Source organism: Mobula birostris, chromosome 3 (genome assembly GCF_030028105.1).
Source record: "Mobula birostris isolate sMobBir1 chromosome 3, sMobBir1.hap1, whole genome shotgun sequence".
NCBI classification, from domain to species: domain Eukaryota; kingdom Metazoa; phylum Chordata; class Chondrichthyes; order Myliobatiformes; family Myliobatidae; genus Mobula; species Mobula birostris.
Window position 1 is genome coordinate 13002091 of NC_092372.1, and position 1153433 is coordinate 14155523.

General features: G+C 41.6%; 2 protein-coding genes and 1 long non-coding RNA gene across 6 annotated transcripts; 2 read left to right on the forward strand and 1 right to left on the reverse strand.

Moving 5' to 3' along the window:
- Nucleotides 1-279473: 279473 nt before the first annotated feature.
- txnl1 (thioredoxin-like 1) lies at nt 279474-315250 on the reverse strand. The gene is made up of 8 exons (XM_072252234.1): nt 315022-315250; nt 295936-296032; nt 293984-294154; nt 290915-291037; nt 287170-287239; nt 285977-286149; nt 283751-283855; nt 279474-280912 (listed from the first exon to the last, which is right to left on the reverse strand). Exons 1-8 carry the CDS (start codon nt 315114-315116, stop codon nt 280883-280885), a joined length of 864 nt encoding a protein of 287 aa, XP_072108335.1. The 5' UTR covers nt 315117-315250; the 3' UTR covers nt 279474-280882.
- Nucleotides 315251-340662: 25412 nt separating this feature from the next.
- On the forward strand, nt 340663-959851 carry LOC140194900 (WD repeat-containing protein 7). Of its 4 annotated transcripts, XM_072252235.1 has the most exons (29): nt 340663-340760; nt 358976-359084; nt 383423-383594; nt 385848-385954; nt 390094-390172; nt 399616-399790; nt 400816-400892; nt 403510-403629; nt 406519-406664; nt 408465-408567; nt 425436-425573; nt 438764-438911; nt 443740-443988; nt 449469-449689; nt 457384-457579; nt 494686-494900; nt 520594-521354; nt 531228-531313; nt 562325-562443; nt 570706-570829; nt 614511-614624; nt 719350-719574; nt 749873-750059; nt 842504-842621; nt 847506-847655; nt 850327-850409; nt 854560-854659; nt 941054-941158; nt 952693-959851. In XM_072252235.1, exons 3-29 carry the CDS (start codon nt 383436-383438, stop codon nt 952894-952896), a joined length of 4509 nt encoding a protein of 1502 aa, XP_072108336.1. In that variant the 5' UTR covers nt 340663-340760; nt 358976-359084; nt 383423-383435; the 3' UTR covers nt 952897-959851. The 4 variants fall into 4 exon arrangements, with proteins under 4 accessions (XP_072108336.1, XP_072108337.1, XP_072108338.1 ...); XM_072252236.1 differs by lacking the exon at nt 425436-425573; XM_072252237.1 differs by lacking the exons at nt 842504-842621; nt 847506-847655; nt 850327-850409; ... (1 more) ...; nt 941054-941158; nt 952693-959851 and adding an exon at nt 765398-765664.
- A 134552-nt stretch (nt 959852-1094403) lies between these two features.
- On the forward strand, nt 1094404-1146870 carry LOC140194530 (uncharacterized). Its single transcript, XR_011885235.1, has 4 exons — nt 1094404-1094480; nt 1143763-1143800; nt 1144498-1144607; nt 1146659-1146870. It is a non-coding gene; the product is annotated as an uncharacterized lncRNA (long non-coding RNA).
- Nucleotides 1146871-1153433: the final 6563 nt, after the last annotated feature.

Here is a 1153433-nt window from a genome sequence, read left to right on the forward strand (position 1 = left end):
TAAATTTGCTCTGCACTCTTTCAATCTTTTTCATATCCTTACTGTGAGCAGGTGCCCAGAACTGTACATAATACTTGACACTGGGCCTCACCAAAGCCTTAACCAACTTCATCATAACATCCCAAATCCTGTACTCAGTACTTGGATTTGCAAAGGCCAATGTGCCAAAAGCTCTCTAGTGAATGTGAATGCTTCACATCAACAACCTTTGAAATTTAAAGTCAAAGTAAAATTTATTATCAAAGTAGATATGTTACCATATACTACCTTGAGATTCATTTTCTTGAAGGCATTTACAAGAAAATAAAGAAATACAGTATATTTACAAAAAGCTATAGATAAACAAAGACAGACAAACAACCAATCTGCAAATAAAAACAATTACCACTGAGAACACGAGTTGTAAAGAGTCCTTGAAAGTGAGTCTGTAGGTTGTAGAATCAGTGGTAATTAAAATTATCCAAGCCAGTTCAGGAGCCCGATTGGTATAGGGCCATAACTGTTTCTGAACCTGGTGGTGTGGTACCCCTGAAGTTTTGCACCTCCTGCCCAATGAGAGCAGTGAGAAGAGGGCACTGCATGGACGGTGGGGGTTCTTGATGATGGATGCTGCTCTCTTGTGGCAGGGTAGCGCCCCATCCCAATGTGCTCAGTGGTGTGGAGGCTTTTGCCAGTGACAGACTGTGATGGACTTGGGATCGAAATGCAAATATCCACAGTGTCAGCAGAGTGAGGCAGAAAGTAACCTTCGGCAGCTGTCCACTTCCTTACACACTGAAGTGTTAAATCGCAAAAACCTCCACACATAGACGTGGCAATGGACGTTCCGAGCCTTTATATCCTTAGTTCACTTATTTTCAAAATCACTTGCTTGTGGAGCTGCCCTTTTGAAGGAATCAATCAACATTATTGTCACTAAATTTCCTCCGATCTTTAGTCCACTTAATCTTTCTGAGTGGTTATACCATCAGTTAGAGGGAATTTTTTTTATAGAGAGAGTGGTGGATGCATGGAGCACACTGTCAGGGATGTGGCAGCAGCAGATATATTAAGAAACCTTTAAGAGACTCTTAAATAAGCATGTGGATAATAGAAAAATGGGTGGGGGGGTATTGTGGGAGGGAAGGGTTACATTAATTTTAGGGTGGGTTAAAAGATTGCCATAACATTGAGGGCCGAAGGACCTGTACTGTGCTAAACTATTCTAGTACTTCCCACTCTGATCTCTTACCACTTCTTCTCATCTGCCCTATCACCTCCCCTGGTGTCCACCTCCTTTCCTTTCCCCCATGGTCTATGCTCCTCTCTTATCACATTCCCTCTTCTCCAGCCCTTTACCTTTCACACCCACCTGGCCTCACCTATCACCTTTTAGCTTGTCCTCCTTCCCCTCCCACCTCCTTTTTATTCTGCCATCTTCCCACTTCGCAACCCCTTGCCAGTCTTGATTAAGAGTTGTGGCCTGAAACGTTGACTGTTTACTCTTTTCCATCAATGTTGCCTGACCTGCTGAGTTCCTCCAGCATTTTGTGTGTGCTGTTCTATTCAGTAACTCTTGGTGGCCATTTCATTCAGACATTTTCTATTAGAACATGAAATAACATACAGATTATTTTTTTAATGTTTATATTTAAGATATGTGTATTGTCGCAAAATAAGAAATTCCACATGAAACATACACATACACTCAGTGGCCACTTCATTGGCTATACCTGGACACCTGCTTGTCTAATCAGCCAATCATATGGCAGCAACTCAATGCGTGGTCAATGCATGCAGACATGGTCAAGCGGTTCAGTTTTTTTTCAGACCAAACCTCAGAATGGAGGAAGAAATGTGATTGAAGCGACTTTGCCCTTAGAAAGATTTTTAGCTTGAGTATCTCAGAAAATTCTGATTTCCTGGGACCTTCACACACAACGGTTACTAGAGTCTGCAGAGAACGGTGCAACGCACAAAAAACATCTTGTGAGCGGCCGGTCAGTAGGCAAGAACACCTTGATAATGAGAGTGGTCAGAGGAGAATGGACAGACTGGTTCAAGCTGACAGGAAGATGACAGTAATTCAAATAACCACACATTACAGCAGTGCTGTGCAGTAAAGCATCTCTGAAGGCACAACACGTCAAACCATGGATTGGATGAACTACACCAGAAGAAGACCACTCTGGGTTCCATTCCTATATGTATTAAAGTGGCCACTGAATGTGTGCTCCGTGTTAAATTCAATAACTTTCTTACCTCTGCGTTTTCCAAACTGTTTTGTACTTTGTAGACCTTTTCCTCAAGCTGCTTTCCCCAGGGTATCAAGCCAATCTGTTGTGCTTTACTCAGAATCAATGGTTTTCAATTCCTTTCCTGTTTCAGAGAGGAAATTGACTGCAAGACATTGGCAAGCTCCTGTGGATCCCCACTAGCATTAACACATTTGCAAGGACCACCTGCAAAGATTGGCCTCCTCCCAGGAACCCCCTGCAAATATTGGCAAATTGCTGGGGACCTCCTGAATTCCCTGGCAGACTCTTGGACCTCCTGCAATTATTGATGTTGTTCCAGGGACCACCACTAAATATAGGCAAAAGGGATCTCCTCTTGCATCCCTTCATGATTCTGAAAGATGGTGTCAGTTACTCAAAGGAATATGGCACTTTTTTTTTTACAGACAATGTTTCTTTTCTTCGTAAGAACTCTGCAAAAGAAAAAAACCTACAAATGAATCACCAAGAGTTGATATTTCTAATGGCCTTGCAGCTGTCTGAGATGCCTCTATAGGGATCTCAGTTTGAAAACATCTTGTTCAAAATTTTTTAAAAATGAAAGGAAAAAAAAATACGCAAGAAGTTCATGCTTCAGCACCTTGCGTGTATGAGCGGTAACTTGGTTTTACGAAAGGTACTTAGTAAAATAAATTTCTTCATTCTTCTTGAATCTGATGGAATGGTAAACTTTCGTAGGTTTTGATCTTCACCCTGTCAGTTTATTGGAGTGTGACAGAGCTAGTTATACAGGAGGTGCAAAGATTACTTATGTAGAAAGAGCTGGCGGGGTTTCCCAGACCAGCAGAAATCAGGAATCTCAGGGGAACGAGGGTCAGCTTTGGGCAACGCTAAGAACCCTTGCAGCTGTTGAGCCAGGAGGAAAAAGAGATCAGCTTCTCGGTTTGTTAAAGTTCATTTCTTCCCTGTGTAACGAATGGCAGTGTGTGCCATTTGCACACTGTTGCAAGTAGCTCATGAGGGTGGAATAAACAACTGGTAGATACTGCTGACTTTGCGATCTAGAGGTTTGGAAGTCAAGAATGAGATATAAAATTTGTTACTTACTGTTAGGGATCATTTGGGATTATGAAACTCTGAGGCCTCTGTTAGTCAGGGTTGACCATGGATGTGTGTCCCAGCTCTCTAGATCCACAAAGCCAGGGCAGTACAATACGGAGAGCAAGCTGTTGCCCAAGTAGCAAGCTCACTCTTTCCACACATCTGATGAACCCAATGGAATGGCAGAGACCAAAACACATTGCAGGAGTTGCCAGTCAGTTTAGAACTCAATGCAGAACTGCCTTAGGGACTCCAGCTCCGAATTTTCCTCTCAGGGTTTACTCCCAAAGCCTTCCCCATGAGTGGGATAGCCACAGGCAGCAGATGTTTGAGATCAGAGTTTTCTTTCTCCTAGATGAGCTGCCAACCCTGGCTGATGAGCCCCATCTTCCCAAAGTGACTGAACTGAAGGTGCCAGTAACCCACCTTTTACCCCTTCTCCTGTCAATAGGAACGGTTCTGTCTAGACTTAGTAGCTAAGCCACATGTGAAGGCCAGGAGCTAGATTTGGTTGTCAGAGGCTATTTGAGGCGCACATCATTGGGAGCATTTAGTAGGTAGTGAAAGCTATACATTACAACCCCTATCCCCATTACAACCCCTAGCTCTAACAACCTTAAGGAACTGGCTATGAAATTATGGATAGCATAATTATGGATGAATTAAAATGAGAACCAGCCTTCAGAAAATAAAACGTGTAGACAAATTAACTTCCAACTGATACTTTGTGGCTAGTGGAACCAATCACTGGGGCTCTTTCCCACTGAAACTTAGAAGAATGAGTGGGGATCTCACTGAATCCTATCAAATGTTGAAAGGACTACATAGGGTGGATGTGGAGAGGATGTTTCCTATGGTAGGGATATCCAGCACTTGAAGGCACAGCCTCAAAATTAAGAGGCTACTTGTTAGAACACAGGTAAGAGGGGATTTTTTTTTTTTTTTAGCCAGAGAGTAGTGAGTCTGTGGAATGATCTGCCACAGGCTGCGATGGAGGCTAAGCCCATGCATATACTTAAGATTGAAGTTGATCATTTCCTGATTGGTCAAGGCAGCAAAAGTTATGGTGAGAAGGCGTTGAGTGGGATCTGGGATCAGCCATGATGGAATGGCAGAGCAGACTCAATGGGCTGAATGGCCTAATTCTGCTCCTATGTCTTATGGTTTTATGGAACTAACATGGGGGAAGACAACAAATGAATGTTCCTGCTATTAGCACATTGTTAAAGATGTCACTCGATGCACAGTTCAGGTCAGACCTGTTTTCAAAGGTTCATCTATTATCAAAGTGTAATACTCTGAAATTCTTCTTCTCCAGATAGCCACAAAACCAAGAAAGAAAAGAACGGCAGCACGATCATCAACTCCAAATTCGGCAGGTCAGATAGCGTCTATGGAAAGGAATAAACTGCTGATGTTTCGGGCTGAGACCCTTCATCATGACAGGTCCTGATGGTAGTAATGAGAAGAGGGCATGTCTTCAATGGTGAGGGTCCTTAAGTCAAGTCAAGTTTATTGTCATTTAACTATTTACACGTATATCATCAAACGAGACAACATTTCTCCCTACCAGGGTGTAAAGCACAGCAGTACACATATATTGTGAAATAACTTAGAAAAGTAAGGATTAGATCTCCAAATGATTTATGCATAAATAAAGAGAGTACAAGTGCATCAAGTAAATATTGTAGCTACAGAAGAGATTAATCAGTGACACTTCAAATGTGGGTGAGAATGGATGCTTCCTTCTTTAGGCATTGCCTTTGGATGATAGGAAACCTCTCCAGATTTTTCTGACCTTGTGCATTGGAGCCTCCATACCAAATGATGACGCAACCAGACAGAATGCTCTCCACAGTACATCTGTAAAAATTTGCTAGTCTTTGGCGACATATCAAATCTCCTCATACTCCTAATGATGTATAGCCACTGGCATGGCTTCTTCATGATTCCTTCAAGATGTTGGGCCCAGGACAGATCCTCTGAGGTGTTGACGCCTAGGAACTTGAGACCATTCACCCATTTCACTGTTGACTTCTCAATGATGTACAGAATTGGCAAGAGCCAAAGTTTTCACCAGGCCTGATCTCTCACATACACATACTCACTGAATATAGAAAGGAGATTCAGGAAAAATTAGACAATTATTTCACATGAGGGCCTGTATTTGTAAACAAAATTCGTCTTTTTCACACTATTAGAAAAATGGAGGACTATGTAGGAGGGAAGGATCAGTTTGATCTTAAACTGGATTGAAAGATTCGTAAAACAAAGTGGGTTGAAGGGACAATACTGTGCTGGAATGTTCTATATTCCACCTTCCCCAAGGGTTGTCACCTTGTTGTGATGGAGAGACTTGTGAGTTCCCGAGATCCCGAGAGCAATGCCAATTGGATCCTGAGAGTGATGCTCCTGACAGGTCATCCAGGATGGTAAGGTCAAGGAGGATACCCCAGACGAAGAGCCAAGACCTCAGCGCTGGAGCTGGTAGAAGATGATTGCGTCACAATAGCAGTGAAGGCTGAGGAAGTCTGCAGTTGTGCAGGGTCCCCTATTGTCTTGCCACTGGACCCTGTCCCTGACCTGACAAGGAGCACGCGGTAGCTGTCTGTGCCCCAGTCTCCCCATGTAGCGCACAGGCATTCTCCATTAAGGGAATAACTCCTTGGGAGAGCGTCATACTCAACACGAGTGATCACAATACTATATTCTGTGTTCTATGTACTGTACATTGTGTAATCAATACCAGATATCTTTCTCACTACAATGGAGATATAACAGAAGTACAGATCACTTCATGTGCAATCTGTTTTAGCCACAAATACCAAAGAAGAAAATCTTTGAATATTAGAAGTCGTTGAGCTGCTACACAAAAGAATCAAGAGGTCATTCATACAGAAAGAAATTGTTTACCTTGGGCTTAAAATAGGCACAAAGGATTGGGACCAATCAAAGTTTTAAAAAAAACAGGAGAAATTATGATAGCATGGAAAGTTGAAAGTGCTGTGGAACTGAGTTCATTCCAGGGCATGGTGCAGTAATTTTCAATATTTTTGCCAACATCGACACCAATACATCATTTACTGAAGAAATGGAATGAGGGCAGAATCTGTGAAGTGAGGAATTTTCAATTCACTACAGAGCAATGCCTTTGCTGAAGCTTGTACGTGATGTTTAAAATTGAAATTCTGAGCATAACAGAGCTTAAATCAGCCAAATCTTGAGGGGATAGAGGAAGAGGAAGGGGGGTGGTGGAAGAGGAAGAGGGTGGTGGAAGAGGAAGGGGGTGGTGGAAGAGGAAGAGCGGGTGGTGGAAGAGGAAGGGGTGGTGGAAGAGGAAGAGTGGGTGGCGGAAGAGGAAGGGGTGGCGGAAGAGGAAGAGAAGGTGGTGGGAGAGGAAGAGGGGGTGGCAGAAGAGGAAGAGCGGGTGGGGAAGAGGAAGGGGTGGCGGAAGAGGAAGGGGTGGCGGAAGAGGAAGGGAGTGGCGGAAGAGGAAGGGAGTGGCGGAAGAGGAAGAGGGTGGGGGAAGAGGAAGGGGGTGGCGGAAGAGGGGATAGTAAATAGCTGCAGTAAAAAGAAACAATTGATTCAGGCTCTGGAGAGACACATTTTAACCAACATTTTAGAGTTTTGTATTAAGATTACCCACTTGACATTCAGAAATTTGACTTTGTTCAATTCAGTTTATTGGCATTCAATCATACACATGTATAATACCGTCAAACCAGACAACATTCCTCCAGATCAAGGTGCATAACACAGAGCATATAATTCACACACATAACACATAAGGTAACATTACCACAAATAAGTTAAAAATTTATTATATATACAATACTAGTTAAAAAGTAAACAGTATAACAGTGCTGGCACTTCATTCATGATATGACCTGGATGGTGGTAGGCAGTTAGGTGGTAATCTCACAGACTTGGGGGCAGAAGCTGATTCCCATACGAACAGTCCTCGTCCTAATGCTATGGTACCTCCTGCCTGATGGTAGGGAAAGTGGTTATTGAAGATGGAAGAGTTCATTGACAATGCTAAGGGCCCTATACATGAAGTATTCCTGATAAATATCTCCACTGGGTGGAAGAGAGACCCCAATGATCCTCTTAGCAGTTCTCGCAATCCTTTGTAGGGACTTGCGGTTAGCTGCCTTGTAATTCCCATACCAGATGGTAATGCAGCTGGTCAAGACATTCTCGATAGCACCCCTGTAAAAATTGGTTAAAATGGTGGAAGTGGTGGTGGGGGGAGGGGGCAGGGGACTCATTCACCTCAGTCTCCTCAGGAAGTGGAGACGCTGCCATGCTTTTTTGACCACAGTGGTGTTGAGGGCCCAGGTAAGATAATCCATTATGAGCACCCCCAGAAACTTGGTGCTCCCAGCTCCTAACTCTCTCCACAGAAGAACTGCGAACGTACAGTGAGGAGTGGTCAGCCTGCACCTTCCCAAGGTAAAAATCACATGTAGTAATGCCATCACTTGAGTCGAGTGTGATGTTCTCCTATAGGGTAACCTGTTGGTGGGTCCTCAAACTAGTGGTAGGGACTGATCCAGGCACAGTCCTGCCCCCTTCACCACTTGCTGATTGCCAGGACGTTAGGGTGGACAGCCTTAGTAAAGTCTGCCTGTGCATGTCTGGGCAGGCTGATGCATGGGCAGCCATCACACAGTCTTTGACAGACCAAGATCAGGGTCCAGTGATATGGAATGCAAGACGACTGGGGACCATTCACAGGTGCAGCCTTCTTCTGCCTTCTTTGCCGTTGTGATGTGCCATCATTTTCCGCCAGCTCTACCGTTGAGGTCCTGGTTGGAAGGCTATTTGTCTGGAACCTCTCCCTTGACCTCACTGGCATGGGTGACCCTGCCAGGAGCTGAGCGCCAGGTGGCTAAACTCCAGATGGCATATAAATCGATGTTAGCACAAGTATATCAAAACATACATTGAAACACATTATTTGCATTAACAACCAACAAAGCCACAGCAGCCTGGCAGTTGGTTTAGGATGTCGGAGTTCAGAGCTCAGTTCTGGCCTCCTCTGTAAGGAAGTTTATACGTCCTTCCAGTGTGTATGTGAGTTTCCTCCAGCTGCTCCGGTTTCCTCGCACTTTCCAAAGATGTACCGATTAGTAGGTCATTGTAATGTGTCCTATAATTAGGCTAGGGTTAAATCAGTGGATTGCTGGGCAGTGCAGCTCGGTGGGCCAAAAGGGCCTGTTACCCACTGTATCTCAATAAATAAAATAAAATAAATTGGGGGCAGCCTTTAAGTCCAGCATAGCATTCCCAGAATGCTTGTCAAAACAAAACAAAGCACCAAAAACAAACATAACAAGCAATAAAACAAGACAAGACCTGCACCTTCCCCCTACCCACCACCCACACACTTACACAGTATTCCAAATCCAGGACAGCCCATCTCCGGCCTCCACCCTCCAGCAGACACGCGGATTTGCAGATGTAGGGCCTCAACTTCCCCAATGGGCTCGCAGACTCAGGGTCTGATCATCAGGCGCCAACTTCCGGACTTCCAATCAACCTTCGGCTTTAACATTTGCTGATGATGACCAATGAGGAACCAGGATATAGACCCTGAACTCTGGGCCTCGATGACAGGACCCAGAACACTAGACCTCAGATTCTGTACTCACTGATGACGAGACCTCAAAAACTAGGTCTCAAACTCCAGTCTCACCAACTTCATTAGTTGCAATGTGTCTTGAAAACAGGAGATAAAAATTGAAAATGTATAATAGGTGACAATTTCAGAAGAGATATGCAACCAAATATCAGAGTAAATATACAGTATATTACCATTTTCTAGAATCTGATCCTGTGTGGAAGAAATAACACAAGATTGTACAAAATTCATTTAAGAAATTTAAGAATTATAATATCTTGTGGATACTATAGAGAGAGTGCAGAGGAGATTTACAAGGATGTTGCCTGGATTGGAAGTCATACCTTATGAGAATAGGTTGAGAGTACTTGGCTTTTTCTCCTTGGAGTGACGAAGGACAAGGTGTATAAGATGATGAAGGGCATTGATCGTGTGGGTAGACAGAGGTTTTTCCCAGGGCTGAAATGGCTAATATGAGGGGGCATAGTTTAAAGGTGCTTGGAAATAGGTACCGAGGGGATGTCAAGGGTATGTTTTTCACACAGAGAGTAGTGGGTGCATGGAATGCACTGCCAGTGGTGAGGTGGACACAATAGAGTCTTTTAAGAGCCTCTTAGATAGGAGCTTAGAAAAATAGAGGGCTATGCGCTAGGGAAATTCTAGGCAATCACTAGATTATGTTACATGGTTAGCACAATATTGTTGGCTGAAGGGTATGTAAAATGCTGTAAGTTTCTATGTTCTATGTTCTGTGAAATGGCTTTCTTCAAATGAAGAAATGATACAAGCACCAACTCAAGATATTTTAGGATTCAAGAGCCTTAAAAATCCAGTGGATAGTTTATATAGAAACATAGGTCTGACTATGCAAATGTTTTCAAGAATGTGAAAGTACATATAAATGTGTGTCACATATGCTTACCACCTTGGTGGGTCTTGTGGAGGATAAATAGGTGACCTGACCTCCACAAATGACTAATATTTTCTATTTTTAATGAAAGAATGTCAGAATGAAAATAAACGGCTTCGCAGCGGTTTACATAACACTATTACAGTGCCAGTGATCACTGATGGAGGTTCGATCGTGCCACTGTCTGTGAGAAGTTTTGTACATTCTCTCCATGACCATGCTGGTTTCCTCTCGGTTCACTGGTTTCATCCCATGTTCCAAAGATGTACAGATTAGAGTTAGAGATAGACAGTTGTGGACATGCCGCTTTGCTCTGGAGGCAAGGCGGCACTGGCGAGTTGCCAAGCACAATCCTTGCGCAAACCATGCATTTCGAAGTCCAAAAGTCCAAAGTAAATTGTATTATCAAAGTACGTATATGTCACCATATCTGCCTATCCATCTATTTTCTTGTGGGCATACTCAATAAATCTATAGAGTGATAACCATAACAGAATCAATGAAAGACCGCCCAGCTAGGTTGTTCAATCAGAGTGCAGAAGACAACAAGCTGTGCAAATACAAAAGGAATAAATAATAATAATAAATTTTCTGGTGGCATCCGTTAGTCTTGAGAGACCATGGATCTGTGCCTGGAAAGTCTTGCTTCAGTCTGTGTTAGAGCAGCGTCTGTTGTGGCTGTAGAGGCCCACACGGGAGTGACAGTCTCGGCTGCAGCAACTGCACTTGAAGGCACTGTCCTCCAGTGTTGTCTTGGTGCTGTTTTTCCGATGAATGCGCTTTTCTTCAGCAGCAAGCCCCAGCTTCTCTTCTCCTCGTTTTAGACCTCTGCGTAGTTCCAGCCTCCAGCGAGAGCGATCGCTTGCGATGTCCTCCCACCTCTCGACGTTCATTTTCAGTGAATTCATGTCTCTCTAGCAAACGTCTTTGAAACGAAGACAGGGCTGCCCTTGTGCTCTCTTGCCGGAGGCCAGTTCCCCGTACAACAGGTCTTTCAGGATCCTCCCATCTGACATGCAGTGTACGTGGCCCAGCCAGCAGAGACGGCGTTGTTGGAGCAGGATGAAGAGGCTGGGTATCTGGGCAAGGGCCAGGACCTCATTGTTGGTGACTCAGTCAATCCACTTGATGTCCAAGATGCGTCTCAGTCCGCGAAGATGGAAGGTATTGAGAAGTTACTCTTATCTGGAGTAGAGGCTGCAGGTCTCGCTGCCGTAATGCAGTGTGCTGAGGACGCAGGCCCTGTAGACTGCGACTTTGGGGTGTGTCGTCAGCTTTCTGTTCTCCCAGACTCTCCTTGTCAGCCTGGCGAATGTTGAGGCTGCTCGTCCGATTTGTCTATTGATCTCAGGGTCTAGGGAGAGACTGTCTGTGATGGTGGAGCCAAGGTATGTAAACTCGCGAACTACCTCCAGCTCATAGTTGTTGATGGTAATGGCAGGGGGGTGCTCAATGCCTTGGCCCAACACGTTGGTCTTCTTCAGGCTGATGGTCAAGCTGAAGTCCTGGCAGGCTCTTGAGAAGCTGTCCATGAGGCGTTGCAGTTGCTTTTCAGAGTGTGTTGCCAGTGCCGCGTCGTCTGCAAACAACATGTCCCTGATGAGTATTTCACGAACCTTAGTTTTCGCTCTCAGCCGGGACAGACTGAACAGCCTCCTGTTTGATCTGGTGTGGAGGGAGACACCATCAGTTGATGTTCCAAAGGCGTGCTACAGCATGACAGCAAAGGAGATGTCAAATAGGGTGGGGGCAAGCACACAGCCCTGCTTCACACCGCTGCGGATGTTGAAGGCCTCTGAAGAAGAGCCGTCAAACTGAACGACGCCCTTCATGTCTGTGTGGAATGACTGAACTATCCTGAGGAGCCTTGGGGGACAACCAATGCTGGCGAGGATTTTGAAAAAGACCGTATCTGCTCACGAGGTCGAAGGCCTTCGTGAGGTCAATGAGAGTGACGTAGAGTAGTTGTCTTTGCTCTCTGCATTTCTCTTGTCTCAATGGACAGCTACAGCCCACCTCACGCTGGGCAGCCCCCAGCCAATTAGGTACTGTCCCACCACAGTCCGCCTGCTCCACTGGGTGCGTGGGGCTTAGGGATACAAGTAGCCCAAACTGCGGACTGTAAACAATGCAGCATGCACAACAAGAAGACAAAGAAAGAAGCCAACACTCAGACTAGGATGCTGGAATATACGGATCAGGTGACCATTAGGAGATCAGCGACACACGCAAGACAGCAGTGATTAACAATGAACTGTTGAGATTCCAAGTGGACATCGCAACACTCCAAGTGACACGTCTCGCAGAATCGGGGACCCTACGTGAGAGAGACTATACCTTCTTCTGGCAGGGGAAGGGCACAGGCAAGAGCAGAGAGCATGGTGTCGGCTTTGCCGTGGAGACCTCGCTGCTGAAGATGGTAGAGCCTAGCGAGAAAGGGACAGAGCGGATTTTCTCACTTAAACTTCACATATCTGACGGGCCTGTCAACCTTGTCAGCGTTTATGCCCCAACCCTCTACTCTTCACAAGACACAAAGGACAAGTTCTACGACCAGCTCTCAATGATGATACCGGAGATCCCAAGTCAGGGACAGATGCTGCTACTTGGCGACTTCAACGCCAGAGTGGGCCCCAACCACGACTCCTGGCCAAGCTGCCTGGGGCGGTATGGGATTGGCAGCATGAGTGACAACGGGCAATGACTGCTCGAGCTTTGCATGCTCCACAAATTGTCTGTCACCAATACTTACTTCCAGACCAAAGCTCTTGGCTGCATCCCCGCTCCAAGTACTGGCACCAGCTAGACCTGATAATCACAAGACGCCGTCACCTGAGAAACGTGCTCATGACTCACCCCTTTCAGAGTGTCGACTGCGACACGGATCACTCTCTGGTTTGCTGCAAGATCAGACTTCGGCCGAAGAAGATGCACTGCGCCAAGCCTCCAGGCAAGCAGCGCATCGATGCCAGTAAGACACAACACCCAGACAAAGCTGCAGAGTTCATCAAGTCACTGGAGGATGCTCTCCTTGCTGACCCACCAGGAGGAGATGCTCAGCAGAGATGGGACTCTCTCAGGGACACTATCCACAGCACTGCACTCAAGACTTTTGGGAAGAAACGGGGCAAGACACAGGACTGGTTTGAAGCGAGCTCAAGTAAGCTCACTGCTGTCATCGAGGTGAAGTGTGTTGCACTACCAGAGCACAAACGCCACCCCACCCAGGCAACACTGCAAGCACTGAGGACCGCAAGAAGCAAGACCCAGGAAACAGTGAAATGCTGTGCAAATGACTACTGACTACAACTATATGAAAGCATTCAGTCATTATTTGATACAGGCAACATCTGTGGAGTGTATGAGGGGATCAAGAAAGCCATCGGGCCAACCCAGAGCATGACAGCACCATTGAAAACCATAACAGGCGAGACCATCAATGACAAAGGCAAGCAGATGGAGAGACGGGTGCAGCATTACTCTGAACTCTTCTCCAGAGAAAACAGCATTTTGGACAGTGCGCTAGGCGTTGTGGAATGCCTGCCTGTCATGGAGGAACTTGATGCATTGCCGACTGCCGAAGAGCTGAGTAAAGCCATCGATAGCCTGCCCACTGGGAAGGCACCAGGATTGGATGGCATTCCACCAGAGGCCATCAAATGCGCAAAGGGCGTCCTGCTAAACCACCTGCATGAATTACTGTGCCAGTGCTGGACAGAGGGAGCAGTGCTGCAAGACATGAGAGACTGCAACATTGTCACCATATATAAGAACAAAGGGGACAGAAGCGATTGTAACAACTTCAGGGGAATCTCCTTGCTGAGCATCACTGGGAAGATCTTCGCCCGCGTGGTCCTGAACAGACTGCAGAAAATAGCTGAAAGGGTATATCCCGAGCCTCAGTGTGGTTTCGGGTCAGAACGCTCCACAATTGACATGATCCTCCTTCTTCAACAGCTACAAGAGTAACAATAAATAAATAAACAATAAATATCAAAAAAAAGAAGGCAGTAGAAGACAGAATAAGAAGGTGAGGGAAGGGAAGGTAGTGTGGTGCAATCCACTCGAGTCAAGTATGGTCCACTGTGATTTGCCTCTCCACACAGCCTTGGATCACCAAGACAATGCAAGTACTCATGCCAGGATGCTGTCCATTGTCTATAGCTCGGCGTTTAGCACCATCATTCCTACAGTCCGGACAGATTCCTAGGCCTCTGTACTTTCCTCTGCAACTGGATCCTCGACTTCCTAACCGGAAGACCATAATCTGTGCAGATTGCTAATAACATCTCCACCTCACTGACAATCAACACTGGTTCTCCACAGGGATGTGTGCTTAGTCCACTGCTCTGCTCTCTCTACACCCATGGCTGTGTGGCTAGACAATGTTCAAATGCCACCTACAAATTTGCTGATGATACCACCATTGTTGGCAGAATCTCTGCTGGTAATGAGGGGGTGTACAGGAGCGAGATATACCTGCCAGTTGAGTGGTGTCACAACAACTCAATATCAGTAAGACCAAAGAGCTGATTGTGGACTTGTACAAGGGAAAACAAACCAATCCTCATAGTGGGATCAGAAGTAGGGAGAGTGAGCAATTTCAATATCTCTGAGAATTTTACCTGGTCCCAACGTATTGGTGTGGCTATAAAGAAGGAAAGACAGTGGCTGTATTTCAACGGGAGATTGAGGGGATTTGGTTTGTCACCTAAAGCACTTGAAATCTTCTACAGATATACCATGGAGAGCATTCTGACAGGCTGCATCACTGTCTGATATGTTTTTGGGGCTACACCACAGGATCATAGTAAGCTGAAAAGAGTGCAGTAAAATTAGTCATTTCCATCACGGATACTAACCTCTGTAGTATCTAAGACATCTTCAAGGAGTGGTGTCTCAGAAAAGTAGCTTCCACCATTATGGATCCCCACCACCCAGGACATACCTCTTCTCAATGTTACCATCAGGAAGGAGGTACAGAAGCCTGAAGGCACTCACTCAGTGATTCAGGAACAGATTGTTTCCCTCTTCTAGTAGATTTCTAAATGGGCATTACCTCACTACTTTTTTTTAATTTCTGTTTTTTGCACTGCTTATCTTAATTTAACTATTTTATATATATATATATATACTGTAATTCAGTTTTTTTATTTATCATGTATTGCGTTGTACTACTGCCGTAGAGTTCAAATTTTGCGAGACATGCCTGTGATATTAAACCTGACTCTGTTTCTAATGTTCTCCTACTGGTGAGTCCTCCTGTGGCCTCAGAGACCGGGCTGGGATCCATATATTCAGGTGTAGTGTGAGCAAGAGTAAATGGCGGCTATGGTTAGTGGTTGATACAATCTCTCCTTTCGCAGCTCCTGCTTGTTCTCTGTGGCACAGCGGAGGTTAATCTCTTGTTGAACAGATTTCCTCCAGGTGCATCTGTTGAGTGCAATGCCTTCCCATTTTATTTTATTTAGAAACACAGTACGATGTAGAACTTTCCGGCCCTTCGAGCCACGCCATCCAGCAACCCTAGCCTAACCACAGGACAATTTGCACTGACCAATTAACCCTCCAACTGGTGTGTCTTTGGACTGTGGGAGGAAACTGGGGCACCCGGAGGAAACTCTAGCATTCCACAGGGAGCAGATGATGTTGGAATTGTACTCTGAATTTTGATGCCCTGCACTGTAATAGTGTGTTGCTAACCACTGTGCTACCGTGACCCCTTTTAGATGTAACGTGGAATTTCTTCAGGCGTTTCCTGTGGGCTTCCTGACCTTCCCTGCAGCTGTGCACAGGGACCTGTTTGGGGAGACATGAGTTAGGCATTTGGATAACATGACCTGCCCGTTGGAGCAGGGGGTTACTTGTTCATCGTGGTAGAAGCTGGCAGGTGCACCTCCCCCTCTACCAACCTTCTTATTCTGGCTTCTTCCCCCTTCCCCTCCATCGATGTTGCCTGACCAGCTGACTTCCTCCATTTTGTGTGTGTTGCTCTGTTTCCCAATCTCTCTTTTGTCTGCCTGCATGAATAGGATTCAAAGTGATTTTATGAGAAACAGGTCTTCAAATACATAGACTTTCCCCCAGACCCCAGCTTCCTCTCAATACCATCAACCTGGTGACAACTCACTGCTTCTCAAAGGGTTCATTACCAACTGAACAATGAGAAAAACTTTGCTTCATTAGGAGAGTTAAGTGCCACAACTTGTTGATCTGTATTACAACCAACATTCAGGGGTTGATAAAACATTGTATACTATCATATTTGCTGAAAGATATTATATGCTTAATACTAAATATCAGAATCAGAATTAGGTTTAATATCACTGATATATGTTGTGAAATCTGTTGCTTGGCAGCAGCAGTACATTGCAATATATAATAATAAACACTATAAATTACAATAGGAAATATATATTAAAAAAGAAAATTCGATTAAATACATAGTGCAAGAAGAGAGGAAAAAATGGTGAGGTAAAGTTCATGGTTCATTGTCCATTCAGAAATGTGATGGCTCCCGCCAGATTTAAAACTCGCTCTCAGCTCCATGTTGATAAATACAGTACTGTGCAAAAGTCTTAGGCATCCTAGCCAAATACATGTGCCCAAAGACCTTTTCACTGTACTCTATACGTCACCATATACCACCATGAGGTTCATTTTCTTGCAGACATTCACAATAAATACGAGAAACACAGTAGAATCAGTGAAAGACCACGCCCAACAAGACAGAGAAATAACCATTGTACTAAAGACAAACTGTAAATACAAACGGGAAGAGAAAAAAATAATAAAAACAATAATAAGAAGAACAATAAATAGATAAGCAATAAGTACCGAGAACATGAGAGTTCTTGAAAGTGAGTCCATAGGTTGTGGCGAAGTTCAGTGATGGGGTGAGTGAATTGAGTGAAGCTATCCCCTCTACTTCAAGAGGTTGATGGTTAGACCAGAAGACCATAAGATATAGGAGCAGAATTAGACCATTAGGCCCATGGAGTCTGCTCCACCTTTTCATCATGGCTGATCCATTTAAGTCTCAGCCCCAAGCTCCTACCTTCTTCCCTTAACTCTTCATTCCCTGACTAATCTAGACTCTATCAACCTCTGCCTTAAATATACCCAATGACTTGGCCTCCACAGCCACCTGTGGCAACAAATTCCACAGATTCACCACTCTCTGGCTAAAGAAATTCTTCCTCATCTCCATTCTAAATGGACGTCAGTCTATTCTGAGGCTTAGATTCCTTCACCATAGGAAACATCCTCTCCATATCCACTCCATATCCACTCTGTTGAGGCCTTTCAACATTCAATAGGTTTTAATGAGATCATCCCTCATTCTTCTGAATTCCAGTGAGTACAGCCCAAAGCCATCAAAACGTTCCTCATAGGGTAAGCCTTTCGTGAATCTCCTTTGAACCCTCTCCACCTTCAGCACATCATCTCTTAGATAAGAGGCCTGAAACAGCTCACAATACTCCTAGTGAGGCCTCACCAGTGCTTTATAAAGCCTCAACGTTACATCCTTTCTTTTATATTCTAGTCCTCTTGCCAAAACACACTCACAGATTTTTTCACATGTACCGTAAAGAACATTCTAATTGGCTGCATCACCATCTGTTATGGGAGGGGCTACTGCACAGGCTCGAAGTAAGCAGCAGAGAATTGTCAACTTAGTCAGTTCCATCATGGGTACTAGCCATCCAGGCATCCAAGACATCTTCAAGGAGCAATGCCTCGAAAAGGTGGTGTCCGTCATTAATGACTTCCCTCACCTGGGACATGTCCTCTTCTTATTGCTACCATCAGGAAGGAGGTGCAGAAGCCCGAAGGCACACACTCAGCGATTCAGGAACAGCTTCTTCCCCTCTGCCATCCGATTCCTAAATGGACATTGAAACCACAAACACTACCTCACCACATTTTTATTTCTATTTTTCCACTGCTTATTTAATCTATTATATTTCGAATTTCATGATATATGCCATTGATATTAAACCTGATTCTGATTTCCTCCCAGTCACCTAATGTACAACCTAGCATCACTTTATGGACAAACAATCAATCTACGTGTATAAGATTCTTATGTATGTATATGTACCTTGTGTTTTTATTATTATTATTAGTTCTTTTTCTTTTGTGTTTTTTGGTGCTGCATTGTTTCCAGAATAACAATTATTTCCTTCTCCTTATACTTATGCACAGAAAATGACATTAAACAATCTTGAATTTGGACTGATTAATTTATTTATGTTTCTCCAGGCAATATTCTTCCTTATTTCCTGATTCTTTATGGTCAAATTAAACTGGGATGAAAAATTCAAAATATTTTGTTTATGTCTCAGCCCTTTCCCTTGTCCCAAAGCACCATTTTAGCATTAAATCTTCCCTAGCCCAGACAAATAGGCATGTTTAGAGTTAGGATTAGAGTTATGGACCCAGAGTCACCATGGAAACTAATTACTCTTTCCACAATCCAGCCAATGGCCAGGGTTCTTACTAAATATGGAGATGTTGAGGAGTGACCACTCAGAGAGCGGTCAAACCCTGACATCACATGGCCACCTTGACACCAGTGGGACACATCATAGTGAGATGCAGCTCCATGACAGGATTCAAACTCCGGTTACATGCAGACCAGAGCTTCACCACTGCTGGAGGACAGTTTGCTGACCCAGAAGCTGGTGTAGCACAATGGCTTCAGATGTCATATTCTGGCCTGCAGATGTTGCTGATCTTTGGACTGTGGCAGTGAGATTTGGCGGACACCTCAAGTGGTAAATCTGCTCCCTGGATCTTCCTGCTGACCGGTGTTGCCAAAGGAGTGACACTGCTTGAGTCATGACCTGGTGAATTCGAACCTACACCTAGCAGCACCACAATGGCCCAAAAGGACTCATCTTGGACTCTGCAATTCTTTGTCTCATTGGGATTTCATCGTCGCCTCAATTACCTTTCCCGAACTGCACCTTCCATATCGGAGGTGGAAGCACCCAGCAGACTGTGGAAGAGAACACATTCTGCTCAGGAAGAGTAGTTTCAGGAGGGGCTGGAGATGGGGAAGGAGAGGACGAAGAAGGACATGGTGGGACTGTAGTGCTTTCATTGCAGCAGTATCACAATACGACAAAAAGCTTCTTCCTGAAATTCAGGAGCTCGGGTCTTGGTGGAACTTCATCTCAGCCTTGACTGGCCTTCCTGGACTTAAATCTTCCACTTTCTAAATCTGAAGAGGAGATAGACAGACATGGCAAATAGGGTGGAGACGTCTGGAGGGGAAGGGAGAAACCTACACAAGATGGAGAAACCCCCCAAGAGAGAGAACTCCAATAACAATGAGACAAAGTACCAATTCCTTTCATTCCTTCGGTGGGGGCAATGATTAGAGTGATTGCCTTTGGGAGGGATGACAGATTATTTGTTAGGATTTGTGGGTTAGCTCAAGGTAAATATGGCTAATAAATGCTTATGGCCCACTGACCTTGCTGATCCCGTGCCACTGCTATGGAACTGCTCCCAGAGTGATGTAAACAAAGTGATGTCAAACACCCCCTTCAGGCTTGTCTGAAGATGGGGCCCATTGTCCAATTGTAGACTGGGGAACATACTGCATTTAATAGTCAGGCAGTGTTTTACCCTCTGTCAGAGTATAGAAGTGAAAACAGTCTCATAGTCATCTTGTTTCAATCTGTTGTTTGTCATGTGTTAAGGATTTGGGTTGGTGAATGACATCAAAACTGGTAGGTGCTGAAGATTTACAATGGGGCGGAGACTAGCTGAGAAAGCGGGCCGAGGAATGGCAGGTGGAACTTAACTGGGAGAAGTGCAATCTGACAGTAAAGCAGAGCAGAACATGCAGCGTCAATGACAGAGCCCAGGAGGGAGTTACAGAACAGAGACTGGGGGGTACAAGTACAGAGTTCTCTGAAAATGGCAATGCAGGGAGATGATGTGGACAATTTCCCATGCTGTGTATATCTAAACTGTCCTGTCATTGTCTAGTTATAAGCCGACGAATTTACACGGGCTCTTTCTTACCCAAGAGGAACAAGTCTGTTGGAAGCCGTGGCATCTGGGTGAGCACAGGGAAACAGAGGCTTAAACCACATAAACCAGCGATGGAGCCACGAACAACCAATGCACAATACAAGGCTGAGACAGCAGATCCCAACTACATTGCTCCTCAGTTTGGCCCCCCTGCGTCCCATCCACATCTCAGTGCTGACTCAACAGTCTCTGGCAGTCCCCTCCACGGGTCAACTGAGTTGTGGAGACAGTGTGAAAAACTACCTCCATCGCCAATCACGGACATTTCCACCCCACCCAAGGGGAGCGGATTTACCCTTCCACCTCTAAATTTGTTTTGGTGTTGATTTATCTCTAAATTTAAAAGTTGCTATTTTGTGTGGATGGGTGTTTTCCATCCTGACAAGTCCTATTATTTCTGGAAGAAATTTGACAATGGGTCCTCTCCTGGGTTGGATCTTCACATTCAAACTCCGTGTCACTGCTTTGGCAACAGGAACTGAGAATGCCCACTTTGATCATGTCTGCCCAGCATACTTTAAGCCTCTCTTCCCAACCAGCCCCTCCTCCCTCCTCATCCTGTGAACTACTTGGTTAGTCGCCTGGAGTGTGTGGAGAATGCCCGGGGCGAAGCTCAGCTTCCTTGTAAGCTGGTCCTTTGCTCACTGTTCCCTTGTAAGCTCCTCTTCATTCTTCAGGCATTGTGGCATCCTCCACTCAGCTGGTTCTCCCTTTGTGTGTTGTGGGCAGTGCTGGATCTGTTTTGCATTGCCTCTGGGTGTCAGCAAGCCGAGTTCTGGAGTGGGTTCACAGTCACGCTGCTCAGGAGCCAGGGAGAGGGGAAAGCACATGGTGTGGCCTCCAAAGGAAGAGCATCCAGAATACGTTTTCACACGGAGGTCACAACATTTTCCCCAATCTATGCCGATGCTCCCCCTCTCCCACCATCCCACCCACCAGTCGCTTGGAGCTGATGTTTCATCCAGTCACTGCTGGCTCTGGAGTTCCAGTCTAATCAGGGCAGATCCTCCCCCCCTCCCCCCCATGGGGGCTGTGCTGATTGTCTGGGAGCATCAGCTCTCAGCCAGTCAGCGGCTGTCACTGTTAGCACTGTAGGACAGGATGGGTCGGGATTTGGTTTGGCTGCTGGTCGAGGGAATGGACTGGAGTCCATAGAGACTGGACTCTGAGCTCAGACAAAGAGAGCATCACCCACAATATCATTTCAAAGATTCACTATGATTTAAAAATGAAGGGGAATTGACCATCTCTGGAGTGTTTGCTGAATTATGTTCAGAGCAATGGGGGCAGCAGGGCAACACACACACACACACACACACACACACACGAGTTCCGAGTTCAGACCAACTGCTCACTGTCACTGACACACAGCTAGCGTGGTGAGGAGTGGTGAGATAAAAAGCTTGCTTTATGCAGTGGAAGCATTTGGAAGATTAAGTCGAGGAGAGCAGGAGATATTGCTCTTTGATGATCAGCACAACTTGATGACAATAGTCCTGGAGAGGACTGTAGTCTGGTGTAGTTTTTGTGTTTTTTCTTATGTAGTTCAGTGTAGTTTTTGTATTGTTTCATGTAGCACCATGGTCCTGAAAAACGTTGTCTCATTTTTACTATGTTCTGTACCAGCAGTTATGGTTGAAATGACAATGAAAAGTGACTTGACTTGACTTGATATCATCCTTCCCTGGTCTGGTCTCCACAGTCACCTCTGCCTGCTTCTGAAGAAGTTTTAAAGCGACAGAGAGAGTGTATGTGTAAGTATAAAGGCCTATTCCCCAATGGAGACAGTAATTCTCCAGCATCACATCCGAATGCAAAGCTCACTCAGGCAACACTTCTGCTTCTGTCTGTCACCTACTGTATCCAGTGCTCCCGGTGCAGCCTTCTCTACGTACGAGAGACTTGATGCAGTTTGGGGGACCACTTCATCAAGCACCCTTGCACTGTCCACCGCAAAAGGTGAAGTGGCTACCCATTTCAACTTGACTTCGCATTTTCATTCCAAAATGTCAGTCTATGGCCTCCTCCAAGTACAAGGTTCAAAGTAAATTTATTTTCAAAATTCATGTATGTCACCATATACAATCCTGAGATTTATTTTCTTGCGGGCTTACTCAATAAGTCCAGAATAGAGTAATAACCATAATAAAATCAATGCAAAACCTGCATCAACTGGTCGTTCAACCAGTGTGCAAAAGACAGCGAACTGTGCAAATACAAAACGAAAGAAATCATATAGTAATAAATAAAAAATCAATAAATGTAGAAAACATGAGACAAAGAGTCCTTGAAAGTGAGACTATACATTGTGCGAACAGTTCAGTGATGGGGCAAGTGGAGCTGAATGAAGTTATTCCCTTTGGTTCAGGAGCCGGAAGGTTGAGGAATGATAACTGCTCACGAACTTGGTGGTGTGGGACCTGAAGCCTCTGTACCTCTTTCCTGATGGCAGCAACAAGAAGAGAGCCTGATTTGGGTGGTGGGGGTCCCTGATGATAGATGCTGCTTTCCTTTGACAGCACTTCATGCAGATGTGCTCGATTGAGGGCTTTACTCATGACGGATTCAGATTTTCAGTTCAAGGACCGTCGTGGTGAGTCTGCCCTCAGGTTGAAGCAACCACACTTCATGTTCCATCTTGTACCCTCCAACCCGACAGCATGAACATCAATTTCTCTAATTTCCTGTCATTTCTCCTCCCTTCCCATTTCTTCCATTCTAAAATTCTATCTCAGCTCTTACCTCTTCATTTCCTCTCCCCCATCCAGTCATCTTCCCCCTCACTAAGTTTCATGTAACACCTGCCAGCTTGTATTCCTTTCCCTCACCCCCAACCTGCACCTTCTTATTCTGGCCTCTTCCCCCTTCCTTTGCCAGCCCAAAAAGTTGATGTTTTATTCACTTCCATAGATGCTGCCTGACCTGCTGAGTTCTTCCAGATTTACTCCAGATTTTTGGATCGCAAAGCTGGATGAAGCGAACAGAAATCAGAGCATTGGTGTCAAGGATTGGGGAGTGACCTTATGAAATGTAACATTCTGAGGGGGATTCACAGTGTGTATGCTGAGAGGGTACTTCACCTTCACCTTGTGGAGCATCTAGAACAGGGGAAAGAATGTTAGATCATATCAAGGGATCTGTCCTGGATTTAGCACATGTTAACATCGCAACAGTGTGCCTGCCTTAGACCATAAGACCACAGGAGCAGAAGTCGGCCATTTGGCCCATCGAGTCTGCTCCATCATTTTATCATGAGCTGATCCATTCTCCCATTTAGTCCCACTCCCCCGCCTTCTCACCATAACTTTTGATGCCCTGGCTCCTCAGATACCTATCAATCTCTGCCTTAAATACAGCTAATGACTTGGCCTTCACTGCTGCCCGTGGCAACAAATTCCACAGATTCACTACCCCCTGACTAAAAAAATTTCTTCGTATTTCTGTTCTGAATGGGCGCCCTTCAATCCTTAAGTCATGCCCTCTCATACTAGACTCCCCCATCATGGGAAACAACTTTGCCACATCCACTCTGTCCATGCCTTTAAACATTCGAAATGTTTCTATGAGGTCTCCCTTCATTCTTCTAAACTCCAAGGAATACAGTCCAAGAACGGACAAATGTTTCTCATATGTTAACCCTCTCATTCCTGGAATCATTCTAGTGAATCTTCTCTGTACCCTCTCCAACGTCAACACATCCTTCTTAAATAAGGAGACCAGAACTGCCCACAGTACTCCAAGTGAGGTCTCACCAGCGGCTTATAGAGCCTCAACATCATATCCCTGCTCCTATACTCTATTCCTCTAGAAATGAATGCCAACATTGCATTCGCCTTCTTCACTACCGACTCAACCTGGAGGTTAACCTTAAGGGTATCCTGTACGAGGACTCCCAAGTCCCGTTGCATCTCAGAATTTTGAATTCTTTCCCCATTTAAATTATAATCTGCCTGTTTATTTCTTCTGCCATAGTGCATAACCATACACTTTCCAACATTGTATTTCATTTGCCACTTCTTTGCCCATTCTTCCAATCTATCCAAGTCTCTTAGAAGCTTATGTAGATTCAGCATTTAACTAAAACTGACAAGATTCTATAGATGCACAGTGGAGAGTATATTGACTGGTTGATTCATAGCTTGGTATAGAAATACCAATGCTCAGGAATGGAAAAGGCTACAGAAAGTTGTTGGATATAGCCCAGTCCATCACAGGCAAAGCCCTCACCACCAATTAGCATATTTACACACAGCACTGACACAAGAGAGCAGTAGCCATCATTGAGGACCCCCACCACCGACCATGCTCTCTTCTCCCTACAACCATTAGGAAGGAGGTACAGAAAGCACAGGACAGAACCAGCTGGTTCAGGAACAGTTATTACCCTGCAACCATCGGGCTCCTGAGCCAGTGTGGATAACTTCACTCACCTCTGGCCTGAACCGATTCCACAACCTGTGGATTCACTTCCAAGGACTCTACATCTCACGTTATCAGTATTCCTTCATGCACAATTTGTCTTCTTTTGCACATTGGTGGTTTGTCAGTCTTTGTTTACGTATAATTTTTCATAACTTCTATTGTATATTTGTTTTTCTGTAAATGCCAGCAAGAAGGTAACATACATGCAATTTTGATCATAAGTTTACTTTCACCTTTAATAATGGGACCTCTAGACAAGGTGAACAGGAGGAATCCCTTTTCTCAGGGGTTGTAAATCTGAGGAAACTGAGCACACAGCACGTATAATTATGCACATATAGTTGTGGTAAAGCAGTCACAAAATAGCACAAGTTCCTCACCTGTGTCATGGCCTGTAGACTGATGGCACATGAGACGTTGTCCTGGAGCCATGTTTCTATAAGATTAAGCATGCAGCAGTTCCTCATCACACACTGGGCCGGTTGCAGATGAAAGCAATCCAGTTTGTTTTCCAGGAGCAAACACTGGGGAGCAGTATTGATAAGGTGACTCAGCTTGCAGAGGTAAACCTTTTAACATAGCATAGATTCCAGCATGCTCTCTCACGCCACTTCCAGTGCCTCCTTCCCTGGGTGGCTGTGGCAGGCAATCCCATGATATGAGGACTGAGAGGGCCTGGTCCATGCAATAACTCAAGGCTACAGAGTTTCTCTGCTGTCAGTATCACTAATGAAGCAGACTTAACAGTATTTTGTGTTATTAATGTCCAACAGGATCTTGTGATCATAAGAAAAGCATGCAAGACAAACCTTTGAAATCAGGAATCAATGTGAGGAAAATTAGAGACATAGAAACCCATGTTATAATGGGTTATTGGAATCTGAGAAAGGTTCTTGAGCAAGACGCTGCTTGGCACTGATGTGCTTATCAAGACATTAATGAGTGATACTAATCAGTTATTAAATGTCATTGTGTGTCAAAGTCTTCAATTAGCAGGCACAAAATATATCTGTCATCTAAGATTAATTATTTTCAACATTGACATTAAATGGCATTATGATGTGTAACAATGTAGGGAAGGATAACATAATTAATATAAAATAACCATTATCTATTTCTTCAGACTTTATATTCATAACTGTGGCAATAGCAGTGAAGGGCAGACATGGTCTTGCTCAACAGAATGAAGATTTATCAAAAGTTTTAAAGTAAATTTATTATTAAAGTAAAATCTATTACCAAGATTCATTTTTGTGCAGGCAATCACAGTAGAATAAAGAAATACAATAAAAGCAATGATAAAACTACACACAAACAAAAACTAACAGACAGCCAGTGTTCAAGACACAATTTATGCAAATACAAAAAAAACCTCATAATAATGATAACAAGTAAATAAACAAACAAATAATATAGAACACGGGTTGTAGAGTCCTTGAAAGAGAGTCCATAGGTTATGGAATCAGTTCAAAGTTGAGGTGAGTGAAGTTATACATGCTGGTTCAGGTGCCTGATAGATGTAGTGCAATAACTGTTCCTGAATCTGGTTATGTGGGATCCAAGACTCCTGTACCTCCTTCCCGATGGTGGTAGCAAGAAGAGAGCATGGGCTGGATGGTGTGCATCCTGGATGATGGATGCTACTTCCTTGTGGCAGTACAATCAATAGGTGTAATAAAGAGCAAAGATTCAGGATTCAAGATTGCTTAATGTCATTTCCAGTACACAAGTGTAAAGGAGAACAAAATAATTGTTACCCAGGATCTAATGCAAGCACAAAAAAAAAGTAAGATAAAGAACACAATAATAAAAAACACAATAAACACAAAGCACTGATTGTATGTAAATAAAGCGAGAGATGCTAGGTACAGTGTCTTTTCACAAGGTAACTGACAGGAAATGATAAGGTAGTGGTGGTTGGGGGTGTGTGAAGGGGTGGGGTTAGTGGGTGGAGGTGTTGATCAGCCTTACCGCTAGGGGAAAGCAACTGTTCTGAGTCTAACGCTCCTGGCATGAATGCTGTTTAGCCTCCTCCGAGCTGGGAGTGGACAAACGGTCCACAAGCAGGTGAGAGATCTTTCATGATTTGCTGCTTTGATCCAGCACCGTTCTGTATATACTGTACATCCCTGATGGTGAAGAGGCTGGTGCCAGTGATGTGTTGGGCAGCTTTAACTACCTGTTGTAGAGTCTTCCTGTCCACCACAGTGCATTTTCCAGAGGGTTGTGAGTATTGATGCCTCCTCAGAAAGCAGAGGCTTTGGGAAACGTTGATGTGTAGGATATGTTCTGGGACGATGCTAGTTTGTACAAAATGTGCACTCCTCGCAGTCTGAAACTGCTCACTGTTTCCACCAATTTAAGGAGGGGTGCGAGTGATATGAGCTCCCCTGAAGTCGATAATCATCTCCTTTGTCCTGATGACATTGAGGAAGAGATTAATTGCCTGGTATCGGGCCTTAAGTTCTTCCACCTCCTCTATGTAGGCTGTCTCATCGTTATTGGTAATGAGCCACACCACTGTCATAGAACATAGAACATAGAAATCTACAGCACATTCCAGGCCCTTTGAACCACAATGTTATGCCAACCATGTAACCTGCTCTAGAAACTGCCGAGAATTTCCCTACCACATAGCCTCTATTTCTCTAAGCTCCATGTACCTATCTAAGAAGCTCTTAAAAGAACCTATTGTATCCATCTCTACCACCTTCGCTGGCAGTGCATTCCATGCACCCACCACTCTGTGTGAAAAACTTACCCTCGGCACCCCCTCGGTACCTATTTCCAAGCATCTTAAAACTATGCCCCCTATTGTTAACCATTTCAGCCCTGGGAAAAAGCCTCTGGCTATCCACACGATCAATGCCTCTCATCATCTTATACACCTCTTTCAGGGCACCTCTCATCCTCCATCGCTCCAAGGAGAAAAGGCCAAGTTCACTCAACTTATTCTCTTAAGGCATGCTCTCCAATCCAGGCAACATCCTTGTAAATCTCCTCTATAGTATCTCTCTGTAGTGAGAGGGACAGAGGGAGAAAAAGGAGAGAGAGAAAAAGAATGTGTGTATATAAATAAATAACGGATGGGGTACGAGGGGGAGGTGGGGCATTAGCAGAAGTTTGAGAAGTCAATGTTGATGCCATCAGGTTGGAGGCTACCCAGACGGAATATAAGGTGTTGTTCCTCCAACCTGAGTGTGGCTTCATCTTTACAGTAGAGGAGGCCGTGGATAGACATATCAGAATGGGAATGGGACGTGGAATTAAAATGTGTGGCAACTGGGAGATCCTGCTTTCTCTGACGGACAGAGTGTAGGTGTTCAGCGAAACGATCTCCCAGTCTGCGTCAGGCCTCCCCCTCTTACCCCATATTTATTTATATACACACGTTCTTTTTCTCTCTCTCCTTTTTCTCCCTCTGTCCCTCTCACTATACCCCTTGCCCATCCTCTGGGTTTCCCCCCTCCCCCTTTTATTTCTCCCTAGGCCTCCTGTCCCATGATCCTCTCATATCCCTTTTGCCAATCAACTGTCCAGCTCTTGGCTCCATCCCACCCCGTCCTGTCTTCTATCATTTTGGATCTCACCTCCCCCTCCCACATTCAAATCTCTTACTAACTCTCCTTTCAGATAGTCCTGACAAAGGGTCTCGGCCCAAAACATCAACTGTACGTCTTCCTAGAGATGCTGCCTGGCCTGTTGCATTCACCAGCAATTTTTATGCATGTATTGATGTTAATTTAGATTCTTAGACCATTTTGAATCATTTCTCATGTTTCCCATTCAATACCCTGTCTATAATTTGAAAATATAACTTTTTCATGCATTTTACCTTCTCGGCTCTCTTTTACACAGAATATGACAGGCCCTTCAGCCCAAGATGTTGTGATGAACTAAATAGCCAATGACTCATCGAAGGTAGAAAATAGAACAGCAGAGCACAGGTCTTTTGCCAATCTTTTAACCCAGTCTAAAATCAATTTAACCCTTCCCTCCCACATAGACCTCTACTTATCTTCCATCCATATGTTGTGCTGAACCAATTAAATTAGTAATCAAATAGCCAACTGAACCAACCCTCTCTCTGCCTCCTTCCAGTTCCCTCTCATCTGTGTACCTATGTAAAGAATCATTTTAAGAGATGCATTTAACGGGTTCTTTCTTCATTGTAGATCCATTAAACTTTTCATTTAAGAGAACTGAAAAGGACAGAGTCAGGTTGCCAGCAATTAAATGGATTCTAACATGTCCGTTTAACCTCTTAATGATTTTCGTCATTACCCAGTATTTATTTAGGTTATAATGTAATTTATTTATCCTACCAAAGGGTCTCAGCCCATAATGTTAGCTGTACCCTTTTCCATAGATGCTACCTGGCCTGCTGAGTTCCTCCAGCATCTTGTGTGTGTTATTTGGATTTCCAGCATCTGCAGATTTTCTCTTGTATGTATTTATTTATATTGTCTTTACGTTCTTCTTCTTTTTCTTCTTCTGGGGCACAAGCTGCAGACAGCAGCTCACCAGAGTCCTGTGCTTTGGGCCGATAGAGGGTTGATCAGCCCTGTGGCCTCTGCTTTCACCACACAACTTCATACAGCTTCTTAGCGAAGATCCCTCCTCTCCCTGGGATGAGGACTGTGGAGCTTCTGTGGCATTTCTGTAGCTCTGGGTTTTTACACGATGGAGTTATTGATTGATGTTATTGGGGAGGAATGGTAGCACAGCGGTTAGCTGTAAGATCGGGATTCAGTCCTTGCCATTCTCTGTAAGAAGTCTGTACATTCTCCCTGTGAGCACACTGTCTCCTCTGGATGCTCCAATTTCTTCCCACATTCCAAAGACCTACGGGTTAGTAGATCAATTGGTCATATGGATGTAAGTGGCGGTGCAGGCTCATTGACCCAGAATGGTCTGTTACCATGCTGCATCAATGAATATTCTGCTGTTAGCCAGCTGGTGGCGTAGTGGCATCAGTGCCAGACTTCGGACCGAAGGCTCCCGAGTTCGAATCCAGCCAGCTCCCTTGCGCGCTTTCCATCCATGCTGGGTTGAGCGTCAAGCTAGCAACTTGGCCTCGTAAAAATAGGAAAGCCTGCTTAAAAAACGCCATCATGACGGCGTCCCGAGGATTCCACTCTGAGTTAAGGGCTTTCTTCTTCTATTCTGCTATTGCTAAAGAATGACTGCGAACAACTCATCCCCATAAACACTTGATCAGATCATGGTTACTCTATACCCAAGCTTTCTTTACATATCTCTGCAACATAGTCCTCAAGATTTGATGTTTGGAAGAGCAGAACCTGCAGCTGACCTCCATCTGCATTGCTTTCAGAGAGAGATTTCCATCTTCCCTCATGTTTGAAAACGTGATTTTCAACTTTCAGAATTAAAATCAGGTTTAATATCAGTGGCACATGCTGTGAAATTTGTAGTTTTGCGGCAGCAGTACACAAGAACATAAGAAAAGGGAGCAGGAGTAGGCCACCTGGGCCATCAAGCCTGCTCTGTCATTCAATAAGATCATTGGCTGATCTGACCATGAACTTATCTCCACCTACCTGCCTTTTCCCCCATAATCCTTAACTCCCCTACTATGCAAAAAATCTATCCAACCTCGTCTTAAATATACTTACTGAGGTAGCCGCCACTGCTTCATTAGGCAGAGAATTCCACAGATTCACCACCCTCTGGGAAAAGCAGTTCCTCCTCATCTCCGTCCTAAATCTACTCCCCTGAATTTTGAGGCTATGTCCCCTAGTTCTAGTCTCAGCTACCAATGGAAACAACTTTCCTGCCTCTATCTCATCTATCCCTTTCATAATTTTATATGTTTCTATAAGATCTCCTCTCATGCCAAAATCCTTCATCAGGGTCTTCATACAGTGCTTTAGACGATTACATTTTCCAAATCTTCATTTTCATTGTAACATTCAAGATGATTGTTCATACCTTTGTAATTCCTCAGTTGTTGAAGTAGTAAAATTGTTTCATTTTCATTCCTGGCATCACCAAGCCTGAATGCTTGAAATCATGGTGAGGCCCAATTAAGCAGCATATTGTCCCAAATTACTGAAGGGAATCCCAACTATTTTATTGATTTAGATTTTGCTCTTTAAGAGTTGTCCCAACTAAAATGCTGTCCCAATTAACTGATGGTGCAAATAACTGGAATCCACCATATTTTTTCTGAGGTTTGGACATTTATTTATTTTTTTATTTATTTAGATCTCGTCTTGTTTAGTCGCTGTTGCTGCTGAACTTTGGGTTGGTGCTATGCTGGTGCCAAATATGTGGCAATACTTGCGGGCTGTCCCTTAGATTGTGTTGGTATTTCATGAAAAGGGCACATTTCACTACGTTTTGATGAACATGTGATAAATAAATGAATCTGAATCTGAATTGCTTCTTTGGAGCTGAATTCACACACAAGAAGTGAGGGTGGAGTTAGTCTGAATTTTCCAATCAAGTGTAATTAACATTCAACTGTACATGAATACCTACGAATACGGCCAAATGGAAATGTGTTACTCCCGGGCCAAGGTGCAAAACACAATACCAACAGTCACACACAGCGCAAGGCACCTATAGCAAATAAAAAGATAATGTGGGAAGGGAATATCCGCAGTTTCCCATCTCGGCAGCTATTCCTGCTGAAAAGTGTCCTATGGAAGTGATTAGGTTGCTATGTTGAAGCGAAACCTGCCATATTAAACATCCAGGTGATGTTCACTGTCTAGCCCAGCATAGAATTCTGGAATCGTTTACATCTCTACAGGACAGATTTTAACTTGAAAATCTTCCCTGAAAAAGAATGTAACGATTAGCGAGGAAAAGATTGTAATGACCGATAGAGGTGTGCAAGATCATAAGAGGCATGGATCGAGTGGCCAGCCAGTGCCTGTTTCCCAAGAGGGAAGTGGCTAACATGAAGGAGCATAACTTTAAAGTGACTGGAGGAATGTATGGCTGAGTGGTATCAGAGTTATGCTTCTTTACAGAGAGTGATGGGTGCATGGATCACACTACCATATGTGGAGGCAGATATCATAAGACATAGGAGCAGAATTAGGCCCATTGAGTCAGCACCACCATTCCTTCATGGTTGATTTATTATCCGTTTCAACTCCATCCTCCTGCCTTCCCTCTGTAAGCTTTGATGTCCTTATGTATCAAGAACCTATCAACCACCACTTTAAATATACCCAATGATTTGACCTGCAGAGCTGTCTGTGGAAATGAGTTCCACAGTTTCACCACCCTTCAGCTAAAGAAATTTTTCCTCATCTTAGATGAGCCTCAATTCTGAGGTTGTGCCCTCTGGTCCTAGACTCCCTCACTATAGGAAACATCCTCTCCACATCCACTTTGTCTAGATCTTTCTAGATTCAACAGGTTTTAATGAGATCCCCCCCTCATTCTTCTAAACTCGAGCAACTCCGGCTATCAAACACTCATCATACTTTAACCCTTTCTTTCCTGGGATCATTCCTCCAGGCCCTTTCCAATGCCTGCACATCTTTTCTTAGATAAAGAGCTCAAACTGATCATAATACTCCAACAGCAGTCTAACCAATGCCTTAGAAAGCCTCAGCATTAGATCCTTACTTTTGTATTCTAGTCCTCCATTTGCCTTCCTTGCCAGCGACTCAAAGTGCAGGTTAACCTTTAGGGAATCCTGCATGGAGACTGCCAAGTCCCTTTGCAACCCTGATTTTTGAATTTTCGTTCCTTTAGAAAATAGTCTATACCTTTATTCATTCGACCAAAGTGCATGACCTTGTACTTCTCTGCACTATATTCCATCTATATCTCCACTTTGCCCATTCCCCCAATCTGTCCAAGTCCTTCTACAGATATCCTGCTTCTCCACATATCTTTGTATCATATGCAAACTTGTCCACAAAGTTATCAATTCCTTTACTCAAATCTCTGACATATAACATGAAAAATGGTCCCAACATTGACCCCTGTGGCACACCGCTAGTCACCGACAACAAACCAGAAAAGGCCCCCTTTACTTGAAGTCTTTGCCTCTGCCAGCCTGCCAATCTTCTCTCCACGCAAGTATTTTTTCTGTGACACCATAGGTTCTTATCTTGTTAAGCAGCCTCATGCACAGCACCTTGTCAAAGGCCTTCTGAAAATCCAATTAACCAACATCCATTGACTCTCCTTTTTCTATCCTGTCTGTTTCTTCCTCAAAGAATTCCGACAAATTTGTCAGGCCAGATTTCCCCTTTTGAAAACCCTGACACCTCATCCTGAAAATGAACTCTCAAATCCTTGCAACCACTGTAGCCAGGCTATCTGGCCTATGTCCAAGTACAAACCATGTTTCTCCCTCCCTCCCTTCTTATCAAGAGACTTTTAGATAGGCACATGGATGGAAGAAAAATAGAGGGCTAAGAGGGAAGGAAAGGTTAAATTGATCTTGGAGTATATGAAAGGGCCGGCACATTATTGTAGGCCAAAGAGCCTGTGTTATGCTTTACTCTTCTATGATCTATTTGCCCAGCAAAATGCTGTGATAGATAATCCTTTCCACGTTGTGTACGCAAGATCAAAAACACAAGAAATTCTGCTGATGCTGGAAATCCAGAGTAAAATATACAAAATTTGGAAAATGAAGTAGGTTTTCAAAGCTTGGAGAGATTTAGACCACTTAGAAGAGTGGGCTGAAAGATGGCAGATGGAGTTTATTGCTAATAAATGTGAGGTGTTACATTTTGGTAGGACTAATCAAAATAGGACATACACGGTAAATAGTAGGGCATTGAAGAATGCAGTAGAACAAAGGGGTCTAGGAATAATGGTGCATAGTTCCCTAAAGGTAGAATCTCATGTGTATAGGGTGGTGAAGAAAGCTTTTGGTATGCTGGTCTTTATTAATCAGGGCATTGAGTATAGTAGTTGGGATACAAGTTGAAATTGTACAGGGCATTGGTAAGGCCAAATTTGGAGTATTGTGTACAGTTCTGGTCACCGAATTATAGGAAAGATGTCAATAAAATTGAGAGAGTACAGAGAAGATTTACTAGAGTGTTGCCTGGGTTTCATCTCCTAAGTTACAGAGAAAGGTTGAACAAGTTAGGTCTTTATTCTTTGGAGCATAGAAGGTTGAGGGGGGACTTGATAGAGGTGTTTAGAATTATGAGGGATAGAGTTGACGTGGATAGGCTTTTTCCATTGAGAGTGGGGGAGATTCAAACAAGAGGACATGAGTTGAGAGTTAAAATGCAAAAGTTTAGGGTGTAACATGAGGGGGAACTTCTTTACTCAGAGAGTGGTAGCTGTGTGGAACGAGCTTCCAGCAGAAGTGGTTGAGGCAGGTTCAATGTTGTCATTTAAAGTTAAATTGGATAGATATATGGACAGGAAAGGGATGGAGGGTTATGGGCTGAGTGCAGGTCAGTGGGACTAGGTGAGAGTAAGAGTCCGGCACGGACTAGAAGGGCCGAGATGGCCTGTTTCCGTGCCGTAATTGTTATATGGTTAAAATACAAACAGAGTCCCAGCCTGGGATCCACAGACTCCTCCCTTAATGCTAGGGATCCATGGCATATAAAAAAAAAAGACTGGGAACCTCCGTAGAAGAGGAACTCAGCAGATCAGACAGCATTTATGGAGAGGAATAAAAAGCCGACATTTCGGGTTGAGATCTATCATCAGGATATAAAAATCAATCCCGGTCATTTACAGGAGTGGGTGCAAATGTTAATACATTTATCCTGCCATCTGAATTCTGCCTGATAATAGAGCTGTCTGCACAAGTTCTCTCTGTGGAACCCCAAATGAAGATAAACCACAGAGAGAACATCTCTCAGCAAGTGGAAAAGTGGACGACCAGTGTTCATGTGCTGGTCTCCTGAGGCAGGGGGAAATGTACCAGCAAAAATAGAAAACCTTTTCACACTCTGTTCCCTTCTCCTGTCTGGCACCTCTGCGGAAATGTAATGTGGCATTTATACCATTTGTATGGAATTTATAATGCCTGGAGGCCTGTGTAATTCAGTTCTCTGCTAAGTGGCAATTTGCAGATCAACAAACTTCAGAGTAGCTTCTGCATACTAATCTGTAGCCAAAGACTTTAAAAAGTAAAACTGATGATTAGCAAATGTTTCCCTGATGATCACCTCTACAATATCAGTTTGTTAGTGAGAGCCATTGACAAAAGCCAGAGCAGAGAAACTGAAAAGATATTCTGACATCTTCCCTCTTCCTTTCCAGTGCTGAAGAAGGGCTTCGCCCAAACTACCGACTGTTTATTCCTCTCCATAAATGCTGCATGACCTATTAAGTTCCTCCAGCATTTTGTGTGTGTTGCTTTGGATTTCCAGCACCTGCAGAATTTCTCCTGTTTGAGATATTTACCTTTCCAGCTTCTTCCTCCTCCTTTTCCAGTCCTGATGAAGGGTCTTGTCCTGAAGCATTAGCTGGTTTATTCCTCTCCATAGGTGCTGCCTGACCTGCCAAGTTCTTCACCATTTTGCAACACACACTAAATGCTGGCGAAACAGTCGATGTTTCAGGCCGAGACCTTTCATCAGGACTGGACAAAAAGGGAGAGAAATCAGAGTAATGAAGGTGGAAGAGGAGGGGAAGAAGAAATACAAGGTAGTAGGTGATAGGTGAAACTAGGAGGAGGGAAAGGATGAAGCAGAGAGCTGGGAAGTTGATTGGTGAAGGAAAGAAAGGGAAGGGAGAGGAACACCAAAGGGAGGTGATGGGCAGGCAAGGTGATAAGGTGAGAGGGGAAAATGGGAATGGTGAAAGGGGGAGGGCATTAAAGGAAGTTCAAGAAATCGATGTTCATGCCATCAGGTTGGAGTCTACCCAGACAGAATACAAGGTGTTGCTACTCCAACCTGAGTGTGGCCTCATCACAGCAGTAGAGGAGGCCTTGGACAAACATGTTGGAATGGGAAGTGGAATTATTAAAGTGGAGGGGCCACTAGGAGATCCTGCTTTTTTTGGCAGATGGAGTGTTGGTGCTCGGCAAAGCAGTCTCCCAATCTCGGTGGGGTCTCACCAATATTTAGGAAGCCACACTGGGAGAACCAGATACAGTAGATTGACTCCAACAGACTCACAGGTGAAGTGTTGCCTCACCTGGAAGAACTGTTTGGGGCACTGAATGGTAGTGAGGGAGGTGGTGTAGGGGCAGGTACAGCATTTGTTCTGCTTACAAGGAGGGAGATCAGTGAAGGGATGAATGGACATGGGAGTTGCATGGGGAGCGATCCCTGTGGAAAGCAGACAGTGGGGGGGAGAGCAGAGGGAAAGATGTGCTTTTTGGAGGGATTCCCTTGGAGATGATGGAAGTTATGAAGAATTAATGCTGGACGTGGAGGCTAGTGGGATGGTAGGTAAGGACAAGAGGACCCCTATCCCTGGTGGGGTGGTGGGAGGATGGCATTAGGGCAGACCTGTGAGAAATGGAAGCGATGTGGTTGAGGGCAGCATTGATGGAGGAGGAAAGGAAGCCCCTCTCTTGGAAGGAGGATATCTCCTTAGTTCTGCAATGAAAAGCCTCATCCTGAGTGCAGATGTGGTGGAGCCGGAGGAATTGAGAGAAGGGGGTGGCATCTTTACAAGTAACAATGTGGGAAGAGGTATAGTCCAGGCAACTGTGACAGTCCGTGAGTTTATAGAAGACATCAGGAGATAAGGTGTCTCCAGAGATAGAGACAGGGATTGAGATTTCGCATTTTCTTCAGCATTTTGTGTGTGTTGCTCTGGATTTCCAGCATCTGAAGAAGCTCTTGTGTTTAAGATATTTACCTTTACTGATCTTTCTGATGAGTGATTTTTGACGTGTGCATCACTCTCATATGTATCGGCCACGTTTTTGTATGAATGGTTTGTGCAATCAAAAGACAGGTCTATAGGTCTAATTCTCAGTGCAACCGTAACCTGCTCAACTTTTTATCATCACCATTATGTGCCGTGTCCTATGACATGGACGATAATGATCTTGATCATGATTCTTCTTGACATCAGATCCTCTGGGTTAATCTGGTGAAGAATGCCAGTGTAAAATTGTAATGGACTCTGATTGTAATTAGTGAGATAAACCACACATTTCTTTATAAGATAGCCTCAAGTTCCTTTGCTGTTTGTTCACTGGTCAGAAGGGAAGGCACCATGGTAGCATAGGGGTTGGCATGATACTCCTGCAGCTCAGAGAATTCTGGGTTTCGGAGTTCAACTCCAGCACCGTTCAGCAGGGGTTTTCCCCAGGTGCTCAGGTTTCCTCAAACAGCACGATGACAAACCAGATAGGTTAGTTGGTCATTTTACTGCATCACTGTAATTAGGTTAGGGTTAATCGGGGTTGTGGGGTTGCCGTGGCAGCTTGACTTGAAGGGCCAGAAGCATCTATCCGAAGTAAATAAAGTACATAAAGAGCAGATGAAATTGAAGTACATCACATACTGACATCCATAAAGGTGTGAAGGAAAATCGGGGCTTCAAAAAGTCCTTTCAGGTTAGGCAGCGCTTAACCTACAAGTCTGTAGGGATTATTTTCTGTATCACAATGCCCTTCCTCCTTTTCTTTCTCCCATAGTCTATTCTCTCCTTCTTCAGCCCATAACCTTTTCCACCTATCACCTCGCAACTTCTTACTTCATTGCCCCCTCCCTCACCCATCTACCTACATTTCCCCTCAACTGGTTTTACCTGTCACCTTCCAGCTTGTACTCCTTCCCCTCCTCCTTATTCTGTCTTCTTCTGTTTCCTTTCCAGTGCAGGTGAAGGGTTTTGGCATGAATTGTCTACTATTTTTTCCCTCTCCGCGGATGCTGCCTGACCTGTTCATTTCCTCTAGCGTTTGTGTGTTACTCAGGCGAATTTCCCAAACTGGTTCAAGATTGGGAAAGGAGTACAACAAGGCTGCATACTGTCACCCTACTGATTTAACCTATATGCTGAACACATCATGAGGAATGCTGGTCTAGAGGACTCAAATGTTGGAATCAAAATTGCCGGATGAAATACTGACCATCTCAGATATGCGGGTGCTACTACTGTAATGGCTGAAAGTGAGGAGGATCTGAGGAAGCTTCTAATCAAAGTGAAAGAAGAAAGTGCAAAAGCTGGCTTGTTGCTCAATATTAAGAAAACCAAGATCATGTCGACCAGCCCTATTAATTCCATGGTAATAAGTGGAAAGGAAGTGGAAGCAGTGACAGATTTTGTCTTCCTCGGTTCAAAGATTTCTCTAGATGGTAACTGCAGCCACAAAATTAAACGGCGCTTACGTCTGGGGAGGGCAGCAATGGCAAATTTAGATAAAATACTGAAGAGCAGAGATATAACATTGTCAAGTCTATGGTATTTCCAGTTGTGATGTATGGCTGTGAGAGCTAGACTATTATTAACTTCGAAGCTTTGGACACTACCTCATTTTTTAAATATACAGTATTTCTGTTCTTGCACATTTTTTAATAATCTATTCAATATACGTAATTTATCTTTTTCTCTCTCTCTCTGCTAGGTTATGTATTGCACTGAACTGCTGCCCAAGTTAACAAGTTTCACGTCACATGCCGATGATAATAAACCTGATTCTGATTCAAATAATAATCTCATTGTATCATTCCATCAGATTTCTGACTGGACGATAAACCAATGTACATTACCTCACAATTTTTTTCTTTTTTTTCCTCACTTTTTACAGTTTTCTTACTCTCCTCCATCAAGACTTTTGCACAATACTCTAGTAATTTGATGTATTACACTGTACTGTTGCCACAAGAAAACTAATTTCATGACATGTGTGAGTGATGATCAATCTGATTCTGATATGGGTCTCTATTTTGGACTGAGAGTGTGTAGGAGGCTGGGAAAGGGGAATCACGGCTGAGAAAAGGGGAAGGGAGAGGGGAGAGAGCAGAAAGCACCAGAGAGGCATTCTGTAATGATCAATAAACCAAGTGTTTGGAATCAAATGACCTTGCCTGGTGTCCCAGGGCTGGGTGTGTCTGTATCTGCACCACTTCCCACCTCTGGCACTCCTTTTCTGCCACCAGTCCCACACCCCTCCCATGGCACTTCACCCTCATCATTCCCAACATCCTTTGCTCCTACCAGATTTGCAACCTCGCTGTCTGCTCCACATTGACAAATACAGTCCTGTGCAAAAGTCTTAGGCACTCTAAATGTTGTGAAAAATACCTCTTATAACAATAATCAGTGAGGCACAGAGAGATCTGTATTTACCGACAAGTACCTTTATGGCTTAAACTAATAAGTACGTGGATTCATTCACTAAATACCTTGTGAGCACACCCACTGCCTATAAATAGTCAAAGAACAGCAAAAGTATTACCCAGGCAAAGCAGTCTACACTGGCCAGGCATTCCACATAGTCCCGATTCATTCACCATGTGTTTTACGCAGGGTCTCTCATGCTTGTATCTGCGATGGTTCTTCTTCAAAGTTGCCACTGGCAGCACTCACAAAGTGACGAAGGGTCTCGGCCTGAAACGTCGACTGCACCTCTTCCTACAGATGCTGCCTGGCCTGCTGCGTTCACCAGCAACTTTGATGTGTGTTGCCTACATTTATATCCATTCCTTATCAATTCAAATATTGCATCCAGTGTCATTGTCCACAGGTCATGTGTCTGACCTTTAACACCTTGTTATTGGCTCTGTTCCAAGCCAGCATCCATTTATTGCTCTCTCCCCATCAAGTGACAGTCAATAACTTATGGCTCTTTGTTCTCAATCAGCAACGAGCTCAAATCACTCCAGGCAGGCACCAACCCCAACATTCACAAACCTGCATTTATATCCAACCAAAGAGCATCTCACAAATAACTTCTTATTTGGAAATGATCTCCAGTCCAGCAGATTACCTGAAGTATCATTGTGTCTTTAAAATATTGATCAAGCCAAGCATGTCAAGCACACAAAATGGAGAAAAGAGTGTCTCACAAAATGGCAGCCTCCATCCCCAAGCATGCAGCAAGAACAAAGACAATTAGTCTGTCTGCTTCCACTGTCCTTGATTCATTTGAGTTCACTGATTTATAGAATATAGTTCTTTTTGCCCAACAATATGGTGCCAAAAATTATTCACCCCCCCTCCCCTATTTGGAAGTTTTCATGTTTTATTGTTTTACAACATTGAATCACTGTGGATTTATTTTGGTTTTTTTGACACTGATCAACTGAAAAGACTCTTTTGTATCAAAGTGAAAACAAATTACTACAATTTGGTCTAAATTTATCACAATTATTAAACACAAATTAATTGATTGCATAATTACTTACACCCCTTCAAGTCAGTATTTAGTAGGTGTACCTTTGGCAGTAATTACAGCCTTGAGTCTGTGTGGGTGAGCCTCTGCCTGCTTTGCACATCTGGACACTGCAATTTTTCACAAAACTGCTCAAGCTCTGTCAGAGTGCATGGGGATTGTGAGTGACCAGTCTTTTTCAAGTCCTGTCACAATTCTCAATAGGATTGAGGTCTGGACTCTGACTTGCCCACTCCAGATCATTAACTTTGTTGTTTTTCAGCCATTCCAGTGTAGCTTTGGCTTTATGCTTTGGGTCATTGCCTTGCTGGAAAACAAACCTTTTCCCAAATTGCAGTTCTCTTGCAGACTGCATCAGGATTTCCCTGTATTTTGCTGCATTCATTTTACCCTCTACCTTCACAAGTCTTCTAGGGCCTGCTGCAGTGAAACATCTGCACAGCATGATGCAGCCACCACCATGATTCATGGTAGGGATGGTGCATTTTTTGATGCTGTACAGTGTTTGGCTTGCACCAAACATAACATTTAATCAGATGGCCAAAAAGCTCAACTTTGGTTTCATCAGGTCATAGAACCTTCTTCCAACTGTCTTCAGAGTCTCCCACATGCCTTCTGGCAAACTCTAGCCAAGATTTCATGTGTTTTTTTTTCAATGGGGGCTTTCTCTTTGCCACTCTCCCATAAAGCTGCAACTGGTGAAGAACCTGGGCAACAGTTGTTGTTTGTGCAATCTCTCCTATCTCAGCCACTGAAGCTTGTAACTCCTCCAGAGTGGTCATAGGTCTCTTGGTGGCCTCCTTCTCTAGACCCCTTCTTGCACGGTCACTCAGTTTCTGAGGCCAGCCTGCTCTAGACAAATTTACAGCTGTGCCATATTATTTCCATTTCTTGATAATTGACTAAACTGTACTCCAAGGGATATTCAGTGACTTGAAAATTTTCTTGTATCCATCTCCTGACTTGAACTTTTCAATAACCTTCTTGTGGAGTTGCTTGGAGTGTTCTTTTGTCTTCATGGTGTAGGTTTTGCCAGGATACTGACTAATCAGAAGTTGAACCTTCCAGATACAGGTGTATTTTTACTACAATCAATTGAATCACCTTGACTGCACATGGTGATCTCCATTTAACTAATTATGTGACTTTCAAAACCAGTTGGCTGCACCAGTAATGATATGATAGACTATATTAAAGGGTGTGAATCTTATGCAATCAATTATTGTGTGTTTTATATTTGTAATTAGTTTAGATCACTTTGTAGGGATTTGTTTTCACTTTGACATGAAAGATTCTTTTTCTGTTGATCAGTATCAAATAAAACAAATAGAATCCACTGTGATTCAATGTTGTAAAACAATAAAACATGAAAACTCCCAAGGGTAGTGAATACTTTTTATAGGCACTGTACATGTACCTATGACATTTGCACAGTACTGTATATGTAGATGTTGGGTTTTTTCAGGTTCCTTGCTTTGTGACTGCCTGTAAGCAATCAAATCTCTAAGTTGTATAATTTATACATTCTTTGATAATAAATGTACTTTGAACTTTGAACTTGTTTCACATTGTAATGTATAGTATTATTTATTTTATTTTGAAATGTACTGCCACTGCAAAACAACAAACTTCATGACAGATTCTAGTGATATTAAACCTGATTCTGATTGCAGAGAGATTCTGTGTGCACACATTTGTGATTATTTTGTACTTTCCTCTCTACTTGTTCTGAGTACCAGGAAACAACATTAATCATATCTCAAATACTATATGTATCCACATTTATAGAGCAATACTGATTATGTGTAATCCCCACTGAGATACTGTTATGAAGAGAGATTTACAAGCTAATGAGTCCCGCTAGTTTTACATGCACTCCCTAACTCACTGTAATATATGCAATTCCTTTAAAGAGAACTGTCTGCTTAAGAACAGGAGATTACTGACACTGTAAATCCTGTTCTAATAATTAGCAACAGAAAAATCCTGCATGTTTAGCTCAGAGATGCCACGTTTTCATTTGCATAAACCAGCCAACTTTGTTTAATCAAAGTGGGATTTCACTTAACCTTGCAGCAATTTTTGAATCATTCCGTGCATGTGATGAGGCATGACATTCTCGAGATCTTAATTTGCTTGTGCTGTGAAGTAAAGACAAAAAGAAGCCAATGTTACCTAGCAGTTAACTCAATAACTACACAAATACAAACATGTAATATAATTCGTTTCTTCCAGTCCCTTTCTGGATCTTACAAATTCCTCTCTGTAATCTCCTTGACCCTTCAACTAAAGTTCAAAGTAAATTTATTATCGAAGTATATTTATGTCGCCATACACTACACTTCCTCTATTCCGCACTGTGACCTTTTACTTCTTCTCACCTGCCTGTTATTTCCCCATGGGTTCCCTCCTCCTTCCCTTCCTCCCATTGTGTACTCTCCGCTGCTATCAGATCCCTTCTTCTCCAGCCCCTGACCTCTCCCACCCACCTGGCTTCACCTAACACCGTCCAGCTAACCTCTTTTCTCCCCCCCCCCCCTTTTTATCCTGGCATCTTCCCTCTTCCTTCTCAGATCCTGGCGACTGTTTACTCATTTCCATAGATGCTGCCTGACCTGCCGAGTTCCTCCAGCGTTTTGTGTTTGTTACTTTGGATGTCCAGCATCTGCAGACTTTCTCATGTTTGTAATTCACGACCCTGAGATTCATTTTCTTGCAGGCATTCACAGGAGAACAAAGAAATACAATAGAATCGATGAAAAGCCACGCATAAACCAAGACTAGAAAACAACCGATGTACAAAAGAAGACGAACTGTGCAAATACAAAAAAAAATGTAAATAAATTATACTGAGAACATGAGGTGTAGCGTCCGTAGGTTGTGGAGTCAGGCAATGTTGGGATAAGTGAAATTATCAGGGCTGGTTTAGGAGCCTGATGTTTGTAGGGTAATAACTGTCCCTGAACCAGGTGGTGTGGGATCTAAGGCTCCTGTACCTCCATCCTGATGGCAGCAGTGAGAAGAAAGCCTGGGATAATACTCAATGGACCTCTAAGTCCCTTGAGCCCCCCGTTCACCTAATCAATTCCAATTTTAATCACCATGGAACTCAGCCGTGAGGCTTAATAGCGTATCAGTCAGACCATGCTTGGTGTATTGTGAGCATCTTTGGCCCCATATCTGTGAAAGGATGTGTTGGCACTGGATAGGGCACAGTGGAGGTTCATGAGAATTATTCTGGGAATGAATGGGTTAACATGTGAGGAGGGTTTAATGGCTATGGGCCTGTACTTGCTGGAGTTTAAAAGAGTGAGCTGGGATCTCATTGAAACTAACCCAATAGTGAAAGACTTAGATAAAGAAAACATCAAGAGGTTACACAGAGAAGGCAGGAGAATGGGGATGAAAGGGAAAATAAATCAGCCATGTTTGAATGTCCGAGCAGACTTAATGGGCCAAAATGCCGAATTCTGCTCCTATGTCGTATGATCATATTGTCTAAATGAACATAAATCCTTCAGAGTCTTCTCGAGCACCACACCCATTCTCCGAGCCACTGATGTAAGGGTTACTAGTCTATCGTTTCCAGGTTTAACTCTGCTGCCCTTTTTGAGTTTGGAGATAACATCAGCTTTCCTCCAGTCTTGTGGTTAACAAAGATTTTAAAAAATCATCATCAGAGCACGAGTAATCTCCTCCCTTGCCTCCATAAGCATCCAAGAAAAGATGATGTGATGCCCAGTGGATCTACCCACCCTAATAATCTCCACCATTTCTAGAGTTTTTCCTTCTTGTTGCAGACGTGCTCCAGATTATCAGTGTACCCCTCCCTTAACAGTCCAGCCACCACGTCCTTCTCAGTGAATACAAATGAGCTGTTTCCGTTTAGGGTCTTATTATATCACCTGTTTCTTCATATCCATGATTAGAAGGATAAGGAAACTTTAGAGAAGGTGCAGATGAGATTTAACAGGATACCACCTGGATTGGAGAGCATGTGTTATGGAATAGCTTGAGCGAGCTAGGGATTATGTCCTTGAAGTGAAGGATGGTGAGAGGTGACTTGATAGAGGTGTACAAGATGATCAGGGACACCGACTGAGTTAGCAGCCAGTGACTTTTACCCAGGGTGGAAATGGCTAATACAAAGGGGCATAATTTCAAGGTGATTGGTGGAAAGTATAGAGAAGGATTTCAGAGGTAAGTTTTTTACAGAGAGTGATAAATGCATGGAACACACTTCCGGGGTAGTGGTAGAGGCAAATACATTTGGAACATTTAAGACAGACAGATATATGGAGAGCTATGTGGGAGGGACAGGACTTGGAGTAGGTTAAAAAGTCGACACAACATTCTGCTATGTTCTATGTTTTCATGCATAGAACACCCCTCTGATTACTGAGAGGAGCTGTACCTTCCTTAGCTGAAATTAAAATACCTGAAAATAAAATTAGATATTATTGAAAATATATAGCAAGACTGAAAATGTCAGTGAAGAGTGAAATAGCATCAATGTTTCACCCAGCCATGATGTCTTGATTTAAATAATGAGGGCATCATAACAAAACTAGACCAAAAACCTGAGAGAACTCCTCCTATACCTCTTTTCAAGCCAAATGGATCCAATAAGACTATAAGACCATAAGATATAGGAGCAGAATTAGGCCATTTGCCCATCAAGTCAAATAACAAGAGCATTTGGAAAAAAAAGGGGTAAAGTAGCATTCATCATCAAGGACCACCACCATCTAGACCATGATCTCCTCTCCCTGCCGCCATCTGGGAGAATGTACAGGAGCCTCAGGGCTAATACCACCAGGTTCAGAAATAGTTATTACCCCACAGACATCAGGCTCTTGAACCAGAGGGGATAACTTCACACAACTTCAATCACCCAAACACTGAATAGTTCTCAAAACCTATGGACTCACTTTCAAGAACTACTTATTTCATCTTCTCCTTCTTCTTCTTCTTCTTCTTCTTATTATTATTATTAATTCTGTACAAGATAATGAGAGGCATTGATTGTGTAGATAGTCAGAGGTTTTTTTCCCAGGGCTGAAATGGCTAGCACGAGAGGGCATAGCTTTAAGGTTCTTGGAAGTAGGTACAGAGGCGGTGTCGGGGTAAGTTTTCTGCGCAGAGAGTGGTGAGTGTGTGGAATAGGTAGCCGGCAGAGGTGGTGGAGGCGGAAACGATAGGGTCTTTTAAGAGACTCCTAGATGGATACATGGAGCTTAGGAAAATAGAGGGCTATGGGTAAGCCTAGGTAGTTCTAAGGTAAGGACATGCTCGGCACAGCTTTGTGGGCCGAAGGACTTATATTGTGCTGTATGTTTTCTATGTTTCTGTGCTTCTAATATATATATATTTATATTTTTTCTCAACTCAGGCAGGTAAAACCTGAGGTAAGGGCATAGCCAAGCACACTCATTTCTCAATTGCTGGGAACTTTTGGACTATTCTAGTGGTGTCTAGTATTGTGGCTTTCTGAAGATTTACATAGATATTGCTGTGTAGGCCTAATTGTTTAATGCTATTGTGTAGTGACCTTGGAGTAATACCAGTTGTAGATATTGCTGTTGGACAATGTATATCCTGTTACTGTTGCAATATCTTTCAATTTCCTCTTTTAATTCAGCATTTTTCTCATGTTTTTATCTTACTGATTTCTGTATGTTATGTGTGTTTGGAACGGCTATATCTATTAAGTAAACTGTTGTTGCTGATTTATCCTGTATTATTATATCCGGATGGTTATTATGGATTGCCCTATCTGTAATAATGGATCGGGCATTATATAGTTTATAGGACTCTAACTCCAAAACTGGATTAGGCTTGTATTTACATTAAGGTATGTTTTCTATTACGAGTTTGTATTTTAAAGCATTTTTAAAGATTTTATTATTCTTATTATTCTTTCATTTTTTTTCTTTTTTTTTGTATTTGCATAGTTTGTTATCTTGTGCACATTGAATTTCCATTCTGTCAGTACGGTCTTTCATTGATTCAAATATGGGTATTGGACTTATTGAGGATGCCCACAAAAAATGGATCTCGGGACTATACATGGTGACATATATGCACTTTATTAATAAATTTAATTTGAACTTTGAACCTGATCACACTTATTAGCTTGTACTCCTTCAACTCTCCCCACCATCTGTTTGTGGCTTCTTTCCCCTTTCCTTTCTATACCTGATGAAGGGCCCTGTCCTGAGCCTGATCTGTTTATTCTTCTCCAAAGATAGCGCTTGACTCCAGAGATTTTTTAAGAGATTAGTTTTATCTGTCAAACGTGTATCTAAACAGAGAGTGAAATGTATTGTTTGCATCAAATCAAATCAGCAAGGATTGTGCTGGGGGCCGCATCTCACTAATTCACTACAAGGTGACATACAATTGGAAGATATAAAATTCTTGTGGGTAGAGTTAAAAACTGCAAGGGTAAACGGATCCTGATGTGATTTATGTAAGGTCCCAAAACAGTAGCCAGGATATGGCATACAAATTACAATGGGAGATAGAAAAGGCATGTAAAAAGGAGAAAGTTACAATAGTCATAGCGGATTTCAATATTCAAGTAGATTGGGAAAATTAGGTTGGGGCTGGATCCTAAGAGACAGAATTTGTAGAATGCCTATGAGATAGCTTTTTAGAGCAGCCTGTGATTGAGCCCACCAGGGGAAAGGCAATTCTGGATTGAATGTTGTATAGTAAACCAGATTTGATTAAGGAGCTTAAGGTAAAGGAACCCTTGGGAGACCCTGATCATAATATGATAAAATTCTCTCTGAGGTTTGAGAGTCAAATGTATCAGTATTTCAGTGACATGAGAATTACAGTGGCATGAGATTACAGGATCTAGCCACAGTTGATTGGAAGGGAACACTAGCAGAACAGCAATGGCTGGAGTATCTGGGAGCGATTCGAAAGGAGCATTCTAAAGGGAGGGTGAGGCATCCATGGATCACAAGGGAGATCAAAGATATAAAAGCAAAGCAAAGAGTATATTATACAGCAAAAATTTGTGGGAATTTAGAAGTTTGAGACGCTTTTAAAAACCAAAGGAAGGCAATTTTAAAAACCATGAGCAGAGTAAAGATAAAATATGAAGATAAGTTAGCCAATAATATCAAAGAGAATACCAAAGGATTTTTTAGATAGATAAAGAGTAAATAGAGGTGAGAGTGGATATTGGACCACTGGAAAGGTAGTAGTGGGGGACAAAGAAATGGTGGAATAGAATAATGTATTCTGCATTAATCTTCCCTGTGGAAGACATTAGCAGTATGCCAGAGATTTGAAAGTGTCATGGGCTGAAATAAGTGTAATATCTATTACTAAGGAGAAGGTTTTGGAATAAGTCACCCGGACCAGACGGAAGCATTAGTAATGATCTTTCAAGAATCACTAGATTCTGGAGTGGCTCCTGAGGGCCGGAAAATTCCAAATGTCACTCCACTCTTTAAGAAGGGAGGAAGGCAGAAGAAAGGAGTTACACACCAGTTAGCCTGGCTTCAGTGGCTGCGAAAATATTGAAGTCCATTCAGAAGAATGAAGTTTTGGGGTACTTGGAGGCATGTGATAAAATAGGCCAAAGTCAGCCTGGTTTCCTTAAGGAGAAATCTTGCCTGACTAACCTGTTGGTAGCAGGGAGTCTGCAGAAGGACTTGAACAGACTTGGGGAATGGACAAAGAAGTGGCAGATGGAATATAGTGTAGGGAAGTGTATGGTCATGCACTTTGGAGGAAGGAATAATGACACAGACTATTTTCTAAATGGGCAAAAGTTCAAAAATCAGAGGCACAAGGTGATTTGGAAGTCCTTGTGCAGGGATCCCTAAAGCTTAACTTGTAGGTTGAGTCAGTGGTAAGGAAGGCAAATGTGATGTTGAATTTCATTTTGAGAGGGCTAGAACACAAAAGCAAGGATGTAATGCTGAGCTTCTATAAAGTATCGGTCAAACTGCACTTGCAGTATTTTGAGCAGGTTTGGACTCCATATAGGACTATAAGACATAGGAGCAGAATTGGCCATTTGGCCCATCAGATCTGCTCCACCATTCAATCATGGCTGATCTTTTTTATCCACTCTCTAGCCCCACTCCCCAGCCTTCTCCCAATGTCCTGGCAAAGAAAAGATGTGTTGGCATTAGAGAAGGTTGTCCAGAAGAGGTTCACAGGATTGATTCCAGGAATGAAAGCATTAGCATATCAGGAGCAATTGATGGTCCTGGGTCTGTACTCACTGGAGTTTAGAAGAATGAGGGTAGATGTCATTGAAACCTGTTGAATAATAAGACAATAGGGTTGTAAAAATAGTAAGAGTTGTTGTCAAGGGGGATTTCAACTTTCCTAAAATAAACTGGGATCTTCTCGGTGTAAGGGGTTTAGATGGGGTAGAATATGTTAAGTGTATCCAGGAAGGTTTCTTACATCAATATGTGGCACACCAAGAAGAGGTGGGGCTGTACTGGACCTGGTGTTGGGTAATGAGCCTGACAAATTGACTGACCTTTCAGTGGGTGAAAAGATATTACAACTCTGTAACTTTCAATACAACTCTTACAACTCTTTAACTTTCAGGCTAGCTGTAGGTAAGGATCAGTATGGTCCTTGTAGGAAAGTTTTAAATTGGAGTAGGGCAAATTATGAAGGTATTAGGTAAGAACTAAGAAACATTAATTGGGAACACACTTTTTTTGGCAAGTCCACATCAGACATGTGTAGGGTGTTTAAAGATCAATAGCACAGAGTATGGGAATGGTACGTTCCTGTTAGAACAAAGGACGGGGATGGAAAGATAAGAGAACCTTGGATGTCCAGAGAGGTGATGAATGTATTCAAGAAGAAAAAGGAAAAGTATGTAAAACTTTGGAAATTAGGATCAAACGAAACACGTGAGGAGTATAAAGAAACCAAAAAAGAGCTAAAAAGGGAAATAGGAAAGTCAGGAGGGTCCATGAAAAGTCCTTGGCAAGTAGGATTAAGGTAAATGCCAAGGCATTCTATACATACATCAAGAGCAAGAGAATAACTAGGGAAGGGGTGGGATCACTCAAGAATAAAGGGGGGAACATTCGCTTGGATCTGGAGATTGTGTGTGAGGTAATCAGCAAGTAGTCTGCTTCAGTATTTACCAAGGAAAACAATTTGGAGGAGCAGAAGGTCAGTGCTGAGTGCTTTAGGGGTCAAGGAGGAGAAAGTATTGGGCCTCCTAATGAGTATTAAGGGCCTGATGGGATTTACCCCAGGTTATTGGAGGAGGCAAGAGACAAGATTGATGGGCCCTTGACAGTATCTTTGTGTCCTCTCTGACCACAGACGAGGTTCTGGAGGACTGCCGAGTGGTTAATGTGGTACTTCCACTTAAGAAAGGAACAAGGGAAAATCCTGGGAACTCGGAACTATGTTGTTGATTATTCAGGGTGTCAAAGGTTATGAGGAGAAGGCAGAAGAAAGCAGTTGAGAGAGATAATAAATTGGCCATGATGGAATGGCAGAGCATATTGATGGACTGAATGACCTAATTCTCCTTATGTCTTATTGCCTTATGGTCTAATCCTAATCATACATCTTTGGAATGTGGAAGGAAATATGAGCACCTGGAGAAGCCCACACGGTAATGGGAAGAATATACAACCTCCTTGCACACAGCAGCAAGAATTGAACCCTCCCTGACCTGCTGAGTTCCTCCAACATTTTGTGTGTGTTACTCAAGATTTCCAGTATCTGCAAAATCTCTGATGTTTATGACCTAGAGTCAGCCTCAGACACCCTGCTTACTTAACAATCAGTCCAATGAATGTGAGAAACATGTTCCAGTTGGTTAGGATCGGCAGCTATTAAGCATGGGCTCAGTGAATATGCTCTGTCATTCAGGACCCTGAAGGGCCAAGGTGACATATTAATCATATCTTGGCAGTTACCAGGTGAAGATCCTCTAACTTCCTCCACAACCTTCACAGAAGAGAGGAAGAACATACCCTTATACAGAGCATACCATTGTCATTGCAAAACTAGGAAACTCGTAATTGCTCTGAAACTATCAGCACTCATAGATAGAGTTAAGGCAAATAAAGGTTCAGCAAGCTGCTACTGGGAAGACACAGTAAGTGCAAGTTAAATCGGCAAGGATTTTTAGCACCAAAGGAGGAGGTAAATTTTCCTTGCTATTAAAAAAAATCCTGCACTGTGATGCACAGTTATAAATTAACAAGCAATCATTTGCTGTTTGGTTGATTTAAGCACTGAGCCAGATTAAAAAGATCAGGGCGTCAAGGCCAAGGGTTTAGGATGAACCAGTATTCAGCTCACTGCTCCACAAGCTTTGCTCACCTCAGTGCTGAACTGACCCTATACCTGTGGCCTGCAACCATCAGCCCTCAACTCAGCGCTGAACTGGCTCCATGGCTGTGGATGCACTTTCAGGGACCCTGTGATTAGTGTTCTGTGAGTTAATTGTTTACTTTTTAATTGTTTGCATGATTTGTTCTTCTTTTTGCACATTGGGTGTTTGATGGTCTTTGTTGTGTGGGTGTTTTTTTAATGGGTTCTATTGTGATTCCTTGTTTTGTGGCTACCTGCAAGAAAATAAATCTCAAGGTTGCATATGGTGTAGATACTTTGATAATAAAGGTACTTCGAACTTTGAAATTTCTATTAACTTTAATAGACATTTACAATATGAAAAGCAGAATTCAGGTATTTGGATAGTGAACGATTAACACAATTATTTCAGATTCAGATTTATTTATTACATGTATATTGAAACATATGGTGAAATGCCTATGGGCACACTTTCAAGGACTCTACAAGTCGTTCTCAGTATTACTTATTTACTCATTTATTTATTATTTGTATTATTATATGTTTATTTGTATTTGCACAGGTCGTCTTCCTTGGCACTTCCACTGAAGTTGGTCTCTGTGTGTAGTTTTTCATTGATTCAATTGGATTTCTTTGTTCTACTGTGAATGCCTGCAAGAAAGTGAATCTCAGGGTAGTATATGGTGACATACACATATTTTGATAATAAAGTCACTTTACTTTAAATGTGGCACTTGCATTAGCGACCAACACACCCAACGATGTGCTGGGGACTGCCCACAAGAGTCACCATACATTCCAACATCAAATTATTGTAGCTAAACAAAACTGTTTATTGGCTATAAACCATGATAAACTGTACACTCAGTAGCCACTTTTTAGGCATGCCCTGTGTCATGTGACCGGCAACAATGAATATAGAAATGAGTCAGGTTTTATAAACAAATAAACTTTTATTAAACCCTGCTCAATATTAGTAAATATATAAACAGACGAAAAACCTTAACCGGAAGTAAACTGCTATGCGGCCATTTAACAAACCACCAAACTCAGTACTAGTTCTTAAAGTGGTAAATGCAAACACAGTCTTAAAGTGGTAAATTAGAACACAGTTCTTAGAATGGTAAATTTGAAAGTCCAAGTCCATAGTCTTCTGCTGCTGTAGCCCATCCAGATTCAATGTGCTGTGTGTCCAGAGATACCCTGCTACACACCTCTGTTGAAATGCATTGGTTACTGTTACCTTCCTGTCAGCTTGAACTAATCTGGCAATTCTCCTCTGACCTCTCTCATTAACAAGGTGTTTTCACCCACAGAACCGCTGCTCACTGGTTGTTTTTTCCCTTTTGCACCATTCTCTGTGAACTCTAGAGACCTGTGTGTGAAGATATCAGGAGATCTGTTGTTTCAAGCCACCCTCTCTGGAATCAACAACCACTCCATGGTCAAAGTCACTTTGATCACTTTTCTTCTCCATTCTGAAGTTTGGTCTGAACAACAACTGAACTTCTTGTTGATGTTTGCTTGCTTTTACACACTGACTTGCTGCCACATGATTGGCTGATTAGATATTTGAATTAACGAGCAGGTGTACAGGTATACCTTATAAAGTGGCCATTGAGTGTAAGTCAACAACCATGAGCAAATCACACAGGGTATATTAAACCATGCGTCCACTTACTTACATGTTTAACCATGTGCTACAACACTGCTTTCCAAATACGTACAGGCTCCACTATGAAGAATATCTGTTTTGGATAACAGAGAATTAATAGATACTTAACTGATCAAAATATAAAATCTGTGCAAATGTACAGTACTGTGCAAAAGTCTTAAGTACGTTTAATAAAATTCTGTAAAGTGAAGATACTTTCAAAAAATTGAATTGAAAAGTTTCCAAGTATCAAAGATTTTACTGTTATGAGCAGTAAATAATAAAAAAAAACTAAATTAAACCAATATTGGACAGGCGGAGTGAAGTCAAGATGGTGCTAAATAACGACCCCTTTGCTTGCATTTCCAGAATCCGCTCTATTTCTATCTTTGATATCTCTTTTTTTCCTTGTCAACATTCTTTTGAAGACCCTGACCTGGAGCTACATTCTGGCTTTGGTCCTTTGTGGGAATGGGACCCACTCTCAGGGCCTCACGACTGGCCACTTTTTGATATCTCTAGGACGCGGCCTGGAAGGCGAGCTTGCCTTCAGGGTCCCGGATTTTCATGGCTCTGGAGACGGGCTGGGTCTTGGCGGCTGCCGCTGACTGAGGTGTCGTGGGAGAACACGGAAAATTGGGAGCAGTGGGTTAGCTGCCGGGGGTCGTGTGTCCAGAGAGCTGCGCCTTGGGGCCGACTCTCTGGGCACAGAGCTCGGAAAAAGCGACGCAACAGACTTTTAGCATTGTAAATCAGCGAGTTGTTTGCTATGTCTCCCCTCTCAATATGAAAAGGGACACCTCTTTTTCCCTTATCAAGGAGAGAGAGAGCCTGTGGTACGTTGAATTACTGGGTGAACGAGTAGTTTTGCGGTACTGCAAGAATGTGTCTTTATTGATGTTTCCTGCACACTTGAGTGCTCGGTGGAGAGTGCTGATGCTTTTTTGCAGGTGGGGGTGGGGGAGTCATTGCCTTGTTGCTGCTTGTGCATGGGAAGGGGGAGCTGGGGTGGCTTTGAGGTTCTAACATTTAACTGTCATTCATTCTTTGGGGCACTCCTCTGTTTTCGTGGATGCTTGCGAAGAGAGAGAACTTCAGGAATGTCAAGCCCCTCCCCCTCCCATGCACAAGCTGCAGGAAGGCAATGACCCCCCCCCCACCAGCAAAAAAAAGCATCGGTGCCCCCCACCGAGCTCTCAAGTGTGCAGCAAAGCATCAATGAGACACAGACTTGCAGTACCCCCAAAACAACTCGTTCATCCGAATTCAATATACCACAGGCTCTCTCTCTCTCCCTAATAAGAGTGAAAGAGGTGACCCCATTCACAGTTTTAATGCTTCTTTTTGTATTTGCACAGTCTGTTGTCTTCTGCACTCTAGCTGAATGCCCAAGTTGGTGCGTACAGGAAGTACAGGAGTCTTAGGACTCAGACCACCAGGTTCAGAAACAGTTATAACCTTTCAGCAATCATCCTTCAAAACCGGGTGATTACTTCCCCTGCCTCGAGCTTAGCTGTGTCATTTCTAAAATTGCCCAGTAAAGTAAAGACGTTCTGGAGGAGGTACAGCGGTTAGAAAACCAAACAAAGACTCAGGTTTCTTTCTGATCTTTGGTGCTGTTTGTGAGGAGTCTGCATGCTCTGCACGTGACTGTCTGAGTTTCCACTGAATGCTCCAGCTTCCTCCCCCTTCCCAAAGACGTTGATGTTAGGTTAAGTGCCTGCGATATACAAGGGCACGACAGTGTGGTGTGGCACAGTAGTGCAGCCGATAGCATGATTGAATTGTAGTGCCAGCCATCGTCAATCGGAGTTCAATTCCTGCAGCTGTCTGTAATGAGTTTGTCCATTCTCCCCACGACTGCATGGGTTTTGTCCAGGAGCATCGGTTTGCTCCCACATTCCAAAGATACGTGGATTAGTATGTTCTGAGGACACAATGTTGAAACCGGAAAAGTGGCAAAACCTGCAGGCTGTCTGCTGCTGACTTGATTTGGTGTAAACAACACATTTCACCGGGGATCTTTTCTCTGTCAGGCTATTGTTTCCATTGGTTTGTTCACTTTATACTCTTTAACTACTTAACATTTCACTGGCTTAAAAATTTGCAAACATTATTCAATTGCCAGCAGTGACAGAGTGAATCTTCCTCTTTCTGTACCATCAGCTGCTAAGTAGTCTTGCAAAGTAAAGAAAGATAAACTTGATTGCCTAGGTATTTCAGAATTAGAATGAGGTTTATTGTCACTGGCATATGTCATGAAATATGCTGTTTTGCAGCAGAAGTACATAGCAATACATAATTTAAAAAACTATAAATTACAGTAAGAAATATATATGCATAATTAAATAAGTCATGCAAAAAGAGAGCAGAAAAAATAGTGAGGTAGTGTACATGGGTTCAATGTCCATTCAGAAGTCTGACGGCAATGAGGAAAAAGCTGTTCCTAAACGCTGAGTATGTGTCTTCATGACCCTGTACCACCAATGAGAAGAAAGCATGATGGACGTAAACTTGAGGGAGAATTGAATTGTCCTCAAAATCACCATTTCCTTTTAAATTATGAATCCAAAGCAAGCCAAACTGGAATTACTTGGGTCTATTTTAATGAGATAGGAAAGATAAAATTCTAAAAATGAACCTGCCAAATGATGGCACATGCTTCATCTAAATAGTTATCAATAATATTTTAACAATTTTGTGATCAGTGCATGACTGGATTATTTGCACTTTTCATTTAGATCATTTATAGTTACAATTCATACTTGCCTATCATGTTGAAGATTTTATATGATGTTGGGCTTCTTTATTTTAATCCTTTATTTCTCATTATGCAATTTAGCATCACACACAAAATGCCGGTGGAACTCAGCAAGGCAGGCGACATCCATGGAGGGAAATAAATAGTCAACATTTTGTTCCAAGACCCTTCATCAGGTCACTTATGTCCTTTAGGGAAGGAAGCCTTCCCAAATTTGCACACACTCGATGATACCGTATGCCAGTTATTGTCACAATGTTGGGAACGGACCCAAATGCAAGACACAGACACTGAAGTACTAGGGACAGGACTAGGATGCAGGACCTGGGCTAGGACATGGACAAGAAACAGGGAACATGGGCAAGGAACCATGCACTAGGAGCCTGGGCTTGGAATCCGAGCCAGAGACCAGACAAGGACCCAGACTCTGGGTCTTGCCCCGGGCTCGTACTCCAGAACCAGGCAAGGACAAGACATGGCTACAGGACAGGACGTGGCTGGGGTCTTGGGTCTCGAGGCTGCAGGCTGGGGTCTTGGGTCTCTGTACAGACTGGGAACTGTACAATCACATATAGCCGGGACTTATCCTTTGAAAAGCCAGGACTCATCTTTAACACGATACTAACATGAGACTGGACAGTACATAGACATAGAGCCAGGACTTATCCTTAGACAAGACGGAACTCAACTTTATCTCCACACCAAGTTGGGACAGGTGATCCATCAGGTAATGGCAGAATGGCCGGACTTACCCAACAGAGGCAAAGACAAGACAAGATAGGTCCCCCCACAGGGCAACAGCAGAGCGGCCTGACTTACCCCACAGAGGTGAGGACAAGACAAGACAGATCGCCCTGCAGGGCAACAGCAGAACAGCCTGACTTACCCCACGGAGGCGAGGACAAGAAGAGACAAACACTGAAGAACAACAGACAGTTCCATCTCTGCATCGGTGTTGCTCTGAGTTGCAGTTATGGCCAGCAACCTCGGCTGACTAGGGAAACAGCCGGATCCCTACCTAGCTTGGAGTGGCTGACGGCCACTCAACTGGCCTGGGAAACGACCGAATCCATACCGCAAAGACAGCTCCGACTACCGACAGCAAGCCTCCATGAAGTGGTGGTTCTCCAACATGGCCTAAAGATGGCAAGTGGCCACTCTAGCCTTCCACCAGCAGTTTGCTCCCAGAGGATCTTGACAAGGCAAAACAGCAGCCCACATTCGACCCCAAGGCTACTTATGTTCCAAGCCCCATGATGGGAATCAGATGCCTATGATTAACTCAACCGAAACAAGGGACAGACGGACGACCCGGAGTCCTGAGCCCACGGACCGGACCATAAACCGGAATGCGGACATTACGGACCAGACCATGCCAGTTATTTTAAATCTGATTCTAATTTTGATATGTGACTCCTGGCTCAGTGCCAATACAGTTAGCTCTTCAGTGTGGAAGCACTTATTGTGCACTAAGTGTGGAAGAACAAATTTGATGATCTTGGAGTTTTGTAGATAAAAGATGAGAACCAATCAATGCTGTTCCTTCTAGCAACACAGCAGCACTAGGTGGCAGGGAAGCATAGCAGCTAGCACAATGCTTTGCAGCACCTGCACCGGGGTATAATTCCCACTGCTATTTGTAAGAAGTTTACACATTTTTTCTGTGACTACATGGGTTTCCCTTGGGTGCTCAAGTTTCCTCCCACATTCCAAAAATGTATGGGTTAGGGTTCATAACGTGGGCATGTTATGTTGGCACTGGAATCACTGTGACATCTCAAAGTTCAAATTAAATTTATTACCAAAGTACATATATGTCACCATGTACATCCCTCAGACTTTTTTTTCTGGTGGACATACTTCGTAAATCCAAGAACCATAATAGAATCAAATCAAGAGGGCAGACAACCAGTGTGCAAAATGTAATCAACTATGCAAACACAAAAGAGGAAATAATAATAGTAATAATAAATAAATAAGCAATTAATATCTAGAACATGAGATGAAGTGTCCTTGAAAGGGAGTCCATAGGTCATGGGAATATTTTAGTGCTGGGGCGAGTGAAGTTATCCCGTCTGGTTCAAGAGTCTGATGGTTGAGTGGTAATAACTGTTCCTGAACCTGGTGTTGTGAGTCTTGAGGCTCCTGTACCTTCTTCCTGATGGCAGAAGTGAGAAGAGAGCATGATCTGTGTGGTGGGGGTCCCTGATGAAGGATGCTGCTTTCCTGTGACAGCATTTCATGTAAATTTGCTCAATGGAGTGGAGGGCCATCTCCACTACTTTTTATAGGATTTTCTGTTCAAGTGCAGTGGTGTTTCCATACCAGATTGTGATGCAACCAGTCAACAAACTCTCCACCACTCATCTAGAGAAGTTTGTCAAAGTATTTGAGGTCATAGAAACATAGGAACAAAGAACACATACAGCACAATACAGGCCCTTCGGCCCACGAATCTGTGCCGAACATGTCCCTACCTTAGAGCTACCTAGGCTTTACCCATAGCACTCTAATTTTCTAAGCTCCATATAGCCATCCAGGAGTCTCTTAAAAGGCCTTATCGTTTCTGCCTCCACCACCGCTGCCGGCAGCCCATTCCACGCACTCACCACTCTCTGCGTAAAAAACTTACCCCTGACATCTCCTCTGTACCTATTTCCAAGCACCTTAAAACTATGCCCTCTCATGCTAGCCATTTCAGCCCTGGGGAAAAGCCTCTGACCATCCTCACGATCAATGCCTCTCATTATCTTATACACCTCTATCAGGTCACCTCTCACCCTCCGTCACTCCAAAGAGAAATGGCTGAGTTCACTCAACCTATTCTCATGAGGCATGCTCCCCAATTCAGGCAACATCCTTGTAAATTTCCTCTGCACCCTTTCTATGGTTTCCATGTCCTTCCTGTAGTGAGGCGACCACAGCTGAGCACAGTACTTCAAGTGGGGTCTGACCAGGGTCATATATAGCTGCAACATTATCTCTTGGCTCTTAAACTCAATCCCACAATTGATGAAGGCCAATGCACCGTATGCCTTATTAACCACACAGTCAACCTGCGTAGCAGCTTTGAGTGACCCCAAGATCCCTCTGATCCTCCACACTGCCAAGAGTCTTAGCATTAATACTATATTCTGCCATCATATTTGATCTACCAAAATAAGCCACCTCACACTTATCTGGGTTGAACTCCTTCTGCCACTTCTCAGCCCAGTTTTGCATTCTATCAATGTCCTGCTGTAACCTCTAACAGCCCTCCACACTATCCACAACACCCCCAACCTCTGGGTCATCAGCAAACTTACTAACCCATCCCGCCACTTCCTCATCCAGGTCATTTATAAAAATCACAAAGAGTAGGAGTCCCAGAACAGATCCCTGAGACACACCACTGGTCACTGGCCTCCATATGACCTATCTACAACCACTCCTTGCCTTCTGTGGGCAAGCCAGTTCTGGATCCACAAAGCAATGTTCCCTTGGATCCCATGCCTCCTTACTTTCTCAATAAGCCTTGCATGGGGTACCTTATCAAATGCCTTGCTGAAATCCATATACACTACAACTACTGCTCTTCCTTCATCAATGTGTTTAGTCACATCCTCAAAAAATTCAATCAAGCTCGTAAGGCACAACCTGCCTTTGACAAAGCCGTGCTGAATATTTCTAATCATATTATACCTCTCCAAATGTTCATAAATGCTGCCTCTTGGGATCTTCTCCATCAATTTACCAACCACTGAAGTAAGACTCGCTGGCCTATAATTTCCTGGGCTATTTCTACTCCCTTTCTTGAATAAGGGAACAACATCCGCAACCCTCCAATCCTCCGGAACCTCTCCCATCCTCATTGATGATGCAAAGATCATTGCCAGAGGCTCAGCAATCTCCTCCCTCACCTCCCACAGTAGCCTGGGGTACATCTCATCTGGTCCCGGTGAATTATCCAACTTGATCCTTTCCAAAAGCTCCAGCACATCCTCTTCCTTAATATCTACATTCTCAAGCTTTTCAATCCACTGCAAGTCATCCCTATAATCGCCAAGATCCTTTTCATGCTGAAACTTTGCAAACTTCTAAGGAAAATGAGGCACTGCTGTGCTTTCTTTTGATTGCACTCTCATGCTTGGCCCAGGACAGGTCCTCTGAAATGATAGCACCAAGCAGTTTAAGGTTGCCGACCCTCATCACCTTTGACCCCCCCCCCGATGTAGACTGGCTCATGGCAGTTGTCGAGGCCCTACTCAGTCAGATTTTCAATCACATCTGCTGTGAACTGTTGTGCCAGTAGGAAAATTGGAGCAGATTCAAGTCAAATTACATGTACTGTAAGTGCTACTGGATGATAGTCAGCAAGGCAGGTTACCGTGTTCTTCTTCGGCACCAGTATGACCGGTTTGCCCCAGCACATATTCGGACTGTGTTGGTGTTGATGCAATCAATACACTTCACTCTATGTTTTAATGTGCATGTGACAAATAAAGCTAATCTTGACTTATCTTGGTCCATCTCAGGATCTGAGTCAGAATCAGGTTTAATATCACTGGTGTATGTTGTGAAATGTATTTTTTTGCAGCAGTAACACATTGCAATACATAATAATAATATTCTGGTCTATCATAAAGGAATTAGTGGCTTCAAAACAATCTGAATGAGATGAAAACAAAGAGCAAAATGATTTTGGAAATTTATCACGTGCAATTTAGAGTATACTACTGGTTCAGTCCTGTTTATAATGCATAAGACTGAAGGATGTAACCAATTGCTTTAAAAAGGATAGATATGTATGACAACGGTGGACTATTTAACTTAGACTTCAGGTATATAAGTTCAGCTCAAAGATGCAGGATGAAAAATATAGCAAATAGTGTCTAGATACTCTAGCTACTGAAGGGTGTAGATAGAGTAAATGCAAGCAGTTATTTTCTGCTGAGGGTAGATGAGACTGGAACTAGAGCTTATAGGTTAAGAGTGAAAGGTGAAATATTGAAAGGGTACCAGGGGAGACCTTCACTCAGAGGTGGTGTGAGCTCTCAGTGAAAGTGGTGGATGTGGGTTTGATTACAACATTTAAGAGGTGTTTTTATATTCTGTGCTTTTGTTCATTGTTTTGCTGTTTGCATGATTTCTTCGTGTTTTTTGCACATAGGGGCTTTGATGAAAACCATGACCAGGTTGCATGATGTTCATTGTTTCTTTACTGTCTGTGGGAAGACGTTACTCGGGGTTGGATATGGCATACAGTACATACTTTGATAATAAATGTACTTTGTGAAGATTTAATAAATAAAGAGGAGTGTAGAGGACAATAGACCTGGTGTGCATCAATGAGTCTCGGCAGAACAACAGTTCGGCATGGATTATGTGGGCTGAAGGGCCTTTTTCTCTGCTGCACTGTACTGGTCTATGAATCTATGTTTTATTATCTTCCTCAGGGCAGCAGAAATACAGAACAAATGAGACACAAAAGTAATTGAAAATACATGGTTGGGAACAGAACAAAGTTATGGAAATAGATTTAAAGGCAATCAAATGTTGGAAGAAGTTCGATAGCTCACTGTCATCTGAATAATGATGAAGAAAATTAATTTTAGGATTCCTGATAGGTGTTGGAACAATGAGATTTTAGTTGAATATGTATTCTGGAATCTTGACTGCCTTCACTTGAACACAGAAGACAAAATACATTCAATAGTCTTCTTGTTCGTTGTTATTTATTGCTAATTGTTGTGTTCATCATTTGTACTCATCTGTTATGACAATCACTAATTTGCATCAACTATTTAATATTATGTAATAATTTCACAAATCATTGGGGGAATCTTAACATAAAACTAAAAGAAATATTAACAATGGAGCTTATTAAAACTGGGGACATTATATGCAGTGCTTGGAAAGTTTAATTAGAAGTAATTATTAGTTTCATCTATAGATTACACTTAATATTTGAGCATGGGTATGTGCAGGTAAATATTGATCTGAAATCTGTTGGATGGGTCATACGGAATGATTATTTGATTGAAAGGTATAATAATTATTACATTTTAGATTTTCTAGTGAAATAATTGATTACAGAGGCAATCTTAACTATAGGTGAATTAGGAAAACCAATATCAGAATCAGAATCAATTATTAACTGACTGTTACGCTGCTGGTGTTTAGGGCAGCAGTGAAGGTCTATGACTACGACATATCTGACGGTTTTCAGGGCTTCCTTCATCATGTCAATGGCTTTTCAAATTTTTTTAGATTATGACGACACATAGTCCTCTTTTATTGTCATTTAGTAATGCATGCATTAAGAAACGATACAATGTTCCTCCAGAATGATATCACAGAAACACAAGACAGACCAAGACAAAGAAAAAACTACAAAAACCACATAATTATAACATATAGTTACAACAGTGCAAGCAATACCGTAATTTGATAGAAGAACAGACCATGGGCATGGTAAAAAAAGGTCTCAAAGTCTCTCGAAAGTCCCATCATCTCACGCAGACAGTAGAAGGAAGAGAAACTCTCTTCCTGCCATGAACCTCCAGCGCCGCAAACTTGCCGATGCAGCACCCTGGAAGTACCCGACCACAGCCGACTCTTGAGTCCGTCCAAAAACTTCGAGCCTTCAACCAGCCCTCTGACACCGAGCACCATCTCTGCCGAGCGCTTCGACCCCGCCCCGGCAACAGGCAATAGACAAAGCCGAGGATTTGGGGCCTTTCCCTCCGGAGATTCTCGATCACGCAGTAGCAACGGCTGCGAAGTGGGCATTTCAGAAGTTTCTCTAGATGTTCCTCCGTGCTTCTCACGTCTGTCTGCATCAAATCAGGATTGTGCACGGCCCCTACTTAACAAATACGATATCATTTTGCAGCTGCTGCGCGCCCTGCGTCGCACCACCATCTTCTCCTCCCCTTGGTTTTCCCCACCATCAGTCACTCAAATGCCAGCTGGAGACTCGGGCCTACCATTACAGTCAGATGTAGAAGGATTCTTCATTTGCTGTTTCCATAACAATTCTGTTTTACTAGTCAGGGTTGTTAGCCTTGAGCTGAACCCCAAATCTGGAATTAAATAATTAATGCAAAAATAAAAATCAAAAATGTAATAAGGTAGTGTTCATAGGTTCATTGTCCATTCAGGAATTAGATGGCAGAGGGGAAGAAGCTGTTCCTGAGTCACTGGGTGTGTGCTTTCAGGCCTCTGTACCTCCTCCCTGATGGTAACAATCAGAACAGGGCATGACCTGGATGGTGGGGGTACTTAATGGTGGATGCCACATTTTTGAGGCATTGTTCTTTGAAGATATCCTGGATATTACAGAGGTTAGTGCCCATGATGGAGCTGAGTGAGTTTACAATTTTCTGCAGTATACTTTGATCCTGCGCAGTAGCGCCCCCCCCCCCCACCCCATGGTGATCCAGCCAGTTAGAATGCTCTCCACAGTACATCCGTAGAAATTTGTGAGAGTCTTTGGTACCAATCAACAAGTCAAAGTTTCAAAATGCTTGTTATGAAAGTGAAATTAAGCAATTTTTTCAACTATTCCTCTTTAAATCAAAGATAAATATTTAAAATTTTTTAAGGTTTTTGAAAGATTTGATTTATTTTGCTATATGTATGTCAAAACATTTTAGTAAGGCATTTGACAAGGTTCCACATGGTAGGCTTATTCAGAAAGTCAGAATGCATGGGATCCAGGGAAGTTTGGCCAGGTGGATTCAGAATTGGCTTGCCTGCAGAAAGCAGAGGGTCGTGGTGGAGGGAGTACATTCAGATTGGAGGGTTGTGACTAGTGGTGTCCCACAAGGATCAGATCTGGTACCTCTACTTTTCGTGATTTTTATTAACAACCTGGATGTGGAGGTAGAAGGGTAGGTTGGCAAATTTGCAGACAACGCAAAGGTTGGTGGTGTTGTGGATAGATAGTGTAGAGGATTGTCGAAGGTTGAAGAGAGACATTGATAAGATGCAGAAGTGGGCTGAGAAGTGGCAGATGGAGTTCAATCTGGAGAAGTATGAGGTGGTACACTTTGGAAGGACAAACTCCAAGGCAGAGTACAAAGTAAATGGCAAGATACTTGGAAGTGGGGAGGAGCAGAGGGATCTGGGGGTACATGTCCGCAGATCCCTGAAAGTTGCCTCACAGGTGGATAGGGTAGTTAAGAAAGCTTATGGAGTGTTAGCTTTCATAAGTTAAGGGATAGAGTTTAAGAGTTCTGGAGTAATGATGCAGCTCTATAAAACTCTGGTTAGGCCACACTTGGAGTATTGTGTCCAGTTCTGGTCACCTCACTATAGGAAGGATGTGGAAGCATTGGAAAGGGTACAGAGGAGATTTACCATGATGCTGCCTGGTTTAGAGAATATGCATTATGATCAGAGATTAAGGGAGCTAGGGCTTTACTCTGTGGAGAGAAGGAGGATGAGAGGAGACATGATAGAGGTATATAAGACATTAAGAGGAATAGATAGAGTGGATAGCCAGCGCCTCTTCCCCAGGGCACCACTGCTCAGTACAAGAGGACATGGCTTTAAGATAAGGGGTGGGAAGTTCAAGGGGGATATTAGAGGAAGGTTTTTTACTCAGAGAGTGGTTGGTGCGTGGAATGCACTGCCTGAGTCAGTGGTGGAGGCAGATACACTAGTGAAGTTTAAGAGACTACTAGACAGGTATATGGAGGAATTTAAGGTGGGGGCTTATAGGGGAGGCAGGGTTTGAGGGTCGGCACAACATTGTGGTCTGAAGCGCCTGTACTGTGCTGTACTATTCTATGTTCTATAAAACATACAGTCATGTGCCCTACACATGCGGCAACTGTGGTAGAGCCTGCTATTCCAGGATGGGCCTCAACAGCCACAGTCGACGCTGCTCGACAAACTAGTGACCACCAAAGGCGCAGTACCCATGGTCGACCACAACCGACGGAGGGCACACACACACACACAGTGAACTGTGTCATTTCCATCAACGACCAACACAGTCCAGGGATGTACTGAGGGCAACCCGTAAATGTGGTCACTCTTTCAACACCAACGTTGCATGCGCGCAACTTACTAACCATAATCCTAACTCTACGTCTTTGGAATGTGGGAGGAAACCAGAGTACCCGGAGGAAATCCATGCAGTCAAGGGATGAATGTACGAGCTCCTTACAAATAGCAGCGGCAATTGAACCCTGATCGCTGGTACTATAAAGTGTTACACTAACTACTACACTTCCATGCCGAGCTGGGTATCTCCATCCCCCATGGACCCTAATAGCAAATATTCATAAGAAATTCAAATACTGGTAGCATTACAGTCAAGCCAAACTTGCTTTCATCAAACATCACAGTTTCTGCACAGTTTTGTTGATAATAAAACATACATTGCTGTCATATTCTGTTTTCCTTTGACCAATTGTGACCTTTTTTTAACCTTGTTTTAATTAACAATATCCTTGTGACAAATCATGGGAAGTTAACTCTCAGTTCAAGTTAACACCTTTCCTCAGTGTAATTTATAGGATCATAAAGTATTCACTTCTGGTGTTGTCAAGGAACCTTTTGTAACCACCCACACAACCAGTTGAGACTGTACTTTGGGTGCCATATTGTGACTTAGTGCAATAATTAGTCTTAATGATCCATCTTTGTCAAAGGAGAAAGCAACACACACAAAACGCTGGAGAAACTCAGCAGGTCATGCAGCGTCTATGGAGGGGAATAAACAGAAGGGGTCGAGACCCTTTGTCAGGACTGAAAAGGAAGTAGAAGCCAGATTTCCTCCATCTGCAGAACCTTTCACTGTTGCAGCCTTCTTCCTGCTTCACTACCTTTGTGAAGTGTTATTATCCTCTGCCAGCCCCACCGTTGAGGTCTTGGTTGGATCACTCTTTGCCTGGAACCTCTCCCTTTCCTTACCGCCAGGAGTGACTGTGCCAGGAGCTAAGCGCCAGACAGCATCACTCCCAAGATCTCAGGAACTCACAAGCTTCTCCATCACAGCACGGTGGTGATCATTGGAAAAGACATGCAGCACATAAAATGATATTAACACAATAGTATTAACAGATTTTTAAAACAGTATTCTATGTTTAAAGTTCAAAGTGAATTTATTATCAAAGTTCATACAGTATATAGCATCATATACAACCTGATAATCATTTTCTTGTGGGCATACTCAATAAATCCATAATAGAGTAATAACCATAATGAAACCAGTGAAAGACTGCATCAGCTTGGGTGTTCAACCATTTTACAGAAGACAACAAACTCTGCAAATACAAAAAGAAAGAAATGATAATCGTATATAAATAAGCAACAAATACAGAGACCAGTGGATGAAGAGTCCTTGAATGTGAGTCCATAGGTTGCGGGAACATTACAATGATAGGGCAAGTAGAGTTGAACTGTTCCTGAACTTGATGGTGTGAGTCCTGAGGCTCCTGTACCTTCTTCCTGATGGCAGCAGTGAAAGTGGTCCAGGCGATGGGTGACCCTGAAGGTGGATACTGCTTTCCTGTGATAACGCATCGTGTCGATGTGCTCAATATGGGGAGGGCTTTACTGGTGATGGACTGGGCTGTCTCTACGACTGTTGTAAGATTTCCTGTTAGACTTTGTATAGATGCACAAGTTGACATAAAGTGGATATACGACAGAGAGTTAAACGTACAACATTATTACCGTTGTTACAGTATTTACAATATTACTGTTACCGGCGCTGTCATAACTAACATGTACTGGGCAGTAGTAGGGTGTTCAGAAGTCTCACAGCCTGGAGGAAGAAGCCAAATAGTCCTTGTTCATACGTGGTAGTACCCTCTTCTTTGAAACAAAATAAACTTTACTCATAATAAAAATTATTTACCGGAATAAATCATTTCATGCTTTTTCATTCTTAACACACATAGTCCATGCTTTCAGTACTGTTCGGTTACAGTCATGCACATCGATACCACTGCTGCTGCTCATGTGATTCTCTGGGGTAGCATACTAACTACCACAATAACTGAGGGGCTTCCTGCTCCTACCCGTCCCCGCCCTCTCCAGTAGAATAAGAACCCTACACCATGGTCCTTCCCCACCGAGTCCTTGCAGTGGCTGCCCCAAGCTTCGTCCCTCAGCACGTACTCCTGCAGCCTGGAATGTGCCAGTCAGCAGCATTCCTCCACGGACATCTCGATGTGCTGGTAGACCAACAAGTTTTGGGCTGATCAAAGAGCGTCTTTCACTGAGCTGATGATAGGCCAGTAGCACTCGATGTTTGTCTCCATGTGCATCCCTAGGAACAACCTATAGATCAGAGAGTCCAACTGCTCAGGATGGACTAGAAACAGGGCCTGGGCCACTCCTGTGCCAAGTACAACAGCCCAGAGAACACCTCACACCTGATACCCTCTGTCTGGCAGCAGGTAGTCAAAGAGATTGTGGGACGAATGCAGGGGATCCTTGACAGTGCTGTCTGGTATATGTTCTGGATGGGTGGTAAAGAGACCCCAATAATTCCCCCAGCAGTCCACACAATCCATTGCAGGGTCTTTCAGTCAGTTGCCTTGCAAGCCCCGTACAAGCAGAAATGCACAGTTCCTTGCAATTCCCAATATTATTTGCATATTTACTGCTAACCTCTAAAAGGCATTCAATAAAGAAAAGCAACTCTAATGGAAGCATCATAAATGACTAATAATTAGATTTAATAAGCAATCTGGAAATAACAGTTTTATTCCAATCACGATGGTCCTTGTCAGCACATGAGACCAGGCTAATTATTACGCTGAGTCACGATATGCCATTCAACGTATAGTATTCACTGGCTGTTATTCAGAGTGGGTGGCACAAGATGTTCCTTGACAAGAACAGAAGTGAATACTTTGTCATTCTATAAATTACATTAATGTTTCATGTATCATGCTCTTGATATGCATTTGAACTTGGATCCAAAATATGCCCAAAACTTAGCAGTTGTACTAAGACCATAGATCATGAGAGCAGAATTAAACACTTCTGCCCATTGATCTCACTCTGCTATTCAATCATAGCTGAATCTCACCCTCACTCTACTGCCTTCCCCCCATAATTTTTCATGCCCTTATTAATGAAGAAGCTATCAATCGCCACCTTGTATTCCCAATGAATTGACCTCCACCGCCATCTGTGGCAATGGATTCCACAGATTCACCATCCTCTAGTGAAAGAAATTCCTCCCTGTTCTAAAGGGATGTCCTTGTATTCTGAGGCTGTGTCCTCTAGATCTGGCCTCCACCACTACTGGAAACATCCTCTCCATGTCCACTCTTTCTAAGCATTTTGATATTCAATGAGTTTCAATGATACATTCTTCTAAATGATGACAAAACCATTGACATTCACCATCAGTGCAACCGAGAGGCCCCCGTGGAATCTGCTCGAATGTAAATAAAGGCAGAAATTCAAATGAGTGATGCCCTGCCCCTCTAAGGGGCAATTGTTTAATCACCAAACTAACTTCAACTACTTAGGCAAGGTGCTTGTCTTAAAGTTCTTTGAACATGCTCAGATTTATTATACCAGGCCAAATTATACCTATTTGCCAGCCCAGGTAAATTAATTAATCCATAAATATATACAATAAGACCCAGATAATAGCCAAATGTGGACTGATATTTGCAGGTAGATTGACACTCAAAGTGCCAGGTGATGATCATTCCATGCGCAAAACCCTTTTATATCCACTTTAGTCTGATTTCTTCTGCTGGCAAGGACCATCAGGATTGAAATGGAACTTTCATTTCTTAAGATAGTTTATCAAATCTAATTATTGCCTCATCTCCCACCATCATCTTCCCCTTTCCATCTCAGTCCTGAAGAAGGGTCTCAGCCCAAAACATCGACTGTCCGTTCATTTCCATAAGTTATGTCTGACCTGCTGAGTTCTTCCAGCATTCTGTGTGTGTTGCTCTGGATTTCCAGCATCTGCAGACTTTCTCCTGTTTATAACATTTCAGAGTGTATGAATGATCAGAATCTCAACAAGTGTAGCAAGATAAATAAAGTGGTGGATGTGGGTTTGATTTCAACATTTAAGAGAAATTTGGGTAAGTACATGGATGGGAGGGGTATGGAGAACTATGGTCCAGGTGTGCATTGATGAGACTAGATAGGTTAATAGATTATCACTGACTCGATGGGCCAAAGGACCTGTTTCTGTGCTACAGTTTTCTATGATTCTATGACTATCAATACTGTGGTTTTGAGATTTCTGGTAGTAGATGGCATGTATTTAAGGTGACGGGGAGAGTACAAAGGGGATGTGGAAGACATGATTTTTTATATACAGAGGATGGTGGGGGCCTGGAACATGCTGCCGGGAGTGGTGCTGGAGGCTTCTGTAGGGGGGTTCAAGATGGCACTGGTGACGTACAGCGACGTTCTGTGGGCAGCTCGCTAAACAATTAAATGTACTTCTTTTGAACTACTGTCGCTGCAATGGACAGCCTGTAATTTCCCTTTAGGAAATGTTCTTTTGAACTGTCTAAAGAAACTAGCTGTATTATTTATTTATTTGTTTATTATTGTTAATCTCTTTTTTTGTATTTGCACAGTTCATCTACTTTTGCACGTTGTTTACTAGTCTTTGTGTGTGTGTAGCTTTTCATTGGTTCAGTTATATTTCTTTGTTCTATTGTGAATGCCCGCAAAGAAATGAATCTCAGGGTAGTAGTATATGGTGACAAATATGCTTTGATAATACATTTATTTTGAACATTAACTTTGAACTTTTTTTAAGAAATACAGCTCAGCACAAGTCCAGCTAGCCCACCGAGCTACACTGCCCAGAAACCTACTGATTTAACCCTAGTCTAGTCACAGGACAATTTACAATGGCTAATTAACCTACTTACCAGCACATCTTTGGACTGTGGGAGGAAACCGGAGCACCCGGAAAAAACCCGTGCAGAAACGGGAAGAATGGACAACCTTTCTTGCAGAGGATCCCAGAATTGAGCTCCAAACTCTGACACCCTGAGCTGTAATAGTGTCACGCTAACCGCTATGCTTCCATGGCACCGCAACTTTAAATTGAGGAGTTCGTAGATAGGCACAGGGAAAGTCATGATGTAATCAAGTTGATTGGCGCAGTAGCGCCGTGGTTAGTGTAACACTTTACAGCGCCAACTGTAAGATTGGGCATCGATGCCCGCCACCATCTGTAAAGAGTTTGTACGTTCTCCTCATGACCATCTGTGTTTCCTCCAGGTGCTCCAGTTTCCCCCCACATTCCAAAGAAGTACCAGTTAGTGCTAGTAAGTTGCGGGCATTCTATGCTGGCGTCAGAAGCACGCCAATACCTGTGGGCTGCACAGCACAATCTTCGTTGATTTGATTTGAACCATGCAATGTATTTCACTGTGTTTCAATGTACATTTGACAAGCTATGAATAGTGTAGAAGGAGCATACATTAAACAGGACATTGACAGCCAGCCAGTGGTGCAGCAGCATCTGTGTCGGACTTTGAAGTGAGTGGTCCCGGGTTTGAATCCCGTTGGCTCCCTGAACACTTTCCATTCATGCTGGGCTGAGCATCGAGCTAGCAATTCGGCCCCGTGATAAAAAAACAAACAAATGCTAAAGAAACAGCAACATTGCCGCCCGGTGCACCACAAGGCGCAGAAAGGAACAAGAACTAGTCGGAGAAGTTGCAAGTGGAGCTCAGCCTGGAAAAGTGCAAAGTGATTCACTTCAAATGGTTGAACTTGAAAGCAGAATACAGGGCTAACAGCAGAATTCTTTGTCGTCTGGAAGAATAGAGGGATCTTAGCATCTACATTCACAGATCCCTCAAAGTTGCCGTGCAAGTTGATAGGGTGGTTAAGAAGGCACGTGATGTGTTGTTCTTCATTAGTCAGGGGACTGAGTTCAAAAGTTGCAAAGTAATATTGCCTGGTGAGACCACACTTGGAGTATCGTGTTCAGTTCTGGTCAGCTCATCATGAGAAGGATGTGAAAGCTTGAGAGAGGATGCAGAGGAGATGTCTGGTTTAAAAAGCATGTCTTATGAGGAAAGATTGAGCAAGCTATGGCTTTTCTCTTTGGAGTGAAGGAGGATGAAAAGTGATTTGGTAGAGGTGATAATGGCATGTATCAAGTGTACAGCCAGCAACACTTTCCCAGGGCAGAAATGGCTAATATGAGGCGGCATAATTATAAGGTGTTGGGTGGAAAGTATGAGAAGGATACAGGGGCAAGTTTTTTACACAGAGTTGTAGATGCATGGAACACGCTGCCAGGGGTGATGGCAGAGGCAGATACATTAGGGTCATTAGGTAGGCACATGGATGACCGAAAATCGAGACCTATGTGGGAGGGGAGGATTAGATTGATCTTAGAGTCGGTTAAAAGGTCAGCATAACATTGTGGGCTGAAGGGCTTGTACTGTTCTATGTTCTATTTTTAATCACTCAATTGCATGACTTTACAATTTTCTATATTATTTTACATCCGTCCTTTCATTTTACCTGTCCAATGGAGTTTCCAAATCTATCGCAGCGCACTCACCTTCATAGTTTGCTTTATTTAGGTAAAGATCCTGATTATTACAGGTTTAACTAAATCACTTTATGACTTTATATAAAATGGTGTTGTAGTGATTACTTTCCATAAAGATCTCTTAACGGGGAAGTTATTATTGAACCAAGACCCGAGAGATCCCGCGATGCAGGAAATTGCAAGCAACGCATAACCCATGCTGGAGGAACTCTGCTGGTCAGGCAGTATCTATGGAGGGAAATGAAAGCTGATGTTTAGATTTTTTAGATTATGAGGACACTCAGTCCTCGTTTAATGTCATTTAGTAATGCATGCATTAAAAAATGATACAATGTTCCTCCAGAATGATATCACAGAAACACAGGACAAACCAAGACTAACACTGACAAAACCACATAATTATAACATATAGCTACAACAGTGCAAAGCAATACCGTAATTTAATAAAGAGCAGACCATGGGCACGGTAAAAAAAGTCTCAAAGTCCCGATAGCCCCATCATCTCACGCAGACGGTAGAAGGGAGAATCTCTCCTTGCCATGAACCTCCAAGCGCCGCAAACTTACCGATGCAGCACCATTGGAAGCACCCGACCGCAGTGGACTCTGAGTCCGTCCGAAAACGTCGAGCCTCCGACCAGCCCTCCAACACCGAGCACCGAGCACCATCCTCTACCGAGCACTTTGACCCCGTCCCGGCCACCAAGCAACAAGCAAAGCCGAGGACTCGGGGCCTTCTCCTCCGGAGATTCTGGATCACACAGTAGCGGTGGCAGCGAAGCAGGCATTTCAGAAGTTTCACCAGATGTTCCTCCGTGCTCTCACGTCTGTCTCCATCAAATCAGGATTGTGCATGGCACCTATTTGACAAATAACAGACATCACCACCGGAGTGGCCGCTGCGAGCTACGTCGCACCGCCATCTTCTCCTCCCGCTGTTTTGGGCCTTTCATCGTCATTGAACCCTTGCTCAATGATAGCCTGCTTCCTCGGTTTGATAGAAGTTCAGTGATGGCCCAAATGCAGAGAAAGAGACACAGACACAGAATGAAGAGTTGACTGAGTTTTAATAAGAACTCTACAGAACCAAGGGTATATAATAAATGCCAGGCTAACAGGGTCACTAACTAAAAACTCTCAAACTAACTAAAAACTACCACCGTCACTGCGGCTCAAAATCAGTAACCTAGAACTAAATTAATACCGTTTCTTTAACAGCATCTATCGAACTCACTAATTTTCTTTCCCAGAACATGGACTAAGGCAAGCAGGGATAGCTGCCGTCACTGTGCTTCAATCAAGACTTGACAAGACTGAAGCAAAAGGGAGAGAGTTAAATACAATTGCAAAGAAACCCTAATTGGTTGGGATGTGTACGTTCTCACGTGCGTGCTTGCTGTCTTCTTTCAGCTGCCCACCTGCGAAAGCGCCCAGACTCCATGGCAGTGTACATGGTCGAGACACAACATATAAATATGAATCCATCTTCTACACAAACCAGTGTATATATAGACTCATCCCTCATGAACTTAATGCTACTGTTTTAAAGACTGTAAAGAGTCTATGCTGTTTTCCTGAAGGAATTCGATGATAGGAATTCACAGATCTGACTATGAACAGATCAGGCAGTTTCCATGTCACCACTTAATTGTAGATAATAGCAACACACCATTGTTACTTTCTGATAAGGGCATGATTCATCGTGTTGTGTTTGGCACAGCATGAGGTGGACATCCCTGTCAATTAACAGAAGTAAAAGCAGGAGTAGGCCAACTGGCCTCTCAATCTGATCGGCCATTCAATAACATCACAATTAATGTAATGTTCGTTTCGATTATACTTTCGTGCCAATTCCCCAAATTCTTCCTTTCCTTATACAGCAATTGCTTGACTTACCAAAGATTGAATAACAATTGTTTCTTCAAAGTCCTTTGACCCTTACAGGTACATACCTTCAACTTACAGAGGAATATTTCACTACAACATATATCGTGTCACTCTGCATTCAGGAAAATTACTCTTTCAAAATCGCTCACCCAGACCTTTCAATTTACAAAATTTCACTGAACAGAGGTGATGTAGAGACAGGGAGATTTAAATGACTCTTAAATCCACCATTGATGATCCCAAGCTCATGGAGGAGGGTTGGGAGTGGAGCTAGAAATCCCATCCCATAAAAAAACAAATGTCTCAGGTACGCTAACTGAAGCTACAAAGACCTCATCCCTGGCAGAGGAAGGTTACACCAAGTAGATGGACTACACCTGGGAACCTTGATGGACTGGTTCAGGACAGTGGACTCTGGTGGCCTGCTATGGGCAGACAGTGCCCCAGTAGGGATGACTGGCTTAAGAAGAAGAAGAAGAAGGGACTCTTAGATAGGCACATGGATGAAAGAAAAATGTGGGAGCTATGTGCCTTGGAGTGGTTAAAATAGCACACCATCACGGGCCAAAGAGCCCACTATTTTGCTTTCTTTTTTGATTACATATTTATTTAGAGTCATAGAGTCATAAAGTACAGCACAGAATCAGGCACATGGACCATCCATCCCATGCCAAACTATTTAAACTGCCTACCCCCATCGACTTGCACACAGGACTATAACCCTCCATACCCCTACCATCCACGTGCCTATCCAAACTTCTCTTAAACGTTGAAATCGAGCTCACATGCATCATTTGTGCTGGCAGCTCATTCCACACTCTCACAACCCTCTGAGTGAAGAAGTTTCCCCTCATATACCCCTTAAACTTTTCACCTTTCACCCTTAACTTATGACTTATGACTGTAGTCCCACCCAACCACAGTGGAAAAAGCCTGATTGGATTTACTCTATCTATATTCCTCATAGTTTTGTACACCTCTAGCAAATCTCCTCTCAATCTTCTACGTTCTAAGGAATACAGTCCTAGCCTGTGAGTCCTCCAGACCCTGCAACATCCTTGTAAATTGTCTCTGTACTCTTTCAATGTTATTTATATCTTTCCTGTAGGTATGTGACCAAAACTGCAAACAATACTGCAAATTAGGCTGAAACAATGTCTTATACAACTTCAACATAGCATCTCATCCCCTGTACTCAATACTTTGATTTATGAAGGCCAATGTGCCAAAAGCTTTCTTTACAACAAAAGCAATCTTCCTATAGTGCCACTTTCAACAAATTATGGACCTATATTCTCAGATCCCTTTGTTCTCTCTCACTCTTCAGTGTCCTACTATTCACTGTATAAGACCTACCCTGGTCGATCCTACTGAAGGACGCACACTTGCCCACATCAAATTCCATCTGCAAATTTTCAGCCCATTTTTCCAGCTGATGCAGATCCCTGTGCAAGCCATGATAGCCTTCCTCGCTGTCCAATACACCCCCAATCTAGGTATTATCTGCAAATTTGCTGATTCAGTTAACCATATTATCATCCAGATCGTGGATGTAGATGACAAATGTTGTAACGTGGACGAAATCACCGGAGAGACAGAGTCACTGGTAGATACAAAGCAGCTTCTTTATTCCACACAACAAGGTACAGCAGGCATCATATGGATGAAGACGCTTTCGGTAGAAAGGTCTGCTAACCCAATGTGGACTCAATATTTATATGCTAAACACAAAGGCAATCTCTACTTAAAATGTTATAGACAATGCATAGACAACGGTTCCTTTTGAAGCTACGTACAAACATCACACCTTCTGAATTCATCCTTTCTTTACGATGCCAACATATCTGGGTTGGTATCCACAGCCTTTAGGAATGCAAGGTAAATCCACAATACATTTATTTGGCATTTTCCGTGCTAACAGAAGACAATTAACATTTATAAAGTATAGATAATACTGTCTTCGAAACTACAGCATCTGGTCAAACTACGGCGCCAGAAGCATCTGGTATTCACACCTTTTTAAGAAGCGCATTGTTGTGAATCCACAGTGCTTTGTCAAATAGAAGTCTGGTGGCCAAAGTTATTTAAGTGTAAATGACCCACCTACCCTAAAAACTCACTCTAACAACAAACAACAATGGACCCAGCTCCAATCCCTGTGGCAATCCACTAGTCACAAGCCTCCTGTCAGAAAGGCAACCATCTACTACCATTCCCTGGCTCCTCCCACAACGCTAATGTCCTACCCAATTTATGACTTCACCTTGAATACTGAGCAACAGAACCTTTTCGACAACCTCCCATGCGGGACCTTGTCAAAGTCCTTGCTGAAGTCCATGTAGATAATATCCTGTGCCTTGCCTTCATCCACTTTTCTGTTAACTTACTCAAAAAACTCTACAAGATTAGTTAGACATAACCTGCCATGCTGACTATCCATGTGCTTCCAAATACTTATAAATCTGGTCCCTTAGAATACTTTCCAAACATTCCCATTTCTGATGTTGGGTTTACCGGCCTATAATTTCTTGGTTTATTTTTACAGCCTTTCTTAAACAGTGGAAAACATTAACTATCCTCCAATCGTCTGATGCCAACACTGTCACTAAGAATGATTTAAATATCTCAGCTAAGGTTCCAGCAATTTCTGCAATTGCCTCCCACAGGTTCCAAGGGAACACCTTGTCAGGTCTTATGGATTTATCCACCCAAATTTGCCTCAGGACAGAAAACACTGATCTGTGGATTCCTCTTGTGCCAAGATGAGGCCACCTTCCAGGCAGAGGAGCAAGACCTTATATTCCATCTGGTTACCATCCAACCTGATGGCATGAATATCTTTTTCTCCATCCAGTGAGCAAAATTTACCCCCCCCACTCTATTCCCCACTCTGGCTTTTTACTTTTTGTTACTTGCTTATTATTCCCCCTGAGGCTCCTCCTTCTTCCCTTTCTCCTATTGCCCATTGTCCTCTCATAAGAGACTTTCTTCTCCAGGCAACCTTTCCCACCCACCTGGCTTCACCTATGGCCTTTCAGCTAGCATTTCCCCTCCCCCACCTTTTACTCAGATGTCATCCCCCTTCCCTGTCAGTCCTGAAGAATGGTCTCAGCCTAAATTGTCAAATGTTTACTCTCTTCGATAGATGTTGCCTGAGCTACTGAGTTCCTCCAACATTTTGTATGTCCTTCTCCGTAATCTGGATAGTTGCCATGAAGCTGATGTCACTTTCTTCAGTGTTCTCTTGCATTTCTTGTTCTCCTAAAGTACCTTAGGGATTTGAGGGAGGAGAAGATGGCTACATGACGCAATGCGCACGGCCTCTCCGGTGAAATAATATCGTATTTGTTAAATAGGGGCCGTGCACAATCCTGATTTGATGGAGACGGACGTGAGAAGCATGGAGGAACATCTGGAGAAACTTCTGAAATGCCCGGTTCGCTGCCGCTGCTACTGTGCAATCGAGAATCTCCAGAGGGGAAGGCCCCAAATCCTCTGCTTTGCTTGTTGCTGGCAGCTGGGGATGGGGTCAAAGCACTTGGCAGAGATGGCGCTCGGTGCTTGGTGTCGGAGGCTCGAAGTTTTCGGACGGACTGAGAGACGGACTGTGGTCGGGTGCTTCCAGGATGCTGCATCGGCAGGTTTGCGGCACTGGAAGTTCATGGCTGGGAGAGTTTTCTTCCTTCTACCGTCTGCGTGAGATTTTGGGACTTTCAAGAGACCTTGAAACTTTTTTTTACCGTGCCCATGGTCTGTTCTTCTATCAAATTACGGTATTGCTTGCACTGTTGTAACTATATGTTATAATTATGTGGTTTTTGTCAATTTTTCAGTCTTGGTCTGTCTTGTGTTTCTGTGATATCACATTGGAGGAACATTGTATCATTTCTTAATACTAAATGACAATAAAAGAGGACTGCGTGTCCTCATAATCTATTCTAATTTGTTCCTACCCACTATGCACCTCTTGTTTCCCTTAAGCAGGGCCTTAATATCTCTTGAAAACCAAGGTTCCCTACAATTATTATCTTTACCTTTTATTCTAACAGGCACATTCAAGCTTTGTTCTCTCATAAATTTCATTTTGAAGTCCTCCCACTTTCCAAGTACACCTTTGCCAGAAAACAGTCTGTTCCAATCCACACCGTCTGATCATTTTTGATACCATCAAAATTGGCCTTTCTCCAATTCAGAAACCCAGCCTGCAGGTCAGACCTAGTGCAGACTATGGACAGCCTTCACACAATGCTTGTATCTTCCAAGTGTATATTTTCATTATAACACTCGAGATGATTGTCAATTCCTTCAAATTCTCCATAGTTCCTAACTTGTTGAAGAAGTGAAATTGTTTCATTTTCAATCCTGGTCCTTTCTGGCATCTCCATGCCTAAATGCTTGAAACCGCAGTGAGCAAAATAGATCTGAATTTTCTTACTGCCTATTTCTCGTCAACTACCTATGACAAAAATACCTACTTTTTGAACACAAACACATGCAACTCATGCTATCAAAAAAAAGTGTTTGCTCTAACCACAGTGTAATGTAAAACGTCCACGCAAGTGCATGGGACTGACTCCAGGTAGAAACCGTTGAGCAACAGTCTCCCGCCCAGTTAAGCAGCGGTGTGTCCCAAATAAGTGAGGAGAATCTCATCTATTTTCTCGATTAGTTTTAGTTCATTAGGAGTTGTCCCAAATAAGCAACTGCCTGATTAACTGATGGTCCAATCAACTAGAATTCTCTGTGTATGTAACATTGAATATCATATTCTTTGGCGTCACTTTAATTTTTTTGGAAGTTAGATACTGTACTGTATTCAGTCATTGTGGGAATGCTTTGTTGGCATCTGAATGTGTGGCGACACTTGCGTGCTGTCCTCAGCACTTCCTTGGGTGTATTGGTTGTTAACGCAAATGGCGCATTTCACTGTATGTTTCAACGAACATGTGATTAATAAGTTTGAATCTAAAATTGTGAAAAAGCTGTTGGTGCTCTGCAGTTGTCAACTAGCCATAAAATCAATTTTAAAGCCTTGGTGAGATTATGCATTTGCACTGTTAAGAACCTTGAGTTGAGATTTTCTCGTTATCCTTCTTCCACTCCCCCCCACCACCACTTTTTTATTCTAGCATCTCCCCCCTTCTTTTCCAGTTCTGATGAAGGGTCTCAGCCCGAAACTTCGACCGTTTATTCACTTTCATTGAGGCTGCCCGACCCGCTGACTTCCACCAGCATTTTGTGTGTGTTGTTTTGGATTTCCAGCATCTGCAGACTTTCTGATGTTTGAGATTTAAACACTTGCTTTCCAATATAAAACTGACTGGGTGCATCACAGTCTAGCAGGGAGGCTTGAATACACAGGATCAAAAGAGGCTGCAGAGAACTGTAGACCCAGCCAGCCCCATGACAGGCAATCCCTCCCCACCCATCAATTACATCTTCCAAAGATGACATGCATTGTAAAGATACTCACAACCTGGGACATGCCCTCTTCTCATAACTACTATGGGAGAGGAGGTACAGGACCCTGAAGACCAGGTACTCAAAATTTTCAGAACACCTTCTTCACTTCCACCAGCAGATTCTTCAATGGTCCATGAACACTAACTCACTCTTTTACAGTATTTATGTTTATTTATTTGCATGTTTGTCTGTCTGTTTATTTCCTTAGTTATTAAAACTTATGGTCATTTTTATGTCTTGTCTTGGACTGCTGCCACAGAACAACAAATTACATGACATACACTCAGTCCATGTCGTATGACGTAGGCAATTATGGTCTTTCCATGACTGTGATTGTTCTTGGCAAATTCTTCTCCAGAAGACTTCTCCTGGACAGTACCTTTACAAGACGGAAGACCCTAGCCATTATTGATATTCTTCAGAGACTGCCTGGCGTCAGTGATCAGATCACATAACCAGGGCTTGTGACATTTACCAGCTGCTCATAAGACCATCCACCACTTGCTCCCATGGCTTCACATGACCCTGATCAGTGAGGGGGTCGGGTGACTAAGCAGGTGCTACACCTTGCCCAAGGGTGATCAGTGGGCTAGCGGAGAGAAGGAGCGCTTTACATCTCCTTTAGCAGAGACGTATCTCCTGTACTTAATAAAGTGGTTGCAGTTTTCTGCTTTCCAGTCACTGCTGCCACATGACTGGCTGATTAGATATTTGCATTAATAATCAGATATACACGTGTACCTAATAAGGTGGCCACTATGCATTTGTCAGTGATAATAAACCTGATTCTGTTTCTGAAACGCAATCTTGTTCCATCAGCTAATCAATGGTTGAGTTATGACTACAGTAAATAACATGCACTCTTCTACAATTTTCACACCTCCATGTTTTACAGTGAAAGGTAATTGGGAACGAGGGTGAGGGATGCAGGGAGGAGGAAACTGTGTACATACATCTACTGATGCTTCTGGACACATCTTCAGTGATGTTTCTGGAATCATCGGGTGTTTCGGGTCTTTCAACATCATACAACCTCCTCCAGGTGACCCAGCCGGGGCTGATCAGACCCCAGCTTGTGTCCAGATGGCTAGCTACTTATGGCTCCATGGCTCCCCTCTTTTGAGCCACAGCCATCTTGAGGCCCTCTCTGCTGCATCGGTGGTGCTGCAGATGGCTCTCCTCTTCCTCTCTCCCTCGATGCCCAAAATACTGAAGGCGCTAACTAAGGAATGGGCTGCAAATCCCCTACAACCAACCTCCACTGGGAGACACCTCGCTCTCCATCCAGCCTGCTGACAGTTGCTGACCAGTCCTGCGTACTTGGAGAGCTTCCTTTCAAAGGCCTCTTCCAAGCTATCTTCCCATGGGACTGTCAGCTCCAGTAGCACCACTTGCTTAGTAGCCTCAGACACTAGGACAATGTCTGGTCGCAGTGTGGTGGCTGCGATATGGTTGGGGCACTCCAGCTGCCGTTCGAGGTCCACCAACAGCTGCCAGTCCCTTGCAGAGGTCAGAATTTTGTCAAATATTTTTGATTATGTGGAATTTAGAAGTGAATAAATAGTAAAAATAAAACAGATGATAGTGTAAATCAAAAGTAAAACTTTGACAAACTTCTATAGATTCGCAGCGAAGAGAATACAAAGTGATTCCATCATGTCCTGGTATGGAAATGCCAATGGCCAGGAATGGAAAAGTCTATAGAAGTGGTGGATACAACCCAGTCCATCACAGACAAAGCCCTCCCCATCATTGAGCACTTTTACATGGAGAACTGTCACAAGAAAGCAGCGTACATCATCAAAGACCTCCCACCATCCAGGACATGCGTTCTTCTCGCTACTACCATCAGGTAGGTGAAACAGGGAGCCTTAGGTCCCACATCACTAGGTTTAGGAATAGTTATTACTCTACCACCATCAGTCTCCTGAACCGGTGTAGATAACTATCTCCCTCATGTATATCCTATGCGTGATCATGGTCTTGACCATGATCATTCTTGGCAAATTTTTCTACAGTGTGGCTTGCTGTTTCCTTCTTCTGGGCAGTGTTTTTAAAAGACCAGTGACACCATCCATTATCAATACTCTTTAGTGATTGTCTGCCTGGTGTCAGTGGTCGCATTACCAGGACATGTGCTGTGCACCAGCTGCTCATACGACCATCCACCACCTGCGCCCATGGTTTCACATGACCCTGACTGGGGGCTAAGCAGGTGCTACACCTTGCCCTAGGGTGACCTACAGGCTAACAGAGGGAAGGAGCACTGGACATCTCCTTTGGTAAAGACTTACCTCCACCCTCCCACCTTAATATATATTATAAAAGAAGACAAATAGTGAAAATATATATATATATATTTCAAATTTGAGAAAATCTGCAAATGCGGGAAATTCAAGCAACACACACAAAATGTTGGTGGAACTCAGCAGGCCAGGCAGCACCTATGCACAATTTGTCTTCTTTGGCACATTGGTTGTTTGTCAGTCTTCATACATAATGTAGTTTTTCATAAATCCCATTGTATTTCTTTATTTTCCTGTAAATTCCTGCAGGAGATTGAATCTCAAGGTCATATAGGGTGACATACATGTACGTACTTTGATCAAAAATTTACTTTGACTTTGACATTGATGACACAGGAAATAAGATGGGTCCAGAGGAGGTGTAAATGCAAAGAGCAAAACATTGAACTGTTAATCTATTTATAAATCAGAATGATTTGGGATTAAATGTCTCTCTCTTTGTACTTAGTAAGCTGACTAGAGTCCAGATGAAGGAAGCAGGTTGTATGAGCAAATTGCTGTAATGTCTCCATGATCTGTCCATGAGAATGAGAACCAAGGACAGAATCAGGCTGAGCTTTGAGGAGACTCACCTGACAATGCTTGCGATTGTAGATCCAAATAAAGATCAGATAAATGGGATCACTGTGAATGCAGAAGCCACATAGTTTATTGACAGCAGGAATCTCTGGTGCAGCAGTTATCCTTCGAGAAATAAAAACTCCTTTCCTGTAAACCAGAAGCACAACGCAAGGATGCCTGTCTCATGCTGTGCCAAACATGGCGTGATGAATCATGCCCTTATCTGAAAGTTACAATTCTGCCGCTGCTATTATCTACAACTAAATGGCAATCTGGGAATTGCCAGCACTGCTCACAGCCAGATCTGTTTGTTGTCATCAGGTCCCTTTGGGTCGGCGCTCGAGTTACCCAACAGGCTTTGTAAACAATAGCACTCAGATTACCTTATGCTGTTCCAGTTTAAGAAATCTCACATGGCACAATTGACTTGGGCAGCACTAAATTAAACTCTATCTCAAATACTTTAACATCCATGCAAAGTAACTTCCAAGATTCAAGATCATTTAATGTCATTTCGAGTGCACAAGTGTAAAGGAGGATGAAATAATTGTCAGTCCAGATCTGATGCAGCACAAAAAAAAAACACCATAATAAATCAAATATCGCTGTGATGGTTGTACGTTCTAGTATCAATTGTTTGGCGACAATAAAGTATAAAGTAAGGTTGTGTCCTGAGAGAGATTCGGGTGAGAGGTTGTTGTTATGGCACCACTCAGCCAGGTTTTAAATCTCCCTCCTATACGCTGATTCGTCACCACCTCTGATCTTGCCAATGACAGTGGCGTCATCAGCAAACTTAAATATGGCATTAGAGCTGTGCTTAGTATCGCAATCATAAGTGTAAAGTGAGTAGAGCAGGGGGCTAAACACACAGCCTTGTGGTGCACCGGTGCTGATGGAGATCGTGGAGGAAGTGGTGTTGTCAATCCTAACTCACTGGGATCTGCAAGTGAAGAAACCGAGGATCCAGTTGCACAAGGAAGTATTGAGGTCAAGGACTTGAAGATTAATGATTAGTTTTGAGGAGATGACAGTATTAAACACTGAGCTATAGCTGATAAAGTGCATCCTGATTACTGCTTCTTTGCTGTCCAGATGTTCCAGGGTTGAGGGAAGAGCCAATGAACTGGCATCTGCTGCGGACCCTGTTGAGATGGTAGGCAAATTGGAGTGGATCCAACTTGCTTTTCAGGTAGGAGTTGATATATTTTATCACCAACCTCTCAAAGCATTTCATCACAGTGGATATAAGAGCTACTGGATCATTGAGACAGGCCATCACGTTCTTATTGGTCACTGGTATAAATGAAACCTACTTAAAGCAGGTGGGTACCTCAGACTACCAACGTGAGAGGTTAAAGGTATCAGTGGACACTCCGGCCAGCTGATCAGCACAGGTCTTTAGTACTCGGCCAGTTACCCCATCTGGGCCAGGTGCTTTCTGTGGGTTCACCCTCCTGAAGGGTGATCTCAAGTCAGCCTCAGAGTCTGAAATCACAGGGTCATTACGGCAGTGGGAGTTCACGAAGGTTCTTCTATGTTTTGACAGTCAAAGTGAGCTTTGAGCTCATCTGGGAGTGAAGCCTTGTTATCACCTATGTTTCTTAGTTTCACTTTGTAAGAGGTAATAGCATTCAAGCCCCACCGCAGCTGTCAAGCATCCTTCAGTGATTCAAGTTTGGTCCAAAATTGCCACTTCACACTTGAGATGGCTTTCTGGAAATTGTACCCAGACCTCTTGTATCTTACTTGGTCACCAGAATTGAATGCCATTGATCTGGCCCTCAGCAAATTGTGGACCTCGTGCTTTATTCAGGACTTCTGGTTGAGGAAGACCCTGAACAATTTTGTGTTGACACAGTCATCTACGACTATTTTAACGTACCATAAAATCAATCTAACCTTGCCCTCCACTTTTCTTTCATCCATGTGCCTATCTAAGAATCTCTTAAATATCCCTAATGCACCTGCCTCCAGCACCTCCCCGGCAGCACATTCCAAACACCCACCACTCTGTGTAAAAAACTTACCTCCAACATCCCTCCTACATTTTCTTTCGGTCATTTTAACATTATGCACTTGGTCCACTCTTCAAGCCAATCAATGGCTCCCCTTCCAAGGACACTACCCCATGTAATCCTGGTCCTTTAACCTTTTTCCTCTCCATTGGTTATGGACCCAGACTTGAATATTGAATTCTGTGTTCATAACCTGGTCTCCTCTACACTGAAGAAATCAAATACGTATTGGGTAACTTCTCTGCGATTTAGAATATAGACCCCATGGCCCTCCACATGACCGTTCAGATGCCCGTCCAACTAACCCAGGTGCAAAGGTGGAACACTCTAAGCGCCGAGCTGATTCGATGAAGTCAAGAACGGCTTCTTCAGCAGCGAAATCCAGATCCGAAGTGAATTGCTGGCTGCCGTGTTCTAGACCCAGAGCGATTCGCTGCGGTGAGGCCTGGGTTCTAATGCAAGCTGTTTGGACAATCTAAATACCGGCCCAGATAGACTGAAAAGGCAGGGTGTCGAGAGTCAGGTGACGTTGGATTGCTCTAAGCGCTGAGTCAATTTGGAGAGATTGAGAACGGCTTCTCCAGCAGCAAACTGTAGGCCCAGAGCAATTGGCCACCAGGTTCCGAGTGCAAGGTTCGGACAATTTAAATGCCGGGGCAGGTAGACAGGGGGCTCATCTCTCCATGACATTAAGGCTGTGAGACTGCCCCTGGCTGCTGTGCTTCATTTCTATAAACTTTGCGGCGGTTTGTTCTGTTAATATGATGAACTGAATACTGAGGCTTTGGGCCTGCTCTGAGCTGCTCTGGGGATTAGGATCCAAGGACTCAGTTTGGTTCGGAATGCTATTGTTGTTGCTCACTTCTATTGTTCGCATGGTTTGTTACGTCTTTTATCCCTCCATTCTCTGTGAGAACTGAACATTGGTGTTAATTTTTTTAAAACTGGGTTCCTTTGGGTTCCTTGCTTTGCGACTCCCTGTTAAGCAAACCAATCTATTATTTGAGGCATGACATAACTAGGAGAGCAGCTATCTCTCATTGAGCCAAGGGCCCAGGGTCAGTCTTGGCCTCATTACTGTCTGTGTGGATTTCAGAATCAGGTTTATTGTCACTGATACAAGTCATGAAATTTGCATTCTCCCCGTGACCACTTGGACTACCTCTGGACACTCCGGTTTATTCCCACATCCTGAAGTCATGTGGCTTGGTAGGTTCATTTGCCATTATAACTTCCCCCTAGTTTGTGGATGAATAGTAGAATCTGGAGTGTGTAATCTGGCTAGGTAGAGCTCAAACGACATCTATAAATTTGCCGATGACACCAAATTTTCTATGCATTCAAGAGCAAGAAGTTTGAAGAGGTGCCATCGTAACTCCTGTGTTTTAAGGTTTGATCCATATCAGCCATCTCAAGTTCAAGTTTAATTGTCATTCAACCATACATGAACACAGCCAAATGATCAGCATTCCTTCGGGGCCGAGGTGCGAAACACAGTACCAGCAGCACACAGCACACAGCACACAGCACACAGCTCACAGCACACAGCTCAGAGCACGTATCGAACATAGAGTTACAATAGCAGAGAAACATACAGACGCAAAAGAAATATACAGCCTAAGCCCCTGAATGGCATGGTCTCTAGATTGATGGTACATGGGATGTTGTCCTGGTCCAGCTTGTTGTCCAGCAAACACTGGAGGACAGTGATGAGTGAACACTGGAGGGCAGCACTGAGCAAACACTGGCGAGCAGCATTGATGGAAGGGGCCAGCTTTCAACCCAGTACAGATTCCAGTGGCTATAGAGTCATCTGCTTCCCCCGCCCCCCCCCCCCACACCACCTTGGCATCTCCTCTCCTCGCAGTTGCAATTCCACAGGTTGAATGCCTGGTCATGCAATAACTGAGGCAATGCAGTGAGTCTCACCAATGAACCTGACTTGCAATACGATTACCAACGTCCACCAGGGTCTTGTGATCACAATAAAATGTGCAAGACAATCATTTGTTAGACCATGCATTGCCTCCACACAACAACATTATGCAACAATTCCAGCAGGACAACATAGTACACAGCTCCATCTCAATCAAACAACTCACTGATGGGGTATTTGATGTTCTTAATATCCACTAGTGTTTTGTGATCATAAAGAAAGACATTAAGGATGAACAATTATACCTTTGGTTGGACCCAGAGAGGTTGCTGTGACCGTGCACACTGCCATCTGGTTGGACAGAACTTGATAGATGAGCATTATCTGCGAGAGGAAAGGAAAACTCAACTTTCTGGGTTCATGCCCTCTATCAGGACTGATGCAGTTTAAAAGTTAAGGAGAAGAATGTGCCATCTATAAATTTGCCACTGGCATCACTATTGTTGGCAGAACCTCAGATGGCAATGAGGATGTGAACCAGAGTGAGATAGATCAGCTGGTTGAGTGATGTCACAATATCAACCTTGCACTTATTGGCAGCAAGACCAGGGAATTGGTTGTGGACTTCGGGAAGGGGAAGTTGAGGGAACATAAACCAGTCCTTGTCAAGGGGTCAGCAGTGGAAAGGGTGAGCAGCTTCAAGTTCCTAAGTGTCAACATCTTGGATGATCTGTCCCGTGCCCAACATGCTAATGCAATTAGAAAGAAGCCAAGCCAGCAATTATAGTTTATTAGGAGTTTGAGAGGATTTGGTATTTCCACAGAGGTATTATGGAGAGCATTCTGACTGGTTGTATCTCAATCTGCTATGGAAGCCCCAACGCTCCAATGCACATGAACAGAAGGAACTGCAGGAGTTGTTGACTCAGCCATCTCCAACATGGGCACTAGCCTCCCCACCTTATCTTCAAAAGACAATGTCTCAAGAAGGCAGAATTCAGCATTAAGGACTCTCACCATCTGGGACATGCCCTCTTCTCGTTACTATCATTGCAGAGGTGATACAGGAGCGTGATGACTACACTCAATGTTTTAGGAACAGCTTCTTCACCTCCCCTAACAGAACAGACAATGAACCGTGTGTATGGAACTGGACGAAATAGCAGAGGTACTTAATGAATGCTTTACTTCAGTATTCACTACTGAAAAGGATATTGGTGACTGTAGTGATGACTTTCAGCAGACTGAAAAGCTTGAGCATGTAGAAATTAAGGAAGAGGATTTGCTGGAGCTTTTGGAAAGCATCAAGTTGGATAAGTCGCTGGGACCGGATGAGATGTACCCCAGGCTACTGTGGGAGGCGAGGGAGGAGATTGCTGAGCCTCTGGCGATGATCTTTGCATCATCAATGGGGACAGGAGAGGTTCCGGGGGATTGGAGGGTTGCAGATGTTCTTCCCTTGTTCAAGAAAGGGAGTAGAGATAGCCCTGAAAATTATAGACCAGTGAGTCTTACTTCAGTGGTTGGTAAGCTGATGGAGAAGATCCTGAGAGACAGGATTTATGAACATTTGGAGAGGTATAATATGATTAGGAGTGGTCAGCATGGCTTTGTCAAGGGCAGGTCGTGCCTAACGAGCCTGATTGAATTTGTTGAGGATGTAACTAAACACATTGATGATGGTAGAGCCATAGGTGTAGAGTATATGGATTTCAGCAAGGCATTTAACAAGGTACCCCATGCAAGGCTTATTGAGAAAGTAAAGAGGCATGGGATCCAAGGAGACATTGCTTTGTGGATCCAGAACTGGCTTGCCCACAGAAGGCAAAGTGGGGTTGTAGACGGGTCATATTCTGCATGGAGGTCGGTCACCAATGGTGTGCCTCAAGGATCTGTTCTGGGACCCCTACTCTTCGTGATTTTTATGAATGACCTGGATGAGGAAGTAGAGGGATGGGTTAGTAAGTTTGCTGATGACACAAAGGTTGGAAGTGTTGTGGATAGTGTGGAGGGCTGTCAGAGGTTACAGCGGGACATTGATAGGATGCAAAACTGGGCTGAGAAGTGGCAGATGGAGTTCAACCCAGATAAGTGTGAAGTTCTTCATTTTGGTAGATCAAATGTGATGGCAGAATATAGTATTAATGGTAAGACCCTCGGCAATGTGGAGGATCAGAGGGATCTTGGGGTCCAAGTCCATAGGACACTCAAAGCAGCTGCGCAGGTTGACTCTGTGGTTAAGAAGGCGTACGGTGTATTGGCCTTCATCAATAGTGGAATTGAATTTAGGAGCCGAGAGATAATGTTGCAGCTATATTGGACCCTAGTCAGACCCCACTGTGCTCAGTTCTGGTAGCCTCACTACAGGAAGGATGTGGAAGCTCTAGAAAGGGTGCAGAGGAGATTTACGAGGATGTTGCCTGGATTGGGGAGCATGCCTTATGAGAATAGGTTAAATGAACTCGGCCTTTTCTCCTTGGAGCGAAGGAGGATGAGAGGTAACCAGACAGAGGTGTATGAGGTGATGAGAGGCATCGATCGTGTGGATAGTCAGAGGCTTTTTCCCAGGGCTGAAATGGTTGCCACAAGAGGACACAGGTTTAAGGTGCTGGGGAGTAGGTACAGAGGAGATGTCAGGGGTAAGTTTTTTACTTAGGGAGTGGTGAGTGCGTGGAATGGGCTGCCAGCAACGGTGGTGAAGGCAGATACGATAGGGTCTTTTAAGAGACACTTAGAGAGGTACGTGGGGCTTAGAAAAATAGAGGGCTATAGGTAAGCCTGGTAATTTCTAAGGTAGGGCATGTTCGGCACAACTTTGTGAGCGGAATGGCCTGTATTGTGCTGTAGGTTTTCTATGTTCTATGTTCTAACCCATAAACACAAGCTCACTATTTTTGTAAATTATAGTAATTTTTTTATGTGTTGCACTTTAATGCAGGCAAAAAACAACAAAAAACAAAGTTTTAAGGCCTATGTCAGTGTTAATAAACTCGATTCCGATTCTACGCAGATATCAAGGAATGCACTGCCTGGTGTGGTGGTAGAGGCAAATACATTAAGTCCTGACGAAGGGTCTCGACCCGAAATGTTGACTGTACCTATTCCTATAGATGCTGCCTGGCCTGCTGCGTTCACCAGCAACTTTTATGTGTGTTGCAAAAGCTTTTAAGAGATGTTTAGATAGGCACATAGATGTAAAGAAGATGGGAAGACATGGACATGGTATAAGTAGGAGGGATTAGTGTTTGGGTGTTTTTGATTTGCTTTTTAGCTGGTTCAGCACACCATTGTGGGCCGAATGGCCTATTCCTGTGCTGTATTCTTCTGTGATCTATGTTCTATATTCTAGTTCCAGGTTATCTGTCCTATGGGGCAATGATTAATTAGCTGGGTCAAAACCTGAGATACTACACTTGACTCAGATACTCATAGACTGGGGAGAGGAATATAAGTTTGAATACCCAAATCTGTCTCTATTGGAAAGTGGAGACATGACAAAGGTCAGGAATCTGATAAGAATTTGAGAGAACCATTATTCATTGTCCTGTTGACAAGATAGACAAGGCACACCAAGACTGGTGCCTTCTGAGTCTTGCCACAGCAAAAGGCAATGGAGTTCTGGTGATAATGTAAAAACGGGCAATGAAAAATGACATAGAAACATAGAAAATAGGTGCAGGAGTAGGCCATTCGGCCCTTCAAGCCTGCACTGCCATTCAGTATGATCATGGCTGATCATCCACCTCACTCACCTTAAACATGGTCACCTTAAACCAGCGGTTGCTAAACTGGGGTCCACAGACCCCCTCGGTTAATGATAGGGGCCCATGGCATAATAAAGGTTGGAAAACCTGGCCTTAAACCCTACACATTTTCCTTTCCACTGCCTTCAAATGGGAGAGGTGCTGCAAGGTAACTCTGTCTATTACTCTAATCATTGCATTCATGTTGGATGTTCGGAGAAAACTCAATTAATCCTTTTTTAAAGCACTGGATTTTTCATGGAAGGAACTGTAGGCATTTCCCTGTATAAATAGCTCAGTGACTCAGTACTTCCAACTTCCTCAGTAAAGCAGCCAGCAAAGTCAAAGAATCCATCCACTCCAATCATTCCCTCTTCTCTCCACTCTCATTATATCTCATTTCAGAAGATACGAAGTCTGAAATACCACAAGGCTCAAGACAGCTTCTACCCTGCTGTTACTGGACTTTTGAATGAACCTCTTATAGAGTTATAGAAAAATACATCACAGAAACAGGCCTTTCAACCATCTAGTGCATGCTGAACCATTTAAACTGCCTACTCCCATCGGCCTGCACCTGCACCATAGTCCTCCATACCCCTACCATCTATGTACCTATGCAAACTTCTCTTAAAGTTTGAAATCGAGCTCACATGCACCAATTGTGCTGGCAGCTTGTTCCCTACTCTCACTACCCTCTGAGTGAAGAAGCTCCCTCTCCTGTTCCCCTTAAACTTTCCACCCTTCACCCTTAAGCCCTGACTCCTAGTTGTAGAGTCACCCAACCGCTTGTGCAGTAAGATAAATTCTTGACCCCGTTATGATCTTGCACTTCATTGTTTACCTGCATTGCACTCTCTCTGTAGCTCTGTCCACCGTGTACTGCGTGCCTCCTCGAGAGGTCCGTGTGGCTCAGTCATTGCTCCAACATGCCAGCAATCAGCTCCACGACAATGCACGTGACAGTGCCTCGGTCATAGTGTGTCATTAGCATATGACCCTTCTCAGCTACACTTCCACCCCTGCGTTAACTGAGTGATGGCTCAAATGTTGATGCCATATCAAACTGCAACAATCGCGGTTGCTGCAGGATACTGGGCTTGCTTTATGCTGCCTATAATCACGCACCAGCTGGGAACTTGGATTCGAATCCCTTTTGATTGTTGTCTATCTCAAAGTTGATGTGTGGTGCCCACATAACAATGCACACACAGTCACTGCCACCCCGCATCAAGGGAAAGCCAAAAGCTCTCACAAAACTGGATGTTCATTCCATCTGTTGTTCTCTGGCAACAGAGAATGAAACCTAGGAAGCTCTTTTTAAACAGAAGGTGTCTCATTTTCCTTATGCAACAGTGAATGGCAAACAGTTTGATATTGTAAATACTTTGAACTCCAGAAGGAGACTGCACTCAACAACTGAGGCCTCGATGATCCTTGTCCTCCTCTGAGCGTGGAAATGAGCTGACCGAGTTGAATTAGTATGAATTTGATTAACACACACCCACATACCTTCCTAAGGTTTCAAAACAAATTTCTCCAAGCTTTTACTTTTATTTTCAAGCAGGCAGACTCTTGGATCTATGAGGTTTTAAGACAGAGTAACAGAAATAGGCCGTAAGGCCTATAAGTAGCTCCAGCATTCCATCATTGCCCAACTACATCAGCATCAGAATTTAGACGCTCTAACTTTCCGGAGTATGGATACTTGAAGGTACAGGCTTAGCCAAGCACACTCATTTCTCAACTGCTAGGAACTTCCTGACTATTCTAGCGATGTTTAGTATTGTGGCTTTCTGGAGATTTAAATAAATATTTTTAGAAGCTTTTTGTATGATGCATGACTACGGGGTTGTACACCTAATGGGTTCTTTTTTTACTCACATTTCTGCTTAGTAGGTTTTTTTTGTTATCAAACATTTTTTTTCAATCTTTAAGATAATGTTTGTTTTTGAGGCATTGTAAGTGTTGTTACTTCGATGTACTCATGTTATTTTTCCTGTATACAACAATAAAAAGATTTGAAAAGAAAGAAAGAATAAATATTGCTGTGTAGGCTTAATTGTTTAATGCCATTATGTAGTGACTTTGGGATGATACCAGTTGTAGATATCACTATCAGGACAATGTATACCCTGCTCATATTCCATGGTCTTCAATTTCAACTCTTAATTCAGCATATTTCTGGTGTTTTTCACTTACTGATTTCTGTATGTTATATGTCTTTGGAATGGCCATATCTATTAAGTAAGTTGTTCTTGCTGGTTTAACCTGTATTATTATATCCAGACAGTTATTAAAAATTGTCCTATCTGTAATAATAGATCAGTCATAATACAATTTGTAGAACTCTGGCTCTAAAACTGGATTAGGCTTGTATTTGCAGGAAGATATGGTGTCTTTTATGAGTTTGTATTTTAAAGCAAGATTTAGGTGAATGATGTTTGCCACTTGATTATATCTGTGTAAGTAATCAGGTTGAGTTAAACTGCTGCAGGATCCTGTAATGTGTTTGATTGTTTCTGGTTTCTCTTAATGTATTAAGAGAATAATGTATTTTTGATCATTTTTGTGTTGACCACTTGGTCCTGTATTGCCACAAGGAACCTCTCTATTTCTGGGAAGAGATCTCCAACTCTGAGCCATACGTTCGATGCTTCCTTGTCGATATCTAGACTGCTCAGATCATGTGGATGTCTTCCATGGAGGGTCATGCTCTTCCACTTTTTCTTCTATAGTAATAATTTCTTCACTTTGGGGGGGGGGTTGTGCTTTCATTTAAGTTTAGTGGTGTGTACTTCTTAACAGAATTACATGTGCTCGTGTGGAGTAGTGAAATCTGTTTTTGTTGATGAAAGTATATCATTAGAAGTATCATCTGACTGTTGTGTACATTTTATGACAGTATTATTAATTATTATTATTGTATTTGTATTATTCTCAGCTCAATATATATATATGACTATGAGGACACCCAGTCCCCTTTTATTGTCATTTAGTAATGCAAGCATTAAGAAATGATAAAATGTTTTTCCAGAATGATATCACGAAACCAATGACAAACCGACTTAAAAAACTAACAAAAACCACATAATTATAACATATAGTTACAACAGTGCAAAGCAATAGCGTAATTTGATAAGAACAGACCATGGCACGGTAAAAGTCTCAAAGTCTCTTGAAAGTCCCATCATCTCACGCAGATGGTAAACCTCCAGCACCGCCAACTTGCCGACGAAGCATCCTGGAAGCATCCGACCACAGTCCGACTCCGAGTCCATCCGAAAAACTCTGAGCATCTGACCCACCTCTTTAACACTGAGCACCATCTCTGCTGCGCGCTTTGACCCCGGCCCCGGCAGCAGGCGATATGCAAAGCTGAGGATTTGGGGCGTTCATCTCCGGAGATTCTCCATCGCACGGTAGCAGCAGCAGCAAAGCGGGCATTTCAGACAACACATTTCAAGCCGGTAAAACCTGAGGTAGGGGCATAGCCAAGCGCACTCAATTCTCATTTGCTAGGAACTTTCAGACTATTCTAGTGGTGTTTAGTATTCTGTTACTATGATTATTAGTATTTTGTATTTGAACAATTTGTTGTCTTTTTTTCCCTATTGGTTGTTTGTCCAACTTTGTCTCATACAGCTTTTCATTGATTCTATTGTGTTTCTCTGTATCTACTGTGAATGCCTGCAAGAAAATGAATCTCAGATTCATATGTGGTGACATATATGTATACTTTGAGAGGCCAAGACATTTGAACAGGGATAGTTTAATCATTGTCATAGACATTCGTAACTTCGATAAAAGACTACATTGCAATTTAATTTGCCTTGCTGTAAATTTATTTAAGGGCAACCATGTTAAGCACTGGGAATAATTTACTTTTGTAATATAAAGTTCATATCTGCTCACAGATAGCAAGAAGTATGGTACTGCGATTGTGGGACAACTATAAGGATGGTCGTTCATAGAATGATTATTCAGCCAAAATATCTTTTGCAAAATAGTCACAGCTCTAACTACTAGCATTGACTTGCTGACAGTTGCTGCTGCTATACATGATTCAAGGCTCAAGATTGTTTATTGTCATTCATCAGTACACTAGTGTAAAGGAACACAAAATAATTGTTACTCTGGATCCGATGCAGTACAAAAAATGCTCCATAAGCATAAATTTTAAATATTTTAAATAAAAAAAACAATAAATATAAATACATGTAGCCTTCCATTGCAATATTTGGGGTCAACCATGGATGTTTCATCCCAACTATGTTTGTCAAAGTCGATATGCAAGGCAGTACGCAAGCCAGGGCAGTACGATGCAGAGAGCAAGCTGTTGCCCATGCAGCAGGCTCCCCCTTAGCCACGCAGCTAATGAATCCAAATTAGTGACAGAGACTGATACAGTTTGGCACCAGAGGCATCGCAGAAGTTGCCAGTCAGCGTAGAACTCAACGTAGGACTGCCTTAGGGATTCTTTTCAAATCTTTTTATTATTATTATTATCCAAAATTAACAAGAGTACATTGAAGCAGGCAACACTTACAATGTCTCAAGAAAAAAAATATTGTTTCAAAGATTGAAAAAATTTTGGTGACAAAAAAAGGAAAAAACCCTACTAAGCAAGAAAAAGTGAGAAAAAAAACCCATTAGGTGTTCAACCCCGGAGCCATGCGTCATACAAAAAGCTTCTAAAGATAAACATCAAACCACCAGCAAGAAAAAAAATACCAAAAGTTTACAATTAGATCATGGAGGAAATCTATCAATTAACTCAAATGATAGTAACGAGCAAATGAACCCCATATTTTCTCAAAATCAAACATAAGTTCAAAAGTTCAACTTCTAATTTTCTCCAAACTAAGACATAGCATCACGTGAGAGAACCATTGTGAGAAATTGGGAGATGATGTATCCTTCCACTTCAACAAAATGGCCCCCCTAACTATCAATGTAACAAATGCAATAACATGATGGTCAGACAAAGAAATACCACGGATATTTTGAGGAATTATTCCAAAAAGCACTGTTAATTTGTTAGGTTGTAAATTAATTTTAAGTGCTTTAGAAATTGTAGAAAAACTGACTTCCAGAACTGTTCCAGTATAGAACAGGAGCAAAACATATGTGTCAGTATAGCTGTCTCAGTTTTACATCTATCGCAATAACTATCAACATTAGGAAACATTTCAGACAATCTCTCCTTCATCAAATACTAAGGATGTACAATTTTAAATTGAATCAGTGAATGACCAACTTCAGAATCCGAGTCCAGTCTTCCATCATAAAAGTCAAATTAAGTTCCTTTTCCCAATCTTGTTTAACCTTAAATAAAGGACGCTTATCCCATTGTAATAGTAAATTATAAATTCTTCCAGTGGAATCCTTCATCAAAGGGTTCATACTCGTAATAGTGTCTAACAGGTCAGCATTCAATATGTAAAGAAAAATACTTAAATATTTTTGTAAGAAATGACTAATTTGAAGGTATTGTAAAAAGTATGAAAGAGAATATTTATCACCTAATTGTTCAAAAGACATCAGTCTATCTTCTTTAAATAAATCCAGAAAAGAATTAGTACCTTTATTTTTCCAAAGTAAAAAAAATAGGACCACTCAAAGAAGGCTTTAAAAAGTAATATCGATAGCTTAAACTACAAAGTTTAAATTTTTTAAGATTAAGAAAATTACAGAACCGGAGCCAAGTTTGTAAAGAATGTTTAATCACAGGGCATAAATTTAAATTAGCAACTTTAGCTAATTGTATAGGTAAAGCAGCTCCCAATAATGAGGTTAAATAAAATTGTTTCACAGCTTTTAATTCCAAATCTACCCAAATTGGTGGATTGTTCTTATCAACTCAGTGTAACCAAAAGGATATATATTACACATTAACAGCCCAGTAATACATTCTTAAATAGGAATGTAAAACTGCCTTTAATACCATCATTCCAAATAAACTGATTCCTAAGCTCCAGAACCCAGGCCTTAGCACTTAGATCTGCAGCTGGATTTTCAACTTCCTCACAGACAGGACCCAGGCTGTAAAAATAGGGGACAAGCTCTCCTCTACAATCACTCTGAGCACCAGTGCCCCACAAGGCTGTGTACTCAGTCCCCTGTTGTACTCACTGTACACTCATGATTGTGTAGCCAAGTTTCCATCAAACTCAATATATAAGTTTGCTGATGACACCACAATTGTAGGCCGTATCTCAGGTAATGATGAGTTTTGAGTACAGAGAGGAAATTAAGAACCTGGTGGCATGGTGTGAAGACAATGACCTATTTCTCAACGTCAGCAAGACGAAGGAATTGGTTGTTGACTTCAGAAGGAGTAGCGGACTGCACGACCCCATTTACATCGGTGGTGCGCAAGTGGAACAGGTCAAAAGCTTTAAGTTCCTCGGGGTCAATATCACAAATGACCTGACTTGGTCCAACCAAGCAGAGTCCACTGCCAAGAAGGCCCACCAGCGTCTTTACTTCCTGAGAAAGCTGAAGAAATTTGGCCTGTCCCCTAAAACCCTCACTAATTTTTATAGATGCACCGTAGAGAGCATTTTTCTAGGGTGCATCACAACCTGGTATGGAAGTTGTCCTGTCCAAGACTGGAAGAAGCTGCAGAATATCGTGAACACAGCCCAGCACATCACACAAACCAATCTTCCGTCCTTGGACTCGCTTTACACAGCACGCTGTCGGAGCAGCGCTGCCAGGATAATCAAGGACACGACCCACTCAGTTAATACACTTTTCGTCCCTCTTCCCTCCGGGAGAAGGCTCAGGAGCTTGAAGACTCGCACGGCCAGATTTGGGAACAGCTTCTTTCCAACTGTGATAAGACTGCTGAACGGATCCTGACCCGGATCTGGGCCGTACCCTCCAAATATCCGGACCTGCCTCTCGGTTTTTTTGCACTGCCTTACTTTCAATTTTTCTATTTTCTATTTATGATTTATAATTTAAATTTTTAATATTTACTATTGATTTGTACTCCAGGGAGCACGAAGTGCAGAATCAAATATTGCTGTGATGATTGTACACTCTAGTATCAATTGTTTGACGATAATAAAGTAAAGTAATTAAAGTAAATTAGGCAAAGTGAGACCTCCATCCTTTTTCAACTTTTGGAAGTGACATTTACTATTCTTGGTCTTTTATTATTCCAAGTAAAAGATAAAATAATAGAATCAATCTGATCAGAAAACCTTTTAGTCAGAAAAACAGGGATATTCTGAAATAAATATAAAAATTTTGGTAAAATCATCATTTTGACTATATGGATGCAACCAACAAGTGAAAATGTAAGTGGGATCCATCTGCTAAATAAATACTTCATAGAATCTACCAAGGGAACAAAATTAGCTTTATAAAGATCCTTATACTTTTTAGTGATTATAACACCTAAATATCTAAAGGAATCCGTGACTTTGAAAGGAGTATTATCATATATAGAAACAGATTCATTTAAAGGAAACAGTTCACTTTTACTAAAATTTATTTTATATCCTGAAAAATCCCCAAATTCATTAAATAACTTTAGCAAGGTAGGAATAGATTCCTTGGGATTGGATATATAAACCAGTAAATCATCAGCGTAAAGAGAAATCTTATGAATGGTCTCATTCACAAAAACCCCATAAATATCTTTAGCTTCATGAAGAGCAACAGCAAGAGGTTCTAGTATTAAATTAAATAACGAAGGGCTTAATGGACAACCTTGTCTTGTCCTCCGTGAAAGCTGAAAAAAGGGGATCTACAGTTATTAGTAATAACAGTTGTAATAGGGCTTTTATATATCATTCTAATCCAATTATTAAAATTAACACCAAAGCCAAATTTCTCAAAAACATGAAATAAATATTTCCATTCGACTCGATCGAACGTTTTTACAGCATCCAAAGAGATGTCGCATTGTGGAGTTTTAAAAGAAAAGGATGAATATATAATGTTAAATAATCCCCAAACATTTGAAAAAGAATAACAACCCTTTATAAAACCTGTTTGATCTTTAAAAATAATCTTACCCAAAATATTCTCCAACCGATTGGCCATTATTTTTGACAGAATCTTAGCATCAACATTCAATAATGAAATAGGTCTATATGAGGCATAATCAGTAGGATCTTTATCCGTTTTAAGAATTAAAGAAATAGAAGCCTCACAAAAAGTAGAGGGTAAATCAGTTCTCACAAAAGAATCCTTAAACATTTCATAGAAACATTGAAACATAGAAAATAGGTGCAGGAGTAGGCCATTCGGCCCTTCGAGCCTGCACCGCCGTTTATTATGATCATGGCTGATCATCCAACTCAGAACACTGCCCCAGCCTTCCCTCCATACCCCCTGACCCCCGTAGCCACAAGGGACATATCTAACTCCCTCTTAAATATAGCCAATGAACTGGCCTCAACTGTTTCCTGTGGCAGAGAATTCCACAGATTCACCACTCTCTGTGTGAAGAAGTTTTTCCTAATCTCGGTCCTAAAAGGCTTCCCCTCTATCCTCAAACTGTGACCCCTCGTTCTGGACTTCCCCAACATCGGGAACAATCTTCCTGCATCCAGCCTGTCCAATCCCTTTAGGATCTTATACGTTTCAATCAGATCACCCCTCAATCTTCTAAATTCCAACGAGTACAAGCCCAGTTCATCCAGTCTTTCTTCATATGAAAGTCCTGCCATCCCAGGAATCAATCTGGTGAACCTTCTCTGTACTCCCTCTATGGCAAGGATGTCTTTCCTCAGATTAGGGGACCAAAACTGCACACAATACTGCAGGTGTGGTCTCACCAAGGCCTTGTACAACTGCAGTAGTACCTCCCTGCTCCTGTACTCGAATCCTCTCGCTATAAATGCCAGCATACCATTCGCCTTTTTCACCGCCTGCTGTACCTGCATGCCCACTTTCAATGACTGGTGTATAATGACACCCAGGTCTCGTTGCACCTCCCCTTTTCCTAATCGGCCACCATTCAGATAATAATCTGTTTTCCTATTTTTGCCACCAAAGTAGATAACTTCACATTTATCCACATTAAATTGCAACTGCCATGAATTTGCCCACTCACCCAACCTATCCAAGTCACCGTGCATCCTCTTAGCATCCTCCTCACAGCTAACACTGCCACCCAGCTTCGTGTCATCCGCAAACTTGGAGATGCTGCATTTAATTCCCTCATCCAAGTCATTAATATATATTGTAAACAACTGGGGTCCCAGCACTGAGCCTTGCGGTACCCCACTAGTCACCGCCTGCCATTCTGAAAAGGTCCCGTTTATTCCCACTCTTTGCTTCCTGTCTGCTAACCACCTCTCCACCCACACCAATACCTTACCCCCAATACCGTGTGCTTTAAGTTTGCACACTAATCTCCTGTGTGGGACCTTGTCAAAAGCCTTCTGAAAATCCAAATATACCACATCCACTGATTCTCCCCTATCCACTCTACTAGTTACATCCTCAAAAAATTCTAGGAGATTCGTCAGACATGATTTTCCTTTCACAAATCCATGCTGACTTTGTCCGATCATTTCACCGCTTTCCAAATGTGCTGTTATCACATCCTTGATAACTGACTCCAGCAGTTTCCCCACCACCGACGTTAGGCTAACCGGTCTATAATTCCCCGGTTTCTCTCTCCCTCCTTTTTTAAAAAGTGGAGTTACATTAGCCACCCTCCAATCCTCAGGAACTAGTCCAGAATCTAACAAGTTTTGAAAAATTATCACTAATGCATCCACTATTTCTTGGGCTACTTCCTTAAGCACCCTGGGATGCAGACCATCTGGCCCTGGGGATTTATCTGCCTTCAATCCCTTCAATTTACCTAACACCACTTCCCTACTAACATGTATTTCGCTCAGTTCCTCCATCTCACTGGACCCTCTGTCCCCTACTATTTCTGGAAGATTATTTATGTCCTCCTTAGTGAAGACAGAACCAAAGTAATTATTCAATTGGTCTGCCATGTCCTTGCTCCCCATAATCAATTCACCTGTTTCTGTCTGCAGGGGACCTACATTTGTTTTTACCAGTCTTTTCCTTTTTACCTATCTATAAAAGCTTTTACAGTCCGTTTTTATGTTGCCTGCCAGTTTTCTCTCATAATCTTTTTTCCCCTTCCTAATTAAGCCCTTTGTCCTCCTCTGCTGAACTCTGAATTTCTCCCAGTCCTCAGGTGAGCCACTTTCTCTGCCTAATTTGTATGCTTCTTCTTTGGAATTGATACTATCCCTAATTTCTCTTGTCAGCCACGGGCGCACTACCTTCCTTGATTTATTCTTTTGCCAAACTGGGATGAACATTTGTTGCAGTTCATCCATGCAACCTTTAAATGCTTGCCATTGCATATCCACCGTCAATCCTTTAAGTGTCATTTGCCAGTCTATCTTAGCTAATTCACATCTCATACCTTCAAAGTTACCCCTCTTTAAGTTCAGAACCTTTGTTTCTGAATTAACTATGTCACTCTCCATCTTAATGAAGAATTCCACCATATTATGGTCACTCTTACCCAAGGGACCTCTCACGACAAGATCGCTAATTAACCCTTCCTCATTGCTCAAAACCCAGTCCAGAATAGCCTGCTCTCCAGTTGGTTCCTCGACATGTTGGTTCAAAAAACCATCCCGCATACATTCCAAGAAATCCTCTTCCTCAGCACCTTTACCAATTTGGTTCACCCAATCTACATGTAGGTTGAAGTCACCCATTATAACTGCTGTTCCTTTATTGCACACATATTTCCAACATATACGGAGAAAGCAATTTTCCAAATTTTTTATAAAAAAATTACAGGATAGCCATCAAGACCAGGGGCCTTACCAGATTGCATTGAAAAAATAGCTTTATGAATTTCGGCATCAAGAGTTTTTTGATCCTCAACAGAAATTTGAGGAAAAACAATCTTTCATAAGAAAACGCATACAACAGGAATTCTGCAGATGCTGGAGATTCAAGCAACACACATCAAAGTTGCTGGTGAACACAGCAGGCCAGGCAGCATCTCTAGGAAGAGGTGCAGTCGACGTTTCAGGCCGAGACCCTTCGTCAGGACTAACTGAAGGAAGAGTGAGTAAGGGATTTGAAAGTTGGAGGGGGAGGGGGAGATCCAAAATGATAGGAGAAGACAGGAGGGGGAGGGATAGAGCCAAGAGCTGGACAGGTGATAGGCAAAAGGGATACGAGAGGATCATGGGACAGGAGGTCCGGGAAGAAAGACGGGGGGGTGGGGGACCCAGAGGATGGGCAAGGGGTATATTCAGAGGGACAGAGGGAGAAAAAGGAGAGTGAGAGAAAGAATGTGTGTATAAAAATAAGTAACAGATGGGGTACGAGGGGGAGGTGGGGCATTAGCGGAAGTTAAAGAAGTCGATGTTCATGCCATCAGGTTGGAGGCTACCCAGACGGAATATAAGGTGTTGTTCCTCCAACCTGAGTGTGGCTTCATCTTTACAGTAGAGGAGACTGTGGATAGACATGTCAGAATGGGAATGGGATGTGGAATTAAAATGTGTGGCCACTGGGAGATCCTGCTTTCTCTGGCAGACAGAGCGTAGGTGTTCAGCAAAGCGGTCTCCCAGTCTGCGTCGGGTCTCACCAATATATAAAAGGCCACATCGGGAGCACCGGACGCAGTATATCACCCCAGCCGACTCACAGGTGAAGTGTTGCCTCACCTGGAAGGACTGTTTGGGGCCCTGAATGGTGGTAAGGGAGGAAGTGTAAGGGCATGTGTAGCACTTGTTCCGCTTACACGGATAAGTGCCAGGAGGGAGATCAGTGGGGAGGGATGGGGGGGACAAATGGACAAGGGAGTCGCGTAGGGAGCGATCCTGCAGAATGCAGAGAGGGGGGGGAGGGAAAGATGTGCTTAGTGGTGGGATCCCGTTGGAGGTGGCGGAAGTTACGGAGAATAATATGTTGGACCCGGAGGCTGGTGGGGTGGTAGGTGAGGACCAGGGGAACCCTATTCCTAGTGGGGTGGCAGAAGGATGGAGTGAGAGCAGATGTACGTGAAATGGGGGGAGATGCGTTTAAGAGCAGAGTTGATAGTGGAGGAAGGGAAACCACTTTCTTTAAAAAAAGAAGACATCTCCCTCGTCCTAGAATGAAAAGCCTCATCCTGAGAGCAGATGCGGCGGAGACGGAGGAATTGCGAGAAGGGGATGGCGTTTTTGCAAGAGACAGGGTGAGAAGAGGAATAGTCCAGACAGCTGTGAGAGTCAGTAGGCTTATAGTAGACATCAGTGGATAAGCTGTCTCCAGAGACAGAGACAGAAAGATCTAGAAAGGGGAGGGAGGTGTCGGAAATGGACCAGGTAAACTTGAGGGCAGGGTGAAAGTTGGAGGCAAAGTTAATAAAGTCAACAAGCTCTGCATGCGTGCAGGAAGCAGCGCCAATGCAGTCGTCGATGTAGCGAAGGAAAAGTGGGGGACAGATACCAGAATAGGCACGGAACATAGATTGCTCCACAAAGCCAACAAAAAGGCAGGCATAGCTAGGACCCATACGGGTGCCCATAGCTACACCTTTAGTTTGAAGGAAGTGGGAGGAGCCAAAGGAGAAATTATTAAGAATAAGGACTAATTCTGCTAGACAGAGCAGAGTGGTGGTAGAGGGGAACTGATTAGGTCTGGAATCCAAAAAGAAGCATAGAGCTTTGAGACCTTCCTGATGGGGGATGGAAGTATATAGGGACTGGACATCCATGGTGAAAATAATGCGGTGGGGGCCAGGGAACTTAAAGAAAACATTCATTTTAGAAGAATCTACTGGACATTGAGATTTATAAAGTTCAGCATAAAAATCTTGAAAAATCTTATTAATTTCTTCATATTCTCAAGCCAGGGTACCATCTTTCCTATGGATTTTCAAAATTTGCCTTTTGACTCTGGCTATTTTTAATTGAGATGCAAGCAATTTATTATTTTTATCTCCAAACATATAAAATTGGTTCTTTAGTTTAAGCAAGTAACCTTCAATAGGATGAGTTAATAATATATTATATTGTTGTGATTGAAGTTCCACCCTTTGTTTGAATAAATCAATATTAAGGGAGATTGCATAAATATTATCTAAGTCTTTATTTTGTTTTGAAATCTTATCTAATTCTACTTTAGTCTGTTTTTTAAGCTTAGCTGAATAAGAAATGATCTGACCACGTAAAAATGCTTTAAATGTATCCCATATGATTAATTTAGACATATCCCCATATCATTAAAAAGAAAAAATTATCTTATCTGGGTTTCAATGAAACTGACAAAGTCAGAGTTCTGCAATAATGTCTGAGACATGCGCCATGGTGGGTGGGCAAGAATGACATCATCAAATTCGAAAGACAAACTCAGAGGCGCATGATCAGATATAGCAATTGTGTCATATTCACAATTCTTAACACTAGGCAAGAAGCGAGGATCGATTATAGAATAATTGTTCCTCAAATATTTTTATAAGCATGAAAAAAAAGAATATTCTCTATTATCAGGATGTAAATATCTCCATAATTCAATCAATCCAAAATCAGTCAAAAAGGAGTTAATAAGTGACACGGATTGATTTGGAAGTCGCTGATTGGTTGAGCTCTTGTCAATCAAAGGCTTTAAACAACAGCTAAGATCCCCGCCCATTATCAATATATATTCATTTAAATCAGGCAGTAAAGCAAATACCTTTTTTTTTAAAAAAAAGGATCATCTAAGTTAGGACCGTAAAAATTGACCAAGACAACTTTTCTGTTACAGATTACTCCGTTAACAATTAAAAATCTACCATTAGAATATGACTCAATATCCTCTTGAGTAAATATATTGGATTTAATAAAAATGGACACCCCCTTAGTTTTACTCTGAGAAGTGGAGTGAAATTGCAAACCCCTCCACCATCCAAAAAAATCTATTTTGATCTCCCACCCGATATGTGTCTCTTGGGCAAAAATTATATCAGGTTGAATTCAGTTAATGATTTTAAAAGTCTTTTTTTGTTTGATAGGATGATTCCAACCACATACATTCCAACTTATTACATTAATCTGTTTAAATACCATACTATAATCTTATTCTACTTTACAGATGCGCAGAGCACATACCAATATGGGATGATCAAAAATGGCGGCGATGAAGAATACAACCACATAGAAAACACACATGCTCCGGAATCACCCAATGGGTAAAAAACCCTAACTCTAACCCCCCCTCCCCCCCATAGCCCGAAAAAAAGCAGGCACCCTATGATAGAACATGAAGCCAGGGACTGCTCTGTCTATACAAAAAAAATGTTAAAAGATTCTCTCTCCCTCCCCTTAGTTTAAAAAAAACAAAACCTACTGACCTTGTAACAGGAGCAACAAAGTCTCAGCAAAGTGTTTACATTCCAGCATCTACAAACTATCCCATGTTTATTTTTAATCTTTTTTTAAACAAAAAGGACTGAAATAATGTTATGTCTTAAAAAGAAAAAGCGTCATTTTAAATTTAACATTAAATCCCTAAAAAAAAAGCTTTAAATTCAGTTATAAGCCACTATAATAAAGCAAAATAAGGTTAATAGCATATTTAACCCAACTAAATTTTCAAAAAATACCAACTAGTAATATGGTATAAGTAATTGAACCCTCTCCTAAATATATATATATATATATATATATATATATAATAGTCACATTAGTAGGAAAAACTACCAATTAATTAATTAAGAAAGAAACAAAAAAAAGCATCAAACCAGATATAAGGTTAAAGGAACAAGTCCTTTTATCTTCTTTTTCTCAGTTGAGCGTCTGTATAACCATTTAAACAGTCATACTTGAACCATAGAACTTTTTTCCAAAAAAACCAATGATATGCAATAATGAACAATTCCCCTTATCTCCTTTTAATAGTCTCTCCATGAAATGTCCAAGTAATCATCATAAATCTTCTTTCTGAAATGCCAATATACAGATAACCAAGCAGCCTTCCAAGACAATTCATTTAGCAGCTGCAGCAGGTAGAGTTTGAACGAACGCCAGTGCAACTTAAGGATCAAAAAATGTACGAGGAGGAGAATTAGGAGGGAAAACTTTAATTCTCGTTGAGTAATGCAGGGAAGGAAACAGTTTCTTATCATAATCCTGTTTCATTACCAGAGCAAATTTTGATCTTTGTTCCACTACCTCCTTGGGATAATCCTCATAAAAACAGAGCTCAGATTCCTTAAATCTAAAAACTCTGTTTTCTTGCCTGTCACATTATTTGCTCTTTAATTTTAAAGTGATGAAAACAAACCAAAACAGACCTTGGTTTATTTGGATCTTTAGATTTGGAAGTAAAAGCTCTGTGCACTCTTTCTACAGCAGGCGACTGTGATAATATGGTAGGAAATAAGGTAAGAAAAAGCTTACCAAAGTAAGCAGTTAAATCTCCATCTTTGGCTCCTTCTTGCAGCCCAACAATTCGAATATTCCTTCAGTGAGACCCAGGTCTATAATCTTATTTTGATATCTTTCCAAACAAGTTGTAGTTTCAACCAATTTTTGTTTAGTTATCTTCAATTCCTCTTTGTGTGTAATAACTTGAGTTTCCAGGTCTTTAAGTTTTCCAAGAAATGACTTCATTTCATTACTATTCTTTTCCAGTTGGTCTTTAATTGACCCATTCTGATCTTTAATTGAATTCAGTGTCCGAACCATATCTTCAGCTCATAGTGGCATTTCATCAGATCTTTCCTTTTGCATCTTTCCTTTCCTATTACCTTTATCACTAGGTTCATACAAGTTCTTCCCACTCCTCGTAGACATAGACATATTGTTCCCCTTCAAGAATCAGTAAATAAAAATTTTAAGTTTGAATTTTAAACTGGGGGGAAGGAACAAAACTGCTGCTACTCCATTTACAGACAGGCGCAGTCTCTTCTGCCTTAGGGATTCTAGCTCTGGATTTTTCGTCGTGTACTCCTGAAGTCTTCCCCATGAGTGGGTATAGTCGTAAGGCAGCGGAGGTTTGAGATGAAAGTTTTCCTTCTCCTAGATTAGCTGCCAACCATGGCCGACAAGCCCAATCTGTCCAGAGCGACTGGTCTTAAGGAACCAGAAACTCCCTTTGCCCCATTCCAAGGTCTTAGTAGCTAAGCGACACGTGAAGGCCAGGAGCTGGGCTTGGTTGTCAGAGGTTATTTGAGATGCATGGCATTGCGAGCATTTAATATGTAGTGGGAGCTTGTCTCCATTATCCCCCACCCCCCATCTATGACAAACTTAAGGAACCAAATATAAATGCATAAGCAACACACAAAGTGCTGGAGGAACTCAGCAGGCCAGGCAGCATCTATGGAAAAGAGTGAACAGTCAATGTTCCAGCCCAAAACCCTTCATCAGATTAGTTTACATACATAGGCTGATTCTACAGTGGCTATAAGAAGTATTTAACACCCCCTCCCCCCAGAAGTTTTCATGTTGTACAGCAAAAAATTCAATGGATTTGATTTGGGTTTTTTTGACAGTGATCAACAGAAAAACAATTTTGTGTCAAAGTGAAAACAGATCTCTACAAAATTATCTAAATTAATTACAAATATAAAACACAAAATAATTGATTGCACAAGTATTCAACCCCTTCAAGTCAGTATTTGATAGATGCGCCTTTGGCAGCAATTACAGCCTTGAGTCTGTGTGGATAGGTCTCAATCAGCTTTGCACATCTGTACACTGCAATTTTTCCCCATTCTTCTTTACAAAACTGCTCAAACTCTGTCAGATTGCATGGGGATCGTGGGTGAACAGCCTTTTTCAAGTCCAGCCACAATTTTCAATAGGATTGAGGTCTGGACTCTGACTTTGCCAGTCCAGGACATTAACTTTGTTGTTTTTCAACCATTCCTGAGTAGCTTTGGCTTTATGCTTTGGGTCATTGTCTTGCTGGAAAACAAATCTTCTCCGAAGTCACGGTTCTCTTGCAAACTGCATCAGGATTTTCCTGTATTTTGCTGCATTCATTTCACCCTCTACCTTCACAAGTCTTCCAGGAGCTGCTGCAGTGAAGCATCCCCATTGCATGATGCAGCCACCAACATGATTCACAGTAGGGATGGTGCATTTTTGATGATGTCCAGTGTTTGACATACGCCAATGATAGCATTCAGTCTGATGGCCAATATTGGTTTCATCAGACTATAGAACCTTCTTCCACCTGATTTCAGAGTCTCCTATATGCCTTCTGGCAAACTCTAGCTAAGATTTCATGTAGGTTTTTTCAACAGTGGCTTTCCCTTTGCCACTCTCCCATAAAGCTGTGACTGGTAAAGCACCCGGACAACAGTTGTTGTATGTGCAGTCTCTCCTATCTCAACTACTGAAGCTTGTAACTCTTCCAGAGTTGTCATAGGTCTCTTGGTGGCCTCCTTCATTAGCCCCCTTCTTGCACAGTCACTCAGTTTTTGAGGACAGCCTGTTCTAGGCAGATTTACAGCAGTGCCATATTCTTTCAGTTTTGTGATTATTTTCTTAACTGTACTTTAATGGATATTTAGTGACCTGGAAATTTTCTTCTATCCATCTGCTGACTTGTGCTTTTCAATAACCTTTTTGCAGAGTTTCTTGGAGTGTTCTTTTGTCTTTGTGGTGTAGTTTTTGCCAGGATATTGACTCACCAGCAGTTGGGCCTTTCAGATACAGGTGTATTTTTACTATAATCAGTTGAAATATCTTGACTGCACACAGGTGATCTCTATTTAACTAATTATGTGACTTCTAAAACCAATTGGCTGCACCAGTGATGATTTGGTGTGTCATATTAAAGGGGGTGAATACTTATGCAATCGATTATTTTGTGTTTTATATTTGTAATTAATTTAGATCACTTTATGGAGATCTGTTCACTGTGACACAAAAAAGTATTTTTCCGGTGATCAGTGTCAAAAAGTCAAATTAAATCCACTGTGATTCAATGTTGTAAAACAATAAAACATGATAAGTTCCAAGGGAGGAGAGATGAACACTTTTTATAGGCACAGTATATGCATTAAGTAACGCTAGGTACAGAAGTATCCGTGCATAAGGTAACTCTGACAGGAACTGATAAAGTCGTGGTGGTGTGGTGGGTTAATGGGTGGGGGTGCTGATCAGCCTGGCACGTTGGGTGAAGTAAGTGTTTTGGAGTCTGATGGTCCTGGCTTGGAAGCTACATACCCACTTCCCTGATGCAAATGGGACAAACAGACCTTGAGCAGGGTGCGTGGGATCCTTCATAATGTTGCTGGCCCCTTTCTGACACCTTTCTGTATGTATGTCCTTGATGACGGGTGAGATTACCGTTCAATCTGTAGATTGTTTCTGACCCAACTGACCATCTCATGCCCCTTCATTTCCTCTTATCCGAGATTCATCTGGTCTCCTGTTTGAAAATGTGGAATAACTATATGACAAAATCTAATTTAATTTCTACTTCCCCTTATCCCATGGAACGTGGAGGTATATAGAGTTGTCGAGTACTGTGGAACATAAACAGGTCCACCAAGTTCATGCTGACCGATCTTTTACCTAGTTTCATCTTCCTGCACCTGGCCCAAATACCCCCAAAACCTTCTCACTCTCCTGACATGATGTTTTGAACTTCTTCCACACATAGATAAAAATACAGTTCCAATTGCTATTATCACCCCATACTTTATGTTTTGCATAGAGTCAGGTAAATTTCAAAATCCACCGTGGATTGCCCCAAGCCCAACCCTGAATGGGGGAGGGTTGAGCATGTGGCTAGCAACTACATCCCGTGAAGACCCATTGCTGCAGAAACGGCAACAGGAACTCCAAATCTGGGAAAGGAAGGATCTTCAAAAATGGACTGAACCGGAGGACAGTTTGAAAGACTGGTACAGGACAGAGGACTCTGGTGAGCTGTTGTCAGCAGCGTATGCCTCAGTAAGGCTTAAAATGAAGAGGAGCATATTTAAAATGGTAGCACATCCCAACTAGCAGAACCACTTTGAATATTCAGTACTGATATTTGTACAAAAAGCAGACACCCAAAATATACCCATTTTGGTTCAGTGTTGAAGGGAGGCAACATTAATATGCCACTAATCAGAGGATATATAACAAAACAGATCTGACCTGAACACAAGAGATTTTTCTGATGCTGGAAATCCAGAACAACACACACAAAATGCTGGAGGAACTCAGCATGTCAGGCAAAATCTATCGACAGCGATAAACAGTCAACATTATGAGTTGAGACACTTGATGAAGGACGTCCTAATGAACGGTCTTGGCCCATAATACTAGCTGGTCTTTTCTGTCCTGATTGTACTTTAAGTGGCAGGGATACATCTTTAACATTGTGCTCATAGCAGGAACATTCAATTATTGTTTTCCCTTATGCAGGTTCAATGGGACAGTATCAGAATGTCCTACACCCTATGATTGGTTTCTTTAGCCACGAAGCATCAGTTGGAAGTTAAATTATATACAGGTTATATTTCCAAAAGATTGGTTGTCATTTTAGTTAATCCATAACTATGCCATCCATACGTCATAACTCCATAATGATCTATAACACTGAGTATAAGATTAGAGGAGATTTGATTTTATTGAGTGGTGGTGCAGATTCAAGGGGGTCACACTGCCTACTCTTTTTTCCGAAGTTATGTGTGACATGACAGCATAGTGGTTAGCGTGACATTATTACAGCACTAACGACCTGGCTTTATTTCCTACCACTGTCTGCAAGGAGGTTGTACATTCTCTCCGTGACCATGTAGATTTCCTCCGGATGCCCCGGTTTCCTCCCACATTCCAAAGACGTGTAGGTTAGTAGGTTAATTGGTTACATGGGTGTATTTGGGTGACGCGGGCTCATTTGGCCAGAAGGGTCTGTTACCGTGTGGGGAGAAGGAAGGAGAATGGGGTTGATAGGGAAATTATATCAGCCAGTATCGAAGGACAGAAGACTTGATGCACCAAATGGCCTAATTCTGCTCCTATGTCTTATGGTCTTAAGGCCTGGTGTCCTAATATTTTACACAGCTGTGAAAGACCATTTTCAGCATATCAATGCCCATGCCTGTATTTTGGCAATAAAGCAGTAACATACACTCAGTAGCCACTTTATTCGCTATGTCCTGCACTTAATAAAGTGGCCACTGAGTGTATCTTCATGGTCTTCTGCTGCTGTAGCCCATCCACTTCAAGGTTCAATGTGTTGTGTGTTCAGAGATGCTCTTCTGCACAACACAGTTGTAATGCAAAGTTATTTTTGAGTTACTGGTGCTTTCCTGTCATCTTGAATGTTCTTGGCCATTCCCCTCTGACTGCTCTCATTTACGAGGCATTTTCACCCACAGAACTGCCACTCACTAGTTATTTTTTTTGCTTTTTTGCACTATTTGCTGTAAACTCGAGCAACAGGAGGTCAGCAGTTTCTGAGATACTCAAATAAGCCTGTCCAGCACCAACAACCACTTACCTCACATTTCTTCCCCACTCTGATGATTAGTCTGAACAAAAACTGAACCTCTTGACCATGTCTGCATATTCTTATGCACTGAGTTGCTGCTACATGATTGGCTGATTAGATATTTACATTAACAAGCAGCTGTACCTAATAATATGGCCACTGGATGTATTGCCCCTTTGTGGAGGAGTTAGTTTGAATGTTTGCAAAGAGATGTTGATAAAAATTAATGAGTCCTCATTTCAAAATGTTCACTTCTTTGGAGAGTAAATGAAAGAGTCATCACTAGGTACAGCTTGAGAAATGGTGTTTGTTTCTTATCTAGCAAAGGAATCCGCTCAGCAGGGAGTCCTCCTCATTCATTATACAACTACACAATGACAGGAAGTAACAAATCACAGAGAGACTAATTACTAGAGGAAAAGGTACAAAACAACCTATTTCTCTTCATGTGATTGACAGCTATGCGACCTGGCGCTTAGGTAGTTTCAGGTATATTCTTCAATGAATCAAAACTGCATTATGTACTCCCGCAGAACTTATTTACTTAGAGATACAACACAATAATAGGTCCTTCCAGCGCAGTGACCAATTAAACTACTAACCCTTTCATCTTTGGAAAGTGGGTGGAAACCAAAGAGCCCGGAGGAAACCCACACGGTCACAGACAGAACGTACAAATTCCTTACAGGCAGTGAACCCAGGTCGGTAGCACTGTAAATCATTATGTTAGTTGCTATGCTACTGTGCTGCCCCAGAAGGTTGATATTCAGATTCATTTACCACATGTATCTATGAAGGTTTTCAGTCATCCAAGGTTATTGTCTATCAGGCAGTAGTAAATCAAGGCAACTGAACTTGTTGTGTTGTCTAGAAGACACTTCGCCACTCATCCAAGAGGCTTGTTCAGTTCTGATCCATGGCGGGCAGTTTTCTGCCTTATAAACTGAGTTGTTTAAAGGTATAGCAATCACGTGAGGGTCGTTAAGAATCATAGAGGCATTGAGAGGGTCATTAGTCTTACCTTTGCATGAGTGTGACCTGTGGTGGAGATGCCGGGGTAGAGATGTTAGGACTGCACTGCAAGTAGCTGGTCATTGTTGTACCCCACCCCCTCCGTTCAGGGATGGGTTTTCCAGTTTGACAGGGATAGCTTCTTAAACCCCTCTTTCAAACCACCTGTCCTCCCTATCCAAAATGTGCAGTTATAGGAAGGATACAGAAGCTTTAAAGAGGGTACAGAGTAGAGGAGAGAGAGAGGTAGGTACATGGATGGGAGTGGTATGGAGGGCTATGGTCCAGGTGCCAGTCAATGGGATTAGGTAGATTAACTAGATGGACCAAATGGCCTGTTTCTGTGCTATAGTGTTCTACGACTATGACTCTTACAGATCAGATCACTACTCTGTGCATTAAGGTAGAACAAGGTAAAGCAATAACAGAATGCAGAATAAAGTGTAACAGCTGTAGATGAACAATCAGGTGCAAGATTGTAACAAGATAGATTCTGAGGTCAAAATTCTATCTCCTCATACTACCTACAGCAACATTTCTGTAATGATTGTTGAATCATTATATTTAATTGTATTCTCAGTATTATCTGTTTTGTTTTGAATGTTGTTCCTGTTCAAACACAGAACCTTTAGTTTTGTTTTATCTACTGATTCCCCCTAGATTTGTACTCCTTATCTATGCAGCCATGATCAGTTTCAGAATAAGGTTTCATATCATTCACATATATCAGGAAATATCTGGTTTTGTGGCAGTGCATACAATGCATAATAAAAATTCTATAAATTACAATAAGAAATATGTGTATAAAAATAAATTCATTCATTCGTTATGTTCCGTTTTGTATGATGCAGGCGATGGTAGACTTTCCAAAGATTGTTCTTGGCAAATTTTTCTACAGAAGTTGTTTGCCATTACCTTATTCTGGGCAGTGTCTTTACAAGATTGGTGACCCCAGCCATTCTCGATTATCTTCAGAGATTGCCTGCCTGGGGTCAGTGGTCTATAACCAGGACCTGTGATATGCACCGGCTGCTCATACGACCCTCCACCACTTGTTCCCGTGGCTTCACGTGACCCTGATGGGGGGTGCTAAGCAGATGCTACACCTTGCCCAAGGGTGCCCTGCAGGCTAGCAGAGGGAAGAAGCGCCTTACTCCTCCTTTGGTAGAGATGTATCTCCACCCCTCCACCCAGAAATTAAATTAGTAATACAAAAAGAGAGCAAAAAAAAAGAAAAAATACAGAGGAAGTGTTATTGTCCATTCAGGAATCTGACAGCAATGGTGACAAAGTTGTTCCTGAAACAATGAGTGCATGTGTTCAGGCTTCTGTACCTCCTCTTTAATGGCAGCAATGAGAAGATGATATGCCCTGGGGGTTCTTAATGATGGATGCTGCCTTTTTGAAGCATCACTTTTTGAAGATAATTTTGATGCTGGGAAGGCTACAGCCCATGATAGAGATGGCAGAGTTTACAAATTTCTGCTGCATTTTCTGATCCTGCGCAGTGGCCCCTCTATACCAAACAGTGATTAAACCAGTTGGAGTCTTTGTTGACATACCAAATCTCCTCAAACCCCTAATGAAATATAGCCGCTATCTTTGTAATTACATCAATATGCTGGGCAGAGGATAGATCTTTAGAGATATTGACACCCAGGAACTTGTTTTCCTATTTCCTATGTTGTGACATTGAAGCTAGCGGATAGAGAAGTCCTTATTCAGCATTCGATACACTGTTGGAAGAAGAGGTCTGCTTGACCCAGCCTTACATGACATTTTTATATGTTAAAGATCAAAGGTAACAAGCAGGGAAATTCTATAGTTATAATGTATCTACAATGCTTCCTTCGAATTACATACAATTTTCAAACACCTCCTTCTTCGCACCCACTCTCCAGACACCCAGAATGAATATAAATTCCAACTGACTCTGAGCTGGATTCATGCATATGTAGGCTTCTGTGATCAAATGGAGTGTTTCTTTGTTTGCAATCAACTCTCAAAATGTGGCTCCAGGAAGACCATTGTTCAGAGCTGCATTTTAAATTCATTCTACAATCCATATTCAGGTCTGAAGACTGGCTGCTGTAAAATCAGTTTTTGCTATATGCCATAACTCCAGAATACACCCTAGCACCCATATTAATACCTTTGTCTCTGACTTTGTCTCCACTCTCTCATTTACCCTTGATCCCTTGCCTCTAATATTTAGTTTTAAATACTTTTGCTTTCCTAGTTATGTGGTGTGCTGGCTCACTAGTCTCAGCATAGTTCAGGCACTATAAACAACGCGTTCTGATCACAAGAACTCTGCACTAAAGAAATATTATTCACATTTCCCTTGCAGCTTTTGCCCACGTCATTACCTCTGTGCCCTCACTGCCTGAAATAAACATTAATGGTTACCGTTTAATGGTAGCGTAGCAGTTAACGCAACACTTTACAACACCAGCTGTCAGTTCAAGGTTCAATTTCCACTGTACCCCTGTAAGGAGTTTGTACATTCTCCCCATGACTGCACTGGTTTCCTCTGGGTACCCTGATTTCCTCCCACATTCCAATGATGAATGGGTTAGGGCAAGTTGTGAGCATGCTATATTGGTGCTGGATATACGTTAAAGGGGAACAAAATAATTGTTACTTAGGATCCAATGCAGCACAAAAAACTACAATATGATAAAGAGCACAATAATAATTTTAAAAACACAATAAATATAAAAACAATATAGCTTATATATGTACATATATTAATTTCACATCCATAAAGTGACACTAGGCACAGGAGTTTTTGTACATAAGGTGACACTGACAGTGGTGGCTAGGGCAGTGGAGGAGTTGGTTAGTGGATGGAGGTGTTGATCAGCCTTACTGCTTGGTGAAAGTAAATTTTCTTGAGGCTGGTGGTCCTGGCATGGATGCTACACAGCCTCCTCCCTGATGGGAGTGGGACAAACAGCCCATGAGTAGGGTAGGTGGGATCCTTCATGATGTTGCTGGCCCTATTCTGGCACCTTTCTGTATATATGTCAAATTCAAGGCTCTACAATGCGGTTAAAACTGCCAATTCATCATCAGCACCAGTCTATCCACCTACAAGGATATATATACAGAAAACTTAGAACATAGAACATAGAAATTTACAGCACATTACAGGCCCTTCGGCCCACAATGTTGTGTTGACCATGTAACCTACTCCAGAGACTGCCTTAAAATTCCCCTAGTGCGTAGCCCTCTATTTTTCTAAGCTCCATGTACCTACCTATGAGGCTCTTAAAAGACCCTATTGTATCCACTTCCACCACTGGCACTGGCAATGCATTCCATGCACCCACCACTCTCTGTGTGAAAAACTTACCCCTGACATCCCCTCGGTACCTTTTCCCAAGCACCTTAAAACTATGCCCCCTCATGTTAGCCATTTCAGCCCTGGGAAAAACCCTCTGGCTATCCACACGATCAAAGCCCCTCATCACCTTATACACCTCTATCAGGTCACCTCTCAGCCTCCGTCGCTCCAAGGAGAAAAGGCCAAGTACACTCAACTTATTCTCATGAGGAGCGCCTTCCAATCCAGGCAATATCCTTGTAAACTTCTTCTGTACCTCTCTATAGTATCCACATCCTTTTTGTAGTGAGGTGACCAGACCTGAACAGCGTACTCTAAGTTGGGTCTGACCAGGGTCTTATATAGCTGTAATGTTACTTCATGGCTCTTGAACTCAATCCCAAGGTTGATGAATGTCAACACACCATACGCCTTCTTAACACTGTCAACCTGCGCAGCAGCTTTGAATGTCCTATCAACATGAACCCCAAGATCTCTCAGATTCTCCACACTGCCAAGAGTCTTACCACTTATACTATATTCTGTCTTCAAATTGGAGCTACCAAAATGAACAACTTCACACTTATCTGAGTTAAAGTCCATCTGCCACTTCTCAGACCAGTTCTGCATCCTATCGATATCCCGCTGTAACCTCTGACAACCCTCCAGACTATCCATAACACCTCCAACCTTTGTGTCATCAGCACACTTACTAACCCACCCTTCTACTTCCTCATCCAGGTCATTTATAAAAATCACAAAGAGGAAGGGTCCCAAAACAGGTCCCTACGAAACACCACTGGTCGCCGACCTCCAAATAGAATACGAACGACTTACAACCGTCTTTTGCCTTCTGTGGGCAAGCCAATTCTGGATCCACAAAGCAAGGTCTCCTTGGATCCAATGCCTCCTTACTTTCTGAAGGAGATTTGCATGGGGAACCTTATCAAATGCTTTACTGAAATCCAGATGCTCTTCCTTCATCAATGTGTTGTGCTTTGTAACATAGAAAAATGTCAGTAACATCATGAAGGGTTCCACCCAACCTGCTTATGGACTGTTTGTCCCACTCCAGTCAGGGAAGAGACTATGCCAGGACCACAAGACTCAAAAATAGTCACTTACCCCAGCCACCTGGCTGGCCAATGTCTCCACTCCACCACAACTCCATCTATATCAGACACACCTCTTCACAGCTCTTCAGCACCCTTCAGATTCCATACATTGCCACTTTACAGTTACTTCTACATTGTGGCAGGATGGAGACACGTCTTTACCAGAGGAGGAGTAAGGAGCACCTTCCCTCTGCTAGCCTGCGTGTCACCCTCAGCAAAGTGTAGCACCAGCTTAGCTCCCCCTCCCCACCCCAATCAGGGTCACATGAAGCCATGGGAGCAGGTGGTGGATGGTCCTATGAGAAGCTGGTGCATACCACAAGCCCTGGTTATGTGACCACTGATGCCAGACAGACAATGTCTGAAGAATATTGATAAAGGCTGGGGTCACCCGTCGTCTTGTAAAGACACTGCCCAGAAGAAAGCAATGACTAATTACTTCTGTAGAAAAATTTGCCAAGAAAAATCATGGTCATAAAGACCATGATCGCCCACGTCATACAACACGGCGTGTAATGATGATGGTGTTGTCCTGATGAAGAGTCTCAGCCCGAAACGTGAACTGTTTACTCTTTTCCAGAGACACTGCCTGACCTGCTGATCACATTGTGTGTAGCTTCCGATTTCCAGCTTCTGCGGATTTTCACGTTTGTATTTTATAGGGTTGCTTTTATATTTATATTTGTTGTGTTTTTTATGCTGCAGCAGATCCGGAGTAACAGTCATTTTCTTCTGCCATACACTCGTGTACTGAAGAATGACAATAAACAATCCTGTATCTTGAATCGAGGGACAGAGGCAATTAATCATAGCTTTCATTACCAATCACTATCCAATGACACCCACCAAACTGTTGGTGCATTTCAGATGAGAACCTAATTCAGCTCAACTACAGTCACATTCACATCTGTAAAGGCTGCCAACTCCACTGTTTGGACCTTCTCAATATATTAGCCACTTGGGCAAGGTCCAGGGGACAATTATTGTTCATATAACTGTACGGCAGCATGAAGTAACACTCCTGGGAAAGGAAGGAGAAATTAGATAGGAAAAAATGCTGATGCTTGGTATGAAGCCAGAATTTCTGTGAGGTTAGAGAAAAAAAAATCTAGTTTTAATTTATAATACTGATGAGCCAACATCTTAGATTTATCACCTTTTCTCATATTTGTGAAATATTCTTCTGACTTTAGCTGGCACAGCACCGACAAGGTTGCAATGCTATAACTGCAATATCTGTATTAATTTGTCATTTTTGGTATGAATCAGCTGATCTTCATTCTGTTAAATAGATTATGAACCAGCTTTATCAATGGTATCTTCTATGCCGTCTGTTTTTTCTCTTAAATGGGAAGACTTGAAAGTGTTGCTTTTGATTAAGCTGTCTACAGCAATTGCCCTTACTTTTCCACCTTTACACCTTTTGAATGAGTTAATTAATCATGTGTTAGAGATCCCGGAACCTGCTAAGTGCTTTTGATTTGCATTTTTTAACAGCATTATTGTGTATTTTGTGAATGCTCCATGCCAGGGCTTGTAATGGGGCTTCTAGTTTACATTTCTCAGATGTATTCACATATTAGGCACAAAGTTGTCAAATCCTTATCTGATAAAAGAAAGGTCGCTGACTTTTATGCATAGGATTCAGAAAATGAGTTGGATTTTGTACTCGTTGGGCAGAATTAAAGAAAGCTGATTATAAATGCAGGCCAATGTACACTCAGTGGCCTCTTTATTAGGCACACCTGTACATCTGCTCATTAACGCAAATATGGAGTTTGAGGAGATATGGAATGTCACCTTAAACACTGGCGAATTTCTGCAGATGTACCATGGAGAGCATTCTAACTGGCTGCATTACTGTCTGGTCTGGGGTCGTGGGGGGTGGGGGGTTGCTACGGCACATGATGGGAGTAAGCTACAGTTGTAAATTAGTCAGCTCCATCATGGGTATTCACCTCTGAAGGCACCTCAATGAGCGATGTTCATCATTAAAGGCATCCCACCACCGAGGACATGCCCTCTTCTCATTGCTACCGTCAGGAAAAAGGTACAGAAACCATAAACCATAGAAACCATAGAAACTACAGCACAGAAACAGGCCCTTTGGCCCTTCTTGGCTGTGCCGAACCATTTTCTGCCCAGTCCCACTGACCTGCACATGGACCATATCCCTCCATACACCTCCCATCCATGTATCTGTCTAATTTATTCTTAAATGTTAAAAAAGAACCCACATTTACCACCTTGTCTGGCAGCTCATTCCATACTCCCACCACTCTCTGTGTGAAGAAGCCCCCCCTAATGTTCCCTTTAATCTTTTCCCCCTCACCCTTAACCCATGTCCTCTGGTTTTTTACTCCCCTTGCCTCAGTGGAAAAAGCCTGCTTGCATTCACTCTATCTATACCCATCATAATTTTATATACCTCTATCAAATCTCCCCTCATTCTTCTACGCTCCAGGGAATAAAGCCCTAACCTATTCAACCTTTCTCTGTAACTGAGTTTCTCAAGTCCCGGCAACATCCTTGTAAACCTTCTCTGCACTCTTTCAACCTTATTTATATCCTTCCTGTAATTTGGTGACCAAAACTGAACACAATACTCCAGAGTCGGCCTCACCAATGCCTTATACAACCTCATCATAACATTCCAGCTCTTATACTCAATACTTCGATTAATAAAGGCCAATGTACCAAAAGCTCTCTTTACGACCCTACCTACCTGTGACGACACTTCTAGGGAATTTTGTATCTGTATTCCCAGATCCCTCTGTTCCACTGCACCCCTCAGTGCCTTACCATTAACCTTGTATGTTCTACGTTGGTTTGTCCTTCCAACGTGCAATACCTCACACTTGTCAGTATTAAACTCCATCTGCCATTTTTCAGCCCATTTTTCCAGCTGGTCCAAGTCCCTCTGCAGGCTCTGAAAACCTTCCTCACTGTCTTCTACACCTCCAATCTTTGTATCATCAGCAAATTTGCTGATCCAATTTACCACATTATCATCCAGATCATTGATATAGATGACAAATAACAATGGACCCAGCACTGATCCCTGTGGCACACCATTAGTCACAGGCCTCCACTCAGAGAAGCAATTCTCTACCACCACTCTCTGGCTTCTTCCATCGAGCCAATGTCCAATCCAATTTACCACCTCTCCATGTATACCTAGCGACTGAATTTTCCTAACTAACCTCCCATGCGGGACCTTGTCAAAGGCCTTACTGAAGTCCATGTAGACAATATCCACTGCCTTCCCTTCATCCACTTTCCTGGTAACCTCCTCGAAAAACTCCAACAGATTGGTCAAACATGACCTACCACGCACAAAGCCATGTTGACTCTCCCTAATAAGCCCCTGTCTATCCAAATGCTTGTAGATTCTGTCTCTTAGTACTCCCTCCAATAACTTACCTACTACTGACATTAAACTCACCGGCCTATAATTTCCCGGATTATTTTTCGATCCTTTTTTAAACAACGGAACAACATGAGCCACTCTCCAATCCTCCGGCACTTCACCCGTAGACAGCGACATTTTAAATATTTCTGCCAGGGCCCCCGCAATTTCAACACTAGTCTCCTTCAAGGTCCGAGGGAACACCCTGTCAGGTCCTGGGGATTTATCCACTTTAATTTTCCTCAAGACAGCAAGCACCTCTTCCTTTTCAATCTGTACAGTTTCCATGGTCTCACTACTTGATTCCCTCAATTCCATAGATTTCATGCCAGCTTCCTTAGTAAATACAGACGCAAAAAACCTATTTAAGATCTGCCCCATTTCCTTTGGTTCCGCACAAAGCCGACCACTCTGATCTTCAAGAGGACCAATTTTATCCCTTACAACCCTTTTGCTCTTAATATACTTGTAAAAACTCTTTGGATTATCCTTCACTTTGACTGCCAAGGCAACCTCATGTCTTCTTTTAGCCCTCCTGATTTCTTTCTTAAGTATTTTCTTGCACTTCTTATACTCCTCAAGCATCTGATTTACCACCTGTTTCCTATACATTTCATACAACTCCCTCTTCTTCTTTATCAGAGTTGCAATATCCCTTGAGAACCAAGGTTCCTTATTCCTATTCAATTTGCCTTTAATCTTGACAGGAACATACAAACTCTGCATTCTCAATATTCCCCCTTTGAAGGCTTCCCACCTACCAATCACATCTTTGCCAGAGAACAACCTGTCCCAATCCACGCTTTTTAGATCCTTTCTCATTTCTTCAAATTTGGCCTTCTTCCAGTTCAGAACCTCAACCCTAGGACTAGATCTATCCTTGTCCATGATCAAATTGAAACTAATGGTGTTATGATCACTGGAACCAAAGTGCTCCCCTACACAGACTTCTGTCACTTGCCCTAATTTGTTTCCTAACAGGAGATCCAATATTGCATCCCCTCTAGTTGGTCCCTCTATATACTGATTTAGAAAACTTTCCTGAACACATTTTACAAACTCTAAACCATCTAGACCCCTAACAGTATGGGAGTCCCAATCAATGTATGGAAAATTAAAATCCCCTACCACCACAACTTTATGTTTCCTGCAGTTGCCTGCTATCTCTCTGCAGATTTGCTCTTCCAAGTCTCGTTGACTATTGGGTGGTCTGTAATACAATCCCACTAATGTGGCCATACCTTTCCTGTTTCTCAGCTCCACCCATAAGGACTCAGTAGACAAGCCCTCTAATCTGTCCTGCCTGAGCACTACTGTAATATTTTCTCTAACAAGCAATGCTACTCCCCCACCTTTCATTCCTCTGCCTCGATCACATCTGAAACATCGGAACCCTGGAATATTAAGCTGCCAGTCCTGCCCCTCCTGTAGCCAAGTTTCACTAATTGCTACAACATCATAATTCCACGTGTCAATCCACACCCTCAACTCATCCGCCTTCCCCGCAATACTCCTGGCATTGAAATATATACACCTCAGAAGATTTTTACCACCACTCACAACCTTTCTATCAGCGGATTTGCTTAAACTTTCAACATCATTTATTTTCACTCCAGCCACACTGTCAGCTCTGGCACTCTGGCTCCCATCCCCCTGCAAATCTAGTTTAAAGCCTCCCCAATAGCACTAACACACCTCCCTGAAAGGATATTGGTCCCCCTGTGGTTCAAGTGTAACCCGTCTCTCTTGTACAGGTGCCACAAGAAGCTTGAAGGCACACACCCAATGACTTAGGGACAGCTTCGTCCCCTCTGCCATCAGATTTCTGAATGGACAGTGAACCCGTGAGCCCTCACTCCTTTTTTATTTCTGTATTTACACTAATTCAATTTAACTATTTTATACACACACGCACATACTGTAATTCACAGTTTTTTCTATACTATTGAACTGCTGCCAAAAAAACAAATTTCACGACCTATGCGGGTGATTTTAGACCTGATTCTGTTTCTGATACTAATCAGTCAATCATGTGGCAGCCACTCAAAGCATGCAGACACGATCAAGAGGTTCAGTTGCTGTTCTTATATGTTACCACACACATTCCTGAGATGCAGGTTCTTGCAGGCATGTGCAGGAAAACAAAGAAATACAATAGAATTGATGAAATCCTGTACATAAACAATGACCGGCAAACAACCAATGTGCAAAAAAAGACAAATTGTGCAAATAAAAACAGAATAAATAAGTAATACTTAGAATACGAGTTGTGGAGCCTTTGAGGTGAGTCCATAGGTTCTGGAATCAGTTCAGAGTTGAGCTGAGTGAAGTTTTCCACACTGGTACAGGAGCCTGATGGCTGTAGGGTAATAGTTGTTCCTGAGCCTGGTGGTGTAGGACCCAAGGCTCCTGCACCAACTTCCTGTTGTCAGCAGCAAGAAGAGGGCGTGGCCTGAGTGGTAAGGGTCCTTGATGACAGATGCTGCTTTCTTGCGGCAGCACGCTTTGTAGATGTGCTCAATAGAGGGGAAGGCTTTTCCTGTGTTGTTGTCACAAGGTGGGGCGCTGGGACCGGACCCAAATGCAAGACACAGACACTGAAGTACTAGGAACAGGATTTGACTAGAGAGCGGAGACAAGAACACAGATTTGGGCTAAGACATTGGCTAGGCAAGCGGGACCAGGACAAGGAACTGGGAACTGGGAGCCTGGGCTTGGACTCTGAGCCAGAGACTGGACTAGGACCCAGAACCTGGGTCTTGACTCGGGCTCGGACCCTGGAACTAGGCGAGGACATGACGTGGCTACAGGACTTGGGTTCTTCGAGGCAAGGACGTGACGAGGCCTGGGTTCTTCGAGGCGAGGACATGACGAGGCCTGGGTTCGGACTGGGTCTTGACTCGGGCTCGGACTCCGGAACGAGGCGAAGACATGACGTGGTCTTGGGAGACAAGACTAGGTGAGGCTACAGGACAGAACAAGAGACTCCTGGGCAAGGCAAGGGAACTCCAGCACAGGACGAGAACACGAAGCCTTGACTTGGTACTCAGAAACAGCTGAGCCTTGGACTTGGGATGACAGGAACCTCGGAACCTTGGACTTGGGACGACAGGAATGCAAAACACAGAGCCTTGGTCTTGGGGAGGACAGGAACACAGAGCCTTGGTCTAGAGCATGGGAACACAGAGCCTTGGACTTGAGAGGCAGGAACACAGGGACATGGAACACAGAGCCGGGATCCCTCCTTGGGAACAGGACTTGGGGCCGGGCTCTACACAGAATGCTGAACACGATGAGACAGTTCCCAACACTAGGTAGTGGCAAACGGCCAGACCTACCTAACAAAGGCATGGACACAGAGACAGTTCCAAATCAATGATAGACAGTTCCTTATCTTGACACAGCAAGGCTCCGGTCTCACTCCGGTGGTAGAACTTGACAAGGTTGCAGGGCAAGGCTTCAGAAGGAGGGAGAAGGGAAGGGAACAGTCTAGCCTCAGGGTAACAGCAAAGACAGCTTGACTTACCTCACAGAGGTGAGGACAGGATACTGGCAAGACAAACCAGCACCCACACTCGAACCCAGGGCCACTTATATTCCCAGCCCCAAGATGAGCATCAGGTGCCTATGATTAAGCCCAACTGAAACAAGGGACAGCCGGAAGACCCAGAGTCTGGAGTCCACAGACAGGACCATGAACCGGAACACGGACTTCATGGGCCAGACTCTGACAGTTGTACCCAGCACTTTTTGTAGATTTTTCCATTCTTTGTGTAACGTTCCGTTATATTGGCTCGTGTATGTCTAGGGGAAATCCAGCCCAGCACCCGCCTCAACACTCCCCACAGGGTCGGTTGCCGCCCGAATCAATCACAAACGTCAATCATCAGCCAGCACACCCAGTAAATTTTAACAAATACACTTTATAGATATTACTAATTCTATGACATTAATATACATTTGATACAGAGAGGAAAGTAATGAAAAAAAAGGCGCCAACACTTATCAAAGTCCAAAGTCCAAGTTCTTCGCGCACTACCGTTGGAGCTCAATCCGTCAACTCACAGCTCGGGACCACCCTTAGTGATCAACCGGAGCCTCTCCGCACGTCCGCGGTTCTCCTCGTCTCTCCTCCGACTCCCCGCCAAAACTCAGTCCACAGTCATATCATACAGCATGGTATCCGAAAACAAAATGATACATAACCACCCATTGGCTAATAGAACCCTGCTATCTCAATTTAAAGTAAAACAAACTGCTAGCGCAAACTCTCTTCAGCGTTAAAGCACAACAAAGCTGCATTCCCCAGATTAACATAACAAAGTCGCCATTTTAAATGTAACAAAAGAAAGACCCCGTACATTTGGTACTGGTGTTTCCATACCAGGTTGGGATGCAACCAACCAATCAGGATACTGTCCATTGGACATCTATAGATGGTTGCCAAATCTGCACAAATGTTTAAGAATGTAGAGGTGCCTTCATTGTCATAGAATCTACATGCTGGTCAGAGACAGATCATCTGATGTGATAACACCAAGGAATTTAAAGTTACTGACGCTCTCTACCTTTGATCCCTCATTGAGGACTAGCTAGGATGAGTACTTGAAGTGCATTTTGTAAATGGTCCTTACAAAAGGATCCAATATGGTAATTGTGCCAAAGCAGAATGCATGAATGAATGTTTAGAGTGGTAGATGGGATTCCTTTTCATAGATGTTGCCTGACTTTATGAGTCCTTCCATCACTTTCTATGTGTTGTTAATAATGAATCAAATCCAATTCTAATATCCTATTATTTTTCTCTTGTTGACAGCTTTCTCGTTGTAGCACAAATCTCCACTCAGTCCATGTTTCCAAAATTCTGAATCAGTGTCCAGGGTATTCACCATTAACCACTGTAAGGAAAGAGTTAAACGTGATTCCTCCTTGTACATGCCAAAATAAAATGGAGGTTCGAAAGACAAAATGCTGTCAGTGTGGAATGTGTTAATGATCTGTTTTCCCCCTTATTGACTGACACTTCATCACTATTTTGAATAGACATCACTGAGAGTAGATACCGGTAAAAAATGTTTTCTCCCTTACACACCTGCTGTCTCTATTTTTGAGTTGTGTGTGTTGCTGAAGTTTGTGGGACAAATAAAGGAGTCTAGAAGGATATAAAAAGGAGCAACTTCTTAGTGCAAGGGGGAATATTTCCTTAAGCTGGGTCATGACCAGACAAAGTTGATGAAATTGACAAGCCCAGCATGGATGCATGAAAGAGCACCAACGCAGGCATCAATGTAGCACAGAAAGAATTGGGGGACTTCGCCCAAGAAGGTTTGGTACGTGGACTGTTCCACATAGCCAACAAAAAAGTAGTCATAGCTGGGGACCATGTGGATGTTCATGGCTACCCTTTGAGTTTGGAGAAAGAGGGAGAAACCAAAGGAGAAATTGTTGAAGGTGCGGACCCGTTTGCCCAGATGGTGGGGAGTAGTGGTGGAGGGTAACTGGTTGGCTCTTTTGTTAAGAAGTGGAGAGCATTAAGGCCTTCTTGATGGGGGATAGAAATGTAAAAGGATATGACATCCACGGTAAAAATGAGGCAGTCAGGTTCAGGGAATTGAAAGTTGTTGAGGAGATCGGGAGCATGTGAAGTGCTGCAAATTTAGGTAGGAAGGGGCTGAACCAAGGGGGGTAGAATAAAGTTTATCATTGTCACATTTCCCAAGCTACTGTGAAAGGCTTGTCTTGTATATTGTTCATTCAGATCAATTTATGACTCAGTGGAATGATGTTACTTAGTGCTCATAGAGGGATCAGAGGTGGAGAAAGTGAGCAGTTTCAAGTTCCTGGGTGCCAAGATCTCTGAGGATCTAATCTGGTCCCAACATATCAATGCAATTATAAGGAAGGCAAGACAGCGACTATATTTCATTAGGAGTATGATGAGATTTGGTATATCAACAAATACACTCAAGAACTTCTATAGATGTACCATGCAGAGCATTTTGACAGGGTGCATCACTGTCTGGTACGGAGGGAGCTACTGCTCAGGACTGAAAGAAGCTGCAGAGAGTTGTAAATTTAGTCAGCTCCATCTTGGGTGCTAGCCTACAAAGTACCCAGGACATCTTCAGGGAGTGGTGCCTCAGAAAGATGATCAGAGATTAAGGGAGCTAGGGCTTTACTCTTTGGAGAGAAGGAGGATGAGAGGAGACATGATAGCGGAGTACAAGATAATAAGAGGAACAGATAGAGTGGATAGCCAGCACCTCTTCCCCAGGGCACCACTGCTCAATACAAGAGGACATGGCTTTAAGGTAAGGGGTGGGAAGTTCAAGGGAGATATTAGAAGAAGGATTTTCACTCAGAGAGTGGTTGGTGCGTGGAATGCACTGCCTGAGTCAGTGGTGGAGGCAGATACACTAGTGAAGTTTAAGAGACTACTAGACAAGTATATGGAGGAATTTAAGGTGGGGCTTATATGGGAGGCAGGGTTTGAGGGTCAGCACAATATTGTGGGCCGAAGAGCCTGTACTGTGCTGTACTATTCTATGTTCTATGTTCTATGTTCTAAAGGCAGCATCCATTATTCAAGACCTCCAGCATCCAGGACATGCCCTTTTCTCACTGTTACCATCATGTAGGAGGTACAGAAGCCTGAAGGCACACACTTCAGTGATTCAGGAACAGCTTCTTCCTCTCTGCCATCCGATTCCTAAATGACATTGAACCCTTGGACACTACCTCACTTTTTTTTAATATATAGTGTATCTTTTTTGCACAATTTTTAATCTATTCAATATACATACACTGTATAAAGTATACTGAATAAGATTTACTTATTAATTCTTTTCTTCTGTATTATGTATTGCATTGAACTGCTACTGCTATGTTAACAAATTTCACGTTACATGCCAATGATAATAAACCTGATTCTGATTCTGATTCCACCACTGTTTTGGTCCTCCATCTCTGTCCGTCCTTGGCCACTCAGATGTAGAAGGATTTTTCATTGCTATATCTGTAACCAGTCAGGGTTGTTAGCCTTGAGCTGAACTCCCGAACCTGGTGGACCACTTTTACTTTGGCCTCTACCCTTTTTTTAGGTTATGAAGACACGTAGTCCTCTTTTATTGTCATTTAGTAATGCATGCATTAAGAAATGATACAATATTTCCTCCGGTGTGATATCACAAAACACAGGACAGACCAAGACTGAAAAAACTGACAAAACCACATAATTATAACATATAGTTACAACAGTGCAACACCATAACTTGATGAAGAAGTCCATGAGCACAGTAAAAGTTAAAAGTCTCTCAGATGTCCCACATCTCACGCAGACGGGAGAAGGAAGAACTCTCCCTGCCATGCCGACCACAGTCTGACTCTGAGTCATCCGAAAACTTCGAGCTCTGATCAGCTCTCCGACACCGAGTACTGAGCGCCATCTCTGTCAGAACGATTCAACCTCAGCCTCGGTCGCCAACAGCAGGCAAAGCCGGGGATTTTGAGGCCTACCCTCCGAAAGTTTTCTGACCACGCAGTAACGACAGCAGCGAACGAACATTTCAGAAATTTCCCCAGATGTTCCTCTGTGCTGACCTGTTTGGCATGGGTGACCCGACCAAAAGCCGAAGCATTAAGCCCTGACTCCAGCCAACATAGCTTTAAATGTCATGCAAGCATAGCAAGGTTGTGATACTCTTGGAGAGGGCTGATACAGAACGAGGTAAAAGAGTAACAGAAGGCTGAACAAAATGTAACAGCTATTAAGAAAGTGGATGTAGACAACAAGATTAAAGTTCTTAACAAGGTGGAGTTGTGAGGTCAGGAGTCCATCTTATCATACTAGGGAACCATTTAATAGTCTTGTAACAGCAAGGCAGGAGCTGCCCTTGGAACTGTTAGTGCATATTTTCAAGGTCTTTTTATCTTCTGCACGATTGACAAGAAGAGAGAATGTTCTATGTGGACAGGAGAGAAGAATTCTGGAGAAATATAAACTAACGAGGAAACAAAAAGAAAATATAGTTCTCCAGCATATTGCTGCAAAAAAAACCAGCACAATTATATGCCAATTTTCTCAAATAAAAACACCTACCAAGAAAGTTAAGGATTTCAGGTATATAAAGGCCTCACCACCAGCATAGTCCCCTCCCTAGCGCACATTACCCTAATTTAAAAATACACTGCAACACACACACAATGCTGGAGGAACTCAGCAGGTCAGGCAGCATCTATGGAGAGGAATAAACAGTTGACGTTTCGGACCGAGATCCTTCTTCAGGACTGGAAAGGAAGGGGGGAAAGTCACCAGAATAAAAAGGTGGGGGGGAGGAGAAGGAGGATAGCTAGAAGATGAAAGGTGAAGCCAGTAGGGTAGAAAAGATAAAGAGCGGGAAAGGAAGGAATCTGATAGAAGAGGAGAGTGGACTATGAGAGAAAGTGAAGAAGAAGGAACACCAGGGGAAGGTGATAGGCAGGTGAGATGAGGTAAAAGGCCAGAGCGGGAAAGAGATGAAGAGGGGAGGAGGAGGTAAAATGTTTACTGGAATGAGAAATATTTATAATATAGTATTAATTGTAAGACTCTTGGCAGTGTGGAGGATCAGAGGGATCTTGGGGTCCGAGTCAATAGGACACTCAAGGCTGCTGCGCAGGTTGACTCTGTGGTTAAGAAGGCATACGATACATTGGCCTTCATCAATCGTGGGAGTGAGTTTAAGAGCCGAGAGGTAATGTTACAGCTATATAGTACCCTGGTCAGATCCCACTTGGAATTCTGTGCTCAGTTCTGGTCACCTCACGATAGGAAGGATGTGGAAACCATAGGAGGAGATTTACAAGGATGTTGCCTAGATTGGGGATCATGCCTTATGAGAATAGGTTGAGTGAACTCAGCCTTTTTTCCTTGGAGCGATGAAGAATGAGAGGTGACCTGGTAGAAGTTCAAGAAACCAACATGCCACCATCTCTACAAAAGCGATTATTAATTTAAAATAGCTAAGAATTTCCTTATCAGATTTTTCTGTCTCTTTTTCCATTTTAAGAGTTCCTTCAAAACTACAGCCTAGAGGAAAAATTTGGTGATCTGTGCTAATATCACCATATGTGTTGACAAATTCTGTCGGTAACGTCTTTGACTTTGACATACCTGTACCTCAAGAGCAGATGGTTTCTATCCCAGATTGTCAATGGTAATGGGTTAGTACATTGCACAAAGCTTCCGTCATGTTTTCAAAATTTATCTTCAGTTCTGGTCATCCTGTTATAAGAAAGATGTCAAGGCTTTGGAGAAGATGCAGAAGAGGTTTGCCAGGATACTGCCTGGATTAGAGGGTATGTGCTAATATGAGAAGTTGGACAAAGTTTAGCATCTCAGCCACAACCTTGCACTCAATATCAGTAAGACCAAGGAATTGATTGTGGTGCTCAGGAAAGGTAAGTAAAGGAAACTCACACCAGTCCTCATTGAGGGATCAGAAGTGGAAATGTTGAGCAATTTCAAGATCTCTGAGGATCTTTCCTGGGCCCAATATATTGATGCAATTACAAAGAAGGCACAACAGAAGCTATTTTTTATTCGGAGTTTGAGGATAATTGGTATGTCACAAAAGACACTCACAAATTTCAGCAGATGTACTGTGGAGAGCGTTCTAACTGGTTGCATCACTATGTGGTATGGAGAGACCATTGCATAGTATCGGAAAATACTGTAGGAAGTTGTAAACTCAGCAAACTCCATCATGGGCACAAGCCTCCCCAGCATCAAGGATGCCATCAAAAAGGGACGCTTCAAAAAGGTGGAATCCATCATGAAGGACCCCATCACCCAGGACATGGCCTCTTCTCATCAAGGAGGAGGAACAGGAGCCTGAAGACACACACTCAATGTTTCAGGAACAGCTTCTTCCCCTCCATCATCATTGAACCCATGAACAATTCTTCAGCATTTTTCCCTCTCTTTTGCTCTACTTACTTAATTTATTTTTTTATATTTGCCAGTTGAAATTTACAGTGTTTTTTGTTATTGTGTATTGCAATTTACTGCTGCCACAAAGCAACAAATTTCATGACATATGCTAGTGATATTAAACTTGATTCTGGTTGTTTTCTCTGGAGTGGCAGAGGCTGAGCGAAGATCTAGAAGAGGTTTACAAAACTATTAGAGGTAAAGATAGAGTAGACAGACAGTACCTTTTTGCCAAGATTAAAATGTCTAACACTAGAAAGCTTGCAATTGTAGTGACAGGGAGTAATTCTAATGGAGATACGAGAGGCAAATCTTTTACATTAAGAGTGGTGGGTGTCTGGAATGCACTGCCCAGAATGGTGATAGAGGCAGATACTGTACATTAGGGACTTTTAAGAGACATTTAGATAGGCACATGAATGTGAGGAAAATGGAAGGAGATGGACATTGTGTAGGCAGAAGGGATCAGATTAGTTGGCTATTTGATTATTAATCTATTTACTTCAGCACAACATCATGGGCCAACGGCCTGTTCCTGTGCTGTATGTTCTTTGTTCTATCTTAATTTGGGAACTACTCCGCAAATTAAAAAATTGTGATGACTCTCCATTATTTATGACAGTTGAGGGTCAGAACCTAGGGATCCTTAGGCTTGTTGGCTCAACATCTATTACCCAGAAATTACTAAATTATAATTAAGGACAGTCACAGGGAATTGGGATTTGCAAAAGAATCTGGATGTGCTTAATAAATTTGATACAAATACTGTATCTCAAATAAGTGATTAAAATGCTGTACTGGGGATTATCTATGGATGGTATTCTTCTGGACGTGCCACAAAACAGTTATTAATGTATCTCAGAAGAGAGTATTAACCGAAGATGGGGCTTGTGGAATTAAAGGCAAATTATTGGCCTGGTTAGCAAATTAACTGGATAGTGAGAATAGGGATGATTGTAGAATGTTACAGCACAATACAGGCCCTTTGGCTCACAAAATTGTGCTGACTTTTAACCTACTATTAAATCAATCTAACCTTTCCCTCCTACATACACCTCCATTATTCTTTCATCCATGTGCCTATCTAAGATTTTCATAACTGTATCTGCCTCTATCAGGGTATTCCATGCACTCACCACTCTGTGTAAAAACAGAGTGACAACCCTCCTACACTTTCCTCCAATCTCCTTAAAATTATGCCCCCCCCCCCCCCCACATTAGCTATTTCCACCCTGGGAAAAAGTCTCTGGCTGTCCACTCAATCTATGCCTTTTATCTTCTTGTACACCTCTACTGTGACCTCTCATCATCCTTTGCGCCAAAGAGCAAAGGCCTAGCTCGCTCAATCTACTTTACCCAGTCTAGTTTTGTTTTTTCCAGTGATTAAAGTACATTTATTATCAAAGTATGTATACAGGATACAATTCTGAGATCCATCCTCCTACAGGTAGCTACGAAACAAGTAAGCACCAAGGAACCCGTTCAAGAAAACGTCATACACCCAACATGCAAAAAAAGAACAAATTGCGCAAACAGCAAAAAGCTGTTTATTGGCAAAAGGGATATGAGAGGATCATGGGACAGGAGGCCTAGGGAGAAAGAAAAGGGGGAGGGGGGGAAAACCCAGAGGATGGACAAGGGGAATAGTGAGGGGGACAGAGGGAGAAAAAGAATGTGTGCATATAAACAAATATATATAAATAAATCAACTGTCCAGTTCTTGGCTCCATCCCTCCCCCTCCTGTCTTCTCCTATCATTTTGGATCTCCCCCTCCCCTTCCCACTTTCAAATCTCTTACTAGCTCTTCTTTCAGTTAGTCCTGACGAAGGGTCTTGGCCCGAAACATCGACTGTACCTCTTCCTAGAGATGCTGCCTGGCCTGCTGCATTCACCAGCAACTTTGATGTGTGTTGCTTGAATTTCCAGCATCTGCAGATTTCCTCCTGTTTGCGTTTTTAAAGGTATTCAGTTTAGTGCAGTTCAGCATCACGTCATTAGCCCACTGCAGGCCGCAGGGCAGGGCATATTCTGCTGAAGTGCCCCAGATCACATCAATCAAATCACTCTAAAATTGCAAAAAGTGAGAGTAACCAGAATGCAGGAACACATGAAACATCAACCCAAAGTCCCCTAAAATGAGTGTGCAGCTTCTCCAATCAATCCTTGCCATGCAGACCCCAAGAATCCTGCACTTTCCTCTGACAGCAGCTAGCAAGAGGGGAAGAAGACTGGTCAAACGCAGGCAGACCGCATCGAACACCTGTACCTCATAATGCACAGGTTTGCAGTTTCAAATTATAACACAGTCATCACTGTCCAGAGCCCTTGAGTTTCCCAATGGTCCTGGAATCCCCCATTTCACTTGTGGATTCCACATGTTCCTCCTGCAGGGACACATGAGCACAGACATAACCCCAGAAATGGGGCAGGCAATTGGCTTGGGCAGAACTCTGGACCTTTCAATGGCCAGCTTGGCCAGGTTTAACCTGCACCACAACAGCACGATGTCATTACAGCCCATGGCGTCAGACTTTGGAGTTCGATCCTGGCGTCCTCTGTAAGGAGTTTGTACATCCTCCCCGTGGAATGCGTAGGTTTCCGTTGGGTGCTCTGGTTTCCTTCCACAGTCCAAAGACATGCTGGTTAGTAGGTTAATAGGTCACTGTAAGCTATCCCATGATTAGGCCAGGGTTAAATTGGTGGGATTCTAGCAGTGTGGCTTAAAGTGCCAGAAGGGCCTATTCCACGTTGTATCTCTAAATAAATAAATATGCAATGAACGTAACAAGAGATGGACAATAAATTGGGCTTTGCCAGTGTTGCCCAGGTCCTGTGGAAAGATTGTCAGTGAGTATTGACTCTGCCACTGAAATTATTCCAAATATATTAATTGGTTGGCAGGCCGTATCTCCACATTCATACCATACCTTCACAGCCAACTATACCCTTGTGAAAAGCCAATTTCATTGCCACCTGCCTTGCTGATATTGGTCAGCAAGTACATTTGTTGGGGAGCCAGGTTTCAGGTGGTAATGTGAGGCACAGTGCAATCAAATAGATGTTGTTATCTGGGGGGGCGGGGGGGCACAGCACCACAGAATAGGATTTCTTAAAATGTTAACTTTTAGCTAGACTGTTTTATCAAGAGCAGAATCTTGAGGAGTAGAACAATAACCTGCCCCACACTGATTTGTAGACAGTCTTTCAATAGATATTAAACAGCATCTCAATCGTAAATCAACATGTTGTGTACAGTACACAACACACACCAACATGAACCCCTTTGTCCCCAGCCTGTCAAATGAAATTAATTTAAATTTATCTTATTCTTTAAACTATTGCAGACTGAATTTCATACTGCCCTGTGTTGCATTGTGTTCCCAATAACATGACAACCTAACAGGCGAAGTGAACGATCAGACAATCTAGTCCCTTTGTGTGTTGATGGACAGGTCCCAGAATGCTTTGTAATGAGGACTTCAGTGATGACTTTATTTCTCTCATTCAAGCTGCCAAGTGGAGCTGTGTTCCCAGGGTTTTGACACCTTGTAAAGTCATTTTACTGCGTTCGGATACATTGAGACAGATGGTGTGAAGAGATGCAGAGGATGATAGAAGAGGCACTTGCCAGATTCCGATGTGTGTTAGGTACCTTGATGTTCCAGGGAAGAGGGTAGGAAATTATTTTTACAAGTCTGTTTCAAAACTGTACACGGCAGGACACTGCCACCAATAACCAAACCTCTACAACTCCAGCGAAAGCTTTCTAGTTGCATTTTAACACATTTAAAGACATTTTGCGCAGAGCACAGTATAGTCTCGAGAGGGCTGGCTCTGGGCACCAGCCCAAGAATCAGCTAATCCGCACACCGTTACCTTTTTATTTATAACTTTAATGCAGATCTCCATTGGACATTGACCCTGACAGCTGTCACCTTTCTCCCTGTGTTGCTATACAGCAGGCTTTCATGTTCAGCTACCCAGGTGCTTCACCACGCTCTTCAGTGTTTCTTCAATAAATTTCAGTTTTAATGAACTGTCCCAATTCAATTTTACAGAGAATTTTGATTTTCACAGACACACGTTTTTGGATCTTTATGTGATAAAATAGAAAGCGACAAAGATTAAACAGGAGAGATTCTGCAACTGCTGGAAATCCAGAGCAACTTATATAAAATGCCGGAGGAACTCAGCAGGTCAGGCAGCATCTATGGAAATGAATAAACGGTCAATGTTTCAGGCTGAGACGCTTCATCAGGACTGGAAAGGAAGGGGGAAGAAACCAGAATAAGAAAGTGAAGGGAGGGGAGGGAGTACAAGCTGGAAGGTGATAGGTGACACCATGTGAGGGGGGAAGGTGGGTGGTTAGGGTAGAGGGATGAGGTAAGAAGCTGGAATGTAATAAGTGGACGAGGTAGAGTGGTAAAGAAGGAGGAATCTGATAGGAGAGGAGAGCAGACCGAAGCAGAAGAGGCACCAGAGGGAGATGATAGGCAGGTGAGGAGAAGAGAAAGTGGAAGAGGGAAGCCAGAATGGGGAATGAATTAGGAGAGAAGGGGAGGAGGGAGAAATATGATTTTCTTCAGAGCAACACTCACAAAATGATGGAGGAACTCAGCACCATCTCTGGTGAAGAATTCATGGGAGAATCCAGCCCGAAACATCAACTGTTCTTTCCTCTCTGTAGATGCTGCCTGACCTGCTGAGTTTCTCCAGCATTTTGTGTGTGTTGCTCCGGATTTCTAGCATCTGTAGAACCTCTTCTGTTTCAGATTTTCACCAAGACTGAACTTGAGATTTGCTTATCACACAAATGCATCTCTAATCTACTGACTTTCAGATCTACTGAAGGATATGAAGGTCAGTTACTGTCCTCACTGAGGTGTCTGCAGTGGGGAGGGCAAGCTGCTTCAAGTTCCTGGGCACACAGATGAACCGTGAAGGGCATTCTGCCTGGTACGGAGGCTCCAATGGGCAGCATTGAAACAGGCTGCAGTGGGTTGTAGATTCAGCCAGGTCCATTATGGGCACGATCTTCCCCCACATCAAATACACCTTCAAACAGCAGTGCCTCAAAAAGGTCTTCTTCTTCTCCGTCTTGTTTTACGGTGGTTGGAACCCAGCTTAATGGTGCATTACCGCCACCTTCTGCTCCGGAATGTGCAATAGACTTACATTCTAAATCCCTTCACCCAATCACACACACACACACACACACACACACACACACACACACACACACATACCCTAACCTACACTTCATCCTCCCATCTTTAGCCATCCTAGTACCGTATTCCATCCTCAAAAAGGTAGCATCCATCACTAACAGCCCTCACCATCCGGGCCATGCCTGCTTCTCATTACCGCCATCAAGGAGGAAGCACAGGAGCCTGAAGGCACACGCTCTTAGGTCCATGAACCCATGAACACTACTTTGCTATTCCTCATTTGCACAATAATATTTTAATTGTATGTTACACAAACGTTTATGTATTTCAAGGTACTGCTGCCGCAAAACAATATATTTCAAGACACATATCAGTGAAGATAAACCTGACTATGATTGTGATTCTAATTTTGATTCGGGTTGTGAGTGTGTGAAAAAGGGTCTGGGTTGGCTTCAAAGTGCTGAGGGAACAAGTGTTAAAAGAAGGGAGGAATCCAGGGCCGTATTGTGACGAAAAGTGCTCAAGAGCTGGACTCCACGTGTGTAACTGGAAAGCAGAAACCAGGACCCTGGTGTTTTTATGTGAACAAAGGAAAAAGCAAGCTCTTCAAAGTTCAGAGTAACTTTGTTAATACTGCCTAGAAATTCATTTTCTTGCAGGCATTTACAAAAAAATAAAGGCATACATTGAATTTTACAAAGAAACTATGCATAATCAAAGACTGAAAAACTACCAATGTACAAATAAAAACAATACTGAGGACTTGAGTAGTAAAGAGTCTGTTGGCCGTAGAATCAGTTCAGTGTTGAGGTGTGTGAAGTTATCCATGCTGGTTCAGGAGTCTGATAGTTGTAGGATAATAACCGTTTCTTAAAATAGGAATGGTTCAGCTTTAGGTATGGGAGCCGAAGTATCTGTACCTTCTGCCTGATGGTGGTAGTGTGAATTGGGCATGGCTTGAATGGTGGGGGTCTTTGATGCTAGATGCTCCTTTCTTGTGGCAGCTCTCCATGTCAATGTGCTCAATGGTGGGGAGGGGTTTGCCTGTAACACACTGAGCTGTATCCACCACTTTCTGCAGCCTTTTCTATCCCTGGGCAGTGGTGCTTTCACATCAGGCCATGATGCAACCGAGTAGGCTCTCTGAGCAACTCTAAATTTCCAAGAGGACCAGAAGCCCATTGTAGCTTGGAGGCTTGCCTGCCTCAATGCCCCAGAGAGCTATGTTGGCTGGAGTCAGGGCTTTATGCTTTGGCTTTTGGTAGAGTCACCATTACCAGGCAGGCCAAAGGGTGGTCCACTAGTTTCAGCTCAGGGCTAACAATCCTGACTGTAAAAACAAAATTGTTATGGAATCAGCAATAAAGAATCCTTCTACATCGGAATCTCCACCCGGAACTTGCATAACTAAGAGCAGTGAAACCCAAACTACTGACATGATGAAGGAAGCCACGAAAACTATCGGAGATGTAGGGCCTTCATTGCTGCGCTAAATGCCTGTAGCATAACGGGCAGTAGAGATCTATAGAATTTCATCAAAATTTTTGGTGATGTGGCGAATCTACTCAAACTTCTAAGAAAGCAGAGGAACTGTCATGCCTTCTTTGTGATGGCACCTATGTGCTGGTCCCAGCAAAGATCTTCTGATATGGTTACATCAAGGAACTCAAAGCCTCTGATCATCTCCACCTTGATTCCCCTAATGAGGACTGGGTCACATACCCCTAGTTCCTTCATCCTGTTGTCAACAATCTTTGGTTTTGCTGACATTGAGTGAAAGGTTGTTGTTGTGGCACCATTCAACTAAATTTTCAATCTCACTCCTATATACCAATTCATCACCACCTTTGATTCGGCTAACAATAACAGTGCTGCCATCAGTGAACTTAAATACAGCACTGTAGCTGTACTTAGCCACACAATCATGGTTATAATGTGAGTAGAGCAGGGATGCATCTGTGCTGATGGTGACTATGGAGGAGATGTTGCCAATCCAAACTCACCGGGGTCTGTTAGTGAGGAAATCGAGGATACTGTTGTACAGGGAGGTATTGAGACTAAGGCGTTGGAACCTATTGATTAGTTTTGAGGGGAAGGTAGTGTTGAATGCTGTGCTGTAGTCATTGATGTATGCGTTCTTATTTTCCAGATGTTCCAGAACTGAATGAGGAGCCAAGGAAATAGCATCTGACGTTGGCTTACGTATTCTGACAGTAGCAGATCCAGGCCACTCCTCAGGAAGGAGTTAACATACATCATGACCAACCTCTTGAAGCACTTCATCACAGTGGTTGTAAGTGCTACTAGACGATAGACATTGAGGCAGGTTACTACGTTCTTCTTGGACATCGGTGCAATATGCTGTAAGGTTTCACTAATAATGTAATGGTTTCTCTGTAGCAGCAATGTTTGGGTTATGACTAGAGATAACGGGGTTAGGAATGCTGTTGTTCTTTCTTGTGAGCTGGAAGAGAGATTTTCGCGATCTTTTGCCGGGTAGAGATGAGGAGAGGAGACACGAATTGAGAGAGTTGGCAGACCGCCGGACGGGGTGGACTTGGAGCGAGGGTCCAAAGGGCAGCGACCTACCACTGAGCTCCAACATTGCGCAACAGACTGTTCAATAAGATTGGGCCCTTTTTTTCCTTTTTTTTCATTTCTTTACTAACCATATAGTCAAAGTAAGAATTATAAAGCTTAATCATTTTAATCGCACATTGTGTACTGTGTGTCATTTCAGGGTGCTGATTTGGTTCAGAGGACACATCGCGCAGCATCCACCCAAACGAGGTTTCTTAAGTTTGGCTGGGCCGGGAGCTATGACCCCCTCTATTCAGCCGCTAGCCGAAGCGAGAGTTACATCGATATTAATTGAAGCCTGCTTGAAGCAGGGGAGTACCTCCAATGGCCGAAGAGAGAGGTTGAAGATGTCAGTCAACACTCCTGCAGTTTGATCAGCATAGGTTTTCACTACGTGGCCAGGTATGTTGTCTGAGCCAGATGCTTTCCGTGGATTCACCCTCCTGAAGGGTGCTCTCACCTCTCCCTCTGAGACTGAGATCACAGGGCCATCAGGGGCTATGAGGGAGGCTCCATGCTCTGACTCAAAGCAAAAGTAAAAGGGATAGTTTATTCACGGGAGTATGGGAATTACTACCTTGTTAGAAGCCAAAGCACCAACTTTAATGATAGGAGAGGGTAAAGCAAAGTTCCCCAGCACTTAGGACTATGACCACTTTTTTTGTAACACATGACTTAGGTTTCAATGCACAACTCACAATTTTCAAATCTGGAGATGACGCAAAATTTGGAAGCAGTGTTAACCATGAGGAACAAATAACTGACTTCAAGGAGATGGATTTGGCAGATTAATGCCAGATGACATTTAGTGTTGGGAAATGTGAAATGTTACATTATGGGAGGAAGAAAGAGAAGAGCCAATTTAAACCAGATGGGAATATTTCTGACAAAGGTACGGGAACTGAGAGATCGTGGGGTAAACATGTGTAATGCACTGAAGTTCTTTAGCCAGAGGGTGGTGAATCTATAGAATTTATTTCCACAGATGGCTATGGAGGCCAAGTCATTGGGTATATTTAAAGTGCAGGTTAATAGGTTCTTCTTTAGGAAGGCTGTCAAAAAATACATGGAGGAAACAGGAGAATGAGATTGAGGGGAATAATAAGTCAGACATGATCGCATGGTGGAGCAGACTTGATGGGCTGAATGGCCTAATTCTGCTCCTTTGCCTTACGGTCTTGTGGTCTAATATGACAGAGCAGGTTGAAACCCTGATTATAAAATGACCATGAAACCTATGAAGAATAGAGCACACTGTAAGGAAGACACACTGATCCCTATGCACATTGATTTAGCCACAGCTGGAGTATGAATGTCACATTTTGGTAAAGATATAAAGGCTTTAAAGAGGCTGCAGGAGAGAACTGATCCCAGGGAATATAGAATTTAGTTATGTGTAATGGACTGGATGAAGGCTGTTCTTATTGGAATAGAGAAGGCTGGAAATGAGTACTTAAACTCCTGAAGGCACATATGATTCTGAGCTACTAGAAAGAAATAGTTTTGTGTTTGTCCTTCCCTGTGGTAACCAGTCTGTGATTCAGTGTCAGGGCTACACGATGAGCTGTAACATGAGGTTTATACTTTTCTAAGTGGTAAATTCTGAATGCCTTAGCTGAGATTCTCCACAGAATTGTGGTGATGGTGATCTTGTTCATTTTTTTTTATTTACAGATACAGCAGAGTAACAGATCCTTATGATCCAACGAGCCCTTGCCACCCAGTTGTACCCGTGTGACCAATTAACCTAGCAACCTGGAGACCTTTAGAATGTGTGAGGAAACCAATATGGTTACGAGGAGAATGTACAAACATACTCCAAGGTCAATCTAACCCTTCCCACCCACACAACCTTTCATTTATCTATCATCCGTGTGCCTATCTAAGAGTCTCTTAGAAGTCCCTTCTGTATCTGACTCTACCACCACCCCTGCCAGGGCATTCCATGCAGCCACCAAACTTAGCGTAATCTCTTACTAACTCTTCCTTCAGTTAGTCCTGACGAAGGGTCTCGGCCTGAAACGTCGACTGTACCTCTTCCTAGAGATGCTGCCTGGCCTGCTGCGTTCACCAGCAACTTTGATGTGTGTTGCTTGAATTTCCAGCATCTGCAGAATTCCTGTTGTTAGTGTAAAGAAAATTTATCTCTGATGTCCCCTTATACTTTCTTCCAAACACTTTAAAATTATGCCCTCTGGGATGGGATTATGTCAAACATGCAGTGATCGGTTTTTCCTGCCCATTTCTTTTCAACCTCTGACTTCCTCCAACTCCATCTTTCTCTGCTGTAGCTCAGTTACTCCTACCATCCATCTCTTTGCCCTTCATCTACCTCCAAGTTTCTGTACAAGTTGACAGGGTGGTTATGAAATCATTTTTTCTGCCTTAAGGAGGAGAAGATGGCAGTGCGACGCAGCACGTGCGGCCTCTCCGGTGATGAATATCTGTTATCTGTCAAGTAGGGTGCCGTGCACAATTCTGATTTGATGGAGGCAGACGCGAGAGCATGGAGGAACATCTGGTGAAACTTCTGAAATGCCTGTTTCGTTGCCGCCGCTACTGTGTGATCCGAAATCTCCAGTGGGGAAGGCCCCGAATCCTTGGCTTTGCCTGTTGCTCGGCAGCCAGGGCAGGGTCGAAGTGCTCGGCAGAGATGGTGCTCGGTGCTAGGTGTCAGAGGGCTGGTCGGAGGCTCGAGGTTTTCGGACGGACTCAGAGTCGGACTGTGGTCGGGTGCTTCCAGGATGCTGCATCAGCAAGTTTGCAGCGCTGAATGCTCATGACAGGGAGAGTTTCTCCCTTCTACCGTCTGTGTGAGATGTTGGGGCTATCGGGACTTTGAGACTTTTTTTTTACCGTGCCCATGGTCTGCTCTTATCAAATTACAGTATTGCTTTGCACTGTTGTAACTATATGTTATAATTATGTGGTTTTTGTCAGTTTTAGTTTTGGTCTGTCTTGTGTTTCTGTGATATCATACTGGAGGAACGTTGTATCATTTTTTAATGCATGCATTTCTAAACGACAATAAACGAGGACTGAGTATCCCCATAATCTAATAACCACCATAGATCAAGTCAGCTCCGGACTGGGTGGATGAAATCAACAGTGAGAGCCAACAGCTCGGAAGGTGGTTCTGCAACACTTCGTGGAGAGTGAATGGTCATCCAGTGCAACCTAAGGGGATGATTACTTATACAATTAGATCCAGACAGCCAAGGTCAAGAGAGTTGAATTGCCCAGTGTAACGGCGTTTCCATTTTAAAACTCTTTCCCACACAGATTTCAAAAGTGTCCTTTTTGGATTAAATGGACAACCAATCAGTTATGAAGACGTTCTGTGTGTTGGCCTTTATTACTCATGCATTGAGCTCAAGGTAATGTTGCAGCTCTATAAAACTCTAGTCAGACCACGCTTGGAATATTGTGTTCGGACCTGGTCACCTTATTATAGGAAGGACATGAAAGCTTTAGAGAGGGTGCAGAGGAGGTATATCAGGATGCACCTGGATTAGAGAGCATGTCTTGTGAGGGAAGGCTGAGTGAGTTAGGACTATCTCTTTGAAGAGAAGGAGGGGGAGAAGTTATTTGATAGAGGTGTACAAGATGATAAGAGACATAGCTAAAGTGGACAGCCAGTGCCTTTTTCCCAGGGCTCATACAAGGGGGCATAATTTTAAGGTAATTAGAGAAAGTAGGGGGGTATGTCAAAGGTAGGCTTTTTACACAGGGTGGTGGGTGCATGGAACATGCTTCCAGGCTTAGTGGCAGAGGCAGATACTTTAGGGACATTTAAGAAACTCTTAGATAGGCACATGGATGATTGAAAAAATGGAGGGCTATGTTGTAGGGAAGGGTTTTGTTGATCTTGGAGTAAGTTAAAGGCTGGCACAACATTGTGGGCTGAAGGACCTGTACTGTTCTTTGTTCTCTGCCCTTCCTCAAGTCCTGGAATGCAACTGCAGAGCTGTGAAACTCTGGTACCATCCCCACCTCTGTCAGATCCCATAACCCACTCACATCTCACATGATGAACTTTTCTGAACCTCTGACCTCTTCCTCCCTTCCCTTCATCATTAATCTCACTGGGCCACACATGCCGGAGGTGGAAGGGCAGAGAATGGATGATGAGCAGAGAAATCAGATTGCTCAGGTCATTTTGGCAACTGCAAGAGAAGGCCTGGGCCAAGCAGGTAGATGTGTGCCTAAAATCTAGGATTTAAATTTGCATTCAGCAATAGAAAAAATGAAGGCTAATTAGTTGCGAATCAGAATCAGAATCAAGTTTATAATCACTGAAATATGTCATGAAATTTGTTGTTTTTGAAGAGCAGTACAATGCAATACATAATAATGATAAAATATACTACAAGTTACAATAATTTATTTATTTTAAATTTTTTTAGATTACGAGGACACGTAGTCCTCTTTTATTGTCATTTAGTAATGCATGCATTAAGAAACGATACAATGTTCCTCCAGAATGATAGCACATATACACAAGACAAACCAAAACTAAAAAAAATGACAAAAAAACACATAATTATAACATATAGTTACAACAGTGCAAAGCAATACCGTAATTTGATAAAGAACAGACCATGGGCACAGTAAAAAAAAGGCTCAAAGTCTCTCGAAAGTCCCATCATCTCACACAGACAGTAGAAGGAAGAAAAACTCTCCCTACCATGAGCTTCCAGCGCCGCAAACTTGTCGATGCAGCACCCTGGAAACAACCTACCACAGGTGACTCTTGAGTCCATCCGAAAACTTCAAGCCTCCGACCAGCCCTTCGACACCGAGCACCGAGCACCATCTCTGCTGAGCGCTTCGACCCCGGTCCTGGCCGCCAAGCAGCAGGCAAAGCCAAGGATTTAGGGCCTTCCCCTCCGAAGATTCTTGATCTCACAGTAGCAGCGGCAGTGAAGCAGGCATTTCAGAAGTTTCTCCAGATGTTCCTCCATGCTTCTCACATCTGTCTCCATCAAATCAGGATTGTGCACGGTACCTACTTACAAATATGACATCATTTTGAAGTGGCCGCGCGTGTTGCGTCGCGCCGCCATCTTCTCCTCCCCTCTACACCCCCTATTATTTATTGAAACACAGTGCTTTGGGCCTTTCAAGCCGTGCTGTGCAGCAAACCCCAAATTTAATCCTAGCCTAAACACAGAACAATTTATAGTGACCAATTAACCTACCAACCAGTACATCTTTCAAAGGAGCACCCAGAAGAAACCCACACGGTCATGGGGAGAATGTACAAGCTCCTTACAGGCAGAAGTGGGAATTGAACCCCGGTCACTAGTACTGTAAAGCATTGTGCTAACCACTACACTACCGTGCCGCCCTGGTACGACATAGATAAATAAATAGTGCAATAAGGGAGCAAGGTAGTGAGATGATGTTCGTGTGCTCATGGACCATTCAGAAATATAATGGCAGAGGGGACTTAGAGGGCAGAAATACAATGGCTGTTCCTGAAACATTGAGTGTGTGCCTTCAATTTCTTATACCTCCTCCTTGATGGTAGTGATGAGAAGAGGGCCAGTCCCGGATGGTGAGGGTCCTTAATGATGAATATCTCCTTTTTGAGCCATCGCCTTTTGTAGATATCCTCGACCGTAGGGAGGTTAGTGCCTGTGATGGAGATGGCTGAGTCTACAAACCTCTGCTGACTCTTTTGATCCTGTGTATTGAAGCTTCCATTGATGCAACCAATCAGAAAGTTAGAGTCTTTAATGATTTGTCGAACTCCTAATGAAGTATAGCCACTGACGTGCCTTCTCTATGAGCACATCAATGTGTTTGGGCCCAGGATATCTAGGTCCCTTTAAACTTATTGAGGCTCAATTTCCCCACATTATCTTTAAAATACCAGTCTGGTTGAAACATTTACTGTATTATTTCACTTACTTAGAGATACAACTCGATAACAGGCTCTTCCAGCCCAACGAGACCCAGCCGCCCAATTACACCATGTGACTAATTAACCTACTGACCTGTATTGTGGGAGGAAACCAGAGCACCCAGAGGAAACCCATCATTATGTGCCGTGTGGGGTGAGGGGTGGTGAGGTGGAGATATGTCTCTACCAAAGGAGGTGTAAGGCACTCATTCCCTCCACTAGCTGCAGGTCACTCTTGAGCAAGGTGTAGCACCTGATTAGCCCCTACCACCCCCCCCCCCCCGATCAAGATCATGTGGTAGATGATCATATGAGCATATCACAAGTCCTGGTTATGCGACCACTGACGTCAGACAGACAATCTCTGAGGTGTATTTATAATGGCTGGGGTCACCCCTCTTGTAAAGACACTGCCCTGAAAAAGGCAAAGGCACAAACCACTTGTACAAATTTGTCAAGAACAATCATGCTCGTAGGACCATGATCGTCTACTGTGCCATATAACAAGAAATAAGGGTGTGTTTTGTGCAATAACTGACATAAAACCCGGAAAATCTGTCTGTTCTGCAACACAACAGTCCTGAGCATGCCCGATTAACAGAGATTTACCGTACTCTGCCTGCTGGAACTTCACTAACATCCATCCATGTTATCACGGTCCCCTTGATTCCTAGGCCATCAATCTCGATGACAAGCCTCGTATATGGCACCTTCTCAAACTGCTCTCTTTTACTGACAGCTCTCAGCATTACTGTAGCCTTCCCACAGCTCATCAGGATTTCACAGCCAGGGACTACTTTTCAATCTTGTTCCAGCCCGTCACAACTCTCAATTGCTTTAACACTCTTGATGTTCCTCGCCCACTGTTCTGGCACTGCCCCTAGGACCCAAAGATGCTCTGCCATTAATACGTATTAACTGCCTTGGCTACCAGAGCCATGCTTGAAGTTCTGGCACGGTTTACTTTCGAGTCCTTCAGAAACAGAATCAGAATCAAGTTTAATGTCACAGGCATTTTTGTGAATATAATGTTTTGCAGCGGCAATACATTACAATACATATTAACAAAACTATGAATTACAATAAGAAATACATTAAAATATACACTACTGGGGTAGTGGGCTGAAGACACATCTTTACCAAAGGAGGTGTAAGGTGCTTCTTCCCTCCGCTAGCTTGCAGGTCACCCTTGGGCAAGGTGTAGCACCTGCTTCACTCCCCCTCCCTCCCCACCCCACCGATCAGGGTCAGGTGAAGCTGTGGGAGCAGGTAGCGGATGTTTGTATGAGCAGCTGGTGCATATTACAAGTCCTGGTTATGCTACCACTGACAACAGGCAGATAGTCTCTGAACAGTCTTGATAATCGCTGAGGTCACCAGTCTTGTAAAAACCCTGTCCAGAGGAAGGCAATGGTAAACCACTTCTGTAGAAAGTATTGCCGAGAACAACTATGATCATGAGACTATGATCACATACGACACAACACATAATGGTGATGACGATGATGATGATATATAGTATATATAAATTGTACATATAAATACCTACATAATTTTAAATTAGTAGTGTAAAAAGAGAACAAAAGAAAGAAGCTTTGCATCGTGCACATTCAAATCGTTAAAGTTGATGGCTGAATATAATATAACCTGTACATGCCCTTGCGTTCAGTGTTCAATACCGTGTCAATATAAAAATTATTGCAAAAGTGCTCATTTCCTGTAACACACCTTCAACACACCTTCCCTCTATCACACATTTTATCTCACACTTTTCCATCACACTGCATTCATTGGCTCAAAATGAAACAGCAGTATATTTAGTAGTAAAGTTACAAAACGTAAACGGCGAAGAAGCTGAAATTTCCATTCAGCAATTCTAGAGGAAACATTCTTTCTTCTCCCTCCCCCTCAGTCAGAAGGTACAAAAGCCTGAAAGCAGGTACCACCAGGCTCAAGGACAACTTCTATCCTGCTCTTAGACTATTGACTTGTCCTTTAGTACAATAAGATGGACTTCTGACCTCACAGCTAAACATATTTTTAAATATACTTTCAAATACTTCTATTTTGACTTTGAAATATACTTTTAAATATACCTATTTCACATTAGTCTCACTGCAATCTGCAGCAAGTATTTCCCTCTAAGCAATGTACTTTTAAATCAGCTTAATGATCTACAGATTTCACAATTGTCTGAAGGTCTAGGCAGGCCAGACAGGCATGGCTCTTTTAACCAGGCGAAGGTTAAGCCAGAAGCAAGGCAGGATGGGGGTACTCCAAACCAGAGTGAAACATAAATGCATGACACCCACCTTGTTGGCGAATGTGCAGTCACTGGAGAACAAGATTGAGAACCTGAGGGCAAGGTTGCTGCATTGGAGGGAAATGAGGGACTGTTGCATTCTATGTCTGAGCGAAACTTGGCTGTCTCCTGGCATGCCAGATACAGCGGTCAAACCCAAAGGCTTCTCAGCTTACTGAATGGACTGAATTGCTGATTCAGAAAAGGCAAAAGGTGGAGTTAAGTGTTTCATGATAAGCTGTCAGTGGTGTCTGACGTGGCAGTTTTGTCAAACTCGTGTTCCCACCACTTTGAACACTAATGGTCAAATGCTGTCTGTTCTAATACTTACCTAGGAGCTTTCCTCCATAATCCTGATCACAGTTTACATACCATCTACAGCCAACTATAATCAAGTGCTTGCAATACTGCATGATACCACCTCCAAACACAAACCTGACACATTTCAAATTATATTTGGGGTCTTCAACCAGGCTTGTTTCAAGAAAACCCTGTCCAATTACCATCAGCATATAACCTGTGGCACCAGAGGTCCCAACACACTAGTAAAGGCATCCATTAGTCTTGCGAGACCACGGATCTGTGCCTGGAAAGTCTTCACTCTCCAAGGCGCAGGCCTGGGCAAGGTTGTATGGAAAACTGGCAGTTGCCCATGCTGCAAGTCTCCTCTCTCCACGACACCGATGTTGTCCAAGGGAAGGGCATTAGGACCCATACAGATTGGCACCAGTGTCATCGCAGAGCACTGTGTGATTAAGTGCCTTGCTCAAGGACACAACACGCTGCCTCGGCTGGGGCTCGAACTCACGACTTTTAGGTCGCTAGTGCAATGCCTTAACCACTTGGCCACGTGCCCACACTAGACCACTGTTATATTAAGATAAGGGATGCCTACCGTTCCATGTCCAGACTGCACTTTGGTAAATCGGATCACTTTGATGACCTTCTCCTACCTGCAGATAGGCAGAGGCTAAAGAGCAAAGACCCAGAGATTAGGACAACAAAGGGGTAATCACGGGAGGCAGAGGAGCAGCTGTGGGATTGCTTTGAGTCAGTGGACTGGGCTGTGTTCAAGGACTCATCTGTGGATCTGAATGAATACACCATTGCTGTAACAGACTTCACTGAAACAGTTGTAGAGGAGTGTGTCCCCACAAAATCATTCAGAATCTTCCCCAGTCAGGAGCCCTGGATGAACCATGAGATCCATAATCTGCTGAGGGGCCAGATTAGAGGCATTCAGGACTGATGACCAAGAAAGTTACAAGAGGTTGAGGTACAATCCACAGAAAACCATTTCATTGGCGAAGTGGCAATTCAGGACAAAACTTGAATCAACGAAGGATGCTCCACAGGTCTGGTAGGGCTTGAATACTATCACCTCATACTAAGTTAAATCAAGTGACATGGGTGACAACAGGGCTTCACTTACAGATGAAGTCAATGCCTTCTGTGCTCACATTGACCCTCAAAAACAGGAGGAACCTTCACGATCCTTGATTTCCTCTCTTGCAAAGCCCAGTCTGTTTGAATTGGCAACAACGTCTCCTCCACGATCTCCATCAGCATGGGTGCACCACAAGGTTTTTGTTCTTAGCCCCCTGCTCTGCTCCCTTTACAGTTATGACTGTGTGGCTGAGCACAACTTCAATGCCATTTTTAAGTTCATAGATGACACCTCTTTTGTAGGCCAAATCAAAGGTGGTGATGAATAAGTGTATAGGAGGGAGATTGGAAAGTTAGCTGAGTGGTGCCTTAACAACAACCTCTTGCTCAATGTCAGCAAAACCAAGGAGCTGATAATTGACTTCAGCAGAAGGAAACCAGAGGTCCATGGTCCAGTCCTTATCGGAAGATCAGAGATGGACAGGGTCAGCAACGTGAAACTCCTTGATGGTATTATTTCAGAAGACCTGCCCTGGGCCCAGCACGTAAGTGCAATTATGAAGAAAGCACGATAGCGCCTCTGTTTCCTTAGGAGTTCGTGGAAATTCGGCATGACATCTAAAACTTTGACAGACTTCAATAGATGTGTAATGGTGAGCGTATTGACCGGCTGCACCACAGCCTGGTATGGAAACACCAATGCCCTTGAATGGAAAATCCTATAAAAAGTAGTGGATATGGCTTAGTCCTTCACAGGTGAAGCCCTCTGCACCATTGAATACATCTACATGAAATATTGTTGCAGGAATGCTGTATCCATCATCATGGACACCCAACCCCCAGGACAAGCTCTCTTATCACTGTTGTCATCAAGAAAAAGGAACAGAAGCCTCAGGATTCACATTACCAAGTTCTGGAACAATTACTACCCCTCAACCATCAGGGTCTTGAACTAAAGAGGGTAGCTTCACTCAACTTCACTTGCCCTCATCATTGAAATGCTTCCATAACCAATGTATTCGCTTTCAAGTACTATTAATCTCATGTTCTCAATATTTATCAATTACTTATTTATTATTATTTCTTTATTTTTGTATTTGCAAAGTTTGTTGTCTTCTGCACTGTGGTTGAAAGCTCCAGTTGGGCGGTCTTGAATTGATGTTATTATTCTATAAATTTTTAAGTATGCCCGCAAGAAAATGAATCTCAGAGTTGTACATGGTGACATATATGAACTTTGATAATAATTTTTCTTTGAACTTTGAATATCTACCTCATTATGATCTTCCACCTCATTGTCTGCTTGCACTACATGCTCCCTGTAACACCTTATTTTGTATTCTGTTATTGTTTTACCTTGTGCACTGTTGTAATGAATAATACTTTATGAACAGTACACCAGATATGTTTTTCACTGTACCTCAGCACATATGACAAAAGTAAACCGATTAACCAATTTAACAACTTACATCCCAGAATGACCGAGGAATGTTGCTGCTCCATAAAACTTCGGTTAGACCACACTTGGAATATTATATTCTGTCTTGGTTGCCTCATTATAGGAAGGATGTAGAAGCTATAAAAGCAAAAGAGGTGGCATATAATAGAGAAAAAATGAGTGGGAAATTAGAGGATTGGGAAACTTTTAAAAACCAAAAGAAGGCAGCTAAATAAACCACAATGAAAGAGAAGATGAAATATGAAGGCAAGCTAGCCAAAAATATCAAAGAGGATACCAAAAGTGTTTTCTGATATATAAAGAGTAAAAGAGGAGCAAGAGTAGATATTGGACTGCTGGATTGGTAATAATGGGGGTGGGGGGGAATAAAGGAATGGTAGACAAACTTAATAAGTAGTTTGCTTCAGCATTCACTGCGGATGACACTAGCAGTATGCCAGAAATACTGCTAGTCAGGGGGTCAGAAGTGAATGCAGCTGCTGTTACGAGAGAGAGGGTGCTTGGGAAGCTGAAAGGTCTGAACCAGATGGTCTACACCCTAGCATTCTGAAAGAGAAGGCTGAAGAGATTGTGGAAGCATTAGTAATGATCTTTCAAGCATCACTAGATTCTGAATTGGTTCTGGAGGACTGGAAATCGCAAATGCCACTCCACGTTGTAATGTGAACAAAGTCACTGTTGAGAATAAACTGGTAGATATAAAGTAGTCTTTTATTCAGAATATACACACATGCTGACAGCATTTGAGTCGCTCGAGAGGGAGCCTCCCCAATCCAGCGTTACTGTACATTTTTATATGTCAAAGAACAAAGGTAACAGGACAATTTATACAGCTACAATGCTCTCATAATGCTTCTTTTGAGTTGCATGCAGTTTTCAGATGCCTGGGTCTTCACACCAGCGCACTCAAAATGAGTGTTAATTACTGTGGTCTCTGGGTTCTATTCGTGCAATGGGGTGTTAATTGTATTCATGCATATGTAGACATTGCAGTCAATTGGATGGCTCCTGGTCTACAGTTTACTCCAAGTGCTGTTTGAGTCCCATGCAGTGGGGTGTTGATAGCATTAGACCAAAAGACCATAAGACAAAGGAACAGAAGTTGGCTATTCGGCCCATCGAGTCTGCTCCGCCATTTTATCATGAGCTGATCCATTCTCCCATTTAGTCCCACTCCCCCACCTTCTCACTATAACCTTTGATGCCCTGGCTACTCAGATACCTATCAATCTCTGCCTTAAATACACCCAATGACTTGGCCTCCTCTGCCGCCTGTGGCAACAAATTCCATAGATTCACCACCCTCTGGCTAAAAAATTTCTTTGCATCTCTGTTCACGCATATGCAGACATATATCAGTTAAATGGCTGTTTTCTGGTCTGCAACTTACTGCTCCAAACTGCATTTTGAATTGAATCCACAATTCATATTCAGATCTGAAGATTGGTTGCTGAAGTTAATATTTGCTGCATACCCTAACACACTGAGAAACAGGCAGAAGAAAGAAAATTACAGGCTGGTTAGCCTGACTTCAGCGATTGGGAAGATTATTAAGGATGAGGCTTCAGGGTACTTAGAGGCACATCATAAAGTAGGCACAAATCAACATGGTTTTCTTAAGGAAAAATATTGCCTGACAAATCTGATAGAATTCTTTGAGGAAATAATAAGCAGCATAGACGAAGGAGAATCAATGGATGTTGTTTACTTGGATTTTCAGAAGGTCTTTGACAAAGTGGTGTATATGAGGCTGCTTAACAAGATAAGAGCCCATGGTATTACAGGAAAGATACTAGAATGGACAGAAGATTGGCTGACAGACAAGAGGCAAAGAATCATAATAAAGGGGTCCTATTCTGATTGGTTACTGGTGACAGGTAGTGTTCCACAGGGGTCAGTATTAGGACAGCTTCTTTTCACTTAATACAGCATGTCAACTACGTGGATGACAGAATTGATGGCTTTGTGACCAAGTTTGCAGTCAATACAAAGATATAATTTTATTGAAGCAAGAAGTCTTCAGAAGGATTTAAACAGATTAGGAGAATGAGCAAAGAAGTGGCAGATGGAATATAGTGTTGGGTAGTACATGGTCATGCACTTTGGTAGAAGGAGTAAAGCTGTAGACTTCTAAACGAGGAGAAAATTCAGAAATCGGAGGTCCAAAGGAGCTTGGGAGGAACATTCCCTAAAGATCAACTTGTAGGATGAGTTGCTGGTAAGGAAGGCAAATGTAATGTTGGCATTAATTTCAAGAGGACTACAATATAAAAGCAGGGATATAATGCTGAGGATTTATAGGGCATTGTTCAGACTGCACTTGGAATATTGTGAGCAGTTTTAGGCTCCTTATTTAAGAAAAGATGTGCTGTTATTGTAGAGGACCCAGAGGTGATTCTGCAAATCACTGCCACAGACAGCTGTGGAGGCCAAGTTATTGAGTATATTTAAAGCAGTGGTTGATAGGGTTTAGTTTAAACAGGGCATCAAAGGTTACAGGGCGAAGGCAGGAGAATAGGGTTGAGAGGGATAATAAATCAGCCATGATAGAATGATGGAGCAAATTCAATGGGCCGAGTAGCCTAATTCTGCTCTGAAGTCTGTACTCCATCTGCCACTTCTTTGCTTATCATCTTACCTTCTCTCCATAATCTTTGACACCCTGATTAATCAAGAATCTATCAACCTCCACCTTAAATATATCCAATGACTTGGCCTGTACAGCCCAAAGAATTCCACAGATTCACCACTCTCTTGCTAATAAATTTCTCTTCATCTCTAAATGGATGTCCCTCTAATCTGAGGCTGTACCATCTGGTCCTAGACTATCCCACCGTAGGAAACATCCTCTCCATATCCACTGTATCTAGACCTTTCAACATTCAATAGATTTCAATCAGATCTCCCTTCATTCTTCTAAACTCCAGTGAGTACGGGCCCAGAGCCATCAAACTCTCTTCATATGTTAACCCTTTCATTCCTTGGATCATTCTCATGAACCTTCTTTTCTTAGATAAGGGGACATAAATTGGTTGCAATACTTCAAGTGAAGTCATGATGGGCTCCCCGTGATGGATTAGGTCATATTCAGTACTTTCTGTAGGATTCTCCATGCAAGTGCATTGCTGTTTCCATACCAGACCATGATGCAACCAGTCAATAAACTCTCCACCACACATCTATAGAAGTTAGTCATAGTTTTAGATGACATGCTGAATCTTTGCAAATTTCTAAGAAAGTTATTGTGCTTTTTTCATAATGGTACTTACATGCTGGACACAGGACAGATCCTCTGAAATGATAACCATCGAGGAATTTCAAGTGGCTGCTCTTGTCCGCCTCTGATCCCCGATGATAGATTCTTGATTAATCGGGGGGGTCAAAGGTTATGGGGAGAAGATAGGAGTATAGACCTCTGTTTTCTTCCTTCTGAAGACAATGATGAACTCCTTGGTCTTGCTGACATTGAGTGAGAGGGTGTTGATGGATAAGTTGTTGTTATGGCACCACTCAACCAGGTTTTCAGTCTGATTCACCACCACCTTTGATTCGGCCTACAGCTGTGGTGTTGTCAGCAAACTTCAGTACAGCATTGGAGATGTGCTTAGCCTCATAATCATAAGTATAAAGAGAGTAGAACAGGGGACGAAGCACACAGCTTGGTGGTGTTGCTGTGCTGACGGAGATTGTGGAAGAGATGTTGTTGCCAGTCAGAACTGACTGAGCTCTGCAAGTGAGGAAATCAAGGATCCAGTTGCTCAAGGAGGTATTAAGGCCGAGAACTTGAAACTTATTGAATAGATTGGAGGGGATGCCAAACTGTAGTTAACGAAGAGTATGCATTTGCACTGTGCAGATGTTCCATGGATGGGAGGGGTATGAAAGACTGTGGTCTGGGGGCAGGTTAATGGGGCTAGGCAGATTAATGGTTCAGCACAGTTTAGTTGAAGGACCTGTTTCTGTGCTGCAGTTTTCTCAGAATCTATGACTGAGTGAGGAGCCAATTAAATGAGGTCTACTGTTGACCTGTTGTGACTGTAGGCAAATTCAAGTGGATCCAAGTCACTCCTCAGGTGGGAGTGATATACCAACCTCTCAAAGCACTTCATCACTTTGGATGTAAGTGCTACTGGGTGGTAGTCATCAGTAAAAAAATGTAAAATAACGTATGAACTTTGCAATGGAGCACCACACCAGCTTAGCGGTAATGCAACACTCTTACAGCTTGGGGCATCAGAGTTCAGAGTTCAGTCCTGGCGCTGGCTGTAAGGAGTTTGTACGGCCGTCCCGTGAATGCTTGGATTTCATCTGGGTGCTCCTCTTATCTTTCACATTCCAAAGACGGACTGGTTAGCAGGTTAATTAGTCATCGTGAATTTTCCTGTGATTAGGCTAAGGTTAAATAGGTGGGGTGCAGAGCAGTGCAGCTTATTGGGCTGGAAAGGCCTCTTTTCTTAAATAAAAAACAATGAATTGAACATGCTAATATTCTTTATATTACTGGTTCTTTGCATAAAAGGCCTTCTTCAAAAACTTGACATTACTAAATAATCGTAAAACCCCACAGCCACTTGACACCAGTCTGGATACATAAAGAATCCTTTTACATGTATAACTGCATTCTGCTCGAGCTGCAGATATTCACATCTGGGAAGGTAACCTTCTTATGAATAGAATAGTTACCATTTTTCCTTTCTGAGATCTTGAACTCATTTTGCAGATACATAAATATCTACTTTTTATCAACTGTTGAATTTCAAACTCCAGAGGTTTGAGGAGATTGATGACAGTTCTCTAACTGAGCCCCTGGTCCATTTCTATTTATCCTTGGCACAGAAGTTAGTGAAGAAAGGAAAGATCTAAAGACCTCATTGGCTGATTGTCAACGTGGTTATTATTGCCTCAGGTTTCTCTCCCCTCTCACGAAGTACGGAATGCGGCAGCCTGAAACAATTCCCCCTGTCATCAATAATCAGCTCTTTGGTTTTGATGACGTTGAGTGAGGGGTTGTTGTTGTTGTAGCACCACTCAACCAGAGTCTCCCTCCTAAACACTGATTCATCACCACCTTTGAGTCACCCAACAATAATGGTGCTGTTAGCAAACTTATATATGGCATTCTCACTACTACAATCGGGCAGGAGGTACAGGAGCCTTGGGTCCCACACCACCAGGTTCAGGAACAGCTATTACCCTTCAACAATCAGGCTCCTGAACCAATGTGGATAACTTCACTCACACCAACTCTGAACTGATGTCACGTTCAAGGAGTCTACAGCTCATATTCACTGCATTATTCTTTTGTTTTATACTTGCACACTGCTTGTTTGTCAGACTTCATCTACTTATGCTTTTTTCCGAGATTCTATTCTATTCCATTGTTTTTCCTCTAAATGCCTGCTTAGAAAGTGAATCTCATTAATTTGTGGTAACGCACTCAGTGGCCACTTTATGAGATATGTCATGTGCCTTGTAAAGTGGAAACTGGTGTGATCTTCTGCTGCTGTAGACCAACAACTTCAAGGTTCAACATGCTGTGCATTCAGAGATATTCTGCATACCACTGTAGTAATGTAAAGTTATTTGAGTTACTGTCTCCTTCCTGTCAGCTTGACATTCTCCTCTGATCTCTCTCATTAACAAGGCATCTTCGCCCATAGAATGGCCGCTCACTCCTTTTTTTTTATTTTCACACCATCCTCTGCAAACACTCGAGACTGTTGTGCATAAAAATCCCAGGAGATCAGCAGTTTCAAACTATTCTATTGGTCACCAACAATCATTCCATGGTCAAAGTCACTTAGATCACACTTCTTCCCCATTCTGTACTGTACTAATTTTATGTCTTACAGACTGTTGCCATGAAACAAAAGACACATTTGATGACATACAGTGCCCATAAAAAGTATTCACCACCACCCCCCGGGAAGTTATCATGTTTTATTGTTTTACAACACTGAATCACAGGGGATTTAATTTGTTTTACTTTTCACACTGATCAACAGAAGAAGACTTTCATGTCAAAGCGAAAACAGATCCTTAAAAAGTGACCTAAATTAATTGCAAATATAAAACACAAAATAATTGATCGCATAACTATTCACCCTCCCCCCCCCCCCTTTTATATAACACACCAAATCATCACTGGTGCAGGTAATTCGTTTCAGAAGTCACATAATTAGTTAAATGTGGGCCCGAAGACCCAAAATCTTTTCGAACTTCAGACAGGGAGCTCATAAAAGGCAACGAAACGGACTTTTTAACATCGTAAACCAGTAGGTTGTTGTTATGTCTCCCGCTCACTGTGAAAATGGGGGACACCTCCCTCTCTCTTATTAGGGAGAGAGAGAATCTGTGGTTTGTCGAATGCCGGATGAAATGCAATAGTCTTTGGGGTAACTGCAAGGTCTGTGTGTTTGCTATTGCCTAGCTCACGCTTGTGCTCGGTAGTGAGTGCGCTTTTTTTTGCTGGGGGGAGAGGGGACCATTGCTTGCTGCCGCTTATGCACGGGAGGGGGGAGCTGGGGGGGACTTTGGGGTTTTCACATCATTCATTCTTTGGGGCACTTCTCTGTTTTTGTGGATGTTTGCAAAGAAAAAGCATTTCAGGATGTATATTGTATACATTTCTCTGACATTAAATTGAGCCTTTAACCTTTGAAATGGTTCGTGTTTTCGGAAACCTGTGTGCAGTCAAGGAGTTTCAATTGATGGTAGTAAAACTACACCTATATCTGTAAGGTCCAACTGCTGGTGAGTCAGTATCCTGGTAAAAACTACACCATGAAGACAAAAGAACACACCAAGCAACTCCAAGCAAACGTTATTGAAAAGCACAAGTCAGGAGATAGATACAAGAAAATTTTCAGGTCTCTGAATATCCCTTGGAGTAGTTAAGTCAATCATCAAGAAACGGAAAGAATATGACACAGGTGTAAATCTGCCGTCCTCAAAAATTGAGTGACTGTGCAAGGAGGGGACTGAGGAGGGAGACCACCAAGAGACAGATGACAGTGCTGGGGGGTTACAAGATTCAGTGGCTGAGATGGGAGACACTGCACATACAACAACTGTTGATCGGATGCTTCACCAGTCACAGTTTTATGGGAAAATGCAAAGAGGAAGCCACTGTTGAAAAATATCACATGAAGTCTCTGCTAGAGTTTGCCAGAAGGCATGTTGGAGATTGTGAAGTCAGCTGGAAGACAGTTCCACGGTCTGATGAAACCAAAATTGAGCTTTTTGGCCATCACCATACATCACTAAAAACACACCATCCGTATCATGAAGCATGCTGGTAGCTGCCTCATGCTGTGGGGATACTTCAATGAAGCAGGCCCTGGAAGGCTTGTGAGGGTAGAGGGTAAAATGAATGCAGCAAAATACAGGGAAATCCTGAAGGAAAACCTGATGCAGTATGCATGAGAACTTGGGAGAAGATTTGTTTTCCAGCAAGACAGTGAGCCCAAGCATGAAGCCAAAGCTACACCGGGATGGCTTAAAAACAAGAAAGTTAATGTCCTGGAGTGGCCATGTCAGAGTCCAGACCTCAATTCAATTGAGAATTTGTGGCTGGACTTGAAACAGGCTGTCCACTCACGATCCCCATGCAATCTGACAGAGCTTGAATGGTTTTGTGAAGAAGAATGGAGAAAAATTTGCAATGTCCAGACGTGCAAAGCTGATAAAAACCTATCCACACAGACTCAAGGCTGTAATTGCTGCCAAAGATGCATCTAAATACGAATTCTGAAATGGGTTGCTGTTGTGGACTGAGAGTGGGAAAGGGGCAGGCAGGGGAGAACCATGGTCATGGAAAGTGGGAGGGAGAGGGGAGAGAAGCACCAGAGAGACTTTCAGTAAAGATCAATAAACTAATTGTTTGAGATCAAATGACTTTGCCTGGCGTCTCAGGGTGGGTGTGTCTGCACCATTGCCACACCCCCACCAACCTATGGTATTCCTTCCGTGCCATCTGTCCCACAGCCCTCCCGTGGTGCTCCACTCTCGCCATTCCTGACATTCTTTACGCCTGCCAGATTTACAAACTCGTTCCATTCTCTGCTCCACATTGACAAATACGGAATCAGAATCAGGTTTATTATCACCGGCAGGTGTCGTGAAATTTGTTAACTTAGCAGCAGCAGTTCAATGCAATACATAATATAGAAGAAGAAAATAAAATAAAAATAAACTAATAATAATGGTAACTAATAAATAAATGAATAATCAATTACAGTATATGTACATGAATAGATTAAAAATTGTGCAAAAAAACAGAAATAATATATATTAAAAAGTGAGGTAGTGTTCGCAGGTTCAATGTCCATTTAGGAATCGGATGGCGGGGGAAGAAGCTGTTCCTGAATCGTTGAGTGTGTGCCTTCAAACTTCTGTACCTCCTACTTGATGGTAACAGTGAGAAAAGGGCATGTCCTGGGTCCTGGAGGTCCTTAATACTGGATGCTGCCTTTCTAAGACACCGCTCCTTGAAGATATCCTGGGTACTTTGTAGGCTAGTACCCAAGGTGGAGCGGAATAAATTTATGACCCTCTGCAGCTTCTTTTGGTCCTGTGCAGTAGCACCCCCTCCCTCCATACCAGACAGTGATTCAGCCTGTCAGAATGCTCTCTGTGGTACATCTATAGAAGTTTTTGAGTGTATTTGTTGACATGCCAAATCTCTTCAAACTCCTAATAAAGTATAGTCGCTGTCTTGCCTTCTTTATAACTACATCGATATGTTGGGACCAGGTTAGGTCCTCAGAGATCTTGATACCCAGGAACTTGAAACAACTCACTCTCTCCACTTCTGATCCCTCCATGAGGATTGATATGTGTTCCTTTGTCTTACCCTTCCTGAAGTCCACAATCAGCTCTTTTGTCTTACTGATGTTGAGTGCCAGGTTGTTGCTGTGGCACCACTCCACTAGTTGGCATATCTCACTCCTGTACGCCCTCTCGTCACCATCTGAGATTCTACCAACAATGGTTGTATCATCAGCAAATTTATAGATGGTATTTGAGCTATGCCTAGCCACACAGTCATGGGTATAGAGAGAGTAGAGCAGTGGGCTAAGCACACATCCCTGAGGTGAACCGGTGTTGATCGTCAGCGAGGAGGAGATGTTATCACCAATCCGCACAGATTGTGGTCTTCCAGTTAGGAAGTCAAGGATCCAATTGCAGAGGGAGGTACAGAGGCCCAGGTTCTGCAACTTCTCAATCAGGATTGTGGTGTTAAATGCTGAGCTCTAGTTGATGAACAGCATCCAGATATAGGTGTTTGTGTTGTCCAGGTGGTCTAAAACCGTGTGGAGAGCCATTGAGATCGCATCTGCCGTTGAACTATTGTGGCGATAAGCAAATTGCAGTGGGTTTAGGTCCCTTGCCAAGGCAGGAGTTCAGTCTAGTCGTAACCAACATCTCAAAGCATTTCATCACTTTTGATGTGAGTGCTACCGGGTGATAGTCATTAAGGCAGCTCACATTAGTCTTCTTAGGTACTGGTATAATTGTTGCCTTTTTGAAGCATGTAGGAACTTCTCAGTAGTGAAAGGCTGAAAATGTCCTTGAATACTCCCGCCATTTGGTTGTCACAGGTTTTCAGAGCCTTACCACGTACTCGATTGGGACCTTCTGCCTTGTGAGGGTTCACTCTCTTTAAAGACAGCCTAACGTCGGCCTCTGAGACGGAGATCACAGGGTCACCGGGTGCAGCAGGGATCTTCACAGCTGCAGTTATATTCTCCCTTTCAACGTGTGCATAAAAGTTGTTGAGTTCATCTGGTAGTGAAGCATCACTGCCATTCATGCTATTGGGTTTCGCTTTGTAGGAAGTAATGTCTTGCAGACCCTGCCAGAGTTGTCGTACATCCCAATATCACCTCCAACCTCACTTGAAATTGTCTCATCGCCCTTGAAATAGCTCTTTACAAATCATATCTAGTTTTCTGGTACAAGTCTGGGTCGCCAGACTTGAATGCCACAGACTGAAGCTTCAGCAGTTGACGTACCTCCTGGCTTTTGGTTTGGGAATGTACAGAAAGACTTTGTAAGTACACACTCATCCACACAGGTTTTTAATGAAGTCGGTAACAACTGCAGCATACTCATCCAGATTCAAAGATGAATTCCTGAATACAGTCCAGTCCACTGATTCAAAGCAGTCCTGTAGGCGCTCCTGTGCTTCCCTTGTCCATACATTCTTGGTCCTCACTACTGGTGCTGCAGACTTCAGACTCCGTCAGTACTCAGAGAGTAGAAGTACAACCAGGTGATCAGACTTCCTGAAGCGAGGGAATGGTAGGCATTCTTGATGGTGGTGTAACAATGGTCCAGTGTGTTGTTTCCTCCAGTAATGCAAGTGATTTGGAAACATAGAAACGTAGAAGACATGCAGCGCAATACAGGCCTTTCATCCCACAAAGCTGTGCCAAACATGTCCTTACCCTAGAACTACCTTGGGTTACCCACGGCCCTCTATTTTTCTAAGCTCCACGTACCTATCCAGGAGTCTCTTAAAAGACCCTATCATTTCCGCCTCCACCACCACCGCCGGCAGCCTATTCCATGCACTCACCACTCTCTGCATGAAAAACTTACCCCTGACAACTCCTCGGTACCTACTTCCAAGCATCTTAAAACTATGCGCTGTCGTGCTAGCCATTTCAGCCCTGGGAGGAAACCTCTGACTATCCATACGGTCAATGCCTCTCGTCATCTTATACACCTCTATCAGGTCACCTCTCATCCTCCGTCGCTCCAAGGAGAAAAGGGTGAGTTCACTCAACCTATTCTCATAAGGCACGCTTCCCAATCCAGGCAACATCCTTGTAAATCTCCTCTGCACCCTTTCTATGGTTTCCACATCCCTCCAATAGTGAGGCGACCAGAAATGAGCACAGTACGCCAAGTGGGGTCTGACCAGGGTCCTGTATACGTAGCTGCAACATTACCTCTCGGCTCTTAAACTCAATCCTTCGGTTGATGAAGGCCAATGCACCATATGCCTTCTTAACCACAGAGTCAACCTACGCAGCAGCTTTGAGTGTCCTATGGACTCGGACCCCAAGATCTCTCTGATCCTCCACACTGCCAGGAGTCTTACCATGAATGCTATATTCTGCCATCATATTTGACCTACCAACATGAACCCACCTCACACTTATCTGGGTTGAACTCCATCTGCCACTTCTCAGCCCAGTTTTGCATCCTATCAATGTGCCACTGTAGCCTCTGACAGCCCTCCACACTATCCACAACACTCCCAACCTTTTAAATCAGCAAATTTACTAACCCATCTCTCCACTTCCTCATCCAGGTCATTTATAAAAATCACAAAGTGTAGGGGTCCCAGCCAGATCCCTGAGGCACATCACTGGTCAACGACCTCCATGCAGAATTTGTTGATGGTAATTGCTTAGTGATTTTTTCAGACTGGCCAGGTTAAAATCCCCCAAAACGATAGTGAAGGCGTTAGGGTGCTCTGTTTCATGCATGTTTGTCCCATTACTCAGATCATCTAAAGCCTGATTGACATTGGTCTGAGGTGGAATGTATACCGCTACCAAAATGATCCCGGAAATCTTCCGCAGTAGGTAAAACGAATGGTACTTAACTGCAAGATATTCCAGGTCTGGTGAGCAGAATTGGGACAGCACTGATATATTTGTGCACCATGAAAAGCTGGTCATGAGGCATACTCCTCCACCTTTGCTTTTGAGAGACTCTATACATCTATCCTGATGGTGTAGAGTAAACCCATCGATCTGAATCGCTGCATCCAGTACAGAAGGGGTTAACCAGGATTCCATGAAACAAAGGACACACGAGGTCCTAATGTCCCTCTGATTCATCACCCTGGCTCTGAAATCATCAATTTTATTCACCAGAGACTGCACGTTTGCCAGCAAGATAGTCGGTATAGGGAGCTTAAAACCTCGTTTCCTTCAACACGCTTGTATCCCTGACCTGCGGCCACGTTTCCTGCGTGGAATCCTACAAGGATGAATCCATCCCAAATCGGCATTGTTTCCGTCAGTTTTAGCGGCGATAGTTCGTTTAAACGAATTAAGACATCTTTGTTGACTGTACTGACCTTGGAAGCAGTTGTGCTTTTTAGCTGTATCAGGCTGAGATGAGAATATTTAATCGTATCCATTTAAAGTTCTGCTGCTACACGAGTCGCCCTGAGGCACCCCAGAAGTACTTTGCAAAAGTCTTCAGCAGCAGAGCTATCAGGTTATTATTTCTATTTATTAATTGTCAATGTGCTATGCAACGGAGGAATGCAGTGGTGAAGATGACAACAGGCTTTATTGTGACCATTAGGGCTCCATCATAATGTTAGAACTTCCAGAGACCAATGTCCAAGGAATTGGCAACATCCTTAAGAAAAGCATTCTTCATCTGGTGACTGTATCACTGTTTGTTTTGTTATAACCCATTCAACCAGAGAGATCAACAGACTGTACAAGTGCAAATGCTGAATGGAGAGATAACATGCCAGGCAAGTTGTAAGCTCTCAGACTGCAGTATGTACGTATCACACATGTGGAAAAACCTTTGGCAAGGGTGAAAAGTAGAGTATTTTCATTGGTTATATTTAAGGTGGAGATTGATAGGTTCTTGATTAGTCAAGGCGTGAAGGGTTACAGGAGAAGGCAGGAGATTGGGGCTGAGAGGGAAATGGATTAGCAGTGATGAAATGGTAGAGCAGACTCAATGGGCCAAATGGCCTAATTCTGCTTCTATATCTTATGGTTAGATGGTCTTAAAATAGATATAATAGAACACGATTCTGAAAATTAGCCTTCATAGAGTCATAGAACAGGCCATTCAGCCTAATTAATCCATGCTGAACTGTTACTCTGCCTAAACCCATCAGTTTACCCCTGGACCATAGCCCTCCCTACCCCTCCCATCTATGTACCTATCCAAACTTCTTTTAAATGTTGAAATCAACCTGCATCCACCATTTCTGCTGGCAGCTCATTACACGCTCTCATGTTAACAATGCATTGTGCATGTGCTGCCACTGTGCTGTACTATTCTATGTTCTATGTTCTTAAGTTAGTTATTTTATTTGTCATTTAGCACCCTTTGCTGGTAGTTTTGTATAGCAATCATTTAGGTCATGTGATCTGTCTCTCTAGTTGATGGTGACATCATTAGTAGGCGTCGAGGCAGTTCTCCATGTAGAGTTGAGGGAGAACTTGTGCCTTTTCATCCGACATCATCCTGACGTTCAGGTCTTTGAAAGCGTCGTCAGTATGTAAAAGTAGTCTTTGGGTTTATTATTTATTGATGTATATGCATATTTCCACAAATCAGAGATATTTGAATGGTTTGTGTGCAGATAAAATACAGATGGAATATTCATGCGGGCCACATGTTCTGGCTAACCTGTAGTGAGAAAATGTGCATAAGATACATTGTATGTAGCAACATCTTGCTTACCAGTAGTCTATCTTTATGATATATTTGGAACTTACTTGTATACAGTATCTTGTGTGTTATTTTGTATCATTTGTGATATACTTAATGCGTGCCTTGAACTTAACCATAAGGGGAATTTGGACACCTTTTGATTGTATGTTTTTCTTTCTGTCAGTTTCACCCTAACGCCAGTTGCTATGTTAAAGAAAGTCAACTTGGAATGTCTTTGTCAGTGTGGTAATTGGGGATGGAGTTTATCTGTCTGTCAGTTCATGCAAGGTGTGTGAAGAGGACAGGACAGAGCACCGTAACAATTTACTCCCCTTCTTTGATGGCATTTGGTTTTCCTCTGTGAGCATCATGTATGCTTTCCTATGCAGTAATTTTCGAGACAAATACCTGCCTACAAATAGTCACCTAACTATAGGTGGAAATCAATCATGTTGAAAGAGTATAAAGGAAATTTACAAGGAGGTTGTTGGGACTTGAGGACCTGAATTTTCGGGAAATGTTGAATCGGCTAGGGCTTCATTTCCCGAAACATTTGAGAATGAAGGGGAATTTGATAGAGTTATGCAGCATTATGAGGGATAGGGTTAATGCAAGCAGGCTTTTCCCATAGAGGTTGGGTGAGACTAGAACAAGAGGTCATAGGTTAAGGGTAAAAGATGAAATGTTTAAGGAGACCATGAGAGGGAGCTTCTTCACTCTGGGCACGGTATAAAAGTGGAACGATCTGCCAGTGGATGTGATGGATGCAGGTTTGATTTCAACATTGAAGAGAAGTTTGGATAAGTACATGGATGGGAGGGATATGGACCAGGGTCAGGTCAATGGGACTAGGCAAACTAATAGTTCAGCATGGACTGGGTGAGCAGAATGACTTGTTTCTTTACTGTAGTGCGCTATGACACCATGACAAGAATAATAGGCACACTACTCCAACATCAAAAGACGCATAACTTCTAGCCAGAAAACAAGAGCAATAAGATTAGTGCCATGGCATGGGAATGTTCCCTTTCATTCTGTTACTCCATCAAGGGACCATGCTAAGGAACAGACAGCAGCAGTACTGGAAAATGCCAGTGGAACAAGTGGTTATAACCTCCATGCATAATCAACTTGGCTGGCTAATGCTTATGTGTAGAATTTGAAGAAGATGAGCACTTTTACAAGGAGGGCTGCCACAGGAGGACAGCACCCACCATCCAGGCCGTGCTTTCTTCCTGCCGCTACCATTGGGAAGAAGGTACACGTGCCTTAGTTTCCACACCTCCAGGTTCAGGAACAGTTATTACCTTTGATCCATCAAGCTCTTGAACCAGAGTAGATAACTTCACTTAGCTCATCATTGAATTGATCAATGCACCGTGACGATCAATGAGCCGTCTCTATTTCCTGAGGAGACTGAGGTCCTTTAACATCTGCTGGACGATGCTGAGGATGTTCTACGAGTCTGTGGCGGCCAGTGCTATCATGTTTGCTGTTGTGTGCTGGGCCAGCAGGCTGAGGGTAGCAGACACCAACAGAATCAACAAACTCATTCGTAAGGCCAGTGATGTTGTGGGGATGGAACTGGACTCTCTGATGGTGGTGTCTGAAAGGAGGATGTTGTCCAAGTTGCATGCCATCTTGGACAATGTCTCCCATCCACTACATAATGTACTGATTGGGTACAGGAGTACATTCAGCCAGAGACTCATTCCACCGAGATGCAGCACAGAGGGTCATAGGAAGTCATTCCTGCCTGTGGCCATCAAACTTTACAACTCCTCCCTTGGAGGGTCAGACACCCTGAGCCAATAGGCCGGTCCTGGACTTATTTCCTGGCATAATTTACGTGTTACTATTTAATTACTTATGGTTTTATTACTATTTAATTATTTATGGTGCAACTGTAACGAAATCCAATTTCCCCCGGGATCAATAAAGTATGACTATGACTATGACTATGTGAAGAGTATTCTAGCTGGTTGCATCATGGCCTGGTATGGAAACACCAATGCTCAGGAATGGGAAAGGCTCCAGAGAGTGGTGGTCCAGCCCAGTCTATCACAGGTTAAAGCCATCCCTACCATTGCACATATCTGCAAGAAGCACGACCATATGAAACCTATATCCATCATCAAGGATCCCCACCACCAAGGCCATGCTCTCCTCTCACTGCTAACATTAGGAAGGAGACACAGGGGTCTTAGGTCCCACACACCACGCTCAGAAACAGTTTTCACCCTTCAACCGTCAGGCTCCTGTACCAGTGTGGATAACTTCACTCACCTCAACACTGAACTGTTTCCACAACCTGTGGATTTACTTTCAAGGACTCTACAACTCATGTTCTCAGTATTATTTATTCACTGTTATTATTATTTTATTTGCACAGTTGTCTTCTTTTGCACACTAGTTATTTGTCAGTCTTTGTGTGTAGTTTTTCATTGATTCTATTGTATTTATTTGCTCTACTGTGAATACCTGCAAGAAAATGAATTTCAAGGTAGTATATGGTGACAGATATGTACTTTGATGATAATTTTACTTTGAACTTTGAACTACAATGCATTCAAACAACTGAGGGGCCCATGCCCCCGGAAGTCCCCCAGTATTCCCATAGAGGCTGCGTGCTAGTTCTCCTTGGACACCTGGGCACAGATGTAACCCTGGAAGAGGGGCAGGCAATCAGCTGGGCAAAGCCCTCAACTAGCCCGCTGCTTGGACCTGGAAATGGTCAGCTTGTTTAGGTCCAGGAGCAAGCTGGCCAGGGGATCCCATGATTGACACAACCCCAACCCTCCATATCAGATGACCGTAGATCAGGAGCATGGAGATAAAGTGCAACCAGAACTTGAGGAACTTCAGATATTCAAATAGAGACTGCAACCTCTCACACTTAATGTACGCATGGTACCCTGATACTTCCCAGTCACAGAAAGGACAGTGGTCTGGGTAGTCAGTGAACTGCTCATGCACTCAGTAGTCACTTTGTTAGGTACACCCGTACATCTGCTCATTAATGCAAATATCTAATCAGCCATCATGTGCCAGCAACTCAATGCATAAAAGCATGCAGACATGGTCAAGAGGTTCAGTTGTTGTTCAGATCAAACATCAGAATGGGGAAGAAATGTGATCTAGGTGACTTTAACTGTGGAATGATTTTAGTGCCAGATGAGGTGGTTTGAGTATCTTAGAAACTACAATGATCTGGGCCTTTCACACACAACTGTCTCTAGAGTTCACAGAGAATGGTGCGAGAAACAAAAGACATCCAGTGAGCAGCAGTTCTGTGGGCAAAAATGCCTTATCAGTGAGACAGGTCTGACGAGAATGGCCAGACTGGTTCAGACTGACAGGAAGGCAACAGTAACCTGAATAACAATATGTTATAACAATGGTGTGTAGAAGAGCATCTCTGAATGCACAACATGTGGATGGGCTACAGCAACAGAAGACCATGAACATACGCTCAGTGGCCACTTTATTAGGTACAGGAGGCTGATAAAGTGACGGCTGAGTGTAAATCTATTGCATGACACTGCTGTATGCAACATCTTCCAACCCAGATACTCTATATACACAGATTCATAGCATTGTTCTCCACCTCATGTCTGTCCACTGAGTGCTATGGTCCATTTCTCCCCTGTACCTTGACACCTCTCCATTTAACGTATCTTGAAATACTGTGCTCACTATCCTTCTATTTTAGGCAGCATAGCAAGGAGGGCATTCTCCTAGTGAGATGAACAATATGGTTGTTCTTCAGAACATCCAAAAGCACAGCTCAGCAAACACTCTGATTATTTTTTTCCATGGGCTTTGTTGTGGTGCTCTTCAAATCCAGTTTGGTTGCCTTGGCAACTCAGCGCATCAGCCAAGGTTGGAATCTGGAGCCAGGATCCTGGAGAAGCCGTCCAACATGCCTGCTATCTACTTGGAACAGATCTCGAAACCGTCGGAATTTCGAAGTGGGGGAGCCGCGGCTGAATCCCAGAACGGGTGTTATTCACGCCGACGGAGCCGGAATGACACGTGTGGCGGACCCTGAACACTTGGAAAGCACTCAGCATTCACGAAGCTTTGCTGACGGATTCTGCACTGCTGTGGCTCAGCGCCAACTCGCCCATAGCAGGGAGTGTGCCTGAGCAGAGCCTTGGCGCGTGTTGGACACATCAGCGCTCCGCAGAATGATTCACCCGTGTCATATTTCCCCTGGCAGTAAGGGAGGAACTTGAAGCGTGAAGAACTCAGATCTGTGGTTATTTTAAGCACCTCAGGCTGAGATATCACATAGTGCGTTACCCCTCCAGCTGGGATACAGCACAATGGTAACAACACAGTGATGTTTTCTCTGGGCCATCACAGGCATTGCATGCATTGCACAGCAGTCATATGTAGATAACCCCTCCTGAGATACATTCTTGTGAGTATCTGTATCAAGTGACTTTATATCATCTGTATATACTTTCAGCCCTTTAGCTTTCTGCATCCATTTTTTAAAAATGCTTCTATTCGAGGACCTCTGTGTCATTAGTGGGTCCTTGAAGAATATAGGTCTGCTGGTACATTACTTAAATTAAAGGTGTATATATATAAAAAAACTACATAGAATATACAACAGTACAGCAGATTACAGGCCCTTTGGCCCACGATGTTATACTGACCTTTTAACCAAAACCAAGATCAATCTAACTTCCGGCAAGATGGTGCTAGTGACCAATGGCGACATCTTGCAGACAGCTTACAAAACTACTGGATACTCTTCTTCTTATTATTATTATTATTATTATTATTATTCTGAACTGTGATCGACTGCAGGCTGTAATTTCCCTTTTAAGGAAGTATTTTTGGGCTGACTGAATGATCTGGCACTTATGCGTTCTCTTGGGGGATTCAGTGTGGATGAGATTCTGTGTCGATTCCTAATGGCAGGACACAAACCTGGGGTTGGCTCCATTATTCCATGCCGATTAAAGCATCGAGCAAGATTTAAATCGTTGAGGACAAGAGCGGAAAACGAACAGGTGTTCAGCAGCGTCAGCTTGCGTTTGACTGGTCTCTCTTGCCGCTGCCGGCGAGTGGAAGGTGTAGGAGTCTTGGGTCCCAGGCCACCAGGTTCAGGAGCAACTCTTGCCTACAACCATCAGTTTTCTGGATGGGTTTTCCTCAGCACTGAACACACTCCATTCAGGGACTCTGCAGGTCATGCGTTTTTTTGTTTACTTATTTATTTGCACAACTCGATATGAGCACTTCAGCGCTGAACTAACTCTACTGCTGTAGTCTGTGACCATCGGCACTGCACTGACGACTCACATTTGGGACTCTGCAGATAATGTTATTTGTTTTTTTTTAATTGTTTGCATGATTTGTTCTTTTTCACACATTGAGTGTTAGATAGTCTTGTTGTATGGGGCTTTTCTTTGAACAGGTTCTATTGTGGTTCTTTGTTTTGTGACTGCCTGCAAGAAGACAAATCCCAAGGTTGTATACAGTATACATACTTCAATAATAAGTGCACTTTGAATGTCGAACCATATAACCATATAACAATTACAGCACGGAAACAGGCCATCTCGGCCCTTCTAATCTGTGCCGAACGCTTACTCTCACCTAGTCCCGTCTACCTGCGCTCAGCCCATAACCCTCCATTCCTTTCCTGTCCATATACCCATCCAATTTTTTTTTACATGACAAAATTGAACCTGCCTCTACCACTTCTACAGGAACCCACATAGCCCTCCATTTTCTTTAATTCATGTGCCTATATAAGAGTCTCTTAAATAAGGCAGGAGGAGAAGATGGTGGCGTGCCCGCGTGTGCGCAGCCCTCCGGTGAAAAATGATATCGTATCTGTTAAATAGGGGCCATGGACAATTCTGATTTGATGGAGAATGGACGTGAAAGCACAGAGGAACATCTGGAGAAATTTCTGAAACGCCCGTTCGCTGCTGTCATTGCCGTGTGGTCAGGAATCTTTCGGAGGGTAGACCTCAAAATCCCCGGCCTTGCCTGCATTTGGCGACCAAGAAGGAGGTCGAATCGTTCGGACAGAGATAGCGCTCAGTACTCGGTGTCGGAGTGCTGATCAGAGCTCGAAGTTTTCGGATGACTCAGAGTCGGATTGTGGTCGGCGTGGCAGGGAGAGTTTTTCTTCCTTCTCCCGTCTGCGTGAGATGTGGGACATCTGAGAGACTTTGAACTTTACCGTGCTCATGGACTTCTTCATCAAGTTATGATATTGTTGCACTGTTGTAACTATATGTTATAATTATGTGGTTTTGTCAGTTTTTTCAGTCTTGGTTTGTCCTGTGTTTTGTGATATCACACCAGAGGAAATATTGTATCATTTCTTAATGCATGCATTACTAAATGACAATAAAAGAGGATTACATGTCTTCATAATCTAAATGTGCCTAATGTATCTTTCACCAACATAACTCATGGCAGCGTAATCCAAGCACCCACCACTCTGTGTAAAAACACCTACATCTGACATTCCCCTATACTTCGACCACATAAGGAAACTGCGATCAGTGATCACTATATTAGAAACACCTGTACACCTGCTCGTTAATATAAATATCTAAATCAGCCAATCATATGGCAGTAACTCAATGCATAAAAGCATGCAGACAGGGTTAAGAGGTTCAGCTGTTGTTCAGACTAAACATCAGAACAGGGAAGAAATGTGAACTAAGCGACCTTGACTTGGAATGATTGCTGTTGTCAGATGGGGTAATTTGAGTATCTCAGAAACTGCTGATCTGCTGGGATTTTCACACACAACAGTCACTAGAACTTACAGAGAATGGAGCAAAAAACAACGGAAAAAGCATCCAGTAAGTGGCAGTTCTGTGGGTGAAAATGCCTCATTAATGACAGTTAGAGGAGAGTGGCCAGAGTAGTTCAAGCTGGAAGGTAACAGTAACTCAAGTAACCACACGTTACAACAGTAGTGTGCAGAAGAGCATCTCTGAATGTACAACACATTGAACCTGGAATTGGCTACAGCAGCAGAAGGCCACAAACATACGCTCACTGGCCACTTTTCTTAGGTACAGGAGGTACCAAATATCTTGTGAAATACATGAGTGTATATGTTTTAGTGTTATCATATGATTATGAAATATATTAACTAAATGCAACTCTTTAGTTGTACTTTGATTGCAATTCCATTTGTTTTATTTTAAATGAGGGAAAGTTATGTTGGAGTGTAAGTTAGCTTTACTGGAACCTTAAATTTGTATAGACATTTAAAATTCACCAAATGATAATCTTCCCAATGTTTGGAGTTAAGAGTAAAGAAAGCCTCTTACCAATCATCCATGATCTAACCAAATAGTTTATTCCTATTCTAGCAATGTTTCCTCAAGGTTGTTATAGCTGAGGATGGTAGTGGGGACAAGCTCTCGCTCCCAATGACATGCTCCTCAAGCAACATCTGACAACCAAGTCCAGCTCCTGGCCATCACATGTGGCTTAGCTACTTAGCCCGGCGGAAGCATTTCTACTGGCAGGAGAAGGGGCAAAGGCAGGTTGCTGGTGCTTTAAAATCAGCCATTTTGAGCAGATGGGGCTCATCAGACATGGCTGAAAGCATACTTAGGAGAAGGAAAGCTCGGATCTCAAACTTCCATTGCCTTGTGACTATACCCTCTCGTGGGGAAGGCTTCTGGAGTAAACCGCGAGGGAAATATCCAGAGCTGGAGTCCCTAAGGCAGTCCTACTTTGAGTTCAATGCTGACTGGCAACTCCTGCATAACGGCTGGTGCCAAACTCTGTCAGTCTCTGCTGTTCCTTTTGGCTCGTTAAATGTGTGGAGAGGGGGAGCCTACCACATGGGCAACATCTTGCTCTCCACGACATACTGCCCTGGCTTGCATATCTAGATAGCAAGGATGCAACATCCATGGTTGACCCTGACCAACAGAGGCCTTAGAATTCTAGCGATATGATTAACAATGTGATAGGTGTAGGACAAGGGCAGTTTACCCCTCAAACCTGCTGCCCCTTTTAATAAGATCATGACTGATTGCAAACTCAACTCCATATCTCCTCATCCCTTTGCTTATTAAAAATCTAACTACCTCCATTTTATACATAACTAAAATCTTCACAATTTACGGGCTAGAGGCAGAAAGTCACCTCAACCTCAATTATAAAAAGAATCTCCAAGAAGACAAAATGGCCTCCCTGCCAGGACCTCACAGGATCTTGCATGTCTTGAGTCACCACTCAGTCTTCTGCACTCTGATAAATCTAAGGATAATCTATCCAACCTTTCATAGAAATATAGAAAACCCACAGCACAATTCAGGTCCTTTGGCCCATAAAGCTGTGCCGAACATGTCCTGAACTTAGAAATTAGCTCGGGTTACCCATAGCCCTCTATTTTTCTGAGCTCCATGTAATTATCCAGGAGTCTCTTAAAAGACACTATCACATCCACCTCCACAACTGTTGCCGGCAGCCCATTCCATGCGCTCACCACTCTCTGCATAAAAAACTTACCCCTGACATCTAACCCCTTTCCTCGTTCAACAACCCACCCGGGATTAACAGAGTAGAAAACAACTTTTCAAATGTTGTTTTCAATTGATCCTCCTTAAGCGTTGCTCAGTTCCTGTTTACATGCATTTTCTTAGATATAGACACCACAATGCTTTTTTGATCGTCTTTTTGGCCAATATCACAATCTTAAATGAAGAAACAAAATGACCATTAGTGTTCCATGAAATACCAATTTAGCACACCATGCAAGGGTGAGATTTAGTTGCTAGACACTGGTAATGTGGTCCAGGAAACTAGTCATTATCATTATGCGCCATGTCATATGATGTAGGCGATCAGAGCCTTTCCACGACCATGATTGTTCTTGGCAAATATTTCTACAGAAATGGTTTGCCATTGCCTTCTGGGCAGTGGCTGCCTGTTAGGAGATAAAACTCAAGGGTGTATAAAGTATACATATTTTGAACTTGAAAACTTTGATAATCTTGTACATCTCTAACCTATACCAGATGGTGGTGTAGCCAGTCAGAAAGCTCCCCAAGGTACATCTGTAGAAATTTTCAAGTGTTTTAGGTGACATACCAAATCTCCTCAAACTCTGAATGAAATATAGTCACTTCCTTACTTTCCAAATAGCTGCATCAGTACGTTGGGACCAGGTTAGATCCTCAGAGATATTAATACCCAGGAACATGAAATTGCTCGTTCTCTCCATTCTGATCCCTCTGGAGGATTGGTGTGTGTTTCCTCGTCTTACTGTTTCTGAAGTCCACAATCAGCTCTTTGGTCTTACTGACATTGAGTGCAAGATTGTTGCTGTGACACCACTCAACTAGCTGGTATATCTCTCTCCTGTAAGCCCTCTTATCACCAACTAAGTTTCTGCCAACAATGGTTGTATCATCCGCAAATTTGTAGTTGCCATTTGAGCTGTGCCTAGCCACACACTCATGGATGTAGAGAGAGTAGAGCAGTGGGCTAAGCACACATCCCTGAGGTGTGCCAGTGCAGAACGTCAGCAAGATGAAGATGTTATTACCAATCTGCACACACTGTGGTAGCAGAGGCTCAGGTCCTGTAGCTTTTTGATCAGGATTGTAGAAATGATGGTATTAAACACAGAGCTATAGTCAATAAACAGCATCCTGACAAAGGTATTTGTATTTTCCAGGTGATCCAAGGCCACGTGGAGAGCCAATGAGATCGTGTTCGCAAATTGCAGAGGATCCAGGTCCTCGCTGAGGCATAAGTTGATTCTAGCCATGGCCAACCTCTCGAAGCGATTCATCACCATAGATGTGAGTGCTACTGGACGATAGTCATTAAGGCAGCTCACACTGCTTTTCTTGGCCACTGGTATAATTGGTGCCCTTTTGAAGCAGGTGGGAACTTCCGACTGTGGCAGTGAGAGACAGAAAATGTCGTGGAACACCCCTGCCAGTTGGTAGTCACAGGTATTGAGAGCCTTACCTGGTGCTCCATTGGATCCTACCACCTAGAGAGGGTTCACCCTCCTGACAGACAGCCTGATGTCAGCCCCCAAGAAGGAGATCGCAGGATAACCAGTTGCTGCAAGGACCCTCATAGCTGTAGTTTTATTCTCCCTTTCAAAGCATGCATAAAAGGCATTGAGCTTGTCTGGGAGTGAAGCACCACAGCCATTCATAATGCTGGGATTTGCTTTGTAAGAAGTAATGGCCTGCAAACTCTGCAAATATAGACATGCATCCAATCTCACTCTGAATTGTTTCTTAGTTCTTGAAATAGCTCTCTGCAAGTCATACCCAGTTTTCTTGTACAGACCTGGGTTGCTAGACTTAAATGCCACAGATCTAGCCCTCAGCAGACTACAAACCTCCTGGTTCATCCATGGCTTTTGATTTGGTATTACAGCAGGTTTTCGTAGACAGACAATCATCCACACAGGTTTTCATGAAGTTGGTGACAGCAGAGGCATACTCATTCAGACTCAAAGATGAATCTCTGAATACAGCCCTGTCCACTGATTCAAAGCAGTTCTGTAAGCACTCCTGTGCCTCCCTCGTCCGTAACTTCTTGGTCCTCACTACTGGTACTGCAGAATATCTGAAGTTGTTAATATAAAATATTACAGGCAAAGAGCAGTCCAAAATTTCTCATTCATTTCAGATAGATTTTAATTTATGTAGTATATTCAAATAATTGTGATTTGAATACGTATAACAAAATTTCTCACTATGTTGTATTAAATGTAAATTGAGTTGTATTTAATATGGGTGTTCTGGGTTTTCTAATTGGATTGCTTATTGTTAAATTAATTTATTAGCAAATTCAATTAGCTACATAAACACATGGATATTGTACTCTTTATTTTATTAATGGTAGGTTGTAAATTAATTGTATTGAACTTGGATATTTAATTAACTCTCCAGAATGAAAAACTATTGCAAAGTACATAGCTAAGGTGATATAACTGCAGCCTTATCTACCAGTCCAAGATACTGAGATTCATTGTTTTAATTGGGTACATAAATTCTGAAGGAAATAGCAGATTTTTAAAAAAATAAAATTGGTCAAATCTTGTTTCTGAATTAATATGGAATTTAAAGTTGTAAATTCGCTTCTGAATTTAAAAACTAGGAATTATTAGAGACATATATGCTACTTTGGAATTCTGAACTCAACAAAGCAACTTCAACTTAAGAAGAAAGAGAACGTGATTAAGATTCAAGTTTCAAAAATCAAAATAGAAGATTGTTTAATGTCATTTCCAGTACACAAGTGTAAAAGAGAACTAAGTAATCATTACTCTGGATCAGATGCAGCTCAAAAAAACAATAAAGAAAAAGAACATACTAATAAAAAAACACAATAATTACATATAAATTTATAAGAAAGCTCATATACATACATAACTTTCCTGTGAGTCACCTTATGTACAGATACTCCTAGGGACAGGACTATCCGTACATAAAGTGACTGATAAGGAATGACAAGGTGGTTATTGGGGGTGTGTTAGTGGATGGAAATGTTGATCAGCCTCACTGCTTGGGAAAAATAACTGTTTTTGATTTGTAATTGTAGTTTCAAGCATTCAGGCTTGGAAACCCCAGAAACAGCCAGGACTGAAAATAAAACAATTTCACTACTTCAACAAGTTAGAAACTACAAATAATTTGTAAGTATCGCCAGTTGTTTTGAATGTTACAATAAAAATGAAGATCTGGAGGATGCAATCATCAGTTGCATTGCATGAAGGTAGAATATTATTTACACGAGGTGTGTGCGCTGATTTTGATCATTTACAGTCAATCAAAAAATGTGGCAACATGCACTGTATAAATTCCTCTGACAACAGCTATTAGGAACCAATACACAGTTTTATGGTACTGTAGTAGTACTGATAGTGTTCTAATTTGTTCTGTATTTCATAAAACCACAAGACCATAAGACAAAGGAGAAGAAGTCTGCCATTCGGCCCATCGAGTCTGCTGCACCATTTTATCATGAGCTGATCCATTCTCCCATTTAGTCCCACTCACCATTACCTTTGATGCCCTGGCTACTCAGATACCTATCAACCTCTGCTTTAAATACACCCAATGACTTGGCCTCCACTGCTGCTGCCCGTGGCAACAAATTCCAAAGATTCACCATCCTCTGGTTAAAAAAATGTTGTCCCATCTCTGTTCTGAATGGGCTCTCTTCAATCCTTAAGTCATGCCCTGTCATACTAGACTCCCCTATCATGGGAAACAACTTTGCCACATCCACTCTGTCCATGCCTTTCAACATTCGAAATGTTTCTATGAGGTCCCCCCTCATTCTTCTAAACTCCAAGGAATACAGTCCAAGAGCGAATGAACGTTCCTCATATGTTAATCCTCTCATTCTTGGAATCATTCTAGTGAATCTTCTGTGTACCCTTTCCAACAACAGCACACCCTTTCTTAAGTAAGATGCCCAAAACTGCCCATAGTTCTCCAAGTGAGGTCTTACCAGCACCTTATAGACCCTCAACATCACATCCCCACTCCTATACTCTATTCCTCTAGAAATGAATGCCAACATACCACTCGCTTTCTTCACCACCGACTCAATCTGGAGGTTAACTTCAAGGGTATCCTGCACGAGGACTCCCAAGTCCCATTGCATCTCAGAACTTTGAATTCTCTCCCCATTTAAATAATAGTCTGCCCGTTTATTTCTTCTGCCAAAGTGCATAACCACACACTTTCCATCATGGATTTGTACGTGGTAAATTTTGTCTAACCAATCTTCTAGAATTGTTTGAGGAATTTTCCAGGAAAGCTGATGAAGGCAAGACATGTATGGGAGGTTGGCCAAGAAGGTTCATTTGCTTGCCATTCAAGTTGGGGTAGAAAATTGGATTAGATATGCTCTTTGTGGGAGAAGCGGTTGCCTCTCCGACTGGAGGCTTGTGACTAGTGGTGCGCCGCAGGGATCGGTGCTGGGTTCTTGCTTTTGTCATCTATTTCAACGATCTGGATGATAATGTGGTTAACTGGAACAGCAAATATGTGGATGACACTAAGATTGGGGGTGTAATGGACTGCGAGCTTGTCAGAGCTTGCAGCGATATCCGGACTGAAAAAATGGGCTTAAAAATGGTAGATGGAATTTAATGCAAGCAAGTGCAAGTTGATGCACCAGGATAGGATTTACATTGTGAACCTTAATAGTATATTAAGTAAGTTACTGTAAGAGTGTGATAGAACTACATGTTCATAATTTATTGAAAGAGGTGGCACAGGTAAATAGGGTTGTAAAGAAAGCTTTTGGCACATTGACCTTCGTACATCAAAGTATTGAGTACAGGTGATGAGATGATATGTTGAAGTTCTACAAGACATTTGGAGTATTGTGTGCAGTTTTGGTCATCTACCTACATTGTGAGTTTCTTCCGAGAGCTCTGGTTTCCTTCCACAATCCAAAAGTGTACAAATTAGTAGGTTAAATGGTCATTATAAATTGTCCGGTGTTTAGGATAGTGTTAAATAGATGGGTTGATGGGCAGAGCAGCTCGATGGACAGGAAGGGCTCTAAGTAACTACATAAATCGATACCACACCTCTTTTCCTTTTTTTCTGTTCCTCTAGAATATCAAATTAACTGAAATATTGAGTTCCCTGTAACCATATCTCTGTAACCAGAGCTATTAAATCAAATTCATTTATTTCTATTTCATCCACCAACTCGCTCATCTCATTAAAAATCCTATATATATTCAGATAAAGAACTTTGACTTTCCATGGTTTTTTACTGCCTTCATACTCGATTTCTTGTGGACATTTTTTTCTGTTATTTTCTATTCTTTGTTTTTATCGAGCCTTGATTTTTATTCACCCTTTCATTATCTTGAGCCACTGCTCCTTCATTTATTTTTGACTTGTTAAATTTCCCATCACTCAGGTTTTTTTTCTCTTTGGAGAGAAGGGGGATGGGAGATGATTTAGCAGAGGTGTACAAGATGATAAGAAGCATAGATTGAGTGGACAGCTAGAGACCTTTTCCCCAGGGCGGAAATGGCTAATACGAGGGGGCATAATTTAAAGGTGATTCATGGAAAGTATAAGAGGGATGTCAAGGTTCAAAGTTCAAGGTAAATTTATTATCAAAGTACATGTATGTCACCATATACTGAGATGCCTTCAGAGATAGGTTTTTATAGGAGGTGCATGGAATACTCTGCCAGGAATGCTGGTGGAGGCAGATACTTTAGCGACATTTATGAAACTCTTAGATAGGCACATGGAACATAGAGAAATTGAGCGCTGTGCAGGAGGGCATTTTAGATTGATCTTAGAGTAGGTTAAAAGATCAGCACAACATTGTGGGCTGAAAGGCCCGTATTGTACTGTAGTGGTTTTGCTCTCTGTAAACCCTCCCCTCAACACTTTGTGGTTTAAACCGTGTCTGTAACCCAGCTTTGTGATTCACCAGGATGCTGGTCCTGACATGCAGTGGATTCTGGTTAATTGGGACACATGGAGACAAATACATTCTGGCTGTATTAAGTGGCTGCCCTAAGTAGATGAATACAAACCACTATTTAACTGAGTAACAGATTATGTTTCAAAATGAAATTTAGCCAGAGGGTGGTGAATCTATGGAATTTGTTGCCACAGGCAGCAGTGGAGGCCAAGTCATTGGGTGTATTTAAGGCAGAGATTGATAGGTATCTGAGTAGCCAGGGCATCAAAGGTTATGGTGAGAAGGCGGGAGTGTGGGACTAAATGGGAGAATGGATCAGCTCATGATAAAATGGCGGAGCAAACTCGATAGGCCAAATGGCCGACTTCTGCTCCTTTGTCTTATGGTCTTATGCAGTGTGTGTCTTCAGGCTCCTGTACCTCCTCCCTGCCAGTGGCAAGGAGAAGAGGGCATGTCCTGGGTGATGGGGGTCCTGAATGTCTTTGAAGATGTCCTGGGTGCTACAAAGGCTGAGGAAGCTGACTGAGGGCTTGTTTCTGTGCTGTAGTGTTGTATGACATTGTTGATGTGCTATATCACCTTTGTTAGCTTATAGATCCATTATTTCAATGCCTTAATTAACCACATTTTCTCCCTGTTGATTGCCTATTTTCCAATATCTCCTTCTTCCACCGGCAAACTGTCACCAGCTGAGCAGGTAACCATAAAAAGTGAAATGATGTACAAACTATGACAACTTCAGTAAAATTCCCAGCAGGAAGTTTAATTATGAAGTCAAATACAGCATTAGCAAAAGGTTTGAGGTAATAAAAAGATTAACAAACAATTTCCTTTATGAATACCATTCTTTAATTGGATTTGAAGTGAATTTTATTATGCTTATCAAGATGAGAGAATGTAGTGCTGGGAAATCAATTATTTATTTTTTTTCCATTGTTACAAAAGAAAGCAGCAGACAAGTTTTAATCAGCTTTTGCCCACAGGTTAGATTTAATGGAGGGCTTCCTCAGTGCAGCTCCGCAGTACGCCTTAACCCCCCAACCTAAGAAAACATCTCTGACTACACATGTGTGACATTTCCATTTCCCACACCATCTGTCCTCATGGCCTCTCCAGGTTAGATTGGCCAAATAGTGCTAATTTACGAGCAGATTGTGTTGTGGTCTTGCCGCTACTGGGAACTGGAAAGGCACTGTCCAAACTCATTTTTCACTTAGGACCCTTAACTGCAACTAGAAAGAGGAGTCTTTGATCCCATCTGTTTGATTTGGACTAAAAACCAAGTCCCAGAGGTGAAATGATAGTGTTCTAATAAATGTCACCATCTCTTTCAGTAAACCAACAGGATCCAATCCTTATGCTTGTATTTATAATTAGGAGTGGAGCGCCATTTCAGACTGATAAAGCAAACATCCTGATCTGGATGGTTTAATTTTCATTTGACAATAACAGAATTTAGTCTAGATGCAAGAACGTTGAGGTGTTGCATTAAAGGAAATATTTAGAGCAACACACAAAATGCTGGAAGAACACAGTAGGTCAGGCACCACGGTGGTATAGCGGTTAGCGTGAACTGTTACAGTTCAGGCCATCAGAGTTCAGAGTTCAGTTCCAGCATCTTCTCTAAGGAAGTTTGTATGTTCTTCCGCCTGTGTGTGTGTGAGTTTCCTCCAAGTGCTCCGGTTTCCTCACACAGTCCAAAGACACACTGGTTTGTAGGTTAATAGGTCACAGTAAATTGTTCTGTGATTAGGCTGGGGTTAAAATCAGTAGGTTGTTGGGTGGTGCGGCTCAGAGGGCCGGAAGGGTTTGTTCTGTGCTCTATCTCTAAAATAAATTAAAATAAAATAAAATCAGGGGAGGAAAATGGACAGTTGATGCTTCCCGCTGAGACCCTGAGAAACACTGTCTCATTCTGCCCTGCAGAGCTGATGTACGGTTAGAATGACAATAAATTTTTTTGAATCTTTGAATCTTATTGGTACAGGAAAGGAAGAGGGCAGAAGCCAGAATGGCTTCCAGCATCCCAGAATGAGGGAAGAAGGAGGCGCACAAGGGTGAGTGGAATTTACGAAGAACGCATAGCAGTGCCTCTACTTCTTTAAAGTTTGCGAAGAATCAGCATGACATCTAAAACTTTGACAAACTTCTATAGAAGTTAGATGGAGAGTATATTGACAGGCTGCCTCACAGCCTGGTATGGAAACACCGATGCCTTTGAATGGAAAATCCTCCGAACGGTAGTGGATACGGTCCAGTTCAGCACATGTAAAGCCCTCCCCGTCATTGAGCACATCTGCATGGAGCATTGACGCAGGAAAACAGCATCTATCATCAGGGACCCTCCCCACCCAGGTCATGCCCTCTTCTCGCAGCTGCCATCAGAAAGGAAGTACAGGGGCCTCAGGATCCACACCACCAGGTTCAGGAACAGTTACTATTCCTCAGCCATCAGGCTTTGAACCAGAAGGGATAACTTCACTCAACTTCATTTACCCCATCACTGAGCTGTTCCCACAACCTACGGACTCACTTTCAAAGACTCTTCATTTCATATTCTCAGTATTTATTGTTCATTATTTTTTATTATTTTTATTTATATTTTTTTTTCTTTCTTTCTATTTGTATTTGCACAGTTTGTTGTATTTTGCGCAGATTGTCTGCCCTGCTGCAGTGGCCCTTTCATTGATTCCACTATGGTTATTAGATTTATTCAGTATAGCCACAAGAAAATGTACCTTAGGGTTGCATTTGGTGACGTATATGTACTTTGATAATAAACTTACTTCAAGCTTTGAACCTTGAACAAGCTGGTGGGTGTAAATCCAGATGAGAGGGCAAAGTTAGGTAGACAGATGTGGGGGAGGGGTCAGGTGGTGGGAATGGTGTGAGGAGCTGAGAGGGGATAAATGGAAGTGGCAAAGAGCTGAAGAAAAAGGAATCTGGTAGGAGATAGCAATGGGTTGTGAAATACAGGGAAGGAGATGGGGAACCACAGGGAGGTGATGAGCAGATCAAGATGTTGGGGGGGTAATGTTATTCATAAGGAAATTGTTTATTAATCTTTTTATTATGTCAAACTTTATGCTAATGTTGTATTTGACTCCATAATGGTGTACAGCCTTGTATTACTTGTGTTCAAGACCACTTCCCTTCAGCTACCAGTCTCACGGCTCTACCCCTAGTTCAACCATTGAGCTTCAAGCATCCCTTGCTTATTAAAGACCCTGTAACTTTGCTTTTAGTTGGCTGCTGATTATGTAGTGTCATAGAGACATAGAAAACTACAGCACAGAAATAGGCCCTTCAGCCCATAAAGTTTGTGCAGGCCCGGTCTTTTGCCTAGTCCTACCTATCTGCACCTAGACCGTAGACCCCAAACCCCTCCCACCTGTGTACCTTTCCAAACTTGTCTCAAATGATACAACTGTACCTGCATCCACCATTTCCACTGACAGCTCATTCCGCACTCACACCGCATTCTGAGTGAAGAGGTTCCCCTTCAGGTTTCCCTCAAACATTTTACCTTTCATTCTAAACCTACGACCTCTAGTTCTAGTCTCGCTCAGTGTAAGAGGAAAAAGCCATCGTGAATTCAGGCACCACGGTAGTGTAGCAGTTGGCACAACACCATTGCAGCTCGCGGCATCAGATATCAATTGTAAGGAGTTCGTACGTGCCCTTTGTGAACGTGAGGGCTTCCTCCAGGTACTCCTGCTTCCTCCCACAGTCCAAATACATACATGTTAGTCGGTTAAATGGTCATTGTAAACTTCCTCTGGTTAGGCTAAGGATAAATGGGTGTGTTGCTGGGCAGTGCAGCTCGTTGGCCAGAAGGACCTGTTCCTCACTGTATCTCTAAATAATTACAATATATAAAAATTCACCATATCTATACCCCTCATACTTTGGCATACCACTTGCCTCATTAGGCATGAAGTTGTAACTTTTTCAACCGTTCCTTATAGCCGTGCCGTGCTGAATGCCCATTACTATTGTTCTGCCTTTCTGTGGAGTTCGACATTGGCTTGTTTTGTCGGAACCAAGGCACTTTAACTTTCTCTGAAACTTAACTATCAGTAACTGTAAAGAACTTAGAGTGCCTCTTAATCTTAAAAGACCAATGTCTGTGCAAATTAATAGTGTAGTTAAGAAGACATATAGTGTGCTGGCCTTCATTCATTAGGGAATTGAGTTCAAGGGCCGTAGGGAAATGTTACAGATCTATAAACCCTGGTTAGACCACACTTAGGGAATTGTGTTCAGTTCTAGTCACCTTGTTATGCGAAAGGTATAAAAGCTTTAGAGAGGGTGCAGGGGAAATTTACCAGGATAGTGCCTGGATTAGAGAACGTGTCTTATGAAGACAGGCTGAGCAAAAGTTTGGGCTTTTCTCTTTGGAGCAAAGGAGGATGAGAGGTGCACCAGATGAGAGGGGCATAGACAGAGTGGGTAACCGGATACTTTTTCTCAGGGCAGAAATGGTTAATATAAAGGGACAAAATTTTAAGGTGATTAGAAAAAAAGTATAGAGGGGATGTCAGAGGTAAGTTCTTTACATAGAGAGTGGTGAGTGCATGGAACATCCTGCTAGGGGTGGTGGTAGAGCCAGACACATGAGAGGTATTTAAAAACACTCAGATAGGCACATTCTTCATTGCTGTTTCCATAACATTTTTTTTTACCAGTCAGGGTGGTTAGCCCTGAGCTGAACCCCCAAGACAGCACTTCATTGGACCCCTGAAGGGCGAGAAGCACAGAAGACCGAATACAGCTTGGCGCCATACTGTAGGAGCAGAAACAAGGACCCAGAACCACAACTGCAGCACAATAGAGAAGATGGCCAAGGACAGCGAGAGAGATGGAGGACCTTCACTGCAGCCCTAAACACTAACAGCATAATGGGCAGTAAGTAAGAAAGGCACATGGATGACAGAAAAATAGAGGGCTACATAGCAGGGAAGAATTAGATTGAGCTTAGAATATGTTAAGAGGTTGGCACAACATTGTGGGCTGAAGGGCCTTTACTGTGCTGTAATGTTCTACGTTCTATGTTCTGACAGCCATAAGGATTTTATTTTTGCCCTACTGAATGCCTGTGCCAGAAGATGAGATCTGCTGTTCAATTGCTTTCACGTTTGGTTGAAACTCCCAACCCCCATGTTGCTTTGCCACATTTGATATGGTAGCAACACCCAACTGTTAGGGCAGATGGTCTTCCAGTCATTTTGGAAGGGATCAGGAGAAACCATTGTGCCACACTGCGTGGAGATATGGGGTGGGAGCGGAGTGGGGGGGCTATCAAATAACAGTATGAATATTAATACCTGAGGAATACATGGATAGAGCTCAATAGTTTAAAAAGTCTCACTCTTTGCTGTTGCGGATCTGTTTCACTCTCAGGAAAAGTCTGGATTTTTTGTCCATGATACAGGAGCCAATGTTGTGGCTCAGGCAGATCATATTTACAACTGATAAGAAGGTGAAGCACTCTTAAAATCAGAATTAGAATCTGGTTTGTTATCACTAACATATGTCATGAAATCTGTTTATTTATGGCTGCAGTACAGTACAATTCATAAAAATAACTACAGGGTGCAATAAGATATATATATAAAATAATAAACAAGTAGTGCAAAAAGAGAGCAAAATCAGAGAGGTAGTGTCCATGGGTTTGTGGACCATTTGGAAATGGAGAAAGAGGAGCTGGCTGCTAAAACATTGAGTGTATGTCTTTAGACTCCTGTGCCTCCTCCCTGATGGTAGTCATGAGAACAGGGCATGTCCCAGATGGAGGGGGTCCTCAATGATGGATACCACTTCACCTGTTGAAGATGTTGCTGTTAGTGGGAAGGTTTGTGTCCGTGTTGGAGTTGGCTGAGCCAACTGCAATCTACAGCTTTTCTTCAATCCTGTCTTTTGGAGCCCCCATACCAGGCGATGGAGCAGCCAGTCAGAATGCTCTCCATGGCACATAAGGCTATAAGACTGTAAGATATAGGAGCAGTATAAGGCCATTTGGCCCATCAAGTCTGCTCCATCATTTCATTGTGGTTGATCGAATTTTCCCTCTCAGCCCCGATCTCCTGCCTTCTCCCTGTATCCCTTCATTCCCTGACTAGACAAGAATCTATCAACCTCTGCCTTAAATATATCCAGCGACTTGGCCTCCACAGCCGCCTGTGGAAAATGAATTCCACAGATTCACCATTCTATGGCTAAAGATGTTCCTTCTCTTCTCCACTCTAAACGACACCCCTTTGTTCTGAGGCTGTGTCCTCTGATCTTAGACTCCCACACCATAGGAAACATCCTCTCCACATTCACTCTCTCCAGGCCTTTCACCATTCGACAGTTTTCAATGAGGTCACTCCTCATTCTTCTGAATTCCAGTGATTACAGGCCCAGAGCCATCAAACTCTCTTCATATGACAAGCCCATGACACCAAGACTGGGGGTGTAGTGAACAATGAAGAAGGCTATCATGGTTTGCAGAGGGATCTGCATTAGCTGGAAAAACGGGCTGAAAAATGGCGGGTGAAATTTAATCCAGGCAAGTGCAAGGTTTTGCACTTCAATAGGACCAACCACAGTAGGTTTTACACAGTGAACAGTCGGGTACAGAGGAGTGTGATAGAACAACGGGATCTGGGAATACAGGTACATAATTCATTGAAAGTTGTGCCACAGGTAAATAGGGTCGTAAAAAAAGCATTTGGCACATTGGCCTTCATAAATCAATGTATTGAGTACAGAAGATGGGATGTTATGTTAAAGTTGTATAAGACATTGGTGAGGCCTAATATGAAGTATTGTATGCAGTTTTGGTCACCTACCTAGAGGAAAGACGTAAACAAGGTTGAAAAAATGCAGAGGAAATTTATAAAGATGCTGCTGGGTCTGGAGGACCTGAGTTACAAGAAAAAAATGAATAGGTTAGGACTGTATTCATTAGAAAATAGAAGATTGAGAGGAGACTTGATAGAGGTTTACATAATAATGAAGGGTATAGATAGGGTAAATGCAAGCAGGCTTTTTGCACTGACATTGGGTGGGACTACAACCAGAGATCATGGGTTGAGGGTGAAAGGTGAAAAAGTTTAAGGGGAACATGATGGGAAACTTCTTCACTCAAAGGGTTGTAAGAGTGTTGAATGAGCTGCCAGCACAAGTGCTCCATGTGAGCTCAATTTCAAAGTTTAAGAGAGGCTTGGATAGGTACATTGGTGGTTAGGGTATGGAGGGCTATGGTCCCGGTGCAGATCGATGGGAGTAGGCAGTTTAAATGGTTTTTAGCATAGACTAGATGGGCCGAAGAGACTGTTTCCATGCTGTACTTCTCTATGACTCTAAGCCTTTCAATCTGGAATAATTTTTCTGAACCTCCTTTGAACTCTCTCCAATTTCAGCACATCCTCCCTTAGATAAGGGGCCCAAAGCTGCTCACAATACTCCAAGTGAGGCACCAGTGCTTTATAAAGCCTCAACATTACATCCTTGCTTTTATATTGTAGTCCTCTTGAAATGAATGCTAGCATCACATTTGCCTTCCTCACCATGACTCAACCTGCAAATTATCCCTTAGGGAATCCTGTACAAGGACTCCCAAGTCACTTTGCACCTCAGATTTTTGAATTTTCTCTCCATTTAGAAAATAATCTACCCTTTTATTTCTTCTACCAAAGTGCATGACCATACACTTCCCAAAACTGTATTCCATCTGCCACCTTTTTGCCCATTCTCCTAATCTGTCCAAGACCTCTGTAACCTCTCTATTTCCTCAAAACTACCTGCCCTTTCACCTATCTTCATATCGTCCACAAACTTGGTCACAAAGCCATCAATTCTGTCATCCAAATCATTGATATATAACTTAAAAAGAATCGATCCCAACATAGACCCCTGTGGAACACCACTAGTCACTGGCAGCCAACCAGAACAAGCTCCCTTTATTCCCACTCTTTGCCTCAGACATTGCTTTATCCATGCTACTGTTAACTTAAGAGCCCAAGTTAATACCATAGGCCCTTAACTTGTATGGTATCTGTATAAATTTGCTAGAGTACTTGGTGGCTTACCAAACCTCCCCAAACTCCTAATGGAGTACAGTTGCTAGTGTGCCTTCTTTGTGATTGCATCGGTATGTTGCACCCAGGATAAATCCTCCGAGATGTTGTTGTCCAGGAACTTGAAGCTGCTTACCCTATTCATGCTGACTCCTTAATGATGTCAGATGTGTCTTCCTGTGATTTCCCCTTCCTGAAGTCCACAGTCAATCCCTTGGTTTTACTGATGATGTGTGCAAGATGGCTGTTGCGATGCCACTCAGCTAGCCGAATTGTGTCACTCCTGTTTGCCCCCTCATTGCCATCTGAGATTCTGATCCTTCTTCATTATAAAAACTTTGAAGTTGCCTACTCCAGTAACAACCACCTTTCCAGGATGGCCACATAGTTAAAGTCATGCATATTAGAATCAAGAGGCAGCCTACTTCTGAAACTTCCAGTCAAGCCCACGTTCATTAGATTAACTATTTTAGAAATTTCCTTTCCACTGGGGTGCATTCAATTTCTCCTAATCAAACTCTGAGTCAAAAATCAAGGGAAAAAGTAACCAAGTTCCTTCATTGCCACCCAATCCATAATATATGCTGTCTCCTCATGAGGGCTCAATGTATAGTGTTTGTCCATCATGTCCGACGATGACAGGAAACCTGTGCGAGAGAGCTTTAAAATTGGAAAAACCATTGTACTGGGGAAGTTCTACTTCCTCAACCTCAGAAGTCTGGATCCAGTGGTACAAACAAGCGCAATGAACTGGGATCTTAAGTGAATCAATGGTTGACTATGATGCCTACTGTGCCTTGTATGCCCCCCACTCTCCACACCGCATTGCAGTACCACCTTCCTGACTTTGAACTCTGACCACTCTTGTTTGTAGTAAAATCTGTAGATGCTAAGAATCTGAAATAAAATTAACAATTCTGGAAAGTCATCAAGTTAAACAGGAACTTGTAACTTGGAAAATTGATTTCCATGTCATCAACTGAGGAGAAAGACAGGCAAAGCCTTGATCTGGCAGGTTACGGCTCCTGCTGAAAATAACAAACAGCCTCGTTATTCGTGTATCACATGGGAGGATTAAGTATCTGGATGAGAAACTTATATCACTGCACCCATGAGTTCCAGCAAACAGTGGACAGGTGAAAGGGCAGAAGTTAAAAAGAATCAGAATCAAAAATAGGTTTAATATCACTGGCATGTGTCATGAAATTTGATGTTTTGTGGCAGCAGTACCATACAATACACAATAATAGAAAATATAAATTACAATAGGAAGTACAGTATTTCTATATACTGTATAAAAATTAAATTAAACAAATAGTACAAAAAGAGAGGGAAAAATACTGAGGTGGAATTCATGGGTTATTTGACCATTCAGAAATCTGATGGTGGAGATGAAGAAGCTGTTCCTAAAACATGGAGTGTGAATCTTCAGGCTCCTGTACCTCCTCCCTGGTGATAGTAATAGGAAGTAGGCATGTCCTGGGTAGTGAACGTCCTTAATGATGGAGACCACCCTCTTGAGGTTCTGCCTTCTGAAAGTGTCCTCAGCGAAGGGGAGGCTTGTACACGTGATGGAGCTGGCTGGGAATTTCTTAACCAGAACATAAGGAGAGAACATTTTGTTGGTGCGTCCACCCTCTTTACTTTGGCCAAGATTTCAACTTTTAAAAGAAGTTTGGATGAGTTCATGGGTGGGAGGGATATGGAGGACTATGGACAAAGTACGAGTCAATGAGATTAGGCAAAATAACAATTCAGCACAGACTAGATGGGATGAAGAATCTGCTTCTGTGCTGTAATGCTCTATGACTCAATAAATCTAAGACAAAGTTCCTAACCTTTTTTATATTGTTGACTAATACCATTGAGCAAGGGGTCTGTGGGCCCAGGTTGGGAACCCCTACTCTACGGTGAAATTACCAGCATCTTTTACTTTTAATTCCTCACATACACAAGCTTTTGACAATATCCATTGCAGGAGTGACATAATTTTTCCAGGCACTGTTTAGCAATGAATTCCTGCTCAAAGCTAGAGGGAAAGTATTCAGAACCCAAAGAGTTAAAACACAATGTTACCTTGGAGTAAAATATGGATCACCTCCAACTGTTAATAACAGCTGATAATTGTATTTTGCAGACATTCTGCAGTGAAATATATGATTATGGGAGCAGAAAGATGGATATATACATTCATGAAGAAAATCAGGTTGCAAAAAACCATACAGCTGTTTCCATATTAGTTTTTTTTCGGATTCATAACAGTGAATTCAGGAAATTTCACACAGTGCTAATATTGCACGATTACTTTCCCATGATTGATTAGCTGGAGCAAACCCAACATGGCTTCTGTTTTGTTTTATGCCAAATACCTCTCGAGGCTAACATAACGAGTAGGAAGGCACTAACAAACAGTTCTCCACACAAGTTGTTAGTTAAAGGAACCTATTATGGCTCTAAGATGTTTAATTTAGTCCCTATTTTACTTTAACTTCCATGAATTAATGGAAAATTTTTTCAAATAAGATTGCATCTCAGGGTTTATTAGCAGAATATTAACTGTTATTAAAATAATTACTGGCTGAAAATCCTTCAAGCATTTTTACTCCACAAGTCTATTTTATTTACATCTTCATATCAAGTTTCGAAAAGCATCTGTCACAACTTAGGCAACACACTTCAAGATTTTATTCAAAGCAGCATTCAGAATTTTTATCAAGATGGTTAAAAAACGACAGTGTTGGTTCCAATAACCTTTAGGAGAAATGAATTTACAAGCATTGTGAATCAACGATGGATGTTCCCCACACAACAGAAAATACACTCTAATTAATCTTAAGACTTGCTTAGACTTACTTACTGCAGACAGCACCATGTTGCTCCTAAGGACCAACAGCTACATACACCTTGAAAATGCAGTAAACGATATTCAAAATCAGAATCTGAATCAGGTTTACTATCGCTGACATACTGTCATGAAATCTGTTGTTCTGTGTCCATGGTACAGTACAAGTTATAAAAAATTAATATATGTTGCAATAAATAAATGAATGAATGAGCAAATAGATAGATAGATAGCTGATGCAAAAGCAGAATAGTGAGGTAGTGTTCATGGGTTCATTGTCCGTTCAAAAATCTAATGGCAGAGGAGGAGAACTTACTTACCTACTGACAATTGCACACTGGCGTTTAGGGCAGCAATGAAGGTCCTCCATCTCTGGTGGTGTTCAGGGCTTCCTTCATCATGTCAGTAGCTTTTTCTTGGTTTTCACTACTGTCATTCATGCAAGCTCCAGGTGGAGACTCAGGCAAACCATTGCACTCGGATGAAGAAAGATTCTTCATTGCTACTTTCATAAAAGTTATGTTTCACCAGTAGGGTTGTCAGTCCAGAGATGAACCCACAAACCTGGATGACTGGTGGGCCATTCTTCATCTGTCCTCTACCCTTTGACCTGTTTGGTATGGGTAACCCTACCAAGAGCCAAAGCATAAAGCCTAGACTCCAGCCAATATAGCTCTCCAGGTCATTAAGGCATGCAAGCCTCCAAACTATGACAAGGTTGTGATCCTCTTGGAGGAGAGGGGAAGACAATTATTTCTAAAATGTTGAGTGTGAGCCTATTCCATGATGGCAGTAATGAGAAGAGGGCATGTCTCCCAGGGTGAGGATCCTTAATGATAGAGGCTGCCTTCTTGAGGCGCTCCCTTTTGGAGATCATCTTGGAAGTTGGGAGGGTTGTGGCCATGATGGGGCTGTCTGAGTGTACAACCCTCTCCAGTCTCTTTCAATCTTGCCCATTGGAACCTCCATACCAGGGTTTAGAATTTTCTCCAGTAAGAGAGCACCTAGATACCAACAGCATTACCATTGCTGAGAACACTGCTGCCAAGCTCTGGCCGGGGGGTGGGGGGAATGGGGAGGTTACCAATGACTAGAAGTTGAGTCATAGAATCTAGAAAGAAGCCCTTCATCCCCCCCATTGTCCATACCTACCCTAATCCCATTTACCTCCATTAGTACTACAACCTTCTCTGCCTTTGTAATTCAAGAGATTGTAAATGCTTGAACTTTTGTGCAAATCTCAGCTTCCACCAACTCTTCAAGCAATGCCTTCCAGATGCTGACCACTATCGATGTGAAAGAAAGCACCCTCAGATCTCCTCAAAGATTTCAAGATTCAATATTCAAGATTGTTTAATGTCATTTCCAATCCACAAGTGTGAAGGAGAACAAAATAGTAGTTACTCCAGATCTGTTGCAGTAACAAAAAGTTCACAATAAGGTAAAAAACACAATAATATTTTTTTAAAAACACAATTAATATAAATGCATAAAATAGCTTATGGATATAGAGTCATAGAAGACTGCAGCACGGAAACAGACCTTTTGCCCCATCTAGCTTGTGCCAAGCCATTTAAACTGCCTACTCCCATTGACTGGCACTGGGACCATAGCACTCCATAGCCCTACCATCCATTTACCTATCTTAACTTCTCTTAAATGGTGAATTTGACCCCACATCCAACATTTCAGCTGGTAGCTCATTCCACAATCTCACCACCCTCTGAGTGAAAAAGTTCCCCCTCAAGTTTCCCTTAAACATTTCACCTTTCAGCCTTAATCCATGACCTATAGTGGTAGTCTCACCCAACCTCAGCGGAAAAAGCTTGCTTGCATTTACCCTATCTAAACCCTTCATATCAAATCTCTCAACAATGGCCTTAGCACTGATCCTTACAGTACGCCACAAGTCACAGACCTCCTATCAGAGAGACAACCACCTCCTCCCATTCTCTGGCTATTCCCGCAGAGCCAATGTCTTATCCAATTTACTACCCCATCTTGAATGCTAAACAACTGAACCTTATTGGCCCACCTCCAATTCAGGAGCTTGCAAAAAGCCTTGCTACACAAAAGTAGACAGCATCCACTGCCTTGCTTTCATCAACTTTCCTAGCAATTTGCTCAAAAAATTCTATAGGATTGATTAAACATGACCTACCACAGACAAAGCCACGTTGACCAGCCCTAATCAGTCCCTGTCTATCCAAATACTTATATATCCAGTCCCTTAGAATACAAAAGCTCCCAATAACTTTTGCACTACTAATGTCAAACTCACCAGCCTATAATTTTCTGGCTTATGGTTAGAGCCCTCCTTAAACAATGAAACAACATTAGCTATCCTCCAATCATCCGGCATCTCACTCATGGCTAAGGAAGTTTTAACTTTCTCTGCTCAGGACTTGTAATTTCTGCACTAGTCTTCCCACAGGGTCCAAGGGAACATACTGTCAGGCCCTGGAGATTTCTCCTCCATAATTTACTTCAAGACAGCAAACACATCCACCTCTGTACTCCTGTATAGGGTCCATGACTTCGCTGCTGCATTGCTTTATATCTGTAGACCATCTCCTGAGTAAATGCAAATGCAGAAAATCCACTTAATATATCCCCCACCCCTTTTGGCTCCATCCATGGATTACCACTCTGGTCTTCCAGAGAACCAATTTTATCCCTTGTAATCTTTGCTCTTTATATACCTGTTAAAATTCTCCTTCACTTTTTCTGCTAGAGAAACCTCATGTCTTCTTTTAGCCCTCCTGATTTCCTTCTTAAACGTGCTCTTGCATTTCTTATACTCCATAATTTGTTCCTTCCTGCCTATACCTGCTATCCACCTCCTTTTTCTTAATCAGGGCCTCAATATCTCTCAAAAACCAAGGTTCCCTAAAACTGTTATCCTTGCTTTTTATTCTGACAGGAACATACAAAATCTGTACTTTCAAGATTTTATTTTTGAAGGCCTCCCCCTTACCAAGCACACCTTTGCCAGAAAACAACCTGTCTCAATCCACATTTGTCAGATCCTTTCTCATACCATCAAAATTGGCCTTTCTCCAATTTAGAATTTCAACCAGAGGACCAGACCTATACTTTTCCATCATTTCCTTGAAGCTAATGGCATTATGATCAGTAGATGCAAAGTGTTCCCTTATGCAAATTTCTGTCACCTGCCCTGTCTCATTCCCTGATAGGAGATCAAGTATCACAATCTCTCTAGATGGACTTCTGTGTAGTGATTAAGGAAACTTTGCTGAACACATTTGACAAACACTTTCCCATTCAGCTCTTTTACAGCACGGGAGTCTCTGTCAATATGTGGAAAATTAAAATCACTATCACAGCCTTAAGTTTCTTGCAACAGTCTGTGATCTCTCTACAAATTTGCCCGTCTAAATCCCATGGACTGTTGGGTGGTCTATAATATAATATTGATGTGGTCATGCATTCTTATTCCTCAGTTTTACCCATAAAGTCTCACTAGATGAGTTCTCAAGTCTGTCCTGTCTGAGCAGTGCTGTGACATTTTCCCTGACTAGGAATGCCACCACTCCAACTTTAAACCCTCTCGCTCTATCATGTCTAAAGACAACAGAACCCCAGAACACTGAGCTGCCAGTCCTGCCCCTCCTGCAACCAATGGCTACAGCGTCATAATTCCACATGCTGATCCATGCCCTAAGCTCACCTGCCTTTCCTTGCATTGAAAGATATACAGCTCAGAACACTGCTCCCACCATGCTCAACCTTTTCATTCTTGACTGTGTATGTATACTTGACAACACCTTTCTCCACAACCACTCCTCTATCAGTTCTGGAACTCTGTTTCCCATCCCTCCCATCCCTCGTAACTTGAGTTTAAACTCTGCCTATCTGCCTATTCTACCCCCCATGCTGCACAAATGACCCTTCCCCCTAGTATATTAGTCCCTCTCCTGTTCAGGTACAAATCATCCCTTCTATACAGGTCCCACCTTTCCTGGAAGAGATCCCAATGATCCAAATATCTGAAGTCCTCCCTCTTACACAAACTCCCTAGCCACATGTTAAAGTGTATCATCTTCCTATTTCTGGCCTCACAAGCACATGACACGATTAGAAATCCTAAGATCACAACCCTGAAGGTAATATCCTTTAACTTGGTATCTAACTCCCTTTTCAGGACCTCATCACCCCTCCTACCCATGTCATTGTTACCAACGTGGATCATGACTTCTGGCTGCTCACACTCCCACTTAAGAATCATCATCATCATCATCTGGTGCCATGCCCAGTTTGAGCTTTGACTGCCATGGCCCACACACTCCTGTTTTGGGTTAACTGGATCAATTCACTGGTATTCATTTCCAGTTCTCTGGCTGCTGTCTCCATCATCATTTGTGTTTGTCTTCCTCTTGCTTTCTTCCCTTCAATCTTTCTCATAATTACTGTGTATTCTAACTCCTCCTTCCTAATCACATGTCCAATGAAGTCACATTGCATTTTCATGATCTCATACATTATTTCTCTTTTTGTGTTTGCTCTGTTCATGACATCCTCATTAGATATTCATTTCATCCATGATATTCTTTGCATCCTCCTCAAAAACCACATCTCTGCTGCTACAATTCGTTTCCTCATGTTACTAGATATTGTCCAACATTCTGAGCCATATAACATAACTGGATAAACGTAACATTTCAGTACTCTGAGGCAGGTTGTCATGCCTAGTTTAGTATTGGTCAGTATACTCTTCATTCTCGTAAAGGTGTCTTTTGCCATCCCTATTCTTCTTTTGATGTCCATGTCGAACCTGTCATCTGATGTCACCCAGCTTCCTAAGTAGCAAAAGTTCTGTACTTGTTTTATGTCTTCCCAGTTTATTCTCAGCCTGCAGATAGGATTCTCCTTCTTTTTGGATATCACCATGCATTCTGTCTTTTTACAATTGATAGACAGACCCATTTTTGCACTTTCTTCAACAACTATATCAATTAAGTTTCGTAGTTCTTCCTCCATACTTACAATTAACACAGTGTCATCCGCATATCTAAAATTATTGATGTTTTCACCGCCAACTTTGATTCCCAAGATGTCTACTTTTTGTAATATTGTTTCACTGTACACATTAAACAAATCAGGAGAGAAAACACACCCTTGTCTAACGCCTCTCTTGATTTTCGTAAACTGACTCACTTCTCCATCTATTCTTATAGCGGCAGTTTGTTCCCAGTACAGGTTTCTGAGGTCCTTTGAATCTGAATCTAGTGTTTACCGTAATATTTCAAATAACTTATTGTGCTTCACTTCATCAAATGCTTTTGTGTAGTCGATAAAACAAACAAACAAATCTTTTTGCACTTGAATAGCTTGTTCTGATAGTATCCTTATCATCAATATTGTGTTTCTTGTATCTTTGTCTTTCATAAAACCACATTGTTCTTCACCTATTTCAGCTTGTATCTTACTTTTAGCTCTTGTCATCAAAATTCTGAGAAGCATCTTAGTGATATGACTCATTAAACTTATGGTCCTATGTAATTCACAATCTATTGCTCCAGCTTTCTTAGGAAGAGTGATAAATACTGATTTTTCATCTCTTCTGGTATTATTCCAGTCTCATAAATGTCATTGATTAAATCAGTGAGTTTTTCAATTCCATAATCTTCAAGGGTGATAATTTGTTCTATTACTAATTCATCAGGACCTGCTGCCTTTCCTATCTTCACCTTATTTATTGCGTTACGAACTTCAGATTTTAAAATACTTGGACCTTCAATGTTCTTCTTAATTTCTGGTTTTTCGCCTCGATCGTCTTCAAACAATTCCTGAATATACTCAGTCCATCTGTTTATAATCTCATCTTTTTCCATGATAATGGTACCGTCCTTTGCTTTCAAACATCCACCTGAAGAATAGAGGAGCTTTTTACCAGTGATATTCTTGCTTTGTTGATATAACCCTTTTGGATCAGTAATAGAGATTCTTTCTAATTGCTCACATTCCTGGTTTAACCATTCTTCTTTGGCTTTTTAACATAAGCTTTTAACTTTTTTATCTAAGGTATTCTATAGGATTTGCTTTCTTCCATCTCCTTTCTTCCATTAGATTTTTGATTTCATCTGTTATCCATTTACTCTTTGTGCTTTTTTCTTTTTTAGGAATCCTTTAGAGAGTTAAACTTCATTTCTACATGATTACTATCATCTTCAACTGATTCTATTTCTAAACTTTGAAATCTATTCTTTACCTCAATTGTAAATTTCTGTCTTAAGTTTTCTTCAATTAATTACGAGTAGTCAAGGGATTGTTCAGGTTTTTGCTTCTTTAGTTTTTTAAGTTTTACTTTTACATGACATATTACTGGGTTATGGTCACTATGACAGTCTGCAACTGGATATGTTTTGCATTGAGTCACTGAGTTTCTAAATCTTTGGTTTGTAGTAATAAAGTCAATTTGATTTCTGGTGTTATCACCTGGACTTTTCCAGATCCATAAGTGTCTTGAATGGTTTTTAAAGTAGGTATTCATAATGACCTGATCGTTCATCCTGAACCATTCTACCCATTTCTCGCCTCTTTCATTTCTTTCCCCTAGTCCAAATTTTCCTATGGTATTTCCATCAGCACCTTGTCCTACTTCAGCATTTAGGTCTCCCATGACAATAACAATATCTTGAGATTTGCATCCATTCTTTGCTTGTTCAAGCTCTTCATAGAATTTATCTATATCCTCATTTGTTCCATCTGTTGTTGGTGCATATACCTGTATAATTGCTAAATCAAATAGTTGTCCTCTGAATCTAACAAGGAGCACTCTTTCTGATATTGCCCAATGTCCTAAAACACTTTTTGCCATGTTTTCATCCATAAGAATTCCTACTCCATTAGTATGGGATGTTCCACAAGAATAAATTAGTGTTTTATTTCTATTCTGACATGTTCCAGTACCTATCCAACAAACTTCGCTAATTCCCATAATGTTAATATTTAGTCTTTCCATTTCATTTATCACATTTTCCAATCTTCCTGCTTGATACAGGCTTCTTACATTCCGAGTGGCAATAATTTTCTTTTGTGAGCAGTAGCTTGATGACGGTCAGGGATCCCCTACTGACCAGAATCAACCCAACTGAGTGAAGCTTCTTCAGAATTGTCTTGAAGATCCTCTTAACGCAGTTGTTGTGTGATACATTTTGTGAGTTTGACCGTGGTTTTCTTAGCAAATAGATTCTACGAAACCTAGTATCTAGCAACGGTAGTTTGCTATTGCCTTCCATTGGGCAAACTAAAGAAATCGCCATTTCTCTTCTCAAATGTTCATCCGCCTGTACTATAGCCGTTGACATTTGAGGTCGTAGCTCATCCGCTTCTATGTCATAAGTTCAGTTACTGAACCTGCCGGATCTGCCGTTGGCCTTCGCTCGTATCCTGAGCAGGATCCCTTGCAGGTGCTACCGTTCTGGGTCAGAGTGGCCCTGGGAGCAATGAATGACTAAGGGGTAATTCCACTTTCCTCAAAGCTCTGAAAGTCCCCAATCAGAGCTTCATCACCGGTTGCAGTTTAGAGTCATACCCAGGACTACACATAGATTTATTCTATGAGCATAAAGTGATGCTAAGTACAGGAGTGTATCTACATACATAAGGTGACTCTGACAGGAGAGATAAAGTAGTAGTGATTGGGGCAGTGGAAGGTGGGCTAAGGTGTTCATCAGACTTACTGCTTGGGGAAAGTAATTACTTTTGAGTTTGGTTGCCCTGTTGTGAATGCTACCTAGCCTCCTCCCCGTGGGAGTGGGCCAAACAGTCCATGAGCAGGTTGGGTGGGATCCTTCATGATGTTATTGGACCTTTTGCATGTACTGTATGTCCTTGATGGAGGTTAGTCTGGTTAGACCACACTTGGAGCATTGTGTTCAGTACTGGTCCCCTCATTCCAGAAAGGTTGCGGAAACTTTAGAGAGGGTGCAGAGGAGATTTACCAGGATGCTGCCTAGACTAGATGTATGTCTAATGAGAATAGGTTGGGCAAGTAAGGGTTTTTCTCTTTTGGAGCAAAGGCGAATGAGGGATGACTTGACAGAGGTGTATAAAATGATAAGAGACATCGTTGAGTGGAGAGCCTGTGCCTTGAACCCAGCTAAAATAGCTAACATGAGAGGGCATAATTTTAAGATGATTGGAAGAATGTATAGGGGATGTCAGAAGTATGTTTTTTAGACAGAGTTGTGGGTACTTGGAGTGCACCGTCAGGAGTGGTGGTAGAGGCAGATACATTAGGAACATGTAAGATAGACACAGGGATGACTGAAAAATGGAGGGCTATGTGGGAGGGAAGGGTTAGATTGATCATGGAGTAGGTTAACAGGCTGGCGCAACAGGAAGGACCGAAGAGCCTGTACTGTGCTGTATTGTGTTTATAGTTCTCTGTTCTAATTCCACTCAAGCTGATGTTCACCTTTCATGTCACACTGTCCCCTGTATGATCCTTCAAAGAATCGATCTTTATGGAGGATCAAAGATCTGAAAGATCAATCAGGAAAGTGGACAAGGCCAGTTATCCAGTCAGCCATGGTCTTGATGATACATAGACAGCTGGGATGCTGCCTTGTGGCTATACTCACTCATTGAGAAGGCTTTAGGAGTAAACCCCAAGGAAAGTTCTGGAGCTGGGGTCCCTAAGGCAGTCCTACACTGACTGGCAGCTTCTGAGATGCTGTTATTGCCAAACTTTATCGGTCTTTGCTGTTCCTTTGGATTCATCAGCTACATGGAGAGGGGGAGCCTGTTACATGGACAACAGCTTTCTCTCCATATCATATATGGACGTAACAGCCATGGTTGACCCCGACCAATGGAGGGCCTTGTAGTCTCAATGAATTGTGTAGAACATAGACCATAGGAGCAGAATTAGCCCATTTGGCCCATTGAGTCTGTTCCGCCATTTCATCATGGCTGATTCCCTTTCCCTCTCTGCCCCAATCACCCTGTATCCCTTCAAGCCCTGACTAATCAAGAATCTATCAACCTCTACCTTAATTATACTCAGTGAGTTGGCCCCCACAGCCGTCTGTGGCAATGAATTCCACAGATTTACCACTCTCTGGCTAAAGAAATTCCTCCTCATCTCCATTCTGAAAGGACGCCCCTCTAATCTGAGGCTGTGTCACCAGGTCTTAGATTCCCCCAGTATAGGAAACATCCTCTCCACATCCACTCTATCGAGGCCTTTAGACATTCAATAGGTTTCAATGAGGCCACCCCCCATTCTCTGAACTCCAGTGAGTAGAGGTCCAGAGTCCACCAACGCTCCTCAAATGACATGCTTTTCAATCCCATAATCACTTTCATGAACATCCTTTGAACCATCTCCAATATCAGCACATCCTTTCTAAGATAAGGGGACCAAAACTGCTCAAAGTACTCCAAGTGAGGCCTCACCAGTGCTTCATAAAGCCTCAATATTACATCCTTGCTTTTATACTTTCGTCCTCTCGAAATGAATACTAACTTCACATTTGCCTTCCTCACCACCAACTCAACCTGCAAATTAGCCTTTAGGGAATCCTGCACAAGCACTCTCAAGTCCCTTTGTGCCTCAGATTTTTTAATTTTTCTAAGGCTATATGATCTATTCCTGTTTCTGTTTCTTATCTTTAATCTGCTTAACAGAGCTTCACTGAATGAGTGCTGTCAGCTTTACTAAATGTTTTGTGTTGTACTTTTAATAAGTGATCCTAAAGTTTAAGTTCAAGTTTATTGTCACTTCAACTAAATAGATGTACACAGCCAAACAAAACAATGTTCTTCGAACAAAGGTGCACAACACCGTACATATAGCTCACATACTGCACATAAGTAATACTACCACAAAAAAATTAACAAACAATATGGTGCAATGACCGCTCAAGTTAAAAAGTGAACATTATAACATGACTGGCACTTCATATGTGATGAGAGATCTAGGTGACGCCAGGGAGTTCAGTAGTTTCACGGACTGCCGGAAAAAGCTGTTTCCCATCCTAACAGTCCTTGTCCTAGTGCTGTTTTACTTTCTGCTTGATGGTATAGGTGATGGACAGATGGGAGGGATCACTGACAATGCTAACTGCCCTGCATACGCAGTGACTGTGGTGAGTATCTCAGATGAGTGGAAGATCCTCTCAGCAGTTCTCACAATCCTTTGTAGGATTCCCCTAATACTTCCCACTAATCATGTTAAAATTATGTCCCCTTGTGATAGCCGTTTCCACCTCTAGGAAAAAGTCTCTGGCTGTCCACTCAATCTATGCCTCTTATCATCTTGTACACCTCTATCAAGTCACCTCACATCCACCTTCACTCCAAAGAGAAAAACCCTAGCTCGCTCAACCGATCTTCATAAGACGTGCCCTCTGGTCCAGGAGGTATCTTGGTAAATCTCCTCTGCACTCTCCCTAAAGCTTTCACATCCTTCCTATAATGAGGGAATTCAATATTTCAAGTGTGGTCTAACCAGGGTTTTATAAAGCTGCAACATTACCTCACGACTCTTGAACTCAGTCCCCAACTACTGAAGGCCAACACACCTTAACAAGCTGAGCAACTTTAGAGTGTCACTGACCATATAGAGTATGTTGGTGCAAACTGGAAGGTCAGATGGAGTTAATGTGTGAAGAACGGGTGATGTATTAAAAAATGATGTGTACTAGGAGACCAGCCGAAGCTGATCTATCTGATCAGCTTTACATTCTCAGTTGACGAGATTACCAGTAAAACTATGTTTTGATAACAGAATAGGGCTTACAGAAAGACTTAATTAAGTAACAGGCTAGGTCCTGGTTACAGAATAAAATGATCGTCCACAGGTCTAACAATAAATCTTAATTCCTATTACAACAATGTGTGCACACAATGACACAATTAGCGAAATTTCTGAAACTTGGGTGTCATCGCTGTTGCATTCCATGTCTTTATTTTTGATTGTGGTTCCCCGTTAGCACATTAGAACAACTCGCGTCACTATTTTCTCAGTATTAGCCCTCACTATTCTTTCCCCTATAACAAGATATCACTCTGCAGTTGTTCTCTGTGTTGAACTCTCTGCCTAGTTGATTTCACACTGAGTTCCAAGAGCTGTGTCCTCACCCCTTTACCATTTTCTATATTGGCTCCGGACTGCACTAGCAGACCTGGCCTTCCATCTGGATCTCTCAATTTAAAAAATAAATTACTTACTAAAGAATACATTCTTTTTAAAAAATCAAACCACTATTGGCAACATTGCAGAAGTCATTACCTTCTGCACTGGAGATGATTAAAGCACAAAGCTATAGCTTTAATCAATTCCCTGCCCTCTCTTCCAGCACAGAACATGTTGGCTCCTACAATGTAGCTGTAATTATGTCAAATTCCCAGTTTTGATTATTAAGTGAAAAAAATCCAGTTAGCATTCATTTTGTTCTTTATATGTTCCCTCTCCTTTTACAGTTTTTTAAAAAATTCTCTGCAGTAAATGAACTACTTTTTAAAATCTATATATCTGTGGTTTAAGTTGTTCTCCAATCTTGCAAATTTACTTGCGAATGTTTCGTCACCATACAAGGAGGCATCGTCAGTGTGGTGTTAATTGTGGTGTGTCCTCCAGGTGTTTGCCCTTTATATACTTACCAGTCAGCTGATTGGTCGTCATTACGGAAACTCAATTGTGATATGACCATACGACCATAAGATATAGGAGCAGAATTAGGCCATTCGGCCCATTGAGTCTGCTCCGCCATTTCATCGTGGCTAATCAAATTTTCCCTCTCAGCCCCAATCTCCTGCCTTCTCCCTATATCCCTTCATGCCATGATTAATCAAGAATCTATCAACCTCTGCCTTAAATGTACCCAATGACTTGGCCTTCACAGTCGCCTGTGGCAACAAATTCCACAGATTCACCACCCTCTGGCTAAAGAAATTCCTCTTCGTCTCCATTCTAAAAGGATGCCCCTGCTGTGTCCTCTGGTCTTAGACTCCACCACCAAAGGAAACACCCTCTCCATATCGACTCTATTGATGCCTTTCAACATTCGATAGGTTTCAATAAGGTCACCCTTTATTCTTCTGAATTCTAATGAGTACAAGCCCACAGCCCACCAAACACTCTTCATGTGACAAGCCTTTCAACCATGGATTCAATCGTGGAATCATTTTCATAAACCAGCTCTGAACCCTCTCCAATGTCAGTACATCCTTTCTTAGATAAGGGACCCAAAACTGCCCACAAAACTCTCAGTAAATTTTGCCCACAATCCACAGATTCGCCTGGCATCAGTGACAATCATGGTACAAGCAAACACGTGGCATGCAGGAGAACTTCTAGAAGCATGGTTTTTCACAAACAGTTCTGTAAACAGACATGAGATGGCAATCCTATTTATGAGCCAATGCAGGCAAAATTCCAGACTAAAACATATGAAGTTTGCCATACAACCAATCAGCAACGAGTCTTCCTCCGTACATCACAAATGACTTTCCATAATGACAGCCAATCACTGATTGATATAAAGGCCAAGCATTCAGAGGACACACCACAATTAACAGCGCACTGATGATGTCTCCTTATATGGTGATGAAATATTTGCAAGTAAATTGCCAAGACCGGAGAACAACTCAACCCAATCACTGACCATCCGAGCTACACATTTGCTGAATCATCTCCTATGTTTTATTCTTTAAATCTATATTTTTTTCTTTTCATTCTTTTTAAATCTACGTATATTTTCATTCATTTTTTACACTTTGTTCTGATTCTCCCACTGCTTTGAAATATAATATTATAAAATTGTTTAAAAATAATCAAGGGGACTAAATTCCTCAGATGTCTTCAAAAAATCAATTAGAACTGTTTTACAATGGGAAGGAAAATCTATTCATTACCTGATCATCTCACTCCCGGTTAAACTTGGGCTCTGGTTAGATTATCAAAATTCAAAGTTAAAAGTAAATTTATTATCAAAGTGCATATATGTCACTATACACTACTCTGAGATTCATTTTCTTGCAGGGATTCACAGTAAGTACAAAATAAACACAATAGATTAAATGAGAAGCCACACTCAACAAGATGGTAAACAACAATGTGTAAAAGACAACAAACTGTGCAAATACAAAATAATAACAATAAATAAATAAACAAATATTGAGAGCATGAGGGGAAGAGTCTTTGAAAGTGAGTCCATAGGTTGAGGGAACAGTTCAATGTTGGGGTGAGTGAAGTGGAGTAAAGTTGTCCTCTCCGGTTCAAGAGCCTGATGGTTGAGAGGAAGGACCACTAGAAAATTAGGCTGGAGAACTAATAATGGGGGACAAGGAGGTAGCAGATGACTAAATGAGTATTTTGCATCAGTCTTCCCTGTGGAAGATACTCGCAGTGTGCCAGATGTTGAAGGGTGTGAGGGAAGAGAAGTGGGTACAGTTATTATTATAAGAGAGAAGGTGCTCAAAAAGCTGAAAGATCTAAAGGTACATAAGTCACCCGGGCCAGATGAACTGCACCCCCGGGCTCTGAAAGAGGTAGCATTAGAGATTGTGGGGTCATTAAAAATGATCTTTCAAAAACCATTGGACTCGATGATTGCAGTCAATTGTTAAGGATGAGGTGATGGAGTGCTTGGTGACATGAGACAAGATAGGACAGAGTCAGCATGGTTTTCTGAAGGGAAAATCTTGCCTGATGAACCTTTTGGAATTCTTTGAGGAGCTTACACATAGGATAGGTAAGGGGGATGCACTGGATGTTGTATATTTGGACTTTCAGAAGGCCTTTGACAAGGTGCCACATATGAGGCTACTTCCCAATTTAAGAGCCCATGGTATTACAGAAAAGTTACTGGCATGTTGATTGGTAGGAGGTCACGAGTGTGAATAAAACTCCTTTTCTGGTTGGCTGCCAGTGAGTAGTGGTGTAGGGACCACTTCGTTTTATGCTATATATCAATGATTTAGATGATGGAATAGACGGCTTTGTAGCCAAGTTTGCAGATGATATGAAGATTGGTGGAGGAGCAGGTAGTGTTGAGGTAACAGGTAGGATGCAGAAGGAGTTAGACAGATTAGGAGATTGGGCAAGAGAGTGGCAAATGAAATACAATGTTGGAAAATGCATGGTCATGCACTTTGGTAGTAGAAATAAATGTGCAGACAATTTTCTAAACGGGGAGAAAATCCAAAAATCTGAGATGCAAAGGAACTTGGGAGTCCTTGTGCAGAACATCCTAAAGGTTAACTTGCAGGTAGAGTTGATGGTGAGGAAAGCAAATGCCATGTTAGCATTCGTTTCAAGAGGTCTAGAATACAAGAGCAGGGATGTGATGCTGAGGCTTTATAAGGCACTGGTGAGGCCTTACCTTGAGTATTGTGAACAGTTTTGGGCCCCTCATCTTAGAAAAGATGTGCTGGTATTGGATAGGGTTCAGAGGAGGTTCACAAGGATAATTCTAGGAATAAAAGGGTATACTAGGAATGTTTGATAACTGTGGGATTGTATTCGCTGGAATTTAGAAGGACGAGGGGAGAGCTCATTGAAACCTTTCAAATGTTGAAAGGCCTGGACAGAGCAGATGTTTCCCATAGTGGGGGAGTCTAGGACAAGAGGGCACAACCTCAGGATAGAGGGGCGTCCATTTAGAACAGAGATGCAGAGAAATTTCCTTAGCCATAGAGTGGTGAATTTGTGGAACTTATTACCGTGTGCATCTGAGGAGGTCAGGTCGTTGGGTGTATTTAAGGCAGAGCATGATATGTTCTTGACTGGACATGGCATCAAAAGTTATGAGAAGGCCGGGGTGTGGGGTTGAGGAGGGGAGAAAAGGATCCGCCATGATTGAATGGTGGAGCTCACTCGACGGGTCAAATGGCCTAACTCTGCTCCTATGTCTCGTGGTGTTATGGGATTTTGTGACTTGTCGTGCCCTTCGTTCTCCACACAGTAATATTATAGAACTGACTTCCTGGCCATTGGATCTCACTGTTGATCTCATCCACCCTGTCTGCCAGAGCTAACTTCGCATGCTAGGCCAGGCATGCCCCTGTCTCACTGGGGTATGAGGCCATCGGCAACCTTCACCTGGTTTAGCCCACCTGTCGAAGCATTGTACCAGGGTGTGGCCACCGTCGCACTCAGACAGCTACCTGGAGCTCAAGGTAAGAGCTAAATGTTCTCTGGGACCAAAGGTGCGTGAGCTGCCCTGGAATGGACACAACAAGCTCCTTCATCAGAGGTGTTAACCCTCCCTGGACACCCCATACACCCCAATATCATTCATATATTAGATAAAATCTCAACAATTTTGCATATGCCTACTGTAAATCATAAGGCAGGAAATGTTTCTGGGTGCTGACAAAGTGAGTGTTAATGATCTGTCTTGTTTTTTCGAGCTTTTGCTTTGTAGAGATCGAGGTGACGTCTGTTAGCACCAGGGACTGGCACATGTGGCATTGTAACACATATTGTCAAGATCAGTCAGCGTGGCTGAGATATACAGTAGTAGCTAATTGCAGAATGAAGCTCACTGCGAGCTCTGCCCTGACAGTGTGCCTCAGTCCCAGTTCAGAAAAACACACAGAATACTAGAGCAACACACACAAAATGCTGGAGGAACTCAGTCGGCCAGGCAGCATCCATGGAAAGGGTTTTTCGGGCTGAGAACCTTCGTCGGAACTGGAAAGGAAATGGGGAAGATGCCAGAATAAGAAGGTGGGGGTGGGGGGGAGGAGGAAAGCTAGGAGGTGATAGGTCATGGATAGGCCATTATCTGTAGACCCCAGATTGGGAACCCCTGTGATAGGTTAAGATAGGTGGGTGGGGGAGGAGGGGGGATGAAGTAAGAAGCTGGAGATGATAGGTGGAAAATGTAAAGGGCAGGAGAAGAGGGAATCAGATAGGAGAGGAGAGTGGACCAAGGGAGAAAGGGAAGTAGGATGATAGGCAGATGAAGAGAAGAGGTGGTAGGGGGGATGGAGTCACATTTTTCAGCTTCAGAACCACAGGCACCTTAAAATCCCCCTGAAAGGTCTTGGAGGCGGAAGCTTTAAATATCTATCAAGCAGAAATACAATACTCTGCAAAAGCCTTAGGTACATATATATAGTTAGAGTGCCTAAGAATATTGCCCAATACTGTAGTAATTTTCTCTGTTGCACTGTACTGCTGCCACCAAAAAAAGCAAATTTTCATGACATGTGAGTGGTGATAAACCTGATTCTGATATGGGTCTCTATTGTGGACTGAGAGTGGGAAGGGAGCAGGGAGAAAGGAATCATCTGGAAAGGAAATGGGAGGGAGCAAGAAGCATCAGAGAGGCATGCTGTAATGATCAATAAAACAATTACGTGGATTCAAGTGGCCTTGCCTGGTGTCTCGAGCCTGGGTGTGTCTACACCTGCACCAAGACATCAGATCCCTGTCGCTGGCAATTTCTCTCTGCGACCTGGCCCATACCTGTCCTGCGGAGCCCCACCCTCGCCAATCCCATCATCCTCTGCTCCCGCCAGATTTACAAACTCACTCTCTGCTCTAGGTTGACACATACAGTACTGTGCAAACGTCTCAGGCCACCCTAGCCATATGTATATGTGCCGAAGACTTTTGTACAGTACTATAAGGAAAAATGTTCTGGACTTGCTGTCTCAGCCTGGGCAACAGTTATCCAAAACAAATATTTTCAGTACCTTCAGCTGGATAAAGGAAAGCTTTGATCACTTACTGCTGAAAACCTTTCAAATGCAGACGTCAGGTGCAAACATAATTTATGGGCGATACCACCTGTGGCTGAGGGTCCTTCTGGTGTTCACTGCCAAAGCTCATAGACGAAGAATACCTGCATTCCTGATGTCCTGGGTCACAGAATTATAGGCAAGCATGCGTCCGCGGTGTAGAAAGCAGGGAAGAGATGATAAAATTTAAGAAGGTAAACAGGCTGCACAAGGATCTTATTGTCTTGGTCATCAATAAAGCAGTGTTTGCTTGCATTTGATTTAGCACCTGTCGAGATTTGCCATCACAGTGTCATGTTCAAGTCTGTCAATTGTACTGGAAATTGGTTATGGAGTCATAAGCTCATAGTATCAAGATTAAATCAGAATCAGGTTTAATATCACTGACGTATGTCATGAAATATGTTAACTTTGTGGCAGCAATACAATATATGATAGATATAGAGAAAAACAAACCCAAATTACAGTAAGTATATATGTCTATATATATTAAATAGTTAAATTAAATAATTAGTGCAAAAACAGAAAAATATAGTAGAGAGGTAGTGTTCATGGGTTCAATATCCATTTAGAAATTGGATGGCAGAGGTGTATTTATCATGTATATGTCGAAACATAGATTGAAGTGTGCTATTTCTATTAACAACCAACATACCCTAGTGTGTGCTGGGGGCAGCCGACAAGTGTCGCCACATATTCGGACGTAAACATGTCCACAGTGCTCTGCAGAACGACACAGAACACAATGAACAAAAAAAAAACAGCAAAACAACCTCCCTACACCATGCACATGACAGTCCTCTAACCCCCAAGCAGTCTGTATTCTTCAACCTCCAACTTCGGATTCAGTCAAGGATTTGGATGTAGACGCGCAGACATTTGACCCAGCAGGCTGGCAGAGAATCGTGGACCCAGGGCTCGGGCTAATGGTACTCAGCTTCTGGACCTCTGATTCGATCCTCAGCTTCAACCACAGGACCTGCCGATCATACAGTACAGAATGTCTACGGCAACCTAGCTACACTAATCCCAAATTTTCACACTTGGTTCACGTGTCTGAAATTGTTGGTGATTCCAGACGATATTTTGAAAGTTGCGATTGGAAACACCACAGTCTGCCTCCAGAACATCCTTGATGTAAGTGATGGATTTCACTGTAAATTTTGACGTACATGTGACAAAGCTAATCTGTATAAGCTGTTTATCAAGAATTGGCTAAGAGGTAAGAGATTAAGCTGGATATAGAGTAATAGAAAAGTACAGCACAGAAACAGGCCATCTAGTCATGCCAAACCATTTAAAATGCCTACTCCTCTTGACCTACACTAGGACCATCATGTTACAATCGATATATCTATCCAAACTTCTCTGAAATGTTGAAATCGAGCTGGCATGCACTACTTGCGCTGAGAGCTCATTCCACGTGCTCACAACCCTCTGACTGAAGACGTTTCGCCTCATGGTCCCCTTAAATTGGTACATATTTATAAGCAGAATATGGTCTAAAAGTATAAACTCCTGATTTAATGCTGTGATCCCAGATTTTCTCAGTGTTTCTAAACTTTGTGATTCATTTCTTCATTCTGTACCATGCTGTATGATGTAGGCGATCATGGTCGTTCCAAGACCAGGATTGCTCATGACGAATTTTTCTACAGAAGTGGTTTGCCATTGCCTTCTTCTGAACAATGTCTTTACAAGACAGGTGACCCCAGCAATTATCAATACTCTTCAGAGATTGTCTGCCTGGCATCAGTGGTCACATAACCAGGACTTATGATATGGCCAGCTATTCATATGACTATCCACCAATTGCTCCCATGGCTTCAATGACTCTGATTGAGGGGCTTAGCAGGTGCTACACCTTGCCCAAAGGTGACCTGCAGACTAGTGGAGGGAAGGAGTGCCTTCCACCTCCCTTAGTAGAGACCTCGCCACTCACTATATATCAATGGCACTAATACATAAATATGCTCCTAATACAGGGAAGAATTTAGAATTTAATTTATCATATATAATAGAAATCCAGAAACATTCTTCCCAGAAGATCAATCATTTGATAATTTTTCAATAGCCAAACTACAGTACCAGGAAGGGTAAATGGAGTTAAGATATATACTCAGTAGTCACCTTATCAGGTACACCTGTACACCTGCTCGTTAATGCAAATATCTAATCAGCCAATCACGTTGCAGCAATTCAATGTATAAAAGTATACAGACATGGTCAAGATGTTCAGTTGTTGTTCAGGGCAAACATCAGAATGGGGAAAGAATGTGATCTAGGTGACTTTGACTGTGGAATGATTATTGGTACCAGATGGAATGGTTTGACTATCTCAGAAACTGGTCATCTCTTGGGATTTTCACACGCAATAGTCTCTAGAGTTAATAGGGAATAGTGAGAAAAACAAAAAAACACCCAGTGGGCGCAGTTCTGTGGGTGAAAATACCTGATTAATGAGAGAAGTCAGAGGAGTATGGCCAAACTGGTTCAAGCTGACAGGAAGGTGACAGTAACTCAAAAAAACATCATTACAACAGTGGTGTGCAGAAGAGCATGTCTGAATGCACAACAGATCGAAGCTTGAAGTGAATGAGCTACAGCAACGGAAGACCACAAACTTGCACTTAGTGGCCACTTTATTAGGCCCTTCCAGCCCAATAAACCACATCATCCAGCAACCCTCATATTCAACCGTAACCTAATCACGAGACAATTTACAATGGCCAATTCACCTACTAACCGGAACGTCTTTAGAAAGTAGGAGGAAACAGGAGCAGCCGAGGTAAAGACACGAGCTTACAGGAGGGATGTACAGAGGAAGCTGGGATTAAATTCCAATCTTCAATGCCCTGAGCATTACGCGAACCTCGATGCTACCGTGGCACCCTTCTTCAACAATTGGATTAGCGCTTGTGTATTATTGGCACTGGAAAGGAAAGTTATGGATCGTTATTAAACTGTTAAATCGAAGGATAAGGCTGCATATGGTATATATGATTGGCTTAGATGAAAGCTGTCAAAGACAGTCAGTCTGTGTGGGTGTGTGTTGGGATTTGTTCTGTAACAAGATAAGTGGTGGAAACTATGGGAAGCCAAGGCACCACGGGGGTGAAAAGAAGAAAATATAATATAAAATCGAATGAATCCTTGATTCAGGAGTCACAAACTGAAGAACGACTGCAGGGAAAACCAATAGAATTGCAGAGAAGTGTTCTGCCAGTAAAGGAAACCAGCATAGAAATGTTTAAATTGTGGTCTGAGTTTCAATCGTTACAGAACAATACCTGATAATTCTGTCAAGTTTGAAGTGAGACCCACATCACCCCTTCCCAAAGTGAATTCTCAGCATCTCAGTTACAATGAAAGTTTGAGAACCAAATTAAATTACACTCAGTGTCCACTTTATTTGACACACCTACTCGTTAATGCAATACCTAATCAGCCAATCATGTGACAGCAAATGGATGCATTAAAAACATGCAGACATGATCAAGAGGTTCAATTGCTGTTCAGCCCAAACATCAGAATGGGGAAGAAATGTGATCTAAGTTACTTTGACCATGAAATTATTTTTGGTGCCAGACAGCGTAGTTTGAGTATCTAAGAAACTGCTGATCTGCTGGGATTTTCATGCCCGACAGTCTCTGGAGATAATAGAGAATGGTGCGAGAACAAAAATCATCCTGTCATCGGCAGTTCTGTGGGTGAAAATGCTTTGTTAATGAAAGAGGTCTGAGAAGAGTGGCCAGACTGGTTCAAGCTGTCAGGAAGGCGACAGTAACTCAAATAACCACGCATTACAGCAGCGGTGTGCAGGAGAGCATCTCTGAATGCACAACACATCGAATCTTAAAGTAGATGGGCCACAGCAGCAGAAGACCACAAACACATACTCTGTGGCCACTACGTTAGGTACAGGGGGACCTAATAAAGTGCCACTGAGCGTATAACCACTTAGTAATAAGCAAGAAGCATCTGCTGCCAGATTAGTAGACTTATTGATGAATTGCCAACTGAACAGAAAGTATGGATTAACAAGCAACTGAACGTGATTTTGGAGAGAAAGGATATAACAAGAAGCTGGATATTGAATATCAAAGAATTTAGTTACCTCTCTGTTTCCTCAGATTGTTTATATAGGGTTACAAAGATAAGAATGCATATCTACTGCTAAATTAGATAGGTACAAAATCCACATCATGATGGAATTAAGAAATAAAGGAATTCATTGGTGACATTAGGATAGGTGGAGCTGTGGCTCCCCCTATGGGCAGTTTCCCATATAGCTCAAAAAGTTATCCAGTCAAAGTCTAAATTTATTACCAAAGTACCTATATGTCAATATTAACTACCTTGAGATTCATTTTCTTGCATGAATTTACATGAAAATAAAGAAATACAGTAGAATTTATGAAAAAATAAACATAAATATTGACTGACAATGTGCAAAACAAGACAAATTGTGCACAAAAAGAAGTCAGGAGTGAAATGTGGAAATATGAAGATAAACTAGCCAATAATAAAAGAGAGAATACTGGTAGTTTTTTTTCAGATACACAGTAGAAAGGGTAAAAGAAGGGAGAGTAGATATTAACTGCTTGAGAATGAAGCTGGTGACGTAGTAATGATGAGCAAAGAAATTGCAGACAAACTCATAATTGCTTCGCTTCACGCTTCACCGTGGAAGATCTCAGCAATATAACAGAAATTCGAGAGTATCAAGGGGAAGAAGTTAGTGTAGTTGCACTTACTAAGGAGGAGTTGTTTGGGAAGCTGAAAGGTCTGAAGGTAGGCAGGTCACCCAGACCTGATGGCCTAAACCTCAAGTTTCTGAAAGATGTACCTGAAAAGATTATTAAGCACTTTGGCCCACCTAGTCCATTCTGAACAAGTTAATCTGCCTCAACCCATTGACCTGCACCCAGACCATAGTCCTCCACACCCCTCCCATCTATGTACCTATCCAAATTTCTCAAAGTCAAACACACATCCAGTTCATTCCACATTCTCACCACCCTCAGAATGAGGAAGATCTCCCTTATGTTCCCCTTAAATACTTCACTGTTCACCCTTAACCTATGACCTCTAGTTCTAGTCTCATCTAACATTGGTTAAAAAATCCTGCTTGCCCCTCATAATTTTGTATATCTCTATCAATTTCCACTCCTCCCCCCATTCTCCCAAACTCTGATGAATAAAGTCCTAACTTATTCAACCTTTTCCTGTAACACAGGTCCTCAAAGTCTGGCAAAATTCTTGGAATTGTTTTCTGCACTCTTACAATTTTACTGACATCCTTCCTGTAGACCAAAGCTGGTCCTCTGCCATTTTTACAGCTGGTCCAGATAAATAAGATAAGAGCGCATGGTATTACAGGAAATACACTTGGCTGACTGGCAGGAGACAAAGAGTAAGAATGAAGGGATCTTTTTCCAGTTGGCTACTAGTAACTGGAGGTGTTCTGCAGGCGTTGGTGCTAGAACTGCTTCTATTCACGTAATGCAGTATGTCAGTGATTAGGATAATGGAATTGATGGCTTTGTGGTGAAGTTCGCAGATGATACAAAGATAGATGAAGGGTGGGTAGTGTTGAGCAAACAGGGAGTCTACAGAAAGGCTTAGACGGATTAGGAGAATGACAAAGTGGCAAATGGAATATAGTGTCAGGAACTGTATGGTTATGGTAGAAGGAGTAAAGTTGCAGACTATTTCCTACTAAACGGGGAGGAAATTCAAATATCAGAGGTGCAAAGGGACTTGAGAGGATTCCCTAAAGGTTAACTTGCAGGTTGTGTCAGTGGATAAAGGCAAATGCAATTTCGTTGAGCACCCCCGCTCCGTCCGCCAAAAGCAATGCTTCCCAGTGGCTAAACATTTCAATTTCGATTCCTATTCCCATTCCAACATGTCGGTTCATGGCTCCTCTTGTACCACGTTGAGGCCACCATGAGGGTAGAGGAGCAAAACCTTATATTCCATCAGGGTAGCCTCCAACCTGATGGCATGAATATTGATTTGTCCTTTCAGTAAAAAACTTTCCCTCGCCCTTCCTTCTTCCTCTATTCCTCACTGTGGCCTCTTACATCTTCTCACCTGCCTCTCACTTCCCCCGGGTCCCCTCCTCCTTCCCTTCCTCGTATGGTCCACTCTCCTCTCCAGATTCCCTCCTCGCCAACCCTTTACATTTCCCACCCACCTGGCTTCACCTATCACCCTCTAACTATCCTTCTCGCAACCCCCCCCCCCCACCCTTTTATTCTGGTGTCGTCCTCTTTCCTTTCCAGTCCTGAAGAAGGGTCTCGGTCCAAGAAGTCAACTGTTTGTTCACTCAGTTGTTCTGTCTGACTTGCTGAGTTCCTCCAACATATTGTGAGTGTTGCTCTGGATTTCTGGCATCTGCAGACGTTCTCACATTTATGATTAATTTATTTAGAGATGCAGTGCAGAACAGGCCTTACTGGCCCACCAAGCTCTGCCTCCCAGGAAGCCACCAATTTGACCCTAGCCTAATCAGGGGGTAATTTAGAATGACAAATTAATCTATTAACCAGTGCGTATTTGGATGGTGGGAGGAAACTAGAGCTCGTGGAGGAAACCCACACACGTGAAGGAACGTGCAAACTTGCTTACAGAGTACACCAGAATTTTTAGATTATGAAGACACGCAGTCCTCTTTTATTGTCCTTTAGTAATGCATGCATTAAGAAATGATACAATATTTCGTCCGGTGTGATATCACAAAATGCAGGACCGAATAAGACTGAAAAAACTAACAAAACCACATAATTATAACATATAGTTACAAAAGTGCAACAATACCATAACTTGATGAAGAACAGTCCATGAGCACGGTAAAAAGTTCAAAGTCTCTCAAATGTCCCACATCTCACGCAGACGGGAGAAGGAAGAAAAACTCTCCCTGCCATGCCCGACCACAGTCCGACTCTGAGTCATCCGAAAACTTTGAGCCTCCAATCAGCTCTCCGACACCGAGTACCGAGCACCATCTCTATCCGAACGATTTGACCTCAATCTCGGTCGCCAACAGCCGGCAAAGCTGGGGATTTTGAGGCCTTCCCTCCGGAAGATTCTCGATTGCGCAGTAACAACAGCAGCGAACCTGCATTTCAGAAATTTCTCCAAATGTTCCTCTGTGCTTTCACATCTGTCTCCATCAAATCAGAATTGTCCACGGCCCCTATTTAACGGATACGATATCATTTTCACCGGAGGGCTGTGCATGCGCGGCGCGCTTCCATCTTCTCCTCCCGCCATTGAACCCTAAACTAGAACACCCAAGATGTAATGTAGCTAACTGCTGTGCTACCGTGGCGGCCAATGTTAGCATCCATGTTAAGAGGACTAGAGTATAAAAGCAACGTTGTAATGCTGAGGCTTTGTAAGGCAATGGGGAACCGTTTGGATCCCTTAACTAAGAAAGGCTGCACTGGCACTGGAGAGGGAACAGCAGAGGTTCACAAGAATGATCCCGGGAATGAATGGGTACTGTGTGAGGAGACTTTCTTTCGCCAGAGGTTGATCAATCCATGAAATTCATAATTCTGTTGAAGGGCAACTCATTGGGTGTACTTAAAGTGGAGGTTGATAGGTTCTTCATTAGTAAGGACATCAAAGGTTACAGGGAGAAGGCAGGAGAATCATGTTGAGAAGGGTAATAAATCAGCCATGATGTAATGGTGGAACAAACTCGATGGGCTGTATGGCCTAATACCATTCCTTTCTCGTGGTCATAAATAAACTGAGAACATGAGTTGTAGAGTCCTTGAATGTGAGTCCATAGGGAGCATTCAGTAATCAGTTCAGAGATATGGTGAGTGCAGTTATCTACACTGGTTCAAAAGCCTGATGGTTGAAGGGTAGTAACTGTTCCTGAACCTAACGTTCTGGGACCAAAAGTACCCCTACCTCCTTCACGATGTTATCAAGAAGAGCAAATGGCCTGGATGGTGGGAGTCTATCATGAAGTATACATCAGAGATATATTTCAATTTATCATTTTTCTTGATTTAGGGGAGAAGTTACTTCATTATTTATCTCCTGACCTCTTCCTGGTGTTTCCTGTTGAAAATGCGCAGGAAAAAGTTCAAGTAGAAATTCAAGCCTTTCAGTAAGATGGTGGTGCACAAAGATGCAGCAGCCACTTTGGGTCAAGTCAAGGACCTTGTATGTCTTTCTTATGATCACAGGTCCCTGCTGGATGCTATGAGGATCAAGTACTCCAGGTCTATTCCATCAGCGAGTTCCTCGATAGCAATGGAGCTGGTCTTATTATATACCATTGTTGTGTTGTCACCTGGACTTATTGTGTATCATTGTGCCAAGAAAGTGGAGAGTGCGAGTGATTTTCTTGGATGTTTCTGTTGTGATCGCAAGACTCTGTTGGGCATTGGCAATGTAGAATACTGCAAGTTTGGTTCACTGGTTCATTGGTAAAACTGATGGAGGGGAAGCTGCGTTTCCTCAGTTGTGGCGAGGGCTAGACCTAGGCCGAGGCTTCGGGGTCAACCATGACAGTTGCCCAGGGGAGATGTCAAGGTGGTGATGCTCTCCAGTGCTCACTCGGTGCTTCCCTCCAGTGTTTACTTGGTGGAAGAACAAACTGGACCAGGACAACCTACCTTCAATCCAGTCATGCTGCACAGGGACTTGGGCTGTATTGTTATTTTTTCTGTGACCGTATGTTTTTTCTCTGAAATCATAGCCATATTGTGCTATTTTTGCTATGTGATATGTGCAGTGTGCTGTGTGCTGCTGGTAATGTCTTTTGCACCTTGGCTCCAAGGAATGCCATTTCATTTAGTTATATTCATGTATGGCTAAATGATAATTAAACTTTAAGATGAACTTCAACTTGAAGTTTATTGACATCTGACTATACATACATAGAACTAAACGAAACAATGTTCCTCCAAACAATGCACCTACATATCACACACAGCATATAAATCAAAATATTACTATAAATAAGTTAATAAAGTATCATTCAAAATGCATGTAGTGTGCAGCACAGGCAAACAGTTAACAGTACAGTGAACAACTCTTTGTCCTAGTAATGAGACTTTCATGGTGGCAGAGTGTTCATTAGTCACACAGCCTGAGGAAAGAAGCTGTTACCCAGCCTGGCAGTCCTAGTCCTGATGCTCCTGTACCTCCTTCCTGATGGTAGTGGGTCAAAGAGATTGTGGTAGGGATCCTCAACAGTGCTTCAGGTCCTTTGTATAAAACACTCCTGGTGAGAGTCACAAATAGGGGGGAGGGAGACCCCAGTGATCCTCTTTGTGGTTTTTTACTATCCTCTGTAGGGTCCTGTGGTCCAATGCCTTGCAGCTTCTGTACCACACAATGATGCAGCCAGACAGGACTCCCTCAATGGTGCTCCTGTAGAAAGTTTTAGAACGGGGGTGAGGAGTCTTACATGCCTCAATCTCCTCAGAAAGTGTAGGTGCATCTGTGATTTCTTGACTAGTGAGGAGGTATTGCGAGTCCAGGTTAGATCGTCTGTTATGTGCACACCAAGGACTTTGTGCTCTTCGCTCTCTCCACGGCAGAGTCATTGATGTGCAATGAAGAATGGTCAACCTGTGCCTTCCTGAAGTCCACAACCATCTCTTTTGTCTTGTCCACATTGAGACTCAGATTGTTGTTCTCACACCATCTGACAGGTTTCTCTACCTGCTCCCTGTATGCCAATTCATCTTTGTTACTGATGAGGCCAACCACTGTAGTATCATCAGCGAATTTAATGATGCGGTTTGAACCAGACTGTGCATCCGTGGACCCCAGACATTGAAAGTTTAAAGTAAATTTATTATCAAAGTACATATATGTCACCAAATACAACCCTGAGATTTGTTTTCTTGTGGGCATACTCAGTAAATACAAGAATCCTAATAAAGTCAATGAAAGACCACACCCAAGGTGAACAAACAACCAATGTGCAAAAGACAACAAACTGCAAACACAAAAGAGAAAATAAATAATAATAATAATAAATAAATATCAAGAACTTGAGATGAAGAGTCCTAGACATGAGTCTAGATTGTGGGAACATTTCAGTGATGGGCAAGAGAATTTGAATGAAGTTATCCCCACTGGTGAAGAGCTTGATGGCTGAGGGATAATAGCTGTTCCTGAACTTAGTGGTGTGGGTTCTGAGGCTCCTGTACTTTCTTCCTGATGGAGCAGTGAGAAGAGAGCATGTCCCAGGTGGTGGGAGTCCCTGATGATGGATGCTGCTTTCCTGCATTCCATCGGGTAGAAGACACATGTAAACCAGACTCGAAGACAACTTTTATAAAATGCTGAACAGTCCCGTTGTACAATAAGATGGACACTCGGCCTCATTGTCATGTTGAATGTTGTATCTCTAAATAAATAAAACAAAATACACTTTGACAGAGATCCCCAAAACAATACTTATTATCATAATTGATGATGAGGATGACAAATGTGATTAATGTATAAATAGCATAATTGAGAACAACTCCCAAAATACGATGTCCCAAAGAAGGAACCATGAGTACTCTTGTTATGTGCAAGGATGCAATGTGGAGACTTTATAAGGCACTAATGAGACCTCACTCGGAGTATTGTGAGCAGTTTTGGGCCGTTTAACTAAGAAAGGATGGGTTGGCATTGGAGTTGCTTTAGAGGAGGTTCACGAGAATGATTCTGGGAATGAAAGGGTTACCATATGAGGAGTGTTTGATGACTCTGGGCCTATAGTCACTGGAATTCAGAAGAATGAGGGGGGGATCTCATTGAAACCTGTCGAATGTTGAAAGGCCTCAATAGAGGATGCTTCCTATGGTGCGGGAGTCAAGGACCAGATGGCACAGCCTCAGTAGAGAGGGACGTCTAATTATAATGGAGGTGAGGAGAAAAGCCAGAAAGTGGTGAGTCAGTGGAATTCATTGCCACGGGCAGCTGTGGCCAAGTCATTGGGTATATTTAAGGCAGATGTTGATAAGTTCTTGATTGATCAGGGCATGAAGGGATACGGGGAGAAGGTTGAGAGGGAAAATGGATCCGAAATGATGAAATGGCAGAGCAGACTTAATGGTTTAATTCTGCTCCTTTCCCTATGGTCTTATGTGGCTGAGATAACAATAATGTAATGGAACCCTCTTGTTTTGTGTTCAGCTTACAATATCCTTCCTCACCAGAAACACATCTAGTTGTCAGTGGAATATCTCTCATTTGACTATTTGTTATATTATTGTTACTTCATTGTTAACACATAGTCTGGTGCCTCTTTCAAATTTACCAGTTTATAGTTATAATAGAGTCTAATAACTTGAGGAGGTATGGGCAATATCGAGTACAGGATGTTGAAGTTGTATAAGAAATAAAGAATCTTTAACAATACATGAAACTCAAAAGTTAAAGGAATGCAGAGGGCAGCAGATGCCCCCTTCACATAAAACGTGACCCATAATGGAAAATGAGAAATGATATGTCTCTCTTGATGCCCCTCATGAATATCATGTCATAACTAACGACTTTTCAACATACCAGCATCCAAACACGGCATCAAAATGACAATAAACTTCAAAATCACAACATCAGATGTGCAGACTTTGAATCGTCTTCTTTTGAACTGCCCTAGAGTGACACACTGCTTAAATATCTAGTAAAGTGGAAAAGTGGAAAACAAATTAAGATTTAACATCTGAACATAGGGGCTAAGTTCAGAAAACAAATGATGAACAGATGAGTTTTGACATTTTTCTTTCAGGTGGCCTCACAGGTAGGTAGGGTCATAAAGAGGGCTTTTGGCACATTTAAATGAAAGTATTGAGTATTGGAGATGGAATGTTTTGTTGAAGTTGTATAACACATTGGTGAGGCCTAATTTGGATTATTGTGTGCAAATCTGGTCACCTACATACAGGAAAGATATAAACACGGTTGAAAGAGTGCAGAGAAAACTTACAAGGATGTTGACTTGATTTGAGGACCTGAGTTATAGGGAAGGGTTGAATAGATTGGACTTTATTCCCTGAAGCATAGGGGAATGAGGTAGAGATTTGACAGAGGTGCACAAAATTATGAGGGGTATAGGTAGGCAAAATGCAAGCAGGCTTTTTCCACTGAGGATGAGTAAAACTAGAACTAGAGGTCATGGGTTAAGGGTGAAAGGTGAAATGTTTAATGGGAACGTGAGGGGGAGCTTCTTCACTCTGAGGCTGGTGAGAGCATGGAATGAGCTGCCAGTGGAAGTGGGTGATATGGGTTTGATTTCAACATTTAAGAGAAGTTTGGATCAGTACATGGATGAGAGGGGTATGGAGGACTGTGGTCCAGGTGCAGGTTGAATAATAGGCAGAATAATAGCTAGTCACAAACTAGACAGGCCAAAGGGTTGTTATTGTGTCATACTGTGTTCTATGATGATTTTTAATAATTTTAGTATAGGGCACATATATGATAGGGGCACCAAGGTGGTATAGTGGTTAGCACAATGTTATTGTAGCTCAGGGCATTCTTTTTTTTAGATTCAACTTTATTGTCATTGTACTGAATACAGATACAAAGCCAATGAAATGCATTTAGCATCTGATCAGAAATGCAAAGAATAGTGTTATTTACAAAATAACTGTAAATAAAAAAAGTGCTACAGCACACAAATATAAAGTACTGAGACAGTACAATATGGATGCAATACTGCTTAGCGCTGTGATGTGAGGTTCAGCAGTGTCACAGCCTCAGGGGAGAAGCTCTTCCTGTGCCTGCTGGTGCGGGAGCAGAGGCTCCTGTAGCGCCTACCGGATGGGAGGAGAGTAAAAAGTCCATGGTTAGGGTGAGATGCATCCCTGATAATGCTTTTTGCCCTGCCCAGGCAGCGTTTATGGTAGATATTCTCAATGGTGAACAATTGGGTGCCGATTATCCGCTGGCCAGTTTTCACCACACGCTGGAGTGCTTTGCGGTCCAATACGGGACAATTGCCATACCACACTGAGATGCAGTTGGTGAGTATGCTCTCAATAGTACAGCGGTAAAAGTCCATCAGTATCCTGGGACAGAGGTGAGATTTCTTCATGCTCCGCAGGAAATAAAGGTGCTGTTGTGCCTTTTTTGATCAGGATGGAGGAGTTCAGGGACCAGGTGAGTTCAGCGTTCAACTCCAGCACTGTTCTGTAAGGAATCTGTACATCCTCCCTGTGGAATCCACGAGTTTTCCCTGGGTGCTCCGGTTTCCTCCCACAGTCCAAAGATGTACCAGGTAGGTTAATTGGTCATTGTAAATTGTCCTGTGATTAGCCTAGGGTTAATCAGGGTTGTGGGGTTGCTCGGATGGCAGGGCTCAAAGGTCAGGAAGGGCCGACTCTATGTTGTATTATTAAAATAAAATAATAAAAATAAATAAACTACTGGACTCTGCAAACGTCTTAGACACAGACTGTATATAGCTAGGGTGCCTAAGACTTTTGCACAGAATTGTAATAATTTTACATATTGCATTGTACTCCTGCCGCAAAAAGAAATACATTTCTTGACATATGTGAGTGATGATAAACGTGATTCTGATATGAGTCTCTATTGCAGACTGACAGTGGGAAGGGGGCAGGGAGAGGGGAATCATGGTTGGGAAAATGGGAAAGGAGAGGGGAGAGAGCAGGAAGCACCAGAGAGACATTCTGTAGTGATCAATAAACCAATTGTTTGGAATCAAATGACCTTGCCAGCTGTGTCACGGTTGGGTATGTCTGCACCCGCACCATCCTCTGCCCCGGCATTCTTTTTCTGTCACCTGTCCCACAGCACACCATCCTCGCCATTCCCTATATTCTTTGCTCCAAACAGATTTACAAGCTCACTCTTGGCTCCACATTGACATATACAGTACTGTGCAAGAATCTTAGATACCCTAGCTAAATATATACGTGCCGAAGACTTTTGCACAGTGTTATATATGTGTGCTGTTGAGCCTTATTTTAAAGCTATGATAGACTTCTCTGAAGATACCTTGTTTACCCTGCTGTGAGGAAATTCCTGTGTCTGCACATTGGTACCTCCGCCACAGCCATCTCACATCATCCAAATAACAGCAGCTCCACAATCACTAGTCTAACTCCCTCAAGTTACTTGGCCCAGTATCCCTTCCAAGACAGATCCATTAAGTCAGTTCCACTAATTTTGTCAGTCAGCTATGGAAGCACAGGCAGTTACAAATAATTTCCGTCTGACTTATTCTTGGCCAACATCTTGAATGTCAAACGCTGTGTTGTCAACAAACCAATCAGCCCAAAAGTATTTCGGGTGGACTTTGACCAATAGTTGGCTTTATTCCTGGCTGGGCTGACTCAGTGAGCCAGTTGTCACTTCCTCTTGCTTCTTTAGAATGTGTTCATTTGGATAACGGAAGGATTTTTTTCCAATACTGCAACAAAAAGTGAATAAGCAGCAATTCCAAAGCTTTTCAACACACACAAAGTGCTGGGGGGATCTCAGCAAGCCAGGCAGCATTTCTAGAGGTGCTTGAACAGTCAATGTTTCCCCTCAGGCTCTTCATCAGGACTAGAAAGGAAGGGGGGAAGAAGTCGGGATAAGAAGATGAGGGGAGGAGAGGAAGAAGTACAAGGTGGTAGGAGATCGGTGAAACTGGGAAAGGGGGAAGGGGTGAAGTGAAGAGCTGCATGAACAACACACACAAAATGATGAAGGAACTCAGCAGGCCAGGCAGCATCTATGGAAAGAGTAAACAGTCGACATTTCGGGCCAAGACACTTCATCAGGACTGAAAAAAAGATGAGAAGCAAGAGCAAGAAGGTGGGGGCGAGGGAGGAAGAAGTACAAGGTGGTAGATGGTAGGTGAAATTGGAAGGGAGGAAGAGGGAAGTAAACAGCTGGGAAGTTGATTGGTGAACAAGATAAAGGGCTGGAGAAGAGGGAATCTGACAGGAAAGGGTAGAAGGCCATGGAAGAAAGAGAAGAGGGAGGAGCACTGAATGGTCTGGTAAGGAGAGAAAGTGTGAATGGGAAACAAGAATGGGAATGGAGAAGGAGAAGGGTGGGGCGATTACCGAAAGTTTGAGAAATCGATGTTCATGCCATTAGGTTACCAGTGTTAATAAATCTGGTAATGGTACAGGTATTTCATTAGCATTTCTCCTCTAGATATACCAAGCTGATAGCTGAAGTTTTCACTTCTAATTTTAAGAGATTGAAATTAAGTTGAGGGTAGAAGACAATGTAATGTGGACATTTCACTAACGTTTTCTCTCGGAATTGGTTTGAAGCAGCGGAGCCTGGGCCCAGGAGCAAAAAAAAACAAATTGGCGTTTAGCCGATATAAGCGCCGAGCCAAATTAAAAAGATTAAAGCTTTGAGGCCAAACTGATGTTCAGCTCACTACTCCTTGAGTCAACGCTGCACTGGCTCTGCTGCTGTGGCTAGCGGCCATTGGGACTCACCTCAGCGCTGCACTGACTTCGTGTCTATGGGACTCTGCGGTTCATATTCTAAATACTATGTCGTTACTTTTTTATTGTTTGCACGATTAGTTTATTTTTTCCAACTTTGGATGTTTGATGGTCTTTGCAGCATGGGGTTTTTCATGGACTCTACTGTGAGTCTTTGTATTGTGGCTACCTGTAAGAAGATGGATCTCAAAGTTACATACATACACATACTTAGATTATAAATGTACTTTGAACTTTGATCTTTGAGCTTTTGTATCAGAATCAGGTTTATTATCACTGAGAAATGTCATGAAATTTGTTGTTTTGCGGCAGCGGTACAGTTCAATACATAGAAGCATTATAATGTACGATAAGAACAAAACAAGTGCAAAAAGATGTCACAATCTTGGCAGACAAGGGAAATCAAAGACTGCGTGAAAGCAAAAGAGAGAGCATGTAATATAGCAACAATTAGTGGAAAGCTTTTAAACACCAAACGAAGGCAACCTAAAAGACAATAAGGAGAGAAAAGATTAAATATAAAGGTAAGCTGGCCAATAATATATGAGAAATATCAGAAGTTTTTTTCAGACATATAAAAAGTAAAAGGAAGGATATTGATGCTGGAGAGGTACTAATGGGAGACAAAGAAATGGTGGACAGACACAAGAAATATTTTGCGTTGGTGTTCTCCATGGAAGATGCCAGCAGTATGCCAGAAATTCAAAAATGTCAGAAGAGAGTGTTGTTGCTATTACTAAGGAGAAGGTGCTTGCGAAGCTGAGAAGTTTGAAGGTAGATAAGTCATCTGGACTAAATGGACTATACCCCAGGGCTCTGAAAGAGGTAGCTGAAGACACTGTGGAGGCAGTAGTGGTGATCTTCAAGAATCACTGGAGTCTGGAATGACTATAAGACCAGAAGGCCAGAAGACATAGGAACAGAATTAGGCCATGTGGCCCATCGAGTCTGTTCCACCATTCAATCATGGCTGACCCTTTTTTCCCCTCCTCAGCTCCACTCACTGGCCTTCTCCCTGTAATCTTTGATGCCATGTCCAATCAAGAACCTATCGATCTCTGCCTTAAATACACCCAACAACCTAGCCTCAACAGCTACCTGTAGTAACAAATTCCACAAATTCACCACCCTCTGGCTAAAGAAATTTCTCTGCATCTCTGTCTTAAACGGGCACCCCTCTCTCCTTAGGCTGTGCCCTCTTGTGCTAGACTCTTCCACTATGGGAAACATCCTTTCCACACCTACTCTATCTAGGCCTTTCAACATTCGAAAGGTTTCAATCTCCACATCCTTCTCTTTGCCATCTCATCCTGCCACCATGACACGGTCAGAATCAGAATCAGGTTTAGTACCACCAGCATGTGCTGTGAAATTTGTTGTTGATACACAGTAGCATAGCAGTTAGTGCAACACTGTTACAGCTCAGGGTGTTTGGCAGTTTGGAGTTCATTGTGGCACCCTCTGTAAGGAGTTTGTGTGTTCTCCCCGCGACCGTGTGGGTTTCCTCTGGTTTCTACCTTCAGTCCAAAGATGTACCAGTCACTAGGTTAACTGGTTGTTGCAAATTGTCTGGTGATTAAACTAGGGTTAAAGAGATGGGTTGCTAGGCAGTACAGCTCATTTAGCTGGAAGGGCCTGTTCTCTAAATAAAAAATAAAATTAATGACCAGCAACAGACCAGTATGTACAAACTCAAAGTTCATTTTAGTGCAAAGTGGTCAAAGTGTTCACAGTGTTGATAAATTGCAATGGTTAGGGTTTTGCTTGTTGGTTTAAGAACTGTATGGTTGAAGGCAAGTGGCTGTCCTTGAACCTGGTGGTGTGAGACATTAAGCTCCTTTATCTCCTGCCTGATGGTAACTGTGAGAAGAAAGCAGATGATGGGGATCTACGATGATCAATGTTGCCTTCTTGAAACAGCATCTCCGTGAACAAAGCTCAGCCTTTGGTCACAACACACACTGGAAGGAGAAAATCTATTTTTATTTTGTCGTGGGCTGGTTTTCGCAGTTCAAGATATGATGAGCAAAGCCTTTCTCCAACATCTCTCTGCCAATAATGGCCTGCTTACAAGTTCAAGTCAAAGTCAAAGTACATTTAATATCAAAGTATGCATCTGTTAACATATACTACATTCAGATTCCATTTCTTGCAGGCATTTGCAGGAAAATAAAGAAATACAATAGGAATTATGAAGAACTATGCATGAACCGGAAGACTGGTAAGTAACTTATGCGCAAAAGAAAACAAACAGTGCAAATTAAAATAAATGAATAATACTGAGAACATGAGGTGTAGAATCCTTGAAAGTGAGTCCATAGGCCATGGAGTCTGTTCAGAGTTGAGGTGAGTGAAGTTATCCACAGCAGTTCAGGAGCCTGATGGTTGCAAAGTAATAATTGTTCCTGAATCTGGTGGTGTGGGACCTGAGGCTCCTGTACCTCCTTCCTGATGGCAGTAGCAAGAAGAGAGCATGGCCTGGATGGTGGTGGTCTGTGATGATGGATGCTGCTTTCCTGTGGCAGTACTCCTTGTAATGTGCCCATTGGCGGGGAGGGCTTAGCCTGTGAAGAACTAGATTGTATCCACCACTTTCTGCTGGCTATTATGTTCCTTTGACTTTGTCAACATATCAGCCATATGTAATTTTGAAAGAAGTGGCTAGAAAATACACGTTTCAAGACTAAGTCTTGTCCACTGTATAATCCTTTCACTTTGGGCAACTTGTCGTGATAACACTCTCAACTTGGTTTTTTTTAAAACACCTACTTCAACTGAATAACCTGGCCGTAAAGCAAGTCTTAAAAGCCAATTAAATCCTGCACATGTAGTCTGATAATTTTAACTTTCAAAAGCTGTTTTGCCCATTTTCTGCAGCCAAAATGGTGAGACCTTGGCCTGGCTGCTCGTGATCGCTTTTATCTCCAAAGATAACTTTTCTAGCACTTGATCACATGTCAAACTGAGATCATTAATGTGACTGTATATAAACCCTGATTTAAACTGTCTATCATACTTCCTTCCTGTTCCCCAGTGCTTACGTTAGCCCTCCGCTTTTAGGAACTAATTAATTTCTAATGTCCAGCTTAATCTTGTTTGATTCTGGCAACACTCATGACTAAAACTGCCAAAGCAGATTAATCCTTTAGTTTAGGTGAATCATGCGCCCTCTGTTTAGATCAGGGATTCGTCAACAATTTTTGTAAAAGTACCGTAGAGTCAGAGAGCTGCAGCACCAAAACAGGCTCTTCAGCCCATCTTTTCAAATCAAGCTTATTGTCATTTAACTCTATAGATGTATATAAACCATAGAAAGTCTATAGAAATGTGACAACATTTCTCCAAACCAGGTATAAGGCACAGTAGTACACATAAACACACATAACATGTTAAACTACGAGGATAATAAAATTTACAGCTGAATCACACATAAATAAAGGGGCATTAACATTAAATATTTTAAGGTACAATCTTGCCCGTGCCGAAGCGTTCTTCTGCCTCGTCCCTCCATCCACATATTTATCCAAATTTCTCTTAAATTTTGAAATTGAACCCACATCCACACTTTATCTGGCAGCTCATTCCACACTTGCACCATCCTCTAAGTGAAGAAGTCCCCAATCAGGTTCCTCTTAAATAGTTAACCCTTTAACCTTTAACCTTTCACCCTTAACCCATGACCTCTAGTTTCGCCCAACCTCAGTGGAAAAAGCCTGCTTGGATTTATCGTATTTGTACCCCTCATAATTTCATACCATGCTCTGCAATGCAGTCAAAGCTCTCTCTGCTTTAATATTAAATACAGGAGACATGTATGAATCCATACGCACAGCAAGTAGACTCACCTTCTGACAGCACAAATCCTAAATCTTCTCCTCCTAAACATTATCAACATTTATCTGGACATGGTGGTGCTCTGAACCCTCACGTTCTCCTTTATTTGATTATGCTAACATGCCTCACATAAAGAGAAAAATTGGAGATTAGTTTCCTTTGTCAGAAGTACATCGAAACACACAGTGAAATGCATTGTTGGCCTCAACAACCAACACAGTCCGAGGATGTGTAGGGGCAGCCCGCAAGTGTCTCCGTGCTTCTGACGCCAACATAGCACGCAAACAGCTTACCAACACTGACCTGTTCATCCTTGGAACGTGGGTGGAAACCGGAGCACCCAGAGAAAACCCTCACAGTCACGGGGAAAATACACAAGCTCCTTACCACAGCAGAATTGAACCCGTTTCGCTGGTGCTGTACAGCATTATATTGGCTCCTATGCTACCATACCACCCCAAAAATAACAAAGTCAGAGGTTAACCAAATCCATGAAACCTTTATATAACTGTTGTCAAGTTCATGTTCAAGTTTAATTGTCATTCAACCATACATGAATACCCCTGAATACAGCCAAACAAAACAGTGTTACTCCAGGGCCAAGGTGCAAAGTGCAGTACCAACAGTCATACACAGCACAAGGCACATATAGCACATATAAGGTAGCAAGCACATATAAGATTTCGATAAAATACAGTCACACATACAGGTATAGTCCATGACCCTGAGCCCATGAGTGTTTCAGCAGTCTGCAGTCAAACACAATACAGCTTGTCTTTTGCTGAGGGAACACTGGGGGGGGGGAGCAGCACTGAATCCAGCTTGGATGCCATGCCACGCCACATCCGGTGGAACGCATCGACTCCAACGCCTCTCTCCTGGGCGGCTGTAAACAGGTGACACCACAGCTTGAGGCCTTGTCCTCAGTTCGACTGAGGACAAGCAGCTCCAAGAAATCACTGAAACCAACTCCACTGTAAGTAAGAAATGAAAGAAGAGTGTAAAAAAAAATCAAAAAACAAAGATATTGTGGTCATCTTACAGTGAAAACTCACTCAAACTGGACAGATAAGAAAATTATTTGATAAGAACAGCCATTTTCACCCTGAGTAAAAGTCTCTGGCTATCCACTCAATGCACTCTTATCCTCTCGCACACCTCTATCAAGTAGCCTCTCATCCTCCTTTCATCCAAAGAGAAAAGACCTAGATCTCACAGTCTACCCTTATAAGACTTGCTCTCCAATCCAGTCAGCATCCTGGTAAATCTGCTCTGCATCCTCTCGAAAGCTTCCACATCCTTCCTATAATGAGGCAACCAGAACTTGAAATAATGTTCTAAGTCTGGTCTAACCAGGGTTTTATCGAGCTGCAATAATACCTTGCCGCTCTTGAACTCAGTTTCCTGATGAAGGCCAACACACAATACAACTTGCACAGCAGCTTTGAGAGATCTACAGACATGGACCTCAAGCTCCCACTGCTTCTTCACACTGCTAAGAATCCTAACATTAACCCTGTATTCTGCCTTCAAATTTGACCTTCTAAGTTGAGCCTGGAGTTCGGGGTCCTGTCATCACCTAGTCCAGGGGCGGTAATACTGAAGGTCAGAGCGTGAAGATCAACCAGCAGTCCGAGACTTGAAGCCCAATAGCCAAAGCCAGGAGATGGAGGGCCTGCCCTGGAGATGGGTGTGTTTACGGGTTGGGAGGGAGGAATGGAGTTTGTTTTGCTGTTGTTGTTATGCTGCTTGTTGTGTTGGTTTGCTATGTTCTGTGTTGCTCTGCTGAGCAAGGTGGGCATGCTCTACTAGAGTCGGTATGTGTGATGTCCCCAGCACATCCCTCAGTTGTGTCAGTCGCTAACACAGCCAACCACATTTCCCTGTAAGTTTCGATGTACGTCCGATAAGTACATTGATTTCTGAAACACTACACACTTTTCCGGGTTGATTTCCAATTAGGAGAGTCCCAAGTTCAATTATTGTTGATATTTCATCAGTATTTGGAGAGTATCTCTGTACTTCGATCAAATCTTCCCTCAGCGGGAGAGTGAGGAGAGATTTGATAGAGGTATACAAAACTATGAGGAGTATAGATACGGTAAAGGCAAGCATGCTTTTTACACTGAGGATGGGTGAGACTAGAACTAGAAGTCATGGTTTAAAGGTGAAAGGTGAAAGGTTTAACGGGAACCCCTTCACTCAGAGGGTGGTCAGAGTGTGGAACGAGCTGCCAGCGCACATGGTGGATGCAGATACAATTTCAACGTTCAAGATAAATTTGCTCATGGATGGGAGAGGTGTGGAGGGCTTTGGTCCAGGTGCAGGGTGATGGAACTAGGCAGATTAATAGTCTGACACAAACTGGATGGGCTGAAGGGCCTGTTTCTGTGCTGTATTGCTCTATGACTCTGTAACTCGATTTAATTCAGAAACAGTGAGCAATCAGTTTAAATTCGAATGTTAGCAGTGATTAGCTTGCGAATTCCGTTTGTGAAGACTGCATCAGCACAGTCTGGACAAGACCAGAGCATTGCTGACAGCAGCTTCCAAGTTTCCAGATTTAGCTACCAAAGTGCAGATGGCACCAGCTGTTTACCCACTGATGACAGTGGAGGCGGCTGACGTCATCAAAACTTCGCTACTGCAAATTCTTGCTGTACCAGTCTTTTGCCTTCAAATTTCAAATACCCGAAAAGACAAAGCAAAATTAAGTCACCCAGAGGAAAGAAACTTCCTGATTGGCTTTCTATGATTATCTCTCTCCATTGCCATCTCAGAGGCGTCAGAAAGCAGAATCTCTTTCTCACAGATGTACATGATTAGCATTGACCTTTGCTGATTGTCAGCAAACCACAAGTGAGACAATTAGCTGGCTACAAAATTAACTGGTGTGCTTTTGAAACTTGAAGTACAATTAAACAAAGAAAAAGTCTTCTGCTTATCCGTCGTTCTCTTCGTCATGTCTGGCAATTCCACATAATCACTTCCTAAAGTTTATCGTATGTAAATCAATAGGTGCTTCGTCTTAATGCTTTCTCCTTCACACCCACCTTCCCTCCTGCAATCTCTCTGACTTCCTTACACATTAGTCATCTTCCCATGCTTAGCTTTCATGTGCAAACATGCATCAAACATATATGTACATGGATGCACACACATGCTCGGCTACACATGCATGCAAGTGCATGCACAGGCATATACACAAACACATGGGCACACTCACAGTCACATCCACACACACAGACACAGAGACACACACAATACACACAAACACACTCAGACACACATACAACACACAGACACACAAAAGCACATGCATAGACACACACACATACATACACAGACACACACAGAGGCACACAGACATAAGCACACACAGCCACACAACACACACAACACACGGACACACGCACACACAAATACAGGCACACATGCACGCGCACACACACACACACACACACACACACATAAATATAGACACACATATAACACATAGACACACACACACTCGTGCACACACACAACACACAGAAATACATACAAACATACAGACACATACACACTTACACACACACTCACACACACACACAGAGGCACACATACATACTTAAACACGTGCACACTCACACACACACACACACTCAAATATGGACACACATACAACACACACACAAATACACACACACACGTACAGGCACACAGACGCATGCACGCACACAGACACACAAAAGCACACATGCATAGACACACACACAACACACAGACACACACACATACAGACACACCCACACACACACACATACACATACACACACGCACACACACTGCCACTCACGCACACATACACACACACACACACACACACACACACACACACACACAGTCACACACACACTCACACAAATGCTCACACATTCACACACACTTACGCACCCACACACACACACACACACACATGCACACACATACATGCACACACACAAACACACACATGCACACATACTCACACATACACACACACATATACACACACACACACACATACACACACACACACATACACACACACTCACACACACTCAAACACTCACACACTCACACACACACACCCACACACACATACACACACACTCACATACACACATTCACGCACACACACACTCACACCCACACACACACACACTCACACACTCACACACACATACACACACACGCGCACACACACTCCCACTCATGCATACACACACACACACACACACACACAGGTACACACACAACACACAGAAATACAAACACACAGACACACACACACTCACAGTCTCACACACACATTCATACACACAGACACACACACACACTCACACAAATGCTCACACATTCACACACACTTACGCACCCACACACACACACATACACACACATGCACGCACACTCACATGCACACACATGCACACACATACATGCACACACACAAACACACACATGCACACATACACATACACACACACATATACACACACACACACATACACACACACTCACGCACATACACACACACACACACATACACCCACACTCAAACACTCACACACTCACACACACACCCACACACACACCCACACTCACACACACACACACTCACACACTCACACACACACACACACACACACACACACACACACACACACACACACTCAGTAATTCGGAGGTCTGGAGTTAAACTGCAAAGAAGCAGGTCCTTCAGCCCATCTGGCCTATGTTGATCAGGGGTCTACCAGGTCTAGTTCCATGTTCCCATTGTTCGATCCATTTCCGTAAAAACATCTCCTATCCTTGTACCATACCTTTCAAATTTCATGACATATGCCAGTGATAACAAACCTGATTCTGATCTGATTCAATAAACATTTACAATAAATAAACTGAAAGAAAATTAAGAAATGATAAATAACGTTTACTCAGGGTGTAAGAAAACAGATTTATAAAAATGATATTGGGGCTTTCTTAATTATCCTGAACAAGAATAATTTTCACAGCTGAATTCATATTTTAGATTGATGAAAGAAGGAAAAGGAACTGATTAGCTTTACAAGTACTTCATGTTTATTTTGACTATGTACAGGGGAACATAGTACCTACAATATGAACCTTTGTATCAGGGACTGTTCCATGATTGTATTACAAATCAATCCTAAATGTGAGAATACATAATATAAAACATAGAACATTCCATCACAGTACGGGCCCTATGGTCTATGATGTGCTGATCTTTTAACCTACTCTAAGATCAACCTAACCTTTCCCTCCAATATAGCCTTCCATATTTCTATCATCCATGTACCTAATTAAAGTTTTTTTTTATGTCTCTAAAGTACCTGCTTCTACCATCACCACCGCCAGTGTGTTCAATGCACCCACTGCATAAAGAACTTACCCCTTCATATTTTCCTCCAATCACCTTAAAATTATGCTTTCTTTTACCACCCTTGGAAAACAGGCTCTGGTTATCCACTCTATCTATGTCTCTTTCAGCTTGTACACCTCTATCAAGTCACCTCTCATCCTCCTTTGCTGAAAGGGAAAAGCCCTAGCTCGCTCAACCTGTCTTCAGTCCCTCTAGTTCAGGTAGCATCCTGGTAAATCTCATCTGCACCATCTCTAAAGCTTCTACAATCTATAGTTTAGAAGGACTAATTGGCTCCTGGTTGGGTGAGGTAAAGCTGAAAAGGCCCAATTAACATTACAAGAGGAGAAAATGTCAGATTTGCATTTGTGTTGTAGGAGCCATGTTCCTATTGTCTATCTGCATAGTGTTCTCCGTTGTGCGTTTATTAGGTTTATTATAGTAGTTAGTCACGCAGGTGGGAGAGTGGTAAAAATGAAGGGAATAAGTTATGCATTCATGCTTATTCTGGTTAGTTTTTAGTGCTGGGGACCGCTGGGTGACATATCCTTTGTTGACCACTTAAGTATGTTTAATATCACTAGTTTTAGTTTCGTAAATTTCATTACTTCAGGATTGTATGTTTTGCTAGTTGCCAATAAAGGATCAAATATACTTCTTCGACTTTTTGGAGCATTATTATTGGATTGAGCAGAGGGCGCACCATGCAAGGTAACAACTGCGTGGTCTCTGGAGTGGCATTGTCTCTTCAAGTTGCCGTTACATGTACTTTTATAGTTCTCAGTAGCAGACATTTGTGTAGAGTCACAGAGCACTACAACACAGAAACAGGCCCTTTGGCCCATCTAGTCCATACCTAACTGTTATGATGCCTAGTCCCATTGACCTACACCCGGACTAAAGCACTCCATACCCTTCCTATCCATGAACCTATCCAAATTTATAAAGTCAATCCCTATAAATTCTTATGGAGACAATAAGTAGTCTCAAATCCTACAGTGTTAATATCATGCGAAATGTCAGATCATTTCCCCTTTGTATAAGGTGCACTTTAGACCAAAAGATGTAGGAGCAGAATTAGCCCATTTGGCCCATTGAGTCTGCTCTGCCATTCCATCATGATTAATTTATTATAGTATTTATTTATAATAGTATAATATTTACACCCTGAATTATTATTCAACCGATTTAATTCTTCTAAACTCCAGCGAGTACAACCGCAGAGTGATCACCCGCTCCACTTTGCTACACTAATTGTGAAGGGTGAACTTTAAGTATTTTCTTTTAATTCTGCTGTGCAGTGATGAGGGCCAACTTGATAAGAATGTGTCAACTTTCCAACTACATAACGGGAAGGGATTTCAATTATTATTTTTTAAAAAAGAGAATGATTCCTGCTCGTTGCAGCCCCATTTCAGATGAATGATAGAGATAATCAAGATTAATGGTGTATACACTGAATAAGCAAATGCTGTAACGCAGACAGAGTGGTATACACCAAAACAGGGCTTTCTTTGTGCAAGTTACATATTTTGTTTCAGATTTTGTTTTAATGAGCTAAAATCCCCTGACTCTGATTGTAAAGCCATTGCAACCATGAAAGAAAGGCAGCTTTTCAATCGAGATACCCAAGTGACATGAATGATTAATGGCGTAAATTCTAGATTACAATAGTCCAAGGCAGTTAACTTCCATTTTGTAATCTCTGAGGGCTAGTATTTCTCAGATACAGTACAACAGCTGCAGATCCAATAATACCATTACTGTGCTTGCTAAACTTGTCGTGGTGTTCATGTGTGCCGCATGTTTTAATTCCTCCACGATGCATTTAATTGGCTTTCCTACTTACGCCATACAAAGATTTTTCGACTACCATTAAAGGTCTCCCAAGATTTCATGATTTCTTAGTTACTGAAGAGCTTGTTTTAGATTTTTTTTAAAAAGTGATAACAACCTTTATAATTCACTTTTTCATGAAACTGTAACAGTCTGCAAATAGAGGTCATGGTGCTGAGGGTCAAGTGGAAAAATCTCATACGCCAAAATGTGATAATACTTGAAAAGCATACACTGGGAGGGAATACATTGCCAATATCCCACATGTACACGCTGTCCACCTTATTAGATACCTATGGTCTGTTGGTTCTTAACTACACTCTTCCTTTGCATGGTACGTAGATATTTAGTTAACAGAATAATAACCTAATTGCTATCTTATGTCTATTTGACCATTCATTATGTGCTGCGTCATATGACATAGACGATCATGGTCTTTCCGTGACCAGGGTTGTTCTTGGCAAGTTTCTCTACAGAAGTGGTTTGCCATTGCCTTCTTCTGGGCAGTGTGGGTGACCCCAGCCGTTATCAGTACTCCTGAGAGAATGTCTGCCTGGCGTCAGTGGTCGCATATCAGGACTTGTGATATGGACCAGCTGCTCATACGACCATCCACCACCTGCTCCCGTGGCTTCTCGTGACCCTGATTGTGGGGGGAGGGGCTAAGCAGGAGCTACAACTTGCCTAAGGGTGACCTGCAGGCTAGCAGAGGGAAAGAGTGCCTTACACATCCTTTAGTAGAGAGTACGCTGCCACCCAATAGTACGTATTTTATATATAAATACTTTATTAAGAGGTAGCTAATAATTGGTCATTGAGTGTATGTTCATCCACTTTAAGGTTTGGCATGTTATGCATTCAGAGAAGCTGTTCTGCACACCACTGTTGTAACAGATGGTTATTTAAGTTACTGTTGCCTTCCTGTCAGTTTGAACCAGTCTGCCCATTCTCCTCTAACTTCTCTCATGAACAAGGCATTTTTGCCCACAGAACTGTCATTCAATGGATGTTTTTTTTTTGTTTTCTGTACTATTCTCTGCAAACTCTAAATACTGTTGTGTGTGAAAATCCGAAGATTTTCTTAGATACTCAAACTACCCCATCTGGCACCAACAATCATTCCACGGTGAAAGTCACTTAAATCATATTTCTTCCCCCCTCTGATGTTCGGTCTGAACAATGACTGAACCTCTTGACCATGTCCGCGTGCTTTTATGCGAAGTTGCTGCCACACGATTAACTGATTAGATGTTTGCATTTATGAGTAGCTGTAGAGGGGTACCTAGTAAAGTAGTCACTGAGTATAATATTGGGAGACAAGTGAAAAATTCTCATATGCCAGAAAGTGATAATACTTCTAAAGCAAACACTAGATTGGAATATTCTGCCAACGTCCCACATATAGAATTTGAAATTCTTATTCAGTTAAATCATTTGGTGCCACAGTGCAGATCAACAAACAAACAGTGTGGACATCTATATCTCATGGTATTATAGGGTTATTTTCAGTAATTTACCCAGTCTCAGCAATCCTGAAGTATGAAAAGAGAAAAATCCTAATTTAGTTTGCAGCTCAGTGATTCTGGATGGAAAGTGAACATGATGACAATTTATGTTAATACTCCACCGTGCACAGATAAAAATAACTCAAGTTGCTTTCAAGGTGTAAATAAAAATGTGTTTGGTTCCATCCTGATGCTTGAATAACCTGTCAGCATTCATTTTCCAGGCTCAAGTGAGGCAGAATCGCCAGACTGAACTCTGAAACAAGGGCACCAGACCCCAGCGAGGGGCAGGACACTGCAAATTCAAATTCAGGGATCTGGGGGAAGATCTCTCATCTCCAAATGTAAATCTATTCACCTGATTTGCTTACAGATTTAACAATTAAAGATTAGCTTTATGTGTCAAAGCATCGAAACATACAGAGAAATGCATTATTCGTGTCAACAACCAACATAGTCCAAGGATGCACTGGGGGCATCCCGCTGGTGTCATCACACTTTCAGCACCAACATAGCATGTCCACAACTTACTAACCCAAACTTTGTGTCTTTGGAGTATGGGAGGAAACCGGTGTACCCAGAGGAAAACCTCGTGATCATGGGAGAACGTACCTACTCCTCACAGACCGCAGTGGAATTGAACCGAGATCACTGCCGCTTTAAAGCACTACGTCCTGAATTACTTCCGGATATTTTCACTTGTTTAGTGGTGTTCACACCTATTGTGCTTTACGTGGCCAAAGAGCTGGCTAATTTCTATCTACATACTTATCTCTTTTACACTTAGATCCAAAGATGTGATGTATCTAATATTTCTGTAAGATTAGAGTAAACATTGGGGACAAGGCAGGAACCGTGTATTGATAGTAGATGATCAGCCATGATCTCAGAATGGCGGTGCAGGCTCGAAGGGCCGAATGGTCTACTCCTGCACCTATTGTCTATTGTCTATTGTCTATTCTGCATGGAATTCCTTCATCAAGGTTATAGAGCAGAGCAAATGTGATGCTTATAATCATGAAGTAAATAAGTTAAGGCTTCATAAAAAATATGGAAGTACCCCCCAACCTGATTACATGAATATTGACTTCTACTTCTGGTGAAGAAATTCATCCCCTCCCTCCCCCCCCACCTTCCTCTCTTCCTCACTCTGACCTTTAACTTCATCTCACCTGTCTATTGCTTTCCCTGGATCCCCTCCTCCTTCCCTTTCTCCTATGGTCCACTCTCCTCTCCTCTCCAATTACTTCTTCTCCAGCCTTTGACCTTTCCCATTCACCTAGCGTCACCAGCCTCTTCCCCCCCCCCCACCCCCCACTTCTTCTTCTAGCATCTTCCTCCTTCTTTCTCAGTCCTGAAGAAGGGTCTTGGCCGAAAACGTCGACTGCTTCTTCATTTCCATGAAAGCAAATCAAAAACACCCAAATTCTAATCCCTCCTACCTATACCGTGCCCGTATATCTCAATCTTCCTTACATCCATGTGCCTATCCAAACGTCTCTTAAAAGCCCCCAGTGTATCTGGTGGTAGAGAGTAGTGTGCTCTGCCCAATACATCATGGGCACATTCCACCTCACTACCAGTAGTATCTACAGGAGGCACTGCCTCGAGAGGGAAACATCTATCATCAAAGGTATCCAGCATCAGGCCTTGCCAATTTCTCACAGCTACCATCAGGCAACACTCACAACATGCTGGAGGAACTCAGCAGGTCAGGCAGCATCCGTGGAAACGATCAGTCAACATTTCGGTAGTAGAAGGAGGTGGAACCATAATTCCCTCCCCCTCCTTTCCCCTATCCCCGTTTCACTCTGCCCCCTCCCCCAGCTGCCTACTACCTCCTTCTACTACCCATTGTGTTTTCCCCTATTCTTTCCTCACCTTTCCTGCCTATCCCCTCCCTGCTTCCCCTCCCCCACCCCTTTATCTTTCCCCTTACTGGTTTTTCACCTGGAACCTACCAGCCTTTTCCTTCCCCCTCCCCCCACCTTCTTTATAGGGCCTCTGCCCCTTCCCTTTTCAGTCCTGACGAAGGGTTCCGGCCCGAAATGTCGACTCATCATTTCCATGGATGCTGCCCGACCTGCTGAGTTCCTCCAGCGTGTTGCGAGTGTTGCTTTGACCCCAGCATCTGCAGAGTGTTTTGTGCTTACCATCAGGCAGAAGTCCGAAGTTCCACACCACCAGGTTCATGGACAGCTACTTCCCTTTAACTATTTGGTTCTTGAACCAATCTACGTAACCCTAATCACTACCTCAGGAAACCAACGCTGTGACCACTTTGCACTATAATAGACTATGTTTCTTCTTTTGTCTAATCAAGTATTTTCTTGAAAAAAAATTGTGTATAATTTAAGTTTAATTAATGTTTTTTATGAGTGCTGCTTATCTGAAAGTATGTGTCTATGATGCTACTTTAAGCGAGTTTTTTGGCTTTGAAAGACTTCGATTTTGGCTTTGTAAGAAGAAAGAGAGGGAGTCAAAGGCAGTAATCCCAGAACAGTGCCTTTGGTTCCGGCCCGAAACGTCGACCGATCTTTTCCACAGATGCTGCCCGACCTGCTGAGTTCTGCCAGTGTGTTGTGAGTGTTGCTTTGGTAATTGAGGCATGTCAAACAATAGTGTGGTGATTAGATCTGGTGATGAAAAGGAATACCAGAATTAAAAGAATCTAGATATCTTCAGGGATTGTAGAGATGGTGGAGATTACAGAAAGGAAAGAATATGTTCATGGAAGGATTTGGGTGAAGTGAATTTCATTTCCTATTTATATTTACATGATTTTAATTGTCTGCATCATCACCTGGTATGGGGTGGGGTGGGGGCTGCTGCATGGGGTCGAAATAAGCTGCAGAAAGTTGTAAGCTCCATCATAGGCACCAGCCTCCATAGCAACCAGGACACCTTCAAGGAGCAATGTGTCAAAAAGGCAGCATCCATCAGTAGGGTCCGTCATTGCCCAGGACATGCCCTCTTCTCATTGCAACCATCAGAAAGGAGGTACAGGAACCTGCGGACACACATTCAGTGATTCAGGAACAGCTCCTTCCCTTCCATCGTCAGATTTCTGAATGGACATTGAACCCATGAACTCCACCTCTCTCACAATTTTTGCACTGTTTATTTAATTTAACTTTTAAAAATATATATATATTTCTTACTGTAATTTATAGTTTTATTATGTATTGCAATGTACTGCTGCCACATAACAACAAATTTCATGAGATATGCCAGAGATATTAAACCTGATTCTGATTCTGAATTTTAATTGACATAAACAGCTACCAACATTAGACTTCTTTTGTCTTTAAGTATAAACAAAATGTAGATACATGGCGTTTCAACAAATTGCTGGAATGATAGAAATGTTTCTGCTAAATTAAATGAAGTCCCAAATTTGATCTAAATCTATAAATGTATAGTGGAAAGCATATTATTGTCTTGTAGTCTAAAACCCTCGAGTCCACCTGCCAAATGATTACACTCAGAAGATATGAACTCAGTGTCCACTTTATTCTGTACACCTGTACACCTGCTCGTTAATGCAAATATCTAATCGGCCAATCGCGTGGCAGCAACTCAATGCATAAAAGCATTCAGACATGGTCAATAGGTTCAGTTGTTGTTCAAACCATACATTAGAATGGAGAAGAAATGTGATCTATGCAACTTTGACCATAATTGTTGGTACCAGATGGTGTGGTTTGAATATCTCACAAAACACTGATCTCCCGGGATTTTCACGCACAACAATATCGAGAGTTTACAGAAACAACAAAAAAAATCCACTGAGTGGCAATTCTGTGGGTGAAAACACCTTGTTAATGAGAGAGGTCAGAGGAAAATGGCCAGAATGGTTCAAGCTGACAGGAAGGCGACAGTAACTCAGATAACCACGTGTTACAGCAGTGATGTGCAGAAGGGCGTCTCTGAATGCACAACACATTGAACCTTGAACTGTGTGGGCTACTGCAGCAGAAACCACAAATATGCACTCAGTAGGCACTTTATTCCACTCAAGAGGTCATTGCATGTATAAAAGAATCTCATGTAGCATTGGCTTCAAACATGAATGTGTTAAATTGGTTGGTTGCTAGATCTTTGGAATTATGAATAAGTGAGATTTATGGAAGTAAATTCATCTCATAACTGTTACCCAATTAGAATCAGGTTTAATATCATTGGCATATGTCATGAAATTTGTTGTTTTATGGCAACAGTATGTTGCAATATATAATAATATAAACTATAAATTACAATAAGGTCTATAGATATATATTTTAAAAACTAAATTAAATAAGTAATGCAAAAAGAGCGTGAAAAAAATACTGAGGTAATGTTCATGTGTTGATTGTCCATTCAGAAATCAGATAGTGGAGGGGAAGAAGCTATTCCTAAAACGTTGAGTCTGTGTCATCAGGCTTGATGGTAATAATGAGAAGAGGGCATGTTCTGGATGAAGGGGTCCTTAATGATGGATGCCACCAATTTGAAAACATAGCAAAAAGAATTTTTTTTGATCAGAATTGCTAACAAATTCTTCTGTTCTGTTTGTTAAGCAGTGAAAATGTGATCCAACATAGGTTAGGCAACAATTGAAAATACAATTTTCGTTGATTGAATAGAGCAGTTTTGCCAAGATCACTAATTGGAATGATACTTGGATTAAACGTCGACTCCGAAACAAGTCAAGACCTTGGAACGGATATTTCCTTGGAAGCACTTACATATTGTGATATTTTTAATATACAATTGTGGCTGCCATTGTTAACGCAAACAGGATTTCCATGACAATTAGTAACATTACAGTTGTGGCTGTAGCAGATCCAATGTGATTCCAGCATTAATATTCCTCATAAAAGACTTGAACTTATAAATTAAAAAAAACAGCTGGTGACCAGTATAGCCTGCCTTTTATATAACTTTCAAGTCAAATCCCTTAAGAAATAAAAGCCAGATTACACTGGTGCAATAGTATTATCTAATTTGTCCAATTCCATGAGGTATCCAATCTTTCTAAATTTTTGAGGTGAGATAAAAAGTTACCAATTGTTTAAGGAAACTAATAAGATTGAATGAACTGAGCAGGAAAAAAGTTGCTAAGAAATTGCTGCATGGTATTCACAGTATTGTGAGAAGGTCCAGAGGAGGTTTATGAGAATAATCCCTGGAATTAAAGGATTATCATATGAGGAGCATTTGATGGTTCTGGGTACTTACTCGCTGGAAGTGAGAAGAATGAGGGGGAATCTCATTGAAACCTATCGAATATTAAACAGCCTAGAAAGAGTGGATGTGGAGAGGGTGTTTCCTATAGAGAGGGAGTCTAGTGTTCTATGTGTGTAACTACACTTCAAAAAAGTGAAGTCCTGCTTCAGAGGGAAGTAACGTGTATATTCTCCTTGCAGAGAAAGTAGCAAATCAATGCACATGCGAAAGTTATCAGTCAATAATTAGTGCTAAGGGGAGTAATTGCACAAAAAGAAATGGCTCCATACATTACACTTCCTCCCCCTTTAGATTTATGTAAATAAAACTGCATATGTAACAAAGCATTCAATTTCCCCTTTACAAACCATATACAAACAAACATGCTTTCACAATAACAGTCCATAACTAACTTCACTATACTAAAATAGTAATGCTAAAATAGCTGCCTGTGCCTTTAAGAGAAAATGGTGATGTCGTTTTGCACAGGTAGAATAGAACGAAGAGTCGCCATGTGCTAGACATTCGAGTGCTTTTCCTTGGTTTGGTGAGGAAAGATTTTCACAAGTAAATTGATCAGCGCTGGAATAGCGTGGTTGTGCAAATTTCCTTACTGGTCTACTAGCATAAGCGAGGAGAACTTGTTTCAAGGTCTTGCACGTGTCTAGAAGTAAAGCACATGTGTGCCAAAAGTTGCCATTACTGTATTGGTTTTGTATATTTTGTTTTAGTTATTTTCATACTGCATACATAACAAGGGTGTGGTCCGAAATTAAGCTGAGCCAAACCTGTGTTTTTTATTCATTTCGTCGTTTTCATTTTCAATACCCTATCTCTGCATTAAAACATCTAAAACAAATAAAGGAATTAAAGACCTGAAAAAGTATTTTTTGTCCTGCATGTGTGCTTTTCCCCAGGCTATGAAAATAGAAAGGCAGAGCTGACTCGAAGGAGCAGAATTAGGCCATTCAGCCCAAAGTCTTCTTACGGTCTTATGGTTTTTGGAAAAGTTGATGCTGTGCAGTTGAAAAAATCCAGAGAAGAGTAATATTGTACATATTCTATCATGTCTGTGTACCCATCACTAAATTTTTGCCATTGACTTTTTGTCAGGAATTACATTTGCTCTAACAACATTTACCCAGCAAAAGAACTCTTCCAAATTCTATTAATGAACTGCAGCAGCCAAAGTAATCACCATTTTCAACCTCATTGGTTTGAAAAATTATAGTTCTTATTTACTCATGGAACAACACACATGTAGCCCTCTCACCATAGGCTGGTAATGAGTGAGCTATTACTGTGAATACTAGCCAACAGCAACATAACTCAACAATGCATGGGAATAACGATGAGAAGGCCATTTCCAATAAATAAACGGATCTAGGGTAAATACAAACATGAAAGTTTGAATGTTTCTTTAAGGAGATGTAGGATTATTACTTGTATGAATATTGATACACACATGTAAATTTATTGTTTGCCAGAAAGTATTAATTTAACTCACACCAGTCTAAGCTTAGATTAAAGTTGTATTGACAAAATATTTTAAGTCATAACAAACAAAATAAAGAAAAGGGCCCATTACTCATATATTAGACTATTGTGTGCACATAATCTTTGGAGCTCATGTTGTGTAGTCAATCCGGTTTGCTTCACTTCGTTTACTCGTGGTTACAAACAATTCTACCTGAAACACAGTCCAAGTGAAGCATAAATAAATATCCAAGGGATGTCCAAGGGCAAGGTGTCTCGAGCTTTCACCAAGGCTGTGTGATAACAAGCTAATTACAAGTACATTCTGTACATACTCCATGAAACCCTGTCTGCATGAGGATTTTCCGGCAGCAGTATGTGTCCTTTCAAATGAGCTCACTTTCCTCTGCTGTGTTTGTTGTCTGTTTCCATTTTCCTTCTTCTTCTTCTTCTTCCAAAACTCCTGAACTCTCTCCAGAAAATTGCTAACCCCGATCCTGCTAGAATGTTCAGGGGTATCTTGTTGGACAAAATGTTAACAAGGCAAATCCTATTGGCTATTACAATAAGCCTAACTTAATGAATTGAATTATTATTTTAGACAGCAAAAAAAATGAAATACTTTATACTACAATGTAATTAAAGGAATACATTGCATTTCAAGACATTTGCAGAAGATAAAGTACCCAACAGCATAACTGTATTAGCAGAGTCTAAATCGGAGTATTACACACAAAAGTTGCTAGAGGAACTCAATGGGTTGGGCAACATCTTTGGAGGGAAATGAACCGTTGATGTTTTTGACTGAGGCCCTTCATCAAGACTGGATGACCTCTATTCTCTTTTTTTCCCAGTCCTAATGAAGGGTCTCATCCCAAAACTCCAACTATTTATGCCCTTCCATTAATGCTGCCTGACCTGCTGAGATCCTACAGCATTTTGTGTGCTTTGCTCCAGATTTCCAACACCTGCAGTCTTTTAAAGATGAATGATAAAGATTAGCTTTATTTGTTACATCAACATCGAAACACACAGTGAAGTGCATCAGTTAACTCAACGACGATCAACACAGTCTGAGGATGTGCTGGGGGCAGTCCACAAGTGCCGCCATGTTTCTGGTGCCAACATAGCATGCCCATAACTTGCCATCTCTAACTCGCACGACTTTGGAATGTGGAAGGAATCCAGAGCACTCAGAGGAAACTACGTGGTCACATAGAGAACAGACAAACTCCTTACAGACAGCAGTGGAATTTGAACCTGTGTCACCATAGCCATAATGCTAACCACTATGCCACCGTGCCTCGCAGATCTTGCACCGCATTACCTGCACTGCACTTTCTCTGTAGCTGTTACAATTTATTCCATTATTGTTTAGCTTTATACTACCTTAGCGCACTGTGTAAAGAATTGATCTGTATGAACAGTATGCAAGGCAAGTATATGTATGTGAAATTAATAAACTAATTCTGGTGTATATTTAATACTTAAGTCATATTTGAGTAATCTTGTAAATGTTCTTTCGTGAATAACGTCACCGGAGAGAGACACTGAAACTAATGGATACAGAAGTGTTTCATTCAACAAAATGAGACTGTCTCGGGGAAGAGGCCTGTTTGACCCAATATTACATGACATTACATGCTAAAGAGCAAAGGTAGCAGCAGGACAATTCTATAGTTTTGCAATGCATCTACAATGCTTCCTTTGAATTACATATGATTTTCACACCTCCTTCTTCACAACCACACTCCACACCCAAAATGTTAATCGGCATTGTCTGGTCTTCAATTAACTGGTGTCAGCAGCTCCAGGAAACTAATGACCAGGGCTGTGTTTTAAATTTAATCTACAATCAATGATCAGGTCAAAAGATCGGTTGCTGAAGTTAATATTTTGCTATATACCCCATATACCCTATACGCCGTAACATATGTATGTGAAAATAAGAAAGCAATTCTGTTGTAAATTTAATATTTACATCATATTTGAGTAATCATGTAAATATATTGGTTGATTAAGAATTCTTTTTCGTTTAAATCATTCAAGCCAGCGGGTGGCGTAGTGGCATCAGCGCTGGACTTCGGGGCGAGAGGTCCCAAGTTCGAATCCAGCCGGCACCCTTGCACACTCTCCACCCATGCTGGGTGAAGAGCTGGTGATCTCTTAAAAAAAACTCACCCGGCAGAAGGCAATGGCAAACCACTGCTGTAACTTGCCTCGTAAACAATTTCCCAATACGTCAGAGCAGCGTGGAAGGAAATCGCCTGCTAACCGGGAAAAATTCCAGATGCAACGTACCTTTCCTTTCCTTAAATAATTCATTACGGATTATATGTATAAATATGTGAATTGCCTACGTCATCACAATACCACATGATACGTGTGTACCTCACTAAAATTTAGTTAAGTTAGACCCGTGTTTTTGGACTCCAATGTCTTCCTTTGAATTAGTTTTTAATGTTTTGAAGTTACAAAACATAGCTTTGGAGACAAGGTATTTTTAAAACAAACTTGACTTGGCTAATGGCCTATTGAAGCACAGAGGAATCATGAAAGTGACAAAAGCAGTGGTCTGATTACAACAGTTTTTGTAGGCAACATATCTGAGAAAGCTTCTGATACATTAATCAGGCAATTACTTGCAAAATGTGGCTTGGTTTTAAGCTGGAAGAGAGTTCAAAGAAAACTGCAAGCATTTGGCTTTCGTGCGTTTAAATAACCAGAATCTACTCTGCATGCATTAAGGTTATTGCATAAACTTCAAGTGGGAGACCAATAGTTGCTTGTAAAAGTAGATGCAAAGACTAAAGCCCAGCTGGATGAATGGAAGACCAAAAAGAAAGAGGTCAATAGAGATATGAAAACAAAGGATAAATCAGATGATGTTGTGGATGCAGTAACCAAGAGGAGAGAGCAGATCGCAAAGGGAAAAATAGAAGGATTAATAAGAGAATACTCCAATGAATTCAATGCGCTTTCCCAAGGTTGAGATGCACAAACCAGAAGAAGAAAAAGGAAGGAGAAGAAAGGTGTCCAGTGCTGTCAGAACCACTTCCTGCAGTCTGAGAATCAATTCCCACGACCACCATGGAGGAAGCCCCAGAGCCTGAGATTGTTCACACAGCCACAAGTCTCACCTGTGAGGCAGAGTGACCTCTCTTGAGAGGAAAGACATTATCCCACAAGAGTAAGAAACCTTCCACGGTAATTAAATCTTTAGGCCTGAATGGGACAACTTAATATGTCGGTATATAGCAATTGTAACATATAATATACCGTGTACCTGTCAGAACCAGGTTTATTATCACTGCCATGCATCGTGAAATTCGTTAACTTAGCTGCAATAGGACCATGCAATACATGATATTATAGAAGGAAAGAAATAAATACGCAAAACAATTACAGTAAGTAAAGTAAAGGCATCAGTTAGTCTTGCGAGACCATGGATCTGTGCCTGGAAAGTCTTCACTCTCCAGGGCGCAGGCCTGGGCAAGGTTGTATGGAAAACCGGCAGTTGCCCACGCTGCAAGTCTCCCCTCTCCACGACACCAATGTTGTCCAAGGGAAGGGCATTAGGACCCACACAGCTTGGCACCGGTGTCGTCGCAGAGCAATGTGTGATTAAGTGCCTTGCTCAAGGACACAACACGTTCCCTCGGCTGGGGCTCAAACTCACGACCTTCAGGTCGCTAGTCCAATGCCTTAACCACTTGGCCACATGCCCACACTACAGTAAGTATATATATGTATATTAGATAGTTAGATTTTAAATAGTGCAAAACAAAAATATATATTATGAAAAAGTGAGGTAGTGTCCATGGTTCAATGTCCATTTAGGAATCAGGTGTCAGAGGGGAAGAAGCTGTTCCTGGATCACTGCGTGTGTGCCTTCAGGCTTCTGTCCTTCCTTCCTGATGGCAACAATGCGAAGAGGGCATGGCCCGAGTGATGGGGGTTCTTAATAATGGACGATGCCTTCCTGAGGTTCCGCTCCTTTAAGATGTCTTGGATACGACAGAGACTTGTACCCATTGAGATATAGTTGAAATGCATTTTCTATTCTGTTGGAGTTTGTAGCTAAGCAGTGGGGAGTGTTGTGTATTTAATGTTTAAGTAATATATGAGTAATATTGTTTGATTAAGCATTCTTGTTCATTTAAATAATTCATTACGAGTATATGTATAAATACTTGAATTACATACATCATCACACCAATATACGTCCATGTCACACTTAACGTAAACATAAAGTTAGTCCCGCATTTAGGACTCTTGTGTCTTCCTTTGAATTAGTTTAATGTATTATAGTTACAAAACAAAACAAATTCCATTTCTTAGGGAGGCTTAAGCTGAAACAAGTGGCTCCATGTTTTGAGTGCCAATGCAGCATGCCCACAACTTACTAACACTAACTCATGCGTCTTTGCAATGTGGGAGGAAACGGGAGCCCCTGGAGGAGACCCAGCAAGATCACGGGGAGAATGTACGAACTCCTTACAGACGCAACAGGAACTGAACCCTGATCTCCATGCACTGGTGCTGTAATAGCATTACACTAACCATTACGCTACTCTCACACCCTATGGAGGGAAATGAACCGTGAACATATTGGGTTGGGACCCTGCATCAAGACTGGATGCTTCCTACCCTCTTTCTTTCCAGCCCTGCTGAAGCGACTCAGCCCAAAACACTGACTGTTCACTTCCCTCCATAGATGCCACCTGACCTGCTGAGTTCCTCCAAAATTGTGTGTCTGTTGCTCCAGATTTCCATCATCTGCAGAATCTCTTCTGTCTCCATTTTGTACTCGTGGGACAACCCACTTTTAACTTGCTTTTCCTGAAGCCATGTGACAATAGAACGCCAAAAATGAAACTGCATTCTTCACCTCTAGTGAGGATTGTGACCTCCTTCAGCCTGGTTTGTTAGCTCACAAGCTCGTTTCTGTCTCTTCGTAACTGGACGACAAACTAATAGTCGTTTCTGCCTTCTAGCATCAACGTCATTCCAATTTGCTGGCATCGATGTCTGTCACATCTCACTGTTTTCTACACAGTACCTCACTGGACAGCTCAGATAAGCTCCATACTCAAGGAGAGAAAAGCCCACCTACAGTAGACTATTTTGAGCATTGCCTGTCCTGTCAATATTCACAGATTCAAAGATTGAAAGTGCATTTATTATCAAAGTATGTATGCAGTATACAACCCTGAGATTCATCTTCCCACAGACAGCCATGAAACAAAAAAAACACTATAGAACCCATAGAACCATAGAACCATAGAAACTACAGCACAGAAACAGGCCCTTTGGCCCTTCTTGGCTGTGCCGAACCATTTTCTGCCTAGTCCCACTGACCTGCACACGGACCATATCCCTCCATACACCTCCCATCCATGTATCTGTCCAATTTATTAAGAAAGACCCCGTACACTTAAATGTTAAAAAAGAACCCGCATTTACCACCTCGTCTGGCAGCTCATTCCATACTCCCACCACTCTCTGTGTGAAGAAGCCCCCCCTAATGTTCCCTTTAAACTTGTCCCCTCTCACCCTTAACCCATGTCCTCTGGTTTTTTTCTCCCCTTGCCTCAGTGGAAAAAGCCTGCTTGCATTCACTCTATCTATACCCATCATAATTTTATATACCTCTATCAAATCTCCCCTCATTCTTCTATGCTCCAGGGAATAAAGTCCCAATCTATTCAACCTTTCTCTGTAACTGAGTTTCTCAAGTCCCGGCAACATCCTTGTAAACCTTCTCTGCACTCTTTCAACCTTATTTATATCCTTCCTGTAATTTGGTGACCAAAACTGAACACAATACTCCAGATTCGGCCTCACCAATGCCTTATACAACCTCATCATAATATTCCAGCTCTTATACTCAATACTACGATTAATAAAGGCTAATGTACCAAAAGCTCTCTTTACGACCCTATCTACCTGTGATGACACTTTTAGGGAATTTTGTATCTGTATTCCCAGATCCCTCTGTTCTACTGCACTCCTCAGTGCCTTACCATTAACCCTGTATGTTCTACGATGATTTGTCCTTCCAACGTGCAATACCTCACACTTGTCAGTATTAAACTCCATCTGCCATTTTTCAGCCCATTTTTCCAGCTGGTCCAAGTCCCTCTGCAGGCTCTGAAAACCTTCCTCACTGTCTTCTACACCTCCAATCTTTGTATCATCAGCAAACTTGCTGATCCAATTTACCACATTATCATCCAGATCATTGATATAGATGACAAATAACAATGGACCCAGCACTGATCCCTGTGGCACACCATTAGTCACAGGTCTCCACTCAGAGAAGCAATTCTCTACCACCACTCTCTGGCTTCTTCCATCGAGCCAATGTCTAATCCAATTTACCACCTCTCCATGTATACCTAGCGACTGAATTTTCCTAACTAACCTTCCATGCGGGACCTTGTCAAAGGCCTTACTGAAGTCCATGTAGACAATATCCACTGCCTTCCCTTCATCCACTTTCCTGGTAACCTCCTCGAAAAACTCCAACAGATTGGTCAAACATGACCTGCCACGCACAAAGCCATGTTGACTCTCCCTAATAAGCCCCTGTCTATCCAAATGCTTGTAGGTTCTGTCTCTTAGTACTCCCTCCAATAACTTACCTACTACTAACGTTAAACTCACCGGCCTATAATTTCCCAGATTACTTTTCAATCCTTTTTTAAACAACGGAACAACATGAGCCACTCTCCAATCCTCCGGCACTTCACCCGTAGACAGCGACATTTTAAATATTTCTGCCAGGGCCCCCGCAATTTCAACACTAGTCTCCTTCAAGGTCCGAGGGAACACCCTGCCAGGTCCTGGGGATTTATCCACTTTAATTTTCCTCAAGACAGCAAGCACCTCTTCCTTTTCAATCTGTACAGTTGCCATGGTCTCACTACTTGATTCCCTCAATTCCATAGATTTCATGCCAGCTTCCTTAGTAAATACAGACGCAAAAAACCTATTTAAGATCTGCCCCATTTCCTTTGGTTCCGCACAAAGCCGACCACTCTGATCTTCAAGAGGACCAATTTTATCCCTTACAATCCTTTTGCTCTTAATATACTTGTAAAAGCTCTTTGGATTATCCTTCACTTTGACTGCCCTCCTGATTTCTTTCTTAAGTATTTTCACGCACTTCTTATACTCCTCAAGCACCTGATTTACCCCATTTCCTATACATTTCATACAACTCCCTCTTCTTCTTTATCAGAGTTGCAATATCCCTTGAGAACCAAGTTTCCTTATTCCTATTTAATTTGCCTTTTATACACAATTGGCTTACCCATTCAAAGAAAACATCAAACACCCAATGCACAAAAAAAACAAATCACAAAAAAGGCAAAAAATGAGAGTAAAGCATGCAGGATATAAAACAACAAACCACAAAGTCTTCGAAACGGTCTAGGATAATGTTCAGTTTAGTTCAGTTCAATTTAGTGCTGTGTTGTTCGTTTGACCACATGCTGCAGAGCCAGCCTACCCCAATTAAAAACGCACAAAATAGCAATAAAAACAGAGTAACCAGAAACCAGAAACCCAAATAGCATTGACTGTAAAGTCCAATCCACAAGCTGTGTTGATTAAACCTTGCCCAAGACCCAAGACTCCGGCACCACCCTCCAGCATCACAGAGCGAGAGGGAGAGAGAGACTGATCAAAAGCAGGTACCTTCCTCCAGCATCACCGAGCGAGAGGGAAAGGAAGATCTGTCAGACGCAGACAATCAACGCTGAACACCTGCTCACCTTCCTCTCTCATCTTCATTGATTTTAATCTTGTTAACTCCTTAATCAGCAAGAAATAGACTCGTGTACAATAATATAGTATTACTCCCTGTAGATGTTATTACCAGAAATAAAACAACAAAACTATTTGAGTCCAGAACACATGCACTCTTTGACTCAACCATATTTTTATTTTACGTGTGCACAAGGAGAACAGCATGGCCCCTGTCACCCAAACTGTTCTGAAGCCAGGACAGCAAACTGCTATTTTTATACACAATTGGCTTACCAGTTATGGATATTAACCATTTGGTGAACTGTATATGTTTGAATCCCTTTCTTGCAAGATCAATCGCCATTCTCAATAGAGATTTTATAAGTCAATTGAAACTGCAAGCTGACAGCCGATGATATTTCGAAGAAAAGCAATCGTCCCTTAGCTCTTGGCTGTATTTCACATCTTTCCATTATTCCTATCTCATCTGTCTCTGTGGTGCCAGAGGGAAGTTAAGTTTTAGGAAGACCTTTCTAGAAAAGTTGCACCACTGAGGCCTCCCTCATCTTGGCTTGAGCTCACACTGTTGTAGTCACCCCAGTCTATCTGATCTGTAGTAAGCAGAGCTGTCTCACTTGACTACAACTTCCCCAGGCTATCCCTGCCTGGATGTTGCCTTTAACCCATGCCTTACTGCAACTTCCACACAGAGACCTCCCTGGTAACCTGCTAGGAACACCTGGCTGTAATTCCTGATAGTTACAATAGTCTTCAATCCCAGGACAGGCAGCCTCTGGGCCTCCAGTCCTTGTCCTTGCATTCTCAGACTCAGAGTGAGACTGGAACTAGAGGTCATGGTTTAAGAGTGAAAGGTGAAATGTTTAAGGAGAACAAGAGGGGAAATATCTTCACTCAGAGAGTGGTGAGAGTGTGGAATGAGCTGCCAGTGGAAGTGGTGGGTGGGGGTTAGATTTCAACATGTAAGAGAAGCTTGGATTAGTACATGGATGGGAGGGGTAAGGAGGATTATGGTCCAGGTGCATGTCTATGGGACAATGCGGATTAATAGTTTAGCATGGATTAGATAGGCTGAAAGGCCTGATTTTGTACTGAATCGTTCTATAATTCTGTGACTCTATTGGGCTTCCAGCTTCAGATTTCACCCCAGGACTCTCCAGTGATGGCTGTGACCTTTGGGACTAGACCTTAGGACTTGGCAGTCCCAGGTTTAACCTGTGGGGTTCGACTTCCAGACTCCCACTGACCTCCGACCCCTGTGACCCAGGCCTTTGCGATTCCTTCAGACCTCTATTTTCGGTCTCCAGACTTCAGGCTTCTACCTCTGGACTCACTGTATTCTGGAGCGACCTTCAGTTTTGACCTCCAGACGTTGCTGGCTCTGATCTTTGAGCCTCGACTTCTAGACTCGCACATAACTCTGATCCTGGTGGCCTGGGGGCGGGGGGGGTGGGTCACTGGTCCTTGTGACTTCCTCTTGAATCCAGAACTCACTGCCTGCATAGGCCTCTGATCCAGAATCAGTCTCCGATCTGGGAAATGCTAGATAGTTAAGAAGTGGTAACACAGTTTCTAGGCTATTATTGAAAATTAAAATATTTTGTTACCTCAGGTTCAAAAAAGGAGAAATTACAGAAACATATAAAATTATGAAAGAAGTAGATAAGGTAGAGGCAGGAAAATTGTTTCCACTGGTAGGTGAGACTAGAACTAGGGGACAAAGCCTCAAGATTCGTGAGAGTAGACTTAGGACAGAGATCAGGAGGAACTGCTTTTCCCAAAGAGTGATGAATCTGTGGAATTCTCTGCCCAATGAAGCAGTGGAGGCTACCTCAGTAAATATATTTAAGACATAAATATATCCAATGATAGATTTTTGCATAGTAGAGAAATTAAGGGTTATGGGGCAGGTAGATGGAGATGAGTCCATGGCCTGATCAGCCTTGGTCTTACTGAATGGCGGAGCAGGCTCAACGGGCCAGATGGCCGACTTCTGCTCCTATTTCTTATGTTTGTGTCTTAAAATAATAAGACAGCGACAGGAAATGACCCCCAATTGCTGACGCTGGGAAGCATTGCGCCAACATGTCTTTAGTACATCTGATAAGTTGGACTTTTGATTCTTGACCACACAGTCTACCAAACTAAATCAGAAGGAGATGTTCTGAAGATGACTGTGATGGATCCTGATGCTCTTGCAATCCAAAGGTTCTACAGAAGTCATGAAGGGGGCGTCATGGTAGGGTAGCAGTTAGCGCAATGCTATCACTGCTCGAGGCGTCCAAGTTCGGAGTTCAATTCTGATGTGACCTGTAAGGAGCTTGCACGTTCCTCCCCGTGAACGTGTGAGTTTCTTCCGGGTGCTCAGTTAGTCCACAGTCCAAAGACGTACTGGTTAATAGGTTAATTTGTCATTGTAAATTGTGCTGTGATTGGGCCTGGGTTAAGTAGGTGGGTTGTTGGGCAGCACGACTCAGTGTGCTGGAAGGCCTATTCTGCACTGTATCTCTCAATAAATGAATAAATAAAAATAATTGCAACACACACAATTGCTGGAGGAACTCAGCAGGCCAGGCCGCATCTAGGGATTCGGCCCGAAGCGTCAACTGTACTTTTTTCCATAGATGCTGTCTGGCCTGCTGAGTTCCTCTCGTATTTTGTGTGTGTTGCTCGGATTTCCAGCATCTGCAGATTTTCTCTTGTTTGTGAAATAAAAATAATTGCTGCTTATGATAATTTTGTTAAGTGTTACAGGAGCAAAGAGGAAGAGGAAGGAAAAAACATGGCAAGAAAGAACAAAGGAAAGAACCTAAGGAGAAAAAAACTAAAAAGTAGTATGGTCTTCATATACCAGACTAGTGATGAGAGAAATTTCACTGATCACATTTAACCGATAAGTAACCAGACCACACTTGGAGTATTTTGAGTAGTTTTGCACCTCTTTTCGAAGAAAGCATATGCTAGCATTTAAGAGGACATTCACAAAAATGACCCTAAGGATCAAAGGATTACTGTATGAGAACTGTTCATTAGGTATGATCCTGTACTTGCCGGAGTTTAGAAGAATGAGGGGATCTCATTGAAATTGAAACCAATCAAATATTGAAAGTTTTAGACTGGGTGGACATGGAAAGGATATTTTCTACTGTGGGAGCAGTCTAGGATCAGAGGGCACAGCCTCAGAATACAAGGATGTCCCTTTAGAACAGAGGTGAGGACAAATTTCTTTAGCCAGAAGGTGGCGAATCTGTGGAATTAATTGCCGCAGAGAGTCGTGGGGGTCAAGTCGCTGGGTATATTTTAAGCAAAGGTTGACAGGTTCTTGATTAGTAACGGTGTCACAGGTTTTGGAGAGATAATAAAACAGCCATGATGGAGTGGCCGAGCAGAATCAATGGGCCAAATAGCATAAATCTGCTCCTATGTCCTATGGTCTAATGATCTTACTCAAGGAATCTGATCCCCACCACTGAAACCGCAAAGTGTCCAGAAAAATACAGGTGCAACTGCACCTCAATTGCTGGAAAATGCACTGAACAGTTACATGTTATGGGTGATTATATAAAAATACAAACAAGCATAGGGAAATTAAACTACAATAAAAATAACGATTTTGCACTCCAATGCAACACTGGAAAAGTTCAATTTTAATTTCATCTAATCTGATAATAAAACATTTGTACCTTATCTGATGAACTATTTGCACAATTTTTCATCTTTTGCAATTTGGAAAGGTGGCATTCTTACTGTGTGCATTTTTTAATTATCTGTTGTGCGTCTTTGTTTTGTGAGGACTGTCTGCAAGAAGATGAATCTCAAGACATATACGATATACATGCTACGATACGTATTCGACTGCACCCACTTCCACAGCTTAGACGCTCCGACTCTGGAATACCAATAGCTGGCACGGCCCCTTTAAAGATTCAGCCCTGCCCCACTAATTGGCGACCATGCTTTGGCACCAGAATTTTAACATTTAAAGAGTACCTGAACTGAGGTCCAGTGCTGAATCGCCAGCTCAACTTCAGATTCTCATCTAGTGTCTGGTTTAGAATCCTGGCTACGTTTCGGTTTCATATCGAGTCTCGATTCTAGTTTCAGATACCCCAGCAACTGGATCCTAGCCATCCTTACCTAGGCCTCCCACTACAATACATACTTTGATAATAAATTTGAACTTTGAACTTTAGTTCTTCAGTCAGTTCTTCGGCAGTTTGAACGGGGCACGGCTGCACAAGCGCATGAAAGTCAGCCTGTGAGACAGCGGGAGGGTTTAAAAAGTGAGCAGATTAACCGAGCGGGTGACGCAGTAGTGGGAGACAGAGTAGGAAGGCTTTGGCTCGACAGGCTTCGGCGAACAGAGGCTGAGGACGTGCCTGTTCGCAGTGAGGTAAGGCCGGGTAAGTTCCTTTAATTAATTTGATTAACTTAGGAGTAGGTAATGGAGGCAGCAGTTAGGGCAGTCGAGTGGTCTGTATGCAGTATGTGGGAAGTCAGAGCGAGCACAATTGTCCCTGATGACTACACCTGTGAAAGATGCATCCAGCTGCAGCTCCTGACAAACCAAGTTAGGGAACTGGAGCTGGAGCTGGATGAACTTTGGATCATTCATGAGGCATTGGCAGAAATAAACAGGAGTTACAGGGAGATAGTCATCCCTAAAAGTCAGGAAGCAGGTAGCTGGGTGACTGTCAGGAGAGGGAAGGGGAATAGACAGAAAGAGCAGAGCACCCCTGTGGCCGTTCCCATCAACAATAAGTATACTGTTTTGGATACTGTTGGTGGGGACAACCTACCAGGGACAAGTTGCAGTGGTCACGTCTCTGGCACTGTGACTGGACCCTCAGCTCAGAAGGGAAGGAGGGAAAAGAGGAGAGCAGTAGTGACAGGGAATTTGATAGGGGGACAGGTAAGAGGTTCTGTGGAAGAGATCAAGAATCCCGCATGGTCTGTTGCCTCCGTGGTTCCAGGGTCCGCGATATCTCAGATCGAGTTCTTGGTATTCTCAGGAGGGAGGATGAACAGCCAGATGTTGTGGTTCATGTAGGGACCAATGACATGGATAGGAAGGAGGAGGAGGTCCTGCGAAGAGAGTTTAGAGGGTTCCTTGCAATCTCAGGATTGCTACCTGTGCCACGTGCTAGTGAAGCTAAAAATAGGAAGATAATGCAGCTAAATACGTGGTTAAGGAGTTGGTGCAGGAGTGAGGGCTTCATGTTTCTGGACAATTGGGCCTTGTTCCAGGAAAGGTGGGACCTGTTCCGACGGGACGGATTGCACCTGAATTGGAGGGGGACTAACATCCTTGCGGGAAGGTTTGCTAGTGCTGTTCCAGGGGGTTTAAACTAGATTTGCAGGGGGAAGGGAAAGAGAGTGTTAGACCATAAGACCATAAGACCATAAGACCAAGGAACAGATGTCGGCCATCTGGCCCATCGAGTCTGCTCCGCCATTTTATCGTGAGCTGATCTATTCTCCCATTTAGTCCCACTCCCCTGCATTCTCACCATAACCCTTGATGCCCTGGCTACTCAGATACCTATCAATCTCTGCCTTAAATACACCCAATGACTTGGCCTCCACTGCGGTCCGTGACAAGAAATTCCACAGATTCACCATCCTCTGGCTAAAAAAATTTCTTCACATCTCTGTTCTGAGTGGGCACCCTTCAATCCTTAAGTTATGCCCTCTCATACTAGACTCCCCTACCATGGGAAACAATTTTGCCACATCCACTCTGTCCATGCTTTTCAACATTCAAAATGTTTCTATGAGGTCCCCCCTCATTCTTCTAAATGCCAAGGAATACAGTCCAAGAGCGGACAAACGTTCCTCATATGTTAGCCCTCTCATTCCCAGAATCATTCTACTGAATCTCCTCTGAACCGTCTCCAACATCAACACATCCTTTCTTAAATAAGGAGCCCAATATCGCCCACAGTACTCCAAGTGAGGTCTTACCAGTGCCTTATAGAGCCTAAACATCACATCCCTGCTCCTATATTCTATTCCTCTAGAAATGAATGCCAACATTGCATTCACCTTCTTCACCACCGACTCAACCTGGAGGTTAACCTTAAAAGTATCCTGCATGAGGACTCCCAAGTCCTGTTGCATCTCAGAACTTTGAATTCTTTCCCCATTTAAATAATAGTTTACCCGTTTATTTCTTCCACCAAGGTGCATAACCATACACTTTCCAATATTATATTTCATTTGCCACTTCCTTGCCCACTCTTCCAATCTCTCCAAGCCTCTCTGCAGACTCTCTGTTTCCTCAGCACTACCGGCCCCTCCACCTACCTTCGTATCGCCAGCAAACTTAGCCACAAAGCCATCTATTCCATAATCCAAATCGTTGATGTACAAACATTTGTACAACATAAAAAAAAGCAGCCCCAACACGGACCCCATTGGAACACCACTGGTAACCGGCAGCCAACCAGAATAGGATCCCTTTATTCCCACTCTCTGTTTCCTGCCAATCAGCCAACGCTCTGTCCACGTCTGTAACTTTCCCGTAATTCCATGGGCTCTTATCTTGTTAAGCAGCCTCATGTGTGGCACCTTGTCAAAGGCCTTCTGTAAATCCAAATATACGACATCCCCTACATCTCCCTTGTCTAGCCTACTTGTAATTTCCTCAAAAAATTGCAATAGGTTTGTCAGGCAGGATTTTCCTTTAAGGAATCCATGCTGAGTTCTGCCTATCTCGTCATAAGCCTCCAGGTACTCTGTAACCTCATCCTTGACAATCAACTCCAACAACACCCCAACAACCGATGTCAAGCTAACTGGTCTATAATTTCCTGTTTGCTTCCTTGCCCACTTCTTAAATAGCGGAGTGACATTTGCAAACTTCCAGTCCTCCGGAACCATGCCAGAATCTATTAACTTTTGAAAGATCATTGCTAATGCCTCCACAATCTCCACAGCTACTTCCTTCAGAACACAAGGGTGCATTCTATCTGGTCAGGGAGATTTATCTACCCTTAGACTATTCAGCTTCCTGAGTACTTTCCCTGTTGTAATTGTGACTGTGCACACTTCTCTTCCCTGACACCCTTGAGTGTCTGGTATACTGCTGATGTCTTCCTCAGTGAAGACTGATGCAAAATACTTGTTCAGTTCCTCTATCATCTCCTTATCTCCCATTACAATTTCTCCAGCATCATTTTCTATCAGTCCTATACCTACTCTCACCTGTCTTTTACCCTTTGTATACTTGAAAAAGCTTTTAGTATCCTCTTTGATATTATTTGCTAGCTTCTTTTCATAGTTTATCTTTTCCCGCTTAATGATTTTCTTAGTTTCCTTTTGTAAGCTTTTAAAAACTTCCCAATCCTTTGTCTTCCCACTAATTTTTGCTTCCTTGTATGCCCTCTCCTTCGCTTTAACTTTGGTTTTGAATTCTCTTGTCAGCCATGATTGCATCCTTTTTCCATTCGAAAATTTCTTCTTTTTTGGAATATACCTGTCTTGCACCTTCCTCACTTCTCGCATAAACTCCAGCCACTGCTGCTCTGCCGTCCTTCCCGTTAGTGTCTCTTTCCAGTCAACTTTGGCCTGTTCCTCTCTCATGCCACTGTAATTTCCTTTACTCCACTGAAATACCGACACATCAGATTTCAGCTTCTCTTTCTCAAATTTCACAGTGAACTCAATCATGTTATGATCACTGTCTCCTAAGGGTTCCTTCACCTCAATCTCTCTAATCACCTCTGGTTCATTACACCACACCCAATCCAGTACAGCAGGTCCGCTAGTGGGCTCAACAACAAGCTGTTCTAAAAAGCCATCTCGCAGACATTCTACAAATTCTCTCTCTTGAGATCCAGTGCCGACCTGTTTTTCCCAATCCACTCACATGTTAAAATCCCCCACAATTATCATAACACTGCCCTTATAACAAGCCTTTTCTATTTCCTGTTGTAATTTGTAGTCCACATCACTGCAGCTGTTAGGAGGCCTGTATATAACTGCAATCAGGGTCCTTTTACCACTGCGATTTCTTAGCTCGACGCATAAAGATTCTGCACCTTCCGATCTTATGTCACCTCTTTCTAATGATTTTATATCATTTCTTACTGATAAAGCCACGCCTCCCCCTCTTCCTACCTTCCTATCCTTCCAATACATCGTGTATCCTTGGACATTCAGCTCCCAGAGACATGCATCCTTTAGCCAGGTCTCAGTGATGGCCACAGTCTCATACCTGCCAATCTGTAGCTGTACAACAAGATCATCCACCTTATTCCTTATGCTGCGTGCATTTAAGTACAACACCTTAAGTCCAGTATTTGGTACTTCTTGCTTTGATTGCGCTGCAACTCATCCCAATGGCTGCAAATTTGCCCCATCACCTGCCTGTCTTTCCTGACATCTTTACTGCTCATTATCTTAGATTTATTTCTGTTTTCCCCTTCCTCCACTCTTTCATTCTGATTCCCATCCCCCTGCCAAATTAGTTTAAACTCCCCTAATAGCTCTATTAAACCTTCCCGCCAGGATATTGGTCCCCTTGAGGTTCAGGTGTAACCCTTCCTTTTTGAACAGGTCATACTTCCCCCAGAAGAGATCCCAATGATCCAACAATCTGAAGCCCTGCCCCCTGCACCAGTCTCTCAGCCACGCATTCATCTGCCTGATCCTACTATTCTTGCCCTCGCTAGCACGTGGCACAGGTAGCAATCCCGAGATTACTACCCTGGAGGTCCTGCTTCTCAGCTTCCTTCCTAACTCCCAGAAATCTCTCTTCAGGAACTCCTCCCTTTTCCTATCTATGTCATTGGCACCAACATGTACCAAAACAATTGGCTGCTCACCCTCTCCCTTCAGAATATTCTGGACCCGATCTGAGACATCACGCACCTGGGAGGCAACACACCATGCGGGTATGTCTATCAGGCTCACAGAATCTCCTGTCTGTTCCCCTGACTATGGAATCCCCTATGACTACCGCATTCCTCTTCTCCTTCCTTCCCTCCTGCACAACAGCGCCAGGCTCAGCGCCAGAGACCTGGTCACCATGGCCATCCCCTGTCAGGTCATCCCCCTCAACAGCATCCAAAACGAGATACTTGTTGCTGAGGGGGACAGCCACAGGGGTGCTCTCCACTGTCCGGGCATTTTCCTTCCCTCTCCTGACAGTCACCCAGTTTTCTGACCCCTGTAGCCTAGGGATGACTACCTCCCTGTAGCTCCTGTCTATCACCTCTTCACTTTCCCTAACACGGTCTCTGAGGAGCTGCACCTCGGTGCACCTGGCGCAGAGCAGATACTGAGGTGGAGGAGGATAAAGGTCAGGCGAGAACTGCAAGTATAGTGCACGGAGTAAAGCCAGATCTAACATATAAAGAGGCTTTGAAGAAAGAGAAGCAAAATAAAGGGTGTAAAGGTAGTAAGGTAGAAGGGCTAAAGTGTGTGTACTTCAATGCAAGAAGCATCAGGAACAAAGGTGATGAACTGAGAGCTTGGATACATACATGGAATTATGATGTATTGGTCATTACCGAGAATTGGCTGGCACCAGGGCAGGAATGGATTCTCAATTTTCCTGGATTTCAGTGCTTTAAAGGGGATGGGGGGGGGGAAGGGGAGGAGAGGTGGCATTACTGGTTAGGAATACTATTACAGCTACAGAAAGGGTGTGTAATGTAGCAGGATCCTCTTTTGAGTCAGTAGGGGTAGAAGTCAGGAACAGGAAGGGAGTATTCTATAGGCCCCCTGGTAGCAGCAGAGATACCGAGGAGCAATTTGGGAGGCAGTTTTCAGGTGCAAAAATAACAGGGTTTTTATCACGGGTGACTTTAACTTCCCTAATATTGATTGGCACCTGATTAGTTCCAAGGGTTTAGACGGGGCAGAGTTTGTTAAGTGTGTCCAGGATGGATTCCTGTCACAGTATGTTGACAGGCCGACTAGGGGGAATGCCATACTAGATCTAGTATTAGGTAATGAACCAGGTCAGGTCACAGATCTCTTAGTGGGTGAGCATCTGGGGGACAGTGACCACCACTCCCTGGCCTTTAACATTATCATGGAAAAGGATAGGATCAGAGAGGACAGGAAAATTTTTAATTGGGGAAGGGCAAATTATGAGGCTATGAGGCTAGAACTTGCAGGTGTGAATTGGGATGATGTTTTTGCAGGGAAATGTACTATGGACATGTGGTTGATGTTTAGGGATCTCTTGCAGGTTGTTAGGGACAAATTTGTCCCACTGAGGAAGATGAAGAATGGTAGAGTGAAGGAACCATGGGTGACTAGTGAGGTGGAAAATCTAGTCAAGTGGAAGAAGGCAGCATACATGAGGTTTAGGAAGCAAGGATCAGATGGGTCTATTGAGGAATATAGGGTAGCAAGAAAGGAGCTTAAGAAGGGGCTGAGAAGAGCAAGAAGGGGGCATGAGAAGGCCTTAGCGAGTAGGGTAAAGGAAAACCCCAAGGCATTCTTCAATTATGTGAAGAACAAAATGATGACAGGAGTGAAGGTAGGTCCAATTAGAGATAAAAGTGGGAAGATATGCCTGGAGGCTGTGAAAGTGAGCGAGGTCCTCAATGAATACTTCTCTTTGGTATTCACCAATGAGAGGGAACAATGAAGGTGAGGACAATATGAGTGAGGTTGATGTTCTGGAGCATGTTGATATTAAGGGAGAGGAGGTGTTGGAGTTGTTAAAATACTTTAGGATGGATCAGTCCCTGGGGCCTGACGGAATATTCCCCAGGCTGCTCCACGAGGCAAGTGAAGAGATTGCTAAGCCTCTGGCTAGGATCTTCATGTCCTTGTTGTCCACGGGAATGGTACCGGAGGATTGGAGGGAGGCGAATGTTGTACCTTGTTCAAAAGAGGTAGTAGGGGTAGTCCGGGTAATTATAGACAAGTGAGCCTTAACCCTGTGGTGGGAAAGCTGTTGGAAAAGATTCTTAGAGATAGCATCTATGGGCATTTAGAGAAACATGGTCTGATCAGGGACAGTCAGCATGGCTTTGTGAAGGGCAGATCATGTCCAACAAGCCTGATAGAGTTCTTTGAAGAGGTGACCAGGCACATAGATGAGGGTAGTGTAGTGGATGTGATCTACATGGATTTTAGTAAGGCATTTGACAAGGTTCCACACGGTAGGCTTATTCAGAAAGTCAGAAGGCATGGGATCCAGGGAAGTTTGGCCTGGTGGATTCAGAATTGGCTTGCCTGCAGAAGGCAGAGGGTTGTGGTGGAGGGAGTACATTCGGATTGGAGAGTTGTGACTAGTGGTGTCCCACAGGATCTGTTCTGGGACCTCTACTTTTCGTGATTTTTATTAACGACCTGGATGTGGGGGTAGAAGGGTGGGTTGGCAAGTTTGCAGATGACACAAAGGTTGGTGGTGTTGTGGATAGTGTATTGTCGAAGATTGCAGAGAGACATTGATAGGATGCAGAAATGGGCTGAGAAGTGGCAGATGGAGTTCAACCCGGAGAAGTGTGAGGTGGTACACTTTGGAAGGACAAACTCCAAGGCAGAGTACAAAGTAAATGGCAGGATACTTGGTAGTGTGGAGGAGCAGAGGGATCTGGGGGTACATGTCCATAGATCCCTAAAAGTTGCCTCACAGGTAGATAGAGTAGTTAAGAAAGCTTATGGGGTGTTAGCTTTCATAAGTCGAGGGATAGAGTTTAAGAGTCGCAGGGTAATGATGCAGCTCTATAAAACTCTGGTTAGGCCACACTTGGAGTACTGTGTCCAGTTCTGGTCGCCTCACTATAGGAAGGATGTGGAAGCATTGGAAAGGGTACAGAGGAGATTTACCAGGATGCTGCCTGGTTTAGAGAGTATGCATTATGATCAGAGATTAAGGGAGCTAGGGCTTTACTCTTTAGAGAGAAGGAGGATGAGAGGAGACATGATAGAGGTATACAAGATATTAAGAGGAATAGATAGAGTGGACAGCCAACACCTCTTCCCCAGGGCACCACTGCTCAGTACAAGAGGACATGGCTTTAAGGTAAGGGGTGGGAAGTTCAAGGGGGATATTAGAGGAAGGTTTTTTACTCAGAGAGTGGTTGGTGTGTGGAATGCACTGCCTGAGTCAGTGGTGGAGGCAGATACACTAGTGAAGTTTAAGAGACTACTAGACAGGTATATGGAGGAATTTAAGGTGGGGGGTTATATGGGAGGCAGGGTTTAAGGGTCGGCACAATATTGTGGGCCGAAGGGCCTGTACTGTGCTGTATTATTCTACGTTCTATGTTCTATGTTCTAACTTAAATATTAAAAATAGCATCTGACTTCTTTAGTTTTCTATTAAACTGAAAACGATGATCCTGTTTGTGGGGAAAAAATATAGTTATTTCTTAATTACAACATTTGTGAGTTTTCTCTTTTAATTGAAGAAAAATGGCAGTAACTGAACCACAGTGCAATTCAACGTTAGCCTGGCAGCATATGTGTGTAGCTCTTTCACTTATAAACGCAGAACCAGCAAGGGATCGCATACACATCAGTAATCCATTCTTGGCCATCTGTTATTTTATATAATATACAAAGTACACTAACCCTTTCATGAAATGCAAAGGCTTTACTGAGACGCAGCCTATGAATGGATTGTCATATTAAGCAGACAGCACAGGTGAGCAGATGGCGATGGTAATTTATAATAGAATAAAACGGATGATGTTTGAGAATGAAAACCACAGGTTTAATCTATTGCAGATTCTGACAGTGGGTAAGGGTTTAGATTGCTTCTCTATGATGATATGTAAGCCTACCGCATTTATTATTGGTAGAATGAAATATGTAGTAGTTTTCAATTTTAAAAATATACACTTTTTTACATAGCTACATGATTAGTTATTTCTAAATCATATATTAAATTACATATTACTAAATCCTGTAGTGGGGGAGTTCAGGACCAGAGGGGCTCCTCTTTTGTGACATGGACCCCAACCATTAACCAAGGGGTCTGTGGACCCAGGCTGGGAACATTTGCTTTAGAACAATAATGCAGAGAAGTATCTTTAGCCAGAGGTTGGTGAATCTCCCGATGACTGTGGAGGCCAAGTCATTGGGTATATTTAAAGCAGAGGTTGATAGGCTCTTGATTAGTCAGAACATCAAAGGTAACTGGGAGAAGGCAGGAGAATGGGTTTGAGAATGATAATAAATCAGCCATGATGGAATGGCAGAGCAGAGTCAATGGGCTGAATGGCCTAATTCTGCTCCTATGTCCTATGGTCTTAAGGCCTGAATGAATTTTTGCAAAATGATGATCAATGCCAAGGCAATTTCAATATGTTTAGAATTCTATTTTGAAATGCTAACAATATAAAAACTCCAGAACAAACCTACTCCTTTTGCTCTAACGACATGTGTAATAATTACATCCAATGTGACTTGTTTTCTTTTTAATTAAGAGTCCCCTGGCAGTTAGAGTGATGCTATTACAGCTCGGGCATTCGGAAGTTCAGAATTCCAGCGCCATTCTCCAAGGAGTCTCTCTACGTCCTCTGCCTGGGTTTTCTCCAGGTCCTCTGGTTTCCTCCCACTAACCAAAGTTGTACTGGGTGGGTTAATGGTAAACGTAAATTGTCCTGTGTTAGGGTTCATCAGGTTTGTTGGGGGTGCTGCGGTGGTGTGGCTCAAAGGGCCAGAAAGGCTTACTCCATGCTGTAGCACTAAATAAGTAAGTAGATAGATAGATAGGTACATGGATAAATAAGTGACATTACAACCTTCCAAGGGAAGAACATTTATTGGGTATGGATTAGTCAAAAATATGGAAGATCAGCAGAAGAATATAGGAGCAGAAATGTGACCGATGATCACTTGCCTTAAAAGTGCAGTGCAGCACTTGAATCAAGATTCAAGATTCAATATTGTTTAACGTCATTTCCTGTACACAAGTTCAAAGAAGAACAAAATAATTGTTACTCCAGATCAGAGGCGGCACAAAAATAAACAGTAAGATAAAGACAAAAAGAATAAAAACACAATAAATATAAATACATAAGCTAGCTTGTATACATAGATTGTATGTCCATAAAGTGACACTAGGCACAGGAATGTCTGTACATAAGGTGACTGACAGGAAATGATAAAGTAGTGGTGGTTGGGGGTGTGGAAGAGTGGGTCAGTGGGTGGAGGTGTTGATCATCCTTACTGCTTGGGGGAAGTAACTGTTTTTGAGACTGGTTGTCCTGGTGTGGATGCTATGTAGCCCCCTCACTGATGTGAATAGGGCAAACAGTCCATGAGCAGAGTGGGAGGGATCCTTCTTGATGTTACTGGCTTTTTCCAGCACCTTACAACGCACTCTATTTCCAAAATTGTTTCCAAATTCAATGAAATAAAACATCATAAACAAGTACACTACACAGCTTTCTCCAAGGATTTTATTCAGGGTACTAAACATATTGATTGAGGTGAACTGCAGGAATGGGTTGGAGTCATTCAGTGGCCACTTTATTAGGTATGCCTGTACACCTGCTCATTAATGCAACTATATAATCAGCCAATCATGTGGTGGCAATTCAATGCATAAAAGCATGCAGACATGGTCAAGAGGTTCAGTTGTTCAGATGAAACATCAGAATGAGGAAGAAATGTGATCTAAGTGACTTTGATGATGGAATGATTTTTGGTGCCACAAAGGGTGAATTGAGTATCTCAGAAATTGCTGATCTCCTGCGATTTTCACACACAACAGACTCTAAAGATTACAGAGAACAGTATTACAGAGAATAGCTCTTCCCTCCTATATATCCTATTGTAACGTCTGACAGCCCTCCACACTATCCACAACACCCCAATCTGTGGGTTATCAGCAAATTTACTAATCCATCCCTCCACTTCCTCATCCAGGTCATTTATAAAAATCACGAAGAGAAGGGGTCCCAAAACAGATCCCTGAGGCACCCCACTGGTCACTGATCTCCATACAGAATATGACCCATCTACAACTACTCTTTGCCTTCTGTGGGCAAGCCAGTTCTGGATCCACAAAGCTATGTCCCCTTGGATCCCATGCCTCTTTACTTTCTCAATAAGCCATGGATGGCACATCTTGTCAAATGCTTTGCAGAAATCTATATGCACTACATCTACTGCTCTACCTTCATCAACGTGTTTAGTCACATCCTCAAAAAATTCAATCACGCTCGTAAGGCAGGACCTGCCTTTGATAAAGCCATGCTGACTATTTCTAATCATATTATGCCTTTCCAAATGTTCATAAATCCTGCCCCGCAGGATCTTTTCCATCAACTCAACAACCACTGACATAAGACTCACTGGTCTATAATTTCCTGGGCTATCTCTACTCCCTTTCTTGAATAAGGGAACAACATCTGCAACCCTCCAATCCTCCGGAACCTCTCTTGTCACCATTGATGATGCAAAGATCATCGCCAGAGGCTCAGTAATTTCCTCCCTCACCTCCCACAGTAGCCTGGGGTATATTTCATCCTGTCCTGGAGACTTAACCAAATTGATACTTTCCAAAAGCTTCAGCACATCCTCTTTCTTAATATCTATATGTTCAAGCTTTTCAATCCACTGTAAGTCATCTCTACAATCACCAAGATCCTTTTCTGTAGTGAATGCTGAAATAGAGTATTGATTAAGTATGTCTGCTATCCCCTCCGGTTCCATACCCTCTTTTCCACTGTCACATTTGATTGGTCCTATTGTTTCACGTCTTACCCTCTTGCTCTTCACATACCTGTTGAATGCCTTGGGGTTTTCCTTAATCCTGCTCGCCAAGGTTTTCTCATAGCCCCTTCTGGCTCTCCTAATTTCATTCTTAAACTGCTTCCTGCTAGCCTTATAATTTTCTAGATCTCTATCATTTCCTAGTTTTCGTTGTTCAACCTCCTCTCTTGTAACACTTAACAAAACAGTCGCAAGCAACAAGTTTTAAGCCTTATTATTGAGATCTAAAGAACCTTTGAATCGCAAAAACAACAGGATCCTATAGTGATATCGACTGTGGCTGCAGATCCTGTTTTAATTCCATTTGCAGAGGTCATACTGACACCTGCTGGTCAATTCAGTAACTACAAATATAGTTTGAAGAGAAATAAAAAATCATTAATAATGGTATCAGTTTTATTGCATGAAGACAACCTTTTAAAATGAGACCAGTTATAAGGCTTGTGTTCAATTCATTCATATAAAGTGAAAAAAAAACTTAATAATGTTTAAATTAATTATAAATAATTATGGATGGAGGGTGGAAATGTATCTCTACCAAAGGAGATGTAAGGCGCTCCTCCCCTCTGCTAGCCTGTAGGTCACCCTTGAGCAAGGTGTAGCACCTGCTTAGCCCCTGATCTAGGGTCATGTGAAGCCTTGGGAGCAGGTGGTGGATGGTCAAATGAGCAGATGGAGCATATTACAAGTCCTGGTTATGCGACCACTGATGTCAGGCAGACAATCTCTGAAGAATATTGATAATGTCTGGGGTCACCCATCTTGTAAAGGCACTGACCAAAGCAAGGCAGCGGCAAACCACTTCTGTAGAAAAATTTGCCAAGAACAATCATTGTCATGGAAAGGCCATGATCACCCATGTCATACTCTACAGCACATAACAAACAAAGAATAAATAATGAATTTAATTGGGTGGCACAAGAGCACAGCAGTAAATGTAATGCTTTACAATACCAGCGACTGGGGTTCAATTCCACCACTGTCTGAAAGGAACTTTGTACATTCTCTCTGTGACCTTGTCGGTTATGGAGTGTTGTGATCCAGGTGCAGGCTGATGGGACTAGTCAGAATAACAGTTCAGCAGGAACTAGATGGGCTGAAGGGCCTATTTCTGTTACATGGAGAAGGCAGGAGAATGGGGTTGAGAGGGATAATAAAGCAACCATGATCGAATGGCGGAGCAGACTTGATGAGCCGAATGGACTAATTCTACTCCTATGTAAAGTACAATACAGTACAGTACATTTATTATCGAAGTATGTATACAGTATACAACCCGGAGATTCGTCCGCCCACACACAGTCACAAAACAACCATGGAATCCATTCAAAGAAAAACATCAGAACCCCAACATGCAAAAAGAGGAATAAGTCAGGCAAACTTCAAAAAACACAGAAGATAAAACACCAAACCACAAGGTTATCAAAAGAGTCCAGGCATATTCAGTTCTACTCAATACAGTTCAATCTAGCTCTGTGCTAGCCTGCCCCGATCAAAATTGCACAAAATAATCACAAAAAAGGAGTGATCGGAAACCGGAAACACATCCCAGCGTGAACTACAGAGTCTAATACACAAACTGTGCCGACTTAACCTTGCCCAAGACTCATGGATTTGGATCAGATCAAGCAAGAGGGAGAGTGAAACCATTCATATGCAGACTCCTTCCACTGAGAGCGGCAGGCGAGAGGAGAGAGGGACTGGTCACCCGCAGGTAGTCACCGCTGAACACCTGCTCAATTCCGCCTTTGGTGCTATGGTTTTATGTTCAATAAAATAGTAGCCTGTTTATTTATTGCTACCCGTCTTTACACTTAATTCTTAAAGAATGTATTTCCAATTCAGTAAATTTAAATCTAAGCCTGAAACTTTAATCACTATTTCCAGCATGCTGTGATATATATCCACCTTTGTACTGCATTTTTAAGAACTACATACTTCTTTCCTTCAAGGTAGAATAGCAAATTAGTTGGCAGAAACATGAGAGTGAGAATTCCTACTAGCCTTGGGTAACTAGAATTTTAGTAGTAACAGAAATTAGACCATATCCCTTCTAAAGTACCGTTCAGAAGAATCCAATGATTTATTAACGCCACAATGTTCTATTTGACCATTATTCATGGAAGCAGAATAAAGCCATTCAACTTTATGAATAATTTTTAAATTTAATTTAAATTTTATTTTATTTTTATTTTTATTTTTAATTTACTTAGAGATGCTTTATTTTATTTTATTTTTATTTTATTTAGAGATACAGTACAGTAACAGGCTCTTCCACCCAATTACACCAATGTGATCAATTAGCCTACTAACCTTCACATCTTTGGAATGTGGGAGGAAACCAGAGCACCTGGAGGAAACCCACATGGTCAAGGGGCAGCGCAGTAGTGCAGTGGTTAGCCCAATGCTTTACAGCACCAGCGACCCGGTTTCAGTTCCTGCACTGTCTGTAAGGAGTTTATACGTTCTCCCATGTCCATGTGGGTTTCCTCCCACAGTCCAAAGACGTACTGGTTGGTAAGCTAATTGTTCATTGTAAATAATCCTGTGATTAAGCTGGGGTTAAATCGAGGGATTCTGGGCGATGCGACACTAAGGGACATATTCAGCGCTGTATCTCAATAAATAAATAAATTAAATTAAGTCAAGAATGTACAAGCTCCTTATAGGCAGTGGCAGAATTTTCCCAGGTCTCTGGTGCTGGAATAGTGTTACATTAACCACCACGCTACGTGTTTAGTCATCAGCAATTCTGAGCACCAAGAAAGTCTTACCCCTCGATTTTATGTTGGCAAGTAGTGGAGGAGGGATTTTAGATTTAAGGAGCCTAGTGCATCTGATGATGGAGTGATCTGAAAGCTAGATTTTATTTCAGTAGTGTAGCAGTTAGTCTAATGCTACCATAACCACCAGCTGTAAGATCAGTGTCCAATCCCCACGGTGTCTGTAAGGAGTCTGTACATTCTCCCCGTGACTGCATCAGTTTCCTATCACATTCCAAAGACATACCTGCACTGTAAGGTTAATCAGTTGTGGGCATGCTGTGTTAGCACCAGAAGCATGGTGACACTTGCCGGCTGCCCAGCACTATGCTCACTGACACACAAAATGATGCTTTTCTCTGTATGTTTCGATGTACACGTGACAAATAAATCTAATTTGTTCTTCTGCCAGCTTTATTGGCTGAGATATGTGGCAGGCAGTATAAGTGTTCTGGCAGTATTTGAACCATTGCGCTGTGTGGGCTAACATGCAGATGTACCAGCATACTCTTTTTAAAAACTGTTTTGTGTACCATTTGATCATGCAGATAGCGTGTCACACTTAGTAATGTGGAACCCTCTTTCCCTTACGCCTACAGCCATTAGGGAAAGGAACGGATGATCCCAGAGGACTCTCTGTGAAGGTGGGTGGGTGGGAGGGAGGAGAGGGGCTTGATTTTGCTGTTGTTGTTTTGTTACTTGTGGTGTTCTGTGCTCTCCTGGTCACTGTGGGCAGAATGTCTGGCAACACTGAGGTTGTGCGTGTTGTTAACGCAAACAAAGCATTTCACTAATACACACACAAAATGCTGGTGGAACGCAGCAGGCCAGGCAGCATCTATAGGAAGTTAACGAGTCCTGACGAAGGGTCCGGGCCCAAACTGTCAACTGTACCTCTTCCTATAGATGCTGCCTGGCCTGCTGCGTTCACCAGCATTTTGTGTGTGTGTTGCTTGAATTTCCAGCATCTGCAGATTTCCTCATGTCTGCATTTCACTAATGCTTTGATGGACATATCGTTTAAATAATATATTTATTTTAAATATAAATAATGATATTTAAATCATCCTTCACAACATGTGAAGTACTGCAGCATTGAAGGATTTCTAATGTTGTTCCTCTGTTTAAGAAAGGCTCTAAAAATAAACCAGCAAATTATAGCTGGTGAGTCTGACGTCAGTAGTGGGAAGGTTATTGGAAGGTATTCTAAGGCAGGGGTCGCCAACCTTTTTTGCACCGCGGACCAGTTTAATATTGACAATATTCTTGCGGACCAGCCGACGGGGGGTTGGGGGGGGGCGGTGGGGAGTGCGGTTTTCAAGTAGGGTTGCCAACTTTCTCACTCCCAAATAAGGAACAAAAGTAGCAGTCAAATACGAGACACTTCTGTTTACCCCGAGAAAGACTACAATGACCATGAAGCCTTGCGCGGGCACCTGTGTGCGCATGTGTGACGTGCGCATGCGTGTACGTGCCGATTTTTTTTCTCTACAAATCGGTTTTGGTTTAATCTTCCCGATTCTGTTAAGTGAAACTACGTTGTACATACATTATTTCTACTTTATATAGGCTGTGTATTTATCATATCATTCTTGCTTTTACTATAGGTTAGTGTTATTTTAGGTTTTATGTGTTATTTGGTATGATTTGGTAGGTTGTTTCAAGTTCAACAGTGCGTGACAGGGAATGAAGAAAGGTGCAGCTGACTCATATCATTTCATATCACCAAATCATACCGTTTCCTCGCGGCCCGGTAACACGTGCTTTGCGGCCCGGTGGTTGGGACCGCTGTTGTAAGGGACCAGATATGTGAGTATTTGGATAGATATGGACTGAATAAGGATATTCAGCATGGCTTTGTACATGGTAGTTCATATCGAACCAATTTTACAGAGTTTTTTGAGGAAGTTACCAGGAAAGTTGATGAAGGCAAAGCAGTAAATATTGTCTACATGGACTTTAGCAAGGCACTTAATGAGGTCCCGCATGGAAGGTTGGTTAAGAAAATTCAGTCACTCGACATTCAAGATGAGGTAGTAAATTGGATTAAACTTTGGTAGTAGATAGTTGCCTCTCTGGCTGGAGGCCAGTAACTAGTGAAGGGCCACAGGGATCGGTGTTGGGTCTGATATTGTTTGTCATCTATATCAATGATCTGGATTATGCTGAAGTTGTATAAGATATTGGTGAAGCCTAATTTGGAGTATTGTGTGTAATTTTGGTCACCTACATACAGGAAAGATGTAAATAAGGTTGAAAGAGTAGAGAGAAAATTTACAAGGATGTTGCCAGCTCTGGAGGACTTGAGTTATAAGGAACAATTGAAGAGCTTAGGACTTTATTCCTTGGAACGTAAAAAGATTGAGGGAAGATTTGATAGAGGTAAACAAAATTATGAGGAGTATAGATAGGGTAAATGCAAGGAGGCTTTTTCCACTGAGTTTGGGTGAAACTACAACAGGTGAAAGGTGAGAAGTTTAAACAGAACATGAGGGGAAACCTCTTCACTCGGAGAGTGACGGGAGTGGAATGAGCTGTCAGCACAAGTGGTGCATGTGAGCTCAATTTCAACATTTAAGAGAAATTTGATAGGCTCATAGATGGAAGGAGTATGGCGGGCTATGGTTCCGGTGCAGGTACATAGAAGTAGGGAGAATAAATGGTCTTGCACAGACTAGATGGGCAGAAGAACCTGTTCCTGTGCTGTACTTTTCTATGACTCTATGTGATAAATAGAAGACCTTTGAATCTGAATCCAAGTCCCTAGCATCTCAATTTAAAAATCAATAGTACCAGGGACTGTTGGCACGTGGCCAAGTGGTTAAGGCGTCAGTCTAGTGATCTGAAAGTCGCCAGTTCGAGCCTCAGCTGAGGCAGCATGTTGTGGCCTTGAGCAAGGCACTTAACCACACATTGCTCTGCAACGACACCGGTGCCAAGCTATATCGGTCCTAGTGCCCTTCCCTTGGATAACATCGGTGGTGTGGAGAGGGGAGACTTGCAGCATGGGCAACTGCCGGTCCTCCATACAACCTTGCCCAGGCCTGCACCCTGGAAACCTTCCAATGTGCAAATCCATGGTCTCACTAGACTAACAGATGCCTATTAGTTCCAGGGACATAGAGGAGCAGATAGGGAGACAGATTCTGGAAAAGTGTAATTACAACAGGGTTGTCATGGTGGGAGATGTTAATTTCCCAAATATCAATTGACATGTCCCTAGACCAAGGAGTTTAGATGGGGTGGAGTTTGTTAGGTGTGTTCAAGAAGGTTTCTTGACACAATGTGTAGATAAGCCTACAAGAGGAGAGGCTGTACTTGATCTGGTATTGGGAAACAAACCTGGTCAGGTGTCAGTGGGAGAGCATTTTGGAGATAGTGATCACAGTCCTATCTCCTTTACCATAGCATTGGAGAGGGATAGGAACAGACAAGTTAGGAAAGCGTTTAACTGGAGTAAGGGGAAATATGAGGTTATCAGGCAGGAACTTGGAAGCATAAATTGGGAACAGATGTTCTCAGGGAAATGTACGGAAGAAATGTGGCAAATGTTCAGGTGATATTTGTGTGGAGTTCTGCACAGGTACATTCCAGTGAGACAGGGAAAAGATGGTAGGGTACAGGAACCGTGGTGTACAAAGGCCGTTGTAAATCTAGTTAAGAAGAAAAGAAGAGCTTATGAAAGGTTCAAAAAAATTAGGTAATTTTAGAGATCTAGATTTTAAGGCTAGATTTTTGCGATTCAAAGGTTCTTTAGAAGTCAATAATAAAGTATAAAACTTGTTGCTTATGGCTGTTTAGTAAGTGTTACAAAAGGGAAGGTTGACCAAAGAAAACTAGGTAATGATAGGAACCTAGAAGATTATAAGGCCAGCAGGAAGGAGCTTAAGAATGAAATTAGGAGAGCCAAAAGGGGCCATGAGAAGGCCTTGGCGAGCAGAATTAAGGGAAACCCCAAGACAGTCAACAGGTATGTGAAGAGCAAGAGGATAAGACGTGAGAGAATAGAACCAATTAAGTGTGACAGTGGAAAAGTGTGTATGGAACCGGAAGAGATAGCAGAGGTACTTAATGAGTACTTTGCTTCAGTATACACTACGGAAAAGGATCTTGGCGATTGTAAGGTTGACTTACAGCAGACTGAAAAGCCTGAGCATGTAGATATTAAGAAAGAGGATGTGCTGGAGCTTTTGGAAAGCATCAAGTTGGATAAGTCACAGGGACCGGACAAGATGTACCCCAGGCTATTGTGGGATGTGAGGGAGGAGATTGTTGAGCCTCTGGCAATGATCTTTGCATCATCAATCAGAAAGGGAGAGGTTCCGGAGGATTGGAGAGTTGCGGATGTTGTTCCATTATTTAAGAAAGGGAGTGGAGATAGCCCAGGAAATTATTGACCAGCGAGTCTTAATTCAGTGGTTGGTAAGTTGATGGAGAAGATCCTGAGAGGCATGATTTATGAACATTTGGAGAGGCATAATAGGAAGTCAGCATGGCTTTGTGAAAGGCAGGTTGTGTCTTATAATCCTGATTGAGTTTTTTGAGGATGTGACTAAACACATTGATGAAGGTAGAGCAGTAGATGTAGTGTATATGGATTTCAGCAAGGCATTTGATAAGGTACCCCATGCAAGGCTTATTGAGAAATTAAGGAGGCATGGGACCCAAGGGAACATTGCTTTGTGGATCCAGAACTGACTTGCCCATAGAAGGCAAAGAGTGGTTGTAGACAGGTCATATTCTGCATGGAGGTTGGTGACCAGTGGTGTGCCTCAGGAATCTGTTCTGGGACCCCTGCTCTTCATGATTTTTATAAATGACCAGGATGAAAAAGTGGAGGGATGGGTTAGTAAATTTGCTGATGACACAAAGGTTGGGGATGCTGTGGATAGTGTGGAGGGCTGTCAGAGGTTACAGCAGGACACTGATAGGATGCAAAACCAGGCTGAGAAGTGGCAGATGGAGTTCAACCCAGATAAGTGTGAAGTGGTTCATTTTGGTAAGTCAAATATGATGGCAGAATATAGTATTAATGGTAAGACTCTTGGCAGAGCACCACAGCACTTTGGCCTATCCACTCCATGCCGAAACATTATCCTGCTGAGTCCCTTCAATATGAAGTTGGTCCATAGTCCTCCATACCCCTCCGATCCATGTACCCATCTAAACTTCTCCTTAACGTTGAAATTGAACCTGCATTCACCACTTCTGCTAGCAGCTAGTTTCACACTCTCAAAATTCTCTGAGTGAAGTTCTCCATCAAGTACCCCTTAAATACTTGACCTTTCACCATTAACCTATGATCTTTAGTTCCAGTCTCGTCCACCCTCAGTGGGAATAGCCTGTCTGCGTTTGTCCTGCTTATAACCCTCATTATTTTGTATAGATGAGGTTCCACTGTTCTTTGTGGAAAAGTTCTTCCTGTCAAACAACTTCAACCTCAAGTCCATCAGGCAATAGTCATCACTGAATGTCCTGAATATACTGTGGGATAGTTCCATGAGCAGACTGTCTAAACCATCTGTCGGAATGTCTCATCACCAGAGCTCACCAACAAGCACCATTTCCTTGTTAGTCTGGTGATGAGCGGGGCTCTCCCAGTCAGATCCAACCCGTACAGTTGGACTATCACTCCCAACATGCATTGCCCTTGGGATGACTGCACTGAGGTGAGATGGTTGCCCCAGCTCTGTACAGACTGCGGATAGGCGAAGAGGGTGTGGAGAAAGGCGCATGAGTCCTTGTCATGGTTTATCCCAACTAACAGAGGACTCTCCAATCTACAGACTGTTCCCAGGCACACACTCGGAGATGGGCATCAACTATTGCAGGTAGTCATCAGCTCGTTCTTTTGGCCTGCCCAAAACTTGTTGGTCTCCCAACAGAGTGAGATGTCCGTAAGGAAATGCTGCCTACTGGCACATTGCAGGCTGCAGGGATAAGCTAAAGCTCAGAGTAGCCTAGTGCTCAGGCTCAGCTGGGAAGGACCACAGTCTGGTGTTTTTCTGCTACTGGGTATGAGTCAGGTGGGAAAATCTCCTCATACAATGAAATCGTGCACCAGCCCAGGGGACCACATGAGTGGTGATCAGAATCGGAATCAGATTTAATATCACTGGCATACGTTGTGAATTTTGTTGTTATGCAACAACAGTACATTGCAATACATAATAATAAAAACTGAACTGCAGATATAAATATACGTTTGTATATATATATTAAAAGTTAAGTTAGTAGTACAAAAACAGTAGCGAGGTAGTGTTCATGAGTTCAATGTCCGTTCAGAAATTGGATGGCAGACGAGAAGCTGTCCCTGAATCAATGAGTGTGTGCCTTCAGGCTTCTTTACCTCCTACCTGATGGTGGCAATGAGAACAGGGCATGTCCTGGGTGATGAGGGTCCTTAATGATGATGATCTGGTTTTCAAGTTAACACTACTGAATGTATCGACCATGAATGTAAAGGTTTTGCACTGTTTATTCTATGTATACTGGGCTTGGGGCTGGACCTCCAGTCAGTCCTGCCCTCCAGTGTTCACTCAGTGGAAGAACAAGCTGCACCAGAACAATTTATTATCAACCTACAGGCCATGTTTCTCAGGGACTCCAGGGCTGTATGATTTTTCATTCTCTTTTTGACTGTATGTTTTTTTCAGCTATCCTAACCATATATGCTATTTGTGCTATGTGCTGTTGGTAATGTCTTTCAAACCTTGGCCCCAGAGGAACACTGTTTCATTTCACTATATTCATGCATGGTTGAATGATAATTAAACTTGAACTTGTATATTTGGGGGGAGGGGGGAACTTCCTAGATATGGTACCCTATACCATTATTTACCAAGCCTACGATCCCAGATGCTATATAAACTGCTTTGCTATTGTAAACATGAGAAAGTCTGCAGCTACTGTGGAAATCCAGAGCAACACACACAAAATGCTGGAGGGACTCGGCAGATCAGGCAGCATCTATGGAAATGCATAAACAGTCAAGGTTTTGGGCTGAGACCCTTCTTCAGGACTGAAAAGGAAGGGGGAAGATGCCAGACTAAAATGGCAGGGGGAGGGGAAGGAGGATAGCTGGTGGGTAGGAAAGATAAGGGGCTGGAAAGTATGGAATCTGATTGCAGAGTGAACCATAGAAGGGGAAGGAGGAGGTGACTCAGGAGGAGGTGATAAGCACGTGAGAAGAGATAAGGGGCCAGAGTGGGTAATAGAAGAAGAAAGAGAGAGGGGAAGGAAGGGAAGCCACCTAGACGGAATACAAGGTGTAGGTCCTCCATCCTGAGGGTGGTCTCATCTTGGCACAAGAGGAGGCCATGGGTTGGCATTTCAGAAAGGGAACGTGAATTGGAATTAACCTGTTTGGCCACCGTGAAGTTCCGCCTTTGACAGATGGAGCAGAGGTGCTTGACAAAGCAGACCCCAAATTACGATGGGTCTCACCAATGTAGAGGAGGCCACATTGGGAGCACCGGACACAATAGATGACCCCAGCAGATTCACAGATGAAATGTTGTCTCACCTGGAAGGACCATCTGGGGCCCTGCATGCTGAGGGAGGAGATGAACAGTCACGTACAGCACTTTGGCCACTTTTGCAGGGATAACTGCCAGGAGTGGGGTGGGATAAATGGACAAGGGAATCACTAAGGGAGTGACCCTGCCAGTAGAGATAGGGGTGGGGTGGGGGGGGGAGGCAGTAAAGTTATGTTTGGTGGTAGGATCCCTTTGGAGATGACGGAACTGCGGAGGCTCACAGGGCTGTAGGTAAGGCCAAATTATTGTCTTATCTGTCTATTTGTTCACAAACTACTCCCAATCCTTGCATTTCAGCTCGGGTAGCCACTGAAATCATACCGATTAGTGTATATTGCCTCACTTTCTGTATTGAAGTTTATCATCCATTTCCAGCATCGAATTTCCTCTGCCATATGCCCAGCTGTTCTACCAGAACATCTACTACAATCTACCTCACTGTTTACCACACTTGGAAGGTTTTTGCTATCATCAAATTTGGAAATAGTTTTCTATTTCCCAAGCCTAACTAGATGAAGAAAATCAAACACAGTAGCCATCCCATAGTAAACTTTGGGGAATCACTTGCATAATTCCTACAACACACACTAAATACTGAAGGAACTCAACAGGTCATGCAGCATCTATGGAAAGGAACAAAGAGTTGACATTTTGGTCCTGATGAAAGGCCATGCCTAAATGATCAACTCTTTATTCCTTTCCATTGACGTGGGCATGTGGCCAAGTGGTTAAGGCGTTCAACTAGCGATATGAAGGTCATGAGTTCGAGCCCCAGCCGAGGCAGCGTGTTGTGTCCTTGAGCAAGGCACTTAATCACACAGTGCTCTGCAACGAACCTGGTGCCAAGCTGTATGGGTCCTAATGCCCTTCCCTTGGACAACATCGGTGTCGTGGAGAGAGGAGACTTGCAGCATGGGCAACTGCTGGTCTTCCATACAACCTTGCCCAGGCCTGCGCCTTGGAGAGTGAAGACTTTCCAGGTGTTTCATTAGTCCTTCCAAGACTAATGGATGCCTTTACTGATGCTATCTGACCTGTTGAGTTCATCCAGTATTTTGTGAGTGCTACCCTAGATTTTCAACAACTGCAGAATCTCTTTTGTATACTTCCTACAATCCAGTTCTGCTTTCGACCTTAAACACAAGAGAGTTTGCAGATGCTGCAAATCATGAGCAGCCTATAAAGTGCTGGAGTTCAACTTGCTGACTACCTACGGCATTTTAATCTTTCAATCTGTTCACTTATTTCAGATAGGCCTGACTAAGGGAATGAGTCTTCTACAAGGTCTTAGCTAGCACAGCAATGCGAAGATACACTGCACGAGGAAGCTCAGGGTCACTTGGAGTACTTTGACTAATGTGCATCATATACACCTGAAAGTCATCCGGTGTTGAATATGCTTCTTAGAAGTTAAAGTGACAAATTATTCCAAGTACCCATCGCAAGCATCACAATTCAGTTGTTTTATTGAATAACTTCTCACTCAGTACTTATTTTTCAAGAATACTACAAGATGCAACAAAATTAAACTGAGTCCAGACACTGCCTGGCCTGCTGAGTTCCTCCAATATTTTTTTTGTGTGTGTTGCTTACTTTCTACTGATGCTCTTATCTGCCCATGGTTTTTTTTATGTATCAGGATGACACTAACACTCTTGACCCAGGTCTTTAGTTTGCTCAACGAGTATTGTATGTCACTTAAGATATATAGGAGCAGAATTAGGCCACTTAGCCCATTGAGTCTGCTTCGCCATTTCATCATGGCTGATCTAATTTTCCTCTCAGCCCCAATCTCCTACCTTTTCCCTGTATCCCTTCATGCCCCGACCGATCGAGAATCTATTAACCTCTGTCTTAAATAAAGACATGGCTTCCACAGCTTCCTGTGACAAAGAATTCCACACATTCACCACTCTCTGGCTAAAGAAATTCCTCCTCATCTGCCTTCCAAAAGGATGCCCCTCTCTTCTGAGGGTGTGTCTTCTGGTCTTAGACTCTCGTACCACAAGAAACATCCTCTTCACCACCACCCTACTGAGGCCTCTCAACAGTCGATGGGTTTCAATGAGGTCACCCCTCATTCTTCTGAATTTTAGTGAATGCAGGCCCAGAGGCATCAAACACTCTTCGTATGACAAGCCATTCAATCCTGGAATCATTTTCGTGAACCTTCTGTGAATCCTCTCCAGTATCAGCATATCCTTTCAAGGGGGCCTAAAACTGCTCACAATACTCCAAGTGATGCCTCATCAGTGCTTTATAAAGTCTCAACATTGCATCCTTGTTTTTATATTCTTGTCTTCTTGAAATGAATGCTAACATCACATTTGCCTTCCTCAACACAGACTCAACATGCAAACTAACCTTTAGGGAATCCTGCACAAGGACTCAAGTCCTTTTGCACCTTTTTTTAATATATTTTCTTTCATTTAGAAAATAGTCAACCCTTTCATTTCTTCTACCAAAAGTATATGACTATACTCCTGACACTGTATTCCACCTGCCATTTCTTCACCCATTTTCCAAATCTAAGTCCTTTTGTAGCCTCTCTACTTCCTCAAAACTACCTACCCTTCCACCCATCTTCATATCATCTGCAAATTTTTCAACAAAGCCATGAATTCCATTAACCAAATCATTGACATATATCTTAAAAAGAATCAGTCCCAAACAGACCCCTGTGGTAAACCACTAGTCACTGGTAGACGACTGGAAGAAGTTCCCTTTATTCCCCTCTTTGCCTCCTGCAAACCAGCCACCGTTTTATCCATGCTAGGATCTTCCCTGTAATGCCACGGGCTCGTAGCTTGTTAAGCAGCATCATGTGTGGCACCTTGTCAAAGTCCTTCTGAAAATCCAAGTACACAACATCAACCAATTCTCCTTTGTCTATCCTGCTTGTTATTTCTTCAAAGAATTCCAACAGATTTGTCAGGCAAGATTTTCCCTTCAGGAAACCATGCTGACTACAGCCTATTTTATCATGCACCTTCAAGTACCCTGAGACCTCATCCTCAATAATCAACTCTAGCATCTTCCCAACCACTGAGGTCAGACTAACTGGCCTATAGTTTCCTTTCTTCTGCCTCTCTCCCTTCTTGAAGAGTGGAGTGACATTTTCAATTTTTCAGTCTTCTGAAACCATTCTGGAATCTAGTGCTTCTTGAAAGATCATTACTAATGCCTCCACAATCTCTTCAGCCACCTCTTTCAGAACCCTGGGGTGTATATCATCTGGTCCAGATGACTTATCTACCTTCGGACCTTTTAGTTTCAGTATAATCTTCTCCCTACCTATGGTAACTTCACACAAATAAATGCCCCCTGACACCTGGAACTTCCACCATACTGCTAGTGTCTTCCACAGTGAAGACTGATGCAAAATACTTATTCAGTTCGTCTGCCATCTCCTTGTCCCCCCCCACCCCCATTAGTACCTCTCCAGCATCACTTTCCAGTGGTCCGATATCTACACTTGCCTCTCCTTTACTATTTTGTAGCTGAAAGATTTATTTAAAATTGTTATACATAGTACCCCACAAATGCTGTCATATAGTCATAGAAAAGAACAGCAGAGAAACAGACCCTACAGCCCATCTAGTCCGTGCCAAAGCATTTAAGCTATCTCATCTTATCGGCTTGCTCTGGGACCATAGCCCTCCACACCCTTATCATCCATGTAGCTATCCAAACTTCTCTTAAACATTGAAATTGAGCTCGCGTTCACTCCACATTCCCAAGACCCTCTGCTGTGTTTCTTTTTGTAAACTGGTCTGCTTTGTGAGCTTCTTTAATATACTTGCCACCAGGCTACTGGCTATTCAATTTATTAAGAATTGTCTTGCATCCTTCCTTGTAGAATGGTGTCACATTCAGATCAGGAACCTGGGGAAGTGTAAAAGTCAAAGACAAGTTAAAGAGCACAGGAGTGGGCCCACTGAATGCAAGCCAATGCAAAACTCATGTCCTCTTTAGGCCCTGGTTCCCTATTCAAGTTCTTTCTTAAACACAACAGCTTCTACAGATGCTGGAGATCCAGGTCTTGATGCAGGGTCTCTGCCCAAAGCAGATGCTGCGTGACCTGCTAGGTTCCTCCAGCATTTTGTGCATGTTGCTCTAGATTTTCACCCTCAGTAGAATCATGTGCTTAAAATGAAATTTTATTGAACATGTGTTTATCTCCCATTTCTGCCAATTGGACACTGTTTACTTCTCTGCATTTAACATGCATAAGCTTTACTATTACAGCACTAGTACTGAAGTGGTGAGATTGGTAGCTACTTGTGAATCAAGGAATTGGAGAGCTTTAGCATTAAATACCCATTATTTTTACCTGCAGAAGGACTGATCTGAGATCTTCATTGAGTTCACTACTAGCCAAACCACGTCACTAGCATTGATAACGGCATATTGTAAATTATATCTAATCTTGTGGGTGCCACGAAATCTTTGAGATCTGATAGGTCATTTGTGAGAAGTTACATTCCTTTCTTGGTTAGAATTTCAAATAGCCAAATTTTATCTGGAGACAGTGTAATTCATGCAGTCTTGAAAAGGTACTGTTTTCTGCTCTCCATTCTCCTTATTTATGCTCACAAGAGGTTCTGCAGATGCCAAAATCTTGCTGCCTGACTTGCTGAGTTCCTCCAGCACTTTGTGTGTTGCTCCTTATGTATACTGTTATTTTCTTCCCATTTCCTCCCACATTCATAAATTCATGTAATGAAAAATTCAATAGTCATTTCACAATCAAATATCACTAACCCAAGTTATTAAACAATAAAAAAAATCATGAGAGTGGATTTAGTTTGTTAGGTCAAAATACACTGTCCATAGCTTGAGGCACAAGATTGCAAATGGAAATTGAGTGATGGCTTCCCAATTACTATGACCTTCTGATTTTTATTTTTACCCTTATTTCTGTATCAATACTCTGGACAGACTACAAAAAAAACCTACAAGAAGTGGTGGATGTAGCCCAGTTCATCACAGGAAAAGCACTCCCCAACATTGAGCACATCTACAAAGAGCACAGTCACACGAAAGCAGCATTCATCATCAAACGTTGCCACCATCCAGGCCATGCATGCTTCTTGCTGCTACCATCCAGAAGGAGGTACAGGAGCCTCAGGATCCACACCACCAAGTTCAGAAACAGTTAGTACCCTTCAACCATTAGGCTCCTGAACCAGAGGAGATAACTTCACTCACTACAACACTGAACTGATTTCACAACCTTTATACTCACTTTAAAGGACTCTACAACTCATGTTCTCAGTTGTATTTATTTACTTATCATTATTATTGTTTGTAACTTTTTTCATTTGCATAATTTGTCACTCTTTGTGTGTCAAGCTTTTCATTGATTCTATTGTATTTCATTGTTCTACTCTGAATGCCTTCAAGAAAACAAATCTCAGGAAGGTATTTGGTGACATATGTGTACTTAGATAATAAAATTGCACAGACTGCAAATTATAATGAAGCCATCAAACAATTTACTCATTCAAGTGCAATGGAGAAACTTGTCTTGGAAATAATGAATTGACTGATTCTGTTGTTGAATTAGGGGACAGTCTAGAGTTAGACTCCAAATTAGTTTAAATAAAGAGGTAGCCTTATTGGGAAGTATAAAATTCTAGGCATGATTAGAAAATAAAATATTAAAGTACATTAACCCTTCAGTCCACAATGTTTTGCCAAAGTTTTATCCACAAGACCTTAAGACATAGAAGCAGAATTAGGACATTTGCCCCATTGAGTCTGCTTCATTATTTCAGCATAGCTGATTTATTGTCCCTCTCAACCCCATTCTCCCTGTAACCTTTGACAGTTACTATTCAATTTGACAGTTACTATTCAAGAACATACTCCAAGATCAATCTAACCCATCCCTCCTACAGAGCCCTCCATTTTTTCCATCATCCATGTTCCCAAGGGTTTCTTACATGTCCTTAATTTATCTGCCTCTACCACCACACAGTATGTTTTAAAAAAACTTGCCTCTGACACACCTATACCCTTCTCCAACCACCTTAAAACTACGCTCACTTGTATTAATCATTTTCACAATTGAAAGGATAGATGTTTGAGAGGAGGAAATTCCTTACCCAGATGTTTGAATATTTTTTGGAATTACCTCAGTGGTCATGGAAGCCACTTGGCTTTCTTCACGGGTGATTCATTTTTCCTCTCAGCCCCAATCTCCTGCCTTCTCCCCATATTCCTTCATGCCCTGACCAATCAAGAATCCATCAACCACTACCTTAAATATACATAAAGATTTGGTCTCCACAGCTGTCTGTGGCAAAGAATTTCAGCTTCACCACCCCTCAAATAAAGAAATTCCTTCTCTCTGTTCTAAAAAGGCACCCTTCTATTCTGAGAATGTCCTCTAGTCTTAGACTCTTCCACCACAGGAAACATCCTCTCCATATCCACTCTATCAAGGCAATTCACCATTTGATACGTTTCAATGAGGTCACCCTTCGTTCTAGTGAAAACAGACCCAGAGCCATCACACTTTCTTCATATGACAAGCCATTCAATACTAGAATTATTTCCGTTAACCTCCTTTGTACCCTCTCCAGTTTCAGCACATCCTAAGGAGCACAAAACTGCTCACAATACTCCAATGCCTCACCAGTGCTTTATAGTCTCAACATTACATCCTTGCTTTTTTCTAGTCCTTTTAAAATGAATGCCAATATTGCATTTGCCTTCCTTACCAGACTCAGCCAGCAAATTAACCTTTAGAAAGTCCTGCACAAGGACTCAAGTCCCTTTGCACCTGTTTTTTTTATTTTCTCTCCATTTAGAAATAGTCAACCCTTTCACTTCTTCTACCAAAGTGCATGACCACACACTTCCCAACACTGTATTCCATCAACCATTTCTTTGCCAATTCTCCAAATCTAAGTCCTTCTGTAACCTCTCTACTTCCTCAGAACTACCTGCCCCTCCAGCTAGCTTCATATCGTCTGCAAACTTTGCAATAAAGCCATCAATTCATCAACATATAACGTAAAAAGAATTGGTCCCAACACAGATCCCTGTGGGACACCACTAGTCACTGGCTGCCAACCAGAAGAGGCTCCCTTTATTCCCACTCTTTATCTCCTGCCAATCAGCCAGTGTTTTAATCATGCTAGAATCCTCCCTGTAATACTACGGGCTCATAGCTTGTTAAGCAGCTTCATGTGTGGCACCTTGTCAAAAGTCTTCAGAAAATCCAAGTACACGACATCAACCAATTCTCTTTTGTCTATCCTGCTTGTTATTTCTTCAAAAAATTTCAATTTATCTGCCAGGCAAGATTTTCCCCTTGAGGAAGCCATGCCGACCCCTCAAGCACTGACCAATCAAGAATCTATCAACTTGTGCCTTAAATATGTATAATGACTTGGCCTCTACAGCTGCCTGTGACAAAGAATTCCACAGATTTACCACTCTCTGGCTAAAGAAATTCCTCTTCTCCATTCTAAAACAATGCCCCTTTATTGTGAGGCTGTGTTCTCTGGTCTTAGAGACTCGTACCATAAGAAACATCCTCTCCGCAGCCACTCTATCAAGGCCTTTCAACATTCAATAGGTTTGATTTGTAGATCCATAGATTTTTAGATATGATATGAAGTGATATGGAGACAGGCTTCTAAATTGGATAAGAGATGAAGATAGGCAGGAGGAAGCACCTTGGGCTAAAAATGATCTATCCACAAGAACTGACATTCTTTCACTTTGCCGCCACAATCAAAACTATTTACTCTGAATTCTGCTGCTGTTAACATTAGATGATGTTTTGTAATAAACGATCAAGATTTCTACAACTGCGCTTCAGTGAAGCAATGCTGCTGAATGGGAGGTTGTAATCTTAAGATAGCTTTAAAAAAATGTCTAACTTCCAGTAATGTGCTGGTATGTGTGTCTATATAAATATACACACACTCACCTGCCCATCACTTTCTCCTTCCCTTCCACAGATAAGTCTTCAGACTGCTTCTTCAGGTCATCATCTCTTCCACTTTATCAATTCCCAGCATCTGACTTCACCCCTCCCCCCACCTATCACCTGTCAGTGTATTCCCCTGTTTGCTCCCCCCACCTTCTTATTCTGGCTTCTTCTCCATTCCTTTCCAGTCCTGATGAAGGTTCTCAGCCCAAAATATTGAGTTTGTTATATTTTTTATAATAGATGCTAACTGACATGAGGAATTCTTCCAGCATTTTGTGTGTATTGCTTTGGATTTCCAGCATCTGCAGAAACTCATGTGTTTGTGCGTTAATGATATGGCTTCTACATTCTGATAACTGACTGAGCATGGAAACATTGGTAGGGAAAAGCACAGCTTCTAGACTGTAATTCTGAGGTATCTGCATCAATGAATTTTCAAGCAAAAAAATGCAATCTTTCAAGACTTCAATGCCCTCAAGTACTTTATGGTACATGAAGTACATTTGAAATGTTGATACTAAGGCTGACAAGCGAAAAAAAATCTAATTGCAAGTAAATTGCCATTTTACATGCATTATTAAACATTAATACACGAACAATATTTCAAATAGTCTAATGGAAAACACTTCACCTTTAATTATTTTACTTCCTCTAATAATGCAGAGATACCGCATAGTAACAGACCTGCTCAGCTCAATTAACCCCCGCCACCCAATTACACCCATGTGACGAATTACTCTATTAACCTGTACATCTTTGGAATACGAGAGGAAACTGGAACACCCAGAGGAAAACTGCATGGTCACAGGGAAAATGTAGAAATTTCTTTTGAGATAGTGGCAGATTTTAACTGCATTTACCGAGGCCGTAATAGCATTACACTAATCGCTACACTGCCGCGTATACAGGTTGGCACAGTAGCATAGCTGGTAGCATAACACTGTAACAGTGCCAGCAGTCAGGGTTCACACCCACCACTGTCTAGAAGGAATGTATACACTCTTCCCATTACCTCGAGAGTTACCTTTGGGTACCCCAGTTTTCACCACCATTCCAAAGCATATAGGTTAGAGTTGGTAAGTTGTGGGCATTCTAAGTTGCCAGCAGAAGCATGGCAACACATGCGGACTGTCCCCAAAACATCCTCAGACTGTGATGGTTGTCGATGTAAACGATGCATTGCAATTTATGTTTTGAAGTAACAGAGACAAATAAATCTAATCTTTATTTAACCATCACCTCCTTGTGTTCAAAGCCCTCCAGGGGCTTATCATTAACATGAGAAAAATCTGCAAATGCTGGAAATCCAAAGCAACACACTCAAAATGCTGGAGGAACTCAGCAGGTCCAGCAGTCCGGCCTGCTGAGTTCCTCCAGCATTTAGTGTGTGTTGCAAGGGTTTATCATTGACCTCTCCACAACTTCTACTGACATACAACTCAGAACATTGTATTCCCTGCTGCCCACCCCCCCCCCCCCACCAATTCCCATTCCTATATCCACAGGAACCACAAGTGACCCATAATTTAAACATTTGATTATACTCTGACAGAGCTTCCAGGTAAAATTTCTCTGACTCCGGCTGCATCATCCTTAAAACTGATATTTAACATTGCACCCCAACTATGGCAAAATCCCAGGTTATGAGACAAATTCTGCTAAAACAAAACAATCATCCGACAAACACTAACTTGTGGATTAACTGTTCAATAATTGAAAAATGCCTGGTACATCTTCAAATCTTAGTTGTAAGAATTTAATTTGATAATAATCATTTTGTTTTACATGTTGTACAGAGCAGCAAAATGTCAATTTCACTTCCATCAGGACAGGTTAAAGATATTAGGTGTTTAGGACTACACAGGAGCCTTGTTTAAGGTGACTTCCGAGCACTCAAGTTTTAGGACAGCACTGAACCTTCTGGTGCAGTTAGCATTCACAAAAGAAGGTAGATTGCTCTTCACAACATGGAAAGCATACCCCAAAAAATCAGTTTTTAATCTTTTTTTTTAAAAAAAGGGTGTTTTCTTGCTGTTACTAGTCTTTATTAATTCTTGCTGTTAAAAGTCCAATTAACATACAAATGAAATGCAGTAATTTCCCTGTGCTTTAAATAACAGCTCTAAAACTTACTGTTGCAGTTTAGTGAATTTGAACACCCAAGCTCCCATGTACAGCAATGTGACAAAGGTCCTATCATCAGTGAGGCTGATTGCAGGTTAAATATTGGACAAGATGCTGGGCTTAATCCCCAGGCTCCTCTGTCTCTTCTGAGACAGAGGCAGACAGAGCTTCAATATCCACAGCACACTTGAAAACACAGTACTTTTGCCACACAAAACTGGAGAATTAGATAAGATCAGGAGTATGCAGTGAAACTTAAATCCAGGTGGTCAGGGTGGTAGGTGAGGTCTGATTCCACGCTTTGCCACTGAATTACAAGTGGACCAATGCAAATTATAATTAGAATCATTCAACTTAAGTGACAAAGTCATATGCTTTAACATCTTTCTGATGAAATCGCAAGGCTAAGAGGCACTTAACATTTTCATAAGATTGAAAGACAGAAGTGGTTTAAGGCTAGCCAGATCAAATTTGAACTAGACCTAGTATAAAAAGTTAATAATCTGACGAATTAAGCCAATATCCAAATCTTTCTTTAATTGTATCTGCTGTTGACTTTTAAAAAAAAATCACAGTTGTCACTATTAGGTAAACATTATTTTAATTATTCAACACTGTTAGCATTAGAGTCGACAGACAGCAAATGCAATCATTTTATTATTTCATAAATTTAGAGGAACAGCTACCTGCTCACCCACCGGAATCCATGTGAAGATCTGAAAAGAATCACCACGTTTAGGCTGGCTAGTTACAGCAAGGCTAAGTGCACAACTCTAACTTCCAGGTGCAATCCAATGAGACCTTCAGGATGATTTTCCCATTTGCCAAGAATAATTAAACCAGTTTATTACATTCAAGAATAATCCACAAAATATTTGAACCCAATGATTTGCTTTCATGTCTGGAAGCAAGAGAACCAAATCGAGTCATGGTGTTGATGATATTGCAAGGATCCTGAAAGTACAATATTGGCTGAGCGTTGTCCTATCGATGCATACCCTGTTTTGCCCTTCAATCAGTTAGTGGCTTTCTCCTTTCTTTCCAGCAATCTATGAAATAATTGGAGAAAAAATGTGAAAAATGTAATCCAGGAATGTCAACATTTTAGCCAAGACTGTGCATTCAAGACAATTCACAAAGCGAAAAAGAACTCCCATGAATCATCATACCGGCCAAACTTAATGTTTACTCCTTACATAAATCTTTTCAGTCATCCTAAATCTATGCCCTCTAGTTTTAGGCTCAACTACTTAGGGGATAAAAGACCATCTACCCTATTCATATCTCTTACAGTTTTATAAAAATCACACAAGAATATCCCTCAGCTGCCCCAACTCCAGGAATCTAATCTCCCCTCAGGTGGCCAGAACTGCATGTAACCCCAACTGTGGCCTAACAAAATAACGTGTGCACATCTGTAATATGACATACCAACTCCTGTACTCAATGGCTTGACTGATGAACGCAATCCCATCACCCTGACTACTTGTGTCGCCTCTTTCAGTGAATTATTATGTACATATACCACTGGCTTTCTGTGCCTAAGGTCCCTGCCCTTTCCTGTGAATGTTTTCTGTGCTCTCTCCAAAGACTCAGTATCCTTCCTGCTGAAACAGAACAGAATCATACAGTACAGGCCCTTGGCCCACAATGTTGGCCTGACCTTATAACCTACTCCATATTCAATCTAACACTTCCCTCTCACATAGACCACCATTTTTCTTTCATTCATGTGCCTATCTAAGTCTCTTAAATGCCCCTGATGTATGCCTTTACCACCCCACTTGCAGTGCATTCCATTCACTTGCAGCTCTCTATGTAAAAACCTACCTCTGACATCCCCCCAAACTTTCCTATCACCTCAAAATTATGCCCTCTCATATTAGCCAGTTCTACTCTGGGGAAAAAAGTGTTGGCAGTTCACTTCTATCAATGTCTGTTATTACCTTATGCTCCTCTATCAATTCACCTCTCAAAACAGAGCAATCACACCTACACACAATATCCAAATGTGGCCTAATCAAAATTGTATACAGCTGTGACATGACTCAAAGCCCTGACTGATGAAGGCAGGTATGCTGTCCACCACTGTTACCACCCTTTACTTGTATTGCCATGTTCAGGGAGATATGAACCTGCACCGTACGATCCTTCTATGTATTGTTGCTCCCAAGGGTGCTGCCGTTTATACTTTCCTCTTGCATTTGATTGCCCTTAAAGCAACATCTCATACTGTACAGATTAAACTCCATCTGCCTGCCCACATTTCCAATTGCCCCATCATGGCCCTGGCATTTCATCTGTTTACTTGCACTGTACTGACCATGTAGATGTAACAATGCAGAATATAATATTATTTGCCCTTTGTAATGCCTCAATGTACATATGATTTGAATGGTATAAACTAATTAACTGCTGAACTCTTTGACAACCTTCCACACTAACCACAATTCTGTCAATTTTTCCATCGACTGTAAGCGTACCAGTCATCCCACCTATTTTGTACATATCACAAATGACAGGGGTTCTAGGAAAATACCACAGGCCAGTCCTCAAAATGCAGTAACACCCCTGTCTTTTATGATCAAGCCAATTCCGTACCTAACCTAACAGGATTCCATGTGCTTTTATATTCTGGATTAGGGACTTGCCTGAAACCTGGTTTGAAACCAAGTCCATCTATACAACTTCTACTGCCATGTGCTCAGTCATCTTCATCACTTCCCCAAAAAACTAGTCAAGTTTGTGTGGGCGAGATCATGTCTTACTAAGTCATGTTAAGTATGCCTAATTTTTCTATGCTTTTCCAAATGCAAGTTGATGCTATTTTTATAGTATTCTCCAGTGTTTTCCCTACCACTGATGCAAGGCTCACTGGACCATAATTTCCTTGTTAGTCTTCAAAACATACTTCAATTAAGAACTTACTCATCTCCGCTCACACCAGTCAAAATAACCACACTGAACATTGACAGTATCTACTCTCTCCCTGGTCATGTTATTACTTTGGACTTGAATCACCTTTCTTCTTGCATTTTCTCCCTGGTTATAGAATATAACAGCACAGTACAGGCCCTTTAGCCCACGATGTTGGGCTGACCTTTCAACCTACTCTAAGATCAATCTAACCCTTCCCTCCTACTTAGCCCTCCATTTTTCTATCACCCATGTGCCTAAGAGTTTCTTAAAATACCCGCAATGTATTTGCCTCTACCACCACCCCGAGCAGCATGTTCCACGCACACACCACCCTGTGTATAAAAAAAACACCTACCTCTGACATCCCCCCTATATTTTCCTCTAATCACCTTAAAATTATGCACCCTCCTATTAGCCATTTCTTCCCTGAGGAAAAAGTCTTTGGCTATCCATTTAGTCTATGCCTCTTATCATCTAGTACACCTCTATCAAGTAAAAGGACACAGCTTCAGAATAGAATGGAGATGAGGAGGAATTTCTTTAGCCAGAGGTGAATCTGTAGAATTTGTTGCCACAGGCAGCTGTGGAGGCCAAGTCATTGAGTATATTTAAGGCAGAAGTTGATAAGATTCTTGATTAGTCAGGGCATGAAGGGATAGGGGAGAAGGCAGGAGATTGGGGCTGAGAGGGAAATGGATCAGCAATGATGAAATGGCACAGCAGACTCGATGGGCCAAATAGCCCAATTCCACTCCTATACCTTATGGTCTTAAGCCACTTGCATGTTTTATTTTAGACTTGAATCACCTTTGTTCTTGCACAATGGAATAAATGTTCTGTAGCCAGAAACAGGGAAATGGTCAGCCCTGAGTACTTCATCTAATTAGCAAGCAACCAGTAAATGAAGTCTGCTAAATTGATCAGCTATCAGTCGAGACATGAAAATTGAAGTTACTGGTGTAACTCACCCGCCTGAAGTCCAACATATTTGTGGTTTGCACAGGAGTTCCAATAAATGCAAGATAGTTAATTCTTGTGGTGTCCTCATCGCCTTGGTTCGATTTGATAAAAAGCTGTAAATCAAAGCAAAGGATAGCAGATTTAACCAAAGTACACAAACAGTTCACTGTCTATGCTGCCTAGTCACATGTACATTGCTCTTCACTTTCTTGAATCTCCTTAAGCAGTTTCTGACCCATTTTGTGCAACCTATACTCATGTTCAATCCCTGTAGAAAAACAGCACCCCCTCAGCTTGCAATGCAGTTTTGATAACTACAGCAAAAGTGGCTCAATGAAACAGAATCAGGTTTAATATCACTGGCCTATGTCAAGAAATTTGTTGTTATACAGCAGCAGTATAATACAGAATAATAAAAATAAATTAAAGTATATATTTAATTTTAAAAACTAAATAAGTCGTGCAAAAAAGAAAAAATGTAGTGAGGTAGTGTTTATGGGATCAATACTCATTCAGAAATCTGATGGCAGAAGAGAAGAAGCTATTCCTGAATCATTGAGTATGTGCCTTCAGGCTCCTGTACCTCCTCCTTGATGGTAGCAATCAGAGAGGAAACAGAGGCAAGGAAGAAAAAGCATTTGACATGGTAATGTAAGGCTGTAACTCTTCTTTGAAGTTATCTTAATATAATTATTTCCAAAAGTAGAAGAAATGATACTCTGTGATTGACATGCGCTTCTAGAACACATAGAACACTGAAGTGTTAGCAGTCATGAAGACTGTGGGTGTTTTTCTATCTCAGGTCCTTTTCCCCCTGACTATATCCATTTCCCTCAATACTAACCTTAATCCACAAGTCTTTGAAATGTGGGAATCCTGAGGAAACCCATACAGTCACAGGCAGAACGTTTAAACTCTTTACAGACAGAATTGATCTTGGTTCACTGGCACTGTAATAGCATTTTATTAACTGCTATGCTACATGCCATTGTGCCAGACCTGAGCAAAAGCCTTCTGAAAATCTAAGTACTGTTTATTTTTTTGCTAGTAAATGCGCAAACTAGCCAAAGAGGTTGGAGTAGTAAAACTTCAGAATGTAAATGACCAGAAACTGGTCAATTAAGCTGCTGCACAATACCTTATGCTTCACGCATTTAATGACCCACTCTTAACTTACTTTTTCACAACTTGCTGGATTTGGTAATGCCTCCAAATACAGCAATCACAGAAGCACTCTTTAAGCAATATAACTGCCAATCAAATTGTCTGCAAATACAAATAATTTAAAAGCAGTATTTTTCCTTCAGTGAACTATTGGGGAGATTTTAAAATAACTGATTCTATTTTTGTTTGTAAGTTTTTGTTTCTCTCTCTCTTTCAGTGAATCTCTGGAATTCATTGCCACAGACAGCTGAGGAGGCCAAGTCATTGGGTGTACTTACAGTGGAGATTGATTGGTTCTTGATTAGTCAGGGTGTCAAAGGTCATGGGGAGAAGGCAGGAGAATGGGGTTGAGTGTAATAATGGATCAGCCATGACAGAATGGCAGAGCAAACTTGATGGGTTGAATGGCCCAATTCTGCTCTTAAGTCTTATGGTCTCTCCATGCAACATTATTTGCATTAGGACAGCGAGATATGTACTGCTTAACAGTGCTATGCACTGCATGCAATTTGAATATTTTATTAACTTATTTATGGTAATCTTATCTTATGTGTTGTGTAATATTTGTTTTGTGGGTGCAGCGTGGTCTGGAGGAACATCGCTTCGTTTGGTTGTAGCATGTAGAGTCAGATGACAATACACTTGAACTTGATTTGTGTCCAATTTGAATCTAGTTCACCCCTCTAACTCCTTCAATGTTATTCAGTTAAGGACACCGTTTACCCAGACACTGACTCAGGCCCCCAATTACTGCTGCCCATATCACAGAGTTTTCAGTTCTATTTCCTGTTCAGCTGGAGTGCATTTGGTAGAAAATGTAAAATGACCCAACCCAGCAAGATCAGGCCTACATATTGTGATGTTCTTCATTATACACTTTCTGGCATCATTTTCATCTCCGTACAGACATTAATTCTGCTCTTTAAAGAAAACTATTTCTCATTTAATAGTCAGTTTAGCATAGTACAGGCTCTTCGGCCCACAAGACATCAATAGTAGTGTTTAGCCTATTCCTTTAATACTCAGAAAGATAAGTGTGACCACATATTCAATGGACATTTCTAACTTACTGTTACACTATTAATATTCTGAAATTTGACGTAGCGTAGTGGGACAACTCCATCTTCTTTAACATCATCTGGCGTTAACTCCAGGGTTTGAGTTGGTTCACTTCTTTCCGCATCATCAAAATCAAATGAACGTGGCAGATTGGTGAATATTTTTACAAACTTGGGTCCACGGCCTGGGAGTTCAAAAATATTAAATACTTTTATTATGAATTACTTGACTAGCTCTTGGCATTGATCAAGACTTCTCTTAATGGTTTACAAAAGGTACAAGAAAGTGCAATGCTGATGCAAAACTAGGTACAAGTAATCAATCATCATTATGTGCCGTGTTGTATTGACATGGGCGATCAAGGTCTATCCATGACCATCATTGTTCTTGGCAAATTCTACAGAAGTGGTTTACCATTGCTTTCTCTGGGCAGCATCTTTACAAGACGGCTGACCTCAGCCATTATCAATACTCTTTCGTGATTGTCTACTTGGCATCAGTGGTCGCATAAGCAGGACTTGTGATATACATCAGATGCTCATATGACCATCCATTACCTGCTCTCATGGCTTCATGTGACCCTGATCGGGGGGCTAAGCAGGTGCTACATCTTGCCCAAGGGTGAAGGCTAGCGGAGGGAAGGAGTGTTTTATACCTCCTTTGAAAGAGACGCATCTCCATCCTGCCATCCTCAAGTAGTCAATAGAAAGTCTAAAAAATTCATAACCATCTCACTATTTTCCCTTTTGGGAAGCACCATGGACTTTAAGCACACAAGTATAACAAAAAACAATGATCATTATAAAAATAACTCTCAAAATACATTAGCAACTAAGAAAGCATTTAGTGAACTGAAGGGAATGAAATTGGATGGATGTTGACATTCATTACTTTTGGAGCATAAAGACACCACAAAGAGTCTACAGTGATCAAAATAGATAGTATGTTGGTGTAAATAGGAAATCTAAACACAGCAAAACTCAAGAAAGATCAGAGGAGAAGGGGGGGGAAGTAACATTGTTGAGGCAAGTTTGAGAAAACCATAAGACAGTTTCAGAATTAGGCCACTCTGCCCATCAAGACTGTTTATAAAGCATGTTTAGTCATGCTTATGTACATACTCATCACAGCAAAGACAAATTAATTACAGCAACACAGGATATTATATATACAAAAAGAAAATAATTCAAATATTATGACTCACCATTCTCAGGAGCCTGAAGCCTCATTGAATAAAGTTTGACTGGCTGGTTAAATGCTATTGTCACAAGAAGCTATTTCAAAAAGAAAAGTAGTTTAATTGTCTGAGATTGCAACACGGAAACATATTCACTCCAATTTATCCATCGTTTCAATGCTTATCCACCGAAGCCTCCTCACAATTCATTATACCTTTTAGCAATCCCCTCCCAGCTTTCTCATGTCTCCGTAAAGGCATCTATCCCACCTACCTCAAATACTTCGCAAGGCAGATTACTACATTTCATTTCAGGCTTTGCAATGAAGTTTTTTCGAAGATTATCTATTTTTTTTAAACAATATACCATAGAAAGCATTCTATCTAGATGCACCATGATTCAATATGGCAGCTGCTCTGCCTGAGACAGCAGGAAACTGCAGAGAATTGTGAGCAGAGTCCTCTATGGACTCTGTTCACATTTGTCACTGCCTCGCTAAAGCAGCAAAATCAAAGACCCTGGTCACTGCAAACATTCTCTCTTCTCCACTTTCCATCAGGCAGAAGATACAAACGCCTAAAAGCACATACCACCAGGTTCAAGAACAGCATCCATCCTGCTGTTAAAAAGCTACTCAACAGTCCCAGTATAATGAATTGGACACTCAACTTCACAATCCACCTCATCGTGGCCTTGCACTTGACTTTACTGTCTGTCTGAACTTCACTCTCTGTAACTGAGCAACACACACAAAATGCTGGAAGAACTCAGCAGGCCAAGCAACATCTATGGAAAAAAGTTCAGTCGACGTTTTGGACTGAAACCCTTTGGCAGGACTGGAGAGAAAAAAACTGAAGAGTGGATTTAAAAGGTGGGGAGAAGGGAGAGAGAAACACTAGGTGATAGGTGAAATCTGGAGGGGGAGGGATGAAGTAAAGAGCTGGGAAGCTGAAAATTGTTGCCAATGTTAACTAACGGATTTGGAGATGATGGCTTTAATCAGCATATTAGGTAAGTGAACTCTGTCCTCAGAACATCTGCTGCTCCTCTTCTTAGACCACAGTAATCTATTCTTTTTCTATTTTCTCAAGATGACATTGTACAAAATCAGAATCAGGTTTATAAACACTGACACTTCTGGAATTTGTTGTTTTTGTAGCAGCGGTACAGTGCAAGACAAAACAATTATTAAAAGTTACAAAAAAAGTAAATAGTGCAAAAGAGAAATAACAAGGTAGTGTTCACGTAAAATTCAAAGTTGAAAACAACTAATAATGGTCATTTTTATTAAGTCTGTGAAGTGTCATTTTCAAGTATAATATTAATATATTAACAATTCTTACATTTTCAGTTCAACTATGACATCAGCCTGATTTCCAAGGTTCAAATTCAACTGGATTCACCAAATATATCTCTATTGTATTCCAAATGTTGACTACTAAGGAAACACTAGCCATTTCTTTGGCCTTATCATGGCATTCAAAGTTATCCTACAAGATTTTAAACACAAATTCTGCATTGCTAGAAATCCAGAGAAACACCCACAAAATGCTGAAGGAACACAGATCAGGCAACATCTCCAATGGGGAATAAACAGTCAATGCTTTGGGCCAGCACTCTTCCACTGCTTATTCCTCTCCACAGATGCCACCTGAACTGCTGAACTCCTCCAGCATTTTGTGTGTTACTGCAGTAAGATTTAATTTCTTACTGGACACCACAAATGCAGAATGTGTGATTATTTTGCAGAATACCCTACGAGTGTAATCACAAGCTTCTGGTTGTCTGTGACTTCTCTATTCCACAGTGCTACATTTCCCCCCTTTGTTCCACAAGAATGGCATCTCTTCTTTCAACCTGATAAATTACACCCATTACTCCTCGAAAATGAACTCAATACTTTCAGATAACCAGACTTCCCTTTTCTTTTAAAAACAAAACACAACTGACCAGCTCTGATTAAAAATTATGAGTCTGAAGCATTAGTTCTACAGATGCCAGATGACCTTTTTAAAAAAATGTTTAGTTGACCTCACAACTGCAAAATCTTCACGCTGGTGAAAGGGGTTGATATTCTACACTCTTGGTGCTGGATCTATATGAAATGCTTTGAAGCAGTGCATTCAAGCATTCAGCTTTCATCATTTGGAAACCGAAATCTTTTGGTACAAAATCTCTTGCGCAAAAGTCTTAGGCAGATATATATATATATATATATATATATATATATATATATATATATATATATAGCGGAAGTGCCTTTTGCATAGCACTCACTGTATTTGTCAATGTGGAGCAGAGCGCGAAATTTTAAATTTGGCAGGAACAAAGGACGTTTGGAATGGTGAGGGCGGAGCGCTGCAAGAGGGACCTGGGACAAGTGGCAGAGAAAGGGTGCCAGGAGTAAGGGGTGGAGTGGGTGCAAGGACACCCAATCCTTAGATACCCAGCAAGATCACTTGATTCCAAATAATTGGTTTATTGGACATCTCTTTGATGCTTTCCACTCCCTCCCCTCTTTCTTCCCCTTTTCCCAACCATGATTCCCCTCTCCCTACCCCACTTTTCACTCTCAGTCCACAATACAGACACATATCAGAATCAGGTTTATCATCACTCACATATGTCATGAAATTTGTTTTTTTTTGCAACAGTAGTACAGTGCAATACACAAAACTATTACAATACTGTGCAATACTATGGTTTGGCACCCAAACTATATATATCTAAGATATTTGAACACTGGTATAATTCTGCAAACGCAGTATGAACAAAGAACTAGTGAAAGCAGCATCCAGCATCACTATGTCCCTAGCCACCACTACTTGCATCATAGTTCTTGTAGTCATTATGATGGTTAAAAGGGACTGGGCAAGCTGATTTCACATTACTTCAGCTGGGTTAAATGTTAATTGCCTGGGAATTACACACACTCATCAACTCTTCCTTAAAAAGAAGAATTTTCATCAATTACAATGATTATTGTAATGATCACAATAATCACAGCTTCCTTGATTGCAAAACAAATTTGACCTGTCCACCAATATGCAGGAAACATTTCCAAATAGATCTTTTAAAAAGTTATTAGCAGGGTCCTTTCATTTGATGGTTTTTCCAAGCGATATTTAATTATCTGTGACAGTTGGGTCAATGGTGCATCTGGCTCTGGTGGGACTGGCACAGCCTTTAACTTGAGAACAGTGTTCAATGTACATTTTCCCCTAAAAATTACTATCTTTGGGCTCAATCCAATTGTCAGGATAGCCCCTGCCCTGCTGTTACCCCTTTTAATCTGCTATGGGCTGGTTACTTTTAATACCACATAGCTCCCATGCAAACAAGAACAAAGCACTGCCTTTGCTGAAAAAGTGCATGAAAATACTTGGCTTTTGGTCACCATCTTTTCTGGGATGTACTCTCTATGCTTACTGTACTATCAGATACACTGATTGAGATCTAAGTTCAGGATTGTCAATGATTGAACTCCCAAACTGACAACATTTCCCAACAAAATTTCGTCCAACATTTTTCAGAAAAGTTTCAATATTATAACTTCATAAACTTTACAGTCAACCTGACTGAACCTGGATGCTTTTTTTTTTTAAATACATCAATATGCAGCGGAAACAATTAATCTTTCACTGAACGGAGAAGATATTTCTCCATGGAGTTTTGCAAGGGGGCAACGTTCAATCTGGAGTATGCAAAATCATGAGTTAAAATATTTTACCAGAAAATACAAACACTTATTGAAAATATAAAACTCCATACTTGTTCATCACAATCAGATTCCAAATAAGTTGTGTCTTTCTGTAGACAGTTATCAAATCCATATTCGTCACTTTCATTAAGACATTCACAGCCAGCCTTATTTATAAATGGCATCAGATCCATCTGAAAAACAAGACATTAAGAAATTAGATTAATTTCACTGAGTAAATACCTCCAGTTTATATTGAGTGATCACAGATTGCAAGATCAAACGTATGCAGGAAAAGCAAGGGTAGCGCAAAGGAAGATCAGGAGTGGGTTTTCCCAGGGTGCTCTGGTTTCCTCCTACAGTCCAAAGATGTATCGGTTAGTAAGTTAATTGGTCATTGTAAATTGTCCCATGATTAGGCAAGGGTTAAATCGGGGTTGTTGGGCAGTGCAGCTTGAAGTGCTGGAAGGACCTAATCCACGCAGCATCTTAATAAATAAATAACAATATATTCATTCCAGGCACTGGGATTGAGGTATGATGAAGAATCCAAAAAAGAAAAATCTCAGTAAATTTTAACTATACATTTAAACTTTGTATGGTATTGATTTAATGTCACCAAACATCTATAGCATATTTGAAAATTCTGAAGCTACTCAAATTCTAACTATTTAAAGCTTGCAGCTTTTAAATAAAAAAAAACAGTAAGGACTATTATCACTTCGTTTTAAATGTTTATCCACCCTTTACCAACTGTGCACTTCCAAGAGTCCAAGATATTCATCTCTGGCTCTAATGCACAGGTGATGCATTTTCACACTACTAAATTTATTTAATTTTACATATGCTTAATGATTTTTGCACTACTTATTTAATTTATTTATACTTATAATTTGTAGTTTTTATTACTATGTATTGCAATGCACTGCTGGCACAAAACAACAAATTTCAAGACATATGCTGGTCAGATTAAACCTGATTCTGATTCTGTATAAGCAGAACAGTCTGGTCCAATGCACAGATTAGCAGAACAGTCTAAAAACAATCCTTACTCATTTTCAGGCTAGAATACTTCAGAACTGAAACCATGAGTTTTGCTTTTGCCAGAAACAGTAGCATCCCAAATGATGTTTTCTCCAGAAGATTTCTCCCTTGGGTTATCTGGACAGTTCACTTAGGGATAGCATTAAAAATCCTTCCCATACACATTTATCTAACCATGCCCTTGGGATAATTAACTATAAGACTAACAGTTCATTAATTAACTTCATTATTTTAAAACAGATTAAGAAGAATTCTAAGTTACTAAGCAGCTTTTGGCTAACTGCAAATAATGAAAACTGGATGTCTAAAAGAAATGCACTTAATCAATACTGGGTTATTTTCCAAAGCATTCAAGTACATCCTGACCAAATGAAAGTGGGTGAAAGCCTTGATTTTGTGATTGTACACTCACATTTGAGTCTCACTCCATAAATTTAAGCACACACAGTATATTCATGGAATGATGTAGGGCAGAAGGAAACCTGTGATCTACTATGCCAGTCGCAGATATCAGCAGGAATGCAACTGCAGTGCCTATGGCTCGGATGATACCAAACTCTGGGAGACACTAATGGTATACTTCTCTCAAAATGTTCCTGAATTCAGATGGAAACATTATTAGATAAGATGCAAGTAAGACTGGACTCTATCACAAATCATACACAAGAAAGAATTCCTCAAAGAGTCAAACAATTAGTTCCAGTTCTCTGCTTTTCCCCACACATACTGAATTACTTTTTGAAAGTTACTGCTAACTATTCTCTCTTTTTCCATGCACTCATAATTCTAACAATTCATTCTAAAAGGTTCCCAATTCACTGTTTTTTGTTACTTACTTTAATTGGCAGTTGGGTAATGGAAGCAGCTTTTCTTTATCCATGCTAATGATCTGGAGCAACTCTATTAAATCTTTCCTTTCCCCTTCACGAGTCAAAACAATAATCCTGACTTCTTTAATTTCTTTAATCCTCCAATCCCAAGTATGCTTTGGTGACCTTCTGCAACAGTCTTTTCAAAACCCAGACATGTTAACTTAGTTCTTCGATTCAAAATTAGACAGCCTAATTAATAACCCGTGATTCAGAGGCTAATCGTAACACCCATGCCATTACACACATAACTATTAATGGGATACACAGCAATTTAAAAGTACTCATTATATTGACACTGATACGAGCATTGAATCATAAAGCATCTTGTTTCCTGCACCGCACTGAGAACTTCAGCTGGAAAATACACTGAAGCATTTATACCTCTTGACTATAAAGATAATTGCTACACACTTATCCATGCCACAAATTTAATGGACTCAAGTTGAAATTATGGTCCTTCGACACCAAAGCATTGTCACATACCTTCTAGTTTCTACATCTCAACCTGCACTGTACTTGATTTCGTCAGTGCAGTTGTAAAGTCTCAGACACGAGATAGGGTGCCACGGTAGTGTAGCAGTTAGCATCATGCTATGTAGCTTGGGACATCAGGGTTTAAGAGTTCAATTCCAACATCATTTGGAATGCGTGGATTTTCTCACAGTGCTTTGGTTTCCTCCCACAGTCCAAAGACACATCGTTTAAATTAATTGGTCATTGCCAATCATCCTGTAATTCAGCTGAGGTTAAATCAAGGGCTGCTGGGCAACATGACTCAAAGGGCTGGAAGGGCCTATTCTGCACAGTATCTCAATAAATAAATAAAAAGATTGAGAGGGTGTAACTAGAGTTTTGTGATTTTCAAAGAGTTTCTTATTTTAGACACAACAGCAAAAAATTCATCTTCCACTTTCAAAGGCAACACTTCTTTATAAAAGATAGGAATCATTCTCTGCTGCAGAACCGTAAGGTTTCCAACACATGCTCCAGTTTACTCTCACATCCCAAAGATGGGTTGGTGCTGCTTTCCCAAAGTTACGTTCCCCATAACGTGGGGCGGTGGGGGGTGGGGGGGGGGGGGTGGGGGAGAAAGAGAGGAGTAGAAACAACACTTTAAAAAACATTCTGGGATGATATGAAACCACAAAAAGCATTATACAAGTGCAAATCTACATTATGTAATGCCTTAAAAATGTTATTTCTGGTTCACAAGATATTACATACATATCCTCTTGGAATGTCCAAATCTTCAATTCCAGGATCATTTTCTAGATGCTGCTTAATTTTCTCTTCTAATCCACTAGCGTCTGCTCCATGAAGCTGGTCGATTTTCACTTTATTTCGGAAGAACAAAAAAGATGGTGTTGCTGTGATGTTATTGGCTGTTGCAGTTTGCTGAAAGAAAGTTATAAGGCCAGTTAATAACATGCAAAGTACAAAATTCCAAACTCAATTTAAATCAAAACTAAAATGCAGACTACTAAAGATTCTGTTTGATGGTGAAAAATATATGCATTGGTGGCATTGAAGAGAGAACAGAATTTTAGCTGAAGCAGTAATTGAATTATAAAATTCTTAGTGGAATTACAGACTCTACAAGTGGATTACCAACACCTGGCATACATACAAGTACATCTCAAACTTCCATCACAACATTTGATTTTTCTTGACGTTCCATCTGTTGGTCCACCCCAATCTGAACTCCAGCATTAAAAATACAGAATTTGCATGTTCATTAAATCAGAAAAGATACGATTTCAACTTCTACAAATTTTTTCCCCCGCTGCCTTTTCGAACTTTCAATTCAATAACAACACACCTTCTTCTGGCATGTTTAAAATCATTTATAATTATCATATTTCCTTACTGCACTTTACTGTTTCTTTTATATTTTCACCTCAAAACCTATGATTTCACCTCTGATCACAAATAGCACTTTGGTATCTACTCACAGTTAGAACCTTGGAAAAGTCTGGGTTTATTGTCCAAACCCAATCAAACTCAAAATGTAGTAGTCATTATGGAGAGTGCTCTAACAGCATTGCTAGCCATGACCCAATGATAAAAGAACATTGATTACCTTTCCAAGTAAAGCTGAAGAGCAACTTAGAATGAAACTTGCAAATGGTGATCTCTCTGTGTGTCTTTACTATTTGTTCTTCTAAACTGCAGAAGCCACTAGTTTAAAGAGATGCTATTGAAGAAGTCTTGATGGGCAACTACAATATAATGCATTTTATAGATGACACACAGCCGCAGCTCACCAGTTGTAGGAGTGAACGCTTTAGCTGATGGATAGGGTACCAAGCAAGACATTGCTGTACTTGGAATGGCGTTAACCTTAACTGATACTGGAATTGTACTCACAACTCACTTTTGACTTGTGCTCTGCAAATGATGGAAAGGCACTGCAGGGCAAAGAGATGAGTCAAGTAAGAGACTTGAAGCATACAATGCAATTGAAAGCCATGATTAAATTGTAACTGCTTGAATATTTGTCCTTGTATGACATTTGTCAACATTCCTTTGAAAAAGGAATCACAGCAATTTATCAGAGCAACTCAGTTCCTCCAGCATTTTGTGCATGTTGCTCTGGATTTCCAGCATCTGTAGAATCTCATGTTTATGATTTTCAGTAATCTATCATTTGTGATATGTACAGGATCCGAGAATTAATGAGCTTATTTAGTGCTTTCAATACCACTGCAGTCATTAGGAAAAAGACTCGTCTTAAATAATTACTAATTGTAACAGTCCATTCTAATTTAGCATTAAATTATAAACAGTTTGTTCTGGGCTTTTTATTTTCATAAAAAGCTAACATAATTTCATTGATAATAGTAATTTCATTTATACTTTATTGCAATGTCCGAAATTTTAAGCTTCACTTTCAAATTTTATAAATATACTGAAAGGCAAAAAAGAAAGCGTTAATTCAAGCGATTCTGGGCCATGGGAGAAAGGGAAAAGGGAAGAGGACCAGGGGCCGGTGAGGAGAAGAAAAAGGAGGCTAGAGTGGGGAATAGAAGAGGGAAGGGGGAGGGGGGAAATTTACATTCCAGGACACCAGCAACTAGAGATTGGAAGGCACATAGGTTAGAAAGATCAGAATTCAAGGTCAAAGCACCTGAATTACTCAGTTCCTGAAATATCCAATGGCATTTTAATCTACTCACCTGACACTGATGCACATCAACTTCCAGAAAAACAGCATGTGGGTATTTGGAACTCAATGTATTGAAAGCCGGAGCAATTCGCACACAAGGTCCACACCTTCAATAAAATAAAACAGAATGTGATTATTGCCAGGCCACTGTTAGATAAGCACATTTTGACTCAGTGATTCACAACCACTCACTGGATTGTAATATGACACATTGTGACTCAAGAAATATTTTAATAATTTATGCCTGGACATATACAGTGGCATGAAAAAGCTTGGGCACCCCTGGTCAAAATTTCTTTTACTGTGAATAGCTAAACGAGTAAAAGATGAACTGACTTCCAAAAGGCATAAAGTTAAAGATGACACATTAATATTTTAAGCAAGAAAACTTTTTTTATTTCCATCTTTTACAGTTTCAAAATAACAAAGAAGGAAAAGGGCCCAAAGCAAAAGTTTCGGCACCCTGCATGGCAGTACTTAGTAGCACTCTCTTTGGCAAGTATCACAGCTTGTACACACCTTCTGCAGCCAGCTAAGAGTCTTTCAATTCTTGTTTGGGAGACTTTCGTCCATTCTTTCTTGCAAAATGCTTCTAGTTCTGTGAGATTCTTGGGCCGTCTTGCATGCACTGCTCTTTTGAGGTCTATCCACAGACTCTTGATGATGTTTAGGTTGGGGGACTGAGGGCCATGGCAAAACCTTCAGCTTGCACCTCTTGAGGTAGTCCATTGTGGATTTTGAGATGTGTTTAGGATCATTGTCCTGTTGCACAAGCCATCCTCTTTTCATCTTCAGCTTGCTTTTTTTTTCCACAGATGGTGTAATGTTTGCTTCCAGAATTTGCTGGTATTTAATTGAATTCATTCTTCCCTCTACCAGTAAACGTTCTCCGTGCCGCTGGCTGCAACACAAGCCCAAAGCATGATCGATCCACCCCCCATGCTTAACAGTTGGAGAGGTGTTCTTTTCATGAAATTCTGCACCCTTTTTGCTCATTGAGGCCAAAAAGTTCTATTTTAACTTCATTAGTCCACAGGACTTGTTTCAAAAATGCATCAGATTTGTTTAGATGTTCCTTTGAACTTCTTGAATAGAACTAGAAGCCTTTTGCAAGGAAGAATGGGTGAAAATCCCCCAAACAATTAAAAGACTCTTAGCTGGCTACAGAAAGCGTTTTCAAGCTGTGATACTTGCCAAAGGGGGTGTTACTAAGTACTGACCATGCAGGCTGCCCAAACTTTTGCTTCGGGCCTTTTTCCTTTTTTGTTATTTTGAAACTATAAAAGATGAAAATAAAAAAAGTTTTCTTGCTTAAAATATTAAAGAAATGTGTCACCTTTAATTTTATGTCTTTTGGAAATCAGGTCATCTTTTACTCGCTTACCATTCACAGTAATAGAAATTTTGACCAGGGTGCCCAAACCTTTGCATGCCACTGTATCTACGAGGAAAAATAATGCACAAATATATCGTGGGTGGAATGGTAGCTTTACAGCAACAGCGACCACCGATTAGGGTTCGATTCCCACCGTTGTCTGCAAGGTGCTTGTATGTTCTCCTCATGAATGACTGATCATTCATAGCTTTATTTCTCACACGCAGTCATGGGGGAGAATGTTCTTTGGAATGCTCTGGTTTCCTCCCACATTCCAGAGATTTTCACATACGGTTCAGGAGTTGCAGGCATGCTGTTAGTGTCGGAAGGTTGGTGACATTTGTGGGCTGCCCCAGCACAAACCTTGGACTGTTTTGATTAACACAAAACAATGCACTCCACTGTACATTTCCAGTGTATAAAATCTACATATGATAAATAAAGCTAATCTAATCAATATTCACATCCCTCTTAATCTTTCCTTATCTAACTTGTACTCACACTTATTGGCTGCTCCCTCAAAAGTTATTTACATAAACAAAAAAATGATTTCCAAGATCATCCAATACACATCCTAACACATTCACTTCCTTGACCATCAGTTCTCAGAAAGTATTCTAAATATGGATTCTCTTTGTTCGCTCGTTATGAGCCATGACATGGAATCTATTACATCAGATTAAATAAACGTTTTCTCTATGATACATTGACACTGGTAGAAAAAGTTTTCTTTCCATACACATGTAACAAGTCACATTATTATACAAAACTCATTTTACTAATGGAAACCTGACCACGTTATACATATATTCATATAAAATGCACGAATTATCAGCTAGATTACTTAAAACATGAGAAAGTCTGCAGATGCTGGAAATCCAAAACAACACACACAAGATGCTGGAGGAACTCAGCAAGCCAGGCAGTATCTATGGAAATGAATAACAGCCAACGTTTCAGGCTGAAACCCTTGTTAAACCTGGAAAGGAAGGGGAAGGACACCAGAATAAAATGGTAGGGGATGGGAAGGAGGCTAGCTGGAAGGTGATAGGTGAATCCAGGTGGGTGGGAAAAGTAAAGGGCTGAAGAAGGAGTCTGACCGGAGAGGAGAGTGGACCATAGGAGAAAAAGGATGGAGCAGGCAACCCAGGTGGAAGCAAAAGGCAGGTGAGAAGAGGTAAAAGGTCAGAATAGGGAATAGGGAAATGGGGGGGAGAAGAGAATTTTTTTTTAACCGGAAGGAGACATCAATATTCGTGCCATCAGGCTGGAGGCTACCCAATGGGATACAAGGTGCTGCTCCTCCACCCCGAGGGTGGCCTCATCTTGGCACAACTTTGTCTACTTTCACACTTCATTTGAAAACATTATCAACTCCACTTCTCTTCCCTTGTCTTGATATTAAGCCAATTGACCAAGTATTAGATAACTATTAGAATGGACAATAAAGGTTTCAGTTGTTCATTGAAAGGAGTAAAAAGATGTGAGAAGGGAAGAAGCCTATATAGCTGAAGGTACAAGTGCAGACAGTGGATGCAGTGCAGACATTCTCCAGGGTGCGGCTCTGGGTGGAGCACAACAATTATCAGGATGTGGGTAGAATACAAGCACAGCACAAGGACAGGACTTTCGGACCACCATGTCTGTATCAGCCGTGATGCCAATCCAATTAATGCCAATTGCCCGTATATTGTCCATATCCCTCTATTCCCTGCCTGTTCACATGCCTACTAGAGTGTATAGGGCGTCCCAGGAAGGGAAGTGCTTCCGGTGAAAGGGCTTGCCACATCCATTCTGAGGCAGCTCACTTATCTTTGGTCTCACCAGATACTCAGCATTCACCTGTGGCTCCAAGTAGCTGTTTGCACATGACAGCGACCACACACACTGGTACATTGTTTCCACAGGCGGGCTAAACCAGGTAACAGTAGTCAGCGGCCTGGCCTCATACTGTGCTGAGATAGGGACACGCCTGTCCCAGCATGCAAAGTCAGCTCCAGCGGACTGGGCAGATGAGATCTACAGTGAGATCCAATGGCCAGGAAAGCCGTTTTCACAATGTCACAATACACTGTGGAAAGCGAAGGGCATGACAAGGCACAGAAAACACTGCAACCAAGGTACACCCCAGTTTGTGGTATGTGTTCGCATCACTAACCCGGACTTCTGATGTCCAAAGAGTGGAAATGACACAGTGCAAAGAGTTTTCCCACTTTAAAAACTCTCCCGCATGGATTTCTGTGGACGTGAACAAGACGTCCAGATGGTATTTTTTTAAAAACGCAAACAACAGAAATTCTGCAGATGCTGGAAATTCAAGCAACACACATCAAAGTTGCTGGTGAACGCAGCAGGCTAGGCAGCATCTCTAGGAAGAGGTACAGTCGACGTTTCAGGCCGAGACCCTTCGTCAGGACATCGACTGTACCTCTTCCTAGAGATGCTGCCTGGCCTGCTGCGTTCACCAGAAACTTTGATGTGTGTCCAGATGGTATGTTGTCTCCCAGGTGCCTTATCTCCAATCAGGTCCTCATCATTACGTGGGAGGGTGAGCAACCAAAGGTCGTGGTCCATATAGGTACCAATGACATAGGTAGGAAGAGGGATGAGGTTCCGTAAAGTGACTTCAATGTGTTAGGTGCCAAGTTAAAGGACAGGACCTCCAGGTTTGCGATCTTGTGATCTCAAGGTTGCTACCTGTGCCACATGCAAGTGAGGCATGAAAAAGGAAGATTATACAGTTTAACAAGTGCCCAAGGAGTTGGTGTAGGAGGGAGGGCTTCAGATTTTTGGATCATTGGGCACTCTTCCAGGGAAGGTAGGACCTGAACAGAAGAGACTGAGAGAATTGCAAGGAACAGACAAAGTCAAGAATCAAACAGTTGAGCATGATGGGACTAATGTTCTGAGCTGCATATATTTCAATGCAAGAAGTATTGCAGGAAAGGGCATGGAAACCTCTAACGGGGACAATGAGCTTGTCCAAATCTAGACTTTTCCATCTGTACAAAAAAAGCCCAGGGCATGAATCAATGCATAGAATTATGATATTGTAGCCATTAGAGATGTGGTTGCAGGAGGGGTAGGATCAGAATAAGGTTTATTATCACCGGCACATATCATGATATTTGTTAACTTAGCAGCAGCAGTACAATGCAATGCATATAGAAGAAAAAAAATAATAAACAAATGAGTAAATTAACTGCAGTATGTATATATTGAAAAGATTAAAAATGTGTAAAAACATAAATAATATACAGTTTGAAAGTGAAATATGTTCATGGGTTCAATGTCCATTTACAAATCAGATGGCAGACAGGAAGAAGCTGTTCCTGAATCGCTGAGCGTGTGCCGTCAAGCTTTTGAACCTCCTACCTAGTCATAGTCATACTTTATTGATCCCGGGGGAAACTGGTTTTCGTTACAGTTGCACCATAAATAATAAATAGCAATAGAACCATAAATAGTTAAATAGTAGTATGTAAATTATGCCAGGAAATAAGTCCAGGACCAAACTGTTGGCTCAGGGTGTCTGACGCTCCAAGGGAGGAGTTGTAAAGTTTGATGGCCACATAGTCATAGTTATACTTTATTAATCCCGGGGGAAATTGGTTAAAACATGCAGGAATGACTTCCTATGATGCTCAGTGTTGCATCTCGATGGAATGAGTCTCTGGCTGAATGTACTCCTGTGCCCACCCAGTACAATATGTAGTGGATGGGAGACATTGTCCAAGATGGCATGCAACTTAAGACAGCATCCTCTTTTCGGACACCACCGTGAGAGAGTCCAGTTCCATCCCCACAACATCACTGGCCTTACGAATGAGTTTGTTGATTCTGTTGGTGTCTGCTACCCTCAGCCTGCTGCCCCAGCACACAACAGCATTGTTACCTGATGGTAACAATGCAAAAAGAGCATGCCCTGGGTGCTGGGGGTCCTTAATAATGGATGCTGCCTTTCTCAGACACCGCTCCCCAAATATGTCCTGGGTACTTGGTAGGCTAGTACCCAAGATGGAACCGACTAAATTTACAACCTTCTGCAGCTTCTTTCAGTCCTGTGCAGTAGCCCCCCACCCCCATACCAGACAGTGATGCAGCCTGTTACAATGCTCTCCACTGTACATCTATAGAAGTTTTTGAGTGTTTTTGTTGACATACCAAATCTCTTCAAACTCCTAATGAAGTATATTCACTGCCTTACCTTCCTTATAACTACATCGATATGTTGGGACCAGGTTAGGTCCCCAGGGATCTTAACACCCAGGAACTTGAAACTGCTCACTCTCTCCACTTCTGATCCCTCTATGAGGATTGGTATGTGTTCCTTCGTCTTACCCTTACAGAAGTCCACAATCAGCTCTTTCGTCTTACTGACGTTGAGTGCCAGGTTTTTGCTGCAACACCATTCCTCCAGTTGGTATATCTCACTCCTGTACGCCCTCTCATCACCATCTGAGATTCTACCAACAATGGTTGTATCATCAGCAAATTTACAGATGGTATTTGAGCTATGCCTAGCCACACAGTCAATGGTATAGAGAGAGTAGAGTAGTGGGCTAAGCACACATCTGAGATGCACCAGTGTTGATCGCCAGTGGGAAGGGGATATTATCACCAATCTGCACAGATTGTGGTCTTCCGGATAGGAAGTCGATGATCCAATTGCAGAGGGAGATACAGAGGCCCAGGTTCTGCAATGTCTCAATCAGGATTGGGGGAATGATGGTGTTAAATGCTGAGCTATAGTCGACGAACAGCATCCTGACATACAGTGGATTGCAAAAGTTTGGGCACCCCAGTCAAAATTTCTGTTACGGTGAATAGCTAAGCGAGTAAAAGATGACCCGATTTCTAAAAGCCATAAAGTTAAAAATGGCACATTTCTTTAATATTTTAACCTTTATATTTCCATCTTTTACAGTTTCAAAATAACAAAAAAGGAAAAGGGCCCGAAGCAAAAGTTTCGGCACCCTGCATGGTCAGTACTTAGTAACACCCCCTTTGGCAAGTATCACAGCTTGTAAACGCTTTCTGTGGCCAGCTAAGAGACTTTCAATTCTTGCTTGGGGGATTTTCGCCCATTCTTCCTTGCAAAAGGCTTCTAGTTCTGTGAGATTCTTGGGCTGTCTTGCATGCACTGCTCTTTTGAGGTCTATCCACAGATTCTCAATGATGTTTAGGTCAGGGGACTGTGAGGGCCATGGCAAAACCTTCAGCTTGCGCCTCTTGAGGTAGTCCATTGTGGATTTTGAGATGTGTTTAGGATCATTATCCTATTGTAGAAGCCATCCTCTTTTCATCTTCGGCTTTTTTTTTTAAACAGACAGTGTAATGTTTGCTTCCAGAATTTGCTGGTATTTAAATAAATTCATTCTTCCCTCTACCAGCGAAATGTTTCCCTTGCCACTGGCTGCAACACAAGCCCAAAGCATGATCGATCCACCCCTGTGCTTAACAGTTGGAGAGGGGTTCTTTTCATGAAATTCTGCACCCTTTTTTCGCCAAACATACCTTTGCTCATTGCGGCCAAAAAGTTCTATTTTAACTTCATCAGTCCACAGGTCTCGTTTCCAAACTGCATCAGGCTTGTTCAGATGTCCCTTTGCAAACTTCTGACGCTGAGTTTTGTGGTGAGGAGGCAGGAAAGGTTTTCTTCTGATGACTCTTCCATTGAGGTCATATTTGTGCAGGTGTCGCTGCACAGTAGAACAGTGCACCACCACTCCAGGGTCTGCTAAATCTTCCTGAAGGTCTTTTGCAGTCAAACGGGGGTTTTGATTTGCCTTTCTAGCAATCCTACGAGCAGTTCTCTCTAAGTTTTCTTGGTCTTCCAAGACCTCAACTTGACCTCCACCGTTCCTGTTAACTGCCATTTCTTAATTACATTACAAACTGAGGAAACAGCTACCTGAAAACACTTTACTATCTTCTTATAGCCTTCTCCTGCTTTGTGGGCATCATTTATTTTAATTTTCAGAGTGCTAGACATCTGCTGATTGTTGGGACAAGGTTTGAGGAGTCAGGGTATTTATAAAGCTTGAAATTTGCAACACCTGGCCTTTCCTAACGATGACTGTAAACAAGCCATAGCCCTAACAAGCTAATTAAGGTCTGAGACCTTGGTAAAAGTTATCTGAGAGCTCAAATCTCCTGGGGTGCCCAAACTTTTGCATGGTGCTCCTTTCCTTTTCTCTCCACTCTGAAATTGTACAAACCAAAAATAATACTAATCTTGCTTAAAATGTTGAAAAGAATGTTTCATCTTTAACTTAATGACCTTTGGAGATCAGTTCATCTTCTACTCACTTAACTATTCAGAGTAACAGAAATCTTGACCAGGGATGCCCAAACTTTTGCATGGCACTGTAGGTGTTTGTATTGTCCAGGTGGTTCCAGGGTTCCATTGCTTTAGATGCGATAGAGCGGGAGGGATTAAGGTGGTTACTGGTCAGGGAAAAAGTCATGGCAGTGCTCAGTCAGTACAGATTTGAGAACTCATCTAGTGAGGCTTTATAGACAAAACTGAAGAATAAGAAAGGTACAACTACATTAATGAGAACAACAAGAATTCTGCAGATGCTGGAAATTCAAGCAATGCACATCAAAGTTGCTGGTGAACGCAGCAGGCCAGGCAGCATCTGTAGGAAGAGGTGCAGTCGACGTTTCAGGCCGAGACCCTTCGTCAGGACTAACTGAAGGAAGAGTGAGTAAGGGATTTGAAAGTTGGAGGGGGAGGGGGAGATCCAAAATGATAGGAGAAGACAGGAGGGGGAGGGATAGAGCCAAGAGCTGAACAGGTGATAGGCAAAAGGGGATACGAGAGGATCATGGGTCCATTACAGACGGCGAAGACACACTCAGGTTGGAGGAACAACACCTTATATTCCGTCTGGGTAGCCTCCAACCTGATGGCATGAACATCGACTTCTCTAACTTCCGCTAAGGCCCCACCTCCCCCTCGTACCCCATCTGTTACTTATTTTTATGCACACATTCTTTCTCTCACTCTCCTTTTTCTCCCTCTGTCCCTCTGAATATACCTCTTTCCCATCCTCTGGGTCCCCCCCCTCCCCTCCTTGTCTTTCTTCCCGGACCTCCTGTCCCATGATCCTCTCGTATCCCCTTTTGCCTATCACCTGTCCAGCTCTTGGCTCTATCCCTCCCCCTCCAACTTTTAAATCGCTTACTCACTCTTCCTTCAGTTAGTCCTGATGAAGGGTCTCGGCCTGAAACGTCGACTGCACCTCGTCCTACAGATGCTGCCTGGCCTGCTGCGTTCACCAGCAACTTTGATGTGTGTTGCTTGACTACATTAATGAGGCTATTTTACATACCACCCAACAGTCCAAGGGATTTACAGGAACAAATTTGGAGAGAGATCGCAGATTGTTGCAAGAAACATGTTGTGATGGTAGGTGATAGTTGACTGGCAAAGGTATTCTTGGTAAGTGAGAGGCCTTCAAAAGTAAAATTTTGAGAGTACAAAACTTTTATGTGCCTGTCAGAATAAAATGAAAGGATAACAGATTTATAGAACCTTGGTTTTCAAGAGCTATTGAAGGAAAAAAAGGAGTTGCCTAGCAGGAAGGAACAAATGAGGTACTTGAGTATAAGAAATGCAAGAGAACACTGAAGAACCAAAAGAAAGCAGAAGTTGCTCTAGCAGACCAAGTGAAGAATTTCAAGGCCTTCTCCAGATACGTTAAGAAAGGATTGCAATGGACAATATTGGTTCTCTGGAAGATCAAAATGGTAATCTACACATGAAGCCAAAAGAGATGGGGAGATCTTAAATGGATTTTTTGCATCTGTATTTATTCAGGAGACAGACACAGAATCTACAGAAGTGAGGCAAACCATGGACCCTATATAAATTACAGAGGTGGAAGTGTTTGCTGATTTGAGAGAAATTAGGGTGGACATATCCCCGGGGCTCAACAAGATGCTCCCTCGGACCCTGTAGGAGGCAAGTGCAGAAATTGTAGTGGCCCTAGCAGAGATATTTACATCATCCTTCGAGACAGGTGAGGTAACAGAGGATTGAAGGATAGCTAATGTTGTTCCTCTGTTTAAGAAAGACTCTAAACATACACCAGGAAATTATAGGCCAGTGAACCTGACATCAGAAGTGGGAAAGTTATGTTTGACAAGGTCCAACATGGGAAGTTGGTCAAGAAGGTTCAATCATTTGGCATTCAAGATAAGATAGTAAATTGGATCAGACACTGGCTTTGTGGGAGAAGCCTGAGAGTGGTAGTAGATGGTTGCCTCTCTGACTGATGGCCTGTGACTAGTGGTGTGCCGCAGGGATCAGGGTTGGAACCATTGTTTGACCTACTATGCTAGGTCTTACAGTGAGCAGTAGGGTTCTGAGGACTGTGATAGAACAAAGGGATTTGGGAATACAGATCCATTATTCATTGAAAGTAGCATCGCAGGTAGGTAGGGTCGTGAAGAAATCTTTTGCACATTGGCCTTCATAAATCAATTTACTGAGTACAGGAGATGGGATGTTATGTTAAAATTGTACAAGATGTTGGTGATGCCTAATCTGGAGTATTGTATGCAGTTTTGGTCACCTTCCTATAGGAAAAATGCAAATAAGATTGAAGGAGTACAGAGAAAATTTACAAGGACCTGAGTTATAAGGTAAGATTGAATAGGTTTAAACTTTATTCACTAGAACATAGAAAATTGAGGGGAGATTTGACACAGGAATATGAAATTATGAGGGGTATGTATACAGTAAGTGCAAGCAGGCCTTTTCCACTGAGGTTGGGTGAGACTACAACTGTAGGTCATAGGTTAAGGGTGAAAGGTGAAATATTTAAGGGGAACACAAGGGGAAAGCGTGGTGAGTGTGTGGAGCGCAATGGTGGATGCGATTTCAATTTCGACGTAAAGAGGTTTGGATCGGTATATGGATTAGAGGGGGTTGGAGGTATATGGTCTGGGTGCAGGTCGATGAGACTGAGCAGTTTAAGTGGTTTGCCATGACTAGATGGGTCAAAGAGCCTACTTTGATGCTGTACTTTTCTATGACTCTATGACTAAGCATTTAGAGGAATTCCTGAAGAGCAACAGGATGGACTGCTATGGGTTAAGTGCTGAGAAATGGGTTAATTACAATATGGTGCTTAATTACCGAATGCACAATTTGGCCTTGTTTCTGTGCTGTCAAGAAGAAATGACACCTTTGTGACAATTTCACAGTACATTCATGCTGAAGTAAATTTATTTTCAAAGTACATAAATATCACCATATACCACCCTGAGATTCATTTTCTTGTAAGCATTACCAAAAAATAAAGAAAGTCAATTTCTAATGCTGTACCATGAAAAGCATTCTAACTGGCCTGCATGACTTTTTTTTGGGGGGGGGGGGAAAGAGGACGAGTGCGGCAGCTTCACAGGATTGAAGTAGCTGCAGAGAGTTGTAAAATAAGTCAGCTCCATCATAGGAACTAGCTTCCATAGTATCCAGGACATCTTCAAGGAGCAGTCCTTCAAAAAGGCAGTGTCCATTATTAAGTACCTCCATTACCCAGGTCATGTCTTGCTACCATCAGGAAGGAGGTACAGAAGCCTGAAAGCACACACTCAACGATTCCGGAACAGCTTCTTCCCCTCTGTCATCCGATTTCTGAATGGACATTGAATCCATGAACATTATTTCACTACTTTATTTCTATTTTTGCACTGCTTACCTAACTATTTAATATATCTACTGTAATTCACAGGTTTTTATCTATTATGTATTACATTCTACTGCTGCCGCAAAGACAACAAATTTCACGACATATGGCAGTGATATTAAACCTGACTCCTCATTCTGAGAATTTATTAACTATAACTAAACAGACTGACAACCAATGCGCAAAAGTCAAATTGTGCAAGTAAAAAATGTTTATATATGTCACCATTCCCCTGAATAATAAGTTTACCATCCCGGATACTGTTGGCAGGGACAACCGACCAGGTGTGAGCCACGGTGGCAGGGCCTCTGGCACTGAGTCTGAACCGGAGGTGCAGAAGGGTGGGACGGAGAAGAGGAGAGCTGTCGTCATTGGAGACTCTATAGTCGGGGGAGCAGACAGGAGATTTTGTGGATGTGACAAGGACACCCGCATGGTTTGTTGCCTCCCGGGTGCCAGGGTCCGGGTCAGGGATGTCACTGACCGGGTGCATGACACCCTGGTACGAGAGGGAAAGCAACCAGAAGTTGTGATACACATTGGTACCAATGACATAGGCAGGAAGAGGGATGAGGTCCTGAAGTGTGAGTTTCGGGAACTAGGCAGAAGGCTGAAGAACAGAACCTCAAGGGAAGCGTTCTCAGGATTGCTGCCAGTGCTATGTGATAACGATGGTAAGAATTGGAGGAGATGGCAATTGAATGCGTGGCTGAGGAGTTGGTGCAGGGGAAAGGGTTTTAGATTTTTGGATCATTGGGATCTCTTCTGGGGAAGGTGGGACCTGTACAGATTGGATGGGTTGCACCTGAACTCGAGGGGGAGCAATGTCCTTGCAGGTAGGTTTGCTAGCATGGTTCGGGAGGGTTTAAACTAATTTGCAAGGGGGATGGGACCCGGAGCGATAGAGCAGTGAAAGTGCATTGAGTAAAGCCAGATCTAACATAGAGAGAGGCTTTGAGGAAAGAGAAACAAAATAAAGGGTGTAAAGGTAGTAAGGTAGAAGGGCTAAAGTGCATGTACTTCAATGCAAGAAGGATCAGGAACAAAGGTGATGAACTGAGAGTTTGGATACATACATGGAATTATGATGTAGTGGCCATTACAGAGACTCGGCTGGCACCAGGGCGGGAATGGATTCTCAATATTCCTGGATTTCAGTGCTTTAAAAAGGATAGAGAGCGGGGGAAAGGGGAGGAGGGGTAGCATTACTGGTCAGGGCTACTATTACAGCTACAGAAAGGGTGGGTAATGTAGCAGGATCCTCTTTTGAGTCAGTATGGTGGAAGTCCGGAACAGGAAGGGAGCAGTTACTCTATTGGGAGTATTCTATAGGCCGCCTGGTAGCAGCAGAGATACCGAGGAGCAGATTGGGAGGCAGATTTTGGAAAAGTGCAAAAATAACAGGGTTGTTATCATGGGTGACTTTAACTTCCCTAATATTGATTGGCACCTGATTAGTTCCAAGGGTTTAGATGGGGCAGAGTTTGTTAAGTGTGTCCAGGACAGATTCCTGTCATAGTATGTTGACAGGCTGACTGGGGGAATGCCATACTAGATCTAGTATTAGGTAACGAACCAGGTCAGGACACAGATCTCTCAGTGGGTGAGCATCTGGGAGACAGTGACCACTGCTCCCTGGCCTTTAGCATTATCATGGAAAGGACAGAATCAGAGAGGACAGAAAAATTTTTAATTGGGGAAGGGCATTATGACGCTGTAAGGCTGGAGCATGCGGGTGTGAATTGGGATGGTTTTTGCAGGGAAATGTACTATGGACATGTGGTCGATGTTTAGGGATCTCTTGCTGGATGTTAGGGATAAATTTGTCCCGCTGAGGAAGATAAAGAATGGTAGGGTGAAGGAAACGTGGGTGACAAGTGAGGTGGAAAATCTAGTCAGGAGGAAGAAGGCAGCATACATGAGGTTTAGGAAGCAAGGATCAGATGGGTCTATTGAGGAATATAGGGTAGCAAGAAAGGAGCTTAAGAAGGGGCTGAGAAGAGCAAGAAGGGGGCATGAGAAGGCCTTAGCGAGTAGGGTAAAGGAAAACCCCAAGGCATTCTTCAATTATGTGAAGAACAAAAGGATGACAGGAGTGAAGGTAGGACCGATTAGAGATAAAGGTGGGAAGATGTGCCTAGAGGCTGTGGAAGTGAGCGAGGTCCTCAATGAATACTTCTCTTCAGTATTCACCAATGAGAGGGAACTTGATGACAGTGAGGACAATATGAGTGAGGTTGATGTTCTGGAGTATCTTGATATTAAGGGACAGAAGGTGTTGGAGTTGTTAAAAAATATTAGGACAGATAAGTCCCCGGGGCCTGACGGAATATTCCCCAGGCTACTCCACGAGGAGAGGGAAGAGATTGCTCAGCCTCTGGCTAGGATCTTTATGTCCTCATTGTCCACGGGTAAGATACCAGAGGATTGGAGGGAAGCGCATATTGTCCCCTTTTCCAAAATAGGCAGTAGGGATAGTCCGGGTAATTATAGGCCAGTAAGCCTTACGTCTGTGGTGGGAAAGCTGTTGGAAAAGATTCTTAGAGATAGGATCTATGGGCATTTAGAGAATCATGGTCTGATCAGGGACAGTCAGCATGGCTTTGTGAAGGGCAGATCGTGTCTAACAAGCCTGATAGAGTTCTTTGAGGTGGTGACCTGGCATATAGGTGAGGGTAGTGCAGTCGATATGATCTACATGGATTTTAGTAAGGCATTTGACAAGGTTCCACACGGTAGGCTTATTCAGAAAGTCAGAAGGCACGGGATCCAGGAAAGTTTGGCCAGGTGGATTCAGAATTGGTTTGCCTGCAGAAGGCAGAGGGTCGTGGTGGAGGGAGTACATTTGGATTGGAGAGTTGTGACTAGTGGTGTCCCACAAGGATCGGTTCTGGGACCTCTACTTTTCATGATTTTTATTAACGACCTGGATGTGGGAGTAGAAGGGTGGGTCGGCAAGTTTTCAGACGACACAAAGGTTGGTGGTGTTGTAGATAGTGCAGAGGATTGTCGAAGATTGCAGAGAGACATTGATAGGATGCAGAAATGGGCTGAGAAGTGGCAGATGGAGTTCAACCCGGAGAAGTGTGAGGTGGTACACTATAGAAGGACAAACTCCAAGACAGAGTACAAAGTAAATGCCAGGATACTTGGTAGTGTGGAGGAGCAGAGGGTATCTGGGGGTACATGTCCACAGATCCCTGAAAGTTGTCTCACAGGTAGATAGGGTAGTTAAGAAAGCTTATGGGGTTTTAGCTTTCATAAGTCGAGGGATAGAGTTTAAGAGTCATAAGGTAATGTTGCAGCTCTATAAAATTCTGGTTGGGCCACACTTGGAGTATTGTGTCCAGTTCTGGTCGCCTCACTATAGGAAGGATGTGGAAGCATTGGAAAGGGTACAGAGGAGATTTACCAGGATGCTGCCTGGTTTAGAGAGTATGCATTATGATCAGAGATTAAGGGAGCTACTGCTTTACTCTTTGGAGAGAAGGAGAATGAGAGGAGACATGATAGAGGTGTACAAAATATTAAGAGGAATAGATAGAGTGCATAGCCAGCGCCTCTTCCCCAGGGCTCCACTGCTGAATACAAGAGGACATGGCTTTAAGGTAAGGGGTGGGAAGTTCAAGGGGGATATTAGAGGAAGGTTTTTTACTCAGAGAGTGGTTGGTGCGTGGAATGCACTGCCTGAGTCAGTGGTGGAGGCAGATACACTGGTGAAATTTAAATGACTACTAGACAGGTATATGGAGGAATTTAAGGTGGGGGGTTATATGGGAGTCAGAGTTTAAGGGTCAGCACAACATTATGGACTGAAGGGCCTGTACTGTGCTGTACTATTCTATGTTCTAAATAATACTGAGAATTGGAGTCTTTGAAAGTGAGTCTGTAGGTTCTGGAGTCAGTTCAGTGCTGAGGTCCCAGAGAAGTTATCAATGCCGGTCAAGAAGTCTGATGGTTGTAGGTAAATGACTGTTTTTGAACCTGGTAGTGTGGGGGCCAAGCTCCTGTACCTCCTATCCAATGGTAGTAGCAAGAAGACAACATGGCCTGGATGGTGGGGTTCCTTGATAATGGATGCTGCTTTCCTGTGACAGTGCTCTTAGTAGATGTACTCAATGGTGGGGAGGGCTATGCCTGTATCCACCACTTCTGTAGACTCTTCCAAACATGGCATTGGTATTTGCATAGTAGGCTGTGGTGCAACCATTCTGTACTTTCAAACAAACATACAGGTTGTATTCTCCACTTGGATCCATTCAACTGCAATCAAGTCAGATGGATCCAAAAGGAGAGTCGAACACCCACGTAGGGGCTTACAGAGAACGAGAGATTGAAGAAGAGGTTGCAGTTTCAAGGATGCAAGTCCTAGGTTTTACTTAAAGAGGAATGATGATAACAGAATGGGATGAAAGAGTGACAGTATCTAAAAAAGCTATTAATCGATGTCACCCAACAAGGGAGCCAGCAAAAGAATTTGATTGGTCACCAATTTAGCAGACTGAAGGAGTGGTAAGTAATGCAGCCAAAACACCGACAATGATATGGGAGCAGAGGGAGAGATTACTGCAATGTTATCCTTTGACTGCAGTTAAACAGAGTAGAATCAGGCATGAAAAGTCCTCCCAAGTTGGACAATGAAGATGATCTACTGAAGGATGGTGGAAAGGTCTTGTCAAACAGTGAAGCAACTTCTTGATGAGGCATGGTTTACCATAATCCAGGGGTTCCCAACCTTTTTTATGCCATGGAACAACACCATTAAGCAAAGGGCACTTGGACCCCAGGATGGGAACCCCTGCCATACTCAAAGTCAGATGGTCGGTCATTTGTGACGTTTATTAAGTTGTAGTACAATGAAACTATAAACACTCCATTTCCAGAAAAGGTGCTTAAAAATTTGGGAGGAGGCAAGACCTGTGAGGAATGAATATTAGTAAGGAGATAGGAAAATGGTTTGCTTGGGAAAAGGGTTGGAGAAGACATTAGATTCAGAAAAAAATTACAGATTTGGGATGGCATAGTAACGTAGAGCAACTGTGTTACAATGCCAGTGATCACCCATCGGGATTCGATTCCCGACACAGCCTGCAAGGAGCTTGTACATAAAATCTGTGCCAGCCTGGGTTTCCTCACACAATCTAAAGACATATGGTTAGGGTTAGTGAGTTGTGGGCATGTTATGCTGGTGACACTGGCGGGCTTGCCCCCAGCATAATCCTTGGGCTGTGTTTGTCGTTGACGCAAAACAATGCATTCACTGTATATTTCGATATTTTAATATGCATATGACAATTAAAGCTAATCTTTCCTTCTAGATTTGTAAAAGAGGCCTTAGCATTCAAGAAAAGGTATCCATTAATAGGTAACTTGAGCAAAATGGAATGTTGATTGGTCAGCACTAATCATTCAACACAGTGACGGCAGTGATACCACCTTCACTGACTCTTAAGTGAATCAATCCAGGTTGTCCTCTCCTGCTCCCTCCATTACCTCATCCTCCAATTATTCAGTTCACTTTTGAGTGTTATTATTGAAGTTGCTTCCAACACTTTCAAGCAAATCATTCCAAATCACACCAAAACACTGTAAAAAAAACGTTTCCTCATATCACCTCCAATATCTTTGCCAAGAACTTCCATCTGTTCTATGGTTTCTCATCCATCTGCAACTAGAAACTTGTCTTGACTTGTTTACTCTCTTGAAATTATTTACAATTTTCTGAATATTTCTCATTACATTGAAGTCCACGATCTCTAATATCATTCCAATATTTCCATTCTGCACCCATTCAAGGTCATGGTCAACTACAGTGCACAGATGAGAACACGAGACTCAAGTTTCAGGTCAAGACCGCTATAGGGCACCACTGTGGCGTAGCGGTTAGCAACATGCTATCACAGCTCGGGGTTATGGGAGTTCAGGGTTCAATCCCGGCATCCACCCTCCCTGTGGAATGCACTGGTTTTCTCCAGGTCCTCCAGTTTCCCTCCACAGTCCAAAGAGCTACTGGCTAGGTTAACTGCTATTGTAAATTGCCCCGTGAATAGATTAGGGTCAAATCGAGTTTGTCGGGGGTTGCTGGGCTATGTGGTCAAAGGCCAGAAGGGCCTATTCTGTGCTGTATCGCTAAATATGATGAAAGGTCTCAGACTGAAATGCCATGGATGCTGCCTGACTTGCTGAGTTCTTCCAAAGCATTGTGTGTGTTGCTCTTGATTTCCAGCATCTGCAGAAACTCTTGCGTTTACAAAACTCCAGTTGTGGTCTGATCTACCTTATATGAATCTGTTTGAATGCTATTCCTCTCATGAAAAATCCAAGGTTAAAAATCATAGACTGACTTTAAACTATCCATCGCCTATTTCCTTACCCTTTCAAAGGTGTCTTATAGTTATATGTTTACTCTATATACTCATGTGACTTCCCATTCGTCAGCTTTAAATATTAACTTATAATTTCTACTTAACTCACAGAACTTGGTCACATAAAAGTATTTTCAACTCTACAGATGTAAAAATAATTAGCCACGTTTACAAATAGTAATGGATAAAAGAGAAATGGAGGGCTTTGGGAAGGGGCAGATTAGATCAGGGGTTTCCAGCCCTTTTTATGCTATGGACCCCCACCATTAACGGCGGAGGTCTGTGGATCTCAGGTTAAATTGATCTTAGAGTTGGTTAAATAGTCGGCAGAACACTGTGGGCTGAAGTGCCTGTACTGTGCTGTAATGTTCTATTATTAATTACTCATCAAGTCAAGTTTTCTCTTTAAACTGCATTTCACCATACACAGACATCAATTTATACAATTTTTTAAAAATTCTAACACTATTCGACATTCTGATATTGCTTTTCCCTTGCTCTACCTCAATGTACTGATGTAATAAAAAAACAATTTACCAACATAAGAGACCAGACAACCTTAGTCAAATCTCCTTTATTTTACAACTGCCCCTTACGAATGAGCATTTTTAATTACCTCCATCATTTTTAATTCTATTCTTAAAGTGAATTAAATTATCTTCCAGATGATTTTCCAACTATCCTATTTTTCTGATATTTACACATTCCCTGCAAAACTTTTTTTTTACTAATTTTAAAACTAACGAATCCAGGAAACAGCTTAAGATGCATTACCCAGCTTGACCAATTCATTCCATTGCCAATAATATTAACCTCACCATGATCGGCCATACTCTATCAGCATTATTATTTCGATCTAGAATACCTTTTAAATTGAAGATCCCTACCACAATCAATTGACAAACTGGGTAACAGCTTCTTCCCCCAGGTTGTGAGACTAATGAATGCCCGCCAACACCAAGGACTCATCATTAGAACAGCAAGCTGCTTACTGTAGTGTTTGTGCACATTACATGCATTTTGGATTATGAACTCATCTATGGTAATATTTTGTTCTGTGCTGTAGATGGTACATGTATTATGGGTGTACTGTACCATGGTCCGGAGGAACAGTGTTTCGTTCAGATGACAATAAACTTGAACTTGAAGTACAGATTGTTTTTTTTACTGCTCTTTAACGAATACCAACCATTATGTCTTCTTCCCTGCCCCACCCCTTCCCAGTCACCAGAGAGACCGCTAGAAATCTGGAGCAACACACAAATGCTTGAGGAATTACGCTAGTCAGGCTGTGGAGAGGAAATGGACTTCTTCGTGTCGGGGCCCTCCTGCCAACTCCTTTGATCAAACCACTATAACTTCCTCTGTTCCAAGCAACACAGACAAATTACTAGAGGAACCCAGTAAGTCAGACAGAATCTATGATAAGGAATAAAGAGTCGACAGCTCCTGCATTTTCTCTCTCTCTATATATATAACTATTTCCGGCATCAGCAGTATCTCTCGTGTTAATGACTCTCCGTTCCGAGCAGGTCGGCACAGAAAGGGGGATGGCGCCATGCCCACAGTCCGCTCGGGCTCCAAGTTAGGCCGCAAAGCCTGGGCCTCGAGCAGGAAACCCAAACCAACCCCCAGGTCCCCGATTGACAACTCACCCTTTCATAGTGAACTTCACCACCGCTAACCTGCAGCCGGCGTTCGTCAGCTCGGGCTGGAACTCGGAGTCCGCCTCCACCACTTTCACTCTCATCGTCACGCAACTGAACCCGGCGATAATTCACCGAGAGTGGCCTCAACTTTAATTTTAAAAAAATTAATCTGATTTTAAAATGGGGAAAAAACGCGCTCCGGCCGCAAACGCGCAGGGAAAATCACCAGCCAATAAAAAACGTTTCCCCGCCTCTTCGCGTCGCCTATTGGCTCTGGAGCCCGGGCCGTGCCCGGCGCTATCGTTCAATTTCTCTTATGATTGGTAGACACGGTAGTCAGTCAAAGGAGGTTCTGGCCGTCGGAAGCCGTCCTCCTTGCGTCCAGGCAGGTGGCCTGGTTTTCTTTGCTAAGTCATGGTGGGAACAGGGAAGTGCTGCATCAGCGCCCTTCCTGGAGGCCAGGAGATCAAGAGGCATTAATTAGGGTTGCCCCTCTTATCTGGCGGGTGGCATGAGTTTCTTTGCAAAGCCATGAAGCCAGCAGAGAATTGAAATTGGTTTATTCTTGTCACATGTGCATAGGTACAGTGTGAAATACTTCTCTTGCATACTGGAGAAACTCAGCAGGTCAGGCAGCATCCATGGAAACAAATAAACAGTCGAGTCTTCAGACCAAGACACTTAACCATCTTGTGTTTATGATATACTGTTCATGCAGATGAAGTCATTACAATAGTGCATCGAAGAGATAGGGTAACTAATGAGACAGTACTCCAACATGCCCATACAAAAAGATCTTTAATGAGAACATTAAAAGAGAGGAAACTTAAATTCCTGGGCCACGTCATCAGAAAGGGAGAAATAGAATGCCTTACAAGGCCGTATGCCTGGGAAACACAGAAGAGGAAGGCAAGGAAGAAAATATATGGACACTGAAAGAACTAACGGATCCAAGTGTGCGAGATATCATTGACGCTGCGAGGGATCGTTCGATGTGGAAAGCCATGATCGCCCAAGCATGTAACGCGCAAGGCACATGAAGAAGAAGAAGTGCATTGAAGAGTAGAACAAAGTTAAACAACAACAGAATGATGAATAAAGTGTATCAGCTACGGTGCAGGTGCCATGCAATAAGGTGTTAGAATATTTAACTATCTATTTAGCATGGAACAGGCTTTTCTGGCCAAATGAGCCAGGCCGACCAGCAACCCACCTATTGGAATCTAGCCTAATCACAATTTCAATAACCAATTAACCTTAATTGGCCCAACGATCTGGCCTCCACAGCTGCATGTGACATCAAATTCCACAAATACACTACCCTTTGGTGAAAGGAATTTCTCCGCATCTATCCTGAGGCTGTGTCCTCTTGTCCTCGACTCTTCTACCATGGGAAACATGCTTTCCACATCTACTCTGTCTAGGCCTTTCAACATTCGAAAGATTTTAATGAGATCCCCCCGATCCTTCTGAAATCCAGCAAGTACAGACCCAGAGCCATCAAAATTTCTCATATGATAACCATTCCATTCCTGTAATCATCCTTATCAACCTCCTCTGGACTCTCCAATGGCAGTACATCTTTTCTAAGATAAGGGGCCCAAATCAGTTCACAATACTCAAGGTGGGGCCTCACCAGTGTCTTACAGAGCCTCAGCATCACATCCTTGCTCTTATATTCTAGACCTCTTGAAATGAATGCTAACATGGCATTTGCCTTCCTCACCACCGACTCAAGTTAACCTTCAGGGTGTTCCGCCCAAGGATTCCTGGATTTTCTCCGCATTTAGAAAATAGTCCACACATTTATTTCTACTATCAAAGTACATGACCATGCATTTTCCAACATTGTATTTTATTTGTCACTATCTTGTCCATTTCCTAATCTTTCTAAGTCCTTCTGCATCCTACCTGTTTCCTCAACACTACCTGCCACTCTACCAATCTTTGTATCATTTGCAAACTTGGCAACAAAGCCATCTATTCCATCATCTAAATCATTTATACACAGCAGAAAAAGAAGTGGTCCCAATACCAAACTCTGCGGAACACCACTAGTCACTGGCAGCCAACCAGAAAAGGAACCTTTTATTCCCACTCCCTGCCTCCTACCAATCAGCCAAAGCTCTAACCATGTTAGTAACTTTCCTGTAATACCATGGGCTCTTAACTTGGTAAGCAGCCTCATGTGTGGCACCTTGTCAAAGGCCTTCTGAAAGTCCAAATGTACAACATCCACTGCACCCCTTTATCTATCCTACTTGTAATCTCCTCAAAGAATTCAAACAGGTTCATCAGGCAGGATTTTCCCTGAAGGAAATCATGCTGACTTATTCCTATCTTGTCCTGTATCACCAAGTACTCCATCACCTCATCCTTAACAATTGACTCTTAACATCTTCTCAGCCACTGAGGTCAGGCTAACTAGTCTATAATTTCCTTTCTGCTGCCTTTCTCCTTTCTTAAAGAGTGGAGTAATATTTGCAATTTTCCAGTCCTCTGACACCATGCTAGAGTCCAATGATTTTTGAAAGATCTTTACTAATGCCACCACAATCTCTAATGCTACCTCTTTCAGAACCTTAGGATGCAATTCATCTGGTCCGGGTGACTTATGTACCTTTAGGTCCTTCAGCTTTTTGAGCACCTTATCTCTTGTAATATTAACTACACCCACCTCTCTCCCTTCACAAACTACAACATCAGGCATACTGCTCATGTCTTCCAAGGTGAAGACTGTAAATACTTGGTTAGTTCATGAGCCATCTTCTTGTCCCCTGTTATTATTTCTACTGCCTCAATTTCTAGCTGTCCTATATCAACTCTCATTTCTCCTTTATTTTTAACATACTTGAAAAACTTTTACTATTCACTTTGATATTATTTGCCAGCTTGCTTTCATATTTCATCTTTTCCCTTCTATTAACTTTTTTAGTTGCCCTCTGTAGGTTTTTAAAAACTTCCCAATCCTCTACCCTCCCACTAATTTTTGTTTTGTTGTATACCCTTTCTTTTGCTTTTACCATGGCTTTGACTTCCCTTGTCAGCCACGGTTGTACTATTTTACCATTTGAATATTTCTTCATTTTTGGAATACATGTTTTACTGATGTTGTTTTCTCTTGTTGCGGGTGTTGTTCTGCTCAACATAGAGAGGATGCTATATTGGCGCCAGAATGTGTGTGACATTTGTGGGCCGCTCCTTAGGTAGTGTTGATTATTGAAGCCAATGTTATTTTCACCCTTCCTTGTCAGTTCTGAAGAAGGATCTTGGCTTGAAACGTCAACAGTTTATTCATTTCCATAGATGCTGCCTGGCCTGCTGAGTTCCTCCAGCATTTTGTGTGTGCTGTTTTGGATTTCCAGCATCTACAGACTTCCTGGTGTTTCTGATTTACTGCTCCATTGTGAAGGCTCTTCGAGGTATGCCTACCCTGAAGGAACCTAAATCTTCTCTTCGACGAGAGCTCAGTGAAACTCCCTCTCACCACTCACCCTCTGTGCTCTCTGCTGTCTCCGACTCTTCAACCATCTACCGGATTCCTTCCTCTCCAGCCAATGACTTTTCCCACCCTCCCGGCTTCACCTATCACCTTCCAGCTACCTGCCTTCCTTTCCCACAAATTTTTTATTCTGATGTCTTCCCCCTTCCTTCTAAGTCCTGAAGAAGGGCCTCAGCTCAACATATCAAATGGTTATTTGTTTCCGTAGACGTGCCTGACCTGCTGAGTTCCTCCAGCGTCTTGCATGTTTTACTCTGGATTTCCAGCATCAGCAGACATTCTCGTATTTATGACACAGATAAGCAGGTAACGGTCAGGAGAGGGAAGGGCAGGAGTCAGATGCTAGAGAGTACCCCTGTGGCTGGACCCCTTAACGATAAGTACTCCTGTTTGAGCACTGTTGGGGGTGGAGGTGACGGTCTACCTGGGGGAAGCAACAGTGGCCGTGCCTTTGGCACAGAGTCTGGCCCTGTGGCTCAGAAGGGTAGGGAAAGGAAGAGGATGGCAGCAGTGATAAGGGACTCTAGAGTTAAAGGGTTACATAGGCGATTTTGCGGATGCAGGAAAAAAGTACAGATGGTCGTTTGCCTCCCAGGTGCCAGGGTCCGGGATGTTTCTGATCGTGTCCACGATATCCTGAAGTGGGAAGAACAGCCAGAGGTCCTGGTACACATTGGTACCAATGACATAGGCAGGAAAAGGGAGGAGGTCCTGAAAGCAAACTACAGGAAGCTAGGAAAGAAGTTGAGAAGCAGGATCTCGAGATTACTGCCTGTGCCACGTGACAGTGAGTATAGGAATAGAGTGAGGTGGAGGATAAATGCATGGCTGAGGGATTGGAGCAGGGGGCAGGGATTCAGATTTCTGGATCATTGGGACCTCTTTTGGGGCAGGAATGACCTGTACAAAAAGGACGGGTTGCACTTGAATCCCAGGGGGACCAATATCCTGGCAGGGAGGTTTGCTAAGGCTATTGGGGAGAGTTTAAACTAGGATCGCTGGGGGGGGGGGTGGGGTAGGAACAAAACTGAAGAGACGGCGGAAGAGGTGGTTGGCTCACAAATAGAAAGAGTGCAGCAGGGAGGATAGGCAGGTGAAAGAGAAGGGATGCGCTCAGACCAATGGTTTGAGATGTGTCTATTTTAATGCAAAGAGTATTATGAACAAAGTGGATGACCTTAGAGCATAGATCAGTACTTGGAGCTATGATGTTGTGGCCATTACAGAGACTTGGATGGCTCAGGGGCAGGAATGGTTACTTCGAGTGTCAGGCTTTAGATCTTTCAGAAAGGACAGGGAGGGAACCAAAGGAGGTGGGGGTGTGGCACTGTTGTTCAGAGATAGTTTCATGGCTGCAGAAAAGGAGGAAGTCATGGAGGGATTTCCACTGGGTCTCTGTGGGTGGAAGTTAGGAACAGGAAGAGGTCAATAACTCTACTGGGTTATTGGGTGGAGACCAACAGAAACAGGGACATTGAGGAGCAGATAGGGAGACAGATCCTGGAAAGGTGTAATAATAACACGGTTGTTGTGGTGGGAGATTTTGATTTCCCAAATATCAATTGGCATCTCCCTAGAGCGAGGGGTTTTGATGGGGTGGAGTTTGTTAGGTGTGGTCAGGAAGGTTTCCTGACACAATATGTACAAATGTTGTAGATAAGCCTACAAGAGGAGAGGCAGTACTTGATCTGGTATTGGGAAATGAAACTGGTCAGGTGTCAGATCGCTCAGTGGGAGAGCATTTTGGAGATAGTGATCACAATTCTATCTCCTTCAACATAGCATTGGAGAGGGATAGGAACAGACAAGTTAGTAAAGCGTTTAATTGGAATAAGGGGAAATGTTAAGCTATCAGGCAGGAACTTGGAAGCATAAATTGGGAACAGATGTTCTCAGGGAAATGTACGGAAGAAATGTGGCAAATGTTCAGGGGATATTTGCGTGGAGTTCTGCATAGGTATGTTCCAATGAGACAGGGAAGGGATGGTAGGGTACAGGAACCGTGGTGTATAAAGTCTGTTGTAAATCTAGTCAAGAAGAAAAGAAGAGCTTATGAAAGGTTCAAAAAACAAGGTAATGATAAAGATCTAGAAGATTATAAGGCTAGCAGGAAGGAGCTTAAGAAAGAAATTAGGAGAGCCAGAAAAAGCCAGGAGAAGGCTTTGGCTGACAAGATTAAGGAAAACCCCAAGGCATTCTACAAGTATGTGAAGAGCAAAAGGATAAGACGTGAGAGAATAGAACCAATCAAGTGTGACAGTGGAAAAGTGTGTATGGAACCGGAGGAGATAGCAGTGGTACTTAATAAGTACTTTGCTTCAGTATTCACTACGGAAAAGGATCTTGGCAATTGTAGGGATGACTTACAGTGGATTGAAAAGCTTGAGTATGTAGATATTAAGAAAGTGGATGTGCTGGAGCTTTTGGAAAGCATCAAGTTGGATAAACCACCGAGACCGGACAAGATGTACCCCAGGCTACTGTGGGAGGCAAGTTAGGAAATTGCTGAGCCTCCGGTGATGACCTTTGCATCATCAATGGGGACAGGTGAGGTTCTGGAGGATTGGAGGGTTGCGGATGTTGTTACCTTATTCAAGAAAGGGAGTGGAAATTATAGACTCACTTTAGTGGTTGGTAAGTCGATGGAGAAGATCCTGAGAGGCAGGATTTATGAAAATTTGGAGAGGCATAGTATGATTAGGAATAGTCAGCATGGCTTTATCAAAGGCAGGTTGTGCCTTACGAGCCTGATTGAATTTTTTGAGGATGTGACTAAACACATTGATGAAGGTAGAGCAGTAAATGTAGTGTATATGGATTTCAGCAAGGCATTTGATAAGGTACCCCATGCATGGCTTATTGAGAAAGTAAGGAGGCATGGGATCCAAGGGGACATTGCTTTGTGGATCCAGATCTCGCTTGCCCACAGAAGGCAAAGAGTGGTTGTAGACCAGTCATCTTCTGCATGGAGGTCAGTGACCAGTGGTGTGCCTCACGGATCTGTTCTGGGACCCTTACTCTTCGTGATTTTTATAAATGACCTGGATGAAGAAGTGGAGGGATGGGTTAGTAAGTTTGCTGATGACACAAAGGTTGGGGGTGTTGTGGATAGTGTGGAGGGCTGTCAGAGGTTACAGCGGGACTTTGATATGATGCAAAACTGGGCTGAGAAGTGGCAGATGGAGTTCAACCCAGATAAGTGTGAGGTGGTTTATTTTGGTAGTCAAATACAATGGCAGAATGTAGTATTAATGGTAAGGCTCTTGGCTGTGTGGAGGATCAGAGGGATCTTGGAGTCTGAGTCCATAGGACACTCAGAGCTGCTGCGCAGATTGACTCTGTGGTTAAGAAGGCATACGGTGCATTGGCCTTCATCAATCGTGGAATTGAATTTAGGAGCCGAGAGGTAATGTTGCAGCTATATAGGACCCTGGTCAGACCCCACCTGGAGTACTGTGCTCAGTTCTGGTCGGCTCACTACAGTAAGGATGTGAAAACCATAGAAAGGGTGCAGAGGAGATTTACAAGGATGTTGTCTGGATTGGGAAGCATGCTTTATGAGAATAAGTTGAGTGAGCTTGGCCTTTTTTCCTTGGAGCAACGGAGGATGAGAGGTGATCTGATAGAGGTGTATAAGATGATGAGAGGCATTGATCGTGAGGATAGTCAGAGGCTTTTTCCCCAGGGCTGAAAAGGCTAGCACGAGAAGGCACAGTTTTAAGGTGCTTGGAAGTAGGTAAAGAGGAGATGTCAGGGGTAATTTTTTTTACGCAGAGTGGTGAGTGCATGGAATGGGCTGCTGGAGACGGTGGTGGAGCCGGATATGATAGGGTCTTTTAAGAGACTCCTGGACAGGTACATGGAGCACAGAAAAATAGAGGGCTATAGGTAAGCCTAGTAATTTCTAAGGTAAGGACATGTTTGGCACAGCTTTGTGGGCCGAAGGGCCTGTATTGTGCTGTAGGTTTTCTATGTTTTTATGTTTCTATATTTCGATGTACATGATTAATAAATGAATCTAAATCTGAATCGACTTTGATTATTACCATTGCTAATGTTGCTGTTGTTCTTTTCTGGGCCTTGTGACACATCAGGTGACAACCTTGCCGTTCCTTTAGCACTTTTGTCTGCTTTTTATGAGGCCGAGTTGCTAACTTGGCGCTCAACCCAGCACAGATGAAAAGCGTATAAAGGAGCCAGCCGGATTCAAACCTAGGACCACTCACCTCGAAGTCCAGTGTGAATGCAGCGCACCACCGGCTGGCATACCCTTGCTAATACTTGATATTTAGTTTGAATTTACACCCTTCTCCACATCAGTGATTAGGTTTCATAACAATCACTATGACAATGAAAAAATAATGACATGAAAATACTTATGAGCTAGTGAATTAGGCACAAGAAGAGGCCACTTGTTCCTTCAGGTTTGCCCACTACTTCACAACATCATGGCTCATTTAAATGTAACTTAAATTCTGCAATCTTCTCTTCTTGTGTGAACCTTTCAATGAATAACAATTTGCTTAATTCAGCCCGCTATGTACCTTGAATTTTGGAGCAGATGGTTCCTTTTCACTAGGAGTTAAGCCAAACCTTCCAGAATGCAATGATTTTTCTTTCAAAATCTTCCAAAGCAGATCCTGTAAAATATGAAACATGTTAGATTGCCAAATATACTTTTTGCTTTGAAGAGTACATCAAATGATACTAAAATAATTTATGAATACACGCAACACACATCAAAGTTGCTGGTGAATGCAGCAGGCCAGGCAGCATCTCTAGGAAGAGGTACAGTCGACGTTTCGGGCCGAGACCCTTCGTCAGGACTAACTGAAGGAAGAGATAGTAAGAGATTTGAAAGTGGGAGGGGGAGGGGGAGATCCAAAATGGTAGGAGAAGACAGGAGGGGGAGGGATGGAGCCAAGAGCTGGACAGGTGATTGGCAAAAGGGATATGAGAGGATCATGGGACAGGAGGCCCAGGGAGAAAGACAAGGGGGAGGGGGGAAAAACCCAGAGGATGGGCAAGGGGTATAGTCAGAGGGACAGAGGGAGAAAAAGGAGAGAGAGAGAAAGAATATGTGTATATAAATAAATAACGGATGGGGTACGAGGGGGAGGTGGGGCATTAGTGGAAGTTAGAGAAGTCAATGTTCGTGCCATCAGGTTGGAGGCTACCCAGACGGAATATAAGGTGTTGTTCCTCCAACCTGAGTGTGGCTTCATCTTTATAGTAGGGGAGGCTGTGGATAGACATATCAGAATGGGAATGGGATGTGGAATTAAAATATGTGGCCACTGGGAGATCCTGCTTTCTCTGGCGGACAGAGCGTAGGTGTTCAGCAAAACGATCTCCCAGTCTGTGTCGGGTCTCGCCAATATATAGAAGCTTTTCCTTCAGTTAGTCCTGACGAAGGGTCTCGGCCCGAAACGTCGACTGTACCTCTTCCTAGAGATGCTGCCTGGCCTGCTGCGTTCACCAGCAACTTTGATGTGTGTTGCTTGAATTTCCAGCATCTGCAGAATTCCTTGTGTTTGCGTTATGAATACATGATGCATTTAAATTTTTCTTATTTTTTAATTTTGGAGACATTTTGCATTAAGAGATTTGAACGCCAATCCATAAGACCATGGGATATAGGAGCAGAATTAGGCCATTTGGCCCATCGACCCTGCTCCACCATTTAATCATGGCTGAGTTATTATCCCTCTGAACCCCATTTTCCTGCCTTCTCCCTGTAACCTTTGACACCCTTATTAATCAAGAACCTATAAATGTCTGCTTTATACCCAGTCACTTGGCCTTCACAGCCTTCGGTGGCAATGAATTCACACAGATTCATCACCCTCTCGCTGAAGAAATTCCTTCTCAACTCTGGTCTATGGAATGTCCTTACATTCTGAGTCTGTGCTTTCTGAATCCTGACCCCCCCGCCAACCTCTGCACGTCCACGCTATCTAGGAATTTCAGCATTTGATGGGTTTCAATGAGATCCCCTCTCATTCCTTTGAACTGCAGCAAGTACAGCCCCGAACCAGCAAATGCTCCTTATACGTTAACCCTTTCATTCCCCGAATCACTCTTATGAAACTTCTCTGGGCCCTCTCCGGTGGCAGCACATCTTTTCTCAGATAAGGGGCTCAAAATGGCTGACAATACTCCAGGTGTGTTCTGACCAATGCTTATAAAGCCTCAGCATTGCATCCTTGCTTTTATATTCTAGTCTTCTTGAAATGAAAGTCAATATTGCATTTGCCTTTCAATGCTATGATGCCGGCCTGAGTCAGTGAAAGAAGGTTTGCTCTAAATGACAAAGGTTTATTAGTAATAGCAAAATGTCAGTGCCATGACAAAGCAGATTTGTGCAAACGTCAGTACCTTAATTAAAATTACCGGGAACAAAATAAACGTGACATTAGTTGACAACAATCAGTATATCATAATTTTTTACTTGCCTTATCTATGTTTATTATTGAAATATTTATCTTTGTTTCCTGTAAAATATAGTTCAGAGTTCAAAGTGGATATATTTATGGATATTTTTAATCTTTCCCTCTCCCAGTATGTATTGCCCTCCTGTTTCAATTCATCCGTCATTGTCCCTGTACCTAAGAAAACCAAGGTAGCATGCCTGGACGATTGCCGCCCTGTCGTACTCATCTCAATTATAAGCAAGTGCTTTGAGAGGCTGGTTAATGACTACATCCGCAGCATGCTATCTCCCACACTGGAACCCCTACAATTTGCCTACCGACGGAATCGGTCTATCGATAGCCACACCATAGCCACAGCACTACATAACATCCTCACTCACTGGAGAAGAGAGATGCACACGTTAAAATCTGTTTCTGACTACAGTTCAGCATTGAACATCATAATTCCCTCCAGACTTGACAGGAAGCTCAGAGACTTTGACCTGCACCCCACCTTGTGAAGATGGATCCCAGACTTCCTGTCCATCACCATCACACCAACACCATCACACTGAGAACGGGGGCCCCCCAGGGCTGTGTGCTCAGTCCACTGCTGTTCACTTTGCTGACCCACGACTGTGCAGCAACATACAGCTCGAACCACATCATCAAGTTCGCCAATGACACGACCATGGTGGGTCTCACCAGCAAGAACGACGAGTCAGCATACAGAGAGGAGGTGCAGCGGCTAACGGACTGGTGCAGAGCCAACAACCTGTCTCTGAATGTGAACAAAACAAAAGAGATGGTTGTTGACTTCAGGAGAGCACGGAGCGACCACTCTCCGCTGAACATTGACGGCTCCTCCGTTGAGATCGTTAAGAGCACCAAATTTCTTAGTGTTCACCTGGCGGAGAATCTCACCTGGTCCCTCAACACCAGCTCCATAGCCAAGAAAGCACAGCAGTGTCTGAATTTTCTGCGAAGGCTGAGAAAAGTCCATCTCCCAACCCCATCCTCACTACATTCTACAGAGGATGTATCGAGAGCTTCCTGAGCAGCTGCATCACAGCCCGGTTCGGGAATTGCACTGTCTCGGATCACCAGACCCTGAAGCGGATAGTGAGGTCAGCTGAGAAGATCATCAGGGTCTCTCTTCCCGCTATTACAGATGTTTACACCACACGCTGCACCCGCAGAGCTAACAGTATTGTGAAGGACCTCACACACCCCTCACACAAACTCTTCTCCCTCCTGCCATCTGGCAAAAGGTACCGAAGCATTCGGGCTCTCACGACCAGACTGTGTAACAGTTTCTTCCCTCAAGCCATCAGACTCCTCAATACTCAAAGTCTAGACTGACATCTACATCATTTATTATTATATTGTAATTTGTCCTCTACTGTGCCTATTGTCTTGTTTATTAATTATTGTACTGCCCTGCACTGTTTTGTGCACTTTATGTAGTTCTGTGCGGGTCTGTAGTTTAGTGCAGTTTTTATGTTGTTTTACGTAGTCTAGTGTAGTTTTGTGTTGTTTCATGTAGCACCATGGTCCTGGAGGAAAGTTGTTTCGTTTTTACTGTGTATTATACCAGCAGTGTATGGTCAAAATGACAATAAACTTGACATGACTAACAGTAACTATAACAGAATCAATGATGACCAACAAACTACAGTTTTCAACCAGAGTGCAGAAGACAACAAATACAAAAAGAAGAAATATTATAGTAAATAAATAAGAGATGAAGCATCCTGGAAAGTGAGTCCGTCGGTTGTGGCAAAATTTCAATGAGGGGGAAAGTGAAATTGAGTGAAGTTATCCACTTTATTCAAGAGCCTGATAGTTGAGGGGTGGTAATTCTTCCTAAACCTGGTGGTGCGGTTCCTAAGGCTCTAAACCCACACTAACCCGTAACCCTCTATTTTTCTTTCATCCATGTGCCTGTCCAAGAGGCTCTTAAATACCCCTAATGTTTTAGCCTCCACCACCATCCCTAGTAAGTCATTCTGGGGACCCACAACTCTCTGTGTAAAAATCTTACCCCTGATGTCTCCCCTAAACTTCCCTCCCTTAACTTTGTACATATGCCCTCTGGTGTTTGCTATTCATGCCCTGGGAAACAGGTACTGGCTATCCACCCTATCTATGCCTCTCATAATCTTGTAGACCTCTATCAAGTCCCCTCTCATCCTTCCATGCTCCAAAGAGAAAAGTTCCAGCTCTGCTAACCTTGCCTCTTAAGACTTGTTTTCCAATCCAGGCAACATCCTGGTAAATCTCCTCTGCACCCTCTCCATAGCTTCCACATCCTTCCTATAATGAGGTGACCAGAACTGAACACAATACTCTGAGTGTGGTCTTACCAGGGATTTGTAGAATTGCAACATGACCTCTCTACTCTTGAGCTCAATCCCCCTATTAATGAAGCCTAGCATCCCATAGGCCTTCTTAACTATCCTATCAACCTGTGCAGCGACCTTGAGGGATGTATGGATTTGAACCCCAAGATCCCTCTGTTCATCCACACTCTTAAGTAACCGACCATTAACCCTGTACTCAGCCTTCTGGTTTGTACTTCCAAAATGCATCACCTCACACTTATCCAGATTGAACTCCATCTGCCACCTTTCTGCCCAACTCTGCGTCCTGTCTATATCCTCTTGTAACCTTCGACAACCTACAGCTCCATCCACAACTCCACCAATCTTCGTGTCATCTGCAAACTTATTCACCCATCCTTCCGCCTCTTCATCCAGGTCATTTATAAAAATCACAAAAAGCAGGGGTCCCAGGGCAGATCCTTGCGGCACTCCACTAGTCACCAACCTCCAGGCAGAATACTTTCCTTCCACTATTACCCTCTGCTTTCTTCCTGTAAACCAATTTTTTATCCAAACACCCAAGGTTCCACTGATTCCAGGCCTCATGTCTTTCTGGATGAGTCTCTCATGGGGGAACTTGTCAAATGCCTTGCTAAAATCCTTTTCTTTCTTTCTTTTTAAATCTTTTTATTAATTTTCCAAAATTATGAACAGAATAACGGTATTGATACAGAGAAATTGGAATAATCTTATTATTGATAAACGTGTACAAAAAAGACTTCAAATAATACAGGTGTAATAGACTTCCAAACTCTTAATATAGTTAATCATAGAGAGAAAGGAAATAAAAAGAAAAAAAAAATGCACAGAAAACCCACCAAAAAAACCAAAAAAGAACTAAATACTAAACCCGAAAAGAAAGCAAACGGAATAAAACAAGGCTAGACCAATATCTTAAATCAAATATATTCAATAATGTCATCAACTCCGCTCCTCTATGCATATATTTTAAGTTAATAAGAAGAATTCGGAAAAGGTCAAATTACATCATATGAAAATGTTGAATAAATAGTTTCCAAGTCTCTTCAAATTTAACCAAAGGATCAAAAATGTCACTTCTAATTTTTTCTAAATTTAAACATGATATAGTTTGGGAAAACCATTGAAATGTGGTAGGAGGTTTGGTCTCCTTCCAGTTCAATAAAATGGATCTTCTGGCCATTAAGGTAACAAATGCGATCATCCGACAGGCTGAAGAGGATAAAAGTCTGTGTTCCGTCACTGGCAAACCAAAAATTGCTGTAATGGGATGGGGTGGTAAGTCAAAACGCAAAACTGTTGAAATAATATCAGAAATATCTTACCAGAATTCTTCCAAGTGAGGACAGGACCAAAACATATGAGACAAGGAAGCCACCTCAGAGTGACATCTATCACAGATAGGGTTTATATGGGAATAAAAATGAGCCAGTTTATCTTTAGGCATATGGGCCCTATGCACTACTTTAAATTGTACTAACATATGTTTGGCACATATAGAGGAAGACCTAACTAATTGAAAAATTTTATCCCATTTCTCTATAGGTAGGCAAAGTTGAAGTTCCCTTTCCCATTCATTTTTAATTTTATCAGATATAACTGTCTGTAATTTCACGATTATATCATAGATAGTTGCTATTAATCCCTTCTGAAAGGGATTTAAACCTAAAATTTTATCGATGATATCAGTAGGGTGGTGAAATCGGGAAGGTAGGCAGCGTGGTATTTAAAAAATTTCTTATTTGTAGATATCTAAAGAAATAGGATTTGGGCAAATTAAATTTATTAGATAACTGTTCAGAAGACATGAAACAGTTATTCAGAAATAAGTCACGGAAACATGTAATACCTTTCATTTTCCACATCAAAAAGGCTTGATCCATAACTGAGGGTTGAAAAAAAATTAGATATAATAGGGCTTGATAATATAAATTTGTTCAAACCAAAAAATTTATGAAATTGAAACCATATTCGTAATGTAAGTTTAATTATTAGATTAAACATTTGTGTGTTCAATTTAGATAATACAAAAAGAAGTGAAGTTCCTAAAATGGAAGTCAAAGAGAACCCTTGTACAGAGTAATTTTCAAGGTTTACCCCATTGTGGACTTGGAATTATATTCCAATCTTGTGTCCAAAATATTAAATATCGAATACTAATTGCCCAATAATAGAATCTTAGATTCGGCAATGCTAAACCACCATCTTTCTTGGACTTCTGTAAATTTTTTTTACTTAACCTGGGATTTTTATTCTGCCATATATAGGAGGAAATTTTAGAACCAATAGTATCAAAAAAAGATTTAGGAATAAAAATTGGTATCGCTTGGAGTAGATATAAAAATTTAGGTAGAATAATCATTTTAATAGCATTAATTCGGTCAATCGGTGATAGAGACAATGGGGACCACTTAGTAATCAATTGTTTATCCTGACTAATTAACGGTGAAAGGTTGAGCTTGAATAAGTTCTTATGTCTCTAGGCAATTTTAACTCCCAAATAAGTAAAATAGTCAGTAATCACTCTGAATGGTAAACATCTATAACTGGGAAGCTGCATATTTAATGGAAAAAGTTCACTCTTACCAAGATTCAATTTATAACCAGAAAAACTGCTGAATTGAGCAAGCAGAGTTAATAATGCTGGAATGGATTTCTCCGGGTTAGATATATATAATAGTAGATCATCTACATATGGTGATAATTTATGTATCTAATTTCCACGGGTAATACCAAATATATTAGCAGAGTCACGAATAGCAATAGCCAACGGTTCCAGGGCAATGTCGAGTAATAGTGGACTAAGAGGGCAACCCTGCCTAGTACCACGGAATAATTGAAAAAAGGGAACTAACATCCATGTAGACCACATCTACCGCCCTACCCTCATCAGTTTCTTTTGTTACCTCTTCAAAAAACTCACTTAGACTCGTGAGGCATGGCCTTCCCTTCACAAAGCCTTGTTGACTATCCTTGAGTAGACTGTACTTCTCCAAATGCTCATAGATCCTATCCAGAAGAAACCTTTCCAATAGTTTGCAGACCACCGGCGTAAGACTCACCGGTCTATAGTTCCCAGGATTCTCCCTATTACCTTTTTTAAATAAGGGAACTACATTTGCCATTCTCCAATCCTCTGGCACCTCCCCTACAGCCAAAGAGGATTCAAAGATCATAGCTACTGCTCCAGCAATCTCTTCTCTCACTTCCCACAGCAACCTGGGGTATATCATGTCCGGCCCTGGGGACTTATCAATCTTGATGCTCTTAAGAAGGTTCAACACTTCTTCTTCCTTAATCTCCACATTGTCCAGCACACAGGCCTGTTCTATTTCAACCTCACCCTGATCAAGGTCCTTTTCACTTGTGAATACTGAAGCAAAGTATTCATTTAGGACCTCCCCAATCTCTTCCGCCTCCAGGCACGTTGCCTTCTTTATCCTTTAGCGGCCCCACCTTCATTCTTGTCATCCTTCTGTTCTTCACATACGCGTAGCATACCTTAAGGTTCTCCTTAATCCTACATGCCAAGGCCTTCTCATGCCCCCTTTGAGCTCTCCAAAGTCCTTTCTTAAGCTCCTTCCTGGCTACCCTATATTTCTCATGAGCCCCTCCTGCTTCCTTCTTCTTATATCTAACATAAGCTTCCTTCTTCCCTTGACGAGTTGGCTGCCTCACATGTTTTGTCAGCCATGGTTCCCTTTTCCTACAATTTTTTCCATGTCTCAGTAGGACAAACCTATCCTGAACCCAGCACAAGTAGTCCCTAAACTTCCTCCACATTACTTCTGTGCTTTCACCCTTGAACATCTGTTTCCAATTTACCCTCGCTAGTTCCTGCCACATTCCTTCATAGTTAGCCCTTCCCCAGTTAAGCACTTTCCCATTTTGTCTGTTTTCATCCTTTTCCATAGCTATGCTGAAGCTAAGGGAGTTGTGGTCACTCTCACCAAAATGCTCCCCCACCAAGAGGTCTGCCACCTGACCAGGTTCATTAACCAGAACTAGATCCAATATGGCCTCTCCTCTCGTCAGCTGGTCCACATACTGTGTCAGGAATCCTTCTTGAACACACCTGACAAATTCAGCCCCATGTATCTCCCTTGCAGTCAGGAAGTACCAGTCAATACGAGGGAAGTTGAAATCCCCCATAACTACAACCCTGTTTTTCCTGCACAGAAATAATACTTATTAAAAAAGTGAGGTATTGTTCAAGGGTTCAATGTCCATTTAGGAATCAGATGAAAGAGAGGAAGAAGCTGTTCCTGAATCACTGAGTGTGTGCCTTCAGGCTTCTGTACCTCCTACCTGATGATAACCCATGAAAAGGGCAGGCCCTGGGTGCTGGGGGTCCTTAATAATGGACACTGCCTTTATGAGACACCACTCCCAGAAGATGTACTGGGTACTTTGTAGGTAAGATGGAGCCAAATAAATTTACAACTCTCTGCAGCTTCTTTAGGTCCTGTGCAGTAGCCCCCCACCCCCATACCAGACAGTGATGCAGTCTGTCAGAAGGCTCTCCACGGTACATCTATAGAAATTTTTGAGTGTTTTGGTTGAAATACCAAATCTCATCAAACTCCTAATGAAGTATAGTCGCTGTCTTACCTTCTTTATAACTGCATCAATATGTTGGGGTCAGGTTAGGTCCTCAGAGATCTTGACACCCAGGAACTTGAAACTGCTCATTCTCTCCACTTCTGATCCCTCTATGAGGATTGGTATGTGTTCCTTTGTCTTACCCTTCCTGAAATACACAATCAGCTCTTCTGTCTACTGACACTGAGTGCCAAGTTGTTGCTGCGACACCACTCCACTAGTTGGCATATCTCACTCCTGTACTCCCTCTTGTTCCCATCTGAGATTCTACCAACAATGGTTGTATCATCAGCAAAATTGTAGATGGTATTTGAGCTATGCGTAGCCACACAGTCATGGGTATAGATAGAGTAGAGCAGTGGGCTAAGCACACACCCCTGAGGTGCACCAGTGTTGATCGCCAGCAAGGAGGAGATGTTATCACCAATCCGCACAGATTGTGGAATTCCGGTTAGGAAGTCAAGGATCCATTGCAGAGGGAGGTACAGACGCCCAGGTTCTATAACTTATCAATAAAGATTGTGGGAATGATGGTGATAAATGCTGAGCTATAGATGATGAACAGCATCCTGACAGAGGTGTTTGTGTTGTCCAGGTGGTCTGAGTGAAGAGCTATTGAGATTGCGTCTGCCGTTGACCTACTGTGGTAATAGGCAAATAGCAGTGGGTCCATGTCCTTCCTTGAGTGGAGGAAGATTGAGTGGTGATGTCAGAGTAGGTTCTTTTACCCAGAGAGTGATGGGAATAGTAGTAGTGACAGATACACTTGGGGCAGTTAAGGGATTCTTAATACTCACCTGGATGAGAGAAAAATGGAGGGCTGTGTGGGAGGGAAGGGTTAGATTGATGTGTAGTAAGTTAAAAGATCATCAGTACATGTGGGCCAAAGACCCCATTCTGTGCTGTAATTACTGCCAGTAATTTTCTGTTCTATGTTCTCTATAAGCTTGGTAATAATTAAGAGGCAAGTATTTGCAAAATGCAGCAGCGATCTAACAGTATAATTGAAGAGTGTATAGCTTTGAAATTGGCTGAGGCAGAAGCTGAGGAAAAATATCTCTTTTTGCTGTAATATATTGTACGTTAATCCAAGTTACCTGCAGCCTGTTTAAACCAATCATATCAATTGTAAGAGGCCCTCCATTGGTCAGGATTGACTGTGGATGTTGTATCCCAGCTGTCTATATGATACACAAGCCAGGTACATTATGGAGAACAAGCTGTTGCCCATCTGACAAATCAGAGGGCTCCCCCTCTCCACACATCTGACAAATCCAAAGGAATATCAGAGACTAACACTTCTGGCACCAGCGGTGTCACAGGAGTTGTCAGTCAGTGTTGAACTCAAGATAGGACTTACTGCCTTAGTGACTCCATCTCCGGATTTTTTCTTGGAGTTTACACCTGATGCCTTCTCCATGAGTGGGTATAGACACAAGGGAGCAGAGGTTTCAGATCAGAGTTTTCCTTCTCCTAGATGAGCTGCCAGTTCAAAGCTGATGAGCCCTGTCTGCATGGAATGACTATTTTAAGGCACCAGTAACCCACCTTTGTCCCTTCTCCTGTCAGCAGAAACCATCCAACGGGCTTAGTAGCTAAGCCACATATGAAGGCCAGGAGCTGGACTTTGTTTTCCGGGGCTATTTGAGGTGCACACCTCTGGGGCCATTTAAAAGGTAGTGGCAGCTGATCCCTACTACCCCATTTCCACCCACCCACCCCCCGCTCCCGAATGGCTATGACAACTTCAAAGAACTGAAGTTGTAAGATCCCCTGATCATTTGGAGCTTAAATCTGTTCATAAATTAGTTTTGTTGAAGAAACTCAGATCATATGCTGGGGGGGGGGTTAATTATTTCAAATGCTCAGCCCTTTAATTGATATGAATCTCATTATGTAGATAACTGTGAAATTGTGCAAAATAGCCAAAATAAAAGAGTTTTATCATACGTTTGATAACTTCAAATTAATGGATAAGTATGTAGATAAACATAAGGTCGTGTTAATTGAGATCTATTTTGATCAACATGAGAGAAAAGAACTATATTTTTGTTAGGTAATTAATTACATTTATTTAGATAAAAGTTAATAGAATCAATACTACTGCTGGCATACTCCTCCAGCTCAAAGATAAAAGAATTTGTTGTTTCCCCATCTTGTACTCATTGACATTGTGTAGTCAGAATCTTAAATAGTTTTTTTTCTCAAATTAAATTATCTTTCAAAACACAATTGTCCCATTTACTCGAGTCATAAGTCATAGTGTTATGCAGCATGGAACTAGACCCTTAAAACCAACTCATTCATGCTGACTAAGCTGCTAACCTGAGCTAGTCATATTTTCCTGCATTTGGCCCACATCTCTGTAAGACTTTCGTACCCATGCACCTCTCAAAATATCCCTTAAATGCACCACACTCTCCACCGTGCAGAGATACCTGCAGAATCATCTAAGCCACTCTTAGGTTGGAGGAGCAACATCTCGTATTCCGTTTTGGCAGCCTCCAACCTGATGGATTTTCTCCAACTTCTGGTAACTTCTCCCCTTTCCCCTTTTCTCCATTTCCATTCCCCATTTTGGCTCCGCTCTTCCCTTCTCTTCTCTTCACCTGCCTGTCACCCACCTCTCTACTCACATTTACCAATTACTCTGGCACATCTTCCCATATACCTGCCACCTCCACGTGAAACTCTTGCCCCACAAGTCCACTTTAATCTTTCCCTCTCACGTTAAACCCATGCCCTCTAGATTTAGATCCCCAGCCTAGGGAAAAAAAAACTGTGATCATCCACCTTATCTATGCCCTCATGACTTTATATCAGAATCACAGTCAGGTTTAATATCATCAGCATATGTTGTGAAACTTGTTGTTAATGCGGCAGCAGTACAATGAAATGCATGATAATGAAAAGCTGTAAATTACAGTAAGTGCATTAAATACACACACACACACACACACACACACACACACACACACACACACACACACACACACACACACATATATATGTGTGTGCGCGCGCGCCAGCCAAATTAAATAAATAATGCAAAAAGAGGAAAAAATAGTGAGAAAGTGTTCATGGATTCAATGTCTATTCAGAAATCAGATGGCAGAGGGGAAGAAGCTGTTCCTGAATCATTGAGTGTGTGCCTTCAGGCTTCTGTACCTCCTTCCCGATGGTAGCAATCAGGGTGGAAGCAAAGAAGGAAGGAAGAAAAGATGACGCCATGGTAATGGAATGCTGCAACTTTTCTTTGAAGGTATACTAATGTAACTACTTCTGAAAATTTCTGTAAGAAATTATACCCTGTGATTGACCTAAACAGGCACTGAAGTATTAGCTGCCATCAAGATTGTGGGTGTTTTTCCCCAGACTATATCCATATCCCATGATTCCCTTAAACCTATCAACCCAAAAGGAGTGAACTCAATGAATGAATCCCAAAGGCTCACCAGGCTCCTTGCCAGGGTATTCCTACCTTAAATATTTCTTAAAGCTAAAACACTTCCAGTCCTCAACTCCTCAGCTGTGAGAAACATCCTCTGAGCCCCTTCCTTGTCAAGTCCTGTAAGAATGGGTTAATTATCAATGAGAATGCTTTTCATTCTTTGAAACTCTAAAGAACATTGGCATAATCTATTGAATTTCTCCGAAACATTAAACCCACCATCCCGAGAAACCTGTATAGTGGATCATCACACTACCTACAGTATATGGCAACCACACCCTTTTCAATGGAGAGGAGGGTGATATTACCTCATAATATCACCCCTCAGCCTCATTTCATCTTTAGCCTCATCCTATCCAGTTTCTCCTTAAGACTGTTACAGCCAGGAGTGACAATGGGGCCCAGCTCCCATTACCTACTAAGTGCTCCCCATGGCATGCACCTCAAATAGCTTCTGACAACTGTCTAGCTCTTGGCCTTCACGTGTGGCTTAGCTACTAAGCCGGCGGAACTGTTTCTACTGACAGGAGAAGGGGCAAAGGCGGGTTACTGGCGCCTTAAAACCAGATGCTTTAGGCACATGGGTGTCGACAGCCATAGTTGGCAGCTCACCTAGGAGGGGGAAAACACTCAAACCTCCGCTGCCTTGAGGCTACACCCACTCATAGGGAAGGCTTTGGGAGTAAACCCCGAAGGAAAAATCTGGAGCTGAAGTCCCTAAGGCAGTCCAACATTGAGCTCAATGCTGACTGGCAGCCCCAGCGACACTGCTGGTACTAAACTGCATCAGTCTCTGCTGTTGCTTTGAGTTCATCAGATGCACGGAGAGGGGCAGCTTGCTACATGAGCAATAGCTTGCTCTCCATATTGTACTGCCCAGGCTTGCATATCTAGACAGCCAGGAGGAAATATCCATGGTCAACTCTGACTGACGGAGGCCTCACTCACTCATCCAGTTTCTCCTCAGAGCTTTAACCTTCCAGTACCAATAACAATCTTGTGAATCTTTTCTGTACTCTTTCCAACTTTTTTCTTTTCAAATCTTTTTATTGTTATTATCCAAAATTAACACGAGTACATCGAAGTAAGCAACACTTACAATGTCTCAAGAAAAAGAACATTATTTTAAAGATTGAAAAATTTTTGTGTTTAAAAAAAACCCTACTAAGCGAGAAAGTGAGGAAAAGAAAACCCATTAGGTGTTCAACCCCAGAGCCATGCGTCATACAAAAAGCTTCTAAAGATAAACATCAAACTGCCAACAAAAAGAATGTACCAAAAATTTACAATTAGATCATGGAGGAAATCTATCAATTAACTCAAATGATAATAATGAGCAAATGAACCCCATCTTTTCTCAAAATCAAACATAGGTTCAAAGGTTCGACTTCTAATTTTCTCCAAACTACGACATAGCATCACTTGAGAGAACCATTGTGACAAATTGGGAGCTGATGTATCCTTCCACGTCAACAAAATGGCCCTCCTAGCTATCAATGTAACAAATGCCATAACATGTTGGTCAGACACAGCGATACCACAGATATTTTGAGGAATTATTCCAAAAAGCACAGTTAATTTGTTAGGTTGTAAATTAACTTTAAGTGCTTTAGAAATTGTAGAAAAAACTGACTTCCAGAACTGTTCCAGTATAGAACAAGACCAAAACATGTGTGTCAGTGTAGCTGTCTCGGTTTTACATCTATCACAATAACTATCAACATTAGGAAATATTTTAGACAGTCTCTCCTTTGTCAAATTTGGAAAATTGCTTTCTCCGTATATGTTGGAAATGTTTAAGGATTCTTTTGTGAAAGGTGATTTACCCTCTACTTTCTATCAGGTGATTTACCCTCTACTTTCTATTGAATTTCTTTAATTCTTAATACTCTTTCCAACTTAATGACACCAACATCTTACACAGATTCCCAACTTTTGTACACAATGTCTTGACCAATGAATGCAAATAAGCTAAACACCTTCTTCACCACCCTGTCTACCTACATCACCACTTTCTGGCAACTCTGTACCCCTTGCTTTCGCTGTTCTACACCACTCTCAAAGTCCCTTCCATTTACAGCGTATCTCCGGATCTGGTTTAAATTCCTGGGCTTCGACGTCTCAGAGGATCTATCCTGAGTTCCACACCTTGATGCAATTCATGAATAAGGCTCACCGGGGGCTGTATTCCATTAGGAATTTGAGGACATTTGGTATGTCACCAAAAATTCTTGGAAATCGCTTGAAAACAAACTGTCCTTTACCGGGCATTAGTTTAGTAATCAAAGTTCAAAGTTTGAAATAAGCTTGTTATCAAAGTACATATATGTCATGGTTAGCTGGTGGCATAGTGGCATCAGTGCTGGACTCTGGAGTGAAAAGTTTTGAGTTCAAATCCCTTGCATGCTTTCCATCTGTGCTGGGTTGAGTGTTGAGCTAGCAAATTGACCTTGTAAAAGAAAAATTGCTGATGGCCTATGCTCACTTGTGAGTTGAAAGGCAAATTATTATTATTATTATTATTATACATATATGTCACCATATACAACCCTGAGATTTATTTTCTTGCAGGCATACTCAATAAATCTATAAAATAATAACCATAATAGAATTAATGAAAGACTGTATCAACTTGTGCATCGAGTCAGTGTGCAGAAGACAACAAACTATGCAAGTACAACAAGAAAGCAGTAATAATAAATGTATACGCAATAAATATCGAGAACTTGAGATGAACATATGTTATTACTACCATTGGGAAGAGTGACAGTAGCCTGAAGACCCACATTCAATATTTGAATACAGCTTAAATAAAACACCATCAAGGATATCTTCAAATGACAATGCCTCCAGAAGGCAGCATCCATTATTAAGGACCCTCACCATCCAGGACATGCCCACACTCAAATGTTTAAGGAACAGCTTCTTCCCATCCACTATTGGATTTCTGAATGGTCTATGGACCCAGGAACACTGACTCCCTATTGGTGTTTTGCATTATTTATTTATTTAATGTAACTCATAGTGATTTTTATGTCTTGCACTATACTGCTGCTGCCACAGAAAAACAAATTTCACTACAACTATTTATCTAAAACTGCCTTTTGTAGGTAATCATATATCAATGTTAATAAGGACCCTCATCAACCCAGACTTGCCCTCTTCTCATGGCTACCGTCAGCGAGGGGTTACAGGAGTCTGAAGGCTCACACTCAATGTTTTAGGAACACCTCCTTTCCCTCTGCCATCAGAGTTCCGAATGGACATTGAACCCATGAACGCTTCCTCACTATTCCTCTCTTGCACATATCAGTGATAATAAACGCAAAAGATTGTGCAGGGTCTGGAATTCTGGAGTAACACACACACACAAAATGCTGGTTAGAACACAGCAGGTCAGGCAACATCTATGGATAGGAATAAATATTTGACACTTGGGCCGGGACCCCTCATCAGGATTGGAAAGGAAGGGGCACGAAGCCAGAATAAGAAGGTGGGGGGGGAGAGAAAGGAGTACAACCTGGAAGGTTAAAGGTGAAGTCAGGTGAGGGGGAAGGTTGGTACAAAGTAAGAAGCTGGGAGGTGATAGGGAGAAGAAGTAAAGGGCTGAAGAAGAAGGAATCTGATCGGAGAGGAAAGTGGACCATGGAAGAAAGGAAAAGAAAATGGGTACCAGAGGAGGTGATAGACAAGTGAGGAGAAGAGAAAGGGTAAAAGGGGAGCCAGAAAGGGGAATGTAAGAGGCGAGAAGGGGAGGAAGGAGAAATTGCTGGAAGTTGGATAAATTGATATTCATGCCATGTTTTCTAAGTATCACACTCTCAGCCATGTGGAGAAAAATGCAGACCCTCTCTAGGCCACCTTCAAGTTGGAGGAGCAACATCTTCTATCCTGTTTGAGTTGCCTCCAATTTGGTGGCTTGAACATCAATTTCTCCAACTTCCAGTAATGTCAAAGGTTTCAAAGTACATTTAAAATTAGAGTATGTATACAACCGAAATTCATCCTCTTTATTCCTCTTTGTATGTGCTGCTTGACTTGCTGAGTTCATCCTGTATTTTGTGTGTGTCAGTGAAAACAAATCTGATTCTGATTCTGTAACCTTATGTCAGTGGTAATGAACCTGATTCTTAATTGGTTGTGGTGTAAAATGTACTAGCTTTTCTAGGTATTAGTTTAGAAAACATATGTCAGTGATAATAAAACTGATTGTGATTCTGAATTGGTTGTAGTGTGAAAATACTGCCTCATCTAGGTATTAGTTTAGTAAACTTATGTATGTCAAAGATGATAAATCTATTTCTGAATTGGTTGTAGTGTAAAACATTTTTGCCTTTTCTGTATATTACTCTGATACCATAGAGGTGAATCTGAAAAAGATGGGTAGAGTCTATAGGGGGAATTGTGGGAGGAGTCTGTAGGGGAGCTGTGGGAGGAGTCTATAGGGGGAGCTGTGGGAGGAGTCTGTAGGGGAACTGTGGGAGGAGTCTGTAGGGGGAACTGTGGGAGGAGTCTGTAGGGGAGCTATGGGAGGAGTCTGTAGGGAAGCTGTGGGAGGAGTCTGTAGGGGAACTGTGTGAGAAGTCTGTAGGGGGAGCTGTGGGAGGAGTCTGTAGGGGGAGCTGTGGGAGGAGTCTGTAGGGGGAGCTGTGGGAGGAGTCTGTAGGGAAGCTGTGGGAGGAGTCTGTAGGGGAGCTGTGGGAGGAGTCTGTAGGGGAGCTGTGGGAGGAGTCTGTAGGGGAGCTGTGGGAGGAGTCTGTAGGGGAGCTGTGGGAGGAGTCTGTAGGGGGAGCTGTGGGAGGAGTCTGTAGGGGGAGCTGTGGGAGGACTCTGTAGGTGGAGCTGTGGGAGGAGTCTGTAGGGGAGCTGTGGGAGGAGTCTGTAGGGGAGCTGTGGGAGGAGTCTGTAGGGGAGCTGTGGGAGGAGTCTGTAGGGGGAGCTGTGGGAGGAGTCTGTAGGGGGAGCTGTGGGAGGACTCTGTAGGTGGAGCTGTGGGAGGAGTCTGTAGGGGAGCTGTGGGAGGAGTCTGTAGGGGAGCTGTGGGAGGAGTCTGTAGGGGAGCTGTGGGAGGAGTCTGTAGGGGAGCTGTGGGAGGAGTCTGTAGGGGAGCTGTGGGAGGAGTCTGTAGGGGAGCTGTGGGAGGAGTCTGTAGGGGAGCTGTGGGAGGAGTCTGTAGGGGGAGCTGTGGGAGGAGTCTGTAGGGGGAGCTGTGGGAGGACTCTGTAGGTGGAGCTGTGGGAGGAGTCTGTAGGGGGAGCTGTGAAGGGAGGCTATAGGGAAGGAGACCGGCGCCAGGTTGCGACAGGCAGCAGCAGCTCCGCGGAGTGAGTGCGGCTGCTGCCGGTGACCCAGTGAAGGAACGGAGAGCAGAGTGAGCCGGGCCATGGTGGAAACTGGAAGGAAGTAGCCAGCAGGTGAGCCTACCAGTCACATCAAAGTGCAGCCGAGTGATCCCGACCCACGGTGTTTATAAACTGGGTGTTATGTGTTATTTCCTATAAGGCGATGGTGGAGCTGGGCTTTAAATCAGGCCTGGACTGCAATGGAAGAAACCGCAATGTTTTGAAATATTGTTTACTCCTAATCAATGTACACTTCTTTTTTATGTGGTTTAATTAACGAAAATTGTTTGTAATTTAGCGCTGCACTGTGTCCTTTATGACTGTCAGCGCTGATTACCGCGGGGTTGACTCAAAACTAGATGTCAGAGTGTTGTGGTCAGTAGGTTTTGCACATTTAAAATAAAGCCAAGCCTTGGATTGCTCACAAATATGATCTTTCACTGAAAAACTACAGTTTTTCGCCCTCTCTCATAACTAATCTACTTGTCATTCCGTTTAGTAGGTAGGTCTGTGTGTGTTCTAGTTTAACTGATCTCACACGTCTTAAAAACGCTAAGACTTTATAGAGACTCAGTAACGGCTTATATAATGCCTATTAACGTAGTAGCTTCAGACAAGTTGTTTCATATTTCATAGTTGATCATTATCTAGCTAAATTTGGCTCTGAGACACAGCTTTGGTCAGTTTTAAATGAAGACAGCTTAGAGAGAGAATCTGCCAAAGAAATATACCTTTAAATTCACAGATATTCAAGGGGCTAGAATTGGAGAAGCTCAGTTTTGAGAAGTGACGATCAGAAAAATGAAAGTGGAAATACAAAAGATTGCAGATGCTGGAATCATGGAAGAACTCAGTAGGTCAAGCAGCAACTGTGGGAGGAAATTAAATGTCCATGTTTTAGGTCAAGTAATGTGATGCAGGGTTTCAACTGGAATTGTTGACAATTCCTTTCATCCCATAGATCAATAAGCTCCAAGACCTAGACCACAATACCTTCTTCTGCAATTGAATCCTCGATTTCCTCACTTGTGGACCCCAGTCAGTTCAGATTGGTAACAACATCTCCTCCACAATCTCCATTGGCACAGGTGCATGAGTGCATCACAAGTTTGTGTGCTTAGTCCTCTGCTCTACTCACTTTATACTTCTGACTCTGAGACTAAGCATAGGTCCAATGCCACGTTTAAATTTGTTGACAACACCACTGTCACTGGCTAAATCAAAGGTGGTGATGTGTCAGCATGTAGATGGGAGATTGGAAATATGACTGAGCAGTGCCACATCAATAACCTCTTACTCAATGTCAGCAAGAACAAGGAGCTGATTATTGACTTTAGGAGGAGGAAACCGGAGGTCCTTGAGCCAGTCCTCAGATGGAGAGGATCAGCAACTTTAGATTCCTCAGTGTTATCATTTCAAAGGATCTGTCCTGGGCCAAGCACATAAGTGCCATTACAATGAAAGTATGGTAGCGCCTCTACTTCCTTCAAAGTTTGTGAAGATTAAACATGTCATCTGAAAGCTTGTGACAAACTCCTATAGATGAGTGATGGTTCATGTACCATTGCTCAAGAATGTGAGAGCCTACAAAAGTTAGTGGATTCAACCTAGTGTATTACAGGTAAAGTCCTCCCAACCGTTAAGCACATCTACATGGAACACTATCGTAGGAAAGCAGCATCCACCATCGGAGATCCCCACCACCCAAGTCACCAGGACCCACACCACCAGGTTCAGGAACAGTTATTAACTCTCAATCATCAGGCTTGTGAACCAGAAGGGATAACTTCACTTCCACAACCTATAGACTCCATTTTAAGGATTCTTCATCTCATGTTCCCAATATTTATTGCTTATTTATTTATTATTATTTTGTTTCTTTGTATTTACTGTGAACGTATGCAAGAAATGAAAGTAAGGATTGTATATGGTGATATATATACTTTGATAAGTTTAGTTTGCAGTTTGATCAGAATCAACTTGATGTGCTAAGTTTTTCTTGGAGATTGCTTGTTGCTGCGCAAAATTGCAGATGCTGGAGATCTGAAATAAATAGAAAATGTGCCAAAAACACACAGAAAGATAGGCGGCATATGTTGAGAGGCAAATGGAACCAATATTTCAGGTTGAAAACCCTTCATCATTTTTAGGAAGGTTGGAGGGGTAGAGAGCTGTGAGAACAAGGAGGGATTTGTGAACAAAAGTGATATCGTTAAAATGAAGGTATTGTTCTGCAGGAGGTGAATAAGTGACTATTGTGTAGTTGCAGATAGTTTGTCCAAAGCTCATTTTGGAGTTGATTAGTTCAGGTTTGGGGTGATTCTAGGATAGGTCAAAATCAGTGTCTCGGAAACAGAGATCGAGATATGACTAGTAAATTAGTATTTTGTTGTGTAAAGTACCAAGGTGTAGTGACAAGCTTGTCTTGCATACCATTCTGAGGGATCATATCATATCATTACACAGAGCATTGAGGTAGAACAAGGTAAAACAATGACAGAATGCAGAATAATGTGCAACAGCTACAGAGAAAATACAGTGCAGATAGACAAGAGGTTGTAAGGTTATAATAAGGTAGATTGAGAGTCAAGAGTTCATGTTCATGTTGTACAAAATTCTTAAAAGAGCAGGATAGAAGCTGTCCTTAAGCCTGATAGTATGGGCTTTCAGGCAAAGTTTGTTGGTGGGTGGGTGGGGCCTTTAATTAAAAGATCATAAGACATTGGAGCAGACTTTGGGCCATTCAGCCCATCGACTTTGCCATTCCATCATGGCTGAGTTTTATCCCTCTGTTTCAGAGAGCACTGTTTCTCAACTCCTTTCTCCTCCTTTCTCTGGTAACATTTGACACCCTTACTAATCAAGAACCTATCAACCTTTTCTTTAAATATACTCAGTGACTTGTCCTCTAGCTGTCTGCGGCAACGAATTACACAGATTTACTATCCTCTGGTTAGAGAAATTCTTCCTCAACTCTGTTCTAAAGGGGTGTCTTTCTATTATGAGGCTGTGATTTCTGGTCCTAGACTCTTCCGTTAATGGAAACATCCTCCAGGATTTTCACTGCTAGTTCACAGCTTTAGTAACCCAGGTTCAATGGTGAGATCCGGTGTTTTATGAGTGGAGTTTCTATGTTCCCTCTGACAGTGAGTTTCACCCCAAGGAAATTTAAGCTTAAATTTATTTGTCACATGTACATAGAAACAAACAGTGAAAAACATTGTTTTGTGTCAAATTAAATCAGTGAGGATTGTGATGGGCAGACTGTCAGTGTCACCACGCTTCTGGCACCAACAGAGCATGTCCACAATACCCTAAACCAAAACCGTACGTGTTGGTGGAATGTGAGAGAAAAACAGAGCACCCATGGAAAAGCCACTCAATCAAAGGGAGAACATACAGCCTCCTCACCGATAATGGCCGAAATTGATTCTGAACTTATAATTGGTGTTGTAAAACATTGTGTGAACTGCTGTGCCACCATGCTGTCCTTCAATATTACTACCTCACCCTTCTATCAAATTCTATCACATTGCTCAGAGGTAAAAATGATATCTCCTTTATTAACATACATCAAGGTTGCTGGTGAACGCGGCAGGTCAGGCAGCACAAAGGGTCCTGGCCTGAAACATCGACTGTACCTCTTCCTAGGGATGCTGCCTGGCCTGCTGCGTTCACCCGCAACTTTGATGTGTGTTGCTTGAATTTCCAGCATCTGCAGAATTCCTCATGTTTGTATCCCATTTATTAGTTTGTTTCCTTCGTTGTTTTACGAAAACAAATTACTATTGGGAAATTTGGAATAAAAACAGAAATAACAAGGTGTAGTTTGCAAGTCAGCATGTGTGGAGAGAAAAGTGGAGTTCAATCAACACACATCAAAGTTGCTGGAGTTCAATGTCAGGTTAAACTCGCCCAGTCTCACGTCTCACCTCTTTTCTTTGTACTGGTTATATTCCTCCTTCACCTTTAGCCCTGATGAAATTGACATTTAAATGATGTACCCAGTATTGACGAGAAGAAGTACAATTGTTTGTGTCTTAATAGTTTAGGCAGATTGTGTTTGTCTATTATTGTGACTTAGATGAAAATCAGACCACATTTCATGAGTAATTAATGCAGAAACCCAGGTAATTGCAAAGGGTTCACAAACTTTTTCTTGCAACTGTATAACAGTTGGTAGAGCAACTGCTCTGCATGTGACCACAAGAATCTGCAGAGTTGTGAACAAAGCTCAGCACGCCCCAGGGATGAGTCTCCCCTCCATGAAACCTGTCAATATTTCCCACAGCCTCAGTAAATGTTGTCATAGTTGGTGGTGGGGGTTGTAGTAGGGATAAGCTCCCACTACCGCATTAAGGAGTTGGAACTGGATGAACTCTGGATCATTCGGAAGGCTGAAGGGGTGATAGATAGGACATAAAGTTACACCCAAGGTGCAGGACATAGGAAACTGTGTGACAGGAAGGGGAAAGTGGTTAAGGAGCCATTGCAGAGTACCCTGTTTGCCATAGGTAGTTAGGTGATAAGTTAAAGGGCAGGACCTTCTGACTGATGTCAGACTCACTAGCCTATAATTTCCAGTTCACGTTTAGAGCAATTTTTAAACAGCGGAACAACATTAGCTATCCTCCAATCCTCTGGTATCTCTGCTGTCTCTAAGGATATTTTAAGTAACTCTGCAGGGGCCCTGGCAATTCCTGCACTTGCCTCCCACAGGGTGTGAGGGAACACCTTGTCAGGTTCTGGGGATGCATCCACCCTGATCTGACTCAGGGCAGCAAACACCTCCTCCTCTGTCATCTGGACAGGATCCATGAAGTTCAAGCCACTTTGCCTCACTTCTGTAGACTCTGTATCTGCCTCCTGAGTAAATACAGATGCAAAATATTCATTGAAGATCTCCTCCATGTTTTGGCTTCTCACACGGTCTTCCAGAGAACCAATTTTTGTAATCCTTTTGCTCTTAATATATCTGCAGTATCTCTTTGGATTCTCCTTCACCTTGCCAGCTAGAGCAACTTCATGCCTTCGTTTAGCATTCCTGACTTTCTTAAGTGTTTTCTTGCATTTGTTATATTCCATAAGCACCTAATTTGTTCCTACTAGCCTATAACTGCTATCCATTACCTTTACACACTTAATCAGGAATGTTCCCTACACTTGTCATCTTTTCCTTTTATTCTGACAGACACATACAATCTTTATACTCTCAAAATTGTGCAGAATATTTTCTGAATGAGGAGAAAATCCAGGAATCTGAGATGCAGAGGGACTTGGGAGTCCTTGTGCAGAACACCCTGAAGGTTAACTTGCAGGTTGAGTCAGTGGTGAGGAAGGCAAATGCCATGTTAGCATTCATTTCAAGAGGTCTAGAATACAAGATCAAGGATGTGATGCTGAGGCCTTATAAGGCACTGGTGAGGCCTCACATTGAGTGTTGTGAACAGTTTAGGGCTCCTCATCTAAGAAAAGATGTGCTGGCATTGGAGAAGGTCCAAAGGAGGTTCACAAGGATGATTCCTGGAATGAAAGGGTTGTCATATGAAGAATGTTTGATGGCTCTGGGTCTGTACTCGTGGGATTTCAGAAGAATGAGGGGGGATCTCATTGAAACCTTTTGAATGTTGAAAGGCCTAGACTGAGTAGATGTGGAAAGGATGTTTCCCATGGTGGGAGAGTCTAGGACAAGAGGGCATAGCCTCAGGATAGAGGGGTGCTCTTTCAAAACAGAGCTGCAGAGAAATTTCTTTAGCCAAAGGGTGGTGAATTTGTGGAATTTGTAGCCGCATGCAGCTGTGGAGGCCAGATCGTTGGGTGTATTAAAGACAGAGATTGATAGGTTCTTGATTGGACATGGCATCAAAGGTTATGGGGAGAAGACCAGGAACTGGAGTTGAGGATTCTTGCAACAATCTGCAGCTTTTTACGGATTTGTTCCTCTAAATCCCTACGACTGTTGGGTGGTCTGTAATATAAGACCATAAGACAAAGGAGCAGAAATCGGCCATTCGGCCCATCAAGTCTGCTCTGCCATTTTATTATGAGCTGATCCATTCTCCCATTTAGTCCCACTCCTCTGCCTTCTCACCATAACCTTTGATGCCCTGGCTACTCAGATACCTATCAATCTCTGCCTTAAATACACCCAATGACTTGGCCTCCACTGCTGCCCATGGCAACAAATTCCATAGATTCACCACCCTCTGACTAAAAAAGTTTCTTCGCATTTCTGTTCTGAAAGGGCGCCCTTCAACCTTAAGTCAGGCCCTCTCATACTAGACTCCCCCATCCTGAGAAACAACGTTGCCACATCCACTCTGTCCATGTCTTTCAACATTCGAAATGTTTCTATGAGGTCTCCCCTCATTCTTCTAAACTCCAAGGAATACAGTCCAAGAGCGGACAAACGTTTCTCATATGTTAACCCTCTCATTCCCGGAATCATTCTAGTGATTCTCCTCTGCACCCTCTCCAACGTCAGCACATCCTTTCTTAAATAAGGAGACCTAAACTGCCCACAGTACTCCAAGTGAGGTCTCACCAGCGCCTTATAGAGCCTCAACATCACATCCCTGCTCCTATACTCTATTCCTCTAGAAATGAATGCCAACATTGTATTCGCCTTCTTCACTACCAACTCAACCTGGGGGTTAACCTTAAGGGTATCCTGTACGAGGACTCCCAAGTCCCGTTGCATCTCAGAACTTTGAATTCTTTCCTCATTTAAATAATAGTCTGCCTGTTTATTTCTTCTGCCAAAGCGCATAACCGTACACTTTCCAACATTGTATTTCATTTGCCACTTTTTTGCCCATTCTATCCAATCTATCTAAGTCTCTCTGCAGACTCTCCATTTCCTTAGCACTACCGGCCCCTCCACCTATCTTCGTATCGTCAGCAAAATTAGCCACAAAGCCATCTATTCCATAATCCAAATCGTTGGCGTACAATGTAAGAAGAAGCGGCCCCAACACAGACCCCTGTGGAACACCACTGGTAACCAGCAGCCAACCAGAATAGGATCCCTTTATTCCCACTCTCTGTTTCCTGCCAATCAGCCAACGCTCTATCCACGTATGTAACTTTCCTGTAATTCCATGGGCTCTTGTTAGGTAGCCTCATGTGTGGCACCTTGTCAAAGGCCTTCTGAAAATCCAACATCCACTGCATCTCCCTTGTCTAGCCTACTGGTAATTTCCTCAAAAAATTGTAATAGGTTTGTCAGGCAGGATTTTCCTTTAAGGAATCCATGCTGAGTTCTGCCTATCTTGTCATATGCCTCCAGGTACTCTGTAACCTCATCCTTGACAATCGGCTCCAACAACTTCCCAACCACCAATGTCAAGCTAGCAAGTCTATAATTTCCTTTTTGCTTCCTTGCCCCCTTCTTAAATAACGGAGTGACATTTGCAATCTTCCAGTCCTCCGGAACCATGCCAGAATCTATCGACGTTTGAAAGATCATCACTAATGCCTCCGCAATCTCCACAGCTACTTCCTTCAGAACACGAGGGTGCATTCCATCTGGTCCAGGAGATTTATCTACCTTTAGCCTATTCAGCTTCCTGAGTACGTTCTCTGTCATAATTGTGACTGCGCACACTTCTCTTCCCTGCCACCCTTGAGTATCCGGTATACTGCTGATGTCTTCCTCAGTGAAGACATGCAAAATACTCGTTCAGTTCCTCTGCCATCTCCTTATCTCCCATTACAATTTCTCCAGCATCACTTTCTATCGGTCCTATATCTACTCTCACGTGTCTTTTACTCTTTATATACTTGAAAAAGCTTTTAGTATCCTCTTTGATATTATTTGCTAGCTTCCTTTCATAGTTAATCTTTTCCCTCTTAATGACCTTCTTAGTTTACTTTTGTGAGGTTTTAAAACTTCCCAATCCTTTGTCTTCACACTAATTTTTGCTTCCTTGTATGCCCTCTCCTTTACTTTAACTTTGGCTTTGATTTCTCTTGTCAACCACAGTTGCATCCTTTTTCCATTCGAAAATGTCTTTTTTGGACTATACCTGTCTTGCACCTTCCTCACTTCTCGCATTAACTCCAGCCACTGCTGCTCTGCCGTCTTTCCCGCCAGTCACCCTTTCCAGTCAACTTTGGCCAGTTCCTCTCTCATGCCACTGTAATATAGCCCCATTAACGTGATCATATCTTCCTTTTTTCTCAGATCCACCCATAGCACCACACTAGTCAAGTTCTTCAGTCTGTCCTGACGGAGCACTGCTGTGTCATTTTCCCTGACTAGTAACATCTTTAATCCCTTTTGCTCTGTCACATCTAAAACAAGGGAATACTAGAATATTGAGCTGCCAGTCCTGCCCGTCCTGCAACCACATCTCACTAATGGCTACAATGTCATAATTCCATGTGCTGATCCATGCCCTGAGCGCATCCACTTTTCCTACGATACTTCTTGCATTGAAATATACGCCACTCAGGACATTAGTTGCACCATGCTCAACCTTTTGATTCTTGACTTTGAGGTCTTACCAACTTCTGCCTCCACAACTTCACTAATTGTTCCGGCACTCTGGTTCCCATCCCTCCGCAACTCTAGCATAAACCCTGCCGTGCAGCATTAACAAACCTCCCACTAGGATTTTAGTCCCCTCCAGTTCAGCTGCAAACCGCCTCTTGTGAACAGGCCCCACCTTACCTGGAAGAGAGCCCGATGATCCAAAAATCTATGCCCTCTCTCCTATACCAACTCTTTAGCCACATTTTATACTGTTTAATCTTCCTAGTTCTGGCCTCACTAGCACGTGGCACTGGTAGCAATCGTAGAAAAGTTATTGGAAGGTATTCTAAGGGACCATATATATAAATATTTGGATAGATATGGATTGATTAAGGATACTCAGCATTGCTTTGTGTGTGGTAGGTCATGTCTAACCAATCTTATAGAGTTTTTTGAGGAAGTTACCAGGAAAGTGGATGAGGGAAAGACAGTGGATGTTGTCTATGTGGACTTGGATAAGGCATTTGACAAGGTCCGACATGGGAGGCTGGTCAAAAAGGTTCAGTCACTCAGCATTCAGGATGAGGTAGTAAATTGGATTGGACATTGGCTTTGTGGGAGAAGCCAGAGAGTGGTAGTAGAGGATTGCTTCACTGACTGGAAGCCCGTGATTAGTGGTGTGTTGCAGGGATTGGTGCTGGGTTCTTTGTTGTTTAAAACATCTCTATCAATGATCTACAAACCCCTTTTCCAGAAAAGTTGGGATATTTTCCAAAATGCAATAAAAACAAAAATCTGTGATATGTTAATTCATGTGAACCTTTATTTAACTGACAAAATTACAAAAAAAAAGATTTTCAATAGTTTTACTGACCAACTTAATTGTATTTTGTAAATATACACAAATTTAGAATTTGATGGCTGCAACACAATCAACAAAAGCTGGGACAGAGTTAAAATAAGATTGAAAAGTGCACAGAATATTCAAGTAACACCGGTTTGGAAAACTCCACATTAAGCAGGCTAATTGGTAGCAGGTGAGGTATCATGACTGGGTATAAAAGTAGCATCCATCAAAGGCTCAGTCTTTGCAAGCAAGGATGGGTCGTGGCTCACCCCTTTGTGCCAAAATTCGTGAGAGAATTGTTTAGTCAGTTCAAAAGGAACTTTTCTTAACGCAAGATTGCAGAGAATTTAGGTCCTTCAACATCTACTGTACATAATATTGTTAAAAGATTCAGAGAATTCAGAGACATCTCAGTGCGTAAAGGGCAAGGTCGGAAACCACTGTTGAATGTGCGTGATCTTTGAGCCCTCAGGCGGCACTGCCTAAGAAACCGTCATGCTACTGTGACAATTATAGCTACCTGGGCTCGGGAGTACTTCAGAAAACCATTGTCACTCAATACAGTCCGTCGCTGCATCCAGAAATGCAACTTGAAACTGTATTACGCAAGGAGGAAGCCATATGTCAACTCTATGCAGAAACGCCGGCGAGTTCTCTGGGCCCGAGCTCATCTCAGATGGACCGAAAGACTGTGGAGCCGTGTGCTGTGGTTAGATGAGTCCACATTTCAGCTAGTTTTCGGAAAAAACTGGCGTTGAGTTCTCCGTGCCAAAGGTGAAAACGACCATCCAGATTGTTATCAGTGAAAGGTGCAAAAGCCAGCATCTGTGATGGTATGGGGGTGCATCAGTGCCCATGGCATGGGTGAGTTGCATGTATGTGAAGGTAACATTGACCCTGAGGTGTATATTAGGGTTTTAGAGAGACATATGTTGCCATCAAGGCGACGTCTCTTCCCAGGACGTCCATGCTTATTTCAGCAGGACAATGCCAGACCACATTCTGCACGGGCTACAACAGCGTGGCTTTGTAGAAACAGAGTGCATGTGCTTGACTGGCCTGCTGCCAGTCCAGATCTATCTCCTATTGAAAATGTATGGTGCATCATGAAGAGGAGAATCAGACAATGGAGACCACGGACTGTTGAGCAGCTGAAGTCGTATATCAAGCAAGAATGGACAAAATTTCCAATTGCAAATCTACTACAATTAGTATCCTCAGTTCGAAAACGATTAAAAAGTGTTATTAAAAGGAAAGGTGATGTAACACAATGATAAACAAGCTTCTGTCCCAACTTTTGTTGAGTGTGTTGTAGCCATCAAATTCTAAATTTGTGTATGTTTACAAAATACAATTAAATTTGTCAGTAAGACTATTGAAAATCTTTTCTTTGTACTTTTGTCAGTTATATAAAGGTTCACGTGAATTAACATATCACAGATTTTTGTTTTTATTGCATTTTGGAAAATATCCCAACTTTTCTGGAAATGGGGTTTGTAGATGCGCGTGGTTAAATGGATCAGCAAATTTGCAGATGACACCAAGATTGGGGGTGCAGTGGGCAGTGAGGAAGGCTATCAGGGCTTGCAGAGAGATTGCATCAACTGGAAAATTGGGCTGAAAAATAGTAGATAGATTTAATGCAGACAGGTGTGAGTTCAGTAAGACCAACTGTGGTTCAGTAGGTGCACTTCAGTAGGACCAACTGGGGTAGATCTTAAGGCTGATTTATACTTGTGCATCAACTCGACGCCGTAACCTACGCAAGTGGCCTACACGTGTTGTGAGCATTTATACTTGTGCGTTGGTGTGTCTGCGTCGTTCTGCAATTCGGGCATGTGGCGCATGCGCACACACCTGCCTGTGCAAGGCTTCATGGTCTTGGTAGTCTTTCTCGGGGTAAACAAGTTTAAAGTGAGTGTCTTTTTTCGTAAAAGCAAAATGTGTCCTCCATAATTTCGGAGGTCTGTAAAGCTTTATGGAAAGCATTGCAGCCAGAGTTCCTTCCCTGCCCTTCAGTCGCCCAATGGGAAGCTATTGCAGCATAGGAGGAAATGCAATACTACCAGGCGGACCAATCACAGTTGCTGCGGTCTGCGTTGCCGTGGCGCGCAGTTACATTTTGGGAGAGGTGCATGTCAGGCTATGGCGTAGGCTCTGCGTAGGGTTCGCGGTGATGCCGTACCTACAGCATCAAGTTGCCACAGAAGTATAAATCAGCCTTTACACCCTGAACAGTTGGGTACTGATGAGTGTGGTAGAACAAAGGGATCTGGGAATACAGGTCCATAATTCATTGGTAGGATAAATGCAAGCATGCTTTTTCCACTGAGGTTGGGTGGGACTACAGCCAGAGGTCGTGGGCTAAGGATGAAAGGTGAGAAGTTTAAGGGGAACATGAGGGGAAATTTCTTCACTCAGAGGGTCATGAGAGTGTGGAATGAGCTGCCAGTAGAAGTAGTTGGTGCATGTACATTGTGCATCAATGATTTGGATTATGGAATAGATGGCTTTGTGGCTAAGTTTGCTGATGATACGAAGATAGGTGGAGGGGCCGGTAGTTCTGAGGAAACAGAGAGTCTGCAGAGAGACTTGGATAGATTGGAAGAATGGGCAAAGAAGTGGCAAATGAAATACAATGTTGGAAAGTGTACAGTTATGCACTTTGGCAGAAGAAATAAATGGGCAGATTATTATTTAAATGGGGAAAGAATTCAAAGTTCTGAGATGCAGCAGGTCTTGAGAGTCCTCGTACAGGATACCCTTACGGTTAACCTCCAGGTTGAGTCGGTGGTGAAGAAGGCGAGTGCAATGTTGGCATTCATTTCTAGAGGAATAGAGTATAGGAGCAGGGATGTGATGTTGAGGCTCTATAAGGCGCTGGTGAGACCTCACGTGGAGTACTGTGGGCAGTTTTGGTCTCCTTATTTAAGAAAGGATGTGCTGACGTTGGAGAGGGTACAGAGAAGATTCACTAGAATAATTCTGGGAATGAGAGGGTTAACATATGAGGAACGTTTGTATGCTCTTGGACTGTATTCCTTGGAGTTTAGAAGAATGAGGGGAGACCTCATAGAAACATTTCGAATGTTGAAAGGCATGGACAGAGTGGATGTGGCAAAGTTGTTTCCCATGATGGGGGAGTCTAGTTCGAGAGGGTATGACTTAAGGGTTGAAGGGCGCCCATTCAGAACAGAAATGCGAAGAAATTTTTTTAGTCAGAGGATGGTGAATCTATGGAATTTGTTGCTACGGGCAGCAGTGGAGGCCAAGTCATTGGGTGTATTTAAGGCAGAGATTGATAGGTATCTGAGTAGCCAGGGCATCAAAGATTATGGTGAGAAGGCGGGGGAGTGGGACTAAATTGGAGAATGGATCAGCTCATGATAAAATGAGCAGACTTGATGGGCCGAATGGCCGACTTCTGCTCCTTTGTCTTATGGTCTTATGGTCTTAAGTGAGCTCGATTTCAATGTGTATGAGAAGTTTGGATGGGTACATGGATGGTCGGGGTACGGAGGGCAATGGTCCTGGTGTAGGTTGATGGGAGTAGGCAGTTTAAATGATTTTGGCATGAACTAGATGGGCCAAAGTGCCTGTTTCTGTGCTGCAGTTCTTGGTGACTCAAGTTTTAGACCCCTTATCTAAGAAAGGATGTGGATATGAAGAGGATGTTTTCAATAGTGGGGTAGTGTAGGACCAAAGTGCACAACCTCAGAATATAAGTACATCCCTATAGAACAGAGATGAGGAGGAATTTCTTTATCTAGAGAGTGATGAATCTGTGAAATTCATCGAAGGCATGTTGCGGAGGCCATGTCATTGGATATGTTTAAAGCAGTGTTGGATATGTTCTTGATTAGTAACGGCCTCAAAGATTATGGGGAGAAGGCAGGCAAATGTTGTTGAGAGGGATAATAAAATAACTGCTGGAATGGTGGAGTAGATTTGATGGGCCAAATGGCCTAATTCTGCTCCTATACCTTATGGTTTAAAGCCTTCCTTTTAGCTGTTACTGGTTGTGATCATATCCTCTACATATAAATTTATATCATTTATAAAAGTTACCAAACTGAGGGATCTGTGTACTGAGTCCTGTGCAACTCAACTGGTAACAGACTTCCAATTACGAAATCATCTGAAGACACACAATAGAGTCAATGAAAAATTGTAAACACAGATGGGTGAACAACCAATGTGCAAAAGGCAACAAACTCTGCAAATACAAAAAATGAGAAAAATACAAAATAATAATAAATAAATAAGCAATAAATAGTGAGAACATGAGTTGCAGAGTCCTTGAAAATGAGTCTATGGGTTGTGGAATCAGTTCAGTGTTGGGATGAGTGATGTTATCTGCACCTGTGCAATAACTGTTCCTGAATCTGATAGTGTGGGTCCTGAGGCTCCTGTACCTCCTTTCCATTGGCAATAGAGAGAAGAGAGCACAGCTTGGATGGTGGGGATCCTCGATAATGGATGCTGCTTTCCTGCGACAGCGCTCCTTGTAGATATGCTCAGTGGTGAGAGGGCTTTACCTGTGATGGACTGGGCTGTATCAACTACTTTTTGTAGGCTTTTCTGTTGAAGGGCATTGTTGTTTCCAAACCAGACCATGATACTTTCCACTGTTTTAGATGATATGCCGAATGCTTGCAAACTTCTAAGCAAGCAGAAGCTGCCATGCCTTCTTTCTAATGCCGCTTGCACGCTGAACCCAGGACAGGTCTTCTGAAATGATAATGCCAAGGAATTTAAAGTTGCTGACCCTCTCTACCTCTAATCTCCGAAGAGACATGGTGTCTCCTTAATATGTCCACATTGACCATTTTTTAATTTGTACCTTTTCGAAATGAAGGTTATACAATCCCTTGGAATTGATTCAAATAATTAATAGGATGTTTATATCTGCAGAATTTAGATTAAATGCTTGCAACACTGTCCCAGACAGTGTCTGCTGATCTGTCTTCTATACCTCTTGGCTGATTTAATAATTGATTATTAAAAAAATCTGTTTCATCAATAAACTGTTCTGTCTAATATTATTTTATTGCAAACTTCTAAAACCTTACTTTTCATTTTCCTTTGCAGTATCAGCTGTGATTCAGTTTGTGACAATGCTGTCTCTTAAAATATTTTAGGTTGAATTCCTACTTGAGCATAAAAGTATCAAGTAGTGAAACACTGGATTGCTGCCTTTTATGTAAATTGTTAAATCAGGGTCCGCTCTGCTCTTTTGGATGTACATGAAAGATTCTTTGGCACAATTTGGAAGAAGAGTAAGGGACATATTCCTAGGCAATATTTCCCAAGCATCATCATAAAACTAGATTATCCAGTTATTCTAAAATATTGTTTAACACTGCGCCAAGTTCTAGCATCTGCAGTCCATTGTGTATTGACTGTTTTGCTGTGTTCAAACTGCTGCTTTTTTCCTTATCGTTTTTTTTCCATGCATTTCAGTAGTGCTTTGGGATGGCATCTCTACAGATCTATGATGCCACATTCTGAGGACCGATATCTTTCTTCAGTTTCTCTTCCACTCTCATCTGAGCTTACTGAATTAATCTTCCCAGTTATATCTGCCTCCTACTCACTTCCATTAAAATGCTATCCAGCTGACTTCTTTTCTGTGTCCCTGTTGGCTGATTGTTAATAGTGGTCTCTTTTTGGATACTGTTGCTATCCTTTTCATATTGTCTTTTTGCTGAAAAGCCGTCGATCTGGAAAATTTATTTTTGCTTTATACATAAGTCTGTGAAGCTAAGTACAGCTCCAACTTCCTTGGGAGTCGTTGTGTAAGATTCCTTAAAGGTTAGATAGTAAGGAAGGCAATTGCAAAATTAGCATTCATTTCAAGAGGACTAGACTTGTTACATACACCTGTTAGGGTGCATTCTCCAGTTACCTTATAAGGTAACCGTAGCCTTCAGCCAGGAGCAGATGTCATCAGGTGGTTCCTAACCTTCACCGAGTGTTTCGACCCTTAACCACGACACTCTCCAGTTGGTGGGCTGGCAGTGGTGGCCAAATCACTGCCCATCTGCTCCTGGCTTCCAGCTCCCCTCCTCTCACCTACTCCAAATCCAACAAGAAGCTCATTCTGCCTCTTCCCCCACCCTACGAGCTGCTTGTTTTTTGTTCCTTTTGTCCAGGCCCAGATCTGACAACAACCGCCATACTGATTTGGCTGGGAAAACTCTGCAGCCGATCTCCACAGGGAACAACCATGCCTGCCATCCCTTGTCTTTACACTCCTGCAGTAAGGGCTGGTACTTCAAGGCCTTTCTCTCATGGGCCTCTTCCCATCCCTCCTCCCACGGCACAGTCAACTCGACCAGAATTATTTTCTTGCCTTCCGTTGACCACAGTACAATGTCCGGGCATAGGGTTGTGTGCACCACATCCGGGAACTGCAACCTCCTTCCCACATCGACCCTCATCTCCCAGGACCTGGCCGTTAGCAGCAGATTGGGCTTTGGTTTTTTGGTTACGAAAGGCCTAGGTCCCTCTTTGATGAAGATGATGGCTTTCCTCAAATCTGTGCCAGCCGTTCTCTTCTTGCATCTCTCTTGCTCTACTGTGTCAGCAAGAGCCAGAAGCACCTTATCATGGCGCCACCTATACCGTCCTTGAGTTAGAGCTGTTTTACACCCGGACAGTATATGAGCCAGTGTCCCCTTTTGACCACAGAGCTTACAGTTCGGGTCCTCTCTCATCCCCCATGTGTACAGATGTAATGGCGAAGGAAGGGTGTCATACACGGATCACAAGAGGAAGGAAATACGGAAGGGCTCCAGTCTCCATAACTCTGCCCATGAGATCTTGCGCTTAGGCAGATCCCATTTTGTCCAGGCACCCTGGGACCCTCGTTCCACTGCCTTTGAAATCCGCTTCACTTCCTCACGGATCCGTACTTCTATCTGTATCATGCCTCGCCTGTTCCTTATGCTTGCGTTTCCCCACTTCTGGAAGTGAACTGAGCCGAGGCCTTGCCGCCCGACGCAGGAGTTGCCGATGATATCTCGTGGTTTCGGAGAACACACTGCCTCCTCCACAGTTGCGTTAGCTGCCCACTTGCGCCCAGATCTGGTTGATATGTTAACAGCAATATATGTTAATACTGAGGCTCTGTAAGGCATTGTGAGCAGTTTTGGGACTCGTATCAAAGAAAAGATGTGCTGGCATTGGAAAAGGTGCAGAGGAGGTTCATGAGAATGATCTTGGAAATGAATGGGTTAACGTATGAAGAGTGTTTGATAGTTCTGGTCCTGTACTCGGTGAAGCTTAGAAGAATGGGGGGGAGATCTCATTGAAATCTATCAAATATTGAAAGGCCAGGATAGAGTGGATGTGGAGAGCATGTTTCCAATAGTGGGATAGTCTAGGACCAAAGGGCGCACCTTCAGAATAGAAGAACATTCCTTTGGAACAGAAATGAGGATGAATTTCTTTAGCCAGCTGTCAGAGAATTTGTGAAATTCATTGCCATAGATGGCTGTGGAGGGCAAGTCTTTGGGTATATTTAAAGCAGTGATTAACTGTTTTTTGATTAGTAAGGGTACTAAGGTTATGGGGAGAAAGCAGAAGAATGGGGTTGAGAGGGATAATAAATTAGCCATGATGTAAGTGTAGCAGACTCAATGAGCCAAATGGCCTAATTCTGCTTCCTTTTGATCTTCTGGTCCAATGCTATATTTAAGATTGCTGACGACACCATTGTTTGCTGAATCAAAGGTAACAAATTGGCATATAGGAGGGAGGCTGGAAATCTGGTTGAGTGCTGCCTCAACAACAACCTCTCCCTCAATGTCAGCAAAACGAAAGAGCCGATTATTGTGCACAGGAGGAAGAAACTGGAGGTCCATTAACCAGCGTTCATTTGGGGATTAGAGATGGAGAAGGTCAGTAACTTTCAGTTCCTGAGCATTGTCATATCAGAGGATCTGTTCTGCGACCACAAGTGCCATTTCAAAGGTGGCTCAGCAGTGCCTTTACTTTCTTAGAGCTAAAACTTGAACAAATTTCTATGAATACACATTGGACAGTATCCTATCTGGTTGCATCACAGCCTGGTATGGAAGCACCAGTGCCCAAGAATGAAAAAGCATAGAAAAAAATGGTGGCTACAGCCCAGTCCATCAGAAGAAAAGCACTCCCCACCACTGAGCAGATCTACAGAGAGTGTTGTCGCAAGAAAGCAGCATCCATTATCAGGGCCCCCACCTTCCATGTCATGCTGTCTTCTCAGTGCTCCCATCAGGAAGGAGGTAGAGGAGCCTTCGGTCCCACACCACCAGGTTCAGGAACAGTTATTACCCCTCAACCATCAGGCTCCTGAACCAATATAGACACCTTCACTCACCACATCTTTGAATTGATTGTTGAACACAACCTATGAGCTCACTTTCATGGATTCTACAAGTCATGTTCTCAGTATTTGTCTGTCTGTCTTCTACTTTTAAATTAATTTATGTATTTTTGTATTTGCACATGGTGTCTTTTGCAAATTGGTTGGTTGTCAGTCTTTCTGTGTAGTTTTTTTATTGATTCTATTGTATTAATTTGTTGTACTGAGAATGCCTGCAAGAAAATTAATCTTGGGGTTGTATATGGTGATGTTTTCTTTAATAATAAATATACTTTCAACTTTTTAAATCTTTCATTTTTCCTTTCACTTGTATGACCGACTGAGTATTTTAAAAGCTGCTGCTTTTGTTTTACGGCTCTGTGTCCTCTTAATGCTTGACTTTTTAAATTTGTGGCTCTGTATGTGCAATATTGTTCCTTTGATAAATTCTTTTCTTTTGGCTAGGTCTTGGATCAATTGTTCTATTGGGTGAGCTCAAGCATCAATTAATGTAAATTTATGTCAATTTTCTTTTGAAGATTTTCTTTTGATATGGTAGATATCAAGATTGACTTTGAATTAAATACTGAACTTTACTCATTTTATTTCTGTAGGAAATTAGTCCACCTACTTGAATGCTGGTCAGTAGTGGATGTTCCCTGTTCCTTTTGCCAGCGTTCGCTGAATTTTGACAGAACTTAAGTGTAAGGACATTGAAATCAAGTAAGTCAAAACAATTTGCATAAGACTGTGTATGCTTGCGTTTCTGTATCAGATTCTGCAATATTGCATATGACAATGTGAAGGCATTAACAGACCTTACTGAATAACTTGAGTAAGTTCCTGCTTTCTGTGGAAAATGATAAAGTAATTCTGATATTACGTGCCCAAGTAATGGAAAATATGCTGTTGGATAGCAGATGTATTTTCACCTTAAATACAGTGAAATACAGCTTTGTAAACTGAACTGAATCCTCTCTGGAATGTGAGCTCAAAGAGCAACTATGTGTGTTCAGGTTGTTAGAGGGCCATTACACTCAGTGGCTACTTTATTAGATACACCTACAATGCAAATATCTAATGTGGCAGCAATTCAATGCATAAAAGCATGCAGACATGGTCACGAGTTTCAGTTTTTGTTCAGACTAAAAATCTTGAAAGAAAGAAATGTGACCTAAGTAACTTTGACTGTAGAATGATTGTTGGGGCAAGGCGGTGTGGTTTGACTATTTGAGAAACTGCTGAACTCCTTTAATTTTCACACACAACAGTCCCTAGAGTTTACAGAGAATGGTGCGGAAAAAATAAAAACATAAAGTGAGCAGCAGGTCAGTGGGCAAAAACACTTTATTAATGATAATGGTCAGAGGAGAATGGCTAGACTGATTCAAGCTGATGGGAAGGTGACAGTAACTCAAAAAACCATGCATTCCAATAGTGGTGTGCAGAACAGCGTCTCTGAATGCACAACACATTGAACCTTGAAGTGGATGGGCTGCAGCAGCAGAACACCATGAACGTATTCTCAGTGGCCACTTTATTAGGTATAGAAGGTTGCTTCATCCACCTTTTAGAATACTACTTCATGTTTGAGATGTATCTATCCTGTGCCTTCCGAATTGCCTCCCAAAAACTCCAGTCATTGCTGTTCTGCTGTCATCCCTGTTAGTGTCCCCTTCCAGTCATTTTTGACCAGCTCCTTTCTCACGTCTCTGTACTTCCCTTTACTTCACTGTAATACTGATACATAATACCTTAAAACATAGGGGCGGAATTCAACCATTCAGCCCATTGAGTCTGCTCTGCCATCCCATCATGGCTGATCCCGGATCCCAGTCAGCCCCATTCACCTGCCTTCTTTCTGTATCCTTTGATGCCCTGACCCATCAGGAAATGATCAACTTCCACCTTAAATATACCCACAGACTTGTCCTCTACTGTAGTCTCTGGCAGAGTATTCCACAGATTCACTGCTCTCTGGCTCAAAAAAAATCCTCCTTATCTCTGTTCTAAAGGTTTGTCCCCTCAGTTTTGAGGCTCTGCCCTGTAGTTTTGGATACCCCCACCAGAGGAAACATCCTCTCCACATCCACCCTAAATAGTCTTTTCAACATTCGGTAGGTTTCAATGAGATCCCCCCCCGCATTCTTCTAAATCCCAGTGAGTACAGGCCCAAAGCTGCCAAACGCTGCTCATATGTTAACCCCTTCATTCCGGAATCATCCTCGTGAACCTCGTTTGGACTATCTCCAATGACAACACCACCCTGTCCTTCCTCACAGTCTCACTATACACTGAATCAACTTGTATACCAACTGCCCCATCGTTAGCCCTATTACTCTGGTTCCCACCCCTCCCCAATAACTCTAGCAAATCTGCTCGCAAGGATGTTTGTCCCCCTTGTGTTTGGACTTTACCCTTCCCTGCTGAGCTTCAGAGCTGGCTACGGTGCTACTGGTCTGGCTGCTGCTGTTGTGTCCTGATAGGTCATTTTCACCCCCCCCCCCCCATACCCCTGCAGTATCCAGAGGGGTCACTCAGTAAAAGTCTCATCTATTCCCAAAATTTCAGGCTCCTGGATGGTCCTAAATGAACCCAACTCCAGCTTCATTTCCTTGATCTTGTCAGGAGCTGATGTTGAGTGCACTTCCTGCAGATATAGTCACCAAGGATACCACTCGGTGCCACATCTCACAGGAAGAGCATTCTACTGCCTGAACTACCACTGTGCCTACAATTGTTACACCTCTAAATTCTGACACTTAAGTTCTAAGCTATGCATCTTCTTGCCAAAGCCTGACCACTCTAACACGTGTTCTAATTCCCAATATTGTTGATTGTGGAACATTCATAAGCTTTGTGACCCATCTTGGGTTTGGAGGACTTCTCATTAACAACATGGGTGCAAATTGTGAAATTCACGAGGGCACACAATATATTGAAATGAGGATGCAATTTTTCCATAAGGACATCCAACAAATAATTTAACTAGTGGCCCTTTCTCTTTTTCCAAAATTACTACTTCACTTTCAATTCTACTGCACAGCTCAAAATCCTTCCCTGTGTTTTGGATCTAAAGATTTCTCTTTGCTGCTAAGTGCTGATTGCACTCATTATACTGAAGTTATTTATGAGATTGGATCTTTCTTGTCTTGAACTATGCAATTCTATTACAGGTGGAAAAGAAGGCAATTGTGTTGCTCATGTCCTTAAGCTGACTTCAAAATACTTTGCAATTAGGACACAGCCTCAGAATGGAGAGGCTTCCTTGTAGGACGAAGATGAGGAGGAATTTCTTTAGCTAGGATGGTGAATCTGTGGAATTCTTTGGCATAGGCTGAGGTTTAAGATTCTTAATGGGTCAGGGCATGAAGTGATATGGGGAGAAGGTGGGAGATTCGGGCTGAGAGGTAGCTTGGATCAGCCATGATGAAATGGTCAAGCAGACTCCATGGGCCAAATGGCCTAATTCTGCTCCTATATCTTATGGTCTTATAGTGAGCTTATTTGAAATGTAGTCGAGGGTTGCAGTTAGTATCTAAATAAATAAATAAATGATTAGGTCATTTTATTTTGGGACAAGTTGCAAGATAAATGCTGTAAATGAGGGTATCAAAGCATGGTTCTTTTCCTTCCGTTTAAATTGGAAGAAAGATCTTGATTTTACTGTAATTGAAAGCTAGTCTTTTGGTCATATATATTGAAATTGCCAGCCAGGTGATCTCAAGCCTGTGGAATAGAGTTTGAGCTTAATGTAGCATGCTATACTGAACTATTCAATTTTTAATTGCCTCCTTATTTTCATATTCTCTCGAAGTAAATTATGCTATTCACCCTGATGACCATTCCTGGGAACCTAATTGCCCTGAAGAAGAGTGTCTGCCGAAAATGTCAACTGCTTATTCATTTCCATTGATGCTACCTGACCTGCTGAGTTCCTCCTGCATTTTTGTGTCTGTTGCTTTGGATTTTCAGCATCTGCAGAATTTCTCTTGTGTATAACCTAATACGTATCTCTTTTATATGAAGGTTGGGCAGTGAAATGCGTCGTTTGTGGTAATGGCCAGCCTGCTAGTGTTTCCATTCTTCTAGCACCAACATAGCATGATGGATCTGGTTGTGGGTTTGACTTCAACATTTAAGAGAAATTTAGTAAGTTCTGGTTGTACCATGTTGGCGCCGGAAACATGGCGACGCTTGTGGGCTGCCTTCGGCACATTCGACACAAATGACACTTTTAACTGTATGTGTCAATGTTTACTTATACATGTGACAAGCAAAGCTAATCTTTAAATCTAACCAATTTGTGACATTGGAAATCGTGATATCTGTTAGACAAAGAAAATAGGCTTGAAGTTTCTGAATTAACTAGCATATTAGGTGAGGGAGAACCAGTGGATGTGATATATTTGGACTTACAGAAAGCTCTTGGTAAGATTCTGCATAAAGATTAGCATGTCGAATTAAAGCAAATACGATTGGGGGTAGGGTGCAGATATGGATAGAAAATTGACTGTTTGAGAGAAACAAGCAATTTGAAATATGTAGACATGTTTCTGAGCAGGTAACACAGTAACTGGTGAGATACCAAAGGAATCAGTGTGGGGACCCTAGGTATTCATGATGTACTTACTGTATATTACTGATTTGAATTTGGAAATTAAATGTGATACTTACAGGATGGCGAACAGTGCAAACTTGGGTGGAAGGGTGAGATTTAGATGTTGGAGAGAAGCACTATCGTTAATTGGACAGATTGAGGAAGTGGGCAGATACTTGGTTGAAGCATAACGTGGATTAACAAGGTTATCCACTTCCAGACCAGTTATTGTTGCTTTTACCTTGTGAGTTTCTTGGTTCTCCTTTGCTGAAATGTAAAATACTTTTTGTTCTGCTTGTGAACTTGTTGACAGCTCTGGGCTCTCAAAGTCTCACAGCTGCTGTTCTCCCAAAGGTGACTAGGATTGTTCTCCTTTCCCTCGCCCTCCTGAACTCTAGTTCGCCATTCTTTTCCCATAAGTGAAATCCATCAACTTAGTCAAAGATCACATCAATCAACATCCTCTATATTCTCTGTAATACCACCGCATTCTTCCTGCAATAAGACAAAATCTCTATGTGGTGTTGCAGATACAGCCTAACAAATATTTCATTAGTCACCTTAGAACTCACAGCACCAGACTGTGAAAGCAGTCTTTGATCAGAATTAGGTTTAATATCACTGGCAAACATAACAAAAGATGTGGTTTTGCGGCAGCAGTACATTGCAATACATAATTTGAGTTAGAATAAGAAATCTTTCCATCTATATCTATATATATATATATTTAAATAAGTAGTGCAAAAAAAGAGGTTAATGTATATGACTTACTGTCTATTCAGGAATCTGATGGTGGTGGGGAAGAAACTGTTTCTAAACTGTTGAGTGTGTACTTTTCTTCTTCCCTCACTCCTCACCATGGCTTCCTTTTAAATTTTTTTTCTGGTATAATTAAAAATCGTAGTTAAAACATTATCTTGAACTGTTCCCTTAGTAATTGACTTGCTGAGTATTTTTGTTGTTAGAATATTGAAATGGAACTGTACATACCGTGCCAGTAGACTTATGCTCATTATTTATAGCAAGAGTAGAGCTCACATTCATATTTTTGAGTCATTTTGAAACTTCAGTTGAATTCTTTTTTAAATTTTGCTCTCAGATTTGAAATTGACAAGTTCAGCAAAATTTTAAGCACTGTTTGTCCACCCCCACAGTGATGAAGCAGAATCTGCTACCAACTATGACAAATTTGTGCCACAATAAAACTTTAAGGCATAGGAGCAGAATTGGGCCATTTGGCTACCATTCCATCATGGCTGATTTACTATCCCTCTCAACCCCATTCCCCTCTCTTGTCCCAGTAATCCATCTGTGGCAATGAATTCCACAGATACGCCATCCTCTGGTTAAAGAAATTCCTCATCTCTGTTCTAAAGGGACGTTATTGTATTCTAAAGCTGTGTCCTCTAATCCTAGACTCCCCTCATTATTACTGATTTTTGTATTAGTAAAACCTAATTTATGGTGTTACTGAACAGTTTCAGGTGTGATGTAATGACAATCAGCTTGTTATGGATAAGTAAGGGTTGCGTTGAATGTTCCATTATGCTTGCCCTAGTCTCTGGTGTGCATCATAATATTAAGTTAACTAGGTTTTCATCTATACAGTAGCAAACATCTCTATTGCAAATCAATTGGCCTCAGCATATTCGTTTGTCAACGTTCCCTCTACTTTTTTTTATATAGCTGCACAGACCAACCATTGCTCTGAGCAGGAAATTTTTATATGACCTGAAAACTGTGCGGTATTTAAAATGTGTTTTTTTGTAATATTCATGCTATGAATATTTAGGATGAAAATTGAAAAATCACATGCGTTTGATTTTATTAATTGAAAGCTATAATGAAATACAGCACAACTAAAAGAACCTTTAAATTTTGTGAACATTTTCTTGTCGGTCTTTATTACAAATCTATATGTGTAGGCCGGTGGTGTAGTGGCATCAGCACCAGCCTTTGAGGCGAGTGGTCCTGGGTTTGAATCTGGCTACTTCCTTTGCACGGTTTCCATCTGTGCCAGGTTGAGTGTTGAGCTAGCAACTCGACTTTGTTTAAAAAAAACACAGACAAAAATGCTAAAGAGCCACGAGGCGTGGAGAGGAGTAACACCACTATCCAGATTAATTTTGCATCTGGATGAAAGATGTGCCTTAATCCTCATTGGATTATCCAAATGTTCCACTTTTAGTCTTTTCCTGGATTTGCATTTGATTGAATTCATTAAGACTGAATCCACATTCGCAGTCAGCACCAAAAGTTTGAAGTGTTCTAACGATGTCAACAAGAATTGACAGTTCTTCAAATTCTTCATTTCTAAGCACTTAGTTCAATATATCAGTGAATGTCTTAACTGAACCAGTCTCAACTTTCTCAGAACGACTAATTTGAAATTACAGTACTGCTGCGATATTTTTGATGCCACACTTTCATCATAGTTCGTAACAGATGAGTACTTTTTTTGGTCAGTCATATAATATTCTTTTTTCCAAATTCAAAATTGGTTATATTTGCAGTAGCAACAGGGTCAAAAGCTTGCCATTCTGTTAACTCATTGTTGGGAAGTCTTATTATCCAAGTGATTACACACACGTTGAATTAATTGAATTTTAGGCTCAGTGTTGACGTCAGAATTTATAGATGCAAGCAGATCTTTCACTTTGTCACGCCAATGAATGGTATCACCAAGATACTGTGACTGTAACTTGTTAATCTTTGCTTTTGCATACGGCAGTTCTTCAATTGTATTCAAACAGTTTTTCTGAAGGAATTCACAAAGAGATGCCAGATCGTTAAGGATAGTTAATGCTACTCAATATTGTGGATTGGTCAAAATCTTCAGGCCGTATTTGTTGATTGGATCGTTACATTCATTAACTTGCTCTTTGCAATACTGGATCGAAACTTTGTAATTCCTTATTAAAGCAGTAACAGCAAAATGTCTTGACAGCCACCTTACTTCATTTAGTGGTCTAAATGACACAGTATCGCATTCTGTGACACTAACTAATACTTCTAGCTTTCCTTCTTTTAACCGACGACTTGCTGAACATTGTATATATAGTTGGTAGCATTGTTTCTATATCCTGCATAATTGATATTTTTTCCCATGAGTTATCGAATCCCAGGTCTTCTCAGTGAGCAGCGCAATATTGCTCAGACAGATGTTTTATTTCTCGTCAAAGAATTGCTGCCATACCATTGTTCTTTCCAAGCATTACATTTACCCCTTCTGATGTAAACAACATCATCTTTTGAATATCAAGATTGTTATTGATAATTTTTTAATTGTTTCAACAATAGTGATAGTGTCACATGCAGTTAGTTTCAAAACATCCACACAGTATTATAGGAAGTTTCATCTTCTGGTCAAAACTTAAGATACAAAATTAAGATTCTTTTGTACAGTAATGATTACTTTCATCAGCAATTACTGTATGGAAAGCAGATTTCCATAACTTTTTCATTACCTGCTTCTCAAGCACAACGCACTCAACAAATTCAAACACATAATTCTTGCTGTGATAATTCTCTGGTGTGTGTGTGTGTGTGTGTGTGTGTGTAGATATATGTATATATGTGTGTGTATATATGTGTGTGTGTATGTGTATATGTATATGTGTGTGTGTATGTGTATATGTATATGTGTGTGTGTATGTGTATATGTATATATGTATGTATATATATGTATGTATATTTGGCCATGTGCATAAATTTCTTGCACAGAGGGCATAGAAGCATTAATTTTAATAACTAAGATAATGTTATCAATTACTACTTTGACTATATCAGAATAAGACTTCTTTTGCACATCTTGTTTCATTTACTCTTGTTTCACGCTCTTGGAGTTTCAGTTAACAGGCGCAGAATTGCACATTGTGTAATTTGGTAGCTGCAACTATATGAATTTTCTGGTTAAGATATCATTTTAAGTAACATAACTTTCATTCTTCCCATTTTTTCCCCCCACTACTAAACTCGCCCTTCCTAACTTTTGCTTCCCCACAGATGTTACATACATTGCTAGTTTCTTGATATGTAAAAATATTGCCAATTTTTATTTGTTTTTGATGCGAAAATGATAGTTCAGTATCTATGAGTTACAAAAGCTATTCCACCTTAAGATTTGTTTTTCAAAGTATTTAACTCTTCTGCAGTTCTTTTCAACGTCCTTATGATACTAAAAGCTCAGCAGGCCAGTCAGCGTTTAGGAAATGAGTACAGTCGACGTTTCGGGCCAAAATCCTTTGGCAGGACAGGAGGAAAAAAAGGTGAAGAGTAGTTTTGAAAGGTGGGGGGAGGGGAGAGAAACATAAGGTAATAGGTGAAACCTGAAGGGGGAGCGATGAAGTAAAGAACTGGGAAGTAAATTGGTGAAAGAGACAGAGGGCCATCGAAGAAAGAAAAGCGGGGAGGAGCACTAGATGGAGGTGATGGATGGGCAAGGAGATGGGAGAGAGGAGGAAAAGGGGATGGGAAATGGTGAAGGAGAAGTGGGGGGTGTGGGAGGTATTATCAGAAGATCGTGAAATTGATGTTCATGCCATCAAGTGGAGGGCTACCCAAACACAATATAAGGTGTTGTTCCTCCAATTTAAGTGCAGCTTCATCATGACAGTGGAGGAGACCATGGATAGGCATATCAGAATGGGAATGGGAAGTGGAATTAAGCTGAGTGACCACTGGGAGATCTTGCTTTTTCTGACAGATGGAGTGTAGGTGCTCGGCGAAATGGTTTCTCAATCTACGTTGTTTCTCACGGATGTACAAGAGGGCACACTGGGAGCAATGGACACAGTATATGACCCAAACAGACTGAAAGGTGAAGTGTGGCCTCCCCTGGAAAGACTGTTTAGGACCCTGAGTGGTAGTGAAGGAGGAGGTGTAGGGGCAGGTGTAGCACTTGTTCTGCTTGCAAGGATAAGTGCCAGGAGGGAGATCATTGGGGAGGGATGAAAGGACAAGGGAGTCGTGCAGGGAGCGATCTCTGCAGAAAGTTTGGGGGGGGAAGAGGAAGGGGAAGATGTGATTGGTGGTGGGATCCCGTAGGAGATGTTTCTCTCTCCCCTCTCCCTATCTTTTAAATCTACTCCTCAGTTATTTTTATCCAGTCCTATTGAAGAGTTTCGGCCTGAAACTCCGACTGTACTGTTTTCCTATATGCTACCTGGCCTGTTGAGTTCCTTCAGCATTTTGTGTGTGTTGCTCGGATTTATAGCATCTGCAGATTTTCTCTTGTATATAAAAACGCACATACATTTGCCCATTAACAAACACTGATAAATGGCCAATGTACAAAAGAAAAGAAACTGCAAAGAAAATACTGAGAGCACAAGTTGTTAAAAGTCCTGGAAAGTCCTAATGTCTAAATAAAGTTAGGTGGAAGAGGGATTAGTCAAAATAGTTATGTAGAGATAATTTGTGCTCTATTTGTTGGAGGTGAACACCAAACAAAGTGATTGATTGAGTTGATAGTTAATTTAATTAATTCATAACATATACATCTGTGTGAGATGATTTACATGATCTTGCATGGATTTGTGTCCTTCCCTGAAGAAGTTAATGTTATACCCAGCTGGATATTCAGAAATTCTAATATCATAATTGAGCTTAAATTTTTTTTGCAAGAATGTTCTATGATCAATTATATTTATCAAGTTTGGGGGGAAAAATTCAGATTTGAAGTACATTGGAAATGTGCCTTGCAAAAGTCCTGTCAAATGAAACCCAGGGTATTGTGATTGAGACACTGAATGGGATTGCAGAGTCATCATTATCATCATCATCATTTGGTGCCATGCCCAGTTTGAGCTTTGACTGCCATGGCCCACACACTCCTGTTTCGGGTCAAATGGATCAATTCATTGGTATTCATTTCCGGTTCTCTGGCTGCTGTCTCCATCATCATTTCTCTTTGACTTCCTCTTGCTTTCTTCCCTTCAATCTTTCCCATAATTACCGTGCATTCTAACTCCTCTTTCCTAATCACATGGCCAATGAAGTTACGTTGCCTTTTCATGATCTCATACATTTATTTCTCTTTTTGTGTTTGCTCTGTTCATGACATCCTCATTAGATATTTGTTTCGTCCATGATATTCTTTGCATCCTCCTCAAAAACCACATCTCTGCTGCTACAATTCGTTTCCTCATGTTACTAGATATTGCCAAACGTCCTGAGCCATATAACATAACTGGATAAACGTAACATTTCAGTACTCTGAGGTGGGTTGTCATGCCTAGTTTAGTATTGGTCAGTATACTCTCCATTCTTGTAAAGGTGTCTTTTGCCATCTCTATTCTTCTTTTAATGTCCAAGTCGCACCTGTCATCTGATGTCACCCAGCTTCCCAAGTCGCAAAAGTTCTGTACTTGTTTTATGTCTTCCCCATTTATTCTCAGCCTGCAGATAGGACTCTCCTTCTTTTTGGATATCACCATACATTCTGTCTTTTTGCAATTGATAGATAGACCCATTAGTTTAGATTGCAGATTAGTTTGTATTTTAATTTCCCTTCAAACTTTGTTATATTAAAACTAGAATTTCTCTGGTTTAATGAGACTTGAGTGACAGCCATGTGACTCAATTCCGCTCCACTCTCCCCTTGCCTTTGTTTCCACATGATATGTGTTAATTGGGCTATGATTTAGTTCCTCTCTCTGTTCCTTTTGCAAATACTTATTTTTAGAATGAAATCACTTACAATACTGTGCAAAAGACTTGGATGTGGCTGAAACACCAGGCAAGGTCATTTGATTCCAAACAATTGACCTATTGATTATTACAGAATCTCCCTCTGGTGCTTCCTCCTTCCTCTCACCCTTCCCCTTTTCCCAACCATGATTCCCCACTCCCTGCCCCCTTCTCAGGCCACAATAAAGACCCGTGTCAGAAACAGGTTTATTATCACTCACATATGTCATAAAATTTGTTTCTTTTGGCAGCAGTACAGTTCAATATATAGAATTACTATAGTACTGTGCAAAAGTGTATGTGTGTGTGTGTGTGTGTGTGTATATATATATAATGTGTGTACATATAATGTGTGTGTGTGTATATATGTGTGTGTGTGTGTATATATATATATATAATGTGTGTGTGTGTATATATATATGTGTGTGTGTGCACACATATACATAATGTGTATGTATATATATATATATATATATATATATATATATATATATATATATATATATATATATATATATATACTTAAGACTTTTGCATGGCAATGTTTGTCAATTTTGTTACATTGTTGGTAAATCTCAATTGATTATATAAAATTCTGAATGGTGAATTTTTTTGGTTTACAATACTTAGAAATACCAGTGTAATAGAAGATTCCAAACCGTGTGTCTGCATTAGTTTCTTCCGGGTGCTCTGGAGGCAAAACATATGGATTATTGTGTTAATTGTTCATTGTAAATTGTCCTGTGATTAGGTTAGGGTTAAATAGATGGGTTGCTAGGTGGCATGGCTGTTTGGGCCTGTAGCACGCTGTATCTCTAAAATAAATAAAAAAAAAATAAACCTTCCATTGTGCTCTCACCCACGCTTCAGCTCTTCAGTAACAGAATTTGTGAAGTACTGAGTTTGGTTGCGTTAAGAATGTTACTAATTCACTTACCGGGACAATATTTTTGAATGTGATATGTAATATCATTTATTTGTGTGTGGTCAAGTGTTATACAATTGTAACAATCACCAACGTGTGAAAATTTAGTAATATAAAAGGGAATATAAAATCTCAGAGGCTTGGTATAAGGGCTATATTCCTTGCTGAGTTTATAAGATAAATATTGTATTTTGTTGGTCATTTTTTAAAAATGGGAACTTGCTTTTTTTTTGGAAAAGTCAGTTTACTTCCTAGGTTAACAAGGAATTTAGTTAGTCAATAACCTTAGTAAACAAGGAATTTAGTTTGTAGCCTCATTGTGAAATTTATAATATAAATCTAGTATTTGGTGAGTTTTATAAAGGGATCTCGCTATTTTGGAAAATTCAGTCTACTTCCGAGATTACTTAGGTAGAAATTAAACATGGGTGTTTTCTCTTTGTATATGTGAAGCACTTGTTCAGCCTGGAATAACGGCACAGGTCAGTTCTGAAAATCCTAGTCAAACAGTGTACTTCATGTTGTACATGTTGTGACGTTTTACTGAACATGTCTCTCCACCCATAGATCTATGAGTATTGACTTGCCTGGTGCAGAATGATGCAGATGAATCAGTTCCTGAAATCGTTGGTTTAGTTCTCAATTAATCTGAGGCTTGGATATTAGACTTTATGACTTTATCATGCATGCCTTTGCTTGCAAGAACATGAGGAAAATATTTATAAAATCTCGTTACTTTGCTTCTGTTAAAGGGAAATGGCCAGTGCCAGACAGGTAGATCATCACCTTATTTTTTAAATATATGGTAATGCGTAAAATGTCACTGTGGATCTCGGCTCATTATATAATTGTCTTTACAATTTTAATTCTTTAGTAGAACGTGTGAAAAGTGGAAAACTGAATATTCTTCATGACCTTCAATGAGTGAAGTGCTTGTCTCTTTTGCACTATTTCTTTTACGGATTGGTTAGCAAACAAATTTTACTGTGCTTGGTTATATAAATACGGCAAGTGCAGGTTATCCAAGATAACAATCAGAACCAGGTTTAATATCACTGACTTATGTTGTGAAATCTGTTGTTTTGCGCCAGCAGTTCAGTGCAAGACAATTAAAAGCAAATCAGAATAAGAAATATATTTCAAAAAGATAATTTAAGTAAGCAGTGCAAAAAGAGTGCAAAATATTGAGGTAATGTTCATGGGTTGGTTGACTTTCTGTTCAGAAATCTAAAGGTGGTGGGAAAGAAGCTGTTCCTATAATATTGAGTGTGTGTCTTCAGGCTCTTGTACCCCTGGTCTGATGGTAGCAATAAGAAGAGAGCACATCTTGGGTGACTAGTTGCAATGATTGATACTCTTGTATTTGTTGCATTGTATTTTGACCAAAAACTTAAGTTTTATAGATTATATTGTATTTTTATGCCATGTTTATTAAATGTTTTAGATTGATATCTCAAGTTGATCTATAATTTGGGAAATTGAAATGAAATATTTCATTCACTGATTTGTTTGGATATTTGTGTCAAAAATTGATCTCACAATCTCTGTTCTTAATTGAGAATTTTCAAATTTGCAGTACAATAAAGAACAGCACAAGGACAGGCCCTTCTGCCTACAATATAGAGCTTAACTAATTGAATTAGTAATCAAATGCCCAACTAAACTGATCCCTTCTGCTTACATAATGGCCGTATTCTTCCATTTCCTGCACATTAAAGTGCCTATCCTCAGAGCCTCTTGAACGTCTCGATTGCAGGGGTTACCAAGCTTTTTAATGCCATGGACCCCTACCATTAACCGAGGGGTCCATGGACTCCAGGTTGGGAACCCCTGCTCCACCACCACTACAAGCAGTGCATTTCAGGCACCCACCACACTCTGTAAGACAAGGCATCCCTTACACGTTTCCTTTTCATTTATATCCTTTCACCTTAAGTGCATCCCCTCTGCTATTAGACATTTTAATCCTGGGAAAAAGGTACTGTCTGTCTATGTCTCTCATAATCTTATAAACCTTTATCAGATCTCCCTTTTTTCCTGTTGTCAAAAACTTATTTTGTTTGGGAAATTGAAAAAGAATAAACTAAATAATATACAATAAATTTTGTTGGGCTAGATATCCTGTTTGTTTCAATATATTCTTAAAGCTATGTGGAATGCAAATGGACCCCATGCTGATGAAGTTCCCTCTCCAAGCTAATCCCATTTACCTGAATTTGCCCTATTGCCCTCCAAGCATCTATCCATTTACTTGTCTGAATATCTCTTAAATGTTGTAATTTTACCTGCCTCTGCCACTTCTGGCAGCTAGTTATCCACCACTCTGTGTGGAAATCATGTCCCCTTTAAACCTGTCTTCTCTTGCTTTCAACTATGGCTTCTAGTTTTAGACTCCCCGACACAGGGAAAGTAACTTTGGCTGTCCTGTCTAGGTCCTCATGGTTTTATAAGCCTCTATCAGGTCACCCTCTCATCCTTTTTCCCTCATAGGAAAACAGTCCCTGTTAATCCATGCTCTCCCTGGAACTCATAAATGGAAAAAATTCTGCAGATGTTGGAAATCTAGAGCAATACACACAAAAGGCTGGAGGAACTCAACAGGTCAGGCATCATCTGTGGAGGGGAATAAACAGTCGACATTTTGGGCCAGTCCTGATGCAGTGTCTTGGACTGAATTGTTGATTGTTTATTCCCCTTCTTAGATGCTGCCTGGCCTGCTGAGTTCCTCTAGCAGGGTGTTTCCTCTACATTGAAATATACATTGCAATTTATATGCTTGTAAGAAAAGTGAATTTGTAGTTTCCTGATCTGTAGCTGAAGATGGTAATGTGAAAAAACCTGTAAAGGAGCTGTCTAACAATTCACTCAAGATAAAATAAATTTCAGTCTTCTGAACTGTTTCATAGGAATTTTGAAATGGTAGCATTAACCATTTTGAGTTTTAATAATACTGCATTTTCAAAGTATTTGAAATTAAATAACTCTTGTATTGTTAGATACACTTCATATCTGTCCTGGCTAAGATTTTCTTACAGCCTCCGGTTAAAAAGTCAATTACCTGATAACAGCTTTTCTCCCCTCCACAAGATTCGTGCAGTTAATCTACTGTGCTGTGGCTCCTCAGTGATTTCAGTAGGAACTGATTTATTGTCTGGCTTGGGTTGCAGGGTTGATTGCAGTGCAAACTTTGTAGAACCAATTATTTGATTATCCTCAGCCAAGAGGTCAAGCAGTCCTTTACAAATGGTAGGAGTACCTGTAAGTTTTTTTTAGAGCATGTAAAGCAAATGATACATGAGCCAGTAATTTTCTGCTGATACTGTGGACTGAAAATTAAACTTGCCTACTTTCTGGAAGTAAATGTACTTAGCAGAGTCACGAGAGAACCCTAACCCTGATGCATTTCCATTTATTCCTCTAGGTTTGGTATAAACATGGGATACAGCAATAGCAGAATAGTTTCTTTGGCCTCATGTCCAAGCTGTTCCAATGCTATATACTTGAACATCAGTTTCTATGAAGGTGGGAGGGGAAAGATTTAAAGGGGTCCTGAGAGGCAAGTTTTTTTTCCATAGAGGGTAACTGGTATAGGAAGCAGCTTGCCAGAGGAATCAGTGGAGATACAAACAATTATGATTCTTACATGACATTTAGATGGTACATGGATAAGAAACATTGGATGTGAGCCAAACAGCCAAACTGGGACTACCTTGGGTAGGGAAATCGGTCAAGTCAAAATCCTACATCAGTGGAGAGATGAGGTAGTCAGTGTAGAGAGGAGAAGGGGAAGCACAAGAGATTCCATGGCTGCTAGAGATCCAGCATACCACACACAAAATGCTGGAGGAACTCAACAGGTCAGGCAGCATCTATAGACAGGAATAAACAGTCAACTGTTTATTGCCTTCATAGATGTTGCCTGAGCTGCTGAGTTCCTCCAGCATTTTATAAGGATGCTGAGGAAGGGTGGAAGGTGCAGGCAGGTGATGGGGGGGGGGGTTGCTGAGCAAGGGTGGATTTGGAAGTCTGCAGGACATGACCTTTGGAAGACAGGCAGAGAAGAGGAAAAAGAGGAAAACCACCAGATGGAGTGAAGGGAGGTGATTGTCAGTAATGGAGACAGTTGGTAGTGCAAGAGTTCCCTACTATTTTTTCTATGCCATGGAGCCTTACCATTAACCCAAGGGTCTGTGAACCCCGGGTTGGGAAAACCTGTCCTCCCCTAGAAAGAAATAAACAGGAACATCAATACTACCAGAACTGGATTTGGATAAGTAAAGACAGTGAGAATGGGAACCATTAGGGGAGAGTTGAAAAATGATGGGAAGCAAATGAAGGGTGGAGGGAGTGGAACCTGCATGTGAATGACAGGAGGGGGAAAGGGGATGAAGATGGGGCAAAGGTGGGAAAGAGCACTAAAATGGGAGGATTGGAATATCAGAATGAGAGGGGAGTAAAGGGAGGGGGGGAGAGAAGGAAAGAAGAAAGAGAGAGAAAAAGATAGATCTTCAATATTGCCTTATGGACCCATGTGGAAAATGGGTCTGGTAGGTTAGAACCAAGACAAGTTAGCAAGTTAGATCTAAAATTGGCTTTGTAACAGGAGGCAGAGGGAAATGGTTAAACAGCGCTCGAAGTCAGATTGTACCTGGATTGCTGGAGCTGTGACATAGCTGCACCAGATGTAGTTCCACTGTGCTACCAGTGAAAAGGGAAAATTTCTTGGATGAGGAAGGGAGCAATCAGGAAAAACCGATCTAAGGCTAATGTGCTTGTCTTTCCTGATGGTGATTACAGGTATCTTTGATCTGGTGTCTGCCCTGCATCACAGCCACTGAGTCATGGAATGAAGTTAGTGTAAGATCCATGATCTTTGTATATCTGTAACTGTGCACAGATCTTTGCACTTACTTGATCCTAACCTCTTATAGATTTTATATTCAAATTGCCTCAGCATTAGTGGCAATTTCTTTACCTGTTTTGGTTAAAATACTGGAATTTTAAGAAAACAGATTCTGCAGATGCTAGAAATCTTGAGCAATGTGCTCAAAATGCTGAAGGAACTCAGCAAGTCAGCCAGCATCTATGGAGGGCAGTAAACAGTCAACATTTCAGGCTGAGATGCTTCATCAGGACTGGAAATTAAGGAGGAAGCTTCCTTTCCTCCTCCCCACCATTTTCTGGCTTCTGTCCCATTCCTTTCCAGCCTTGGTCCAAAATGTCAACTGTTTATTCCTTTCCCTAGATGCTGCCTGATCTGCTGAGTTCCTCCAGTGTTTTGCTTTTGTTACTCTGGATTTCCAGCATCTGCTCCCTTCCTTTCCTATCCTGATGAAGGGCCTTGACTCAAAGAATTTCGGGGCAAATCCCCTCCATAAATGCTGCCTGACATGCTGAGTACCTTTAGAATTTTAAGACTTTACTTTTCAGATATTTATGATCAAACTTCTGGTAATACATTGAAAATGTCGGAAGGCATGATTTTGTTTAAAGATGTTTGTATGAAAAGTCCTGGGATATTTTCCCACATCTTTGGTTCTATATAAAAATAATTTTTGCTATACTGAGATAATGCACTTAAAAAGAATAAGTATAATTTGGGATGTAAATGTAGATATGATGGTATTCATTATCATTGTATTTTGAATTAGTAATCCATTTTACAACTTGTCTGAAAGTTGTTGTGGTCACTGCAGATGCTTTTGTCCTTTTGTCATGTAGGATATAGGAGCAGAACTAGGCTGTTTGGCCAATTGAGTCTGCTCTGTCATTTCATCATGGCTGATCCATTTTTGCTCTTCTAGCTCTTGACCGATCTTAAACCTGCTGTTCAGCCACAAGGACACAACGTGTTCCATGCCCAAGGCTAAATCGTTAACTGGAAATAAGTAGGATTGATATGAGCAGTGGAAATTCACAACAACACATTGAGCAGTGATGTGAAGAGTTGCAAATAGACAGTTGTTGCGATGGCAGCATGTTGAAGCTGGCATGTTTTGCAGGTTAGGGAATAATAAGCTGTTTCAGACTAATCACAGATTAACAGTTCTAATAAGCCAAAACAAGCACTATATTTTGCATGAAAGTTTGTTGCAACTGTATGTAAAACATAGTAATTAATTGAAACAATTCTAGAATGTGATTCACTTTGGTCTAATGGCAATCTGCTTACAAAACAGTAAAAGTTGATTCCCATCAAAAAGAGTCAGGATGTATTATGGTCTCTTGTTCAGCTGTACATCCACTCAGTGGTCACTTTATTAGTTAGACCAGTACACCTACTCCCTAATGCAAATATCTAATCAGCCAATCATGTGGCAGCAACTCAGTACATTAAAAAAACCATGCAGACGCGGTCAACGGGTTCACTTGTTGTTCAGGCCAAACGTCAGAATGGGGAAGAAATATGATCTAAGTGACTTTGACTGTGGAATGATTGCTGATGGGCTACAACAGCAGAAGATCACAAGCAGTACTCAGTGGCTAGGAGGTACCTCATAAAATGGCCACTGAGTGTATGTACGTACAGTTGAAGTCAGAAGTTAACATACGCCTTAGCCAAATACATTTAAACTCAGTTTTTCACAATTCCTGGTATTTAATCCTAGAAAACATTCCCTGTCTTAGGTCAGTTAGGATCACGACTTTATTTTAAGAATGTGAAATGTCAGAATAATAGTAGAGAGAATGACTTATTTCAGCTTTTATTTCTTTCATCACTTTCCCAGTGGGTTAGAAGTTTACATACACTTTGTTAGTATTTGGCAGCATTGCCCTTAAATTGTTTAACTTGGTCAAACGTTTTGGGTAGCCTTCCACAAGCCTCTCACAGTAAGTTGCTGGAATTTTGTTCCATTCCTCCAGGCAGAACTGGTGTAACTGAGTCAGGTTTGTAGGCCTCCTTGCTCGCACACGCTTTTTCAGTTCTGCCTGCAAATTTTCTATTGGATTGAGGTCAGGGTTGTGTGATGGCCACTCCAATACACTGACTTTGTTGTCCTTAAGCAATTTTGCCACAACTTTGGAGGTATGTTTGGGGTCATTGTCCATTTGGAAGACCCACTTGCGACCGAGCTTTAACTTCCTGGCTGATGTCTTGAGATGTTGCTTCAATATATCCACATAATTTTCCTTCTTCATGATGCCATCTATTTTGTGAAGTGCACCAGTCCCTCCTGCAGCAAAGCACCCCCACAACATGATGCTGCCACCCCCATGCTTCACGGTTGGGATGGTGTTCTTCGGCTTGCAAGCCTTACCCTTTTTCCTCCAAACATAACGATGGTCATTATGGCCAAACAGTTCAATTTTTGTTTCATCAAACCAGAGGACAGTTCTCCAAAAAGTAAGATCTTTGTCCCCATGTGCACTTGCAAACTGTAGTCTGGCTTTTTTATGGCGGTTTTGGAGCAGTGGCTTCTTCCTTGCTGAGCGGCCTTTCAGGTTATGTCGATATGGGGCTCGTATTACTGTGGATATAGATACTTGTCTACCTGTTTCCTCCATCATCTTCACAAGGTCCTTTGCCGTTGTTCTGGGATTGATTTGCACTTTTTGCGCCAAAGTACGTTCATCTCAAGGAGACAGAATGCCTATCCTTCCTGAGCAGTATGACGGCTGCGTGGTCTCATGGTGTTTATACTTGCATACTATTGTTTGTACAGATGAATGTGGTACCTTTAAGGCGTTTGGAAATTACTCCCAAGGATGAACCAGACTTGTGGAGGTCCACAATTTTTTTTGAGGTCTTGGCTGATTTCTTTTGATTTTGTTTGTAGACTTCTGACCCACTAGAATTGTGATATAGTCAATTAAAAGTGAAATAATCTGTCTGTAAACAATTGTTGGAAAAATTACTCATGTCATGCACAAAATAGATGTCCTCAGCTTCTTGCTAAAGCTATAGTTTGCTAATATGAAATCTATGGAGTGGTTAAACAATGTTTTAATGACTTCAACCTAAGTGTATGTAAACTTCTGACTTCATCTGTATGTATTTGCAACTCTTTCTCTCTACATTTTCTCACTACAGAATTATGTGGGGCTTAGGATATATAAATTTTTCCTCTCGGCAGCAGTGATAAAAAAGGAAGAATAGTTTTGTGCAGAGGATGGTTAGGTGAGATGGTAGCAGGTACTCTCTCATTCAATTGGTATTTAGACGAGCATTTCAAACAGCAAGCCATGGAAGCTACAGGCCAAATGTTGGAAAAATGAGATGAGTACTTGATGACTGACACAGGCACAGTGGCTTGAAGTACCTGTTTCCGTGTCCTGTACTTCATGTGATGGGAATACAGTGGATTCTGGTTAATTGGCCGTCAGTTAATTGGGGCAGCTCCTTATTTGGGACAACTCTTAAAGAACAAAAGCTAATTGAGAAAATAGTCAGGATTCCCTTTGCTTATTTGGGACATTATGTTGTTTAATTGGGACAGGAGCCTGTTGCCAAATAGTTTCCAACTAGCATCAGTAATGTATGTTTGTGTTCAAAATGCAGTGATTTTTGTTACTGATGGCTGGCAATAAATAAGCACTGAGACAATTCAGAACGTGTTTGCTCACTGTGGTTTGAAGTAGTCAGGTTTGGGGATGCTGAAATTGGCTGGGAGTGAAAATGAAACAATACCTCAAGTTAGAAACTATGAAGAATTTGAAGGCATTAATAATCATCTTAAATGTAGATTTGGAAGATCCAGTTGTTTAATGTATTGTATGAAGGCCGTCCATTATCCACACTAGGTCTGCACTGATTTTGTTCATTGACAGTCAATGGAAGCTTACACTGGAAGAATTCTAATACGCATTTTTATAGCACTGCAATAGTATTGGTAGTGTTCTAATTTGTTCTGTATTTCATTTAAATACATAATTTGTTACACAGTTAAATAGTTTGTCTTTTATATACTTTTTAAAAGCTTACGCTAATTGGGGCAGCTGCTTAATTGGCACAAAATGTACTGGTTTCAGTATGTCCTAATTAACCGGAATCTACTGTATTTTAAAATCTGAATGGTGGTAAATAGAGCAGTGGTTACATCTCTTGTGTTTGGACAAAAGAGTTCTGTGGAATGGACACCTGCTATTGTAAACGTAACTTTGCTGGATCAAATAACGACAGCACAAAAAGATCGTTACTTATCTTTTCACCTGTTTAATTCTTCAAGCTCAGCCGGCAAGTGAACTTGAACCGGACATCGGGGAGAGACCCTTTCTCATCTCCCTGGCAGTTCTACAAGTTCACTACCCGATGTCAGAGTTGTCAGAAGTTATAAGGCCACCGATACAAAAGAACAATCAGTTTGATAACCATTCCGGTCAAGTCAATGGACTATTGGTACAAAAGTACAATCAATTTGTTAGACAATCCAGCCACCTTAATTAAAGAAAAGGAATGTCCTACCTGGTTTGCTGGAGCCACAAGTTAATGATAAAGATAAGAACATCTGTCAAATTTGTGCTTTAATTAGGAAAGGAATGTTCTGTCTAATTTCCATCAGGTACTGCTTTTTGTCAAAATCAAAAGGCGTGAAAAGCCCAGAGACACCTTACGTGGGTCTGGGCGAACTTTAATCACCTTGCTCCAAAGAAAGCAGCTGTGAGATATTATTCAAACACACTGCAGTCCCAGACATAGTACTTAATCCATTGTTTACAGGATTCTGAGAATCCTCCATTCCCTTAAACTTTCTGACTGTTGGTTGAAATAGAAGCGTAGTGCAGAGCTATCCAGAGACTATAGTTCTTTGGATTAGAGATGTTTGAATCCAAAATTCTTGAAATATTTTTGTCCTGTTGAGCCCTTGAGGCACTTTTTAATCCTATAAGTCACCTACTTCATCATTCATGTCATTGCTTAATTGTGGGCCATCCTGGCTGATTTTCATACAGTATAATCATCCATACTTTTGTCACTTCCAAACCATTCTGAAAAGGTCCATGTCCAGTTAACACTCTGTAAACTTTAGTTTGCTCAAAACGTTTTGCAAGTTGTGTCTCATATCAAATACTGATTAACTATCTCTCCCACTCTTGTAAATTAACAAGGGCTGTCATTCTAAATCTAGTTAATTTAAAAAACCTTGTGGTCAAGTTCTTTCATTGCTTTGCCTGGCCATACCTCTGTTAATCCCTACTGTAGTGCTGTTGCTTTCAATTCCTGCTGTAGTGCTGTGAAGTTCTTGAAAGTGCTCTCTCCATCGATCATTGATAGCCGTTTGATCCTTCAGCAAGTTCTTCCCATCCTTTGAGTGCAGGTTGCTAAATCTGCCGTAACTTGGACCATAGACTGTTTTGGTGACACAAGTCAGTGAGCCCCTGGTAAGTAAAGGAAACTATTCAAAGGTGACATCAAAATCAGCTTGAAGAAATTCAACATTGCATCTGAAAACTGGGAAGACATTGTACTCGATAGATATACTTGGAGGAAATCTGTTCAAGAGGGAGCTGTGTGACATGAAAACAACCTCTGCTGTGCTGAGAACAAGTGACAGCTGCAAAAAAAGTAAGTGAACAATCAAAAAACCTATCCATGAACCACAGCCACCATTTATCTTGCTGGCACTGCATCAATATGTGGATCCTGGAGTGGCCTCTATAGTCCACCCCTTAGGAGAGGGGTTCTCAAACTTTTTTATCCCATAGACCCCTGCCATTAACCTAGAGGTCAGTGGATCACAGACTGGGAACCCCTGCATTAGGAGAACATCATACTGGACTCGAGTGATCACACTACTACGAATCCTTGCACTCTGACTGTACCTGAACACTAAATTCCAGCACGATGTTTCCGTTTTCTCTTTGCTGCAGTCATATCTTCAACCATCCAGACTTTCCCTTTCAATTTTTCCAGCGCGTGTCTAACTTGCCCATTATATTTTTCTTAAGACCTCCTTCTGTGAAGGATCATTTGATTACCCACTTCATCTCTTTCTTTAGCTTTGTACTAATTTTTGTTTGATTACATTAATGTGAAACGTTAAAAGAATAACATAAGAACTTGAGCAATAGGAGCTGTTTTGGGCACATGGTACCCTGAATCTGCCATTATTCACTATCATAATCTTTAGCTTCAGGTTCATTTTCATGCCTTATTACAAGACCTTTGGCTCCATTACTCAAAATTCTAGAGATAAGAGATTAGCTTTATTTGTCACATATACATCAAAAGATACAGTGAAATGTGCCATTTGCATCGAATCAAATCTGTGAGGACTGTTCTGGGGGCAGCCCACAAGTGTTGGCATGGTTCTTGTACAGACATTAGCATGCCCACAACTTACTAACCCAGGGTGGGGATGAATGCCACCCTGTACCTCATCAACAGAGCTGCAAGTTACTAGGCTTCCATATCATCTGTTCCCTTCATACCTTTGTGCTGATCAAGAACGTGTATCAGCATATGTATTTTCTTCAGCATCTGGGAAGACTTGGTTTGTTCACAAGGATCCTAGTGGATTCCTACAGGTGCACTATAAAAAGTACCCTGATGGGTTGCATCTGGTGTGGTATCTGCTCAGCTGTGGTCTGATGGAACGCGCTGAGAGTAAAAACTGCTAAGTCGCCTGAAACTCCAAAGGAAATAATGCTGCTGGCGTGCCTTGTTTGTAATTGCATCAATATATTGGACCGAGCATAGATCTTCAGAGATGTTGATGCCCAAGAACTTGAAACTACTTACCTTTTCCACTGCTGATCCCTTGATGAAGACTGCTATAGGCTGATTTATACTTGTGCGTATGGGCTACGTCGTAGGCCTGACTTATACTTTTGCGTAGCCCTACGCCACAGTGAGCATGCGTAATTGTGTCTGCGTCGCTTTGCAATTCACCACCAAATTGCTAGTTGGCAATGGGGTTTCTATGCCACTGTGTTGAGTTTCTTCGTGAGAGACATGGACGAGGAAATGCATTTCATATACTTTTGGATGTTGGCAGGTAGATTTGACGATTTGGTTCATCATCTCCAACCATTTATTTCGCATTAGTGTACAGATATGGCGGAGAAAAGCAACCAGAAATGCGTATGAGGAAATGCGATGCTACCAAGCGGACCAATCACAGTTGTTGCGGTCTGCGTCGCCACGACATGTGAGTTACATTTTTGGGGAGGTACATGTCACCCTACGGCATAGGGTATGCGGTACCTACGGCGTACATTTGACGCACCAGTATAAATCAGTCTTATGTTTTCTCCTTATTTCCCCTTCCTGGAATCCATATTCAATTCCTTGATCTTACTGATGTTGAATGCAAGGTTGTTGTGTCACCATTCAGCCATCTGATCTATCTGACTCCTGCGTGCTTCCTCATCATCATCTGACATTGATGGCATAGTTGCAGAGAATGCTGGTGTAAATTACTGAAAACCATTGTTTCAGTAGGGCTTTGCAGCTTTTGAATTGGTAACAACTGCATTCAGAATAAAAGGGGGACTGCATCATAAGGAGTTAATGAAAATAATACATATGGTTCCTCTGGATCATAACATGACAATTTGGTATTCATAATCTTAAGGAATTCGTTATAGTGGAGCCAGTTTTTTTTTGTAAGTGTTTTTCAAGATCTGTGTGTCCTAAATAAAGACAGATTCATTGCAAATTTCCCTTGTACTGGACTGCTTACTAGGCCATTTTAGAGCGTAAAAGTAAACTTGTGATTTTAAAATAACTATTTTACAGACTAAATGTAGAACTGTTATTTGTTTTTCTTAGGTTACTGGCAAGATGTACGGCCTAAAGTAAAAGTTTTGAATTCAAAATTGTTTTGAAATGTTTGAGAAATTCTGATTTTTTTTTTTTTTACAGCTGTTTTACTTCTAATGTGATTTTTGTTTGCTCCAAAACAGGCCAAAAGTAAAAATGGCTGGAAATAGCCTGGTGTTGCCTGTCGTGCTGTGGGGTCCCAAAGCTCCAACACACTGTATTTCGACTCTACTGGTTATGGACGATTTAGCAACCATTGTTACAGGATGTCACGATGGGCAAATCTGTCTCTGGGATCTAACTCCAAAAATAGAGGTTAGTGCTTAAGTTGTATATAATATTTCACAGAATATCTCTTTATAGAAATCTTCTGGATTATCAAGCTTGTGTAGGTATTTCTCTGCATGAATTACATAATTTAAATCTACAGGAATAAGTACTTGTTTGGGAATGCCATGATGTTCTGTGATGTTCAAGTTCAAGTTTATTGTCATTCAACTGAACACATGTATACAAATAACCAAAACAAAATTCCTCTGGGATCAAGGTGCAAGACACAGTACATAAATCACATACAGCACATAAAATATTCCACAACAATATTAACAGATAATAAAAATATTATCCAATAATAGAAATGTATTATCCTTGTTCAGATGTTTCCTTTTTCCTTTATTTCTTCAATAAAAGAAATTTACTTTCCTTTTGTTTATTTTCTTCCCTCCCTCATAGACCACTTACCCTTCCTGCACTAAGCCTTAGCAAATCAGACACTCCGTGAAGGAGAACTAAGCTTAGATTGTGAGGAATTATATGCAAAATTAAAAGGGCTGGAACCTAACTGACATTTTGCAGTTTGGCTGGTAATTTGCACGATGACTAATCGGCTAACAGAGAGACAGATGCAAGAAGTGCTTGTGCATGAGAAACCTGCTTGTGTAACCACTAACCAAGGATACCTAGCAACAATCAGAGTATGTATGTGACAACGTATGTGTAGCAAGCAGCCCCAGTCAGTACCCTGGGCTCATTTGGTTGCAGATTTTCCCAGCCTCTATGAGTGGGAGCTCTGTTGTGTCAACTGAGATGCAAGCTTGCTAATAAACAGTATGTAATTTTAAGTAAGCTGTGATTGACAATTATTTCCTGGGTCTGAACTTACAGTCCTCTGATAGAGAGACAGATCAACAAATGATAAATAGAAAGAGGGAAAATGAGGGGGGAATCTCATTGAAACCTATTGAATATTTAAAAGCCTTGATAGATTGAATCTGGAGAGGATGTTTCCTATAGTGGGGGTATCTCGGACCAGAAGGCATAGACTCAGAATACAAGGAGTTCCTTTTAGGTCAGAGATGAGGAAGAATTTCTTTACCCAGCAGACAGTGAATCTGTGGAATTCATTGCCATAGACGGCTGTGGGGACCAAGTCATTGGGTATGTTTGAAGTGGAGGTTGATAGTTTCGTGATTAGTCAAGGTATCAAAGGTTACAGGGAGAAGGCAGGAGAACGGGGTTCAGAGGGATATGATGAAAAGATGAAGCAGACTTGATGACCAAATGGCCTAATTCTGCTGCTATGTTTTCTGGATATGTTTAAGAAAAAACATTCTCACTGTTAGAAGCTCAGCAATTCAGACTTTATACTCACTTTTCAGTGCTGGAGATTTTGTTTGGTATTGATTTAGGCTTAATCGATTTAGATGGGATACATTTTTCACCATATTTCCTTTTCTGTATAGTATTTTTAAACCAAATATCCAGTGTCTCTGTATACCTTTAGTAAAATGGAGCCAAGCTTTCAACATACTTTAAATATGATCCAACAAAATTTCTATAAATCCATTATAGCTTTATGCACATTTTATTGTTGTCCTTATTCTCCTCACCAAGCCGTTATTTTTATTTTTTCCCATGTTGCCCTTCTTTGCTACTTAACTCTTTATGCTTTGTCTTTCTTTTTCATTTCTACCTCTTGTCTGGCTTCACCTTTATTCTGAAAAGGCTGTATTGAAGGCCACATTTTTGTGGATATAGTTTTGGATAACTCATGGTTTATTTTGTTTTAAAGCTAAAAGGTATTTTTTCTGTTTGATCATTGATGTTAAGCTATTTGCGAAAAAAAATCTTTAAGTAACTAATATGAATGCCTTAAGTTTTGAAGGCTTCCCATTTCCTTGAAGTGTACTTATTAATTTGAAAAGTGATTGGTAAAGCAGATGGGTACTTGTCCACCTTTATAATGAGACCCAGAGCATCATGACTATAATCACTATAGTTTTAAAATTGTTCTTCGAAGAAACTTTGTTTAAACCTGACTGTAAGTTCCAGGTACAAAATGCTGGAGGAATTTATGGTGTGGAATAAAGAGTTGATGTTTCGGATTGAGACTCTTGATTCTTTATTTCTCTCCATAGATGCTGCTTAAGTTGCTGAGTTTCTCCTGCATTTTGTGTGTGTCACTTTGGATTTCTAGCATCTGCAGAATATTGTGTACTTACGCAAGTTCTAGGAGCTTGTTTTAGATATTATACAATAACTAATTTTAAATTGTGTGTGTATCCACAGATTATTCCAAGGGCTTTGCTGTTTGGCCACACATCATCCATCACTTGCCTCTCTAAAGCTAATGCCAGTACTGACAAACAGTACGTTGTCAGTGCATCGGAAAGTGGGTGAGCAAGTTTGTACAAAGTAAATGGGAGATTCTGAGCTTGATGTAAAATCTTTACAGTGCCTTGAAAAAATATTCAGCTCCCAACCCTTTGTTTACATAAAGTGGTATTACAATCAGGGATTTTGATCAATTTAACTGAGAAGTTTTATCTGTGAACACATGCTTCCTTTTCACAGTAGAGCCCAAAACAGGAAAATTGTAAAGCATGAAAGACTAAAAATTCAAAAACTGGAATGTCAACATTTCAAAAGTATTCATCCTCTTTTGCTCAGTACTTAGTTGAACCACCTCTCGAAGCTATTACAGCCAGTAGTCTTTGGACAAGTCTCTATTAGCTTTGCACAATGTGATGGTGCAAGATTTGCCCATTCCTCCTCGTAAAATTGCTCAAGCTGTTGCAGGTTAGTTGAGGAGTAGCTATGGACAGCAATCTTGAGGTCTCGCCAGAGTGTTCGATCAGGTTAAGGTCAGGACTCTGACCGGGCCACTCTAGGACATCAACTTGCTTCATTTGAAGCCAATCATCAGTTGCTCTGGCAGTGTGCTTTGGGCCGCTGTCCTGGTGGAAGACAGGCTTTCTCCCAAGTTTAAGCTTTCTGGTGCAGCCTAGCAGGTTCTTATCCAGAATTTCCCTGTATGTAGCAACATTCATGTTCCCATCAATCCTAACCAACTTTCCAGTCCCTGCTGCTGAAAAGCATCCCCATGAGCTTAATACTGCCTCCACCATACTTTATGGTAGGGACGGTATTTTCTGGCTGATGTGCAGTATTAGCTTTACATCACATGTACTGCTTAGTGTTGAGGCCAAGATATTTCACTTGGGTTTCTTCCAACCACAAGACCTTCTTCCACATCTTTACAGTATTTTCTAAGTGATAGTTTGCAAAGTCTTGACAGGCAAGGATATGCTTTTTTTTTTAGTAGGGCTTTCCTTGTCGTTCTTCCATAAATACCACTTTTGTGCAAGGCCTTGGAGATTGTGAAGCCATGAACATCATCTCCAGTTGCAGCCACTGACTTCTGTAGGTCACTTAGAGTAAATGTTGGTGTCACAGTAGCCTCTCTTACAAGTGCCATTATTCTCCGGCGACTAAGTTTAGAGGGATGGCTTGACTTAAGCAGTGTTCTATGGTTTAATATCTTTTCCACTTTTTCATGATTGACTGCACTGAGCTCCGAGGTATGTTCAGTGTCGTTGAGATGGTCTTCCCCAGATTTGTGCTTCTCTATTATCATTTCTGTGACTTGCTCTTTTGTCTTCATTTTGGTATGGTTTGTTGAAAATCTAGCATTCTGTTAGACCCTACAGAGAGAGGGGTATTTTAGATTTAGATTATGAGGACACTCAGTCCTCATTTATTGTCATTTAGAAATGCATGCATTAAAAAATGATACAATATTCCTCCAGAATGATATCACAAGAAAACACTGGACAAACCAAGACTAAAACTTATAAAACCACATAATTATAACATATAGTTATAACAGTGCAAAGCAATACCATAATTTGATAAAGAGCAGACCATGGGCATGGTAAAAAAAAAAAAGTCTCAAAGTCCCGATAGGCCCATCATCTCACGCAGGTGGCAGAAGGGAGAAACTCTCTCTGCCATGAACCTCCAAGCGCCGCAAACTTGCCGATGCAGCACCACTGGAAGCACCCGACTGCAGCGGACTCTGAGTCCATCCAAAAACTTCGAGCCTCCGATCAGCCCCTCCGACACAGCCTCTCCGAGCACCATCCTCTGCCGAGTGCTTCAACTCCGCCCTGACCGCTGATCAACAAGCAAAGCCGAGGACTCGGGGGCTTCCCCTCTGGAGATTCCGGACCACACAGTAGCAGCAGCAGCGAAGCAGGCATTTCAGAAGTTTCACCAGATCTTCCTCCATGCTCTCACGTCCATCTCCATCAAATCAGGATTGTGCACGGCACCCTACTTGACAAATAATAGACATCACCACCGGAGTGGCCGCTGCGAGCTGCGTCGCGCGCCATCTTCTCCTCCCTTCTTATTTATTCTTATGAATTCATTGAAAACAGTAATCCTTCAGGTTTCTGCTTCAACAAGTTAGGTGAGTTGGTAAGGTAATATACAGTATTGCAAATGAGGAAAGTTGGCTTAGTGATTACAAAGGGGATGAATACTTTTTCAACCTCAGCATGTTGGTTTTTAATTTTGGTAAATTGTTGACCCGTTTTGGAACTTTTCTTTTGATTTGACCTGATGCAAGATGTTTTGTAGATTAGGTCAAAAAATCTTACTTCAATATATCTTAAATTTAGAAAATGAGACAGTAAAACGTGAAAATAATTGTGGAGGGCCGAATACGTTTTCAAGGCACTGTATAATAGCAATTTAAAGGCACTACCAGTTTTAAATACTGTTTTAAATTTTGATTTGGGAGTACTTCATGATGAAAGAAATCCAAGTTTGATGCCAGACATTACAAGGGGAACTTAAAAAGAAGAGAAACCCTAATTTTGATTGTGCTCAAAGCAAACAAGTCTGTATAGAGCCATGACTTGGGTTTGGAGGAAAAGCAGGTTTGAAATGTTTTAGTTTAATAGAGCTTGTATTTCTAGAAAATGTTGTCAAAATCTATATTGAGATGAGGTAGTTTTAAGTGAAAGAACGACAAATTTGCTTCATTTATCCCATGTACATTGAAACACAGTGAAGTGCACTGTTTGCTTCAAATCAAGTCAGTGAAGTTTATTCTCAGCAAATCAGAAGTGTTGCCATGTTTCTGTTGCCAATATAGTATGCCCACAACTCACTAACCCTAACCATATGCCTTTGGAATGTGGGAGAAAACCCACGCGGTCATGGGATTAATGTACAAACTCCTTATAGACAGTGACAGGTATTGAACCCTGATTGGTAATTGCATGGCACTGCAAAAGTGTTATGCTAACCACTGAGCTGCAATATTTTTCACCTTCAGAGAACGGACGAACAATCAAAGTGATTTTGGATTTCAGGAATTGAAACTGAGGTTGTTTTGCTTGGAGAAAGAAATTCCAAAGTAATACAGCCGAAGTTTTAAAGTTTGTAATTGTAAAGACATGACAGTGCATTAGGAAGCCATTTAGCCCAGTTCATGCCGGCTTATTGTAGAGCAGTTTGTTCAGTACCTATTTCCCTGCTCTTTCCTTGAAGCCTTGCTAATAATTTTCCACCAAGCAGGGAAAACCATGATTGGCTCTGTTTTCATTACCTGAATCATCCCTGTAAGGTTCCAGAGCACAGAGCACAATGGCTATTTTAAAATCCAGTAAGAGAGCTCACTAATACAAATCAATGTTGCTGATTGATTGGTATCACTTTCTGCATCCATCCTGATGGTGTATACCAACCTATTTACCAATATTGTGTCGAACATGATTTACTTAGAAATCATCGTCTTGGGCCCTTAGCTCCCAGTGGAGCATAGGCCACTGATGACCTTCCTTCTTCATCATCCAAAGTTTCTGTAAATTTATCAATGTTTCTGTAAACCATTGTATCCACTATACAGGGGATTAACCTATACAGCTTCACCAGATCCCTGTTGGCTGGCCTTATCCATTTCCATCTGCCATGACAGGATCATAGGGTTGGCTTATTTAGAAATACAGAGCAGAATAGGTCTTCCTGGCACTTCCAGCCGCACCACCCAGAAACCCCCAACAACCCTGAACTAACCTTAACCCATTCACGGGACAATTTATTTCTTCAATCTACTAACATTAATCTCATTGAAACCCATTGAATGGCCTAGAATGAGTGGGCATGGAGAATACAAGGACATACTTTTAGAACAGAGATGAGGAGAAATTTCTTCAGCTAGAACGTGGTGAATCTGTGGAATTCATTGCCACACACGGCTGTGGAGGCCTGTCACTGGATATTTTTAAAGTAGGGGTTGATAGGTTCTTGATTAATAAGGGCATCAAAAGTTACGAGATGAAGGCGGGAGAATGGGTTGAGAGAGATAATAAATCAGTCATGATGGAATGATGGAGCAAATTTGGGCTGAATAGCCTAATTCTATGCCTATAACTTATGGCTTTATGGTCTTAAGATTTGTTTAACTAAATTAGTAACACCACCTTATTATCACATTGTTCATATAAAACTTTTTTTTTTGCAGAGAGATGTGTCTTTGGGATGTGAGTGACGGGCGATGTATAGAATTTACTAAATTGGCATGCACTCATACCGGTATACAAGTGAGTAATGTGTAAATTGTTGGCATTCTGGTAAATATTTAACTAAAAGAATTCTTGAATTTCTTTCCTGGTTTGTATGGGAGAGTGAGGAGAATATCGATCAGAGTTACAGGGAAGGACTCAGCCCTAAGTTTCAGGAGGCAAGCGGCTGAGTGACTGTTGGGAGAAATGTAAGAGTAATTAAGAAGTTAGCGCAGAGCACCCCTGTGGCCATTCCCCTCAATAATAATTATAATGTCTTGGATACTGTTGTGTAATGACCTCCCAATGGAATGCCATGGAGACTAAGTTACTGGCACTGACCATGGGTCTGTGGTGCAGAAGGAAAAGAGGGAGAAGAGGGGAGCAGTAGTGATTAGGAGACTCGATAGTCAGGGGAACAGACGGGAGATTCTGTGGACATGGCAGGACACCCAGATGGTATGTTGCCTCGCAGGTGCCAAGATCAAGGATGTCTCGGATCGAGTCCACAGCATTTTGGAGAGGGAGGGAGAACAGCCAGATGCCTTAGTACCAATGACATAGGAAAGAAAGGCAAAGAAGTCTTGAAAAGAGAATTTAGAGAGCTGAGAAGCAGGACCTCCAGGGTAGTAATTTCTGTGTCATGCGCCAGTGAGGGTAGAAACAGGATGATTTGACAGATAAATGCGTGGCTGAGAAGCTGGTGCAGGGGGTAGGGCTTCAGGTTCTTGGATAATTGGGAACTCTTCTGGGGAAGGTATGACCTGCACAAAAGTGACGGGTTGAACCTGAATCCGAGGAGGATAAATACTATTGTGTTTGGTAGCGCTGTTGCTGGGGGGTTTTAAACTAATTTTGCAGGTGGGTGGGAACTGGAGTGAAGGGACTCAGGATAACATGGATGGCTATAAAAGCAAAGATAGTGTGTAGTCAGACTGTCAGGAAGGGTAGGCATATGACAGGACACAAATGTAGACAGCAGGGTAAGTATCAGTGCATTAGGGATGCAAAATCAAAAAGGGTAGCAAATACAGTACTCAGTGTTAAACCTTAATACATGCAGTGGATGGTCTTGTTGCATTATTACAGATTGTCGGGTAAGATGCTGTGGCCATCACTGAATCATGGCTGAAGGGTGGTTGTAGTTGGGAGCTGAATGTCCGAGGTTACATAGTGTATCAGAGGGATAGGAGGGTAAGCAGAGGGGGTGGCATGGCTCTGCTGATAAAGAATTCCATCAAATCAGTAGGAAGATGTGACGTAGGATCAGAAGATGTTGAATCCTTGTGGTTGAGTTAAAGACACTGCAGGGGTAAAAAGACCTTAATGGTAGTTATATACAGGTCTCCCAACAATAGCCAGGATGTGGACCACAGATTACAATGGGCATTGTCATAGAATAGTACAGCACAGGACAGGCCCTTCGGCCCACAATGTTGTGCCGACCCTCAAACCCTGCCTCCCATATAAGCCCCCACCTTAGATTCCTCCATATACCTGTCTAGTAGTCTCTTAAACTTCATTAGTGTATCTGCCTCCACCACTGACTCAGGCAGTGCATTCCACGCACCAACCACTCTCTGAGTAAAAAACCTTCCTCTAATATCCCCCTTGAACTTCCCACCCCTTACCTTAAAGCCATGCCTTCTTGTATTGAGCAGTGGTGCCTTGGGGAAGAGGCGCTGGCTATCCACTCTATCTATTCCTCTTATTATCTAGTACACCTCTATCATGTCTCCTCTCATCCTCCTTCTCTCCAAAGAGTAAAGCCCTAGCTCCCTTAATCTCTGATCATAATGCATACTTTCTAAACCAGGCAGCATCCTGGTAAGTCTCCTCTGTACCCTTTCCAATGCTTTCACATCCTTCCTATAGTGAGGCGACCAGAACTGGACACAGTACTCCAAGTGTGGCCTAACCAGAGTTTTATAGAGCTGCATCATTACATCGCGACTCTTAAACTCGATCCCTCGACTTATGAAAGCTAACACCCCATAAGCTTTCTTAACTACCCTATCCACCTGTGAGGCAACTTTCAGGGATCTGTGGACATGTACCCCGAGATCCCTCTGCTTCTCCACACTACCAAGTATCCTGCCATTTACTTTGTACTCTGTCTTGGAGTTTGTCCTTCCAAAGTGTACCACCTCACACTTCTCCGGGTTGAACTCCATCTGCCACTTCTCAGCCCACTTCTGCATCCTATCAATGTCTCTCTGCAATCTTTGACAATCCTCTACACTATCTACAACACCACCAACCTTTGTGTCATCTGCAAACTTGCCAACCCACCCTTCTACCCCCACATCCAGGTCGTTAATAAAAATCACGAAAAGTAGAGGTCCCAGAACCGATCCTTGTGGGACACCACTAGTCACAATCCTCCAATCTGAATGTACTCCCTCCACCACCACCTTCTGCCTTCTGCAGGCAAGCCAATTCTGAATCCACCAGGCCAAACTTCCCTGGATCCCATGCCTTCTAACTTTCTGAATAAGCCTACCGTGTGGAACCTTGTCAAATGCCTTACTGAAATCCATATAGATCACATCCACTGCACTACCCTCATCTATATGCCTGGTCACCTCCTCAAAGAACTCTATCAGGCTTGTTAGACACGATCTGCCCTTCACAAAGCCATGCTGACTGTCCCTGATCAGACCATGATTCTCTAAATGCCTATAGATCCTATCTCTAAGAATCTTTTCCAACAGCTTTCCCACCACAGACGTAAGGCTCACTGGTCTATAATTACCCGGACTATCCCTACTACCTTTTTTGAACAAGGGAACAACATTCGCCTCCCTCCAATCTTCCGGTACCATTCCCGTGGACAACAAGGACATAAAGATCCTAGCCAGAGGCTCAGCAATCTCTTCTCTCGCCTCGTGGAGCAGCCTGGGGAATATTCCGTCAGGACTCGGGGACTTATCTGTCCTAATGTATTTTAACAACTCCAACACCTCCTCTCCCTTAATATCAGCATGCTCCAGAACATCAACCTCACTCATATTGTCCTCACCATCATCAAGTTCCCTCTCATTGGTGAATACTGAAGAGAAGTATTCATTGAGGACCTCGCTCACTTCCACAGCCTCCAGTCACATCTTCCCTCCTTTATCTCTAATCGGTCCTACCTTCACTCCTGTCATCCTTTTTTTCTTCACATAATTGAAGAATGCCTTGGGGTTTTCCTTTACCCTACTCGCCAAGGCCCTCTCATGCCCCCTTCTTGCTCTTCTCAGCCCCTTCTTAAGCTCCTTTCTTGCTTCCCTATATTCCTCAATAGACCCAGCTGATCCTTGCTTCCTAAACCTCATGTATGCTGCCTTCTTCCTCCTGACCAGACTTTCCACCTCACTTGTCACCCATGGTTCCTTTACCCTACCATTCTATATCTTCCTCACCGGGACAAATTTATCCCTTACATCCCGCAAGAGATCTCTAAACATCGACCACATGTCCATAGTACATTTCCCTGCAAAAACATCATCCCAATTCACACCCGCAAGTTCTAGCCTTATAGCCTCATAATTTGCCTTTCCCCAATTAAAAATTTTCCTGTCCTCTTTGATTCTATCCTTTTCCATGACAATTATAAAGGCCAGGGAGCGGTGGTCACTGTCCCCCAGATGCTCACCCACTGAGAGATCTGTGACCTGACCCGGTTCATTACCTAGTACTAGATCTAGTATGGCATTCCCCCGGTCGGCCTGTCCACATACTGTGACAGGAATCCATCCTGGACACACTTAACAAATTCTGGCCCATCTAAACCCTTGGAACTAATCAGGTGCCAATCAATATTAGGGAAGTTAAAGTCACCCATGATAACAACCCTGTTATTTTTGCACCTTTCCAAATCTGCCTCCCAATCTGCTCCTTTGTATCTCTGCTGCTACCAGGGGGCCTATAGAATACCCCCAATAGAGTAACTGCTCCCTTCCTGTTCCTGACTTCCACCCATATTGACTCAAAAGAGGATCCTGCTACATTACCCACCCTTTCTGTAGCTGTAATAGTATCCCTGACCAGTAATGCCACCCCTCCCCCCCTTTTTCCGCCTTCTCTATCCCTTTTTCTGCCTTCTCTATCCCTTTTAAAGCACGGAAATCCAGGAATATTGAGAATCCATTCCTGCCCTGGTGCCAGCCAAGTCTCTGTAATGGCCACTACATCATAATTCCATGTATGTATCCAAGCCCTCAGTTCATCACCTTTGTTCCTGATGCTTCTTGCATTGAGGTACACACATTTCAGCCCTTCTACCTTACTGTCTTTGCACCGTTTATTCTGCTTCTCTTTCCTCAAAGCCTCTCTGTATGTTAGATCTGGCTTTACTCCATGCACTTCTTTCACTGCTCTATCGCTCTGGGTCCCAACCCCCTCGCAAATTAGTTTAAACCCTCCCAAACCATGCTAGCAAACCTACCTGCAAGGGTATGGCTCCCCCTCGAGTTCAGGTGCAACCCATCCAATCTGTACAGGTCCCACCTTCCCCAGGAGAGATCCCAATGATCTAAAAATCTAAAACCCTGCTCCCTGCACCAACTCCTCAGCCACACATTCAACTGCCATCTCCTCCAATTCTTACCATCTCTGTCACGTAGCACTGGCAGCAATCCTGAGAACGTCACCCTTGAGGTCTTGTTCTTCAGCCTTCTGCCTAATTCCCGAAACTCTCACTTCAGGACCCCATCCCTCTTCCTGCCTATGTCGTTGGTCCCAACATGTATCACGACTTCTAGTTGCTTTCCCTCTCGTACCAGGATGTCGTGCACCCGGTCAGAGATATCCCGGACCCTGGCACCCGGGAGGCAACAAACCATGCGGGTGTCCTTCTCACGTCCACAAAATCTCCTGTCTGCTCCCCTGACTATAGAGTCTCCAATGACGACAGCTCTCCTCTTCTCCGTCCCACCCTTCTGCACCACAGGGTCAGACTCAGTGCCGGAGGCCCTGCCACCGTGGCTCACACCTGGTCGGTCGTCCCCGCCAACAGTATCCAGGACGGTAAACTTATTATTCAGGGGAATGGCTACAGGGGTGCTCTGCACTACCTGTCTGTTCACCTTCGTTTCCCCCCCTCTGACTGTCACCCAACGACCTGCTTCTGACAGCCTAGATGTGACTACCTGCCTGTAGCTCTCATCTATGACTGCCTCATTCTCCCTTATGAGTCAAAGTTCATCCAGCTGCTGCTCCAGATTGCTTACACGGTCTTCCAGATCGCCCAGCCGTATGCACTTCTTGCAGATGTGACTCTGCGGGAGAGGGGCATTCCCCCAAGACTGCCACATCTCACATGAGAGGCACATCACCGCTTCAGGGGACATTGTAAAAACTGACTGCGAACTAGCTTGTCCTCCACCTCTTCTCGTCGAAGCCTCTCGAGTCAAAGCCTCAAAGCTCCACTCCTTCACTGGCCCACTCACGCTCTGGCTGCTTTCCACTGGCCGCTTCGCTTGAGCTATCCCTCTATTTATCTGTTTGAGCTTTTCAAAATGTTTGGTCACCTGACCTCGACTGATATTGATATTGATATGATATTGGCCTTTTAACATTTTGAACATGTAGGAGATTGTAACATGCAGGTTGATTGAGAAAATGTTGATGGTAATAGATCTCAAGAGAGTGAGTTTGTTGAATACCAACAAGATGGCTTTTTAGAGCAGTTTGTTGTTGGGCCTATTAGGGAATCAGATATACTGGATTGGATGTTATGTAATTAACTGGAGGTAATTGGGGAGCTTAAGGTAAAAGAACCAAGACAGTGATCACAATATGATTGAGTTCAACTTGAAATTTGATAGGGAGAAAGTAAAGTCTGATGTAGCAGTATTTCAGCAGATTAAATGAAATTACAGAGATATGAGAGAGGAGTTGGCCAAAGTAAATTGGAAGGAGATGCTGGCAGGGATGACAGCAGAGCAGCAATGGCGTCAGTTTCTAGGAAAGATCAGGAAGTTACAGGCTAGATGTATTCCAAAAACAGAGAAATACTCAAATGACAAAATAGTGCAACTGTGGCTCACAAGGGAAGTCAAAGCTAATGTAAAAGCAAACGAGAGGGCATACAACAAAGCAAAAATTAGTGGAAAGATAGAGGATCGGAAATCTTTTAAACGCCTAGAGAGAGCAACTAAAAGAATCATTAGCATGGAAAAGGTGAAATATGCAACAAGCTAGCAAACAATATCAAAGTGGATAGTACAAGCTTTTTCAATTGTGTAACAAAAAAGAGATGAGAGTGGATATAGGACTGCTAGAAAAATGAGGCTGGAGAATTAATAATGGCGGACAAGGAGATGGTAAGTGAACTAAATGAGTATTTTCCATCAGTCTTTACTGTGGAAGATACTAACAGTGTGCCAGATGTTGAAGGGTGTGAGAGAAGAGAAGTGAGTGCAGTTACTACTACAAGAGAGAAGGTGCTCAAAAATCTGAAAGACCTTATGGTACATAAGTCACCCGGACAAGATGAACTGCACCCTATGGTTCTCAAAGATATAGTGGTAGAGATGGTGGAGGCATTAGGAATGATCTTTCAAAAATCATTGGACTTTGCAATTTTTCACTCATGTGGCAACATGCTAAATGTCACTCCACTCTTTAAGAAAGGAGGAAGGCGGCAGAAAGAAAATGATAGACCAGTTAGCTTGACGTCAGTGGTTGGGAAGACATTGGAGTCAATTGTTAAGGATGTGGTTTTGGAGTACTTGGTGACACAGTACAAGGTGGGCCAAAACAGTGGATGTTGTGTATTTGGACCTTCAGAAGGCCTTTGACAAGGTGCCACACATGAGGCTGCTTACCAAGTTAACCGTCCATGGTATTACAGGGAAGTTACTGGCATGGTTAGAGCATTGGATGATTGGTAGGAGACAGTGAGTGGGAATAAAAGAGTCCTGTTCTGGTTGGCTGCCAGTGTCTAGTGGTGTTCCACAGGGGTTGACATTGGGGTCACTTTTTATGCTGTATATCAATTATTTGAATGCTGGAATAGATGACTCTGTTGCCAAGTTTGGAGATGATACCAAGACTGATGGAAGTGCAGATAGTGTTGAGGAAACAGGTAGGCTGCAGAAGGACTTGGACGGAATAGGAAATGTGTAAGGAAGAGGCAAATGAAATTCAATGTTGGAAAATGCTTATTCATGCACTATGGTTGTAGAAATAAATATGTAGACTATTTTCTAAATGGGGAGAAAATCCAAGAATCTGAGATGGAAATAGACTTGGGAGTCCTTGTGCAGAACACCCTAAAGGTTAACTTTCAGGTTGAGTCAATGGTAGGGAAGGCAAATACAATGTTAGCATTCATTTCAAGAGGTCTAGAACACAAGAGTAGGGATGTGATGCTGAGGCTTTATAAGGCATTGGTGAGGCTTCACCTTGAGTACTGTGAACAGTTCTTGACTTCTCATCTAAGAAAACATGCGCTGGCATTGGAGACGGTTCTGAGTAAGTTCGTAAGGATGATTCCTGGAATGAAAGGGTTATCACACAAGGAACGTTTGAGTGCTCTGAATTTGTACTCACTGCGATTTACAAGGATCATTGAAACCTTTTGAATGTTGAAAGGCCAAGATAGAGTAGATGTGTAAAGGATGTTTCCCATGGTGTGGGAGTCTCAGACAAAAGGGCACAGTCTCAGGATAGCGGGTCATCCATTTAAAACCGGGTGCAGAGAAATTTCTTTAGCCAATGGGTGGTGAATTTGTAGAATTTGTTACCACAGGCAGCTGTGGAGGCCAGGTCATTGGGTGTATTTAAGGCAGAGCTTGAGAGGTTCTTGATTGGACACAGCATCAAAGGTTATGGGGAGAAGGCCAGGGAGTGTGACTAAGAACAGGGGAAAAAAAGGATCAGCCATGACTGAGTAGTAGAGCAGACTCAATGGACGAATGGCCTAATTCTTCTCCATTATCTTATGGTCTTGTGAATATGCAGAAACTGTGTCCAGTTTGTGTTATGAACTTTCCATTGCTTTCCTGTGATGCAAAAAAATGGTATTATTCTGATTTCAGATTTGGGGAAAAGACACATAAGTTACTTGAGGATGTTGATGTATTAATTTTTACATAATTTTATCATATTTGTATAGATCATCTGAGTATTTGATTATTATGAGATGTGATGTTACAATTGTAAATGCATCAATTGATTTAAAATTCAGTATCGTCTTATTCACATATAAGGAAGTCGGATTTGTGTAATAGGGCATGTGTGGGCAAGATGGGAAGCCAGGTTAGTGCAACATTGAAATAGCTGACTAGTTGAGCTTTGAATAGACAAACGGATGCATTCAACAGCAAATCAAAAAGATGTGGATTTAGACCATAAGACCATACATAGGAGCAGAATTAGACCCCGAGTCTGCTCCACCATTCCATTATGGCATATTTATTTTCCTTTTCAAACCCATTCTCCTGCCTTCTCCCCGTAGCCTTTAGACACCCTTACTAATCAAGAATCCATCAAACTCTACTTTAAATATACCCAATGTCTTGGCCTCACAGTAGTCTGTAGCAATGAATTCCACAGATTCACCACCATTTGCCAAAAGAAATTGCTCCTCATCTGTTCTAAGGGAACATCCTTCTATTTTGAGGCTATGCAGTCTGGTCCTAGACTTACCAGCTATAGGAAACGCCCTCTCCACATCCACTCTATGAAGGTATTTCAATATTTGATAGGCTTCAGTGAGATTCCCCTTCAACCATTTAATCTCCAGTGAGTACAGGCCCAGAGCCATCAAATGCTCCTTATTCATTAACTCTTTCATTCCTGAGATCATTCTCATCAATCTCTTCCGGACTCTCTCCATCCTTTTATTAAATATGAGGCACAAAACTATTCACAATGGCAGTTTCAGGTTTGACATTTCCAGGGAAGAGGAGTGTATGGGGAGAAGGTGGTCAAATGAACACTGGTCTGCAATCCAGTTTAATTTGAGACAATCAATAGTTTAATTTATTATGTAGTTATGGAGTCAATGATGAAAATCCACCATTTCTTCTTTTCCTCATGTTTAACTGGCAGAATATGAATTACAACCAGATTTGAGACATAGTGGCATAGTTTGAAAGAATGGAAATGGTGGAGGGGACTACTTGTTAGTTTTGACAGAGCCTTTAAAGTGTGGAGAAGGGAGGAAGTGGGGGATGGAGAAGAATATATGAGCAGTTTGAGATGTAAATTCCAGAAATTAGAATTGTGAATAGTGATTCAAAAATATAGGCCTGCACCACTGTATGGCAGAGGGTGTAAATCTGGTTATATAACTTATTTAGAGTTGCACAATAATTGGATAAGATTTGATTTAACTAATTTCCCCCGGGATCAATAAAGTATGACTACTACTACTACTACTACTACTACTACTATGTATGAAGACGTAGATAGAGTTTTTTCTTAAAAAGCAGTGGGAGTGTAAGTTTAAATTTTGCTGATGTGTTTGTGTATTTTAAAAAAATTAGTTTTACCAGTTCAACGTTGGAGCTCAACGTGAAGGAAGACTGCTTTGCTATGGACATTATCCAGAAATCCTTGTTGTTGACGCCACAAGTCTGGAGGTCCTTTATTCTTTGGTGTCCAAGATTTCTCCTGATTGGATTAGTTCACTGAGTATTATACGTTCACTGAGAACACAAGGTGAGGAATTCATTCTTTTTTCCCTCCAGTCCATTTTATATGTTGTCTTCATATGATTAAAAGTAAAATATTAAAATTTGCTTAGTTTTCTGCTGTTGCTGTTGATTTTGAACCTCTATAATGGTCATAATTTTTGAGTTCCACATTGCGTAAGGTGCGTGCACTGGTTGCTAAATTTATGATTTACCTTGCACATTAAACACAACTCTTTTTCGTTTACCTGATTTCAGTATCTTAGCTAATTTTTTGTATGAAATCAGTTCATTAACAACCAAGCTTGCTTTACAGCATGGTATGGAAAAAGCCTTGAACGAAAAAGCCTACAAAAAGCCCAGTCCATCACAGGTAAAGCCCTCCCCACCATTGTGCACATCTACAAGGAGTGCTGTTGCAGGAAAGCAGCTTCCATCATCAAGCACCCCCATCATCCAGGTCATGCTGTCTTCTCACTGCTGCCACCAGGAAGGAAGTACAGGCAGACCACTAGCTAGAACAGTTATTACACCTCAGTCATCAGGCTCTTGAACCAGAGTAGACAACTTCACACATCTCAACACTGAACTGATTCCACAACCTATGGGCTTCCTTTCAAGGACTCTACAACTCATGGTCACAGTTAATTAATTAATTAATTTTTCTTTTCTGTATTTGCACAATTTGTTGTCGTTTCAACATGGCGGTTGTCCATTTTTGCTGTATGTAGTGTTTCATTGATTCTGTTGTGTTTCTTTGTATTTACTGTGAATGCCTGCAAGAAAATTAATATCAGGGTAGTATCTGGTGACATATATGTACTTTGATAATAAATTAACTTGAACTTTGAACTGATTTGTCAATAGATTGCTTTTTGAACACTGCTGTCAAGATAGATATATTTGTGCAAAATATAGCAAATAAAGATTCAAGTTTATGAATGAATGTGGCTCTTAATTGTTCATTCAGTTGCATCACTATGCTAATGTTCTCATTATTAATTTGATAATTGTGTAGCACTTAATTGTCATTTTGTTATTTTCTTCTCTCAGAGGACACGGTGATTGGAGTTTCAGTAACTGGAATCTTAAAGGTGTGGATTATTACTGCTGAAATTAGTCGGCTGCAGGTATGATTTCAAGGATTTCAATGGAATAGTTCTGTAAACTAAAGCAAATTTTCAAGTTCTGATTAGATCAGAAGTTTCGTATTTGATCTATACCAGAATGGCTTGTGGCTGTCATGAGGTATTGTAATGTCAATGCAGGTTGAGCCTTCAGGTTCCGACTGATTTCTGAAAACACATAGTCTGGACTGTTAATTTTTTGGTTCCTAACCTTAAGCTTATGTATAATAAATCATTTTTGAGTTTTCAATTACACGTGTTTTGTTTGAGAATCCAATTTGCTTTTATTCAGTGTTTTTTAATATTTGTTACCGCTTTTCCCTGATGGCTCACCACAAGGTTGCTTGTAACTTAATCTCCCAATGCTTTGTGTATTATGTTGTATGCTGTTGTTATGATATTTGCATGCGATGGAATTTAATGTTTGATTTTGGTCTCCAGCCTTGTGAGCAAACTGAATGATAAGACACTGTAACATCATCATCTTGTCACAGTATATTTCTTGGAAAAATAAAATTGATGCCAGGGATTAGGAATTTCACAAGCACAAGAAATTCTACAGATGCTGGAAATCCAAAGCAAGATACACAAAATGCTGGAAAAATTCAGCAGGTCAGGCTGTTTGTTCATTTCCATAGATACTGCCTGACCTGCTGTGTTCCTCCAGTATTTTGTGTATGCTGCTGAGGAATATCATGCCGTATAGAAGTTAGAATTGTCTTTTTTGAACAGAGGTTAAGGTGATAAAGATGTGCTAAGTGTGAGAGGTTTCAATGAGGTATATGAAGAGAAATATTTTCCTTTGTCAGATGAGTAACCATAGATGACACATATGTAAGGTAATTGGCAAAATAAAAACAAAACAGGAACATCTTGTCCCTTTTCTGTTGAATTAATTTGGCATAAATCCACTAAAATGATGTCAAGGATATGAGGTTGTAGGTCACAGAGTCATAAGGCACTACAGCACAGAAACAGGCATGTCAGACCATCTTGTCTGTGCCAAACTGTGATTCTGCTACTCCTATCGATCTGTACCTGGACCATAGCTCTCCATACCCCTCCCGTCCATGTAGCTATCCAAACTTGTCTCATTTGTTGAAATTGAACTCACATATACCAACACCCCTAATAGCTCATCCGATACCTGCACTTCTCTCTGAATGAAAAAGTTCCCCTTCATGTTCTGCTTAAATATTTCATTTTTTACTCTTATCCTATGGCTTCTAGTTCTAGTCTCACCCAACCTCAGTAGAAAATATCTGTTAGCATTTACCCTATCTATTATCATCGTTTACCGTGTTGTAAGACGTAGGCAATCATTGTCTCATGACCGTGATTCCTCTTGGCAAATTTTTCTACAGAAGTGGTGCCTTCTGGTGCCTCCTTACTATACGGGTGACACCAGCCATTATCCATACTCTTCAGAGATTGTCTGCCTTGCATCAGTGGTCGCATAACTAGTACTTGTGATATGCACCATCTGCTTATACGACCATCCACCACCTGCTCCCATGGCTTCACATGACCCTGATTGGGGGTGGGGGGGGTGGTTAAGCAAGTGTTACACCTAGTCCAAGGGTGACCTGTAGGCTAATGGAGGGAAGGAGTGTCTTACACTTCTTTGGTAAAGATGTATCTCCACCTCTCATAATTTTGTATACCTCTGACAAATCTCCCCTCATTCTCCTAGTCTTCAGAGAATAAAGCCCTAAACTAATCAACCTTTCCCTACAAATCAGGTGCTCAAGTCTCGGCTGATTGGAAAACAAAATTGTATTTACAGTTGATTAAGACTATTTCTAACACAAGTAATCAAAATTACAGAAAAATTTGAGAAACTAAATAGTGAGAAATGATTTCCTGATGTGGTTTCATCAGTAGGAAGAGGATGGATATGAGATGCCTGACTGGTGAAGATAGATTGTTTAATTTTGTGTCTGAACATGAGTCCTTCACATGTGGTGTACATTGCCATAAGTGGCAATTGAAGACATCCTCACACATCAGTGGCTTAGATGATTATACACTATCCTTTTGTACACTCGGTTTATTTCAAATGTAATTGCCAAGATCTTATCCACAGCATTCTTTATTTTAAAATGTAATGATTGAGAGAAATTTTAGTTTAATCTCTAGGGGTACTTTCTGCATAGTACTTTGTGAATCTGTTTGCAGATTGATGTACTGTACTTTCAAAGTTAAAACTTTGAAAGATCTAAAATACCTCAGACAGCACTGAAATCTCAACACTGGTAGATCGCTGAAGTCTTAAGAAGACTTTGAACTCACAGCATTTCAACTTAGGCAAAAGTGCTATGAAGTGCTATGAAGCCAACAAAATCAGAGGGCATAAGATGTTGAGAAAAGTTCATGAGTCTTAATTGGTACTTTAGGTTGCTTTAAATTTGGTACTAAATTTACTATGTATTCTCTTAACCATCAAATCATTGAGGCCTTTTCTGATGTACACTAACAGTATTTTTGTTGTCTTAGCTTTAATTATTGAACTTCCATGCCTTTTGCTGTTTACTTATAATTAATTTGCAATGTGTTATTTTTAAATTGATTTTAACCAGTGATCAGTACAAAAATGTTTTTCTTTAATTCTCATTTATAGGATACTGAACCAGTCTTTGAAGAAGAATCCAAGCCCATTTACTGTTTGAATTGTCAGAGCATTTCGTTTTGCACATATACGCAGCGATCACTCTTGGTGGTTTGCTCCAAATATTGGAGGGTAAGATGTTTTGCAGCACAGCTATGATATAAAAATAAGTTTTGGGACAAAATGTTAAATGCAAATTTCAATAAATTTACTTCTGTTTATTTTTGAAACATTGCATGTGCAAGATGCTATTTTACTTGATTGCTTTCCTTCTATTTTCTGCCTCTGATGTCCTTCTCTTGTGTTTTCATTTTTATGTGTCTTCAAAGCTCAATGTAAATTTATTATCAAAGTACAAATATGTCACTATATACAACCCTGTGATCTATTTTCTTACAGGCATACTCAATAAATCAGTAGAATAATAACCGTAACGGTATCAATTGAAAGACTGCACCAAATTTGGCGTTCAACCACTGTGAAAAAGCCAAAAACTTGTGCAAATACAAAAAGAAAGAAATAATAATAAATAAGTAAATTATAAGTATTGAGAACATGAGATAAAAAGTCCTTGAAATTGAGTCTATAGGTTGTGGGAACATTTCAATGATAGAGCTAGTGAAGTTGAGTGAAGGTATCCTTTGGTTGAAGAGCTTGATGGCTGAGGGGTAGTAACTGTTCCTGAACCTGGTGGTGTGAGTCCTGAGGCTCCTGTACCACCTTCCTGATGGCAGCAGCAAGAGGAGAGCGCATCCTGGGTGGTGGGGGTCACTGATGATGGTGCTGCGTTCTGTCTGATAACTTCTCAACTGATTAAAATAAAAACCTCCTATGTGGGGCCTAATGGAAAGCCTCCTGAAAAACTGCATTAACCACATCAATTGTTTCCTCCTTGTCTATTCTACTGGACACACATTTAAGAAATCCACTGATAGTCGATCATTATTTTTCTTTGTTAAATCCCAGAACTATGAAGGTGATTACTAACTATAGCTATGTCCTTTGAAAACTCCAGTTGTAGATCATCAGGTACTTGGGAATAAATGGAATTCAGTCTCAAAAACATTTTTAGTACATTTTATTTTAAAAATTAAATATTAGTCCTTCATTCTGTTGTATTTCTGGAAATTATTTCTATTTTCTATAAAGAGTATGTTTTAATTTCTTTGTTTCTGTATTTTCCATTATAACTTCACCTGCTTCCAAGAGTAAGGACTCACCTATGTCCTCACTAGTCTTTTCCTTTTTGCATGACAATGAAAACTGTTGAAGCCTATTTTTATATATTTTCCTAGTGCACTATCTGATTCTGTCTTCCTTGTCTTTACCAATTTCTCGATAAAATATGACACCTAATTTACACATAAGTATGCTTGATCAAAAACATGGTAATGGTAAGATGCCTGCTTTGGTGATTTTATTTAATAGAAATAAATACTGGATAGCTTCACTTGTTGCTTCGCTTTGGAAGGTAGAACTTGAAGACTACAGGGTTAATGGCAGGATTCTTAAAAGCGTGGAGGCACAGAGAGATCTTGGCGTTCATGTCCATCGATTAAGTGCAAGTTGATGGGGTGGTTAGGTAGGCATGTGGATGTGGAGAGGATATTTCCTAAAGTGGGAGAGTCTAAGACCAGAGGACGCGGCATCAGAATAGAGGGGTGTCCTTTTAGACTGGAGATAAGGAGGAATTTCTTTAGCCAGAGAGTGGTAAATCTGTGGATTTCTTTGCTACAGGCAGCTGTGGAGGCCATATATATTTAAGGCAAAGGTTGATAGTTTCTTGACTGGTCAGGGCATGAAGGGATATGGGCAGGGGGAGATAGGAGATTGGGGCTAAGAGTAAAAATGGATCAGCCATGATGAAATGGTGGAGCAGACTTGATGGTCAAATGGCCTAATTCTGCTCCTAGATCTCATGGTCTTATGAAAGAAACATGGACGGTTCTGTTAGAAGGAAGGTTTAGATTGATCGTGGTGTAGGTTAAGGAGTCAGCATAACGTTGTGGATGGAAGGGCCTGTACTATGGTGTTCATTTCTATGTTTGTAACTCTCTTGTTGGAAGTGATGCCATGTTATTTGTATCAACATGAGTAACAGACAGAGCTTTAGATTGATATTTTATCTTGAGATTAGCATTTACTGTTACATCTGGTTGACAACATAAACCAAGACTTGAATCCATTGCCTCATCCCTTCAGAGGCAAGTTGCCAACAACTGAACCTAGACAGGACACAAGAGTATTTAGCAACACACACACAATGTTGAAGAACTCTGCTAGTCAGGCAATGTCAATGGAGGGGAATAACAGTTGACATTTTAGGTCGAGACCTTTTATCAGGACTGGAAAAGAAGGGAGAAGAAGCCAGAATAAGAAGGTGTGGAGAAGTGAAGGAGGACAAACTGGCGGGTAATAGGTGAGGGGGATGGGGGGGTGTAGTGAGAAGCTGGGAGGTGATAAGTTGAAGAGGTAAAGGGCTGAAGAAGAAAGAATCTGATCGGAGAGGACAGTGGACCATGGGAGAAAGAGAAGGAGGGGCACCAGAGGGAGGTGATGGACAGGTGAGCAGAAGAGAAGGGGTAACAAGATTGCAGAATGGAAAAACAAAGGGGGTGAAATTATTGGCAGTTAGAGAAATCAATGTTTATGCCATCAGGTTGGAGGATGCCCACAGGGAATATGTGTTGCTTTTCCAACCTGAGTTTGGCTTCATCATGGCAGTAGAGGAGGCCATGGCACAATGGGAATGGGAAGTCAAATTGACATGGGTAGCCTCCAGGTAATCCAGCCTTTTGAGACAGACAGAGTGAAGGTATTGACAAAGTGGTCCCCTGCATTGCATTTCAGGTATAGCACTTAGTCATTTAGATGCTTTTTATTTGGTACTTTTAATAAGATTCTAGTTAAAGTGAGTGGGCACAAATTTATTTTAAATCTTCATCCAGTCACTGGAATTTGCTCTTAAAAAATGATATATAACTCAATTACATCATTATATTTCTTTGCTGTATCCTCCAGGTGTTTGATGCAGGAGACTTTTCCTTGTTATGCTCAGTATCCAGTGAGGGTGACCAGTCTTGGACTGGGGGTGAATTCATTGATGCTGATAAGGTTGTTATTTGGACTGAAGATGGGAGTAGTTTTATCTACCAACTACCTTCAAGGTATTTATCTTAAATTTTAAACTTATTTTTAAAGTAGTGACTAGTGGGACTAGGTGAGAGTAAGAGTTCAGCACGGACTAGAAGGGCCGAGATGGCCTGTTTCTGTGCTGTAATTGTTATATGGTTATATTCAGCAATAGATGATCTTTGTTGGTTTTTCATTTCCTATTAGATATTGGACTCATTTATATATCATGTACGCTGAAACATACAGTGAAATACGTTGTTTGCACTAACAACTGACACAAATTAGGGATGTGATAGGGACAGCCTGCAAGTGTCGCTGCACATTCTGGTCCCAATATACTATGCCCACAATGTTCAGCAGAACAAAACAAGCAACGACAACAACGCAATAACAAAACCAAACCTTATCCTCCTATAAACTTATGGTTCCATGAACAACCAAAGCCTTTTAACGATCCTAGTCATATCAAAGCTACTCTGCTCTCATTTGCTAATGACACATGACTTCTATCATCAGTGCATCTATCGTGTTGCAGTTGCATCATATTTTTCCAGTCCAGATCTGATCAATACCAGTGTCTATTTCAGTCATCGTGCATGGAACTGACTGCATGTTCTCAGCATTAAAGAGTGTGATGGATAAAGGATAAATAAATCATGAAAAGGCAATCAATGACAGTCTTCATAGAAGAATATTAATTAAATTTGAAAAATTTAAGATAAAAATGGACTTTGCCTTACTGTGGCATTGTTGATCAGTATTTTTCACATACAGTACTGTGCCAAAGTCTTAGTCACACACGCACGCACGCACAGACACACAGAATTTCTCACCCAGCATTAATAAAGTATTATTATATATATGGTGCCTAAAACTTTTGCACAGTACTGTAGTAATTTTATGTATTGTATTGTACTGCTGCTGCAAAAAATACAAATTTCAAGACGTGAGAGTGATGATAAACCCGATCCTCATATGGGTCTCTATTGTGGACTGAGAGTGGGAAGTGGGCAGGGAGAGGGGAATCATGGATGGGAACAGAAGAAAGGAGAGGGGAGGGTGCAGGACATACCAGAGAGATATATTATGTAATTATCAACAAACCAAGTTTTGGAATCAAATGACCTTGCCTGCTGTCTCTGGGCTGGGTGTGTCTGGACCCACATCACCCCCTACCCCAGCACTCCTTTCCTGCCACCTGTCCCACACCCCTCCCACAGCCCTCCACCCTCACCATTCCCAGTATCCTTTGTTCCCTTCAGATTTACTAATTTGCTCTTTGCTTTATGTTGACAAATACAATATTATGAAAGAATACTGTGACACCCTAGCTATATATACGTGTTAAGACTTTTTCACAGTATTGTATTCCTTGAAAAGTAACCACAGATTGAATGTATGGGATCTAATGATGTATCATTTAAAATTTAGAATGGTATATTTTGGCTAATGTACAAATTGTAATATTGTGCAACTACTAGTATATAATTGTAACATTATATCAGTGCAATATATATAATATTAATATGTAATAATATATTGATATTAATATAATATTGTTTGTATTTGGATCTCATATGCCCCTCATTAGATATTAGTGTCGTAACCTCCAAAAATATTACCATCACAGGTTCTTACTGTAAAACAGTTTTGAATTTATTGGTAAGAATATAATTGAATGTACATTCAACTCTTTTTTTGTGTTAGAAAATCCTAAAAATTATGTTGTGTTTTTACCTACGTTGTAGTAAAGTGTATTGGATTGAGAAATTGTACAATGTATTGTAACGATTTACAAGAAATAAAAGTACTTTCTTGTTGTTCCCCAACAGCTGTTTACCAGCCAGTGAGTCATTCCGCAGCAATGTTGGCAAAGCTATTGAAAATTCCATTCCACCTCTACTGTATAATGTTTCGGACAGGAAGGATAAATCTGTAAGTAATACTTTTTATTCAACAAATAGATTTAAGTAAGTAAATTATTTATTTCGTGCAATATTTCAGCTTCCTTAATTTTTCAGTGCATTTATAAAGGTCATTCAGTCTGGAAACAGAATGATTCTAGTGTCGACCTGAACTTGATTGAGAACTAAGGTCTCTGTTCTCTTGACATGATCTATCAATCTTAAATTACTGCACTGTGGATTTAATCAGGGTCTTCCAGGTATCAGTGAGAGAAGGCTTTCATGTCATCAGCTGCAGCCAGATCTGAATCCAGCTTCCAAATATAGGCTGCCTTCCAAATATGACCTGTGCCATTGCTGGAGTTTTAAATGAATTATACTTTATACTGGTAGATTCTGATATGGAATATTTGGTCACTTTGAATAATCTCTTCAATTATTCAGAACAGTACTTTTTAATGACCTGTTATTCCTACACGTAAAACCAATGTTTTTGCTGTAGCTACACTCTTGCAGCTCAAAGTACCTGGACCATTCTTCATTGAATCAAAGCAAGGTTTCTGAGTCAAAGTAATGCAGAATATCCAGCAAGAGATCAATAAATTAAAAAAGCCTAGCTTGAAGGAACTTAATTTTCTGTTATTTAACCTTATGGATTTGGATCTTGTTAATTTAAATCTGTCAAGTTTGCTTATATAAAAGTTAGATTTTGAAGTTTTGTTTTCATGTAATGAGATGGTTTGTATAATATACAAAAATTTGCCTATTTTATTTGTGCTACTGTTGTAAGTCCTGCCTTTTGGTGATGAAGTTGGCACCATGCCCTACATCAGCTTTGGCTTAATGACAATATAACGATGGAAAGAACTTAGAAGCCCAACTTATTTGTCAGATTCTTAACTTTTGCTTATGTTTTGGATGCTAATTTTATGCTTCTAATGCGAGTATTTTAGAATCTATAGTAAATATAAAGCAAAAGGACATTTGGCCCATATTTGTTTTGGCTCTTTGTTGAAATTCAGTCCATTCCATTCACCTCCATTGCTCTGTAATTATTTTAATTGATGATTCAATTTTCTTTTGAAGAACTTGATTGACAATTTTCATCCAAATTACATATATTGAGTTCCAAATATAAACAACTTCAGTCTAAGACAAAAATAAGCATGTACCTGTGATCCTTTGCACATTTTATATCCTTGTGCTTTGGCACTTTAACATGTGCCAGTGGGAATAACTACCTGTTTACCTTAAGCCCATCAAGATCTTGAACACTTCGAACCAAGTCTCTTCTCAATCTGCTTTCTATCCTTGCCTCTTCCTTTCTAACCTTGTTTCTGAAATTCGCTATCTGAGAAAACATTTTTGTAAATCTTTTCTACACATTCTGGAATTTTCATATCATTCCTAAAGTGGAAAGAGACACACGTCTCCTCAGCATCAGAATCAGGTTTATTGTCACTGTCTTGAATGATGTGAAATTTATTGTTTTGCAGTAGCAGTACAGTGCAAGGACATAAACTTATTATAAATTACAAAATAAGGCAATAGTTAAAAAAATGAATAATGAGGTAGACTTCCCAGTCTGTTTAGAAAGATGGTGCAGAGGAAGAAACTGTTCTTGAATCACTGAGTGTTTATCGTCAGGCTTCTTTACCTCTTCCATGATAGTAGTAATGAGCAGGAGCAATATCTTGGATGGTTAGGGTCCTTAATGATGGATGCCACCTTCCTGGTGTCTTGAAGGTGTCTCTTGAAGGTGTCTTGGTTGGGTTGAGCCCATAATGGAACTGGCTGATTCTACAACCTCTGCAGTCTCTTGTGATCCAGTGCTTTGGACTGTGATACAACCAGTCAGATATACTAAATCTTCTCAAACTGCTGAAAAGTAGAGCCACAGGCGCGCTGCCTTTGTGATTTCATTAATGTGTTGTGCCCAGGATAGATCTTCGATGATGATGACACCCAAGAACTTAAAGCTGCTCACCCTTTCCACCGTTGAACCCTCAGTGAGGACTGGTGCATACTGTCTGACTTCTCCTTTGTGAAGTCCACCATCAATTCCTTGGTCTTACTGATACTGCTTGTTGTGACACCACTCAATGTGCAGTCTGTTGCACTTCTGAATGCCCCCCCCCCCCCATTGCTATCTGTTCTATTTTTATATTCTATTTTTTTGTGTTCAATACTACATTTTGTGAAAACCAGTATCCCGTATGCCTTGCGTATCGGTGCATTAGTGCATTTTATCACCTGTAAGGATTTGTACACAAATACTCAGATCTCTGTTTCTGTATATCTTTTAAAACTGCACCACTTAATCACAGTATGCTGTTTTATTCTTATTTATTCTGCCAAACTATATTACTTGCATTTCAGCACATGCAATCTCATTCTCTGAACTTTTCTGCATCTTCTTGTGCATTATCGCAATCTTCCTCATTTAGATTATGAAGACATGTAGTCCCCTTTTATTGTCATTTAGTAATGCATGCATTAAGAAATGATACATTATTTCTTCCGATGTGATATCACAGAAGCACAAGACAAACCAAGACTGAAAAAACTGACAAAACCACATAATTATACATATAGTTACAGCAGTGCAACAATACCATAACTTGATGAAGAAAGTCTGTGAGCACGGTAAAGTTCAAAGTGTCTCAGGTGTCCCACATCTCACGCAGACGGGAGAGGGAAGAAAAACTCTCCCTGCCACGCCGACCACAATCCGACTCTGAGTCATCCAAAAACTTCGAGCTCTGATCGGCTGTCCGACACTGAGTACTGAGCGCCATCTCTGTCCGAGCGATTCAACCTCTTTCTCGGTCGCCAAAAGCAGGCAAGGCCGGGGATTTTGAGGCCTACCCTCCGAAAGATTCCCAACCACATGGTAATGACAGCAGCGGACGGGTGTTTCAGAAATTTCTCCAGATGTTCCTCTGTGCTTTCACGTCTATCTCCATCAAATCAGAAATTGTCCACGGCCCCTATTTAACAGATACGACATCATTTACCGCATTATCAAGTCATCTATATATATTTTGAGTCATCTATGCTTATGGAAAGTTTTCCTCCACATAGAACCATAGAACATTACAGCACAGAAACGGGCCTTTTGGCCCTTCTTGGTTGTGCCGATTCATTTTCCTGCCTAGTCCCATTGACCTGCACCTGGACCATATTCTTCCATGCACCTCTAATCCATGTACCTGTCCAAGTTTTCCTTAAATGTTAAAAGTGAGCCTGCATTTACCACCTCGTCTGGCAGCTCATTCCACACTCCCACCACTCTCTGTGTGAAGAAGCCTCCTCTAATGTTCCCTTTAAACTTTTCCCCTTCACCCTTAACCCATGTCCTCTGGTTTTGTTCTCCCCTTGCCTCAGTGGAAAAATCCTGCTTGCATTCACTCTATCTATACCCATCATAATTTTATATACCTCAATCAAACCTGCCCTCATTCTTCTACGCTGCAGGGAATAAAGTCCTAAACTCTTCAACCTTTCTTTGTAACTCAGTTTCTCAAGTCCCAGCAACATCCTTGTAAACCTTCTCTGCACTCCTTCAATCTTATTAATATCCTTCCTGTAATTTGGTGACCAAAACTGCACACAATACTCCAAATTTGGCCTCACCATAACATTCCAACTCTTATACTCAATACTTTGATTTATAAAGGCCAATGTACCAAAAGCTCTCTTTACGACCCTATCTACCTGTGACGCCACTTTTAGGGAATTTTGTATCTGTATTCCCAGATCCCTCTGTTCTACTGCACTCCTCAATGCCCTACCATTTACCTTGTATGTTCTACCTTGGTTTGTCCTTCCAAAGTGCAGTACCTCACAGTTGTCTGTATTAACCTCCATCTGCCATTTTTCAGCCCATTTTTCCAACTGGTCCAAATCCCTCTGTAAGCTTTGAAAACCTTCCTCACTGTCCACTACACCTCCAATCTTTGTATCATCAGCAAATTTGCTGATCCAATTCACCACATTATCATCCAGATCATTGATATAGATGACAAGTAACAATGGACCCAGCACTGATCCCTGTGGCACACCACTAGTCACAGGCCTCCACTCAGAGAAGCAGTCCTCCACTAGCACTCTCTGGCTTCTTCCATTGAGCCAATGTCTAATCCAATTTACTACCTCTCCATGTATACCTAGCGACTGAATCTTCCTAACTAACCTCTCATGCGGGACCTTGTCAAAGGCCTTACTGAAGTCCATGTAGACAACATCCACTGCCATCTCTTCATCCACTTTCCTGGTAACCTCCTTGAAAAACTCTAAAAGATTTGTTAAACATGACCCACCACGCACAAAGCCATGTTGACTCTCACTAATAAGTCCCTGTCTATCCAAATACTTGTAGATCCTATCTCTTAGTACCTACTACTGACATCAAACTTACTGGTCTGTAATTTCCCAGATTACTTTTAGAGCCCTTTTTAAACAATGGAACAACATAAGCTATCCTCCAGTCCTCCGGCACCTCACCCGTAGATACAGTACAGGTCCACAATCCCTTATCCAAAATCCTTGGGCCCAGTTGCATTTCGGAATTCAGAATTTTTTGGATTTCAGACCCCCCCCCCCCCCGATACCCAAAAAACACGTATGCTGAAGTCCCTTATTTAACCTGGCTTAGCGTGGTGGACTTTAGGACCCAGCGGCGCACCAAGCCTACGCACATCCTCCCGTATACTTTAAATCATCTTTAGGTTACTTATAATACCTAATACAATGTAAATGGTATGTAAATAATTGTTGTACTGTGTTGTTTAGGGAAAAATGACAAGAAGAAATTTTATTTCCAACAAAAACATTCAATAAAACATAAAAATATACGGCTTAAAACGAACCAAATCAAACACATGGTAATTGACTTATTGGATTAAATGTAGAACGTCACTGTCACTATAAAACTTCAGTAACTTGTCTTTCTGTTTATTTAAATCATATACAACGGTAGTTCTGACATTATTTTCTTCAGTAAAACGCTGCACAGGCATACCACGATCAAGCTTCTGCAATAACTCCACTTTCTGTGTTATTGATAGAGAAGATTCCTTCTCTTTTCTCATTGTTACCCATAGGGGTATCTGCAGCTGTTTTTGACATTTTCACAGTGAAATTAAACACAAAGTCAACAGTGAACACAAAATATCAGCGAACAGCAAATGCACGTGTAACCAGTACGAGCGCTGAGCCACAACTGATGTCTGGCGGCCTCTGCTAGTGCTGCCACGTCACACCTGAGTGACGTCAGCTGTTGGCGAGAGAAGTTTCTGTTTTCGGAGCTTTTTGGATTTCAGAATTTCGGATAGAGAAATGTGCACCTGTACTGACATTTTAAATATATCTGCCAGGGCACCTGCAATTTCAACGCTAGTCTCTTTCAAGGTCTGAGGGAATACCCTGTCAGGTCCTGGGGAATTACTTACTCTAATTTGCTTCAAGATAGCAAACACCTCCTCCTCTTCAATCTGTATAGGTTCCATGACCTCACTACTTGTTTGCCTTATTCCCATTGACTCCATGCCAGTTTCTTTAGTAAATACAGACGCAAAAAACCCATTTAAGATCTCTCCCATTTCTTTTGGTTCCATACATAGCCGACCACTCTGATCTTCAAGAGGACTAATTTTATCCCTTACTGTCCTTTCGCTCTTAATATACCTGTAGAAGCTCTTTGGATTATCCTTCACTTTGACTGCCAAAGCAACCTCATGTCTTCTTTTAGCCCTCTTGATTTCTTTCTTAAGTATTTTTTTGCACTTTTTATACTCCTCAAGCACTTTATTTGCTCCCTGTTTCCTATACATGTCATACATCTCTCTCTTCTTTATCAGAGTTCCAATACCCCTTGAGAACCAAGTTTCCTTATTCTTACTCACTTTGCCTTTAATGCTGACAGGAACATACAAACTCTGCACTCTCAAAATTTCTCCCTTGAAGGCCTCCCACTTACCAATCACATCCTTGCCAGAGAGCAACCTGTCCCAATCCAGGGTTTTTAAATCCTTTCTCATTTCTTCATATTTGGCCATCCAGGTCTTAAATCATCAGGATATTATCAAAAAAAATTGTAATAGTTCTTAGAACTTTTTGACTGAGTGGGTCATATTTGAAATTTTCTGTCTTTCTGGCACCTTCCCAATGTCCCAGGAGGTTTTGAAGATTGTAGTAAACCGGTCTGCAATCTATGTATTCCATTTAGTGACTTTTCCAGGTGACCCCTTTTACCGGTTTTCATGTGATCCATTATCTTTTCTGCCTGTCCTTCTGAGGTATTGATGATTATGCTTTTTTCATATAGTGTTCCAATCTTGTCCGAGTTCATTGAACTTTCTGAACTTTAATCACACATCCCTGCCTCTTACCTCTTACTACTTGTCATCTATAGAAAGCTTTTGGATTCATTGTTATGTTGATTGCCTATCTAGTCTCTTATTCTATGCCAGTCCTGTGCTTTCTTTTTGATCCTCCTCTCAACTTGCTATGTTCAGTCTTGCTCTGACTGGAATATCACATCTTCCTGTTTCATCAGATGTTCTACCTCCTTTACTCTTGAGGGTCACATTTTTGTTCTTCTACCACCCATTCCCACATAAAGAATCATTCCATCTGATAATATATCCATCATTCTCCTAGAATTTGATCTGTCAGTAAATTTTGTTCCACTTTATCCTAGTTTGAAATCGATCCCATTGAAATTAAGAAGATTGACTGTAGTTTCCTTCATGGCCTTGTCCATTTGTAATGATACCGCCTTGTTTCCTAAATGTTCTCCCACTGAAAAATGGTCTACTTATTTTAGTCCCAAGATTTAGGTCCAGAAATGTCTCCTTTCCAAACCTCCAGAAAACAAAGTTGTTGGGAACAGAAATTCCTTCCCTTCACTCTTTACTCTAATGTTATCCCAATTAATATCAGTATTTGAGGGTCCCTGATGTCCTGCTCTTGTAAATCTCTGTAAATGCTCAGCATATTTGCCCCTCTATCTCAGCCACTATTTGTTAGCTCAGAGAAAATACTTAGTCATGATTTAAAAAAAAAATTACATGAACAAATTGATACTGCCTTTTACTTGGACATCCTCTCTCTCTCCAACTCATAACATCTTCTTTAATCAGTATTACTGTCTGCCTACTTTTCTCTTGCTCTTCTTCGAAGCTGGATACTTTGAAACCAAGAATGTTAAACATCCAGTCTTGTCCTTCGTCTTGCTGAAGTATTTCAGTGATTGCCACTGTCATATGTTCAGATGAAAATTTATGGTTAATAATGGACGTAATGATATTAGACCATTAGAAAGACATGAGAGCAGAATTAGGTCATTTGGCTCAACAAGTCTGTTCCACCCTTTCATCATGGCTGATATCCCTCTCAACCCCATTCTCCTGCCTTCTCCCTGTAACCACATACAAATTGAGAACCTATCAGTCTCCGCTTTAAATATAACCCGTGACTTGGCTTCCACAGATGTTTAGCAATGAAATCCACAGATTCACCACCCACTGATTAAGAAATTCCTCTCCTCTCTGTTCTAAAGGAAGCTTGTATTAGGGCTAGGGCTGCCGGCCTGGGTGACAACTTCTCTCCTCTGGCTGTGAGACTAATGAATATCCTGCCACCTCTGAAGTCTATTCACTAGGGCAACAAACAGTTTACTCTTTACCTGTGCTGTGCACTACGTGCATTTGAATCATATTTTATTAACTTATTTGTGGTAATATTTTGTTTTATGTGCTCTGTCTGATATGTTTTGTGGGTGCATCAGGGTCTGGAGGAATGTTGTTTCATTTGGCTGTATATACTATCAGAAGACAATAAACTTGAACTTGAATTTTAAGTTTAAAATTGTGTTCAAAGCAGGACATTGATCAGTGCGAGGAAGAATTATTTTTCAAAGAAAAGAAAAGATATGGAAATGGTCCTCAAGATGGCAGCAGAACAAAAAAGAAACTCATGCTAGAAATCTGAAATAAAACAGAAAATGCTCAAACACTCTACATCTGTGGTTAGATGGATCTGTGTGAAGAGAGATGGAGATGATAATTTTCTTGGTGCATAAGTTCTGTCAGTATCAGCAACAACAGGAAGGTAAAATTGAAGTTTCACAGTCAGACTTTTAGAGCCAACTGAAGATGTTGGAACATAGAGCAGTACAGCACAGGAAAAGACCCATTGGCGCACAATAGCTGTACGTGATGTTAAATTAAACTAATCCATTCTGCCTGCGCATGATCCATACTCTTGAGTTTATTAACAATGGCATTTTATCTTAATATTACTTATTCCCTTCACCAAAAAGGTGATATCAGTGTTTTTGGAGACATGGATTATGAGAAATAATTGGGGGTGCCATTGTTACATAGCAGTTAGCACATTGATATTACAATCCAGGCCATTCAGGAATTTGGAGTTCAGTCCTGTAAGAAGTTTATACGTTCTTCCTGTGACTTCATGGGTTTCCTCTGGGTGCTCTGGTTTCCTCCCACATTCCAAAGATGTACCATAGATTAATTAATTGTTCCAGGATACTGACGGACTTTTACCGCTGTACCATTGAGAGCATATTCACCAACTGCATCTCAGTGTGATATGGCAATTGTCCTGTATCGGACCACAAAGCACTCCAACGTGTGGTAAAAACTGCCCAGCGGATTATTGGCACCCAATTTCCTACCATTGAGAACATCTGCCATAAACTCTGCCTGGGCAGAGTGAAAAGCATTATCAAGAATGCATTTCACCCTAACCATGGACTTTTTACTCTCCTACCATCTGGTAGGTGCTACAGGAGCCTCCGCTCCTGCACCAGCAGGCACAAGAAGAGCATCTTCCCTGAGGCTGTGACCCTGCTGAACCTCACATCACAGCGCTAAGCAGTATTGCACCCATATTGTACTGTGTCAGTACTTTTATGTTTGTGTGCCGTAGCACTTACTTTTTATTCGCAGATATTTTGTAAATAACACTATTCTTTGCATTTCTGGTTAGATACTAACTGCATTTCATTGGCTTTGTATCTGTACTTGACACAATGACAATAAAGTTGAATCTAATCTAATCTAAATGGTCCTGTAATTAGGCTAAGATTAAATAAGAGTGTTGCTGGGAGTTAAGGCTCATTGTGGCCGAAGGTCCTGTTCTGTGCTGTACATCCGAATGAATGAATAGTTAACTGCCCAATAGAAGGATGTGACGCTTGTGGTAAGGGAGCTGAAGGGATGAAAAATTGATGGTGAATTATGTAGAAAAGTCAGAAGTAGCTCTTCAGCAACCTAGTTTACGAATATACCCTTCTTAGAGTTCAACAGTAGCCACCCGGTGGCTCTTGGAGCAATCCAAAATTAAACACACATTTGTTTTACAGAAAAATATAACCAATTTATACAAAGGAAGATCCCACACAGATTTGACATGAATGAGCAATTAAAGTAACATTGTAGGTTAGTGTATGCTTTTTAAGAAGGAAATACATTTGAATAGAAAACATTTTATTCAAATTTTGACTATTTGAATTTTTCCTTTTTCAATGTGGATTTTATAAATTACGTTTTTTGTTAGACACAGATTTTAACAACTTGAAATACACTGAAATGTATTCTTTTAAGCTACTGCATTTCATAAGGACCAGGGTTGATGCAATTTGAAAATGTCTGCTGAGATGTGAAATGACAAAGCAGCATTGCCATTGGTAGACCTGATATAGTGTCTATTTTAATATGATTAGTGAAATTCGCACTTACTTGTCAATGCTTGGAGGACAGGAGTAAATGTTATATGAACAGTTAGGGGAAGTAGTATTTCATTGCTTATTTATTTTAATAGCAGCAATATTTCAGCATTATTTGCAGGAATTGATGCAGTTAGTTTTCTTTGTTGGAGAATGTGTTTTTTGCAGTCTTTACAATTAACCAGCAGGGGATGCTACAGCATCACTAGGGCTATGTATTGTATGGTATTTGTAGCTTTAATATTGATTTTAAAAAATCCTCTCCAGAATTGTAATCTTGGTTAACTGGGGCAAAAAACAACTGACAAGCAGTAAAATAGCAAAATGTCATTCATACCCTCAAACAGAATAATGAAACACAAAAATTCTTGCAGCATCTTCTAGTTAACTAGTTTGATGGGCTCCAGGCTAGCATTGCAGTTAGTGTGATGCTATTAAAGCTTGGGGCATTTTGGAGTTCAATTCTGGCGCCGTTCTGGAAGGAGTTCCTGTATGTTATCCCTGTGGAATGTGTGGGTTTTCCCTGGGAGCTCCAGTTTCCTTCTACAGTCCAAAGACGTACCGGTAGATTAATTGGTTGTTGTAAATTGTCCCATGATTAGGTTAGGGTTAATTTGGGATGTGCCGTTGTTGGGGCAGCATGTCTTGAAGGGTCGGAAGGGCCTACTCCACTCTGTATCACTAAAAAAATAACTAGAATTTCACCATTCCAGGTATTACTTTGGAACTTATTCGCAATAACTACTCAATTTGTAGATTTAAAATAAGAACATAAGGAATAGGAGCAGGAGTAGGTCATCTGGCTCATTGAGCCTGCTCCATCATTCAATAAGATCATGGCTGACTTGGCCATGGACTCATCTCCACCTACCTGCCTTTTCCCCATAACCCTTAATTTCTGTACTATGTAAAAATCAATCCAACCTTGTCTTAAATATATTTACTGAGGTAGCCTCCACTGCTTCATTGGGCAGAGAATTCCACAGATTCACCACTCTCTGGGAAAAATAGTTCCTCCTCATCTCTGCCCTAAATCTACTCCCCCAAATCTTGAGGACATGTCCCCTGGTTCTAGTAAATCTCAGAATAAGGTAGTATTACTTTTTTCCCTAGATCAGGTTATTATCTATGTATTGTGCACAGCTTCCTTTTTTTTGGGTTTGGTGTATGCAAATTTGTTGCTGATTGTAAATGAAGTTTACAAATAAAATCCAAATTTATTCATAGATTTTACAGATACTCTCATACTTTGTTTTAAGACTAAAATAAAGTTCTTTTCCCAATTGCAAATTGTTAATCATAGTCGGGATCATCTGAAGGATCAGTGACATTACTGTATTTACTTATTGTTCTCAATATTTTGCATTGTTAAGCATTTGAGCTGTTATTCTAAAACGTAGTTAAGCCCACATGTTCAGTATAACACAGTTGGATGCTGCAATCGGATAAATTTAATCTTTTGGACAGACACATTAACATGGGCCTGATCATCCATAATATTTTTGTGATTCGTGACGAACGTGTTAAGCAGATAATTTCCTGGTGGTATGAAATGATGTTAAAAGATTCGAGATTGTTTAATGTCATTTCCAGAATAAGTGTAAAGGAGAATGAAATAATTGTTATTCAGAATCTGATGCCCCACAAAAGGAAAACGAATAAGATACAGAACACAAATTATAAAAGAAGTGCAATAAATATAAATACATATGATAGCTTATATACAATGATTGTACATCCATAAAGTGACATTGAGCACAGGAGTGGCTAATGGGTGGAGGTGTTGATCAGCTTTACTGCTTGGGGAAAGTAACTGTTTTTGAGTGGTGGTCTTGATGTGGATGCTATGTAGCCTCCTCCCTAATGGGAGTGGAACAAACAGTCCATGAGCAGGGTGGTTGGGATCCTTCATGATGTTACTGACCCTTTTTCAACATCTTTCTGCATATGTATCCTTGACAGTGGTTAGGCTAGTGCTAGTGATGTGTTGGGCAGCTTTGACTGCCAGTGGATCGTGTGGATAGTCAGAGGCTTTTTCCCAGGGCTGAAATGGCTAGCACGAGAGGGCACAATTTGAAGGTGCTTGGAAGTAGGTACAGAGGAGATGTCAGGGGTAAGTTTTTTACACAGAGAGTAGTGAGTGCATGGAATGGGCTGCCGGTGGCGGCGGTGGAGGCAGAAATGATAGGGTCTTTTAAGGTAGGTACGTGGAGCTTAGAAAAATAGAGGGCTATGGGTAAGCCTAGGTAGTTCTAAGGTAAGGATATGTTTGGCATAGCTTTGTGGGCTGAAGGGCCTGTATTGTGCCGTAGGTTTTCTATGTTTCTAACAATCAAGACAAGTGCACCGCAAGGATTTATGCTTAGCCTGCTGTTCTCCTCTGTCTACACCCACGACTGTGTGGTTAGGCACAACTCAAGAACCATCTATAAACTAACTGATGATATAACTGTTGTTGGCAGAATCTCAGATGGTGATGAGAAGGTGTACAATAGTGAAATAGATTGAGTTGTGTTGCCACAACAATAACCTTGCATTAAGTGTCAGTAAGACCAAGGAATTGATTGTGGACTCTGGGAAGCAGATGTTGGGAGAACACACACGAGTCCTCATTGAGGGGAGCAATTTCAAGTTCTTGGGTATCAACATATTTGAGGATCTATCCTGGGCCAAATATATTTGGTGCAGTTGCAAAGAAGGCACACCAACGGCAATACTTCATTCGGAGTTTAAGGAGATTGGGTATATCACTAAGCGCTCTAGCAAATTTCTACAGATGTACTATGGAGAACTTTCTGACTGGCTGCATCACTGTCTGGTATAGAGGTGCTTAATGCACGTGATTGGTTAAAGCTGCAGAGAGCTGTTGACTCCTCCAGTTCCATCAAGGGCACCATCTTGACAAGGCAATGCCTCAATATAGCAGTATCCATAAAGAAGGACCCTCACCATCCAGGATATGTCCTCTTTTCATTACTATCGTCAGGAAGGAGGTACAGGAGCCCGAAGAGACAAACTCAAATTTTTAGGACAGCCTCTGTTATCCGTTATCAGGTTTCTGAATGGTCCATGAACACTACCTCACTATTTTTATCTCTTCTTGTGCTGTTTAGAAATTCTTTTTTTAACTTACAGTTAGATGTTATGTACTGCATTGTAATACATAATTTGCAAGACAACAGATTTCACAACAAATGTCACTGATAATAAAGCCGATTCTGATTGTTCTTAATTTTCTATTTAATGGAACTGGTTTTCCACTATTTACCCACAGGTGGAGAAGGCCAAGGCTCCACAACAGGAGGATTGGCAATACTGTAACTTGTGGATGTTTCTCAATCGTGGGAATTGTTGTATCATCTGTCATCTTTTGGAACCATGATATTTATGTCAGGTCCTAGAGAGACTGGATGAATAAAGCCGATCTAGAAATAGGAGTGGTGAGGCATAGTTTTTGAGTGATAGGATTAGAAGGAAGATGAGAAAAAGGTTATCATCCACAGTATGGTAAAGGCCTAGAACTCGAAGGTCAATGAGGTGGTATTACCAGAAATGCAATATAGCTGAGCCTGCCTTTGAGCCCTGGAAGTATATTAGTAGCTCTCTTCCAGGGACAAAAACACTGCCATTTGCGCTGTTACTGAGACAAAATCCTGTTTCTGATTTATTGAATTAATTGTGATCCATTCGTGGTACTAGAAGTCATGAGTTTTAGATCATCCATTTACACCTCTGAAATTTTTGCCCAATGATTTAACCAAAATATTATTAACTACCTGGTCAGAGGTGCTATCTTTTGGTTGGCTTTTTAAAACAAAACTATACTTTTGATAGGACAGCACAGTACAGGACCTTTGGTGCACAATGCTGTGCTAATCTGTTAACGTATTTTAAGATTAATCTAATACTTCCCTTCCACATAGACTTCCAATTCTATGTTTTCATCCATGGACTGAAACCCTTGCTGTCTGTTAGATAAATTAATCATTTCATCCTTGTGCTTAATTAAGAGTCTGTTAAGTGTCTGCAATATATCTTGCATGTCCCGAATGATAGATCAAAAAATCCTGTTAATTCTTTTTGAATAAAGTATTGCAGACCTCCCCTCAACCAACATCTGAAAATAGATGAACTGCTTATTTATTTCATGGCTATTTTTGTGATCTTGTTGTGCTTATTATTGGTTACCTAATTTTCTATAGTCTATCAATCACCGGTTTGAAAAGTAGTTTTTCAAACTGTGAAGCCATTTAGGTTTTTATAGATTTTATAGGTTTTTATTTTAGGTTCTTATAGCACATAAAATTATGAAAGGGTTAGGTGAGATAGAAGCAGAAAAGTTGTTTCCACTGGTAGGTGAGACTAGAACTAGGGGACATAGTCTCAAGATTCGGGGAAGTAGATTTAGGACGGAGATGAGGAGGAATTGTTTTTCACAAGGGGTGATGAATCTGTGGAACTCTCTGCCCAATGGAGCAGTGGAGGCTCAGTAAATGTATTTAAGAGGAGGTTGGATAGATTTTTGCATCGTAGGGGAATGAAAGGTTTTGGGGAAAAGGTAGGTAGGTGGAGCTGAGTCCATGGCCTGGTCAGCCATGATCTTATTGAATGGCGGGGCAGGCTCGATGGGCCAGGTGGCCTACTCCTGCTCCTATTTCTTATGTTCTTATGTAGGTCGTCTTGACATTGTGATGGATTTTGTTTTTAACTTTCTCTTTTCTGCCTTTCCTTTTCCTCCCCATGTGTTTTTTTCATGTAACCTGCCATTTTGTGAATCATCATTACTGCTAATAATTATTGTGTTGTGTTTGCGTTGGGCACGTGGCCAAGTGGTTAAGGCATTTGTCTAGTGATTTGAAGGTCACTAGTTCGAGCCTCAGCTGTGGCAGCGTGTTTGTGTCCTTGAGCAAGGCACTTAATCACGCATTGCTCTAGTCTGTGCGAGGAGTGGCGCCCCACACAGACTTCCAGTCTGCACCTTGTAAGGCATGAAAATGCCCGACACAGGCCTTTCATGGTCTGAGTCGAAGTTCCCTCCCTCCATTACTGCTAACCATCGAAGTGGGTGGTGGAGGTTGTATGAGCAGCTGGTGTATGTCACAAAACCTGGTTATGCGACCACTGAAACCAGGCAGACCGAGAATCTCTGAAGAGTATTGATAATGGTTGGGGTCACCCATCTTGTAAAGACACTGTCCAGAAGAAGGCAATAGCAAACCACTTCTGTAGGAATATTTGCCAGGAACAATCATGGTCAAGGCACATAATTTAACTATGAGCTAGAACTGGCCAAAAAAGGACTCTCAAAACCCTTTTTTCTTCTTTCCACCTACTCCCATTGCACATCGGGTGTTAATGAAATAAATATTCTTAATATGTTCTTTTTCCTTGGAGCACAGGAGAATGAGGTGAAATTTGATAGAGGTGTGCAAGATCATTAAGGGTATATACAGGGTAAATGAAAGTAGGCTTTTGTCAATGTGTTGGGTGAGACTAGAACTGGAGATTGTAGGTTAAGAGTAAAAAATGAAATATTTAAGGGGGACCCGAGGGGGAACAACTTTACTGAGAAGATGATGTGAGTGTGGAATTAGCTACTGGTGGATGGAGGCAAAATTGCAAATTTAAGGGAAGTTTGGTTAAGTAACTGGAAGGAAGAACCATGGTCCAGCTGTAAGTTGATGGGAATCGGCAGAATGACAGTTTGGCATGTACTAGATGGGCTGAAGGGTCTGCTTGTGTGCTGTGTTGCTCTTTGACTCTTTCTTCTTAAGGTAATGGTAAGGTGTTCAATTCCTGTGATAGGAAGTTGTCATTGTCCTGACTTTGTTGTTGAACGGAATAGCAAAATTTATGTACTTAACGTTTAAAGCAAAGGAGATCCCCAAGATTCTGCAAAATATTAAAAAGTATGTTTTAGATTGTTTTGAGAAGCACAATCTTGCATTTTTAGATTTGGTTCCTCAGGCATGAAAAATTACAACATATCTTTTCCACTTACTGCAAGTGAAATATTCCACTTTATGACCTTCATAAAATTTATATTTGGGGGAGTGATTACAGCCTTTTCTTTTTGCTTATAAGCCTTGTACGGTAATCCTTACAAAATACAATCAGGTTCTCAAAACTTGAGGTAAATCTAGATCAGTGAAACTCTAACTTGCCCATTATAAACTGATTTTTGCAGAAGGCATTTTTATGATGTCATTTTAATGTGGATTGCCTATCAGTGCACTGCTTTTAATGTTTTTAACCAGATAACCGATTCCTCCTAAGTGGATTGGAAGGCAGCAATCCAGCTGAGTGACTTGGATGTCATGTAGATAAAGAGCAAAGCTTGAACAATTTATTTTTAGCGTTTGGACTCTGAAATTGGACAACAATCTCAAATCAAGAAAAGGCAGCTGTGCAATGTATTTTAATTTCTTTCCCCATTGTGTTAAATTGTTCTTGTACCATACAGTACATTAGATAAACTTAATATTTAATTATGTAGGAATTAAAAGTATAACAAATCTGTCATTCTACAAGACCACAGTTGTATTTTTCTTATATTTCAGGACAGTTCCTTTTCTAGCATCCATTTAATTACTCAAAGGATGATGCAAGATGTTTATGGACAAACTATAAAATTGAAGGATTTTTTTGTGTGTAAAATGTGTGTTATAAACAGTAACTTAACACTGGAAAGGTTTTGTTTTTAAGATGAGTGAACAGGTGAATTTGTTGCTTGAATGAATCAATCTTGGTCTAAAGCATAAAGAAAACAAGAAATGAAATTTTATGAAGTAGTAATTTTAGTAATCCCTCCTTAATACTTGGTCTTTGAGATATAGTGAATTTTATTATGTAATAGTTTCCTTTCTCTGATTTATGTTCTTATAGTTTTGTGTTCTTATGCTCGTATAGTAATTTGCAAAATGTTATTTTAGTATTAGAGTTATAATCAGGTGAGTGTTTGATCATTTATTAGTGTAAAATATTATATCAGTTGACATTGCAGAGATTTTATTATCTATTTTTGTTAATCCATTTATACAATTCATTTTTATCTAAATGTTTCCTAATACCATTATTTTATATGATTTAAGCATTAATTGTCTTTTTTTTTCTTTCACTCCACTATTTGTTTACCCTTTCGGCAGAATGCCCAGCAGATAGAATATGGGTGTATAGGGGAGGCAGTTGTCCACGTTCCTCATGACTGTTACCCCGACCCTATAAAAGCCTGGGAACTCTACAGACCTCAGATGTTATCTTGCACTCGGCCTTTTGAGGCTCCAGTAAGAATCATCAAACGTTCTCTCCCTCCATATTTGTGTGTCTCTGTCTTGGCATTTGGTATTAGGTGACTAAAACAATAGTTGTTAATTGTTACTGCTGATTGCTGGTATGCTGTCCATTTCATACTTTATGATGCACAGTGGTATGTAGTGAGATGAAAATGTAAATCAAATTAATATGAAAGATACTTGCAGCTTCTCATTGATTCATTTCTGATTTTTATTTCAAGAATAAGTAAAGCATAGAGAATTTGGAAAATATTCCTATTAAATATTAGTATGTTCAAAAGGTATTTTGACATTCTGCAATCATTTTTCATCACTGTGATAAACATATTGAAATTATCACTATAAGACCATAAGGCATAGGTCATTTCGCCAATCGAGTGGGTCTTCCCTCTCAACCCAATTCTTCTTGCTTTTCTCTGTAAACTTTGACGCCCTGACTAATCAAGAACCTAGTAAGACGAATATTGTTGAAATCTCCCTTTTGATCTTACTGTGAAAGTTTTAATCAAGCAGGCAATTATTATAGGTAATTGGATATGAGAAATCTGAGGAGTGGTGACTCTGACAACCACATTTTGTGGCCACTTCACTTAGTACCTCCTTTACATAAAATAGTAGCCTCTGAATGTATGTTCATGGTCTTCTGCTGCTGTAACCCATCCAATTCAAGGTTCGACATGTACATTCAGAGATGCTCTTCTCTCACCACTGTTGTAACATGTGGTTATTTGAGTTACTGTCGCCTTCCTGTCAGTTTGAAACAATCTGGCCATTCTCCTCTGCCCTCTCTCATTTAACAAGGTTTTTTTGTCCAGAGAACTGTTGCTCACTGGATGTTTTTTTTTTGCACCAGTCTCTGTACATTCCACAGAATGTTGTACTTGAAAATCCCAGGAGATTCTGAGATTCTCAAACCACCCTTTCTGGTACCAACAATCATTCCACAGTCAAAGTCATTGAGATTACAGTTCTTCTCCATTCTGCTTTTTTTTTCCGAACAACAACTGAACCTCTTGTCCATGTCTGTATACTATTATGGGTTGAATTGATACCACGTGATTGACTGATTAAGTATTTGCATTGATGAGCAGGTGTCCCTAATAAGGTGTTCATTGAATGTACATCTTGCATAATATTTCCCTCACAAAGAGGTCATTCAGTTCATTGAGCCTATCCTGGATCACCTACACCAGTGGCAATTGATGTCAGCCAGGTTACCTCCCAGCATGCCTTTGCAATGCAGAAAACCTAGGGCGAATCCTATGTGTTTAGAGATTTTCTATACAAACTCAACATGCACAGCAGTGAAGGGTCCCGGCCCGAAACGTCGACTGTATCGCTTCCTAGAGATGCTGCCTGACCTGCTGTGTTCACCAGCAACTTTTATGTGTGTTGCTTGAAATTCCAGCATTTGCAAATTTCCTCATGTTTGCGTTGTTAAGTTCCATCTGCCATTTCTCTACCGAATTTGCCAGCTAGTAAATATTGTAATGAGGTTTAAGACTACCCTTTCCACTATTAACAGCATTACTAATATGATGTACTATCTGACATCTTACCATAATGTTTCCTATGTTCACATCAAAGTTCATAAACAAATTCCTAGCACAGACTGCTGTGGTACACTAGAGGTCACAGTCTTCTAATTACAAGAGCAGCCTTTTGCGATCACTCTGTCGCCAATACCCAAGCTAGATTTGTATACAGTTTGCCAATTTGCCTTAGATCCCATGGGTTCTAAACTTTTAGATCAGCATTCCATTTGGGATCTTATCAACAGCCTAAAAGAAATGCATGTGAATCACATCATCTGAACTGCTCTTCTCAATAGATTTAATTACCTCTTCAAAAGAACTCAATTAAAATAGTATGGCCTTCTGATGTACACTCGGTGGCAGGTGGACCAGGACAAGCTACAGTCACGCCACGCAGGAGGAGCCTGGCCTATATTTTTTCTTCATTGTGACTGTATATTTTTCTGAAATCTTAACTATTTGTGCTATTTGTGTTACGTGGTATGTGCAGTGTGCTGTCTGCTGTTGGTGATGTGCTTTGCGCCTTGGCCCCAGAGGAACACTGTTTCATTTGGCTATATTCATGTATAGTTCAGTGATAATTAAACTTGAACTTGAAGATTTCCAATTTTGAGGAGAGCTTCTTGATAACATATCAGGGCTGCCATCCAGAAGATATTTAGTTAGAAAGTTAATGAAACATTTAGTAAGTAACTCAAGACTAATCAATAAGCTTCAAGACCTCAGCCTCAGTACCTCTTTGTGCAACTGTATATTCGATTTCCTCACGTGCAAACCCCTGTCAGTTTGGACTGGTAACAGCTCCTCCACAATCACCATCAGCACAGTGCACCACAAGGCTGTGTGCTTAGCCCCCAGGCTGTACTTGCTTTATATTAACGACTGTGGCTAAGTACAACTCCAGTGCTATATTTAAATGAGCTGATGACATCACTGTTATGGGCCGAATCAAAGCTAGTGATGAATCAGAATGTAGGAAGGAGATTGAAAATCTGTCCGAGTGCTGCCACAACAAAAACCTTTTATTCACTGTCAGCAAAATCAAAGAGGTGATCATTGATTATAGAAGGAGGAAACCTACTTCTGTGGGTGCGTTGGAGAGTATACTGACTGGTTGCGCCTGATATGGGAACGCCAATGCCTTTGAATGGAAAAACCTACAAAGAATAGTGGATCCAGCCCAGTCCATCACAAATAAAGCCCTTTCCTCCACTGAGCACATTTATAAGGAGTGCAGTTGCTGGAAAGCAGCATCCATCATCAAGGACACACCAGGTTCAGGAACAGTTATTACTCCTCAACCATCAGACTTCTGAACTGAGGGATAACTTTACTCACCCCAACACAACTGATTCCAGTCCATCGACTCACTGTTAAGGTCTCTACAACTTGAGTTCTCAATATTTATTGCTTATTTATTTATTATTTTAATTGGTTTTTTTCTTTTGTATTTGTCATTTGTCTGTCTGTGTGCAGTTTTTGATTAATTCAATTGTATTTCTTTGCATCTACTGCGAATGCCCACAAGAAGATAAATCTCAGGGTGTGTGTGTGTATAGTAACATACAAGTACTTTGATAGAAATTTTACTTTGAACTTTGAAGTTGAAGGTTATACAAAGGTGTCAGAGCACTCTTTATAAATTGGTTCCAATCTATAGAGTGTGCTCCTACATCTTTAATGTATCCTTAAACTCTTCATTTAACTCCCTTTATTTTATTGCTTCACCTTCCGTGATGAATCAGTGCACAGATTCTTAAAAGATACTAAAAGACAAAGAAACATACAGTATAATTAGTTCTGTTGAGTAAATTAACAGCTCACCTTGGAGTAGTGTTTTTTTCTTTTCAAAGATATAACACTGTTTTACCGTTATGGAGCATGTGACTTGACAACATTTTTGTTGATCATGCTTTCTAATGAATTCATTACTTTGTTGCTACACTCTATTGCTGGTGAAAATAACATGGACATTGTAATGTGAAGGGAGGTGGATTGAATTACCTCATCTATATTTACTTTTAGCAGCATTTTTACTTGGCCTATTGTTCTACTTTGTTCCCAAACAAATTTCATTTGCTCCTTTCCCTAAATCATAGTTTTAATTAAATGATTAAACAGTCATTTCAAGAATTGGAGATTATTTAACACAGTAACCAAGGCTAAATTAAAACACAGTGTTCTAATGGCACTCCCTGTATTCTTTACGATTCAAAGATAGTTCATGTCGGGTGTCTCTTATTCCAATTGATTTATCTTTAAATTGCACATTAGCTTGAAGTAATCAGAAATGAATCTACAGTGATCTCAATATACTAAACAAGTTCAATTTTTAATTTCATACCACTTTTGTATCTTGGGACTGTTGGTGTGTTTTATTACTGGCATATAAGGCTGTACTAACCAGTTACTATCAAATCAGGGACCCTGTTCGTTAAAATATTTTATCAAATGTTTGAATATCTTTCAATTTATAAAGCTTACTTAATTGTATTTATCACTATATAGAAATACTACTGTGAGTTGAATAAATTCTTGTTTGCTCATATTAAGTTTCTTAGTTGAAGTCATTGCTCATGTGAATTAACCTTTTGTCCTTTAAATATGAAACATGATTTATACGTTTTTTCAACTTGGACAGAAAATGTATCTAGGGATTTAGGTAATGCTGCTAAGCCATCTTTTTCAGTTGCTCTAAGAATATCTTAAGTGATTGTCATTACAGTAGTTTCACATTGATGTTATATAGGAAATTATAGAATTTTGATAAATTAGGTTATAGATTTTTGATAAAAAATGATGAAAGATGATAGATGCTACCCTTAATTTTGTTTGTGGTTGAGGTTCCAGAGTGCATGATTGTGTTTGGATGAACTAGTTACACTCAGTGGCTACTTTATTAGGTACAGGAGTGGAACTCATTCTGGCCTTCTCCTGTTGTAGCCCATCCACTTTAAGGTCTGACATGTTGTGCATTCAGTGATGCTCTTCTGCACACCACTGTTGTAAAGCATGGTTATTTGAGTTACTGTTGCCTTCCTGTCAGCTTGAATCAGTCTGGCCATTCTCCTTTGACCTCTCTCTTTAACAAGGCACTTACGCTCACAGAACTGCAATTCACTGGATGTTTTTTTTTGCATTTTGCAGCATTCTCTGTAAGCTCTGAGGACTGAAAATCGCAGGAGATCAGCAGTTTCTGAGATATTCAAACCACCCTGTCTGGCACCATGGTCAAAGTCACTTAGATCACATTTCTTCCTCATTCTGATGTTTGGTCTGAACAACAGCTGAACCTCTTGACCATATCTGCATGTTTTTATGCATTGAGTTGCTGCTACATTATTGGCTGATTAGGTATTTGTATTAATGAGCAGACGTATAAGAGTACATAATAAAGTAGCAACTGAGTGTATATTGTTCCCTTCAGGTTTTGTCTCTCACAGCTACAGTGTGTCTGTGATGGAGGAGTCTGATAACAAGGCAAGGTGCTAATCATATGAACTCTGTCTTGAGTTTATTTTTAAATATTGCTACCTTCCCTTCCCTTCCCTAACCGATTTAGTAGAGACTATTAAATTATATTTCTAATTCAAGCTGTAGAAGTGGCAGGGAATCTTGATTTGGCCATACTGTATATTGAATGGATGAATAAGTTCACTGCTTGGAGAATAATAATTCCTAGGACACTGATAATAGCATTAGTCTATGGCGCTAATGGAAAATCAAGAGAGATGGCTAGGTTATACGTTTATTACCCAGCGATTATATAATTACCTTTGACATTACTCTAACTTTAGATGTTATCTATTTTCTTTTGTACATTTCACTTCACTGTAGAGCTGTGAAAAGCGCTACAAATTTAAGAATAATCAGCTTCACTCGAGACCTGGGCCAAGTTGTGTTTAGTATTATCTTGCTTTGTTGTTCAGTCGATAGATTTGAATGAGTGTTAGTTGTACGTCCTGCTGATTAGTACAGCCCTTTATGCCTGACTTTCCACAGTCACTTTTGCTTGTAGAAACTGTTTTCCTCAGTGATGATTTTGTGCTTCTGTGCTGCTTGGCTATGCATGAAACAAATGTATTTATATAAATACATGGAATCATACTTGTGTTTTAATAATTTCTGAATATGTATATTCAATGTATAAACGCGTGTTTAGTGCACTAACACTTCTGGGCGGAAGTACAGACAGTTCAACAATTTTTAATAATTGGCATCAGCTAAGGAGACAAAAATGTTAAAGTTTTTGTAAATACATTTTTAAGTCCAATAATCATATAAAGATTTGATATTTTATTTACAAAATAAGGATTCTTCCTTGAGATTATTCAGGAAGAAACCTGTGAAATGCTTAAATATAACAAGCTAGAAATACTCTGTCTGTATTTTCTCCTTGCTTCTATTAATTATTACCATTTTTTCTAATAATATTATTATATTAATATATAACAAAATTATAATAATTAATACTGTCAAAAAGATATAATTAATTGATCAAGAAATAGTTGCAGACTAAATGTATGATTTTGCAGTCAGAAACGCCTGGTTTGATTGCTATGTTCCATGTAATACAATATTAGTCGTAATTGCCAAGTTGAGATATGAGAGCAGATGAATGAGGAACTTAACAGATGAGTTGAGCAAGGAAATGAAGTGTTGAAAAGTTTTTCAGTGGAGGGTGAACTCTGCCGGAGGTAAAACCAGAGGTTCATATGGAAGCATGGTGGTGTGGATGTTTGCTCTAAGAAAAATTGTAATCAAATATGACACAAAGGATTTAAGTAGACTTACCCAGTTTGCACCATTTGCCAGGAAGTGGGAGTACGTTGATGGTTTGAGAACAATTTTGAATGCAATAACTAATATTAGTTCAAAAATAGAGTGCACAACTATTCTGATTAATAATTGAAAAATGTCTATTTTCACATATTTTTCTTTATCTTTTGTGGTTTGCCTATGCCATTCCACTTCATTTGAATTGCTTTCTTTGCTTGGAGAAAACAAATGGAATTTTCTAGAAGATTGAAAATCTTGAGTATTGTCAATGCTGAAACAAAACAATGGCAAGGGAAATTTATGCCAGTTTTTATAAAATTTATAAAGATGAAGTTCTTCTGTGATTATATGCTGAATTCATTTTTTAAGGAAGCCAATGATGGTGGGCAGCTTGCACACAACCTTGTCAATATGTGACGAAGGATTTTGTAGATTCAGTTAACAGTGATAAATATTCAGCATTGGGCAGAGGATATTGGTTGCTATGGAACTAAGTCATGAGAACAAATAGAATTGTAAAAAAAAATCTGTGATTTTATCTCAGAAACTAATATTTCTTTTTTTACAGCTGTATTGCTATTATATTTAAGATATTCAGTTGTAATTACTTGAACTGTGATGCAAATCCTTCTTTTCAGCTGGAAGTGCCTAGTGGAGGAACCATTTTAGCCACTCTGTGAGCTTCCCACTGTCACGAAATCCAGTCTACAAGCAACTTGAATTATTTTATTTTATTTTATTTCATTTCATTTCATATGATGGAGAAGCTGAGGGCACTGGTTACAACATAGATTATAGAATGTCGTCGATTTGTGCTACAGCTCTACCTGCGTCTTTAATCAAACTGTTCTTGAACAAGTATAAAACTGGCATCTCCTGAACAATCTGGAAAATTTAATCCTGGTTCAACATTGACAGTTCCCTTCCTTCCTACTCTATCTGGATGCTATTTGATCTGCTGAGTTCCTTCAGATTATTTTGTTGCTCCAGGTTCCAGCATCTGCTTTCTCTCGTCTCCAAATGGAAAATTGTCCAGAATATGGCCTGTCCACACAAAATAGGACTAAGCTTTAAGTACTTTAAAAATAATTATCATTTAAAAAAAGTTGTTGATAAATTCAGCAGAAATGCCCCAAACAAAAAACAGAAATAAACAAAGTTGTGAAAGTGTTCACAGGTTCAATGCACATTTATAAATCGGATGGTGGAGGGAAAGAAGCTATTCCTGAATCACTAAGTGTGTGTTTTTAGAATTCTTTAATTTTTTTTTTAAACATTCCTACCTTGGTAACAACCAGGCTATCCGCAGCACATCCTTAGGTGGGTTGGTTTTACACAAATGAAGCATTTAATTTTATGTTTCGATGTACATGTGATAAATCTGAATCTGATGAAGTACCTTCCACCTTGAAATCTGTTTATCTTTCAGATTTCCAGCACCTACAGTTTCTCTGGTTTTCATTTATCTAGTGTAAGGTTGGAGGATTGTTTCTATTTATTGAGAGTCCGAGTCCTTATCCTTCCATTTCTAGCCATTGGGCTCCTCTCTCAGCTTGCTGCTTATTCCATCTCCGCATGTTTGAATCTGTATGTCCAGATGTCATTTGTCATGGTCAAAGTCTTTGTATATTGACAGATTTACCTAATTATTCTAGTCCAAGTTTATTGTTGTCCGACTGTACATATATACAACCAAATGAAGCAACATTCCTCTGGACCACAGTGCACCCACAAAACATATATCACAGACAGCACATAAAAGAAAATATTACAATAAATTAATAAGATACAAGTAGTGCACAGTGCAGGTAAGCAGTAAACAGTACAGTAAACAGCTTGCTGCCCTCGGTGGGACAGGGTGTTCATTAATCTCACAGTCTGAGGGAAGAAGCTGTTTACCTAGTCTGGCAGTCCTCATCCTGATGCTCCTGTACCTCCTTCCTGATGTTAGTGGGTCAAAGAGTTATGGGATGGGTGGTAGCGATCCTCAGTAGTGGTGATTTAAGTAAAAAATTATAGTTATGCAAGGTTTTCTCTGGATGTATTTGTGCAGATTAAGCTAACTTTCTACAACTGATATTGGTATAAAAGTAACACTACATAGCTCTTTACTAGGGATTGGTAATGGGAGCAGTAATTGAAATCCACCTCTTGCTGCCTTGAGAACTGTGAATAAGGCCCCTCATTTTGATTTAATGCAGTTCATATTATAATTGTAGATTTATACACCATGGAAATGGGTCCTTCAACCCAATTCATCTAAACTGACAAAGAAACTGATCAAAGCTAGTCTGATATGCCCGTCTTTGGCCCATATCCCTCTTAAATATATGTTAAATTGGCTTGGCGTGGTAGTGTAGCGGCTGTAAGGAGTTTGAACCTTCTCCCTGTGACTGGGTGGGTTTCCTTCAGGTGCTCTGATTTCCTCCCTCATTCCAAAAACATGCAGGTTAGGGTTAGTATGTTGTTGGCATGCTACATTTGCATTGTAAACATGGCAACACTTGTGGGCTGCCCAAGTATAATTGTCAGACTGTGTATGTTGTCCCTATGGAGTTTGTGTCCCAGCTATAACATGATATGTTACAGCGAGCTAAGCCAGTATGATGTGGAGAGCAAAGCTGTTGCCCATGCAGCAGGTGCCCCCTCTCCACACAGCTGATGAATCTACAGGAACAGCAGAGACCAACACAGTTTGGCATCAGCGGCATTACAGGCGTTATCAGTCAATATTGAACTCAACGTAGCCTTAGGAACTCCAGCTCCGGATTTTTTCCTCTGCGTTCACTCCCGAAACCTTCCCTATGTGTGGGTATAACCACTAGGCTGTGGAAGTTCGAGACAAGAGTTTTCCTTCTCCTAGATGAGCTGCCAACCACAGCTGACAAGCCTATCTGCCCAAGGTGAATAGTTTTAAGATGCCAGTACCCCCCCCCCTCCCAGCCCCTCCTTCTGTCAGTAAAAACAGTTCCGCTGTGTTTAGTAGCTAGCCACACATGTAGGCCAGGAGCTGGACTTGGTTGTCAGAAGCTATTTGAGACATTAGCCATTGGGAGCATTTAATAAGTAGAGGGAGCTTATCCTCACTACCATCCCTGGCTATAACAGCCTTAAGGAAATGTTTTGATGTACATGTGATGAATAAAACTAATTTTTATCTTTGATCTTTCATGGTTTTGAATATCCTGTCATCCTTGCCATTGCAACATCTGCTTGAGACAAATCAGGGCACGAGTGACGACTAGACTACAGATACAAGCTGCTCTTATGCTTCATGCTGTTGAAAAATCTTTTCCACTCTTTGTAAATGTTTCTGATGATTAGTGCCATTTAGAAACAATTTTAAAACTTGTCTTTTTATTAGGAAGGATCAATGATCAAGTGATTAGGTCTGAGCCAGAAAAGAGTTGCATCCATCCCTTGATTCTATATATTACTTACTACCATTGTTTGTCAGTCTTTGTGTTTATGTTTAGCTTTTCATTGTCAGTCTTTGTTATGTATAGTTTTTCATAAATTATATTACATTTCATTATTTTCCTGTAAATACCTGCAAGCAAATGCATATTATATGATATATATCAAGATGGTGCATATTAACATATATGTACTTTAATAATCAATTTACTTTGACTTTTGATTTTTAACCATTGATGACAGTGCATAGTCTAATGTGAATGGAGCTGATATTCATGGGTGAGCCATCAGCATTCTAGTTTTCAGTAGTTGGAGATCAATAATAATTGTTAGAATTGAAAAATTTTACAAATACATATATACAACTATACATATACACATGTGTCATATGAAGAGGGCGATCATGGTTTTCCCCAATCTGTCTTTAATCTGAGAAGTTCTAAAACTTTTGCCTGTCCATCTCTCAAGGTAACTCATGAATGTCTGTGCTGTTGACCGTGACTTTTTCTTCCAGAACAAAGAAACAAACCAAACATTTATGCAGCCCCTTCAATTCATAGATGCACAATTGAAAAGGAGATGCAGGAAGGATTCACAAACAAGATGGACAAATGTGGTTAGATGCACTTTCTCATGGAGCACAAATACTAATATTATCAGATTAGGATAAATGACCTGAGTCTACATCAATTTAATTCTGGTGTGCACAGGATAATACAGCTCTTGTAAACCATTTGACTACCTTTTAATTAATCGATTTAGGATGATTTAAGAAATGTTAAAAATGTTGCAGTAAATTAATTTACAAAAGAATTAAGTTCTACTTTCTGTATAACTTAATTAAGAATAATTTTAAAGGAAGTTAACAAATATGGAGCGATAAGCTGGGTGACAAGTTTGGAATGTATGTGAGAGGAAACCAGAGGAGACCCATGAAGTCACAGGGAGAATGAACAACCTCCTTAATCCTGCTTAATGATAGCAGCGTGAATCACTGGCACTGAAAAGCGTTATGTTGGTCATTATGCTTCTGTGTGTGAGAAGTAGAAGCAGACCCTCAACATCTCGAAATGTCAACTTCATAGATTTACGATGGAGAGTATATTGACTGGTTGCATCATGACCTGGTATGGAAACACCAATGGCTTTGAATGGAAAAACCTACTCACTATAGTGGATACAGCCTAGTCCATCGTGGGTAAAGCCATGCCCACCATTGAACTCATCTACAAGGAGCACTATCACAGAAAAGCAGCATCCATCATCAAGGATCCTCACCATCTAGACTGTGCTCTCTCCTCACTGCTGCCATCAGGAAGGAAGTATAGGAACCTCAAGACCCCACACCACCAGGTTTAGGAATAGTTATTATCCCACAACCATCAGGCTCTTGAACCAGAGGTGATAACTTCACTCACCCCATCACTGAACTGTTCCCACAGCCTATGGACTCGCTCTCAAGGACTCTTCATCTCATGTTCTCAATATTTGTTTGTTTATTATTATTATTTTGGGTTTTTGTGTATTTACACAGTGTATTGTCTCTTACATGTTGTTTCTCCATCTTGTTGAGTGCGGCTTTTCATTGATTTTATTGTGTTTCTTTTGTATATACTGTGAATTCCTGCAAGAAAATGAATCTCACTGTTGTATTTGGTGACATGTATGCACTTGATAATAAATTTACTTTGAAATTTGATGTGGTATTTGGACCTGAACTGTCAATAATTTCATCCCCATCACATCCCCCACACCCCACTCCACAGATGGTGTTCAGTCTAGTAATTTACTTCAGAAGATTGCTCCAGATTCTAGTTTCTGCAGTCTCATGTGTCCAAGCTCATAGTCAACTTGGATTCTTTCCATGATCTCTGAAATATTTCTGCTTTTGTGTGTTTTTAATTCTGAGTTCCTGCATGTCTTCCTTTGTAACAGACAGGTACCTGAGGTCTTGAAGAGGAAGAGCAGGAATCAGAGGACACTGTTTCTTCCAATGAAACTCAGGAAATGCGCTTTTTTATAACCATATTCAAGTAGAACTGATTACAGTGCATTTCTTTTTGCAGCTTCAGAAGTGCATATTTAAAATATCAGAGCAGCACACACAACTTGAAAGGTGATGGGTGAAACCCAGTGAGGGTGAAGATGGGTGGGTGGAGATGAAGTTTGGAGTTTAATTCTGGCATCCTCTGTAAAAGAGTTTGTACGTTTTTCCCATATGTGTGTGTGTGAGTTTTGTCTGGGTGCTCCGGTTTCCTCCTCCAGTTCAGAGATGTACCAGTTAGTAGGTTAATTGGTCATTTTAAATTGTCCTGTGGTTAGGGTGAGGTTAAATCAGTGGGTTCCTGGCAGTGAGGCTCAGTGCCTATTCCGCGCTGTATCTCTGAAATAAAATAAAAATAACATGAGAAGTTGGAAGGTGATAAGTGGTAAAGGGCTGATGAAGAAGGAATCTGATTGGAGAAGACCATGTTTGTACTCCTTCCCCTCCCCCCACTTCTTATTCTGGCATCTTCCCTCTTCCTTTCCAGTCCTGATGCAGAGTCTCAATCCAAAACACTGTCTGCTTATTCCCCTCCATACATACTGCCTGTCCTTTTGAGCTCTTCGACAATTTGGTGTGTGTTTCTCTGGATTTCTAGCATTTGCAGAGAACCTCTTGTGTTTATTTAACGTATTGTGTACTAAAACCTTTACACAACTTAGTTCACTTATTTGAGGTCTTCTGTTGGATAGGGTTGATGATGGATGTTGCGTCCTAGCTGTTTACATGATACACAAACTGGGTTAGTATGATATGGAGAGCAAACTGTTGCCCATGTAGCATGTTCTTCTTCTCCATGCAGCTGATGAATCCAAAGGAACAGCAAAAACTGTTACAGTGGCATCACAGGAGTTGCCAGTCAGCATTGAACTCAATGTCGGACTGCCTTAGGGACTTCAACTCTGTATATTTCTGCAGGGTTTACTCCCAAAGCCTTTCCTGTGGGCATAGCCACGAGGCAGCGGAGGATTGAGATGAGAGCTGCCAACCATGGCTGATGAGCTCCATTTACCTGATGCGACTGTTTTTAAGGAGCCAGCAACCCACTTTTAATACTTCTGTCAGTAGAAATGGTTTGCCAGGCTTAGTAGTTAAGCCACACATGAAGTCTGGAAGCTGTACTTGGACGTCAGAGACTATTTGAGACTCTTGGCATTTGGAGCTTTTAAAGATAGTGGGAGCTCTATCCCCACTACCTCCCCTGGCTGAGACAGCCTTAAGGAACCAATATAATTGGTTATAATTTTGCGTATAGTTCACTCGAATAACAGTTCCTGGCTAAATGAAGCTTTGCACATTTTTTTCATTTTGTTACTGATGTTTATAACATAATGCCAACAAGTGAAGTTGTTGTTCATACAGTGAACTAAGTAGAAATAACTTAAGTTTTTTTTCTCACACTACAGCTCCTCATTTGCCCTCCTGTTACCCGATTCTTCTATGGCCGTAGGGAGCCCTTCCATAAACTGCTGATTCAGGGAGATTCGTCAGGGAGACTCCTGATATGGTGTATTCCTGAAACAGTTGACTCACATCAGAAAGATTCTGTTCAAGGTAAAGGTGCTTATTAATTCAAACTACTATGATTGTCTAGGAATTAGAATTGAAATTCCAGTCTAGAATCTATTGGAATTACTTCCAACAGTTTGTCATGTTGGAATTGCAACTGGAATTGGTTTATTATTCTCACATGTATCAAGATACAGTGAAAAAGCTGTCTTGCACACTGTTTGGATTATTACACAGTGCATTGAAGAAGAACAAGATAAAACAATAATAATGTAGAATAAGGTATAACAGCTACAGAGAAAGTACAGTGCAGATAAACAATAAGGTAGGAGATCTTTGAGGTGAGGTTAAGAGTTCTACTTAGCACACTAGGGAACTATTTAATGGTCTTATAACAGTGGGCTAAAACAGTTCTCTGAGCCTGATGGTATGTGATTGCAGGCTTTTCTGTCTTTGGTTGGAGACAGGAGAAGAGACAGTGTGCAAGATGAATGGGGTCTTTGATTATGCTAGCTGCTTTATTGAGGCACTGAGAAGTATAGACAGAGTCCATGCAGAGGAGGCTGGTTCCTGTGATGTGCTGACCTGTGTCCACAACTCTCTGCTGTTCCTACAGGCTCAGCGACAAATTCCAAATTATAACTGTCCTGCGTAAAATAATCTTCTTTTGCACCCATATCAGGGAAGGTGATGACTTTATTTACTTTAAGCATAATTGAGCTTTCTTTCTCCTACCCCTCAATTTTCACCCCAATCCATTATCTACTAGCTCACTTACCACTAAATTTCTGATGCAAGGCACTCATTACGTTTTCCATCTCTATAGATGCTGTCTGATCTACTGTGCGTATCCTGTATTCTCCCCTTGATTTCTGGTTTTCAGTGACATTACTGACCTGCATTTCACAGCTTTATCTTGTTCCTGTTTATCTCTCTGTAACTAGCCTTAACATCAATCAGATGACTGTAGGCAACAGATGATCTCAAAAGGTTTCAAAGGTACAATTTAATGTCAGAGAAATGTATACATTATACACCTTGAAATGCTTTTTCTTCACAACCATCCATGAAAACAGAGAAGTGCCCCAAGAATGAACGACAGTTAAATGTTAGAACCCCAAAGTCCCCTCCAGCTCCCCCCTCCCTCGCGTAAACGGCAGCGTACAACAGTCCCCCTCCTCCCCACCGGCAAAAATAAAGCACACCTGCTACCAGTACTCAAGCGTGAGCAAAGCAGTAGCAAAGACACAGACTTGCAGTTACCCCAAAGACTACCTTGTTCACCGATAATTCGACATGCTGTAGGCTCCCTCCCTCCTAATAAGGGAGAAAGAGGTGACTCCATTTTCCAACGAGCAGGTTTACAATGTTAAAAGTCTGTTACATCGCTTTTTTCGAGCTCTGTGCCTGGAGATCACAAGGATCCTGGGTCCCCAGACACACAGCAGATGTTCCAACTCCCCCAACGACACACGGGTCTCCTGTGGCGACACCGACCCTTGATCCGCTTGCCTCCAGTTCCTCAAGATCCTAGGCTTCCAAATCTGAGCCGAAATCTTAGGCCAAGCCTTTGGCATGCCGAATAGCGGCCGATTGTGGAACCCCGAGAGTGGGTCCCATTCCTACAAAGAACCATCGTCAACATGTAACTCCAGGTCAGGGTCTTCAAAAGAACCCTGAAAGGGAGTGGGGAATGTCGACTCAGACCATGAGAGGCCTGCGTCCGGCATTTTCATGCCTTACAAGGCACAGATTGGAAGTCTGTGTGGGCCGCCACTCCTCACACAGACTAGAGCAGTGTGTGGTTAAGTGTCTTGCTCAAGGACACAAACACACTGCCACAGCTGAGGCTTGAACTAGTGACCTTGAAAGGGAAGCATAGAGATATTAAAGATGGAAATAGAACTGTTTTTGAAGATGCAAGCAAAGGAGTTGCCGTTGGAGGCTATAACTACTTAACTCTGCCTCTCACATGATCAGCTCATTTTCACCATGGATGGCAACTCCATATGCACTTCTATCTCCCATCAAGAAGAACTTGAATCTCTCCGCTTCTTTCTCAACAACACCATTTCTCCTTCACCACCACCCTCCTCCAGAATCAGAATCAGGTTTATTATCACCGGCATGTGTCGTGAAATTTGTTAACTTAGCAGCAGTTCAATGCAATACATAATACAGAAGGAAAAAAAAAATACAGTATATGTATATTGAATAGATTAAAATAGTGCAAAAACATAAAAAATAATAAAAAAGTGAGGTGGTGTTCAAGGGTACAATGTTCATTTAGGAATCGGATGGCAGAGGGGAAGAAGCTGTTCCTGAATCGATGAGTGTGTGTCTTCAGGCTTCTGTACCTTCCACCTGATGGTAGCAGTGAGAAAAGGGCATGTCCTGGGTGCTGGAGGTCCTTAATAATGGACACTGCCTTTCTGAGACACTGCTCCCTGAAGATGACCTGGGTACAGTTCACCTGCAAATCTCTTGGGATCACCTGCTGTATCCCGTGGTCCTAATGCAACCTCCTCTATTTTGATGAAACCTGATGTAATTTGGGGGGACCACTATGTCAAGCACTTTTGCTCCATCCACAACAAGCAAGATTTCCCAGTGACCAACTATTTTAACATATTGGTCCATGGTCTCTTCTGCTTTGAAACTGAGTCCATATGTGGATTGTGGGAACATTTCCATGATGGGGCAAGTGAAGTTGAGTGACATTAGCTCCTTTGGTATCCCTTTTTGTGTATTCCATAAACTCTTTCACTTTGTTTTCCTTGCCAACTGTGATTTAATAAATTTTTCTTTCAGAAAGCGAATCTCTGGGTTGTACTTCGTGACATAATCTATACTTTGATAATAAATTTACGTTGAATTTTGATTTATTGTAACATGTACCGTGATATAGTGATAAGCTTGTCTTGCATACTGTTTTCTCACTGCCCACTTCTATAAATTTTAGTCTCTATCAAAACATTTAATCCATTATTCTTATCATCTTCATCCTAGCCTGTTGGTATTTGTAGGTCTTTGTGGTGACCTGAAACCTTCCATGGCATTGCCTGTCCAAACCTCAATAATTATGACCGTCTTTAATTTATTACTATGTCCTGTCAAATCCAGTTTCCCTTCACAATCATTCACTAGCAATGTAATTTTTATTTAGTCACGATGTTATTGCTCTTTGGATGGCTGGGACTGGACATGATTTGTTATTGTCAAGATCTAAGAGGCAGTGAAAAGCTTATCCTGCATACAGTTCATAGAATCAATTGATTACACAGTACATTCAGGTAGAACAAGGTAAGATGATAACAAAATACAGAATGAAGTGTAACAGCTGCAGAGAAAGTTCAGTGCAGGTAATTTTTTTCTAACTCGTATTGAATTTCCTGTGTAAGGTGAAAACTTGCAAATGTATGATGGTGGTGGATTCTGTTAAGGTGAAATTAAGCACCAAATATACCAAAATCACCTTTTTGGCCAGGCAGTAACTGTGGAAGGTATAATTTATAGTTTTGTGTTTCAGGTCAATGACCTCATTGGGTCAGTACATGAGGTAGGCACAGCTTAAATGGCATCTATAAAGCTGCTGATGACACTAGTTCAAGTTCAAGTGTAATTATCATTCAGCTATACATAAATATAGCCAAATGAAACCTCATTCTTCTGGGGCCAAGATTCAAAACACATTACCAACAGCACACTGGATGTTTTTCTGAAATCATAACCATGCGTGCAGTCACAAAGAAAAAAATAACATAGCTAAAGTCCCTGTGTGGCATGATTGTGGGTTGTCCTGGTCCAGCTTATTCTCCTCCCAGTGAAAGCCAGAGGGCAGTACCAATGGGAGGGCCTAGTCCCAACCCGGCATGGATTCCAGCCTGTCCAGCAGAGACCCCTGCACTCTCCCACGTCACCTCGGCTGTCCTCTCCTGGGCAACTGCAGCAGGTCACTGCCTCCGAGGTGACCCCGTGGTCTAGGCCTAGCCCTTATCACATCTGAGGCAGCGCAACTGCCCCACCGTCAGTCTCACCAATGAACCGGACTTGCGGTATTCTACAAACCAATGTTCCAATAAAAATGTCGAAGACAATCACTTACTAGCTCTTACTAGCTCTTCTTTCAGTTCGTCCTGACAAAGGGTCTCGGCCGAAACGTCGCTTGTACCTCTTCCTAGAGATACTGCCTGGCCTGCTGCGTTCACCAACAACTTTTATGTGTGTTGGTTGAAGACAATCACTTGCTCTGTTTGTTGGATCATGCACTGTCTTGTCACAATGGTACAGAATAAGTCCAGACAACAACACAAACAATGGTACGCAGGAGGTCCAACGCCATTGCTATCGAGCAACTTACTGATGAGCTGGTCCCGCAGTACTTGATTTTCTTTGTATCCACCAGTGACTTGTGATTGTAAAAAATGTAGAAATATAGAAAACCTGCAGCATATTACAGGCCCTTCAGCCCACAATGTTGTGCCGACCATGTAACCTACTCTAGAAGCTGCATAGAATTGCCCTACTGCGTAGCCCTCTATTCTTCTAAGCTCCATATATTTATCTAAGCATCTCTTAAAAGACCCTGTTGTATCTGCCTCTACCAACTTTGCTGGCAGTGTATTCCACGCACCCACCACTTACAATTTTTAAAAAGTACACCCTTAATTGGACCTGGGGTGGCTGCTACATCCAAGAATTTAGCAGGTTCAGAGATTTTCACAACTTCAGAATTTTGTTCTCAGTAAATATTTACTTTTTGCATTGCAATACGCAGGTGGTTGAGCAAATTAATGAAACTGAAATCACTTTCTCTCTGATCACTTTATTATACCTTGTGTATAATTTATTGGATTTCAAATTTCTTTCACAGAGTTGAACGTTACCACCTCTTCATGCTTGCAAGAAACATTTGATTATCAGTTTCCAAGGCCTGCAGGAATTATAGACCAACTGAGTACACAGCCTGGCAAGGAGGAGCCTCTGAAAGTGACAGCCAGTGTTTATATTCCCTCTCATGGGCGTCTGGTATGTGGTCGTGAAGATGGCAGTATTGTTATTGTTCCAGCCACTCAAACGGCTATTGTCCAGTTACTGCAAGGAGAACACATGCTGAGAAGAGGTAAAATATCTTCATCTATGGCTTGAACTGAATGCTCTCACATCATCTGTTGCAATATTTTTTTAAACAAAGGTATTAGATTGGTTTATAAGACACAATTTTCCACCTACTTGAATTCTCATTTGCCTGCATGATTTAGAAAGTAAACATTTCAAAATCATATATGGTTGATTTCAACAAATGCCTGTACTTATACTTTGAAGGGAAATTTCAGCATTTACATGTGTAACTGCAGACAGTTTCCTTCAGATTTGTGATTTATAATCAAAATCAGGAATTCCTGATGTTGTGAATAAGCTTTGGAGATCTTTCTCTCCAGAAATGCAATGATCTTGCTCTGTAGGAGATAATGGGGCAGGTAACTAAGAGCTTGGGTTTTAATAAAAGGGTTTTACAAGGATGAAAAATCAGTAGTGGGTTTTGTGAGGGAGTACAAGGTTAGGAGGAAGAATCAATAACAGTTCATGAGAATCCAAATGGAAATTAAATAATAGCAAGAAAGAAAAGGAAACTAAAGCCATACAAGATAATTCTTTTGCTTAACCTGCAATGATGGGTGGCAGGGTGGAGTTGTGTCTCTACCAAAGGAGGTATAAAGGACTCCTTTTCTCTGCTAGCCTGCAAGTCATTCTTGGGACAGGTGTAGCACCTGTTTATCCCCCCGAGCAGGGTCACATGAAGCCATGGGAGCAGGTGGTAGCATAAGCAAAAGGAGCCAGATGATTATTTGTTCTGGTCATTTCAGATTCGGATTTCACTTTAAAATTGGTGTAAGGCCGGAAGGCATACAGTAGGGTCAGAATTCAGCCATTTGGCCCATTGAGTCTGTCTGCCAGTCTATTGTGGTTGAATTATTAGCCCTCTCACCCCATTCTCCCTGCCTTCTCACCATGAAAATGACTATAGCACCTCACCTCTATGATTGGGGCGGCTAGTAGCATTGCAGTTAGTGTAACTCTATTATAGCACCAGCAACGCTGGTTCAATTGTGCCACTGTCTGTAAGGAGTTTGTATGTTTTCCTTGTGATCCTGTAGGTTTCCTCCAGATGCTTCAGTTTCCTCCCGCATTCCAAAGCCGAACAGGTTATGGTAAATGTTTGTAACTTCCCCATTTTTCTCAAATCATTGGAAAAATCTTGAGGGAAAAATAAATGTGCCTGTCTGTTTCTCTTGTACGAGAATTAACTGGAGGCTTGCCTAGTTTAGCCATCCCACGAGGGAGAACAGGCTTTGAGTGACAACTAGGGCTCAAATGGTGCATCTGATTCTCTGAGGATCCTCTGGCAGCCTAATGGACAAGGGCTTGCCCCCAGGTTCCAGCCAATATTTCAGTCCCAGCAGAAGTTACTACAACTGGTTTTCTAGCCATTAACTTAGTTGTACAGATATGAGATCCGCAGAGGCTGCAAATCTTGAGTAACACACACAAAATGCTGCAGGAACTTAGCAAGCTGGGCAGAATCTACTGAGGGAAATAAACAATCAATGTATTTAGCTGGTGAACACATCAGGCCAGGCAGCATCTCTAGGAAGAGGTACAGTCGACAAAGAAAGACCCTCTTGGCCCGAAAAGTCGACTGTACCTCTTCCTAGAGATGCTGCCTGGCCTGCTGAGTTCACCAGCAAGTTTTATGTGTGTTGCTTGAAATTCCAGCATCTGTGGATTTCCTCGTGTTAATGTATTTAGCTATCCTCCAAGAGGACCACAACCTTATCGTGATTTGGGGGCTTGCATGCCTCAATGATCCAGAGAGCTATGCTGGCTGGAGTCAAGGCTTTATGCTTTGCCTCTTGGTATAGTCATGCATGCCAAACAGATCAAAAGGTAGAGGCCAGACTAAGAGTGGTCTATTGATCCTTCAGGGTCAGGGGTTCATCTCAGGGCTAACAATCCTGACGGGTCAAATAAAATTGTTATAGAAACAGCAATGAGGAATTCTTTCACGTCTGTGTGCGAAGGCATTCCCGAATCTATACCCGTGACTTGTATGACTGACAGAAAACCAAGTGGAAGCTTCATATTCGATGAAGGAAGCCATGAATTTCTCCTGAGATGGAGGACCTTCATCGCTGCCCTAAACACCAGCAGCATAACCGGCAAAAAAAAAGCTTTGGCTATGTCTCTGTAGATTGCAATGGTGGCTACACTTACGAAGTACTGGGTTAACTATTCAAAAAGTTTGTGAATACTCTTGTGAGCTGGAAGACTAGACTGAGTAAGAAGGGTCGATTGCTTCTACTATGAAACATGAGTGAATCAGGTGAGTTATTTGTTACAGCTTTTTAACCTTGAGGTTGGTTTGCTGCAATGGCATCCTTTTAAAAGAAATCTAGATTCACTATTTTCCCAAAGCTATCTAAGATGAAACAGTATATTTTCAGAAACCATGCAGAATTGAATGGAATTTCTTAGCAGGGTGAGTGGAGAAACAGGGCGAGCATTTTGGTCAATGTGTCAGACAATGGATAATGAGACACAGAGGCTCCTTCTGTTTTGTTTTCTCCATAATTGAAGGGATTGAAGGCAGATAAATCCCCAGGGCCAGATGGTCTGCATCCCACGGTGCTTAAGGAAGTAGCCCAAGAAATAGTGGATGCATTAGTGATAATTTTTCAAAACTCGTTAGATTCTGGACTAGTTCCTGAGGATTGGAGGGTGGCTAATGTAACTCCACTTTTTAAAAAAGGAGGGAGAGAGAAACCGGGGAATTATAGACCGGTTAGCCTAACGTCGGTGGTGGGGAAACTGCTGGAGTCAGTTATCAAGGATGTGATAACAGCACATTTGGAAAGCGGTGAAATGATTGGACAAAGTCAGCATGGATTTGTGAAAGGAAAATCATGTCTGACGAATCTCACAGAATTTTTTGAGGATGTAACTAGTAGTGTGAATAAGGGAGAACCAGTGGATGTGGTATATTTGGATTTTCATAAGGCTTTTGACAAGGTCCCACACAGGAGATTAGTGTGCAAACTTAAAGCACACGGTATTGGGGGTAAGGTATTGGTGTGGGTGGAGAGTTGGTTAGCAGACAGGAAGCAAAGAGTGGGAATAAACGGGACCTTTTCAGAATGGCAGGCGGTGACTAGTGGGGTACCGCAAGGCTCAGTGCTGGGACCCCAGTTGTTTACAATATATATTAATGACTTGGATGAGGGAATTAAATGCAGCATCTCCAAGTTTGCGGATGACACAAAGCTGGGTGGCAGTGTTAGCTGTGAGGAGGATGCTAAGAGGATGCAGGGTGACTTGGATAGGTTGGGTGAGTGGGCAAATTCATGGCAGATGCAATTTAATGTGGATAAATGTGAAGTTATCCACTTTGGTGGCAAAAATAGGAAAACAGATTATTATCTGAATGGTGGCCGATTAGGAAAAGGGGAGGTGCAACGAGACCTGGGTGTCATTATACACCAGTCATTGAAAGTGGGCATGCAGGTACAGCAGATGGTGAAAAAGGTGAATGGTATGCTGGCATTTATAGCGAGAGGATTCGAGTACAGGAGCAGGGAGGTACTACTGCAGTTGTACAAGGCCTTGGTGAGACCACACCTGGAGTATTGTGTGGAGTTTTGGTCCCCTAATCTGAGGAAAGACATCCTTGCCATAGAGGGAGTACAAAGAAGGTTCACCAGATTGATTCCTGGGATGGCAGGACTTTCATATGAAGAAAGACTGGATGAACTGGGCTTGTACTCGTTGGAATTTAGAAGATTGAGGGGGGATCTGATTGAAACGTATAAGATCCTAAAGGGATTGGACAGGCTAGATGCAGGAAGATTGTTCCCGATGTTGGGGAAGTCCAGAACGAGGGGTCACAGTTTGAGGATAGAGGGGAAGCCTTTTAGGACCGAGATTAGGAAAAACTTCTTCACACAGAGAGTGGTGAATCTGTGGAATTCTCTGCCACAGGAAACAGTTGAGGCCAGTTCATTGGCTATATTTAAGAGGGAGTTAGATATGGCCCTTGTGGCTACGGGGGTCAGGGGGTATGGAGGGAAGGCTGGGGTGGTGTTCTGAGTTGTATGATCAGCCATGATCATAATAAATGGCGGTGCAGGCTCGAAGGGCCGAATGGCCTACTCCTGCACCTATTTTCTATGTTTCTATGTTTCTATAACTCAATTTGTTAAGTGGAAATGGCTAAAACAGCACTTTAAGGTGTTGGGAGGAAAATATGGGAGGGAGAATGTCAGAAGTAGGTTTTTTGCACACAGAGTGGTAGATGTGCCTGTCTTAGCATGTGAAATCAGCTCTGGCGGACTGGATGGATGAGATTAACAGTGAGATCCAACCGCCAGGGAGGTGGTTCTGCAACACTTTGTGGAGACCGAAGGGCATGACAAGGTACAGAAGTAGTCAATGTCATCCACTGCAATGAAGAAGACCCCAGTTTGTGACAAATACTTGTAATGCTGGACCCAGACTTCCGAGGTCGAGGGAGTGGAATAGATCCGTTGCAATGACTTTTTCACTTTAAAAACTATCTGGTTCAGGTCTCCTGTCAGTGTTGGATTCGACTGGCAACCAACATTGGTGGATGGGGTGTGCAGAATGCACCTCTGGCAATGATGATGGAGGCAGATGCATTAGAGACATTTGAGAAACTCTTAGGTAGGTGCACAGATGAAAAGCAAAAATTGGAAGGCTATAAATAAATGATGGCATTTACTTCAAGGGGAATAGAGTATTAAAAACAAGGAGATAATGCTGAGGCTTTATAAGACAATAGTCAAGCTGCAGTTGAAGTATTGTCAACAGTTTTTGGCCCCATATTTCAGAAAAGATGTGTTGTCGTTGGAGAGTGTCCAGAGGAGGTTCATGAGGATGATTCCAGAAGTGAAGGACTGGACATATGGGAAGTGTTTGGCAGCTTTGGGCCTGTACTCACTGAATTTTAGAAGAATGCAGGGGGGATCTCATTGAAACTTACTAAATGTTGAAAGGACTAGATAGGGTGGATGTGGAGAGGATGTTTCCTATGGTGGGGGTGTGCAGAACTAGAGGACACAGCCTCAAAATTTAGAGGTGACCCTTTAAATCAGAGGTAAGCAGGGATTTGTTTTTAGCCGGAGAGTAGTGAATCTGTGGAATGCTCTGCCACAGACTGTGATGGAGGCCAAGTCCATGGGTATATTTAAGATGGAAGTTGATCGTTTCCTGATTGGTCAAGGCAGCAAAGGCTATGGCAAGAAGGCAGATGTATGGGGTTGAGTGGGATCCGGGATCAGCCATGATGGAAGAGCAGAGCAGGCTTGATGGACTGAATGGCCTAAAACTGCTCCTATGTCTTATGGTCTTATATGGGTGGGAAGGATTGGATTGATCTTGCAGTAGGTTAAAGGATTGGCACAACGTCATGGACTGGAGAGCCTGTATTGTATTCCACTGTTCTTTATTCTGTGATTGCATTGCTTTCTGTGTCTTTGAATAGAGTGTTATTTAAGTATTTCTATGCATGAATTTGTATTTCCTCAGGTTGGCCACCCCACCGAACACTTCGTGGCCATCGAGGCAAAGTGACCTGCCTGTTGTACCTACACCAGGTCGCAACACGGTATGATCAACGCTACCTGGTGTCAGGTGGGGTAGATTTCTCTGTAATCATCTGGGACATCAACTCGGGGGAAATGAAGCATACCTTTTGTGTCCATGGTGGAGAGATTACCCAGCTGGTAGTTCCACCTGAAAACTGCAGTGTAAGTTCTTTATAAAGGTTTTAGAATTCAGTTTATGTAAACGTAAACTTTAATGTTAAACATTTATTACATTCCATGTACTCGGTATCTTCAATGGACAGACTGATCCAAGTTTTTATTGCCAGATCTTGAAAAAAGCAATGAAAGGAAACTTTGTCCAAGGCTCCATGACTCATATCTTAGTATGCTTTAAATACTGTTGGGTCCACTCATTTAAAAGTTGGAACAGAAAAGCCATTTGCATTATATTGTTTGTAATAGTATTTTTGGCATTCTTGAAATATTCTGGTATCATGGACTATAAAGGTAATTTTTGAACTTGTTACTCAAAAATAATGAAAACTTCAATAATATCATCGATTTGGATGTCCCTGTGGCACTTGTACAGTGGCTTTGGCTCATCAGGCTGAGGTGAGATTGTATTTGGGTGTGGTGAAGTATCTTGTAAGTCTCTCTGTCTCTGTCCTTATTTGTTCAGTCTTCATCTGTAGATTAGTGAGAATGGCTCTAGGGGCAGTGTTCTGAGGGATGTGGGACGTCTGGGAGATGTCCAGTCTCCCAGATAAACACATTTGCACCAGGTGCTCTGAGCCATCCCTCCTAATAGAACATATTAAGGAACTGGAGCTACAGCTCAATGACCTTCGGCTCATACGGGAGAATGAAGAGATGATACACAAGAGCCTCAGGGAGGTAGTCATTCCTAGGTTGCAGGAGACAGGTAACTGGGTGACTGTCAGGAGAAGGAAGGGAAATGCACAGCCAGTGCAGAGTACACCTGTGGCCGTTCCCCTCAATAATAAGTGTACAAGTTTAGATACTGTTGAGGGGGACGACCTACTGAGTGGAGTAACATTGACCGGATCTCTGGCATCGAGTCTGGTGCAGTTGCTCAGGAGAGCAGAGAGGTGAAGAGGACTGCAGTGTCAATAGGAGATTCATTAGTCAGAGGAACAGAGACAAGGTTATGTGGGTGCGATAGAGGCACCCAGATGGTATGTTGCCTCCCTGGTGCCAGGATAAGGATGTCTTAGATCGTGTCCATGGGATTCTCAAGGATGAGGGTGAGCAGCCAGAAGTCTTGGTACATATGGGCACCAGTGATATAGGTTGACAAGGTGAGGAGCTCCTGAAGGCAGATTTTAAAGGGTTAGATAGAAAGCTGAGAAAGAGGGCCTGCAGAATAGTAATCTCTGGATTGCTGCCTGTGCCACGTGCCAGTGAGGGTAAGATTAGGATGATTTGGCAGATGAATGTGTGGCTGAAGAATTGGTGGGGGGGCAGGGATTGAGATTTATGGATTATTGGGATCTCTTGGAAAGGTATGACCTGTACAAAAGGGATGGGTTACACCTGAAGCAGAGGGGGTCCAATATTCTTGGGGGCAGATTGGCTGTATTCACTGGAATTTAGAAGAATGAGGGGTGACCTAATTGAAACCAGTCGAATGGTGAAAGGCCTTCATAGCGTGGATGTGGTAAGAATGTTTCCTGTGGTAGGAGTGTTTAAGACCAGAGAACACAGCCTCAAAATAGAGATGCTTCCTTTTAGAATAAAGATAAGGAGGAATTTCTTTAGCCAGAGAGTGGTGAATCTGTGCAATTCATTGCCACAGACAGCTGTGGAGGCCAATTCTTTATGTATATTTAAAGCAGAGTTTGATAATTCTTGATAGGTCGGAGCATGAAAGGATCAAGGCAGGAGATTGAGGCTGAGAGGAAAATCGGATCAACTATGATGAGATGGTTGACTCGAAGGGCCGAATGGCTTAATTCTGCTTCTATGTCTTACGGTCTTATTTATTTATTTTATTCAGAGGCGAGACACCATGCGGAATAGCACAGCCGGTCTTTCGAGCCACGCTGCCCAGTAACTCCTGACAACTCTGATTTAACTCTAACCTAATCATTGGCCAATTTACAATGACTAATTAACCTTCCCGGTATGTCTTTGAACCCAACATGTCGATAAAGCTATGAAGAAGGCAAGACAGTGGCTATATTTCATTAGGAGTTTGAGGAGATTTGGTTTGTCACTTAAAACACTTGAAAATTTATACAGATGTACCGTAGAGAGAATTCTGACAGGCTGTATCACTATCCAGAATGGCGGGGTGGGGGAGGGTGGTGGTTTGCTACTGCACAGTATCAAAAGAAGCGACAGAAAGTTTAAGAAATGGCAAGAGTAAAAAGACACTAATAGCAGTTATATACAAGCCTCCAAACAGCAGCCGGGATATGGACTACAAGTTACAGCTGGAAATAGAAAAAGCGTGTCAGAAGGAAAATGTCAAGATAATTATGGGGGTTTATAATATGAAAGTGGATTAGGAAAGTCAGGAAGGTACTGGATCTCAGGAGAGGGAGTTTGTAGAATGCCTACGGGATGGCTTTTTGGAGCAGCTTGTCCATAAGCCCACCAGGGGATTGGCTGTTTTGGATTGGGTGTTGTGTAATGAACCTGAGGCGATTAGGGAGCTGGAGATAATGGAACCCCTTGAAAGTAGTGATCATAATATGATTGAGTTCCGTTTCAAATTTGAAAAGGAGAAGCTGGTATCCGGTGTATCAATATTTCAGTGGAACAAAGGATATTACAGTGGTGTGAAAGAGGAACTGGCCCAAGTAGATTGGAAAAGTAAGCAAGATGGAGGGATGGTAGAGCAGAATTGGATGAAATTCCTACAAGAAATAAGGAAAGTGCAGGAAAAATATATTCCAAGAAAAAAGAAAATCATGAATGGAAAAATGTGGCTACCGAGAGAGGTTAAGGCTAAAATAAAAGCAAAAGAGACGGCATACAAGGAAGCGAAATTTAGTGGGAAAACTGAGTACTGGACGACTTTTAAAAACTTACAGAAGGAAACTAAGAAAGTCATAAGGAAAGAAAAGATGAATTATGAAAGGAAGTTGGCAATTAACATTAACAAGGATACTAGGAGTTTTTTTAAATATATGAAGAGTAAAAGAGTGACACGGATAGATATAGGACCGATTGAAAATGATGCTGGAGAAATTACAATGGGTAACAAAGAGATGGCAGAGGAACTAAATGAGTATTTTGCATCGGTCTTCACAGTGGAAGACATTAGCAACATAACTGATAGCCAGAGGTCTCAGGGAATAGAATTAGGTACAGTCAAGATTACTAGAGAGAAAGTGCTTGGGAAGCTAAACGGACTAAGAATAGATAAGTCTCCCGGACCGGATGAGGTGCACCCACGAGTTCTGAAGGAGGTGGCTTTGGAGATTGTGGAGGCATTGGAAATGATCTTCCAGGAATCAGTAGACTCTGGCATGGTTCTGGAGGACTGGAAGGTCGCAAATGTAGTTCTGCTGTTTAAGAAAGGAGGGAGGCAGCAAAAAGAAAATTACAGACCTATTAGTCTGACATTGGTAGTTGGAAAGTTATTGGAGTCGATCCTCAAGGACGAAGTTATGAAATACCTCAAGGTGCATGACAAGATAGGCCCAAGCCAGCATGGTTTCATGAAGGGAAGATCCTGCCTCACCAACCTATTGGAATTTTTGAGGTAATCTCAAGTAAGATTGACAAGGGAGAGGCTGTGGATGTTGTGTATTTGGATTTTCAAAAGGTCTTCGATAAGGTGCTGCATAAGAGGCTGCTTAATAAGATGAGAGCCCATGGAATTATAGGAAAGATATTGGAATGGGTGGAGCATTGGCTGATAGGCAGAAAGCAAAGGGTGGGAATAAAGGGATCCTATTCTGATTGGTTGCCGGTTACTAGTGGTGTTCCGCAGGGGTCGCTGTTGGGGCCGCTTCTTTTTACAATGTATATCGATGATTTAGATTATGGATTAAATGGTTGTGGCTAAGTTTGCGGACGACACCAAGATAGGTGGAGGAGCAGGAAGCGCTGAAGAAACGGAAAGGTTGCAGAGAGACTTAGTCAGTTTAGGAGAGTGGGCAAAGAAATGGCAGATGAGATACAATGTTGAGAAATGTACGGTTGTACATTTCAGAAGAAGAATAATCGGGCAGATTATTATTTAGATGGAGAGAAAATTCAAAAATCGGAAGTGCAAAGGGACTTGGGGGTCCTCGTGCAGGATACCCTAAAGGTTAACCACCAAGTTGGATTGGCGGTAAGGAAAGTGAATGCTATGTTGGCATTCATTTCAAGAGGAATAGTGTACAAGAGTAAGAAGGTGTTGATGAGGCCTTATGGGGCACTGGTGAGACCTCATTTAGAATACTGTGTGCAGTTTTGGGCTCCCTATCTTAGAAGGGATGTTCTGATGTTGGAGAGAGTTCAGAGAAGATTTACAAGAGTGATTCCTGGAATGCAGGGTCTAACATATGAGGAGCGTTTGTTGGCTCTTGGACTGTATTCATTAGAGTATAGAAGAATGAGAGGGGATCTCATAGAAACATTTCGAATGTTGAAAGGGTTGGACAGAGTAGATGTGGAAAGGCTGTTTCTCTTGGTGGGTGAGTCCAGGACAAGAGGCCACAGTCTTAGAATTAGAGGGTACCTATTTAAAACAGTGATGAGGAGAAATTTTTTTAGCCAGAGGGTCGTGGATCTATGGAATTCGTTGCCACATATGTCTGTGGAGGCCCGATCATTGAGGGTGTTTAAGGAGGAGATTGATAGGTATTTAATTACTCAGGGTATCAAGGGATAGGGGGAAAAAGCTGGAAATTGGAACTAGATGGGAGAATAGTTTAGCTCATGGTGGAGTGGCGGAGCAGACTCGATGGGACGAATGGCCTACTTCTGCTCCTTTGTCTTGTGAAAGTTGTAAAATTAGTCAGATCCATCACAGGTATTAGCCTACAGTATTTTCAAGGAGCAGTGCCTGAGAAAGTTGGCATCCTTTATTAAGGAGCCCCATCACCCAGGACATGTCCTCTTCTCATTGTTACCATCAGGAAGGTGGTACAGAAACTAGAAGGCACACAAGAGGCATTTCAGGAACAGTTTCTTCCACTTTGCCTTATGATTCCTAAATGGACATTGAACCCATTAACACTACCTCACTTTTTTAACTATTTCTGTTTTTGCATTATTTTTAATTTAACTATTTAATACAATAGTTTCTTATTTAATAGTCTCTTAATACTAGTTAAGAGACTCTTAGATAGGTACATGGAACTTAGAAAAATAGAGGGCTATGCGGTAAGGTAATTCTAGGTAGTTTCTAGAATAGGTCACATGGTCAGCAGAACCGTGTGGGCCGGAAGTCCTATAATGTGCTATAGATTTCCATGTTGAATGCCCTCTGTTCTAAAACAAACCTGCTTGCATTTACCCTATCAATAGCCAATTCCTGAGCTTTTATTTCCCTCAAGCTAGAGTTTGTAGTCTCTGCTAATAGGTTTATGATATAGATGCACATAAAGGTGGATACTTCTGACATTATGCAAACTTTTACCTTGTATGTAGCCAGATGATGTCGCCAATAGTGCCACTCTGCAGCTCCAGCAGAGTTGAAGCAACTCATAGATGCAACCTTTGCAACAGGAACTGCCCTCTCTCATTGGTCTCATCAACTACAGATGGTGCTGTACCAACAACATAGACAACTTGGATGTTACATCCAAGATCAACCTCGACCAAAGGAGAGCCAAAATTGAGCTTTTCCATCTTGCTTAATCCATGGTTATAGTCGACATGTCAACTACAAAAGTTGCTTTGATAAAACCTAGTTTTTGTTCCTTACGATATTTATTACAAGGGGTTTTGGAGCCAACTTTCCATTTAGATTGGCCAGTGGGTATTTTGTTTCCCTGAATGTTGGCAAATTTTTCAATAAATACTGACAGAAAATCCAGCTATCCATTCTTTCGGTATCCGTTATTGCAGTTATAAGGAAGATTTCCTTTCGATTGTGCACTGCTTTGTATTGAATGACCATGGGATTTAGATACGGGCATGACAAGAGTTCTCAACATTAAGACCAGTGGGTTACTCTATATACTATTGGTTTACAATTATAAAAAGCTTAGAATTTGCCTTTCTCATACCGAAAGTGATGAATTTTGATAAATTTAATTGTTTATAAAACATAGAAGAGTAAAGCACAGAAACAGGCTCTTCAGCCCACGGTGTTGTACCATTCCAATTAAATTAGTAATCCAATGGGCAATCTAACTAATCCCCTCTGCCTGCACAAAGTCCATCCATTTTCCTCAATTCATGTTCCTATCTAAATGTCTCTTAAAAGTCCCTAATGTATCTGTCTCTACCACCACTCCAGGCATTGCATTGCAGACACTTACCACTCTCTGTGTAATAAACTTGCCCCTCACATCTCTTTCGAAATTATCCCCTCTCACCTTAAAAGTATGCCCTCTGGTATTAGACATGCCAACCCTGAAAAGAAGATCCTGTCTATTTTATCTATGCCTCACATAATCTTATAAACCTCTATCAGCTCTCCCCTTAGGCTCTGCCGCACCAGAGAAAATAACTCAAGTTTGTTCAACCTCTTATAGCTCATGCCTTCTAATCAAGGCAGCATCTTGATAAACCTCACCTGCACCCTCACTAAAGCCTCGACATCCTTCCTATAATGGAGCCTAAAATTTATGTTATATGAATGTAAATATCTCCTCTGCTGTAGCAAATGAGAGGTTGATACTGTGCAATTTTTATGTGCAGCAGAGTTAGATTGTTGGCCTCAGATCTATTTTAGTTCCTATTTCTGTGTATTCAGTGTAAACTTACAAAGTCATTTTTACAATGGAAACGTTAAGACAGCTTTTTGCTTTCTATATTGAAAGAAGACTCTAGATCATGTTGACATAGCAATGATAGCAATGATGTGGAAGCTTTAGAGAGACTGCAGAGAAGATTTACTAGAATATTACCTGGATTAGAGAGCATATCTTATGAAGATTTGTTGAGCAAACTCGGGCTTTTCTTGTTGGAAAGAAGAAGATGAGGGGTAACTTAATAGAGTTGTATAACCTGATGGGAGATATGGATAGATTGGACAATCAGACTTCTTCCCCAGGGCAGAAATGGCTAATACAAGCGCACATCACTTTAAGGTGTTTGGGGGAAAGTATAGGGGGTATATCATAGGTAAGTGTTTTTACACAGAGGATGGTAGGAATTCAAAGTAACACACATAAAATGCTGGAGGAGCTCAGCAGGTCAGGCAGCATCGAGAGATGAATGAACAGTCATTGTTTTGGACACAGAAACTTCATTAGGACTGAAAAGGAAGTGGGGTGTTGGGGGAAGAAGCCGGAATAAGAAGGTGCAGGGAGGGGAAGCAGTACAATGTGGATAACAGCATTACATGTGAAATGTTGATGCAGTATTGTGTCAGTGTGCATCAGAAAGGTTGACTGACTGCTGATACGTGGTGCACACAGGATACAAGAAACACAAGTTTACTTTGTGAACTATGTGCAGAAATGGTCCTGAGAGTACCTGAATGTTGTGCAGCAGCAGCATGTCATTATTGTACCATCCATAGTCTGTTTTCCATAGTTCTTTTGGCTGTCCAAAGAGCAGTCTTTAACTATGCCGTTAAGTATAGTTGTAATCAGTCAACAAGATAATTATTATGCAAGTTGACTTTCAGATTAAATGAATGATTTGTAATCATGCCTTTTTCAAAGAACATGAAATATTCTGTGAAAATTCTCCATTATCAAATTTGGCTGCCATATTGAAAACTATACATTTTCTTCCTCATTTTGGTTTGGCTCTAGTCTCGTGTACAGTATTGCATCTGTTCGGTGGCCAGTGATCATTCAGTGGGTCTTCTCAGCCTTCGAGAGAAGAAGTGCATAATGTTGGCATCACGACATCTGTTTCCTATTCAAGTTATTAAGTGGAGGCCATCTGATGATTACCTGGTGGTTGGATGCTCAGATGGATCAGTGTACGTCTGGCAAATGGACACTGGTGAGTTCATCCTTCTCACTTTTGATAGCAATGATAGCAGTTAATGTAACTGATAACAGATCAAATCATTGCCATTATTTGTATTAATCTGTCTGCTTCATCATGGCTATAGAACTTCAATAATATACAATAGAAGAAATGGGGAAGCTGCATTTGGAGTTATGGGAAAGCCAGTTGTTTGCTTGTTATTTATTTCTATCTGTACATCTCTCTTCACCCAACCACTGCCTCTACACTGTTCCTCAGTAAGTAGTAGAGGAAAAGAGGTGAGATGGTGGGTGGAAATATACTCAATACCAGATGAGGGAAAACCCCCTCTTCCAACCAAACATTGGGAAGAAGGAACTATTTTTGTAAATTTATCAAGATTGCTTGCAGCCATGCTGTCATGATTGACTTGGAGAATTATAGAGTTATGTGAGGCCTCCGTCAGTCAGGGTTGCCCATGGATGTTGTATCTTACCTGTCGAGATGCTCATTCCTGGGCAGTATGATATGGAGCCCTTGTAGCAAGCTCTTCCATTCCACGCATCTGATAAACCAAAAAGAAAGAGAGAGACTGATAGAGTTTGGTACCAGCAGTGTTGCAGGAGTTACCAGTCAATGTTGAACTCAACATAGGACTGCCTTATGGACTCCAGTTCTGGATTTTCCCTTTGGGGATTTACTCTGGAAACATTTGGCATGAGAGAGTGTAGCTGCAAAGTAGCAGAGGTTTGAGATCAGAGTTTTCCTTCTCCTAGATGAGCCGCCAATCATGGCTAATGAGCCCCGTTTGCCCGAAGCAGTATGCCTTTGCCCCTTCCCTTGTTAGTGGAAATGGTTCTGCCAGGCATAGCTAAGCTACACGTGAAGGCCAGCTGGACTTGGTTGTTAGAGGCCATTTGAGGTGCACGCTATTGGGAGCATTTAATAGGTAATGAGAGCTTGTCCCCTTTACCTCCCCCAGCTATAACAGCCTTAAAGAGTTGAACAGAGTTATACAGCATGGAAAGAAGCCTTTCAGCCCAACTTGTCCATGTCTACCTAGATTCCCCATCGAAGCTGGTCCCATCTGCCAGTGTATGGCCCATACTTGAGATGAGCTTTGACCACACACATACTGTATGTACTATCTCTCAGACTTCATTGGTGGCCACAGTAAATTAGCGGTTGGCAAGATGCTATTACAGTTCAGAGTGTCAAAGAGTTTGGAGTTCAGTTCAGAATTTATCTGTAAGGAGTTTGTATGTGAACTGTCTGGGTTTCTTCCAGGTGCTCCAGTTTCCTCCCACAGTCCAGTGATGTACCAGATAGAAGGTTAACAGGTCATCGTAAATTGTCTTGTAATTAGGCTAGTGGGTTGCTGGGTGGTGCTGCTCGTTGGACTGTAAAGGCCTGTTCCATGCTGTATCTCTAGATAAATAAAATAAAAAAACACAATGTCTGTAATAATTCTGGCCCAGTCATGCATTGATTCATCTGCTGCTGAATCTGTGCTTCTGTATTCTTGGCTTGAACTTTTTTCTCATCCTGTACTATATATAGGTGGCCCCCGTTTTCCGAACGTTCACTTTACGACAGCTCGCTGTTACGAAAGACCTACATTAGTTACCTGTTTTCGCTACCCGAAAAGTGTTTTCACTTTTATGTAAAAAGGCAGCGTGCGCCCCGAGCTGCCAAGCTCCTCCCCTGGAACTGCATTCTAGCCGCCATAGCTTAAGCACGTGTCTGTGAGCGTCTGTGAGCATCTGTGCTTTACCTCGATTTATTTTGTGCATCCGTTAACAAGATGAGTTCTAAGGTATTGGAAAAGCCTAAGATAGCTCGTAAGGGTGTTATGCTTAGCATAAAACTGGACGTAATTAAGCCTTTTGATCATGGTCAACGAAGTAAGGACATCGTCCGCACGTTGAATTTGCCTGTGTTCACCATTTGCACTATTTACACGCAGAGAGAAAGAATTTTGAAAGCTGCCGATGTTACTATTGGTTCTGCTCGTAGCAAAGTGGTCTCTTTTAGTTGGCATCCAATAATGGATAAAATGAAAAGTCTATTACTTGAGTGGATTGATGGGTGTACAAAGCATGGTGTTCTGCTAAGTTATCTTATACTTAAGGAGAAATCAGTCAGTCTTTTTAATAAGTTGAAACAGAAAGCACTGGGCGGTGGTGATGAAAGTGTTGCAAAAGTGGAATTTAAAGGTAGTCATGGGTCCTTTGATCGGTTTCTGAGGCGAGGGCAGCTTCGTAGTTTAACGTTTACCGGAGAGAGTGCTTCGGCTGATGCTGAAGCTGCCGAAAAGTTCCCAGCAGAACTGAAGAAAATAATTACAGAAGGTGGTTATTTGTATAGACAGGTGTTTAACTGTGATGAAACTGCAATTTATTGGAAAAAATTGCTGAGCAAGGCGCTTATTTCAATAGAAGAAAAGCAGGCTAAGGGACACAAGGCGTCGAAGGACAAGTTTACCCTAATACCTATTATTAACGCCACTGGTGATGCTGTCCTTAAGCCTCTACTAGTGTACCATTCAGAAAATCCGAGGGCCCTTGAAGGCGTTGAGAAGAATACACTTGCTGCTGTGTTCCGTTCACATCCAAGTGGTTAGAATACCCAAGGGATTTTTTCTGAGTACATGAGTGAATACGTTAGTCCTTTTGTTGAAAAATACTGTAGAGAAAATAACCTCGATAGTAGGTGTCTTGTGATTGTTGTTAATTGTGCTGCTCATCCACCTGGTATTACCGAGTATGGCGGTAACATTCGTGTTGTGTTCTTACTGCTGAATACAACATTGTTACTGTAGCCATGCAACCAAGGCATAATAGCCACAATTAATGCTTACCATACGCAAAATGTGAACGCAGTAGCGAACGGCCCGAAAGTGAAGTCGTCCAGGAACTGAACATGAAGCACTTGCGTGAGATTTTCACTGCGATTGACAGCACTGCAATGATTGCAGGGAAGTATGACTTTAATTTTGAAAGGTCACGTAGGTTTAGGGCATATTTGCAGAACGGTTTGAGTGCTTACAAAGAACTGTATGATAGAAAAGTGCGTGAGGCTAAGCAGTCAAGCATACTGTCGTTTCTCAAGCCTTCCACATCAGCCACAGCAGATGACGAACCTCGGCCTTCGACATCGAGGCAGGCAGACATAGAAGGCGTTAGTGACCAGTCTCCTGTACCTCTCACCACTGCAACCTCAGCCTAACACACCATCATCAGTGTGCTCGCTGTCTTCCCAATTCCAGTAAGTGAAACTACACTGTACATACATTATTTCTACTTTATATAGGCTGTGTATTTTTATGTGTCATTTGGTATGATTTGGTAGGTTATTTTTTGGGTCTGGGAACACGCAAACATTTTTCCAATATAAATGAAAGACATTTTTGTGAAAGTGGAATTTAAAGGTAGTCATGGGTGGTTGGATCGGTTTTTGAGGTGACGGCAGCTTCATAGCTTGAAGGTTACTGGAGAGAGTGCTTCCGCCCAGAGCGCTTGCGTGAGATTTTTGCTACGCTTGACAGTGCTGCAATGATTGCAGGAAAGTATTTCTACTTTATATAGGCTGTGTATTTATCATATCATTCCTGTTTTGACTATATGTTAGTGTTATTTTAGGCTACTTGGTATGATTTGGTAGGTTTTTTTTGGGTCTGGGAACGCTCAAAAGTTTTTCCCATTAAAAATTAATGGTAATTGCTTCTTCGCTTTACGCCATTTCGGCTTATGACTGGTTTCATAGGAATACTGTACCTTTGGATACTGGGGGAAACCTGTATTAGTTTTCCCAGATTTTAGATGGAGAAAATTTCCTTTCACCATGCACATGGAACATGGATGAAAAAAACAGTGTTTTGTGGGAAGTGGGGGGGATTAGATTGAGTAGGTTATAGGGTTGGTACAACATCATGAGCTGAAGGGACTGTACTGTATTGTAGTATTCTATGTTCTAAGTACCGAGGAAGCAGTTCTGCTAAATTAAGGTTATTCTAAAATCTTCTGTTCATGTCCTTGTATGCTAACTTCTGTTTATCCATCACCTTAGGCTTATTAACCTTTGTGATTAAGCAAAGCCTTGAATTTAAAATTGACACCATTGCTATAGAATCCCTCTGTGGTTTTATACTTTCCCATCTCTGCAATTCCTTCTCGCCACTTAAACATCTGAGAAACATACATTCCTCTGATTCTGGTCTCCAGATCTTCCAGAATTAAGTACTGTGCCATTAGCTGTTTTCGACTGTTCGGGCCATAAACTCCAGCTTTCACTCACTAATCTGCTTTGCCTCTTGATCTCCTTTTCTTGTTCAAGGTGCTCCTTAAATCTACTTCTATGATTAAGGTTTTGATCATCTGCCATACTATGTCTTTGGTGTCAAGTTTGGAATATTATTCCTGTATAAATATTTTGTGATGTTAAATGATGAAGTTGTGTTTTTTTTTTAAAAACAGCTTTTTTTTTAACTTTAGAAACAACTTGTCCACAAAAACTTGTAATGGGGATAATGCTTGCCGGAGGGGTAGTGGAAAGCATCTTATTGAAATTTACAATTTTAAGTATTTTTTTCTCTTAACTTAAGCTTTTGATTTGTTATCTATGAGTATACTTGCAATATCTTGTTTGCCTACACTTGCAGATTAGTTATAGTTTAACTAAATTGATACAGACTTTGTATTAGAAAATATTTGAAATTGCAAATGCAGAATGAGACTTAAAAAGATCAGCTATATTTGTCACCTGTTATGTATAGCAAAATGTGTTTTGCGTCAACAACCAACACAGTTGGTCTGAGTTGGTCGTCGGTGATGGCACATCAATGATCAGCACAGTTCTAAGATTGTGCTGGAGGCAGCCCACGAGTTTCAGGTGCTTCAGGTGACAACATAGCATACCCAAAACTTACTAACCCTAACTGGAAATCTTTTGGAATGTGGGAGAAAGCTGGAGTGCCTAGAGGAAACCCACGTGTTCACAGAGAGAATGTATAAACTTCTTACAGAGAGCAGCAGAAATTGAACCCTGGTCGGTGATTGCTTGCACTGTAATAGTATTGTGCTAACAACTCCAATTCTGTGGCTGTCTGGCCAGGTACTGTGTTTCAATCCTGTTGTTCACATATCTATGAAGAGTTAATTTGCAATGTATCTTTGTAAATGCATAGACACAATTTACTGGTGCAATATTTTTTCACCATCACCTGAATCCAATAATCTTTCTTGCTCCTCAAGTAGCTTGAAGAGATTTTAAACTTGTTTTTTCTACTAATGAGATTATTGAACATTAACACATTTGATCCTCTGGAACCTAGAATCTAGAAGATTTCGAGAGGAGTTACTCATTAATTTTTAAAAACTGAAATTTTCAAGTGAGTTAGTGAAAAGCATTTCCCTTTTTTATTTTTGCTTAAAAAATAACATAAGGTTAATTCATAATTTGGGTGTTATAAAGCCTTTAGTGAGAGAATCTTATATAAAAATGGAATATATTTTAATTCAATGCAAAATCAAGTTCTTAAATTCTATGCAAAATTTAGGAAGAACAAATTTGTGTATTTAATATTTCAGTATTTGAGAAACATTGTAAATATATTGTTTGGTGAAGCATTCTTTGTTGTTTAAACAAAGTATATAAATGGCATATGTCATCATGTCACCATGTGCTATGCACACCTCTCGCTAAAGCAAAGAACAAAGTAAGACTCTCATCTTTTGACTGTCTTGTTTTTCTTCCAATTAGATTTTATATTTTGAAATTACAAAACAAAACAGAATTTAAAATGATAGATTGAGAAGCTACTATACTTTAAAAGAGATCACAATGCTGATATTTACTGCTAATGAAATATATGGTTTACAAAAAACGTATGTACCTCCTAATGCACAAAGTTCCTTCTCAGAGATGGGGTCATGTCTTTGAACCCTTAATTCTACCTCTTCTGTTATTAGCACTTCAGCACTTTGATTTGCTCTACTTTGCACTATTAAATTGTTTTTGCGCTTGATTTTTGTATTTTTTGTATTTATTGTATTTATTGTTACCATGATAAGAGGCGTATAGTACATAAGGAACATTTAAGAGAGTCTTAGGCGCATCGATGTATGTAAAATGGAGGACTATGTGGGAGGGAAGGGTTATATTAGAACATTACATTTTATATTAGACTTTATATTAGAACATCAGGAAGTTTTTGACAAGAACAGGCCATTCGGCCCAATAAAGCTTGCCAAATTCCTATTCATATAACTATGAAATAACTATGAAGTTTAGAATTATAAGTCTCTAAGGTGCTACTCTTAACTACACAACTAGGTAGTTTGTTCCATGTGTCCACAACTCGCTTTGTAAAGAAATGCTTCCTGATGTTAGTCTGAAATCTCCCCTTAACCAGTCTCTATAAGATCATAACACATAGGAGCAGAATTGGGCCATTTGACCCATCGTGTTTGCTCCGCCATTTCATCACGGCTGATCCAATTTTCCTCTCAGCCTTATCCCCATACCTCTTCATGCTCTGACAAATTAAGTATCTATCAACCTCTGCCTTAAATATACATAAAGACTTGGCCGTCACAGCTGCATGTGGCAAATAATTCCATAGACTCACCACTCTCTGGCAAAAGAAATTCCTCCTCATGTCTGTTCAAAAATGACGCCTTTTCTATTCTGAGGCTGTGTCCTCTGGTCTTAGATTCTTCCATCATAGGGAACATCCATCCTCTCCGCATCAACTCTATCAAGGCCTTTCACCATTCAATAGATTTCAGTGAGGTCACCTATCATTCTTCTGAATTGTAGTGAATACAGGCCCGGAGCTATCAAATGTTCTTCATATGACAAGCCATTCAATCCTGGAATCATTTTTGTGAACATTCTGTGAACCCTCTTCATTTTCAATACATCCTTTCTGAGCAAAGGAGCCCAAAACTGCCCACAATACTCCAAGTGAGGTCTCACCAGTGCTTTATAAATTCTCAAAATTACATCCTTGCTTTTATATCTTAGTCCTCTTGATATGAATGCTAGCATCACATTTGCCTTCCTCACCACAGACTCAACCTGCAAATTAACCTTTAGGGAATCCTGCACAAGGACTCCCAAGTCCTTTGTGCCTCAGTTTTTTTTCATTTTCTCTCCATTTAGAAAATATTCAATCCTTTCATTTCTTCTACCAAAATGCATGACCGTACACTTGCTGACATTGTATTCCATCTGCCATTTCTTTGCCCGTTCTCCTAATCTGTCTAAGTCCTTCTGAAGCCTCTCTACTTCTGTAAAACTACCTGCCCCTCCACCTACCTTCATATTATCTGAAAGCTTTGCAACAAAACCGCCAATTCCATCGTCCAAATCATTGACATGTAACGTAAAAAGAATCGGCCCCAACAATGACCCTTGTGGAACACCACTAGTCACCAGCAGCCAACCAGAAAAATCTCTCTTTATTCTCCCCATTTTGCCTCCTGCCAATCAGCCACTGCTCTATCCATGCGAGAATCTTTCTTGTAATACCATGAGTTCATAGCTTGTTAAGCAGACTAATGTGCACCTTGTCAAAGGCATTCTGAAAATCCAAGTGCACAACATTAACTGATTTTCCTTTGTCTATCTTGCTTGTAACCTTTTTTTTAAAGAATTGCAAGAGATAGGTCAGGCAAGATTTTCTCATGAGGAAACTATGCTGATTATGGCCTATTTCATCATGTGCTTTCAAGTACCCTGAGATTTCATTGTTAATAATTGGCTCCCACATCTTCCCAACCAATGAGGTCAGACTAACTGGCCTACAGTTTCCTCTTGTCTGCCTCTGTCCCTGTGATGTGACTTTTGCAATTTTCCAGTCCAGAATCTACTGATCCTTGAAAGATGATTACTAATACCTCCATGATCTCTTCATCCACCTCTTTCAGAACTCTGGAGTGTACACCATCTGGTTCAGTTGACTTATCTACCTTCAGTCCTTTCAATTTCCCAAGAACCTTCTCTAGCTTTGATTCTAGTTTTGGTAACCACGTACTTCATGGAACTTCATGACACCTGGAACTTCCACCACACTGCTGGTGTTTTCCACAGAGAAGACTGACGCAAAATTCTTATTCAGTTCATCCACCATTTCCTTGTCCCCCATTACTACCTCCCTTGTCTCTCTTTTACATTTTATGTATTTGCAGAAACTTTGGCATCATCTTTAATATTATTGACTAGCTTACTTTTGTATTCCATCTTTAACTTCTTAATGACTTGTTTTGTTGCCTTCTGTTTGTTTTTGAAAGCTTCCTAATTCTTGAACTTCCCACTAATATTTGCTACTAAGCAAGTGGTGCTGCTGGAGCTGACAGTCCCATGGGAAGATAGCTTGGAAGAGGCCTTTGAAAGGAAGCTCTCCAAGTACGCAGAACTGGTCAGCAACTGTCAGCAGGCTGGATGGAGAGCGAGGTGTCTCCCAGTGGAGGTTGGTTGTAGGGGATTCATAGCTGGTTCTTTAGTTAGGGCCTTCAGCATTTTGGGTATCGAAGGAGAGAGGAAGAAGAGAGCCATCCGCAGCACCACCGATGCGGCAGAGAGGGCCTCAAGATGGCTATGGCTCAAGAGAGGGGAGCCATGGAGTCATAAGTAGCTAGCCATCTGGACACAAGCTGGGGTCTGATCAGCCCCGGCTGGGTCACCTGGAGGAGGCTGTATGATGTTGAAAGACCCGAAGCACCCGATGATTCCAGGAACATCACTGAAGGTGTGTCCAGAAGCATCAATAGATGTATGTACACAGTTCTATTATGTGCCCTCTCTTTGGCTTTTACGTTGGCTTTGACTTCTCTTGTTAGCCACGGTTGTGTCATCTTTCTTTTAGAATACTTCTTCCTGTTTGGGATGTACATATCCTGTGTCTTCCTATTTGCTTCCAGAAATCCCAGTCATTGCTGCTCTATTATCCCTGCCAGTGTTCTTTTGCAATCAACTCTAGCCAACTCTTCTCTCATAACTCTGTAATTCCCTTTCCAACACTGTAATTCTGATACATCTGACTTACCTTCAGCACTCTAATTAATTCTGATTTAGTTCCACCTATGACCCCATGTCCTTGATGATGGATTAATTTTGAAGTAGCAGCTGGCATTCACTTTACTTATAGCTTAGTGATTTTGAACAATCCTATCATATCTCTTCTTATTCTATGTCTACTTAGGCTAAAAAGATTTAATTATTTCAATCTTTCTTCACAGCTCATACCCTGAACACCTAGAATGAGTCCAATCGCCCTTCTCTGGAGTCGCCTCCCCTCACCTTTTAATTCTACCCTTTCTCTTCTTTTTTCTCCAGTCCTGCTGAAGGCTGTCGGCACAAAACATCAATGTACTCTTTTCCATAGATGCTGCCTGGCCTGCTGAGTTCCTCCAGCATTTTGTATGTGTTGCCTGGATTTCCAGCATATGCTAGGTGGGCCAACTGAAGGTGAAAACAGTGGAATTTGGCCACAGAAGTGGTTTTTGATGAAATTTCTTTGCATGTATAAAACAGCAACAATGCAGAAATCAATATACTGTCTATCATTTAGAAAACTTGCATGTTTTCAACTTGCAGAGAATAGGAAGGGATGGGGAAAACAAAAGGGATATTATGATACCAATATAGTGGATGACATAGATTGGTGTTGACTTGATGAAGTTGGTGCAAGTCTTATTAATGTCAGATAATTGACCTGGAGGAGGACTAGAGAGAGGAAAACAGAGTAAAGTAAAATAATCAAACAAATCTGGAACTGTATGAGAGAAAACACTGGTGTTTGAAGCATTACTCCATGCACCTGACTGCTTTATGTTACTGCATCTCTAAATTTAATCTGTTGAACATTTGGAACATGTTCACATAATAAATGCAGTTTCAATTTTGTATTGTTTGGTGGATAATTTCAAATGTTTATACCTTCAGTAAAGAAATCTCTTCCAACATTGATTCTAAACAAGAAGGAATTTATATTTATTAAGTACCGAAGTTCAGAGTAAATTTATTGTCAATGTATATCTTAGCCAATCTTGAGATTCATCTTCTTGCAGATACCCACAAAACAAAGAAACACAATAGATTCCAAGAAAAATGGACACAACAAGGACGAACAAACATCTGATGTTCAAAAGGAAGACAAGTTATACAATTATTTATAAAGTAAATAGATAATATATAGAATGTGAACTGTAAACTTCCAGAAAGTGAGTCCACAGTCTGCGGAATTAGTTCAGCACTGACGCGAGTGAACCCAGTCCAGGAGCCCATTGGGTGTAGGGCAACAATTGCTCCCATAGCTGGCAGTGTGGGACCCAAGAGTGCTGCACCTCCAGCCCGATAGTAGTAGTCAGATGAGCAGGAGATGGTTCAAATGTAAGCTCACCTGGGGGATCTTGGCTGGCACCAAGTTGTATCTAATCACTGGTTCATTTTCTGCTCTCGGGTATGTCTTTATTCTGGCCTCAAGTCTGTCCCAACAATGGCGGAACTTCATTGTCAATGTGCCGTTCCTGCATTCTCGGTGGTCAAGTTCGCTAAATCCTCCAGAAGATTGTAAAATTGCTTGTTCATTTAGATGGCACAAAAGTACATTTCTGAATGGGAAATTACAGGCTGTGAATTGCATTGATCCTAGTTCAGAAAATGTATATCTAGAAGAACATCTAGTAGTTTTGTGAGTTGCTCGCAAAAACTTCACCATATATCACCTGTGCCATCCTAGCATTTCTAATTGGTGGAGTGACTTTTTAGTGCACTCTAGTTTCCTGAGAAACTTGTATCTTCTGTTGTTGGTATTTTGATGTATCTTTGTTATAATATACAGGCTCTTTTCTTTGTTTCTTTTTGCCAGATCCGAAGTTTCTTTGTTTTTCACAGGGGTTGTTCTTGTTGCTCTTACCAAACGCATGCAATTATATTGACCTAAACTATGCACATACATTATCAGTGCTTTTAAATAATTTAGTGGTCTTTAATCATACTCTTGCTCACTAAGGTAAGAGCACTTTCATCGTTCATGACTTCCGTGACACTGATGTCTCATCTTTCTTCTTCATTTGCATAGAAACTATGTCTGCAGGAATATTTGCTCATAATACAAAAGAGGAAACCAGGAAAGTGCGATAGTGTTTTAATTCTGTGTATGACTTGTGTTCACCAGGATGATGGATAAAATATCAGTGTCAATTATTTGTAGTGTAGATTGATTGTATCACACACACAGTAAATAGAAGAATTGCAATGGATCAAGGCTGATGATTTATGTCCCACAATGGATGACAGTGAGCAATAGATATACCACAAATGGAGTACAAATTGAATCTCAAGGATACTTATAATGTATCTGTCAAGGTATATAAAAGAAAGAGATGTAAATTTTAAATGAAAGGTAAATACTGTAGATCTGTACATTCTGAGCTAATTTAGATTATATCTCTGAAAGCTATAAATTGAAAACATTTAAGTGGGATTACTAACTATGAATTGTTCAATATCAGGCATAATGTATCAGATTAAGAGTTTATGATTGTAATTCGATTTAACAGTCATGATTGAAGATGTTCTTTTCCTGCTTCATATACAAGAGGAATGCAAATCAAGCAATAAGATTTTTTTGTTGTTTGTGTGAGTGCTCCGTTTTTCAATGCAGAGGATAAAATGGTTGAAATCTTTCTTTCTTTGGAAGAATCAAGGGGGGTTTCATTGAAACCTATTGAATATTGAAAGGCCTCAATGGAGTTGGATATGGAGAGGATGTTTCCCTGTAGCGGAGGAGTCTATAACCAGAGAATCAAAGCTCAAAATAAGACATTCCCTTTAGAACAGAGATGAGGAGGAATTTCATCAGCTAGAGAATGGTGAATCTATAGAATTTATTGCCATATACCCAAGTTATTAGGTATATTTAAAGTGGAGTTTGATAGGTTTTGATTAGTCAGGGTATCGGAGGTTACATGGAGAAAGCAGGAGAATGGAGTTGAGAGGGATAATAAATCAGCCATGATGGAATGATGGAGCAGACTCAGTGGGTTGAATGGCCAAATTCTGCTCCTATGTCTTATTGTCTTGTGGCTTTATCCAAGGTGCAGTGTGGGGAATCCAGTTGATGAACTGTTAATTTGCTTATTACAGGTTCAATTCTTGATTGTTGGAATTAAACAATTCAGGTGATATAAAGAGGTTAATTGAAACCTACAGCAGTATTCAGCAGCAGCAAAAAGTGTTGACTTGTTTCAGCTTGAGGTATTACACATTTCAAACTGGTAATTTATACCTGATTATTGAATACAGAACAGAGGTTTAGACAGACGTAGCCATGCAGATTGTTTGCAGCATGTGGTAGATTGTGGATAATGGTGTGATTGCAGGCAATCACATCTGTATTTGGAACATATCTTCCAGTTGCCTGCAGTCACTTCCATAACCCAAAACTTAATAACTTTCTTCATTTAAGACAGGCAAATGAACTTGCGTGCCTGTTTACGTATCTTCTAGTTGGCTAGCTGTAGACAAAATAAGGCAGTGTGCAGCAGTGCCATATCCCTCTGTAAAGTATTGTAGCCCATTTAAATCATCCTACTTGTGCTGACAGAAATTTCACCACTCTCAGTACTCTTGATCTCGGCAGCACTGATCTGAGTTGGTAGGTCAGACTGCTAGAACAGTTCAGACGTATGTAATTCAATGCATCATAACATGGTAGGGAAACTGCACTGTGGCAGATAAGGAGATTCTACAATGAGTAGTCAAAATTGCTCAACGAATCATAATCACTAGCCTACCTGCCATCAAGAACATACATGCAGAAGTTGGGCCAGAATCATATAACCATATAACAATTATAGCAGGGAAACAGGCCATCTCGGCCCTTCTAGTATGTGTCGAACTCTTACTCTCACCTAGTCCCACTGACCTGCACTGAGCACATATCCCTCCATTCCTTTCCTGTCCATATAGCTGTCCAATTTAACTTTAAATGACAACATCGATCCTGCCTCAACCACTTCTGCTGGAAGCTCGTTCCGCACAGCTACCACTCTCTGAGTAAAGAAGTTCCCCTCATGTGACCCCTAAACTTTTGCCCTTTAACTCTCAACTCATGTCCTCTTGTTTGAATCTCCCCCACTCTCAATGGAAAAAGCCTATCCATGTTAACTCTATCTATCCCCCTCATAATTTTAAATACCTCTATCAAGTCCCCCCTCAACCTTCTATGCTCCAAAGAATAAAATCATCACGAAGAACTTCATAAGCATATAATCAATCTATGTAAGTACGCTGTCTTATATATTTGTATTTATTGTTTTTAAAAAATTATTATTTATTTGTTGAGATACAGCGAGGAGTAGGTCCTTCCAGCCCTTCGTGCCGAGCCACTGAGCAATCCCCCAATTTAACCCTAGCCTTATATAGGCATCCGTTAGTCTCGTGAGACCATGGATTTGCGCCTTGGAAGGTTTCCAGGGCGCAGGCCTGTGCAACGTTATATGGAAGACCAGCAGTTGTCCATGCTGCAAGTCTCCCCTCTCCACGCCACCGATGTTGTGCAAGGGAAGGGCACTAGAGCCAATAAAGCTTGGCACCGGTGTCGTCGCAGAGCAAGGTGTGGTTAAGTGCCTTGCTCAAGGACACAACATGCTGCCTCAGCTGAGGCTCGAACTAGTGACCTTCAGATCACCAGACCGATGCTTTAACCACTTGGCCACGCGCCAAAACCCTAGCCTAATCAAGGCTTAATTTACATTGACCAATTAACCTACCAACTTTGGAATGTGGGAGGAAACTGGAGAACCTGAAGGAAACCCATACGTACATGGGAGAACGTACAAACCCTTCACTGGTGGTGGTGGAAATTGAATCCGTATTGCTAGTACTGTAAAGCCTTGTGCTAACCACGACACTACTGTGTCGCCCATACTGTATTTTGTTTGTGCAGCATCGGATCCGGAGTAACAATGATTTCATTCTACTTTACACGGGGGCTTCTGCACAAGATTGAAGTAAGTTTCAGAAACTTGTAAAAGTAGGCAGCTCCATCATGAGTACTAGCCTCCGTAATATCAAAGACACCTCAAGGAGCGGGGCTTCAGAAAGGTGGTGTCCATTATTGAGGACTGCACCGCCCAGGACATGCCCTCTTCTCATTGCTACCATCAGAAGGGAGATACAGAAGCCTGAAGGCACACACTCAGCAATTCCGTAACAGCTTCTTTCCCTTTGCCATCAGATTTCTAAATGGACATTGATCCCCAAAACACTACCTCACTGCTTTTTTTATTTCTGTTTTTTTTTTGCACCACTTTAACTATTTAATAGATGTTTTTTTCTTTATTCATTTATCATGTATTTCATTGTACTGCTGCCGTAAAGTTAACAAATTTCAGGACATATGCCGGCGACTTTAAATCTGATTCTGAATATTGAATGTTGAAATGCTCTACTTTCTCAATGTTGTACATAGCTTCAGACTGTCTTAATGAGATCATAACAAAAAGCTGCATTAGTTTCCTGGGAATTTGTTACTATTTTCTATTCGCAGTTGGTATTAGCAGCTGGTTTGCACTCTCTTTTCAACCTGTAGATGGTAAGGCAGTGCTGATGAAATGTTGAGCTTTCCCACTGTGAGTCACTGCAGCTCCTGATACTGAGAGCAACAAGCAAAATTATAACTGACAGTGTAGTTTTAATGTTCTAGGCATCTGTCAAGGACCAGAAGATGGGTTTGTTAAATGGTATTAAATCGGAAGCGAGTGTGATACTGCTTGAGAATTCCAGCATTTCTGGGAGGTTAATGCCCTGCTAAATTTGCATCTATGCTGTTGTGGATAATGGTAAATCTGGAGGGAAGAACTTGCTTGCTGAGGGTGGAATTTCAGAATGATACTCAGTGGTATAATTGGTAGAAACAGCCAGCTGTAGCGTATTACTGGCACCTTAAGTAGTGCGCTTGTCATCACATAGAACAGTACAGCTCTGTACAGCCATCTCATCCCACGATGTTGTGCCAACTCTTTAACCTATTCTAGGCTTAGCACCCCCCCCCCCCCCGAATCTGGGTCATGTGAAGCCATGGGAGCAAGTTCGTGGAGCAGATGGTGCGTATCACAAGTTCCGGTTATGTGACCACTGATGTCAGGCAGACGATCTCTGAAGAGCATTGATAATGGCTGGGGACACCCGTCATGTAAAGACACTGCTCAGATGAAGACGAGGGTAAACCACTTCTATAGAAAAACTTGCCAAGAGCAATCATGGTCAAGGAAAGACTATGATTGCCCATTTGTACGATACAGCACATTATAAATGAATGAACGAAGATCAACCTAACCCTTCCGTCTCATATAACCTTCCATTTTTCTTTCATCCATGTGCCTAGCTAAGTGTCTCTTAAACACCCCTAATGTATCTGCCTCTACCACCAACCTTGGCAGCGTATGTTCTACGCATCCACCTCTCTCTGTGTATGTAATAAATAAATAAATCTTCCTCTGACACAAATTAACTTAAAATTATGCCCCCTCTGTTAGCCATTTCCACCCTGGGAAACACCTCTGGCTGTCCAGTCTAGCAATGCCTCATCATCTTATCCCCCTCTATCAAGTTACCTCTCACATAATTACAACCAATTCTCTCGGACCTGGGCCTCTGTACCTCCCTCTGCAAATGGACGCTCGACTTCCTAACCGGAAGACCACATAGCGTGGATTGGAAATAACATCTCTACCTTGCTGACAATCAACACTGTCGTACCTCAGGGATGTGCACTTAACCCACTGCTCTACTCTGTCTACACCCATGATTGTGTGGCAAAGCACAGCTCAAACGCTATCTATAAATTTGCTGACAATACAACCATTGTTGGCAGAATCTCAGATGATGACGAGAGGACATACAGGAGCGAGATATACCAGCTAGTTGAGTGGTGTCGCAGCAACAACCTTGCATTCAACGTCAGTAAAACCAAAGAAGTGATTATGGGCTTCAGGAAGGGTAAGACGAGAGAGCACACACCAGTCCTCATAGACATAGAGGGATCAGAAGTGGACAGAGTGAGCAATTTCAAGTTCCTGGATGTATTGGTCATGATCTTTCAAGAATAACTTGATTCTGGCATGGTCCCAGAGGGCTGGAAGATTGCAAATGTCATGCCACTTTTTAAAAAGAGAGGAAGGCAAAAGAAAGGAAATTGTATGCCAGTTAACCTAACATCAGTGATTGGGAAAGTGTTGGAGTCTAATATTAAGGATGTGGTTTCGGGGTACTTGGAGACTCATGATAAAATGTCAGCATGGTTTATGTGAATGGAAATCTTGCCTGACAAAATCTGTTAGAGTTCTTTGAGGAAGTAACAGCAGGGTGGACAAAGGAGAGACAGTGGATGTCATTTACTTGGATTTTGAGAAGGCATTTGATAAGGTGTCACACATGAAACTGCTTAACAAGATAAAATCATATAGTTTTGCAGGAAAGGTACTGGCACGGATAGAGGAATGGCTGATAGGCAGGAGGCAGCGAGTGGGAATAAAGGGGACCTTTTCTGATTGGCTGCCAGTGACTAGTAGTGTTCCTCAGGGGTCAGTATTGGGACCTTTACTTTTGACATTGTTTATGATTTAGATAATGGAATTGATGGCTTTGTGGCAAAGTTTACAGTTGATATGAAGAAAGGTGGAGGGGGAGGTAGTGCTGAGGAAGCAATGCGATTGCAGCAGAACTTAGGCAAATTGGAAGAATGTATTTTGGTAAAAGGAACAATAGTGCAGACTATTATCTAAATGGGGAGAAGGTTCAAACATCAGAGGTGCAGAGGGACCTGGGAGTCCTCGTGTCCCAGAAGGTTAATTTACTGGTTGAGTCTGTGGTAAAGAAGGCAAGTGAAATGTTGGCATTTATTTCAAGGGGAATAGAATATAAAAACGAGATAATGCTGAGGCTTTTTAAGACAATAGTCAGGCCGCAGTTAGAGTATTGTCAACAATTTTGGGCTCCATCTATCAGAAAGGATGTGTTGTCATTGGAGAGAGTCCATAGGAGGTTCATGAGGATGATTCTGAGAACGAAGGGGTTAACATGAGAAACGTTTGGCATCTTTGGGCCTGTACTCATTGAAATGTAGAAGATGTTGGGGGGTGGGGGGAATCTCATTGAAACCTACCAAATATTGAAAGGACTAGATAAGGTGGATGTAGAGAGGATGTTTCCTATGGTGGAGGTGTTCAGAACTAGAGGGCACAGTCTCAAAATTGAGGGGTGACCTTTTAGAACAGAAGTAAGGAGGAATTTCCTTTAGCCAGAGAGTAGTGAATCTGTGAAAATGCTGTGGCACAGACTATGGTGGAGGCCCAGTCCATGGATATAATTAAGGTGGAAGTTGATCGTTCCCTGATCAGTCAGGGATCAAAGGATATGATGATAAGGCAGGTGTATGGGGTTGAGTGGGATCCTTGGATCAGCAGTGATGGAATGGCAGAGCAGACTCGATGAGCTGAATTGACTAATTCTGCTCCTATGGTATAATATCTCTGAGGACCTAACCTGGATCTGACGTATTAATGCAACTATAAGAAAGGCAAAACGGTGGCTACATTTCATCAGGAGTATATTTGGAATGTATCCAAAAACACTCACAGATTTCTACAGATGTACTAAACAGCATTCTAACTGGCTGCACCACGTCGTTTGGGGTGGTGGTGGTGAAGCTAGCCTCCATAGTATCCAGGTAATCTTTAAGGAATGGTGCTTTAGAAAAGTGGTATCCACCATTAAGGACCTGCACCACCTAGGACATGTCCTCTTCTCATTGCTATCATCAGGAAAGAGGTGCAGAAGCCTGAAGGCACACACTCTATGATTCAGGAACAGCTTCCTCCCCTCTGCCATCGAATTTCTGAATGGATATTGAGCCCATGAACACTACCTCACTACTTTTTTTGTTTCCTATTTTTTTTGCACTGCTTATTTAACTATTTTTTATATATATATATATATATATATATATATATATATATACACACACACATATGCACACACTCACGCACACACACTCTCTCTCTATTTTTTTTCTCTTTATTTTCATGTATTACATTGTACTGCTGCTGCAAAATTAACAAATTTCACAACGTATGCTGGTGATATTAAACCTGATTCTGATTCTAATGAGACTAACCACAAATGGTGCTCACTCACCATTGTTCCCTCTATCAATGTAATGGGAGTCACTATTGATCAGAAACTTAACATAAATACTAGCCACAAGTGGTATCCTGTGACCTCTTGACAGCTCAAACCCTTCCACTAAGTACAGGTCACAACCTCATGTGATGGATTGCTCACCAGTTGCTTGGGTAAATGCAGCTCCACAGCTCTCAGGAAGCTCATCACCAACCAGGTCAATATAGCTGGCTTGATCAACACCTCACCCACCACCCTAATCATGTATTCTCTCAGCACTACTGGTGGTTGTATGTTGTATCCAACAATGACAGGAAAGCTATCCAGGAGAAATTTTAAAGTGGAAAAGCCATTGCACTGGGGCAGGTCCACTCTCTTCATCGTGGAAGTCCGGGTCCAGTGGTATGAGTAGTTGTCACAGCCAGGGTGTTCCTAGGTTGCAGAAGATGACCGCAACTACTTCTGTGCCTTGTCATGTCCTTTGCTCTCCATGGTGTATTTCAGAACCACCTTCCTGGCTGTTGGATCTCACTGTAGATCTCATCCACCAGGTCCACTGGATCTGAGTTCACATGCTAGGCCAGGCTTATCCCTATCTTACCAGGGTAGGAGGCCCACTGTCTACCCTTTTCCTTATTCTTCAGTGTACAAATGTAAAGGAGAGTGAAATGATTGTCACTCTAGGTACGCTGCAGCATACAAAAAAACTACAATAAGCAAAAATAGCACAATCAAAACTCGCAAGTATAAATACTTAGGATTAGCTTATATATGTTGATTGACTGTATGTACATAAAGTGACATTTGGCACAGGAGTGTCTGTACATAAGATGACTCTGACAGGAAATGATAAAGTGGTGGTGAGGTGGATTAATGGTTGGAGGTGTTGATCAGCCTGATGGCCTGTGGGAAAGTATCTGTTTCTGAGTGGTGGTCTTGGCTTTGACTTTGTAAGTATATCACTGCCAGATTTAAATCATGTAGTTCCCTCTACAACACTGTTCCGGGACTGCTTGTAGTTGAATGGCTGCACTGGCTTGAGAAGATAATTTTCTGTCATTAAGTTAAGGATTGGCAATAAATGTTGTCCTTGCCAGCACGATCAAAATCCTCCTGATGAAGAGTCTTAGCCTGAAACGTCAACTCGTTATTCCATTCCATAGATGCTTCCTGGCTCGCAGGAGTTCCTCCAGCATTTTTTGTATGTTACTTTGGATTTCCAGCATCTGCAGAATCTCTTGTATAAATGAATAGCGTCTCTTAAAGATGTTTGGATGAGTATGAAGTGCCACTCATTTCTTATTAAGGTGAGGCAATCCAGACAAAACATCACCTGTGCTTTGGGAACAGCCAGTGTTTTTTCCCCCAGGATGTAAATGCTTAAAACAAGTGGGCATAACTTTAACACGAGGAATTCTGCAGATGCTGGAAATTCAAGCAACACAGATCGAAGTTGCTGGTGAACACAGCAGGCCAGGCAGCATCTCTAGGAAGAGGTACAGTCGACGTTTCGGGCCGAGACCCTTCGTCAGGACTAACTGAAGGAAGAGATTTGAAAGTGGGAGGGGGAGGGGGAGATCCGAAATGATAGGAGAAGACAGGAGGAGGAGAGAGAGAGCCAAGAGCTGGAAAGTTGATTGGCAAAAGGAATACAAGGCTGGAGAATGGAGAGGATCATGGGACGGGAAGCCTGGGGAGAAAGAAAGGGGGAGAGGAGCGCCAGAGGAAGATGGAGAGCAGGCTAGGAGTTATTGTGAGAGGGACAGAGAGAGAGAAAAAAGAGAGAGGAAAAAAGGGGAAAATAATAAATAAATAAATAAATAAATACATACATAAATAAATAAATAAGGGATGGAATAAGAATGGGAGGAGGGTCATTAACGGAAGTTAGAGAAGTCAATGTTCATGCCATCAGGTTGGAGGCTACCCAGACGGAATATAGGGTGTTGTTCCTTCAACCTGAGTGTGGCTTCATCTTTACAGTAGAGGTGGCCGTGGACAGACATATCACAATGGGAATGGGACATGGAATTAAAATGTGTGGCCACTGGGAGATCCTGCTTTCTCTGGTGGACAGAGCGTAGGCGTTCAGCGAAATGGTCTCCCAGGCTGCTTCAGGTCTCACCAATATATAGAAGGCTGCACCGGGAGATTCAGTATATCACCCCAGCCGATTCACAGGTGAAGTGTCGCCTCACCTGGAAGGACTGTCTGGGGCCCTGAATGGTGGTAAGGGAGGATTTGTAAGGGCATGTGTAGCACTTGTTCCACTTACAAGGATAAGTACCGGGAGGGAGATTGGTGGGAAGGGATGGGGGGGGTGAACGAATGGACAAGGGCAATGTGGGTTAGATTGATCTCGGAGTAGGTTAAAAGGTCGGCACTATGTCGTGGACTGAAGGACCTGTACTGTGCTGTACTGTTCTGTCTTCTGTCACCTTGCAGAAGAGGGTCTAAAACGGGAGGGCATAGATGCTGTGTAATAGGTTTACTGGCAATCTGGTGTAAAAGTATTTTTTCCCCTGTTCAGGGTGCTTGGATCTGCCAGAGAGAATAGTGGAAATAGGTACTCTTATATTATTGAAGGGGTATAGAGATGTGAATTTGAATCACCAGGGTATTGAAATCTATGGAATCAAATGCAGGGAGATTCATTTCCAGGTTATCTAGAAGGGAAATGGAATTTTGGCCTTCATTGCTAGATAGATTGAATTTAAGGGGAGGGAGGTGATGCTGCATTTGTACAGAGTATTAGTGAGGCCACACTTTGAGTGTTGTGTGCAATTCTGGTCTTCTTACTTGAGGAAAAATGAAAGCTCAAAGTAAACTTATTATCAAAGTACATTTATGTCACCATGTATAACCCTGAGATTCATTTACTTGTAGGCATAGTCAAGAAAATCTATAGAATTATAACCATAACAGAATCACTGAGAGTGCAAAAGAAAACAATCTGTGCAAATACAAAAAGTAAGAAATAATAAATAAATAGGCAATAAACATCGAGAACATATAATGAAGAATCCTTGAAAGTGAGTCCGTTGATTGTGGGAGCATTCCAATGATGGGGGAAATTGAATGTAGTTATCCCTTTGCTTCAAGAGCCTGATGGTTGAGGGGTAGTAAGTGTTCCTGAACCTAGTGGTGTGAATCATGAGACTTCTGTACCTTCTTCCCAATGGCAGCAGTGAGAAGAGAGCATGACCTGTGTGGTGAGGGTCTCTGATGATGGATGCTGCTTTGGTGGCTTCTTTGCAGAGGATTTTCACGAGGATGATTCCAGAGATGAGGGGTTTGGTCTGTGAGGAGAGATTGAGTCACTTGGGACTCTACTCACTGGAATTCAGCAGAATGAGAAGAGATCTTATAGAAACATTTTAAATTACAAAAAGAATAGATATGGTTGAGGCAGGAAAGTTGTTTCCACTGGTGAGACAAGAGACAAGAGCTAGGCTACGTAGTTCTAGATTTTAGAGAATACATTCAGGGCAGAGATGATGAGGAACCTTTTTCCCAATAGTGAATCTGTGGAGTTCTCTGCGCAGGGAAGCCATAGAGGCTACATTATTCAATACATTTGAGACCACAGTAGGATTTTTTTTTGTATTAGAGGGAGATTAAGGGTTGTGGGGAGAAAAGCAGGTACGTAGAGCTGAGTCCTCAGTAAGATCAACCATGATCTTATTGAATAGTGGATTAGGCTGATGGGCCAAATGGCCTGTACCTGCTCCTGTTTGCTTTGTTATGTAAAATGGGATTTGTATAGATGGACCTGGTGGATGAAGGTTCTGTTTCTGTGCTGAGGGCTCAGACTGCAACTCTCATTTCAAAGAATGTGTAGGAGTACGTGCTGAGGGACAGACTGAGGCTTGGATCAGCTGCTGCAAGGGTTCGATGTGGAAGGACCATGCTTGGGGATCTCTTGCTACGGGAGGGGGAAGGGCAGGTTGGGGAAGAAAGCTTTTAATTATTGTAGCAGTATAAAACCCCAGGGAGCCATGCGAATAGCAGCAATGCTACTGATGTGTTGGAATGCGATAGAGCACTATGGAAAGCACTGACAATGAATATAAAGAATGAAAAGGCATTGAATGGTTTTTTCTTGAAAATATATTTTTATTAAGAATACAGTTTGTAATGCTTAAAAACAAATGTGCAGGGGTGTAGACACTCTGATTTATTTGTTGTACTTGTATATAACTCCTCAGAAAATAGCAGGGGATGGTGGATGTGTGATGCTGAGAATCATGAAAAGAGACGTAAAGAAAGTAGGGTGGTTACACTGAGCCAGTAAAAACACAATGCATCCATTTTTGATCAACCTGACTTGAGGAAGTACTGAAGTTACAACACAGGATGCAAACAAGATTTATTAAAATGACCTCAGGGTTGATTCAATTCAATTAGAGAAACTAAGTTTGCTCTACTTAGAGCAGAAGCAGTTGAGTGGAAACTTGACAGATGAGTTCTTAAAAGTTCTTGTCAAGGTAACGAGAAATTGTTGAAATTTGTGTGAGGTTTGAAGACTGTGGGACACGTGTATTATGAGCCGAAGTAAATAGGTATGATTTGGAAAGGATTTCATAAAAAAGTATTAAGAAATTCAATCAAATTTCAAAATGAAGTCCGATTAGTTCTTGAAGGAACAAAAAAAAATTGCAAGGCTATGGTGATAGAATTTACCACTGCCTCTAGTTGGTTTGCTTGTTATAAAAACACATGGGTTCAAAAGTTTGTATGGTCTCCATTTGGCATAATTCAATGCACAGACGCCAGAAGAAGTTGTCATTTGTATAAATGATACTGAGTCCTGACACTTTTACCGTGAAAAAATGCAAAATCCAGGATGATTAATCATAAGTGCAAGCAGGCGTTTTTCACTGAGGCTGGGTGGGACGACAACCAGAGGTCACGGGTTAATGGTGAAAGTTTAAAGGGAACTTGAGGGGAGACTTCTTCACTCAGAGCATTGTGAGTGGAACAAGCTGCCAGTGGAAGTGGTGTATGCAAGCTCGATTTCAATGTTTAAGAGAAGTTTGAATAGGTATATGAAGGGCTATGGTCTGGGCGCAGATGAATGGGACTAGGTAGTTTAAATGGTTCGGCACTAATTAAGTGGGCCAAAGGGCCTGATTCTGTGCAGCACTTTACTTTTCCCTGTCTGTAAAGCAGTGGAAGAGAATGGATTGGGTGAGAAAATGAACATCTGACTTCCTTGTGGTGAATTAGTAAAGTTTAAAGTTCTTATTCCAGTGATCTCTGTATTCTTGTCAGGTAAGAATCCTTTTCAAAACTGACAAGACATTTTTTGATCAATGAGGAGTTTCATCTGACTTCCGATAAGAAGACAACATGCTTGGACGCAGTGGCCTCTCCGGGGTCAACCAAAGGTGTTTTTGTACTTCTTTTAAAGCATTTTCTTTACGATCTCAAGACAATGTTAGTCATAAAGAATTTCAAGTACTGCATGTCTACTCCATCAGCTGCTTGTTGGCAGAGGTTTTGCTGTTACTATAGAAAGGTATCGGAATTGATACTTTAAGGCTGTGTGCAGTCCAACAGCGAGTGATTGTCTTGCATGTTTTTCTTGCGATCATATGGACCTGTCGGACATTGCTAATATAAAATACTGCAAGTCTGGTTCACTAGCCTGTTAGTGAGACTGATAGTGGGAGGAGCTGATGATCTCTTTTGTTGTGAGGACTAGGTATCATGCCATGAGCTTGCCTGTTGCAGCGGTCCAGAAGGCGAGACGCCAGAGGAGGCATTGCTGAATTGGGAGGTGGCTGCTCCCATTGGTGCTGCACTCCAGTGTTCACTCAGTGCAAGATAGGTTGTACTGCATGTATATAAGACCTCAAGATATAGGAGCAGAATTAGGCCATTTGGCCTATTGAGGTCTGCTCCACCATTTCATCATGGCTGATCTAACTTGCCTTCTCCCCATATCCCTTTGTGCCCTTACCAATCAAGAATCTCTCCACCTCTGCTTTAAATATACATAAAGACTTGGCCTTCACAGCTGCCTGTGACGAATACTTCCACAGATACACCACTCTTTGGCACAGGAGGATGAACCCTGGGCGCCCTCCCAAGACTATGGTCAACACGCTCCTAGAAGACAGCGGCGTGGCTAATGTAGATGAACTGAACACACTGATGAGGGAGAAGTGGAGAGTCCATCATCGTGCCCGATGTTGGCCCCCTAGGCCCGAGTTGACGTAGTAGTAGTTGGCTAATCTCCATTCTAAAAGGATACCCCTCTGTTCTGAGGCTGTGTTCTCTAGTCTTAGGCACTCCCACCAGAGGAAACATCCTCTCCATCTCCACTCAATCAAGGCCTTTCACCATTCAATAGGTTTCAATGAGGTCACCCCTCATTCGTCCCCTCTAGTGAATACAGGCCTGGAGCCATCAAATGCCCTTCATATGACAAACCATTCAATCCTGGAATCATTTTCATGAACTTCCTTTGAACTCTCTCCAGTTTCAGCACATCCTTTCTTAGATAAGGGGCCCAAAACTGCTCACAGTACTCCACGAGGCCTCACCGGTGCATTATAAGTCCCAACATTAATTCCTTGCTTTTATATTCTAGTTCTCTTGAAATGAATGTTAACATTACATTTGACTTCCTCACCACAAACTCAACATGCAAAGTAATCTTTGCACCTCACACAACCAGCAGGAATTCTGCAGATGCTGGAAATTCAAGCAACACACATAAAAGTTGCTGGTGAACGCAGCAGGCCAAGCAGCATCTCTAGGAAGAGGTACAGTCGAAGTTTCAGGCCGAGACCTTTCGTCAGGCTCTTTGCACCTCAGTTTTTTTGTATTTTCTCTCCATTTAGAAAATAGTAGAGAAATTTCATTTCTCCTACCACAAGTGCATGACCATACACTTCCCGACACTGTATTCCATTTGCCATTTCTTTGCCCCTTCCTCTAATTTGTCTACGTCCTTCTGTATCCTCTCTACTTCCTCAAAACAACCTGCCTCTCCAACTATCTTCTTCATATCGTCTACAAATGTTGCAACAAAGCCATCAATTCCATCGTCCGAGTCTTTGATATATAATGTAACACAAACACCTATTGAAAACCACAAGACACTGGCAGCCGACCAGAAAAGGCTCCCGTTATTCCCACTCTTTGCCTCCTGCCAATCAGCCATTGACTTACCCATGCTAGAATTTTCCCTGTGGTACCATGGGCTCGTAGCTTGTTAAAGCAGCCTCTTGTGTGGCATTTGTCAAAGTCCTTCTGAAAATCCAGGTTCGCAACATCATTCGATTCTCCTTTGTCTATCCTGCTTGTTATTTCTTCAAATAATTCCAACAGGTTTGTCAGGCAAGATATTCCCTTAAGGAAACTATGCTGACTACGGCCTGTTTTATCATGTGCCTCCAAGTATGCAGGTTGACTCTGTGGTTAAGAAAGCATACGGTGCACTGGCCTTCATCAATCGTGGGATTGAGTTTAGGAGCCAAGAGGTAATGTTGCAGCTAAATAGGACCCTGGTCAGACTCAACTTGGAGTACTGTGCTCAGTTCTGGTTGCCTCACTACAGGAAACCATAGAAAGGGTGCAGAGGAGATTTACAAGGATGTTGCCTGGATTGGGGAGCATGTCTTACGAGAATAGGTTGAGTGAACTCTGCCTTTTCTCCTTGGAGCGACAGAGGATAAGAGGTGACCTGATAGATGTGTATAAGATAATGAGAGGCATTGATCGTGTGGATAGTCAGAGGCTTTTTCGCAGGGCTGAAATGGCTAGCACGAGAGGGCAGTTTTAAGGTGCTTGGAAGTAGGCACAGAGGAGATATCAGGGGTAAGTTTTTTATGCAGAGAGTGGTGAGTGCGTGGAATGGGCTGCCGGTGATGGTGGTGGAGGTGAACATGATAGGGTCTTTTCAGAGACTCCTGGATAGGTACATGGAGCTTAGAAAAATGGAGGGCTATGGGTAACCCTAGGCAATTTCTAAAGTAAGGACATGTTCAGCACAGCTTTGTGGGTCAAAGGGCCTGTATTGTGCTGTAGACTTTCTGTGTTTCTATGTTACCCGAGACCTCATCCTTGATAATTAGCTCTAACATCTTCCCAACTACTGAGGTCTGACTAACTGCCTATAGTTTCTTTTCTTCTGCCTCTCTCCCTTCTTGAAGAGTGGAGTGACATGTTGCAATTTTCCAGTCTTATAGGTGCATATTCAGTCAGATACATTCATCTGCAGACAGCTGAGATCGACTTGTTCACGCTGACAACACCCATGCACTATCAATCTACAGGACATGTCATTCAGGGACTTGGGCTATAGATATTTATTTTTTGTGTGACTGTATGTTGCTCCCTTAAATCTGCTCTGTATGATTGTTGGTACTGTATTTTCGAGGGTAAAAACACAGTACCAACAGTCTTGCATTTACCCCTATCTGTATCCCTCATAATTTTGAGTACCTCTAGCAAATGTCCTCTCAATCTTATGTGGTATAGTATCTTATATGGAACTGTTTTAATGCATCTTCCTTTTTTTTTGCTTCCCAGAGGACAAATCCACTTTCACTCATTAGCCAGCATCTTGTTCAACTGAGCTTCAGTGAGCTTATTGCTTTAAATATAGCCTGTGCAGTTTCCATTTAAATTGCATTTAGCTAATTGATGCTGTATGTGTGCACTAGAACAGAGAATAGATGCCGTTCATTTCATTGAGACTCTTGTTCTTAATAAATCTTTGTGCACACACGTTGAAAGTCAACATTTCATGCTACGTTAGACGCATTAGCTGCTGCAGGAGGTTGAAGGAAAACGGTGGTTTGAAAGGCATCGTGGTCAACTGAGTTACTTAAGGGCTTTCAGGTCAATTTTCTGATGAACAGATGCACATTGCCATGGGTGTTTTGGTTTAGTTGAGCAGACAAGCATAGTATTTATTGCCAACTTAGCTAATGAATTGGAGGTGGGGGAGTGTCTTCTGTCTCAGATTAAACAATTTATTTGGTAAGCATTTGACTTAAGAAAAAAAAACATTTCCAGACCATAAGCCATCAGAGCAGAATTGGTCTATCAAGTTTGTTCCACCATCCATCATGGCTGATTTATTCTTCCTCTCAACCCCATTCTTCTGCCTTCTCCCTGCAACTTTTTCTGATGAAATAGAATAATTCTGAGATAAACAGATAGAAAGTTGCACCTATATTATGTTCATAAAATCAATATGTCACCAAGCTTAGTCAACAGGGGAATAACCCAATGATCTTCACCTCAGATGGCTGAAGCGTTGTCACCTTTGGCAGCTTATTGTAACTGATTGTTTGGAAATGAGGTACTTAATATTTGATGCTAAATATTCCTGTAAATATATTTAAAATGTATGTCATTATAACTTATCTCATACAATCTAAAAACCTGGCTTTGGCTAAAAATTTTTAGCTAAATTTTGTTGACGATAAAGCCTTTGAATGATGCAATATGATTAATATGCAAGCTGTACACATCTTGTAGCATGAACTGCAAATTACTACTTATTTGTGCAAGTCTTTGTGGATGTAACAGCTTAGTGGTTAAGGTTCAGGTCTAGTATCCAGAGGCCTGCACTATTGATCCTGGTGAATTTAAATAACTCTGGAATTAAAAAGGCAGCATCAGAAATGTTGACAATGAAGCTACCAGTCCTGACTGCCATTACTTTAAAAACAAAATGTTCACCCAGGAAAGGAATTTGGCTAAGTTTATGCAGTCTGACCCAAAGAACTGTGACCGGCTTTTAAAAATGGAAGAGTAGGCACTAAAAGCTGCTGTAATTAGTACCCACATCTCATGACTAAACAATATTTTGTCATTGGTTTTGTGAAAAATCTTCTCTAATCTTCATGTAATTGCTGCATTTACACATTTTAACTTATTTATAAAATATTTTGAGATTAATGTAGAAGCTGATATGTAAAGCTAACATATAAAGGTTTATACATAATTTTTAATTTGAGACAAAATTAGTTTATTTTTAGCAAAACTTTACCTTTGGTTTAATCACATTATACATAGAAGATTACAGCGCAGTACAGGTCCTTCGACCCACAATGATGTGCTGAATATTTATCTTAAAGATCAATCTAACCCTTCCCGCCTACATAGCTGTGCATTTTTCTATTATCCATATTCCTATATAAGAGTTTCTTAAATGTCCCTAATGTATCTGCCTCTATCACCATCCTTAGCAGGGTGTTCCACACACTACCTGTCTCAATGTAAAAAAATTAACAGCTTTGTTACCACCCTTCCCTATACTTTCCTCCAGTCACCTTAAAATGACGCACCCTTGAAATTAGTCATTTCTGCCCTGAGGAAAAGGTCTCTGCCCATCGCTCGATCTATTCTCTTATCCTCTTGTACACCTCTATCAAGTTAACTCTCATCCTTTGCTTCAAAGAGGTAAATCATACCTCTCTCAACCTGGCCTCATAAGACATGCTCCCTAACCCAGGAGGCATCAAGGTAAATCTTCTCTGCACCTTTTCTGAAGCTTCCATGAACTTCCTTACGTATTCGTATGTGAAGTAAAGAGTACAGCAGGTGTATGATTAAAATAGAAGCTATTTCCGGGTGTATTAGCGGTGGTTCTTTTGATGTAACTATAAAATCCGTACTATTGCCTTAGTATGCCCTGTGTAACATAATATTTCTAGGTTATTTTATTGCCAGACCCTGATACTTATCGAATCACTCATTGCTGGTAGTAATGTTGAAGAATGGTATAAACGTTCCCTTTTTACAAAGGAATAACCTTCAGAATGTGTTCTCTTTTCAATGTAATATTTCCAGTCTCATTCAACCCTGCTGAGACAGCAGAATTTCAGTTCTGACCTCTTGCTCATTCTTCACCATTGGTGACTCTTATTTTGAATTATCAAAGTCCCAGCGCCTGCTTGTTCTCTTTACTGCAGACATTGGGTCAGGGGTGGCACGATAACATAGAGGTTGACGTAATGCTTTATACTGCCACGAATCGATTGGAAAATCGAGATTCGATTCCTGCCATTGTCTGTAAGAAGTCTGTACATTCTCCCCATGAGCATCTGAGTTTCCTATGGCTGCTCCAGCTTCCTCCCATATTCCAAAGATGTACAGCTAGGGTTAGTAAATTGTGGACAACTGTGTTGGTGCAGGAAGCATGCCGACTTTTGTGGGCCTTCTCAGACTGTGTTGTTCATTGACTCAATGTATTTTGAATTATATATGACAAATAAAGCAAATCTTCTTTTCATCTTTCTTTCTTTAACCTTCTTGGATCGGGCTCTAAACATGCAAAATACTGCAAACAGCTTGAATAGAAAGAAGTCTGAATTGAAACACAGTACATGTGGAATTCAGCAGGTCTGTGAATAAAGGTCACATAGTGTTTGCATTTCTGTTTGATGACCATTTATCAGATGCTACACAAATGGTCAATGTACTGTTAATATTGAGCATTTTTATTTAACAGAAAGCTTAATTATGCTGCTGTCATGCTGAATTATCAGACAAACCATGTGATAGTTCAATCATGAGCTAAGTACCTATTTGAGTAGTCATCAGCTGAGTCATTTGAGAAGAGAAATGTGGATTGAGCCTCCTGAAGAGATGCTAAGTTGATGCGGTAGAGCATAGTCTCCCGTTACTGTCGATGTGCGTGCCATTGTATTTGCTTCTTTGAATGAGGGTGGTGGTGGGGGGGGGGGGGGGTTGCAGCTAGTGTGCAATGGCGATCCAAAGGGACTGCTGAAGAAGAATTACTGTGATTTCATGTAACAATGTTACGTGCATGCAGAATTACACTGAGTGGAAAAGTAACCAGAACTTTTAAACCATAAGACATAGGAGCAGAATGAGGCCATTCAGTCCATTGAATCTGTTCCTCCATTACGTTATGGCTGATTTATTATCCCTCTCAACCCCATTCTCCTGCCTTCTCCCCGTACCTATTGGCATCTTGATTACTCAGGAATCTATCAGCCTCTGCTTTAAATATACTCTGTGACTTGGCCTCCACAGCCATTTGTGGCAATGAATTCCACAGATTCACCACCCTCTGGCAAAAGAAATTCCTCCTCTTCTGTGTTCTATATGGACGTCACCCATTCTGAGACACTGCCCTCTAGTCCTAAGCTCACCCACAATAGGAAGCATCCCCTCAACGTCCACATTATTTAGGCCTTTCTATATTCAATAGGTTTCAATGAGGTCCCCCTCATTCTTCTAAACTCCAGTGAGTAGAGGCTCAGAGGCATCAAACACTCCTTAGGTGTTAACCCTTTCATTTCTGGAATCATTCTTGTGAATCTCCTCTGGACACTCCCCTATGCCAATACATCCTTTCTTAGGTAAGACGATCGCTGCATTTGTAGCCTTCAGTACATCCACAAACAGGGAGGCATAGTAACAGTCTCGGCTCCCGCCAGGCACGACATGCTCTCTTCTCACTATTACCCTCAGGGAGGAAGTAAGGAGCCTGATGGACTCATGAACCAATGCAATATTTCTTTAACTTGTGATAATTTACATACTTTCTCACCCATTCCCACCACGCATGGACACGGCCACAGACATAGAGACACAGAGACACACAGCATTCAACAGAATTGTTCAGAGATTGGCAAAAAAACCAAGATCTTTTCAATATAAGCAAATCTATTACCTCTTAGTAAAAATAAGTCAGTGTGTTCTGTTATTTTGTATGAAGTACTTGCGCAGAGCAAGAGTTAATACTCAGCTTGTTCAGCTGCTTGGGAAAGAAGCTGTAATAAGGTTTCACATGTTGCTGATAAAATTGCACAACTAACAGGCATATAATTAGGGGCAGTACAGTCAGTGTAAAGCCATTACAGTGCCAGCGACCAAGGTTCGATACTGCCGTTGTGTGTAAGGAGTTTGTACGTTCTCCCTGTGACTACATACCCATCAACAACCATCCCCCTCAACAGCTGGTATACCATTTTGGATACTTTTTAGGGGTGGGAGGGATGACCTAGCAGAGGAAAGTCATAACGGTCAGGTCTCTGACACTGATTCTGGCTCTGTGACTCAGATGGGAAGGGAAGAGGTGAGCTGTGGTGATAGGGAATTCATTACTTAGGGAAACAGAAAGGAGGTTCCAGGGACAAGAACAAGATTCCTGGATGATATGTCGCCTTCTAGGTGCCAGGGTCCGGGACATCTCAGATCCTTGTCACTCTTAAGTGGGAGGATGAGCAGCTATTGATGTTGTGGTCCATGTAGGTACCAATGACGTGGGCAGGAGGAGTGATGAGGTTCTACAACGTGAGGTCAGGGAGTTGGGTGCAAAGTTGTAGGGTAGATACTCCAGGGTTGTGATCTCAGAATTGCTACCTGTGCCACGTGCTCGTGAGGCCAGAAGTAGAAAGATCATACAGTTTAATACATGGCTAAGGAGTCAGTGTAGGAGAGAGGGCTTCAGATTTTTGGATCATTGGACTCTCTTCCAGGGAAGGTGGGACCTATACGGAAAAGATGATTGTACCTAAACTGGAGGGGTACTAATATCTTAGTGGGAAAGTTTGCTAGTACTGCATGGTGGTTGGGGGGTGGACTTAATCTAGAGTTGCAAGGGAATGAGAACTGAAGTGCCAGAACAGATAGTGGAAAGGTCGTGGAGACAGATGTTGTTCTAAGACAAAGTCAGGAATCAAAAGGTTGCGTCAGGAAAGGCAGATGAGCTTAGGGCATGGATCAACATGTGGAATTATGATATTGTAGCCATTAGTGAGACTTGGTTGCAGGAGGGTCAGGACTGGCAGTTGAATGTTCCAGGGTTCCATTGTTTTGGACGTGATAGAGTGGGAGGGTTGGCATTACTAGTCAGGGAAAATGTCATGGTAGCATTCAGTCATGACAGACTGGCGAGTTTGTTTATGGGTAGACCTGAGGAATAAGGTATGACCATGTTAATGAGATTATATTATAGAACACCCAACAGTCCACAGGATTTCGAGGAACGAATTTGTAGAGAGATTACAGACCTTTGTCAGAAACATAAGGTTGTGATTGTAGGTGATTTTAACTTTCCATATATTCACTGGGACTTCCATACTGTAAAACAAGTAGGAAGGATCGAGTTTGTCAAATCTGTTGAGAAAAGCTTTCTTAATCGGTGCATAGAAGTCCCACAGAAATATAAGTACATAGAATCAGTGCAGAGAGAGGGTGCAATACTTCATCCCCGATTAGGGAATGAGACAGGGCAGGTGACAGAAGTTTGTTTTGTGGAACACTTTACATCTAGTCATTATAATGCCATTAGTTTCAAAGTAATTATGGAAAAGGATATTTCTGGTTCTTGGGTTGAGATTCTAAATTGGAGAAAAGCCAATTTTAATGGTATCAGAAGGGAAGTGGCAAGTGTGGATTGGGATAGGTTGTTTTCTGGCAAAGGTGTTCTTGGCAAGTGGGAGGCCTTCAAAAATAAAATTCTGAGAGTACAAAACTTGTATGTACCTGTCAGAATTAAAGGCAAGGATAACAGATTTAGGGAACCTAGGTTTTTAGGGATATTGAGTTAAGAAGTAAAAGGAGGTGCATAGCAGGTATAGCCAAGTAGGAACAAATGAGGTAGTAGTAGTAGTCATACTTTATTGATCCCGGGCCAAATTGGTTTTCGTTACAGTTGCACCATAAATAATTAAATAGTAATAAAAACATAAATAATTAAATAGTAATATGTAAATTATGCCAGGAAATAAGTCCAGGACCAGCCTATTGGTTCAGGGTGTCTGACCCTCCAAGGAAGGAATTGTAAAGTTTGATGGCCACAGGCAGGAATGACTTCCTATGACGCTCAGTGTTACATCTCAGTGGAACGAGTCTCTAGCTGAATGTTCTCCTGTGCCCACCCAGTACGTTATGTAGTGGATGGAAGACACTGTCCAAACTGCTGGAGTCAGTTATCGAAGATGTGATAACAGCACATTTGGAAAGCGGTGAAATCATCGGACAAAGTCAGCATGGATTTGTGAAAGGAAAATCATGTCTGACGAATCTCATAGAATTCTTTGAGGATGGAACTAGTAGAGTGGATAGGGGAGAACCAGTGGATGTGGTATATTTGGATTTTCAAAAGGCTTTTGACAAGGTCCCACACAGGAGATTAGTGTGCAAACTTAAAGCACAGGGTATTGGGGGTAAGGTATTGATGTAGATAGAGAATTGGTTAGCATTCAGGAAGCAAAGAGTGGGAATAAACGGGACCTTTTCAGAATGGCAGGCAGTGACTAGTGGGGTACCGCAAGGCTCAGTGCTGGGACTCCAGTTGTTTACAATATATATTAATGACTTGGATGAGGGAATTAAATGCAGCATCTCCAAGTTTGCGGATGACATGAAGCTGGGCGGCAGTGTTAGCTGTGAGGAGGATGCTAAGAGGATGCAGGGTGACTTGGATAGGTTGGGTGAGTGGGCAAATTCATGGCAGATGCAATTTAATGTGGATAAATGTGAAGTTATCCACTTTGGTGGCAAAAATAGGAAAACAGATTATTATCTGAATGGTGGCCGATTAGGAAAAGGGGAGGTGCAATGAGACCTGGGTGTCATTATACACCAGTCATTGAAAATGGGCATGCAGGTACAGCAGGCGGTGAAAAAGGCGAATGGTATGCTGGCATTTATAGCGAGAGGATTCGAGTACAGGAGCAGGGAGGTACTACTGCAGTTGTACAAGGCCTTGGTGAGACCACACCTGGAGTATTGTGTGCAGTTTTGGTCCCCTAATCTGAGGAAAGACATCCTTGCCATAGAGGGAGTACAAAGAAGGTTCACCAGATTGATTTCTGGGATGGCAGGACTTTCGTATGAAGAAAGACTGGATGAACTGGGCTTGTACTCGTTGGAATTTAGAAGATTGAGAGGGGATCTGATTGAAACGTATAAAATCCTAAAAGGATTGGACAGGCTAGATGCAGGAAGATTGTTCTCGATGTTGGGGAAGTCCAGAACGAGGGGTCACAGTTTGAGGATAAAGGCGAAGCCTTTTAGGACTGAGATTAGGAAAAACTTCTTCACACAGAGAGTGGTGAATCTGTGGAATTCTCTGCCACAGGAAACAGTTGAAGCCAGTTCATTGGCTATATTTAAGAGGGAGTTAGATATGGCCCTTGTGGCTAGGGGGATCAGAGGGTATGGAGGGAAGGCTGGTGCAGGGTTCTGAGTTGGATGATCAGCCATGATCATAATAAATGGCGGTGCAGGCTCGAAGGGCCGAATGGCCTACTCCTGCACCTATTTTCTATGTTTCTATGGCATGCAACTTAGACAGCATCCTCTTTTCAGACACCACTGTCAGAGAGTCCAGTTCCATCCCCACAACATCACTGGCCTCATGAATGAGTTTGTTGATTCTGTTGGTGTCTGCTACACTCAGCCTGCTTCCCCAGCACGCAACAGCAAACATGATCGCACTGGCCACCACAGACTCGTAGAATATCCTCAGCAGTGCTCGAGGAGTATAAGAAATGCAAGAGAACACTTAAGAAAAAAATTAGGAGGGCTAAAAGAAGGCATGATGTTGCTCTGACATACTAAGTGAAGGAGAATCCTAAGGACTTCTACAGATATGTTAAGTGCAAAAGGATAGCAAGGGACAAAATTGGTCCTGAGAAAGATCAGAAGGGTAATCTATGCATAGAACCAAAAAAGATGGGTAGGTTTTAAATTGATTTTTGCATCTGTATCTGAATCAGGACACAGATATGGAGTCTATGGAAGTGAGATGAAGCAGCATAGAGTTCATGGATCTTGTACAGTTTACAGAGGAGGAGGTGTTTACTGTCTTTTGGTAAATTAGGATGGACAAATCCTGACGAGGTGTTCCCTCGGACCCTGCAGGAGGCAAGTGCAGAAGTTGCCAGGGCCCTGGCAGAAATGGTTAAATCGTCCTCAGTGACAGGTGAAGTACCAGAGAATTGGAGGTATTGTTCAGCTGCTTAACAGAGGTTCCAAGAATATATCAGGAAATTATAGGCTGTTGAGACTGACATCAGTCATGGGAAAGTTATTGAAAGTTATTCTCAGGGACTGAATATACGAGTATTTGGACAGAAATGGACTAATTAGGGATAGTCACCATGGCTCTGTGCATAATATGTTGTGTCTAACCAACCTTATAGAGCCTTTTTGAGGAAGTTACCGGGAACACTGCTAAAGGCAATGGAGTAGATGTTATCTACATCGGAGGTTGGTCAGGAAGGTTTAATCACTTGGCATTCAGTTTGAGTTAGTAAATTGGATTAGACATTGCTTTGTGGGAGAAGCTGTAAGGTGGTTGTAGATGTTTGTGTGTGACTAGTGGTGTGCCGCAGGGATCAGTGCTTGGTCCGTTGTTTATCGTTTATATCAGCAATCTGGATGATGTGATAAACAGGATCAACAAATTCGTGGATCACCAAGAGTGAGGGTGTAGTGGATAGCAAGGAAGACTATCAAAGTTTGCTTTGGGAACTTGTGGATAGTGATGGAAGAAATAATATTAGGTGGGGTGTACCAGATGTCCACGAGCCAGTCATCATTAGGAGATCAGAGGTGTAGAGGGTTGGTAACTTTAAGTTCCTGGGCATTATATCAGGGGACCAGCACACATGTGACACTACAAAGAAGGCACAGCAGCACCTCTATTTTCTTAGAGATCTCCATAGATTCAGCATGTTATCTAAAAGTTTGACAGACTTTTATGGATGCAAATCAGTCTCCTGACTTGGTTACATCACTGCCTGGTATGGGAACACAAAAGCAGAAAAGCCTACAAAGTGTGGTGGACACATCCCAGTCTATCAGAGGCAAAGCTGTCCCCAGCATTGAGCACATCTACAAGGAGACCTTCCACTTGAAAATTGAATCCATCATCAAGGGTCCCCACCATCCAGGCAATGCTCTCCTCTTGCTGCTGTCTTCGGAAAGGAGGGCTTGGGTCCCACACCAGCAGGTTCAGGTACAGTTATTACCCCTCAGCCATCAGGCTCCTGAACCAGCGTGGATAACTTCCCTCACCTCAACTCTGAAATGATACCCCAACTTATGGACTCGCCTTCAAAGAACTCATGTTCTCTGTTTAATTTATTTACTTATTTATATTTTATTTGCTCATGTTGTCTTCTGTTGCACATTGTTTGTCAGGCTTTGTTTGTGTGTAGTTTTTCATTGAATGCATTGTATTTTTCTGTTCCAATGTGAATGCCTACAAGTGAATGTCAAGGTAGTATATGGTGATGTAATCGTGCTTTGATAATAAATTTACTTTGAACTTTGAGTTACTGTATGTGTGCAGAGTTAAGATGTTCGGGCAAGCTTAGTCTGGTTATTTGTTAAAACGAACATGTGAAAGGGACATGATATTTTGCATTATAATACTTTTATTGGGCCATTGCATATTTTATTTAATCCCACTGTTTATTTGAATGCTAAACTCAGAATCAGAATCAGGTTTATTATCACTGGCATGTGATGTGAAATTTGTTAACTTAGCAGCAACAATTCAATGCAATACATAACCTAGCAGAGTGAGAGAAAAAAACAATAATAAATTAAATAAAACATAATAAATAAACAAGTAAATCATTTACATATATTGAATAGATTATTAAAAATGTGCAAAAACAGAAATACTGTATATTAAAAAGGTGAGGTAGTGTCCAAAGCTTCAAAGTCCATTTAGGAATCCGATGGCAGAGGGGAAGAAGCTGTTCCTGAATCGCTGAGTGTGTGCCTTCAGGCTTCTGTATCAACTGGAACGAGTGGGAAAAATCAAGCAAGTTCACATTTAAATGAGTTATTTAAATTTGGTTACCGTGGTCATCTTCCACAGTATCTATTACTATCCTTCTGTTTGCATTTTCCCAGTCTTTTGTCAGTATTAATGGCAATTGAAAATTACTACACTACAATTATTGCTTTTTTTTTGTCCGCAGGTGCATTAGATCGCTGTGTAATGGGAATAACTGCAATAGAAATCTTGAATGCCTGTGATGAAGCTGTTCCAGCTGCTGTAGATACCTTGAGTCATCCGGCAGTCAACCTTAAACAAGCCATGACTCGACGGAGCCTCACAGCGTTGAAACATATGGCACACCACAAATTGCAGACACTTGCCACCAACCTTTTGGCTTCTGAAGCTGCTGATAAGGTATTACAAAATCCTACTGTCATTTCCTCTGTGCCTTCAGTTTGGAGGATTATATTAGAAAACCTGGCTGTCACAATGCACAAATTCCTGGAGGAAATGATTAAAGATTAGCTTTATATGTCATATGTACATTGAATCATTGAAACATACAGTGAAATACATCGTTTCCGTCACATCAAATCAGCGAGGTTTGTGCTGGGCAGCCTGCAGATGTCGCCACACTGCCGATGGCAACGTAACATGCTGCAGTTCAGTAATCCTAATCTGTACATTTTTGGAATATGGGAGGAAACCAGATGCTGTCATGGGGACAATGTGCAGACTCCTTACATGAAACAGTGGGAATTAAGCCCCAACCGGTATGTGCTGCCGCTATGAAGTGATGCGCGAACTGCAACACTAATATGCTTCCCGCTCAGTGGGTCTGGATGTACTTATGGAGGGAAATGGGTAGTTAACATGATGCCTTATCACATGATAAGTTGGCTGTTAAACTCTGTGACCACTTTATTAGGTCCAGGAGTGGAACCTGTTGTGGTTTTCTGCTGGTGTAGCCCACCCACTTCAAGGTTCAATGTATTGTGTGTTCAGAGATGCTCTTCTGCACACCACTGTGGTAACATGTGGTTATTTGAGTTACTGTCAGTTTCCTGTCAGCTTGAACCACTCTAGGGTCATTCTCCTCTGACCTCTCTCATTAACAAGGCATTTTCGCCCACAGAACTGCCAGTCACTGATTTTTTTTTTTTTGCGTTTTGCACCATTCTCAGTAAATTCTAGAGACTGTTGTGCGTGAAAATCCCAGGGGATCTACAGTTTCTGAGATACTCAAACCACTCTGTGTGGCACCAACAATCATTTCACAGTCAAAGTCACTTAGATCACATTTGTTCCCCGTGTTGATGTTTGGTCTGAACAACAACTGAACCTCTTGGCCATGTCTACATGTTTTTTATGCATTGAGTTGCCATGTGATTGGCTGATTAGATATTTGTATTAATAAGCAGGTGTACCTAATAAAGTGGCCACTAAATGTGTTGTGGCATAGAAGGAGTCTCTTCAATCTCTTGGATCCACACTAGCCCAGGAGCAGTACATTTGTGAACGTAAAAAGATTTTTAAAAAAAATAATTGAACTAAAAATAAAGTCAACATTGCAGCAGAATGTAGAACAAATCAGAGAGAGAACCCAGGCTTGGGAAATAAAGTTGTATATTGTGTAAAGAAACTTGGAAGGTGCTTAGAAATGTAATTTTTTGGGATTCTGGGAAAAATATAGATAAACTAGTATAAGGATGTTGTAGGTTACAGGAAGGATGCAAGAGGATGGAGCTGTGGAAAAATAAGTCAGCCGTGATCGAATTTCAAAGGTCAAAGTACATTTATTATCAAAGTATTTGTATATTATACAACTTTGAGATTTGTCTTCTAACAGCAGCCATGAAACAAAGAAACCCAAAAGAATCCATTTAAAAAAAAGACCATCAAACACCCAATGTGCGGGGGGGCGGGGGGGGGAACTGATCATGCAAACAATAACTGCAAGCAAATAGCATTCTGAATGAATAACATTCTGAGTAAACATCGTGGAGCAGTGATCTGAACCAGTCTGTTCCCCGCCTCGGACCCCGACACCTTGACCTTTTCAATCTGGCCCAGTGCCTAAATCAACATCCAAGCATCGGGTTCAATCACCTTGATACACTCTGGGGCCTGACCTTGCCACCTCGATTCAGCCTGTACCCAGTGTTTTCTCTAAGGTGTGTGCGCACACATCTTTTGCTACTAGCACACAAAGGAATTTAAATTGCACACAAAAGGTTGCCACCCTCTACCCCGTTGGCATATTAAGTATATTTCATGATCGTACATAATCACACGTTCTTTTCTGGTTTCTGATGTGGACAGTGTTGGTAATGTGAAGTTTACGATGATTTGTCTGTAGATTTTAGAACTGTCTTGTTTATACTGTTTTGATTGAAGAAATTATTGATGTGCCCATGTTGTTGTCACTGGCCAAAAATATTGCACAACACAAGACTTTTGGGCACACTGGTCATTAGAAATGACCAGTGCCTGACCTTGGTGATTCAGCCCTGTGCTTAAATCTCCATCCAAATATAGGGTTCATTCGCCCTGAATGATTCTGGGGCCTGGACCTCGCCACCTCATTTGGCCTGTACCAACCTTTTCGATTTGGCCTGGTGCTTAAAGTGATCGAACCTTGGTCATCCTCACTCTTGGCAATGGGCCTGCGCCTCGCCTCACCTCACTTCGGAATTGCCTTCAAGTCCAAAGGGAAGTTACGGAATATTACTTGCAATGATCATTTGCTGGAAAAAGTCTGTTGTTTTTCTTGTTTTGTTAGTCAGAAGTCACCGAGCAGTTTAATTCTATTTAAGGTCTTATAGTATGAGTATAAAGGCAACTAAAAGTAAATACTTAACATTCAATTAAAAAATTCAACCAACTGCGGATTCGACATTTAAAAAAGCTCTCTTCATTCTGCAAAAATGCCACAACTCAAATAATTCAACAAATATTTCATGCCTTTGATTTTCCAAGATGATTCTCTTTAAAATGCTGAAAATCCAAATCATTGGCTTGTAACCTGGAAGCTTCCTGTAAACTATTTTTATTAAGTTATGTTTTAAAAGCCTTGTTTATGATATGCTCCAGACACAGGAATCCCCTTTCAACCGCAAGTTATCTGTGTTTTTTTTAGAGATTGCTTTTCAATACTAGTTTCAACTTTTGTAAAGGAATACTGAAGAATTTTCAATAGTGTTTATTCATAGTTCCCTGAAGATGGAATCTCATGTGGACAGGGTGGTGAAGAAAGCTTTTGGTTTGTTGGCCTTTATTAATCAGAGCATTGAGTATAGGAGTTGGGATGTAATCAACACACATAAAAGTTGCTGGTGAACGCAGCAGGCCAGACAGCATCTGTAGGAAGAGGTGCAGTCGACGTTTCAGGCCGAGACCCTTCGTCAGGTCTAGTCCTGACGAAGGGTCTCGGTCTGTAAAGTCGACCGCACCTCTTCCTACAGATGCTGCCTGGCCTGCTGCGTTCACCAGCAACTTTTATGTGTGTTGCTTGAATTTCCAGCATCTGCAGAATTCCTGTTGTTGGGATGTAATGTTGAATTTGTATAAGGCATTGGTAAGGCCAAATCTGGAGTATTGTGTACAATTCTGGTCACCGAATTATAGGAAAGAAGTCAATAAAATTGAGAGAGTACACAGGAAGCTTAGTAAAATGTTGCCTGGGTTTCATCTCCCAAGTTACAGAGAAAGGTTGAACAAGTTAGGTCTTTATTCTTTGGAGCTTAGAAGGTTGAGGGCAGACCTGATAGAGGTAATTAAAATTATAAGGGGGATAGATAGAGTTGACGTGGTTAGACTTTTTCCATTAGAGTGGGGAAGATTCAAACAAGAGGGCATGGGTTGAGAATTAGAGGACAAAAGTTTAGGGGTAACATGAGGGGGAACTTCTTTACTCAGAGAGTGGTAGCTGTGTGGAATGAGCTTCCAGCAGAAGTGGTTGATGCAGGTTCTATGTTGTCGTTTAAAGTTAAATTGGATAGATATATGGACAGGAAAGGAATGGAGGGTTATGGGCTGAGTGCAGGTCGGTGGGACTAGGATAGGGTAAGAGTTCAGCATGGACTAGAAGGGCCGAGATGGCCTGTTTCCGTGCTGTAATTGTTATATGGTTATATGGTTTACGTCTGTGTTTCAGAAAAGTGATAAACTCTTCATTGTCATAATTGTCACCACACAGATAATAAAAACCATTGCAGCTGCACTATACCCCACAGATGATAAATTCTCATGTGTAGAAACCTGAGTCATGCTTGCCATTTCTAATGCTATTAACTCTAATTGTGTATTAAAACAACACTATAAAAAATTCACATAGAAAATAAAAGTGGGACTTATAATGGTAGCACTATGTTTAATGCACATGTTGAATGAGCAATATCATATACATGTAGATAAATGCGGTTACACAGAGCAGATTTTTTATTGCCATATACACTGGGGTGCAATGAAATCTTTTGCTCGCAACACTTCAAATCTGTGATTGCCTTTTAAATACTCATATGCAATTCATATTTAATGTCGAAGAACAGAGCTATTTAAATGCCCACTTTGCTAATTATATAAATTTGTGCCACATTCTCAAAAACCTTTATACTTTATTGTTGCCGAACAATTGATACTAAAACGTACAATCATCACAGCGATATTTGATTCTGCACTTCCCGCTCCCTGAATTACAAATCGATAGTAAATATTAAACATTTAAATTATAAATGATAAATAGAAAATAGAAAAATGGAAAGTAATGTAGTGCAAAAAAACCGATAGGCAGGTCCGGATACTTGTAGGGTACGGCCCAGATCCGGGTCAAGATCCGTTCAGCAGTCTTATCACAGTTGGAAAGAAGCTGTTCCCAAATCTGGCCATACGAGTCTTCAAGCTCCTGAGCCTTCTCCCGGAGGGAAGAGGGACAAAAAGTGTGTTGGCTGGATGGGTTGTGTCCTTGATTATCTTGGCAGCACTGCTCCGACAGCGTGCGGTGTAAAGTGAGTACAAGAACAGAAGATTAGTTTGTGTGATGGGCTGCGCCGTGTTCATGATCTTCTGCAGCTTCTTCCGGTCTTGGACAGGACAATTTCCATACCAGGTTGTGATGCACCCTAGAAGAATGGTTTCTACAGTGCATCTATAAAAATTAGTGACGGTTTTCGGGGACAGGCCAAATTTCTTTAGTTTTCTCAGGAAGTAAAGGTGCTGGTGGGCCTTCTTGGCACATATTATTACAATAAAACTGAGAATGTAATATTAGAAAAAATGTACTGTATAGGCATCTCACATGGTTAAGCATTACACAAGATCGATGTAATACACACAAAATGTTGCAGGAACTCAACAGGTCAGTCAGCAGCTATAGAAAAGAGTAAAGAGTCGATATTTCGGGCTGAGACCCTTGATCAAGACTGGAAAAAGGAAATTAGAAGTTAGAGTAAGAAGGTGGGAGGAGGAAAGGAAGAGGTACAAGGTTAGGTGAAACCGGGAGAAGGGGAAGAATGAAGTAAAGAGCTGGGAAGTTGATTGGTGAAAGAGGTGCAGGGCTGGGGAAGGGGGAATCTAATAAGAGAGGACAGAAGGCCATGGAAGAAAGGGAAGGGGGAGGAGCATCAGAGGGAGGTGATGGGTAGGAAAAGAGATAAGGTGAAAGAGGGGAATGGGAAATGATGAAAGAGCAGGTGTGTGAGGGGGGGGTCAATTACTGGAAGCTCAAGGAATGAATGTTCATGCCATCAAGTTGGCAGCTACCCAAAGGGAATATAAAGTGTTGTTCCTCCAGCTGAGTGTGGCCACATTATGGCAGTAGAGGAGGCCATGGACTGACGTCAGAATAAGAAGTAGAATTGAAATGGGTGGCCGCTGGGTGATCCAGCTTTTTCTGGCAGATGGACCATAAGTGCTTGGCAAAGCAGTTTCCCAATCTATGTTGGGTCTCACCGATATACAGGAGGCCTCACTGGATACAGCAGATTAACCTGACTCTCACAGGTGAAGTGTTCCCTCACCTGGAAGGACTGTTTGGGACCCTGAATGATAGTTAGAGAGGAGGTGTAGGGGCAGGTGAGGCACTTGTTCCGCTTGCAAGGATAAGTGTCAGGAGGGAGATCAGTGGGGAGGGATGAATGGACAAGGGAGTCGCTTAGGGAGCAACCTCTGCGGAAAGCACTAAGAAATGCGGTGGAGGTGGAGGAATGGAGAGAAGGGGATAGCATTTTTACAAGTACAGGGCGGGGCCATCAATGTTTTTTTTCTTTTTAATAATCTGAATTTAATACTCTGGATATATTAGCATATTCTCCCTAGATCTCTCTAGATCTTAATGTCTTCTCCCTAGATATTAATTATGCTGGAATCTATGCAAACATTCAGTTCGGGTAGTAATTTAAAAAATTTAAAATTTTAAATGAGCAATAAGTAATGAGTTTTAAGTGGGTAATATAATGCCTTGGAGTGTGTGGGTGGCATGGTAGCGTAGTGGTTAGCAGAACTCTTTTCAGTGCGGGCCTGGGGTTCATCCGGATGTTCTTGCTTTCTACTCACAATCCAAAGACATACCAATTGATAGATTAATTAGTCATTGTAAATCTTTCTGTGATTAGGCTAGGATTAAATTGGGGGATTGCTGGGTGGTGAGGCTCAAAGGGCTGAAAGGGCCTATTTCGAGCTGTATCTAAACAAAATAAATACATTTATGAATGAAGGAAGATAAAATGTGTTACATATCTTTTATAGGTCAGGAAGATTATAGTGACTTTATAGAACAGAACATTGCAGCCGAGGAGCAGGCTGTTCAGCCCACAGTAATTGTGCTGTACACGATAATGAATGAAACAGATTCTCATTTGCTTGTGGATGATCCATATCCCTCCATTCCCTGCACAATCATTACAGCTTCTTAAACACATGATTGTGTCTGCTTCTACCACTTTGCCCAGCAGCCTGCTGCAGGCATCTACCACACTTTGTGTGAGGGGGGGAAAAAGGTGCTCCACACATCTCCTTTAAACTTTCCTCTTGGCTTAAATGCATTTGATTTTATTTCATGTGTGTATTGCCTATAATTAATACAATTGGAAACAAAACGGAATTTGAATTAATTTAGCAGTGAAACAAAAAAGGACGTGGTCCTGTTTGTCTGTGCAGATGTGCTAAACTGTGCTCTTTGTGGGAGTCATGTGAATAGGGAAGAACAGTGGCTACTTTCTTCTACATCCTCCTCACCCTTGTGATTTGGTATATTAAACACCGAAACCAATGGTAATGACCCCACAGATACATTTTAGCTGAAGCTAGTCGACAGCAGGTTATTGGTCAAATCTAAAGTTTTGGCAATCTGTATGAGCTAAACTGATCGTTCCTAGGCTGTTTCAATGATTCTGTAGTTCGATGTTTTCTATTCTGTGTTTCTCGCTTGTTTTGCAGTTTGCGTGATTTGTTCTTTTTCTTGCACTTGGGGGGGGGGGTTTGGTGTTTTCCTTTGTGTTTCATTGTAATCTTTGTTTTGTGGCTATCTGCGGAGAAGATGAATTTCAGGGTTGTATACTGCATACGTACATTGATAGTAAATGTACTTTGAATCTTTGAATAACATTTCATTTGATGCTTTGGGAGTGCTCCAATAGCTACATGATTTTCTCTAAAAAGACTGGTTTAGTACCTCTCTTCTGTTTTGAAAACTATTAACCGTGAAGAAAGTAACTCTTGAACATGGGCAGACAAGCCTTTCTTTCCTTATAATACTTGTCCTGCATTCATTTAAATCTTATCTTAAAATTCTGAGTTTACTACAGAAATTGGATATGCAGCAACCTCCTATGCAGCCAGAGATCTTACTCAGTACGTCTTACAGTATGTTCAGTATGTGTGTGTTGCTCAGTATGCTGAGGCCTTTTAAGGCATTGGTCAAACCAACTAGGAGTATTTTAAGCAGTTTAGGGTCCCTTATCTTAGAACAGATATGCTGGCATTGGAGAGAATCCAGAGGATGTTCATGAGAGTGATCTTGGGAGAGAAAAGATTAACGTATGAGGAGCATTTGATAACCCTGGGCCTGTATTCTCTGGACTTTAGAAGAATGAGGGTGGATCTTATTGAAACCTATCAAATATTTAAAGGCTTAGATAGAGTGGATGTGGAGAGGATGTTTCCAGTGGTGTGGGAGACTAGAACCAGAGGCAGAATATCAGAATATAAGGAGCGTCCCTTTAGAATAAAGATGAAGAATTTCGTTAGCCAGAGGGTGGTGAATTTGTGGAATTCATCACCACAGACGGCTGTGGAGGCCAAGTCATTGGGTACATTTAAAGCAGATGTTGATTGATTCTTGATTGATAAGGTTACAGTGAGCAGGCAGGAGAATAGGATTGAGGCAGAAAATAAATCAACCAAGGTTGAATGGCAGAGCAGACTAGATGGGCTGAATGGCCTAATTCTGCTCCTATGTCTTACGGTTTTTTGTCTTTCTATTGTGTTATCCATGTATTGTAGTCCTTTTGAAGCAAAATAGTCTAGATGATTCGGACTGTGAAAAATACCGTAGAATTTCCTTGAAATTTGTACTAAAGCATTTGTAGAGTATGATATAATTCAGACTTTCAGCGTAAAGGATTAATAAAGTTTGTGTGGTTATAATGCACATTTTTTTTGCACTCTGCCTGATTTTCTTTGAGCTTTGTAAAGATACCTATTGCAGCTTCATGCAAAAAATATGGGATATAGATTTCCTGAATCCATGCCAATACTGTGTGGTGTGCAATTTCATGCCTGAAATTTTGCTCCTTTTGGGCTGAAAATCAAACTTGTCTTTATGATTTCAAAGATGATTTCAGATTGTTCTTGAAGCTATTTGTCCTTCCTTACTGATGTCCTCCACTGAGCTGACCGATGAGACTAATGTGAAACCAACCAGTAGACACAGCGGAAGAGCTGCCTGACGGTGTGAGTGGGTAGGAGGTCATGCATCTCTTACAAAATTCAAAGTTCCAAGTACATTTGTTATTAAAGTATGTGTACTGTATAGAACCTTGAGATTCATCTCCTTACAGGCAGTTATCAAACAAAGAAACCAAATAGAACCTATTTAAAAAGAAGAACCTAATGTGCAAAACAAAAAGAACAAGTCATGCAAACAATAAAGAGTAGGCAAATAACATTCAGAAATTAAGTTCACAAAACTGATTTCACAGCCCTGAAGTGAATCATCACTGCAGCCAGTCCAGGAGCCCATTAGTTGCAGATCACAGCCTTAGCTCAGCTCAGAGATGAGTAAACGTCACCGAGCAGCAAGTGAACTCACCTCTGCACCTGACACCATGACTTTTTCAATCTGGCCTGATGCTTAAATCAGGGCATTTCACCATTACACTGACCTTCTGTCTGCTCTGAACACGTGTACTTGAGGAACTATGTGCCTTCTGAGTGCCTCCACACTGAGCAGTCATGGCCACAGATTTTAATGAATTGTGAAGATGCTACATTTTTGATTCGAGGCGGCTTTGAGAACATTCCTGTTTGATTGCGTGGTAATCTTGTATCGTTACAGAACTGTGTCTAGGATGTCTAGTTTGGGAGACTGGTGTTGGGCATGCAAACAATGCAGGCTGCCCTTCAAAGCTGACCAGTGCTGGTATGTTGATCTATCAGAGGATGCTGGTAAACGTTTGCTCTCCTTGCAGTGGATTTGGAGAATTTTGTGCTGATATCATACATAACACATGCAGAATGCTAGAGGAACTCAGCGGTCAAGCAGCGTCTATGGAGAGGATTAAACATTTGAGGACTTGATCTGAAATATTGACTTCTCTCCATAGATGCTGCCTGACATGCTGAGTTCCTCCAGCATTTTGCATGTGTTGTATCTGCCTATCATATCTTTCTGAGTGACGAAGTCAATGCCAATTAGCCTAAAACCCTGGGACAGGCATATTTGCTGCCGGTTCTATGGTAAAGGAGTTGACAGTGAGGTCTGCATTTAGTGACAAAGGGATCTAAAATGGTTGATCAGGTGCTGCTAAATGGACACTAACATAGTTGTCTGTCAGCACTTGGGTATGCACTGCATGTCTGTATGGGCACTTTCTCTTGTGCAGGTGCAGACACTCTACACACCACATATCCTTGCCGCTTCCTCTTGAACCTTCTCACCTTTGATTCTCCCTGTTCATGATTCTCCTCTTCATCATCCCCTTCATTATCCCACTTACTTCCTGATTTTCTCACTTTTGCATCTAGCTGTTTGGCTGTTACTGCTTTTTAACTGAATTATCCTACTATGACTATGCTGTATTTGTTTTTTTATCAGTTCACTGTCTCATTTCAGCTATTAAACCTTCATCTCCCTGCTTGTTATGCTGTCAATGATCAAGGACCAACTGTGTTTGCCATCTACATGCAGCAAAAGACAGCAATATTCAACAATTTAAGAAAAAATAAAGAATGATATAAAAGTAAAGTTAGAAGTTAAAGTATAGATATGGAACTAATTGTGCATAAATACAAAACACCAACATGTGTTTGCAGTGTAAGCAACATTATAAAAGGTGTTTTAGAGTGTTTACAGTGCAGTATAGTGAGTAGCTATATGGACAGGGAAGGAATGGAGGGTTATGGGCTGAGTGCAGGTCGGTGGGACTAGGTGAGAGTAAGAGTTTGACATGGACTAGAAGGGCTGAGATGGCCTGTTTCTGTGCTGTAATTGTTATATGGTTATATGGAGTGAGTTATAGATGGGGGGGGGGGAATAGGCAATAGAGTGGGTTGATCAGATTAACTGCTTGGGGAAAGAAACTTTTAAGATGGCATGAAGTTAGTGTTTATTAACCATACAATGCTTTCCAGAAGGGAGATTTTGGAAATTGTAGTTTGTTGGGTGAGTAATGTCCACAATGAATCTTCTGCCTGCATCTTTGTCCTGGACACATACAACTCCTGCAGTAGTGGCAAACTGCAGCCAAAGACTCTTCTTGCTGACCTGACTGTTTGATGTAACCTCAACTATAGAGATGTCTCCAAAAATCTTTTGAGTACTTATGATTTGTAAGTACATTGAATAATACAATAACTTGTCAATGAGGTTACTGATTAGATTTGCTTGGCGTTCTTTTTATTTACACAATAACGTGTAAGAATTTCTAAGCTCAGCTTCAAGTTTATTGTCATCTGACTGCACATATATATGACCAAACAAAACAACAGTCCTCTGGACTACAATGCACCCACAAAACATATATCAGACATGGCACATAAAACAAAATATTACCACATGTAAGTTATTAAAATATAATTGAAAGTTTATGTAGTGTGCAGCACAGGTAAGTAGTACGGTAAACAGCTTGCTGTCCTAATGACGAGACCCCACTGGTGGCAGAGTATTCAATATTCTCACAATCTGAGCGAAGAAGCTGTTTCCTAATCTGACGGTCCTAGTCCTGATGCTCCTGTACCTCCTTCCCAACAGCAGTAGGTCAAACAGATTGTGGCGTGGATGCAGGGATCCTCAACAATTCTTCAAGCCCTTTTCTTTATCCACAAACAAGGGCCAACTGTGAACACCAAGTATTTTATGTTCTTGTATCCTTAAACAAAATAAATTACTTGCTGTAAAATATGTATAAATTTTGTAATCTATTGCATAGGGACTTATACCATTTAAGTATTAACATAATGGAAAATAAAAAATAAATTTTAGAAAAGAAAGTACATTTTTAGTAATTCATAAAATTATTTAATGTAACATTTCAAATATTAGACTTCCCTCCAGTTGACCATAATTGGATAGATTGCTAAGGATGGAAATTTTGTAGTTAATGGAACAAAAGGTTCCTTTTTCTCAATCTGCTTGACATCTGTCATATGAGAATCTGTTCCTTCTCATTCTGTTGCCAGGATGAAAACAATTCAATCCACAATAAGTCAATAGTAGTGGCATTTATTGTGCCTGTGTTTTGCAACAGCAGTGTGGCTCTGAATTCGCTATTAGCTGTAGTTATTGAGAACAGAAATGATTACTGTAGAACTGTATTTGAGTTTGCCTTGTGGCAGAATACTTCTATTACAGTAAAATTCACAAAATGCTGGAGGAACTCAACAGGTCAGGCAGCATCTATGGAAGTGAATAAATAGTTGATGCTTGGGCTGAGATCCTTCATTAGGTCCTATTGATGGGTCTCGGCCCAAACCCTTGACTGCTGATTCATTTACATAGATGCTGCCTGACCTTCTGTATTCTTCCAGCATTTTGTGTATGTTACTTCGGATTTCCAGCATCTGCAGAATCTCTTGTGTTCAGTCAAATTGGATAATATAACTTTGTGCCTTGTTTATATATAGAAGCAAGTAGCACTGAGCTAAATTAACTGAATCTATCGTAGTTCTCTTAAAGTTGCTATTTTATTATGCATGTATATAAACATTCTCTTCCTAATATCGTCACCTTTTCATGGTGAATTTCTGAGATTCTGAGAGGAATGTCATTTAGAGTTTCGCTGTCCGACACTTAACTCCTGGTAGGGTCAGCCATGATAGCAAGCTCAAAGTGGAGGATGTAGACAAACAGTGATCTAGCCAAGACTTCAGCAGTTGAGTTAGCAGAAGATGATGACATCTCACAATGGCAAGAAGTTGGAGGAAGGCTGCGGCTGTGAAGTTACCCCAGTTTTGTATTCCATGTCATTGGGCCTCAACGAGGTGCCACACGTGAGGCTGATTAACAAGCTATCAGCCTATGGCATTACAGGAAAGATTCTAGCATGGATAGAACAGTAGCTGAATGGCAGGAAGCAAAGACTCAGAATAAAGGGAGCCTTTTCTCACTGGCTGCCGTTGACTAGTCGTGTTCCACGGCGGTTTGTGTTAGGATTGATTCTCTTTACATCATGTCAATGATTTGGGTGATCAAATTGATGGCTTTGTTGCAAAGTTTGCAGATGATATGAAGATTGGTAGAGGGGTTAGTAGTTTTGACGAAGTATGGGGGCTACAGAAGGACTTAGATTTGGAGAAAGGGCAAGAAGTGGTGGATGAAAAACAGTGTCAGGAAGTGTATAGTCATGCACCATACAAAGAAAGATTGTCTATTTTTTAAAAGGAGAGGAAGTACAAACATTTGAGGCAGGGTACTTGGGAGTCCTTGCGCAGGATTTCCTAAAGGTTAATTTACAGATTAAGTCTGTGGTGAGGAAAGGAAATGCGATGTTAGAATTCATTTGAAGAGGACTGGAATATAAAAGCAAGGATGTAATGTTAAGTCTTTATAAAGCACTGATGAGGCGTCACTTGGGAGTATTTTTGGGCCCCTTAGAAAGGATGTGGTGAAACTGAAGAAGGTTCAAAGGAGGTTCACGAAAATGATTCCAGGGACTGAACGGCTTGTCATATGAAGAGCATTTGATGGCTCTGAGCGTGTATTCACAAGAATTCAGAAGAGTGAGGGGTGACTAAATTGAACCCATCAAATGGTGAAAGGCATTGATTGACTGGATGTGGAGAGAATGTTTCTTAGGCTGGGAGTTTCTAATACCAGAGGACACAGAATAGAGGGACATCCTTTTAGAACGAGGTGAGGAGGAATTTCTTTAAGACCATAAGACATAGTATCAGAATTAGGCCATCTGTCTCATCGGGTTTGCACTGCCATTCAATCACGGCTGATTTTTTTCCCTCCTCAGTGCCACTCCCTAGCCTTCTGCCTGTAACCTTTGATGTTATGGCTAATCAACAACCTATCAACCTCCACCTTAAATATACCCAATGACCTGGCCTCCACAGCTGCCTCTGGTAACAAATTCCATAAATTCACCACCCTTGGCAAAAAAATTTCTCCACATCTGTTTTAAATGGACACCTCTCTATCCTGAGGCTGTGTCCTCTTGTCCTAGACTCCCTCACCACGGGAAACATCCTTTCCACATCTACTTTGTCTAGGCCTTTCAACATTCGAAAGATTTCAGTGAGATCCCCCTCATCCTTCTAAATTCAAGTGAGTACAGGCCCAGAGCTATCAAACGTTCCTTGTATGATAACCCTTTCATTCCTGGAATCATCCTTCTGAACCACCTCTGAACCCTCTACAATGTCACCACAGCTTTTCTTGAATGAGAACTATTCACAATACTCAAGGTGAGACCTCACCAGTGCCTTATAAAGCCTCAGCGTCACTTATCTTGTATCCTAGACCTCTTGAATGAATGCTAACATTGCATTTGCCTTCCTCATCACCGACTCTACCTGTAAGTTAACCTTTAGGTTGTTCTGCACAAGCACTCCCAAGCCCTTTGCATCTCAGATTTTTGGATTTTCTTTTTGTTTAGAAAATAGTCTGCACATTTATTTTGACGATCAAAGTGCATGACATGCATTTTCCAACATTGTATTTCGTTTGCCTCTCTTGCCCATTCTCTTAATCTGTCTAAGTCCTTCTGTTTCCTCAACTCTACTTGCCCCTCCACCAAACTTAGTATCATATAACTATCTAACAATTACAACACGGAAACAGGCCATCTCGGCCCTTCTAGTTTGTGCCGAACTCTTATTCTCACCTGCATTATCTGCAAACTTGACAACAAAACTACCTATTCCATCACCTAAATCATTGATATATAGCATAAAACGAAGCGGTCTGAACACCCACCCCTGCGGAACACCACTACTCACTGGCATCCAACCAGAAAAGGATCCTTTTATTCACTTTCACTGTCTCCTACCAATCAGCCAATGCTCTAACCATGCCAGTAACCTTCCTGTAATACCATGGGCTCTTAACTTGGTAAGCAGCCTCATGTGTGGCACCTTGTCAAAGGCCTTCTGAAAGTCCAAATATACAACATCTACTGCATCCCCTTTATCTATCCTACGTGTAATCTACTCAAAGAATTCTAGTAAGTTTGTCAGACAAGATTTTCCCTTAAGGAAACCATGCTGACTTTGTCCTATGTGTCTTATGTCTCCAAGTATTCCATAACCTCATTCTTAAGCCAGAGAGTGGTGAATCTGTGCAATTCGTTGCCACAGGCAGCTATGGAGCATGTCTTTATGCATGTTTGAGGCAGGGGTTGATAGATTCTTAATTGATTAGGGCATGAAGGGATACAGGAGTGAAGGAGATTGGGGATTGGAGGAAAAATGGATCAGCTATGAGGATGGCAGAGCAGACTCGATGGGCCAAATGTCCTCATTCTGCTCTTAAATTTTTTAGAACGTATATAGAAACATAGAAAATCTCCAGCACATTACAGGCCCTTCAGCCCACAATGTTGTGCCAACCATGTAACATACTCTAGAAGCTGTCTAAAATTTCCCTACCACATAGCCCTCTATTTCATGTACCTATCAAGAGTCTCTTAAAAGACTCTACTGTATCCACCTCTACCACCTTCGCTGGTAGTGCATTTCATGCACCCACCACTCTCTGTGTGAAAAAACTTACCTCTGACATCCTCCTTGTACCTATTTCCAAGTCCCTTAAATTATGCCCCCTTGTGTTTGCCATTTCAGCTCTGGGAAAAAGCCTCTGACTATCCACATGATCAATGCCTCTAATTATCTTGTACCCCTCTATCATGTCACCTCTCATCCTCTGTCACTCCAAGGAGAACAGGCCAAGTTCACTCAGCCTATTCTCATAAGGCGTGGTCTCCAATCCAGACAACACCATTGTAAATCTCCTCTGCACTCTCTATAGCATCCACATCCTTCCTGTAATGAGATGACCAGAACTGAACACAGTACTCCAAGTGGGGTCTAACTAAGGTCTTATAAGGTCTTATCATGTTAAATAACCACTCGTGACAACAGTAGTGTGCAAAAGAGCATCTATGAATACACAACTTGTCCAGTCTTGAAATGGTGGGTAGAGCAACAAGACTACATCGAGTTCAACTCTTATACCTGATAAAGTAGCCACTGAGTGTAGTTTTAAGGCAATTAGGAAACTGAAAGAGGGATTAGAGGGCAAAGAGGAGGCATAAAATAATAAGAACAGACAAGACTAAGGATCTTCCCAAAGCATGTTATATATCAGGAGAAAACAGGCAAGTAGGAAAATAATAGCGTCCGTCAAAGACAAAGTGCCAATCTTTGTGTGGAACCTGAGGATTACTTATCAGGACAGGCAGATGGAAGGTCATATCAAGGTATTGAGAGCCCATCTTATCATAGTCGGGAACCATTTAAAATTGAGATCCTTGAGCATAGTTTATGTGCTTTCAAGCTTTTGTATGTTTTGTCCGATGGGAGAGGGTAGAAAAGAGAATATCCAGGGTGGGTAGGGTTTTTGACTGTGCTGGCTGCTTTACTGACACATCGAGGAATATAGACAGAGTCCACTGAGGGGAAGCTGGTTTCTGTGATCTGCTGAGCTATTCTACAACTCTCTGTGCGGTTTCTTGTGGTTATGTGGTCCTTGTGGTCCCCTTTTTATCCGGATAGGTGTATTAATAAAAATTGGTTACAGTCGACGGGAGATTGCTACAGCACTGCCTTACGGTACCAGAAGCCCAGGTTCAATTCTGATCATGGGTGCTGTCTATGTAGAACATTTAGTATTTCCTCTGGGGTAAAAAAAAAGTATAATAATTAAATTACCTATTGGGTGGCAGGGTGGAGATACCCCTTTACCAAAGGAGGTGCAAGTTGCTCCTTCCCTCCACTAGCCTGCAGATCACCTTGGGCAAAGTGTAGCACCTGCTTAACGCCCCCGATCAGGGTCATGTGGAGGGATGGGAGCAGGTGGTGGATGGTTGTATGAGCATCTGTTGCATATCACAAGTCCTGGTTTTGCAACCACGGATGTCAGGAAGACAATTTTCGAAGAATATTGATAATGGCTGGGGTAACCCATCTTGTAAAGACACTGCCCAGAAGAAGCCAATGGCAAATGAATTCTGCAGAATTTGCCAAGAACAATCAAGGTCATAGACCATGATTGCCCATGTTGTACAGAACGTGATGATGATGATGAAAATGTAGATCTCCAAAGCTCTGTTTTGTTGATAGAAGATGTTTCACAACTGGTAAAGTTATTTTGTGTGAAGATTTTTGTAACATTATTTTTGAGTTAGGATGTTAAATGGGCCTGAGGCTGATAGAATTATTGTAGGGGGGAATTTGGAGATAGGAATCAGTGTAATGTAGGGTGACACAATAGCACAGTGGTTAGCATAATGCCTTACAGCACCCGTGATAGCAATTGGGATTCAATTCCTGCTGCTGTCTGTAAGGACTTTCTACATTCTTCTTGTGACCGTGTGGATTTCTGGGTGCTCCAGTTTCCTCTCATATTCCAAAGATGTACTATACAGGTTAGGGTTAGTAAGTTGTAAATATACTGTGTTGGCACTGGAATCGTTGCAACACTTGTGGGCTTCTGCCAGCACATCCTTGGACTGATGTTTTGATGTACTTGTGATAGATAAAGCAAGTATTTTTAATCTTCTTCTGAATTTGTGTGAAGAAGCTGAGGAATAACTCACACCTGGAAATGCCCTGTTAAGTTTCTGGACTTTCGAAAAGCAATATGGAATTACACAAAGCCAATGACCAGTGGTCATTGTTGCTCTTCATTCTAAGGGAGAAATTTCTTTATTGCATACATAATTCTGAAAAAGAAAAGTCTTGTGCTTCTGGGTTATAGGGTTTAAAGGGATAGGGTTGAGAGGGATAATAAATCGGCTATGATACAATGGCAGATCAGACTCGATGGGCTGAATGGCTTAATTCTGCCCCCAGGTTCAGGATCAGAATCAGAATTGGGTTTATTGTCACTGAATCATATTGTGACTGACATTTCACATTTAAGACGTGAAATTTGTTGTTTTGTGACAACAGTACCATGCAGGCCTACATTGCGGATTATCAAAGTTACAATAAAAATTAATAAATAGTGCAAAGGACGAATAGTGATTAGTTTTCTTGGACCATACAAGATGTATAATCTATAAATTACAAACTAAATAAATAGTGCAAAAAAAAAAGAACAATGAGGTAGTGTTAATGGGACTTTTCTGAAATCTGATGGCAGAGGGCAGGAAGCATTTCCAAATATGCTGAGTGTGGGTCTTCAGGCTCCTGCACGTCCTCCCCAATGGTAGTAGTAAGACGAGGTTATTGACAAGTCTAATTTATTTCTGTCCATTCTAAACACCTTATTTGAGGAGTAAAGACAGGATGTGTGCATAAGGATACTTGTTTCACATACTTTCTTTAATTGGGTCTACTCAACTGTAGGAAAAATGTATTCGGTACTGTTGATTGACATTTAGGAAATAATATTGAAAATTGATATTTCACAAAATGAAAATCTGATTTCAATCAGGACATTACATGTACTCCTAGTCACTGCATTTTAGAAGAAATATGAAAGCCTTGCAGTAGATGCCGAAAAATGTGAATAAAATCTTTTCAATAGATGGAGACGTGTTGTGGAGAAGCTGGGATTATTGTTCTTTGACCAGAGAAGGATGAGAAAAGATGTATTAGAAGTGCCTTTGTAAAAGGAAATGATTCACTTATTGAAAAGAAATTTCAGGTCTCTGTGGAAAGGCTAGTGTGTTGGTACTTGTATTCCTTTTGTATTTACTTCCTGCTTTCTCTGGGAATGTATCAGGCTCTATATCTCACTAACTGGATTTGGCATTACCAGACAGGATAGAGTCATAGAACACCTCAGAACAGAGATGGGCCCTTCAGCCCATCCAGCCCATGCTGAACTATTATTCTGCCAAGTCCCATCAGCCTACTCATGGGCCATAGCCATTTGTACCTCTCCCATCCATATATTTATCCAAATTTCTCTTAAGAGTTGAAATCAAACCCGCATCCACCACTTCTGCTGGCAGCTCATTCCACACTCTCACCACCAAGTGTACAAGTGAAAGATGGGAAATGCTTTTCAGTGAAATGGAATTAGTATGAAGTTTAAAGACTGAATTGCCTCCTGCTTTTTCACCTTCCTCTGCCTCCACAATTTGCTGTAACTGGTCAATTAATGGCATCGGCTATCAGTTAGACTTGCCATTGCCCATCTAATCTTTTTGATGTATTGTGTTTTAAGATACTGGAAGTGTGAAACAGAAGTAAGATGAGCCTCTGCAGGCTATCTGGAATCTGAGTAAACTCAAGGCATAGAATTATAAGGGCATACGTACAGTATTGCTCAGTACAGTCCCTTGCCTTTTAACCTAATCTAAGATTAATTTAACCCTTCTCTCCTACATAGCCCTATTTTTTTTTTATCATTTTGCTATGTGTATGTGTTGCACTGGATTTCTAGCATCTGCAGAATGTTTTGTTTTTATGTGTTCGCTATAGAACATACAATACCACATAGTGTAGGCCCTGTGCCTGTGAGGTTATGCCTACGTTCTAACCTACTCCGAGGTCATTCTAACCCCGATCTCTCCCATTGCCCTCCATTTTTCTTTCATCAATGTGCCTTTCGAAGTGTTTCTTCAATGTTCCTAAAGTATCTGCCTCTAGCACCACCCCGGCAGGGTGTTCCATGCACCCAGCACACTCTGTGTAAAGAACTTGCCTCTGATATCCCCCTATACTTTCCTCCAGTCACCTTAAAATCATGCCCTTTGTATTTATACCAAGGGAAAAAAGATTTTTGGCTGTCCTCTTGATTTATGCTTCTTATCATCTTATACATCTTTATCAAGTTACCTCTCATCCTTCTTTGTTCCAAAGAGATTCTGCAGATGCTGAAAGTCTTGAACAACACTCACAAATGTCCTGGAGCAACTCAGCAGGTTAGGCAGCACCTATGAAGTGGAATAAAACAATTGATGTTTTGGGCCGAGGCTCTTCATTGGGACTGGAACGGAAGGGAGCTGAAGCCAGAATAAGAAGGTGGGGGGAGGGGAAGCAGTACAAGCTGACAGGTGATAACTGAGACCAGATGAGGGGGAAGGTGGGTGGGTGGACGAGTACGAAACTGGGAGGTGAAAGGTGGAAGAGGTAAAGGGCTGAAGAAGAAGGAATCAAATAGGAAAGGAGAGTGAACTATGGAAGAAGGGAAAGTTGAAGGGGAATCAGAGGGAGGTGATGGGCATTTGAGGAGAAGAGAAGGGGTGTGAGAGGGGAGCCAGAATGGGGAATAGAAAAAGAGAGAAGTCGTGAGGAGGAGAAATTATCAGAAGTTAGAGAAATCAAAGTTAATTGCATCAGTTTGGCAGTTACCCTGACAGAATATGAGGTGTTGCTCCTCCAGTCTGAGTTTGACTTCCATCGTGGCCATAGAGGAGACCAAAGATATACTGGTCAGAATGGGAATGGAATGTTGAATTGAAGTAGATAGCCACCAGGACATCCTGTCTTTTTTGGTGGATAGAGTAAAGATGCTCAACAAAGCAGTCTCCCAATCTGTGTCTGGTCTCGCTAAGGTAAGGGAGTGCACACCAGGAGTACTGCATATGGTAGATCGACTCGCATGTGAAGTATCACCTCACGTGGAAGTACTATTTGGGGCCAAAAATGATGGTGAGAGAGGAGGTGTAGGGGCAGGTGGCCCAGTTTCCACAGATAACTGCCGGGGGGAGATCAATGGTGATGAACGAGTGGACTAAGGAATTGCATAACATAGAGAGCAATCCCTACAGAAATCTGAGGGGGGCTAGGAGAACAGCAAGATGCTTTTAGTGGTAGGATCCTGCTGAAGATGGAGGAAGTTACTGAGTATGATGCGCTGGGTGCTGATGCTTGTAGGGTGGTAGGTAAGGACAAGGGGAGCCCTTTCCCGTTGTGATGATGGGAAGAAGGGTTAAGGATAGATGTACAGGAAATGAAGGAGATGCAAGTGAGGCAGTGTCAATTGTAGTGGAAGAGAAACCTCCTCCTTTGAAAAAAGAGGACATCTGAGATATTCTAGAATGGAAAGCTTCATCCTGAGAACAGATGGGGCAGAGACAGAGGAAATGAAAGGAAGAAATGATATTTTTGCACAAAACAGGATGGGAAGAGGTATAGTCAAGATAACTGTGAGAGTCAGTAGGTTTGTAAAAGGTATCAATAGACAGTCTGTCTCCGGAGGTGGAGATGTAGAGATCAAGGAAGGAGAGAGAAGTGTCAGAGATAGACCAAGTTATGGAAGTTTGGAAGGTAAATGTAGTTAAAGACTACATTTAGTAAGGTGAAAAATAGACACAAAAGAAAAATTAAAAATCAGATTCTTGATTATTTTATAATCTTGAACAATAATTAAAATTTTATTATCTAGTGTACGGTTACATAAAACACAGAATGTATAGTTACGATGAAGTTTCAGTGTCACGGAGATTGATGGATTGTATTTAAATTATAAATGGCTGAAATCATTTTCTGTAGTAGAGCAAATACAGCAGTTTAATGCTATTTGATGCATTTGAATGTGAGTGGATCAGGGAGATACAGTTTTTGCCAAGGAATGGTGATACGAAGCATTTCATTGTCTGTTTCATTTTTCCTTATGGCAAATAAAGCTGATCTCTATCTCAATAGAGGGTATACATACAATTAAATAAAATCTTCTGTGCTATTCTTATTTGAGAAATAACAATAGAAAATGAAGTTATGGCAGTCTGTATCTTGAATAGTTTATCATATCCTCTACTTGTTTTAGTGGATTTGATGGCATTTAATAGAGATTAATAGTATTTACAGAAACTTTTAAAGACTATCTATTTGTATGGTGAACTGTAATCAATAATCTCTATTTTGATGACCATATTTCTTTGGTGAATATTGAGTTATTGTTGGGATGAAGGAAAGCTAATTTTTGGGTTTATATGTGCCAACTTTGAAAACTTGGATAAGATGAGACTTGCATTGAGTGAACTATTTCCTAAACGGAGTCAGAAATAAAAGTTTCAAGATAAGGAATTGTCATGTATTAAATAAAACACAGAATTCTGGCGGTTTTCCATATTCTCATTAAAGATGAAAGAACTCTGTGCAAAAGCACAATTCTCAGCAAGCAGAAGCAGAAAATGCTGAAAATGTTAGATAGCATCCGTGAGTAGAGAAACATTCAATGTTTTTGCTTCTGTGATACGTTGTTAGAATCCATTTCCGATTTACGTAATTTTCAGTAGTATGGCATATAGAAGTCATATATAGCGTACAACTAACGAAGTCCAATTTGCTCTTGGAAAATACAGATATTTGGATCGTCGTGCACTTTCTGCCACTGCAGTACACTGCGTGGCCACCATGCTAGGTACACCTGTACACCTTATTAATACAAATATATAATCAGCCAATCGTGTGGCAGCAACCCCATGCAAAAATAAATGTAGACATGGTCAGGAGCTTCAGCTGTTGTTCAGACCAAACATCAGAATAAAGAAGAATGTGATCTAAGTGACTTTGATGGTAGAATTATTGATGGTGCCAGACGGAGTGGTTTCTGTATCTCAGAAACTGCAGATTTCCTAGGATTATCTCACATAACAGTCCATAAGACCATAGACCATAGCCCATAAGGCATAAGAACAGAATTAGGCCTCTTTCAGAACCTTAAAGTGCAGTTCATCTGATCTGGGTGACTTAGGCACCTTTAGGTCTTTCAGGTTTTTGAGCACCTTCTCCCTTGTAGTAGTAACCGTGCTTACTTCTCTTCCCTCACACCCTTCAACACCTGGCATACTGCTAATGCCTTCCACAGTGAACACTGATGCAAGATGCTCATTTAGTTCACCTGCCATCCCCTTGTCCCCTGTTATTATTTCTCTGGCCTCATTTTCTAATGGTCCTATATCCACTCTCATCCCTTTTTTTTATATACTTGAAAAAACTTTTTCTATCCACCTTGATATTGTTTGCTAGCTTGCTTTCATATTTCATCTTTTCCCTTCTAATGATTCTTGTAGCCCTGCCAGCAGCTCCTTCCAATTTACTTTAGCCAACTCCTCTCATTGTAATTTCCTTTACTGCTACATCAGACTTTACTTTCTCCCTATCAAATTTCAAGTTGAACTCAATCATATAGTGATTATTGGCTCCTCAGGGTTCCTTTACCTTAAGCTCTCTAATCACCTCCAGTTTATTACGTAACACTCAATCCACTATAACTGATCCCTCAACAAACAAGAGAAAATCTACAGTCGCTGGAAATGTGAGCAACACACAAAATGCTGGAGGAACTCCCCCAGTAAGCTGAATGACAAACTGCTCTAAAAAGCCATCAAATTCACTCTCTTGAGATCCATTACCAACTTGATTTTCTCAATCTACCTGCATGTTAAAATCTTTCATGACTACCATAACATTACCTTTTTGACACGCCTTTTCTATTTCCTGTTGTAATCTGTGGTCCATCTCCCAGCCACTGTACATAACTGCCATCAGGGTCCTTTGCAGTTTCTTAACTCAACCCACAAGGATTCAACATCTTAACAATCCTCTGTCACATGTTTCTAATGATTTGATGCCATTCTTTACCAGCAGAGCTACGTCACCCCGTTCCTACCCCTCTGATACAATGTGTAACCTTGGATGTTCAGCTCCCAACTTCAACCATCTTTCAGCCACGATTCAGTGATGACCACAACGCCATACCTGACAATCTGTAAAAGTGCTACAAAATCATCCACCTTAATTCTTATACTCTGTGCATTGAGATATAACATTTTGAGTACTGTATTTGCTACCCTTTTTGACTCTGCATCCCTAATGGACTGATACTGACCCTGCTGGCTACAATTTTGTCCTATCATATGCCTGCCCTTCCTGACAGTCTGACTGCACGCTATCTTTGTTTTTATTACTATCTGTCCTATCCTGACTCCCTTCACTCTGGTTCCCATCCCCCTGCCAAATTAGTTTAAACACTCCCCAACAACTCTAACAAACCTGCCTGCGAGAATATTAGTGCAACCTGTCCCTTTTGTAGAAGAAGAGATCCCAATGATACAAGAACCTGAAGCTCTGCCCCCTGCACCAGCTTCTCAGCCACACATTTATCTGCCAGATTATCCTGTTTTTGCATGGCACAGGCAGTAATCCAGAAATTATTACCTGGCAGGTCCTGCTTCTCAGCTTTCTGCCCAACTCTCTAAATTCTCTCTTCAGGCCCTCCTTGCTTTTCCTTCCTATGTCATTGTTACCAATATGTACCAAGACATCTAACTGCTCTCCGTCCCTCTCCAGAATGCTGTGGACACGATCCAAAACGTCCCTGTCCCTGGCACTTGGGCAACAACATACTATCCAGGTGCCCCATTCATGTCCGCAGAATCTCTTGTCTGTTCTGCTGCCTATTGAGTCCCCTATCACTACCACTCCCCTCTTCTCCCTTTTTCCCTTCTGCACCATGGTCCCATGGTCAGTGCCAGTAACCTAGTTTCTGTGGCATTGCCCTGGGTGGTCATCCCCCACAACAGTATCTAAAATGGTAACTTATTATTGAGCAGAATGGCCACATGGGTGCTCTGCGCCAACTGCCTATTCACTGTCCCATTCCGTCTGACAGTCACCCAGCTACCCACCTCCTGCAGCTCGGGGTGACTGCTTCCCTGTAATTCCGATCAATGGTCTCATCACTCTCCTGTAGATGCTGAAGGTCATCCAGCTACTGCTCCAGATCCCTAACACTGTCTTCAAGGTGCTGCAGCTGGATTCATGCAGATGTGGTCCCCTGGGAGACTCTGAGTGCACAACATTGTTGAACCTTGAGGTGGATGGGGTACCAGCAGCATAAGACCACAAGCATCCATTCAGTAGGAATGTCACTTAACAAAAAAATTACAGATTTTGTTTTAATGTGATTTCTTTGGCTATGAAAAGTACCATTTGAATATAAGATAAATAATTGCCAAATGTAACTTCCAGTAAACAGTATTCTGTGCAAAATATTATTTTTGCAATGGAATTGTTGACAATGGCAAATATACTGAAGTGTGCTGCACTTATTTAGTTCCCTGCAGAGTGGACTGACTGCCCCCAATCTCAGGTTTTCAATCTGTGCTACTCATTCATTATTAATGTCACTTCTCACAATTCCCAGTGGAGCTTGACAATGGATAAGGACGTCATTGGTACAAACCAAAAGTGGCTTTCAGTGTTGCAGAGGTTAACCAGGCATTACAAATCATTCATGTGGCCAGCTGTTTGCATCACACTTCAAGGTTTACTATTGCTAAAATTCTGCTTATGGGAATATCAGCATCTTTTGTTAATGTTATACAAGTGAAGTCTATTCCACACTTGTACAGTGCTAGTACTTATAAATAAAACAAGCAATTGTGGCAAAGGTCCTCTTATACAGGGGGATAAGGCACATAAGAGCAGAATTACGCCCTTTGGCCCATTGAATCTGCTCCACCATTCCCTCATGGCTGATTGATTTTCCCTCTCAAACCATTTCTCCTGCCTTTTCCCTGTAACCTTTGATGCCTTTACTTACTTTCTCTCTCTCTCTCTCTCTCTCTCACTCACTCACTCTCACACACACACACTTTTTGTTATTATATGCAATGTACTGCTGCTGCAAAACAACAAATTTCATGACATCTGGTGATATTAAATCTGATTCTGATTAAGAACCTAACATCCTCTGCTTTAAATATATCAAATGATGTTAATAATAGACATAGTGGTCTTGAGATGGTGAAGACTCTCATTGCAGTGCAATTATTTTGACTTCTGTCATGTTTGTTAACATATTAAGATTAAAATTAAAATTAGTTTTATTTGGCACATGTACGTCGAAAAAGCGAAAGATACAGTGAAGTCCATCATTGGCGTCAATGACCAACACAGTCCGAGACTGTGCTGGGGGCCATGCTTCTGGCTCCAACATAACGTGGCCACATTTGCTGACCCTAATCCATATGTTTTTAGAATGTGGGAGCACCTGGAGGAAACCCATATGGTTATGGGAAGAACCTACAAACTTGCTAAATACAGCAGCAGAATTGAATCTTGGTCACTGATTGCTGGTGCTAACTGCTTTGATACCATCCGTCTTGTGTTAATTTACAGTTTTAATTGTTTGTATTAATTTACAGTCTAAAGTTATTGCTGAGAATGCTTTGGATATATAAGTGTGAATTGTTTTTTTCTGGAGCTTTGAATTTGTTATATACTAATTTGCATGACCACTTTTGTTTGCCTTTTTCTCTAGGGGGCTTTACCAAAATACTCCCATAATGCACTTATGGTGCAAGCCATGAAGACAAATCTGATCGATCCAGATATCCATATATTATTTTTTGATGTGGAAGCCCTGATTATCCAGCTCCTAACAGAAGAAGCATCCAGACCCAATCCTACACTTATATCTCCAGAGAGCCTCCAGAAAGCACCGGGTGGCACAGACAGAAGCAGCTCCTTCCTTACTGGGAAGAGAGCAGCAGTCCTTTTCCAGCAGGTGAAGGAAACGATCAAAGAGAACATTAAAGAACATTTGCTAGACGATGATGAAGACGAAGATGACGACATAAAGAGACAGAAGAGGGAAGAGGGTGATCCTGAGTACAAGGGCAACAAGTCAAAACCTCTCACCTTGTTAGAATATAACTTAACAATGGACACAGCAAAATTATTCATGTCATGTCTGCATGCTTGGGGTCTGAATGAACAATTAGATGAGGTTTGTCTCATGCAGCTTGGTATGTTGAAACCTCACTGCCCTGTATCTTTTGGCTTGCTGTCAAGGGGAGGACATATGTCACTGATGCTTCCTGGATTTAAACAGACTGCTTCCAAGACACTAGATGGTGCTAATGAAACAGGAAAAAGACCGACTTTGGGAAACAGCACGTACAATGTATCCCGAGCAGTCACAACCCAACACCTGCTCTCTCTCATTTCCTTAGCCAATACTTTGATGAGCATGACCAACGCTACGTTCATTGGGGAACATATGAAAAAACTGCCACCAAGGTGGGAATTAACCTCTATTGTCATTATTTTAAAGCAAAATAATTTAACATATTGAATTAATAGATTTTGATGTAGAATTATTGCTTGGTAAAACTGTGACATACAGTAACTGTTTCTTAACTTTGATAACTCAATGCACTTAATTTCTAATTACATTGGTGTATATATATGATATCTTGGGCAAAAATAAATACAGCTTTAAGAGTAAGGCTGTGTTTTATAGTCAGAGTTTTAACTGCCATGCTATTTTGAACAATTCTTTTCTCTTTGTTGTCTTACTTTTGTTACCATACACCATTCTTCACATCACCTTAGAAATTAACTCTTACCAACTCTGTCTTGGCCTGTTGGTATGAGTATGTCTTTCATATGACCATAAAATCTTCCATGGCTTTGCTTGTCCAAACCTCAACAATTATGCCCGTCTTTAATTTATTTTTCTGTCCTGTCAGATCCAGTTTCCTGCCACAATCATTCAACATCATTAGAAATTTTTCAATAACAACATTGTCATCCTTAGGATGGCTATAATTGGAATTGGTTCATTATTGTTACACGAACCAAGATACAATGAAAAGCCTGTCTTGCATCTTCCATCTATTCGTGTCTATCTCACTGTCTGTCTAGGTACCATATCCGATGCGGACATTGGTGACCATGGTTTTCCATATAGATCTATCCCTCGTTCTTTGGATGACTTCCATTTCCTCAATGTGTAGCCACCTGGCTAGGCTTTTGATGTACATAAGCCGAGGTCTTCCTCTAGGTTTGCTCCCCTTGATCTTTCCAAAGAATATGAGTTTTCTTAGTTCGTCTTTCCGCATGATGTGTCCTAGGAATCTGAGTTGTCTTTCTCTTATTGTTGGTATGAGTGATCGAACTGCTTGGGCTCTTCTGAGAACTTCTTCATTTGATGTGTGTGTGGTCCATGATATTTTTAACATTCTCCTGTAGAACCATAATTCAGCTGCTTCTAGTCTCTTTTCCATTGCTGGGTAAATGTAGTCTATCCCACTACAGTCTTAAAAAAATTGGTTTCTTAAGTAGTCAATTTAAAGAGTTTAAAGGTTAGCTTTATTAGTCATGTACATGGAAATATAAAAACATACAATGAAGTGCATTGGGGATGTGCCTGATGCAGCCTGCGATTATTGACAATGTAGTATACCCACAACTCACCAACCTGAACCCTTGGAATGTGGGAGGAAACTAGAGCACCCAGAGGAAATCCATGTGGTCATGGGGAGGAAGTCCTAACTCCTTACAGATGGCAGTAGGAATTGCACTTCAATGTTACAGCTGGTGCTGTAATGCGTTCTGCTAACCACTATGTTGCCATGCTGCCCTTAGTTACCATTCTTTTTCACTCTCCTGTTAATCGCTATTTATTTATGATTTTAACAGGAAATGTTGTAGATAACAATGATTTCCACTTGTATATTGCAGTCTCTAGTTATCCCACATGGGTGGTGAGATGGATAAATGTCTCTACCAAAGGAGGTGTAAGACACTCCTTCCCTCAGCTAGACTGCAAGTCACCCTTGGACAAGGTGTAGCATCTGCTTATCAGGGTCATGTGAAGCCATGAGAGCAGATGGTGGATGGTTGTCTGAGCAGCTGATGTATATCACAAGTCCTGGTTATGTGACCACTGACACCAGGCAGACAATCTCTGAAGTATTGATAATGGCTGGGGTCAGCCATCTTGTAAAGGCACTGCCCTGAAGAAGGGCAGCATGGTACTGTAGCGGTTAGCACACTGCATTATAGTTCTGGCAACCTGGGTTTAACTCCCGCAGCTGCCTGTAAGGAGTTTGTATGTTGTCCCCATGACTGTGCGGGTTTCCTCTGGGTTTTCTGGTTTCCTACCACAGTCTTAAAAGCCTACAGATTGGTGGGTTAATTGGTCATTGTAAATTGCCTGTGATTAGGTTGGATTAAATCACGGGTTACTGGGCAGTGTGGCTCAAAGGGCAGGAAGGGCCTATTCCACACTGTATCTCAGTAAATAACTAATTTTAAAAGACAATTGAAAACCACTTCTGTAGAAAAATTTGCCATGAAAAACTATGGTCACAGAGATCATGATCACCCACGTCATATGACACTGCACCTAATGATGATAATGATGAATTATCCCATCCATCTGTGCTCTCCAACCAGATTGCTGTTCTACTATCAAATTGTGTCTTGGATGACTAGTTACTTAGAAGCAGCATCTATTTGACTTGGAACTGGTAGTTTGTGGTAATCAAACAAAAAGTGTGATGGGCACACTGAATTACGTTATTAATATGTAAATTTGATTGAATTTTCACCTGCATATATTCAAAACTCTGGTTCTCAGCCTGTTTCACAAAGTTCAACAGACCCATCATCCTATTCTTTCCTGGTACAGGTTTTGCACAGATTATGACAGAGAATAGTTCGGAAATGAGGTTGCTTGGCGATAGTTTAAAAAAAACCTAAGACAACCAAGGGCAACCTGTAGTAACCTGAATTTATTCCTTTCCATAGATGCTACCTGACCTGAGTGCATTCAGCACATTATGTGTGCTTCTGTGAAATTTGTTGTTTTGATGCAGCGAAAATTACTATAGTTACTAAAATATTACTCCAGATTACAAAAATAAACGAATAGTGCAAAAGACAAGTAATGAGGTAGTTCATGGACAGTTCAGAAATCTGATGGTGGAAGGGAATAAGCTGTTCTTAAAATGTTGAGTGTTGGTGTTCAGGCTCCTGTAACTAGAAGAGAAATTACTGGAATTTGGGCATTCGTAACCTGGATAGAGCCTGCACAGCCAATTAACTCAAGATCTTAGTCTCAGCATGATGCAGTATTAGTACATACTCCTGCATCAGGTTTTAGATTTAAACACCTTTAATTTCAAGTTATTTCAGATTTGATCTATTAACTTAGGCCAACACTGTGCAATGCTGAGAGTGTGTTTTACCATCTTGCTGATGCTAACTTGAATAGATGTTACATCCACATTGATTGCGCTTAGAGACATAGTGCACTACAGCACAGAAACAAGCCCTTTGGCCCATCTAGTCCATGCTAAGTTATTATTCTCCCTAGTACCATCGACCTGCACCTGGACCACCTCTCCCACTCATGTACCTCTCTCAAATGTTGAAATCAAACCTGCATCCACCTCTTCCACTGACAGCTTGTTCCACATTTGCACCACACTGCAAGTGAAGATGTTCCTACTTGTGTTCCCCTTAAGCAGATCACTTAATCTATGACCTCTGGTTCTAGTCTCACCGAACCTCAGTGGAAAAAGCCTGCTTGCATTTCCTCTATCTATACGCCTCTTAATTTTGTTTGCCTCTGTCAAATCTTCCATTGTTCTCTTACACTCCAGGGAATACTCCTAACCTATTCATCCTTTCCCTATACAGTGGTGCTAGAAGTTGTGAACCCTGTAGAATTTTCTCTATTTCTGCATAAGTGTGACCTAAAATGTGATCAGATGATTAAGGGAACCTAATTAAATAAATAACACAAAAAACATTATACTTGTTCATTTATAGTGAAAATTCTACAGGGTTTACAAACTTTGCAGCACCACTGTAACTCATGTCTTTAAGTCCTAGCAACATCTTTGTAAATTTTCTCTGCACTCTTTCAATCTTATCGATATCTTTCCTGTAGGTAATTGACCAGAACTGCAAATTTGGTCTCTCCAACGTCTTATATTACTTCAGCGTAACATCCAAATTGCTGCACTCAATACTTCGATTTATGAAGGCCAGTGTGCCAAAAGCTTTCTTTACGACTCTACCTAAGTAGATAGTACTTCAGATGTACTAAATTGGACATAAAATATTTTGGGCGTTTTAGGATCACAAAATACACAGTATTAATAGAACTAGGTTTCCTTTTTCAGTCATTAATCTATCATATTTATAGGTAAACTCCTTTAGCCCATTTGTTACAACTAAGTGAAACAAGAACAATAAACTGAGCAGGTAAAGTAATGGAAAGTAAAAAAGAGACAACATATCAGGTTGAAGATTCTTCGTTGTATTGACCTGCAAAGTGTTTCTGGCATTTTCTGATTTTATTTCAAACTTACTGCATCTTCAATTTTTTTTTGTCATTTTTGTTTCAATATGCTGCTTGTTCATTTGCATTTCACCTAAATCTCTGAATGTGCTCCCAGAGATTTGTTTTCATCCTCCATTTATAGTTTTAAATATATTTTAAAGATCTATTGTGATCTTTTATCCTTTCCTTGAAATTTCAGTCAACTCCAAATTCTTCATTTTCATTTCTGCCCTTGTAATCCAGAAAAGTGTGAAGTGATAAACTTTGGAACTTGAAAGCAGAGTACAAGGTTTTGATGGCTGGATTCTTAGCAGTGTGGAGGAGCAGAGGGTTCTTAGGGTCCAAGTTCATTGATCCCACAAAGTTGCCATGCAATTTGATAGGTTAGTTGGGAAGGCTAATGGTGTGTTGGCCTTTATTGGTCGGGGGTTGAGATCAAGTGCTGTGAGGTAATATTGTAGCTCTATAAAACCTTGGTTAGACCATGCTTGGAGTAATGTGCTCAGTTCTGGTCCTCTCATTATAGGAAAAATGTGGAATGTTAGAGAGAGCTCAGAGGAGATTTACCAGGATGCTGTCTGGATTAGAGAACATGTCCCATGAGGATATGTTGAGCAAATTCAGACTTTTCTCCTTGAAGCGAAGGAGAATGAGGTATATAAGATGATAAGAATCATAGATGGAGTAGACAGGCAGAGATGTTTTCCCAATGCAGAAATGGTTAAAACTACGGGGCATAACTTGAAGGTGACAAGAGCAGGGGCAATGTCAGAGATAGTTTTTTTTCATAAGGAGTTGGTGCATGGACCGTGCATGAAGTCAGGGCTCTTGATAGAAGCAGATACAGTAGGGTTATTTAAGGAACACTTAGATCGGCACATGGATGATAGAAAAAGGGAGGGCTACGCAGGAGGGAAGTGGTAGATTGATCTTACAGTATGTTAAAAGGTTGAAACAACATTGTGGGCCGAAGGGCCTGTACTATGCTGTAATGTTCTATGTTTAAAGTGTTGAGAATTGCTCTTGCATGAGCATTGTAAAAGTCTAAGTTTCTTCCTGTCTAATGAATTTGATGGAAGTTTTTGATGAGTTAACAAAATGTAATAATGAGGACAGTGCGGCTGGTGTGGTCCACGTGGGCTTCTTTTAAGGCTTTTGACAATGTCCCTGTAAGGGTGATTGGACCAAACATTTAAAGCCATTGGGATATGGCAAAGCTGAAAAATCAGATTCAAAATTGGTTAGTTAATAAGGGCAATAAGAATGATGGTAGAGAATTGTTCTCGTAATTTGAAAACAAATGTTCAGTGGTGTCCCTCAGTGATTATTAGAACAGTGGTCCCCAACTACTGGGCCGCAAAGCATGTGCTACCGGGCCGCGAGGAAACAATATTATTTGGCGGTATGAAGTGATGTGAGTCAGCTGCACCTTTCCTCATTCCCTGTCACGTCCACTGTTGAACTTGAACGTACGTGAGGTCATTATGCACGCGAGGTCATTGGTCGGTATGAGTGAAAAACGAACATTGCTTGAGAGTTTCTTTGGAAGAGGTGGAAGAGGACATAAAAGGCCTAATGATGATGATAATGCAGAGACTGCAAAAAAAAAGAAAGTTTCCTTCAACAGAAAACACGACGAGTCGTACATAAAATATGGCTTTACTGCGACTGGTGACTCGCACGCTTCAAGCCCCCTGTGTGTGATATGTGGAGACAAGCTGTCTAATGAGGCAATGAAGCCCTCAAAACTGCTTTGGCACCTTGAGTCCAAGCACCCTGCACTTAAAGGCAAACCTGTTGAGTGTTTTGAGAGGAAAAAACGTGAGCAAGCGGGGCAGAAGCAAGTGTTGAGAGCTACCACCTCCACAAATGCTGCTGCTCTGAGAGTGTCGTACTTAGTGGCTATCTGTGTGACATCTTCAACCTGCTCAATGAACTCAGTTTGTCACTTCAGAGAAGAATGACAACTGTCTTCAAGTTGGCAGATAAAGTGTCTGCTTTCAAAGCCAAACTGGAACTGTGGGGACGGCGAGTGGACAGGGGCGTATTTGATTTGTTCCCAACATTAACTGGGATTTTGGGAGAGACTGAGGCTGCACCATCTTTCTCACGGCTGGTGCGCGATCACCTATCTTCACTGTCGGCAAAATTCGAGCGTTACTTCCCAACCGCAAATGACCCAAGACATGCAAAGGAATGGGTCCGTAACCCATTTGTGAATGTCCCTGGTGAATCATTCATGTCAGTGCCGGAAGAAGATCAACTCCTCGAGCTTGCAAGTGACGGTGGGCTGAAAAGTATGTTTGACATAACATCTCTGCCGGCATTCTGGATCAAAGTCAAGGCTGAATATCCTGAGATAGCCACGAAAGCACTGAAAATTTTGCTTCCATTTCCAACATCATATCTTTGCAAAGCAGGATTTTCTGCAATGAACGCAACGAAAACTGAATTGCAGAATAGACTGAACATAAGGAACCCCCTTCGAGTATCGCTGTCTCCCATCACCCCTCGATGGGACCGCCTTGTTGCAGGGAAACAAGCCCAGGGCTCCCACTGATTCACTGATATTGGTGTGTTGCAATAATTTTATATGTTCATACGAGGAAAATGTGCGCTGTGTGTTTAATATCCAAACGTTACTTAAAATGTTATGATGCTATTGACTTACAAGCGACTTATAATTGACTTATCACTATATTCATGGGAGGAAAATATGGACTGTGTGTTTAATATTAAATTCGTTAGATAAACCCTTTTAGAAATAAAATTGAGTGTATTATTAGCCACTTATAAGTGACTTACAGTTTCACCTATATTCTGGTCGTGATTAACCCCCCCCACCGGGTTGGCCGGTCCGCAAGAAGATTGTAAATATTAAACCAGTCGCGGTGCAAAAAAGGTTGGGGACCCCTGTATTAGAACATAAAGTATTACAGCACGGAGTGGAAATGGCTGATATGAATGTGCATACTTTAAGGTGTTTGGAAAAAGGTATGGGGGATGTCAGAGGTAGGTTGTTTGAAAGGGGAGAATTTTAAAGGAGATCTGAGGGGCAAATTATTTTTCACACAAAGTCTGGTCATTCACTACAACAAGCTGTCAGAAGAGGGGTAGAAGCAGATGTTTCACAGTCATTTGGACAGGTACTCAGATAGGAAAGGCATAGAGGGATATGATAAATGGGATGAGTGTAAAACAACGTATCCCAGTTAGCTTTGTGTTCCCGCTTCTGTGCTGTACAGTTTTAGAATTCTGTGAATTCTGGAGCAATCTTGAAAGATGCAAATGTATTTTAATTCTGATGTTTCAACGATTTGTGAAGTGAAACAAGTAAGATATTCAAAAGTCAATCAAAAATCATGGAAAATTATTGTAGTAATAAGGCAGTTTGACTGAATTTTAAAGAACAAAACAAAATTAAAGTTGGGTTGTTCCTGCTTTACAAAGATAAATATTTTTTGAACATAGAATACTACAGCACAGTACAGTACAGGCCCTTTAGTCTACTATATTCTGCTGACCTTACAACGCTGTAAGATCAATCAAAGCTTTGCCGCTTACATAGCCCTCCATTTTTCTATCATCCAAGTGCCAATTTTAGGATTTAATAGTATTTAAATTTACCTTCAACTATGCATTTTTCATTAGGAATTGATGATTAGCTCAAGGGTGTCTTCTTTCTAGGCTTAAGCATTTTTCTGTTCAACTCACACAAAATGCTGAAGCAACTCAGCAAATCAGGCAGCATCTACTGAAATGAATAAACAGTCGTATTTCAGGCCGAGATCCTTCATCAGGACTGGAAAGGAAGGGGGAAGATACCAGAATAAGAAGGTGGTGGGAAAGGAAGAAGGACAAGCTGGCAGGTGATGGATGCGATCAGGTGAGGGGATAGATGGGTGGGTGGGAGAAAGGGGGATGAAGTATGAAGCTGGGAGGTGATAGGTGGGAAAGGTAAAAGGAGAGGATTCCCCACTCCGACCTCTTACCTCTTCTCCTTACCTGCTCCTCACCTCCCCTGGTGCCCCTCTTCCTTCCTTTTCTCCCATGGTCCACACTCCTCTCTCATCAGACTTCTTCTATTTACCTTTTCCACTTTATCACCTCCCAGCTTCATTCTTCCTCCCCCCTCCCTCACCCACCTGGCTTCACATATCACCTGTAACACAGACAAAATGCTGGAGGAACTCAGCAAGCCAGGCAGCTTCTATGGAAAAGAATAAACAGTTGATGTTTCAGGCTGAGACCCTTTTTGAGTCCTGAAGAAAGGTCTCGTTCTGAAATGTTGACTGTTTACTCTTCTATAGATGCCACCTGACTTGCTGAGTTCCTCCAGCATTTTGTGTGTGTTGCTTTGGATTTCCAGATTTTCTTGTGTTTGTGATTCACCTATAATCCACTCACTTGTCCTTCTCCCTCCTCCCCCACCTTGTCATTCCGGCATCTTTCACCACCCCTTTCCTTTGAAGGGTCTCGCCGTGTATTCATTTCAATGGATGCTGTCTGACCTGCTGAGTTCCTCCAGCATTTTGTGTGTGTTACTCTGGATTTCCAGCATCTGCAAAATCTTCTGTTTTTTTTTTTACTCTGATCAAGCCTGTCAATTATTTTATTTCTCTTGCCCGAATTTATTGAGTTTTGTAATTAAATTTAACATTATTTTAAATTATATAATGCACATTGGTATCTGTTAGGACTTCTCAAGAACACACTATCAGACATCCCACCTCTCCCAGAAGTTCCGGGAGTCTCCCGCATATTGTTAGCTGCTCCCTGATGCCCGGAAGTTATATACAATATCCCGCAAATCGATTTTTTCGAGAGGGAGAGGGAGAGCGAGAGCGAGCATCCTGATTGGTCTCTCTTTGTACTAAGTAGACCTATCAGTTTTCTCTGTGGGCGGGCTTTACAGTCGACCTCAAAAATAATGACAGTGTTGCTCGCTGCACTGTTTGCAACAGTGACTTTTCTATTGCCCATGGTGGGTTAAAATGCAAAAGACATGTTGAGGTGAGTTTAACAGGTGTCATTCATTCATTAGTATAGCTAACGTTATTTAAACTAGCTGACTGGCTGCTAAGGAGCTACTCTATTGATGTCCTACGTGATAAGGCTAAACTCCCTGTGACTTGCTTAAAGTTGTAATAGAATAAACATGATAATATAATATATGTATATATTTTAATGTCACATTTTCTGCATATACCCAACTTGGTTTACAGATTAGACAAAATCACGAAACAAAGTATGACATACATCCTTGGAAGTTGACCGGGGGTGGGTGGGGGATATGGGGTTGCGGGGGGCGGGGGTGCTACCTCCCTGAAATGAGTTTTTGCATGGTGGGATGTCTGCACTAACATTCAGTCCTGATGAAGGGTCTTGGCCTGAAACATCAACTGTTTATTCATTTCCATAGATGCTGCCTGACCTGCTGAGTTCCTCCAGCAATTTGTGTGTGCTGCCTTGAATTTCTAGCATCTGCAGATTTTCTCTTGTTTGCAATTTACTAACATTGGTTATTTCCTTTTTTCCTTAAATAACTTTGCCTTAATAATGTAGCCCAAAGTATTCTATTCAATGCATTTTAGCTCTGAAATGTTTCTGAGAAATGCTTTCTGATTTATTATTTTGTAGTTAAAGAGGTTATAATCATAAGTCTGTGGTTACTTAGAGATTTGTTGATGAGGTGGGATGACACAAACTGACACCGTATGACTGATATGGTAGAGCTTAAAATCCTGAACCTCAAGGAATCCTGACCTCTTCTGAAGGACTTATAATTAATATTTGATTTTTATTCCTCGCAGACCACAGAAACCAAGCACCCCAGAGATGACTAAAGGGAAACCTTCCCCTCCAGTCTTCACTGCTGTACAGGGACAGATCAAACAAGGTAACTACAAAGCAAAGCTTGGCAAGGAGCACAGTATTAAAGTGACAGCAGAAGGCTAAATACACAATGTGAAATCATCCCACTTCATCCTTTTATGTTGAAATATATTCTACTTTGTTGAATTGTGCGATAAGAGGTTAAAATTCAATGACTTAAAATTAATGTACTGGAGGTATTGGAATGTGGTTTCTTTCCAGTAGGTACTTTAGTAAATTTTGAATGGTATTTAGAATTCATTTTTCTTTTTATAATTGAAATGAGATTTGGAAGATAGAAAATTTTATATCATAGCTTTATCAAAAATAAATTTTCTGACTATAAATTTCTGCATTCATCTGGGATTACTTATCCCCACAAGTTCAGTAGCTTAACTGTTACAACTATTTTTTTTAAAAAAGTGAAAAGTAAGATGTAACATGTTGGGGCAACGAATGGTGTTTGTCAAATTACTGATCAGGTATCAACATCTTAAAAAAGTTATTAACTGTTATTTTCAGATGGGGATTGGCAGTCTTTATTGTCGCTGATTTGTTTTGGGTGAAAAATGGGGAAATAAGTTACCATTTTTAACCAGTCATCAATTATTCATCAATTTTTTTAAATTTTAGATTCTTCTTGTAGGACTTCCCTCTTTAAGCTTGCATTTATTGAGTTTGAATGGCTTTATGCAGCTATTTCCATCTCAGCTATAATCCACCTTTAAACCAAAGTCTACGTGGTGATACCTGTGTTGCTCTCTGCAAGGATTTCATGGACTACTGTTTTTAGAATGCTGTTATAAGCAAGTTTGACTGAACATTATCTGTGCTGTTGCATAATATATTAGGATTTTTCAATGTGATTGATAGGAAGATTAATTATTCAATTCAGAATAAGGCACTTGCTTTATGTCAGCTTCACCACACTGATTTGATGGAGTTTACTCCCAGGAATATTATGCAAGTGCAGTGAAGGAAAAAAAAAGATGAAATAACTTGTCAATATAGCAATATGACTTTACACAACACATAACTGCTAAAATGTTTGGTATATTGTACAAAATATGGTTCTGCTTACAATTTCTATCTCAGTATATATGAAAACAACAATGAGCTGTAAGGCTGGAAGAAAAGGTCATTGGCTGCAGTCTGCCATCACTGCAGGACTTGTATACGTCTAAGACAAAGAAGTGGGCGGGAAAAATTATTGTGGACCCTATCTGCCCTGCAAACAGCCTTTTCCAAAATCTTCCTTCTGGAAAGTGCTTTAGGGCTATTAAAACAAAAATTTTACATCATCTTTCAAAAGTTTCTGCCCCCAGATAGTTAGTCTGGTCAACCATATTAGTTAGTCCCCCCATGCCCCTGTATCTATTACCCCCATCACTGCACTGCATTGCAAACACTTTATATAATACTGTTTACTTGTAAATACTAGTTAGCATTTATGTATACTTCATAATTAATTTCCATGTCCATATTTTAACCTCTAACTTTATTTTTATATAATTCTTTATTCTTTATATTTGTTAAATGTTTTTGTTGCATGTTGCACTGACACACGACAGCAAATTCTTAATACATGTAAATGGTGAAGCAGGCTCAATGGGGCAAATTCTAATTTTCAAAATTTAAGATGAGACTTCCAGTTTAAGATGGTACTGTTGAAGTTGTGCAACAACGTACTGGTAGTTCAGAAGGCAAGAAATAAGACTAAAAACATTACTAATAACACCTTTTTTTGAAGTAAATTGTGGTCAGCTATCATGGCAAACAATGAAGAAGCAAGCAGTGATGAAGCAGATTTGAAGAATGAGCCATACTGGTGTACTGCAAAGCCAGAATGCAATGTGTTTAAGATGTGGTCGCAGACCAAGTTGGTATTGAATTTCCCCCGGGATCAATAAAGTATGACTATGACTATGACTATTGGAGTGCACGATTTGGAGAAGAGTCGATGCAGAAGAATTTTGATGTCTGTCCACCGAACCCGGGTGCGAGGTTGGATTGCTCCAAGCGCAAGATCGAGAACGATTTCGGGCTGTGCGGTGTCTGCATCCAGGTCCTTGAGCGAGGCACTACCTGATGCTTGGACAACTTAAATGCTGGCCCAGACAGAGTGGAAAGCATGAGTGTGGAGGTGAGGATCAGCTGACTCCCTCTCTCCAGTAGCTGTCTTCTCTGCGAGTTTTGCGGTATTTTTGCCCCACTAATGTGAACTGATATGAACAGGCTGCTTCTGGGAGCGGATCTACAGACTCGGTCTGGTTCGGAGTGCAACACACACAAAATGACTTCTGAATGGTTTTGGTCCAAAACATCGACTGTACTCTTTTCCATAGATGCTGCCTGGCCTGCTGAGTTCCTCCAGCATTTTGTGTGTGTTGCTTGGATTTCCTGCATCTGCAGATTTTCTGTTGTTTATGACTGCTTCAGAATGCTGTTGTTTGCATCTATTGCTTGCATGACGTGTATTTTTTTCCTCTTTATCTGTGCAGTTTTTATTGTCTTTTTTTTAATTCGGTTCTTCGGGTTTCTTGCTTTGTGGCTGCTTGTAAGCAAACAAATCTCAAGCTATATAATTTGTATATTCCTAGATAATAAATGTACTTTGATTTGAGTCACATGGAATTCAAACCTGATTAGTCTAAAATCACCAGCCATAAAATAAATTCATTGGCATTTTATGTGGCTTTTTCATGTGTTAGTGGTAGAATTGGGATAAATAGCTGTAGTTTTGTAGTTTTGTCTTTGAAGATGGAAGAGAGATAAGTGCTGCAGCCCGTCAAATAACAGCTATTGTGGATTGAATGATCCATTGGTGTTACTGGTGGGCTACTAGAGTAGCAACATTAGCTTGTGTTTGTACAATGATTTAATGTTCTAATTTATCCCAAGGTGTATTAGAGGTGCAGGATCAGGGAAACTTTTAAGACCACAAGATATAGAGCAGAATTGGACCATTCGGCCTTTTGAGCCTCCCCCATCATTCCATCATTACTGATTTACCAAATCTCAACGTATAGCAAACATTGGGAAAAGAGACCAGAATCATGTTTCATTAAAAGTAGATATTAAGGAGCGCTTGCAATGGGTACTACACGTGGAATGTATGTTTCGTTGACTAGGAAGTAATTTGAATTATGCCAAGCTTATGAAATAAGCCAAACTCCTTAAATGAAATAACGAGACTAAGCTGTTCCTATTCCAAACTTGTACCTCATTGATTAATATTCAGTGGTGAAAGTAGGGATAGGGACAACAGATCAGAAGTTGGCATAAGATTTCTTGCAGAGTTTGTGGTGAGTTGTTTGCCTGATGGACTTGAGAGAAATAAAGCACTAACTAGAGCAGGGGTTCCCAATGTGGAGTCCAATGACCCCTCAGTTAATGGCAAGGCTTCATAGCATAAAAAAGATTTGGAATCCCTTGACCAGAGGAGCTAGTTAAGGAAAGCTGAAGACTTTTGGGTACTCACATCTGAAGTATTTAAATTAGATTGGATTAGATAGATTCAACTTTATTGTCATTGTGCCGAGTACAGATACAAAGCCAATAAAATGCAGTTAGCATCTGACCAGAAATGCAAAGAATAGTGTTATTTACAAAATAACTATGAATAAAAAGTAAGTGCTACAGCACACAAATATAAAAGTACTGAGACAGTACAATATAGGTGCAATACTGCTTAGTGCTGTGATGTGAGGTTTAGCAGGGTCATAGCCTCAAGGAAGAAGCTCTTCCTGTACCTGCTGGTGCAGGAGCGGAGGCTCCTGTAGCGCCTACAGGATGGGAAGAGAGTAAAAAGTCCATGGTTAGGGTGAGATGCATCCTTGATAATGTTTTTTGCCCTGCCCAGGCAGTGTTTATGGTAGACGTTCTCAATGGTGGGCAATTGGGTGCCGATAATCTGCTGGGCAGTTTTCACCACATGCTGGAGTGCTTTGCGGACCGATACAGGACAATTGCCATACCACACTGAGATGCAGTTGGTAAGTATGCTCTCAATGGTACAGCGGTAAAAGTCCGTCAGTATCCTGGGACAGAGTTGAGCTTTCTTGATGCTCCGCAGGAAATAAAGGTGCTGTTCTGCCTTTTTGATCAGGATGGAGGAGCTCAGGGACCAGTTGAGATCTTCAAAAAGTGGACACCAAGGAATTTGAAGCTTGATACATGCTCCACTACAGCCCCGTTGACGTAGATGGGGATGTGAGTGTGGCTCCTAGCATGCATGAAGTCCGCAATGATCTCCTTGGTGTTAAGGGCCAGGTTATTGTTGGCACACCACATGGCCAGGTGCTGGACCTTATCCCTGGACAGGATATTCATTGGGATATTGTTGCAACCTAGGAAAGTACAAAAGCAGTTCCTTTAAAAAACATTCTTAGCTTTTCATTTTTATCAATTGCCTCTCCTTTGTAATGTGGTAAGAGACCAGAGCAGTTAGCTAGCTGTTATACAGAACTGAAGTGTATTCAGAATTCCTCAGATAATCCCCATTCATACCTCTAGTAGAATTTTTCAAAGTCAAAGGGGCAACTGGTAAACTGAATCAGCCTTATCAGCAACACAAGAGATTTTACAGATGCTGGAAATCCGGAGCAACACACACAAAATGTCGGAGGAATCTCAGCAGGTCGGGCCGCATCTATGGAGAGGAATGAACAATTGCCATTTTGAGCTGAGATGGCCTGTTGAAGGATCTCGGCCTGAAAAGTCAACTGTTAATTCATCTCTGTAGATGCTGCCTGACCTGCTGAGCTCCTCCAGCATTTTATGTGTGTTCCCCAGCCTTATCAATACTGGCTGCAAGGACAGATTAAAGCCTGGATGCTCTGTGGCAAGTGGCTTGCAACCTGATTCAGGACAACACACCCATTGTGCGGAAATCAGAGGTAGGTTCGCATACTGATCACTGGAATGAATGTTCCTGCAACAATGCTTGAGCTTTGATACCATCATAAGGAGTCAATGGGAATTAGGGGGAAAATGCTCTGCTGTTTGGAATCATACCTGACACAAAGGAAGATGGTTGTGATCTTTGGAGGTCAATCATCTCATCCTCAGGACATCACTGCAGGAGTTCCTCAGGGAAGTGTCCTAGGAACGACCGTCTTCAGCTACTTCATCAATGAACTTCCTTCCATCATAAGGTCAGAAGTGAGGATGTTTGCAGATGACTGCACAATGTTCTGCACTATTTGTGACTCCTCAGATAGTGAAGCAGTTCATACCCATATGCAGCAGGACCTGGACAATATCCAAGCTTGGGCTGACAAGCGGCAAGCAACATTCGAGCCACGCAAGTGCCAGGCAGTGACCATCTCCAACAAGAATTGAATTGAACTGACTTTATTTCTTACATCCTTCACATACATGTGGAGTAAAAATGTTTACATTATGTCTCCATCTAAATGTGCAATGTGCAAATTATAGTAATTTGTAATAAATAGTAGTAGTAAATAGTATGTACAACAGGACGGTCAATATAACATATAACTACAATTGTATCAGTATGAACTGATCAGCCTCATGGCCTGGTGGAAGAAGCTGTCCCAGAGCCTGTTGGTACTGGCTTTAATGCTGCGGTACCGTTTCCCAGATGGAAGCAACTGGAACAGTTTGTGGTTGGAGTGACTAGGGTCCCCAATGATCTTTTTACTTACTCGTCTCTGTAGATGTCCTGAATAATGGGAAGTTCACATCTACAGATGGACTGAGCTGTCTGCACCACTCTCTGCAGAATCCTGTGCTTGAGGGAATTACAGTTCCCATACCAGGCAGTGATGCAGCCAGTCAGAATGCTCTCAATTATGCCCCTGTAGGAAGTCCTTAGGATTTGGGGATTCATGTTAAACTTCTTTAACCGTCTGAGGTGAAAGAGGCGCTGTTGTGCTTTTTTCACCACACAGCTGATACAGCGGCATGCAAAAGTTTGGACATCCCTGGTCAAAATTTCTGTTACTGTGAATAGCTAAGCGAGTAAAAGATGAACTAATTTCCAAAAGGCACGGTTAAAGATGACACATTTCTTTAATATTTTAAGCAAGAAAACTTTTTTATTTCCATCTTTTATAGTTTCAAAATGGCAAAAAAAGAAAAGGGCCTGAAGCAAAAGTTTGGGCACCCTACATGGCGGTACTTAGCAACACCCCCTTTGACAAGTATCACAGCTTGTAAACGCTTTCTGTAGCCAGCCAAGAGTGTTTCAATTCTTGTTTGGGGGATTTTCGCCAAAGATGAAAAGAGGATGGCTTCTACAACAGGATAATGAACCTAAACACACCTCAAAATCCACAATGGACTACCTCAAGAGACGCAAGCTGAAGGTTTTGCCATGGCCCTCACAGTCCCCTGACCTAAACATCATCGAGAAAATGTGGATAGACCTCCAAAGAGCAGTGCATGGAAGACAGCCCAAGAATCTCACAGAACTAGAAGCCTTTTGCAAGGAAGAATGGGTGAAGATTCCCCAAACGAGAATTGAAAGACTTTTAGTTGGCTGAAAAAAGTGTTTACAAGCTGTGATACTTGCCAAAGGGGGTGTTACTAAGTGCTGACCATGCAAGGCGCCCAAACGTTTGCTTCGAGCCCTTTTCCTTTTCTGTTATTTGGAAACTGTAAAAGATGGAAATAAAAAAAGCTTTCTTGCTTAAAATATTAAAGAAATGTGTCATCTTTAAGTTCATGCCTTTTGGAAATCAGTTCATATTTTACTCGCTTAGCTATTCACAGTAACAGAAATTTTGACCAGGGGTGCCCAAACTTCTGCATGTCACTGTATGTACAGACCACGTGAGATCCTCGATGATGTGTATGCTGAGGAACTTAAAGCTGTTAAGGTTCTAACCATTGTCCCTTGACATTCAGTTGCATCACCGTCATTGAATCTCCTACTATCAACATCCTGAGGGTTACCATTGAAATGGAACTGGTCTAGCCATATAAACACCGTGGCTATCAGAGCAGGTCAAAGGCTAGGAATCCTGCAGCGTGTAACTCACCTCCCGACTCCGCAAAGGCTGTCCACCATCTACGAGGCTCAGGTCAGAAGTGTAATGGAACACTCGCCACTCGTCTGGATGAGTGCAGCTCCGTCAACATTCAAAAGAAGCTCGACACCATCCAGTACAAGGCAGCCACTTGATTGGGACCCCTTCCACAAGCATCCAATCCCCCCACCATCGACAAACAGTTGCAGCAGTGTGTAGTATCTATCAGATGCACTGCAACAACACACCAAAGTTCCTAAGGCAGCACCTTCCAGACCTACAACCACTATCATTTAGAAGAACGAGAACAGCAGATACCTGGGAACAACACCACTTGGAAATTCCCCTCCAAGTCACTCACCATCCTGACTTGGAAATACATCGCCATTCCTTTATTGCTGCTGGGTCAAAATCCTGGAATTCCCTTCCTGACAGCACCCCAGGGACGGCAGCGGTTCAAGAAGGCAGCTCGTCACCACCTTCTCCCACGAATGAATAAATTAAAAAAAAAATCCAAGACCCAACTATACAGAAGTCACTGGATGTACGTATCCTGCCACAGCAAGCAATTTGGAAGACGCATGACACGTTGACTTGTATTGCAAGCAGAAGAACGAGTGTTAGAATTTTGACAGGCTTGTGTTCTATATATAAAATGCACTTTGAAGAGTTTAAATGTTGACTTTGTACATAGAATTCTTTGGATCTCTATGTGGAAATTGAGCAACTTACATAATTTGTGGTTGAAAGAGAAATGTAGTTCAATTGACAGCCATCTGTGGCAATGAATTTCACAAATTCACAATCCTCTGGCTAAGAAATTCCTCTTCATTTCTTTTCAAAGTGGACATTCCTCTATTCTGTGTCCTATAGTGGGTGAGCCTCTGCTGCTAGACTCATCCACTATTGGAACCATCCTCTCCACATCCAATATTAGGTTTCAATGAGGACCCCACCCCCCCATTCTTCTAAATTCCAGTGACTACAGGCCCAGAGCCATCAAACATTCCTCATATGCTAACCCTTTCATTCCTGGAATCTTCCTTGTGAACCTTTCCAATGCCAGCAGGTCTTTTCTTAGATACGGGGCCAAAAACCTCTCACAATACTCCAAGTGCTCTTTGACCAATGCCTTATAAAGCCTCAGCATTACATTCTTGCCCCTATATTTTAGTGCACCTGAAATAAATACGAACATTTGCCTTCCTTACCACTGACTCAACTTGCAAGTTGACCTTTTAGGGAATCCTGTGCAAGGACTCCCAAGTCCCTTTGCCCTGAGTTCTAAATTTTCTTCCTGTTTAGAAAATAGTCTACGCCTTTATTCCTTCTACCAAAGTACATTACTATACGCTTCCCTACACTATATTCCATCTGACAATTCTTTGTCCATTCTCTTAAGATGTCTGTGTCCTTCTCCAGACTTTCTGCTTCCTCAATGCTACCTACCCATCCAGCTATCTTGTGTATTGTTCACATACCTGGCCACAAAGCTATTAATTCTGTCATCCAAATTGTTAACATATAATATAAAAAAAAACAGTCCTAATACCAACCCCTGTGGCACACTACTAGCCACTGGCAGCCAACCAGAATAGGCCCCTTTATTCCAACTCTTTGCCTCCTACCAGTCAGCCAATCTTCTTTCCATGCTAGTATCTTTACTGCATGGTTTTTATCTTGTTAAGCAGCCTCATGTGTGGCAGCTTCTCAAAAGCCTTCTGAAAATCCAAGAAAGCAATATCTACTGATGCTCCTTTGTCCTTTCCTTCCTGTTATTTCCTCAAAAAATTCCATCAGATCTGTCAGGCAAGATTTTCTATGAAGGAAACTACGCTGATTTTGGCCTACATTATCATGTGCCTCCAAATGCCACGAAATGTCATCCTTTATATTGGATTTCACCGTCTTCCCTACCACTGAAGTCAGGCTAACTGGCTTATAATTTCTGTTCTTCTGCCACCCTTATTAAAGAGTAGAGTGATATTTGCAATTTTCCAGTCCTCCAGACCATTCCAGAATCTAGTGATTCTTGAAAGATCTCCCTCTAACCTTTGATGCCTTGTCCAGTCAAGAACCTATCAAGCTCTGCCTTAAATACACCCAACAACCTGGCCCCCACAGCTGCCTGTGGTAATAAATTTCACAAATTCACCACCCTCTGGCTAAAGAAATTTCTCTGCATCTCTGTTTTCTCTGCATCCCCTCTATTCTGCGGCTGTGTCCTCTCGTCCTAGACTATCCCACTGTGGGAAACATCCTTTCCACATCTACTCTGTCTAGGCCTTTCAACATTTGAAAGATTCAGTGAGATCCCTCTTCATTCCTCTAAATTCCAACAAGTACAGGTTCAGCCACCAAATGTTCCTCATAACCTTTCATTTCCAGAATCATCCTTGTGAACCTCCTTTAAATCCTCTTCAATGCCAGCACATCTTTTCTTAAATGTGGAGCCCAAAACTGTTCACAACACTCAAGATGAGGCCTCACCTGTGCCTAATAAAGCTTCGGCATCACATCCCTGCTCTTGTATTCTAGTCCTCTTACACTCAGTCTGTCTCTTGTATTCTAGTCCTCTTACACTCAGTCTGTCTCTTGACATTCTCAAATGTCGGTGGTGAAGAAGGCGAATGTTGGTATTCATTTCTAGAGATATAGAATATAATGATGTTGAGGCTCTTTGAGGCACTCGTGAGACCACACTTGGAGTATTGTGTGCAGTTTTGGGCTCCTTATTTTAGAAAGGATATACTGACATTGGAGAGGGTTCAGGGAAGATTCAAGAGAATGATTCCAGGAATGAGAGGGTTACCATATGAGGAACATCTGGCAGCTCTTGGGCTGTATTCCCTGGAATTCAGAAGAATGAGGGGAGATCTCATAGAAACATTCTGAAGGCTAAAAGTCCAGAACAGATTAGATATGGGAAAGTTATTTCCCATGCTAGGGGTGTCTAGGACAAGAGGGCACGACTTCAGGATTGATGGACATCCATTTAGAACAGAGATGTGGAGAAATTACTTTAGTCAGAGGGTGGTAAACCTGTGGAATTTGTTGCCACGAGTGGCTGTGGAGGCCAAGTCATTGGGTGTATTTAAGGCAGAGATAGATAGGTTGTTGATTAGCCAGGTTGTCAAAGGGTATGGGGAGAAGGCAGGGGAGTGGGGATGACTGGAAGAATTGGATCAGCCATGACTGGCGGAGCAGACTCGATGGGCTGAATGGCCTACTTCTGTTCCTATATGTTATGGTCTTGTTACTATCTCTCCATCATTCCAATACCCATTCTTGTTTCTCTTTTACTCCTTATATATCTAAAAAAACTTTTTGTATCCTCTTTGATATTATTGGCTGGCTTATCCTTCCTTTAGAATACTTCAAATTTGGGATGTCTCTGTACTGTTCCTTTTGAACTGCCCCCAGAAACTCCAACCATTGCTCTTATGTCATCTCTAATCAAATTCAGCCAGCTCCTCTCTCATGCCTCTGTAATTCCCTTTACTCCACTCTAATATTGATACATTTAACTTTATCTTCTCCCTTTCAAACTGCAGGGTGAATTCTATCACATTATGATGACTAGGGTTTCCTTTACCTTAAGCTCCTTAATCAAATCAGGTTCACTGCACAACACCCAATGCAGAATTGCCTTTTCCCAAGTTGACCTAACCACAAGCTGCTCTAAAAAGCCATCTTGGCGACATCCTACAAATAACGTCTCTTTGGATCCAGCACCGATCTGATCCTTTCAATCTACTTGCATATTGAAGTCCCCATGACTATCGTAACATTGCATGTCTTTTCTATCTCCTGACGTAATTTATATCCCACACTCTGGTTACTGTTTGCAGGCCTGTTTATAACTCCCATTAGAGTCTTTTTTATTCTTGCAGTTTCTTAACTCTACCTACAAGCATTATACATCTTCCCATCTGATATCACCTCTTCCTTGGGGTTTGAATTCAATTTTTACCAACAGGAAACCACCCCCTCTGCCTATCTTTTGATACAAGGTGCACCTTTGGATTTTATGCTCTCAATTATGATCTTCTTTCAACCATAACTCAGTGATGCCCACAACGTCACACCTGCCAACCTCTAACTGTACTTAAAAGATATTCTACTTTATTCCCCCACATACCGTGTGCATTCAAATGTTACATCTTCAGCCCTCTATTTGTCACCCTTTCTGATTTTTCCCCCATGTTACACTTCAGTTTATCTCACTAAAGGCAATTATGTCCGATCATCTCCCTGTCCTTCCTCACAGTCTCACTACACAAAGCATCAACTTGTATGCCAACTTCTCCATCCTCACTCTGGTTTTCATCCCCCTGCCAAATTAGTTTAAACCCTTTCCAACAGCTCTAACAAATATGCCTGCAAGGGTATTAGTCCTCCTCAGATTCAGGCGTGACCTGTCTTTTTTATGCAGGCCATACTTTCCCCAGAAGAGATTCCAATGATCCAAAAATCTGAAACCCTGTTCCCGGCCCCACTTCCTCAGCCATGCTTTCATCTGTACTGTAATCCTATTCCTGCCCTGACTAGCACATGGTACTGGAAGTAATCCAGAAATTGCTGCCTTGGAGGTCCTGCTCTTCAACCTCTTCCCTAATTCCTGAACTCATTGTATAGGACCTCTTCCCCCTTCCTACCTATGTCTTTGGTACTATTGTGCACCACAACCTCTAGCTACACGCCCTCTCTGTTGAGTATTTTCTGTAGCTGCTTTGAGACATCCTGGACCATAGCACCAGCGAGGCCGCACGCAATCTTCATATCTTTTTCATGGCCACTGAATCTCCAGTCCGTTGTCCTAACCCATCTCTGGGTCTGACTTTACTCTTCCCTGCTGAGCCTCAGAGTCAGCCATGGTGCCACTGGCTTAGCTGCTGCTGCTGTGCGCTGATGAACCTCCCTCTAACAGTTTCCAAAAGGGTACACTTGTTCAGGGGAATGGCCACAGGGGAAACCCTGCACTGGCTGTATACTCCCTGGAATAATACATGGAAGTTTGAAATTGAAATGAACTGATTTAACTGTACTAACAGGCAGACAGATAGACTTCGAGTGAAATAGAACTATCTTAAAGAAAGGAGTAAGTTCAACTTTCAAAGTAAGTAACCACAGTTGCAAGGAAGAATTATGGAAAACTATTCATCTTTGCAAAATTCAGATGACTATATAGAATTTGGGGTGGTAGAGTGGAAATGTGTCTCTACCAAAGGGCGCGTAAGGCCCTCATTTCCTCCGCTAGCTTGCTGGTCACCCTTGGCAATATTAAGCACCTGCGTAGCCCCCCTGATCAGGGTCATGTGAGGCCATGGGAACAGATGGTGGATGGTCCTACGAGCAGCTGATGCATATCACAAGTCCTGGTTATGCGACAACTAACGACAGAAAGACAATCTCTGAAGAGTATTGATAATGGCTGTGGTCACCCGTCTTGTGAAGACACTGCACGGAAGAAGCCAATGGCAAACTATTTTTGTAGAAAAGTTTACCAAGAACAATCGTAGTCATGGAAAGATCATGATCACCAATGTCATATGACATGGCACGTAACAAAGGAACGATACAGGATGTGTAGGCTAGAAAAGATGAGTACCATTTACAAAATGTGAACACAAATAAGAATTATAGTAAAGGAAAAATGAGATCTCCATGGAGATCAAAGAAATTACAGTGGAATTTATAGCAAGAATGGGAATTCTAAAATGAAACACCCAGAAAGGCTTACTGGTAAGGTAGAAAAATTTACTAAAGATTTCTCCAATCAGGATTGCAAAATGAGAGGAACCTTAGAGGAATGATATTGAATAAGAGTTTAAAATTAGCAGTCTAGTCTAAAAACTATCCTAAGATGTTAAAGAATATACACAAAATGCAGGAAGATCTCAGTAGGTCAGGCAGCATCTATGGAGGGAGATAAATAGTTAATGATTTGGGCCAAGACTTTGTTAGAACTTTGTTAGAACAGACTCTGCCAGAAATGTCGACTATATATTCACATCCATAAAATGATACCTGACCTGCTGAGTTCCTGCTGCATTTTGTGTGTGTTGCTCAAGATTTCCAGCATCTGCAGAACCTCTTGTGTCTCAGATTAGTTTTTAAATCCGGATATAGGCAGCCAGGTTACCCGTTAGTGTGGTTATTGAATGTTTACTAATCACTTTTGCAATCAATGACCGTTAATATTTAGTGTGGTTTATGCAATTTGTTTTGAGTGAGTTAAGTTCCAACAATAGCTTTGCTCAGTGAGAGAGAGAATATACTTCTCAATATTAAAAGGAAACAGCAAAAATAATATTCGTTCGGCACTGACTCGTGCTTACTTGATTTTGTGTCTTCTTATCACACAATGAAATGAATTGTATTTTTAATTTGATCTATTCATGTGGGACATATGGTAGTTTCTTTTTCAAAACAAGAAATGCCAAGTCATGACCTCCAAATCTTGATGCTGACCTTTGGTGCAAGACCATCTTAACCCTATAGACCCTGGCTTTTGTTATGTTAATTGTCAGTTTTTTCCCCAACAGATGGCCTTGTTTTTTTTCAGATTTTGTTTTCTTTGCTGATGCAGTTTCAAGTTTAGTGACAAGTAAAGAAAAACATAATTTTATTCTTTTTGCATTCTGTGCCTTCCTTTGCTTTCAAAAAATAAAGAGAAACGTTTTGATCAGAATACCATTGAGACAGAAGTAGTATTAGATCACTAGAGTGAATCGGGGTTAATGATGATGGACCTAAACTCTATTTTAGTGTTTCTCAGTTAATAAACCAGATGTCTGAAAATTGCAATAAATGTAATTAACATCATTGTCTCTTCTTTCTACTTTAAAACAATTAAAGTTCAAAGTAGTCTTGCTTTCACTAGATTTTATGATGCTTTCAGGAAATTACACTTTCAATAGCTGTGCAAGAAGTATTTGCGATGATAAAGCTTTACTCTGTAGTTCAGAGTCTGTAGTTTGATATAAAGATCTTGGCTTTCGATAATTTCTATTTAGCATGAAATGGAGTAATATGTTCTGCACAAATCAAATTTTGCATTTGTGTGGAGTAATAGATTACCAAGAATTTTTGCATTTTCTGTGGTTAATAACAGTTTAATTGTATAATTAAAATGCTATGTTACTCTTTAAACTATTGGGCTACTTTAGATCCAGTAGACAGTGGGGAAAGGAAGATGTAAAAACAGCAGCATTATTGTAGTAGCTAATTTTAACTTCCCCAATATTAACTGGGACTGCCTTTGCACCAGGGGCTTTGAGTTTATTAGTCATGCCCACCCCATCAGTCTCCCCCATTGCCACACAGAGAGGCTAAGATACATCTCTTCAACCTCTGGAAATTTATCCACTCTCTGCCCCCTAAGACATGTATTACTTTCTCTTTTTTAATGACAATTTCAAGGTTCAAGTATAGTTACTCACCCCTCAACCACCAGGATCTTGAATAAAAGGGTATAGCTATACTCACTTGACTCATCATTGAAACGTTCCTCCAACCAATGATCTCACTTTAAGGGGTCTTTATCTCATTATCTCATGTTCTCAGTATTTATTGCTGTTCATTTATATTTATTTGCACATTTTGTTCTGCTCTGCACCCTGGTTGATTTTCATTAATGCTGTTATAGTTGCTATTCTATAGACTTGTTGAGTATGTGCACAAGACGATGAGTCTCAGGGTTGTATATGGTGAAGTGTGTATTTTGATAATAAATTTACCTTGATAGCATGTGATTCAATTTTACCACCCACCTCTGAATTCTCCACCTATAACATCCCAAAATGAATACAGATTGTGGAATCTCCATTGGTGGAGCAAAAATAATGCTGTTAGAAGAGGTTTTCTTGAAACCCAATGTAGATTGTCCAATAGAAATGGGGTGAATATTTGATTTTATTCTGGGTTGATGCTGCTTGTGCGTGGGAGGGGGCAGGGAGCTTTGGGGTTCTTGAGTGTTTTTCTGTCATTCATTCTTTGGAGGTTTTCTTCTGTTTCGAGGGTGTTTGCAAAATGAAAGAATTTCAGGTTGTATATTCTGTACATTCTCTGATATGAAATGGAACCAAGTAATTGAAAGTTCCAGTGGGGAAACAATTTGGCAACATAATTCCCTGAGTCTTAGATAGTTCTAGGTATGGATGATATTGGTCTGGGTCAACTGCTAAATTGCGGGAAAGCTAATTACAACAGTATTAAAGAGGAGCTGAAGAAAGTAGTTTGTGAACCGTTGTTTGAGGATAAATCCACATTTGACATTTGGGAGTCTTAAAGGCCAGTTGATAGAGCTCAATCCTTGTGAGAATGAAAGGATGGCAAGGTTTGGGCAACTTGAAATAGGAGAGAAGAAAAAGGGAGCACACATCAGATATTAGAAGTTGAAATCAGACAAGGCCGTCGAGGAATATAAAGGAAACAGGAAACAACTAAAATCAGGAATTTTGAGTGTTACAAGGGGATGTGAAAGGTCCTTGGAAAGTAAGATTAAGGAGAATCTTTATATGTTTTATTTATTTTATATATTTGAGGTTATTTGTCATATGTACATTGAAGCATCAAAATATACATTGAAATATATCGATTGTGTCAACAACCAATTTGTGGAAGTTACCGTTCTGAAAAGTGATGTACATCAAAACAAAAATCCTTCAGATGTTGAAAATCATAAAAAAAAAATAAAATGCTGGAAACACTCAGTAGATCAAGCCTTATTTGTGAGATCTTTGCAGGATGTTGACTCGTCATTCTTTTTTCATTGATGCTGCCTGACCTGCTAAGTTCATTCGGCATTTTGCGTCTGTAACTCTATATTTCCAGGGAATCTCGTGTGTTTATTACTTGTGGGGTCACTCTCTTTGTGACTCTTTCTTCCATCCTTCAAGGATATGGATCAATAAACACAAAGCAATCAGATCATTAAAAAAGGGAAAAGAAAACAAATTGAATTCAGCAGGACCGTTCGGCTGAAGGGTCTTGGCCTGAAACGTCGACTGTACTCTTTTTCCTTAGATGTCACCTGGCCTGCTGAGTTCCTCTGGCATTTTGTGTGTGTTGATATTTATTTTGTAATAGTTTGTGGACACGGCATATACTCAGTGAACGAATAGTTTGTGACTTTACATCATGTGATCCTCTCAAGCTCTATTTGAGTTTTGATCTTAGCCTCATCCTTAACCTCTAGCAAGTGTTCCCTAGATTTTCAACTTATTTATTTTATTACTTTGTGCTGTGATTAATGTACAGCTGTTTATTTATTGCTTAAATCTCATACTCACTGTGAATGCTTTTCTGTTTCCCCCTTGTATGTGCATGTGTTAATGTATTTTCTTTGACAGCCAGCAACTTTCTATTTTTGGGGATTTGCACAGCTTACAAATCTCCGTCAGTCCAACAAACATGTTCAGATTTAATTTTTTTATATATCTTACTGTGACTGGTTGCTTATGTAAAGTAATTCAAATTTCAAGGCAGTGATATGGAGTTCATTGTGATCATATTGTTGCCTTATTCACAAATCAGATAAGTTAGAGAGCTTGATTAACTTGGATACAGTTTAAAAAATAATCTGAAAGGAACATGAAAGTTCACTTGACAAAGAGTACAGATCTGTATCTCTTTGACTGCACGCAGCTCTGTATAGAGTGTGCAAATAAAGTCACAACATTGGCTTCATAGTTACAATACTGTTCACAATTCATTTAGTGTTTTAAAATATAAGTTTATACAAGGCTATATGCCTATGAAAGAGGTGACACAGCAAGTCATGCAGGAAGCCTTTGATGTGATATATTGTGTTAGTTTTTTCGTGCTTCATCCATGTACATACTTAACCTTGTTTCTCTAATCTGAAGTAAACATGCCTATTATAAACTGCTAAACTCCCTTGAAGCAATATTTTCTCTTTACACTATCTAATTGATCAACTTGAGCATTTTGTTTATCCTCTCATGCACTCCTGAAAATAGATCTAGAAAAGTCTTGCCATTTGACAATTGTTATTTTTAAACTAAGGCCTTCCAAACCTTTCCATTTAAAATTGAAATATCTCAATGTGCATCTCTTCTCTCTTTGCAGCTTCACTGTCATGAGATTAAGGCTAATTTTATTCTCATTCTTACCGTGGCATAGGAGTTAGCATAACACTAATACCAGCAACCAGTGTTCAATTCCTGCTGTTGTCTGTTAGGAGTTTGTATGTTCTTCCCATGACCACACAGGTTTCCTTTCACTTTCCAAAGATGTATGGGTTGGTAGGGTAACTGGTCGTCGTCATCATCATCTGGTGCCATGCCCAGTTTGAGCTTTGACTGCCATGGCCCACACACTCCTGTTTCGGGTCAAGTGGATCAATTTGTTGGTATTCATTTCCAGTTCTCTGGCTGCTGTCTCCATCATCATTTCTCTTTGCCTTCTTCTTGCTTTCTTCCCTTCAATCTTTCTCATAATTACTGTGCATTCTAACTCGTCCTTCCTAATCACATGGCCAATGAAGTTGCGTTGCTTTTTCATGACCTCATACATTTATTTCTCTTTTTGTGTTTGCTCTGTTCATGACATCCTCGTTAAATATTCGTTTTGTCCATGATATTCTTTGCATCCTCCTCAAAACCCACATCTCTGCTGCTATAATTCATTTCCTCATGTTACTAGATATTGTCCAACACTCTGAGCCATATAACATAACCGGATAAATGTAACATTTCAGTACTCTGAGGCGGGTTGTCATGCCTAGTTTAGTATTGATCAGTATACTCTTCATTCTCATAAAGGTGTCTTTTGCCGTACCTATTCTTCTTTTAATGTCCAAGTCACATCTGCCATCTGATGTCACCCAGCTTCCTAAGTAGCAAAAGTTCTGTACTTGTTTTATGTCTTCCCCGTTTATTCTCAGCCTGCAGATAAGATTCTCCTTCTTTTTGGATATCACCATACAGTCTGTCTTTTTGCAATTGATAGATAGACCCATTTTTGCACTTTCTTCAACAATTATATCAATTAAGTTTTGTAGTTCTTCCTCCGTACTTGCAATTAACACAGTGTCATCTGCATATGTGAAATTATCGATGTTTTCATTGCCAACTTTGATTCCCAAGATGTCTCTTATTTTTGTAATATTGTCTCACTGTACATCTTAAATAAATCAGGGGAGAAAACACACCCTTGTCTAACGCCTCTCTTGATTTTCGTAAACTGACTCACTTCTCCATCTATTCTTACAGCGGCAGTTTGTTCCCAGTACAGAGTTCTGATCAGGCGGAGGTCTTTCGAATCTAGATCTAGAGTTTCCTGTAATATTTCAAATAACTTATTGTGCTTCACTTTATCAAATGCTTTTGTGTAGTCGATAAAACAAACAAACAAATCTTTTTGCACTTGAATAGCTCGTTCTGATAGTATCCTTAACATCAATATTGCATTTCTTGTACCTTTGTCTTTCACAAAACCACATTGTTCTTTACCTATTTCAGCTTGTATCTTACTTTTATCTCTTGTCATCAAAATTCTTAGAAGTATCTTGGTGATATGCTCACTAAACTTATGGTCCTATGTAATTCACATTCTATTGCTCCAGCTTTCTTAGGAAGAGTGATAAATACTGATTTTTTTCATCTCTTCTCGTATTATTCCAGTCTCATAAATGTCATTGATTAAATCAGTAAGTTTTTCAATTCCATAATCTTCAAGGACGATAATTTGTTCTATTACTAATTCATCAGGACCTGCTGCCTTTCCTTTCTTCATTTTATTTATTGCATTACGAATGGCAGATTTTAAAGTACTTGGACATTCAATGTTTTTCTTAATTTCTGGTTTTTCACCTCAATCGTCTTCAAACAGTTCCTGAATATACTCAGTTCATCTGTTCATAATCTCATCTTTTTCCATGATAATGGTACCGTCCTTTGCTTTCAAACATCCACCTGAAGAACAGAAGAGCTTTTTACCAGGGATATTTTTGATTTGTTGATGTAACATTTTTGGATCAGTAATAGGGATTCTTTCTATTTGCTCACATTCCTGGTTTAACCATTCTTCTTTGGTTTTTTGACATAAGCTTTTAACTTTTTTATCTAAGGACTTATGTAGGATTTGCTTTCTTCTGTCTCCTTTCTTCCATTAGATTTTTGATTTCATCTGTCATCCATTTATTCTTTGTGCTTTTTTCTTTTTTAGGAATCACTGACTCTGCTGATTCTATCAAGGCATCCTTTAGAGAGTTAAATTTCATTTCTACATGATTGCTATCATCTTCAACAGATTCTATTTCTAGACTTTGAAATCTATTCCTTACTTCAATTGTAAATTTTTGTCTTAAGTTTTCTTCTTTAATTAATTGCAAGTAGTCAGGGGATTGTTCAGGTTTTTGCTTCTTTAGTTTTTTAAGTTTTACTTTTACATGACTTTTACATGTTATGGTCTCTGTTACAGTCTGCAACTGGATATGTTTTGCATTGAATCACTGAGTTTCTAAATCTTTGGTTTATATTAATAAAGTCAATTTGATTTCTGGTGCTATAACCTGGACCTTTCCAGGTCCACAAGCATCTTGGATGGTTTTAAAAGTAGGTATTCATAACGACCTGATTTTTCATCTTGCACCATTCTACCCATTTCTCACCTTTCATTTCTTTCCCCAGTCCAAATTTTCCTATGGTATTTCCATCAGCACCTTGTCCTACTTCAGCATTTAGGTCTCCCATGACAATAACAATATCTTGAGATTTGCATCCATTCTTTGCTTGTTCAAGCTCTTCATAGAATTTATCTGTATCCTCATCTGTTCCATCTGTTGTTGGTTCATATACCTGTATAATTGCTAAATCAAATGGTATTCCTCTGAATCTAACAAGGAGCACTCTTTCTGATATTGCCCAGTGTCCTAAAAGACTTTTTGCCATGAATCCATAAGAATTCCTACTCCATTAGTCTGGGATGTTCCACAAGAATAAACTAGTGTTTTATTTCTAATCTGACATTTTCCAGCACCTATCCAACGAACTTTGCTAATTCCCGTGATGTTAATCTTTAGTTTTTCCATTTCATTTATCACATTGCCCAATCTTCCTGCTTGATACAGGGTTCTTACATTCCATGTGGCAATAATTTTCTTTTGTGTTACTTGAATTTTATGAGCAGTAGCTTGATGACGGTCGGGGATCCCCTGCTGACCAGAATCAACCCTATCAAGCAAAGCATCTTCAGAATTGTCTTGAAGATCCTCTTGACGCTGATGTTGTGTGATACATTTTGTGAGTTTGACCATGGTTTTCTTAGCAAATAGCAATGGTGGTTTGCTATTGCCCACCGTTGGGTGAACTGAAGAAATCGCCATTTCTCTTCCCAAATGTTCATCCACCTATACTATAGCCATTGACATTTGAGGTTGTAGCTCATCCGCCTTCTCCGTCATAAGTTCAGTTACTGAACCTGCCAGATCTGCTATTGGCCTTCACTCGTATCCTGAGCAGGAACCCTTGCAGGTGCTACCGTTCCGGGTCAGAGCGGCCCCGGGAGCAATGAATGACAAAGGGGTAACTCCACTTTCCCCAAAGCTCTGAAAGCGCCCAGTCAGAGCCTCATCACTGGTTGCAGTTGAGAGTCATACCCAGGACTAGTTAATTGGTCACATGGGTGTAATAGGGCATCATGGGCTGAAAGGGTCTGTTACTGTGCTGTAGCTCTAAATAAATAAATAAAACCAGAGTGTTTCCAGTCCTCGGTAGTTTTCATTGAATGTTATTGAAAATAATATTCCTACTGCTAAATCCCTTAATGATCATTATCCATGATCATGTACCATGATCTCTTCTTCTACCGACTGAACCAGGTGACTGAGTAAGGGTTTGTATTATAACAACTACTATAATGGATAGTCAAAACTGCCCAATGTATCACTGGCGTCAGCCTACCTGCCATCAAGGACATAATGCATATATGAAATGTTCCAGAAAAAGGCCAGTAGCATCATGAAGCATCCTACCCACTCTGCTTATGGATGTTTTGTCCCACTTCCATCAATGAGGAGTTAAAGTTCAGACCAAGACCACCAGATTCAAAAACAGTTACTTTCCCCAAGCAATAAGGCTGATCGACAGTTCCACCCACTACTCACCCTTCCACACCCCCTACCACCACTGCTTTATCATTTCTTGTCAGAATCACGAAATGTACAGATACTAGTGTCACTTATGGACGTGCATTCAATCTATGTATACACTTTAAGCTATTCTTGTGTAATTGTTTTTAATTGTTTTTTTATTATTGTATATCTTAAGATGTGCATCAGATCCAGAGTAACAATTATGTTGTTTTCCTTTACTTGTGTACTGGAAGTGACAATAAACAGTCTTGAATCTTGAATGTGAAAGTATGGTAGAAATGGTACCCCCATCACGCGGGACATGCCTTTTACTCATTGCTACCATCAGGCAGAAGGTACAGAAATGTGAAGGTACACCACTCAGTAATTCAGGAACAGCTTCTTCCCCTCTGCCATATGATTTGTGAATGGACTTGAACTCATGAACACTACCTCACTACTTTTTTACTTTCTTTGTCATAGTCATAGTCATAGTCATACTTTATTGATCCCGAGGGAAATTGGGTTTCGTTACAGTTGCACCAACCAAGAATAGAGTATAGATATAGCAATATAAAACCATAAATAATTAAATAATGATATGTAAATTATGCCAGATGGAAGTAAGTCCAGGACCAGCGTATTGGCTCAGAGTATCTGACTCTCCAAGGGAGGAGTTGTAAAGTTTGATGGCCACAGGCAGGAATGACTTCCTATGAGGCACAATGTTGCATCTAATGTAATTTAATTATTTAAATATATATATATATACTGTAATTCACAGATTTTTAAAATCTATTACGATATATTGCATTTTACAGCTGCCACAAAGTTAACAAATTTAACAATGTATGCCAGTGATATTAAATCTGTTTGTGATTCTGAATTTTCATGTACCTGGCCAAGACTTTAACCAGCTGTTTTATGGTCATCTGGGGAAGTTGACTTTTCAGTTGAGGTGGAGATTGCACACTTTATAGCATGCCATTTCTATTTACTATTGCTAATGCTTTTCTCATAAAATTGATGATTTATGCCTGACTTGTAAGTTGATTACTTTTAAGTGTTTGAAATTAATTCAGTTTTCGATTTGTTTCATTTCATCAAATTCCCTTCATCAAACATCATCCCAAATGACAATTACTTATTTCTTTTTATTCATTTTGACATTTTAGCGCCTAGTTTTTCTAATTTAAATTAGATTTAATGCATATCTGAGAATGTACATTCAACATTTCTCTAGTTGTTGAAATTAAGCACCTTTGTTTAGATTACTTTGTTATTAGTATACAAATACAATAGTCTGTTCACTAAACAGAGAAAAATCAGCCTAAAATTGTAACTAGATTTGAAGCAATATTTGAGAGGATGCGTATAAGAAATGGCAGTAGGAGACTAAATAGCCCCATGAGCCTGTCAGATTGTTCAGTGAGGTCACAGTTAACCCAATTTATGATCTTAACTCCATTTTCCTACCCAGATTCCAGAATCTTAGATTTCCCAGTAATGCAAAAAGCAGCCTATTGCGGCAAAATGCCTAGTGATTTGGCATCAATAGCTCTCTGGGGGAGAGAATGCCAGTGATTCACAGTACTGTGAGGGAAGTAGTTTCTCCTCATGGCAGTCATAAGTGGCAACGAAATTTTGTTCCCTTGTTTTAATTTACCCACCTGCTGACAAATCCTCACAGTATTTCCCCAGATAAATGCTGTTAGACTCTTGCATTTTTGAATAGCATTCTCTCTGTTCAGAACTATTGAGTTTAGGCCTATTTTCTACTGTGACAAAGCGGGCAAATACAAATAAAAGAAGTAAAACATGTAAATAAATAATACTGAAAACAAAGACTCTGCAACTCATCTTCTCAGTATTATTTATTTAATTTTTTTTGTATTTGCTGTTTGTCTTTTGCATATTGGTTGATTCTTCAGACTTTGTAATTTTTCAATGATTGTATTGTACTTTGTTTTACTGTGAATGCCTGCGGAAAAAATGAATCTCAGGAAAGTATATGGTGACATATGTGAACTTTGACAATAAATTTACTTTAAACTTTGAACTTTATCAGATGAGCACCTCATCTTGATCAGTGAACCTTAATTGTGCTGTTCCTGGTAACTAAATCCGCTCATCAATAAGGAAGTCAATGAAAAATTTATTATCAAAGTACGTATATGTTATTATATACTAACTGAAGATTAATTTTCTTGCAGGCATTTACAGGAAAATATTACTGAGAGAGCATGAGTCGTTGAGTCCTTGAAAGTGAGTCTGTAGGTTGTGGAATCAGTTCAGAGATGTGGTGAGCAAAGTTATCCACGTGGGTTCAGGAACCTGGTAATTGTAGGGTAATAATTGTTGCTGAACATGGTGGTCCTGTGGTGTGGGACCCAAGGCTTCTAAACTCCTGCCCAATGTTAGTTTCTCTCTCTCTCTCTGGCTATCCATCCCATAGGATGATGATGGTTCCTTTCGGTCAGTTAGTGGGTTGGTCCCCCACTCCTCAGAAAGGAACAGCGTGTGTGTGAGTGGATTTTAGGTGAGTAGGGGGTTGCATAGGTCCAGACCCACCCTCTCGACATCCCCTCCTGGATCCAGCGGCATGGTGGGATCCAAGACAGCTGGGGGAAGTTCTATTGCAGTGAATGGCCAGACCAGTCTTCGATGCAAGGGATGCCCTTTCTGTACTTCATGGCACGTGTTTGCTAGATGGTCGTTGATCCTACGAGAGGGTAGAGGGTTCATCCGCCCTTTGACGGGTCTTGTTTTTTGTCCTGCAGGGTGTTGAGCCACCCTCCTTACCAGGCAAACCTGGTGGGGGAGCTGGTTTAGTCGCCGACCATGCGACCGGTAGTACTGGGATACATGGTATCAGTAGCACTCAGAGGAGTGACCTGACTAGGTCACTGGTCAGGGCCAATGTTAGTAGTGAGAAGAGGGTATGACCTGTATGAAAACTGTACATTCCTCAGGTGCAAGCTCACCAACATCCTGTATATAGTTGTGGCAAAGCTTCTTGTACTTCATCCCCATTGCAAAAACATCCATATTCTCTTTGCTATCTTCAACATTTGCGCCACTTGCTTTTGTAGTTATGTCGTAATTTTACCTTATTTATTGATTATAAAATGCTTGCTCTTTGGGTTTTCTAGTTAGAAGACACCCAGGTTTCTCTGAACAGCAACATTTGATGGCTTTAAACTGTTTAATGGTACTTTACTTTTCACACAATTATGGAGGCAATTCACCAGGATATTGCCAAGATTAGAGGTCTGTACAGATTGAGTACAGCTCTACATGTGTGTAGTAATAGAGAGGACGCAGTGGAGATTGCTTGGAATGGAGAGCTGATGCTATAAAGATAGATTAGATCACTCACACAGCATATGGTGGCAATAGAGAGAGTGCAGATGGAATGGAGGGCTGATGCTATAAAACAGACTAGATTGACCTCATTTATTCCTTTTGGAACATAGGAGGCTGAGAGGATGATCTTATTGAGTTTTATAAAATCCTGAGGAGCATAGATAATCTTTTTCCTAGGGCAGAGTCATCAAAAACCAGAAGGCCCAGAATAAGGTGGAAAAGGAGAAATTTAATGGTGATCTGAATTTAAGTGTTTCCACAGAATGTGATGAATATCTGGGAACTACCTGGCAAAGGAGGTAGTGGAGGCAGAAACAATTAGAACTTGGGAACGGTATTTGAACAGGTATTTGGAGAGGGAAAGCTTGGAAGGGATATGGAGTGGATGTGGGCAAATGGAATTAGAATAGAAAGGTCCCATGTTCGACATGAGCAAAACCATATGACATCGGAGCAGAATTAGGCCATTCAGCCTATTGAGTCTGCTCCACCATTCAATCATGGCTGATTTGTTTTAAGATTAAGTTGAATTGCCATTCATGCATAAACAAATCCTCATGAATACAGCCAAACAAAACAGTATTACTCTGATTTATTGTCCCTGTCAGCCCCATTTTCTTGCCTTCTCTCCCTAACATTTGATGCCCTTACTAATCAAGAACCTATCAACCTACACTTTAAATATACCCATTGACTTGGCCTTCACGTGACTTTTCAAAGTGGATCGAAAGACTTGGTGTCTGTGCTATTTAATTTTATAATCAGTGAATAAGATAAAATTACAATGAAAGTGCAAATTACTTTTATTAACACGACTTGAATGTGATTCTAAACCTATGAATGTTGTTCCAAGAACAATAATATCCAATTTGTTTGAATGTTTCTTTAATATTCATGTTAGGGTGATGCTTGATGTTTTTCACCCAAACATTATTTTAAGTTTCTATGTCAGGGGTTCTCAACCTTTTTTATGCTATGGACCCCTATCATATCCAAAGGGTCCGTGGACTCCAGGTTCGGAATCCCTGATGAAGCATAAAAACTGAAAAACTGAGAAACTGCCTTGAGACTGATGCCATTAGTTGGATGTTCCAACTCGCCAACAATCTAAACTGAAGGGGAAATAGTGAAAACAAATGCATGCCTTTGAACATATACAATCAGTATGTACTACTGTCTACAACAGATGCTTAAAGATCAGAGAAAATGGCTTATGCAGAACTTTAAGGAAGATGAAAATAATGCATTTTACATGTGATTTTAGATTAGATTAGCTTCATTTGTCGTATGTACATTGAAACAACAAACCATACAGTGAAATGTGTTTGCGTCATTGACCAACTCAGCACGAATTTGAACTGGTGGTAGCCTGCAAATGTTACCAATGCTTCGAGCAATAACATAACATTTCCACAATTTGCTTACTCTTACTATTGCTTGTGTCTTTTTGGAATGTGGGAGGAAACCGGAGCACCTGGAGGAAATGCACATGGCCACGGGGAACGCGTACAAACTCCTCACGGACAAAGGAAGGAATTGAACCCCAATCACTAACTGCTATGCTAAATATCCCCAGAAGAAAGATTTTAGATAGAATGTTGTCTCTTTATTTCCCTTCCTTCAAATGGTTTATGTACAGTTAGGAATGGGTCAAAGTATTCAATTCAGGGATGAAATAAAAGTCACTAAAATCCTACTATATGCAATTCAGGTTTATATAAATAATGTTACCTCTGAATAAAAATGGATTCCAAAATAAATCGCTTTTGGTCTCAAAAAGAGTTTGAAAGAACTTGCATGTGAAGGAAACACACTGCAATTTTTGCACAAATGCAACTTCAGTTACATATCTGCAATGTTAATTACTAGATAGATTAAGAAGAAAAGTTTTAGCGTTCAGGTATTTTCTGATGCATATTTTTTAAATTTTGCTAAATATTTTATTATATGCCAATACTTTAAGAGCTTCAGAGGAAAACAAGTGTTAAGAATGTCTTGCTTATTTTTAAAGATCTTTTGGTTGAAATCATTGGGAATTCTCCTCAATGCAAATTTTACACTGCTTTAGATAAAACTCATTATAATATAGCTTTATTGTTTCATTTTTTTCATTCTTACTAATGCTACTATTTTTATTTTATCCTCTAAAAGTTACTCTGCTTCTCTTTTCTGTCTTCCTTTTCCTCTCCAAGCTGCTGTTGCTGTCAATGAGGCTGTCTGCTCTGGCACTGTTTTACATAGCTGCCCCTCAGTAAATGAAGGTATTCTCCTCCCTCTCTAATACCTTAACAAAATTTATTTTAATTTCATTAGCTATTTTCCATGCAGCTTTATTCACTCACAGGTAAGTGCACCCACGCAGGAGAGAATCTGCTTAGTGTTCTTGCAGTAGGATAGGTTGTTGATGAATCTTTCTTTTCTTATTTGAGGAAATAAAGTAGTGTTTTTATTCATTAAAATTCAGTATATAATAGGCATTAGATTAATTCTGATATTGAAAGAAATATTTCTAGTGCTGGCATCCACACACAAACATCCAAAACTATTACAAGTGCCAAAAGGAGATGTTTATTGGCCAAACAATAGACTTAGTGTAATGAGTGACATAGTTCAACTGCCCCTTGCTTAACATTTTTCAGAAATTACACATTTTGACTTTGGATGCAAAAAAATGTAATATCATTTTAGTCACATTAGGCAGAGAATCTGCACACAAAAAAGTGCGTAATTTGCCAGTTTGAAATAATCATTTTCAAATGTCTGTCAGATTGCCTTTTAAAGACAAGTTTTAAAACATGAGATATGGTAACAAGGGGAACTGAATTACACCAGAAAATATAGAACTCTGTTCCTTTTAATATCATTTTCAATGATTTAAAAGAAATCTGTAGTTAGAATTGTACTGGAAATTATTTCAAGACATCAGAGATCCTTAGATTTCCATTTTAGTAATCTTGTTAAGAATTGGTCAAATAAGATATGAAAGTATAATTACTGATGCAAATATAAAAAATTGAAAATAATTATGGCTGAATAATGTTTCATAATCCCTGCTGAGTATTTTGTCAAATTTGTGCATTAGTTATCTGGACTACACCTGATTTTGTCACTGCTGTACTTAACAAGATTGCCATGGTATGACTGATGAATTAGTTTCCCATTATCAGTAATTTTCACAATTTTAGATCTAATTAGGTTTGTTTGTTGACTTGGGCAACATCGGTGCTCCTGATGCGACCTCCTCTACCTTGGTGAGACCTGTTGTAAATTGAGGGACTGATTCATTGACTATCTCAGCTCCAGCCGCCAAAAGCGGAACATACTCGTGGCCAAACATTTTGATTCCAATTCCCATTCCTGTTTTGATATATCACTTTATGGCCTCCTCTTGTGCCAAGATGACGCCACTTTCAGGGTGGAGGAGCAACACCTTGTATTCCGTCTGGGTAGCTGCCAACCTGATGGCGGGGTCATGGACACCCGGCTCTGGTCTTCTGCCTGCTCTGGATCTCTTTATTGCTAACTGCCGACGGGACATCAACCATCTCGACTTCACCACGCCTTGTTCCCATTCCAACCTCACTCCTTCCGAACGCTCTGCTCTCCACTCCCTTCGCACTAATCCTAACCTTTCTATAAAACCTGCTGATAAGGGGGTTGCTGTTGTAGTCTGACGTACTGACCTCTACCTTGCCGAGGCACAGAGACAACTCGCGGATACCTCCTCTTATTTACCCCTCGATCGTGACCCCACTAAGGAGCACCAGGCCATTGTCTCCCACACCATCACCGACTTAAATCCGCTCAGGGGATCTCCCATCCACTGCTACCAACCTTATAGTTCCCACACCCCGCACTTCCTGTTTCTAGCTCCTACCCAAGACCCACAAACCTGCCTTGACTGGTAGACCTATTGTCTCAGCTTGCTCCTGCCCCACTGAACACACTTCTGCATACCTCGACACTGTTTTATCCCCGCTCTGAATTTTTTCAATGATTTTAAGTTCCCTGGCCCCCACCGCTTTATTTTCACCATGGATGTCTAGTCCCTATATACCTCCATCTCCCACCAGGAAGGCCTCAAAGCTTTCTGCTTTTTGGATTCCAGACCTAACCAGTTCCCCTCTCCTCCATCTAGCGGAATTAGTCCTTACTCTTAATACTATCTCCTTTGGCTCCTCCCACTTCCTACAAACTAAAGGTGTAGCCATGGGCACCCATATGGGTCCTAGCTATGCCTGCCTTTTTGTTGGCTTTGTGGAACAATCTATGTTCCAAACGTAATCTGGTATCTGTCCCCCACTTTTCCTTCACAACATTGACGACTGCATTGGCGCTGCTTCCTGCATGCATGCTGAGCTCATTGACTTCATTAACTTTGCCTCCAACTTTCACCCTGCCCTCAAGTTTACCTGGTCCATTTCCGACACCTCCCTCCCCTTTCTGGATCTTTCTGTCTCTGTTTCTGGAGACAGCTTATCTACTGATGTCTACTATAAGCCTACTGACTCTCACAGCTTTCTGGACTATTCCTCTTCTCACCCTGTCTCTTGCAAAAATGCTATCCCCTTCTCACAATTCCTCCGTCTCCGTCACATCTGCTCTCAGGATGAGGCTTTTCATTCCAGGACGAAGGAGATGTCCTCCTTTTTTAAAGAAAGGGGCTTCCCTTCCTCCACCATCAACGCTGCTCTCAAACGCATCTCCCCCATTTCACGCACATCTGCTCTCACTCCATCCTCTTGCCACCCCACTAGGAATTGGGTTCCCCTCACCTACCACCTCACCAGCCTCCGGGTCCAACATATTATCCTCCGTAACTTCCGCCACCTCCAACGGGATCCCACCACTAAGCACATCTTTCCCTCCCCCCCCCCCTGCTTTCCGCAGGGATCGCTCCCTACACGACTCCCTTGTCCATTCGTCCTCCCCATCCCTCCCCACTGATCTCCCTCCTGGCACTTATCCTTGTAAGCGGAACAAGTGCGACACATGCCCTTACACTTCCTCCCTCACTACCATTCAGGGCCCCAGACAGTCCTTCCAGGTGAGGCGATACTTCACCTGTGAGTCGGCTGGAGTGATAGACTGTGTCCGGTGCTCCCGATGTGACCTATATATTGGCGAGACCCGACGCAGACTGGGAGATTGTTTCGCTGAACACCTACTCTCTGTCCGCCAGAGAAAGCAGGATCTCCCAGTGGTCATACGTTTTAATTCCACGTCCCATTCCCATTCTGATATGTCTATCCACGGCCTCCTCTTCTGTAAAGATGAAGCCACACTCAGGTTGGAGGAACAACACCTTATATTCCGTCTGGGTAGCCTCCAACCTGAAGGCACAAACATTGACTTCTCTAACTTCCTCTAATGCCCCACCTCCCCCTCGTACCCAATCCGTTATTTATTTATAGACATACATTCTCATTCTCTCTCTCTCTCTCTCTCTCTCTCTCTCTCTGTCTCTGTCTCTGTCTCTGTCTCTGTCTCTCTCTCTCTCTCTCTCTCTCTCTCTCCTTGTTCTCCCTCTGTCCCTCTCACTATACCCTTTGCCCATCCTCTAGTTTTTTCTCCCCCTCCCCCTTTTCTTTCTCCCCGGACCTCTTGTCCCATGATTCTCTCAGATCCCTTTTGACAATCAACTGTCCAGCTCTTGGCTCCATCCCTTCCCCTCCTGTCTTCTCCTATCATTTCGGATCTCCCCCTCCCCCTCCCACTTTCAAATTTCTTACTAGCTCTTCTTTCAGTTAGTCCTGACGAAGGGTCTCAGCCCGAAACGTCGACTGTACCTCTTCATATAGATGCTGCCTGGCCTGCTGCATTCACCAGCAACTTTTATGTGTGTTGCTTGAAATTCCAGCATCTGCAGATTTCCTCGTGTTTGCAGCTTGAATATTGATTTTTTTCCTTCCAAAAATTCCCTTCCCCTCCCCTCTTCTTCTATTCAATACTATAGCCTCTTATCTCTTCTCACTTTGCCTATCATCTCCTCCAGGATCTCCTCATCCTTCCTTTTCTCCTATCAACTACTCTCCTGTCCAGTCAGATTCCTTCTCTCCACCCCTTTACCTTTCCCATCCACCTGTCTTCACCTATCACCTTCCACTTCCCCACCTTTTTATTCTGGTGTCTTTCCCCTCCCTTTCCAGTCCTGAGGAAGGATCTTGGCCTGAAACATCAACTGTTTATTCATTTCCATAGATGCTGCCTGACCTGCTGAGTTCCTCCAGCATTTTGTGTGTGTTGGTTTGGATCCCTGTTAGTTTGTGTTGATCTTTATCTTGGAAAAAAAAGTTGCATACTTCCACTTATTGCCAAATATATTTGCATTAAAAGTAAATAATTATTTCAAATGGGTTTAAATATGTTTTCACTGAAAAGTATTTTGGAACCTTTTTCTAGATGTGGGAAATGTTAATGATGACCAAGGCAACAGTAATTTCAGCTGACTGTAATTATTGAAATCTCATTTTGAATGAACTGTGCACCAGACTATTAAACTTGCTGAAACTTAGATCAATAGTCAATGCTTCTTAATTCTGTCATTAACAAAACACTTGTTCTGCTTCCATAGGTTGGAGTCAGCTTGCAGCCATGCATTGTGTCATGCTTCCTGATCACCTTGGACAGAACAATTTCCGACCTCCGCTTCTGGAGATGTTGGCTCGGAGATGGCAAGATCGGTGTTTAGAGGTAGGATTGTGCTAAGCTGATTAGGTGATGGAATACTGTTTTGATTCCTGCTGATTTGCAAGTGTTTTGTATCGTGTCCATTGATGCAGCTTTTTTTGTCATCTGATGGTTTGCTTTGAAATGAGTAAATACACAAGGTGCTGTAACATAGATTTGTTATAAGTATATAGTAACACTGCTTTAAATTAAGTATTGTGAGGCTGAATATTACTTGGGACTGTTAGGATGTATTCTGGAGTTAGGGAATATAGCAAATATTATTTTCACCAGCAACCAATCTTCAGAGATGAATGTGGATTGTAGATTGAATTTAAAATGCAGCCCTGAACAGTAGTTTTTCTGGAGTTGATTGCAAGCCAGACGATGCTGATTAACATTTATTTTGGGTATCTGGACTTCGGGCATGAAGAAAGAGGTTTGTGAAAACTATTTGTTATTCAAAGGAAGCATTGTAGATCCATTGTGACTATAGAATTGTCTTTTGATCTTTAGCACATGAAATATTATGTAATATTGAGTCAAACAGGCCTCTTCCTCTGAAAGGGTCTCAATATGATGCCTGCTACTCGCTTTTGTTGTATAAAATACTTCTAAGTCTATTATCTTCAGTGTTTTCTTTGGTGACTTTGTTCATGTTACAACTGGGACTACTGTCCAGAACCGTTTCCAGCATTCACTTCTCATGATTCCCAGATGCCTGCAATTACATGGGTCCACTGCAGGGCTTCCCAAATTTTTAATGCCATGGGACCGTTACCATTAACCAAGGGGTTCGTCAATCCCAGGTTGGGAACCTCTGGTTTAATGCAAGTGACCTTTCTCTGTCGACACATCCTCAAGTCCAGTAGCAAGGTCCAAAAAGTAACTAAGTGCTAAAGAGGCATATTGTTATAAATGACGTTAATAGTTTTTAAGTGTCTCCATATATCCTTGCTGATCAGAGCATGAAATCTTGTGTAACCCTGGTGCTGAAGATATCCAAGAAGATCTGGCCTGCCAGTCTGTGACTTTTTCTTAGGTTCAAATAGAAGACATATTGGCTCAATACTCAGCGCTGTCTACGAGAAGTTTGTACATTCTTCTTGTGACTGGTGGGTTTCTTCTGGGTGCTTTTGCTTTCTCCCACATTACAAAGAGATATGAGTTAGGGTGCATGAACATTGATTACTCTAATTTCCGTTAATGCCCTCTCCTCCCCTTCTTACCCCATCCCGTATTTATTTATTTATTTATTTATTCATTTATTCATTCATTCATCCATCCATCCATCCTTTTTTTCTCCCTCTCTGTCCCTCTCACAATAACTCCTTGCCTGCTCTCCATCTTCCTCTGGTGCTCCCCTCTCCCTTTCTTTCTCCCCAGGCCTCCCGTCCCATGATCCTCTCCCTCCTCCAGCTCCGTATCCCTTTTGCCAATCAACTGTCCAGCTCTTGGCTCCATCCCTTCCCCTCCTGTCTTCTCCTATCATTTCCGATCTCCCCCTCCCCCTCCCACTTTCAAATCTCTTACTATCGCTTCTTTCAGTTAGTCCTGATGAAGGGTCTCGGCCCGAAACGTCAACTGTACTTCTTCCTATAGATGCTGCCTGGCCTGCTGCATTCCACCAGCATTTTGTGTGTGTTGCTTGAGTTAGGGTTCGTAAGTTGTAGGCATACTATTTTGGTACTGGAAGCATGGCAACACTTGCAAGCTGCCACCAGCACATCCTTGGATTGTGTTGTTGATGCAAAATGATGCATTTCACTGTATGTTTTGATGTACGTGACAAATAAATCTAAAGCAATAAGTCTACTTGTCTCTTAATGCATATTTAAATGTTCCTCAGAACATTTTCTCTGGCACTGATGTTTGATTCAGTGGCCTGTAATTACCTGGCCTTTCCCAATTGCTCTTGTTGAATAAGAGTACTGCATTTGCTCCAGTTGTCTGGTATCTCATGGCATCTTAGAGTCATGGAACTATACAGTACAGAAATGGCCTATCTAGTCCATGCTGAACCATTTAAACTGCCTACTACCATCAACTTGCACTGGGAACATAGCCCTCCATACCCCTACCATCCATGTACCTATCCAAACTTCTTTTAAGTGTTGAAATTGAGTTCGCATGCACCACTTGTGCTGGTAGCTTGTTTCACACTCTTATGACCCTTTGAATGAAGATATTTCCTCTCATGTTCCTCTTAAACTTTTCACCTTTCACCCTTAAACCAGGACATTGGTTATAATCCCATCCAACCTCAATGGTAAAAGCTTGCATACATTTACCCTGTCTAGATCCCTCATAATTTTGTATACCTCTATCAAATCTCTTCTTAATCTTCTGTGTTACAAGGAATAAAGTCCTAACCTATTCAATCTTTCCTTATAACTCAGGTCCTCCAAACCCAGCAACATCCTTGTAAATTTTCTCTATATCTCATCTGTGTCCAGCAGGATCTCAAAATCTTTATCAGGACCCTGGCAATCTCCTCCCTACCTCCCTCAGCTGCCTGGGATTTTCAGCATGAGGTTGTGGGGATTTACTCTACATAGGTTCATCAAGCTATTTAATACCTCTACTGAATGACGGCAGGGGAGCTGCATGGTCCCAGTCATAATGAGGACTAGTGTTTACAGCCTGGTGTTGGTGTTTACAGCTGCCCAGGATAGTTTGCACACTCCACTGGAGGTGGTGCGGCGTGGTGTCCAAGCTGTTCCCCCCCCCCCGTTCCCCTGTATTGTCCCCCTACCAAGTGTTTCCCCTTGTTCTGTTCCCCCTTCCCCCCCCCCAAGTGTTTGCTTGGCAGAAGACAAGCTGTATTGTGTTAGACTGAAGACTGCTGCACATTCATTGACTCAGGGTCTTGAACTATATTTTTTGTATGATTGTATTTTACTGATACCTTTTATGTACTTGCTATCTTATATGTGCCATATGTGGCTTGTACTGTGTGTGATTGTTGGTACTGTGTTTTACACCTTGGCCCCAGAGTAACACTTTCATTTGGCTGTATACATGGGTAGTTATGTATGGTTGAATGACAATTAAACTTCAATGTGGTAGTTTGATCTACAGTTCTGCTGTTCTTCATCTATGTTCAACTACAATATCCTTTGAAGTTTTCTTTTGAGACCTCATCGCTGTTCTCTAGCTTCTTACACTGATTGCCACTTTGATTGCTAAAAAGACCTAACATTTTCCTGGTTATCCTCTCATTCTTCATGTTTTGGGATTTTCCTTAATCGTACCCTCTTCTGCAATTCATGGCCCTCATCACTCTTCTAATTACCTTTTCGAATGCCGCTTTGCAAGTTCAAAGGAGATGTGTGAGACAGGTATTTTACACAGCATGGTTGGTGCATGGAGTGGTGGTGGAAGCAAACATGATGAGGCTCTTAGATAAACCCATGATGGCTGATCGGTTGTGACGAAGGTACTAGGGAGAAGGTAGATGCATTGGATTAAGAGGGTTAATAAATCAGCCATGATAATGGGATGGCAGATTTGATGGGCTGAATCATCTAATTCTGCTCCACTGCCTTATGGAATGTGCATGAAATAGATGGATATGAACATAGTGTAGTTGGGCATTTGATTACCAGTTTGATTCCAGCACAACATTGTGAGTCAGAGGTACTGAATTGTTCTCTGTGTTCAAAGCATGCTACAATAAGATGCCAAAATGAAAACTTGCTCTGATCATTAGTTAACTTTTCCAAAAGGATTGTAAGCATCTTTTAAACTTGCATAAATTGTAGTCAGAAAATTGAAAATGCCTTATTTTCAATTTTAAAATATGAATGAATTTCAACTTAGGTAAGTGTGGATGCATTTTGGACATTCAAACCAGTGTAGGACTTCTGTAGTGAATGGAAGGGCATTGATTTGTGATGTCGATCGGAGAGGTCTGGGAGTACAAGTGCACAGTTCACGGAAAATGGCTGTGCAAGCTGACAGAGTGGTGAAGGCATTTAGCAAGCTGGCCTTCATCAGTCAGGGCATCGTTTAGAAATGGGGTATTATGTTGCAGCTATAGAAGTAGTTGGTGAGGCCATAGTTTTGGAGTATTGTGTATAGTTTTTGTTACCCTGTTACAGGAAAGAGATCGTCACCCTGGAGAGGCAGTAGAAGAGATTTGCAAGGATGTTATTTTTATAGGCATTCGTTAGTCTCGTGAGACCATGGATTTGCGCCTTGGAAGGTTTCCAGGGCGCAGGCCTGGGCAAGGTTGTATGGAAGACCGGCAGTTGCCCATGCTGCAAGTCTCCCCTCTCCACGCCACCAATGTTGTCCAGGGGAAGGGTACTAGGGCCGATACAGCTTGGCACCGGTGTCATCGAAAAGCAATGTGTGGTTAAGTGCCTTGCTCAAGGACACAACACGCTGCCTCAGCTGAGGCTCGAACGCGGATGTTATAACCAAGAGAAAATCTGCACATGCTGGAAATCCAAGCAGCACACACAAAATACTGAAGGAACTCTACAGGCCAGGCAGCATCTATGGAAAAGAATACAGTCGATTGTGTTGGGCTGAGACGCTTCGTCAGAAAACCTGCTGAGTTCCTCCAGCATTTTGTGTGTGTTACAAAGATGTTACCTGGACTAGAAGATCTGAGTTATAGGGAGAGGTTAGCCACACTGGATTTTTATTCCCTGGAGCATTAAAAAAAAGAGGGGTGATCTCACAGAAGTTTCAAAATCATGGGGGCTGTGGATAAGTTTGACAGTCATAGTCTTTTTCTCCAGGGTTGGGATATCCAAAACTACAGGCACAGATACAAGATAAGATGGGAAATATTTAAAAGACCCAGAAGGTTATTTCTTTACACAGAGGGAAGTGATTAGATGAAATGAGCTGCCAAAGGAAGTGGTCGAGGCAGATACCGTTGCAATATTTAAGTGGCATTTGGATATGTACATGGAGGAGAGGGACTTGGGGGATTATGAGTCGAGCACAGGCAACTGGGACTAGCAGGAAGGAAACTGAGGTCTCTGTGGACTGAAGGGCCTGTTTCTCTTCTGTATTATTCTCTGACTCTAAAATATTGCAGAAACTCTAATCTCTTTTCTACATGAGCCATTGTCTAACTGATACTTTAAGTTGTTGGTTTATTTGAAAAAGATTGCAAAATGTGCAGTGTTATTACCTGTTGACATTTTGCTGGTGGTTGTAGTTAGCATTTCATAGAGGCTGGTAAATGGTATTTGGTGCTTGATAAATGAGAAGGTAACCTTGACATCACACCTCTGCTGTTATGGCAAAAATGTCAGTGTATTTGCAGTTTTGTCGAAGAAAAAAGATATTTTATGAGTTGAATGGAGACCAGCAGTGACTATTATTTTAATAAATTGTTTGAGTATGAACAAAAAATTATTACCTGATGTTTACACAACCAAAGGTTACCGTATGAAAATAAATTTTATCATTATTAGCCTGGTATTCAAGAACAACCCTCCTCGCTATTCCCTAATTTTGAAATCTCTTTTATAGATGAATAGGTATTTGGATTTCATATCTTCTCCTTCCCCATCCCATCCACCATTTTCTTAAAATAAATACAGTGGATTCCGGTCAATCGGGACCAGTACATTTTGTCCCAATTAAGCGGCTGTCCACGTTTCATGAAAATAGTTAAAAAGTATAAACAAGAAAAACTACTGTTTAACTGGGTAAGATATTATGTATTTAAATAAAATACAGAACAAATTAGAATGCCACCAATACTACTACAGTACTACAAAACTGTGTATTAGTTCATAATAGTTATCGACGGAGGAATTCATGTAGTGTATGCTGCCATGTTCTTTTGATTGACTGTAAATGAACAAAATCAGTGCAGGCAACTAGGGAAATTCTTTTGACTAGTGTCATATCTTTTCATGGCATCTTGGCAAGCATCCAAAATATTTTTAAGTCAAAATAAAGAAAAACTAAATTATCAAAAATCATTGCTTTTTAAATTGGCATTTGTTGGCCCAAATGAATAAGCACGCAAGCATAGGCATACGTAACTGATGCTATTTAAAAACTGTTTGCTCTAAGCACGATGGAGTGTTTAACGACCAAGCAAGTGCACGCTTGACAATAGTTAGAAACTGTTCGACAACAGTCAACTACGCGGTGTTACGTAACCGGCCACAATGAATATCAATTGAGACAGGTTATATAAAAGCAACCAAACATTTATTAAACACGGATAAACAATAAAAAATAAATGAAAACCTTAACCGGAAGTTAACCGCTATGCGGCCGTTCAACGAATCGTCACTCGCTACTGGTTCTTAAAGTGATAAATGCGAAAACAGTTCTTAAAGCGGTAAAGTCAAATACAGTTCTTAAAATGGTGACTTAGAAAGTCCAACAGATTTATACATTCAATTGGGAGAGACTTCTCTGGAGAAGGATTTCTTCATAGACGCGACTTTCCTGCTGGTTCTGTCCAAAAGGATTCACGTTGAAGGAAATAAATGGCTTAAAACAACTGACCTTTCTTCTGGCGAGCAAATCCTGCATGAACTACCTTGTCTTTTGGCAGGAGTTATCTTCGAAGCAGGTCGCTACTTCTTCAATGAAGACTCAGTAAGGTCGATCCTTTATTAAGCGCCGAACGTTACCGACTTCTTTTAATCCTTCATATCCTGTACTTCAATAAAGTCTTCACTTTCCAATACTACTAAAAAGGTACATCAACATACCTGGCAGAAATTGCCAGTCCAGCTCTATTGTACTTTACAATAGAACGTAACACTCCGTTTTAAAAATGAAACTGCGTCATAAAACAAATATACAATGGAACGGAGACACTGACGAACGTCCTAGCTAGAAAACCTACTGTGTCATCAGAGGTCTTCCCTATTATACCCGTAGTGAACATGTCATCACGTGACCTCACATCGGCAGGAAAATTACATTAGGTGACCTCCAAAAGACCATTACATCCTTGTCACAAGAAAGTCACAAGATCTCCTTGAGGTATGTAACAGCGGCATAATGTCTCAATTAAACAAAGTGAATCATGGATATTTTCTCAATTTGTGTTTGTTCTTTAAGAGTCGTCCCAAACAAGCAACTGCCCCGATAAACTGATGGCCCATTTAATCTGAATCCATGGTGTAGCTGTTCCTATTGTCCAGCCTTCAAGATGAACATTGACATTGTATTCTGTTAGAGAGCTATTCTTTGGAAGAGTTCATATCGTTCTGCTATTCACGGTGGAAAAGTGAATTTACTGCTTTTGAGGCAATTTATTTGTAATATCTCACATCTCGACTTTCTATCTCAGCTCATCCACTGCAGAATCTTTTATCCGTGTTGTTGCTACCTCATTGCCACAGATGGCTGTGAAGGCAGGTCATTGGGTACACTTAATGTGGAGGTTGATAGTTTCAAAGATTACAGGGAGAAGGTAGGAAAAAGGGATAATAATTCAGCCATGATAGAATGGTGAAGCAGAATCAGTGGGCCGAATGGCCTAATTCTGCTCCTGTGTCTTATGGTCAAGTGTTGACAATTCCATTATTCTTCTAGCTGGTCTTCCTACTCTTGAACGTCAAGAACTCTGCCAGCAAATGAATTCTCATCACAATTTGCTCATGTATCATTTGCTTACTTGCTGATGAACATTGCCATTTGGTCTGGCAGAGGTTCCGTTTTAAGTTGTTTGTTCTTGTTTTCAAATCTCACTGAGGCCTTGTCCTTCCCTTCCTTTGTAGCTTCTTCTGGCTCGACAATCCTTTGATCTTTTCTCTGCTCACATCTGTAGTCCTTGCTTTCAGCTAACTGAACTCTGCGATCAGGAAATCCTTCCTTCAACTCCTCCTCTCTTTGCCCTGGACACCTCTGAAAACTGTCTACTCTGTTTAAGCTGTTAGTTAAATCATAATATCACCTCATGGGCCTCTGTGCCAAATATCTATTCTGAGATTGCCTAAGGTCACTTTACTTAGTTTTGCACTGGTGTTGTTTGATAAGCATCTGGTATAGGAATTGTGGAGTTGACACAATGATCAGGGTCATAGATGATATTCAGATCATACACCTGTTAGCAAAGCTCCATGCTCTTTTTATAGAAAAGCTATTCTTTGTTTAGTGAAGGAGTGTGAAAAAAAATTGCCATCCCCTAGAGCTTGTTGAAGTGAGTCTGTTTGGTTGCATTGCAGTGAAATTTCAGCTTCTAACTGAACTGCTAATCTTAATATGATTTATAAATTTGAAGTTTCTGTATTCTGTCCATAATTTCAAACTAAAATTCCAACATTTCAATTACTTTTTCTGAAATAGGTGAGAGAAGCTGCTCAAGCTTTACTTTTAGCAGAGCTTCGCCGAATTGGGAAAGAAGGACGAAAAGAAACAATTGATGTCTGGGCGCCTTACTTGCCGCAATATGTTGATAACATAATGTCACGTAAGTATCTTCTTGGTTTATATAACATTATAGCAAAGTACAAACCCCTTGGCCTATGATCCCACACTGATCTTTTAACCTGCTTTCAAGTTCAATTTAACCCTTCCCTTCCCCACAGCCCTCCACTTTCCTCTCATTCATGTGCCTACCTGAGAGTCTCTTAAATGCCCCTGAAGTATCTGCCACTACCACCACCACTGGCAAGCGTTTCACACACGTACCACTCTCTGTGTAAAGAAATTTACTGTTGGCATCCCCCTATACTTTCCACCAATCACCTTATAATGATGTCCCCCTGTATTCGCCATTTTCACCCAGGGAACAAGTCTCTGGCTGTCCCCTCAATCTATACCGCTTTTCATCTTGTACATCTCTATCAAGTCACTTCTCATCCTCCTCCGCTCCAAAGAGAAAAGCCCAAGGTCATTCAACCTATTCTCATAAGACATGTGCTCTAGTCCAAGCAACATCCTGATAAATGGAATCATAGAATACTATAACACAGAAACAGGACCTTCGGCTCATCCAGTCCATGGCAAACTATTAATCTGCTGGTCCCATCAGCCTGCACCTGGACCATAGCTCTCCATACCTCTCCCATCCATGTATCTATCCACATTTCTCTTGAGTGTACCTCCTATACCTTAGGGAAAAAAGTCCTAACCTATTGTCCTCAAATCTGGCAACATCCTTTTAAATTTTCTCTGTACTCTTCCAACCTTGCTTACATCTTTCCTGTAGGTAAGTGACTAAAACTGCACACGAAACTCAAAATTAGGCCTCACCAACATCGTATACAAAGTCAAAGTAACACCCTAACCCCTGTATTCAATACATTGATATATGAAGGCCAATATGCCAAGTGTATTGTTTACCACCCTGTCCATCTGTGATGCCAGTTTTAAGGAATTATGCATTTGCATTTTAAGATTCCTCTGTTAAATCTACTCTGCACCCACTCTAAAGCTTCTACATCCTTCCTATAATGAAGCGATCAGAATATTCCTGGTGTTTCTTCTAACTAGATAGATTATGAAACAGCTTGTATGTGTCATAGTTTAGAACAGTTGTTCATCAACCCCTTGTGTATCGTTTCCATTTTCTTGCCTTGGTGAGGGGTTGGAGAGGTGACAATGATTGCTGGGGTTTTGAAGATTTTAATTACTTTGAGGTAATTCAGTGACAAAATTCACATAGTAAAAGTAAATACAGGTCGACCTTCACTAATCTGACTACTTGCAATCCAGTTCCTTCGATAATCCAGCATTGATTATGCTTAATGTGATCCTCCTGTAATTCGGCATTTTCACTAATCTGGCATTCCTCAGGTCTCAATAGCGCCGGGTTAGTGGAGGTTGACCTGTACAAATATTCTTACGTGTTAATTGCACTAGTTACAGGTCTTAACTATTTTTAAAAAATGAGAGATTGTTGTATTTCAAAAAGTCAAAGTCAAAGTAAACTTATTGTCGAAGTACGTATATGTCACCATATACTATTTTGAGATTCATTTTCCTTTAGACATTTACAGGAAAATAAAGAAATGCAATAGAATCCATGAAAGACCACTCACAAGTAAAGACTGATAATTGGAGATTCTCTAAATCAGGGATTCCCAATGTTTTTTGTGCCGTGGACCAATATCATTAAGCAAAGGTTCCCAGGTTGGGAACCGCTGCTCTAAAGGATAGTGTATACTGCCTTTGTTAACTACACATCTTACTAATGAACACAATAAAAACAGCAGTTATGTGGCCTTTGTAATATGTTCATCATCCTCCTTTGTAAACCAATATTGGTTTGAATATTTCTGTTGGCCTAAGATGATTAAAACTGGTGAATTCTCAACATGGCTCCAACTCCCTAAAATCAGCAACTCTCTTTCAGGAGTGGGGCACACTTAATCCAAAGTGAATAAGTGCAGTTTTCATTTAACATACATTGGGAACCATTGGTTTAAATCACCCACCACCACATTCAGGAGCAGTTATTATCTTTCAACCATCAGACTCTTGAACCAGAGGCATAATTTTACAATTTCATTCACCCCATCACTGAACTATTCCACAACCTATGGACTCACTTTTAAGGTCTCTTCATTTCAGACTCTCAATATTTATTGTTTATTTATTTATCATTTTTATTGCATTTGTTATATTTTTTCTTTTTGTATATGCCCATTGGTTGCTTGATAATCTTAAGTTTGTTTATTGAATGATTCTGTTGTGTTTCTTTGTATTTACTGTGAATGCCCACAAGGATTGTGTATAGTGATGTATATGTACTTTGATAGTGTGGCGGCTCGCCCACGCAGCAAGCGAACCGGCTCCAGCAGTCGCCGGTGAGCCTGCAGTCAGCGGCAACTGAGAGGACTCTGGGTGCGGGGCAGACCTCGGCCCGGAAGCCGATGTCGCTTCAGCCCCGCAAAGAGCGGGGGTTGCTGGGAGCAGGTTACTTAAGCGCACGCCGATTCAAACAGTAAACAGTTCAACCCGACCCTGCTCGGGTCAGTGTGTTGTTTTCACTGATAGCGTATCAGTGCGACTACAATAGTAAATTTACTTTGAATTTTTGAACTATGGATTGAAAGACTTTAATGGTTTGATACACAGCTGTATCAGGTTTGATCATTTTACCCTAAATTAGATTGCAACAATACCAGCAGTTGGGTTGGTACAGTTGGAAACACTGATCTTGTGCTGACAATGGAGAGTTCTCTTTCTGCTAACTTCTGTTTGAAAGCACACTGAATGAGGACTTAACATGAGCTTTTGTGTCACCTGATCTGTGAATCAGATTTGATAAATATCTTGTTAAGAGTTGGGGGAAGAGTGACTTCAACAGAAACCCAAATGCTTTGTGATCTATGCTAGAATATGTTTAGGATGTATTTAAAGAGATTTTTTAAAAATTAAAAAAATATCCAACATTCTTAGTGTTTCTGACATGTAACTTGGTGGAATTTTAATTGACATGTAGATCTGTTGTGTATATTTTTAAAAATCTTTTGTGGAGGATGTACATGTCCTTAAAGAAGGGTAACTTTGAAGGTATGAGATGTGAATTAGCTAAGATAGACTGGCAAATGACACTTAAAGGGTTGACGGTGGATATGCAATGGCAAGCATTTAAAGATCGCATGGATGAACTACAACAATTGTTCATCCCAGTTTAGCAAAAGAATAAATCAAGGAAGGTAGTGCACCTGTGGCTGACAAGGGAAATTAGGGATAGTATCAGTTCCAAAGAAGAAGCATACAAATTAGCCAGAAAAAGTGGCTCACCTGAGGACTGGGAAAAATTCAGAGTTCAGCAGAGAAAGACAAAGGGCTTAATTAGGAAGAGGAAAAAAGATTATGAGAGAAAACTGGCAGGGAACATAAAAACTGACTGTAAAAGCTTTTATAGATATGTGAAAAGAAAAAGATTGGTTAAGACAAATGTAGGTCTCTAACAGACAGAAACAGGTGAATTGATTATGGGGAGCAAGGACATGGCAGACCAATTGAATAGTTACTTTGGTTCTGTCTTCACTAAGGAGGACATAACTAATCTTCCGGAAATAGTAGGGGACAGAGGGTCCAGTGAGATGGAGGAACTGAGGGAAATACATGTTAGTAGGGAAGTGGTGTTAGGTAAATTGAAGGGATTAAAGGCAGATAAATCCCCAGGGCCAGATGATCTGCATCCCAGAGTGCTTAAGGAAGTAGCCCAAGAAATAGTGGATGCATTAGTGATAATTTTTCAAAACTCTTTAGATTGTGGACTAGTTCCTGAGGATTGGAGGGTGGCTAATGTAACCCCACTTTTTAAAAAAGGAGGGAGAGAGAAACCAGGGAATTATAGACCGGTTAGCCTAACATCAGTGGTGGGGAAACTGATAGAGTCAGTTATCAAAGATGTGATAACAGCACATTTGGAAAGCAGTGAAATCATCGGACAAAGTCAGCATGGATTTGTGAAAGGAAAATCATGTCTGACGAATCTTATAGAATTTTTTGAGGATGTAACTAGTAGAGTGGATAGGGGAGAACCAGTGGATGTGGTATGTTTGGATTTTCAAAAGGCTTTTGACAAGGTCCCACACAGGAGATTAGTGTGCAAACTTAAAGCACACGGTATTGGGGGTAAGGTATTGATGTGGATAGAGAATTGGTTAGCAGACAGGAAGCAAAGCGTGGGAATAAACGGGACCTTTTCAGAATGGCAGGCAGTGACTAGTGGGGTACCGCAAGGCTCAGTGCTGGGACCCCAGTTGTTTACAATATATATTAATGACTTGGATGAGGGAATTAAATGCAGCATCTCCAAGTTTGCGGATGACACGAAGCTGGGCGGCAGTGTTAGCTGTGAGGAGGATGCTAAGAGGATGCAGGGTGACTTGGATAGGTTGGGTGAGTGGGCAAATTCATGGCAGATGCAATTTAATGTGGATAAATGTAAAGTTATCCACTTTGGTGGCAAAAACAGGAAAACAGATTATTATCTGAATGGTGGCCAATTAGGAAAAGGGGAGGTGCAACGAGATCTGGGTGTCATTATACACCAGTCATTGAAAGTGGGCATGCAGGTACAGCAGACGGTGAAAAAGGCGAATGGTATGCTGGCATTTATAGCAAGAGGATTCGAGTACAGGAGCAGGGAGGTACTACTGCAGTTGTACAAGGCCTTGGTGAGACCACACCTGGAGTATTGTGTGGAGTTTTGGTCTCCTAATCTGAGGAAAGACATCCTTGCCATAGAGGGAGTACAGAGAAGGTTCACCAGATTGATTCCTGGGATGGCAGGACTTTCATATGATGAAAGACTGGATCAACTAGGCTTATACGTTGGAATTTAGAAGATTGAGGGGTGATCTGATTGAAACGTATAAAATCCTAAAGGGATTGGACAGGCTAGATGCAGGAAGATTGTTCCCGATGTTGGGGAAGTCCAGAACGAGGGGTCACAGTTTGAGGATAAAGGGGAAGCCTTTTAGGACTGAGATTAGGAAAAACTTCTTCACACAGAGAGTGGTGAATCTGTGGAATTCTCTGCAGCAGGAAACAGTTGAGGCCAGTTCATTGGCTATATTTAAGAGGGAGTTAGATATGGCCCTTGTGGCTAAAGGGATCAGGGGGTATGGAGGGAAGGCTGGTACAGGGTTCTGAGTTGGATGATCAGCCATGATCATACTGAATGGTGGTGCAGGCTGGAAGGGCCAAATGGCCTACTCCTGCACCTATTTTCTATGTAAATACATTTGAACTATATATCCTGAAATGGATGCTTGAATTGTCCATGGTGAAGGTCTGCACTGTTCTTAGACCAAGGCTATTGCGTACAATTTTGGTCATCTTAGGACAGAAATACTCAAGCCTTGAGTGGTTTGTAAAGAAGAATCAGGAGGCAGAATCCAAAATTGAGATGCTGATTTCCTTTTTGTTTTTATTCATGCATGGACATATTTATTTTTGTTAAAGCTAGTATGTATTATCCTTGAAGCTAGCTCCTTTAAACTGTTACAACTGTCAATTTTTTTTCTCTTTAAGACCTAGGTGACATCCTAGAAGGAAATTTGATGGCGGTGATATTATTCTGTATGTCTATTCCCATTTTTCTGTATGATTTGGAAATGGCATCAAAATCTTGCAGAGTTGCTGCACTACATCTTGAAGTTTGTCAACACTATAATGAAGACCTGACAGTAGTGGTAGGAATAATTGTTTAAGCTAGTGGATTAATGGCAATCAAATGTACACGGAAGGTAGAATAGTACAGTACTTGAGCAGGCCTTTTGGCCCACAATATCTGTACTAACCATGATGGCATTTGAAACTGCACATCTGCCTATTCAAGGTCTATATGCCTCCATTCCTTGCTTGTTCTTGTGCCTGTCTAGATGCTTCTTAACCATTATCATTGCATCATCTTCCACAACTTCTCCTGGCAGCATGTTCCAGCCATCTATCAGTTTACCTTTTGTAAAGAAGAGTATTGTTTGAGTTGCACTCATCAAGTCAAGTGGAGAATTTTCCATTACACTGAACTCACTGGCTAATATCTACATCACAAAATCGTTTTTGTTTTATAATCCTGCTTGAGCTCTCTGGTCTTTTTCTGCTGGTCTCTTAAATTTAAACAATCTTCCTCAAAAGATAATTGGTAGGTCAGTTTTTCTGAACTACTCTCCTAAATTGTGGAACTCAATGCCTAAAACTATTAAATTTTGACTACAGTGCCTATAAAAAGTATTCATCTCCCCCCCCACGGTAGTTTTCATGTTTTATTGTTTTACAACGTTGAATCACAGTGGATTTAATTTGGCTTTTTTGATCAACAGAATAAGATTCATTCATGTCAGTGAAAACAGATCTAAATTAATTACAAATATAAAACACAAAATAACTGATTGCATAAGTATTCACCTCCTTCAAGTCAGTATTTAGTAGATGCACAGTTGGCAGCAATTATAGCCTTGTGTCTGTGTGGATAGGTCTCTATCAGCTTTGCACATCTGGACCCTGCAATTTTTTCCCATTCTTCTTTACAAAACTGTGCAAGCTCTGTCAAATTGCATGGGGATGTTAAGTGAATAGCCTTATTCAAGGGCAGCCACAAATTCTCAATTGTATTGAGGCCTGGACTCTGACTTGGCCACTCCAGGACATGAACTTTGTTGTTTTTAGGACATTCCTCTGTAGCTTTGACTTTATGCAGCAAAATATAGGGAAATCCTGGAATGATGCAAAGCTGCCCATGCAAACTGACAAAGCTTGTGCAGTATTGTAAAGAATGGAAAAAAATTGCAGTGTCCAGATATGCAAAGCTGATAGGGACCTAGCCACACAGACTTCAAGAATGTAATTGCTACCAAAGGTGCATCTACTAAATACTGACCTGGGTCATCGTCTTGCTGGGGAGCAAATCTTCTCCCAAGTTGCAGTTCTCTTGCAGACTACATCAGGTTTTTTCTCTAGGATTTCCCTGTATTTTGCTGCATTCATTTTCCAGGGCCTTCTGCAATGAAGCATCCCCACAGTATGATTCACGGTAGGGATGGTGTGTTTTTAATGATACACAGCGTTTGGTTTAGTCTCCTGGCCACAGTGCTTAATTTTGTTTTTATCATACCATAGAATCTTCTTCCAGCTGACTTCAGATCCTTCCACATGCTTTCTGGCAAACTTTAGCTGAGATTTCATGTGATCTTTTTTTTCAACAGTGGCTTTCTTTTTGCTACTCTCCCATAAAGCTGGGATTGGTGAAACACCTGGGCAACAGTTGTATGTGCAGTCTCTCCCATCTCAGCTACGAAGCTTGTAACTCCTCCAGAGTTGTCATAGGTCCCTTGGTGGCCTCCCTCTCTAGTCCCCTCCTTGCACGGTCACTCAGTATTTGAGGGTAGCCTGCTCTAGGCAAATTTACAGCTGTGCCATTATCCTTTCATTTCTTGATGATTGACAACTGTACTTCAAGGGATATTTAGTGACTTGGAAATTTTCTTGCATCCATCTCCTGTGTTTTTCAATAACCTTTTCGTGGAGTTGCTTGGAGCGTCCTTTTGTCTTCATGGTGTAGTTTTTAGCAGGATACTGACTCAGCAGCAGTTGGACCTTCCAGATACAGGTGTATTTTTACTACAATTATTTGAAAGACCTTGACTGTACACAGGTCTCCGAAAACAGATCTCCATTTGACTAATTATGGGACTTCTAAAATGCATTGGCTGCATCAGTGATGATTTGGCGAGTCATACTGAAGGGGGGGGGTGAATATATATGCAATCAACTATTTTGTGTTTTATATTTGTAATTAATTTAGATAATTTTGCGGAGATCAGTTTTCACTTCGACATGAATGAGTCTTTTTTTGTTGATCTGTGTCAAAAAAAATCCAAATTTAATCCTCTGTGATTCAGTATTGTAAAACAATAAAACATGAAAACTTCCAAGGGGGTTGAATACTTTTTTCGGCACTGTACATAACTGTAAGGATGCAGACTCAGTTGATACCTTTAAACACTAGATTAATACCTATTTAATTAACTTTGCTCTAACTGACAACTTTTTGTCTTTTATTTACATGTTTATTTTCTATTTTTATTTTTAATTTTTTTCATATTTGCACTTTATCTCATTGTAAAACACATTGAAGACAACATCTGTATGAAAAGTGCTGTATAAATGAGTAAGTTGGTTGTTTGTTTATTTATTAACTTTATTGAGATACAGCATGGTGTAGGGCCTTCCAGCCCTTCAAGCTGTGCTGCCCAGAAACTCCTGACTTGACGCTAACCTAATCACAGGACAATTTACAATGACCAATTAATCTACCAGCTGGTACACCTTTGGACTGTGGGGAAACCAGAGCACCTGTGGGAAGCCCACACAGTCATGAGGAGAAAGTACAAGCTCCTTAAAGGCAGCAGTGGGAATTGAAACCAGTCACCTGAACTGTAAAGTGCTGTGCTAACCACTATGCTACCATGCTGCCCCAGTAATAATAATTATTATCAACTTTTATAGCCTTAGTACTGTATTTCTATAATGGGTACTGTTGAACTTCCAGTCAGTGATGATTCCAAGAAAGTTGATGGTGGTAATGTTATTGAGTAGTAGTAGGAGATGTTGTTTATGGTCTTCCCCCAGCACTTAAGTGAGCTGAATATCTCTAACCATCTTTTAGGCTAGACTGGGATAATGCTTAGCTCTTGTTTCAAGTGAGTGTAGAATGTATCATCAATTGTGGAACTGAAAATGGAGCTGAACATTCTGTTTTCAGTGGCACTTGTCTCCACATCTCAACTCACGATGGACCATAAGACATGGCAGTAGAATTAGGGTATTTGGCCGATGGAGTCTGTTCTGCCATTCCATCATGGATGATTTATTCATCCTCTTGACACCATTTTCCTGCCCTTTCCCTGTAACCTTTGATTCCCTTACTAAACGAGAACCAATCAACCTCCTCTTTAAATATATCAAATAACTTGAACTCTACAACCACCTGTGGTAATGAATTCCACAGATTCACGGCCCTCTGGCTAAAGAAATTCCTTCTTATCTCTGTACTCAAGGGACGTTCTGAGGCTGTGTTCTGATCTTAGCCTCCCCCACTATTGTAGAGATGTCATTGTGGAGAATGGTTGGTACCTGAGATACCATCTTTCATGGATATGTAGGGCCTTAAATATCCACAGTTACCTCACTTTGTCTGAAGAATAACACCAGCAGTGGACAGTTTTTAGCCATGAATTTTACTTTTACACAGTCTCTTTGAGGTTACTCTGGATGCAACACTGCCTTAACATACTGAGCGATCAGTGCCACCTCTGGAATTGTACTCTATCACTATCACTCATGTTTGTGTTCAACTTGGTAAGTTTAAAGAGGTTTATTATTGTTACAGTGGAAGACTTTGTGTTGGATACAGATCAGTTAATCACAACAGTACATTGAGGTAGTACAAGGGAAAAGCAATAAGAGAATGCAGAATAAAGTGTGTCAGTTATAGAGAAAGCGTAGTTCAGCAAACTATAAGGTGAAAGGTCATAATGAGGTAGACTTTGAGGTCAAGAATCCATCTTATCTCACCACTCAATCGTTTTCTAAGTGCTCTAACCCTGTCCTTGAGCCTGGTGTTATGTATTTGCAAGGTTCCAATGCGATTTCGAGGAAATGGTCCTGATGGAATCGAAAATTAGTCTCATTGACTATTCTTTAATAATTAGAGTAGACTGATGTGATGATAGTCCAAAGTCCAAAAATTTATTAGTACATTTTATTATCAAAGTATGTATACATTATATAACCTTGAGATTCGTCTCCTAACAGGCAGCCACGAAACAAAGAAACCCAAAAGCAAACCCCATTTATACGAGAAAAAGACTGTCTAACACCCAATGCGCAGAAAATAAAAAAACACATCTTGTCCATAAGAAAATAAAAGAATAAATAACCCATTAAAAAAAGCGTCAAACACTCAACGTGCAATTAAAAAAAAGGAACATGCAAACAGTAACTGCAAGCAAACCACATCAAAGTTGCTGGTGAATGCAGCAGGCCAGGCAGCATCTCTAGGAAGAGGTACAGTCGACGTTTCAGGCCGAGACCCTTTTCGATTCCATCAGGACTATTTCCTCGAAATCGCATTGGAACCTTGCAAATACATAACACCAGGCTCAAGGACAGGGTTAGAGCACTTAGAAAACGATTGAGTGGTGAGATAAGATGGATTCTTGACCTCAAAGTCTACCTCATTATGACCTTTCATCTTATAGTCTGCTGAACTACGCTTTCTCTGTAACTGACACACTTTATTCTGCAAGCAAGCAAATACTGTTTCTGAACTGAAGTCTGCAGAAGAGGCCCATAGTTCAGCAGAGAACTGAGTAAACATCGTGGAGCAGCAATCATAATCGGTATGTACTTCACCTCGGACCCTGACATCCTGGCCTTACTAATACCTTGACCTTTTCAATCTGGCCTGGCTCCATCTGAACATTGGTTTCTGCCGCTTTGAGCAACAATCTGAACCAGTCCGTACTTCACCTCAGGCCTCGACACCCTGACCTTTGTAATCTAGCCCAGTACTTAACTCTCCATCCAAACAACAGGTTCTCCTCCTTGGATATGCCAGACTTTACCATTTCGATGCAGCCTGTAAATCTTCTTCAGCACATTGTGCTCAGTCGTGTCTGGTGCCTGGACCCCCATGGCTTTGGTTTGGTCTGTGCTTGATCTTTCATGCTCTTCTACGTCCTCGGCAATGGGCCCGTCGCCTTGCCTTGCCATGGTTCTGCCACATTGAATTGCATCCAAGTCCAAAGGAAAGTTACAGGCTATTACTTGTGATGATCATTTACCGGAAAAAGTGTGGTTAACAAAGTATTTAGTTGTTATCCTTGTTTGGTTGAACACCAGCCAGAAGTCGCAGAGGTTCACAAACGCAATCTTAACTACCATCTTAAAATGAGACCGTGTTGGTCTGGTTTCTTTATTTTGAAGATGTAATGTACTTGGAAAATTTTTGATGTAATTATACGTTAACATTACAGATTAGAATAGCTTGGATAAACCACAGCTAACTCAGACTGTGAGGGTTACATTATGGTCCCACTAGATTTTTAGACCATAAGACATAGGAGCAAAATTGGGCCATTTGGTCCATTGAGTCTGTTACACTATTCCATCATAATGGCATATTACCCCTTTCAATTTCATTCTCCTGTCTTCTGCCCATAACATTTGACGCCCTGACTAAGCAAGAAATGATCAACCTTTGCTTTAAATATATCCAATAACTTTGCTGCCTCAGAATCAGAATCAGTTTATTATCACTGTAAGATAGTAACGCCATTCTCATGCCTATTTCTTGTAACCTTTGACACCCTCACTAATCAAGAACCTGTCAACCTCACTTTACATATCCCCAAAGTCGTCTGTGGCAATGAACCCCACATATTCACCAGCCTCTAGCTGAAGAAGTTCTTCTTCATCTCTGTTCTAAAAGGACGTCCTTTTATTCTGAGGTTACTTGGCATTGCTGTCTGGTCCTAGACTCTCCTCCCCATCTGCACTCAATTTTCAGTAATTTTCAATAGGCAATATTCGATGGGTTTCAATTAGATTCCCCTCCTATTCTTCTAAACTCCAGTAGTATGAGTCCAGTACTATAAGACCATAAGATATAGGAGCAGAAGTAGGCCACTCGGCCCGTTGAGCCTGCTCCGCCATTCAATCATGGGCTGATCCAATTCTTACAGTCATCCCCACTCCCCTGCTTTCACCCCATACCCTTGATGCCCCGGCTAATCAAGAACCCATCTATCTCTGCCTTAAATACACCCAATGACTTGGCCTCCACAGCTGCTCGTGGCAACAAATTCCACAGATTTACCACCCTCTGACTAAAGTAACTTCTCCGCATCTCAGTTCTAAAAGGACGTTCTTCGGTTCTGAAGTTGTGTCCTCTTGTCCTAGAATCCCCTACCATGGGAAATAACTTTGCCATATCTAATCTGTTCAGGCCTTTTAACATTCTGAATATTTCTATGAGATCCCCCCTCATTCTTCTGTCAAATATCCATGTTCAACTATCAAACATCCCTCAGACATTGATCCCATCATTCCTGGGATCATTCTTGTGAACTTCCTATCCAATGCTAGCACGTTTTCTTAGATAAGAGACCCAAAATTGCTCACAATACTCCAAGTGCAGTCTGACCAGTGCCTTATGAGGCCTCTGCATTTGTTCAGATTTTTGTGTTAGTTAAATTGCAGGTAACTGTATCTAAATAACCATCATTGTGAACATTACTATCAAAAAAAAACTTGCACCTTCTCCGTACCATGCAGAGCACAAATGTGACGTGTTGTTCCAAAATGATTTTAATGAAATACATTGAATGAATCTTTTGACGCAGTTATTATTTAGATGCATTGCCAGTGCTTTTCCACAAAACAGTCTTGCGTAAATACATGCAACTTACAACATAGAACACAGTAAGGGCTTTTCGGACCATGATGTTGTGCTGACCCTTTAAACTACTCTAAAGTCGATCTAACAGTTCCCTCCCACATAGTCCTCCATTGTTGCTTCTTCCACGTGTCTATCTGAGAATTTCTTACATGTCCCTAATGTATCTTATGGCAGATACATAAAACAGTACAGCCCAGTACAGGCCCTTGGCTCCTTCCCATCACTGCCTTGAAGGGGTTTGTATATTTTCCCTAGGACTGCGTGGGTCTCCTCTGCGTGCTCCGGTTTCCTCCCACAGGCCAAAAATGTACCAGTTAGTAGGTTAATTGGTCATTGTAAATCATCCCATGATTAGGCTAGGATTAAATTGGGGGATTGCTGGCAGTGTGGCTCAAAGGTCTGGATGGGCCTATTCCATGCTGTATCTCTAAATAAATAAATAAAATGTTGTACTGATTTTATAATCTATTCTAAAACCAAAGTAGCCCTTCTCTTCCACATAGCCCTCCATTTTCCTAAGAGATCATAAGACATAGAGGTAGAATTAGGCCATCTGGCCTGTCAAGTCTGCTGGGCCATTCAATCTTGGCTTACCTTTTTTATTTTCTCTTTCCTCCTCAACCCCAGTTCTCAGCATTCTCCCAGTAACCTTTGATGCCAAGTCCAATCAAGAATCTATTAATCTCTGCCTTAAATACACCCAACGACCTGACCTCCACAGCTGCATATGGCAACAAATTCCACAAATTCACCACCCTTCGGCTAAAGAAATTTATCAGCATCTGTTTTGAAAGGGTACCCCTCTATCCTGAGGCTGTGCACTCTTGTCCAAGACTCTCCCACCATGGGAAACACCCTTTTCACATCTACTCTGTCAAGGCCTTTCAACATTCGAAAGTTTTCAGGGAGATCCCCCTCATCCTTCCAAATTCCAGTGAGTACAGTTAACCCTTTCAGTCCTGGAATCATCCTCTGGACACTCTCCAATGCCAGCACATTTCTAAGATGAGGGGCCCAAAACCGTTAACGATACTCAAGGTGAGGCCTCACCAGTGCCTTATGAAGCCTCAGTATCCCATCCTTGCTCTTGTATTCTAGTCCTCTTTTCCATCTATGAGTTAAATGTCTCTAATGTTACACACACCCACCACTGTGTCAGAAAAATTTACCGCTGATATCCCCTTTGTACTTTCTACGAACACCTTAGTATTATAAGCACAAAAGATTCTGCAGATGCTGGAAATCCAGAAAATACACAAAATGCTAGAGGAAGTCAGCAGGTCATGCAGCATCTATGGAAATTAATAAAAGTCAATGTTTTGGCCTGAGGTCCTTCTTCAGAACTGGGAAAGAAGCCAGAAATAACAAGATGGGGGGAGGAGAAGGAGGACTAGATAGTAGATGATAGGTGAAGTCAGATGGGTGGGATAGGTAAAGGGCAGGAAAAGAAGGAATCTGATGCACAAGAGAAAGGGATGAATGAGGGGTACCAGGGGAGGTGATGGCAGGTGAGGAGAAGAGGTGAGAGGCCAGAGTGGAGAATAAACAAAGAAGGAAGCGGGAGGAAAACAAAATTACTGGAAGGAGAAATCAATGTTCATGCCATCAAGTTGGGCGCTACCAAGACAGAATATGAGGTGTTGCTCCTCCAACCTGAGATTGCGATTATGTCTCATTATTATTCTTATTTTATAAAAATTATGCCCCTTGTATTAACAATTTAACATGTAAAATAAAATATCATACATTATCCCCCTGCACTATCATTGATTTCCATTTTGACAAAATTTAAATCCCTCCTGCAGTTTCCATAGCAAAAAGTCTCCAGTAGTTGTAGGAGTACAATGAGATTCAACTGTTTTTGAAGACTCCCTATCACAAATGTCGAAAATAATAAAGGTTGAGGCAAGAGGCTTGGCGTATGTTAAGAATATTTTTTTTTACCAGTTACAGAGATCAATTAGTCCTTAAAAGATGGCAGAATTTTTGCCTGCATGATGTTTCAGGAGATTATTCTAAATGATTACTTCCAAAAGAATTTTCTTGATATCATTGCTACATATCGACTAAATCCCGTATCTCAAACAAGAGAAAACCCTGCAGATGCTGGAAATCCAAGCAACACACACAAAATGCTGGAGGAACTCAGCAGGCTAGACAGCATCTAGGGAAAAGAGTACAGCTGACGTTTTGGGCCCAGACCCTTCATCAGGACATCCCTTATCTGCGCCTTTGTTCCCTGAGCCTACTCCTACAATTTAATTTAAAGTGATTTTCTCGATTAATATTTTATTACACCTTTGATCATCTTGCAAATGTCTATAAAATCCTAATCAGGCACCTTTTAGGCTGAAGGATTCAAGTTTTTACATTTGTGAAAATTCCTGTTGCTGATATTAAGAGCAATACACTGTCCCTCTTTGCTGCCTGAGGTTCTCACTTGTTTCTTGGCAACCAGAATTGGACATATTATTTAAGATTAAATTCTGATCAGAGCACTGTAAAGCTGATTATTACATTTACTGACTTCTATTCTTTACCTCACAACATTTGTCAGTAATAATAAACCTTATTCTGATTCTATGATTGCTATACTGTATTTGTTTGACTTACTTAGCTTTATATATTCGTAGACCCCTGTGGAATTGTCTCAGAACAATATTCCTTTTGTGTTATGCAGTACATCACATTTGTCTGCATTAAATTTCAACTTCCATTGTTATGCCTCTTTGTCCAACTCATGCTGTCACTCATGTAACCGTTTAACCTACTAACCCATATACCTTTAGAATGTGGGAAGAAACTGGAGCATCCGGAGGAAACCCACACAGTCGTGGGGTTTCAAACTCCTTACAGACAGCAGCAGAATTGAACCCAGGTCACTGTGCTGTAATAGTGTTTTGCAGACTACTGTTGTTGAGGTGGTGTAGTCATTTTTGTGGGGAGAAAGCAGGAGAATGGGGTTGAGAAATCAGCCATTATTGAATGGCGGAGAAGATTTAATGCGACAAATGACCTAATTCTGCTCCTCTGTCTTGTGGCCATTGTTAAACTTTGGGCAAAAATTACTGCTTTGATAAGATATTACCAAAATGACCATTTTTATTATGATGGAAACTGACCAGTGCATAGTATTTCAGCTCTTTGATTCTTTTTGATGTGGAAAGTAAGTATTAATACTGCTATTTTCTGCATTGGCGCTGCCTGACATATTGAATGTTTCCCTTCTCACTTCCATCATCTCTTGATTTTATTTTTTTTTACTCTTTGGTGCATTTATATGTCAGCATTGTGATTTGGTTATTGCACTTGTCATTCAAATAATTTCAGCAGTCCAGTAAACATAACTAAGTGTAAGCACCTGAAGCCACATTTTTGATGAGAAGACAAGTTGGCTCATAGATTGTGGAAAGATGCTTACTTTGTAATGTGGTTAAAACAAAATTTAATTCATGGATCTGAACCAGTGTTGTGGTTTAAGTTAGCCTTGATGTGAATCTGCAGTTCACTTGGTTTTTTGATGTTTAAATGCAACCTAAGGGTTTTGGAGATATCTTGCAAATAACTGTGGTCTTGTACAAAATCCTACTCCAGTCTAATAAGTACATTAAACAGTTCTTTAAAATCCGCAAATAAGCATTTGAGATAATGATTTGATAGATCTTTGCATAATAAAATCTATACTTGTTGTTTCAAAAGGAATATCCAGTGTGCTTAAGCAATTTTCGGTATATGATTTATTGTCACTGACATTAGTCATGGAATTTGTTGTTTTTCTGGCAGCAGTACAGTGCAACTATAACAAATTATTATAGGTTACAATAATAAATAAATTAACCAAGCAAAAGAGAACTGGTGAGGAGCATTCATGAATTCATGAACCGTTCAGAAGTCTGATGGCGGAGGGGAAGGAGCCTGTAAAACACTCTGTGTGAGTCTTATATCTGTGTAGTCTAGACTTTAGAGCAAGGGTTCCCAACCTTTTTTATGCTAATGAGCTTTGCTATTAACTAAAGGTTCTGTGTAGTCCAGGTTGGGAATCTCTAATCTAGAGAAATTAAGGGAATATATAGTTTAAATAAAGCTGCCCTCTGATGTCACATCGTTGACATTCATAATTTTGTATATTTGAGAGAAACACACACACAAAATACTGGTGTTACTCTACATCTCCAGCATCTTGTCATCTTGTGTATTTGATTTTGATCTAAGTAGCTTTTGAAAGTGAAAAAGAAAATGGCACAGCATGAATTGTGTAGCTGTAATTAAGTATTTGTTTCGTGAAATCTGCTGCAAGCTTTGGTCAGTCAGAGGAATGACTAGATGCTGAAAGCAGTCGATGCCCTGCTCTAGGGAGCAACTTCCATAGCAACGGCTGATGGTCAGTATTTTGTTTCTGCTAAAGTGATGCTGCCTGACCCCTCTGTGACTTGGGTCATGAGGTCACTAAATTGTATTTTATATTCTGTAGCAGTCAAACCATCATCAGGCCACCAAACCAATGTCTTTTCTTTTAATGCAGTCAGTCAAAGTGGATTTAGTTTACATCTGTTTGTTATAAAAATTTTACTGCAGTAAATTTTTACAAAATATTAGAGTAGTATTTGAAAGCATCTTTGCCTTACCTTGGTACGTTATCCATTTTTTGTTCTCCAGACGAATTGGTCAATTATTTCTACGTGGGTCAGCATGGATTGTAGTGTGGGTGATAGAATGACATTTTGCTTACATTAAATCTTGTAATCACTTGGATTATCTGCAATAAATATGTTAATTTTACAAATTTTTATTTTGGACAAATGAAACAACATGGTGTCTGCCCTCCACTGTTCAAATAACATTTATTCAGTCATCATAGTTCATACTCTAAAGGATAATATGTCAAATGGTTGTCCCTGGAGACTATATTGATAATACAACAGGGGCCCGGTCCACTCATTTCTGCTCATTTCTCAGACAAATACGTTTGTACATGTCAGTTGGTGTGTTATTCGTTATTTGATTAAATGATGATGCACTGGGGTATATTGCTTTGTGATGCAGCTGGCAAACAAGATGCACGTTAAACTATTTCTTCAATACGTCAGTATCTGTAGAAGTCTGACCAAAGCCACTGATTCCCTTAAACAATCGAAATTAGAGTTGCCAGCTAAAGTGACATGGGATACCAAATTTATTTTGACATCAACCTATTTTGTACATTAAAATGTACAATACTGCCTGAAAAGATATTTTGCTCTAAATTCAAACTCCTTTAAAGCTTATTTAGGAAACAAATGGACCTGGCACTGTTTTATTTTTTTTTTAGAAATATGGTGACCAAATTCCTTTGTTTTATATTTTAACAATGTTTGCAGCAAGCTTACAACCACAGTTATCAAGTTAAAGGTATCTGTTAAAACTACATAATAATAACTGGCTTTGGAACTAGTGGTCCAAATGCCAAGCCACTATATAGACTCATGATTGTTTAAGATTTAAGATTGTTTAATGTCATTTTGGTAAACAAGTGTGAAGGAGAACAAAATAATTGTTACGCTGTATCCAATACAGCATAAAAAATACAGGAAGATAGAGAACATAATAATAGTAATAATAAAAAGTACAAAAGGTATAAATACATAAGATATCTAATATGCGTAGATTGATTGTATACACTGTATATAGTTTAGTCAAAAAATCAAGCTCTCGGATTCTGAAATGCATCTCACTTCAAGCTGTAACCAGCAATACCGTTTTAACCCAAGGCATTTTTTCAAATATATATATTTGAAAATTATATTTTTAAAAATTGCCTTGGGTTAAATGATATTGCAGGTTATAGCTCGAGGTAAGGTGTACTTCAGAATGTAACAGCATTGTTTGATTTTAGGTTTTTTGGCTAACTTAAGTTTCCTAAATATTAAGGCAACTTGTTTCAGGAGAATGACATGTAATAGGCTTTTGTAAAACTACTTAAATTTAAGGGCAAGGGGAATGTTTTTGAGTTTGGTATTTTGTGATTTGTCCAAGAATTTTTGTTGGACATAATAGATTTTACATTATATAAATAATTTATGTTATCTCTTGAAGAATGATTTTGAAGTGTGTTAATACAAATTCTGATGGAGGCTTGTGCAGAAATTGTAGCTGGACAAAAGCCTTGGTAGATGGGCAGCAGTTTCAGGGATACATTGATTTTTCAGTTTGGGAGAACAGTGGATACCTTATATGTTCAATTTTGAATGAATAGAGGTACACCATCTTCATAGTGTTGACTTAGTTGGGGTAGGCAGGAGAGGTATGTGGCTTGGCAGATTTACGTAGCATAAGTATACATTCCAGCAATAATAATTCAAGTATTTGAAAATGCATGCGATTTACATTGATCCTCCAAAGTGGCAAGGTTCAAGTAAATAAGAGGCAGCGTCGTGTTTAATATCACTGACATATACCATGAAATGTGTTGCTTTGCAGGAGCAGTACAGTGCAGTACATAAAATATTATAAATTACAATAAGAAATACATGAAAAATATAAATTATTTGTGCAAAAAGAAAGCAAAAATAGTGAGGAAGTGTTTATGGACTGTTAAGAAATCTGATGGCAGAGGGGAAGAAGCTGTTCCTGAAATGTTAAGTGTGTGTCTTCAGGCTCCTGTACCACCTCCTTGATGAAAGTAAAAAGAAGAGGCCATGTCCTTGATCGTGAGGATCCTTAATGACAGATGCTTCCTTTTTGAGTTACTGCCTTTTGATCTCAACACAGCCTGTGCGTAAACATGTTGTAACAATAATATATTTGTGTTACAAAAATGGCAAGACATGAAACAATTCATAATACATTTCCTTCTTCTCAGATAATTTTTTAGATTTGAGGATCACCCATTCTGACCTAGATTGGAGTGGGGTTTGCAGACAGCAGGACATAGGACAGTTACAAGGATGTTCTGTGGGCATCAGAATCAGAATTGGATTTCTTATTACTGACATATGACTTGAAAGCTGTTGTTTTGTAGGAGCAGTGAAGTGTAATACATAAAAACAAACTTCAATTACCATAGGAAATGTATCACTAGGCATTATAGCCTCAAGTTTTGAGGAGAGTAGATTTAGAATGGAGATGAGAAGGGACTGTTTTTTCCAGAGAGTAGTAAATCTGTAGAGTTCTCTGCCCAGGGAAGCAATAGAGGCTACATCAATAAATATATTTAAGACACAGATAGATTTTTGCATAGTTATGCAGAAAATAAGAATCAAGTTTCTTATCAAGATTCAAGTACATTTATTATCAAAGAATGTATAAATTATACAACCTTGAGATTTGTTCGCTTACAGGCGGTCACGAAGCAAGAAACTTCAAGCTAGAGTAGCCCCAAGCCAACCCCTACTCATATTAGCCATATATCTTGAAATTTCTTATTTTGTGAAAGCAGTACAGTGCAAGACATCAAATTACTATAAGGTACAATAAAAATAAATAAATAGTGCTAAAGAAGAATAATGAGATAGCGTTTTGGGTTCAGAGCCAAGTCAGAAATCTGTTGGTAGAGGGGAAGAAGTGTTCCTAAAATGTTGAGTGTGGGTCTTCTGGCAACCACTCAAACCTTTCAAAATAAGGAGGTCAGAGGTTTGGTGTCCTCTAGTAGACTCACTTCCTGACGCTGCCAAGGTTTTTCTGTTGAGAAGCCACAAGTTAAAAGCCGCCAGGCACTTGCCTAACTGGAGTGCTACCTTCATGGGGCAGATTAAAGATGCACAATAAATACTGGCATTGCCAGCGACATTCAGCTCTTCAAAAATGAAAACATTTATATAAGAACATAGAAAATAGAACATTTACAGCACAGTACAGGCCCGTCAGCCTGTGATGTTGTGCTGACCTTGCAACCTACTCGAAGATCAGTGTAACCCTTTCCTCTGACATAGCCTCTATTTTTCTAACAGTCATTTTCAAAGTTCAAGGTAAGTTTATTATCAAAGTACATAATGTATATATTACCATATTCAACCCTGAGATTTGTTTTCTTGCGGGCGAACTCAGTAGAATCAATGAAAGACCACACCCAATAGGGCGGACAACCAGTGTACAAAAGACAACGAACTGTGCAAATATAAAAGTGAGAAAAAGAAATAATAATAAGAAATAAATAAGCAATAAGTATCGAGAACATGAGATGAGGAGTGCCTGAAGGTGAGTCCATAGTTTGTAGGTAGTTTGGTGATGGGGTGAGTGAAGTTATCCTCTCTGGTTCAAGAGCCTGTTGCTTGACAGGGAATAACTGTTCCTGAATCCGGTGGTGTGAGTCCTGAGGCTCCTGTAACACCTTCCTGAAGGCAGCAGTGAGAAGAGAGCATGACCTAGGTAGTGGGGTTCCTGATGATGCATGCTGCTTTTCTGCGATAACGCTCCATGTAGATGCACTCAATGGTGGGGACAGCTTTACCCGTGATGACTGGGCTGTATCCACTACCTTTTATGATATTTAACGTTCAAGGTCATTGGTGTTTTTATACCAGGCTGTGATGCAGCCAGTCAATATACTCTCCACCATACATCTGTAAAAGCTTGTCAAGGTTTTAGATGTCATGCTGATCCTCAGCAAACTCCTATGGAAATGGAGGCACTGCTATGCTTTCTTCATAATTGTACTTGCGTACCGAGCCTAGGACAGGTCTTCTGATGTGATAACACTGAGCAATTTAAAATTGCTGACCCTCTCCACCTCTGATTCCCTGATGAGGACTGGGGAATATACCTCTGGTTTCCTCCTCCTCAAGTCAATAATCAGCTCTTTGGTCTCGCTGACATTAAGTCAGAGGTTGTTGTTATGGCAGCACTCCACCAGATTTTCAATCCTGCTCTGAGATTGCTGATTTGCCATGACTTTTGATTTGGCCAGTGACAATGTGGCATTGGAGCTGTGCTTAGCCATGCTGTCAAATAAGTGTAAAGCGAGTAGAGCAGGGAGCTAAGCACACAGCCTTGTGGTGCTTCTGTGCTGATACAGTTTGTGGAGGGTATGTTATTGCTAATCTGACATCTGCAAGTAAGGAAATCTGTGTAAAAATAAATAAATCTTACCTCTGATGTCCCCCTATACTTTTACCAATCACCTAAAAATTATACCTCTCACATTAGCCACTTTTGTGCTGAGAAAAAATATCAGGCTGTCCACTCTTCTATGTCTCTTATCATCTTGTACACCACCTTCAAGACACCAAGTCACCTCTCATCATCTCGCTCTGAAGAGAAAAACCCAAAAGAGAAGATAACTTATTGGGAATTATATTGCTGTTATTGTTATAAGAAAAATGAGGAAAAACAAAAATGATAGTGGAATTGGAATTGAAGGAAAATTGTATCAAAGTACATTTAATATAAAAGTACATATGCATGTAAGTATGTACCGTATGAAGTTATTTCTGGTTTTCCAAAAAGATTATCAACAAATCAATTTGTCATTGAAATGGTTCTTAGACCCAGTCGTATCTCATAATTTGTAAATAGTTTTCTAGACCTATCAGTTTTTGATATTTATTCAGTAGATTCAAGCTACATCAGACTCCTTAATACCCAGAGTCTAGACTGACATCCACATCATTTATTATTATATTGTAATTTGTCCTCTGTTGTGCATATTGTCTTGTTTATAATTTATAGTACTGCCCTGCACTGTTTTGTGCACGTTATGTAGTCCTGTGTAGGTCTGTAGTCTAGTGTAGTTTTTGTGTTGTTTTACGTAGTCTAGTGTAGCCTTGTGTTGTCTCACTTGGTCTAGTGTAGTTTTGTGCTGTTTCATGTAGCACCATGGTCCTGGAGAAACGTTGTTTCATTTTTACTGTGCACCGTAACAGCAATTTATGGTCAAAATGACAATAAAAAGTGACTTGACTTGACTTCTGTTATGGTAAAATCTATTTTCTGCTTCTGTGTAAACAGAATACCTATGATATTAATTTAATCCAAGGATCTTCTGTAAGCAAATTGCAGTGGGATACTGCTTTGTAAATTCCAGTAAAAGTCTTAGTTCTCCCATATTTAGAAAAGTGGGTATATATCAGGATTTAAGAATAAACCACAACTACTGAGTATCACACTGAAATGGAACCAGGAGCCAGTCTGCTCATTTTCTTATTTGATATGTAGTTTTTTTCTTGTAAGTTTACCCATTAATGGCATTGATTCTGAAAATTTAGCAGGAAGTATATAAATATCTTACTGTGGTCATCTATGGATGGGTGTTTAATTTTTTTTTGCCATTAAAATAAGATTGCTGGCTTCATAGGGAATTCATTCAATTGTGAAGCTTTGAAAATACTGCAGGAAACATTAGTTTTCTTTTCTAGAACATCTTTACAAATAGGGTAGATAGACAGTAGTTTTTCACCGGGCTGAAATATCTAATACCAGAGGAGCTCCATTAATGTGAGAGGAGTAATTTCAATGGAGATGTGAGGGGCAAATTTTTTACACAGGAAGAGATGGGTGCCTGGAATGCACTACTGGAGTGATGGTAGAGGCAGATGAATTAGAGCAGGGGTTCCCAACTTTTTTTATGCCATGGACCAATACCATTAAGCAAGGGGTCTGTGGAGCCCCGGGTGGGAACCCCTGCATTAAAGACATTTTAGAGATGTTTCGATAGACACATAAATGTGAGGAAAATGGAAGGATATAGACTATGTATAGGCAAAGCAGATTAGTTAGGTTGCCCATTTGATTACTCATTTAATTGGATCGGCATAACATTGTGGGCCTGTGCTGTGCTGTTCTTTGTTCTAAATTTCTAATACATATAGGAAAATTTAATAGTAATTGTTACAGATAACAAAATATGGGAGCCATAGGAAAAGCTGCAAAAGCTTGGCTAAAGTGTGGCATATTATACAGAGTGGGAAAGAGAAAAGAGAGAACTAGGTTAAAAGAATGTAGGAGTGTTGAGTTGAGGTAACTGACGAGAGAGACAATTCTTTTGAGAAGGAAATACTTTCCACAGAGAGCGATGGGAATGTGAAACACCCTGCCAATGGTGGTGGTATAGGCAAATAATTCAAGGACATTTAAATTACCTTTAGATAGGCACATGGACGATTAAAAAGTGGAGGGCTATGTAGGAGGGAAGGGTTAGATTGATCTTAGAGTAGGTTAAAAGGTCAGCACAAATTGTGGTCTGAAGGGCCTGTACTGTGCTGTTCTATTTTCAATGTCATTTGTGAGGTGTATCAATCCTTCCATCGTTCATGCCAGACAACTTGTGTGCTTTAAACAGGCCCTGAAGTCATAGAATTATATAGATGGCATGTAAACCGGCCCCTTAGCTTGATTTGTCCATTTCGTTCTGTGTATCCACCACCCACTATATTGCAAAACTTGCCCTTGAGGTCCTCTCATTTTAACCCTTTCCCCTCTCTCTTTAAACCTTTTCCCTCTCTCTTTAAGCCTCTCATTTTAAATCCTGCACTTTCCCTATACTGTTGTGATCATTTTCCTTGTCTATGCCCCTCTGATCTTGTATACTCTCATTAAGGTCACCCCTCAGTCTCCTATCCTCCAGGAAAATAAGCCCTAACCTATCCAGTTTCTACTTGTAACTCAAGCCCATCTTTCCAACTTAATAACATCCTTCCAATATCAGAGTGACCAGAGTACTGCAAATGCATCTCACTGATGTCTTGTATATCAGTAGCATGATGTCTCAACTCTTGTACTCATACCCTGACCAATTAAAGACAAGCAAGCCAAAGAGCTTCTTCACCATCCTATCTACCTTGTGTTGTCACTTTCAGAGAACTACGCATATTTTCCCCGCGGTCTCCCTGTTCTGCAATTTTCTCCAGGGCTTTATCACTTACTGTTTAAGTCCCATCCTAGTTTGACTTCCCAAAATATAATGCTTTGCATGTCTGGGTTGGGAACTTCATTGAGCCAAGTACTCTTTTGATCAGGACCATACTGTAATCTCGGACAACCTTCTTCGCTGTCCACTAGTAATTTTGATGTTGTCTGGAAACTTCCTAACCATGACAACTAAATTGGCATCCAACTCATTAGGTTACATGTCAAACCACAGTTGCCTCAACACTGATCCTTGTAACACACCACTGATCACAAAACTACTCTGAAAAACGAGTCTCCATCACCATCCTCTGACTCCTACCACCAAGCCAATTTTGTATCCAATTGGCGAGCTCATGCTGGATTCAATGTTATCTACCCTTCAGGACTAACCTACCGCACAAGTCCTTGTCAGAGGTTTTGTAAATGTTCATATAGACAACATCTACCAGTTTGCACTCCACAATGTTTTTACCTTTTAAAAAGTAATGAAGTAGATTTGAGAGAAATAATTTCTCACACAAATCTGCAAGACCATGGATCAATATCTGAAGTGTGGAACCATCCTAGTTAGAATCATTTTAGTGGACATGAGCATATTCATTCATTCATTGCAATGGAGTTATGCTATCTCACTCCTTTTGCTTATGCTGCCCTTTGGGAACTTCCACAGCAGTTCTAGGGGGTCCAAGGTGGTGAATTTGGCCGATGTGGATTGTGCAGACTCTGCCCACAGGTGGGTCAGAATCTCGACGGGCTGAGTGGATGGATGGTTTGGCACTGCTCCTTCTACCACCTATGATAGGTTTATGTGCACTCCCAGTCATTGTTTCTCAGTTTTGAGCAACCATGGTCAGGGATACTCAGAGCTCTGGTGAGGAGGCTATGAAGACTTCATTGAATTGTTTTCTCTATTCACTGTTTATTTTCTGCTGTGGTGTAACTTAGAACAGACACTTTAATTCAAGCTCCCTCAAGAAAATGACTACCGCCCTCAAGCTAATGATGAAAGACTGTCTATAGACAATGTTGGAACACCTGAGGAGCTGTGGTTACACAAATGTTGGAATTTTATATGGACCCTTGTTTAAGTACAGAACAATAGGTTTAAGTTCAAGTTTATTGTCATTAAGCCATACACATGTATACAGCTAAATGAAACATTGTTCCTCTGAGGCCAAGGTGCAAATCACAATATGTGTAGTCACAAACAGCACATGTAGTTACAATCCAGCACATGCAGACACAAAATAATATTAACACAAGTCCCTGAGTGACATGGCCTGAAGGTTGGCAGGTTGACATAAAGTATGAGGTGCATGTAGTGCAATGTTATGAGCACTGTTATAAGAAAGCAAGTAGCAACAGCTGCATTTTAGGAATAGTAACAGGATTGCAAAACCTAATTCTGAAATAAGTTAATTGATGAATTAATGAAAGGTGTCCTGTATTAAGGAGGGTTAGGATGGATAGAGGAAAAACTTCCCATTATTTGGGGAATGCAGGAATTTGTTTAAAATCCAGGTCTTTTCAAGAGTTAGGAAACACTTAGAATCAGAATCAGGTTAAATATCACTGTCATTTGTCATAAAATTTGTTATTTTGTGGCAGAAATACAAAAAAACCATAATTTACAATAAGGAATATAACAAGTAATTATCAAGAAATTATAACAACTCAAGAAAAGCTTTTAGTAAAGGTTAATTCTAATACTGGTGTGGACTGATGATCCAAAAGGTTTGGTGTCAAGATATATTTTTATTGAAACACTTGAGTTATTCAGTATCAGGTCCATCTATCCATCCATCCATCCTAAATCAGTCCACACCACTATTAGGATTTGCTTCATTTGTGAGAAAAAAATCTGTTCCTAAAACCATAAGACCACAATATATACAGCAGCAGTATTAGGCCATTTGGCCCATCCAATCTGTTCCGCCATTTCTTCATGGCTGATCCAATTTTCCCCTCAGCCGCATTCTCCTGCCTTCTCTCTGTATCGCTTCATGCCCTGACCAATCTAGAATCTATCTACCTCTGCCTTAAATATACTTAAAGACTTGGTCTCCACAGCTGCTTGTGGCAAAGAATTTTCCACAGATTCACCACTCTGTGGCTAAAGAAGTTCCCCCTCATCTCCATTCCAAAAGAATGTCCATGTGTTCTCAGACTGTGTCCTCTGGTCTTAGACTTTCCCACCATAAGAGACATTTTGCCGACACCAACTATATCAAGGCCCTTTACCGTTCGATAGGTTTCAACTAGATCACCCCTCATTCTGCTGAATTCTATTGAATAAAGGCCCAGGGCCGTCAAATGCCCTTCATATGACAAGCCACTCAATCCTGGAAATATTTTTGTTTCCTTCTTGAACCCGCTTCAGTTTCTGCACATCCTTTCTAAGGTAAGGGGCCTCAAACTGTTTACAGTTCTCCAAGTGAGGTTTTCTAAAATCTCAACATTACATCCTTGCTTTTATTTTCTAGTTCTCTTGAAATGAATGCTAACAATACATTTGCCTTCTCCACCACCAACTCAACCTGCAAACTAACTTTTAGGGAATCCTGCACAAGGACTGCCAAATCCTTTTGCGCCTCAGTTTTTTGTATGTTCTTTTCATTTAGAAAATAGATAGATAGATAGATAGACATACTTTATTGATCCCGAGGGAAATTGGGTTTTGTTTAATCAACCCTTTCATTTCTTCTCCCAAAGTGCTTGACCATACACTTCCTGACACTGTATTCCATCTGCTATTTTTTTGCCTATTCTCCAAATCTGTCTAAGTCCTTCTGTAGCCTATCTACTTCCTCAAAACTACCCGCCCCTCCACCTATCCTCATAAGAATCCTGAAGGCACACACTCAGCGATTCAGGAACAGCTTCTTCCCCTCTGCCGTCCAATTCCTAAGTGGACATTGAAGCTTTGGACACTACCTCACTTTTTAAATATACACTATTTCTGTTTTGCACATTAAAAAAAATCTATTCAATATGCATAATTGATTTACTTGTTTATTTATTATTATGTTTTATTTATAATTATTATTTTCTTCTCTGCTAAATTATGTATTGCATTGAACTACAGCTGCTAAGTTAACAAATTTCACGTCACATGCTGTTGATAATAAACCTGATTCTGATTCATAACATTTGCAAACTTTGCAATAAAGCCATCAATTCTATCATCTAAATCATTTACCTATAACGTAAAAAGAATTGGTCCCAACACAGACTCCTGTAGAACATCACTAATCACTGGCAGCCACTCTTTGCCTCCTGCCAGTCACCCACTGCTTTATCAATCCTGGAATCTTTCCTGTAATACCATGGACTCGTGCCTTGTTAAGTAGCCTCACGAGTGGCACTTTGTCAAAGGCCTTCTGAAAATCCAAATGCACAGCATCAACTAATTCTATCCTGCTATTCTGCCCTCTTTCCTACACCAATTCCTTAGCCACTTATTAAACTGTATAATCTTCCTCGTTCTGGCCTCACTAGCTCATGGCATGATTAGCAACCCTGAGATCACAACCCTGGAGGTCCTGCCCTTTAACTTAGTACCTAACTGCATGAACTGTCTTTGCAGAACCTCGTCACTCATCCAACCAGTGTCATTTGTACCTGTATGAACTACAACTTCTGGCTGTTCACTCTCCCCCTTAAGAATGCTGAGGTTTTGATTGGAGATATCCTGGATCCTGGCACCCAGGAGGCAACATACCATCCAGAATCTCGTTCTTGCCCACAGAGCCTCCTGTCCATTCTAACTAAAGAATCCCCTATCACCACAGCATGCCTCTTCTTCTCCCTTCCCTTCTGAGTCAAAGAGCCTCTGTTAGAACATTCCCCCGTCCAACAGTATCCAGTGATAACCAGTTGTTGGCGTTGCCTTTTGAAGATGTCCTCGATGGTAAGGAGGGTAGTGTCCATGATAGATCTGACTGAGTTTGCAGCCCTCTGCAGCTTTTTCCAATTCCTTGCATTGGCTCCTCCGTACCAGTGATGCAACTAGTTAGCATGCTCTCAGTACACTGTACATCTACAGAAATTTGCTAGGGTCTTTAGTGACATACTTTGAAGCACAGAGTGTTGAGCTTTTAAGTTCTTTGACATACAGAATTGATTCTGTATGAATTATTAATTTTAAATCTGTGGTTCATAGATTTTTGTAGAACAAAGGAATACCAGCAGAAGGCAGATTTATGGAGTTAGATCACAAATCAGCCACAGTACCACTGATTAGTAACAGAGGTTCAATTGCCTCTTGCCACACACGTGATCCTGGTTGTGGATTTCCTCTTTGAATATTTGTTTGATTTTCTTTTTGGTATAATTTGGTGAGCTACAAATTAATTTTCTTCATATGCTTGTTATCCCTGTATGTGTGCCGAGCGAAGAATGGAGAGGTTGGAAGAAACCTCTGTTTTAAAATTGCCCTTTTCCCTACCTGTGATTGGTGAGTTTTGAGGCCTAGGCCTGAAGGACAAATCTGATCAGTGAGCCCAGGGGTTGATACGCAGAGGTCGGGGAAATTGGAGGCCCGATGTCTGAGAATCTGGGGCCAAGGACTGGAGGCCTGGAGGTGACCTGTCTTGTGGCTGGAGGCTCAGTGTTACCACGTGTGCTGTTTTCTGCACACTGTGGGCATGCTGTGCTGGCAATGGAATGTGTGGCAATACTTGTGGGCTGACCTTGGTGTTTTGGTTGTTAACCACAAACATTTCACTATGTTTCGATGTACATATGATAAATAAATCTGAATTTGTATCTGATTTCTTTTCCACCTTCTCCTCTTTGTCTCTGTAACGTTTGCACTGTCTAATCAGTCTCCAATTTGAATTTCTGAGTCTCCCTAGATCTCTGAATTCTGGACTGGACCGTTGTTCATGAGAAGGAACATTAATGTTGCCCTCAACCTCATTTGCACTTAAAAAGGAGATAACTTTAAGGTGACTGCAGTGGTGCTGTCAGTGGTATTTTTTATACACATAGTGATTGGTGCGTGGAATGCACTGCCAGGGGTGGTGGTAGAGACAGATGCATTAGGGACATATAAGAGAATCTTAAATAGGCACGTGAATGGAAAAAGAAATGGAGGGCTGTGTGGGAGCGAAAGGTTAGATTAATTTTAGAGCAGGTTAAAAGATTGACACAACATCATGTGCCAAAGACCTGTTCTGTGCTGATCAAGTGGAAGAAATGCTACTCCTGCCCATTCACCTCCATTCAGGGCCTCGAACAGTCCTGCCAGGTGAGGCAACAGTTCACTAGCGAATCTGTTGACGTCGCCTACTGTTTCCGGTGCTCCTGACACGGGCTCCTTGACATTGGTGAGACCAGACATAGATTGGCGGACTGCTTTGTCGAGCATCTTCACTCTATTCACAAAAATCAGGACTTTCCAGTGCCAAACATTTTAATTCCAATCACCATTCCCATTTTGACATGTTGGTTCATGTCTTGCTCTAATGCTATGATGTAGCCACATTCATGCTGGAGGAGCAACACTAAATATTCCATCTATGTAGCCTTCAATCAGATGGCATGAGCATCGATTTCTCCAACTTTCAGTAATTCCCCACTCTGGTCCCCTCTTACCTCTTCTCTTCTCCTCACTTGTCTATTATGTCCCCCTGGTGCCCATCCTCTTCCCTTTCATTTATGGCCCATTCTCTTCTCCCGTTAGATTCCTTTGTCTCCAGCCCTTTACCTTTTCTGCCCATCAACACCTAGCTTCTTTTTTTTTAAACACCCAGCTTCTTACTTCATCTCCCCCCCCCCCACCCACCACCCTTCCAGCTTGTACTTTTTCCCCTTCCTCCACTTCCTTATTCTGGCTTTTTCCCTCTTCCTTTACAGTCCTGGTAAAGGATCACGGCCCGAAATGTCAACTGCTGCCTAAGCTGCTGAGTTTCTCCAGCATTTTGTGATGTTGCTCTGTACTGTACTATGCTGTAGAGAAATAAAATAAGAGAAAGATCCAATAAAAATATCATTAGTAGGCTGTGTACATATATCAATTGATGCTTCTGGACACCTCTTCAGTGATGTTCCTGGAATCATCGGGTGTTTCGGGTCTTTCAACATCATACAACCTCCTCCAGGTGACCCAGCCGGGGCTGATCAGACCCAGCTTGTGTCCAGATGGCTAGCTACTTATGACTCCATGGCTCCCCTCTTTTGAGCCACAGCCATCTTGAGGCCCTCTCTGCCACATCGGTGGTACTGCGGATGGCTCTCCTCTTCCTCTCTCCTTCGATGCCCAAAATGCTGAAGGCTCTAACTAAAGAACGGGCTATGAATCCCCTACAACCAACCTCCACTGGGAGACACCTCACTCTCCATCCAGCCTGCTGACAGTTGCTGACCAGCCCTGCGTCCTTGGAGAGCTTCCTTTGAAAGGCCTCTTCCAAGCTATCTTCCCATGGGACTGTCAGCTCCAGCAGCACCACTTGCTTAGTAGACTCAGACACTAGGACAATGTCTGGTCGCAGGGTGGTGGCTGCGATATAGTTGGGGAACTTCAGCTGCCCTTCGAGGTCCACCAACAGCTGCCAGTCCCTTGCAGAGGTCAGAATGCCTGCAGATGTTCTTTTGGCGGGTATTGGCTGCTCCCCAGCTCTGACAAAGGAGGAAGTAATTGGAGAAAAAAATTCTGAGGGACTGATTAACCAGCACTTGGAAAGAAAGGGATTAATCAAAGAAAGACAATATGGCTTTGTTAAGGAGAAACCCTGCATTGATAACATATATTTAGGGTTATTTAGGGTTAACATATGAGGAACGTTTGTCCGCTCTTGGACTGTATTCCTTGGAGTTTAGAAGAATGAGGGGAGACCTCATAGAAACATTTCGAATGTTAAAAGGCATGGACAGAGTGGATGTGGCAAAGTTGTTTCCCATGATGGGGGAGTCTAGTACGAGAGGGCATGACTTAAGGATTGAAGGGCGCCCTTTCAGAACAGAAATGCGAAAAAATTTTTTTAGTCAGAGGGTGGTGAATCTATGGAATTTGTTGCCACGGGCAGCAGTGGAGGCCAAGTCATTGGGTGTCTTTAAGGCAGAGATTGATAGGTATCTGAGTAGCCAGGGCATCAAAGGTTATGGTGAGAAGGCGGGGCAGTGGGACTAAATAGGATAAAATGGATCAGCTCATGATAAAATGGCAGAGCAGACTCGATGGGCCGAATGGCCTACTTCTGCTCCTTTGTCTTATGGTCTTATGGTCTTATGATAAGACAGAGTGATTAAAGTATTCTCTGTGGATTTCATTGTTTTTTTTATTGAACCCCACATGGAGGACTGGTCTAAAAGGTTAGAGCTAGTGGGATTCAGGACGTGTTTGCAAATTGGATCCAAATTGGTTTGGGAATGTGAGGTAGAAGGTAATGGTAGAAGGTGATTTATGATTGGAGGCTCATGACAATTATCACATACTAGTCTCCCTTAATGGAGACAATGAGTTCAAGTTATATTCCAGCTTTATCAAACACTAGGTCACATTTAGAGAATTATGTTCAATTCTGGTCACCTCGTTATAGGAAGGATGTGGAGTCTTTGGAGAAACTGGTCAGATGAGGCTGTTTTCTTTAGAGCAATAGAGGCTGAAAGGAGATTAGATACAAGTTCATAATATTATGCAAGGCATAGATAGCTGCTTGCCATGTTTATAAGGAGCTTGTACGTTCTCCCCGTGACCGTGTGGATTTCATCCGGATGTTCCAGTTCTCTCCACGCACTCATAGAAAACATAGAAAAACTACAGCACAATACAGGCACTTTGGCCCACAAAGCTTTGCCAAACATGTCCTTACCTTAGAAATTACCTAGGGTTACCCATAGCCCTCTATTTTTCTAAGCTCCATGTACCACATTCCCACATTCCAAAGACTGTTAGTAAGTTGTGGACATGCTATATTAGCACTGGAAGCATGGCAACCACGCAGGGTGCCCCTGGAATGTCTTGATTATTGCAAATGATGCCATTTGCTGTACATTTGAATGTACTTGTGACAAATAAACCATAAGACCATAGAGTATAGAAGCAGAGTTAGGCCATTTGGCCCACTGATTCTGCTACACCATTTCATCATAGCTTATCCATTTTACTTCTCAGCTTCAATCTCCTGCCTTCTCCGCATATCCCTTCATGCCCTGGCTAATCAAGAATTTATCAACCTCTGCCTTAAATATAAATGGAGATTTGGCCTGTGGCAATGAATTCCACAGATTCACCACTCTCTGTCCAAAGAAATTCCTCCTCATCTCTGTTCTTAAAGAATGCCCTTCTGTTCTGAGGCCGAGTTCCTTCAGCATTTTGTGTGTGTTTCATAGCGTGGGGACTGGTTCCTCTGTTCTGAGCCTTGCCTGCGCTCTCTGCTGTTTCTTAGAGTCATGTGTAGAGCAGTTACCACATCAAGCCGTTATACATCCAGACAGAATGCTCTCTATGGTGCGTTAATAAAAATTAAGATTTGATGGGTATATGCTGAATTTCTTCAGCCTCCTGAGGATGTAGAGGTGTGATGAACTTTCTTGGCTGTGATTTCAACATGGTTGAACCATATAGGTTCTTCAGTGGTATTGATGCACAGACGAACACATGGAATTTGTTTCAATATGCTGGATCAAAAAGAATTCTACTCAATGAATCAGAAATGGCTTTCCCAGCAATTAAGTTTCAAGTTGCATCTGCTTGATTTATACACCAAGGACATTGAAAAGCATGAATGGGATAGTATCATGGCGTGCCAAACTGATCAATAGAAAGTTAGCTGGTGTGTTTTCCTTAGGAATCTGTTCCTTTAGAGCTGTTGAATGTTTTTAAAGTGATATTGATTGAAGGGAATTGTTGTTTAAGAGAACATTCAGTGTTGCTGAAACGCCAGTTGCTTTCTGGTCTGTACGAAGAGCAGAGCTATTTTAGGAAGCTTTAAGAAGATTCAAGAGTTCCAAATGCATTTGAAAAGATCCTTCCAAAATACCAGATATTTTACAATTTGTTATCCTTATTCTTTTATTCTTACACCCGCAGAGTCATATAAAAAATACAGCACAGTAACAGGCCCTTTGGCCCATTGAGACTGTGCCAAACCATTTAAACTGCCTACTCCCATTTTATTATTTAAAAAAAATTTGGTCTGAAATTTGGTATCTTAGGAAATAATTATTTTCACTGTTCGGATGTTTCCCAATAGAACTTAATAACAATTTTATTAAAGAGAAAATAATATATTGATTGTTTTGAGAAGAGGTTTACTTACTTTTCCTGAAATAAAATTGACCTACTAGTTTAAATAATAAGAAAAGATGCCTCAACTGTATTTCAAGATGTTATATTAACCTTGCCTGCAAAAGAAAAAAAAACCCTAATTAAATGAAAACTGACTTTGTGAGGAAACTAACCCCATGTCATGAACAATGAAAATCAGTTTTAATATCACTGACATATGTCATGAAATTTGTTGTTTTGTACCAGCAGTACATAAAAACAAACTTTAATGACAACAAGGAAAACATATGTGTGTGTGTGTGTGTGTATAAGTGAACAAAATCCGCGCAAACATTAGTGCAGATAATGGATTGTCTTCATAAAATGCTGTCAACAATTGTATCCTCCAAATCTTCATTTTCATTGTAACGTTCAAGATGATTGTTAATACCTTTAAACTATTTGTAGTTCCTAACTTGTTATGGTAGTGAAATCATTTCATTTTCGCTCCTGGCCATTTTTGGCATTTCCAAGTGTAAATGCTTGAAACCTCAGTGAGCAAAACTGTTCTGAATTAGGCTATCCAAAACAGGTACACAGGTGCACGTGACGGAAGCTCCTGTTCCAATTAAGTGGCATAGTGTCCCAAATAAATGAAAGGAATCCTGGCTATTTTCCGGATTAGTTTTTGTTCCTTAAGAGTTATCCCAAATAAGCGGCTGTCCTGCTTAACTGTTGGACTAATGAATTTGAATCAATTGTGTGTGTGTGTGTGTGTGTGTGTGTGTGTGTGTGTGTGTGTGTGCATGCGCGTGTGCATAAAATTGAATATGTAGTGCCAATAGAGAATCAAAATATTGAGGTAATTCTTGTGAATAGTGAGGCAACCCTGTGTATATTCTGTGGTATAATATCATATTTTGTCGGAGGCAGCATCCGTACATCTCGAGAGACAATGGTGTGACACTTTTTCTGATGGTTTTTGGGCTTGTAGACTTGGGATGACTGGTACTTTCTGTACTGCCCCAATCTAGAGTGACAGTCTCTTTCACAGTGCCTGTGGGTGGAGGAGGAAGGTGCTCTGGGTGATGCAGTTCTGGCTTTTCTTCTTGCTCTCTTGTTGATGAGCATATTGGTCCTAGCTATCTCAGCACATTGAACACCGCTTTTGACTGCAGCCCTCCATGCTGTCTGGTCTTCAACTGTTTCCTCTCGTGTTGAGTTCGATGCCTGCCAGCTTCATATCGCGCTTGCAGACATCCCTGTAGTGGAGACACGGTCTTCCTCGCTGGTGGTAACCCTCACTCAGCTCGCCATGCAGCATGTCCTTGGGAATGTGTCCCTGGTCCCCCCGCCTGACGTGGCCCAACCATCTGAGGCATCTGCGTTGATTCTGGAGGTGTCAGTCCACTGTAAAACCTCTGTGTTGGTGATTCTGTTCTGCCAGGAGATGTGCAAGATCTGCTTGAGGCAACGTAGGTGGAACGAGTTTAGCCTCTTCCCTTGGCTGATGTATAGTGTCCAAGCCTCGCTGGCACAGAGGAGTGTGCTAAGCACACACACAGCTTGGTCGACTTGGTCAGTTGTCTGTTGTCCCACACTCTCTTGCATGGTCTGGCCATGACAGCTGTGGCTTTGACAATCCTGCTGTTCACCTCTGCTTTGAGGGACAGGGAATTGGCGTGGTCGACCTAAGACAGGTGAAGGAGTCAGTAGGAGTCAATAGGTCTAGAGGGCAGATATTTCAGGATGTATGTTGTATATATTTCTCTGACATTAAATGTGCCTTTGAAACCTTTGAGCTCAATAGGTACATTTAATGTCAGAGAAATATATACAATATACATACTGAAACTTTTTCTTTGCAAACATCCATGAAAACAGAGGAGTGCCCCAAAGAATGAATGACAGTTAAATGTTAGAACACCAAAGGCTCCCCCCTCCCATGCACAAGCACCAGCAAGGCAACAAGCTCCTCTCCCCACCCCCACGTGCAAGAGCATCAGCACCCTCCACTGAGCACTCAAGCGTGCAGTAAAGCATCAGTAAAGACACAGAAATGCAGTACCCCAAAAACCACTCGTTCACCCGGTAATTCAACATACCACAGGCTCTCTCTCTCCCCCTAATAAGGGAAAAAGAGGTGTCTCCATTTCACAGCGAGAGGAGAGACATTAATAGTCTCATTGATTTTTGATGTTTAAAAGTCTATTGCGTTGCTTTTTCTGAGCTCTGCGCCCAGAGAGTCGGCCCCAGAAAGGCACAGCTCTTTGGAGCTAATCCGCTGCTCCCGATGTTCCGTGTTCTCACGCGACACCTCCGTCGGGGCACCAACCCTGAATCAGCACGTCTCCAGAGCCATGAAAATCCAGAACCCTGAAGGTGCACTCGCCTTCCTTGCCATTGGGATATCAAAAAGCAGTCGGTCTTGAGGCCCTGAGAGCAGGTTCCATTCCCGCAAAGAACCAAAGTCAGAGTGTAACTCCTGTTAGGGTGTTCAAAAGAACCTTGAAAAGGGAAAAAAAGAGATATCAAAGATGGAAATCGAGCTGTTTCTGAAGATGCAGGCAAAGGAGTCACCATTTAGCGCCATCTTGACTTCACTCCTCCCCTCCGAGTTGACGACATTGAGAGAGCAATCATCAAAGGTGATGTTTGGGGAAAATTCTGCACCCTGGGCCATAATATTTGTCGTCTTCAGACTGATGGTTAAGTTAACCAAAATTCCTAGCAGGCATGGGCGAAGTTGTTGGAGTTTGCATTCAGTGTGTGACGTCAATTCTGCATCATCTTCAAACAGCATCTTGTGGAGAAGAGCTGTTCTAACTTTGGTCTTGGAGCGCAAGCGAGCAATGTAGAACAGCCTGCCATCAGCTCTGGTGTGAAGGTAGATGCCTTCAGTGCAGTCTATGAATTCATAGTGAAGGAGCATGAAGGTGCAGTCTGACCCCGCACTGGGACTCTGGGTAGACTGGATGCAAGGCTCTGAAGTCATGCTAAGATGACATGGGCGAAAACTTTCTCCACAATACCAAGGAGAGAGATGCCACAGTAGTTGTTACGATCACTACGGTCAACCTTGTTTTTGTACAGTGTGACAATGTTGGCATCTTGCATGTCTTGCATATCTGATATGCTAGTCATAGTTACTGTTGGCCAAAATCTCCTTAGAAATCCAATTGCAGTTCAATAACAAATCCCAGCAGCCAGCACACTGTATTTGATTGGGTCTATGGTCTTCATTTCATTTAATTCCAAAAAGTGGCTGAAAATATTAATTGACTGCAAATGTTCTTTAGTTTCCTTGCTATAATTGAACAGGAGTGCAAGTGAAGATAGTGTTTTGTCAGATAATGCATAAATTTGTCAGTAATCAATTTAAACTAAGATGACTGAAATTGACCAAAGTTTTAAACACTACAATAAATTTGTAACCCATCTCTGAGGATCTAACCTGGTCCCAACATATTGATGTAGTTATAAAGAAGGCAAGACAGTGGCTGTACTTTATTAGGAGTTTGAAGTGATTTGGCATGTCAACAAATACACTCAGAAACTTCTATAGATGTACCGTGGAGAGCATTCTGACAGGCTGCATCACTGTCTGGTATGGAGGGGCTACTGCACAGGACCAAAAGAAGCTGCAGAAGGTTGTAAATCTAGTCAGCTCCATCTTGGGTATTAGCCTACAAAGTACCCAGGACATCTTTAGGGAGCGGTGTCTCGGGAAGGCAGCGTCCATTATTAAGGACCCCCAGCACACAGGGCATGCCTTCTTCTCACTGTTACCATCAAGTAGGAGGTACAGAAGCCTGAAGGCACACACTCAGCAATTCAGAAACAGCTTCTTCCCCTCTGCTATCTGAATCCTAAATGAACATTAAATCATTGGATAGTACCTCACTTTTTTTTAATAAAAAGTATTTCTGTTTTTGCATGTTTTTTAAATCTATTCAATATACGTAATTGATTTACTTGTTTATTATTTTTTTAATTTTCATTATTATTATTATTATTTTCTCTGCTAGGTTATGTATTGCATTGAACTGCTGCTGCTAAGTTGACAAATTTCACGTCACATGCTGGTGGTAATAACCCTGATTCTGATTCTGACTTGATGGGAATTGCAGAATAGATTTCTGAGGTAGGCAGAGCATCAAGGCTGGGGTGTTTCCTTGCTGCCATGACAATTACCTGAGAAAGAGAAGACAACTGTCCATTTTAGAGTTTGAATATGATGATTGCATGAAGAACCTCAAGAGTTTTAGGTCTTCTCAAGAGCTTGTTTTCACATAGATTCCAGGTGGATTGCAGATTTAGGATGTAATTGTTGGGTAATTGAGGCCTGACATATTTTTTGAATTCTTAGCAAGTTGCTATCGTTAATAAGTCTGCAGTTATACTGTTCATCCCAATTATTACTTTTGAGGAGATGGTGGACAGCTCCCGCCTTGAACTGCTGCAGTTTATCTGGTAAAGTGTAGAATTTATGGATAAAGATTACTTTGTATACACTGTCCTCAAGGCTTATCATCTTTTTCATTGTTTTTCAGCAATTCCTTTATGTCTTGTAACTCCATTATTTTTATATGATAATATTTATCCTATGTCTGCTGTTATCGAAGTGATTACATTTTTAACATATATTAAAACAACTATCGTTTTGTATACTACTGAGAAATAAAAATATTTTTGATCCTTTTGTTGATGATATTTAGTAAGAATACACTAAGAATTTCATTATATTTTATAATATTTAATGACTTGCAAAGACCAGGTATTTTATTTGATCGTTAAGTCCCTTAAATAAAAAGAAATTCACTTTAAAGGGATTAAATGGAGTAAGTCATCCATCCACAGTTTATTATCACTCAAATGCATGCCATTTGGACATTAGTGATCATGAATGAGCAGAGAAATTGAAGCTGCTTCACGTGACATGCATGATCAGCCAATCTGAACAGCCGTATATGGATTCCCATCAGGCTCCACCTTCAAGGCCTTGACTGCAGTGAACTCTGGTTCTATGCGCACTCAGAGCATTGTTTTGTCTGAGTTTGTGTGCTCCTCGGCAGCCTGGCAGCCAGACAGGCACTGCCTGAAGTAACTGGGGAGCCTTCCATTGATCGATTGAAATGGTGTGGAGTGAATTAATGTGAGGCAGTCAGTCTGTCTATCAAAACACTCGAGGAATCTAGGGCAGAACTGATCGGTGCTGGCAAGCTCAATTTACTGGAGGGCTGAACTACATATATGATAGAGATAATTTGTGCATTTGCTCCTTTCCTCATGGATTGTAAGAGGAACCCATTGACATTGCTTCAGTTTATGACTGCAGCTGGAACCAGATATTAAATTAATATCTTTAGCCAGCATATTTTATTGAATAAATTTTAAGGCATCAAATAGTATTACTTAATATTTGGAATGTTTAACTTTACAAAATCTTCAACTTAATCTTGGAGGATCTGTATACAAATCTGAAAAATACTCAAAAAATCCAAATCTATTAATTTAAAAAAATGCTGAACTTTTGATGTGTAATTTCTGCACCACTTCATAGTTTTATAAATATAAGATTCTGGAAATCCAGTGTAATACATTCAAGATGCTGGGGGAACTCAGCAGATCAGGTAGCATCTCTGGAGGGGAATAAACAGTCAAAATTTTGGGCTGAGGCCTTTTATCAGGACATCAGTTTTTAAAATTCTTTTTTAAAAATAAATATTTAAACATATTTTAATTAGATGCAATATAGTCCTTCACTGAAAAAAAGTACTGTACCTAGCCGCATGCATCATAGTCAGTATCTTTTCTTCAGCAGAATGTGGGAAAGAAATTGATTAATGCTGACGTTGTTCAGGATCTGAATGGGATAGGATCAAAGGGCTGAGGGATCAGGGCCTGCATTGGGGCTTTGGAAAGTGTTTTGGGAATCAGGTCAGCTGGTGGTGAGATAAACGTCTATGACTGGTCCAGATGCATATTGAGCAGTTGGTGGCTATGATTATTTGGATGGGAGGGAGATTTCCAGAGGTAGATTTACTGAGTTGGTGTTAGGTGAATAGGTGTAGGTTTTCAATTTTTTTCTTATTTGGAGATGCAGTGCAAAACAGGCTCTTCCAGCCCTTCAATCCGCGTGACCCAGCAACCCACCTATTTAACCCCAGCCTAATCACAGGACAATTTACAATGACCAATTAATCTACTAACCGGCACGTCTCTGCACTGTGGGAGCAAACCGGAGCATCCAGAGGAAACCCACGCATGCACTGGAAGGAATGTATAAAATTGCTTACAGAGGAACTCTGAACTCCAACGCCCCAAGCTGTACTAGTGTCGTGCTAACTGCTGTGCTACTGTGACACCCCAAATAAAGGGCTCATCCAGGAGCCTCGGGACCTCTCACACCCTCAGCAATGATTATAACCCTTGATCAACAAGCCAGATTAAATTGGACACATGATGTAAGCTTGCCAGAGCTGAGGGAAACACTGCTGAGGTCAGGGCAGCTTCAATGATAGGTGGTTTAGCACATAAAAATGGCACTTATGATCAAACTTTTGGGCACTAATTTGAGTTCTGTTAATCTAAACATGATGTGAATTGCTGACATAACTCAGTTTAGAAACTACATGTCTCCTCTGGTTATATATGGCAGTACCTGTCATCTTTATATGCTGAAGCTAAAAATATCTTTTAAAGATTTAAAGGTTAGCTTTATTTGTCATGTCTACTTCAATACATTGGAACTTGTAGTGAAGTGTCAATAATCAACGCAGTCCAAGGAAGTGCTGGGAGCAGCCTACAAGTGTCGCCATGCTTCCTTTCATCATAGCATGCCCACAACTTCCTAACTCTAACCTGTATTTCTTTGGAATATGGAAGGAAACCAGAGCATCTGGAGGAAACCCACATGATGTCAGGGAGGATATACAGATTCCTTACAGAAAGTGGCGGGAATTAAACCCCAGTCTTCTGATCGCTGATACTGCGAAGTGTTATGCTAACCATTACACTATTTGAGTGGGAAGATCATGTCAGAGAGAATATAATGTGTAGCAAGTGTTTTTCCAAGAGCAACAACCATGCACTAGCACCTGGTGGGATCTCACCTTATTCATATGAAATTGCCAAGATTTATAATTCTTGTATGCCAATCCCACAGTGACAATCCCTAAAATATTACTTGTTTTTATAATTGCTTACTTATACCTTCAAATTAACTCTGATGCAAACAAAAAAGGCATCCAGGTCTCTCTGAATACCAATGTTTTTGAGGCACTTAATCAACTGATTTATTTTTTTCTATCAAAGTTTGTAAGTTCACATTTCCTCACTTTTTCTGATATGACCTTACTCAATCCTTTAATCTGTCTGTATGCCTTTTTAGTCTCTTCTCATAATTTCATAATGTATCTGAGAGTGGGATTTCCTTTGTTCCAGGTATTGAATTGTCCACAGTATGTTTAAAGTTATCTAGGATTATTGTCTCTCCTACTCACAGTCCTTATTACAGCGCCTTTAGTGTCCTGACTCATTGGTGCAATAAGTAATCCATTTTATCATCAGTGTCCAAGTGGAGAGCAATTTGAATGCAGAAAATGAACTCACCTTCAACATTATTGCAACAAATTTGGTTTGCAGCATCCAACTAATTCTGCATAATGATTTTCTAATCTAAGATTTTTAAAATTTTCTTTCTTTATCACAGAATTTGTTAATCAAGGTTCCCTGCTACATTTCCATTTTACTTGTCCATTTCCCTGGAATGTTCAGCTCATATGACAGCAAACAGTATAATCTGTTACAGTACAGGCCCCTAACACGAGCACATTTATTTCTTGTTCTTCACCTGAGATATCACTTGTAGGTGGCCATCAATACAGTTTCTGTTATCGGTAATCTGGCATGAGAAGACCATGATCACTTTTCATCTTGCTCTCTTTTCTTTATCTATCATCTTGTTCCTTTATTTCTGTTCGTTGCTCTTACAACAATTAATAAAACAATCTAAGCAACAAGTTTTGTGCCTCATTTGTTGACTTTCAAAGAATCTTTGTATCACAAAAGCATCAGGATCCAACAAGGTCAAGATAGAAATGGAGGAATTTGTGGAAGGAAATTCAGAATGTAATCAGAATCAGGTTTAATATCACTGGCATATGCTGCGAAATTTGTTGTTTTGCTGCTGCAATAAATAATAATAAAAATAAATAATGCATATATTTGGGATCAGGTGATATCACTGGTAGAGTGAGGTAACGTGTGCCTGAGGCAGAAAATTGAGAGCAGATGTGAATTTTAGGCAGGTTACAGAGATAGGGAGGCAGGAAGTACATAGATTAGAATTTTATATAGACTGATAGTGAATGAACTGCAAACCAATGTTAGTCTATTAAAATGAATAACCAAAATTAGTGATGGCCAGAACAGCTCTGCATAAAACTTACACATGGAGAAACATGTGAGATTGGCCAGATTAATATTGAATAGTTGAGGGAGTGTTGCTGAACGTATAGACAAAGCTATGCAAAGGACAAGAGTTAGATGGGGATGGAGATGAACTATGCGATGTGACTTTATTTGTATGAAAGGAGAAAGGAAGTGCTTTTGAGAACATAGAGATACGGTAAGTCACCCTACACCTCGCTTGGGGGTGGAGGGGTGTCCATTACAGTATGAGAGAACATAGGTGAGCACTATAGCAATGTACCAGTGTTTAAAAATGGAACCAATAGCAAAATAGTGTGATTGCTCGAATTTTTGAGGAAGAACTGACAATGCTGAAAATTCTCAGCAGGTTGAACAGCATCTCTGGAGAGAGTTGTGGGCATAATATTTCACAATGACCATTCATCTGAACAATTGTTGAGCCAATGTTTGCAAGGGTTGGGAGAACTCTTGTGGTAGCAGTATTGAAAGGTGGGCTAGAGATTGTGAACGTTTAAAATATAGGGGCCACAAGAAGTACTAGTTGATAAATTTCTTATGCTCTGCTGACTTTACCAGTGCTGGACATCAGTATATGGTGACATACACGTATTCTGATAATAAATTTACTTTGTGCTTTGTTGTTTGTCCTTTGTTGATCAACGTGAGTGGAAAGTATTCAACAATTGTGGGACTAGCACCTTGTTTTAGGCAACAGAACATCACTGCAACTCATTGATATATTTCCCTAGCTGGAAACCCCAGCTTTCCAGTTGACTTGCTCTGAATATACACTCACCAGCCACTTTGTTAGGTACTTCCTGTACCTCAATGTGGGCACGTGGCCAAGTGGTTAAGGCGTCTGACTAGCAATCTGAAGGTCATGAGTTCGAGCCCCAGCCGAAGTAGAGTGTTGTGTCCTTGAGCAAGGCACTTGCTCAATCACACAGTGCTCTGCGACGACGCCGGTGCCAAGCTGTATGGGTCCGAATGCCCTTCCCTTGGACAACATCGGTGTCGTGGAGAGGGGAGACTTGCAGCATTGGCAACTGCCGGTCTTCCATACAACCTTGCCCAGGCCTGCGCCCTGGAGAGTGAAGACTTTCCAGGCACAGATCCATGGTCTCACAAGACTAACGGATGCCTGTACCTCATAAAGTGGCCACTGATTGTATGTACATGGTCCTCTACTACACTTCAAGGTTCAATGTGTTGTGCATTCAGAAATGTTCTTCTGCATACCACTGTTGTGTGGTTATTTGAGTTACCTTCATCTGTCAATTTGAACCACTCTGGCCATTCTTCTCTGACCACTCTCATTAACAAGGCATTTTCACCCACTAAGTGCCATTCACTGAGTGTTTTTTTGTTTTTCACGCCTTTCTCTATAAACTCACTTGTGTCTGAAAATCCCAGAAGATCAGCAAAGCTGAGATACTCAAACAACCCCACTTGGCATCAATAATCATTCTACGGTCCAAGTCACTTAGATCACTTTTGTTCCCCATTCTAATGTTTGTTCCGAACAACAACTGAACTTCTTGACCATGTCTGCATACCTGCGAGCATTGAGTTGCTGCTACATAATTGGTTGATTAGATATTTTCATTAATGAACAGGTGTACCTAATAAAGTGGCCACTGAGTGTATGCGTACCCAAAGAGTGAATTGCATATGACAATATGGATTCAAAGGTTAAAGATTAGATTTAACTTAAAAATGCATGGTTATAATTTTTAATGGGTTTCCTTACAGCTGGTGTGACAGCAGAAGCTATTCAAGCAGCTAGTGGAAGTTCTGATTTACAAGGGGCAGATACTAAAGTTCAGGAAGAGGAACCTGACCTAGCAGATGATGACATTAGTGCAGGTGAGTGATTCTATTTTCAGACCTGTGATGGGTTTATCAACAGTTTTTTTTGTTTTGAAAGAAATCCTTAATTGGATAACTGATGCAGGTGAGAAAAACAGCTCTACATTGTTAACCATTATGAAATATAAAACTTTTGCTCAACCTCTGCCATAGAAACTACCTCACACCCAAATAGAGACACATAACATTCATGGATATTCTTTGGAGTTTAGTTTAACAGAACTATCATGTCATATTTTTATCAATCTTAATATTTAAGTTTTCTGTAACTTCTGTGATTTTTAATAAAGTTTAACTACAGTAGTGTGTTAATGACAATGACTTCATTCTGTTCGGAGTCAATCATTTTCTGCTCAAACATAGTGTCTGTAAAAAGTATAAAATGTATTCCCCCCCCCCCAGAAGTTTTCATGTTTTATTGTTTTACAACATTGAATCACAGCGGGTTTAATCTGGCTTTTTTCTTGATACTGATCAACTTAAAAGACTATTTTGTGTCAAAGTGAAAGCAGATCTCTACAAAGTGATCTAAATCAATTACAAATATAAAACACAAAATCATTGATTGTATAAGCATTCACATCCCTTTAGTATGACACTCCATATCATAACATTTGCAGCCAATTAGTTTTTTAAGTCACAGAATTAGTTAATTGGAGATCACCTATGTACGGTCAAGGTATTTCAATTGATTGTAGTAAAAATACACCTGTATTTGGAAGGTCCAACTGCTGCTGAGTCAGTATCCTGGCAAAAACTACACCATGGAAAGAAAAGAACACTCTAAGCAAATCTGTGAAAAGATTATTGAAAAGCACATGTGAGGAGATGGATACAAAAATTTCCCAGGTCACTGAATATCCCTCGGAGTACAGTTTAGTCAATCATCAAGAAATGGAAAAAATATGGCACAATTGTAAATCTGCCTAGAGCAGGCCATTCTCAAAGACTGAGAGACAGTGCAAGGAGGGGACTAGTGAGGGAGTCACCAAGAGACCTACGACAGCTCAGGAGGAGTTAAAAGCTTCTTTGGCTGAGATGGGAGAGATTGCACATATAATAGCTGTTGCCTGGGTGCTTCACTAGTCATAGCTTAATGGGAGAGTGGCAAAGAGAAAGCCACTGTTGAAAAAAAACTCACATGAAATCTGAGTTTACCAGAAGGCTTGTGGAAGACTGAGAAACCAGCTGAAAGAAGATTTTATGGTCTGATGAAACCAAAATTGAGCTTTTTGGCCATCAGACTAAAGGCTATGTTTGGCGTAAACCAAACACCGCACATCATCAAAAACACACCATCCCTACCATGAAGCATGGTGGTGGCTGCATCATGCTGTGGGGATGTTTCTCTGCAGTAGGCACTGGAAGGCTTGTGAAGGTAGAGGGTAAAATGAATGCAGCAAAACACAGGGAAATCTTGGAGGGAAACCTAATGCAGTCTGCAAGAGAACTGTGACTTGGGAGAAGATTTGTTTTCCTGCAAGACAATGATCCCAAGCATTAAGCCAAAGCTACACAGGAATGGCTGAAAATCAACAAAGTTAATGTCCTGGAGTAGGCAAGTCAGCGTCCAGACCTCAATCCAATTGAGAATTTGTGGCTGGACTTGAAAAGGGCTGTTCACTTGTGATCTCCTTGCAATCTGACAGAGCTTGAGCAGTTTTGTAAAGAAGAATAGGAAAAAATTGTAGTATCCAAATGTGCAAAGTTGATAGAGACCTACCCACACAGAGTCAAGGCTGTAATTGCTGCCAAAGGTGTATCTACTGAATACTGACTTGAAGGGGGTGAGTAATTATACAATCAATTATTTTGTGTTTAATAATTCTAATAAATTTAAACCAATTTGTAGAAATTGCTTTACATCTTGACATGAAAGTGTCTTTTCTGTTGATCAGTATCAAAAAAGCCAAATTAAATCCGCTGTGACTCAACGTTGCAAAACAATAAAACATGAAAACTTCTGGGGGCGGGGTGAATACTTTCGATAGGCACTGTATCTGCTTGTGACTGTTTAAATCTTTTTTTTAGATGAATGGAAAGGAATAACTAAATCAAATTAGTTACATGTGGCTTTGGGGACAGTGATGTATCTTGTAATATTAAGTCAAATGGCAGATTTATGTTTCAACATATCAAAGAATAAAGGTGTTGTTTTTAAGCATTGATGTTTTGTCCTGAGTAGCTTACCTACTAGTTGTCAAAAGTTTCGGCTTTTCCAAGATCTTGAATGTGAAGTAAATTAATTGAAACTGACAACTGTAATTAAGGGGAAATCATTTCCAGTGTATTCAAAGACTGGCTGAATCTTTGGTATATTATTAAAGTTTCTTAAACTAGTTGCTGACCAACAAACTGTTTCTAATATATATATTGAACTTATAATTTGACTAGGCTTTCCTCTATTATTTTTATTAAATCTTATGGTATCAAATATTTTTTTTTTACGAAAGTGTAGCTGTTAGTGCAACACTATTATAGCTCGGGGTGGCGGAGTTTGGATCCCGGTATCCTCTGTAAGGAGATTGTATGTCCTCTTAGGAGAGTGCGCGTGTTTCCTCTGGGTTCCAGTTTCCTCCCACAGTGCAAAGGCATACCAGTTAGTTGGCTAATTGGTCATTATAAATTGTCCCGTGTTAGGTTTAAATTTAAATCGGGGGTTTCTTGATGGCATGGCTCAAAGGGTCGGAAAGGCCTATTCTGCACTGTATCTCTAAATAAATAGTAGTTTCACACAGTTGCAGAAAGTTTATATTTCTGTTGCTGTGTTAATATAATAAAAATTCAACTTTGTACTGTTGGTATATAAGAACTTTGAATTGAATTGATTTTATTTCTTACATCCTACACATACATGAGTAAAAATCTTTATGTTACATCCCCGTCTAAATGTGCAATGTGCAATCATAGTAATTTATAATAACTTGTAATAAATAGAACAGTCAATGTAGCATAGAATACACTCAAATCAGCGTGAGTTAATTAGTCTGATGGCTTGGTGGAAGAAGCTGTGTCGGAGCCTGTTGGTCCTGGCTTTTTGCTGCGCTGCTGTTTCCCAGATGGTAGCAGCTGGAGTAGATTGAATGTGGTTCAAGAAGGTTGTCCTTAAACAGAGGGCTGTAATATTTTACAATTTAAAATTTTAAAGGAGTTTTATTGTTATTTTACTGGATGTTTAAGGTTAGTGTCTTTTTCTCTACACCCTTCCCTGTCCCATATGAAACTACAGAAGGTGGCTCTTGCTTTTTATGGACTACCATAGCTGAAAGTTGAGTCAAAGAAAAGCATTCCTGCAACAAGCTTCTAAATCAGTAGAGTCTGTACCATACTCCAGCCAGGCTGTGTGCTAAAACAAAATTTTGTTGAAATCATTGGAGAAAAATTTACAAGGATGTTGCCTGGACTTGAGGATCTGAGCATAGGTGAATGAGCGGTGATTTCATAGGGGTATACAAAATTATGAGGGGTATAGATAGGGTAAATGCAAGCAGGCTTTTTCTACTGAGGTTGGGTAAGATTAGAACTAGAAGTTATGGATTAAGGCTGAAAGATGAACTGTTTACGAAGAACTTGAGGAGGAACTTCACTCAGAGGGTGGTGAGAGTGTGGAGCAAACTGCTAGCGGAATTAGTGGATGAGGTTTTGATTTCAACATTTAGGAGAAGTTTGGGTAGGTACATGGATGGGAGGGATGTGGAAAGCTACGGTCCAGATGCAAATCAATTGGATCATGTAGAATAACAGTTCAGCATGAACGAAATGAGCCAAAAGTCCTGTTTTTCTACTGTAAGGTTCTATGACTCTCTAAACAAGTCCTTCATGTAGAGTTAGATATGGCCCTTGTGGCTACGGGGGTCAGGGGGTATGGAGGGAAGGCTGGGGCGGGGTTCTGAGTTGGATGATCAGCCATGATCATAATGAATGGCGGTGCAGGCTCGAAGGGCCAAATGGCCTACTCCTGCACCTATTTTCTATGTTTCTATGTTCGGTAAAGGACCACATGCATAATTCTTAGTATTATGTTACAGATTCAAAAAAAACTTCAAAGTAATATTCCATCAATTTTGAAAGTAGGAAATGATGAGATTTTATAAGACAGTAGTATTTGCAGGGAGAGATAGACAATTGGAAACTAATGTCAAGGTCTTGAACAACTTTCATTGCAAATGACCTCTGACCATGGAATTCCGTTCTCAAGAAAACTGTGAAAGGCATATTGCACCATGGTCAATATAGTTCATTATTCCTCTTGGACTGAAAAATCATAGGTTTTGAACTGATTTGTTTACTGATTTGCAATAAAGTCTATTACATTCTCAAAATAGTGCACCCAAATCCATTGACTGCCATTAATTAAGCCTGTAATTTATTAGATCATCCGTAGCAATTGCGTTGTTTTTGTTGTGTATGCTTCATTGATAATGTGCATGATATTAGTTTATGCAGTAAAATTTATTTAAAAATTCTTGGCTGTCTTCAATAATTTATGATGCAAAACATATTCTAATTAAATAATATAAGAATTTATTTGCCAGATTTTCCATAAAATATTGTTATTCCAATTCTTTAAAAGAAGTTATAGTTTTGTGTCTGTTTTATAGGCCTAAATTAGATTTTGTTCAATGAAGCCAATATGAAATGTATGACTGAAAGAACATAGAATAGTAAAACACAGTACAGGCCGTTTGGCCCGTGATGTTGTGCCAGCTTTTCAACCTACTTCACAATCAATTTAACCCTTCCATCCCACAGGGCTCTTATTTTTTTTTCATCCATGTGCCTATTTAAGTCTCTTAAATGTCCTGCATGTACCTGCCTCTACTACCACCCCTGGTAGCGCATTTCTCACATCCTCCACTCTCTGATGTCTCTGACTGTCTCCCAGTAGTTTCCTACGCATACTTTAATGTTATCCCCCTTCATGTTAGCCATTTCTGTTCTGTGAAAAAGGTCTGGCGTGTCCACTGTATCTGTGCCTTATATCATCTTGCACACTTCTGTCAAGTCACCTCTCATTCTTCTCTCCAAAGAGTAAAGCTCTAGATCGTTCAACTTATCCTCATAAGATATTAAGATATGCTCTCTAATCCAAATAGCATCCTGGTAAATCTCCTCAGCATCCTCTAAAGCTTCACAAGCTTCCTGTAATGAGGTGACCGGAACTGAACACAATATTCCAAAGTGTGGACCAACCGGGGTTTTATAGAACTCAAACAGTAACTCATGGCTCTTGAACTCAATTCCCTAACTAATGAAAGCCAAGACACCTTATCACTTCTTAACCACCTATCAACTTGTGTGGCAGCTTTGAGGGATCTATGGACATGGACCCCAAGATCTCTTGTTCCTATACACTGCTAAAGATCCTACCATTAACTCTGTACTCTGTAAGAAAAGAATAGTATTTCCAAGGACTTTGCTGTCTTGACTGAGGCAAATGATGGATTTTTAATGTACTTCACTCTATTTAAGTGTTTGTACAGAGTCATGCAAAAAAAATGATTTAGTGGTTATTTTAATTGCAGGAAAATCCTATATAGTCATTTATTAATATAATTTACATCTGTTTGTGTGGATTTGTTCATGTTATAGTATTTTATCAATAATTTTAAATTTTCAGATCCCTTAAATAAACTTCTCAGTCAATGCAATAGAGTCATAGTTACACAACATAGAGACAGGCCCTTTGGCTAATCTCGTCCATGCTGATCAAGATGCCTACTGAACTAATTTCATTTGCCTGCATTTGGACCATCTCTCTCTCTCGAAGCCTTTCCTCTCCATGCACCTTTTAAATGTTGGACTTGTACTCTGCTCCACCATTTCCCTTGGTAGCTCATTTTGCATGGCCAACACCACATGTAAAAAGGTTGCCTCTCAGTTCTGCTCTAATTTTTTTTATTATTGAGATACAGCACAGACTAGGCCCTTTGACCATTTGATCTGCACCAACCAGCAACCCCTGATTTAACCCTAATCACAGGACAATTTACAATGACCAAATTAACCTACCAACCAGTACATCTGTGGTCTGTAGGAGGAAACCAGAACACCCAGAGAAAACCCACGCGGTCACAGGGAGAAGGTACAAACACCTTATAGACAGAGGCGGGAATTGAATCTGGGTCACTGGTATTGTAAAGCATTATGCTAACCAAAATGCTACTGTGCTGCCCTTTTTTCCCTTTCACCTTAAATCAATGCCTTCTGGTTTTATACTCCCCTACCCGGGTAAAGACTTTGACCTTATCTATGCGCCTTGTGATTTAGGTCTCCTGAGAACAGGGGTTTGCAGCTTGGTGTCCACGGACCCCTCGGTTAGTGGTAGAGGTTCTTGCCACAAAACAGGTTGGGAACCCTTGCTCTAGAAGGTCACGCTTCAATATGCTCCATGGAAAAAGTCCCAGTCTCTCTTCATGATTCAAGCCCTCCAATCCAGAATCTTTACTTTATCTAGCTGAATGACTTCCTTCCTGTAGAAGGGTGACCAGAACTGCACACAGTACTACAAGTGTGAACTTGCCAATATTATGTATAGTTGTAACATGATGCTTCCACTGATTAAGGCAAGTATATCAAAGTCATGGCAAAAATGCTCTTAACACCACAAGTTAGAATGAATTGATAAAGGTAAGTTAACATTGATTAACATTATTTCCTGTAAAGATTTACGTGTATTAGGAACTTGTTGTGGTGTGCAACATGCAACAAGAATAAAGAATTATATAAAGTGCAGACATGAAATAAAATGTACATAAATATATAAATTCGAGTCTGTGTTTACAATGTAAACAGCATTATAAAAAGTGGTTTAAAGTGCTTACAGTTCAATGCAATAACTGAAGTAATAGGTATGGTGGGGGAGGGGTAGAGGGGCTAACTAGAATGGTTGATCAGATTAACAGCCTGGGGATAGAAACTTTTAAAATGGTGCAAAGTTTTTATGTTTTAATAGCCCTATAGTGCTTTCCAGAAGGGAGTTTTTTAGAAAAGGCAATTTTCTAGGTGGGTGGTGTCCACAATGATCGTCCCTGCTGCTTCTTTGTCCTGGGCATGGACAAGTCCTGGAGAGATGGTAGACTGCAGCCACTGATTTTTTCTGCCAGTTTGCTGTAGATTTTGTGTATTGTGAGAGGATGCTGCACCAAACCAAATAATGGCTGATGTGATGTTGTTCTCTAAGGTAGCTGAGTAGGATTGCACCAGTATATTCTGGAGAAGATGGAATCATCCCCTCTAAACTAATCAGTAAACTCCAAGACCTGGGCATCAATATCCCCTTGTGTAATTGGATCCTGGATTTCCTCAGTTGCAAGTTCAGGTTGGCTAAAACATCTCCTCCACAATCTCCATCAGCACAGGAGAACTACAGGGATGCATATTTAGCCGCATGCTCCACTCACTTTAAGACTATGACTGTGGCTAAGTACAGCTCCAACACCATATACAAGTTTGCTGATGACACAGTGTTGTGGACCATATCAAAAGTGGTGATGAATCAGCATACAGGAGGGCGATTGAAAATGTGGCTGAGTGGTGTAATAACAATAACCTCTCACTCAATGTCAAGAGGACCAAGGAGCTCATGTAGACCTCAGGAGAGCCAGTAGTCATTGGAGGATTAGAGGTGGAGAGGGTCAGTAACTTTAAATTTCTGCATGTTACTATCGCAGAGGACTTGTCCTGAACCCATCATGTAAATATAATTGCAAAGAAAGCACGACAGTGCCTCTACTCCTCGAATTTGCAGAGTGCTGCGGATTCAGCATCACATCAAAAACCTTGGCAATCTTCTATAGATGTGTGGTGGAAATTGTGCTGACTGCATACATTACAGCCTGGTATGAGAACACCAATGCCTTGAGCGGAAAATCCTACAAAAGGTAGTGGATTCAGCCCAGTACATCACGGATAAAAACCTCCCAACTATTGAGCAGATCTACAGGAAATGTTGCCATAGAAAAGCAACATCCATCATCAAAGATCCTCAATACCCAGGCCATGGTCTTTTCTTGCTGCTGCAATCGGGTAGAAGGCACAAGAGCCTCAGAACTCATACCACCAACATTTACTACCCCTCAACCATCAGACTCCTGACTACATTCATTCTATTTCTGGTGTTCCCCAACCAATGGTCTCCCTTTAAGGACTCTTTATCTTGTTATTTCATACTTATTATTTATTGCTATTTATTTATATTTGCATTAGCACAGTTTGTTGTTTATTGTTTCTATTTACAGTTACTGTCCTATAGATTTGCTAAATATGGCCGCAGGAAAAAGAATCTCTGGGTGGTATACAGTGACATGTTATGTATTCTGATAGTCCATAGAAACCATAGAAACTACAGCACAGAAACAGGCCCTTTGGCCCTTCTTGGCTGTGCCGAACCATTTTCTGCCTAGTCCCACTGACCTGCACATGGACCATATCCCTCCATACACCTCCCATCCATGTATCTGTCCAATTTATTCTTAAATGCTAAAAAAGAACCCCCATTTACCACCTCGTCTGGCAGCTCATTCCATACTCCCACCACTGTCTGTGTGAAGAAGCCCCCCCTAATGTTCCCTTTAAACTTTCCCCTCCTCACCCTTAACCCATGTCCTCTGGTTTTTTTCTCCCCTTGCCTCAGTGGAAAAAACCTGCTTGCATTCACTCTATCTATACTCATCATAATCTTATACACCTCTATCAAATCTCCCCTCATTCTTCTACGCTCCAGGGAATAAAGCCCTAACCTATTCAACCTTTCTCTCTAACTGAGTTTCTCAAGTCCCGGCAACATCCTTGTAAACCTTCTCTGCACTCTTTCAACCTTATTTATATCCTTCCTGTAATTTGGTGACCAAAACTGAACACAATACTCCAGATTAGGCCTCACCAATGCCTTATACAACCTCATCATAACATTCCAGCTCTTATACTCAATACTTCGATTAATAAAGGCCAATGTACCAAAAGCTTTCTTTACGACCCTATCTACCTGTGACGACACTTTTAGGGAATTTTGTATCTGTATTCCCAGATCCCTCTGTTCCACTCCTCAGTGCCTTACCATTAACCCTGTATGTTCTACGTTGGTTTGTCCTTCCAACGTGCAATACCTCACACTTGTCAGTATTAAACTCCACCTGCCATTTTTCAGCCCATTTTTCCAGCTGGTCCAAGTCCCTCTGCAGGCTCTGAAAACCTTCCTCACTGTCTACTACACCTCCAATCTTTGTATCATCAGCAAACTTGCTGATCCAATTTACCACATTATCATCCAGATCATTGATATAGATGACAAATAACAATGGACCCATCACTGATCCCTGTGGCACACCACTAGACACAGGCCTCCATTCAGAGAAGCAATTCTCTACCACCACTCTCTGGCTTCTTCCATCGAGCCAATGTCTAATCCAATTTACCACCTCTCCATGTATACCTAGCGACTGAATTTTCCTAACTAACCTCCCAGGCGGGACCTTGTCAAAGGCCTTACTGAAGTCCATGTAGACAACATCCACTGCCTTCCCTTCATCCACTTTCCTGGTAACCTCCTCAAAAAACTCCAACAGATTGGTCAAACATGACCTACCACGCACAAAGCCATGTTGACTCTCCCTAATAAGCCCCTGTCTATCTAAATGCTTGTAGATTCTGTCTCTTAGTACTCCCTCCAATAACTTACCTACTACTGATGTTAAACTCACCGGCCTATAATTTCCCGGATTACTTTTCGATCCTTTTTTAAACAACGGAACAACATGAGCCACTCTCCAATCCTCCGGCACTTCACCCGTAGACAGCGACATTTTAAATATTTCTGCCAGGGCCCCCGCAATTTCAACACTAGTCTCCTTCAAGGTCCGAGGGAACACTCTGTCAGGTCCCGGGGATTTATCCACTTTAATTTTCCTCAAGACAGCAAGCACCTCCTCCTTTTCAATCTGTACAGTTTCCATGGTCTCACTACTTGATTCCCTCAATTCCATAGATTTCATGCCAGCTTCCTTAGTAAATACAGACGCAAAAAACCTATTTAAGATCTCCCCCATTTCCTTTGGTTCCGCACAAAGCCGACCACTCTGATCTTCAAGAGGACCAATTTTATCCCTTACAATCCTTTTGCTCTTAATATACTTGTAAAAGCTCTTTGGATTATCCTTCACTTTGACTGCCAAGGCAACCTCATGTCTTCTTTTTGCCCTCCTGATTTCTTTCTTAAGTATTTTCTTGCACTTCTTATACTCCTCAAGCACCTGATTTACCCCCTGTTTCCTATACATTTCATACAACTCCCTCTTGTTCTTTATCAGAGTTGCAATATCCTTTGAGAACCAAGGTTCCTTATTCCTATTCAATTTGCCTTTAATCCTGACAGGAATATACAAACTCTGCACTCTCAAAATTTCCCCTTTGAAGGCTTCCCACCTACCAATCACATCTTTGCCAGAGAACAACCTGTCCCAATCCACGCTTTTTAGATCCTTTCTCATTTCTTCAAATTTGGCCTTCTTCCAGTTCAGAACCTCAACCCTAGGACCAGATCTATCCTTGTCCATGATCAAATTGAAACTAATGGTGTTATGATCACTGGAACCAAAGTGCTCCCTGCACAGACTTCTGTCACTTGCCCTAATTCGTTTCCTAACAGGAGATCCAATATTGCATACCCTCTAGTTGGTCCCTCTGTATACTGATTTAGAAAACTTTCCTGAACACATTTTACAAACTCTAAACCATCTAGACCCCTAACAGTATGGGAGTCCCAATCAATTTTAGTTTGAACTTTTTTCCAACTATGGTGACACCAGAGACTGCAGCTGCTGAAATTTGGGGCAAAAATGAAAAATAGAAACTGTTGGAGGAACTCAGTGGGTTGTGCTCTGTGTGTGTTGAGGATGGTGGGGGAAAAGGAATTGTCAATGTTTCATGTTGAGTCCCTGCATCAAGAGACTGGAAACTTTGTACAAATTGTCTGTGAATGGCAGTGTGTGGGGCTGGGATGCTTCTATTCCTTTTAAAACTTGTCAGAACTAGAGAATGGTCTGCATTTGAAACATTAACTTCAATGTTCCTTCTACATCGATTGAGTGACCTGCTGAGTAGCCAGGATTTCCTGTTGGTTTAGATTTCCAGTATTTGTGATTATTTTTGTTTAAGAATGGTGTTTTGATTTTGATTATTCAGATCCAACCAAGTGGAAGATGGACAGCTTTGTTGTGGTAATGAATAGCGATGTTGAACTAAAAGTAGGCTATTGACTCTATGCTTTCACTTCAAAGACCTTGGCTTCATTCCATGTAACTGAATTGTTCCATTACAGAAAAACATGTAGTATAAAGGAGCTAGCAATTCAGCAATTCTGTTATTCTTTCAGATCCTTTTACCTCGCTTCAAAGCCATTGTACATTAAGTAAATTGCTGGAAGGAGTCAGCAGGTCAAGCAGCATCTGTGGAGGCAATGAGATGATCAATGTTTCAGATCAGCACCTATATCAGGGTCCTGATAAACATTGTTTTGACCTGATACATCAACTGTTCCTTTCTTCCAATGAAGTTGTTTGACCATAGAGGTTAGTGTAACGCTTTACAGTGCCAGCGAATCAGGCAATGCACACAAAATGCTGGAGTAACTCAGCAGGCCGGGCAGCATCTTTGGAAAAGAATAAACAGCTGGCATTTCAGGCCGAGACCCTTCACCAGGGCTGGAGAAAAAAAGATGAGGTCAGAGTAAGAAGGTGGGGGGAGGGGAGGAAGAAGTACTGGATAGTTGGTGATAGGTGAAACCGGGAGAGGGGGAGGGGTCTCTTGTTTGTGAACCAGGTTCATTTCCCACCACTATCTGTAAGGTGTTTGTACGTTCTCCTTGTGACTGCGTCGGTTTCCTCCAGGTGCTCCGGTTTCCTCCAACATTCCAAAGACGTACAGTTAGTAGATTAATTGTTCACATTTTAGGTGGCATGGGCTGCTGGGCCAAAGGGGTCTGTTGCCATGCTGTATCCCTGAATAAATATAATCAAGTTACTTAATAAATCTAATGTCTTGGATGAGAGGAACTAGTGCAATAGATCCAAATTTATTGTTGGCGCACAGTTTGATGGCATTGTATATTCAGAGCAGGGGTTCCTAACTTTTTTTATGCCGTGGGGCCACACTTTGCCAACAAACTGTAAACCAAGAGGTCTGTGGGCCCCAGGTTGGGAACCACTGGTTTAGAGGAAATGGTGGAGAGGGTTCAGACAAATAAACTTGTTAACCACCACCCATCCCACAATCCCTCTGACCCACTACCAACAGGAAGGGGGTACAGAAGCATCAGGGCTAGGACTGTCAGACTGGGTAACAGCTTCTTACCTCAGGCTGTGAAGCTAATGAATACCCTGCTACCTATGAAGACTCATCACTAGGACAGCGAGTTGTTTACTGTTACCTGTGCTTCACACTTCATGTATTTTGAATTGCATTTTGTTAACATATTTATAGAAATATTTTGTTTTATGTGTTGTGTGTGATGTACGTTTTGTGGGGGGCACCATGATCCAGAGGAACATTGTTTCGTTTGCTTGCATTATATGTACATTCAGATGATAATAAACTTGAACTTAAGTGAATAGGAAGGAATATGGAAACTGAGGTGATCCACTTTGGCAGTAAAAACAATAAAAGGACACGTGACATGGCCCAGCATTGATCACTGAAAGTTGATGTGCAGACGTATAAGCAATTATGAAGGAAAACAGTATCTTACTCTTTATATGAGTTTTAAGTGCGACATAAAGTCATTTTGTTTCAATTTTATAAGGCTCTGGTAAAACTACACCTGGAGTTTTGTGTGCAGATATGTTACCCCCATCCAAGGAAAGATTTTACTATATTTGAGGTTTTATTTGCTGTTAATGGTTTAATAAAAGGAGACGGTTGCTGGCTTGGTATTAGATATGTGGGTTTTGACGAAAAGGAAAAATGGCTAGTCGCTTAGCACTTTAGTGCAAGGGTGCATCAAAAATCAAACTTCCAAAAATGAGCAAAAAATAGTGAAAAGAAATGGAATATTCCACCATGTATGGCAGAAAGGCACCATAAAGCCAACCTGAGCACCTTATGAGGATCCATTATGAGAATTTACAGGGGAAGGCATTGTATCGTGTATGTGCATTACAATGACAGCAGAATGACAAGGCAATGTTTGCGTGTGTGTAAGGAGTGTATTTTCCGAGAGGTGTCTGTCACACTCAGATGGCATGTCTTGGGTTTGATGTGACAGACGTCCAGTGAGTATCAAGAACAGTCACCTGTAGCCCCACAGATGCTGGTAACTCCATCCTGCTGGACTCCTTAACCCTTGTGCATCTCTATGGGCTGTACAGACGTCAGTAGTTGATAAGCTGGGTAAGTTCTGTACATCAGCATTACAACTGGGAAGCTATCCTTTATTAATCTACTCCGATTTGTCTCTGGGGTGTGATGGCTCATTTTCTCCTGCAGATCCAACCATTACTTCTATTAGAATCGTTCTGCTCTTTTAAATCTAAATTCTCTGTCTCTAAGAATTACTATCGTTTACTTGCACTACACTTTTTCAGTAACTTTTGCACTTTATTTTTAAGACATAGGAGCAGAATTTTGCCCATTGAGATTGCTCTGCCATTTGAATATGGCTGCTTTGTTTTCTTTCTCAACCTCATTCTCCTGCCTTCTTTCCATAAGCTTTGACACCTTTACGAATCAAGAACCTACCAGCCTCTGCTTTAAATATATCCAATGGCTTGGACCCCAGAACCATCCGTAACAATGAATTCCATAGATTCACCACTCTCTGGCTAAAGAAATTACTTTCACCTTTGTTCTGATGGGATGTCCTTCAATTCTGAGGCTATGTCCTCTAGACCTACTCTCCCACAATTAGAAGCATTTTGTCCACGTCCACTCTATTCTGCATTTTTATTGTTTTACCTTATTTTAGCTCAATGTACTGTGTGAAGATTTGATCTGTAGAGTGTGCAAGACAAGCTTGTCATTGTATCTGGAAACATATGACAATAATAAAGCAATAACATTACCAAATATAAAACGTGCACTTCATAATGTTACCCATCTTTGTTTAAGTTAGTACTTAATGATCTGCTGCAGCAGAGTACAGGCTGTTGCCAGCAAGTGATTCTGCAAATTCTTTATGCAGCTGAAGAGAATGTCAGGACAATTTGTTCAAATTTATTGTGTTAACCTTTTTTGAATTAAAACTCTGCAGCAGCAATGCAGAAAAACATATTTCTGATAGTATTGCTGTCACCTTTCCTAATGAATGTACAGAGTTTTGAAGAAATACATTTATACACACCCTACATTTGCTTAAATATTTCATGATCAACTGTACTTCAATAAACGGTTTTAGAAAATGATATTGCATTGGTAACATTTTCATTTTGTACATATCCAATATGTTGAAATATAAATTCCCCCCCATCCCTTTCCCACCCATATAGGTACCCAAGACTTTTGCACAGTACTGCATGTCTTTGGACTGTGGGAGAAACTGAACCACCCGGAGGAAAAATACAGTACACCTTCCATGGGTAGGATGTACATACTCCTTACAGCTGACATTGGAATTGAACTCTGAACTCCAACACCCCAAGCTGTTACAGCGTCGCGCTATCTGCTACGTTACTGTGCACCCTTGTGTATACTACAAGTCCTGAGTTTGGAATCATATGTATTTCAAAATAGAATGCCAATTGCCACAACCCAGTTCTACAGTTTAGTAAAGCACTGCTTGGCTGTGCCTTGCCACCAGCTTTCATGATGGTCTCTGCAATAGAAAATCAGGAACTAAACATAGAAAACCTACAGCCCAATACAGGCCCTTCAGCCCATAATGCTGTGCCAAACATATACTTACTTTAGAAATTACCCAGGGTTATCCTTAGCTCTCTATTTTTCTGAGCTCCATGTACCTGACCAAGAGTCTCTTAAAAGACCCTATTTTATCTGCCACCACCACAGTCGCTGGCAGCCCATTCCACGCACTCACCACTCTCTGCGTAAGAATACCTACCCTTGGCATCCCCTCTGTACCTACTTCCAAGCACCTTAAAACTGTCCCCTCTCGTGCTAGCCATTTCAGCCCTGGGAAAAAGCTTCTGATTATGCACACGGTCAATGCATCTGATTATCTTATACACCTCTATCAGGTCACCTCTCATCCTCCGTTGCTCCAAGGAGAAAAGGCCAAGTTCACTCAACCTATTCTCATAAGGCATGCTCCCCAATCCAGGCAACATCCTTGTAAATCTCCTCTGCACCCTTTCTATAGTTTCCACACCCTTTCTGTAGTGAGGTGACCAGGACAGAGAACAGTATTCCAAGTAGGGTCTGACCAGGGTCCTACATAACTGTAACATTACCTCTCGGCTCTTGAACTCAATCCCACGGTTGATGAAGGCCAAAACATCATATGCCACCTTAACCACACAGTCAACCTGCGTAGCAGCTTTAAGTGTCCTGTGGACTTGGACTCCAAGATCCCTCTGACGCTCCACACTGCCAAGAGTCTTACCATTAATACTATATTCTGTGATTATATTTGACCTACCAAAATGAACCACCTCACTCTTATCTGGGTTGAACTCTATCTGCCACTTCTCAGCCCAGTTTTGCATCCTATCGATGTACCGCTGTAACCCTGACAGCCCTTCATACTATCCATAACACCCCCACCTTTGTATCAACCATCCCTCCACTTCCTCATCCAGGTCATTTATAAAATTCATGAAGAGAAGGGATCCCTGAGGCACATCACTGGTCACCAACCTCCATGCAGAATATGACCCATCTACAGCCATTCTTTGCCTTCTGTGCGCAAGCCAATTCTGGATCCACAAAGCAAGGTCCCCTTGGATCCCATGACTCCTTACTTTCTCAATAAGCTTTGCATGGAGTACCTTATCAAATGCCTTGCTGAAAACCATATACACTACATCTACTGCTCTACCTTCATCAGTGTGTAGTCACATCCTCAAAAAATTCAATCAGGCTCTTATGGCACGACCTGCCTTTGACAAAGCCATGCTGCCTATTGCTAATCATCTTATGCCTCTCAGGATCTTCTCCCCTTCTCCATCAACTTACCAACCACTGAAGTAAGACTCACTAGGTTATAATTTCCTGGCCTATCCCTACTCCCTTTCTTGAATAAGGGAACAACATCTGCAACCCTCCAATCCTCCGGAACCTCTCTCATCCCCATTGATGATGCAAAGATCATTGCCAGAGACTCAGTAATCTCCTCCCTTGCCTCCCACAGTAACCTGGGGTATACCTCGTCCGGTCCCGGTGACTTATCCAACTTGATACTTTCCAAAAGCTCCAGCACCTCCTCTTTCTTAATGTATATATGCTCAAGCTTTCAGTTCACCGTAAGTCATCCCTACAATCGCCAAGGTCCGTTTCTGTAGTGAAGACTGAAGCAAAGTATTCTTTAGGTCCCTCTGCCATCTACTCTGGTGCCATTCACACTTTTCCACTGTCACACTATTCTCTCACGTCTTATCCTCTTGCTCTTCACATACTTGTAGAATGCCTTGGGGTTTTCTTTAATCCTGCTTGCCAAGGCCTTCTCATGCCCCCTTCTCGCTCTCCTAATTTCACTCTTAAGCTCCTTTCTGCTGGCCTTATAGTTTTCTAGATCCCTATCATTACCTTGTCTTTTGGAACCTTTTGTAAGCTTCTCTTGTCTTCTTGTCTAGACTTTCAACAACCTTTGTGCAATAGAAAATCAGGAACTAAACATAGAAAACCTACAGCCCAATACAGGCCCTACCATCCATTCCCTGTCTCATTGGAACGTACCTGTGCAGAATTCCACGCAAATATTCCCTGAACATTTGCCACATTTCTGCCATACATTTCCCTGGGAACATCTGTTCCCAATTTATGCTTCCAAGTTCCTGCCTGATAGCTTCATATTGCCCCTTACTCCAATTAAACGCTTTCCTAACTTGTCTGTTCCTATCCCTCTCCAATGCCATGGTAAAGCAGATAGAATAGTGATCACCAACTGCGAAATGCTCTCCCACTGAGAGACCTGACAGCTGACCAGGTTCATTTCCCAATTCTAGATCAAGAACAGCCTCCCCTCTTATCGACGTATCTACATATTGTGTCAGGAAACCTTTCTGAACACACCTAACAAGCTCCACCCCATCTAAACTCCTTGCTCTCGGCAGATGCCAATCAATATTTGGGAAATGAAGATCTCCCACCACAACAAACCTGTTATTATTACATCTTTCTAGAATCTGTATCTGTTTCTCAATGTCCTTGTTACTATTGGGTGGTCTATAAAAAACACCCAGTAGAGTTATTGACCCCTTTCTGTTTGTAACTTCCACCCACAGAGACTCAGCAGACAATCCCTCCATGACTTCCTCCTTTTCTGCAGCTGTAACACTATCTCTGATCAGCAGTGCCACGCCCCCACCTCTTTTGCCTCCCTCCCTGTCCTTTCTGAAACATTTAAAGCCTGGCACTCTAAGTAGACATTCCTGCCCCTGAGCCATCCAATTTTATTGCTTCCAATAATATTCAGCTCAGTTTGTAATTTTACATTTTTCAATGCTTATCCCAATATTTAATGAGTCCTGGATAAAGTCATGGGCAGTCATTCTCCAGAAATACTCCACTGTAATGAATTAATTTAAAAGATTTTGCAATTGTGCATATTTGCTGATGGTTTAAAATTAGAGACTATTGTAGAGTTCCGCTATCAGATAGTCGAAGTGTAGTTTTTGCGTTTTGACATGATCTGTGTATGAAATTAAATATATCCACCGTCTCAATGCGTGGAAGGTCAATGAAGTGAATTGTCAACGAGAATATCCAAATGATAGGGACAATGTCAAGGCTTTGGAGAGGGTGCAGAGGAGGTATACGAGGATGCTGCCTGAATAAGAGGACATGTGCTATAATTAGAGGTTGGACAAACTTGGGTTGTATTCTCAGGTGGGGAAGGGGGAATGGTGAGCAACCCAAGGAGCCTGATAGAGGTTTATAAGATAATAAGAGACTTAGATAGAGTAGACAGACAATGTCTTTTTTCCAGGTTTGATATGCCTGATACCAGAGGGCATTAAATGTATGAGGGAGGGTTTGTTCAAAGAAGATGTGAGAGGCAAGTTTTTAAAAAAAAACGCAAAGAGTGGTGGGTGCCTGGAATGCGCTGCCTGGGGTGGTGGTAGAGGCAGATACATTAAGGACTATTAAGAGATGTTTAGGTAGGGATGAATGTGAGGAAATTGGTAGATATGGACATTGTGTAGGCAGAAGGAATTAGTTTAGTTGGCCATTTGATTACTAATTTAGTTAGATTGACACAACATTGGAGGTGGGGGGCAAAGAGCCAGTTCCTGTGCTGTACTGTTCTATGTTAACATCCAAAGGATTTACTGTTATTTTAGTCAGGTAACAGAGCTGCTTATTCAGTAAATAGTCTCACATCACAGCTCAGGTTAAAGATGGCTATAAATGCCTCACCTTTTCCACTTATGCTGAACTTTGCCCTAGATGGTCATGGGGTTGTTTTTTTCTCCAATCTTTTCATTAACATCACCATTTGTAATTGAATGTGGCAGATTTGAGCTTTTAGTTGATTGTGAACGCTCATGTATTTGCACTGTTAATGACAGAAAACATTTATTTTCCACTGATGAAGTTAGACTACATCCAATACAATCCAGTTTAAAAATGTAGTGGAATGCTTGTCTGAACCAACAAGATGGTTTGAACATGATTTGCTTCACTGTGAAGTTCCCTACAAGATGTTCTTCTTCGCAAGGTTTCCTAAAACTCACCCCAGAATCAAAATCAGGTTTACTATCACTGGCCTACATGGTGAAATTTGTTGTTTTGCGGCAGCAGTACATTACAGTGTATAATACTAAAATAAGCTAGAAACTATAATAAGAAATATATTTTTTAAAAATTAAAAAGAGCAAAAAAAAAAAATGAGGTTGTGTACATTAAGAAATTTGATGATGGAGGGAGCATAACACCGAGTCTGTCTTCAGGCTCCTCCCTGGTGGTAGCAATGAGAAAGAGCTATGTCCTGGGTGATGGAGGTGCTGAATGATGGATGCTGCCTGTCTGAGGTATTGCCTTTTGAAAATTGTCCTTGATGCTAGGGAGGCTAGTGCTCGTGATGGACCTGGCTGGGTTTGCCACTTTCTGCAGCTTTATAGATCGTGTGCAGTGATCCCTCCATACCAGGTGATGATGCATCCATCTACAAACATGCATTTGACAGGAGAAAGGGACACAAGATGGAATGAGACATCATCCAAGCAGTCAAAAAACAGTAACTCAAACCAACGTGGATTTTAGAAAGTAGGATGACATTCTAATGCATGCTCAATTACTCTATTCAATCTTCTCCTGATTTATTTGCATCTTGCCTGAACCTGTATTCTGAATTAATTCATGGAGCTCTGGTGTTACTGTTGCTGGAAAGGCTATTCCGCTTGCACAGATTTCACTTACACTGGATTGGGACCAATATCCTAATCTGTCAGCCAGAGGTTCATACCACAATCCTGATTGAGAAGTTGCAGAACCTGGGCCTCTGTACCCCCCTCTGCAATTGGATCCTAAACGTCCTAAGTGGAAGATCACAGTCTGCGCGGATTGATGATAACATATCCTCCTCGCTGACGATCAACACCGGTGCACCTCAGGGATGTGTGCTTAGCCCACTGCTCTGCTCTCTGCGTACACATGACTGTGTGGCTCGGCATAGCTCAAATACCATCTATAAATTTGCTGACGATACACCCATTGTTGGTAGAATCTCAGGTAGTGACGAGAGGGCGTACAGGAGTGAGATATGCCAACTAGTGGAATGGTGCCGCAGCAACAACCTGGCACTCAACGTCAGTAAGATGAAAGAGCTGATTGTGGACTTCAGGAAGGGTAAGGAGGAGCACATACCAATTCTCAAAGAGGGATCGGAAGTGGAAAGAGTGAGTAGCTTCAAGTTCCTGGGTGTCAAGATCTCTGAGGATCTAACCTGGTCCCAGCATATCGATGTAGTCATAAAGAAGGCAAGAAAGCGGCTATAATTTATTCGGAGTTTAAAGAGATTTGGCATGTCAACAAATACACTCAAAAGCTTCTATAGTTGTACCGTAGAGAGCATTCTGACGGGATGCATCATTGTCTGTTATGGAGGGGTTACTGCACAAGACTGAAAGAAGCTGCAGAAGGTTGTAAATCTAGTAAGCTCCACCTTGGGCACTAGCCTACTAAGTACCCAGGACATCTATAGGAAGAAAGACAGTGTCCATTAAGGACCGCCAGCACCCAAGGCATGCCCTTTCCTTATTGTTACCATCAGGTAGGAGGTACAGAAGCCTAAAGGCACACACTCAGTGACTCAGGAACTGCTTCTTCCCCTCTGCCATCCGATTCCTAAATGGACATTGAATCCTTGGACACTACCTCCCTCTTTTAATATACGATATTTCTGTTTTTGCACATTTTTAAAATCTATTCAATATACATAATTGATTTACTTGATTACTTATGTTTTATTTTATTTATTATTATTATTATTTCTTCCCCTCTCTCCTAGATTATGTATTGCATTGAATTGTTGCTGCTAAGTAAACAAATTTCACGTCATTTGCCGGTGATAATAAACCCGATTCCGATTCTGATTAAATAGGAAAGGTCGGGTAGAGGATTCAAATGAAGAAGAAGTTTAAAGATTTAAGTGGAAATCTTAAAGCGAGCTTAAGACAATCATATTGCAGTTGGTTAGACTGCACTGCGAGCATTGTGTACAGTTCTAATCGCCACATCACCCGGGGAGGTGTAAGCAAAAAAGAGGATTCAGAAGAGATTCAAAATAACTTGCATGTAAGAAGAGCTGTAGATACAAATATAGTTTGCAATTATTCTCACTGGAATGTAGGAAGCTAAAGGCTGACTGTATTGAGGTTTATAAAATTAGGAGCATAAATGGGGTAGTCAGAATGTTTTTCCCATTGGCAGTGCAGTCTAGAACAAAGGTGAAACTAGCAAGATAGCTTACAATGTGATTTGCTTTTCTGTGAAGGTAAAGAAAAATAAGTAGTAAAGTAAATTTAGTACCAAAGAACATAAATGTCACCATATACTATCTTGAGATACATTTCTTGCATGCACAATAGGGCAAAGAAATACAATAGAATCAATGAAAACAATAGCAGTCAAAGAACAACCAATTTTGCAAAAGACAAACTGTGCAAATAGGAAAATAAATAAATAAATAAATAAATAATACTATCAGTTCAGAAGTGATAGTTTCTCCTTTCTTTTGGCAGCACTCCTTATAGATGTGTTCAATGGTGAGGAGGGCTTTTCCTGTGACGGACAAGGCTATATCCAAAACTTTTTGTCGGGTTTTCTGTTCTTGGCCATTGATACTCTTCACAAGCATGACACATGCCAGCTACTCATACCACCAGACATACCTGCAAGAGTAAGGGAAGAAGTTTAAAAGAGATCTATGTGCAAGTTTTGCACACGGAGGGTGATGAATATTTGGCACAAAATGCCAGTGAACATTTAAATGACAGCTACTTGGATAAAAAAGGCCTGGAGAGAAATAGCCTAATGAGGCCAAATAGCATTAGCATAAGTTGCATGGACAGCATGGACAAGGTAGGTAGAAAGGGCTTGGCATTTGTGCTGTACAATTCTGTGGCTCTATTAAACAAAAAAAAAGGCAATGCCAACAATGCAATGTTTAAGTTTGCTGACGACACCACTGTCGTTGGCTGGTCCTGTTCAAGCTCTGTCAGATTGCATGGGGTTGTGAGTGAACAGCGCCTTTCAAGTCCAGCCGCAAATTCTCAATTGGATTGAGGTCTGGACTCTGACTTGGCCACTCCAGGTCATTTAACTTCATTGTTTTTAAGTCATTCCTATGTAGCTTTGGCTTTATGCTTGGGGTCATTATCTTCCTGGAAAACAAATCTCCCATGTCGCAATCCTCTTGCAGATTGCATCAACTTTTTGTCCAGGATTTCCCTGTATCTTGCTGCATTCATTTTACCATCTACCTTCACAAACCTTCCAGTGCCTGCTGCAGTGAAGCATCCCCCCACTGCATGATGCAGCCACCACCATGCTTCACGGTAGGGATAGTGTGTTTTTGATGATGACCGGTATTTGGCTTTTGCCAAACATAGTGTTTAGTCAGATGGCCAAAAAGCCTAATTTTGGTTTCATCAGACCATAAAACCTTCTTCAAGCTGACTTCAGAGTCTCCCACGTGCCTCCTGGCAAACTATAGCTGAAATTTTATATGAGCTTTTTTTCCAACAGTGGCTTTCTCTTTGCCACTTACCTGTGACTGGTGACGACCTGAGCAACAGTTGTTGTATGCGCGGTCTCTCAGCCACTGAAGCTTGTAACTCCTCCAGAGTTGCCGTAGGTCTCTTGGTAACCTCCCTCACTAGTCCCTTTCTTGCATGGTCACTCAGTTTTTGAGGATGGTCCACTCAAGGTAGATTTATAGCTGTGCCATATTCTTTCCGTTTCTTGATGATTGACTTAATTGCACTCCAAGGGATATTCAGTGACTTGGAAATTTTCCTGCTTCCATCTCCTGACTTGTGCTTTTCAATAATGGAGTTGCTTAGAGTGTTCTTGGTGTAGTTTTTGCCAGGATATTGACTCACGAGCAGTTGGACCTTCCATATACAGGTGTATTTTATTAAAATCAATTGAAACACCTTGACTGCACACGGTGATCTCCATTTAACGAATTATGTGACTTCAGAAGCCAATTGGCTGCACATGTTGTGGTGTGTCATATTAAAGGGGGTGAATACTTGTGCAACCAATGATTTTGTTTTATATTTGTATTTAATTTAAATCACTTTGTAGAGGTGTTTTCACTTTGACATGAAAGAGTCTTTTACTGTTGATCAATGTTGAAAAAAGCCAAATAAAATCCACCGTGATTTAATGTTGTAAAACAATAAAACATGAAAACTTCTGGGGGGGGGGCAATACTTCTTATTCACACTCTATATACAGACAGAGCAAAATAGTGCGATAGTGTTCATGAATTGGTTCACTGTCCAATCAAAAATCTGATGGCAGCGAGGAAAAAGCTGTAGCTAATGTAAAATCAAAAAACCTTTTAATTTGAAGTTGGTATGTTATGTTGGGGATTGTTATCCATCCTTTTATAATACTGCAAAAACTAATATATTTTTAAATTAAATATTTCTCTGCTCAGCTGGTTAACCTCATGCAACTGATGTTACCAAAAATATTTCTGATCATTTACCTCTGCTGTGTTGTGTGCAAATTGTCGCATAAAAATCTTCAAAGTCATGATGCGAACTGGGAACTTAAACAAGGGAAATTAAGTGAATTGTCTTTCCATGTACAATTTCAGCAAATATGAGATTCTGCAGATGCCGAAAATCTTAAGCAACACACACATAATGGTGGAGGAACTCAGCAGGTCAAGCAGCATCTATGGAGAGGAATAAAGAGCCACTGTTTCAGGCCGAGACCCTTCATTAGGACTGGAAAGGAATGGGAAGAAACCAGAATAAGAAGGTGGACGGAGTGGAAGGAACATAAACTGGCGGGTGATAGGTGACGCCAGGTGAGGGGGGGTGGTGTGTCAGTAGGGGAGGCAGGATGAAGTTGGAAGCTCAGAGGTGATAGGTGGAAGAGGTAAAGGGCTTAAAAAGAAGGAATCTGATAGGACAGGACAGTGGACTGTGGGAGAATGGAAAGGAGGAGGAGCACCAGAAGGCAGGTGAGGAGAAGAGAAGGGGTGAGCAATGAGCCAGAATGGGTAATGGAAAATAAGAGAGGAGGAGGGAAAGGGGCTAAATTACTGGAAGTTAGAGAAATCAGTGTTCATGCTTTTTGGTTGGAGGCTGCTGAGACAGAATATTAGATGTTCACAAGACAAGACAAAGGAGCAGAAGTAGGCCATTCGGCCCAATGAGTCTGCTCCGCAGCTCCCCCATGAGCTAAACTATTCACCCATCTAGTTCCAATTTTCGGCTTTTTCCCCATATCCCTTGATACCCTGACTAATTAGATACCTGTCAATCTCCTCCTTAAACACCCTCAATGATCGGGCCTCCACAGCCATATGTGGCAACGAATTCCACAAATCCACGACCCTATGGCTAAAAAAATTTCTCCTCATCTCTGTTTTAACTGGGTACCCTCTAATTCTAAGACAATGGCCTCTTGTCCTGGACTCACCCACCAAGGAAAACAACCTTTCCACATCTACTCTGTCCAACCCTTTCAACATTCGAAACGTTTCAATGAGATCCCCTTTCATTCTTCTATACTCTAATGAATACAATCCAAGAGCCGACAAACGCTCCTCATATGTTAGCCGCTGCGTTCCAGGAATCATCCTCGTAAATCTTCTCTGAACTCTCTCCAACATCAGTACATCCTTTCTAAGATAGGGGGCCCAAAACTGCACACAGTATTCCAAATGAGGTCTCACTAATGCCCCATAGAGCCTCATCAACACCTCCTTACTCTTATACACTATTCCTCTTGAAATGAATGCCAACATAGCATTCGCTTTCCTTACCGCCAATCCAACTTGGTGGTTAACCTTTAGGGTATCCTGCATGAGGACCCCCAAGTCCCTTTGCACTTCCGATTTTTGAATTTTCTCCCCATCTAAATAATAATCTGCCCGATTATTTCTTCTTCTGAAATGTACAACCGTACATTTGTCAACGTTGTATCTCATCTGCAATTTCTTTGTCCACTCTCCTAAACTAACTAAGTCTCTCTGCAACCTTTCCGTTTCTTCAACATTTCCTGCTCCTCCACCTATCTTGGTGTCATCCGCAAACTTAGCCACAAAACCATTTAATCTATAGTCCAAATCATCGATATACATCGTAAAAAGAAGCGGCCCCAACACCAACCCCTGCGGAACAACACTAGTAACCGGCAACCAATCAGAATAGGATCCCTTTATTCCCACCCTTTGCTTTCTGCCTATCAGCCAATGCTCCACCCATTTCAATCTCTTTCCTATAATTCCATGGGCTCTCATCTTATTAAGCAGCCTCATATGTGACACCTTATCGAAGGCCTTTTGAAAATCCAAATACACAACATCCACAGCCTCTCCCTTGTCAATCTTATTCGAGATTACCTCAAAAAATTCCAATAGGTTGGTGAGGCAGGATCTTCCCTTCATGAAACCATGCTGGCTTCGGCCTATCTTGTCATGCACCTGGAGATATTTCATAACCTCGTCCTTGAGGATTGACTCCAATATCTTTCCAACTACCGATGTCAGACTAATAGGTCTGTAATTTTCTTTTTGCTGCCTCCTTCCTTTCTTAAATAGCGGAACTATATTTGTGACCTTCCAGTCCTCCAGAACCATGCCAGAGTCTATTGATTCCCGGAAGATCATTTCCAATGCTTCCACAATCTCCAAAGCCACCTCCTTCAGAACCCTTGGATGCACCTCATCTGGACCGGGAGACTTATCTATTCTTAGTCCACTTAGCTTCCCAACCACTTTCTCTCTAGTAATCTTGACTGTACCTAATTCTATTCCCTGATACCTCTGGCTATCAGGTATATTGCTCATGTCTTCCACTGTGAAGACTGATGCAAAATACTCATTCAGTTCCTCTGCCATCTCTTTGTTATCCAGCATTATTTCTCTAGCATCATTTTCAATCGGTCCCATATCTACCCTTGTCACTCTTTTACTCTTCATATATTTAAAAAAACTCTTAGTATCCTTTTTTATGTTAATCGCCAACTTCCTTTCATAATTCATCTTTTCTTTCCTAATGACTTTCTTAGTTTCCTTCTGTAAGTTTTTAAAAGTCTTCCAGTCCTCATTTTTCCCATTAATTTTTGCTTCCTTGTACACCGTTTCTTTTGCTTTTATTTTTGCCTTAACCTCTCTCGTTAGCCACATTTGTGCCATTTTTCCATTCATGATTTTCTTTTTTCTTGGATTTATATTTTTCCTGCATTTTCCTTATTTCTTGTAGGAATTTCATCCAATTCTGCTCTGCCGTCCCTCCATTTAGCTTACTTTTCCAATCGACTTGGGCCAGTTCCTCTCTCATACCACTGTAATTTCCCCTGTTCCACTGAAATATCGATACACCTGATACCAGCTTCTCCTTTTCAAATTTGAAACTGAACTCAATCATATTATGATCACTACTTCCAAGGGGTTCCTTTACCTCCAGCTCCCTAATCGCCTCAGGTTCATTACACAGCACCCAATCCAAAACAGCCAGTCCCCTGGTGGGCTTCTGGACAAGCTGCTCCAAAAAGCCATCCCGTAGGCATTCTACAAACTCCCTCTCCTGAGATCCATTACCTTCCTGACTTTCCCAATCCACTTTCATATTAAAATCCCCCATAATTATCTTGACATTTTCCTTCTGACACTCTTTTTCTATTTCCAGCTGCAACTTGTAGTCCACATCCCGGCTGCTGTTTGGAGGCCTGTATATAACTGCTATTAGTGTCTTTTTACCCTTGCCATTTCTTAATTCTACCCATAAGGATTCTACCTCTTCTGATCCTATGTCTCTTCTTTCTATTGATTTGATATCGTTACTTACCATCAGGGCCATGCAACCCCCTTTACCTACCTTCCTATCTTTCCTATACACTGTGTATCCTTGGATATTCAGCTCCCAATCACATCCGTCATTTAGCCATGACTCGGTGATGGCCATAATGTCATATCTTTTAACCTGCAGCTGAGAGTGGCCTCATTGTGACTGTAGAGAGGGCCACACATGTCGGAATGGGAAGTCAAATTGAAATGTGTGGCCACTGGGAGATCCTATCTTTTTATTTCTCTTCAATGAGTTGCAGAAAAGGTTGTGTGCTGAGGGCCTGTACTGTGATGTAATGTTCTATGTCCATCTGCAACTCCACAGCAATGAACCTGTAAGTACCTGCAGACAACAAGACTAAGCTGACATTTAAGCACAGCCTGATAAATAGTAAATAATACTGTGCCAACAGAATAAATAACACTGAACTTCCTGTGCTGACACTCTGAATGCCTGAAGTTGTTTAATTCAGTGTTGACTCCAACTATAATGAAACTAGTTGCAAGGTGAGCTGCTGCTCTTGCTTTACATTAAGCATTTGGGAATGATGTTGTAGCCCATGGGCAGAAAGAGCTGTGTGTGTCTGTCTGATTTGTTCAAGTACAACTGAGGAACACGTGTGAGCTTCAGGCATGATTTGAACTTGGTGTGACTGTATCTCAGTGACACTGTTTTCCACGTCTGGATTTGATCGGGTTAGCGCATTACTTTACAGCACTAGTGATCACCGATCAGGGTTCAATCCCCCCCGCTGGCTGTGAGGAGTTCGGACATTCTGCCCGTGACTACGTGGGCTTCTTCCAGGTGCTGCAGTTTCCTCTGAGGCTCTCTATTCTCCCACATTCCAAAGGCATACATTTAGGATTACTGAGCAGCGGCCATGTTATGTTGGTGCCACCTGCTGATTTTATTTTAATTTATTTAGAGACAGAGCGCGGAACAGGCTCTTCCGGCCCATCAATCCGCGCCATCCGGCAACCCGCTTATTTAACCTTAACCTAATCACAAGGCAATTTATAATGACCAATTAACCTAATAACTGGTAAGTCTTTGGACTGTGGGAGGAAACTGGAACACCCAGAGGAAACTCACGCGGTCACGGGGAAAATGTACAAACTCCTTACAAGCAGTGTTGGAAATGAACTCCGAACTCCTATTCCCTGAGCTGTAAGTGTCATACTAACTGCTATGTTACAGTGGCGTGAACAATACATTTCACGGTTATGCTTTGATGTTCATATTACAAACAACACTAATCTTTTACTACTCTAGAGACACATCTACAAAGATCTGCTCTGACATTTCTGTGCAGGAGATGTGCAGTACTGGACATACACCAATATTTTTTGAATGAAACATGGAGACATCTACTCGTCTCATAACAGATCCTATGGCCCTATCTAAGAGAAGACAATTCCTCTATCAGTACAGATTATTTACAGCCATCACATTGCTGTTTGTAAAGCTTACAATTAAATTGCCTTTGTAGTTCCTGTGACAGAGTTGCACTTCAGAAATACTTCATTAGTCATCAATTACATGAAAATACACGGGTGAATTTAAAGGGGTTATACAATTATAACTTTGACCATCTTTTCAGCACTATAATGCCTGGTATACTCGGAATTTAAAAAGAGTGGAGTATATTAGATCAGAATCAAGTTTAATATAACCGGCATATGTTATGCAATTTGTTGTTTTGTGTCAGCAGTACAATGTAATACATAAAAGCTGTAAGTGTACACACAAATATTAAATAGTTAATTAAATAGGGCAAGAAAAAGTAGTGAGGTAGTATTCATGGATTCAGTGACCATTCAGAAACCTAATGACAGAGGGGAAGAAGCAGTTCCTGAATCATTGAGTGTGTGCCTTCAGGCTCCTGTACTTCCTTCCTGTGCGCTAGCAATGAGAAGAGACTATGTCCTGGGCGATGGAAATCCTTAATGATGGATGCAACCTTTTTGAGGCGTCACTCCTTGAAGATGTCCTGAATGTTGGGGAGGCTAGTGGCCCATGATGGAGCTGACTGAGTTCGAAATTTCCTTTCGTTATTTCAATCCTATGCAGTGCTACCCCTCCCCATCCATACCAGAGGGTGATGTAGGCTGTTAGAATGCTCTCCACTGAACTTTTGTAGAAATTTGCTAGTGTCTCCTCAAACTCCTCTCATTATATCATTTCTTAATGCATGCATTTCTAAATGACAATAAACGAGGACTGAGTGTTCTCATAATCTAATCTAATCTAATGAAATTTAACTGCTATTTTGCCTTCTTTGTAACTGCATCGATATTCTCAGAATTGATATATAATTGTTGTGTATCAGATAAACCAATGCATGTAGTTAAAGAGCAACTTACTACAGACCTGAAATATAGAAAATGCCATAAATATTTGGTAATATGTGTATTCTATATGAGCTGCCCTCAGCGCATCCATGGTGTGTTGGTTTTTAAAGCAAATAATGCAATTCACTGTCTCCATGCGACTTTAACACTTCAATCATACAAGCCTCGTGTGTGAAAACAGCCTTTTGTAACCTAGATTAATTAAACCCAAAATTGTAACGTTAGAAAGTTCTACCTGCAGAGGACTGAAAACGAGGTTTACCAATTAAAAAAAGAATTTGAAAAAAAACGCTATGCGAGGGAGGGGCAGGCTGGACACGGAGGATAAGGAGAGGAACACAGCAAAGATTAGAAGCTGAAGACATGAACTGTTAAGAGTAGAATCAGTAGTATCTTTACGCTACTAACTTGAAACCCCTGGAGGAGAGACAATAGCGATAAAAGATGTATTGAAGCTACAGCTATAATGAGACAATATCAGCAGAGACCCAAAATCCCTACCATGTAGTCAGGAATTAGTTCTGCAAAATCATACCAAGGCATTGGTCAAGTTTTGTACAAGCTTGTGAATTGACGTACTGTGAATGATCAACTATTCCATCCAACGAACCAAGATGGTGAGGTACCCAGATGAAGAACCTGTGCAGGAACGAAATGTGTAATGACGCAGAGGAATTAATACGGTTGGATGTACAAGTTTATTTTCATACGAAGAATCTGAATTTGATTTTCTGCGAGAACTGATTCTAACTAAACAGCAATTTGACTTTTCTTGATATCTAAACAGAATGCTTGAATCTTGAATTGTTCTTGCTCATGTAAATATTTTGTACATAGTTTTTTTTCTTATAAACAAAACCTTATTTCCAGAAGTGTGTGGTTTCTATTCACTGCCTCCTTCCGATGCCTAGAATTTTCTGATAGCCTCTTACCACCTAGTGTAATTTGATTATCTTAGAGAGTGTGGCGACTAGTCACACGATAAGACTGGTGCTACATATGTGTTTCACTTTTTTCAATGAATTATACAAAACTTCGATAAAAATACTTAATAATGATTGTTCTGAGAACATGTGCCAAGAAGCTTAAAATTCCAATTATTTTCTATTTTCTCTCCCCACCTGAAAAGGGAAGACAAATGAAATATAAATGTTCATGCATCAGTCACTTTATGTTGAATAAGTACAGCATGTACTGCCCCTTCCCAGGCATCTGGCAGGTATAAGCAATCAATCGCGCGCTGAAGAGTGAATGTAGGCCCTTACAAGTCAATGGCAGATTCAGTGCTCAATAATATAAGGGAATACCTTGCACACATTCTCAGAATTTTCAACCAAACACATTTGCGTATTTTTAAAGTAATAACCCTTTTTTTCTCAACATGAAATGATATTCACATTAAATAACTTGTTTTAACTGTTTTTAACAATTATTTGAACAATTATTTATAATTAAATTCAACAGATTTCAGCCTTCTCACAGAGGCAGCATCTATAGAAATGAATAAACAGTAAAGCCTCGGCCTGAAACGCTGACTGTTTATATGGATACTGCCAGACCTACTGAGTTGCACTAGCACTTTATGTGTGTTTCTCTGGATTTCCAGCATCTACAGAACCTCTTGTGTTTGTGAAAGATTAAGAAATCTGTTTTTCCACACTCAAAAGTATAAATCAGCCTAGCAAACTGTTTAATGGCTTGTCCTCAGAAAGTCCTTCGAGCTTCAATGATTTTTTTTGTCCCGTAATTACCATTGAACTCATCATTAAATTTAGGGTTGCTACTTAAAGTAAGATTTATGCCTACACAAATAAGAGAAAATCTGCAGATGCTGGAACACCCACAAAATGTGGGAGGAACTCAGCAGATTTATGCCTAAATGTGTCTACCTAGAAATGAAAGTTTATACCATGAAGTTACATTTCTCATACATATCTAATGCAATTTAAAGATTTTTGAAATATGAGCTGGTAAATTTTATTTTCCCTTTATTATTTCTTTTCTCTTTTATGAAAGTCTTTCTTTTCTATTCTTCCTCTTGTGCACAGAAAATTTTGCCCTTCAGCTTCCTTTTATCTGTGGGCTTCTTGTTCCTGCTTCATCTCTGCGCACTCCCGTCATTTCCCTGATTTTATCTTTCCCTCCTCCAGAATGAAGTGCAGAATTGTGGGAAGTCTTTCAGGGTTGGCAAAGTAAGTTAACAGTTCATGTAATACTTTACAGACCAGGAATTAGGATTCAATTTCTCAATGTTGCCTGTAAGGAGTTCGTACATTTTCCCCTTAACTGTGTGCATTTTCTTCTGATGCTCCGCTCTCCTCCCACAGTCTAATAGTGTTCAGGTTAGGGTTAGGAAGTTGTGAGCATGTTATGTTGGTGCCATAAATTGTGGGCTGCGCCCCCCCCCCACCCGCCAGCACATCCTCGGAAGTGTTGATTGTTGATGTGCATGTGACAAATAAAGCTAATCTTTTTAATCATTAAATCTTTAAATGTTGAGCTGATAAATTCGCCCCTTTTCATTGCTCTTGGATAAAACTAAATCAAAACGTAGGCCACTGTTTTGAAGGGGATCTGGAAAGCTATTCCTAGCACACTGCAATATATCTCCCCAGATCTTCATAACTGTTTAGCTGGTTGTTCTGTTCAGAGTTCAAATGTCAAAGTAAATTCATCATCAAAGTATATATATGTCACCATATACTATCCTGAATTTCATTTTCTTGAAGGCATTTGCAGTAGAACAAAGAAATACAATAGAATCAGTGAAAAACTACACACAAGGACTACACCAATGTTCAAAAGAAGTCAAAAAACAAGTAAATGACTAAATAGATAATACTGAAAATATTAGTAGCAGAGTCCTTGAAAGAGAATCCAATAGGTTATGGAATCACTAAGAACAAGTGCTACAATCTGAAGGTTGGATTGAAGACTGCTGTGTCACCACCCTGCACCTGACTCTGTTGCTCTTTATCAAACAGAGCCTAAATTCACCAAAATCTATGTTGTAAATTTGGCGACATCCAGTACAATTTATCACTTCAGGGTTACAGTTGGAAAAAATGCTATTTATAATTTTTCCTGTTGTAGTTTTGCAATTTCAATCATATTCTTCTACAGCAAATATCTCTTGTAGACATTGTGCTGCATTTGTTACATAATCTGTGTTTCATGTTTCAGTAGAATGAATTGGAACTGGAATAATAAATTGCTTATGTGTAAATGCTAACCTGTGTTACAATAGTGTTAAGTCTGAAGAGCAGGAAATCTTCTGGTGTGTACAGGGGCAGGGCAGTGATTTAATGTTTCCGACTATATTAAAGTTCTTAGAGATGATGCTGGTGGTTCTAAGAAGTAATTAAATTCAAATTAAAAGGCCCTTTGATCATTGTGAGACAAGTTCACATGAGGCCGCTTATAGAAATGCAGGTTGACAGAGTCTGAAGCATGCTCTTGGGCTTGTCTAAGCTCCTTTAAATGGAGCCCAGCAGGATCTTTGTCGATGCCTGACCTCTTTGGTGCAATTGTTGTAACCAGCAGTGGGTTGCAGATCTGTTTGCTTGGATCGACAGATGGCCTCATCTGTTACTTTCAGTACTTGCATACTATTGCAGAATGTCTCATACACAGCTTGGGGAAGGAAGGTTATGCATAAATGCACCTGTCACTTGGGCTTGGAACCAGTCAGTTTTCTTTTCAGAGAGTACAAGGCAGACTGTTGAGTCTGGACAAAGCAGAACAGATTGATGTGGTTCATGGCTACAGCTGTTTAATGCACTCATACTTGTAGAGATTTGCATCCATTTGAATTAAATTTCAGTGTAATTTTGTACAATTAATAGCAAGGGCTGAACAGTTTGCTTTTTAACTAAAAGCTGATATAAGATGCACCACACAATCTGAACTGACAGAAATATTTGTTTAACCATCAACAGATGGGGCATTGAGTTTCGGCATTTTATCGTGACAAAGCCACTGCAAGGAGAGAAGAAATGCAAACAAAATACAATTGATTATTAATTGTTCTCTCTAAATAAAATTAAAACATAAAAAATGTTTTCTAAAATCACAGTCTAATTTCATCCCTAATAAAATCAGGAAACCTGAAATTCTGGTTTTGCTGGCGATGAAAATACACTGTTTGTGCTGCCTGATTTTTTTTTCTCTATGCTTTGCCTGAAAGTGTAAACTTTTTGAAAGCAAGATCGTACATCAGTATTACAGTGTGGAACTTCAAGGAATTTGTACTCTGGAAGTTCTACTAATATCAGATTCAGAATCGGGTTTATTATCACTGTTATATCATGAAAGTTGTTGTTTTGTGGCAGCAGTATATGAGACATAAAGACTACTATCATTTACAAATAAATAAATAATGCAAAAGAGAAACAGTGAAGTATACAGTATAATTAGATTCTTTTATTTTTACTGATTCTCAGGGACGAGCTATATAATGGTATTCCAACCAGATTTTAACTATTCCATCATATTGTGCTGAACTTTTATGAATACACTGAAGATCACAGTTTTGATTGTTTGCATTAAACTCTGATCTGGAGGGCTGTATCCTCCTTTCTGTAGACTTTTTACTTCCTGGGCATTGGTGTTCTATACCAGGCGATGATGCAACCATTTAGGGCACTCTCAAGTTGTAAATCTCCCTGAAAATCAGATTGCATTGCGGCAGTTTTAACAACCAGACACAATTTAAACCTATCAGTTCGGTGTTAATTAACAACAGCGAGTATGTGACTTATCATTACTGATTAATGTTCCAAAACATTCCTTTGACTGCAAATTAAGCCGCGGTCCCAGCTCCAGTCTTGGACAGATGTAAATGCTGATTGATGAATTAATGACATTAAGATTAATTATTTTAGTTAACACAGGACATAGAACATAGAACATAGAACAGTACAGCACAGGAACAGGCCCTTCGGCCCAGAATGTTGTGTCGAACAAATTAAGTTAGTAATCAAATGCCTAACTAAACTAATCTCTTCTCTCTAATCAATGTCCAAATCCTTCGATTTTCCTCACATTCATGTACCTATCTAAACCAGAAGTTCCAACCTTTTTTATGCCATGGACCTCAGGTTGGGAACCCTGATCTAAGCACCTCTTAGAGGTCCGTTATGTTATCTGCCTCTACCACCACCCAAGGCAGCTCATTCCAGGCACCCACCACTCTCTCTGTTAAAAAAAACAACTTGCTTCTTACATCTCCTTTGAAATTACACCCTTTCACCTTAAATGCATACCCTCTGGCATTAGACATTTCAACCCTGGGAAAAAGATGCCGTCTATCTATTGTATCTATACTTCTCGTAATCTTATACACCTCAATCAGATCTCCCATTAGCCTCCGCTTGGTTCTCTAAATGTTCTGCAGTGTGGTTGTAGTACCTAAGAAGTATCAGGTTTATTAACGGCAGTTGGCGTTGTACAGAGAAAAGGTAGCCTTTTTTACTGAAACATACAGTATTTAGTGAATAATTTATTCAAGCTTACAACTTCTTCTTTTATCACACCTTTAATTCCTCCTTATGTTGATATCGATTTTCCTTGAAAACTTTCAAAGCCGCTGATGTGTACATTAAGAGAAAATCAAGATATTTACAGTACTATGCAAAAGTCTTAAGCACCCTAGATGTATGCTTTCAGATGGTATGGCCTCCACAGAGCCCTGATCTCAACATCGTCAAGGCTGTCTGGGATTACCTGAGAGAGAAGCAAACAAGCGAGACAGCCAAAGTCTGCAGACGAACTGTGACAGATTCTCCAAAATTCCTGGAACAACCTACCAACCGATCTTCTGATAAAACTGCACAATAGTGCCGAAGAGAATTGCTGCAGGTTTAATCAAATCACAAACAAGAGAAAATCTGCAGATGCTGGAAATCTGAGCAACACACGCAAAATGTTGGAGGAACTCAGCAGGCCAGACAGGTTCTGCAAAAGGGTTTTGGCCCAAAACATCGACTGTAGTCCTGCAGGAGGGCTTCGGCCCGAAACAGCGATTGTACTTTTTCCATAGATGCTGCCTGGCCTGCAGAATTCCTCCAGCATTTTGTGTATGTTGTTGACGCAATTTTAAAGGTGGTCACACCAAATGTTGATTTGATTTAGTTTTTACCATTTACTGTGCTTTATAGTAATTTTTTTGATATTTAGAAACTTTTCATTTAATTCTTTTTAAAAGCATCTTTGCTTTATAGAATTTACTTACATATTCCTCAGACTTTTGCACAGTACTGTACATTAAGAGAACATTAAAAGGAAATCTATAAGTATTAGTTTTGTGTATTTCACACTGCTGAGTCATTAATTTATAGAAAGTACTTGGTCTTTAGCACTGATATGCATTCCTCACTATATCCCACTTCGGGCAAGGAGTATTATAGAAGAGTTAATAGTATATTATAGAGGAATTAAATGCAGCATCTCCAAGTTTGCGGATGACGCGAAGCTGGTTGGCAGTGTTAGCTGTGAGGAGGATGCTAAGAGGATACAGGGTGACTTGGATAGGTTAGGTGAGTGGGCAAGTTCATGGCAGATGCAATTTAATGTGGATAAATGTGAGGTTATCCACTTTGGTGGCAAAAACAGGAAAACAGATTATTATCTGAATGGTGGCCGATTAAGAAAAGGGGAGGTGCGATGAGACCTGGGTGTCATTGTACACCAGTCATTGAAAGTGGGCATGCAGGTACAGCAGGCGGTGAAAAAGGCCAATGGTATGCTGGCATTCATAGCAAGAGGATTCGAGTACAGGAGCAGAGAGGTACTACTGCAGTTGTACAAGGCCTTGGTGAGACCACACCTGGAGTACTGTGTGGAGTTTTGGTCCCCTAATCTGAGGAAAGACATTCATGCCATAGAGGGGGTACAAAGGAGGTTCACCAGGTTGATTCCTGGGATGGCAGGACTTTCATATGATGAAAGATTGGATCGACAAGCTTATACTCTCTGGAATTTAGAAGATTGAGGGGGGATCTGATTGAAACGTATAAAATTCTAAAAGGATTGGACAGAGTAGATGCAGGAAGATTGTTCCCGATGTTGGGGAAGTCCAGAACGAGGGGTCATAGTTTGAGGATAAAGGGGAAGCCTTTTAGGACCGAGATGAGGAAAAAATTCTTCACACAGAGAGTGGTGAATCTGTGGAATTCTCTGCCACAGGAAACAGTTGAGGCCAGTTCATTGGCTATATTTAAGAGGGAGTTAGATAAGGCCCTTGTGGCTAAAGGGATCAAGGAGTATGGAGAGAAGGCAGGTATAGAGTTCTGAGTTGGATGATCAGCCATGATCGTACTGAATGGCGGTGCAGACTTGAAGGGCTGAATGGCCTACTCCTGCACTTATTTTCTATGTTTCTATGTTTCTAAGAGGTGATTAGACCATAGGACATGAGCAGAATTAGGCTATTCTGCCCCTCGAGTCTGCTCCACCATTCCAGCATGGCTTAGTTATTATCGAATGCAATCCCATTCCTCTGCCTTTTCCCTGTAACCTTTGGCACTCTTACTAATCAATAACTTAACAACCTGTGCTAAAAATATACCCATTGACTTGGCCTCCACAGCTGACTGTGGCAATGAATTCCACAGATTCACCACTCTCTGGCTAAAGAAATTCCACCTCACCTGTGTTCTAAATGGACAGCTTTGCACCCTGAGTTTGTGCCCTCTGGAGACAAGCATTTTGGACAACTCCATCTGTGCTGAACATCATAATCCATCTACATTGATTTCATTTTTCTCATCTCATCCTCATCAACTCTTCTTCCTTGACCCAAAACTTCAACTGCCCATTCCCGCCAAAGATGCTGTCTGACCTTGAGTACCTTCAATGGGTTGTTTTTATTCCCCCCCCCCCCCCCAGATTCCAATTCCAGTTTGTGCAGTCTCTTGAGTCTCCTCTTACCAAAAAGAAAGCCTAAACATGAGATTCTGCAAATGCTGGAAAACCAGAATAATATACAGAACATTCTGGAGGAACTGAGAGGTCATGCAGTATCTATGGGTGGGGAGGAGGGAGGAGGAATAAACACTTGATGTTTGGGACCAAGACCCTTTATCAGGACATAAAGCTTGTCATGCTTCAGGTTTATGACAGATAATGAAAATAAAAATTTTAAAACAGCAGATGCTGGGAATTTAAAATATGAACAGTGAATTCTAAGGGCAGATGGTCCAGATCTAGGGGTGATGTGCAGAGCAGGTTTTTTTTTACACACAGAGGGTGGTAGGTGCCTGGAGCAGGCTGCTGTGGGGAGTGGTGGGAGCAGGTAGAGGCATTTAAGACCTGTTATATAGACATATAAACGTGTAAGGAATGGAGGGATGGGGAACTTGTACAGGCAGAAAAGCATTAATTAATTTGGCGGCTTTGCCTCACATAATGTTATAAATCTAAATTAGGTCTCCCCGCAGTCTCCGCCTCTCCAGAGAAAACAACTCAAATTTGTCTCACTTCATAACGGAACTACTCAGTTCCAGCCACATCCTGCTGAATCTACCCTGCACCCTATCCAAGTTAGAAAGCCAAATGAATGGAAAGAAAATTAAAATGTTAACACTCTTGTTATTCGTTTGTATGGAATCATAGACCAGAACCATGCCAGGTGGAAATCTACTCCCATTACACTTGTCACAAGACCACTGCTTTTCATATTCTGCAAACCTTTAGTAGTTTCGATTGATTCTGTAATACAATGCCAATTGAACTGATTCCCATAAATCCGCAGAATTCCCACCATAAAGCATTGGGCCCCTGGGACTAGTTAGAGCATGAGGCAGAATGACACTGTTCGAGAATATTTTCAGCCAGTTTATAATGGAGGTACCTAGAGTGGTAAAGAATTCCTGCTGCTGTCTCTACATTCTCCACGGGATGGCATGGGTTTCCTACAGGTCCTCTGATTTCCACCCACATTTCAAAGACGTACAGGTTAGTGGGTTTGTTGTCACTCTGGTGTAATTGGGCAGCATGGGCTCATTGGGCTGGAAGGTCCTATTACCATTCTGTATCTCAAAATAAAATAATTAAAAAATAAACTGGAGCCATCATCGTTGAAGCTTAGAGTGAGTGCAGTAGTGAAATGCAATAAAAGCTGTTGGTTATTAGAGAAATTTGCTGATGTTTCTTTATCATATTACTGCAGTCTTGATGAGATACTGCAAAATATGGTAATCGATACCTTTTTTTCCTGATGTTTCAAATAAAAAAATGTTTATTCTTGGATATAGATTCCTTCATGTCCTTGCTCTTCATCAGCTCTAAGCATCTTAAACACAAGCTGTCTATTTCAGTCACAAAATGCTGTTGGATATCAGCAGGTCAGACAGCATCTATAGAGAGGAACGAACAGTTGGCATTTTCGGCCAAGATTCTTCATCAAGTCTGGAAGGGTGAATGGTTTCGGATCAAGACGTTGATCCTTTACTCCTTTCCATACATGCTGCCTGAATTGCTGTGTTCTTCCAGCATTTTGCGTGTATTTCCAGCATCTGCAGAATCTCTTATGTTTACGATCTATTCAGCACTCTATTAAGACCTGTCACTCACTAATGCTAAGGTTGGCTTGGCATTTAATTGGGTCTGATTATATATGGTAGAAATTGCCCATAGCTGCCTCTAGTGCCAAGGGTAAGGCTATGCTCACACTGGAAGAACAACACTTCATATTTTGTCTGGATAGCCCCCAACCTGACAGCATGAACATCAATTTCTCTAACTTAACATTAATTTCTCCCCGCTTCCCCTTCTCACTTCTTCCATTCCCTATTCTGGCTCCCTTCTCCTGCCTATCACCCTCCTCTAGTGCCCTTTCTGCTTCCTGTTTTCCCATGGTCACCTCTCCTTTCCTATCAGATTCCTTCTCTTCAGTCCTTTACCTTTTCCAAATATCGCCACCGAGCTTCTCACCTCATCGTTCACCCACCTAACTTCCCCCTCACCTGGTTTCACCTATCACTTTCTAGCTTTTGTCCTCCTTCCCCTCCCCCCCACCAGGATATTCTGGCATCTTCTCCCTTTCTTTCCAGTCCTGATAAAGTGTCCCAGCCTGAAATGTCGTCTCTATTCCTTTCCATAGACGTTGCCTATCCTGCTGAGTTCTTCCAGCATTTTGTGCATGCTACTCTAGAAATTCTTATTAGTTACTGAAATAGTTCCTAATTTTGGAAGCAGAATACATTGCAAAATCTCATTTTTTACATTGCTTCTGTTGCACTTTTGGAACATATTTTGTATATTAAATACACCGCATTAATGTATGTTGTTGTTAATTATATTAAGACTTCCAGATAATTGTAATTTCTGCAAAAATCAGCAATCCAAAAACGGTGATTCATTCTGTCCTGTAAGCAGAACATGAAAATTGCCACTTAACAAAATGGATCTGTGTCTTGCCTCTTTTTAGTGTTGTACTTGAGTTATTATACCAAAAATGTGGCCATTATTGTGTAAGTGACTATTGGGTTTTTAATTATGAAAATTAAAGGTCTCCATTTATCTGTGAGAGGCATTCCTTACAAGCTAACTAGTGAGAGGTTAAAATCTTAAATTTTCATCTTAAGCAGGTACTATCATCACTGTATCAGGATGCCATTTGGTTGAGTTACGTGACAAATAAGAACTGGAGCTGTTTAATCAAACTATCTTACTGTCAGATTCAAATGCGACACTTGCATTGTCTTATTCCTGGCTTTGTTTTATACTCTTAGATTCAGGTTTGCTTAATGATATTCAATAGAGGGATTTTGCATAGAAAGGGATTATAAAGCACTGTAAAATGGTATTCATATTACATTCAGTCACCACTTTATTAGGTACCTCCTTGTACTTAAATGGCCAGTGAGTCTATGTTCGTGGTCTTCTGCTGCTGTAGCCCATCCACTTCAGGGTCTGACGTATTGTGCATTTAGAGATGTTCTTCGGCAAACCACTATTGTAACGGGTGGTTATTTGAGTTAGTGTCCGCTTTATGTCAGTTTGAACCAGTCTGGCCAATCTTTCTGACTCCCTCATTTGCAAAGCGTTTTCACCCATTGAAATGCCGCTTACTGGATTTTTTTTTGTTTTACACACCATTTTCTGTAAGCTATAGAGACTGTTGTGCGTGAAAATCCTAGGAGATCAGCAGTTCCTGAGCAACTCAAACCACTTTGTCTGGCACCAACGTTCATTCCACAGTCAAAACGACATTTCTTTCCCACTCTGCAACTGAACCTCTTGACCATATCTGCGTGTTTTTATGCATTGTGTTGCTGCTACCTGATTGGCTGATTAGATATTTACATTAATGTACTGGTGTACCTGATAAAGTGGGCACTGAGTGTATATTGGTTATGAAACTGATTATAATTTAGATGAAAATATAAGAGTTCACTGTGTGCTCTGGATTCAAAGTCAAACTAAAATTTATTGTCAAAGTACATATGTTACCATATTCTATCTTGAGATTCATTTTCTTGCAGGCTTTCACAGAAAAATAAATACAATAGAACTTATGAAAAAATATACATAAAGCCTGACCAAAACCTATGTGCAAAAGAAGACATATTCTGCAAATAGAAAGAAAATTGTGAGAATATGAAATTTATTGAGTCCTTGAAAGTGAGCCTGTGGATTGTAGAACAGTTCAGAGTAGTGGTAATTGAAGTTATCCATGCCAGTTCAGCAGCCTAATGGTTATAGTGTAATAACTGTTCCTGAATCTGGGTCTTAAGGTTCCTGTACCTGCTGCCCAGTGGTAACGGTGAGAAGGTGCAGACAAGTGCAAGGTTGTTGCACTTCAAAAGGACCAACCAGAGTAGATCTTGTACAGTGAGTAGTGCAGTAGAACAAAGGGATCTGGGAATGCAGATCCATAATTCATTGAAAGTGGTGTCACGGGTAGATTGGCCCATAAAGAAAGCTTTTGGCGCATTGTCCTTCATAAATCAATGTATTGAGTACGGCTGATGGAGTGTTATGTTGAAGTTGTAGAGGCCTAATTTGGAATATTGTGTGCAGTTTTGGTTGCCCACCTACAGGAAAGATGTAAATAAGGTTAAAAAAGTACAGAAAACATGAGGGTAAACTTCTTCACTTAGAGGGTCGTGAGAATGTGGAATATGTTGTCAGTGTAAGTGGTGCATGCAAACTCAATTTCAACGTTTAAGAGAAGTTTGGATAAGTACATGGAAGTTAGGGGTATGGAGGCCTGAGGTCCAGGTCCAGGTCGATGGATTAAGCAATTTAAATGGTTCGGTATGGACTAGATGGGCCGAAGGGCTTGTTTCTGCCCTGTACTTTTTTATGACTATGACTTTAGGGTATGGCTTGGATGGTGGGGGTTGTTGATGATGGATGTTGGTTTCTTGTGGCAACACTTTATGCAAATTTCCTCAGTGATGGGGAGGAATTTGCTTGTGATGGAAAGAGTTGCATCCAGCACTTGTTGTAAACTTCTTTGTTCCTGGGCATTGTTCATTCCCAATTGGTTAAACAATTCAATTACCTATGTTTATTAATCTCAGTACTGTTTTGACTCAGTAGGTACAACAATTTTACCATGGTCAGTTCTGTCTTGCTTCTTTCTGTAGAATGAGAAATCTGTTTACCTTACAGACGAAAGAATCACATATCAGAAACGGTTTGACATTGGAATAGAGGTTACTAATGATAATTATGCATAAATTAGACACAGGTAGATTCATAGAAAAGTATAAAATCAAGACGTTACTCTCTCGATGTTCTTCCCCTGCTTGCTTTTTGATAACTGCATTTGTTGTTTGGTTCACCAGTCAAATATTTGGAACAGTATGGATTTTCTTGAAAATGCCAGATATAATGTAACTGCACCAAAAACAGTCAGGATTTATTCACTACCATGATTTTTTTATTATTACCAAACAACATCTGCTAATTAATATTTTTGTAGAACCTTGTTTCTTAGCCATAGTTGGGATATTGTGAACAGTTCTGGGCTCTGTATCTAAGAAAGAAAGTACTGGCGTTGGTGAGGGTCAGGAGGTGGTTAGGAGAATGATCCCAAGAATGAAAGGGTTAACGTATGAGGAGCTTTTGATGGCCCTGGGCCTGTGCTCACTGAGGCTTAGAAGAATGAGGGGGGGAATCTCATTGAAACCAATCAAATATTGAAAGCTCCAGATAGAGTGGACGTAAAATGGATGTTTCCAATAGTGGGAGAGTTTAGAATCTGAAAGCACAGTCTCAGAATAGAAGGATGTCCATTTAGAACTGAGCTCAGGAGGATTTTCTTTAGCCAGAGCCTGGTGAACCTGTGCAATTTGTTGCCGCAGACAGCTGTGGAGGCCAAGTTATTGGGTATATTTAAAGCAGAGGTTGATAGTTTCTTGATTAGTAAAAACGTCAGAAGTTACAGGGTGAAGGCTGTAGAATAGGGTTGAAGGGAAAAATAAATAAGGCATGATTGAATGGTGGAGCAGACTCGATGGGCCAAATGGCCTGATTCTGCTCCCATGTTTTATGGTCTTATAGGAGGTACCTGGCTGTGTGTACAGATGGATAGTTAAGGAGGCGAAGCATTCTATCCAGCAAGATGACTTTGTGCTTCCTTTGTTCATACTCAGTACCATTATTCTTCATGACTTTGAGTCATCGTGGACCAGGAAATCATAGAATCAGGAGGGATGCTGCCCTTTTTTCCAAAGAGGCTTTGACATAATCTTTGAATCTTTTATTTTTATTTCAGGTTTCCAGCATCTGCAGTTATTTAGACTTTGTTATTTTTTCTACGTTGAATTAAGAATAAAATGTAATGGGATTCTTACTAAAGCTAGATAGTGCTTTATTGGGATTTGGGCTGAGTTGTTGTTAAAGAGGATCTGAGTGGCATTTTTTGCAGAGAAGGTGGTGGGTATATGGAATGAGCTACAAGAGAAAGTGCAAGAGGCAGGTATAATTACAATACTTAAAGACACTTAGAAAGTTACATTGAACAGAGGATACAAAAGGTTTAGGGCATAGGTTCCCAACCTGGGCTCCATGGATCCCTTGCTGAATGGGTTTGGTCCATGGCATAAAAAAGATTGGGAGCGCCTGGTTTAAAGGGATGTGGAATTAGTGTAGATTGGCATCTTGATCAGCAATGACAACTTGGGTTGAAGGGCTTGTTTCTTTGCTGTATGCTGTATAAGTTCAAGATAATTTGTCATTCAACCATACACATGTATAGCTGAACAGAAGATTGTTCCTCCAGGGCCAAGGTGCCAAACAACACATTCACATATAGATAGGATTGCACATAAAGTTACAAAATAATATTAGTCCAAGTCCCTGAGTGTCCTGACCTGTACATTGATGGTGCATGGGATGTTTTGGAGCCACATTTCTGCAAGAACAAATACGCAGCAGTTCCTCACCTCATTCTGGATCAGCTGCGGGCAAAGACAATCCAGATTGTCTATGAATCTGTGAATGTATGTATGTGTCAAAGAGTTGAGATGTGGTATTGGTTCCTATGAGGCTTGCTTTGTGGTACTGTGATCTAGTTATGAACAGAGGCTCAAGAAGCTCTCCGCTTCTTTCTTAACAAAAGAACCAACCATTTCCCTTCGACCACCACCCTCCTCCATTTGGCAGAACAGCAATTTTTCCTTCAGCTCCTCCCACCTCTCTATACTTAAGAGGTGGCCATGGGCAACTACATGGGCCCCAGCTTTGCCTGCTCCTTTGTTGGTTGCATAGAACAGTCCATGTCCGAACCCCTCCCCAGCAATACTCACCAACTCTTCCTCCGCTGCATTGATGACTGTATTGGTGCTGCTTCATGTACCCATGCTGAGCTCGTCAATTTTTATCAACTTTGCCTCCAACTTCCACTCTGCCCTTAAATTCACTTGGTCCATTTCTGACACCTCTCCCCCCTTTCTTAATCTCTCTGTCTCCCTCTCTGCAGACAAACTGACAACTGACATATTTTGTAAACCAACTGATTCCTACGGTTATCTTCACTACACCTCTTCCCACCCAATTGCCTGTAAACATGCTATTCCCTTTTCTGGGTTCCTTCGCCTTTGCCACATCTGTTTCCAGGATGTGGCCTTTCTGACCAGGACATCAGAGATGTTTTCTTTCTTCAGAGAATAGGACTTCTCTTCCTCCAGTATTGACATGGCCCTCACCCGCATCTCCTCCATTTCCTGAACATCTGTGCTCACCATGCCTTTCTGCTGCTTTAACAAGGATAGAATTCCTCTTATCCTTACCTACCATCCCGTGAGCCTCTCAGGTTTTTGGATTTTCTCCCTGTTTAGAAGATAGTCTGCACATTTATTTCTACTACCAAAGTGCATGACCATGCATTTTCCAACATTGTATTTCATTTTCCACTTTAGAAACATAGAAACATAGAAAACCTGCAGCAGAATACAGGCCCTTCAGCTTACAACGTTGTGCCGAACATGTCCCTACCTTAGAAATTACTAGGCTTACCCATAGCCCTCTATTTTTCTAAGCCCCATGTATCTATCTAAAAGTCTCTTAAAAGACCCTATCGTATCTGCCTCCACCACTGTTGCCGGCAGCCCATTCCACGCACTCACCACTCTCTGCATAAAAAACGTACCCCTGACATCTCCTCTGTACCTACTCCCCAGCACCTTAAACCTGTGTCCTCTTGTGGCAACCATTTCAGCCCTAGGAAAAAGCCTCCGACTATCCACACAATCAATGCCTCTCATTATCTTGTACACCTCTATCAGGTTACCTCTCATCCTCCGTCGCTCCAAGGAGAAAAGGCCGGGTTCACGTAACCTGTATGTAAGGCATGCTCCCCAATCCAGGCAACATCCTTGTAAATCTCCTCTGCACCCTTTCTTTGGTTTCCACATCCTTCCTGTAGTGAGGCGACCAGAACTGAGCACAGTACTCCAAGTGGGGTCTGACCAGAGTCCTATATAGCTGCAACATTACTTCTCGGCTCCTAAATGCAATTCCATGGTTGATGAAGGGCAATACACTGTATGCCTTCTTAACCACAGAGTCAACCTGCGCAGCTGCTTTGAGCGTCCTTTGGACTAGGACCCCAAGATCCCTCTCATCCTCCACAATGCCAAGAGTCTTACCATTAATAGTATATTCTGCCATCATATTTGACCTACCAAAATGAACCACTTCACACTTATCTGGGTTGAACTCCATCTGCCACTTCTCAGCCCGGTTTGCATCCTATCAATGTCCGGCTGTAACCTCTGACAGCCCTCCACACTATCCACAACACCTCCAACCTTTGTTTTATCAGCAAACTTACTAACCCATCCCTCCACTTCCTCATCCAGGTCATTTATAAAAATCACGAAGAGTATGGGTCCCAGAACAGATTCCTGAGGCACCCTACTGGTGACCAACCTCCATGCAGAATATGACCCATCTACAACCACTCCTTGCCTTCTGTGGGCAAGCCACTTCTGGATCCACAAAGCATTGTCCTCTTCGATCCCACGCCTCCTTACTTTCTCAATAAGCCTTTCTTGCACATTCTCCTAATCTGTCTAAGACTTTCTGCATCCTACCTGTTTCCTCAACACTACCTGCCCCTCCACCAGTCTTTGTATCATCTGCAAACTTGGCAACAAAGCCATCTATTCCATTATCTAAATCATTAATATGCAGCATGAAAAGAAGTGGTCCCAACACTGACCCCTGCAGAACAACCCTAGTCACTGGCAGCCAACCAGACAAGGATCATTTTATTCCCACTCACTGCCTCCTACCAATTAGCCAATGCTCCAACCATGTTAGTAACTTTTCTGTAATACCATGGGCTCTTAACTTGGTAACCAGCCTCATGTGTGGCACCTTGTCAAAGGCCTTCTGAAAGTCCAAATATACAATATCCACTGCATCCCCTTAATTTATCCTACTTGTAATCTCCCCAAAGAATTCCAACAGGTTTGTCAGGCAGGATTTTCCCTGAAGGAAACCATGCTGACTTTGTGCTATCTTGTCCTGTCTCACTAAGTATTCCATCACCTCATCCTTAACAATTGACTCTAACATCTTCCCAACCACCGAGGTCAGGCTAACTGATCTATAATTTCCTTCCTGCTGCCTCCCTCCTTTCTTAAAGTGTGGAGTGAATTTTGCTATTTTCCAATCCTCTGGCACCATGCCAGAGTCCAATGATTTTTGAAAGATCTTTTCTAATGCCACCACAGTCTCTAACACTACCTCTTTCAGAACCCTAGGGTGCAGTTCACCTGGTCCAGGAGACTTATGTACCTTTAGTTATTTCAGCTTTTTGAGCACCTTCTCTCTTGTAATGGTAACTGCACCCACTTCTGCTCCATTACACACGACAACATCTTGCACACTGCTAGTGTGTTCCACCATGAAGACTGATGCAAAATTCTCAATTAGGTCATCAGCCATCTCCTTGTCTCCGTTTATATTTCTCCTGCCTCATTTTCTAGCGGTCCTATATCCACTCTCATTTCTTTTTTATTTTTAACACACTTGAAAAATCTTCTACTATGCACTTTGATTTTTTTTTGCTTGCTTTCATACTCCCTCTTTTCCCTTCTAATTATTTTTTAGTTGCTCTCTGTAGGTTTTTTTAAAAATTTCCCAATACTCTATCTTCCCACTAATTTTTGCTTTGTTGTATACCTTTTCGTTTGCTTTTATAATAGCTTTGACTTCCCTTGTCAGCCACGCTTGTACTATAAAAGACATTTACACAGTACTGTATTTGTAACCACAGAGCAGAGAGCAAATTTGTAAGTCTGGCAGGAGCAAAGGATGTTGGGAATAGTGAGGATGGAGCACCATAGGAGGTTTGCGGGACAGGCCGCAGAGAAGGAGTGCCGGGGCATTTTGGGGGTGGGGGTGGCATAGATGTAGACACACCCAGCCCTGAGATACCAGGTACGGTCATTTGATTCCAAACAAATGGTTTATTGATCATTATAGGATTATAAATAATCATGCTTCCTTGGTACTTCCCGCTCCCTCCCCTCTCCCTGTCTCCTTTTCATTTTCAGTCCACGATAGAGACCATTTCAGAATCAGGTTTATCAGCAGTCACATATGGTGTGAAATTTTGCGGCATGAATACAATGCAATAAATAAATTACTGGCGTAATGTGAAAAAACCTTAGGCACCCTAGGGGTGGGTGTGTGTGTGTGTGTGTGTGCACGCGCACCTATGACTTTTGCACTGTACTGTATACTTGAAATATTTTATTTGGTATTAGTTAGACTTTTTAAACACCTGCCAATCAGCATGCATGTATACCCTGTCTGACTACCCATACGCTCCCCTCCCCCTTAATTCCCCAAATCACAGACACACTCTCATCCTGCAGTGGTCACCCTTCATCTTTTATTGCTGCTGTTACACATTAGGTACAGGAGCCCCAGAACTCACACTACCAGGTTTAGGTACAGTCACTGGTTGTCAACCATCAAGCTCTTGAACCAGAAGGGAAAACTTCACTCACCTCATCACTGAACTGTTCCCACAGCCAATGGACTCACTTTCAAGGACGCTTCATCTCATGTTCTCGATACTTATTGTTTTTGTTTTCTCTTTTTGTATTTGCAGTTTATTATCTTTTGAACATTAGTTGTTTGTCCATCTAGTTGTGTGCAGTCTTTCATTGATTCTGTCGTGTTTCTTTGTACTATGAATGCCCACAAGTAAATGAATCTCAGGGTTGTACGTATATGGTGACAAGTATGTACTTTTATAATAAATTTACTTTGAACTTGAACTTTGATAAAAGGTAAATAATCAGAACCTTTTTCCCATGATTGGGGTACCTAAAATAAGAGGACATTAATTTAAGTCGAGAGGAAGAAGATTCAAATGGGATCAAAGGAGAAACAATTTTAAAAATAGCCACGGAGTAATGTAGCATGTGTACAGGTCCTTCAGCCCATCAAGTCCATGTAGACCAAGGTGGTTGATATCTGTAACTCACTGCGAGAAGTGCTTGTGGAATCAGATACAATCATGGAATTTAAGAACTTCACGGACCATTCATAAAGAATAGAGAGGAAGAAGCTGCTCCTAAAAGGTTGATTGTGTGTTTTCAGGCTCCTGTACCCTCTCTCAGATGGTAGTAATGAGAAGAGGGCATATTTATCAGAAATAGAAACATTTTTTTCAGGTAAAGATGCATAAACGTAGGAAGAAAGGAAATGAAAGACCCTGGAATAAATGTGATGGGATGAAGCCAGAGTAATTAAATGGCAAAAAAGGATTAAATTTGGGCAAGTGAAGAAGCAAAAGGTAGATGGATAGGAGCTGCAAATGACAACAGCAAGATCATTTTTCAGAACTTGCTATCCTAAATAAAATGTGGCTCACGGTTACGATTTAGTGTTGTTGAATCTAGAAGATCTTAAGATGCTTCATTGGGAAGTGAGCAGATGTTCCAGTAACACAAACACAAGAAATTATGCAGTTGCTGGATATCCAGAGCAACACACAGACAATGCTGGAGGAACTCATAAGTCAGGCAGCACCTATGGAGGGGAATAAACAGTCGACGTATCGGGCTGAGACCCTTCATCAGAACTGGAAAGGAAGGGAGAAGATGCCAAAATAAAAAGGTGGGGGTGGGGGACAGAGGATAGCTAGAAGGTGGTAGTCGAAGCCAGGTGAGTAATAAAGGTAACGGGCTGGAGAGAAGGCCAGGTGGGTAGGAAAGGTGAAGCATTGAAGGAAGACCAGTTACGTAGGAAGGGTAAAGGGCTGGAGAGGAAGGCCAGGTGGGTGGGAAAGGTAAAGAGCTCCAGAGGAAGACCATGTTCCAAATGTGTCTATTTAAACTTCACTGGAACAATATAAAGTTAAAAGTAAATTTATTATTAAAGTACATATATGTCACCATATACAACTCTGAGATTTGTTTTCTTACAGGTATTTACAACAGTAGTAGTAGTATAAAAGTAGATTAGATGAGACAGGAAGATGGATGATTGAGAACTACTGACAGTCTCTGGTTATATGCGGGGGGGGGGGGTCAGAAAAGAAATTACATAATCTGCATTTGGTCTCCCTAATTTAGAGCAGACTGAATTATAAACAGTAATTAGAATGCTTTCATCGAAAGGAATAGTTCTTTGGGAAATTAGAGGAGAAAGACAGGAAGTAAAGTGTGGCAGAGTGATGCAGCAGCTGGCGCTCTGTCTCTCAGCTGTAGGGATTTGAATTTTGGGGTTGCTTGTGCAGACTTTGCATGTTCTGTCCTTGACTTCATGGGTTTCTTCCAGTTTGCAGATTTCCTCTCATTGCAAAATATCTGCTGGTTGGTTACATGTCTGCAGTAAATTACCCCTTTGTGTAGGTTAATACCAAGTAGAATCAAACTGGACATGTGTGAAAGTGAATAGTGAAACTATCAGGTAAGTGAGAATGGGGCTGGTGGCAAAAGTAAGTGTCTTATAAGGAGACAGACAAATTTTCCTGTGAACTAGTATTAACCTGTATGGCTGCCTCCTGTGTCATGGTAAGTATGAGGTAAAAGAGTAAATCATACACTCCTATGTATTTTTTCCTATTCTTGCATTGGAAGCAGAGGAGATGATGGAAGAGTGAATTAGAGTATTGTGGAGAGATTGGAAGAAGAAAGAGGGAAGGATGTTTGTTGGTAGTGATGGGTTAGGCCTAGAAGGATTAATGGAGGATGAACTGTTAGCATGGTGACCTTTTGGCTATAAGATGAGGAAAGAGATAGCCATGTTATTCCAAGGATGGGAGCAGAGAGGTGAAGCCAAGAAAAGACTGACAATGGGATTAACGTGGTAGCTGTGATTTTGGGTCCTATCACCTATGCTGTAAGTTTTAAAAAACATATCAGAAGCTTTGATATGAAAGTAGCATTCTTAGCACAGTTGGTGAAAGAGAAATGTGGAGAATGGTGAATGTCTTTTCAATTTTCACTGTAGTTGAAATTTAAGAACATAAAACAGTACAGTACAACACAGTACAGACCCTTCGACTCACAATGTTGTACTGAACATTTAGCTTACTCGAAGATCGATCTAACCCTTCCCTCCTACATAGCCTGCCGTATTCCTATCATCAATATACCTATCTAAGGGTGTCTTAAATGTCCCTATTGTTTCAGCCTCTATTGCCCCCAGGCAGGGTGTTCTATGCACCCACAACTCTCTGTGTAAAAGAAACTTACTTATGACATCCCCCCCACCCCCCGTGCTCTCCTCCAATCACATTAAAAGTATGCCCCCTCGTGTTAGCCATTTCTGCCCTAGAAAAAATGTCTCTGCCTGTCCAGTCACTCTATGCCTTTTATTGCCTTGTATACATCTGTCAGGTCATCTCTTGTCCTCCTTGACAAAAAAGGGAAACACTCTATATTCCCATAAGACAAATGAGAGAAATCTGTGGATTCTGGAAATCCAAGCAACACACAAAATGCTGGAGGAACTCAGCAGGCCAGGCAGCATCTATGGAAAAGACTTCTAACTCTGACTCCTCATCTTCTTTTTCTCCAGTTCTGCTGAAGGGTCTTGAAATGAAATGGCAACTGTACTCTTTTACATAGATGCTGCCTGGCCTGCTGAGTTCCTCCAGTATTTTGTGTGTGTTGCTAACCTCATAAGACATTACTTTTTGAATTTTGATTAAAAATTGTTTCACATTCTTTCGTCACTCAGCAATGGTATTATCACAAGTAAACCTTCTGCCTATTTCATGTTTTACAGTGCCTACAATATTTTCTGAAGACATTATGACTCTGGATATTAAAATCACATTTTACCTGTATGTAATGACTGGCTTAAGATTTACACCATTCTGACTGGGCTGTAATTTCCTGTCACTGAGTTCTCACTGTAATCATATTCAAATGGGGCTTTAACATCATGGAGGGACTATGTGCACAGGTAAACTTGTATCCATAGTTTCTCTCCAAGTTGTGTCGCTCCATTAATAGATTCAGATGAACAACTTCTTGCAGAGTGGTTCATTATTAATGTACATTGAATGACATTAGGTTACTGTATTACCATAATATATATGCAATCTGAAGTGCGCAGAAAAATTTAAGTCATTTTAATAACAATTTTAACTGGAAGTGTTAATTACAGCCAGACAATACAGCGCATTACAGGCCTTTCAGCCCACGATATTATGCCAATCTTTTAACCAATTCAAAGATCAATCAAATCCATCTTTTCTCTTTCATCCATGTGCCTATATAAAGACTTCCTTAAAAGTCTCTAATGTATCTGCCTCTACCATCACACTTGGCAGGGCACTCCACACACCCACCACTCTCTGTGTTAAAAGCTTGCCTTTGACATCTTGCGTGCACTTTCCTCCAATCACTGTAAAATTATGCCCTCTGGTATGAGTCATCTCTATCCTGGGAAAAAATATATTTTCTAAACTGAAAATGAACACTTGCAAGTGGAAAGTCTGATTCCCTTAGGTAAATTTCTTAGTTTATTTAAAACTTATTCTCCTTTTTCCTCCTCTCCCCTGATCCTCATTATAATCTGTAATTTATCAGCTCTCACACTGTTATTTCCACAATCAATTGGTAAATTGGTTTATTATTATAGGGATAGATCAGAATCTTCTGATCTCCTGATCTTCGCAAGCAAAGAACCAGCCATCATCATAGGGGTAGCACGGTAGTGTAGCAGTTAGTGCTGTGCTTTACATTGCCAACTGTAAGACTGGCGTTCAATTCCACCATTATCTGTACGGAGTCTATATGTTCTCCCCACGACTGTGTGTGTTTCCTCCACAGGCTCCAGTTTCCTCCCACAAAAGACATACGGTTATGATTGAGTTGTGTGCATGCTATGTCGGCACTGGAAGCATGATAACATATGTGAGATGTGCAGTGCAATCCTTGCTGATGTGATTTGATACAAGTGATGTGTTTCACTGTATTTGTGACAAATATAGTTAAATTTTTAAAAAATCTTTTTTTGATTATTGTCGTATGTACAGTGATGAAGTTTGTCTTGCATACTGCCTATCAAGGTCTGTTCAATACAAAAGTGCATTGAGGTAATACAAGGTAAAACAAGAACTGAGTCAGAATATATATATGGTCTGTATATGAGGTGATACAAAATGATAAAGTAGTGGTGGATTGGGGGTGTGGAAGGGTGGGTTAGTAGCTGGAGGTGTTGATCATCCTTACTGCTCGGGGAAAGTAACTAGAGTCTGGTGCTCATGATGTGGATGCTACATAGCCTCCCATCTGATGGGAGTGGGAGAAACAGTCCCTGTGCAGGGTGGGAGTGCGAGGAATCCTTCATGATTTTGCAGGCCTTTTTTTCCCAGTACCTTTCTGTCTATATAACCTCGATGGTGGGTAGGCTGGTGTTGGTGATGTCATCATGCCAAGGGACCATTTAATAGTCTTAGAGCAGTGGTGCAGAAGCTGAACTCGAGCCTGGTGGTACTGTCAGGTTTGGGGGCGGGTGCAGGGTAGTAGGGTCTTTGATTATGGACACTGCAATTAGATTGGTTAATTGCTCAGCCTTTTCTCTCAGGTTCCAGATGGTTGATTTTCTTTGCTGTAGTTTTATCAGCACACATTTTCAGCATCTTGTCATCCGATTTTTTTTAAGCCTAATTGTGCAAGGGGAAGAGCAGATCCCACTGCATGCATTGCTTCAGCAAATTATGACCCATTATATTCTTCACAGCAAATCTGCTCGAGTAGCAATAAATTATTTAACATTGCTGTTGGTATAATTGGAAAATTTTAATAATTAAGCATGTGTTTCCATTAGAATTTCATTGCACATGTTCTCAATAATTCCTTTGAAAATGCATGTTGAATTTTAGTAGAATTGTCTCTACAGAGTTAGTTTTGATATTTAGGATTTCTTTAATGGACTACGTTAATGATCAACGTAGTATAGTTCCTACTTGCATGTTGTGTTATATGGATTGATAGTTAATTTTAGCATCACTAAATGGGTACCTTTGTAACGTAGCAGTTAGTGTGACGATATTACAGTTCAGAGCGTTGGAATTTGGAATCCAATTCCAACGTCACCTGTAAGAAGTCTATGCAGGGTCAATCCACGGAAGGCTGCTGGACCAGCCAATATTCCTGGCAGAGTGCTCAGAGGATGTGCAGACCAGCTGGCAGATGCTCTGACTGACATCTTCAACATCTCCCTGAGCAGTGCCGTCATTCCAACGTGCTTCAAGGCCGCCATCGTCCCAGTGCTGAAGAAGTCTTCAGTGTCCTGCCTCAACGACTACCATCCCGTCGCTCTCACATCCATCATCATGAAGTGTTTCGAGAGGCTCGTCATGAGGCACATCAAGACCCTGCTGCCCCTCTCACTGAACTCCTTGCAGTTCACATACCGTCCCAACCGTTCAACAGACGACGCCATCGCCACCACCCTCCACCTGGCCCTCACCCACCTGGACAAAAAAGACACGTACGTTCGAATGCTGTTCATGGACTTCAGTTCAGCATTCAATACAATCATTCCTCAGCACCTGATTGGAAAGCTGAAATTGCTGGGCCTGAACACATCCCTCTGCAACTGGATCCTAGACTTCGTGACTGGGAGACCTCAGTCAGTCGGGATCGGGAGAAGCATCACACTGAGCATGGGGGCCCCCCAGGGCTGTGTGCTCAGTCCACTGCTGTTCACTCTGCTGACCCATGACTGTGCTGCAACACACAGCTCGAATCACATCATCAAGTTCGCCAATGACACGACCATTGTGGGTCTCATCAGCAAGAACGATGAGTCAGCATACAGAGAGGAGGTGCAGCGGCTAATGGACTGGTGCAGAGCCAACAACCTGTCTCTGAATGTGAAGAAAACAGAAGAGATGGTTGTTGACTTCAGGAGAGCACGGAGCGACCACTCTCCGCTCAACATTGATGGCTCCTCTGTTGAGATGATTAAGAGCACCAAATTTCTTGGTATTCACCTGGCGGAGAATCTCACCTGATCCCTCGAACCAGCTCCATAGCCAAGAAAGCCCAGCAGTGTCTCTACTTTCTGCGATGGCTGAGAAAAGTTCATCTCCCAGCCCCCATCCTCACTACATTCTACAGAGGTTGTATTGAGAGCATCCTGAGCAGCTGCATCACTGCCTGGTTCGGGAATTGCACCATCTCGGATCGCAAAACCCTGCAGCGGATAGTGAGGTCAGCTGAGAAGATCATCGGGGTCTCTCTTCCCGCCATTACAGACATTTACACCACACGCTGCATCCATAAAGCAAACAGCATTATGAAGGACCCCACGCACCCCTCATACAAACTCTTCTTCCTCCTACCATCTGGCAAAAGGTACCGAAGCATTCGGGCTCTCACAACCAGACCATGTAATAGTTTCTTCCCCCAAGCCATCAGACTCCTCAATACCCAGAGTCTAGACTGACGTCTACATCATTTATTATTATATTGTAATTTGTCCTCCTCTGTGCCTATTGTCTTGTTTATAATTTATAGTACTGCCCTGCGCTGTTTTGTGCACTTTATGTAGTCCTGAGTAGGTCTGTAGTCTCGTGTAGTTTTTGTGTTGTTTTACGTAGTTCAGTGTAGCCTTGTGTTGTCTCACTTAGTCTAGTGTAGTTTTGTGTAGTTTCATGTAACACCATGGTGTTGGAGGAATGTTGTTTCGTTTTTACTGTGTACTATACCAGCAGTGTATGGTCGAAATGACAATAAAAAGTGACTTGACTTGACTTGATCTGTGCTCCCCATGGAATGTGTGAGTTTCCTCCGGATGCTCCGGTTCCATCCACATTCCAAAGATGTACCGGTTAGTAGGTTAGTTAATCGTTATAAATTGTCCTGTGATTAGCTGAGGGTTAAATCAGTGGTGCAACTCAAAGGGCCAGAATAGACTTTTCTGTGCTGTATCTCTAAATAAACAAAAATAAAAACATAAAAAGAAATAGTAATATCATTTTCACATGTAGCCCCCTGGTGAGTCTCAGGCTCGCTCAGCTCGCTTTTGTCTAGGGGGAGCAGCCTTCGGCTCCGCCACACTGGGTAATCATTTTGTGTAGATGCTGTGTGATGTACCCCACCACGCTAAATAACAGATAGTACACCATATGCGATTAAACGATTACACTTTATAAATCTTACTGGAACTATGTAATTAATAGAGATACAATATAAAGGGAAAGCGTAAAAGGTGCCAAACTTATCAGAGTTCAACCATTTCGTGCACAACTGTTGGAGCTCAATTAACGGGGTCTTCTTTCCACCATGTGATCTCCGCCGACCCCCTCGACCCGCCACCTGGGACCAACCACGGTGGTTGACCAGAGCGCATCCAGCACATCCTTCCTCTTCGGTTTTCCTCCCGAAAACCTGGGCCTCGGACTCCCGCTCGGGGTCTGTTCCATCGCCCAGCTTACAGAATCGCGTCTCCTCTCTCTATCCCCATTGCACCTTCTACCCCAAAGCCTGCGAAAACAATAGCTTACAGACACACAAGAAAGAATAACATCTATCCCAATTGGTTAGCAAATGAATACAATTATCTTTATCAGTAACTAATAACTCAAACAAGCTGCAAGAGAGAAGCAGTTTCTCAGCAGTTAACATAACAAAGAAGCCATTTTTATAAGCCATAGCAGTAATATAAAAGAAGAAACCTCTTACACATATTTTTCACTGTTCTTTTGACATCCTATTGCTGTTTTAAAATATACTACTTATAACACTAATTTACATCATTACAGGAGCAGAGTTATGCCATCTGGCCCATCGAGTCTGCTCCACCATTCCATCATGGCTGATTTATTTTCCCTCTCAACCCCATTCTCCTGCCTTCTCCCCATAACGTTTGCTGCCTTGACTAATCAAAAAACTATCAATCTATGCTTTAAATATACCCAATGACTTGGCCTCCATAGCCATCTGTGGCAATGAATTTCACAGATTCACTATATTCTGTTTGAAGAAATTATTCCTTACTTCTGTTCTAAATGGATGTCCGTGTATTCTGAGGCTGTGTCCTTTTGTCTTAGACTCACCCACTATAGGAAACATTCTCTCCACGTCCACTCTGTGTAAAGCCTTATGATGTTAACAAACACATCATAACAGGCTGGGGAAGTTAGAACCTGGTCGGTGGAACAAAAGGATATAAGGAGATATCACTGATCTAGTTCAAAGACAGGTTAAGGGGCTGAATGGCTGAGGGTTCTGTGTAGTGACATATTCTGTATGTAATTTGATAATAAATTTATTTTGAACTTTGAATGAATTGCTATACAGTATTTATATCCTTCACTGTGCTGTCATGTTGTGTGGGCACGTGGCCAAGTGGTTAAGGCATTGGACTAGTGACCTGAAGGTCGTGAGTTGGAGCCCCAGCCGAGGCAACGTGTTGTGTCCTTGAGCAAGGCACTTAATCACACATTGCTCTGCGACGACACTAGTGCCAAGCTGTATGGGTCCTAATGCCCTTCCCTTGGACAACATTGGTGTCATGGAGAGGGGAGACTTGCAGCATGGGCAACTGCTGGTCTTCCATACAACCTTGCCCAGGCCTGCCCCCTGGAGAGTGAAGTCTGGAGAGTGAGAGTGCAGATCCATGGTCTCGCAAGACTAATGGATGCCTTTTAACTGTCATGTTCTGTGTTCTACTTAGAACAGCACTTCACAGAAGCAGGATCACATAAGCAGACATTGCGTCTGGTTCTAACACAATGTCAAACTAAACTCTACCTCTTCTGCCTATGCATGATCCATGTCCCTCCAGTCCCTACCCACTCAGATGTCTAATAGCCTCTTAAATACTACTACTGTGTCTGCTTCCTCCGCCACCCCTGGCATCCCATTCCAGGCACCTACCCCTCTCTATGTGGAGGAACTTCTTTAGCCACAGGGTAGTGTATCCGTGAAATTCATCGCCACAGATAGCCATGGAGGCCAAGTCATTAGGTATACTTAAAGTGGAGGTTGATAGGTTCTTGATGTCCTGATGAAGGATCTTGGTCTGAAGTGTTGACTGTTTACTCTTTTCCATGGCTGCTGCCTGGCCTGCTGAGTTCCTGTCACATTTTGTGTGTGTTGCTTTGGATTTCCAGCATCTGCAAATTTTCTCATGTCTGTTGATAGGTTCTTGATTAGTAAGGGCATCAAAGGTTACAGGGAGAAGGCAGGAGAATGGGGTTGAGAGAAAAAATAAATCAGCCACGATGGAATGGTGGATTGGACTTGATGGGCTGAATTCCCTAATTGAGCTCCTATATTATGGTCTTATCCCTGTGCTTTGGAAATGTTAAGTAAGTGATATGCTCTTCAAATAATGCTGTAAAATCCACAGCCGCTTAAGGAAATTTAGCTTTAGCATCTTGTATAAAAATGTTTTCAACAGTGGAGCACTCCTTCCATCACGGTTGCTCTCTCTGTCTTGGAGTAATACTGCATGAAATCTGGAACTTTGGCCCAAGTCGTCCATTGTCTAGTTAAATCTCCTGCATCCAGGATGTCTTGATTCCAGATGTGAATACTATTTCTGAGCCAAACTGCTAATTTGACAACACAGTGGATACGGGTTAATTAGGACACATCGGCATCAGTACATTTTGGTCCAATTGCATGGCTGCCCCAATTAGCCAAAGTTTCATAGAAATAGTTAAAAATCTATATAAAAAAAGACAAACTGCCTTTTAACTGAGTTACAAATTAAATATTTGAATGAAATAGAAATCAAATTAGAATAGTACTATAAAACCATGATAAAGCCATATAAAAGTTTAATAGTTATAGATGAGGAATTCATCCAGTGTACTCTGCTGTGTTCTTTTGATTAACAGTAAATGAGCAAAATCACGCAGATACCTAGTGCAGATAATGGGTGGTCTTCATACAATTCTGTCGATGATTGCAACATCCAAATCTTCATTGTATTGTAACATTCTAGATGATTGTCGATACCTTCAAACTGATTGTAGTTCCTACTTGTTGAAGTATTGAAACCATTTCAATTTCACTCCCGCCATTTCTGGCAACCCCAAGCTTGACTGCTTGAAACTGCAGTGAGCAGGACAGTTCTGAATCATCTTGGTGCTTATTTTTCGGCAACTATCAGTGACAAAAATTTCTGCTTTTGATCACAGACATGCAACTGACACTATTTAAAAACCGTTCGCTGTAAGCACTTTGTAGTGTCTATGGGCCACACAAGTACAACTCATCCTCTTATGGGTAGGTTGTAATAGTTCTTTGATACTTCCTCATGTAACAAATCAGAGTGGGTAAATGTTTAAATTCAGGCGATTATCTAGATGAACCAGACATCCAGGGCAGCATTCTGTTAGCAGATAGTAACTTGAAAGTTGGTTCTGTGTAATTTAATGCCTTTAGCTTCTTTGAAAAGTAGGTAAGGAATAATTTTGTGAACAAAATTTTAAGATGTTTGAAGATTAGCTTTATTTGTGATGGGTACGTTGAAACCTCAAAACTTACAGTGAAATGTGTCAGTTGTGTCAATACTCAACAGCATCCGAGAATGTTCTGGATCAACTCTCCACCAGCAGAGCATGCCCACAACTCACTAACCCTAATCCATACATCTTTGGACTTTGGGAGGAAACCAGAGGAAACCCACATGATCACAGAGACAATGTAAAAACTCCTTTAGAATTTAATCAGATTTAATATTACTTGCATATGTCGTGAAATTTGTTGTATAACAGCAGCAATACATGATAATAAAAACTATAAAGTATGGATATATTTTTTTCTTTAAATTAAATAAATAGAGCAAAAAGAGGAGAAAAAAAGTGAAGTAGTGTTCGTGGGTTCATCGTCAATTCAGAAATTTGATGGCGGAGGGCATGAAGCTGTTCTTGAATCGTTGAGTGTTTGTCTTCAGGCTCCTGTACCTCCTCCCTGATGGTAGCAATGAGAAAAGGCCACGTCCTGGGTTATTGGGGTCTTTAATGATGGATGCCACCTTTTTGAGGAGTTACCTTTTGAAGATGTCCTCTATACTGGGAGACTAGTTCCCATGATGGAGCTGGCTGAGTTTACACCTTTCTGCAGCTATTTCCAATCCTGTGCAGTGCCCCTTCCATACCAGACAGTAATACAACCAATTAGAATGCTCTCCTTACAGACAGTGGTGAGAATTGAACCCTGATCATTGAGGCTGTGAAGAAATATATAAGTTTGCTGATGACACAATTGTAGGTCATATCTTGGGTAATGATGAGTTTGAGTACAGAGAGAAAATTAAGAACCTGGTGGCATGGTGCGAAGACAATAACCTATCTCTCAAGGTCAGCAAGACGAAGGAATTGGTTGTTGACTTCAGAAGGTGTAGCAGACCGCACGACCCCATCTACATCGGTGGTGCGCAGGTGAAACAGATCAAAAGCTTTAAGTTCCTTGGGGTCAATATCACAAATGACCTGACTTGGTCCAACCAAGCAGAGTCCACTTCCAAGAAGGCCCACCAGCACCTTTACTTCCTGAGAAAGCTAAAGAAATTTGGCTTGTCCCCTAAAACCCTCACTAATTTTTATAGGTGCACCGTAGAAAGCATTCTTCTAGGGTGCCTCACAACCTGGTATGGAAGTTGTTCTGTCCAAGACCGGAAGAAGCCGCAGAAGATTGTGAGCACAGCCCAGCACATCACACAAACCAATCTTCCGTCCTTGGACTCACTTTACACCGCACGCTGTCGGAGCAGTGCTGCCAGGATAATCAAGAACACGACCCACTCAGCCAACACACTTTTCATCCCTCTTTCCTCCGGGAGAAGGCTCAGGAGCTTGAAGACTCGTACGGCCAGATTTGGGAACAGCTTCTTTCCATCTGTGATAAGACTGCTGAACGGTTCCTGACCTGGATCTGGGCCGTACCCTCCAAATATCTGGACCTGCCTCTTGGTTTTTTTTTCACTACCTTACTTCCTATTTTCTATTTATGATTTATAATTTAAATATTTATTATATTTACTATCGATTTGTACTCCAGGGAGCGGGAAGCGCAGAATCAAATATCGCTGTGATGATTGTACGTTCCAGTATTAATTGTTTGCTGACAATAAAGTAAAGTAAAGAATTATGCTAACTACTATGCTTCCATGATGCCATGAACACATTTTTATTAAATTGACTTTTTGATAATGTGCCACACAATAGACTTTCACCAACCAGGGTAAGAGCATAAAATCACTTCAGCCATGCCATGGCAAATGCAACTGTTTGTGATTACTAAATTAGAGAGAAGCATATGGTGGTGCTCCCCATGGAGATGAGTATGGTGATCTTATGTATTTTATTGATCTAGGCTTGAACATAGTGGCATATTTTTAGTGTCTGATGACAGCACTAAGCTTATAAAAGTAGATAACATTGAGGAAGGTGATAGTAAAATTGAGGAACATAGTCTGCAGAGAAACAGCATAATGAGATACAATATAGATGTATTCCGTTTTCAAGCAGAAAGTGAAGGGAGGTAATGCAGTGGAGTGTAGAAAAGTGAAGCCTGGATGACCGTCTACACAAACCTTTGAAGGTGGCAGAATAAATCAGAGTAACACATGCAGTGTAAAATGCTGGAGGAACTCAGCAGCTCAGGCAGCATCTATGGAAGAGAATAAGTGGTTGACGTTTCAGGCTGAGATCTTTCATCAGGTCTGGAAAGGAAGGGGGCAGAAACCAAAATAAGAAGATGGGAGGAGGGGAAGGAGTACAAGCTGGTAGGTGAGACCAGGTGAGGAGGAAGATGAGGGATGGGTGCGGGGGGGGGGTGAGTAATGAAGTGAGGAGCTGAGAGGTGATGGGTGGAAGAGGTAAAGGACTGAAGAATATGGAATCTGACAGGAGAGGAGATTGGACCATGGGATATAAGGAACGAGAAAGGGCACAGGTGATAGGCAGGTGAAGACAAGAGAAGAGGTAAGAAGAGAGCTACAATGGGAACGGGGAAGGAGAAGTTGGTGAAATTCATGTTCATACTGTCAGTTTGCTGACTACCTAGATGGCAGATGAGGTCTTGCTCCTCCAACCAGAGGGTAGTTTCATCTTGGCAATAGAGGAGGTCTCCCTCTGGTGCCCCTCCTCATTCCCATTTTCCCCAAATCCACTCTTCTCTCCCATCAAATTCCTTCTACGGTCCTTTATCTCATCCACCTGTCACCTCCCTGCTTCTCACTTCATTCCCCTCTCTCACCCTCACCTACCTTGCCCCTTAACTGGTCTCAACTATCACCTTTCAGCTTGTACCCTTTCACCTCCCCCCCAACTTTCATATTCTGGCTTCTTCCCCCTTCCTTTCCACTCCTGATGAAGGGTCTCGGCCCAAAACGTGACACTTCATTCCCCTCCATAGATGCTACCTGACCTGCTGAATTCCTCCAGCAATTTGTGTGTGTTACTCTGGATTTTCAGCATCTGCAGACTCTCCTTCGTTTAGAATTCTTTGCTGTCCTTTTCTATATTCTCTATATCACAATTTTAACCTACAAGCATAAGAAATCAGGGCATACAGGTTTTGTGATTTTAATTATGCATTGACTACTCAGAGTTAAATAACATTTTATATATTTTCTTGAATAGCACCTAGCAATCCTGTACAGTAGAATTAAAATCTGGTTATGGAGTATTTTAAGCTGGCCAATGGTACAACAGTACCTGCACCAGACTTCAAGGCAAGTGAACCCAGGTTCAAATCCAGCCAGTTCCTTGCACGCTTTCCACCCATGCTGGGTTGAGCGTTGAGCTAGCAACTTGGTCTCATGAAATACAGACAAAAATAATGCAGAAAAGGCAAGGTTGCCACCTGATGCACCTCAAGGCATGGAGAGGCGCAACAACAATAGATTATTTTACTCATCCCTGAATGGAAATCCTCTTTGCCTAATAGATACTCGCTAGCCTTAATGTTAAACCTCACTATAGGAAGGATGTGGAAGCATTGGAAAGGGTACAGAGGAGATTTACCAGGATGCTGCCTGGTTTAGAAAGTATGCATTATGATCAGAGATTAAGGGAGCTAGGGCTTTACTCTTTGGAGAGAAGGAGGATGAGAGGAGACATGATAGAGGTGTACAAGATAATAAGAGGAATAGATAGAGTGGATAGCCAGTGCCTCTTCCCCAGGGCACCACTGCTCAATACAAGAGGACATGGCTTTAAGGTAAGGGGTGGGAAGTTCAAGGGGAATATTAGAGGAAGGTTTTTTACTCAGAGAGTGATTGGTGTGTGGAATGCACTGCCTGAGTCAGTGGTGGAGGCAGATACACTAGTGAAGTTTAAGAGACTACTAGACAGGTATATGGAGGAATTTAAGGTGGGGGCTTATATGGGAGGCAGGGTTTGAGGGTCGGCACAACATTGTGGGCCGAAGGCCCTGTACTGTGCTGTACTATTCTATGTTCTATGTTCTGTTAAACCCGTTCCAAATGTCCCAATGTTAAGTTTCTGGTTATTTTTATTTAGTATTGTAATTAATGTCTTACAGATATTGAATATGAAAAATGAAAATCATACAAAATTATTTCTCAACTTAATTCACTGGATATAAAACTGAACAGTAAATTTCAGAAGAATATTTATTTTCTGCTCTCCGTTAGTTTAAAAAAACATTAAGGATTGAGTTGTAGTTGAATGTATCTAATCATTCAGTTACACTTTTGATAAATAGATTAGCAAAGATTCAATAGATCTATCACAACACATAATGGCTGTTCATGGCAATTAAACTGTCTTTTTTCATGTCTGTGTGTGTGCATGCGCCCTTTCACAACCTTCAACTTGATTCTCAGTGATTCAAAATTAACTTGAAAGTCTTGTTTGCTGTCAGCTTAAAGCTTAATTGACTGAAAGCCAAATAGACTTGAGTTCTATATTCAGCACTGAGGCTATTGATAGGCCATGTGCAAATTGTGTGGGTTGAAAGAACAGCAGTACCCACTCCTTTTCTAGTATTCAGTGCACATCATGTCGTGGCTGTGCAGTCAGAATTGCTTTGCTGAGCCTTTTATCACACAGAGTTAACTCTCTGGAGTCCCCAAATAGTGATTCTGTACTGAGCTGTTGAGTATTTTAACCTCTGTCCAGTTCTGATAATGGATTAGCAAATCTAATTGTACAACATTTGGTAAAAATCCTTTCTATTTTGTTACTTATGCTGCTAGTATTAAGTTGTTTAGTGAGAATCCTTTTCATTCTACTATATATGCTAAGTAACCGGTAAATTTAAAGGAAAATCTATTTCATTTTTGAAAACTGAGGTGCTGTTAAATCCTGTCTTAGGATAAGGTGGAGGCTCCTGCAATATTATTTAGTTTAATAGATTCATACAACACTACAGAACAGAAACAGGCACTTCAGCCCATCTAGTCCATGCCAAACTCTTAATCTGCATAGTCCCATCAACCTGCACCAGGGACCATAACCTTCCATATTTCACGCATTCATGTACCTTTCCAACTTTCTCTTAAATGTTGAAATTGAACCCGAGTCCACCACTTAGCTGGCAGCTCGCTCCACAATCTCACCAGCATCTAAGTGAAGAAGTTCCCCTTATACATTTCACCTTTCACCCTTAACCCATGACCTCTAGCTCTAAACACAAGAGGTACTACAGGTGCTGGAAATCTAGAATAAAACACAGTGTGCTGGAGGAGCTCAGCAGGTCCTAATGAAGGGTTTTGGCCTGAATTGTCAACTCTTTATTCCCATCCATCGATGCTGCCTGACCTGCTGAGCTGCTCCAGCGCATTGTCTGTATACCTTTAGTTCTGGACTCACCCAACCACAGTGAGAAAAGCCTATTTGTATTTACTCTATACTTTTCATAATTTTGTATACCTCTATCAAATTTTAATGAGATTTAGTAAATGAGGAAAATTCTTGAATAGAGTACATGATCTGATGCAATATGATAAAAAAAATCACTGCGTATTGCTTAGTGTGTGAAAACTGCTAACAGCCCTTGTTGCTAATACAGCAGTTTTAGCAGGAAAATGAAACACCTACATAAAAAATAGTAACTAAAGACCAAATAATTTATGTGTACTACACTGCAACTTTTAAAAAATATTTCATTATTAGCCCGTAACAGAGAAGATGAAATTTAAGAATCAGGATTGTTATCATTGATAGGAATCCTAACACTGTGACATTTATATGTGCCTATTCTCTGATTTAAGCAAAGCTTCATAGGGAATTGTAATGAATTAATAAACATAAAGACAATATTTTAGTAAACAATTTTCAGATTTGAAATAAGAACACTAATGACAAGGAAAAGTATTGATCTTAATTCTCTGAGGGAGTTTGGGTGCAAAAGCAATAAGATTATAAAATATTAAATACTACCATCGTGTTTAGATGTGCCTTGCAGTAATAAAGATGAGACATCAAATTAAATATCATTCTTAGCATATAGAAAATATAGATGAGTGCTGAGTGAAACACAATTCATATTTCTAGTTATATAATCTCTGAGTGAAAATGTTGCTAATTTTTCTCGTGCTAATTGTACTTTTTTAGCCTTTGAGCACCAATGCATTATATATGCAAATTTTATCAAAAACTACTTGCAAAAGACTAGAAAAATATTTTAGAATAGTTAAAGCTAATTCAAAAATCATCTTTTAATAGGTTTCCATTATTACATCACACACCCCATATTTTTAAATATTAAATTATATGGTATATAATTATATTGTTATAATTATGATATTAATTATACTAATAATTATATTAAATTATATTATGTGTGGTTGTTTGAAAACAATTTATGCACAAATATTGTTTTCCCCTTTTTCCAATGACAGCACATTTAAGACTTAGCTATTGGAAAAACTAACATAATTGCTTTTTTCTTATTGTGCGAATGGAATCATTATCTACCTACAATGAGTGGTTTACTACTGTTTAAATAGGTATCATCAAGTCCAGTGAATAACCCTTGAAACTCACGGTCCCTTCTGGTCAATAATGGACTATTCTCTTAGTGTAACACATACAGCACACCATGACATTTACATATCAGTAAACTCCCTTGGTGGGCTAAACAGCAGACAAGATGATAACATATAGGAACAGAATTAAGCCATTTGGCCCATTGAGTCCACTCTGCCATTTCTCATGGCTGATCTATTTTTCCTCTCAGCCCCAGTCTCCTGCCTTCCCCCCTTATCCTTTCATGCCCTGACAAATCAAGAATATATCAACCTTTGCCTTAAATATGCATAAAGACTTGACCTCCACAGCTGCCTGTGGCAGCAAATTCTACAGATTCACCACTCTCTGGCTAACTTCATCTCCATTCTAAAATGACACCCCTCTATACTGAGGCTATGTCCTCAGGTCTGAGACTCTGCCACCATAGGAAACATCCTTTCCACATCCATTCTATCAAGGGCTTTCACCATTCAATAAGTTTCAAAGAGGTTACTCTTTATTCTTCTGAATTGTAGTGAATATAGCCCCAGAGTCATCAAATGCTCTTGATATGACAAGCCGTTTAATGATGGAATAATTTTCATGAACTTCCTTTGAACTCTGTCCAGTTTCAGCAAATCCTTTCTAAGATAAGGGGCCCAAAACTGCTCATGGTACTCCATGTGAAGCCTCACCAGTGCTTTATAAAGTCTCAACATTACCTCCTTGCTTTTATATTGTAGTCCTCTTGAAATGAATGCTAACATTGCATTTGCCTTCCTCACCACCTGCAAATTACCCTTTAGAGAATTCTGCACAAGGTCTCTCAAATCCCTTTGCACCTTAGTTTTATGTATTTTCTGTCCATTTAGAATAGTCAACCTTTTCATTTCTTCTACCAAAGTGCATGACCACACACTTCCTGATACTGCATTCCATTTGCCACTCCTTTGCCCAGTATCCTGATCTGTCTGTAGCCTCTCTACTTCCTCAAAACTTCCTGCCCCTCCACCTATCTTTGTATTGTCTGCATGCTTTGCAACAAAGACATAAATTCTGTCAAAATGCATAGAATTTCAGAGTTGTTACTGCGCAGGAGGAAGCTGTTTGGCTTGTTGATTCTGTGCTGGATGTTTGCCCAGTTCACCTGTTCTTACCGCGTAGTCCTGCAGCAAGTAGCCTGTCACTTTACACCACCAACAATCTTTGGTCGGGATTTAATTCCCACTGCTACCTATAAGGAGTTTGTACATTCTCCCTGTAATCGTGTGGATTTCTTCCAAGTGTTCCGGTGTCCTCCCACATTCAGAAGATGTACATTTAGGGTTAGTGAGTTATTGGCTTGCCTGTTAGTGCTGGAGACAGGGGAGCACTCGCTGGCAGCTCAGCATAATCCTCGCTGCTTTAATTTGAAGCAAACGACACATTTCATTGTATGTTTTGACATACATATGACAAATAAAGCTAATCTTTAATCTGCAGTTTATTCTCTTTTAAAGCACTGACTCAGCTTCACTACCTTTACTGGCACTGAAATTCATATTTCAGTTTCTCCTAGAGTAAAGGCTTTTCCTCACATCCCTTTGCATCTCCTCTTAAAACACTGTACATTGGTATCCCTGGCAAATGAATTCATCTGCTTATAAGGATAACTCCACTTTTCCTAACTGAATAAGTCATAACTCTGTTCAATCAAATCTACGCTTATCTGAACATCCCCAGGTTCTTCACTTTACTCTTGCAGCTGAAATCCCTCACCCTGGATAATGCACAGTACAAGTGAAACTTTGCTGTAAACTACCTTTGTAGAGTTGCAAACAACAGGAATTCTGCAGATGCTGGAAATTCAAGCAACACACATCAAAGTTGCTGGTGAACACAGCAGGCCAGGCAGCATCTCTAGGAAGAGGTACAGTCGGCGCTTCAGGCCGAGACCCGTTTCAGGCCTGAAACGTCGACTGTACCTCTTCCTAGAGATGCTGCCTAGCCTGCTGCGTTCACCAGCAACTTTGATGTATGTTGCCTTTGTAGAGTCTCCACATCCTTTCCGAACTGTAGTGAACAAAATTTGAGCACATCTACATTGAACACATCTACATGAAACAGTGTCATAGAAAAGCAGGATCCATCATCAGCGATCTTCATCATCCCGGCTGTGCTTTTTTCTCACTGCTGCCATCATTTAGAAAGTATAAGAGCCTCAGGACTCGCAGCACCAGGTTCAAGAGCAGTCACTGCCTTCAACCCTCACGCTCTTGAACAAAAGGGGATAACTGCACTCATCTGCCCATCCATTTAGATGTTCCCACAACCAGTAATCTCACCTTAAGGACTCTTTATTTTGGTTACTTCATGTTCTCCTTATTTATTGCTATTTGTTTATATTTGCATTTGTACAGTTTGTCATCTTCTGCATTCCACTTGATCTTTCATTGATCAAGTTACCATTCTATAGATCTGCTAATGAATCCCAGGGTTGTTTGCGGTGACATATGTGTACTCTGGTGATAAAGTTTATTTTGAACTTTGATGCAAAGCTGTCATTGTGATTTGCTTTCCCATTCCAGTTCCAATGTGTTGGTCAATGGCCTCCTCTACTGCCATAATGAGGCTGTTCTCAGGTTGAGAAGCAATACTTAATAATCTGTTTGTGTAACCACCAACCTGGTGGCATGATCTTCGATTTCTTTAACCTGATAATTCCTCCCCATTCTGGCTCTCCTTTTACCTCTTTATCTGCCATGTGTTGCTGGATTTTGGATTTCTTGACAGAGAGACCACAGTCAGTCCGTGTAGGCAGGAACATCTCTGACTCCATCACACTGAGCACTGGATCCCCACAAGGCTGTCTGCTTAGCCCATTGCTGTTTACACTGCTAACACATGACCGTGCAGCCAGATTCAAGGAGAACCTGATCATTAAGTTTGCAGATGATACCACAGTGGTGGGGCTCATCAGCAAAGAGGATGAAACTATGTACAGAGAGGAGGTCAAACACCTAGAGAGCTGGTGCAGGGATAACAACTTGATGCTTAATGTCACCAAAACCAAGGAGATGATCGTCGATTTCAGGTCGTCTCAGCCTGAACACACACCCCTCAACATCAGCGGCTCCACAGTGGAGAGAGTGGAAAACATCAAGTTCCTTGGGGTGCAGATCTTGGACAATCTCACCTGGTTCAGGAACACCACTGGGATTGTGAAACGAGCTCAGCAGAGATTGCACTTTCTGAGGAAGCTTAAACAAACATTGCTCTCCACTAACATCTTAACTACATTCTACAGAGGCGTGATTGAGAGTGTGCTGCCCTTTTGCATCACAACCTGGTACTCCAGCTGCAGTGCTGTCGACAAAGAAGCCTTGCAGAGGGTGGTTAGGGGAACAGAGAAAGTTATTAGGGTCACCCTGCCTTCTATCCAAGACCTCTTTCAGAGTCGATGCCTCCAGAAGACACGGTACATCATTAAAGACCCCTCACACCCTCTCCATGAACTGTTTGTTCTTCTGCCATCAGGCAAACGTTACAGGAGCATCAAAGCTAAAACCACAAGGCTACTAAACAGCTTCTTCCCGCAGGCAGTCAGACTGCTAAATAGCTGCTCCACCTGACTCTGCTTTGGACACTTTTAACTTGCACTGGACACTTATTTTAACTGACATGTGGCTGTTGTGTTTTACTATTTATTGTTATGTTTATTATTTAGTGTTGTGTTTGTTATGTTATGGTTGCACTGCCCCTGAGAAATGCTGTCTCATTCTGCCCTGCAGAGCTGATGTACAGTTAGAATGACAATAAAGTTTTTTGCATCTTTGAATCTTGAATCTTCTCCTCACCTCCATATCACCTCCCTCTGGTGTACCTCCTCCTTCTCTTTATCCCATGGCCCACTCTCTTCTCCTAACAGTTTCCTCCTCCATGAGGAAATCTGCAGATGCTGGAAATTCAAGCAACACACACAAAACATGCTGGTGAACGCAGCAGGCCAGGCAGCATCTGTAGCAAGAGGTACAGTCGACGTTTCGGGCCGAAACCCTTCGTCAGGACTAACTGAAAGAAGAGATAGTAAGAGATTTGAAAGTGGGATGGGGAGGGGGAGATCCGAAATGATAGGAGAAGGCAGGAGGGGGAGAGATGGAGCTAAGAGCTGGAAAGATGATTGGGAAAAGGGATACAAGGCTGGAGAAGGGAGAGTATCATGGGACAGGAAGCCTAGGGAGAAAGAAAGGGGAAGGGGAGCCCGGAGGGTGGAGAGCAGGCAAGGAGTTATAGTGAGAGGGACAGAGGGAGAAAAAAGAGAGAAAAAGTATAACAGTGGAGTAAAGAGAATTACAGAGGTGTGAGAGAAGACCTGGCCAAAGTTGATTGGAAGAGGACACAAGCAGGGATCATGGCAGAAGAGCAATGACTGGAGTTTCTGGGGACAATTTGGAAGGCGTGGGATAGATACATCCCAAAGATGAAGAAGTATGCTAAAGAGAGGAATAAGCAACTGTTTTGACAGGTGAAGTCAAGGACAGCATAAAAGCAAAAGAGTAGCCGTATAATAGAGCAAAAGTTAGTGGGAAGTTCGTTGATTGGGAAGCTTTTAAAAACCAGCCAATGGCAACTACCAAAGGCATAAGGAGAGGAAAGATGAAGGTAAATGAGCCAGAATATATCAAAAAGATACACGAAGATTTTTTTCCAGATATATAGAGTAAAAGAGAGATGAGAGTGGATATTTGCCTACTGAAAAATAAAACACTGGAGATGTACTAATGGTGAACAAAGAAATAGCAGATGGACTTAATAGGTATTTTGCATTAGTCTTCACTGTGGAAGACACTAGCATTATGCCAGAATTTCGAGAATGCAGGGCGGAAGAGATTATGGAGCCATTAGTAATGATCTTTCAAGAATCACTAGATTCTAGAAAATTGCAAAAATGTTACTACACTCTTTAAGAAGGGAGGGAGGCAGAAGAAAGGAAATTATAGGCCAGTTAACCTGACTGCAGTGGTTGGGAAGATGTTGAAATTCAATATTAACAATGTGGTTTTGGGGTACTTGGAGGCGCACGATAAAGTAGGCCAAAGTCAGCATTGTTTCCTTCAGGGAAGATCTTACCTGACAAATCTGTTGGAATTGTTTGAGGAAATAACAGGCAGGATAGAGAAAGGAGAGTCAATGGATGTTTTTTACTTGGATTTTTGGAAGGCCTTTGACAAGGTGCCCCACATGAGGCTGCTTAGCAAGACAAGAATTCTTAGTTTTACAGGAAGTGCTAGCATGGGTAAAAGATTGGCTGCCTGGCAAGAAGCAAAGAGGGCCTTTTTTAGTTGGCTGCTGGTGACTAGTGCTGTGCTGCAAAGGTTTTTGTTGGGACCACTTATTTTTGCATTATATGTCATTGATTTGGATGAAGTAATTGTTGGCTTTGTGGCCAAGATTACAGTCAATACAAAGAAAGGTGGAGGGACAGAAAGTGTCTGCAGGAGGACTTGGACAGATTGGTAGAAAGGGCAAAGAAGTGTCAGATGGAATAGAGTGTAGGGAATTGCATGGCCACACACTTTGGAGGAAGGAGTAAAGATGCAGACTATTTTCTAAACGGAGAGAAAATTCGAAGATCAGAGGTGCGAAAGGACTTGAGAGTCGTCATGCAGGATTCCCTAAAGGTTAACTTGCAGGTTGAGTCAGAGGTAAGGAAAGCAAATGCAATGTTAGCATTTGAGAGGCCTACAATTTAAAAGTAAGGAGGTAATGCTGAGGCATTGGTCAGACTGCTGTTGGAGCACTGTGAGCAGTTTAAGCCTCTTATCTAAGAAGGGGTGTGATGGCATTGGAGAAGGTCCAGAGGAGATTTACTTTATACTTTACTTTATACTTTATACTTTATTGTTGCCAAACAATTGACACTAGAGCATACAATCATCACAGCGATATTTGATTCTGCGCTTCACACTCCCTGAAGTACAAATTGATAGTAAATAATAAAAATTTAAATTAGAAATCATAAATAGAAAATAGAAAAGGGAAAGTAAGGTAGTGCAAAAAAACCGAGAGGCAGGTCCGGATATTTGGAGGGTACGGCCCAGATCCGGGTCAGGATCCGTTCAGCGGTCTTATCACAGTTGGAAAGAAGCTGTTCCCAAATCTGGCCATATGAGTCTTCAAGCTCCTGAGCCTTCTCCCAGAGGGAAGAGGGACAAAAAGCGTGTTGGCTGGGTGGGTCATGTCCTTGATTATCCTGGCAGCACTGCTCCGACAGCGTGCGGTGTAAAGTGAGTCCAAGGACGGAAGATTGGTTTGTGTGATGTGCTGGGCTCTGTTCACGATCTTCTGCAGCTTCTTCCGGTCTTGGACAGGACAACTTCCATACCAGGTTGTGATGCACCCTAGAAGAATGCTTTCTACGGTGCATCTATAAAAATTAGTGAGGGTTTTAGGGGACAGGCCAAATTTCTTCAACTTTCTCAAGAAGTAAAGGCGCTGGTGGGCCTTCTTGGCAGTGGACTCTGCTTGGTTGGACAAGTCAGGTTATTTGTGATATTGACCCCAAGGAACTTAAAGCTTTTGACCTGTTCCACTTGCGCACCACCGACGTAGATGGGGTTGTGTGGTTCGCTACTCCTTCTGAAGTCAACAACCAATTCCTTCGTCTTGCTGACATTGAGGGATAGGTTATTGTCTTCGCACCATGCCACCAGGTTCTTAATTTCCTCTCTGTATTCAAACTCATCATTACCCGAGATACGGCCTACAATTGTGGTGTTATCAGCAAACTTATATATTGAGTTCGACGGAAACTTGGCTACACAATCATGGATGTACAGTGAGTACAGCAGGGGGAGGAGTACACAGCCTTGTGGGGCACCAGTGCTCAGAGTGATTTATGGAAATGATCCCAGAAATGAAAGGGTTAGACCATAAGACTTAGGAGCAGTATTAGGATATTCAGCCCATCAAGTCCGCTCTGCCATTTCATCATGCTGTTTCTGGATCCCATTCAACCCTATACACCTGTCCTCTCACCATATCCTTTGATGCCCTGACCAAGCAGAAATCTATTATCAACTTCTGCTTTAAATATACCCAGAGGTCCCAACTGTAGTCTGTGGCAGAACACTCCACAGATTCACCACTCTATGTCTAAAAAAAGTTCCTCCTCACTTCTGTTCAGAAAGGTCACCCCTCAATTTTGAGGCTGTTCTAGATACCCCCACCAGAGGAAACATCTTCTCTGCATTCACCTTGTCTAGTTAATACATGAGGAACGTTTGATGGCTCTGGACCTGTCCTTGCTGGAGCTTAGACGAATGAGCGGCGATCTCATGGAATTCGATTGAATTTCAAAAGGCCTAGAGAGGATGTTTCCTAGAGAGAGGGAGTCTAGGACCAGAGGGTACAGCCTCAGAATTGAAGGAAGTCAATTTAGATTATGAGAACACTCAGTCCTTGTTTATTGTCATTTAGAAATGCATACATGCATTAAGAAATGATACAATGTTCCTTCAGAGTGATATCACAGAAAAACAGGACAAACCAAAGACTAACACTGACAGAACCACATAATTATAACATATAGTTACAGCAGTGCAAAGCAATCCCATAATTTGATGAAGAACAGACCATGGGCACAGTAAAAAAACGTCTCAAACTCCTGAGTCGATCGACTCCTGAGTCCCCGATAGCAGGCGGCAAAGGGAGAAACTCCTTGCCATAAACCTCCAGGCAGCAACAACTGCCGATGCATTGGAAGCACCCGACCACAGCCAACACTGAGTCCGTCCGAAAACTTCGAGCCTCCGACCAGCCCCTCCGATACAGCCTCCTGAGCGTCATCCTCTGCTGAGCGCCTTCGACCTCACCCCGGCCGCCAAAACAAGCAAAGCCGAGGATTCAGGGCCTTCTCCTCCGGAGATTCCGGACCACACAGTAACAGTGGCAGCAATGCGGGCATTTCAGAAGTTTTTCCAGATGTTCCTCCGTACTCTCACGTCTGTCTCCATCAAATCAGAATAGTGCACGGGCCCCTACTTGACAAATAACAGGCATCACCACCGAAGTGGCCGCAAGCGCTGCGTCGCGCCGCCATCTTCTCCTCCTCCTCCTCCCCCCAATTTACAACAGAGATGAGGAAAAATTTTTTCAGCCATAGGGTGGTGAATCCGTGGAATTCATTGCCACAGACAGCTGTGCAAGCCAGTTCATTGGGTAAGTATATGCAAGCAAGCAAGTTTATTTGTATAGCACTTCATACACACGAGGCAGTTCAAAGGGTTTTACATAGAACAAGATATAAAATTCAAAGATCATATTTAAGGTGGAGTTTGATAGCTTCTTGATTAATCAGGGCTTCAAAGGTTATAGGGAGCAGGCAAGGGAATGGGGTTGAGAGGAATAATATATCAGCCTTGATGAAATGATGGAGTAGACTCAATGGGCCGAATGGCCTAATTCTGTTCTGATGTCTTAATATCTTATGACCTTAAATTAATATAATATTAATAATACTGCATAAAGTTTCATAGTGAATTTAACCAAAATGTTAAGCTTTGAGTGTCTTGCAAAAGTTCTGTGCAGTAAACAGTTATTGTTTTATGTCCTTTCAGTCCTGATGGCCACTGTCCTGATCGCCTTCATAATGATGAATTTTTAGCCAAATTTATCAAGTTATTCTGAAAATAAGTTGCCTCCAAAATTTGTGCAGAGGAAGCATAAAGTAATAAATTCAAAATATTAAATTTGTCTTAAAATGTTCATGATGTTAACTCCTGCTTGATAGATTTCTCAGTAGCAATGCGCGTACTTTATATATGCCTTGGGATGTCAGTTGGTTATGCAAAATCAGCCTAAAGGAAATATCATGCTCGCTAAAACCATTCTTGCTTGTAGGCAAGAGAGCAATTTTTCTGCAGTGTTGGCATGACTTATTTCTGTTTCTGTTGGTTGAGTGAGTGTTTATCCTCGCAGCCAAGGACGCAGTTATGTGATGTGCACACTTCTAGAATGGATTGCCTCTCTCATTTAAAGGTTCTTAGGCTTCCTTCCTTCCTCAATTACCTTCAGTAAAGTATGATGTATAATGGCAGAAAGATGGTGATTAAAAAAATATATGTGGGTTTATATTCATAAAATATTTGAAACTGTTTGGTTAGCTAAAATAACTGTATGTCAGTGGTAATTGGTAGATGTTCTGCGTGTGCATTACTATATCCAAGCACTTACCCACACCCTTCAAAATTTGATGAATATGTTATCCTTGGATAGATTTTGTTGATATTTCTCTCTTTCCTACAAAAAAGAAATCAATGGAAAGAGCAAGGTAAATTGGTAAATTGGCAATTTGGAAGCCAAGTATATATCTGCCAGCTATGAAACGTCCAGATTTTGCTGAGTTGCAGCATAGGCATTTCTCTAGTCAAGTATTAGTAGGTCTCAGGGCTTCTACACAAATTAAAAAATCCAAATCCGAAGTGGTTCTACCCTGCTGTTGAGCAGCACACACACAAAATGTGGAGAAACTCAGCAGGTCAGGCAGCATTTTTGGAGGGCAATAAACATTCGCCATTTCAGGCTGAGACCCTTTGTCAGGACTGGAAAGGAAAGGGGCAGAAGTCAGAATAAGAAGGGGATGGGGAGGGGAAAGAGTACAAGTGACAGGTGATAGGAAAATTGATTTATTTAACCTCTGGCAATTTCTCATCCCCTCCCCTTCTCTCTTTTTCCATCCCCCATCTTGCTTCCACCACTCACCACTTCTCCTCAGCTGCCTATCGCCTCCAGCTAGTGCTATTCCTTCTCCCTTTTCTTCCATGGAGTACTGTTCTCTCCTATCGGATTCCATCTTCAGCCCATTACCTTTTCCATGTATTAACCTCCCGGCTTGTAACTTCATCCTGCTCACCTACCTAAACACCTTCTCCGTCATTTGGTGTCACCTATCACCTGCCAGTTTGTATGCTTTTCACCTCCTTATTCTGGCTTCTTCCATTCCTTTCCAGTCCCATTGAAGGGTCTCTACCTGGAACATCGACTGTTTATTCATTTGCATAGATGCTGCCTGACCTGCTGAGTTTCTCCAGCATTTTGTGTGTGTTCTTCTGGATCTTCAGCATCTGCAGAGTCCCTTGTGTGAATGAAGAAAATGTTATTGTTTACCTGCCAGTTCTATCTTTGGGGCATTTCTTTTCTATGTTTTACTCAACGTCAAAGACAAAAAAAGTGATTGTGGACTTCAGGAAGGGTAAGACGAAGGAACACATACCGATCCTCATAGAGGGATCAGAAGTGGAGAGAGTGAGCAGCTTCAAGTTTCTTGGTGTCAAGATCTCTGAGGATCTAACCTGATCCCAACATATCAATGTAATTATAAAGAAGGCAAAACAACGACTATACTTTATTAGGAGTTTGAAGAGATTTGGCATGTCAACAAAAACACTCAAAAACTTCTATAGTTGTACCGTGGAGAGCATTCTGACAGGCTGCATCACTGTCTGGTATGGAGGGGCTACTGCGCAGGACCGAGAGAAGCTACGGAAAGTTGTAAATCTAGTCAGCTCCACCTTGGGCACTAGCCTACAAAATACCCAGGACATCTTTAGGGAGCAGTGTCTCAGAAAGGCAGCATCCAGTATTAAGGACCTCCAGCACCCAGGGCATGCCTTTTTCTCACTGTTACCATCAGGTAGGAGGTACAGAAGCCTGAAGGCACACACTCAGCGATTCAGGAACAGCTTCTTCCCCTCTGCCATCCGATTCCTAAATGGACATTGAATCTTTGGACACTACCTCACTTTTATTAATATACAATATTTCTGTTTTTGCATGTTGTTTTAGTCTATTCAATGTACGGAATTGATTTACTTGTTTATTTTTTTTCTCTCTGCTAGATTATACATTGCATGGAACGTCTGCTGCTAAGTTAACAAATTTCACGTCACGTGCCGGTGATAATAAACCTGATTCTGATTCTGTCCATCTATCTGTCAATCTATCTATTTATTTAGAGATACAGTATGGAACAGGCCCTTCCAGTGCCACTCATCAACCCACCTATTTAACATTAGCTCAATCACAGGACAATTTATAATGACCAATTAACCTACTAATCAGTACGTCTGTGGACTGTGGAGAGAAACCCAGGTGGTCACAGGAAGAACATATAAACTCCTTACAGATGCCGCTGGAATTTAAATTCGAACTCCAACACTAGGGGCTATAATTGTGTTGCATTAATAGCTGTGCTACTTGGCTGGCATACTGTTTTTGTCCCCCCTAATTCATTGACCTGTTCACATTCTTTATATGCTGTTGCTTTTTCAAATTACTCATTTTTGTGGTTGTAAATCCAAAAAATGTGATTGGTATCCTTCCATTTGATATACAAGGTGCTGTAAATAATACCATACTAGCCATCAATTCATCTCTACTTTTACGACATCCAATCTATATTCTTGCCAAGGCTCATTGTTTTCGTCTGTTCCATGCAGTTTTTAACTTGCCCTTTTTCATCTCCCTATTGCACACAAAAGAAACAATATCAAGAGCAATTTGTATCTTGAAATAAAAGCTGAAATTGCTGCGAGCTGGCAGCAGGTCAGGCAGTATTTATGGAAGATATACACTCAGTGGCTACTTTAAGGTACCTTCTGTACCTAATAAAGTGGCCATTGAGTGTATGTCCATGGTTTTCTGCTGCTGCAGCTCATCCCCTTCAAGGTTCAACATTCAGTGATGCTGTTTGCCCATCGCTATTGTAATGTGTGGTTATTTGAGTTATCGTGGTCTTTCTGTCAGCTTGAACCAGTCTGGCTATTCTCCTCTGACCTCTCTCTTTAACAAGTTGTTTTCTCCCACAGAACTGCCGCTCACTGGATTTTTTTTAGTTTTTGCCACAGTCGCTGTAAACTTTAGAAGCTGTTGTGCATGAATATCTCAGGAGATCAGCAGTTTCTGAGATACTCGAACTATCCCATCTGGAACCAATAATCATTCCATGGTCAACGTCACCTACATCACATTTCTTCCTTCATTCTGATTTTGGTGAACAACAACTGCGCTTTTGACCATGTTTGCTTGCTTTTATGCATTGAGTTGCTGCCACACGAGCATATGTACAGATATACCTAATAAAATCACCGCTGATATTATTTCCACGGATGCTGCCTGACCTGCTCAGTGCTTCCAGCTTTGTCTGCCTTTGTTTTTATTTCAGATTTTCTGTGTCTGCATATTATTTTCATCCTGAAGCAAGACAATTGATTCCTCATCTCCATTGTTACTATATAAATACTTGGGCTTCTGATTTAAATGGCATATTGTATGATATAACCTGTATGTCTGCTTAGAATATAAAAAAATCTAGTTGTCACAGTCTAGTGATCTATGGAATGTAAACTTAGCCACTTTCTAATTCAATTGGTGGCTAAGAATTCCATTTTAAAAAGTACTTGCTCAACCCTGATGAAGGGTCTCAGCCCAAAACATCAACTCTTTATTCCTTCCCAGAGATGCTGCCTGATCTGCTGAGTTCCTCCAGCACACACCTGTTATACTTCTAAATTCTCAAACTTAAGTTCTAGCTTACACCTCTCCTTGCGAAAGCCTGACCACTCTAACACATATTCGGATTCCCAATATCGTTGATTGTGGAACGCACATAAGCTTTGTGACCCATTCTGGGTTTGGAGGACTTCTCATTCAAAACATGGGTGCAAATTGAGGACACACAATATATTGAAATGAGGAATAGATTTTTCCATAAGGACATCCAACAAATATTTACTATTGGTCCTGGCCTGGGTGGTCCTTTTCCTTTCCCAAAATTACTTCCTTCATTTTCAATTCTATTGCAGTTCAAAATCAAGTCCCTGTGTTTTGGACCCTAAAGATTTCTCTTTGCTCTGTATGCTGCTACTTGGTGCTGATTATACTCATTATACTGAAGTTACTTAAGAGATTGGATCTTTCTTTTTGAAGTACGCAATTCTATTACAGGTGGAAAAGAAGGCAATTGTGTTGCTCATATCCTTAAGCTGTCTTCAAAGTACTTTGCAATTAGGACACAGCCTCAGAATAGAGAGGCTTCCTTGTAGAATAGAGATGAGGAGGAATTTCTTTAGCCAGAGGGTGGTGAATTTGTGGAGGCCATGCCTTCATGTATGTTTAAGGCAGAGGTTGATAGATTCTTGATAGGTCAGGGCATGAAGAGATATGGGGAGAAGGCAGGAGATTCGAGCTGAGAGGAAAACTGGATCAGCCATGATGAAATGGCAGAGCAGATTCGATGGGCTAAATGGCCTAATTCTGCTCCTAAATCTTATGATTTTTGTGTGTATTCCCCAACAAGCTTTCATGTTTTTAGAGTATTTTACATAAATGGCACGCAAACAGTGAGGCTCTTGCTAGTTTACTGATTTCATAAAGAAATGTATCTCAGTGAGCAAGGATTTACCACAGCAATTTTTAGATTTCTGCTTTTAACAGTATGTGCATTGGAAAAAGATACAGTGCTTACCTGGTGCATATGATGCATAAATTCTTCTCGGGCTTTCAGCAAGGTACAGGTGTTGATTTTAACCCAGCTGGAAGCCTGATAAGAGTTTATGCGACTATGTGCATTACTTAAAAGTTGTTGTCAAGGTTTACCTTTTAACCATGTGGCCCTTATCACCTCACAGGTCATCCTTTTTTAAGTTTCTGGTTTATAGCAGTCATAACCTGGAAAAGGTGTTTGCTAGGAGCAAACCTAGGAGCAGAATTAGGCCATTCAGTCATTTTATTATCCCTCTCCAAACCATTTTCCTGCCTTCTTCCTGTAACCTATGCTACCCTTACTAATCAAGAATCCATTTAACTCCACTTTAACTATAACCAATGACTCAACCTCCATAACCGTCTGGCAATGATTCACCGATTCACCACCATCTGGATGAAGAAATTCCTCCTCACTTCTGTTATAAAGGGATGTCCTTGTATTCTGAGGCAGTTCCCTTGGTCCTAGACTCCCCCACTATAGGAAACATCCTCTCCATGTCCACTCTACATAAGCCCTTCAATATCCAATAGATTTAGACGAGATTCCACCCCTCCTCCCATTCTTCCAAACTCCATTAAGTACAGGCCCTGAGCCATCAAATACTCCTCATACATTAATTCTTTCATTCCCAAAATCATTTTTGTGAACCTCCTTTGGACCTGTTCCAATGCCAACACATTATTTCTTAATTGGCAGCATGGTTTCAGTAAGTCTGCTCATGATTTTCTTGCATATTTACCTATTTTCAGGCCAAGACTTCATTCAAAATATTGTTGCCCTTGATTTTAGTGGTCAGCTGTGACATGATGTTATTCACCTATAGATTAAGTATTAGTTTTATTTGTCACATGGACATCGAAATATTGATACAGTGAATGTGCCATTCGCATCAATGACCAACACAGTTCAGGGATCTGCTGAGGGCAGTTTGTGAGTGTCTACGTGCTTCTGTCGTCAACATAACATGCCCACAATTTACTAACCTTACCCTATACATCTTTGGAGTGTGAGAGGAAATCTGACAATCAGGAGGAAATTTCCACCTCCAATCTCTAAGAAACCGAAGTACAAACAACAGCAACTTTAGTTATTATCATGTCAAAAAGAAGAAAGTCATCACGGGGTCCTTCAGAGGAGTGGCTTGATATCAAATGTAAAAAAAAATACAACAGGAACTGTTAGGCAGATTGACTTTCAGCAATATTTTAAAGAAGTGTAGCAAAAATATTTTGGGAGAGAATTCCAGAACACAGGGCCTGTGTAGCTAAAGGCATTACTTCCAGTTCCACAGTAGAATTGCAGTTAGCATAATACTTTGCAGCACCAGTGACCCAGGTTCGATTCTGCCAACGTCTATAAGGTGTTTGTATTCTCTCCGTGCCTCTGTGTGTTTCCTCCCACATTCCAAAGTCAAGCCAAATTAAGTATATTGTCTGTATACATACATGTACAGTGGCATGCAAAAGTTTGGGCACCCCTGGTCAAAATTTCTGTTACTGTGAATAAAAGTGAGTAGAAGATGAACTGATCTCCAGAAGTCATAAAGTTAAAGATGAAACATTCTTTTCAATATTTTAAGCAAGATTAGTATATTATTTTTGTTTTGTACAATTTTAGAGTGGAAAAAAAAGGAAAGGAGCACCATGCAAAAGTTTGGGCACCCCAAGAGATTTGAGCTATCAGATAACTTTTACCAAGGTCTCAGATCTTAATTAGCTTGTTAGGGCTATGGCTTATTCACAGTCATCGTTAGGAAAGGCCAGGTAATGCAAATTTCAAAGCTTTATAAATACCCTGACTCCTCAAACCTTGTCCCAGCAATCAGCAGCCACAGGATTCTCTAAGCAGTCTGAAAATTAAAATAAATTATGCCCACAAAGCAGGAGAAGGCTATAAGAAGATAGTAAAGTGTTTTCAAGTAGCCGTTTCCTCAGTTCGTAATGTAATTAAGAAATGGCAGTTAACAGGAACGGTGGAGGTCAAGTTGAGGTCTGGAAGACCAAGAAAACTTTTCGAGAGAACTGTTCGTAGGATTGCTAGAAAGGCAAATCAAAACCCCCGTTTGACTGCAAAAGACCTTCGGGGAAGATTTAGCAGACCCTGAAGTGGTGGTGCACTGTTCTACTGTGCAGCAACACCTGCACAAATATGACCTTCATGGAAGAGTCATCAGAAGAAAACCTTTCCTGCGTCCTCACCACAAAATTCAGCGTCAGAAGTTTGCAAAGGAATGCCTGATGCATTTTGGAAACAAGTCCTGTGGATTGATGAAGTTAAAATAGAACTTTTTGGCCGCCAAGGTATATTTGGAGAAAAAAGGGTGCAGAATTTCATGAAAAGAACACCTCTCCAACTGTTAAGCATGGGGATGGATCGATCATGCTTTGGGCTTGTGTTGCAGCCAGTGGCACGGGGAACATTTCACTGGTAGAGGGAAGAATGAATTCAATTAAATAGCAGCAAATCCTGGAATCAAACATCACACCATCTGTAAAAAAGCTGATGATGAAAAGAGGATGGCTCCTACAACAGCATAATGATCCTAAATACACCTCAAAATCCATAATGGACTACCTCAAGAGGTGCAAGCTGAAGGTTTTGCCATGGCCCTCACAGTCCCCTGACCCAAACGTCATCGAAAATCTGTGGATAGACCTCAAAAGAGCAGTGCGTGCAAGACAGCCCAAGAATCTCACAGAACTATTAACCTTTTGCAAGGAAGAATGGGCGAAAATCCCCCAAACAAGAATTGAAAGACTCTTAGCTGGCTACGAAAAGCATTTACAAGCTGTGATACTTGCTAAAGGGAGTGTTACTAAGTACCGACCATACAGGGTGCCCAAACTTTTGCTTCCGGCCCGATTCCTTTTTTGTTATTTTGAAACTGTAAAAGATGGAAGTAAAAAAGTAACCTTGCTTAACATATTAAAGAAATGTGTCATCTTTAACCTTATGCCTTTTGGAAATCAGATCATCTTTTACTCACTTAGCTCTTCACAGTAACAGAAATTTTGACCAGGGGTGCCCAAACCTTTGCATGCCACTGTACACCACCAAACAAGACAATGTTTTCTGGACCAAGATGTAAAGCATAGTACTATACATAACATACATATAACATACAATAACTTAGGAAAGTAAAAATTAAATCTGCAAATGAATTATGCATAGATAATCAAAGTAAAGTGTATAAATTAATATTGTAAGGTAAGGTACAAGTTATCCAGAGACACCTCGAATGTGATGTAGCAGGGAGTTCAGAAGCTGAATGGCCTGAGGGAAGAAGTTGTTTCCTATCCTGACTGGGTTAGGGTTAGTGTGCTGTGGGTGCACTATGTTGGAGCTGGAAGCACAATGACACTTGTAGGTTTCCCCAGCGCATTCTCGAACTATGTATGTTGTTGACACAAACAGCGGTTTTCACTGTGATGTACATGTGTCAAATAAAGCTAATCTTTAAACAGCTTAAATCTTTAAATTCATAGAATATTTTAAGCCATGAGATGCAGGTGGAGAATTAGGCCATTTGGTCCATTGAGTCTTCTCTACCATTCCATCAGGGCAGATTTATGATGCTTCTCAGTCCCAGTCTCCAGCCTCTTCCAAGGCCCGAAATGCAGCATGAAGTCTATTTTGAACTGTGTTACAGAATTGCAGGAGGTAAGCAAAACAGAACCCAAAGCCCCTCAAGCCTGCTCTGCTATTTGTCAAGATTATTGATTGATCCTCTACTCCATCCCATGTTCCCCTGTATCCCTATATCCCTCAATTCCTCTAATATCTAGAGATCCATCGATCTCACTTATGAATGCAATCAATGACTGAGCCTCCACAACTTCCTAGAGTAGAATTCCAAAGGGACTGGGAGATTATGGGGATGGAAATTTTTAAATTGATGTCTTGCCTAACTAGCAGCCTATGTTAGTTACCAAGCACAGAGGTAATGATTGAATCTAATTCCATATGAATTATAAGTGGCATTTTGTTTTGTTTTTACGTCAGGTTTGGGATGGAGTAGCAAAAGGAGAGCTGAAGTAGCTGTCCTCTTTCCCTTTCTCTCATGGTTTCTTCTATCAGATTCCTCCTTCTCCAGCCCTCTACCTTTTCCATTTATCACCTCCCAGCTTCTTACCACACCGCTTGCCACTCACCTGGTTCACCAGTCATCTTTTAACTTGTCTTCCTTCTTTATCTCCCCACCTTTTTATTCTGGCATCTTCACCCTCCTTTTCCAGTTGTGATGAAGGGTCTCTTTCCGAAATGTTGACTGTTTATTCATTTCCAGAGAAAAGGATCTGCTGAGTTCCTCCAGAACTCGTGTGTGTTAAAGTAGCTGTGTTTGAAAGTAACATGATGGAGGTTAGCACAATATGTGTGTCACGGTAGCATTGCAGTTAGTGTAATGGTGTACAGCGCCGCGCCAACAGTAAGATCACTGTTTGATTCCCATCATGTCACTTAGGTTCTAAGTCTTAGGAGTTTGTACATTCTCCCTGTGACCACATGGATTTCCTCCAAGTGCTCCAGTTTCCTCCCACATTCCAAAGATCTAACAGGTTAGGGTTCGTAAATTGTGGGCATGCTATGTTGGTGCTGGAAGCATGGCGACACTTGCAGGATAATCCCAGCACATCTCAGATGCTGTTAGTCGTTTGCACAAATGACACATTTCACTATGTTTTGATGTTTTTGTTCTACATGTACAGTAACAAGTGAAGCTAATCAATACATAGATTGAGGCAAGACCAGATTCAGCCAATATTGTGCTGTTGGACAGAAATAATCATTAACATGGCACAAATAAAGAATGAGTTTAGTGTCAGACGGTATCCACAGTCAGCGAACCAGAAAGGATAGAGTGTTTGATTAACATTTTAAAACATTTTCTGTGCATGAAGATTGGAAATTAAGGTGGAATAAGTAAAATCTAAACAAAAAGAACTATTTTAAATGCATTTATATTTTGATTATTTTTCTGAAGAAAAATTATTGTTTTAAGTGCATATTGTTTTAGGATTTATCTAAACTGGTCTTTAACCCCTAGTAATCCAAGGCAGAATATTTCCCAATTTCTGCATAGTTTAGCATAGGCTCTCTAATGGGTGTAAGGGTAGTGAATGGAGCCAAGCATAAAAGAATCCTCATCACTATTCCTTTATTTAACCTTAGCATGAGATAAATTTATTGGGGAAGAAATTAACAATTGTGTGTGAAGACAATTCACTGAGGAAATCTGATGGTGTTTAGAGTCATAGAACACCGCAGCACAGAAACAGGCCATTCAGTCCTTCTAGTCCATGCTGAACCAATAAGAAGATTATATTCAGCTTCTGGCATTGGTACCATAATGGTTAGCGTGATACTATTATAGCTCGGGGCATTGGAGTTCATTTCCAGCATCCTCTGTAAGCAAGTGTGTATGTTCTTTCCAATGTTCACATGGGTTTTCTTCAGTTGCTCCAGTTTCCTCCCATGACACAAAGACATACTGGTTAGTAGGTTAATTGGTCTTTGTAAATTATCCTGTGACTATGTTAGGGTTAAATCAGTGGGATGCTGGTCTTTATGGCTTGATGGGCCGGAAGGCCTGTTCCATGCTGTATCTCTAAATAAAATAAATAAAATAATCTTTCTGGTGTGTGTGAGATGTAACTCAAAAGTCTGTCCTTGAACATGACTAAGGATTTTTTGACATCATACCAAGATAGCAATGACAGAAATTGAATTGTGTGTCAATGAACAGATCATGCATGGGAACAGTCTTGACTTGTTTCGTCACCTTACCCTGATGGTTGGAAATGGTTTGATAACATGGCAATTAGCCAGGTTATACTTACCAATTTTCTATATCAACAGACAGCACTTTTCCCTGGATGGCTCTAGGGTATTCATTAATCTCACAGCCCGAGGGGAGAAGCTATTTATTACCCAGTCTGGCAGTCTCAGTCCTGCTGCTCCTGTACTTCCTTCCTGATGCTAGTGGGTCAAAAGAGACTGTGGAATGCGAGTCAGCTATCCTCAACAATGCTTCAGGCCTTTCGAGTGTAACGCTCCTGGTAAATGTCACAAACAGCGCGGAGGGAGACACTGGTGATCCTCTTGGAGGTTTCTGTTGGCATAATTTGTACATCATGAGTTTGTGCAAGTGAAAAAAAAATTCCATTAGAAATACAAACATTGGACCAAATTATTATTACACGTATAATTACCTCAGTGTGCCAGAATGGACTGAAGGAAAATGAAAATGGTTAAGATCAATAACATTTATGTAATATTGATAAATTTGGAACTGCATCTAGAATCTGATGCATCTTTATTACAGGAATATTAAGGCTATTAATGAGTAATTTACTTAAAATATGTTCTATGATGAATGAGCAGTGAACTCTCCTAGCATAGTGTTACTATTGGAAGATGTGTTTTCAAGCAGCATTGAGCTTCCCTTTGCAAGTAGCCTCATAGACGCGAAGAATATGATCAGACGTTTGAGATGGCGTAATGGCATAGCCGTTAATGCTAAAACAGTGCCAGTGACTTGGATTCAATTCTGCCGCTATCTGTAAGAAGTTTGTACTTTCTCTCTGTAACTGCGTGGATTTCCTCACAGTTTCCTCCTACAGTCCAAACACGTATGGGTTAGTCAGTTAATATGTCACATGGGTGTTATTGGGCTCATTGGACCATAAGGGCCTGTTACTGTGATGCACTCTAAATATTTTAAAAAATGTGTTCTACTTTAGCGGCTTACATATTAAAATCTGCATTGGTAAATGGAGTTCTTTGGAATGCTGTTGAATAAATATATTTAATTTTATTTAGTTAATTTCAAATATTACTTGGATCACTATGGGCCCTAGGACAGAAAAGACAGCAGTAGTGATCTACCTAGTCTTGTTCTCTGTGCTTCCTGTTTTATTTATATACATTTGATTTAAGAATATGGATTTTGAAACATTATTATTGGTTAATACTAAGGAACTGTTAGTCAATTGGGCAATTGCTCTTTGTAAAAAAAATCCTTCCTCCTCGCATCCAGTATACAGTAATGGGGCATTGTATTTCATTAAAAAATATTAAACCCTAAATAGCCCATAATGACCTAATGAATACATAAAATTAACTAAATAAAAGTTAAAAATAGAATTTATTCCACAACATCAATATTACCAGGATTCCAACAAACTCTAGATGCAAACTTTAATATGTACTAAGTTGCAAAGGTAGATCACCATATTTGAATTCTGTCCCATTAGCATTATTACTTCAGAATTAACTGAGACATCTTAACCATTTATATGATATCATGAAACATTATTGTTACAGTTAAAATTGATGATATATAAGTATGCATACATCAATGTATTTAATCATGGAAGTTACAGATGTCAGTGATGGGTAAGTTATTGAAGGGGATTCTGAGAGACAGGACCTGCGTGCATTTGGAAGCGGAAAGACCTGATTAGGAATAGTCAGCATGGCTTTGTGCATGGGAAATTGTATTTGAGTTTATTTGCAGAGCTGATTAAGAATATAAATAAGGCAATGGAGTAGATATTACCTACATGGCCTTTTGCAAGACCCTTGACAAGGTACTGCAGGTAAGCTATTCTGGATGGGATCTAGTTGGATACAAGGTGGTGCTGGAGCTTTGGGTCCATGCCACCAGGTTTGGGAGTCGGGATTGCCCTGCCGCCGTCAGGCTCCTGGACCAGCCTCAGCGCTGAACTGCTCTGTGGTTCCGAACTCAATTTCGGGGACTCTGTGGTCACATTTTGTGTATTATTTGTTTTTACTTTTTTATTGTTTTTTTTTGCACATTGAAAGTTTGATGGTCTTTGTTATGTTGGTTTTATCATGGATTATACTGTGTTTCTTTGTTTTGTGGCTGCCTACATGAAGATAAATCTCAAGGCTGTACATGTGATACATACTATGATAACAAATGGACTTTGAACTTCAAGCAACTGGGCCAGTGGGCCAAGTAGTGGCAGCTGGAGTTTTAAGTGTGAAGTGTTGCATTTTGTACGACAAACGAAGGCAGGGCCCTAGTATGTGTTCTAGAACAGAGAGATATAGGGGTACAGGTACATAGTTCCTTGAAAATGAATACACAAGTAGATGGGATGATGAAGAAGTCCTTCAACTTGCTAATCTTGATTGATCTGGATTTTGCTGCAGCTACATAAGATGATGGTAGGACCACATTTGAAGTACTACATACAGTTCTGTTTGCCTTGCCCTAGGAAGGATGTTAAACTGGCAAGGGTGCAAAAAATAATTTACCAAGATAATACTGGGACTGTAAAGTTTGAGTTAGAAAGAGAGGCTACTTACTTAGTTCTCATTACGCGGTTGGTGTTTAGGGCAGCAATGAAAGTCCTCCATCTCTCTCTGTCCTTGGCCATCATACCATCGCACACAGATACAGAAGGATTCTTCAATGCTGTTTCCGATATAATTTTTTTGGCCAGTCAGGGTTGTTAGCTCTGAGCTGAACCTCCAAACCGGTGGACCACTCTTAGTCATGCCTCTACCCTTTGACCTGTTTGGCATGGGTGACCCTACCAAGAACCAAAGCACATGGCCCTGACTCCAGCCAACGTAGCTCTCTGGGTCATTGACCATGCAAGCCTCCAAACCCTACGATGAGTCTGTGGTCCTCTTCGAGGATAAAGAGAAGCTGAGTAGACATATACTACTTTCCGGAAGTTTAGGTGCTAAGGGTGATCATAAAGAGGTTTATTAAATCATGAGGAACAAAAATAAGTCGAATAGCCCCAGTCTTTCTCCCAGGGTAGGAGAGTCCAAAGCTAGAGGCATGGGTGTAAAGTGAGAGGTGAAAGATTTAAACTTTTTCACAGAGAAGGTGGTGGGTGTATGGAATGAACTGCCAGAGGAAGTGGTAGGGATGGGTACAATTACAACATTTAGAAGATAATTGGACATGTATGTGGGTTGGAAAGATTCAGAGGGATGCGGGTAATGGGACTAGCTCAGTTAAGCAACTTGATTATCATGCCTGAGTTGGGCTGTAGAGTCTGTTCCCAAGCTGTGCAGCGGTATAACTCTTTGACTTAACTAAAGTGTGTGTTTTATGTGCTTGAATTTCTGTCTTAGAAAGGAAGTTGCATTCATCTAAAACTTGAATTATTAATTAAAATGCTATTTTTGTAAGAAAATAATCTGCATCACTATATAAATCCACTTTATCAATAAATGTATAACGTTATAGCAGAAAGTACAGAATTTACCTAATTTAGCATTTCAGCATATCCTGAGGGCCAACTGGGATTTCATTTCTGGCTGATGTCCTTCAGGGTCTGAAGTCTGCCATCCTTACCTTGTCTCTAGCCTTTATATGTGACTCCAGACCCACAGATATAGTCCTCTAAAATTGGCCTGCCACCACAGTGTGAAATTAGATACAGACAATAAATGTTATTCTTGCCAGCAATGTGCAGATACTATAAATGGCAGAAGGACCCTGCTTGCACCATGTGGGAAATTCAGGGACACTTCCACGAACAAAAAATAGAAATGGGGAGTATTTTTTAAATGGTTAGAGAGTGAAAGGGGTTGACGTTCAAGAGTTTTGGGAATCCGTGTGGATAAATCATTGAAAGTTAATACACTGATGCAAAGAAAGCTCATGATCGGTTAGTGCTTATTGCAGGGATATTTGAGTACATGATTAGAGGCATTCTTTTCCATTTATACAGTGACTTGGTGAGACAGCATCTGGAATATTATAAACAGGTCTGATCTTAAACAATTGTAGGATTGGTGGTGATTGCCCAGTGGAGAGATTTATAGTCACTTTATGTCTTTGTTCTGTACAGTAAAGAAGAATGAACCATGAAATGATTATAGCAACTGACAGGATAGATAGAAAGATGCTCCTCTGCAAAAGTGCAGCATAAGAGGCATGTGAGCTTGATTTCAAAGTTTAAGAGAAGTTTGGATAGGTACAAGGATAGTAAGGATATGGAGAGCTATGGTCCATTGCAGATCGATGGGAATAGGCATTTTAAATGGTTCTGGCATGGAATTGATGGGCCGAAGGGCCTATTTCTGCACTGAACTTCTCTATGACTTGATCTAGAACCAGGAAACATTGACTGAAAAATATGAACAGCCATTCAGGACAGGATGAGAAATTTCTTCATGCAGTGCGTCATAAAGCTTTGTAATTTTGTTTTACCCAAGACTGCAATGGAGGTGATAGTCACTGTATATATTTGAATCATCAGAGATCAATGCATTTGTAGATATAAAGGGAAATGTTGCTGAGATAGGTCAGCCGTGAACATTCAATGACAAATTAGGTATGAGGGGCTAAATGGACTATTCTGGATATATATTTATTTATTCGTATATCCTTGTGTGAATCCAAATGTGTATTTTAGCTTCCCTCTCTGTAAAGGTTCCACAATACTGTAGCAGTTGGTGTGAGGCTGTTACAGCTCAGTACGTTTTGGAGTTCAGAGTTCAGTCCCAGTGTAGTTCTGTAGGGATTCTCTGTACGTCCTCCCCATGGAATGCGTGGGTTTTCTCTGGGTCCTCCGGTTTCCTCCGACAGCCCAAAGACATACTGGTTAGGTTAACTGGTCATTGTAAATTGTTCGTGATTAAGTTAGGGGAGTGTTGCCAACCTGGGGTCCATGGACGTTTTGGTTAATGTTATTGGTCCATGACTTAAAAAAAGTTGGGTGCCCCTGGGTTAGGGTTAATCGGGTTGTCAGAAGTTGCTGGGGCAGTGTGATTCAAGAAGCTGGAAGGACCTTTTCCATGGTGTATCGCTGAAATAAAAATAGATAAATAAATATAAAGTGTACAATCCTTAGCTTTTAGTTTTCTCTGTTCTATAGATACATTAGGGACATTTAAGAAACTCTTAGATAGGCACATGGATGATTGAAAAATGGAGGGCTATGTAGCAGTTGGTGTGAAGGGTTAGATTGATCTTAGAGTAAGGTTATCCAGTTTGCACAACATCATGTGTTAAGAGGCCTGTACTCTATTATTCTCTTTACTTAAACCTGAACTGAGCAACCCAGTTTCCAATGTATGCTTTGGTCTGTGGACTACAGTCTACTGTCTTCCAGCATACATGCATGTGCTGGAAATCATGCAGAAAATGAGAAGACGTTATGCAACTCTCTGTACCATATTTGATATCTATACAGACTGAAGTTACTATTTGGCTTATAGTGGTTCAATGTAAATTAAGGAAGATCTGATTGTTAAGATAATAGTGATCTACCAAACAAAGTTCAAATTGCTGTCTTTGTTTCCAGTTGCAGAAATATCGATCTAACTCAAATGCCCTAGATTAAATTTCAGTTAAAGAATGTGAAAAGTTTTTTTTTCATCTCTCTTGACTCAGTATCCATTTTCATACCTCCAATAACTATGTGAACTGACTGATATTTAGTAAGTAAGCATTGGCATGCAGCAATGTAAATACTACAACTACTGTATCTTTTATTACAGCCTAACCTAGGGACTGATTGCTATATCTGATGCTACCTGCTACCTCTTAAAATTTGACTAAAGTTGGGTCCAGCCTATACAGGCTCAATTCTCTTTTGCAACTGTAAGTGTTGAGTGAAATAACTTTAGGCAGACAGAATCTTATTACAATGAGTACAAGCTTATGGCACCAAAATGGAATGGTGCAATATAGATTGGTATTATTTTCACAATCTTGCTCAAAAAACCTACAATATAGTCTTGAAAATGCAAGTTTGTGGTGGAGCTATAATGGATAGACTTCGTAAGATGGTTCTTAAAATGTAATATAAAAAAATTTAATGCATATTATACGTCATATTCCTCATATTTCTAATTAGATTTGTGTTTTTCTCTTTTTAATAATAGTGAAAACATTGTTTTATTTCTCAATAATAATGGGAAGAACAGATCATAATGGACAGTAGAGCTGAATCTTCTGTGAACATTGTTGACATTTGGCTCAACTTTCTTAAGTATACCAGTGGTGCTTATTGAGAGATACAGAGACAATAACTCAGTATTTTTTACCCATGAAGCACTTGCCAACAAATAGGCAACTCCATTAATGCTCTAAAATTATTGGCAAGCAGCTCTCCTGCAACAGTCAACTTCTCTAAATAATTATTACATGAACACAAGAAACTCTGCAGATGATGGAAGTCTGGAGTAACACATACAAAATACTGGAGGAACTCAACAGAACAGGCAGCATCTATGGAAATGAATAAACAGTCGATGTGTCTGGCCAAGACCTTTCTTCAGGGCTGGAAAGGAAGGGGGATGACGCCAGAATAAAAATGTGAGGGCAGGAGAAGGAGATCTAGGTGGAAAGTGATCGGTGAAGCCAGGTGGTTGGGAAAGATAAAGGGCTGGAGAAGAAGGAATCTGATAGAAGAGACTGTGGGAGAAAGGGAAGAAAGAGTGGCACCAGGGGGTGGTGATAGGCTGGTGAAAAGAGGTAAGAGGCCAGAGTGGGGGATAGAAGAAGAAGGAAGGTGCAGGGAAAACAATTTTACTGGAAGGAGAAATTGATGTTTATGCCATGAGAACAATAAAATGTGTAATTATTGCACGTCTGACAATAGTGAGAATAAGCCCTTGCTCATTAGTCAACAGTTACTAGAACTATTACATGAACAGCTTATTGGTCAGTCCAGTTACTAGTTAAATATGTATATGCATGCAATGCTGCCAATCATCTATCATAGGTTGAATGGATGAGTTCGTAGACATTGAGCCTTGATTTTTTTAGTCAGAGGGTGGTGAATCTATGGAATTTGTTGCCACGGGCAGCAGTGGAGGCCAAGTCATTGGGTGTATTTAAGGCAGAGATTGATAGGTATCTGAGTAGCCAGGGCATCAAAGGCGGGGGAGTGGGACTAAATGGGAGAATGGATCAGCTCATGATAAAATGGCGGAGCAGACTCGATGGGCCGAATGGCCGACTTCTCCTTTGTCTTATGGTCTTATGGTCTTGATATCTAATATTGCCCCAAGAATATATTCTATTAATTGTCAATAATGTATAACAAGTTCATCCCTCAGTGTAATTTAAGGATTTAATTATTCTTGCATACCAATCATCTTGATTTCAGTATCCATGCCAAATGTTATATATCATACTGATCTACATACTTTTCCAGTCCTTTCTGTAAATTTTAATTGGACTTGTTCTAATTATATGGTTATAATTTTAGCAAAGTACATATGGTTGGTAGCTGAATCTCTTACTCAGAATCAGAATCAAGTTTACCGTCACTGGCATACGTCATGAAATTTGTTGTTTTGTGGTTGCAATACAGTACAATACATTATAAATCACTATAAGTCACAATAAGAAATATAAACAAATATGTAATGCAAAAATAGAGCAAAATAGTGAGGTGGTGTTCTTTGGTTCGTGGACTTGTTAACACGGACTTATTCATGTTTTAGAAACAGCTTCCTCCCTCCACCATCATAAATCTGATAGTGGAGGAGAAGAACCTAATTCTTAATTGAGTGTATGTGTCCGCGATGCTTCTGTACCTCCCTGATGGTAGTAATGAGAAGAGGGCATGTCCTGGAATTTAAGGCTCCTTATTGTGGATGCCACCTTCTTGAGGCATCGCCTTTTGAAGATATTCTTAGTGGTGGGGAGACTAGTGTCTACGATGTTTACAACCCTCTGCAGCTGTTTCCAATCCTGTGCACTGGAGCCTCCACATCAAGTGCTGATGCAACCAGTTAGAATACTCTCTACAATACATCTGTAGAAATTTGTTTTTGGTGACACCAAATTATTCCACCTACTCTAATTGATCTACTTAATCTTTACTGTTAATGGAGACTAATTCTGGAGGTTTTTTTTAAAATGTAAATGAACCAATACTTGCACAGCTCTGTTTCAGAAACAACAGATTCTGATGTGTGCTGAAATTCAGCATTGAAATAGTTATTTCATGTTTTAATTTTCTTGCTGTGATGGGGTGATCAACTGTCTTGTCAAAAAAATGGATCTTTCTGTCACCTGTACTATGATTAAATGGAGCGTTATTGCTCACAGAAAGAAATCATAGTTATAACAATAATCTGTTCAACATCAGTTCAACATTACTTTTACAGACAGCATTGCCTTTTATTTTCATGAATTTCACAGTAATTGAGATGGTGGGTGACGATACTTACATCAATTTAAATTTATGAACGTTCCATCTGCATTAGGTAGTCTTTCACTGACGAAAATGTGTTTAACCAAAAAAAGGAAATAGAATGAAATATAAGCTCTAGAAAATTCAAAAATGATCAATGTACATTTTTAACCATTGCAACAAACTACAATAATTTCGTAGAGTGGATTCCGGTTAATTGGGCCATTGGTTAATTGCGGCAGCCACTTATTTGGGACAACTCTTAAAGAACAAAAACTAATGAGAAAATAGCCCGGATTTCCATCGTTTATTTGGGACACTATGCTGCTTAATTAGGATAGAAGACTGTTGCCGAAAACTTTTTAATTAGCGCCATTCGCGTGCGTTCAAGTGGCTTTTAGATACTAGACCATACTTAGAACGAATAGATTTTAGTTGCATATATTTGTATTATGTTATCCAAGTGCAGGATAGTCAGATAATATCTGTGGATGACATGTGATATTTGGTGTTTCTCTCAATAGATGCTGACTATTTTACTAAATAATTAAAAACAGAACATGTTGGAATCCTCAATCGGTCAGACAATCTGCAGAGAGAGAAACCAAGTTAATATTTCATATTAATAATCTTTCAGCACTTTCTGGTTTAATTTTCAGATACATCTTTTGTAAATAGAAGGATTGCTTAGTTTTGGTTGCTACAAAAACTTAAAAGCTAATAATAGTATTTTTTCAGGACCTCACTTTATTTTTATGTGTGAGTTACTGTATTTTGAATACATCTCCCATAGAGAAATCATACAATAACCAATAGTTAAAATTCATAAGTGAATCCTTTTTATATTTTGAATTCAAGCTAGGAATTCTATGAAAATCTGTAATAAAATTTAAATTCTCTTTCAAGCTACCCCCGCAGTCGTAAGCTGGTAACATCAAGGAAGTAGATTTTTTTTTAACCTTTTATTAGACCTTTAATAAAATTCTCTTTTCACTCCAGGCTCTAGAAATTGTAAATTCATATTTTCAATTTCTTCCCGAATAAAACTTTCTAAGTCTTCATGTAATCAAACCTACTTATTGGAATTAAATTATACAGGGACAGAGATGTTTATTGTTTTGATGGATGTTGTGTTTTTTTCAGTTTCCCATGTCTGAATGTTGCAACTCAAATTGTTAGAAGTCATGTATAGGAAAACAAAAACAATATAATTTACCAAAATACAGTAACATCTAAATTGTACTTGATTTCTTTTGCAGAGTTAGCATCTTACACATACAATGCACATCAACTTGTTTAACAGGTCATGCAACAGATTATAAAGTCTATTAATAATTACCTATTAATCTATTTCTTCTCTAAATAATCTTGAATCATCTGAGATTTAACTTTTTGTGCATGACAGCTCTTGACCATGTTTACAAACTTGAAGTAAAAAATGTTTTTAAAAAAAACTGAAATCATTAAATAAATACAAAGGAGTTATTTCTCCATTCATTTATGATGTGAACGAATACACATGGTTTTACCGTGCCCCTGCTGAACATACTGGCCATTGCCAGGGCTGAGAACGCTGAGGTCAGGGCCTTGCCTATTGATCGGTATTCCTGCATCTCCACTCGAGCATCGGCTGCATTGGCTCCTTTCAGGCCTGCTCCAGTACATTAGAATAGAAATCCATAACCAGCCTGTGCTCATCCAAGCAGGGGAAGAAACTAAATTAAATGCTATAAAACAATCTTGGCTTGGAGTTTGCAGCAATTCATCTTGATCTGAGATGTCATGCTGGCTCACTGTCCAAGTACCTGGGCTAAAGGCTGCAGCCGTACAAAATATGAGGAGCTGGGATCATTCATTTGTCAGCTAAGTAGCACAGGATCACCTAACCATTGCTTTTGCAGAGGTCAGCTGACAGGACAATCAGAGTGCGGTGGGCTGCGCTCAGTCATTCTGTAAGCGTAGGTTCTTGTATTTTTTTTTTGGCCCTACTGGCAGTGCCCACATTCATTTTAACAAGAAGTAATGGGTTGCTGAACACCGCAGGTCTATACAACAAGGTCACGGGGAAGACTATATTTCAAAAAAAAAATGGGGCGAGTTATGTCATGTAATATTTTTTGTTTCACAGAACATACTTATACATTATGTGTGAACAAGGTTATCATCCATCTTATAAGGAAATTCTTAATATTAACTTAAGCTTCACTTGGTAATATTTTAAATAGTTAATTCCAGAGATACAGTAGTATGTTTATTTGCTCTGCATTTTGATTTACAGTTTCTAACTCCTATGTTCACCCAGCTTCCTTCTATGAAACAATTCTCACTGTAGAAGAATATTACCATGTGAAATTCCCCCTCCCCACTGCCACCATTAATACATACAGTACGCATCATCTAGTATTACTCACGTTTTGTACTCCACTATGCAAGAAGTCTTTGGCACATATATGTAGCTTGGGTGTGTCAGACATTTGCATTTGTCAACATGGAGCAGAGAGCGAGTTTGTAAATCTGGCATGAGCAAGGATGTTGGGAATGGCAAGGCTGGAGTGCCACAGGAGTGGTGTGGGACAGGTGGCAGAGAAAGAGTGCCAGGGGAGGGTTGGTGGGGGTGTTTGCAGTCACACCCAGAGACGCCTGGAAACATCATTTGATTCCAAAAAATTGATTTATTGATCATTACAGTACATCTTTCTGGTGTTTCCTGCTCCCACCCCTCTCCTTTCCCCTTTTTCCAACCATGATCCTGTTCTCCCTGCCCCTTCCCACTCTCAGTCCACAACAGAGACCCATAATGGAATCAGGATTATCATCAATCACATATGTCATGAATTTGTTTTTTTTTGTGGCAGCAGTACTGTGCAATGCATAAAATTACTACAGTATTGTGCAAAAGTCTTAGACACCCTAGCTATATATATATGTACCTAAGACTTCTGCACAGTACTGTGCATAAATCAGTCTATATATATAAAACACTCGTGTATTCTGTGTATAGGATTGATTTTATATTTTATATTGATTTTATTTTTGTATCTCATTGTCTTCTGTATGCTTATTGTGTTATTTTCTACTGCATCAGATATGGAATAACAATTATTTTCTTCTACTTGTGTACTGAAGAATGACAATAAACAATCGTGAATCTTATCAACTTTTTAAACTATTTAACACTACTCTCTGAATTAGATCTTGTTCCACACAGTCCAAATAATCTCCTTTTAAAATGTCTGGCCTTAATAATTCCTTGAGACCATTTTTCTTCATAATTGCTGAATGTGCAATAATCTGGTTACCAGAACAGAGTACACTGCACAAATATACTTTGTGTATATGTACAATGGCCAATGTTTTTAAAGGCTGGAGCAGTTAAATGTTTATTTACTGATCAATGAAACCTTAAATAATAAGTACTATCAAGTGCAAGTATTAAATTTATTATTATGAATTAAGTTATGTGTCTATTACATTTTTCAAATATCTTTGGATAATAGAGTCTGGATTGGCAAATTCTGTGTGTCTTTGACCTTTCAATATCTTCTGGCCTCTGGTGTCAAATTCAATTTGGAAAATGTACATAACACAAGCCTTGTGTTAGAATTAGACACTAAATTCATGAAAAAATACCTAAAGAACCTTGGAGTTTTTAAGCATTGGTGGTTCCTGCTATGAGGAAATCTGAACTATTTCATATTGCAGTAAGAGCAAGTAATGACATGCTATCTGACTGACATCTAAAAATGCATTTGGGTGCTGGCATTTGAGCTGCTGACTTAATGGATCATGCTCAATAATATTGCACTTTAAAATACAATTGGCTTCCTACAACATTCAATTAAACTCAGTATCTTAGAGAAGTTAATATACTTCTAGTCTACATAATTTCACTCTATTTATATTTCACCAAGCAAGCACAGTGAAATTCAGATTTAATTAATGCGGAATTAGGATATTATTTTCATTGATACTGACTTCTGGAATGGGAATTAACAATCTTAATATGAATAATGTTTTTAAACTAATGCAAGCAAGATCATATTTGTGATGCTAGTTTATAATTGGAACTCCTCTAGGCTATCCAGAATTATTTATATCAGTTTGGTTATAGAGGAATTTTTTTTAGCCAGAGGGTGGTGAATCTGTGGAATTCAGTGCCACAGACAGCTGTGGAAACAAGTCAATGTGTATATTTAAAGCAGAGGCTGATATGTACTAAATTAGTTAGGGCATCAAAGATTTGGGGAGAATGGCATTGAGAGGCAAGATATATCAGCCATAATTAAATGGCAAAGCAAACTTAATTAACCAAACAACACACATCAAAGTTGCTGGTGAACGCAGCAGGCCAGGCAGCATCTCTAGGAAGAGGTGCAGTCGACGTTTCAGGCCTGACGAAGGGTCTCGGCCTGAAACGTCGACTGCACCTCTTCCTAGAGATGCTGCCTGGCCTGCTGCGTTCACCAGCAACTTTGAGGTGTGTTGCTTGAAACTCCAGCATCTGCAGAATTCCTGTTGTTTGCGTTTAATTAACCAAATTATATTTAACTTATTAATGGTAATATTTTGCCATATGTTCTTTGTGTAATATATGTTTTGTGGGTGTACCTTGGTCTGGAGGAATGTTGTTTCGTTTGGTTGTCTATATGTACAGACAGGTGGCAATATATTTGAACTTGAATGGCCTAATTCTGCACCTATATCTTAGCCAAAGGCAGACAAAGTAGCGAAGAGCCATGTGGCACACTTGGCTATATTGGATGAGGCATTGATGGGATATGTTACAGCTGTATTAAGATTTTCATAAGACTGTACTTGGAATATTGTGTGCAGTTCTGAGGCTCTGACTATAGGAGGATGGAATGGAATCTAGGGGGCATGCAGGGCTTGAGTTATGAAGAATTACCCAATAGGCTGGGACGGCTTTTCTTTGAGCAAAGGGAGCTGATGGGTGACCTTACAAAGATTAGAACATCATGAGGGACAAAAAAAATAAGATGATTATGTAGTTCTTGATTAGTAAGCATGTCTCAGGGAGAAGGCAAGAGAAAGGGGTTGAGAGGGCTTGTAAATATGTCGTGTTCAAATCGCAGACAGACTCAATGGGCCAAATAGCCTAATTCTCCTATGCCTTATGATTTTTTTTATTGAGATACACACTCAGTGGCTACTTTATTAGGTACCTCCTGTATAGATTGATATCTGCATTCAGAGATGCTTTTTTGCACACTACTGTTGAAGCACATGGTTATTTGAGTTACTGCCTTGTTTCTGTCAGCTTGAACCAGTCTGTCCACTCTCATTAACAAAGCATTTTTCCCCACAGAACTTCTGCTCACTGGCTTTTAAAAATATTTTTCCCACCATTCTCTGTAAACTGTAGCGACTCTTGTGCATGAATCCATGGAGATCAGTAGATGTTGCAAGTCTTAAGCCACCCTGTCTGGCACCAACAATCATTCTACAGTAAAAGTCCTTAGATCACATTTCTTCCCCATTCTGATGTTTGGTCTGAAAAACTGAACCTCTTGACCATGAATGCATACATTTATGTATTGAGTTGCTGCCACATGATTGGCTGAGTAGATATTTGCGTTAAGGAGCAGGTGTACAAGTCAAGTCAAGTCAAGTCACTTTTTATTGTTATTTTGACCATAACTGCTGGTACAGTACACAGTAAAAAAAAAGAAACAATGTTTTTCAGGACCATGGTGCTACAGGAAACAATACAAAAACTACACTGAACTACGTAAAACAACACAAAAACAACACTAGATTGCAGACCTACCCAGGACTGCATAAAGTGCAAACACAGTGCAGGCATTACCATAAATAATAAACAAGACAATAGGCACAGTAGAGGGCAGTAGGTTGGTGTCAGTCCAGGCTCTGGGTACTGAGGAGTCTGATGGCTTGGGGAAGAAACTGTTACATAGTCTGGCCGTGAGAGCCCGAAAGCTTCAGTGCCTTTTGCCAGATGGCAGGAGGGAGAAGAGTTTGTAAGAGGGGTGCGTGGGGTTCTTCATAATGGTGTTTGCGTTATGGATGCAGAGCGTGGTGTAAATATCTGTAATGGTGGGAAGAGAGACCCAGCTGATCTTCTCAACTGACTTCACTATCCGCTGCAGAGTCTCGCAATCTGAGATGGTGCAATTTCCGAAACAGGCAGTGATGCAACTGTTCAGGATGCTCTCAATACAACCTCTGTAGAATGTGGTGAGGATGGGGGCTGGGAGATGGACTTTTCTCAGCAAGTAGAGACGTTGCTGGCCTTTCTTTGCTGTGGAGCTGGTGTTGAGGGACCAGGTGAGATTCTCCACCAGGTGAACACCAAGAAATTTGGTGCTCTTAACGATCTCTACAGAGGAGTCGACAATGTTCAGCGGAGAGTGGTTGTTCCATGTCCTCCTGAAGTCAACAACCATCTCTTTTGTTGTGTTCAAATTCAGAGTCAGGTTGTTGGCTCTGCACCAGTACGTTAGCCGCTGCACCTCCTCTCTGTATGCTGACTCATCGTTCTTGCTGATGAGACCCACCACGATGGTGTCATCGGCGAACTTGATGATGTGGTTCAAGCTGTGTGTTGCAGCACAGTCGTGGGTCAGCAGAGTGAACAGCAGTGGACCGAGCAAACAGCCCTGGGGGGCCCCCGTGCTCAGTGTGATGGTGTGGAGATGCTGCTTACAATCCGAACTGACTGAAGTCTCCCAGTCAGGAAGTCTAGGATCCAGCTGCAGAGGGAAGTGTTCAGGCCCAGTAGGCTGAGCTTTCCAATCAGTTTCTGAGGAATGATTGTGTTGAATGCTGAACTGAAGTCTATGAACAGCATTCGAACATACCTGTCTTTTTTGTCCAGGTGGGTGAGGGCCAGGTGGAGGGTGATGGCAATGGCGTTGTCTGTTGAACGGTTGGGACAGTGCGTGAACTGCAGGGGGTCCATTGAGGGGGGCAGCAGGGTCTTGATGTGCCTCATGACAAGTCTGTCGAAACATTTCATGATGATGGATGTGAGTGCGACAGGACGGTAGTCATTGAGGCAGGACACTGAAGACTTCTTCGGCACGGGGACAATGGTGACGGCCTTGAAGCATGTAGGAACGACGGCGCTGCTCAGGGAGATGTTGCAGATGTCATTGAGAATCTCTGCTAGCTGGTCTGCATATCCTGTAAGCACTCTGCCAGAAATATTGTCTGATCCAGCAGCCTTCCGTGGGTTGACCCTGTACAGGGTTCTCCTCATATCAGCCATGGTAAGACACAGAACCTGGTCGTTTGGAGGAGAGGTGGTCTTCCTCGCCGCCACGTCATTTTCAGCCTCAAAACGAGCATAGAAGTTGTTCAACGCATCTGGGAGGGAGGCATTACCAGCATAGGCAGGTGGTGATGTCCTGAATGCCCTTCCACATGTGCCACGTGCCACCGCTGTCCTGGAAGTGGCTGTAGATTCACTGGGCATGTGCACGCTTTGCCTCTCTGATGGCCCGGAACAGTTTGACCCTTGCTGTTGTTCGGGCTGCCTTGTCACAATAAAGTGGCCATTTATTAGGTCAATTAGCGTATGAGCTAAATGAGCATTTGGAAATAGTCTTGTTGGTGTGTTAAAGCTTCCATTTCAAATTCTTTATAAAACACAAGGAGCAGATTAATCACTAACAGTATGCTTTTAATAGTTCTAACTCAATTTATTGTTAACTTTAACAGAGATTGTATTATGATTATAAAGTCTGTCAAAACTTGCAGATAAAAACTCATCAATACTGAAGAAGTAGATATTTGGCGTAATTTGTAAATGTTGGCTGTATTGAAGTGAACTTGAGACAGGCAGTAATGTATGCTTGGAGTAGGAATGTTGGCAGGATTAAGCAGCCTTGGCAGGTGTAACGTTACAAGAATAAATAATTCCTTCACAGAGATCTCACAAATTTATATTTGCAACAGACCCTTGCAAAATGGTGAAAAATGAAACAGCATTGTGAATGTCTTTCTTTTCTCTATTTTATCCCATGTCTTTCCCCACCGGCATCTTGTGATATTGGGAATGTAGTAGATTTTGGTTAATTGGGGCAGCCACTTCTTTGGGATAACCTTTAATGAACAAAAATAATTGAGAAAACAGCCAGGATTCCCTCCATTCATTTAGGACACCATGCCACCTAATTGGGACAGGACTGTTGCTCAGCAGTTTCTAACTAGCGTCAGTCATGTGCACTTACGTGGTTGCTAGACAGTACACCTTGCTTAGAGTGAACAGATTTTAAATTGTGTTAGTTGCGTGTGTTTGTGTTCAAAAAGCAGTAATTCACTGATAGTTGGCGAGAGATAAGCAATAAGGGTAATTTAGAACTGTTTAGCTCACTGCGGTTTCAAGCATTCAGGCTTGGAGATTCAGGCTTCAAGCATTCAGAAACGGCCGGGAGTAAAATTAAACTATTTCACTATTTCAGTAAGTTGGGAACTTTGAAGAATTTGAAAGCAGTGACGATCATCTTGAATGTTACATGGAAATTAGCATTTGGAGAATGCAGTAGTCAAAACCATTGTATTAAGGCAGTCCGTTATCTGCACTAGGTGGCTGTGCTGGCTTTGTTCACTTACAGTCAATCAAAAGAACATGACAGCATATACTGGATTAATTCCACCGTCGGTAATTATTGGGAACTAATCACAGTTTTATAATACTGTAGTAGTATTGGTAGTGTTTTCATTTGCTCTGTATTTCATTCAAATAGGTAATCTGTTACTTAATTAAACGGTAGTCTGTCGTTTTTTATACCTTTTTACCTATATCCATGAAACTATGGCTAATTGAGGCAGCTGCTTAATTGGTCCAAAATGTACTCGTCCCAATGTGTCCCAATTAATTGGAATCCACTGTATTTGTAGTCATCCTTCAACTCTCTAGTTCCAACCTTCCCCAACACCCCACCTATTCTGTGAACACTCATATATTCTGTAATGCACAAAGAATTAAACTTGGGAGATCCAAAACTAAACCATGTGTTTGTGCGATGAAGTATTGATGAACCCAGGATGCGCTGGAGGTTGCTTATGTGGAAGCGCTCCAAGGACTTGATGTGACGGCTTCACAGCTATAAAGGAGGGTGGTGACACAGATCGCTTGGTAAATGGCAACCTTTGTGGAGGAACGAAGGCTCCTGTTCTGAAAGACTCTACGCCGAAGTCTCCCAAAGGCAGCTGATGCCTGTTTAATGCGGCTCTGGATGTCGTTGTCAATGCCGCTATCCTCAGAGAGAATCCTCCCCAGATATTTGAAAGATGGCACTGCTGACAGCTTTTCATCACCAAAAGTGAAGGCGGGTAGAGTGGGTGGGAGACTGGTACTCCATTGGCAAACCACTTCTGTCTTGGAGGTATTGACAATCAGCCCCATCCTGCTGTACGCTCTCACCACCACAGCAAGGACAGTCTGAAGATCTTCTGGAGTATGGGCCACAAGAGCACAGTCGTCTGTATACTGCAGGTCCAGGACCCACTCTCTATGGAGTTTGGTGGTTGCGTGGAGCCTCCTTTTGTCAAAGATTCCAGCGTATCCTGGGAATTACCTGGCGTGAGCAGGTGCCTCACACTGAAATACTTGTAAAGACCAACTGCAGGAGTATTGAGGCCATGATCACCCAGCGTCAGCTGCAGTGGCTGGGGCACGTGATAAGGATGCCCCCATGTCGGCTACTCTGCAGAGTGTTATATGGCCAGCTACATCATGGTCGATGCTCAGCTGGAGGGCCGAAGAAGTGCTATAAGGATCAGATGAAGAATGCTTTAAGGAAGTGCAAGATCAGACCCAAAGACTTGGAGGATGTTGCTGCTGACCATACCACTTGGCGACAGCTGTGTAGGGATGGGGTTCGTGTTCTGGAGATGGAAAGAACAACCAGAAGACAGCAGAAGAGAGCCAGGAGAAATGCAGCCATGGTTGCCACCATTACCACAAATACATGTCCCACCTGCAATAGAGCTTGTGGGTCCAGGATAGGACTGTATAGTCATCAAAGATCTCACCGTTAAAGGAGTGGACGTCGTCATTGGATTTCGATGGATAACTGAAGAAGAAGATTGATGAATTTCTACAAAATTTGTATTAAAAATTCAATTGAGACATGTAGTTTCCAAGCAGGTTAATATTCAGGATTCCACTCATTTCTCTTTTCATGCTTAAGCAAGGTATTTGGTGTTGCCATTTTTAACCCTTCACCATTGTGAAGCAGATTAGAACATTTAGACAGCAGGGAATTAGAGGTTCTTGAGAACAGGATCTGACCACCAAATAAATTGTAAGCAGGTAGAAAGAAATCCTGCTCTCTAAGCCTTTGATTTCCTGACAAATAGAGTGCAGTCAGTAAGGATAGACAGCAATACCACCACTATAGTCATTCTAAATACTGGTGCTCCATGAAGTTATGTTCTGGGCCACCTCCTCTACTCCTTGTACACTAATGACTGTGTGGCTAGATTCTGCTCTAATTCCATCTTCATGGAATGAAGAGGATACACATGATACCACCACAGTGAGTGTATCTCAAATAATGAAGAGCTGAAATACATGAAGTGGTGGTGGTAGTAGTAGTAGTAGTCATACTTTATTGATCCTGGGGGAAATTGGTTTTTGTTACAGTTGCAATAAATAATAATAGAACCATAAATAGTTAAATAGTAATATGTAAATTATGTCAGTAAATTATGAAGTAAGTCCAGGACCAGCCGATTGGCTCAGGGAGGAGTTGTAACGTTTGATGGCCACAGGCAGGAATGACTTCCTATGACGCTCTGTGCTGCATCTCGATGGAATGAGTCTCTGGCTGAATGTACTCCTATGCCCAACCAGTACATTATGTAGTGGATGGGAGACATTGACCAAGATGGCATGCAACTTAGACAGCATCCTCTTTTCAGACACCACCGTGAGAGAGTCCAGTTCCATCCCCACAACATCACTGGCCTTACAAATGAGTTTGTTGATTCTGTTGGTGTCTGCTACCCTCAGCCTGCTGCCCCAGCACACAACAGTAAACATGATAGCACTGGCCACCACAGACTCGTAGAACATCCTTAACATCGTCTGGTAGATGTTAAAGGACCTCAGTCTCCTCAGGAAATAGAGACGGCTCTGACCCTTCTTGTAGACAGCCTCAGTGTTCTTTGACCAGTCCAGTTTATTGTCAATTCCTATCCCCAGGTATTTGTAATCCTCCACCATGTCCACACTGACCCCTGGATGGAAACAGGGGTCACCGGTACCTTAGCTCTCCTCAGGTCTACCACCAGCTCCTTCGTCTTTTTCACATTAAGCTGCAGATTATTCTGCTCACACCATGTGACAAAGTTTCCTCCATAGCCCCGTACTCAGCCTCATCTCCCTTGCTGATGTGGGATGGTGGGGTGGTGCCCAATGCTCTTGTATGCATCAATAGTGCTGAAGTTGAGAGCTTCAAGTTCCTGGGAGTGAACATCACCAATAGCCTTTCAGGATGCAGCCACATAGACGCCATGGCCAAGAAAGTTACCCAACACCTCTGCTTCCCAGGAGCCTAAAGAACTTTAGCATGTCCCCATCAATCCTTTCCAATTTTTATTGATGTACCACAGAACGCATTCTACCTGGATGCATCACAGCTTGGTATGGCAACATATGACCACAAGAAATTGCAGAGAGTTGTGGACACAGCTCAGCACATCATGGAAACTAGCCTCCCCTTCGTGGACTTTGTCTATATCTCTTACTGCCTCAGTAAAGCAGTCAAAATAACCAAAGACCTCATATACCCTAGACACTCCCCTCTCACACTGGGTAGAAGATACAAACACCTGAAAGCATGGTCCACCTAGCTCAAGACCAGATACTATTATAAGACTATCAAATGGTTCCCTACTGTAATAAAGTGGACCGTTGCCCTGCATTGCACTTTCCCTCCAGCTGTTGTACTTATTAACTCACATCCTCGGCACCTCTAAGGTTATCGGAATTTTATGCGGACAAGGACTGACAAACAACCAATGTGCAAAAGAAGACAAATTGTGCAAATAAAAAAATAAATAAATAATACTGAGAACTTCAGCTGTAAAGTCCATGAGAGTCAGACAGATTTTGTAGATTTCATTTTGGGATAAATGGCACATGGTTTATTAATATATATCTCTTTTGGCTTGTATTTCAGGCTCTTTGCCTGGTCTTCTTGCGCACATGAAGAAATCATCCTCTTCCTTCGAGGAAAGACGCAAACAGGCCACAGCCATTGTCCTCCTGGGTGTAATTGGAGCAGAATTTGGTGCTGAGATCGAACCACCAAAATTGCCAACTAGGCCACGTAACACCAGTCAAGTTCCAGAGGGGTTTGGATTGACCAGCGGAGGTTCCAATTATTCTCTAGCAAGACACACCTGTAAGTACTTGGCTTTCATGCAAGTCTTTTCATTGGGGGTTCGCCAATTTTATATTGCTGGTCCAACAGGGACAGGTACATAATCTATTTTAGTTACACAACTGCTTTTAAGTTTTGCATGTCAGATGGTTGCATTATTATGTTACGGATGAAGACTATTTCTAGTTCCTTGAAAATTGCTTTTCGGCTCTCTAAGTGTTTTGCTGATTCATGAGTCTACTGCAAGGCAGAATTTCAGAATTAGCTTTATTATTACTGACATATGTTAGGAAGTCTGTTTTGTGGCAGCAATACAGTGCAATTATTATAAATTATAATAAGAATATATTAAAATACAGTGCAAAAAGAGAGTAAAACAGTGAGGTCGTGGTCCATGGACCGTTCAGAAACATGATGGCACAGGGAAGAAGCTATTCCTGAAATGGTGAGTACGCTTCTTTAAAATCAAGGGCATGCACTGAAGCTGCATACCGTAAAGCTATATGTGTACAGAATTGTTAAATCATTCTGACATAAAATGAGGACGTTTGGCCATCCAAGCAAATACCAACCCTCTGCAAGAGCAGCTGTAGTATATGGTGACGTACAGTATCTGTACTTCGATAATAAATTTACTTTGTGCTTTGGTCAGTCTCAACTGCTTAATCTTTTCCTCTGGCCTTGCAATGTTTTCTCTCCCAAGTATCCATGGAATTACTGTCTGAAAGTTGAACCTGCAGTCACCTTTCAAGATTTATTCTAGAAAATTACTAGCTGCCTATTTTCCCCTTATATCATTCCTGGTTTTTATGCCTATTACTATCAATTTGTGTCTTCTGGTTTTCTACCTCCCTGCCAGTGCGAATAGTTTATCAGCTTTTAGTGATTTTCAATCAGTCTATAAAATCATCTCAACCTTGTCTTCCTTAAAGAGAAGAATCCCATTTTTATCCAATTTATCCATGTAAATAGACCATAAGACATCAGAATCAGGACATTCAGCCCACCGAGACTGCTCTGCAATGCCATCATGACTGATTTATTATCCCTCTTAATCCCATTCTCCTGCCTTCTCCCTGTAACCTTTGATACCCTGTCAACCTAAATGTAGTCCAAACTAGAGAGTCAATCTACTAAATCTTTTTCATGGTTTACCCATCCTTCCTGAAGTGTGAGGACCAGAATATTATTAGATATCAAATCAATATGTATGTTCGTCCATCGTCGACGTCGATGAGGACCTCGACACCATTATAATGGTGTCGAGACTAGCGCGTGAATTGGATTTAAGTGAGGGAGAGATGCGTCAGCCTCACTTCTCTCTTCCCAGTTCCCATCTGGATCCAGTGGCAAGACAGAGTCGAGATGGCTGAAGATGGGACTAGGCGCAGTGGATGACCAGGATGTCTTCTGTGTCTTATCCTGCCCTAGACGTTCCATGACACTTGCAGAGACCGCCTTCTTGACCGTTGGACCTTCCATGGGTCTCGTCCGCTCAATCCGCCAGAGTCTGTCTTCACATGCTAGGATAGACAACTCCCCATCTCACCGAGGGTTTGAGACCCATCGGCTACCTTCACCTGGTTTAGCCGGCTTGTCGAAGTCATTGCTCGGGGTGTGGCCGCTTTCGCATGCAAACAGCTACGGGGAGCCACAGGTGAAAGCTGAGTGTCAGGTGGGGACCAAAGGTGGATTAACCGCCTTGAAAAGGACGCGACATGTTCCCCCACCAGAGGTGCTACCCCTCCCTGACACTCCATACACTCCAAAATCAAACCAATATGGCATGTATTTAAATCACAAACAAAAGAAAATCTGCTGATGCTGGAAATCCAAGCAACACACACAAAATGCTGGAGGAACTCAGCAGGCTTGATGAAGGTGCTTGACCTGAAATGTCAACTATTCTCTTTTCCCTAGATGCTGGCTGGCTTTCTGAGTTCCTCCAGCACTTTGTGTATGTGGCATGTATTCAAAAACTCTTTGTTTTGTTGAAATGCAGTAATCATATACAGAATCTTGTTTCTACTCACTTTCTCAGTCTGACTTCAAATCTTTGTGCTCAGGTAATCCCAGGACACTAGGTTTACTTTCAGAATTGTATTTTCTTTATTCTGTTCCTTGCACAATTGTTGGGAGTTAAATTTCACTTGACTTGTGCCCAGCCATCCTGCCAGCCAGTATTGAAAGACCTACCTAGATAGAGTGGATGTGGAGAGAATGTTTCCTAGACTCCCCGACTATAGGAAACCTAGAGGGATGTCCATTTAGAACAGAGATGAGGATGAATTTCTTTTCTCAGAGAGGAGTGAAACTGTGGAATTACTTGCCAGAGACGACAGTGGAGCCCAAGTCATTGAGTATACGTAAAGCAGAGGTTGATAGGTTCCTGATTAGCAAGGGCATAGAAGGTTATGGGGAGAAGCAGGAGAATAGGGTTGAGAGGCATAATAAATCAGCCATGATAGAATGGTGGAGTAAACTCGATGGGCCGAATGGCCTAATTCTGCTCCTATGTCTTAAACCATAAGGCCATAATATGAAGTAATTTAAATTAACCTTTCATAATGTAATTTAAAATCAGTCTACATAAGACCATAAGACATAGGAGCAGAATTAGGCCATTTGGCCCTTCGAGTCTGCTCCACCATTTCATCATGGCTGATCCATTTTCCTCTCTGCCCCAGTACCCTGCCTTTTACTCAGATCCCTTCATGCCCTGACTAATCAAGTATCTATCAAATATACCCAATGACTTGGCTTCCACAGCCCTCAGTGGCAACAAATTACACAGAAATTCCTCTTGATTTCCATTCTAAATGGATGTCCCTCTATTCTGAGGCTGTGTCCAGACTAGAGGACTCCCCCACCAGTGGAAACCTCCTCAATGCATCCACTCTATCGAGGTCTTTCAACATTTGATAAGTTTCAATGAGATTGCCCCTGATTCTTCTGAATTCCAGTAAGTACAGGCCCAAAGCCATCAAATGCTCCTCATAAAGCCTTTCAATCCTGGAATCATTTTCATGAACCCCCTTTGAGCCCTCTCCAATATCAGCACATCCTTTCTCAGATAAAGGGCCCAGAACTGCTCTCAATACTCCAAGTGAGACTCCAGCAGTGCCTTATATAGCCTCAACATTACATGCTCACTTATGGTCGTATCTATTGTTCTGAAGCTACCACTATATTTCTGAAGCTCCTTATTATTTTAGATCATGTGCAAGTTTTGATATCTTATGAGAACATGATTCCCATGTGCTGGGCTCTGGACCTGTCACTGCCAGATCTGATTGTAACAAACTGGATACTGGATAATGTCTAGAGGTCAACATCATGGTGCAGTGTCTTCCACTGGGCTCAGTTCTTAGTCACATCCATTAGTCACACTCACCACACAAAGAAATCCAACTCAATTTATCTGTTGTTTTTCATTTAACCTGTGGATTTGCCTGTTGGCTCAGAGGTTTCTATTCAGTTATGTTAATACATGAAATTTAATTTCGAAAGACTAGCACATTACCTGTAATTAAGGTCCAAAGATAAAGACACTCAGCATACCCAAGCCTGATGTGACCAAGAATATTGGTCATATTGGTCACTGTCCTCTCCTGTCAGATTCCTCCTTCTTCACCCCTTCACCTCTTCCACCTACCACCTTCCAGCTTCTTACTTCATCCCTCCTCCTCCATCCACCCACCTTCCCCCTCACCTGGTTTTACCTATCACTTGCCAGCTCGTACTCCATCCTCTCCCCACCTTCTTATTTTGGCTTTTTCCCCTTTCTTTCCAGTCCTAGTGAAGGTCCTTGGGCTGAAACATTGATGGTTTATTCTCCTCTACAGATGCTGCCTGACCTGCTGAGTTCCTCCAACATTTTGCGTGTGTTGCTCTGGATCTCAACATCATCTCTTGAGTTTATGTAGAGCAATCTACTTCACCCCAACAGAATGTTAAGAACAATTGTTTGTCTCGGCTCATTAACTGAGATACCATTGCCAAAGTAATATATTCTGATATTATGCTTACTGCTTGCAAAGTGCTCGATTGGACATTTAGTGATCCTGCTGAAGCTTCCCAGCTTTTCTGAAGATCGCTATTGTTAAATCCCAATGTGGTATTTGCTTTGAAGACCGTCTAACATGGCAAAGCAGCAGTAATAGAAGATGAACACTCTAAATTTGTATACTATATTCTGAATCTGCTCCGGGCTTTGTGTCGGAGGACACTTTCATTCTAAATGTTATTTGCTTACTTTTATTGTTTGTTTGATTTGTTATTTTGTTCTCTCTGTGCATTGGGTGTTTGATGGCAACAAGATGGACAAACAGCCAATATGAAGATTACAACAAAATGCAAATACAAAGAAAAATAATAATAAATAAATAAGCAATAAATATCAAGAACATGAGATGAAGAGTCCTTGAAAGTGAGCCCATGGGTTGTGGGGACAGCTCATTGTTGGGTTGAATGAAGTTATTCCCACTGGTTCAAGAGCCTGATGGATAAAGGATAATAACTGTTCTTGAACCTGGTGGTGTGGGACCTAAGGCTCCTGTACCTTCTTCTTGATGGCAGCAGCGAGAAGAGAGCATGGCCTGGATGGGTGGAGGTTCTTGGTGATGGACACTGCTTTCCTGCCATTGTAGATATGCCCAATGGCTGGAGAGTGGGGGGGGGGACTCATGAATGCTTAGAATTGACAATGTTTCATCGGCAATATTTTACCAAAATTCCAAACGTGATTCACTTGAGAGAATGCCTCCTAATCAGGGAACCTGAGAAATAAGCAAATCCACAATCATTAATTGTTTTTTTTTCATTTGCCATCATCAGTTTGATTTACATAGTATCTGGCAGTCTCAGCACAACCAATAATGCTTTTATATGTATATGCCGTGCCATGGCAGCGCAGCAGTTACCGCGACGCTATTACAGCTTGGGTCGCCGGAGTTCAATTCTGCGTCATCTGTAAGGAGTCATTACATCACCCCTGTGGAAAGCGTGGGTTTCCTTCAGGTGCTCCTGTTTCTTCCCACAGTCCAAAGATGTGCAGTTTGTAGGTTAATTACTCATTGTAGGCTAGGGTTATATCGGGTCAGTGGCACAGCTTGAAGGGCCTCTTCCATGCTGTATCTCGATAAACAAATAAATGTAGCAGCTGGCTTGGAACTGCAAATCACTCTAGCACATTTAAAATGTACTACTTAACTGTTGCCGGAAACAATCTTCTAAAAACATAAAGTGACGATTATAAAGCTTTATGGTGACTTTTGAATTCTGTGCAATATATTATGCATTGCTACATTATAATACATTTGCTCCTGATTGCAAGCCACTTTCACTTATGACTCTTTGTGCTTTTAAAACATCCATTAGTTTTACATCCAGGTTGGGATATAGTGCTATGGTTATACAAAAAATATATATCTTACCTACCGGTGATATGTAGTTCCTCTTCTCCTTGACCTAATTTCCTGTATTAAAAAGGAGGAAGTGGATTTAAGTATCTGCGTGTAAGTGCAACCTGCGGCAAAGCAAGCACCTTTAAATGCATGCAGAAGTGAACAAGGAGAAGGCTTGCACATATTTTATTGATGACTTCAAACATAACTTACTACTCTTCAGTTTCAGATGGTGTACCTGATGTACTAGCTTTTGTTGCAACAGATTTGATGGCTTTAGATTAGGCAGTGATATATTTTAACTTTATTTCTTTCTGTTGAATAAAGTCATGGCACTTTTAATAAGATGATATTTGTGGTGGTCTCTTTAGAAAAGTAGAGGTAATAGAATAAGTAATGTTGTTTTCTCTCCTGTGGAGAGATTAATATAAGCTTAAGGTAGGTTAGGGACTTCCTGTGGTAGTGAGTTAGATAATTTCATCACTACAATACAGAGACAGGCCCTTTGATCATTTCATCCACGACAAATGGTTATTCCACCTAGTCCCAACCATACCTACCGGCTCCTGGACCATAGCCTTCCACATCCCTTCCATCCATGTACTCTAACAAACTCCCCTTAAATGTTGCAATGGGACCTACATACACTACAACCTGGCAACTCGTTCCACACTCACACCACCCTCTGAGTGAGGGAGTTGCCACTCAGGTTCCCCTTAAATCTTTCACCTAATTTCTTGCTGAAGAATTTTATTCCGAATGTTCTGTATGATTTCTTGGTTTAAAACTTACTTGATGACCTCAAGTTGTTTTTCTTTCTGACATGTGAAATCTCTAATACACCCTAATGGTTGTACCAGGAGGTGTTGTCTGGTGTTTTCAGCATTCTCTGCTTTTGTTGGAACACAGTGGTGCTGCAGATTAGACCATCAACCCATTAGTCATAGGAGCAGCATCAGGCTATTCAGCCCGTCGACTTTGCTCTGCCATTCCATCATGGCTGATTTATTATCTCTCTCAACCCCATTCACCTGCCTTCTCCCCAGAAACATAGAAACATAGAAAACCTACAGCACAATACAGGCCCTTCGGCCCACAAAGCTGTGCCGAACATGTCCTTACCTTAGAAATTACCAAGGGTTACCCATAGCCCTCTATTTTTCTGAGCTCCATATATCTGTCCAGGAGTCTCTTAAAAGACCCTATCGTATCCACCGTCACCAGCAGCCCATTCCACGCACTGACCATTCTGTGTAAAAAAAACCTACGCCTGACATCCTCTGTACCTACTTCCAAGCACCTTAAAACTGTGTCCTCTTGCGTTAGCCATTTCAGCCCTGGGAAAAAGCCTCTGAATATCCACACAATCAATGCCTCTCATCATCTTATACACCTCTATCAAGTCACCTCTCATCCTCCGTCGCTGCCAAGGTGATTGCAGAGGCAGGTAAATTAGGGACATTTAAGAGACTCTTAGATAGGCACATGGATTAAAGAAAAATGGATGGCTAAGTTAAAAGGTTGGCACAACACTGTGGGCCGAAGGGCCTGTATTGTGCTGTAATGTTCTATGTTATAAATATTACCTCTATATACATTCCTAAAAGTCCATTTCACCACTGGGCCTTTTAACAGTGATGGTCAGCAAATTGTTTAAGTAATAATAGAATAGATGGAAGCATTTAGAAAATATGGAAACCAAAGGACTGGAGAATTATAAAGTTCCAACTGGAAACAAAGGAAATAATAAAAGGTTTAAAAAGTACCATGAAAAATCATGTGATGAAATCAAAACAACCAGAAAAAGATTTTATTGAATAGCAAAGTATTGAAAAAATTTGTATGATCAGCCATAATCAAAAGTTGGAGGAGACTCAATGGGCTGAATGGCCTAATTTCCTCCTATATCTTATGGTCTAACATACAAAATATGCTGAAGACCTCAGATTTTCTCTTTGACTCCTCCCCACTCCAAAAGAAAGCTGCCAAGTCTGAAGTATCAAAATGTTCAAATTTCCAACTGGTAGTTTTTAAAATTATTACTTCCAATATTTTCACGGAATTTTGCCAATGTACCTTTACTGACTACCATCAATAAAGAAATTCTTATTTTTTTTAAATGTAGTACTGATTCCACAAGCTTTAATAAGAAATAATGTAAATTAATCATTAATGTAATTTAAAACTTACCCATCTCCGTAAGATATAGGAACAGGATTAGGCCATTTGGCCTATCGAGTCTACTCCACTATTTCATCATGGTTGATCCATTTTCCCTCTCAGCTCCACTCTCCTGTCTTCTTTCTATAACCCTTTGTGCCCTGAATAATCAACAAGCTATTGATCTCTGCCTTATATGACTTGGGTTTCCACAGCCGCCGGTGGCAATGAATTCCACAGGTTCACCACTCCCGCTGAGGAAATTACTCCTCATCTCTGTTCTAAATTTTGAGATAGTGCCCTCTGGTCTTAGACTCCCCCACCATAGGAAGCATCCTCTCTACATCCACTCTATCGAGGCCTTTCAACATTCAATAGGTTTCAATGACATCTCCCCTCATCTCATGTAACTTGATCCTATCAATTATAATTCTCCAACTCTGGATGGTAGATAAATGGTACTGTGGGTTAATATACTGCCTGTACAATTACTTAACTATGTCCCTGGTCCTGTTTCCAGCATAGTTTTTTGTTAAGAATGTGATTATCATGCCAGCTGCCTGTAACAGAGCCAAATCAAATGACTGCAGGAACTTCAACCAAGTAATTTGATTCAGGATGCAAAAGGCACCTTAATTTGGTACAATTCAACACTAATTTAGTATATAAAACTGTTAAGTTAGTAATTTGATTTGATGCACAGTGGAGTGAGTTATACGTATTCTTCAGGCTTCGCTCCCGGTATTAAAGCTGATGCTAGGTGTTTTGCCCAGCAGTGAAAATTGTTAATTTGTGCACAAAAGCAACCTACAGACCTGTTTTCATGGGAATGTTATCAGGATTGACAGGCATTACTTTAAGGCAAGCATTACCTCATAAAGAAGAAATGCCATTTGACAGTAGAGAGTAAGCAAATGTTGCAAATGATCTGCAATGTGATGACTGGAAAAGCACTGAGTACGACGCCAAGATTCTTGGATACAGATTTAGAGCCCTTGTCTTGGGTTACAGGCACAAAGGGATTCCATTCATTTTCAGGAAAGAAAACAGCTCATTATCATCACCAAATTTCTTACAATTGGAGTTTTTGTCTCATATCAATTTCCTACTCTTCACCACGTAACTCCATAATGGCATTCTTGGTGAAGCAAAGAGGCCTGATATTTATCGTATGCTATCCAACTATCAATATCCATCTTCAAAAAGAGTGTATTCTGCGTTCCTTGTGAAATTCCCCTCTCCCAACCACCAATATTTCATCATTTCCTGTTAGAGTCACCTTAAGTACAGGCACTCTTGTACCTAGTGTCACTTTATGCATATACAATCTATCTATGTATATAGCTATCTTATATATAATAATATAATATACTATATCACAATAATATTTATTGTGTTCTTTATCTTATTGTATTTTTATGTCACCTTGGATCTGGAGTAACTTCTTTACACTTGCGTACTGGAAATTACATTAAACAATCTTGAATCTTGAACCACCTTCTTTACCTTTGCTGCTGATTTAAAAAACTGTCAGTGCTGTACTGTGGAAATTCCTTTACTGCGTCAGTCACAATATTTATTGTTATAATAAATGGCCCTTCAACGCATTTCCTGGGCAGCTAAAGATGGGCAGTAAACAGTGGGCTTTTCATGTGGCAATGGACCATTGTTTGAATGCAAGGTAAACAAATTATGTTCATGGTTGTATTCAATAGTAATACTGTAGGTCCTTGCTATATATCATATTTTGGCTATCTCATTATGTTTAAGATAAGATTAGCTTTATTTGCCACTATAACACTGAAGCATCGAAACAGTAAAATGCATCGTTTTTGCTTCAACCACCAATGCAGTCTGATGATGTGCTGGGGGCAGCCCACAGGTGTCAAATGTCCATGCTTCCGGTGTCAACATAGCATGTCCATAACTTACTAGCCCTAAGCCGTACATCTTTGGAATGTCAGAGGAAACCAGGACACCTGGAGGAAGTCCACATGGTCACAGGAAGAAAGTACAAACTCCTTACAGACAGCAGCGGGATTTGAGTCCTGATCACTGGCCCTGTAAAGTATTACACCAACTGCTACGCTACCATGTTGTCCTTTAAGCACTGGAGAAGAATAGTTTGGTTTCTTACTTCTAGCTAGTTCTCCAATCCTGCCCTGTAGATCACATTGATTTCAAGAAAGTGGGTAGCAGCAGTACTTTGAGCAGGATGAAGAGACCCCTAAGCACCAATAAAGTTATGAAAAATGTTTAATTGAAATAATTAAAGCAGCTTATTAGCATTAGATTCAAAAGAGAGAACCTGCACTTAAATCAGTGTTCTTTTTCAAAGTAGAACTTGATATTTGTGAATTCTAGCCACTTATATTTTTGTTCATGGTTTTTAAAGGAAGTGTTTGAAAGTTTGTAATTCTCATTGAACAAAACGCTATTTTTTATTTTGAAATACAGTACAGTGTAGGCCCTTCCAGCCCTTCGAGTCACCCCACCCAGCAACCTCCTACAACCCTGATTTAGCCCTAACCTAATCACGGGACAATTTCTAATGACCAATTCAACGACCCGGTACATCTTTGGACTGGACTGTGGGAGGAAACCAGAGGACCCGGAGTAACCCTATGTATTCCACAGCAAGACTCCTTACAGAGGACACCGGATTGAACTCCCACTTCTGACACCCCAAGCTGTAGTTACATCATACTCTTCTGTGTGCACGTACTGTCAGAAATACAGTCAGAATATTGCAGTTTTCTTGGCAAGGAACATAAATAACCTCTTAATCTCCCTTGTAGTATTGAACATACTTATCCTGAGTTGAATTCTCAATAGCATTAATTTAAATAAACTCCATAAATTCTAGACAAGGTACAAGAAAAGTACACAACCATCTGTTAAATGTAATCACCGCAAAATTGATATTACTTGTATAATTACAAGCCATGACTATGAGCTGCTATTGGTAATAGTTTATTGTTATGAAATTCAAAGCTTCCCTTTGCACTCCAATTGACACTGACAAAATTCTATAGAAATGCACGTGCCGACCCCCGTTGCCTCACAGCATTAATCTTTGTTGACCTTACAAATGGTTCATGGGCTATTTAATTATAAAATGATGCCACCTATTGAGCTCCTCATTACCGATGCACCAGATGACATCTACAATGTGGGTCACAAACCTTTTCGTGGAAAAATAACATCCATCTAAAATTGAACAACTTAAAAAGCCGCCCTATGTTAAGAAGCTGTTTAGTTAAATTTCAGACAGCAATTATTTTTTCCCCCCTCCTTCAAGTATTTAATCCTGTGAGTGTTTAATATTTGATGTTCCTTGCAAAATGCCTCTGGTTTTCAGATGTTACAGCTGGAATAATGTGCTTGACAGTGGCAAGGAAAAAAAAATCTTTTAGCTTCTAGAATTAAACATAAATTCAAGAAGCTTCTACAAGTCATTGAAAATTATTCATTGCAGTAAAACTTAACTTGCTGTTGTATTGTCCTCTGTAAGAATTAATTCAATTATTTGATTTTTTAAAAGTACTTTCACTTCATTTTGCTTTCCAAAATCTAATCCACTAATCCTTTCAGTTTGGTAAGTGATCTTGTTGGTGATCCATGAGAGGACTGGACGCATGCAGTCTGTTGTTCCGTCCATGCGTGCCTGTGCAGTGCAAAATGACAGAATCCACTTTACTCAAGAGAGACGAGAGGAGCTTTCTCAGATTTGAGAAGCACATGGAATCCCGAGAGAATAGACTGCTTTACTTTCAAATTGCAGTTAGTTTGACAATGAATATTAGCACTGTGATAATTGCAGTCAGTTTGATAATGAATAATAGCATCATGTCACTGAAACTCCAAATGAATATCTCTGGAAGGAAAATTGTAGTGAAACATTTTCACCTATTCTCATTCATTTCTGATGTGAATTGCTACATCAATATTGACACGTTAATAATAAGACTATAAAAATGAATTAAGCCATTCGGCCCATTGAGCCTGCTCTGCCATTCCATCACATCTGATCTATTATCCCCTCAACCCCATTCTTCTTCTGTCCTTCTTCATACCTTCTTCTGTAACCTTTGACACCCTCACTAATCATGAATCTATCAACATTTACTTTAAATATACCCAATGACTTGGCCTCCACAGCCACCTGCGGCAATAAATTCCACAGATTCACCACCCTCTGGCTAAACAAATATCTCCTCATGTCTAAGTCAGGGGTTCTCAACTTTTTTTACGCCATGGACCAATACCATTAAACGAGGGGTCCGTAGACCCTCAGTGTGGAACCCCTGGTCTAAATGGACATTCTTTTCTGAGGCTGTGCCCTCTGGTCCTAGAATGCCATCCTCTCCACATCCAAGGCCCTAGTGCAATGTATGGATCAAGATTTGACCTTTCACTTCTGATCTTGAGTGTCACTTTTTGAGGAGATGTTGGACAGACATCTCCTCAACTGGTAACAACCAGTAGTAACACAAATCTTAAACCAGATCAGCTGAAGGATGTCTGCTCCAATAAGATGCAGGAATCTGGCACAGTAAACAATTTCATGGAGGAACTGGGAAAGTTAAGCAGCATATGGTGAAGGAAAGCATCTGATAGTATGATGTGGAGATTTGACCCAAAGTACTGACAATCCCTTTGCTCCCACAGATGTTGCTTGACCTGTAGAGGGATGTTTGTTACACAATTTTTTTTTGCTTTATATCGACCTCTTCTTCAGTTTTGAGCAGCCAGCAGTTTGCAATGTGATGTTTGTTCTTGTAGGTACCTCAATGTCAGGTAGAAGCATACTTGCCTCTGAGTCAGAAATCTTTAGTAATCATTAGTAATCTTTTCTATTAGGTTAATAGGTCAACACAACAAAAGGTTGGGTGCCACAGTAGCAGAACAGTTAGCGCGATTCATGAGTAAGGAGTTCAGTTATGGTGCTGTTCTGTAAGGAGTCTCTGTATGTCTTTCCTTTGGAATGCATGGGCTTTCCTGAGATCCGCCAGATCCAAAGGCATACTGGGTAGGTTAACTGGTCATTATAAATTTTCTCGTGATTATGTTGGGATGAATCGAGTTTGTTGGGGCAGTGTGGCTTGAAGAGCATGAAGGGCCTACTCCATGCTGTATCACTGAATAAAATAAACAACATCTGTGGCCAAAGGGCCTGTACTGTTCTGTGCTCTATACTCAGAATCTGAAAACATTATCTTTCCACTAGGTGTATATGTGCTGACTTGTTGAAAATGTTTTGTGATGAATTTCAAATGCAACTGTAAAGTCAGTGGCTAGTCAGTGAAGACTGAGATTCACCAATGGTTATCAGCTAACAATACTAAAACATGAGTATACACTCAGTGCCCACTTTATTAGGTACAGAGGTGTACCTAATGAAGTGGCTATAAGAGTGGAACCCAGTGCGGTCTTTTGCTGCTGTAGCCCATCTACTTCAAGGTTTGACGGGTTGTACTTTCAGAGATGCTCCTCTGTGCACCACTATTGTAATGAGTGGTTATTTGGGTTAGTGCTGTCCACCTGTCTCATTAACAAGACATTTTTACCCACAGAACTGCTGTTCAGTTTATGCTTTTGTTTATCTTACCATTCTCTATAAACTCCTGAGACTGTTGTGTGTAAAAAAAAACCCAGAAGATCAGCAGTTGCTGAGATACTCAAACCACCCAGTCTGGCACCAACAATCATTCCACAGTCAAAGCCACTTAGATCACCTTTCTTTCCACTTGTGTTTGGTTTGTGCAAGAAATAAACCTCTTAACCACTTCTGCATGGTTTTATGCATTGAATTGCTGCCACATAATTGGCTGATTAGATATTTGCATTAATAAACAGATGTACAGGTGTACCTAATAAAGTAGCCAATGAGTGTATAGTACTTGTTGTTAAAATTGCTGAGTTGATATAATAGGGAACTGTATCAAAGCATTTCAATTTATTGGGCATTATCTTACAGGTCCCAAATTATACATGTAATAACTCCACCCCAACCACTGTGTAATGAGCACTCCCATTAATATTGTCAAGAACAGAGGTTTCTATAGCAGGCACTTCAGGGAAGGCTGTGCAGGGGGGAAACATTTGACTGATCTTGGAGTAGGTTAAAAGGTTGGCACAGCATTCTAGGCTGAAGGGCCGGTACTGTATTATAGAATCATGGAACACTGTAGCACAGAAACAGACTTTTCAGCCCATCTAGTCCACGCTGAACTATTATTCTGAATTTCCCCCTCAGGTTCCCCTTAAACATTTCACATTTCACCTCTAACCTATGACCTCTAGTTCTAGTCTCACCCAACCTCAGTGGATAAAGCCTGCTTGCAGTTACCCTATCAATCCCCCTCATAATTTTGTCTCATAATCTCCCCTCATTCTTCTATGCTCTAGGGAATAATCAATCTTTCCCTATAACTCAGATCCTCAAGTCCAGGCAACATTCTTGTAAATTTTTTCTGTACTCTTTCAGTTTTATTGACTTTTTTTCCTCAAGTAGGCGACCAAAGCTACCACAATGTACTCCAAATTAGACCTCACCAATACAACTTTATCATAACACCCAATTCCTATACTCAGTACCTTGATTTATGAAGGCCAATGTGCCAAAAGCTTTCTTTACAACCCTATATGAGCCCATAAGATATAGGAACAATATTAGGCTTTTTGGACCATCAAGTCTGCTCCACCACTTCATCATGTGACCATAAGATATAGGAGCAGAATTAGGCCATTTGTCCCATCGAGTCTGCTCCGCCATTTCATCATGGCTGCTCCATTTTTCCTCTCAGCCCCAATCTCCTGCCTTTTCCCATATCCCTTCATGCCCTGACTAATCAAGTATCCATAAACCTCTGCCTTAAATATACCCAATGACTTGGCCTCCACAGTGGCCTGTCACAACGAATTCCACAGATTCACCACTCTCTGGCTATATCTTGGAGGGTAACAGATAAGATATACTTAGATATAAAGGGACTGAAAGATATGGTTAATGTCGGAAAGGAGGGTCAAATTATAAGAACACGTGATTTACAATGGCAGAGTGGACACAAAGAGGCAAATAACCTCCTGCTTGTTTCCCCACCCCCTCATTATGTTGCTTTAAAGAAATCTGAAAATCTTTTCGAATTTTTGATTTAAATCTTGATCATCTGAGACTATCAAGTGAGATATCCGTGGGGATTTGTGCATTTCGATAATCACCTCGGATAGATATCTTTGCCTGTAATGAGTGTTTGTTTTTGCCATTATTGTTTTTCTTCAGTCAGCCCTGGATCATCCCACGGAGGAAATACTCAAGTCATACAATGATTCGCTCATTAGAGCAGAGAGCTATTAAAAGCCTAGCGCATGTTTTAGCAGCTGTAACGGAGCAGAAGAAGCAATTTATTTTGCTCTTAGAAGGTGAATCCTTTTAAAATATACACACTTCATATGGAGTAATTGTGAGTGAGAGCCTCACATCCTGTAAGAACATAATGAAACCGCCTGTTGTAAATGGAGAGTCTAAAGGTTACTCCCAACAGTAACTAAACTCAGGAATTTTCCACATGCCACATTATTGTTCAACTCAGTGTCATAATATTTTTGTTATTAGCAAAGGTGTTGTCGATCACAATTTACTCTTCAAATGCCCAAAATATGTTTAAATATGAATACAAAACAATATATATTTTGCAAAGGGTAGTTGGCAGGGAAATTTTTTAAGGATAATATTTAGCTGGACCCTGGCAGGGAGTATACTTGGTATACATTTATGTATTGAATAAATTAAAAGATAATGTTTTATAACCTGACCTTATTCGTGCACCTCTTGGTAATTGTTGAATAAATTGGACAGCCTTGATTTGTAATATGTGTACAATAATCACATATCTTTGGTGAATATCTTTCAAATTAATAAAATGGAGAAGATTTTTGTTTTGTATAGGTTATTTGATGAGAAGACGAGGGGAAATAGACCTCAGATAAATAGGCAATCAGTTGATGTCTGCGATTTAATAAAAATAGCTTGCCATCTATCATAAAGTCACAGTAATGAGAGGATAACATTTTATTACAAAATATTATAAGATGAAAGCACAAAACCTGAAGTATTTTGAATGTGCGTTCTACCTATTACTCAACATAGGGTGGCATTTTTGATTTTATTTCTGGAGTACTGTGTTTGTATAATCAATACCGTTAGTTTATGTCATAGTTGTTCATTTCTCAGGCACTTTTTAGCACTTAAGTGTCTGTCACAGCAAGGACAATTGACAAGTGTGCTCCATGTGAGGAATCTGTTTTTCCATCTTACTGTGCGAGACTGATCTGTTGGGCACAGAAATAAATGGACTTGTTGGTCTGCTGCAGAGAATAAGAATATGAAAGACACTCAGCAGGAAAGCACATCAAAATAACGTTTACCTTGGGGAAGATAAAGGAAAAATATCAAGTTAGCAGTATAACAAAGGAAGAGATAAAACAGACAATACTAAGGAAAAGGGGAGCAAATGGATTAGAAGTGTTGATGGTATGACATAAACTATTCAATAATGCCAGGCTACCTTCAATAATAAATTTTGATAAAGAATCTTTGTGGAACTGCAGAAGTGAGTTATTAGAATAAACCCAAGAGGTTCTGCAGATGCTGGAAATACAGAGCAACACACACACACAAATGCTGGAGGAACTCAGCAGGTCAGGCAGCATCTATGGAAATGAACAAACAGTCAACAATTTGGGCAGAGACCCTTCATCGGGACTGCAAAGGAAGAGGAAGTTGCCAGAGTAAGAAGATAGGAGGAGGGGAAGGAGGACAAGTTAGAAGGTGATAGGTGAAACCAGATGGATGGGGGAGGGGGTGAAGTAAGACACTGGGAGGTGATAGGTGGAAAAAATAAAGGGCTAGTGAGGAAGGAACATGATAGGAGAGGGGAGTGGACCATGGGAGAAAGGGCAAGAGCTGGGGCTCCATGGAAGGGTGATAGGCAGGTGAGGAGAAAGGCCTGATTGAAAAAGAGGGATGAGGGAGAAGGGGAATTTTACTAGGAGTTAGAGAAGTCAATGTTCATGCCATCAGACTGGAGGCTACCAACTGGGAATATGAGGTGTTCCTCCTCCAATCTGAGAGTGGCGTCATCGTGGCAGAAGAGAAGGCCATGGACCGACAAGTTATAATGTGAGTGGGGATAGGAATTAAAATAAATGTTAACTGTTTATTCATTTCCATAGATGCTACCTGACTTGCTGAGTTCTTGTAGCATTTTGTGTGTGTTACTCTGGGTTATTAGAATATTTGAATACAGTCTCCTATTTAATATCACGGCAAATCTTCCACTACAGCTCCATGGGTACCATAGCTGTTAGCATGATGCTGTTACAGCTCAGGACATCGGAGTTCAGAGTTCAATCCTGGCGACCTCTGTAAAGAGATTGTATGTTCTCCCTGTGATGGTGTGGGTTTCCTCTGGCTGCTCCAGTTTCTGCCCACTGTTTCAAGATTTACCAGTTAGTAGGTTAATTGGTCTGTAAGTTATCCTGTGATTAGGCAAGGGTTAAATTGGGGAATTGCTAGGCAGCACAGCTTGAAAGACTGGAAGGGTCTATTCCATGCTATGGCTCTAAATAAATAAAATTTCCCTTGCATGCAAAAAACTTCCCGTTTTGCTCTTGAGTAGATGGAGGTCCTTAATGACCGAAGCTGCCTTTTTGAGGCATCATCTTTTGAAGATATCTCCGATACTGATTAGTCTAGAGGGCTTGCGGGCTGCTCATTACAAACCTCACTGATTTGACCTGATGCAAACAGTGTGTTGCACTGTTTGTTTTGATGTTTGATGCACATATGACAAATAAAACTAATCATCTTTACATAAGAACAAAAATTGATTTTGATTCTAAAGCATGCGATCACTAATACACTGTAACAGGCATTGACACAACTTCCAGCTCTTTATATTTGCTCTTTGTGAAGGTCACCTGAAATTATACATGTCTACACAGAACCCAAGTAGAGTAAATGCAAAAATATTTCTTCATAAAATAATTTTACATTTTAATGCAGTTTCTTTTTATTGGATCCTAATTAATTTTCCATTCACAAAATGTGTAATGTTGATTTTGTGTAAACCTGATGTTGCTATCCTGTCATGCAGAGGAGATTTAGAGTTCATGGTTTGACCTGCAACTAATCTTAAATTGGCAACTGGCTTCTTTTTTGTGATAGAATTTGTGTAACAATGTGTGTTAATTTTTAGTTAAGGCAATGGGTTAAATTTCACACTTGTGATCTAAGCTAATACTAACTGAATACTGATGAACACACACCATCTTCAACAAGCAAGCTGCCAACTGTGAATTCAGATTAGCATAGCTGCTGCATGTTCTCTTCCAGATAATGGGCTCAAAGGTTAAGAGCAAAAGATCTCAACAGCTCCAATCAGCAGTGCTTTTCCAGAGCTAATTACCTCTTTACTGTGCTGACTGTAATGTGACATGTTTATTGCCTTAACTAACAATCATTAGCTTAGTTGATGTTTTGTCAATATTAATTCATTCATTTAAGTCAAGTCAAAGCTTAAACAAAGATGTCTGTTCTCAGAAATGGGCAGTAGAATGAGGACTGTTTGTTTTGATCCCTTCATGCATAAAATAAAGAAAACTTAGGTTGTAATGCTTTCAAAATTAATTTTATTTCAACGTTTAAGGTCTAAAATTACTTAAGTATGTCTAGGTTTCTCTTTTATAAATTGCTGGACCAAACATGTCTGTATATTTATTTTCAATTACCAATAAAAACGCCTTTGTCCTTTATTAGTAGTATAAAGTATTTTATTTATTTATTGAGATATAGGACGGAATAGGTCCTTCTGGCCCTCCGAGCCGTACTGCCCAGCAATCCCCCAATTTAATTCCCTAATCACAGGACAATTTACTTTCCAACATCTTGGACTGTGGGAGGAAACTGGAGCACCTGGAGAAAGCTCATGTGGTCACAGGGAGAATATACAAGCTCCTTACAAGCAGGAATTGAACCTGGGTCGTCTGTACTGTAAAGCATTGTGCTAATTACTATGCTACCATACCGCCCATTATTATTTAGTTCTAAATTTTAAATGCTAAAAAATACAAAGCAAGATTGGAGAAATGCACGCAATTGTCTGATTTATTAATTTGTCTTTACAAAACAGATCTTGTCCAGGTCCATAATGTTGTATCATAATGCACAAATTGGACGATCCATCTGACATGGTCATTCCGTCAGAAACCTCGAGCAGGTGGTACTAGTAGAACTGGTAGTTCCTTGGGAAGGTCTGATTGAGGAGGCCAAGCACCAGGAGCTGGTAGAGCAATGTTAGAGACGGGTGGAGAGCATAATGCGAGCCTGTAGAGATGGGTGTGGAGGTTTTGCTGGCTGCTTGCTGTGGGGAACCAACTCTCTCTTTGGCATTACTGGGGCTACAAAGAAAAGAGCCATTAGGACCATCACAGCGGCTGCTGATGACTATGGACCAAGAGGTGTGACCTGTGGACCAATGATGCTGGGACACAAGCCGGGGCCTGATCAACCCTGCCTTGATTTGCCTGGGCAAGAGTGATGACCCCAGGTTACATCACTGATGATATGTCTCAGCGCATCCTAGGCTGTATCTCAGCATCAACAGAGATTAAATATTGTTTTTTTGTGAAATAATTTAGGTCTCTGGGATTATTTTTTAATTTGTTTAGATTTGAATAGCTCAGGTGAGGGAAGTAAAGTGGGGTGGTGTGGGAATGTAGTGGTTACTGTTAAACTTTACTACACCAGTGATCATAATTGGAGTGCAATTCTCGCCATTCTACGTGAGGAGTTTGTATGTTCTCCCCAAGGCGACGTGGGTTTCCTCCGGGGGCTCTGGTTCCCTTCCACATTACAGAGACGTACAGATTAATGTTAGTAAGTTGTGAGTGTGCTAGGCTGGCAAGAGAAGAGTGGCGACACTGGCAGGCTAGCCCCAGATTATTTTCACACTGTTTTGGTCATTGATGCAAATGGCACATTTTGATATACATGTGACAAATAAAACTAAACTTTCAAATCGCCAACAAGACCCAAATACAGTTGGCTTTCAGTCATACTGTAAATCTACAATGATGCTGATGATGAGGCCACCATCCGTCAGGGGCAACGATAGATGTTGCTTCTTGGCTGTCCAGACACGGAAGCCTGGGCAGTACGACAAGCTGTCGCCCATGTAGCAAGCTCCCCCTCTCCATGCAGTTGATGACCCCAATGAAATGGCAGAAACTGTTGTACGGTTTGGCACCAGCAGTTGCAGGAGTTGCCAGCCTGCACCGATCTCAACATAGAACTCCCTTATGGACTCCAGCAGCAGACTTTTCCTCAGGGTTTACCCCCGAAGCCTTCCCCACGAGTGGGTATAGCCATAAGGCAGTGGAGGTTTGAGGTCAGAGTTTTCCTTCTAGATGAGCTGCCAACCATGACAGATGAGCCCCATCTGCCCGAAGCAGCTGGTTTTAAGGCACCTCTAACCCGCCTTCTCCCCTTCCCCTGTCAGTAGAAATGGTTCCACTGGGCTTAGTAGTTAAGCTTCATGCGAAGGTCAGGAGCCGGATTTGGTTGTCAGAGGCTATTTGACATGCACACCATTGGGAGCATTTAATAGATAGTGGGAGCTTGTCCCCATTACCACCCCCAGATATAACAACCTTAAGGAACTAAACCGACAATGATGCGACTAAAATTAATATAAATCACAGAGATTTGGGACTTCTTCAGCAAGCTCTGAATTTGGTGGTGGCAGCTTTTTCTATTAATACTTTGCTCAGTATTGAATAGATGATACATAAGTAATTGCAATCAGATTGATTTATCCTGTCAATGTAAACATCTCCTGAATACTTCTTTCCTCTCTCCTTAACTCCGTCCCCTAAAGTATTTGACCATTTCTATTCTGCAAGTAAGACTCTGTCTACCCTACTGACCTGCCTTACCATTGTGATCTCGTAGATCAACCCTTCTCATTGATCCGACACACCACAACAAGTTCCTGATACATGGAAATTTGTATGGTGAATAAAGTTAATCCTTGATCCTTCTCCTTCTCTGATTGTTTCAGGCACCCACAAGTGCCAAGATTAGCTTATTATCAAAAGCCCTTTGCTGAATATCAGTCATCATGGTTCAACAGCATTGGAGGCAGTCAGGACTGTCAAGCAGTGACCGGGTAATGTCATTGCAGGATAGAGTTGTGGGTTGGCAAACAGCAAAATAAAGGGATCATGGCAGAAAGAAACCTTGGTTCATTTTCCTAAAGAATAAAAACCCTGTATCACACTGACTGGTAATTTCAATAGAATTCTCAGATTTTGTGGAATTTGGATTTGTTTTGATTACATCCAAAGCAGCCAGGATACTCCCGTGTCCCTGCGATAAAAATGTCCAAATGTTTGTCCCTTGAGATATGTTATCTCTGCTTCTACTGATATTGGGTAAAGAAATTTCTGTAGCACAGAAACCTATGTTTACATCCTCCTATGACACATTCTTCAGAATGGCAGCCTACTGTGAGCGGCACTTTCCATGGTTTCAAGCAGTAGTTTAATTCTGTTACTTGGAACCATCACTAACTGTCCATGTGTGTGGCTGGGTTGAAAGGAGGAGAGAGGAATGGGCTTATTTTGCTCTTGTTGCTTTGTTGCTTGCTGTGTTCTGTGTTGTTCTGCTAAACATTGTGGGCATGTTATATTGGCACCAGAATGTGTGGCATCTCTTGCAGGCTGCCCCCTGCACGTCCTTAGGTGTATTGATTGTTAACGCAAATGACCCATTTCATTGTATGTTTCAATGTGCGCGTGATTAATAAATCTGAATCTGAAACCAAATCTAACTGTACTTAACAGATGAACGTTTGAGTGGATTTTTACCATGAATGCAGCTCGTTACAAAATATTTTCTGTAGCGGATAAGAATTAAAAAGAATTTTGCATAACTCCAAGCTTTGTTCAAGGGAATTCGTGATATGTGGGAATCTTTTTAACCTCTTTCCTGACCAGGATTTGTAATGTGTAATCAAGGCAGGAAATTGGTCAAATGATTTAAGATTCAACTGCATTTAGGTATCAAGTTTCTTTTTCTTTGGTTGAACTTTGATTGAATCCAGGATACTCCCCCGCATCTCATTGATAAAGCGGTAAAAATTTTATCCAGATTGGGTAAAGTTCATCACAGTCTTGCCACAAGGATGTTAATGAAATAGTTTTTTTTAAACTGTAGCAGATGTTTACATCCATTTATTTATTGAAATCAAATTAAATTCTGTAGTTGTGGAATGTGTCCAATTCCTCAGATTACTAATTGCAAAGCATTGTCTTAAAGAGTACACTACCCAAACTTAGATACTGATTTTCTTTTTACCTTATATAATGTTTTTGCTATTAATTGCTTTAGAAAATTCTGCTTTTTAATTGCCTTTATTATTTTTGTTCTTACCAGTTTTCTATAGAAACTCTAAAATAATTCTTTCTCTATTAAACTGATGAGAGTTTAATTCAACATATAGTTTTGGACCAGTCGGCATGCATTTGTAATGGAAGACCTTTCCCACTGCTCCTTATCAAACTGCAGGAACATATTCTTTATGATTGTTTTTATTATTATTTATTGGCTTTATTGTTATTTATTATAAGAGAACAATTTTGGAACAGCACAAACATAAAACATAGAGCATTATAATACAATACAGTCTCTTCAACCCATAATGTCCAGTATTTTGCATTTTAGGATGTCTAAAGGACAATGCAGAAAATTATCCACGTATACACTCAGCGGCCACTTTATTTGGTAAATCTGTACAGTGTCTCGTTAATGCAAATATCTAATCAGCCAATCATGTGGCAGCAACTCATTCACAAAAGCATGCAGAATGGTCAAGAGGTTGAATTGTTGTTCAGACGAAACATGAAAATGGAGAAGAAATGTGATCTAAGCGACGTTGACCATGGAATGATTGTTGGTGTCAGACAAAGTGATTTGTGTATCGCAGCCCGCAAGTGCTGCCATGCTTCTGGCACCAACATAGTATGCCCATAATTTACTAATCCTAACCCGTACATTTTTGGAACGTGGGAGTAAGCCAGTGTACCCGGAGGAAAACCATTCGGTCTTGGGGAGTATATATAAACTCCTGACAGACGGTATTTGGACACTGTTACGCTACTGTCCACCCACAAGGCTACCATACAGTTTATTACAGAAATATGCTGCTGTTCTGAGGACTGATTGATTGCAATCCAATTAATAACCACTTCTAGGATATTTCTGGGAATTATTTCTTATAGTTCAGCATTAATAGTAAGGGAGCAACATATGTTAATCATCACAGGGATAGTGGTAGAGGCAAATATATTAGGGATACTTACAGACTCTTAGATAGGCACATCAATGGAAGAAAAATGAGGGTGATATGAGATGAAAGAGTTAGATTAATTTTAGAGTAGGCCAAAGAGCATGTACTGTGCTGTATGTGTTATCTTTAGTGAGATAGTAGTGAGTCTGTTTAGTTCATTGCCACAGCTGACTGTGGAGACCAAGTCATTGGGTATACAAAGACCTTTGAGAAGGTGCCACACATGAGGCTGCTTACCAAGACCATTGCCTGAGTGGTAGGAGGCGGCGAGTGGGAATAAAAGGATCCTTGTCTGGTTGGCTGCCAGTGACTAGTGATGTTGCGCAGGGTTTGGTATGGGACCACATCTTTTTATGCTGTATCTCACTGATTTAGATGATGGAATAGATGGCTTTGTTACCAAGTTTGCAGATGATACAAAGATTGGTAGAGCGGCAGGTGGTGTTGTGGTGTTGAGGAAACAGGTAGGCTGCAGAAGGACTTAGATTAGGAGAATGGGCAAGAAAGTGGCAAATGAAGTACAATGTTGGAAAATGCATGGACATGTACTTTGATAGTAGAAATAAATGTGCAGACTATTTTCTAAATGGGGACAAAATCCAAAAATCAAGATGCATAGGGAGTTGGGAATCCTTGTGCAGAACACCCTGATGGTTAACTTGCAAGTAGAGGTGGTGGTGAGGCAGGCAAATACATTGTTAACATTCATTTCAAGAAGTCTTGAATACAAGAGCAGGGAAGTGATGCTGAGGCTTTATAAGGGTCCAGAGGCGGTTCACCAGGATGATTCTGGGAATGAAAACGGTTATCATATGAGGAACGTTTGATGGCTCTGGGTCTATAGTCGCTGGAATTTAGAAGGATGAATTAGTTATTATTGAAACCTTACGAATGTTGAAGGGTCTAGACAGAGTAGATGTGGAAAGGCTGTTTCCCATGGTGGGGGAGTCTAAGACGAGAGGACACAGCCTCAGGTTAGAGGACGTCCATTTAAAACAGAGATGTGGAGAAATTTCTTTAGCCAAAGGGTGGTGAACAGGTGGGATTTATTACCACAGGCAGCAGTGGAGGCCAGGTTTTTGGGTGTTTTTAAGGCAGAAATTGATAGGTTCTTGAATGGAAATGGCATCAAAGGTTACGGGGAGAAGGCTGCGGAATGGGGTTGAGAAGGGGGGAAAAAAGAGTCAGCCATGATTGAATGACGGAGCAGACTTGATGGGCCAAATGACCTAATTCTGCTCCTATGTCTTCCGGTCTTATATTTAAAGTGGAGGTTGTTAAGTTCTTGATTCGTCAGGACATCAAAGGTTATGGACCAAATGGCCTAATTCTGTTCCGATATCTTAACTTGGCACTGCAAAGAATACACACAGTATTTCATTAGGCATTTTAATCCTATATTTCCTATTATATATTTTTATTTAAAAGATAAATTTCTTGGCATTAAATTCAAAACTGTGATAAACGTTGCTTCCATAGCCTGTGGAATGTTTGTATATTTTCTGATGAAACAAACCTAGATGTGTCCTACCGGTATTAAATCCATAGTTACTATTGTCAATCCATTCCTGTTGATGCATCACTGTTGTCTTCTTTTTCATTCTTATTTAATTAGGTTGCTCGACTATTTCAAGATGAATATCTGTGTTGCACAAATGTCCTTCCTATGCAAGGAAAGAAAATTATTTAATCTGGCTGCTTTCTTACAGAACTGCCATTTACTGATTTTGTATGTGAGCTTCAGAATCCAGTGACACACAAGAAGATGTTAAAAAAAAATTATGCAAAATATCATTGTGATATTAATTTTAAAGAAATGGAGCTATTAGTGCTTTCTTGCCTTCATTTTGCAAAATGATAGTTAGTCATGGTCCTCTCAATATTAATCATTATCCGGCCAGATAATTAACCAGCATCGAGTGATGTTGTAAGCTCAGACAATAATTCACCCTATTCTTATCTATTAGCAATAACCAAAGGTTTCCGATAAATAGCAGCATAAGTTGCCAATGTTCTCTTGAGAATGTTCCTCTTCTTACAGTTTGCTGAGCATGGCAGAAGGATTGGTTAATTCACATGGTCTGTAGCTCATGACCTAAGGAAGCTTTCTGTGTGGGTGACTGATAGCCAACCATACCATGTGTCTAAATTTATGAGACAGAAAACAGCATCTGGAGCCTTTTTGTTTGGAAATGCTTCAACTATTTCCAATGCATTAAGGAAAAAAATCTTACCACTCAATTTAATAACAGAATTTTTCATTCTGCAATTTGGACATAAATTCCTTCATTGTATTTTGCCAGTGATATTTTGCCTCTATTTTATTTTTAAATGTTTTTAAAACTAACTGATCAAATTTTGTTTTACTGTAGATGCCTAAAAGGTTTCTTAACCAACTTTCGTACATTGTACACTCAAAGGCCTCTTTATTAGTTACCTCTTATACTTAATTAAGTGGCCACTGAGTGTACGTTCATGGTCTTCTGATGCTGTAGCCTATCCACTTCAAAGTTCAATGTGTTGTGCATACAGAGAAGTTCTTCTGCACATCACTGTAGTAACACGTGTTTATTTGAGTTACTGTTGCCTTCTTGTCAGCTTGAACCAGCCTGGCTATTCTCCTCAGTCCTCTCATTAAAAATGCATTTTCACCCACAGACTGCCACTTACTACATGTTTTTTTTTGTTTATCAAACCATTCTCTGTAAACTCTAGAGGCTGTTGTGTGTTGAAAATCCCAGGAGATTAGCAATTTTTGAGGTACTAAAACTACCCTGTCTGACATAAACAATCATTCTACAGTCAAAGTTACATAGATCACCTTTCTTTCACGTGCTGAACAAGAACTGAACTCTTGACCATGCCTGCATGCTTTTATGCGTTGAATTGTTGCCATACGGTCAGCTGATTAGATATTTACATCAACGACAAGTGTACAAGTCTAACTAATAGTGTGGCCACTGAGTGTATTGTAGCTTTAAACTTGACACAATTTTTTTTTAAACAATTCCTCTACCCCTTGCTAGAAGGACAACATAAAGAGAAAGATTAAGCTAAATCTTCCCTATTTGCTTGATACAGTATTTTCATTTTAAATCCTGATTTGAGCACCAGCATTTTCGCGATCATCTTTATTTCCTTATTTTTAAATTTATACTTTTACCGAACAATCGGTTGCTATGCTGTATTGTTCTATGACTCTATTTCTAATCTTTGTAAAGATTTGCTTTTTGTTGTATTACTGAGGTTTGAAAATACGCTTTCTTTCAGTGGGGCAGTCCCAAGGTGTGAAGTGTCCCTTTTGCCTCTAATTAGCCTATATTGCTCTAAGTATTTCCTATCCATGTATCTATTTAAATGTTGTTTAAATATTGTAATTATATCTGCCTCTACAGCTTCCACAGGTTCACCCTTCCATATACCAGCCTTGTTTTGTGAATATACTCCCAACAGGTGCCTTTTAAACCATTCCACATTTGTACATACTAGGAATTTGCTGAACTGTGTTGGCAGAGCATATAGTCTTATGGAGCAGACTCGATAGGCCAAATGGCCTAATTATATAAGGAATTATATAAAAATTAAGTTAGAAGTACAGATATGGAATAAAATGTACATAAATACCAGCACGTATTTATGTTAGAAACAGCATTATAAAAGCCTTTCTCAGCTTAAAATTGCCTCTTTAAAAGAAAACACATTTTTAAACCTTGGTGTTATGTGTACCAAGTCTTCACAAAAATTAAAAATGCAGAATATTAATATTTACAACTTGTATTTCTAATCCAAATGCTCTGCAAGGTATAGGAGAATATTGACTTCTCCTTTTATCCTAACTCATAAGTAATGAAGTTGACACTTGTGAATTTTTATGGCATTACCCATCTATCTTAAGTAATCATGCAAAAAATGAGGGATAAAAAGTTTAGGCTATTTCTGTGGAAATTAGAATTCTGGGAAATTAATCTACAGTCCCAAAAAGACAACCAAACTACACTCACTAAACAAGGCAACTTTTGTGTCCAGGTTTGTGGATGATACAAACACAGGTGGAGAGGCATATGGTGTTGAGCAAGCAGGGAGGCTGAAGAAGGACTTCCACAGATTCAGAGAAGTACATAAGATATAGAAGCAGAATCAGGCCATTTGGCCCATCAAGTTTGTTCTGCCGTCTCATCTTCTCCCCGTATCCCTTCATGTCCTGACTAATCAAGAATCTACCAACCTCTACCTTAAATATACCCAATGACTTGGTTTCCACAACCACCTGTGGCAACAAATTCCACATATTCACCACACTCTGGGTAAAGAAATTCCTCCTTATCTCCATTCTAACTGGACGTCACTATATTCTTAGACACAGGAAACACATAGGAAAATGGGCAAAGAAGTGGCAGATGGAATACAGTGTCAGAAAGTGTATGATCATACATTTTAGTAGAAGGAATAAAACGTAGATTATTTTCTAAATGGGGAGACAATCCAAAATTCAAAAATCAAAGGTGCAAAGAGAGTTGGGAATCCTCATGCAGGATTCCCTAAAGGTTAATTTGCAAGTTGAGTCAGAGGTGAGGAAGGCAAATGCAGCGTTAGCGCTCATTTCAAGAGGATTGTAATATAATAGCATGATTGTAATTCGGAGGCTTTTTAAGGCACTGTTGAGGCATCACTTGGAGTATTGTGTGCAGTTTTTGGACCTTATCTAAGAAAGGATGTGCTGACATTGGAGAGGGTTCCGAGGGGGTTCACGAGAATGATTCCAGGAATGAAAAGTTTATCATATAAGGAGCAATTGATGACTCTGGGCCTTTGCTGGCTGAAACTTAGAAGAATGAGGGGGATCTTATTGAAATCTATTGAATGTTGAAAGACATAGGTAGAGTGGATGTGAAGTGGATGCTTCCTATGGTGTGGGAGTCTAGGACCAGAGGACACAGCCTCAGAGTAGAGAGATGTCCATTTTGAATGGAGATGAGGAGGAATTTCTTCAGCCAGGGTGTGGTGTATCTGTGGATTTCATTGCCACAGGTAACTGTGGAGTTGAAGTCATCGAGTGTATTTTAGGCGGAAGTTGATAGGTTCTTGATTAGTTTGGGTGTGAAAGTTTACGGGTAAAAGGCAAAAGAACGGAGTTCAGAGGGAAATGGATCCACTATGATGAAATGGTAGAGCAGATTTGATGGGCCAAATACCCTAATTCTGCTCCTATTTCTTAATAGTCTTATTGTCTTAAACAGGTAGTTGGAGGAAGGTATAGAGTGAATATCAGAGTTAAGTTCTTTACACAGAGAGTGATGAGTCTGGAATGCGCTGTCTGGGTGTTGATAGAGGCCGACACATTAGGGACATTTGAGAAACTCTTAGTTAGGTGAATGATAGAAAAATGGTGGGTTATGTGGGAGAGAAGGATTAGAATGATCTTCAAGTAGGCAAAAAGATCGTCACACAAAAGCCAGCTTGTACTGTACTTTTCTTACAAAGTGGTCATTATGTTGCTAAACTGTGGTGATTAGGCCTTTGCTGGTTGTTCAAATGGTTGAAAGGAAGCAGCTGTTCTTGAACCTGGTGGTCTGTGATAAAGGATTTATAAACCATTCCTCAAAGGGACAGCGGCTACTCACCTGGATTGCTCTGACAGGATCAGCAGACCTTCAACTTCCAACATGGATTGGTTTATCATTCTCACATCTGCCAAAATCCAGTGACAAGCTTGTCTTGCATGCTGTTTATTTAGAGCAGAGTTTCCAACCTTTATTAACTGGGGGGTCTGTAGACCCCGGGTTGGAAACCTCTGATTGCCACATCATGTGGCAAATCATGACACAGCTAAAATAAAGTAAAACAGCACAGTTCAGAATAAGGAGAGAAAGTGTGGTGTGGAGCCTGTAGTGTTCTGTGTGCTATGTTCTAAGCAGCGTATGAGATAAAATCCCACTGTTTCACACATCAGGCCTGAAAGCTGTTCACCAAAGTAATTAGAATTTTATGCATTTATATTTCTCAGCTAATTAAAATTGTCTGACCATGGGTACATTCCTTCTCCTCCAAGTCAGCACTTTACTTAAATACATAAATTCAACTTGCTGAGTTAATCACTAGAACTGATACATTTTACTGGTCCTAACACTCCATAACTCAATTCCCACCACTGTCCATAAGAAGTTTGTGCACTCTCCCTGTGACCTGTGCCATAATGTCACGCTAACTGCGACATGACGTGCCCCATGCAAACGATGTAAAAGAAAAACAAGGCTACAATGCAATGAGGAAGTATTGTGTTGTTTGTGGTAACAACCAATGTCCCAGTAATGTGCTGGGGACAGACTGCAAGTGTCACCACACATTCTGGCTCCAACATGGCATACCCATGACGTTCAACACAGCACAGCAGCATCAGCAGCAACAACAGAACAAACCAACACAACAGCGAAATAAACCCCTTTCCCCTCCCGCCACCCACCTCCCCTCTTCGCACACACACAGGCCTCCAACCCCTGGACAGGTCGCCTCCAGGTCTCCAGTTCTTGGCCCCAGACTCTCTAACCTGCAGACAATCCATACTTTCTGAGACACTTATAAATCGACTTAGCTGACTCAGCCTAGTTAGCTTTGCCAATTACCTACATTAACAGCAAAATCACCTTGAAGTGGAATAATGTATTTACAGACCATCTTGATTATCAATTTATCAATTAAAATTTAATTTAGGCTGTAGAATGGTGAAACAAGAAATATGTAACTGAAGACATGGAAATTATTAAAACTATAACGTTTTTTACTTTCATACACTGATTTTAAGACGTAACACCACAAGACATAGGGCAGAATTGGATCATTCGTCCCACCGAGTTTGCTCTGCCATTCCAACATTTTCTTTCAAGTATTGATTCAGCATCCTTTTGGTCATCGCTATTGAATCTGTCTCCACAACCATAAGACATAGGAACAGAATTCAGACAGTCAACCCATTCAGTCCGCTCCACTATTCAATCCTGACTGATTATCCCTCATAGACCCATTCTCCTGCTTTCTTCTCATAAGCTCTGACGTCTTTGCTAATCGGGCACCTATCAATCTCCACTTTAAATATACCCAGTGACTTGGCCTCCACAGCCTTCCGTGGTGATGAATTCCACAGGTGCACCAGCCTCTGGCTAAGAAAATGCTGCCTCATCTCTGCTGTAAAGGGACATCCTTCTATGCAGCAGCTGTGTCCTCTGGCCCTAGTCTCTGGTTAAAGACATCCTATGCATGTCCACTGTCTACGCCTTTCAATATTTGATAGGTTTCAATGAGATCCCTCTCATTCTTTTAAATTCGATTTCCTGTTTTCCTTACCAGGCAAGGCTTTGACATTCCTGCTGCTGCAACCTTCCAGCATTAAACTTCCGGCACACAGCACAATCCGCAGGACCGCCATTGATTTGATTGGCCGTGGCTTTACCGTGTGGGAGCCCTATATGGACGTATCAGCTGTGCTGATGGGACTCCTGGAGCTCTGCGCTGAGGCTGAGAAACATCTCTCTAAGTAAGTAGAAAATTGAAAGAACAGAAGGCTGAAGCAATTTGGAAAAGATGTCTTGATTACAGTGGTTTGTTCTATACTTGTGTAAAAATAACTTTCCTTCTGCAGTCAGCTGTGTGATCTTCCACGAATATTCAGGGACTCTCATTAGAAGCTATAAATGAGGAAGGAGAAAGCATTTGTTCAAGTTCAAGTTTAAGTTTAATTGTCAGTCAATTAAACACGTATACAGCTATATGAAGCTGCATTCTCCAGGGCAAAGGTCACATACAAAATTAGCCCAAGTTCCTGAGCCGCATGGCCTGGAGATTGATTGTGCATGGAATATTGTCCTGAAGCCACGTTTATGCAAGAACAAACGGGCAGCAGTTCCTCAGCTCGCACTGGATCAGCCACAGACAAAAACAATCCAGCTTGTCTTCCAGGGAGCGACAGTGGAGAGTAGCATTCGTGTGTGAGCCAGACTGCAGGGGTCAGTTCCCAACCCAGGACGGATTCCAACGTGCCTGTCGCTCCCCTGTTCTCTCCTACACTGCCTCCAGTGCTTCCTCTCTGTGTGGCTGTAATACAAGAACATATGAAATAGGAGCAGGAGTAGGCCATCTGGCCCATTGAGCCTGCTCTGTCTTTCAGTAAGATCCTGGCTGATCTGACCATGGAATCATCTCCATCTGCCTGCCTTTTCCCCATAGCCCTTAATTCCCCTACTATGCAAAAATCTATCTGACCTTGTCTTAAGGTTTACTGAGGTAGTCTCCACTGCTTCATTAGGCAGAGAATTCCACAGATTCACCACTGTCTGGGAAAAGCAGTTCCTCCTCAACTCCGTCCTAAATCTATTCCCCCGAAACTTGAGGCTATGTCCCCTAGTTCAAGTCTCACCAGTAGAAACAACTTTCCTGCCTCTGTCTTATTCCTTTCATAATTTTATATGTTTCTATAAGATCTCTCATTCTTCTGAATTCCAATGAGTACGGTCCCAAGCGACTCAATCTCTCCTCATAGTCTTAACCCCCTCATCTCTGGAATTAATCTGGGAACCTCCTGTGCACCGCCTCCAAAGCCAGTATATCCTTCCTCAGGTATGGAGACCAGAACTGCACACAGTACTCCAGGTGCAGCCTCACCAGTGCCCTGTACAGTTGCAGCATAACCTCCTTGCTTTTAAATTCAATCCTTCTTGCGATGAAGGCCAACATTCCATTTGTCTTCTTGATAGCCTGCTGCACCTGGAAACCAACCTTTTGTGATTCATACCCAAGCACTCCCAAGTCCCTCTGCACAGCTGCATGCTGCACTGTTTTACCATTTAAGTAATAATCTGCTCTTTCAATTTTCCTTCCGAAGTGGATGACCTTGCATTGACCAACATTGTACTCCATCTACCAGACCCTTACCCGCTCACTTAATTTATCTACATCTCTCTGCAGACTCTCCGTATCTTCTGCACAATTTGCTTTTCCACTCAATTTACCATCATCAGAAAACTTATATACACTATACTTGGCTCTCTCTTCCAGATCATTATTGTATATCGTGAACAGTTGCGGGCCCTGCACCAACCCCTGAGGCACACCGCTCACCTCTGATTGCCAGCCAGAGTAATACCCATATATCCCAACTCTCTGCTTTCTATCAGTTAACCAAACCTCTATCCATGCTCATACATCACCTCCAACTCTATGCATCCTTATCTTATGGATAAGTCTTTTATGCGGCACCTTATCAAAAGCCTTCTGGAAATCCAAGTAAATAATGTCCATCTGTCCCCCAGTAACAGGTAATGCCTTGGCAGAGGGGCTGGTCCCTGCAAGACCCGTGGCCATGCAGCTCCCCTCTTTGTCAGTCTCAATAGTACGTACTATTGCAGTATTATCAGTGTCCAACAGGTCTTGTGATATATAAAAGAAATGCTTCAGACTAACAGTTGCGCCACTTATTGGACCCGGAGAGGCTGCTGTGATTAAGTGCACTTCATCTTACTGGAAAATGACCATATTCTAATTTAGGTAATGCAACAACAGTTATTTTGTAAAATGACATCAAGGTGCTCAACGTTTATTAAAGAAAGAAAATCAGAATGAATCCACAAATGAACACGTGGAGGATAACTAAGCACTTCTGTGAATCACTTTATACAAGGATAGACAAAGGAGAACTGGTGGATGTTGTATACTTAGATCTTCAGAAGGCCTTTGACAAGGTGCCACACATGAGGCTGCTTAACAAAATGAGAGCCCATGGTATTAGAGGGAAGGTACTAGCATGCTTCGAGGATTGGCTGATTGGCAGGAGACAAAAAGTATGAATAAAGGAAGCCTTTTCTGGTTGGCTGCCGGTGACTAGTGGTATTTCATAGTGGTGGGTGTTGAGTTCCTTTCTTTTTATGTTACAATGCCTGTAAAAATTATTCACCCCTCCCGCTTGGGAGTTTTCATGCTTTATTGTTTTACAACATTGAATCACAGAGGATTTAATTTGGCATTTTTTGACACCGATCAACAAAAAAAGACTTCCGTATCAAAGTGAAAACAGATCTCTGCAAAATGATCTAAATTAATTACTTATAACACACAAAATCATTGATTACGGAAGTATTCCTCCCCTTTAATATGACACACCAAATCATCACTAGTGCAGCCAGTTGGTTTTGGAAGCCAGTTGGTTAAATGGAGATCACCGTGGCAGTCAAGGTGTTTCAATTGATTATAGTAAAAATACACTTGTATCTGGAAGGTACAACTGCTGGTGAGTCAGTATGCTGGCAAAAACTACACCATGAAGACAAAAGAACACTCCAAGCAACTCCACAAAAAGGTTGTTGAAAAGCACAGGTCAGGAGATGGATACAAGAAAATTTCCAAGTCACGGAGTATCTTTTCAAGTACAGTGAAGTCAGTCATCGAGAAATGGAAAGAATATGGCACAGCTTTAAATCTGCCTAGAGCATGCCATCCTCAAAAACTGAGTGACCGTGTAAGAAGGGGACTAGTGAGGGAATTCACCAAGATACCTATGACAGCTCTGGAGGAGTTACAAGCTTCAGTGGCTGAGATGGGAGAGACTGTGCAAACAACAGCATTTGCCCAAGAGCTTCACCAGTCACAGCTTTATGGGAGAGCAACAAAGAGAAACTGTTGAAAAAAACTCATGTGAAATCTCAGCTGGAGTTTGCCAGAAGGCATGTGGGAGACTCTGAAGTCAGATGAAAGAAGGTTCTATGATCTAATGAAACCAAAATTGAGCTTCTGGTCATCAGACTAAATGCTGTGTTTGGCATAAGCCAAACACTGCACATCTTCAAAAACTTGCCATCTCTAACATGAAGCATGATGGTGGCTGCATCATGTTGTGGTGATGCTTCACTGAAGCAGGTCCTGGAAGGTTTGTAAAGGAAGAGGGTAAAATGAATGCAGTAAAATACAGGGAAATCCTGGAGAAACCTGATGCAGTCTGCAAGAGAACTGCAACTTGGGAGAAGGTCCAGCATTCAATGACCCCAAGCATAAAGCCAGAGCTACACAGGAATGGCTTAAAAATAACATGGTTAATGTCCTGGAGTGGCCAACTCAGAGTCCAGACCTCAGTCCCATTCAGAATTTGTGGCTGGACTTGAAAAGGGCTGTTCACTCGTGATCCTCATGCAATCTGACAGAGCTTGAGCAGTTTTATAAAGAAGAATGGGGAAAAATTGCAGATGTACAAAGCTGATAGAGACCTATCCACACAGACTCTAGGCTGTAATTGCTGCCAAAGTTGCATCTACTAAATACCGACTTGAAAGGGGTGAGTAATCATGCAATCAATTATTTTGTGTTTATTGTAATAAACTTGGATCAATTTGTCGAACTTTGATTTCAATTTGACACAAAAGGGTCTTTTCTGTTGATCAGTGTCAAAAAAGCCAAATTAAATCCACTGTGATTCAGTGTTATAAAACAATAAAACGTGAAAACTTACGGTGGGGAAGGGTGAATATTTTTTATAGCCCTGTATACATCAGTAATTTGGATGATGGAATTGATGGCCTTGTGGCCAAGTGTGAAGACAAGGCTCTGGTGAGACCACACCTGGAGTACTGTGTACAGTTTTGGTCTCCAAATTTGAGGAAGGACATTCTTGCTGTTGAGGGAGTGCAGCGTAGGTTCACAAGGTTAATTCTCGGGATGGCGGGACTGTCATATGTCAAAAGATTGGAGCGACTGGGCTTGTATACTCTGGAATTTAGAAGGCTGAGAGGGGATCTTATTGAAACATATAAGATTATTAAGGGATTGGACACGCTGCAGGCAGGAAGCACGTTCTCGCTGATGGGTGAGTCCAGAACCAGAGGCCACAGTTTAAGAATATAGGGTAGGCCATTAGAACAGAGTTGAGGAAAACCTTTTTCACCCAGAGAGTAGTGGATATATGGAATGCTGTGCTCCAGAGGCTGTGGAGGCCAAGTCTCTGGATGCTTTCAAGAAAGAGATGGATAGAGCTCTTAAAGATAACGGAATCAAAGGTTATGGGGATAAGACAGGAACTGGATACTGATTATGGATGATCAGCCATGATCACAGTGAATGGCAGTGCTGGCTCGAAGGGCCGAATGGCCTACTTCTGCACCTATTGTCTATTGACAATATGAAGACAGGTGGATGGTCTAGTAGTGTTGAGGAAGCAGGGAGGCTGCAAAAGGAATTAGACAAATTGGTAGAATGGGCAAGGAAGTGGCAAGTGGAATATACTGTTGGGAAATGTAGGGTCACGCACTTTAGTAGAAGAAACAAAGCATAGACTTATTTTCTAAACAGGCAAAAAATTCAAAATGTCTGCGGTGCAAAGGGACTTGAGAATTTGTTGTGCAGGATTCCCAAAAGATTAACTTGCAGATTGAGTTGATGATGAGGAAGTCAAATACAATGTTAGCATTCATTTCGAATGGACAAGAATATAAAAGCAAGGATATAATGCTGAAGTTTTATAATCCACTGGTGAGGCCTCATATGGAGTACTGTGTGCAGTTTTGGGTATCTTATCTAAAGGATGTACTGACATTGGAGAGGATTCAAAGGAGATTCACAACAATGATTCCAGGAATAAAAGGGTTATTGTATGAGAAGAGTTTGATGGCTCTGGACCTGTACTTCAAAGGTTCATTTATTATCAAAGTATACAACTCTGAATTTCTTCAATTCTCCGGATGGCCATGAAATCAAGAAAAAAAGAAAGGCAGCACATTCATCAACCCCCAAATCCCACTCTCCGCAAAAAAAGGACCAAAAACGGAACAGGCACATCAATCCCCAAATCCCTCCTCCTGCACAAAAAAACTGGATCAGAGATATTGACCCCTCCCCCCCTCAAGCCCCCCTACCTGCACAAAAAAAACGAGAAGATTGGGCAAAAAACCACAGAATATAAAAACAGTAAGACTGATTAAAAAAAATAACAGTCTATAGTCCAAGTCCACATCCAAACTGCAGAAAAAGACTGGGGCAGCACACTCTGGGCACAGCGGCAGGCTCTCCTGTCTCTGGTGCGGAGCAACTGATCAAAAGGCAAGCAGCTGGCACTCACCCCCTGCACTTGCTTTGATGCTTCGACCTTCCTTGTCGCTTTAATCTGTGAAAAGGAACAAACATTGGCTTGCCCTTGTCACTTTAATCGGTGAACACTGGAAGCCATAATCAGTGAAATGGAGTCAAACATTGGCTCGCACACCATCCTGCAGACTTCTTATCATAAGGTTCATTCACACTGCCTCTGCCTTCCGAAATCCTCTTGGAGACTTCAAAGCAATGAAACACCCAAACGATTTCCAAAGAGCAAAACGCAGTCTCTGACAGTTCCAGAATCACAGTTCAGAGAAGAAACAAATGTAAAAGGCATAAAGGAAGTGAAAAAGATGGTTTCATAGTCTATCCAGAAGATGTTGATCAAAGGAACGTTGTACGCAGGCACCAGTTTGACTGGAATTGAGGGAGGATCTTATTAAAACCTGTTGAATGTTGAAAGGCATAGATAGAATGGATGTGAAGAGTGTGTTTCTTATAGCAGGGGAGTCTGAGACCAGAGGACACAGCTTCAGAATAGAAGGGCATCCATTTAAAATGGAGATGAGAAGGAATTTCTTTCGCCAGATGGGGGTGAATCTGTGGATTCGTTGCTACAGGCGGCTGCAGAGGCCAAGTCACCGGATAGCTAATGTAAAGCGAATCTTTAAATATAATGTACATCTACAGTAGTAACTGTGAATGAATTTCACATATTTTAATTCTGATAACCTTTTATAGTACACAATTAATTAGTTAATTGATCTCTTAGAATCAATTTTGTTATATTTCCCTTTTAAACTTTGGTTTCATTTCTTTCTTTTTTTTAAGAAGAAAGTTTAGTTGTGTTGAAGGTTCAGCTAATCACAGGGGCTAACTGCTGGGCTTCAATTTCTAACCCTTTTCTCTGAAGGAATTGCATTAACACATACAATTGTGATTACAAGATCATCCTGGCTTAATGGCAGTAAACAGTGATATTAATTTTCCTAATTCACAATACCGGGTTCAGCAGTTCTTCAAATATAATCTTCCCTGCTGTCAACAGCACAGTGTTTTAAATTCAACAACAACTCTTAGATCCCTCAAAATTGCCGTGGTGATTGATACGGTGGTCAAAAGGGCGTATGGTGCGTTGACCTTCATTAGTCAGGGAATTGAGTTTAACAGCCGCAAAGTAATGTTGCAGCTCTGTAATACTCTGGTTAGACCACACTGGTCACCACAATATAGGAAGGATGTGGAAACCTTCGAGAGGGTGCAGAGGAGATTTACCAGGATGCTGCCTAGATTAGAATATTTATTTTATGAGGAAAAGTTGAGCAAACTAGGGCTTTTCTCTTTGGAGCAAAAGAGGATGATGGAAGTGCACAAAATGGTAAGAAGCATTGATAGAGTGGACAGCCAGAGAATTTTTGCCATGGTGCCAGTGGCTAAAATGAGAGGGCATACTTTTAAGATGATTGCAGAAGTATAAGGGGGATGCCAGAGGTAGATTTTGTACACAAAGACCACTGGGGGTGGTGGTAAAGGCAGATGCATTTGGGACATTTAAGAGACCCTTAGATGGGCACATGGATGAAAGAACAATGGAGGACTATGTAGGAGGGAATGGTGAGATTCTCAACTTGGAAGTCCCAACTTCCTCGTTCGCCCATATCCCTCTAAGCCCCAACCCACCATAAAGACATGGAAACAGAATCCATGTACCTATATAAGTGCTTCTTAAATGCTACCATTGTACCTACCTCAACCGCATCCTCTGGATCATTCATATACTCACCATACTCTGGGTGGAAAAGTTGTCTCTTATCCCTTTTTAACAGCTTTCCCCTCTCCCCCTAAACCTATGGCCTATAGTTTTTGGTTCTTCCACCCATAAGAAGAAACTGTTACCATCCACCTCTCATAAAATTAAATACTTCTGTAAGTTTGTCCTTCATTGTCCCAAATTCCAATCAATAAAGATCTGTCCTAGCCAACCTTTCTCTATAATTCAGGCCTTCTAGTACCGGCAAAACCTTCATAAGTATTTTCTGTACTGTTTCCACTTTACCCATGATTTTCCTAGAGTAGGATGACCAAATTTTACTTCAAGTGCGACCTCAGCAATGACATACTAGCATAACATTATGTCCCAGCTCCTGTACTCCTGTAATGTGCATTGACTGGCAAAGGCCCACATTCTAAATGCCCTTCTCATTCCTGTGACACCACTTTCAACAAACTATGCATCCCTACTCCTCAGTGCTACCATTCAGAGTGAGAGTCCTAAGTTGGTTTGACTTTCCAAAGGGCATCATTTCACATTTAACTGTATCGAAATACATTTGTCACTCTTCAGCCACTTCCCTAATTGATTAAGATCTCCAGATAATCTGAGATAACCTTCTACGCTGTCAACAACACTTCCACCATATTCTTCCCTTCTCTTTTTGGCTAAATTTGCAACATCTCTAATCATCCAAGGTTCTTGAACCTTTCCTTCTTTGTCTTTCCTTCTCATAGGAACATGTTGATCCTAAATTCTGAACAACTGACTTTTAACCTACTTCCATATGTCATTTGTAGACTTACTCAGTAACAGCTGTTCCTATTCTACTTTTCCCAGCTCTTGTCCAATACCATTATGAATAGCCTTTCCAAAATTTAGCACTTTCTCTTGAGGTCTAGTCTTATTCTGGTCCATAACTATTTGGAAGCCAAGCAAGTTTTGATTACTGTGTCCAAAATGCTCTCCCACTGAAACTCCAATTATCTGGCCAGGCTCATTTCCTAGCATTGCTCTTTCCCAGATTGGATTATATAAATACCATATTGTGAAGCTCTTCTGGGCAAATTCTGCCCATTCTAAGCCTCTTGCACTAGGCAGTTCCAGTCAATATTGGGGAAATTAAAGTCAATCACTGTGACTAACAGTTGCTTTTAGATTTTTCCGTAATCTGCCAATCTATCTGTTCCCCTATCTCCCACTGATGATTGGGAGGCCTGTGCTCTAGCCTCATCAGAGTGATTGTACCTTTCTGACACCTGAGCTCTAGCCACAATGTCTCACTAGATGTCCTCTCCAAGTGACATTCTTCCTAATGAATAGTGCAACTCCCAGGATCTCTTACAAGCCTCTGTATTGTGTATATCTAATTATCTTTTTTTTATTTTTAATCATCAAGATCTCAAAAGTATGGATATGAAACTGATTCAGTGATAAAATAAAGCCGTTCTTTTGCCAATAGGATCATTTGTCACAGGGTAAATAACATCTAGAAGCACTTTCAAGGATTCTACAACTGATACGCTCAGCATTATTTATTTATTATTTGCACAGTTCGTCTTTGTTTGCACATTGGTTGTTTGTCAGTCTTTGTGTGTAGTTTTTCATTGATTCTATTGTATTGCTTTGTTTTACTGTGAACGCCTGCAGGAAAATGAGTCTCAGGGTAGTATATGGTGACATATACATACTTTGATAACAAATTTACTTTGAACTTTGTTTCAGGATTTATGTTTGGAAAACCCGTGTACCGATTTATATTTGGGGTATTACAAACTGGCCTTTTTGTCAGGATATTAATATTGTGGGTTTGTAATATTGCAGTTTGACATTATCACTCTGCTGTAGTAGATGCTGAAGTGCAAATGTCATCCACTAGTAATCATCCAGTCAGCAAGCTGAGAGAGGATGTGAGCTTTGAATTGCTGAGTGATTACATCACTCAGTATAGTACATGAATGATTCTGACTTCTTGTGACCCTTTCTAATATAGTTACAGTGAGAGTGTAATCTTTCAATGTTTATTAGAAAGAGGCTAATGCAAGGCAACATAGTGCGCTTAGCACAGCTTGAGTTAGAGATGAGACGTGCTGGCTCGTTGGAAATTAGATTTTGCTCATACATTTCTTCTTCTCTGGCCAGCAGCAAACATGTCAGTAATTCATATTGTCAACAGATAATAACGAGTTTGCTTGCTTGGTTATTTATTTATTTACTTACTTACTTATTTGGAGTTATAGCGTTGAAGAGGCCCTTAGGCCCATCGAGCCGTGTTGCCCAGCAACCCATCTATTTAACCCTAGCCTATTCACAGGATAATTCACAATGGTCAATTAATCCACTAACTAGTATGTCTTTAAACTGTGGGAGTAAACTGGAGCACCTAGAGGAAACTCATGTGGTCACCGGAAAAAATGTACAAACTTGCTTATAGAGGACACCAGAATTGAACTCTGATCTCTGATGCAACAAGCTGCAACAGTGTCGCAGTCTTGCATGTTACAACATATGCTACCATGGCACCAGTTATTAAGTAGTGAATACATTCTGAGAGTTCTTTTTAACAAGTATAAACTATTCAGCATGTTTCAAGGATGTGATTTGGCAGTCTTTAGTTGACACCTGTTTTCAGTCCTGATTTACTTCTGCTTTGATTTCAATTGTTGTTAAAATAGTTTCCGATCACAGAGTCTGCTAGGAAAGTCGAAGGTCTCGTGTCTGTGAATCCACAAGTCTGTTCAGACTGCAGGCCGAAAACAGCCTATCTTGGGGTTAGAGGATTGCATTGTCCTCTAGAAGAAGGCTTGTTTTGTCGCTATTCCTCTGTCGCTTGGGGTGTTCTGCTTTGTTTGCCTCTGTATTGTTCTGCCAAGCATTATGGGCATGCCATGTTGGCATCAGCATGTGTGACCACACTCGTGGGCTGCCCCCAGCACAAACTTGGGTGTGTTGTTTGTTAATGCAAATGACACATCTCACTGTATGTTTCGATGTAGTCTGAATACAACACCGACAAAATGCTCGAGGAACTCAACATGCTCGAGGTACTGCCTGGTGCAGTACCTATGGAAATGAATAAAACAGTAGATGTTTCATCAGGACTGGAAAAAAAAGAGAGGTCAGAGCAAGAAATGGGGACAGGAGAGGAAGAAGCGCAAGGTTGGAGTTGAAAACAGGAGACGGGGAAGGGGTGAAATAAAGAGCTGGGAGGTTGATTGGTGAAAGAGGTAAAGGGCTGTAGGGGGGGAGAATCTGATAGGAGAGGATCGAAGACCATAGAAGACAGGGAGGAGGAGCAGCACAATAAGGAAGTGATGGGCAGGTAAGGAGATAGGAGAGAAAGAGAAACAGGGATGGGGAATGGTGAAGGAGAGGGTGGGGGGCAATTACCACAAGTTTGAGTAATCGACGTACATGCCATCAGGTTGGAAACTCCCCAGAAAGAATATAAGGTGTTCTTCCAACTGGAGTGTGGCCTCAATGTGGCAGTAGAGGAGGCCATGGATTGACATGAATCTGAATCTGAAGATAGAATACTACATCATAGTGCAGGCCTTCAGCTCACAATGTTGTGCTGACCTCCTATCGCTTTATTAATATTATAGCAATAAAACTACTATATTTAATTCTGGTAACTGTGGAAATATAAGCAAGTCCTGGTTAAGCGACCACTGACACTAGGCAGACAATCTCTGAAGAGTGTTGATAATGGTTGTGGTCACCTGTCTTGTAAAGACACTGCCCAGAAGGCAGCAATGGCAAACCACTTCTGTAGAGAAATTTGCCAAGAGCAATCATGATCATGATCACCCACGTCATACGACACAGCACATGATGATGTTAGAGTAAATGCTGTCTTTTTTTAGCTAGATCCAGGAGAAATAGTCATGTGTGATTTTGCAGCAAGAATCCATTTGATTTCAAAGTCAGATCAACTAGCATTTATGCTGAACAACATTTGTATGATGTGTGAATTTTGAGCTGAAAAGAGATATATTAGAGCAAAAATTAATCTTCCATTGTCTTTGATAGCTTTTGCCTTTTTTAATCCAAGGTTCTTTCAGAAATCTGGAAAGAGGTATAAAATTTGTAGCTTTCCAATTGTTTTATTAAGTGTTGATAGACCAAAGGAAAAATTAAAATGGACAGTAATAGTGGTCAGCTAAGCAAAGGGAGATAGGAGCAAAAAGAACTAAGTTGGCATCGACTTGTGGTCAGCTATTGTTATACTACATGGATAAGGAAAAGTCCATTCAAATTTGCAGATAAGAGAGAACCAAATAGAAAACTCGTATTCAAATATTGCATCACCAAGAAAAGCTTACAGAATTTTCCAGAATTATACCAATATAACTATGAGGGGACACATTAAACAATTGCATATACATACTGTGACCACTAGGAAGCATACTAGACTGTTATATGTAAATAAAAACTACTTAAACTACAAGCAAAAAACTGCAAAGAAAATAAACAGTCTAGTCTCAGAATTAGACAGTTGGATCCAATATCTTTGTAACTCGTGGGAAACAAGGTAAACTATCCTGATAACATTAAAGGCAGTTGAGTTACACAGTGTGATTTTGTTTGTGATGCATGATAAAGTGTATTGAATTTCTAGCTGCAGAACTGAATAGAGTATAACTATTTGGCTCACCAAAGTTTTACTGTTTTACCCTGTTTTGTCATTTTGCTAGTTCAGAACAGTGTCAGTGGCACCAATATTCACATTTCTCTCAACTAACTTCACTCCAAACCACATATTTGCAGGTTTTTTCCTTCATTCACCTGGATTGAATGACATAAAACAATGGCTTTTTGGATTAATTTATAGAATCTAGTGCTTCATTGTCAATGTCACCATTTATTGCCAACTTTTAATTGTCCTTCAAATTGGTGGTGAACTGCCTTTCTGCTCCTCTGCTGTCAACATGGTATAGCTGCGGTGCCTGTGGATGACTGTAGATCAGTGCAGGCCCCTCAGCCCACAATGTTGTGCTGACCTTTTAAACTTCACCAAGATCAATCTACCCTTCTCTCCCATATAATCTTTCATTTTTCTATCATCCATGTGCCTATCTAAGCGTCTCTTAAATATTCCTAATGTATCTGCCTCCACCACCATCTCTGACAGGGCGTTACACTCTCTGTGTGCAAAAAAAAAAATCTACCCCTGACGTCCCCCTTAATACTTTCTTCCAATCATCTTAAAATTATTAGCCATTTCCATCCTGGGGAAAAACCCCTGGCTGTCCACTTGATCTATGCTTCTTATCATCTTTGACACCTCTATCAAGTCATTTCTCACCCTTCTTCACTCCTGAGAGAAAATCCCCAGCTTGCTCAACATATCCTCATAAGACATGCTCTCTAACCCAGGTAGCGTCCTGGTAAATCTCCTTTGCATTCTTTCTAAAGCCTCCACATTCTTCCTATAATGATATGACCATATTCCATGTGTGCACCCTAATGCCTTCACCATCGTTTTGGGAGATTTTAACCACGCCAGTCTGAAAAAAGTCACTAAGCAACTACCATCAACAGATCACTTGCAATACCAGAGGAAACAACACACTGGACCATTGCTACACCATCATCAAGAATGCCTACCGTGTTATTCCATGCCGTCCTTCGGAAAGTCTGATCACCTAGCTTTACTTCTACTCCCTGAGTATAGGCAGAGACTGAAGACTGCAGCACCAGCAGTGAGGACCAAGAAGGTATGGACAAGGGAAGCACAGGAGCGCATACAGGACTGCTTTGAATCGGTGGACTGGACTGTATTCAGGGATTCATCTTTGAACCTGGATGAGTATGCTGCATTTGTTATTGACTTCATTAAAACCTGTGTGGATGAGTGTGTTCCCACAAAGATTTACCGTACATTCCCAAACCAAAAGCCGTGGATGAACCAGGAAGTACATTGTCTGCTGAAGGCTAGATCTGTGGCATTCAGGTCTGGCAACCCAGGCCTGTACCAGAAAACCAGGTATGATTTGCCCGAAACGTCGACTGTACCTCTTCCTAGAGATGCTGCCTGGCCTGCTGCGTTCACCAGCAACTTTGATGTGTGTTGCTTGAATTTCCAGCATTTGCAGAATTCCTCGTGTTTATGATTTGCGGAGGGCTATTTCAAGGGCGAAGAGTCAATTTCGAACGAGGTGCGAAACCTACTAGCATGAATGGCAGCAATGCTTCATTACCCGACGAACTCAGTGCCTTCTTTGAAAGGGAGAACACAGCTACAGCTATGAAGATCCCTGCTGCCACTAATGACCCTGTGATCTCTGTCTCAGAGGCCGATATTAGACTGTCTTTAAAGAGACAAGGTAGAAGGTCCCCACGGAGTACCTGGTAAGGCTCTCAGAACCTGTGCCAACCAACTAGCGGGAGAATTCAAGGACATTTTCAACCTCTCACTGCTACAGCCGGGAGTTCCCACTTGCTTCAAAAAGGCAACAATTATGCCAGTGCCTAAGAAGAATAATGACTTCTGCCTGGTAGCACTCACATCGACGGTGATGAAATACTCCGTGAGGTTGGTCATAACTAGACTGAACTCCTGCCTCAGCAAGGACCTGGACCCATTTCAATTTGCCTATCACCACAATAGGTCAACGGCAGATGCAATCTCAATGGCTCTCCACATGGCTTTAGACCACTTGGACAAACACAAGCACCTACATCAGGATGCTGTTCATCGACTATCATTCGGCATTTAATACCATCATTCCCACAATCCTGATTGAGAAGTTGCAGAACCTGGCCCTCTGTACCTCCCCCTGCAACTGGATCCTTGACTTCCTAACCACAAGACCACAGTCTGTGCAGGTTGGTGATAACAAATCCTCCTTGTTGATGATCAACACTGGCACACCTCAGGGATGTGTGCTTAGCCCACTGCTCTTACCTCTCTATACACATGATTGTATGGCTAGGCATAGCTCAAATGTCATCTATAAATTTGCTGATGATACAATCATTGTTGGTAGAATCTTGGGTGGTGACGAGAGGGCGCACAGGAGTGAGATATGCCAACTAGTGGAGTGGTGCCACAGCAACAACCTGGCACTCAACGTCAGTAAAACGAAAGAGCTTATTGTGGACTTCCGGAAGGTTAAGACAAAGGAACACATACCAATCCTCAGAGGAATCAGAAGTGGATAGAGTGAGCAGCTTCAAGCTCCTGGGTGTCAAGATCTCTGAGGATCTAACCTGGTCCCAACATATCGATGTAGTTATAAAGAAGGCAAGACAGCAGCTATACTTTATTAGGAGTTTGAAGCGATTTGGCATGTCAACAAATACACTCAAAAACTTCTATAGTTGTACCATGGAGAGCATTCTGACTGGCTGCATCACTGTCTGGTATGGAGGAGCTTCTGCACAGGATCGAAAGAAGCTGTAGAAGGTTGTAAATCTAGTCAGCTCCATCTTAGGTATTAGCCTACAAAGTACCCAGGACATCTTCAAGGATTGGTGTCTCAGAAAGGCAGTGTCCATTATTACGTGTCCTGACGAAGGGTCTCGGCCTGAAACATCGACTTCCTAGAGATGCTGCCTGGCCTGCTGCGTTCACCAGCAACTTTTATGTGTGTTGTCGATTATTAAGGACCTCCAGCACCTAGGGCATGCCCTTTTCTCACTGTTACCATTAGGTAGGAGGTACAGAAGCCTGAAGGCACACATTCAGCAATTCAGGAACAGTTTCTTCCCCTCTGCCATCCGATTTCTGAATGGTTGTTGAATCTTTGGACACTACCTCACTTTTTTTTTATCATACTGTATACAATATTTCTGTTTTTGCACATTTTTAAAATATCTATTCAATATACATGTAAGGGGGTTTCGACTTTTATGTTACTGCAGAGGCTAATTTAAATGGCGTCTTTGTTATGTTAATCTGGGGAATGCGGCTTTGTTGTGTTAAACGCTGAGAAAGTTTGCGCTAGCAGCTTGTTTTGGTTTAGAGTGTGATATGAGGGTGCTATTAACCAATTGGGATAGTTGTTATGGTTTTGGTGTATTTGAAGATACTGTATGCACGGGGTTTTGGGAAAGAAGGCGGGAGAGCGAGACAGAGGATGGACGAGGTGCTGTGATGTCCACTAACGGGGTCGGACCCCGAGGAGGGAGTTCGGCGAGGAGACGGAGACGAACTCGTGTGGAGCGTCTGGTCGACCACCATTGTTGGTCCCAGGCGGCCGGTCGAGGTGGTCCGAGGGGTCACAGGGTGAAGAAGAAGGTCCTTGAGCTCCAACGGTTTTTGTGCATGAAGAGATTGAACTTTGATAAGTGTGGCGCCTTTTATTTTCCTTTTATATTTTATTCTCTCTTAATTATATAGTTCCAGTAATATCTATAAACTGTAAATCATTTGATCGTATCTGGTGTATTGTCTGTTATTTGGGCAGGGTGGGATACATCACACAGCATCTACACAAACTAATTACCCAGTTTGGTGGGGCCGAGGCTGTTTCCCTAGACGACAGCGAGCTGAGCAACCCTGTGGGTGGCCGGGGAGGGGGCTACATACATATACTGTAATTGATTGATTGATTGATTTTATTATTATTTTTTTCTCTGCTAGATTATGTATTGTATTGAACTGCTGCTGCTAAATTAACAAATTTCACATCACATGCCGGTGATAATAAACCCGATTCTGATTCTGGTCTAACCAGAAATTTACAGAGTTCCAGAGTGTAAATCCAGTAACCAGTAAAGAACAACGTTATATTTTGAAATCAGGATGATTGGGGAAGGCCATGTCTGACACTTGTGTTGTACTAGTGTTAGTTGCCCAAATGTTGAATTGGTCTTGCTTCGTGTGCATAGGCTTGGGTAATTTCAAAGTCCAAAGTAAATTTATTATTAATGTACATTTCACCATATACAACCCTGAGATTCATTCTCTTGTGGGATTAATTTAATAACCATAATACAATCAATGAAAGACCGCACCGTCTGTGTGTATAACCAGTCTGTGAAAAACAACAAACTGAGCAAATATACAAAAAGAAAGAAGAAATAATAATAATAATAATAATAAATAAGCAATAAGTATCAAGAGTATGAGATGAACCGTCATTGAAAGTAAATCTATAGGTTGTGGGAACATTTCAAGGATGCGGCGAGTGAAGTTGAGGGGTAATAACTGTTCGTGAACCTGGTGGTGTGAGTCCTGAGGCTCCTGTACCTTCTTCCTGTGGTAGCCACAAGAGGAGAGCATGACCTGGCATGGTGGGAGTTCCTGATGGTGGATGCTGCTTTCCTGTGACAACGCTCCATGTAGATGTGCTCAATGTTGGCGAGGGTTTTACCCAGGACGGATCAGGCCGTATCCACTATTTTTTGTAGGATTTTCCATTCAAGTGCATTGGTGATTCCATACCAAGTTGTAATGCAGCTAGCCAATATAGAGTACACCACATATCTATAAAAGTTTGTCAAAGGTTTAGATGTCATGTTGATTCTTCGCAAACTTCTAAGGAAGAAGATGACCTGTGGCTCTTTTTTCATTATTACACTTAAGTGATGGGCCCAGGACTGGTCCTCTGTAATGATAACACTGAGAATTCAATGTTGCTCACCTTCTCCACTTCTGATTCCCCGATGAAGACTGGCTTATAAGACCATAAAACATAGGAGCAAAATTCAGCCATTCAGCCAATCAAGTCTGCAACGCCATTCCATTATAGCTGATCCTGGATTCCAGACACCTGCCGTCTCACTATATCCTTTGATGCTCTGACTGATCAGGAAATTATCAATTTCCGCCTTAAGTATACCCACGGACTTAACCTCCACCACAGTCTGTGGCAGAGCATTCCACAGATTCACTACTCTCTGGCCAAAAAAATTCTTCCTTACCTCTATTCTAAAAGGTTGCTCCTCTATTTTGAGGCAGTGCCCTCTAGTTCTGGATACCCCCACCACAGGAAACATCGTCCTCACATCCGGCCTATCTAGTTCTTTCAACATTTGGTAGGTTTCAATGAGATCCCCCCCCCACCCCCACCACCAGTTCTTCTAAATTCCAGTGAGTACAAGCTCAAAGCTGCTGGTCGTATGTTAACCCCTTCATTCCTGGAATTATCCTCATGAACCTCCTCTGGACTCTCTCCAATGACAACACATCCTTTCTGAGATACGGAGCCTGAAACTGTTGAGGATACTCCAAGTGCAGCCTGATTAGTGTCCTATAAAGGCTCAGCATTATCTTCTTGTTTTTATGTTCTATTCCCCTTGAAATAAATGCTAACATTGTACTTGCCTTCTTTACCACAGGCTCAACCTGTAAATTAACCTTCTGGGAGTCTTGCACAAGGACTTCTAAGTCCCTCTGCACCTCTGATGTCTGAACCTTCTCCCCATTTAGAAAATAGTCTGCACAATTGTTCCTTATACCAAAATGCATTATCATACATTTCCCAACACTGTAATCCATCAGCCACTTTTTTGCTCATTTTTCCATTTTGTCTTAATCCTGCTACAATCGCATTGCCTCATCAGCACTACCTACCCCTCCACCTATCTTTGTATCATTAACCAATTTCCCCCGGGATCAATAAAGTATGACTATGACTATCATCCACAAACTTTATCAAAAAGCGGTCAATTCCACTATCTAAATCATTGACAAGCATGTGAAAAGTAGCGGTCCCAACACTGACCCCTGAAAACATCACTAGTCATTAATAGCCAACCAGAAAAGACCCTCTTATTCCCGCTTGCTGCCTCCTGCCTGTTAGCCACTCCTCTGTCCATGCCAGTATCTTTCCTGTAACACCATAGGATTTTATCTTGTTAAACAGCCTCATGTATGGCACCTTATCAAATGCCTTCTGAAAATCCAAGTAAATGGCATCCACTACCTCTTCTTTGTCCACCCAGCTTGTTACTTCCTCAAAGAACCTGAAACTTCATCCTTTATAATAGACTCCAATGCTTTCCCAACCACTGAAGTTAGGCTAACTGGCTTATAATAGCCTTTTTTTTTTGCCTTCCTCCCTTCTTAAAGAGTGGAGAGACATTTGCAATCTTCTAGTCCTCCGGAACCACGCCAGAATCAAGTAATTCTTGAAAGATTATGAACAATGCATCTGTTATTTCTTCAGCATCTTCTCTCAGGACTCAGGGATGTAGTCCATCTGGTCCAAGTGACTTATGCACCTTTCAGTTTGCCTAGCACTTTTTCCTTTGTAATAGCAATGGCACTCACTCCTGCTCCCTGACACTCACTGACGTCTGCACAGTGCAAGTATCTTTCACAGTGAAGACTGATGCAAAGTTCTTGTTGAGTTCACCTGCCATTTCTTTGTCCCCTATTGCTACCTCACCAGCATTATTTTCCGGTGGCCCAATATCAACTCTCCCCCTTCCTTTTATTGTTTATATAATTGAAAAAACTTTTAGTATCCTGCTTTATATTATTGACTAGTTTGCCCTCATATTTCATCTTTTCCCTTCATATAGCTTTTTCAATCATCTTTTGTTGTTCTTTAATAGCTTCCCTATCATCTAACTTCCCACTCACTTTTGCTACCTTATATGCCCTTTACTTGACTTTTATGTAGTCCTTAACTTCCCTTGTCAGCCATGGTTGCCTAGTCCTGCCATTTAAGAACAACTTCTTTTGTGGGACATATCTATCCTGTGCCTTATGAACTATTCCCAGAAACTTCAGCCACCTCTTCTCTGCTGTCATCCCATCAGTGTCCTCCTCCAATCCACCTCGGTAAGCTACTCTTTCATGCCTCTGTAATTCCCCTTATTCCATTGTGATACTGATACATATGACTTGTGCTTCTCCCTCTTACATTGAATGATGAGTTCAATCATATTATGATCACTGTCTCCTAAGGGTTCCTTTACATTAAACTCCCTAATAAGATCTGGGCTAATGCACAACACCCAACCTAAGGTAGCCTTTCCCCGAGTAGGCTCAAGCACAAGCTGCTCTAAAAAGCCATCTTGTAGGTATTCAACAAATTCCATCTCTTGTGATCCAAAACCAAACTGATTTTCCAAATCCTCTTGCATATTGAAGTCCCCCATTACAAGTGCGTCAATACCCTTATTACATGCCTTTTCCAGCTCCCTTTGCAATCTCAACGCCACATCTTGGCTGCAGTTTGGAGGCCTATACAGTACATGATTCCCGGCATTTGTAGATTTTCTCTTGTTTATGATTCCCATAATTTTTTTTTACCCTTGCAGTTTCTTAACTCCACCCACAAAGATTCAGCATTCTCTGACCCTATGTCACCTCTTTCTAAGGATGTAATTCCATCTCTTACCAACAGAGCCGCATCACCACCTATGCCTTCCTACCTGTCCTTTTGATACAAAGTATATCCTTTGGTGTTAAAGCTCCCAAATATGGCCTTCTTTCAGCCGTGACTCAACGTCATACCAACCAACCTGTAATTGCACCATGAGTTTGTCTACGTTATTCCGCATGCTACATGCACTTAAATACAGCACCATTTGTCCTGCTTTCTTTGCCCTTTTTGAATTTTGCCCTTTTGTGGTACACGTTCACTGCTTGCTTTGTCTGTAATTGTACCCAATCATTAGCTTGTCCTTCCTTAGATTCACGTTACATCCATCAGCAGCTCATCATCAGCTCTATCATATTGCTTCCCATCTCCATGCCATATTAGTTTAAACTACTTCCAACAGCTCTAGTAAACCTGCCTGCAAGAGTATTCGTCCACCTCAGATTCAAGTGCAACCTGTCCCTTTTGTACAGGTCACACCTGCCCCAGAAGAGGTCCCAATTATCTAGAAATCTGAATCCCTGTCCCTTGCTCCAATTCTTCAGCCATGCATTTACCTGACACCTCATTCTATTCCTACCCTCGTTGTCGTGTGGCGTAAGCAGCAATTTTGAGATGACCGCCTTGACCCCATGTTTCTCAGCCTCTTTCCTAACTCCCTGTATTCTGTTTTCAGGACATGCTCCCTTTTTCTACCTGTGTCGATGGTACCAGTATGTACCACGACTTCTGGCAGCTCACCCTCCCTTTTCAGAATATTGTGGATGTATTCAGAAACATTGGGGATCCTGGTACCTGGGAGGCAAACTACCAGTTGTGTTTCCTTTTTACATGCACAGAATCACCTATCTGTCCCCCTAACTACAGAGTCCCTTATTACTGCTGCCATCCTCCTCAGTTACTACCCTTCTGAGCCGCAGGGCCAGACGCAGTGCCAGAGGCACGGCCACTGTTGCTTCCCCTGGTAGGTTCTCCCCACCCCCCCACAAAAGTACTCAAACAGGAGTACTTATTGTTGTGGGGAACGGCCACTATCTGATGTTCCCTCTTCCCTCTCCTGACAGTCACACATTTACCTGTCTCCTGTAGCTTTGGAGTGATTACCTCCCTGGAGCTCCTATCTATGTTGTTGTTGTGGCACCACTCAGCCAGATTTTTTATCTCCCTCCTATATGCTGCTTTGTCAGCACCTTTGATTCGGCTTACGACAGTGAACTTGAATATGGCATTGGAGCTGTGCTTAGCCACAGAATCATAAATGTAAAGTGAGTGGAGCAGAGGGCTAAGCACACAGCCTTGTGGTGCACCTGTGCTGAGGTTTCATTTCTTGAAGAGAATTCAGCGTTTTAGGAGCAGTTTCTTCCTCTCCGCCATCAGATTTCTGAACTGCTCATGAACACAGCTTCGTTTTTTTGCTCTCATTTTACATATTTATTTTTTATATTTCTTATTGTAACCTATGGTAATTTTTACAGTTAGGTATTGCAATGTACTGCTGCCACAAAACAACAAAATTAATGACATATGTCAGTGGTAATAAACCTGATTCTGAGAATTGCAAACTGAACTGAACATTACTCAATAATAAGCAAACATCCCTACCTCTGACTTTGTGATGGAAGAAAGTTCATTAATGAAGCAACTGAAGATGGTTGTGTCTGAGACATTCAGGAATTGATGCAGCAGTATCCAAGGACTTAATTATTGACAGACTTTTCGGGCGAAGTTATCTTCCCTGAAACAGAACTGAAGTGCTTTCCATCCCTCTTCATGAAATTTTTTTTTAGAAATCAGAACCTAATTTCTCCATGACGTCTACATTTGCTGAGTTGTTGAGGTTTCAAGGGTTTTGTTAAATATAGGGAATATTGAAAAACTGGCAGGTAAATAAATTTATAGTATAGGTCAGCCATGATCTAATTGCGTGATAGAATGAACTTACTGGGCTACTCCTGTTCTCGTGGTGGCCATTTGCAATACTTGCAGGATACAGAAATGTGCATGAATGCTAAAACTAATGTATTAACTTCTGCAGTTTGAGAGAGAGCTTTGGTTTGTAATAATTTATAGTACTAGTTAGCTCATAAAATAAGTAAATATGGTATACTGTCAGCATCAATATAAATTGCCTTATGAAGGAAATCAATGATATTTGCAACAGAATTGTGCTATGTCTTGACTGTCTTGTCATCTCTGGGATCTAGGTTTCAATCCTGCCCAGACTGCTGGAACAGAAGTCTCCACTGTTTATTGACTTAAACCAGTATGTAGTATATATGGATCCAAACCTTCCTTCTAAATTGCTGCTATTGCAGCTGTAAGCAATCTCTCTCAGGGAGGCCACAAGATAGCTGGCAGTACTGATGGAAAAAAAGCACTCATGTGCACAATGGATATTCCCTGAAATTGCAATAAAGTCACAGTCTTGGTGTGGTCTAAAGGAAGCATCAGTCTAGTTTTATCAGATACTGCAAATCTCAAATAAAAATTGAGACTGCTAGAAATAGTCGGCAGCTTGGGCAGCATCTATGGAGAGGAAAGAATTTAATGTTGATGATCTTTATGGAGCTGGTAAAAAAAACACATATGATGAAACTTTATTTTTTCCTTCATGTGTGCACCTTGACTAGTAAATGCTTCTGAGCATTTCCCGTAATTATCTCACCTTCAAAGTTCAAATTACATTTATTATCAAAATACGTGTATGTCACCCTATACTAACCCAAGATGCGTTTTCTTGCAGGCATTCACAGTAGAATAGAGAAATACAATAGAATCAATGAAAAACCACAAGCAGCCAAACTGCAAATATTTTTAGAATGACAATAATAAATAAATATATAAATAATACTGATAACATAAGCTGTAGAGTCCATTGGTTGTGGAATCTGTTCAGAGCTGAGGAAAGTGAAGTTATCCACGCTGATTTAAGAGCCTGTTGTTTGTAAGGTAATACTGTTTTTGCACCTGGTGGTGTGGGATCTAAGGCTCCTGTACCTCCGTCCCAATAATAAACTACTAAATTTTATTTTGAACTTTGAACATTTCACTGCATCTTGGTACATGTGACAATTAACCAATACCGATGGCAGCAGCGAGAAAAGAACGTGGTCTGGATGGTGGGGGTCTTTGCTGATGGATCGCTATCATCCAGGCCTACTCTCCTTTACATACTAGCCATCTTTGATGGAGAAAAACACCGGAGTCCAAATTAAAAATATTTCTTTGTGCCTACGCATCTTCATTTACTTCAGGTCATAGAATCACACAGTACAGCAACAGGCCCTTCAACCCATCTGGTCCATGCCAGAGAGGCTTCCCATCTAAACTAGTCCCATTTGCCAATGTTTGGCCCACACCCCTCCAAATATTTCCTATCCCTGTACCTGTCCAAATGCCTTTTAAATGTTGTTAATGTGCCTACCTCAGCCACTTCTTCTGACAGCTCATTCCATATTTAATTGAAAGTATTTTGAAGAAGTTGCTATCTATAAGCCTTTGGTCAAACCGTACTTGTAGTATTGTGAGTAGTTTTGGGTTCCGTATCAAAGTAAGGATCTACTGGCATTGGAGAGGGTGCAGAGGAGATGATCCTGGGAATGAAAGATTTAATGTATGAAGAGCATTTGATGCTTCTGAGCCTGTACCTGATGGAATTTAGTAGAATGGGGGGTGGGAGGATGTCAATTGAAACACAACGAATATTGAAAGTCCTAAGTAGAGTGGATGAGGAGAAGATATTTCCTATAGAAGACCAGAAGACACAGCCTATGAATAGAGCAACGTTCTTTTGGAACAGAGATCAAGTGGAATTTCTTTGCCACAGACAGCTGTGGAGGCCAAGTCACTGGTATATTTAAAGCGTAGGTTCATAGGTTCATGAGTAGTAAGGTAGTAACGGCATCATAGGGAGAAGGCAGGAGAATGGAGTTGGGAGGGATATGAAATCAGCCATGATGGAATGGTAGAGAAAACTTGATGGGCCAAATGGCCTAATTCTGCTTGTAATGTCTTATTATAATACATATAAAGTGTTATATGAAATATTAAAATTTGATAGATTGTAGAAATAGTGCTGTATTGAAATTTGTTTTGTCTGATAAATACTTTAAATTTAGTACTTGCCAGTACAGATTTGTAATAAATGTCTGTAAAAAACCTTGTAAAGCTAGATGGGACTCTTTATTTATATAAAGTTGCAAACATCTGTCTTTATATTGCATATGAAACAGACCTTGTTGAGCAATGGAACATTAGCTCTATCAGCAATCTTGCAATTAATTGTTTTTCATTTGCAGTTTCAGGAGGGTTAGAAGTAAGTTTTCTTTGTGATATTGTAGGGCTTTGTTTTAATTAACACTTTACAAGATGTTGTAATTCAGATCACTGATCAGATTAATTTGAATGAAGAGAATCTAGATTTTCTTTCCCTTTGTAAGTCATGGTCAAGGAAGACTCAAAAAACATTTCTCAATATCAATCATTTAAAATATCTATTATTAATATTATCCGTAACTAAAATTTGCACTGTCAAAATGCAGTCATATTGGGCCTAAACTAAATTAGTTGAGGCAATTCTTTGTTTCTTAAAATTAATGAATTCAGTGATTCATTTTGTTTACTAACATTAGATTATTAGATTAGATTATGAGGACACTCAGTCCTCTTTTATTGTCATTTAGTAATGCATGCATTAAAAAATGATACAATATTCCTCGGGTGTGATATCACAGAAACACAGGGACAGACCAAGACTGAAAAACTAACAAAAAACACATAATTATAACATATAGTTACAACAGTGCAACAATACCATAACTTGATGAAGAACAGGCCATGGCACAGTAAAAAAGTTCAAAGTCTCTGGAAAATCCCACATCTCACGCAGACAGGAGAAGGAAGAAAACTCTCCCTGCCATGCCCGACCACAGTCCGACTCTGAGTCGTCCGAAAACTTCGAGTTCTGATCAGCCCTCTGACACCGAGTACCGAGCACCATTTCTGCTGAACGCTTCGACCTCAGCCTCGGTCGCCAGCAGCCGGCAAAGTCGGGGATTTTGGGGCCTTCCCTCCGGAGATTCTCCATCGCACATTAGCAGCGGCAGCGAACAGGGCATTTCAGAAATTTCTCCAGATGTTTCTCTGCTTCTCACGTCTGTCTTCATCAAATCAGAATTGTGCACGGTATCCTACTTACAAATACGATATCATTTCACCGGAGAGGCTACGCGCACTGCGTCGCGCCGCTGTCTTCTCCTCCCGCCTAGACCAAAGATCATTTTTCATGGTTGAAAGGATATGTACAGCATGAAAGCAGAAAATACTATTATTTATGCTCATCTGTTTTGTGAAAACGACAGCTGTACCTTGAAAACAATAAGCTTATTTGATCACAATGTGATTAGACCATTGTGAATAGCAATTAGATCACAAAGTGTATAGCAATTCATGAAAATTGCGCAATAGAGGATTATGAATTTGTCACAGATAGCATCTTATAATTACTTAATAATTTGAAATAAGGTATAGTTCAGACGTCCCACCCTGCAAAAACTCATTTCAGGGAGGTAGCACCCCCAGCCCCCTGCAACCCCATATTCCCCCCCACCCCACCCCCGGTCGACCTCCAAGGGCGTATGTAATACTTTGTTTAGTGATTTTGTCTAATCTGTAAACCAAGTTGGGTATATGCAGAAAATGTGACGTTAAAATATGTACTTATATTATATTATCATGTTTATTCTATTACAACTTTAAGCAAGTCTACAGAGAGTTTGGCGTCATCACATAGGACATCAATAGAGTAGCTCCTTAACAGCCAGCCAGCTAGTTTAAATAACATTAGCTCTGCTAATGAACGAATGACACTTGTTAAACTCACCTTAACATGTCTTTTACATTTTAACCCACCATGGACAATAGAAAAGTTACTGTTGTAAACAGTGCAGCGAGCAACACTATCATTATTTTTGAGGTTGACTGTAAAGCCCGCCCACAGAGAAAACTGATAGGTCTACTTAGCAGGTGTCCCCAACCTTTTTTGCACCGCGGACCTGCTTAATATTGACAATATTCTTGCGGACCGGCCGACCAGGGTGGGGAGGGTGGTTGTTAATCATGATCGGAATATAGGTGCTAAGTCAACTATAAGTCACTTATAAGTGGCTAATACACTCAATTTCGTTTCTAAAAGGGTTTATCTAACGAATTTAATATTAAACACACCGTGCATACTTTCCTCGCGTGAATATAGTGATAGGTCAATTATAAGTCAATAGCATCATAACATTTTAAGTAACGTTTGGATATTAAACACAGCACATATTTTCCTCGTATGAACATATAAAATCATTGCAACACACCAATATCGCTGAATCAGTGGGAGCCCTGGGCTTGTTTTCCTGCAACAAGACGGTGCCATCGAGGGGTGATGGGAGAAAGTGATACTCGAAGGGGGTTCCTTATGTCCAGTCTATTCCGCAATTTAGTTTTCGTTGCATTCATTGCAGAAAACCCCACTTCACAGAGATATGAAGTTGGTAATGGAAGCAACGTTTTCAGTGCTTCCATGGCTATCTCAGGATATTCAGCCTTGACTTTGATCCAGAATGCCGGCAAAGATGTTGTGTCAAACATACTTTTCAGCCCGCCGTCATTTGCAAGCTCGAAGAATTGATCTTCCCACGCTGACATGGATGACGTGTGGGTAATAACCTCGCATGCATTCAAGTTCAACAGTGCGTTACAGGGAATGAGGAAAGATGCAGCTGACTCATATCGTTTCATATCGCCAAATCATATCGTTTCCTCGCGGCCTGGTGGTTGGGGACCACTCTTAGCATGAAGAGAGACCAATCAGGATGTTTGCTCTCCCTCTCAAAAAAAATTGATTTCCAGTATATTGTATATAATTTCTGGGCGTCAGGGAGCCACTATCAATATGCGAGAGACTCCCGGAACTTCCAGGAGGGGTGGGATGTCTGATAATTTTCTTTTTCTGACATTAGGCCTCAAGACAAGGTAACAGAATTAGGCCATTCAGCCCATCAAGTCTGCTCCACCATTCCATCATGTAATTTATTATCCCTCTCAACCCCATTCTCTTGCTTTTTCTCCGTAACATTTGACACTCTTATTAATCAACAATCTATCAACCTCCACTTTAAGAATACCGAATGACCTTCTGTGGCAATGAGTTCCACAGATTCACCACTCTCTGGCTAAAGAAATCGCTCGTTCTCTGTACTCAAGGGATATCCTTGTATTCTGAGGGAGTTTCAGCCTGAAACGTTGACTGTACTTTTTTCCATAGATGCTGCCTGGTCTGCTGACTTCCTCCAGCATTTGGTGTGTGTTGCAATTAATTTGCCATGCACTCTTTTGCTTGAGATAACTGAAATTGAAATTTAGGACATTGTGAATTACTGTGCTGATCCAACTACTTTCTTCCAAACAAACTAAAGACCTAACAGCAAGGTTGAAGCACTAAGTTGTGGACGCAAATCAGTACTGGGGTTGAAGCTGAGGAGGAAGAGGGATGTGCAAGCAAACGCTGCTTCTATTTTGTTTTCTTTTCAATAGACCTATTCAAGGCAGGAATTGATGGTGGCTTTAAGCATTGCCTGGTTTAATCTGAGCGGTTTTAATGCAGACTTCACAATAGCATAGCGGATAACACAATATTATTGCAGCACCAGTGACCCGGGTTCAACTCCAGTCACTCTCTGTAAGAAGTTTCTACATCTCACTGTTTCCTCCCACTTTCCAAAGACATTCGAGTTAGAGTTAGTCAGTTGTGGGCATGTTGTGCTGATGCCAGAAGCATGGTGACACTTGCTGGCTACAATCCTTGCTGACTTGATTTGACACAAATGACACATTTCACTTTATGTTTCAATGTAGAAATAAAGCTAATCTTGTATCTTATCTTTTTATTAATTATAAATAAGTAATTTAATAGGGTCGTACAATAGTGTAGCAGTTAGTGAATTGAATTGAACGCAATTGCAGCATCATTGACCCAGGTTCAATTCCATGGCTGCTAAGAGAAGTTTGTATATTTTGCCCATGACTGCATGAGTTTCCTCTGAATGCTCCAGATTCCTCCCACATCCCAAAGACGTACGGGTTTGTAGCAAGTCACACAAGGAAACACAAGTAAACACAAGGAATTCTGCAAATGCTGAAAGTCCAAAGCAACACACACAAAATGCTAGAGGAAATTAGCAAGTCAGACAGCATCTGTGGAAAAGTATAAATTACGGGTTAGTAGGTTAATTGATTACACGTGTGTAATTGGGCGACGAGGACTCTCAGGTATCTCTAAATAAATTAAAATTAATCTATATTGTCTGCCATCAAGATTCCCTTTAATATTTAATATAAAGATAAATGCAGATGATAGAGAAAGAAATGCTTGCAGGAGTCCCTACGATATAATCTACACAGATTCAACTTACCTTGAAAATCAGCCAGCTGCTTGTTAGAAAGCTATTTTGTAATGAAATTAGTATGTTCGACCTCCATTTTCCTAAATGCTGTCAGTTAAGCTTGAGGGGCCAGCTCTGATTCTTCCTGTGCTTCATGTAATCGCCACAACTGTGTTTTCCTTTGTAGCATTTAGGCTAGACCAAATGAATATTTGTCTTCTAAGATCTCATCACACTCAACTTTCAGTCTGTAGATCCATGCAAACTGTATCTAACAGTCAATATTTGCACATCTGTGCATTTGCCAAGAAAAAGGGAATTTCATTTCTGAGTCTACCACCGATGTGCTGTCCCTTTGTTTTGATGCATCAGAAATTAATATTTCATAAGGGTTTTGCTTTTTGCTAACATCTTATCCCTGTGAAATATAAAGAATAATATTATTACTGGGTGTGCAATTAGAGAGCTTGAGAAGAAAAGATAAAAGGGAGAAGAAAAATGCACTGTAAATATCTGTGAACAGAATGCTGGTTTTGGACTAATTTCAGCTAACTGAGCTTTTGAATATTGACTATGAATATTTAATTGGTACTTTTCACAATTCTTCTCAATTTTATCTCATATTAGATGCAGCAATATTTCCCAATTCCATAATTCTCGCATCACATTCATAACCATCAAACTGCTGCATTCTTGACCTGTCAAAGTAACCTGCTGCACAATATTTCAGAAGTAGTTTGCCGGGTTGCTCTGGTGTGTAAGGTCATTCTGTAATTGAATGATACATTTTCAATCAATATTATTGGGTGAAAGAGATTATTGGGCCACACATCAAAGTAAAGCTTCAAAAGAAAACGGTTCCACAAATGGGCATTCATGTATTGGCATGCCAAACAGTTCATCTGCAAAGGTTCAATTTTGCTTACAAAATATACAATACACAATATTAAATTCTATAGAAACTATGCTGAACTGAAACTAAATTATAGCAAAGCAGAAATGTAAGAACATCAGGCAGGAATTCAAAACAAAAATATCAATATCATAATGCTGATATATTGCCTTAGATTTTATCATCCTCAAGACCAAAAGATGTAGAAGCAGAATTAGGCCATTTGGCCCACAGAGTCTGCTCTGCCATTGTATCATGGCTGATTTATTATCCCTCTTCACCCAATTCTTCTGCGTCCTGACTAATCAGGAACCTATCAACCTCCTCTTTAAGTATATTAACTGACATGGCCTCCACAGCCATCTGTGGCAATGAATTCCACAGATTCACCATCCTCTGGCTCAAGAAATTCCTCCTCATCTGTGTTCTAAAGGGACATCCTTTGGTCCTAGGCTCCCTAACTACAGAAAACATCTTCTCGTGTCCACTCTATCTAGACTTCAGTGAGATCTTCCAACATTCTTTAAAACTCCAGCAACTACAGGCTCAGGGATATCAACTACTCCTGATATGTTAACCCTTTCATTCCTGGAATCATTCTCATAAACTTCCTCTGGACCCTCCCCAATGCCAGCCCATCATTTCTTAGATAAGGGGCCTAAAAGTGCACACAATACTCTTTAGTGCAGTCTGACCAATGCTTTTTAAATTCTCATACAAATTGTATTTTTATACTGAAATATTGAAAGGTACTCAAAAGTAATCTTATGACTTCAATAAAATGTGCTTTCACAGAAGTATTGTCCTCTATGATTGCAGAACAATATAATCATTCAACTTGTAGAATGTATGCGAAATGTAGTGCAGCTGGTTTCCCATATGATAACTCATTAAATATTATTTGTCACTGTTCTTCATTGACCACTAAAGTTAATGGAATTAAGAGGTGTAGTTGGAAATAATGTCAAAAACAAAGTGAGTTCTATGTATGGAAATGATTTTGTGAATTTTAAGGCAGATGAGTAGTTGTGAGTGAGAACATATAGTCCTGACATAATCAAATAAGCTATTGCCAGATACTTAACATCAAATTGACTGACTAGATATCAATGCCAGCATGAATCAAGACCTATTTCTATTTGCGTTCATTGGAAATCAGTATCAGGAGGCACCATTTTACTCATGGCCGAAATGCAGAGGGAGCGTATTCAAGAGTCGTGGTCTGTTTAGGATCGCCTCTGTAATGCTGTGTTTCAGTTTAACTTCATCGCAGTTCACTGTTCACTTGATTTGCAATGTGATGGGTTGATAAAGCTCAAAATTGGCTATTGAGGCTGAAACAATCAGTCTCAGTTCAACCGATAACCGGTTTTCCGCAACCTGTTTTTACTTGACAGCAGGTAACAACCAGAAGCAGTTTTGCTCATATATAGTTATTGTATGTGATTTGATTGTCGTGAAAATTTTGTATTATTACTAGTTTTAAGCATATATGATTTATTGCAATAGCTGTATATTTTTGGTGACAAATTTACTTAAATATGTTAATTAGAAAAGTATGTACATGGGTATCAAATCAGATCAGATTATGGACCATTGAACCTCTTTTGACCTTTGCCAATTTTTCAAGATTTAATTTTCACTATTCTTTAGCAATTTGCATGCTTTGTCATGTTCTTTTCCATTTTATGGTTTCTGTCTACTGTCAGCATCACTTCTGCTATTTCTATTCTCTTGATGATCCTTTTTTGCATTTATGTATTCTTTCCCTGTGCTTCGTGTTTTTATTGTCCACCACTACGTCTTGCTGAAGGGTCTCGGTCCGAAGCATTGACTGTACTTTTTTTTCCATAGATGCTGCCTGGCCTGCTGAGTTTCTCCAGCATTTTGTGTGTCTTGCCATTTCCTTGTTCATTTCTGAACTACCAAAATTCTCAAGGACTGCAACATTTAATGTCTAACCAAATGAGTATTTTCAGTCTTTTTCTTAATTTGTTTTCATATTAAGGGTACTGACCTCAATGTTTTTTTTAACTAGTTAGGTTTTCCAATTAAGTTGCTATTTAAAAATTCAGAATAGAAGGGTGTCCCCTTAGAACAGAGATGAGGAGGAATTTCTTTAGCTAGAGGGTAGTGAATCTGGAATTCATTGCCACAGGCAGTTATAGAGGCCGAGTCATTGGGTGTATTTAAAGCAGAAGTTGATAGGTTATTGGACTGCATTTAGGGTGAATGGTTGTCAAAGGTAACAAGGAGAATGGGGTTGAGAGGGATAATAAATCAACCATAATGGAATGGTGGAGCAAGCTCAGTGCGCTGAAAGTCTAGTTCTGCTCCTATGTCTCAGCCCTCATTTAAGTGTAGATTTTATATCTAATACAGTACCTGAGAAAAATGTTGCACAGGCTCCTGAGCCCTTTGGTATAGAAGCAGGGATGTATTGTACATTCTATTTTTATTACATAATTTTAGAATCAGTGCAAAGTAGTATTCACTTTATGTCAACAAAAAAACATGCAGATTGATTGAAAATGAGTTAATTTATAGCATAGTTTCCTACTTTTGTTTAGCCCAGTGCCCCCTTAAAGCACTTTGATACTTGCCAACACTCCCTAAAATAACTTCATACTTGCCAACACCCCTCTTAGGCATAATATAGTCTCTGACGCCCCCATAGTGTAAAAACGTCTATGATATGCTAACATGAGAAAAATGATTCTGATTTAAATTTTTATTTGTCCACCAAGCTTACACAGTACCTGTGCATTGTACAGCAGTTTCAATATCAATGTGATCCTTGAGTTTGATAGTTTTTAGCAAGAGTTGAATAAGCTGGTTCAAGTTGTTACAGCAAAACCTGAAGTCCCAATGCATAATAATGTCTAAGCGGTTTCCGTTTTTTGAGAATTTGTGGATCACTGCACTGAAGCCTCTTTCAAAACGGTAGGAGGATGGAAACGCTATGAAGGACAGTTTGGCTCTTCTCCAAAGACCAGGAAACTTCGCATGACAGTGTAGTCACATACCACAAAAGCTGACATTTTTGAAAAGCATTTTTGCTTCTTTGTCATTTCTGAATTTCAATATTTTTTTCTTGCAAGCTCTCTTCCTATTCTTCCACCTTGCAAAGAAATGGATTAATTACCCAGTATGGAATTTCTAGATCTTTCAATTCCTTGAATCGATTCTGAAAATCCTTCTTCAATGACTGTAGGTGTAAGCAGTACTCTCACAAATCACTGTGAAAGAGAGTGCCATACTTTCCATGCATGGAAACTGTGAGAACATTCTTCCCTAATGTTTTGGTTATATATTTCCTATTTTCTGATAAAAGTGGACTCTCCACTTTTTTGCCTGGATTAAATTGAAATTCTCACCCCACAGCTTCATATTTAGGTCCTGCTGAAGGGTTTCAGCCTGACGCGTCAACTGTACTATTTTCCTGGATGCTGCCTGGCCTGTTGAGTTGCTCCAGCATTTTGTGTGTGTAACTCGGATTTCCAGCATCTGCAGATTTTGTCTTCTCCATATTTAGAATGTTCATTTTGTCATACAGATTGGCTAGGTATACCACATTTCCAGATTGTTGACCTTGAGCATGAATTCAACCACAATGCCAAAAAGATCAAAGAAACATTTTAAGCTGCAGCCAATCTACCTCATCGTAAAGAAGCAAACATTCAAACTTTTCATTGTTACCTTAGCATAGCTGGCAAAATATTCTGCTATTTAATAGATGAGCCTTAATTTTGTTGATAGCAGATACTGCAAGAGTCATGCTTGAAAAATATTGCTGGCTGAGGTTTTTGGCTGCAAGATGTTGTTGACGAATTACACAATAGATTGCAAACAGACTTGGGATTTCTTTTTTCATAAATGCCACTAAACCAGTATGGTGACCTGTCATATATGGTGCTCCATCTGTTCAATACTTTTATCCTCAATATGCATTTTGTGCCTGCAGATTGATTCTCCATTGATGCTTGTTTTTAACTTTTAACCAAAGAGAATCTCTTCATAAACTTTTCCATTTTTGATAAACTGTACCTTTGCCATTAGCAATAGCTCATTGACTTGTACAGTTGACTCATCCAGTTGTATCCCAAATTCAGTTTTTTGTAGCTCTGTGTACTCAATGTCTTCACTCATTTTGTCAATGTGATGAGCTACAGAGTTATTACTCGGAGGAGTTGATTTTAAAATTCTGGTATCCATTTTAAGGATAGTGGTGAGCACTTCTGATACAGGAGGCATTATTAATCTTTCACCAATTGCATGAGATTTTCCACACTTTGCAATCATTTTGGAAATGTTGTAAGAAGTGGTGAGACTACTATCAAGTCATTTTTAGCTTTCTTGGCAAATGACTTGAGTGTGCAACACTTTTCAAATGTTTCTTTCATCTTCTGGAACTGAGTAATACAGGGTGTCTTTTATGGAATTGTTCCTGCAATTTTCATGGTTTCATGGCTTCATTATACAGTACAGTATTACAAATAAGACAAACGGGGTGTCACTGATCTGACGGGAATGGAATAAAACCATACTCCAGGTATGTAACATTGTATTAACACACTTTCTGTAGTTTCTGTTTCGTAGCAGGACTAGAATTTAAGGCTCCACAGCCTTCAAACTCATAGAGATCACACCATACATATTTATCTATCATTATCGGGGCTAAATTAAAATACTAAATTCACACAAACTGGAGGAATGCCTATTAGTTGTTGACGATGGCAGTGAGTTGACACGGTCAGTCGTTCTTGTGTCTCAAGTTAGGGTGCCACTTACCCTCCTCCCCAAGAATCAAGAATCGCTGATGACTTCTGTTTCCCCTAATGCCCCCTTAGAACACGTAACCAACCCCTTGGAGAGCAGTACCGTCCCCACTGAGAATCACTGATTTATAGTTTACGTTTTAGAACTTCGCAGTGGATAGAAAGTACAAGATAACCCAATTCATTCTTCACTCCAAGTAATATTCCAGTTTTTTGCACAGTATAGCACATTGATGGGAGTAGACAATTAAAATTATTTTGCATAGACTAGATGGCTCGAAGGGCCTAGTTCTTTGCAGTAATGTACTTTTCCATGCCTCTGACTATGACTAATAGCATGGCATGAAGTGTCAAATGATGAAACGTTCTAACTTAAAATAAATGCAACAGTCCTGATGAAGGGTCTTAGCCTGAATTATTGACTCGTTATTCCTTTCCATAGATGCTGCCTGACCTGCTGTGTTCCTCCAGCATTTTGTGTGTTTTGCTCTAACTTAAAATAACTTGTAAAAAGTGAATTTGAACAACAAAGTCTTTGTTACTGTGAAGCCCAACTTGAAAGTATTTGATAAGTGCAGAACTGTAATCAGTAGATGTGCTGAGTGGCCACATTACATCATACTCTCAACTTTATAATTTATGATATTAGTTTAATATTAATGGCATGTTGCACAAACCCTATATTACAATGCAAGTTGTCTTCTGTAATTGAAAAATCTGCGGAGATAGTTCCCACATTCAAAATTCACAACGTTTTATTTTGAAAAGACTAGTTAATCCAATATGACACTGATGAATTCCATCAGTAATCTGGTGTAAAAAATGTTGCTTTATGGCTAGTGGTCTTGCAAATTCTGCTGCTCAACTATAGCTGCAAATTAAAGCCTTCTCAGTGCTTCCCCTTCTGACTCAAAAACATGATCGGTATATCATTCTACCAGCAAGGTTGTAGAATAAATTTCTCTGACAGTAAAAGCAAAACATGTCAAAAGAACATAGAAGTAAGAAATAGATTTATGCAAAGCATATTTGGAGTACTGATGTATCTCAGTTATATAAAACCTGTACAAAACCTCCATTCTAACTGGTTGCATCATCGTCGGGTATGGAGCGACCTCTGTACAGGATTGAAAAAAGCTGCAGAAAGTTGCAAACTCATCCAGCTTCATTATGAGCACTATCCTCCTCAGCGTCCAGAACACCTTAAAATGACGATGCCTTAAAAAGTCAGCATTCATCATTAAGAACCCCAAACACACAGGACATGCCCTTTTCTCATTGCTACCATTAAGGAGGACCTGAAGATACACACTCAATGTTTCAGGAACAGCTTCTTTCCCACCATTGTCAGATTTCTGAATGGACAATGTATTTGCCTTCACTTTTTGCACTACTTATTTATCTGTTATCTGTATTTCTTATTGTAATTTTTAGTTTTACTATTCTGTATTGCAATGTACTGCTGCCACAAAACAACAGATTTTGCAACATATTCACACCATGGAGCTGAAAGCACAGGCATCTGATCCCATTGTAAATGTCAGAATCCACCCATGAGTGATGTTTGATATGAACCCTTCCAAAATTCATTGTTGGTACCTTCAGACTATTGGTAGGTGCCTGGCTCATTAGGGGCTTATCCTAAACAATAGCAAATCAGACAGCATCTATGGAGAGGAATAAACTGTTGATGTTTCGGCCCAAGACCTTTATCAAAACTCCCCAAGATGGTGAAGATTGAAGTCGGCGAGTCCAGACATCGAGGCCTAATAGCCAAAGCCCAAGGTCTGCGAATAGATTGGGGAAGTCAGAAGCCCAATGTCTGCGAGCCTGTGAGTCCACTGGAAGACCAGAGGTGGCTGGTCTTGGAGAGGGTGCAAAAGAGGCTTACTAGGATGTTATCTGGATTAGAGAGCACGTGCTATAAGGAGAGGCTGGGCAAACTTAGGTTGTTTTTCCTGAAAAAGCGAAACGTGAGGAGAGACGTGATAAAACTTAATAAGATTATGAGAATTCTAGAAGAAGATGGCACCAGCAAACAACACAACCACGGGCGATGTGTCTTCTAGACAGATCATGAAACTGCTTCTTTAATTTCTTTTACTGCTTTTTCTTTCAAATGTGGTTTCTGTTACTGTCAGAGCCTGTGATCTACATTTTGGTGGTGTGTTTTTGGGCTGATTAAGCAATCTGGCACTTCTGAGGAGGTATCGAGTGAAGTGTGGGACCTAGAGATGGGCGCAAGCCCATAATTGACTCCATTTCCTGCCAATATTGCTAGTTAAAGAGCCAAGTAAGATTGGAACCTACGAGGACAAGAATGGAAGGTGGGCATGTGTTCAGTGTGGGTGACTAGTCCCTCCACGCCTCTCATTCACTCCTGCCGGATGAGGTGTCTGCAAGGTGATGGAGCTCCCTCTCTCTCTCTCAACTGCTGCTCCTGGAGAAAGCTTAATGCATATTAATGGTCTCTCTTTCTCTCCTTCTCGCTTGATGGTGCCAGAGTCCTGGGTCTTGGGCAATTTTGTTGCTATTTTTGTATGATTTTGATCAAGGTGGACTGGCCCTGCGGCTGCAGATAACGAAGACACTACACTGGGTTAGGCTGAACTGAGCTAGACTGAATATCCCTGAACTCTTTTGATAGCTTGGTGGTTTGGTGATCTTTTATATTCTGTGTTCCTCACTCGTTCTTTTGCCATCTGCATGATTTGTTCTTTTTTTTTGCACATTGATAGTTTGATGTTTTTCTTGACCAGCTTTCATGGTTTTCATTGTTTCATAGCTATCGGTGGCAAGCAAAATCTCAGGGATTGTATACTGCATACATATGTTCATAAAAAATGTACTTTGGATCTTAAAATCTTTGAAAAGCATAGATAGAATAGACAGAAAATACCTTTTCCCAAGGCTTCAAAAATGTCTACTAGCAGACAGCATGCATTTAAAGTGAGAGGGAGTAATTACAAAGGAGATGTGAGGAGCAAGATTTTTACACAAAGAGTGGTGGATGCCTGAAATGTGCTGCATGGGTGGTGGTAGAGCAAGAAATATTAGAGACTGGTAAGAGACGTTTAGATAAGCATATGAATCTGTGGAAAATAGAAGGGTATGGATATTGAGAGAGAAATTAGTTTAGTTAGCCTTTTGATTACTAATTTAATTGGTTCAGCGCAACATTGTGGGCCAAAAGGCCTGTTACTGTGCTGTGCTGCTCTATGTTCTATCTTCTTTTATGTATCTAGGCCCAATATCTTAGAGGAGGGCTAATTATTGTTTTGTGGCAGGTTAAAATACACATTGATCAGGCCAGAATAGTACCCTAGATGGCGCTTTAGTTACTGCATTAAACAAAAGAATCTTGAGGTTGAATGATTAAAGTTTAATTTCCCTCTGTTTCTCCCCTGAGCCCAAACATTACTAATGTCAGTATGAATTGGAATAAGTATCTGAATATCTCTACAATTTCTTTTAGCTGAGGAATGAGGTTTAAGTGCTGAATGTTTCATAAGACCATAGACCATAAAGCCTAGGAGCAGATTTAAGCCACTCAGCCTATCGAGTCTGCTTCACTATTCCAACATGGCTGATTTATTATCCCATTCTCCTGTTTTCTCCTTGTTACCTTTAACACCTTGACTAACCAAGAATCTATGAACCACTGCTTTAAATATACTCTGTGACTTGACTTCCACAGCCAACCGTGGCAACGAATTCCACAGTTTCACCACCCTCTGCCTAATACCATCATTCCAAATAAACTGATTCCTAAGCTCCGGAACCTGGGCCTTAGCACGCATATCTGCAGCTGGATCTTCAACTTCCTCACAGACAGGACCCAGTCTGTAAAAGTAGGGGACAAGCTCTCCTCTACAATCACTCTGAGCACCAGTGCCCCACAAGGCTGTGTGCTCAGCCCTCTGCTGTACTCACTGTACACCCATAATTGTGTAGCCAAGTTTCCATCGAACTCAATATATAAGTTTGCTGATGACACAACAATTGTAGGCCATATCTCGGGTAATGATGAGTTTGAGTACAGAGAGGAAATTAAGAATCTAGTGGCATGGTGCGAAGACGATCACCTATCCCTCAACGTCAGCAAGACAAAGGAATTGGTTGTTGACTTCAGAAGGAGTAGCAGACCGCACAACCCAATTTACATTGGTGGTGCGCGAGTGGAACAGGTCAAAAGCTTTTAGTTCCTCGGGGTCAATATCACAAATGACCTGACTTGGTCCAACTAAGCAAAGTCCACTGCTAAGAAGGCCCACCGGCGCCTTTACTCCCTGAGAAAACTAAAGAAATTTGGCCTGTCCCCTAAAACCCTCGCTAATTTTTATAGATGCACCGTAGAAAGCATTCTTCTAGGGTGCATCACAACCTGGTATGGAAGTTGTCCTGTCCAAGACTGGAAGAAGCTGCAGAAGATCGTGAACATGGTGAAGCACATCACACAAACCAATCTTCAGTCCTTGGACTCACTTTACACCGCACGCTGTCGGAGCAGTGCTGCCAGGATAATCAAGGACACGACCCACCCAGCCAACACACTTTTCGTCCCTCTTCCCTCCAGGAGAAGGCTCAGGAGCTTGAAGACTCGTATGGCCAGATCTGGGAACAGCTTCTTTCCAACTGTGATAAGACTGCTGAACGGATCCTGACCTGGATCTGGGCCGTACCCTCCAAATATCCCGACCTGCATCTTGTTTTTTTTGCACTACCTTACATTCCATTTTTGTATTTTCTATTTATGATTTATAATTTAAATTTTTAATATTTACTATCGATTTGTAATCCAGGGAGCGTGAAGCACAGAATCAAATATCGCTAATGATTGTACATTTTAGTATCAATTGTTTGGCAACAACGAAGTATAAAGTATAATGAAATTCCTCTCTTTGTTCTAAAGGGACTTCCCTCTAATCTGAGTCTTTGCCCTCTGGTCAGATTCTGATTGATTCTGGTCCTACAACCATCCACTATAGGAAACCTCTTCTCCACATCCACTCCATCTAGGCCTTTCAATATTTGATAGTTTTTGGTGAGACTCCCCCCTCATTTTTCTAAACTCCAGCAAGTACATGCTAAGAGCCATCAAACAGAATCATTCCCAGAATCATTTTTTTATTATTTTGTTCCAGGGCAAAAGCACCCTATATATATGTTTTTGAAAACCTGCAAGATGCACTGATTGTAAATATGAGTCTTAGTTTTTATCCTTGTAACTCTCGCTTCAGCTAGCGGCTTAATGTAGTGGGTGATAGCCCCCAGTCTGGCCAAACTTAAGAAATCTCATTTGGGTGGAGCTGTGCGATGTGTCCCCTGTTATAAATCAGTACACCGAAATAACAAACAGTACACAATATGCAATTAAACAATTGAGCTTTATAATTCTTAACTTGACTATATGGTTAGCAAAGAAAACAAAAAAGAATAGAAAAAGGGCCCATTCTCATGAAACAGTCTAATGTGCAAGCTTGGAGCTCATTGATAAGCCAGTCGTCCACGATCGACTTCCTCTGATCGTCACTGACCTTTGGACCCTTGTTCCAAGTCCACTCCGTCCGGCGGTCTTCCAACTCTCTGCGTTCGCGTCTTCTCTCCTCATCTCCCCCCAGCAAAAAGACCACGAAAATCTCTCTTCCAGGCCTATAAGAAAGAACATTTCTCTCATTGGATAGACCCTGCGTCCAAAACCCCGTTATCTCTCATCATAACCCAAACATTGCTGCTACAGAGAAACCATTACATTAGCAGTGAAACATTACAGAGAGGCCATTACATTAGCAGTGAAACCTTACAGCATGTTGCATCGTCAATAAACAAAGCACTACAGTTTTGTTTTCTTTTAATGCAGACTATATACTAGATTATGGAAATATTACCGAACTCAATCATTCAATTTCCGGAACGTTTCAAAATCAGGTTCAATGTCACTCTCACCCTCTGCATGCCACCTTGGCTCAACAAAGGAGCACTTTCAGTAATAGACTAAGACAACGGCGCTGCTCCAAAGAGCGCGATATGAGGTCATGGTTACCCTCAGCCATTAGGCTCTATAATGAGTCAACTGTTAACCAGGGAAGTAATGATCCCCTCCTGTTACACTGTTTGTGGTAACATTTTTATTCTTTCTACTTCTCTTCCAATATTTATATCTCTGCACTTGTAATGCTACTGAGACACTGTAATTTCCTTTGGGATCAGTAAAGTATCAATCTCTGACGTAGACTCAGAGGCATCTTTAGTTTGGTAACGGGAGTGGAACCTAGTGCAGTCTTCTGCTGCTGTAGCCCATCCACTTCAAGGTTCTGAAGAAGGGTCTTGGCCTGAAATGTTGACAGTTCATTTCCATTGATGTTGCCAGATGTGCTGAATTCCTCCAGCTTTTTCTGTGTGTCACTTCATAGTTCGATGTGTTGTATGTTACGAGATGCTCTTCAGCACACCACTGTTGAAACACATTATTTGAGTTACTGTCGCCTTCCTGTCAGCATGAACCAATCTGACCATTCTCCTCTGACCTCTCTCATTAACAAGGTATTTTTGTCCACAGCCCTGTCGCTTACTGCATTTTTTTTGTTTATCACACCAATTTCTGTAAACTCTAGAGATTGTTATGCGTGAAAATCCCAGGAGATCAGCAGTTTCTGAGATATTCAGACCACCCCATCAACAATTATTCCATGGTCAAAGTCACATAGATCACATTTCATCCTCATTCTGATGTTTGGTCTGAACAACAACTGAACCTCTTGACCATGTCTGCTTGCTTTTATGCTTTAAGTTGCTGCCACATGATTGATTAGATATTTGCAATAATGTATACAGGTGTACCTAATAAAGTCGCCACTAAGAGTATGTCATAACAATTGTTGTTTTGCGGCAGTAGTACAGTACAATGCATAAAAATCTATAAATTATAATGAGAAATTGATATTAAATTAAATAGGTTGTGCAAAAAGAGAGCAAAAATAGTGAGGTAGTGCTCATGATTTCATTGTCTATTCAGAAATCTGATGGTGGAGGAGAAGAAGCTGAATGGGTGTCTTCAGGCTCCTGTACCTCCTCTCCAATGGTAGTAATAAGAGAACTTTTTGAATATACTGGACAAATGTAATTCTTTGGTGCTGCTGGCTGTTTAATTTTTGACACATGATTCCCAAGAACAAGGAGAATTGGACAGAAAATAGCTTGCTTTTGTGTTTCTGGGGTGGCAGTCATAAAAACGTCAGGACTAAAATTATTTTATCTGGATTTATGAAATGAGCAAACCTTCTGAGCAATGGAATTAATTTTCATTAATGATTTGAGCTTTTTCATAGATTAGTTCATAGGATCAGATGCTACATTTTATGAAATGTGTGTGCTCTGAAGCTAATTATTAGCTCCTGTTAGCTATTTGCACTTGTTTTGTCCCTGGTAGTATTTTGAACTTAGATAACATTAACCAGTTAAAGGCAGACTGTTCAAAAATTGTGACCAAGGCCAAGGATTAATCAAGCTTGTATGAATTAATCCTTTCAGTTTTGAGATGCTGGCTTTATGGTTTGAGCTATTTTCTGCTAGGTCAAGTTCACAATGTATCCAGACATTACAAATCATAATTAATAACAAAATAATATGCAAGTGAATGCAAGAGAATCTGAATCAGGTAAATGGTAAGTCACCGAAGTGAGTTGGGTGTAAACTAGTTTACAAAAATTTGCCTTTCCTGGTGTCTAATTATCCAATACAGCAGGCACAGGATGGTACCCACAATATACTGAATAAGGACAGCGGACCAAATAGTTAAAGACTCCTGACACGGTCTTTGCATATGTAAGTGGAGAATCTCATGTCCTTTCGAGGAACATTTTTAAAAGTCAGTCCGTTGTAAACTTAGCCTGAAGGTGATAACTTGGCTTTAAGTAAACCAAACTCTGTGTTTACAGAAACATCTGGAAGCATTCACCTAAACTCTAAACATGAGAGATTCTGCAGATACAAAATGTTGGACATACTCAAGAGGTCAGCAGTTTATGAGATACTCAAAACACCCCACCTGGCACTAACAATCATTCCCCGATCAAAGGCAGCATCTATGAAGAGGAATAAAGCGCCGGCATTTTGGGCCAAGACCCCTCATCAGGACAGCTAAAATTTAGTTGCCTGAAGTTATCTTTTACTTGTACGATAATTTATCGCTCTACATGATGGCCTGAGTGCTTGTGGTTTCCACTGACACTTTCTCTATTGTCACTCTTCCACCACCTTCCCACTCTTTTCCATTTACACTTCATTTTCTGAATCACTTTTCCTTCCTCCTAATTTGTTCCAGTTTTCCTTATTGCTCCTGGGTGATAGGAGGCAAGGCAATGCACCACCAGGCTTAAGGACAGCTTCTACTCCACTGTTACAAGGTTGTTAAATGGTCCCCAGTACAATAAGATGTCCTCACAAGATGACCTCACAATCTACCTCATTATTGTTTACCTTCACCGCACTTTCTCTTTAGCTGTTACATTTTATTCTGCATTGTTATTGATTTACCTCAGTACACTGTGTACTGTATGAAAAGTATGCAAGATAATCTTTTCAACATTTAGAGACATAAAAACATAGAAAACCTACAGCACAATACAGGCCCTTAGGCCCACAATGCTGTGCCGAACATGTCCTTACCTTAGAAATTGCCTAGGGTTACCCATAGCCCTCTATTTTTCTAAGCTCCATGTACCTATCCAGAAGTCTCTTAAAAGACCCTATCGTATCTGCCTCCACCACTGTCGCCAGCAGCCCATTCCATGCACTCTCCACTCTCTGTGTAAAAAATTTACCCCTGATATCTCCTCTGTGCCTACTCTGTGCCCTCTCGTGCTAGCCATTTCAGCCTTGTGAAAAAGCCTCTGACTATCCACACGATCAATGCCTCTCATCATCTTATACAACTCTATCAGGTCACCTCTCATCCTCCGTCGCTCCAAGGAAAAAAGGCTGAGTTCACTCAACCTATTCTCATAAGGCATGCTCCCCAATTCAGGCAACATCCTTGTAAATCTCCTCTGCACCCTTTCTATGGTTTCCACATCCTTCCTACAGTGAGGCGACCAGAACTGAGCACAGTACTCCAAGTGTGGTCTGACCAGGGCACTTGTGACAATAATAAACCAATTCCAATTACAATGTGCATACAGAATTTAAATGTTGTAAATCTGTGAGCTGGCTGGAGATACTAGCAAATATGTAGAGGTTATCAGCATTGAGTAACTGAGACCCAGAACTACGTTTACCTGGAGACTACCTTCGGTCCAAGTAATTGTTTCTTGCAGAGAAATGTTTGGACCATTGTATCTTTCCCTCTTTTGAAAACAAAACTGGCAAATGGTTATTCTTTTCAACTGAGTCACAAAATAGATTAGTTGAGAACAACAATTTTGATTAGTAAGAGGATCATTTCAGTGGATTACTGCATATAGTGTTGGAGTTTGTTCGTGCCATGGGAAGATCAGAAACAAATAATCTGCAACTCAGTTAATGTGTTGGTTCTGTATTTCAAATTTGCATGGTAAGATACACAAACAGCAACTGACTTGGATATAAAAGACATTGAAAGTGATGGCAAAAATGAACCTAACTATACGAATCTCTTTATGGAGCACAAAACATCAATTTTTATTCTAAGAAAAGAGTATGCATTTCCATAACTTGCACAGTATCTTAGCGTTAGCACAGGTCTACTACAGTACCAGTGATCCAGGTTCAATTCTACTGCTGTTGTTCTCCCCGTGATTGCGTGGTTTTACTCCGGGTGTCCTGGTTTCCTCTCACATTCTAAAGATGTGCGGGTTAGTAGGTTAAGAGTGTCGAGGTTTATGGGGAGAAGGCAGGAGAATGGGGTTGAGAGGAATAATAAATCAGCCATGATAGAATGGAGGAGACTCAGTGAGCCAAATGGCCTGATTCTGCTCCTAAGTTTTATGGTCTTGGTTGGTCACATGGGTGTAATTGGGCAGCTGAAGGTCTTTGGGCCAGAAGGCCTATATCTCTAAATTAAATAATAATAAAATTACGAAAGAAAAATTTTACACATTATTTGCTAAGTTTAGCCAAATTCTTTGAGTTATATTTTTTGTAATAACTTTGTCCAAGAAGGTGAAAGATGGTAAAATGGTTGCTTTGAAGATTTTCATTACTTGTTTCCAGGATCTGGAAATAATTAATCAAGCCACTGTATTCTTTGCATCTCTATTTGCCCTTGAGAAGGTAATGCTGAGCCACAGTGTTCAGTATGGTGAAAGTATTCCAACAGGCTCTTGGGAAGTTCTACTCAGAGAGGATGGGAAATATTTACTTGGGCAATTTGTGGTTATTGGTATCCTTATTCACTTTCTGTCTTTGACCTTTGAGGTTGTACAGATTGTAGATTTGGGAAATGTATACATGGTTTTTATTTATGTTGCTCAATCAGCGCTAATATAAATTTAAAATGCCAAGTAAACATATTAAAGGCTTCATCTAATGCTCAACATCTTTCATGTTAATAATCTGGAATACACTGCCCTGAAAATGTTGTTGATGCAGATTCAATAATGGCTTTTAAAATGAAATCGGATACATATTTGAAGGTTAAAAACAAAATAGATTAGAATTTTACTGACGAGATACTCTGCAATAAGCTGGCATAGGATCAGCAGACCAAGTAGCCGCCTCCTGAGCTGTTTCAGTTGCGCTATTTTAACTCCTTATTAGATGTACGCTCACTGGCCACTTTATTAGATGTCCCCTGTACCTAATAGCATGGTCACTCAGTGTATGTTCGTGATCCTCTGCAGCTATAGTCCATTCACTTCAAGGTTCCTTGCGTTGAGCATTCAGAGATCCTCTTCTGCACACCCCTATTGTACTGTGTGATTATCTGATTTACTGTTGGGTTTCTGTCAGTTTGAACCAGTCTAGCCTCCTCTGACCTCTATCATCAACAAGACATTTTTATCCACAGAACTGCCGCTCACTGATGTCTTTTTTTTATTTTCACACCATCCTCTGTGAACTCTAGAGACCAGCAGTGTGCGAAGACCAGCAATTTCTAAGATACTCAAACTACCCTGTCTGACACCAACAGTCATCCCATAGTCAAAGTCACGTAGATCACATTTCTTCCCCATTCTAATGTTTGGCCTGAAAAACAACTGAACCTTTTGACCATGTCTGCATGCTTTTATGCATTGTGTTGCTGCCACATGATTGGTCGATTACACATTAACGAGCAAATGTACCTAATAAAGTGACCACTGAGTATAGATTATGTGAAAAACAGTTGGTGCTATTGGAATCGAGAGCTACCTGATTAAATATACAGAATTTAGCAGAATTTGGTGTGCTAGGGTTAATAAGTGATTGGAGATGGCAATTCAGCATGATCATGTGAAATGCAGAAATTACAGGGAACATCACCATGGTAGTGTAGCAGTTTGCATTCCAGAGTTTAGACACCATTCTATAAGGAATCTCTGTACACAAGAAAATGCTCAAAATCCAGGCACGCACACACAATGCTGGAGGAGCTCAGCAGGCCAGGCAGCATCCATGGAAAAGAAGTCTATGGAGACTCTGTACGTCTTTCCCGTGGAATGTGTGGGTTTTTAGCGGGTCCTATGGTTACCTCCCACATTCCAAAAACATACTGAGTAAGTTGATTCATCATTGTAAATTGTCCCGTGATTAGGTTCGGGTTAATCGGGGTTGCTGGGGCCGCATGGCTCGAAGGGCAGGAAGAGCTTACTCCATGTTGTATTGCTAAAATAAAATAAAATGAATTAGCCAGATGTAGATTTTCCAGTCGTATTCTTTCTATTAGAATTTTTTTCCACACTGACATGCAGGATAACTGGCAACAATAATGAGCCACGTGTCTGTACTAGAAACTGTAAATAAGGTGTTCTGTACATTTTATAGTGAACCCAAAGTTTGGGGGATTGATGGAGTAAGTGAATTTGAGTGATGTTATCTCCTCTGATTCAAAAGCTGGATGATTGAGGGGTAATAGCTGTTCCTGAATCTTTTGGTGTAAGTCCTGAGGCTCCTGTACTTTCCTCCTGACAGCAGAAGTGAGAAGAGAGCATGTCCTGGGTAGTGGGGTTCCCTGATGTTGGATGCTGCTTTCCTGCGACAACGCTCCATGTAGATTTTCTCAGGGTTTTACCCGTGATGGACTGGACCATATCCACTACTTTTTGTAGGCTTTTCCATTCAAGGGCTTTATTAGAAGATACAAAATTTATATCTGAAATTGTGCACAACTAAGTATATGATTCCAGTACTCACTGGAATTTAGAAGAACGAGGGAGGGATCTCATTGAAACCTATCAAATGTTCAAAGGCCTCAATGGTGTAGATGTGGAGAGGATGTTTCCTATGGTGGGAGAGTCTACAACAAGAGGACACAGACTCAGATAGAGGGACATCCATTTAGAATGGAGGTGAGAAGGAATTCCTTAAGCCAAAGAGTGGTGAATCTGTGGAATTCATTGCCTCAGGTGACTGTAGAGGCCGTCATTGGGTACATTTAAGGCAGAGATCGATAGATTCTTGAATAATCAGGGCATGAAGGGATATGGGGAGAAGGCAGGAGATAGGGTCATGATGAAATGGCAGATCAGATCTGATGGACCAAATGGCTAATCCTATGGTCTTATAAGATGAGTAATTAAAGAAAATTTGAAGAAAATAATAGGACTAATAAACCAATAAATCCCCTGAATTACCAGGACCTGAATCTTGGTACTAGGGCGATGGCTTTAGTGATTGGTTTTGATCTTCCGGAAGAGGGATTCAGAGATATTTGTAATTGATCATGTTGACATGCAAGTACAAGGGACTAAGAAGGAAAATGGCATACTAAACGTAAGAGATTCTGCAGATGCTGGAAGTGCAGAGTAACACACACAAAATGCTAGAGGAAGTCAACAGGTCAGATAGCGTCTATAAAAATGAATAAACAGTTGACGTTTCGGACCAAGAAACTTCATCAGGAGTGGAAAGGAATTGGGAAGGGGTGTCTTCCTCCTTCCTTTCCAGTCCTGAAGCAGGGTCTCGACCCAAAATATCAACCGTTTATTAATTTCCAAATCGCATGCTAGCCTTTAACTCAATGACTTGGAGTGAAAGACAATGCTGAGTTTATTGTATGAACAAGTACTTGTATGCACAAGTGTATTGAAAAACTTACTTCAGAAGCATCCAGGCACTTGGCCTCATATAAGCCGCATTGACAAGGAAAGTATAAATTAAATGCAAATTATACATGATTTTTACAAGAAAACACAATTAGCACAAAAAGTTCAGTTTTCATATAAAGTAGTCAAGGTGGTCACTCACAACATGCTGGAGGAACTCAGCAGGTCGGGCAGCATCCGTGGAAGTGTTTTCCCCTATTCCTTCTTCACCTTTCCTGCCTATCACCTCCCTGCTTCCCCTCCCCCACCCCTTTATCTTTCTCCTTACTGGTTTTTCACCTGGAACCTACCAGCCTTCTCCTTCCCACCCTCCCCCCACCTTCTTTATAGGGCCTCTGCCCCTTCCCCCTACAGTCCTGACGAAGGGTTCCGGCCCGAAACGTCGACTGATCGTTTCCACGGATTCTGCCCGACCTGCTGAGTTCCTCCAGCGCGTTGTGAGTGTTGCTTTGACCCCAGCATCTGCAGATTATTTTGTGTTTGTAATCGAAGTGGTCATAGTGTGCTAGTTTGTGGTGATAAGGGATTTGCCGGTTGGTTCAAGAACTGAATAGTTCGAAGACCGCTAGCTGTTCTTGTATCTGGGGGTCTATGTACCGTCAATCAAAGGGCCGCAGCTACTTTCCCAGATGGCTCTGACAGCATCTAGCAGACCTTCAACTTCTAACATGGTATTGGTATTGGTTTATTATTATCACGTGTACCAAGATACAGTGAAAAGCTTGTCTTGCATACTGTTCATATAAAACAGGTAAAGCAATAACAATGTAGAATAAAGTGTAAACCTTTGGTGAAAGTGCAGTGGGGCACCATGGTAGTGAGCAATTAGCATATCGCTATTACAGCTCGAGGCTTCAGAGTTCAGTGTTCATTTCTGATGCCATTTGTAAGACGTTCTTCTTGAGATTGCGTGGGTTTCCTCTGGTGCTCCTGTTTCCTCCCCCAATCAAAGACAAGCTGGTTAGTTGATTAATTGGTCATTGTAAATTGTCTTGTAATTAGGCTAGCATTAAACTGGTGGGTTGCCGGGCAGTATGGCTCAATTATACAATGCCTATAAGAAGTATTCACACCCCCCTCCCTTGGAAGTTTTCACGTTTTATTGTTTTACAACACTGAATCACGGTGGATTTAATTTGACTTCTTTTGACAATGATCAACAGCAAATAGACTTTTGCGTCAAAGTAAAAGCAAATCTCTACATAGTGATCTAAATTAATTACAAATATAAAACCCAAAATCATTGATTGCATAAGTATTCATCCCCTTTAATATGACACACCAAATCATAACATGTGCAGCCAATTGGTTTTAGAAGTCACATAATTAGTTAAATGGAGATCTGTTTTAGAGGCCTGTGTGTAGTCAAGGTGTTTCAATAGATTTAGTAGAAATACAGTGGCATGCAAAAGTTTGGGCACCCCGGTCAAAATTTCTGTTACTGTGAATAGCTAAGCGAGTAAAAGATAAACTGATTTCCAAAAGGCATAAAGTTAAAGGTGACACATTTCTTTAATATTTTAAGCAAGAAAACTTTTTTATTTCCATCTTTTACAGTTTCAAAATAACAAAAAAGGAAAAGGGCCTGAAGCAAAAGTTCGGGTATCCTGCATGGCAGTACTTATTATATTTAAAAAGTTCAAAGGAACATCTAAACAAGCCTGATACATTTTGGAAACAAGTCCTGTGGACTGACGAAGTTAAAATAGAACTTTTTGGCCGCAATGAGCAAAGGTATGTTTGGAGAAAAAAGGCTACAGAATTTCATGAAAAGAACACCTCTCAACTGTTAAGCACGGGGGTGGATCGATCATGCTTTTGGCTTGTGTTGCAGCCAGTGACACAGGGAACATTTACTGGTAGAGGGAAGAATGAATTCAATTAAATACAGGCAAATTCTGGAAGCAAACATCACATCGTCTGTAAAAAAAAGCCAAAGATGAAAAGAGGATGGCTTCTACAACAGGATAATGATCCTAAGCACACCTTAAAATCCACGATGGACTACCTCAAGAGGTGCAAGCTGACGGTTTTGCCATGGCCCTCACAGTTCCCACACCTAAACATCATCGAGAAACTGTGGATAGACCTCAAAAGAGCAGTGCATGCAAGACGGTCCAAGAATCTCACAGAACTAGAAGCCTTTTGCAAGGAAGAAGGGGCAAAAATCCCCCAAAAAAGAATTGAAAGACTCTTAGCTGGCTACAAAAAGCATTTACAAGCTGTGATACTTGCCAAAGGGGGTGTTACTAAGTACTGACCATGCAGGGTGCCCAAATTTTTGCTTCAGGCCCTTTTCCTTTTTTGTTGTTTTGAAACTGTAAAAGGTGGAAATAAAAGAGTTTTCTTGCTTAAGATATTAAAGAAATGTGTCATCTTTAACTTTATGCCTTTTGGAAATCAGTTCATGTTTTACTCGCCTAGCTATTCACAGTAACAGAAATTTTGACTAGAGGTGCCCAAACTTTTGCATGCCACTGTATATACCTGTATCTGGAAGGTCCAAGTGCTGGTGAGTCAGTATCCTGGCAAAAACTACACCTTGAAGACAAAAGAACACTCCAAGCAAATCCATGAAAAGATTATTGAAAAGCACTAGTCAGGAAATAAATACAAGAAAAATTCCAAGTCAGTGAATATCCTTTGGAGTACAGTTTAGTCAATCATTAAGAAATGAAAAGAATATGGCACAGCTGTAAGTGTGCCTAGAGCAGGCTGTCCTCAGAAACTGAGTGACTGTGCAAAAAGGGGACCAGTGAGGGAAGACACCAAGAGACCTGTGACAACGCTGAAGGAGTTACAAGCTTCAGTGGCTGAGATGGGAGATGGCACATACAACAGCAGTTGCCTGGGCAGTACACCATTTACAGCTTCACGGGAAAGTGGCAAAGAGAAAGGCACTGTTCAAAAAAACTCACATGTTGGGGGAGGGGGATGACTTACCTGGGACAAGCTGTGGCAGCCGGATCTCTGGCACTGAGTCTGGTTCTGCAGTGCAGAAGGGAGGGTGGAAGGAGAGGAGAGCGGTAGTGAAAGAGGACTCGATAGTTAGAGGTAGAGACAGGAGGTTCTGTGGTCATGACAGAGACTCCCAGATGGTTTGTTGCCTCCCGGGTGCCAGGGTCAGGGACGTCTCTGATTGCGTGCACAGCATTCTGAAGTGTGAGGGTGATCAGCCAGATGTCATGGTACACATCGGTACCAATGATGTAAGAAGAATGAGTGAGGGGGTCCTGAAGAGTGAGTATAGAGAGCTTGGTAGGAAGTTAAAAAGCAGGACCTCAAGGGTGGTAATCTCAGGATTGCTATCTGTGCCACGTGCCAGTGAGGGTAAGAATAGGATGCTCTGGTGGATGAACACATGGCTGAGGAACTGGTGTAGGGGGCAGGGTTTCAGATTTCAGAATCATTGGGACCTTTTCTGGGGCAGGTGGGACTTGTACAAGAGAGACAGATTACACCTGAACTACAAGGGGACCAATATCCTTGCAGGGAGGTTTGTTAATGCTACTGGAGAGGGTTTAAAGTAGATTTGCAGGGGGATGGGAACCAGTGTGCCAGAGCAGATAGTGGAGCGGGGGTGAAAATAAATGATGTTAAAAGTTCATACAAAGTCACAAATAGAAGGGTTGTGTGTGGTGGTAATAATCTTTTGAGATGTGTCTATTTCAATGAAAGGCGTATTGTGGGGAAGGCAGATGAGCTGAGGGCGTGGATTGACACGTGGAATTACAACATTATAGCCATTAGTGAAACTTGGCTACAGGAGGGGCAGGACTGACAGCTTACTGTTCCAGGATTCTGATGTTTCAGACGTGATAGAGGCAGAGGATTGAAGAGTGGGGGTTGGCATTGCTCTCAGGGAAAATGTTACAGCAGTGCTCAGGCAGGACAGATTAGAGGGCTTGTCTACCGAGGCCATATGGGTGGAGCTGAGAAACAGGAAAAGTATGGCCACATTAGTGGGGTTGTATTATAGACCACCCAATAGTCAGCTAGAATTGGAGGACCAAATCTGCAGAGAGATAGCAGACAACTGCAGGAAACATAAAGTTGTGATAGTAGGGGATTTTAACTTTCCACATATTGATTGGGACTCCCATACTGTTAAAGGTCTAGATGGTTACAGTTTGTAAAATGTGTTCAGGAAAGTTCTCTAAATCAATATATAGAGGTACCAACTAGAGAGGATACAATATTAGATCTCCTATTAGGAAACGAGTTAGGACAAGTGACAGAAGTGTGTGTAGGGGAACACTTTGGTTCCAGTGATTATAACGCCAGTTTCGACTTGATCATGGATAAAGATAGATCTGGTCCTCGGGTTGAAGTTCTAAACTGGAAAAAGGCCAAATTTGAAGAAATGAGAAAGGATCTGAAAAGCATGGATTGGGACAGGTTGTTCTCTGACAAGGATGTGATTGGTAAGTGGGAGGTCTTCAAAGGAGAAATTTTGAGAGCGCAGAGTTTGTATATTCCTGTCAGGATTAAAGGCAAAGCAAATAAGAGTAAGGAACCTTGGTTCCCAGGGGATATTGGAACTCTGATAAAGAAGAAGAGAGAAATGTATGACGTATAGGAAACAAGGAGCAAATAAGGTGCTTGAGGAGTATAAAAAGTGCAAAAATATACTTAAGAAAGAAATCAGGAGGGCTAAAAGAAGACATGAGGTTGCTTTGGCAGTCAAGGTGAAGGATAATCCAAAGAGCTTCTACAGGTATATTAAGAGCAAAAGGATAGCAAGGGATAAAATTGGTCCTCTTGAAGATCAGAGTGGTCGGCTATGTATGGAACCAAAAGAAATGGGGGAGATCTTAAATGGGTTTTTTGCATCTGTATTTACTAAGGAAACTGGCATGGAGTCTATGGAAATAAGGCAAACAAGTAGTGAGGTCATGGAACCTATACAGATTGAAGAGGAGGAGGTGCTTGCTATCTTGAGGCAAATCAGAGTGGATAAATCCCCAGGACCTGGCAGGGTATTCCCTCGGACCTTGAAGGAGACTAGTATTGAAATTGCAGGGGCCCTGGCAGATATATTTAAAATGTTGGTATCTACAGGTGAGGTGCCAGACGATTGGAGGATAGCTCATGTTGTTCCGTTGTTTAAAAAAGGCTCTGAAAGAATTCCGGGAAATTATAGGCCGGTAAGTTTGTCGGCGGTAGTAGGTAAATTATTGGAAGGAGTACTAAGAGATAGGATGGACAAGTATTTGGACAGACAGGGACTTATTAGGGAGAGTTAACATGGCTTAGTGCATGGTAGGTCATGTTCAACAAATCTATTAGAGTTTTTCGAGGAGGTTACCAGGAAAGTGAATGAAGGGAAGGCAGTGGATGTTGTCTATATGGACTTCAGTAAGGCCTTTGACAAGGTCTCACATGGGAGGTTAGTTAGGAAGATTCAGTCGCTAGGTACACATGGAGAGGTGGTAAATTGGATTAGACATTGGCTCAATGGAAGAAGCCAGAGAGTGATAGTGGAGGACTGCTTCTCTGAGTGGAGGCCTGTGACTGGTGGTGTGCCACAGGGATCAGTGCTGGGTCTGTTGTTATTTGTCATCTATGTCAATGATCTGGATGATATTGTGGTAAATTGGATCAGCAAATTTGCTGATGATACAAAGATTGGAGGTGTAGTGGACAGTGAGGAAGGTTTTCAAAGCATGCAGAGGGATTTGGACCAGCTGGAAAAATGGGCGGAAAAATGGCAGATGGAGTTTAATACAGACAAGTGTGAGGTATTGCACTTTGGAAGGACAAACCAAGGTAGAACATACAAGGTAAATGGTAGGGCACTGAGGATGTAGTAGAAAAGAGGGATCTGGGAATACAGATACAAAATTCCCTAAGAGTGTCGTCACAGGTAGATAGGGTCGTAAAGAGAGCTTTTGGTACATTGGCCTTTATAAATCCAAGTATTGAGTATAAGAGTTGCAATGTTATGGTGAGGTTGTATAAGGCATTGGTGAGGCCAAATTTGGAGTACTGTGTACAGTTTTGGTCACCAAATTACAGGAAGGATATAAATAAGGTTGAAAGAGTGCAGAGAAGGTTTACAAGGATGTTGCCAGGACTTGAGAAACTCAGTTACAGAGAAAGGTTGAATAGGTTAGGACTTTATTCCCTGGAGCGTAGCAGAATGAGGGGAGATTTGATAGAGGAATATAAAATTGTGATGGGTATAGATAGAGTGAATGCAAGCAGGCTTTTTCCACTGAGGCTAGGGGAGAAAAAAAACCAGAGGACATGGGTTAAGGGTGAAGGGGGAAAAGTTTAAAGGGAACATTAGGAGGGGGCTTCTTCACACAGAGAGTGGTGGGAGTGTGGAATGAGCTGCCAGATGAAGTGGTAAAAGCGGGCTCACTTTTAACATTTAAGAAAAACTTGGACAGGTACATGAATGAGAGGTGTATGGAGGGATATGGTCCAGGTGCAGGTCAGTGGGACTAGGCAGGAAAATGGTTTGGCACAGCCAAGGAGGGCCAAAAGGCCTGTTTCTGTGCCGTAATGTTCTGTGGTTCTATGTTTCTAAATCTTGGCTAGAGTTTGCCAGATGGCATGTGGGAGACGTTGAAGCCAGCTGAAAGAAGGTTCTATGGTCTGATGAAACTAAAATTGAGCTTTTTGCCATCAGACCAAACAGCACACATCATCAAAAACACACTATCTGTATCATGAAGCATGGTGGTGGCTGCATCATGCTGTGGGGATGCTTCACTGCTGCAGCCCTGGAAGGCTTGTGAAGGTAGAGGGTAAAATGAATGCAGCAAAATACAGAGAAATCCTGGAGAAAAACCTGATGCAGTCTGCAAGAGAACTGCGACTTGGGAAAAAATTTGTTTTTCAGCAAGACAATAACCCCATGCATAAAGCCAAAATTACACAGGAATGGCTTAAAAACAATAAAAGTAATGTCCTAGAGTGGCCAAGTCAGAGTCCAGATCTCAGCTCCTTCGAGAATTTATGGCTGGACTTGAAAGGAACTGTTCACCACGACTCTCCATGCAATCTGACAGAGCTTGAGTTGTTTTGTAAAGAAGAATGGAGAAAAATTGCAGTGTCCAGATGTGCAAAGCTGATAGAGATGTATTCACACAGACTCAGCTGCATTGCTGCCAAAGGTGCATCTCCTAAATACTGATTTGAAGGGGTGAATACTTATGCAATTATTTTGTATTTTATATTTGTAATTAATTTTTGTAGAGATCTGTTTTCACTTTGACACAAAAATATCTTTTTCTGTTGATCAGTGTCACAAAAGCCAAATTAAATCCACTGTGTTTCAATGTTGTAAAACAATAAAACATGCAAACTTCCAAGGTGGTGAATACTTTTTATAGGCACTGTATATCCATTCTTTTAAAGCTTCACCGCACTTTCAGACAATGAATTCTAGATCATAAAACGTCCCTCCATTTCACGGGTTATTTGGGAAATTATTTCAAATCATTTGCTTATTATTATCAGTCAGCATGCCTGTAGAAGGAGATTGTCGTTATTTATTCTTATTAAAAACTCCTCACAGATTATCATAAATTATTAAGTATCAAAGAAGATGCGAGTATTGAATTGTGATTTATTCTAGTCTTTGCTTTTGAAGGTTTAAAGGAAGTGACAGTGTAAAAACTAAGTCTGTTGACCTCTCTTTGAAGCACTAAAATCCTTCTGGTGAGGCTACTTTCACCATCCTGTAGGAGCGGGGTTTCAAGTACACCCATGCAGGCAGCATGGTAATATAGTGGTTAGTGTAACACTATCATAGAGCCAGCAACCCATATTCAATACTTGTCACTGTCTCTAGGTTTATACGTTCTCCCCCTAACTGTGTGGGTTCTCTCCAGGTGCTCCAGTTTCCTCCCACATTCCAAAGACACATAGGTTAGTAGGAGAATTGGTCACATGGATGTAATTAAGTGGTTCAGCTGATTGAGATGGAAGAGCCTGTTACCATGCTGTATCTCCAAATAAAAATAATAAATATATAAATTAAATAGAGGTTTAGATCTAGGGACGGTGGCGTACTTTCTAGCCAGGGTGCTGCAAAACATGACAGAAACCTGCATGTTGTGGTGGTAAAGAAACCGGAAAAAAAACTAGAACTTTTTAATGAAACCTGGACACTGTATATTCACAGTGGATCAAATGGCATTCTGTTATGTTATGATCTGAAACGTTAATAGTTGCACTACTGTTTCCTCCTACATTGGCCCGAAGGTCAAACTTGCGATCCGCGTCCTGGAGCAAAGTCCAAAGTTTAGAGGCCCAATGTATACGAGTCTGAGGAAACAGGAACAAGAGCTGAAGGCCTGGAGGCAGCCTGTCCTGGGGTTGGAGGCCTGTTTGGGTGTATGGGAGGATGGGAAAGGGGCTTGTTTTGCCGTTGTTGTCTTGCTTTGTTTGTTATTGTTGTTGTTGATGCTGCTTGTGTTGTTCTGTTGAACATTGAGCTGGAACACTGTTGGGACTGGAACGTATGATGATGCTTGCAGGCTGCGCCCAGCGCATCCTTGGATGTGTTGGTTGTTAACACATACAAAGCGTTTCACTGTGTGACACGTGTAACAAAGCTGAATCTGAATCTGACAGGTTTAGTAAGGGTCACTAAGTTGTGGACATGCTATCTTAGCACCAGAAACGTGGCAGCACTTGCAGACTGCCCCCTGCACATCCTTGGATTGTGTTGGTCATTGACATTTCACTGTGTGTATCAATATACATGTGACAAATAAGGCTCAGCACTTTAAAATATTTAATATAGGAATATATGTACTGTTTATTTCCAATATTAAGTAAAATTCTTCATTTCACCTTAACTCAGTGTCTTTAATTCTAAAGTTTAGACTGTTAATCAGAATTACTCTCTCAGCCTTCCCGATTTCTTGTCTCTCTCCTACCTTGATTTTTAGTAACCTCTAGTTCCCCCTTGTATCCAGGCTCCAGCAACCCTTTTGATCTTCACTCTCCCCCAGCCTTCTCCTCAAGCTCTGGTAAAACAGCATTGAAATTGAGGGGCAGGCCATCCGCTTGTAATCAGGAAATCGAGCAGCAGGGAGCCCTTTCCCTGTCAATAACTTATGTCTGGGAGCTGCTGGAAGTAATACCACATTCCTGACATTATTCCCAAGGACCACGTGGGTAATTGAAAAGTGCAGTCCAAAGTTTCACTCTTTTGTGGTGATTGATGACCATTAGAAATAATGCAGAATAAAATGAGAAAATGCTGCACCACGGTAGCGTAGCGATTAGCACTGTACTACTACAGTTCAGCGCGCTGGAGTTCAATCCTGGTATCCTCTATAAGGAGTTTGTTCGTCCCTCCATGTGGATTGCATGGGTTTCGTCTGGGTGCTCTGCTCTCTACCCACAGTCCAAAGACATACTGGTTAGTAGGTTAATTGGTCATTGTAACTTGTCCTGTGATTAGTCTGGTGTTAAACAGGGTTGCTGGGTGATGCCGTTCCTAGAGTTGGAAGGGCCTATTCCATGCTATACCTGTAAATAATGAACAATTAGAAAGAAAACACTCTGCAGTCTGTATGCAAATTGCAATTTTACAGTCCTGCTGAAGGGTTTTGGCCCGAAATGTCAACTGTACTCTTTTCCACAGATGCTGCCTGGCTGGCTGAGTTCCTCCAGCATTTTGTGTGTGTTGTTTGGATTTCCAGCATCTGCAGATTTTCTCTTGTTTGTGACAAATGTAGTAAGTTCCCATGAGTATTAATATCATTATGGCTGAAAAATACATGATGTTTGTTGAGTGATTAGATGTAGAACATAAGACCATAAGGCTTAGGAGCAGAATTAAGCCATTCCAACCACAGAGTCTGCTCCACCATTCCATCATTGCTGATCTATTATCCCTCTCAATGCCATTCTTATGCCTTTTCCCTGAAACCTTTGACACCCTGACTAATCAAGAACCTATAAGCCTCCGCTTCAAATATTCCCAAAGACTTGTCCTCCACAACCATGTGCGGCAATTAACTCCACAGATTCACCATCCTATGGGTAAAGAGATTCCTCATTATCTCTGTTCTACAGAGACGTCCTTCTATTTTGAGGGTATGCTGTCCAGTCGCAGACTCTCCCATGTTAGAAGCATAACCAGAGCATCACAAGAACATATGAATTAGTAAGGGATTTTAGTAAGATTAGCTTTATTTATCACATGTACATTGAAATAGGCAGTGAGATGCCTCAGTGACCAATACGGTCTGAGGATGTGCTGGGCACAGCCTGCGGGTCTCCCAGTGCTTCAAGCATCAACACAGCGTGCCCATAACTTACTTACCTGTACATCTTTGGAGTGTGGGGGGAAACTAGAACACCCGGAAAAAATCCATGAGGTTATGGGGAGAACGTACAAACTCCTTACAGACAGCAGCAGGAAATGGCACATTAAAGCATTATGCTAACCGCTATACTACTGTGCCATCTGTTGTGTGCAGGAGCAGGCCAGTTATCTCCTGGAGTCTGCTCAACCATTAAAACACATCATATCTGATAGCCTGTCACCTGAACACCAGATTCCTGCCTAAATATCAGTCATCAAGAATTTATCTAACTGACCCTGACTTAAAAATTTGCCCAGTCCATGGGTCAGGCAGCATCTATAGAGGGAAATGGACTGTTAATGTTTTGGACTGAGACCCTTCATCAGTTTTGGAGAGAAAGAGAGGAGAAGCCAATATAAAAGGGTTGAGGATAGATGCAGATTTGAGGACAGCACCTCATATTCCACCTTGATAGTGTCAACTTGACAGCATGAACATCAACTTCTCTAACTTCTGGTAACCACTCCCCTCTGTCCCCACCTTTGTTTTCCCTTATCCCACCAGCCCCATACGTCCTTCTTTCCATTTCCCTGCCCTCTCTATCTGTGCTTCACCTAAACATTCTCCCTCTGGCTCCTTTCCTCACCTCCTTCCCTTCATCAGATTCCATTTCCTTCAGCCTTTTGATATTTCCAACTTTCACCTCCAAGCTTCTTATATTATGCTCACTCTTTCCCTCACCCACCTACCTATCTTCCCCCTCTCACCTGGATTCACCTGTGATCCACCAGCTCTTGCTCCATAGTTGGAAACACAGAAAACCTCCAGCACATGATGCCGTGCCGAACACGTACTTATATTAGAAATTACCTAGGATTATCCATAACCCTCTATTTTTCTAAGCTCCATGTACCTATCCAGGAGTCTCTTAAAAGACCCTATTGTATCCACCTCCACCACCGTCGCTGGCAGCCCACCCTCTGCATAAAAAAACTTGCCCCTGACATCTCCTCGGTACCTACTTCCAAGCACCTTAAAACTGTGCCCTCTTGTGTTAGCCAGTAGTTGGTGCACACCAACTACTTAGCACAATTTGTTTTCCACTGCATCTGGTTAGTGGTTAGCTCAACACTATTTCAGCTCAGGTCATAGGAATTCGGAGTTCAATTCTGTCGCCGGCTGAAAGGAGTTTGTGTGTTCTCCCCACGACATGGGTTTCTTCCAGGTGCTCCAATTTCCTCCCACAGTCCAAAAACGTACTGGTAAGTAGGTTAATTGGTCATTGTAAATTGTCCAGTGATTAGGCTAGGGTTATATAGGTAGGTTACTGGGCGGTGCGACTCGTTGGGCCGGAAGGGCCTGTTCCCGCTGTATCTCAAAATAAAATAAAATCTGCAATCTCTTGTGTCTCCAAAAAGTAAAACCTTTCTCCTCGCTATGTCTTCAGCCATAACTACTATCATTTTTACTCTTCTTAGCTGGTGTTCATTCAACTTCAGCACCACCTTTACCCCCAGGTATGTTCCAAACTTTGAAGTGCATATATGTGACCATATACAGCCCTAAGATTCGTTTTCTTGTGGGCATACTCAATAAATCTATAGAGTAAAACCACAACCAAATCAATGAAAGATCACCCAAGGGCATTCAGCCAGAGTGCAGAAGACAACAAACTGTGTAAATACAAAAAGAAATAATAATACTAATAATAAATAAAAATTAATATTGAGAACATGAGATGGAGCGTTCTTGAAAGTGAATCCAGTGGTTGTAGGAACATTTCAATGATGAGGCAAGTGAAGTTGAGTGACGTTATCCCCTTTGATTCAAGAGGCTGATTGTTGGGGACTAATAACTGTTCCTGAACCAGGTGGTATGAGTCCTGAAGTTCCTGTACCTTCTTCCTGATGGCATTCGATCTTCCTATCTTCCTGATAATAGCAAGTAAAGTTGGCTGAAAAGTGATTTCTTCCTTGAGCCAAAAGCATCAGAGACAAGATTAGAATACAAATGGACCATTAACCAATTTAGTAGCTCAAAGCCCAACTAATTGTATTAATATTTCTATTTGTGCAAAGCTTTAAGGAGCCTGAAATCCAAGGCCTATTCACACATTGAAAGATAAAATTGGTAATTTAATCAAAAGAAATGACAGGTAAGTTTGCTGAGGGGTAAAAAATCTTGGCAGTAACAAAAACCTTTTATCATCTTGTAGATCTGATACTGATGTAATTATTTCTCATAATCAAATTTACTTGGAAAAGTTCATGGGATTTGTCCATTTCTTTAAATTAAAAATAAATGTATATACTTTATAAGCTATCAAGACATGCAGATTCAGGACTAATCTCAACCATGTTCATTCAGTTGTGTTGCTGAGATAATTACCCTCTCTGGTCAACTATTGCCCCTTCCACTGGCCTAATTTATGAAATAAAAATGCATTATAGTCTCTCTTATGTTACATCCATCACACTTCCCGTTTTTAAAGTATGACATTATTACATTTTAATCCTAAATTTTCCACAGCTTTTATAACATGTAAATATTGGTCCTGCATAATATTTAACCCTTCAATTTGGTCAGTTAAGGCTAGGGCATCCATTGCTACTTGTGGTTTAACTAGATAAATAACGGTGATATTATTAGCATATAGAAGAGTAACACACAGAACAGACCCTTCGGCCTACAAGGTTTTAACCTACTCTAAGATTAATTGTAGCCCTTCCCTTCCACATAGTCCTTCATTGTTTCAGTAAAACTTTACTCTACTGAACTATTCCAATCCCGTCAGAATAAAATTACTTATGAAAAAAGGCAGTGGCTGACTGATGGTGAGCACACCAGACTGTCTCAGGATAAGCTTATTATCAGGTTGATACAGTGCATGAGGACTTTTTATTGATGATCCAACACTATCACGAGGAACTGTGGTTTCACATGTGAGATCGAGAGTTCCAAGTTGGGAGCAATCTGTCAGTCCTGAATCTTATGACTACTTGCTAGTGAAGGAGATCAAAGTAATTTTGATGATGATACTCAATTTTCCCTCTACACTTGGAAAATTCAAACTTGGCTGCCAGTCTGGACACCGCCTGCAGAAAGTGACCTAGAAAATATTTGCCTTGGGCGTATTTTAGCCAGAGGGTGGTTAGTCTGTGGAATTCATTGTCACAAATGGCTGTGGAGGCCATGTCATTGAGATTATTTAAAGTGAGGGTTGATAAACTCTTGATTAGTAAGGGGTCAAAGGTTATGGGGAGAAGGCAGGAGAATGAGGTTGAAAGGGATAATAAATCAGCTATGATCAAATGGTGAAGAAGACTTGATGGGCTGAATAGCCTAATTCTACTCCCATGTCTTACGGTCATATGATGTTGTTTCTTGGACAGGTTGCATAGGGATTTGGCTTCTAGAGAACTCATATAGGTTAGGTCATCAAAGACAAATTGAATCATCTGACTTTGACCCTTATCATCCTCCTCTTCCTGAATAAGCTGGAGGCCTGCCAGACCACTATTAAGACTAGAAAAAGAAGTATTACTGTAAAAAAATCATGTAAACTTGCTTCACGACTTAAAACTCCAGTCTTCGCACAGACTTAATATAATGAGTTCTTATACACTGTTCTCGGGCTTCCAGCCGGCTACAGGTATCGATTTTAATCAACATTTCAATGATAAACTCTGGAGTTGTTACCTCCTATCTTTCCTAAGTATCCATGGTTTCTGGAAGGATTGCCAGGATCTGGAAGAAATACGGATTAATACCATCCACAAACCCATAAAGAAGCTCAATTCACAAATTATGCAGGTCAAAGATGACCTGGGACTCAGGACAACTGGCGTTTATAGGATTCCTTCTGAATGCGGAGCAGCTTATAGCAGCGCATGGTGGAAATCCACATCAAGGAGCACAGGGAGGTGTATCCTTTTGAGTTACCCAGAAAAATCGGCGGTAGCAGAACACTGCATACACAATGGCTGTAGGATTGACTTCGACGGCATAAAACTACTGTGCCATGCCAATGGCTTTTGGGACCACCTGGTGAAAGAAGCCACTGGTATAAAACTAGAGGAAAAGAATTTTAACAAAGACAAAGGTTCCTTTCGCTCGGAGTAAGAACTGGAATTCAATTGTAAACAAGGTGGTAGAGCGGAAAGCTGATTACATGAGGACTAACCAATCAGGAGGGACAGACAACAGGGTTATATACCACCAGACTAAACATGCCTAGGCATCATCCTTAATGAAGATGGCAGAGTTTGTCATCAAAACATCACTTAAAATCAATACGTGTACCCAGCTGGAAGCCTGAGAAGAGTTTATTCATCATATACACTGGGAAAGCACTAGATCCTTTTTTAATGAACTCTTCATTAACTGACTCAGTAAGCCAACAAGGAATGAATTGTCCCTTTAAATAGTACAAACCCTGAGCTCCGCTGTTCAGGCCAGCTTACCTATGTAGTAATTTCACATGGGTAGCATCAGTTAGGCATCACACAAGACTCTATATGTTATGTGAAGTGTACATGTTTTTTGTATTATGTATTAATTTACTTAATTTATTGCTTGCACGATATGTTGCACATTGTCAGTCTTTGTAGCTTAGGGTTTCTTGTGGATTCTGTTGTATTTCTTTGTTTTGTGGCTGCCTGTGAGAAAATGAATCTTAAGGTTGTATATAATACACATACTTTGATAAATTTACTTGAACTTTGAACTTTTGTATGTGATCAAATGTCACGTTATACAATGTGCAAATTATGTTTAGCCATTGATTTGCAGGGTATCTCAATGACACAATGCATACAAAGCAAGAACTATGATAATGCATTTCTTGGTCATGGATTTCCTCAGAATTTTCTCTACAATCTTGATTCTCTCCTAAGATGACAACAAAACAGAATTGGGTACAATATTCTAAATTTGACTTGACAATAAATTAATATAGGTTCAGCTTTTGTATGCCACAAGTCTAATTTGGTAGTGGGCTGCATGGTAGCATAACATTTTGCATAATGCTATTACACTGCCAGCGATCAGGGTTTAATTCCCGCCACTGTCTGAAAGGAGCCTGTACATTCTCCCCGTGCATGTGGGTTTTGCTCCATTTTCCTCCCACGTCCCAAAGACGTAGAGATTAGTAGGTTAATTGGTCACATGGGTGTAATTGGGCAGTGTGAACTCTTTGGGCTGTAAGGATAATAACTTGCTGTATCTCTTAATTAATTAATTAACTAAAAGCGTTCTGTCCCATTTACATTTTAACCTAGGCTCACTTTCCGCCTTTACTCCCACACTCTTTTTAAAATTTCTGAAAGATTTAAGTTATTTTATGTTTTTTTTTCAGTGCGTAAGCAATGCACAAAGAAACAAAATGTCCTCCGGTTGATGTGCTGTTTCACTTGAAGCTTCCCTAATATCATGACTCACTTGGAGGACTGCTGCTGCTTGTTGGCGGGAGACAAGACATCAAAGGGATTTTAAAAAGAAAGAGAAAACTTCCTGTAGGGGAGTCTAATTGCTCAGGGTCTAGTGGGTTATTTTACAGGAAGGGAGAGGAGAGAATGCCTTCATTAGGTCTCTTGGGCAGTGATGCTTCTTTCACAATCTTTGGTCCACTGGGCAGGTGGTATTAATGCATCTGCCCTATTGTCCCTAAGATCCACTCTAAAATCTTCAGTTACAGTAAAAAGAATTTATGATATTCATCAGAAAATGACATGGATGGCATTTTGTAAGGGTTGGTAGAAGAATCACATTAACTCCAGTTTACAGGTGCTAATTTAGAGTATTTGCAATATTAATTCTCTGACCAAAATCCGAATTTAAACTATCATTGATTTTTTTCCGTTAAAAACTGTATATTTTTTCATATCTCCTGTCACTATCAACTGTTATAAAATTAGACTAAAGAAACAAAAACTTAACCTACCCTTAAAATCTCTTGCTTTCATAGAATACACTTTTCTTATTTCTAATCTGGCCACAATAAAGGTTTTCCACAGTTAACAAGGCTCAGGTGTTAATCCCCAGGTGCTTTCATGCTTGAATGCCAATTTCCACCCTTGGTCCTCTTGTCTGGTAATCCAGTGTGAGTAATTCACTTTGGCAAGACATTAGCAGTTCATGCTGTCAATAGTGAAGAGCAGCCAAAGATCTAGAATGATTGCTTTGTGGCTAAATTGATTTTTGGTTTAATAGACATTGTACATTTTTTTTCTTTAAATTTGTAATAGATACCTTGTGTTTTATTTTAATATAATACTAATGATTTTTTCAAAATAATTGTATTGTTTTGTCTTTAATAATTAATATTGAGACCTTTTGATTTATATAAGAGGAATATTCAGAACCTGTATAGTTTTTGTCAGAACCCTGCTGTAAGACTGCATAAGTATGAGTTTGTGAGTCTCTTGGTACAACATGGCCGTTGCTGAGCAATCACCAAGATTAGAGGCAGCACGGTAGTGTAGTGGTTAGCATAACACTTTACAGCACAGCGATCAGAAGGTCGCAGCCACTGTCTGTAAGGAGTTTGTACGTTCTCTCCATGACGAGATGAGGGCTTCCACTGGGTGTCACCCATGCTTCCTAGCTGTCTACGTTGTGTGCACAAGCCAGAGCAGTAGGATATGGAGAGCATACTGTTGTCCGTTGAGCAAGCTCCTCTTCTCCATGCAGCGAATTCAGAGGAACGGCAGACACCGATACAGTTCGGCACTAGTGGCGTTGTAGGAGATACCAGTCAGCATTGAACTCAGAGTAGGACTGCCTTAGAGACCCCAGCTCTGGATTTTTCCTCAGCCTTCCCTATGAGTGGGTATAGCCGCAAGGCAGCGGAGCTTTGAGATCAGAGTTTTCCTTCTCCTATATGAACTTCAAACCACAGCTGACGAGCCCCATCTGCCTGTTCTTCCTATGACTGCACCGGTTTCCTCCGAGTGCTCCAGTTTCCTCTCATATTCCAAACGACATAGAGGCTAGGGTTAGTAAGTTGTGTGCATATTATGTTGGCACTGGAAGCACTGTGGCACTGGCAGACTGTGTTGGGGTCATTGATGCAAATGATGTATTTCACTGTATGTTTCAACAGATAAAGCTAATCTAATCTGTGCATTCCAGTGAACCACTTTGTGATAACAGCAAAATAAGACTGTTGATGCAAAATTGTTTTAAATGAGGTTAACTAATCACAGCAAATAAAAACAAAAGTAAATACAAGAGGTTCTGCAGATGCTAGAAATCCAAAGCAACACACACAAAATGCTGGAAGAACTCAGCAGGTCAGGCAGCATCTGTGGAAGCAAATAAACAGTCGACAGTTTAGGTGAGATCCTTCTTCAGGAGTGGAAACGAAGGGGGAAGATGCTAGAATAAAAAAGGTGGGGGGGAGAGGAAGGAGGACTAATTAGAAGATGATAGGTGAAGCCAGGTGGGTGGGAAAGGTAAAGGGCTGGTTAAGAAAGAATCTGATAGGAGAGGAGAGTGGACCATGGGAGAAAGGGAAGAAGGATGACACCAGGGAGAGTTGATAGACAGTTGAGGAGAAGAGGAAAGAGACCAGAGTGGGGTATAGAAGAAGAGGGAAGGAGGAAGGAAAAGAAAATTGCCAGGAGGAGAAATTGATATTCAAGCCATCAGGTTGGAGGCTATTCTGATGGAATATAAGGTGTTGCTCCTCTACCCTGAGACCGACTTCATTGTGGCAAAAGAGGAGGTCATCGACCGATAAAACAAAAGTGTTGAAAAAGCTCCGAAGATCGATCAATAACACAAATTAGAGTAGATATTCTAGTCACTTTCATTGGCACAAAACAAATGTGAGGAATCAAAGAACTAGCCGCAATTTTTACAATTTTTCACATCCAATTTCTTCACAAACAGCTTTCTTTCAGATCAGGAATAATATATAAAAAGAAAAGTTTTTGTTTTCCTTTTATTAACAGAGTTTGGGCTTTGCTGGTAGTGCAAATGTTTATTCCTAACCCTAACTGACCTTGAGTAACTGGTGTTGAGCCAATTTTTTGAACTGCTGTAATCCTTCTGGTAAAGGTGCTGCTGAGTAAGGGATTTCATGGTTTAGTTTGAGGGATAATAGTGGAATGATGATATACTTCCACTAAAAGTATGTCTTAAAAGGATAACCTACTTATCTTCAGTTCTGTCCTTGGTGGTGGAGTTCACAAGGTTTAGAGTATCCTGGGTGAGTGATTATGGTAATGCGATCACTCAAGTCAAGTTTGATATTCTCCAGACAGGTTGTCTATTGATGGTCCTTAGGTATCAGTTGAGGCTAATCTTGGATCCACATAAGCAGGATTCCCCTAATGGAGAACATCTGTGCGTGACTTTCTTCAATGTGGGGAGGCTAATGCTTAGTTAGCCATCGGGCAGTCCTTGACAGGGATCAGGGTCCAGTGGCATGGATTGTAAGATGACGGGGGACGCTTCAGTGCTATAGCCTTCCTCTGCCTTCACTGTCATTGTGATGTGTTAACATCTTCTGCCCGCTCCACCATTGAGGTCTTGGCTGGATCGCTCTTTGTCTTGAACCTCGCCCTTGCCATTACCACCATGGGTAACCCTACCAAGTGCTAAATGCCAGATGGATAAACTCCAGACAATATCACTCTCCAAATCTTGGGAACTCACAATCCTCTCCACCATAAGAAGGTAACGATTCTTGGACATGATTCAAGCTGTAGCCATGATGCACAGGTGGTGAAGGACTGAATGTTTACATTGAGGATGGGATGCCAGTCCAAAACGGTGTACTTTTTCCTCAGTATGGTCCCATTACCTGTATCTAAACAAGTGGGCAGCCTTCCAGCATGCTGCCACATTGTAGATGTTAGAATTTCTTTGGGTTGCCACAGGGTGAATTATTTGGTACATGCTATTCAGTGTCTGACCTGCTTTTGTAGGCACGGTATACTGGGTATATTCCTTTGGTATATTTATAGTGAAAGCTGATAGGTTCTTGATTAGTAAAGGTGTCAAAGGATACGGGGAGAAGGCAGGTGAATGGGGTTGAGAGGAATAATAAATCAGCCATGATGTGGAGCAGACTCGATAAACCGAATGACCTAATTCTGCTCCTATGTCCCATGGTCTTATGATCTATACAGAAACATCGAAACACAGAAAACCTACAGCACAACATAGGCCCTTCAGCCCACAAAGCTGTGCCAAACATGTCCCTATCTTAGAACTACCTAGGTTTTACCCATAGCCCTCTATTTTTCTGAGCTCCATGTAGCCATCCAGGAGTCTCTTAAAAGACCTTATCGTTTCTGCCTCCACCACCACCGCCACCGGCAGCCCATTGCACGCACTCACCACTCTCTGCGTGAAAACTTACCCCTGACATCTACTCTGTACCTACTTCCAAGCACCTTAAAACTATGCCCTCTCGTGCTAGCCATTTCAGCCCTGGGGAAAAGCCTCTGAACTATCCACACAATCCATGCCTTTCATTATCTTGAACACCTCCATCAGGTCACCCCTCATCCTCCATCGCTCCAAGGAGAAAAGGCAAAGTTCACTCAACCTATTCTCATAATACATGCTCCCTAATCCAGGCAACATCCTTGTAGATCTCCTCTGCACCCTTTCTATGGTTTCCACGTTCTTTCTGTAGTGAGGCAACCAAAACTGAACACAGGACTCCAAGTGGCGTCTGCAACATTAACTCTCAGCTCTTAAAGTCAATCCCACGATTGATGAAGGCCAATGCACTGTATGCCTTCTTAACCACAGAATCAACCTGCGCAGCAGCTTTGAGTGTCCTATGGACTAGAACCCCAAGTTCCCTCTTATCTTCCACACTGCCAAGAGTCTTACCATTAATACTATATTCTGCCATAATATCTGACCTACCAAAATGAACCACCTCACACTTAGCTGTGTTAAACTCCATCTGCCATTTCTTAGCCCAGTTTTGCATCCTATCAATGTCCCACTGTAACCTCTGACAGCTCTCCACACTATCCACAACACCTCCAACCTTTGTGTCATCAGCAAATTTATTAGCCCATCCCTCCACTTCCTCATCCAGGTCATTTATAAAAATCACAAAGAGTAAGGGTCCGAGAACAGATCCCGGAGGCACATCACTGGTCACCAACCTCATGCAGAATATGACCCGTCTACAACCACTCTTTGCCTTCTGTGGGCAAGCCAGTCCTTGGATCCCATGCCTCCTTACTTTCTCAAGAAGCCTTGCATGGGGTACATTATCAAATGCCTTGCTGAAATCCATATACACCACATCTACGGCTCTACCGTCATCAATGTGTTTAGTCACATCCTCAATAAATTCAATCAGGCTCGTAAGGCACGACCTGCCTTTGACAAAGCCATGCTGACTGTTCCTAATCATATTATGCCTCTCCAAATGTTCATAAATCCTGTCTCTCAGGATCTTCTCCATCAGCTTACTGAAGTAAGACTCACTGGCCTATAATTTCCTGGGCTATCCCTGCTCTGTTTCTTGAATAAGGGAACAACATCTGCAACCCTCCAATCCTCCAGAACCTCTCCCATCGTCATTGATGATGGTTCATTTGACTGATCATGGCCAGAGGCTCAGCAATCTCCTCCCTCGCTTCCCACAGTAGCCTGGGTACATCTCGTCCAGTCCCGGTGACATATCCAACTTGATGCTTTACAAAAACTCCAGCACATCCTCTTCCTTAATATCTACCTGCTCAAGCTTTTCAGTCCGCTGCAGGTCAGCCCTACAATATGTTCAAAGCTCAAATGTATTATTACCTTCTTGCAGTCAATCACAAAACAAAGAAACACAATAAAATCCACAAGAATCCACACACAAAAACGACCACCACACATCTAATGTGCAAAAGAGGACAAATTGCACAAATAGTGAAAACAAGATAAATAAATAACACATACAAAATGAAATCTAGAGCCCATTCATTCAGAGGTGAGTGAAGCCTGTCCAGAAGCCCAATGGTTGCAGAGCAACAACTGCTTCCAAACCTGGCAGCGTGGGATCCAAGACTCTCGTACCTCCCACCCGATCATAGTAACGGGAAGAGAGGGAGGCCGATCAAACACAGGCATACGGTGTTGAATACCTGCTCGTTTTCCACTCTTGGCCTCGATGCTTTAATCGGCACGGAGTAATGAAGCTGAGCACAAGTTCATCTACCATTGTCGGCCACTGTTCACCCCCAGTAATGGCTGCCCCGGCCATGCCTACATTCTTGAGAGTCTAGTTCACTGAATCCGCCAGGAGATCACAAAATTGCCAGTACATTCATTCATTTCAAAGTACGTTCCTTAATATGAAATTATAGGCTGTAGACTGCAGCAATTACACTTCAGAAGATGTATATTTCATAGTTTGTGAGCTGCCCGCAAAACATCGCTGTAGGTCGCCAGCACCATCTTGCGGGGTTGTTCTTATCAAGCTCTGGTGAGCAATAACTATAAGTGTTGTTTGGTGGGCAATTAACATTAAATATAAGGTATAGGTGATATTCTACTGTTACTAGAGCTGGTTACCTGCAACTTGATAGGTGCAAATGCATGCTTTTGGTAAATAGGACCAGCTAGGATAGTTTTCTACATTTTGGCAAATACGTGTGTGTACATGAACATTAAAGGCCAGGGCGGTCGTAAAGTAGTAATGGTTTAATTCCCACCACTGGCTATAATGAGTTTGTACATTGTCTCTCTGACCATGTAGGTCTCTTCTGTGTACTTCCCTTTCCTTACACATTCCAAAGACATACGGGTTCATAAGTTGTGGTCATGCTACGTTGGCGCCGGAAACTTGACAGGATGCCTCCAGCACATATTCGAGTAGTGGTGATCATTGACACAAACAACGCATTTCACTGTATGTTTCAATGTACATAAGACCATAATCTATAGGAGCAGAATTAGAACATTTGGCCCGTTTCACCTGCTCCATCAATGGATGACTGATCCATTTTTCCTCTCAGCTCCAATCTCCTATCATCTCCCTATATCCCTTCATGTCCTAACCAATCAAGAAACTGCCAACCTCTGCCTTAAATATGCTTAAAGGCTTGGCCTCCACAGCTGCCTATGGCAAAGAATTCCACAGATTCACCACCCTCTGGCTAAAGAAATTTCACCTCATCTCCACTCTAAAAGGACACCCTCTATTCTGAGGCTGTGTCCTCTGGTCTTAGACTTTCCCATCATAGGAAACATTCTCTCCACATCCGCTCTAATGAGACCTTTCACCATCGATGGGTTTCAATGAGGTCACCCTTCATTCTTCTGAATTCTACTGAATACAGGCCCAGAGCCTTCAGACGCTCTTCATATGACAAGCCTTTCAATCATGGAATTATCGTTGTGAGCCTTCTTTGTACCCGCTCCAGTTTCCGCACATCCTACCTAAGATAAGGGGCCCAAAACTGCTCATAATATGCCAAGCGAGGCCTCACCAATGCTTTATAAAGTTTCAACATTGCATCCTTACTTTTATATTCTAGTCCACTTGAAATGAATGTCAACATTGCATTTGCCTTCCTCACCAGAGACTCAACCTGCAAATTAATCTTGACGGAATCCTGCACAAGGACTCCCAAGTACCTTTGCATCTTAGTTTTTGTATTTTTTCTCCATTTAGAAAATAGTCAACACTTTCATTTTTTCTACCATAGGGCATGACCATACACTTCCTGACACTATTCCATCTGCCATTTCTTTGCCCATTCTCCTAATCCAAGTCCTTCTGTAGCTTCTCTACTTCCTCAAAACTACCAGCCCCTCCAGCTTTCTTCATATTGTCTGCAAACTTTACAACAAAACCATCAATTCCATCATTCAAATCATTGACATATAATATAAAAAGAATCAGTCCCAACACGGACCCTTGTGGAACACCACTAGTCATCAGAGGCCAGTCAGAAAAGGCTCCCTTTATTCCCACTCTTTGCCTCCTGCCAATAAGTCACTGCTTTGTCCATGCTTTTCATAGCTTGTTAAGCAGCCTCATGATGGTACTTTGTAAAGGCCTTCTGAAAATCAACATCACAACATCAACCAATTCGCCTTTGTCTATCCCACTTGTTAGTTCTTCAAAGAATTCCACCAGATTTGTCAGACAAGATCTTTCCTTGAGGATACCATGCTGACTACAGCCTACTTTATCATGTGCCTTCAAGTACCCTGAGACGACATCCTTAATTATCGACTCCAACATCTCCGCAACCACTAAGGTCAAACTAACTGGACTATAGTTTCCTTTCTTCTGCCTCTGTCCCTTCTTGAAGAGTGGAGTGACATTTTCAATTTTCCAGTCTTCTGGACCCATTCCAGAATCTACTGATTTTTAAAAGATTATCACTGATGCCTCCATGATCTTTTTAGCCACCTCTTTCCGTACTCTGAGGCGGACACCATCTGGTCCAGGTTACTTATCTACCTTCAGACCTTTCAGTTTCCCAAGAACCTTCTCTCTAGTTATGGTAACTTCACACAGTTCATGCCCCCGATACCTAGAACTTCCACCATACTGCTAGTGTCTTCCACAGTGAAGACAAAATATTTATTCAGTTTGTCCGCTTTTTCATTGTAATCATTAATATTCTCCAGCATCGTTGTCCAGGGGTCCAATATCCACTCACACCTCTTTTACACTAAATGTATTTGAAGAAACTTTTGGTATCCTCTTTAATATTATTGGCTAGCTTACTTTTGTATTCCATCTTTACCTTCTTAATAACTTTCTTTGTTGCTTTCTGTTGGTTTTTATAAGCTTCCCACTCTAACTGCCCACTAATTTTTACTCTAGTATATGCCCTCCCTTTGGCTTTTATGTTGGTGTTGACTTCTCTTGTTCGCCATGGTTGTGTCATCTTTCGTTTAGAATACTTCTTCCTCTTTGGGATGTTTATATCCTGTGCCTTCTGAATTGCTTCCAGAAATTCCAGCCATTGCTGTTCTGCCATCATACCAGCCAGTGTTCTTTTCCAATCAGTTCAGGCCAACTCCTCTCTCATGCCTCTGTAATTCCCTTTACTATACTGTAATACTGACACAGTGGCATGCAAAAGTTTGAGCACCCCTGGTCAAAATTTCTGTTACTGTGAATAGTTAAGTGAGTAGAAGATGAACTGATCTCCAAAAGTCATAGAGTTAGAGATGAAACATTCTTTTCAACATTTTTAACCAAGATTAGTGTATTATTTTCGTTTTGTACAATTTTAGAGTGAAAAAAAGGAAAGGAGCACCATGCAAAAGTTTGGGCACCCCAAGAGATTTGAGCTCTCAGATAACTTATACCAAGGTCTCAGACCTTAATTAGCTTGTTAGGGTTATGGCTTGTTCACAGTCATCGTTAGGAAAGGCCAGATGATGCAAATTTCAAAGCTTTATAAATACCCTGACTCAACAAACCTTGTCCCAACAATCAGCAGCCATGGGCTCCTCTAAGCAGCTGCCTAGCACTCTGAAAATTAAAATAAATGATGCCCACAAAGCAGGAGAAGGATATAGGAAGGTAACAAAGCGTTTTCAGGTAGCCGTTTCCTCAGTTCATAATGTAACTAAAAAATGGCAGTTAACAGGAACAGTGGAGGTCAAGTGAGGTCTAGAAGACGAAGAAAACTTTCCAAGAGAACTGCTCATAGGATTGCTAGAAAGGCAAATCAAAACCCCCGTTTGACTGCAGAAGACCTTCAGGAAGGTTTAGCAGACTCTGGAGTGGTGGTGCACTGTTCTACTGTGCAGCAACACTTGGACAAATACAACCTTCATGGAAGAGTCATCAGACGAAAACCTTTCCTGCGTCCTCACCACAAAATTCAGCATCAGAAGTTTGCAAAGGAAAGCCTAAACAAGCCTGATGCATTTTGGAAACAAGTCCCGTGGACTGATAAGGTTAAAATAGAACTTTTTGGCCACAATGAGCAAAGATACGTTTGGAGAAGAAAGGGTGCAGAATTTCAAGAAAAGAACACCTCTCCAACTGTTAAGCACAGGGGTGGATTGATCATGCTTTGGGCTTGTGTTGCAGCCAGTGGCACGGGGAACATTTCACTGGTAGAGGGAAGAATGAATTCAATTAAATACCAGCAAATTCTGGAAGCAAACATCACACTATCTGTAAAAAAGCTGAAGATGAAAAGAGGATGGCTTCTACAACAGAATAATGATCCTAATCACACCTCAAAATCCACAATGGACTACCTCAAGAGGCACAAGCTGAAGGTTTTGACATGGCCCTCACAGTCCCCTGACCTAAACATCATCGAAAATCTGTGAATAGACCTCAAAAGAGCAAGACGGCCCAAGAATCTCACAGAACTAGAAGCTTTTTGCAAGGAAGAATGGATGAGATTCCCCCAAAGAAGACTCTTAGCTGGCTACAGAAAGCGTTTACAAGCTGTGATACTTGCCAAAGTGGGTGTTACTAAGTACTGCCATGCAGGGTGCCCAAACTTTTGCTTTGGGCCCTTTTCCTTTTTTGTTATCTTGAAACTGTAAAAGATGGAAATAAAAAAAGTAATCTTGCTTAAAATATTAAGGAAATGTGTCATCTTTAACTTTATGCCTTTTGGAAATCAGGTCATCTTTTATTTGCTTAGCAATTCACAGTAACAGAAATTTTGACCGGGGTGCCCAAACTTTTGCATGCCACTGTATATCTGACTTTAGCTTCTCCTTATCAAATTTCAGGGTGAATTTGATCATAGTATGTTCATTTGACCCTAAGGGTTCATTTACCTTAAGCTCTGTAATCAATTCTGGTTCATTGCACAACACCCAATCCAGAATAGTTGATCTTCCAGTGGGCTCAACCATGAGCTGCTCTAAAAAGCCATCTTGTGGGCACTCCAGAAATTCCAATCCTGTATTCCAGTACCAACCTGATTTTGCCAATCTACCTGAATATTGAAGTCCCCTCAGACTATTGAAACATTGCCCTTTAGGCATGCATTTTCTATCTCGTGACTTGTGGCAACATCCTTACTACTGTTTGGGGATCTGTATACAACTCCCAGCAGGGTCCTTTTACACTTACTGTTCCTTAGCTCTAGCCACAATGATTCAACACCTTCCGGCCCTATGTCACCTCTCTAATGATTTGATTTAACTTTATATCAACAGAGCAATGCTGCCCCCCTCTGCCTTCCTGCCTATCCTTTTAATACAATATGTATCCTTGGACATTAAGCTCCAACTGTAATCTTCTTTCAGCCATAATTCAGTGATGCCTACAACATCACTGAACCTGCAACTGTGCTACAAGTTCATCTGCCTTATGCCGTATACTGCTCACATTCTGATATAACACTTTCAGTCCTGTATTTACACTTTTCGATTTTGTCACACCATGCTCAACCTTTTGATTCCTAACTTTGTCTGAGGTCTTACCCTGAACTTCTAATGTAGAACCTCATCACTCATCCTACCCATGTCATTGGTACCTACATTGACCATGACTTCTGGCTGTTCACCCTCCCACGTAAGAATGCTGAGGATTCATTCTGAAGTATCCTGGACGCTGGCTCCCAGAGTCCCAGGACATCTGGGAATCTGGTTCTCACCCACAGAACCTTCTATCTGTTCCCCTGATTAATGAATCCCCTATCACCACAGCGTGTCTCTTCTTCCCCCTTTTCATCTGAGTCATTCAGGCAGACAATGCCAGAGACCCAACCACTATGACTTTTCTCTGTTAGGTCATTCTCCCCCCCAACAGTATGCAAAGTGATAGACCTTTAGTTGAGGGGGATGGTCACAGGGGGCCTCTGCAATGGCTCCTTAACCCCTTTCCCTTTCCTGACTGTCACCCAGTTTCCTGTGTCTTGCACCTTGGGGTGTAACTACCTCTCTACGTGCCTTATCTATCACCCCTCCAGCCTACCAAATGATCTGGAGTTCATCCAGTTCCAGCTCCAACTCTTCAACGTGGTTTGTTAGAAGCTGCAGCTGGATGCACTTATCCCAGTTGTAGTGGTCAGGGATACTGGAGGTACCCCTGTCTGCTACATCCCTCAAGTGGAGCATTGCACAATTCTACCTATCATCTCTACCTAGTTGAGCAGATATAAAGGAGAGCAGGAAAATTTGATCTTTGCTTTCTCTGAGTGAAGCCTCTAAGAGCTTAATGCATTCAGATCACCACTCTGTGTTCACTCAGATGACAGCCATTGTGATGATGACAGTGTAAAACATAACACTAACATTTAATTCTTTAAATAATTTTCTTATTCTGATGCTCAGGCATTTTATCTATAAGGAAAATACCTGATATTTCAGGTCCAGAATAAAAGTATTTCTCAGAGTGGTGTAGGTTTTTGATTTGATTTGTGAGATGCTGCCAGCAATATGGGAAGATTTGGTAGAAGTATACAAAGTTATGAGGGGTATAGATAGGCTAAATGTAAGCACACTTTTTCCACTGAAGTTTGGTGGGGCTAGAACTGGAGGTCATGGGTTAAGGATGAAAGGTGAAATGTTTAAGGGGAACATGAGGGGGAACAACTTCACTCAGAAGTGGTGAGAGTATGGAACAAACTACTGGCAGAAGTGGTGGATGCAAGTTTCGTTTGAGAAATTTGAATAGATGGGAGGGGTATGGAGGGCTATAATACCAGATGCAGGTCGATGAGACTATGCAGATTAGTAGTTTGTCATGGACTAGATGGGCTGAAGGCCCTGTTTCTTTGACCCTATGACTATTGCTCGTGGACTTGTTTCATCAGGACAGGCTTCATTTGAAATAGAGAAAGAGCACTGTCCTGGCAAATTTTATAATTAAAGTGATAGCTATATTTTGAAACTGAACAAGGGAAGGGTGAATTCAGGTGAGGGGAGGTGACAATGCACTTAGTGATGTGCAGAGTTTGACAGAAAGAGGCAAAGAATACAACAATAATTGTGCAACAGCGAATAAAATCAAATTAGAGGATTAGGCAAGCCAATTAAAGGCATTTTTACCTAAATACAGAAGTTTTCAGAACAAGACAGTTGAATTATCAGAACAAATAGAGGTTAATGAGTTTCATTTGATAGCTATTACAGGGATGTTGGTGAAAGGTGATTAAGACTGGAAACTAAATAATCCAGGCGGAAAAAAATAGAGAGAATGGATAGGAAGAAAGGTAATCTCGAATAGTGCATGTTCCATTAGGATAGTGTTGAGAAAGGTCCTGGCTTGGAATATGAGAACATCATATCAATTTGAATGCAAGGGAGTAACAATGGTCAGAAAACTTTGAAGAAGTAGTCTAGGTACCCTCTTACTGCTAAAGAAACATTGGAAAGTAATAGGGCATTTTAACAGAGATAGAGTAATGATCATAGAGGAATTTTATCTTCATATAGACAGGGCAATTCAAAATGCTGAAATTGTTTTGAGTGTAAATTCCTAGAACAACATAGTTTGGATCCAACATGCTCAAAATACTGGAGGAACTCTGCAGGTCAGGTAGTGTCTATGGAAATGAATAAACAGTCAAAGTATTGGGCTGTGACCCTTCACCAGGACTGGAAAGGAAGGGCTAAAGAAGCCAGAATAACTAGGTGTGGGGAGGGGGGAAGGAAGACAAGCTGGTAGGTGATGGGTGAAGACAGATGGGTGGAAGGGAAGGTGAAGTTAGAAGCTTGGAGGTGATAGGTGGAAAAGGTAAAGGGCTGGAGAAGAAGGAATAGGATAGGAGAGGAGAATGGGCCATAGGAGAAAAGGAAGGAGAAGGGGCACCAGATGAAGGTGAAAGGCAGGTGAGGAGAAGAGAAGGGGTAATAGGGGAACCAAAATGGGGACTAGAAAAAGAAAGAAGTGGGAGAGAGGAGAATTTAGCAGAAGTTGGAAAAATCAATGTTCATGCCATCAGGTTAGAGGCTACCTAGACGAAATATGAGATGTAAAGGATCTTCCGGAGAAGAGTAATCATAATGTAGACTATTACATTCAATTTGAAGATAATTAATTTGGAAATAATATCTTAAAAGAGAACTAAGTCAAAAACTTTAAAGCAGTAATGTTGGTATGGAGATAAACAGTTTATGTGAGATCAAAAGGTATAATAATGGAGAAATGAAAGACATTTAAACAAATATTTAAATATTTTTAACAAATGTTCCATTGAGAAATCAAAACACACTTAGATCAGTGATCGACGTGCAGCTAATGAAACAATTTAAAGATCTTATAAGATTAAATGTAAAGAATCATACCATTGAAGGAAGAAAGCGTGATTGATGAGGAAAAATAGAAAGGGGCATAAAATGGCTATAATACTACCGAGGGAGAAAATAAAATATGAATTTCAATATAACATTCCAACTCCTAAACTCAATGGCCTGATTTATGAAGCCCAATGTGCTGAGCTCTGAATAACTACTGAGAAATGCACTGCCCTCATTGCCCCGCCTTGCTACAGGACAAAAATGTACTTACTTTCATCTAAGAGGTTCTTCCCGTAACAGAACCATGTCAACTGCTCTGAGTTATTAGTGTCTTTCCCAATGTAATGTTGGATTATGATGTTTTTAATCCAAGGCTCATTCAGGAGCCTTGTTACTCCATGATCGTTTTATTAAAGGAGAACAAACGGAGTTGGCAATGTAGAGCTGCAAAAGTATGGTAGCTAAGAACAGAGAGACTAAAGGCAAAACGATGGTCGTCCTTCTTATACCCCATAGATAAGGAACACTCAATTCAAATTCATAGATTAATTAACCAATCAGATAACCCCTATTCAAATCATGCAACATCAGAGAAGCTTCCAGAACTTTCCAGAATGTTACAAAGAACTGTAACCACAAGGTGACATACTGAACAACTGCATATACATAATGCAGCCACTAGGAAACATACTAAATAATTGCATGTATATAAGTAGTTATAAAAACAGTATAACCAGTTTATTATTATTAAGCTGCAATGAAAATAACAATTAAACAGTCTAATCCAACAGTAGGTTCATGCTCTCAATTAAGATTAATTCCAGTTAAATACCCCAAGCATTATTTATCTCAATTACCAGACAACAGTGGCTGCAGTATGCTCCATCGACAAAATACAGTACCCTGCAATGACTTACCCTGGATATACCTACAGCATCTCCTAAACATATAGCATCTAACACAAAGAAAGTTCAGGGCAGCAGGGACACGCGGCACCATCACCTGCAGGCTTCCCTCTAAGCTGCACACTATCTTGACTCGAAAATATATTGCTGGTCACTGGGCCTGAATCCTGGAAATTCCTCTTCGACGCACTGAAGTAATACCTTATGAGAAGGACAGCAGCAATTTGACAAATCAAGTCATGACCACCATAGATTCTGGCCTTGCCAGGAATTCCAAACCCTCTGAATGAATGAAGAACAAAAATTGCCTGTCGTGAAGTTAAAATAATTACCCTATAGTTACTGTGTTCAGAAGTTCAAAATTTAAAATAAATTTATTATCAAAGTACATATATATATCATGATACATACCCCTGAGATTCATTTTCATGTAGCCAATCCCAGTGTATACAAGAATCACAATATAATCAATAAAAGACCACAGCAGACAACAACCAATGTGTAAAAAAAAACAAACTACAAATACAAAAAACAACAAGAAAAAGAAGAAATAATAATCTCTGTAACACACGGCAAATGCTGGAGGAACTCAACAAGTCAGGCAGCATCAATGGAAATTAATAGATAGTGATGTTTCAGGCTGAGACCTTTCATCAGGGCTGAGAAGGAAGGGGGAAGATGCCAGAATTAAAAGGTAGGGGGAGGGGAAGGAGGCTAGTTGGAAGGCGATAGGTGAAGCCAGGTGGGTGCGAAAGATGAAGAGCTAGGGGAGAAGGAATCTGATAGGAGAGGAGAATGGACCATAGGAAAAAGGGAAGCAGGAGGGAACACAGAGAAGTAATAGGCAGATGAGAATAGGTAAAAGGTCAGAGTGGAGAACAGAAGCAGGGTGGAATGGGAAGCTTTGTTTACTGAAAGGAAAAATCGATATTCATGCCATGAGATTAGAGGCTACCCAGATGGAATATAAGGTGTTGCTCCTCCATCCTGAGGGTGACCTCATTTTGGCACTAGAGGAGACCATGGACTGACACGTCAGAACGGGATATCCATTCAGAGTTGTGGATAACTTCACTTACTGGAGCTTTGAACTGATCCAACAACCTATGGACTCATGTTCTCAATATTATTCACTTATTTAATTTTTTTTATTAGCAGTTTGTCTTCCTTTGCTCATTGGTCTTTGTGTGTAATTTTTCACTGATTTTCTTGTACTTCTTTGTTCTAATGTGAATGCCCACAAGAAAATGAGTCTCAAGGTTGTATATGGTGATATATACATACTTTAATAATAAATATACTTTGCACTTTGAGCCTCTTTTGATCCTTTGTTGCCCTATCACTCTTTGTATTCTTATGGAAAAAAATTCTTATCACAAAAATTGCACGACATTGATGGTTTTGTTTATTTAAAATTTGGCTTTACTGCCCAGAAGGTGAGGACTGCACAGAATTGAAGTTTGCAGTATCATCAATGAAAATGGATATCCCACATCAGGAAACAATAAAGTAATTACTTTTCATTAGATTGTTGTGGAATACATCTATCGAGTGTTACTTGGGAATAATGCACAGTGGGGAATATCTGGTGCCTTTTTCTTTGTGGATATATAGAATACTTTAAGTGTGTAAATTTTTCTAATTGGGAAATGTGACACATTATGCAAGTATAATTAAATTAAGCAGTTGTGCAGAGCAAGAATGGTTTAGCAGTGTCAGCAGAACTCTAGATTTAAACCACTCTACTGCATATTACCACATTATTATTTCACATCAGAATGCAAGCATTTCACTTGGCAGTTAGCTCAGTCAACTCACCAGTTTTTGCAGCTTTTCCTGTTAAAATCCTGGTCTCATGCATTTACTGTCCAGAGGAATAACTGAACTTCTGCATTAGAAACACTTGATTTTCTTTGAAATTATTAAATGCGCCAATCAATAAGAGTGGTGGAGAGAAGAAAATAAATGATTATTCAAGAAATGAATGCTTCTAATATTGTATAATCCCAGAAATGAAAGGGTTTAGGAACGAGGAGCGATTGATGGCTCTGGGCCTATACTCACTGGAGTTTAGAAGAATGAAGGGGGATCTCTTTGAAACCTATTCAGTATTGAAAGGCCCAGATAGAGTGGACGTGGAGAGGATGTTTCCTATAGCGGTGGAGTCTGGGACCAGAGGGCACAGCCTCAGAATAGAACATTCCTTTAGAACAGAGATGAGCAGGAATTTCTGTAGGGAGAGGGTGATGAATCTAAAGAATTTATGGCCACTGACATTGGGTATATTTAAAGGGGAGGTTAATAAGTTTTTGATTGGTAAGGTTGTCAAAAACTGCTGGGAGAAAGCAGGAGAATGGGATTGAGAGGGATAATAAATGGAATGGCAAGAGCAAGCTTGATAGACCGAATAGCCTATTTATGCATCTTTGTCTCATAGTCTTATAATGAGATGTGTTTTCCATCTACTTCATCAAGCTTTCGGTAGTATTAGGTAATTTTTTTTCTCTGTGACAATTTGGTGATTTTCCACTATATTACAAGGTTAGAGTACACAGAGTTAGGGTAATATACTAATATGGATTAAGAATTGATTATGGATAGGAAAAAAAAGGGAAACAAATCTAATGTTGGCTCGCTGTACCTGAAGTTGTACCTTCTACCCACCCTCCATAACAAGTTTAGCTGAGGGAGGAAAATGTCCCTTTATATTCTCCTCCCAATTGACTGACTATGCAGAGTCAGTTGGGAGGAGAATATAACGGGGCGTTAAAGCAAGGGGATTGAGCAACAACATAGCAGATGCAACATAATGTTCAAAGTCAAAGGACTACCCTGAGATTTATTTTCTGGCAGGCATTCACAGTAGGACAAAGAATACAATAGAATCAATGAAAAACTACACACAATGACTGACAAGCAACCAATGTATAAATGAAGGCAAACAGTGCAAATGCAAAAATAAATAAATAAATAAATTGTTGAGTCCTTGAAAATGAGTCCATAGGTTGTGTTCGGTAATCAGTTCAAAACTGAGGTGATTGAAGTCATCCACACTGGTTCAGGAACCTGATGGTTGTAGGGCGATAACTGTTCTTGAACCTGGTGGTGTGTGACCATAGAACCATAGAACATTACAGCACAGAAACAGGCCTTTCAGCCCTTCTTGGCTGTGCCGAACCATTTTTCTGCCTAATCCCACTGACCTGCACCTGGACCATATCCCTCCATGCACCTCTCATCCGTGTACCCGTCCAAGTTTTTCTTAAATGTTAAAAGTGAGCCTGCATTTACCACTTCATCTGGCAGCTCATTCCACAATTCCACCACTCTCTGTGTGAAGAAGCCCCCCCCCCATGTTCCCTTTAAACTTTTCCCTCTTCACCCTTAACCCATGTCCTCTGGTTTTTTTCTCCCCTTGCCTCAGTAGAAAAAGCCTGCTTGCATTCACTCTTATCTATACCCATCATAATTTTATATACCTCTATCAAATCTCCCCTCATTCTTCTACGCTTCAGGGAATTAAGTCCTAACCTATTCAACCTTTCTCTGTAACTCAGTTTCTCAATTCCCAGCAACATCCTTGTAAACCATCTCTGCACTCTTTCAGCCTTATTAATATCCTTCCTGTAATTTGGTGACCAAAACTGTGCAGAATACTCCAAATTCGGCCTCACCAGTGCCTTATACAACCTCACCATAACATTCCAACTCTTATACTCAGTAATGTGATTTATAAAGGCTCTCTTTACGACCCTATCTACCTGTGACACCCCTTTTAGGGAATTTTGTATCTGTATTCCCAGATCCCTCTGTTCTACTGCACTCCTCAGTGCCTTACCATTTACCTTGTATGTTCTACCTTAGTTTGTCCTTCCAAAGTGCGATACCTCACACTTGTCTGTATTAAGCTCCATCGGCCATTTTTCAGCCCATTTTTCCAGCTGGTCCAAATCCCTCTGCAAGCTTTGAAAACCTTCTTCACTGTCCACTACACCTCCAATCCTTGTATCATCAACAAATTTGCTGACCCAATTTACCACATTATCATCCAGATCATTGATATAGATGACAAATAACAATGGACCCAGCACTGATCCCTGTGGCACACCACTAGTCACAGGCCTCCACTCAGAGAAGCAATTCTCTACCACCACTCTCTGGCTTCTTCCATTGAGCCATTATCTAATCCAATTTACTACCTCTCCATGTATACCTAGCGACTGAATCTTCCTAACTAACCTCCCACGTGGGACATTGTCAAAGGCCTGACTGAAGTCCATGTAGACAACATCCACCACCTTCCCTTCATCCACTTTCCTGATAACCTCCTTGAAAAACTCTAACAGATTGGTCAAACACGACCTACCACGCACAAAGCCATGTTAACTCTCCCTAATAAGCCCCTGTCTATCCAAATACTTGTAGAACCTATCTCTTAGTACTCCTTCTAATAATTTACCTACTACCGACATCAAACTTACCAGCCTATAATTTCCCGGATTACTTTTAGAGCCTTTTTTAAATAATGGAACAACATGATCTATCCTCCAATCCTCCAGCACCTCACCCATAGATACCGACATTTTAAATATACCTGCCAGGGCCCCTGCACTTTCAACACTAGTCTCCTTCAAGGTCCGAGGGAATACCCTGTCACGTCCTGGGGATTTATCCACTCTGATTTGCCTCAAGATAGCAAGCACCTCCTCCTCTTCAATCTGTATAGGTTCCATGACCTCACTACTTGTTTGCCTTATTTCCATAGACTCCATGCCAGTTTCCTTAGTAAATACAGACGCAAAAAAACCCATTTAAGATCTCCCCCATTTCTTTTGGTTCCATGCATAGCCAACCACTCTGATCTTCAAGAAGACCAATTTTATCACTTACTATCCTTTTGCTCTTAATATACAGGTAGAAGCTCTTTGGTTTATCCTTCACCCTTGAGTGCCAAAGCAACCTCATGTCTTCTTTTAGTCCTCCTGATTTCTTTCTTAAGTTTTTTTGCACTTTAAGCACCTTATTTGCTCCCTGTTTCCTGTACATGTCATACATCTCTCTCTTCTTCTTTATCAGGGTTCCAATATCCCTTGAGAACCAAGATTCCTTATTCTTATTTACTTTGCCTTTAATCCTGAGAGGAACATACAAACTCTGCATTCTCAAAATTTCTCCTTTGAAGGCTTCCCACTTACCAATCACATCCTTGCTGGAGAACAACCTGACCCAATCCACGCTTTTTAGATCCGTTCTCATTTCTTCAAATTTGGTCTTTTTCCAGTTTAGAACCGCAACCCGAGGACCAGATCTGTCTTTATCCATAATCAAGTTGAAACTAATGGCATTATGATCACTGGAACCAAAGTGTTCCCCTGCACATATCCATCACCTGTCCTAACTCGTTTCCTAATAGGAGATCTAATATTGCATATAGCACACAAGCAGGTCCTTTGATGTCCATATTCCCACATTCATCCTAATAGAAACATCGAAAACCTACAGCACAATACAGGCCCTTCAGCCCACAAAGTTGTGCTGAACATGTCCTTACCTTAGAAATTACTAGACTTCCCCATAGCCCTCTATTTTTCTAAGCTCCATGTACCTATCCAAAAGTCTCTTTAAAAGATCCTATCATATCTGCCTCCACCAACGTTGCCGGCAGCCCATTCCACACACTCACCACTCTCTGAGTAAAAAACTTACCCCTGACATCTCCTCTGTACCTACTTCCCAGCACCTTAAACCTGTGTCCTCTTGTGGCAACCACTTCAGTCCTGGGAATGTCTCTTAAAAGTCCCTAATGTTAAAAACATTAAAACTTGAAAAAGGTCTTGCATTACATGTCAGACCAGATGCAAGGAGATAGTTGCCCTTGATGGAGAGTCTAAAATTGGATGACAGTGGGGCAGAGACTACGACTTCAGGATAAGGGGGAGGATACTTTGGAAAAAGTAGAAATGTCTTCAAATAGAGGTTTGTGAAAAAATTTCAGATTCAAAAGATTGTCGTGTCCAGTTGTTCCTAGTGTTTGTGTTCTTATTTCATGACTTAAGCCTGCTACCCTCGATACATGACTAGTGAATGAAGAAGGCAACTTTTAGAGTTACATGATGGGGACAGGAGGATCCTTTTGTGGAGAATAAACTAACCTCTTCAGAAGTTGATGCCTCAAAAAGGTGACATTTGTCATTAAGGACCCAATTACCCAGTACAGTGCTACGGAGAGAAAGAGAGAGCTCAAGAGGCTAAGACTTTTGCACGGTGCTGCAGTAATTTTATGTTTTGCGTTGTAATGCTGCTGCAGAAAAAAATCATGACATTTGTGAGTAATGACAAACCTGATTCTGATATGGAAATTTGTTGTGGACTGAGAATGGGAAGGGGGCAAGGAGAGGGAAATCATGGTTGGGAAAGGGGAAGGGAGAGAGGAGAGAGCGGAAAACACCAGAGAAACATCCTGTAATGATCAATAAATTATTTGTTTGGAATCAAAGGACCTTGCCTGATGTCTCAGGGGGCTGGGTGTGTCTGCACCCATGCCACCCCCAGCCCTGGCATTTCTTCCCACACCCCTCCCGCTATGCTCCACCTTCACCATTCCCAACATCCTTTGCTCCTGCTAGATTTACAAGCTCACTCTCTGCCCGACATTGACAAATGCAGTACAGTGCAAAAGTCTTAATCACCCTATCTATATACTGTATATGTGTGCCTAAGACTTTTGCACAGTACTGTATATCTTATTGTAATTTAGTTATTTTTATGTATTACACTGTACTTTTGCCACAAAACAACAAGTTTCACAATAAATGCCAGTGATATTAAACCTGGTTCTTAATCTGATTCTGAGCATACAGTAATTATTTGTAGCAAATGGCTTATTAATCCACTCTGCGTTCTTTATACTTCATATAAAATGATTAACACAGATAAAAGCTTTATCTTCCCTTGGTTTGTATAAGTATTTGGCCATTACTGTTTTATTTTGATATTCAGTAGTTAAGTAAATACTTCCATTTAAAAATTGGTTTGTTAACCATTAATAAAAATTTTGAACGTCTATTTCCACATCATTGTTTTATGCGGTCATTACTGTGGCATCGCATGAAGCAGTCAGGAATAGAATCAGAAATAAGTTTCACAGAAATAAATGAAATAGAATAAAATAAATTATGAAGGATAGATGGTAAGAAGGAGGGGAAAATGAAATAAAATAAACTGTAAACCTATATTTGGGAAAATATATACTGGAAACTAATATTATTTTTTAATTTAGCAACTTATTTAATAAAGTCTTAAGGCTCTTTGATTGTAGAGCTGGAGTACCAGAATGAAGTGTAGCTCTACAATACAATTAAAAAAAAACTGTGCAAAATCTATCTGGTAAATGAAGGCTATTATTAGGAGGGAAGCCCATATATTTAATGAATATAATCATAAGATGGGTTAAGATGAAGTCATTCTTAATTATTTTCCTCTCGTTGCTGATCTGAAGTATCTGTAAAATTAACAGCCTCACATGAAAGATAAATTCTGCATATATCACTTGAGGCGGCAGCTATAATAGTTAATGCTGTAATTTATTTAAAATGTGATGTATATATAGACGGTACCCAATGAACTTTTGGAATTCAGATTTATTCTTCAAGTGAGGGTGACCTCCTAAGTCATGCATGACAAAGTCATGTGAAATATCAAGGTCTTCCTCTTAAAAGCAGGTAATACTGTATTCTTCTGCTCATTGTTAACTCATATTGTTTAAGAATTTTTAGAAATTGGAAGAATTTCATTTTATTTTATTTATAGATACAGCACGTTAACAGGCCCTTCTGCCCTATGAGCCTATTCTGCCCAAATACACCTACATGACCAGTTAACCTACCAACCCATACAATGTGGAAAGAAACCAGAGCTCCCACATGGTCACAGGGAGAACTTGCAACTCTTTACAAAGGCTCAAAAAGGTCAAAGGTTTAAAGGTTTATTTTATTATCAAAATATGTATGCAGAATACAACTCTGAAATTGGTCTTCTCCAGATAGGCATAGAATACAGAAAATCATATAAATAGTTGAAAGAAAGAAATCAATTCCCCCCACATGAAAAGGCAAAGAAACAAAAACTTGCAAACTCCAAACACCCCCACCCTGCCTCGCAAAAAACTAACAGATTACCCAAACCTCCAGCCCACCAATCAGCAATAAAAAAAAGGGGTGGGAACACAAAAAACAACACAGAACTGAAAAAGACCAATTTCAACTGCAGTTAGTTTGAACTACAGTCGATACATAAATCTTTGAACTTCGAAAACATTTCCGAGAGCATTGGAACCCAACGGCTTCTTTGAGGGCATGACTCGAACCAGCAGCCATCCACTGCTTGCTCTCCTCTGCATTTGCCTCAACATTTCAATTTTCCTCTGTGCTTCAATCAGTGAGAAATGTAGTTTATCATGGCCCTTCGTCTCTTCTCTGAGTTCCTCCTCTTGGTAGCTCATGCTCACATTTCTGCCCTGGAGTTTTCTCAGGGACAGCAGGGTGCTGGCTTACTCGATCGAACTACAGACTGTAAGTCACAGGCTCCAACAGTTTCAAAAAGAAAATTAAGATGAAAAGAATAAGTAGGAGACGTAGAAAAGTTTAAATGATTGACTCTCTGGAAGTTGTCGCCCAAGGAATTGTTGTTCATTGGCAGCATCTTGACTGGAATACAGCAACAGGAATTAAACACAGGTCACTGGTGGTGTAATAGCATTAAGCTAACTGCTATATTACTGTGCTGCGCCAAAGCCTCCATACCCTTTCAATTTTAGCATCAAAAACTCCACTCCTTAATCTTCTTGGCCTTTTACCACACCATCCCTCTCCTCTGTGATTATGAGGTATGCAAGATGATAAGAGGCATAGACAGAGTGGATGGCCAGAGTCTTTCTCCCAGTGTGGAAATGACTAATACCTGTACAAGGGGGCATCATTTTAAGTCTTTGGAGGAAAGTAGAGAAGGATGTCAGAGGTATGGTTTTTACACAGAGTGGTGAGTGTTTCAAATGCTCTTCCAAGGGTGGTGGTAGAGGCCGATACATTAGGGACATTTAAGAGTCTCTTAGATAGGCAAATGGATGATAGGGAAATAGAGGACTATGGGGAAGATAAGGGTTAGATCGATCTTAGAGTAAGCTAATGGGTCGGCACAACATTGCGGGCCAAGTGGCCTGTACAGTGCTACAGTGGTTCATTATTATCACTTGTACCAAGATAAAGTGAACACAATGTCTTGTGTAGTGTTCATACAGATCAGATCATTAACAGTGTATTGAAGTAGTACAGAGTAAAACAAAATGAAAAATATCAATCTTAATACACATTACCTGTTTTATAGAAGTGAAATAATAATTGGAGCATATACATGGGATTAGGATGAAACATAAAATATCAGAAATTAAAATATTAGATTAGATTCAACCTTACTGGCATTGTGCCGAGTACAGATACAAAGCCAATGAAATGCAGTTAGCATCTGACCAGAAATGCAAAGAATAGTGTTATTTATAAAATAACTGCGAATAAAAAGTAAGTGCTACAGCACACAAATATATAAGTACTGAGACAGTACAATATGGGCACAATACTGCTTAACGCTGTGATGTGAGGTTCAGCAGGGTCACAGCCTCAGGGAAGAAGCTCTTCCTGTGCCTGCTGGTGCGGGAGCGGAGGCTCCTGTAGCGCCTACCGGATGGGAGGAGATTAAAAAGTCCATGGTTAGGGTGAGATGTATCCTTGATAATGCTTTTCGCCCTGCCCAGGCAGCGTTCATGGTAGATGGTATATTTTGGAACTTTTAATCTTTGAGGGAATAATTATCTATGTTTATAAAATTAGTGTTTCAGCACCAAAGAAGCTATCCAGCTTTAGTTACAATATAGTACACAGTTACACATAGTTACACATTATATAACAGTATATAGTTACACATTATTCAACAAGGTCCAACACACACATGCACACCAGCAGTGAAGATGGTGTGTGACAAGTTGAAGCTTGTGTCAGATTTTTGATTTTATATCTGAAAAAAAAAGCCACACCACAGCCTGTGGGTGAGCAGGATATCACTGATTTCCTCATTTATCAGAGATTGTTTTTCATTTTACACAGTAATGGTAGCTTTACCATTGTCACTGCTGGAAATTCCAGTCCATTATAGTATTTAGGCATTGTGGTTTGGTGCTGCTGAGCTGTCTCTCAAAATGCATCAACTTCATTAATTCAAGGTTCAAGGTTGTTTGATGTCATTTCTAGTACACAAGTGTAAAGGAGAACAAAATAATTGTTACTGCAGATCTGAGGTAGAAAAAGATTAACATGAAATAAAGAACACAGTAATAATAATTCTATTTATTTATTGAGATATAGCACAGAATTGGCCCTTTGAGCCATACCGTCCAGCAACCCCAGATTTAACCCTAACCTAATCATGGCGCAATTTACAATGACCAATTAACCTACTTCTGGTACGTCTTTGGACTGTGGGAGAAAACCCACGTAGTCACAGAGGGGTACATACAAACCCCTTACAGACAGCGGTGGGAAGTGAACCCAGGTCACTCTAACTGTAAGTTATTATGCTAACTACTATGCTACTATGCTGCCCTAGTAAAACACAATTGATGTCAAAAGTTTGTTTAATTTATTATTACTACACATTTTTTTCTCAGTGCATGTGACAATAATAATCCAATTCCAATTTCAATGTCCTTATCCATTTCCCTTCCATTCTTATCCTACCAAATACAATTCCTTGTTTGTGCCTCAGCGAAAGTAAAGTCAAAGTAAAATCTATTATCAGAGTACACAGACATCACCACATGCAACTCTGAGATTCTTTTTCTGTGGACATACTTAGAAAATCTATTGAACAGTAGCTGTAAACAGGATCGATGGCCAACAAACTGCAAATGCAGATAAATAAATAGCAAAGATATTCTTGCAGTCCTGATGAAGGGGCTCAGCCTGAAACCTCGACTGTTTATTCCTCCCCTTAAATCTGCCTGACCTGCTGAGTTCCTCCAGTATTTTGTGTGTGTTGCTCTGGATTTCCAGCATCTGCAAAATACTTGTGTCGCTATATTCTTGCATAGCCCATAAACAATTGCATGTTTAATCTTATCTAGCACTTTTATTTTGTATACATTTCTCTATTTTAAAACAAAACTTTCCTTTGAAAAACTTGGATTCAACTATTGTGTCTGCTGAGAACACACCTGTGAAATTGAAAAAATTTGAAGTTTGAAAGTGCAATCTGTGTACTCTGTCTTTTCCTCCTTCACCTTACTGCATGGAAAGTAATCTATTTCCAGCAGTTTCTTTACTGACTGGAAACATCATTATTTGATCAATTTTATAAATATCCTTAAGGTGATAATGTTTCCTGTTTATGTAAAGCATCAGGAAACAAATATATTACTAAACACCTTGCAGGGATCCAATACTTTTTTTTGTCTTAGAACTTGTAAGATACTTGGAAATGTTTTTCTTATTAATTTGTAACTAGATTTAGATAGAAAATGATGTATTACATCCTGGGAGCTTACCGTATGAGAGAGAGGCTACGGGGAAGCCATTGGAATAGCAGATGTATTATGAAGCGTGCGCCTTGCCCTCTTGCTGGCCTGCTGTGCTGTTCCCTTTGTGCCTGATTTACCATGTACACAATAAAAGCATGCAGCTGCCTTGCTTCTGTCTGCGATGTTAAGCATGCTTCACAAGAGAGCTTTTATGTTGAGCTCGTGGCTTTTTTTAAATTTCAATTCGCATTTATTGACTAGAAAAACAGCAGGCTGTGTTCATCAGTTTATGTGCATTGACTGAAACGAAATTCAGCACCCTGCCCTGCCACAGCATTAGGGATAATCCCCCTAGAATCCACTGCATTAAGCGTGCTGCGTGGAACTGCCTACACATGTGGCTAATCAGAGTTTTGTTAGCTTCCGTTAAGAATGAGGAGGACACTCTTCATCTCTCTGTCTTTAAAAGAATACATCGTGCAAATTATTTTCTTAATTTTTTTTCCGGAGATGTACCTCAGAAATGTATTAAAGATGCAGTAATTCTGAAATGTACTCCATCATGGTCATTAAAAGTCCTTGTAAATGCTAGATTTTTACTTGTTGGACTTTAAATGATAGCTCATTAACTCTGCTTTATGCAATGGTCTCCTTCAGCTAATCAATTACTGTGCCGTACTGCATGTTACTGGGCTGGATATGCAGGTTATTTGTCATGTACGTGATCACTTTCTTTCACTGTTATGAACAAGTCCAATATTTTTAAATCTTATTTTTAACATGGGTGGAAGTGACCTTTCTTTCAAGAAAAGGCCCTGATTCTTAATTTGACTGAAATTACTATAATTTATAATGTTCAAAGTAAATTTATTAGCAAACTACGTATATGTCACCACTTACAACCCTGAGATTCATTTCTTTGCGGGCATACTCAATAAATCCATAGAATAATAACTATAGCAGAATCAATAAAAGATTGCACTAACTTGGGTGTTCAACCAGTGCAGAAAAGACAGCAAACCGTGCAAATACAAAAAGAAAGAAATTACAATACTAATAATAAAAAATCATCAATAAATGTCAAGAACATGAGATGAAGAAAGTGAGTCCATTGGTTGTGGGAGCAGTTCAATGGGGGGGCAAGTGAAGTTGAGTGAAGTTATCCCCTTTGATTCAGCAGCCTGATGGTTGAGAAGTAATAACTGTTCCTGAACCTGGTGGTGTAAACCGAAGGTTTCTGTACCTTCTTCCTAATGACAGCAGTGAGAAGAAAACATGTCCTGGGTAGTGGGGGTCCCTGATGTTCGGTGCTGCTTTACTGCGACAGCATTTCGTGTAGATGTGCTCAGTGGTGGGGAGGCTTTTACTCATGATGGATGGGGCGTGTCTACTACTTTTAGTTGGATTTTCCATTCAAGAGCATTGGTATTTCCACACCAGGCTGTGATGCAGCCTGTCAATATACCGTCCACTACCCTGAGGAAGTAGAGGAGCTGCCATGCTTTCTTTGTAATTGCACTTACGTGTTCTAAAATAATAACACTGAGGAATTTAAAGTTGCTGACCCTCTCCACCTCTGATCCTCCGATGAGGACTGGCTCATGGACCTCTGGTTTCCTTCTCCTGAAGTCAATAATCAGCTCCTTGGCCTTGCTGACATTGAATAAGAGGTTGTTGCACGACTCAGCCAGAATTTCAATCTCCCTCCTATATGCTGTTTCATCACCACCTTTGATTCAGCCTAGAAATCAGAATCAGGTTTAATGTCACCAGCCTACGTTGTGAAATTTGTTGTTTTTCCATATCTGGAAATATAGAATTGAAGCTGTGTGTTAAACGAGCAGGAGCTAAGCACACAGCCTTGTGGTATTAATGGTGATGTTTTTTCACAAGGTATGGCACACATGATTAAAGATGGAGTTCATGTTTATGTTCATGAGGAGATCTGCTTGCATTTCATTTGAAGTTTTTTAAGGACTGGAGCATTATTATTAGGAATTGAAAGTGTCCACAATGTGTTTGAGATGTGGGAGGGTTTGATTCTTAGACAGAGTTCCCAGTCCTGTTGTTCCACCCATCAATCCTTGTGAATGTTAGGAGCTACTGGTACCGTTGTGACCAATGAATTGACAAACTTGCAGTGTTGAGTGCCAATATCAACTATGTTCATAAAAATCTCCTGAAGATTTTTTTGGAGAATTTGTACTATGATGTAATTTGTAATTTGTCATCCGAGTCACTGAGTAACATACTTGCTGCTGATTAATCAAGCTGAAAAAAATACATTTCTTTAAGTAGTAGCCTGAGACATTTTGATTTAGGGGTAAGGCATTTAGAGATCTGAGGAAGATGACATACCCAGCGTGCGGTAGGCTGGGCTGGGAAGAGTTCCTACCTCTTGCTATAGAATCCATAGCAAACAAATTGTCTCAGAGTTTGGAAGCAGAGGGTGGCAGTTGAAGGTTGTTTCTTGAAATGGAGGCCAGTGGTATGTCGCAAGGGTTGGTGTTGGGACCCTTGTTATTTGTTACTTATATAAATGATTTGAACGTGATTGCACAAGACTTGATCAGTAAGTTTGCAGGTGACACAAAATTAAAAGCTATTGATAGTGAAGAAAGTAATTGTAGAATATTGTAGCTACAATTGTAGTTGTACCAGTAATATTAGTACCATGGAACCATGCCTTCAGAAGCAGAATCCTACCAAGTTGGTCAGAAGTGAAATGACGTCTGGAAGCATCGTTGTGGTCAATCTCACCATAGACTCCACCCAAGATGAGAAGTATGAGGAGGGATAATTTACCCCTGTCACAAATACATTGGATCTCAATTGGTGATTCTTAAGTACTGTAATAAGATACAAGTTGCGTTCAGTATTAGGACACACTTGATGTGTGTGTGATAATGCTTGTATTAATGAAATAATTTTATTAAAACAAAGGGTTTTGTTATCATTTATTTCTGTTTAAACTGCAAAAAGATTGTATTATTAACAAATGTTATTGTAACACAGTTGTGGAAAAAAGCATTCTGTATTAATCTAAAATATTTACCTATTTTAAATAAATTTTGGGGACACCAAGGTAGAAGTTAGCATGATGCAATTACAGCTTGGAGTGTCTGAGTTCAATTCCAGTGTCCTCTGTAAGGAGTTGGTAAGTTCCTTCCTATGTCCGCGTGGGTTTCCTCCAGGTGCTCCCACAGTCCAAAGACATAGTGGTTAGTAGGTTAATTGGTCAATACAAATTGTCCTGTGATTAGGTTAGGGTTAATTCAGTGGGTTGCCAGGCAGCACAGATCGGTGGGCCGGAAAGGCCTGATTCGTACTGTATCTCCAAATAAATATAAAACAGCTATTCAGGTTCTAAGAATTCAGCTGGATATTCACTAATACAATACACTAATTTATTACTGATTAGCTTTTTGATAAGCAGAGTCCTGCATTTAGTAATGTATAATTTTAACTTTGTAGGTGAACCAGGGACCCACAGATCTTAATCAAACTCCATTGTTGTACTGCACTATTTTCAAAGTTAGATTCCATTGACTTGAAAGTGCATTATGAACTAATGATCTTTTCAGTCTGTGATTCTCAATGTGTCTTTTCCCTTCTTCGCTCCTGTTTGATCCTGCTTAGCATCACAGTGGGACTGCCACTCACCCCAGCAGCTGACTCCGCCCGTTCAGCGCGTCACGCCCTGTCACTCATTGCTACAGCCAGACCACCAGCCTTCATCACTACCATTGCACGTGAGGTGAGTCATTCTGCTGTGTCCTAAGCAGTTCTTATATTCTCTCTTCAGTGGCAAACCTTCAAGGTGTCTGGGAAAATCATGTTTATTTTATTTTACCTAACAATATGCTTGGCTGAGAGAAAAAATTATGTTAGCTTTAAGAATTTCTTAAGATTACTTTACTCACCAAATAGAATATGAAACAAGATCACGCTGACACAGGTATCTTGGATTTCTGTTTTGTATTTGTGTTTATGGTTTGGAGCAAAGAAAATGAATCACATACTAAAGCAAACAGCACACACTGAACCTGTGGGTAAGTGTTCTGAACATAAAGCTGATGGAAAGGAAAAAGCACTCAAGGTTCTCTTCGAATAGCAGAAAATAAACAGCAGGCTTTTGAGAATAATTCCTGACTTAAAAAAATAATTCTTCACTTTTTTTAATTTCTAATGCATAAATATTTATCATTTCATTCTCCATCTGTTTCATTATTCAAGTTTGTTTATTGTCATTTTAACCGTACACAAGGTGCACAACACAGTACGTATAACTCATACACAACACGTAGGATAATAGAGTGGATTCCAGTTAATTGGACCATCAGTTAATTTGGGCAGCTGCTTATTTGGGACAACTCTTAAAGATCAAAAATTGATCAAGAAAATAGCCTTCGTTTATTTGGGACACTATGTTCCTTAGTAGGGACAGGAGACTGTTGCTGAACAGTTTCTAACTGATGTCAGTCGTATGCGGCCATTAGACTCTACACCATGCTTAAATAGTTCTTAAATAGCGTCAGTTGCGTGTATTTGTGTTCATAAAGCAGAAGACAAGCTGCATTGTGTTTGACTGCAGACTGCGGCAGCATTCATGGCTCAGGGACTTGGACTTTTTTTCTGTGTGACTGTATTCTACTGCTATGTATCTTATACGTGCTTGTGATTTATATGTGCCTTGTGCTGTGTATGGGGTGCTGGTACTGTGTTTTGCACAATGGGCCTGAGTAACACTGTGTCATTCATGAGTATTCATGTATAGTTGAATGACAATTAAACTTGAAATTGAATTTGCTAGTGAAATGTTGGTGGCAGCAGATGGCGGTGAGTTGGATTGGAATGAAGCTGCCAAAGTAATGTCGCTGTAAATATCACAGCTTCAAGGCTACTCTTCCAAACAACTTTGTGAAATGTTGTTTACAAGAATTGAGTTAGATCCTCCCTTGGAAAACTTTTAAAAAAATTGTTGAGGTAATTTGTAATAAAGTTACATTTTGAATATCTACAGTTCTAGAGGTGCTTAAGGCTTTTAACAGCCCTGATCAAAGCTTGAAGATGAATTCTGTTGAGGCAGCTCTATAAAATTCTTGTTAGATCACATTGGGAGTATTTTATTTAGATCCTCAATATAGGAAGGATGTGGAAGCTTTGGAGAGAGTACAGAAGATGCTGCTTGGACTAGAGGGCATATCTTATGAGGAAAGGTTAAGTGAGCTCGGGCTTTTCTCTTTGGAGCAGAGGAGGATGAGAGGTGGCTTGATAGAGAGGTACAAAATAAGAAGAAGCATAGATCGAGTGGATAGCCAGAGACTTTTTCACAGGGCGGAAATGGCTAATACAAAGGGGACATAATTTTAAGGTGCTTGGGGGAACAAATAGGGGAATGTCACAGTTCTACGAGTCTGTGGTGGCCAGTGCCATCATGTTTACTGTTGTGTGCTGGGGCAGCAGACTGAGGGTAGCAGACACCAACAGAATCAACAAACTCATTCGTAAGGCCAGTGATGTTGTAGGGATGGAACTGGACTCTGTCACGGTGGTGCCTGAAAAGAGGATGCTGTCTAAGTTGCATGCCACCTAGTTCAATGTCTCTCATCCACTACGTAAAGTACTGGGTGGGCACAGGAGTACATTCAGCCAGAGACTCATTCCACCGAGATGCAACACAGAGCGTCATAGGAAGTCATTCCTACCTGTGGCCATCAAACTTTACAACTCCTCCCTTGGAGGGTCAGACACCCTGAGCCAATAGACTGGTCCTGGACACCCTGAGCCAATAGACTGGTCCTGGACATTTCATAATTTACTGGCATAATTTACATATTACTATTTAACTATTTATGGTTTTATTACTATTTATTATTTATGGTACATCATGATTTTTAAACACCATATGGTTGAAATTTTCAAATTGTTAGTACTGTTCAACTGTTTATCAAGATTCTACAAAACTCTTTGCTGCCTTGCACAGTGTACCAATTTTCTGCTGTCTTTTAATTCAATCCATATTCAATTGCAATGATCATTTCAGATTGATCACTATAACTGGATCCCAATACATCCCAATTTCCTATCAGCTCTTCTAATTGATTTGGCATTTTCCGAGACTTTGAAAGTGATGAACACCTTTCGCCATCAGTTACTTTTATTTATCATTATTGAGCTCCAGTGTATAAGGAACCTGAATATATCTGCAATATACACTCAGTAGCCAATTATTAGTTACACTGTACAGCTGCTCGTTAATGCAAATATCTAATCAGCCAATCATGTGGCGACAACTCAATGTATAAAAGCATGCAAACATGGTCAAGAGGTTCAATTGTTGCTCTGACCAAACATCAGAATGGGGAAAAATGTGGTCTAAGTGGCTTTGACTGTGGAATGATTCTTGGTGCCGTATGGGGTAGTTTGAATATCTCATCTCCTTGAATTTTCATGCACAACAGTCTCTATCTAGAGTTTATAGAGAATGGTGTGAAAAACAGAAAATATCCAGTGAGCGGCAGTTCTGTGGCTGAAAACACCTTGTTAATGAGGGAGATCAGGGGAGAATGGACAGACTGGTTCAAGCTGACAGGAAGGTGACAGTAACTCAAATAACTATACATTACAACAGTAGCGTGCAAAACAGTATCTCTGATCACAACATATGTCAAAGTTTAAAGTGAATGGGTTGCAGGAGCAGAAGACCACAAACATTCACTCAGACTGAACAGCGGCCTGAGTGAAACAGCATCATGTCTGGCAGAGGGAAAGGAGGCAAAGGGTGCATTAAGCAGTGCTGTAAAATACTATGTATTAAGGATATAATGCTGAGGCTTTATAAAGCATTGGTCAAACTGCACTTGCAGTAATGTAAGCAGTTTGGGGCCCCTTATCTATGGAAAAAATGTGCTGACATTGGAGAAGGTCCAGAGAAAATTCAAGAGACTGATTCCAGGAATGAAAAGCTTAACATATGAGGATGATTTAATGGCTCTGGGTGTGTACTCACATGGAGTTTAAAGGAATGAGGAGAGATCTCACTAAAATCTCTCCACCATTGAGCACATCTATCATCAAGGACCCTCACCACCTAGGCCATGCTCTCTTCTCACTGCTGTCATCAGAAAAACATACAGGAGCCTCAGAACCCACACAACCATGTTCAGGAACAGTTATTAGCCCTCAACTATCAGGCTTCTGAACCAGTGGGGATAGCTTCAATCAACTTCACTCACCCCATCACTGAACTGTTGCCACAACTTATGGACTCACTTTCAAGGACTCTTCATCTGATGCTTTCAATATTTATTGCTTATTTATTTATTTTTCTTTTGTATTTACTTAGTTTGTTGTCGTTTGCACATTGGTTGTTGTTCATATTGTTGGGTGTGTTCTTTCATTGATTCTATTGTGTTTCTTCAATTGAAAGAGTATGCTCGTAAGAAAATTAATCTCGGGGTTATATATGGTGGCATGTATGTATCTTGATAATAATATTTACTTTGAACTTTGGAATTTAAAACCTATTAAATATTGAGGAGCCTGGAACTAATTCAGAGAGGCCTAGATAGAACGGATATGGAGAGGATGTCTCCTATGGTGGGGGAATTTAGGACTAGAGGGCACAGCTTCAGAATGGAGGGATATCCATTTATAACAGAGATAAGAAAGAATTTTTTTAGTCAGAGGGTAGTGAATCTGTGGAATTCATTGCCATCGATGGCTGTGGAGACCAAGTCATTGGGTATATGTAAAGCAGAGGTTGATAGGTTTTTGATTAACCATGGTGGAATGGCGGAGAAGACTCGATGGGCCAAATGGCCTAATTCTGCTCCTATATCTTATGGATTTATGTTCAGTGACTATTTTATTAGGTACAGGAGGTTTCTTTTTGCATTTGTGTAGCATTTTGCATTTTCCTGTGAAGCAGTTTGCCCTCGGACACAGTAAGCTCGCAATGTAGACAAACCCTCTGGGCTGAAGGAGAAGGAGATAAGGTGCTTTTTTGAGTTTGGAGCCTGAGTGATTTCCCTAGAAAAGCAGTAAGCAGGATACCAAGAAATCAGTAACCTGAAATGATTAACTGTAACTTGGCTCACTCTCACCTCGGCTCTGAACTGATTACACAACCTATGGGCTAACTTTCAAGGACACTTCAACTCATGTTCTCAGTATTATTTGTTTATTTATTTATTGATTATTGTTATTTTTTTCGATGTCCGCAGTCTGTCTTTTGCACATTGGTTGTTTGTCAATCTTCATTTGTGTGTAGTTTTTCATTGGCTCTATTGAATTTCTTTGTTCTACTGTGAATGCTCACCAGAAAATGAATCTCAAGGTAGAATATAGTGATACATACTTCAATAATAAATTTACTTTAAACTTTTTTAGCTTTGAAAAGAATCCATGTGACACAAATGCTTTTGGTCCCAATCCAGAGAGATTATTGAGTAATGTTTTGTTATTGTTGAGCTCACCAGAGGAGATATAATTTGGAGATGGAGTGGAAGTAAGGGAAAAATGTAAACCATGTTGTGACACATTTTTAAAGTAAAGAGACTTACTTTCCAGAATACAATGATGCTTTCTCATGAATAAACCCATTGAAATATTTATTTTTGATCTGATTCCTCTGCAGGTCCACAGGCATACGGCTTTAGCAGCCAATACTCAGTCCCAGCCTAATGTACACACTAGCACACTGGCTCGTGCAAAGGGTGAAATACTCAGAGTGATTGAGATACTAATTGAAAAGATGCCCACAGATGTTGTGGACCTTCTTGTGGAAGTAAGTGGAGAAAGTTAAAAACTTCGCGGGACCTATTTTTGCGAATAATAGTATATCATGTTAGGTGGCGGGTCGAAAATACATCTCTACCAAAGGAAGTGTAATCCACTCCCTCCCTCCGCTAGCCTGCAAGTCACCTTTGGGCAAGGTGTAACACCTGCTTAGCACACCCTCCCCCCAATCAGGGCCACATGAAGCCATCAGACTAGATAGTGGTTGGTTTTATGAGCAGCTGGTACATATCACAAGTCCTGGTTATATGAACACTGACACAAGGCACACAGTCTCTGAAGTGTATGGAAATAGCTGGGGTCACTTGCCTTCTAAAGACAATGCCCAGAAAAAGGCAGTGGCAAACCGCTTTTGTAGAAAAATTTGCAAAGAGCAATCATGTCATGAGATCATGATTGCCTACATCATACAAAATGGCACATAGTGACAGTGAGTATATCTTATAAATTGAATGGTATTCCAAAAACATTTCTCCTATTCTGCCTCTTGATGCTTACACAGGGGAAAAGTCATAGAGTGTTACAAAGGACCATTTGGCCCATCTAATCCATGACACACTGTTATTTTCCCTAGTCCCTTTGACCTGCACCGGGACCATAGCCCTTCACACCCCTCCCATCCATGTACTTTTCCAAACTTCTCTTATATTTGCAATCAAACTTGAATCCACCATTTCCACTGGCAGCTTGTTCAATGGCTGTAGGGTCGAATGAGTGAAAAAGTTCCCCTTCAGTTTCCCCTTCAATATTTCATTTTTCACCCTTTACCTGTGACCTCTCGTTCTAGTCTCATCCAACCTAGATGGAAAAGATGCTTGCATTAACCCCTTGTAATTTAATATATCTACATCAAATCTCTGTCCTCATTCTCCAGGGAAAATGTCCTAACCTATTCAAATTTTCCCTATAAATCAGGTCCTCAAGTCCTGGCAACATCCTTGTAAATTTTCCCTGTACTCTTTTAATCTTACTGATTTCTTTCCTATAGGTAGGTGACCAGAATTGCACACAATATTCCAAATTAGGCCTCACCAATGTCTTATGCAACTTCAACATAGCATCTCAAATCCCCTTCTCGCAATTCCTCCGTCTCTGCCGCATCTGCTCTCAGGATGAGGCTTTTTATTCCAGGACAAAGGAGATGTCCTCCTTTTTTAAAGAAAGGGGCTTCCCTTCCTCCACCATCAACTCTGCTCTCAAATGCATCTCTCCCATTTCATGCACACCTGCTCTCACGCCATCCTCCTGCCACCCCACTAGGAATAGGGTTCCCCTCGTCCTCACCTACCACCCCACCAACCTCCAGGTCCAACATATAATTCTCCGTAACTTCCGCCACCTCCAACGGGATCCCACCACTTAGCACATCTTTCCCTCCTCTGCTTTCCACAGGGATCGCTCCCTACGTGACGACCTTGTCCATTTGTCCCCCCAATCCCTTCCCACAGATCTCTCTCCCGGCACTTATCCGTGTAAGCGGAACAAGTGCTACACATGCCCTTACACTTCCTCCCTCACCACCATTCAGGGCCCCAGACAGTCCTTCCAGGTGAGGCGACATTTCACCTGTGAGTCGGCTGGGGTGATATACTGCGTCCGGTGCTCCCGATGCAGCCTTCTATATATTGGCGAGACCCGATGCAGGCTGGTAGACTGTTTCACTGAACACCTGCGCTCTGTCCGCCAGAGAAAACAGGATCTCCCAGTGGCCACACATTTTAATTCCATGTCCCATTCCCATTCTGATATGTCTATCCACGGCTTCCTCTGCTGTCAAGATGAAGCCACACTCAGGTTGGAGGAACAACACCTTATACTCCATCTGGGTAGCCTACAACCTGATGTCATGAACATTGACTTCTCTAACTTCCGTTAATGCCCCACCTCCCCTTCGTACCCCATCCATTATTTATTTATTTATTTGTTTGTTTGTTTTCTTTCTCTCTCTCCTTTTTCTCCCTCTGTCCCTCTCACTGTACTCCTTGCCCATCCTCTGGGCTTCCCCCCTCCCCTTTTCTTTCTTCCTTGGCCTCCCGTCCCATAATCCTCTCATATCCCTTTTGCCAATCAACTTTCCAGCTCTTAGCTCCATCCCTCCCCCTCCTGTCTTCTCCTATCATTTCGGATCTCCCCCTCCCCCTCCCACTTTCAAATCTCTTACTATCTCTTCTTTCAGTTAGTCCTGACGAAGGGTCTCGGCCTGTAACGTCGACTGTACCTCTTCCTATAGATGCTGCCTGGCCTGCTGCGTTCACCACCAACTTTGATGTGTGTTGCTTGAAATTCCAGCATCTGCAGATTTCCTCGTGTTTGTGTATCTCAAATCCTGTACTTTGATTTGTGAAGGCCAGTGTGCCAAAAGCTCTCTTTATGACCCTACCTACCTGTGACACCCTGTCAAGGAATTATGGATCTGTATTCCCAGAGGGGATGTAAAGTATGCATACAGTGTGTGCTGATGACATGAAATATGAATCTGGTAGTAAACATTGATGAGTTGAACTTCTCCATCCTGAGTGTGTTAAGTTCTCAATTGTTTTTGAGCCTTGCATATAACTGAGAGACTGTGATGGGCTAAAAGATGCACAAGAAAAATGGCAATAGAATTTGAGAGTTTACATTTATTAGTGAATTAATGACCACCTTATTTGTTACTATAGGTTATGGATATTATCATGTATTGCCTCGAAGGGCCTTTGGTCAAGAAAAAGGGACTTCAAGAATGCTTCCCATCAATTTGTCGGTGAGTTGAGAAGGGTATTGCTACAAATGATGCCAAATAGAATCATAGAGTATTTCAGCACAGAATTGGGCCTTTCAGCCCATCTAGCCTGTGCTAAGCTGTTATTTTGCCTAGTCCCATCTATCCACATGCGGACCCTAGACCTTCGTACCCCTACTATTCATGTGCAGTACGTATCCAGACTTTTTTTAAATGTTGCAATCAAACCCCCATCCCCATTTCAGCTGACACTCATTCCACACTCACTCCACCCTCTGAATGAAGAAGCTACACCTCAGGTTCCCATGACATATTTCTCTTTTCATTCGTAACCTGTGCCTTATAGTTCTGGTCATACCCAAGTTCAGTGGATAAAGCCTGCTTATATATATCTATCTATACTCCTCATAATTTAGCTTGGTCTCTGTCTAGTCACATTGACTTGCATACAGACCATAGCCCTCCGTATATCTGCCTTCCATTTAGCTATCCTGGCTTCCCTTAAATGTAACAATCGAACTCATGTCCACCACTTCCCCAGGCAGCTTGTTCCACACTAGCATCAACCTCTCAGTATAGAAGATCCCCCCTCGGATACCACTAATTTTCCTGTTTTCCACCACTGCCTTTACCCCCATCAATTCCTACAAAACAAACTTCCTCTTTTGCCTGTTATTTTGGGTACCCGAGGACAGCAACCTAGCAGGCAGTGGAGGAGGTGGACACAGGTGATGAAGAACATGGCACACAATTTCACAGGCACAGTCACCGGCTTTGATACTGTTACTATATGCATGGGGGGAGATGGAGGACTATGTGGTAGCCATGGTCTGCAACCAGGTCAAGGAACATGGCTGATAGGCATTCATGTTATGCCCTAATTGAGTCAACTCTGGACTTCGATAGGCCAAGCAGAAGAATCCTGATGAGTAAGCACAATGAAATTTCTGCTGCTTTCTTCCAGAAAGCCTTCAGTCTTCAGTCAGCAACACAGAGCAATCCTGAACCTGGACTGATCATTAGGCTTGAAGCCCCTCCTTAGCAGCACCCTTTATTGACTGATCATTAAGGATCCCCACCACCCAGGACACGCCCTTTTCTCATTGCTGCCATCAGAGAGGAGGTACAGGAGCTTGCAGACGCATACTCATCATTTCAGGAACAGTTTCTTCCCCTCCGCACCAGATTTACCTGTAATTTATGGACTGTACCACAAAGTACTAGTCTACATTCAGTTGACACTTTATTACGTACACCTGTACACCTGCTCGTTAATGCAAATATCTGGTCAACCAATCAATTAGCAGCAACTCAGTCCATTAAAGCATGCAGACATGGTCAAGAGGCTCAGTTGTTGTTCAGACCAAACATCAGAATGGAGAAGTGTGATCTATGTGACTTTGACTGTGGAATGATTGTTGGTACCAGATGAGGTGGTTTGAGTATCTCAGAAAGAACTGTCTTCCTGGGATTTTCATGCACAACAGTTTATAAAATTTATAGAGAATGGTATGAAAAACAAAAGCCATCTAATGAGCAACAGTTCTGAGGGTGAGAGAGTTCATGAGAGAGGTCAAAGGAGATGGCCAGACTGCTTTAAGCTGACTGGAAGGTGGCAATAAATCAAGTGCCCATGCATTACAACTGTGCTGTGCAAAAGAGCATCTCTGAACACACATCATATCAAACCTTGAAGTGGATGAGCTGCAGAAAAGGAACAGGAGGTAGCTAATAAAGTGGCCACTGTATGCTTACTACGTACTGTATATTATAGAGTCCTAAAAGCATGCACCAGTCCCAATTTGGCATTAGGTGCATCTTAATAAACGTTCTGCAGGCAAAGTTTTGATTGATCTTAAAGTAGGTTAAAAGCTCGGCATAACTTCATGGGCCGACGAGCCAGTATGGTGTAGTACTGTTCTATGTTCATTCATGAGATGTGGACATCTCTAGCACAGCCAGTATTTATTGTACATTGCCAGATGTCTCTGAGAGAACAGGTAAAAGAGACACGCACAAAATCCTGGAGGAAGTCAGCAGATCAGGCAGCATCTATAGAAAGAAAGAAACAGTCGCTATTTTGGGCCGAGACCCTTCTTCGGAACTGGAAAGGAAGGGGGAGGATGTCAAAATAAAATGGTAGTGGTAGGAGAGAGGAGGGAGGACAACTAGAAGGTGATAGTTAAAAGTGAATTGTTCAGTGGATCTGGAATCAAGTTTAGATTGAGCCAAGTAAGGATGGCTATCTTCCAGCTTAGTGATCCAGGTTGGTTCATACTTGTATCACCTTTGAATTTTGATTTCACTTATAATGTGAATTCAGAAGTATATTTAGAAATTTTGTGAACTGCCCACATAATGTCACCGTTTATTGCCAGGCTCCTGAACCACAGTGGATAACTTCACTCACCACAACACTGAATTGATTGTACATCCTACGGACTCACTTTTAGGAACCCTACAACTCGTGTAATCAATTTTATTTATCACTTATTATTTTTATTTTGTCTTACTTTCTGTATTTGCACAATTTGTTGTCTATTGTACATTAGTTGTTTATCCACCCTTATGCATAGTTTTTCATTGAGTCTAACGTGCTTCTTTGTATTTACTGCGAATGCCTTACTGGGAATGAATCTCAGCGTACTGTATAGCGACATAGATGTACTTTGTACTTTGAACTTTGAATTTCCCAGTGCCCATGGTGGGTTCAGATCCGTGCCTCTGGGTCTGGGTTAATAGTCGAGATCTTTGGATCTTAACCATTATGCAATCACTGCATAATGTAGAAATTTCAAACTTAATGCTTTGGATAATCCATCTGTGAATAGATTGAAGTTTTTTCGAAAGGAAAAGCAGACATGTTCAGAGCAAGTAACATCTCTTGGTGTTTTGATGCTTCCTATTTTTAGAGAAGAGAAATTAACTCATACAGTAAATTGATTTTGTAAAAAGGTTTCACTGGTATTGAGATTTTTAGATTATCAGTCGTTTTATTTCCTATAAATTACCCTATATTTCCAAGAAAGTTACATTACTGATGCATGAAGTTTTCTTTTCATATGAAAAAGCCATTGATAGCAACACAGTTTTTTGATAGCAACAGATTGGTCTGTCTGGCACATTTTATCTCAATCTCAAGTTTATAACAATTTTTTAAAACTCGAATTTCTTTTAATATTTATATTCAAAAGGTAGCAAGGGAGTCTAGGACCAGAGGGCACAGCCTCAGAATACTAGGATGTCCCTTTGGGACAGTGATGAGGAGGGATTTCTTTAGTCAGATGGTGGTGAATCTGTGGAATTCATTGCCACAGATGACTGGAGGCCAAGTCATTGGGTATATTTAAAGCAGAGGTTGATTGTGATTAGTAAGGGTGTCAACGGTTACAGGTAAAAGGCAGGAGAATGGGGTTGATAAGGATAATAAATCAGCCATGATTAAATGGCCGAGCAGATTTGATGAACTGAATGGCCTAATTCTGCTCCAACGTCTTATGGTCTTATGGCACAATAGCCAACTGACATGAATTGTCTTCTGAAGTCATATAGCATGAGCCTCATTGCCTGAAAAATGAGATGAGCATAAATTAGTTGGAAAATTATCCCTACATTCTATGTTTTATTAATTGCCTTTTTACTGGAATGGTTTGTCAGCTCTTGAGCAATGCTTGGCATATTAACAAATAACTGCCAAAGATCTCCTTACACATTTGTTTTGGGAGCAAAAGAAATTGTGACTTTTGATAGTGATCATGTTATTGATACAGGATGACAAATAATATTGTTCGTAATTTGTGATTGTGGTTTACAATTTGTACATTGCTGCTTTTGAGGGTCATTGTGACACAGTAGCATAGCAGTTAGCATGATGTCATTACAGCTCGGGGCATCAGAGCTCAGAGTTCAATTCTGGTATCTAATGTAAGCAAGTTTGTATGTTCCTTCCCATGTGCGTGCGCGTTTCCTCCCACAGTCCAATCCGAAGATGTACCAGCGAGGAGGTTAATTGATCATTGTAAATTGTCCTGTGATTAGGCTTCGGTTAAATCGGTGTGTTGCCGGGCAGCACAGCTCAAAAGGCCGGGTGGGCTTATCCCATGCTATATCTCTAAATAGATAAATTTAAACACTTTGGTAGATTTCAAGCTTTATTCTCTGTGGATTTCAGGTTCTATATGGTGAGCTACTGCGACAGGAGTAACAGAATAGCAGTTGGAGCTCGACATGGCTCAATGGCTCTGTATGATATTCGCACAGGAAAATGCCAGGTAAATAATTCATCATAATCACCTCTCCATAAATTCTGACTGAGAATGAAGAGGGCGATTTGCACTGCAGCTTACGACTTGCCGTAACGTGGATCAGGTAAACTAATCCGAAGTGCTAATGACATTCCCGCCCATCTCCTGTTGCCATAAACAGTAATCAAAGTAGCTACCACTTACTGGATTCATTGCAAAACAATATATTGAAAAGGCAGAATACCTGCCACATTTACTAAAAAATTTGCCACTAATGCTTTCTATTCTTGTTATTAGTAATTGGATATATATTGTTATTAATTAGATTTTGAGTATTAATATGTTTTTTTTCTTTCAAAAGGACTAGAATATAAAAGCAATGATGTAATGTTGAGGCTTTGTAAGATATTGGTAAGACCACATCAGGAGTATGATGAGCAGTTTAAGATCCCTTATCTCAGAAAAGATATGCTGGCATTGGAGAAGATCCAGGCAAGGTTGATGTGAATGATTCCAGGGATGAAAGGGTTAACATTTGAGGAGCGTTTGATGGCTGTGGGCCTATACTCACTGGAGTTTAGAAGAATGAGGGGGGGGATCTTATTGGAACCTAATTAATATTAAAAAACCTAGATAGAGCAGACACGGAGAGGATGTTTCCTACAGTGGGGGAGTCCAGTACCAGAGAGCCCAACTTCAGAATAGAGGGACATCCTTTTAGGACAGAGATGGGGAGGAATTTCTTAAGCCCAAGGGTGGTGAATCTGTGGAATTCATTGTCACAGATGGCTGTGGAGGCCAAGTCATTGGGTATATTTAAAGCGAAGGTTGATATGTTCTTGATTAGTCAGGATGTCAAAGGTTGCGGGGATAAAGCAAGAGAATGGGGTTAAAAGGGTTAATAAATCAGCGATGGTGGTGCAGGCTTGATGGGCTGAATGGCCTAATTCTGCTCCTATGTATGGTCCTAACATAATTAGTTAACAACTGGAATGCATAGTATGTGACGCTAGTGTTATCAGTGACTTTAGCTGCGATGTGGAAAGTGGCGGCACTGATACTGTACTGACCACCTTTAATCCCTGTGACTTTGTAGTTAGAAGTTGGTCCATGTCTGCTGAAGATGCACTGAGCAATTACCTAAATGCTAATAGTCAAAGATATTTCAGTTTAACTTCTTGTATTGAAATATCTCATTGAAACTTGACAGATACTGAAAGGCCTGAATAGAGTGGATGTGGAGAGGATATTTCCACTAGTCAAAGAATCTAATATCCGAGGGTGCAGCCTCAGAATGAAAAGGAATCCCTTTTAAACTGAAATAAGGATGGTGATGAATCTGTGAAATTCATTGCCACGAAAGAAAAGGGAGGCAAAGTGTATTTAAGACAGAGATGGATAGATTCTAAGGTGGTTAAGCCTTACGAGGTGAAGCCAGGAGAATGATGTTGGAAAAGTCAGCAGATTAGACTCAATGGGCCTCATGACCTAATTCTGTTCCTATATCTTTTGTTCTTCTCAAATGCACTTGGGTTTCTAGTGTATTTTGATAACATTTTTATCATTAAGCTATTTCAGTTTTTTATTGTTCTGTGCTGGAAAGTGGTTAAGGGAATGTAACCACAAATATCTCTTTTGTGTATTGAAATGGTGGGCTTTGGCCATCTTGGTTTCAGTCTAAAATGTGCTGCAGGTGAATGTGGAGCATTATTCTTCATTTGCCATGTCATGCTAAATGAAACTCTATCCTGCTGTTGTATTGTCCTGATATTGAAGATAAGGTCATATATTCAAAAAGAATTCCAGTAATAAGTGATACAACAATTTTGTACGTTGAATCCAGATTCCTCTCTGTTTCACACTGAAGGATGAACATTTATTTTTCAAATTTTATTAGCCAAATAACATGGCAAATTGTAACATCGAAACGGTGAGCTGTTGGTCTCCCATCTCGCTTTTGCAGGAGCAATATCTCTGTCCCCTCGCTAGCGAGAGAGAGAAAGCCTTTCTGAAATGTTGAAGTATTGGGATGGGCAGTAGCTTTTGATGGACTCTAGATCATGGTCTGTGGGAGATCATGGTGGGTGGTTGGATTTTGATGCTTTTCCTGCTGCTTGTGCAGGGGAGTAGGGTGGCTTTGGGGTTCTAACATTTTCTGTCATCCATTCTTTGGTGTTTTTTTCTGTTTCGTGGATGTCTGTGAAGGTTGTATACTGTATACATTCTCTGATATTCAATTGAACTATGATATTCACAACAGAAACCTTCTTCAAATTTAATAGTCATGGATTAGACTTGGGAGACCTTAGAGAACTTGATGGGGTACAGAGAGATGCCACTTTTCTGTCCCAGCAGTTGGTCTTCTGAGATCAGAGCCATGTTAAATTACCATTACTTTAAACTTCCAAGTACCTACCATATGGATGCTTGCTTCTGGGACATGATACCTGAATACAGACACAACACTCACCTTAATCTCGATTTTGGTTTAAAATTAAACTAATCTTTTTTAAAAAGTCCGAATTTTGTCCACAAGAGATACAGAAGATACATAAGCACCTGAAATTGAATCTTTTCTTCATTATGTAGCAAGCAAAAGGATTGCCACTATATCTATGGTATAGTGCATGAACGAGTACAACTCCTTTTACCTTTCTATTGATTTTTTTTCCTGTAACTGTATAAATACATAGGCATGCTATTTCATGAATATTTTTTACTATCATGTTGAACTTCTAAATTTGATGTGTGATACAGCCTGTTGGAGAATACCACTCAATTATCTTATTATTAGGAAGGTAGAAGTTATCATTATTCTCACGTACACATTTATTGTCACATATACTGTAGTGGTTACTTTAAAAAAAGATCAAAACCGCTCAGAGGCTAAGCACGGGGGTGGGGGGAGGGGTGGTTAACACTGTATGACACACCCTCCATCAAATAATGAAGTTCTGAAGTTAAAGAAAGTACATTCGATTCTTTTTAAGAAGCCAGCAAAAAACAAACTATCTTAAAACAATAAAACTAATGAAACTAAACTAACAATATAACATACTTTAAGCCAAGCATTCTTAAATGTATTTAAATGATGAATGAAGCAAAGCGGTCAGTAAAAAAAAATATCATTCCCGGCTGCCTCTAACTCTAACCAGATTAAAAACTGAACTAAAGATTAAACATGAATACGTAACTATACTCTTCACTTCTACCAATCCACTATCCATGTGACAAATTACCTATAATAAACACGCAGCACAAAATACAGTGCAAACAGAAAATAAACACATGGCGCCTGCATTTACTGTATTTTATTGTCACAGAGTTCCTTGGTGTGCACATAACAGACAACCCAACCTGAACCCACCTGAACACCTCTTCATTAGTCAGTAAGGCACAGCAGCATCTTCACTTTCTGAGGAGACAGAGGCGTGCAATGCTCCCTGTCCCCATTCTAACACTCTACAGGAGCACTGTCATTGAGTGTCCTGTCTAACTGCATCATTGTGTGGTAGGGAAGCTGTAATTGGAAGCTTCATTACACAGAGCACTGAGGTAGAATGAGGTAAAATCTAATGAGAAAGTGCAATAAGGTGCAAGATCATAGCAAGGTAGATTGTGAGGTCCAGAGTCCACCTTATCATATTAGGGAACCTATAGCAGTGGGGTAGAGCTGCCCTTGAGCCTGGTGGTCCATGCTTTCAGGTTTTGTTTTGTACCTTCTGCCCAAAGGAAGAGGGGAGTGGAGAGATTATATGGAGTGGATGAGATCTTTAATTATACTGGCTGCCTTACCGAAGCAGTGAGAAGCATAGGCTGAGTCCATGGAGGTTCTTGCCCATTGCAGGATTAAAAGGAGGATGTCACAGCAACTAGATAATAGGGTTAGCTTTTTAGGTGTCTCAAAAAGGGCACAATTGCTTTTAGGCTGTAGCTACATTCTCAGTACTGTTTGACACTGATATCTGCCTGTTCAGTGATAAGAGCACGCGGTATTAAGTTACGATTTTCCATTAACGTTGCTCTGAAGTTGTGGAAGAGAAACAGCATGTGCATGACTAAGTGCATCAGTAAGAGCTTGTGGATGTGACTGGATCTGATTCTAAACATGGTCACCTCTGACCCCCTGTTGTCCCTTCAATGGCATTCCTCTTTCTGATCTATTGAAGATACAGAAAAGAATGTCTGCTGTGACAGGAAACCCCATAATACTTTAAAATCATTAATTTTTTTAGATTTCAATAAATAAATTGGGAATAGGGTATCTCAGAGACTAGAGATAGAATACAGAGCATTACAGCACGGTACAGATTCTTTGGCCCATGACATTATGCTGACCTTTTAATCTGTTCCATGATCAATCTAGCACTTCCCACGTTTTTTTCATCCAGGTATCTATCTAAGAGTCTCTTAATTGTCCCTAATGTATCTGCCTCTACTGGCACCTCCAGCAGTGCAACCACTGCACTTACCACTCTTTGTGTAGAAGACCCACCTCTAACATTCCTCATATACTTTCCTCTAATCATTTTAAAAGTATGCCCTCTCATATTAGCCATTTCCACCCTGGGAGAAAGACCCTGGCATTTGATCTATGCATCATACCATCTTATATATCTCTATTCAATCACTTTTCATCCTCCTTTGCTCCAAAGAGAAAAACCCTAGCTCACTCAATCTTTCCTCATAGGAAATGTGCTCTAATCCAGGCTGCATCCTGGTAAATCTCCTCGGTACCCTCTCTAAAGCTTTCACATCCTTCCTATAATGAGGTGATCAGAACTGAACACCACTCCATATAATCTCTCCAAATGTGGTCTAACCAAAGTCTTATAGAGCTGCAACATTACCACTTGGCTCTTGAACTCAAGCCCATGACTAATGAAGATTAACACATCGGATACCTTCTTTACCGCCGTATCAACTTGCATGACCATTTTTATAGGCCTATGGATGTACACCACAAGATCCCTCTGTTCTTCCACACTGCTAAGAATCATTTCATGATCCCTGTACTCTGCGTTTCTGGTCAGGTCACTCATCTGAGTGCTACTGGTGCCATGTAACCCAGTACTACCTGTCGCATGGTCGGGTGGTCGGCGACTAAACCAGCTCCCTCACTAGGCTTGAAGGGTGAGGAGGATGGCTAGACCCCCTGCAGGACGAAAAACAAGATCTGTCAAAGGGCGGATGAACCCTCTCATAGGGTCAACGACCATCTAGCAAACACGTGCCGTGAAGCGCGGAAAGGGCATCCCTTGGGTCAAAGCTTGGTCTGGCCATTCACTGCAACGGAACTTCCCCCAGCCGTCTTGGACCCCACCATGCCGCTAGATCCAGGAGGGGATGTCAAGAGGATGGGTCTGGACCTGTTCAACCCTCTACTCACCTAAAATCCACTCACTCACATGCTGTTCCTTTCTGAGGAGTTGGGTACCACCCCACTAACTGACTGAAAGGAACCATCATCATCCTATGGGATGGATAGCCAGAGAGAGAGAAAGAGACTCTAACTTTAAGTTTGACCTTCCAAAGTGAATCACCTTATACTTATCTAGATTAAACTCCATCAAACACTTCTTGGTCCAGCTCTACATCCTATGAGTCCCATTGTAACCTATGACAACCTTCTACACTGGCCATAACTCTACCTACCTTTGTGTCATCTGCAAACTTACTAATCCACCCTTCTACTTCCTCATCCGTGTCATTTATGAAAATCACAAAAAGCAGGGAACCCAGAACAGATCCCTGCGAAACATCATTGGTCACCTCCAGGAAGAATATCCTCCATCTGCCTTTTGTGAGCAAACCAATTCCGAATCCACACAGACAAGGTTTCCTGGATAAGACAGAAGAAAGAATCAACTGATAAGCAAGAAATAATTTTAAATACCATTAGAAGCCAACAAAGAGACAAGGCTTTCCAAGCATTGGCATGAATTTCGGATTGAGGCAGTGGAAGGTGTAAACTGCTGGCAGAGGACACATAATGGTGTGTTCCATCAAAGGATAGGGAGATGATGAGTTGATGCAAAGGAATGCATTTATTGCAATGTATGCTGCCACACTCATAACATATGTCAGTGATATTAAACCTGATCCTGACTCTGGGTGTTTGAAGGGTAATCATAGAACATAGAACAGTACAGTACAGGAACAGGACCTTCAACCCACAGTGTTGTGCTGAGCCAATTAAGTTAGCAATCAAGTGTCTCTTCTGAGTACACTATGTCCTTGCCCTTCCAATCATTATCACCAGGCAGACAATCTTTCAAGAGTGTTGATAATGGCTGAGGTCACCTATCTTGCAAAGATACTACCCAGGAAAGGTAATGGCAAACCACTTCTGTAGAAAAACTTGCCAAAAACATTTGTAGTCATGGAAAGACCTTGATCGCCCACGTTATACGACATGGCACATAATGAATAAATGAACATAATAATATTATCTCTACTCTTCATCTTTCTTTTCTAGTACTGCTGAAGAGTCGGCCCAAAATGTTGGCTGTACTCTTTTCCATCGATGCTGCCTGGCCTGCTGAGTTCCTCCAGCAGTTTGTGTGTGTTGCTGGGATTTCCAGCATCTGCAGATTTTCTCTTTTCTGTGAACATAATGTTAGTTATGACTAGAAATGTCGTTAATAGAGCAGAGAACTGTAGGAATTTAAATTGTTAATGTATTATTCAAAATCTGTGTTGAAGTTCTTTTGTATGCTCTAAAATCTTTTTTTTTACTGGTTGCTGAAAAACTGAGATGATCTTGAAAATACATAGGATGATGGAAAGTAAGGAGCTGTGAGATAATGTTCCTTGGGTTATAAAGCTTGGATTAGACCATACTTGGACAGTTGTGTTTGTGTTCAGTTCTGGTTGCCTCATTATAGGAAGGATGTGGAAGCTTTAGAGAGAGTTTTAAAGAGACTTACCAGGATGCTATGTGGATTAGAGAGCATGTCATATGAGGAAAGCTTAATCGAGTTTGGGCTTTCCCTTTGGAGCAAATGAGGAAGATAGGTGACATGATAGATGTCTATATGATGATAAAAGGCATTGATAGAGTGGGCAGCCAGTGCCTTTTTCCCAGCGCAGAAATATGAGGGCAAAATTGATGGAAGGAAAGTATAGAGGGGATGTCAGAGGTAGGCTTTTTACACAGAGTAGTGGGTGCATTGAACATGCTGCCCGAGTAGTGGTAGAGGCGGACATTAGGGGGATTTTCCAGGAGGCGCTCATGGAGTGAGGTTGATTTTGGCTTCGCTCCATTACCGTTACTTTTTTTTTAACCTATGATCACCCTTATTTAATTTATTTCTACCTACACTAGAAGATTTATTCCATATTATTGATCTATTCTTGAACTGTAACTGTGAAATTTGAAGAAATGAGCAAAGAAATAAGTACAAGATCTAAAGTGCGAGATCCTAAAGATGGGAAAGACTCCGATGGGAGCGGGAGGTAAAAAGGTGAACCCAAGCAAACTGAACTATCTTATGATACTCTGCTGAATCTTTTAAATGAAAAATTTGAACAACAACGTCAAAGTTTTAAAGAAGATTTAAAGTCAATTATGGATTCTTTGGAATCACTTGGTTGTGAAGTTAAACAGCAACAAAGTAAAATTACTGAAATGGACAATGAAACTTGGAAGAGAGGTCTGCAAATTGAGAGTTTGGAACAAAAATTGTCTTCGACGACTAAACAGCTAGAGCGTTTTAAATCCAAGATTTTTGATCTTGAAAATCGATCTAGAAGACAGAACTTACGTATAATTGGTCTCCCTGAGGATGTCGAGGAAGGGAACCCTTTAAAATTCTTCTCTCAACTTTTAAAGGATGCATTTAGCTCTGTATTCCCAGATGATCCTCCATTGCTTGACCGTGTTCACCGTACATTGCATCCCAAACTGACCCCCGAATTTAAACCGAGGCCAGTGATCCTCCATTTCCATTATGTTCACGTTAAAGAGCATCTCATCCGAATTGCCCGTCAGCAAGGTATGATTAAATTTCAACATTATCAATTCTGTTTAGTGGAAGATTACAGTCCAGAAGTGATGAAGGAGCGGCTGGCTTTTAAACCTCTGATGTTGGAATGTTACCAGAGAGGTCTCAGACCAGCTTTATTGTACCCTGCCCGTTTAAGAATTTCTCCTCCGAAGGACCACGTCATGTCTTCTATTCCACAAGTGTGATTCAAAGTTTTTTGGATGAGCACTATTCAACTACTATGGATACTTTGCCCTAATTAATGCCGTTAGAAACTCCTATTACGGATGAGGAAATATTTCCTCAATGAATTCTGGCAAAACACCTGGTTCAGATGGCTTTACAGTGGAATTCTTTAAGATTCTTTCTGCTATTCTTTCTCCTTGGTTGTCTAGAGTTTTTAAAGAAGCAATCAGATTTAGTAAATTACCACAATCTTTTTATGGATCTTCTATTTCTTTAATTCTTGAAAAGAATAAAGATCCTACTGATTGTGCATCATACAGACCGATATCTCTCCTGAATGTAGATTCTAAGATTTTTTCTAAAGTATTAGCAACTAGGTTAGAGAAGGTACTACCTCAAATTATCTCTGTGGACCAAACTGCATTTATTAAAAATCATCATTCATCTTTTAATATTAGGAGGTTAATGAATATTGTTTATACTTCTTCACTTAGTACTCCAGAATGTGTTATTTCATTAGATGCGGAGAAAGCTTTTGACAGAGTTGAATGGCCATATTTATTTAGTGTCCTTGAGAAACTTAATTTTAGTCCGATATTTATATCGTGAATTAAATTGATATATCATACTCCTGTAGCTTCAGTTTTTATTAACAATCAAAGGTCTCCTTTTTTCGCTTATCTCGGGGTACTAGGCAGGGATGTCCTCTTAGTCCATTATTATTTGATATTGCCCTTGAACCTTTAGCAATTGCTATCTGAGACTCACCTAACATTTTTGGTATTACCCGTGGGAATGAAATACGTAAGTTATCATTATATGCAGATGATTTGTTATTATATTATCTTATATTTTATATTATATTATATTATATTATAAATTATATTATATTATTATCTCGGCCTGAAACGTCGACTGCACCTGTTCCTACAGATGCTGCTTGGCCTACTTAATAAGAGTGAACTATTTCCCCTAAATATACAGGTTCCAATTTATGAATGTTTACTATTTAAATTGGTTACTGATTCTTTTTTTACATATTTAGGGGTTAAAATTACAAAAAAAACCTAAGGATTTATTTAAGGCTAATTTTTTACCTTTAATTGATCAGATTAAACTTCTGTTTACTAAATGGTCACCAATGTCTCTGTCATTGATAGGTTGGATCAATGCTATCAAGATGATTATTTTACCTAAATTTTTATATTTATTTCAAGCGCTGCCAATTTTTATTCCAAGATCCTTTTTTGCTAATGTTGATTCCAAAATTTCTTCATATATATGGCAGAATAAAAATCCTAGGTTAGGTAAAAGATACTTACAGAAATCTAAAAAGGAGGGGGGTTTGGCATTGCCGAATTTTAGATTTTACTATTGGGCAATTAATATTCGATATTTAAAATTTTGGTTATGGGATTTGGACATAACTTCAAGTCCACATTGGGTAAATCTTGAATGTAATACTTTACAAGGGTTTTCACTGGGTTCTATTTTAGAAACTTTGCTTCCCTTTATTCTTTCTAAATTGTATAAACAAATGGATAACCCAATAGTAAAATATACTTTACGAATATGGATTCAATTTTGAAAATTTTTGGGGTTGAATCAATTTTTTCTAGCAAGTCCTATTATATCTAATTTCTTCTTTCAACCCTCTATCATGGATCAAGCCTATCTGGCTTGGAAAACTAAAGGTATAGTACGATTTTGTGATCTATTTTTGGATAATTGTTTCATGTCCTTTGAACAATTATCTAATAAATCCCATTTTTTAAGATATTTACAGATTAGAAACTTTTTAAATACTGTTCTTCCTACCTTCCCAAATTTATATTCAATGGATATTTTGGAAAAAAGTTTACATTTAAACCCTTTTCAGAAAGGTGTAATAGCAACTATTTATAATATAATTATGAAAATACTTCCAGACGTATCTAATAAAGTTAAGATTGATTGGGAAAGGGAACTTAAGATTACTTTACCTATTAAAAAATGGAAAAAAAAATCTTCAATTAGTTAACTCATCCTCTATATGTGCTAAACATGCATTGATACAGTTTAAAGTAGTGCATAGGGCTCATATGTCTAAGGATAAGTTAGCTCGTTATTACTCTCATATAAATCCTGTATGTGATAGATGTCACTCTGAGATAGCTTCTTTAACTCATATGTTTTGGTCATGTCCTTTTTTGAAAAAATAGTGGAAAGATATTTTTGATATTATTTCAACTGTTCTGAATATTGATTTAGAACCTCACCCTATTACCGCAATTTTTGGGTTACCAATGATAGAATCAAGTCATTTAACCTCTTCAGCTCGTCGGATGATTGCATTTCTTACATTAATGGCTAGAAGATCCATTTTGCTGAATTGGAAGGAGATTAATCCTCCCACCACATTTCATTGGTTCTCTCAAACTATGTTGTGTTTAAACTTAGAAAAAATTAGAAGTATTATTTATGATATTAAATTCGAAAAGACTTGGAGGCCATTTATTTAACACTTCCATATGATGTTATTTGACCTTTTGCAAACCTACTCTCTTTTTAATATATGTCAAGAGGAGCGGAGTCAATGACACTAATGGTTCTTTTTTTGATGTTACATAACAGCCCATGTTTTTTTCTTTAGTTTAGTTGGTTAGCATTGTTTAGGTTAGTTTTTCTTTTGAGGTATTTTTTTTCTTTTTCCTTTTTCATGTTATTTTTTTTGTATATTATATTTGTATCCTGTATGATTGGGAGGTTTAATACCCGTGTGTCAACTGGGATTATATTTAAATATGTTAATTACAACAATGTAATCCCAATAACTTTGTATCAATACTATGTTATGTTTTTCATTATGAAACTAATAAAAAGATTGAAAAAGAAAGAGGCAGACATTAGGGACATCTAAGCGACTCTTAGATAGGCACATAGATTTTTTTAAAAAGGGGCTATGCAGAAAGAAAAGGTCTGATTGATCTTAGAGTAGGTTTAAAGGTCAGTACAACATCGTGGGCCCTGTAAAATGCTGTTCTATACTCTATATTCTATGATAAAAGCACAGCTGTGACTGCAGTAAATAATATAGGTTCTTTATGAAGCTTGAAATGTGGTGTTGGCTCCATAGGGCTGAATTATCTCAATTAAGGCTAAAGGTGTTGATGGACAAGGTCATTGCTGCCTACATCCATATTGTTTAGTCTGTTGAGTGCACCATAGCAAACTTGCCTGTGGGTCTCAATGCCCTTGATTTCATTGATACACTGAACTACCTTATGATTTTCAAATCCTTTCAGAATCTATTGTCTGCTACGACCGCTGGCTGTTTGCTAATGAGATTGCCTCTGTTTTTCTGTCCACTGCTTGCTGGACCTTTCCTCGGACTGTTCAGATCAACATAATGATTTCATTCTGCTAACACAGTGGTTTCTTCACGTTGACTGTTTGCTGCAGAGTTCATAATTATATTTAACATAATTTAGCAAAGTGGTTTTTACTTTAATGTATTTCTTTATTGTTGACTGTGAAACAGTAAAAAAGGCAAATACCTGATGATAATGGAGTAAGGAGTCCAATTCATCCCTTTACATTTTATCAGACTTGCCTTTCGTAGCATTATACAGCCATTGATTCTCTTTGATCTTTACCTCTACACAATATTGACTAAATCACAACTTTATGCAGTTTCTATAGTGGAATCTGATCCCTGAAGGACTAATGCAGATAAAGACCTTTCTGAGCCTTGTATTGAAACCAAAATGGCCCCCAACTCGACCCACTTTTATAAACGAGTCGCAGCTTACTGAAGCATTAAACTTACGCTTTTTCAAGCAGTCGGGTAGTTTCATTCATGAACAGGGAGCTCTTACAACTTCCAAAGCAATGAAAGAACGTTAAGAGTTTAAAGCCACAAGAAAGGAACAGAGAGTTTGAAACAGCAAAAGAGAGATCAAAGACCAGAGAGACCAGCAGCTCGCTGTAACATCAGAATAGAAAGTTGCTGGTCTTCCACTCTTGTCGTTGCAAGAGCGATCTCTTTCTCTCTCCCTTGCTGGTGAGAGAGAGTCTATCTGAGATACTGAAGTACTAGACTGTGGACTGTAGTTTTTGATGGACTCTAGATCAAGATCTCTTAGGGGGGCTTTGGTCATTGCTTGCATGGTGGGAGGGAGGGTGGGTCGGTGCTTTTGTTGGTGCAAGTTGGGGGAGGGGTGGGTCAATGCTTCTGCTGCTTATGCTTATGGGAGGGTGGGGAATTGGGGTTCTGATGTTTCTGTCCTTCACTCTTTGGGGTCTTTTGTTTCATGGATGTCAGCGAAGAGTAAGAATTTCAGGTTGTATACTGTGTACATGCTCTGATATTAAATTGAAAGATTTGAACCATTTGAAAGAGCTTAAAGCTGTGAAAGAGCAGGAGAGGCAGGCGAGTGTTGAAAGTGTCAAGAGATTGAGAGAACAGGCCACAAATTTAAAGTGATGGCTAATTGGCTGGTGAGTATTGTAACATTTCTTCTATCTGAGGATTGTGCAATGACACATTTAAGGGGAACCTGAGGGGAGCTTCTTCACTCAGAGGATGGAATAGCTATGGAACAAAATGCCATCGGGAGTGGTAGATATGGGTTCAACTGTAAGATTTAAGAGAAATTTGGATAGGTGCATGCATGAGAGAGGCTGGAGGCCGTTCTCCAAGTGTAGTTTGATGGGACTAGTCAGAAGATCAGACCAGCACAGACTAGCTAGGCCAAAGGACCTGTTTCTATGCTGTAGTGCTCTGTAACTCTAATTTACAGTAGAGGGCTAGAATATATAACTAAAACTAATAACTAGATAGTTACAAAGTTAAAATTGCAACAAATTAGCAAATGGATAACAGAAAACACAAGATGGAGTTAACATGAGAAGGAATTGTATTTTATCTAGAGGAAATGCAGAGGTTTTTAACTGAATTAATTTCCAGGAGTTATCTTATGTTTAGAGATTAAGCAGAAAAGGCCTATATTCAGTGGAATTCTAAAAAAATGACAGACGATCTCATTGACACAAATAAGATTTTGAGGGCCTTGCCAGGAAAGATGAAGCAAGAGTGCCTTCACCTGTGTGAGGATAAAAACCATGTGTGTAGTGTCACATGTAGGATTGATCATTTAAGTACGAGTTACAGAGGAAATGCTTCTCTAAGGCAGCATGATAGCATAGCGGTTAGCTCCACGCTTTACATTGACAGCAATCATGGATCAATTCCTGCCACTATCAGTCATGAGTTTGAGTGTTTGCCCCATGACCGTGTGGGTTTCCAGCGGGTGCCCCAGCTTTCTCCCACATTCCAGGATCATGTACAGGTTAGGGTTATGCTGGAAGAGACCTTAGGCTGTCCAGATGACTCACACTGACTTCCATGAAACCAGGCCTGTGTTACACAATAGAGTACAAGAAATAAGACAGGAACAGATCCCCAATTAGGATACTTTTGATTATAAATTCATATCCATGGCTGCCTTCGCATTTGAGGTTTCATTGGTCAATACTAAATATTGAAAAGCAAAAGAAAGAAACACTTTAAAGATAACATCAAGATCAGCCTGCAGAAATTCAACTGGATAGACATTACACTTTATAAGTAGACCTGGAGGAAATGTGTTCAAGAGGGAGCTACGTTACGTGAGAACGACCTCTGCTATACCACAGAGAACAAGCAGCAGCTGAAAAAGGAGGGACTGAACAACCAAAAGACTCAACAACGAACCACAGGTATCACTTACTTTTGCCCACACTGACCTGAATACGTGGATCCAGCATCAGCCTCTACAGACATCTGAGGACCTTCCAATAGACAACCCCCTGAGGAGAATATCATACTCAACTCGAGTAATCGCTCTGAGTACTGAGTATACACTGTGGGTGTTATCTGGTAGTACATGAAAATACAACCTGTCAACCCATGGTTTAGGTTCCAAACATGTGCAGATGAAAGATTGGATTAAGGAATTCATTTATAGATAGACTTTGGAGAGCATTCTAACTGGTTACATCACCGTCTTGTATGGAGCAGCCACTGCATAGGATTGAAAAAAGTTGCAAGTAATTGTAAATTCGGCCAACTCCATCATGGGCACTAGCCTCCCCAGCTTCCAGGACACTTTGAAAAGGTAATACCTCAAAAAGACGACATCCATCATTAAGAACCACCATCACCCAGGACATGCCCTCTTCTCATCGCTACCGTCAGGGATAAGGTACAGGAGCCTGAAGACACACACTCAATATTTCAGGAACAGTATCTTCTCCTCCACCATCAGATTAACCTGTATATACTTATTGTAATTTATAGTTTTTATTGCTATATACTTATGCCACAAAGCAACAAATTTCATGACACATGCCGGTGATATTAAACCTAATTCTGATTCTGATTCTGATTCTTTGTAATTCAGTAATAGAATGTTGAAACACTGAAGAGAAACACAGCATCTGTCATCAAGGATGCCCACCATCTAGGCCATGCCCCCTTCTTGCCTCTGCTATCAGGAAAGAGGTACAGGAGCCTCAGGACCAACACTACCAGATTCAGGATCAATTTTTACCTCCCAACCATCAGGCTCTTGAACCACCGGGAATAAGTTCACTCAACTTCATTCACTCCACACTGAACTAGTCGCACAACCTATGAGTTCACTTTCAAGGGCTCTTCATCTTGTGTTCTTGATATTTTATTATTATTACTATTATTTCCTTTTTTTCCTTTCTTTACTTGCACAGTTTCTCTGTCCATCCTGAAGCGTGTGGGCTTTCATTGATTCTGTTGTGTTTCTTGTATTTACTGTAAATTCCTGCAAGAAAATGAGTATTAGGGTTGTATATGGTGGCGTATACCTACTTGGTGAATAAATTTCGAACTTCTGAACTTTGAAGATTGACTGTGGAGCATACCATTTGGAATGCCAAATGTACATTCTTACTTGTATATTTTATTTTGATTAGAGTGTATGTGCTTCTTCTAAGCTGAATGTGCTCCATATTGGATCAGACATGTCAGAAAGTAGCCAGGGCACAAGCCTGAAACGGCTTTTGATCACTTCATTCATCAGACACTCTGTGACAATGTAAAACTCCTCACTGAGACTGTAACCCAAAGATAAATTTATGATTTTGATTTGGTCCCACATTTACATCTTCAGGAGCTACCAGTCACTGTTCAGTCAAGTCAAGGATCTTGCTTCCCCAGCCCCTGTCAACTGTCTAAGAGCTAATAGTAGTTTTTGCACCTTACCAGTCCTTTTCTCACAGAGCCAGTATGCCAGTTTGCAGTAGGCTGTCTCAATAAGTATATGCAGCCTGAACAAAGCTGGGTCTGTGTGTGTGAGGAAGGAAACGGGCTTGTTTTGCTGCTGTTCTTTTGTTGTGTGTTGTGCTCTGTTTTGTTGAGCTCTGTGTTGTTCTGCCAAGCATTGTAGGACCAGAATGAGTGGTGACATTTGCGAGGCTGCCCCCAGCACGATGCCACAGACACAGCACTACACACCGGCCTCGCTCAGCCGGAGAAGAGGGATGCCTATGTTAGAATACTATTCTTGGACTACAGTTCAGTGTTCAACACTATAATTCTCCTCTCCCACCCCCTGGCTCGACAAGAAGCTCAGAGAGCTTGGCTTGCATGCCACCTTGTGCAGCTGAATACTGGACTTCCAATCAGATCGCCGGCAGGTGGTAAGAATGGGCACCCTCACCTCAGTCCCTCTGACTCTCAACACAGGAGCCTCCCCAGGGCTGAGCCCCTTCCTATACTCCTACTCCCTATACACCCACAACTGTGTTGCCACGCAGAGCTCCAATCTGCTGATCAAATTTGCAGACGAGACAACATTGATTTCCAACAGTGATAAGACAGCCTACAGAGGAGTTAACACCCTGATACAGTGATGCTAAGAAAACAACCTCTCCCTCAATGTTGAAAAAATGAAGGAGTTGATCGTAGATAACAAGAGGAACGGAAACAGGCTAGCGCCTATCGACATCAGTGGGACTGTTGTTGAGAGGGTGAGCAGTTTCAAGTTCCTCAGTATACACATCACCATAGATTTCATTTGGACTGTACTTACCAGCTGTGTGGTGGAAAAAAAGCACAACAGCGCCTCTTTCACCTCAGACGGCTGAAGAAGTTTGGCCTGTGTCTCCAAATCCTCAGGACTTTCTACAAGGACCAGCTGGTACAGGAACTGTACTGCCCACAATCACGTGGCACTGCAGAGAGTGTTGCAGACAGCACAGCACGTCTGTGGATGTGAATTTTCCTCTATTCAGGACACATTTACAGCAGCAGCTGAGTAAAAAGGGCCTGGAGGATCATCAGGGACTCCAGCCACCCCAACCGCAAACTGTTTCACTTGCTTCCGTCTGGCAAATGGTACTGTAGCATTAAGGCCAGGACCAACAGGCTACAGGACAGCTTCTTTCACCAGGCCATCAGATTTATTAATACACGTTGATCTGATTGTGAATCTGACTGTACATACGTGTATACAAAACAATTATATATACGATCTTAGGGTTTAGGCAATATCCTCCTAAATTTCTCTTCCTTACTGCTTGAACATTGCGCTGGAGATGCAACATAAAGATTTTTACTACCTCCTGATGTGAGATGGATGGAAGACATAAATTAAATTCAAATAAATTAATAAAGAGTGATTCAGACTTATGTGGAGATCGAGTCATAGAGCATTCCAGCACAGAAACAGACCCTTCAGCCCATGTAGTTCAGGCTGAACTCTGAATCTGCTGAGGCCCATTGACCCAAATCTGGAACATAGCCCTCCATACCCTTTCCATCCACTTACTTATCCAAGCTTATCTTAAATATTGATATTAAACTCATAGCCACCACTTCGCCGGCAGTTCACCACCCTCTGAGTGAAGAAGTTGCCCTCCATTCTGTTAAATATTTCATCTTTCACCCATAATCCATGATCTCTAATTCCAGTCTCGTTGAACTTCAGTTGAAAAAGCCTGTTTGCATTTACCTGGTTTATACCGCTCACAGTTTTTATACCTCTATCAAATCTCCCCTCATTCTCCTACGCTCCAGGGTATTAAGTATTAACCTATTCAACTTTTCCCCATATAACTCAGGTCCTCAAGTCCCAGCAACATCCTTGTAAATTTTACCTGCAATCTTATTCATACCTTTCGCTGAATATAACCGTGCACTCTACTCCAAATTTGGCCTCACCAACTTCTTATACAACTTCAACGCAAAATCCCAACTCCTATATTCAGTACTTGATTTATAAATGCCTCTGTGCCAAAAGTTCTCTTTGTGACCCAGTTGACCTCTGACACCGCTTTGAAGGAATTATGGGTCTGTATTCCCATTTCATTCGTAGAAAAAGACTTTCCTTAATGTAAGGAAAACAGGTGACAAAGCCAATTAATTTTTAATGATCGTTTCCCATTTCTTGTGTCCATCCTTACTGTAATTTATTTAGAGCACTATATTGCATGATCATTTTCTACAGTTAGAGGAATGTAGATAATTAGTAAATTCTGTTGGTATGCCATGCCCTTTTCTGCATTGTTTGGAATTGGTTATGATTGTGTATATGAACTGAGATTTGCATTATTTTGCTGACTGTACATTTGAAAATATGAAATGTCTTTGGAGGGTTTTATTTTTATTTAGTGACATGGCACGGTAACAGGTCCTTCCTGCCCAATGAGCCTGCTTTGTTCTATTACACCTATGTGACCAAATAACCTATTAAATGTGTGTCTTTGGAATGTGGGAGAAAACCGGAGAACCTGGAAGGAACCCACACAGTCACAGGGAAAGTGTACCAACTCCTTACAGACAGTGGTAGATAATGAACCCAGGTTGTTGCTACTATAAAGTATTACGCTAACCGGCACGCTGCCATGCCGCTCAAAATCAAATGTTTGTGTTTGCACTTCACAAGAAAAAAACGCATGAGAACAGAAAGACGGAAGTCCATTTTAGGGCAAAATGATCAAAGTGGTCGTAGTACTGCTAAACTGTAATGAAGAGGGTTCTGCTGAAATTATGATAAAATATTTTAAAAAGAACCAATTAACCCATTACTTAAAAATACTCGAATTTTAATTCCTGCTTTAAACAGGTAACTGTGTGATACAAGTTGATAGACATTTACTAATGTTAATTGATAATAAAAAATTCTAGATTCTGAGTCACCAGATTCCTAAGCAGTTGAAAATACCTTTGTCATGGTGGAGCAGACTCAATGGGCTGAATGGCCTATTTCTACTCATGCCTTATGGTGATTTATAATACATACCTCAATTCTCTGCTTGCTCAGTAGTGACAGCTGATATCAGGGTTGAAGGTTGTCTTTCAAAAGCATTACTGCATAAATGATTCATGATACCAGAGCTCCCAGGGCAGGTAAAAAAAAACAGATCATCATTTTGTGGTAATAAGTTTCCTGTACTCCCCTTCTATGAGCCTAATAAAGTGCACTAATTATTTAGTTTCTTACCAGTATCTTTGCCATTCAAGGTTTAGCCACAGCTTTGTTGTGACTGGAGATGTGAATTAAAGCTAGAATGCACAATTGGTCTCATAAATCCTGTACCCAATAAAGTGCCCGCTGTGTGTATGTTCGTGGTCTTCTGCTTCCACAATTTTCCACATGTTGTGCGTTCAGAGATGCTCTTCTGCACAACACTGTTATTACACGATTAGTTGAGTTATTGTCACTTTCCCTCAGTTTAAACCAGTCTGGCCCTTCTCCATTGACCTCTCTCATTAACAAGGTGTTTTTACCCACTGATGCTCACCGGATGTCTTTTGTTTTTTGCACTATCTTTGTAATCTCTCGAGACAGTTATGCGGGAAAATCCAAGGATGTCAGCAGTTTCTGAGATACTCAAACCACCCCTTCTTGAACTAGCAATCATTCCACTATCAAAGTCACTTAGATCACATTTCTTCCCCATTCTGATGTTTAGTGTGAAGAATAACTGAACCTCTTGAACCATGTTTACATCTTGTTATGCATTGATGATTGTCAGATTAGATATTTGCATTAACAGGCATAGATAATAAAGTAGTTACTGTGTATGTGCGAGGCCAAGTTCACCACACCTGGACTAACAACTGTTTTGTCTTTACTATAATTTGAAATCACAATGTCATCCACCCTTCCATTCTGGGGCAATGAAAAAACACATCAGGTCTCTGCTTGTTGCCTAAAGGATAAACTATTTCCAGAAGACCATAAAACATAGAAGCAGAATTAGGCCATTTGGCCCATTGAGTCTGCTCCGTGATTCCATCATGGGTCATTTATTATCCCTCTCAATCCCGTTCTCCTCCCTTCTTCCTGTAAACTTGACCCCCTGACTAATCAAGAACTTAACAACCCCCACTTTAAATATACCCAATGACTTGGCCTCTAGAGCCGTTGTGGCAATGAATTCCACAAATTCACTACCTGCTGCTTAAAGAAATTCCTCCTCAATTCTGTTTTAAATGGAAGTCTCTCTATTCTGAGACTGTACCTCTGGTCCTAAACTCTTCCACTAATGGAAGCATCCTCTCCATTAGGATGGTTAGGTCTTTCAGTTTTCACTGGGTTTCAATGGGACCCTCTGCTATTGTTTTATCATGGAGGAGATGCTCTTCATGTTGGCTTCTCCAATATCTGGTGTTAGTGCAAGTGTCCTTCCGTCTGATCCTCTTAATTTTTTGTTAGGGTCTTTGATAGTATTGTTCCAGCATCTTCAAGTGCCCACTGTAAGTGGTCCATGATTCTGGCCCATATGTTACTGTAGGAAGGATGATTGCTCTATAAACAAAAAAACTTTTGGTTAAAGGTTAAAGCAGCATGCCGAGTCTGCATAGAGACAAAAATACTTTGGTTTACAGGCCCTTTACTTTTTCCATCATATTGCTGCAAAGGTTTCCTCAAGCTATTGAAATTTGGCATTGATATAAAATTGATGGCTTACTCAAATCATGTAGGGTTGCATCGCTATTCATGCCACGCTTTACAGTTTGGTATCTGTAAGATCAGGTTCAATTCTTGTTGCTGACTATAAGGACTTTGTGCATCCTACCCATGACTGCATGTGTTTCCTCCATTCCAAAGAGGAACAAGTTAGGCTTAGCAAGTTGTGGACATGCCATGTTGGTGCTGGACGCGTGGCGACACTTGCGGCCTGCCTCCAGCACATCCTCAATACAAGTGAGGCATTTCACTGTATGCTTTGATGTAGTAAATAAAGCTAATCGTTCTAGTCTTTACAAGTGGTATCGTTTTTGAAATATCATTCTATCAGTACTATCATACAAGTTTACTATACTAACGTGTGACATCTTAAAGTTCACTAATTAAACTGGATAAATTAAAATTATGCCTTTGAGCTTCACTTTTGTTTGATTACTCACTCTTAAATAATTTTATATTAATACATTCAAATACAGCTTTTCTTGATGACCCACACAAAATGCTGGAGAAACTCAGCAGGTCAGGCAGCATCTATAGAGCGGAATAGAGTCAACGTTTTGGGCTGAGGCTCTTCATCAGGACCTGATGAAGGGTCTCGATAAAGGGTCCTGATTTTTCTGATGACATCATGGCACCAGTGGAGTTTAAATCTAGCCCTAAATGTCCCTAATATATCACCCCTTGTAGCAAGTTCCACGTGTCCACCATTCTGTGTAAAGAGCTTACCTCTGAAACCTCCCAATACGTTTGTCCAATCACCTTAAAACTAAGCCCCCTCGTATTAGCCATTTCTGCCCTGTTAAGTGCCAAAAGTGTGACAACCTTGTGTGCTGCCCCCAGCAAAATTCTCAGACTGTGTTGGTTGTTGACACAAAATGATGCAATTCACTGTTCTGTACATGTGACAAATAAACGTAATCTTTAAACTTTAGATGTCTAATAACTATCAGGTATTTCATGATGTAATTGTAAGTTAATGCGCTATTCAGTATTCAAAAGAGCATATTACTGATGTATTTTTCTTCATAGAGTCATAGAGAAGTGCAACACAGAAACAGGCTCTTTGGCCCATCTAGTTCATGCTGAAACCATTTAAAGTGCCTACTCCCATTGATCTACACCAGGACCATAGCCGTCCACATCCCTACTATTTGTGAACCTATCCAAACTTCCCTTAAGCGTAGAAATCAAGCTCACATGCACCACTTGTGCTGACAGCTCATTCCACACTCTCACAATCCACTGAGTGAAGAAGTTCCCCTTCATGTTCCCCTTGAACTTCTCACCTTTCACCCCTAACCTATGACCTATGGTTGTAGTCCCACCCAACCTCAGTGGAAAAAGCCTGCTTGCATTTACCCTATCTATACCCCTCATAATATGGTGTGTAAAGAACTACTGTTCAAGAGAAGGATCACGCCTCTCTGGTCCCAGTTCTATCCATCCAGTTGCAATTAGATTGTTTTCTTCAATGCTTTTTCTACTCCTTACTTATCCAAGAATTGACTCACGGACACTTTCCCCACCTCTGTATATTACCCCCCCCCTTTTCATTTACACTCTATCCCCGTTCTCCATGTACACTGATAATTCTCAGAACTTCCTCAAGTCCTTCTCTCTCGTCATCCAATATTCTTAATTGTAACCACAGTAGCTTTAGCAGTTAATGCGGCACTATTGCTGCTCAAGCTGTCGAAGTTCGGACTCAATTCCAGCATCATCTGTAAGAAAGTTTGTACATTCTTTGGTTTCTTCCCACAGTCCAGACACATATCGGTTGGTAGGTTACTTGTTTATTCTAAGTTGTCCTGTGATTACGCTATGTTAAATAGGTGGGCTATTGGGTGGCGTGGCTCGATGAGCCAGAAGGACCTGTTCCATGCTGTATCTCTAAATAAAATAAATTTAATCAGTCAAAGACTGAGATGACCAAATGTTCAAAATGGTTCAAAGGATTAAAGGTTCATTTATTATCAAAGCATGTATCCATATGCAAACCTGAAATTTGTTCTCCAGATAGCCGCGGAACAAAGAAAGCATGAAAGTCATTCAGAGAGAAATATCAAACCACCCCCCCCGTATAAAAAAGAGCGGCATCCCGATCCTCAACCCCTCCCAAAACCCACCTCCCCCGCACAAATGGAACAGAAACATAACCCCCAAAAACAACCCCTCTGCCATACAAAAAACTAACAGAACACAACAGAACATCAACCCCCAAACACCCTCCCCTTGCACAACAAAACAGAAAAGGAATGGACGATAAAAAAAACACAGAATATAAAAACCATAAGTCCGGAAACATCTACAGTCTATAAACACAATTGTTTCTAATCCAAAAACACAGAACCACAATGCCATCCTACAATATCGCCGACATTCATCAAAAGAGAGGGACACTACACGAGGCAGAGAGGCCTAGCCGCCCACCACAGCGAGCCACACAACGATAGGCCACTCTTTCTCCAGCAGCGATCAAAAAGCAGACAGTTGGTGCTGAAACTCTCACTCATGTTCTGCATTCACCTCGAAATCTCAGTCTTCCTCGATGCTTTAATCGGCAAGTAATGGATGCTTTAAATGCAGTCAAACATCAGCGCGCGCCGAGTCTCATAGTTTCTTCTGAGTATGCGCTCGCTTCCTAAAATTTTCACATGCCCAGCAAAGTGCTGCATCACTCAAACGATCTCCAAACTGTTACTTCTGGGCTCTAACAGTCCCAGAAACACATTTATGGAGAAAAACAGACATAAAAGAAGTAAAGTAAAAAGCTATTTTCCTTTACTATTGGAAGATATTGACAGAGGGAGCACTGTATGCTGGTGCCATCTTGACTGAAATTAATGTCAGTCATTAATTAATTGTCTTTAGTCTCTGGTGCTCATTTTGTTGCCTAGCCACCCTTTCCACCCACCTCCTTGATATCCAATTTGATGAAAAGTGGAATTTTTGATCCCATATCCCCTCCACCCTCAAAATTGCCTTTTGATTCTCTATAGTAATGGTAGTCTCTGCCCCTACTACAGCTCATTTCTTGCTGAAATGTTATGCTCTGCTCTTGTTACTTCAAAGTTTGACCTCATAAAATACCACAGTAGCATAGCAGTCAGCACGATTTGGGGCAGATATTACAGTTTGGGGCATCGGAGATCATCAACTTCTTTAAGGAGTTTGTGCGTTCCTCCCCGTGGAATGTGTAGGATTCTTCTGGGTGCTCCTGGTTTCCTCCCACAGTGCAAGGACATACCGATTGGTAGGTTAATTGGTCATTATAAATTGTCCTCTCATTAGACTAGGGCTAAATTGTGGAGTTGCTGGCGGCACAGCTCATTAGGCTCGAAGGGCTATTCCACGTAGTAGCTCTAAGTAATATAAAAAATAAATAAAAGTGAGCTTTCTCAAAGCTCTGTAGCCCATGCCTAAACAGAAACCCATGACCCATTGACTCCACTGTCCCCATGCTCATTGATCACCAGTCTGTCAATGTCAGGGTTTTAACATTTTCACACATACAGACTGCTGGAGGAACTCAGTAGGTCAGACAGCATCTATGGAGAGGAATAGTTATTATTTTCCTTCATTCGAACATCTGCAGAATTTCTTTTGTTCAGGACTTTCAGCCTTGTTTTCAAATCCCTCCATAATCTAATTTCACTAATCTTCACTTGGCTCATCACTGAATTGTTCGCACAATCTATGGGCTTTTAAGCAATCTTCATCTCAGGTTCCTGATATTAATTGCTTATTTATTTGTTACTTGTTTTTTTTCTTTTTGTATTTGCAGCTTGTTGTCTTTTGCACATGGCTTGTTTATTGTGTGCGGTTTTATATTGATTCTATTGTGTTTCTTTGTATCTACTGTGAATGCCTGCAAGAAAATAAATCCCAGGGTTGTAGGTTGTATACGGTGGCACATATATACTTGGATAATAAATTTACTTTGAATTTTGAAATTTCTGGAATGCATTATTTGCATCATTGTTTGTGTTGTACTAGTGGCAGCCTGCAAGTGTCACCATGCTTCCAGGGCCAACACAGCATGCTCACAACTCACTAACCCTAACCCATACGTCTTTGGAATGCAGGAGGAATCCAGAGCACCCCAAAGAAACACGTGATCATGGGGAGAATATACAAACTCTTTACAGACAGTGACAGGAACTGAACTCCAGACGGTGATCACTGGTGCAATAAAACAATTGCACTAACCACTAAGCTACCTTGCCACCCCAATTTTCCATTTCTTTTCCTGATCTTCTTTTCTACATTTTTCCTTATCTCTCATTCTTACCAACCCTATAATTCTCGTACACTGCACTGGTGCAATCTATTATCTTGTGCACATCCATTATTTTTGTTGCTGCGTTTTAATTGGTTAGTGTTTAGCTACCAATTTAAAAAATGCACATTCTGAGGTTTTCTCTTCAAATCACTGCTCCATTCTAACCTGATTCACTTCCTTCATGACACCCTTTAAAATTGATGTCTTTTGTCAAATTTTGTCTCAATCTCAAATTTTGCTTAAAGACAGTACCTTTGGTAACAGTAATTTGGAGTGGTTAACCAGGCATGTTATAAATGCAAGTCATTATTATTTCCATAGCTCATCTCCAGGAAATACTGTAACAGACAGCAGGCCATTTGATTACCAAATTATTGTGGCACATTAAAAACACCACAGGGAAGCATTTTCAAAATGCATGTTCGGAAACAATGATGTCTGGCTATGACATTACAATAAATATTTTTGTGTCTATAACGGAGAAGTGGGAAAACAAAAGTAGTTTTATCAAGTATGGTTACTAGCAAATTTTAAAATACAACAGTAATTCTGAATGTGACATATTTGAATATCTTTATAAAATAGTTGAAATAATTTTTTATAGAAAATATTGACTACATACTATTTTGCACAGTGCTTCACATATGTGACAAAATTTCAGAAGATGCTTTTTTTGAGTTGTAAATTTAGGAAATATTTCCTTGTTATTTTGTAAGGAACACTAAAACCTAATTAATACCAGAAACACTTTGTTTAATGGTGTGTTGTTGTAGCAATATAAAAGAGAATATACCCGAAAACCACATTTAGATATAGATTTAGATTGATATATTTCGGTATATTGAAATGTGTTAGGTATTTATCTAAGCGGTTAGAGTTGGAAATGATTTTAATGCTGTGGAACTAAAATCAAGTAGCCTTTCTATTTTTTGGGGGTTTCTTCAGTACTTATTGATGCTGTATTATGGGAATAGAGCTGGGCAGCCTTGTTCCCATTGCTGTATTGATTTGCCCTTCAGCTGTTTGCACATTGAAGAGAACCAAGGGCCCTGTTGTTGATTATCTACACAATGTCTCTGTGAGCATTATTGACCTGGTTGCAGCTACTGCCCCGTGGCTCTTGGTTTTCCACACTGTTGCCATGGTGACCATAATAAAACATTGTATCCCCTGCATTCTGTCTCGACTGCCACCCGATTTTTCCCCCTCCCTGGCACAGTCTGAAAATTGCCAGAGTACTAATTGGAAATTATTTTTTTCTCTGGGAGTAACAGGAGAAGGACGTGTAAAGTGTTAAATTCTGTTGACTATGAATCAGAATTCTGCTAAACAATTTACGTTTTAAAGGTTATAGGATATAATTATTTGAAAATATGCACTGTTTCTTGAAAACCAATGATTCCCAAATATATATATAAAAATAAGTAGTGCCAAAGGAGAGTAAGATAGGTAAGTGGTATTCATGGACAGTTCAGAAATCTGATGGCTGTTCTTAAAATGTTAAATGTGGGCCCTCAGCTCCTGTCCCTCCTCCCTGTTGGTAGCAATGAGAAGAGGGCATGTTCTGGGTGGTAAGCCACCTCAGCCAAATTCTAGTTCCCATTCCAAGAGCTCCTTCTGTGCTATAGTGCTTTAAGAGGGGCTGCAGTCATTTGAGGATGTTGCTAACTGCCTTTTTGTCAATGCCAGTTTGATTTAGAGTTATAAATGTTGCCCTTGACAGTAACATCCACATTCATTTTCTGCAGATATATCATTAATTATTTGATCCATAAGACCATAAGGCATACATAGGAGCAGAATTAGGCCATTCGGTTCATTGAATCTGCTCTTCCATTCCATCATGGTTATTTTATTATCCTTCTCAACCCTGTTTCCCTGCCTTCTTCTCATAGCCTTTGACACCCTGATGAATTGAGAACCTATTAACCTCTGCTTTAAATATACTCAATGCTATGGCCTCCATAGCCATCTCTGGCAATGAATTCCATCACCCTTTGGCTAAGAAAAATTCCTCCTCATCTCTGTTCTGAAGAGACATCCTTCTATTATGAGGCTGTGCCCTCTGGTCCTAGACTCCCCCACGATAGGAATTGTCCACTCTATCTAGGCATTTCAAAATTCAATAGGTTTCGATGAGATCTCCCTCCTCCATTCTTATTCTTCTTGGAGCATCCCTCACTGCTTTGAACCTTCTCACCTCAGACACTTAGACTCTCACCCCTAAAACTGTAGCCGTCAGAACATTGTTTGAATTTTTGGACGAAATAAACTACAACGTATCCAAGTCTTAACACTTCCTTCTTGTCCAGCCATTCTGATATGAGATCCTAAACTAATCCCATGGGATTCTGACAAAGCTATAATGTAGCCCCCAATGATCCTGTAGATATCATAATTTCAGATTATTTTATCTCTTAAGTGCTTGCTACTAATGTGATTTTGTTGAGTTGAAATTGGCTTCTGCATTACTTCATATTACAACATTGTGCTTAAAAAGTTCCTAATCAGCTGTAAACTGATTTGCCCCCCCCCCCACCCCGTTGTGGTGCTCTCTTCCATTCATGTATCCGAATCTGTACTCTTTGCTGTTTGGTGTAGATACTCTGTACACCTCTGCATTGTTCTGCTGCTTATTTATCTCCAAAGGGATATACCGGCCTCATAACTACCTGTTCTGAACTGGAGGAAATTCATACAAGAACCCATTTGCACTACTGACATTTCTTTTGCTCTCATGTTGCACTACTTATTTAATTTTATTTTGTAAATATTTCTTACTGTAATTTATAGTTTTTTTTATTATGATGTATTGCAATGTACTGCTGCCACAAAACAACAAGTTCCATGACAAATAGTATAACAATGATGTTAAACCTAATTCTGATTCTGACTCTGATATCCCTCTACATTGGCCAAGGAAAATTAAATTATGTTGTTTAAATTAATCAAATAACATTGAAACAAAAAGCTAGTAATCATGAAACTCCTGAATTGCTACAAATACTTATCTGGCTCACTAATCTTGGTTGGGAATGCTACTCAGATGGCTTTAGCCAGCCTAATACTTAAGTGATTCCAGATCCCAGCAAGTGGAGGTGGACAACAAGCAAGGGCCTTTTCTATGATACACATACCTCTTTATTGAATACCATAAACAAGTTCTGTCTCTCTGATTCCCTTTCCATATGCTACCATTTTGCATTTCACACTCTAGTAGTGGTAGTAGTAGATACAGCCCATCCCTCCCCAATACTGAGCAGAACTACATAGAGCGCTGTTTCAGGTAAGCAGCATCCATTATCAAGGACCTCCACTATCCAGACCATGCTCTCAGAGAGCTACAGGAGCCTCACAGCCTACAGCACCAAATTCAGGAATAGTTATTACCCCTCAAACATCGTGCTCCTGAACCTGAGAGGATAACTTCACTGTTCCCACAACGTATGGACTCAATTTCAAGGACTCTGCACCCCATGTTTTTGATTGAGAAGATATTTATTTATTTATTTATTTATCTATCTATCAATTCATTTATTCATTCATAATTTTTGTATCTGCACAGTTTGTTGTCTTTTGTACATTGGTTGTTTTTCCATCTTGTTATGTGTGGTCTTTCATTAATTCTACTGTGTTTCTTTGTAATTACTGTGAATGCCCACAAGAAAATGAAGCTCAGAGTTGTATATGGCGTCATATATGTACTTTAATAATAAACTGACTTTGAACTTTGAACTTTAGGCAATTTGTTTAAAACTGGGGCGAAGAGGAGAATTCTTATAGAGGGTGGTAAATCACGGAAATGTCCTACCCCAGTGAGTTAAGGAGGTGAGATCATGGGGGTATCTCAAGAATAAAAATCTTTGCTTTTAGCTTCAAATCACCATTCCTTCCTATTTCAGTTCTCTCTTCTATTCTCATACCTAATCTGTACACTTTGTTGTTCAACCTAGCTGTTACATTGTTCCATTATTCGTCCATCTCTATAAGGATTTAATGACCTTATTACTGACCAGTTCTTTACTGGGATCTTGAAGAATTCATATCCCACCAAGATACTTGGAGGGACATGTAGTATTGATGAAGCGGGGAGTCTGTAGAAGGCCTTAGACATATTAGGAGCACCACCAGGCTCAAGAACAGTTACTACCCCACAACATCCAGCTGTTGACCAAAGGGGTTAACTACACTCATTTCCCCATCCATTGAGATTCTCACTTCCAATGATCTCACTTTAAGGACTTTTTATCTCATTATCTCATGTCCCTGTTATTTATTACTATTCATTTATATTTGTATTTGCACAATTTATTGACTTCTGCACTCTGGTTAATCGTTCATTAATCCTGTTATAGTTATTATTTGATAGATTTGCTGAGTATGCCCACAGGAAAATAAATTCTGGGTTGTATATGGTGACATAAATTTACTTTGAACTTTGAGGAGAATGGACAAAGAGGTGACAGATGGAATATAGTAGACCCATTTTTGAAAGGCTATGGAACTGAGTGCTTAGGGATGTTAATACAGAAGAAGGGATGAAGCCTAGAGTAGATGAACCATAATAAACGTCAGTTAGCATTGGTATCAAGATGAAGCAGGAATTTTTCGGGATAGGTAGTGTACTGTATGGCCTACAGTATAATAAGGGACTACTTTATGTTGTAGGGACACGTCATTGCATGCGCTATTAGGCACGTATTGAGCAAGCGCTATTAGGCGCGTATTGATCTGTATGTGTGTGCCAAGTTCGGTAAAGAACCATGAACCTTAGCTCTCGTTTCCAGCATTTTTATTAATAGCATTGTTGTGTAACCAGGCCACATACACAACAAATTGGCGACGAGGTTAATGAACCTACATCATATCGGAACGCTGTGTTTTAATTGATAACGACACTTGGAAGAAGAGCGTAAGGAACAAGCCAAGGAGTGGGAAAAGGAGGCAGAGCGAGGCCGCGAGTCTGAAAGGAAGCAGGAGCACAGCCGGGGTCGGGAACGTCGGGAGACCAAGAGATACAGTGGGAGCCGCAGAAAGTCCAGCCGAGACCACAGCCGGCACTGACCCCCAGGGGCTGAGGGTCTGCCTGCCCCAGAAGGGAGATAAAAAGGAGCAACACACACACATCTAGACGGAGTACGCTCGTGGCGCTAGCAAAAAGGACACATGAGTCAAAAAGGAAAATAAGGGGAGAACGGAGCTTAATTAACGTAAAGATGGCGATGATTGGAACCATTACAGCATTTGATAGTGGCATTGAAGACTGGGCAGCTTACATTGAAAGAGTGGAGTTACATTGTGAGGCTAACGGTGTTAAGGATGAAAAGAAAGCCAGCGTCTTACTCAGTATTATGGGAGCAAAAACATATGGGCTGCTACAGAGCTTGTTAACCCCTGGAAAGCTAGCTGACAAAACGTTCAAGCAAATAGTAGACACTCTCCAACAGCATTTAAACCCCAAACCACTGGTCATTGCTGAAAGATTTAAATTTCACAATCGGAATCAGAACAAAAATAAAAGCATTTCTGAATATTGTGCTGGATTGCACAAATTATCAGAACATTGTCAATTTGGAGCTGGTCTATCGGAGGCATTGAGGGACAGGTTAGTGTGTGGCATGCACTGTGAAACTACACAGAAGAAGCTTCTGTGTAAAAGAGACCTTACATTCAAGAAAGCGCTAAACATTGCAATATCAATGGAAACAGCGGCACAGGGTGCTTCCGAGATACAACAAAAATCTCTGGAATATGCCACAAATAAAATGTCACTGAACAGGAATGAAGGAAAGAAATGTTACCGTTGTGGGAACAGGTCACATGACCCGGATGACTGCTGGTTTAAAGACAAAGAATGCAGAAACTGTGGCAAACAGGGCCACATTGGCAGAGTATGCAAAGCTAGTGAACAGCAGAAAAAGGACAAAATACAGAGAAACAAGAAACCCCAGAAAGGAAAACACAACGATGTACACAAAATGGAAGAAAGCAGTTCTGATGAAAATGACACAGACGAAAGTGAATTGTCTTGTCGGCAGCTTCACAGCATGCAAGAGACAGATGATCGAGGAGTAATATGGATCACTCCACAAGTGGCAGGCGTGAGACTGAAAATGGAGTTGGACACGGGCTCAGCTTTAACAGTGATCTCTGTACACGACTACAAACGACTGTTTTCGCACATACCTCTGAAATGAACTAAACTTTTACTAAAGACTTACACAGGACAGAAAGTGCGTCCTGAAGGCAAAATTAAAGTGACAGTGACCTACGGAGATGAAACACAGCAACTGAACCTCTATGTATTGAAAAATAAAGGACCTCTGTTGCTGGGACGTGAATGGCTCAAGAAAATCCAGTTGGATTGGCACACCATCGAGACACTAGATGTGTCAGCAAAGGAGTGCAGCAAGACTACATCTGAGAGACTGTCACAAGTACTTGCTGACTCTGAAGAAGTGTTTATGAAAGGAATAGGAACACTTCAGGGCATGAAGGCAAGGATTGAGATTGATGAAAATGCATGTCCAAAATTTCACAAAGCCAGACCAGTGCCATATGCAATCCATCCTACAGTAGAGTCAGAGCTGAAAAATCTGGAGCAGACTGGGGTCCTGTCTAAGGTGGATTGGAGTGAATGGGCCACGCCTGTTGTTCCAGTGATGAAGAAAACGTCTGGCACAAAACCAGGAAAACCAAGCAAGGTGCACATATGTGGTGATTTTAAAGTCAAGTCACTTTTTATTGTCATTTCAACCATAACTTCTGGTACAGTACACAGTAAAAAGAGATGTTTTTCAGGACCATGGTGCTATGTGAAAAACGTTGTCTCATTTTTACTGTGTACTGTACCAGCAGTTATGTTCGAAATGACAATAAAAAGTGACTTGACTTGACTTTAAACTCACCACATATGCGCACCTTGCACAGTACAGTATCCACTCCCTCGTATTGAAGACATCTTTGCTTCCCTGTCAGGAGGGAAACATTTCACAAAAATTGATTTGACCCAGGCTTATCTCCAAATGGAAATCGATGAAGCATCCAAGAAATACCTGAAAATAAATACACACAAAGGACTTTACCAGTACAACAGGTTGGTGTTTGGGTTAGCATCAGCTCCTGCAATCTGGCAAAGGACAATGGACCAGGTCCTGCAGGGGGTTCTAGGGACTCAGTGTTACCTAGATCAGTGGTCCCCAACCACCAGGCCATGGACCGGTACCGGGCCGCAAAGCATGTGCTACCGGGCCACGAGGAAACGATATGATTTGGCGATATGAGTCAGCTGCATCTTTCCTCATTCCCTGTCACGCCCACTGTTGAACTTGAACACACGCGAGGTCATTACCCGTGCGTCATCCATGTCAGCACGGGAAGGAGATCAACTCCTCGAGCTTGCAAATGATGGCGGGCTGAAAAGTATGTTCGACATAACATCTCTGCCGGCATTCTGGATCAAAGTCAAGGCTGAATATCCTGAGATAGCCATGAAAGCATGAAAACGTTGCTTCCATTTCCAATATATCTCTGCAATGAATGCAACGAAAACTAAATTGTGGAATAGACTGGACATAAGGAACCCCGTTCGATTATCGCTGTCTCCCATCAGCCCTCGATGGGACCCTCTTGTTACAGGGAAATAAGCCCAGGACTCCGACTGATTCAGCGATATTGGTGTGTTGCAATGATTTTATATGTTCATACGGGGAAAATATGTGCTGTGTGTTTAATATCCAAACATTACTTAAAATGTTATGATGCTATTGACTTATAAGTGACTCATATAACCATATAACAATTACAGCACGGAAACAGGCCATCTCTGCCCTTCTAGTCCGTGCTGAATGCTACTCGCACCTAGTCCCACCGACCTGCACTCAGCCCATAACCCTCCATTCCTTTCCTGTCCATGTTCCTATCCAATTTTTCTTTAAATGATAATATCGAACCTGCCTCTACCACTTCTACTAGAAGTTCATTCAACACTTACTTCAAGCTCCCCTGTCCTCCCCTGATAATTGACTTATCACTATATTCGTGCAAGGAAAATATGCGCTGGGTGTTTAATATTAAATTTATTAGATAAACCCCTTTAGAAACGAAATTGAGTGTATTAGCCACTTATCACTGATATTCCGGTCGTGATTAACACCCCCCCCCCCACCGAACAGAATTGCCAAAAACGATTATTAGAAAAAAGTCGGCACCTACACGCATGCGCACTGGTGCCCGTGCAAGGCTTCATGGTCATGGTAGTTTTTCTCGGGGTAAACAGAACGTATTTGACTGCTACTCTTGTCTGTCGGCAACCCTTCCCCCCGCCCCCCGGGTTGGCCGGTCCGCAACAATATTGTCAATATTAAACCGGTTCGCAGTGCAAAAAAGTTTGGGGACCCCTGACCTAGATGACATCATTGTCACCAGCAAAGATGATGACGAACATCTTTCTAAACTTGAACACGTGCTCACCAGGTTACAAGAATATGGGCTCAAAGCTAATCAATAGAAATGTGAGTTTTTCAAAAAGGAAATTTCATACTGTGGGCATGTGATAAACAAGGGTGACTTACACGTGTCTCAAGACAAGATAGAAGCAGTGCTTAAGGCGCTACCACCTGAAAGTGTATCTCAGCTGAGAGCATATCTTGGTCTAGTGAACTACTACCCCAAGTTCTCTCCTAACCTACACCCACTAAATGCACTATTACAGACAGGAACACAATGGAAATGGACTGAGAGCTGTGAGAAAGCATTTCAAGAAACTAAAAGACTCATAACTTCAGAAGGGGTACTCGCGCACTTTGACCCCTCCTTACCAATCCGACTAGCTTGTGATGCCTCGCCCCATGGGATAAGAGCTGTGTTATCGCACAAGTTTCCAGATGGCTCTGAAAGACCAGTATCCTTTGCCTCAAGAACGCTAACTTCAGCTGAATGCAACTACGTGCAGATTGACAGAGAGGCTCTAAGCCTCATGTGGGGAGTCAAGATATTCAGTTACTACCTGTATGGCCAAAGATTTACCCTGTTGACTGATCATCAGCCCTCTCATGTCAAACTTCAATACAAGAAAAGGCGTTCCAGTGATGACAGCACAAAGGCTGCAGCGATGGTCTCTTTTCTTAGGAGGTCACAGGTATGACATTGAACACAAGGGGACCTAGCAACATGGCAATGCAGATGTGTTGTCATGTTTACCATTGCCGACTTCCCAGATAACTACACAAATGGATTCAGCAGAGGTCTTTCACACAACAATAGTTGAACAATTACCAGTAACAAACAGCCTCATTGAAAGGGAAACACGCAATGACCCTACGTTGTCAAAAGTGTATGACATCACGGTAAAGGGATGGCCAGTGCATGGTAACACACTGTTTCCAGCCTTCTCAGCGAGGAAGGAGCAGTTGTCAGTGTGTCGGGGAACTCTAATGTGTGGTTCACGAGTTGTGATTATTCCTCCCAAGCTACGCACCAGAGTGCTGGAGGAACTGCACGAGGGGCACCTGGGTACCGTGAAGATGAAAGGTCTTGCCCGTGCTTATGTGCAGTGGCCAGGAATTGATAAACAAATTGAGGACATGACCAAGAACTGCTCTGGATGTTAAAAGATTCAGAACACACCACCACAAGCCCCTCTCCATCCGTGGGAGCGGCCCTCATTACCATGGCAACGAGTGCACATCGACTTTGCTGGACCATTCATGGACTGTATCTTTTTAATCGCCGTTGATGCACACTCCAAATGGCCAGAGGTCATCAAAATGAAGACAACCACATCGGAAAAGACCATTACAGTGCTGAGGACCATGTTCGCCAGGAATGGCATACCAGAACAAATCTGCACAGACAATGGATGACAATTTGTCTCTGAAGAATTCCAAAGTTTTGTGAAGAACAATGGAATCAAGCACTTTACATCTGCCCCTTACCGGCCATCGACAAATGGCTTAGCGGAAAGATTTGTACAAACATTCAAGAAAGCCCTCAAGGCAAGGGACAGTGAAAATCGACTACTACAACACAAGATAGACAACTTCCTCCTTGCCAATCGTAATGCAGTACATGCAACCACTAATCAGACTCCAGCGATGGTGTTTCTGAACAGGAACCTGAGGTCCCGCATGGATCTTCTCAAACCAGATGTACGGCGTGATGTGGAGAACAGTCAGTTCAAACACTTGAATGCTAAGTCAACACGGAGCTTCAGTGTGGGACAGTCAGTTCTTGCACATGATTACTGGACTGAAAAGTGGCAGCTGGGTATAATTTCCACCATAGACGGGCCACTGATGTATAGAGTACAGGTGGGAGAGAACGTATGGAGATGGCATGTGGACCAAATCCTGGATGCTCGGGTGAAAAACACAACAACGCCTTGCCCGGACTGTCATGACATAGAAGCACGTATGTGGACCAAGTCCTAAATGCTCAGGTAAAAAACACAACAACATCTTGCCTGGACTCCTGGACGTAGAAGCAAACACTCCTGCAGTGACCACATCAGCCTCCTCCACAGATGAGCCTGTCATCAGTGCTGAGGACCCACCTGAGGTGCCTGTGGGGACATTCCCCAAAGCAAACATTTCAAGTCAGACTTTACCCAAAGCACAGAGGAGACCTCCCCAGAGACTTGAGTTATAAATCGGTCTAAGACCAAAAGTAAAAAAAAACAAAAGAAATAAAGGGGCTTGTTATAATTCGATACCATGTTACTTTGTTATGATTTGATGTTATTAGTTACTAGTAAACAAATGGTAGGCATTTGTACGTTAAGGGTAGACATATTTGTTTAGCATAGTGACCCAGTTAAAAACAAAGTTGGTACACTATTAAAATAAAAGGGGAGGAGTGTACTGTATGGCCTACAGTATAGTAAGGGACTACTTTATGTTGTAGGGACACATCGTTGCATGCGCTATTAGGCACCTATTGCGTGTGTATTGATCTATACGTGTGTGCCAAGTTCGGTTTCTGCCAGTAAAGAACCGTGAACCTTACCTCCCATCTCCAGCGTTTTTATTAATAGCATTGTTGTGTAACCAGGTAGGAAAGAGAGGTTCAGGCCACATTGCAAGAGATGCTGAGATCCTGCAGCATAGTCAAGTCTACACTACCAGTATAGGTTTCAGGATTTCAAAAGTTTCAAAGGTACATTTAATGTCAGAGAAATGTATACAATATACATTTGTACATCTTGAAATACTTTTTCAGCCATAATTTGAATAGCTATTAGGTAAATCAAAGCTAATTTTTCTATTCCGTCTTTCATAGTGGGAACTCATTTATTAGTTAAACAGTTATAAAGCTACACTGGATCACCTTAAAAGAAACTTTCACTTTAAATCTAAAAGTACTGTGTAAAATGGCTTGACTGTTCATTCCCCTCTATAGATGCTGGCTGACCTGCTCAGTTTCTCCAGCATTGTGTGTATGTGTGTTGCTTTGTAATCAGTTTTTCACTTCTTAGAGGGCATCCAGCAATAAAATGGTATGCAGGGCGCAGATTTGTACCTTTGTTTGATCTGGCAGTTGCTGGATCCTCAGTATTCCCCACATGAGGAAAGAACCTCGATCCTATGGAAATAAGGTAGGGTTTGAGCCAAACCATCTGCTTCAACTTTGATCACAGTACGTGAACTGCGATCCTCCGGGTGCACGTTACCAGGCTTGTCCTGTATGAAGTGAAAGATACTAATTGAAGTGTTTCATTATCTGAACCCAAAGATGCAACCAGTTGTCTTTTCCTTTGTGTGAGATGAAGTGGGTTTTGTTAAATTTATGAATGCTTGTCCTCCCCTGCCTGTCAGACTGTGTCTGAAATAGATGATCACGGTTAAGAGTACAAGAATTATTAATCTGTGCAATTCCACATTATTAAAACATTTTTTCTTTTATTTTGACTCTATTTTGTCTTAAAATGTGATTAGTAGCGTTTCAGAGTTTATGTGTAAAATATAAGCTGGTATTTGTTTTATGTCCCATGTAAAGCTTCTTAATTCTTGTGATGAATTTGTGATGAGTCAGTGTGAAGCAAACAATATTTGGGTAGGTTTACAATATATTTTCTCTTAATGATGATGTCATATATTCCAAGAAGAAAGCCTAGTATAGCTTATAATAGTCTCAACATTTCAAACAACCGCATTCTTCAAATCTGTCAGATTCATTTCTTCCATACGGCAATAACGAGGCAATGAAAAAACAATTGCATGATATTTTAATAATTTTTTGATTGTGCACTTTATTCAACAGACTGCTTTAATAATCTGCAAGCATAACATTTTTGGACTGTTACTAATTGTTACCAGTATTATCAAAATGGTGTCAGAACATGGAAGAGTACAGCACAGAACAGGCCCTTCGGACCACTATGTTGTGCTGGCCTTTAAACCTACTCCAAGATCAATCTGACCCTTCTCTGCCACATATCCCTCTATTTTTCTTTCATCTATGTGCCTATCTAAGAGTCTGACATATCTGCATCTACTACCACCCCTGGCGGTGTGTTCCACACACCCGCCACTCTCCATGTAAAAATAAAACTTACCTCTGACAACCCCCTATACTTTGCCTTAAAATTATGCCCCCACACACACAAAATGCTGGAAGAACTAAGCAGGTCAGGCAGGGTCGGTGGAGGGAAATAAACAGTCGATGTTTGGGGCCAAGACTGGAAAAGAAAGAGGGGGAAGCCAGACTAAGAAGGTGGGGGGTGGGGGAGGAGAAGGTGACAGGAGTTATGACCAGGTATGGAAAAAGGAGGGTGGTTGGGGAAAGGGGCCGATGAAGTAAGAAGTTGGCAGATGATGGACGTCAACTGTTTAATCCCTTCCATAGAAAGCACCCAGAACAGCACAGCACAATAAGAGGCCTTTTGGCCCACAGTGTTGTGCTGAACCAATTAAGATGCCGCTTGACTTGCTGAGTTCCTCCAGCATTTGTACATGTTGCTCCAGATTTAAAGCACTTTGCAGGGTCTCTTTTCTTTACCTGAATGCAGCTAACCAGCTTTTAGCTAATGAAAACATTTTTGAGGCCCTCCACTGGTCGAGCTTAACCACGGATGTTGTGTCCTAGCCGCCTATGTGATACACAAGCCAGGGCAGTATGATATGCAGAGCAAGCTGATGCCCCCTCTCCATGCAGCTGACGAATCCAAAGGAACATCAGAGACTGATAGAGTTTAGTACCAGCAGCATCACAGGAGTAGCCTGTCAGCATTGAACTCAACCTTAGGGACTTCGTCTATAGCTTTTTCTCAGGATTTGCTCCCATCAGGGAGGAGGCTATGTAGCATATACACCAGGACCTTCTTCCTGATGGCAGCAGTGAGAAGAGAGCATGGCCTGGGTGGTGGGGGTCCCTGACGATGAATGCTGCTCTCCTGTGACTGCATATCATATAGATGTGCCCAATGGTGGACTAGGAAACCCCCTACAGGCACTGAAGATTAATCTTCAAATGTGTAATTTCAGCTACACCATAATTAATGATTATTAATATAAATATCCTCATTAAATTTCTGATATCTTCATTTGTACATCTACTTGTACACTTTACATTTGTGCTTCAATAGCAATAGGGCATCATGGGTAATCACAGTTAACCATCCAGATGCGTTATAATCACTTGTTTCCACAGTTTGTAAGTATTTAATCGTGGCGTTTTCTCTTTATAACAACAAATTGCATGATTCTGTCAGGGACAATAATTATGATGATATCCTCAGCTCCTTTGAGACTGCTAAGCTGTTTTTTTATTTGCAATTGTGATGTTGGACATTAGAACAGTACAGGCCCTCAGCTCATGACGTTGTAAAGACCCTTTAACCTACTCTTAAGATCAACCTAACCTTTCCCTCCTACATTGCCCTCGATTTTTCTTTCATCCATCTGCCTATTTAAGAGTGTCTTAAATGTTCCTAATATGCCTGCCTCTACCACCACCTCTGGCACGACTCTCTGTGTAAAAAAACACTTTCCTCCAAACACCTTATGCCCCCTCGTGTTATGCTGTTTCCATCCTGGGTAAAAGTCTCTGACTGTCCACTGGATCTATAACCTCTTATCATATTGTACACCTTGACTCACATCCTCCTTTGTTCCAAAGTGAAAAGCCCTAGCTTGCTCAACCTATTTTCATAAGAAATACTCTCTAATCCAGGCAGTGACCTGGTAAACTTCTGCACCCAATGTATGTTATAACTTTGCCCGAGGCTAAGTATCTATCCATGTGAAGGTATCAAATGTAGATTATTTTTTAAGTCCGATTACCACCAGGTTACAGTATATTCTTTATCTTTAATTAGTTGATTTCTGAGTTATCCTCTCTCAAACCAGGAGGATAACTTCACTCAACTTCACTCACCCCATCACTAAACTGTTCCCACAACCTAGGGACTCACTTTCAAGGACTTTGCCGCTTTGACATTTTCTTGATATTTACTGCTTATTTATTTATTATTATTATTATTTTGATTTTTTTTCTCTTGTTTTGTATTTGCACAGTTTGTTGTCTTTTGGACATTGGTTGTTGTCCATCCAATTGGAGGTGGTCCTTCATTAATTCTATTGTGTTTCCTGTATTTATTGTGAATGCCCACAATGTGTTGTGCATTCAGAGATGCTCTTCCGCACACCACTGTTGTAGCATGTGGTTATTTGAGTTACTGTTGCCTACCTGTCAGTTTGAACAAGTCTTGCCATTCTCCCCGGACTTCTCAAGTCAAGTCAAGTCACTTTTTATTGTCATTTCAACCATAACTGCTGGTACAGAACATAGTAAAAATGAAACAAGGTTTTCCAGGACCATGGTGCTACATGAAACAATACAAGAATTACTCTGAACTACGTAAGAAAAAACACAAAACCTACACTAGACTACAGACCTATCCAGGACTGTATAAAGTGCACAAAACAGTGGAGGCACAACAATAAATAATAAATAATAAACAAGACAGTAGGCACAGTAGAGGGTATAGTAGGTTGGTGTCAAGCCAGGCTCTGGGTACTGAAGAGTCTGATGGCTTGAGGGAAGAAACTGCTACATAGTCTAGGCGTGAGAGCCCGAATGCTTTGGTGCCTTTTTCCAGATGGCAGGAGGGAGAAGAGTTTATATGAGGGGTGTGTGGGGTCCTTCATAATACTGTTTGCTTTGTGGATGCAGCGTGTGGTGTAAATGTCTGTGATGGCGGGAAGAGAGACCCCAATGATATTCTCAGCTGACCTCACTTACAAGGCATTTTCACCCACATAAATGCCGCTTACTGGATTTTTTTTGTTTTATGCGCCATTGTTTGTAAACTCCAGAGACTGTTATGCGTGAAAATCCCAGGAGATTAACAATTTCTGAAATACTCGAACCATCCCATTTGGCACTAACAATTATTCTGCAGTCAAAGTCACTTTGGCCGTCTGGTGGCGTAGTGGCATCAGCGCTGGACTTCGGAGCAAAGGCTCCCGGCTTCAAACCCAGCCGGCTCCCTAGGCACGCTTTCCATCCATGCTGGGTTGAGCGTCGAGCTAGCAATTCGACCTCGTAAAAAGGAATTGCCTGCTATAGAAACATCAACAGCAAAAAGTTGATGGCCTATGCTCTCTCATGAGCTTAAAAGGCAATTTCCTTTTTCTTTCAAAGTCACTTGGAGCACATTTCTTCTGATGTTTGATTTGAACAACAACTGAACCTCTTTACCAAGTCTGTATGCGTTTTTACGTTGAGTTGCTGCCTCATGTTAGGCTGATTAGAGATTTTCACTAAAGAGCAGGTGTACCTAATAAAGTGGCCACTGAGTGTATGTGTAGTTCCTTAAGACTGTCATACCTGGGGGTTGGGGAGTAGTGGGGATAAGCTCCCACTACCTATTAAATGCTCCCAATAGCGTGCATCTCAAATAGCCTCTGACAACCAAGTCTAGCTCATTGTCTTCACGTCTGGCTCAGTTACTAAACCCTTTGGAACCATTTCTACTGACGGGCAGGGGCAAAGATGGGTTAATGGCACCTTAAAACCAGTCGCTCTGAGTAGATGGGGCTCATCAGTCGTGGGCTAGCAGCTTATCTAGGAGAAGGAAAACTCTGATCTCAAATGTCCACTGCCTTGTGGCTACACCCACTCATGGGGAAGGCTTTGGGAGTAAACCTGAGGGAAAAATCCAGAACTGGAGTGCCTAATGAAGCCCTACATTGAGTTCAATGCTGACTGGCTACTCCTGTGATGATGTTGGTGCCAAACACTATCAGTCTCTGTTGTTCCTTTGGATTCATCAGCTGTGTGGAGAGGGGGAGCCTGCTGCATGGGCAACAGCTTGCTCCCTATATCGTACTACACTGGTTTGCATATACAACGTAGACAGCTAGGAAGCAACATCCGTGGTTGATCCCAATCAACAAAAACCTCATCGAATGAATGTAACAATAACAAACAATACCAGTAGCATGTGCTGACAGATAGGTTTAGTCTATTTTTCCATCATTGTTTACACAGACAAGGTGTGCTGAAGGGCCTAATCTCTATCTACAACATTCACATACCTTATACATGAGCTATGAAATGTTTAGACTTTTGTGGTGAAAAAAAACTGTGAAGTTAAATACTATCCAGAGCAAAGCTGTCAAAGATTCAATAAGTTCAAGTTCAAGTTTAATTATCAATCAACCATACATGAATACCCATGAATGGTGATGGTGGTTGTCCATCATGTCCGGCAATGGCAAGAAACCTGTGTGGGAGAGTGGGAAAGCCGTTGCACTGGGGCAGTTCCACTGTCTCGACCTCAGAAGTCTGGATCCAATAGTACGAACAAGCGTCACAAACTGGAGTCTTCCTTGATTGCAGTGGATGACATCTTCTGTGCCTTGTCATACATTTCGCTCTCCAGGGAGCTTTGCAGTACTGCATCTCTAGCTGTTGTATCTCACTGTAGATCTCATCTGCCTGGTTTGTCAGAGCTGACTTCCTATACTAGGACAGGCATTTCCCTAACTCGCCGTGATGTGAGGCTGCAGTGCCAAGAGTCATATCAAGCACAAGCCACATATACCACATATAAGATAACAAGTAAACATACAGTCAAACAAAAATATATATGTAGCTCCTGTCCCTGACTGATAATTGATGGTGCATGGGTGTTATTGGCAAGAACAAACAGTTCTCAGCAGTCCGCAGATGAATGAGCATATACATGCATGCATGCAAACCAGCTTGTCATTTCCACCAATCGAACACTGGAAGCCTGCACTGACGGGTGGCCAGCATGAATGTGTGCTACACAGCCTCTAGTGTCTCCTCTCCCAGACTGCTGCAACAGGCAATCCCGCGGCTTGAGACCTCGTCCTTGCTACATCAAGGCCATGCAGCTCCCCTGCCATCTGTCTCACCAGTAAGCAAGGGAAACAGATTTGCAGCCTTTCACATTATCTATGTCCTACAAGACAATAAGTGTCCAAATAACTATGTGTTGACCAAATGTGATGATTATTGATCATTTTGCAGTGTATAGTTCCTTTTGTGGCACCGTAACAGGTTTTGATAAAGATAGGGCTACAAGTTTTTGCCAGGTAGCTAAGTAAGACTGCATCCTGATAATGAACTGAGATGAGATACTATTCTGTGATAAAGATAATTGATGGCTTGCAGTGAATTGGAAAGTGATTGCCATAATACCTGCTGTAAAGTCAGAATTCAAATACATTTTGTTGATCTGTTTGTTGATCAAGAAAAATACAGAGCGAAACATTTAACAAGCGCTTGCAGTCAAAATGTATTTATTGATGACGTGGATTCCTAAACAACCACATGTAATCTGGTTTGACATCACTAAATGGCTTTTCACATTGATTAACCATTTTGTTAATTGTGTTGCTTACAAGGTTCTGTTATTTATTTCTTTGGGCCCCTCATTCTGTAACATTTTCTATACCTAAAACAACGAGTGGTTGTTTTCCACTGTGAAATAGGTTGGATTTTCAGGATTTGAGAAACATGGTGGAATAAATGGAAATGAAAATAGTTCAACAAAAATGAATGCAACTTAAAGCATTCTTATATTCTGCATGACATTTTATTAGATTTAAATGAATTTTTATTTTTACTCAGTTTGTGGTTGCTATTTGGAATTTAGTGCATGAGGAATTGGTGGAGTCAGACAAAAGTTCAATGTAAATTTATCTTCAAAGTACATATATATCACCTTATACAACCCTGAGATTTGTTTCCTTGCAGGCATACTAAGCAAACCAACCCAACCAGATGGACAAACAACCAATGAGAAAATTAAATAAATAAACAAATAAACAAACAAACAAACAAGCAAGCAATAAAATACTGAGAACATGAGATAAAGATTCCTTAAAAGTGAGTCCATAGGTTGTGGGAACAGCTGAGTGACATGATGAGCAAAGTTATCCTGTCAACCACTATATCAATCACAATCACTATGTCAAGACACATTTAAACAGGCACTTTAAGTGGGTGAAGTATACAGACCTAGAGTGAGTAAACACACAATTAGTGCAGTTGGGCATGAATTTCAGCATGAATGTGGTAGGCTGAAGGGCCACTTCAGCATCTCTATGACGAGAAGTTTTAGTATTATGCTGTGCAGATTAACTTTTGTCTCTGCTACCCATGCAAATTATGGCTAAAAGATTGCTGAAGCACCCTGATGAAGGTTCTCAGCCTGAAACGACATCTGTTTATTCCTCTCCGTAGATGCTGGCTGACCTGCTGAAGTCCTACAGCATTTTGTGGGTGTTCCACTGGGTTTCCCGAATCTCTTCTGTTTAGGTCTCACATGTTAGAATGTCCAAGTAGATTACTTTGAGCAACACAAAACCTACTAGATGAGTTTAGCAGGTTGCGCAGCTCGGTGGAGGAAAGGAATAGTTAATATTTTAATTTGAAACCTTGCATCAAACATTCAATGTGGCCTGGTGCAGGGTTTCAACCTGAAACATCGATAGTTACTTTCCTCCTACAGATGCTGCTCAACCCTCTAAGTTCCTCCAACAGATTGTATGATGTTCTAGATTGCAGCATCTGCAATATATTGTCTCCAAGGTTACTTTAGGTGTTTATTCAACATATTCCTTCATTTGCAAACCACTGAATTGGTTAATTTTGAATGTTTATGACAAAATATATAATTGCCATTCTATCATAATGCCAAATTCTCTAATTACTGATGTTCATTGTTAAAATTTGATCTCTACTGGTCCTGAAACTCTTCGGATAATAGTAACAGGCATTAAAACGTAAACCTATGTTCTGAGGATGCAAATTATTTCATCTAGAGCATTTTTTGGAAATTAATTATCTTTGTGATTTATGAAGAAATCCATTTATGTACAGCCTGTTCCGCCTGCTGGCGTTTAGGGTAGTATGGAGATCCTTCATCTCGTTGGAAGTGTTCAGGGCTTCCTTCACTGTGCCTGCTGTTTCGTCTCTGTTTTCAGTACTGTCAGCCATGCAAGTTCCAGGTGAAGACTGGGGAATACCATCGCACTCAGTTATGGAAGGTTTCCTTATATTCCATCTGATGACATGAATGTTGATTTCTCAAACTTCCGGTAATGCCCCACCCTCTCTCCTCCACCATTCTGCATCCCCTTTTCTCTCTCTCACCTTATCTCCTTGCCTGCCCATCGCCTCCTTCTGGTGCTCCTCCCCCCACCCTTTTTCTTTCTTCCATGGCCTCTGTCCTCTCCTATTAGGTTAACCCTTCTCCTCCCCTGTATCTCTTTCTTCAATCAACTTCCCAGCTCTTACTTCATCCCTCCACCTCCCGGTTTCACCTGTCAGCTTGTGTTTCTCTCTCCCTTTTCCCCACCTTTTAAATTTACTCCTTTCCCTTTCTCCAGTCATGCAGAGTGTACTTTTTTCCATAGCTGCTGCCTGACCTGCTGACTTCCTCCAGCATTTTGTGTGTGTTGCTCAGATTTCCAGCATCTGCAGATTTTCTCTTGTTTGACATTTAATTCTTAGTTATTTGTTTGCAGTTGCAATCACTATAAATGGATTTGATTTTTAACATAAATTAATATCAACTCTTGTCAATTTATGCAGTACCATTTTGAAAACCCAGCAATAATACATTGTTAAGACAAATTGATGGTGATGTAAGTTATTTCAGAAGTTTAAGAGGGAAATCCACATAGGCTGAAACTCTTGTATTTCTCGAGATTTTGAGTATCTGCAGAATCTTTAAAGATTAGCTTTATTTGTAAAATATACAGTGAAATGCGTTGTGTGTCGACAACCAACATAATCCAAATATCTGCTTCTTGGTGTTACAGCACAGAAACAGGACCTTTGACCCATCTAGTCCTTGCTGAACTGTTGTTCTGCCTAGTCCCCTTGACCCACAGCTGGACCATAGCCCTCCTATCCAAGCTTCCCAAGTTCTGCAATTGAACCTACATCTACCAGTTTTTGCACCTTGCATCATCCTCTGGGTGAAGAAGTCCCTCTCATGTTCCCCTTAAATATTTCACCTTTCACCCTTAAAGTTTAAAGCTCAAATTTATTATCAAAGAATGTGTACCATATACAAACTTGAGATTCATTTTCTTACAGGCACTCACAAAACATACACAATAGAATTCACAAAAATACACACACACACACACACACACACATACAACCCCACCCACCAACAAAGACCACCATGTGCAAAAAGGACAAATCATGCAAATAGTAAAAAATAAGTACATAAAGAACACATGGAATTTGCAGCATCTTAGAAAGTGGATCCACAGCTGGGGAGCCAGTTCAGCTCTGTGACGAGCAAAGCCTTATGGCCGCAGGCAACATCGGCTCCCAGACTTGGCAGCATGGGAACCAAGGCTCCTGCACCTGCCACCCGATAGTAGTAGAAAGGGAGACCAGTCAAACACAGCCACGTGTACTGAACACCTTCTCCGTTTCCGCTCTCATCTCAATGACTTTAATCTTGCTCGACACTTTAATCATCATGGGGAGTAATGTCAAATGTCCTCTCATTCTCCTACACTCCAGGGAACAAAGTCCTAACCTGTTCCACCTTTCCCAATAACTCAGGTCCACAAGTCCCACCAACATTCTTGTACATTTTCTCTGAATTCTTTTAATCTTACTGATATCTTTCCTGTCGGTAGATGACCAGAACTGCACACAGTACTCCAAATACTGCCTCAGCTTTCAATTCCATTAATTTCTCCCCCCCCCCCCAACACTTTTCTTTAACCTAATAACAAATCCCCATTGATTCCACCTTTTCGTCAGTCTTTGGTATCCTTGCATTTCAGGAAAGTTATTTATCCTCTCTTCTATGTGTATCTATTTAACTGCTCTGCTATTTTTTGTTCCCATTGTAAATTCACCCATTTTCCCATTTTGCACAAACATTTGTCATCATTTTTTATGTATTTGTAAAAGCTTTAACAGACGGCTTTTATAACACTTGTAACTTTGCAAGTTTACTCTCTTAAACAATCTCTCGATACTTTTACTGAATGTTAAACTGCATCCAGTCTTCAGGCTTACGACTTCTGTCTGCCAACTGTATATGAATCTTTGGATCTAATTTTACCCATAAGTCCCCCTGTTAGCCAGCACTTGGATCATTTTCCTTATGTTTTTGCACCAGAAAGCAGTAAGTGACTGCTGCGGTTTCAGCACTCACTCAGAATCAGAATGGAGTCTAACATCACTGGTATATGTCGTGAAATGTGTTGTTATGCATCAGCGGTACATTGCAAGACATAATAAATGGTAAATTACAGTAAATATATATATATTTAAAAAGTTAAATAGTGCAAAAGGAAAAAAAAAGTAGTGAGGTAGTGTTCATGGGTTCAATGTCCATTCTGAAATTTGATGGCAGAGGGGAAGATGCTGTTCCTGAATTGTTCAGTGTGAGACCCAGGCTCCTGTACCTCTTCCCTGATGATAGCAGTGAGAAGAGAGCATGTCTTGGATGCTGGGGAGGCTAGTGCCCATGATGGAGTTCACAACTTCCTGCAGCTTATTTCAATTGTGTGCAGTGCCCTCCCTCCTCCCATACCAGACAGCTCCTCAAATGTTATCCATTTCCCTATCCATCATTATAGCTTTCTGTGAAGCTGCTCAACTTATCCTGGCTATTCAAGTTCAGGTTTATTGTCATTCAACCATTTATATGTTTATCACCAAACGAAACAATGTTCCTTCATGTCAAGATGCACAACATGTTAAATATAACACACACAACAGATAAAGTAATATTACCACAAATAAATTAAATTCCAGCTATAAATAATTCCTTTGCTAGATTTCATGCCAGTTTCAAATTGAACCTTTTCACCTTCCATCTTAATGAGATATTTAAACTTTACTAACTTTCCCTTATACACTCTATTATCTTAGATTTAAATAGCCACAACGTGGGGTGGCATGGTAGCATAGCAGTTAGTGTAATGCTATTACAGCGCTAGCGACACGAGTTCAAATCCCACGATTGTCTGTAAGGAGTTTGTATGTTCCCTCCATGACCACGTGGGTTTCCTCCCACATTCCAAAGACATACAGGTCTGTGGCTTAATTGGTCACATGGCTCATTGGGCCTGCAGGGCCTGTTACCATGCTGTATCTCTAACTGAATTTAAATATTAGATCTTGTTTAGGGGCCTTTTCTAAATGACAGGAGAGAGATGTAAGATGAAAATAATTGCCCGTGTAGCAAAGTTAAGGACTTAGGTCGAAAAATTTGCTAATCTGGGTCCTCCAGCCATTACTGACTCCATCTGAGTTCTGCCGAGCTCAATCCAAAGGAAGTTCCTCTCGAAACCTGTACCAAATTAGGTCTGAGACCTCACTTATTTCAATGGGGTTTAAAGACTGATTGCAGTGAAAAATGGTAAAGTTGTTGCATTTTGTTTTACATTTTAAATATTTCAATATGGATCATATTTATAATTTATGTGTTTTTTCATCAATTGTTTCACCCTTGTATAAAAAAAATCAATTTAGTTTTTGACTGACTTGAATTTTATTACCATTTGAATGTAACAGTGGCATTTAGAAACTATTTAAAATCCCACAGAGCTGGGTGAAGCAAGAGGCAGGTCTTTTGCTACCTGACATCTGAGGAGGGAGGGCATTCCCGCTATATCACAAGGATTTTGCTGTTATTCCTGATGGTATTGCGGGAGTTCAAGATGCATCAGGCTAGGCCATTCACATCCAGACCTATATGTATAGCTAAGGGGATTAGAGGTGATGACTGAGGATGCAGAGACTGGACAGCAAGGTTTGGCCCAATGTCTGCCTGCCCTAGCATGTGAAGTCAACTCCAGCAGACTGGGCAGATGAGATCAACGGTGAGATCCAACGGCCAAGAATATGGTTCTGTAAAGCTTCATGGAGAGCGAAGGGAGTGAGGAGACACAGACGAAGTCATGGTCATCCACTGCAACTAAGGAAGACTCAAAATGTGACAACTACTTGTACCACTGGACTCAGACCTCCAAGGTCCAAGAGTGGAACTAGCTCAGACCAACGGCTTTTCCAGTTTAGCTACTCATCCACACAGATCTCAGGTCATTGGTGGATACAATGGACAACCAGCCTGAGGAATGATGATCAACACTGTAGTGTAGCGGTTAGCATACAGCAATCAGGACTAGTGTTCAATTCCCACCACTATCTGTAAGCAGTTTGCATGTTCTCTCCGTGACCATGTGTGTTTCTTCTGGGTTCATGTGTTTCCTCCGACATACCAAAGACTTATGGGTTCGGGTTAGCAAGTTGAGGGCATACCACGTTGGTACCAGAAGCTTGGTGACATTTGCCAGTTGTCCCCTCCACATCCTTGGACTGTGTTGGTCATTAATGCAACCTACGCATTTCATTAACAAGAGAATATCTGCAGATGCTGGAAATCCAAGCAACACACACAAAATGCTGGAGGAACTCACATCAGTGGTACTCTTTTCCATAGATGCTGTTTGGCCTGCTGAGTTAGAAACCATAGAAACCATAGAAAAACTACAGCACAGAAACAGGCCTTTTGGCCCTTCTTGGCTGTGCCGAACCATTTTCTGCCTAGTCTCACTGACTTGCACACGGACCATACCCCTCCATACACCTCCCATCCATGTATCTGTCCAAATTATTCTTAAATGTTAAAAGTGAGCCCGCATTTACCACCTCGTCTGGCAGCTCATTCCATACTCCCACCACTCTCTGTGTGAAGAAGCCCCCCCTAATGTTCCCTTTAAACTTTTCCCCCCTCACCCTTAACCCATGTCCTCTGGTTTTTTTCTCCCCTTGCCTCAGTGGAAAAAGCCTGCTTGCATTCACTCTATCTATACCCATCATAATTTTATATACCTCTATCAAATCACCCCTCATTCTTCTACGCTCCAGGGAATTAAATCCTAACCTATTCAACCTTTCTCTGTAACTGAGTTTCTCAAGTCCCGGCAACACTCTTGTAAACCTTCTCTGCACTCTTTCGACCTTATTTATATCCTTCCTATAATTTGGTGACCAAAACTGAACACAATACTCCATATCTGGCCTCACCAATGCCTTATACAACCTCATCATAACATTCCAGCTCTTATACTCAATACTTTGATTAATAAAGGCCAATGTACCAAAAGCTCTCTTTACGACCCTATCTACCTGTGACGCCACTTTTACGGAATTTTGTATCTGTATTCCCAGATCCCTCTGTTCTACTGCACTCCTCAGTGCCTTACCATTAACCCTGTATGTTCTACCTTGGTTTGTCCTTCCAACGTGCAATACCTCACACTTGTCTGTATTAAACTCCATCTGCCATTTTTCAGCCCATTTTTCCAGCTGGTCCAAGTCCCTCTGCAGGCTCTGAAAACCTTCCTCACTGTCTACTACACCTCCAATCTTTGTATCATCAGCAAATTTGCTGATCCAATTTACCACATTATCATCCAGGTCATTGATATAGATGACAAATAACAATGGACCCAGCACTGATCCTCCAGCATTTTGTGTGTATTCAACGCATTTCACTGTATGTTTCAATGTATATATGACAAATAAAGCTAATCTTAGTCTTCATTTAATCATATTTTCAATTTCTGTTCTTCATCCTTTGTGAATAAATATTTTCACTTCTAGGTATTCTAATAATTATCCAAAAAAAAATGTTACTGACTTGCTAACTAGCGGGAGCATTTTTCCATCTATATTTTAAAATTCAGCATATCTACACCTCACTGCCTCAGTAAAGCAGCTGGCATAATCAAAGCCGCTACCCACCCCAGATATTCTCTCTTTTCCTTCCTCCGAACTGTGAAAGTTCAAAGCATCGGCCTCAAGGGTAGCTTCTACCTAGTTATTAAAAGACGTTCCCTGGCACTGAATATAATGTATATGAATGATGCCCATACTGAACATCAGTGATTTCATACTGTTCTTCCTAAGCGAATCAGTATCAGGTTTATTATCAATAACGTACCCTCAGTGGCCACTTTATTAGGTATACCTGTACACCTGCTAGTTAATGCAAACATCTAATTAACGATCATGTGGCAGCAACTCAATGCATAAAAGCATGCAGACATAGTCACGAGGTTCAGTTGTTATTCAGACCAAGCATCAGAATGGGGAAGAAATGTGATCTAAAAGACCTTGATTGTGGAATGATTGTTGGTGCCAGATGGAGTGGTTTGAGTATCTCAGAAACTGCTGATTTCATCGAACATAGAAATTTACAGCACATTACAGGCCCTTCAGCCCACAATGTTGTGCCGACCGAGTTTCAGAGATGGCAGCAATATCATATTTGCCAATCTGTAGCTGAATTTCAAGATTGCCCATTTTATTCCTAATGCTGCATGCATTCAAATACAACACTCACAGTCCAGTATTTGTTGCTTTCTGAGCCTGAACCTTTAAGACTGCTGCCCTCTAAGAGAAGGGGTAAGAAAGAACTGAGAATGGGGAATGGAAATGGGAAGTCATTATACTTCTCAGTAAAATACCAGGCCCTACTGTCATCCCATTTCACTGTCATGCAGATTAGTTTAAATGTCTTAGTGCTACATAGTGCTCTCTGACCTGAGTCTGGCTACTGAAGAATTGCTCCCTTTCATAATTGTATCCTTAATGACCCCAGTGTCGATGTACTTTCTGACTTCTGTCCAGGGCTGTAAATGGGTGTGCTCTCTGAAAAGCTGAGCTGTTGCCACCTTTTCAGGTGCACACGAAGCAACTTCCCAGATCATTGGTCAGAAGATGGTGCAATATCACTTTGCTGTCAGGCTATTCCAACATTGTTTTAACTTCCAAACCTGGCGCTAGTGAGGCCTTGTGTTTCCAACAGGAGCAGAATGATGAATGGGTGGCAGCGAGGCGAAGCAGTTAGCGTAATGCTATCACAGTGCCAGCGATCACCAACTGGAGTTTGATTCCCGCCACTGCCTGTAAGGATCAGAATTAGGTTTAATAACACTGGCAGATGTTGTGAAATTTGTTCTTTTGTGGCAGCAGTACATTTACATTATAAATATATATATATATAAATTACAGTAACACATATCTAAAATAAGTGGTGCAAAAAGGACCAATAAAAGAAAAAAAGCTGAGTTTGTGTACATAGGTTCATTATCCATTCAGAAATATGATGATGTTCTCTAGCTTCTCTGTCTAGGCTCTACGGTTTTGTGTATCTTCATCAGATTCCTTCACAACCTCCTCCATTCCAAGGAGAAACACAGGTTCCACAATCTGCCAGTGTAACTAATGTCTCTCATTCCTGGATTCATCCAGTCAATCTTCCCTGCATGCTCCTTCTTAGTGTTCAAAGTAAATTTACTATCAAAGTACATATAGATAACCCCGAGATTCATTTTCTTGCAGGCATTCTTGGTAAATACAAGAAAGTAAATAGAATCAATGAGAGGCCGCATCCAACAGAATGGACAGCCAGTGTTACAAAAGGCAACAAACTGTGGAAATACAAAAAAGATAAAAAGAAATAATAATAATAAATAAGTAAGCTATAAATATCGAATGCAAAGGGATAGAGTATGGTGCTATAGTCACAATTTCTTGTGGAGCTTTTAGATGTTTGCCAGCTTGTTCATAATGCCTTTTATTTCAATCAAAATGTACACTAGTATTTTATTAGCAGACTTTCAACTTCCATAAATCTTTCATTTCTATAAGCTTCTCTAGAGCAGCACAGCAGCCCCAGCGATCATCAATCGGGGTTCAATTCCCATTGCTGTTTGGAAGGAGTTTGCACGGTCTCCCCATAACTGTGTGGGTTCCCTCTGGGTGCTCCTGTTTCCTCCCGCATTCAAAACGGGTTAGTGTTTGTCAGTTGTGGGCATGTTAAGTTGGTGCTAGAAGCATGGCGACAATTGCGGAGATGTTGGTCGCTAACGCAAGTGTCACACTTCACTGTACATTTTGATGATTCGATGTACATGTGACAAATAAAGCTAATCTTTATCTTTAAGAATAAGTTAAGTTGGGTGTGGACATGTAGCTGTTTCTGCTGAAAAAGAATGAATTCCTTTATGCTACATATTTCTTTTCTCTCATATTCACTGTTGGCATATTTTTCTTCTTGCAAGAGGCTAGTTGTTCTTACTTATTTATTTGTCATTCATTCAGAGGTACAGTGTGGTAACAGGTCCTTCCTGCCCAATTACACATATGTGTTCAATTAACCTTTGGAGTGCGGGTGGAAACCGGAGCACTAGGAAGAGAACATACACACTCCTTACGGGCAGCAGTGGAACTAAACCTGGCTCGCTTGCGCTGTAATAGCAACATGTTAACTGCTGCATCACCATGGTAAATGACTGGCTACTAACGTGGAACATCCTTTGCACATAAAGAACTAGAATTGCTCAAGATTTGCACCCCATTGTGCACTAAAAGTAGCATCCTGCTTACAAAATGGCATCTTACTGCTCGGGGGGGGTGCCACAATCTGCTTTTGAGCGGCTCCTCTCAGTTCTAAAAGGTCATCAAGCTGCTCCTGTGATGGTCTTTTAAAGCTTCAACTGCTTCAGTGCAACGGAGATCAGACCTCTAGCTGGATGAGACAGAGACTGCAGAGTGCATGAAAGACTTTATGTGGCCTCCCTCCGTGCATTCACTGCAGCTGTCAATCTGGATGTTTGGCACTCTGACAGGATTGTCTCCAAGGCCTTGAAACTTCAAGCACATGACACCTTGGCTGGAGGTCATAGACCCCTGGCCCCATTCACTTCTGAAAAAATATGGAAATTAATTCCTTTAAGCCCCTTGTTATCTCGTGGTGACAACCAAGTGTACAGTGCATCATTGCATCTGACACTCTAAGGCACCACTTCAGAGACTAGCTCTGCATGGCTTGAGCAGATTTCGTGAGGGCATGCATGTAACAGATATGAATAGCATCTTATCTAAATTTTATCTCTTTCAGATATGTTAGGAGTATCTCTTATACACAGAGAAATAATTTTAGATGTGGTTCATATAAAATGTCATTTGTCTGTGGGAATTGCATCCAAAATGGTACAGGCTTCTTTTCTGTTACCCTACCTTGAACGCTCTGTTTATATAACCTCCTCTCTCTTTTTCCCCCCTTTAAATCTTACATTTTCTCTCATTTTAAAGCTTTTTTTTTAAATGGGCCTGCTTGACAGGTTGACAGTTCTAGTGTGACAGTCATCAGTGAAGCATCTGAACCTTAGTCTGTAACTACAGTGTCTGCTGTTCACATTGGTAGCTCTGCAAATTGAAACTATTAGCAGAGAAGATACAGGTTAACAAAAGCAGAGGTGTGAGACCAAGCAAGGAATTAACCAAGAGTCAGATAGATCAATGCAAGTAGATTATTAAAGGAGCTAGAAAGAAAGCAAGCCTAAAGGTGACAGAAAATTATTCCAAAACTGTTAAAAACAAGAGCAAATCTTCAGATGCTGGAAATACAAGCAACACAGACAAAATTCTGGAGGAACTCAGCAGTCCAAGCAGTCTATGGAAAAGAGTAAATACTCAATGTTACAGCCAAGACCCTTCATTTGGATTGATGAAGTTTGGCGTGTTGTGCATTCAGAGTTCTGCACACCACTGTTGTAACAGGTGGTTATCTGAGTTACTGTCACCTTCCAGTCAGCTTGAAGTAGTCTGGCCAATCTCCTCTGACCTCTTGTCCACAGAACTGCAGCTCATTAGATTTTTTTTTTGTTTTTTGCACCATTCTCTGAAAGCTCCAGAAACTGTTGTGAGACTATTTGCGTGAAAATACCAGGAGAATAGTAATTTCTGAGATACTCAAACCACCCCGTGTGACACCAACAAACATTTCACAGTCAAAGTCACCTAGATCACATTCTTTCCCCATTCTGATGTTTGATCTGAACAACAAGTGAACCTCTTGACAATGTCTGCGTGGTTTTATGAATTGAGTTGCTGCCACATGATTGGCTGATTAGATATTTGCATTAACAAGCAGGTGTACAGGTATACCTAATAAAGTGGCCACTGAGTGTAACTTAAAACATTAATATATTAAAAAATCCTTGTAAAACTATTAGTGGATGTGATCATTGTTGTCAATTTTTTTGTTTGTAAAATGTCAATTCAATTTTAATTTCATAATAAAAAAGACCAACACTGAAAACCCATATATAAATAGGGTTAAAGTGCAGAAGGGTTAAGTCCTGTGAGATGAAGAAAAAATGCATTCCATTTTGATACAGCCGTCATTAATACCTGATGAAAGAAGATATTGACAGGATATTGGGACCATAAAAATAGAAAACAGGCAAAACGTCAATCAAGGTGCCAGTGATAAAAAAAAAAACAGTAAGTATCAGTTCCCTTCCTCTGTATTTTAAAATTGGTAGTATAAAGATTTTCTACCATATCTTCCTCTGGTTTTCATCACTCCAAGATGTGATACATTTAACATCATTCAGTTCCAAATTACATGGGCGATTAGAGGAATTTCAAATTGATTGGTTTCATCTATTGACAATGTTAGGCTCCAGTTTCACAGCCTACAATAATTTAAAATACTGTTCATCTACTGGCGGGTGTTCACTTCCTCTCTGCTATAATTGAATTTTTTGGTTCGGGTGGGGGTGGGTGGGAGTAGAGAGTCTGACTGCATACTTGCAGCTTTAGACTTGTCCCCAGCTTCGATGACATCTTCAAAGGGCGATGCCTCAAAAAAGCACCGTCTGTCATTAAGGACCCCCAACACCCAACACGTGTCCTCTTCTTATTGCTACAATCAATCAAGACACACGCTCAGCATTTTAGGAACAGCTTCTTCCCCTCCACCAGCAGATTTCTGAATGGACAATGAACCCATGTAAACTACCTCAGTATTTTTGCTCTCTTTTTGTACTACTTATTGAAAAAAAAATTATATATATATGATTTCTTATAGTAATTTGTAGTTTGCTTATTACTTATTCCAAGGTACCGCAGCCACAGAACAACATATTTCATGACATTTACCAGTGATGTTAAACTAGATTCTGAACCTCCTTTTTTTAAAGTTTTGAACTCAAGACATGGTTTCATAAGTGATTAAAATCAAAACAAGGAAAATGAAGCAGAGGACAACATGGGAACTACGGTGTAAGTGGAAGCTAAGAGAATGAAATTGAGAAAAAAAAGCAAGGTGAGCAATGAAGAGCAAAGAAAACTAAACAGAGGCAAGGTGGCATCACAATCCCATCAGTTTTAAGATTGTCAGCAATTGGGCTTGTGTATCAAGTAGGTGGCATATCAGCATCCGATCTTATGCCACGGTTCTCATATTGTGAATCCCTTTTCAAGCTCAGCAAGTATACACTTTAGCTATTTTAATATAATTTCTGCCCATTCTACTCTCAGGTGCACACATCATTTAATATTGACAAGTGCCATAGCTGGAAGCAACACAAGATAAGATCAGATTGAAACAAACTGTGAACTGTGTTGTTTGTGTCAACAGTCAACAGGTCTGAGGATGTGCTGGGAGCAGCCTGAAAGTGTTCCTGTGCTTCTAGTACCAACGTAGCATTTCTATCATTCACTAACCCTAACTCGCACATCTTTGGAATGTGGGGGAAAATCCACATGGTCACTGGGCAGTACATACAAACTCCTTACGGAAGCAACAGGAATTGAACCTCAATCGCTGGTACTGGAAAGGGTCATGAGTGCCAGATTTTAAAAAATCAAATTGATACTGATAGTTAAAAATCATGCAGCTTACCTCTAAAAGTTAAAGAAAATTTTAACACAAACTAAATGACTTTATTGATTTGCACTTCTTCAATCAACATATTTAGATTAGATTAGATTCAACTTTATTGTCATTGTGCAGAGTACAGATACAAAGCCAATGAAATGCATTTAGCATCTGACCAGAAATGCAAAGAATAGAGTTATTTACAAAATAACTGCGAATAATAAAGTGCTACAGCACACAAATATAAAAGTACTGAGACAGTACAATACAGATGCAATACTGCTTAGCGCTGTGATGAGAGGTCAGCAGTGTCACAGCCTCAGGGAAGAAGCTCTTCCTGTGCCTGCTGGTGCGGGAGTGGAGGCTCCTGTAGTGCCTACCGGATGGGAGGAGAGTAAAAAGTCCATGGTTAGGGTGAGATGCATCCCTGATAATGCTTTTCGCCCTGCCCAGGCAGCATTTATGGTAGATGTTCTCAATGGTGGGCAATTGGGTGCCGATAATCTGCTGGGCAGTTTTTACCACACGCTGGAATGCTTTGCGGTCCGATACGGGACAATTGCTATACCACTCTGAGATGCAGTTGGTGAGTAGGCTGTCAATGGTACAGCGGTAAAAATCCATCAGTATCCTGGTACAGAGGTGAGCTTTCTTCATGGTCCACAGGAAATAAAGGTGCTGTTGCGCCTTTCTGATCAGGATGGAGGAGTTCAGGGACCAGGTGAGATCCTCGGAAATGTGGACACCAAGGAATTTGAAGCCTGATACTCGCTCCACTACAGTTCTGTTGATGTAGATGGGGACGTGAGTGTGACTCCTGGCATGCCTGAAGTCCACAACAATCTCCTTGGTCTTCTGGGTGTTAAGGGCCAGATTGTTGTCGGCACACCATGCAACCAGGTGCTGAACCTCGTCCCTGTAGGCCGTCTTGTCATCCCCTCTGATCAGACCAACCACCATGGTGTCGTCTGCGAACTTGATTATGGAGTTAGAACCATGTACAGGAACGCAGTCATAGATGATTGAATAAAAATAGTTGCTTGCGCCTTGTATCAGCTTTCCTTATTCCTTTCATAATATTTGGGATAAGAAGATACTCAAGTGCCAACTATATGCCAAGCAATGTCTTTGAATGGTGAACTAGACTCTTGGAAGACTCATCTTCACATTCCTTCCATTCCTCCCAAGTGAGGGGAGGGCTGGGGTAAGTTCAAAGAAAATTTTATTATCAAAGTACATGTATGTCACCATATACAACCTTGAGATTCATTTTCAGCAAACCTATTGATTAATAGCTATAAGAGGATCAATGAAAAATCAATCAGAGTGCAGAAAATTTAAGTTTAGTGGCAAATTCTGAAGGGATCACGAGGTATGAACCAAATTAAATTGCAATGAACAGTTCATGACAATTATTGACAATTAGTGAAATTTATTTTGTATAATTCAAAACTTGTATGCTTCCAAAAAGGCTGATTATTAGTCAGTTTTCTGAAACACTCAGTTCAATACTTGTTCTTTGGAAAACAAAATTATAAATGTCACTTTGGTATTTCAGACAGGAGGAGGAATATAGCAGGCAGTTTAAGGAGCTGTCATCTTAACGTTAGTAATTAGAAAAATTACTGCAATCTACTTTAAAAAAATTATGACTGATTTGACCTGTTATTAACTGACTAGAGTGTCAGCATGAATTTGAGGAGCTATCTGACTAATCTAGTGGGATTTTAAAATGCCGTAGTCATTGTGGGTGAGGGGGCTGTCAATAGATACTTTCTATCATGACATTCAGAGGCATTTGATAAAAGATTATTACCCGAGACAAGATTGTATGCAGTTAGCTATACCAGTATGGCATGGGTCAGTAATTGGCCGGAAGATGGGAGATCGTGAGTTGGGATAAATATTTATTCTCTGACTAACCAGCACGGCAGCATAAGCAGTGATTGCAGTTCATTTCTTCTGTTGTCTGTAGATACATTCAGTACAGAAATACTGCAGATACATACAGTACAGAAACAGGCCCTACAACACACTGTGTCCATACCAAACTTCTTGTTCCCCAGCACTTGGTCCATAGTCTCCGTGGATTGGGGAGTCACATTTTTGACAAAGTGCTTCTTAAACATTGTGAGAGTCCTGGCCCTTGAACAGTGCATTCTAAATTCCGGCTTCCTCTGGGAGAAATAAAAGTCATCCTCAGATTTAACACAATCCAGCACCAGGGATCATCAATCAGGTTTCAATTCCCACCACTCACTGAAAGGAATGTTGTACATTCTCCCAGTGACTGCATGGGTTTCCTCTGGGTGCTGCGATTTCCTCCACATTCCAAAGGCGTACGGGTTAGGGTTAATGAGTTGTGGACATGCTATGTTGGCACTGGAGGCGTGACGGCACATCCTCAGTTTGTGTTGGCCATTGATGCAAAATAAGTTGTTTCTCTGTATGTACGCTTTGATGTTTCGATGTACATCTGACAAATAAAGCTAATCTCACTGACCCTTGCAGAAATTTTGAGGAAGAAATAGCTAATCTGCTGGAACAACTCAGCAGGCTGAGCAATGTCAGGGCAGTAGCAGCTAGCGTGGCAGTTTTACGGCTTGGGCATCAGGGTTCAGAGTTCCATTCCAGCACAATCTGTAAGGAGCTTGCTTGTCCTTCCCGTGAGCCTGTGAGTTTCCTCCAGGTGCTCCAGTTTCCTCTCACGGTCCAAAAACATAGCAGTTAGTAGGTTAATTGGTCATTGTAAATCGTCCTGTGATTAGGCTAGGGTTAGATACATGGTTTGTTAGGTGGTGTGGCTCATTGGGCCAGAAGGGCATGTTCCACACTGAATCTCTAAATAAAAGAAAATAAATACAAAGAGGAGAAAGGAATTGACAACTTTTCACATTAAAACCCTGCATCATAGAAACATAGAAAATAGGTGCAGGAGTAGGCCATTTGGCCCTTCGAGCCTGCACCACCATTTATTATGATCATGGCTGATCATCCAACTCAGAACACCGCCCCAGCCTTCTCTCCATACCCCCTGACCCCCGTAGCCACAAGGGCCATATCTAACTCCCTATTAAATATAGCCAATGAACTGGCCTCAACTGTTTCCTGTGGCAGAGAATTCCACAGATTCACCACTCTCTGTGTGAAGAAGTTTTTCCTAATCTCGGTCCTAAAAGACTTCCCCTCTATCCTCAAACTGTGACCCCTCATTCTGGACTTCCCCAACATCGGGAACAATCTTCCTGCATCTAGCCTGTCCAATCCCTTTAGGATCTTATACGTTTCAATCAGATCCCCCCTCAATCTTCTAAATTCCAACGAGTACAAGCCCAGTTCATCCAGTCTTTCTTCATATGAAAGTCCTGCCATCCCAGGAATCAATCTGGTGAACCTTCTGTGTACTCCCTCTATGGCAAGGATGTCTTTCCTCAGATTAGGGGACCAAAACTGCACACAATACTCCAGGTGTGGTCTCACCAAGGCCTTGTACAACTGCAGTAGTACCTCCCTGCTCCTGTACTCAAATCCTCTCGCTATAAATGTCAGCATACCATTCGCCTTTTTCACCGCCTGCTGTACCTGCATGCCCACTTTCAATGACTGGTGTATAATGACATCCAGGTCTCATTGCACCTCCCCTTTTCCTAATCGGCCACCATTCAGATAATAATCTGTTTTCCTATTTTTGCCACCAAAGTGGATAACTTCACATTTATCCACATTAAATTGCATCTGCCATGAATTTGCCCACTCGCCCAACCTATCCAAGTCACCCTGCATCCTCTTAGCATCCTCCTCACAGCTAACACTGCCACCCAGCTTCGTGTCATCCGCAAACTTGGAGATGCTGCATTTAATTCCCTCATCCAAGTCATTAATATATATTGTAAACAACTGGGGTCCCAGCACTGAGCCTTGCGGTACCCCACTAGTCACCGCCTGCCGTTCTGAAAAGGTCCCGCTTATTCCCACTCTTTGCTTCCTGTCTGCTAACCAACTCTCCACCCACACCAATACCTTACCCCCAATACCGTGTGCTTTAAGTTTGCACACTAATCTCCTGTGTGGAACCTTGTCAAAAGCCTTCTGAAAATCCAAATATACCACATCCACTGGTTCTCCCCTATCCACTCTACTAGTTACATCCTCAAAAAATTCTATGAGATTCGTCAGACATGATTTTCCTTTCACAAATCCATGCTGACTTTGTCCGATCATTTCACCGCTTTCCAAATGTGCTGTTATCACATCCTTGATAACTGACTCCAGCAGTTTCCCCACCACCGACGTTAGGCTAACCGGTCTATAATTCCCCGGTTTCTCTCTCCCTCCTTTTTTAAAAAGTGGAGTTACATTAGCCACCCTCCAATGCTCAGGAACTAGTCCAGAATCTAACGAGTTTTGAAAAATTATCACTAATGCATCCACTATTTCTTGGGCTACTTCCTTAAGCACCCTGGGATGCAGACCATCTGGCCCTGGGGATTTATCTGCCTTCAATCCCTTCAATTTACCTAACACCACTTCCCTACTAACATGTATTTCGCTCAGTTCCTCCATCTCAGTGGACCCTCTGTCCCCTACTATTTCTGGAAGATTATTTACGTCCTCCTTAGTGAAGACAGAACCAAAGTAATTATTCAATTGGTCTGCCATGTCCTTGCTCCCCATAATCAATTCACCTGTTTCTGTCTGCAGGGGACCTACATTTGTCTTTACCAGTCTTTTCCTTTTTACATATCTATAAAAGCTTTTACAGTCCGTTTTTATGTTGCCTGCCAGTTTTCTCTCATAATCTTTTTTCCCCTTCCTAATTAAGCCCTTTGTCCTCCTCTGCTGAACTCTGAATTTCTCCCAGGATAATTTAAGATAATTTAACCTGAATTTCATCAGGTTCCAGACTACAGCATCTGCAGTTTCTTTTGTCTCCACCTAAAACTGAATGTTTTTTTGGTTTTGCTTGGAGGTTGTTTTCAGTTTTAAGATTACTTTTGATAGGTTCTATCTACATATGTTGCTAGGAATATAAAGGTGGCTAAAATTAATATGTTTCAGGGAATTTACAGCTTCGGACATCCTGCCAAGAAATGGAAATGCTCTCTGTCGTTGACTTGCTAATATGGTGTGTTAAAGGTCATGTAGCCGATCTGCAGCTTTAATTTTTATTTTATTTTATGTTATTTAGAGATACTTTATACCTTATTGTCGCCAAACAATTGGTACTAGAATGTACAATCATCACAGCGATATTTGATTCTGCGCTTCACACTCCCTGGATTACAAATATTAAATATTAAAAATAGTTAAAATTAGTAAATATTAAAAATTTAAATTATAAATCATAAATAGAAAATAGAAAAATGGGAAGTAAGGTAGTGCAAAAAAACCGAGAGGCAGATCTGGATGTTTGGAGGGTACGGCCCAGATCCGGGTCAGGGTTTGTTCAGCAGTCTACAGAGCAGAACAGGGTTTCATCTCCTAAGTTACAGAGAAAGGTTGAACAAGTTAAGTCTTTATTCTTTGGAGCGTAGAAGGTTGAGGGGGGACTTGATAGAGGTGTTTAAAATTATGAGGGGGATTGATAGAGTTGACGTGGATAGGCTTTTTCCATTGAGAATGGGGGAAATTCAAACAAGGGGACATGAGTTGAGAGTTAAAGGGCAAAAGTTTAGGGGTAACGTGAGGGGGAACTTCTTTACTCAGAGAGTGGTAACTGTGTGGAATGAGCTTCCAGCAGAAGTGGTTGAGGCAGGTTCGATGTTGTCATTTAAAGTTAAATTGGATAGATATATGGACAGGAAAGGAATGGAGAGTTATGGGCTGAGTGCGGGTCAGTGGGACTAGGTGAGAGTAAGAGTTCGGCATGGACTAGAAGGGCCGAGATGGCCTGTTTCCATGCTGTAATTGGTATATGGTTATATGGTTAACAGGCCCTTCCAGCTCAACAAGCAGCACAGCCCTGCAACTGCTGATTTAACCCTCGTCTAATCACGGGACAATTTACGATGACCAATTAACCTACCAGCCGCTACGTCTTTGAACTGTGGGAGGAAACCAGAGCACCCAAGGCAAACCCATGCTCTCTCAGGAAGGGCGTACGAATATCTTACAGAGGATGCCGGAATTGAACTGTGAACTCTGACGCTCTGAGCTGTAATAGCATCTTGCTAACTGCTGTGCTACCGTGGCACCTTAGTTTCCAGCAGAGTCCACTTTCAGTCTTGAGCAAGTGTGTAAGAAACTTAAATAATTCAGCTCAAGAAATACCTCAGAGCTATCTCTGTCCACACATGGATAGGGCAAGGTGAAACTCTATAAACAGGGTTAGGGATGCATCTTAAATTATCTGACCTTGACTTCTTTATTAACATTTATTTAATAGAAAGTATCACTTAAATGTTGTGAAATATTTGCAGAAAGCTGCTTGTTGGCTTTTTTTTCCAATGGTGTGATTGTGTATAGATGTTATCTCTAGTTCCTTACTGGCTTTGTCTCTAACATATAGCTGTCCTCTATTTCCTGTCCTCATTTTCATTAGAAAAGCAATAATTTTATAAGAGTCTGGTTTTCGGTAATGTTGATTTGCCAGCTCTCTTTGGTACTGCAGTGGCCATTCTCAAAGCCTGTCCTTGGATAGATGAAATCAAGCCATAAGATTTAATCTGCTGTGATAGAGCAGCTTCTCCTCTATCGGGTCCAAGAGCGAGGAGTCATCCGCTCAGACGATTTAAGCATGGGGCCAGATTGAAAAGGTCAGGGTGTCGGGGCCAGAGGCAATGGATGGGGCCAGTTCAGCTTGCTGCTCGATGAGGTTTTACTCATCTCTGCACTGATCTGAGGCTGTGGCTCGCAGCTGATGAGCTCCTGAGTTGGCTGCTGTGGTGAATGGCTTCATGGCTGAGGGCTCACTTTCATAAACCTCAGTTCAAAATGTTATCTGCTTACTTTTATTGTTTGCATGATTTGATTTTTTCCCTGCACATTAGGTGTTTTATTGTCTTCTTTTTTTAATGGGCTCTATTGTGTTTCTTTGTTTTACTGTTGCCTATAAGGAGATGAATCTCAAGGTTGTATACATTTGAACAGTTTGATAACAAATGTATTTTGTACTTTGAATTTTGGTCTGTATTTGTGACTGTAAAGGACAGTGAAAGGGTCTGTGGATCCTTATTTATGAAACAAAATAGCTGAAGTCTCCTAACCTGTGAGCTGTGTGGTAGATATCTGACAGGAACATGGACACTGGCTTGATAAGCCCAGTCTAATGAAGAAAATTGTTAATAATTAGTTTAACTGAAAAGTTACAGATAGACTTCTCACACTTTGACTTCTCTGCGAGTTTGCTAACTTGTCTGTCAAGTATCTTTGAGAAGAGAATTTGGCTCCAGAGTGAGTGTTTGTCTTGTTCCATTTGCTGGGGTCTGCCTGGTAACCAGATAATTGGCTGCACTCATTCTTTCTCAGTTAATGTTTAAAGGTTGCTGTAACAGAGACTATATTGGCATCTGTGAATTTATTGATTAGCAGTTGTCAAGCCTGCTGATTAGGCATTGGTTATACAGGTATAGGACATTACTTTGCAGAAGGAAAGATTGTATAATTTGTTCCACGACCATTGAGAAATTGCTTTAGTAAGCTAAGGGTGGCTGAGCTGGTAAGTGCATCGCAAAGTGTGCCGAGGCCAGGAAGGTTCATATCTATTCAGAGAGAGCTGACTTCATTATGTCATTCACAGTGGATAAAATACACTCAGTGACCACTTTATTAGGTATACCAGTACACCTGCTCGTTAATGCAAATATCTAATCAGCCAATTACGTGGCAGCAACTCAGTGCGTAAAAGCATGCAGACATGGTCAAGAGGAATAAAGTTTTCTTGGGCTTCTAGCCAGGTACAGGTAATTGATTATAACTAACGTTTCGATGACAAACTCTGCCATTTTCTTCAGGGATGATGCCTGGGTATGTCTAGTCCAGTGCCATTTATACCCATGTAGTCTGTCCCTCCTAATTTGTTAGTCCTCATCCAATCAGGTTTCCACTCTCTCACCTTGTCTACAAATGAATTCCAGTTCTTACTTAAAGCAAAACCATCACCCTTGTTAAATTTCTTTTCCTCTAGTTTTATCTCAATGGCTTCCTTGACCAGGCGGTCCCAAAAGCTACTGGCACGGCATAGTAGTTTTGTGCCGTCAAAGTCAATCCTATGACCATTGTGAATGCAGTGCTCTGCTACCGCTGATTTCTCTGGGTAACCCAATTGGATACACCTCCTGTGCTTCTTGATGTGAGTTTCCACCGTGCATTCTGTCTGGCCAATATATGTTGTTCCGTATTCACAGGGAATCCTGTAAACGCCGGCTGTCTTAAGTCCCAGGTCACCTTTGCCCTGCATAAACTGTGACTTGAGCTCTTAGTCAAGAGGTTCAGTTGTTATTCAAACCAAACATCAGAATGGGGAAGAAATGTGATGTAAGTGACTTTGACTGTAGAATAATTGTTGGTGCCAGACATTGTGGTTTGAGTATCTTAGAAACTGCTGATCTCCTGGGATTTTCACACACAACAGTCTCTAGAGTTTACAGAGAATGGTGTGAAAAACAAAATATCATCCAGTAATATTAACGCTTTGTTAATGAAAGAGTTCAGAAGAAAATGACCAGACTAATTCAAGCTGACAGGAAGACGACAGTAACTCAAATAACTATGTGTTACCACAGTGGTGTGCAGAAGAGAATCCCTAAATACACAACATGTCGAACATAGAAACATAGAAAACCTGCAGCACAATACAGGCCCTTCGTCCCACAATGCTGTGCTGAACATGTACTTACTTTAGAAATTAACTAGGTTTACCCATAGCCTTCTATTTTTCTAAGCTCCATGTATCTATCCAGGAGTCTCTCAAAAGACCCTATCATATCCGCCTCTACCACCATTGCCGGCAGCCCATTCCAAGCACTCACCACTCTCCGTAAAAAACTTACCCCTGACATCTCCTTTGTACCTATTTACAAGCACCTTAAAACTGTGTCCTCTCATGTTAGCCATTTCAGCCCTGGGAAAAAGCCTCTGACTATCCACACGATCAATGCCTCTCATCATCTATACACCTCTATCATGTCACCTCTTATCCTCCGCCACTCCAAGGAGAAAACTTCAAGCTCAGTCAACCTATTCTCATAAGGCATGCTTCCTAATCCAGACAACATCCTTGTAAATCTACTGTGCACCCTTTCTATAGTTTCCACATCCTTCCTGTAGTGAAGTGACTAGAACTGAGTACAGTATTCCAAGTGGGGTCTGACCAGGGTCCCATATAGCAGCAACATTACCTCTCGGCTCTTAAACTCAATCCCATGGTTGATGAAGGCCAATGCACAGTATGCCTTCTTAACCACAGAGTCAACCTGCGCAGCAGCTTTGAGTGTCCTATGGACTCGGACCCCAAAGATCCCTCTGATCCTCCGCACTGACAAGAGTCTTACCATTAGTGCTATATTCTGCCATCATATTTAACCTACCAAAATGAACCACCTCACACTTATCTGGGTTGAACTCCATCTGCCACTTCTCAGCCCAGTTTTGCATCCTATCAATGTCCCACTGTAACCTCTGACAGCCCTCCACACTATCTACAACACCCCCAACCTTTTTGTCAGCAGCAGATTTACTAACCCATCCCTCCACTTCCTCATCCAGGTCATTTATAAAAATCACGAAGAGTAAGGGTCCCAGAATAGATCCTTGAGGCACACCACTGGTGACTGACCTCCATGCAGAATATGACCTGTCTACAACCACTCTTTGCTTTCTGTGGGCAAGCCAGTTCTGGATCCACAAAGCAGGGTCCCCTTGGATCCCATGCCTCCTTATTTTCTCAATAAGCCTTGCATGGGGTACCTTATCAAATGCCTTGCTGAAACCCATATACACTACATCTACTGCTCTGCCTTCATTAACATTTTTAGTCATGTCCTCAAATAATTCAATCAGGCTTGTAAGGCACGACCTGCCTTTCACAAAGCCATGCTGCCTATTCCTAATCATATTATGCCTCTGCAAATGTTCATAAATTCTGCCTCTCAGGATCTTCTCCATCAATTTACCAACCACTGAAGTAAGACTCACTGGTCTATAATTTCCTGAGCTATCTCTACTCCCTTTCTTGAATAAAGGAACAATATTTACAACCCTCCAATCCTCTGGAACCTCTCCCATCTCCATTGATGATGTAAAGATCATTGCCAGACACTCAGCAATTTCCTCCCTCGCCTCACGCAGTAGCCTGGGGTACATCTCATCCAGTCCCGGAGACTTATCCAACTTGATGCTTTCCAAAAGCTCCAACACATCCTCTTTCTTAATGTGTATATATTCAAGCTTTTCAATCCGCTATAAGTCATCCCTATAATTGTCAAGATCCTTTAAAGTGGATGTGCTACAACAGAAGAAGACCACAAACATACACTCAGTGTCCACTTTATTAGGTACAGAAGGTAGGTATTTTGAGTGTATTTTGGTCCATTTACTCTTTCCACCATATCCTGCCTCATCAGCCCATTGCTCATGAGCTCTGTCTTCAATTTCCATTCTAGACTCTTCATTCTCCCATTGTATTTATGATCAACCTATGTTTATGCCACCATATACTACCTTGAGATTCATTTTCTTGCTGGCATTCACAGGAAAATAAAGAAATACAACAGAATTTATGAAAAAACTATATAAACAAAGACTGACAAACAATGAATGTGAAAAAAGTCAAATTGTGCAAATAAATAAATAAATAGACCGATAGATAAGTAAATAATGCTGAGAACATGAATTGTTAACTCTTTGAAAGTGAATCCATAAGTTGTGGAATCAGTTCAGTATTGAGTTGAGTGAAGTTATCGAAGCTGTTTTAGGAGACGCATGGTTGCAGGGTAACTGTTCCTGAACCTAGTGGTGTGGGACCTGAGGTTCCCGTACCTCCTTCCTGATGGCAGCAGCTAGAAGAGAGTCTGTCCTGGGTGGTGGGGGTTCTTAATGATGGGTGCTACTTTCCTGCGACAGTGCTCCTTGATGATGTGCTCAATGTTGGGGAGGGCTTTGTCTGTGATGGACTGGGTGGTATCCTCTAATTTCTTAGACTTCTCCGTTCCTCAGCAGTAATGTTTCCATTCCAGGCCATGATGCAACCAGTCAGGATACTCTCCACTGTGTGTTTATAGAAATCTGTCTAAGTTTTAGATGACAAGCTGAATTTACACAAACTTTTAGGAAAGTAGAGATGCTGTCATGTTTTCTTTGTGGTGGCATTTACATGCTGCACAGATCCTCTGATATGACATTTATTTTTTTTCTCATTCGTTCTGTAACATCTATTCCCATAATGCAAAGAACTGATTTAAAAATGTCATTTCTCCCTCCCCCACCACCCACAATTTTTTTCCAAACTTATTTCTCCAGGATTACTCAGAGTTATGGTGGACAGGAACAGGTGCTGGTAAATATAATTAGTACAGGTTGGATCTTGACAGTAGGCGTGGATAGATCATAGGGTCTGTTTCTGTGTTGTATGACTCTGACGTAAGTATGTGAAAATCCTCTTTTCTGAGGACTTCACTATAAATCTTTTGTTAAAGAAAAATACTGTCTCTTGGGAATACGGACCTTGCTTCCAATCTGTAAAGCAATAAGGTCCCAGGACTAATTAACTCGAACGCAATTTCGTCCCTCGGCTTCATCAAGAGAATTATCAATTTTCCAATTGATTATATTTTTTCCATCTGCTGTCAACAATTCTAATATGTAGGCTTACCAAACAATACCAATGCTCTCTCTGCAGAACCGGAAACCATCCAGGTGTGACTCTATCTACTGCTCCTCGGTCAAATTTGAGATGGTCGCATCTGCTCATTTGTTCCAACTTTCTAGCATCTCAAATGGAAAGCAATGATCTATAATGGGAAAGTCTGACACCAAGTTCTGAGTCTATGCTCAGGATAATTATTGTAATTAGAACATGGATGGGTTAAGTGCCTTGTAAGCACTTTGTGTAGATTGCTTCCCTTTTCAGATTCCTGCCACCAATTATTGTTTGGAAGTATAGGATGCCAAGTGAATACATTCAATAATTACTGGAGAAGTGCATAAAAATTGTTCTTCATAAACCAAAGTGTAGCTTTAAATAATCGTTCTTTGTCCTTCAGAAGCCAACAAACTATCTAGCAAGCTTTTCAGACTGAAATTGACAATATGCATCCATTATTTACTCCATTTTTTTGGGTAATGTGAAAATTCAAAGGATATAGAAGATAGAAGAGTACAGCACAGTACAGGCCCCTCAACCAACAATGTTGTGCCTACCTTTTAATGATAAAATGCAGGAACTCAGCAGGTCAGGTAGCATTTATGGAGGGAAATAAAGAGCCAACATTTCAGGCCATTCAACATCTGTTTATTTGATTCTTTCAATTGATGAACTTCAGTATCTCTTCCAAACAAGTTTCAGCCACAAAGTCATGTCACCAAGCAGAGAACGCTTCTTTAGTAAAAAGCTGCTGAAAACTATTACAAAGAATTCTTTGTAAAAGAAGCTCTGTTTATAGATCTTACTATAAAGTTGCGTTTATAGATCTAACTTTCAATTTACTTGATATACTAACAAGTGACAAAAATGCTACTTCTACTACCACTATGAGGCCAAACTCATTTGGAGGAGCAGCACCTCATATTTTGTCCGGGTAGCCTCCAACCTGATGGCATGAACGTCGATTTCTCCAACTTCCACCTCCTTTTTCTATTCCCCATTCTGGCTATCCTTTCACCCTTTCTCTTTTCCTCACCTTGTTCCCCTTCTCTTTCCCTTTCTTCCACGGACCACTGTCCTCTCCGATCAGAATCCTTCTTCAGCCCTTTATCTCTTCTACCTAAATTTTCCAGCTTCTTACTTCATTCCCCTCCCCCACCCACCCCACCTTCCCCTTCACCTGCTCTCACCCATTGCCTGCCAACTTGCACTCTTCCCCTCTGCCCCCCTCGCCTTTCTTATTCTGGCTTCTCAGTGTTGATGAAGGTCTCAGCCTGAAACATTGACTGTTTATTCCCTCTATAAATGCTGCCTGACTTGCTGAGTTACTCCAACATTTTGTTTGTGTTCTTCCCATAATCTTTGACACCTTGGCTAATCAAGAATCTATCAACCTCAGCTTTAAATATATTCAATGACTTGACCTCCACAGCCCCATCTAAATTCCAGCTAAAGAAACTCCTCCTTATCTCTGTTATAAATGGATGGCCCTCTATACTAAGGCTGTGTCCTCTGGCCCTAGATCCCCCACTGTATCCTGCATGAGGACTCCCAAGTCCCTTTGCACCTCTTATTTTTGAATTTTCTTCCCATTTAGAAAATAGTCTCTGCCTTTATTCCTTCTGCCAATGTGCATAGCCATATATTTCCCTGCACTGTATTCCATTTTCTGCCGTTTGCACTGATTCACCCTATCAGAATCAGAATCAGGTGTAATATCACTGGCATATGTCATGAAATTTGTTAAATTTGTGGCAGCAGTACAATGCAATACATAATAATTGAGAGAGAGAGAAACTGTGAATCACAGTAAGTATAGACAGCGTATATTAAATAGATAAATAAATAGTGCAAAAAATACGAACAAAAAGTAGTGAGGTAGTGTTCATGGATTCAATGTCCATTCAGAAATTGGATTGCAGAGGGGAAGAAGCTGTTCCTGAATCGTTGAGTGTGTGCCGTTAGGCTTCTGTACCTCCTCCCTGATGGTCGCAATGGGAGAAGGGTATGTTCTGGGTGATGGTCTCATTAATGATGGACGCCTCCTTTTTGAGGCACCACTCCTTGAAGGTGTCCTGGATACTATGGAGGCTAGTGCCGATGATGGAGTTGACTAATTTTACAACTCTCTGCAGCTTTTTTCAAGCTCGTGCATTAACCCGCACTCCTTTAACAGATGGTGATGCAGCCAGTTAGAATGCTCCCCACAGTATATCTTTAGAAATTTGTGAGTGCTTTTGGTGACACGCCAAATCTCCTCAAATTCCTAATGAACTATAGCCACTGTCTTGCCTTATTTATGACTGCATCGATATGTGGGGTCCAGGTTAGGTCCTCAGAGACATTGACACCCAAGCTCAAGAAGATCGTTTGTCCTGAGTGATTGGGGTCCTTAATGATGGATGCCGCCATTTTGAGGCATCGCCTTTTCAAGATGTTCTTGATGCAGGGGAGGCTAGTGCCCATGTTGGAGCTGGCTGAGTTTACAAACCTCTGTAACTTTTTCCAATCCTATGAAGTGGCCCCTCCATACAAGATGGTGATGCAGCCAGCTAGAATACTCTCCTTGGTACCTCTGTAGAAACTTGTTGGTGACTTACCAAATCTCCTCAACCTCCTAATGACATATAGCTGCTACAATGCCTTCATTGTAATTGCATCAATATGTTGCACCCAGAATCGATCTTCAGAGATATTGACACCCAGTAACATAGGTATTGGTGTTGGTGTGTGTTTCATTTGAGGCAAATAGCGATGTACCACAACAGGTCCCTCAGTTTATGAGCTAGGTTGGAAGTAGAAAGCATATAAAGATGTTAAAGCTGATAAAATCTAAATTGAATCATAGAGTTATAGAAAAACACAGCACAGAAACAGGTCCTTCACCCCATCTGGTCTATGCTGAACTATTTAAACTGCCTATTCCCATTGACCTGCACCTGAGCCACAGCCCTCCATGCCCCTACCATCCATGTACCTATCCAAACCTCTTAAACACTGAAATTGAGCTTGCATGCACCACCTGTGCTGGCAGCTTGTTCCACACTGTTGAGTAAAGAGGTTTCCCCTCATGTTCTTCTTAACTTTTCAGTTTTCACTCTTAATCCATGATCTCTGGTTGTAGTCCGAGCCATCCTCAGTGGAAAAAGCCTGCTTGTATTTACCCTACCAATACCCCTCTTAATTCTTATACCTCTATCAAATCTCCCCTCAATCTTCTACGTTACAGGGAATTAAGTCCTAACCTGTTCAATCTTTCTTTATAACTCAGGTCCTCCAGTCCCAGTAACATCCTTGTAAATTTTCTCTGTTCTCTTTCAGCTTTATTTCCACCTTTCCTGTAGGTAATGTTTAAGCGTTGGATTAAAATGGCAAGAGGTTCACAATAGGATTAAATGGGCACAAAGCCTTGAAGGTCTTTGATTTTATCTTCATTTTCAGAATCAACAACAGGAGCATTAATACTTGCAAACCAGGAAAGGTGACTAAAATTCCTATTTAATGTTTTATACAGAAATAACCTATCGAAATACAGTACATCAATGTGTGCTATTAATCCAAGGAATTTTAAATAAAGATTCTAGACAACAGATTATTGTACACAGGGCACATGGAGAAACTGCAAAGTGTTTGCAATCCTAGAGGGAACCACTGCAGCATTATTTTAGTGGAAGGGCAAATTTCAAAGCTTTGTAATGATCTGCAGAATCCTTCATGATCAATCTATTCAGAAAGGTCAGACAGATATTGCATAATATACCTTACCCTCTCCAGCCACACACTGAAATTTAGCAGTACATTTTTTTGTTTGTGATTTGTATACTCGTAGGGTTTCAAAGTTCATTGCATTTTCAGTCACCGTGTGCATGGGTGATCAGTAACCTTTATAATGGAGGTGGTGTGCTCTTTTTGGCATGTACCTGTATCATCGTTATGACTCAAGATTCAAGATTGTTTAATGTCATTTCTAGTATACAAGGATAAAGGAGATGAAATAATTGCTGCTCTGGATCTGATGCAGCACAAAAAGAACACAAGATAAGGAACACAATTATAGTTTAAAAGAAACAATAAACATAAATGCATAAGATTGCTTATATATATATAGATTGATTGCATGTCCGTAAAATTATCCTAAACACAGGAGCGTCTATATATAAAGTGACTGACTGAAAATAATAAAGTAGTGGTGGTTGGGCGTGTAGACGGTTGGGTGAGTGGGTGGAGGTGTTAATCAGCCTTACTGCTTGGGGGAAAGTACTGTTTTTAAGTCTAGTGGTCTTGTCGTGGATGCTATGTAGACTCCTTCCTGATGCGAGTGGGACAAAAAGTCCATGAGCGGTAGGGTCTGGCATAGATTAGCAGATTTTTCTTCAAGATTTATTTGATAAGTATGCCATCTCAAACACATCTTAAAAAAGCAGCCATGTTAGCCATTATTAATTCTGCCAAAGATTAAATACAACTCTCAGTATATATGCGTGTATTAAATTAATTCAGCAAAAGTTCAGAACAAGTAGAGGATAAAATAAAAGCAAAGGGGACGGTGCTGGTTAGTGCAATCGCTTTACTGTGCCCATGTTCACTGATTGGGGTTCGATTCCTACCATTGACTGCAAGGAGTTTGTCTTTCACCTGGAGACCGTGAAGGTGACCTCCGGATGCTCCCACATTCTGAAGGTTAGTGAGTTATGGGTGTGTGGAAGCACTGCGAGCTATCCCAGCATAACGTACTGTGGAGAGCGCTCTGACTGCTTGTGTCACAGCCTGGTCTAAGGTTCCAGTGCACTGCTTCGGAAAAAGCTGCAGAGGGTTGTAGATCCCCCTCCCCGCCCCAGCGCCATTATGGGCACATGCCTCCCCACCATCCCGAACATCTCCAAAAGGCGATGCCTTCAGAAAATGGCATCCATCCTTCCAGACCTCACCGTGCCCTTTTCTCATTCCTACATACAGGAGTCTGCAAAGCCACACTCAGTGTTTTAGAAACTGCTTCTTCCCCTCTGCTATCAGATTTGTGGATGGTCAATGAACCCATAAACACTAGCTCACTATTCCTCTTCTTTATTCAGGCTCGAAGGGCTGAATGGCCTACTCCTGCACCTATTTTCTATGTTTCTATGTTTACTATATATTTATTTTTAAATTGTACATGTTTATTTATTTCTTATTGTAACTTAGTGATTTTCTCATGTCTTACACTGTACTGCTGCCACAAAACAACAAATTTCATGACATATGTCAGTGACAATATATCTAATTCTGATGATCAGTTCTGGGTTGTTCTTTGTCCTCTTTAAGATAATTATTCCTCAGCAATGTTTCCTTCGGCTTACTCATTCAAGTCAATATGTGATCATATCCTGCTATCAGCTGCTGTGTTCACCTCATTTTCTCCTGAGTTCTGAATAGAGGAATAATTTACCATTGTCATCAAATTAACTCAATTCCTGAATTTGTAAAGCCCATTATAATTAGGTCCAGGGAAAGCTTCACCCAAAGATTGTTACATTATGTGACATTATATTAACAATCCTTTGATGCAAATGTAATTCAGGTGTATAAAAGAGAAATAAATACGATGTAGGTTTATTAGAGAATTAGGGAAAAAGCAGGGTTTAAAAAGACAGCTACCATAGATAGCAGAATTTCAGAATGAATAAGTACAAGGACTAAATGACTGATTTATGCTTCGAGCAGCAATTAGTTGCTTATGTTTGAAGATTGCTGAAGAGAAAGTAAATCTGTACCTAAGTTCTGTATCTCACATCCACAGTGGCTCCTACAGTACTTTGAAGCCTTTGGGTTGCTTCTCATTATTATGTAGACACTTTCAAGTCCTTCAGTCAATGGACAGAGCAGACTCGATGGGCCAAGTGGCCCAAATATGCTCTGCCTTATGGTCTAGAAATCTGAATTCTGGATCATGGTTGACAGGAAACCATGGAATTTTCTCCCTCCTTTTCAAATAGTTTTAGCAGTTCTTTCTGAGTAATTGAGTAGGTAAATCATCTTTGATCTGTTTTATTTCAGTTCAAAGTTCGAAGTAAGTTTATTATCAAAGTGCGTATATGTCAGTATATGCAACCCTGAGATTCATTTTCTTTTGAAAATGAATTCTATAGAATAATAATCATAACAGAATCAATGAAAGACCACCCAACTTGGGTGTTCAACCAGACTGCAGAACTCAACAAACAGTGCAAATGCAAAAAAAAATAAATAAGCAATAAATATCGGGAACATGAGATAAAAAGTTCTTGAAAGAGACTTTCGAAAGCCTAGTCTTTTAATAAAATATTTTGTTGCTACGACTTTAGTGCAGTATTCAACTCACTGGCTAGTGTAGACATAATCTCATTGCAGCAGCATCCCATTTTTCCCTTGGACAATTAGAATGTTCTTCCTTCTTTGTGCTGTTCACACTGCCGAGCAAAGGCCAGCCAGACCTCAGTAATCGAATTGTCATATGAGGGCAATGTGTGAATCTGTGCTAGCTTAAGGAACTAGCTTCCAGCAATTGTTGATTTGATTTTAAGTATAAAGATTAAAGATTAGCTTTATTTGTCACATTACTGGAACATGCAGTGAAATGCATTGTTTTGTACCAACGACGAACATAGTCCGAGAATTGTGCAGGGAGCAGCTCACAAGTGTTGTGATACTTCCGCACCACGGCTCACTAACCTTAACTGTACATAGAACATAGAATAGTACAGCACAGTACAGGCCCTTCGGCCCACAATGTTGTGCCGACCCTCAAACCCTGCCTCCCATATAAGCCCCCACCTTAGATTCCTCTGTATACCCGTCTAGTAGTCTCTTAAACTTCACTAGTGTATCTGCCTCCACCACTGACTCAGGCAGTGCATTCCACGCACCAAGCACTCTCTGAGTAAAAAACCTTCCTCTAATATCCCCCTTGAACTTCCCACCCCTTACCTTAAAGCCATATCCTCTTGTATTGAGCAGTGGTCCCCTGGGGAAGAGGCGCTGGCTATCCACTCTATCTATTCCTCTTATTATCTTGTACACCTCTATCATGTCTCCTCTCATCCTCCTTTGGAATGTGGGAGGAAATCAGAGCACCTAATAGAAACCCAAGTGTTCATAGGGAGAGCATACAAACTCCTTACATACAGCAGTGGGAATGGAACTCTGATCGGTGAACACTGGCATTATAAGCAATTGCACTAACTGCTATGCTACCATGCCACCCAAAATAAATTTGTTCTCTGCAATGCATGAGAGCACAAGCCTAATGCTCAACATCCACAAGACAAAAATCATTTCTCATCCTGTCTCAGCTGCATGACACTACCCTGCAGCTGTCAAAGTTCATTGCGAATCCGTGGAAAACATGGACCACTTCTCATATTATGAGGACCATCTCTTGGCTGAGGTGTACCTTGATGAAAAAATTCAATGTTTCCTTCAAAGTTCCAGCACAACTGTTGATTACCTGGAGAAAATGGGTGCTGAAAGATCAAAATGTCAGGTTTGGCATAGAACGCAAGGATCACATGATTGCTGCCACCCACCCCCATATGCCTCTGAGGCTTGGAATGCCTACAGCAAGCATCTCAAGGTACTTGAAAGATTGCACAATTAGTGTTTTGCAAAATCCTTTAAATTCACTGAAAGGATGAGTGGACCTTTGTCAATGTCCAAGCTATTATCTCCAGCATTGAGGTTCTAATTACACTCAGTCAAATCCATTAGGCAGGCCACATCTCCAGAATCTCAAACAGACTCTTAATATAACAAGGGAAGAGATTAAATTAACTTTATTTGTCACATGTACAGTGATACATACAGTGAAGTATGCCATATCCATCACTGACCAACACATCCCAAGGATGTGCTGAGGCAGCCCACAACTGACACCATGCTTCGGTGCCAGCATAGTATGCTCTACAACTTACTAACCCTGAACCGTATGTCTTTGGAATGTGGAAGGAAGGGGAACGTCAACTCAGACCGTGAGAGGCCTGCGTCTGGCATTTTCATGCCTTACAAGGCGCAAGTTGGAAGTCTGTGTGGGCCGCCACTCCTCGCACAGACACTAGAGCAATGTGTGGTTAAGTGCCCTGCTCAAGGAGACAAACACGCTCCTACAGCTGAGGCTTGAACTAGCGACCTTCAGATCACTAGATAAACGCCTTAACCACTTGGCCACGTGCCCAACACGTGGAAACTGGAGGAAAACCACGTGTCATGGGGAGAACGTACAAACTTCCTGCAGACAGCGGCAGGAATTGAACCTGGGTCACTGATGCTGTGAAACATTAGACTAACAGCTACACTACCATTCCACCTTTAGCAGGCAGATAGGAAAATACTGAAGGATATGCAACATCCCCACAGAGTCCAGGAAATCTCTGGCATAAGATTGCTCAAAGTGAGGAACTATTTAGGATGGTGTTAAGAACCTGAAGCTATGCATCAAGACCTCATTGAAGCCTTCTATTAGATTGCACCACTCCCAAACTAACTAACCACTTGCTCGATCAGACATCTCCTGCCCTATCTGATGAGTTGCTATTGTTGGATTCTGGTATTTTAATCCAAGATTCTTTTAGAAGTTAGGAAAGAGGCAAAAAACTTGTTGCTTCACAATCATTTTATTAAGCATTGATAGAACAAAGGAAACAGGAACAGAAAACAGTAGCAGAAGGCCTAAAGACAGGAGAATAAACTGCCAGGGAGATTAAGATGGCACTGCTTTGTGTTTAGATATTTTATATCACTGAGTAGAAGAAAATTCCATTCAAATTTATAGATAAGAATTAACCTATTAGAAAGCTATTATTCATATAGTTGCCTCCTTCTTCAAAGAAAGGAGTGTCCCTTCCTCCACCATCAACGCTGCCCGCAACCACATCTCTTCCATCTCACGCATGTCTACTCTTACCCCATTCTCCCACCACCATAGCAGGGATAGGGTTCTTCTTGTCCTCACCTAACATCCCACCAGCCTCTGCATCTAGCAACTTCTCCGCAACTTCCGCAATCTCCGACGGGATCCCACCACCAGGAACATCTTTAGCTTCCCCTCCCCCCCACCACCCTCCCACTTCCTGCTTTCCACAGGGATCGCTCCCTATGCGACTCCCTTGTCCGTTCGTCCCTCCCCATTATTCTCCCACCTGGCACTGATTCTTGCAAGCGGAACAAGTGCTACGCCTGCCCCTACACCTCCTCCCTCACTACCATTCAGGGCCCCAAACAGTCCTTCCAGTTAAGGTGACACTTCACCTGTAAGTCTGTTGGGGTCATATACTGTGCCCGGTGCTCCCAGTGTGCCTCCTGTTTATCAGTGAGACCCAACATAGATTGGGAGACTGCTTTGCCGAGCACCTATGCTCCGTCCACCAGAAAAATCAGGATCTCCCAGTGGCCACTCATTTTAATTCCACTTCCCATTTCCATTCCAATATGTCTATCCATAGCCTCCTCTGCTGTCGCGATGAGGCCACACTCAAGTGGGAGGAACAGTGCCTTATAATTCGTCTGGGTAGCCTCCAATCTGATGGCATGAACATTGGTTTCTCGAACTTCGGGTAATGCCCCACCCCCTCTCCTTGACCAGTCCCCATCCCATTTTCCCTCTCTCACCTTACCTCCTTGCCTGGCCATCGCCTCCCTGTGGTACTCCTCCCCCCTTTTCTTTCTTCCATGGACTTCTGTCCTCTTCTGTTAGATTCCCCCTTCTCCAGCCCTGTATCTCTTTCACCAATCAACTTCCCAGATCTTTATGTCAACCCTCCCCCTCCCAGTTTCACCTATCACCCTGTGATTCTCCCACCCCCTTCCCCCACCTTGTAACTCTACTCTTCATCATTTTTTCTCCAGTCCTGCTGAAGGGTCTCAGCCCAAAATGTCGACTGTACTCTTTTCCATAGATGCTGCCTGGCCTGTTGAGTTCCTCCAGCATTTTGTGTGTATAATTCAAATAATCCAGTACCAAGTTAACCAATGAGAAAACACTTCTTCAAATAATTTAGAACAAAGAAGCTTCCGGAGCTTTACAGGGCTATACGTTGTATTGCCTCTAGAGCATGTTAAACTGTAATATGCATAAAATACGTACAGATAATTAATTGATAAACTGCAAAGTAAATAGCAATTGAACAGTCTTATCTCAGAATCAAGCAATCCGATCTAACATAGTCTCATTGTAACTGATTGTCATATGTTACCATGGGATATTGATGGGATGCGGAGCTGGCAGATGGAGTTCAATCTGGAGAAGTGTGAAGTGATTCACTTTGGAAGGTCAAATTTGAAGGCAGAATACAGGTGCTAATGGCATAGTTCTTCAGCAGTGTGGAGGAACAGAGGGTAATTGGAGTGGCTAAGAAGGTGTGGGATATGTTAGCCTTCATTAGTTTGGGACTGAGTTGAAGAGCCACGAGGTAATGTTACAGCTCTATAAAACCGTGGCTAGACCAGACTTGGAATATTGTGTTGAGTTCTGGTCGCCTCATTATAGGAAGGCTGTGAGTGAACCAGGACTTTTCTCTTTGGAGTAAAAGAGGATGAAATGTGACTTAATCGAGGTGTATAGACTGATAAGAGGCATAGATCAAAGGGATAGCTAGGGGCTTTTTTCCCAGGGTGGTGATGGCTAATATCAGGGGCATAATTTAAAGGTAATTGAAGGGATTCTCAGTGGTAAATGTTTTACACAGAGAGTAGTGAGGGTAAAAAATGCCCTGCCAGTGGTAATGCTAGAGGCAGATACTTTAGGGGCATTTGAGAGACTCTGATGGGGCAAATATATGAATGAAAAATGGGGAGCTATGTTGTAGAGAGGATTAAATTAGGTTAAAAGTTCAGCGCAGCATCGTGGGCCAAAGGTCCTGTGCAGTGCTGTAGTGTTCTATGTTCTAATTAATCTGCCATAGTGCATTAGACAATTATGGAAATAGTCATAGGTAGAGGTACCTCCTCCAAAATAAAGACAAAAAGCCTTGAGGGAAGAGGAAGATGTTGGAGGTTCAGAACTTTTTCCTTAATTTGCTGCCCTATGTAGATGGTTGTTATTCACTTCGGAAACAGTCACAAAAGATTCCTCCTTTTTATTCCAGTGATTAAGAATTTGACAGCTTATTTAATTTGCTGCATTGAGGGAGCCCTAAATGCAGCCACACTTCTGAATAATTTATATTATTTTAATATTCTAGTTCTTCCTGCTGCATGATCATTATAAACTGTGCAGACATTTACTGAAAGAAAATACATTCTCTAATTTTCTGTAATCTTTGTCTTTTATTGATGAAGTACACTCTGTAGCCACTTTATTAGGTACACCTACTCATTTATGCAAATATCTATTCAACCGATCATGTAGCAGCAACTCAATGCATAAAACCATGCAGACATGGTCAAGAAGTTCAGCTGTTGTTCAAACCAAACATCAGAATGGGGAAGAAATGTGATCTAAGTGACTTTGATTGTGAAATAATTGTTGGTGCCAGACTGGGTGATTTGAGTATCTCAAATACTGCTGATCTCCTGGAATTTTTATGCACAAAAATCTCTAGAGTTTACAGAGAATGGTGCAAGAAACAAAAAACATCACTGAGTGGCAGTTCTGTGGGCGAAAATGCCTTGTTAATGAGAGAGGTCAGAGGAGAGAGATCCTGAAGAAGGGTCTTGACCCGAAACGTCGACTGTTTATTAATTTCCATCAATGCTGCCTGACCTGCTCAGTTCTGCCAGCATTTTGTGTGTGTTGCTGTGGATTTCCAGCACTGGCAGAATCTTGTGTGTTTATGATGTCAGAGGAGAGTGGCCAGACTGGTTCATGCCAACAGGAAGACGACAGTAACTCAAGTAACCACTCATTAACAACAGTGCTGTACAGAAGAGCATCTTTGAATGCACATGTCGAATCTTAAGTGGATGGGCTACAGCAGCAGAAGACCATGAGCAGAGTCTGCTTTGTTAGGTACAGCAGGTACCTCATAAAGTGGCCAAAGGGTGTATTCTTTCTAAAATAAAATTTCAGTCTAATTTTTATTTAATACATATTTGTTCAAGATAAGACCAGTGAAAACTTTGCCCAGTACATTTAAACAACAAATCTATTGGTTTAACATTTACTCATTCTTGGAGGGTTTGCATTAATAACCACTTTAAAAAGAATATTACTGTAAAGTCTGTTGAAAGGTCTATTGTTAGTGTCTATGAAGTTATATTTAATCAACTACAAATCCAAATCTGAGTAAATCAAATCATCCACGAACTGCCAGTTTAAAATGTGATCAATTCTCAAGTTAATGCGAGTGCAATTAACAGCCACTAATAACGTGGAAATTAAAGATACATTAAAGAGGATGTTGTCTCTGCATAGGTACTGCATGTTACACCCTGTCAGAGTTGTGAAGTAACTGCTTGGCTTTGTCAATATGATGCAACAGATACAATGGCTATGCCTAAATCAAACAGGGTTAAAATCTTCCTTTTTTAAAAAAATCTGAGTCATATAAGGTTGGAATCTTTCTGTTTTAAAAATAGATTAGCTTTATTATTCACATGTACATATGGTGAAATGTGTCATTTGTGTCAACAACCAACACGGTTGTTGGTATGTGGATGTACTGGGGGCAGTCCACAAGCATCACCATGCACCCAGCGCCTTATGTTTTTGGAATGTGGGAGGAAACCAGAGCACCCAGAGGAAACCCCACATGGTCACGAGGGGAGCTACAAACTCATAGGGTGTAGAATATTACAGCCAGTACAGGCCTTTTGGCAAACAATGTGTTGCCAACTATTTAATCGTTCTAACCCTTGTCTTCCACCTAGCCCTCCATTTTTCCTTCGTCCATGTGCCTATCAAAGAATCTGTTAAACACCCCCTAATGCCTCTACCTCCTCCTCTGGTATCCCCTTATACTTTCTTTCAATCACCTTAAAGATATGCCCTTTCATATTAGCCATTTCAATCCTAGTAAAAGTCTCTGGCTGTCCACTTGATCTATGCCTTTTACCATCTTGTACACCTGAATCAAGTTACCGCCCATCCTCCTTCACTCCAAAGAGTAAAGCTCCAGCTCACTTAAACCAACATGAGAGAGTGGATGAAGCTAACTCACTGACAGCATTACAAAGGATGAAGATGAGCATTAGATCCACCTAGGAATAGCAAGTTATAGAGCAAGTACTGGGAGATGGGATTAATATGGAAGGGTAGTACTGCGATCACTCAAGTCTAATATGCTGTTCTCCAAAGGAAATATCTATTTTTGGGTCTACAGATGGCTGTAGAGGGCGAATTCCCTTAATGGAGAACCTCTGTATGTGATCTTGTTTAACATGGGGAGGCTGTTACACAGGCAGCCACCTCATGGTTCTTGACAGATCAGGGTCAGGGTCCAGTGATATGAAATGCAAGATGACTGGGGACCCTTTACTGCTGCAGCCTTCCTCCGCCTTCACTGCTGTTGTGATGTGTTGTCATCTTCTGCCAGCTCCACCGTTGAGGTCTTGATTAGATTGCTCTTTGTCTGGATCCTTCCCCTTGACCTTAACACCAAAATCAGAGCCTCAGGTGGCCAAACTCTAGACGGTGTCGTCCCCAGGATCGCAAGAACCCACAACCCCCTCCACTACGACAAGGTGACAATCCTTGGACGAGTATGGAAGGGTACCCACTGGTCAGTATTCACAAATTGGGCTGAATGGCCTTTTGCTGTATAGTTCTGTTACTCTTAAGATTTTATAACAGATGATTTGTTGTCTTCAAGGACGTACACATGTATAGATAACCCAAAAACAGAGTAATCCTACTTTATAGTTGGACTTGTAATATGTAAGATTACAGAATACTGAGTATTGAAACATCTGTCAGTCAACCAAACACAAAAGTGGGTGTTACATTGTTAAATATTTGAGTTCAAATGAAATTGCATGAAAATAAAAGAAGAGAAATAAGTACTTTTATTAAAAAAGGAACCTTATGTAAGAAAACCATATCTCCTTCATTAAGAAAAAAGGCTGGGCAGAAGATGTTCTTCTTCTGGCAGTTGGGGAAACTCCATTTTCTCCAGAAGGTACTGGTGTAGTATCTACACTGCCATCATAGGGAGCAGCCTCACATCAGACATTGCTGTCTGGTTTGGTGTAGCATCCTCTCACAGTGTACAAAAACTATAGTGAACTATCAGGACAATAGAAAAGGTTATCGGCTGCAGATTATCATCACTGCAGGATTTGTATATGTCCAGGACAAAGAAGTGAACAGAAAATTATTGAAGACACTACCCACGATTCAAACTGACTTTTCCAAAAGTGTTTTTTTCTGGAAGGCACTACAGGGCTATTCAAACAAAAACATCATATCATGTTCCCCAGGCAGTTAATCTGATCAAGCATTCTTGTTAACCCCCACCCACCCCCCCTATCTATTGACCCCCATCACTGCACTGTAAACACTTTAAACCACTTTTTATAATGCTGTTAACTGGTATTAATGTATTTATGCACATTTTATTCCATGTCCATACTGTAACCTCTAACTTTACATTTTATATTATTTATTCTTTAGAATTGTTGAATGTTGTTTTCGGTGCATGTAGTGCCAACATACCACAATAAATCCCCAAAAACATGTACATGTATATGGCGAATAAAGTAGATCTTGATCCTTGAAATGTGCCCTCCCACTGAATTCACTGACATCCAAAGGGTGGCAGAAGAACAATGATGCAAGAGTGGTGGTGGGTCAGACCCGGTCTGAAAAAGTAAACTACTGCTAGTGGGACCCATGGCTGGGGATTATTGACAGATTTCACTGTGTTTCACAGGCTACATCTGTCAACTTACATTTTTCACCAATATGGCTGTTTCGTCTTCCAAACTGTCATGAACGCAGGAAGCAAACACGGGATGCGATATGAGGCAAGCTCAGTGGGGGGGGGACTCTTAACAAATGAGAGACAGATATTGACAGACAGTCTGCAGTTTTGGTGATGAATGTGTTTCATAAACTGATGCTCAAGGTCACTTCTTGCTCAGAGCATTTGCCAGCGTCAAAACATCCCCATTTTTTAACATGATACTGAGCTCAAAAATCAACTAGCAGATTCTCAAAATTCAAAGTGCAAAGTAGATTTATTATAAAAGTGCATTTATGTCACTGTATACAACACTGAGATTTGTTTCCTTGTGGGCATACTCAATAAATCCAAGGAACAACGAGACCACACCCAACCAGATAGACAGCCAGTGTGCAAAAGACACAAAATGTGCAAATATAAAACAAAATAATAATAATAATAATAATAAATAAGCAATAAATATCGAGAACTTAAGATGAAGAGTCCTTGAGGGTGAGTCAGTTGTGGGGACAGTTCAGTGATGGGGCAAGTCAGGTTATCCTGACTAGTTCAAGAGCCTGAAGGCTGAGGGGGAATAACTGTTCCTGAACCTGGTGGTGTGAGTCCTGAGGCTCCCTCTCAGTAAAAGTACTACTTCAGAAGAAATCTGTATCTTTTCACTTCAGGGTGTTTTCCATATCCTAACCTGGATCTATTTTCAAATATTTCACAATCAGGTTTAATATCACTGGTACATGTCGTGAAATGTGTTGCTTTATTGCAAATATAATAAAAAAACAATAGTTTACAATAAGAAATATATATGAAAATTAAATTGAGTAAGTAGATAAATACTTTATTGATCCTAAAGGAAATTACATTGTCACAGTAGCAATACAGATGCACAGATATTCAAATATACAAATATTAGAAGAGAAGTAAGAAAGAATAAGTTACCTTAAACAGATAAACTGGGGGGGGGGGGGGGGGTCATCACGTCCCTGGCTATAGCTTGACTCATTATAGAGTCTAATGGCTGAGGGTAAGAATGACCTCATATAGCACTCTTTGGAGCAGTGCAGTTGTCTTAGTCTATAAAAGTGCTCCTCTGTTCAGCCAAGGTGACGTGCAGAGGGTGAGAAACATTGTCCAGAATTGTTAGGATTTCTGTAGGGTCCTTTGTTCTCCCACAGGCCCCAGTGCAAATAGAGAGAAGAAAAAGAAAAAAATAGTGAGGTTTGTGTTCATGGGTTGTTTCGTTGTCCATTCAGAAATCTGATGGCAGATGGGAAGAAGCTGTGTCTGAACTGTTGAGCATATGTCCTCAGGCTCCTGTATCTCCTCCTTGATGGTAGCAATGAGAAGTGGACATGTCCAGGGTGATGGGGGTCCTGAATGATGGATGCTGCATTTTTGAAGCATCGCCTTTTGAAGTGTCCTCATTGCTGGAGAGGTTATGCCCATGTTGGAGCTGACTGAGTTCGCAACTTTCTGCACCTTTTTCCATCCTGTGCATTGGCCCCTCCATGCCAGACAGTGATACAGACAATCAAAATGCTCTGCACCGTACATCTGTAGAAATTTGCAAGAAAACATTTGAAATATTCGCTGCTATTTATTATTTCCAAGTTTCTTGAGGATCCTAATTTTTGGTGGGAAATATTACTCAGTCTTGTCAGCAGTCTTCTGATAATATTCAAAATTAGCATTGACTATCAGGAAGCGATCTCCTTCTTTGGCAGCCCCCTGATGATTGAGTGAAACTTGTCCTCCCTCCATTTTTGAGAGTTCTGAGGTTCTTGATCAAACCATGGAATCCTGGAAACCATCATAGCTCATTTTGTCTCTTTACAATCTAAAGGGTCATCAGATAATGATCAATGATGGAAACTCTGACTCATTTGTTTCCCTGTCCTGAGATCTTTATCACATTACAGTTAAGAGTAAAGCTGGAAGCCTTCTAGTGCACTAGCTGAAGCAATTTGTCAACAATTATTGTTGAACAATAATTATTTCAGAGTAACAATTACTTTGTTCTCCTTTATACTTTTGTACTGGAAATGACATTAAACAATCTTGAATCTTGATATAGTATTTTAAATTGCACTACTGCTGTTGCAATTTTTGGCTATTTTCCCTCCAAGTCTTGGATATATATTGCAGATCTTTCACCAACTGGTGTACACTACAGCCATGATGTGGAGTCACTGGATGATATAATGCTTAGGGGGTGGGTGAATGCTAATCAGGTTGGCTGCTTTAGTCCTGCATGCTGTTGATTTTTAAGCATCTCATTAGAGCTGACTTGTCCTAGCAAATGAAAGAGTTTTCCATTATATTTTATGAGGTAATTTTGCAACCCTATAAAACTTTGGTTAGACAAAACTTAGAATATTGTGTTCAGGACCGGTCGCCTCATTATAGGTAGGATGTGGAAGTTATAGAGAGGGTGCAGGAGAGATTCACCAGGATGCTGCCTGGATTAGAGAGCATGTCTAAGGGTTGAATAAGCTAAGGCTTTTCTCTTTGGAGAGAAGGAGGATGAGAAGTTACTTGATCAAGATGATAAGAAGCATAGATCGAATAGATAACCAAGGATAGAAATAGCTAATTTGAGGGACATAATTTTAAGGTGTTTGGAGCAAACCACCTGTTTAACCTGAGCCTAATCACAGGACAACTTACAATGACCAATTAAAGGCTACTAACCGTTACGTCTTTAATCCATGGGAGAAAACTGATGCACCCGGAAGAAACCCATGAAGTTACAGGGAGAACATACAAACTCTGTACAGACAGTACTAGAATTAAACTCCGAGCTCCAACATCTGTAATGGCATTGTGTTAACAGTCATGCTACAATGGTGCCCGGAGAAGCTGTGGTAGCATGGTAAGGATGGGGTTAATATGTTCTTGATTAGTAAAAGAGTCAAAGGTTATGAGGAAAAGGCAGGAGAATGGTGTTGAGAGGGAAAATAAGTAAACCATGACTGAATGGCAGTCCAAACTTGATGGGCCAATAGGCCTAATTCTGCTCCTATGTCTTATAGTCTTTTGGACCAAGTGTATTGTACCCACATTTGCTGACAGTACAGAGATGCTGAAACAATAATTTGGCAGATGGAAGGGGATACAGAGAAATTTAAGGTTATCTGCTTAGGTAGGAAGGATAGGAAAACAGAATTGCTTTTCAGTTACACAGACACGACTAATATTTATTTTTTATCTATTTATGAGCCACAGCACTTCTGGCCCTTCAAGCCACGCTGCCCAGCAATCCCCCAATTTAATCCTATCCTAGTCACAGGACCAATTAACTACCAAACTGTATGTCTTTGACTGTGGGAGATAACCAGAGCACTTGGAATAAACCCACACAGTCACGTAAAGAACATACAAACTCCTTACAGGCAGTGGCAGGAGTTGAACGTGGGTCACCTTAACTGTAAAGTGTTGTGCTAACCACTACACTACTGCTAAAGTTATAAGGGGGCATTAGTTTAAGGTGTTTGGAGGAAAGTATAGGAGAATGTTAGAAAAGTGGGTTTTTTACAGAGTGTAATAGGTGTGTGGAATGCAGCATCAGGGGTGAAAGAGAGTCTGTAGGTTGTGGAATCAGTTCAGAGTTAAAGTGAGTGAAATTATCTCTGCTGATTCAAAGTTAACAACTGATACTAAACTTGGTAGTGTGGGATCTAAGGCTTCTGTACCTCCTGCACAATGATAGTAGTGAGTATATTCGTAGAAACTCATCCAATTAATGACATGAAATCAGAGTTCCCTCCTTTACGTTCCTTTATTTTGTATTAATCTGGCTTAAATCATTCTTAAAGCATCAGGACTGTCTCAGTTAATACTCTGAAATTTGTGTGGTTTAAATGTTACAAACTCATTCATGGCTGATCTAATGAGTGAGTGAGTATTAAAAAAATGATCAAACAATTTGCCAAACAAAACTTACTCTCTAATTCCAGCTAATGTTAGATCAGTTACTAAGCATGTTCTTATATTCCACCGAAGGCTTGCTTTACATGAAATTAAAATATTTTATTAAATCTGTTTCTGTCCTGTAAAGCAGTTTAATTGTTATGTTTCCCTTATGAGCATGCTTAGGGCATCGAAGTCACAAAACTCAGCACTTTTTATTCACTTTCTCCCTGACAGACCATTCACGGCCACAGTGGACCAATAACTGCTGTATCCTTCGCTCCTGATGGACGGTATCTAGCTACATATTCCAATGCTGACAGTCACATCTCTTTCTGGCAGGTACGTCAATACATTATCTCTTGGTTCTGTATGTTTTGCATAAACAGTGAGAATTTCTTGAAATTGAAATCAGGTAAATATCCATATAGAAGATATATTATACAATAAGCAATATGACTAGATTGAATCAAATGGAACAGCAAATTGAAAATTACTAATAGCAATTTTTTGCAGGCAAAATGAAGCATTATATTTAAGTAGATTGGGTCTTCGTATAAATCTGTATAGATGTCCTAAGTAGTATTATTTGCAAATAAATGCTCAATCAGTCTTTCTTAGATTTGGGTTTTATATCTAAGAAAGGATGTGCTTGAATTGGAGAGGGTCCAGAGGATATTCACGAGAATGTTCTCAGATACGAAAGGGTTAATGTATGAGGAGGTTCTGATGGCTTCGGGCCTGTACTCACTGGAATCTAGAAGAATGAGGGAGGATCTTATTGAAACCTACTGAATACAGAAAAGCCTAGACAGAGTGGACATGGAGAGAATGTTTCCATTGGTGGGAGAGCGTAGGATCAGAAAGTACAGACTCAGAATAGAAGCACAAATGAGATCAGGAGGAATTTCTCTATTCAGAGGGTGGTGAATCTGTAGAATTTATTGCTACAAACGGCTGTGGAGAGCAAGTCATTGGGTATATTTAAAGCGGGGGTTATTAGGTTCTTGATTACCAAAGGTAATGGGGAGAAGGGGAGAGAAAATTAATTCAGCCATGATAGAATGGCAGAACAGAGTCACAGGGCCAATTGGCCTAATTCTGCTCCTCTATCTTATAATCTTATTAATAGGTCTTTAAAATGACGCTTGATCCCAGTTGGAAGGTTGCACTTTTCCTCAAGGTGGTACAAGTATTATCTTATTTGTTTTTACTGTGGCAGTGTCAGGTGGCAGGAGGGAGATACATTTCTACCATAGGAGGTGTAAGGTGCTTCCTCCCTCCGCTAGCCTGCAGGTCACCCTTGAGCAAATTGTTGCATCTGCTTAGCCCCCGATCAGGGTCACGTGAAGCCATTGGACCAGGTGGTGGATGGTCGTATGAGCATATCACAAGTCCTGGTTATGCGACTGCTGATGCCAGGCAGACAATCTCTGAAGAGTATTGATAATGGCTGAGATCACCCATCTTGTAATGACACTGCACAGAGTAAGGAAATAGCAAAGCAGTTCTTTTGAAAACTTTGCCAAGAACAATCATGGTCATAGACCATGGTCACCCTCATCATATGACATGGCGCATAATGATAATGATGTGGCAGGATGTTTGTTGCAACTAAGTCAAAGCTCAAACTTCATGGATTTGGATTTTTATATATTACACCTTGAAGTATGGCCAAAGTCAGGGGAAAAACTGGTATCAAAGTATTCTGAGTATATATTCTGTATACACAAACTTACCATTGGCTAACTCTGGCAGACAAAAACTGCAAATTATACTAACTTGCTTATGCTTTTTTGTCGGCTAGAAGCAAATTCATTATTTCTTCTATTTGTTTACACCAGGTGGGGATTAATTTCATTAACTTGACTGGCTATTTCTGAATCAGCTTTTTACAGTTGTTCAAAAAAAATTGCTGTTCCTGGAAAAAAAATATTTTAAGAGACTAGAAAATGTATGACCACTTTATAGTGGAGTTAAAACAGTACTGAAGGGCATCCTATCGGTGAGAACCCCATGAAAATTGACATCTTCATTACAAGCCCTGCATAAGAACATTAGCAGGTTTCTCCATGAAATTCACTACATTGTAAGAAGTTGTAAACTCAGCCAGCTTCATCATGAGCATTAGCCTCCAAATCGAGGATACCCTCAAAGAGGCAGCATCCATTATTAAGAACCCTTATCACATAGGACATGCCCTCTTCTCTTTGCTACCATCAAGGAAGGAGGTACAGGAGCCTGAAGACAATACACTCAGTGATTCAAGAACAGCTTCTTCTCACTTCTATCAGATTTCTAAATAGACAATGAACCCATGAACACGACCTCACTAATTTTTTTTCTCTTTTTGCATTACTTAGATACTTTAATTTTCAATACATATCTTTTATTGTAATTTATAGTTTCTTTATTATTATGTTTTGCAATGTGCTGCTGACACAAAACAACAAATTTCACAAGATAGGGCAATGATATTAAACCCAATTCTGATTCCATTTCAGTTATTTTGGAAAACACATAGACTTAATAATGACCTATAATGATCAACTATACTTGGTCATGTACCTACAATAAAAATGTAGTACCTTGAAAACTGTGTCACAGGTGGATAGACTCACGTAGAGAGCTTTTAGCACATTGGCCTTCATAAATCAAAGTTCTGAGTATAATTGGGATGTTATATTGAAATTGTATAAGACAGTGGTGTAGGCAAATTTGAACAACTGTCTCACCTTACAGGAAAGGTGTTAATGTGATTGAAAGAGTGCAGAGGAAATTTACAAGGATATTGCTGGGACTTGAGGAACTGAATTATATAGAAAAGTTGAATCAATTAGGACTTTATTCCCTGGAGAGTATGAGAATGGGATATTTGATAGAGGCACAGTATGCAAAATTATAAGGGGTATATCACAATAGGGTAAATACAAGCGGGCTTTTTCCACTGAGGCTGAGTGAGATTAGAACTAGATGCCATAGGTTAAGCATGAAAGGGGAAATGTTTAAGGGGAACATGAGGGGGTACATTCAAAGGTTGGCGAGAATGTAGAGTGAACTGCTAACAGAAGTGGTAGATGCAGTCACAAGCAAGAGAAAATCTGCAGGTGCTAGAAATCTAGGCAACACACACAAAATGCTGGAGAAACTCAGCAGGCCAGGCAGCACCTAGGAAAATAAGTACAGTTGGCGTTTCGGGCCAAGACCCTTCAGCAGGACCGGAAGACTGGTAGATGTAGGTTCAATTTCAACATTTGAGAGAAATTTATTTAAGTACATGGATGGGAAGGGTGTGGAGGGCTATGGTGCAGGTGCAGATCAATGAGACTAGGTATAATAATAGCTTAGCATGGACTAGGTAGGCCAAAGGGCCTGTTTCTGTGTTGTAGTGCTCTATGACTCTAATGACAACCAGCAAACTACTGGACTTTCAACTGCTCTTCGTGATAGCCTTGCAAATTATAAAATTATTTCAAGGCATGTTTGGACGTAATGAGAATAAAACAGGTCTCACTTCATAATATTAACCATATTCAGACATAGAAAAGTCTCTTCTCCGAGCCAGGTCAACCTTACAACGCCCTTCTCAGGGATGGATGGGGCCAGTGTCTTAATTAAAAGGATAGTCCGACAGATTAATCAAGCAGCAAGATGACTTGGTTGCACTCACAGAATCATCTAGTGTCCCAGACTCATCCATCACAATCTCCAAACCCCAATACCGGACCCATTTAAGAAACAGTTGAATCTTTCACTGGTAGACTTGGTGTTTTGGTAGATGAAATCAAATGGCCCCAATTACATCAGCTCAAATTTATCTTACAGTTCAGAAGTCTTGTGGAGAAATTCACTCTAGGATGTTTTACTGACCCATACAGACCTGCTCAGTACTGTGATAGATCCAGGGACATTGCTGAATTTGCTATTTCATTTGGCCTCTGCAATTCTGCTGATGGATTGGGCTCAACTATTATGCCCCTGAACAGATGAATAGCAATAATTTTTCAAAGATTTAAAAGATACAGAAGGCAAGTTAATTCCTGATTCCTATAAATCTTGGAGAGAGCTTGTTTAATAAATCATTTGTCTAATTAAAAATTGTACTTTTAAATTAAGATTCTTTTCCAAACATTCCAATTCCCAGTAGTGATCATTACTGTGATTTCAACATAAAATTTACACCTTCTTTTCAACTTGTCCTTCATCGATCAGTCACTTCTCATCTCTTGCTCCCTGTTCATCAGCTCATTGTCTCTGCCAACAAGCAAAGCTGAGAAATGTTGATGGCTTCACAGTACAGATGATTTAATAAAATACAGAAAACCTAAGACAATTTTCTCAGAAATAATGATACGAATTAAATCATAAGTCACCATTTAAATTAGAGTGAGTGTTTGTTGGAGTAGTTGTTATTTTGACTTGAAAACCAGACCCTAAACTGCTTTTTGCCCCTTTCAAATTGTTCTTTATGTGAATCTTTGGGCCTCTTTACAAAGACAGCCAGAGTTGCTGCACTCTCATGTACAGCAGATCACATGCTTTTAAAATGTGACCTCAGGCTATATTCGGTTTCATTATTAATATTAAAAAAAACACAGTAGCATTAGTCATCTAAAACGTTGATGAATCTACATGAAATAAAGCAACAGCATGTCCAAAAATGTTCCCTCTTTTTTTTACAGCTGTGCGGAAAAATTTTACGTGGCCCGAAAGCTGCACAGCATTTAAATTTTTTTTGTAATACACACACTATGAATATTTAGAATGAAAATTGAAAAATCACATTATTTATTAATTGAAAGGTAAAATGAAATACAGCACAGCAAAGAAAATATTTCACATTTCATACATTTTTTCTTGCTGCATCCAACTCTAGCTGTGTGGTAACAAAGGCTATGTGCACAGGAGCATTTCAGTTACTGTGCGGCCGCGCACCCACGCAGCTTGGAGGGAACAGTGATGTCCAACCACGTTGATGTCATGGCCAAAAAAGATCGCTTCCCCTAGTACCGCAGGAATCTAAAGAAATTCTGTATGTCCCTGATGATCTTTACCAATGTTTATGTTGCATCATAGAAAGCATTCTGTCTGGATCGGTAACGTTCTATATGGCAACTGCTCTGTAAGTGACTGTAAGCAACTGCAGAGAGTTGTGGACGTAGCTCAGTATGTTATAGGAACCAGCCTCCCCTCTCTGGGCAGTCTATATGCTTCACTTCCTCCATAAAAGGCATAGTCAAAGATGCCACACATCCCCGACATTCTCTCTTCTCCCTTTTTCCATCGGGCAGAAAATACAAAAGCCTGACTGCGTCACGGTTCAGATTCAGATTTTTTATGGCATGTACATCAAAACATACAGTGAAATGCATCATTTGTGCAAACAACCAATGTACCCAAGGATGTGCTGGGGGCAGCCAGCAAGTGTCATCAGAGGTTCCGGTGCCAACGTAGTATGCCCACAATGTTCAACACACCAATAACACTACACACAGTATTTAACAAGGTTTCAAAAATATTAGCAGCAGGCATCAAAATGAATACCAATCTTCTAAACGCTGCTGAGCTAAGTAGAAACAGAAGTGGTAACCACAAAAGGGTGTGCAGAAGCTGGAAATCCACAGCAACACAGACAAGCTGCTGGAGGAATACAGCAGGTCAGGCAGCATCCATGGAAGTGAACGAACAGTTGATATTTTAGGCTGAGACCCTTCATCAGCAATGAAAAGGAGGGAGGGAAAAAGACAGAATAAGAAGATGGGGGAGAGGAAGGAGCGGGAGTGGGAAGGTGATAGGTGAAGCCAGGTGGGGGATGAAGTAAGAAGCTGGGAGCTGATAGGTGGAAAAGATAAAGGACTGGAAAGAAAAGAATGTGATCGGAGAGGAGCGTGGACCATGGGAAAAAGGGAAAGAGGAGTGGCATTAGAGGGAGGTGATAGGTAAGAGGGGAGCCAGAGAGGGGAATTGAAGAAAAGGGGAAGGGTGGTGGTGGGGAATTACCAGAAATGAGAGAAAATGATGTTCATGCGATCAGGTTGGATGCTCCCAGATGGAATAAGAGGTGTTGCTCCTCCAACCTAACAGTGGCCTCATTGTGACAGAAGGTGAGGACGTGGACCGACATATTGGAATGGGAATCATGATTGGAATTAAAATGATTGGCCACTGGAAAATTCTGCTTAGGATGGAGTGAAGGAGACTTGTTTTTAGATATTTTTATATTCATCTACCACCTACCCAACTGGTAACCTGAACTCAGCACCTAGGTCTTCATCTACTTACACCCACCTTGACCAAGTGGGTTTCCTCTGGGTGCTCCGGTTTTATCCCATAGACTAATGACATATGGTTAGGATTATTAAATTATGAACTTGCTATACTGGCACTGAAAGTGTGGCGACATTTGCAGGCTGACCAGCACAATCCTCATTGATTTGATATGATGCAAACAACGCATTCCGATGTACGTTTCCTTAAACGATAAGACTTAGGAGCAGGATTATGCCATTCAGCCCATTGAGTCTGGTCCACCATGGCTGACTGATTAACCTCATTCCTGCCTTCTCCCTGTAACCTTTGACACCCTGACTAACCAAGAACGTATCAACCTCTGCTCTAAATATACCCAATGACTTGGCCTCCATAGCTGTCTATGGCAATGAATTCCACAAATTCATCATCCTCTGGCTAAAGAAATTCCTCCTCATTTGTTTTCTAAATAGACATCCCTCTATTCTGAGGCTGTGCCCTCTGGTTCTAGACTCCTCCATTATAGGAAACATCCTCTCCACATCCACTCTATTAGGGCCTTTCAATAATCAATGTATATGTGACAAATAAAGTTAGCCTTTCTAATCTTTCTTTATTTAAATAAGGTCAGCCATTTAACTAAGATGAGGGAATTCTTTTTCACTGAGAGGATGGTGAATTTTTTGAATTATCGCTCCAAGTGGCACATTCATTATGTACATTTATGACAGAGCTTCATAAAATCACTGACCACAGCATGAGGATTCAGAATTCAATTCTGGCGTCATCTGCAAGGAGTTTGAATATTCTTCCCGTAACTGTGTGGGTTTCCTCCAGGTGCTCCAGTTTCCTCCCACAGTCCAGAGACATACCAGTTGTAAATTGTCCTGTGATTAGTCTAGGGTTAAATAGATGGATTGATGTGCGATGTTGAGCTGGAAGGGCTTGTAGCACGCTGTATCTCTGAACAGAGATTGCCTTCTTGACCGTTGGACCTACCGTTGGTCTTGTTCGCTCAATCAGCCAGAGTCTGTCTTCACATGCTGGGATAGACAACTCCCTATCTCACCGAGGGTTTGAGACCCATCGACTACCCTCACCTGGTTTAGCCGACTTGTCGAAGCCGTTGTCCGGGGTGTGGCCGCTGTCGCATTCAAACAGCTACGGGGAGCCACAGGTGAGAGCTGAGTGCCAGGTGGGGACCAGAGGTGGACAAACCACTTGAAAAGGACGCGTCATGTTCCCCCACCAGAGGTGCTACTCCTCCCTGATGCCCCATACACCATACCTGCTGAGATCTACAAAGCTGGTGGTCCTGTACTTATAGAGAAGCTCACCGAGTTGTTCCAGTCTTTTTGGAAGCAAAAATCCATTCCTCAGGAACTTAAAGATGCATCCATCATACACCTCTACAAGAGGAAGGGCAATCAACAAGTATGCGACAACCACCGAGTAATCTCGCTGCTCTCCATCACAGGAAAAACCCTTGCAAGAGTCCTACTAAGTCGTCTGGTCACTCATCTGGAGCTGGGCCTGCTGCCAGAGTCACAGTGTGGCTTTCACAAAGGTCGTGGCACTATTGACATGATCGTTGCCACGTGCCAACTTCAGGAGAAGTGTCTGGAGCAGAATCGCGAACTCTACACAACTTTTGTTGACCTCACGAAAGCCTTCGACACTGTCTGCCGACAAGGCCTGTGAAGGATCATGTCAAAGTTTGGCTGCCCTGCCAAATTCATTCAGGTGTTACGTCAGTTCCATGATGGCATGATGGCCAGAGTGCTGGACGGCGGAGAATCCTCTGAGGCATTCCCGGTCACCAATGGCCTCAAAACAGGGCTGTGTGCTCGCACCCACACTGTTCAGCATGATCTGATTGATGCCTTCCAGGACAGTGATGCTGGAATCAGCCTCAAGTACAGAGCGGATGGGAAGCTCTTCAACCTGAGGAGACTTCAAGCTATTACCAAAGTGAAGGAGACTGTTCTGAGAGACTTCCTCTTTGCCGATGACTGCGCCCTGTACGCTGGCTCGGAGCCAGAGATGCAAATCAATATTGGCAAATTCTCCACGGCTCGTGACAACTTTGGACTCACCATCAACATCAAAAAGACCAAAGTCATGCACCAGCCTGCCCCTCATGCACCGTACACAGAACCGAAAATCCCAGTCAAAGGACAGAAACTGCAGGCAGTGGACCAGTTTACTGACCTTGGCAACACCCTCTCCCGAGCAGTGACTATTGATACAGACGTTAACTGCCGAATAGCAAAGGCAAGTTCTGCTTTCGGTAGACTGCGCTGCACTGTATGGGAACGTCGAGGAATCAGTCCAGCAACAAAACTGAAGGTCTACAGAGCCGCGGTACTCACTACCCTCCTGTATGCATGTGAAACGTGGACTGTGTATCGAAGGCATGCAAGACAGCTCAACCATTTCCACATGACTTGTCTTCGCAGAATATTAGGCATCAGATGGCAAGACAAAGTACCAGACACTGAAGTTCTCTCTAGAGCAAGTCTACCATCAGTCCACACACTGCTGATGAGAGCACAGACCCAGTGGGCAGGTCATGTCATCCGCATGCTGGATATGCGCATGCCCAAGCAGCTCCTTTTTGGGGAACTCTGTGCTGGAAGACGCTCGCATGGAGGGCAGAAGAAACGTTACAAAGACACACTAATGGCCTCCCTGAAGTCATTTGACATAGACACGACCTCCTGGTAAACGCTGGCACAAAACCGCCCTACCTGGCGCGGCCTCATCCACAAGGGCTGTCAAGCTTACGAAGCAAGGCGCATTGCTGAAGCACAACATAAACACGAGCTGCGCAAGTCCGGACCCACCAGCGCAACAACTGCAGTGCCTACACATGTCTGCCCAACATGTGTCAGGACATTTTGTGCCTGAATTGGCCTGACCAGTCATCTTCAGACACACCGCATGCAGTCTCAAAGTGACTAATGGTGTCGAGGTCTTCATCAACGACGATGGACGAACCACTAATTTCTAAACGTAAAAAAAAGTTTGGCTACTCAGTGGGTAGTGGGGCATAAGGTTCTTGCAAGAAAATGCATCATGGTAAAACATCACTATTGCTAATTTCTTTCAGCTCATTATTCTCTCTAAACTTATTTTACAGTATCTCCAACAGTTTGTGTTAGTTTTCAGGAAGGCCACACAAAATATCTGTTTAGTGTCATCGCCATTCTCTTATTCCCCAGCATAATTTCTGCTGTCTCAAGTGTGCCTATCTAAGTGGTTCTTAAACGTCTCTAATGTGTTTGCTTCCATCACCACCCCAGGCACTGCATTCCAGTCACCCAGCACTCTGTGTAAAAAAAAACTTGCTCTTCACATCTCTTTAGAAATTACTCCCTCACCTTAAATACATGCCTCTAAATTGCAGAATGTGGGACGGGGCTGGTGAATAAGTAGGGACAAAGTAAATAATCGGTTTTGATCTTTCTTTGTTGAATTCTGAAGTTTTCCCTGTCCTCGAGCTCAGTTACTGTTGTATGTGCCTAAGACTTTTGCATAGTACTGTACATAAGCCCTTTCCTTTGATCTTCACATTTCCCTTAGTTAATATGGTTGGAACACATTTCCTTTTTTGGGGGGGGGGGGGTTTAAAAGGATGTAAGAGTTAACTTATTTAACTCTTCATGTCTAAACCATTTATTTTCTGCTGACAAATCTCTTCCTATTGTTGCTCAGTTGGAAAATTAGGAGAAAACCAGACAATGACAACTCATTCAAATTGCTGAAACGAGACTTGGTTTTCTGCGTATTGAGCTGTGAGCCTTTTCTCCTTTAGGTAATTGACAATGTGAAAGGATTTCAGATTGACAATTTGCATCGTATTGTTTACCTGCACTGTACTTTCACAATAGCTGTTCCAATTTATTTTGCATTCTATTATTGTTTTATCTTGTACTGCCTCAAAGCAACGCCCAGTCTCTGGCCTGGACTCACCCTCTACCTCTGAATTCCAGAATATATTATATCTTTTTAGCTATGGAATGAAGATGCATTCAGACTAGAGGAGAGTTTAGCCAAAACTTCCAGTATTCTAGGCATCAACTAACAACAAATGACACTAGTACCAGGGCACAATGATGAAGTGAATTTCTGCCATTATTACAGCTCTTGTACAGTTACAGGGACTCTTGACCTCATAATCTGTCATCATGACCTTGCATCTTATTGTCTACCTGTATTGCACTCTCTGTGTACCTGTTACATTTTATTCTGCATTCTGTTAACGTACTATCTCAGAGCACTGCGTAATGAATTGATCTGTATGAACAACATGCACGACAAGGTATAAATAGGGTAAATGCAAGCAGACTTTTTCCACTGAGCTTGGGTGAGGCTACAAGAAGTCATGGCTTAAGGGTGAAAGGTGAAACGTTTAATGGGAACTCCTACACTCAGAGGGTGGGGAGAGTGTAAAACCAGCTGCCAACGGAAGTGCTAGATACAGGTTGAATTTCAACATTTGAGAGAAATTTGGATAAATACATGGATGGGAGGGGTATGGATGGCTATGCTGTAGGGTTTGGCATAAACTGGATGGGCTGAAGGGCGTGTTTCTGTGCTGCAGTGTTCTATAACTCTATGACAAGCTTGTCACCGTACCTAGTACACGTGATAGTGAACCAAATTCAGTTCCAGTTTATCAAAATGTGTGGCAGATTTTGGTTGCATACTTCGGATGTTCTGGTGACAGTCACGCGTATAGCACGTTCCAGCAGAGGATGCCTGGAATAATCTGGAATAAAAAAGCCTTACTTCCTTGGATATTTTGCAGGAAATGAATTACTTTCCATGGGGTTGAGGAGGAAAGTAAGTCAGCCATGATCGAATGGAGGATCAGACTTAAATGTCAAAGTAAATGTATTATCATATTACCTTGAGACTAATTTTTTGCAGGCATTTACAGAAAAATAAAGAAATTCAATAGAATTTATGAAAAGCTATACATAAAGGGGTTACCTCATTGAATCCTATCAAATGTTGAAATCCCTTGATAGAGTGGATGTGGAGAGGATGTTTCCTATGGTGGTGGTCTAAGACCAGAGGACACAGTTTCAGAATAGAGAGGCGTCCTTTTAGAACAAAGAGGAGAAGGAATTTCTTTAGCCAGAGAGTGATGAATCTATGGAATTTGTCGCCACAGATGGTTGTGGAAGTCAAATCATTGGGTATATTTAAGGCAGAGCTTAAGAGATTCTTGATTAGTCAGTGCATGAAGGGATACGGGGAGAAGGCAGGCAACTAATCCACACTGGTTCAGGAGCCTGATGGTTATAGGGTCATAACTGTTCCTTAACCTCGTGCTGTCGGACCGAAGGCTCCTGAACTTCCTGTCCGATTATAGTAGTGAGAAGAGGGAGCGGCCTAATGCTGGTAGTCCTTGAAGATAGATGCTGCTTTCTTCTGGCAGCAGTGTTCCCATGGTAAGGAGGGCTTTTTCTGTGATGGACTGGGCTATAAGTGCCACTTTTGATCGGCCAAATGACATAATTATGCTCCCACATCTGCTGGTCTTATCTAACTCGGTGTGAAAAACGTTGTTTTGTTGTGCATATACATTCTTGTTCACTTCTTTTCTTACTTTACAGATGAACACATCACTGTTGGGAAGTATTGGGATGTTGAACTCAGCCCCTCAACTCCGATGTATGAAAACCTACCAGGTGCCTCCTGTTCATCCCATTTCTCCAGGTTCACAGAATGCACTGAAACTGGCGCGCCTGATCTGGACCTCCAACCGCAATGTCATCCTCATGGCACACGATGGGAAAGAGCATCGATTTATCGTCTGAAGTCACCATCGTAATCCCGTGAAACAGTAGACCAATAAAAATATGTATGTTGTTTGCAATGCTGGTTAATGTTTACATTAAGTTACTTATGTGTAGATTTGTTTTCATGAAGTTTATAGTTTGTAATGTCAACTTTCTGTGGGTTTTTGTGAAGAAGTGAAATAGCTGTCCAATATTTAAACCTAGATATTTGCATATTCCAGTCATCAATATTGTTTCTTTAGGCTTGCACATCATTCTCTCTCTGTTGTGATTCTAAGTCCAAGTTATTACAATAGAAGTATCGATATTGTGGTTGCTTGTATGAAGCACATCTCATGCACCTAATTAAAACTTGGGCCCACTTCAAGAAGAAGAAAAGGCACAATCTAGAACAAGAATGGCCAAAGTTGGGGAATTTATCCTCATTAAGAATAGTCTGACTGGCTGAGAAAACAGTTCACCACGTATCATCATGATGGTGCTGGGCTTTAGCTAAAGATTTCAACTGAGCAAAGACCTGGACCTATAAGAATGAGCAAGCTTTGAATGACATTACTATCAATGATTCTGCATGTTATGATATTGGCCAATTCTGTCGAGGAACTTGGAAGTGCAATGTAACGTGATGCACTTAGGTGTATTCTTGTAAGTTTGGAGCAGGAGTAAAAGGGATTTATGTTCTGCCTTTTGTAATGCTGTCTCTCACTGAAGATATGTTCCTCCAGTTACAATTTTACTGTTATTAATATACAACTCGCTTTATTGATAAAGTAACTGTAGAGCCGGGGTTCCCAACCTGGGGTCCATGGACTCCTTACTTAACGCCATAAAGAAGGTCGGGAACCCCTACCCCACAGTGTAAGTGGCAAGCAGAATCTGGGTGGGGGCTTAGGAGTTGATTAGAATGTGGGGGTAGCCTCAGAACGTAAGAACTTCTCTCTTGAACAGGGATGAGGAGGATTTCCTTTAGTCAGACAGTGGTGAATTTGTGGAATTCGTTGCCACAGACAATGCGCAGGCCAAGTGATTGAGTATAAAGCATAGATTAATAGTTACTTAATCAGTAGGGGAATGTTCAGGGGAGAAGGCAGGAGAATAGGGTTGAGTGGAGTAATATATCAGCTATATTTCAATGGTGGAGCAGATTTGATGGGCCAAATGGCCTAATTCTGCTCCTGTGTTTTCGGGTCTAAAGTTGACAGTCTGGGTTTCACCACTATCAACTCTTGAGAATAATTTGGTTGCTGCTGCACCCACAATGTGAACTGTACCATCTCACTATCAGTGTAACTCCTCAGTATTCTAACTTGGGAAACACTATCAAGTTCAAGTTTAATTGTCGTTCAACCATACGCATGTGTACAGCTAAATGAAACAATGTTCCTCCGGGACCAAGTTGCATAACACAGTACATACAGTCACACACACCACACAAGATATATAGTTACGATAGCCTGCAGATTAATGGTGCATGGATGTTGTCCTGTAGCCATGTTCTCACAAGAACAAGCACGCAGCAGTTCCTCATTTCTCGCAGCTGTCTTATATTGTAGTTCTTATATGTTACTATTAACAGTAAGCGCTATGGCCAACACTGAAGAGCAACTCCTTGGCAACTGGACACAAAATTGAAAAAAGTTCTGTTATTTGATGAATGATAATATATTGAAATTAACATCTGAACTAGCTATCCTGTTTGATATTAGAATTTGACCTTAGTTTTAATTTTATTCCTCAATTACAATAAAGATGTAGTAAACACAAGAGATTCTACAAATGTTGGAAATCTTGAGCAACACGCACAAAATTTTGGAGGAACTCAGCAGGTCAGGCAGCATCTGTGGAGGTGAATAAGCAGTCAATATTTCGGGCCAAGACCCTTCATCAGGACTGTATGTTTAATTATTGCAGCTTTTATTTTCTTTTAAATCCTCCTTATAAAAATCTTCCATAATTTTCAATAATTTCATAAGATCACCATTTGACTTTAACGAATACAATGAAACCCAGATGCTCATAAGCATTCTTCCTCATTCTTAGATTTATCCATTCTTCCAGTGTCCCAGATTAGGTGTGACACTCAAACTGCGATTTGCATAGAAATAGTATCAAATCTTCAGTTTGATACGGATTTATTTATGAAATTTACGATCACTTTTTGCTATATCATAATCTTATACAAACAGAATAAGTTTTCAAAGAGCAAGAAATTGGATTTTTTTCTTTCTAAAATCTAAATTTATGAATTAAAATTAAAATATTCAATAGGTGATTTTCTTTTGCTAGTGCGATTTCTCTTTATGTACAAAACCATCTACACTTTTCAATAAATATTGATTTTGTTATTCCATCACTGTTCCCTTTCAAGTCTATATTCATATATTCATTTGCACACCTTCAATTGCAAGTTTATCCACCATTTGAAACAGTAAGGTTGTGGTACTTGGTGTCTTAGTTGCAATTGGCTTCCTTTTCCTGGGTTAAAAAGGAGAAAATGAGCCAAAATTCCCTCTTCTGAGTACTGTCAGTGACCCTGGGTTGATTACAGTACTGTGCAAAAATGTTTGGGGCATATTATATAACTAGAGTGCCTAAGACTTTTGCACAGTACTGTAAATGGCAATGAGTTTTGCTCCTGATGAGCTCGATGCTTTTTATGCTTGTTGTTAGGGAGTATACTGGAGTTATGTAAATATAACAGATATTAATTCAAGAAAGAACCAGTCTTCAGTTCTGAATGTAAATTGAAGTTACAATACTGTGCAAAAGTCATGTGCACCCTAACTATATATCAAAGACCATAAGACATAGGAACAGAATTAATCCATTCAGCCCATCAAGTCTGCTCCGCCATTGCATCATGACTGATCCCAGATCCCACTCAACCCCATACACTTGCCTTTTTGTGATATCCTTTGATACTTTCAACTTCCGTTTTAAATATACCCACGGACGTGGCCTCCATCCCAGTCTGTGGCAGAGCATTCCACAGATTCATTACTCTCTGGCTAAAAAAATTCCTCCTTACCTCTGTTCTAAAGGGTTGCCCATCAATTTTGAGGCTGTGCCCTCCAGTGCAGGATACCCCACCCCAGGAAACATCCTCTCCACATCCAGCCTATCTGTCCTTTCAATATTTGGTAGGTTTCAATGAGATCCCCCGCATTCTTCTAAGTTCAGTGAGTACAGGCTCAAAGCTGCTGGGCTGCTGGTCACAGGTTAATACCTTCATTCCCGGAATTATCCTCGTGAACCAACCCTGGATGCTTTCCAATGAAACACATCTTTTTTAAGATATGGGGCCCAAAACTGTTGACAGTACTTCAAATGCAGCCTGACTAATGTCTTATAAAGCCTCTGTGTTATCTCATGGCTTTTATAATCTATTCCCCTTGAAACAAATGCCAACATTGCATTTGCTGTCTTTACCACAGACTCAACCTGTAAATTAACCTTCTAGAGTTCTTGCACAAGGACTCCTAAGTCCCTCTGCACCTCTGATGTTTGAAGTTTCTCCCAATTTAGTTAATAGTCTGTACTACTGTTCCTCTTACCAAAATGCATTATTATATATTTCCCAACACTGTATTCCATCTGCCAGTTTTGTGCCCATTCTTCCAACTTGTCTAAGTCCTGCTACAATCATATTGCTTCCTCACCACTACCTACCCCTCCACCTTTCTTTTTATCATCCGAAAACTTTGCCACAAAGCCATCAATTCCACTATCTAAATCACTGACAAACAATGTGAAAAGCAGTGGTCCCAATACTGACCACCACTAGTCACTGGCAGCCAACCAGAAAAGACCCCCTTTATTGCCACTCTGCCTCCTGTCGGTCAACCATTTCTCTATACATGCCAGTATCTTTCCATAGTATTTTACCTTGTTAAGCAGCCTCATGTGTGGCGCCTTATCAAATGCCTTCTGAAAATCTAAGTAAATGATATCCACTGCCTCTCCTTTGTCCACTCTGCTTGTTACTTACTCAAAGAATTCTAACAGATTTGTCAGGCAAGATTTCCCTTCACAGAAACCATTCTAACCTTGACTTTTTTTATCATTAGTTTCCAAGGACCCTGAAACCTCATCCTTAATAATAGGCTCCAACACTTTCCCAACCACTTGAGGTCTGGCTAACTGGCCTATAGTTTCCTTTCTTTTGCCTTCCTCCCTTCTTAAAGAGTGAAGTGACATTTGCAATCTTCCAGTCCTCCGGGACCATGCCAGAATCAAGTGATTCCTGGGAGATCGTGACCAAACGTCTGTTATCTCTTCAGCAACCTCTCTTAGGACTCTGGGATGTAGTGCATCTGGTCCAAGTGACTTACCCACCTTAAGACCTTTGAGTTACCTAGCACTTTTTAATTTGTAATAGCAATGACACTCACTCCTAATCCCTGACACTCATGGACCACTAACACCTTTTTACTCTATATATAACTGAAAAAACTTCCAGAATCTTGCTTTATATTATCAGCTATTTTGCCCTCATACTTCATCTTTTCTCTTCTTATAGCTTTTTTACTTACCTTTTTATTAGATTCTAAAATCATCCCAATCATCCAACTTCCCACTCACTTTTGTTACCTTATATACCCTTTACTTGGCTTTTAATATTTGCTTATAAGTACCAGTGTCTATTGTGGTTGTATTTTAGCATTACATCTACAGATGCATGGGTATCCTAATCTTTGACTTGGGGTCTCTGCCCAAAATAAATGGGCCCACTCCATCAATGATCGATAGAAGTTATGTTCATGTAAACTTCTCAGTGGTGAGGTCTGCTATACATCTCGTATCCAGCTCACTGGAAAATATGTAGCAAAGTCAGAGGAGAATTGAAAGGCATAAATTGTAAAAATTTCACCTCTGTGTTCAGTGCCTTTTCATCTACGGTTTTGAAGGATAATGGGCTAGATACAAAGAAGATATTATGTTGTGAAACCTTTATTATAACATAATACTTTAAAAAGGACATCAGTGAACATATCTGAATTTGATCCCAAAGCACGCTTGTTAGGCAATTCTGTGCACATGATTTAATTACTGTCCTAATAACTATGTCAATGCAATAGCTGCACCAAGATTATAATGAAGTTTACATTTATTGGCATTTTAGGGGTCAAGTCAAATAGCCACTCAACCCATTAGTATAATAGTGTATCAGATATACGTACTCAAAATTTTGGAGGAACTCAGCTGGCCAGGTAGCATCTTTAGAGAGATTCCCAAAACGTGTGTTAGGCAGTTTTGTGCACCTGATTTAATTGCCTTCCTAATAACTATGTTAATGTACAGATATAATGGTGACTGGTTTAAATAATGACCACTTAATATAATGTACAGGTGAAATCCACATAAGCGGGATATTACATTGGTGTTATTTGTTTTTAAAATGACCATGTGTGAATTGTAAATCGTAAATCTTGCTGAAAATGTACATTTTTAGGAAGCATATTTCTGTTCTGAAGTCTCTGAAATTGATTGTATTTTGGTAGATTTGGCTTGTGTAAGAACTACGTGTTTTGTGTTGCTTTGCTATGTGGCCATTGAAGAAATATAGTTGTGCTGTGCTGATCTGCAGCACAATGGCCATCTTCGGCAATGTACATTGTTGAATGTTTCTATACCTGTGTGAAATCATAATGTACAAAGTTGAAGATGCACTTGGACTTTACTTACCCTGGTCCTCCCCAATGCCCCGAACCCAGAAAAAGAGTTAATTCTAGTTATTCGGTGCTTATCGATAAAGCGAGAGAATTTACTTAAAGATCCAAGTCAATCTAAATTCAGGTTTCTGTGACAAAATAATTAGTACTTTTTCAAAGTGCTAGAACCCTTTAGTGTTTTTGGTGGAAGTCTGTCATTCCCATTTCTCCCTCTGCTTGGAGACATACACTCAGTTCCCATTTTATTATCATGGTCTTCTGCTGCTGTAGCCCACCCACTTCAAGTGCCGATGTGTTATACGAGATGCTCTTCTGCATACCACTGTTGTAAGTGTGCTTATTTGAGTTATTGTTGCTTTTCTGTCAGTTTGAACCAGTCTGGCCATTCTCCTCTGACCTCTCTCATTAACAAGGTGTTTTCGCCCACCGAACTGCCGCTCACTGGGTGTTTTTTGTGTCTCACACTATTCTCTGTAAACTCTAAAGCAGGGGTTCCCAACCTGGGGACAACGGACTTCTTGCTTAATGGTATTGGCCCGTGGCATAAAACGGTTGGGAACTGCTGCTCTGGAAACTGTTGTGTGTGAAAACCCCAGGAGACTAGCAGTTTCAAACCACCTTGTCTGGAACCAACAATCATTTCACAAAGTCATTTAGATCCCCATTCTGATGTTTGGTCTGAACAACAACTGAACCTCTTGACCAGGTCTATATGATTTTATGCATTGAGTTGCTGCCACATGATTGGCTGATGAGATATTGGCATTAATGAGCAGGTGTGTCTTATAACGTGGCTACTGAATGTATATTGTTAACACCGAAGCTGTGGTATCCTGAACTAAACTGACACATTTACTGCCAACCACTAATAGCCATTCTCTATCACATCATGCAAAATCTCTTCCAGGTCACAGTTAAAAATAAATTGAAGCAACATACACAAAGTGGTGAAGGAACTATCAACTGCAGAGGAACTGTTTAAGAATAAACTGAACAGTATTAGAGTTTGTTGCTATCAGACAATGTAATGTGTCAAACTTAACATGCATCTTGGATCAAGGATCAACTTTATTCACCATTTACATTTGCATGTATTAGGAATTTGCTGTGATGTGTTGGTCAGGGCATGACATGCAACAAAAAACTTTTAACAATTATAAACAATAAAAAATAGAGGTTCGAGTATGGAAGTGGAATAAACTGTGCATAAATATATGCATACCTTTGCATAAGTTACTATTTTCTGTTTGAAATTATTTATCCAAAACTCAGAATATTTGTCTGATTCATTAAATTTTTGTTTGCCTTTCATTCAATGTGGTGAAATTTGTATTTATTTTGTTTATAACTATGGTCTTATTTTCTGACTTTATTGTTGCAAAAACATGAGTGACAACAGCAGTCATTGCGTTTCTTACACATGATTGTTAGATTTGACAGCAAAGTATTTTGGGCTTCATTGTCTAGCTATCTGAGCTGTGCACTTAATTCACTTAATTCCATTCACATATCCTACTGTTTTTAAAACTAACACCATTTTACTTCCAAGGCTATTTTGATTTATATACAGTACTGTGCAAAAGTCTGAGATAACCAAGATTTTGTAATATGGTTCCAGAGCCCTGATCTCAACATTATCGAGGCTGTCTGGGATTACGTGGAGAAACAGAAGCAAGTGAGACAGCCAAATTCTGCAGAACGCACCCCCCACCCCACCCGCAGATGTCTGTTGTATGTGACCCGGAAGCCATGGCGACCCTCTGGCTTACCTGCCGTATCGCAAGTCCGCAACGCTGCATCTTGTCCAGGTGGATAAAACTCTCCGTGCTGCCTGTGTCAAACAGGCAGCTTGTCCTGCGCCCCTCCACAAGGATGTCCATCATTGACCTTGCGAGCTGGTGGGGAGCACTTTGGTCGAGGGTCACAGAGGCCAGAGTTGTGTCACTGTCTTGGTCTAGCGCGGTGGGTCGTAGGCGGTGCGAGGTGGCACCGACCAAGATGGCCACCCCCATGTCTCACACATGGTGGCGGCGTGCAGGCAAGATGGCGACCCCCATGCCTCGCACATGGTGCTGCTCAATCCCGCTCGCGGTTTGGACTTACAGGCCTTGGCAAAGTGGCCCTTCGTTCCGCTGCTGGAGCATGTAGCTTCTCGGGCCGGGCAGCATTTCCTGGGGTGCTTCTCAAGTCTGCAGAAGTAGCACTTCGCAGACTCGCGACTGGCAGCAGCCATGGTCGATTTGCCAGCGGGTTGCGGGGTCTGCAGCATCCACGAGGCCGTCGGGAGATCGCGTGCCTGGAGAGCGTCAGAGTTGTGCAGAGCGGCCTCCAGCATGTCGGCCAGCTCAATCGCCAGACGCAAGGTAAGATCGGCATGTTCCAGCAGCCCCTGGTGCACACACACTGACCTGGTCCCCGTGACGAAGGCGTCTCTTACTAGGAGCTCCGCATGCTGTTTGGCCATCAGCCCCCAGCAATCACAGGCCCGCACGAGTGTCTGTAGGGCCCAGATGAACTCAGCGTTCGACTCTCCGGTCCATTGCTGCTGTGTTGCTAAGCGATGTCACGCATAGACGGTGTTTACCGGCCACAGGTATTGTCTTCTGAGGGCGCTCATCGCGCCATCGTAGCTCGGCTGGCCTCTAATCATTGAGTAGACCCATGGACTGACCCTGGAGAGGAGAACTCTGTGCTTCGCGGCAGACTTGGTCACTTCAACCTCCTCCAGGTAAGATTCGAAGCAGGCCAGCCAGAGTTGGAAAGCGTTTCCGGCTTCAGGTGTTTGTGGGTCAGAGTCTAACTTGTCGGGTCTCAGGACGTGTTCCATGCCTTAAAATTACTGTTAATAAAATTGATGCACTATCAATTACTCCAAAAGACTGGAAGTAGAGTAAATACTGAAAGGCTTTTATTAACAGTAAAATGGATCCACATCCATGTCATATGTCTGTCCTGGACTGTGGGAGGAGCAGTGACACAATCGCCTTTATTCAGGGGTCTGTAGGAGGAGCCACAGTAGCAGTCAGCAGAGGGGCGTGTCCAGGCACGTCTAGACAGTTACAACCTATATACATGGTTTACCACATATCTTTTGGTCTTATATGTCTCCATGTACAACCCAAAGATTCAAAGAGGAAGAACGAACATTTGCAGGACAGTGAGTGAAACCAACCCAACACTCGGGTTTCGAGTCTATCTGTGCTGATGTTTAAATTAGCCAAACAACAGGCAGTCCCTCACCCTAGGACCCGGACCCTGGCACCTCGATACGCTTGGGTCACCCAGCCCAAAGCCATTCTCGGTCTCACCAAATCGGCTCAGCACTTGGAGCAACCGACCTTGCACTCGGGATAGATGGACAGGCATCAAAAATCTTCCTCATCGACTCATCTCCAAATTGTTCACTCCAATAGCGACAGCAATACTAACTCCATCCATGGCCCATGCTCAGACCCGCTGGGCCTCGCAATGCCCCAGCATGGATTATCCCCAAACCATCACTTCTGTCTGCCTCCTTACTGTTGGCAGCGATATTGCACCTCAATTTGCTTCAGAAAGGATGTTATCAATAACGCTTTAAGTTGAATCTCTTGCCCTCTGAAATGGCAGCAAACTGTCACACGTCTTCAATAGCGCCATTTTAAATCAGAAGCCATCATAGAGGAAACATCCTCTCAACATCCAACTGGAGAATAATCAGAGATTGATCTTAAACCAGAATCAATTAAAGGAGAGCTTCCAATATTTCTTTTCCCATCGTAATCATATAGCGACACGGGTGTTCTGTGCAAACTTCACAGTTTCTGATAGCTTTGTGCCTGGGCCCAGCCAAAGCCTCTACCAGGCTAACAACCTAAAAAAAAACACACACACACAAAATCTGGAAAGTCTCAACAAATCAGCCAGCATCTATGGAGAGGAATAAACATTCGATATTTTGGACCAAGCCCCTTCACCAGGGCGCACAATATCAACTGTTTATTCCCCTCCATAGATGCTACCTGACTTGTTGAATTCCTCCGGCATTTTGTACGTCCCACTCAAGATTTCTAGTAAATACAGAATCTCTTGTGTTTATAATTTTAAAGAAAGGATTTAAAAATAAAACAATTAATATTGTTAAAAAGGCTCTTCGTTTTACAAAATTATTTATATTACTAACACTAATCTGCAATTTGCAAGGGCAGAGCGGATGTCCGGCAGTAGTTATCACTTATCCCAACATTTTAATCTCTATAAACCTGTCATATTATTTCATGCAGAACCCATAGCAAAACCAACCAACTAATTTCACTGGCAAATCCACTGAGACAATTACAAATTTGAACCTCATGAAGGAACCTTGTATCATTGAAAACAAATTTTGATTTCCACTTTGAAATTGTTTAAACATGATAAGTTGCGGTTGGGTTTGAATTAAGAACCTCAGTGAAGTTGCTACCTCAAAATCCCTGCAACCGAGCTTGCAACACAGAAGCACACCATTCATCCTAATAGACCCACGCTTCTATTTATGTTGATTGGATCTCCTCTCATTGTTATTCTTTTAACCTCATGTAAAATCTTCAGGAAGCTTAAATCAGACAGCATCCTTAAAGAATATTACGAAAACATTACAAAAACAAGAAAGAACTCCAGAGCAACTCAGACAAAAAGCTGAAGGATCTTAGCAGGTCTGCAGCATCTATGGAGGGGAATAAACGGTCGATATTTTTGGGCCGAGACCCTTCATCTTAATCTCTTGTGCAGAAGAAAGCACTCTTAAGAGGTTAATGAGTGGCTGAGGAGGTGATGCAAGGGACAGGGTTTTCGATTTCTGGATCAATGGGATCTCTTCTGGGGAAGGTATGACCTGTACTAAAAGGACAAATTACACCTGAACCCAAGGAGGACCAATATCCTTGTGGGCAGATTTGCTAGAGCTGTTGTGAAGGGATTACACTAAGTTAGCTGGGGGAGAGGAACTGGAGTGATAGGGCTGAGCATGGGGCAGTTAGTGTACAGTCCATGCAATATGTAATGACTGGGAGAAAGGACAGGCAGATGATAGAGCAAAATTGCAGTTCATGGAATAGGTGGAGTGCAACATGGGAGCAAAATCGAAAAGGGTGACAAATACAGGACTGAAGATGTTATATTTGAATGCATGGAGTATACAGAGTAAAGTAGATGATCTTGTAGCACAATAAGAATTTGGAAGGTATGGCATTGTGGGCATCACTGAGACGTGGCTGAAAGAAGATCATAGTTGGGAGCTTAACATTCAAGAATACACATTGTATTGAAAGAACAGAACTGTAGGCAGAGAGGGTGGCGTTGCTCTGTAGGTTAAAACAAATGAAATCAAATCCTAAGAAAGCGGTGACATAGGATTGGAAGATACAGAAACCTTGTGGATAGAGTTAAGAAACTGCAGGGGTAAGAACACCCTGATAGTCAGGATATGGCATATAAATTTCAACAGGAAAAAGAAAAGTCATGTAGTATGGTTCAAAGGTTCATTTATTATCAAAGCATGTATCTATATACAACTCTGAAATTCATCTTCTCCAGATAGCCATGAAACAAAGGAATATGAAAGCTGTTCAGAGAGAAATATCAAACCCACTCCCCCCCACACAAAGAACAGCATCCCAGTCATTGACCACTCCCAAATCCCCCCCACACAAATTGAACAAGAACATTGACTCCCAAATAGTCCCTCCCCCACAAAAAACTAACAGAACACAACTGACCATCAATCCCCAAACCTCCTTCCCTCACACAAGAAAATGGAAAAGGAACGGGTGATGTAAACACAGAATATAAAAACCTTAAGACTGAAAAAGTCCACAGTGCATAAACGCAGAACCATGATACCATCCTCCGATATCTCCAACATTCATCGAAAGAGAGGGACACCACATGAGTGCAGAGGCTTACCTGCCTGCTGGCTGTTCACAGGCTTCTTCTCAGCAGCAATAATAAGGACAATGTTTTGATAGTTTTAGCGGATTTCAGTATGCAGGTAGATTGAGAAAACCAGATCCAAGAAACGGAATTTGTAGAATGCCTATAAGATGTCTTCTTCAAGCAGTGTGGTTCAGCTCACGAGGAGAAAGGCAGTTCTGGTTTGGGAGTTGTGTACAGAACCAGATTTGATTAGGGAGCTTAAGATAAAGGAACCCTTAGGAAACAGTACAATAATGGCTGGGGCTTCAGGGGGCAATACGAAAGGCACGGGATAAATACATCCCAGAGATGAACAAGTATGCTAAAAGGAGATGAAGCAACTGTGGCTGACATGGGATGTCAAAGACAGCATAAAAGCCAGAGAGAGTGCATATAATATAGCAAAAGTTAGTGGTAAGTTAGAAGATTTGGAAGCTTTTAAAAACCAGCAGAAGGTATCTTAAAAACCCATGAGAGAAAAGATGATATATGAAGGAAAGCTAACCATTAATAACAAAAAGGATACCAAATGCTTTTTCAGATATATAAAGGGTAAAAGAGATTTTGGACCACTGGAAAATGACACTGGAGAGATAGTAATGGAGGATAAAGAAATGACAGATTAACAATAAGTACTGTATTTAGCATTAGTATTTACTATGGAAGATACTAGTGCCAGAAATGCGAGAGTGTCAGGGGGCAGAAGTGAATGTTGTTGCTGTTACCAAGGAGATGGTGCTTGGGAAGCTGAAAGATCTGAAGGTAGATAAGTCACTTGGACCAGATGGACTACATACTAGGGTTCTGAAAGAGGTAACTGAAGAGATTGTAGAGGCACAAAAAGTTCAAAGATTCATTTATTATCAAAGTGCACAACTCTGAAATTCTTCTCCAGGTAACCATGAAACCAAGAAAGGAAAGGAAGACTACAAATCCCACCTCTCCACAGAAAAAAGTTAACAAAACAAAATGGGCATATCAACCCCCCCCCCGATCCTCTACCCACACCCCCCACCTCCACACACTCACAAACACAAAGATGAGAGGATCAAGTGAAAAGCACAGAATACAAAAAAACTATTAGACAGGAAAATATGTTTATAGTCCATGTCCACATGCAAAACGCAGAAAACCTGGACAACATTCTCCAGACACAGTGGCCTCAGTGTAGCAGGACAATTCTCAGTAATCAAAAAGCAGGCAGCTGGTGCTCACCGTCCATATTTACCTTGTTTCAGTCTCCCTAGACACTTTAGTCGGTGAACAATGGAAGTGCTTACTGGCGAACTGGAGTTGAATTGGCTCACACCCCATCCCACAGCTTGCCCACCCTGAGGTTCATGCACGCTGCCTCAGCCTCCTTAAATCCTCTCGGAAACTGCAGTGCAAAGAAACACCCAAATGACATCCAAACAGCAAATCACAGGCTCCAACAGCTGCACAATCACATCCAAGGCAAAAAACAAACATAAAAGGCATAAAAGCAGTAAAATATATGATCTATCCATAAGATGTCAACTAAAGGAGCACTGTACGCAGGCACCATCTTGCCTGGAAGCTTAGTAACATCTTTCAAAAATCACTAGATTCTGGAATGGTTCCAGAGGACTGGAAAATTACAAACATCACTCCACTTTATAAGAAAGGAGTGAGGCAGAAGAAAGGTAATTATAGGCTAGTTAGCCTGACTTCAGTGCTCGAGGAGATGTTGAAGTTCATTATTAAGGATGAGGTTTCAGGGTATTTGGAGGTGCATGATAAAATAGGTCCAAGTCAGCATGGTTTCCTTAACGGGACATCTTGCCTTCCAAGTCTGTTGGAATTCTTTGAGGAATAGACAAAGAGAGTCAATGGATGTTGTTTATTGGGATTTCCAGAATGCCATTGACAAGGTCAAGTCAAGTCAAGTCACTTTTATTGTCATTTCAACCATAACTGCTAGTACAGAACATTGTAAAAATGAGTCAACGTTTTCCAGGACCATGGTGCTACATGAAAACTACACTGAACTGCGTGAGAATGTGTGAGAAAACTACGCTAGACTACAGACCTATCCAGAACTGCATAAAGTGCACAAAACAGTGCAGGCACTACAATAAATAATAATAAATAATAAACAAGACAGTAGGCACAGTAGAGGGCATAGTAAGTTGGTGTCAGTCCAGGCTCTGGGTACTGAGGGGTCTGATGGCTTGAGGGAAGAAACTGTTACATAGTCTGGACATGAGAGCCCGAATGCTTCGATGCCTTTTTCCAGATGGCAGGAGGGAGAAGAGCTTATATGAGAGGTGTGTGGAGTCCTCCATAATGCTGTTTGCTTTGCAGATGCAGCATGTGGTGTAAATGTCTGTAATGGCGGGAGGAGAGACCCCGATGATCTTCTCAGCTGACTTCACTATCCGCTGCAGGGTCTTGCCATCCGAGGTGGTGCAATTTCTGAACCAGGCAGTGATGCAGCTGCTCAGGATGTAGAATGTGGTGAGGATGGGGCGTGGGAGATGGACTTTTCTCAGCCTTCGCAGAAAGTAGAGACGCTGCTGGGCTTTCTTTGCTTATGGAGCTGGTGTTGAGGGACCAGGTGAGATTCACCGCCAGGTGAACACCAAGAAATTTGGTGCTCTTAATCTCTACAGTGGAGTCGTTAATGTTCAGCACACACACAGGTGCCACACACGAGGCCGCTTAACAAGATAAGAGCCCATGGTATTACAGGGAAGATACTCTGCCTTACCAGTTCTACCACATCGAATCACCTCCATGTCTGCCCCAGTAACGGCCAAACATTGACTCATTCCCTGCTTTCGGGCCCAATCCATGCCGTCTCAATTTGGCCTGTACCCACCATGCCACAACCATGCTGCACCTTCGAGATTTCAGTTCACACCACAAAAATACCAGGTTGAACAGGTGGTTCAAAAGCTCAATTCTGACAGAGAAATTACAAGCTATTGATTGCGGTGATCATATTCGAGAAAAAATGTGATTAATACAATAATTTATAGTTTTTTTTGCTTTGTTTGCCACCAACAAGTCACTGCGCTTCACCAGTGCCATCTTAAACCAATATATGATAAAGGGGTAGACTATTTTCCAAACAGGGAAAAAAATTCAAAGTTCAGAGGTGCAAAGTGAGTTAGGAGTCCTTGTGCAAGATTACCTAAAGGTTAACTTGCAGGTTGAGTCAGTGGTGAGAAAGGCAAATACAATGTTTGCATTCATCCTTAGATGGCTAGAATATAAGAACAAGGATGTGATGCTGAGGCTTTATAAGGCATTAATTAGACCACACTTGGAGTATTGTGAGCAGTTTTGGCCCCTTTATCTAAGAAAGGATGTACTGGCATTGGAGAGGGTCCAGACAAGGTTCTTGAGAATTATTCCAGGAATGGAAGGGTTAATGTATGAGGAGAGTTTGTCTCTCTGAGCCTGTACTTTCTGAAGTTTAGGAAAAATGAGAGGGAACCTTATTGAAACCTATTTAATATTGAAAGGACAGTGTGGATGTAGAGAGGATGTTTCCTATAGTGGACGTCTAGGACTACAGGGCACAGCCTCAGAATGGGTGACATTCATTTAGAAGAGAAATGAGAAGGAATTTCTTTAGACAGAGAGTGGTGAATCTGTGGAATTCATTGCCACAGCCGGCTGTGGAGGAGAAGTCATTGAGTATATTTTAAGCAGAGGTTGATAGGTTCTTGGTTAGTCACACCATCAAAGATTACAGGGAGAAGGGAGGAAAACAAGGTTGAGAGGGATAATGAATGAGCCATGATGGAATGCTGGAGAAGACCGTATGGCCTTTTGGTCTTATAGATAAAGTCGACTATTTGGGCCAGACCTTGCATCAGGACAAGACATGAGATTCTGCAGATGCTGGAAATCTTGAACAACACACACAAAATGCTGGAGGAACTCAGTAGGGTCTCAGCCCAAAATATCAACTGTTTATTTATTTCCATTGATGCTACCTGACCCGCCGAGTTCCTCCAGCATTCTGTGTGTGCGTGTTGCTTTGGACTACCATTATCGGCAGAATCTCTTGTTTTTATGATCTACTAGTGACTTCCAGGAAAGGAGAAATGGAAACAAACATCACAAAAGGAAAGAGATATCCAGCCATTGATCTGCTAGTGATGGAATAGGAATTAGGATATCAGAGTGCATTGCCTCAATGGAGAGCAGCTGTGTATTCAAAGTGCATTTATTATCAAAAATGTATAAATTATACAACCTTGAGATTCGTTTGCTTACAGGCAGCCACAAAGCAAGGAACCTGAAAGAATCCAATTAAAAAAAACCCAATGCCACAGAGAAAAAGAAAGATAAACAAATCATGCAAACAATAGACGTGAGCAACAGCATTCCAAACCAAATTGAATCCTAAGATCCAAATCCCTGAAGCAGCCCAGATTTGGCCCAAACCTCAGTATTCAGTATATCATATTAGCAGGGCAAATTGTTGCAAAATTCCTCACATGAAACACAATGGCCAGGGGCAGTCTCGCAGCCTTAGCATCGCAGAGATAGGAGCCGCTCCCAACCCCCAATGTCTGGCGTTTAAATTGCCTGAACGGTACCTTGCATTAAGACGGGGCCCGCCTCAGCGAACCACTCCAGGCCCAGATTTCGCTGCCGAAGAAGCCTATCTCGACCTCTCCAAGTCGCTTCAGCGCCTAGAGCAATCCAATGTCGCCCTTCCAGTCTCTCTGGGCCAGCGTTTAGATGGTCCAAACAACGGATTGTACCTCGCGTTTAGGACCCCAGCTTCACCGTGGCGAATCACTCTGGATCTTCTTGTGCGTGACTTTGTTTAATGTGGGGAGGCTGATGCACGGGCAGCCACACACGGTCCTTGACAGATCAGGGTCAGGGTCCAGTGATATGGAATGCAAGACGACTGGGGACCCTTCACTGGTGCAGTCTTCCTTCGCCTTCACTGCCATTGTGACTTGTCATCATTTTCCACCAGCTCCACCATTGAGGCTTTAGTTGGATCACTCTTTGCCAGAAACCTCCCCCTTGACCTTACCGCCATGGTGACCCTACCAGAAGTTAGGCGCCACGTAGCGAAATAGGATCTTGATTGGTCAGGGCTTGAAGGGGAGATTGGAGCTGAGAGGAAAAATTGATCAGTCTGCATGGAGCAGACTCGATGGGCCAAATGGCTTAACTCTACTCCTAGAGCTTATGTCTTATGGTCTTATTATTAGTGACATATACATCAGGTCAAGTCAAGTCACTTTTTATTGTCATTTCGACCATAACTGCTGGTACAGTACACAGTAAAAACGAGAAAACTTTTTTCAGGACCATGGTGCTACATGAAACAATGCAAAAACTACACTGAACTACGTAAAACGACACAAAAACTACACTAGACTACAGACCTACCCAGGACCGCATAAAGTGCACAAAACAGTGCAGGCATTACAATAAATAATAAACAAGACAATAGGCACAGTAGAGGGCAGTAGGTTGGTGTCAGTCCAGGCTCTGGGTATTAAGGAGTCTGATGGCTTGGGGGAAGAAACTGTTACATAGTCTGGCCGTGAGCGCCCAAATACTTCGGTGCCTTTTGCCAGATGGCAGGAGGGAGAAGAGTTTGTATGAGGGGTGCGTGGGGCCCTTCATAATGCTGTTTGCTTTACGGATGCAGCGTGTGGTGTAAATGTCTGTGATGGCGGGAAGAGAGAACCCGATGATCTTCTCAGTTGACCTCACTATCTGCTGCAGGGTTTTGCGATCCGAGGTGATACAATTTCCGAACCAGGCAGTGATACAGCTGCTCCGGATGCTCTCAATACAACCTCTGTAGAATGTGGTGAGGATGGGGGGGTGGGAGATGGACTTTTCTCAGCCTTCACAGAAAGTAGAGACGCTGCTGGGCTTTCTTTGCTATGGAGCTGGTGTTGAGGGACCAGGTGAGATTCTCCGCCAGGTGAACACCAAGAAATTTGGTGCTCTTAACGATCTCAATGGAGGAGTCATCGATGTTCAGCGGAGAGTGGTCACTCCTTGTCCTCCTGAAGTCAACAATCATCTCTTTTGTTTTGTCCACATTCAGAGACAGATTGTTGTCTCTGCACCAGTCCGTTAGCCACTGCACCTCCTCTCTGTATGCTGACTCGTCGCTCTTGCTGATGAGACCCACCACGGTCGTGTCATCGGCAAACTTGATGATGTGGTTCAAGCTGTGTGTTGCAGCACAGTCGTGGGTCAGCAGAGTGAACAGCAGTGGACCGAGCACACAGCCCTGGGGGGCCCCCGTGCTCAGTGTGATGGTGTTGGAGATGCTGCTCCTGATCGGGACTGACTGAGGTCTCCCAGTCAGGAAGTCTAGGATCCAGTTGCAGAGGGATGAGTTCAGGCCCAGTAGGCTCAGCTTTCCAATCAGTTTTTGAAGAATGATTGTGTTGAATGCTGAACTGAAGTCTATGAACAGCATTCGAACATACCTGTCTTTTTTGTCCAGGTGGGTGAGGGCCAGGTGGAGGGTGATGGCAATGGTGTCGTCTGTTGAACGGTTGGGACGGTACGCGAACTGCAGGGGGTCCAGTGAGGGATATATATACTTTATATATCACCATACACTAACTTGAGATTCATTTTCTTGCAGGCATTTACATTAGAACTAAAGGATACAATAGAACCAATGAAAAACTACACACAAAGACTGACAAAGAACCAATGTGCAAAAGTAGAGAATCTGTGCATAGCTAGATAGACAGACAGATCAAACTGAAAACATGAGTTGTAGAGGCCTTGAAAGTGACTCCATAGGTTGTGGAATCAGTTCGGAATTGAGGTTATTCACACTGATTCAGGAATCTGATATCTATAGGTTATTAACTGTTCCAGAGCCTGGTGGTGTGGGACTTGAGGCTCCTTTCCCTCCTGCTCAATGGCAGCAGCAGGGGAACATGACCTGGAGGAGGGGTCCTTGATGATGGTTGCCACTTCCTTGTGGCTGTGCTCCTTGAGGTGTGCTCAGTGGTAGACCAGCAACTTAAATCTGTGAGGTGAACCATGCCATTTCTGATATTTATGGTGCAGCAATTTTGTGCAGTGAATTTACGGATGTTATTTAAAATAAATTGTTTTGATTCACTGTGCATTGCAGTCCCACTTTTTAAACTCAGAAATCAGAGCATTGCCCAGCCTGGTCTATAGATCTTTCAAAATAAAATTCATCTGCTGCATTCTCCAATCAAATCCAGTCCGAATAAATTGAAAAAAATTCCAGATTATTTTTTTTAACCAGAAGCATCTATCCCCTGGGAACAGTTTGAGCAGTTTTCTGCCTCCCTTCCCCCCACTCCAGAATGATGGCTAATTCCTGCATTTTGATTTTTGATCTCTAACCCCTGTGTCCACTGCAGATGAAATGCCTGGACAGAGGCTGGGGGATGGGAGAGGGCAGGATGTGAAGAGATAATACGGTCCTCTGGAAAAAGCAGATGTGACCTATCTGTGCTTCATTTCGCAGTTCATCATGTCACCGTGAGTTCGCTATAGGCTGCATGGAGCATGTGCGAGGCTGTGACCTCGGCTGACTTTGTCCACTAGCAGTGACAGCTCGCATCTTTTACTGCGCCCTGCCACAATGAGAGGCTGTCCTCTCAGCATCACAACATCCCTGCATTTTCCCTTTTTCACCAAAATACTCCCCGTGTCCCTCTGAGAATGGGTTAGAACTAAGCTACTTAAATTCACTGAAATGCAAGAGAGGGATTTATTGGAGCATATTTTTATCAATATTTTAAATGAACTGGGTGAGCCAATATATATTTCAGAATATATACAGAAAGGTGTCGGAAAAAGGCCAGTAATATCACAAAGGATCCCATCACCTTGCTCATGGACTGTTTGTCCCACCCCCCATCAGGGAGAAGGCTACGCATCATCCACGCCAGAACCATCAGACTCAAATAACAGTTCCTTTCCCCAAGCAGTAAGGCTGATCAACACCTCCACCCACTAACCCACCCCCTTTTACCCCTCCACCGCCACCATGGTCAGTCACCCCTGAACCCAGCATCACTTTATGTACATATAATCAATGTATATAAGCTATCTTATGTATTTATATTTATTGTGTTTTTTATTATTGTGCTCTTTATCTTATTGTGTTTTTTTTTCAGTGCTGCATTGGATCTAAAGTAACAATTATTTTGTTCTACCTTACCCTTGTGTACTGGAAATGACATTAAACCATCTTGAATCTTGAAAAGAAAGCATCGAATAATTCTGGGAAAGCCTGGTTTTGTTAAAGCAAGTACTCCGCTATTGCTATCTGGGAATTAATTGCTGGTCAGAACTACCTAGAACTGTATTATTGAAGGTTGAAGGTTCAAGATTCAGGATTGTTTAATGTCATTTCCAGTACACAAGTGGAATAATTGATACTCCAATCTGATGCAGCACAAAGAAACACAATTAGATGAAGAACATGACAATAGAAAAGCACGACAAATATATAATCACTTAGCACGATACCTGTTCATATTTTAGCCCACCACCAGGTTTAACCTGTGTGCTAGCCTGCAATTAAACTTCATTCATTTGCCAGAATAAGATAGATTTTTGAGTCACTTGTTATTGGTCGCTTGCAGTAATTGAAGTTGGAAGGAGTTCTGTGCTGATAGAGAGAAAAAAAAATAAAGCCAGCCCATCTGGAATGAACTTTCATCTTTCACCTCTTCAGTTCATAGACATGGCTGGCGTAGAAAATCAATACTGTAGAGCCAGGAGGGATATATTTTTAGGTTCTAACTAGAAATGCATTTTGACAAGGCCAGCCTAATCCAAGCAACAAAGACAGAGGGAGAAAGGAGGCTCATTCTTAAAGCTTGACACTTCAAGGTTTTATCATGGGTAAGGAAGGAGAAAGAGTGAATAAGTACAGACACTGGAGGTCAACTGTACAACAAAAGAATGTCAAAAATTCAGCAAATGCTATAGGAAGCAGATTTTCAGTGTTTGTTCTCAAGAATTTAAAATACCTTTGGACGTCTTAAAATGAATCCTTAACCTCACCATTATAAATTCGCTATTTTCTCAAACTGCATCTCCCTGAATGATTCTGTGATATTTCCTGGCTGAAACTGTCCCCTTTCTCCAATACACTGCTCTGTAGATAATTGCATTCATTACTAAACGGCTGGCACAATCACAGGTTTCAAATTCAATATCTATGATGTCCAATATGACAGACTAGAACTTCGGCAAGTAATTTCAACAAAACTGCAACTTCCATTCACTGAAACAACTAAGCAGAAAATAACATGTGAAATACTGTTAAAAATATAATTTAGAAAAATAAGGGGGAAATTCACTACTTGGTAGTGTCTCTTTTTGGGGAAAAAAATGGTTGAAAAATAATGATCAAACACAGAGATTCTGTAGATCATAAACAGGAGAAAGTTTGCAGATGCTGGAAATCCAAAGCAACACACACAAAATAAACACAGCAGGTCAGGCAGCATCCATGGAAATGAATGAACAGTTGACATTTTGGGCCGAACCCTTCATCTGGTGGCCCAATCAGTGGCGGGAGCAGCACACAGTGAGGAGGTTTCTGGCAGGTCGGCGGGAAGAGCACAGAGAGTAAATAAAAGCACAGAAGGGACAAGTGGAGTGGCTGTTGTTGCGAGTGGGAGTGCAGGCTTTGGCTCAAAGGAGACTTGGGCTCGGAAGAGGCGTTGTCTCTGGGTAAGTTGTCCAGGTATGTTTCTGTTAAGTTTCCCTTTTTTCTTACTGTGCCAGGAGTACTTAGTGTAGTTTAAACAGCCGTTGTGTGTTCTTCATGCTGATTGTTGGAGTCCTGGGAGACTCGGGGTCTCCTGGGGAGCTACATCTGTGTGAAGTGCGCCCAGATGCAGCTCCTTGGAAACCGTATTAGGGATCTGGAGTAGCAGCTGGATGACCTTCGGCTTGTACGGGAGAGTGAGGAGGTCATCGATCGGAGTTACAGGGAAGTAGTCACCCCTAAGTCGTAGGAGGTGGGTAGCTGGGTGACTGTCAGGAGAAGGAATGGGGTGGTGAATAGGCAGTTAGCACAGAGCACCCCGTGGCCATTCCCCTCAATAATGAATATACTCTCTTGGATACTTCTGTGGGGGATGACCTCCCAGGAAAATGCCACGGAGACCAGGTTACCAGCTCTGAGCATGGGTCTGTGAAGCAGAAGGAAAAGAGGGAGAACAGAGGAGTGGTAGTGATGGGGGACTCAATAGTCAGGGGAACAGACAGGAGATTCTGTGGATGTGAATGAGACACCCAGGTGGTATGTTGCCTCCCAAGTACCATAGTCAAGGATGCTTCGGATTGCATCCACAGCATTTTGGAGGGAGAGGGAGAGCAGCCAGATATCTTGGTACATACTGGTACCAATGACATAGGAAGGAAAAGCAAAGAAGTCCTGAAGAGAGAATTGAGAACTAGGCAGAAAGCAGAGAAACAGGACCTCCAGGGTAGTAATTTCTGGATAGGTACCTGTACAATGCTCCAGTGAGGTTAGAAACAGGCAGATAAATGTGATTAATGGCGTTCCTCAGGGTTCGGTGTTGGGACTGCTTATTTTTGTGCTGTATATCAATGATTTAGATGATGAAATAGATGGCTTTGTTAGATCTCATTGAAACTTTTCGAATGTTGAAAGGCCTGGACAGAGTGGATGTGGAAAGGATGTTTCCCATGGAAGGGGAGTCCAGGACAAGAGGGCACAGCCTCAGGATAGAGAGCAGTCATTTAAAACAGAGATGCAGAGAAATTCCTTTAGCCAGAGGGTGGTGAATTTGTGGAAGTTACTTGGAGACCAGGCCATTGGGTGTATTTAAGGCATAGCTTGATAGGTTCTTGATTGGATATGGGGAGAAGGCCAGGGAGTGGAGCAGAAGGAAAAAAAAAGGATCAGCCTGATTGAGTGGCAGAGCAGACCCGATGGGCCAAATGGCCTAATTCTGCTCCTATGTCCTATGGTCTAAATGTGTGGCTGAGAAGCCATGGCAGCAGGCAAGGCTTCAGGTTCTTGGACCACTGGGATCTCTTTTGGAGAAGGTATGACCTATACAAAATGAACGGGTTGCACCTGAACCTGAGGGGGACCAATATTCTCATGGGCAGATATGCTAGAGCTTTTGGGAAGGGTTTAAACTAATTTTATGGGGGGGGAAACCAGAATGAAGGGACTCAGGATAGGACGAATGGTAAAAAAACAAAGATAGCGTGCAGTCAGACTGTCAGATGATAGGAAAAAATTGCGGCCAGCAGGCTGAGTATCAGTACATTAAGGATGTAGAATCAAAAAGGGTCGCAAATCCAATAGTCAAAGTGTTATATCTCCGTACATGAGTATAAGAAATAAGGTAGATGATCTGGTTGCACTATAACAGATTGTCAGGTATGATGTTGTCTACCATTACTGACTCATAGCTGAAGGATGGTTGTAGTTGGGAGCTGAATGTCCAAGCTTACACGTTGTAATTGGAGGGATAGGAAGGTAGGCAGAGGGGGTGGAATGGCTTTGTTGATAAAGGTTGGCATCAAATCATTAGAAAGATGTGACACAGGATTGAAAGATGTTGAATCCTTGTGGGTTGAGTAAAGAAACGGCAAGGGTGAAAGGACCCTGATGGCAGTTATATACGGGTCTCTAAATGGTAGCTGGGATGTGGACTACACATTACAACAGGAAGTAGAAAAATCATGTCAAAAGCGCAATGTTATGATAACCATGGGAGATTTTAACCTGTAGATAGATAGGGAAAATCAGACTGGTAATGGATCCCAAGAGAGTGAATTTGTTGTACGCCTACGAGATGGGTTTTTTTTTAAGAGCAGTTTGTCATTGAGTCTACTAGGGAATCAGCTATACTAGACTGGGTATTATGTAATGAATCAGTGGTGATTAGGGAGCTTAAGGTAAAGAAACATTTGGGAGACAATGATCACAATATGACTAAGCTCAACTTGAATTTTGATAGGGAGAAAGTAAAGTTTAATGTAGCAGTATTTCAGTGGAATAAAGGAAATTACAATGGTAAGAGAGTTGTTGGCCAAAGTAAATTAGAAGGAGATACTCACAGGGTTGACAGCAGAGCAGCAAAGGCTTGAGTTTCTGGGAAAAATGAGGAAGGTGCAGGATAGGTGTACTCCAAAAACAAAGAAATACTCAAATGGTAAAATAGTACAACCATGACTGACAAGGGCAGTCAAAACTAATGTAAAAGCAAAAGAGAGGGCATACGACAAAGCAAAAATTAGCGGGAAAACCGAGGATTGAGAAGCTTTTAAAAATCTACAGAAAGCAACCAAAAAAATCAATAGGAGGAAAAAGGTGAAATATGAAAGCTAGCTAGCAAACAATATCAAGGTGGATAGAAAAAGAATTTCAAGTATGTAAAAAGTGAAAGAGAGATGAGAATGGATATAGGATCGCTAGAAAAAGAGGCCAGAAAAATATTAACATAGAACATAGAATAGTACAGCACAGTACAGGCCCTTCTGCCCACAATGTTGTGCCAACCCTCAAACTCTGCCTCCCATATAAGCCCCCACCTTAAATTCCTCCATATACCTGTCTAGTAGTCTCTTAAACTTCACTAGTGTATCTGCCTCCACCACTGACTCAGGCAGTGCATTCAATGCACCAACCACTCTCTGAGTAAAAAACCTTCCTCTAATATCCCCCTTGAACTTCCCACCCCTTACCTTAAAGCCATGTCCTCTTGTATTGAGCAGTGGTGCCCTGGGGAAGAGGCGCTGGCTATCCACTCTATCTATTCCTCTTATTATCTTGTACACCTCTATCATGTCTCCTCTCATCCTCCTTCTCTCCAAAGAGTAAAGTCCTAGCTCCCTTAATCTCAGATCATAATGCATACTTTCTAAACCAGGCAGCATCCTGGTAAATCTCCTCTGTACCTTTTCTAATGCTTCCACATCCTTCCTATAGTGAGGTGACCAGAACTGGACACAATACTCCAAGTGTGGCCTAACCAGAGTTTTATAGAGCTGCATCATTACATCACGACTCTTAAACTCTATCCCTCGACTTATGAAAGCCAACACCCCATAAGCTTTCTTAACTACCCTATCCACCTGTGAGGCAACTTTCAGGGATCTGTGGACATGTACCCAGAGATCCCTCTGCTCCTCCACACTACCAAGTATCCTGCCATTTACTTTGTACTCTGCCTTGGAGTTTGTCCTTCCAAAGTGTACCACCTCACACTTCTCCAGGTTGAACTCCATCTGCCACTTCTCAGTCCACTTCTGCATCCTATCAATGTCTCTCTGCAATCTTTGACAATCCTCTACACTATCTACAACACCACCAACCTTTGAGTCATCTGCAAACTTGCCAACCCATCCTTCTACCCCCACATCCAGGTCGTTAATAAAAATCACGAAAAGCAGAGGTCCCAGACCAGATCCTTGTGGGACACCACTAGTCACAATCCTCCAATCTGAATGTACTCCCTCCACCACCATCCTCTGCCTTCTGCAGGCAAGCCAATTCTGAATCCACCTGGTCAAACTTCCCTGGATCCCATGCCTTCTAACTTTCTGAATAAGCCTACTGTGTGGAACCTTGTCAAATGCCTTACTAAAATCCATATAGATCACATCCACTGCACTACCCTCATCTATGTGCCTGGTCACCTCCTCAAAGAACGCTATCAGGCTTGTTGGACACGATCTGTCCTTCACAAAGCCACGCTGACTGTCCCTGATCAGACCATGATTCTCTAAGTGCCTATAGATCCTATCCCTAAGAATCTTTTCCAACAGCTTTCCCACCACAGACGTAAGGCTCACTTGTCTATAATTACCCGGACTATCCCTACTACCTTTTTTGAACAAGGGAACAACATTCGCCTCCCTCCAATCCTCCGGTACCATTCCCGTGGACAACGAGGACATAAAGATCCTAGCCAGAGGCTCAGCAATCTCTTCACTCGCCTCGTGGAGCAGCCTGGGGAATGTTCCGTCAGGCCCCGGGGACTTATCTGTCCTAATGTATTTTAACAACTCCAACACCTCCTCTCCCTTCATATCAGCATGCTCCAGAACATCAACCTCACTCATATTGTCCTCACCATCAAGTTCCCTCTCATTGGTGAATACCGAAGAGAAGTATTCATTGAGGACCTCGCTCACTTCCACAGCCTCCAGGCACATCTTCCCACCCTTATTTCTAATCGGTCCTACCTTCACTCCTGTCATCCTTTTTTTCTTCACATAATTGAAGAATGCCTTGGGGTTTTCCTTTACCCTAATCGCCAAGGCCTTCTCATGCCCCCTTCTTGCTCTTCTCAGCCCCTTCTTAAGCTCCTTTCTTGCTTCCCTATATTCCTCAATAGACCCATCTGATCCTTGCTTCCTAAAGCTCATGTATGCTGCCTTCTTCCTCCTGACTAGATTTTCCCCCTCACTTGTCACCCATGGTTCCTTCACCCTACCATTCTTTATCTTCCTTACCGGAACAAATTTATCCCTTACATCCCGCAAGAGATCTCTAAACATCGACGACATAGCCATAGTACATTTCCCTGCAAAAACATCATCCCAATTCACACCCACAAGTTCTAGCCTTATAGCCTCATAATTTGCCTTTCCCCAATTAAAAATTTTCCTGTCCTCTTTGATTCTATCCTTTTCCATGATAATTATAAAGGCCAGGGAGTGGTGGTCACTGTCCCTCAGATGCTCACCCACTGAGAGATCTGTGACCTGACCCGGTTCATTACCTAGTACTAGATCTAGTATGGCATTCCCCTGGTCGGCCTGTCCACATACTGTGACAGGAATCCATCCTGGACACACTTAACAAATTCTGCCCCATCTAAACCCTTGGCACTAATCAGGTGCCAATCAATATTAGGGAAGTTAAAGTCACCCATGATAACAACCCTGTTATTTTTGCACCTTTCCAAAATCTGCCTCCCAACCTGCTCCTCTGTATCTCTGCTGCTACCAGGGGGACTATAGAATACCCCAGTAGAGTAACTGCTCCCTTCCTGTTCCTAAATTCCACCCATATTGACTCAAAAGAGGATCCTGCTACATTACCCACCCGTTCTGTAGCTGTAATAGTATCCCTGACCAGTAATGCCACCCCTCCTCCCCTTTTTCTGCCCTCTCTATCCCTTTCAAAGCACTGAAATCCAGGAATATTGAGAATCCATTCCTGCCCTGGTGCCAGCCAAGTCTCTGTAATGGCCACTACATCATAATTCCATGTATGTATCCAAGCCTTCAGTTCATCACCTTTGTTCCTGATGCTTCTTGCATTGAGGTACACACATTTCAGCCCTTCTACCTTACTGTCTTTACACCGTTTATTCTGCTTCTCTTTCCTCAAAGCCTCTCTGTATGTTAGATCTGGCTTTACTCCATGCACTTCTTTCACTGCTCTATCGCTCTGGGTCCCATCCCCCTCGCAAATTAGTTTAAACCCTCCCGAACCATGCTAGCAAACCTACCTGCAAGGATATTGCTCCCCCTCGAGTTCAGGTGCAACCCATCCAATCTGTACAGTTCCCACCTTCCCCAGAAGAGATCCCAATGATCTAAAAATCTAAAACCCTGCTCCCTGCACCAACTCCTCAGCCACGCATTCAACTGCCATCTCCTCCAATGCTTACCATCTCTGTCACGTAGCACTGGCAGCAATCCTGAGAACGTCACCCTTGAAGACCTGTTCTTCAACCTTCTGCCTAATTCCCGAAACTCACACTTCAGGACCTCATCTCTCTTCCTGCCTATGTCGTTGGTCCCAACATGTATCACGACTTCCGTTGCTTTCCCTCTCATACCAGGATGTCGTGCACCTGGTCAGAGACATCCCGGACCCTGGCACCTGGGAGGCAACAAACCATGCGGGTGTCCTTCTCACATCCACAAAATCTCCTGTCTGCTCCCCTGACTATAGGGTCTCCAATGACGACAGCTCTCCTCTTCTCCGTACCACCCTTCTGCACCACAGGGTCAGACTCACTGTCGGAGGCCCTGCCACCATGGCTCACACCTGGTCGGTTGTCCCCGCCGACAGTATCCAGAACAGTGAACTTATTATTCAGGGGAATGGCTACAGGGGACAAGGAGATGGCAGTTGAACTAAATGAGCATTTTACATCAGTCTTCACTGTGGAGGACACCAGCAGTGTGCCAGGTGTTGAAGAGTGTGAGGGAAGAGAAGCAAGTACAGTTACTATTACAAGGGAGAAGGTGCTCGAAAAGCTGAAAGACCTACAGGTACCCAAGTCACCCAGACCAGATGAACTAGGGTTCTGAAAGAGGTAGCATTAGAGATTGTGGCAGCATTAGCAACAATCTTTCAAAAATCATTGGACTCTGGCATGGTGCCAGAGTATTGGAAAATTGCAAAAGTCACTCCACACTTTAAGAAAGGAGGGAGGCAGCAGAAAGGAAATTATAGACCAGTTAGCCTGACCTCAGTGGTTGGGAAGATGTTGGAGTCAATTGTTAAGGATGAGGTGATGGACTACTTGGTGACACAGGACAAGATAGGAATAAGTCAGCATGGGTTCCTTAGGAAAAATCTTGCCTGGTGAACCTGTTGGAATTCTTTGAGGAGATTACAACTAGGATAGATAAAGAGGATGCAGTGGATGTTATATATTACGATTTTCAGAAGGCCTTTGTTAAGGTGCCAAACACATGAGGCTGCTTACCAAGTTAAGAGCCCATGATATTACAGAAAAGTTACTGGCATGTTTAGAGCATTGGCTGATTGGTAGGAGGCAGTGAGTGGGAATAAAAGGATCCTTTTCTGGTTGGCTGCCAGTGAGTAGTGGTGTTCCACAGGGGTCGGTGTTGGGACCACTTCTTTTTGTGCTGTAGACCAATGATTTAGATGATGGAATAGATGGCTTTGTTGCTAAGTTTGCAGATGAACGAAGATTGGTGGATGGGCGGGTAGTGTTGAGGAAACAGGTAGTATACAGAAGGACAGAGATTAGGAGAATGGGCAAGAAAGAGACAAGTAATGTACAATGTTGGAAAATGCATGGCTTTGCACTTTGGTAGTAGAAATAAATGTGCAGACTATTTTCTAAAAGGGGAGAAAATCCAAAAATCTGAGATGCAAAGGGACTTGGGAGTCCTTGTGCAGAACACCCTAAATATTACCTTGCAGATAGAGTCAGTGGTGAGGAATGTTAGCATTCATTTCAAGAGGTCTAGAGTACAAGAGCAAGGATGTGATGCTGAGGCTTTATAAGGCACTGTTGAGGCCTCACCTTGAGTTTTGTGAACAGCTTTGGGCTCCTTATCTAAGAAAAGATGTGCTGGCATTGGAGAGGGCTCAGAGGAGGTTCACAAAGGTGATTCTGGGAATGAAAAGGTTAGCATACAAGGAGCGTTTGATAGCCCTGGGTCTGTACTTGCTGGAATTTAGAAGGATGAAGGTGGATCTCTTTGAAAGCTTTCAAATATTGAAAGGCCTAGACAGAGTATATGTGGAAAGGATATTTTCCACGGTGGAGTGGTGTAGGACAAGAGGGCACAGCCTCAGGGTAGAGGGGCGTCCATTTAAAACAGAGATGTGTGTACATTTTCTTTTGCCTCTCTTTTGGCCAGATGTGCAGTCCTTCTTAGGTGGAGAGATGTTGCCCCACCCACTCATGCTCAATGGCTCAGAGACTTTATATCCTGCTTAGACCTTGAAAAGATTCATTATTCACTTCCTAATTCAGACATAAAGTTCCAAAAGATGTGGGGACCTTTTCTTGAATATTTTCATAATTCTCATTTCGATTAAGGGTTTTTTATTTTGCATTTAAATCCTTTACTTCCAGCTTCTTTCAGTTAAGACTTCGGTTTTTTTTTAATGTGTAAAAATATTATAGCACAGGTAGTAGGCAATATTCCTTCTTTTTATAGATACAGCTCTGTGGTGATAAAAGTTCTGATTATCTGTTCTATATATCATAAGGTTGGCTTGGAGTTGGGTAGTGGGAAGGTGGGGCGGTAACTAACTTTATATGATTCTATTATGGGTGTTTTTCCTTAACTGTTACGAACTGCACATTTGATATGTTTGTTTTGCACTGTATAAACCTCTTTTTTTACTGTTTTTTTGTTGTTGCATTGTAGAAACTTATATAAAAAAATTAATAAGAAAACAGATGTGGAGCAATTTCTTTAGACAGAAGGTCGTGAATTTGTGGAATTTATTTCTGCAGGTAGCTGTGGATGTTGAGTGTATTTAAGGCAGAGCTTGAGAGGTTCTTGATTGGCCACAGCATCAAAGGTTATGAAGAGAAGGCCAGGGAGTGGGGTTAAGGAGGAAGAGAAGACAGAATCAGCTATGATTGAATAATGGAGCAGACTCGATGGACCAAATGGCCAATGTGGCACTTCCTCAGGTGGGTCTTGATATTGTCTTTGAACCACTTTTCTGCCCTCCAGGAGTCTTGTGTCCAATGACATTCTTAAAGTATCAAGGATGGTTGTCTTCAGTGTGGTCATGTGTGCTTCATCGGCCTCTGGATACTGCTTTGGGAGTCTTTCAGAAAGGGCAGCCTGGAGATGTGGTACCTTTGCTGTGTCTTTTCGGCTCTCCATGATGAACCTGGGACAGCTCAGCTTCTTTTGCACTGTACTCTGCATGATTTTGATGGTCATTTGTGAGCAAATAAGCTGTTGGTCCATCCAGCTATCATCAGCTCTTGTATTCTTTACGTCTCTGAACAAGGACATAACCTACAAGTTGCCAGGTCTTTGAACGGGGATGCACCCACAAAATTTTCACACTATTTCTCTGGCAGAACAGGGAGTTGGTAATGGTCAGGTCATGTTCGGCACACTTGGAGAGTAAGAGCACGCCACTGGAATTGATATTGCCACACCTTCCTTCCCAATTGTGCCTTTCCAGGAGTTGCTGTCCCTGCTAACTCTAGCAGTGAAGTCTCCAAGAAGAATAACCTTATCTTGTTTAGGAATATCTGATAGTACGTGGTCTAGGTCAGCACAGAAGGTCTCCTTACATCGTCTGCCTGTGGTAGAAGTTGGAGTCCTGATGAAGGGTCTTGGTCCGAATCGCTGACTGTACTCTTTTCCATAGACGCTGCCTGGCCTGCTGAGTTCCTCCAGCATTTTGTGTGTGTTGCTTGGATTTCCAGCACAAGAACATAAGAAATAGGAGCAGGGGTAGGCCATCTGGCTCATTGAGCCTGCTCCACCATTGAATAAGATCATGGCTGATCTGGCCATGGACTCATTTCCGCCTACCTACCTTTTCCCCATAACCCTTAATTCCCCTACAATGTAAAAATCTATCCAATCTTGTCTTTAATATATTTCCTGAGGTAGCCTCTGCTGCTTCTTTCTGAGAAAAGCAGTTCCTCCTCATCTCCATCCTAAATTTACTCCCCCGAATCTTGAGGCTATGCCCCCTAGTTCTAGTCTCACCTACCAGTGGAAACAATTTTCCTGCCTCTATCTTGTCTATCCTTTTCATAATTTTATGTTTCTGTAAGATCTCCTCTCATTCTTTTGAATTCCAGCAAGTACTTTCCCGGTAACTCGATCTTTCCTCATAGTCTAAACCCCTCATCTCTGGAATCAACCTAGTGAACCTCCTCTGCACTGTCTCCAAAGCCAGTAAGGAGACCAGAGCTGCACACAGTACTCCAGGTGCAGCCTCACCAGTACCCTGTACAGTTGCAGCATGACCTCCCTGCTCTTAAAGTCAATCCCTCTAGCAATGAAGACCAACATTCAATTTGCCTTCTTGATAGCCTGCTGCACCTGCAAACCAACCTTTAGTGATTCATGCACAAGCATTCCCAAGATCCTCTGCACAGCAATTTTTACCATTTAAATAATAATCTGCTCTTTCATTTTTCCTTCCAAAGTGGATGACCTCACACTTACAAACATTGTACTCCATCTGTCAGACCCTTGCCCATTCACTTAACCTATCTATATCTCTCTGCAGACACTCCATATCTTCTGTGCAATTTGCTTTTCCACTCGATTTAGTATCATCAGGAAACAGATACACTACACTTGGTCCCCTGTTCCAGATTGTTGAGGTATATCGTGAACAGGTGCAGACCCAGCACCAATCCCTGCAGCACACCGCTCACCACTGATTGCCAACCAGAGTAACACCCACGTATCCCAACTCTCTGCTTTCTATTAGTTAACCAATCCTCTATCCATGCCAATACATCACCCCCAGCTCTATGCATCCTTATCTTATGGAAAAGCCTTATGTGGCACCTTATCAAACATATTCTGGAAATCCAAGTAAATAACATCCATCTGTTCCCCTCTATCCACTGCGCTCGTTATATCCTCAAAAAACTCCAGTAAGTTTGTCAAACAGGACCTGCCTTTGCTGAAGCCATGCTGCGTCTGCCTGATGGATCTATTTCTTTCCAGATGCCTTGCTATTTCTTCTTTTCAAGTTTTTTCCCAACTACAGATGTTAAACTAACTGGCCTATAGTTACCTGCCTTTTTGCCTACATCCTTTTTTGAACAGTGGCGTGACATTTGCCATCCTCCAATCCGCCAGGACCTGCCCAGTTCAGAGAATTTTGGTAAATCACCAAAGTCTCTATTATAACTTGTGCCATTTCTTTCAGTACCCTGGGATGCATTCCAATAGGGCCAGGGGACTTATCTATCTTCAGGCCCACACATTTGCTCAACACTACCTCTTTAGTGATAGCTATGGTATTAAGGTCCTCACCTGCCATCGCATCCGTAACATCTCTCTTTGGCATGTTAGACGTGTCCTCTACCGTGAAGATTGACACCAAATAGTCATTCAAAGCCTCGGCCATTTCTTCATTACCCAATATCAGTTCCCCCTTCTCATCTTCCAAGGGACCTTCATTCACTTTAGCCACCCTTTTCCACTTTATATAAAAACTTTTACTATCCATTTTTATATTTTGTGTTAGTTTATTTTCATAATCTAGCTTCCTCTCCTTTATTGCTTTTTAAATTTTTTGTTGCTTTTTAAATTTTTCCCAATCTTCCAGTTTCCCACTACTCTTGGCGACTTTGTATTAACAAGCTGTTAGTTTAATGTTTTCTTTTATTTCCTTAGTTATCCAAGGCTGGCTCTGCTCACCCTTACTGTGCTTGCTTTTAACTGGAATATACTTTTGTTGAGCACCGTGAAAAGTCTCTTTGAAAAGCTTCCACTGTTCCTCATCCGTCCCACCATATAGCCTGTTTTCCCAGGCTACACTAGCCAAATCCTCCAAATCCTTCTTCATCCCATTGTAGTCTCCATTGTTTAGGCATAATGCACTGGTTTTAGATCGAACTAGTGCACCCTCCATTTGTATGAAAAATTCAATCATACTGTGATCACTCTTTCCAAGAGGATCCCTGACTACAAGATCACTAATTTTACCTGTCCCATTGCACAGGACCAGATCTAAGATAACACGTTCCCTTGAAGGTTCAGTAACATGCTGTTCAAGAAAGCCATCATGGATACATTCTGTGAATTTCTCCTTAAGTCTGCCTTGACCAACTTGAATCACTCCGATCTATGCTCAAGTTAAAGTTCCCCATGATAACTGCTGTTCCATTCTTACATGGCTCAGATATTTCTCTGTTTATTGCCTCTGCCACTGTAATGTCACTATTCAGTGGCTGATAGACAACTCCCACCAGTGATTTTTTCCCTTTACTATTCCTAATCTCTACCCAGATGGTTCAACATTCTGCTCCTTAGATCTTATATCGTCTCTCCCTATCGCCCTGATCTCATCCTTAATTAAGAGCACTACGGGACCTCCCTTATCTTTCTGCCTATCCTTCCATATTACCAGATATTTAATTCCCAAGCCTCTCCACCCTGCAACCATGTCTCTGTAGTGGCCACCAAATCATACCCCTTTATACTGATCTGTGCCACAAGTTCACTGACATTGTTTCAAGTACTAGGGTTATTCAAATAAAGTGCCCTTACACCCATTGTGCTTTTAAAATCTTGTAATCTTTTACTCTTTTGCACTTGACCTTTTTCACTCCACTCTTAATGTTCTTTTTTATCTTTTACTTTTTTCTTATACTTATCCACACTTTTCTATTTTTACTTTATCCATACTTCTTCAATTTGTTGAATCCCCCTGCTATTTAGTTTAGAGCCCTATCCACAGCACTAGTTATGCAATTCACTGGATCCAGGTCCCATCAAGGTTCAGGTGGGGCCCGTCCCATTGATACAGCTCCACGAATTCAAACACTTCTCCCACACCAATCCTTGAGCCATACATTTAACTCTCTAATCTTCTTGACCCAATGCCAATTTGCATGTGGCTCTCTGGATTACTACCTTTTTGGCTCTGCTTTTTAATTTAGTCCCTCGCTGCTCAAATTCCCTCAGCAGAACCTTTTTCCTCTTTCTGCCTATGCCATTGGTACCCACATGGACCACGACAACTGGATCTTTCCCCTCCCACTGCAAATTCCGCTGCAGGTCAGGTAAGATGTCCTGAACCCGGGCAGCAGGCAGGCAACACAGCCTCCAGGACACTCCATCCTTGCGACTGTGAACTCTGTCTATTTCCCTGGCTATACTATCCCCAGTTGCCACATTTCTCTTCTCTCTTCCCTCTTGAATGGCTCCCTGAACTACAGTGCCACAGTTAAGTTGCTCATCCTTCACAGCCCCCACTCTCATCCACACAAGGAACAAGAATCTCAGACCTGTTGGACAAGCTCAAGATCTGAGGCTCCTCCAGCACTGTCACTTGGATCCCACTACCCACCTCACTCGCCGTCACACCCTCTTGTCCGTGACCACAGACCGAATTTGAGGCAGCTAATCTAATGGGTGTGACAACCTCCTGAAACAGAGAACCAGGTAACTCTCTCCCTCCCTGATGTGCCGCAGTGTTTGAAGCTCAGATTCCCGGTCATCAACTTTGAGACGGAGTTCCTCGAGCAGCCAACACTTCCTGCAGATGTGGTCACCAGGAACCACCATGGGGTCCACCAGCTCCCACATCATGCAGCCACAGCACATCACCTGATTCTGTATCATCCCTCCTTTATTTAATTAACTAATTTAGTGACTTTTTATTCAACCACTACAAAAGCCTCATCTGCTACTCACCTGTGCCTCCTTGCCAAAGCCTCAAGTTCCCACTCCTACACTGGTCCACTCACACAATGGCCACTCTGCTTTGACCCTGCTTTACTTTATTTGCTCCTGCTAATGAATTGCTAATTGATTGGTCTGCCGCTAATGCTCCTAGACCTGTGAAACGCTCATTTTTTTAAATTATTCTCCCTGACCTGTGCAAAGCTCTCTCTCTCTCCAAATCGACTGGTCCACCGCATCTGCAGATTTTCTCTTGTTTATCATAAGAGGAATGTTTGATAGCTCTGGGACTGTACTCGCTGGAATTTAGAAAGATGAAGGGGGGGATCTCATTGAAACGTTTTAAATGTTGATAGGTCTAGACACAGTAGATGTAGAAAGGATGTTTTCCATGGTGAGGGGATCTAGCACAAGAGGGCACAGCCTCAGGATAGAGAGGCATCCATTTAAAACAGAGAAATTTCTTTAGCCAGAAGATGGTGAATTTGTGGAATTTGTTACCACACGCGCTGTGGAGGCCAGGTCATTAGGTATACTTAAGGCAGAGTTTGATAGGTTCTTGATTGGTCACAGCATCAAAGGTTATGCAAAGAAGACCAGGGAGTGGGACTGAGGGGGGCAAAAATGGATCTGCCCCATGACCGAATGGTGGAGCAGACTTAATGGGCCAAATGGCCTAATTCTTCTCCTATGTCTTATGGTGTTATGGTCTTATCTTATCTGGAAAGGAAGGGGGAAGATGTCAGAATAAAATGGTGGGGATGGGAAGCACACCTGTGGCTCCAAGTAGATGTTGGCATGCAGCAGTGGCCACACCCAGTACACTTCTTCGACAGTCAGGCTAAACCAGGCAAGGACAGCTGGTTGGCCTCATACCTGGTGAGATAGGGACATATGGTTCTGCCATGTGAAGTCAGCTCCAGCGGACCGGGCGAACGAGATCAAAAGTGAGATCCAATGGCCAGGATGGTGGTTCTGCAACATTTCGTGGAGAGCAAAGGGCATGACAAGGCAGGGAATAAGTCATGGTCATCTGCTGCAACCAAGGAAGTCCCCAGTTCGTGATGCTTGTTCTGCACCTGGACTTCTGAGGTTGAGAGAGTGGAACTGCCCCAGTGCAACAGCTTTTCCACTAAAAAAATACCCCCGCAACAATTTCCTTTCATCTTTCCACATGATGGGCAATCACCACGTGTAGGGTATGGGTTGGCTGGTGAGGATAGCTAATGTGGTAAACTGGATCAGCAAATTTACAGATGACACCAAGATTGGGGTGTAGTAGACAGCAAGGAAATCTAACAAATCTTGCAGTGGGATCTAGACCAGCTGGAAACATGGGCTGAAAAAATGGCAAATGGAATTTAACACAGGCAAGTGCAGGGTGTTGCTCTTTGGTAGGACCATCCAGCGTAGTTCTTACACAGTGAATGGTAGGACACAGAGGAATCTGGCAGAACAGAGAGATCTGGGAATACAGATGCATAATTCATTGAATGTGGCATCACAGGTAGATAAGTTTGTAAAGAATGTTTTTAGCATATTAACCTTCATAAATCGAAGTATTGAGTACAGAAGTGCGATGTTGTGTTTAAGTCATTTAAGACATTGGTGAGGTCTAATTTGGAGTATTGTGTGCAGTTTTGGTCACCTACCTACAGAAAAGATGCCAATAAGATCGAAGGTGTGCTAGGAGGCTACTAGGAGCTGAGGACCAATGTTGTAGGAAAAGGTTGAATATAACATGAAAGGTCGAATACAAGGTTGCTAACATGAGAGGGCACGGTTTTAAGGTGCTTGGAAGTAGGTACAGAGGAGATGTCAGGGGTAAGTTTTTTAATGTATAGAGTGGTGAGTGTGTGGAATGTGGAATGGGCTGCCGGTGACTGTGGTGGAGGCAGATTTGAAGGGTTCTTTTAAGAGACTCCTGGATAGGTACATGGAGCTCTGAAAAATAGAGGGCTATGGGTAACCCTGGGTAATTTCTAAGTTAAGGACATGTTCGGCACAGCATTATGGCCGCCGAAGGGCTTGTATTGTGCTGTAGGTTTTCTATATTTCTATGTTCCTATAAGTTAGGGATTTATTCCCTGCAGCGCAGAAGACTGAGGGGAGATTTGCTAGGGGGATACAAAACTATGAGGAGTGTAGACAGGATAAATGCAAACAGGCTTATTCCACCCTCCGGTGAAAGGGTGGCATGAACTCACAGCAGAGGTGGTGGGAGCAAGTTTGAATTCAACATTTAAGAGAAATTTCGATAAGTATATCGATGGGAGGGAAATGCAGGGTCCTGGTCTGGGTGCGGGTCGATGGAACCAGGCAGAATAATATTCAGCACACATTAGATGGGCTGAAGGGCCTGTTTCTGTGCTGCCGTGCTCTATGACTCTACGGGCTGATCCTGAAGTTACTTGATAGATCTCCTAGTTGCCCATGGTTCTGGGTGAGCATAGTTTCAGTCAACTTAACAAAAACACAGAGTTATGTTATCTGTACGGCAGACAAGTCTAAATTCCCTTCAGCATCCTGAAGGAAATCCTGAAAAGATTGCTTAGTTTGCAGTCTAGGAACAACAAGAGTGTTGAAAAAGAACTGTTACTATTCAACGTGGAAACGACAAATCATTTAGATCCATATAATAATTAGAGATTACTAGGCACTTTTGAAAAATGTATTATTCTCTGACACAGAATGCAAGGTTGGCACTTAATTTAATGACTTCACTTTGTTCATATTTTACCATAAATGGATCTACCTCATTTCTACACAGGGTATCCACATCAGTATAGATCAGAACACTAGACCAAGTATAAAATTCTAAATGATTTCTGTAATTTTGTGGTAGAAAAGAATTTGATTTATCATGACTATTTCAGAACTGTGCCTCCACCTGTCACGTAATTACTCTGAACATTACACCCATACAGTACAGTAACACTCCAGTAATTATAAATCTTATTCCTCAAAAGAAATGTGCTCTTTCTTCAGTTCTCAAATGCCATCCCTATCTGCAGCTCAGTCCATCACAAGCCCTCCTCTCCTCGCCACTAAGCACGTCTGCGAGGAGCATTGCCACAAGAAAGCAGAATCTATCATCTGGAAACTCACTACCCAAACCACGCTCTCTTCTCAATGCTGTCATCAAGAAAGAGGTACAGGAGCCTTAGGTCCCACAGCACCAGGCTCAGGAACGGTTATTACACTTCAACCATCAGAACCAGTACAGTTAACTTCACTCACCTCGACGCTAATCCAATTACACAGTCTATGGACTCCAGGACTCGAAAACACATGTTGTCAGTGTTATTTATTTATTTATTTGTATTTGCACAGTATGACTTCTTTTGAACATTGGTTGGTTGTCAGTCTTTGTGTGTAGATCTTTATTGATTTTGTTGTCATTGAAAGTGGGCATGCAGGTACAGCAGGCGGTGAAAAAGGCGAATGGTATGCTGGCATTTATAGCGAGAGGATTAGAGTACAGGAGCAGGGAGGTACTACTGCAGTTGTACAAGGCCTTGGTGAGACCACACCTGGAGTATTGTGTGCAGTTTTGGTCCCCTAATCTGAGGAAAGACATCCTTGCCATAGAGGGAGTACAAAGAAGGTTCACCAGATTGATTCCTGGGATGGCAGGACTTTCATATGATGAAAGACTGGATCGACTAGGCTTATACTCATTGGAATTTAGAAGATTGAGGGGGGATCTTATTGAAACGTATAAAATCTTAAAGGGATTGGACAGGCCAGATGCAGGAAGATTGTTCCCGATGTTGGGGAAGTCCAGAACGAGGGGTCACAGTTTGAGGATAAAGGGGAAGCCTTTTAGGACCGAGATTAGGAAAAACTTCTTCACACAGAGAGTGGTGAATCTTTGGAATTCTCTGCCACAGGAAACAGTTGAGGCCAGTTCATTGGCTATATTTAAGAGGGAGTTAGATATGGCCCTTGTGGCTAAAGGGATCAGCAGGTATGGAGGGAAGGCAGGTACAGGGTTGTGAGTTGGATGATCAGCCATGATCATACTGAATGGCGGTGCAGGCTCGACAGGCCAAATGGCCTACTCCTGCACCTATTTTCTATGTTTCTACATTGTATTTTTTGTTTTACTGTGAATGCCCACACAAAAATGGGGACACATATGTACTCTGATAAAACATTTACATTGAACTTTGAACTCTTGCACTAGAGAGGGACTAACCCTTCAGTATCTCAGGCCTGTTCCACACTTCATGCAGATTATAGTTGATGCGACCATGATCCCATGTCACCAGCATTTTCAATGTCCTTTGATACCCATATTCAGAGTGATCCATCATGGAAAAAGTCCCTTTGACCCAGCTTGTCCATGTTACACCATAAGACATAGGAGAAAAATAAGGCCATTCAGCCCATTGAGTCTTTGCCACCATTCTATCGTGACTGATTTAGTATGTTTCTTAACCCATTTTTCTGCCTTCTTCCTGTAAGCTTTAATGCCCTGACTGATCAAGGACCTATCAACCTTACTTGAAGTATACCCAATAACTTGGCCTCCACAGCCATCTGTGACAATGAATTCCACAGATTCACTACTCTCTGGCTCAGGAAATTTCTCATCTCTGTTATAAATGGTGGCCCCACTATTATGAAGTTGTGCCCACTGGTCCAAGACTCACCCATTACAGGAAACATCCTCTCCGGATCCACTTCTTCTAGGCCTTTAAGAATTCGATTAGACAAAGTTGTCTACCTGTGTTAGTCTGTGCTTTGCTCTGGTGTAGTGCAGTACAACATCACTTTACAGGGCTAGAAAACACCAATCGCAGTTTAATTCCTGCTGTTGCCTGCAAGGAGTTTGGACATTCTTTCTACGAATGCATGGGTTTCCTCCAGGTGCTCTGGTTTCCTCCCACATTCCAGAGGTGTACAGATAGGGTTAAGTAAATTGTGGGGTTGCTACGTTGCTGCCAGAATCATGGTGACTTGCAGGCTGCCCTGCAAAACCCTCACAGATTTGATTTGACACAAATGAAGCAATTCTCTGCCTGCTTCGATGTTACAATGTACAGAAACTGCACTGCGGCGTACAGGAAGACTCTCCAACAGCTAGTCAGAGCTTCCTAATGCAACATTGGCACCCACTATCAAGCATAGATGTACATAAAGGTGCCAGAAAAGGGCTGATTGGTAGGAGGCAAAGACTGGGAATAAAGAGAGCCTTTTCTGACTGGCTGCCAGTGACTAGTAGTGTTCCACAGGGGTCTGTGTTGATTGCTTTTACATTATATGTCAATGATTTGGATGAAGGTATAGATGGCTTTGTTGCAAATGTGCAGATTATATGAAAATAGGTGGAGGGGCAGGCAGTTTTGAGGAAGTAGAGAGGCTACAGAAGAACTTAGACAGATTAGGAGGATGGACAAAGAAATGGCAGATGTAATACAATGTCAGGAAACATATGGTCATGCACTTTGGCAAAAGAAACAAAAGGATTGACTATTTTCTAAATGAAGAGAAAATACAAAGAACTGAGGTGCCAAGGGACTTGGGAGTCCTTGTGCAGGATTCCCTAAAGATTAATTTGCAGGTTGAGTCTGTGGTGAGGAAGGCAAATGCAATGTTAGCATTCATTTCAAGAGGACGTGAATTTTTTTTTATATTAAGTGCAATTGTGAACAATAGCCAGGTCTCCTCAGGAGGAGAAGATGGCGGCATGACACAGCTTGCGTGGCCACTCCGGTGAATGATATCTGTTATCTGTCAAGTAGGGTGCCGTGAACAATCCTGATTTGGTGGAGACAGACGTGAGAGAACAGAGGAACATCTGGTGAAACTTCTGAAATGCCTGTTTCGCTGCTGCTGCTACTGTGTGATCCGAAATCTCCGGAGGGGAAGGCCCCGAGTCCTCGGCTTTGCTTGTTGCTCGGTGGCCGGGACGGGGTCAAGGTGCTCAGCAGAGGTGGTGCTCGATGTCGAAGGGCTGGTCGGAGGCTCGAGACTTTCATACGGACTCAGTGTCGGCTGTGGTCGGGTGCTTCCAATACATCAACAGTTGTCGGTGCCTGGAGGTTTACGGCAGAGAGAGTATCTCCCTTTTGCCACCTGCTATCAGGGACTATCGGGAGTTGATCGGAACTTTGAGACTTTTTTTTTTACCATTCCCATGGTCTGCTCTTTATCAAATTATGGTATTGTTTTGCACTGTTGTAACTATATGTTATAATTATGTGGTCTTGTCAGTGTTAGTCTGTGGTTTGCCCTGTTTTTTTTTGGTGATACCACTCCAGGGGAACATTGTATCATTTCTTAATGTATGCATTTCTAAATGACAATAAATGAGGACTGAGTGTCCTCATAATCTAATCTAAAATCAGAAATGCTGATCAAGTCAACTAGTTCCCAAAGAGAACTCTGATAGGCCAATCAGATATTCAGTGCTGCTCAGTGATAACAGGGTCAAGGGTCGCTAGCCCCTGTACCCCAGAAACACACCTGAGTGACCTGATCTGAAAGCATCATGTTGACTCATAACAGATCGTGTTCACGGTAGAACGGCTTAAAAGCAAGGATATAATATTGAATCTTTATAAAGCACTGGTGGGGCCTCACTTGGAGTATTGTGAGCAGGTTTGAGCCTCTTATCTTAGAAAGGATGTTTTGAAACTAGAGAGGCTTCAAAAGAGGTTCATGAAAATGGTTCCAGGTTTGAATGTCTTGTTATATGAAGTGTGTCTGATGGTTCTGGGTTTGTATTCACTAGAATTTAGAAAAGTAAGTGGTGACCTCATTGAAACCTATTGAATGGTAAAAGGCCATGATAGAGTGGATCCAGAGAGAACGTTTCCTAAGGTGGAGAGAATGTTTCCATCAGTCTTATGAACACTTGAATTTTAGCTTATTATAAACCAAATCCACCTGTACATACACAGGTATACCTCATTGTACATAGTTCACGATTATTTGCACTATTGTTTTGTTTGCTTTTTGATTCTGTACAGTGAGAGCTCAGGGAAACCGGCATCGAATTCCCTGTATGTGTCCACATACTTGGCGATAATAAAGGATTCTGATTCTGGTGTGAGAGTCTAAGACCAGAGGACATAGCCTCAGAATAGAGGGGAGTCCTTTTAGAATGTAGACATGCAGGAATCTCTTTAGCCAGAAGGTGATGAATCGGTGGAAATGTTTGCCACAGGCAGCTGTGGAGGCCAAGCCTTTGTGTATATTTAAGGCAGAGGCTGAGAGATTCTTGACTGGTCAGGGCATGAAGGGATATATGGGGCAGGAGACTGGGACTGAGGGGAAAATGAGTGCCATGATGAAATGGCAGAGCAGACTCGATGGGCCAAATGTCCTAATTCTGCCTCTATATCTTATGGTCTGATCACAACTGTGAGAAGAGAGTGTGGTCTTGATGTTAGATGCTGCTTTCCTGCAAAAACACTCCTTGGAGATGTGCTCAATGGTCGGGTGGGCTTTACCCAAGATGAACTAAGCTGTACCCACTATTTTTTTTGCACACTTTCTGTTCAAGGACATTAGTATTTCCATGCCAGAAAGTGATGTTACCATTCAGTATATTCTCCAGCACACATCCATAGAAACTTGGCAAAGTTTTAGATGACTTGCCAAATCTTCACAAACCTCTGAGAAAATAGAGGCATTTCCTCTAATGGCACTTACATGAATGACCCAGAACAGGTCCTCTGAAATGATAACATCAAGAAATCTAAAGTTGCAAACCATCTCCACCTCTGACCCCCTGATAAGGAGTGGATCATGGCCCTCCAGCTTCCTCCTCCTGCAGTCAATGATCAGCTGATGTTGAGTGAGAGGTTCTTCTTGTGACACCAGTCTCGGAAATTTTCAGTCTCCCTCTATATGCTGATTCATCACCGCCTTTAATTCGGCTAATAACAGTGGGATCATCAGCAGACCTAAATACTACATTGGAGCTGTGCTTAGCCTCAGAGGCACAAGTGTAAAGTGAGTAGAGCAGGGGGCTAAGTACACAGCCTGCAGTGCGCCTGTGCTGATGGTGATTGTGGAGGTGTTGTTTTTGCACCTGATTGGGGTCTCCAGGTGAGGAAATCAAGAATCCAGTTGCACAGGCGTGTATTGAGGTCTAGGTCTCAATACCTCCTTCTACACACTCCAAGGACCTACTATTCATTGTGCGTCATGCTCTAATTTAACTTAACTTGAATTAAATTCCATTTGCCATTTCCTAGCCCATCCTTACAGTTATCTGATATAACCTTCTTTACGTCCACTATGCCATCAACTTTGGTGTCATCTATAAACTTACTATGAAAATTTTAATTCCAATTCCCATTCCTGTTCCAACATGTTGGTCCATGGCCTCCTCTTGTGCCATGATGAGGCCATCCTCAGGGTGGAGGAACAACACCTTATATTCCATCTGGGTAGCCTCCAACCTGATGGCATGAACATCAATTTCTCCTTCTGGTTAAAAAAATCCCTCCTTCTCCCTTTTGGCCTCTTACCTCTTCTCACCTGCCTATCACCTCCCCTTGGTGTCCCTTTCCCTTCCCTTTCTCCCATGGTTCACTCTCCTCTCCTATCAAATTCCTTCCTCTCCAGCCTTTGACCTTTCCCATCCACCTGGCTTCATAAATTACCTTCCAGCTATTCTCCATCCCCTTCCCTCATTTTCTGTTCTGGCATCTTCCCCCTTCCTTTCAAGACCTGAAAGGGCTCAGCTCAAAAGGTCGACTGTTCATTCCCCTCCATTGATGCGGCCTGACCTGCTGAGCTCATCCAGCATTATACATGTGTTGCTCTGGATTTCCTTCATCTGCAGAATTTCTAGTGTTTCATGTAAAATTTACCTTAGGGTCAGTAGAGAGAATCTATTCTCATAAGCAGATGATTCAAGGGTGAAAGGACACAGGTTTAAAATGAGGGACAAAAATATAAAAGGGATCTTTTGATGCCAGTTGTGGGGATGATCTGAGACTCTATCCATAGGAACGCCGGAATAGAGGCTTCCAAAAAAGAGTTGAATAGATATTGGAAGGAAATCATTTCTAGACTCCAAGAACAAATTCTGGGAATGGGGCTGAATTAATCTATAGGACAGCAACATTGACTCAGTGGCCAAATGATCTCCTTGTATGTGTTAAAAATGCTTGCATCTAATGATGAGCACATTGTAATATAATTCATGAAATATTAGGCTTAAATCAGAGGAGTGAGCCTCCTTAACAAAGAACAGTACAGGCCTTTTGGCCCATAATGTTGTGCCAACCTTTTAAACTACTCCAAGATCAATCTAACTCTTCCCTCCCACATAGTCCTCCATTTCTCTTTCATCCATGTGCCTAAGAGTCTCTTAAATATCTCTAATGTATCTGCCTCTACCACCTTCCCTAGGAATGTGTTCCACGCGTTTTATCACTGTGTAAAAATCCAATCTTTGACATCCCACCTCAGTCTCCGATGCTCCAAAAGAGAACAAACCAATATTGTCCAACCTATCCTTATAGTTAATATTCTCTAATACAAGCATCATCCTGGTGAACCTCTTCCACACCACTCCAAAACTTATTGTAATGCACACAACTGAACCAGACAACACTCCAAATGTTACCTAATGAAACTTCAATATAACTGCAACATGATTTATCAACTTTTATACTCAGTGCGGTTCCCTAAGGTTGTTATAGTCTGGAGTCCCATTACCTAATGTTACAGATCGAAGGATCTGACAATCTTCAAGCACTTACTGATTTATTTATAACTTTAATAAGCTTAGATTTAAGGAAGAAACTTCCCTTTGAAAGAAAGCTTCTTAGGTGTTAAACTTAATTCTGATGAGTTTCTGGTTCCTTAAGGTTGGCATTGCCAGAAGGGTGGAGTGTGGAGGGATGAACTTCCTCTGATAATGAAGTGCGGCTCCTGTTCCAGAGGACTGGAAGGTAGCCAATGTTGTTCTGCTGTTCAGGAAAGGCTCTAAACACTAACCAGGAAATTATAGGTCAGTGAGTCTGACAGCAGTTGTGAGAAAGTTATTAGAGGGTATCCTAAAAGACCAGATATATAAGTATTTAGATAGACATGGACTGATTAAGGATAGTCAGCATGGCTTTGTGTGTGGTAGATCATGTCTAACCAATCTTACAGTGTTTTTTTAAGGAAGTACCAGGAAAGTGGATGAAGGCAAGGCAGTGAATGTTATTTACATGGATTGAAGCAAGTTATTTGACAAGGTTCCACATGAGAGGTTGGTCAGGAAGGTTCAATTGCTCGGAATTCAAGATGAGGTAGTAAATTGGATTAGACACTGGCTTTGTGGGAGAAGTCAGAGAGTAATAGAAGGTCTGACTAGAGGCCTGTCACTAGTGGTGTGCCACAGGGATCAGTGCTGGGTCTGTTGTTGTTTGTCATCTATAATCAGAGATCTGGATAATAACAATTAACTTGATTAGCAAATTTGTGGATGAAACCAAGATTGGGGTTATGATGGACAGTGAGGAAGACTATCAGAGTTTGCAGCAGGATCTGGACCAGCTGGGAAAATGGGCCAGGCAGGGCAATTCTTTCACAGTGAATGGTAGGGCACTGAGGAGTGTGGTAGAACAAAAGGATCTAGGAATATAGGTACAAAATTCATTGAAAATGGCATCACAGGTAGGTAGGGTCATAAAGAAAGCTTTGAGCACATTGGCCTTCATAAATCAATGCATTGAATACAGGAGATGGAATATTATGTTGAAGTTGTATAAGATGTTGGTGAGGCCTAATTTGGAGTATTGTATGTAAAAGATATAAACAAGGTTGAAAGACTACAAAGAAAATTTACAAGGATGTTGCTGGGTCTGGAGGACCTGAGTTATAAGGAAGGTGAGTAGGTTAGGACTTTATTCCTTGGAACATAGAAGATTGAGGGGAGATTTGGAAGAGGTATACAAAATTATGAAGAGTAAAGACAGGGTAAATGCCAGCAGGATTTTTCCCCACTGAGGTTGGGTGGGACTACAACTGTCATAAGGGAGCATTGGGAGCAGACCCAAATGCAAGACACAGACACTGAAGTACTAGGAACTGGACTATGAAAGTAAGAATGCTAGGGAAGTCGGGAAGCAAGGATTGATCAGAGGGAAATCTGGGAGAGAGCAGAGCATAGCAGAAAGTAGTGCATCTGGACACAGACACAGGCCCTGGATGAGATAAAGACACCGGGCCTGGGCTAGGACTAAGACTAGGAAAGCAGGACCAGGACAAGGAACTTAGAACAAGAAGCCCGGGCTAGGACTCCAAGCCAGAGACTGGACAGGGACCAAGAACCTGGGTCTTGACAGGCTCATACTCCAGGGCTAGGTTTTGCTCGGATCTTGGACTCAGCTTGGTTAGGCTCTTGAGTGTGGAGCCAAGAATCCTCCTTGGACAGGACAAGAACACAAAACCTTGACTTAGACAAGACTGGAACACAGCACCTGAAACTTGGAACACAGAACACAGAGCCCAGAACCCTCCCTGGGAACAGGACCTAGGGCTAGGACTCTTCTTTGACACAGACACTAAACACAGGGACACAAAGAGATAGTTCCAAACTCAACAATAGGTAGTTCCTTATCTTGGCATGGCAAGGCTCCAGTCTCACTCCAGCAGTTGAACTTGACAGGGATGCAGACAAGGCTTCAGAAGGAAGGGGAAGGGAACAGAACAGTCAAGCCAGGACCCCTTCATTTGAGAGGTATTTATGTGCCACCCCAGAACGAGAATCAGGTGTCTCAATTAAGGCATCCAATGGAACGAGGAAAAATAGGAAAACTCGGAACAAGGAATCGACGGACCAGACCATAAACCGGAATGAGGACTTCACGGACCGGACCATGACAACAACCAGAAGTCATGGATTATGGGTGAAAGGTGAGAAGTTTAAGGCGAACATGAGGGGAAACTTCTTCACTCAGTGGGTCGTGAGAGTGTGGAATGAGCTGTCAGCTTAAGTGGTGCATGCAAGCTCGATCTCAATGTTTAAGAGAAGTTTGGATAGGTACATGGATAGTCAGGATTGGGAGGGCTATGATCCTGGTGCAGGTCGGTGGGAGTAGGCAGATTAAATGATTTGGCATGGTCTAGATAGGCCAAAGGGTCTGTTTTTATGCTTTACTTCTCTACGATTATGTGTGGCTTAGCTACTAAGCCCGGCAGAACTGACTCTTCTGACAGGAGAAGGGGCAGAGGCAGGTTACTGGCACCTTAAAACAAATGCTTGAGGCAGATAGGGTTTGTCAGCCATGATTGACAGCTCACCGAGGAGAAGGAAGATGCAGATATCTAACTTCCACAGCCTTGCAGCTGTATCCACTCGTGGGAAAAGCTTCGGGAATAAATTCAGAAGAAGTTCCAGAGCTGGAGTCCCTACGGAAGTCCTATATTGAGTTCAACACCAACTGGGAACTCCTGCCACGCTACTTGTGCCAAACTGTATCCATCTCTGCTGTTGCTTTGGATTCATCAGCTACATGGAGAGGGGGAACCTGCTGCTTGGGCAACAGCTTGCTCTCCTTATTGTACTACCCTGGCTTGTGCCAGTTACCATGCAACATCCATGGTCGATTCCGACCAACAGGAGGCGTCAGATACTCAGTGACCAGACTGATAAAGGCAACTGGACAATTCTTTACCACCCTTTCTACTTGTGTTGCCACTTTCAGAGAACTATTGACGTAGACCCCAGGATCTCTCTGTATATCAATGTTGCTTCCGATCCTGCCATTTGTTACACAGTTTTGTCCTCCCATAAGACCATTAGACCATAAGATATAGGAGCAGAAGTAGACCATTCGGCCCATTGAGTCTGCTCCGCCATTCAATCATGGGTTGATCCACTTCATCCAGTCATCCCCACTCCCCTGCTTTCACTCCATACCCTTTGATGCCCTGGCTAATCAAGAACCTAAGGTCCATCTGCCATTTGGCCACCCAGATTTCCAACTGATCTGTATCTTGCTTTAATATTTGATATCCTTCCTCAGTATCTGAAACTTGGCCAATTTTTGTGTCATCTGCAAACTTAATAACCTGCATGTGCACATTTTCATCCAAATCATTTACAAACTATAGGGTTCCCAGCACTTGTGCCTGGAGAACACCACAGGTCACAGACAGACTGTCAGAATATCACCTTTCCACCATGACCCCCTGTCTTCAATGGCCAAGTCAATCTTTATTGCAATCTACAAAGTTTTCATGGATTTCATGTGACTTAATCTTCTGGTTCAGCCAACCATAAGGGACCTTGTCAAATGTTGTAGTGAAGGCCAGGATGACTACATCCACTGCCCAATCCTTATCAATCAGCTTTGTCACCTCCTCAAACAACTCAGTCAAATTTGAAAGATGAGACCTCCTCAGCACAAAGCCATGATGACTATCATTAATAAATACATGTTTTTCCAAAGGTGAGTAAATTCTATCCCTAAGAATAATCTTCAGCAATTTCCCTACCACTAAGGTGTGTTTCGATACACATGTGACAAGTAAAGCTAATCTTTCTTTCTCTCTAGCCTCTCTCAATAAGTTCCACCAGGCCCTGGGGGACTTACCCACCTTCAGATTGTTTAAGACCTAGAAGATCTCCACCTTATTAATATTCACAAGCACTAGAATAGTGTCCTACCCCTGCCTGAACCCACTATCCTTCATATCCTTCTCCAAGGTGAATACAGATGCAAAGTATTCACTTAGTATCTCACCCACTTCCCTGGGCTCCAAACATATTGTCCCACCTTTGTCCTTGAGTGATCAAGATACCCTCGTGTATATATAAAATGCATTGGGATACTCCTTAATTCTACTGTATGAGGACACTACAGAGACAGAATCAGGTTTGATATTTATTTATTTATTTATTGAATTATTTATCAATCTATTTATTTATTCATTCATTCATTCACTTATTTAATCACGGGACAATTTACAATGACCTATTAACCTACCGACCGGTCACGGGGAGAACGTACAAACTCCTGACAGGCAGTGGCAGGAATTGAACCTGAGTCGCCTGTGATATAAAGTGTTGTGCTAATCACTACGGTACCGTGCTATGCCCAGCTGGCAAATGTCATGAAATTTGTTGCTTTGCAACAGCAGAACAATGCAGCATATAAGAAACTATAAATTACAATAAGAAATATATATATATAAATAATGCAACAAGTAGTGCAAAAAGGAAGCAAAAAATAGCAAGGTAGAGTCCATGGGTTAGTTCAAAGCCTGTTTTATTCCTCCTGATTCCCTGGTCTTGCCTGCTTCCTTTATATTCCTCAAAAGCCCTATCAATTTCAACTTCCTAAACCTTACATAGGGTCATAGTCATAAAACACTACAGCACAGAAACAGGTTCTTCAGTCCATCTAGTCCATACTGAACTAGTAGTCTGCCTATCTGGATCCCTCTCCCATCTACGTACCAATCCAAATTTCTTTTAACTGTTGAAATCAAACCCACGTCCACCACATCCACTGGCAGTCCGTTCCACACCCTCACCGCTTCTGAGTGAAGAATTCTCCCCTCACGTTCCCATTAAACATTTCACCTTTCACTCTTCATCCATGTCCTTTGACTGTAGTGTCACCCAACCTCAGTGGAAAAAGCCTGCTTACATTTACCCTATCTATACCCCTCATAATTTTGTACATTTTTATTGAATCTCCCTCATTCTCCTATGCTGCAGGGATTAAATATGATTCCTTTTTTTGTTTTGACTGAATTCCAATCATTCAGTGTTCCCAAACTTTCTATGGTTCTCTTTCTATTTCCTCACAGGAACAAGTCGGTGCAGAATTGTGAACAGCAGGTCCTTGAACTATACTTGACAGAGTACATCATCTCAGCACGTACAGAACTTACATTATGTTCCTTTGCTAAGTCCCTCTTTAACCATTAAACTTGAAGCTCTCAAGCTATTATTTATGCACATTAGGCACAGCGTGTTCAAGCAAAATCAGTTGATTGCATGAAAGCTTTTCAATTTTTAATATAACATTTATGATTTGCCATTAAAATATTCAAAGATGTAAAATAGTTTAAAGGCCTCAGAAAGATTTAGACCGTACAACCATAAAACATAGGAGAAGAATTGGGCCATTTGGCCCATTGAGATTGCTCTGCCATTCCATCATGGCTGATTTATTAACCTTTTCAACCCCATTCTTCTGCCTTCTCCCTGTAACCTCTGATATCCTTACTAATCAAGAAACTGTCAAACTCTGCTTTAAATATACCCAATGACTTGGCTCCATGGGTGTCTGTGGCAATGAATTCCACAGATTCAATATCTTGTGCCTAAATAAGCGCTTCCTCATCTTTGTTCTGAAGAATTATTCTTCTATTCTGAGACTGTGTACACAAGCTAGAAGGTGATAGGTGAAGCTTGGTAGGTGGGGGAGGGTGGATGAAATAGGAAGGCAGGAGGTGATAGGTGGAAAAGGTGGAGAAGAATGAATATGACAGGAGATGAGAGGAGAGCACAGGAGAAAGGGAAGGGGGAGGAGCATCAGGGAGAGGTGGTGGACAATTGAGGAGAAAAGATAGGGGGGTGCAAAGTGGAGAAATGAAGGAGAGGGAAAGGAGAGTGGGGAAAAATTACTGGATGTTGGAGAAATCAATGTTCATACCATCAGGTCAAAGGCTACTTAGACGAAATATAGGGTGTTGCTCCTCCGACCTGAAAGCGACTTCATCATTGCAGGAGAGGAGGCCATGGACCGACATGACGGAATGGGCTAGGCTTCATCGATCATCTTCCAGCTTATACTCCTTCCAGCCCCCCCTCCCCCCACCTTCTTATTATGGTGTCTTCCCTCTTTCCTTTCCAGTCCTGGTGAAGGGTTTTGGCCTGGAACATCGACTGTTTATACATTTCCATAGATGCTGCCTGACCTGCTGAGTTCCTCCAGCATTTTGTGTGTGTAGCATCCACGCGGAACCTATTCAGGGAAGGTGGGACCTGTACAAACAGAACGGTTTCCACCTGAACTGGAACGGTAGCAATACTCTTGGAGGAAGTTCTGCTGGTACTGTTCCAGGGGGTTTAAACTAGAGTTGCAGGGGGATGTGAATCAGAGTGCCAAGACAGCTAGTGGAGTGGTTCTGGGGAAAGTTTAATGTTCAAAGCTCGAAGTAAATTTATAATCAAAGTATGTATAGGTCACCATATACTACCCTGAGATTCATTTTCTTGCAGGCATTCATATTAAAATAAAGAAATGCAATAGAATCAATAAAAAACTGCAGACAAGAGGTTAAACATACAATGAATGAGAGGGTGAGCATGGTGGGACTAACGTTCTGAATTGCATCTATTTCAATGCAAGGAGTATTGTAGGTAAGGCAGATGAGCTTAGAGCATGGATCAGCATGTGGAATTATGATATTGTGGCAATTAGCGATTCTTGGTTGCAGGAGGGGCAGGATTGGTCCTCTAATCATGACTAGCCCTCTAAAGATCAGTTCTTGATTAGTAAGGGCACCAAAGATTATGAGGAGAAGTGGATGAATGGGTTTGAGAGGGATAATAAATCAGCTATGATGGAATTGCAGTGGAGACTCGAAGGGGTGAATTGCCTAATTCTGCTTCTATATTTCATGGTCTTATGGAAGCCATGCCAATGGTTTAGATTTTCCTGATGAAATTTGAAACTCCCTTTCAAGTGCAGAAGTCCTGCCCTTACTATAGTTTTTACTGGGGCTCAGCCAACAACGCTTCAGCCCTGGACTCTTCCTGGAGCCAAGTTCCTGTACCACCCTAACACTCATTTTGGTACTGGAAGTGGCACTGTGGCTGGCCCTGAGGATCAACAGGGAAGGGCAAAGTCAGGCAGAGTGATAGTGATAGGAGACTAGGGAGTTAGGGAGTTAGGGAGATGGACAGTTGATTCAGTGGTTGCAAAAAAGACACCAAGATGGCGTGTTTCTTCCCAAGTGCTAGGGTCCAGGATGTCTCTGAGTGGCTGCAGAAGATTCCTAAGAGGGAGAGTAATCAGCTAGAGGTCGTGGTGAACATCGGCACCAATGACCTATGTAGAAAGGGGAAGGAGGGACTCCACATTCAGTATGGGGAGTTAGGAAAGACCGAAAAGCAAGACCTGCAAAGTACCAATCTCTGGAACTATGGGCTAGGAAGGGTAGGAATAGGGTGATAGTACAGAAGAATGAATGGCTGAGAGTGGTGCAGTAGGCAGGGTTTCAGATTTGAGATGATGTATTGAAAGAACAGGCAGGTAGATAAAGGGAGTGGGGTGTCTCTGTTGGTAAACAATGAAATTAAATCCTTAGAAAGAGGTGACATAGGATCAGAACATGCAGAATCCTTGTGTGTAGAGTTAAGAAACTACAAAGGTAAAAAGGAGTTATATACTGGCCCCTGAACAGTAGAAGGGATGTGGGATATAATTTCAAATGGGAAATAGAAAAAGCATGTAATAGGGGCAATGATAGTCATGGGAGATTTTAATATGTAGGTAACTTAGGAAACTTTGTTAGTTGCTGGATCCTGAGAGAGGGAATTTGTAGAGTGGCTACAAGATGACTTTTTAGAGCAGCTTGTGATTGAACCCACTAAGGGAAAAGCAATTCTCAATGGGGTGTTGTGTAATGAACCAGATTTGATTAGAAAGCTTAAGGTAAAGGAACCCTGAGAAGACAGTGATCATAATATGATAGAATTCACGCTGAAGCTTGAGAGGGAGAAGATAAATTCATATGTTATCAGTATTACTGTGAAGGAAAGGGAATTACAGAGGCATGAGAAAGAATCTGGCCAAAGTTGATTAGAAGGGGACACTAGCAATGGCTGGAGTTTCTGGGGAAATTCAGAAGGCGCAGTGTAGATACATCCCAAAGATGAAGAAGTGTTCTAAAGGGAGGAAGAGGCAGCTGTGGCTGACAGGGAAGTTAAAGACAACATAAAACCAAAAGAGAGGGCAAATAATATAACAAAAATTAGTGGAATGTTAGATGACTGGAAAGCTCCTAAAAATTAACAGAAAGCAACTAAAAAGCCAGAAGGAGAGAAAAGATGAAATATGACAGTAAGCAACATCAAAGAGGATACCAAAAATGTTTTCATATATATAAACAGTGAAAGAGAGGTGAGAGTGGATATTGGCCAGCCGGAAAACGACACTGGAGAGGTAGTAATGAGGGACAAAGAAATGGCGGGTGAACTTAACAAGCATTTTTCATCAGCCTTCACTGTGTAAGACACTAACAATTTCCCAGAAGTTTGAGAATGTCGGGCAGCAGAAGTGAGTGTAATCGCTATTGCTAAGGAGAAGGTGCTTGGGAATTTGAAAAGATTGAAGTTAGATAAGTTACCTGGACCAGATGGACTACACCCCTGGGCTCTGAAGTTAGCTGAAGAGATCGTGGAGGCATGACTAATGATTTTTCAAGAATCACTAGATTCTGGAATAGTTCTGGAAGGTTGGAAAATTGCAAATGTCACTCCACTCTTTAAGAAAAGAAGGAAGCAGAAGAAAGTAAGTTATAGGCTAGTTAGCCTAACCAGTGATTTGGAAGATTTTAGTTTGTTGATGCCATTACCCCAGCACACCACCACATAGAAGGTTGTACTGGTGACAACAAATTGGTAGAACATGTGATGGAGAAGCCTGCATACTTCCTTAGTCTCCTCAGGAAGTAGAGGCAACTCTGGCCCTTCATGTACGCAGCTTCTGTGTTGGTGCTCCACTCATGTCTGTCATCCAGGTGCACCCCCAGGTACTTGGAGATACTCACCATCAATAGTAACAGGGGGCAGTCCATGCTTACTCTTCCTGAAGTCCATCCTTTGTCATACTGATGTTGAACTGCAGATGATTCAGCTTGCACTATTTGACAAAGTCCTCCACCAGGGCCCGGTATTCATCCTCCCATCTTCCCTTTATATGCCCATCTATTGCAGAGTCATCAGAGAATTTCTCCAGAAGACATAACTCAGTGTTGTATCTAAAATCCAAGCTATACAGGTGTAACCAGGTGACTGTTGAATATCATTTTTTTATTGTTAAAGTGCACTTATGTATTCACCTTAGTAATGCTAAAATAGCTGCCTGTGCCTTTAAGAGAAAACGGTGATGTCATTTTGCATAGGTGGAGTAGAACAAAAAGTTGCCATGTTCAAGAAAGGACGACGTTCGAATGCTTTTCCCAGGTTTGGTGAGGAAAGGGGAATAATATTTGATAACATCCATTTAAATTGATATCAAAGTAAATTGATCAGTGCTGGATAGCGTGATTGCCGAGTTCCTTAATTGGCCTACTAGAATAGTCTAAAACAGATAGAGGAATTTAAGACCGGAAAAAGTATTTGTTTTCCTGCATGTGTATTGTTCCCCAGGCTACAAAACAGGGTAAACAGGAAGGGAGCAATACAATCCCCTGTGGGGCCCCAGTGCTGCTTATAGCCAAGTCTGACACACGGCTCTGAAGCCGCACAAACTGTGTGACCCATTCGGACTGTTCTGCAATCCCATCATGACAGATTTGTTATCCCTCTCAACCCCATTCTCCTGCCTTCTCTCCGTAAGCTAGGACAACCTTTCACTCCCTTACTAATCAAGAAACTATCACCTTCCACTTTAAACATATCCAATAACTCGGCCTCCACAGCCACCTGTGGTAATGAATTCCACAGATTCACCACCTTCTGGCTGAAGAAATTCCTCCCCATCTCCGTTCTAAATGGATGTCCCTCTATCCAAGTCCGTACTGTCTAGTCCTATGTTCCTCCACTATAGGAAACATCCTCTCCACATCCACTCTAGACTGCTCAATATCGATAGGTTTCAATGAGATCCCCCTTCATTCTTCTAAACTCCAACGATTACAGGCCCACAGCCATCAAACACTCCTCATTACGGCTTCTGCCCATCCATTTAAACAATTACAGCTGTTTAATTATCAGCTTTCATCTACACATGAAATAATGTTCCCCATGTTTCGTTCATTGATGTTGTCAGCCATGTGATTCCCCACACCAAAAATTATGTTATTAATAAATATAGGCCGGAGATTGGGGCTGAGAGGAAAATTTAATCAGCCACGATGAAATGGCGGAGCAGACTCGATTGGCTAAATGGCTTAATTCTGCTCCTATATCTTGTGGTCTATGGTTATAAGAGTGGTGAGCGGAAAAGCATTCTGTACGCAGAACATATTGAACTTTGAAGTGGATAGGCTACAGCAGCAGAAGATGACCGACATACAGAAATGCTCTCTGTATCCACCTCCTGTACCTAATTGATTATAGATACAAAACTAGGGATGATAAGAACGTGATCGCTTTCTAGGCAACGGTTTACTAGCTTGGGTTCAACAGCACTGAAATATGGCAGATAACACTGCTGGTGCTCAGATATACAAGCAAGTGCCCATAGGTCACGGGGGGCCAGAGTTCAAGAACTCTGAAGCCTCCCTCTACATTCTCCATCTTGAACTAAATGTCCTGCTTTACCACCTTGTCACTTTCACCCTTTAAGTCTCAAAGAGCAAGGTTGCCAAATTAGTGACAACTTTATGTGCTTCTGTGCTGTGCAGTCATCCACTGTTCATGAGGCAGTTGACATTTGACCTTCTCCGTGGGGGCAGCATTCAAATCTGGAAAACTGAGGTGAAGGAACATTGCTTCCGAAAGATGTTCCAACACATGGCGTCGCCCACTGCTTTGAGCCTGCTCAGTGCTGTTATAGCGTGAAAAGGAACCAGTGTGTGGACATTCTTTCCGATTTTTTTTCCCTCTCTTGAAAACTGTAGTGAATTACTGACCCATGTAGGCCTTCAGAAGAAAAACTGCCATTTTAAAAAGGACACCGGGCAACTTCTTTGTGAAGCAACAGAAGGCTGACAAAGGCACTTTTAGGGTCATAATCAGTATCCTGTCGTAGAGGGCAGCTGCAGATTACATCTCAAGGTGATAGCCACCTCTGACCTTTATGCAGTCCGAGTGCCCACTGCCCATCTATCATATGGTCACTTGACAGCAACCTCTTTAACCATTTTACAGGCAGCGAACATTATCTATTGATTTTATTGATTGTTGTCTGCATCTGCTAGGGTCTCTAGGAGCCTACGTCTGCTCCCCACAATTCCCGACATGGATTTTCTCCTTTCCTTGTTATCAGAACCCTCGGCTTGTCAGGGAACAGAGCCCACCGAAACCCGGGAGAGAACTAGGACTGCCAGATGGTATGGAGAGAACTGAAAGCTTCTGCTTTCTCCCTCTGTTATGTAAAGGAGAAAATGGCTCACTGTTGCCTGCTTACTGTGAGCGCAATTTTCTTCTGTTTCAGTGATGCTTTTTTGACAAATTTCTATCTGAGGAGGAAACGTCAATATCAGTCACAAGAAATGAAAAATGTGATGGTTTTCCCTCTTGTCGACTGATGAAGCCAACACTTGGTTCTGCTTTCATAAGTGCTGAGCACCCTTCACTGTCCGAACCAAATGGTCATCCTGCACAAATGAAACTAAATCGTCATTGGGAACTGAGAGGATATTGTGACATCATAATTGCATCGAAACTTACAATCTCTTGAATCTTGTCCACACACACACACACAGAGTAAAGAATGCGTGAGCAAAAAAACACACAATGACGCACAGAAACACCCATACACACACTCTCTGATTGTGTCCAGCTCTATCGACTGAGCCTAAATGTCATCTCATGCTGTCTTGTTAAGGTTAACCAGTTCAGTGCTGCATAGGGCTGGACTGTGTGACTTCCTAGTTTTCATATTGGTTTGTTACAGCCTTTTCAGTATAAAACCATCAGATCAGAAATTTCAGTTCACTTCCTGCAACTTCATTAGTGTGTTCTGCCTTTGTTTTGTCTTCTGGAAGACCTGCTCAAATTTTACAATATTGCCTTGTATCTCTCGAGGTCAAGGACTGAGGTAATGATGGGATGGAAATCAAGAGAATCCTAAAAGGGGTGGTGGGGATTGGGCAGTGTGATAATGGAATTAGGAAGAAGGTGATGAAAATGATGGATAGCTTGCCGCTACCCCACTGTTAACCCTTGTACTGCCTGGCTACAGTATGCTCAGGAGTCATAGAGCCATATAGCACTACAACCACAGACAGGTCCTTCTAGTCCATGCCGAACAGCTATTCTGCCTAGTTGATCAATCCTGGACCATAGCCCTCTATTCCTCTCCCATCAGTGTTCTTATCCAAACTACTTATCCAAACCCACATCTACCACTTTCGCTGGCAGCTGGTTCCACACGTTCTGAGTGTAGAAGATTTTGCACGCCCCCAAGTTCCCCCTAAATATTTCACCTTTCACCCTAAACCTATGACCTCTAGTTCTAGTCTCACCCAAGCTCAGTGGAAAAAGGTCTGTTTGCATTTACCTTAACCAAACTCCTCATAATTTTGTACACTTCTATCAAATCTCCACTCATTCTCCTACGCTTCAGGGAATAAAGTCTTAACCTATTGAACCTTTCCCTATAACTGAGGGCCTCAAGATCTGGCAGCGTTCTTGTAAGTTTTCTCTGAACTCTTTCAATCTCATTCAGATTACCACATGTACATCAAAACATACAGTAAAATGCATCATTTGCATCAACAACCAACACAGCCTAGTGTTGTCACACATTCCAGCATCAACATAGCAAGCCCACAGTGCTCGGCAGAAGAACATAGAACACAACAAATAACAAAACAACAATAGCAAAATGTCCCTTTCCTCCCTCCCACCCACACACACAGACAGTCCTCCAACTCAAAACTGTAGGTTTCGGTCTTTGTGCTTCAGCTTTCGGATAGCTGATCAACTTTTGGCTAGTCATCTATGCCTTCTCTTCTTCTCACCTGCTCACCTCCTCTTTCTCTTTCTTTCATGATCCACTCTCCTCTCCTATCAGATTCCGTCGATAATGCAACAACAAATTCCAGGCTTAAGCTCTGGGAGATGAATTATATTGATATCTTTCCTGTAAGGAGGTGCCCAGAGCCTGCAGCTGAAGCAAACAATGTGATTCCCTTTCTCTTGCAAGCTGGGGTCCTGATGGTGTTGTAGTTGTTATCCCAGTCCCAATCACAGGTCCATTGGGCCGTCAACAGAGCTGTCAATGACACAAGCCTGTGTAAAGCCATTTTGGTTAGGAAATCATTGAGAAACTAGGCTTATGTCTTCAATAAACTCTGCATCATATACTACCGTCCTCTTCTCCAAGCACCAACACAAATCCCTCTCACAACCATGGTGGCATGGTAGCGTGTAGTTAGCGTAATGCTATTACAGTGCCAGTGACCCTGGTTCAGATCCTGCCACTGTCTGTAAGGAGTCTGGACATTTTCCCCATGGCCATGTGGGTTTTTAATTTTATTCATTTTCTTAATTTAGAAATACAGTGCGGTCCTTACAGCCCTTCAAGGAAAACCGCCCAGAAGCCCCTGTCAAACCCAATTTAACGTTAACCTAATCATGGGACAATTTGTAGGACCATATTGTGTTGTAGTATATACAGTATCACATGGCAACACTTTCACTCCATCCGTTACAAAAGGGGGAATTTCCTGGTGGCCATTTCAATTTGACTCTTCCTTCCCACATGTCGGTCCACGGTCTCTTCTACTACCATGACAAGGCCACACTCAGGCTGCAGGAGCAACACCTCAGATTCCATCTAGGTAGCCTCCAACCTGACGGCATGAATATCAATTTCTCTAACTTCTGGTAACTTCAACCCCTCCCTGTCACCAGGTTCGGATATGGCTCAAGTGCTGAGTGAGAGACACTGAAGCAGGTCGATAGTTCACAGACTTTAATGCGAACGGCGTTAAGGGGGAAAAATAAAACAATAAACGCTAGGTCAAACAGGGCTGTTAACTAAAACTCTCAAATGGGAAATGAAGCTTACACTGAGGCTGAAAAGAACATTTAAATATTAAACGAATACCGCTAGTCTTCAGAGTCAGTTGACTCAACAGTCCAATTTCTCAGGCAAGGCCAAATGCAAACAGGCAGCAAAGCGTTGCTCTGTCCAAGTCTCGACAAGCACTACGACGACAAATATGGAGTTAAATACTATCGCAATTAAATAATAATTAGCTGACATGTCCATATTCACAAGTGCAATTGCTGTATCTACTGTGCTGCCAAATCTGTGGTTGTCCCCTTCACTCTTTTTCCATTTCCTATTCTGGTTCCCCACTACCCGTTTATTCTCTCCTCACCTGCCCATCACCACCCTCTGGTGCCCCTCCTTCTTTCCTTCCTCCCGTGGTTCACTTTCTTCTCCTATGATTCCTTCCTGTTTTGCTCTTTACCTTTTTCCACCCGTCACTTCCCAGCTTCTTACTTCACCCCCTTCCCGATCCATTCACCTACCCCCTCACCTGGCCTCACCTACCACCTGCTGGCTTGCAGTCCTTTCCCTCCTCCACTGATGTATATTGGTTTCGCCCCCCCCTTTCCTTTCCAGTCCTGATGGAGGGTTTCATTCTGAAATGTCAACACTTTATTCCTCTCCATGGATGCTGCCTGACTTGCAGAGTTCCGCCAGCATTTTTGTGCATCACTTACCATAGTTTTGATTAGTTTAATATTGTGCCTCTTATTTGTCTTATGCAAGCTGTCTTGCAGTTTTCCAAAACCTTTCTTGACTTTCCCATGTGGTTTCTCACCACCATCACCCATAAATTTTGCAGTTACATTCACTCTTTTTCCTTACTCGACTGCTGTTCTGTCGGCAATCTCAAGGAACCACCCTCTTTGGTCTCACAAAACCTCTTCTCTTTCATCTAGACAATGGACAAACAGAACTTACAACTCTTAAGGAAGAAGTTATTAAAGATTGCTTTTCTTCAAGGAAACTAACTGCAGAATCAGAATAAGTTTTAATATTACTGGCATATGTCATGAAATTTGTTGTTATGTGGCAGCAGTTCATTGCAACACACAATAATAAAAACAATAAATGATTGTAAGAAGTGTATATATACGTGTGTGTGTGTGTGTGTGTGTGTGTGTGTGTGTGTGTGTGTGTGTGTACAGTGCCTTCCAGGTATTCAATCCCTTGGAAGTTTTCATGTTTTATTGTTTTACAACATTGAATCACAGTGGATTTAATTTGGCTTTTTTTGACACTGATCAACAGAAAAAGACCCTTGCATGTCAAAGTAAAAACTGGTCTCTACAAAGTGATCTAAATTAATTGCAAATATAAAATACAAAATAATTAATTGCTTTGCAGAGATCTGTTTTCACTTTTTTTGTTGATCAGTGTCAAAGAAACCAAGTTATATTAAATTAAAGAAGTAATACGAAATGAGGAAAAAATGCGTAGTGAGGTAGTGTTCATGGGTTCAATGTCCATTCAGAAATTGGATGGCAGAGGGGAAGGAGCTATTCCTGAACCTTGAGTGTGGGCCTTCAGGTTCCTGTACCTCCTCCCTGATGGTAGCAATGAGAAGAGGGCATGTCCTGGGTGGTGGGGGTCCTTAATGATAGATGCCACCTTTTTGAGACATCACTCTTTGAAGATGCCCCGGATACTGGGGAGGCTAGTGCCCATGATGGAGCTGACTGAGTTTCAGGATATACAAGCCTGTAAGCATTTACTTTTTCCCCTTGGGTTGGATGAGACTAGAACTAGAGTTCATTAGTTAAAGATGATTGATGAAATTTTAAGTGAAATTTTTATGTACTTTATGTCCTGTACTTTGATAGAAAGAATAAAGGCATGGACTATTATTTAAATGGGGAGCAAATTCATAAATCACAGGTGGAAAGAGACCTCATGTAGGATTCCCAGGTTAAACTGATGCTAAGGAAGACAAATCCAATGCTAGCATTTATTTTGAGAGGACTAGGATCAATGATATAATGCAAAGACTTTATATGGCATTGGTCAGACCACATGGAGTATGGTGAGCAGTTTGAGGCCTCATATCCAAGATATGATGTGCTGGCATTGGAGAGGGTCCAGAGGAGGTTCACGAGAAATATCCCTGGAATTAAAGAGTTAACACCTTAGTGTTTGATGGCTCCGGACTTGTACACAGAAGGAGGATCTCATTGAAACTTATCAAATACTGAAAGACCTAAAGAGAGTGGACATGGAGAGGATGTATCTTTTAGTGGGGGAGTCTAGGACTGAAGAGCACAGCATCAGAATACAAGGACATTAGATTAGATTAGATTATGAGGACACGCAGTCCTCTTTTATTGTCATTTAGTAATGCATGCATTAAGAAATGATACAATGTTCCTCCAGTGTGATATCACAGAAACACAAGACAGACCAAGACTGAAGAACTGACAAGAACCACATAATTATAACATATAGTTACAACAGGGCAAACAATACCGTAATTTGATAGAAGAACAGACCACGTGCGCGGTAAAAAATGTCTCAAAGTCTCTCGAAAGTCCCAACATCTCACGCAGACAGTAGAAGGAAGAAAACTCTCCCTGCCATGAGCTTCCAGTGCCGCAAACTTGCCAATGCTCATTTGCTCAGTACAGAGATGAGGAGGTATTTCTTTATCTAGAGAGTGGTGAAACAGCTGTAGAGGCTGTCACTGGGTATATTTAAAGCAGAGGTTGATAGATTCTTGATTAGTAAGGGCATCAAAGGCAGAGGAATGGCATTGAAAAAGTTAACAAATCATTCATGATGGAATAGTGGAGCAGATTCAATGGGCCAAATGACCTAATTGTACTCCTCTGCCTCATGGTCTTAATCTGAGGGTGGTGCGAGCTTGGTGCTATAGTGGAAGTGGTGGACAAGGGTTCAATAGTAACACAAGATAAGCTTGAATTGGTACATGGATGGGAGAGGTACAGAGGACTGTGGTCTGGGTGCAGGTAGATAGGACTAGGCAGAAGACCAGGCAGTCTGAAGGGACCTTTTCCTGGGTAGAGTGTACTCGAGCTTTATGATTCTAAATACCTGTATTGATTTAAATATTTGAAGTTTAATTTCACAGTTATCAATGTAAGTTTCAGATTCATGTTTCTGGATCAATTTTCCAGAATACTGCTTCCAGGCCCTTAATTATCCACAGACCGATGTTGCATATGATGCATATACTCATTGGCCACTGCAGTAAGTTCTCCTGTATGCCAGCTTGTTAATGTACATATCTAATCAGCCAATCATGTGGTAGCAACTCAATGCATAAAAGCATGCAGTCATGGTCAAGAGGTTCAGTTGTTGTCCAGACCAAACATGAGAATGGGGATATAAGTGACTTTGATTGTGGGATGGTTGTTGGTGTCAGATGGGGTAGTTTGAGTATCTCAGAAACTGCTGATTTCCTGGGATTTTCATGCACAACAGTCTCTAGAGTTTACAGGGAATGGTGTGAAAAACAAAAAAAAAATTCATTGAGCAGCAATTCTGTGGGAGAAAACATCATGCTAATGTGAGAGATCAGAGGAGAATGGCCAGACTGGTTCAAGCCACCAGGAAGGTGACACTAACTCAACTAACCACGTGTTACAACAGTGTTGTGGAGAAGAGTATCTCTGAGCGCACAACATGTCAAACCTTGAAGTGGATGGGCTACAGCAGCAGAAGACCACGGCCATAAAGAAATAAACTCTGTGGCCTCTATTAGGTACCTCCTGTACCAAATAAAATGGCCACTAATTTTATGTTCCCTCTCTGTGAAATACCTTGAGTATTTTTTCTGTATTAAAGAGACTTAATAAATTTTTATTATAATCGTAAGGGGAGCAGTGGCATTTATGGCAGGCTTCATTGTTAATGAGGGTTTTCATACACAACTTCATGAGAAAGGGTAAGAAAAGGACATTTTTCTTTACTGTGGAAATTGGATGAAAAGCAATTAAAATGCTCCTATCTAGACATGTGCCCAGCAGAATCTTGCTTGCAGTGCCTCTACAGCAGGGGTGGCCAACCTTTTACATTTCGTGTGCCAATTTTTTCATGCACGAGTTCAGATGCGCCATACAACTCTTGTACCTCCATTCAATTCTTGTAAAAATATGTTAATATAGACATATTTAGCATTTTTACATGATATATTGATTTAATATAAAAACAAGATAAACATTACTTTAATGAGACTTTTAACAAATATATATTTGTCTTCTTTTGATTTCTTCCTTTTTCTTAATCACATATTCTTTCCATAACTCAGACCCAGGCACTAGCTTCAGTTTTCCTTCTAATTCAGTCTGATGTTGTGTTTTATAGTGTCTATTTAGATTTTGTCTTCTATTATGTGAGGGAGTGTTTTCACAAACAATGCACAGCGGTTTTCCTGACGGACCCGCTAGAAATAAGAACTCATTTTCTCACAGTTCATTGGATTCACGCTTACTATCACTTTCTGCTTTTCTTTTGCACTGTGATGGGTAACTGAATGTAAAAACAAGGCTTAGTTTTCGAAGCAGTACAAAACTACAATGTTCACAAAGGACGAACAAAGCAGAACTCCGTAGCGCACGAGTGTCGATTGTAAACTGACTGGCAAAAACCTGCGACGCACCACTGGTGCAGACGCCTGGCGCCTCAGGATCAAACAAGTATCAAACGTGTATTGAACAGTCATGGAATGACTGCAGAACAAAAGTCCTTCTTTCTTAGTTTGACTCATTGAACATTTTTTAAAATTGAAAATAGATTAATGTGAAAGAAGATAACATTCACCAAAAGATGCGCATGAAATAATAAAATCGCTAAAAATAATTGCTAAATTTGAGGTTTATTCTCAGTAGGACCCATTTCTAGCTCTAAGCTACTTGAATTCCTGTTATAGATATTTTTTTCTACAAATCGGTTTTTGGTTAATACTTTTTGCATGAGTAGGCTTACTTTTTTATCATTATCACTGGGGTGCAATGCGCCTTTGTCACTTTTGGCCATCCCTGCTCTAGAGGTTAAATATTTTGGGACTTCATTACCGGGAGCATAGGAGAATGAGGGGAAATTTGCTAAGGGTATACAAAAGTATGAGGGGTGTAGATAGGGTGAACGCATGCAGGCTATTTTGCTTTGGATTAAACTGTAACTAGAAGTCATATTTTAAGGGTAGAGGGTGACATAATTAACAGGAATATGAGGGGCACCTTCTTCACTCAGAGGGTGGAGAGTGGGTGGAACAAGTTGCCAGTGGAAGTGGTAAATTTGAGGTTAATTGTAACATGTACGAGAAATTCAGATTCCTACACAGGTTGGAAGGGTATGGAGGTCTATGGTCCAAGCGTACGTAGATGAGACTAGGCAGAATAATGGTTTAGCATGGATCAAATGGGCAGAAGGGTCTGTTTCTCTGCTGTATTGCTCGATGACTCTATGGAGCTCATTCTGGATAAATTTATGCTAAGAAGGTGGATTAGTTTAAACAGACATCAGCAGCAGAGGTCACAATTGCTAAATTGGTTTTCTTTATACACACAAGAGATTCTGCAGATGCTGGAAACCTAGAGCACCGCAAACAAAATACTGGAGGAACTCAGCAGGTCAGGCAGCATCTATGTAGAGGAATAAACAGTTGATGTTTCAGGCTGAGATCATTCATCAATACCAGTGTTGTTTATGTCGCATTCCAGAAACACAAGGTTTGACTCGTATTTCCAACCTAGCCAGTCTTTGCTAAAGAGAAAGATCTCAAAAAAGCCCAAGGTCTTTGGGACTATTTCATGTTGCATTGTCAAAAAAAAAGCTGGAGGATTCCTTCCAGCCCTGAAATAACTGCAATTTGCCATTTGCAGCTTTCCCTTCCTGATTTCACCGTCCCCCGACAGCTTCTATCCACCCCCTTCCCTCTGACTACTCGCAACACTACTACCATGTCTTCCTCTGATCCTCAGTACAGCCAGAAGCTAGTTAACAAGTGAGTTGAATCCAAATACCTGACAGGTGCATGCAGTTGATGAAGGGTCTCAGCCTGAAACTTCGACTGTTTATTCATTTCCAAAGATGCTGCCTGACCTGCTGAGTTCCTCCAGCATTTTGTGTGTATTGCAGCTTGGCTAGTTTATTTTCATGGTGCCCTGAACTGTTGTGTAAAAGTATGTAAAAGTTGTGTCTGAGTTAGTCCTGCAAATTGCGCTGGTCCCCAATCTGCTCTTGCTTTGCGGATTTCAGACTTACAAAAGATTTATCTTACATTTAAAATGCACTTGGCTCTTCCCCTTTTATCTTCATGAATATAAACAAAACTAATCCAAGTTTTGGAACCCTATTTACTCCATTAACTTCGCAAACATGGGGAAATCTGCAGCTACTGGAATTGCAAGCAACACACATATAAGTTGCTGGTGAACGCAGTGGGCCAGGCAGCATCTCTAGGAAGAGGTACAGTCGACGTTTCGTGCCGAGACCTCTGACGAAGGGTCTCGGCCTGAAACGTCGACTGTACCTCTTCCCAGAGATGCTGCCTGGCCTGCTGCGTTCACCAGCAACTTTTATGTGTGTTACTCCATTAACTTGATTGTTTTCGTTGCTTCAAATAAAGTTTAATAAATTGTGAATCAGCAAAAATAGAGAGATTGTCAAGCACAGAGTTAAACACCAAACATGAAATCCTATCAGTATGAATTTTATTACATGTCAAAGACAGCGTATAAATTATAAAAGTAATTTTCCCTCCATTTCTTTTTAACCTCTTCCAAAAATGCCCAGAAAATTAACTTAATGGTTTTGGTCCTTGGTAGCTCCCACTTCCTGGAATTTCGACTGGTTTGTGGTACACAAGAACTCAGCATTAATGTTTTCAGCGGTGGAGTTAATGTGATCGAATGTACCGTCATGGACAGGTCTTGAGGGATCAAACGCCTTTCTTCTTTCCAAACTCTCACTGATTTCCTTTGTCCAGTCTCATTCACTCTGATCTTTTGCTTGTTCCCCAACTATTCAGATGAAAGAAACGGAACCAGAATCAGGTTTAATATGGCTGGTTTATGTCGTGAAATGTGTTGTTTTACAGCAGCAGTACATTATAATGCATAATAATTTTAAAAAACCTATAAATTATAGTGCAAAAAGACAGCAAAATAAAGAAAAAATGGTAGTGTTTATGGGTTCATTGTCTATTCAGAAATCTGATGGCACAAGGGGAGAAGCTGTTCCAAAAATGTTGAGTGTGTGTCTCCTTTGAACAATGAGTAAGATGCTGCAGATGAACATATTTTGTTACTTACTGTATTTCCAAAAAAATCTAAGCTTAATTATAACATACTGTGATCAATAGCCAATTTTCAGCCCCTATTGTGAAAAACATAAATCCTGGGAAGCAGTTTAAATGTGATAGTTTATAATGGCAATAAACTGAGCTAAGGTTACTGTCTGAGTAGATCTCATAAACCTTTCTGTACATTTTAATTAACAATTTTCTTAAGTGGAGAAAATGTCTCAGATTTAGTTAGTCTTTGCACCATCTCAGGGAAAATCTATATTTCAATTCATTTCCATATAAAGTCACTCTCCATATGCAATAGTCCTTTATTTAAAGGGATATCCCTGCATAGGCTGTTTTGGAGACTTCTCCCATCAGATTCCTTCACAATCCTACTCTCATTGCCTCTGCGTTTCACCAATCATATGAGATACATGAACCCATCACCACTGCCTCGTTATTTTGTTCTCTTTTAAGATTTGCAGGGAGATGGAGGATTGGGAAGCTTTTAAAAACCTCCAGAAAGCAGCAAAAAAAATCATTAGTAGGGAAAAGTTAAAATATGAAACCAAGCTAGCAAACAATATCAAGGTGGATAGAAAAAGTTTTTTCAAGTATATAAAAAATAAAGGAGAGATCAGAATGGATATAGGACCGCTAGAAAATGAGGCTGGAGAAATAATAATGGGGGACAAGGAAATGGCGGATGAACTAAATGAGTATTTTGCATCAGTCTTCACTGTGGAAGACTGTGGCAGTGTGCCAGGTGTTGAAGAGAAGTGAGTGCAATTAAGCAGTGCAAGAGAGAAGGTGCTCAAAAAGCTGAAAGACCTAAAGGTACGTAAGTCACCTGGATCAGCTGAACCGCACCCCAGTGTTCTGAAAGAGGTAGAGGTAGAAATTGTGGAGACATTAGTAATGAACTTTGAAGAATCGTTGGACTCTGGCATTGATCCTGAGAACGCAAATGTCACTCAACTCATTTAAGAAAGGAGGGAGGCAAAGAAAGGAAATTATAGACCAGTTTGCATGACCTCAGTGGTTGGGAAGATGTTGGAGCCAATTTTCAGAATGAGATTATAAAGGAGACACAGGACAAGAAAGGAAAAAGTCAGCATGGATTCTGAAGGGAAAATCTTGCTTGAAGAACCTGTTGAAATCCTTTGAGGAGATTTACATTGGCACAGCATTGTAGGCCAAAGGGCCTGTATCGTGCTGTAGGTTTTCTTTCTCTTTTGCACTACTTTTTAAATATTTCTTATTGTACCTTATAGTAATATTTTATGTATCGCAATATATTGTTGTCACAAAGCAACAAATTTCACAACATATATCAGTGAAAATAAACCTCATTCTGATTCTAGTTCTGGTTCCAAAGCTTATGAATTCTTTGACATCTGTATTCTGACTAATCATCTATCAGGATTTCAGAATTAATTTGATGCCTTTATGTTGCTTAACAATGTTTTATATAAAAATTCAGATATATTTGGTTCTTAGTTTATTTATTTATCCTGATAGTTAAATCCTTAAACAGATTGTGAGATTATTAGATTTATGAAATATGTTTTTCTTTCATAAAACTCTGATAACTCAGTTCGTTATATTATGATTTTCTAGAGGTATACAAAATTCTGAGGACGATAGATAGGGTAAATGCAAGAAGGCTTTTTCCACTGAGGTTGGGTGGGACGACAACCAGAGGTCATGGGTTAAGGGTGAAAGTTTAAGGGGAACATGAGGGGACATTTCTTCACTTATAGGATTGTGACAGTGTGGAATGCACTGCCGGCACAAGTGGGGCATGCAAGCTTGATTTCAACATTTTTAAGAGAAGTTTGGCTAGGTACATGGATGGCAGTGGTATGGAGAGCTGTGGTCCTTGTGCAGGTCAATAGGGTTAAGCAGTTTAAATGGTTCCAACATGGACTAGATGGGCTGGAGGACCCATTTCAGTACTATACTTCTCTAATACTCTATGTGTGCCCAGCCTGCTTTAATGTTTGATATTCTATCTGTTGTCCACCTGCTTTTTGCCATTTGTGCAATTTGTTCTTTATTCGCACATTTGATATTTTCTTGAACAGGTTCCGTGGTGTTTCTTTGTTTCATGACTGCCTGCAAGAGTACGAATCTCAGAGTGGTATTCTGCGTGCATACTTTGATAGCGTATGTACTTTGAATCTTTGAACCGAGTTCTTCATGATGGATTCCAACTATTTTTCTGACAAATGAAGGAAGACATATTTTCCTGTTTTGCTTCTATCCATCCTTTAAATGGTAGTGCTAAATCTGCATCTTTCAAACAGTTGAAAATATTTCAGAATCTGAAGAGTTTAAGATCAATTTTAATGCATTCACCTTCTGTACAGCCTCCACCATTAGAGCACTAAGACTCAAGTTATCAGGTGTAAGGGATTCGAAATTCCCTCAATTTTTTTACAGCTGTGCAGACAAACTCTGAGCATTGCTCTGAACAAGGAATTTTTACAAAGCCCGAAAAATGCATGTCACTTTATAAAAATAAACTGGGGGCCATCAGTTTATTAACAATGAGCTACCGACTTCCATTCTGTGTTTATTGTTACCATTTGTAACAGAGCTATAACTTGTAGTGCTGACGATGTAAATATGTTGAAGCACTAAAATGTTTCAAAGTAAATGTTGAGGCACATTTATTACTTAGAAAACTTATGAATTATGTTCATTAACACAGAATTAATTACAGGGTATTTTACAATTATATTAATATAGACTTCAAAATTATATTAACATTGCTGTATACAAAAGAAAATTCCAGCTGCGTAGTAACAGAAGCTCCGAGCATGGGAGCACTGAGCTGCACACTCACGCAGCTTAGAGGGTACAGTGAAGGGATTTGACTGGTTTTAATCTCCTTGATGTCTCAAGTACATTTCTCATTTATGACCTGCTGAGTAGTTCCAGCTTTCTCTGTTCTATTCCTCTTTCTTAATATTAATTAATTACTTTAAGTGCCCCGTGGTCATTAAATCCTTAGTTCCAATCTATTTCAGCAGTCAGTACTAATAATTCCATCATTTCTTTATTCCTCATAATAATTTCACTAACCTGCTTCCAAGAAGGCCACAATTATTTTGCAACTTTCTTCATTTTCATACCCCTACAGAAACATTAACGACCTTTTTTTAATGTCTTGTTGACATATACTTATAACCTATCATTTTCTTAATCCATCTTTTAGTAAATTCATTCCCTTTTCTAAACCTCTCCTCTTGTTTACTAGTTATTGGCAAAATATTTAATGGCCCTGATATCTACCATCAGAAGTGTTTCGGGAGGTTGGTCATGGCACACATTAACTCCAGCCTCCCAGGCAACCTCAATAATTTGTCTACCACCACACACATCTATAGCAGATGTCATTTCCCTAGCCCTGCATTCATCTCAGAACAACACGCACAAAATGCTGGAGGAACTCAGCATAGCAGGCAGCATCTATGGAAAAGAGTCGACATTTTGGGCTGAGACCCTTCATCAGGAGTGGAGAAAAAAGATAAGAAGTGAATAGTTTAGCTCATGGGGGAGCTGCGGAGCAGACTCGATGGGCCGAATGGCCTACTTCTGCTCCTTTGGCTTGTGATCTCGTGCTCTTGTGAAGTCAGGATAAGAAGGTGGGGAAGGGAAGGGAAAAGTACAAGGTAGTAGGTGACAGATGAATCTGGGGGGAGGGTGAGGAAAAGAGCTGGGAAGTCAATTGGTGAAAGAGATAAGGGGCTGGAGAAGGGGGAATCTGATAGGAGAGGGCAGGAGGCCATGGAAGAAAAGGAAGGGGAAGTTTTCATCTTCTGATTTATTATCTTCTTTCTCCAGTCCTGATGAAGGGCTATGGCCAGAAGCGTTGACTATATACTCGTCCATAGATGCTGCCTGGCCTGCTGAGCTCCTCCAGAATTTTGTGTGTGTTGCTTGGATTTCCAGTATCTGCAGATTTTCTCATGTTTGTGATTCATCTCTGAAGCATCTGAACGTTAAGACATTAAAATTAGATCAATAGGTTCAATAGATGTATTTAATGTCAGGGAAATGTACACAATATGCATCCTGAAATTCCTTTTCTTCGCAGACAGCCACGAAAACAGAGGAGTTCCCCAAAGAATGAAGTGATAGTTAATCATTAGAACCCCAAGGCCCCCACCCAAATGCACCCCTCCCACGCACAAGCAGCAGCAAGGCAACAAACCCCCACCAGCAAAAAAGCATCTGCACCCTCCACCAAGCACTCAAGCGTGCAGCAAAGTTTCAATAAAGACACAGACTTGTAGTACCCCAAAGACTACTCATTCACCTGGTAATTCGACATACCACAGGCTCTCTCTCTCTCCCCCTAATAATGGGAAAAGAGGTGTCCCCATTTCACGGCAACGGGAGACATCACAAACAACTCGTTGATTTACGATATTCGAAATCTGTTGCGTCGCTTTTTCCGAGCTCTGTGCCCAGAGAGTCGGCCCCAAGGCGCAGCTCTCTGGACACACGACCCCCGGCAGCTAACCCACTGCTCCCAATTTTCCGTGTTTTCCCACGATGCCTCAGTCAGCGGCAGCCGCCAAGAATCAGCCCGTCTCCAGGACCATGAGATCCCAGAAACCTGAAGGTGTGCTCGTCTTCCAGGCTGTATCCTTGAGATATCAAAAAGCAACCATTTGTGAGGCCCTGAGAGCCGGTTCTATTCCTGCAAAGAACCAAGTCAGTGTTTAACTCCAGGTCAGGGTCTTCAAAAGGACTCCCCACACTCTGAAAAGGGAAAAAAGAGATATCAAAGGTTGAAATAAAGCTGTTTCCAAAGATGCAAGCAAAGGAGTGTCCATTTAGCACCATCTTGACTTATGGTTTATTGACCATAGCTCTGTCTAGAGTATTATAACTCCAGGCAAATCATCTCCAAGCTTTGAGACCTGGGATCCAATATCGCACTGTGCAACTGGACCCTCAACTTCCTGACCAGCGGACCGTAATCAGTGAGAATAGGCAGCAACACTCCTGCCATGATTATTCTAAACACTGGTGCCCTTCAAGGCTGTGTCCTCAGCCCACTACTCTACTCCCTGTGTCCTCAGCCCCCACTCTACTCCCTGTATCCTCAGCCCACTACTCTACTCCCTGTGTCCTCAGCCCCCACTCTACTCCCTGTGTCCTCAGCCCCTACTCTACTCCCTGTGTCCTCAGCCCCCACTCTACTCCCTGTGTCCTCAGCCCCCACTCTACTCCCTGTGTCCTCAGCCCCTACTCTACTCCCTGTGTCCTCAGCCCCCACTCTACTCCCTGTGTCCTCAGCCCACTACTCTACTCCCTGTGTCCTCAGCCCACTACTCTACTCCCTGTGTCCTCAGCCCCCACTCTACTCCCTGTGTCCTCAGCCCCTACTCTACTCCCTGTGTCCTCAGCCCCCACTCTACTCCCTGTGTCCTCAGCCCACTACTCTACTCCCTGTGTCCTCAGCCCCTACTCTACTCCCTGTATCCTCAGCCCCTACTCTACTCCCTGTGTCCTCAGCCCCTCTACTCCCTGTATCCTCAGCCCCCACTCTACTCCCTGTATCCTCAGCCCCCACTCTACTCCCTGTGTCCTCACACCCCACTCTACTCCCTGTGTCCTCAGCACCCCCACTCTACTCCCTGTGTCCTCAGCCCCCACTCTACTCCCTGTATCCTCAGCCCCCCCACTCTACTCCCTGTGTCCTCAGCACCCCCACTCTACTCCCTGTGTCCTCAGGCCCCCACTCTACTCCCTGTGTCCTCAGCCCCCCACTCTACTCCCTGTATCCTCAGCCCCTACTCTACTCCCTGTATCCTCAGCCCCCACTGTACTCCCCATGTCCTCAGCCCCTACTCTACTCCCTGTCCTCAGGCCCCCACTCTACTCCCTGTGTCCTCAGCCCCCCACTCTACTCCCTGTGTCCTCAGCACCCCCACTCTACTCCCTGTGTCCTTAGGCCCCCACTCTACTCCCTGTGTCCTCAGCACCCCCACTCTACTCCCTGTGTCCTCAGGCCCCCACTCTACTCCCCATGTCCTCAGCCCCTACTCTATTCCCTGTGTCCTCAGGCCCCCACTCTACTCCCTGTGTCCTCAGCCCCCCACTCTACTCCCTGTGTCCTCAGCACCCCCACTCTACTCCCTGTGTCCTCAGGCCCCCACTCTACTCCCTGTGTCCTCAGCCCCCCCACTCTACTCCCTGTGTCCTCAGGCCCCCACTCTACTCCCTGTGTCCTCAGCCCCCCACTCTACTCCCTGTATCCTCAGCCCCCACTCTACTCCCTGTGTCCTCAGGCCCTACTCTCCTCCCTGTGTCCTCACGACCATCTAGTCAGACTCTACCCTAACTCCATCTACAGGCTTGCAGTTAATACCACCACAGTGAGTCACAATGAAGATTTGGAATGCAGAAGGAAGACAGAAAGCCTAGTTGCATGTTATCATGACAACAACCCTTTCCCTCCATGTTAGCAAAACAATCGAGTTGGTCATTGAGGTCAGGAAGAGGGATGGTGCACGTGCTCATGACTAGATCCACATTGCTGAGGTCGAGGGCATTGAGAGCTGCGAGTTCCAGGGAATGAACATCACCCTAACCTGTCCTGGTTCGCCCATGGCCGAGAAAGATCAACTGTCTTCCTTTACTTCCTCAGAAGTCTAAAGCAATTTGGTTTGTCCCCTTTGACTCTCAGCAATTTTTATTGATTCAATGGCTCAGTATGACAACTGTTCTCGGCCACCTCAAAACATCCTGAACGCTAAAAAGAGGGCGTTTAGAGATGGAAATAGGGAGGAGCTGAGGGCACTACAGAGGGACCTGAAAGCCAGGATCAGGGAGGCTAAAGACAGGTACAGTAGGAAGCTTGAGTGGAAACTCCAGCAGAACAACATGAGAGAGGTCTGGAGGGGGATGAGGACCATCACTGGGTTTCGGCAGACTAGCAACAGAGGAGCTGAAGGCAGTGTGGACAGGGCCAATGAACTTAACCTGTTCTTTAACAGATTTGACATTGTGGCCCCTGCCCATCCCTCACAGGAGTCATCCGTTGTAGGCCCCCAACCAACACATATTCCACTCTCCCCTCCTACTCCTCCTCACAGTTCCCCACCCTGCTCTCATGACTATACCCCTTCCCCACACGAAACCACCATGGTGGGCTTCACAGCTCTACAGGTGAGAAGACAGCTGAAACGTCTCAACCCAAGCAAGGCTGTGGGACCGGATGGTGTCAGTGCCAGGGTGCTCAAAGCCTGTGCCCCTCAGCTATGTGGAGTACTTCGCCATGTCTTCAACCTGAGCCTGAGGCTCCGGAGGGTTCCTGTGCTGTGGAAGATGTCCTGCCTTGTCCCTGTGCCGAAGACGCCGCGCCCCAGCGGCCTCAATGACTACAGACCAGTGGCATTGACCTCCCACATCATGAAGACCCTGGAGAGACTTGTTCTGGAGCTGCTCCGGCCTATGGTCAGGCCACACTTAGATCCCCTCCAGTTCGCCTACCAGCCCCGACTAGGAGTTGAGGATGCCATCGTCTACCTGCTGAACCGTGTCTACACCCACCTGGACAAGCCAGCGAGCACTGTGAGGGTCATGTTTTTTGACTTCTCCAGTGCGTTCAACACCATCTGCTCTGCTCTGCTCTGCTAGGGGAGAAGCTGACAGCGATGCAGGTGGATGCTTTCCTGGTATCATGGATACCTGATTACCTGACTGGCAGACCACAGTATGTGTGCTTGCAACACTGTGTATCCGACAGAGTGATCAGCAGCACTGGGGCTCCATAGGGGACTGTCTTGTCTCCCTTTCTCTTCACCATTTACACCTCGAACTTCAACTACTGCACAGAGTCTTGTCATCTTCAGAAGTTTTCTGATGACTCTGCCATAGTTGGATGCATCAGCAGGGGAGATGAGGCTGAGTACAGGGCTACGGTAGGAAACTTTGTCACATGGTGTGAGCAGAATTATCTGCAGCTTAATGTGAAAAAGACTAAGGAGCTGGTGATAGACCTGAGGAGAGCTAAGGTACCGGTGACACCTGTTTCCATCCAGGGAGTCAGTGTGGACATGGTGGAGGATTACAAATACCTGGAGATACGAATTGACAATAAACTGGACTGGTCAAAGAACACTGAGGCTGTCTACAAGAAGGGTCAGAGCCGCCTCTATTTCCTGAGGAGACTGAGGTCCTTTAACATCTGTCGGACGATGCTGAGGATGTTCTACAAGTCTGTGGTGGCCAGTGCTATCATGTTTGCTGTTGTGTGCTGGGGCAGCCGGCTGAGGGTAGCAGACACCAACAGAATCAACAAACTCATTCGTAAGGCCAGTGATGTTTTGGGGATAGAACTGGACTCTCTCACGGTGGTGTCTGAAAAGGGGATGCTGTCCAAGTTGTATCCTATCTTGGACAATGTCTCCCATCCACTACGTAATGCACTGGTTGGGCACAGGAGTACATTCAGCCAGAGACTCATTCCACCGAGATGCAACACAGAGCGTCATAGGAAGTCATTCTTGCCTGTGGCCATAAAACTTTACAACTCCTCCCTTAGAGGGTCAGACACCCTGAGCCAATAGGCTGGTCCTGGACTTATTTCCTGGCATAACTTACATATTACTATTTAACTAGTTATGGTTTTATTACTATTTATCATTTATGGTGCAACTGTAACAAAAACCAGTTTCCCCTGGGATCAATAAAGTATGACTATGACTATGACTATGTTCTGCACTTGACCGCAAGAAACTCCAGAGAGTTGTGGACACAGCTGAGCACATCATAAAAAAACAGCTTCCCTTCCATGGCTGCATCAATGATTCAGCCAGCATAATCAAAGACCTCACCCACCCTGGACATTCTCTTTTCCACTCATCCATTGGGCAGAAGATATAAAAGCCTGAAAGCATGTAACACCAGGCTCAGGGATAGCTTCTACCCCACTGTTGTAAGCCAATAGAACAGCCTTCTAGCATGATAAGCTGGGCTCTTGATCTCATAATCTACAAACCTCATTTCCAGAAAAGTTGGGATATTTTCCAAAATGCAATAAAAACAAAAATCTGTGACGTGTTAATTCACGTGAACCTTTATTTAACTGACAAAAGTACAAAGAAAAGATTTTCAATAGTTTTACTGACCAACTTAATTGTACTTTGTAAATATACACAAATTTAGAATTTGATGGCTGCAACACACTCAACAAAAGTTGGGACAGATCCCTTTGTGCTAAAATTCGTGAGAGAATTGTTAGTCAGTTCAAAAAGAACATTTCTCAACGCAAGATTGCAGAGAATTTAGGTCTTTCAACATCTACAGTACATAATATTGTGAAAAGAGTCAGAGAATTCAGAGGCATCTCAGTGCGTAAAGGGCAAGGTCGGAAACCACTGTTGAATGCGCGTGATCTTCGAGCCCTCAGGCGGCACTGCCTAAGAAACCGTCATGCTACTGTGACAATTATAGCCACCTGGGCTCGGGAGTACTTCGGAAACATTGTCACTCAACACAGTCCGTCGCTGCATCCAGAAATGCAACTTGAAACTGTATTACGCAAGGAGGAAGCCATACATCAACTCTATGCAGAAACGCCGGCGAGTTCTCTGGGCCCGAGCTCATCTCAGATGGACCGAAAGACTGTGTTACTGTGTGCTGTGGTTAGATGAGTCCACATTTCAGCTAGTTTTCGGAAAAAACGGGCGTTGAGTTCTCCGTGCCAAAGATGAAAACGACCATCTAGATTGTTATCAGCGAAAGGTGCAAAAGCCAGCATCTGTGATGGTATGGGGGTGCATCAGTGCCCACAGCATGGGTGAGTTGCATGTATGTGAAGGTACCATTGACCCTGAGGTGTATATTAGGGTTTTAGAGAGACATATGTTGCCATCAAGGCGACGTCTCTTCCCGGGACGTCCATGCTTATTTCAGCAGGACAATGCCAGACCACATTCTGCACGGGCTACAACAGCGTGGCTTTGTAGACACAGAGTGCGTGTGCTTGACTGGCCTGCTGCCAGTCCAGATCTATCTCCTATTGAAAATGTATGGCGCATCATGAAGAGGAGAATCAGACAACGGAGACCATGGACTGTTGAGCAGCTGAAGTCTTATATCAAGCGAGAATGGACAAAATTTCCAATTGCAAATCTACTGCAATTAGTAACCTCAGTTCCAAAAACGATTGAAAAGTGTTATTAAAAGGAAAGGTGATGTAACACAGTGGTAAACATGCCTCTGTCCCAACTTTTGTTGTGTGTGTTGCAGCCATCAAATTCTAAATTTGTGTATGTTTACAAAATACAATTAAGTTGGTCAGTAAAACTATTGAAAATCTTTTCTTTGTACTTTTGTCAGTTAAATAAAGGTTCACGTGAATTAACATATCACAGATTTTTGTTTTTATTGCATTTTGGAAAATATCCCGACTTTTCTGGAAATGGGGTTTGCACTTCGCTATGATCTTGCACCTTATCGTCTACCTGCACTGCACTTTCTTTGAAATTGTAACACTTTTTTCAAAGTGTTACAAATGGTGGCATGGCAGTGTAGTGATTAGCACAACGCTTTACAGTACCAGTGACCAGGGTTCAATTCCCATCACTGCCTGTAAGGAGTTTGTACGTTCTCCCTGTGACTGTGTGGGTCTCCTCCGGTTTCTGCAGTTTCCTCCCACATTCCAAGGACGTACTGGTTGGCAGGTTAATTGGTCCATAAGACCATAAGACAAAGGAGCAGAAGTCAGCCATTTGGCCCATTGAGTCTGTTCCGCCATTTTATCAAGAGCTGATCCATTATCCCATTTAGTCCCACTCCCCTGCCTTCTCACCATAACCTTTGATGCTCCGGCTACTCAGATACCTATCAATCTCTGCCTTAAATACACCCAAAGACTTGGCCTCCACTGCTGCCTGTGGCAATAAATTCCATAGATTCACCACCCTCTGGCTAAAAAAATGTCTTTGCCTCTCTGTTCTGAATGGGCGCCCTTCAATCCTGAAGTCATGCCCTCTCGTACTAGACTCCCCCATCATGGGAAACAACTTTGCCACATCCACTCTGTCCATGCCTTTCAACATCTGAAATGTTTCTATGAGGTCCCCCTCATTCTTCTAAACTCCAAGGAATACAGTCCGAGAGCGGACAAACATTCCTCATATGTTAACCCTCTCATTCTCAGAATCATCCTAGTGAATCTTCTCTGTACCCTCTACAACGTCAGCACATCCTTTCTTAAATAAGGAGACCAAATCTGCCCACAGTACTCCAAGTGAGGTCTCACCAGTGCCTTAAAGAGCCTCAACATCACATCCCTGCTCCTATACTCTATTCCTCTAGAAATGAATGCCAACATTGCATTCGCCTTCTTCACCACCGACTCAACCTGGAGGTTAACCTTAAGGGTATCCTGCACGAGGACTCCCAAGTCCCATTGCGTCTTAGAACTTTGAATTCTCTCTCCATTTAAATAATAGTCTGCCTGTTTACTTCTTCTGCCAAAGTGCATAACCGTACATTGTAAACTGTCTCGTGATTAGGCCAGGATTAAAATTGGGGGGGGTTGCTAGGCGACACGACTCAAAGGGCTGGAGGGCCTACTCTGTGCTGTATGTCAATAAATAAATAAATAAATAGATAGATAGATAAATAGATACATTTATTCTGAAATCTATTAATATTTTGCCTTGTACAACCTCAGTGTATTGTTGTAATTAATTGATCTGTATGAATGGCAAGCAAGGCAAATTTTTTGTGTTACAATAATTAACTAATTCCGATGCCAATTACTTCCTCTCTTTGGTTGCCACTAATGGATTACATACTTTCTTCATGACTATGCTATTTTTCAATGGAAAATGCATTTTGAAACTTTACTTTAAAACACGTGTGTGGAATGGGCTGCTAGCAGCAGTGGTGGAGGTAGATACAATAGGGTCTTTTAAGAGACTTTTGGATAGGTACATGGAGCTTAGAAATATAGAGGGCAATAGGTAAGCCTAGTAGTTTCTAAGGTAGGGACATGTTTGGTACAACTTTGTGGACCGAAGAGCCTGTCCTGTGCTGTAGGTTTTCTATGTTTCTATGTTTCTAACATTTGTGACTGATTGTCTTGTGTCAAGTCTTTCCACATATTTTATTTCAGCCATTTTTCAGCATAATTGTATAAGGACTAAGAGAGTTGTAAAAGAGCGCCTGAAGGCTTTGTGTGTCAATGCAAGGAGCATTCGTAATAAGGTGGATGAATTGAAAGTGCAGATTGTTATTAATGATTATGATATAGTTGGGATCACAGAGACATGGCTCCAGGGTGACCAGGGATGGGAGCTCAACGTTCAGGGATATTCAATATTCAGGAGGGATAGACATGAAGGAAGGGGAGGTGGGGTGGCATTGCTGGTTAAAGAAGAGATTAACGCAATAGAAAGGAAGGACATAAGCCGGGAAGATGTGGAATCGATATGGGTAGAGCTGCATAACACTAAGGGGCAGAAGACGCTGGTGGGAGTTGTGTACAGGCCACCTAACAGTAGTAGTGAGGTCGGAGACGGTATTAAACAGGAAATTAGAAATGTGTGCAATAAAGGAACAGCAGTTATAATGGGTGACTTCAATCTACATGTAGATTGGGTGAACCAAATTGGTAAAGGTGCTGAGGAAGAGGATTTCTTGGAATGTACGCGGGATGGTTTTCTGAACCAACATGTCACGGAACCAACTAGAGAGCAGGCTATTCTGGACTGGGTTTTGAGCAATGAGGAAGGGTTAATTAGCAATCTTGTTGTGAGAGGCCCCTTGGGTAAGAGTGACCATAATATGGTGGAATTCTTCATTAAGATGGAGAGTGACACAGTTAATTCAGAAACAAAGGTTCTGAACTTAAAGAGGGGTAACTTTGAAGGTATGAGACGTGAATTAGCTAAGATAGACTGGCAAATGACACTTAAAGGATTGACGGTGGATATGCAATGGCAAGCATTTAAAGGTTGCATGGATGAACTACAACAATTGTTCATCCCAGTTTGGCAAAAGAATAAATCAAGGAAGGTAGTGCACCCGTGGCTGACAAGAGAAATTAGGGATAGTATCAATTCCAAAGAAGAAGCATACAAATTAGCCAGAGAAAGTGGCTCACCTGAGGACTGGGAGAAATTCAGAGTTCAGCAGAGGAGGACAAAGGGCTTAATTAGGAAGGGGAAAAAAGATTATGAGAGAAAACTGGCAGGAAACATAAAAACTGACTGTAAAAGCTTTTATAGATATGTAAAAAGGAAAAGACTGGTAAAGACAAATGTAGGTCCCCTGCAGACAGAAACAGGTGAATTGATTATGGGGAGCAAGGACATGGCAGACCAATTGAATAATTACTTTGGTTCTGTCTTCACTAAGGAGGACATAAATAATCTTCCAGAAATAGTAGGGGACAGAGGGTCCAGTGAGATGGAGGAACTGAGCGAAATACATGTTAGTAGGGAAGTGGTGTTAGGTAAATTGAAGGGATTGAAGGCAGATAAATCCCCAGGGCCAGATGGTCTGCATCCCAAGGTGCATTAGTGATAATTTTTCAAAACTCATTAGATTCTGGACTAGTTCCTGAGGATTGGAGGGTGGCCAATGTAACTCCACTTTTTAAAAAAGGAGGGAGAGAGAAACCGGGGAATTATAGACCGGTTAGCCTAACGTCGGTGGTGGGGAAACTGCTGGAGTCAGTTATCAAGGATGTGATAACAGTACATTTGGAAAGCGGTGAAATGATCGGACAAAGTCAGCATGGATTTGTGAAAGGAAAATCATGTCTGACGAATCTCATAGAATTTTTTGAGGATGTAACTAGTAGAGTGGATAGGGGAGAACCAGTGGATGTGGTATATTTGGATTTTCAGAAGGCTTTTGACAAGGTCCCACACAGGAGATTAGTGTGCAAACTTAAAGCACACGGTATTGGGGGTAAGGTATTGGTGTGGGTGGAGAGTTGGTTAGCAGACAGGAAGCAAAGAGTGGGAATAAACGGAACCTTTTCAGAATGGCAGGCGGTGACTAGTGGGGTACCACAAGGCTCAGTGCTGGGACCCCAGTTGTTTACAATATATATTAATGACTTGGATGAGGGAATTAAATGCAGCATCTCCAAGTTTGCGGATGACACGAAGCTGGGTGGCAGTGTTAGCTGTGAGGAGGATGCTAAGAGGATGCAGGGTGACTTGGATAGGTTGGGTGAGTGAGTGGGCAAATTCATGGCAGATGCAATTTCATGTGGATAAATGTGAAGTTATCCACTTTGGTGGCAAAAATAGGAAAACAGATTATTATCTGAATGGTGGTCGATTAGGAAAAGGGGAGGTGCAACGAGACCTGGATGTCATTATACACCAGTCATTGAAAGTGGGCATGCAGGTACAGCAGGCGGTGAAAAAGGCGAATGGTATGCTGGCATTTATAGCGAGAGGATTCGAGTACAGGAGCAGGGAGGTACTACTGCAGTTGTACAAGGCCTTGGTGAGACCACACCTGGAGTATTGTGTGCAGTTTTGGTCCCCTAATCTGAGGAAAGACATCCTTGCCATAGAGGGAGTACAAAGAAGGTTCACCAGATTGATTCCTGGGATGGCAGGACTTTCATATGAAGAAAGACTGGATGAACTGGGCTTGTACTCGTTGGAATTTAGAAGATTGAGGGGGAATCTGATTGAAACGTATAAGATCCTAAAGGGATTGGACAGGCTAGATGCAGGAAGATTGTTCCTGATGTTGGGGAAGTCCAGAACGAAGGGTCACAGTTTGAGGATCGAGGGGAAGCCTTTTAGGACTGAGATTAGGAAAAACTTCTTCACACAGAGAGTGGTGAATCTGTGGAATTCTCTGCCACAGGAAACAGTTGAGGCCAGTTCATTGGCTATATTTAAGAGGGAGTTAGATATGGCCCTTGTGGCTACGGGGGTCAGGGGGTATGGAGGGAAGGCTGGGGCGAGGTTCTGAGTTGGATGATCAGCCATGATCATAATAAGTGGCGGTGCAGGCTCGAAGGGCCGAATGGCCTACTCCTGAACCTATTTTCCATGTTTCTATGTTTCTATAATTATTTTTAGTTAAATTCAGGGCTAATTTCTGACCGAAACATGTCTCTCTCAATACACATCAGAAAAACAATTACAGTATAAGAATTTGTCTATAAAAAAAATCTCTAACTTTGCCCTACTGAGCAAGCTGTGATATAAAACTGCCTATTTCTCAGTTGGTTTGATAAAATATTGTAACAGAAAACGATTCTTAGTGTTTGATCTGAACTCATCCCCTAATCTAATTTTGTCTATTTGACTAACTGAGAAATCAGGCGAGCTTGTAACAAGCATCATACAAGAATTGTGAGAATCTGTAATTTCGTATTATAGCCCCTGGCAAACATTACATGACCTTTATTACAAGCTCTTCTAATTCCTTGGTTAATTGTCTTTTTGCTGCTACTTGAGGCCTGGGAAGAATTGCCGTCTATGTCCCTTGTTATCAGAATCAGGTTTAATATTACTGGCATATGTCATGAAATTCATTGTTTTGTGGCAACAGTACAGTGAAATACATAATAAAGTCTGTAAATTACAGTAACAAATATATATATATAAAGTTAAATTAAATAAGTAGGACAAAAAGAGAGAAAAAGGTAATGAGGTAGTGTTCATGGTTTCATGTTGGTCATCTCTGAGGCTAATGCATACAGATGTTTCCAACGAGTAGACAGTCGCAAGGCTGTGGGACCAGATGGCACCACAGGGCAGATACTCAGGATGTGCATGGAACAACTGGCAGGTGTGTTTACAGACATTTTTAATCTCTCCCCCTCCCAGTATAGAGTGCCCTCCTGCTTCAAAGCATCCACCATTGTTCGAGTATCTAAACAGACCAAGGTAACATGTCTGAATGACTGGCGTCCTCTTGCACTCACCTCAATAATAAGCAAATGCTTTGAGAGGCTGGTCAAGGACTACATCTGTAACATGCTACCACCCACACTGGACCCCTACAACTTGCCTACCGACTCAACCAATCGACAGATGACGCAATAGCCACAGCTCTACACAACGTCCTTACACACCTGGAGAGGAGGGATGCTTATGTAAGAGTGCTGTTCTCGGACTACAGTTCGGTATTCAACACCATAATTCCACCCAGGCTTGACAGGAAGCTCAAAGACCTCGGCCTTCACCGTGCCTTGTGCACCTGGATCCTGGACTTCCAGTCAGACTGCCTCAGACGGTTGAAGAAGTTCGGCATGAGTCCGCAAATCCTAAGGAATTTCTACAGGGGCACAATTGAGAGCATCCTGACTGGCTGCATCACTGCCTGGTATGGGAACTGTACCTCCCTCAATCACAGGACTCTGCAGAGAGTGATGCAGACAGCCCAGCACATCTGTAGATGTGAACTTCCCACTATTCAGGACATTTACGGAGGTAGGTGCATAAAAAGAAAAAGTATCGCAGCCTAAAAGCCAGGACTAACAGGCTCTGGGACAGCTTCTTCCACCAGGCCATCAGACTGCTTAATTCATGCTGGTACAATGTATTTCTATGCTATATTGACTGTCCTGTTGTACATACCATTTATCACAAATTACTATTGTAGGGTTCTCAGTAATATTAACTGTAATGTTAACTGTTAACTGCTAATTATAAAATGGCTTCTCTGAAGTGTAACAATGAAATGGCTTCTTTGCAATGCTAATGATGAGGTAATGTTCTCTGTAACTGAAATGTTTGGGTTATAGTTATAGATAACGGAGGAACTAACCAATGGAAGCTATATTATTCTGTCTGTATGTGTGGGAACCTGGGTCAGTGTGCGGGCTTTTTGGAAGGAGAACCGAAGAGGAAGGACGTGCTGGAAGCGCTCTGGTCGACCACCGTGGTTGCTCCCAGGTGGCGGGTCGAGGAGGTCGAATGGTGGAAAGAAGACCCCACTAATTGAGCTCCGACAGTTGTGCACGAAGTGGTCGAACTTTGATAAGTTTAGCGCCTTTTACTTTCTTTTTATATTGTATCTCTATTAATTACATAGTTCCAGTAAGATTTATAAAGTGTAATCTGTAAATCGTACATTGTGTGCTGTCTGATATTTGATGCGTGACTTTGTACCAGGGTGCATTACACAGCAACTACGCAAACATGAGACACGGTTTGGCGGGCGGACGGGGTTTCCCCTAGACAAACACGAGCCGATAGCCCTGAGCATTACACTAGCAATTGCACATTGCATGTTTAGATGGTGATGTAATGTAAAGATTTTTACACCTCGTGTATTGAAGGATGTAAATAATAAAGTCAATTCAGTTCAATTCAATGTCCATTCAGAAATCAGATGGCAGAGGGGAGAAAGCTGTTCCTGAATCACTGAGTATGTGCCTTCAGGCTTCTGTACCTCCTTGCTGATGGTAGCAATGAGAAGGTAGTATGTCCTGGGTGATGGAGGTCCTTAATGATGGATGCCATCTTTCTGAGGCATCACTCCTTGAAGATATCCTGGATGCTGGGATGGCTAGAACCCAACACACAATTTCCAGACGATGATGCAGCCGGTCAGAATGCTCTCCAAGGCCCATCTGTAGGAATTTTATTTCCACCCTGCATTGAATCTACATCTTATTCTTCACAGCCAAGGTCATTGCTCACCTATGTCTTCATATCATACGTTATTATCATGGCTATCTCGGTCTGGGTTGCTGTGTAACAGTATTTATGTCATGGCTATTAATCCAAAACCAATGCTCCTTATTTGTGCTATTAATTCATGTATTCTGTTATCAAAACTTACTTTTAGATACTGTAGCTCTAATATTAACTTTTCCCTTTCTGTTTTCACTTTTTCTTCCTGACTATAAAGGATCATGAGAACTAATGAGAGGTTATTGAGCTCTCTCTTCAGAAATATTTGTCAGGAACACTGCATAGCAAGCTTTTAGTGTTGTCAATAATCTCTTCCATCTGACCACCATCTCTTTGACCACTCCCTACCATCAAGTAGGAGGTATAGTGGTATTAGGGCAAGGACTGCTCAAATAGGAAACAGCTTCTTCTTCCAGGTCTTGCCATTACTGAACTCCCTGCCTCCATCCAGCTTTCATCATGTATAAAGCACCAGTAGCATTACACCGTTTACTTTTTAACCTGCACCATAAATGCACCTTATTGTTTGTTCAGTTATTTGTGGTAAGATTACAAATCTGTTTTGTGTGTGAGTTAGTTATATTATATTACACACCTTGGTCCAGAGGAATGTAGTTTCATTTGGCGGTATATGGTTGAATCACAATAAATTTGAACTCGAACTTTATTAGCTTTATTTATTGACACAATATATAATGAAACTTCTATTCCTCCCTGCCATAGATTGGTAATACCCAAATTTGAGTTCAGGAACAGTTATCACCCTTCAACCATCAGATTCCTGAACCATCATGGATAACTTTACTCACCTCAACACCAAATTGATTCCACAATCTACAGACTCACTTTCAAGGATTCTAAAACATCATTATTTATTTACTAATTTGTTTTTTGATGATTTGTCTTTTCTTGTTTTTGCACAGTTTGTGTCCCTTGGTACATTGGTTGTTTGTCAGTCTTTGTGTGTAGTTTTTCACTGCTTCTGTTGTATTACTTAGTTCTACTGTGAAGGCCACAAGAAAATGACTCTCAGAAATGCAGTGGATTCCGTAGATGCTGGAAATCTAGAGCAACATGCACAAAATGCTGGAGGAACACAGAAGGTCAGGCAGCATCTATGGAAATTAACAAACAGTCAACCTTTCGGGCAGAGATCCTTCTTCAGGACTGGAACAAAAGGGAGAAAGACACTGGAATAAAAAGGTAGAGGAGGGGAAGGAGGCTAGCTAGAAGGAGATAGGTGAAGCTAGGCGGGTAGGAAAGGTAAAGGGCTGGAGAGGAAGGCGTCTGACAGGAGAGGAGAGTGGAACACGGAAGAAAGTGAAGGAGAAGGGGACCCAGGGGAAGGTGATAGGCAGGTAAGAAGAGGTGAGAGTTCAGAGTGGGGAATGGAAGAAGAGGGGAAAGGGAGTGAAAAATAATTGTTTTCTCTGGAGTGTTGGTGTCATGGTCCGGTCCGTGAAGTCCACATTCCAGTTCACAGTCCGGTCCATTGTTCCTTATTCCAGGTTTTCCAGTTTTCCCTTGTCCTGTTGTGTGCCTTATTTGAGGCACATGATTCCCATTTTGGACTGGCTATGTAAACAGCTCCTGGGTACAGTTTCAGGTTCCTGGACTGTTCCCTCCTCTTCCCCTTCCTTCTGAAGCCTCGCCTGCTAACTTTGCCTAAAGCCTCGCCTGCTACTTTTGCCTGTGTCCACGCCTGTAATGCCGTCAGGTTCAACTGCCAGGGCAAGACTGGGGCCTTGCTGTGTCTAGATAGGGAACTGTCTTTTGTTGTTTGGAACTGTCTCTTTGTGTCCTCGTCTTTGCTAGGTAGGTCCAGCCATTTGCCACTACCTTGATTTAGTAATAGTCTCTGTGTCCACGCTATTGCTAGGTAGGTCCGGCTGTTTGCTGCTACCTTGAGTTGAGAACTGTCTCTGTGTCCACACCTTCGCTAGGTAGGTCCGCCTGTTTGCCATTTCCTTGAGGTGGGAACTGTCTCTGTATCCTCGTCTTCGTTAGGTAGGTCCAGCTGTTTGCCGCTACCTTGTGTTGGGAGCTGTCTCTTTGTGCCCCCACCTCCGCTGGGTAGGTCCGGCCATTTGCCGCTACCTTGAGTGGAGATCTATCTCTCAGTGTTCTGTGTATGAGTCCCAGCCCTATGTCCTGCTCCTTAGGAGGGGTCCTGACTCTGTGTAGAGCCCTGGCCCCAAGTCCTGTTCCCAACGAGGGGTCCCAGCTCTGCATTCCATGCTCCTGTCCTCCCTCAACCAAGGCTCTGCGTTCCTGTTCTCCCTCGACCAAGGCTCTGCATTCCTGTTCTCCCTCGACCAAGGCTCTGCGTTCCTGTTCTCCCTCGGCCAAGGCTCTGCGTTCCTGTTCTCCCTCGACCAAGGCTCTGCGTTCCTGTCTAGGCTTCGTGTTCTCGTCCTGTCCAGGAGTACCTCGCCCAGCCCGGTGCTGGGGTTCCCTCACCTTGTCCAGGAGTCTCATGTCCAGTCCTGTTGCCATTCCTCGTCCTGTAGCCACGTCTTGTCCTCGCCTGGATCCAGGGTCCGAGCCAGAGTCAAGACCCAGGCTCCGGGTCCCTGTCCAGTCTCTGGCTCGGAGTCCTTGTCCAGGGTCCAAGTTCCTAGTTCCTCGTCCAGGTCCCGCGTCCCCAGTCTAGTCCGAGCCCAGGCCCGGTATCCTAGCTTCATCCAGGGCCTGTGTTTTTTGTCCAGTGTCATTTCTTCCCCACTTCCCTTGCTTGTTTGACTCACCTAGTCCTGTCCTAGTACTTCAGTGTCTGTGTCTTGCATTTGGGTCTGCTCCCAGCGCCCATAAATGACAGATGAAGGCTGAGGGGATAGAACGAATAAACTTTTCTTGGGCTTCCAGCCAGGTATAGGTATTGATTATAACTGACATTTCGATGACAAACTCTGCCATCTTCATCAGGGTTTATCATTGAAACGTTGGTTAAAATCGATACCTGTACCCGGCTGGAAGCCCAGAAAGAGTTTATTCATTATATACACCGGGACAGCACTAGGTCCTTTTAAAGATCTGATAGAAGTTTATAAGATTATAAGAGGCATGGATACTTTAGACAGACAGTATCTTTTTCCCAGGGTTGAAATTTCTATCATCAGAGGGCATGCATTTAAGGTGGGGGGGGGGGTAATTTCAGTGATGTGAGGGGCAAGTTTTTTACACAGAGAGTGGAGGGTGAATGAAATGCACTATCTGGGGTGGTGGGTGAGGCAGATACATTAAGGACTTTTAAGACACATTTAGATAGATGCATGAATGTGAGGGAAATAGAAGGATATGGACATTGTGAAGGCAGATGAGGTTAGTTTAGTTGGCCATTTTTTTACTAATTTAATTGGTTTAGCACCACATTGTGGGCTGAAGGGCCTGTTCCTGTGCTGTACTCTTCCATGTTCCCTCGTTAGGTCATTCTTTCCTTAGGACTTACAACCAGGGACACACTCCTTTTGTTTTAAAACCTAATCTTGACATATTATAATTTATTTGGATTTTATTCCTCTTGTTTTGGTAATGTCCTATATTATTGCACTTTGAACTAGATTTCACAGTGCCATAATGATACCACTGCTGCAGTACTGAACAATACAGTCTGTAATATCGCGTAGTCAGTCCTTTCTGTGTGCTACTCTATTTAATCTTAGTCAAGGTGCAAACAGAGCACTACAATTGACCTCAATGTTCCTGGTCGAGCAAAGGCACCAATGAGCCAGGCTCTCCCTCTTAGTGGGTATATGAGGATGAGTGATTTACAGTACTTCGTTTCCCTCTTCTGAAGCAACAATGAACAATGGCTGTTGCAGATAGTTGGTTTGGAGATTTTCTTCAGATTCAGTTTCAGATTCAAGTTTATTTATCACATGTACATCAGAACATACGGTGAAATGTGTCGTTTGTAAAGTTCCCTCTAATTTTTTTTGCAACTGCACATGGCAGGAAATTTTTATATGGTCTGAAAACTGAGTGGCGTTTTAAACGTTTTCTTTATATATAATGTTTCAGCAGGTCGGTATTTTATTAACAAAGTGCAATATTTATTGCTACAATTTGTAACAGTGTTGTGACTTGAAACACTGACAATATAAAAATGTTGAAGCTCTAAAATGTTTCAAAGTAAAGTTTGTGGTACATTTATTATTTAGAAAATTTATGGATTATATTCAATAACACATAATAATATTTTATGTCTTCTACTGTACTGCTGGCACAAAACAACAAATTTCACAAAGATAGGATAGTGACAATAAACCTGATTCTGATTCTGACAAGTTGTCAGAATAATGGCCCCCAGAATGTCATCAGGTAAGTGTGAGGAGTGATGCATTTTGGGAGGGCTAATTAAGGAAAGACATAGAGCCTGAATTGTAGGGCCCTGGAGAGTTTTGAGGAACAGAGGGATTTTGATGTACAAATCCATTCATCCCTAAAGGCAACACGGATAAGAAACGTTGTCAGAAAGGCAATCATTTCCAGATTGCAACCAAACTTTGGGTGAAAATATGTTTCATCAGATCTCGTCCAATACCTTTCCTCCTTACCTCAAACAGAAGCTCTCTGAAAAAGGATTTGGTGCTTTAAAGGATCTGGAACCTCTCTGCTCTGTTCTGGAGAAAATATGCACCCTATCCATGTCTCCAGTAACTTTGTATACCTTTGTCAGTTCCTTCTCAGCCTCCATCGTTCCAAAACAAAAGATTTTATAAAAAAATAAATTTACTTGTTACATGTACATTGAAATATATCAATTCGAACCAGCAAAGATTTGTACTGAGCAGCCTTCAAGTGTTGCCATGCCTCTGGCGCCAACAGAGAACGTCTCAATTCACTGACCATAACGAAACATCTTTGGAATGTGGGAGGAAACTGGAGCACCTGGAGGAGACGCACGTGGTCTTGGGGTAGGGTTGCCAACTGTCCTGTATTAGCTGGTACATCCCGTATATTGGGCTAAATTGGTTTGTCCCATACGGGACCGCTCTTGTCCTGTATTTGACTGTTCTGTAATCACCAGAGGTCACGCTTACAGACAGATCCTAGATCTGATACAACAGCGTGTGTTTTGCAGTGTGTTGCATGTGCTGTTGACACCACGCATGAGTGATTCACTTGTCATCCAATCACAGGCCCCCTTATGTGCATCAGTTGTGTGCTATATTTTGTCAATTCCTGCCAAAACAAAAAGTTTCAGTAACACCTGGTGTTCTTCGGTCAATTTGGCATGTGCCAATATGGATAAACCTCCAAAAAAGAAAAGACTGTGCAGCTGTAACAAGCAATGGGAAGCTAAAAAGACGTGGGTTAAGCCCGTCAGCGGTGACTCGACGTTGACGAAGGCCTTCTGCCGTCGGGAATTCTCAATTGGCCATGGCGGTGAGAATGACCTAACTCAGCATGCTTCCACAGAAGTGCACAAGAAGGCCGCACTAGCTAAAGGTGCAAGCAATACTGGTGCATTCTTCATGAAATCTACTGCGGAAAATGACAAAATCGCGCCAAGTGAAGCCTCATATGTGTACCATATGGCTAAACACGGACTCAGCTACAACAGCACCGACTGTCTTGCTAAGCTCAACAGTGCTTTGCTTAATGACTCAAATGTTGTGAAGAAGGTGCATTTGGGAAGAACGAAAGCTGAGATGATTATAATGAATGTTTTAGGACCAAAGACTGTGCAGGATATTATGGATTATCTGTCCCCAACCAAAGAAGGTGAGCCCACGTATTTCTCAGTTGCCACCGATGCGTCAAACACGGGAGATAGAAAAATATTTCCAGTGTGCGTGAGATATTTCTCTGTGTCTGATGGAGTGCAGTGTAAGTTACTTGACTTTTATAAAGACAGTGATGAAACTGCAAATGGCATACGTCAAGCTCTGATGAGCTGTCTGGAAAAGTATGAACTGGATATTAGACACATCACAGCCTATGCAGCAGATAATGCCAATGTAAACTTTGGAAAACCCCACTCAGTTGACCAGTTATTGAGCAGTGCCAACAATCGCATTCTGAAAGCTAATTACCCAGCTCACATAGCTCATAACGCCTGCAACCATGCCTGTGATCAGCTGTCTGTACATTGAGACAATTGTTCTAAAGGTCTACAGCCACTTCTCAATATCTGCTTCCTGAAGAGAGGGACTGCGTTCATTTTTTGCCTTTGTTGACATTGAGTGGCGTGAAATTCTGCGTCATGTTTGCACACGATGGCTCTCTCTTCATCCAGCTGTCGAACGTCTGCTGCAAAGCTGGCCAGCTTTTACATCATACTTCAGGTCCTTTGAGACCTGTCCTCTGGCACTGAAGAGGATTTTTGAGGACGAAGAAAAAACTGGAGCTGCTGAAACTTATCTGTGCTTTTTTCCACAACGTGGGGTGTGTTTTTGACCAACTCGTAAACAAGCTGGAGGAAACAAAACTCTGCATCACAGATATTTACAAGGAAGTCTGAAGTTCAAAATAAAGATGCTTCGGTGGAAACAGGACAGCTTTTTTGGATACCAGACCAAGCAGTTGATGGACAAACAAGTGCCAGCACAAAGGTCCAAGCAGCAACAGGACGTTGTGAAGTTCTATGACTCTGTCACCACATACATTGACAAGTGGTTTGATTTCTCACTAGAAAATATAATGATGAAACTGAAACTAATCGGCCTTTATGAGGAGCTCTCCTTCACTGACCTGGAGCAGGTAGTGGCTGCCCTCAAAATGACAGAGGCAGTCAATATGGACCAACTCTATGAAGAGTTTTGTGCTAGCCGGGAGGAAATACAGAAAGCCAGTCAGGGTACCACAAAATCTGCCAGTGAGAAGTGGGTGGCAGTTTTCCAAAACATAGGGAAAGCCAACTTGATCAACACATTCAGGATTGTCTCAATTGTCCTCAGGGTGCCAGGCTCAAATGCCTTTGTAGAGAGGATCTTCTCTCTGATGACCATTAGATGTTCAGACTCAAGAAAAAGATGCAGAACAGGGCTGATCAAAACTGAACTCCAAACATCTGTGAACTGTGACTTGTCGTGTAAGAACTTCTCTCTGGCTGTGCAAAAGGACAAAGGACTGCTTGAATCAGTCAAGAGTAGCAAGAAATATCCATGGAAAAAGTAGACTTGGTGAGTCTCCCCCCTTTTCTCTTTTGCAGTGATTATATGTCTACTCTATAGGCACATACAGATAGGGTTATTTGGTGTTATTTCATGTCTGACTGGTAGTCAGATTATGCTCTGTTATAATTTGGTGTTATATTTCATATATAACACTGAAGATATGTATACATGGTTCATATATTGGATTTGTTTACCTATTCAGGGTTGTTGTTTTCTCTCTCTCTCTCTCTCTCTCTTTTGAAAAAGGTCCCTGTTACCATCTAAAAGTTGCTGAACGCAGCAGGCCAGGCAGCATCTCTAGGAAGAGGTACAGTTGTCAGGTCTCAGCCCGAAACGTCTACTATACCTCTTCCTAGAGATGCTGCCTGGCCTGCTGCGTTCACCAGAAACTTTTATGTTTGTTGCTTGAAATTCCAGCATCTGCACATTTCCTCGTGCTTGTGCCTCCTGTTACCACCTGCTGGCTGCCAGCCCCCTCAGTCACTTCATCCCGGGCCTGCACCGTACCCACACTGCCGCGGCATGCCACCTTTTCTCCCTTATTTGGGAGTGAGAAAGTTGGCAACCCTACCGTGGGGAGAACATACAAACTCCTCACCTACAGTAGCGGGAATTGAATACTGATCAGTGACTGCTGGCGATGTCATAATGTTAGACCACTGTGCCACCACAGGTATGTACTGATATTTTCTGGAGATAGGGTGAATATTTTCTGGAGAAACCATCGTCTCCCTCTCTGAGTCTAATATTTTTTTTCGTTGTTTTTTGCTAACGGAGGCTGGGAGTATAGAGGATGGAGGCCACAAGACTGGTAATGTGAGCATTTCAGTTCTGGTCACTCTAAGAAGAACATGAATACATGGGAGAGGTGCAGAGGTGTTTATTTATTTATTTTTATTTAGAGGTACAGCACAGAATAGGCACTTTTGGGCCTTCAAACTGCACCATCCAGCAACCCACTGATTTAACCCTAGCCTAATCACAGGACAATTTACAATGACCAATTAACCTACAAACTGATATGTTTTCGGACTGTGAGAGGAAACCACAGCACTTTGAGGAAATCCACACACACACCAGAAGGAATGAGCAAATTTGCTTACAAGGAACCATAAGACCATATGATGTAGGAGTGGAATTAGGCCATTTGGCCTAACGAGTCTGCTCTGCCATTTCAGCATGGCTGATACATTTTCCCTCTCAGCCCCAATCTCCTGCCTTCTTCCCATATCATAGTCATAGTCATAGTCATACTTTTTTTGATCCCGGGGGAAATTGGTTTTCATTACAGTTGCACCATAAATAATTGAATAGTAAGAAAACCATAAATAGTTAAACAGTAATATGTAAATTATGCCAGGAAATAAGTCCAGGACCAGCCTATTGGCTCAGGGTGTCTGACCCTCCAAGGGAGGAATTGTAAAGTTTGATGGCCACAGGCAGGAATGACTTCCTATGACGCTCTGTGTTGCATCTCGGTGGAATGAGTCTCCGGCTGAATGTACTCCTGTGCCCAACCAGTACATTATGTAGTGGATGGAAGACATTGTCCAAGATGGCATGCAACTTAGACAGCATCCTCTTTTCAGACATCACCATCAGAGAGTCCAGTTCCATCCCCACAACATCACTGGCCTTATGAATGAGTTTGTTGATTCTGTTGGTGTCTGCTACCCTCAGCCCGCTGCCTCAGCACACAACAGCAAACATGATCGCACTGGCCATCACAGACTCATAGAACATCCTCAGCATCATCTGGCAGATGTTAAAGGACCTCAGTCTCCTCAGGAATATCCCTTCATGACCTGACCAATCAAGAACCTATCAACCTTTGTCTTAAATATACCCAATGACCTGGCCTCCACAGCTGCCTGTGGCAACAAATTTCACAGATTCACCACACTGTGTCTAAAGAAATTCCACTTCATCTCCGTTCTAAATGGACGTCCCTCTATCCCAAGGCAGTGTCCTCTAGTCTTAGACCCCACCATCATAGGAAACATCCTCTCCAAATTTACTCTTTCGAGGCCTCTCAACCTTCAATAGGTTTCAATGAGATCCTCCCTCATTCTTCTGAATTGCAGTGAGACCAGGCCCAGAGCCATCAAGTACCAGAATTGAACTCCAAACCACAATCCAAGCTGTAACAGCGTTGCACTAACTGCTACACTGCCATGGCGTCTCAGGTATTGCCTGTCATTGAGTGTTTCGACTACAAGGAGTAACTGGAAAGCCTGGATTTGCTTTCCTTTAAATGATAGAGACAGGGAGGGAACCAACCAATTATTAGGAGCAAAGAGAGAGAGAGGATGGTTTCTCCAGAAAATATCCACTGTATCTCCAGAAAGTATCACCACAAACCTGTGGCGGCACAGTAGGGTAGCAGTCAGCCTAATATCATTGTATCGCCTGCGATCAATGATCAGGGTACAAATCCCGCAGCTGTCTGTAAGAAGTTTGTATGTTCTCCCCATGACCACGTGAATTTCTTCCGGCTGCTCTGGTTTCCCCACCCATTCCAAAGATATATAGTTATGGTTAGTGAGTTGTGGGCATTCTATGTTGGCGCTGGAAGCATGGCGACTCTCACACGTGCTTCAGGACAAATCCCCGCTGATTTGAATTGATACACAAGATCCATTTCATTGTATCTTTCAATTTACATGTGACAAGTAAAGTTAATTTTTATGTAATTTTTTTTGGAGCAATGGAAGCTGAAAAGGAACTGACAAAAGTATACAATGTTATTGGAGGCATGGATAGGGTGCATATTTTCACCAGGGTAGAGGCATCCAAAAGTAGAGAGCTTCTGTTTAAGCTGTGGAATAAAGATGTTAGATGAGATCTGAGGAAACACTTTTTCACCCAAAGTTTGGTTGCAATCTGGAATGAAGGTATATCTGGATGAGCATTTGAATCACCAAATACAGGACATAAACACAAAATAATCTGCAGATGCTGGGGTCAAAACAAACACAATATGCTGGAAGAACTCAGCAGGTCGGGCAGCATCCGTGACCGATCTTTTCCACGGAAGCTGCCTGAGCTGCTGAGTTCCTCCAGCGTGTTGTGAATACAGGACATGCTCTCTTATCTCTGCTGCCATTAGGAAGAAGGTACAAGAGCCTCAGGACTCACGCCACCAGGTTCAGGAACAGTTATTACCCCTCAACCATCAGGCTCTTGAACCAAAGGGGATAACTTCACTTGCTCCATCACTGAAATATTCCCATGGACTCACTTTCAAGAACTCTTCATCTCAAGTTCTCAATATTTATTGTTTATTTATTTTTTTAAACTTATTTTTTCTCAGCTCAAGCTGGTAAAACATGAGCTACGGTCATAGTCAAGCACACTCATTTGTCAATTCCAAGGAACTTTCAGACTAATCTAGTATTGTGGCTTTCTGAAGATTTACATATATATTGCTGTGTAGCCCTAATGGTTTAATGCTGTTGTGTAGTAATTTTGGGATGATACCAGTTGTAGATATTACTATTGGGACAATGTATCCCTTGTTCATGTTCCATAATCAGTCCTATTTTAATTCAGCCTACTTCTGGTGTTTTTCCCTTACTGATTTCTGTATGTTTTGTGTATTTGTAATGGCTATATCTATTAAATAAGTTGTTCTTGCTTGTTTATCCTATATTTCTATATCTGGATGGATATTATGGATTGTCCTATCTGTAATAACTGTTTGATCATACTATAATTTGTGGTATTCCAACACTAAAACTGGATCAGGTTTGTATTTATAGAAAGGTGTGATTTCATTTATGAGTTTGTATTTTAAGGCAAGATTTTGACAAATTATATTTTTCATTTGATTGTGCCTGTGCAAGGAATCAGCTTGTGTTGAATAGCTATAGGATCCTGTAATGTGTTGGATTGTTTTTGTTTTTCCCTCGGCAGTTTCTACATTTATCGTCTTGAATTTGTTGGTCTTTTATTTTGTATTTTTGATTGTTTTTTGTGTTAACCAGCTGGTCCTGTATTGCGACAAGTAACCCCTCTGTTTCTGGGAAGAGGTGTCCAACTCTGAGCCAAGCGTTCAATGCTTCCTTGACAACATCTAGTCTGTTCAGACCATGGGCATGTCTTCCATGGAGGGTCATGCTCTTCCATAGGCTAACTTTTTCTTCAATAGTGATAATGTTTACAATTTTCTGAGTTGTACTCTCATGTACACCAAAACCAAGGAGATGATAGTCGATTTCAGATGGACTCAGCCTGAGCACACACCACTCAGCATCGGTGGCTCCACAGTGGAGAGAGTGGAAAACATCAAGTTCCTTGGGGTGCAGATCTCGGACAATCTCGCCTGGTCCAGGAACACCACTGGGATTGTGAAACGGGCCCAGCAGAGATTGCACTTTCTGAGGAAGCTTAAACAAGCATCACTCCCCACTAACATCTTAACTACATTCTACAGAGGTTGAGAGTGTGCTGACCTTTTGCATCACAACCTGGTACTCCAGCTGCAGTGCTGTTGACAAAAAAGCCTTGCAGAGGGTGGTTAGGGGAGCAGAGAAGGTTTTTGGGGTCTCCCTACCTTCTGTTCAAGACCTCTTTCAGAGTCGATCCCCCCGGAAGACACGGTACATCATTAAAGACCCCTCACACCCTCTCCATGAACTGTTTGTTCTTCTGCTATCAGGCAAACGTTACAGGAGCATCAAAACTAAAACCACAAGGCTACTAAACAGCTTCCTCCCACAGGCAGTCAGACTGCTAAATAGCTGCTCCACCTGACTCTGCTTTGGACACTTTTAACTTGCACTGGACACTTATAACTGATTTAACTGACATGTGGTTGTTGTGTTTTACTATTTATTGTTATGTTTATTATTTAGTGTTGTGTTTGTTATGTTATGATTGCACTGCCCCTGAGAAACACTGTCTCATTCTGCCCTGCAGAGCTGATGTATGGTTAGAATGACAATAAAGTTTTTTGAATCTTGAATCTTTGAATGTAAGTTCAGTGGTGTGTACTTCTTATTGGAATTACTTATTGCTTGTGTGGAGTGCAGATTCCTGTTTTTGTTGATGAAAGTATATCCTTACAAGTTTTATCAGACTGTAGTGTAGATTTTTAATGTCTGTTATTCCTCTTCTCTTTCTGTCCTAGGCAGTGTTAATCTAAGTGTATTCTAATGTACCTAATATTTTCTGAAATTTGTCACAAACAAGAGAAAATCTGCAGTTGCTGGAAATCCAAGCAATACACGCAAAATGCTGGAGAAACTCAGCAGGCCAGACATCATCATCGAAAAGAATACAGTCGATGTTTCAGGCTGAGACCCTCATCAGGACTGGAGGAAAACCTGAGAAAAGGATCAGCCATGATCGAATGGCAGAGCAGACTAAATGGGCCAAATGGCCTAATTCTGCTCCGATGTCTTATGGTCTAATATGGGTGTAGCGAAAGTGTTATATTTTTACTCTTGAGCTCTGGCAGATTTTCTTAAGCCTTGAAGTAAATTTTGTCAGCAGTTTCTCCTTTATCACATTATGATCTATTTTCTTTACTTGTGGATATGCCAGATACTTCAATGCTGCATATTCACCCATCAGTTGTATTGTATCCTGCTGCCCTGTTCTGTATTCTACTAGTCCTATTGCACCTTTCTTTATGTTTAATGTTCTGCATTTATCCAGTCCAAAGTTCATGTTTATATCTTTCAAAAATAGCTCTACTATTTGATTAAATGCATTAGCTTAACTGTTGAAGGAGCATATAATTTCAAATTATCCATGTATATCAAAGGTGTGTTATGGTATAGCTCATTTTGTTTCTGATTTGATACCCAATTTTCATCCAATTCAGTAAATTAGAGAGCAGGTTTAAAGCTAGACAGAACCACAGTGGACTTACAAAGTCGTCTTGGAAAATGCCTGTTTATTTTAATAATGGCGGTATATAAAGAACTTCTATTAACTGTGAGTGTGAGACAGAGTAAGATGCATTTTGGTAGTTAATATAGCAACATGAAAGATTTCTGCTTTTTCACCGGCTTGATTTAGAATTACAGAATCTTTTTTCAGTTGTTTTTTTACATCCTTTCACACCCTTACAGCATCTTTTCTGCTCTCCTGTAAATATATCATGGGTATCTGAGTTGTGAGATACTTTATGTTACAATAGTTTATAAACAAGTAATAGGAGGATATTTTGATAGATCTTTTGTGATTTCCCCTTTAGGTAAAAAATATGCTTTACGTTCTGTCAAAAATCCAGGCCACTTTTTCTGTATTTTTAAGAAAATTGTTGAAATGCATTAATTGGTACAAATGAAGACAAGTAAATTTTTTATATCAATAATTATGAATATTAGCACTTCCAGTAATTTTCCATTTGTGGGCATTTTTTATAACCTCTTTCAGCATATCCATTGTAACTTTAGGTATTTACACTTCTTCAATTGTGTGTGTGCCTTCTTTTTCCTCTCTAATCCAGCTTGCTTCTTGATTGTGCATCACCCTGTTTGAGCAGATATTTGACCAAAATATCTTCATTATCTTTGTTTGTTGGTAATTCTGTGCGAGGGTTGGTGACATTTTGGTGCGTCGAATTTCGTTTCAATGTACTGTATAAACTGTTTTCATTGTTCCTGAACTGATAATTCCATTTTCTTCATCTGGTGCATTTCACGTATCTATTTAGTCTGGCTTTGTATGCACCAATTATTATTATTTTTTCTCATTTTTCTTTCTTTCTGTTGTTAGTTTGTTGTCTTTTGCACAATGGTTGTCCACCTTAGTTAGGTGGTCTCTCATTGATTCTGTTATAGTTATTATTCTATAGATTTGTTGAGTATGCTCACAAGAACATGAATCTTAGAGTTGTATATGGTGGCATATATGCACTTGGCTAATAAAATTTACTTTGAACTTTGAGATATGGACCAAGTGCCGATAATTGAGATTAGTAGAGACAGGGACACAAGAGATTCTGGAGATGCTGGAAATCTGCAACAGGATGCAAAATGCTGGGGGAACTCCACAGGTCAGGCAGTATCTCTTGCAGGTGTTTCCAACTAGAAGTCTACAGTCCCTGGGCTAAAGGTAAGGCTCCATGGCATAAAAAAGGTTGGGAACTCCTAAGAGAGAAATTAGCAGTCTATGTTTCGGGTCATGATCCTTCGTTTTAGTATAAATGGGTACGTGATGATCAGCTTTTTCATGTGGGCAGAAGGGCCTGTTTCGATGCTGTTTGGCTCTTGAGTCCGTGATTTAATGACTATTGGCGGGCAGGGTGCTCTAATAGGCTTTGACAAAGGAGTTGAGTGCGTTTACATCGTTAATGTGGCCTTTCTGCTATTCAATGAGGTCTTCAATCCATGTTGTCCGGAAAGGTCGGTGAACATTTTGAACCAGTGATGGCTGTTCAGCCAATGCTACTCATTATATATTCATAGGAAGGAAATCAATGAATATAAAGAAAGTGACAATCAGCGGAAACATTTTGTGATGGATAGGTGATTGGTCGAACTCAGAATATCAGCTAGCCTGGAGAGAATGCAACTTCAAAGGAAAAGAAAGTCAGGAGAGGTGTCAAATTGTATGCTAATTTTCCAATGGTAATTATAAGCTATAACCCAATATCACAATTATACTCAGTGGCCACTTTAATAGGTATACCCGTATGCTTGCTCATTAATCAGCCAATCAGGTGGTAGCAACTCAACGCATAAAAGCATGCAGACATCGTCAGGAGGTTCAGCTATTGTTCAGACCAAATATCAGAATGGGTAAGAAATGTGATCTAAGTGACTCTGACCATGGAATGATTGTTGGTGCCAGATGGGGTGGTTTGAGTATCTCAGAAACTGCTGATCACCTGGGGTTTTCACGCACAGCAGTTTATAGCGAATGGTGCAAACAAACAAAAAAAATCCAGTGAGTGGCAGTTCCGTGGGCAAAAACGGCTTGTTAATGGGAAAGGTCAGAGGAGAATGGCTAGATTGGTTCAAGCTGACAGGAAGGCAACAATCACTCAAACAACCACACATTACAACAGTGGTGTGGAGAAGAAAATTTCTGACTGAACAATGCATTGAACCTTGAAGTGGATGGGCTACAGCAGCAGAAGACCATGAACATACACTCAGCTTGTTAATTATAGGTACAGGAGGTATATAATAAAGTGGCTACTGAGTGCACCACCACAGCATTCTGCTAGCAAGGTAATATTCTTTACTAATATTCTTTCCGAGCCTATATTGCTTTATGAAGAAGTGATTTTGAATTAGAACCTCAAGAGCTTTGGCTAAATTTGTATGTTAATATAAATGAAAGATAGCAGTTTTTGCCAAAATCCTTGCCAAAGCAAAGTTTGGATATACGTCGGGAGAGAGGTGGCAGGTGAAATTCAACGTAGGAAAATGAAAACTACTTCACAGATGCAGAATAATAATAATTCCAAGAACACAATTTAGCTATTAATAGGTCAATTATATAGAAGATTAGCTTTATTTGTCACATGTACATTAAAGCATACAGTGAAATGCATCGTTTGTGTCGAATCAAATCAGCAAGGAATTTTGCAAGGGTCACTCCATACGTGTTGCCACGTTTCTGGTGCCAGCATGGCATGCCCACAATTCACGAACTCCAATCCGTATGTCTTTGGAATGTGGGAGGAAACTGGAACACCCGTTGGGAACCCAAGTGCTACAAACTCCTGATAGACAGTGGCGAGCATTGGACCCTATTTGGTAATCACTGATGCTGTAAAATGATTATGCTAACCACTATTATACCACCTCTGCAGTTATAGTTCTCTGTTGCCACATTGACTCAGATTAAAAAGCTTGGGTGGCAGGATGGAGATACATCTTTACCAAAGCAGGAGGAAGGCACTCCTTCCCTCCGCTAGCTTGCAGGTCACCCTTGGGCAAGGTGTAGCACCTGTTTAGCCCGCCCTCCCCCCCCCCGATCAGGGTCACATGAAGCCATGGGAGCAGGTGGTGCATATCACAAGTCCTCCTTATGTGACCACTGACGCCAGGCAGACAATCTCTGAAGAGAATTGATAATGGCTGGGGTCACCCATCTTGTAAAGACACAGCCCAGAAGAAGGCAATGGCAAACCACTCCTGTAGAAAAATTTACCAAGAACAATCATGGTCATGGAAAGACCATGACCGCCCACGTCATACCACACAGCACATAATGAGCAAACAAGCAAAGACTGAAATGGAAAGAAGAAATTGCAAAGTGGAAGATGAATGAAATGAAGGTATGGTGCAGAGGTGGAGGGAAAAAGTCAAAAATTCCTGTAAATTGAAAATTGTTGCAACAATTTTCTTCAGCGGAGACTAAAGCAAATCATATGGCAGGCAGTGACTAGTGGGGTACCGCAAGGCTCAGTCCTGGGACCCCAGTTGTTTACAATATACATTAATGACTTAGACAAGGAAATTAAATGCAGCATCTCCAAGTTTGCGGATGACACGGAGCTGGGCGGCAGTGTTAGCTGTGAGGAGGATGCTAAGAGGATGCAGGGTGACTTGGATAGGTTAGGTGAGTGGGCAAATTCATGGCAAATGCAATTTAATATGGATAAATGTGAGATTATCCACTTTGGTGTCAAGAACAGGAAAATAGATTATTATCTGAATGGTGGCCGATTAGGAAAAGGGGAGGTGCAATGAGACCTGGGTGTCAGTGTATGCCAGTCATTGAAAGTGGGCATGCAGGTACAGCAGGCGGTGAAAAAGGCAAATAGTATGCTGGCATTCATAGCAAGGGGATTCGAGTACAGGAGCAGGGAGGTACTACTGCAGTTGTACAAGGCCTTGGTGAGACCACACCTGGAGTATTGTGTGCAGTTTTGGTCCCCTAATCTGAAGAAAGACATTCTTGCCATAGAGGGAGTACAAAGAAGGTTCACCAGATTGATTCCTGGGATGGCAGGACTTTTATGTGATGAAAGACTGGATCGACTAGGCTTATACTCTCTGGAATTTAGAAGATTACGGGGGGAACTTATTGAAACGTATAAAATTCTAAAGGGATTGGACAGGCTAGATGCAGGAAGATTGTTCCCGATGTTGGGGAAGTCCAGAATGAGGGGCCACAGTTTAAGGATAAAGGGGAAGCCCTTTAGGACCAAGATGAGGAAAAACTTCTTCACACAGAGACTGGTGAATCTGTGGAATTCTCTGCCACAGGAAACAGTTGAGGCCAGTTCATTGGCTATATTTAAGAGGGAGTTAGATATGGCCCTTGTGGCTAAAGGGATCAGGGGGTATGGAGAGAAGGCAGGTACAGGGTTCTGAGTTGGATGATCAGCCATGATCATACTGAATGGCCGTGCAGGCTCGAAGGGCTGAATGGCCTACTCCTGCACCTATTTTCTATGTTTCTATGTTTCTATATGTTGTGTGGTATTTAAACTTAATATTGGGCCAAACTAATCAGCTAATTAACAACATTTCATATAGTGTGTACAGTTCAGTGCCTGGCAATACAATGATTCCACTGCACTACCTTGAAGATAAAAAAAAGTAATCAAATTAAAGGAGATGATGGAAAGATTAGATTATGATGAGCAATTACATAAATTTGAAATGTTCTCACCTGAAAGGAAAAGGGAAATTGTAAATATGATTTCTGTTTGTGGGATTCATGAGGTATTAAACAATATAGACAATGATAGCATTTTTTCCCTAGCCAGGGAGTGGAGTGGGGGTCATGAATTATACTTGAATGGGGAGAATTTTAAAAATAACTACGAGGAACACAAATTCATTGTTTGAACAAGTGACAGGAGTGATAAAGAGTAGATCAACTTGTTCTTTTTATGCAAACACGTCGGAAAACTTAATGTAACCGCATAAGGATGAGAAGTCCTTTCTTGCCGCTGACTGGAAATATATTTAACTTCTGAGGTTCCAAAGAGGAGGGAGAACTATAAAAAAGTATTGTTTTATATCTAAAGCAAAATTAATTTCAGAAGCAGAAAACAATTTGAACATTCCCAGTAAAGTATAGATTGAACGAAGTAGATTTTATAGTAGAATTAATATATATGGTTTATTGGATCTACAGGTAACTTAAATTGGTTAGATATAAGAAAGAAGCAAGCTGCCAATTTATGGCCTGTTAACTCTGATTATCTATTCACTATACTGCTTGGGTCTTAGCATATAAGAAAGACCTCCGCTTGAGGGGGGTGGAAATGGGGTCAAAGGTCAAGACATTGCAAGTCAGAGGTCACTGCCATGAGAGAGGGAGGTCAGTTGACAAGTATCCTATCTTCATGAAACTGAAGCTTTTTGATTAATTGATTTGAGGTTCAACAAAGCATCATAAGAATGGAAACTGTTCTAATAAATACTATGTTCCAAAACATGAAACCATTTTATCATCTTAAGACCTTTCCAAACATTTATTTATGAACACAACACAAAAATATTGACTTCATTAGTCTGACCTTACTGTTCAGGAGCGGAAACACTCAGAATTTGCATTTACATAGCTTAGGAATGGTAAAATCGACATTTAAATTCTGTGTGATTTGTACAAGTTACTTCATGTGTGATGAGAAACACCATTCATTTTGAATTGTTTTGGATTTATGTGGATTTTGATGAATTGTGAATCTAAAGCTGGATCTTTTTTCCTGCAGATTTTTAAATTTGAAATTCAGAATGATGATGCTATCGCCTATTCACTGCTGCAGGCTTAGAGGCAAGCTGTCACATCAACCTTGGAGCAGCACACACCACAAATGAGTCACGTTACTGAATGAATCTCATCGGTCTCAGGCAGGACAGTCGCAGGGCAAATAACAAGTAAAGACTGGGAATTTACCGCAGCTTTAGCAGTATTTAAATGAAAAGCGAATGCTCAGTGTCATCTGTCACAATTCTTCAGAATTTGCTTCCACACCACTTCAGATGATGAACGCTTGCACTTCAGAACCAAGTTTAATATCAGCAGCATATTCAAGATTCAAGATTGTTTAATGTCATTTCCAGTACACAAGTGTAAAGGAGAACAAATAATTGTTACTCCAGATCTGATGAATCACACAAAAAAACCCACCAATAATAGCGCAATAAGATAACGGGCGCAATAATTTTAAAAGGCATTAAGTATAAACAAATAAGATAGTTTATATTCATAAATTGATTTTTTTTGTCCAAAAAGTGATGCTAGGAGTGTCTGCACATAAGGGTGGCTCTGACAGGAAGTGATAAAGTGGTGGGGGAGGGGTTAATGGGTGGAAGTGTTGATTGGCCTTACTGCTTTGGAAAAGTAAAATTTGTTGTGAAGTTTGTTGGTTTGCATGGCAACAGTACAGTGCAATATATATATAATTTAAATTTAATAGGTAGTGCAAAAAGAGAGCCAAAATATAGTGAGGTAGTGTTCATGGGTTGGTTCATTGTCCATTCCATATTCTGTTGGCAGACGGGAAGATTTTGTTCCTGAAATGCTTTTATTTTTATCCTTTCTTTAGCTTAAAGAATTAGAATTTTCTCCAGCCACACTGTTTTAAAATGCCTGATGACCTTTATCACATTAAACCATCCTATCGTAAGACTTCTGTTATTTACCATTTTCAGGCCATTGGCTCTTCATTATTGTTTGAATTCCACTTATGATTCTGCAATGCAATGCATAATGGGAGAACTATTTCAAGATAGAATATGGAACAGTACAGCACAAGAAATGGCCCTTCAGCCCACAACTCTGTGCCAAACCAATTAACTTAGTATTCAAATGGCCAACTGAACTAATCCCCTCTGCCTACAAGATGTCAGTGCCCTTCCACTTTCCTCACATTCATGTGTCCTTCGAAATGTCTCTTAAAAGTTCCTAATGTATCTGCCTCTACCACCACCCCAGTCAGTGCATTTCAGCATCCACCACTCTCTGTTTAAAAAAACTTGCCCCTCACATCTCCTTTGAAATTACCTCCTCACACCATAAATGCATGCCCTCTAGTATCAGACATTTCGACCCTGGGAAAAAGATACAGTCTGTTTACTCTATCTATGCCTCTCATAATCTTATAAACCTCTATCAGATATCCCCTCAGCCTCTACCGTTCTAGAAAAAACAACCCAAGTTTGTCCAACCTCTCTTTACACCACATGCCCTCTAATCCAGACGGCATCCTGGTAAACCTCCTTTGTACCCTCTCCAAAGCCTCAACATCCTTCCTATAGTGGGGCATACAGAACTGTGTCAGAATCAGGTTTAATATCACTAGCATATGTCATGAAATTTCTTGTTTTGTAGCAGTATATTACAGTGCATAATAATAAAAATTATTATTTACAATAAGATATATAAAAAAAGAAAATTAAATTTAAAAAGTGATACAAAAAGTGAAGGGAAAAATACTGAGGTAGTGTTCATGTATTCATTGTCCATTAGAAATCTGTGGGCAGAGGGGAAGAGACTGCTCCTGAAATGTTGAGTGTGTGTCTTCAGGCTCCTGTACCTCCTGCTTGATGGTAGCAAAGAAAAGAGGGCACGTTCTGGGTGATGGGGCCCTTAATGAAGGGTGTACTCAAAACTCCAGATGTAGCCTAACTAGAGTTTTATAAAGCTGCAACATAATTTCCTGACTTTTGAATTCAATGCCTCAACTAATAAAGGCAAGCATTCCATTTGTCTTCTTAAAAACTCTGGTATAGATCTAGTATAAATTTTGCAGTTAGAAGACATGTATAAGGTGTATTATTTTAAATGTACTGTTATCTGATACATGTGAACACTGAGCTGGAAGCACAAGAGTTTTAGATTCAGTTATTGCCCTTCAACCATTAGGCTCCTGAATGAGCCTGGATAACTTCACTCATCTCAACTCTGAACTGATCCCAACTCATGTTCTCAGTATTTATTTCTTTATTTTTTTCTGTATTTGCATAGCTTGTCTTCTTTTGCACTTGTTCGTTTGTCAAGACCCTTCATCAGTACCTGAAAGAAAGAGAAGTCAGTGTCTTCTGATTTCTTTCCAGTCCTGATGACAGGTCTCAGCCCAAAATGTCAACTGTTTACTCCTTTCCATAGATGCTGCCAGGCCTGCTGAATTCCTCCTGCATTTTGTGTGTGTTGCTTTGGATTTCCAGCGTCTGCAGATATCCTCATGTTTGAGTTGAAACTATGTCCTTTTGTCTGAGTCTGGTATCATCTCAGCAGGTTTGATATAGGTTCAAAGCAGCACACTGATGTGAATATATGAACACATACATGAATGGAAAAGAAAGTGCAGATCAGATCAATCTCTTTGAAGCAAGCACAGGGATGTTTGCACTTTACACTGTCAGCCTTCAAAGTGAACAACAAATTGGAGCAATAGATAGCATAATTTCAAATATGGATTGATAGATTGCAGTGCATGGATTCTGCAATCTACGCTCAGTTTTGCAATCTATACTGAGTGTACATTCATGGTTTGCTGCTGCTGTAGCCCATCGGCTTAAAGGTTCAACATGTGTGTTCAGAGATGCTCTTGGTTGTTTGAGTTTACTATCACCTTCCTATCAGCTTGAACCAGTCTGGTCATCTGACATCTCTCATTAACAAGGTGTTTGTACCATTCTCTATAAACTCTGGAGGCTGTTGTGGATGGAAATCCCAGGAGATCAGCAGTTCCTGAGATGCTCCCCATGTAGCAGCAGCAGTCATCCTATGGTTAAAATTACTTGGATCACATTTGTTCCCCATTCTGGTGCTTGGACTGAATCTCTTAACCACGTCTGCAAGCTTTTAGGCATTGAGTTGCTGCCATATGATTGGCTGATTATTTGCATTAATGAGCAAGTGTGCAGGTGTACCAAATAAAGTGGCCACTGAGTGTTAATGTACAAGCACGCACGGCAATACATATGAAGAGTAAAATATTGTGATTGAATGAAAAAGCCACCCAGACTCTCAATTTCTGAAAAAAACTTATTTTCAGAATGTCCAGGAATGGAAATGTCTACAAAAAGTGGTGCAGCCCAGTCCATCTCAGGCAAAGCCCAATCGAGCACAATTATGAGATGTGCTGCCATGAGAAAGCACCATCCATCATCAAGGACCCCTTCTAAGCCACATCCTCTTTCCACTGCTACCATTGAGAAGGAGGTACAGGAGCTTCGGGTCCCACACCACCAGGTTCAGGAATAGTTATTCCTCCTCAACCATCAGGTTCTTAAAGCTGTGTGGATCACTTCCCTCATCTCCACACTCAATTGACTCCACATCCTATTAGCACACTTTCAAAGACTCTCCAACTCATGTTCTCAGCATTACTTATTTACTTCACTATCTCACTACTATTGCTTTCTGCTGCTCTACTCATCTTTATTTAACTATTTAATATACATATATATACTCATTGTAATCCAGTTTTTTTCTATATTTATCATGTACTGCTGGTGCATAACAACAAATTTCATGACATATGCCAAGTATAGTAAATCTGATTCTGATCATTTATTATTGTCATAATTTGTCCTCTTGTACGTTGGATGTTTGCCAGTCTTTGTTATGGATAATTTTTTATACTATATTGACTGCATTTCTTTATTTTCCTGTGAATGCCTGCAAGAGAATGAATTTTCAGTCCTGCTGAAGATTTCAGCCCAAAACATCAGCTGTATTCTTTTCCTAGATGCTGCCTGGCCTGCTGAGTTCCTCCAGCATTTTGTCTGTGTTGCTCTGGATTTCCAGCACCTGCAGATTATTACTGTTTCTAGTTTCCACTTGATGAAATGTATGTATTCCAAATGGTGAATGAGAGTAACTAATATATAAAAAGTAATTAGTTGAAAGCAGTATTAGAAAAAACCTTCTGGATCCATTGTGCAGCAAGACTTGGGGAAAAATAGAATAATATTAATTGTAAAATTAACATGCTTTTCCACATATTTTGTATTGGATTATGAGGAGCGGTTACTTAAAATGAGAGTGTTCTCATTAGAAAGGAAATGGGAAATGTAATAAAATGATTGCTGTTTTTAGGATGCATACAGCACTAAAGCTTCAAAACGCGAAGATTAGCTTTATTTGTCACATGTACATCAAAATGTACAGTGAAATGTGTTGGTTCCACCAACGGCCAGCACAGTCTGAGTATTGAGCTGGGGGCAGTGCACAAGTGGCACTATGCTTCCAGCACCAACATATCATGCCCACAAGTCACTAATCCTAACCCTAACTGTACATCTTTAGAATGTGGGAGGGAACTGAGCACTCTGTGGAAACCTACTCAGTTACAGGGAGAACCTACAATCTCCTTAAAGAGAGCGGCGGGAACCCTGATGGCTGTTTGCTGGCGCTGTAAAATGTTACATTAACTACAATGCTACCATGCCACCCTGTGCCCCCTTCCTTGCTCTTATCAACTGTTATGTTAAAAGCACTGTAGTGCTGTGGCTGTTCAATTTGGAACCGCACGACCCAATTTACATCGGTGGTGCGCAAGTGGAACAGGTCAAAAGCTTTAAGTTCCTCGGGGTCAATATCACAAATGACCTGACTTGGTCTAACCAAGTAGAGTCCACTGCCAAGAACGCCCACCAGCGCCTTTACTTCCTGAGAAAACTAAAGAAATTTGGCCTGTCCCCTAAAACCCTCCCTAATTTTTATAGATGCACCGTAGAAAGCATTCTTCTAGGGTGCATCACAACCTGGTATGGAAGTTGTCCTGTCCAAGACCGGGAGAAGCTGCAGAAGATCGTGAACACAGCCCAGCACATCACACAAACCAATCTTCTGTCCTTGGACTCACTTTACACTGCACGCTGTCGGAGCCGTGCTGCCAGGATAATCAAGGACACGACCCACCCAGCCAACATACTTTTCGTCTCCCTTCCCTCAGGGAGAGGGTTCAGGAGCTTGAAGACTCGTATGGCCAGATTTGGGAACGGCTTCTCTCCAACTGTGATAAGACTGCTGAACGGATCCTGACCTGGATCTGGGCCGTACCCTCCAAATATCCGGACCTGCCTCTCGGTTTTTTTGCACTACAGGTGTCCCCCACTTTTCGAATGTTCGCTTTACGAAACCTCACTGTTACGAAAGACCTACATTAGTACCCTGTTTTCGCTTTCAGAAGGTGTTTTCACTGTTACGAAAAGAAAGCAGTGCACGATAAAAAATTCAGCGCGCAAAAAATCAGCGCGCGCCCCGAGCAGCCGCTCTCCCCTGGATTCGGAACGGCATTGCTTTAACATGTGCCTGTGAGCAGCTGTTTGCAAGATGAGTTCTGAGGTATTGGGAAAGCCTAAAAGAGCTCATAAGGGTGTCACACTTAGCGTAAAACTAGACATAATTAAGCGTTTTGATCGTGGTGAACGAAGTAAGGTCAAAGTGAGTTTAGCTTGTGGAAGCTGACGAACATGATGTTGAAGAGGTTTTGGCATCCCATGACCAAGAATTGATAGATGAAGAGCTGATGCAATTGGAAGAAGGAAAGGATAAAAATCGAAACCGAATGCAGTAGTGAAATGAACGTGAAGCAACTGCGTGAGATTTTTGCTGCAATGATAAGTACGACATTAATTTTTAAAGGGTACGTAGGTTTAGGAGATATTTGCAGCATGGCTTGAGTCCTTACAAAGAATTGTATGATAGAAAAATGCGCGAGGCTCAGCAGTCAAGCAAGCCTTCCACATCAGCCACAGCAGACGACGAACCTCGACCTTCGACGTCGAGGCGGGCAGTCATGGGAGAAGATGAGCTGCCTGCCCTGATCGACGATGAGATGACACCCCTGTGTCCCACCACCCCAACACCTGGGCCCCGGACTGATACTGTACCGATTCGCGGAGAATGCAGCAGTAGCCAGGAGGCACACAGCACATCTTTAAGAAAAAAGCCAAAATAAACATGCTAATTAATTAGATGCCGCCCCACACGTAAATGTCGGCCCAGATCAAAGGCGATGCAATCGTCTCTGATCTGGGCCGACAATTACGTGCAGGCAGCACCTAATTAATTAGCATGTTCATTTCGGCTCTTTTCTTAATGATGTGCTGGATGCCATCCTGGCTACTGCTGGACCCCTGCATGCTTCACGGTTCGGTATCTGTCGGCGGCCTGGAGGGTGGGGGCCACTGCACTAGCCAACCTGCGATGACTCCGTCTAACACACCATCATCAGTGTGCTCGGTGCTGTCCTGATTCCGGTAAGTGATACTACACTCTACAGACATTATTTCTACTTTATATAGGCTGCGTATTTTTACGTGTTATTTGGTATGATTTGGCAGCTTCATAGCTTAAAGGTCACTGGAGAGCGCTTGTGCCGTGTTTTTGCCAACAGCGCTTGCGTGAGATTTTCTGCCGACAGCGCTTGCGTGAGATTTTCGCTACGGAGAACAGTTCAGTAATGATTGTGGAAAAGTATTTCTACTTTATATAGGCTGTGTATTTATCGCACCATTCCTACTTTTACTATGTGTTACTGTTATTTTAGGTTTTATGTGTTATTTGGCATGATTAGGTAGGTTATTTTTGAGTCTACAAACGCTGACAAATTTTTCCCATATAAATAAATGGTAATTGCTTCTTCGCTTTACGACATTCCGGCTTACGAACCGTTTCATAGGAATGCTCTACCTTCGGATGGCGGGGGAAACCTGTACCTTACTTTCCATTTTTCTATTTTCTATTTATGATTTATAATTTAAATTTTTAATATTTACTATCGATTTGTAATCCAGGGAGCGGGAAGCACAGAATCAAATATCACTATGATGATTGTACGTTCTAGTATCAATTTGGCGACAATAAAGTATAAAGTATAATTTCATAACCATAATCATTGTAAACTGCAATGGAGCTATTCCCTCAGCTGGGGAGCAGGTCTGTTGCAGTCAAATCCTCCAAAATAAAATTAATATCAATAAGATTGAAAGAATACCAAGAAAATTTACAAGGATGTTGCTGGGTTCTGAGGACCTGTGTTACAGGGGAAGGTTGGAGAGGTTAGGTTTTTATTCTCTGGCTTGTAGGAGAAAGAGGTTCGAATTGATAGATATATACAAAATTATGAGGAGTTTGGTTAAGGTAAGTGCAAACAAACTTTTTCCACTGAGATTGGGTGAGTAGAACTAGATGTCATAGGTTAAGGGTGAAAGGTGAAATAGTGAAGGGGAGCCTGAGGGGGAACTTCTTCACTCAGTGGGTGGTGAGACTATGGAAGAAGCTGCCAGTGGAAATGATGGATGTAAGTTCAATTTCAACATTTAAAAAAATGTTTGGATAAGTACATGGATGGGAGGGGTATGGAGGGCTATGGTCCGGGAGCAGGTTGATGAGACTAGGCAGAATAATAGTTCGGCATGGACTGGGTGTGCCCGAAGGGCTTGTTTCTGTGCTATAATAGTCCTCTCTATAATTAGAACTTTTGTTTTAATGTTTCTACATTAAACAATGTAGACTACGATGAGTTGTTTTGTCTCATCCAGAGAGTGGCGTAGGAATCATGTTTTGTGCTTGAACGGGAAGAGTTCAAAAATAGCTACCAGGAACATGAACTTATTGTTTGAGCAAGTGGCAGAAATGACAAGGAGCAGGTCAACATTTTCCTTTTATGCAAACATGCTAGAAATCTTTACATACCCTAACGGCAGAAGGACAAAACTTTCTTCCATGATATGTAACTATTGAGATTCCAAAAAGGTGGGAGAAATTTTTATAGATATATAAAGTGGAAGAGGCTGGCTAAAGTCAACGTAGGTCCCTTGGAAGACGAGAAGGTGAAATTGATATTGGGTGATAAGGAAATGGCTGAGGCATTGAATGACTATTTTGTGTCGGTCTTCACAGTAGAGGACACGCCTAATATGCCAAAGAAGGATGTTATGGACAAAATGGGAGGTGAGGACCTTGATAAAATCACTCTCACTAAAGAGATAGTGATGAGCAAACTAGAGGGCCTGAAGGTAGGTAAGTCCCCTGGTCCTGATGGGATGTATCCCAGGGTGCCGAGGGAATTAGCGGAGGTAATAGTAGACGCGTTGGTAACCATTTACCAAAACTCTGTAGACTCTTGGTAGGTGCCGGCGGATTGGAAGACAGCAAATGTCACACCACTTTTTAAAAAACAATGTAGGCAAAAGACGGGCAACTATAGGCCAGTTAGCTTAAGATCTGTAGTCGGGAAAATGCTTGAAGCTGTCATTAAGGAAGAAATAGCGAAACATTTAGAAAGGAGTGGTTCCATTAGACAGATGCAGCATGGATGCAGAAAAGGGCAGGCCCTGTTTGACAAACTTACTGGAGTTCTTTGAAGGCATAATGAGTGCAGTGGATAGAGGGGAACAAGTGGATGTCATATAACAAGCAACACACATAATAATTGCTGGTGAACGCAGCAGGCCAGGCAGCACCTATAGGAAGAGTACAGTCGACATTTCGGGCTAGACCCTTCGTCAGAACTAACTGAAAGAAGAGATAGTAAGAGATTTGAAATTGACGATTTGGAAGAGGGGACTGAGTGTAGCGTAGCAAAATTTGATGATAACACTAAACTGAGTGGAAAAGCAAATTGTACAGAGGATGTGGAGAGTCTGCAGAGGGATATAGATAGGTTAAGTGAGAGGGCCAAGGTCTGTCAGATGGAATACAATGTTGGTAAATGCAAGATCATCCACTTTGGAAGGAATAATAGAAGAGCAAATTATTATTCAAATAGTGAAAGATTGCAGCATGTTGTTGTGCAGAGGGACTTGGGAGTGCTTGTGTATGAATCGCAAAAAGTTGGCTTGTGGGTACAACAGGTTATTCAGAAGACAAACGAAATGTTGGCCTTCATTGCTAGAGGGATTGAATTCAAGAGCAGGGAGGTCATGCTGCAACTATACAGGGTACTGGTGAGGCTGCACCTGAAGTACTGTGTGCAGTTCTGGTCTCCATACTTGAGGAAGGATATACTGGTTTGGAGGCAGTTCAGAAGAGGTTCACCAGGTTGATTCCAGGGATGAAGAGGTTAACCTATGAGGAGAGATTGAGTCACCTGGGACTATACTCCCTGGAACTCTGAAGTAGGAGAGGGGATCTTATAGAAACATACAAAATTTTGAAAGAGATAGATAAGATAGAAGTAGGAAAGTTGTTTCCATTGGTAGGTGACATTAGAACTAGGGGACATTGCCTCAAGATTCAGTGGAGGAGATTTAGCATGGAGATGAGGAGAAACTGTTTTTCCCAGAGGCTGGTGAATCTGTGGAATTCTCTGCCCAGGGAAGCAGTTGAGGCTTCTTCACTAAATATATGGAAGATACAGTTAGATAGATTTTTATGTAGGAGGGGAGATAAGGGTTATGGGGAAAAGGCAGGTAAGTGGAGTTGAGTTTACACACAGATCAGCTATAATCTTATAGAATAGCAGGGCAGGCTTAATGGGCCGGATGGCCTACTCCTGCTCCTATTTCTTGTGTTCTTATGTCCTTATGTAAATTTAAATATATATATATTGTTTTATAACTAAAGCAAAATTAAATTCAAAAACAGAGAATGATTTGAATTCCTTCAGTAAAACGTAAGTTGAACATAAGCACCAACATTTATAGATACAGTACAGTAACAGGCCCATCTGGCCCAACCAACGATCTCATCCGTGCTACTACACCCAAGTGACCATCCAACCTACTGACCTGTATGAATTTAGACTGTGGGAGGAAACCGAAGCATCCGGAGGAAACTCACGCAGTAATGAGTAGAATGTACAAACCCCTTCCAGACATCGGTGGAAAACGTATTTCCTGCTTGCCGAGGATTGCTCCTTGCAGAATTGACAAAATTTCCATACTTACATGGTCCTGGTTCAGCACTTTTATTTTTAGCTTTTAATGGAAATCAAAACCATGGGCACGTTTTTTTTAAATCAAACCTTTGTAAGCTGAAATAATTCTGGATAATTTCTCAGTCATTAATTTTTGCCATTGTCCAAAAAATTTCAATTTTTGTTGTGCTTCCAGCCCTTGCAAACAGATAATTTTCCCAATTTCCTCTTTTTAAAAAAATGACACCTGTTTGTTCAGAAACACAGACTGGCCGTGTTGCGGAAGCACGTGTGAAAGTCACATGTAGGAGGCACACTGTGGCTGTCTACCCTGAGAACTGAACCAGGGTCAGGCCACAATTAAAAATGAGACAACTGTGTCAATTTCCCAGGAGCGTGCATTTCTGTGATGATTTTCACATCCTTGGAACGATATTTTAGAGCACTTTGCAGCCAACAAATCAATGTTTAATGTTGGAAATTGAAACAGTCAGCTTGCTACAGTGAGCTCTAACATCAGTGTGACAATGGTCATATGACCTGTGTCAGTAAGTGGAATAGCCCATAAGAACATTAGACATAGGAGCAGAATTAAGCTACTTGGCCCAATCACTCTGCTCCGCCATTTCATCATGGCTGATTATTTATCCCTCTCAACACCATTCTGCTGCCTTCTCCCCATAACTTTTGACAACCAGACTAATCAAGAACCTATCAACACCCACTTTAACTTTATCCAATGACTTGGCCTCCACTGACATGTATTGCAATGAATTACACAGGTATAACAAAGAAATAGCAAAGAAATCCCTCCTCATCTCTGTTCTAAATTCTATTCTGAGGTTGTGCCCTCTGGTCCTAGACTCAACCACTCTATCTAGCCTTTCAATATTTGATAGGTTTCAATGAGATTCCCTCCTCATTCTTCTAAACTCCAGCAAGCACAGGCCCAGAGCCATCAGAGCTCTTTGAATGTTAACCCTTTCATTCCTGGGATCATTCTCGCAAACCTCCTCTTCAATGCCAGCACATCCTTTCTTAGATAACGGGCCCAGAACAGCTCACAATACTCCAAGTGTGGTCTGACCAATGTGACGAGGGTTAATGTAGCGAAAAATAATTTGAAAGCTGTTCCTAGGTCCATGCTCGAGAGAAGCGGGTGTTACAAAAGGACCAAACATAAGACATATTTTGGGTAATTCCACCTCAGGTCTCCCATAAGTGAGTGACCTACTTTCGATGCATAATTCCAGAAAGACAAAGTGGAAAAATCCTCAACTTCAGTTCATTCATTGAACATCATTCAACATCGATGGCAAGTGAAATGCGTTGTTCAGCACAGTCTCAGGCTGTGCTGGGGTCAGCCTGCAAGTGTCGTCATTCTTCTGGTGCCAACATAGTATGTCCACAACTTACTAACCCTAACCCATGTGCCTTTTGAACATGGGAGGAAACTGAGGCACCCAGAGAAAACTCGTGAATGGGAGTTTTGTTTCAGCTGCGGAAGCCTCACTCAGGATATTAAGTATAGCTTGTTTCCCTTGCCTAAAAGAGGATGTGCTAACCTGAAGGGTCTCAGCTAAAACATTGACTCTTTATTCCTCACCATAGATGCTGCCTGACCTGCTGAGTTCCTCCAGCATTTTAGGATTCAAGATTGTTTAATGTTATTTCCAGTCATCATCATCGTTATGTGCCATGTTGTGTGACATGGGCGTTCATAGTCTTTGACTATGATTGTACTTGGCAAATTTTTCTACAGAATTGGCTTGCCATTGCCTTCTTTTGGGCAGTGCCTTTACATGACGGGTGATCCCGGCCATTGTCAATACTCTTCAGAGATTGTCTGCCTGGTGTCAGTGGTCACAAAACCAGGACTTGTGATCTGCACCAGCTGCTCATACACCACCTGATCCCATGGCTTCATGTGACTCTGATTGGGGAGGCTAAGCAGGTGCTACACCTTGCCCCAGGGTGACCTGCAGGCTAGCGGAGGGAAGGAGCACCTCATGCCTCCTTTGTTAAAGCTGCATTTCCACCCCGCCTCCCAATTTCCAATGCACAAGTATCCGATGCAGTATAAAAAACACAATAAGATAAAGAACACAATAATTAAAAAACACACATTAAACATAGATACCTAAGAGAGCTTGATTGTATGCTAAGATTGATTGTATGGCAATAAGTGACGCTAGGTACAGGAGGTAACTCTGACAGGAAATGATCAAGCAGCAGTGATGATGGGGTGTGGAGGGGTGGGTTTGTGGGTGGAGGTGGAAGTGAGTTGTGTTGTTCAGTCTCAGTATATGGTTGTGATGTCACCAAAAATATGAGGGAAATGTGAGGGCGAAGCCAGCAAGATCTGGGAAAACGCACTAACAATGTTCTGATGCTTTACGTATGCTAACACCACGGCTATATTGGCTTATTGGTAGCCATCAGCCAACAGTGAAGCTTTTTACAATATAATCTGTTACAGGACTAGATACCTTGTGCTAAGCAGCAAACACATCTGTAAAATAAGACAAAGTGTTATGTTAGGCTACTACTGAAACTATCGATTTAACAGAGTTTATATTGTACTAGAACCCTTCAAGATCAATGTATTGATAAAATAATATATCACTGTAGCTATAAATCTTTGTTTCCTTACTACAATTAACCATTGCACTATGTGGAAGAATAAAACTACACCCTTGTGAATTCCCACAGCATCTGAGAACGCTGTGATTTCTGCCTCGGAGGCTGGTGTCCAGATATCCTTCAAGTGGGTGAAGCCTCATATGGCATCAGTGTATCTGGCAGGGTACTAAACACCTGTGCCAACCCACTGGCTGGGGTATTCAAGGACTTCTGGTCAAGGTGGCACTTGTGTACAATGTTCCTTTAGTCAATATCTTCTGGATAGATCATGAAACCATATATTTTCCTGACGAAGGGTCTCGGCCCGAAACGTCGACTGTACCTCTTCCTAGAGATGCTGCCTGGTCTGCTGCGTTCACCAGCAACTTTGATGTGTGTTATTTCACTTCTTTAATGTCTTTTATATGTTGTTTTTACTTGAATGTGATTCCGGAACTGTTGGAGCCTGTGATTTGCAGTTTGGAGATTGTTTCAGTGTTTTAGCATTCTGCAGTCTCTGAGGGGATTCCAGAAGACAGAGGCGGTGTGCGGGAGCCTCATGACGAGATTTTGCCAAATTAAAGCTCCCACTGTGGGAGCCATGAGGGAGATTGAAATGCTGGCTGCTTGCCTTTTTATTGCTGGGGTAATCACTCTCCTGTCAGAGAGGGGAGACTGCATTTTTATCACTGGTGACATCACTCTGTTACGGAGAGGAGAGACTGTCTTTTCGTCACTGGTGAGATTGCTCTTCTATGGAGAAGGAGAGCGTTGCCCAGGTTTTCTGTGTTTTGGATGTGGACTTGGACTGTGGACTTTTTTTTCAGTCTTTTTTGTATACTGCATTTTTCGCCCAATGCTTCTTGTTTTTTTTGTGTGCAAGGGATAGGGATTTGGGGGTCAATGTGCCTGTTCTGATTTTATTAGTTTTTTGTGCGGGGAGGAGGGATTTGGGGGTTGATGATTGTTTTGCCATTCTTTTCTTTATTTGTTTCATTGCGATCTGTAGAACAAAACTTTCAGAGTTGTATGCCTTGATAATAAATGAACCTTTGAACCTTTGACAACTCACCGCTGTGATTTGAGGTCCTCACCTGCGTCAAAAGAGCAACAACCGTACACTGGTTCCCAAGAAGAGTAGGGTGAGCTTCCTCAATGACTATCACTCATTAGCACTCACATCTTCTGTGATGAAGTGCTTTGGAAGGTTGAGTATAGTTAGAATTAACTCTTCCCTAAGCTGGGACCTGGACCCACTGCATTTTGCCCTCTGCCACAACAGGTCTACAGTGGATGCAATCTCACTAGCTTTCCACTCTTCTTTGGAACACCTAGACGACTGCGAGATGCATAAATTAGGCTGTTGTACAGCTCACTGTTCAACTCCATAATTCCTTCAGTAATAATATCCAACTTTTAAAATCTGGACATCTGTACCTCCCTCTGCAACTGGACCTTTGACTTCCTCATTGCGTGTCAGTAATAACATCTCCTCCACACTGACATTCAAAACAGGCACACCTCAAGGAATCATGCTTGGCCCACTGCTCTGCTCTATCTACACTCCTGACTGTGTGGCTAAGTTCAACACAAACAACATTGTTGGCAGAATCTGAGTTGGCAACGAGGCGGTGTACAGGAATGCGAGGGATTGGCTAGTTGAGTGGTGTCGCAACAACAACTCAAAGTCAGCAAGACCAAGGAACTGACTGTGGAATTCAGGAAGGGGAAGTCAGAAGAACACATACCTAATCGAGAGGTTAGCAGTGGAAAGGGTGGACAGGTTCAATTTACTAGGTGCCAGCATCTGAAGATCTATACTGGGCCCAAACCATTGCTGCAATTATGAAGATGAAGTGCCAGTGGCTGATCTTCTTTAAGTGTTTGAAGAGATGTAATATACCACTAAATATTTCCACAAAATTCTACAGATCTACAGTGGAGGCTTCAAAGCACAGAAAAACAACAGACCACAGAGGTTTATGGACTCTTCCACTGCCACGTGGGCACAACCCATCCCACTACTGGGGATATCTTCAAGAGGCGTTATCTGAAGAAGGCACCATCCATCATTAAGGACCCTCACCATCATGATATTCCCTCTTTTTGTTACTGTCACCAGGGAGGAGGCACAGGCACTCTCAACATGAGGTCATTCTTACCTTTGCCATTAGGTTCTATGATAGCTGGGGAAGTGATGGCCCCCTCCTGTTAGACTGTTTCAGGTAACTTTGTTTTATTCTTTCTACTTCACTTCTAATATTTGTATATCTGTGCACTTTATGCTACTGTGACACTGTAATTTTCTTTGGGAGCAATAAAGTATCTTTCTAAAAGACCATAAGACATAGGAGCAAAATTAGGCCATTCATCCCATCAATTCTGATCTGCCTTTCCATCATGGCTGATTTATTACACCATTTCCTGCCTTATCCCCATAATCTTTGATGCTCTGACTCATCAAGAAGACATCAACCTCCGCATTAAATGTACCCAATGACTTCACCTCCACAGCCTCCCGTGGTAATGAATTCTACAGAATTCTACAGATCCACCATACTTTGGCTGTATAAATTTCCCCTCATCTCTGTTCTAAGGGGACGTCTATCTATTCTGAAGCTGTGCCCTATGGACCTACACTTATCTGCTATAGGAAACATCCTCTCCACATCCACTCTATCTAGGACTTCATATGTGAAAGGTTTCAATGAGATCCCCCTTCATTCTAAACAATAAATTAAATCTGATTCCAGTTCTGTAACAACTGTATGTAATCCTCAGTGTGCTGTCAATGAAATTGGTTTGTCTGGTAAAACTTATTCAATCAAGTATGTAAACTTCTAAGATATCTCCAATCAGGTTATTTCACACACTTTCCAAATGCCAGCTTTTATTAAGTTTAATGGAACACTGAATTTTATTGGTTTTTAATGATATCTGATTATCCAGTTTGATAACTTGCTGATTAACGCACCATGGCAGCGTAGCAGTTAGTACAATAGCTCGGGGAGTTCAGTTCTGGTGTAGTCTGTAAGGAGTTTGTACGTTCTCCCTCTGAACTGCGAGAGTTTTTATGGCTGCTTCAATTTCCTCCCACATTCCAAAGACATACTGGTTAGACATACCAGTTAATGGAAGATTGAGTATTATCGGTTTTTAATAATAGCTAATTTTCCAATTTGATCATTTAATAACTGACACACCATGGTAGTGTAGCGATGAGCACAACACCATTGCAGCTCGGGGTTAATTGGTCATTGCAAATTATCCTGTGACTAGACTAGTGTTAATCGGTGGGTTGCTGGGGGGTGTGGCTCATTGGGCAGTGTAACTCGTTGGGCTGGAAGGCCCTGTTCCGGGCTGTATCTCTAAATAAATAAACACATTTCAACTCGATGGAGTATTTGCAAAATCAGAATCAGGTTTATTATCATGGGCATAAGTCGTGAAATTTCTTGTGTCTTTGCGGAACAGTGCAATGCAAAGCATAATAATGGAAAAAATCTGCGAGTTACAGTAAGTATATATATATCAAATAGTTAAATAAGTAGTGCAAAAATAATTTTTTTTAAGTAGTGAGGTAAAGTTCATAGGTTCAATGTCCATTCAAGAAACTGGCAGAGGGGAAGAAGCTGTTCCTGAATCGTTGAATGTGTGGCTTCAGGCTCCTGTGCCTCTTTCCTGAGGGTAGCAATGAGAGAAGGCCTATCCTGGGTGATGAGGGTCTTTAATGGTAGATGCTGCCTTTTCATGGCATCACTCTTTGAAAATGTCCTGGATGCTGCAGAGGCTCGTGCCCATGATAGAGCTGACCAAGTTTACAACTCTCTGCAGCTTAGCTTGAACCTGTGCAGCAGCCCCTACATACTAGGGCATGATGCTCCCAAAAGAAAGCCTGCAGACGCTGGAAATCCAAAGCAACACACACAAAATGCTGGAGGAACGCAGCAGGCCAGGCAGCATCTCAGCCCGAAACGTCAGCTTTTTACTTTTCTCCATAGATGCTGCCTGTCCTGCTGAGTTCCTCCAGCATTTTGCGGGTGGCGCAGCCAGTGAGAATGCCAAAATGCTATGGCTAATATTGTCCCAAATGTATAACTTATTTTAAATGCTTCTTGCTTGTATGTTAACTGATCTTCAGGAGAATGCCTTTCCATCTGCAGTCTAACTCTGTAACCCACGGGCATTGACACAATACACATCTGCCGGTTTTTGAAGAGAGTGTGAGCAACCTCCTGTGGTGTATGCAATAAACAAGATGAAAAGAGTAGGAGGGAAGGCGGGGCCATTCTGTTGTTCGGCTCCAGGACGGCAGCAGCCAAAGTGTCATGGTGCATTATTCAATGCTCCACTTACATGCTCTTCCTATTATTTTCCTGAGTGGGTCTGGGTCAAACTATTCCAGCTGGGGGCTCCTTCTCACAACACTAATCAGGTGTTTTATGACACCACAACACAACTTCCCTGCAGCAATGCCAAAAATTCACTCATTGGTTACAGAAATTGATCTGGAGTTACAGAGTCATAGAACACTACAGCACAGAAACAGGCCCTTTGGCCCATCTAGTTTCTGTGCTGAACTATTGATCTGCCTAGTCCCATCAATCTGCAGTCAGGCATAGCCCTTCACACCCCTCCCATCCACGTACCTATCTGAATTTCTCTTATAGAGTCGCAGAGTCATAGAAAAGTACAGCACAGAAACAGGCACTTCGTCCCATCTAATCTGTGCTGAGCCATTTAAACTGCCTACTCCCATCAATCTGCACCAGGACCATATCCTTTAAATGTTGAAATTGAACCCATCACTTCCACAGGCAGCTTGTTTCACGCTCTGACCTCCCTCTGAGTGAAGAAATTCCCCCTCATGTTCCCTTGCATCCTTAACCCATGGCCTCCAATTCTAGTCTCACCAACCTCAGTGGAGGAAGCCTACTAGCATTTATCTTTGTATACCTCTATCAAATTTCTCCTCATTCTCCTTCGTTCCAGGGAACAAAGTGCTAACCAATTCATTTCCCCATAACTCAGGTCCTCAAGTGTTGGCAACACCCTCATAAATTTCCTTGTATTTCAATCTTACTGATACCTTTCTTGTTAGTAAATGAGCAGAACTGCACACAATACTCCAAATTTTGCCTCATCAACGTCTCATATAATTTCAACATAACATCCTATCCCCTGCACTCAATACTTTGACTTATGAAGGCCAAAGTGCCAAGAGCTCTCTTTGCAACCATAACTACCAATTCCATCATGATGTATTTCACTTGTGGTCTTTGGAGGAATCTACACAAAGCGCTCAGCAAAGCTTTTCTCGAGTTTAGCTTGTTATTGCGGGACCAGCTATTGCATACTCTTGCTTGAATATTGGCATCACCACACCCATTTATTTTCATAAATGTGTCCTCACCAGGATAACTGTACTAACTTGTTTCAAACAGGGAACAGTAGAGAATAGGAACAGGCCATTCAGCCCTCTGTGCCTGTACCAACCACGATAACAATCTAAACTAATCCCCTGATCGGAGTCCCAAAATTGTAACCCAACGGCCAAGGCCTGGAGGCCCAGAGGCCAGTACTGGAGTCGGAGGACTGTCGTGTGTGTGGATGGGTGAGAGATAATGTGGGAGAAAGGAAAGGAACTTGTTTTGTTATTGGTTTGTTGCTTGTTGTGTTCTGCGTTGTTCTGCCAAGCATTGTGGGTATGCTACATTGCCACTAGAATATGTGGCAACACTTGCCATCTTTTCTCATCACATCCTGAGGTGTGTTGGTTGTTAATGTAAATGACACATCTCTCTGTATGTCTTAATGTCATTATCGTTGTTATTATGTGCCATTTTGTATGGGCGATGATGGTCCACGTCCATGATTGTTCTTGGCAAATTTTTCTATAGAAGTGGTTTGCCATTGCCTTCTTCTGAGCAGTGACTTTACAAGACAGGTGACCCCAGCCATTCTCAATACCCTTCAGTGGCTGCATACACAGGACTTGTGATATGCACCAGCTGCTTATATGACCATCCACCACCTGTTCCCATGGCTTCACATGACCCTGATCGGAGGGGGAGGGGGGTCTAAGCAGGTGCTAAACCTACCCAAGGGTGACCTGCAGGCTAGCAGAGGGAAGGCGCACCTTACACCTCTTTTGGTGGTGATGTATCTCCACCCCACTGCCCCAAATGTTTCAATGTACATGTGATACAGTAGAGCTACTAGGACTTGATGTTTCAATCCCTATGGTAAGTTGGCACTCTCGATGTTGGCAGTGGGTTTGGAGTGGTGACAAGGAGGGAGGGTAGGTACGTCATCGGGGTCATCAGGTGGGCACCCTCCTTCTTTGGCGTTTAGTTGATAAGCTCACGACATCTCCAGAGGGCTCAACGGTGCTACCTGGCATTCCAGATACACCCCTCTCGGTTCCATACCCTCCTGTCTTCATCTTGCAGCCCAGTTAATACAGTAAATAAGTGTGAACCTGAATCTTTTAAAAATCTCTTAAATGTTGTTATTGTATCTGCTGCATTCCCTCCTCTGGCAGGGTGTTCCAGGCATCTGCCACACTCTGTGTTAAAAAAATACCCTCTATCCTTCACCCTTTGCCCTCCTGTGTTTGACATATCCTCCTCAGGAAAAAACACAGGAGATTCTGCAGATGATGGAAATCTTGGAGAAACTCACACAAAATGCTGGAGGGGCTCTGCAAGTCAGGCAGCACCTATGGAGGGAAGTAATCGGTTGACGTTTCTGACTGAGACCCTTCATCAGGACAGGAAAGGAGTATCTCACTATCTATGCCTATGTCCTACCTACACCTCCTAGATAGGTTTGATCCTGAACTTAAAGGCATTCCCAACCCTTTCCTCTCCTCCCACAAATCAAAGTTTAAAAATCCATTTATTATTGAAGTATGTATACTGTGTACAACCTTGAGATTCGTCTCCTTACAGACAGGCACAAGACAAGGAAACCCAGTAGAACCCATTAAAAAAAAAGACCGACAGTGAGAGTGATTGTGAGTTGTCTCATTAATTTATTATTTAGGGATATAGTGTGGAATAGGCCCTTCTGGCCAATGAGTTGCACCACCCAGGAACCTACTTATTTAACCTTAGTCTAATCGTGGGACAATTTACAATGACCAATTAAAAGCCTTTACAGGGAGGACATGCAAACCCCTTATAGGAAACGTTGGAACTGAACTTTGAACTCCGACACCCCATGCTGTAGTAATAATAATAATAATAATAATAATAATAATAAGTGCTTTATTGATCCCGAGTGGTAAATTCTTTCATTACAGCAGCAACATTTAAAAGCACTTTTGCAGTGTGCAGACTTAACTAATAATAAAGTACAAAATAATAATATATGCAATAGTAATGCACCAATGTGCAATAATAATGTACAAAATTATAAAGCAGAGACTACTGTACTATGATGTGAGTTCTCCTGTTACACAGAGATAAACTGTTGTACATGCTTATTGCGTTTGATAGGAAAGGTTTTCTGCAATGACCTTTGTGACAACGGAATTGAATGAGTCTGTTCAAAAGGTGCTCCACTGCTTATTCAGTAGGTCATGGAGAGGATGTGCCAGATTGTCCGAAACGGATAAGAGTTTGTTGAGTGACCTCCTCTCTACCACGAGTTCAAAAGAGTCTGGGTTGTAGCTAAGGATGGATCCATCCTTTTTGATGAGTTTATTTAGTCTCTTTGCATCACCAGCACCAATGCTGCTCCCCCAACATAAAGCCACAAAGAAGACTGCACTCACTACAACAAACTGATAAAGGATCTCCAACATCCTGCTACATACATGGAAGGATCTAAGTTTCCTTGAAAAATGGAGTATGCTCATTCTCTTCTTGTAAACAGCCTTGATGTTGATTTTCCAGGCAAGTGTGTTGTGAAGTTGAACACCCAAGTATTTGTACTCCCCCATCACTGCAACCTCTTCTCCCAGAATGTACACAGGACTCTTCACAGTCTTCTTCCTCCTAAAATCAATCACCATCTCCCTGGTTTTGGCCACATTCAGAAGTAGGTGATTCCTCCCACACCACTCCACAAACTTGTCCACCAGTCCTCTGTATTCCAATTCCTGCCCATCTCTGATACACCCAACCACAGCAGAGTCATCAGAGAACTTCTCTCTGACAAGTGACAAGACTCAGAGTTGTACTGAAAGTCTGAGGTGTACAGTGTGAACAGAAACGGAGACAGGACAGTCTCTTGTGGGGCTCCAGTACCACTCACCACCAATTCAGACAGAGAAATACCCAGCTGTACAAACTGGGCTCTATCTGTCAGCTAGTCAATAATCCAGGAGACAGTGGAATTGTCTGCACCCATCCTTTGCAGCTTCTCACTCAGAAGTGGCTGAATTGTATTGAATGCACTTGTTAGTCAAAAAAATGTGATTCTCACAATGCCACCAGCATCATCCAGGTGCGACTGAGCTTGCTGCAACAGGTAGATGATGGCATCATCCTCTCCCACACGAGGTTGGTAGGTAAACTGTACAGGGTCCAGTGAAGATCTCACTTGCGGTCCAAGGTAAGTCAGAACCAGCCTCTCAAGCACCTTCATCACATGAGGTGTGAGGACAATTGGTCTGTAGTCATTAAGTCCAGATGGAGTCACCTTCTTGGGTACAGGAACCAAGCAGAAAGTCTTCCATAGCACCATAGGAAGTCTGTAATCGCGATATATGTGACTTCACTTTCAAAATAGCTCAGTATTTAAAATCAGCATCAGTAATTAAGTTCTGATAAGGCTCCACCAATCTTCCCTCTCATCTGTAATGACCAGTGTGCGCAAAAATCTTGTGCTGTGCAATTTTTTGCCCAATGCCAACACCGTGTGCACACTATATTTTATATATAGACGTAGTCATTTTAACAGCTAGCAAGACACTGTCAATGAGAACTTTGATCTCCTGGTTTGATCATTTTTTTCTCCATTCATCTGCACTCTCCCAAAACATATGTAGCAGGCCTGCAGTGGGTAACGAAGGATTTTCTTGCCAGAGCTTTTGCACACCATCCATATGTGACTTACCTGCTAAATGATGCTTTAAAAAGTCAAGTTCCCAAATATCACTGCCCTTCTTCCCACTTGCAAATTCTCCAGCAACTTTTGCTCTCCAGCAAATTCTACATCATGACAATACACGCAGGTAACACTATTTTCTCTACCGTACATAAATATTGCTCATAGTTGCATGTTCCTGACCTCATGAACTTTCAGTGTAGCAGTTTCTACTGTTTCATTAAGCCATTTCGCTTTTAATGAGCTAACAGTTCTTTTGCGTCTCATGCCCTTTGCTTCTTTGGAATTCAACATAGTGAATCAATAATTTCTTCAATAAAAACTGTATAAATAAGCTTGTTCTAAAGGCTGCAGTCAAATCATCGCAAACTCCAGTTTGTCAGTATCAGGAACCGGAAAAAGAAATGTGATTATGTATGATTGTGAAGAATACTTCACATGCCAATTAGGTAGAGGGTGACAAACTTTTGAGGTAGAGGGTGACAACCTTTTGTACACAGTTTAAACTGCTTTGTGTCTAGTAGAAAAAGATATCTATGCACACAAGCTTGGACCATAGAGGGAACATGGGGCTCCACCAAGCCTGTAGCACAAATCTTGTACTTTGAAAAAGGAATAATGCGTGAAGGGAAAATGAAAGAAAGAATGCAAAATGGAAACGTAAAAGAAAATCAAGTTTTTAAAAGCTCAAGGAGTGTAGATAGATAGGCTAAGGTAAACGATTATGTAGAGCATTAATATCACACTTACATGCTGCAAACAGGGGAGAACACTGTGTGATGCAATATAATTGGAATTTTAAAACAGCCAAAGAGGAACATTGATTGCATAAAATGATTGAAATGTAGGGGAAATGGGTTTTGGGATAGGAGATTAATGAAACATCATCTGTCATGGAAATAGCTTCTTCCTGTGCTGTCCGCAGGTGCCCTTGGTCTTCAGAGAGAATTGCAGATGAAAATGCTGTGTATTCCTCTTGTGCATGCTTTATTGCAAGGCATAACTTAAAATTAGCAAAAGTTATTAAACTGAAAATAAGTGGCCATTATGATCTAAAGCATAGAACACAAAACACTACAAGCTCTCCCTCTCACGGAGCCCTCCATTTATTTTACATCCACTTAGATTAGATTAGATTCAACTTTATTGTCATTATGCCGAGTACAGTTACAAAGCCAATGAAATGCAGTTAGCATCTAACCAGAATGCAAAGAATAGTGTTATTTACAAAATAACTACGAATAAAAAGTAAGTGCTACAGCACACAAATATAAAAGTACTGAGACAGTACAATATGAGTGCAATACTGCTTAGCGCTGTGATGTGAGATTCAGCAGTGTCACAGCCTCAGGGAAGAAGCTCTTCCTGTGCCTGCTGGTGCGGGAGCGGAGTCTCCTGTGGTGCCTACCGGATGGGAGGAGAGTAAGAAGTCCATGGTTAGGGTGAGATGCATCCTTGATAATGCTTTTCGCCCTGCCCAGGCAGCGTTTATGGTAGATGTTCTCAATGGTGGGTAATTGTGTGCCGATAATCCACTGGGCAGTTTTCACCACACGCTGGAGTGCTTTACGGTCCAATACAGGACAATTGCCACACCACACTGAGATGCAGTTGGTGAGTATGCTCTCAATGGTACAGCGGTAAAAGTCCGTCAGTATCCTGGGACAGAGGTGAGCTTTCTTGGTGCTCCGCAGGAAATAAAGGCACTCTTGCGCCTTTTTGATCAGGATGGCAGAGTTCAGGGACCAGGTGAGATCCTCGGAAATGTGGACACCAAGGAATTTGAAGCTTGATACATGCTCCACTACAGCTCCGTTGGTGTAGATGGGGACGTGAGTGTGTCTCCTAGCATGCCTGAAGTCCACAATGATCTCCTTGATCTTCTGGGTGTTAAGTGCCAAGTTGTTGTCGGCACACCACGTGGCCAGGTGCTGGACCTCGTCCCTGTAGGCCATCTCGTCATCCCCTCTGATCAGGCCAACCACAGTGGTGTCATCTGTGAACTTGATTATGGAATTAGAACCATGTACAGGAACGCAGTCGTAGGTGAAAAGGAAGTACAGAAGAGGGCTCAGCACACAGCCTTGAGGCACGCCGGTGTTCAGGGTGAGATTGGATGAGGAGAGGTTGTCTAACTTAACTGATTGGGGTCTGTCAGTCAGAAAGTCCAAGGTCCAATTGCAGAGGGATGAGCTGGTACCCAGCTGGCGAAGTTTGGCAATCAGCTTGGAGGGGATCACGGTACTGAATGCTGAACTAAAGTCAATGAATAGCATTCTGATGTAAGAGTTGGGGCTGTCCAGGTGGGTCAGGACAGAGTGAAGTGCCGTGGAGATGGCATCCTCTGTTGACCTGTTGGTGTGATAGGCAAATTGATGGGGGTCCAGGGTAGTGGGCAGACAGGATTTCAGATGTGATAGAACCAGTCTCTCAAAGCACTTTGCAATGATGGGGGTGAGTGCAACTGGACGGAAGTCATTTAGGCCTGTGGGAGTGGAATGCTGCCACGGGCCTCACCGTGCCTATCCAAGAGTATCTTAAAAGTCCTTACGGTATTGTCCTCTACCACCACCCCGGCTGCATGTTCCATGTATCAACCGTTCTCTGTAAAAAAAAACTGACATCCCCCCCCTATCCTTTTCTCCAATCACTTGAAAGTTATACCACCCTCCACCCCAGAATTAGCCTTTCCACCCTGGGAAAAAGATCTCCATCTCAAGTTGATCACTCTATCTATACCTCTTAATATCTTAATCTTGTACAGCTCTATCAAGTCACCTCTCATTCTCCTTATCTCCGAAGAGAAAAGCCCTAGCTCACTCAACCTACCTTCATAAGACATACTCTCTAATCCAGGCACCGTCCTGGCAAATCTCCTCTGCACCCTCTCTAAAGCTTCCACATCCTTCCTATAATGAAATGACCAGAATTTAATACAATATTCCAAGTGTGGTCTAACCAGAGTTTTCTAGAGCTGCAACATTGTCTCACAGCTCTTGAACTCAATTTCCTGACTAATGAAGCCAACACACCCCACACCTTTTAGGAGACGACATAACCATGCTTTTTTAAAAATAAAAAAGAATATTATTGAACAGCCAAATTAAACTATGTGAAGGAGATGGGTGAAAGACAAAATAGGGCTGTGGTAAGCCAAGTATATATGTTGTAACTGGGTTACCTGTCTGGACACGCCCCTCTGCTGACTGCTCCTGTGGCTCCTCCCACAGACCCCTGAATAAAAGCGATTGTGCCACTGCTCCTCCTCTCAGTCCAGGACAGACGCAGCATGGACGAGGACCCATTTTACTGTTAATAAAAGCCTTTCAGTATTTACTCTACTTCCAGTCTTTTGGAGTAATTGATAGTGCATCAAGGGTAAATTAGTCCCCTTTCTCCAAAAATTGAAGAAATATTATCAGTAGACCATTGAGCTCCTATTTAGATACAGAGGAGACATCAGGGGTAAGCTTTTTACGCAGAGAGTGGTGAGTGCGTGGAATGGGCTGCCGGTGGTGGCGTTGGAGGCGGAAATGATAAGGTCTTTTAAGAGACTCCTGTATGGATACATGGAGCTTAGAAAAGTAGACGGCTTTGGGTAAGTCTAAGTAGTTCTAAGGTAAGGACGTGTTCGGCACAGCTTTGTGGGCCGAATGGCCTGTATTGTGCTGCAGGTTTTCTATGTTTCTATGTTTCCTGGTGTTTGTGTCCACTCAATAAAATAATGGCTGATCACCCATCTTAAAGGCACTCTTCCACAGTAATCCCATAGAATATGTAAACTATCAAGTTTTCATTTCAGTAACTGGACCTCCACAGATTCTTGGGTAAAGGACCCAGAGATTAACTGCACTTTGGTTTAAGAAATTTCTCCCTCTCTCAGTCTTCAAGGACATCTTCAGAAGGCAATGCCTCAAATATGTGACATCCATCACAAAGTACTCCCACCATTCTCACCATCTGCGACATGCCCTCTTCTCAATGGTTAACATCAGGATGGAGGTACAGGAGCCTAAAGACACACACGTAATGTTTTAGAAGCAGTTTCTTCCCGTCTGCCGTCAGGTTTCTGAATGGACAATGAACCTATGAACACTACTGCACTATGGTTTATACATTTATTATTGTAACTTTTTGTATTTAATTGTGTTGTTGCCGCAACACAATAAATTCCAGGACATAAACACAAAAGATTCTGTGGATGCTGGAAATCCAGAACAACATGCACAAAGTGCTGCAGATACTCAACAGGTCTAGGGAGAGGAATATAGATTCGATGTTCATCAGGTCTCAGTCCAAAACATTGGCTGCTTGTTCCTCTCCATAGATTCTGTCTGACCTGCTGAGATCCTCTAGCAAAACGTATGTATAAAACTGTAGCTATTGGAATCTTAAACAAAATCAGAAATTCTGGAAGACCTCAGCCAGAAAAAGAACGTTTGGTTAGGGACCCTAACCTCTTTCCGTACTTGTGAAGGTGAAACTCACCTCTTTCAATCCTTGGGAGACAGGTCATTGGGCCCTGGGGGTTTAACATCTCTCCTTTAAAATAATTTCTCCAGCATACTTGTATTGATAGACTCCTTCATTCTATTATTTCTAATCTGGTTTGCCCAATCTATTTGTTAAACTGGTATGATTATTGTATTATCATTGTATAAAAGAAATTTCCCAATTTATTGTAAATACTATATTACCACAATTGATTAGTGGATTATATACAGCCCTTGCCAATGCTCACTGTCCCTTGCTGTTTCTTAGCTCTTTCTCAGTTCTTATAGCTGGGGGTGGTAATGAGGATATGCTCCCACTACCTATTAAATGTTCTCAATGGCCAAAAGACCATAAGACATAGGAGAAGAATTAGGTTATTCAGCCCATCGAGTCTGCTCCACTATTTCATCATGGTCGATCCCGAATCCTACTGAACCCCATACACCAGCCCTCTCATTATATCCCTTGATGCCCTGACCAATCAAAAATCTATCAACTTCTACTTTAAATATACCCATGGACTTGGTCTCCTTTTTTTTAAAGGCTTCAATGAGATCCCCATGCATTCTTCTAAATTCCAGAGAGTACAGGCCCAAAACTGCCAGACACTCCTCATATGCTAACCCCCTCATTCCTGGAATCATCCTCGTGAACCTCCTCTGGACTCTCTCCATTGATAACACATCCTTTCTGAGATAAGGTGCTCAAAACTGTTGACAGTACTCCAAGTGTGGTCTGACTAGTGTCTTATAAAGCTTCAGCATTATCTCCTTGTTTTTATATTTTACTCGTCTTGAAATAAATGGCAACATTGCATTTGCCTTCTTTACCACAGACTCAACCTGCGAATTAATCTTCTGGGAGTCTTGCATGAGGACTCCTACGTCTCCTTGCACCTCTGATGTTTGAATTTTCTCCCCATTTACGTAATAGTCTGCACTAATGTTCCTTTACCTAAATGCATTATCATACATATCCCAACACTGTATTTCATCTGCCACTTTTTTCCCCATTCTTCCAATTTGCCTAAGTCCTGCTGCAATTGCATTGCTTCCTCAGCACTACCTACCCCTCCACCTTTCTCCTTATCATCTGGTGGAGCATTGGCTGGTCAGCAGAAAACAGAGAGTGGGGATAAAGGGATCTTATTCTGGCTGGCTGCCGGTTACCAGTGGAGTTCCACAGGGGTCAGTGTTGGGATTGCTGCTTTTTACGATGTATGTCAATGATTTGGACTATGGGATTAATAGATTTGTGGATAAATTTGCTGATGATACAAAGATAGGTGGAGGAGCAGGTAGTGTTGAGGAAACAGAGAGCCTGCAGAGAGACTGAAATAGTTTAGGGGAATGGGCAAGGAAGTTACAAATGAAATACAATGTTGGAAAGTGTATGGTTATGCATTTTGTTGGAAGAAATAAACGGGCAGACTATTATTTAAATGGGGAGAGAATTCAAAATGCAGAGATGCAAAGGGACTTGGGAGTCTGTGTGCAAGATACCCTAAAGGTTAGCCTTCAGGTTGAGTCGGTTAGAAAGGACGTACTGGCATTGGAGAGAATTCAGAGAAGATTCACAAGAATGATTCCAGGAATGAGAGGGTTACTGTATGAGGAACGTCTGGCAGCTCTTGGGCTGTATTTAGCAGAGTTCAGGAGAATGAGGGGGGAATCTCATAGAAACATTCCAAATGTTAAAAGGCCTGAACAGATTAGAAGTTATTTCTCATGGTAGGGGAGTCTAGGACAAGAGGACACGACCTCAGGATTGAAGGACGTCTATTTAGAACTGAGATGTGGAGAAATTACTTTAGTCAGAGGGTGGTAAATCTGTGGAATTTGTTACCATGAGTGGCTGTGGAGGCCAAGTCATTGGGTGCATTTAAGGCAGAGAAAGATAGGTTCTTGATTAGCCAGGGCATCAAAGGGTATGGGGTGAAAGCAGGGGAGTGGAGATAACTGGAAGAATTGGATCAGCCCATGATTGAATGGCGGAGCAGACTCGATGGGCCATATGGCCTGCTTCTGCTCCTATATCTTATGGTCTTCCGGTTTTATCTGCAAACTTTGCCACAAAGACATCAATTCCACTATCTAATCATTGACAAACAATGTGAGAAGCCGCAGTCCCAATACTGACCCCTGAGGAGCACCACTAGTGAATGCCTACAAGATGGCAGCCAACCAGAAAAAGCCCCCTTTATTCCCACTCACAATCTTCTGCTTGTCAGCCGTTCATCTATCCATGCCAGTATCTTTCCTGTAACACCATAGGATTTTATCTTGTTAAGCAGCCTCATGTGAGGCACCTTATCAAATGCCTTCTGAAAATCTAAGTAAATGACATCCACTGCCTCTCTTTTGTCCACCCACAAAGAATTCTAACAGATTTATCAGGCAAGATTTCCCTTCACAGAAACCATGCTGATTTTGACTTATTTATCATTAGTCTCCAAGTGTTGTGGATAGTGTGGAGGGCTGTCAGAGGTTACAGTGGGACATTGATAGGATGCAAAACTGGGCTGAGAAGTGGCAGATGGGGTTCAACCCAGATAAGTGTGAAGTGGTTCATTTTGGTAGGTCAAATATGATGGCAGAATATAATATTAATGGTAAGACTCTTGGCAGTGTGGAGGATCAGAGGGATCTTGGGGTCCGAGCCCATAGGACGCTCAAAGCAGCTGCACAGGTTGACTCTGTGATTAAGAAGGCGTACGGTGTATTGGCCTTCATCAATCGTGGAATTGAATTCAGAAACCAAGAAATAATGTTGCAGCTATATAGGACCCTGGTCAGACCCCATTTGGAGTACTGTGCTCAGTTCTGGTCGCCTCACTACAGGAAGGATGTGGAAACTATAGAAATGATGCAGAGGAGATTTACGAGGATGTTGCCTGGATTGGGGAGCATGCCTTATGAGAATAGGTTGAGTGAACTCGGACTTTTCTCCTTGGAGCGACGGAGGATGAGAGGTGAGTTGATAGATGTGTATAAGATGATGAGAGGCATTGATTGTGTGGATAGTCTGAGGCTTTTTTCACAGTGCTAAAATGGTTGCCACAAGAGGACACAGGTTTAAGGTGCCAGGGAGTAAATACAGAGATGTCAGGAGAATGTTTTTTACTCAGAGAGTGATGAATGTGTGGAATTGGCTGTTGTCAACAGTGGTGGAGGCGGATACATCAGGGTCTTTTAGAGACTTTTGGATAGGTACATGGAGGTTAGAAAAATAGAGGGCTATAGGTAAGCCTAGTAATTTCTAAGGTAGGGACATGTTCGGCACAACTTTGTGGGCTGAAGGGCCTGTATTGTGCTGTAGGTTTTCCATGTTTCTATGTTTCTATGTTTTCTTATCCTGAAACCACATCCTTAATAATGAACTCCAATACTTTCCCAACCACTGAGGTTAGGCTAACTGGCCTATAATTTCCTTTATTTTGCCTTCCTTCCTTCTTAAGTAGCGGAGTGACATTCACAATTTTTCAGTCCTCTGGACCATGCCAGAATCAAGTGATTCTTGAAAGATCATGACCAGTGCTTCCATTCTCTTTTCAGCAACCTCTCTCAGGATTCTGCAATGTAGTCCATCTGGTCCAAGTGATTTATTCACCTTAAGACCTTTCAGTATGCCTGACACTTTTTCCTTTATAATAGCAATGGCACTCACTCCTGCTCCCTGACATTCACAGACCTCTGCTAGTGTCTTCCACAGTGAAGAGTGAAGCAAAGTATTTATTAAATTCATCTGCCATTTATTTGTCCCCCATTACCACCACACCAGTATTATTTTCCAGTGGTCCAATATTAGCACTCACCTCCGTTTTGTTCTTTATATGACTGAAAAACTTTTAAAATCCTGCTTTATATTATCGGCTAGTTTGCCCTCATATTTCATCTTTTCCCTTCTTATGGCTTTTTAGTTGCCTTTTGTTGGATTTTAAAAACTTCCCAATCATCCAACTTCCATTCACTCACTTCCCTTGTCAGCCACGGTTGCCCAGCCCTGTCATTTGAGAACCTCTGTGGGACATTTCTATCCTGCGCCTTGTGAACTATTCCCGGAAACTTCAGCCACCTCTGCTCCGCCATCATCCCTGCCAGTATCCTCCTCCAATCCACCTGGGCAAGCTCCTCTCTCATGCCTTTGTAATTCCCTTTATTCCATTGTGATACTGATATATGTGACTTATGCTTAAATTGCATTATGAATTCAATCATATTATGATCACTGTCTCCTAAGGCTTCCTTTACGTTAAGATAACTAATAAGACCTGGATTATTACACAACATCTAATCTAAGATAGTCGTTCCCCAAGTTGGCTCTAAAGAGCCATCTTGTAGGCATTCAACAATTCCCTCTTCTACGATCTGACACCAATCTGGTTTTCCCAATCCCCTTGCATATTGAAGTCCCCCATTACAATTGTGACATTAGCCTTATTACATGCCCTTTCCAGCTCCCTTTGCAATCTCAACCCCACATCTTGGCTACTATTGGCAGCCTATTTATGATTGCCATGATGTTTTTTTTTATCCTTTGCAGTTTCTTAACTCCACCCACAAAGTTTCAACATTCTCTGACTCTATGTCACCTCTTTCTAAAGATCTCTTGCCAATACACGCACACCACCACCTATCCCTTCCCGTCTGTCTTTTCTATACAAAGTACGTCCTTGTATGTTAAGCTCTCAACTATGACCTTCTTTTAACTATGATTCAGTGATGCCCACAACATCATACCTACCAATAACAAATTGCGCCACGAGTTTGTTCACCTTATTCTGAATTCTACATGCATTTAAATACAGCACCTTCAGTCCTGCATTTATCGCCCTTATGAATTTTGCCTCTGTGGTACAATTTAACTCTTTGCTCTGTCTGCATTTGTACCCAATCATTAGCTTGTCCTTCCTTACATTCATGTTACACCCATCATCTACTTGTAAACCTGCTGGCTCATCCTCAGCTCTATCATTCTGATTCCCATCCCCCGGCCATATTAGTTTAAACCACTCCCAAAAGATCTATCTAACCTGCCCATAAGGATATTGCGCCCCCCCCCTCAGATTTGTGCAACCCATCTCTTTTGAACAGGTTGCACCAGCCCAAGAAGACGTCCCAGTTAACCAGAAATCTGAATCCCTGTCCTTGCTCCAATTCTTCAGCCACACGTTTATTCACCACCGCACTCTATTCCTATCCACACTGCCACATGGCATAGGCAGTAGGCAGCAATCCCAAGATTACTACCCTTGAGGTACTGCTTCTCAGCTTCCTTCCTAGTTCCCTGTATTTGTTTTTAGGACTTCCTCCCTTTTTCTATCTATGTCGTTGGTACCAACATGATCCATGACTTCTGGCTGCTCACACTCCCTTTTCAGGATATTGTGGACGCATTCAGGAACACCGCAGACCCTGGCACCCAGGAGGCAAACTACCATCCATGTTTCCTTTTCGCATCCACAGAAACATCCGTTTGTCCCCCTAAACTATAGAGTCCCCGTTCACTGCTGCCATCCTCCTCAGTTCTCTGCCCTTCTGAGCCACAAGGCCAGACTCTGTACCAGAGGCACAGCCACTGTTGCTTCCCCCAGGTAGGTCACCCCCGCAACAGTACTCATATTGGAATACTTATTGTTAGGAGGACAGCCACAGGGGTACTCTCCAATATCTGATGTTCTCCCTTCCCTTTCCTGACATTCACTCATTTATCTGTCTCCTGTAGCCTTGGGGTGACTACCTCCCTCATGTCTATCACCCCTTCACTTTCCCTAACAGGCTGAAGGTCATCGAGCTGAAGCTCCAGTTCCCTAATCAGGTCTTTAAGGAGCTGCATCTCGATGCACCTGGTGCAGATGTGGCTATCGGCGACCTCACATCTGACACCCAGAACAGAACACTGAATCTGCAGACATGCCCTCTATTCTCTCAAGAGTTAGTTCAGAAAAAAAGAAAAGAAATAAGAAATGAACTTGCCTCCATCTTTTCTCACCAAAGCCTTGTTGAGCCAAAGCCTTACTACTCTGACTCAGACAACAACCACTTCCACGATGACACTCCGCTACACGATACCCCTCATTTATACAGACAGGGCTTTTAAAGCTCTTCACTGGACCAATGTGGCAATGCTTGTGTCCAGTACTGCAATCAACAACTCCCATCGAAAAAAATTACTGAGGTGCGATCCTCAAACAGCCTCTGACAACCAAGTCCAGCTCCTGACATTCATGTGTGGCTTAGCTACTAAGTCTGGTGGAACTGTTTCTGCTGACAGGAAATGGGGCAAAGGTGGGCTACTGGCACCTTAAAACTAGTTACTTTGGGTAGATGGAACTTGTCAGCCATGGTTGGCAGTTCATCTAGGAGAAGAAAAACTGGTTTCGAACCTCTGTTTCCTTGTGGCTGTAGCTACTCATGGGGAAGGTTTTGGGATAAACTCCAAGGGAAAAATCCAGAGCTGCAATCCCTCAGGCAGTCCTATGTTGAGGGCGATGCTGACTGGCAACTCCTGTGACACTGCTGGTACCAAACTGCATTGGTCTCTGCGGTTCCTTTAGATTCCTCAGATGTGTGGAGAGGCGGAGCTCACTACATGAGCAACAGCTAGCTCTCCATATCGTACTGCCCAGGCTTGCAAAGCTAGGCAGTTAGGACGCAATTTCCATGGACAACTCTGACCAATGGAGGCCCTCACCTCAAATGAATCTACACTCAGTGGCTACTTTAGTAGGCACAGGAGTGAATCCCATATGGCTTTCTGCTTCTGTGGCCCATCCATTTCAAGATTGGATGCATTGTGCAATCAGAGATGCCCATTGTCGTAATGGGTGATTACTGTCACCTTCCTGTCAGCTTGAAGCAGTCTGGCCATTGTCCTCTGACCACTGTCATTAGCAAGGCATTTTCGCCCACCCAGCTGCCGCTCACTGGATGATTTTTGTTCATTGCACCATGATCTGTAACCTTTAGAGACTATTGTGCAAGAAAATCCCAAGAGATCACCAGTTTTCTGAATTACACAAACCACCCTGAATGGCGCCCACGATCATTCCATGGTCAAAGTAAGTAGATCTGATGATTGGGCTAAATGACAACTGAACATCTTGACCATAGCAACACACACAAAATACTGGAGGAACTCAGCAGGTCAGGTAGCATCTATGGAAATGAATAAACAGTTGATGTGTTGGGCCAAGCCCCTCTGCATGTTTTTTATACATTGAGTTGTTGCCTCATGATTGGCTGATTAGATATTTGCATTAATGAGCAGATGTACAGGTGTACCTAATCAAGTGGCCACTAAGTGTGCATTACAATATTTATAATCAGATAGAAATGTATGCTGATAAGGAGTGCACGATATTAAAACATTAGAGTAGTGTTCAAGCTTTGGGTGATTTTGGGCTTCCAGAACAGCCTTATTAATTTCCGTTCTTTAATTATTCCTTTATATCCACTATTATATATCTAAAACTTTTAAATTCAAAGTTCAAAGTACATATGGTCAACATATACTACCCTGAGATTTATTTTCCTCTGGGCACTCACAAAGAAATACAATAGAATCAATAAAAAACGCCACACAAATAAAGACCAACAAGAACAAATATGCAAAAATTGACCAAGTGTGCAAATAGAAGAAGAACAATAAAATAATGATAAATAAGTAAGTAATAAATAATATTGAGAAAATGAGCTGCAGAGCCCTCTCCATTTCACTTTTGACTTATAAGATTCTCGGCTTTATTTAGATCTTTCTACAAACAATCTAAAATCATTAATAATTGTGAACACAACATTCTATCTAATCTATATTAAAGTTTGCAAGCGTCATGACATTGTGTGACAAGGATATTTTTTGACTTGTTCATGGGAAAATGTTGTCCAGCTCATTTTGAATCGTGTAGGAATCTCTCCCTTTACTTGTTTCCCATGTTTGCTGAAACATCTACTCATAGATTTCTATAGAATTCTGGTGCCAATCAGTGAGATACTCTGATCAATTTGTCTATTGTGATTGTTTGACTGGCCTCAGTGTAAAGCCGGTGATACTGATAACAATAAGCAGAGCGATAAAAGAATTAAGCAAACATTACTATCCCTCTTCTTTGCATTTTATGGTTGTTTGAATTCTCCTCCCTGCTACTGCAATAGGTGCATAACACTGGAACATTTCAAGAAACAATTAAAATCAGAATCTCTATCAGAATCAGGTTTACTATTACTGGCGTATATCGTGAAATTTGTTCACGTTGTGGCAGTAGCACAATGCAATACATGATAATAAGACCATAAGACAAAGGAGCAGAAGTCGGCCATTCAGCCCATCGAGTCTGTTCCGCCATTTTATCATGAGCTGATCCATTCTCCCATTTAGTCCCACTCCCTCGCCTTCTCACCATAACCTTTGATGCCCTGGCTACTCAGATACCTATCAATCTCTGCCTTAAATACACCCAATGACTTGGCCTCCACTGCCGCCCGTGGCAACAAATTCCATAGATTCACCACCCTCTGGCTAAAAAAATGTCTTCACTTCTCTGTTCTGAATGGGCGCCCTTCAATCCTTAATTCATGCCCTCTCGCACTAGACTCCCCTACCATGGGAAACAACTTTGCCACATCCACTCTGTCCATGCCTTTCAACATTCGAAATGTTTCTATGAGGTCCCCCCTCATTCCCTCAAACTCCAAGGAATACAGTCCAAGAGCGGACAAACGTTCCTCATATGTTAACCCTCTCATTCCCAGAATCGTTCTAGTGAATCTTCTCTGTACCCTCTCCAACGTCAGCACATCCTTTCTTAAATAAGGAGACCAAAGCTGCCCACAGTACTCCAAGTGAGGTCTCACCAGTGCCTTATAGAGCCTCAACATCACATCCCTGCTCCTATACACTATTCCTCTAGAAATGAATGCCAACATTGCATTCGCCTTCTTCACTACCGACTCAACCTGGAGGTTAACCTTAAGGGTATCCTGTACGAGGACTCCCAAGTCCCGTTGCATCTCAGAACTTTGAGTTCTCTCCCCATTTAAATAATAGTCTGCCCGTTTATTTCTTCTGCCAAAGTGCATAACCATACAATTTCCAACATTGTATTTCATTTGCCACTCCTTTGCCCACTCTCCCAATCTATCCAAGTCTCTCTGCAAATTCTCTGTTTCCTCAGCACTACCGGCCCCTCCACCTATCTTCGTATCATCAGCAAACTTAGCCACAAAGCCATCTATTCCATAATCCTAATCATTGATGTACAACGTAAAAAGAAGCGGCCCCAACACGGACCCCTGTGGAACACCACTGGTAATCAGCAGCCAACCAGAATAGGATCCCTTTATTTCCACTCTCTGTTTCCTGCCAACCAGGCAATGTTCTATCCATGTATGTAATTTTCCCATAATTCCATGGGCTCTTATCTTGTTAAGCAGCCTCATGTGTGGCACCTTGTCAAAGCCCTTCTGAAAATCCAAATACACAACATCCACTGCATCTCCCTTATCTAGTCTACTGGTAATTTCCTCAAAAAATTGTAATATGTTTGTCAGGCAGAATTTTTCTTTAAGGAAACCATGCTGAGTTCTGCCTATCTTCTCATATGCCTCCAGGTACTCCATAACCTCATCCTTGACAATCGACTCCAACAACTTCCCAACCACCGATGTCAAGCTAACAGGTCTATAATTTCCTCTTTGCTTCCTTGCTCCCTTCTTAAATAGTGGAGTGACATTTGCAATCTTCCAGTCCTCCGGAACCATGCCAGAATCTATCGACTTTTGAAAGGACATCGCTAATGCCTCTGCAATCTCCCAGCTACTTCCTTCAGAACACGAGGGTGCATTCCATCTGGTCTGGGAGATTTATCTACCTTTAGACTATTCAGCTTCCTGAGTAATTTCTCTGTCATAATTGTGACTGTGCACACTTCTCTTCCCTGCCACCCTTGAGAGTCCGGTATACTACTGATGTCTTCCTCAGTGAAGACTGATGTAAAATACTCGTTCAGTTCCTCTGCCATCTCCTTATCTCCCATTACAATTTCTCCAGCATCATTTTCTATCAGTCCTATATCTACTCTCACCTGTCTTTTACTCTTTATATACTTGAAAATGCTTTTAGTATCTTCTTTGATATTATTTGCTAGCTTCTTTTCATAGTTCATCTTTTCCCTCTTAATGACTTTCTTAGTTTCCTTTTACAAGCTTTTAAAAACTTCCCAATCCTCTGTCTTCCCACTAATTTTTGTTTCCTTGTATGCCCTCTCCTTTGCTTTAACTTTGGCTTTGACTTCTCTTGTCAGCCATGGTTGCATCCTTTTTCCATTCGAAAATTTCTTCTTTCTTGGAATATATCTGTCTTGCACCTTCCTCACTTCTCGCATAAACTCCAGCCATTGCTGCTCTGCCGTCCTTCCCATCAGTGTCCCTTTCCAGTCAACTTTGGCCAGTTCCTCTCTCATACCACTGTAATTTCCTTTACTCCACTGAAATACCGACACATCGGATTTCGGCTTCTCTTTTTCAAATTTCACAGTGAACTCAATCATGTTATGATCGCTGCCTCCTAATATAGAAAAAAACTGCGAATGACATTAAGTATACATATATAAAACAGTTGCATTAAATAAGTGGTGCAAAAACAGAAATAAAAAAACAATAAGGTAGTGTTCTTGGGTTTAATGTCCATTCAGAAATTGAATGGCAGCGGGGAAGAGGCTGTTCTTGAATCACTGAGTGTGTGTCTTCAGACTTCTGTACCTCCTTCCTGATGGAAGCAATAAGAACAAGGCATGACCTGGCTGATGGGGGTCCTTCATGATGAAAGCCGCCTTTTTGAGGCACTACTCCTTGAAGATGTCTCCGGTGCTACAAAGGTTAGTGCCCATGATGGCCCTGAATAATTTTACAACTCTGCAGCTTACTTCAACTCTGAGCAGTAACACCCACCACCACCACCACCCCCAAACCAGATGGTGATACAGCCAGTTAGAATGTACATTTGCAGAAATTTGTGAGTGTTTTAAGTCAAATCTGTTGCTGAAGGAACACACACACAAAGTGCTGTAGGAACTCAGCAAGTCAGACAGCACTGATGGAAGGGAATAAACAGTTGCTGTTTCGGGCCGATATCCTTCATCAGTACTGGAGAGGAAAGGGTAAGAAGCTAGAATGTGAGGAGAGGGCAAGGAGTACAAGCAGGCATGTTGAAATGGGAATGGGACGTTGAATTGCAATGGGTGGCCACTGGTTCTAGTCCAAAACATCGACTATTTATTCCTCTCCAGATGCTGTTTCACCTGCTGAGTTCCTTCAGCATTTTGTGTGTCTTAATGGGAAATCCCACCTTCTGAAATGGACAGAGCAGTCACCCAATCTACATTGGTTCTCAGTGAGGATACAGCAGACAACTCAAAAGGCTTGCAGGTGAAATGTCACCTCACCTGATAGGACTGTTTGGGGCCCTGTCTGATCACTTTATGGCCTACTCTACTGCCACGAAGAGGCCACACTCAAGTTGGAGTGTAGCCAACTATATTGTCTGGGTAGTCTCCAACACGATGGCATGAACATCAAATTCTCTAACTTCTGGTAATTTCTCCCCCTTCCTCTTCTCTCTTTTTCAATTCCCCATTCTGGCTCCCCTCTCTTCACCTACCTGTCACCTCCCTTTGGTTCCCCTCCTCCTTCCCTTTATTCCATGATCTACTGTCCTTTCCTATCAGATTCCTTCTTCCTCATCCCTCTACCTCTTTCACATATCACATCCCAGCTTCTTACTCCACCCCCTCCCCCACCGACCCACCTTCCCCCTCACTTGGTCTCACCTATCACCTGCCAGCTTCGCCTCTCCCCATCTTCTTATTCTGGCTTCTCTCCCCTTGCCCTCCAGCCCTGATGTCCCAGCCCAAAATACCAACTGTTTATTCCTATCCATAGATGCTTCCTGGCCTGCTGAGTTCCTCCGGCATTTTGCGTGCATGTTGTTCAAGATTTCCAGCGTCTGCACAGTCTCTTGTATTTATGAGCTGCTGCTGAATTTTGATGAGTACATTTCTTTTACTCAACTTGGATTTACATGACGCTTTGAAAGGCAAACATCACAAAATGATAGATACTAAATTGCCCCTGAAAGAACGATTCATCCTGAGCTGGAATCTATCAGGTAAGGTTGAAATCCCCCTGACCACAGCGTTACAAAGGCTGAGACAGTTTTAACCTGAGACTCCCTCCCATGATGGTCAATAGTGTAATCAAAATTGATGGGGAGTGGGGGGAATGCAAACCATTGGATGGAATTTATCTGCCAGCAGAGAATGCAGGAACAGATCCCAGCATGTTAGCAGGTTTTCAGAAGGACAAGAAAGGGAGCCAGGTGTGGGAACTTCCCCTTGCAGGAAGCCATCAACGGCCTGGTGACTTGAGGGTGGAAGGAGATTTGATAGAGGTGTACAAGATGATGAGAGGCACAGTAAAGTGAACAGCCAGAGACTTTTTTCCCGGGGTGGAAATGTCTAGTACAAGGGGGCATAATTTTAAGGCAATTGGAGGAAAATATAGTGGAGATATCAGAGGTAAGTCTTTTACATAGTCAGTGGTGAGTGCATATAATGCATTGCCAGCGGTAGTGGTAGAGACAGACACATTAGAGACATCTAAGAACCTCTTAGACAAGTACATGGATGAAAGAAAAATAGGGGGCTATGTAGAAGGAAAGGGTTAGTGTTACTATCTCAGAGACATGTTTATTTTATATGTTTCTGTCATAAATCCATGATTATTTGAGTTCATAGCCGTAACAAAAAAGATTAAAATGTAATAAATAAGATGTTAAAAAGGTAACATTGATAAAAAATGTGTTTAAAACATATCACCTTAAAATATTGTTTGATGAAGAATTTTGTGCTCTGTATGTAAGGTTTATTTAATGTAGAGTGCAACGGGTCACATGACCAGAGTTTAATAAGAGCATGACTGTGGCATTATGGGTCAGAACCAACATGGAAGCAGAGAAAGACAGATGGCCCTAAAATAATCTCATTCTGCATGTGGTCCAAGAGGCGCACAGGGTAATTGTTTTCATTTGTTTATATTGTGTGTAACGTTCTTGGTGTGCTCTTATGTTGTCAGTGATTTTATTTCATTTCAGCACGCTTCTGTTGTGCTAACGTGTTTTGGGCCTGTTTATCGGCAGACACTAGTTTCAAAGACTGAGAGATGTATGCTTCAGACCTTTTATGTCTTTTATTTTCTTTGTAGTTTTCACAGTGTCTGCTGAAGAAAGAGAGAGAGAGAGATAAAAATAAATCTTCAAGGAGATCTGTATGATGTGTGGCCGTTATTTCGTTGGACCGGTGTAATTACAGTAAGATTGATTTTGAGTGTTAAAAGATCAGCACAACATTGTGGACTGAAGGGCCTGTGATGTTCTATGTTCACCCAGCCTTGTGTTGTACTGTTGGACAACACTGTACGTAGAACATAGACCAGTACCTTACAGGAACAGGCCCTTTGGCCCACAATGTTGTGCTGAACCAACTAAATTAGTAATCAAATGGCCAACTAAACTAATCCCTTCTGCCTACACAATACCCATCTCCTTCCATTTTCCTCACATTCATTTGCCTATCTAAATGTCTCTTAAAAGCCCCTATTGGATCTGCATCTGCCACCACCTTAGGCACCCACTATTCTTTGTTTTATAAAGATGCAGCATACCTTTCTGACTTTTGAACTCAGTGCCTCAACTAATAAAGGCCAACATGCTAGATGTCTTCAAAAACACTCAATCAACCTGTGCAGCCACTTTCAGGGAGCTATGAACGTGGACCCCAGGATCCCTCTGCTCATTGACATTGTAGGGGTCTTGACCTTATCTCGTACTGTCTCTTTACATTTGACTTACCAAGGTATAACGCTTCACGTTTGGCTTGGTTAAACTCTATCTGCCATTTCTCCACCCATATTTGCAAATGATCTATATCTCACTGCATTTTTTCCCAGTCATCTATGCTATCGACAATGCCACCAATCTTCATCAACTATCTGAAAACTTTCTAACCCACCCATCTACATTTTCATTCAGGCTATTTATATTCATCACAAACAGCAACGGTCCCAGTATAGATCCCTGTGGAACTCTGCTAGTTACAGACCTCCAGCTAGAATGAGTCCCTTTGACCTCATAGACCCTTTGTTCTATGGACAAGCTAGTTCTGAATCCAAATGGCCAATGCACCATGGATCCCCTGCATCTTAATCTTCTGGATGAGACTTCCATGAGGGACCTTGCCAAATGCCTTACTCAAATCCATGCAGACAACATCCACAGCTCTACCTTTATCAGTCACCCTTGTCACCTCGTCAAAAAACTCAACCAAGTTTTGAGCTGCCCCGCACAAAGCCAAGCTGGTTCTCCCTAACTGATCCATGGTCCTCCAAATGTCCATGAATCCTATCCCTGAGAAGGGAACATGTTCAGACACCTCTGTGCATTTAACATATCAAACAAAGAGAATACGTAGATGAAAATTACGAACTTTTGGGATCATGCAGTAATTCCTTAATTTCAGTTAGAGATGGGTTCTACTAATGAGAATGCACCCTGGTGTAGAATCATGTTACATTGCCACTTCTGATCACCACAACCTGACAGGTGGATGATGAATCAGTTCTCACACTGATAGCGAATGTCTTACATTAAAATTTGGAAATCCTGCACTTGCCACTTGATATTTTACTCCCAGTTAGAAGCCTCTTGACTAAGCAGACAGCCAATCCTTCATCTTAATACATCTCCTATATGACACGCCTTGCAATAGAGAGTGAGGCTTCAAAAATTCATTTTTACCTTCCCCTCACCCCCACCCAGGAAACAAGGTGAATTTTAAATTCTGATTCCCATTCCCGTTCTGACATGCCGGTCCATGGCCTCCTCTTGTGGCAAGATGAGGACACCCTCAGAGTGGAGGAGCAACACCTTATATTCCATCTGGGTAGCCTCAAACTTGATGGCATGAATATTGATTTCTCCTTCCGGTAAAAAATTCACTCCCCCTCCCTTCTTCTTCTATTCCGCACTCTGGCCTCTTACTTCTTCTCATGAGCCTATCCCCTCCCCCTGAGTTCCCTCCTCCTTCCCTTTTTCCCATGGTCCAATTTCCTCTCCTATCAGATTCCTTCCTGCCCAGACCTTTAACTCTCCCACCCACCTGGCTTCATCTGTCTCCTTCTAGCCATCCTCCTTTTCCTACCTCCACCTTTTTATTGAGTCTTGGCCTGAACTGTCAACTGTTTATTCATTTCCATGGATGTTGGCTGATCTGCTGAGTTCCTCCAGCATTTTATGTGTGTTGCTCTGATTTCTAGCATCTGCAGACTTCCTCGTGTTAATAATTTTAAATTATTATAATTACTTTATTGGGCATTGGTCACCTCAAAATGAAAGAAAGGAGTTTATTACTAACAGTATCTGTGCACAATATAGTTTCATGTAAGCTTCTTAACTTCAAAGTACATTTTAGACTATACAGTAATTATGAGGAATTCAGCCAAAATGAGTTCAGTTTACTTATTTAAGAGCTCTTCATGGACAGTATGGGCATGTGGCCAAGTGGTTAAGGCATTGGACTGAAGGTCGTGAGTTCGAGCCCCAGCCGAGGCAACGTGTTGTGTCCTTGAGCAAGGCACTTAATCACACATTGCTCTGCGACGACACTGGTGCCAAGCTGTATGGGTCCTAATGCCTTTCCCTTGGACAACATTGGTGTCTTCCATACAACCTTGCCCAGGCCTGCGCCCTGGAGAGTGAAGACGTTCCAGGCGCAGATCCATGGTCTCCCAAGACTAACGGATGCCTTTACATGGACAGTCTTTGCACAGATATTACAAAGTATTTCAACCCAGAGAGTTGGTCACAGGACACCAAACTTAAAGTGAGAAATATTACTCACTAAATCAGTGCACAGTTTGCATACATTGGGGTGACACGGTAGTGTGGTGGTTGGTGCAGTTGCTCTACAGTGCCAGACGTAAGATCAGGGTTCAATTCTGGCTGCATTCTGTGAAGAGTTTGCATGTTCTCCTTATGAGCACCTGAATTTCCTCCGGCTGCTCCGGTTTCCTTCCACGGTCCAAAGGTGTCTGGTTAACATCAGTAAGCTGTGGGCATGCTATGCTGGCACCTGAAGCTTGGCGACATGCAGGCTGCTCAGTGCATTCCTCACTGATTTGATTGGCCATAAACAGCACATTTTACTCTATGTTTAGATGTACATGAGAGCAAAAAAGCTAATCTTTATATCTCACCATGAACAAAATTTGGAAATGCGCTCGAGTAGTGTCACAAGAAAGGAGGAGGAATAAATTGGCAGAAAGTGCAGGAAGCTGATATTAATGACAAATAAACACCACACTATTGTGTACGATTGCACCCTGTGTTTTGTTTTTTGCAACGAAAGGTGAAGATGAAACAATGGGCAAACTCACGCACTAATAAATAAGTCAAGCCAGCTGTGACGTTGCCCCGGTGGTCAACGAGGGCACATCTGGCATACACTTTCAGTTGTCATATATGAGAATAAAGGGCAAAGAAAAGGCTTTACTCGAAGGGTATTCGTTCCAGCAGAAATACTTTCTAAAAATAATCTACAACAAAATGACTAAATATAATGTAGTGTTGCTTGGGTATCCACTGGCATGTGCTACATCATGTAGTGATCCATAATCATTCAACCAGATTTGGTTTCCCACGTGATGTAACCTTGGACACCACATTACCAATACAGCAAAAATGGAGCCATTTCATTCTGTCTCTTCCTGGCCTAAATTAATACAGTGATTCAGGGATAAGATACCATAACAACCCAAAAACCCAAATTCCGCCTTGAAAGTTGGACTTGTCACTGGATGCATGGCAACACTTGTGGGCTCCCCCTCCCCCACCCTCCACCCCGCACACCCTCATTATCATACTGTTTTGGTTATTAACGCAAATGACGCATTTCACTGTATGCTTCGATATACCTCTGACAGATAAAGCTAATATAATCTAGCTTAACTTGTTCCCTACTTCTTTACAATGCCACCTTCTGTGAATAGCACGAATACTAATTATTATTGTCAAAGATAACATCATCAAAAGAACAACTATAATAAAGTATTTATTATAGTTCATTTATTATGTCCTGTGTTGTATCTTGTGGGCAATAGTTCTTGGCAAATTTTTCTACAGAAGTGGTTTGCCTTTGCCCTCTTTCTGGGCAGTGTCTTTACAAGATGAGTGACCCCAACCATTATCAATACTCTTCAGGGATTGTCTGACTGCTGTCAGTGGTCGCATAACCAGGACTTGGGATATGGACCAGCTGCTCGTACGACCATCCACCACCTGCTCCCATGGCTTCATGTGACCCTGATCACCGGGGTGGGGGCTCTAAGCCGATTCTACTCCTTGCCCAAGGGTGCAGGCTAGCCGAGGGAAGCAGTGTCTTACGCTTCTTTGGTGGAGACATATCTCCACCCTGCCACCCCGGTGTTGTGGACCGAGTGTGGGAAGGGGGCAGAGAGAGGAGAATCATAGTTGGGACAAGGGGAAGGGAGAGGGGAGGGAGCAGGAAGCACCAGAGAGACATTCTGCAATGACCAATAAACCAATCGATTGGACTCAAATGACCTTGCCTGGTGTCTGAGGGTTGGGTGTGTCTGCACCTGTGCCACCCCTTACCTCTGCCGCCCCTCCTGCAGCGCGCCACCCTTACTATTCTCAACATCCTTTGCTCCTGCCAGATTTACAAACTTGCTCTCCTCTCCACATTGACAAATCTAAGGCACCCTTGCTACTTATCTGTATGTGCATAAGATTTTGCATAGTACAATATACAGTAAACATTCCTTTGTAATAAATATAGAACCTTGACTCACTGGGATTTCTGTCTCTTTCTACACTGTACCAGCCTACCTCCTGTTTATACAATTACTAAACAATTAAGATTCAGCTGGGAATCGATCAGGCCTATCCACAATGTGTTCCTTCTTGTATGGGACACAAGATAATCATGTCAAAGGTGAGCAAAAAGATCAGAAATTTCACCATCCCATTTCCACAGGAGATAGAATTCACTTTGAGTGTGTTGCTCCAAAATGAATTCAATCTCTCAGCATTCAGAACCTTTTCTTTGGAACAGTACATGTGCTGAGCAGTTTCAAATTACAATACTGCTACCATGTTTTACAATGAGATGGAAAACATGGTCCACACTGCTACAGAACCTTCTCAAGGGACCTCTGGTACTTTGATTATATAAAGCATCTATGGTTGCTGTGTCTACATTTCTGAGGAGATTGAGATGTGCAAGGAACCCCCCACCCGCCCCCCGTCCCTATTTCTAACAACTTTCCATAGCCGCACCACCAGGAGTGTCTTACCTGGCTGTATCATTGTGTCGTACAGAAGATGCAAGGCATCGGACCGCAAGACCCTATACAGGATAGTAAAAACCACAGAGAGGATCACCAGGGTCTCCCCCCTATTTGTAACATTTACCAGGAACGTCGTAGAACAAAGGGATTGAAACATTGTTGAGGATCCCTGCTATCCTTCCCACAATCTCTTTGACCCACTACCGTTAGGAAGGAGGTACAGAAGTATCAGGACGAGGACTGCCAGACTGAGTAACAGTTTCGTCCCTCAGACTGTGAGACTAATGAATACCCTGCCACCACCAAGGTCTCATTATTAGGACATTGAGCTGTTTACTGTTTACCTGTGCTGTGCACTACATGCATTTTGAATAATATTGCATTAACTTAATTATGGTAATACTTTAGTTTATATTCTGTGCATGATATATGTTTTGCGGGTGTATTGTGGTCCAGAGGAACATTGTTTCATTTGGTTGTAGACATGTACAGTTAGATGACAGTAAGCTTGAACTTCAGCCTTGTAAGGTTCTCATAGCAAATCAAACAAATGAAAGTTATGACAACATCAAGCTTCTATTTTATGTTTGAAAGAATGTATAGTGTAGATGAGGAACAATGAGTTATGATTTTGCAAAATGATGTCTCTAGTACTGAAGCACCTTCATTTACTCCAAAAGACTGAGGTTTGGTAAAATACTGAAAGGCTTTTATTCGCTGTACAATACGACCTCCACAGTGAGTGTCTGCCCCCGGACTGAGGGGGAGGGGCAAGGCGAACACCTTTATACAGGACTCTGTGGGATGAGCCACGGGGCAGTCAGCAGAGGGGCGTGTCCAGACAGGTAACCGAGTTACAACATATATACATGGTTTACCACATTCACCCCTCCTTTTTTTAAAAAAGAGTCCCGCGGGGTGAAGTGACTGACAATATTTACAAGAAGTATATTTACAGGTTAAGTCTATCAGGCAGTCGAGTCCGTCGCTGTGATCTACGTAGCACCAGCGGTGATTGCACCGGCGATGGCGGTTGTGCTGGCTCCGGCCTGACTTCAGGTGCCAGCACGTTAGGCGTCGGTAATCCTGTGTGTGTGTGCGTCGCACCCGGTATGGGAGTGTCGTGTGGTGTCGTATAGGGTTTGGGGTGCACAGTGTCTCGTAGATACATACATTGGTGGGTACGGGGTCAATAGTCACCACGGAGTGTTCAGGGTAGGGGCCCGGAGCTCCTGCGGGCGCCAGGTCGCGGATGGAGACCGTGTCCTCCCGCCCATCAGGTAAAACCACGTAGGCATACTGGGGGTTTGCATGAAGTAAGTGAACCCTCTCGACTATTGGGGAGTATTTATTGATCCTCGCATGTTTCCGGAGCAGCACTGGCCCAGGGGACATCAGCCAAGATGGTAGGGTGGTTCCAGTGGTCGATTTTCGGCCATATCATGAGTCCACAATGCTGCACCGTGGCCGGGTGGATAAAACTCTCCGTGCTGCCTGTGCCAAACAGGCAGCTTGTCCTGTGCCCCTCCACCAGGATGTCCATCATTGACCTTGCGAGCTGGTGGGGAGCGTTTTGGTCGAGGGTCACAGAAGCCAGGGTGGGGTCGCTGTCTTGGTCCGGCGTGGTGGGGTGCCCCGTGAGCACCCGTTGGTCGTAGGCGGTGGGAGGTGGCGCCGACCAAGATGGCTGCCCCCATGTCTCGCATGTGGTGGTGGCGTGCAGGGAAGATGGCGGCAGGCAAGATGGCGACCTCCACGTCTCGCACGCGGCGCTGCTTGATCCCGCTCGTGGTTTTGACTTACAGACCTTGGCGAAGTGGCCCTTCTTTCCGCAGCTGGAGCAGGTAGCTTGTCGGGCCGGGCAGCGTTTCCGGGGGTGCTTTTCCAGTCCGCAGAAGTAGCACTTCGCGGACTCACGACTGGCGGCAACCGAGGTCGATTCGCCAGCAGGTTGCGGGGTCTGCGGCGCCCACGAGGCCATCGGGGGATCGCGTGCCTGGAGAGCCTCGGAGTTATGCAGAGCGGCCTCCAACGTATCAGCCAGCTCCATCGCTGAACTTAGGGTAAGATCGGCTTTTTCCAGCAGCTGCTGGCGCACGTACACTGACCTGGTCCCCATAACGAAGGCGTCCCTCACTAGGAATTCTGCATGCTGCGCTGCCGTCAGCTCCCGGCAATTGCAGGCTCGCACGAGCGTCTGTAGGGACCGGACAAACTCAGCACTCGATTCCCCGGACCGTTGTTGCTGTGTCGCTAAGCGATGCCGAGCATAGACGCTGTTTATCGGCCGCAGGTATTGTCTTTTGAGTGCGTTCATTGCGCCGTCGTAGTTCGGCTGGTCTCTGATCAGCGAATAAACCCGTGGACTGACCCTGGAGAGTAGAACTCCGCGCTTCGCTACGGGTTCGGTTGCTTTAATCTCCTCTAGATACGCTTTGAAGCAGGCCAGCCAGAGTTCGAAAGCGTTTCCAGCTTCAGGTGTTTGCGGATTGGGGTCTAATTTTTCTGGTCTCAGGGACTGTTCCATGTTTTAAAACGTACAGCGAATAAAATTGAAGCACCGTCAATTACTCCAAAAGACTGAGGTTTGGTAAAATACTGAAAGGCTTTTATTCGCTGTACAATACGACCTCCACAGTGAGTGTGTGCCCCCGGACTGAGGGGGAGGGGCAAGGCGAACACCTTTATACAGGACTCTGCGGGAGGAGCCACAGGGGCAGTCAGTAGAGGGGTGTGTCCAGACACGTAACCGAGTTACAACATATATACATGGTTTACCACAAGTACACACAAAAGATTCTGCTGATGTTGGAGATTATGCTCAACACACGCAAAATGCTGGAGGAACTCAGCAAGTCAGATATCAGATGTTGAGGGGAATAAAGAGTCAACATCTCAGGCCAAAGCACTTCATTAGAACTGGAGAGGAAGGGAGCTGAAGCCGGAATAAGGAAGTCGCGGTGGGTAGGGGAAGGAGTACAAGCTGGAAGGTGAGGGGTAGGTGGGTGAGTGAGGGAGGGGAGATGAAGTAAAAAGCTCATTGAATATATCTGATATTTTTATTGCATTTCTAACACAGTATCTCTCCTGTAATTCTATTTTCTACATCGCCTAAAACGACTACTGAATGGCTCCAGAGTTATGAAAGCTGCCAAATTAAGGCCAATCTTTCCTCTTCACTATCTCCTTCTCAGCATTTTAACTCTGGGAAGATTTTGTGTTAGCCAGCAGATCGACAATAAAAGTTCAGAAGTAAGTGGATTCAAATCAGGATTTTAGAAAAGAATGAGATGGAAAATTGTAGATAAGAGTCAGGCCTCCTTTAAATCACACCTCTTGTCTTGTACCTGTGACCCCTAGTTTTGGATTCCCTTACACTGTGGAAAAGATTAGGACCATCTACCTTAACTCTCTTGATTTTTATAATCTGCTCCTGTACTTAATGAATACTTTGACTCAGTATTCAGTATTACTATTGATTTGTACTCCAGGGAGCGCGAAGCGCAGAATCAAATATCGCTATGATGATTGTACACTCTAGTATCAACTGTTTGGCGACAATAAAGTAAAGTATTCACTACAGAAAAGGACCTTGGCAATTATAGAGATGACTTACAGTGGACTGAAAGCTTGAGCATATAAACATTTAGAAAGAGGATGTGCTGGAGCTTTTGGAAAGCATCAAATTGAATAAGACACTGGGACCGGACGCCAGGCTACTGTGGGAAACAAGGGAGGAGATTACTGAGCCTCTGGTGATGATCTTTGCATCATCAATGGGGACAGGAGAGGTTCTGGAAGATTGGAGGGTTGCAGATGTTGTTCCATTATTCAAGAAAGGGAGTAGAAATAGCCCAGGAAATTATAAGCCAGTGAGTCGTACTCCAGTGGTTGGTAAATTGATGGAGAAGATCCTGAGAGGCAGGATTTATGAACATTTGGAGAGGCATAATGTGATTAGGAATAGTCAGCATGGCTTTGTCAAAAGGAAGTCGTGCCTTACGAGCCTGATTAGATTTATTGAGGATGTGACTAAACACATTGATGAAAGTAGAGCAGTAGATGTAGCGTACATGGATTTCAGCAAGGCATTTGACAAGCTACCCCATGCAAGGCTTATTGAGAAAGTAAGGGGGCATGGGATCCAAGGGGACATTGCTTTGTGGATCCAGAATTGGCTTGCCCACAGAAGGCAAAGAGTGGTTGTAGATGAGTCATATTCTGCATGGAGGTCGGTGACCAGCGGTGTGCCTCGGGAATCTGTTCTGCGACCCCTACTCTTCATGATTTTTATAAATGACCTGAATGAGGAAGTGGAGGGATGGGTTAGTAAATTTGCTGATGACACAAAGGTTGGGGGTGTTGTTGATAGTGTGGAGGGCTGTCAGAGGTTACAGCGGGACATTGATAGGATGCAAAACTGGGCTGAGAAGTGGCAGATGGAGTTCAACCCAGATAAGTGTGAAGTGGTTCATTTTGGTAGGTCAAATATGATGGCAGAATATAGTATTAATGGTAAGACCATTGGCAGTGTGGAGAATCAGAGGGATCTTAGAGTCCGAGTCCATAGGACACTCAAAGCAGCTGTGCAGGTTGATTCTGTGGTTAAGAAAGCATACGGTGCATTGGCTTTCATCAATCGTGGGATTGAGTTCAGGAACCGAGAGGTAATGATGCAGCTATATAGGACCCTGGTCAGACCCCACTTGGAGTACTGTGCTCAGTTCTGGTCTCCTCACTACTGGAAGGATGTGGAAACCACAGAAAGGGTGCAGAGGAGATTTACAAGGGTGTTGCCTGGTTTGGTGAGCATGCCTTATGAAAATAGGTTGAGTGAACTCGACCTTTTCTCCTTGGAGCGACGGAGGATTAGAGGTGACCGGATAGAGGTGTATAAGATGATGAGAGGCATTGATTGTGTGGATAGTCAGAGTTTTTTTTCCCAGGGATGAAATGGCTAGCACAGGAGGGCATAGTTTTAAGGTGCTTGGAAGAAGGTACAGAGGTGATATCCGGGGTAAGTTTTTTACACAGAGTGGCGAGTGTGTGGAATGGGCTGCCGGCAGCAGTAGTGGAGGCAGAAACGATAGGGTCTTTCAAGAGATTCCTCGATAGGTACATGGAGCTTAGAAAAATAGAGGGCTATGCGTAACCCTGGGTAATTTCTAAGGTAAGGACATGTTCGGCACAGCTTTGTGGGCTGAAGGGCCTGTATTGTGCTGTAGGTTTTCTACGTTCTATGAACCCAAGGTGACTATGTCCCTGTTGAAGTGCAGTGAGGTGCTGAAGTTAAAAAAAAGTGCAGCGAGACATCCAAGTTTTAAAAAACGCAGTGAGAAAAGGTGAGTGAAACAGTGCAGCACGTACTTCTTCAGAAAAGGAGATGGTAGAGTTTCAAAAAAAGACAGGAAGCAGACAAATTAAGGCATTGGACTAGCGACCTGAAGGTCGTGAGTTCGAGCCCCAGCCGAGGCAGCGTGTTGTGTCCTTGAGCAAGGTACTTAATCACACAGTGCTCTGCGACGACACTGGTGCCAATCTGTATGGGTCCTAATGCCCTTCCCTTGGACAACATCGATGTCATCGAGAGGGGAGACTTGCAGCATGGGCAACTGCCAGTTTTCCATACAACCTTGCCCAGGCCTGCGCCCTGGAGAGTGAAGACTTTCCAGGCACAGATCCATGGTCTCGCAAGACTAACGGATGCCTTTAATTTAATTATGAATAAAGTTTATTTTGATATTAAACAAAAGCTTCAAGATTCAAGATTGTTCATTGTCATTCTTTAGCACATATGTGTAAAGGAGAACAAAATGATTCTTACTCCAGGTCAATTTCAGCATTAAAGAACACTATATAAAAAAAAACAAAAATAAACACTGAATATAAATCTAAAAGCAATCCTAGAAAACAAAATGTGCAAGTAACTGTTTGTGCAAAAGAATACTTCCTTGTGGATATAAAGTGATAAAAGTATGCCTTTTAAATATAGTTGTCCTGACAACACAATCCAAGTTTATACATTAATAATAGATTCTTGGATGAGGTATTGGCATGGCATTCAATTTGTATAAAACATTCGCCACCTGATGCAGTTGCCTTAGGAAAAGAATGAGGGGCAAAGAATATTTTAAGTATATATCTAAGGTCATGACACATAGAGGAATGTTAAAATCAGAATCTGTAATATATATCAAATGAAGGTATCTGATCTGTAAATATACAGACAGATGATTATTGCAAAGCCTTCACTATTGCATTCCCATGATCTTTTGTTATCTGTCCTTTCAGTTTCCTGAGGACTAATTGGTATTTCAACATAAAGTGTTGTTGAAACCAAGATACTATTTTCCCATCTTATCAGGGAGCAGTTAAATCAATCGATTTATAGCTTTATTTTAAAAATAAGAAGGTAAATGATCAACAGAAGCTACTTAACTCCAGGGTGTGTAAGTACCTGGGTAGAGTCACTAGTCACAGTACTACCATCTCCTCTTGGTTCTACACGTTGATAAGGGGCTCCTGAACTGACTTCTGTCACTCCTGTTTAAGTGGTTTCAGATCTGTTATGCACACATTACATTACGGTCCATTGTGTAAAACTCGTCAGTATGTTGAGTTCTATTACAGCGCAGGTTATAAGGTCAGCAGAACATTGTGGGTTGAAGGGACTGTACTGTGCTGTAATGTTCTGTGTTCCATGCGATTAAAACAAAGGTAAAGGGCACCACGCTAGCATAGTGGTTAGCGTTCCAGAGCTCAGAGTTCAATTCTGGCACTATCTGTAAGTAGTTTATATGTTCTCCCCATGAACCACAAGGGCTTCCTCTGGGTGCTCTGGCTTCCTCCCACAGTCCAAAGATGTAACCAGTTAGTAGGTGAATTGGTCTTTGTAAATTGTCCTGTGATTAACCTAGTGTTAAATAGGTAGGTTGTAAGGGCCTGTTCTGTGCTGTATCTCTAAATAAGATATAAATATGCTATGTCAATAAATCTGAATGGTGCTATGTTTGGCTCATTATATCAAGGCCAAGATACACATGTAGTCACAATTCTTCATCAAGAATCATCACTTTGTTGTGGTGGAGAGGCTTGTTAGCTCCTCAAATTCTGAGAGTGGTGTCTTCTGGAGTTCAGCCGTCCGATACTTAGCTCCTGGTAGGGTCACCCATGGCGGTAAGGTCAGGGGGGAAGTTCTAAACGAAGAGTGATCCAACCGAGACCTCAGTGGTGGAGCTGGCAGCAGCTGCCGACACATCACGAGGGAAGTGAAGGTGAAAGTGGGCTGCGGCAGTGAAGGGTTCCCAGTCATCTTGCATTCTGTGCCGCTGGACCCTGATCCCGACCTGTCAAGGATCGTGCAGTGGCTGCCTGTGCGTTAGCCTCCAGGGTGATAAACAAAGTCACTCACAGGCATTCTCCATTAAGGGAATCAACCCTAATGTCCTGGATTAATATGTGGATCTAAGGATGGCTTCTGGAGAGCCACCTGAAGACCCACCAATAGACAACCCATTAGCAGGACATTATATTTGACTCAATTGATCACTCTCGTACTACGCACATTCATTACTTTTCCTCTGTCCTTCATCACCCCACTTGCTTTCCGAATCTTCCTCATTAAGGGTTTTCATGCATAGGTATGCACCTTGTGGCCATTTTGTTAGCTACCTCCTGAACATAATAAAGTGACCATTGAGTGTATGTTCATGATCTGCTGCTGCTCAAGGTTTGATGTGCCTTGCATTCAGAGATGCTCTTCTGCACACCACTGTTGTAACATGTGGTTATTTGAGTTACTGTCATCGTCCAGTCATCTTGAGCTGGTCTAGCCATTCTCTTCTGACCTCTCAATCACAAGGCATTTTTGCCCAAAGAACTGCTGCTCACTGGATGTTTTTTTTTTGTTTTCCACACCTTTCTCTGTAAACTCTAGGGACTGTGTGTGAAAATGCCAAGAGATTAGCAGTTTCTGAGATACTCAAACCAGCCACTCTGGCATCAATAATCATTCCATGGTTAAAAGTCACTTAGATCACATTCATTCCTCATTCTAACACAAGAGATTCTGCAAGTACTGGAATTCCAGAGCAACACACAGAAAATGCTGGAAGAACTCAGCAGGTCAGGCAGCATCTATGGAAATGAATAAACAGTCAACAACTGTTTATCAGAGTCCTGATGAAGGGTCTCGGCCTGAAACATCGACTGTTTATTCTTTCCGTTGATGCTTCCTGACCTGCGGATTTCCTCCTACATTACTAATAACACCATTTCTGAAGTAAATTCTGGTTAACTATCATCGTAAAGAATGAAGAAGCAAGTGGAGGCGAAGATGGTTTGAATGATGAGCCTTGCTGGTGTATCGCAAAGCGGAAGCACAGTTCTCCTCTTTCTCAGCGGAGTGGAATGGTCTTTCTTTTTTTTTAAATTGGGTTATTGGGATTTCCTGCTTTGTGGCTGCCTGTGAGCAAACAAATCTCAAGGTGTATCATTTATGCATTCCTTGATAGTAAATGCACTTTGGATCTTTTGTGCATGTCACTCTTTCCCATCCTGATGACTGATCTGAAAAACAACTGAATCTCTTGACCATGTCTGCAGGTTTTTATGCATTGAGTTGCTGCCACATGATTGGCTGATTAGATGTTTGCATTTACAAGCAGGTGTAGAGAAGGTATCTAGTAAAGGGACCAATGAGTGTATCTCTCACAGAGCAAACTACAGATTTTCTCCATGAGTATAAAATAATATGTTGTTCCAGAATATTAAATTCCCTTCATTGAAATAAAAACAACATGCAGAAAATGCTCGACAAATCACTTGAGGAAACAGATAATCCAAAGGATGTGAGTATTGGAACAAGGCCAGAACCCTCAGCATCCTCCGCAAGCTGATCCATTTTTAAAAATTTCTTATTTAGACATATAGCTCGGTAACAGGCCCTTCTGGCCCAACGAGCCTGCACTGCCCAAATAATCCCAAGTGACCAATTAACCTATTAACCTACTACCTGGAAACTGGAGCACCCAGAGGAAACTCACATCATCACCAGGACAACGTCCAAACCCCTTTCAGATGGCGGCAAGAGTTGAACCCTGGCCACTAGCACAGTAAAGCGTTGTGCTAACCGCTACATTACTATGCTGCTCTGGTAATGAATCTCCCTCTTGAACTACTGCCATCTATAGGGTGAAGATATTCTTATGCAAGTTCTTAAGTTTTGCCCAACCAGACTGAAGGGATAGTGAAGTACCTCCAAGCTAGATGGATGTGTGAAATAGATTGGAGGTTTTAAATGAAAAGAAAATTTAACATGTTAGATTGCATTTTTATCAAAACGCATCTGTTTCTCCTTCCGATGAACAAATTCCATCCACCCCCCATTCCTCTAGACCCCACTCCAAATATTTCACTTCTTCTCACCTGCCTATTACCACCTCCTTCCTCTTCTCCTATTATCAACCCTCCTCTTCTTTCAGATTCCTTCCTCTCCAGCCCTTGATTTTCCCACCCAACTGGCTTCTTCTATCACCTTCCTGCTAGCCTCCTTCCCCTCCCCCCACCTTTTCATTCTGGCATCTTCGCCCTTCCTTCTCAGCCCTAAAGAAGGGTCTCGGCCCGAAACGTTGACTCTTTTCTCCTTTCCATAGATGCTGCCTGACCTGCTGAGTTCTTCCAGCATTTTGCGTATTTTGTTTTGGATTTCCAGTATCTGCAGATTTTCTCGTACCTGGTTTAGATAGTGAATATCTTTCTAAATATTGACCTGGCATTTTTTTTATTTCTGTTAAATTTCTATCCGTTAATTTTTTATCCTTTAACACTACAGATATGGTGTACCTTTTTAAGGTAAAGGCACAACAGACTAAAAATAATGGAATCTGGTGTATCAAATGGCCTACTGGAGGAACTCAGCAGGCCAAGCAGCATCTGTGGAGTGAAAGGACACAGACTGAAATTCAGGTTGAAACCCAGCATCGGGATTAATGCATGTTTTTGACCCAAAATGTCTATAGTTCCTTAGCGCAATGCTTTGGAGCGTCAGTGATTACCAAACAGAGTTCAGTTCCTGCCGCTGTTGGTAAAGACTTTGTACACTCTCCTCATGATTGTTCATTTTTGCTCTGGGTGCTCTGGTTCCCTCACGTTTCAAAGATGTACCGGTTAGGGTTAGTTAGTTGTGGGTGTGCTATTGTTAGATCTCTGTTTATTTTCTGATCCTTGGGGTTCTTCCAGGAGTCGGGAATAATGAGCAGTCTTAATTCCAAGATTTAAGTTTATTTTAGAGTACAAACAAACATACAAATACTAAGCAAACTAAATAAAGAGCTGAGAAACAATGCTAAGAGGAGGAGAAGATGGCGACGCGATGCAGTGCGCGCGGCCTCTCCAGTGATGAATATCTGTAATCTGTCAAGTAGGAGGCCATACATAATTTTGATTTGTTGGAGGCAAACGTGAGAGCACGGAGGAACATCTTGTGAAACTTCTGAAATGCCTGCTTCGCTGCTGCTGCTGCAGTGTGATCCGAAAGCTCCGGAGGGGAAGGTCCCAAATCCTTGGCTTTGCCTGGTGCTTGGCGGCCAGGGCCGGGGTCAAAGCACTCGGCAGAGATGGTGCTCAGTGTCGGAGGGCTGGTCGGAGGCTCGAAGTTTTCGGATAGACTCAGAGTTGGACTGTGGTCGGGTGCTTCCAGCATGCTGCATCGGCAAGTCTGCGGCGCTGGACGCTCATGGCAGGGAGAGTTTTTCTTCCTTCTACTGTCTGCATGAGATGTTGGGGCTATTGGGACTTAGAGACTTTTTTTTACCGTGCCCATGGTCTGCTCTTATCAAATTACGGTATTGCTTTGCACTGTTGTAACTATATGTTATAATTATATGGTTTTTGTCAGTTTTAGTCTTGGTCTGTCTTGTGTTTCTGTGATATCATACTGGAGGAACATTGTATCATTTTTTAATGCATGCATTTCTAAATGACAATAAACGAGGACTGAGTGTCCTCATAATCTAATCTAATCTAATCTAAGAGGTGTATGGGTGCAAAGACAAACGAACAAATAAGAAACCAAGAAGTCAAAAATCCAAGATGGAGCCTCTGAAAAATCTATCACTTTTATAATAAGATAAGGAAAATTTTTGAGATAGAGAATTAATTAGTTAATAGGCTATATAATTGAAACAATTGTGTCACATGAGTAATGTGCTAATTCTTAGCCAATGAAAAATGACAAAGGTGATAAACCGTTAGTTTAGCTGCTTTACCACTTTCTGCCAGTGAGTGTGAAAAATACTCGAGTTTGTTAATAAGTACAAATCTTTTAAAACTATTATTTTTAAAAAACAGTGCTTTCCAACACTATGCCGATGCCAGAGTGTGCCAACACTTGCAGGTTGACCCCAACACAATCCTTGCAGATTTGATTTGACGCAAACAATGCATTTCACTGTATTTGAAAACGCAAACACGAGGAATTCTGCAGATGCTGGAAATTCAAGCAACGCACATCAAAGTTGCTGGTGAACGCAGCAGGCCAGGCAGCATCGCTAGGAAGAGGTACAGTCGACGTTTCAGGCCGAGACCCTCAACTGTATGTTTTGATGTACGTGTACAGTTCATTCAAAGTGGTGACACAGGTAGATAGGGTCATAAAGAAAGCTTTTGGCACATCGTCCTTCATAAATCAAAATATTGACTACAGGAGATTAGATTATGAGAACACTCAGTCCTCGTTTATTGTCATTTAGAAATACATACATGCATTAAGAAATGATACAATGTTCCTTCAGAGTGATATCACAGAAAAACAGGACAAACCAAAGACTAACACTGCCAGAACCACATAATTATAACATATAGTTACAGCAGTGCAAAGCAATACCATAATTTGACGAAGAGCAGACCATGGGCACAGTAAAAAAAAAAGTCTCAAAGTCCCGATTGACTCCTGAGTCCCCGATAGCAGGCAGCAAAAGGGAGAAACTCCCTGCCATAAACCTCCAGGCACCGACAACTACTGATGCACTGGAAGCACCCGACAACAGCCGACACTGAGTCCGTCCATCCGAAAACTTTGAGCCTCCGACCAGCCCCTCCGATACAGCCTCCCGAGCGCCATCCTCTGCTGAGTGCCTTCGACCTCGCCCCAGCCGCCAAAACAAGCAAAACTGAGGATTCAGGGCCTTCTCCTCCGGAGATTCCGGACCACACAGTAGCAGCAGCAACGAAGCGGGCATTTCAGAAGCTTCTCCAGATGTTCCTCCATGCTCTCTTGTCTGTCTCCATCAAATCAGAATTGTGCACAGTACCCTACTTGACAGATTACGGATATCATTCACTGGAGTGGCCGCGCAAGCTGCGTCGCGCCACCAACTTCTCCTCCTCCTATGAGATGGGATGTTATATTGAAATTGTGTAAGACAAAGGAAGGGCCTAATTTGGAGAATTGTGTGCAGTTCTGGTCACCTACCTATAGGAATGATAAGTAAGGTAAACACAAACAGGCTTCTTCCACTGAGGTTGGCTGAGATTGAACTAGTGATCATAGGTTAAGAGTGAAAGGTGAAATATTTAACAGGAACCTGAGGGATAATTTTTTCACTCAGAGGGCCGTGAGAGTGTGGAACAAGCTGCCAGCGCAAGTACTGCATGCGGACTCAATGCCAAGGTTTAAGAGAAGTTTGAATAGGTCCATGGATGATGGGGGTATGGAGGGCTATGGTCCTGGTGCAGGTCAATGGGAGTAGGCCGTTTAAGTGGTTCACCATGACTAGATGAGCTGAAGAGCCAGTTTCTGTGCTGTACTTTCCTATGACTCTATCTAACAAATGAAGCTAATCTCTAATCTCCCTCCCCAGATACTGTTTGACCTGCTGAATTTCTCCAGTAGATGGTTGCTTCAATTTAAGGTAGCGAGACAGAATCTTGGACCCAACCAGCCAGTATCCTACATAAATTCTGAAGCCCAGAGGAGAGCTGTCCCTTTGCATGGCTGCACACTTAAGTAGAGTTTGCCATTCTGCAGTTAAAACTTAAATGTTCAGTGAGAGGAGGCAGGAACATCTGCACTCTATAAACATTTAAATCAACTCCGTATAGACTGCAGCAGTGCTTTGCATGTTTGAAAGGCCTCTGGTCATATTTTAAATCAGTCTTGGCATTATATTGCAGATAGAACATAGAACATAGAACAGTACAGAACAGGAACAGGTCATTCAGCCAACAATGTTGTGCAAAACTGGCTAAAATGCAAGTCAAACAACACCTAAACACTATCCCTCCTATCTATAACATGTCCATATCCCTCCATCTTCCTTGCATCTACGATCCTATCCAAACATCTTTTAAAAACCTCTAACGTATTGCCTCTACCACTATACTAGGCAGTGTGTTCCAGGCATTTACAATTTCAGTGAAAAACTTACTCCTCATATCCCCCTTGAACATACCCCCATACCCCCTCTCACCTTCAAATCTTGCCCTCTGGGATTAAGCATTTCAACCCTGGGAAACAGATACTCTCTGTGCACTTTATCTATGTTTCTCATGATCTTATAAAACTCTATCAGATTTCTCATTAAACCATCTGCCAGATCTCCCATTAAACCCACTATCAAATCTGCCCTAAACCACTATCAGATCTCCCTCAGGGAGTGATGAGGCCAAGAAGTGGGAGACTGCTTCCACAGTTTGTGCATTGCTTGTTTACCCGCACTGCGCTGTCTTAGTAGCTGTTATACTTCATTCTGTGTTGTTATCATTTTACCTTGTACTACCTTAGTGTATTGTGTAATGATTAGATCTGTATGAACTTTGTGTAAGAAAAACTTATCATTGTATTCAGTACATGTGAAAGTAATAGACCAATTCCATTTCTTAAACACGAGATTCTACAGATGCAGGAAATCTTGAGCAACACACACATAATGCTGGAGAAACTCAGCAAGTTGGGCATCATCTATGGAGAGGAATAACAGTTGACATTTCGGGCTGAGACCTTTCATCAGGACTAGAGAGAGAGCAGAAGCCAGAATGAGGAAGGACAGGCAGATGATGGGGCAGAATTGCACTCAGTGGGATGAGTTGCAGTGTAACAGGGGGATATATTGAAATGGGTGACAAATACAGGATTGGATGCACACAGTGTATGAAATAAGGTAGATGATCTTGTTGTTAAAGGTCGGTAGGAATGACGTTGTGGGCATCACTGAGTTATGGCTGAAAGAAAATCATAGTTGGGAGCTTAACATCCAAGGGTACATGTTGTGTCAAAAGGACAGGCAGGTAGGTAGAGTGGGTGGGATGGCTTTGTTGGTAAAAATTGAAATCAACTCCTTAGAAAGGGGTGACATAGGCATGGTTCTGGAGGACTAGAAAATTGCAAATTTTACTCCACTCTTCAAGAAGGGAGGGAGGCAGAAGAAAGGAATTTATAGGCCAGTTAGCATGATCTCAGTGGTTGGGAAGATGTGGGAGTCAATTGTTAATGATGAGGTTTTGGGGTGCTTAGAGGCACCAGAACAGGCCAAAGGCAACATGGTTTCCTTAAAGGAAAGTCTCGCCTGACAAATCTGTTGGAATTCTTTGAGAAAATATCAAGCAGGGTAGACAAAGGAGAATTGGTGGATGTTGTGTACTTGGATTTTCAGGCCTTTGACAAGGTGCCACACATGAGACTGCTTAGCAAGATAAGAGCCCATGGTATTACAGGAAAGATACTAGCATGGATAGAGCATTGGTGATTGACAGGAGGAAAAGTGTGGGAATAAAGGGAGCCTTTTCTGATTGGCTGTTGGTTACTACTGGTGTTCCACAAGTGTCAGTATTGGGACCACTTCTTTTTATGTTGTATATTAATGATTTGGATGATGGAGTTGATGGCTTTGTGGCCAAGTTTAAGGACAATATGAAGATAGGTGGAGAAGCAGGTAGTATTGAGGAAGCAGAGAGGCTGCAAAAGAATTTAGACAGATTACAAAAATGGACAAAGAAGTGACAGATGGAATACAGTGCCAAAAAGTGTATGGTCATACATTTTGGTAGAAGGAATTAAAGTGTAGACTGTTTTCTAAAGGGGGAAAAAATACAAAAATCCGAGACGCAACGGGCCTTGGGAGTCTTTGTACAGGATTCCCTAAAGGTGAACTTGCAGTTTGAGTTGATGGTGAAGGAAGCAAGTGCAACATTATCATTCACTTCAAAAAGACTTGAATATAAAAACAAGATAGATACTTCATGGATCCCAAATGAAATTGCAGTGTCACAGTAGCATTACAAGTGCACAGATATACAAATATACAAATATTAGAAGGGAAAAAAGATTAAAGAATAAGTTACCTCAAACATTCTAACAGGAGGGAGTCATCACTTCCCCAGCTTTAGGTTGACCATTATAGAGCCTAATTGCTGAGGGTAAGATTGACAAGGAGTGATGCTAAGATTTTATAAGGCACTGGTGGGGCCTCGATTGGAGTACTGTGAGCAGTTTTGGGCCCCTTACCTAAGAAAGGATGGGCTGATATTGGAGACAGTTCAGGGAAGGTTCACAAGAATGATTCCAGGAATAAAAGGATTATCATATGAGGAGCTTGGGGCCTGTACTCATTGGAATTTAGAAGAATGAGGAGGTTCTCATTGAAACTTATTGTATGTTGAAAGGCCTAGGTAGAGTGGATATGGTAAGGATGTTTCCTATAGTGGGGGGAGTCTAGGACCAGAAGGCACAACCTCAGAATAGAGGGATATCTATTTAGAATGGAGGTGTGGAGGAATTTCTTTAAGCCAGAGGGTAGTGGATCTGTGAAATTCATTGTGAAAAGTGGCTGTGGAGGCCAGGCCATTGGGTGTATTTAAAGTGTAAGTTATGGGGAGAAGGCAGGAGAATGGGGTTGAGAGAGAAATGGATCAACCAGGATGGAATGATGCAGTGGACTCAATGGGTCAAATGGCCTAAATCTCCTCCTATGTCTTTTTGTCTTTACTAAGTAGCTCCCGGAAATATAATCATAGAGACATAGAGCTGCAGAGCACAGAAATGGGCCCTTTGGCCCATCTAGTCTGAGCCAAACTATTACGCTGCCCAGTTCTTTCGTCCTGCACCTGGACCATAACCCTCCAGACCCTTTTCATCCACGTGCCTATACAAATGTCTCTTAAATCAAACCCGCATCCACACTCGCACCACCGCCTGAATGAAGTTACCCCTCAGGTTCCCCTTAACTCAAGGTGAAATCATCCACCAGTTTCCCATTTTCCACACGAACCTTATGTCATTAAAAATCGTTAGCATTTCCATTTCAAGATTTACATTTTATGTTGTCTCTACTTGATTCCACTTTGGTTTTCCGAATACTTGGCTTCTAGTTCCTCACTGGGGCGGCACGGTAGTGTAGTGGTTAGCACAAGGCTTTACAGTATCAGTGACCGGATTCAATTCCTGCCAATGCCTGTAAGGAGTTTGTATGTTCTCCCCGTGGCTTTGGATTTCCTCCGGGTGCTCCAGTTACCTCCCACTGTGCAAAGACATACCAGTTGGTAGGTTAATTGGTCATTGTAAATTGTCCCATGATTAAACTAGTATTAAATCAGTGGTTGCTGAGCGGCATTCTGAAGGACCTACTCCACTCCTTATCTCAATAAATAAATAAAAATAATGGACTACATTAAATTAGGCAACGATAGGTATCAAGTTAATAGATGCAAATTGTTGTATTGAGATCCAGGAGTATTTGCAGCCTTGAAGCGCATTAAGGAGGGTAGATCCCCAGGGCCAGACCAAGTTCACCGCTGGACCTTATGGGAGGACAGGGAAAAAAAAACTTGCTGAAGATATTTGCTTTGTCGTTAGCCACTGGCAAAGTTCCAGAAGACTGAAGGCAACTGATGTTGTTCCAGTGTTCAAATTAGCATGAACAGGCCAGAGAATTAGGTCGGTGAGCCTGACTTCAGCTGTAGGGAAGTTACTGGAGGAAACTGTGAGGGACAAGATCTCATTGTTACCATCAGGGAGGAGATACAGGAGCCTGAAGACACACACACTCAATGATTCAAGAAAAGCTTCTTCCCCTCTGCCATCCAATTTCTGAATGGACATTGAACCCATGATCACTACCTCACTACTTTTTTTATTTTTATTTTTGTACTAGTTATTTAATTTAACTATTTTATATAGATATATACACACCGAGCGTAATCCACAGGTTTTCTCCTCTATTATTATATTGTATTGGACATTGGACTGCTGCCACAAAGACAACAAATTTCATGACATATGCCAGTGATACTAAACCTGATTTTGATTCTTCCATCATTTGAATAGTCAAGGCCTGGTTAGGAATTGTCTGAAGGGTTTTGTGTATGTACGTTCATTTCTGACAAATTATTTTGAAGCTGTAACTAAGGGAATAGATGATGGTAGGCCAGTGGATGGACTTTAATAAGGTCTTTGACAACGTCCAGTGTTGGTACCTCATTTATCTGTTATTAATGTAAATTATTTGGATTTATTATTTATGTAAATAACTTCCCTGATTAGCAAGTTTTCTGATTATACTAAATTAAGGGGTCTTGTTGGTTGCAAAGCAAGTTACGATGAATTGCTAAGGAATCTTAATCAGTTGGGGGGTGGTGGGCTGATGAATGGCAACTGGATTTCAATTTAGAAGTGTGAGGTGATGAATTTTGGAGAGAACTTATTGAGTGAATGACAGGGCACAGATAAGCGTTGTAGAACAGAGGCATCGGGCAGTACAAATGCACAGTTTTCTGTAAGTGGCTACACAGAGAAGCCGGGGAAGAGGGCATTTTAGCATGCTGGCCCTCGTCAGTCAGGGCATCTAGTTTAGCAGTAGGGACATAATGTTGCAGATATTTCAGGCAGTAATGAGCCAGAGGGGCCTATTCTCCTCCATATCTCAATAAATAGATATAAATTATAGGAAAGATACGATACTGTTGAGCTGGAGAGGGTGCCGAGGAGATTTACTATGCTGCTGCTGGGACGAGAGGGCCTGAGTTAGAGGGAGAATTTGGCCACACCTCATCTTTATTCCCTTATGTGCAGGAGAATAAGGGGTGACCTCAATGAAGTTTACAAAATCATGAGGTAATTATAAGGTGGACAGTCAGTCTTTTCTCTGGGGCTGGGGAGTCCAAGATGAGAGGGCGCAATACAAGACAAGAGGAGACAGACTTAAACGAGACCTGACGAGATGGTGTGAGTACCCTCAGATCACAGCAACCATGTTCTTATTAAATGGCAGATCTGGCCCCAATGGCTTACTCCTGCCTTTTTCTTCATATGCTCTTGTTTTATTTGCCTGAAAGCTATTAGAGATTCACCCTTAAAGGTATAATTCTCTTTGTGACCTGTGCCTCTTGTGATTAAAACTTTAATTGAATTATATTGAGGGAACCTGCAAAATATTGCAGAGTTAGGGATGTGTGTTGTGGTTGTGAGATGTGTTTAAAATTCACTGAAGGCAGCTTTATACCACATCTCTGGCGTGCAGGAGTCCACATCAAATGACCCTACCTAGCAACAGACTCAAATTGCCAATCAACATGTGTAAATCATTCAATTAGACCAATGTTAACCTGGATATCTGTACTTCACACTAGGTCAATAGATTTGTGACCTTCTGGGTCTTACTCATGAAAGCAAGTTGAGTACACAGAAGCAATTGAGGGTGCAGAATCAATGTATTGGAATTGGTTTATTATTGTCACATGTACCAAGAAAGTGAAAAGCTTGTCTTGCATACTATTCATACAGATCAGATGATTACACAGTGCATCGAGCTAGAATGAGATAAAACAGTAACAATGCTGAATAAAGTGTAAAAGCTGCCAAAAGAGTGCAGTGCAGTAAACAGTAAAGTGCAAGGTCATGATGAAGTGCATTGTGAGGTCAAGAGTCCACCCTATTGAACAAGGAGGTCTGTTTAAGAGTCTCTTTACGGAGTGATAGATCTGTCCTTGAGTTTGCTGGTTAATGCTTGTGCACTTTTGGATCTTCTGCTTGATGAGAGAGTGGAGAGGAGAGAATGTCCAGGGAGAGTGTGGTCTTTGATTATACGGGCCTAGGTAACATCCATGCCAGGACCACCAAACTCAGAAACAGTTACTTTCTCTAAGCAGTAAGACTGATCAACACCTCCACCCAATAATCTACCTTCCACATTCCCTACCACCACTACTTTATCATTTCCTGTCAGAGTCACCTCATGTACAAACACCCCTGTGCCTAGTATCACTTTATGGACATACAATCAATCTATGTATGTAAGCTATCTTATGTACTTATATTTATTGTGTTTTTATCATTACGTTCTTTATTTTTTTGTGTTGTGTCAGATCCAGAGCAACAATTATTTTGTTCTTCTGTAACACATGTATACTGGAAATAACATTAAACAATCTTCAATCTTTAAGGAGGCATCGAGAAGTATAGACAGAGTCCATGGGGGGAGGCTGGTTCCAGTGATGCACTCAATGTCTTGAAAAAGGTATCTAATTAGTCAGGATATCAAGGGATATGGGGAAAAAGCCGGAAATTGGAACTAGATGGGAGAATAGTTTAGCTCATGGTGGAGTGGCGGAGCAGACTCAATGGGCCGAATGGCCTACTTCTGCTCCTTTGTCTTGTGATCTTGTGAAATATATGAGTAAATGCTTGGTACTTGAGGGTACTTTCTGTGCTGCTAGTGAAAAATGGTTTGCTCAGCACAGTTCTGCTGAGACGTTACTTTAAACACTTTGGAAGCCCTGTATAAGCCTGATCTACATTCCAGAGCAGGGGTTCTCAATGTTTTTTATGCCATCGACACTACCTTTAACCAGGGGGTCCATGGATTCCAGGTTGGGAACCACTTGCCTAAAGTAACACACACAAAATGCTGGAGGAACTTAGCAGCTTAGGCAACGTGTGTGAAGAGGAATAAAGAGTCAACATTTCTGGACAAGACTCCCTCCGCTGTCACAATGAGGCCATTCTCAGGTTGGAGGACCAAGTCTTCATGTTATTTAGAAATACAACGCAGTAACAGGCCCTTCTGGCCCAATGAGCCCACGCCACCCAGTTACACCCATTTACCTACTAAGTCATGCGCCTTTGGAATGTGGGAGAAAACAGGAGCACCCAGAGGTCATGGGGAGAACATACAATCTCCTTATAGACTGCAGCGGACATTGAACCCTGATGGCCGGTGCTGTAAAAGCGATACACTGACCACCACTCTACCATGCTGCCTTTCACCTGCATAGCTTCCAATCTGATAATATAAACATTGATCTCTCTAACTTCTAATAATTTCTCTCCCCCATCTCCCTCCTTTTTTTTTCCATTCCCCATTCTACTTTCCCTCTTATCTCTTCTTCTCACCTGTCCATCACCTCCTACTGGTGCCCCGCCTCCTTCCTTTTCTCCCATAGTCCACTCTCCTCTCCTATTAGATTTCTTCTTCTCCAGCCCTTTACCTTTTCCACCTCTCCCCTCCAGCTTCTCACTTCATTCTCCATGCCCCACCCACCTACTTTCCCCCTCACCTATCACCTTCTAGCTGGTACTCCTTACCTTCACCCCCACACCACCTTCTTATTCTGGCTCCTTCTACCATCCATTCCAGTCCTGATGAAAGGTCTCAGCTTGAAACATTGTCTGTTTCATTCTCTCCATCAACGCTGCCTGACTTGCTCAGTTCCAATGTTTTGTGTGTGTGTGTGTGTTACTCTGGATTTCCAGCATCTGGCAGAATCTCCTGTGTATACGGTAGAGAAGAGAACCTCATTTGTTTAACATCTCATATTTCTTGCTTCTAAAGAAAGGCTCTTGCTTGTTACTTTGCCCTCAATGGCTGCCATCCCTTCTTGCAAGCTATGGGAGTAAAAGCAGCAAGATGTTCCTGATCCCTTTGCAGCTTATTTGCATCCTCTGAGTTTCAGGAACTATAAATGATGCCAGGTTAATCTGATAGACCAGAAAAGAAATAGAAGTGAAGGGATAAAGAAGTAAAGAAAGAAGAGAGTATAGATCAAAAACACAAGAGATCCTGCAGATGCTGGAAATCCAGAGTAAAACAAACAAACACACACACACACACACACACACATAATGCTGGAAGAACTCTGCAGGTCAGGCAGCATCCATGGAAAGGAATAAAGAGTTGACGTTTCAGGCTGAGACCTTTAACCAAGACTGGAAAGCATGGAGGGAGAACCCAGAATAGGGGAAAGTGATAAGTGAAACCAAGCAGGTGGGGACACCAAAGAGAGGTGATAAGCAGGAGAGGAAAGAGAAGTGAAGAGCTAAGAGGTGACTCATAATGGGGAATGGAAAAGAAGAGAAGGGGAAGAACTTTCTCTTCTCTACATTTGTTTTGACGAAGGAGGTTCCACCTGAAATAATGGCTCTGTTTCTCTTCCCACAGATGCGGCTAGAACTACTGAGTATTTCTAGCATTTTGTTTTTATTTTAGGTATCCACCATCTGCAGTTTCTTCTTTTGATTTTCTCTTCCAAGTTACATCTTTAGATTGGCCCTTTAAATGGTGAAGGGGAAGGGATATCTAGAAATAATAATGTGTCCATGTTAAAATGTCACCATAAGACCATAAGAATGTAAGACAGAATTAAGTAATTCGGCCCATCAGCTATACTCCACCATTCGATCAAGGCTGATTTATTACCTCTGATATATGAACCCCATTCTCCTGCCTTCTCCCCATAACCTTTGATGCCCTTTTTAATCACCAACCTATTAACCGCCATTTTAAACAGACCAACAAGCGCTCTCTGAGTGATATGTGATCATATCCTCACTAATACACACTCTCTGCTTCTGTAGTAACAGCAGCTTAAATTTGGGGCCTTTGGCTGTGTCATGAACTGGATTTGTGAAAAGCCACACCTACAGATATTTACTTTTGTCTTTTAAAATGTTTAAAAAGAAAACTAGAAACATCCATAATATGAATCTGAAGAAGTAGGTTTCCTTTTCATCCAAAAATCAGGCAAGAAGATAAACTAGCTGTTTAGACACTGACTTTCAACAAAATCATTATGTCTATGTGATAAGCTTGATTACCACGGTAACCAGAACTCTTGCTGTGATTATTGGTTGTCATGGAAATTGGAACTATCCAATCAGGCAACACTTTGATCTCGTGCTCTTATAAGCATTGCATAACAGCAATAAATTGTCTACTAATGATACATACAACACATTTGGTATTCCGTCATAATTAATTGTATTGTCTGTTGTGACAAGCATTCTTCATGTTGTAATCACTCTCGAGTATGAGACACACACAGTTCAATTACTGCCCGGACGTGACCCTGGGATATTCAAAGCTGATATATAAACATCAATGGGACTCTTTGCTAAAAAGCTGACAGGAAATAATGTAATTTCCTTGTCCCCTGTGCTAATTAGGCCAGTTTCAAGCCATTTTAGCATGTCCAGGTAATCATATAAATACAGAACAAGAGCTGTTATTACAAATCCATCAGGCAGGAGTCAGCCATTATTAACTGTGAAGCATTGTGTAGAAAGGACACTATGAACTGGTACGATGAGAACTGTTTATTATTCACTATTTTTAAAATTAGATTTTGATTTTGTCAAACTGCATATTAGTCACAGACTAAGGGGGGTCATCTGATGCTGTCTCTAGACTGGCATGGCACATTTACCAGTAGAGTAAACCCTGATGTTCCCTATCTGGTTTCCCCCTTGCCCCTTCTGTTCTCTTCACCTGCTCATAACCTCTCTCCTCCTTCCCTTCCTTCCATATTACTCCCCTTTTAGATTCTATCTTCTTCAGCCCTTTACCTTTTCCACCTATCAACTCCCAGTTACTTTATACCCTCCCTTCAGCCACCCACCTTCCTCCTCACCTGGTCTCATCAATCACCTGCCAGCTTGTGCTCTTCACCCTCCCTCTATCAATTATTCTGCCTCTGCCCCGCCATGAAATTTGTCTTTTCGTAGCTTCAGTACAGTGCAAGACATAAAAAAAATGCTTTGAGTTGCAATAAATAAATAAATAAATAAATAAATAAATAAATTAAATAAAAGATAAATAGGTAGATGCATACATGCATGCATAATATATACATAGTGAAAAAGGAGAATAAGACCTAAGACCATGATACATTGGAGCAGAATTAGGCTATTCAGCCCATTGAGTCTGCTCTGCCATTTCATCATGGCTGATCCATTTCCCTCTCACCCAAATTTCCTGCCTTCTCCCCATCATAATTTACTGGCATAATTTACATATTACTATTTACCTACTTATGGTTCTATTACTATTTATTATTTATGGAGTAACTGTAACGAAAACCAATTTCCCCCGGGATCAATAAAGTATGACTATGACTATTACAAGGTACTTTTCATGGGTTCATGAGCCATTCAGAAATCTGATGGCAGAGGGAAAGAAACTGTTCATAAACTTAGAGTGTGGGTCCTCAGGCTCCTGTTCCTTCTCCCTGATGGTAGTAATGAGAAGTGGGCATGTCTTGGATGGTGAGGATTCTTTATGATGGACGCCTCCATCTTGAAGCACTGCCTTTTGAAAATGTGCTCAATGGTGGAAAGGCTTTTACCCGTGATGGAACTGGCCGAGTCTACAACCTTATGCTGTTTCTTTTGATCTTCATTCAGTTCATGCGCCTGGGCTAGTTAAGAAACTATCTGAAAGGGATCAAGTCATTAATGCTCATTATAGTCAGAACATCCAAATATCTTGTGCATTTTATATTGAATATGTTGGCCTTAGTGCTTTATGCAATGAAAATATCTGACTTTTACATTAATTCATTAGATCAAACATAAATCCTTTCTAATCCTAACATCTACAAAATGATCTCAGACAAAGAATGGCATCTGAAGGGTTCCAGACCTGAAACGGTAACATTTTCATCTTTAACAGATCTGATCTAGGTTGCTGAGATTCCTAGTGTCTTCTGCTTTTGTTTCAGATTTTCAGAATCTGCAGTGTTTAGATTCTCTTCTTCCATCAGTATGAGTTGTAGTCTGTCATCTCTCTTCAGCTTTCAAACAATCTGTCCTCTTGCGCCAAGGTATTCACTTCCGTGTCACTAACCCATCTTGGGTCTACTTCCACTGAGCGTTTGTGGTGATTTCATCTTTCCTATTCAGTTCTTATTTCGCCCCTAAACTAATCTCCTTATCATCTTCATTTCATATCCCCAATAGTAACTTGAAAATACCACCACAGGCAGATAGGGTCATAAAGGGAGCTTTTGGCGTGTTGCCTTCATAAATCAAATTATACAGGAGTTGGGGTGTTATGCTGAAGTTATATAGGATGATGGTGAGGCCTAATTTGGAATATTGCGTACAGTTCCACTCATCCACCTATGGGAAAGATTACAATAGTCTTGAAAGAGTACAGAGAAAATTTACAAGGAAATTGTCGATACTTGAGGACCTGCGTTATAGGGAAGGGTTGAATATGCTAGAACTTTCTCCATGCCTTCTCTTTTCCTATTCCCCATTCTTGCTCTCCACTTACCTCCTCTCTCCTCCTCACCTGCCGATCACCTCTCTCTGGTGCCCTCTTCCTTCCCTTTCACCTATGGTCCACTCTCCTCTCCTATCAGGTTCCTTCTTCTCCAGCCATTTACCATTTCCACCCATCACCTCCAGCTTCTCATTTCATCCTTCCTCCCTGACCCACCCACCTCTCCCCTCGCCTGGCTTCACCTATCATCTACCAGTTGGTACTCCTCTCACTAGCCACTGCACCACCTTTTTCTGACTTCTTTCCCTTTTTTTCCAGTCCTGATGAATGTTCTTGGCATGAATGTCAACTGGAGTTCAGGACTTTATTCCTTAGAGTGTAGGAGAGTGAGGGGAGATATGGTAGAGGTGTAAAAAGTTATGCGGGGTACAGATAAGGTAAATTCAAGTAGGCTTTTACAACTGAGGTTGGGTGAGATAGAACTGGTGGTCATAAGCTGAGGGCGAATGGTGAAATATTTAAGGTGAAATATTGAGGGGGAGCTTCTTCACTCAGAGGGTGGTGCGAGTGTGGGATGAGCTGCCAATGGGAGTAGTGGATGCAGGTGTGGTTTCAACATTTAAGAGAAGTTTGGATGGGAAAGGTATAGAGGGCTATGGTCCAGATGCAGCTCCCTGACTGTTCCCTTCCTATCCAAATACTGTACTTACACATTGCTGTGCAAAGAAGTCTTAGGCACATATATATAGCTAGGGTGCCTAAGACTTGCACAGTACTATATTTGTCAACGTGGAATGGGGAGCAAGTTTGTAAATCTGCGGTGAGCAAAGGATATTGAGAATGGCGAGGGTGGAGCACCACGGGATGGGTGTGAGACAACTGGCAGAGAAGGAGTGCCGGGGTGGGGGAGGTGGTGTGGGTGCAGGCACACCCAGCCCTGAGACACCAGACAAGGTCATTGGATTCCGAACACTTGGTTTATTGATCATTTCAGAATCTGGTATTTCCTACTTGCTCCCCTATCCCTTCCCCTTTTCCCACTCTCAGCCCACAATAGAGACCCATATCAGAATCAGATTTATCATCACTCAAACATATCATGAATGTTGTTTTTTGCAGCAGCAGAGCAGTGCAATGCATAAAATTACTACAGACTGTGTAAAGTCTTAGACACCCTAGCTATATATATATACTGTATGTGTCTAACACCTTTATACTCTGTCCCTAAGAATACCTTCCAATAATTTACCTACTACCGATGTCAAGCTCACCAGTTTATAATTTTCCATCTTATCCTTAGAAGCTTCCTTGAACAATGGTTCCAAGTCTCTGGCACCTCACCCTTGGCTCGGGATGTTTTAAATACCTCAGCCAGGGCTGCTGTAATTTCTGCATTAACCTCCCACAAGATCCAAGGGGACAGCTTGTCAGGCCCTGGGGACTTATCCACCCTAATTTGCCTCAAGACAGCAAGCACCTCCTCTTCTGCAACTCGGACACGGTCCATGACCTCACTACATATTGCAGGAAATAGGTTCAAGTTAACTTTCAGTGGAAAAATTGATTTTGATCAGTTGTCAAATTAAATGAAAATCTGTTCACATTCTATAAGGACATGAACAAGAATGCATGGAGCAGTTTCTAGATAGGGAGAGTCTCCATAACAACTGCTATCAAATTTCTATTATCTTACTTCCATAAACTGATTGAAATCTACTTGCTTATCCCATTTGCCTCAATAAGATGTTACTAACGAAGAGATATCTCTTCTGTTCCTTTAGACTATCACAATATAGCAGAGCATATATATATTAACTCTGTACATCATATCATCACCTCATGTTCCCAATATATTTTGTTTATGTATTTTTTTGTCTTTTTGTATTTGTACAGTTTGTTGTCTTTTGCACATTGGTTGTTTGTCTGTCTACCTGTGAATTATGTATTCTGTATTCCCAGATCCCTCTACTCCTATGCCCTCCTCAGTGCCCTACCACTCTCCATGTAAGACCTACCCTGGTTGCTCCTCCCAAAGAGCAACACCTCACATTGGTCTGTGTTAAACTCCATCTGCCATTTTTCAGCCCATTTTTCCATAGAACCATAGAACCATAGAAACTACAGCACAGAAACAGGCCCTTTGGCCCTTCTTGGCTGTGCCGAACCATTTTCTGCCTAGTCCCACTGACCTGCACACGGACCATATCCCTCCATACACCTCCCATCCATGTATCTGTCCAATTTATTCTTAAATGTTAAAAAAGAACCCGCATTTACCACCTCGTCTGGCAGCATACCATACTCCCACCACTCTCTGTGTGAAGAGGCCCCACCTAATGTTCCCTTTAAACTTTTCCCCCCTCACCCTTAACCCATGTCCTCTGGTTTTTTTCTCCCCTTGCCTCAGTGGAAAAAGCCTGCTTGCATTCACTCTATCTATACCCATCATAATTTTATATACCTCTATCAAATCTCCCCTCATTCTTCTACGCTCCAGGGAATAAAGTCCTAGCCTATTCAACCTTTCTCTGTAACTGAGTTTCTCAAGTCCCGGCAACATCCTTGAAAACCTTCCCTGCACTCTTTCAACCTTATTTATATCCTTCCTGTAATTTGGTGACCAAAACTGAACACAATACTCCAGATTCGGCCTCACCAATGCCTTATACAACCTCATCATAACATTCCAGCTCTTATACTCAATACTTCGATTAATAAAGGCCAATGTACCAAAAGCTCTCTTTACGACCCTATTTACCTGTGACAACACTTTTAGGGAATTTTGTATCTGTATTCCCAGATCCCTCTGTTCCACTGCACTCCTCAGTGCCTTACCGTTAACCCTGTATGTTCTACGTTGGTTTGTCCTTCCAACATGCAATACCTCACACTTGTCAGTATTAAACTCCATCTGCCATTTTTCAGCCCATTTTTCCAGCTGGTCCAAGTCCCTCTGCAGGCTCTGAAAACCTTCCTCACTGTCTACTACACCTCCAATCTTTGTATCATCAGCAAACTTGCTGATCCAATTTACCACATTATCATCCAGATCATTGATATAGATGACAAATAACAATGGACCCAGCACTGATCCCTGTGGCACACCACTAGTCACAGGCCTCCACTCAGAGAAGCAATTCTCTACCACCACTCTCTGGCTTCTTCCATCGAGCCAATGTCTAATCCAATTTACCACCTCTCCATGTATACCTAGCGACTGAATTTTCCTAACTAACCTCCCATGCGGGACCTTGTCAAAGGCCTTACTGAAGTCCATGTAGACAATATCCACTGCATTCCCTTCATCCACTGGTAACCTCCTCGAAAAACTCCAACAGATTGGTCAAACATGACCTACCACGCACAAAGACATGTTGACTCTCCCTAATAAGCCCCAGTCTATCCAAATGCTTGTAGATTCTGTCTCTTAGTACTCCCTCCAATAATTTACCTACTACTGACGTTAAACTCACCGGCCTATAATTTCCCGGATTACTTTTCGATCCTTTTTTAAACAACGGAACAACATGAGCCACTCTCCAATCCTCCAGCACTTCACCCGTAGACAGTGACATTTTAAATATTTCTGCCAGGGCCCCCACAATTTCAACACTAGTCTCCTTCAAGGTCTGAGGGAACACTCTGTCAGGTCCCGGGGATTTATCCACTTTAATTTTCCTCAAGACAGCAAGCACGTCCTCCTTTTCAATCTGTACAGTTTCCATGGTCTCACTACTTGATTCCCTCAATTCCATAGATTTCATGCCAGCTTCCTTAGTAAATACAGACGCAAAAAACCTATTTAAGATCTCTCCCATTTCCTTTGGTTCCGCACAAAGCCGACCACTCTGATCTTCAAGAAGACCAATTTTATCCTTTACAATCCTTTTGCTCTTAATATACTTGTAAAAGCTCTTTGGATTATCCTTCACTTTGACTGCCAAGGCAACCTCATGCCTTCTTTTAGCCCTCCTGATTTCTTTCTTAAGTATTTTCTTGCACTTCTTATACTCCTCAAGCACCTGATTTACCCCCTGTTTCCTATACATTTCATACAACTCCCTCTTCTTCTTTATCAGAGTTGCAATATCCCTTGAGAACCAAGGTTCCTTATTCCTATGCAATTTGCCTTTAATCCTGACAGGAACATACAAACTCTGCACTCTCAAAATTTCCCCTTTGAAGGCTTCCCACCTACCAATCACATCTTTGCCAGAGAACAACCTGTCCCAATCCATGCTTTTTAGATCCTTTCTCGTTTCTTCAAATTTGGCCTCCTTCCAGTCCAGAACCTCAACCCTAGGACCAGATCTATCCTTGTCCATGATCAAATTGAAACTAATGGTGTTATGATCACTGGAACCAAAGTGCTCCCCTACACAGATTTCTGTCACTTGCCGTAATTCGTTACCTAACAGGAGATCCAATATTGCATCCCCTCTAGTTGGTCCCTCTATATATTGATTTAGAAAACTTTCCTGAACACATTTTACAAACTCTAAACCATCTAGACCCCTAACAGTATGGGAGTCCCAATCAATGTATGGAAAATTAAAATCCCCTACCACCACAACTTTATGTTTCCTGCAGTTGCCTGCTATCTCTCTGCAGATTTACTCTTCCAAGTCTCGTTGACTATTGGGTGGTCTGTAATACAATCCCACTAATGTGGCCATACCTTTCCTGTTTCTCAGCTCCACCCATAAGGACTCAGTAGACAAGCCCTCTAATCTGTCCTGCCTGAGCACTGCTGTAATATTTTCCCTAACAAGCAATGCTACTCCCCCACCTTTCATTTCTCTGCCTCGATCACATCTGAAACATCGGAACCCTGGAATATTAAGCTGCCAGTCCTGCCCCTCCTGTAGCCAAGTTTCACTAATTGCTACAACATCATAATTCCATGTGTCAATCCACGCCCTCAACTCATCCGCCTTCCCCGCAATACTCCTAGCATTGAAATATATACACCTCAGAAGATTTTTACCACCACTCACAACCTTTCTATCAGCGGATTTGCTTAAACTTCCAGCTGGCCAAGATCCTGTTGCAAGCGATCGCCTTCCTGCTGTCCACAACAAAGGGTGTCGGCCCGAAACATCGACTGTACTCTTTTTCATAGATGCTGCCTGGCCTGCTGAGTTCCTCCAGCATTTTGTGTGTGTTACACCCGCAGTCTTGGTGTTGTCATCAAATCTGTTGATCCAGTTTACCACATTATCATCTAGTTCAGTAATATAGATGACAAACAACAAACAGACCCAACACTAATCTCTGCAGCACACCACTAGTCACAGGCCTCCAGTCAGAAAACCCCAGTATGAAGTGCCAATAGCATTATACTGTTTACTTTTTAAACTTTGTCATAAATGTACCTTATTATTTTTTAATTTATTCATGGTAATATTACTTATGTGTTGAGTGTGAATTATATGTACTGCGTTGTGCACCTTGGTCTGGAGGAAAGTCTTGTTTGGTGGTACACACATGTATGGTTGAATGACAATTGAATTGACTTTATTTCTTACATCCTTCACATACATGAGTAAAAATCTTTACGTTACATCTCCGTCTGAATGTGCAATGTGCAAATTATAGTAATTTGTAATAAACAGTATGTACAACAGAACAGTCAATATAACATAGAAATACAAACGTGTCAGCATGAATTAATCAGTCTGATGGCCTGGTGGAAGGAGCTGTCCCAGAGCCTGTTGATCCTGGCTTTAATCCTGCGATACCGCTTCCTGGATGGTAGCAGCTGGAACAGTTTGTGGTTGGGGTGACTCAGGTCTGCAATGATCCTTCAGGCTCCTTTTACGCACCTGTCTCTGTAAATGTCCTGAATAGCAGGAGTTTCGCATCTACAGATGTGCTGGGCTGTCCGCACCACTCTCTGCAGAGTCCTGCGATTGAGGGAAGTACAGTTCCCATACCAGGCAGTGATACAGCCAGTCAGAATGCTCTCAATTGTGCCCCTGTAGAAAGTTCTTAGGATTTGGGGACTCGTGCCAAACTTCTTCAACTGTCTGAAGTGAAAGTGGCACTGTTGTGCTTTTTTCACCACACAACCGGTATGTAAAGACCACGTGAGATGACCATGCTGAGGAACTTAAAGCTGCTCCCCTTGTTTTAATAGGGATATAGCTCCCTACTGTGATAGGTGTAACAATGGAGAAGCTTCACTTATTCATGTGTTTTGGATGTGACCAAGTCTTGGAAAATATTGGAAGGAAGTATTCCAAACTTTTTCTGTTCTCTTTAAAGTAAATTTTAAGCCTAATCCTTTGACTACTCTATTTGGCATTGTTGGAGGGAAAGATATCATTTTGAAGACATCTGATCTGCACATTCTGGCTTTTATCGCTCTTATGGCTAGGAGGGCGCTTTTGTTTAAATGGAAGGATGCTGTTCCGCCTAATCATGCTCGGTGGTTACGGGATGCTCTGACATGCCTAAATTTAGAAAAGATTTGTTGTTCAATTTCTGAATCTAACCAAGATTTTCAAAATTTGTGGGGGCTGTCTTTAAATTATTTTCATAATCTTTGACTTACTGTTAAAGTACAGAAGTTGGTTAATAGTATATTTTATTATCTGCTAAGTTTTTTTTCTTCTTTTTCCCAAACAGCTTCGACTTCAGTAGTGGATGTAGATTTTTTTTAAATAAAATTGTTTATATTCTAATACACGAATTAATCTAATCTATATGAATATAGAGTAAGGAGTTTGTTAATGTGATTCAATATACTGTATCTGGTATTATTACATTTTTTCTTTTGTTTTATAATATGTATTCTCTTGGACTCTGTATTCTTCTATATAGAAATCAATAAAAAATATTGGAAAAAGAAAAAGCTGTTCCCCCTCTAAACCACAGATCCATTGATGTCAATAGGGGTTAGCCTGTTTCCATTCCTCCTGTAGTCCGCAACCAGCTCCCTTGTTTTTGCAACATTGAGGGAGAGGTTGTTTTCTTGACACCTCTGTGTCAGGGTGATGACTTGATGACTTCTTCTCTGTAGGCTGCCTCATTATTATTTGAGATAAGGCCAATCAATGTAGTATCATCTGCAAATTTAATTAGCAAATTGGAGCTGTGGGTGGCGACACAGTCATGGGTATACAGAGAGTGAGGGAGAGGGATTAGTATCTTTAACCTGATCTTTAACTTGAACCTGAAAAACATTAAACTTTCCATTCAATTCCTGGAGGTGGTGGACTGTCTGTGTGTGAGGGGCTTGTTTTGTTGCTTGTTATATTTTGTTTTGTGTTCTGTGTTCTTCTACCAAGCTTTGTGGGCATACTATCTTGGTATCAGAACATGTGGTGACAATTGTGGGATGCCCTCAGAAAACCATTAGCTGTGCTGTTTGTTCACGCAAACAACATGTTTGACTATACGGTCCCATGTTCAGTATTGTACAAATGTCTTAGGCACATATATCTAGCTAGGGTGTCTAAGACCTTTGCACACTACTGTAGTAATTTTATGTATTGCACTGTACTGCTGCCGCAAAAAAAGAAGCACATTTCATTGCATATGTGAGTGATGATTCTGATATGGGTCTTTGTTGTGGACTGAGAATGGAAAGGGGGCAGGCAGAGGGAAATCGTGGTTGGGAGAAGGGGGAGGAGCAGGAAGCACCAGAGGGACATTCTGTAATGATCAATAAACCAAATGTTTTGGAATCAAATGACCTTGCCTGGTGTCTCAGGGCTGGGTGTGTCTGCAACCACACCACCTCCTGCCACTGGCATTCCTTCTCTGCTACCTGACTCACGCCCCTCCCGTGACGCTCCACCGTTTCCATTCCCAACATCCTTTGCTCATGGCAGATGTATAACCTCGCTCTCCTCTCCACGTTGACATATACAGTACTTTGCAAGTCTTAGGCACCCTGGCTATATAAATGTGCCGAAGACCTTTGCACATGTGATAAGTAAGTCTGAATCTGAATTCATTGTATACAATTTTCCCTTTATAATTCTCTTTAGTCATCCATATTCATTACCCTTGCATAAGTTTCTTAAATATATATATTGTATAACTAACTCCTGCTATGATTTGATACTAATGATCTGGCATTTAAATTAACCAGTATCATAAAGATCCCTTTCGGGAGCTGACAAGTTGATTAGAAAAAGGGTACTGACTGCAACTGTAAATCCCAGGGTTTAAGCACAGTGTTCTGAGTTAATTGAGGAATACAATTCAATTTCTCCCTGACCATCTTTCCAGCAGATTTCCTGACATGTACGACAATGACAGTCAGCTTGAATGGTTATCTGTACTGCATGTTCTGCCTGGAGCTGTCCGCTCCATTTTGTCTTTCACAGCCTCTGGCCAATTCTCAGTAAAAAAAAATGCTGCCCTTCACACAGAAGTGAAAACATCGAGTCCCCTTTCTCTGCTGACAGCTGTCACTGCTCATTGCTCATTGCAGTCAAATGGTGTCATAACATAATGAAGACCGTGGACATTAAGGTCTGGAATGTTATAGATTTTTTCCCCATTATTGCAAAGGGGTTGGATGCAACAAATTTCAAATCAGAATCAGGTTTTATATCATTGGCAAATGTTGTGAAATTTGTTAATTTTGCAGCAGCAGTACAATGCAATACATGATAATAGAAAAAAACTCTGAATTATGGTAAGTATATTTATATTAAATAGTTAAATTAAGTAAGTAGAGCAAAAATAGAAATTAAAAAGTACTGAGGTGATGTTTATGGGTTCAATGTCTATTCAGAAATCTGATGGCAGACAGCAAGAAGCTGTTCCTGAATAATTAAATGTGTGCCTTCAGGTTTCTGTACCTCCTTCCCGATGGTAACATAGAAACATAAAAAATAGGTGCAGGAGTAGGCCATTCAGCCCTTCGAGCCTGCATCGCCATTCAGTATAGTCATGGCTGATCATCCAACCCAGAACCCTGTACCAGCCTTCCCTCCATACCCCCTGATCCCTTTAGCCACAAGGGCCATATCTAACTCCCTCTTAAATATAGCCAATGAACTGGCCTCAACTGTTTCCTGTGGCAGAGAATTCCATAGATTCACCACTCTCTGTGTGAAGACATTTTTCCTCATCGCGGTCCTAAAAGGCTACCCCTTTATACTTAAACTGTGACCCCTCGTTCTGGACTTCCCCAACATCAGGAACAATCTTCCTGCATCTAGCCTGTCCAATCCCTTTAGAATTTTATACGTTTCAATAAGATCCCCCCTCAATCTTCTAAATTCCAGCGAGTATAAGCCTAGTCAATCCAGTCTTTCATCATATGAAAGTCCTGCCATCCCAGGAATCAATCTGGTGAACCTTCTGTGTACTGTCTCTATGGCAAAAATGTCTTTCCTCAGATTAGGGGACCAAAACTGCACACAATACTCCAGGTGTGGTCTCACCAAGGCCTTGTACAACTGCAGTAGTACCTCCCTGCTCCTGTACTCGAATCCTCTTGCTATGAATGCCAGCATACCATTTGCCTTTTTCACCGCCTGCTGTACCTGAATGCCCACTTTCAATGACTGGTGTATAATGACACCCAGGTCTCGTTGCACCTCCCCTTTTCCTAATCGGCCACCATTCAGATAGCAATCTGTTTTCCTGTTTTTGCCACCAACCTGGATAACTTCACATTTATCCACATTAAATTGCATCTGCCATGAATTTGCCCTCTCACCTAACCTATCCAAGTCACCCTGCATCCTCTTAGCACCCTCCTCACAGCTAACACTGCCGCACAGCTTCGTGTCATCCGCAGGCTTGGAGATGCTGCATTTAATTCCCTCATCCAAGTCATTAATATATATTGTAAATAACTGGGGTCCCAGCATTGAGCCTTGCAGTACCCCACTAGTCACTGCCTGCCATTATGAAAAGGTCCCATTTATTCCCACTCTTTGCTTCCTGTTTGCCAACCAATTCTCTATCCACGTCAATTACCATACCCCCAATACCGTGTGCTTTAAGTTTGCACACTAATCTCCTGTGTGGGACCTTGTCAAAAGCCTTTTGAAAATCCAAATATACCACATCCACTGGTTCTCCCCATCCACTCTACTAGTTACATCCTCAAAAAATTCTATGAGATTCGTCAGACATGATTTTCCTTTCACAAATCCATGCTGACTTTGTCCGATGATTTCACCGCTTTCCAAATGTGCTGTTATCACATCTTTGATAACTGACCCGAGCATTTTCCCCACCACCGATGTTAAACTATCCAGTCTATAATTCCCCGGTTTCCCTCTCCCTCCTTTTTTAAAAAGCGGGGTTACATTAGCCACCCTCTAATCCTCAGGAACTAGTCCAGAATCTAAACAGTTTTGAAAAATTATCACTAATGCATCCACTATTTCTTGGGCTACTTCCTTAAGCACTCTGGGATGCAGACCATCTGGCCCTAGGGATTTATCTGCCTTTAATCCCTTCAATTTACCTAACACCACTTCCCTACTAACATGTATTTCGCTCAGTTCCTCCATCTCACTAGACCCTCGGTCCCCTACGATTTCCAGAAGATTATTCATGTTCTCCTTAGTGAAGACAGAACCAAAGTAGTTATTCAATTGGTCTGCCATGTCCTTGTTCCCCATGATCAATTCATCTGTTTCTGACTGTAAGGGACCTACATTTGTCTTAACCAATCTTTTTCTTTTCACATATCTATAAAAGCTTTTACAGTCAGTTTATATGTTCCCTGCAAGTTTTCTCTCATAATCTTTTTTCCCTTTCCTAATTAAGCCCTTTGTCCTCCTCTGCTGGACTCTGAATGTCTCCCAGTCCTCAGGTGTGCCACTTTTTCTGGCTAATTTTTATGTTTCTTCTTTGGAATTGATACTATCCCTAATTTCCCTTGTCAGCCATGGGTGCACTACCTTCCCTGGTTGATTCTTTTGCCAAACCCAGATAAACAATTGTTGTAGTTCATCCATGCCACCTTTAAATGCTTGCCATTGCATATCCACCGTTAATCCTTTAAGTGTCATTTGCCAGTCTATCTTAGCTAATTCATGTCGCAAACCTTCAAAGTTACCCTTCTTTAAGTTCAGAACCTTTGTTTCTGAATTAACTATGTCATTCTCCATCTTAATGAAGAATTCCACCATATTATGGTCACTCTTACCCAAGGGGCCTCTCATGACAAGATTGCTAATTAACCCTTCCTCATTGCTCAATACCCAGTCTAGAATGGCCTGTTCTCTAGTTGGTTCCTTGACATGTTGGTTCAGAAAACTATCCTGCATACATTCCAAGAAATCCTCTTCCTCAGCACCTTTACCAATTTGGTTCACCCAATCTATATGTAGATTGAAGTCACCCATTATAACTGCTGTTCCTTTATTGCACATGTTTCTAATTTCCTGTTTAATGCCATCCCCAACCTCACTACTACTGTTAGGTGGCCTGTACACAACTCCCACCAGCATTTTCTGCCCCATAGTGTTATGCAGCTCTACCCATATCGATTCCACATTCTCCTGGCTAATGCCCTTCCTTTCTATTGCATTAATCTCCTCTCTAACCAGCAATGCTACTCCACCTCCTTTTCTTTCATGTCTATTGTTCCTGAATATTGAATATCCCTGGATGTTGAGCTCCCATCCTTGGTCACCCTGGAGCCATGTCTCTGTGATCCCAACTACATCATATTCATTAATAACTATCTGCACTTTCAATTCATCCACCTTGTTACGAATGCTCCTTGCATTGACACACAAAGCCTTCAGGCTTGCTTTTACAACACTCTTAGCCCTTATACAATTATAACAATGAGAACAGGGCATGACCTCAGTGATGGGGCTCCTTAATGATGGACACCGCCTTTGTGAGTCATCACTCCTTGCTGATGTCCTGGATGCTGAGGAGGCTAGTTCAGAACTTTCAACAGTTCATTCTGATCCTGTGCAGTAGCACCTTCATACCCACCCCGCCCCCATACCAGAGGATGATGCAGCCAGTTAGAATGCTCTCCACGGTACATTTGTAGAAATTTTCGAGTGTTTTTGGTGACGTACCAAATCTTATAGTTGAGGGGCAATAACTGTTCCAAGCCAGGTGGTGTGGGTCCTGAGGTTCCTGTATCTCATTCTTGGTGGCAACAGAGAGAAAGGAGCATGGCCTAGGATGGTCCCTGATGATGGATGCTACTTTCCAGTGACAGTGCTCCTTGTAGATGTGCTCAGTGGTGGGAAGGGTATTTCCTGTGATGGGCTGGGCTGTGTCAACCTCTTTCTGTAGCTTTTCCTTTCCCAGGCTTTGGTGATTCCATAACAGGCCGTGATGAAACCAGTCAGTATACTCTCCGTTGCAAATCTATAGGTGTGTCAAAATTTTAGAAAGTACAGATGCTATTGTGCCTTCTTTATAATGGCACTAATGCATCAACAGACTCAAATGTTTCTCTGACTCCCTTCGTACCTGACGATGACCTCAGCCTTATCCCAAATGTCAACAACTCCAGCCTTTGCATCAATTCCTCAAGTTCAAAGTTCAAAGTGAGCTTATTATCAAAGTACATATATCTCATCATATACAACCCTAGGATTCATATTCTTGCGGGCATATGCAATAAATCCAATAACCATTATAGAATCAGTGAAAGACCACTCAGCAACAGGCCCGACAACCAGTGTGCAAAAAGGCAACAAACTGCGCAAATACAAAAAGAAGGAAGAGAAAAGAGATAATAATAATTATTATTATTATAATAAATTTGACGAGCCAGACTATGGAGAGAAGGTGGAGAGATCAAGGCCTGGTGCCAGGCAAAGAACATCTTCCTTAACGTCAACAAGACAAAATTTGAAACTGCTCACAGTTTCCACTGTGTGCTGACGTAAAGGGAGGTTGTGACTACGCCTGAAGTCGTTAACCATTTCCTTTGTCTTGTTGACATTAAGGAAGAGGCTATTTGCCTGACACTGGGCTTCGATCTCTTCCACCTCCTCTCTGTAAGACGTCTCTTTGTGGTTGGTGATGAGCCCCACCACTGTCGCGTCTTCAATGAACTTGACTATATGATTGCTTGGCTGTTTGGTCCTGTATTCATGTGTGAGCAGAGTGTACAGCAGTGGTCAGCACGCAGCCCTGGGGACGCCCGTGTTGCAGATGGTGGGGAGGGAGGAGCAGTTGTGCATCCTCACTCTCTATGAGATCTGTTGTTCAGGAAGTTCAACACTGGTGTATATGGACCGAGGAGCAGGGGTTTGTTCACCAAGGTCTGTGTGACAATAGTGTTGAATGCGGAACTGAAATCGAGAAACAGCATTCTGATATAAGTCATTCATGATGCCACAGTGCCTATCTAAGAGTTTCTTAAATGTCCCTAATGTATCTGCCTCTACCGCCACTCCTAGCAGGGTGTTCAACACACTCACTGCTCTCTGTATAACAAACTTCCCACATTCCCCCATTGCTTGTTACATACACCTGTTAGGGTGCATTCTCCAGGTACCTTATAAGGTAACTGTAGCCTTCAGCCAGGAGCAGATGTCATCAGGTGGTTCCCAACCTTCACCGAGTGTTTCGACCCTTAACCATGACACTCTCCAGTTGGTGGGCCGGCAGTGGTGGCCAAATCACTGCCCCTCTGCTCCTGGCTTCCAGCTCCCCTCCTCTCACCTACTCCAAATCCAACAAGAGGCTCGTTCTGCCTCTTCCCCCATCCTATGAGTTGCTTGTTTTTTGTTCCTTTTGTCCAGGCCAAGATCTGACAACAACCGCCATGCTGATTTGGCTGGGAAACCTCTGCAGCCGATCTCCACAGGGAACAACCATGCCTGCCATCCCTTGTCTTTACACTCCTGCACTAAGGGCTGGTACTTCAAGGCCTTTCTCTCGTGGGCCTCTTCCCATCCCTCCTCCCACAGCACAGTCAACTCAACCAGAATTATCTTCTTGTCTTCAGTTGACCACAGTACAATGTCCGGGCGTAGGGTTGTATGCACCATATCTGAGAACTGCAGCCTCCTTCCCACATCGACCCTTATCTCCCAGGACCTGGCCGTTAGCCGTAGATTGGGCTTTGGTTATTTGGTTACTAAAGGCCTGGCTCCCTCTTCGATGAAGGTGACGGCCTTCCTCAAATCTGTGCCAGCCGTCCTCTTCTTGCATCTCTCTCGCTCTAGTGTGTCAGCAAGAGCCAGAAGCACCTTATCGTGGCACCACCTATACCATCCTTGAGTTAGAGCTGTTTTACACCCAGACAGTATATGGGCCAGTGTCTCCTTTTGACCACAGAGCTTACAGTTCGGGTCCTCTCTCATCCCCCATGTGTACAGATGTAATGGTGAAGGAAGGTTGTCATACACGGATCGCAAGAGGAAGGAAATACGGAAGGGCTCCAGTCTCCATAACTCTGCCCATGAGATCTTGAGCTTAGGCGGATCCCATTTTGTCCAGGCACCCTGGGACTCTTGTTCCACTGCCTTTGAAATCCGCTTCTCTTCCTCACGGATCCGTACTTCTGCCTGTATCATGTCTCGCCTGTTCCTTATGCTTGCGCTTCCCCACTGCTGAAACTGAACTGAGCCGAGGCCTTCCCGCCCGACACAGGGGTTGCCGATAATATCTCGCAGCTTCAGAGGACACACTGCTTCCTCCACAGCTACATTGGCTGCCCACTTACGCCCAGATCTGGTTGTAACGCCTGCTTGCTTTACCAAGACATCATTAGAATCTCTCAAGCTTAATAAGGCTCTGCATTTTGCCAACTTGAATTCCTCCACAACAGATGACAGGGGAAGCTACAGTTGCCCAGATCGAATATAGAGGCCCACTGAAGAGAAGCTTGGGGGAACTCCCAACCATCTCCACAGGTGCTTGTTGGTATTCCTCTCGATGCCCTCTACGGCAGTCATGGGGAACTCCTAAAGTGTGAAGAGCCAGAGAAGCCTGGGCAGAATGCCGTATTGGTACAGCCAGGTCTTCAATTTACTGGGAAGTCCAGATTTGTCGATTTTCTTCAGCTATTCGTCTGTCTGCTTCACAGCATTGGTGACATTGGCCCCATCTGTCACTGACACATTAAACCACTCCCCCAAGCATTTTATCGGGTTATCTTCGATGGAAGGGATGACCTCACCCTGAACTTGGAGGCTAAACTTGCTGGTAACTTTGTCCTTTCTGATCACCATACACCTGGTCTTCCTGACCTTGAAGGACATCCTCGCCCAAATGGCTACATTACCCAGGGTTTCCAATACCCATCTTGCTTGGACATGTAACACAGTTGTTATAGTGATATCGTCCATGAACCCTCGTAGAGCCGGCTGAGCAATGCCCGACTCCAGCGTCGGGCCGCGGGTTACATCTTTTGCTGCTGATATTAGGAAGTTCATTCCCGTAATAAATAGGATGAGGAAGATGGTGCACCCTGTTGGAATCCCCTTCTGGAGTTCCTGCCAACTAGTTGTGAAATGGGCTGATGTAAATCTGAGTTTGAATTTTCCTAGGATCGTGTCTCGAATAGCCACTGGGATGTAGTAGTGGTCATAGTCATTGTCATACTTTATTGATCCCGAGGGAAATTGGGTAAATTGGGAAATTGGGTCAAGTCTTTTTTGGATAAGGTCATGTGGAATAGACCAGTAGGTGTTCACGAGATCTAACCAGACAACTGTTAGGTCGCCTTTTTTCTGCTTGGCCTCACGGATCAAATGGCTAATCATTGAGGTGTGTTTCAGACACCCTGAAAAGCCTGGAATACTGCCTTTCACCTCCAGTCACCTAAAATTATAACCCCTAGTATTGGCCATTTCCACCCTGGGAAAATGTTTCTGACTACTTGATCTTATCTTGTACTCCTCTATCAAGTCACCTCTCATCCTCCTTCACTCTGAAGAGAATAGCCCTAGGTTGCTCAACCAATTCTCATAAGACATGCTTTCTAATCCAGGTAGTATCCTGTAAACCTCCTCTGCGTCCTCTCTAAAGCTTCCACAATCTTCCTATAATGAGCCAACCGGAACACAATATTCCGAGTGTGGTCTAACCAGAATTTTATAGAGCTGTAACATTACCTCAGGGCTCTTGAACTCAATCCCCCAACTAATGAAGGCCAACACACCATAAGCCTTCTTAACTTATCAATTTGACAACCCGATGAACTCGTGGTCTAAACCTCAATCCAATGACATCCTGGTGGTCGCACCCTATCTATCCATAACACATCCCCCATTGCGCACAGCTAACAACTAACCTTGCACCCACAAAATAACCTGCAGATGCTGGGATCAAAGCAACACTCACAACACACTGGAGGAACTCAGCAGGCCGGGCAGCATCCATGGAAAAGATCGGTCGACGTTTCCGGCCGGAACCCTTCGTCAGGACTATAGAGGGAAGGGGCAGAGGTCCTATAAAGAAGGTGGGGGGAGGGTGGGAAGGAGAAAGCTGGTAGGTTCCAGGTGAAAAACCAGTAAGGGGAAAGCTAAAGGGGTGGGGGAGGAGATGCATGGAGGTGATAGGCAGGAAAGGTGAAGAAAGAATAGGGGAAAACACAAAGGAGGCGGAACCATGAGGGAGGTAATAGCCAGCTGGGAAAGGGAGCAGAGTGACATAGGTATAGGGGAAGGGAGGTGGAGGGAATTACCGGAAGTTGGAGAATTCTATGTTCATACCAAGGGGCTGGAGACTACCTAGACGGTATATGAGGTGTTGCTCCTCCAACCTGAGTTGAGGACGCCTTCTCCCGTCTTCAAACCTCCTCCTCCTCCTGGACACCCCACCCGGGCCTTCTACCTGCACTCGATCTTTTTATCTCCAACTGTCGCCAAGACATCAACCGTCTCAACTTCACCACTCCTCTCTCCTGTTCCATCCTCACTCCCTCTGAACAGTGCGTTCACTCCACCCTCCACTCTCTCCGCACTAATCCCAACCTCACCATCAAACCCACTGACAAAGGTGGTGCTGTAGTAGTCTGACGGACGGACCTCTACCTCACTGAGGCCAAACGGCAGCTCTCTGACACCACCTCTTACTTAGCTCAGAACAAGACCCCACCAAAAAACATCAAACCATCGTCTCCCGTACCATCACCACCCTTACCAACTCCGGAGACCTTCCATCCTCAGCCACTAAACTCATAATTCCCACACCCTGTACCGCTCAGTTTTACCTCCTCCCCAAGATCCACAAGCCTGACTGTCCTGGTAGACCCATAGTTTCTGCCTGCTCCTGTCCCACCGAACTTGTATCTGCCTACCTGGACTCCATTTTGTCACCCATAGTTCAGTCCATCCCCACCTACACCCGGGATACATCCCATGCCCTCCACCTCTTCAATAACTTCCAGATCCCCGGTCCTGACCGCTTCATTTTCACTATGGATGTCCAATCTCTATACACCTCCATTCCCCAACAAGAAGGCCTCAAAGCTTCAGCTACTTTCTGGATAATAGACCTCACCAGTTCCCCACCACCACTGCCCTCCTCAGGTTGGCAGAACTGGTTCTCACACTCAATAACTTCTCTTTTGGCTCTTCCCACTTTCTTCAGACTAAAGGTGTAGCTATGGGAACTCGCATGGGCTCTAGCTACGCCTGCCTCTTCGTTGGTTATGTGGAACAGTCTGTGCTCCAAACCTATTCTGGCATTGCTCCCCAACTTTTCCTTCGGTACATTGACGACTACATTGGTGCTGCTTCCTGCACCCATGCTGAGCTCGTCAATTTCATCGACTTTACTTCAAACTTCCACCCAGCCCTCAAATTCACTTGGTCTATCTCGGACACTTCTCTCCCCTTTCTCAATCTCTCGGTCTCCATCTCTGGAGACATACTGTCCATTGACATCTTCTAAAAGCCCACTGACTCTCATAACTACCTCAACTATACCTCTTCCCACCCTGCCACATGCAAAAATGCTATTCCTTATTCTCAGTTCCTCCGTCTCCGCCGCATCTGCTCTGAGGATGAGGTTTTCCGCTCCAGGACATCTCAAATGTCCTCTTTCTTTAAGGATCGTGGTTTCCCTTCTGCTGTCATCAGTGATGCCCTCACCTGCATCTCCTCCATTTCCCACACTTCGGCTCTCACCCCATCCTCCCGCATGGAGGGACAGAGGACAGAGTTCCCCTTGTCCTCACCTACCACCCCACCAGCCTCCGGATCCAGCACATTATCCTCCGCAACTTCTGCCACCTACAACAGGACCCCACCACTAAGCACATCTTTCCCTCCCCACCCCTCTCCGCTTTCCGCAGGGATCGGTCCCTCCGCGACTCACTGGTCCACATGTCCCTCTCCACGGATCTCCCACCTGGCACTTATCCCTGTAAGCGCAAGTGCTACACCTGCCCCTACACCTTCTCTCTTGCCACCATTCAGGACCCCAAACAGTCCTTCCACGTGAGGCAACACTTCACTTTTGAGTCTATTGGGGTCATCTATTGCATCCGGTGCTCCCGGTGCGGCCTCCTCTACATCGGTGAAACCCGACGCAGATTGGGGGACCGCTTCATCGAGCACCTCCGTTCCGTCCGCCAAAACAGACAGGATCTCCCAGTAGCCACCCACTTCAACTCTGCTTCCCACTCCCATTCAGATATGTCCATACATGGCCTCCTCTACTGCCATGACGAGGCTAAACTCAGGTTGGAGGAGCAACACCTCATATACCATCTAGGTAGTCTCCAGCCCCTTGGTATGAACATAGATTTCTCCAACTTCCAGTAATTCCCTCCTCCTCCCTTCCCCTATCCCTATGTCACTCTGCCACCTCCCCCCAGCTGCTTATCACCTCCCTTATGGTTCCGCCTCCTTCTACTACCCATTGTGCTTTCCCCTATTCTTTCTTCACCTTTCCTGCCTATCACCTCCCTGCCTCCTCTCCCCCACCAATTTATCTTTCCCCTTACTGGTTTTTCACCTGGAACCTTCCAGCCTTCTCCTTCCCACCCTCCCCCCACCTTCTTTATAGGGCCTCTGCCTCTTCCCTCTTCAGTCCTGCCGAAGGGTTTTGGCCCGAAACGTTGACCGATATTTTCCACGGATGCTGCCCAACCTGCTGAGTTCCTCCAGCGTGTTGTGAGTTTTGCTTTAACCCTGCATCCTGAGGATTAACCTGAGGCGGAACTAGATGGTCTGATTTTGACGCAGTCTTTTTATTACCTTCACGTTCTGTATCGGAATGGTTTGACACACGTTGCTAGTGTTTCCACTTTCACCACCATAGTGCACAGAGGTTGTGAGAGTCTTTAAGAATTAGAACTGGTTTATGATTGGCACATGTACTCAAGTACAGTGAAATACTTGCATCAATTCATTCAAATGGTACATGGAAATAGTACAAGGCAGAACATTAACAGAATGATCTCCACGGTAGCGTAGTGGTTAGCGCGACACTATTACAGCTCAGGACATCAGAGTGTGGAGTTCAACCCCAGCGTCTTCTTTAAAGTGTCTGTTTGTAATGTGTGGTTTTTCCCCAGGTGCTTTGGTTTCCTCCTACCATCCAAAGACCTACTAGGTAAGTTAATTTGTTGTTATAAATTGTGCTGTGATTAAGTTACGGTTAAATCGGGGTTGTCTGGGGTTTCTGGGGAGTGCAGCTCGAAAGGCCAGAAAGACTTATTCTGTGATGATTGGCAAGGCTCATGGCTGTGGACTCACTTTGGAGGACCTTGAGGTTCATATTGCATGTGTTTCTGGATTCTGTTTGCTCTTTTTGAGCGGTCTGATTAGAGCACTTTGGCGAAGACAGGTTCTGCGACCTGCAGTCCGCCAGCAGTGCAGCGCTGAACTGAACTAAATTGAACTAAACTAAATCGAAGACTCCTGGTTTGATGTTTGAAGCCTATGTGCTGTTCGCTCCCTTTTTGCGGTTTGCGCAATTTCTTCTTTTTTCGTGCATTGGGTGTTCAATGTTTTCTTTGAAAGGGTTCCAGGGTGTTTCTTTGTTTTGTCGCAACCTGCAGGAAGGCGATTATCAGAGTTGTATTCTGTATACATACTTTGATAATAAATGTACTTTGAATCTTTGAATGTGCGGGGGGACAGCCTGCAAATGTTGCCACACATTCTGGCACCAGCATGAATGGAAATGGTCTTTATTGAGTTTCAGTCGAGTCAGACTGCATTTTCAATGCCAAAGTAAATTCGACTAATCAGTTGAATTTCTAGGTCAGTGGTTGCATCACTTACGGAGGTTGTTTTCTTTTTTTCAGGGAAATGGTATTAGAAAGTAACTTCTCCAAGGATCGTCACCTTGTCTTGGTTTAAAGGCTTGTGAGCTGCTGAAATCCTGAGCGCAATGCTGTCTGGTGATTACACCCTGGTAGGATCAGAATCAGGTTTCATATCACTGGCATATGCTATGAAATTTGCTGTTTTGCAGCAACAGGACATTGCAATACATAATAAGAAAAACTATAAATTAATAACAAGTATATATAAAAAAGAAAATTAGATTGAATCTGAGGGCTCTGTTAGTCGGGGTTGAGCTGCCTGGATACACAAGCCAGGGCAGTATGACATGGAGAGCAAGCTGTTGCCCATGTAGCAAGCTTCCCCTCTCCACATATCTGATGAATCTGAAGGAATGCCAGAGACCGACACAGCAGCATTGCAGGAGGTGCCAGTCAGCACTGAACTCAATGCCTTAGGGCCTCCAGCTCCAGATTTTCCCCTGGGGTTTACTCCCAAAGCCTTCCCCATGGGTGGGTATAGCTGCAAGGCAGTGGAGGTTTGAGATCAGAGTTTTGAGATAAGCAGTGCAGAAAGAGAGGAAGAAAACAGTGAGGTAGTGTTCATGGGTCAATTGACCATTCACAAATCTGATGGTGGTGGGGAAGAAGCTGTCCTTAAAACATTGGGTGTGTGGCTTTATGTGTCACTCATAGTGGTAAGGTCAAGGGGGAGGTTCCAGACAAAGAGTGATTGAACCAAGACCTCAACGGTGGAGCTGGCAGAAGATAACGACACATCACAAAGGCAGTGAAGAATCCCCAGTCATCTTGCACTCCATTCTCTCAAGGATCATCCTCCCCACGTTAAACAAAATCACACACAGGCATTCTCCATTAAAGGAGTCAAACTTTCTCCAAATCAGAAGGCAAAATGACAAGAGGAAGGAGAAGCAACACAATGAACTTCTGTAATGATTAGAAAAACCACAAAAAGATTCAGAGAACTGGTGATAGGTACTCGAGTCTCCCATTTAAGTAATACATTCAGTTGTAATGTGAGAGTGCTGAAGGTTGTCTACAGGGAATGAAACTCATACTGAAGTAATTAAGGGTGTCAGTCAAAATATCCAGCATCCTTATTCTATGGGGAAAAAAACAGGTCAGAAGAAACTTCCATTATCCTCCAGTCCCTCAAGGGTCAGCTGAGCCACTATTTCTCCCCCGATGTGATGACCACAACACAATTGATCGCCAGTGGCTATTCTTCAAAAAGACAATAAACTGAGGAAAGAACCAGTTATAATGAGCAAGAACCCACTTTGGGATTAATGAATTATATTAAATGAAAATGCAAGAGCAAAGCTCACATATTATTGACAATGCTGTTAATGCTGTGTTAGGCTGTATGCCTTAGCTCAGAAATGCTAACATGTATTATTTCCTCACCCTTTTCTCCAAATCGCTTCTGTTTCATAGAACATAAAATAGTATAGCTCCCGAACAGGCCATTTGGCCCACAATGCTGTGCTGAACCAGCTAAAAAGCAAATCAAAAGCACCCAAACACCAATCCCTCCTACCTACACCATGCCCATATCCCTCCAGCTTCCTTACATCCAGGTACCTATCCAAGCATTTCTTAAAGGCCTCGAATGTCACCATACCACACAGCGCATTCCAGACATCCGATCTCTGAATAGGAAAATTACCCCTTACATCTCCCTTGAACCTACCCCCTTTCAGCTTCAGTGCACGCCCTCTGGTATTAGATATTACAGCCCTGGGAAACAGATGTTCTCTGTCCACTCATATACCTCTCGTAATCTTGTAAACCTCTAACAGATCTCCCCTCAGCCTCTGACATTCTAGAGAAAACAACCCAAGTTTATCCAGCCTCTTGTGATAGCACATGCCCTCTAAACCAGGCAGCATCCTGCTAAACCCCTTCTGCACCCTCTCCAAAGCCTCAACATTTCGCTTTGGAATATCTTGTGTAGGGTTCTCAGTAATATTAACTGTTAATCGCTTATTACCAAAATGGATTCTCGTACTGTTAACTGCTGAGCAAGGGGCTCTCTGTAACAGCAATGTTTGGGTTATACCATGTGATAATGGTAATTGTATTCATTTGCTAGCCAATGGAAGTCATGTTATGTTATCTTGTATATGTGTGTTGAGTTGAGGAGCGTGGGCTTTTTCAGGAGGTGTGTGGAGAGGACGGACGTGTGGGGAATGGACAGTGGTTCCAGGGCGGCAGATACTGGACCTCGGGAGTTCGGATGGTGACCGGAGACTCGGAAGGACGTTGTGGATGGGATCGGAGGTGTGAGCTCCAACGTATTAAAATCTTATGTGCACCAGACTGATAAGTTACTTATGTGGCACCTTTTCTTTTAGTTGTTGCTACTAACCCATCACCAAAATTTGCTATAAATATAATTCTTTACTCTCACTTGGTATATTGTTTGATATTTGTGTCGTGGCTGATCACTGGGCACCTCGCACTGTATCCACACCAAAGCATTTGCACTGTTTGGCGGGGTCAACAGCTATTCACCCTAGGCAACTGGAGTCATTCTGGGCAAAGGCTGTTACACTTGTAAATCACAGGTACCTTGTTATATCTGGTAAATCACAGAGAAGATGAATCTAACATATACAATGTGTTGAGAAGTGATCTCAGAATGTGTTGGTCATTGGTGCAAATGATACATTTCATTGTACGTCTCAACATTTTGACGTACAGTACATGTGAGAAATAAAGTTAATCCTTACCTCTTCCAAGTTACTAAAAATGTTCTGATACTTCTCAATGGGATATTTATTTCTGCTTTTCCTGCTATTTATCTTGTACCTACTGAAATTCTCCTCAATGTTTTAAATTATACCTGTTATTTTAACAAGGCATTGCAAATCACAAGAGTTTTATACAGCAGCTTGTTCAGTAAGTGTTACAGGGGAAAGAATAGCGAGGGATAGTCATCATCGTCATCATTATGAGCCACGTCATATGACTTTGGCGATCATGGTCTATCCATGACCACGATTGTTCCTGATAAACGTTTCTACAGAAGAGGTTTACCATTGCCTTCTCCTGGACAGTATCTTTACAAGACGGATGACCCCAGCCATTATCAATGCTCTTCAGAAATTATCTGCTTAGCTCAATGGTTGCATAACCAGGACTTGTGATCTGCGCCTGCTGCTCAAACAACCATCCACTACCTGTTCCCATGGCTTCACGTGACCCTGATCAGGAGGCTAAGCAGGTGCTACACCGTATTCAAGGGTGACCTGCAGGCTAACGGAGGGAAGGAGTGCCTTACACCTCCTTTGGTAGAGATGTATCTCCACCCCACACCCATGAGGGATAATAACTAGTAAATAGGGATGTAGATTGTGCTAATGGGGTAACAGTGAACCACAGTCAAAATCAGAGTCATGGAATGCAGCAACAACAACACCCAAGTTCCATGGACTTCATTAATTATATAGCTGCACCCATTGTTGCAATAGAAAACTGTATTTACTGCTAGACCTGTGGATAATCATTTTATTCTGTAATCAGGACCTAGTCTTTACTGAATTAAGTCTTCCTGTAGCCACCATTCTATTATCAAAATATAGTTTCACTGGTGATCTCGTCAACAGAGAATGGAAAAGCTGGATCAAGTTTATGCTCAGGTAGATCAGTTTTGACTAGACTCCTGGTGCACACCAGTTATTAATAAGTTGCCCATTATTTCAAACAACAACTCTGTGTAATCTTCTAGTTTGCTCCTACACTATGAACTGAATATGTCAGTTTTCTAGAATTTATTATCAGGATGAGGAAGATGTATTCATTTCTCACCAGACAGTATGTACTTGCTAAGGTACTTTCAAGTCAAGTCAAGTCAGGTCACTTTTTATTGTCATTTCGACCATAACTGCTGGTACAGTACTCAGTAAAAATGAAACAATGTTTTTCAGGACCATGGTGCTACATGAAACAATACAAACACTACACTGAACTACATAAAAACAACACAAAACTACACTAGACTACAGACCTACCCAGGACTGCATAAAGTGCACAAAACAGTGCAGGCATTACAATGAATAATAAACAAGACAATAGGCACAGTAGAGAGCAGTAGGTTGGTGTAAGTCCAGCCTCTGGGTATTGAGGAGTCTGATGGCTTGGGGGAAGAAACTGTTACATAGTCGGGTCGTGAGTGCCCAGATACTTCAGTGCCTTTTGCCAGATGGCAGGGGGGAGAAGAGTTTGTATGAGGGGTGCATGGGGTCCTTCATAATGCTGTTTGCTTTACGGATGCAGTGTGTGGTGTAAATGTCTGTGATGGCGGGAAGAGAGACCCCGATGATCTTCTCAGCTGACATCACTATCTGCTGCAGGGTCTTGCAATCCGAGATGGTGCAATTTCTGAACCAGGCAGTGATGCAGCTGCTCAGGATGCTCTCAATACAACCTCTGTGGAATGTGGTGAGGATGGGGGGTGGGAGATGTACTTTTCTGAGCCTTCGCAGAAAGTAGAGATGCTGCTGGGCTTTCTTTGTTATGGAGCTGGAGTTGAGGGACCAGGTGAGATTCTCCGCCAGGTGAACACCAAGAAATTTGGTGCTCTTCACGATCTCTACGGAGGATCGATGTTCAGCGGAGAGTGGTCGATCCGTGTCCTCCTGAAGTTTTCAGGAAGCAGTCAGAGTCATTCATATAGATATGACCGTAATCATTTACAATCCAGATTATATCATAATGACAATTTCCTAGAAGCATTCTACCAATAGCACCAGAGTTCCCAACACACTACACCATTGCTATACAAAGATGAAAAATGCCTTCTGTTCATGCCTGGACCGCATTTCAGGAAATCTGGTCACTCTGCTGTCCTCCTACACGCATACAGACAGAGGGTAAAGGAAAAGGCTCCAGAGATTCAGACATCAAAGAGGTGGTTGCAGGAGGCAGAGGAGCAGCTACAGGATTACTTCGAGCCGGTGGACTGAGCCAAGTTGAAGGACTCGTCTGTGGATCTGGATGAATGCACACGAATTGTCACGGACTTTATAAACACAACTGTAGATGAGTCTGTCCCCACAAAATCATTCAGTCTTTCCCCGCCAGAGGTGGATGAACTAAGAAATCCACCTTCTGCTGAGGGCCTGATCAGAGCCATTCAAGTCTGGCGACCAAGAAAGTTATAAGAAATACAGATACGGTATCCAGAAAGCCATTTCACGGGCAAAGTGGCAATTCTGGACTAAACTTTAATCAAAGAAAGATGTACAGCTGCTGTGGCAGGGTTTGAGTACTATCACCTCTTACAAAGTGAAATCAAGTGACACGGGTGACAACAGATCTTCACTTCCAAATGAGCTCAATGCTGTCTAAGCTCACTTCGACCATCAAAACACGAAGAATCATCACGAACTCCCAAAGCCCCGACGATCCTGTGATTTCAATCTCTGCGGCTGATGTGAGAGCATCGTTCATAAGGGTGGACCCGTGGAAAGCATCTGGTCCAGGTGACGTACACGGTCGGGTTCAAGAGACCCGTGTTAATCAACTGGCTGGAGTGCTCACTGAGATCGCTTCAGCAGTCTGAGGTATCCACCTGCTTCAAGCAGGCTTCATTTGTCCTGGGGCCTGAGAAATATGTGGTAACCTACCTCAATGACTGTTGTCCGGAAGCACTTACATCCACAGTGACGAAGTGTTTAGAGAGGCTGCTGGTGGAACATTTCAAATCCTGCCTCAGAGGTCATAGAGTCATTGAGAAGTACAGGTCAGAGGCCCTTCAGCCCATCTAGTCCATACCAAAACCAGTTAAACTGCCTACTCCCATCGACCTGCACCGGGACCATAGCCCTCCGTACCCCTACTATCCATGTACCTATCCAAACTTCTCTTAAACGTTCAAATTGAGCTTTCATGCATCACATATTCTGGCAGCTCATTCCACACTTTTACAACCCTCCATCCCCTCATGTTCCCTTTAAACCTCACCTTTCACACTTAACCCATGATCTCTGGTTGTAGTCTCACTCAACCTCAGTGGAAAAGCCTGCTTGCATTTACCCTATCTATATCACTCATAATTTTTATACCTCCATCAAATCTCCTCCCAATCTTCTACTTTCCAAGTAATAAAGTCCTAACCTATTCAATCTTTCCTTATAACTCAGGTCCTCCAGACCTGGCAACATCCTTGTAAATTTTATCTGTACTCTTTCAACCTTGTTTACGTATTTTCTGTAGGTAGGTGACCAAAACTGCACACAATACTCCAAATTAGGCCTCACCAATGTCTTATACAACTATAGCATAATATCCCACCTCCTGTACTCAATACATCCATTTATGAAAGCCAATGTGCCAAAAGCTTTATTTACAACCCTATCTACCTGTGATGCCACTTTCAATGAATTATGGACCCATATTCCAAGATTCCTTTGTTCTACCACACTCCTCAGTGCCCTGCTGTTCACTGTGTAAGATCTACCCTGTTTGGTCCTACTGAAGTGCAAGACCTCACACTTGGCTGCGTTAAATTCCATTTGCCATCTTTCAGCCCATTCATCCAGCTGATACAGATCTCTCTGCAAGCCATGATAGTTTTCCTCACTGTCCACTACATCCCCAAACTTGGTGTCATCCACAAATTTGCTGAACCAGTTAACCACATTATCATCCAGATGATTGATGTAGATGACAATCAACAAAGGACTCAGCACTGATCCCTGATACACACCACTAGTCACGGGCCTCCAGTCAGAGAGGTAACCCTTCACTACCACTCTCTGGCTTCTCCCACAAAGCCAATATCTAAAAAACCAATTTACTATCTCATCCTGAATGCCAAGCAACTGGGTCTTCTTGACCAGTCTCCGATGTTGGACCTTGTCAAATGCCTTACTAAGGTCCACGTAGACAATAGCCACTGCCTTGCCTTCATCGATATTCCTGGTAACTTCCTCAAAAAACTCTACAAGATTGGTTAGATATGACCTACCACACATGAAACCAAGCTGACTATCCTTAATCAGTCCATGTCTATCCAAATACTTATATATCCAGTCCCTTAGAATACCTTCCAATAACTTTCCCACAACTGATGTCAGGCTCACTGGCCTATAGTTTCCTGGTTTACGCTTAGAGTCTTTTTCAAGCAGTGGAACAACATCAGCTATCCGCCAATCCTCAGATACCTCTCCTGTCGCTGAGGATGTTTTAAATATCTTTGCTCAGCCTCCTGCAGATCCTGCACTTGCCTCCCATAGGGTCTGAGGGAACACCTTGTCAGACCCTAGGGATTTATCACCCTGATTTGCCTCAGTATAGCAAGCACCTCCTCTTCTGTAATCTGTACAGGGTCCATGAAGTTGATACTGCTCTACCTCGCTTCTATAGACTCTGTGTCCATCTCCTGACTAAATACAGATGCAAAGAATGCATTTAAGATCTCCCACATCTGTTTTGGCTCCACACATGGATTACCATTCTGATTCCAGAGAACCAAGTTTGTCTCTTGCAATCCTTTTTTCTCTTAACATATCTGTAGAATCCCTTAGTATTCTCCTTCAACTTCACTGCCAGAGCATACCTTCTTTTAGCCTTCCTGATTTCCTTCTTAAGCGGTCTCTTGCATTTTTTATGCTCCATAAGCACCTCATTTGTTCCTACCTGTCTATACCGACTATACACCTCCTTTTTCACTTAACCAGGGACTCAATATCTCTTGAAAACCAAGTTTTCCTACATTTGTTAACTTTATCTTTTATTCTGACAGGCATGTACAAGCTTTCTACACTCAAAATTTCATTTTTGAAGTACACTTACCAAGTACACCTTTGCCAGAAAACAGCTTGTCCCAATCCACACTTGCCAGAACATTTCTGATACCATCAACATTTTTCTTTTTATTCAGCTCGTCGGATGATTGCATTTTTTACTTTAATGGCTAGGAGATCCATTTTGCTGAATTGGAAAGAGATTAATCCTCCTACCACATTTCATTGGTTTTCTCAAACTATGCCGTGTTTAAATTTGGAAAAAATTGGAAGTGTTGTTTATGATCCCTCTACTAAATTCGAAAAGACTTGAAGGCCATTTATTCAACATTTTCATATGACGTAATTTGACCTTTTCCAAACTTATTTTATTTCTTTGTAATATTGGTTGAGAGGAACGGAGTCGTCGACACTAAGGTTTTCTCTCTTCTCTTTTTTTTATGATGTTACAAAACAACCCATGTCCTTTTTTTTAATTTAGTTGATCAATTCTGTTTAGAATAGTTTTTGGGGGGGGGGGGGGGGGAAGAGAAAGAGTCTAGAAAAAAAAGAACATTTTTCTTTCTTCAATTTAGAATTTCAACCCACAGACCAGACCCATCTTCTTGCATAATTACTTTGAAACTAATGACATTGTGGTCACTGGATGCAAAACGTTCCCCAACATAAACTTCTGTCACATGCCCTGTCTCTTTCCCTAACAGCAATTCCAGTATCACGTGCTGTCTCGTTGGGATTTCTATGAACCGATGAAGAAAACTTACCTGAACACGTTTGACAAAGTCTATCCTATCTAGCCCTTTTATAGTATGGGATTCTCAGTCAATTTGTAGAAAGTTAAAATCATCTACTAAAACAACCTTATGCTTCTTGCGACTGTCTGCGATCCCTTTACAGATTTGTTCATCGAAATCCCTTGGACTGTTGGGTGATCTGTAATATAGCCCCACTAACGTGGTCATACCTTTCTTCTTTCTCAGTTCCGCCGATCATACTTCACTAGTCGAATTCTCCAATCTGTCTGTCCTGAAGTCACACAGCTATGACATTTTCCCTGACTAGTAACACCACCCCTCCTCCTTTAATCCCTCTTGCTCTGTCACATCTAAAACAGCAGAACCCCAGAATACTGTGCAGCCTGTTTCAGTGAATTATGGACCTATATTCCGAGATTCCTTTGTT

What these genes read in the sequence shown, in the direction of transcription:
- txnl1 (XM_072252234.1), bottom strand. Translation starts at nt 315,116, where the DNA reads ATGAGAGTGAAAGTGGTGGAGGCGGACTCCGAGTTCCAGCCCGAGCTG. An exon ending in TTGATGTGCATCAGTGTCAG is followed by an intron (nt 294,155 to 295,935) that starts GTGAGTAGATTA and finishes ACTTTCTTTCAG; the next exon opens with CAAACTGCAACAGCCAATAA. An exon ending in AGAATATTAATAGTGTAACA is followed by an intron (nt 283,856 to 285,976) that starts GTAAGTTAGAAA and finishes TTTGATTTACAG; the next exon opens with CTTTTTATCAAATCGAACCA.
- LOC140194900 (XM_072252235.1), top strand. Translation starts at nt 383,436, where the DNA reads ATGGCTGGAAATAGCCTGGTGTTGCCTGTCGTGCTGTGGGGTCCCAAA. An exon ending in CTTCTGAAGCTGCTGATAAG is followed by an intron (nt 494,901 to 520,593) that starts GTATTACAAAAT and finishes CTTTTTCTCTAG; the next exon opens with GGGGCTTTACCAAAATACTC. An exon ending in GTCACATCTCTTTCTGGCAG is followed by an intron (nt 941,159 to 952,692) that starts GTACGTCAATAC and finishes CTTACTTTACAG; the next exon opens with ATGAACACATCACTGTTGGG.